Source organism: Pelecanus crispus, chromosome 18, assembly GCF_030463565.1.
Source record: "Pelecanus crispus isolate bPelCri1 chromosome 18, bPelCri1.pri, whole genome shotgun sequence".
NCBI classification, from domain to species: domain Eukaryota; kingdom Metazoa; phylum Chordata; class Aves; order Pelecaniformes; family Pelecanidae; genus Pelecanus; species Pelecanus crispus.
In genome coordinates, this window is record NC_134660.1 from 4,818,615 (window position 1) to 5,837,897 (window position 1,019,283).

The following is a 1,019,283-nucleotide window of genomic DNA, read 5'->3' on the forward strand; positions in this document are numbered from 1 at the left end:
CGCTCGGGGGCGTTTTCTTGCCCGAAGCCGGCACGGGGCTTGCGAACGTCCGGGGATTTCTCCCACGCCACAGGGGCCAGCCCCGAAAGCTGGTGGCCAGCCCTCGGCGCCCACTGCCGCCGCTTCCACGGCACCACAGAGCCTGCGGCTGCGGGGCTCACCTGTGCTGCCTATGCCGGCACGTATGAGGCCCGCTCGCGGCGTTTTTTGCCCGAAGCCGGCACGGGGCTTGCGAAACGTCCGGGGATTTCTCCCACGCCAAAGGGGCCAGCCCCGAAAGCTGTGGCCAGCCCTCGGCGCCCACTGCCGCCGCTTCCACGGCACCACAGAGCCTGGGGCTGCGGGGCTCACCTGTGCTGCTTATGCCGCGACGTATGAGGCCCGCTCGGGGGCGTTTTTTGCCCGAAGGCCGGCACGGGGCTTGCGAACGTCCGGGGATTTCTCCCACGCCAAAGGGGCCAGCCCCCGAAAGCTGTGGCCAGCCCTCGGCGCCCACTGCCGCCGCTTCCACGGCACCACAGAGCCTGGGGCTGCGGGCTCACCTGTGCTGCTATGCCGCGACGTATGAGGCCCGCTCGGGCGGCGTTTTTTGCCCGAAGCCGCACGGGGCTTGCGAACGTCCGGGGATTTCTCCCACGCCAAAGGGGCCAGCCCCCGAAAGCTGTGGCCAGCCCTCGGCGCCCACTGCCGCCGCTTCCACGGCACCACAGAGCCTGGGGCTGCGGGCTCACCTGTGCTGCCTATGCCGCGACCTATGAGGCCCGCTCGGCGGCGTTTTTTGCCCGAAGCCGGCACGGGGCTTGCGAACGTCCGGGGATTTCTCCCACGCCAAAGGGGCCAGCCCCGAAAGCTGTGGCCAGCCCTCGGCGCCCACTGCCGCCGCTTCCACGGCACCACAGAGCCTGCGGCTGCGGGCTCACCTGTGCTGCCTATGCCGCGACGTATGAGGCCCGCTCGGGGCGTTTTTTGCCCGAAGCCGGCACGGGGCTTGCGAACGTCCGGGGATTTCTCCCACGCCAAAGGGGCCAGCCCCGAAAGCTGTGGCCAGCCCTCGGCGCCCACTGCCGCCGCTTCCACGGCACCACAGAGCCTGGGGCTGCGGGCTCACCTGTGCTGCCTATGGCCGCGACCTATGAGGCCCGCTCGGCGGCGTTTTTTGCCCGAAGCCGGCACGGGGCTTGCGAACGTCCGGGGATTTCTCCCACGCCAAAGGGGCCAGCCCCGAAAGCTGTGGCCAGCCCTCGGCGCCCACTGCCGCCGCTTCCACGGCACCACAGAGCCTGCGGCTGCGGGCTCACCTGTGCTGCCTATGCCGCGACTATGAGGCCCCGCTCGGCGGCGTTTTTTGCCCGAAGCCGGCACGGGGCTTGCGAACGTCCGGGGATTTCTCCCACGCCAAAGGGGCCAGCCCCGAAAGCTGTGGCCAGCCCTCGGCGCCCACTGCCGCCGCTTCCACGGCACCACAGAGCCTGGGGCTGCGGGCTCACCTGTGCTGCCTATGCCGCGACCGTATTGAGGCCCGCTCGGCGGCGTTTTTTGCCCGAAGCCGGCACGGGGCTTGCGAACGTCCGGGGATTTCTCCCACGCCAAAGGGGCCAGCCCCGAAAGCTGTGGCCAGCCCTCGGCGCCCACTGCCGCCGCTTCCACGGCACCACAGAGCCTGGGGCTGCGGGCTCACCTGTGCTGCCTATGCCGCGACGTATGAGGCCCGCTCGGGCGGCGTTTTTTTGCCCGAAGCCGGCACGGGGCTTGCGAACGTCCGGGGATTTCTCCCACGCCAAAGGGGCCAGCCCCGAAAGCTGTGGCCAGCCCTCGGCGCCCACTGCCGCCGCTTCCACGGCACCACAGAGCCTGGGGCTGCGGGCTCACCTGTGCTGCCTATGCCGCGACGTATGAGGCCCGCTCGGCGGCGTTTTTTGCCCGAAGCCGGGCACGGGGCTTGCGAACGTCCGGGGATTTCTCCCACGCCAAAGGGGCCAGCCCCGAAAGCTGTGGCCAGCCCTCGGCGCCCACTGCCGCCGCTTCCACGGCACCACAGAGCCTGGGGCTGCGGGCTCACCTGTGCTGCCTATGCCGCGACGTATGAGGCCCCGCTCGGGGGCGTTTTTTGCCCGAAGCCGGCACGGGGCTTGGCGAACGTCCGCGGATTTCTCCCACGCCAAAGGGGCCAGCCCCGAAAGCTGTGGCCAGCCCTCGGCGCCCACTGCCGCCGCTTCCACGGCACCACAGAGCCTGGGGCTGCGGGCTCACCTGTGCTGCCTATGCCGCGACCTATGAGGCCCGCTCGGCGGCGTTTTTTGCCCGAAGCCGGCACGGGGCTTGTGAACGTCCGGGGATTTCTCCCACGCCAAAGGGGCCAGCCCCGAAAGCTGTGGCCAGCCCTCGGCGCCCACTGCCGCCGCTTCCACGGCACCACAGAGCCTGGGGCTGCGGGCTCACCTGTGCTGCCTATGCCGCGACCTATGAGGCCCGCTCGGCGGCGTTTTTTTGCCCGAAGCTGGCACGGGGGCTTGCGAACGTCCGGGGATTTCTCCCACGCCAAAGGGGCCAGCCCCGAAAGCTGTGGCCAGCCCTCGGCGCCCACTGCCGCCGCTTCCACGGCACCACAGAGCCTGGGGCTGCGGGCTCACCTGTGCTGCCTATGCCGCGACGTATGAGGCCCGCTCGGCGGCGTTTTTTGCCCGAAGCCGGCACGGGGCTTGCGAACGTCCGGGGATTTCTCCCACGCCAAAGGGGCCAGCCCCGAAAGCTGTGGCCAGCCCTCGGCGCCCACTGCCGCCGCTTCCACGGCACCACAGAGCTGGGGCTGCGGGCTCACCTGTGCTGCCTATGCCGCGACCTATGAGGCCCGCTCGGCGGCGTTTTTTGCCCGAAGCCTGGCACGGGGCTTGCGAACGTCCGGGGATTTCTCCCACGCCAAAGGGGCCAGCCCCGAAAGCTGTGGCCAGCCCTCGGCGCCCACTGCCGCCGCTTCCACGGCACCACAGAGCCTGGGGCTGCGGGCTCACCTGTGCTGCCTATGCCGCGACGTATGAGGCCCGCTCGGGGGGCGTTTTTTGCCCGAAGCCGGCCACGGGGCTTGCGAACGTCCGGGGATTTCTCCCACGCCAAAGGGGCCAGCCCCGAAAGCTGTGGCCAGCCCTCGGCGCCCACTGCCGCCGCTTCCACGGCACCACAGAGCCTGGGGCTGCGGTCTCACCTGTGCTGCCTATGCCGCAACCTATGAGGCCCGCTCGGCGGCGTTTTTTTGCCCGAAGCCGGCACGGGGCTTGCGAACGTCCCGGGGATTTCTCCCACGCCAAAGGGGCCAGCCCCGAAAGCTGTGGCCAGCCCTCGGCGCCCACTGCCGCCGCTTCCACGGCAACACAGAGCCTGGGGCTGCGGGCTCACCTGTGCTGCTTATGCCGCGACGTATGAGGCCCGCTCGGCGGCGTTTTTTGCCCGAAGCTGGCACGGGGCTTGCGAACGTCCGGGGATTTCTCCCACGCCAAAGGGGCCAGCCCCGAAAGCTGTGGCCAGCCCTCGGCGCCCACTGCCGCCGCTTCCACGGCAACACAGAGCCTGGGGCTGCGGGCTCACCTGTGCTGCCTATGCCGCGACGTATGAGGCCCGCTCGGCGGCGTTTTTTTGCCCGAAGCCGGCACGGGGCTTGCGAACGTCCGGGGATTTCTCCCACGCGCAAAGGGGCCAGCCCCGAAAGCTGTGGCCAGCCCTCGGCGCCCACTGCCGCCGCTTCCACGGCACCACAGAGCCTGGGGCTGCGGGCTCACCTGTGCTGCCTATGCTGCGACGTATGAGGCCCGCTCGGCGGCGTTTTTTTGCCCGAAGCTGGCACGGGGCTTGCGAACGTCCGGGGATTTCTCCCACGCCAAAGGGGCCAGCCCCGAAAGCTGTGGCCAGCCCTCGGCGCCCACTGCCGCCGCTTCCACGGCACCACAGAGCTGGGGCTGCGGGCTCACCTGTGCTGCCTATGGCCGCGACGTATGAGGCCCGCTCGGCGGCGTTTTTTGCCCGAAGCCGGCACGGGGCTTGCGAACGTCCGGGGATTTCTCCCACGCCAAAGGGGCCAGCCCCGAAAGCTGTGGCCAGCCCTCGGCGCCCACTGCCGCCGCTTCCACGGCACCACAGAGCCTGGGGCTGCGGGCTCACCTGTGCTGCCTATGCCGCGACCTATGAGGCCCGCTCGGCGGCGTTTTTTGCCCGAAGCCGGCACGGGGCTTGTGAACGTCCGGGGATTTCTCCCACGCCAAAGGGGCCAGCCCCGAAAGCTGTGGCCAGCCCTCGGCGCCCACTGCCGCCGCTTCCACGGCACCACAGAGCCTGGGGCTGCGGGCTCACCTGTGCTGCCTATGCCGCGACGTATGAGGCCCGCTCGGCGGCGTTTTTTTGCCCGAAGCTGGCACGGGGCTTGCGAACGTCCGGGGATTTCTCCCACGCCAAAGGGGCCAGCCCCGAAAGCTGTGGCCAGCCCTCGGCGCCCACTGCCGCCGCTTCCACGGCACCACAGAGCCTGGGGGCTGCGGGCTCACCTGTGCTGCCTATGCCGCGACGTATGAGGCCCGCTCGGGGGCGTTTTTTGCCCGAAGCCGGCACGGGGCTTGCGAACGTCCGGGGATTTCTCCCACGCCAAAGGGGCCAGCCCCGAAAGCTGTGGCCAGCCCTCGGCGCCCACTGCCGCCGCTTCCACGGCACCACAGAGCCTGCGGGCTGCGGGCTCACCTGTGCTGCCTATGCCGCGACCTATGAGGCCCGCTCGGCGGCGTTTTTTGCCCGAAGCCGGCACGGGGCTTGCGAACGTCCGGGGATTTCTCCCACGCCAAAGGGGCCAGCCCCGAAAGCTGTGGCCAGCCCTCGGCGCCCACTGCCGCCGCTTCCACGGCACCACAGAGCCTGGGGCTGCGGGCTCACCTGTGCTGCTTATGCCGCGACGTATGAGGCCCGCTCGGCGGCGTTTTTTGCCCGAAGCCGGCACGGGGGCTTGCGAACGTCCGGGGATTTCTCCCACGCCAAAGGGGCCAGCCCCGAAAGCTGTGGCCAGCCCTCGGCGCCCCACTGCCGCCGCTTCCACGGCACCACAGAGCCTGGGGCTGCGGGCTCACCTGTGCTGCCTATGCCGCGACGTATGAGGCCCGCTCGGGGGCTTTTTTGCCCGAAGCCAGCACGGGGCTTGCGAACGTCCGGGGATTTCTCCCACGCCAAAGGGGCCAGCCCCGAAAGCTGTGGCCAGCCCTCGGCGCCCACTGCCGCCGCTTCCACCGGCACCACAGAGCCTGGGGCTGCGGGCTCACCTGTGCTGCCTATGCCGCGACCTATGAGGCCCGCTCGGCGGCGTTTTTTTGCCCGAAGCCGGCACGGGGCTTGCGAACGTCCGGGGATTTCTCCCACGCCAAAGGGGCCAGCCCCGAAAGCTGTGGCCAGCCCTCGGCGCCCACTGCCGCCGCTTCCACGGCACCACAGAGCCTGCGGGCTGCGGGCTCACCTGTGCTGCCTATGCCGCGACGTATGAGGCCCGCTCGGCGGCGTTTTTTGCCCGAAGCCGGCACGGGGCTTGCGAACGTCCGGGGATTTCTCCCACGCCAAAGGGGCCAGCCCCGAAAGCTGTGGCCAGCCCTCGGCGCCCACTGCCGCCGCTTCCACGGCACCACAGAGCCTGGGGCTGCGGGCTCACCTGTGCTGCCTATGCCGCGACCTATGAGGCCCGCTCGGCGGCGGTTTTTTGCCCGAAGCCGGCACGGGGCTTGCGAACGTCCGGGGATTTCTCCCACGCCAAAGGGGCCAGCCCCGAAAGCTGTGGCCAGCCCTCGGGCACCCACTGCCACCGCTTCCACGGCACCACAGAGCCTGCGGCTGCGGGCTCACCTGTGCTGCCTATGCCGCGACCTATGAGGCCCGCTCGGCGGCGTTTTTTGCCCGAAGCCGGCACGGGGCTTGCGAACGTCCGGGGATTTCTCCCACGCCAAAGGGGCCAGCCCCGAAAGCTGTGGCCAGCCCTCGGCGCCCACTGCCGCCGCTTCCACGGCACCACAGAGCCTGGGGCTGCGGGCTCACCTGTGCTGCCTATGCCGCGACGTATGAGGCCCGCTCGGCGGCGTTTTTTTGCCCGAAGCCGGCACGGGGCTTGCGAACGTCCGGGGATTTCTCCCACGCCAAAGGGGCCAGCCCCGAAAGCTGTGGCCAGCCCTCGGCGCCCACTGCCGCCGCTTCCACGGCACCACAGAGCCTGGGGCTGCGGGCTCACCTGTGCTGCCTATGCCGCGACGTATGAGGCCCGCTCGGGGGCGTTTTTTGCCCGAAGCCGGCACGGGGCTTGCGAACGTCCGGGGATTTCTCCCATGCCAAAGGGGCCAGCCCCGAAAGCTGTGGCCAGCCCTCGGCGCCCACTGCCGCCGCTTCCACGGCACCACAGAGCCTGGGGCTGCGGGCTCACCTGTGCTGCCTATGCTGCGACGTATGAGGCCCGCTCGGCGGCGTTTTTTGCCCGAAGCTGGCACGGGGCTTGCGAACGTCCGGGGATTTCTCCCACGCCAAAGGGGCCAGCCCCGAAAGCTGTGGCCAGCCCTCGGCGCCCACTGCCGCCGCTTCCACGGCACCACAGAGCCTGGGGCTGCGGGCTCACCTGTGCTGCCTATGCCGCGACGTATGAGGCCCGCTCGGGGGCGTTTTTTTGCCCGAAGCCGGCACGGGGCTTGCGAACGTCCGCGGATTTCTCCCACGCCAAAGGGGCCAGCCCCGAAAGCTGTGGCCAGCCCTCGGCGCCCACTGCCGCCGCTTCCACGGCACCACAGAGCCTGGGGCTGCGGGCTCACCTGTGCTGCCTATGCCGCGACCGTATGAGGCCCGCTCGGCGGCGTTTTTTGCCCGAAGCCGGCACGGGGCTTGTGAACGTCCGGGGATTTCTCCCACGCCAAAGGGGCCAGCCCCGAAAGCTGTGGCCAGCCCTCGGCGCCCACTGCCGCCGCTTCCACGGCACCACAGAGCCTGGGGCTGCGGGCTCACCTGTGCTGCCTATGCCGCGACCTATGAGGCCCGCTCGGCGGCGTTTTTTGCCCGAAGCTGGCACGGGGCTTGCGAACGTCCGGGGATTTCTCCCACGCCAAAGGGGCCAGCCCCGAAAGCTGTGGCCAGCCCTCGGCGCCCACTGCCGCCGCTTCCACGGCACCACAGAGCCTGGGGCTGCGGGCTCACCTGTGCTGCCTATGCCGCGACGTATGAGGCCCGCTCGGCGGCGTTTTTTTGCCCGAAGCCGGCACGGGGCTTGCGAAACGTCCGGGGATTTCTCCCACGCCAAAGGGGCCAGCCCCGAAAGCTGTGGCCAGCCCTCGGCGCCCACTGCCGCCGCTTCCACGGCACCACAGAGCCTGGGGCTGCGGGCTCACCTGTGCTGCCTATGCCGCGACCTATGAGGCCCGCTCGGCGGCGTTTTTTGCCCGAAGCCGGCACGGGGCTTGCGAACGTCCGGGGATTTCTCCCACGCCAAAGGGGCCAGCCCCGAAAGCTGTGGCCAGCCCTCGGCGCCCCACTGCCGCCGCTTCCACGGCACCACAGAGCCTGGGGCTGCGGGCTCACCTGTGCTGCCTATGCCGCGACGTATGAGGCCCGCTCGGGGGCGTTTTTTGCCCGAAGCCGGCACGGGGCTTGCGAACGTCCGGGGATTTCTCCCACGCCAAAGGGGCCAGCCCCGAAAGCTGTGGCCAGCCCTCGGCGCCCACTGCCGCCGCTTCCACGGCACCACAGAGCCTGGGGCTGCGGTCTCACCTGTGCTGCCTATGCCGCAACCTATGAGGCCCGCTCGGCGGCGTTTTTTGCCCGAAGCCGGCACGGGGCTTGCGAACGTCCGGGGATTTCTCCCACGCCAAAGGGGCCAGCCCCGAAAGCTGTGGCCAGCCCTCGGCGCCCACTGCCGCCGCTTCCACGGCAACACAGAGCCTGGGGCTGCGGGCTCACCTGTGCTGCTTATGCCGCGACGTATGAGGCCCCGCTCGGCGGCGTTTTTTGCCCGAAGCTGGCACGGGGCTTGCGAACGTCCGGGGATTTCTCCCACGCCAAAGGGGCCAGCCCCGAAAGCTGTGGCCAGCCCTCGGCGCCCACTGCCGCCGCTTCCACGGCAACACAGAGCCTGGGGCTGCGGGCTCACCTGTGCTGCCTATGCCGCGACGTATGAGGCCCGCTCGGCGGCGTTTTTTGCCCGAAGCCGGCACGGGGCTTGCGAACGTCCGGGGATTTCTCCCACGCCAAAGGGGCCAGCCCCGAAAGCTGTGGCCAGCCCTCGGCGCCCACTGCCGCCGCTTCCACGGCACCACAGAGCCTGGGGCTGCGGGCTCACCTGTGCTGCCTATGCTGCGACGTATGAGGCCCGCTCGGCGGCGTTTTTTTGCCCGAAGCTGGCACGGGGCTTGCGAACGTCCGGGGATTTCTCCCACGCCAAAGGGGCCAGCCCCGAAAGCTGTGGCCAGCCCTCGGCGCCCACTGCCGCCGCTTCCACGGCACCACAGAGCCTGGGGGCTGCGGGCTCACCTGTGCTGCCTATGCCGCGACGTATGAGGCCCGCTCGGCGGCGTTTTTTGCCCGAAGCCGGCACGGGGCTTGCGAACGTCCGGGGATTTCTCCCACGCCAAAGGGGCCAGCCCCGAAAGCTGTGGCCAGCCCTCGGCGCCCACTGCCGCCGCTTCCACGGCACCACAGAGCCTGGGGCTGCGGGCTCACCTGTGCTGCCTATGCCGCGACCTATGAGGCCCGCTCGGCGGCGTTTTTTGCCCGAAGCCGGCACGGGGCTTGTGAACGTCCGGGGATTTCTCCCACGCCAAAGGGGCCAGCCCCGAAAGCTGTGGCCAGCCCTCGGCGCCCACTGCCGCCGCTTCCACGGCACCACAGAGCCTGGGGCTGCGGGCTCACCTGTGCTGCCTATGCCGCGACGTATGAGGGCCCGCTCGGCGGCGTTTTTTGCCCGAAGCTGGCACGGGGCTTGCGAACGTCCGGGGATTTCTCCCACGCCAAAGGGGCCAGCCCCGAAAGCTGTGGCCAGCCCTCGGCGCCCACTGCCGCCGCTTCCACGGCACCACAGAGCCTGGGGCTGCGGGCTCACCTGTGCTGCCTATGCCGCGACGTATGAGGCCCGCTCGGGGGCGTTTTTTGCCCGAAGCCGGCACGGGGCTTGCGAACGTCCGGGGATTTCTCCCACGCCAAAGGGGCCAGCCCCGAAAGCTGTGGCCAGCCCTCGGCGCCCACTGCCGCCGCTTCCACGGCACCACAGAGCCTGCGGCTGCGGGCTCACCTGTGCTGCCTATGCCGCGACCTATGAGGCCCGCTCGGCGGCGTTTTTTTGCCCGAAGCCGGCACGGGGCTTGCGAACGTCCGGGGATTTCTCCCACGCCAAAGGGGCCAGCCCCGAAAGCTGTGGCCAGCCCTCGGCGCCCACTGCCGCCGCTTCCACGGCACCACAGAGCCTGGGGCTGCGGGCTCACCTGTGCTGCTTATGCCGCGACCTATGAGGCCCGCTCGGCGGCGTTTTTTGCCCGAAGCCGGCACGGGGCTTGCGAACGTCCGGGGATTTCTCCCACGCCAAAGGGGCCAGCCCCGAAAGCTGTGGCCAGCCCTCGGCGCCCACTGCCGCCGCTTCCACGGCACCACAGAGCCTGGGGCTGCGGGCTCACCTGTGCTGCCTATGCCGCGACGTATGAGGCCCGCTCGGGGGCTTTTTTTGCCCGAAGCCAGCACGGGGCTTGCGAACGTCCGGGGATTTCTCCCACGCCAAAGGGGCCAGCCCCGAAAGCTGTGGCCAGCCCTCGGCGCCCACTGCCGCCGCTTCCACGGCACCACAGAGCCTGGGGCTGCGGGCTCACCTGTGCTGCCTATGCCGCGACCTATGAGGCCCGCTCGGCGGCGTTTTTTGCCCGAAGCCGGCACGGGGCTTGCGAACGTCCGGGGATTTCTCCCACGCCAAAGGGGCCAGCCCCGAAAGCTGTGGCCAGCCCTCGGCGCCCACTGCCGCCGCTTCCACGGCACCACAGAGCCTGCGGCTGCGGGCTCACCTGTGCTGCCTATGCCGCGACGTATGAGGCCCGCTCGGCGGCGTTTTTTGCCCGAAGCCGGCACGGGGCTTGCGAACGTCCGGGGATTTCTCCCACGCCAAAGGGGCCAGCCCCGAAAGCTGTGGCCAGCCCTCGGCGCCCACTGCCGCCGCTTCCACGGCACCACAGAGCCTGGGGCTGCGGGCTCACCTGTGCTGCCTATGCCGCGACCTATGAGGCCCGCTCGGCGGCGGTTTTTGCCCGAAGCCGGCACGGGGCTTGCGAACGTCCGGGGATTTCTCCCACGCCAAAGGGGCCAGCCCCGAAAGCTGTGGCCAGCCCTCGGCACCCACTGCCACCGCTTCCACGGCACCACAGAGCCTGCGGCTGCGGGCTCACCTGTGCTGCCTATGCCGCGACCTATGAGGCCCGCTCGGCGGCGTTTTTTGCCCGAAGCCGGCACGGGGCTTGCGAACGTCCGGGGATTTCTCCCACGCCAAAGGGGCCAGCCCCGAAAGCTGTGGCCAGCCCTCGGCGCCCACTGCCGCCGCTTCCACGGCACCACAGAGCCTGGGGCTGCGGGCTCACCTGTGCTGCCTATGCCGCGACGTATGAGGCCCGCTCGGCGGCGTTTTTTGCCCGAAGCCGGCACGGGGCTTGCGAACGTCCGGGGATTTCTCCCACGCCAAAGGGGCCAGCCCCGAAAGCTGTGGCCAGCCCTCGGCGCCCACTGCCGCCGCTTCCACGGCACCACAGAGCCTGGGGCTGCGGGCTCACCTGTGCTGCCTATGCCGCGACGTATGAGGCCCGCTCGGGGGCGTTTTTTGCCCGAAGCCGGCACGGGGCTTGCGAACGTCCGGGGATTTCTCCCATGCCAAAGGGGCCAGCCCCGAAAGCTGTGGCCAGCCCTCGGCGCCCACTGCCGCCGCTTCCACGGCACCACAGAGCCTGGGGCTGCGGGCTCACCTGTGCTGCCTATGCTGCGACGTATGAGGCCCGCTCGGCGGCGTTTTTTGCCCGAAGCTGGCACGGGGCTTGCGAACGTCCGGGGATTTCTCCCACGCCAAAGGGGCCAGCCCCGAAAGCTGTGGCCAGCCCTCGGCGCCCACTGCCGCCGCTTCCACGGCACCACAGAGCCTGGGGCTGCGGGCTCACCTGTGCTGCCTATGCCGCGACGTATGAGGCCCGCTCGGGGGCGTTTTTTGCCCGAAGCCGGCACGGGGCTTGCGAACGTCCGCGGATTTCTCCCACGCCAAAGGGGCCAGCCCCGAAAGCTGTGGCCAGCCCTCGGCGCCCACTGCCGCCGCTTCCACGGCACCACAGAGCCTGGGGCTGCGGGCTCACCTGTGCTGCCTATGCCGCGACCTATGAGGCCCGCTCGGCGGCGTTTTTTGCCCGAAGCCGGCACGGGGCTTGTGAACGTCCGGGGATTTCTCCCACGCCAAAGGGGCCAGCCCCGAAAGCTGTGGCCAGCCCTCGGCGCCCACTGCCGCCGCTTCCACGGCACCACAGAGCCTGGGGCTGCGGGCTCACCTGTGCTGCCTATGCCGCGACCTATGAGGCCCGCTCGGCGGCGTTTTTTGCCCGAAGCTGGCACGGGGCTTGCGAACGTCCGGGGATTTCTCCCACGCCAAAGGGGCCAGCCCCGAAAGCTGTGGCCAGCCCTCGGCGCCCACTGCCGCCGCTTCCACGGCACCACAGAGCCTGGGGCTGCGGGCTCACCTGTGCTGCCTATGCCGCGACGTATGAGGCCCGCTCGGCGGCGTTTTTTGCCCGAAGCCGGCACGGGGCTTGCGAACGTCCGGGGATTTCTCCCACGCCAAAGGGGCCAGCCCCGAAAGCTGTGGCCAGCCCTCGGCGCCCACTGCCGCCGCTTCCACGGCACCACAGAGCCTGGGGCTGCGGGCTCACCTGTGCTGCCTATGCCGCGACCTATGAGGCCCGCTCGGCGGCGTTTTTTGCCCGAAGCCGGCACGGGGCTTGCGAACGTCCGGGGATTTCTCCCACGCCAAAGGGGCCAGCCCCGAAAGCTGTGGCCAGCCCTCGGCGCCCACTGCCGCCGCTTCCACGGCACCACAGAGCCTGGGGCTGCGGGCTCACCTGTGCTGCCTATGCCACGACGTATGAGGCCCGCTCGGGGGCGTTTTTTGCCCGAAGCCGGCACGGGGCTTGCGAACGTCCGGGGATTTCTCCCACGCCAAAGGGGCCAGCCCCGAAAGCTGTGGCCAGCCCTCGGCGCCCACTGCCGCCGCTTCCACGGCACCACAGAGCCTGGGGCTGCGGTCTCACCTGTGCTGCCTATGCCGCAACCTATGAGGCCCGCTCGGCGGCGTTTTTTGCCCGAAGCCGGCACGGGGCTTGCGAACGTCCGGGGATTTCTCCCACGCCAAAGGGGCCAGCCCCGAAAGCTGTGGCCAGCCCTCGGCGCCCACTGCCGCCGCTTCCACGGCAACACAGAGCCTGGGGCTGCGGGCTCACCTGTGCTGCTTATGCCGCGACGTATGAGGCCCGCTCGGCGGCGTTTTTTGCCCGAAGCTGGCACGGGGCTTGCGAACGTCCGGGGATTTCTCCCACGCCAAAGGGGCCAGCCCCGAAAGCTGTGGCCAGCCCTCGGCGCCCACTGCCGCCGCTTCCACGGCAACACAGAGCCTGGGGCTGCGGGCTCACCTGTGCTGCCTATGCCGCGACGTATGAGGCCCGCTCGGCGGCGTTTTTTGCCCGAAGCCGGCACGGGGCTTGCGAACGTCCGGGGATTTCTCCCACGCCAAAGGGGCCAGCCCCGAAAGCTGTGGCCAGCCCTCGGCGCCCACTGCCGCCGCTTCCACGGCACCACAGAGCCTGGGGCTGCGGGCTCACCTGTGCTGCCTATGCTGCGACGTATGAGGCCCGCTCGGCGGCGTTTTTTGCCCGAAGCTGGCACGGGGCTTGCGAACGTCCGGGGATTTCTCCCACGCCAAAGGGGCCAGCCCCGAAAGCTGTGGCCAGCCCTCGGCGCCCACTGCCGCCGCTTCCACGGCACCACAGAGCCTGGGGCTGCGGGCTCACCTGTGCTGCCTATGCCGCGACGTATGAGGCCCGCTCGGCGGCGTTTTTTGCCCGAAGCCGGCACGGGGCTTGCGAACGTCCGGGGATTTCTCCCACGCCAAAGGGGCCAGCCCCGAAAGCTGTGGCCAGCCCTCGGCGCCCACTGCCGCCGCTTCCACGGCACCACAGAGCCTGGGGCTGCGGGCTCACCTGTGCTGCCTATGCCGCGACCTATGAGGCCCGCTCGGCGGCGTTTTTTGCCCGAAGCCGGCACGGGGCTTGTGAACGTCCGGGGATTTCTCCCACGCCAAAGGGGCCAGCCCCGAAAGCTGTGGCCAGCCCTCGGCGCCCACTGCCGCCGCTTCCACGGCACCACAGAGCCTGGGGCTGCGGGCTCACCTGTGCTGCCTATGCCGCGACGTATGAGGCCCGCTCGGCGGCGTTTTTTGCCCGAAGCTGGCACGGGGCTTGCGAACGTCCGGGGATTTCTCCCACGCCAAAGGGGCCAGCCCCGAAAGCTGTGGCCAGCCCTCGGCGCCCACTGCCGCCGCTTCCACGGCACCACAGAGCCTGGGGCTGCGGGCTCACCTGTGCTGCCTATGCCGCGACGTATGAGGCCCGCTCGGGGGCGTTTTTTGCCCGAAGCCGGCACGGGGCTTGCGAACGTCCGGGGATTTCTCCCACGCCAAAGGGGCCAGCCCCGAAAGCTGTGGCCAGCCCTCGGCGCCCACTGCCGCCGCTTCCACGGCACCACAGAGCCTGGGGCTGCGGGCTCACCTGTGCTGCCTATGCCGCGACCTATGAGGCCCGCTCGGGGGCTTTTTTTGCCCGAAGCCGGCACGGGGCTTGCGAACGTCCGGGGATTTCTCCCACGCCAAAGGGGCCAGCCCCGAAAGCTGTGGCCAGCCCTCGGCGCCCACTGCCGCCGCTTCCACGGCACCACAGAGCCTGGGGCTGCGGGCTCACCTGTGCTGCTTATGCCGCGACGTATGAGGCCCGCTCGGCGGCGTTTTTTGCCCGAAGCCGGCACGGGGCTTGCGAACGTCCGGGGATTTCTCCCACGCCAAAGGGGCCAGCCCCGAAAGCTGTGGCCAGCCCTCGGCGCCCACTGCCGCCGCTTCCACGGCACCACAGAGCCTGGGGCTGCGGGCTCACCTGTGCTGCCTATGCCGCGACGTATGAGGCCCGCTCGGGGGCTTTTTTTGCCCGAAGCCAGCACGGGGCTTGCGAACGTCCGGGGATTTCTCCCACGCCAAAGGGGCCAGCCCCGAAAGCTGTGGCCAGCCCTCGGCGCCCACTGCCGCCGCTTCCACGGCACCACAGAGCCTGGGGCTGCGGGCTCACCTGTGCTGCCTATGCCGCGACCTATGAGGCCCGCTCGGCGGCGTTTTTTGCCCGAAGCCGGCACGGGGCTTGCGAACGTCCGGGGATTTCTCCCACGCCAAAGGGGCCAGCCCCGAAAGCTGTGGCCAGCCCTCGGCGCCCACTGCCGCCGCTTCCACGGCACCACAGAGCCTGCGGCTGCGGGCTCACCTGTGCTGCCTATGCCGCGACGTATGAGGCCCGCTCGGCGGCGTTTTTTGCCCGAAGCCGGCACGGGGCTTGCGAACGTCCGGGGATTTCTCCCACGCCAAAGGGGCCAGCCCCGAAAGCTGTGGCCAGCCCTCGGCGCCCACTGCCGCCGCTTCCACGGCACCACAGAGCCTGGGGCTGCGGGCTCACCTGTGCTGCCTATGCCGCGACCTATGAGGCCCGCTCGGCGGCGGTTTTTGCCCGAAGCCGGCACGGGGCTTGCGAACGTCCGGGGATTTCTCCCACGCCAAAGGGGCCAGCCCCGAAAGCTGTGGCCAGCCCTCGGCACCCACTGCCACCGCTTCCACGGCACCACAGAGCCTGCGGCTGCGGGCTCACCTGTGCTGCCTATGCCGCGACCTATGAGGCCCGCTCGGCGGCGTTTTTTGCCCGAAGCCGGCACGGGGCTTGCGAACGTCCGGGGATTTCTCCCACGCCAAAGGGGCCAGCCCCGAAAGCTGTGGCCAGCCCTCGGCGCCCACTGCCGCCGCTTCCACGGCACCACAGAGCCTGGGGCTGCGGGCTCACCTGTGCTGCCTATGCCGCGACGTATGAGGCCCGCTCGGCGGCGTTTTTTGCCCGAAGCCGGCACGGGGCTTGCGAACGTCCGGGGATTTCTCCCACGCCAAAGGGGCCAGCCCCGAAAGCTGTGGCCAGCCCTCGGCGCCCACTGCCGCCGCTTCCACGGCACCACAGAGCCTGGGGCTGCGGGCTCACCTGTGCTGCCTATGCCGCGACGTATGAGGCCCGCTCGGGGGCGTTTTTTGCCCGAAGCCGGCACGGGGCTTGCGAACGTCCGGGGATTTCTCCCATGCCAAAGGGGCCAGCCCCGAAAGCTGTGGCCAGCCCTCGGCGCCCACTGCCGCCGCTTCCACGGCACCACAGAGCCTGGGGCTGCGGGCTCACCTGTGCTGCCTATGCTGCGACGTATGAGGCCCGCTCGGCGGCGTTTTTTGCCCGAAGCTGGCACGGGGCTTGCGAACGTCCGGGGATTTCTCCCACGCCAAAGGGGCCAGCCCCGAAAGCTGTGGCCAGCCCTCGGCGCCCACTGCCGCCGCTTCCACGGCACCACAGAGCCTGGGGCTGCGGGCTCACCTGTGCTGCCTATGCCGCGACGTATGAGGCCCGCTCGGGGGCGTTTTTTGCCCGAAGCCGGCACGGGGCTTGCGAACGTCCGCGGATTTCTCCCACGCCAAAGGGGCCAGCCCCGAAAGCTGTGGCCAGCCCTCGGCGCCCACTGCCGCCGCTTCCACGGCACCACAGAGCCTGGGGCTGCGGGCTCACCTGTGCTGCCTATGCCGCGACCTATGAGGCCCGCTCGGCGGCGTTTTTTGCCCGAAGCCGGCACGGGGCTTGTGAACGTCCGGGGATTTCTCCCACGCCAAAGGGGCCAGCCCCGAAAGCTGTGGCCAGCCCTCGGCGCCCACTGCCGCCGCTTCCACGGCACCACAGAGCCTGGGGCTGCGGGCTCACCTGTGCTGCCTATGCCGCGACCTATGAGGCCCGCTCGGCGGCGTTTTTTGCCCGAAGCTGGCACGGGGCTTGCGAACGTCCGGGGATTTCTCCCACGCCAAAGGGGCCAGCCCCGAAAGCTGTGGCCAGCCCTCGGCGCCCACTGCCGCCGCTTCCACGGCACCACAGAGCCTGGGGCTGCGGGCTCACCTGTGCTGCCTATGCCGCGACGTATGAGGCCCGCTCGGCGGCGTTTTTTGCCCGAAGCCGGCACGGGGCTTGCGAACGTCCGGGGATTTCTCCCACGCCAAAGGGGCCAGCCCCGAAAGCTGTGGCCAGCCCTCGGCGCCCACTGCCGCCGCTTCCACGGCACCACAGAGCCTGGGGCTGCGGGCTCACCTGTGCTGCCTATGCCGCGACCTATGAGGCCCGCTCGGCGGCGTTTTTTGCCCGAAGCCGGCACGGGGCTTGCGAACGTCCGGGGATTTCTCCCACGCCAAAGGGGCCAGCCCCGAAAGCTGTGGCCAGCCCTCGGCGCCCACTGCCGCCGCTTCCACGGCACCACAGAGCCTGGGGCTGCGGGCTCACCTGTGCTGCCTATGCCGCGACGTATGAGGCCCGCTCGGGGGCGTTTTTTGCCCGAAGCCGGCACGGGGCTTGCGAACGTCCGGGGATTTCTCCCACGCCAAAGGGGCCAGCCCCGAAAGCTGTGGCCAGCCCTCGGCGCCCACTGCCGCCGCTTCCACGGCACCACAGAGCCTGGGGCTGCGGTCTCACCTGTGCTGCCTATGCCGCAACCTATGAGGCCCGCTCGGCGGCGTTTTTTGCCCGAAGCCGGCACGGGGCTTGCGAACGTCCGGGGATTTCTCCCACGCCAAAGGGGCCAGCCCCGAAAGCTGTGGCCAGCCCTCGGCGCCCACTGCCGCCGCTTCCACGGCAACACAGAGCCTGGGGCTGCGGGCTCACCTGTGCTGCTTATGCCGCGACGTATGAGGCCCGCTCGGCGGCGTTTTTTGCCCGAAGCTGGCACGGGGCTTGCGAACGTCCGGGGATTTCTCCCACGCCAAAGGGGCCAGCCCCGAAAGCTGTGGCCAGCCCTCGGCGCCCACTGCCGCCGCTTCCACGGCAACACAGAGCCTGGGGCTGCGGGCTCACCTGTGCTGCCTATGCCGCGACGTATGAGGCCCGCTCGGCGGCGTTTTTTGCCCGAAGCCGGCACGGGGCTTGCGAACGTCCGGGGATTTCTCCCACGCCAAAGGGGCCAGCCCCGAAAGCTGTGGCCAGCCCTCGGCGCCCACTGCCGCCGCTTCCACGGCACCACAGAGCCTGGGGCTGCGGGCTCACCTGTGCTGCCTATGCTGCGACGTATGAGGCCCGCTCGGCGGCGTTTTTTGCCCGAAGCTGGCACGGGGCTTGCGAACGTCCGGGGATTTCTCCCACGCCAAAGGGGCCAGCCCCGAAAGCTGTGGCCAGCCCTCGGCGCCCACTGCCGCCGCTTCCACGGCACCACAGAGCCTGGGGCTGCGGGCTCACCTGTGCTGCCTATGCCGCGACGTATGAGGCCCGCTCGGCGGCGTTTTTTGCCCGAAGCCGGCACGGGGCTTGCGAACGTCCGGGGATTTCTCCCACGCCAAAGGGGCCAGCCCCGAAAGCTGTGGCCAGCCCTCGGCGCCCACTGCCGCCGCTTCCACGGCACCACAGAGCCTGGGGCTGCGGGCTCACCTGTGCTGCCTATGCCGCGACCTATGAGGCCCGCTCGGCGGCGTTTTTTGCCCGAAGCCGGCACGGGGCTTGTGAACGTCCGGGGATTTCTCCCACGCCAAAGGGGCCAGCCCCGAAAGCTGTGGCCAGCCCTCGGCGCCCACTGCCGCCGCTTCCACGGCACCACAGAGCCTGGGGCTGCGGGCTCACCTGTGCTGCCTATGCCGCGACGTATGAGGCCCGCTCGGCGGCGTTTTTTGCCCGAAGCCGGCACGGGGCTTGCGAACGTCCGGGGATTTCTCCCACGCCAAAGGGGCCAGCCCCGAAAGCTGTGGCCAGCCCTCGGCGCCCACTGCCGCCGCTTCCACGGCACCACAGAGCCTGGGGCTGCGGGCTCACCTGTGCTGCCTATGCCGCGACGTATGAGGCCCGCTCGGGGGCGTTTTTTGCCCGAAGCCGGCACGGGGCTTGCGAACGTCCGGGGATTTCTCCCACGCCAAAGGGGCCAGCCCCGAAAGCTGTGGCCAGCCCTCGGCGCCCACTGCCGCCGCTTCCACGGCACCACAGAGCCTGCGGCTGCGGGCTCACCTGTGCTGCCTATGCCGCGACCTATGAGGCCCGCTCGGCGGCGTTTTTTGCCCGAAGCCGGCACGGGGCTTGCGAACGTCCGGGGATTTCTCCCACGCCAAAGGGGCCAGCCCCGAAAGCTGTGGCCAGCCCTCGGCGCCCACTGCCGCCGCTTCCACGGCACCACAGAGCCTGGGGCTGCGGGCTCACCTGTGCTGCCTATGCCGCGACCTATGAGGCCCGCTCGGGGGCGTTTTTTGCCCGAAGCCGGCACGGGGCTTGCGAACGTCCGGGGATTTCTCCCACGCCAAAGGGGCCAGCCCCGAAAGCTGTGGCCAGCCCTCGGCGCCCACTGCCGCCGCTTCCACGGCACCACAGAGCCTGGGGCTGCGGTCTCACCTGTGCTGCCTATGCCGCGACGTATGAGGCCCGCTCGGCGGCGTTTTTTGCCCGAAGCTGGCACGGGGCTTGCGAACGTCCGGGGATTTCTCCCACGCCAAAGGGGCCAGCCCCGAAAGCTGTGGCCAGCCCTCGGCGCCCACTGCCGCCGCTTCCACGGCAACACAGAGCCTGGGGCTGCGGGCTCACCTGTGCTGCCTATGCCGCGACGTATGAGGCCCGCTCGGCGGCGTTTTTTGCCCGAAGCCGGCACGGGGCTTGCGAACGTCCGGGGATTTCTCCCACGCCAAAGGGGCCAGCCCCGAAAGCTGTGGCCAGCCCTCGGCGCCCACTGCCGCCGCTTCCACGGCACCACAGAGCCTGGGGCTGCGGGCTCACCTGTGCTGCCTATGCCGCGACGTATGAGGCCCGCTCGGCGGCGTTTTTTGCCCGAAGCCGGCACGGGGCTTGCGAACGTCCGGGGATTTCTCCCACGCCAAAGGGGCCAGCCCCGAAAGCTGTGGCCAGCCCTCGGCGCCCACTGCCGCCGCTTCCACGGCACCACAGAGCCTGGGGCTGCGGGCTCACCTGTGCTGCCTATGCCGCGACGTATGAGGCCCGCTCGGCGGCGTTTTTTGCCCGAAGCCGGCACGGGGCTTGCGAACGTCCGGGGATTTCTCCCACGCCAAAGGGGCCAGCCCCGAAAGCTGTGGCCAGCCCTCGGCGCCCACTGCCGCCGCTTCCACGGCACCACAGAGCCTGGGGCTGCGGGCTCACCTGTGCTGCCTATGCCGCGAGCTATGAGGCCCGCTCGGCGGCGTTTTTTGCCCGAAGCCGGCACGGGGCTTGCGAACGTCCGGGGATTTCTCCCACGCCAAAGGGGCCAGCCCCGAAAGCTGTGGCCAGCCCTCGGCGCCCACTGCCGCCGCTTCCACGGCACCACAGAGCCTGCGGCTGCGGTCTCACCTGTGCTGCCTATGCCGCGACCTATGAGGCCCGCTCGGCGGCGTTTTTTGCCCGAAGCCGGCACGGGGCTTGCGAACGTCCGGGGATTTCTCCCACGCCAAAGGGGCCAGCCCCGAAAGCTGTGGCCAGCCCTCGGCGCCCACTGCCGCCGCTTCCACGGCACCACAGAGCCTGGGGCTGCGGGCTCACCTGTGCTGCTTATGCCGCGACGTATGAGGCCCGCTCGGCGGCGTTTTTTGCCCGAAGCCGGCACGGGGCTTGCGAACGTCCGGGGATTTCTCCCACGCCAAAGGGGCCAGCCCCGAAAGCTGTGGCCAGCCCTCGGCGCCCACTGCCGCCGCTTCCACGGCACCACAGAGCCTGGGGCTGCGGGCTCACCTGTGCTGCCTATGCCGCGACGTATGAGGCCCGCTCGGGGGCTTTTTTTGCCCGAAGCCAGCACGGGGCTTGCGAACGTCCGGGGATTTCTCCCACGCCAAAGGGGCCAGCCCCGAAAGCTGTGGCCAGCCCTCGGCGCCCACTGCCGCCGCTTCCACGGCACCACAGAGCCTGGGGCTGCGGGCTCACCTGTGCTGCCTATGCCGCGACGTATGAGGCCCGCTCGGGGGCTTTTTTTGCCCGAAGCCAGCACGGGGCTTGCGAACGTCCGGGGATTTCTCCCACGCCAAAGGGGCCAGCCCCGAAAGCTGTGGCCAGCCCTCGGCGCCCACTGCCGCCGCTTCCACGGCACCACAGAGCCTGGGGCTGCGGGCTCACCTGTGCTGCCTATGCCGCGACGTATGAGGCCCGCTCGGCGGCGTTTTTTGCCCGAAGCCGGCACGGGGCTTGCGAACGTCCGGGGATTTCTCCCACGCCAAAGGGGCCAGCCCCGAAAGCTGTGGCCAGCCCTCGGCGCCCACTGCCGCCGCTTCCACGGCACCACAGAGCCTGCGGCTGCGGGCTCACCTGTGCTGCCTATGCCGCGACGTATGAGGCCCGCTCGGCGGCGTTTTTTGCCCGAAGCCGGCACGGGGCTTGCGAACGTCCGGGGATTTCTCCCACGCCAAAGGGGCCAGCCCCGAAAGCTGTGGCCAGCCCTCGGCGCCCACTGCCGCCGCTTCCACGGCACCACAGAGCCTGGGGCTGCGTGCTCACCTGTGCTGCCTATGCCGCGACCTATGAGGCCCGCTCGGCGGCGGTTTTTGCCCGAAGCCGGCACGGGGCTTGCGAACGTCCGGGGATTTCTCCCACGCCAAAGGGGCCAGCCCCGAAAGCTGTGGCCAGCCCTCGGCGCCCACTGCCGCCGCTTCCACGGCACCACAGAGCCTGCGGCTGCGGGCTCACCTGTGCTGCCTATGCCGCGACCTATGAGGCCCGCTCGGCGGCGTTTTTTGCCCGAAGCCGGCACGGGGCTTGCGAACGTCCGGGGATTTCTCCCACGCCAAAGGGGCCAGCCCCGAAAGCTGTGGCCAGCCCTCGGCGCCCACTGCCGCCGCTTCCACGGCAACACAGAGCCTGGGGCTGCGGGCTCACCTGTGCTGCTTATGCCGCGACGTATGAGGCCCGCTCGGCGGCGTTTTTTGCCCGAAGCCGGCACGGGGCTTGCGAACGTCCGGGGATTTCTCCCACGCCAAAGGGGCCAGCCCCGAAAGCTGTGGCCAGCCCTCGGCGCCCACTGCCGCCGCTTCCACGGCACCACAGAGCCTGGGGCTGCGGGCTCACCTGTGCTGCCTATGCCGCGACGTATGAGGCCCGCTCGGGGGCTTTTTTTGCCCGAAGCCAGCACGGGGCTTGCGAACGTCCGGGGATTTCTCCCACGCCAAAGGGGCCAGCCCCGAAAGCTGTGGCCAGCCCTCGGCGCCCACTGCCGCCGCTTCCACGGCACCACAGAGCCTGGGGCTGCGGGCTCACCTGTGCTGCCTATGCCGCGACGTATGAGGCCCGCTCGGCGGCGTTTTTTGCCCGAAGCCGGCACGGGGCTTGCGAACGTCCGGGGATTTCTCCCACGCCAAAGGGGCCAGCCCCGAAAGCTGTGGCCAGCCCTCGGCGCCCACTGCCGCCGCTTCCACGGCACCACAGAGCCTGGGGCTGCGGGCTCACCTGTGCTGCCTATGCCGCGACGTATGAGGCCCGCTCGGGGGCGTTTTTTGCCCGAAGCCGGCACGGGGCTTGCGAACGTCCGGGGATTTCTCCCACGCCAAAGGGGCCAGCCCCGAAAGCTGTGGCCAGCCCTCGGCGCCCACTGCCGCCGCTTCCACGGCACCACAGAGCCTGCGGCTGCGGGCTCACCTGTGCTGCCTATGCCGCGACCTATGAGGCCCGCTCGGCGGCGTTTTTTGCCCGAAGCCGGCACGGGGCTTGCGAACGTCCGGGGATTTCTCCCACGCCAAAGGGGCCAGCCCCGAAAGCTGTGGCCAGCCCTCGGCGCCCACTGCCGCTGCTTCCACGGCACCACAGAGCCTGGGGCTGCGGGCTCACCTGTGCTGCCTATGCCGCGACCTATGAGGCCCGCTCGGCGGCGTTTTTTGCCCGAAGCCGGCACGGGGCTTGCGAACGTCCGGGGATTTCTCCCACGCCAAAGGGGCCAGCCCCGAAAGCTGTGGCCAGCCCTCGGCGCCCACTGCCGCCGCTTCCACGGCACCACAGAGCCTGGGGCTGCGGTCTCACCTGTGCTGCCTATGCCGCGACCTATGAGGCCCGCTCGGCGGCGTTTTTTGCCCGAAGCCGGCACGGGGCTTGCGAACGTCCGGGGATTTCTCCCACGCCAAAGGGGCCAGCCCCGAAAGCTGTGGCCAGCCCTCGGCGCCCACTGCCGCCGCTTCCACGGCAACACAGAGCCTGGGGCTGCGGGCTCACCTGTGCTGCTTATGCCGCGACGTATGAGGCCCGCTCGGCGGCGTTTTTTGCCCGAAGCTGGCACGGGGCTTGCGAACGTCCGGGGATTTCTCCCACGCCAAAGGGGCCAGCCCCGAAAGCTGTGGCCAGCCCTCGGCGCCCACTGCCGCCGCTTCCACGGCACCACAGAGCCTGGGGCTGCGGGCTCACCTGTGCTGCCTATGCCGCGACGTATGAGGCCCGCTCGGGGGCGTTTTTTGCCCGAAGCCGGCACGGGGCTTGCGAACGTCCGGGGATTTCTCCCACGCCAAAGGGGCCAGCCCCGAAAGCTGTGGCCAGCCCTCGGCGCCCACTGCCGCCGCTTCCACGGCACCACAGAGCCTGGGGCTGCGGGCTCACCTGTGCTGCCTATGCCGCGACGTATGAGGCCCGCTCGGGGGCTTTTTTTGCCCGAAGCCAGCACGGGGCTTGCGAACGTCCGGGGATTTCTCCCACGCCAAAGGGGCCAGCCCCGAAAGCTGTGGCCAGCCCTCGGCGCCCACTGCCGCCGCTTCCACGGCACCACAGAGCCTGGGGCTGCGGGCTCACCTGTGCTGCCTATGCCGCGACCTATGAGGCCCGCTCGGCGGCGTTTTTTGCCCGAAGCCGGCACGGGGCTTGCGAACGTCCGCGGATTTCTCCCACGCCAAAGGGGCCAGCCCCGAAAGCTGTGGCCAGCCCTCGGCGCCCACTGCCGCCGCTTCCACGGCACCACAGAGCCTGGGGCTGCGGGCTCACCTGTGCTGCCTATGCCGCGACGTATGAGGCCCGCTCGGCGGCGTTTTTTGCCCGAAGCTGGCACGGGGCTTGCGAACGTCCGGGGATTTCTCCCACGCCAAAGGGGCCAGCCCCGAAAGCTGTGGCCAGCCCTCGGCGCCCACTGCCGCCGCTTCCACGGCACCACAGAGCCTGGGGCTGCGGGCTCACCTGTGCTGCCTATGCCGCGACGTATGAGGCCCGCTCGGCGGCGTTTTTTGCCCGAAGCCGGCACGGGGCTTGCGAACGTCCGGGGATTTCTCCCACGCCAAAGGGGCCAGCCCCGAAAGCTGTGGCCAGCCCTCGGCGCCCACTGCCGCCGCTTCCACGGCACCACAGAGCCTGGGGCTGCGGGCTCACCTGTGCTGCCTATGCCGCGACCTATGAGGCCCGCTCGGCGGCGTTTTTTGCCCGAAGCCGGCACGGGGCTTGCGAACGTCCGGGGATTTCTCCCACGCCAAAGGGGCCAGCCCCGAAAGCTGTGGCCAGCCCTCGGCGCCCACTGCCGCCGCTTCCACGGCACCACAGAGCCTGGGGCTGCGGGCTCACCTGTGCTGCCTATGCCGCGACGTATGAGGCCCGCTCGGGGGCGTTTTTTGCCCGAAGCCGGCACGGGGCTTGCGAACGTCCGGGGATTTCTCCCACGCCAAAGGGGCCAGCCCCGAAAGCTGTGGCCAGCCCTCGGCGCCCACTGCCGCCGCTTCCACGGCACCACAGAGCCTGGGGCTGCAGGCTCACCTGTGCTGCCTATGCCGCGACCTATGAGGCCCGCTCGGCGGCGGTTTTTGCCCGATGCCAGCACGGGGCTTGCGAACATCCGAGGATTTCTCCCACGCCAAAGGGGCCAGCCCCGAAAGCTGTGGCCAGCCCTCGGCGCCCACTGCCGCCGCTTCCACGGCAACACAGAGCCTGGGGCTGCGGGCTCACCTGTGCTGCCTATGCCGCGACCTATGAGGCCCGCTCGGCGGCGGTTTTTACCCGAAGCCGGCACGGGGCTTGCGAACGTCCGGGGATTTCTCCCACGCCAAAGGGGCCAGCCCCGAAAGCTGTGGCCAGCCCTCGGCGCCCACTGCCGCCGCTTCCACGGCACCACAGAGCCTGGGGCTGCGGGCTCACCTGTGCTGCCTATGCCGCGACGTATGAGGCCCGCTCGGCGGCGTTTTTTGCCCGAAGCCGGCACGGGGCTTGCGAACGTCCGGGGATTTCTCCCACGCCAAAGGGGCCAGCCCCGAAAGCTGTGGCCAGCCCTCGGCGCCCACTGCCGCCGCTTCCACGGCACCACAGAGCCTGCGGCTGCGGGCTCACCTGTGCTGCCTATGCCGCGACCTATGAGGCCCGCTCGGCGGCGTTTTTTGCCCGAAGCCGGCACGGGGCTTGCGAACGTCCGGGGATTTCTCCCACGCCAAAGGGGCCAGCCCCGAAAGCTGTGGCCAGCCCTCGGCGCCCACTGCCGCCGCTTCCACGGCACCACAGAGCCTGGGGCTGCGGGCTCACCTGTGCTGCCTATGCCGCGACCTATGAGGCCCGCTCGGCGGCGTTTTTTGCCCGAAGCCGGCACGGGGCTTGCGAACGTCCGGGGATTTCTCCCACGCCAAAGGGGCCAGCCCCGAAAGCTGTGGCCAGCCCTCGGCGCCCACTGCCGCCGCTTCCACGGCACCACAGAGCCTGGGGCTGCGGGCTCACCTGTGCTGCCTATGCCGCAACCTATGAGGCCCGCTCGGCGGCGTTTTTTGCCCGAAGCCGGCACGGGGCTTGCGAACGTCCGGGGATTTCTCCCACGCCAAAGGGGCCAGCCCCGAAAGCTGTGGCCAGCCCTCGGCGCCCACTGCCGCCGCTTCCACGGCAACACAGAGCCTGGGGCTGCGGGCTCACCTGTGCTGCTTATGCCGCGACGTATGAGGCCCGCTCGGCGGCGTTTTTTGCCCGAAGCTGGCACGGGGCTTGCGAACGTCCGGGGATTTCTCCCACGCCAAAGGGGCCAGCCCCGAAAGCTGTGGCCAGCCCTCGGCGCCCACTGCCGCCGCTTCCACGGCAACACAGAGCCTGGGGCTGCGGGCTCACCTGTGCTGCCTATGCCGCGACGTATGAGGCCCGCTCGGCGGCGTTTTTTGCCCGAAGCCGGCACGGGGCTTGCGAACGTCCGGGGATTTCTCCCACGCCAAAGGGGCCAGCCCCGAAAGCTGTGGCCAGCCCTCGGCGCCCACTGCCGCCGCTTCCACGGCACCACAGAGCCTGGGGCTGCGGGCTCACCTGTGCTGCCTATGCCGCGACGTATGAGGCCCGCTCGGCGGCGTTTTTTGCCCGAAGCTGGCACGGGGCTTGCGAACGTCCGGGGATTTCTCCCACGCCAAAGGGGCCAGCCCCGAAAGCTGTGGCCAGCCCTCGGCGCCCACTGCCGCCGCTTCCACGGCACCACAGAGCCTGGGGCTGCGGGCTCACCTGTGCTGCCTATGCCGCGACGTATGAGGCCCGCTCGGGGGCGTTTTTTGCCCGAAGCCGGCACGGGGCTTGCGAACGTCCGGGGATTTCTCCCCCGCCAAAGGGGCCAGCCCCGAAAGCTGTGGCCAGCCCTCGGCGCCCACTGCCGCCGCTTCCACGGCACCACAGAGCCTGGGGCTGCGGGCTCACCTGTGCTGCCTATGCCGCGACCTATGAGGCCCGCTCGGCGGCGTTTTTTGCCCGAAGCCGGCACGGGGCTTGCGAACGTCCGGGGATTTCTCCCACGCCAAAGGGGCCAGCCCCGAAAGCTGTGGCCAGCCCTCGGCGCCCACTGCCGCCGCTTCCACGGCACCACAGAGCCTGGGGCTGCGGGCTCACCTGTGCTGCTTATGCCGCGACGTATGAGGCCCGCTCGGCGGCGTTTTTTGCCCGAAGCCGGCACGGGGCTTGCGAACGTCCGGGGATTTCTCCCACGCCAAAGGGGCCAGCCCCGAAAGCTGTGGCCAGCCCTCGGCGCCCACTGCCGCCGCTTCCACGGCACCACAGAGCCTGGGGCTGCGGTCTCACCTGTGCTGCCTATGCCGCGACGTATGAGGCCCGCTCGGGGGCTTTTTTTGCCCGAAGCCAGCACGGGGCTTGCGAACGTCCGGGGATTTCTCCCACGCCAAAGGGGCCAGCCCCGAAAGCTGTGGCCAGCCCTCGGCGCCCACTGCCGCCGCTTCCACGGCACCACAGAGCCTGGGGCTGCGGGCTCACCTGTGCTGCCTATGCCGCGACCTATGAGGCCCGCTCGGCGGCGGTTTTTGCCCGAAGCCGGCACGGGGCTTGCGAACGTCCGGGGATTTCTCCCACGCCAAAGGGGCCAGCCCCGAAAGCTGTGGCCAGCCCTCGGCGCCCACTGCCGCCGCTTCCACGGCACCACAGAGCCTGCGGCTGCGGGCTCACCTGTGCTGCCTATGCCGCGACGTATGAGGCCCGCTCGGCGGCGTTTTTTGCCCGAAGCCGGCACGGGGCTTGCGAACGTCCGGGGATTTCTCCCACGCCAAAGGGGCCAGCCCCGAAAGCTGTGGCCAGCCCTCGGCGCCCACTGCCGCCGCTTCCACGGCACCACAGAGCCTGGGGCTGCGGGCTCACCTGTGCTGCCTATGCCGCGACCTATGAGGCCCGCTCGGCGGCGGTTTTTTGCCCGAAGCCGGCACGGGGCTTGCGAACGTCCGGGGATTTCTCCCACGCCAAAGGGGCCAGCCCCGAAAGCTGTGGCCAGCCCTCGCCACCCACTGCCACCGCTTCCACGGCACCACAGAGCCTGCGGCTGCGGGCTCACCTGTGCTGCCTATGCCGCGACCTATGAGGCCCGCTCGGCGGCGTTTTTTGCCCGAAGCCGGCACGGGGCTTGCGAACGTCCGGGGATTTCTCCCACGCCAAAGGGGCCAGCCCCGAAAGCTGTGGCCAGCCCTCGGCGCCCACTGCCGCCGCTTCCACGGCACCACAGAGCCTGGGGCTGCGGGCTCACCTGTGCTGCCTATGCCGCGACGTATGAGGCCCGCTCGGCGGCGTTTTTTGCCCGAAGCCGGCACGGGGCTTGCGAACGTCCGGGGATTTCTCCCACGCCAAAGGGGCCAGCCCCGAAAGCTGTGGCCAGCCCTCGGCGCCCACTGCCGCCGCTTCCACGGCACCACAGAGCCTGGGGCTGCGGGCTCACCTGTGCTGCCTATGCCGCGACGTATGAGGCCCGCTCGGGGGCGTTTTTTGCCCGAAGCCGGCACGGGGCTTGCGAACGTCCGGGGATTTCTCCCACGCCAAAGGGGCCAGCCCCGAAAGCTGTGGCCAGCCCTCGGCGCCCACTGCCGCCGCTTCCACGGCACCACAGAGCCTGGGGCTGCGGGCTCACCTGTGCTGCCTATGCCGCGACCTATGAGGCCCGCTCGGCGGCGTTTTTTGCCCGAAGCCGGCACGGGGCTTGCGAACGTCCGGGGATTTCTCCCACGCCAAAGGGGCCAGCCCCGAAAGCTGTGGCCAGCCCTCGGCGCCCACTGCCGCCGCTTCCACGGCACCACAGAGCCTGGGGCTGCGGGCTCACCTGTGCTGCCTATGCCGCGACCTATGAGGCCCGCTCGGGGGCGTTTTTTGCCCGAAGCCGGCACGGGGCTTGCGAACGTCCGGGGATTTCTCCCACGCCAAAGGGGCCAGCCCCGAAAGCTGTGGCCAGCCCTCGGCGCCCACTGCCGCCGCTTCCACGGCACCACAGAGCCTGGGGCTGCGGTCTCACCTGTGCTGCCTATGCCGCGACGTATGAGGCCCGCTCGGCGGCGTTTTTTGCCCGAAGCTGGCACGGGGCTTGCGAACGTCCGGGGATTTCTCCCACGCCAAAGGGGCCAGCCCCGAAAGCTGTGGCCAGCCCTCGGCGCCCACTGCCGCCGCTTCCACGGCAACACAGAGCCTGGGGCTGCGGGCTCACCTGTGCTGCCTATGCCGCGACGTATGAGGCCCGCTCGGCGGCGTTTTTTGCCCGAAGCCGGCACGGGGCTTGCGAACGTCCGGGGATTTCTCCCACGCCAAAGGGGCCAGCCCCGAAAGCTGTGGCCAGCCCTCGGCGCCCACTGCCGCCGCTTCCACGGCACCACAGAGCCTGGGGCTGCGGGCTCACCTGTGCTGCCTATGCCGCGACGTATGAGGCCCGCTCGGCGGCGTTTTTTGCCCGAAGCCGGCACGGGGCTTGCGAACGTCCGGGGATTTCTCCCACGCCAAAGGGGCCAGCCCCGAAAGCTGTGGCCAGCCCTCGGCGCCCACTGCCGCCGCTTCCACGGCACCACAGAGCCTGGGGCTGCGGGCTCACCTGTGCTGCCTATGCCGCGACGTATGAGGCCCGCTCGGCGGCGTTTTTTGCCCGAAGCCGGCACGGGGCTTGCGAACGTCCGGGGATTTCTCCCACGCCAAAGGGGCCAGCCCCGAAAGCTGTGGCCAGCCCTCGGCGCCCACTGCCGCCGCTTCCACGGCACCACAGAGCCTGGGGCTGCGGGCTCACCTGTGCTGCCTATGCCGCGAGCTATGAGGCCCGCTCGGCGGCGTTTTTTGCCCGAAGCCGGCACGGGGCTTGCGAACGTCCGGGGATTTCTCCCACGCCAAAGGGGCCAGCCCCGAAAGCTGTGGCCAGCCCTCGGCGCCCACTGCCGCCGCTTCCACGGCACCACAGAGCCTGCGGCTGCGGTCTCACCTGTGCTGCCTATGCCGCGACCTATGAGGCCCGCTCGGCGGCGTTTTTTGCCCGAAGCCGGCACGGGGCTTGCGAACGTCCGGGGATTTCTCCCACGCCAAAGGGGCCAGCCCCGAAAGCTGTGGCCAGCCCTCGGCGCCCACTGCCGCCGCTTCCACGGCACCACAGAGCCTGGGGCTGCGGGCTCACCTGTGCTGCTTATGCCGCGACGTATGAGGCCCGCTCGGCGGCGTTTTTTGCCCGAAGCCGGCACGGGGCTTGCGAACGTCCGGGGATTTCTCCCACGCCAAAGGGGCCAGCCCCGAAAGCTGTGGCCAGCCCTCGGCGCCCACTGCCGCCGCTTCCACGGCACCACAGAGCCTGGGGCTGCGGGCTCACCTGTGCTGCCTATGCCGCGACGTATGAGGCCCGCTCGGGGGCTTTTTTTGCCCGAAGCCAGCACGGGGCTTGCGAACGTCCGGGGATTTCTCCCACGCCAAAGGGGCCAGCCCCGAAAGCTGTGGCCAGCCCTCGGCGCCCACTGCCGCCGCTTCCACGGCACCACAGAGCCTGGGGCTGCGGGCTCACCTGTGCTGCCTATGCCGCGACGTATGAGGCCCGCTCGGGGGCTTTTTTTGCCCGAAGCCAGCACGGGGCTTGCGAACGTCCGGGGATTTCTCCCACGCCAAAGGGGCCAGCCCCGAAAGCTGTGGCCAGCCCTCGGCGCCCACTGCCGCCGCTTCCACGGCACCACAGAGCCTGGGGCTGCGGGCTCACCTGTGCTGCCTATGCCGCGACGTATGAGGCCCGCTCGGCGGCGTTTTTTGCCCGAAGCCGGCACGGGGCTTGCGAACGTCCGGGGATTTCTCCCACGCCAAAGGGGCCAGCCCCGAAAGCTGTGGCCAGCCCTCGGCGCCCACTGCCGCCGCTTCCACGGCACCACAGAGCCTGCGGCTGCGGGCTCACCTGTGCTGCCTATGCCGCGACGTATGAGGCCCGCTCGGCGGCGTTTTTTGCCCGAAGCCGGCACGGGGCTTGCGAACGTCCGGGGATTTCTCCCACGCCAAAGGGGCCAGCCCCGAAAGCTGTGGCCAGCCCTCGGCGCCCACTGCCGCCGCTTCCACGGCACCACAGAGCCTGGGGCTGCGTGCTCACCTGTGCTGCCTATGCCGCGACCTATGAGGCCCGCTCGGCGGCGGTTTTTGCCCGAAGCCGGCACGGGGCTTGCGAACGTCCGGGGATTTCTCCCACGCCAAAGGGGCCAGCCCCGAAAGCTGTGGCCAGCCCTCGGCGCCCACTGCCGCCGCTTCCACGGCACCACAGAGCCTGCGGCTGCGGGCTCACCTGTGCTGCCTATGCCGCGACCTATGAGGCCCGCTCGGCGGCGTTTTTTGCCCGAAGCCGGCACGGGGCTTGCGAACGTCCGGGGATTTCTCCCACGCCAAAGGGGCCAGCCCCGAAAGCTGTGGCCAGCCCTCGGCGCCCACTGCCGCCGCTTCCACGGCAACACAGAGCCTGGGGCTGCGGGCTCACCTGTGCTGCTTATGCCGCGACGTATGAGGCCCGCTCGGCGGCGTTTTTTGCCCGAAGCCGGCACGGGGCTTGCGAACGTCCGGGGATTTCTCCCACGCCAAAGGGGCCAGCCCCGAAAGCTGTGGCCAGCCCTCGGCGCCCACTGCCGCCGCTTCCACGGCACCACAGAGCCTGGGGCTGCGGGCTCACCTGTGCTGCCTATGCCGCGACGTATGAGGCCCGCTCGGGGGCTTTTTTTGCCCGAAGCCAGCACGGGGCTTGCGAACGTCCGGGGATTTCTCCCACGCCAAAGGGGCCAGCCCCGAAAGCTGTGGCCAGCCCTCGGCGCCCACTGCCGCCGCTTCCACGGCACCACAGAGCCTGGGGCTGCGGGCTCACCTGTGCTGCCTATGCCGCGACGTATGAGGCCCGCTCGGCGGCGTTTTTTGCCCGAAGCCGGCACGGGGCTTGCGAACGTCCAGGGATTTCTCCCACGCCAAAGGGGCCAGCCCCGAAAGCTGTGGCCAGCCCTCGGCGCCCACTGCCGCCGCTTCCACGGCACCACAGAGCCTGGGGCTGCGGGCTCACCTGTGCTGCCTATGCCGCGACCTATGAGGCCCGCTCGGCGGCGTTTTTTGCCCGAAGCCGGCACGGGGCTTGCGAACGTCCGGGGATTTCTCCCACGCCAAAGGGGCCAGCCCCGAAAGCTGTGGCCAGCCCTCGGCGCCCACTGCCGCCGCTTCCACGGCAACACAGAGCCTGGGGCTGCGGGCTCACCTGTGCTGCTTATGCCGCGACGTATGAGGCCCGCTCGGCGGCGTTTTTTGCCCGAAGCTGGCACGGGGCTTGCGAACGTCCGGGGATTTCTCCCACGCCAAAGGGGCCAGCCCCGAAAGCTGTGGCCAGCCCTCGGCGCCCACTGCCGCCGCTTCCACGGCAACACAGAGCCTGGGGCTGCGGGCTCACCTGTGCTGCCTATGCCGCGACGTATGAGGCCCGCTCGGCGGCGTTTTTTGCCCGAAGCCGGCACGGGGCTTGCGAACGTCCGGGGATTTCTCCCACGCCAAAGGGGCCAGCCCCGAAAGCTGTGGCCAGCCCTCGGCGCCCACTGCCGCCGCTTCCACGGCACCACAGAGCCTGGGGCTGCGGGCTCACCTGTGCTGCCTATGCTGCGACGTATGAGGCCCGCTCGGCGGCGTTTTTTGCCCGAAGCTGGCACGGGGCTTGCGAACGTCCGGGGATTTCTCCCACGCCAAAGGGGCCAGCCCCGAAAGCTGTGGCCAGCCCTCGGCGCCCACTGCCGCCGCTTCCACGGCACCACAGAGCCTGGGGCTGCGGGCTCACCTGTGCTGCCTATGCCGCGACCTATGAGGCCCGCTCGGCGGCGTTTTTTGCCCGAAGCCGGCACGGGGCTTGCGAACGTCCGGGGATTTCTCCCACGCCAAAGGGGCCAGCCCCGAAAGCTGTGGCCAGCCCTCGGCGCCCACTGCCGCCGCTTCCACGGCACCACAGAGCCTGGGGCTGCGGGCTCACCTGTGCTGCCTATGCCGCGACCTATGAGGCCCGCTCGGCGGCGTTTTTTGCCCGAAGCCGGCACGGGGCTTGTGAACGTCCGGGGATTTCTCCCACGCCAAAGGGGCCAGCCCCGAAAGCTGTGGCCAGCCCTCGGCGCCCACTGCCGCCGCTTCCACGGCACCACAGAGCCTGGGGCTGCGGGCTCACCTGTGCTGCCTATGCCGCGAGCTATGAGGCCCGCTCGGCGGCGTTTTTTGCCCGAAGCCGGCACGGGGCTTGCGAACGTCCGGGGATTTCTCCCACGCCAAAGGGGCCAGCCCCGAAAGCTGTGGCCAGCCCTCGGCGCCCACTGCCGCCGCTTCCACGGCACCACAGAGCCTGCGGCTGCGGTCTCACCTGTGCTGCCTATGCCGCGACCTATGAGGCCCGCTCGGCGGCGTTTTTTGCCCGAAGCCGGCACGGGGCTTGCGAACGTCCGGGGATTTCTCCCACGCCAAAGGGGCCAGCCCCGAAAGCTGTGGCCAGCCCTCGGCGCCCACTGCCGCCGCTTCCACGGCACCACAGAGCCTGGGGCTGCGGGCTCACCTGTGCTGCTTATGCCGCGACGTATGAGGCCCGCTCGGCGGCGTTTTTTGCCCGAAGCCGGCACGGGGCTTGCGAACGTCCGGGGATTTCTCCCACGCCAAAGGGGCCAGCCCCGAAAGCTGTGGCCAGCCCTCGGCGCCCACTGCCGCCGCTTCCACGGCACCACAGAGCCTGGGGCTGCGGGCTCACCTGTGCTGCCTATGCCGCGACGTATGAGGCCCGCTCGGGGGCTTTTTTTGCCCGAAGCCAGCACGGGGCTTGCGAACGTCCGGGGATTTCTCCCACGCCAAAGGGGCCAGCCCCGAAAGCTGTGGCCAGCCCTCGGCGCCCACTGCCGCCGCTTCCACGGCACCACAGAGCCTGGGGCTGCGGGCTCACCTGTGCTGCCTATGCCGCGACCTATGAGGCCCGCTCGGCGGCGTTTTTTGCCCGAAGCCGGCACGGGGCTTGCGAACGTCCGGGGATTTCTCCCACGCCAAAGGGGCCAGCCCCGAAAGCTGTGGCCAGCCCTCGGCGCCCACTGCCGCCGCTTCCACGGCACCACAGAGCCTGCGGCTGCAGGCTCACCTGTGCTGCCTATGCCGCGACGTATGAGGCCCGCTCGGCGGCGTTTTTTGCCCGAAGCCGGCACGGGGCTTGCGAACGTCCGGGGATTTCTCCCACGCCAAAGGGGCCAGCCCCGAAAGCTGTGGCCAGCCCTCGGCGCCCACTGCCGCCGCTTCCACGGCACCACAGAGCCTGGGGCTGCGGGCTCACCTGTGCTGCCTATGCCGCGACCTATGAGGCCCGCTCGGCGGCGGTTTTTGCCCGAAGCCGGCACGGGGCTTGCGAACGTCCGGGGATTTCTCCCACGCCAAAGGGGCCAGCCCCGAAAGCTGTGGCCAGCCCTCGGCACCCACTGCCACCGCTTCCACGGCACCACAGAGCCTGCGGCTGCGGGCTCACCTGTGCTGCCTATGCCGCGACCTATGAGGCCCGCTCGGCGGCGTTTTTTGCCCGAAGCCGGCACGGGGCTTGCGAACGTCCGGGGATTTCTCCCACGCCAAAGGGGCCAGCCCCGAAAGCTGTGGCCAGCCCTCGGCGCCCACTGCCGCCGCTTCCACGGCACCACAGAGCCTGGGGCTGCGGGCTCACCTGTGCTGCCTATGCCGCGACCTATGAGGCCCGCTCGGCGGCGTTTTTTGCCCGAAGCCGGCACGGGGCTTGCGAACGTCCGGGGATTTCTCCCACGCCAAAGGGGCCAGCCCCGAAAGCTGTGGCCAGCCCTCGGCGTCCACTGCCGCCGCTTCCACGGCACCACAGAGCCTGGGGCTGCGGGCTCACCTGTGCTGCCTATGCCGCGACGTATGAGGCCCGCTCGGCGGCGTTTTTTGCCCGAAGCCGGCACGGGGCTTGCGAACGTCCGGGGATTTCTCCCATGCCAAAGGGGCCAGCCCCGAAAGCTGTGGCCAGCCCTCGGCGCCCACTGCCGCCGCTTCCACGGCACCACAGAGCCTGGGGCTGCGGGCTCACCTGTGCTGCCTATGCTGCGACGTATGAGGCCCGCTCGGCGGCGTTTTTTGCCCGAAGCTGGCACGGGGCTTGCGAACGTCCGGGGATTTCTCCCACGCCAAAGGGGCCAGCCCCGAAAGCTGTGGCCAGCCCTCGGCGCCCACTGCCGCCGCTTCCACGGCACCACAGAGCCTGGGGCTGCGGGCTCACCTGTGCTGCCTATGCCGCGACGTATGAGGCCCGCTCGGGGGCGTTTTTTGCCCGAAGCCGGCACGGGGCTTGCGAACGTCCGCGGATTTCTCCCACGCCAAAGGGGCCAGCCCCGAAAGCTGTGGCCAGCCCTCGGCGCCCACTGCCGCCGCTTCCACGGCACCACAGAGCCTGGGGCTGCGGGCTCACCTGTGCTGCCTATGCCGCGACCTATGAGGCCCGCTCGGCGGCGTTTTTTGCCCGAAGCCGGCACGGGGCTTGTGAACGTCCGGGGATTTCTCCCACGCCAAAGGGGCCAGCCCCGAAAGCTGTGGCCAGCCCTCGGCGCCCACTGCCGCCGCTTCCACGGCACCACAGAGCCTGGGGCTGCGGGCTCACCTGTGCTGCCTATGCCGCGACCTATGAGGCCCGCTCGGCGGCGTTTTTTGCCCGAAGCTGGCACGGGGCTTGCGAACGTCCGGGGATTTCTCCCACGCCAAAGGGGCCAGCCCCGAAAGCTGTGGCCAGCCCTCGGCGCCCACTGCCGCCGCTTCCACGGCACCACAGAGCCTGGGGCTGCGGGCTCACCTGTGCTGCCTATGCCGCGACGTATGAGGCCCGCTCGGCGGCGTTTTTTGCCCGAAGCCGGCACGGGGCTTGCGAACGTCCGGGGATTTCTCCCACGCCAAAGGGGCCAGCCCCGAAAGCTGTGGCCAGCCCTCGGCGCCCACTGCCGCCGCTTCCACGGCACCACAGAGCCTGGGGCTGCGGGCTCACCTGTGCTGCCTATGCCGCGACCTATGAGGCCCGCTCGGCGGCGTTTTTTGCCCGAAGCCGGCACGGGGCTTGCGAACGTCCGGGGATTTCTCCCACGCCAAAGGGGCCAGCCCCGAAAGCTGTGGCCAGCCCTCGGCGCCCACTGCCGCCGCTTCCACGGCACCACAGAGCCTGGGGCTGCGGGCTCACCTGTGCTGCCTATGCCGCGACGTATGAGGCCCGCTCGGGGGCGTTTTTTGCCCGAAGCCGGCACGGGGCTTGCGAACGTCCGGGGATTTCTCCCACGCCAAAGGGGCCAGCCCCGAAAGCTGTGGCCAGCCCTCGGCGCCCACTGCCGCCGCTTCCACGGCACCACAGAGCCTGGGGCTGCGGTCTCACCTGTGCTGCCTATGCCGCAACCTATGAGGCCCGCTCGGCGGCGTTTTTTGCCCGAAGCCGGCACGGGGCTTGCGAACGTCCGGGGATTTCTCCCACGCCAAAGGGGCCAGCCCCGAAAGCTGTGGCCAGCCCTCGGCGCCCACTGCCGCCGCTTCCACGGCAACACAGAGCCTGGGGCTGCGGGCTCACCTGTGCTGCTTATGCCGCGACGTATGAGGCCCGCTCGGCGGCGTTTTTTGCCCGAAGCCGGCACGGGGCTTGCGAACGTCCGGGGATTTCTCCCACGCCAAAGGGGCCAGCCCCGAAAGCTGTGGCCAGCCCTCGGCGCCCACTGCCGCCGCTTCCACGGCAACACAGAGCCTGGGGCTGCGGGCTCACCTGTGCTGCTTATGCCGCGACGTATGAGGCCCGCTCGGCGGCGTTTTTTGCCCGAAGCTGGCACGGGGCTTGCGAACGTCCGGGGATTTCTCCCACGCCAAAGGGGCCAGCCCCGAAAGCTGTGGCCAGCCCTCGGCGCCCACTGCCGCCGCTTCCACGGCAACACAGAGCCTGGGGCTGCGGGCTCACCTGTGCTGCCTATGCCGCGACGTATGAGGCCCGCTCGGCGGCGTTTTTTGCCCGAAGCCGGCACGGGGCTTGCGAACGTCCGGGGATTTCTCCCACGCCAAAGGGGCCAGCCCCGAAAGCTGTGGCCAGCCCTCGGCGCCCACTGCCGCCGCTTCCACGGCACCACAGAGCCTGGGGCTGCGGGCTCACCTGTGCTGCCTATGCTGCGACGTATGAGGCCCGCTCGGCGGCGTTTTTTGCCCGAAGCTGGCACGGGGCTTGCGAACGTCCGGGGATTTCTCCCACGCCAAAGGGGCCAGCCCCGAAAGCTGTGGCCAGCCCTCGGCGCCCACTGCCGCCGCTTCCACGGCACCACAGAGCCTGGGGCTGCGGGCTCACCTGTGCTGCCTATGCCGCGACGTATGAGGCCCGCTCGGCGGCGTTTTTTGCCCGAAGCCGGCACGGGGCTTGCGAACGTCCGGGGATTTCTCCCACGCCAAAGGGGCCAGCCCCGAAAGCTGTGGCCAGCCCTCGGCGCCCACTGCCGCCGCTTCCACGGCACCACAGAGCCTGGGGCTGCGGGCTCACCTGTGCTGCCTATGCCGCGACCTATGAGGCCCGCTCGGCGGCGTTTTTTGCCCGAAGCCGGCACGGGGCTTGTGAACGTCCGGGGATTTCTCCCACGCCAAAGGGGCCAGCCCCGAAAGCTGTGGCCAGCCCTCGGCGCCCACTGCCGCCGCTTCCACGGCACCACAGAGCCTGGGGCTGCGGGCTCACCTGTGCTGCCTATGCCGCGACGTATGAGGCCCGCTCGGCGGCGTTTTTTGCCCGAAGCTGGCACGGGGCTTGCGAACGTCCGGGGATTTCTCCCACGCCAAAGGGGCCAGCCCCGAAAGCTGTGGCCAGCCCTCGGCGCCCACTGCCGCCGCTTCCACGGCACCACAGAGCCTGGGGCTGCGGGCTCACCTGTGCTGCCTATGCCGCGACGTATGAGGCCCGCTCGGGGGCGTTTTTTGCCCGAAGCCGGCACGGGGCTTGCGAACGTCCGGGGATTTCTCCCACGCCAAAGGGGCCAGCCCCGAAAGCTGTGGCCAGCCCTCGGCGCCCACTGCCGCCGCTTCCACGGCACCACAGAGCCTGCGGCTGCGGGCTCACCTGTGCTGCCTATGCCGCGACCTATGAGGCCCGCTCGGCGGCGTTTTTTGCCCGAAGCCGGCACGGGGCTTGCGAACGTCCGGGGATTTCTCCCACGCCAAAGGGGCCAGCCCCGAAAGCTGTGGCCAGCCCTCGGCGCCCACTGCCGCCGCTTCCACGGCACCACAGAGCCTGGGGCTGCGGGCTCACCTGTGCTGCCTATGCCGCGACCTATGAGGCCCGCTCGGGGGCGTTTTTTGCCCGAAGCCGGCACGGGGCTTGCGAACGTCCGGGGATTTCTCCCACGCCAAAGGGGCCAGCCCCGAAAGCTGTGGCCAGCCCTCGGCGCCCACTGCCGCCGCTTCCACGGCACCACAGAGCCTGGGGCTGCGGGCTCACCTGTGCTGCCTATGCCGCGACGTATGAGGCCCGCTCGGCGGCGTTTTTTGCCCGAAGCTGGCACGGGGCTTGCGAACGTCCGGGGATTTCTCCCACGCCAAAGGGGCCAGCCCCGAAAGCTGTGGCCAGCCCTCGGCGCCCACTGCCGCCGCTTCCACGGCAACACAGAGCCTGGGGCTGCGGGCTCACCTGTGCTGCCTATGCCGCGACGTATGAGGCCCGCTCGGCGGCGTTTTTTGCCCGAAGCCGGCACGGGGCTTGCGAACGTCCGGGGATTTCTCCCACGCCAAAGGGGCCAGCCCCGAAAGCTGTGGCCAGCCCTCGGCGCCCACTGCCGCCGCTTCCACGGCACCACAGAGCCTGGGGCTGCGGGCTCACCTGTGCTGCCTATGCCGCGACGTATGAGGCCCGCTCGGCGGCGTTTTTTGCCCGAAGCCGGCACGGGGCTTGCGAACGTCCGGGGATTTCTCCCACGCCAAAGGGGCCAGCCCCGAAAGCTGTGGCCAGCCCTCGGCGCCCACTGCCGCCGCTTCCACGGCACCACAGAGCCTGGGGCTGCGGGCTCACCTGTGCTGCCTATGCCGCGACGTATGAGGCCCGCTCGGGGGCGTTTTTTGCCCGAAGCCGGCACGGGGCTTGCGAACGTCCGGGGATTTCTCCCACGCCAAAGGGGCCAGCCCCGAAAGCTGTGGCCAGCCCTCGGCGCCCACTGCCGCCGCTTCCACGGCACCACAGAGCCTGGGGCTGCGGGCTCACCTGTGCTGCCTATGCCGCGAGCTATGAGGCCCGCTCGGCGGCGTTTTTTGCCCGAAGCCGGCACGGGGCTTGCGAACGTCCGGGGATTTCTCCCACGCCAAAGGGGCCAGCCCCGAAAGCTGTGGCCAGCCCTCGGCGCCCACTGCCGCCGCTTCCACGGCACCACAGAGCCTGCGGCTGCGGTCTCACCTGTGCTGCCTATGCCGCGACCTATGAGGCCCGCTCGGCGGCGTTTTTTGCCCGAAGCCGGCACGGGGCTTGCGAACGTCCGGGGATTTCTCCCACGCCAAAGGGGCCAGCCCCGAAAGCTGTGGCCAGCCCTCGGCGCCCACTGCCGCCGCTTCCACGGCACCACAGAGCCTGGGGCTGCGGGCTCACCTGTGCTGCTTATGCCGCGACGTATGAGGCCCGCTCGGCGGCGTTTTTTGCCCGAAGCCGGCACGGGGCTTGCGAACGTCCGGGGATTTCTCCCACGCCAAAGGGGCCAGCCCCGAAAGCTGTGGCCAGCCCTCGGCGCCCACTGCCGCCGCTTCCACGGCACCACAGAGCCTGGGGCTGCGGGCTCACCTGTGCTGCCTATGCCGCGACGTATGAGGCCCGCTCGGGGGCTTTTTTTGCCCGAAGCCAGCACGGGGCTTGCGAACGTCCGGGGATTTCTCCCACGCCAAAGGGGCCAGCCCCGAAAGCTGTGGCCAGCCCTCGGCGCCCACTGCCGCCGCTTCCACGGCACCACAGAGCCTGGGGCTGCGGGCTCACCTGTGCTGCCTATGCCGCGACCTATGAGGCCCGCTCGGCGGCGTTTTTTGCCCGAAGCCGGCACGGGGCTTGCGAACGTCCAGGGATTTCTCCCACGCCAAAGGGGCCAGCCCCGAAAGCTGTGGCCAGCCCTCGGCGCCCACTGCCGCCGCTTCCACGGCACCACAGAGCCTGCGGCTGCGGGCTCACCTGTGCTGCCTATGCCGCGACGTATGAGGCCCGCTCGGCGGCGTTTTTTGCCCGAAGCCGGCACGGGGCTTGCGAACGTCCGGGGATTTCTCCCACGCCAAAGGGGCCAGCCCCGAAAGCTGTGGCCAGCCCTCGGCGCCCACTGCCGCCGCTTCCACGGCACCACAGAGCCTGGGGCTGCGTGCTCACCTGTGCTGCCTATGCCGCGACCTATGAGGCCCGCTCGGCGGCGGTTTTTGCCCGAAGCCGGCACGGGGCTTGCGAACGTCCGGGGATTTCTCCCACGCCAAAGGGGCCAGCCCCGAAAGCTGTGGCCAGCCCTCGGCACCCACTGCCACCGCTTCCACGGCACCACAGAGCCTGCGGCTGCGGGCTCACCTGTGCTGCCTATGCCGCGACCTATGAGGCCCGCTCGGCGGCGTTTTTTGCCCGAAGCCGGCACGGGGCTTGCGAACGTCCGGGGATTTCTCCCACGCCAAAGGGGCCAGCCCCGAAAGCTGTGGCCAGCCCTCGGCGCCCACTGCCGCCGCTTCCACGGCACCACAGAGCCTGGGGCTGCGGGCTCACCTGTGCTGCCTATGCCGCGACGTATGAGGCCCGCTCGGCGGCGTTTTTTGCCCGAAGCCGGCACGGGGCTTGCGAACGTCCGGGGATTTCTCCCACGCCAAAGGGGCCAGCCCCGAAAGCTGTGGCCAGCCCTCGGCGCCCACTGCCGCCGCTTCCACGGCACCACAGAGCCTGGGGCTGCGGGCTCACCTGTGCTGCCTATGCCGCGACGTATGAGGCCCGCTCGGGGGCGTTTTTTGCCCGAAGCCGGCACGGGGCTTGCGAACGTCCGGGGATTTCTCCCACGCCAAAGGGGCCAGCCCCGAAAGCTGTGGCCAGCCCTCGGCGCCCACTGCCGCCGCTTCCACGGCACCACAGAGCCTGGGGCTGCGGGCTCACCTGTGCTGCCTATGCCGCGACGTATGAGGCCCGCTCGGCGGCGTTTTTTTGCCCGAAGCCGGCACGGGGCTTGCGAACGTCCGGGGATTTCTCCCATGCCAAAGGGGCCAGCCCCGAAAGCTGTGGCCAGCCCTCGGCGCCCACTGCCGCCGCTTCCACGGCACCACAGAGCCTGGGGCTGCGGGCTCACCTGTGCTGCCTATGCTGCGACGTATGAGGCCCGCTCGGCGGCGTTTTTTGCCCGAAGCTGGCACGGGGCTTGCGAACGTCCGGGGATTTCTCCCACGCCAAAGGGGCCAGCCCCGAAAGCTGTGGCCAGCCCTCGGCGCCCACTGCCGCCGCTTCCACGGCACCACAGAGCCTGGGGCTGCGGGCTCACCTGTGCTGCCTATGCCGCGACGTATGAGGCCCGCTCGGGGGCGTTTTTTGCCCGAAGCCGGCACGGGGCTTGCGAACGTCCGCGGATTTCTCCCACGCCAAAGGGGCCAGCCCCGAAAGCTGTGGCCAGCCCTCGGCGCCCACTGCCGCCGCTTCCACGGCACCACAGAGCCTGGGGCTGCGGGCTCACCTGTGCTGCCTATGCCGCGACGTATGAGGCCCGCTCGGCGGCGTTTTTTGCCCGAAGCCGGCACGGGGCTTGCGAACGTCCGGGGATTTCTCCCACGCCAAAGGGGCCAGCCCCGAAAGCTGTGGCCAGCCCTCGGCGCCCACTGCCGCCGCTTCCACGGCAACACAGAGCCTGGGGCTGCGGGCTCACCTGTGCTGCCTATGCCGCGACGTATGAGGCCCGCTCGGCGGCGTTTTTTGCCCGAAGCTGGCACGGGGCTTGCGAACGTCCGGGGATTTCTCCCACGCCAAAGGGGCCAGCCCCGAAAGCTGTGGCCAGCCCTCGGCGCCCACTGCCGCCGCTTCCACGGCACCACAGAGCCTGGGGCTGCGGGCTCACCTGTGCTGCCTATGCCGCGACCTATGAGGCCCGCTCGGCGGCGTTTTTTGCCCGAAGCCGGCACGGGGCTTGCGAACGTCCGGGGATTTCTCCCACGCCAAAGGGGCCAGCCCCGAAAGCTGTGGCCAGCCCTCGGCGCCCACTGCCGCCGCTTCCACGGCACCACAGAGCCTGGGGCTGCGGTCTCACCTGTGCTGCCTATGCCGCGACCTATGAGGCCCGCTCGGGGGCGTTTTTTGCCCGAAGCCGGCACGGGGCTTGCGAACGTCCGGGGATTTCTCCCACGCCAAAGGGGCCAGCCCCGAAAGCTGTGGCCAGCCCTCGGCGCCCACTGCCGCCGCTTCCACGGCACCACAGAGCCTGGGGCTGCGGGCTCACCTGTGCTGCCTATGCCGCGACGTATGAGGCCCGCTCGGGGGCGTTTTTTTGCCCGAAGCCGGCACGGGGCTTGCGAACGTCCGGGGATTTCTCCCACGCCAAAGGGGCCAGCCCCGAAAGCTGTGGCCAGCCCTCGGCGCCCACTGCCGCCGCTTCCACGGCACCACAGAGCCTGGGGCTGCGGTCTCACCTGTGCTGCCTATGCCGCAACCTATGAGGCCCGCTCGGCGGCGTTTTTTGCCCGAAGCCGGCACGGGGCTTGCGAACGTCCGGGGATTTCTCCCACGCCAAAGGGGCCAGCCCCGAAAGCTGTGGCCAGCCCTCGGCGCCCACTGCCGCCGCTTCCACGGCAACACAGAGCCTGGGGCTGCGGGCTCACCTGTGCTGCTTATGCCGCGACGTATGAGGCCCGCTCGGCGGCGTTTTTTGCCCGAAGCTGGCACGGGGCTTGCGAACGTCCGGGGATTTCTCCCACGCCAAAGGGGCCAGCCCCGAAAGCTGTGGCCAGCCCTCGGCGCCCACTGCCGCCGCTTCCACGGCAACACAGAGCCTGGGGCTGCGGGCTCACCTGTGCTGCCTATGCCGCGACGTATGAGGCCCGCTCGGGGGCGTTTTTTGCCCGAAGCCGGCACGGGGCTTGCGAACGTCCGGGGATTTCTCCCACGCCAAAGGGGCCAGCCCCGAAAGCTGTGGCCAGCCCTCGGCGCCCACTGCCGCCGCTTCCACGGCACCACAGAGCCTGGGGCTGCGGGCTCACCTGTGCTGCCTATGCCGCGACGTATGAGGCCCGCTCGGGGGCGTTTTTTGCCCGAAGCCGGCACGGGGCTTGCGAACGTCCGGGGATTTCTCCCACGCCAAAGGGGCCAGCCCCGAAAGCTGTGGCCAGCCCTCGGCGCCCACTGCCGCCGCTTCCACGGCACCACAGAGCCTGGGGCTGCGGGCTCACCTGTGCTGCCTATGCCGCGAGCTATGAGGCCCGCTCGGCGGCGTTTTTTGCCCGAAGCCGGCACGGGGCTTGCGAACGTCCGGGGATTTCTCCCACGCCAAAGGGGCCAGCCCCGAAAGCTGTGGCCAGCCCTCGGCGCCCACTGCCGCCGCTTCCACGGCACCACAGAGCCTGGGGCTGCGGGCTCACCTGTGCTGCTTATGCCGCGACGTATGAGGCCCGCTCGGCGGCGTTTTTTGCCCGAAGCCGGCACGGGGCTTGCGAACGTCCGGGGATTTCTCCCACGCCAAAGGGGCCAGCCCCGAAAGCTGTGGCCAGCCCTCGGCGCCCACTGCCGCCGCTTCCACGGCACCACAGAGCCTGGGGCTGCGGGCTCACCTGTGCTGCCTATGCCGCGACGTATGAGGCCCGCTCGGGGGCTTTTTTTGCCCGAAGCCAGCACGGGGCTTGCGAACGTCCGGGGATTTCTCCCACGCCAAAGGGGCCAGCCCCGAAAGCTGTGGCCAGCCCTCGGCGCCCACTGCCGCCGCTTCCACGGCACCACAGAGCCTGGGGCTGCGGGCTCACCTGTGCTGCCTATGCCGCGACGTATGAGGCCCGCTCGGCGGCGTTTTTTGCCCGAAGCCGGCACGGGGCTTGCGAACGTCCGGGGATTTCTCCCACGCCAAAGGGGCCAGCCCCGAAAGCTGTGGCCAGCCCTCGGCGCCCACTGCCGCCGCTTCCACGGCACCACAGAGCCTGCGGCTGCGGGCTCACCTGTGCTGCCTATGCCGCGACGTATGAGGCCCGCTCGGCGGCGTTTTTTGCCCGAAGCCGGCACGGGGCTTGCGAACGTCCGGGGATTTCTCCCACGCCAAAGGGGCCAGCCCCGAAAGCTGTGGCCAGCCCTCGGCGCCCACTGCCGCCGCTTCCACGGCACCACAGAGCCTGGGGCTGCGTGCTCACCTGTGCTGCCTATGCCGCGACCTATGAGGCCCGCTCGGCGGCGGTTTTTGCCCGAAGCCGGCACGGGGCTTGCGAACGTCCGGGGATTTCTCCCACGCCAAAGGGGCCAGCCCCGAAAGCTGTGGCCAGCCCTCGGCACCCACTGCCACCGCTTCCACGGCACCACAGAGCCTGCGGCTGCGGGCTCACCTGTGCTGCCTATGCCGCGACCTATGAGGCCCGCTCGGCGGCGTTTTTTGCCCGAAGCCGGCACGGGGCTTGCGAACGTCCGGGGATTTCTCCCACGCCAAAGGGGCCAGCCCCGAAAGCTGTGGCCAGCCCTCGGCGCCCACTGCCGCCGCTTCCACGGCACCACAGAGCCTGGGGCTGCGGGCTCACCTGTGCTGCCTATGCCGCGACGTATGAGGCCCGCTCGGCGGCGTTTTTTGCCCGAAGCCGGCACGGGGCTTGCGAACGTCCGGGGATTTCTCCCACGCCAAAGGGGCCAGCCCCGAAAGCTGTGGCCAGCCCTCGGCGCCCACTGCCGCCGCTTCCACGGCACCACAGAGCCTGGGGCTGCGGGCTCACCTGTGCTGCCTATGCCGCGACGTATGAGGCCCGCTCGGGGGCGTTTTTTGCCCGAAGCCGGCACGGGGCTTGCGAACGTCCGGGGATTTCTCCCACGCCAAAGGGGCCAGCCCCGAAAGCTGTGGCCAGCCCTCGGCGCCCACTGCCGCCGCTTCCACGGCACCACAGAGCCTGGGGCTGCGGGCTCACCTGTGCTGCCTATGCCGCGACGTATGAGGCCCGCTCGGCGGCGTTTTTTGCCCGAAGCCGGCACGGGGCTTGCGAACGTCCGGGGATTTCTCCCATGCCAAAGGGGCCAGCCCCGAAAGCTGTGGCCAGCCCTCGGCGCCCACTGCCGCCGCTTCCACGGCACCACAGAGCCTGGGGCTGCGGGCTCACCTGTGCTGCCTATGCTGCGACGTATGAGGCCCGCTCGGCGGCGTTTTTTGCCCGAAGCTGGCACGGGGCTTGCGAACGTCCGGGGATTTCTCCCACGCCAAAGGGGCCAGCCCCGAAAGCTGTGGCCAGCCCTCGGCGCCCACTGCCGCCGCTTCCACGGCACCACAGAGCCTGGGGCTGCGGGCTCACCTGTGCTGCCTATGCCGCGACGTATGAGGCCCGCTCGGGGGCGTTTTTTGCCCGAAGCCGGCACGGGGCTTGCGAACGTCCTGGGATTTCTCCCACGCCAAAGGGGCCAGCCCCGAAAGCTGTGGCCAGCCCTCGGCGCCCACTGCCGCCGCTTCCACGGCACCACAGAGCCTGGGGCTGCGGGCTCACCTGTGCTGCCTATGCCGCGACCTATGAGGCCCGCTCGGCGGCGTTTTTTGCCCGAAGCCGGCACGGGGCTTGTGAACGTCCGGGGATTTCTCCCACGCCAAAGGGGCCAGCCCCGAAAGCTGTGGCCAGCCCTCGGCGCCCACTGCCGCCGCTTCCACGGCACCACAGAGCCTGGGGCTGCGGGCTCACCTGTGCTGCCTATGCCGCGACGTATGAGGCCCGCTCGGCGGCGTTTTTTGCCCGAAGCTGGCACGGGGCTTGCGAACGTCCGGGGATTTCTCCCACGCCAAAGGGGCCAGCCCCGAAAGCTGTGGCCAGCCCTCGGCGCCCACTGCCGCCGCTTCCACGGCACCACAGAGCCTGGGGCTGCGGGCTCACCTGTGCTGCCTATGCCGCGACCTATGAGGCCCGCTCGGCGGCGTTTTTTGCCCGAAGCCGGCACGGGGCTTGCGAACGTCCGGGGATTTCTCCCACGCCAAAGGGGCCAGCCCCGAAAGCTGTGGCCAGCCCTCGGCGCCCACTGCCGCCGCTTCCACGGCACCACAGAGCCTGCGGCTGCGGGCTCACCTGTGCTGCCTATGCCGCGACCTATGAGGCCCGCTCGGCGGCGTTTTTTGCCCGAAGCCGGCACGGGGCTTGCGAACGTCCGGGGATTTCTCCCACGCCAAAGGGGCCAGCCCCGAAAGCTGTGGCCAGCCCTCGGCGCCCACTGCCGCCGCTTCCACGGCACCACAGAGCCTGGGGCTGCGGGCTCACCTGTGCTGCCTATGCCGCGACGTATGAGGCCCGCTCGGGGGCGTTTTTTGCCCGAAGCCGGCACGGGGCTTGCGAACGTCCGGGGATTTCTCCCACGCCAAAGGGGCCAGCCCCGAAAGCTGTGGCCAGCCCTCGGCGCCCACTGCCGCCGCTTCCACGGCACCACAGAGCCTGGGGCTGCGGTCTCACCTGTGCTGCCTATGCCGCAACCTATGAGGCCCGCTCGGGGGCGTTTTTTTGCCCGAAGCCGGCACGGGGCTTGCGAACGTCCGGGGATTTCTCCCACGCCAAAGGGGCCAGCCCCGAAAGCTGTGGCCAGCCCTCGGCGCCCACTGCCGCCGCTTCCACGGCAACACAGAGCCTGGGGCTGCGGGCTCACCTGTGCTGCTTATGCCGCGACGTATGAGGCCCGCTCGGCGGCGTTTTTTGCCCGAAGCTGGCACGGGGCTTGCGAACGTCCGGGGATTTCTCCCACGCCAAAGGGGCCAGCCCCGAAAGCTGTGGCCAGCCCTCGGCGCCCACTGCCGCCGCTTCCACGGCAACACAGAGCCTGGGGCTGCGGGCTCACCTGTGCTGCCTATGCCGCGACGTATGAGGCCCGCTCGGCGGCGTTTTTTGCCCGAAGCCGGCACGGGGCTTGCGAACGTCCGGGGATTTCTCCCACGCCAAAGGGGCCAGCCCCGAAAGCTGTGGCCAGCCCTCGGCGCCCACTGCCGCCGCTTCCACGGCACCACAGAGCCTGGGGCTGCGGGCTCACCTGTGCTGCCTATGCCGCGACGTATGAGGCCCGCTCGGCGGCGTTTTTTGCCCGAAGCTGGCACGGGGCTTGCGAACGTCCGGGGATTTCTCCCACGCCAAAGGGGCCAGCCCCGAAAGCTGTGGCCAGCCCTCGGCGCCCACTGCCGCCGCTTCCACGGCACCACAGAGCCTGGGGCTGCGGTCTCACCTGTGCTGCCTATGCCGCGACGTATGAGGCCCGCTCGGGGGCGTTTTTTGCCCGAAGCCGGCACGGGGCTTGCGAACGTCCGGGGATTTCTCCCACGCCAAAGGGGCCAGCCCCGAAAGCTGTGGCCAGCCCTCGGCGCCCACTGCCGCCGCTTCCACGGCACCACAGAGCCTGCGGCTGCGGGCTCACCTGTGCTGCCTATGCCGCGACCTATGAGGCCCGCTCGGCGGCGTTTTTTGCCCGAAGCCGACACGGGGCTTGCGAACGTCCGGGGATTTCTCCCACGCCAAAGGGGCCAGCCCCGAAAGCTGGGGCCAGCCCTCGGCGCCCACTGCCGCCGCTTCCACGGCACCACAGAGCCTGGGGCTGCGGTCTCACCTGTGCTGCCTATGCCGCGACCTATGAGGCCCGCTCGGCGGCGTTTTTTGCCCGAAGCCGGCACGGGGCTTGCGAACGTCCGGGGATTTCTCCCACGCCAAAGGGGCCAGCCCCGAAAGCTGTGGCCAGCCCTCGGCGCCCACTGCCGCCGCTTCCACGGCACCACAGAGCCTGGGGCTGCGGGCTCACCTGTGCTGCTTATGCCGCGACGTATGAGGCCCGCTCGGCGGCGTTTTTTGCCCGAAGCTGGCACGGGGCTTGCGAACGTCCGGGGATTTCTCCCACGCCAAAGGGGCCAGCCCCGAAAGCTGTGGCCAGCCCTCGGCGCCCACTGCCGCCGCTTCCACGGCACCACAGAGCCTGGGGCTGCGGGCTCACCTGTGCTGCTTATGCCGCGACGTATGAGGCCCGCTCGGCGGCGTTTTTTGCCCGAAACCGGCACGGGGCTTGCGAACGTCCGGGGATTTCTCCCACGCCAAAGGGGCCAGCCCCGAAAGCTGTGGCCAGCCCTCGGCGCCCACTGCCGCCGCTTCCACGGCACCACAGAGCCTGGGGCTGCGGGCTCACCTGTGCTGCCTATGCCGCGACGTATGAGGCCCGCTCGGGGGCTTTTTTTGCCCGAAGCCAGCACGGGGCTTGCGAACGTCCGGGGATTTCTCCCACGCCAAAGGGGCCAGCCCCGAAAGCTGTGGCCAGCCCTCGGCGCCCACTGCCGCCGCTTCCACGGCACCACAGAGCCTGGGGCTGCGGGCTCACCTGTGCTGCCTATGCCGCGACGTATGAGGCCCGCTCGGCGGCGTTTTTTGCCCGAAGCTGGCACGGGGCTTGCGAACGTCCGGGGATTTCTCCCACGCCAAAGGGGCCAGCCCCGAAAGCTGTGGCCAGCCCTCGGCGCCCACTGCCGCCGCTTCCACGGCACCACAGAGCCTGCGGCTGCGGGCTCACCTGTGCTGCCTATGCCGCGACGTATGAGGCCCGCTCGGCGGCGTTTTTTGCCCGAAGCCGGCACGGGGCTTGCGAACGTCCGGGGATTTCTCCCACGCCAAAGGGGCCAGCCCCGAAAGCTGTGGCCAGCCCTCGGCGCCCACTGCCGCCGCTTCCACGGCACCACAGAGCCTGGGGCTGCGGGCTCACCTGTGCTGCCTATGCCACGACCTATGAGGCCCGCTCGGCGGCGGTTTTTGCCCGAAGCCGGCACGGGGCTTGCGAACGTCCGGGGATTTCTCCCACGCCAAAGGGGCCAGCCCCGAAAGCTGTGGCCAGCCCTCGGCACCCACTGCCACCGCTTCCACGGCACCACAGAGCCTGCGGCTGCGGGCTCACCTGTGCTGCCTATGCCGCGACCTATGAGGCCCTCGGCGGCGTTTTTTTGCCCGAAGCCGGCACGGGGCTTGCGAACGTCCGGGGATTTCTCCCACGCCAAAGGGGCCAGCCCCGAAAGCTGTGGCCAGCCCTCGGCGCCCACTGCCGCCGCTTCCACGGCACCACAGAGCCTGGGGCTGCGGGCTCACCTGTGCTGCCTATGCCGCGACCTATGAGGCCCGCTCGGCGGCGTTTTTTGCCCGAAGCCGGCACGGGGCTTGCGAACGTCCGGGGATTTCTCCCACGCCAAAGGGGCCAGCCCCGAAAGCTGTGGCCAGCCCTCGGCGCCCACTGCCGCCGCTTCCACGGCACCACAGAGCCTGGGGCTGCGGGCTCACCTGTGCTGCCTATGCCGCGACGTATGAGGCCCGCTCGGGGGCGTTTTTTGCCCGAAGCCGGCACGGGGCTTGCGAACGTCCGCGGATTTCTCCCACGCCAAAGGGGCCAGCCCCGAAAGCTGTGGCCAGCCCTCGGCGCCCACTGCCGCCGCTTCCACGGCACCACAGAGCCTGGGGCTGCGGGCTCACCTGTGCTGCCTATGCCGCGACGTATGAGGCCCGCTCGGCGGCGTTTTTTGCCCCGAAGCCGGCACGGGGCTTGCGAACGTCCGGGGATTTCTCCCACGCCAAAGGGGCCAGCCCCGAAAGCTGTGGCCAGCCCTCGGCGCCCACTGCCGCCGCTTCCACGGCACCACAGAGCCTGGGGCTGCGGGCTCACCTGTGCTGCCTATGCCGCGACCTATGAGGCCCGCTCGGCGGCATTTTTTGCCCGAAGCGGCACGGGGCTTGCGAACGTCCGGGGATTTCTCCCACGCCAAAGGGGCCAGCCCCGAAAGCTGTGGCCAGCCCTCGGCGCCCACTGCCGCCGCTTCCACGGCACCACAGAGCCTGGGGCTGCGGGCTCACCTGTGCTGCCTATGCCGCGACGTATGAGGCCCGCTCGGCGGCGTTTTTTGCCCGAAGCCGGCACGGGGCTTGCGAACGTCCGGGGATTTCTCCCACGCCAAAGGGGCCAGCCCCGAAAGCTGTGGCCAGCCCTCGGCGCCCACTGCCGCCGCTTCCACGGCACCACAGAGCCTGGGGCTGCGGGCTCACCTGTGCTGCCTATGCCGCGACGTATGAGGCCCGCTCGGCGGCGTTTTTTTTGCCCGAAGCCGGCACGGGGCTTGCGAACGTCCGGGGATTTCTCCCACGCCAAAGGGGCCAGCCCCGAAAGCTGTGGCCAGCCCTCGGCGCCCACTGCCGCCGCTTCCACGGCACCACAGAGCCTGGGGCTGCGGGCTCACCTGTGCTGCCTATGCCGCGACGTATGAGGCCCGCTCGGCGGCGTTTTTTGCCCGAAGCCGGCACGGGGCTTGCGAACGTCCGGGGATTTCTCCCACGCCAAAGGGGCCAGCCCCGAAAGCTGTGGCCAGCCCTCGGCGCCCACTGCCGCCGCTTCCACGGCACCACAGAGCCTGGGGCTGCGGGCTCACCTGTGCTGCCTATGCCGCGACGTATGAGGCCCGCTCGGCGGCGTTTTTTTGCCCGAAGCTGGCACGGGGCTTGCGAACGTCCGGGGATTTCTCCCACGCCAAAGGGGCCAGCCCCGAAAGCTGTGGCCAGCCCTCGGCGCCCACTGCCGCCGCTTCCACGGCACCACAGAGCCTGGGGCTGCGGGCTCACCTGTGCTGCCTATGCCGCGACGTATGAGGCCCGCTCGGGGGCGTTTTTTTGCCCGAAGCCGGCACGGGGCTTGCGAACGTCCGGGGATTTCTCCCACGCCAAAGGGGCCAGCCCCGAAAGCTGTGGCCAGCCCTCGGCGCCCACTGCCGCCGCTTCCACGGCACCACAGAGCCTGGGGCTGCGGGCTCACCTGTGCTGCCTATGCCGCGACCTATGAGGCCCGCTCGGCGGCGTTTTTTTGCCCGAAGCCGGCACGGGGCTTGCGAACGTCCGGGGATTTCTCCCACGCCAAAGGGGCCAGCCCCGAAAGCTGTGGCCAGCCCTCGGCGCCCACTGCCGCCGCTTCCACGGCACCACAGAGCCTGGGGCTGCGGGCTCTCCTGTGCTGCCTATGCCGCGACGTATGAGGCCCGCTCGGCGGCGTTTTTTTGCCCGAAGCCGGCACGGGGCTTGTGAACGTCCGGGGATTTCTCCCACGCCAAAGGGGCCAGCCCCGAAAGCTGTGGCCAGCCCTCGGCGCCCACTGCCGCCGCTTCCACGGCACCACAGAGCCTGGGGCTGCGGGCTCACCTGTGCTGCCTATGCCGCGACGTATGAGGCCCGCTCGGCGGCGTTTTTTGCCCCGAAGCTGGCACGGGGCTTGCGAACGTCCGGGGATTTCTCCCACGCCAAAGGGCCAGCCCCGAAAGCTGTGGCCAGCCCTCGGCGCCACTGCCGCCGCTTCCACGGCACCACAGAGCCTGGGGCTGCGGGCTCACCTGTGCTGCCTATGCCGCGACGGTATGAGGCCCGCTCGGGGGCGTTTTTTTGCCCGAAGCCGGCACGGGGCTTGCGAACGTCCGGGGATTTCTCCCACGCCAAAGGGGCCAGCCCCGAAAGCTGTGGCCAGCCCTCGGCGCCCACTGCTGCCGCTTCCACGGCACCACAGAGCCTGCGGCTGCGGGCTCACCTGTGCTGCCTATGCCGCGACGTATGAGGCCCGCTCGGGGGCGTTTTTTGCCCGAAGCCGGCACGGGGCTTGCGAACGTCCGGGGATTTCTCCCACGCCAAAGGGGGCCAGCCCCGAAAGCTGTGGCCAGCCCTCGGCGCCCCACTGCCGCCGCTTCCACGGCACCACAGAGCCTGGGGCTGCGGGCTCACCTGTGCTGCCTATGCCGCGACGTATGAGGCCCGCTCGGGGGCGTTTTTTGCCCGAGCCGGCACGGGGCTTGCGAACGTCCGGGGATTTCTCCCACGCCAAAGGGGCCAGCCCCGAAAGCTGTGGCCAGCCCTCGGCGCCCACTGCCGCCGCTTCCACGGCACCACAGAGCCTGGGGCTGCGGTCTCACCTGTGCTGCCTATGCCGCGACCTATGAGGCCCGCTCGGCGGCGTTTTTTGCCCGAAGCCGGCACGGGGCTTGCGAACGTCCGGGGATTTCTCCCACGCCAAAGGGGCCAGCCCCCGAAAGCTGTGGCCAGCCCTCGGCGCCCACTGCCGCCGCTTCCACGGCAACACAGAGCCTGGGGCTGCGGGCTCACCTGTGCTGCTTATGCCGCGACGTATGAGGCCCGCTCGGCGGCGTTTTTTTGCCCGAAGCTGGCACGGGGCTTGCGAACGTCCGGGGATTTCTCCCACGCCAAAGGGGCCAGCCCCGAAAGCTGTGGCCAGCCCTCGGCGCCCACTGCCGCCGCTTCCACGGCACCACAGAGCCTGGGGCTGCGGGCTCACCTGTGCTGCCTATGCCGCGACGTATGAGGCCCGCTCGGCGGCGTTTTTTTGCCCGAAGCCGGCACGGGGCTTGCGAACGTCCGGGGGATTTCTCCCACGCCAAAGGGGCCAGCCCCGAAAGCTGTGGCCAGCCCTCGGCGCCCACTGCCGCCGCTTCCACGGCACCACAGAGCCTGGGGCTGCGGGCTCACCTGTGCTGCCTATGCCGCGACGTATGAGGCCCCGCTCGCCGGCGTTTTTTGCCCGAAGCCGGCACGGGGCTTGCGAACGTCCGGGGATTTCTCCCACGCCAAAGGGGCCAGCCCCGAAAGCTGTGGCCAGCCCTCGGCGCCCACTGCCGCCGCTTCCACGGCACCACAGAGCCTGGGGCTGCGGGCTCACCTGTGCTGCCTATGCCGCGACGTATGAGGCCCGCTCGCGGCGTTTTTTTGCCCGAAGCCGGCACGGGGCTTGCGAACGTCCGGGGATTTCTCCCACGCCAAAGGGGCCAGCCCCGAAAGCTGTGGCCAGCCCTCGGCGCCCACTGCCGCCGCTTCCACGGCACCACAGAGCCTGGGGCTGCGGGCTCACCTGTGCTGCCTATGCCGCGACGTATGAGGCCCGCTCGGCGGCGTTTTTTGCCCGAAGCCGGCACGGGGCTTGCGAACGTCCGGGGATTTCTCCCACGCCAAAGGGGCCAGCCCCGAAAGCTGTGGCCAGCCCTCGGCGCCCACTGCCGCCGCTTCCACGGCACCACAGAGCCTGGGGCTGCGGGCTCACCTGTGCTGCCTATGCCTGCGACGTATGAGGCCCGCTCGGCGGCGTTTTTTGCCCGAAGCTGGCACGGGGCTTGCGAACGTCCGGGGATTTCTCCCACGCCAAAGGGGCCAGCCCCGAAAGCTGTGGCCAGCCCTCGGCGCCCACTGCCGCCGCTTCCACGGCACCACAGAGCCTGGGGCTGCGGGCTCACCTGTGCTGCCTATGCCGCGACGTATGAGGCCCGCTCGGCGGCGTTTTTTTGCCCGAAGCCGGCACGGGGCTTGCGAACGTCCGGGGATTTCTCCCACGCCAAAGGGGCCAGCCCCGAAAGCTGTGGCCAGCCCTCGGCGCCCACTGCCGCCGCTTCCACGGCACCACAGAGCCTGGGGCTGCGGGCTCACCTGTGCTGCCTATGCCGCGACGTATGAGGCCCGCTCGGCGGCGTTTTTTGCCCGAAGCCGGCACGGGGCTTGCGAACGTCCGGGGATTTCTCCCACGCCAAAGGGGCCAGCCCCGAAAGCTGTGGCCAGCCCTCGGCGCCCACTGCCGCCGCTTCCACGGCACCACAGAGCCTGGGGCTGCGGGCTCACCTGTGCTGCCTATGCCGCGACGTATGAGGCCCGCTCGGCGGCGTTTTTTGCCCGAAGCCGGCACGGGGCTTGCGAACGTCCGGGGATTTCTCCCACGCCAAAGGGGCCAGCCCCGAAAGCTGTGGCCAGCCCTCGGCGCCCACTGCCGCCGCTTCCACGGCACCACAGAGCCTGGGGCTGCGGGCTCACCTGTGCTGCCTATGCCGCGACGTATGAGGCCCGCTCGGCGGCGTTTTTTTGCCCGAAGCTGGCACGGGGCTTGCGAACGTCCGGGGATTTCTCCCACGCCAAAGGGGCCAGCCCCGAAAGCTGTGGCCAGCCCTCGGCGCCCACTGCCGCCGCTTCCACGGCACCACAGAGCCTGGGGCTGCGGGCTCACCTGTGCTGCCTATGCCGCGACGTATGAGGCCCCGCTCGGGGGCGTTTTTTTGCCCGAAGCCGGCACGGGGCTTGCGAACGTCCGGGGATTTCTCCCACGCCAAAGGGGCCAGCCCGAAAGCTGTGGCCCAGCCCTCGGCGCCCACTGCCGCCGCTTCCACGGCACCACAGAGCCTGGGCTGCGGGCTCACCTGTGCTGCCTATGCCGCGACCGTGATGAGGCCCCGCTCGGCGGCGTTTTTTGCCCGAAGCCGGCACGGGGCTTGCGAACGTCCGGGGATTTCTCCCACGCCAAAGGGGCCAGCCCCGAAAGCTGTGGGCCAGCCCTCGGCGCCCACTGCCGCCGCTTCCACGGCACCACAGAGCCTGGGGCTGCGGGCTCACCTGTGCTGCCTATGCCGCGACGTATGAGGCGCCGCTCGGCGGCGTTTTTTTGCCCGAAGCCGGCACGGGGCTTGCGAACGTCCGGGGATTTCTCCCACGCCAAAGGGGCCAGCCCCGAAAGCTGTGGGCCAGCCCTCGGCGCCCACTGCCGCCGCTTCCACGGCACCACAGAGCCTGGGGCTGCGGGCTCACCTGTGCTGCCTATGCCGCGACGTATGAGGCCCGCTCGGCGGCGTTTTTTTGCCCGAAGCCGGCACGGGGCTTGCGAACGTCCGGGGATTTCTCCCACGCCAAAGGGGCCAGCCCCGAAACTGTGGCCAGCCCTCGGCGCCCACGGCCGCCGCTTCCACGGCACCACAGAGCCTGGGGCTGCGGGCTCACCTGTGCTGCCTATGCCGCGACGTATGAGGCCCGCTCGGGGCGGCGTTTTTTGCCCGTAGCGGCACGGGGCTTGCGAACGTCCGGGGATTTCTGCGAACGTCCGGGGATTTCTCCCACGCCAAAGGGGCCAGCCCCGAAAGCTGTGGCCAGCCCTCGGCGCCCACTGCCGCCGCTTCCACGGCACCCACAGAGCCTGGGGCTGCGGGCTCACCTGTGCTGCCTATGCTGCGACGTATGAGGGCCCGCCTCGGCGGCGTTTTTTGCCCGAAGCTGGCACGGGGCTTGCGAACGTCCGGGGATTTCTCCCACGCCAAAGGGGCCAGCCCCGAAAGCTGTGGCCAGCCCTCGGCGCCCACTGCCGCCGCTTCCCACGGCACCACAGAGCCTGGGGCTGCGGGCTCACCTGTGCTGCCTATGCCGCGACGTATGAGGCCCGCTCGGCGGCGTTTTTTTGCCCGAAGCCGGCACGGGGCTTGCGAACGTCCGGGGATTTCTCCCACGCCAAAGGGGCCAGCCCCGAAAGCTGTGGCCAGCCCTCGGCGCCCACTGCCCGCCCGCTTCCACGGCACCACAGAGCCTGGGGCTGCGGGCTCACCTGTGCTGCCTATGCCGCGACGTATGAGGCCCGCTCGGCGGCGTTTTTTTGCCCGAAGCCGGCACGGGGCTTGCGAACGTCCGGGATTTCTCCACGCCAAAGGGGCCAGCCCCGAAAGCTGTGGCCAGCCCTCGGCGCCCACTGCCGCCGCTTCCACGGCACCACAGAGCCTGGGGCTGCGGGCTCACCTGTGCTGCCTATGCCGCGACGTATGAGGCCCGCTCGGCGGCGTTTTTTGCCCGAAGCCGGCACGGGGCTTGCGAACGTCCGGGGATTTCTCCCACGCCAAAGGGGCCAGCCCCGAAAGCTGTGGCCAGCCCTCGGCGCCCACTGCCGCCGCTTCCACGGCACCACAGAGCCTGGGGCTGCGGGCTCACCTGTGCTGCCTATGCCGCGACGTATGAGGCCCGCTCGGCGGCGTTTTTTGCCCGAAGCTTGGCACGGGGCTTGCGAACGTCCGGGGATTTCTCCCACGCCAAAGGGGCCAGCCCCGAAAGCTGTGGCCAGCCCTCGGCGCCCACTGCCGCCGCTTCCACGGCACCACAGAGCCTGGGGCTGCGGGCTCACCTGTGCTGCCTATGCCGCGACGTATGAGGCCCGCTCGGGGGCGTTTTTTGCCCGAAGCCGGCACGGGGCTTGCGAACGTCCGGGGATTTCTCCCACGCCAAAGGGGCCAGCCCCGAAAGCTGTGGCCAGCCCTCGGCGCCCACTGCCGCCGCTTCCACGGCACCACAGAGCCTGGGGCTGCGGGCTCACCTGTGCTGCCTATGCCGCGACCTATGAGGCCCGCTCGGCGGCGTTTTTTGCCCGAAGCCGGCACGGGGCTTGCGAACGTCCGGGGATTTCTCCCACGCCAAAGGGGCCAGCCCCGAAAGCTGTGGCCAGCCCTCGGCGCCCACTGCCGCCGCTTCCACGGCACCACAGAGCCTGGGGCTGCGGGCTCTCCTGTGCTGCCTATGCCGCGACGTATGAGGCCCGCTCGGCGGCGTTTTTTGCCCGAAGCCGGCACGGGGCTTGTGAACGTCCGGGGATTTCTCCCACGCCAAAGGGGCCAGCCCCGAAAGCTGTGGCCAGCCCTCGGCGCCCACTGCCGCCGCTTCCACGGCACCACAGAGCCTGGGGCTGCGGGCTCACCTGTGCTGCCTATGCCGCGACGTATGAGGCCCGCTCGGCGGCGTTTTTTGCCCGAAGCTGGCACGGGGCTTGCGAACGTCCGGGGATTTCTCCCACGCCAAAGGGGCCAGCCCCGAAAGCTGTGGCCAGCCCTCGGCGCCCACTGCCGCCGCTTCCACGGCACCACAGAGCCTGGGGCTGCGGGCTCACCTGTGCTGCCTATGCCGCGACGTATGAGGCCCGCTCGGGGGCGTTTTTTGCCCGAAGCCGGCACGGGGCTTGCGAACGTCCGGGGATTTCTCCCACGCCAAAGGGGCCAGCCCCCGAAAGCTGTGGCCAGCCCTCGGCGCCCACTGCTGCCGCTTCCACGGCACCACAGAGCCTGCGGCTGCGGGCTCACCTGTGCTGCCTATGCCGCGACGTATGAGGGCCCGCTCGGCGGCGTTTTTTGCCCGAAGCCGGCACGGGGCTTGCGAACGTCCGGGGATTTCTCCCACGCCAAAGGGGCCAGCCCCGAAAGCTGTGGCCAGCCCTCGGCGCCCACTGCCGCCGCTTCCACGGCACCACAGAGCCTGGGGCTGCGGGCTCACCTGTGCTGCCTATGCCGCGACCTATGAGGCCCGCTCGGCGGCGTTTTTTGCCCGAAGCCGGCACGGGGGCTTGCGAACGTCCGGGGATTTCTCCCACGCCAAAGGGGCCAGCCCCGAAAGCTGTGGCCAGCCCTCGGCGCCCACTGCCCGCCGCTTCCACGGCACCACAGAGCCTGGGGCTGCGGTCTCACCTGTGCTGCCTATGCCGCGACCTATGAGGCCCGCTCGGCGGCGTTTTTGCCCGAAGCCGGCACAGGGCTTGCGAACGTCCGGGGATTTCTCCCACGCCAAAGGGGCCAGCCCCGAAAGCTGTGGCCAGCCCTCGGCGCCCACTGCCGCCGCTTCCACGGCAACACAGAGCCTGGGGCAGCGGGCTCACCTGTGCTGCTTATGCCGCGACGTATGAGGCCCGCTCGGCGGCGTTTTTGCCCGAAGCTGGCACGGGGCTTGCGAACGTCCGGGGATTTCTCCCACGCCAAAGGGGCCAGCCCCGAAAGCTGTGGCCAGCCCTCGGCGCCCACTGCCGCCGCTTCCCACGGCACCACAGAGCCTGGGGCTGCGGGCTCACCTGTGCTGCCTATGCCGCGACGTATGAGGCCCGCTCGGCGGCGTTTTTTGCCCGAAGCCGGCACGGGGCTTGCGAACGTCCGGGGATTTCTCCCACGCCAAAGGGGCCAGCCCCGAAAGCTGTGGCCAGCCCTCGGCGCCCACTGCCGCCGCTTCCACGGCACCACAGAGCCTGGGGCTGCGGGCTCACCTGTGCTGCCTATGCCGCGACGTATGAGGCCCGCTCGGCGGCGTTTTTTTGCCCGAAGCCGGCACGGGGCTTGCGAACGTCCGGGGATTTCTCCCACGCCAAAGGGGCCAGCCCCGAAAGCTGTGGCCAGCCCTCGGCGCCCACTGCCGCCGCTTCCACGGCACCACAGAGCCTGGGGCTGCGGGCTCACCTGTGCTGCCTATGCCGCGACGTATGAGGCCCGCTCGGGGGCGTTTTTTTGCCCGAAGCCGGCACGGGGCTTGCGAACGTCCGGGGATTTCTCCCACGCCAAAGGGGCCAGCCCCGAAAGCTGTGGCCAGCCCTCGGCGCCCACTGCCGCCGCTTCCACGGCACCACAGAGCCTGGGGCTGCGGGCTCACCTGTGCTGCCTATGCTGCGACGTATGAGGCCCGCTCGGCGGCGTTTTTTGCCCGAAGCTGGCACGGGGCTTGCGAACGTCCGGGGATTTCTCCCACGCCAAAGGGGCCAGCCCCGAAAGCTGTGGCCAGCCCTCGGCGCCCACTGCCGCCGCTTCCACGGCACCACAGAGCCTGGGGCTGCGGGCTCACCTGTGCTGCCTATGCCGCGACGTATGAGGCCCGCTCGGGGGCGTTTTTTGCCCGAAGCCGGCACGGGGGCTTGCGAACGTCCGCGGATTTCTCCCACGCCAAAGGGGCCAGCCCCGAAAGCTGTGGCCAGCCCTCGGCGCCCACTGCCGCCGCTTCCACGGCACCACAGAGCCTGGGGCTGCGGTCTCACCTGTGCTGCCTATGCCGCGACCTATGAGGCCCGCTCGGCGGCGTTTTTTGCCCGAAGCCGGCACGGGGCTTGCGAACGTCCGGGGATTTCTCCCCACGCCAAAGGGGCCAGCCCCGAAAGCTGTGGCCAGCCCTCGGCGCCCACTGCCGCCGCTTCCACGGCACCACAGAAGCCTGGGCTGCGGGCTCACCTGTGCTGCCTATGCCGCGACCTATGAGGCCCGCTCGGCGGCGTTTTTTGCCCGAAGCCGGCACGGGGCTTGTGAACGTCCGGGGATTTCTCCCACGCCAAAGGGGCCAGCCCCGAAAGCTGTGGCCAGCCCTCGGCGCCCACTGCCGCCGCTTCCACGGCACCACAGAGCCTGGGGCTGCGGGCTCACCTGTGCTGCCTATGCCGCGACGTATGAGGCCCGCTCGGCGGCGTTTTTTGCCCGAAGCTGGCACGGGGCTTGCGAACGTCCGGGGATTTCTCCCACGCCAAAGGGGCCAGCCCCGAAAGCTGTGGCCAGCCCTCGGCGCCCCACTGCCGCCGCTTCCACGGCACCACAGAGCCTGGGGCTGCGGGCTCACCTGTGCTGCCTATGCCGCGACGTATGAGGCCCGCTCGGGGGCGTTTTTTGCCCGAAGCCGGCACGGGGCTTGCGAACGTCCGGGGATTTCTCCCACGCCAAAGGGGCCAGCCCCGAAAGCTGTGGCCAGCCCTCGGCGCCCACTGCTGCCGCTTCCACGGCACCACAGAGCCTGCGGCTGCGGGCTCACCTGTGCTGCCTATGCCGCGACCTATGAGGCCCGCTCGGCGGCGTTTTTTGCCCGAAGCCGGCACGGGGCTTGCGAACGTCCGGGGATTTCTCCCACGCCAAAGGGGCCAGCCCGAAAGCTGTGGCCAGCCCTCGGCGCCCACTGCCGCCGCTTCCACGGCACCACAGAGCCTGGGGCTGCGGGCTCACCTGTGCTGCCTATGCCGCGACCTATGAGGCCCGCTCGGCGGCGTTTTTTGCCCGAAGCCGGCACGGGGCTTGCGAACGTCCGGGGATTTCTCCCACGCCAAAGGGGCCAGCCCCGAAAGCTGTGGCCAGCCCTCGGCGCCCACTGCTGCCGCTTCCACGGCACCACAGAGCCTGCGGCTGCGGGCTCACCTGTGCTGCCTATGCCGCGACGTATGAGGCCCGCTCGGCGGCGTTTTTTGCCCGAAGCCGGCACGGGGCTTGCGAACGTCCGGGGATTTCTCCCACGCCAAAGGGGCCAGCCCCGAAAGCTGTGGCCAGCCCTCGGCGCCCACTGCCGCCGCTTCCACGGCACCACAGAGCCTGGGGCTGCGGGCTCACCTGTGCTGCCTATGCCGCGACCTATGAGGCCCGCTCGGCGGCGTTTTTTGCCCGAAGCCGGCACGGGGCTTGCGAACGTCCGGGGATTTCTCCCACGCCAAAGGGGCCAGCCCCGAAAGCTGTGGCCAGCCCTCGGCGCCCACTGCCGCCGCTTCCACGGCACCACAGAGCCTGGGGCTGCGGTCTCCACCTGTGCTGCCTATGCCGCGACCTATGAGGCCCGCTCGGCGGCGTTTTTTTGCCCGAAGCCGGCACAGGGCTTGCGAACGGTCCGGGGATTTCTCCCACGCCAAAGGGGCCAGCCCCGAAAGCTGTGGCCAGCCCTCGGCGCCCACTGCCGCCGCTTCCCACGGCAACACAGAGCCTGGGGCTGCGGGCTCACCTGTGCTGCTTATGCCGCGACGTATGAGGCCCGCTCGGCGGCGTTTTTTGCCCGAAGCTGGCACGGGGCTTGCGAACGTCCGGGGATTTCTCCCACGCCAAAGGGGCCAGCCCCCGAAAGCTGTGGCCAGCCCTCGGCGCCCACTGCCGCCGCTTCCACGGCACCACAGAGCCTGGGGCTGCGGGCTCACCTGTGCTGCCTATGCCGCGACCTATGAGGCCCGCTCGGCGGCGTTTTTTGCCCGAAGCCGGCACGGGGCTTGCGAACGTCCGGGGATTTCTCCCACGCCAAAGGGGCCAGCCCCGAAAGCTGTGGCCAGCCCTCGGCGCCCACTGCCGCCGCTTCCACGGCACCACAGAGCCTGGGGCTGCGGGCTCACCTGTGCTGCCTATGCCGCGACGTATGAGGCCCGCTCGGCGGCGTTTTTTGCCCCGAAGCTGGCACGGGGCTTGCGAACGTCCGGGGATTTCTCCCACGCCAAAGGGGGCCAGCCCCGAAAGCTGTGGCCAGCCCTCGGCGCCCACTGCCGCCGCTTCCACGGCACCACAGAGCCTGGGGCTGCGGGCTCACCTGTGCTGCCTATGCCGCGACGTATGAGGCCCGCTCGGCGGCGTTTTTTGCCCGAAGCCGGCACGGGGCTTGCGAACGTCCGGGGATTTCTCCCACGCCAAAGGGGCCAGCCCCGAAAGCTGTGGCCAGCCCTCGGCGCCCACTGCTGCCGCTTCCACGGCACCACAGAGCCTGCGGCTGCGGGTCTCACCTGTGCTGCCTATGCCGCGACGTATGAGGCCCGCTCGGCGGCGTTTTTTGCCCGAAGCCGGCACGGGGCTTGCGAACGTCCGGGGATTTCTCCACGCCAAAGGGGCCAGCCCCGAAAGCTGTGGCCAGCCCTCGGCGCCCACTGCCGCCGCTTCCACGGCACCACAGAGCCTGGGGCTGCGGGCTCACCTGTGCTGCCTATGCCGCGACCTATGAGGCCCGCTCGGCGGCGTTTTTTGCCCGAAGCCGGCACGGGGCTTGCGAACGTCCGGGGATTTCTCCCACGCCAAAGGGGCCAGCCCCGAAAGCTGTGGCCAGCCCTCGGCGCCCACTGCCGCCGCTTCCCACGGCACCACAGAGCCTGGGGCTGCGGTCTCACCTGTGCTGCCTATGCCGCGACCTATGAGGCCCGCTCGGCGGCGTTTTTTGCCCGAAGCCGGCACAGGGCTTGCGAACGTCCGGGGATTTCTCCCACGCCAAAGGGGCCAGCCCCGAAAGCTGTGGCCAGCCCTCGGCGCCCACTGCCGCCGCTTCCACGGCAACACAGAGCCTGGGGCTGCGGGCTCACCTGTGCTGCTTATGCCGCGACGTATGAGGCCCGCTCGGCGGCGTTTTTTGCCCGAAGCTGGCACGGGGCTTGCGAACGTCCGGGGATTTCTCCCACGCCAAAGGGGCCAGCCCGAAAGCTGTGGCCAGCCCTCGGCGCCCACTGCCGCCGCTTCCACGGCACCACAGAGCCTGGGGCTGCGGGCTCACCTGTGCTGCCTATGCCGCGACGTATGAGGCCCGCTCGGGGGCGTTTTTTGCCCGAAGCCGGCACGGGGGCTTGCGAACGTCCGGGGATTTCTCCCACGCCAAAGGGGCCAGCCCCGAAAGCTGTGGCCAGCCCTCGGCGCCCACTGCCGCCGCTTCCACGGCACCACAGAGCCTGGGGGCTGCGGGCTCACCCTGTGCTGCCTATGCCGCGACGTATGAGGCCTGCTCGGCGGCGTTTTTTGCCCGAAGCCGGCACGGGGCTTGCGAACGTCCGGGGATTTCTCCCACGCCAAAGGGGCCAGCCCCGAAAGCTGTGGCCAGCCCTCGGCGCCCACTGCCGCCGCTTCCACGGCACCACAGAGCCTGGGGCTGCGGGCTCACCCTGTGCTGCCTATGCCGCGACGTATGAGGCCCGCTCGGCGGCGTTTTTTTTGCCCGAAGCCGGCACGGGGCTTGCGAACGTCCGGGGATTTCTCCCACGCCAAAGGGGCCAGCCCCGAAAGCTGTGGCCAGCCCTCGGCGCCCACTGCCGCCGCTTCCACGGCACCACAGAGCCTGGGGCTGCGGGCTCACCTGTGCTGCCTATGCCGCGACGTATGAGGCCCGCTCGGCGGCGTTTTTTGCCCGAAGCCGGCACGGGGCTTGCGAACGTCCGGGGATTTCTCCCACGCCAAAGGGGCCAGCCCCGAAAGCTGTGGCCAGCCCCTCGGCGCCCACTGCCGCCGCTTCCACGGCACCACAGAGCCTGGGGCTGCGGGCTCACCTGTGCTGCCTATGCTGCGACCGTATGAGGCCCGCTCGGCGGCGTTTTTTGCCCGAAGCTGGCACGGGGCTTGCGAACGTCCGGGGATTTCTCCCCACGCCAAAGGGGCCCCGAAAGCTGTGGCCAGCCCTCGGCGCCCACTGCCGCCGCTTCCACGGCACCACAGAGCCTGGGGCTGCGGGCTCACCTGTGCTGCCTATGCCGCGACGTATGAGGCCCGCTCGGGGGCGTTTTTTGCCCGAAGCCGGCACGGGGCTTGCGAACGTCCGGGGATTTCTCCCACGCCAAAGGGGCCAGCCCCGAAAGCTGTGGCCAGCCCTCGGCGCCCACTGCCGCCGCTTCCACGGCACCACAGAGCCTGGGGCTGCGGTCTCACCTGTGCTGCCTATGCCGCGACCTATGAGGCCCGCTCGGCGGCGTTTTTTGCCCGAAGCCGGCACGGGGCTTGCGAACGTCCGGGGATTTCTCCCACGCCAAAGGGGCCAGCCCGAAAGCTGTGGCCAGCCCTCGGCGCCCACTGCCGCCGCTTCCACGGCACCACAGAGCCTGGGGCTGCGGGCTCACCTGTGCTGCCTATGCCGCGACCTATGAGGCCCGCTCGGCGGCGTTTTTTGCCCGAAGCCGGCACGGGGCTTGTGAACGTCCGGGGATTTCTCCCACGCCAAAGGGGCCAGCCCCGAAAGCTGTGGCCAGCCCTCGGCGCCCACTGCCGCCGCTTCCACGGCACCACAGAGCCTGGGGCTGCGGGCTCACCTGTGCTGCCTATGCCGCGACGTATGAGGCCCGCTCGGCGGCGTTTTTTGCCCGAAGCTGGCACGGGGCTTGCGAACGTCCGGGGATTTCTCCCACGCCAAAGGGGCCAGCCCCGAAAGCTGTGGCCAGCCCTCGGCGCCCACTGCCGCCGCTTCCACGGCACCACAGAGCCTGGGGCTGCGGGCTCACCTGTGCTGCCTATGCCGCGACGTATGAGGCCCGCTCGGGGGCGTTTTTTGCCCGAAGCCGGCACGGGGCTTGCGAACGTCCGGGGATTTCTCCCACGCCAAAGGGGCCAGCCCCGAAAGCTGTGGCCAGCCCTCGGCGCCCACTGCTGCCGCTTCCACGGCACCACAGAGCCTGCGGCTGCGGGCTCACCTGTGCTGCCTATGCCGCGACCTATGAGGCCCGCTCGGCGGCGTTTTTTGCCCGAAGCCGGCACGGGGCTTGCGAACGTCCGGGGATTTCTCCCACGCCCAAAGGGGCCAGCCCCGAAAGCTGTGGCCAGCCCTCGGCGCCCACTGCCGCCGCTTCCACGGCACCACAGAGCCTGGGGCTGCGGTCTCACCTGTGCTGCCTATGCCGCGACGTATGAGGCCCGCTCGGGGGCGTTTTTTGCCCGAAGCCCGGCACGGGGCTTGCGAACGTCCGGGGATTTCTCCCACGCCAAAGGGGCCAGCCCCGAAAGCTGTGGCCAGCCCTCGGCGCCCACTGCCGCCGCTTCCACGGCACCACAGAGCCTGGGGCTGCGGTCTCACCTGTGCTGCCTATGCCGCGACCTATGAGGCCCGCTCGGCGGCGTTTTTTGCCCGAAGCCGGCACGGGGCTTGCGAACGTCCGGGGATTTCTCCCACGCCAAAGGGGCCAGCCCCGAAAGCTGTGGCCAGCCCTCGGCGCCCACTGCCGCCGCTTCCACGGCACCACAGAGCCTGGGGCTGCGGGCTCACCTGTGCTGCTTATGCCGCGACGTATGAGGCCCGCTCGGCGGCGTTTTTTGCCCGAAGCTGGCACGGGGCTTGTGAACGTCCGGGGATTTCTCCCACGCCAAAGGGGCCAGCCCCGAAAGCTGTGGCCAGCCCTCGGCGCCCACTGCCGCCGCTTCCACGGCACCACAGAGCCTGGGGCTGCGGGCTCACCTGTGCTGCCTATGCCGCGACGTATGAGGCCCGCTCGGGGGCGTTTTTTGCCCGAAGCCGGCACGGGGCTTGCGAACGTCCGGGGATTTCTCCCACGCCAAAGGGGCCAGCCCCGAAAGCTGTGGCCAGCCCTCGGCGCCCACTGCCGCCGCTTCCACGGCACCACAGAGCCTGGGGCTGCGGGCTCACCTGTGCTGCCTATGCCGCGACGTATGAGGCCCGCTCGGGGGCTTTTTTTGCCCGAAGCCAGCACGGGGCTTGCGAACGTCCGGGGATTTCTCCCACGCCAAAGGGGCCAGCCCCGAAAGCTGTGGCCAGCCCTCGGCGCCCACTGCCGCCGCTTCCACGGCACCACAGAGCCTGGGGCTGCGGGCTCACCTGTGCTGCCTATGCCGCGACCTATGAGGCCCGCTCGGCGGCGTTTTTTGCCCGAAGCCGGCACGGGGCTTGCGAACGTCCGGGGATTTCTCCCACGCCAAAGGGGCCAGCCCCGAAAGCTGTGGCCAGCCCTCGGCGCCCACTGCCGCCGCTTCCACGGCACCACAGAGCCTGGGGCTGCGGGCTCACCTGTGCTGCCTATGCCGCGACGTATGAGGCCCGCTCGGCGGCGTTTTTTGCCCGAAGCTAGCACGGGGCTTGCGAACGTCCGGGGATTTCTCCCACGCCAAAGGGGCCAGCCCCGAAAGCTGTGGCCAGCCCTCGGCGCCCACTGCCGCCGCTTCCACGGCACCACAGAGCCTGGGGCTGCGGGCTCACCTGTGCTGCCTATGCCGCGACCTATGAGGCCCGCTCGGGGGCGTTTTTTGCCCGAAGCCGGCACGGGGCTTGCGAACGTCCGGGGATTTCTCCCATGCCAAAGGGGCCAGCCCCGAAAGCTGTGGCCAGCCCTCGGCGCCCACTGCCGCCGCTTCCACGGCACCACAGAGCCTGGGGCTGCGGGCTCACCTGTGCTGCCTATGCCGCGACGTATGAGGCCCGCTCGGCGGCGTTTTTTGCCCGAAGCCGGCACGGGGCTTGCGAACGTCCGGGGATTTCTCCCACGCCAAAGGGGCCAGCCCCGAAAGCTGTGGCCAGCCCTCGGCGCCCACTGCCGCCGCTTCCACGGCACCACAGAGCCTGGGGCTGCGGGCTCACCTGTGCTGCCTATGCCGCGACGTATGAGGCCCGCTCGGGGGCGTTTTTTGCCCGAAGCCGGCACGGGGCTTGCGAACGTCCGGGGATTTCTCCCACGCCAAAGGGGCCAGCCCCGAAAGCTGTGGCCAGCCCTCGGCGCCCACTGCCGCCGCTTCCACGGCACCACAGAGCCTGGGGCTGCAGGCTCACCTGTGCTGCCTATGCCGCGACCTATGAGGCCCGCTCGGCGGCGTTTTTTGCCCGATGCCAGCACGGGGCTTGCGAACATCCGAGGATTTCTCCCACGCCAAAGGGGCCAGCCCCGAAAGCTGTGGCCAGCCCTCGGCGCCCACTGCCGCCGCTTCCACGGCAACACAGAGCCTGGGGCTGCGGGCTCACCTGTGCTGCTTATGCCGCGACGTATGAGGCCCGCTCGGCGGCGTTTTTTGCCCGAAGCTGGCACGGGGCTTGCGAACGTCCGGGGATTTCTCCCACGCCAAAGGGGCCAGCCCCGAAAGCTGTGGCCAGCCCTCGGCGCCCACTGCCGCCGCTTCCACGGCACCACAGAGCCTGGGGCTGCGGGCTCACCTGTGCTGCCTATGCCGCGACGTATGAGGCCCGCTCGGCGGCGTTTTTTGCCCGAAGCCGGCACGGGGCTTGCGAACGTCCGGGGATTTCTCCCACGCCAAAGGGGCCAGCCCCGAAAGCTGTGGCCAGCCCTCGGCGCCCACTGCCGCCGCTTCCACGGCACCACAGAGCCTGGGGCTGCGGGCTCACCTGTGCTGCCTATGCCGCGACGTATGAGGCCCGCTCGGCGGCGTTTTTTTGCCCGAAGCTGGCACGGGGCTTGCGAACGTCCGGGGATTTCTCCCACGCCAAAGGGGCCAGCCCCGAAAGCTGTGGCCAGCCCTCGGCGCCCACTGCCGCCGCTTCCACGGCACCACAGAGCCTGGGGCTGCGGGCTCACCTGTGCTGCCTATGCCGCGACGTATGAGGCCCGCTCGGCGGCGTTTTTTGCCCGAAGCCGGCACGGGGCTTGCGAACGTCCGGGGATTTCTCCCACGCCAAAGGGGCCAGCCCCGAAAGCTGTGGCCAGCCCTCGGCGCCCACTGCCGCCGCTTCCACGGCACCACAGAGCCTGCGGCTGCGGGCTCACCTGTGCTGCCTATGCCGCGACCTATGAGGCCCGCTCGGCGGTGTTTTTTGCCCGAAGCTGGCACGGGGCTTGCGAACGTCCGGGGATTTCTCCCACGCCAAAGGGGCCAGCCCCGAAAGCTGTGGCCAGCCCTCGGCGCCCACTGCCGCCGCTTCCACGGCACCACAGAGCCTGGGGCTGCGGGCTCACCTGTGCTGCCTATGCCGCGACGTATGAGGCCCGCTCGGGGGCGTTTTTTGCCCGAAGCCGGCACGGGGCTTGCGAACGTCCGGGGATTTCTCCCACGCCAAAGGGGCCAGCCCCGAAAGCTGTGGCCAGCCCTCGGCGCCCACTGCCGCCGCTTCCACGGCACCACAGAGCCTGGGGCTGCGGTCTCACCTGTGCTGCCTATGCCGCGACCTATGAGGCCCGCTCGGGGGCGTTTTTTGCCCGAAGCCGGCACGGGGCTTGCGAACGTCCGGGGATTTCTCCCACGCCAAAGGGGCCAGCCCCGAAAGCTGTGGCCAGCCCTCGGCGCCCACTGCCGCCGCTTCCACGGCAACACAGAGCCTGGGGCTGCGGGCTCACCTGTGCTGCTTATGCCGCGACGTATGAGGCCCGCTCGGCGGCGTTTTTTGCCCGAAGCTGGCACGGGGCTTGCGAACGTCCGGGGATTTCTCCCACGCCAAAGGGGCCAGCCCCGAAAGCTGTGGCCAGCCCTCGGCGCCCACTGCCGCCGCTTCCACGGCACCACAGAGCCTGGGGCTGCGGGCTCACCTGTGCTGCCTATGCCGCGACGTATGAGGCCCGCTCGGCGGCGTTTTTTGCCCGAAGCCGGCACGGGGCTTGCGAACGTCCGGGGATTTCTCCCACGCCAAAGGGGCCAGCCCCGAAAGCTGTGGCCAGCCCTCGGCGCCCACTGCCGCCGCTTCCACGGCACCACAGAGCCTGGGGCTGCGGGCTCACCTGTGCTGCCTATGCCGCGACGTATGAGGCCCGCTCGGGGGCTTTTTTTGCCCGAAGCCAGCACGGGGCTTGCGAACGTCCGCGGATTTCTCCCACGCCAAAGGGGCCAGCCCCGAAAGCTGTGGCCAGCCCTCGGCGCCCACTGCCGCCGCTTCCACGGCACCACAGAGCCTGGGGCTGCGGGCTCACCTGTGCTGCCTATGCCGCGACCTATGAGGCCCGCTCGGCGGCGTTTTTTGCCCGAAGCCGGCACGGGGCTTGCGAACGTCCGGGGATTTCTCCCACGCCAAAGGGGCCAGCCCCGAAAGCTGTGGCCAGCCCTCGGCGCCCACTGCCGCCGCTTCCACGGCACCACAGAGCCTGTGGCTGCGGGCTCACCTGTGCTGCCTATGCCGCGACGTATGAGGCCCGCTCGGCGGCGTTTTTTGCCCGAAGCCGGCACGGGGCTTGCGAACGTCCGGGGATTTCTCCCACGCCAAAGGGGCCAGCCCCGAAAGCTGTGGCCAGCCCTCGGCGCCCACTGCCGCCGCTTCCACGGCACCACAGAGCCTGGGGCTGCGGGCTCACCTGTGCTGCCTATGCCGCGACCTATGAGGCCCGCTCGGCGGCGGTTTTTGCCCGAAGCCGGCACGGGGCTTGCGAACGTCCGGGGATTTCTCCCACGCCAAAGGGGCCAGCCCCGAAAGCTGTGGCCAGCCCTCGGCACCCACTGCCACCGCTTCCACGGCACCACAGAGCCTGCGGCTGCGGGCTCACCTGTGCTGCCTATGCCGCGACCTATGAGGCCCGCTCGGCGGCGTTTTTTGCCCGAAGCCGGCACGGGGCTTGCGAACGTCCGGGGATTTCTCCCACGCCAAAGGGGCCAGCCCCGAAAGCTGTGGCCAGCCCTCGGCGCCCACTGCCGCCGCTTCCACGGCACCACAGAGCCTGGGGCTGCGGGCTCACCTGTGCTGCCTATGCCGCGACATATGAGGCCCGCTCGGCGGCGTTTTTTGCCCGAAGCCGGCACGGGGCTTGCGAACGTCCGGGGATTTCTCCCACGCCAAAGGGGCCAGCCCCGAAAGCTGTGGCCAGCCCTCGGCGCCCACTGCCGCCGCTTCCACGGCACCACAGAGCCTGGGGCTGCGGGCTCACCTGTGCTGCCTATGCCGCGACGTATGAGGCCCGCTCGGGGGCGTTTTTTGCCCGAAGCCGGCACGGGGCTTGCGAACGTCCGGGGATTTCTCCCACGCCAAAGGGGCCAGCCCCGAAAGCTGTGGCCAGCCCTCGGCGCCCACTGCCGCCGCTTCCACGGCACCACAGAGCCTGGGGCTGCGGGCTCACCTGTGCTGCCTATGCCGCGACGTATGAGGCCCGCTCGGCGGCGTTTTTTGCCCGAAGCCGGCACGGGGCTTGCGAACGTCCGGGGATTTCTCCCACGCCAAAGGGGCCAGCCCCGAAAGCTGTGGCCAGCCCTCGGCGCCCACTGCCGCCGCTTCCACGGCACCACAGAGCCTGGGGCTGCGGGCTCACCTGTGCTGCCTATGCCGCGACCTATGAGGCCCGCTCGGCGGCGTTTTTTGCCCGAAGCCGGCACGGGGCTTGCGAACGTCCGGGGATTTCTCCCACGCCAAAGGGGCCAGCCCCGAAAGCTGTGGCCAGCCCTCGGCGCCCACTGCCGCCGCTTCCACGGCACCACAGAGCCTGGGGCTGCGGGCTCACCTGTGCTGCCTATGCCGCGACGTATGAGGCCCGCTCGGCGGCGTTTTTTGCCCGAAGCCGGCACGGGGCTTGCGAACGTCCGGGGATTTCTCCCACGCCAAAGGGGCCAGCCCCGAAAGCTGTGGCCAGCCCTCGGCGCCCACTGCCGCCGCTTCCACGGCACCACAGAGCCTGGGGCTGCGGGCTCACCTGTGCTGCCTATGCCGCGACGTATGAGGCCCGCTCGGCGGCGTTTTTTTGCCCGAAGCCGGCACGGGGCTTGCGAACGTCCGGGGATTTCTCCCACGCCAAAGGGGCCAGCCCCGAAAGCTGTGGCCAGCCCTCGGCGCCCACTGCCGCCGCTTCCACGGCACCACAGAGCCTGGGGCTGCGGGCTCACCTGTGCTGCCTATGCCGCGACGTATGAGGCCCGCTCGGGGGCGTTTTTTGCCCGAAGCCGGCACGGGGCTTGCGAACGTCCGGGGATTTCTCCCACGCCAAAGGGGCCAGCCCCGAAAGCTGTGGCCAGCCCTCGGCGCCCACTGCCGCCGCTTCCACGGCACCACAGAGCCTGGGGCTGCGGGCTCACCTGTGCTGCCTATGCTGCGACGTATGAGGCCCGATCGGCGGCGTTTTTTGCCCGAAGCTGGCACGGGGCTTGCGAACGTCCGGGGATTTCTCCCACGCCAAAGGGGCCAGCCCCGAAAGCTGTGGCCAGCCCTCGGCGCCCACTGCCGCCGCTTCCACGGCACCACAGAGCCTGGGGCTGCGGTCTCACCTGTGCTGCCTATGCCGCGACGTATGAGGCCCGCTCGGGGGCGTTTTTTGCCCGAAGCCGGCACGGGGCTTGCGAACGTCCGCGGATTTCTCCCACGCCAAAGGGGCCAGCCCCGAAAGCTGTGGCCAGCCCTCGGCGCCCACTGCCGCCGCTTCCACGGCACCACAGAGCCTGGGGCTGCGGTCTCACCTGTGCTGCCTATGCCGCGACCTATGAGGCCCGCTCGGCGGCGTTTTTTGCCCGAAGCCGGCACGGGGCTTGCGAACGTCCGGGGATTTCTCCCACGCCAAAGGGGCCAGCCCCGAAAGCTGTGGCCAGCCCTCGGCGCCCACTGCCGCCGCTTCCACGGCACCACAGAGCCTGGGGCTGCGGGCTCACCTGTGCTGCCTATGCCGCGACGTATGAGGCCCGCTCGGCGGCGTTTTTTGCCCGAAGCTGGCACGGGGCTTGCGAACGTCCGGGGATTTCTCCCACGCCAAAGGGGCCAGCCCCGAAAGCTGTGGCCAGCCCTCGGCGCCCACTGCCGCCGCTTCCACGGCAACACAGAGCCTGGGGCTGCGGGCTCACCTGTGCTGCTTATGCCGCGACGTATGAGGCCCGCTCGGCGGCGTTTTTTGCCCGAAGCTGGCACGGGGCTTGCGAACGTCCGGGGATTTCTCCCACGCCAAAGGGGCCAGCCCCGAAAGCTGTGGCCAGCCCTCGGCGCCCACTGCCGCCGCTTCCACGGCACCACAGAGCCTGGGGCTGCGGGCTCACCTGTGCTGCCTATGCCGCGACGTATGAGGCCCGCTCGGCGGCGTTTTTTGCCCGAAGCTGGCACGGGGCTTGCGAACGTCCGGGGATTTCTCCCACGCCAAAGGGGCCAGCCCCGAAAGCTGTGGCCAGCCCTCGGCGCCCACTGCCGCCGCTTCCACGGCACCACAGAGCCTGGGGCTGCGGGCTCACCTGTGCTGCCTATGCCGCGACGTATGAGGCCCGCTCGGGGGCTTTTTTTGCCCGAAGCCAGCACGGGGCTTGCGAACGTCCGGGGATTTCTCCCACGCCAAAGGGGCCAGCCCCGAAAGCTGTGGCCAGCCCTCGGCGCCCACTGCCGCCGCTTCCACGGCACCACAGAGCCTGGGGCTGCGGGCTCACCTGTGCTGCCTATGCCGCGACGTATGAGGCCCGCTCGGCGGCGTTTTTTGCCCGAAGCCGGCACGGGGCTTGCGAACGTCCGGGGATTTCTCCCACGCCAAAGGGGCCAGCCCCGAAAGCTGTGGCCAGCCCTTGGCGCCCACTGCCGCCGCTTCCACGGCACCACAGAGCCTGGGGCTGCGGTCTCACCTGTGCTGCCTATGCCGCGACGTATGAGGCCCGCTCGGCGGCGTTTTTTGCCCGAAGCTGGCACGGGGCTTGCGAACGTCCGGGGATTTCTCCCACGCCAAAGGGGCCAGCCCCGAAAGCTGTGGCCAGCCCTCGGCGCCCACTGCCGCCGCTTCCACGGCACCACAGAGCCTGGGGCTGCGGGCTCACCTGTGCTGCCTATGCCGCGACGTATGAGGCCCGCTCGGGGGCGTTTTTTGCCCGAAGCCGGCACGGGGCTTGCGAACGTCCGGGGATTTCTCCCACGCCAAAGGGGCCAGCCCCGAAAGCTGTGGCCAGCCCTCGGCGCCCACTGCCGCCGCTTCCACGGCACCACAGAGCCTGCGGCTGCGGGCTCACCTGTGCTGCCTATGCCGCGACCTATGAGGCCCGCTCGGCGGCGTTTTTTGCCCGAAGCCGGCACGGGGCTTGCGAACGTCCGGGGATTTCTCCCACGCCAAAGGGGCCAGCCCCGAAAGCTGTGGCCAGCCCTCGGCGCCCACTGCCGCCGCTTCCACGGCACCACAGAGCCTGGGGCTGCGGGCTCACCTGTGCTGCCTATGCCGCGACGTATGAGGCCCGCTCGGGGGCGTTTTTTGCCCGAAGCCGGCACGGGGCTTGCGAACGTCCGCGGATTTCTCCCACGCCAAAGGGGCCAGCCCCGAAAGCTGTGGCCAGCCCTCGGCGCCCACTGCCGCCGCTTCCACGGCACCACAGAGCCTGGGGCTGCAGGCTCACCTGTGCTGCCTATGCCGCGACCTATGAGGCCCGCTCGGCGGCGTTTTTTGCCCGAAGCCGGCACGGGGCTTGCAAACGTCCGGGGATTTCTCCCACGCCAAAGGGGCCAGCCCCGAAAGCTGTGGCCAGCCCTCGGCGCCCACTGCCGCCGCTTCCACGGCAGCACAGAGCCTGGGGCTGCGGTCTCACCTGTGCTGCCTATGCCGTGACGTATGAGGCCCGCTCGGCGGCGTTTTTTGCCCGAAGCTGGCACGGGGCTTGCGAACGTCCGGGGATTTCTCCCACGCCAAAGGGGCCAGCCCCGAAAGCTGTGGCCAGCCCTCGGCGCCCACTGCCGCCGCTTCCACGGCAGCACAGAGCCTGGGGCTGCGGTCTCACCTGTGCTGCCTATGCCGTGACGTATGAGGCCCGCTCGGCGGCGTTTTTTGCCCGAAGCTGGCACGGGGCTTGCGAACGTCCGGGGATTTCTCCCACGCCAAAGGGGCCAGCCCCGAAAGCTGTGGCCAGCCCTCGGCGCCCACTGCCGCCGCTTCCACGGCACCACAGAGCCTGGGGCTGCAGGCTCACCTGTGCTGCCTATGCCGCGACCTATGAGGCCCGCTCGGCGGCGTTTTTTGCCCGAAGCCGGCACGGGGCTTGCGAACGTCCGGGGATTTCTCCCACGCCAAAGGGGCCAGCCCCGAAAGCTGTGGCCAGCCCTCGGCGCCCACTGCCGCCGCTTCCACGGCACCACAGAGCCTGGGGCTGCAGGCTCACCTGTGCTGCCTATGCCGCGACCTATGAGGCCCGCTCGGCGGCGTTTTTTGCCCGAAGCCGGCACGGGGCTTGCAAACGTCCGGGGATTTCTCCCACGCCAAAGGGGCCAGCCCCGAAAGCTGTGGCCAGCCCTCGGCGCCCACTGCCGCCGCTTCCACGGCAGCACAGAGCCTGGGGCTGCGGTCTCACCTGTGCTGCCTATGCCGTGACGTATGAGGCCCGCTCGGCGGCGTTTTTTGCCCGAAGCTGGCACGGGGCTTGCGAACGTCCGGGGATTTCTCCCACGCCAAAGGGGCCAGCCCCGAAAGCTGTGGCCAGCCCTCGGCGCCCACTGCCGCCGCTTCCACGGCACCACAGAGCCTGGGGCTGCGGGCTCACCTGTGCTGCCTATGCCGCGACCTATGAGGCCCGCTCGGCGGCGTTTTTTGCCCGAAGCCGGCACGGGGCTTGCGAACGTCCGGGGATTTCTCCCACGCCAAAGGGGCCAGCCCCGAAAGCTGTGGCCAGCCCTCGGCGCCCACTGCCGCTGCTTCCACGGCACCACAGAGCCTGGGGCTGCAGGCTCACCTGTGCTGCCTATGCCGCGACGTATGAGGCCCGCTCGGCGGCGTTTTTTGCCCGAAGCCGGCACGGGGCTTGCGAACGTCCGGGGATTTCTCCCACGCCAAAGGGGCCAGCCCCGAAAGCTGTGGCCAGCCCTCGGCGCCCACTGCCGCCGCTTCCACGGCACCACAGAGCCTGGGGCTGCGGTCTCACCTGTGCTGCCTATGCTGCGACGTATGAGGCCCGCTCGGCGGCGTTTTTTGCCCGAAGCTGGCACGGGGCTTGCGAACGTCCGGGGATTTCTCCCACGCCAAAGGGGCCAGCCCCGAAAGCTGTGGCCAGCCCTCGGCACCCACTGCCGCCGCTTCCACGGCACCACAGAGCCTGGGGCTGCAGGCTCACCTGTGCTGCCTATGCTGCGACGTATGAGGCCCGCTCGGCGGCGTTTTTTGCCCGAAGCTGGCACGGGGCTTGCGAACGTCCGGGGATTTCTCCCACGCCAAAGGGGCCAGCCCCGAAAGCTGTGGCCAGCCCTCGGCGCCCACTGCCGCCGCTTCCACGGCACCACAGAGCCTGGGGCTGCAGGCTCACCTGTGCTGCCTATGCTGCGACATATGAGGCCCGCTCGGCGGCGTTTTTTGCCCGAAGCTGGCACGGGGCTTGCGAACGTCCGGGGATTTCTCCCACGCCAAAGGGGCCAGCCCCGAAAGCTGTGGCCAGCCCTCGGCGCCCTCTGCCGCACCTGTCCTGGCTTGCAAAGGAAGATCATAGAATCATGGAATCGTTTAGGTTGGGCATCTTTTTTTAAGATGGACTCCTGCTGCACAGAGAGCCTTGCAGGAGAAGGGGACAGCCTCATGGCACAAGCCTTCCACCCTTGGAGCCTGGAGGGGCTCCCGTTTTCCCTGAGACGCGTCTGGAGGAGGACAGGTGGACCACAACCCACTGGAGATCTGTGGGCTTTCTCAGATGCTTCAGTGAGGGCACACTTGGAGGCTGCTCTCCCGAATTGGTGCTGCAGGCCATGCAGGAAGCTGTCCTCCAGCACAGGGAGAACTAGGGGGCCAGGAGGAAGATGTCTGGATGGAGTTCACCCACTCAGAAGTGTTGGTGCCCCTTGCCCTGCCTGTGCCAGGCTCAGGATAGCTCAGCTGATTGCTGCCAGAAGCACTGGTCTGTGGATGTGGGTGGCAAGGGGCTGGGAACGGCAAGCCCTGCACTACCGTCTCTTCTACCCCCAGCAGCAAGAACAGTAAACTCTTCACACTGAAGATCACATGAATCTGGACACAGTCATCCTTCATAGGGTGGCAAAATCTGGTGTTGCTTGTGGCACTGAGAAGCCCTCAGCTGGCTCCAGGCCTTTCCCTGGCCTAGTTCTACTGTTTGGTGACAACCCCTTGCTCAAGCCTGGCAGCCTCTCAGAAAGGCTGAGAAAAGCTCTGCTTGCAGTCCTGCAAAACCCCCTTTCCTCACTCGGGGTCCTCTGTGCAACTGGAGAACAGTGAGCTTGTCACTGACGGCTACAGACACATCAAACACACTGCCCTTCACTCCTACACCCACCCACCGGGCCTTTGCTTTTCCAGGCAGCGCCACATGCTAATCAAAAGCCAGACCCTCATTTTCTGCCTTCAAATTGACCCTGTCCTGGGGAAGGAGGGCTGTGAGCCAGGTGGGGGGTCTTTAATGTTTCTCAGCAAGCTTGGTCCTACCGGCATGAGCCGCTGCCTCAAAGGGGTTTGGATTGCAATTTGCCTCATTATTGGAGCTGACGTGCAGCCCCCCCAGGACACATCCTGTGCACAGGAGGGCTACCTAATGAGACATCACATGAGCCCAGTGGTCCTGCTGGTGCTGACTGGAGAAGGGGCTTCAAAGGATCCCACTAGCTTCCTTTGTGCGGAGGACATTTCCCCATGTCATTAAAACCAGTGGGCCGGTGAGTCCTGTCAGACCTCAGCGTTGGAAAACAGCGCAGCATTAGCACTGCAGTGCAGGTGGCCCTCCCGAGAGGGATTCACTGCAGGGACTGATGCTGTTCAACACCAGGGTGGCTCCTGCTGCGCTGCGGAGTTGTGCTGTGCTTGCAAGGGCAGCTATGAGCTGATGATTTTACAATGTGCGGGGGACACGGCTGCTTGCTGAGGGCAAGCTGTCATGTCCATGCCTGCTAGCTGCTCTGCACTTTGGGTTCAGGGGCACTGGGGGTGCCTCCGGAGCCCAAGGCAGATGCAGGGATGGAGTCACTCACCCTCTGGAGGGTCTGTCCATGACCAGTGATGCCAGAGCCCTGAGGGCAGTGATGCTCACAACTGTGGCACTACATGGAAAGTTTCTTGTCCTTGTGAGCATTGCACCTCGGTGCCATGGCTGACTCATTGCACGTGTATTCGCTACGGACACTCGGCGGTCCCTTGGCTCCTTTAGACCCCCAGCAAGGGGTGCTCTGGTGCAGGAGGAGAGTTTCAGCAATCACTGTCAGCCAGTAGAAATGAGAGGTTGTCATGGATACCAATATGCAATTGAGGGCCCAATTCTGCGCTGCTCTGCTCCTCCTGTCCTCCCTTGCCCTGTCATGTGGGATCTGTGGAGGCCCCATTTCATATCATGGAGATAAAGGCAATGGAAAATTAAAATCTGCTATGAATGTGGCTTTGGTTCCTAACTCTTTTTGACCTAGCTGTACCTCCCAGCTCCCATTTCATTGGGGTGAGCCTGGATTCAGACAAGTCCTCATGAGGGCAAAACTGAGACAAGGGTTTGAGTACAGACCCCCCCAGTCTCTCAAACCAGCATGGATATGCCCAGATGCACAAAACCAGCATGTATTTTGGGCTACCCAGTCACTGATGGTGGAAAGGAAGATGTGGGAAAAGGTACGTGCAAGGAAAGGCGTTTGGCAGCTTGGTGAGAAGGCCCTAACCCTGAATGTACTGGGGAGATTAAACCTCTTCTGGGCTGGCTTCAGGCCCCTAAAGAGAACGGGGCAGCAGCTTTACTCTGTGTTTCCCCCCTGGGCTGTGTAGGACTGACTTTGTGACCTCTGTAAGTTCTACAAATGCAGGCAAGTTTCACCATGTTTTCATTTTCAGAGGAAAACATCTCCCCAAATATAAAACTGAGAGGTCTGATTATTTCATGCTGAAATGATTTGGATTTCCCATTTGAAATTAGTGTTTCTATTTATCCAATACTTTTTTTTGTTTTTCATTCTGGCCAATCAAACTTTCTCATTGTTTTTTCCCCATAGAGTTGATCACAGTGTTCTAGTTGTATTTGAGGTATAAACCAAATTCTGGACCAGAATATTTTTTTAAAAATTGCAATTGCTGAGGGACCTTGGGAAGATGAAACTTTGGTTCCTGAGTTACTTCTGAAAAGGTTTTATTACATGCACACACATGCACAGAATTGCCCTGATTTAACAGAAGACCTTTTCAGATCCAGCAAGACTGAAATCTGACATAAATAAGAATATTCTCAAGATGATTGCTCGCAAACATAAGCATCAATTAGTTATCTCAGACTGGTTAAATAGTAGCGTGGGCAGATGATTACAAATGATTGTGTTGCTGCCACTTACTGCCTTATAACCCCACACCAAAAATCCCTTTGGTTTTCCAGAAACCCAATGACCTTGGTTTTTCTCTTAGATCACAGACCAGGGAAGCACCTAAAAACATACTGACACAAACACCCCCAGATGCTGAAAATAATGTGGGTGCTTAACAGACTTTTGAATTAAACCCGGAACGGAGGCAGCATTTTTTTTTTTTTCCATGTTCATGTGGAACAACAGCAGCACCAGGAAGGCAGCGGGGTGTTAAACTCTGACATGTTGTAGGAAAGAACCAGGAACCCACAAAACATAATAAACTGAAGGAGGCTTTTGACCAACCCTGTGACAGAACATTCTGAGACATATGCACTAGACCCATGCTTCTTTGCAGCCATGCCATCAGCTGGACATCATCTGCCTATCTCCAGGCTACCAGCCCTGCTCTGCCCAAACCCATTCCGTGGCCCAGTTCTTTGAACCCTCCTGGAGGAGACTGACTTGGGTATGGGGAATTTCACTGCCAGGCTTTTTGGTCAGCCCTTGATTGCAGGGGCAAACCAGCCTGTATTGAGAGCCAGCTCCCCCCACCCCTTCCCCACCAACTCACAGTACAGCGCACACAGCCAGGGACAGGGCACAACCATGACTCCTGCTCACAGCCCCCGTCACAGACCTGATAATTACAGTTGTCTCAAGATTAGTCAGAAGGAATCTGTTCCCTCCAAGCTGGGCTGCAGAGCTAAGTTGGGCAGCAGCTGCCACTGCCTCCTCATTCCAGCCTCTGCCAAGCAAGCAGTCGCATTTGCTGGGTCTCTCTGGCATGTACACAACTTCCTCGAGGCAGCGGGTGGGCATTAGCTTTGCCTCATTAGCATGACTGTGGTTTGGGCTGCAGCCCTGCTGGCATGCAGGTTCATTCAAAAGTGGGGTTTGCAGCCCTCTTTAGGATTTTGCAGAGGGGAGAAACTGAGAGTGACTGAGGAGGTTGCACACATCCAGACTCCACAGCAGAGGGGGACAGCCCCAGTGCTCCTCACTCCCCATACTCAGTCCCTGTGTCTCAGGAAGCTATGCACAGTCTTTCCCCAGGGACTTCACCTCCAGCCTGGCAGAGCAACTTTAGCGTGATGGACCCAGAACTGACCTACCTGTTCCCACCATCTCCTTTCCTCCGGCTTTACTCCACATCTCCACTCTCCCTGCTTCAGAGACCCTGGAAGCCAGCACTCCCATCACCATCTTTTTCCTACCTTCAGCTTGCTGATGCCAAAGCTGTGTTTAATCACCTGCTGCAGCCCTACAGAGGAGCCTTGTGAGCCAGAGAAGAGCTATGAGGAGCAGAAGAACCATGGAACTTTATACTAATCAGTGGCCCTCCTATCATCTCCCACCTGCACCTCCCACCTGAAGACTCACAGACCCCTCAGACCTCACATACACCTCTCCCCTACTCTGCCTCTTCTCCACTTCACGCTTCTCCCTCCTCCCATCTCCAAGGCAGTTTCTGGCATTCCTGCCTGGGGACTGGCCATTGTTGGGTTGACTGGTCTGCATGCAACGGATGAATTGCACCATTTCTTCCTTCACTGGGCCTCAGCAAACAGTTGCCAGCCCACACTTCCTGCTAAGTTTCTTGGGACAGCTTAGTGCCTCTGAAACTACCATACTGAACACAAGACCTGGAGCTGGACCAATGCCCCTGCTCTGAGTTTGCATCTTCTAAGTCAAGAAGCAGAGCCAGCCCCTTCTCTTGCTTGTGTTTTGGATCCAGAACCTCTTTCTGCTAAAAACCACCCACTGCCTGCCCAGACTGCTCTGTGCTGGAGCAGTGCCTCCCGCACTGCATTGCTGCCCTCTCCTGGACTCTCCAACAGCCGCTGGGCTCAGGAAAGTTTCAGCTACAGATGCTCATCTCTTCTTTGAGGCCACGAAGGTGGGCATCCTTCCTGAAGCCCTGTGTGGCAAGGCCTGGCTCTGAAAATGAAAAGATTTGACGCTGAGCTTTCTCCTGCCCTGTCCTATATAACCTTGACCCCAGCAAATGCTCTGGCTTAAGCTCTTTCCAAGGGCTGCTTTTTCAGGGGTGTATAAAAAAGTGGTATGGGAAGGAAACTGAGTCATTCCTTAGTGCAAGGCTGACTGGGAAGGATGCCTTCCACAACTAAAGACAAACACTTCATTCAACCTGTATGATAGGCCCCCTCCTTGTAACTCCCAAGTCCCACTGTGTCTGGAGCATCCAGTGTTGCAGAGAGAGGCAAATAGAAGCCAATCTTTATTAGGAAAAGGAGCGGTTGTAGTCAGAGCCATTTTGGAATAAAAATTCAGAGAGGAGAAGAAGGGTATCCCTCTTCTCCGTTGCTGGGTATTTCAGACAGTATGAGGTGGTTGGGGACACAAAATGGACAGCGGTGACTGGAGGGATGCTGTCCCTGATTGTTGTTGTGCACATGGAGGGAATCTCAAAAAGTGTCCTTTCTGTCCTCCAGGGACAGCACAGGAGTTGTCTCATCAGTCACAGTAGCAAGGTTCGAGGTCACGGCAGGGGATGGTGCTCCATGGGTGTGGTCCTCACCCCCCTGAGATGCGCTGGTGTCCAGATGACTGACGTCACTGGCAGGTCCAGCATCAGGGCCAGCCTGGGGGCCCTGCCTAGGGAACCTGAAGAAACTGGTCACTGTCTCCATCCTCATGGTGCTTCCTGTCATCTTGGAAACGTTCGCAGATGACTTCTGGTACTCTTGATAGAACCAGTAACAAGAGCTGCTACAGAAAGACAGAAGCCCATAGTGAAAAATGGGAACTTAGTGCCAGGGACTAGTACCAGAGACCTGCAGTCACCCAGCACCAGCCCTCAGGGCCAGGATTCCCCAGGGCCATACCCCACCACTCCCTATATGGCTGTGTAAGCTATTGCCAAGCATCATCCCAGCTGTTGGTGTCCTGCACCCTTATTCTGGTGTGCCACCTCATGCTGGTGTCACAATGATGGGCTCAAGTTTTCCTTCATCTCCTGTTCCAAGGAGGAATGTAGAGCTGGGGGACTCAACACCAATAATCTGCCCCAAAAATGCCCCATGTTAGAATAAGGAGCTCAGACTTACAGGATGAAGAGAAAATTGATGGCTAGTAACACTGGCAAGATGATAAGAAGCAGGACTGGAATCCTGTGCACGATGAAGGCAGCTGAGGGAAGAGAAATGGGTGGGACTGACTCAAAGGGAAACGTCCCACTGTTAAAGGCCCTGGAGATAATCCTGATGCTAATTCTCCCCAGCCCCAGAGACAGGTAGGGATGTTGTGACCTACATTACTCCTAGCAGTGAGGTTGTTAGAGCTCAAGGCAAGCTGGGGACACCAAGGTGGAGAGAGAGAAATCAGATTGTTTAGCGTTGGCCTGGTGTGAGGAGCAGCGGGGGAGCTGTGATCTCTTCAGGGATAGTGATGGAAGAAACAAGAGCTACCTGTCTCCAAAGGGACCTCCAAGGGCTGTAGAAGTTGCCATGGCCAACATATTTGGGGCAGCTGCTATGGGGTCCCACTGCAGTGCCTGCCCTCAGTTCAGAGAGTTCAGAGTCCCTCAGTCCCCTCCCTGCCCTGCGTCAATAGCAGATGACCTGTGTACCCTGCTTGGTCCTTTCCTTCTTGACACAGTCCATCATGGAGCTGGCCCCCGGCACCCTGGTGATCATGCCGTCCTTGCAGGAAGTGCAAAATGCTACCCCGTAGGTCAGGCTGTAGGTCCCAACAGGGCACGGGGAGCACTGGCTGTTCTTAGGAGGGCTGAACATCCCTGGTGGGCATACAACTGAGGAGAGGACACGTAGAAAGGCCTTTCTGAGCAGTGGCACTGGCTGCTTGATAAAGTTGTATTGAACAAGGAGTCAGGAAAACTGAGCCCTGATGCCTAAGGGCTCAGAATTCCCCTGTTCACTACATTCCCTGGGCTGGGTGTGCATGGGGAGAGCACAGGACCCAGAAACATGGGACTGTGCATGGGGAGGGAAAGAGACAAGTGGGGGAAAGAAGAGAGGGGACCAAAGGGTTGTGGACTCTTGGCTCACTGCAACAGTCGAGACATCTTTGCAGCTGCTTGGTCTGCCCATAGCCCCCACTGCACTGCTTGGTCTTTAAGAAGCCGACAAACTCGTTGGTGAAGTTGATGCTGGGGATATCAGCCCCAGTGACATGGAAAGACTTGTGCTCCTTGAAAAACCTGGTAAGGGCGAGCTGGACCTGGGGAAGGCAGAGGAGGCAGAGCTCAGCTCGGCAATGTTGGGGTCCAAGAGGGAAGCCGAGACCTTATTGCACAGAAAATGTCCTCCCAGCACCATAGTGCGGGAGCTGCGGCATGTGAACCAAGAGGGACAGGCACTGCAAACCAGCCTGAGTGGGAGCTCTAGCTGGGCCCCAGGGAGACTGAGCAAACCCTCAGGGGTGCTCCTCTTCATTCCAGCACTGCTGAAGGTACTTGGGCCTGGAGGGAGTATCCCAGTTCCACACACCCCCTGTGCCATGCTCCCTCCTTCGCTGGTATGCTGGCCCCAGGGCTTACCTGCCCAAGGTTATGCTGGACTGTTTTGCGGTAGCAGTTTGTGACCATCTCCGTGTCCTGGGAGTTGCAGTATTCGTCCCAGTGGGGCCCAAAGAGGGACACTAGAGTACGGAGAATCACCGGTGCAGCTCAGGCAACCCCAGCTCCAGCAGGAGATGGGCAATGCCCTAAACAAATCTAGCCATTAGACACCACTGTCTTCCAAGAGCCCCCCCCTAATTTCACTACACCCCCTTCAGCCCTGTGATCCCTCCCTCTTCCCCCTGCAAGCACAAACTGCAATGAACTCCTTAACTCCTCTCACTCCACCCCGCTGCCTCCGTTGTCCCCTGGGGACTCTGCTGTGGTGCTTCTGCCTGGAGCTCTACCTTCTAGCTGTACTTGCATGATGAACTCATCTGAAGGGTTGTTGAGCGAGGGGAAGCAGAAGGTGGCAGTGAGCTGGAGTTTGCAGTGCTGCTCGGTCTCCAGCTGCCTCAGCTTATCCTGTAGACCCCACAGGAATCTTTTGGTCCACTCATCCTCACAGAGCTTGCTGTGGAAGAGCAGCACAGTGTCCAGGCCTCCTAGCACATGGTAGCCTGTGGAAGAAAACCCTGAAAGGTACGTGGTTCTTCCTCCTTGCCAAGAGAGAGCTTTCTCATCCAGAGAGCTGAGTACGGTCCCACCCCTCCTCTCACCCAATGGCCTCTCCACCCTTCCTGCCCTTGTTGGTTTGCCCCCCCTGCTTGTTAGGATGGCGCTGGACTCACCAAAGATGCTGTAGTGAAATGTATGGGACACAGGGACCCTGTGCTTCATGTAGGAGATGGTGCAGGAGTACTTCCCGCTGTCGCCTGCTTGGAAACGTTGGAAGAGGAGATGTCCCTCTTTGGTAACTGAGAACACCGTGGGGGCTAGTGCAGGAGACAGAGGGGTTGATGGTGATCACCAGGAGCTGGCTGTCCTGTGCTGAGCTGGCCCAGTTCCTGGGTGGCTGTGTCATGCTCTCCTGGACTGCCCCAGATTTGGTCTCCTTAAACCACTGCTAAGACTCTGCAAAGGCTCCCAAAGCTGCTCTTCCCCTTCCTTTTCTGATAAGTTATTGAGGGAGAGGGAAGAAGAAATTAAGAAACCCGGTGCCCTATCCTCTGCCAGAAGTGTCTCTATCTGCCAAAGAACCATCTGAATGCCTGAAAACTTTCTTACAAAACCTCTCAGAACTTATTAGGACAGAAAAAGGGGTAAGTATTCCCATACAGAATTACCCCATAACCTCATGTCCTTTTTGCAGTTCAGGACCCCCCAATACACGCAATCTCAGGCGATGTCAGTCTTCCTGTGCCCCTCACCCGCTCCACAGACCTGCTCCTTGCTTGGGTGGCTGTTTCCCCTCCTACTCCTCTCTTGCCTCATGGCAGCAGAGTGATCACAGCTGCTTGCTCCTGACTGTGCAGCTGAGAGGAGCCTGGACCTTACCTGCCCTGTCCTGTACCCAGCGGTAGGTGGGATCAGCCACCTCCATTTCAACAGGGCTGCAGGGCAGTGAATACAGGCTGCTCTCCATGTGGATGAAGACAAGGCCTAGGCCAGAGAAAGAGAGACAAAAGCTGGGGACACATTTGAGGAATTTCAGGGCATTGAAAAAAACAGGCCTGGAGCTGAGGAGAGAGGAGGGTTGGGAAGATGTTGGAGCAGGCTGGGAAGTTCTGTAGCATGTGGATAGACCCAGCCCCACTGCGGACCATCCTACAGGGAGACCTGAGGTTGTTATGTGCTTAGAGGAGAGAAAATGCCAGGAGCTGTAGGAATAAGTGGCAAGAAGTGAGGCTGTGGTGAGCAGAGCTGGTGGAGACCACAGAGTCAATCTGGGCCATCTCTGCTCATGTTGGCTGTGACTGGGAAGCCACATCCTCTGCCCAGGTTGTTGGCAGAGTGGGCAGCGAGGAGAGGGTCCTCTCACCAACACCTGGACACAGGCTGGATGGGGAGACTACTTCACGTAGGAAGGAAGAGCGCATGGGTTAGGGAGGTCCAGCAGGAGAGCTCTGCAGATCTCACCCCCTTGGTGTTCCCAGCTGGAGACGGCTGGCAGGTCCCAAGGCAGGGATGCTGGCTGTCCTAGGAGGAAAGCAGAGGGGCAGCACTCAGGCTCAGCTTGGAGGATCCTTACCTCACTCTCCTCTCCAAGGCTCCTGCCGGCCCTCCAAGGAGTCAGAGCAGAATATATCCACCTCCACACTGGTCTTTTACCTGAGCAGCTACAAAACACCAAAGTCAAGATCCCAACAGTCCCCAACACCCCGGGTCCCCCAAGGTCTGGCCAGACATGTGGAGCACAGAACATCCTGCCCCGCTGCGCAGTGTGGAACATCTTGTTACCATGGCAATGAGGAATGTGCTGCTTCTCCCTGTCACCTTAGTGATGGCTCACAGGCTGGGCAGCATCATGTCTCCTGCCCACCTTGCTCGCACTCACCAGGTCTGGGCTTTGTGAGAAACATGGCCCTTCTTCTGGGGACCATCTGGGCAGGCACTAGAGGAAGTATAGCTGCGGACATCCTAGTAGAAGAGACATGGTAGGAGAGGTGATCGGAGGGAAGGAGGAGATAGATGATGAGAGTGCTATGCAAGGCTTTTTTGGTGGAAATCCTAGCAGACCAAGAGGCAGGAAAAAACAGAAAGCCTAGACTGAGGGTGAGTTTGCCCCATAACTCAAGAGGGAGACTCCAGGGTCTCCAGCTATGGAGAATACCTTGAAATGGCTGTGGAGGTTATCTGAAAAAATAAGAGCATGTTGAAGAAAACAGGAAATAGTGCATTTGAGGGGAAATTACACACAACAAAAGTCTCAGAGGGAGAAATGACAGAAGTTGCTGAGCAAAGGAGAGCAAGATGTGGCCATGTACTTGGGGGGGACTTTCTTTCTGCCAGCTTGGGTGCATTCTAAGCAGGAGCTCAGCCCACAGCTTCCAGAATGAAGTTTGGATTCAAGCCTGGGACAGTTCAGGCAATCTCTTGCTTCAGATGGGAATCTCTTAAAAAGGGTGCATTTTCTTAATTTTCCTGTTTGTCCTGGAAATGAGATTTAGGTTCCTGTGATTGTCCATTGAGAACTAAAAGTGAGCAGTTAAAATATATGGACAGCCAGAAACTTGGGAAGAGTAAAGCTAAAAACTCCTTCTCACTTGTACCAGGGTTTCTGGAGGTGAGGTGTAAGGGGAGGGAGAAGTGCTCTTAGGGTAAATAATGTTCAAATCATCCTACTGGCTTGTGAAAAAAATGTATACATGAGAAAACAGCACAAATTAAAAAAACCCAAGAGAGAGCAGAAAACACCCACCACTTCATTTAAGATACAACAGAAATACAGACCACGCAACAACTTAGAGACAGTAGAAAGCACCAGCAATTATTCTTGGGGAAAAGCATGACAAGCAAAGGCGGCCCTCCCTCCCTGTCCTTCCAGAATGACAAAATTATGAGAAAATCAGTGAAAAACCTTACACTTCCAGCCCCGTGGCCAGGAGGCGTGGGGGCCAGACCCAGTGAGGGCAGCCTCTCCCCTCCATCCTGGCGAGAGCCAGAGGAAAGGGCAGGGCTGAGCAAGCGCCTCCGGAGGCTGTTTGTTTTCAGACTGTGCCTATGGAAAAAGCTTCGCCCGGGTGAATAAAGGGATGAATGAATCCTTAGTGTTTCTTTAAAAAGGGGGAAAAAAAAAAAATCCTACACCCCAGCTCTCAAGTTTCTCTGACAGTTTTAGCATAAATAAACCACGTCTGGCCTGAAATCACTTGGGATAAAAACACAGATTTGTGCGAGCAGCAGAACGAAGGAAGGTTTCCTTTCAGTTTATGGTATGGGGCTGTGCGTTGCCTCCTGCCTGGTGCAGGCTGAGTCATGGCACAGCTGTGGCTTTTCTCCCTGATCACCTCTTTTTACTAAATGTGTTGGAGCTTGATAGTATCTTTGAGATCTCCACTCTGTCAAATTTGAGTGAAACTCATGTTCTAAAGTTATTACGAAGAGGGCAGCCAGCCAGGCCAGACTCTGAATGACTCCATGGATCTCATTTCTTGAGGGAACCAGGCTAAAAATATATATGGTCTGAGGCAGGTGTGGTATTTCTGAAATTTCCTATTTTTGCATTCATTTTAACTCATCAGCTCATTAAGGGATTTGTTTGTGAGTTCTCAGAAAATGTGTTTAGCAGTCACTGAATGTGTGCTGCGGCATGAGGAGAAGGGATACCCTTCTTACACAGCAAAGAGCCTGGATCCCTGCTTGAAATGCAAAATTCAAGCTCACGTATGAAACTGAACTTGGGTTGTCCATAGTAAAATGCCAAGAATACAGATTTGCTTTCTTACCATCTTATAGCATTTGTTATTCATTTGCTTACCTTGGAGAGAGCACAGCCACTGCTTCAGTAAGTGCATAGAAAGATCATTCCCTGTATTGTTCTGACTAGGAATTAACCTTCCTCCCTCTCTCCAAAAGAGCAATGCGAGTTACACTCAGATGCAAACTCCATTTATAAATAAGAATTGATACAGGGGCGTCTCAGTAGTTTATGCATCCCTACGTGGCCGGAAGGGAGGGACACTGGATTTGTGGGAGTTTTGCATCAAGGAGGTTTCTTTTTCCTTTGGCTTATCTGAACTGCAGCAGTGCCCGGGGATGGAGGAGCATCCTATTGTGCTGTACAAACACAGACGCACTTGCTGCCGCTGGCACAGTTCCTGCTGTCCCTCCTTGTCCCCTGCTGGCAGATCTCACAGGATCTCACAGTCTCTGTGTCCCCACATCAGTCCCCTGAAATTGGCTTTGACTGGGGAGACCTGGGTTGCCAGAAATTAAGTTAAATCTGGCTAAGGCTGGGGTACATCTAAGTTCAGATTCACAAGGAGAGAGAAGTGCCCAAGTTTGATCTCTGGTGGAGATTAAACTTGTCAAACAAAACAGTCACCAGCTTCAGCACTGAATGAGAAGGTGCCCCGGTCCCTTGGGGACTCCCCAGGGGCATCCAAGAAAATACTGCAGGGCTACAAGAGGAACAAGTGCTTTATGACCATGGCTGACTCCTAGCCATGAGGTCCTGATCCCTCTATGCTGTTTAGCACAAAGGGAACATGCCCCTTTCGGCAGTCCTTGAGGGCCCATGGAAGCCAGAGCTGGATCCCTTGAGATCATGATACCTCTTAAAGAGATCCTTTGGGATCCCACTCTTCTGGAACAACATGTAGACCGGACTCAAGGAGCACCACCTAGAAATGTCACCACAGCTGCTGGGTGTCTTGGTTTCAGACCGGGATTGGTGATTTGGTGACTATATTCTGCTCCAGGAGCACTCTCTGCTAAAGACAGCAACACTGGTTATCATAAGCAATCAACAAGTTGTGTTAGCAGCTCAGGGTCACATTTATCTCCCTGTGAAAGCCCCAGCCCTTGGGAGAGGCAGTGGCGTGCGGCTTCCCAGGGGAGAACAGCACAGCTTGGCAGCTGCAGTAAAAAACTGATTTCAGAGAAAGGGACTCCACACTTCAGATCCTATCAGGAGTCAGTTGAACATGGCTCATTAGGAAGGAATTATGCCCTGATCTCTCTTCCTGTGATAAATAATGTTTGTGGTGATAAATATTCAACATAGACACCAAAGCAACAAGGCTGGCATTTATCTCTTGGCTTGTTTTCTTCTGTGAAGGGTCAAGGGTTGTTAATAAAGGCAGGAGCTGCACTGATAGCACCTCAGAATTAACCCTGGTGATGCCAGGCCGTTCTCTGAGACCTGCAGAAGGGCTTTCAGTGCTCAGCAGGTCGGGGTCTGGCTCTCCTGTGAGCCATTTCATATTTGTGAGTGCTGCAGAGGGAGGAGTGGCACAAGGGTAAGGTTAGGGACAGGGGGACCATCTGTGAAGCAGAAAGGACAGCATGAAAAAGCAGGCTGGGGATGGAGGGAAGCACAGCTACCCTGCGTATGAGGATGATAATATTTGGGAGATGGGTCTGAGCGGTCTGGGGGAGCAGGTGATTGAGGGGGGCAGCAGGCTTAGCCCAAAGGCACCTGGAAAGGCTCAGTGTCTTCTGATGTGAAGGATGATGATGCCTCTACGGCAGGTTACATAGAGACATAAAGGAGAGAGGAAAATAGCAGTGGCCTCTGCTAGAGGGAGGTGAAATAGCAGGAGGAGGACAGCAGAGGGTAGCAAATGCCTGAATTCCTCTCCTGGCCTTCCAGGGCTGGTGTGAGCCACAGGCACGGCTGGGTGATGCAGCCTGGTACAGATTTACAGCGCACATCTGGGCAGATTTTGTTTAAAAATAAAACATGGAACAAGGCGTTTTGATAAGATGGGTATGTTCTTACTGCAAAGGATTGCTTTGAAAGACATTTCCTTTAGAAATTTCCTGCTGAGATATCCCCAGTGACCCCATCACTGCCAGGGAGAAGGCGAGGCAGAATGTGATGCTTTGATTATAATCAGAGTGGAAGTTTTGACCAAATGAAAAGAAATTTCTCTGTGTGGGGATTTCATTTCCCAGGAATGGTAGAAATGTTGCATCTTGGTTGCTATTTGGGTAGATTCTTCCTAACTTTTAAGGTCTGAGCTTTGCCCAGCTCTGCTGTGGTGTCATGCCTGTGGATTGCAGGGATGGAGATCCCCCATTCCCTTCCCTGGGTATCCTCCAAAGGCCACATCTGATCTCACTGGTTCAGGGGGAAAGCAGGTTTCCTTCATGCTTAGAGACACAGCCAGCCAAATACAAATCAAAAGTGCAGCAGTACTTTGCACTCATATTGGAAGACCTGAAACCATCCCCTGTGCCTAAACCCTGCTCACAATCTTGCCACTGCAGAGCAGCACAGCTGGTCCTGCTGAGACTTCACCTCTGGCATGTCAAGGTCTCCTGCTGCCCTTTGCATGCCGCGGCTTCCCCATTTAATGCAGGGGACTTGGCAGTAGGATTGTAAATGCCGTGTCATTAGCACCCCAGGGCTAATTATTGGGCAATCTGTCTCCCTCCTTCCCTGCAGATGCAGACGATCCATGTCAGACTCAATGCAGACGATCCACGTCAGACTCAATGCTTTGCTTTGCCCTTCAAGTGGCTGGGACATGGCCCCAGCTACTGGCTCATGTCATCACATCAAGTAGGATCATCCATCTTCATGAGAGAGCTGGCTGAGCTGGGCTGTGGGTGCCAGGCCATTTCCAGGCTCTGGCTGGGGTGCAGTTATGGTTTTTAGGTGCTGGGGAAGAGCACAGAGCCCTGGGTACTGGGGTGGAACAGCTGCAGCGGCCGGTCCTGGTGTGGTGGCACCTGGGGTATCCCAGGGCAGAGTTAAGGCTGTTCCCTGCTTTTCACAGAAAATCTTTTAAATCCTCACTGAGTTATTTTTCTGATCACTGTAGATGACTCTGCCAAGTATGAAGGAGTGGAATTTTCTCATTGAGGGATATTGAGTTTGGTGAAACCAGTTTTCAGGCTCGTGTCATCTGCCAAAGAGGCTCTTGCAGAGACACAAGAGCACTATCTTCAGTGTTTATAGGTGGCATTTAATGAGATCCCCATTGCTTATTGCCATGATGAGTCTTTAAGAAAGTAAGTGGGTTACAGATGGTAGAGGAGCATTTGGGAGGAAACCTCTTACATGCTGCTTGCATGACTACAAGGCTCTGCTGAAATTTTGTCCCATGGCCATGGAGTCTGGCATGTCAGGCACATGGAGCAGGAGAGAAGTTGCAAACCAGAGAGCAATTGGGAGATGCATTTTTGGGCTTATAGGGCCCATATTCTCCATTTAGGCTTGAGACTTACCACCTGCCCTTCTTGCACAGGAACCCACAAGCCAAACACACTCCCTTGGCCATGGGATACAGCGCTTTCTGCCCGACTGGAAAAGTGTGAGCTTGGAACATCACTTGATGCAGGAAAATAACAGTGTGCAGGTGATTTTCAGAGTTGATTCATCTGGCTCTTTACTGGTTTACACACCACATTTTACACCCCTCTGCTGTGAATAACAGGACCAGCGAGACAGTGATAGGATTGGGACCAGGTACTCAGGAGTATTTTCTCTGCATTTTTTGCTCTGAATTCAACCTAATATTGTAGAGCTTTCAGTTCTGTTTTAAAGAAGGATACATCTCTTTTTCCCCGTGAACAAAGGATGAGATTTTCCCCTTGGTTTTGTATTTCTAAGTCATTCCACATTATAGCAAATTGCTGGCAAAGCTGCAGTTATGGCTAAATGGTCACTTCAAATTTAAGTCTCTTTTCCAGCAGCTTTATACCTTTTTAAAGCAAACAATTGCTCTTCTGGGATGAAAATTTCTCCTCATTTGCTCTCACTCTGATGTCAAAATATTCTGGAACATGGGGAGAAAATATCTGAATCCCTGGACACAGCTGATAGCACCTTTTCCTTTCCATCTGATTTTCCCCATGCTAATGGCTGAAGAAGCCATAGTTCCTCCAATGTGAATTGTAATTAGGGGTAATTTAGCCTCTCTCTGAAAGTGAAAGCAAACAAAAATATAGTGGTTGGCAAACAGGCTGGGATGTTGGATCTGTGACCCGGGTTATTTGCTCAGAGCTGGAAAGCATGGTTTTCCATCCCTGCTCTGTTTGAGATGATCTGGATGAGTCCAGCCAAGTCACTTCTCTTGCACCTCAGTTCCTCCCTCTATAAGATGGGGATAAGGATCCTACCTTCCGCCAGTCATGTACCAAATACCGGCCTCAGCGCCGGTACAGCACATAGCAATCCCTAGGGAGCATGGAGAGAGGAAGACTTTGGCCCCAGGGGACCAGACAGGTACAGATGGCTGTGGCATTGATGCCATCAGTTCTCTCAACAGAAAGTGTCAAGTGTCTTCCCACATTACCACCCACCAGGCAGCACCCAAAACACTGGGTCCAGCTATGGCAAGAAGGTGATGCAGCCATCCCAGCTGCAGGAGAGCACCTGGAAGGTGCAGAGAATGTGGTGCAGTACAGGGACATCAAGTTAGATGTGGGCAGGAGTTGCACCAAAGTGGCAGCAGGATTTTATAGCGCTGAGATGGCCAACAGTCTCTGCTTTTCATAGGAGGGAGCTGCTGGGTAGATCTGGGAGAAGTCTGACCTCTGTCCATCTCAGCAGTGTTGCAGTGAAGCTTTCTTCCTTCTGTTGCTTTTTCTGGAGGAAAGCTGGCAGAGAAAGCAAAGGGCACCTTCTTCTCCACTGCCCACTGAAGACACATCAGTCAAGAGCTGAGGCTCTTATTTCCCTCTCTCTGGATGGTGACACTTTTCCTCTACAAAGATTTTTCACATCTGGCAATGCCCAACCTTTGCCAGCCTTCATGCCGCCCACCCCAGGACAGATGATTTAATTCACGGAAAGTCTTTGGATTTATTTTCTGGCTCCTGACAGGCATCTTGCCAAGCTCCTCTGGGAACCTCTGGTTCTCTCTTTCATTTTCTGCTCTTTTTTATCCTTTCCCCTGATAACACAGTGCAGAGGCTGGTGGTGCCAGGGCAAGGGCAGTGCCAAACTGCTTCACTTCTCCTAAAACGGTTGGTGTTGGAACCAGCTGCAGTCAGTGGCAGTGTTGTGATAACTGTGCCCCGGGGACATGATGTGGGGCAGCCTGTGTGCTGTGAGCCTGGTGAGGGATGCAGAGGCTGCACATCCAATTTCCCTTCTTGCAGAGGTCAAATAGCCCTGGGGAAACAAATCCCACCTGTCTGGCAGGGCCATCTCACAGCCTGTTGGCAGGAGGGTGTAGGAATTTGTAACTCTGATTGAGGGAAGGCATCATGGAACCACTGGGAACATAGATCTAATAATTTCCTTACTGACACCTGCAGTTATACAAGAAAATGTAGCGAAATGCAGAGGTGGGGAGGCAGGAGAGATCTGTCTCAGCTGGTGCATGATTGCTCCCTGGAGGGAACTCACTCAGATCTTGTTCGGTGTAATTTTGAGCAACCCACATGATGGAGTTTCTAACTCTTCCACACTCAGGAGGCTAATTTCACAGGCTAATGCTCTTCCTTAGTGCTCAGCCTGGATCATCCCACCTCTGTTTCCACACAAGCAGCTCAGCCATGCTGCCTTTGAACTCTCTTCCACCATAAATATTTCCTTTCCTTCCTTGGCAGCAACATCCCTTGATATTTGGAGATTGCAATTATCTCCCTGAAGCTGAGTCATCACAAAGCCAGCTGGATCTGCCTCGCTGTGGCTCGACATGGCTCCATCCTAGAGATTTTCCCTGCTCTCAATTTTGAGCTTTAAGGTCCTTCCACTGTGTCAGTAAGTGAGACTAAAACTCTCGCAGTCCTGCAGCAGCACTGCTGGTGTCCATTCATTGCCCCTGGGATGGAGGAGTTACCTAACACTCATTCCTCCTCTACATAACAGTTGAGTAAGACACTGTAGCCATAGTAGAAACCATGGCGCATTACAGCAAGGGACTAATTCCAAGGCTGGATGAAAAATAGTCGACCAGTTTGGATGTTCAAAGTGTGTTAATGCTCCAAAGTGGGATGAGAAGGCAGAACTTTTCTTAAATTGGGAAGAAAAAAGAAAGAAAATTAAATCAGGCCAAACAGTTCAGTGATTCATGACATCTCATCTTGCCTTGGACCATTTGCATCTAAATATTTATTTTATTTTACCACCATTAGCCATTAGTGCCGAAACATCTTTTGAACCAGAAAACCAGCTTTTCACTCCAAAGCAGCTGAAACCAAATACTTGGATGATTTTTAAAGCTTTGCCAAATGTCTCCTTGAGGTGAGAAATACATGGAGAGGCCATCCGCTCCTGTGAAAAGCTCCAATTTAGAGGGAGAAACATCACTCACTGGAAGAACAGGAAATAATAGATTTCCTGTGGAGCCACTGGTCTGAAATGAATCACGTCCATCCTGGCAGGGGGGGGTGAGGACACAAACCACTGCCGCTGGGCCACTTGAGAAGGATTTTGCTCGGGCTCTGGTATTACAATGGGGACAGCCTTCAGCATCACAGGAAGAAGAATAGCTGCAGGTAAAGAGATGAAGATGAAGAAAGGAGATGTGGGGATCAGTCCCAGCAGGTGTCTGAACCCTATGTGAGTGCCATGGCATTGATCTGGGATTTACTGGCTCTGAGCTCGTGGCAGAAGTGTTGCTAATTTTCCTTGCTATTTCATTATCGACTGAAGGGATGCTTATTACTGATCCCCAGGAAAGCATAAAGTGCAAGGTGAGTAACACTGCTGTTCAGAAAAGCCAGATGCGATTGTTCAGTGAGTCAAGCCAAAGCAGAGAAGAAAAACAAGCCATTATACCCAGTCCATCGTGTTTTGGTTTCCAGCCTCTCCCTGCTCATCTCAGTGACTATGATTTCCATCTCAAGGGGTTGGCTGACAACTGGACAAGCAGGTGATGGTGGCAGTCTGGACCTTGGGGCTTTGCTTACATGCTCAGCTGTGACGTTTGGAACCAGATAAGCTCACAGCAGATGCCAGGCATATTGCTTCTGTTGCAGCTTCTCTCTGGCAGAGGTTATTTTGTAATTTTTGGCAAGAGTTTTCAGATGACCAAGTCCAAAGCTGTTCAACCCACAGAGGTACTCCTACATGTTACACCTTACAAGGGAGCATCGGTTCTTTTAATTGACTTTGTGATGAACACAAGGCAGGTAATGTCAGCTTGTCCCCTGATACAAGCCTGTGGTGTATTGCATGAAACCATCGCTGCCAGGACCACTGCTGGCTTCCATGTGATGACAGCAAAAAGGGATGAGTCCCACACTGCTCCAGTTAACGAGTCCCTGGAGGGCAGCAGGGCCCTGTTTGGGGCCCTGCAGGCCCCTCGGGCTCTCTGGAGGGCAGCAGGTCTCTTTACCGGTCACTGCCAGGCCTGACAAAGCCCCTGATGGTAACCTCTTCAAACTCATGCCTGGTTTCTAACGTCAGTGTGTCTGCCTACCTTCCAGCCATTTGACGTCTTGCTATGCTTTTTCTCTACTGGATGAAAAAGCTTTTCAGAAGCTGGTATTTTTACCTTTGAAGATGCTCATCCACTGTATGCAAATCACCTCTTTATCTTCCGTGACAACTAAATTGTCTAAATCACAATGCCTGGAACCAAAGCACTTCTGTTCACAACAACACTCACAGACCTATTGCTCTCCTGTACAGATGAGCTCTCACAGGGACAATTGTGCGACAACAGATTCATGATGCGCTGGGTTTCATCTGTAGCTTATTCCACAGTGCTGATTTGTTGATCTTCCGTGGCTGCCTCCTCACTGGGGTCTGGGAGGTTTGTCAGCCCAGGCAGAGCTGGCAAGAGTTGGGGCAGATGGACCCTTGGGTGTTTGCAGATATTCTGGGCAGTTTGTAGACACTTGTCTGCTAACAAAGTAAAAGCCAGGCAAAATACAGTATTTGGTGAACTTTGAGCATCTCTTGTTGTCAGTAGTTGTTACTGTTTTAAGTCAGTGACAACAGGAGTGACTGTGACATGAAACTGGTGCCAGGCCATCAGTACGCAGTGAGCAGTACTGCTTTTGCTGGCTGCTGCAGTCAGCTCCTCTGTCCAGCAGCATGGATTTAAAAGACTCCTTTTTTTTACCCCTGGAAAAGAAAAAAATCCCAGTGGGTGACTGCTGGTACTCTGGGTGGAATAGGATTCATCTGACCCATGCTGGCAGCTACAGACAACCTGGTGTCCCCAGACCCCTCTGCTGTCAGAGCAGATCCAGTTAATGGAGCACTCTCATTTCCCTGAGATCTTACCTCCACCCCAAATAGCCACCTAAAATAGGTCAGAGGAGCACAGAAGTGCTATGGACCTGTTGTAAAGGGATCCTCAGGATGTGGGGACCCTGCAATTGCCCTCGGTGCTGATAACTTTGAGGGTCAGGGACATAGTATCTCCCTGAATCACCCTCATTTTGCTACAAGAAATGTTATATGCAAAAAGCTGTGCTCACCGTGATCATCCATGGGCTCCTGTGCACAGAGCAGAGTCAGCCCTCAGGGTCGAGAAGCACAAATAAATCCAAGTTCTACACTGGAGAAGAGCCCAGCACCAGCCATCTACTAGCGCACCCTGCTCTGTGTGACATTTGTTTGCTTGGCGTTAACTTTGAAAACCCTTCCCTGCCCACTGCAGGGGAGTTTCGCAGTACAGCACAGCCAGACATCTGAAATCTCACTCATTTTTGTTTGTGGAGCTCTCATTTACATTTTTGCAGCTCTGAGCACCTGTCAGTCCCATCGCCGGGGGCTAATTGGTGGCAGGTTGGTTGTACACAGGGTATTTTTATCTTGTAGACACCCTGAGGATGGCAAAACTGGCAGCTGAGCCAGCTTCCAGTGGGATGGAGAGGCAAACTCCCTGAGGAATATTTTCTCCCTGGAGAACAGTGGCAGAAAAGTCATCCCCTCCTTGAAGGATTTGTTTGCTAAAAAAAAGTTTAAATAACCTTCAGCTGAAAATTTGCACTGAAAAGTGCATCCCCAAGCTGCAATCGCTGGTGGTGGAACAGCAGGACTCCTGGGTTCTCTGCTGGGCTCCTGCTCCGATAACCAGCTAGCCTCCAATGCCAGGAGCCAGTATAAAAACCAACCCCACTAAGATCTTCCTTCTCATGTCTGTTGTCGGTGAGAGGAGCTACAGAGCAACACCACCACCTCCATAAGGGCTGGTTCAGCCGCTGTCCTCGTTTAGCCCAGCAAAGCAGGTTTTGCTTGCCCAGGGTGGTCAGGGCAGTGTAACACCTCCCGCATCACTGGGAGGTTGTGGTTGAGCCGCTGCTGGAAGGGCAAAGACTTGCTGTGTGGGACCGTGGGGCATCGTTATGCAGCTTTGCTGAGACCCATGCTCACACATATCAGCCCCATTTGCTTTTCAAACTGTGGCTTACATCTCTTGCCTCCCTGGAGCTGAAGTTTTCAGAAACTTGAGAAAAAAAAACAGCTGAAAACTTTTTGTAAACTTTGTGTTTACTTTTTTACTGCAGAATCAATAGAGGCAGAGAAAGAGAGCCTCTGTTATTGAAGAAAGCCTCACCTAATCTCAAGTCATTTTCAGTACATTTTTGTAACCTCTTCCTGTAAATAATTGAATCATCCTCAGTTCGAGAGGTAGGGAAAGGCTATCCTCAGGCAACCTGCTTGTACTGTTGAAAACCTGATGTCGTGGTTTAGCCCCAGCCAGCAACTAAGCACCACGCAGCCGCTCGCTCACTCCCCCTACCCCGATGGGATGGGGGAGAGAATTGGAGGAGTAAGAGTGAGAAACACTCCTGGGCTGAGATAAGAACAGTTTAATAATTGAAATAAAGTAAAATAGTAATGCTAATAGTAACAGTATAATAATGATAATAATAATAATGATACACGAAGCAAGTGATGCACAATGCAATTGCTCACCACCCGCCGACCGATACCCAGACAGCTCCCGAGCAGCGATCGCTGCTCCCCGGCCAACCCCCCCCAGTTTATATACTGAGCATGACGTCATATGGTATGGAATAGCCCTTTGGTCAGTTTGGATCAACTATTCTGGCTGTGCCCCCTCCCAGTTTCTTGTGCGCCTGGCAGAGCATGGGAAGCTGAGAAAGTCCTTGACTAGCATAAGCAGTACTCAGCAACAACTAAAAACATCAGCCTGTTATCAACATTCTTCTCCTACTAAATCCAAAACACAGCACTATGCCTGCTGTTAGGAAGAAAATTAACTCTATCCCAGCCGAAACCAGGACACCTGACTACATCCTGGGTGATATTAGCGGTGGTGGGGAGAAGACGTGCATTCACACTCTGCTGTTGCATAAAGCACCGAATCCATGAGAACACCAATTCTGTAACATTTATAACAGGAGCAGGGTCTGCCTTAAAACCTCTTTTGGAGGTGCGTGAAAGACGAGGACATGGGGAATTACAAGGTTGATGGCTGGGACCAGCATCTGCTCATTGCAAGCCTCTGAGCCACCTCGAATGGGGAAATGGGGTCTTTGGCATTCTTACTGGTGGCAATTTCTGTCTTCAAATCCAAGCTGTGGCATGAGGAATGAGGTGGGAGTCCATATTCAACCCCATCTAGGCCGACAGTGACAGGAAGATATTGCCACCTGCAAATGCCTTCTAACCTGCACAAAATGAGTTTGTTGGAGCTCAGTCCCCTTTTAAATAAGCTCCTGGGCAGTACGCAAAGAGCCACTGCAGCATTTAGCCTTGCACAGCACAGGGTGATGGCCAGCAGGAACTATCTGGGGGTACCAGGGTGTGCCCTGTGTGTCAGGTGCTGTATGCTCAGACCTGTTCCACAGCTGGAAATGGTTCAACAAACCATCAGTGAGAGAAAAATATACCCACAAACACTGAAGGAGAGAAACTGAGGACTGGAGGACGCAGAGAGCCCATAAACCATATATGAGTGACCCATCCTTGTGCCTACACAGATATGGAGATTCTCCAGTTGTGGTGGTTTTTGTGTTTCTGATCCCTCCTTGGGGAGTGGACCCAGTGGCTGGGGGCAATTCTCCATCTCTCTCTCCCTTTACCCCTCTCCATGGCTGCACAGGGTCGTGTCAAACTTTTCCTTTTCGCTGCAGCATTTCTGACACACACTGGTTTGCAGGTGCTGAGCGTTAGCATCAGATGTTTGAGAGCATCAAGCTGCAGACAATGGTTCTTTGTGCTCTTTGCGCTGGTGGGTGTTTGGCCACTCGTCCTAATTGTTGCCTGGTGGTGCAGGAGCAGTGAAATCTGGATGAAGGTTTATGATCACAACATTGCTTAGGAGGATGTGATTGCATCAGCATATTTGTTACTGAAGAGGTACTGCGACGCTCTGTGTTTGTGGTTTTTCTTAATGGAAAGCGATGAACTGAAATGTTCCTGTTAGATGTACACTCTCTTGCTGCATATGGCTGTAAAACCAAACCAAATGTAAAGAGGAAAGGTCCCTGATGTGGCTTTGATTTGGTGACCTTGGCCGTGTCCTTGCACTGAGGAAGTTAGAGAGGTCATTCTTCGTGTGCATCACAAAAATACCCTTGTTTCCTAAAAAATTCTGCCCTCATTTGATAACTGCTTCCTTCAGAAGTTACAAGTCTTACTGTTTTGTGCCAGGAAGCCAAATGCATGGGGCAGGACAGATCCGTAGCTGATGAATCAGCCTTGCACCATTGATGTCACCTGGGACACACTGATTTATTGCATCCAACCTGGTGGCTTTACAGGAGTGCAGGGAGAAAAGCACGCACACACAAAAAAGTAAAATTAAAGGTGAGTGCAGCAGTTTTAACGAGAAACTGCTGCTGAACTGTTGCTGCTGAACAACCTCCAGATTTTATTGCCAAGGCAGGTAAATAAAACACAGCCTTATGCCATAAAGAGCCCAATCCCCATCAACTGTCTGTTGTAAGCAGCTCTGGATCCACAGGAGGGTGTTTACATCTAAATGACTGCTCAATGGAGATTGAAGACTTTGCAACCGCAAGATTTGGGTGAGCCTTTGCAGCTTTTTCTCTTGCTAATCAGAAGGAAAGCATTCATTTTGAGTAGAGTCCCAGCAGCAGGACTGCAGATGAACTGGAGCGGAGTCAGTTCAGGGCCGTGGGTGCCAGTTTTGCGTGATGGAGGGACCCAGAATCACTTCCCACCAACAGAAGCTCTTATTTTGAACCCCTGTTAACCCACTTGGTTTATTACAGAGTTGTCACCAGTGCGCATTCTTGTGAAGACTTCTCCACCAGCTCCAGATCCTGCAGTTCCTCTGCAGCTGCACATGGGAGCAGGCGGAGAGCAGAAAGCACATGGACAGGGAGTGATGCCACAACCCATGTGCAAAGTGCTGGCAGAGCTGGAGGGAGAAGCTATGGTGTGAAACTAATGAACCCACCCTGGACTGACTCTGGTTTTTGGACCTGGCTGGCAGTTTTGAGAGGCTTTTGAGCAAAGACAGCTCTCCCTTCAATGCTGCTTCCCACTGCTAGTGTTGTTTTGGGTAAAGGAGAGTCAAGCCCGCAGATTAAGCCTTAAGCAGGGTGGACTAACTGTTCCCCCTGCAGAGGAACAGGGGACTGGAAAGCCCCAGAGGGACAGATAAGAAGGTGACTGCCAGGGTTGGCAGGTGATCCAACCTCAAACCAGCAAATTCTTACTGCATAGGGAGAAGCAGGGGTTTTTTCAGAAGCATTCAGTTGATTTTGGAGCGAGCACTGGGAACTGGAGCCCTTCTCAGAGGCAAATCCCACTGCTTTGAAATCAGTTCCCACTGAAATTCCCAGAATACCGGGAAATCAGCCAAGGCAGCTGTTTGGAGTCAAACACCTGCACATGTGACTCTTTCAACGTAGCTTGTGTGTAGGAAGGTATTTTGGAGCAATTGTTTAAAAACAACCCCTGCAATCTCAGCCTGCATCCGTTCAGGTGCTGGCTCTGATGCCTCATCCCATAGAGCAGGGGATGGCTCTGTGCCATCGCACAAGGGTTCAGCACCCCAAGTGCTGTCCTGATGGCAAAGGCATCCCTGTCTCCTTCCCACCACAGCTTCTGAATGGATCTTAAATGCATTTTTTTTCTGGTTACACCTGTCCCAAATATGGGCACAGAAGAGCAGCAACCCCATTCGGTAGCACGACTGGAGCACTGTCTTCAAGCAGCAGCTTCCTCTAGGCATGGAAAAATGGTGGTCAAAATGGGACAGTACTGGACACCTTAACCTAAGAAGCATTACAGGTCTGACAGAGCATCAGCATGGACGTGTACCCCCATACTATGAACTACTGGGTATTTACTGCTGCAGGATTCCTTGACAGACCTTTGGGAGTTTCTCATAGTTCTGATTACACTTGTGGAATCAATTCCAGTTTACCCAGTGAAGCACACTGATAACAGAGAGGTAGATAAAAGTAAATGAAATCTCTGCAACCCGCTGCTTCTGATCACCTACTGAAAAAGGCACTGCATTCAACACATTTTTGGGGGTTGCAGCAGATGAAGTTTTTTTCTGGGTTTATAACTGTGAACAAAGAACCAAAGGGCAAAAAAAATTCCCATGGAAGAGTGTAAGTCAGAACAAAGTTCATGCTTGGGTCTAAATCATTTGCATCCCAAGCAGGAAACGGGGAGCATCCTCAGGAAGAGTGTTCCTCTGGCCACACTGCGATGGCCAACACTCCTGCTCCTTCTTTCTGCATTAATGTCTGCCTGAACTGTCCGGTTTAGGATGTTTTAAAGATAAACTTCATGTGTAAGAAATGGAGAATGGGGAATTAAAAATGAGCAAGGATAATAAGTCAATAAATTCAGTAATTACCAGAGGAAGCTAAAGGTAGCAGTAAAATGTCCTTAGGATCATGCTATGCTTGCTGAGTCTGGCTTTCAGCTCCAGCTCCTATTTATCACCCATCTAAGAGGCATTTTAATGTTCGGTCACACTCACCCATATCTCTATGGAGGCCAAGATATTCTCCACCTATACAACATAAATGCCCAATTGGCTTTTCACAGGTTTTGGTTTCAAGTGATGGCATGGCTTGATTTGAAGATCCCTGCAATTTGTTTTATTTAACCTGCTGTTAAATACCCTGCAGTGTCTTTGCATCTCTGGCATTCTCGTGCCTGAAGGAAGGGGAGAAGCCAATAAAAACCAGCCTGACAATAAACACGATGTTGTCCCCATGCAAACAGCAGGATGACTGGCTGCAGCAACAATTTTTCTCAGCTGTCAGCAAAGTTGTCACGGATTCCTCTGCCGAACCCCTTACTGGCAGAGCAACAAGGTAATTTCTCTCTCCCTCTCCCTGCTCACAGCCCTGCATCCCAGAGCATCCCCAGCATCCTGGGAGTGCAGTGGGGATAAGGATGGCTCTGCATGTGCCTGCATGTTTGACACAGCAGTGTTCAGCAGCCACCTGGTTTGGCAGAGAGGTGCAAGCTCACACTCCGGTTTGAACACAGTGCCCATGGCAGGGCTCTTCCCACAGCTTGGAGATCTGTTACAGCAGCTTCAGCCTGGAAGGACCAAGAAACCCACCTGCCAAAGCCCTGCTTTTCTTGCGGGCAGAGACGCTCTGATATAACCTTGATACCTTTATGGGTGCCACCATGCCACGTGGCTGGGGTGGCAAGGCCCAAGCTGCACTCCCCACCCCATCCCACTTGGGACCACACTGGGCTTCCTTGGAGGCATCATCCTCAGAGGGCCACCAATAACAGCAAACCAAAAGTTGCCTGAAGTGATGCTGCTGTGCGATGTGGAGGCTCTTACACTGCGTTAGGCTGGATGTGGGTGCAAGCATCTGCATGCCCTCCTCCCCAGCACTTGGCATGCTGAATTAATACGATGCCTTTAATTTCGCAGGTGTGCAAGCACGGCTCCCTCAGGAGCTTGCTGCAGAGCAGGAGTGAGTTCATGGAGATCGTCTTTGCATGTTAATGAAACTAGAAAACCTGATTATTCCACACAGAGTTAATGGGTTACACAGGGAGGCAGCAGGAGCTGGATAAAATCACGGCTTGTTGCAATCCGAGGGGGAATTTCCATCTGATGCCACCTCCAGCTCTCCACAAGTCTCCTTTTTGGCTTCTTTTTGGCTCTTTTTCCTATGCAGCTCCTGTCATCTGCAGCCGCCTCTCAGCTTTGCTGCTGCCCCTTCTAAGTTTAGATCCCATCTCCAGGCCTCTCTCTCCTCACTCGGCTGTTTACTCAGTTAATCAGCCAGGCGTTTCAGAGCACCGCGTTGGGAGGAAAGATGCTCCACGCAGAGTGCATCTGGCTCAGACAGCAATAAATATGCCGGGCGTTCACCTCCAACCGATTAATGCTCATCCTGTCTGCGTGATGAAATTACAGTGCAGGGACTCCAGGTCCAGGAGTCTGCTTTACCTCTGCTCTTCTCTCCCCAAAACATGGAGAGAGGAGCTGTTTGAGCTCACTGAGACGAGTCGATCTATCCAGTGCTTTAAAAAATGGGCAGGTCTCTGCCTCCTTTGGCAGGAGCCCAGCTGCTTGTGTTTAGCTGCTGTGGGTCAGCAGCCTGCCCGACCTCTTGTTTTTCATTTTGAACTAGCCACTAGTTTTGTGGCTCTCCTGGATCCTCAAGCAGTTGCCTGTGAAGGTACACATCATCCATGTGTTGTTCTGGCTGCTGCTATTTCATCAGGAGCTTTGACTTCAGATGACATTCAAGGACCAGCCAAGAGCTGCAGGACCCTTCCCACTGCACACCAGGAGCTGCTGCAGAGCAGTGCAGGTCCCAGCGGAGGACAGCTGCTCCACCAACTCAGGAAACCTTCTTTGCAACAACAGGTGGAGATGCGTGGCATGGAAATGCCCCAGAGGAGCCCATGGAGTGCCTTGGGTCTGCCCCCAGCCTTTCCTCCACAGATGTGAGGCTTTGCCAGCAATTTCCCTTCAGGTGAAAGGAGCAGAAGGGAGTTTTTCAGGTGAAGTAAACAGAATTAATTTTCTAAGAATTGCACTGGGAGGTGAAAGGAATTTAATAGAAAAAAAGGGGATGGGGTCACACCCACACAACCTTTCCAGCATTCAATATTTTCTGAAGAAACCCCTTTTATGGAGGGTGACACAGTGAAGTCCCTTGTTCTCCGGTTTCATCAAGGACCTGTGCAAGCAAAGCTCACCTTGCCTCTCCTTTTTGGTTTTGAGTAAAGGAGGAGAAACCTCTCCAGCACTGAGACACCAATGTTCAGTCATTAGTTTTCAATTTGAAGGCAATCAAGCTTCCCAGTGCTGCTGTGGCCCATTGGTCTGTGCCATGCTGTGCCGTGCATGCCAAGGCCAGTGCCAGCAGTGCCACTTGTGTGATTTCTTTTTACAGAAGGAGGATTGGAGGGATGGGGAGGATTGGGAGATGAGGGTGCTTAAATCAAATAATTCTTCAAAGAGAAACCAACAACTCCACAGGCTAAATCCATTCTTGGGCAGTGAATGAGGTGAAGAAAGAGACAAAGAGGATCCGGATGTGGCAGGGAGCGTCCAGGACTTCAAAGAATCCTCAGGAGCCACAGGGAAAAGGCAGGTCCAGCTCAGCCACAGGGAGAAGGCACTCAAGTCTCTGGATTTCTCTTTTCCCATTTCATTTTTTTGGATTATTTTTCATTGCTGCTGTGGCAAGGTGCCAAATTAGAAATCTGCCTCTGCTAATGTACTGCTGCTACCCTAAATGGATGCCTTGCCAATATGTCCCATCCTGGGATCCCTGCTTGGGCTTAGGGGAGGTGAAACCAGCTCAGAGCTCCCAATTAACCCAGAAGTGACTGTGCAGGAGGAACTGGGATGGGGAGGCACATGCCGGAGCATCCTCAGCTCTCGACCTGCCGTAGCCATGAGGGTGGTGGAAGACGCGACCTGTAGACAGTGGTGATGAACGCACAGCCCCCTCCCAGACTACATGTGTTCCAGGACTTGTTAAAAATAAATCTTAACTGAAAACCTACAAAACTAAGAAGAGTTTTGAGGTTTTAAAATGTTCCTTGGAAAGACTTTCATGATTTTGTTTCCAGGCCAAAACATCTTAGGTTTTCAGCAACTGAAAGCTGAAAGCTTTGCCAATAAAATAATGCTTGGGGTTTTGATCTTCCAGTGGGAAAGAAAAACAAGAAAGAAATAGGTACTTTATTAAAGAAGAAAACAGTAATCAATCCCCAAATGCTTCTCAAGAAAAAAAATATTTTTGACTGAGAGCATTTGATGAGCCCTGACTAATTTTTTCCCTTTACTGTAGGAAAGAGATGATGGAGAAAAGAGACAAACACCATCAACCTGGCCAGGGCATCAAAGGATATGTATTCATTTATATTGTACATGAATATTATTGAACTGCTGAAAAAAATCGCACTCCTTTGGGTAAAGGAAGCAGTGCAGATGCTTTTTAAAGTGCATCTCTTTGGAAACAGGAATGGGTATTGACTGGAGTGGGGAGAGCAAGTGGAGCAGCGGGTATTAGGGACAGATACAGAGAACATCAGCCAAACTCCAAAGTCCACATTAATAAAAGCTCATACATAAATACAGATGACAGGTATTGATTCTCCTTTGCAAGCTGTGTGCTTTCCCCTGACTAATGAAACACAGCCCCTTCTTTAGAGAGAGGTCGGCAGCACGGTATAGCTGCAAAGGTTTAACCAGGTGGGAAAATAAATAATGTTCCTCTGAGAGGAAAATGCAGCTGGTCTGTACCCACTGGAAAATGTCTGCCTGAGGCTGGAAATATGAATTCAGACAAAAGTATTTTGTGTTATGAGCAGTGCTGGCACACACCAGGGTGTGTAGGCCTTCTGGTGGAATTTGTCAGACTCCCCTAAAATCCAGAATGACTTTTTTTCTCCTTCAAGCTAGAAATATTTTGCTCTGATATTTCAAAATTCTATGATGTAGATCCCTCCCAGGATACAGATTTGGGTGGAAATTTGCTTCCAAAGCCTTTTTTTAGTTGGTCTTTTTTTTGGACAGCTGCTCTCATGCACTGAGGAATTCCTAACCCCAAAACAAAGTCAGGGCTGGGGAAGGGGGAAAAGAAATGCTTTACTTGACTTCCAGCCCTCTTCTAAATCCCAGGTATGTTCTTGACTTGTGCAACTGTGCAGCTCCAGAGTGTGGCTTGGATGGCCAAGTTTGCCAGATCAAAGCGGGGCGGCACTGGGCTATCCTGTTGCAGGAAAAACAGGGAACCCAGCATCTTCCCTGCTCATTTTAAGGCGCCCATGACACTGTTCACGCACTGAGCAGTGCAATGAAAAAAAAAGACGCTGACTCTCTGCGCCATCCATGTCCCAGAGCCCTGCCTGCACCCCTTCCTGCCGTGCCCTGAATGCTTTCAGTGCCAGCGCAGTCCTGTGCTGCCTGGGAGGGACTGCTGAGATGACAAATGTTGCCGCAGCCACCCACTGTCCCATTAAGATTCCTCTCATGCCATGCAATCGCTCTCTCTGAACGTGGTGAGAGCCCAGCCGGGGTTTTCTCTGCAATTTCTTTGCAGCACGGGAATGCTAGCAAGTGGCACCGGCGTGCTCTGCTTGCAGTGGTGCACAGCTCCTTGCTAAGGTTCGGCTGTGGGAAAATTGCAAAGAAGAAAATACGTTTGATGGAGAAACCACCTCTCCTGTTTGTAGCGGCTTGGGTGATTATGCTCCTCCTGCTCATGGTTTGCTAGACTACATCCCAACCTTAATTATGCTGCGTGCCCTGGGAAGAGCCTTGTTCAGTGTCTTCCTCGATGCATCTTTGCCTTGGCCCAACAGCTCCAGTAGATTTTAGCCCACCTGCTAAACAAGCTCTCCAGTTATCTGAAAATGTTACCTCTAAATCCAGTTTTTACCTCCTTCCCAAACATGTTTTACTTTCTCGAACACTTTGGTTCCTGCCCAGCATCACAGGGGCAAGTTAAGTGTATACGGAGGACTGCACTTCTTTGGCGGGCTGATAACAGTGTCTAAATAAGTGACAAACATCTCCTGAGTGACCTGCCCTTTGTTAGCACAGTGCTGTGGGTGGGTAAACACTCTTAAACTCATCCAAAACCCCGAGAGGGTGACTCAATTGCTTGAGGCTGGATTTCAAAGCCAGGCGTCCTGACACCCAGCTGCTTCCCGCTCCCCCTCCGCTGCCCTTGCTGTGCCACTGCAAAGAGCCGCAGCCGCTGCTACGCTGCTAGCTTATCACACCATCAAGCCAAGAGGCACTAATTACCCTCCAGCAAGGGGGAGAAATGCACAGAGCCCACGGGGAAGAAGCCTGCATGACCGTCCTGCTTCCTGCCTGCTTAGCACCGGGCTGTGATGCTCCCTGAGAAGAGGAGCCGTGGTTGGGGGCTTGTGAAGTTTCCAGCTCAGTTTTCATGTGCAGGAGGCAGGGAGCTGGGGGAACCTGAGGGATGGGTATTAGCGAGTGGCTGCAAAGCACCAAAGCACAGGGATCATGGGACCGGACATCAGGAATGGGAAGGCGGTGCAAAACCCAGCCTTGCAGCACCTGAGCAGCTCCTGAGCAGGGTCAGCGCCTTCCCCACCTCCTGCTTGCTCCTTCCAGGCAGGAATAACCCACTTGCCAGGCATACTGGGTGTTCCCAGGGCAGACCCGCTGCTTCTGGTCATACCCAGGGTGCTGATGGCCCGGGACGATGGCAAGACCCTGATGGACACTGGCAGCACCCTTCATCATGGGTGATCTGGGTACATGGTCAAAGACCTCTGCCTGTAGTTGTCCTCCACCTAAATACACCTCTTAGCCCATGCAACAGGCTTAATTTGCCCCAGGAAGCATCAGATGAGGCATGGGGGAGCTATTCCTGCTGGGGGTTAGAGGCAGATGTGTCCCAAAAGCCACCCTGTGATTCATCCGGGGCTGCGGCTCAGGCACCCGGAGAGCCCTGGGGCTGCCGATGGGATGCTCCCGGGAATGACTGTGCTTCACCGAGATGGACAGCTCTGCGCAGAGCACGGTGTCGCTGTTGGGTAATTAACTCCTGTTTACATCCGTTAGGTGTGCGATTAGTCTCCTATTAATGCAATTAGAGCTGTGGCGTTAGCATAAGTATGTAATTGGCACAGAAGGCAGCTGCAGCTCAGCTGCTGAGCACCAAGTGGCACCTGTTTTGGGGTCTTTCTGAGCACGGTGAGAAGGGACAGCTGGTGGTCACCTCTCCAAGCATAGGATGGGCTGGTTTATGTGTGAATTCCTGATTGTGCACCCACGTGTGCTCCCTGCTTGCTACAGATGCAATGCAAAGCAATTTTCCACCCTCTGTCCTCACTTCAAACCCCCAGTGCTGTTTAGGGGAGCTGATGAGAAGTGTCCCAGCTGCTTCCCAGAGCTGTGGAACTCGGGGAGCTGGGGTCTATCCTTTTAGGGGGTCAGAGGACCAGATTTGACCTTGGCTGGATACAGGTCCTCTCCCAAAAGCTTTTATTCCCCAGGGCCGTGCAGATGTCAGAGGTGACCATCCATCTGGTCACTGTGCCAGGCGGGTGAGGGTGAACAGGGACATATCTGCCCACCCCCAGCCATTCCCTGTCCCTCAGCGCATCTTGGCAGGTAATCAGCCCATGTCAAGGCTTGGCTTTTGGTGAGACAGTCTGACAAAACACCGTGTTTGCCTGCTGCACCACAGCACAGACAGCGGACACTGCTGGCCTTTCAGGATGTCAGGGAAGGAGAAAGGCTGTGCAGGATGGGGATGGGCTCTGGAGAGTCCATTTCCATCCCATCCCACCCCACCTCAGGATTCATCTTCCCAACCGCCAGTGTGAAATCCCCAGCCCTTTTCTGGAGAAACCAATAAGCCATCTGCCTTCTCTGGCCAGTGCTTCTGTGGTTAATAGCTGAGTAGATGAAGCTGCGACAAAGCAAAGGTCCCCACCGAGCTCTTGCTCCAGCGAGGATGTTTGGCTTTGGGAAAGCTTCTGACAATCTTGATTAACAGCCTCTTCATCTGTTCATGCCGGTGATAAGCCATGGGAGCTCTGGGCCATTTCAGCTCTATAATCAAGAGGGTTTGAAAGAAGCAATTTTCTCCTCTTGCAACCCGGTTAATTCTCATTTAATTGCTACCCATTTTGCATAGATTTTCCTCGATTGCCATGGCATTGGCTCCACTCTTAATCCTCTCCAGTGGTGTTTGACTTGCGTCTTGTTTTGCCAGGCTTGGATTTGCGATGCTTCGGGTTGTGTTGGGGCCTTCAAATCTCTTCACGAAATTTAGGTGTAACATACCTGACATGCAGCTTTTATAGGAGAAAATCTCTGGGGACTGGGCTAGGCTTTGTTCCTTGTTATCACACAGTGTATTGGGGCACTGCTTTCAGAAAAAGAAATAGAAAAGCATGGGAATTACACATGGGAAATTTTAGGGGCAGGAAACACACCTTCTTTAAAAAAAAAAAAAACAACAACAACCAACCAGAATTTAGCATTTAAGCAAAAAACTTTCCCCACGGGGTCAAAAGAGATGGATGAACCATTAATACGCTGACCTGAATTAAAATATGTGGGTTTGGCCCATCTTCAGTGTGGGTTTGTGTGCAAGGGCTAACACCAAGGAGGGAAGGGGTTAAATGCCTTCCTGCCACTGAAGCACAGCAGCTAATAAGAGTTTGGATAATGAGCTGGGGACAAGCACCCAGGTGGACTCAATCCTGTGGGGAGCACCTGATGCTGTGTGGAAGCAGTGGGGCTGCTCCGGGAGGTGGTGAGATGCACTTCTGCATACATTGGTCTCAACTGGTCTGGGGAGATCGACCAGAAACACAGAAACGCTGGAATCTGCCTGGTGATCCCGGCCATCCCTGGAGCTGCTGAGGGTGAATGGGAGAAGCACATGGTGGCATCTCCCAGCTGTCACAGCGAGGCACTGGCAGTTCCGGCAGCACCTGTGCAGCAGGGAGGGGAGGCAGCAGCTAATTCAAGGCTGCACCACATCAAGGTGGTTTGGAGGCTGCTCTGATATCGTGGTGGTGGGCTGCTCTTGACCAGGCTGTGCGGTCTCCAGGGCATGCAGGTGACAAGTTGCAGTGGCTCAGGTCATCTCCCTGTCACCGTGTGTGAGCTTGCTTGGTTTCAGCTTGCAATTTTTTTTATTGCTAGTAATTGGATGAGTTTCCCTTAGCACTACCTGGCAGTGGCCAGAAAGATCCCTGTGTGGAAAGCTCTATGGAATGAGATGTTCCCTGTTGAGCAAAAAAAGGGCTATTTTATCTGCTTAGTCAATCTGCGGTCTCTAAGTGTATCTTAACCATATTAATGCATTAAAATATAGCTCCCATTAGCCACCCAAATCATTGTCCTCAGAGTGACAAGCATTTCTATTACCATGGCTTTGGGTTAGTGATGCAGCACTGGTCAAACTTCAGTAAGGATGTAATCATTCTAGCCTATAATCCAAGGCTTTTCCTGAATGACTCATTTTGCTTTCCTTCTGAACCAGCAGGCCCAGTCACACTAATTTTTCCTGGCTTGTACTGAGATCCTACTTCTGTGTTTGCAGCATATTGCATTTACACGAGCTTCTCAGGCTGCAGTTTTCCCTGTTTGTGTTCCTCCAGGTCTCTGGCTCCTGCTGTGCTGACAACCCCTCTGCAATGGGGAACGCTGCAAGCGCTTAAGCCAGGGCTCCTGTATTTGTCCCATATTTCACATATGCACAAGCTTCTCCAGAGCCACCAGCTCCTTGGGACTCTCCAGCCACACTGCTGAAGCCATGCTCCTGCAAGAAGGACCTCATCCAGCCTCCAAGACCTCACCCGGCACCCCCGGAGCTGCAAGCACAGGAGAGGAGACTCTCCAAGTTGCAACATGGTTGAATCAACTGCTCTCCTGAAGGCTGGTTTCATCCCAAGCTGAAGCCCTTCTGGAAGCAGAGAGATGCTAATAGTCTCTGGCAGTTGGAGACAATCCTCTGGGATGGAGCCACGAGCCCTGACACCTTGTGATTGGAGCTCAGCCACGCTCTGCAGACAAATCCTGAAGACTTTGTGTCGGTTGAGCTGGGACGGCCATGTCACCGGCACCATGGGCTGGAAAGGGCAGGTGAGGACCGGTCATTTGTGATTTGCCTCAGTGCAAAAATTGGGAGGCAGCAAATGAAGCAGCCAGGGACCATGAGAGGAGGTGGGCCTCTGGATCTCAAGCACTTGCCACGGGCACCACTGGGGGACCTTTCTGGGCATTGGTCCCCATGGGCACAGTGCTGAGCAAGGGAAGTTGTGACCCAAAATTAGGGTCTCCTGCCATGAGAGCCAGGAAAGGTAGCTCAATATATCATCAAACTGGCTGGAAATGCTGCTGTTGGAGCAGAAAGCAATCGTGTTTGAGGGATTGCTGGTTGGGTCAGGATAGGGTACGTCCCACTGGGGCTGTTTCCTCCAGGGCAGAGGGAGGCTGCAGGCCACTGAGGAGAGTCCTGAGCCCCCCATCGTACTGATGTCTCCTGAAGCAGGTCTCAGCCCTGGGTGACTGGGGCTGGAGGATTCCCTGCAGCAGAGGTGTCTGGCAGGATGGTGCTCAGCAGGCAGAGCCCAGCATCTCCTTATGCAACGCTGTGCAAATCCATGCCTCAGTTTCCACTACTGGCAGGAGGCTCAACAGCAGATCTGAGCAGCCTAAAAGCAATAGTTTCCCATGGGAACTTTTGCCCAGCAGGGAGGAGGGCAGGGCAGGGGACCCTCGCCATGGTGCTTGCGGGGGCTCTGCTGGTGCTGCAAAGGGAGCAGACTGTTGGGGACTGGAAGGGACCAAGCTATTTCCAAACAAACCTGGAAAACCTGGACAACCCTTGGCACACATCCCCATGGGAGCATCGCTGAGGGCTCCAGCTGGAGGATGGACTCGCATGTGGGTGACCACCGTGGATAGATCCAGAGCCATGAGCACGAGTGACTGTTGGTCGTGGGACTGACCTATCAGTGCTCCTTGCAGGCGCCCATCTCCAGCACACACCTCTGCTGCCTTCAGCATGGCCCTGGGGCTCCTCAAGGAATGGGCAGAGAAGCCTTTTCTCCAGGGCTGAACAGACGGGCCCTCAGACAAGATCAGAGGGAGCCGTCCTTGCATCTCTGATCTTTAGGTTTCCTCCAAACTGGAAAAATACAGCCCTTTGAAAATTTCATGAGGGTGACAGAGAGCTGCCTGTCTCTCGCAGCCACGCACTTTTGAAAGCCATTTAACTGTGACTGCAGTGACAAATGTGAGCGGGAGGCTCATGCTGGGAGGAGAGCAGCAAGAGAGAGGGCACCAGAATTAAAGGATGAAATATTTATTTGGGGGTTTGGCAGCGCTGGAAGGATGACACAGCACAGACAAGAGGCATCTTGGGGTGGATGGCACTGAAAGCCACAAATGGGCTATAAACTACCATGAGATGTCTTCTCCTTCCCCACCTCCCACACCTTCCAGGATCATTGCCAGCCTGGGAAGGTACAGAGAGGGTTAAACATCCAGGAATGGCCCAAAGCTCTGGACTACCAGACAGAAATGCAGTGTCTGAGCCAGGATGGAGGGAGGGGAATGACAGTCCCAACTTGGCTTTAAATGCAAGCTATAAACCTCCAACTGATGGACAGTGCATCATGCCCATGGTGATGAAGCAGGAATTGGGAGGTCCTGGCTCTGGCAGTGGGGATGTTTGCCCAGGGCATCCTGGCTGGAAGGTGGGATGAAAGCTCAGGTCCCTCACGGAGGGTCAGGATCGTGAACCTTCCTCTCCCTCCCTCTGTTCAGGCTCTGGCTGGCAGGTTTTCTCCTTTCCCAGCTCTCAGTGTGCTGGGGATGCAGTGGAGGGCTCAAGACTGCTGAGCTTTAACCCCAGGTTGTAGGGCTGAGGCTGGGGAGCGACTCCAGGGCTGGAGGCAGCCTCCGGGGTAGGTTTCACGTGTTAATCAAATGAAGAACCTAAATTAAATTCCATCTCTGTGTGCTGGAGAGGCTCCCAGGCCTCACTCCCAGCCTGGGATGTCCCTGGCACTACGAGGTCCCATCCACAGGGTCCTGCTTTGCCTCTCCCAGCCCCAAGAAGTGCCAGGATAACATCAAGGGTTAATGCAGGATTATCTCAAGAGGCTATAAACTCATCAAGAGCACAGGATTGGCAGGTCATTAATCTCAGAATTACTTGATAACTTTAAATACAATCATGTAATCAGCAGGAACATGTAATTATTATTTATGTGCATGGTGCTTACCAAATTACAGCGCTCTCCAAGGCTCCGTGTGATGAACAAATTAATTCTGCAGTGGAAGAGCTTGACCAGAAAGAGATGTTTGTGTCTGAATTTCACTTGTAAACATTGATGTATGAAATGAAATTCGAGTTTAATTGGCCCTCCCTCCTGCTGTGAAGCACATTACATTTTTATTCTGCCAGCTCAGCTGGCAAGAGGGAGCATCACGGAAAACTTGGAGGAGTTTCTCTAGCCCTGATGGTACTTGCACAGGAGACCCACACAGGGTGCTCCTCACCCCGCTTAGATGAGATGATGTTGATACCTTCATGGAGAGCCCGTATCCCATCTCCATGCTATGGGCATGTGGACTTGGGGTAGAGAGGAGGCAAAAAAGCCACCTGCTGCCCCAGGTGCCTCTGTGGCCAGTGGGGTGCTGAGCCCACTGCAGTGCGAGGATGCTCCCGTGGAAAGTAGGGCCACGCTGGGGTTGTCTTTTCCAAAAGATAAACATGCCCCAAAAATCCTTGTGAGAGGAATTGAAGTAATTTTAATCGAACAAGGCTGAGAATACACACACTTCTCCAGCTACGGAAAGCAAAGTCATGTCGTCAGAGCAGACCACCAAGAGGAGAAGGAAAAAACAGTGATGTGAACACAGATGCTTCTGTTTGGGTTTCTTTCTTTGGTTTTTCAATTTCCAGCTTCTTTTCCACCAAAAATAACCCTGCTTTAATAAAATCCAAATTGAACATGTAGCGCATCGTTTTTTGGTAACATCACTGTATGTATGATGACAAAAGCTCCCTGGGGTGTTTCCCCTTCTCCATAGCCAGCAGATCTTTATTTGCTCCTGCCAAAGCACCTGGCAGAGAAATCAAAGTGACCCGTGGTGGGGACACACAAGTCTACTCCTTGTAGGGCATCAGCAGAAAGCATCTGTAAAGCTGGGAGCTGCCAGTTTTCCCATTGCATAACTCTGGGGGGTCTTTTTCTCACCCATATATTGGATAAGGGGCAGTCTCTGGGGCTGCTGGTGATGGACAAGCTTGTACAAGGACCAAAACCTGCCCCATGTGCAGGGTATGGTCCTCATTGTGGTCACTCCATCATACTGGGAGGTGTCGCTGCTCCCAGCATGTTATTGGAGGTAATGGGGTGTTTCTGGTTTTGGCTGCACAGTAGACATGCAGGTAGGAAACCTCAATGGGAGGGGAATGGGAGGAATTAAAGAAACATTTGAGGTTTTTGCCTATGCCTCCCTTTAAAGAAAAAAAGAAAGCTTTTATTCTGTCCTTTTCTGGTGGTGTATCCTGAGGAAATCACAGAGTACTACAATTTCAAAGATGCTTAAATCTCCCCCAGGCAGGAAATACTTATGCCTGTTCTTTATAGTGGGGAAACTGAGGCATAGAAGTGTGAAGATACTCATACCAGACCCTGTAGGGCCCCAGTGGCAAAATTCCTGGGATGCAGAGAGCAGACTTGGCCCATAGCCCCTCTGGCATCCTCCCCCTGCCTGAGCATCCCCAGACCTCATATGGGGCAGGGAAAATGTGGCTCTGAGGAGGTCAGGGCAAACCCCTCCACCTTGCATGGACCTCTCTGCTCAGCTGCTTTTGGTGATCACACAAAACAGGGCATCAGGGGTGGATCAGGGACTTGGCAGCTACACAGGAGACAATCTGAGGTCCCCGGAATGGGGAGGGAGGCTGCCACTCCTCCAAGGCACTTAACCCCAGCACAGGAATGATTTGGCCCCATCCCCTGCGTCAGAGCAAGGAACAGCTTTGGCACTGAGCCCGCCTGCATGGGTAAAAGCAGGGCAGAGAGGAGGGGAGCAAAGCCATGGTATTTCCCCATGGTAGCTGCCTTTGGGGAGCTCAGCCACCACTTCACTGTAGTGCTCTCTTGCCTTTCCACCCCCTGAGCAGGGGCATGGAGTCAGCCTGAGATCCAGGGGCTTTGCAAAGACCTGTAGGCCCATCTGGGCTGGGATGGACCACAGGATTAACTAAACCTCATGCCTCCCTTCAGACCAAGCCCCCTCCACGTGGCTGTTCAGAGCCCCTGGGATCCATCCCTGTCCCCTGTATGGTTCCTTCCCCTCTCCCACCCCATTGCTCTGCTTCACACCCTTGGTGTCGAGATGAGAAATGACCTGGTCAGACCAAGCAGCAGTTACAGGATGTCCCAGGGACCTCACAAGGGTCAGGGGAAGGGCTCAAATAACCCCAGTGGTACAAAAACACAGCCACATAAAGCAACATCTGCAATCAGTCCAGGGCTCTCCATCCACCCCTGTCAGCCCAGAGGGCTTTGCCCCCTCCCCGTGGGTTTTGCCCCTGCCCCCCCAGCAGCATCCCAACATTCACTTACTGGAAGGCTGACCCAGCTTCCCAAGGGATTAGCCCCATAGGCTGTCCCAGCAGTGTCCTGGTGCCCTGTCACCTCAAAACAGTGACAAACTCGAGAGAGGCAGCGATGGGACATGGGGCATCGTGCCCAGGATGGAGGCAGGCAGGGAGGCTGCTGCAACCTCTCCAGGCTTCTCCGACTCCTTCTGCCACCCCAGCAGATCACACCGCTGCCAGGGAGATGACAAAGTAGCATCTCAGCTGTCCTATCCTACAGGTCTGCCCCAGCAAGTGGGACAAGAACTTCTGTAGGGTTTCCCATAGCTGCAGCAAGTTTGTGTGCCCTCTGCAAGACTGGTTATGCAGGCAGGACCTGGATCCTGTGCTGTGCCATGTCAGGGGTCCCACGCAGCGGGGGTGCTGGCTCCCCCATGCCGTACGGCAGCTCACTCGCAGCTCAGACAGCTGTGGACTGCTTGATGCTGTGGAAGCTGACGCGGGTCGGGGAGGTGGGGATGGACATGGCCCGAGCCACGCGGGCACGGATGGAGTGCTTGTCCTGCCACCGGTGCCACCGCTTCCGTACAGCTGATCGGACCTGGGGGTGTGAGACAGAGGAGTGAACATTTAGTCACCATGCAGCTGTCTGAAGTTGTTCAGAGGCACCAACCATCCTCATCCTCAGCCTTTCAACCAAAAACGGTACCAAAACCCTGCTCCGCCCCCCAGGGGCAGGGAGGGTCCCAGGAGCCCCTGTCACCTCCCAGGGCACCCAGCCTTGTTTGATGCAATGCCGGTGAAACACAGCCCTTGCAGCTGTGAAGAGAGATGAACCTGACCAACGGTGCCTCAGAGAACAAAATGGAAATAAGAGGGAGAAATAAATCTGAATGGGGGTTCTGCAGGAGAGCCAGCATCTTACATGCTACATTGGATCCTGCAAGGGGCTAGGAGAGGTGTGAGTGACAGTCAGGGAGGTTTTATGGCTTGTCTGGTTCATGCTAGTGGCATTTCTTCAACATTAATTCCACCCTACAACAGCCCAAGTGCTTTGTGTGGCAGGTAAATAGTGAAGAAATGCCTTTTCATTGACTGCAGTGTGGGATGGCCCTGGGAGAAGGGCAGTGGATGCAGGTGGCTGAGATGGTGAGGTTGGGTGAACACTGAAATCCTCAGCCAGCCCAGCTGGGATCAAGAGATGAAAGACCATGAACTGCATGGTGTGATAGGCTCCTGGGTCACCAGCTAGCTCTAGTCCAGCCCTTTTCCTCCTGCATCAATTATATATGATTTGGTAACAAAGCAAGCTTGTCTGGGACAAACTCTTCTGAGCTAGCAAAGGTGCAAGAGCATTTGGGAGGAGGCAGAGGAAAGAGCTGCCCAAATGATTGGCTCCAGGAAGGAATTTCCCAGGGAAGGGGGACCCTTCCTAGGGATGGGGGGACCCTTGGCTCTTCTGCTGCACCAAATCACATGGGTGTGCCCCCAGAGCATCTGTTCTCGGGGCTGGATTTTCCTCCTCCAAAGAAGGAGACTGACAGCAGCCATTCCTATCTGGGCACAACCTGTGGCTGCAGATGTGCCTGGAGCTGGAGGTAAAGCACCAACTCTGATCAGCAAATGCCTTCAGCTGGGGAACTGGGTGCCAGCACCCTCCAAGCCCTGTGCAGGGGCAGAGCCTCAGGCTGAGCTTGCTTCTGCTTGCAAGGAAGGGAGTGGATCCCCCCAAACAGCCCCCAGCACTCACCTCACTGTTCAGGAAGCAGTAGAAGACAGAGACGAAGAAGCCCTGGAAGGAGACAAGCAGCAGAGTCACTGTGGAGCTACAGTCAGGCGCTACCCCCAGGCTCAGGAGCTTTGGAGCAACACTGGGGTTTGGGGATGTCTGTTTTTGGGAGGGGGCAGAAGCGGAACAAGGCATCAGCCAGGACAGGCTCCTCCACATCCCTTGGTGGGGGGACTGGGATGGAAACTAGTGCTGAGGACCATACCTGGAAGGACTCCAGAAAGGAGTTGAAGTAGATGAAGACAATCCTAGAGATCTCATCCTCTCCCGGGTTGACAAAGAACAGCATGTAGGTGATTCCCAGCAAGGGCAGCAGCACCAGCGTGGCCTTGACTGCTTTCCTGGGGAGCAAACATGGACCCGAGCTGCTGCAGTGCAACCCTGGACATGAGGACTCTCCCCATCCCACTCCCAGCATCAGCATGGCTGGGACTGGTCTGGCTGGGTCTGGGCAAACCAGTGACCGGGGGAGGATGGAGCAGAGTTGAGCTGTTTTCCAATGTAATCCCAAGTGACTGGGCTGGTTTGAGCACTGGGCACCTTCTGTGGTTTCTCCATCCAGAAAAGGGCAGCGGATAGTGGAGACCTGACCTTGAGCTGGCGTAGAATGATTGCTTGGCTGATCTAAGGCTCGATTAAAAAGGAATTAAGGAGAGTAAAATAATTCACACCCTTCAACATGGGTTTATGAAAAACCTATCTCAGCTGATTAATTTCTTGATGAGATTACAAGTGCAGTTTGTGAAAAGTAATAGTGCTGATACAAGATCGGGGCTTGGCATGTCGTTCATTTGGACTGGGGACAAGAACAATGCCAAATCAACACTTTTTGCTTAAAAATCCTGTTAATGGACAGATTACAACATTAGCTGAAAACAGGAAAAAGTCATCCCTGGCAGGTCCGGGCTGGGCAGGAATGGGGCCTGGGACCTGTGCTGCATTGCTGACCTGGAGGAGAGCCACAGCCACTGACACAAACTGGCAGATGGCACAGAGGAGCGGGAAATAACTGAGGACATGAGGATCTTCAGGCTGACAAACCATGGGACAGCACATGCACTGCTGTAGCTTCCCCAGGGGAGCAGCCATAGTAGCAGGGGATCCATCAGCTTTTTACCAAAAGCCATTACCTAATGTGAGCAGGAGCTCTCCAGGCCTGGTTTAAGCAGGACTGCACAGTTTATAACCTACCAAACTCTCCAAGTTTTCCTGTCCCACAAAATGTTTGTGGGAAATGAAAATGTTCTTCTGCCCAAAGGTGAAAAACCTTCCTTTGCCAAAATCAGGAAAACAGTGGAAAACCAGCAGTCTCTCAAATGCTGACTGAGGCCAACCAGCCTATTTCAATAACCTTCATCTTTGCTCACCCCACACTGAATCGTTCATCCCAGCTCAATACTCTGTGATGAGGAAAGCTGGCATTTCCCAGTGACAGCATCTGAATTTTTCCATTCTCAGTTGAAAAAGTTGCCCTCCACCCAAAACTTGCTTCTCTTGACCCAGCACACAGTGAGATTCCCCGATTCCTGCCCAGAAAATGATCCAGAGAGAAGCATTGATAAAGACCAAGGTGTCTTCTCCTGTTCCAGGTACTTAGAATCATAGAATCGTTTAGGTTGGAAAAGACCTTTAAGATCATCCAGTTCAACCATTAACCTAATACTTTGGAGAGCTGCACTGACCACGCACCTCCTAAGTTGTCTGCAAAATATTACACAGCAGGGAAGGGTTAAATCCTCCTGCCACATGCTGCTGCGAGCATTGTCCTTGCAGCTTCACGAGGACATGTTTGGGGTAGCATCGATTCATTACTCTTGCCTTGCCCTTTGCTTTGCTGCCAAGCGGTGATTTGATTCTGACCTCCATGCCAGGATTTGCAGCTCCAAGGCCGGTGAGCTGATCGGGTACCACCAGAACAGGTTTTTGCAAAGAGACTCAGCTCCCAATGGCTCCCTTCAAAGGCAGATCCAGCCATCCAAGCTCTCACTGGCCAGGATTTTTCAACAACCCCAGATGCAATGGCCATGTGTCTCCAGAAAGCATTTGAGGTGCTCTCCATGCTCCCATCTCTTTGATACTTGGCTGATTTGGCTGTTCCTATCCCCCCTAATCGTGCTAATGCAATTTCTATGTCTGCTTTCTGCAGGGTAGCTCATGCTCTTACCTGTACTGGATCGTCTCTGACGTGGTTGAAGCTCGGAGCTTCGTCATGAGGATTCGGACGATGTTGAACAGAAAGATGAAGTTAATCTGGAAGGAAGAGGGCACCTGGTTAGCGTCTGCTCCCCCAATGTTTCCTCCCATTTCGTCAGCAGAGGCAATGGGCCGTGCCAGAGGAAATGGGAAAGTTTCCTCTTGAACCTGATCTATTGCCTTCCATGCACCGGAACAGGATGTCTGCATTTATTGTTTTTAAAGCACTTTAGCAATATGATTTAGGAGTTTGTTCAAGGGAGCGGGGCAGCAGGGCACACCAGGAGACTGGCGAGGAAGGGCAAGTGTTAGAGAAAGGGCTGAAGGTGAAAAAGTTGGAGGGGGAGGAGGAATATAAGGTGGATGAAGGGATTTTGGGAGAGTGGCTGCCATCATGGCAAGGAGCTGCTTGGCCACTGTCCTGGCTGCCGAACAGCTAATGAGGGCACGGGAAGGCAGCACTGGGAGCTGAGCACAACTGACAGAAATTAGAAGTGGCCTGGCTACCTGATGGCCTGGGAAATGAGAAGCAGGCTCAATTATTCAGCAAGGCCAGTTGGTGCCGGTGATTAGTACTCCCTCAGGTTTTCGTAGCATTGGGCAGGGAGGGAGGAAAAGCTGTGGGACCTTGTGCACAGTTTTCCCCCCTACAAACACAGGCTGGACCCTGGCACTGGTGCTTGTGACTTGCCACCTCTGCCCCTCTTTGTCCCTTCCCAAAAGAGCAAAGCCCCAGCAAATTATGGTCCGTATGACCCCTGGTTCAAGCATCACTACTCAGCCAAGGGCCAGGACCAAAGTGATGTGGGTCAGGGAATGGGACTGAGGTCCCCAGGCTGCTGTGAATGCCTGGCAAAGCACCCACCTGCACCCAAATAGTGTCAGGGCAGGGATGGAGGGACTTACTGATGCATGTAGGAGTCTGCTGATGGGAGCATCCCTATCAGAGTGAGGTCTCCAGGCTCCCTTTCTAGCCCATCCCAAGCCAGCAGGATCGGTGCACACTATTTCTCATTGTGGATTAGGTACCGAAAATGTGCTTATGGTGCAGTTTGGGTGCAGGGAGCTGGGCTTGCAGGGCAAGGGGCATTGGTGCTGTGGGGCAGCACAGCCAGCTGCAGCAGGGCGATGTTGAAGGAGGGGGTGAGGCCCTGTTCAGGAACAGCCTTATCCCATGTGCAGACGGGAAGGACCCTAGATTTAGCAAGCAAATTCACTTTGCTCTTACCAGAAGCACCAGGATCATGGGGCCTTGGTAAATGTAGTCAGTATAAACTCCCGCTCGCTTCCCAAACCAGCACCTGCAAGGCAAGGACAAGTAATGTCAGGGACATCTGGTGTCAGGGACAAGCCTGCAGCGTGAGTGACCTGGATTTACTCCTGTCCTTGCACAATCTCTGTAAGTCACTGTTCATAGGGTGAAAGCACTACAACTTAAACTACTGTGGCCACTATGTAATAGCTTCCCTGGGAACCCGGTATATGGATACGCATGGGGACTTGTGGGGTTGTTTATGGGCCCTGTGTGGATGTGGGAACTGGTTATTGTAGGACGAGCAAAGACTACCTTACACGCACACAGGTCTGGGTTGGCTCTGTCCCCAGCAAACCCTGCAGGAGCTCACACAGCTATATCCGTGTCCTGGGAGCACCTTGTTGGGTTTTGATAAATCAGTGCTGTGTCTGCGTGTGTAGCACAGGGCTGCCGAAGTCAGGAGGCAAAACTAGCATCGAAAAAACAAGACAAGCTGCCATTCATCTAAATGGGCTCCTTTTAACTTCCCAGTCCACGTGATGAACTCTCAGGTGCCTGTTAAGTCCTCAATTAGCATGTCTTTGTGAAAATGGCTCAGGTGGTGGTAGCTTATATCTCTGCTGGTAGATTAAATCCAAGCTCCATTTAGCAAACACATTGTAGGAGCTCAGGCTTAATCTCACCTTTTCCCCCTTAAAAAAATCTCATTTGCCCTTTGAAGAGAAAAATGCAGCAGCAGGCAGCTGCAGGCAGGGCTCATGCAGCAGAAAGCCTAAAGGTGGGATAAAAGAAAGAATGGAGGAATATTATCTTTTTTTCCTCCCACCCTTTCCATGTACCCTGCCTCATGTCAGCCCTTCCAGGCAGGATCTGAGCCTGCCACAGCCCCTGGCACAACTGATCTCTGGGGAAGTGGGATAGAAAGGAGAATGGGGAATGAGAGCAATCAGGCTCACTTCTCGTTGTCGTAGTACAGCTTCCCGATGGCCCAGGCAACGATGATGGGAAAGGGGATACCTGCAGATGAACACACAGATGAGTCTCAGGGGGTTCAACGTTGCCACAAAATTATGCTGCAACAGGGATTTTCTCACATAGGGCAAACCACTGGGTGAGATGAGACAGCCATGCAAATTCCATCCTCCTGCTCCTGGCAGCCTTTTTGCAGCTATTTGGGTGCCAGAAGGTCTGGAGCAGAGGTGGGCATCACCCATCACTAAAACCGTGGGTACCTGGTGGGTGAAGGGGAAGTCTTGGTACTTACACCAGCCAATGCAGATGAACATCCACTTGCGGAGCTTGTCCGTGGAGTAGGTGAGCACGATGGCTGTGTGCAGATAGCAGCCCTCGCCAAACATCCAGAAAAAGTTGGTGACGTGGAAGTAATTGTAGGCGGCAGTGACCAAGCGGCACCAGACCTGCCAAGGGAGTTAGGAGAAGGCATGGAGGGTGAAGAGCAGAGCTCTGTGTTACAGCGGTGAAACTGATGCACAGAACAACGCAGACCCCAGCAGAGCAATTGAACCCATGTTTCTCATAAGCCTGCATTGTCCACCAACCACCAAGTAGCCCTATTTGGGCCCTTAAGCTGCTTTCGTGGCCTCATATCTAGGATCCTCAAGCTCCCCACACATCCCAGCAGCTTAGGGCCAGGCTCAGGCCAGCTGCCTGGCAGAGCTGCACCTACCACATTGCTCTCGTGCACCTCTGGGTTCATCGTGAGCTGCACCACGAACCATGTGGCATTGCGTAGGATGAAGGCTGTGATCAGGTTCCAGTGGATGATATTCCTGAGGCACCGGATGCTCCTGGAGAAAAGGGGACAAGGGACCATCAGAGTGTGGTGGGCGTCTGGGGGCCAGCCACATCTGAGCTGGGAGTCAGGGCTGTTTGTGGAGCTGAATGTCTTTGTTGGGACCCCAAGGGTGAGCTGCTGGGGCCATGCCCAGGGTGAGGTGGGCAGAACCAAGGCTAGGAGGTAGAAGGCACCAAGGAGGACCCTCTGCCTCCATAAGCCGGTGCTTTAAAAAAGCAGCAGGAGGAAAATAACCCTGAGATAGGCATGATCCCTCCAGACTGGAGAGCAACGGCCATGGGGGAGGATATGGCAAAACACAGGGGCTGGGTACATCCCCAGTCTGAGGGCCATGGGGTGACCTCCCTGGGCTCATCCCCCAGACAGGAGCACAGCAGTGGGTCAGGTCACTCACCGCAGGCGCATGAAGAGGATGAAGGCCACGAGGAGGGCCCCCAATGAGACGCAGTGCCCCAGGTAGTTGATGATGACGGCGATGTGGTAGTGCAGCTTGCTCTTCTTCTGGTGCGGGGAGACGGGGAGGGGGTCAGCAGCAGCCCCAGGTACCACCACAAACCCACCTCCTCCACCACATCACCTCTAAGAGCTGCACCACAAATTTTGGTCCCTTTTTCAGAAAGCAACTGGAGCCCACCTGGTACAGGACAGTGGAGATGGGGCTGGAAGGGGATGCAGCTGGTCAGATGGGGCTAATGTGGACAGGATAGACACCAGCCTGGCCCTGCAAGGGGCTCAGGTGTTTCACATTCTACCCATGCCAGGGCAGCTCACGGTTGCTGCACCTAAATCATCCCTGCTCAGCACTGGGACATCCCCAATCCATCATCTGGGGAAATCCTGCTGTAATTCAACCGAGCTCACTGGCAACGTGCCATCGCATGTCTCAGTTCATTCTCCATTGCCCTCAGGGCAGCTGAGAGGCTGGGATGAATTTAGGCAGAGGGAGCAGGGGATCTCGGGAAGGTGTGAGTGATAATTAAATTAATTGATCGCTCCTCCTGTTAGGCACTCATCCAACCTGTGAATTAGCAATTAACTGAGTGAGAAAACCATTCCTGGCAGGAGATATCAGCATCTTAAATACCAGAGGTGGTATCAACTGCAAATGAACTGCCCGTACCTTGTATCTCTTCTCCTCTGCTCTGAGGGGTGGCTTGGCCTACTCAGGGGCTTGTAATTCTTGCCCCGCATTTTTCTATCCCTTTCCACTTCCTAAACAACTCCTTTATTTCATTGCCAGCGGGGAGGGATAGGGTTTGCACTGAGTGCTTGTGTCAGGAGGGAGCTGGAGGAGGGTGACGGGGCTGAAGGGTGTGCTGATCTGCACCCAGTGGCCCTGGGGCGAGCAGACTTCACACTGCAAATCCTCGTGGATTTTTAATAGGGAAGGAAACAGGCGTGCCTTTATTTTTGGCAGGGAATGAAAATGCAAATCAAGAAGGGTGTCATATATGCTGCATGCAGCCTTGTATCTGGGATGCTGCTGCATGCCCAGCCTGCAGCTCCCTTGGGCCATTCCTGGCCTGGATGCTGTTGCCCTTCAAAATCCCATTGTCTGTCTCTCACCCTCCTGTCAAGAGCCCGGCTGAGTGGGCCACCAAGGTCCTACCTCTTCGCTGAGGATCTCCTGGCACTGGGAATAGTTGACCCGTGCTGCCCAGCTCCCGTTAGCGAGGCACTCCCTGTAGCCATTATCTGAAAGAGAGGGTGCACGTCGAAGGGTTAACGGTGTGTGGGGATGGGCACAAAGATGTGACCTGGCGATCATCACTAATGCAGGGGTTGCTGGCATCAAGCCAGTGGCATCTTTTGCTTTGAAGCTAGCTCAAATGCTGCCTTTGGCTGTAATTGCAGGACCAAAATCCCCAGAATGTTTCAGACCCGCTCAAGGGCCTTGGGTCTGTGCCAGCGATGCCCGTCGGCACTGGGGGACCCCCATGCCTACCACCACCGAGATGCAGTGGGAGCAGCATGAGTTTGACTCGCCTTTTCCCCTCCTCTGTGCCGTTTCCTCGAGCGATCATGTGCCATCCTGCTGCAACAACAGTGTGAAGTTTTCACTTCTCTCCCTGCGTTAGGAGCTTTTTTCACCTCCCAGCAAGGATGGCCAGTGGCAAGGCTAATTGGGAAGGAATGGCCACAACAACCCCAGAGCAGTCTCCGATTAGCATCAGCTGCAGGGTGATGCCAGCACTGGGGCAATGCTGGGCTTCTGCTATTAATGGGAGAGGCCATGAGCCTCATCAGGGTGATGGGATGGGACAAGGATGGGAATGGCTCTTAGGCAGACACAAGTATGGATTAATGCAAAGAGACTCCTGCAACAGCATGAGAGGCACCACAAAGCAGGAGCCGTATGCATGCGATCTTCCACTGCTGCAAAAATGTGTGGGACAGAAAGATTGATGTTTTCTGCGGGAAGCAAAACATTTCTTTCATCAAAATCAGCACTTGGGTGGTCAGAAACTCAACCGTGTGCTAGGAATGGCTTTGGGCACTTTTGAAGTGCCTTCATTTTGTCTCCCGCTCCCAGCACCTCATTGGCAGTGACAATGCAGTCACCCGTGCCAGGAGGGGATGAGCCTCAAGGTCGCCCAGTCCTTGCTCAACTGGGGGTTGTAGACCTCTGTGTCACCTCCAACAGCAGGGCAGGTTCACTCCTCTTCCCCCGTCCCCAAGATGGGAACATCAGCCCTTTCCCCCTTCACAGGAGCACATCCAGGAGGAGCTGCTTATAAAGCTGCTGCTGTGAAAAAACCCTCCTTGAAATCTGGGATATGAGGGCTTTTTGCTTTTTTGGTTGGTGGATCCCACAGAACTCCCCAACGAGCTCTGTACCCAGAGATGTATTTTCACTCATGCCCTTGCAGCCCCCAATGCACGTGGCTCTCTGAAATTCCCCATCCCTCATCCACCATGTCCCCACCAGTGCTGCTCATCTTACTCGTGGTGTTGTACCGCACGCCGTAGAAGTATTCAGGGCAGGGGCGAGCTACCAGCAGTCCCACAGCACTCCGGGGCCAACACGTGCCTATCAGGTCTACTGAGGCGTTGCACTGGGGACCTGCAGGGAAAACGGGTAGAGGGTTAGTGGAGGTCTGTGGGCCACCGTGGGCCACCTCCAGGCTGTTGAAGGGTCAAGGTTTGCCTGGAGATCTGGGGCTGCAGTCCTGGCTGAGCTGATGGGTTGCTGCAAGCTCAGCCCCCAGAAGACCTTCATGGCAGACACCAAATGGGGTCTGTGCCAAGACTCCCCAAGGGCTGGTTGATCCATCCTGGCCATGACTGTTGCCCTGGTCCTGTCTGAGCACCTGGATTAAACCCAGTTCTGGCACAAGCCTGGTTTTCTGACCTAGCTTCCCAAGTCAGCTTGGGGTTCCCTGGCTTTGGTCTTCCAGCTCTGCTCCTTTCTTCAACCATGACTTCGGCATCCAGCCCCGCAACAGCCAGCAATAAGCCAGATTTTCTCCTTCCCAGTGGTGATTCCAGCCTGATGCTGGTGGGATGCTCCCCAGAACCCCTCCAACTGTCTCACACCTCCTGGCTGCAAGATCTCCTTCCTAGCCGTTCTCGTTGGTCTCTTCCAGCCTTTCCTGGGAAGAAAACTCCAAGTCTGCTGCTGCTATTTCAGATTTAAAGCAGGAATTTTGTGCTTTTCCCAGCTACACAAGTGTGCTAACATAGGCATTAGGTAGGCCAGATTGCAGGCTTTTTTATGTATAATTTGTGTATATTTAGAACAACATGTACTGTAGCTAAATATGTCCTAGCTACATCTCAAAGTGAGGTAGGAAGCACAACGGCTGTAATATCCATATAATACAATCCTTGACAGGCAGCAGATGGATGGGCAGCAGACCCTGGAAGGGGCAGAGTTCAGTGCAAACCGCTGCTGGGTACCAGAGATGTCTGTGCTGCCAGCGCAGAGAAAGGCATTGCCATTTCCTAAGACAAAACACCCCAATTTGCAGCTCTCTGGGTGCAAGAACACAGTGTTTCCTCTCCACCCAGGCTCAATGGTTGTTATTTGAATGCCTTTCCTGAGACTTGCTATGGATAGAGCTAGCTAAAGCAAAATATTTTGTTATTAGTATGATGAAAGTTTTCATGAGGGAATATTTGTTTTCATTGATTATCTGAAAAATTGGCTCCTTGGTTTCTTGGGATGTTCTCAGAGCAAATTTTCAGTGCAATGAAAAGGAGGGTTTTCTTCAAACATTTTTGCAAGGGAAAATCAACTTCCAAGTGTGTGAGCTGGGGAAGCATCAGAGCATGGTGAGCATTACCTTCTGCCTTCCATAGCTTGTAGTGAGAAATTAATTTTAATTATGACCTTTGCTTTTAGCTTTGCTAATGTGTATGGTTGCTGTGGCAATCTTCACTTTAAGTTTACGGTTTTAAGCCTGTACTTCTTTAGGAAACAAGGTGCATTTAATCACGTGTAGTGTGCGTGTCTGTGCTTATCTGCATCCATTAGCATTTGTTGAGCTCCTTAGCTGTTTTGACCCAAATTTGACAGATAAATAGAGGGTCATAGAAAATGAAGTTCCTGTTTAAAATTTTATAATAATATGCATCTAGGTAAAGAAAAGAGAACTGGTAATTTCTTCAACTAAGGACAAAGTTAAATTGCAAGTGCTCTCTCCCTGTTAGCCACCTGGGAATCCACCCAGGTGAGAAGTCACATGAATATGTGGAATAGGAAAAGCTTCACTTGGAATAACCCAGCTTAGTAAAACGGGGCTTGCACAGTGCTAATGCCCAGATCCACTCGTGCAGTTGTTGAAAACCCTCCCTGTGACTGCTGGGGCTGAGCACAAACTCCATTTTCTCCCCATCCTCTTGTGCCTCCATTTCCCTCCTGCATCCCAGGGGCTGTGCTGGGGCACAGATGCAGAGTGCTCAGAGAGGACAAACAGGAATTAAAGTCAGCAGAGCCGGAGAGTGGCAGCAACAGTACTCTCCATCAGTAAAACAAAACCACAGCAATACCATTAATAACCAAAACCAAGATAAACTCATGAAAATGATGTGGTCAGACAAAGGTGGCATCGTTCCGTTATACATCTGCCCAAGTCTGGATTTAATATCTCCACATTTCTCCAAGGCACTCGATTTAATGCTGCTCGGCACTGCTATTAAAGTGCTGTGGCTGCCCACTTGATGACAAACTGAGTGGATGGGTCTTGCAGTCCCACCATGGCAGGGATGCAGGGTGAAGGTGGAGCAGCATCACCAGGAGCTCAGTCCCCTCCTTGTCCCATGGGTCGGGGTTGCGGTGTGGGGTGTCATTTGGGCTTGGGGGCTGCAGTCGGGTGAGCAGAGGTCAGGCTCAGCCAGGCTGTAGGAGGCTGCTGGGACTTCACCCTGTGCACAGCAGGCTTTGCCCCAGCACCGCTGTAGGCAGCATTTTGAGGTCTGTCCCACCAGTTTTTAATCTAGTGGGTGGCTGTTACATTTTTCCCAGGCTCACACTGAGAAACACTTGATGAAGAAAAGCTGCAGAAAGCAGATGTTGCTCTTCCTGCTCTCTCCAGCATATAGGGAAGAAAAAAAGTCTCCTGCTGGGGAAGGGTTAAGTAAAACAGCGAAGGCAAAGAGTGCCATGAGGGCTGTGACATCCAGTTTGCCCAGCACGACCATCTGCTCCAGCTGCTCCCCAGTGGCACGCGGCTCCCAGCATTTAGAGCACTGTTTAGCATGGAAATTATATGTATCAGTGCTAAACGCTTTCATATCTGCTTTGCGTCCCATCCGTATTTGCAGGGGGATTATTCTTCCAGGTTCTGCAGACATCTGCTCCAGCTTTCTCGGCACCCTTGGCTGCTCAGACAGTTTTGGTCTTTGCAGCTTTACAGCAAGAAAGGTCAATGAATTTCCTACCTGCACCGCATCCCCCTGATTTGGCTCCCTCCCACACAGAAACACAGCATTTAGGGTAGCAAGGAGCTGGTCCTGCTTTGAGGTGGGGAATGTGGCACAGGGGAAGTCACTCAAATCCCTTCTCACCCTATTTCCTTTGGGTTGTGCTGGTTTGAAGCAATATAAAGCATTTCCTCTCTTCTGAAGAAAAAAGTGCCTGTCCAGGGACTTACACTGAGACAACTATATCACAATAACTGTCTCAGGATAACTATAGCAGTATCTCTCCTGTTTATACAAAACAGCCTTCTCCAGCCTGCTTCCACCACTCGCAGAGGCCCCTGAGATGGCTCCAAGCTAAAGCCACGCAGCCATGTGAAGCCTGGCAGGGTAAAGCTCTCCAGTCCCAGCTAATCTGCAAAAGATTTTGAGCAAATTTAAAGAGGATGGAGCATGTTTATCCTGGGCCAGCACCACAAGATGTGACACCACAGTGCTCTTGAGCTGAGTCCAGGAGGTCTGAAGTGTTACTGTAACATCAAACCATTGCTAGGATGGTATGAAGAGGACTAAAGCAAAGGTTGTGCTGATATAACCGTGCTGGTAAATATGTCCTCTCTCACAATGGGCAAAGTTATGCACCAGCGTAGCATCCTAGCTTGCTGCTGTGCCCCCAGTGACACGACGGCTGCTCAAAGGGCAAAGCCTCTCTCCCCTTGTGCAATGCAAAGGGGCTAGGAGAGATGATGGAAATCTGAATCACAGGCTCATCCCTGTGCTTGAGAGCGATGGGTTTATTTATCTAAGGTGTCTCAGGAGGCTGAGTAACAGCTGAAAGGTGTTAGCTCATATGTCTACCTGTCCTGAGCTCTTACTCAACCAGAATTATCTCTGTCCACCCCTGATCTCCTCGATGACTGCATTGCTGCTACTGCCTCTTGAGCAGGCTGAAGCCTCTGGCTCCTTGAGGGTGTCCCTGCTGCAGCATTTACATTTGGTAATCAAGGCTTCATCTCCACATCTAATCAAAATATACTCACTGCAGGCAGCACGCAAAAGGTTGTTTGTCCCTCCCGGGCAGCTCCACCACTCTGCTGGAGCAGGAGGAGCCATTTCACACCTTATTGACCCAAAGCAAGGGCCTTTGGGGGGATGCTCTTATTTCAAGGTGCTGATGTGCCAAGGGGGGGTGGCTCAATCCCAGCTGCGGAGACACTCAGGCTTTAAATGCTTGGGTAACACCTTGAGGCATTGAGGGAAATGGCACTGGGGGACAATTTATGTTAAGATCGCGTTGAAATTGGGGTGGTGGAGCTGCTTGCTTCCCTCTGAGTCAGGTACTCAATATGGCTGGGAGCAACTGTGATTGTCTCAAAATACGTAGATCCTTGTTCACACCCTACCTCCAGCACTGCTTTCGGTGGCATTGGGTGCTTCTATTTATCTTTGTAAGAGTCCAGTCCTTAAAAAGTCCCCAGCAATCCTCCCAAGCATTCAAGTTCCATGATTCTCAATGTAAAATAATTACACAAGCTAATTCAGTGTTATGATAGAAAGTGCCTTTGTAATGAATTTTCAGCTTGTTGCTATTCACCATCATTGACTGTCCCCTTGGGTCTTTGCAGCTATTCTGGAGAAGAATAAATAGGAGGCATCAAACCTAGCTTCTGCCATTGGTATTTGATGCATCTGCTCAATGTCATCACTTCAGACTGATCCACGTACAGCTTCTCTGGAGCATATATATTTATTGACTATATACTGTAGTGGGTTGGATTTGGGGCATATCTTGTTCTCCTGATATGACCCATAGAGTGGTTGGAGTTGTGTTATTACCAAGAGTAGCAGCAAGCGGTTTATTCCCTGGTATTGGCTGGGCTTTGCTGGTGGGTGAGCAAAGAAGCATAATCCCTCATTGGCAGAGTTTTCCTAGCAAAGACTTCTAGTTTGGCTACAACTGAACAGAGTAGCTGGCAACGATTTTAATACATCCAGTCCAAAGTGCAGTTTAACTGCCATAGTGGCTGCTCACGCTGAGATGTACCAGGACACAGTTTCCTACCAGAAAACCTCACCACCTTCTTCCCTCCTCCACTGCAATAAAATCTATGAATATAAGAAAGTTTCTCTTGACATCCCTGTTTCCTAGATGATGGAGCAGAATGGCTTTATTGATACTAGTATACACTTAAACCGCTATGATTTTCCATATAGGTGAGTTCACATTTTTCAGTTCCCAAACCTGCCCCAGTATCACTGCTCTCTCTCGGTGCTAAGTCCCTGCCAGGACCCACTACTGCCCCTTTAGCCCCTGCTCAGCTCCTTTATTGGTATTTCTACCTTGGTGGGAGAGATGCCAACGAAGCTGAAGGGAGAAGAGGCGCTGATGCTGTTAATTTGACCTTTATGAATTTGAATTTGAGTCTCTCCTCAGGGGAGTCAGAGAGTGAATGAAACAGCAGCAGCACAAGAAGGGACTGCCGGAGCAGCATCAGCATTTCGGGGAGCTGAGCTGGAGCAGGTGGAGAGTCTCTTGGTCAAACTGTCACCCGCTGTGAAATGTGTTTCCAAACCTGTCTGATAAAGTGCCCGTGAAGGAAATGCTCTCATCACTCACTGCTCTCCTGTGCTTCTCAGCCACAGGCTTTTGCTGTATCTGGACCAACTTGATTTGCTTTATTTAAATGGAAAGCTATGGTCCCTTCTCCTTCAAAAAAACCTCCAGTTAAAAAAAAAAAAAAAAAAAGACATTTCTATTCAGTTCTGCCTAGCTTTGGTGTAATTTTCCTTTGGTTTTGGTGAACTTGCAGTGGCAGAAAACCTTTCTTCCCACAGGAATGGGCTGTGCTCCCCTCTGTGTCCTGAGCACACACACAGGATTGAGGACAAAAATTTATTATGATAGCAGTTTAACAGCTTAAAGGAGTGAATCGTGCAGCCAGGACCAGCCGGGGCTATTAGCAATTGGGTGCCAACTCCTTGGGCTGATCCAAGCTTGAATGCTACGAATGGCAAAACAACACCCTGAGCACTCTGACCTCACTCTGCTCGAGTGCTTTCTACTCAGCTGCTTTGGAAAAGCCTCATCTATTAATTAGGAAGAGGCTTTCCCATCTGTTCATATTCTCCCTTCCTTCCCCAGGGAAGTGCCACGATGGGAAGCCGGCCTACAGCTGCAGGGGGATGCTTTGCCCCGATGGGTGAAATGACCTTGTCCCTCCCTGAGAGGCTTTGTGGCAGGACGAGGCGAGAAGCAGCTGTGCACAGACCCCAGGGAGCTGAAATCATCAGGAAAACAAATTCACTGTCTGAGGCGATCTGGAGGCTGGGAGCCCTTGGGACAGGCACCTATCCACCCTGCACAAGGGATGCTGATCCTCGCTGCATTCCTTTTCAAGCCTCATCTGGGAATTTCTTGGCTTCCAGGTGTCTGGGGGTGCAGCTGACCCAACTTCCCTGATGCACCACGTTGACCTCAAGTCCAGCCTGATATGATTTCTGCCTGGAGGAGAAAATATTCACTGCTATTGAGGAAAGCAGCCTTTCTTGATGGAGTGGCCAATTGTGCGTGGATGCCCATGTGTCCCAGCACCGGCCAGAATCAGGGGCTCGCCGAGAGGTATTTTTGATGCATACCTAAAATATCAGGTTGGACCATCATGCCTGTGCAGGGAGCCTGAATGCCAAGGAACATCACCCTGCGTTAGGGACAGTGTCCTTAGAGGGAGATGGATAAATCAATGCTGATAAGAGGGCGGGACAAGGGAGCTCTGTGGGGCTCTGCTGCTCTGCTTCCTGGGATGAGGGTTTGCTTACAACGCCTGCACCCCATGAGCTTGGTGAGCATCACCCAGGGCCTGTCTCCACCACACTGCTGTGAGCAGAGAACTTTCCAGCTTAGTACATGCACCTCGGAGAGCGCTGGCACCCTGGTGATATCACTGTCCAGCCATACATCCTCATTAAAAAGTGTGAGATTAAATATGAAGGGACTGGTGACCTGAGAGAGGAGAGCCCATGCTGGGCTATTTTTCAGAGGAGGGATGCTGCACACGGGCACGAGGCAGGGGCCCTCGGTACATCCAACTGGTGCCCTGCTGAGCCATGTGCCGGAGGACTGCTGGGCTCATGTTATCAGCATGTGCCATTTCCCAAGGGTTACGCACATTAACAAATTAAGTCTCACAGCCTCGCTGCAATTCTCATTAGCGTCATCCTAACAACTCTCCATGTTAAATAGCCTCAAAACAAAGTTTCCAGTTTTGTAAATAGCCCTCCCTAGGAATCGCTGCCTGAATCAGGCAGGGTTTAAATGGACCCCAAGGATGAGGGCTGGCACTGAGCTCCACTTACCAAGCAGAAGACATAAGACAATTAGTTTCATGTCTAACTCTTGTTCTAAGCCCCCTCCTTGAGCTGGAAGTGGCTGTCACTCACATGTGCCAGCCCCATCCCAAATTAATGAGTTCCTCAGGGATGACAGGTCGGATGTGTGGAGGCGCTGGAGATTTTGCAAATTGGAAGCCTGACAAGTTGTGCTCCCCTGTCCCAGGGTGATGGGCACTGAGGTGCACTAAGTCCTGCCTGGATTCAGGCTAATAAATCCCTACTGAGCAAAGCCCAATCCTGGCAGAAAGCAGCACTCACTGCTTGAGGGTGGTGGGGATTGCAGGGCATATCCATCAGCAAAGCCATGGCGGAAATTCTCCCCCCTCTCTGCCCTCTCCCCTGGGCTCAGGAGATTCCAGCAATGGGTGGCAAAGGCCATGAGCTGGGCACGAGGAGGCTCTGGGACCTGCCTGCTGCCCTGGGTCGTGCCACTGGCTGCTCTGTGCATCACAGAAAGTCCCTGTGGTGCTTGGCCAGTGCTTCTGTGGGTCAGAGCCCATGGAGCTGGACACATGTTGCACCAGGGAAGATGAGTAAGAAGAAAACAAATGCTGTTTATGACAGCCTAACATGGCCAAAGAAGACCACCTTGCTGAGCAGAGTGATGAAACCTTCAGGCAGCAAAGCCCATGAGTAATGACCACCTTTCTTGTCTGCACAGTGCCCAGGCCAGAGACACACGGGCATTTCCATTTCCACTGGCAGCCATGCTTTCCCTTGGCTTTCTGCCTCCTTATCCTGGGCTAGGGGTGCTCTGTGGATGCTGCTTGCAGGGCCATGGTGCCCTGGGCTCGACTAGGCACTGAATCAGCTGGTGCCAAGCTGTAATTTTTTAAGAAGGAGTTTTTAATGCTGCTGTTAATGGGAGCTGGGTGGAGGGCAGCCATCCATCAGCACTGGGCCTCCACGGCCATCCATCACCCTCACAGAGAGAGCTGGTCTGAGAAGCAGGGACCTGGACCGGGCAATTGCTTGGTGCCCGCTCTGGTCTTCATTCAATCATGGGAAAACAAATTCTGCAGCATCCCTGAGCTGGGGAGGACTTTTCTCCTTGTCCCCGTGAGCTCATCTCCTCTCCTTCAGCCACCTTTCCTCCCCCAAAACCTGTCACTGAACCAGGCCCGTCACTGCTGAGGTGACAGCCAAGTCACATCTTGAACAGCACTGGGAGATGGAGGGTGGCCGAGCCCTGAGCACATGGTGGTCACACTGCACTGGCGATGTGGTCTCCGCAGAAAGTCACGATCTCCAGTTGTCCCCCCTGGGCAGAGGAATGGCAGAGGGGGGTGGACATAGGGGACAAAGGTCCTGGTGTCCCAGGGCATGGCAGAGAATGGGCAGCATGGGAGCAGGGGCTGGGCAGATGTCTCTTTGCCCACCTCCCCCTCAAACCCAGCCCAACAGACATTTATTTTCTCTATATTTAGCTCTCCTGAGCTCTGCATCTATACCTGCCTCAACTGTCACCCTGCAAAGAGGTTGATGCAGCAGCCAGCACGGGGCTGCAATGCAGCCTCAGCACAGCCCACCTCCCCCCGAAAAGGAGCCGGGCAGCTGTAGAACAGCCCAGAGACACCCCCTTACCCCCTCTTCCAGCCATCCCTGCCACCGGGGTCCCTGGGGATGGCTAGAGTAGCGGGGGATGCAGGGCACTCACCCGTGTGGTTTGTGACAGGCGGCAGGCTCTCGCAGTACTGCTCTTGGATGGAGGCTGCAACGGGGCTATCCCAGAGGAGAAACGCCTGCACGGGGAGAGAGCAGACCACAGGTAGGGTTATATGTGCAATATGGTTATATATGCCGCTTCCCCAGCCCCCAATCACTCCTTGGACGTGGCAGCAGGTGGGTCAGATCTGAGCTTGTCCATGTCTCGGTGGATACCACCCCCAAAGCTGCACAGTGGACATGTACCCATTTGCAGGACAGGTTTCCCAGCCCAGAAGGAACTGGGCTTATCCAGCCTTCGGCTGTGAGCCTGATGCTCTCTGCTCTGTTTCCCACCCGCTGATCCTCTCCTCCCCCAAATATCCCCCTCAGCAAACCATACTGCAGCCCTGCACAGTCCCTGCCAGGCCACGGAGCTTCTGCTATTTAGCAATTTAATCAACACTTTTAGTTTTAACATCTTGGCATCCTGAGAGCAGACAGGGGAAAAACATGATGAGCCTGACACCATGCTCAGATTTTCAATACCTTATTAAAATCGCAGCCTTGTAAGCTGTCAGTGGGAAGATGTTAATACACGTCCTTAAGGAGATCTGATCCACAGTCAACCAGGTCTGGCTAAAGCTTTTTTTTTCAAGAGAAGGCCTTGTCTGCAAGCACTGCCACTCCCACTGCATTGGGAAGCATTGACCAGGATCTATCCCATCCCTTCTCCAGAGCAGCTCCCGGGTGGCTCTGCTGCTCCACTGGAAGTGAAAACCATCGATTCCGTCTACATGGGGAGCTATTTTGGAAAAGCTGCTCCTGAATTATGGTCCCTTTGCAGGCATTTGTGGACACTAAAAACAAGGAAGGCAGTTGCAAGTCGAAGACGGCAGAAGGACGGTGCTGTTAGACCCAAGGCTTACCAGGGAGGCAGATGGGGGAAGGAGGGGACCTGCTGTTTTGCAAAACACACAGGGTCCTACCAGAGCAGCTGCCCATTTTCTCCTCCAACTCAGTGCGGGCTGACACAGTGACACAGGCTGATCCCCTCTGCTTAGAGGATGGGTGCCGATGGGTGGATGAGGTGTAACTCCATTTCTCTCACCCCAAGCTTGCCCTGCAAGGACTGACCAAATGCCTTGGAGAAAAGCTCACTGCTGACTGATTGAACGGCAGAGCTGTGCCCCGAAATACAAGCACAATGCAGACCCCTTGGGAAACTCAAACCTGAGCCTGGAGGCAGGAAAGGCTGCAGTCACCTCTGCTTGCATGCAAGCTCCCAGCTCCCCAGGGCAGACCCCGTCCTGTGCCGAGCCAATACAATGAACACCAACCTCTGCCTTCCCCACCGGCCAGGCTGGTCGGTAGTGCCTGATCTCCCTTCCCCAGGGCCATTTACCTTCAAAACTGCTCTGGGTAGGGAGGAGATGGTCCTCCTCTTGCCCTTTAGCCATATAAACGCTGGCTGCTCTTACTGGCACACCCAGCAATCCCCTGCGCCTTACCACAGCATTAGCAGGATTTATTCAGACACAGAGACAAGCTCAGCACCCACTTGCTCTTTTCCAAACAACTATTTACTGCCTTGGGAAGTTGGTTTTGACAGCAAGAGAGATGTCAGGCAGACGTATAAAAGGAGCTGAGAATAGCTTCCTTGTTATGACTGCTCCAGATGGCACAGGGGATCTGGCAGCTAAACCCTGCCCTGAGAGCGGGAGCTGTGTGGGGCCTCCGTTGTGCCGGTCCTGCAGGAGCTGGGCACCTCCTGGGTCTCTTTGCCAAAGGCTGAGACCACCCAAACTCCAGGCGTGGGGTAAGCGGGGCGTTGCAGGGTCAGCTCCCCTCTGCATTGATGCTTGCAGCTGGCGCCCGCCAGACCTGGTGGCTCTTTGCACGGGCAGCTGGGTCAAAAGAGTTCCCTCCCCAAAGGGGCTGGGATGGTTTGCCTACCTGCACAGGCTCTCAAGTGTTAATTAGATGTGTTTCTCCTAATCGCAGCCTGCTCCAGCCTGGCAGTGCCCGTTCTCCTTCCAGACACAGGGAGAGGTCTTGGCACTGAGCAGCAACATGGACCAAGCTACAGCTAGAGGGGCGTATGGATGGAGTGCAGTCTCTGGCTCATTGCAGGCTTTGTAAATGAGCTGAAACCACTACAGAAGGAAAAAAGAAGGAAAAAAAGCTTCCCCAAATCACAACAAACCCTAACAGCTTTATTACCAGGCCCTGAGTCTTGTCTCACTGCAATGTGGCCAATGCTCTCAACAGAGGCAGAGGTTTTTTCCCCACTCCTGTCAGCCCCAGCTTGAGGGGGATAAGCTGGGGAAAGTGGCAGCTCCAGGTGGATTTGCACAAGCCAAAACCATCCTGACCTGGCACCCTGATGGTCGGGCTCTCTCCTGTGTTTCGTCCTGTGCGGGTTACTTTAACCCCTCTCCAGGCTTTGCAGAGAGACCAGGTCAAAGCTCTGTCCTTGAAGAGCTTCACCTGCCAGAGCATTGCTGCCGTAAGATGCCACATGGTGCCCAGCAGGTCCCAGCCTGGCCGGGCTGGAGCAAAGCACGCCTCAACAGCCCAGAAACAGTGGTGGGTCGTGCTCAGGCCAGAGAGGGGCCATGTCCCTCTGCCCTTCCGGCCCTGCTTTGACATAGGCTATGGTAAACCATGCTCTGCGGTGAAGAACACTTCTGTGACCTCTCTCAGACTGCCAAAATCCCAGAGAGCTTCAGCTGAGCATTCAGCTGCACAGGGAAAGAAAAGCAATCTGCTTTCTAGAAGCAGCTGCTTTGCACAGAGGTCCCGGTCAGCCTGGGGAGTTGCTCCCATGGGGACGATGGTTCTGCTGGAGCTCCACGGGCCCCATGATGCCCTACACTGGCAGCAGCTTCTCCTCCATCAGGAACCACCAGTGGCTCCACTGCTGTAGCCTCAGCATCCACCCAGCTCCCTTCCAGGCTCTGCTAATGTCTCTGTTTTACACACGGGGAGGCATTGCAGCAGATGCCAATGGCGCTGGGTTAACCTCAGACCTCATGGAGCAGCACGTTCCTTCCTTTCGCCCCCAATTTTCCTGCAGCTGGATCAGCCAGTCCCCACCAGTCCCCACTGCATGGTTCAGACACCAAAACTTGATGCTGCTCGTGTTTACTGCATCCCACACACAGCAAACACCAGCTGCAGTTGGTGTCCCACCACCCACCGAGTCAAGGCTGTCCCAGAAGGGAAACTGAGGCACTGAGTACCGCTTGCCTAAGGTCACTCAGGCTGTGCTGCACCATGTGGGGTGGGTTGCTCCTATCTGGACCCACCAGCTGTGCCCTGATGTGATGCCATGATCCAATGGGTTTTTTGGAGCCCACGAGGGGCATGCGGTGGCCAGTCCCCTGGGCCAGGAGATGCAGCACAGCAGGCTGAGATGGTGTCAGTGCTTTGGCATGAGGAGGCTGGGGGTCTCACTGCTGGTATGGGTGGTAAGCAGCAAAATTACACACACACACACACACACACACGGCATCAATCTCTCTGACCTGCCACTGACCTAGCAGCAAAATTCGATTAATAACAATTAGGAATTAATGTCCCCCTGCAGTGCTTTCCCTCTCCAATGCAATCCACAGATATTAATTAATATATTCACACCCAAGTCAAACATCAACCCCCCCGCCCCGTACTACCCAGAGATAGGCTTGTCCCCCCTTGATATCTTATTGCCTCAGACAAGATCGGATCTGTGTGGCAGGAAGGGCTGACAGTTCTGAGCAGCAAAATAGATGGCTCGTAGCCTAATTAGCAATCTAAGATGGGGCTTGGGTTTTCCACTGCTGACAGGGCTGTAATTGGAAAGTGGAGTGATTAGCAGGATCAAGCGGTGTGAGCCAGTGGCTTTGCACAAAGCTGGAGAGGTCAGCGGGACCGATGGATGGTGATGGCCACTGAGACCCCCCTGGGAGGGGTGATCAACACGAGCCACCCTGGAGTCATCCTTGCTGTAGGGACCTTTCTTGGTTCTGCTCCCCAGCTTGGCTGGGCTTGCTGCCCCCTGAGACACTGGATTTGGAAGAAGACCTCCTGGGACACATGGGTAGGGGAAGAAGGGCTGAGTACAGCCTCTCTGCCCTGGATCTTTGCTGAGGTTCCCCCAGGTGTCAGGCTGGGATTGAGCCTGCTCTTGGCCATGAGCCTGCAGGAAAAGGTGCCAGGCTTTGGGTGTTAAACACAGTGAGGGTTAAAGGAGCTGGATGTCAGCCTCAGATGGCAGAGCAACATCAGCGGTGTGGGAAGGGAGGGCACGGAGCAGCACGTCTTGCCAACACCGCAGCCATAGGCTGGAGGTGGCCTTGAAAAGCCTGACCGAAAGAGCTGCCCCTTCAGGTGTGCTCGGAGGTGGCCATGGTGCCTCCAGCCCCTGCTGCCCAGCCCTCCCTGTCCCCTGCCTTCACTCCGCTGTGGGGGATCTCTTTACCCTTGTCTCCTCAGACTTCCAGGCACCGTCTTCTGCAGCTGGTGAGCTTCTTCCCACCTCCACCTTGAGGGCTTTCACTTGGAAAAGTCCCATCCCCAGCACAAGCCACGAATGAAACCCCAGGGAGCATCTGGCCCATGAAAGACCCCCTCTCCAACCTCTTGCCTTAGCCCTGACAGAGACCTGCTTTCCCACCCCCTGAGTTCAAGGTTTCTCCAAGACCCCCACTTTGTTAACAAACACCCCGGTGCTCCTTCACTTGCTTTTGTGCAAAGCCACATCAGAAGCCCTGCTAGCATCGAGGCATCAAGGCAAAGCGCAGGCAGCAGACTGAGGCTTAAAGCAAGAACCACAGGGGGATTTTCTGTGGCTGATGTTACTCAGGGGGAAGAGCAGGCAACAAGAATGCCTCCATCTGGCATTAAAATCTGTGAATTTATGAATTTAACGATATTAGAAGGCCAGCCCCCGTCATTGTGTAGACAGAGGCTTTGGTGTGAGTATTTATTCTGTTTGGAGTCTCTTTCTGAGCATGCTGGATGCAGACCCTAACAAAAGAATATCAATCAGGGCTACATGAATGCCTGTAAAACCTGATTTACGAGCAATTAAAGGTTTTCCTGGATTAAGCTCTGGTCTCTCTCACTTGCCATAAATAATTCTGAGTTCATTTATCTATCAAAAGACGCATGGATTTTTGAGGCATGGATTTTTGGGGACAGGTGAAAAAAAGAATAATGGCATTCGGATGGTGGAAGCTAAAGGCACAGACAAGCTGGGGAAGGGGACACTGCGTGAATCAAGGCAGCTCCTATGGCATCTGGATTTGCCAGAGCAAAGGCTGCTAAGGAAGAGTTGGAGTGATGGACACAAGCACACGGGAGGGCTGTTTTTCTAAGGTTGTTGTATTAAACTCTCCTGCAGATTGTAGATATGGGACCTGTGTGCATTCACAGATATTTTCATTCTAGGCTTGGAGATTTGTTTTCCCCAGCTGCCTCCTAAGACCCACATCTCGGCTGCCCCAAGCCCCCTCCTTCACCCATCACTTTTTTAGGGTCATACCCTGGCCTGAACATCCACCATTTAATTCACCTATAATTTTCCTCCGGTTTATCTGCAGTTACAGCTAGGGAAATCTTGGCCACAGCAAAGCTGCATCTGCCGTTGCCTTTCCAGGGTGAAAAGTACAGGATTTCAGGGTGGAAGAGGGACTATGATCTGCAAAAGGCCAACACCCTTTGCCCTCTGCCACCTGAATGGAGGTGATTGCTTCTGCGTAGGTGACTCACTGATAAAGCAGAACACCCTGCAGAGCAGGAGAGTCTCTTCTATTAGCTCAAAATACAGTTAGGGAAAAAAGGAAAAACAACAGATGGGCCTCCGGGTATGTTATACCATCTTCGGAAAGAGCCACCCGCTCATGAGTGACAGCTCTCAAGTGTTGGACAACGGCTCCTGGGCTCTCTTTGTGGAGGGAACCCTGTGCTAATGATTTGTGCTTTCCTTTGGGTCCAACACTGTTCTCCAAGATAAAACCACAGATGCAGCCCCTCTAAATGCTGCAGGCTCGGACCTCAACTTGAGCTTGTCGCTCACAACAAACTTCTGGGCCAGCCCTGTGCAGGATTTTTGGTGAACAGAGCTGTATTTCAGGGCAGGGTTGAGCTGGCTGTGCTCATCGTATTCCTATATATTCATCCTATGGCGATAGAGCAGCTATTCTGGGAACAGGCTGTGCCATTTCCATTCACTTCTTTACTGGAGATGCGAAACCACGGGGATGATTTCATACACACTGAATCAACTCTGGCTTTTAAGGAAAGCGAGGACTGGAAGAGATCCCCAGGGTCAGCGTGTCCTGCTACTGCAGCTCCGCATCTTATGCAAGGATTTGAGCAGCAAAGGGGTAGGGGGCTGGTTTTTGGGCTTATTGCTGCTGGAGCTGATCAAGGGAGAGGAGAAGATACCCCACCCCCAGCATCAAACTCTGGTTTTTTTCATAAAATGCTTTTGCAAACAGTTTTATCAGCCCCAGAAATGTCATCAGTTCCTGGTAAAGCTGCAGGTGAACTGTCTCTTTTTAACCGCTTGTTTAGTTTGTTTAAGTGAGTTGCAGGGTGCCAGAGAGCATTTTGCAGCAAGTTTGGCTGCCTGTCTCCTGGTCTGTCTGACCCCCTGAGGGATGTCTACCCAGCAAGGCAAGGTGGACAATTCGATGCTAAACTGGAGCTGCTGGCCAGATGCATGGGGAACGCCTTAGCTGTGCCAGCCCAGGGATGTGCAGGCTGCAAAATTTGCCCAAGTAGAGCAGATTTATCCTTGCTGAGCTTTCCGTTGGAACCCAACTGCTGCAGTTCTCTGCACTCGCAGGCTGGACACTGCTGTGGGGATGCCTGGCTGCAGGGACGCACTCACTTAAGGCTGGAGTTTCGTGGTCCTTTAGCCCATGCTGTCCCCAGGAGAGGGTTAGGATTGTGCTGGAAAAGGGTCTGAATTTTGAATGCATATATTTGTAAGAAAAAATAGATAAATTGACTGCAACAGGGTGTTTTGTAGATTGGGTGTTTCTTTTTGGAGGTGGCTGGGAGAGACTTCTCTTTGCTTGGGCTGGCTTTCATGACCCCTTCCTGGTCCCACCCCGCAGTGCAGGGGCGGTTTTGCTTTCTAACTCTGGAAGCTTTCTAAGTATTTGGCCCCACACCTTCACAAGGAGACCATCCTTGGGGAACACCTAGGAATGGCTAGGGAAACCCCTGAGCCTGAGGTTCAGCAGAGGATGGGAGCTGTGTCTCAGCACCTTTGGGCTTGTTTTCTGACCCCCTTTTGCTCACACAGTAGCTATTGGGAGCTGTCACGCTTGCTTGGCTGTCCCCATCTCAGACCCTGCCCATATTGCACTGGGTCTGCAGCTTTGCCAGTCGTGTCCCCACATACTGGCCAAGGAGGACCTGGGCTGGGGGGAAGAGATCCTGCCCTGTCTCACCTTCATTTCTTACATTGGAACCAAACAAACCCCAAACTGGGGAATAAAACCACAAAAGAGCTCCTATAAAAGAGGATTAGGGGTGTGCAGTTATAGGAGAAAGCAGCTGCTCAGAAGAGGAGCTTTCAAAAGCACCACCAACTTGGCAAGGAGGTCACCTGGCGCATATGAGCTCTTCTCATCACTTAGGTGAGAACTTTCCTATCCCAAAGGTGCAGCTAAGTACTCCTCCCTGCTCTTACCATCAGCAATACACAGTGAGAAACCAGCCCGCGGGGTACGAACCGCAACGGTGCTAACGGGGAGGGCCGACCCTCCGCTTTTTCTGCCGTTTTAACTCTGCAGTCACAACTGGGCCACTGAGACAGCATTTTGCAGAGAGCTAGGCAATTTTTTTCTTTTAACCCTCTTGACACAGAAGTTTAATCAAAAACCTGATCATTTTGTTTAACTACCTACCTAGGTTTGTTCAAATAATGTTCGAGATTTCACTGGAAACCTTTTCATCTCCTCATCTCCCCAGGGTTTGGGATTTAAACATGCTTTGGACCGGGAGCATTTCCTTTCTTGATAAGCCCTCGGGGAGGTGGAATATTGCTTCTGACAAAGCATTTGCATTTTGTGCAGAGCTGCAAAATTAGCAGTGGCTACAGCTCCACAGCGAGCAATTTAGAGAGGAAAGTCTCGTGCTTTGCAGGTGGGGGGAAAAGGAGAGGTTTCTTTAGAAAATCAGTGAAGGGAGATACAATTAGGCATTGCATTTTTGTTGTCCCAATCCTTCACTCCCCCAGAGTGGCCACCCCCTCCCAGCAGCCTAAGGGAAACTGGTGGCAGCTGGTTTCACTGGGAGGTGTGAGGCGGGGAGCTGCTGGGAGAGCCGGGCTGCGTTCGGGAGGACCTGGCTGCAAGTCTCCCCGCCTTTAATGATCCTTTCCCTGACTCCATCCCCCTCCCCGCTAGTTTTTGGGCATCATGAGCTCTTGCCAAGTCCCCATGCCTCAACCGGAGGAATTCTCCCGGGGGCTCTTTGTGTAGCGGTTTCTCCTTTTACTTTTCCCTTCCTTCAAAGAAACAGAAAAGTCATTGTGGAGAAAGCAAGCGGTGCAGGGTGCGGAGGGGTGATGGGGAGGAAGGCAGAAAGGCCCTTCTAGGAGAAGAGGACGTAAAAGCATCTTACCTGCAGGAGGAGGAGGAGGGCAGGACGCAGGCTGGGCACCATCCTTAACCCCTGCTGCGCCCAGCTCGCCGGGGCATGGTTGGCAGCCGTCCCCACTCCGGCTGGGCTCCTGCTGCCGTCGGGGATAAAATCCTCGGGGCTTCGTGCGAAGGAGCGTGTCCGGGTCCCGGCGGGGTGCCCGGAGGCGGGCAGGTCCCTCTCGCCCTCCCCTTTGCTCAGCAAGCCGCTCCTGCCTTTTATAACCTCCCTGGAGCTGGTCCTCCAGCTTCCCACCTTCCAGCTCGCCTGGCGATGGGCTACATCCCTCCTCGCCAGCCTCCCACTCCCCCCTTCTCTCCCTCCTCCTCTTCCTCCTCCCCTTTTCCTTCCTCCACCTCCCTAGTGCCTTCCAACTCTTTTTTTTTTTTTTTCCTTTCTCCTTCCCTTCCTCAGCATCTTTAGCAGCAAAAACTTCCCACCAGCCCAGGGACCCCCACCTGCCCCCCTGCTCCCCCCTGCCCCGGCTCTCCCCTCTCTGCCCCCCGCACCCCCACTGTGCAGCCGCTGCTCTCCTGCGGAGGCTCTGGGCTCCTGCCTGCCTGCGCAAAGGGACTGGGGCTGCAGTTTGCTGGAGGGTTTGTGTATTTGGGGATTTGGCTCCAGGGCTCTGGCAGAGGGACTGGCGGAAGGGGAGGTTTCCCCTCCTGCCTCCACCCTTTGCAGCCCCTTTGCAAACTGGCTGGTGAAGGTGGAGGGAGGTGAGAGCCCCCTTCCCCTTCCCATAGGGATGGGATGCAACCAGCTTCAGACCTTCCTTGTGAGGGAGATGCTCCTGAGACAAGGAGGGGATGTGGGGCCTCTGTTCTTCCACGCAGTGGGGCTGTGCTGGGGGCACTTCATCCTAACGTGGGAAACTGAGTCACGGAGGAGGTGGGGGTGCTGCTGGGAGGGTGGTTTTTCTCCTAGGATGATGGGTGGTGGAAGGGGCAGAGGTGATGGGGCAGGAGCAGTGGGGCTTGAACTGACAGAGGAGAGGGGCACTGGTCTGGGGGACATGTTCTGGGGAGGGTGGGAAGTAGGAGAGGGTGGTGCAGGGGAGCCTGGATGACGCTCCTGGGGTCTCGGCTAATGCCCCCCCTGCCCGCCTCAGATGTTAAGAGCTCTCTGTCGTGCCTCTCTGTCTCACCTCTGTCCCACCACCCTGGCAACCTCTGCCCTGGGCTCCGGGGGAGGGGTCCCCCACATCCCCTGTCTCTTGGGGGTGCCATGGCCAGGCTCGGGTCCACCTCTGAGCTGCATGGATCTCTCTGGGTGAAACCCACTTCCCCGTGCCAGGGAAGTTTCAGGGCATCACTTCTACACTTGCCTGGGGCCTGAGGGGGTCATCATCAGCTGTGGATGCTGTGCCCACCTCAGGGAGCAAGCCAGGCTCCACCTGCCCACGGTGACCTGGCAGCAGAAAGCCAGGCAGCAAGTTATGGTTTCTTCTTTCCTTGAGGAAATAAGGAGAGCCAAGATGTGCTGCTGCAAAGGGGATGACAGAAGACATTGCCATTGGGGTCACCATCCTGGGGGCACCAAAGATGTTTCCCCTACCTGATGCTGGTGCATCCACCAACGTTCTCTCATGGGGTGCTCAACCGCACTTCCCTCTTTGAATAACCACAGCCTCCACTTCTGGGAACGGCTGCAGACCAGGGCATATTGCAGACAGATTAATAGGAGGGCAGCGTCCATTGATGGATTCATGGCTGAAGCCTCCATCCATCTTCAGTGAGCTGCTCTGTGTCTCCAAAGCATGGGAGAGGGCAGGAGGTGACCAAGGTCCTTCCTGCATCTGCTGGACCAAGGCGAGAGCGGCCAGCCAGGGCTGCATCCCAGCATGCGGGTGCAACCAACGACCCATCCCAGGCTCCAAAGGGTAAATGCTCCTGGCCCAGTAATTAAAGGAAATAAACACCACAGACGTAAATCTTCTGGCATTAGCTGGATTTAATCAACTGTGTCATTGCTTTGGCAAAGAAGTTTGAAAATATGTAAATCTCTGGTAAATTCAGGAAACTCTTTGTTTCTTAGGTCTCCTAACATCCCTACCCCTGACAAGTGACAGGATGAGACACACTCCAGAGCCACCTCTGTGTCACTTTTCACTTCAATAAGCCCAACTGAAAATGCAAAATTTTCTAAAAGAGGCTTGAGAAAGCTCCTGCACCCTTGAGCAGCCTGGATCCAGCCCGTTCACTGAGTGCATTGTGGGTCTAAGACAGCTCCATGCTCTGGTTTTGGGGGGCTGCTCAGGGCTTTGTGCACCCCAGGGCACAGAAGGCACCTTGCAGCTGGGAGCACTGGGGACCCCATTTCCACGCTGAGCCCCTGGGGCTCATCCTTGGCCATCTCAGCCTACCCATGGCCACGATGTGGGACACGTGCAATGGCCACGCTCTTCTCAGATGCCCAAAGTGTGGGGTGATGGGAGGAAAGCAAAAGTGAGCATCAACTATTTTTAGTCAAGGAATTGGTTGCCAGGGACATGAAGATAATTCCTTCCCCATATATCAGGGAAACGGCTGCAGTGCTATTTGAAAGGCCTAATTGAGGGGATTTATAGTAAAATGCAACTTGTCAGATGTGGTAAAGGAAAAATAAAACAGTCCCTGAGACAAGGAAATCAGTCCATTCGTCATGGTTAATCTCAAACTCCTTGGTGCGGCGCAGAGACAAACGTGGGAGATGGGTATTAGGGATGGGGAGAATGAAGAGAAATATCGGATCCCCAGGAAGGAGGGAGAGGAGCAATTTAGCCTGACTTTATCTGCCTTTGGTATACTATTATTATTATTTTATGTAACTGCATATGGTTTGACACTCCTATTTCTAAGCAGCTCCACGACGGCTGCTCTATGGGGCTGTTTGTGTGACTTATACCACCGCAGTGCTCCTACATTGTCCCCTGCAGCCATCCCCTCCCCTTGCCTGGCAAAAACACGCTGTTGCATGTGTCCGTCCTGCACAACGAGGACAAGCCTGGGAGTAGTCCCTGCACCAGGGGAACCCGGCACACGTGTCCCTGCTTCCTGCATGGGGCATCTGTAGCCATGTGGGCCATGGGGCTTTGCTTCCAAGTGTGATGTCTGTAGGAAAAAAAATAATCCTCCATGTCATGGACGTATAGATCAGGTTGGTGGAATAGTGGAGTTTAGCTTCTCAGCCAAAGGCTGAGATCAGCAAGTTGCCTCAGTTTCCCTACCGGTGGGCTGGGACTGTTTCTTTCCTGCATAAATCGAGTAAAGCAGAGGATGCTTTTCAGTGTGGTGCTTGGGGGAGCTCAGAAACTGCAGGCTGAGAAAAAAAACCCAACGCAACACATCAAGTTTCTCCTGGAGGACTTGCTTTTTGCTCTGGTTTTAAAATCCAGTTGCAGGATTTCTGTCCTGTATCCGACCCTTTCCCCTCCTCCTAGACCTGCAGTGAGGGGAACATGCTCTCAAATTTTGCCTGACAAAAGAAAGTTGTTGCTGGGACCAGGTTTCCCTCATTGCAGGTCACTGTATCGTGCCCCAAATTTGGGTTGCCCTGTTGCATTTGACCACTCAGTATAGCCTGCCGTGTCCCTGCAAGCCTTCCGGCTGCTCTGAAAGAAAGAGCAGGAAATCTTAAACCACAGACCCACTGAATACGTTGCAGGGAGGGAAGCCAAAGGCTTGTTACACAATCAACAACCTCCTTTAATGGTTATTACATTAGAGCTGGGCTGGCAGAAAATTTCTTGGTCCTGAAGACCTTGCAAAAGGCTTGGGTGGCCTCTGGATGCTTCAGACCCCTGTTCATCCCAGCAAACTCTGCTGGAGATGCAGAAGTTGCCCATGCAGTCACGCAGGGAGAGAAACCAGTGTCCTCCTGGGAGAAGGAAAACCCAACTGCAACACGCATTGGGCTGGGTTTTGCTCTGACTCATTGCTCCATGTGGCAAATGACTGATTCCTTCAGTACATGGGTAATTCCCTCCTGCCCTTTCTTCTCCCCTCCCCAGATTGTGTGTGTCAGTAGGAGATACCATGTTAACAAAAACACAGAAACTGCAAATTAACACAAGCAAACTCAAGGAAGCTGGGAAACCCACAAAGATCTGGGATGTAACTGAACATCTCATTTGATTTCTGAGTTTCTTAAAATAGCTTGTCATATTTTTCAAATTTGTTTTGGGAGGAAGTGTAAATTTTTAATAGAACACGCACACAAAAGCTTTTGTTTTACAGCTAATTAAACCTCAAGGCAGAATGCTAAACTAATCATAATAATAGCCATAATTATTATTTTCCTCAATCAAGATGCTTTTAGCTAAGTCAACTGAAATTTGCCAGTCAGCAAATTGGCATTTCTGATCAAACAAAACGCCATGGTTTGTGGCTGGGAAAAACTCCACGGTTTTACTCGGGAGACTGATCCCATCAATCCACCAGCTGAAAGTGCTCTGCTTTCATGCACCGTGTGACAGAGAGATGCATGACCCTGCCAGTATCGAGCCAGTGTGTTCATGGCTGTGTCTCCGTTAGCAGCACAGGGACCCATCCTCCCTCCTCCTGTTGCATTGCCTGTGATGCTGTTGCATCGATGTGCATGAGTTGCATGGGTGTACATGATGCTGTGGCATGGATGGTGTCCGGTGCAGCTCCGCTGACACAGGGACATGCCTGTGCCTCTGGGGACCTGCCAGTGGTATGGCAGGGTGGAGACCCACGTCCACACTGTTGCATATATCGTAACCGATACACCCTTCCTTTGGGCATGACCACAACATCATGGGCATAGGCATGTCATGAGCGATGGAAATGTCCTCCAGAGATCACGGTAAGGATTGTGACTTCCTCAGAAATGGCTTGTGGCAAAAATACCTCCCCACTCTTCAGGTCTGTAAATGCCACTCAAGGCAGGAGAGATTCTGGATGTCTTTCAAATCTGGTTATTTACTCCCTGTACATTTGATGAAACGTTAATCTTCCCATCTCCAAAAGGCAATCAAATAAAACCCAGAAGGAATGACGCACAGGGCCTCACTGCAGAGAGCAAAAAGCAGCAAAATAAAAATAAAATAAAAAAACAAACCTAATGTAAAATTCTATAAAAGGCATCTCTGTGGTGGCACAAAGGGAAGAGATGAAGTGACCAGATGCCGTCAGGGCAGATGGGCTTGGGAGGCTGAGCAAGACCACACTGGGAAGGGTATGAAGAGGACTCGGATCAGGCAATTGCTTGGGCAGGTCTTAAGCTTTCCTGTAAGGGTTGTTGGTGGGATTTCTTTGAAGGTTTCCCCTTCCTTCTCTTATGCCTTAATTAGAGGGTGGGTTTGTGCCAAGACACCAGCCAGCTTGGGCCATTGCGCTCGGAGATGGGAGGAAGCCAGGCGGTGGATGTGTTGGAGGTGGTGCCGGCTGTTACTCGTAGCAACGGCGCCATTTGGCTTGACGGCGACTGGCAGTCTTGCGGGGAAAGAGCTTTGATATGGGGATGTCTCCCTTCAAAGCTCAAGGCTGATACAAGGCCCCGTCTCCATCTCCTTTCAGGGTAATGCAACCTGGAAATGGACTCAGCCATTGTTTGAGGTATTCTGCAGGACTATGTCCTCCAAAGCCATGCTCTTGCATCTTTCTAAGCCCAAGGACATGGCTCTTGGAAAACATTCGTGGCTACTGTGGATGCTGCTAGTACAAAATGGTTTGCACGTGCAGCCAAAAAATGTCTGGCAAAGTGTGGTCCAGTTTTGTATCCTCTCAGCCCATTTTCTTTGCGTGTTTGGGGATGTTGATGCATATTTTCCTTACAATAATCTCACAGACAATCTCCTGATATTTGATGAGTCCAAAAACTTTCCACCTTCTCTGTTTCTCCAGCCATGGCCTGTGTACAGATGAGGTGCTTATTGTGGGAAGTGATGGGAAAGCTAGCTTGCCTACGAGTTGCAGTGATAAAATAATTTGGCCACATAGGTAAAAATCCTCTTTCTACCAAACATTTTTCTCCAGGCACATGTTAACTATGACCCTGTAGGTCTTCACTGCTTCAGCTAGGGAACTATAAAAAAGGATAGTCATTTACTGGGCATTTCTCTTGGTCTGTTCTCTTGTTTTGTAAAGTCCCTCAGTCCATGAGAAGCACAGAGATTATTAATATACCTATAACGCTCCATTCCATAGAGTTTAAGGTCCTTGGCATTTTGCTAACTGTGTTTCTCATGCATGTTTTACTCCATCATTGCTCAACCAGAATTTTTTCTTCTTTAGGAATAATTAACTGCTGAGTGGGGGTCAACCAAAGGACCGCAGGTCCCTCTCCAGGGGAGGAGAGGAAATCACTGGTGTGCAGGAAGGGATCCAGTTTGGTCTGGGATGTATTTCCCCCTTCAGCATATGTTCTTGAACGTCTTTGTGATGGGCATTGTGTGTGAATGGGAAAGTTGTGCGTGGCAGCCGGCACCTCCTTCCACGCACACAGCATTGCTGTGGCAACTGCAGTAATTGCTTCTGCAGAACAGTTAATAACAGGGCAGAGCTGCCTTTGGAGCAGTGCATTCCCTTTTCTGGATGAAGAAGAAAAAATAAAATGAGAAGAGAAGATCTCTGCTTTTACTCCTTTCCCACCCCTCTGCAAAGCAGCATATTCCACTTGCAGAAGATCTCTCTTCCTTGCAGCCTGACTCCTCTACCTCCCCTTGTCCTAGGCTATCTGGGACAGAGCCAGGTATGAAGCTAGAGGCATCTTTCACATCCAGGCTTCTGCAGGGGGCGTTTTTGACCTCAGGCTACCAGGGAATACCCGCTGGCAGGAATGATGCTCACTAGTGAAAAAGCAGCCTGGGTCAGGCTCCATCTGTGCTGATGCTGCAGAAAAGCCTAATCTCCCAGTTCACCATGGTCAGCCCCAGGCTGTGCGAGGTCACCAGTCCACGTCATGCTTCATTGGGGAAGGGCAGTCCTCCCTTGCCGTACCCCAGCTGCTTGGCACTGGGTGTGCTGAACCGCAAGACAGGACACCATCCCCAGATCTCTCAGCACTGCAATTCAGCGGGACTGAATCCAGCAGCAGAGCCTCACGGATGCACTGACAGATGTCTGCTGTAGCTCATTCCTCTCTCCTCATCCATCTCCCCTGTTCTTTCCTGCCTGCTGCAGAGATGACAGCCTCCAGGGTGTTGGGACCCCGGAGCAGGGCCAGGACGTGCAGCTAGCAGCCTCAGCATCTAATTCAATTCTACAATCAATCTTGCTGTTTGTCTTTTGCCAATTATCCAGAGAAGCAGCTCAGAAACCAGCCGTGATGGCAGCACAGGTAACTGCAGGTTTACATTTGAAGCACAGGAAGGAAATGGGCAGCAGCTGGAGCTGCCTCTTTGTTCGTGTGCCAGCAGAAGGTGCATTGGCAGCGCTCTTACCTGCGAGCAGACGAAAGCTCTGCTGAGCTCTGCCAGGCACGGTCCATCGTCCCGGCTCGTGAGCTCTACAGAAAAGCAGTCACATCCACTCTGGAGCAGGGACGTGGTCTCATGGGTCATTTTCTACTTGGGGTTTTGCTGCTACACAGGATGACTCAACACAACTAAACCTTCCACATTCCCATTAACTTGAGCATAAGCATCTAAATTAACTAATTTTGCAAGGTTTGGCTCCAGCTTGGCACCAGTGCACTGGTCTGCTCAAAGCTACCTCCAGCTAGAAGGTGTGCTCAGCAAGATGCACAATGCAAAATTTGCCCCGTTTAAGGCTGAGTGAGCTGCTGCTTTTGAACGCACCCTGCATTTTGAAAGCTTTCCGGCTGCCAAGGAAGTCGTCACCATGTCCATGAATTCCTCCCCCATGGGAAGGAACTGGCTCTGTTTGTTTTCTAGGCAAACTGGAGGTGTTTGTGCTGCTCAGGTTTACTGTGAGTCCCAAAATATTGGTCTGTGTTCAGGCTCGAGATCCTGAACCTGCAGGAACGGTCACCTTCCATTCAAACAGGAAAATTAGGAAATGAAAGCTAGGAAATGTGACCCAAAGACACCCAGTCTAAGAGGGTAAGAACCCCAAAGTGGATTTTTTTTTTTTTTTCATAAATCACCTGGAAAGTTAGGCTTTTTAATTGCTGGGGCCTGCCAGTCAGTGGGGGTGACTCATTAGCATCAGGTGAGAGGCTCCCCTGGAGCTGAAGGTGCCAAAACAGGTTGAATGAGGCACAGAAATGCTCCTCGAGAAATTCTGGTCCAGGAGATATTTTTCCTGGGCACTTCCAAGGGCAGATCGCAGGAGCTGCGGCTGCTTCGTGGGAAGTTCTCACTTCTGTCGCCCCCAAAACCTTGTGAATATTTCCTTTCAGAAAACCACAGGGAGGAGACTTGGTTCTTCCTGAGTGCCTGGAGCATGCTGGAGGCTTGGCAGCCGATAAAAGGCCTTTAACCTAAAATTAGTTGTGGAGCAGCAGGCAGGGGAGGGGGCAGGAGAAGCAGATCAAACCGTGAGTGCAGTGGCTTCTTGGGCTGCTCACCCGGGTCTCCAGTAACATCATTTGTGGTTCTCATCCGTTCTTGGGATTTCTAATGCTGGTTAATCTTTCTGACAGCTAATCCCAGCCCAGAAGTGCATCAGCCCTGTTTCCTCAAGCTCAGTTTGGTTGCAGGTTCAGTAATTTAGTAAGTGGTGGGTTTGGAAAGAGGTCTCTTTTCCTCCCCATGTACAAGCAGCTCAGGTCAGGGCGTCCTCCACAGATTCATTTTGCTCCTATGGACTGAGCCACACTTGCAGGGACCAGCGTAAAAGCCTCTCTGGGTGGCTGGGGTTCTGGATGAGCACACTTTTGCTGCTGGGCATTTACAGCTGAGGCTCTGCAAGAGAATGGGAGCCCGGTCCAGCCTCAGAGGGATGCTCTAAGGTCTTGATGTCCTTAGGTGCCTAGTAACAAGGATCCAAGAAATGCCTTAGCAAGGCAAATTTTTTTGAAAGAGGAGGGATGTGTCCTTGTCCTTGGCTGAGTTACGTCCCAATGGCTTCCACCAGGGCTGAATCCCCAGCTCCTGAGCGGTGCCATGTGCAAGGAGGTCAGAGCTAAATGAATCGCTGATCTGTCACTGCCTCTGGGCAGAGATTGGACATTTATTATCCCTCATGGTGCACCTATAGGGAACACGTGTCCTGCACTCTCAGCAGACAAAGCAGCATAGGCAGGGGGAGCAGCGGTGATTTGTCACACTGCCAGTGTGCTGAGCCAGCGCTAGAGCCTGCTGCACCCTGTCCAGGGTGGTGAACTGCCTCCCAAGCAAATTCACACGTGTGCTTTATAGGCATCACATTCGAGACAACATCCCGCTCTCCAGCGAAGCAATGTAGGTCAGAGAGCTGCTTCTCTGAGGCACCTCCATCCCTTTGACTTCCTCCAGTGGGGCAGAGGACAAATTCCCGGATTATTTCTAGGGTCCTGCAATCTGTTATTGGTGTGTTTAATCCATCGGATGTTTGCTTGCGGGGATCTACACTTGCCTGGCATGTCCTCAGCTCCTGCCTTCAAGAGCTGGGATTTGCCAGCAGTTCCCCTTTCCCCTTCCCAGTCTGGGCAGAGCAAACAGGGGCAGCTGCCACCAGCCCGGCTGGGAGGGTGCAGGGGTCCCCACGAGGTGCTGGCTGATGAGGACTGGCTCCGAGGAGGCACATAGGGAGGGTGGGGAGATGGAGGAGGAGGAAGAGGGCTGATGAAACAGCGGAGGGTGCTGGGAAGGAGGGAAGCAGTGACAGCAGCAGACTGACAATGCTGGAAGAGCAGACTGCCGGCAGATGGGAACCTTTTGCAAATTGGGCTAAACCAAAGTGGAGTCCCAAAGGCCAACCCCTCTGCCATGAGAGGGATCTGGACCAGCATCACCCTGTGCAACTTCCTTCACCTGCATCTGCTCGAGAGCAGCAGCAGTTTGGGAAATCAGGCCCTTTTCCAGTATTTTTCAGCCCTGTGAGCTCTATGCTTGGGCAAATCAGGGCCTCCTCTGTGCTTTCATTTCCCATATTGCAAACTAAGCTTAAAGCCCAGCTGGGAAAGGATGTTATAGAGGCAAAGCAGAACATATCAATGCTGTTAACGGGGTGAATTACAGTGCAGGATCCCAACGCGATGTGTGTGCAGGAACTTCACAGGGTCTCTTACCACAAACACAAGCACCTGGCTTCAAGCCCGGGGGAAGAGTCGTGCTGTGTTTAAGAAGAAGAGTATCCCCAAGGAAATGTTGGTTTTGCCTGACTGGGGGGGGTTCGGGATGCACTGTGCTGCTGCTGGGTGTGGGGCTGTGTCCCAGGGCTGCCACCGGCGGGGACAGCGTGGGGACAGTCACTGCACAGCCTGTAGATGCCACCTAGGGGACGCACGCACGACCTCGCTCCGCTGCCTTCTCGTTTGCAGAAAAAAATCACAGAAGGCCCAAACTAGGGGCCTCAGAAACAACTGCTGGTTTTTACATGCCAGCAACCTGGTGCTCAGCTAGCTGACGAGCTCATTGCTAGTCCATGAGTCTTTTGATGAATTTTCTGTATGTGAGGCTATACCTGCTGCTGAGCAGGTTTCATCTGGGCTTAGGTTTTACTGAGGTTTGCAGGAATTGGCACACACTGCCATGACGGGGACATCCTGCCACAGTTGGGGGTAAAGGAGTACAGAGAGACGGATGAGTAAATAGCCTCCCGGCTGCTGAGATATGAGTCTAATCTCTGCACACCTAATTTTTCAGCAAGAGAAGAAGAAAAACATGCAGGAATATAACTAATGTGCACAGCCATTATGTTTATGCTGCAATGAGATAACATCCTTCATACAAACCTTTCTAACCTGAGGCAATCCAGGACCTTTGTCAGCTTTTACGAGCTCAGGGGGTTGCTTGAGCAAATTGCTTCTTGGTGACAGACACCAGAGAGTGGAGGTTTGTTCTCAGAACAGAGGTCCACCACCGCAAACCAAAAAAGCTCTTGTTTGACCTCTGGCAGGGCTCTCAGGTGCCCAGAAAAATGTTAATATTGTCTAACACTACCTACATTTTAAGCATTGCCTGGACCAGAGATATCTTCACAAGCTGTGGTTTTTCTTCCACTGTTCAATGTGGGGTTTTTTCCCAATTTTCACTCTGTTATCACCATTTAGCATGCTCAGTTAGCCAGCGACCAGAAGCACTTGGTTTGCTTGGTGGGAAGAAGGAGCCTGTGCACCTTGTTTGAGATCAGCCCTTCTTCCCTGTGATACCACCCAATCCTGGGGTTTCTCTGGTCCCTTCAAGCTGCTTTTATTTCATGTGAATCTCTGTAAGAGCTTGACTGTGCCTTAGGTTTTACTCTAACATGTCCTTTATAGGGCTGCAGCTCCCATTAGGGGTCAGGAAGGGAAACCCTGCTGATGCAGGCCAGGGTTTGGCTGTGGGGTGCTGGGACTATGAACATGGCTCAACCAGATTTCCATCCCTAAATCCAATGTCTGGAAGCTGAAATCATCCCCTGTTTCCCAATAGCGGGATAAGCCCAGAGCCTGGATCTCCCCCATGCCATGCCCCGTGGCTTCTCTACTGTGCTTATGCTGCTGTGATGAAGGTGCATGGGGAGCTTGAGCCGCAAAAGTAATAGTCATGAAATGAGTTTGTGTGATTAACCGCGTTATTCCAGCCAAAGGGCCTGGATCAGCCCCCAGTCAGCTTAATGGCTGCTCTGTGGATATTACCCAGCCGATACATCTTCCATGTAATCACCGTGCTGTAAGGATGAGACAGACTGATCTATGGATGTTTGCCTGCCATTTAACCAGCCCTGTAATGGTGACTGGGATTATTTAACACAAAATGATTCAGGGGCTGGGAAACACCATTCAGGGGGAAATGGCTATCACGACAGGTTCACTGGGGAAAAGACCTAAGGGCATCCCAATTTTGAGCTTGGGAGAGTTTTTTTAAGGCACTGAAATATTTTGTAAAGCAAAACCACATCTTTCCCCTTTGTTCTTTCAACTCATTTTGTTTTAGCTTTTATATTGCTTGGTGGGGGAAGGTCGTCATCCGTCACTGCGAAGGTCTCCACACTGGGGCTGGTCACCTCCCTTCTTCCTACCCCAAACAAGACATCTGCATTAGGTCAGATGAATCAAGCCCTCAGCAAGGCAAAGCTAGAAGAGGGAAGAAAGTCATCAGATACAGGGGAAAAAAAAAAATCACCTCAAGGTATGCATCAAAAGCATTGAGTGAAGGACCAGACAGGCTGTGTGAAAGCTCTGCAAAGCAAGTCAGAGATATTTGCTGAGCCTTGTATAACACATACAAAAATTTCCTAAAATCTGCCTGGAAAACGAGATGTAGTTGAGCTGATGGAAGGGAATTATCCAGAGATACCCTGCTAATATGTTGTGACAAGCTCCCTGCTGCAATGCATTAGGTCCCCACTTAAATGCAGCAGCACAGAGAGAGTGTGAATGAGCGAGAGCTAGAGAGGGTTCCCTCTGCTCAGCTGTGACACCGAGACACCTCAGAGAGGGAAAAAAAGACAACCAGAGCTACTGGCACTGACCCATGGCAGGAGATATCCTGCCTGTGTCAGTAAATACTTTGGATCATTATTTGCTCTGAAATTGGGAAGTGGGTGTCAGTGGGGGTGGTGGGTTTCCGGCTTTGATGTTTCACGAATATTGGAGGTGAAGGAAACAAGCCAAGCAGGAGCAAACCCTAGTCATGGGGATGCTGGTGAGCTACAGCACATCGTTGGGCTCTTTGGTATAACCTGGAAGCCAATAAATCTTAGTCAGATCCTACCAGCAAAAGAGCTGGCCCTAAAAAAGTAATTAGATGCCTCTCTCTGCCTGTATGTATCTCGGTATGTATGAACTTATTTCCCCAGCTCCGCTATTTCAATAACAGCTTTTCCCTGGGGATGTAAGAGTTGGTTCCAGCAGGAGGAAAAAGACTCTCACATTGCACAGCGTGATATGTGAACTGGAAAGAAGCAGACTTTTGTTCCACTATGATTTGCAGAGGTTTGCTTTTTGTGTGGGTGACGGTTTGGAGGGTCACTGTGTGTTCACAAGGAAGATGCCTCGCACCCAGCACATCACTGGAGCCAACAGACCCAGGAGGGGACATCCTTTGTCCACCTGGGCTGGCTGGATTCAGATGAAATGAAGAGATGGGGAATGACTCAGAGGGCCCAAGGAACAACTGAATGCAGCTCTACTCATCACAGAGATTATCTGCAAGGCTGAGTCCAACCCACCTCTGAAAGCAAACGTGGACAAGGCCAAGTTTGTCCCCTTCTACGCCCCCAGCAGTGTTGCGGGTGGAAGGGATGAGGATGGGACAGGCTCCCAAAGCTATTTTCAGCATCTAAAGCCATAACTGGCATTTCCAAGGACCGGACCCCACTTGTACCCTACATGCAGCAGGCATTGCACGTTCTCACTGCAAACCCACGCACATCACTGGATGCCAAATGTTCCCCTGATGGTGACGGGACAGCGTCAGGCTGAGCTTCCCCAAGAGGGACCGGGACGGAGGGACTTTTCCAGACAGTTGCAGCTGCCTTTCAAACAGTGTAGAGACCTGTTCGTCTCAGCCAGGCTGACAGCACAGCAGCTGCTGCAGAGGGAATTGCCGGAGGCAAAGAGCAAATCTAAAGGATCAGACGGAAAGCACTGAGCAGTGCCAGCTGGGCAGGCAGAGCGCCGGGGTCCAGGACAGTGCCTGGGGGAGGCAGATCGGCAGCAGAGAGCCCTGCCTGTCTGCTGCGTGGGACCAGCTGTGATAACTGCTCTGCTCCACAGGGAACTGCCTGGGGGGACCTTTGCTGGATTAGAAAGAGGAGCATTTCTGCACTTAACTGACTTGACAAAAGCACACCATGCCGGAGGACATGAGACAGTCCTCGGAGCAGCAGAGAAAGTGCCAGCGCCCTTGCCTTGGCCACTGGGGCTGCCCCAGACCTTGCTCTGGGCAACGTTTCCAGCCAAGTCATTTCCGATATCCCTATATGCATGACCAGTCAGTTCCCACGTGCTCTCTTTCCAATGCTTTCCTTTAGCTTCTTGAAAAGGACGCATGGGTTAGGTCGGTGCCAGAGCTAACCAATTCATTCATTCACACAGAGGGAGCAGCAGGGTCCCATCCACTGCACCCCGCTGGCACCACCACCCCACGGACCGTTCAAGCATCACTGCCCTGATCTAAGGTGCTCTTTGCTGAAAAAGGGGGAACTTGTGGAAGCCAATGAGCAGGTTCATAACCCAGCTCTCATTACAGGGGTGGAAAGCTTTGGTTGCATTCACAGCAGACCGCCACAAACCCATAGGTCAGGATTTATTCCTACTCAAGTCCTCTTCTAACACCAGTCCACTCACTTCTGGACAAGGGTGAGCTGGTAAAACACGCAGCTACTGAATAAGAAAGTCACTGCTGTAAGAATTTGGCTAAAAGCATTAGGTGAGGGGAATCACAGAGTAATTGAATTCAGAAGGCATGTCTGGGGGACTTCTGGGTCATGTTTCATCTTGTCCTAGGGCTGGATCCCGAGAGAGGCCGAAGGACGTGCCTAGGAGAGCTCACATCTCTGCACTGAGGATGGTGTCTGGGGACACCCATGCCGTCTCCTCCTCAGCTCAGACACAGGCGGGTGTGGGTTCACCAGCTCCATGCACACCGTGCCATTGGGGACCTCAGCAAGGAGAGTGACCCCAATGTCCCCTGTGAAAGAGCCACCCTGCCTGCAACTGCCTGCAGACAACCGAGCTGTCTTCTCCATCCAAAGGGTCAATGCTTCTCCTGCCACCCTTGATTTTCTTTTTATCTTCTTTTTCTTTTTCTTTTTCCTTTTCTTTTTCTTCTTCTTTTTCTTTTTCTTTTTCTTTTTCTTTTTCTTTTTCTTTTTCTTTTTCTTTTTCTTTTTCTTTTTCTTTTTCTTTTTCTTTTTCTTTTTCTTTTTCTTTTTCTTTTTCTTTTTCTTTTTCTTTTTCTTTTTCTTTTTCTTTTTCTTTTTCTTTCTTTTTTTCTTATTTGTATTTGTATTTGCATTTGTATTTTTGTTTGGTTTTGATTTTTTATTTGTATTTTTATTTGGTTTTTTATTTTTATTTCTTTTTTACATTATAGCTCATCTTCAAAATCTATAGAAATGGTATGTAGAAGCAATTTGTATCTTCAGCCCTCTCTTTGTCATAGCAGCCTGGTCATTTGCTATTCACACTTTGGGAAGATTTAATCTCATCGTCTCCTGACAACTTCCATTTTCACTTGCAAAGGTACTGAGCTCCGGTGAGGCTCACATTTCAGCTTAAGACACTTTTCTGAAAAGCTCTTTCAATTGGAGCAGATTCCTGGCTTTGCTGCAATTTGAAAAGTATTTGCATATAAAATAAAAAAGTCTTATTTCAGGGAAAAGTGCCAAAGGTCTGCAACCAGTTAGGGCCAAGTCCTGAAAGCTGGGAGCACCTGCGTTGAGGGGAGGAAGAAGGAAAAAGGTGTGTTGGGGAGGGGGAATAGAGAGAAAACGCACAAGCAAGGGTGAAAAAGAGACAGATGCAGGAGTGAGAGAGAAAGCAGTGTGCTGCAATCTTGCTCTTCCCTTCAACACATTGCAAGAGAAATGCAAACCTCTCTCTTTTACTGGAGGGTAGAGTCAAATTATAAGGCTGTCCTTCTAGCTGTCGCCTCTGGAGAGCTGAGGGTGTTTTTGGAGAGTCTCAAGGCTCTAGTGCTCTGCTGGCATGCAATAAATTAGCCAATAACCTCTTCAAAAATCCATCCTTTCGCACTGGGAGGGGATCCAGCCAGGGTGCAGCCCACACTCTCCTGCCCCTGTGCAGTGGGGAAGGGTGAAGGCTGTTCTTGGTGGTGGGCTGCCCGTTCAGTTGGGTTCAGGTAGCCCATAAGCACAGAGCCCTGAGCTATCTGAGCTTGCCTCCAGCCCTGGAGACTTAGTTTTTACCATTTCCCTTGCAGTGACTGCTAACTTAGGGCTTCCCATATATTATTCTTTTAAACAGCATCTTCCAAAGCAAGGTCAATTGCAATAAATTGAAAAGGAACTGAAATGAAAATAGCCCTGAATGTGACATTCCTTGGAAGGTGCCTGAGTCTCTGCCCCCATGAAGCCACCAACCGTAATTTGCTCTTTGGAGGGATGGTCTGATCTCCCATGGTCTAGTGACTGTGTGCAGGGCCATCTGGCTAATTGCTGCTTTTGTCTTCTCCACATTTCATGTTCAATTCCAAAGTGAACTAGGTTTCTAGAGCAGACAGGAGCAGCTGCAAAATTGAAATTTAAAAAAAAAAAAAAAAGTGAAAGTGCTAGAGTCAAAGCCCCACTAGGCTAAATGTAGGAATTAATTATAAAATTCACACATTTATGTCTGTACATGTGTCAGGCCTAGGATAAAGGAGAAGGGGATTGCAGAGTGAGATCCATCATTTGGAAATTTGTCTGAATATTAAAAAAAGTAGGCCATGCACACCAAGGCCAAGAAAAAAATGACATCTTGTTGCCATTGGCCATGGCCTTGTTCTCTCTGGTCTTTTCCAGGCTTTCTTCAGTGCCCCCAGTTTTCAGGGTAGTTCCCAGGCTGGGTTGTCGCCCTCAGTTCTCCATCCTTTACCTGCCCTCGCTCACTGCATCCTGCTTATATCTCCCTGGGCTTCCCATGGAGCTGTGCAGATGCCTAACACTTCTTTCCTTGACTCTCCCAGCTTCTGTTGAACATATGAAGGCTTGCAGATGTCATTTGCAGAATAGATAAATACCCATTATACGGTCTAGCCAGAGCCTCCATAATGATTCTACAGCCTCAGTGAAACCAATACAATTTTTCTGCAGGTTTCCAAGCTGAGTGCCAGTGTGGTGGGTTCACCCTGGCTGGATGCCAAGTGCCCACCAAAGCCACTATATCACTCTCCTTCTCAACTGGACAGGGGAGAGAATATATAATGAATATATATAATATATCCCTGGAATTGTTCAAAAAACGGGTAGATGTGGTACTTTGGGACATGGTTTAGTAGGCATGGTGGTGTTGGGTTGAAGGTTGGACTGATGATCTGAGAGATCCTTTCCAACCTTAATGATTCCTAGTTTTTACTTTCATTAAAAAATAATCCAGCCACCAACCCAGGAAACATGAAATTACTACTCTACCCTTAATTGGTTTAGTGGTGGACTTGGTAACGTTAGGTTAATGGTTGGACTGGATGATCTTAAAGGTCTTTTCCAACCTAAACGATTCTGTGATTCTATGAAAAGCTTGTGGGTTGAGAAAAGGATGGGGAGAGATCACTCAGCAATTACCATTGCAGTCAAAACAGACTTGACTTGGGGAAAATCAGTTTAATTTATTACCAATCAAAACTGAGTGGGGTAATGAGAAATAACACCAAATCTTAACACACCTTCCCCCACCCCTCCCTTCTTCCCAGGCTCAACTTCACTCCCAATTTCTCTCCTCCTCCCCTGCAGCGGCGCAGGGGGACGGGGAATGGGGGTTGGGGTCAGTCCATCACACGCTGTCTCTGCCGCTCCTTCCTCCTCAGGGGAGGGCTCCTCACACTCCTCCCCTGCTCCAGCGTGGGTCCCTCCCGCGGCAGACAGCCCTCCACGAACTGCTCCGGCGTGGGTCCCCCGCGGGGTCCCCAGCCCTGCCAGCAACCCTGCTCCAGCCTGGGCTCCTCTCCCCACGGGGCCACAGCTCCTGCCAGGAGCCTGCTCCAGCGCGGGCTTCCCCGGGCTCACAGCCTCCTCCGGGCACATCCCCTGCTCCGGCGCGGGGCCCTCCCCGCGTGCAGGGGGATCCCTGCTCCCCGGGGGCCTCCATGGGTGCAGGGCACAGCTGCCTCGCCATGGGCTGCACCGGGAGTGCGGGGGAATCTCTGCTCCGTGCCTGGAGCCCCTCCTGCCCTGCTCCTGCACTGACCTGGGGGCTGCAGACCCGCTCCTCTCACATGTTCTCACTCCTCTCTCCAGCTGCAGTCGCGCAGGGTTTTTCCCCCTTCTTAACTCCGTTATCCCAGAGGCGCTGCCACCGTCGCTGATGGGCTCGGCCCTGGCCAGCGGTGGGTCCATCTTGGAGCCGCTGGCGTTGGCTCTGTCAGACATGGAGGAAGCTTCTGGCAGCTTCTCACAGAAGCCACCCCTGTAGACTCCCCGCTACCAAAACTTTGCCACAGAAACCCAATACAGCCAGTCAAATAAAGGAATGTTCTTCCTTCTGATTCCTCCCAAGTGTCAGACTGAAGTCAGAACTGTGTCTCCTTCCCATGGGAATCTATTAACTCCTAATGTTATGAGCAATGTTCAGTTAATAATGTTCCTACTTTCTCAATATGCCATATATGCATGGAGGAGAGGTAATGCCAGCACAAAGGCTTTGTTAATGCAACAGAAATATATTTGATCTTCTCCTTTCTGAAAGTGCTGTGTGCTGTGTTGTTTGCGTGAGAGCAGGAGTGCATGAGGGTGTGTGAAGGGGGATGGGGAAAGAAGCCATAAGCTTTATCAGAGAGATTGTAATTGAAATTAAATTGCATTTGATGTACCGTGATTAGCAATTCCAGAGTGAATGTGAGACAGGCAAAGTGATAGTGCTCATGTGAAATGCCTTGTTCACTCACTTCTCCACATTATTAATATCATTTGGAAGCATCATTCCTTTCCATTGGCACAGACTCACCTGACCCAGGAGATGTGTGCTCTGAAGACACCATTCGGGGGCCAAAAAGCCAAGCGGATGGGAAGTGCTTTGCTCTTTTCTATGAAGTAAGCCCATCTGTGGGTATGGAGCTTTGCCTGAATTGAAAGCCTTGGTCTGTCTGCTGATGGGTCAAGGCCTACCAAAAGGGTCAAAAAAAGGAATAGGGGAGGATTTTGAAACAGATTTTGAAAGACTGGGTTAGCAAGAAGTTTAGCCATAGGTAAAGATACAGCTGAAGCCATAAGTGTAGGAGTTTCTTTCCCCGTGGATGGTCTGCACCAGCAGACTGAAAAGCTGCCCGTGATGGCTCTGCCCCAGGAGAGGGAGGCATCCCCTGCGCGGGCTGCATGGTACCAATGGTACCATTGTGTACAGCAGGTGTGGCTGGACTCCAGACCTCCAAAAGAGGCTTGCTGGGGGCTTCAGCCAGCCCTGACAGTCCTCAGTGTCCTACTGTGTCCAGATGCCACCTTCTAAATGGTTGAAATTCAACTGGAGATGCAGAAGAGACCAACCTGGGAGTCCACTGGGGCAGTTTAGCAGAGGCTCCCCTGTTCGACTGTGCAGTTATATCTTGCGAGTCCCCTGAGCTGTCTCTGGTGACCCGTTTGGTGGTGATGCCAGGGTTATTCTCCGTGGTGGCAGTGTCTAATTAAGCAGCTCCTGCCTCCTCCTCACCCTGTTCCTCACTCCCAGTCCCACATGAGGCTCTCAGTTGTGCTGGAGGTGCAATTTCTGGGTTTGCTTAGTCGAGTGGATGGGGGAACCGACTGAAGCTTTGAGTTGCCCCCTTCTCCCATTTTTTTTCTGCCAGCATGAGTGCAGGAGAAGTGTCCCTAAAGGCCCTGCCTTACCGGTTTCCAGGACCAGTGGCAAGTTTCACAGATAGAAGTTGTCTGAATGCAGAGCAACAGTGCATCTTTATTAGTTTATTATACAACTGAAGTTCCTTAGAGGCCAGAGGGTTTTCACTGCACTGAACTTGCAGTAATGCAACACTAAAACAATCATTTTTAATCCTGAGAGAATGAACCCTTAAATAATTCAGTCAGGGAAAAAAACGATTCCAGGATGTTTATGAGATGGATGAAGGGATTTTAATTAGTCTGCAAGATTTCATTTAAACTGCACGGCACTCCGGAAGGGGGTATATTAGCTCCTTTGTGAAGTTTTATGCTGTTTCTAGCATGTATCTGATGAACTTGCTTTCACTGCAGGAGTTCCATGCATCTTTTTTTAACCATGTTAGGAGTCCTCAGGACTAGGAGAGGCTGTCGGGGGGTCCCCGGTGCGCAGTGAGCAGTGCTGGGGAAGCGATGCGCAGAGAGAAGCAATGTTTTTCCTCGAAATGGCAGGAGGCTGGTGCTGTCTGGCAGCTGTCCTGGGTAGAGGCTGCAGGAATTTCTTCCTCCTTGTAGATGCCAGTTCCAAAGAGGTGGAGGGAAATACCCTGGGGAGCAGCAAAAAACACAGCTGCAATAGCCGCAATGAGCTAAATCAGCGTTTGAGCCAGCTCTGCCCAAGGAGGGCTTCAATTTCCAGATATTTCAAACCTGGCCCACTTTGACTTTTCATAATGGATGAAAAAGGTAAAGTTGTGCCTGAGTCATATCATCCACCAGTGCCGGGGATGGCGTATTCCTTTGCTGCCTTCGGACCTGCAAAGAGCCCCCCCGCCCCGTTCCTGCGCTGTGAGTCATCCCCCCCAATGCCATTTACTCAGCACATTCTCCCACTCAGGCTGAGTCACTCACACCCGCCCGGCTGTGGTGTGTTCCCCACCAGGACGGCACTCGCTCAGCAGGAGTTAACCTGGCGTGTATTATTTGAGTACCAGTCTGGGAATAACCCCGTGTTTCTGAGAGGAGGAAGCTAAGGGCAGGAGCTGGGCTCCTGCTCTCTGCAGAGTTTTTGGAGTAGGTGCACACAGCTACATCCAGTTCCCTGTACCTGGACCACTGCAGCACAGGTTAATGGCCTAATATGACACTCCTGCTCACCTGGAGGAAAAAACCCACAGCTTTTTGTGTTTAAACTTTTTTTCCATTTTCTGCAGAAAGCCTCAATTTGGATAAAGAGTGTGTAGTGACAACCCTGCCTTTCTGCTGGACAAACTCCAGCTCTGGGCTGCTGTAGCCACAGGCTCATTCTCACAGCTGAGCCCATGATTTCCAGCCCCACTGCTCGTTACACACAGATGGGATTGCAAAGTCACTATTCTGTTTACACATCACTAAGCTCTTGAGCCTGGTCGTTTCTGCTGGACACAGCCTGTTTGCTAGAAAGGCATCCAACTTTGCTCTGGAAACAACAGAAGGATGGCTAGTGCTTGTTGCATGGATTAGTCATGCTCGTTGCAGAAAGAAACTTGTGCTTCATTTCCAATGCAAAGCTGCCGGAGTTCAGATCTTCACCACTGATTCCTTGTCCTCTGCATTCAAGAGCACTTGAGTACCTTGTATTTTCTCTGCGGGGAGACAGTTATTCACTGTGATCAAATCACCTCTCAATCTGGCTTTTTTTTTTTTTTTTTTTTTTTTTTCTTTTTGATCAACTAACCAGATTGAGCTTTTCAAATCTCCCATTGTGTGGCATTTTCTCTAGGTCTCAAATCACGCCTGGTCCCTGCTCTCAGTCCCTTCTGATTTTTCACATTCTCTTAAAGACCACAAATGCTGAGCTGTCCATGTAGGCAGAGCCAGGGAAGCACATATTTATTAGTTGGGCATTTCTGGCTCTAATGCAGATACGTATTACCTCCAGCCTTTTCAGCAAGGCTGGTGTTTGGTGCTTATGGAGCGTGGGTCATTTTCTGAGCTGTCAAATTCCAGGACACGGACCCCCATAGGTAAGCCTGGCTTGTCCTTTGATGCAGAGCTTTGTTTCTGGGGAGAGATGAAAGCAAGCAAGATGTATAAACCGATGGATTAGAACAGCCTTATTGTATGGGAGACTTGTAATCACTGGCCTGTCTTCTCTTCTTTGCTATTCACCAATTTATGAAGCTTTGCACATGCCTTTATTGCATGTGATTTTCTATCTGCTTCAATGGTGGTGACGAAACAGGAGGGAAGTGTGGCTCTGCAGCACTCCACCAGAAACATCCCACCTAAAGGTGATTTCTTCCTGGCAGCTCTTCATTCATCTGCTTCATTAACACTGGTAAGCCAGGCTTTGTCGCGAGAGGTAATATCTTTTCTCAGTGCAGTTGGGCAGACAAAGTCATTTTCAGGCTTAGTGCTGTCGTTTAATGAGTACTAAGCCAAAGGCCTTTCAGAAATCAAAATCTACTGTATCGGAGCAGGTATTTTTATCAACCATAAGTGTGAGACTGAAAATTCACTTGATAGAGACAGCTTCAATCCATCCATGGCAAGACATTCCCAGCCTTTAGTTCCCAATTACTGAATCCCATGATCAACTTTCCCATTATTTTGCCCTTGACCGACACCTGCTTGGCAAATATGTTGCAGTCTGGGACATCCTGCTTGTCTTCTCTGCACAATGCTCCACCAACTTCTGCAAGTTCCCCCATAAGAAGGATTTCTCAGTCATTAGCATTTGATATCAGTGTGCTGGAGAACTCCTTGACTAGGTTTTTGGAGACTCCTGAATGAAAATTATCTCACATTATCAATTTGAAATTATATAAATATAGTTTTATTTCTGTCAGGTGTTGCTTAACAACCACCTTAGTTACTAATGGACTGAAAAGTATTTTATTTCTCTCATGTCATACAGGCATGTTTTCCTGCTCCTTCACAAAAATAAAAAACAAATATTATTGGAGATCTTTTCAAGACTGCCAGTATCTTTCCTTGGAGACGTACAGAGGAATGAAACCTCATCAAAGACAAGTCTGGAAATAACGCAGTTAATGTTCTTAGGGGAAAAAAATGACCACTGTTTTTGTGAGAGAAGAAGCTATTTCTTAAAAGACTTTAAAAGAGAAACCAAAGGCAACCTCTGACTCTTGTTCTGGAAATAATACAATTACACAGAACACATTAAAACCCCAAGGGATCATTTATAGCACACGATGTGAGAAACCAAAGCCTCCAGGAAAAGTTAAATGAAAAGGAAGAAGGAAACAGAAGTGATGGAGTAACTATCCCACTATTCACTCATTTCTGTTGGGCAGCATTGCACAACGCAGACATGTACCACCTGCCCTTCCTCCCCAGCAAGCAGCTGAAGTTGTGGAAGGGGTGAGCGTTCCTCATACCCAAGGCTGCCAAAATAATTCCTGTGCCTTGGATAGTGAGACTGGCTTCATCTCTGAAACACCTTTCAGCCAGAAAGGTTGTCTGAAATATGAATCTGAGTTTTCCCAGGCACCTCAGAGGTTTCCTCTCTGCCTCCATTGCTGACTACAGTCAGATTTAAGGGCTAAGGGTGTAAGTACAGATACATTCCTGGCTCTCCTGGACATCTCAGTGTCTGTTGGTGGGAGAGCTTTGCTGAGGGTCAGCAGAGCTGTGTGAATTGGAACTTTGACTCCTGTGCTGTAGTGGATACACAGCTAGTTTACTGGCAAAAACTTACTCTCTTATCTCTCTATTGACAGGGTCTTCATGGTCAACAAGACAGAAGCTTGCAGGAGAAAGTACAAATACATCCTTCCTACCTTGCCCTTCTACTGCCCTTCCCTACCCTCCACCCCCTTGCTGACATCCCATCTCCATGTCCTCGCCGGCGAAGTCTCACCCTCCTTGTCCTCCCCACTTGTCCATCCTGAGCCAAAACTTCTGTAGCAAGCCGTTGCCTAGAAGCTCAGTTCAGAGAAGGAGGGATGAAGGATTTGTGTAGAGGGAAGGGATACAGCAGGGAGCAGGGGTCCTTGCACAGAGCATGGGTTCAGGTACATCGAGTGAGGGTGGGGGGTGAGCGCCATCCGGGCTGTAAGGCAGGGACTAGGGCAGATACTGTGCCCCTTCCTAATACCAAATACAGACATGGACATAGGAATAAACCAGCTCCAAAATAAAATGGAATTTTGCCCAAAAAAGTGCATTGTGAAGTTTAGGGGTAGGGTGGCTCAGGTGTCCCAGTCCAGCTCTGCAAGTTCAGACTGATTTCCAGATTTGAGTTAAAAAATACTTTCCTCTTCCTGTCAACTACATGCAAATGTAGTCCCGGGAAGCAAAGTGCTCTTTAGAAACCCTGGCTGATGGGTGCGGCATGCCTTAACCCTGCTAGCCTGGAGCCAGAGGCCCCAAGCCTCACATGTGTCTCTGCCATCGCTGTCTTTCTTATAAGGCTGCTCTGGTATGTCAGACTGCAGCACTGGGAATGGACAATAAAATGAAATCTGTGTTGCGTCCTTTCACAAATCTTGATGGTCCCATCAAAAACCAATTGGGTATGGTGCTAGAAATTTGAAGTAGGGCAGGGTTATAATTGGTGCTTGCAGTTTAGTTTGAAATCTTTACTTTTCCTGGCTCAGAAAACCAAGAAGCGACATGAAAAGACACCCTGAGTCGATTATTGTTTCTAAAATATTGTGACTTGAATCAGTCACCTCAATTTGGTGAAGAGGGTGGAGAGGGGAAGGATGAATCCTGATTTCCCAGTCTGGGGGGGGAAGGGCCCTCCTATGTTTAAGAAAACCAACATGAAAGAAGAAGGAGGTTGGCATCTTCGTGAGATGAACTGCATACATACATAATCCTCATTACATATTCCACAAACAACTTCCACTCCGCTTCCAGACAGCCACCCACCAGCCACTGAGCATGATGATGTTCCTCGCATGACAACCACAAAGTTCAGTGGCTCAGAAGCTGTGGAGCACAAACCAAAAAGACAACCATCCCTTCTACCCACCTTCCTCCTGTGGCCTCATCCAAGGCACAGCTGAATACGAGGCCAGAGGATTGTTGGTAAGTGGGGACACAAGCCTGGAGCCAGGGCAACAGGGTGTTCTCCCATGCCATGTTTTGAGATTGGGAGGGTGCCAATCGTGGAATTAGAGTATCTGTCAGAAAATAGAAGTATTTCAGCACAACCTCAAATTGGTTTGGGTCAGGAATTCTTTCTTGGTGCCACGTGGCTTTAGCTGAGGTTATCTAAAAGAGACACCTTGAGTTCAGTTGCCCAAACATGGGTGGCTATTGCTGTCTGAGGTGCTGCAAGCTATCTGTGAGGTCTCTGGGGCTGGAACATATGATGTAGGACCGGTGGAAATGTTATACCCTTCGAAAGAGACAGCCTGAGCAACTTGCATCTAACATGGGGCTAGATAGACATCTCCATCTAGGAAAGCACAACAAGCTCATGTGGCTGGTGAGCTGCCTCACTCCTCTTGCTCCATTCATTGCCTTTCTGCAGCTGAAGCTTAGACACCAACCCCATGTGCTGACACACATGCAGGCACCTCGCGCCAGCTACCAGCATTGAACCTGCGACGAACACACCCTCTGAAGAAGGTTGCCAGAGAAAAAAAATCACCAGGAGTTTATAGGAGAAACAAATGGACAAAATCCCTCGGCTTGTGTTTGGCAGCCAAGATGAGGAGGATGACTCAGCCCTCCCAGCTTTCAAGTGCCCAAATTTGTGACATGAGCAAATGCAGCAAAACACGATGGGATGCAGGTCCTGTTCCTGAGTGCACTTCTCATATTTATTCCGGCACGTGGAGGCAACTCTGAATGCTGCAGAGCTGCTGAAAGCTGTGCTGCTGAATGCACCATGAAAGCGAGGGTGGGTTTTGCAGTGGAATAAATAGTACTCCAATAGCAGTTTCTCATCAGGACTGACACGAGTCTTTGCCAGCCTAATTGGGATGGGGGGTACTTTCCTCCACTGATGTATTGTTTGAGCTGTGGCGTGGTCTGGCAGCTGGGGGAGGTGCCAGAAATCATGCAAATTAGCAAGGTACAAATGAGAAAAATGTTGTTCTGGTAGAACTGCACCTGAAATTGAGCTCTGGAGCAAAGGGCTGAGGTACTCTCTGCTGGAAGAACAGACGTGACTCTTCACCTGATAAGTTCTAACCATTTGACAATGCTCCCCACTGCAAGAAAACCCCTGTTGCCTCATCTTCTTCCCTAAATCAGTCATCTGCAGGTGAAATAAATGGAAAAGACATCCTATTTATCAAACTAAGACATTTTGTCATCAAACATACTTGTCCTCCTAAACCAAAGGCCCACTCCACACAATACAAGGCTGCAGTCCCAGTACAGAAATGCACCTCTCTCCCCACCACATCCACCTGACCATGGGAGAGATTGTGTTGTGGCCATGATGAGAGGTCAAAGCAGATATAGGAAGCTGATAAAAGAAAGCATATTCCAAATTAGACAGACGAAGGGTGGGAAGAGGTAACTCTACTCCTGCCTGTCATAAGAATGGGCTCAGCAAATGGGGGGATTTGTTCAATGCATTTGGCAAGTCATTATCATTATACCTCTACCTTTGTGAAAGGAACTCACTGAGCTGTGACCTTTCCAGGCCCTACTTGATGCTCCAGAGATTTCTCTCCCTTTGGGAAATCAACAACAACAAAAAGAAATTTGTGCTTTCCAGTGCCTGTGAGTGTCCCTGCAAAGGTGTCTGCAAAGAGAAACAAAGGAGCATTGAGGGGACCTGGCAGGAAGAAGGAAGCAAAGCTTATCAGACATGGCTGTGAGGAGCAATCAGGAACTGGGGTCATGCTGGCCAGAAGCAAAAGGAAGAAACCATAAACATTTCAAGGATGGATAGACTTGCCTGTACCGAGCAGCCAAGTTACAAGCATGTGCCTAGGTGGTACTCAGGATTTGTGCCTTAACAAGAAGTTCAAAGAGCAGCCACTACAAGGCTGAGCTCCTGCCTACAGATCTCACCTGAACGGGGCAGGAACTCAACAGCTATGGATTGCGGGGAGAAAAAGCATTTTCTGGTTTCCAGGAATTTCCTTGTCCCTAATGCTCTGCAGCCCAGGAGCCTCAAACACCAAGTGAACCATGGTGTGAGACACCAGTTCATCCAGGGATGAACAAGCATGACCCCTTCTCCAAAGCTCTTTGTGGGAAAGCTCAGTGGGTGGCCCTCTGGGTTGTGTCTCTGCTCCCGGTGCCATGTCCCTGAGGTCTTCAAAGGTGTCTTCATCCCTCCTCATCAACTTCATGGGTTTTCTTCCAGTTCCTGTGACTGGAACAGATACGCTGGCTCCTTTTGGCAAAGCTGTGCAATGGTTTGAGAAATGCCAGCTGTAGATGTGCAACTGGAATAACAAGGGTGCTGAGAGTGAGTAATAAGCAATTAGACACTAGATTAGCAAATGACACGACTATAGACTGTCAAAGGAATAACACAGGTCTCTGAAAGACCCTGTGCTATATCATGTGGAGAAGGATGTAGACACTGTGAAATGTCCAAATGTAGCTTTTGAGGAGGATTGGCATGAATTCAATGCAAGCCCTATTGCTTGTGCATTTGATATGTGGATTATTAAACAGCTACATGACAGAAGGTAACCAGCTTGGTACCATGTCTGAGGGACAGGTTTAATGTACACAAAGGTAAGATGCAGGTTACATTTATGTTATTGGATAGCTTACACTGCCCTGCTGTTATCAGCTGATGGCAGAAGAAGGTTACACTTGCTATTTGCTACCTGGCAGAGAAACCTAATTGATGGATCTGCTGCTGGGTCTGTTTGTGTGTCTGGCACACATGGAGGGAGCTGGGCAGGGTTGGATTAGGGACAGAGTGATCCGTGGTTTTTCAATGTGAGACCAACTCATCTTACGCCCTTCCAAGGGCCATATGAACACAAGAGAGATCTCCCTTTCAGGTCATCTCCTATGGGTCTCCAGTTTCACACTGTGCCTGTGGATTTAAATACAAGTAAAACTCAATTTGGCCACTGAATTTTGCTGAGTTTTCCACTGTAAGAGGAGAACAAATTGCTGGGTTGTCAGAACAGCAACCTTCAGACTGGACCAGATCTGCACAGCATCTCTCCACATCTTGGTTTGGAGCAGATTCTCAGGTTGGACATTTAGTTCAGGATGGACCAGCATTTGTATCTTTGGCATTTAATATCCCTGGTTGAGAACCTCATCAAACTTTGTGACAAAACCCAAACCCAACTATATTTTTCCCTGGATTTTAATGATGGTATTTTCCACTGATGCCCCCCAAATTAAAAGCAGGATAATTTTTATGCTCCTGATGGCTTTCAGCACAGATCTAAACCTGGCCAAAAATCAGAGGATGTATGTCAGCTCTTGTTTATTGAGATCTGAGCAAGAGCCCTTTATGTCTTGGAGTGGGCAGAAGCAACAAACCAAGGGCAATAAATATTTGTTCTTTGCTTGCAAAGGAATTTCCATGTAAGCTTCACCAGTCTCCAAAAATATCTTGACATGTTATTTTCTCCTTTCTCCTATTGATTCTTGAAGCTATCACTGTGACAGACAGTGGAAAGTACTCTGCAAACACCCCTCTCAACAGGGAAAGCTTTCATCTGCCTTTTAATTTTTTGTTTAATTTTTGTTTTCATACCTTCACTGTCTTTTCGGTACCAGTTTTTCAGTTCAGGAGGGGGATCATTTGTTTCAAGCCCAACTAAGTTACTGACTATCTGATTTTCTCATTATTGTGTGTTTTTTAATTCCTGTGTCATATTACTCTAGAAGCAGTTTTCTATCTGAGGATTAGGTGCTGAAAGCTAATAACAGTCTGGTTAAAAATTAATTGTTCTCCTTTGTAAAGAAAATAAATAAACGAATAAAGATTAGCAGCTGTGCTACTAAAACACACAAAATACTAGTGTCTGCCTGAAAGCCTGCCTGGTGAGATGGATGTTTTTGTGAGCTGTTGGAGTGGTCTGTGGAGATAATTCGTCAGATGGATTTGCTTCATACCTCTGTCTTCACACAATAAGCAGAGTGCGTTTCCTGTGCATTAGTTAGCCATCTGAAATTGGTTGAATATATTTATGAACCTATTTCAGATGCCTAAATTTCAGTTCAGGCATCACTGGCAGACTGATTCTTGTTTTCATCTTCTGGCACTGAAAAGCTGCTTGATGCCTCTAGGTCCGGATGACAGATATTATGAAGTTTCAGGGATGGTTCAGATCTGGGATGCTTCCCTTCATCCCCAGGAGAAATCTCCTCCAGAATGACCGAGTTTGGATATGAGATGTGAGGAGCAGGGCAAAGAGGAGGGATGAGGCTGGGTGGTGGGCTTGGCAGTACAACACGGTGCAGATTTCTTGTCAAGGGACAGCTCCTTCTGTAGGTGGCTGTAGCTGCTGAATGGATCTGGGTAAATTCACATGAACAGAATGAATGAATAGCAGAGATGTTTTGGATGCCCTGGTTAACAGCTTGCGTGTGGACTTCATCCAACATCTGCTATAAAATGAGCTGGTTTTCATTCTGGGAATAGTCAGAGTCTCAGTTTATCAAATTAGCAGCTTTTCTTCTTTTATTAAGACATAGCAATCAGCTGTTTGCCCCTCTTTAATCAGCCCAGGTAAGAAATACAGTAGGGTCCATTTTACCCGACTTCATGGTGATCAGGCAGTATGGCTCAGCTCATGGCTGGTAACATCCTAATTCAACCTAATTCGGCCTTGGATAATGATTATTCCCCTGCCCCACTCTGATCCCTTCTCCTCTTGGAGAAGGAACCAAAAGGCAGAGAGTGATGGTATGGGGAAAGGAGATAGCCTGCAATTTAATTTACTACTCCCCAAAAATATTGCGGTGTTGGCTGCTGTGTAGCAGGGACTGAAGTTGTGTCAAGGGGATGTGGCAGGACCAGGAAAGCATCTGTTAGTGAGGACTTTCCTGGCTATAAGGTGCCCATGGGCATTCCTGTGGGATCCAGATCTCAAACTGAGGATTTACTCTAGCATTTCTCTCTTCTCTTTCCTGCATCGCCAAGCTGAATATGCTTTATTTCTACAAGCATGATAAAGAGAAATTCTGAGGGACTGAAAAAAATAGGAATTTTGAAATGTCAAAATATTTTAAGTTTTTGATTGACAGAAAAGATCTCAGCATTCTCAAAATGGAAATGTCTCTTTTGTGTTCACTGCAAGGCCATGAAATGCTGTTTCACCTCTGCTCAAGTGAGTGAGAAGTATGAGATGGCAGGTACAGAAAGGGTACTAAAAAAGAGAAATGGCTTATTCCATGTGATTCTGAAATCCCATGGAGTATATGGGTGTCCTGGTTTCGGCTGGGATAGAGTTAATTTTCTTCCTAGCAGCAGGCATAGTGCTGTGTTTTGGATTTAGTAGGAGAAGAATGTTGATAACATGCTGATGTTTTTAGTTGTTGCTGAGTACTGCTTATGCTAGTCAAGGACTTTTTCAGCTTCCCATGCTCTGCCAGGCGCACAAGAAACTGGGAGGGGGCACAGCCAGAATAGTTGATCCAAACTGACCAAAGGGCTATTCCATACCATATGACGTCATGCTCAGTATATAAACTGGGGGGGGTTGGCCGGGGAGCAGCGACCGCTGCTCGGGAACTGTCTGGGTATCGGTTGTCAGGTGGTGAGCAATTGCATTGTGCATCACTTGCTTTGTATATTATTATTACTGTTATTATTATTATATTGTTGTTATTATTATTTTACTTTATTTTATTTTAATTATTAAACTATTCTTATCTCAACCCAGGAGTGTTTCTCACTCTTACTCCTCCGATTCTCTCCCCCATCCCATCGGGGTAGGGGGAGTGAGCGAGCGGCTGCGTGGTACTGAGTTGCTGGCTGGGACTAAACCACGACAGTCCTTTTTGGCGCCCAACGTGGGGCACGAAGGGTTTGAGATAAGAACAGATTAACTAGAGTGTATTAAGGAGTCTGTTAACAGTTGCCGGTCATGATATTAGTTCATCTGATCTGTACCATGTTCTTTTCTTGGCTGTGCATGTTAAAGCTTGGTGTTGGTCTGTGCATTGCGCTATGCTCTGTAGTGATTAAGGATGTTTTGATTGGGAGGTTCCTTATCAAAATCCTGACCTTGAGCATGGTTTTGTATCTGGGTTTTATACACAAGTCATTACTGTACTTCGGGTACCACCTCATGGAGAGAGTTAGCAATTATACCTTTCCCTCGGAGACGTCTGTTGTGGAGGAACTACAGAATGGCACCTTCATTACCTTATTCTATAATGCTTCCTCCCTCATTACAGAAAGTTTTCAGTATTTTGAACATCCCTGGGCAGTTAAGATACTTCTATTGATACTTCTTGGGAATATTGTTTTGGTTTTGACAAAGGTTAGTAAGCAATTTAAGAATATCATCCAGAGATCTGCCCCAAGGCTGGAGAGTTATGAGTGGCAGGGTGTGTGGGATCGTATGCGCAAGTACCTAGGGCAGTGGGGACCTCCAGTGTTTTGGAACTTCACCCCTGAACAAGTGCAGAATCCTGAAGAACTAGTAAAGTATTTGGAAGAAGTATGTTCTCACCCTGGCAACTCCAAAGAGACACAACTCATTGCAACATGCTGGGGACTGGCTCATGCTTATAGAGCCCTGTTCAACACTATTCAGTACCCTCAAGGGAAAGAGAGGGTCTCTGGATCTGATGACAAAACAACAGGCACTGTGGCTACTCCAACCACAGCCATGAGCACTGTGGCTACTCCAACCACAGCCACAAGCACTGCAGCTACTCCAACACCCACCACAGGCACTGCGGCTACTCCAACACCCACCACAGGTACTGCAGCCACTCCAACCCCAGTGGCAGGCACTGCGGCTAAACCAGAGAACCAACCTGCGCCGGTATCAGTTGCCCCTATACAGAAGAAAAAATACACAAGGAAATCAGTTCGTTTAGTAAGGGATGAAGATGAACCAGGGCCATCACGAGAACCAGAGGAGGAAGAACCCATAAATGAGATGGTGACCACCCGATCCCTATCCCTGAGTGAGCTGCGAGATATGCGAAAAGATTTTGGTCGTCATCCAGGCGAGCACATCATCACCTGGCTGCTCCGATGCTGGGATAACGGGGCCAGTAGCCTGGATTTAGAGGGTAGGGAAGCCAAGCAGCTGGGATCCCTTTCCAGGGAAGGGGGCATTGACAAAGCAATTGGAAAAGGGGCAAAACCGCTCAGCCTCTGGAGGCGACTTCTGTCAAGCGTGAAGGAAAGGTATCCCTTCAAGGAGGATGTTTTATACCGCCCAAGCAAATGGACCACCGTAGAGAAGGGTATCCAGTACCTGAGGGAATTAGGCGTGCTGGAGGTGATTTACAGTGACCTGAATGATGAGCAGTTAACCAAAGACCCAGATGAAGTCAGGTGCACACAATCCATGTGGCGGAAGGTGGTACGGAGCGCACCAGCATCGTATTCCAACTCGTTGGCAATACTAGCCTGGAAAGACGACGAGGCACCAACGGTGGATGAAGTGGCTAGACAACTCCGGGACTACGAAGAAAAGCTCTCTTCCTCCCTACGGGCCTGTGTCTCGGCTGTGGAAAAACTGTCTGAAAAAATATGCCAAGAGTTCCAACAACTCAGAGAGGATCTGTCCTACTCCCCACCTGCACGGACCAGTGTCTCAGCCATTAGGAGTCAACGTCCCTATGCTCAAGAGAGAGGATATAGAGGATACACACCACGGGGCACCCTGTGGTTTTACCTGCGTGATTATGGAGAGGACATGAGAAAGTGGGATGGAAAACCCACCTCAACCTTAGAGGCACGGGTGCGTGAGTTGCAAGGAAAAACTATTAGGAAAGGCGGTTCTCCCAGGAAGATTGCAGCTCCAGTTTCCAGTGAGCAGTTCCCGAGACAGAGTAAGAGGGCTAATTTTACTTCCGACCTTGATCAGGGGACTTTTGATTCACATTTACAGGAAGTGAACAGCGAATACTGTGACCAGTGTTAGAGGGGCCCTGCCTCCAGCCAGGTGGAGGAAAGGGACAACCGGGTTTACTGGACTGTGTGGATTCGATGGCCTGGAACGTCAGACCCACAGGAGTATAAGGCTCTAGTGGACACTGGTGCACAGTGCACGCTAATGCCATCAAACTATAGAGGGGCAGAACCCATTTGTATTTCTGGAGTGACAGGGGGATCCCAACAGCTAACTGTACTGGAAGCTGAAGTGAGCCTAACTGGGAATGAGTGGCAAAAGCACCCCATTGTGACTGGCCCAGATGCTCCGTGCATCCTTGGCATAGACTACCTCAGGAGAGGGTATTTCAAGGACCCAAAAGGGTACCGGTGGGCTTTTGGTATAGCTGCTTTGGAGACAGAGGAAATTAAACAGTTGTCCACCTTGCCCGGTCTCTCAGAGGACCCTTCGATTGTAGGGTTGCTGAAGGTTGAGGAACAACAGGTGCCAATTGCTACCACAACTGTGCACAGGCGGCAATATCGCACCAACCGAGACTCCCTGATTCCCATCCATAACCTGATTCGTCGACTGGAGAGCCAGGGAGTGATCAGCAAGACTCGCTCACCCTTTAACAGTCCCATATGGCCAGTGCGAAAGTCTAATGGGGAGTGGAGACTAACAGTGGACTATCGTGGCCTGAATGAAGTTACACCGCCGCTGAGTGCTGCCGTGCCAGACATGCTAGAACTTCAATATGAACTGGAGTCAAAGGCAGCTAAGTGGTATGCCACAATTGATATTGCTAATGCATTTTTCTCCATCCCTTTGGCAGCAGAGTGCAGACCCCAGTTTGCTTTTACCTGGAGGGGTGTTCAGTACACCTGGAACCGACTGCCCCAGGGGTGGAAGCACAGCCCCACCATTTGCCATGGACTGATCCAGACAGCACTGGAACAGGGTGAAGCTCCAGAACATCTGCAGTACATTGATGACATCATTGTGTGGGGCAACACAGCAGAAGACGTTTTTGAGAAGGGAAAGAAAATAGTCCAAATTCTTCTGAAGGCTGGTTTTGCCATAAAACAGAGTAAGGTCAAGGGGCCTGCACAAGAGATCCAGTTTTTAGGAATAAAATGGCAAGATGGACGTCGTCAGATCCCAATGGATGTGATCAACAAAATAACAGCTATGTCCTCACCAACTAGCAAAAAGGAAACACAAGCTTTCTTAGGCGTTGTGGGGTTTTGGAGAATGCATATTCCAAATTACAGCCAGATCGTAAGCCCTCTCTATCAAGTGACCCGGAAGAAGAACGAATTCAAATGGGGCCCTGAGCAACAACAAGCCTTTGAACAAATTAAACGTGAGATAGTTCATGCAGTAGCCCTTGGGCCAGTCCGGGCAGGGCAGGATATTAAAAATGTGCTCTACACCGCAGCCGGGGAGAATGGCCCTACCTGGAGCCTCTGGCAGAAAGCACCAGGGGAGACTCGAGGTCGACCCCTAGGGTTTTGGAGTCGGGGATACAGAGGATCCGAAGCCCGCTATACTCCAACTGAGAAAGAGATACTGGCAGCATATGAAGGGGTTCGAGCTGCTTCAGAAGTGGTTGGTACTGAAGCACAGCTCCTGCTGGCACCCCGACTGCCGGTGTTGGGCTGGATGTTCAAAGGGAGGGTCCCCTCTACACATCATGCAACTGATGCTACATGGAGTAAGTGGGTTGCATTGATCACACAACGGGCTCGAATAGGAAACCCCAGTCGCCCAGGAATCTTGGAAGTGATCATGGACTGGCCAGAAGGAAAAAACCTTAGAATATCACCAGAGGAGGAGGTGACACGTGCTGAAGAGGCCCCACTGTATAATAAATTGCCAGAAAATGAAAAGCAATATGCCCTGTTCACTGATGGGTCCTGTCGTCTTGTGGGAAAGCATCGGAGGTGGAAAGCTGCTGTATGGAGTCCTATACGACAAGTGGCAGAAACTGCTGAAGGAGAAGGGGAGTCGAGTCAGTTTGCAGAGGTGAAAGCCATTCAGCTGGCTTTAGATATTGCTGAAAGAGAAAAGTGGCCAGTCCTTTATCTCTATACTGACTCATGGATGGTGGCAAATGCCCTGTGGGGGTGGCTGCAGCAATGGAAGCAGAGCAACTGGCAGCGCAGAGGCAAACCAATCTGGGCTGCCGCATTGTGGCAAGATATTGCTGCCCGGGTAGAGAACCTGGTTGTAAAAGTTCGTCATGTAGATGCTCATGTACCTAAGAGTCGGGCCACTGAAGAACATCAAAACAACCAGCAAGTAGATCAGGCTGCTAAGATTGAAGTGGCTCAGGTGGATTTGGACTGGCAACATAAGGGTGAATTATTTATAGCTCGGTGGGCCCATGACGCCTCAGGCCATCAAGGAAGGGATGCAACGTATAAATGGGCTCGTGATCGAGGGGTGGACTTAACTATGGACAGTATTGCACAGGTTATTCATGAGTGTGAAACATGCGCTGCAATCAAGCAAGCCAAGCAGTTCAAGCCCCTTGGGTATAGTGAACGATGGCTGAAATATAAATATGGGGAGGCCTGGCAGATTGATTACATCACGCTCCCACAGACCCGCCAGGGCAAGCGCTATGTGCTCACCATGGTGGAAGCAACCACTGGGTGGTTGGAAACATATCCCGTGCCCCATGCCACCGCCCGGAACACCATCCTGGGCCTTGAAAAGCAAGTCCTGTGGCGACATGGCACCCCAGAAAGAATTGAGTCAGACAACGGGACTCATTTCCGAAACAACCTCATAGACACCTGGGCCAAAGAGCACGGCATTGAGTGGGTGTATCACATCCCTTACCATGCACCAGCCTCCGGGAAAATTGAGCGATACAATGGATTGTTAAAGACTACCCTGAGAGCAATGGGTGGTGGGACGTTTAAACATTGGGATACGCATTTAGCAAAAGCCACCTGGTTAGTCAACACCAGGGGATCTGCCAATCGAGCTGGCCCTGCCCAATCAAAACTTTTACGTACTGTAGAAGGAGATAAAGTTCCTGTAGTGCACATGAAAAATATGCTGGGGAAGACAGTCTGGATTACGTCCCCCTCTGGCAAAGGCAAACCCATTCGTGGGATTGCTTTTGCTCAAGGACCTGGGTGCACTTGGTGGGTGATGCGAAAGGATGGGGAAGCCCAATGTGTACCTCAAGGGAATTTGATTTTGGGTGAAAATAGCTAATGAACTGAATTGTATAATATTAATTGCTTTATAATACTGTATGTTATCTCTTAACTATATGTTATCTCTTAACTGCATGTTAATATAATAATATAGTAGGTTAATATTAAGTATATAATACTGTATATTATGATTGCCATATGTCACATCAATGGTATTGCAGTAAGAATTGCCCAGCTTAATGAAAATGAACTTTGATGAAACCATTTTGGAATGAGAACTGACTTCAGCATGCAACAGTCCAACACTGCACACCACCTCTCCTGCTCTGAAAGACTGTGATGACAGATGGAACCCAAAGTCATGGACTAAATGAACTCAATGGACATTTTAGAGGGATGGGCCATAGACGAAGGGAATGATATCTGTGTGTATATCAAGATAGGGAAAGTGGTGGTGATTAATTGGAACACATTGGAAAGGGGAGGGCCTGTGCATGACTTAGATGGTATAGAATAAGGGGTGGATACTGTCCTGGTTTCGGCTGGGATAGAGTTAATTTTCTTCCTAGCAGCAGGCATAGTGCTGTGTTTTGGATTTAGTAGGAGAAGAATGTTGATAACATGCTGATGTTTTTAGTTGTTGCTGAGTACTGCTTATGCTAGTCAAGGACTTTTTCAGCTTCCCATGCTCTGCCAGGCGCACAAGAAACTGGGAGGGGGCACAGCCAGAATAGTTGATCCAAACTGACCAAAGGGCTATTCCATACCATATGACGTCATGCTCAGTATATAAACTGGGGGGGGTTGGCCGGGGAGCAGCGACCGCTGCTCGGGAACTGTCTGGGTATCGGTTGTCAGGTGGTGAGCAATTGCATTGTGCATCACTTGCTTTGTATATTATTATTACTGTTATTATTATTATATTGTTGTTATTATTATTTTACTTTATTTTATTTTAATTATTAAACTATTCTTATCTCAACCCAGGAGTGTTTCTCACTCTTACTCCTCCGATTCTCTCCCCCATCCCATCGGGGTAGGGGGAGTGAGCGAGCGGCTGCGTGGTACTGAGTTGCTGGCTGGGACTAAACCACGACATGATTATTCCCCTGCCCCACTCTGATCCCTTCTCCTCTTGGAGAAGGAACCAAAAGGCAGAGAGTGATGGTATGGGGAAAGGAGATAGCCTGCAATTTAATTTACTACTCCCCAAAAATATTGCGGTGTTGGCTGCTGTGTAGCAGGGACTGAAGTTGTGTCAAGGGGATGTGGCAGGACCAGGAAAGCATCTGTTAGTGAGGACTTTCCTGGCTATAAGGTGCCCATGGGCATTCCTGTGGGATCCAGATCTCAAACTGAGGATTTACTCTAGCATTTCTCTCTTCTCTTTCCTGCATCGCCAAGCTGAATATGCTTTATTTCTACAAGCATGATAAAGAGAAATTCTGAGGGACTGAAAAAAATAGGAATTTTGAAATGTCAAAATATTTTAAGTTTTTGATTGACAGAAAAGATCTCAGCATTCTCAAAATGGAAATGTCTCTTTTGTGTTCACTGCAAGGCCATGAAATGCTGTTTCACCTCTGCTCAAGTGAGTGAGAAGTATGAGATGGCAGGTACAGAAAGGGTACTAAAAAAGAGAAATGGCTTATTCCATGTGATTCTGAAATCCCATGGAGTATATGGGGGAATGCAATGAGGGGTTAAAGGTGATGTGTAATTGTCAGACTCCTTTTGGCTCCTGCATCTTTTGGCAGGTTGGTCAAGGTGGCCTCCAAATCAGCAGATACCCAACTTGCTTTACCTCTCACAATTGTGCAAGACAGGCAAGTTTCAGGAATTGTGCTTCTGGCCTTTCTGAAGCTCCCTGGATATTTGCAGAGCAGACTAAAGGGCTCATCGAGGAGCTAATGGCAAGATCATCTGCTGAGATTTTCTGGGTGGGTTTCTTGCATCAGGCGCTGTCACAGAGCTCAGAAGTGGCGGCAGCAAGACTGTAAGGAGAGCAAGATGCCCTCCCTGCTGCCATGGGTGTCTCTGAGAGCATCTTTGCAATGTAATAATCAACAAATTGCAGTGCACTGTCTTGGGCAGAGTGGATGTGATGTCCTGGCTCCAGGCCGCATCCTCAGCATCAACCCAAGAGAGAGCCTTGGGGGGCTAGAAAGAGGAACCAGGAAAAACGTTGCTGCCAGCAGAAGATGCCTGTTGCTTGCAAATAAAACCAGGCAGATGGCCCGCTGAATTTCAGTCCTTAATTAAAAAGTGCTCTATTCTCTAAGCTAATTATAAAATAATTCTTTCTGTGGGAGGGGCTCCTTTGGCATGGAGAGGGTGGCAAATGAACATCTTAGTCCACCTCCTTGTCAGCAGGCTCAGCCTTTCATTCTGCTGCCTTAGGGATAAAGATACCCCTGGCTGTTAGCTCTGAAGTGGACCCTGTGAAGGGAAATAAAAGGAAGGAGTAAGTGGTCTCAGACAGCCCTGGCATGACAAAATAGGATCTCACTGCCATGTCTGTCACAGCATGGATAACCCAGGGAGCTCCCACATGAAGCTAGACCCCAAACTGGGTTGCGACTATTAATGAAAGCTCTGCTAAAGCAGATACATTTCTTACAAGTGACAAAAAACTGGTTTTGGATAACTTTTGGCATGATTAGCAGAGGTTTCAGCTAGAGCTGTGATTCTTTTCTTCAGGATTTGCACTTTAAACTAACTTCAGCCTCCCTGTATCACATATACCTGGAAGTGCAACCTCGCTGCATGTCCCTATGTTCCTCCCATGAAACCCTATGTGCATGCTGCATTGTGGAGAAAAGCTCAAAACACAGATGGTAAATTACATGAAAAAGGACCGTCTGTGCAAGATGTAAAAGTTTAACAGCTTGAGCAACACCAAGCCCTTGCAGACACCGGGATGCTGGGGTGGCCTTGCCGTCCCAGCAGCTCTCACCCCAATGAAATGGCCTCTACCAGTGCAAAGCGTCTCCTATCTCCCAAACTCCTCATCCATCACTTCGATGGCTCTGCTAAGTGGCAAAAGATAGAGCAGGCTTTTGCCCTCCTTCATCTGTCTCCTGTGACCCTTCCTAAATTGAAAGGCAGTGAGGTTCGCCCTGTCCCCCTCCCATCCTTTGCTGAACACTAATTCTCCTGGACAGTCTTTGTGATTTCCCCAGCTCCTCAGGTTTATTGTCCCGTCTCCAGCCTCGCCTTGCAATTAGAGGAGGAAAAACTGATGCCCACAATGCTGTGCTCGACCCCTTGTGAGCAGCTTGGGCTGGCCTTGCCTTATCAGGGCAGAAGTTGGTCTTATCGGGGAGTGTCAGCAGGGCTGTGTCTTTCAAACAGGGCTCAGGGAATGGAAGCGCTGCTGATGTCTATCTGCCTGGCATTTCTCTTTCTCTTTCTCCATCAAAATCAATGCAAAGGATCTTTTTCAGCCCCTCTCTGGGTTAAGGGAGGTGGGGGTAAGGGGAGAAAGGATGGAAAAATACTCAGCAGATGAGAAACTTTTCACACAATTTTTCCTGCCTGCAGCTTCTATATATAGGTTTAATTAGAACATGAAAGGCACCTCAGGATTATGCTGTGAGATTTGTTTCCTTAGCCCTGTAGCTAATGCCCTGTGGTTTCAATAATGCTGCCTTGACTTCGTTAGCCTCCAAGCAAGTATCTACCTATGGAAATTGCAGAATTGCTATCCTGGGTCAGAGCACCACGAGAGCTCAGGGAAGTCAGAGGCTCTGCTTTAAATGCTCTCTAATTATCTCTAGCCAAGGTTACGGAGGAAGCAGTTTGGCACCTGTGAATTGAATTCTTGGGAGAGAGCCCCTTGAAATGAGCTTCTTTGTCTAATACTGGAAAGTTTTGTCTCTTGCTCCCCACAAGCCTTCACACATTAACTCCTTCTAACTTCGTGGAGGCACATTAACTCTTGCTCACCTACCTGAGAAAAGACCGAGCCATTTCTGATGCAGATGTCAAATTAGCCAGCTTGGTTCTGGCTGCCAGGCTAGCTTGGTTTGCCCCTTTGCATTACCCTGGAAAGGGCTGTGGCCATGCAGCTCATAGCTGCAACTTAAAATCATAGAATCATAGAATTGTTTAGGTTGGAAAAGACCTTTAAGATCATCCAGTCCAACCATTAACCTAACATTACCAAGTCCACCACTAAACCAATTAAGGGTCGAGTAATAATTTCATGTTTCCTGGCTTGGTGGCTGGATTATTTTTAATGAAAGTAAAACTAGTAATCATTAAGATTGGAAATCTTCCAAATCTTCCAGCCACCAATCCAGGAGGCGTGGGGTTGCTACTCTACCCTTAATTGGTTTAGTGGTGGACTTGGTAATGTTAGGTTAATGGTTGGACTGGATGATCTTAAGGGTCTTTTCCAACCTAAACAATTCTATGATTCTATGAAAGGACCTCTAAGATCATCATTCCAATCATCAACCCAACACCACCATGCCCACTAAACCATGGTGAAGGACAGCTATTCGTCCCTGTCCAGGTGGGTTTCTGGCTTGCAGGATAGGGGCCATAGGGCACTTGCTGGGGGTCCTGGAGAGCTGAACATGGATGCTTCTGTGCAGAATGGCCAATTGCTAAATCATTTTATGGGTGCTAAATGTCAGTGATGCTTTCTGTCCTGTGACTCTGCATCATCAGACTGAGGCTGAAGACCATGGTGCCTGCAGGAGGGGCTGGGGCACAGCCAGGGGCTGAGCTCCCTGCTGAGGCACAGACTGCATGGACCATGCTGGTCACCCTGAAATAGGGTGGTACCTCTGGTTCTGCCTTGGGAATACTTATTACCTGCTCCAGCATCATGATTGTAGCTGGATATTAGACCTAAAACTAGGACAGGGCTTATGAACCACAGCCATGTGATTATATGGGAAGCTTGAGGAAGACAAGCACAGTTCTCAATGTCCAAGAAAGCCTTCAGAGAACTTAGGTTTTTGAAGTTAAAACTGAATTATACTTTTTTCCCCCTTTTTGTTTTTAAACTGCAAATAGATGAAAATACCAAGCCTTTCTGCACTTTTATGAGACACAGGCTGGTGTTGCACATATTACCAAGAAACCTTAAGAGTCCCAAGGACTGCTTTCTACCTGAAGCCTTTCTTAGTTACTGTCATCAAAACAGAAAGCAGTACAGGAGAAAGGCAGAAGGCGCGTCTGGGGCTGCTCCCTCCATCATGGAGATGCACTTAGAAAAGCTTTTGTGGAGCAGGCGAGCTCACACCCACATTTTTTTTTTATTCTCCACCATTTTCTATATACACAAGTTAGCTGACAAAACTGCTGCTGTAGCTTTTTCTCCTCTCTCCTAGGATTATTTTTTTTTATTGTCATTATTATTAAGGGCACAACAAGATTTATTTTCTGTAAAACAAGCCATATTATTGTCAAGACAGATTTAAAGGGCTGGATTAGTAAGGGGCATTACAATACATTTTGTATGAAAATGAAATATCATGAGCAGTTTCTTGGCAGACCTAATGTCTTTCAGAGCTGTTCTTTGGGAATAGTAATTCCAGGCAGGGACTCTGGAAAAAGTAGAGTGCATTGGTATAATGAGAGGCTGTATCAGAATGGATATGCATGAGCTGGGCAGATTAATATTTAATGAACAGTGAAGTCTGCTATCCCCTAATCACTGAGTGCCTGGGATTTGCAAAGTGGCTAATTTTAAAGTATTTTGTATGGAATTATTCATGTATTAGAAAGTACATGACTCTCTTGCAGTCTAAGTCACTGAAATGGAATTAAACTCAATGAAATTTAGTCATCAAAATGTTGAGCGTCAGGTCCAGCCAAGACAACGGCAACAGGACAAGGGTTTGCTCTTATTAATGGACCCTACGGAGCAAAAAAACACAGGCTTCAGGCACACAGCCGTTCTGCAGGGCAGTGATGGCCTCACCCCAATGGGTTTTCTTGGGAACCCATAGTGGAACAGATCCCTTGTTGGGCTTTTCAAAGCAAGGAAGAGCCAGCACTGGGTAACAGGGCCAGCAAGAGCTACAGAGCAGGAAAATCACTTAGGCGGATGAAACCGTAGCACAAGGCTACCGGTGCTGGGGCAGGAATAGGGCTGGGTCAAAACCAGTGGCCTCATTTGAGTGACAGTTCTGACACCACTGTCATCATCTCTATTTTTGTTTGTACTTTGCCTAGAATGATTACTTAAAACATGCTTGTTGATCCGGAGTTTAATGAGACTTTACTTTGGCTTGAACAAGTGGTTTTTGGACCTCAGCTCAGACAATTCTTCTGGCACTTCTTCTAGTCTTTTCCTCACTGGTTTCTGATAAAAGAAGAATGTTCCAAAGAAAATGTCATTTTTGCTTGGAAAATGATTTTTTAATTGGGGGGTGGGGAGGAAAGATTGTGTTCCCTGGAATCTTTAGAAGGTTTCCACTCTTTCCCTGTTAGAAAACAGTTTGTGGAAGTTAATGCACCTTCTTGAAAGCCATTGTTTGACCCAAGCTTGTGTTTTGTGTGAAAAGTGCGAGGCAGAGGAGAATGATTCTTCCTTGCTGCACAATCTAGGAATGCAATAAGCTCATTGACTTAATGAGAGAAGATAAAAGAAACCAAATAAAAAGTGTTTACAGCTATTTGAATGCTACTAATTATGCCAAAGAGTGTTGCAGGAGAAGAGGGAGAGACAAATGTGGCAATAAATGTATGGGAAAGGCAGACAAGGGAAGGGCAGAGCAGGCTGAAGATTCATTTTCTTCTTGTGTGCCTGCCTGGTTCCTCATGTAAAGGATCTCTGCTATCAGTACAAGCAATAATGATGATACCGGCTCATTAGGAAGATACAGGAGGTAAACACTGCAGTCAGGAATGTGAAAGTCACACCTACAGTCTTAGCTGTGACCCTTGAAGTAAAATGACTTTTGTTAATAACGAGGGAGGAAAACGAGGTGCGTGTGCACATGTATCTTATCTGCAGTCTCTCCCTGGATTTGCATGGAAGCAGTTGGAGGGTTTTATTTTGTTATTTTTGGAACAAAATGTTGACTCAGAAATCAACTTATCCTTTCTCTGGATAAATTAAAACAAAAGGTGAGCCTGAAAATGAGGAGAAAACATTTCACATCAGCTTGAGAAAAATACTTTAATCAACACAAAGTAAACAGTTTTCTTTTTCTTCTTTTGTTGTTGTTGTTGTTGTGGACTGTACAAGGATTTGGCACTGGACCTGCCCCAGGGTTTTTTATTCTTTCCTCATATTTTTCACTTGATCTGTGAAAAGGAAGATCCATTATTTTCACAGCAATTATTCTAAGTACAGCTAGAGAAAGCCATGTTAAGTCCCAACTTGAATATTAAACATAATTAAAAGACTGTTCTACATTGTGAATTGTGCTCTTATCTGCTTGCCCATAAATGTCAATGTATTAATGGTCACAATTTGTCTCAGATGTAGGAAATAGCCTTTTCCTCCCATTGCCTTCTTCAAGCAGTGGGGAAACAAGTACAGCAGGTCATGCCCATGCAACCACGCAAAAAAGTTCTCGATACCGTTTTGTTTCAGCTTCATTTGAAAAGCCAATCCCTTCTTGCCAGCTGATTATTTCTGCTCTTGAATATACTCTTTAAGCCAAGAAATCTTATCTAGAAGCAGAAACAGGCAGGGGTGTATTTTTAAAGTCTTTAATTTATTAAACTACAAGCCAGAGAAAACTGGAGAAATTAATAACTCAGAGTGTGATTAATATGAAGCTTTTTTTTTCTTTTCCCTGATAGCTGGAGAGATGAGGAAGTAGAAACTTGATGCTTCCCAATGACATGAAGAAAAGGCTCATGTGAGTGTTTATTCACTGCCAGATTCTCACGTCCTTGTGTTTGACCAAAGCTTTTGAAAACACTGACAACCCTGCCATCAAGGGTCTCCACCTCTGAGAACTCTTGCTCCCTGTGATTGATTTCCATGGACTTTGTGCATCATTACCAGTCTAATAGCCTTTAGTTACTTATTTCTTTGATTGGATTTAAAGCCTCTCTCTGGGTGACTGCATTTCTATTAGCATATACACAATGGGATGGAACCACCACAGGCACATTGAAGTGTTGCAGCTTGGTGAATTTCTTGGGAAAGCTGTCTCAAGAAGCTAAACACATGCATGAACACTGGAAATAAAAGCAGTAAAGACCAAAAGTTACAGACAAAAAAAAAAAAAAAAAAGAGAGAGAGAAAAAAGGAAAGAACATGCAATTTTTTATTCCCTTGGCCAGACCAAAAGATGGTTTAGGGACAATTGACAATCAATGTCCTTGGGAAAAAATACACAAATGTTAGACCTGAGCATTGCTGTGATCCAGGCAGGGAACTGTGAAATCTGAACATTTTTGTCGTGTGCAACATTTCTGAACTTGCCAGTTACACAAAAGGCAGCTTTCCTCTGCTTTCTGAAGGAGTTTCTTCTAATTTATACCACTAGCTAGAAGTTACCTACAGGTTCAGTTTTTCAGCTGAAAATAAGGATTTAAAGAAACTAGAATGTGTCCCTGAATGGACTGATCTTGTCAAGAAAAAGATTGAAATGGGAATTGAGGCCTTTCCTTCCGCTTTTATAAAATTCAGGTGGAGAACCGAATAGCTGCTGCTGGAACAGACCCAGCTGACCACATCAAAGTGAAGCATTTCAAGGTTTGTCAATACTCGTCACACTTCTCAGAGGCATTGTTTAGTGAGAAATTTCAACTTGTCCTCAGTGCTGGAAGATTACAAGATGTGTTACTGGATGTGTGAGCCAGAGAGCATCAGAAAATGCAGCGGCCAGACTTTGGGTGAGCAGAGCTTTGATGGCGGGTGCTGGGTGCTACATGCCCGCATCTGAAGGTCCATCCCAAGATGATGCTCTCTACCCTTTCCTTGTCCCCACTTTCTTCTGCATCCATAGTGCTTTCTCTCTTATCCATGTATCCATATACTCATGGCCCTGGACTTGTTACTGCTAGAAAAGGGTGGAATCCCCAGTTGTGGATCTGTTGGCAACCTGGCTGAGCACAATTCTATGAAACCATCCTGGGTGCAAATGAGCCCAAGGGGTCTATTGCTGTTGGCAGCCCTTTGCTCCTCTACTTCCTCCATCAGTGCTGCCTGCATTGGTCCTTCTGCTGCTCTAGAGAAAGGCAGGAGGGAGCCATAGCACATGGCTGTGGAGGTCCAGCGCAGGACAGCTGGAAATCACGGGAGGTTGGAGCTGCTGTGGGAAGAAGGCGTGGTGAGACTGTGCCTACAGCAAGGCAGAAACTCCTCCACCGGCATCTCTTTGCAGCTGGCACAGCGCAGATGCCCTCCTTTCCCACCTGCCAGAGCTTCTCCCCAGGAAGATCTTTGGTCCTGCAGTGTCTCAGTGCCGCTGTTAGCCTGCCAGCAACAATAAAAGCACTGGGTTAATTAAACACACAAGAACATAATTGTAATTAAACCCAAACAAACTGCTGAATCAAAATAGCAAATTGCCCAGAGACTGAGGGGAGAGGATGGTTTGCTTATTCTTTTTTTTATCATAAGGGCTGATGAGGCACAGAGTGGCCAAGCAAATGCTGCAACATGAGATGCGCCACTGGCAAGAACGTTTAGCCTGTTGAATAAAAGATAAAGATAAAGCCAGAACTGGGAACAGCCCGGCTGCTCAAGTCAATTTAGGTTGTTTTCACTCTAGGAAAATCCCAGGAGCCTGCATTCAGCAAATGTCTTTGCAACTTGGCTGGAAACCCTCCCCAGCTGGGGCCAGCCCCACAATTCCATTCCACTCCCAGTTCCAGTGATGCAAACCCATGGCGGAGTCCTCTGATGGCCAAAGCACCCCCTTGGCCCTCGCCAAAAGCCACGGCAAGGATGTCTTCCCAAGGGATCTGCAAGAAGAATGTGTGATTTGCTCTGCAGCGTGCCTGACTTCAAGGGAAAACTCAAGGACACGTCAGGGACCACCTGAAAATGAACCTGTGGGGCATTGCTGGCCGGGCACAGGACAGCAATGCCCCATAGGATACACGAAGAAGGTTTTGCACCTTCCCACCTCCACTACACAATTTCTGCAATACTTGTTTGCAGCAAACCCATCTATTATGCTCGCTTTAGGGTTGGTTTCTGTCGAGCTGCTTCAGTGTATCCTACTAAAGGCATAAAGTTGAGAGAAGCCAGTGAATTATAAGGTCCCCAATAGTAGGACTCGGCAAGCGGGCTGCTGTTAATCTCCCCTTCGCTACTCAGTTTTTGTTTTGCTTGTAATAAATCCCTGCGCCCTTTGCTGTTGAAACTGCAGCCTCGCTACTGAAAAAGGAGAAAAAAAAAAAAAAAAGCTGGAGATTGCCATGTGCAGAAATAAAATAAGGGATTCATGTCTTGGCCTGGGCAATACTTCTGCTTATCGAGGTCTGAGCCTTATCATGATCACCTGGTGTTAAATGTAATGCTACGGTAACTCATACTGGATGACAACAGATTGGAAAAGTTGTTGGATTAATGCAGAAAATGGGCCATACAGCGTTGTGTGATTTCTTATAGCAGGGCTGACTGGGCAGTTGGAGACATGATGTGATGTTGCTTCCAAATCGGGAGTAATAGCTGGCTGGGAATTTGTTGATGAAATTCTTTTCCCCAGATGCCACCTCTGTGGACTTACAGCTACTTGTGGGAGAATGTCATATTTATAATAAAAGCTGGGAAAAAAGACATTCAGAGACTATCATTTGCTTTGATATGATCAAAATAATAATTTCCATTTTGCTTCAAAATTGCTTTCAATCTGGGAATTTATATAAAGCAGAAGTTAAAAATATTAAAAATAATGATGAGAGAACACAGCACTTGATAACACTCAAATTTCTGGACTCCATGCACTTCCTTATTTGTGAAAAACTTCGGACTTTTGACTAGTGACCTCCAGCTGAAGCAGAAAAACAGAGAAAATTCAGAGAAAAGTCACTTGAGGGCTTTGCAAATGTATGCTGCATCAAAGAAAAGGCGCAGATCTTCTGATGGTGGGAAAACCTGATCCCATCATCCCTCCCAGTCTCCCGGTTCTTCTGCTCACAAGCTGCTGAGTTTCATTTCCTGTGGCTCAACAAATCCCTAATCCCGGAGCCGATTTCATGGTCAGGGGTTTACTTAATGTCTAGCCCTGATTCCTGTTGACAATAAGATAGCTTTATATTACTTGTCAGGCTAGGAAGCCATAGAAGAGGGTGCAAATTTATATTAGCTTCCAGGCAGGAGCTGTGTAAGATTACCTTTGTGTCTCCGAGAATTGCATCTCTGCAGAGTGGTCACTGGGGCAGCGCTCGTGCCTGATGCTATAGAATATGCAGTCTTTCATGGTGAGACCATAAATGTTGTGACAAAGGTGGAGTATGTTCAGAGGGATAATATCTTTTATTGGACCAACAGATATAGTTAGAAAATGGAAAAGCTTTTGGCACACACCCCTCTTCTTCAGGTCTATAAATGTTATGTGGCTCTTTACAGCCATACAAGCAACTGTGTTCCTGGCTACGAGGCTGTAAAGGATGCTCCCTGCAGGAATTAAAGTCAAGGGAGAAAAATGAATGCTAAGCCACCAGCCATCCAAAAATGCAGTTAACAAGGCTTTCATCCTCTTGGTGAAGGAATGGAACTGGATTGATTGCCCACATTTGAAGGACTCAAGACCTCAGCAGCACAGCCCTCACCTGGGAGATGGCCTCTCGCTCTCCCCCAGCACAGCTGGCTCCAGGCAGGCCTGGCGATGGGACGCAAGCTGCCTGGGGCTGGTGGTATTGAGTGGGTGGACCTGCTGCTCACCCCTTGGGTGTCAAACAGGCAGGGGGAAACCAAGCACAATTGTTCCCAGGCTCTGTAACTCATGGGTCTTGATTTCTTAGAGCAGCACATGAATTGTTTCTACCTGGATCTTGACAATTTCTATCAGAATTGGTGGAAAAGGAGGTTTTCAACACCATGCTTGCTTTCACTATGGTGGGAAACACCAAGACCAACATGCTTCTCCAGCCCATGTAGTCCCCAAGAAGAAGCATCAAAGGCATTTTCTCTGGGAACAGTTCTATTTTTTTCTATAGCTCTGGTCTGAAAATGCTGTGGATTGGTCTAGAAACCATCGTGATTTGATGAAACTTGAGCAGGTTGGTTTTCACACAGTTGAACATTTCTGGAGTGAAAAAAAATCCTTTTTTGAGCAATTTTCCTGTTTAACTTTCAGCAGATGAGAAGTCACAACGAACTAGCCTTGAGTAGGAGTTGAATATGAAAAACAGAGGAAGGAAAGAGATGAACTTAATGAACTTACTGTCTCGATCATATAAAATTGAGCAAGAGAGTAATGTCATTTCTTAAGTGACAGTTGTGTTGCTGTTCTCAAATCTTTTTTTTTTTTTTAATTCCAACTATGCTAGCTAGTCTAATAAAAGGTATTACTTTGCTCCCCATACTTTGCCCGGCTGATTATCTACAAATGCCAAATTCTGTATCATGTCCTCAGTAGATGCAAAACTAACTGGAGTTGTCCCCATTTGCAAGTGCAAATCTGTTAGAAATGTTTTATAGTAACACACTGGGTTGGATAACATAGCACAGGGGGAAAAGTTTAAAAAAAATTGTGTAGACTCACTCCCACAGAATGAAAATCCTTGCCCTCCTTGTTCCACTTACATTTTTACACTGTTATATTGACAGTGCTATTTTTGATACATTTTGTAGGATGTACTGAAGTGCTTTTTAATATACTCAAATGTTTAAGAGCACTGAACATTTTGCTTTTTTCTTTTTCTTTACCCAAACCTTTAGACATTATTAAAACAAAACAGTGTGATATTTCTGAGGCAAATGCCAGGAATTTCAAAATTCCAGAAATGTAATATCAATTGAGGGTGAAAAGCCAGAGCAGAGATTTGGGACTTGCATAGCAGAAGACCCTTCTGCTCTGACCATGACCATGGGAATTGCCCATAACTTGCTCTAAGGGAATTTCTGGTAGATCTGTTTGCTGGTCTGCTCAGAAGCAAACATAAGCACTTTCCTCCATTTCTTCCAAATGCTTCCAAATTGCTGCATCCCAGCAATTGCTTTTGGGTTGTTTGTGTAAAGAGAAGGGAAACAACTGGTTAAATGCATCAGCTGGTTTGTTTATGAGACACTTAGACCCTGAAGCATGCTAATACCCCTTTATTGCTCATGAAAACTCCTGCCCAATACAAGCACTGGTCTTTTCCAGACCTTCCCAGCTGGCTGTTTTGGGGAAGAGGGTGAGGATGTCCATCCAGGTCCTTTGCTGGGGTCCAGGAGCACCAGGTGTGAAACCCTCCCCCCATTGCCCCACCCTCTTCTACCCCATCTCTGTGGGGAAGCACACCCAGGCACAGCAGGTCAGGATTAAATGAGCAGCTTGAAAAGAAAATTGATATGTTTGGTTATTTTTTCTTTCATTTCTGCCCTCACCAGAGGCCCCAGGGCTACAGCTGATGACAGTTAAGTAGAAACTTTTTAAACTGAGTTTTGGCCTTCACAGGAAAAAAGATGGTAATGTGGGGTGACTGGGATCCCTTTGTAGGGTAACATGTGGCAAAGCTGGCAGTAAAATATTGTTCTCCAGGTGAATTACTAATGCTGACATAGGAGGGGATATTCCTCAGGAATTGGGTATTACTGAAGCTCCTGTTTCTTCCCACACACCATAGCACAGCTCTCAGACGGTGGGTTTAGGCTGAAAGGCAGCAATATTTGCTGTCGGACAGTGACTCCAGAGCAAAAAAGCTCACCGTTTACAAAAGAATTTCTCCTATCATTAATTCCCGTCTCCAAAAACTCAGCCTGGGCTGCCGGAGTCCAGCTGCTCTCTTCCTTTGTGAATCATGGCCAGTGACAGAAGTTCGCAGGGTTCCTACTGGGCTGTGTGACAGCATCGATACCCCTGTGTCTTCAGCAGAGGATGGATAGATGTACCTGGGTCTCCTGTAATTGGATTTGGAGAAAACACCAGCACAACCCATAGAGTGCCACTAACTAAAACTAACTGATTTTTTCCATCTGCAATTTTGTCATCATCTATGCCTCCCGGGCATAGACACAGAAAATCATCATTTCATTGCCAGGAAGGTAATTTGGGGAAAGATATCCACACACACACACACCCCGCCCCCGCTATATCTTCCTCATTCATACAACAAAGTTTATGCCGCTGTGGGGCTGTGTGAAGACCTAAGAGGTTTACTCCTGAAAGGTGCATTCTTTCAGCTAGAGATGATTATTTCTTGGTTGTTCATTACTTTGCAGGGTGAAGCTTTTTTTTTCTTAGAAGCTTTCTTTTGCCTTCTCCTTAGATACACATTGCTGTTTGCTTTCTGGATGATGCTGGCAAATTTGTCTGTAGCAGTACAGGACCAGAAAGGGCCAAATCCTGTCCCCTTGCACACTGCAGGAATGTGCCTCTCTTGCATATCTCACCCTACATTTGGGGCAGTGACCTGGAGGTGCACGGATGTGCTGCCCAGTGCTGAGCATCCCGGAGAGAGCCACTCTGGGATTTTTTCTTTGCAGGTACCACCATCTAGTGCAGCACAGTGGAACTTCATGTTTTCCCCTTGGATTTTATTCTGCAATTGCAATCGATTGTTGGAACTGGTGGAATAATTGGTGCTTAATAAATTAGCCACTGCACGGAGCTGTTTATTCTTAACCATTGCAAACAGTTCTCAAAGCAAGCATGATTCCTACAGCTATGCTGATGGGAACAGTCGCTGCTGGATTCATTGTCTCTAAAAGGGAATTTGCAAAGTGATCACCCTCTCTGCTCTCAAGGGAGGGGTGTTTTCTGGATTTTGAAGTTGATCCAGTCCCTGCCTGCACAACCGAGGCAGGCAGGATAGCCATGAGCAAGGGCGAGGGAAAGGGAAAATCATCACCTCTTAGGAGGCTTGTGTGTGAACTGCACACCAAGCAAGTCAAGGCTGTGGACATTTCTCAAGAGAGCTGGTGAGAGATGCACTGAGTCACCTTCCACCTGGACAAGCCCTCTCCTCTGATGCTTGGTACCCTACCTATTTACTCTTAAAAGCTCTCCATATTTCTACAATCTGGCTCATTTTTCATACAAATTTCTACAAAAGGATACAACACTGGCATGGTGGTGCAGAAGGTCTCTGCTGCTGAGCCACCACTGACTCCTTCTGCTCCCAGAGCTCCATTGCTGGATCAGCTGTAGAGAGTGAAACTGGAAGGTGCAAATGGAGAGTTCATTAGAGCCAGGCCGGCTTTTCCTTTCCTGAGAAGTGTCTCAGCGTTTGAGTGGATCATGCTGTGACTTTAGCTAAGGACCTTCAGATCTAATACCTCCAAGCTAATCTGGAGGACCTGGTTTTCCTCCCAGTGTGTTGGCACTTCCCCCAAAATTAGATAAAGAGGGAGCAATGTGACTGTTACTCACCTACAGATTAAGTAGTTTGGTTTTTTGTGTTTTTTTTTTTTTTTTTTTCCCTGAGATACTCCTCCAACACTGGTTTCAAATGGAAGCTGATTTTCCCAAATAAGATGACAGAGAGACCCCCAGCTCCTGAGTTGGGGAAGAATTGCCTGGTAAAGCAGGACCTAAAGCTGTGGCATGTGCCCTGTTGCACCCCATCCCATGGCAATGTGCTCATGGTCATGACCTGAGCACATTGGGGTAGTGATGGGCTGACACGCTTTGGGGGAGTGAACTGTGGGGCAGTGTGCTCCAAGCCTGTTTGCAGCATCGGTCCTTAGCCATCTGGGGCAGCCCTCCATTCCTGCCGTTTGCTCACAAGCAGAAGTTTCAAACAGTGGACCTGGAAAGACGTTATTCCAGGCAGAGTTGATTTCATGAAAAATGCATTGTCTTTCCACAGCTTCAGTGAAAATATATTGGTTTCTGCCAGATTTAATTAGAAGCCATCTATTCTCAAAACCCAGGAAGAACTGGCACGAGAGGGAACAGTTTGAGAGACTTCAAATCTCTTGCAGGGACTGAATTAACGGACTTTAGCCCTTTGCCTGCAAATGAAACTCAAGTAATGTTTCCTCCTCCTGAACGTGCACTGGAAAAATAATCATATGGAAACACTAAAATAGTCATTTATTTATTATCTGCACTGAGGAATTACTGTTTTGCTTTGCTTTTGCTTGAAATGCATCATTTTGTCCTAAAACGTGAAGTGAAAAAATTATGAGTAAAACTACTATCCACTTTAAAAAATAGGAGTAATGGTAAGTGAAACAGAAAGTTGCATTCAACAAAAAATGAATGTTTCTATTTACTTTAAAAGGCCTTCAAAGTCTGGTTTTGTCTGGTTTTCCCAATATTGCACTGTGGCAGTCTTTGAGATGAAAGCACTGCAATGAGAAATCAAGACATTTCATTTTGTAAGTGTCAAGACAAAGAGTCTTGACTTTTCCAAAGTCTTTCTACCCATTTTCTTTTGAGCTGAACTCAGCAAGTCCACAGAAGCTATGGGGTTCTTGGAAAGGACTCAACTTCTCTTTTTAAACCTTCCATTCAGCAAATGAGTAGAGCCCTGTTTGCTAAAAGGTGGTGTGTTGATCAGATACCAACAACTTATATCATTTTGCTGGCATTGACTCTGCTACCAAACCCCCAGATAATGTCTTTTTGAAAAACAAATGGTCTTGGAATAACTCGGTTTGGATGCTCTTGAACTGCAGTGAAGTCTTATTCTGGTTTAGCCTTTGAAACCAAATTAACCTTCCCCAGAGCAAGGCATTTATATTCTAGAATAAACATACTCACACACAGAGTTATTCTGCAATTAATACACACTTTAAATTTGTTCTCACTGTAACATGAACAAGTATGTAAAGGCAACAGGGTGTGCTGACTAATGAATACCAAGAGCATCCCCTGCTGCCTGGCAAAGACATGCACTCTGTGTACTGACCTTCATTGAATTTGATATTTGTCGAATAAAAAGCAATCCTTGAATGAATGACTGACAAAACAACATGACCGCCCAAAGTTTTTGTGCCTCAGGAAGCCCAGTGAAATCCCTATCAGGGATTTTTACACCTGATCTCTGCAGGAAGACAATGATTTAACAGAGGGGATGTGAATCATCATCAGAGGACTTTGCTTTCAAGTGGTTTTGTTTTGAAACTGTTCTGAAACAAGGTAAACGGAGATGTGCCATTCAGACAGATTCACCCAGACAGCAGATCACACTGCTCGGCCTAGGCTGGTTTTGTAAAACTCGGGCACATGGAACATAGAAATGCTTCAGCTTCCTAAATACCCAAGTTACGCCACCACGGAGCAGCCCTCTTGTGGAAAGTCAGCCAAAACTTACAACATGCTGAAGATGACTTCCCCCAGCACCTGGGGCCATCCCCATATCAGGCAGTCCCTGAGTGCTGTAAATGATGAGTATGTAATGATGAGTAAATGATTGACTCTGACACGTCAAGCTCTGGAAGAGGATGGGTTGCATTGCTGTGTCCTGGTTTTGATTAATGGGTGTCAGCCCTGCATCTATCCTGCAGTTATCAGCAATTTCCCCGAGAGGAGGAAACAAAGCAGTTTTTGGCAAGGTTCGCTCAGCTGAATCACTGTTTTCTGTTTAAGGGCTTCTGCCGCTTGCAAACTTGTCTGTCTTGTATTTACAGCTCCTTCCCTGCCGGGCTTCTGGTGATGGGGTTCCCTGTTGGTGCCACAGCAGAAACGATAACTGCAAGGGTGGGTCTCTGAAGGGGTAGACTGGTGCCATCACGGGAAAGGCTTTCAGGAAGATGCTTTCAGGAGGTGCTGCAGCCTCCCGTGCTGCCAGCCTCTCTGCTGCTCTCTCTGGGTCAGCTACAGCGGCTGTGGGGGGGATCCTGCCCGCTTGCTGGGCTCTGCTCGGCTCATAGAGTCATAGAATCATAGAATCGTTTAGGTCAGAAAAGACCTTTAAGATCATCCAGTCCAACCATTAACCTAACACATGCTGACCTTCACTAAGCACTGGGTAAGTGAGGGCTTTCCTGGCCACTTTGTCAGAGACAAGAGCCTTGAAATGCTCTTCCATTCTTAAAAGCATGAGTTGCTGCTCTGGTGATAACTGCTATCACGTCTGGCTTTCAAATGAAGATGTGTGATGGCCAATTTTTAGCTAGTTGGGGATTTGCTTCTGAAGTTTCCCATCTGCCCTGGAGAGCTGCTTCCTCACTACCCTGACCAGCTTATGGGATCTGAGTCCTGGCTCATTTTAGGCTAGCAGTAAACCTCCCATCACATCCCGCCTGGCCAGAATGATGGCCAGAGGCAGAGCCACAGCAGTGAAATGAGCAGTGCTTGCTTTGTTCTTCCATTAAAAGTTGATTTGTTGCTGTATTAAAACATGAATAACTGAGAAAGCAAAGGTGGGACTCTGTTCCTTGCTGGTTGTTATTAAAACTCTAAATCAGGTTGCCTACAGAGCCATCTCTGTTTCCTTCGCCAATGAAAGTAGGGAATTGGCCTCTTTTGTCTGTAACAGAGGATGCAAGCACTCTCAGCAATGCTAATAAAGCACCTGGATTTTCCTGAACCTGCCAGTTTGCAGTTTGCAACGTTACAAGCCACCACAACAGGGTCACGTAGGAAAAAGACTCAGCGACCTTCCTCCACAGGGGCAGCTCTGCTGTAATTCAGACCAGCAGAGAGAAGGCATTGGACAGGTAATTGGGCTGTGCCTTTGCCTTACTGTGCTGCCCAGATCTCCTTCAACCGTAAATTGAGTGATGGACTTTGTCGGTGGGGGTATTTGTACTGCAGAAACCCACATGCAAGTGGGTTTTCTCTGTCCATAAAACCCTAACCCAGAAATGTTGCTCTTGCCGAGACATGGCCAGAAGGACTGCAGGGAAGGTGGTGGGGGAAAGGGGATATTAATCTTCTATTGTGTTCAGGCTGATCTAGTTTTAATTCTTTGTTTCAAAACACAAAAAAAACCCCAGTGTTTTGGGTTTGGTTGGATTTTTTGTTGTCGTTACACAAGGTTTATGTTTTTTCATTTGATCTTTCTGGCAGCCTTTTTTTGCCTAGATATCACTCACCAGCTTCACTACAAATAGCTCTGGCTGACCCGAAAATGCTTTTCCACTGATCAGATAATTCATCTTAAATGCTCTGCCAAGTGAGAGCCATGAGTCACTCGTCTCCACAAACCTGGTAACAGCCTGCTTCACCAGCCAGGCCAGCAAAGCTCACACCCACAGACAGAGAGTGCTCAGCAGGTTTTTTTTCCCCTCACTCTGATGCCATTAAAACAGGGAAAACTGATCCCTCCTTTATCTTCTGGAATGGACTTTCTATCCTCCTATAGGCAGGAGATGACCCAAGACACTAGGGTAGAGAACTGCTGATGCATTTGCAGATGGCAATGAGCAAGGATGTGATTGCAGGGAATGTCTTCATGCACGCAGAAACAGCTACAGCTCTGCCTTTTCTTTCACAACCCAACAAAAGGGAGAGGAAGGCAGGAGCTTCAGACACTGGCAGGAGATCATCTGCTCCAGCCCTGCTTCCCCCTGGGCTTGGCAGGGGGTGGTGCCTGCAGGCCCTGGGACCTGGGGAAGCAGGGAGGGAGGATCCCTTCTGGATGAGCATGTGAGAATGATCGACACAGCACGTAGTCAATATGTAATGCCAGCAATGGGCTCAGCACAGTGAGGGTGAGCGTTGCTGCCTGGTCAGGTAAGAGTAGACTCTCAAAGCCTTTTACTGCTGGGTTACAGCGCCCAGATTGCACAAGCAGAGTTTTTAATAACTGATTCCAAAGAGTGTTGGGTTTTGCTTCTTTGGGAAGTCTGAATATCAAGTAGGAAAAGTCAACTGCAGATGGAACAGAGCATTTCAATTTGGGTCTTGGGTCCTTCTCCTTTGGGTTTAATTTGTAAATACTGTTTTTTGTAAATTTGGACACAATATTTGAAAAGACAGAGATGAGCTTGGGAAAAAATCTGTTGAGCCCAGCCTGCATTTTTTCCCCACAGAAAGCAGGCAAAACTTTCTTTAGCTCTTCTGGGCCTTTCTTCTCACACAACATCTCAGGTACCGTCTCAGAAAACCTGTGATGTCTCACCACAGGAGCAAGGGATCATGGTAAGACCCTCTTCTGTCATACCTTAGGCAATTTGAAGGGATCTGTTTAGCTTGGGCAGCTCCATAGAGCAACAATGCCTGTGCTGCTCAATTCTGTAAAGGAAAAACTCTGTGCAGTTATTACTGTGTCGCTTTGTGCTGACTTAAATTATATCCCAAAGGAATACAGAATTTCATGTATTCTTCCCCCTCAGAAAGGGCAAGGATTTAAGATGAGGTTTGTTCTATCAGTGCAGGAACAGCTCCTCTCTGGAGTGGATATAATCTTACTGAAGAGTAAATACCATAATCTGGTTGAGTTCCTGTCCCTGCTGCTTCTCAGACCATTGAATAAACATTAACTAACCCATCCAACATCCCCAAGGAGGGGAAAGGATTAGGCCCATTCAGCACACGAGGGAGCACAAACAAATTAAATGACGTGTTTCCAGACACCATGTGTTCGGCTGGCCTCCAGAAAACTTCACCCCTTCCTTATCCACGGCTCTGATTTCCATAATGAAAGGTCTAACGATGTCACAGGACACAGCCTTGGCGTATCAATGTCCCCACAAAATATAGCATTTCTAGGAGGCTTTATAGGGCTTCTTTAAGTCAAGTCACTTCATATCAGCTGCAGTCCCATGAAACCCCATTGAGGAGATCTCTGCTGATTTATGAAAATGGAAGTCAATGGAATTTTTAGTCAAATGTAGTTGAAACAGGCTTAAAATAAATACCCCAGGGCTGGCATGGTCTCAGGTTCACACTTGTCCTCCAGTGCATCGCCGGCTAACTTAACCCAAGCTCCAGAGACATCTGGAAGGGCAGAGGCTGAGCACACCTCATGCCATAATGTTGGCTCATCTCCCATTTGTGTATTGGTTGGGACCAAGCACCGCCGCACCACCGGCATCGCCAGAGTCACAGCCCGGGGTGAGCCGGCACTGGGGATGGGAAGCGGATGGGAGTGCAGTCCCTGTGACGGAGCAATAAGCACCACACCTCTGTGATGACAGCCCTGGGCAGCCTCGTTGTTGCACTCTAATTAATTCAAGCTGGGATTTGCTCTTGATACAAATGCAGACAAAAGTTTTCTACCTGCTGGCTTTGCAAAGTCAATCAGGGCTGGGAAACCCTGCTGTGTCCTCGTGGCGCTTGGTTAGAGTTTGATTTGAAAGCTGCCTGGGACTGTGGTGTGCTGAGTCCCTCTCTCTGCTCAAACTATCCCACTTTCAGGATGGAAATCTCCTAAGGATAAGCTTTTCCATCAGGGCATCTTCTCTTCTCTTCTGGCTGGAGCATGTCAATGAGGTAAATCCCTCTTTGCCCAACCTGTTCATTGTGCCCAAGAGGTTTTGAGTTTCCCATCGATAGCACTTCCTTAAGCAAACATTCTGTCAGCATGGGGGATGTCCTGATGGGGATGTCCTGATCAGGACACCCCAAATGTGATGATGTGCCCATGTGCTGGGTGTCTCCACTCCCTCAGCAGTCACTGGGGATTGGGTCAGCCCAACCTGGGGAGCCCAGAGGGCAACTCAGCTCATCCTGAAGCAGATGCTTGTGACCGGGGTTTTACCCCTTGTTTGTGAGAGCTAAGAGAAATGCCTTGTACCATGCTGAGGCCAAATGGAAATGGCACAGAGAAGTCCCCCCTGGGGAGCACCGGGGACTGTCTGTCCCATCTCACCTCCCAGTTTTGCTCCTTTGGCAGCAGGATACAAATTATCTTTTAGATTTTTTTTTTTTCTTGTTTTCTCAGTTCAGCCGCTTGAGGAAGGACAGTCAGGGTTGCCATAGCGATGAAAGGATGACTTCTTAATTTGTGGGATTCTTTCTCTTAATTATTCTAAGAATTGTAATCCCATGAAAACTGCCTTCTTTGGAGAATTTCACTTGGGAGCTGCACTGACACTGAAGGAGAAGTTAAAGAGAAAGAAAAGCTGATGAAGACATTTTGGGGCAAAAAAATGAAAAAATATATATTTCCATGAATTTTTCTGGCCTGTTTCATGTGCTGACAAGAACAAATGCCTGGTGTTATCCAGAAACAAGGGCCTGGAATGGGTCCTAAACTTGAATTATTCATGAGTAATTCAAAGTGCTTTCATAGACTTTCTGAGGCACAAGAGTATCAGGCAGAACTAACGCATTTAAGTCAAAATAAAATTGTGTAAAGCTTAACGGAGAGCAAGTATGATTTCAAGGGCTATTTAAATGGGGAGGCACCAAAGGAAAATATCATTCTTCTATTGCATTTTTCATCCCCAAATTTCTAAGCCCAAGACACAGGACAGAAACACCATTACTTTAATTTTGCATAGAATGAGGAAACACTGTGGCTTGCTCAGGGTCATGCAGCAAAGCAATGGCACACGAGGATGGAGCCGGAGGCCCCTGCAATCCCGCCAGTTTGCTTTGCACGCCGAGCAGATACCATGCGAGTCACCGCTAATGCGAACATCTTTGAACCCCGGCTGACACATCTAAGTTACCACAGAGAAGCCGGGAATGTCAGAGTGAGCAGGACAGGCTCCGATTGTTGAAAGCCACTACTGCAAATCCAATATTCCCTTTCTGTAATAAAATCTGTAGATGTAACTTGGTCTGCAGACTCTGGGCTGATTAGGGCTGAGAGTGACCTCTGTGCCCCAGGGAAGCCTCTCCCCTCATGACCAGCCAGATTTGGAGGCTGGAGGCTCGGCTCTGCCTCCACTGAGCTATTAACATGCTATAATGTTTCTGCAGGCGGTGGAGGAGGCATCCCGGAGCATCCTCTCTGCTGCTGGGGGATGCCAGGCGCAGCTGGTGGAGAAATCTTCCCCCCAGAATAGTTCTTCCACTGGAAAATGCTGATTCAACTCTCTGTCAATATGATGTTTTCATCAGCACCTTTCTTTCAGGGGCAGGGGTATCAAAATAGAGCATTTCATTGTCTTCCAACACCTTCCTTTAGAAGGTGTTTCCCAATACACAGCCATTTCAATATTTCTGGTTTTCTTTCAAGGACACTCTTTTTCTCTTTAATTGCTTTAATTGCTTTCATTTTATACTCTATTATAAATCCAAGCATAATATTAAATACATTGAAATCCAATCAAAATTTCAATTTTCTCTATATATTAAAAAGCCATTTAACAGAGCCAAAGCTACTTTGGAAGGGATGGGTTTTAATTTCAGGGGAAACATCAGCATTCAACATTATGTTCCCATTTGGAAAGGCAGAAGCATTTAAGCAGCCGAGCTGTCTCTGCTAAGTGGAGCTCTGGGTCCCCAACAGTTTGAAGATGCTGGCAATAAGCAGTTAGGTGACAAGTGGGTCCAAAAAGGTCAGGGAAAGGCTGAGAAGTGGAGGGAGACTTGTAGGACCATGAACATCTTGAGCAAAGTCCTTCTTTTTCCAGGTGTCATCATCATGGGTCAGTTGTTCCCTGGCTTCCCCTCCAAATGCCTGTTGTCCTTCTTTTTTGCAAAGCCCACGGAGATGCGGCAAAAGCAGCGTCCTGTGAAACTGAAAAGACAGTGGGACACCGATGGGGACATTTTCCTGGTGCTCAGTGCAACCACACAAATGATCTGCATCTGGGCCAGGGAAGATGAACAACTCCCCCGGCATGCAACCATCATTGTTTTTTCTTTTCTTCTTTTTTCTTTTCTGAATCAAGCCCAGAGGGAAACATAAACCCAACAAATTGGCAGAAAACCCAGCAATCTCCAGTGCTAAGGAGAGGGCTCTGGCCCAGGGTAGTGGGGACCGCGTGCTGAAACCACACAGGGGGCCAAAGAATCACCTTTTATTTTTAAAACAAGCCATTGCTCTACCTGTAAGGTCAGTCCTGACTTTCCCAGTGCAATACCTTTCCCTGGGACATGCTTCTGGGAGGGCTCAGGTGTGGAAGCAGAGGGGCTCACCCAGGTGGGGGACCTGTCTCCTTCCCAAATGAACCTGTTTCCCAAGGGTTCCAGGGCTGGGATCCCTCACTCTGAGCAGTGCAGCGTGGGTTTGAGACACAAGAGGGCAGGCACAGGCTGTGCAAAGCAGAGAGGGCTCCAGCTCTGCTCCCTGTGTCCCTCAGCCACCCTGGCCCTGCTGCCCACCACCACATCCCTGCAAGGGGCAAAAAAAAGGATTTTCCTGAGGAACAGGTCTTCTGGCCCTGCCTGGCTCCTCTGTCCTTCTTTCTGAAGGAGGTTTGAAGCAGCGAGGTCTGAGAGGAATATTCAGGGGCTGAGGCTGGGCTCCAAGCTCCCAAAGCAGCTACTTCACCCCCCAGGCATGTGCTGCCATTCCCTGGGTGTCCCCAAGGAAGGGGAGCCAGGTTTCCTTAGCTCTGCCATCCTGGGGGCTTTTATGGGACTGGCCAGGCTGCTTTGTCCTTACCATGCACATCCACCTGCACAGAGGCGTTTACATGGGTGGCGAGAGGTGCCAACACCCCTTCCCATCCCTCGCAACCCATCTACCCCATCCTGGCTGGTGCCAGCCCATAGCGCAGCCCCAGGCACGACCAGAGCTGCTTTCTTCAGCTCTCGGGACGCCCTGGCCGATACCAGTTCTTGGGCACAACCTGAGCCGCAGGCACTCACCGGAGAGCATTTGTCCCCCTGGTTTGTCCCCAACCCCACGAGCAGTGGACTGGAGCCTGGGGAGCCAGCGCGGGTGCCAGGCAGCACTGCTGGGCATGGCGCTTTTTCCTCCAGACTGCAGCCAAAGCACTCTACCCAGTTAAATACTAAAAGGCGGCAGATGGTATATAGCATGAATTACCGAAAACAGGATTGTAAAGGCAGTGCGCGTGGTGAACAAATGAAAGCATTAACGCACCAGGCCAAGTAATGCAGACAGCAGGGAGAGGAGGGAGATTTGCAGATGGGCTGGTCAGGGGCGGGGAAGGGAGCCCATTCCTGCCAGGAAATATTTAGGAGGGGGAATGGTGTTGTCCCCAGCTGTGGGGAGATGGTGAGCACAAGGGTAGACAGGCAGAGAGGTCTGGAGCCCAGGAACAAGGGTGCTGTGGCCACTCTGTCCTCAGCTGCTCTAAGTCTGGTTCACACGTTGTTGGGGTCTGCTCAGCACTGTCTTCACCCCTCCTGGAAAGGGCATGACAAGATGCAGGAGGTTTGCAAGGCCTCACCTTGCCTGAATTTCTGTTTAATAAAGAAGGGGCACAGCTCTCTTTAGCCACAAATGGGCTTGCAGTGAGAACCTGGCTTTCAGTCCTGAGCAGAGATGCAGGAGGAGGGACCATTTTTTGCATTTCAGGGCTGATGTGGGTTTGTACAAAGAGGAAACCAGTCTCTGGTGGCAGCTCCTGCTCCCTCTGCCCCCCAGCTGTCTGTGAGGACCGGCCATGGTCTCGGCACAGTCCTGGAGCCTTCTGGCTATGGAAGGAGAGTTGAGCGTTAGGGCAGCAACCTGGTACACTGAAAGACCTACTGGTAAATTCAACTCACGGCTATGCTGCAAGCTTTCTGCGTGACCGCTCTTAAGTCCTTTGGCCTCTCTTTGCCTCAGTTTCCCTAATATAAAATGGAGAGGATAGCATTGTGCTGCCATATAGTGGTGCTGGGAAGAGTAGCTCAGCTTGGGAGGTGCTCCCATAGGATGCTCTATGCTGGAGGATGCCACAGCTGGGCTTGCCTTTGGCTGCCAGTGCCAAATGTGGCTTTGGAGGTAGCAAATAAAAGGTAGCAAAAGGTAGCAAAAGGTAGCAAAAAAAAGGTTAGCGATAGGACGAGAGGAAATGGGCTCAAGCTGCACCAGGGGAGGTTTAGGCTGGAAATTAGGAAAAATTTCTTTACAGAAAGGGTGGTCAAGCATTGGAACAGGCTGCCCAGAGAGGTGGTGGAGTCACCATCCCTGGAAGTGTTCAAAAAACAGGTAGATGTGGCACTTCGGGATATGGTTTAGTCTAGTCTACCCTTGATTGGTTTAGGTGGGCTTGGTAGTGTAGGTTAATGGTTGGACTGGATGATCTTAAAGGTCTTTTCCAACCTAGACGATTCTATGATTCTATGATTCTATGATTCTATGAAAAGCTGAAACTGCCTCATCTCAGGGTGAAAAGTGTCAGGGGAGGCCAGGGTGGCTCATGGCCATGTCAGCTGGTGTCCCTGAGGAATCTCGGGTCCATCAGTGGGGGTGAAGCACCTGAAGTGCTGAAGGGGCCAAATGGTGCAAGGTGCAAAGGCTCTTTCAGGGTCTGCTCTCATGAAAACACCACTTGGAGTTACAAATGCAAAAACTGGGCTCATTTTGTCCCAGATAATCTTTGGGTTTGTCCCTAAGGTAACTTCATGAGTGGCTGGGCATCACAGCAGACTGTGAGAGGCTCTGTCTGTGCTTTGACCCTCTGCTCCCACCTCATCCAAGCTGGGAAAGTCACCTCCTGGGTGCTACCATGGCCCCTGGGACCCTCACCTACCGTAGTGCTGGGTGCTGTAAGGAGTCAGAAACTGCTTTTTTCTTCTGGATCTGAACAAAAGCAGGCAAAAATACTGCTACGCACTGAGACAATAGGGAGGGGAGTTACCCCAGACCCTGCTCAGACCCCAACACCCTTCACCTCTGGGCTGAACCCCACTCATTCCCATCTCCTGCAGCATGCACTAGGGATGTATGGAGGTATCATTACAGGATGTTGCAGTATCTCTTGGGTAGGAAACCTTTCCTTGTTTGCCTCCCCCGCCACACCTCCTCCTTCCAAACCTCCCGGCTGAATGCATATGTGGGAGCATCTTCCCCAAATGCATCCATCACAGCTGCCTTTCAGCAGCAAACAAAACATCTGGAGATCCCGCTGGCTGAAAGTCCTCCAAGTCCTCTGGGGGCTGAGCCCGGGGGCTACAGGAGCGGCTCAGCACAGCCCCCCGGGCCCCACCGAGGCCCGGCCGCTTACAGACTCACCCCCCCAGGCAGGAGCCGGGGGTCTCCGATCGCAGCCCCCTCTCCCTGCCCTCCCTGGGCTCTCGCCCTGCCGCGGGGCTCCGGATCGATGCATGACTCACGGCTCTCAGCGCTTCACCCTGTGGAGAGTCCTGAAGTGAAGGGAAGCTCTGAGACAGAGAAAGAGATGAGAGATGCTGCAGCTCCTCTCTTCCCCCTGCCTCTCCCCACCGAGTCCTGCCCTGTCTGATTTTTTGCTCTGAGCTGCTGTGTGACAGAGGAGAGGCTTCATGCTATTGCTTTCTCCCCTGCTCAGTGTGCGTGTGTATGTGTGTGTGCGTGGAGCTGAGCAGCAATTTTCCCCCCCTTTTCTTTTTTTTTTAGCCTTTCCCTTTCCCTCCCTCTTTTCTTTCGTACTTCTGCTGAATTAGCTGGCCACCTTTCCCTGAGAGAAGCCTTTGGAAATAACACCAGCAGCACAGGTTTTTGGGGTGGTATTTCTTGGAGCCCTGCCCAAAATGGAGGGGAGGAGGAGAGATGCCTAAATCCAACAGCTCGCATCCCCGGAGCGCAGGAAGCATCACCCAGTCTATCCGAAAGCCCCGCCGCTCTGCAAGACATCAGCTCTGGGAAGCGGCATCCTTGGGCTTTACGCACTAGTTAACAGGCTGCGAGCTGCCTCGACTTGTTTTAAGCTCGCTCTCTTGCTTAATCTCATCTCCGTTCGGCGCGTGTGTGTGTGCATGTGTGTGTGTGTAGGGGGAGGACTTTATTTCCATTGGCTCAGCTTTCGCTGCCCACCCACATCTCTTCCACATCACCTTGGTGTCTCCCTAAATAAAACCAGCCCTTCTTATCGCACCGAGGAAATCAAGAGCGAGAGTTTGAATGGATTTTATATAAATATTTACCCCTACGAAGCTACTGCTGAGCTTGTGGGATAAACTCACAGCAGCTGGCCTGAGACTCTCCTTCTCTCTCCCACCCCTAAAAGGGTTTAATTACTTTCCAGAGGGAAGGGGAGAGATCCGGATCCCAGTTCCAGCTACAGACTGACCCAAAAAGCAGTGCCAGGATTTACCTAACTATCCCTGATGGATCTGAAGGACAGCACCAGCGAGGGCAGCATGGGCAGCCTGCAGCCTTCCAGCATCCAGATTTTTGCCAACACCTCCACGCTCCATGGGATCCGTCACGTTTTTGTCTACGGGCCAGTGACCATCCGTCGCCTGCTCTGGACCTTGGCCTTTGTGGGCTCGCTGGGTCTCCTCCTGGTCGAGAGTTCAGACCGGGTGGCTTTCTACTTCTCCTACCAGCATGTGACTAAAGTGGACGAGGTCGTGGCAAACAGCCTGGTCTTCCCTGCTGTCACCATCTGTAACCTCAACGAGTTTCGCTTTTCCCGGCTCACCACCAATGACCTGTACCACGCTGGGGAGCTCCTGGCTCTGCTTGACGTCAACCTGCAGATCCCCAACCCTCACCTGGCTGACCCAGCCGTCTTATCCATCCTCCAGGAAAAGACCAACTTTAAGCAGTATAAACCAAAGGTTTTCAACATGCAGGAGTTCCTGGCACGGGTTGGCCACGACCTGAAGGATATGATGCTGTACTGCAAATTCAAAGGCCAAGAGTGCAACCATGAGGACTTCAAAACTGTGAGTATGAGCAGACACTCTGCTTTTCTATTCTCTGGGTGTGCAGACGGTGGTGGCGTTGCAGGACCAGGACAGCACTGGAGGTCCCTGGGCAACCTGTGTGGGTACGGTGCGATGAGTGAGTGGTGTCTGCTGGGCTCTGGCACAGCAGAGGAGGAGGAGGCAGCCTGTTGAGTTGAAGTTTGTTTGCTGGAGTCCTAACAGGGGGTTACGTGGGGCCAGCCCTGCAAGGGGCTTGCAGCAGGTCCAGCCTCCATCCTGCATAAGGCCCATGGCTCCTGGGTGGCTGCTTGGTGTCAGACCAGGGCGTCAGATGGGTCCTGCTGAGCATCAGAGAGGGCTTGGGGGTTTCTTGCTGTGGCCAGTGAATGTTAGCCAGCTGAAGAAAGTAGGGAGGCTGGGAAGAGGCCAGCAAGAAAAGCAGGCATTCAGGGATGGTCTGAGTGGTGTCCATTAGCCAGTTGTATTTCCCCGGGTGTTTGTAGCCTTGCTGAAATCGTGCAAGGGGAATTTTTTCTGTTTGTTCCTGGTGGTCAAGGCTCATAAATCTTCGTCTGCTGTGCAGTGTGGGCAGCAGCTGGGGCCCTTCCTGGTGCTGTGTTAGAGAGAAGGGGTAGGGGGGAAAGAAGAGGAAAAGAAAGCAGGCTCAGTTCTGATCCCAGTCTGCTTTTAGGCTGTTGGAGAGGTGGAGCAAGCCGGGTAGCCTGAGCATCCCGAAGGAAGAAGACGCTGCTCAGTTTACAGCTTCTGGATGACACCCTGATGGCAGTGCAGGCTGGCCTGGGTAGTTTGGCTGACAAAAAGTATCAGCTTAAAATAAAAATAAAAAGTAGGTTGCCTGGAAGAGGTGATGCCCGCTGTGTGCTGCTGGGGCAGGTGAGGGTGCTGGGCCACGCGAGGGCTCTGGTCCCCTCCGGCTGGTGGTGTGAGTCCTGACCTGGCAGAGATGTGGGCATGCGGGCTGGGGACTGGCTAAGTTGTACTTTGCTCTCAAGCCACACGGGCCAGTCCCTTCGCACCGATTCAGCCAGTTGGGGGGGGTCAGTAATCCTGGAGTCAGCAACGCTACAGCTTTCAGATGGTTGTTTCTCTGGGAGTGATGCTGCTTGTTCTGCTCACTACTTACCGTCCTGCAGATAGGCAGATGCCATAACAGGTTTTGTGATGGTCTGGTTTGTCAGCAGGATTTTTGTCTGTTTTGAGAAGAAGGGAATATTTTCTGTCTCTGCTGCTTTTGGATCTCCCAGCAAATGAGTCCAACTGACTCATGCTACAAAGTCATTGCCATCACCTGGACTGTGCTCTCTTTAAATGTCTGAGCAGGAACATGATTCTATATAATTTTATGCCTCAGTTATTGCCTGTGCATTACCCTGATGCCTTGCCCATTTCAATCTGGATATTCAGGCAAGCTGCTCTTTTGCTTCTGCTCCTTGGGCAGAGGTTGGGCCATGCAAGTTGTGGGAAGGTATCCAGAAAGTCACTAGGAGAAGAGCTTGCTAAGGAAAAGCCATGTGTGACTAAGTCTGAAGAATGCAATAGAAAGGAGAAACAGATGCAAAAGTCCAGGGGGCAGAGGAGTTCGGGAGTGAGGACAGATCCCACCAGGATGGACAGACCTCCCCTAACCATTGCGAGGGTGTGGGGAGAGGGAGGTATTCTGCCTGTGGGCTTTCCAATAACACAGTAAACACCAGGCAAAAGCAAAAGCCTCAAAGCCAGCAAGCAAACAGCACATTCAAAACATCTGCAGGACTTAAAAAAGCAGGTCTCATTCTCAGGTAAGACAGGAGCTTTTGGCAGCCTCCCTGGGACACGGTGGGATGTCATCTCCTGGCCATTTAGTTTTTCGAGGTAGCTGCTACTGAAACAATGATTTTTTTTTTTTTTTTCCATGGGGGATACAGTAGTTTCCAGAAAAACTAAACATTCCCTGTCTGCTGAATAAATCCTTGCTCTGCTAAATCAGGTTAGGGCCAGCTAGAAACAGATAGGATACTACAGACTGACAGTACTTGTCCTTGTCAAAATACTGTAGAGATTTAGAAACAGGGCAGTGAAATACTTCAGTCCATTCTACAAAGCAGCTCCTAGATGATCCAGAAGACAACATCTTCCCAGCATTGCCTGCTGTGCCTTTCTAACAGAGGCAGGTGTTTCAGTCTCACTGACTCCAGGTAATCCCTCAGGTTATAGAAATCCAGGGAGCAGCACTCAAAAGGGACACAACCACCTTGTTTTCCTTCCAGATTTTACCTCTCAGAGCTAAAAGGCAGCAAAAAGTGTCTGCTTGAAAGCTGAGTACGCCTTTCCACAGGGACAATGCTGTAAAGGTCTTTGAACTGCCTCTGGGCTGACTCAGAACCTCATGTCCTGGATGAATTTTGCATTTAATCACCAACAACCTGTTGCAACTGCATATAGACTCTGTGACAGCCCATCCATTCTGCTGCATCACCAGTTGCAAAAAGGAGAAGCATCATCACTGAAGCCTGATTTCTTTCCCGTCAGGAAACAGAGGGTATAAATCCCAGAGCAGTTTTGTAATACGTCATCATGGCAAAGAACTCCAGCTCTTTTTCTATACTCCCCAAATGCATGCATCCAGGAGCAGAAGAGGCAGTTTTGCAGCAGGAGGCTGTATGGAAGCAGTTAACTCTGCAATAAGGTACTGCTCAAGAAGTTAGTGCGGTATTGCCAGCTGGTCAGCCATTCCTTTTGATGCATATATGTGTGTGATGTGTGCCGTGTGTCCCCTGAGCAAAGCACACCCTGCTTTTGCCACATGGGAAAGCAGAAGCTGGAATGGCAGCATCTTGGCACTTTGAAAACGTGACTTTACCCTCCTTCCTCCTCCACTTCCCTGTTTCAATTCTCTGTCACTGCTTTATTAACAGGATTTGAGCTGTGCTTTCCTTACACTCTCCGTTCCTTCTCCCCAGGATAATGTCTAAAGCCTCTCAGACAACATTTCCCCGTATTATGGTTTGCTCAGAGAAGTGAGTCCCCTAAGCTTTTCTGCAGAGATAGATCCAAAGGGAACAGCAAGGTCTTAGCAGAATATGTGCTGATTCCTGAGCTGGCATTGCAATGCACTGAGCAGCAGATAAGATAATGCAGACCTCTGCTGAAGGCAAAGCAATGAAGAATAGAAAATTGGCAGAACACACTTTAGCAAACCCATTTCCTCAGAGTTTTTGGAGGAGGGAAGCCTGATAACAGCAGCAGCAGAGGAAATCCCCTCCTTTTTTTCTGCATTGCTCCTCCCAGGAGGTGTCAGTTGAAAATGACCTCGCAGATGGCATTTTTCTGGAGGAGCTGTGCTCATGCTGCTCAACATGACATTAAGGTCTTCCCATCCTACTGCTGCTGAGCATGGTAAAGCTGTGGCTCGTCAGCCCTAGGCAAACCGCTGTGATTTTCTGGGTATCTCTGTGGGTGTCCTGGAGCAAAGCCTCTTTCCTGGGCCTGTTGGTGTGGTTCGTGGTCCTTCGCTGGTCCAGCATGGGACGAACTGAACAATGGCAGGGGAGCCTTGCAGGAGATTTTTGTGTGTGGCACAGCAAATGCATGGGGCAATGGGGGAGAAAAGTCTGTGAAAACCCTTTCAGTCTATGGGGCAAACACAGAATGACTGGTGGGATGACCTGGGTGTGGATACCGAGAAAGTGAGCAGCAAGAGGAATGGGCTATCTCAGTCCCACCTTGTCGAGAAAATTAGCCCCAGCAGCCAAGCCCTGCCAGACATACTCAGATGATGGCAGTGGGTGTACGTTCTGGTGTGTGAGCTTGTTTTTCAGTTGGGTCATTTGCTAAATGGAATGTGTAGCATGTGCTTCCTCGCACATCCAATTCATTTCAGAGGTACAATAACTTAGCTTGTGCCTTCTATGCCTTCATTGCTGGATGTCTATTTATTTTCAGTGGCCATGACAATCGAAGGATATAACTCATTTATTTTCGGTACACATTCTTACTGACAGACAGTGTCCGCATAATGGAGAGTATCTCATGTGAATATTTCTATTTTGAGACACAAGTTTCTGTCAATCTATCTGTCCTTCTCCATGCATATTTTTCCTCCCATTCTTTCTAGTGTGCCCATGAGGCCAGTATTTATTTAGCTTTTGCTTTTTAGACTAATTAGTCCATCCTCAGCTCCTATTGTAGAACTTCCACTTTTCTCAAAAAAAAAAAAGTCAGGATGGTGGCTGCTTGATTCAGAAAAACATTACTTCTTTCTATTTAAAAATGTTTTGGAAAATCATTACTTTTTCCAAAGTTTGCTCCAGAACCTGAGATGCTATAATGAGATTTGCAATTCTGTGATACCTTTCACACAAATAGATAGTTCTTGCACTAGGAGATCAAATCTTTGTGCAGCCTTCCCAGTCTGCATCATAACATCTTGAGTTTGCATGTGTTGTTCAGTTTGAGTGCATGGGCATAGGCACAGGAGGGAGTGCAGGGTTATCATGTTGCTGTTGTTGGTGTCTCAGTCAGGTGTCTGAAATGAGGTGGATTGCTCCTGGGTCATGTATCTGGCTGACATGCAAGCCATGCCCTTGAGAAATGCAGACCCTCATTCTACCCAGTGTTTGCCTGGGCTAAGTTTCTCTGTCCCTTAGCATTTAGCTGTAAAAATGGTGGTAGCGCTTCCCCATGGAGCTGATGGGGTTTCTATTTCCTTTATTTATTACAAAGTGGTAGGATAATGCTTTAAAATTCACCAGACTCTTTCATGGGAGGATGCCAGTTGTGATGAACCTCTCTTCATGCAAAAAGCTTCCTGGGTCTTGAATCATTACTGCAGTTAAAATCTAATGAAGAGAAGGCTGTACAACCTCAGTGGGGTCTTTTAATGGCAAACCCAATTTTAAGTAAATCCTTTAATACTAAAAGTATTCACACTGGTTAGACTCAATGATCTTAAGGGTCTTTTCCAACCTAAATGATTCCATGATTCTGTGGATAAAACAACTCCTATAGGACAGAAAATTCAGAAGTGCGGCTACAGGTCATTAACTTGGCACATGGGTGATCCATTTTTGAGACACTGGTCTGACTCAAGACCTCAGCAGCGCGGTGATAAACTCTTCCTTAATTTTCTTTTAAACGGTCTGTGTTTTGTTCTGGTTTGACCTATTTCTTGACCAGGCATACTCCCCTCCCTCACTAGGGGTTTGAGATGGGAAATCATCTAAAGATTTGAGATATCTCAGAAATGAGCACAGCCGAAGTATCAGAGGCAGCTGGAGATCAGAGGGTTGTGAGTGCAAAGGGAGATGAGGCACAGGGGGGCCATGGGGAGAAAAGACAAGGCACTTCTGTGCGTAAGAGCCAGCTGTGGGCTCAGCCTTGCCTTGCCTGTGGCCTTGGCTTATGCCGTGCACCTGGCTCCTTCATTTGAGGGAAAGCAAGAACCACTCTTGTCTTCTAAGTGATTCCCATTCATCACAGTTATTCATCACGAGGCCAAGTGAGAGCTCCTCTGTCCCCCATCTGTACCACATCTGCTGAGGGATTTGCACTCAAAACAGCATCTGGAGCTGAAGCAAAATGCAAACACTGGCCTTGAGATGAGGAAGACATGCTGAGCAAGTAAAACGTCATCAGAGCTGCAAGGACAGAGGAGATGTTTGAGGGCTGCAAGGCTTTATCAGAATTTTCCTGGGAATTGCATAAGGCTTTCCTTTGCATTGGAAATACCTTTGCATCTGGCTTGCACCTCAGCTCTCCTACCTGCAAAATGGGGGGAAATAGTCTTTCTCCCAGAGAGACACTGAGAACTAAAGAGCTGGAAAACTGTGGAGAGGCAAAGTTGTAAAAAACACAGAACAAGGATGATAAATGTCTTTCAGCCACTATGTCCTGGTGTTTCCTTAGCCTGTGGCTCTCTGCGACTAATCCATTTCATCTCACAGGATCTCCCTGACAACTGGTCTTGGACGGAGGTCTCCTGGGTACAGCTCACTGTCTGCAGTGGATGAAGGGTGTAACCATGGGAAGCATTTAAATGTACTTGTGCTCTTTCCACATGAACCAGACTTAAATCTAGTCATGCCCAAAACTGTAAGTGAAGGCCAGGAAAGACCAGCACTTCTAAAAAAACCAGCATGGTTTTCATCTGGAGAGGTAAATTGGAAATACATAGCTTGTCCTGACCTCCTTCCATACACCTCATGCAAGTGCTCCTTGGAGACTTCCTAGCAAATAATAAATAACCTCCCAGCTGTTCCCTCTTGCAGAATCTTTGTGCTTATCTGACCAAGTGCAGTGATGCCATATGAAAAAACATGATGTGACTGCTGTAAACCACTCTGTGGGTTTACTCTAAACACTCCTTGCAAGGTCCTGACCACTATGGTTCAGTGTCCATGATCCTCATGGAAGGCAATGGGCACAAATCAAACCAGCGGTCATGAAGTGAAACAGGAGGAGTTCTCACTTGATTAAAGGAGAAAACAGGTCTGACTTCAGTGATGGCCTGGGTGGCCTCTTGAGGTCCCTTCCAACCCAAATTATTTTATGATACTATAATAAAATGCAGGTGCATACCTTCTGGGTCTTATCCCCTTTTGCTGGTTTTTGGGAGTCTCATCTTTTCATGCTCAATTCACTCTCAGTCTTCAATGAGAGCATGAAAAATGAAAGCCAGTTTTGGAAGATGGCTACCTTCCCCTCTGTGAGCCTTGCATACAAGTTCGAGTTTGTGTTACTGACCTAAGGAAATAAACTGGCCTAAAACACACAGTTGTTGACAACTCCATCTGCATTGAGCTTCCGAGGCATTCACAGCTCTGATTCCATAATGAACCTGTCATGGGTTCTCTGAGCAAGCCCCTGGCCTTTTCCATCTCCTGGAACCATTCCCCTTTGCTTTGGGAGGAGACAGCAGAGATTCCCTGAAAAAAACCTCAAATCTATCATTCAGCTCCTCTTGACTGAGAAAATGCCTTGCAGCTCCTGAGGAGCGCAGCTGGCTGCACAGCATCAGGGACAGCGAGGTCATCTGAGGCATCTCCATCTCCTCCGGCAGAGCCTGGCGTCTGTGAGTCCCTCCTGTGCCTTCACAAAAGCATTTGTTAAAGGAATTTATACCTAGAGTGCCAGCCAGACTCAGCTTGGCCGGTGCAGCAGAATTACGCATTAACTGGCTGTCAGGGGGGATGCATGGTCATGGTGTGGGCAAAAAAATTAAAAAAAATATTGCTCAGATACTGTGATAAGGTAGGCCTGAGCAGTCTGCCAGACGGATGTGTTGCTGCCACAGCTATACCAACTGTATATAGTACTCAAAAGATAGAGAAAGTGTTTTGCCTACTGGGCTGATGCGACCCTTCATGCAGGTTTCCATAGGATGAGCTCTTTGGAAAAACAGATCCATGAAAAACTTTCCTGCCTACAAGGTGAGCACAGCTATGAAAGAGCTGGGCTGAGGGGAGAACACAGATCTTCCAGAGGGAGGAAAACATGAACTGTGGCTATATTTGCAGGTTGCAAAAGTCAGTAGCTATTTTGCCACCTGAATCTGCTAAGAGCTTAAGAAAAAAAAGCCTTAAATGTATTCCCTTTACTGAGGATGAGCATAACCTGAGTGGTCTTCTTAAAAGCTCATCAGGATTTCCAGACCTGCGAATAGCTGTGAGGAAACCTCTTAGGGATCACAAGCTCAATAAGCTAAGATGGAAAAATGAGCTGGATGAGGTGGACATGTCTGATTCCCATCTGCCATGGATTATCTATGAGACCAGCACCAGAAAAACAAAATTGCCCCTTGGAGGCAAAAGAGACTGTGAGTCATTTAAACAGATTGACAGCAGTATGCTCAGGGCCCATCAAGAAACTATTTCCATCCAGCCATGAATATTTACAACTGAAGCACATTCCATTATTTGAAGAAAAGCTGAATTGTTTTGATCATTTGTTGTTGTTGCAGCTGAAGAAAGGATTTAGCCTGTGTGTTAAGTCAGGGAGCGTGAAGTGAAGAAGTGAACAGTAATGGAAAATGCACATATATTTGCTCAGGGTGAAATAGATGAAAGGAGGTTTAATCTGCACTTGGTTAGATTTCCAGAGAGGAGCCCGTCACAGGGGAACCTGGGCCATCAGGGCTTTTTCACGTGCAATAGAGGTTGCTCAGTTGTCTGCTCCTGTCAGATGAGCCAGTTCTGTGCTGTGATTTCCTTGGAGACTGGAATTTGAAAAGAAAATCAGAAGTGAGAAAGACTGAGCCAAATTCAATCTGCTCATCAGGTGTTTCTTCAGATCAGTCTCACCTTGCACAAGAAGGTGATTCCAGGCTCTGCCCAAGTGGTGGGAGCTTCACACCAAGCCTTTGGGCTTCCCTTTCAGTCAGTCCAAAGGTTGTTCAGATCTCACTTCCAGTGTGAGTTTGTTGGGAAATGGAGTTTGTCCAATAGTTCTCAGTCTGTCTTCCTTCCATATCTGAAAAAAATACCCAACCACAAACAGGTTGAGGGCTAAAAATTATGGGTGGGACAAAGCTTTAGCTGCTTTATAAATCTGAATCTTCATGATGCTGTTTCAACGATGCTGAAGACTGATATATAAATGAATGTAATATAAAGATGGGCATGAAATTAAAAGAATTTAAAAAGTGTTTGCCTTTGTAAAGGTTTTGACATTATTGCAGGAAGAAAGTCAAAAAAACCCATATTGACATTTTCTTGTTTCATGTTTTGTCCGCATTCTTTCCAAGCTTTCTGAAATCCCACGCTCATGTAGTGGAGGACAGTCATGCAAGGACTTCACTTTATGGGGCTGAATCGCATAACAGTGATTCAAACTGTTTGTTCACCTGAACATTTGAGGGAAATTAATCTTAGGCCAGCAGAAGAGAATAAATAAACCCAAGAAAATGCTCTCTGGTGACTTAACTGCATGTACTGTGAGCCAGGTAATTTAAGGACTCAAATCTCTGCCACCATGACGAGTGACTTACTGCCCCCAGTTCAAGTAGAAAATGATGAGCTGAAGAGCTGGTACACCAGAGAGGAGAGTATAATTGTCACGTGGGATCACTCAATGGCAGGCATGAAAACATCACTGCAGTATGCCATAGGCGGGACAATAAAGGACTAAATTAATTGCAGAGGAGAGTTAATGACCAGTGGGAGGAATTAATGTAAGCTTAACCCTTAATTAGCTAAACTTTCAACACCACACTCCACTGCTCCCTGGCACTAAAATGGATGGTATATATAGAGACATCCATTAAAGCCTCTGTATTTCTTCCACCGCCACCTGCTACACTTTGGAAGAACAGCATGTGTGATCCATCTTTGCCTACCATGCATGAACCGGCAGCGTCAGTAGAGCTGTTAACTCATCGGCAGTTTTCCAGTGACGGAGAAACCTGTGAGAGCTGAACAAGGGATATCAGAGATGCTTCAGCTTGACCTCAAATGTGTGGTAGCATTACGTTTTGGGAGATGGGAGGGACTCTAAGCCACCTGGAAAGTGATGATTTATTTGAGGAGAGGGGCCTTGGATTAGAACAGAATTTTTGCCACCAAGTTTCTTGTTTTTTTCACTGAAAATAATAACCAGAAATGTTACTGTGAAGTCTGCTGGGAGCTGCAGTTTCAGTTCATCATGCTCCCATTTTTCTCAGAACACACCGGTTGTATTATACCTCCCAGAACATAACATGCTGTCTCCTCTTTTGCTAGGGAGGTGATGGCTGGTTACAGCAGTCATACAGTCCTGATGTATTAATTTTTTTCTTTGAAGCATTTAATGTTTGGGAATTCTTCCTTTTTTAATGAAAAGAAACAAAGTATTTTCCCAAAAGGTTTTGTGAAAACTGCTGCCATGGTAGGTTCTCAAACAACATTCCCATCTAGACCAATCTTTATGTAAAAAATTGAACCAGTTTTCATGAGTGGCATGACCAGACAGGGTGTGGATATCATGCCCTCATTAGGAGAAGGAGTTGCTGTGCCAGATGTTAAGCTTCATACTTGTTGATTGAACTGCATTTTTTGTACTCCACCCTGGTAACAAATCCCACAGCCACCATCCCTTCTACAGATGCTCCAGGAACACTCTAAGTGGCCATTAACTAATGCTAAATTATGATGGAGCATCTCCTGAAATACATATGACATCCACATGAATAACAAATGAATTTGTTTCTGTCAAGGCAATGACAACGGATTGCAGTTGAATTAACATGAATGCTGTTTGCTGCTCTACACCAACTGCAACAAGTTCCTTGTAGGGTTCATGTAATTACAGGGACACAAATGACAGCGGAGGGATGCCGTGAGTGCAAAGATGCAATGGTATAGATAGATGGTTGTTAAGGATGAACTGAGGGAAAAAGCAAGTCGCAGGCTGACAAACAAATCCTATTTCAATTGAGCCCCAGTGGAGTTTGCCTCCTAAAGACATTAATGAGAGTGAGATCATGCTGTTAGGCCCCACAATTGCATCCATCCCGGGAAAAATCATTCTCTTCTCATTATCACTTGGTAGTACAAAAAGACCCTTAGAGGTCAGTCCTATGATGATGTCTCTGTACATCTGCATCTCTCCAGGGAAAAAGATCAAGAAGGGAAGGATTTTTCTATGGGGTTCATGCATGATACCAGAAAAATGTGCCTATAGGACAGTAAAGTTTCTAAAAACTGTTTCTTTGCTGGGTACATCAGTGTTCAGAAACTTGTGTTAGACCTCTGCTTCTGTCAGTGCATTGTGTCAAGTCGAGCCATGGTTCCCAGCTCCTTGTTCTCAACTGTGTTGTGTCTCTTGAGGTGCTGTGCAGGGTGTGAAGTGGCAGGTTAAATGAGGCAGGAAAAAGAACAGGGGAGAGCAACAGAGGAAGAGAGAAGGTGAGACAGAAATGGGGGAAAACTTTGTTTATGGCATGAGGAAGCAGAGCCCTGAAGTTGGCTCAAAGAAAAATAAATTCAGATCAGAAGCAAGCATGGGTTTTTGAAACACAGATTGATGAGCCTGGAATTGGTCTGAACGTTTCTATTGAAAACTTTTCATCAGAAAATGCTTTCTGAATGCAAAAAAAATTGCCTTCCTGAAGTTACACTCACTGGGATGAGATTTCCCAAGAGAAAAATGAAAGCTTTTTGTCTTAGAGCATTTCTATTTTCCATGAAATTAATTACAAAAAAAAAAAAATCTCAGAGGAAAATAAAATCTTGAAACACTGGGATGTCTCATGAAGTGGATGTTTTGATTTTCAGCTAGTTCCGAATTAAGTAATGGAAAAAGTCACCCAGAGCTGGGGAACTTTCCACCATGTGGAGTCTCTACATCATGCACTTGTAGGCCAGGTGCACCCCAGGCTCTATTTTACATGGGGTTTGGGGCAAAATCTGGGATCATCTGATGTTAGTAAGGGTGAACCCTGAGTTATATACTCGTATCTGGCTTTCCTGAAGGAGATTTCACACTCTGCTTTCAAATGAGTCCCCTCTTTCAAAGGGCAGGTTTCAGAGCAAGATGTTTTCTGAAAGACCATCTTCTGAGCTTTCTGGAGATGGTTCAGTTTTAGCCTTATTTGCTGAAAATAGAAGGTTTCAGCAATTTTGCCTCCATTTGAAAGAGCAGGAGAAGTCTTAAAAGCATTTGGTTTCTACAAGTTTCATGAAAACTGTCAGCGGGAGAGACCCAAACTCAAGTCCACCAAGGAAAAGCAGTGTCAACGATGGTATTATACATTTTGTCTGACAGCGACCAGCTGCCCAACAAACATACATGCCCCACTTTCTCCAAAAGCAGCCTGGCAATAAGACAGCTTGCACTTTTCTGACAGTACAGACAGCACAACAAAGAAAAAATCAGTATGCATAGGGCTGTGCTACCCAAGGGACACAGAGAAACAATCCAGAGGTAGATCTGTGTGCGTGTGAAGGTAGGTACATGGAGGGGGATGTTAGCTGCTCCTGGCTTATTCTGCTTTTGCCTGGTGGGAATCCTAAGGGACCTGAGACAGAGCAGAGAGAGGTTAGAAGACAAAATATCCTCATCCTTAAAAAACCAAGTTTCATTATTTTTTCTGTTTCAAGAACAACTTGTTTTATCATGGATTGGTTTTTTCACAGATTATGTAAAGCATTCATTTCCCCCTTGCATTTGCTGAAGAGGTTCTCTTCTGCTGAATGTGTGGGTCATTGAACATGCACATGCATGTGTCTACCCATATACGCATGAATTGACCTGCTGGGCTGTCACTGCAGTTCCTGCTGGGAGCACAGGTGCTGCATCCTGATTTTTTAACCTCCACGTTGTCCAGAAAGTCAGAGATGCTCATGCTGGTTTATGACTGAGGCATGGCTTTGGAATACAGTGCTGTATATACAATATGGTCTGTGCAGACAGAGAGGATTTTGGGGTGACCAGAGCCTCATGGTGCTAGGTGGCTTATGCAGTAAATACCCACACCCCATCTCTCAGAAAGGAATGTGGAAGAGGGATTGGGAGAGTGGAGACATCCTTTTTCTTTTAAGCTAAGGCCCAGACAAATGGTATGAATCTGATTCTTCCCTCCTGAGCTTGGGAAAAGGTGGGAAAAGGCAGGAAAAGTACAAGTTTAAAGCATTTGAACACCTTCTCTTACTGGGCTCTGCCATTCTGAGTAGTCCCCAACCACCCTGGTGTGACTTCCTTTGCACTTGTGGCTCATGGCTCTCCAAAAGAGGTGGGAAAAGGCAAAGAGCTCCTGTGTGGAGCCCTCCAGCCTTGCTCCTGCAGTGCCCTCTGCTCCATCCCGTGAAGAGGAGACTGTAAGCAGAAATACTGCCATTTCACCTCAAAAGCCAGGTTATCCATTTGGTCCCATTGCATCCACAGTGGTTAGCTCTTGGTCTCGGTCTCCAACCTGAAGCGAGCCAGCAGCTATTTTCCTTGGGTTGAAAACAGGAACACTGATATCTTGCCCCATGGCATGCACAGGACAGATGGCATGGGTGGGAGCTGCCCTGCATGCCTCCTCCCAGAGACCAGACCACTCTCCATGATATTCATCTCCAAAGACAAAGTACATGTGGCCATGCTGAGGAGCACTAGGAGAAGACCCCAAAACCCATACGGGGTGATGCTGCTTTGTCTCACCAGGATCCACTCCTACCTTAACTCCATGGGCAACAGTTTTCCCCCTCCACCGAACTAGCTCTGATTCTGCCTAATTCCTGGCAGTGGGAGCAGGCCCACGGTGCTGCCATGAATCTGCGCTGTAGGACTCAGGATGCATGAGCTGACTGCAGCTTTGCATGGTGCTCTTCAGGGCATGGGTGGGAACAGCCACCCGCCCAGCTCTGAGACACCGTAATACCGCGTCAGTACGGCATTCGCATACCTCTGTTCAGATCGACAATAAAACTGTCAGCTCCTTGGGGCAAGGACTGCCTTCTGGTTTATGTTTATTATTAATCATTTATTTTAAAAATTGATTAAAAATTAAATAAGGGAGGGGATTTGTTTTATTCAGAGAATGACGTGGGTTGTGATTTTGTGCAGAGACTAGAATATTCATCATTCCAGTTTGCAAGGAATTAAAATGAAACAGAGTTTTCTACGAATGTCTTCACTCAAAAAACATTTTGATAGCCTTGCTTACTACATTTGCAAGTCAGGTACACAGTGTACCTGAGCATCCGTAGCTATTCCCAGCTCTGCAAACCCCAGATAGCTTCTGCAGGTGCCTGCAGGCTGAACAGCATCCCCAAGTAAAACATCTGCTTCCCTTCCAATTTGGAATGCTGTTAAATATGGAAGGGTCCTCCATTCCACGTGCCATTGGCTGTTTGTTGGTACAGTTAATTCCAGAATATTTTTCTCCCACATTTCAAAACAATCTGTAATGGTACCCCTTGCAGGGGGTTAAAGTCAAGTGCAGCTACCACACATAAATTCAAGTTGCAAACTGTTTCTAGAGATCAAACAAGGACAATTTAGTCACCAGGGATAGGGAAATGTGTTGTGCATTTATTTTGTTGCAAATCAGGCAGGTACATACACTGTGCCCATTTGCAAAGTAATCTCGGAAGCTGGGGAAGAGGTGTAAGTGAATTGTTAACACTGTTATTGTTAGCCCTTTTAGCTTGTGTATTCCTTCCATGCTTTTTTTCTATCAGGAGGAGAAATAAATGTGTGAGTCAGGAATGTTCTTGTAATCACACTTGTCTTTCAAAAAAAGACACACACACCTTCATTAAACACAATAAAACCAGAAAACGGCATGCAGCTTCTTTGCTTCAATCTGCCCCTCCTCGAGCTGTATGCCCAAGAAGCTCCATCTCCCTGCAGTGTTTCATGGTCCCGCCTGGAATAGTTTCTCTTTGTTTTCTGCCCGGGCACTTCCAGGCTTGACATTTTCCAGCTCTTGGGTGTGCTACCAGGGGTCCCCCTCAGGCCACATCAATATGATATTTTGCAGCCAAGACATTGGCTCCTGTCTCACTGGATTGTTAAGGATGGCGATGATTCAGTGATGCAGTTGATGATTTTTTTATCCCTTTTTGCAGCAGTAATGCACCAAATGCCAGCTTTATGCATATGATGCTTGCTACTCTCGGGGAAACCCATGCTCCCAAGATACCCATTTGGGCGGCCCCTCAGAGGAGGTCTTTGCGTCTTGCTCCTGAGTTGAGAGACAGTTTCCAATAACTCCATGCTGGGTTTTTCTACCTACCCAGTGCAAGCTGGGAGAGGAAGGAAAGGCCAGGGGAAGGGAAGCCCACTGTTTGGAGTAGTGCCTGGGCTGGTGGGGATCAGGGAGGCTGCTGTCTCTGCTGTAGGTAGGCAAGGGGACTAATTTTTTGCAGGCACCAACAGCTGTCAGATGTGCCTTTTGTCCTTTGGACCAACTTGCACTGGATGTGAAGAGCACATTGGTGGCTGTGAGCCGGGGAGACTTTCTACTGGTGGAAGCAATGTGCAGGTCTTTGGCTGAGTCCAACGATGAGGAGGAAATGTGTGTTCCTCTGCTCCACACAGTAAAAGCAAGACACAGCATAGTAGATTTTGCTCAAGTTACCACATTTTCCAGGGATGCAGGAATGTGTCCTCAAGTGCAGCATCACATGAATGCACCTTTGGGAACCCAGGCTCTGCTCTTCAATGCCAGTTCATTTTGGGTTCTCTGCAAACTGCATCACTTTTTGCCGCATGGATGTCCATGGAAAAGCATGAGCAGAAGCATGTTTAATCGTTAGAGCTGATATTCTCCCAACCCTGAGGTCAACTGCTTGCTCTGCTGCCTGTGTGATCTTGACTCCAAGAAAGGATTTGAATTCAAGGGAGTGAGCCTCCACTGCTGGCAATAATGCTTAGCTCTATTCTTTCCCTGTATTTTTCATGCCAGACTGTCATTAAAAAATTCTTCCATGCTGAATTTCATAGCTTTCCTCCCTTCTTTACTAGTGACACAGAATTATCTTCCTGTTTCTTTAAAATCCTGAGGTTTAGCAAGTAGACAAATTACATTTCTTAAAAACCCAGCCCCAGCTGTGAAGCAAATATTCCTTTCCTCTCAGAGAACCATTCCTTTGCCTTGTTATTTTGAGCTCCGTCATGGTTGTTGCCATGCAATGGCAACTTTGTGGAAAAGGAGGTTAAGTGCTAAGGTTAAAACAGGTTCAAGCATAATCCAGAGTGCCCTTGGCAAAGACAGAAGTGTTTAGTGGGTCTCATTCGTCATTGCCTGACTGCTTAAAGTGGTAGAGTGGCTCATTATTGGTTTTATATGCCTTTATGAGAGCTGCAAAAGAGCCAAAGAGAAAAGTACCACTATTTTCCTCCCTTAACCCACACTCAATGGGGAACAATAATATTTAAGACCTCAGAGTGCAATGTAAATGTAAAAGGTTTCCTCTTCAGAAACCACATTCCCCTGCATGAGCCACGTGGAGCGGCTCAAGCTCAGCTCCAGAGAGGAGGTTTCTCTTGGTTTGTGGAGTTACATCTACGACAGCATTTTGGAACTGACAGCAGGGAGCTGCTATTGCCAGCTGGTATTGCCAGACCTGCCTTCATGAAACCATCGTCTGCCCCTAAGCCAACCGGTAGCTCTTCTCCTCATCAATCCTGCCAAAGCTTCGTCCTCCCTACGGGTTGGATAAACCTTCAGCAGGGGCTGTGGACTCTGCAGTGTAGGGAAAGATTGCACCATCATGAAGCATTAAAAAAAAAAAAAAATTTTGAAGATCACAGATGTCAAATATCACTGAACAAAGACCTTCTTAGTGCTCCAACCTTGCCTATTTGTTTTGCACTTGTTGATCCCAGCTGATACATGCAGTGGCTCAGAGTAGTCCATACCCGAGAACTTTTGTGCAGATATGTAAACTACCAGAATGGTAAGGCAGGGGCCCTTACTAGGTTTTTTTAATTAACTGGCTGCTTTAACTTTACGTACCTTGCCAAAGATCTTTACAAAGCTGTTTCTTATGAAGGTCAGCATATGTTAATGCCACTGGAGAAAGCAGTGGTAAATGCTAGTGCAGAGTGAGTGGTTAGGCTTATGCATTCAAAAGCAGCTGAACCCAAACTGGAACAGGTACAGAGAAAGACTATGAGGAGGATAAAGGAAAAGCGGCACCTGTTCTAGGAGGGAAGATTATGAGAATTTAGCTTGTTTAAGCTAGCAAGGCAAAAGCTGTGTGAAGGGCTGTGATTACTCTGTAGAAAATACGTCAAGGGCATAAGTACTGAAAGGGAAACGGAGCTATTTCAGCTAAATGATGATGCTGGCTTTGGAGCAAATGATATAAATTGGTCATAGATAACTTTATGCTGGAAGTTAGAAAGGGGTTTTTTTTTAATGCTTGAAGGAATGAAATCCTGAAGTAACTGCTCAGTGGGAATAATGGTGATAAAAAGCCTAGCAGGTTTTAAAACAGGATCATCCCTTGTGGATGGGATTATATGATGTGGTTGCCAGTAACAGGAGGCTGTGTTCAAGGATGTCTTCAATTTGATGCACATCAAAATATTCCTTTACTGAAGGAATGGATTGGCTGTACACCTGGATCGTGGGTGTTAGGCATATCCGATCTGGGTTCAGCAAGGTGGTGGGGTGCCTAGGAAACCTGGAAAAACACAGTGATGTCCTGGAAAGCTCTTTCCCCTCAGTCCTTGGAGACACATAGTGCAAATTCTGTCTGTCTTGATCATGGGAAGATTTTAATACACAGCTTGTTAGATCTGGAAATTTTATTAACTCAGACCCTGCCGATGTCTGGATGGAGATATCAATATTTAGTCCATCAGGGTGCAAGCCCTTTGGGTGCTTAACCCTGTCCAGTGCTGTGTGAAGATCCCATGTGGAGGTTGAGGCAGGTTCTGTGGTTGAGGGTGTTCATGTTGCTTGCTACAAGCATCTACCCAAAACACGAGTGCAAGACACCTGAACTGCAGACAATCTCCAGTCTGACAGTCTCTCAAACCTACATGTTAATGTCATGTTGAGGACCTCCCTGAGTGTTATTGAATATTTTCACCTTCAAGGGGTGGTAATAATGTCCTGGGGGTTTTGCTAATGGCCAATCTGACTGAAATCAAGGCACAAGGTGTGGTGGGATTTTTGTTTATCATCTGTATTGATATAGCATCTGTGAGCCCCTGGAATGCTGTTGTATTACACATTGTACAAAAATGGATCAGAAAGATGGTCTGTCTTCTCTATTGCTTAAAAATAATATAATGTTCTCTCTGATTTAAGGGGTCTCTCAGCAGCAAGGGAGAAAAAGAGGGGACAGCATCAACTAGATTGATTCTGACAAATAGCTTTCCAGTACTCATAATGCAACAGACAGAAAAATGCAAACCTTATTTGAAAATACACTCCCTCTGCGGAAATGAGTTAGTTGGTCTTGATTTTATCCACCTGGGAACTCTGATTATTGTCTCATGAAACAGAGCACCTGGTCTATTATCCCATAAATAAGTGAGAGCAAATGCACTGTGTTTTCATTACAAAGCATGGCTCCCCTGCAGGGCTGCTGCACGCACTGGAATATACTGCAGAAGAGGAAAGAAATTTGGAAGTTTGCCCTCAGGTTTCCTAGAGAGACAAGGCTGTGGTAGCAGTTAGAGAAATATTCGCTCTGCCCACCGGGGTTTCCCTCCCATGGCTAAAAAGTGATTGTTGTTGCTATTAATTAGAGCTGTACGGAAACATTCACAGGCAAACCTGGAGCCATGTCAAACATGCCTTGCAGGGTTGTGTTACAGGCTTAAATTGCAAATCAGCTCCCTTGAAAGAGGCACTGCGATGCCTGAAGGGAGGGGGGCAGGGATGGAGGGAGCGAGCGAGCGAGCTGGAGGTCTGGCATCAAGTGACCCAGGAATGCATTTAGGACAAAGCAAGGTCCAGATGTGGACTAATTAAGACTCACTTTCTGTTGACTTAGGGGATATGATCTAACAATCTGGGACTGGCATCCCAGCTTTTTGCTGAATGTGCAATTCAACCTCCTTTCTTCTTGATTTGAATGCCAGCACTGGGATTTTGCTCTGAGTCCATTTTGTCCCCCTTTGAATCCTAAATTCTGTGCTCGAAAGCTCCACTCAAAGCGAGGACAGCAATGACCCTGCTAACACCACTTTGTGCTGCAGTCAGCACTAGAACTATTGAAGCCCTTTGGTGCTTTGCTAGATTCACCTCCAACCCATCTCCAGTGGGATTACCCCGATGTAAAGGAGAACTATGGGTCAGGCTGGCTAGATCTCAGCTGGTCCTGCTGCAAATAGGAGGGATGCTCTTCTTAACCAATACAGACAGCAAGGAGAGAGACTAAAAAGTAAATCCGTACTGGTTATTTGGTACAAAGTACAATAAAACTATCTGAATGGGTGGGTGTGCCTTTGCTGGAGCTCCCTTGGACGTTGAAATCACCTCTCCTGGTCAGCAGTAAAAGGTTCATGCTGGTGAAAATGCAGCAGGACAGAAGCGTGAAGGATCTGCCCCAGCCAGCAGTTCCACGTCACCCCTGAGATAAGTGTCAGACTGGGATGTGACAGAGTTTTCCATCTCTCGCTGTTGTGTTCCACATCATTTGCTTTGACTGTGTGCATATGTTGTCAATTCACCAGCACCTTTATGCAGTCAGTTATAATTCACATTTGCTGGTTTTTAATGAATGTTTGTTCACTGGAGCATTTTCCAGGAAGTGTGCGCGGTGTGCAGAGCCAGCCCACATCCCAGCAGCCTCCAACATAATCTAAGGCGAGGAATCAAGCTCGGAAACAAATCAAGAATATATTATGTGACACGTGCCGCCTGTGGTGTGAGACGGAGGGGGACTCTGTGAACACGAGTCTTGCAAGAACGTCCTAGCAGTCATGCAGATTGAATACTTCTTGCCAATGAAGTGGAAAATCCCAGGGATAATCACAGGCCTGCTGTAATTCCCTTAAAATCTAAATACAGTCTCAGTCACTGCCACGCTGAAGCACCTCACCGTCTTCTGTTCCCACCACAAGGTTTGTTATCTGGGTTGCTATTCCCACCATCCAGATGGAGAATGGAAGCAAACCAGGGTCTACTGATTGCATGGTGATGGGTGGCCTTTGAGAAACATCCCAGGAGCCCCAGGTCTTCAGGAGGGTATTGAGAGACAGAAAGGATATAGACAGAGCCAGGACTGAAAATGTGATTCTTCTAAAGATCCAGGACTCATGCAAAAAAGGGAATGCATGGGCTATGTGAATACTTCAGAGAGTGTGGGGAGCCCAATCCAGTTTGTTGATAGAGAGAGCAATGCAAATTCATAATTACTGTAGATAAACATGTTCGAGTTAATTACTTCTCCCATTTGACGGCTGTGCAAATGATGCAATGACTAAGAGGCTGCTTTCCTTTCTTCTTTGCTGTGAAAGCCAAGGCTACAGCATGTGTTTGGGAAGGATGTGTCAGGGAAGCCAAGGAGTGGACAGAAGAGTGGACGCCAAAGCCGAGCAGCTCTGGATCTTGCTGGGGGCATGAGTCTGTGACCAGGAAACTGGACTCAGATTTCAGAAGCTTTTACTTCTCTCTCTTTGCCCTCAAATGCAGCTGCTGCTTGGACAAATTCAGCCTGGCTTTGAAGTAGGTCAGACTCTGTAGAACTGAAGTGATCTCAGGATGCTCTGTAGAAGAAGAAATACGTGTCAGTATGACACCACTCCAGTGGCTTTTAATAGAGTTGCTCTCCATTTACTGATCCATGTGATTCAGGCAGTGGCTGTAACACAGAAATGCTGCATCCAGCTGGGACAACCCATGGGTAACAAATCCCACCTGAAGGGATGGACTCAAGCAGAGATGAGGACAGTGCAAGAGAAACAGGTTCAAATTCTCAAGCTGCTTCCAGAAAAATGGACTTGGAGAAGCACCAGGGCCCTGTGCACCTTTTTAACAGATTTAGGGTCCCAAAAACTTAGTTACCCACTCAGACTCTAGTGTCTCATTAACTAATCCCAGATATTTTTTGATAGTCTGTCAGCAATTCAGTCTGGACTATTTTAATAGCATGAAGGCATCCTGGACACTCCTTTTAGGTCTCAGACACAAAATTAGCAGTTTAGGGTTCTGAACAGCTTGTTAGCATTTTGGGAATCGGAAAGGCGACACCAATGAATCATGATTTCAGACACCTGCTCAGCAGCTGTGAGTTTTGGATTCCCCACTGTTAGCAGTCCCGGTGAGTTTCAAACCTGTTTTCAGGGAAGCATTTCCCTTAGCCTGGAGAGAAATTCACGTTTTGTCTCCTGTCATTCCCCAGCAGCCAAATCCTTCTGCTTCATTTTCCTGGGAGGCAGCAGTCCCAGGCACCACGACTGCTGATCTGCAGTTTGCCCTGTTTGCTATGTGCTCTAAAATCTGCATTTAGTTTAACACATTAAGCCAATCTGTTTCCCAAACCCAGCTGCAACCACAACCCTCCGGGGGAGCTTGGCAGCGCTGCCAATTTGACACCGCTCGCCTGCAGCACTCGGGTACGCAGGCTTTTTGGGAAGGCTGTGAAGAGGAGAGGAGAGGAGGAGGAAGATGTAAAAGCTGATCGGCACCTCACTTCTGAGCGCGTTTCCCTTCACCCAGAGACGCCCACCATTCAACAGAAACACAAAAGAGAATAGAAAAATAACATTTCCTGGCTCTCTGACGAATGCAAGGCTGAAGCAAACTCTGTGTGAGGGATCTATGCATTATTTATGGCTCTCTGTGGTGTATGCTATCCCCCACTGGATGAGCAAGTTTTCTTGTTCAGCGAGATGCTCTTAACAGACAGTTTAAACCCCAATCCCTCTTTTCTCCACTGAGCTGAGACTGTAGGACATGAAGGTATAGCTGCGTTCCCTTCATCTCCCCAGGTGGGAGCAGCCAGCAGGATTTGCCAGACCAGCCGTGCGTGGAATGTGGACCCACGGCCCCCGAGAGCACAGCTTCCCGGGGCAGGGTTCGCTGCCGGTGCCCTCACCAGCCGGCTTTGAGCCAGCAGAGCTCCGCCGAGCCAGGCAGCAATTAGCCCTGTATTCTCCCGGTCTAGACAGGCCTTGGGAATGGTGCTTCTGAGTCGAGATCTTCCAGCTGGGGTAGGTTCGTTTCACAGCTTCGCCTGACGGCTTCCCTTGGAAATGCTGCTTCTTTGTGATGGGTTCCTGTCCTGCTGGACCGGAGCCCAGTCCAACTTGCTTTTCAAAGTGTGCCGGGACCAATTCATGTTGTTTTGCTCCATGATGCATGTAAAATAAATCAGAATAAAAATCAGAGCAACATGAGGATAATGCTGATGTGGGCTTGTTTGCATTTTACTTCTTTATTACCATGAAATATGAAAGTATGTTATAACAGGATAGGTTTTTATATTGTGTTATACTAGGCTTCATTATAAAGAGTTTATATTAAATAAGCTTCTATGCACATATATTATTAAGTAGATATTTAGTATAAATTAGGTGGTTTTGTTATTATAAAGTGCCATCAATACTTCAGTACAGCAACATGCTAAAAATAAAAGGGATTAAAGTGATAAGTTGGAACTGTTTTACCTACCTAAAATAAAATACTTCAGCGTTTCTGAAACTAAACAAGAAAGTCCAAGTGATTCTTTTAGACTTTTGGCCTGAAGTGGATTTCACTGAATCAAATTGACACTTTGCTGTGAAATTTTAGAAAAGAGATGAGACCACATTTTACTCTCAAGTGTTTTCTGATCATTTCTCCACTCAGTGCCTGCCCCATCCCAGCCTCGGCAGCGAGCAGCCTTCAAGCCAGGACCACGTGGCCTCTGGGAGGCTGGTGGGAAAGCGGGAGCCACCAGAACAAGGTTTTTGAGTGTTTGCAGAGGAAAATACTCAGCACCTTGGGAAAAGTGGCCAGGTGTGGGATTATTCCTCTGCCTCCTCTAGCGTGGTCTTATCTCTTGGGCTTTCCATGCTATTGGCATCCCCCAGGCAGCAGCTGGAGAGCAGCAGGGCAGTGTGTGTGGGGATGCACGTCTGTGCATTTGTGTATGCATGGGTAGGTAGAGAAGGGCTCTCCGTGGAGTACAGCCATCCCGAAAGACCCTCCAGTAGCTGGTAGCCACCTGAGCCTCCTGATACACAGCCACCACGGGCACACACAGAGGAAAAACATGCCATAAAATATACAAACATACATATAGACCCTGCAGTATTAGTGACTAATGCTTTCCTTGTTGGTATAAACCACTCAGAGTGACAACCTGGGACAGGAGGAATTTATTTGGCTTAGCTTTGTCTCTGGATGTTTGATTTCAGAAGAGCTGAGGGATTTTGCTGAACTTCTGAGAGCCTGAGTAAATGGAGCAGAGAGAAACTCAGGGAGACAGGTAGCTATTTTGCCTCCCTGGAAAAACCTCCATGAGGCTCTTCTGGACGATTCAGCTACAGCAAAACTCTCTGAAGCAGCTTTGGGTTGAGATGTGGTTGCAAATGCCACAGCGGTGAGGGCTGCCTCTGCCAGCCGAAGGTGAAAGCTGTATGGAAAACCCTGAACAATTGCTCTGCTGTCCCTGGTGCCTGCAGGGCAGCTGCTGATGTCTCTGTTTATCAGGCAAGACACAGCCCCAGGGGAAGCCTAAGGAAAAATTAGCAACAAAGCAAGGAGTGTGAAGTGTTGAGAGGCAGCAGGCGCCTCTCCGTGCTGCGAAGGCTTCCAGCAGGAAGAAGAGGAGGGTTGTTTAAGGAGCCATGAAGATTTTCCTAGCCACATGATGACAGGTTTGGGCTCAGACAGCCCAGCAGATCTTCCAAATATCTTCTTCAACAGATGCAGTAAAAAGGCCCTACAAACCTCTCCAGTTTGTTTGCTCCTGGTGCCCACCTCCTGGGCTAAAAATTGTGCTGGGTTTGAGGGGGATGTGGGCTGCAGTGGGGACTCATGCCTGCCCACGGATCTCTGCTCTCCCAAGCCCTGCTGGGGAGCAGGCAGTGTCCAGGGCTCTTTTCTCCTCCAGCATCCATGCTCTGGGCCCAGGGACTGGGAGGTCCCGGAGTTTCACAGCCTATACAGGAGAGATGGCCAAAGCTACGGGAGGAGTGAGGGGGAAGTGAAAGAAGAGCTCCGGGGTCTGAGCTGCACACTCACACAGGTGCATCTGGGCTGTAAAAGCAGTTGAAAGCATCAGGAGCTGTAGTGGGTCAGCATCACCTCTTCTCATCCCCTCCCTTGCACGGAGGAGGGGACATCCTGCATTCTCCCCCTCTTTTAATTTGCCCTAAGCAGTTCTGAAAACCCAGCAGGGGACTGCAGAAAAGAGAAGTTTCCTGGAGAGTAGCAGGATGCAACCACCCATAAACATCAAACCCACTCCATAAACTGTTCCCTGAGCTGGCAAATTAGCACAGAAAGAAGCCGAGAGCTGGTTCCACAGTGGAAAACTTTCCCCTTCTCCCCCCACCTCTGCGCCACGCCCTGGGAACAGAAAGAAGCTTAAGTCTTGTGTTGAAATGACTGGGGATCTCCAGGTTCTCCTGCTACAATTTATTGCTGCTTATTACCAGGCTGGTGGGGGAAATCTGCAAAAATTGCTGGCTCCACCCGAAGACTATGGAGTGTCAACGCCTTTGTGCATATTCCCCATATCTCACTCTTTCACCAGCTTTGTGAATTACCCTTACAAGTCCATTATCATCTGCAAAGCTCAGTTCTTTACATTCAATAATAGTATTTCTGAAGTTGTTCTTTAAAGGCAGGTGTTTTCTAGAAAAGATTTTTAGACCTTTTTTAGGAGTCACGATGCTCTCATGAGAGGAGCCAGCTAAGTATTGCTAAAGACATTCTTTTAGTTCTTGCAAAGCTTCTCTGTTACAATCATGCATACTAAAAAAAAAAAGAAAAAAAAGGTGTTTGGAGTATGCTTCAGCTAGTTTTAAAGAGTAACCTGCCATGAGATATAGCATCGTGTTTCCCAGCTCGCAGATGCAAACACAGTGAATTGCTTTCCCATAAACCAGATGCGTGTGAGCTCGATTCTCTTTCAGGCCATATCCCTGTGCAGGAAATGGGCTCTTTTTTCCAAAGTGCAGAGTTTTCAGCTAAACAGATCCTAATCCCAGCTGCATGTGCATAAAGGCTGGGTGAGTATGCTCCTGGATGGAAGGCACTATTGAGAGCTGGCAAGGCTTGGGAGCCTTTTAGTGCCTGGGACCTCTCATACGTCAGTTAGTTGGGCAGCGGCTCTCTCTGCAGTCACATGCACACATGGTGCAAGAAGGAACTGTGAATGCTTCTGGAGGTGCCCAGGCAGAAAGCCCAAGCAAGAACACCCACAAAGTCAAGAGCGATTGCCAAAAGCTTCCTTTTTCTTGTACACCAGCACTATTCAGCTTGCCCACAGACCAATTCTCACAGTTGGGTTCATCTGGTGGTTACATGCGATGAGGTGTCGCATACATTTAGGCTCCACTCTTGGCTCCTCTAGTGACAAGCATTTGTGAAAGCAGACAAGCCAGCATGAGAAACAATTTTGGGCCATCGGGTCTGAGATTGTTTCAAGGAAGTGCTTGATTTCTGAGGTCCTCACCTTAAAGTGGAGGTTCCCCAAACAGAAGAGGAAACTCTGAATCTTTATTGTCATTATTAAAATAGGATTAATGTGAACATGAGTTCTTAATCAGTGGACCATAAACCTCCCTCCTTCCCAAGAGCTGATTTCTCTTTTTTTAACAGTAGGGAAAGTTTGAAAGAGAGAAGAGGTTTCTTTTGGCTCTGCAACCTGTCTGTGATAGAGCAAACTGTCCCCTGAATGCCAGCCTGATGGTTTGACCTCTGCAAAATCCCCTGGTTATGAGCCACCATGGGGGTATACGACCAAAGAAATCACTGCTGTTTCCAATTCAGAGATAAACACCTGGCTGAGCTGGATATACTACCATATACGAGGGCGGCAGGTAGGTGTCAGAGCTTGGTCCAAGCACCTGGAAGACTCCTCTCATAGAATCGTTTAGATTGGAAAAGACCTTTAAGATCATCCAGTCCAACCATTAACCTAACATTACCAAGTCCACCAATAAACCAATTAAGGGTAGAGTAATAATTTCTTGTTTCCTGGCTTGGTGGCTGGATTGTTTTTTAATGAAGTAAAACTAGGAATCATTAGGGTTGGAAAGGACCTCTAAGATCATCAGTCCAACCTTCAACCCAACACCACCATGCCTACTAAACCGTGTCCCAAAGTGCCACGCCTACCTGTTTTTTGAACCCCTCCAGGGATGGTGACTCCACCGCCTCTCTGGACAGCTTTTTCCAATGCTTGACTACCCTTTCTGTGAAGAAATTGTCCCTAATATCCAATCTAAACCTTCCCTGGCGCAGCTTGAGCCTATTTCCTCTCATCATATCACTAACTACTTGGGAGAAGAGACCAACAGCCACCTCCCTGCCCCCTCCTGTCAGGCAGTTGTAGGGAGCGATGAGGTCTCCCCTCAGCCTCCTCTTCTCCAGGCTGAACACCCCCGGCTCCCTCAGCTGCTCCTCATAAGACTTGCTCTCCAGACCCTTCACCAGCTTCGCTGCCCTTCTCTGGACACGCTCCAGCACCTCCATGTCCTTCTTGTACTGAGGGGCTCAAAACTGGACACAGTATTCCAGGTGCAGCCTCACCAGTGCTGACTGAGTACAGGGGGTTGATTACTTCCCTGCTCTTGCTGGGCACAATATTTCTGATACTTCACGCTATTTCTGATATTTCTCCTGAACTGCTGGGGCCTTCTCAACCACAGGTACCCCCATGGCTTTGGAGCTGTGGAGGAATTCATTTTCCTGGGTGCATTCATTAAGGGCTCCATGGAACTGTAATGAAAAACACTGCAGATTTGTCAGCGCGGCCCTGGGAAAACATCTCATAGGAAAACACTATTTTTCCTCTCCCTTCAAGGATCTCACACTTTTTATTCCTCCCATATTCACACAAAGGCAAGGGTCGGACTTGTGATGAAGAAGCAGCACCTTCCTCACTCCTTCTAGGAGGCTTTCATCAAAAAAGATGCACTGTAAATAACCCTTGTTTCCACTCGCAGCTGTGGGTTTTATGTTCTGGGCTGAAGAGATAAACTAACTCCCTACTTGCAACATAGAGCATTTGTAGCATTTATTTCCAGTCCCCTCCCCCCACACCCACCTTGGCATGACAAATAAGAGATTGTAATTCTCTGGGAGGCATGCTTTATGGGAAGCAATGCATTTTCCTGTCCAAGCAGCTAAATATTATGTAGCTCGGCAGTTGATACGAGGTTTGGGCAGTATATTCTCTGGCAGACTTGCCACGATTTTCCGATTCACTGAGCTAATACGGGATGATTAAGAGAAGTCTTCCTTACTGGCTACTACTGTAATTTTTCCCCTGCACCATGTAATTGTTTCCCAATTTACTTTTGCACAAATGGGGCTGTTCCTCCCTTCTCCATATAGGTCTAAGGTTTAAATTTTCTTTCTGTCTTGTGCACCCGTGGTGACCACATCCCATGGAGAAAGTTCAGGGAGCACGTTTGTGCGTGCGTCTCAGTCCTGTTTACGTTCACTCTTCTCAGAGCTAGGAAACCTGGAGAATACAGTCTACTTCTGCTATGACCTACAACTCTTTTAAGCCATTTCTGCACCAAAGCACAGGCTGTCCAGGAGAGAAGAATATGCTGCAGATAACCCACAGTATCTGAGACACGGTTCTTACCTGTATTGAGGACAGTTAGCCTTTTATTAATGTTAGTCAGCTACCGAGTGGTGATCTGTGTTGCCCGCACTACACTGTTCTGTTACCCAGGTCCCATCAGCCCTAGGGCTCTGTAACTGTTAGCAGTGTTTCAGCAGCATTTATTGGCATGTTTGGGTCTTTCTCCATCCTCATGCAATCTCTGATACTGGCTTTTAACTAGCTAATATCATTGTCTTGACATAATTTGGATGCTGTCCAGCAGTTAACAGGTTATAATACAGCTATTTTGCAGTGCAGATACAGTCCTCTCCTTCACCCTGGGAAATTACATATGTCAGCTCCTACAGACATTGCATAACAGCCCATCTCAAAATGTGTTGGTGCTTGCTCTGCTCTTCATGATCGTCTTCACACTCCCTTGGTGGTGGTGCTGGTGTCACTGACCCAGCATGAGCTGGCTACAGTTTCGCTTCTAGTCTCAGCAGGGCATGGGGAGCATAACAGAAGTATAAGCAAGTCAAAGAACAAGGAATCTGTTAATAGGGGTTTTTTTTTGTTTGTTTGTGGGAGAGAAAGTGTTAAAGACAGAGACATTGTACTGAGTTCCAAAAAAGTTAAGATTAACAAGGCTACTTTCTGCTTTTATTTTGGAGCACAGAATAGATGCATCAGGTAGGAGAATCAAGTACCTTGATTCTCCTGTGATTTTTGTTCACTCACTGAATTTACTAGAGGATGCAGAGTGCAAGTAACTGAAGGGCAGGCTAGGTACACACTCTAAATTGATGTGGTAGCACAGGTCTAGGTATAAATTCCCTCCTGTACTACAGGAGACAGATAATATTCAACACCAGAGGTAATGCTAGCTACATAACAATTGAGCTATAGAACACCATAACATTACCAACATAGTCTTGATGACTACCACTGAATTCAGAAATCGCATTATCCTCTTCATTTGTATTTTATGACTGTGCTTATGTTTATGTTATTTCTTCTATGTGATGAGCACACTGGTTAGAAAAGAGAGGAGGAAGAAACAGGGGTTATCACTGGCCTAGGGACAAGTGTAGGACACCACTTGTGATTGAGTGAGGATAAAAGCAAAGGCAGACCAAGGCAAAGCATTTCAAATAGGTATAGAAGAATATTAATGCACTGGTGCATGGAGAAATTCTGGTCACATGAACAAGAAATCATAGAAGAAGTAGATTTCCCTTGACCTTCCTTAAGTTGCCTGTTGCCTGTTCCTCTGGCAACACCCAGAATACACTGTCCTGGCAGTAGCAGTAAATCTTTAGCAATGGCAACTCAAGACCAGTGAGCAAAATGACCATTTTCCTGGTAGGAGTTGTTTTCCCATGAACAGATAATTATTGACCCAGCAGCTCCTCTGCACACAGCTTGCTGCTGGGACAAACTGGCCAAAGCCAAAGGTGGTGGGAGGGAAACATAACCTTAAATAGGAAAGTTAGGAGAGCCCTTAATCATATAAGTCACTTTCAACTGTGTAACTGTGTCCCAACAATGTTAGTGGGATGAAAGCTGGGACAGCTACTAAAGAAACATGTTAGATGCCCCTGATGCTCACCACAGTTTGGAAGGAACCCAAAGTCCAAGAAGAGAGTAATCCCAGCAGAGGATTAACTTAAGTGTGGGCAGAGGGGGAAGCTGGACAAAGTGTTTGGCATTGCTACGGGAGCAGCAAGAGCCTGTTTGGGGAGCTCTCAGCAGTGCTCACAAGTCATTTCTGGCTAGGGCTGCTCCATGCTGGGTGGGAGCTCAGCTGATGGATTGCATCTAATGCAGACCCAGAGGTGACAGTGCTTAAGGGCCCTGGCAGCTGACCTGTGCAACGAACAGCCATCACAGCGTATTATCCAGTGATTTTGCTTCAAGGCCTTAGCTAATATAAGAACAATTTTTCTGTGCTATATTCTCTCCTTGCAAATATAGGGTCATCTGCCCCTGTTATAAGCATGAGAGTGGAGACAAGGTATCTTAAGTCAAGGCCTTAAATCCAGGTAGAAGCCAAAGTGTATCCCTGGTTGTCCCTTGAGAGGCCCTGGCCTTTCAGGAGTAATTAATTTAGTTGTAGGGTGTTTCACGTACTTGGCCCTGGGGATGCAAATTGCACCTGTTCATTGAATTTGTAGCTCTACCTCCCTGCTAGCCACCAGACAGGATCATCACTTACCGTTATTTATTAGTGTGCAGCATCTTTCTCCTCTCCAAAGGCACTTCACCAGCTAAACAGACTGTGGCTCTAATCAAAGCAGTTCGTGATGGGAGATGAAGGTTGGGTTGGAGCTGCAGGCACCATGGAGGAAGGCTCAATGGGTTTGCTCCACATTTACAGTTAATTTTCTCATAGCACAATGCCACAGGCCTTTAATTCCTGAATATAGTCAGGTCTTTGGGTTTGCATCCCACAAAAGGGGTGGTGTGGTGCTTTTGACCCATTTTGGGGTTATAACTTGAAAGATGACACAGGTGGCACATAGTGAGCCAGTGCAAAGGAATCTGTTATATCGGAGAAAAAGGATGGGTTTTCTAACACAGAGAGAACGCACCCAGCTTCCTCTAGAATAAAGAGAATGGCTGCATTTTTGCCAGTATCCTGACCACAGAGCTAAGCAGCTCATTTCTGTCAACTAGAAGCCATGAGAAAGCAGAGGGAGGAAGACAAAATGCGACAACAAACCACTATTGTAGATTTAAAAAAAAAAAAGGAGGGAGAAAAGTGTCTTCTGTCCTTGGTGTCGTGCCATGTTAATAGAGCATCATAGCTCTAATAGGATTCAGGAAGGTATAAGATAAAGATAGCAGAAGAAATGAATCCCAGTCAAGATGGGCTACGATCATTAAGGGAATTTTTACCTAGCCTGAAGCCATGCACTGCAAATGTCGTAAAACATAACCTCTCTGTGACCTTGAAAAAGATTTTTCCCTGTTTGAAAATAAAATTCAGAAGGGGGGAAAGGAGAAAATTGATAGAATAAGCACTCCAGACTTTAAACACAGACATTATTGAACACAGCCTACATAAAGCTTTCTCAATCCCTCATGCACTTTCTCATGAAAAACCTTACCCATTGTTCCATCTTATTTGCATTTGGGAGAGTGGCTGACGGGTGATTAGGGTACTAGGTTAAGCACCAAAGTTTGCAGTCCTTGGTACAGGCAGAATGAAATGAAGGCCCAGGATTAGGGGCTGCGCTATTACCTGACTGTTTGTAATGCAGATCCATACACAACATTTCTTGCCAACACCTCAAAGCTAAAAATAGAAATGTTTCTTTCACAGTTGGCATGCAGGACGAATCTGAGTCTGGGGAGTGGGGACATTATGAGGTTTCATGGGAAAATTTCTCATTTGGTTACTTGTACATGACCAACTGGCATCAATGACAGAAGCAATGAGCAGCATCAGCTACTTTGGAGCATCATGAAGAACAGAGTTGGCCCAGAGCCTACAGATATTGCATACAAGATCTGAGAGGACAAATTGAACCTCAGAGGTGCTCCTGTTGGGAGCATAATGTTCAGCAGGAAGCATATGGCCTCCGCGCCCCATGGGGAAAGAAACACTTTAGCTACCACCTCTGTCCCTTCTGATTCACCTGAGTGACATAAGGTGCCCAGACAGAGGAGCTGTGCCATGTGATTTTGATGGCAGTTAAAATCAAGGCAGGCTCCCTGTAGTGTCACAGGTTGGGGAGCTTCACGGTGGCCACAGATGGTGCAGCATGGTGGGCCATAGCCATCTTGTGTCAGTTCTGGTGACCAGTCATTGAGACTGCTGTCTGTAGAATGAGCATGAGAAGATATTAAAATCACTTATCCATGTCACTAGCCATGACCAAATTTTCGTTTAGGTAAGTACCTGACAAGCCTGCCCAAAAAAAGGTTGGCTGGGGAGGTCAAAGGGATTCATACCTATCATGATTACTAAAGGGAAGGGAAGGGAAGGTGACAAACATGCCACATTTAAACCAGCTTTTATACCTAATTCCATGATCAAGCTGTTCTGCTGGGTCAATTCACCCACTTCCAACTCTTTAGCCTGGGACCCGTCTGACTTGCCACCAATGTCATGTTTCCAGGTGAGGTGACGGATGGGCCATGATGTTCTTGAGGCAAGAGTCTGCTCTCGGCAATGATAGCTACTGATATTTTGACTGCCTTCGCACCTCCTCCATCTCACTGTCCATGGCCATATCAACATCTGGATTACCTGATCCCCAGCAGAGAAGGATGCCTCAGGGCTCTGGCCACATTTGGGAGTCTTTCACCCTCTCTGGGACCTCTGCCACATAACAACAAACTGGATTATGTCAGCAGCCTGCCAGGAAGAACAGGAAGGCAGCTTCACATCCTCTGAAGATAATGAGCTATAGAAAAATGATGACACCTTTTCAGCCTTGTTTTAATTGGCCACGAACACTGATCATGGCTGGTGATCCAAGAGAGTGCATACTGCTCTCCTCCTCTCTGATATCATAGTGACCACAAGCACAGGTGGTGGGAACCTGGGAACCTTTCAAGGGGTGTCACAACAGGTCTTTCTCAGCCTTGTTGACGTAACTGCAACAGTGGAGGATGCAAACCCACTGCCTCAGAGATAGCTGGCAGGCTCTATTCTGAGCTTTGTTGGTAGGACCTTCTCATTGAAGTAACCCTGGTTTGGATTGTTCTTGATGTAGTACAAACTGTTACAGCTTCACTATCTTGTCGTGTTCATTTGGGGCAAATAATTGATTGGGAATAAGTTTTATCCCTTTTGGGTTTACATTAGGATAGTTCTCTTCTTTCTGCATGTGTGTTGGTGAGAAGTCGCCTCTCCTCAATTACATTTGTAAGCAGCGCGATCATGGTGAAATGCCTATTTACAGCCAGACTTACTCTTTTTTAACAGGTCCATGCAGAGCAGCTTTTGCTTCTGGCAGGAACAGCCAAACACCCCCTCAGCAAATGCTAGAGCCAGTAGGCAGCCAACCTCTCCACTTCCTTCTGAAGGTTCAGCTATTCTGCAGCTTGAGGTCCATAAGTGAGGTCCTGACGCCCACTGAGGAGGTGAAAGGCAGAGTGTGTGCGGTAATGTATATCCTAGGAGGAGTTAAGTCTTGATGTGTTTGACATTCTCTCCATGACGCGTCTCAGGGACGCGGTTGCAGTCTGTCCTTGATGTGTTAGACCAGAACGCTGTGGTAGTCTCAAAGCACTAATAAGATCAGCTTGAATCTTTTGAATGTTGTTTGCTCTTGGAGGGAAAGGGGGCGGTGAGGTAGAAGAGATGGAAGGGAAGAGTGCTAAAGCTCTTTATGCCAAAGGGAAAGGAGATCATTACCCTTTAACTATGGATACCCCCCAAGCCAGGCAGAACGGGATGTTGGCATGGGAGGAGCAAGGATTATGTCAGTGTCATGTGTTTCCTTTCTCCACAGCTGCCACTGGATGGGAGTAACATGAATCACCAAGCACCACAGCTATGTGGTGTGGCCATGCAGGGAGAAGGAGAAGCATTGAACCCGATACTTGTCACCATCCCAAGCTTGGACCAGCCATCCCAAAGAGGGATGTCACTATGGGTATCTCTACCATAGGCATTGCCCAGAAGGTGCCACCTACTCAGGCATTGCCCATAAGAAGAGGACAGTGGTTCAGGAGGGACTGCATGAGGAGGAGAGCACCCACAACACTGAATACCTCATGGTCTTGTGAAGAATCTTTTCACAGTCTGTGTTTTAAGGAGAGAACATTAGACCCAATTTTGGATTTCAGACAACCTTTGGATGCCTTCTTTCCCTATTCCCTGAAACAGTTGCCATCTCTAGGTTAAGAGATACCTAAAAAAGTACAATGTCAAAAGCAAGACCTCCTCCACCAGTTTCAAGACCACCCAGCCGCTGCACAACAGACTTAAATCTTAATTTGAAAACTTTTCCCAAACACAGCTCCTTAGCATCATTTTTTCTGGCCCACATGGCCTCCAAATTGCAGACACTGAAGTACTCCTGAGTGCATCCCTCTGTTCCCTACTTCAATGGTTGTAGCAGGATCTCTTGTATTGTAATTGTACATTGGGTTGACAATGTCATAGTGTGTGTGCTTCAGGTGCAGTGTGCATAGGAGAAACTGGTCTCCCATAAGACATCTCCTGTGTTGCTTCTAGGTGGTGATATTTGACTGATGGCTGCAAGATTTGACCAATGGTTGCAGGTGTATCTGGTCCTTGTTCAGGTTCTCCAGTTCAGACTGTCCTCTTAGCCCGTAGCACCATGTTCCTGTCTGGGTTGAGCATGTAGCCTGCAGAATTAGCTAGTAAAGGTGGCTGAGACTCCTCTTTAGAGATGTTAGGGTGCAATCTGCTTTCATGTCTGCTCAGACACCTGTGGTGTGTGCTAAAAGGGAGCAATTTAGTTTCCCCTGCTTCAATACAGAATGGGTTGGAAACAGAATGTTTATCTCGGTCTTTTGCAAATGATACTTGCTGTGAATGAACACTAATGATAACTGCAGAGGACCTCACTAAAAATTCTCTCTCCTGGATGATGCTTGTGCTTCTCCCCACCACACATAAGCTGCTTTTTCATTGTGAGCAATGAATTGGTTCCTACAGTCTGTTGTCATTTGCACCTGGAAATGGGGAGCAGGGTGCCTCTTCAGATCCAGCAGAAGTCTGCCCTTCACGAGTTTTTGGGAACGTCCTTCCGACTGCCAGACAGAACCAAAGGAGGACAGATCTGTCCTGACCAAGATGGGGAAAAACTGAGGATATTTGTCATTACCACCTAATATTTTAGGAAGCTGTGGAAATCAGGAGCATGGTTCTCTTGTCCCATGATCATCTGGAGGGATTCTGCTGCAGAGGACAGACATTTCCCAACCCTGCTGTTTGTCGGTGCAGTATTAGAGGAGATAATGCAGGCTCTGAAGCTCATCGCAATCCATCCCAGAAGATGCAGATCTCAGGGGGCTGTTTTCCTTCTACAATTACTTCATATGGATCCAACCAGCCAGGCCAATCTTTGCATGGACCCAGGCCAAGGACAATGCTTGCTAGAAGGTGCTGCAGAGATTTCATGTTCCCAGAGAAAGGGAGGCATCATCCAAGCACTCTGTGCCTGGTTCTGGAAGAGAAAGATACTGTTCTGCTTTACAACCCAATTATTTTAGTAACTACATAGAACTCATATCAAAAAAGATGTTCTGCCATGGCAGTGGTCTTTGCATTAGCTGGACCAGATCTGGGAAGTGACCCAAAAAGAGCCATAAACTCTTGCTACCAAGTCCTGGTTCCACAATACTCGCAGCTAGCACAGTCAGGAGACGTGAACGCCACAAACTGTTATGCTTGGTGGGATGCTGAGCTGTCACTCAGTCATTGAAATGCACTACCCTGATCCCGGTTCCTTGGCAAACTTCCCAGGGAAGCAGGTCGGCTGGGTAACAAGGGCCCATTAAGTGGGTTTGCAAGCTGCCCTGCTAAACCAGATTTGTTTGGTACTTGAAGCATCGCAAAGCTTTGCATGCAGTGGGCAGGAGACTTGGAGGAAGGCAGAGGGTCACATTAGCAGATGGAGGCAAGTGTTAACAGCCTACGGCACCAACAAATGCATGCCCATCTCCTCCTGGGGCAGCTTGCCAGAGACAACATGGGACGGGCAGCCCTAGCAAGGCTCTGGGGAAGGGACAGGCCGCCGCTCTCAGGCAAGACCGTATTAACACTGCACAGCAAAAGCTAGCTGTCCTGGGATTCAGAGATCATCATGCACCAATAAAGAAAACCAGAGGAGCTATTTGGGCTCTGGAGCTGTCATCCTGCACGGCTTTCATTGGCAAAGGTCCTCCACAAACAGAGCTGGCTCAGAGTTTTCCAGCTCGATTAGTTTTTGTCTGTTTTATTGGGATTTGGGGCTAAACTGCAATGTGGTGGTGTTTGAGAAAAGTCATCTTTAGAATTAAGAGTAGGAATATTCCATTTGCCATTAGTACAGCAAAAGCTTGATGGTTTTGGTTTACAGCGAGGTTAAGTGAGCTTTTTCCTTTCTTTATTTAACCTCCTTTATTTTAAGAAAGCCCCTACTCAGAATAAAGCTTCTCATGAGAAAATATTCCCTCTCAAAGAATTGTCTCTCTCCCTCTCCCCATTTTTTTTTTTCTTTTTTAATTTGGGTTTGGTTTTACTTTGTTCAAGCTTGGCAAAGAGCAACCGGCAAAATGTTGGCATTTTTCAGAGGGGGGGTGGTAAGATTTTATAAGCCAAAATGCAGCAGCTCTCCGCAAGCTCAGGCAGCGAGTCAGCCCTGCCCAGCCCTGGGTCTCCTGCTCCCCCCTTTGCCAGGGGCTGAAATTCACTTTCAGCCCACACCTGCACTGAGCTGAGTAAAGAAGCAATGGGACAGTAGGCTGGTGATTTGGGGGCGGGGGGAAATGACCTTCAAAGTATTAATGAATTGAAAAAATAATTTTAAAAATACTTTAGAAATGAGCTGAATACATCTCTTCCAATTCCAGCATTTGTTGAGTGATTTTCAGTTAATAAAAAGTCCAACTGAAGGAAGTTTTGAAATGAAACATCACTACAAATGAAAAATAATCAAAGGTTGTTTTTTCTCAAAGTGCCAGATTGACACAAACACTAAAAAGACTGAAATGTTTATGTTCTCATTTTTTTCCAATTAACAGCTTGAATTTACAACATTTATTAGTATCAAACTATTTTTTTTTTTAAACTGGAAAAAAATTGTTATATTTCCTTTCCTCCAAACTAACCAAGCTTTACCTCCTACTTGTTACAGTCTTATGCTCCTGCCAAAATTCAAACATAACACAAACTTAGTGTTAAAAAGTAATCAAAAGGAAGGAGCAACCAATATATGCTGTTTGCTCTGATGAAGTGAGACAGTTGCTTTGCACATGAAAGACAGCATTATAAGTAAACTTGAAAATAACATTTTTTTCCTAAGACATGCCTCAAAATTGATATTTCACCTAAGGATGTGTCTCCCAGATGCTGTGCAGCACACATGGCACTCGCTGCCACAACACTGCTGTGCTCGCAGCCCTTCAACAGACCCCCCTCTCCACCCTCATTAGTTTGGGGCTGCACAGATTGAGACATGTTCTGGAAAGCAGCACCCTGCAGTCCCCTCATCCTATCCTGAAACATAAATTTTTGTGACGGGGAAGTGAAAGATCACAGCACTAAAGCGGTGGGATTGAGGGGTGGCATGGGGAAGCCCTTTCAGGCTAGTCCCAGCTGGAGAAGTCTGTGCTAGATACAACCACGAGCACCACACAAATAGTTTAGACTTCTAACTTCTAGATATCTAAAACTAAGCAAGAAACCCCACCCTTAGCTCCTCTGCTCCCATCTGTTTGCCAGAGATAATGGCAATGCTCTATTTTCCAGAGATGTAAAGATAAATATAGCCTTCAAAGAGGAAGGCAATAACAAGTTCTCCTTGTCCATGGGGGATAACATGAGAAATAATGGGTTTAAGTTGTAGGAAGAAAGATTTAGGTTAGACGTTAAGAAAAGCTTCCTAATGGAAAGGAAAATGAAACGCTGTGATAGGTTGCCTAGGAAGTGGAGTCTCCATTGCTTCAGGTTTTTAACAACATATTAGACAAACATCTGAGGTGGTTTTGGGGAGAGCTGGGCCTGCTGGGGGGTGAGATTGCCCAGGTGACCTCCTGAATCCTACAGGCTCTGCTTTCACTTTTTTATATAGAAGACTGAGGGATCTCGTAACAGGCATCTGGTAAGTGCCTTCAACTAAGTCTTGTTTTGAAATAGCTGAGGATGACGTTCCACCCCACTCTTCCTATGCCTTTTCCCATTCTTTCACCAAAAAACACTTAAAGGTTTAGAAATAAGCGGCAGTGCAGAGGAATTGCAGATGCTCCCTCATCCCTGCTCTGAAGGCATTGTGCCAAGAGAAGGAGAGCAATAGAGAAGAACCGAGCAAAAGTGGAGTCAGCACATGTGGGACCTCAGCAAGAAGCATGCAAAACGTACTCGCAGTCTGGGCATGGAGCAGAGTTTACAATTTGTGTAGCCGTGCCTTATTGCTCCAAGTTCATGCTTGCCTTTTTCAAAGCTTTTGAAATCTGAGTTCCTCTGAATTCTTGGGGATTTTTGACATTAAATCCCTTCAGAAATAGGGTGTCTATATTGTCTATATACTGAAATCCCTTCAACAGGTGTCTGAGAAACAACATGGCCCAGAAGCTGGGATCAGCACAGACGCGAGCACACAGAGCTCGCTGGTCTGACCTGATGGCTCAGAGATGCCCTCAGAGAGGCTCAGACACGGCAGGGAAGGAGTGAAATGCCGAGGAGCAGTCGTTTGCTGGACCCTGCACAGCCCCGCAGCGCTCTGGCAGAGGCTGGGCTTTGAACCCTACACCCTGACAGGGGGAAAGGCTGAGAAGCAGCCCCAGAGGCTGCTCACGTGGGGCTCGTTCACCCCCGAGCCCAGCAGCAGTGCCTGCCCTGGCATTTACAAGGAGCTGAGCAAAACGTCACTTTAGTCTTAAGTTTCACCAGCATTGAATCCCAACAGGAGAGGGCAGAGATGGGTTTTTTGCCACACTTACAAATTTCTGGTAACTCCTTGGCTCCCCCGGTTCAGCCCAGGACACAGGCTCAAGCAAAGCTCAGAGAAGTAGGTGTGTGTGTGTGCGCGTGTATGCCTGTTAGCCTTTTCCCTAGCTTTGCATGAGGAATGCATTAAAAGCCAGAGCAGAAAGGTGTCTTGCTCCTGAAGAGCAAGTGGAGGAGGAGAGGAAGGGTTAACCCACTGCGTTGCAGAGGCTGCAGTGCGTAGGTACCTGTGCAAAAACATCCAGCAACCTTTTACATACAATTTGAGCTGGAGCAAGCAACACACAGGCCACTGGATCCCACAGGAGCACCCAGCCGCTCCACACCCCCGCAGGCATTACAACGGGCACATCTGTACGATAACACACATCTCCGTGCGAGCAAGGCTTTCTGGAGAGCTCAGAGCCGGCTGTGCCAAATTTCAGCATCCAGCTGAAGGTACTCATCAGCTAGAGGCAGCTTAGTTGTTTATCAAATGACAGAGATGCTCCCACCTCTGGAGGTTAACAGGAGCTGCTCTGCCCTGCCAAGGGTCTGTGCTGTCACCCAGCTGGCATTTGGACCAGGAGGTGCTGAGCTACTCTGGGCGCAAGCAAGTGATGCCTCTGATGGCTGAGCAGTCCAGCTCTGAAGGAGTTAAATGTCTGATACTGAAATCCTGGGCTGCTGTATTTTATTTCTGTTTCCCTCCAGCAGAAAGCTCATCTCTGGAATCATTTATTGGACATTGACAGAACATTTCTTTTCCTCCTTAACATGAAAAGATTTGGGAGGTAAGGATTAATCTCACGTATAAGTCACAAGTTTGGCACGAAAGCTATCTAGCTAACTTTGTGCTCAAAGTGCCTTTCTCAGCATTAGTCCTTGAGCTGGAAAGCAGCGTGCAGGCAGGAGTGCCAGTTTTGAGCAAACACACAGGAAATCTCTCCGGGCCTGATCCCTTTTCTCATTGCAGCAAGAGCAGGCAGAGGCAGTGCTGGACTCCCCCATTTGGTGCCTCTGGAAAGCTTGAAAGAGGAAGGACTGTTCAAGAAAATGAAAAACCTGGTATCTCAGAGTTATGGGATTCTTTTCTTTGATGAATTTGCTCAGTCATCTTGGTATGAGGGGTCTGCCAGGTAAAGAAGTACTCAGAGAATATAAGCTTCAAAATACTTACCAAAAAAACCCAGCACACGCAGGTGCCTCCAGGGATGCAGGAAAGACAGACCACCCCTGCACCCCTGAGCCACCAACCCCAGCAGGGCTGGAGCCACTTGCAGCCTTTAATAGATTTAACCCTGTTAGCACCTCCTCCCCATGCAGCCAAGCGCTGACACCCCCACTTTCCAGCTGGGGTAATCAGACCCAAAAGAGCTTGGCTGAACTTATGGGTCCTCGCTCCCATCCCAGGTCCGCTTAAGCTTCACTAATCATTGCACGAGCAACACAGCCACCCTTAGCTCGCAGGGAGGTGCTGAGCTACTGCAGCAAAGCCCAGCTGCAGCTATCAGTGCTGTGTTAAAAGCAGAACAGTCTCACCCATAAATAGAGAGCTGTGTCTCAGTGGGACCCAAGTGTAGCAGAAAAGTTTTTAATTGAGAGGTTGCTGAACTGGTGAATGCACAGGCACTACCCTGAAGGCTTTTGAATTTATGGGGCTGTCTCATCAGTGATCCCCATGCTGATGTAGCACGAGGGTGTCTGAATGCAGGTGGAGGTGTTTTGCTTTGGAGGGAAACGGGAGTTGTCTTCTCCCAGAGACTCTGTTGAATCATTTCTTTTTGCATAGTCTGAGGTTTAAGGGACACAGGGGACAAACGCCCTGCTTGCTGCCTGCCCCACAGTGCGGGAGCCCACTCACACTCCAGGGTAAAATACCAGCTGTTTGCTTTGGCAGCCTTTCACGCTCTGTCTTGGGGAGGGTGGTTTATGCTCGAGATTTTGGCTAATGACTGTCAGGACAAATAAGCATTGGACCTGCCAGAGCCAGGAAATAGGCAAAAACAAAGGAGAGAGTTCCATCCATTTTGAGAAAGGGGAGGAGGAATAGGGGGTGTTTTCTCCTTTCAAAGACCAGGTTTCTCTCGGAGGACACTGACAGTGCCCCCTTTATGGCAGGCAGGGGTGCAGCAAGGGAGGAGCCCTTACACCTTGTCCCACGGCTGTGGTAGGATGGGGAAGGGTTTGAGCCAGGGAGTGACAACCCCGTGCGTGCGGCTCAGACGGCCTGGCTGTGCCTGCATGCAAGGTGGGGCTGCTGGAGGAACCTGCTCCAATCCTTCAGCTGCTCTGTACCTCCTCCACCATCACACCAAGGGCTGCACCACTTTGAGCCCTCATAGCCAACCACCGCTCTCCAGCTCTTGCAAGAGCGAGCTGCAAGCCTGGCTCATCAAGTCAGAGCCTTGAACCTCCTCCTTCCCAGTGTCCCTGAGCAGAAGGATGCCATCTCTTTGTGCAGAGCATCCAGAGCCAGGACAGAGATCCTAAAGCCCCTGCTAACACAAGCTAGGGAAGACTCTCCTTCCAACCTCTCTTTCAGCTCTCTTCCAGGCTCAGCTTCGAGGAGCACTGCCCAGGGCAAGTCCCAGCTTAGGCTCTCCACAGAAAGGCAATTTGCCTGTTAGAGATACATTCTCCCAGACAAGCCTGTTGTCTCAAGGATTATTCATGACAGAGCTATGCAGAGACAGTAAGACCCTTTCATTCCCAAAGGAAGCAAAAGGAAAGACTTTAACTACCAGCCAAGTCCCACAGAGCAAATACATCTAGGTTAATGAGCATCCCACTGGCATGCACCTTATCTGAGCAGGCAGGTATTTCCCCCGTAATTGAAAAGAAAAGCTATTCGCTAGGCAAAAGTTCTTTTAGTAATCCTAGGGACTTTCTTTACGCAATTAAACTGCTAATGAGACCTCTTAGTCCTTCCTACTTTTCTTTCAATACTTTCCCGTAGCGGTACACCCATGCTCCCAGGGTACCTCAGACTGGCAGAGGGGCAAGTTTCATTCCTTTGAGGCAGCTGATGGAGTCTGGGTGGCTCAGGGTTGACAGGGAGGGTGCTGGCAGGACCCTTTCCCTCCTGGGGCTCAGGGTTTCAGCTGCAGGCTCTGATTTCTCTGCTCTTTCTTATATCCATGAATCCAGCTATAGATGCTTATATCTAAGTTCTTTCTTAGAGTGAACTTCAATTTTTTCAGTGCTAGCTATCTCTATTTAAGATACTCATTGCAGGTACCTTCCTTCTGAGCTTCCCTCTCACCTAAACTGCTAGGCAGTCCCTACTTCTATTTATTGGCTACAACAGTGGTAAAGAGATGGATACTGAAGTAGGGACCTCTGCTGTCTAATCTTGTAAGTACTGTGAGCCACATAGCACTCCTGCCTTTCCAGAATTAAAAAAAAAAAAACAAAACAAAAACAAACAAAAACCAAACCAAAAAAAAACCAAACCACCAAACATTTCCTTTAGCCTAAAAAAACGAAGCCAGGATTTACAGCTCAGCTGATGGCGTGCACTTTCTATTCCTCCTGCAATGAGTCTCCTGCTTCTTCCAGAGGTCGGTCCTGGGCAATGGTTTTGGGGTGCAGTAGAAATGTTCTAGTGCAATTGCCTTATTCTGAAAAGAGCTGAGGCTCGTGTGGATGTGACTAGGCTTGCAAGTGTTTAAGCTCTTTAGGGAAATTGCATGTCATACTTGGCTGGTTTACAGCTGTAAACATAAAGACAAAATCGTTGTAGTACTGTACTCAGATTGTACCTGCTTATACTAATATTTAAGAGTAGATGGACTGCAGAAGAAATAAAAACAGAATTCACTGTTTTCCTCTTCTTTCTCACCTTTAACTGGCAGTGAAATGCTTTGCTACCTACCATACCCACTGCTTTTAGTCCAACGCTAAGCACTGCAACAAAAGTGATGGAAACACAAAATAGCCTTTATGAGGCACTATTAGGAATGATTGCAGATCTAATTATAGATTCCCTGGTATTTGCATTAAAATGTTTGGAAGCCCTGTTGAAGGGCAGAACACAGCTGTACTAAATATGGACCACAGCAGCCTCTTGCCCAACATCTTGCAGCCTAAGTAGAGAAGGCAAGAAAAAGATGAGGATTGATTAACTGCTACCAACCACGCACTGCAGAAGGAGAATGGAGACAAGGGGAGTTCAGACAAGCTGCAATGCTGTACTGCGAGTCCGTGATGCAGCCCAGAGGAGAGCCCAGCTGGAAGGCTTAAATGGATTGCTTTGTCTAATCACTTGATGCCATATTCTTTCCAGTGTTCCCAGCATGTCAAGAGAGGGAATTTATTAAGCTTAAAGACAATTGAAATGATGTTGTTGTTAGCTGTGAAGATACATAATTTTTATAATTCCCACTTAGCCTATTCAGAGCATTTACTATTCCTCTTCTCTAAAGATTGTGTAGAATCAGGAACTGCCTCAGGATGAGACAAAGGCTAGAAAGGTAATGAGCAACTCTATGCCAGTAGACACTTTTCCTCCTTTGCAGATCCTCTGGAAGACCTTGGAGCTTTGCCTGGTTGGAAGCGTGACAAGATCCTGAAAATCTGACTGCAATATTTCTAGGCGTGGATCATACTGTTCCAGGCATCTTACTCAACTTGTCGAAACTGAAAATCTGTCCACTTTGCACAGTAGCTGCATCCAACTGATTGCAGAGCCCATGTAGAGATAGTGTTTACATATGCAAATGAACATGCACATATGCTAATAACTTCCATTTAGGAAGTAGGGCACTACTTGCATCAACCAGCTGTGGAGCTCCATGCTGCTGTCAATTATTGCCATTGCTTTGGTCACTGCAAAAGCCTGTCCTGCAAGGGAAATCTTTGTTTGCTTTATCATGGCCATAACTTGCAGCCCATGATGTCACCCTGACTCAAGGGAATACTAAATACAAAGTCTGAGAAGCAGCTTAAACTGGAGTACGGTGAAACTTGGTAGAGCATCCCAAATAGCAAGGAGCAAGAATCCTGGACAGTTTAAAATGGACAAGTTCAGTTTGCCTTTACTGTTGAATTTTGACATGGGTGGAAAATTTGCAGTAAGAGGGAAAACAAAATGGGACCTTTTCAGGAGCACCCACCCCTCCCCTGTGCTCCTTTGTGCTCTCTGAAAACACAAGCAGACCTTTGCACAAGGTCCCAGAGCTGAAGGATGTGTGAAAATGGGGAATCACACCTGGTGCTGACCCAAGAAAGGTGACAGCAGAGGCAGAGAAGGACAGAAGAGGGATAGAGGAGCCAGTGGCAGCCGCTAAGGGAATCCCTCTGCTAAAAATCAGCAGATAATCAGCACATCTAATCATGCATGATGGGCTGCTATCTCCTTAGCACTTCAGAGCCAGCAAATCTCCACTCCTATTGATTTTCTGTCTGGATCCTTAGGGGATGGTGCTCACTGAAGATAAGGGCTTTCCCCTTGGGCTGCACGCTGAACGAGGCAGGGCTCTCATGGCTGAAGCAGAAGCACCTCCTGCTCAGAGCTTGTTGCAGAAAGAGGAATCAAGTGCAAAAGCCTCCTTGTCTGGGGAGTTTGTGGCTACCAAGCAATGCAGCAGAAAATACCGATCTGGGTCCGATCTGCATGGTGTTGCAGGGACAGCTGGCCTTGGGGTATGGATTTGAGAGGCCTTGAGTTGGCTGGATTGGGATTGCAGGTGCCATCATTACATCTTTGATGTAATTATTCACTTAGGCTAAATAAAAAGTTACTCTGATTCAAAAGGAAAAAAGGATATGTTTCTTGTTTATAGACCTGGAAAAAAATTGCATGCTTAAATTTAAAGGAAATCCTCCCTCGTGCATCAGATGCTGTCCTTATGATGTAAGAAAGCTTGGTTTCGACAACTTGAATTTTTTCAATGGGAAAAAATGTGTTGTCAAAAGAATTGCACTGTATATTACTCCCCTTCAGCGATTCCTTGTCACTCCTTGTGAGTTTGTTTTACACTTGGCAGGAGAAGGAGACCAGGGAACCAGGAGTGCTGGCCGTTATCCTTCCCCTCCCTTGGCTTTGCCCGTTGGGGCAGGAAGATGTTTGACAGGAGTCAGCACATAAACCGCTGTCAAGCGGTCAGACAAACCCTGCGCTCACAGCAGAGCCACCTCCGCAGGAAGTGCTCTCAGCCCCAGGGATGCTCACACCCAGAGCTGGTCACACCCACGTGCTTTGGGGTCCCTCTCCTCAGGTGTAATGATACCTGTAGTCCATGAACCAGCTCTTAAGAGGTTAATAGCCAAAAAAATTTTTTTTCTGCCTTTATTCCTCCCAATAAGAAGCCTTGAGTAACCTCACCAAGAGCCGAGCGCTATGACAGGAAGGGTCAGTGCTGTATTAACTGGCTAAAGGAGGATTCTCCACCCTGAACGTGCTGCCTGGGGGGGCTCTGGAGTAGAAAGATTTAGAAAAGCAGGCAGGAGAAGAGGGGTTGCCCGCAGACCGTGGCAGCACACGCCTGCCATCCCAGAGGCAGCTGGCTCGCTCCCTTGGTGCATCACGGCAATGCCTTGCTGTGGGATGATTTCACTGGGAAATAAGTCCCATCCCCGGGATGTTTGGAGAGAGAAGAGGCGGTCCTCTTTCCCCTTCAGCAAAATGTGAGAGAGCAGTCTAGAAAAATTGTGTGATTAGTAGAAATTGCCTTCTCTTTAATCTTCCATGAGAAAATACAGGAATGCCTTGGGGAATTGCATATTAATGACATATTAAAGCAATATATAATGGGCCATGCAACAGGTACTACGCTGCGGCCCCACTCCCCGGGCTCCCCTGTGATTCAGCTCATCAGGAGTTATTTACAACAGCGCCTTGTCCTATTATGCAAATAACCTTTTTCTCCTCCATTTGGGAATATGCAATGTTCCTATCGTACAAGGGGCTGGCAGGAAGGCTGCCCTATACTGAAAAAGTCAGGGTAAAACATTAGGTGAAAGTCCCATGCTATTAAAATGGAAAAAAACCTCAGTCATGTTGCTTTTCTCACACACCTAATATGCTTTCTATCGCATGACTGAAAGCATAAATTTTGTTTAATCCTACCGCCAGAATTACTCATGTATCTATGCTCTAAGCATGCAAAGAATAGCAAACTTGCAGTCATCCTTCTGAATTCAGCTTTTTTGGATTAGTGACTTGTTTGTGGATTCTCTCCTGAAGTACTTGTGTGTATTTGCTAAATAATCTGGACAAACTTCAGCTTTGGCAGGGAGTTATCAGCCTGACAGCTGTCTTTGCCAGGGAAAAGGGCTGGAAATGTACACTTCAGATTACATGGTTGCCAGCTCTAGTGATTTTATTATGAATCTTGCAAAACTTAATGTTTTCCTTAAAGCTTCAGCTCTTCTGATGAAATGTGAACTTGCGCACCGATGTCATTACAAAGCATGGCTCTGGGCTCTGAGTTGCAGAGGAAAGGTTGCAAGTGTCACAGAAAAGGCTGGAAAGCCAGCCAGTAAATGAAAGGTACTCATGTTCTTTCATTTAAATCTCCTTACTTTAAACAAAAATCCCATTATTTTGTAGGTAACTAGCAATCTCAGTTAGAGCCGAGCTTCTGGAGGGGCAGAGGGCTCAGTACCTACCCAGGTAAATGCAGACATACATATGTACACACACACCTGCAAATGTGTGAGCATACTGAGCTATCAGCAGGAGAGAGGGGTAGGGCTAGCATGCTGCTTGCCCACAAAACCCTTACAGCATGCCAAATCCTCTCTGGTCCTCAAGCCCTCGCCTGAGAGCTGCTCACCCCTGCACTCCCCACAGGCAGCTCGCTGAGTCTCTGCAGTGCTGAGATCAATTCTCCGAGCAAAATCCTCATTGCAATGTTTCTGGCTCCAGATGTCCTAACCTTTAAATGATGCAAAACCTGATGGTCATCCCTAGAGATCTTCTTGTCCCAGGGTTCTCTTTTCACTCTATCCCAGAAATTTGGAGACAGAGCAAATATTTGGCAAAATATAATGCAAACACCTGCAAAACCCACTACCCCAACCTCTGCCACGCACTGCATCCCTCTCTAAATCATGTATGGTGCTATTTAGAGAAACTGTGAGGGCTGCATGAGAAGATGGGAGGATAAGTAACAATTTGTTGCTTTAATGCAAGCTAGTAATCACAGGATGTCTTCTGAATATGCTTTGTATGTCAGCAAAGCGAGGGTCTCCTGCCCTGTGCTTCCCCAAGCTGCTTCCCTGGCCCCTCTGAGAGAGCTTTAGCAAGCAGAGAAAAAGTATAAGCACTGTGTTTTTGATGTGTCACATCCATCACTGGTTCAATCAGGAGAGATTGTGTAGATGCTGACAAGATGTTTTGTCTGTGAAACTGTTTAGACTGATTTAAAGTGCCAGGACTTGTGCTTCCAGGATGCACGACTGCCTGGAAACGGTTGTTAAGGCAAACAAGGGCAGGCAGCAGTGCCTGTCAGAAGTTATGAGCGTCGGGAAGCCAGCGGGCTTGGGGGGCGGTTTCCTTCCCAAGGACAAACTCAGCGGGGTCAGGGACAGGCAGGGATGCTGCCTGTCCAGTCTGCGTCCAATGCCAGTGCACCGGGCATGGACACATCAGGGTATTTTCTGGCAGGTTTTCATGCAAAGAGGTGCAAAGATGCACTTGGGCCAGACCCCAAAGTCCTTCAGACTTTGCCCCGTGATGGGGCTGTACAGCGAATGAAGCCGAGCTGCCATGGGGGTGTGGGACTGGCCAGTATGAGGGAACTTCAGCTCATGGCCTCACCAAGGGCTGTAGAACTATGGAAGCAGCTCCTGGTTTTTGCCTCCTGGGAGCTGGGGACTCTTCAGGGTCCAGGTTTCCAGTGCTTGTGTCCTGTGACAGCTTTTTGAATTTCGTTGCTACTTTAACCTGTAGCAAAGCAACTGTCAAGACGGAGCAAGGGAGAGCCCTTGATCTGGTGGGTCAAAGAGCAAACAGCCCACCCAAAGGGGAGAACTGGTCAGGAGGATATTAGCTGCTTGAGTCTCTTCCACTGGAGGAAGGAGCAGATATTTTTAAAAGCAGCTGGGTTTCCATAGAAACCCCAGGAAAGGGTCCTGTAATCACATGGGGGAAGGGTGGTTTTTTATTCAGTCCAAACAGCTGCCAAGAAGTTAAATGCTGAAGGTGATGAAAACCCCCTGTCCCACAGCTAGGCTGGGAGGGGAAGTTGCTTTTCTTTTATTAACACTTTTACAGCTGCATTCAAGTTGCTGCATTTTCCTTTGACAGTTTTAGATGCTTTCCATTGCCCAGTTCCCTTCCCAAAAGCAAATAACCCCCAAATGCTCTGTGGTGCCCAGTGAAATGGAGCCCACTGCACATGAGACTCCAGCATGCAGCCCAGGTTGGGTTAGATGGTGCTTCATCTCTAGATCATCTGCGTATTTCAGCGTTGATTTAATCCATTGTAACTCTAGCAAGTAAGCCAAGCTGCAAGCTCCCCTGGCCAAGAGGATGGGAAAGCCAGGACTGTGAGGGAGAGAGCAGACCTCATGGGAGCATTGACAGTGGAGGGGGTAGGTAGATCTGAAGGGTTTTCCTCCATGCAACATATCCCAGGCCTTGCATGTTGTCCACGTGCTATTCTGTGGGCAGATGCCAGCTCAGTCTATGTAGTGAACCGATGCCAACCTCCTGCTCATCCCCTGAGCTGGGTGGAGGGTTAGGACCAAGAAACATCCCATAGCTGCTGGGTTTAGATGAAAGTTTCCAGGATCATTAGCTCCCGAAGATCTGCCCCGTCCTCAAGGAGAACCACTCCTCGCTTGCCCCTGAGCACACAAGGATATCTGCGCAGGTTCGGATCTTGGCACTGTCTAGATCAGTTGTCAATGACAACTGCTAGTCCTCCCCTCTGTGCTTTGACCCCTTCATTTCCATACATGTCTTCCTTTTTCCAGGTGTTGTCACCTGTAGTTATCTGGATCCTTCCTATTTTTATTAAGTCAGCAGCATGGGCAGGACTCGTACACTTGCAGGCCATGAGTTTTTTGGGGTGGAGCACAAGGAGCAGGTGGTCTCTCATCACCCCGGGACCCCAACTCAGACAGTTTTGCTGGAGCTGCCACTGGACTACTGCTCAATTCCATCCAGGAGCCCCTGAGCCTATCTAATCCCTTCCTGAGACAACTTTGGACCCTTCAAATCCTGTGTCAGAGTGCTGCAGCTTGATTATGTACTAGATGAAAGGGTTGCTGCTGTCTTAGAAAGGTCTCTGGGGCCATTCCCTGACTCCTCTGATGTTGTATTTGGGAAGCAGGTGCCCTGCTAGTATCTAGTTTGTGAGTTTTATCATGTTCCACTCCCATTACTTCTTAGGTTTTTTTCCTGAAGCTCACCTCCACGCTTTCCTGCACTGATAGCCAGTCCCGGGCCACAATGAGTATGACCACAACCTTTCCAGGGCTCCATGTCCCTTTGTGAGAGAGCACGCTTACCTTTAATCTCCAACTCTAAGCATTTTAAACCATGATTACCAGAAGAATTTGATGCATAGCACATCCAGGAGTGGGAATCAAAGCATTTGCTCAGCCAGGCGGAGAGCCAGTAATTACAGAGAGTGTTTCCCACCAACCCCAGGAGGGGAGCTGACCTCCAAAAACACCTGGGGACCTCCATCACAAGAGAGGGAGGGAGATGAGGATGGTGCACAGAGGGGATGGGTCTTAAACTTTGGCTGCAAAGTGAGGTAGATCCAGATGGTATTTACAGACAGTTGCTTTTAGATCTTTGCCCACTGGTGCTATACCCTCCAGGCACAACTTGTTCAAGCTGGCTTTAGCAACTGGGATTGGAAGAAGTTTCAGCAATCCTGTGATTCCAAGGTTAAAAATCACAATACTCAACCTAAGTATGAGAGTCATGAAAATGCTCTGGAAGTATACTGTTTCAGGGTTTTTTTTCTGACTTTTGTGACAGAAACAAGAATAAAGGATCATTCCAGTTTTGGTAATCTTGAAGCTATGAACTACAGTTGGCTGTAGTCCTTTCCCCCTGCTATCCAAACTGAGAAGCTTCCTAAGAAAACCTTGATTACACATAAGTATTTTTTTTCCTGACGGCAAAAGTTTTGCTCTTAGTAAGAGTGGTAGAAATATTTGGGACTCCACAGCCAGACAAATAATCTGAGGATGGCCAGGAGCCACTACATCTTGGTGTTTCTCCCATATTTAATGAGATGAAGTTACCATGGGCAATGCTTGTGCTTTTATAAGTCTTTGCACCTTAATTATCTCCATGGAGCTCAAAAATAACAAACCACTACCCTGGGTGCCTCAAAACCTTTCATATCCATTAGCTCACCAACACTTTTAAGACCCCATAGAGTTGCTAAATGTGAATATAGCTCCTTTATGGGTCTGCAAATGTGCGCTGCAGCCTTTGGAAACAGGAGCTTCTGCTCTGCCTTGGTCAAACCATAAAAACAAGGGGACTTTCTGAAAATTAAAGACACACAGTTAAAAAAATCCCTAGATCTGCATACTACTGTGTTTTCAGCCTTCTGAGGCACAGACGTGTGCCAGGATCAGAGATGAGGGATTACACTAGCAGCATTTGTCAAGGTTAGATAATTCCCAGCTTCCTAGAAAAGCTTCAGCTGAAGCTCAGAGATAGTAAATAACTCACCTGTAGACAAACATAGCTGGTGACAGTATGGAAAAATGATATTTCATCTAGAATCAGATGATCTCATGCTTCTGCTGCTTGTGAGCCATAGCTAATAGTGCTGCTTTCCAATCGGGCCAGACCATCCTTTGAAGCTCAAGTGGAAAATGTCATCAGCCCTAAAATCAGCAATACCATTATCACTTTAAATTTGTCACAAGGCCAATCCATTTTTGCTGTCACTCTTTAGCATCATGAAGGCCACAGCAGGGCAGGGATGGATAATGAACTGCACTGTACTTGACCCTAATAATTCAGTTTTCTGCCTTAGAGATGCACAAGAGCCATATGTTGAAAAACTCATTATAGTCAGCTACCTTTGGTCTGGGAGGCCAGGACTAGATACATAAAGAGGAACAGCCCTACAAAGGTAAAACCCATTGGCCCTACATGACTGATTATGGAACATAAATGGTTTGCAACCCAAGATCCTTGCTGGATGTAGAAACAGTTTTTGCTAGAGAGACCAAATACTTTTCCCATTCAGAGCAGACAAGAAAACACAAAAATCAACATTCTTCATGAAATTAGATTTCTTTTCATCCACAATGAAACTTTTTGCTTAAATCACTATGAACCTTTCACTTTCAACTTGAAATGAAGAGGAAGATGGAAGGATTTGGTTCACATACCTAGACACTGTTAGCACCTTGATCTGGGTTTGAAATCATATTTCATTTCCAAGATGCTTCACAGAAAAGTCCTTTTAAGTCTGAAATGAAACATTTTGATTTAAAAGGAATGTTGCAAATATTCCATTTCAGCAGTTTCCATATCCCCACTTCATTTTCACCGTAACTGCTTCATGCATGAATGTAATTTCGAGTTCTACACTTGACCACTTTCTGACCAAGTATTTCATTGAACTCCCAGACAGGCCCCATAACTGTAAAATGGCTTTACAAAGAAGGTACATTTGCATTACAGCACATTGCACAGATTTAACACTGGCAATGTGAATAAAATCCGTTAAACACTTGTTAACTCTGGGAGAAGAAATGAGTTAAGCTCATTTGTCTCTTTCCCTAGATGAATTTTTCATTTTCTCTTTCAAGCCCATTGACGTTTGTGAAATGATTTTCTGGCATATGTTCAGTCAATAAAAACTGCTGCTGGATTTCAAGTCACCACAAAGTAACGCCTGGCATTAGACATGCAGAGGGGTATGTGTGTGCATTGGGTTATAACAAAAATCCTTGCTTTTTATCTCATTTCAATACACTTTGGGTATTGGCTTTTTGTGTCTATCATCTTCAGAGCTGTCAGAGTGATTGGGAACTGTGGCTGATGAATTGAACTTGTCTCCACCTCTGGAAAACGCAACAGAGAGCATTTTTAGAGATGTAGGGAAATCATCATTGTCCTGATTAAAAAAAAAAAAATCACCTCAGTTTAAACTCACAGCCACTAATTTACGCAAAACTTACATTTCACACAATTTGAAATCACAGCCTGAGGCACCATGTCCTGCAAAATGTTTGGGTTGACTGGATTCACAACACTTAAGATTTCAAAGTCTAGTTGCCACTTTGTAAAAAGGGAAAAATAAACCCCTGCTGTGACATCTCAAGCACCCTTTCGACCCGGGAAGGCATTTCCTTCTTTGTGCATCTCTATCAGATACCATGCAGCCTGAGATGATAACTCTTTTTTTTTCAGGAAACCTTGGACTTTTCCTGTGAATTGAGTAAAGCAGTTATTTGACAGAGAAATAAGGCTTTATATTGGCTCATCCTGTCAAACTGTGGGATGAATTAAAATGAAACATGTTCCTTTAAAGAGCCCAGTGTTGAGAAAAAGTAGAATTTGCCTCTGTGGACATTGAACAGGGAAGCAGGGGAGGTGAGGGGGGAAATCTCCTAATGACCAGCCAAACACTGTGAGAATTAATCAGTATGGATCATTTTTATTGGCCTGACCCAAAGTGCCATGGAAGTCATTGTGAGTCCCATCACTGATTTCCGAGTATGTCAGGTTGGGTAGAAGAGGCATAAATTGACTTTGCAGAGTCAATGGGGATATATCAACTTGTACTGCTAAATACCTGGCCCTACCTTTACTGCTTCAGGATCGTGAGGCTGTGAAGTGAGCAGTCTTTAATTAGGAAGTAAGGCAGTTTGGAACTCTATATTTCCATCTCCCTCCTAATTAATCCCGGGATTAATTTTAAAGCTTATTTCCCTCTTTCTGAAAGTTTTTATTCAGAGATGCCATACGCTGCGGCTAAGGAGACCTGTACAGCACGCTGACTGCAAAAGGCTGTTTGGAGAAAGACAGCAGGCAGGAAAGAGCGGAAATTTTGATTTTTAAAAACTGCTAAATAACTAAATAAATTTTACTTCAAATCACCAGCCTGTAAAGTGATGTTTCAGTGTGTATGTGGAGAGTGTTCAGGTGTTTGGGGACATATCTGTAATTAGAATAAGTAAAGCTTGCCATCTGGAGAGAAAATCTGCTTCCTTCTCGCTATGGCTGGGGTCGCAGGCAGTTCCACATATGCTATCAACAGAGACTTTTCTTCCTCAGATACCACCTGCTTGGTAATCTGTGTTTATCAATGAAAAAATTAAACATTTGAGTCCTGGGTATCAATCTGATATGATGTAGGTGAGGGGCTTGCTTTTCATGCCGGGGCAAAATCATGGTCATTGAAAACAGTCCCCAGTGATGGGTTCCAGGCAATATCCTACGGCGATCCTTCCCTTGCTGGCTCTCATGGTTTTATTGCCTTGTGATAATTGGTGATTTTCTGAATGCTTTTGTGAATCAGTGAGAAAAGCTACTTTTTGTTCCAACAGTGAGTTTTCCACTGGCTTGGTTGCTAGGGGATGCTTGAAACTGAGACCCAAGAATGACCTGAAAGTTCAAGCACCAGAAAACAAGAAGCCAATACTTATTCAACAGTCTTGTGTTCTGGGGACACAAGTGTTGCTTGCTGTAGGGCCATGCCCTGACTGCCTCTTTGCCCTATGGCCCAGAGCCTTGGGAATGAGAAAGAGATTTGCTGACCATGCTTGGTGCAAAGGGCAGGGGCTGAGCTGCCGATTGCTGAGTGCAAGGGGATCGTTTGGTTTGTTAAGTGACTTGCACCAGGAGTTTGCATATACATTGCTCTCCCCTCTCTAAAAAAAAAAGGGAATACACTAGCTGAAGATGTTATTTTGGTGAGCAAGAGCTTTCACTGGGGGAAAAAGAAACCTTTTTAATGCTATAGTAAGGAGCTTTCACACTCTGGTCTTGCAAGTATAATAGAAACCATAATGTGATCTCCGTCTCCTTGCCAAGCTTCAGGATTTGGCGTCATCCCCTGTTATCAATACGCAACTAATGACTCAAGCCATTAAATTATCCCTGGTGCCTTTTCCTGCTGAGTAGGAGGAAAATACTTGTAATGGCTATTTGGGGGGTGTGCGTCTGTTTGTCTGAAAGAACTTTGCACTTAGAGACATTAATGTTTGCAATTTAATTACACTTGAAATTTTCTGGGTGGGTGGTTTCCTTCCCTGTAATTGTGTCCTTGTGGCAGAGCTAAGGTGGTTCCCTGGTTGCTGTCTTTCTCCTGACCTTATTGCCATGCACCAACCCTGACCTGCTGGGGCACAGCATGACTTTGCTCTTGGTGTCTCCAGCAAGCCTTTTACTGAAGATGTTAGAGATCACCATACTTGTATCTGCAATATGGACATGTGTCCACCAGAGCTGACATCCAAGAATTACTTGACAAAGACCCAAACACATCCAGGAATTGGCAAAGGCTCTCAGTTGCCATTTATAAAACAATGTGTTGACAGTGCAACAAAAATTCCCGTATTTTTGTCAGCTGAGTCATCCAAGTTCTTGCCTTGACTTAGGGCTGGATTCTTCTTTCTTCTGTACAAGGGACGCTTACCTTGGGAAGCAGATGACGCTGAGTCTCTTTTCTTTCCCTGGTTTTGGTCCCAATGAATCACCTTTCAAATGAGAAGGTTCGTTTTTGTGAGGCTGAGCCTAGGTTCTGGCACTGAGTTTTCTGATGTTTCAGAGCGTATAGTGTGTGAATATACCTATGTGAACTTGCACGGGTGTGAGTAGATGTGTGTTCATAAATGTTCATACATTCAAAGCTGTATAAGGAAAATACTTGAAGGAAGAAACTTCTTCACCTGCTTCCCTTGCAGCTTCAGGAATGGTGTTTGTGTTAATGTTGGGATTCCTTTGAAAGCTTCACCGGGAGACTCGTTTTCGCTCTGAGACTGCCTCTAATGTCTTTTTTAAGAAGCACCCAAATAGCTAAAGAATAATCCAGATCTCACTGAAGCATTCAAAATGGGCTCTTTTAGAAAAGGAGACAAGTATTTATGGCTGGTGAGTACTTGTTGCAATGAGCGTGGAGAGCTGTGGCTCTAATAACAGCAAGATTTATGGCTTCCAATCCATCAGCGCCCAAGTTGTATGGGAGATTTTTATGACTGGAACTTTGTCAAGACAATGCAGGCACCTGAAGGTTAAGTCTCTGTTTTCATGAATAAAAGTTACAATTGGAAGTTTTTTGTTATCAGAAAAGACTCCTGAATCATCTGTAGATTTAAGGGAAAAAATAGCTCTCACGAGGATTTATTAGGAGGGAAGTACAGCTGAGGGCAGCAAGGCTGGTGGAGCATAATGAAATCGAAGGATGTTCTCAAGCTGTTGCTTGCAAAGAGTTCTTCAGGTTTGACACCCACTTTCAGTGACTGCAAAGAAAGTGCTATGGTAGATCACTTGCTTTAAGACTCTACTGACTGTCACACTGAGCCTGATAGAGGGTGCCCTTGGGTGTGACAGGTGACAGCTTCCCCCACTACAGCTGTGCCTGTTTTCAATTAGTGTCATCATCACTTGCCATTGTGGTTAGTAATAAATGTCATGAGTGCTAAAGATCTGTCCCGCAGGCTCTCTGCTTGTTAGTCAACTCTCTGTCCATTTAACTCACTGTCCCTCAGTCTACCCATCCACAAAGGGCAGATCTATTTTTCTATTTCTACAGTGTCCAAAACAATTTTATTCTGACTCTATCTTTCCATCCATGGTGTGGTCAAGCTCCATCCCTTGTTACCTTTCAGCTGAAAGGAGCAAGCTTGATCTTCATGTGCCTTTGCATAATGATGAGTTTTGTGTCTGAGCCTCCTTGGTCCAGCCAAGATAGATCTGCTGTTAGCAACCAGGCTTTAAAGGAGGCCAGTGAAACAGCTGAAAAATGGCTTCAAAATATTGATGCTTGAATTAATTTTATTTGAATTTTCTTAGATTAGGGTTGGTTTGGTGGGTTTGGTGTTGATTTTTTTTTTTTTTCCAGAAGCCTTTCGCAATGTTCTCTTTATGTCTGTCTTTCCCATGTAGCTACCCATCTAGGTTTTTAGGAGAGACCTTTTCTCTGCTGGGGGGGGGGGGGGGCGGGGCGGGGGGAGCTTTGCACAATTTTAATGGTTATCCATTCAGTTTGCCAGTTGGTCAAAAGCAGGAATGTATCACAGTACATGTTAATGTCTCCTGCCCAGGAGATAGAAGGGTAGGAATGCAGGCTTTACCTCTTGTTCTTATAGAGATATATAGTTCCTAATAGTAAGAAAAAGAACCAACTTCAAAACTGCTTGCAAGCTGGAATCCTTGTTATTGTGTTGTCTGTCAGCTTCACCACAAACCCTCTGTCCCTCCTGAGCCCATGCTCTGTTTAATCCTGTTAGGGCTCTTTTGCTGCTCTGGATTTTGCAGGTCTCCTCCCCAAACAACCTTGTTCATGCCTGGAGGAGCTTCAAAGCTGATCAGTGTTCAGGTTTTGTCTCTTCAGTATGTACACTGTTTGCTGAGTGAGAACATCACTTTTATCCCAACCAAAAAACACTTCTAAGAAGCAAGGCCAGCTTGCACTACTCAAAAATACCACAGCATACCCCTTTGCCAGTGTTTTCTTCTTCTGTGCTAGATCACAGTCACTAGTATTTTAGAAGCAGACTATGCAGTTGAGCTGTTGCCTTCCTGCTTTGATCCTGTCTTGCCCTGACTCTCATAGACTTTCATTTCTTGAGTACAGGTTTCATCTCAGCTAGATGCAGATGTGTAAGTCTGAAGCAGTCATTCTGGGTTTGCTCTGTAGTTGTTGAGGAGAGAGATGCTCCTAGAGGGCAATTCATCTTCCCTATCCTACATCCATGTCCCAAGAGAAGCATCTCTTGTCCTTCCTGGCTGCCTCCTTCTCTCTGTTAACTACAAAGGTGGCCACTCAGACCTAGATGATTTTTTGCTTGGCTCAGTTGAGCAGATGAATGCCCCCACACGTATAATTAACCAAAAAAAGCCCTGATCCTACACATGACATTGAGTAAAAGGGCTAAAAACGTACAAATGAATTCCCAGTGGGCCAGTTTAAAAGTACACTCCAATCCACTTAAGTCTAAAGTTATCCTAAATAATTCCTTATGGCAGCTTAATGGTGGAGATTTTGCTGTAATGCTTCCTCTATGACATTTGCAATGACCTAGTTTACTGTTTTTACAAATTATAATTTGTCTTAATTTTCTCTTTGAAGTAGCAAGCAAAAGAATAAATGAGTGAAATCTAAACCTGGTAACCTTGCTAGATATTTTAGGTCAATAAATTATCTTCATGCATAGCTTAGTATTTCAGCTTTCCACTTCAGCGGATGAGGGCTTTTTAATGCTTGTTAAAATAGCAGAGATAAGTGATTGCAGTTTGAAGATGGAAAACACTGAATAATGCAAAGATCTGTGGATTTTGTGATTTTACTTGGCTGGGGGAGAAAATCCTTTGATTCTTTCAGAGTCAGAAATAAGAAAAGCTTTCTTTTCAGTTAGGACTATCCACACTTTTGCACCAGACATGGTTCTGAAAAAGAAAATACTCATCGCTGATGGAAGTGTTTCCATTGGGCTGTGCAAGGGCTGGACATTTCTGACCTGTGTTTCAGTTTAAAAATTCAAGACAGACTGAGGATTATTTCACTGGAAAGCCAGGAAACCTCGTCAGAAACACCATTTAGTCCTACTAATGCAGCTGATGTTCTGGATGCAGGTTATGGATGGTCTGGTGGCCAAAAGTGTTGCCCAAAGTTGATTTACTAGATGGAGACCTGATTCTAAGAAGTACTTCAAATCGACATTACTCAAAGCAGAATGATGTTTCTCAAGAGAAAACCAGGAGTTTTAATGAGGCAGAGATGTTAATGGAATGAGCCTGACTTCCCTTTTTATATTATTTTCTCTAGACAAATAAAAATCCTCAAGGCCACAGACTTATTTTAACAACATCACAAAGTTCTGGCAAGAAACGAAAAAACTTTTAATGAAAACCAAGTTTGCTGCTTTTGTTATTTCCATTCCTCTCTACAGTCTTTCTGATAAACTGTAAATCAGATTCTCCAGGGTCCATTTCAACTTCTCAAAACACCAGTTTCATTTCTCCTTCTTTACAGCAACCATTTTCTGGGTCTCAGGTCTCCCTACACACAGCCGTCCGTGCAATCAGGCTGCCTCAGCTGTTGGCTCCTGGACGTATCATCTTAAATGAGGTCCATCGCTGTAAATCTCAGTCCCCTGCAACTGTGGCCCCGGGCTCACATTCTTGGCACAGAAGAGTTGCACTGTTTTTCCTTTCTGATAAACAGGGATGTATTCAACATTTCTAATATTTTATTCTCCCGTCAACATATGAGAAAATAATAATTACACCCTGCTCTGCAGGACTGGGAATTATAATCAACACCCAAACAGGATTTGTACATAATTAGAAGCTTGTTTTAGATGCTTTTTTAGAATTTATCGCACAAGAAATTGCCAGTGTCAACTAGCATGATTTTAACCAGTAAATCTAAAAGTGACACATCATTGTTATAATTGCTATTGCAGCAGCAGTTAAATCACCATTTGCTCCAAAATAATGATGATCAAAGACTGTTGAAACAGTTCCACAAATCAGTCAGAGGCATTGTCCTGTTGTCTGAAAAGTTTTCGGTTTTCAACTCAGTTGCAAGGGTTTTGTCTGCACATTGTCACTGTAAGGTTTAGGGCTTTTCATGCCACCCTAGGGTGCAAAGGAAAGCACATTAGCCCTATGTGAAGCTGGGTAATTGAAGCATGAAGAGGTACTGAAGGTAGATTTCTCAGAAGGTGATTTGTGAGCCTTGGTCACAGAAGGGACATTTAGAAATCAAGTTGAAGAGCTCCAAAGAACTTCCATTCCGCATAGACTTGAGCCAGTCTAGGGTTCGGACCCAATCTTGTAAGACTTTTTTAGCAATTACTTGACAACGGTACCAGTTTTGCTGTTTCAACTTGCCTGTGTTTCACAGGGACAGATGGTCTCCGTCATCTTCTCACAGATCCACCTCTCTGCTTCAGTCACCCCATGGCTCTCAACTATGCCACGTTCAGGTGTCTGCCTGGCATGTGGCGTTGGGATATTGGCCACGTCTGGTGCTGGGGCATGCTTGGGCTCCTCTAGTTTTCAGGACAGTGACTCTTTTAAGAGGCAATGCTGGGCAATATGCTACAACAGGGGAAATATTTAGGGCTGCAGGAGCTGTCTATGATAAAAGCAAGATGGACTCAAGTCTTGGTGTGCTTGGGTGTACATTTGCACTTCCATATGACAGTGAGCTGAAAGAAATACATCAGAGATCAAAGGTTTGGAAGCTCATAGTAGCTAGAGGTGGAAAAGTACCTGAGACAAACAATCCCATGCAATTTATCTGCAAGAAAGGGACACTGATTACGTGATGGTACCTGCGCAGCCTCCTGCTAGCTGCGTACAGTGTTATGACTGTGGTCTTTCCTGCCTTGGCATGTCATATATTCTCTCATTGACTTTCAGTCTTTAAGCTGCTGTTAATTTAAACAGCTCCCTTGTCCACCTCTGATATAGACTCAAACGCTTTTCAGGCTGAGATGAATTGGAATCCATGTAAGAACAATAAAACACCTTGCATGGCAGTGTTTTAACTGGCTCCTCTGAATCTTTTTTCCTAACTGCATGTTACTCTGCAGCTTAGATGCAATGGATCCAGACCCTGTGGCACTGCTTGTGGGACTGCACTGGCTTCATTAAGTGTACTAACTTGTCTTGATTTTTGCTTTTTTTTTCAAGCACCTGAGAAGTCTAGGGAAATGTGAGAAGGCAGGAAAAGACCTTTCTAATGCATTATATAAATCCCATTTTAACTCAAGTAATTATAGCTACAGCATAATTAAAATATTGTGTAGGAAAACAAAATAATCCTACCAAACTTAAATCCTGTGTGTATTTGCATATTGCCATCTGTAGACTTCAGAATCACTACACGTTTTTACCTTAAAGCAAAATGCTCAACAGCTTCTTTTGCCAGAAACACCGACCCTGCTAAGCACATCTGTCAGGCTCACTGGGTCCTGGTCAGAGAGGGAAACATGTCTTGTTGGTGTAAACTTCCTCCTGCTCCCTTTCTTAAAGGTGAGAATAAACACGTTCAAATGTTGGCAATTACAAATCAAAATGTCACAGTAGAAGAAAAATCCTTGTTACATAAAACTTCTCATTTCATATTGATTGGAAAGTTCCAGCAGGAGAAATGAAAAATGTTGAACTTGATTTCATGAACATAGACTTTTTTCAGTTACAAGCAGCAGAACAAGCAATCACGCCTGCAAAACAAATGCAACTATTTTCTGACCAGCTCTAACTTAGTAATTTCAATGTAATAAATTTGCTGGAGGAAAAAAGATTTTACACTGAATCTTCATCAGTCACAGAAAAGCACCATGTATGTCAAAGGAAGTTTGAGGTAATATTTCTGATACAAATATACTCACACGTCAATCAAATTCTTTCAATATCAAAGTGGTTGAATTACCTTGCTTAGTGACATGCTATATTCTTACTGCAAAAAATGAAGGGAAGGATGGATGTTTCTTCACATCTCTAGCTGAAGCAGAAATTACAAGGCACAGCACAGAAATTACGAGGTGAATTTCTACGTCACGTGTTATGCTGGAGGTCAGGCTAGATGGTGATGATAATATTTCCTTCTGGCCTTAAAAAATGCATCTGTGAAAATACAATCAGAGCTTATGGGCCATTGAATCCATGTGCTCAGAAATTATTTTTTTAGCAGTATAAATGACATTATCTGCAAGAACAAATAATCTGCGTCTACCAGAGTCAGCAGTCGAGCCTGAAAATGGGAAAAGTATGAGGAGAGAATCCCAACCTGCTTCATTGCCTCACAAATCAAACGTATGGGCAATAACTCCTGTTTAGGGGAAATTCAGATGAGAAATATGATTACTGCTCTCTGCAGGGGAAAGACAGCACTTTGACAAAATGAGGGCTGTTTTTTTCCAAGTGATCCAAGTGCCAGGGCCTGACTTACCAGAACTCCTCGGGAAGGTCAAAGCTTTCACACGATTCAGCAGTTTCATGCAGGTCAGGCTGGACTCGCCAGGGAGGACTCGAGCTGGTGCAGCTTCTCTCATGGGGCGGGTTAATGTCCTCTCGTATGTGCTGGGCAAAACACAGGGCAGTTTATGGGCCATTTCATGGAAATTCAAATGTATATGGAAAAAACATTCTACACATATATAACACTTTTATTTCTTTCCAGCAAAGCAGCTTAAGATTTTATTAATGGGGCAGCTGATCAATGTATGTTTATAAATAATACCTGAGTGGAAATTGTGTCGGTGTTCACATGCATTAAACTTCCAGAATGTCCTTCACAAAGTACCTTTCCCCAAATATTTTTTCAGTAGGAGAAAAAGCATGTTTTGCTCAATCTGAGTATACTGAGTCTTACATAAATCCACTGCCAACTTACACAGGCAGATTCAGCCTCTGCTGGAGTAACACAAGGGACAACATCTTATCTGATAGTCTGGGCTTTATAGAGAGGATCTTGAAGGGTTAAGAACAAGTCCATGTATCAAAACAACCCAATACAAATATAAAGCATAAATATGTGGATGCATGGGCATTTATCTGTCTTTGCATAGACATGGGGGTTTGGTTTTGGCTGTTCTCTGCTTGTTTCAGCATCCATTTGCATCTGTTCAATGCATCCTTGATCACACCATGATGGAAATTCAAACGCTGCACGTGCAATAATACGTCTGCAGCTGCAGGTGGAAGCAGGTGCTGTACAGCCTGTGTGCAAGTGCCAGCTCTCAGCTCATTTTTTTTCCGACTTGCATTTCTTTCTTTCTGAGCCCCAGAGTTATTTTCCTTCTTCTGGAGAGGGAAAGATGCTCTATCGTTGGCAGCAGTCCATAGAAGGGCTTGCCCATCGTGCGGCTGGACTCAGCCTGAGCCATGAGCATGGCAGAGTGGTTGCTCCAGCATCTTCATTTCTTAATTGAGAGGGCTGGTCTGGCCAAACAATGCGAGCAGAGGAGGAGTTGGCTTTTATGCAGCCACTGGTAGGTGGGTGTGGGAGGCTAAAAGTGATAGATAGCCGCAGAGCGTGAGGACAGGGTTAAATCCCCCTAACGTGGTGCATGGTGCAAGGGTGAAGCTACTTATTTTTTTTTCTTAGTATTATTAGAGGGATTAAGTGGAATTTAATTGGTGCTTTAGCCTTGAGCTGCCCTCAGTGTGGGAGCTGCAGAGCAGACACATCCAGCACCAACTGCAAAGCCAGTGAACTCCAGCCTCTCACCTTCCCTGTCCTCTCAAAAGCAAACAAACAAACACTCCATTAATTAACTGCAGATGCCCTGACTGCGCTGAGCAGTGCTGGGAGACACCACCCAGGAGAGAGAAGTCAGGAAAAGGAGGAGGCTGAAAGAGTCAATCCAGCAGAATAATAAACTCCTTCTGGATAGGAGGATGCAAAATGAATCTGGGCTGTAAATTCCTTGTTCTTCATCATCTACCCCGTGCTGGTGAATAGGGCAAACTGGCAGGAAGGACTCCTGCTCTCATTACTCACATGAGGGCTTTCTTGTGCTTTTCTGTGGCACTTCCAACATCTGAACTACTGAGTCACAATGTCAAGGAACAACCCTGGGCATAAGGACTCGAGTATACCCAGTGGTAGATTTAGACCTGGTCCCCAGCTTGGTTTTGGACCAGTCCCAATGGGATTTTCTCACAGAAATCCCTAGTGCAGTTCAAGGAACAATTCCCACCAGGCTGTGGAGAGTAAGAGTTAAACTGCGGTGACCTGGGCTGCTCCCCATCACCCGCCACGGGCAGCCTGGGACATGGCTGCTTTGCCAGCGTCAGTGCAGCCGCGGGCCACTGCGGGGTGATGGCTGTGCGGTGGCTGTGTGATGGAGTACTGCATCATGCTCAGAGACTGAGCCAATATGTGTCTGGGTCATCCTGCCAGATCTGCACAGAAAGTTGCTTTTCTCTGCGCTTCCCTTCAGCTGAGTAATTGCTTTGTGAGAGTTTGTCCTCTGCTGCTGCATGAAGTAAGACAGGCCGAGCAGCCACTGAGGTGGCTTCTGTTCCTAAATCTGCCATGTTGCCAAGCTGAATGGCTTGATCCAATGCCTCAGTTGCTCCATCTGTGAGATGGAGATAAGTGCTATGTTCCTCTATAACTTTCTGGGAGATGTAGCCATGAAAAGTGTTACATGGGATTGCTGTTCTTGTTCAGGCACGGATTAGGTTGGGAGTCTGTAAGCTCCCTGCTCCCAGGATTCAAATCACCTGAAAGCACAACCAAGAAAAGCTGTCCTAGCAAAACAAATATGTGCAAGCTGCTTTGTTGGCTGATCTGTACTCTGAAGGATTTCAGCAAACTTTATCCTTGCAGAATACCGGAGGTCCACCTAGCACAAGGTAAATCTCCTGCATATTCAAAGTAGGGCATGTGCATGGTCCCTGCTGGGTCTGGGATGCATAGGGAGATGCAAAAGCCCTATACAACATACAAATTATGCTGAGTCCCATAGTGGAGAAACATCTCAAGGTGCCCTGTTGGCATGAGTTGCCCAGTTAATGCATTGGCACAAGATCTCTGATGTACCCTTTCTCACAGAGGTTTGGAAATATTAACCTATATTTTCTGGGACCTAAAAATTAAATGATGCCTGAGCCCTTTGCCAGACCTGTGTAATACCTGAATTGGGCAAGGTTTGTCCCTGGCTGTTTTTCTAAGACGTCTGCAATTTCATCATTTTTTTTCTGCCTCTTGAATGTGTCAGCTATATAGGTCCATTCAACCAAAGAGTTTTAGAGAATACGTGATTATTAGAGTTCTTATTTTTATTCCTAACTTTGCCATCATGAAATCAATTTCAAGGCCAGCAGGAGCTGATGAGAAATGCCAACTGCCATTATACCCCTCTGGGATTATTTTCTCATGGAGACTTGCATGCTGTAATATTTTTCAAGGAAAACCCCAAAGGTACAGAGACCAATGATGCATTTAGGAGACTTTGTGGGAGATGCAGGAGTTCTGTGCTGTGACAGGATTATAGACCAGGCAGCAGAAGATCCCCAGTACCTGCAGTATCCCATCAGTCCTGCTTTTGTTTAACTGGTCTTTCAAACTTCAAGTCTCTTGTGGCATTGCTTCCAACAGCCCTGAACTTCCAGTGAGGTCCCTCTCCCAGGGCTGTGCTGGCCACTGGAGGCTAGAAGGCAGCAGTAAGTCTGTCTCAATGTAATGGAACTGGTAGCTCTGATTCTGATCTAGGCGAGGAGCTGTTATGATGAACCAGAAGAGTCTTCTGCAATTACATGTTAGCTCAGGGCAGTACCTGAGGGGCTCCACCTTTCTGCACTGTCTCAGCACTGAGTTTGCAAAACAGGCACCTTCCAGGCTCACAGAAATTGCTCACAGGAATAGACTTTCACAGCTGTTTTTCTCACTGGCCTCAGTCCATGTTGGTCAAGTTTGCCAAATGTTAATGAATCTGTAGAGGGTTAAAATCCAGGGAGTGACTATGCCGAGAAAAACTCACAACCCTCTGTCCTGGTCTGAGTGATTTCGGAGCTTATGGAGTGTCTCCTAAGGAAAGTTCTGTAATTGAGCTGGAGACTGTGAATCTGTACGTGTGATGGCTGTTTCATCGTTAGGATAAATGAGCAGAACAACATTTTTTCCAAACATGCAGTTCTTGCAGACTGTCTTTGAGTTCCTTAAAGTCTTCACTGTAAAAATATATCATGTCCATTACCACTTTTCAGTCCATTCCAAATCCACTCTGTTAATATTAGCTACAAATATGCTCCAACAGGTAATGTCAAAGTAACAACCATCATAAGTGGAGGTAAATAAATGGAGGCCATGGGTTCATGTGTGCTTCAAAGAGGTTCTGCCTTGTGTCCCCCTGAGTGATTCTGCAGAGGGCTTTCAACACCAGGGAAGATGTGGAAATCACTGATAGTTCCCTAGGGAGCAACGGAGAAATGGCATTGAGCTGTGAGCAGCCAATAAAATATTGCACGGCTGAAACATGTTACTGGTGGCAAGTCTTGAAGGGTAGGTCGGGGATTTGCACAAATAGAAAAACAACCCACGACTTTCCTCTCCTCTGGTTGCATTTCTTCTGTGTTGTGTCCAGCAGCTGACCTTTAGGGGACAGAACAGACAGAGGCGCAGAATTCATCTCCTTTTCCTCCATAGACGGTGGAAAGAGCCTAATGAGCTAGCTGGATGATGTTTAGATGTCCCACATGGGGCGTGATGTCTTCAGCACAGAGAAGCTTCATGAGGGTTTATCAAGAGAAGTCCATTGTGTTGTGGAGTTTATAAAGAGCTCTGGAGAGAGTGAAATAGTTTTGCCAAGGTAGCAATAATCTTCCTCCAAAATGCATATTATTGGGCTATTGTAAATGCCATAGGTGAATTGTGGTGCATAAGATCAAGGGACAATTGCTTTCATCTGTCTGAAACATACTCTGAGAGCCTATTAGTACATCGTGTTTAGTGTTATCCTGGCTGAGTTAGTTCAGTCCAGATCTGGCCAAATGCCACTACATAAACCTTGCTGACATTTTCATTTTCATTTCCATTTCCAGCAGCCTTTGCTGGCAGCAGACCCTCTGATTGCTTCCCACTCAAGTTTTAAAAACTTTGGAATAATCTCTTATTTGTGCAAAACAATCTTCTTTCACTGCCCAAGGAAACACATTCTGGCAGGAACATCACCGAAACAACTGATACAACCAGCTCCAATGGACTTTCTGTGTTTCACCAGCACCTCCTGCAGACGGAGACCAAACCAAGAAGGAATGAAAAGTGAGTTGGTAGAGGCCCTTACTATTTCTCTGTATCACCTTCAATGATTGGTCACCCAGAGTTGTAGGAAGGGTCCTTGAACATCTGTGGGAGCTGCTGTAACAGAGAGGAATGTGTCTCTTCCCTTACAGGTTGACCATTAGCCTCCATGCCTGTGGTTCATACCACTGCTAACTAGGTTTTTCTGGAAATCCAACCCTCCTTCTCCAGTCCTTCCTCCAATTTACTAAATTTCCCCTCCAAACTATAATGGGTGACAAGAGAAGAACAGAACACAAACAGCAGCTGGTTTTGGCTCCCATCTTTATCTCCTATACAACATTAGGCATTACTTGCCTGCTTTGTCTAACTTATTTTTACACATCTCCCTTGCAATGTGATGAATTGTGTCCTGTGGGTGCCTGGTTTTCTCCATTAACTGTCAAGGGAGTCCAGATCACTTGTTCAGATGGAGATGACAACACTGAGGACATACATTTGGACAAAGGATATCAGTCCAGAGTGTCTAAAGGGTGAGATTCATCTCATCATGCTTTAGGTGTTCAGAGAGTGGATGTCAACAGCTGAGCCAAGGCATCTAGACTTTTTTCTTCCTCAATAGAGACAACTCATCCTCAGATGTTCAAAAGAGAGGATGACTAATCTATCCTTTGGCTATAAAAGGAGTCAACATGGCTAGCTGAGATGTCAATACATATTTTGCAAATGACTCAGGGTGGGATTTAATAAAGTGCCTCACACAGTTGCAGCATAATGGCTGAGCCCAAGTCTATGGTCACACATCGTCATTTGTCAGCAGCTCGTCTGGCTCTGCTCTGCTACTGATGGTTTAGGGAAAAAATATCACCGGAGTCTGGAGCTTCTGAACCTGATGACTGAACTTCCCCAGGCTCTAGCAATAATAAGACCAAAATCCAATGCCCTTTTGACTCTGATGTCCTGTCACAACAGTTTAGCAGCAAATACATCACTCACATCAGGCATCCATATCTCTAAACATGCAAATAGCTCACTCGGAAAGAAATAAGCCTGAGTACGCTGCTGGGGGGGGACACTGAGGATACAGAGGGAGCTGATGTTGGCTGTTACCTTAGCAACAATCTCCATCTGGTAGGAATCTGAAGCAGGCAGTCTGACCCCTGGCAAAAATGTTTGAATGTTTAATGACTTAAATAACCAAATAATTCTAGGCTGTTATGAAAGGGAGTAGCATGTAGCCCCAGTTGAACAACACTCGTAACCATAATGGGTGAAGTCAACATGGTCTCATTTCACATGCTTAGACTTTGGCAAAGAAGGTGATACAAAAGTGCATGCGGGATACTGTGTTTGAGAGAAAATGGGCCTGATTTTCCACTTACACCAAATTTATGTTATTCTAACTCCATAGAGAATTGAGTCAGTATTTCTTTCTAAAAGGAGACAAAGTGGTTCAGGGTATTGGTAATACAGGAATACCAAGCTGTTATACAGCATTGTTAATCCATAGATTTCAATACCCATTAAAGCCACAAAAAGGGAGGATACGATTCCACTTGCATTTCACCTAATAATTTATTTAAAATCTTTTTATTATTATTATTTTATTGTGTGTTTTGGTGTGGCTGAATAATTCTAGGTTGATGCCCTGGAGTTTGGCTCAGCCTTGAGTTTGTTTCATGGAGAGTTTGTAGGGCCCTTTTTGGCTGAAGTCTTGTTAAGAAATAATAGGAAAAGACTGGACAGGGCTGCCAGCTTTACTGGTCCTAAAACCCAGAAACTTCATGATATATTCCAGAGTGCCATCTGTTGTTTCTTTACCTGCAATTAACTTAAAATCAAACAAAGATTTAGGTTGGAAGGCCACATTGGAGATCCATCTAGTCTAACGCCCTGCCGAAAGCAGGACTCAAAGTGGGGCTTCCACACGGGCAAAAGCTCTTGCCATAGGCATGTTCTTGACACAGGCTCTTCTACTTGAACCAGAACTTTGCTCTGGGGGTGACTTCTGTCTTCACATGCATTTATTTTGTGGCTTCTTTCTGACTGATAGGAGGAAGACAGATTGCAATAGAGACCTCTTATTGCTATAGGCCACCAGTAATTCATAGAATCATAGAATTGACTTTCTAGAAATTATAATGTCCATCTTACTATTCATGTCTCATTTTCTATTGTATCATGGGAATGGCTATCTTGTCACCCACTTTTCCTATGGTACAAGCCACTTCATGCAGACCAAGTGAAACCTGGTCATCGCCTAGCAGCTATTTCAGCCTTATCTTACCCTTTGCCTTTCATATTCTTTATTACAGAACTATGGCTCTCCCTGGGCTTTGGCCCATACTGCCAGCAGCAACCCTCCCATTTGGGCTAGCAAGCCATGCTTCCTTCATAGTCCTGGGCAAATTCCCCAAGGTCTTGACAGTCCCTGGTAAAATAAGCTGAACTACCTATTTCTCTTCACTAACCCTCAAGAGAGCCCAGAATGACCATCTCAGAAGGAAAGACCTGCATTAATTAACCATTTAGCACTGGCTGGCTCTACCTGGGTAACTGTCATGGAAGTAGCTTCTTGCAGGATGCTTTAATCTGCCTCACAGACTACTGGTTCTGGAGCTGCTAGTGACAACTGTAGTGCTTCTCAGGATAAAAAGCACTGGGGTAATATGAAAAAAAGAAACAGAGGCGACAGTCAGGCTGTTCTCTAACCTCCTCCCTGTTCTGTAGTTTGCAAAAGGTGAGAAGACTGAAATAGTTCTTAAAATAGGGGAAGCAGCCAGTTGCCACCCCTCAGTCCTTGATTTCTTCATTTCTTTGCATCAGTGTTTCAAAACCGATGAGGTGTGTGACATTCCCCTCACCAGTGCATGAGGTCCAAGAAGCTGATGTGGTTTGTAGTAGTTGAAATATTTAATTTGTTCATGGAAAGTTTGTTTCGCCTCTTAATCTTTATAAATCAGGAAGATTTACGTGCAAGGAGGTCAGCATCATACGTTACTTTTTAACTGAAATGTTATTTAGCTGGCAGAGCCATGCCTTGCCCTCCCCATACACCAAAAGCTCCTTGGAGATTCATCAGTTACTGGTTTTAATATGAGGGGAGGTGAGAGGTCAGGACATCTAAATGAGCCTTATCAATCTGATGACAAATTTAAGGCTTTGGAAGCCGAAAGTCCATGCTGGGGTCTGCTTTTGCATTTTATGACCCTATGAAACACCAAGCCTGTGCTCATAGAAAGCTGGTGAAAGGATTTTTAGCTCTGTAGGCAAAATAAATTTTGGATCTACACAGAGGAAGACAAAACTCCTCTAGGATAACAAGGTAGGATACGCTGTGGAGAACTGGGTTTTCTGCCAGCAGAGAAGCAGAAGTGGAGCTGCTGGGAAAAACATCATGCCTCCATGCTTTGCACCCAGTCTTTGCCTTGGTGGCAGCTGTCATCAGACAGTTGCATGTCTGTGCCCTCTTCCGATCTGAAAAATGTAAATCAGTTATTCTGTATGAAGATTTGGCCACCACTTCCTTGGGCATAAGTAAAGCAAGGAATGGGGCCCTGGGGGGCCACTTCGCTGCTCCAGGCAGCTGCCTCCTTTGCCTAAGGTCAGATCAAGTCCTAACCTTAAAAATGGGTGTTGGGAATCCCAGTGCCTGGGGTATCTCACTTGCAAAGATAAAGTCTGGCCTGAATCACTCAGTTCTGAATTACTCGTCTCATGCTATTCAAGGAATTTTCAATTTTTGGCCACAGATCAGTAGGAAAATGCACACACAGGCCTCATTCACTCATGTAATTTAGATTCTGCAATGCAGTTTAAGGTTATCTCTAAATTCTCTGTTAGTATTTGTGTAAAGGAGAAAAATCAGATAAAAATCCAGATATCTTGAAGATCTTGTGACATGAAAAACCTTTGTAAAAATTGTGGGGTTCTTGTTTTGTTTTAAAAAAAGGACTCAGTTCAGTACAGGTTTCATATTTATATAAGGATCATAAAATTGAGATTTCTTTGCGGCAAGCAAATAGACGACTGTATGGGGATGGATACAAAGGCAAATGTAAGCTGAAAAGAGGTAAATTAACTAAAAGCCTGGATCTTGTGTGTTCTATGGAGAAAGCTCTGTAAATTGAAATGAAAAACTTCTTCGCATCATTTCTTTTCACTAAACCTATGCTTGGAAGAAGTCTTTGATCAAAGTGATGAAAGATTACCACATGTGTATAACTAATATTGCAGCATGTGGGGCTTGAAGCCGGGAGGGGATGGCACCGTGTTCCAAACATTCAGTACTCCAAGGATTGTGTTTTCTCGATGCATCCAGAGCACGGGCTCAAAGCGGAGTCCCCCATGCCCCAGCTGAGCGCTCTGGTGCTCAGGCTGTTCATCATTCTAGGATGGATTGGTCTTTTTCTGTTCTTAATGAAACTTTTCAACAGCTTCTGACTGTTCTGATGCAAAATGAAAACAAATGTGCAAACCTCAAATAGTTTCACAATTCATCTTTTCTAGCCATGCCAGATTCTTGGAGTGTGTCATTAATCTTTTCAGTGGGATAGCTGGGTTTCTTACTAGGGATTTGCTTCTTGCTTACTTTGGATCTGTAAGTCTTCTGCCTTCTCCCACACTCTCCGTGGATAAATGAGAGATAGTGCAAAGACCGTGCCTCTGACCAAGCCCACACTGCTGCTGCTGCTGGTTATGTCCTGCCTGCCCAGCTCCTGGTGGATTAACCTTCATCTTGTGATGTTTAAGGGTGTCAGCTGTGACGTCCGTTTCCTGATTTTCAGCAGTCTCATGGTTTTTGCAACCCTGTCCCTGAAGGGCTGCCAGATGTGGCCTTCTAATTCAGGAAGGGTCTCCATTCTCAGTTGGACACAATGTTCAGTCCCTGCCAATCCGTTCTGCTTTCTGAAAGGCTCACATGTACATCCAGTTAACAAAATGTTGCAGGAGCAAAGAGATTCTTCCATGTTCGCCATTGTTACAAGACCAGACAAAAACATACCTGTGGAAATTAAATGCTGCATGTGTGTTTGAGTTACTATTAGAGCCGTGGTCCTTGTCTAACAGGAGTAGAAACATGCGGACATAACAGAAATTAAATGCATTAGCCTGGCTCCATGGTTACTAAGAAACAGAAGGATGCTGGTACACTATAGTTATTTCATTCCCAGATGAGGAAGGGATGCTCAGGCTGAAATAAAAGTTTCTTTTTTTAAAGCGGTTGCATTTCTGTAATACAAAAGCAAGCACCCCTATTTAACCTGCACAGCCAGTAAATGGTCCTGTTTGTTTTGCACACTCTGTCCTTTCAGAAGAAGTTGTTATGCACCTTTGTTTACTTAATTAGTTTTTCTCTTTTTTGTACAGAACCACATTGCCTTCAGCAGATCATGTTTTATTCCCAGTAGGTAAAAAAAATGAAAAAGAGTTACTCCAGATGAAGCAAAAGTTCCCACCTTCTTTGCAGCTGAGCTTCAGAAAATCAGCAAGACAAGTTAGAAACAGAAACAAAGGTGGGTGTCAGGTTTGGCAAACACAGTGTTATGCTGAAAAGGGGTGAGGGCTTTCAGTCGGTCTCTACTCAGTCATCTCTTTCTGCCGGGAACACCAGACTCACTGGGCAGCCAAGGGAGTGGAGGAGAAACGCCAGTGCCTCTTCCTCCTGTTCCCCAGATTTCACGAGCCAGCTGCTTGGGGATCATCCCCATGGCCTCAAAACAACACAGGGAACAAAGGCACCGGGCTGCACTGTGAGGATGAGCAGCAAAAAGCTTCCCTGGGGTAAGGCTTTCCTGCTGCCATCAGCTCCAGCTCATGCAGGCTCCTCGCTGCTCTGTTAGTCATCTCTGCCCACCCGCTGATGCGCATCCGCTCCCTCTTGCTTACAGACCCATTTCTGTCTCGATGGTGAGCCCTGGCAGGGAGTTTCATCCCATTCAGCTGTTAATATTTGATTACGCCTCTAGTGAAGTGAACACTCATTAAGTTAATTTCAGCAACAATATAAACATCAAAGGACTGAATTAGTTGTAATAGCAGAATATGATGGGCTGGCACCAATGTTTATTTATTGCTTTCTGTGACTTCCTAGTGTTGCTGTGGTAGAGGCCAGAGCATGGCTTTGGGGGAACTTTTAGGTGCCGCATTTCAAACCTGACTTAAAAGTCCTAAATAGTGACTCCCATGGGGGAGAGCGCAGGTTTGCAAGACCTGGCGTGAGTGTGGGGTCTGACTCTCCTGAAATACGTCTGCTATGGAAAATAATGGATATAGATAGGAGTTAAGATTTCATTGTGCTCCTTATATCCCTCCAGAAGACTGGCAGCTCTCAGCTGCTTTGTGTTCACTGGTTCAGACGAGCACTGGAAGATTTGGGATAATTTCAGCTCACCAGGAGTCTAGTATTTCTAATGGAAAACTCTGAGTTCTTTTCTTTTGGTTTGCTTTTCCCTTTCAAATCCCTCCAATTGATTTCTATTAAAATCATAAATAAATTAACATTTTGTGGGGATGTTTGAAATGCACACTCTAACCTTTCGGTTTCCTCTTGCTGCTGGTTCACTGCAACAAGCAAAAAGGCTTTATTTTGACTTTTGCTAAAACAACTTGCATCCTGTTAAAACTTGAATGTTACTATTGATGATGAATGTTGCATAGTCACTGTGAGCATTTATAATGTAAAGCAATATTGTGATATGTAAATATTGCCACAAAACTTTCCTATTTAAACAAAGTTTGAAATGAAATAAAAACATTTACGTAGTTCACACCTGTTCCACAGGAAATGAGAAATATTGACTTTTCGAAGCTTGTTTTCATCTCAGGTTGCAACAAATATCAATTACCCCTAAAAATATTATTTCTGGCCATCCTTGTTATCTTCCCTTAAATAACAAACCTTTCTATGTTTTCTCCTGCGGCTCTGCACCTGGTTTCCCATTTGTTCATTTTGTGTCAATTACCTGGTGGTACCCAAACCCTGGCAACTTGCTGGTTTCTCAGATTTCTTGTAGCACTGTTAATCTCTTGATTTTCACAGCGGGGCATATGAGGACTCTGCAATTGGCAGAACTGAGCTAATTGATTGCCTCATTTAGCCCTTTGAAGACTGAAACAATTGCATGAAGTCCCTAGTTCAGTAACAGATGAGGATTTGGAAGCCAACGAAAGGCTTTGCTTGTGTTGGGCATGACATATAAATATAAAAACTGTTGTTTTATCTCCTGTAAGTATAATTACCTAGTCAGATGAGCAATTATAGCGCTCACAGTATTTGCTCCGGAATTAAAGCACTTGCAGGGCTACGAAGTACTGTACATGCTCTGGTAAACCAAATCAACTTGAAAATGACATCACGTATTACAAAGTCAAGAGCAAGAACAGGAGGCAGGGACCCCAATTCACAAAAGATTTCAGTGGGATTCGCCTTCCTGGGTGGTTTCATGGGGCTTGTCTTTGTTACTCCTTTCCCTCCCTGGATTTTGGGCCATTCTCATTTCTCCTGTCGGTGTTGCTTCATCCAAGATCAGGAGATTTATCAGATGGATGAAGGGAGGTGTAACCAGCCACTACAGCCCTCCCGCTGTGCAAGCACCTCTCAGTGACCCCGGCCAGGTTGTAGCTCTGCAGCTCGGTACAACCTTCCAATTCTTCCTGAGCATTTCCCATGCTGCATTCGCCCCTGTGCAGACACTGGAGATGGGCAGCTACACGTTGTACCAACCTCTGCATTTGAGTTTTGCGCCCGTCCGGCTGCTGCCTGTTGCAGTTGTAAACTCATTCCTCAAATCCAAAATTCATTTGAAGAGCATGTTAGAGAGAGGAGAGAAGTCATTTACTCCCCCTGCCTCTGCTCTTACAAATGTCTCTTTATATTTTCACTCTCTTTGAATGCTTAGCAGCAATTCTTTTCAGACATCCTAAATATTTCTAGCAGTTCCAGATAGCAGGACAAGTATTATCACCTTACAAATGGAACTGCCTGCTTTCTTTCCCCTTCTGTAGGGGAATCCATGAGGAATGGCTGAATGGTGGGCAGAGGGTGACGTGGGTATGGCTCATGTACTCTCTATCAGTTTTTTTCCATTTAACGTGTACTGACATTCTAACAAGTCTTTGTAAAATGGTCACGCATTTTCTAGAGTCATATCTCCAGCTCATAGAGCACATGTACAGAACAGTGTTTTATAATCAGTCTTAACTGTAGACAGGCCTTAAATCTTTTATGTTAATATGTGATGGCTGCTCTATACTTGCCATCTCCGAAATCCTCTAAGAATGCCTGGCTAAACAGGGAAACAGTCCAATGAAACAGCATGACACTGGGAACTGCACCTCCGGGGTCCTGTTTTTCACTTAATAATTCATTTCAATTTCTTGATGCCTCAGTTTACCCCTCTGAACATTCATGTATTCCTGACAAGGCACTGAGATGCTTTGGTTATGGAGCCTTGCACATCTAGAAATTATGCTGATATTTTTCTTTAGCATCTGACTGGCTGGCCGAGATCCTGCAGAGTTGATCAGATCAACTCCGATCAACACTTCTTACCTTTTTTTCATTGGAGGAGGTGTTAGTGTTTTCAAAGTGTATTGTTTTCTGAGCAGTGAGCATCTGAGGCGCACTGAAATAACTAAATAAAATATAGAAAAGACAGTTGCAAAGTTATATTAACTCACCCACTGTCATTAATTGAAGTCCAGTGTAAGTCGAAATTTTGTCAGTCCAATTAACTAAAGCAGGCACCATAAAATGCTCATATCTGATTTCTTCTTCCTCCCTCTTCCTTTCCATCAACTATTTAACAGGAGACAGCAGGTAAAAGTGAACACACACTGTTCGTCTCCACTGCTTTTCCAAAACATGCTCGAGGCTGTTGAATGTGCTCTGAAGTGTTAATGCTGAACTTGGCTTATTAAATGAATAAGCCCAGCTAGCTGGCGGTGCCTCCTCCTTGCTTCCCTTGATCTTGCACGGTTCCCCAGGTGCTGAGCACGGGGGAAGATCAGCCCCTGTTAGTAAGTGTGAGTGACTGCTAAGTCGGAGGGATCTCATCAGCACTCCCACGCTGGCACTGGGATTCTGGCTGCAGAAGAAAAGCAGTTGTCGCCATGGACACCAAAACAGGGAGAACTAATCAGAAAATATCGATAGGATAAAATGTCAGCGACTCAAAACTAAACCGGTATGTGATCTTTAAAGGAGAGTGGTGAATCATCTCTTAGTTGTGAAGGTGAGGTGATCTCTGACTGCAGGCAAGCTTTGGCTTTGGGGAAATCCAAGGGGTAATTTGAATCTTTCATTATTATTAATAGCAGTGTTACAGTACTGGAGCAGCATCCCAGTGTGTTTGGACGCTGGATAAACAGACAACAAGGTGTCAGGTCCTACAAGTTTGCTGTCTGAGTACCAGGCAGGAACTCGAGGGGCTGGAAAGACTGAGCCGAGACCCAGCACACCTTAGACGCCAGACTGCTGAGCCCTGACGCATTCTGCGCCAAAGTTGAAGCTCAGGCAAGGGCACGTCCACAGACACTGGGAGTGGTGGCAGGTTAGGTACCGACCTTGCAGTGACAGGGGAAGGTTGCTGCTTTAGGTCCTGCCTCATCTAGTCCCTGCTTGCAGTATTTGCTGCAGTGTAACACAGCCCCAGTATCTCCTGGGAGTTAAAAACCATGACAAGATCTTCTGGCCCCTAACCACTGCCAAGGGACGGCTGTGGTTTGGGAAGATGCTTACTACAGCCTGCTCTCCCAAAACCTAACAAAGACCTTACAAGTTAGCGCATTTATCATTCCGGAGGGGAATTTTCTCATCAGTTTTCAAATCAGAACCTCCTCAAGTCCCAGAGCTAATCAGACACTGATTTACTGCTTGGTTTTGCTATATAATTTGCAAAAATACATCCACAGGCTTGGCTGTAATGTAATGTCTTTACATTCTGTAGTTCTCTGAATATATCTGATTACATTAGTCAGAGTATCGAAGTAGTTGTCAAATGGAAAGGACAACTTCAATAGACCCAAGTTTACTGCTTAGAGGAACTTAGTAGGAGAAAAGGAATGCAAGTAATTCACCAGCTAACGCAATTTTTGATTGTATGTATGCCAGGCATAAATAGGTACTTTGCAGACACACTTCAATGTGTTTCTGCTTCTCTTGGAATATTTAAATGGCCTTAATTTTTTAAAATCATGTTATTTGTGTCACATTGAGGTCTGTCTCTTTAATGTTCAGGAAAAGTGTCCCAGAATGGGCTTTCCTGTGGCATGAGATGTGATTGAGCAGAGACAGGATCTGAAAGATTTAAAAGGGCTTATCTTGTCATGAAAGACAGGGGAACTTCAAGAGGTCTCTTCATTACTGTGATTAAGTCTGCAGGTGCAGTCTGATGCTCTCTCAACACGTCAGGTATGAGTGATGGAGAAGGAGCTGATTCCTAAGATAGAGATCAGGTTTTAGATCAGTTCTCCAGGACTCCCTTCTAGGAAATCTCATGAGAACAACACATTGAGAGGATTTATTTTCAAGGAGAAGAGCAAGACAAGCACGTTTGTGGTAACAGGGCAGTTCCTTTTCAGAAACTTCCAAGAAGAAAATGGACCTTCTTGAACTTAGAAAAAGGAGAAAAAAAGAAAAGGAAAATAAAGGTGCTTTGTTTGAGCTTTTTAGGAAAGTAATTGTTTTCCAATTCCAAATGAGGTCTCCTCTCCATGTGCAAATGATGATTTATGCCTTTCCTCTTCTCACACCCTCCCTCTACCTCTCAGCTGGGGTGACTACCAGCTCGAGTAGAGCCCTGTGCACATGGAGGTGATTTTTTTCCCTGAAATGACTAAACTCTGTTACACACTCGCTCTGCCAATCTTACTGGGCGCATTGTTGCTGTGAGAAGGGGAGAAACAGGTAACAAGGGCAGTAGCAGGGAAGAGGGAGGGAACATGAGCCACCACAACCATTTGCCAAGACCCTGTGAGAAAACCAACCACTTTGAGAACCAGGGTATGCAGTTTGCAGCCTGACAGGCTCACAAGACAGAGAAACCCCAAATTATTTTCTTTTCCCTAGTATGCTGTTTTAATAACTTGCTAGTGCTTGTTACTACATTGTTAAAACGTGTGGCAGACAGAATGGCTATTTGCAGTTAGACAGTTGTGCTAGGATTTCAAGTCGTTATTAATGCTGTCAGCTCCAATTCTGATGTAGACATTTTGGTCATTTAATCATATTGAAAAAGATTTTGTCCCCTTTAATTTGAGGGTATTTTCAGATCTGTTCTTCAGATATATACTGCGTATATTAAAAGAACGGTGGTCGTTCTGCCTGCCAGGCAGACTCTGAAATGACCTGTGACCTGCTGTATGATTGTTGCATTGTTACTGCTGGATGTTATGATGATTATTTTTTAAAAAGGACTAAAGCAGTCAGTAGGAAGTTAGTTTGCACTATATTATAATTAATGCAAAATAAATCTGACTGTAATCAGGATGTTTTGATTGCAGTCTAGTGGGATTTCTGGATGTCCTTTTTAGCCATGACATCATGCAAACCTGATTTTGACACCATTAGAAGTGAGGAATTGAGAAGGGAACTGAGGATGTTGGAAGTACTTGTGTACAACTAAGCCTAGAGGAGAAGACTACTCAAACCCATTTGGTCCATTCCTGCTCCCAGGCAGAGATCAAGCATCTGAGGAGACAGTTTAGGGGACAAATTTCCAGGTTCTAATTCATAGTTATTGAACTCACATTCAGGGCCACAATGAATTTTCCCCATCAGTGTTTCCAACAGAAAATTCTAAGAGACGTTGTCAGTGTCGGAAAATTTTAAAGGTTATGTAGAATGAGCCAAACCATCCTTTGTTGGCTTAAAATCTGTCTCCTCTTGTGAAACTAACATAGAAGAGATTGCTTTGGGATATTTCTCATAATCCTTGTCATCAGTTCCTAACTGTTGCAAAGAAATGAAGGGTCCAAATTATCAGCAAAACTGTTTTGAAAGAGTCTCAGTTTTGACATAAAAAAGGCAGGCTAATTAATCAGTGCAGTGACAAGAAAATATATGGTTGAGTTTTCATAGGAAAATATATCTGAGTATAAATCCACACTGTTTATTCAGGCCTCGTCTCCAATATTCTCCCCTCTCTCATCCTAAAAATGTCAGCAGGTTCTCCAATTGTTTGTTCCCGAAGCCTTTCAAAGGACTTTTCCCCTGACAGCCAACAAACATGCTGATGAAACACTAACTCTGCTTGCTCATTTACAACAAGTACTCTTGGCAGCTTAATGCATGTACACATGTTTTCTCATCGAACAGCAAGATTCGGGATGTAGGAGAAATCTACATTGTTGGCACAGATTTGTTCCTGATGGATAACACAACAGCATTTGAATAATTTTCAATACAAAATATTTTCTAGCAGGCTAACATAATTGTTCCATCTAACAGTCATGGCAGGTGCCCCAACTATTCAAACACAGAAGAGTTTAGCTCAGCTTAGCATTTGCATTGTCCTATATTCACCGTGTTCAATTTTTCAACCAAATCCTGGCTGGTGGTCTGGTGGAAAGGAAGTGGATGGAAGCTAAGCAGTACTTCCTTTACACGGAAATATTCAGAGACAAGTTGTCGTGGTTTAGCCCCAGCCAGCAACTCAGTACCACGCAGCCGCTCGCTCACTCCCCCTACCCCGATGGGATGGGGGAGAGAATCGGAGGAGTAAGAGTGAGAAACACTCCTGGGTTGAGATAAGGACAGTTTAATAATTGAAATAAAGTAAAATAGTAATGCTAATAGTAACAGTATAATAATGGTAATAATAATAATGATACACGAAGCAAGTGATGCACAATGCAATTGCTCACCACCCGCCGACCGATACCCAGACAGTTCCCAAGCAGCGATCGCTGCTCCCCGGCCAACCCCCCCCAGTTTATATACTGAGCATGACGTCATATGGTATGGAATAGCCCTTTGGGCAGTTTGGATCAACTATTCTGGCTGTGCCCCCTCCCAGTTTCTTGTGCGCCTGGCAGAGCATGGGAAGCTGAAAAAGTCCTTGACTAGCATAAGCAGTACTCAGCAACAACTAAAAACATCAGCATGTTATCAACATTCTTCTCCTACTAAATCCAAAACACAGCACTATGCCTGCTGCTAGGAAGAAAATTAACTCTATCCCAGCCGAAACCAGGACAGTATCCACCCCTTATTCTATACCATCTACGTCATGCACAGGCCCTCCCCTTTCCAATGTGTTCCAATTAATCACCACCGCTTTCCCTATCTTGATATACACACAGATATCATTCCCTTCGTCTATGGCCCATCCCTCTAAAATGTCCATTGAGTTCATTTAGCCCATGACTTTGGGTTCCATCTGTCATCACGGTCTTTCAGAGCAGGAGAGGTGGTGTGCAGTGTTGGACTGTTGCATGCTGAAGTCAGTTCTCATTCCAACATGGTTTCATCAAAGTTCATTTTCATTAAGCTGGGCAATTCTTACTGCAATACCATTGATGCGGCATATAGCAATCATAATATATAGTATTATATACTTAATATTAACCTACTATATTATTATATTAACATGCAGTTAAGAGATAACATATAGTTAAGAGATAACATACAGTATTATAAAGCAATTAATATTATACAATTCAGTTCATTGGCTATTTTCACCCAAAATCAAATTCCCTTGAGGTACACATTGGGCTTCCCCATCCTTTCGCATCACCCACCAAGTGCACCCAGGTCCTTGAGCAAAAGCAATCCCACGAATGGGTTTGCCTTTGCCAGAGGGGGAAGTAACCCAGACTGTCTTCCCCAGCATATTTTTCATGTGCACTACAGGAACTTTATCTCCTTCTACAGTACGTAAAAGTTTTGATTGGGCAGGGCCAGCTCGATTGGCAGATCCCCTGGTGTTGACTAACCAGGTGGCTTTTGCTAAATGCGTATCCCAATGTTTAAACGTCCCACCACCCATTGCTCTCAGGGTAGTCTTTAACAATCCATTGTATCGCTCAATTTTCCCGGAGGCTGGTGCATGGTAAGGGATGTGATACACCCACTCAATGCCGTGCTCTTTGGCCCAGGTGTCTATGAGGTTGTTTCGGAAATGAGTCCCGTTGTCTGACTCAATTCTTTCTGGGGTGCCATGTCGCCACAGGACTTGCTTTTCAAGGCCCAGGATGGTGTTCCGGGCGGTGGCATGGGGCACGGGATATGTTTCCAACCACCCAGTGGTTGCTTCCACCATGGTGAGCACATAGCGCTTGCCTTGGCGGGTCTGTGGGAGCGTGATGTAATCAATCTGCCAGGCCTCCCCATATTTATATTTCAGCCATCGTTCACTATACCCAAGGGGCTTGAAGTGCTTGGCTTGCTTGATTGCAGCGCATGTTTCACACTCATGAATAACCTGTGCAATACTGTCCATAGTTAAGTCCACCCCTCGATCACGAGCCCATTTATACGTTGCATCCCTTCCTTGATGGCCTGAGGCGTCATGGGCCCACCGAGCTATAAATAATTCACCCTTATGTTGCCAGTCCAAATCCACCTGAGCCACTTCAATCTTAGCAGCCTGATCTACTTGCTGGTTGTTTTGATGTTCTTCAGTGGCCCGACTCTTAGGTACATGAGCATCTACATGACGAACTTTTACAACCAGGTTCTCTATCCGGGCAGCAATATCTTGCCACAATGCGGCAGCCCAGATTGGTTTGCCTCTGCGCTGCCAGTTGCTCTGCTTCCATTGCTGCAGCCACCCCCACAGGGCATTTGCCACCATCCATGAGTCAGTATAGAGATAAAGGATTGGCCACTTTTCTCTTTCAGCAATATCTAAAGCCAGCTGGATGGCTTTCACCTCTGCAAACTGACTCGACTCCCCTTCTCCTTCAGCAGTTTCTGCGACTTGTCGTATAGGACTCCATACAGCAGCTTTCCACCTCCGATGCTTTCCCACGAGACGACAGGACCCATCAGTGAACAGGGCATATTGCTTTTCATTTTCTGGCAATTTATTATACAGTGGGGCCTCTTCAGCACGTGTCACCTCCTCCTCTGGTGATATTCTAATGTCTTTTCCTTCTGGCCAGTCCATGATCACTTCCAAGATTCCTGGGCGACTGGGGTTTCCTATTCGAGCCCGTTGTGTGATCAATGCAACCCACTTACTCCATGTAGCATCAGTTGCATGATGTGTAGAGGGGACCCTCCCTTTGAACATCCAGCCCAACACCGGCAGTCGGGGTGCCAGCAGGAGCTGTGCTTCAGTACCAACCACTTCTGAAGCAGCTCGAACCCCTTCATATGCTGCCAGTATCTCCTTCTCAGTTGGAGTATAGCGGGCTTCGGATCCTCTGTATCCCCGACTCCAAAACCCTAGGGGTCGACCTCGAGTCTCCCCTGGTGCTTTCTGCCAGAGGCTCCAGGTAGGGCCATTCTCCCCGGCTGCAGTGTAGAGCACATTTTTAATATCCTGCCCTGCCCGGACTGGCCCAAGGGCTACTGCATGAACTATCTCACGTTTAATTTGTTCAAAGGCTTGTTGTTGTAATGAAGGAGGAAACATCATAGAAGAAAGCAGCAAAGGTGCCATTCTGTATTTCCTCCACAACAAGCCTCTCAGAGTAAGAAGTATAATTGCTAACTCTCTCTATGAGGTAGTACCCAAAGTACAGTAGTGACTTCTGTATGAAACCCAAATACCAAAGAATGCTCAAGGTCAGGGTTTTGATAAGGAGCCTCCCAAGCAAAAGATCATGAATCACTGCAGAGCATAGCACACTACACAAACTGACAGCAAGCTTTAACGCGTGCTGCAAAAAAAAGAACATGGTGCAGATCAGAAGAACTAATATCGTGACCGGCAACTGTTAACAGACTCCTTAATACACTCTGGTTAATCTGTTGTTATCTCAAACCCTTCGTGCCCCTGTTCGGGCGCCAAAAAGGACTGTCGTGGTTTAGCCCCAGCCAGCAACTCAGTACCACGCAGCCGCTCGCTCACTCCCCCTACCCCGATGGGATGGGGGAGAGAATCGGAGGAGTAAGAGTGAGAAACACTCCTGGGTTGAGATAAGAACAGTTTAATAATTGAAATAAAGTAAAATAGTAATGCTAATAGTAACAGTATAATAATGGTAATAATAATAATGATACACGAAGCAAGTGATGCACAATGCAATTGCTCACCACCCGCCGACCGATACCCAGACAGTTCCCAAGCAGCGATCGCTGCTCCCCGGCCAACCCCCCCCAGTTTATATACTGAGCATGACGTCATATGGTATGGAATAGCCCTTTGGGCAGTTTGGATCAACTATTCTGGCTGTGCCCCCTCCCAGTTTCTTGTGCGCCTGGCAGAGCATGGGAAGCTGAAAAAGTCCTTGACTAGCATAAGCAGTACTCAGCAACAACTAAAAACATCAGCATGTTATCAACATTCTTCTCCTACTAAATCCAAAACACAGCACTATGCCTGCTGCTAGGAAGAAAATTAACTCTATCCCAGCCGAAACCAGGACACAAGTACACCACGATTTTCCTCAGTGGTAAGAAGAAAATAGTTACATGTGGCATTTGGGAGGGAAATGGCAGCTGGACCTTGGAGAATGGCTCATTCCTTCTCAAGGTGGTGATTGCTTCTCAAAGTGTTGCTGAACTCCAGTGGTTCACAGTCCTTGTATCATAGGTTTAATATTATGATCTATAAAGTGGAGGTCCAGGAGTAGCTCCCTGCACACCTCTGCTGCTCCAGCAATGCCTGAGAGTGGTGCAAGCACACAGTGGGGAGGTGCAACCATATGCTGAGCTTAATTTGTCAGTACTCATGAGCCAGTGTCCCCCCAACCTGCTAACTGGAAGCAAATTAGCAAGCTAGCCATTTCTCATGGCATGAAAGTCACTGATATCTGTAGCAAAACCCGACAATTTCTGTTATTATTTTTCTGCTGTCTGAAGAAAGGCATTTTCCACAGGCTCAGAAAGAAGGATATTTCACATATAGCCTTCATCAATGCCTTCAATTCCTTGGTGATTTTTGTTTAGCCTTTGAAAGAGAAGGACTGCTGTGCTGACAGGGAATTCTTACTTTTTATTCTGGCATCAGAGCATAAATGAGATATGACAGAACATCTTCAGCTTGCCTTTGGCATAGTTTTGTGTTAAACGCTGCTTTAAACTGAAGGTTTTCTGTGTGGCAGTGACAGGACACACCAGGCCTACTCTCCTTTCCTGTGTAGAGAATTTTCTTTTTTTCCAATTTGGGTTGAATTTATTTCTAGGTGCCTTCTGTCCTATTTTACGTTGAAGTAGTAAGCTAAATAAATAGGATTTAGATGATTAGAATCCCTAGGTGCACATTTGAAGCATCTCACAAAGCCGTTAAGGATGGATAAGAGCTTATTTGGGTTCTGATGAGGTCCTTATGCTATAGCCTATATAGCTTTGATAGCTTTGCTTTGATACCAGCACTCAGACGCGTGTGCTCATGTTCCTTGACCGAAGGCCACATGAGTTGAATCCATCTCTAGTGCCCTGAACTGCAGTCAAGTTTGCTTATTAGGGGAAATGCTTGGTGCCCCATGACGACAGCAAAATGGGGAATTTGGCCTCCAAAGTACACCTCTCATCAGGCACAGTAGAGAAAACTCTCAGTAATGCTATTATTTTGCATGCTTGATAACCTTGACATCTATATTTTTTTTTCATGTGTAGTCACTGTGAAAAGTATTAAAAATGCTTTACAAAACCCACATAATTTAAACAGAACTTCTGGAGTACAATGCCTCTATTTAAAATCAAAGACAAGCATTGAGGCCAGAGCTAAGAGAAAGATCTGCAACTTCATGGCAATTAACAAAGACAATTCCATTCTTATAATGAAGAGTTTTTTTTTTTTAAACTCTGTGGTTCTAATTATAATTAGGCAGTCATACATATGCATCTCTTGCAGGACACTGAATTGAATTTAACACTTGCAGTAACCTTTTTTGAATGCTTATGCACAAAAATGTGTGAAATTCTGTCCCCAAATAATGACACAATTAATTTTCTTTGTCTGATTCAGTGACTTCTTTGTTGTGCAACAGACCCAGACTGTAAGGCTGAAACCAGACCCTTTTAAGAAAAAAAAAAAAAAGAATTTCTGATTCAACCCTGTGCTGGAGAATCTGCTTGTGTTGGGGAGCTGCGTAGTCCTTTTACAGTTCATTCACAGGTTCAAGACCTGCTCTGAATGAGAGATTTATGTAGGGTGCTTGTGGAGGTTGCTTTCTCGGGAATCATGTCACAGTTTCATATGAGGAGTGGCACAGGAAAAGAACATTATGGCCAGTGTTAACTCATTATCCACTTGTTTGAAAATATTATTTTAAATGAAATTTAGCTTTTAAAATCTGATTTAAATACAGTGTATTAAGAAAGGAAAACTCAGAGTACAGCATTTCCAGGAAAGGAGATCCTGCAGTTGCCTCCGTGGTGACCTCTTTATATACCCCTGACCTATGCAGATGATAAACACCTAACGGGGAATACAATTCCTCCTCCAGGCCCCATGGTCTTCTGGCAAGTTTAAGTACCACTCCGGTCTCGAAGCATCCCACCTAGTAGTAGCTACGTGCCTGCACACATTCTTGGCCCAGCTTTCTTCGTGGCAGTATCCAAACTGATAGTGATCGTGATGTTTCTGCAGACATCACTGCATAGCAAGGATCTCCTGGAGAATCCCCAAGGAAAGGCTTTGGATTAACAGCAGAAGGAAGAAACGGGGGTTTCTTGGCTGAAAAGCATGTCTCGCTGTCATTCCTTCTGCTTGTTTATCCAAGGCCAGGGTCACTCACTGGGCTAACTCTGTTCCTCACAGCTCCAGGCTGCTGGAGGGAGACATAAATTACAGCTGGGTTTACAGTCAGCTGCCAGAGATGCTACATGGGCTGTGCAGTGAGAGAAGCCATGAGACTAATGAACGCTCAATGGCAGGCAGCCTTGTGAAATCCTCCTCAAGTCGTCCCAGAAATGGAACAAGTTTCATAGCATTGCTCACATTAATAGACACCTAGGAGTGACTATACTCCAAATGAGTAGGGAGATGGACAAACTGACTGGCTTAAGTAGAAATGTGTATCAGTCATGAGCTCTGACATACAGGATTTGTAACTTTGATCTCAATCACACTAGCATGTTAGCTTGCCTTGTGGTGATGATACCTTCACCGCATCCCTTGGGAAGCCCAGCTGCTCCTTCTCTTTATAGTATTTTCATCAGGTCTCACCTAGAAGGTCCTTTATTTTCCTAATTGTTCTTTGCCAGGTGCTGACTCTGCACAGAGATTTGCTAATTGTAATTCAAATTATTCATTGCAGTTCAGACGAAGCCAACAAATTAATCCATTAGAATGTGAAAGATCAAAGCATCTCATCCCTTGTTCACTCTGCAAGGGAAAGCAGCAACACAGGCATCTCTCAGAGCATGAGTAAAAGGCAGCAGAAGCAGATGACTGAAAATTGGAATCTTCCTGCCACAGGAAGCACCAATATTGTCTCCATTGTTTGTGCCTGGGCGAAGGTACAATAAATGGATAAAAATGGAAAATGTCAAGGGACTTGCATTAAAAAGACCTTTTTGACACTACCACACAGAACACTTTCCATACTAGTCAGTTCAATTGTTTGTGAGTGTTTCCTTCTAGAATTGATACTTTGCACCTTATTCCCACTCATTCCTGCCTTGAACTTGCAGTCTTCTTTGGACTGATGCATCAGTCCTGTACTGCCATGGTGTGCTATGTCTGAAAAGAGATGCACATGGTAACCACGCTGAAATTCATGTGAGGTACCTGATGGACTCAGGATCAGCTCCGGTGCCCCATCTCTAAATTGTTTTGCTTCAACTTCCCCAACCAAAAATAAAAAATCCAGCTTTTCCCCTGGAAAAATGTTGGAACATTGAAAATGGAGCAAAGCCACATTTTCTGTCAGCCTTTTTTCTCCTGAATGCTAATCCAACTTGAGACACATTCCCCATCCAATTCTAAGTACAAGATTGAGAGCTCGGGAAAACAAGTCCCTCTGTTTTTAAGCAGAGCATTAATGGCCATAGGAGAGGAAAAAATTCCTCCATATCACTCCAGGCCCTTCACTGGAGAAAGCCGTCTTATACGCTGGCTATAGCAGGAGTCTCAGGTGACACTTAGCAGGGCTGTAGATGCCTGTATTGGAGACATGTAGTTAGATGAATTTGTCCTCAATCTTGCTGAGCATGCTAACGAGAGCATAACCATGTAACACTACTTTTGGGGGTGGGTGTGGTGTGGTTAACAGCTTGAGTGAAGATGTGTATTTCAATCCCTTGACTTCCTATAAAAGGGTTATATTACTGGACCTAAATAATGTCAGAGTAAACTTCTCTGTCCTTGAGACCTTAATTAATGTGCATAGGAACCACCCTTTTAACTGCTTAGTTGTATGTGCCCAGGCAGTGGTACCAGTTAAGTGCCATCAGTAAGTGGTGGTAGGAATACAAGCTGCTGGGAGCAGGTTGGTGTTGACAAAACCCTTGCAGCAGCCCAGTAAAGAGCTATTTTATTAGAATAAACCAAGCATTTAGCAGTGTGAGCCATTTTAGCATGGGCCACTGAAGCTCACAGCTACCCGTGACCGCTGATAAACATCTACTCGCAAGCAGGAAGTGGCTTTTGACAATAAATTAAATTCAGTTTGTTGCGAGGCTGATGGTTTAACACCGCACGTGCCTATGATCTATCCGTGGCCCAGCAGCTGGTTTGCTCTTAGCCTCTGAACTGACTGCAGCTGGCCTCAGAAAACCTTCTGAAAGGAGACAACCACTTCCTGGCAGATCAGAGAGTGGATCAGAGTTAGAGTAAGATATCCTTCTGTTTGCTTTCACTCACTTTAATAAAAGTATAGCAATATTGTGGCTTTCAGTAACACAAGGGACTAATGAAAGATGCATGTGAAAATACCTGTCATTGAGGACTTTTACCACTACCCATCATAACTTCTAAGCTACTTCCATAGAAAATCAAGAGAAACATCTCCTAAACTAGCTTCTGTCATCTACCTTTCCTCAAATCAGTTTAGCTCTTTGTCTCCAACAAAAGACTAATTTCACTCTGCCAGGCCTTTCTGGTCCAAGGTCAAGTCACTCTGGCTGTGGGCAGGCAGTAGAAATGACAAAAGCCTGAAAGGATGAAATTGTGAGCTTCAGGAGAAAACAAAATAAAGGAGTGCGTGAAATAATGCCAGTGTAAAGAAGTTAGATTGGCCTTTCCTATTTATCCTTTGTGCTGCCAGATGGAGTAGGAAGGCACTTTGCCTGAAGGATCACTAGGAGATTCAAAAATGTGTTAGGCAAGTGCCTTTTAGTTACTTTTTGTTCTGAGAGTTGAGGTGTTTAAGGGCAAAAAGTGAAAAAATAGAGAAAACCCAACAGAACAAAACGGATGAATATCTATCTGACTATTGAGATTATCCAGATCTACACAGGCAGGCCCTGGTACTCTTACAGGGATACCCATTCTTGTGCTTCCACTTAAATCCCATTCTGTCTGGTGATACAAAAACTTCATGTACACCAGATATTTCTTAGTCCACCATCTTAATACACGCACACACCTACCCCATTTTTTTGTCCCTACGGTTACAGACATGGTATCAAAGCTGTGGCCTTACCATAATCATCACCTCCCTGAAACCCTTTGGAAAGCTTTGCCTTGAATGATTTCTCAGACTTAAATTCCCAGCAATGGGAATGAACAGCTGATAAAGTGCATTTTTCTCATGGCCAACATTCAGGCTGTCGTTATGGTGCTGAACTTTCTTCCTGGTTGGCAGCTATCTCTGGGATGGAAACTTGCTTTGGTCATGACTTTGTGGCTGCAATATGCTAGAAGCGAGACAGACTCAGAGAGAGAGACTGTACCTGTGTGTTTAGCTGGACATCCCTAGCTGACAATCTGTCTGTCTGACTTATTGCTATCTATCTATGAAGCTCTTTCTCCCAGGAATGCCAGTTGTCACAGTACCTGGCTGCCAAAGCTAATGTTCTACTCTTTTCCTGCAGTTGTGACCAGGGAATAGCTCACATATCGTGGCCTTGGAGGCCCTGTGAGGACAGAAGGTCTCACAGTAAGCTGCTGACTATCCTTATCCCTGTGGTAACTCAATGCCTTTCCCTGCTTTTCCTCTGTATTTCTTAACTTAAGACCCTACCGAGCAACATAGGTACCTCTGGGCTTATTTTCAGTGTCACCAAAAGTGGCTTGTGTTCTTGGCCAATTATCTTCTTTCCTCTGAGGATAAGCCCAAGATTCTGGGGGTGAGGAGGACCAGAGATAAGGATGTTGTACCCTTGTGAGCTTATCTGCCCTCTGTCACCATCACAGCTACATCCTGCTCCAACCTGGAATTGCTCAGCGGGCTGTTTACTGGTGTCAGGCTGGGACAGGTTGCCTGATGCCTTTTAGCCAGGGATAGTGGCAGGGGCGCAGGAGGGAAGAAAGGAGGTTGCCTGCTTCTTTGCTCTGGAAAAACCCACACTTCAGATGCCACAAGGGAATGTACATCTCTGCTTGGCTGACTCATCTGTCATCCCAGTAAAAGAACTTGACAGCTTGCTGCTCACGCCTGTGTGCAGACACGGTCACCAGATCAAGGCACAGAGGGTAGACATTTAACACAGGGAACTCCCAGTTTGCTTACTGCTTCTTTCAGCAGACCCTCTCCAAAGAGCTGTGATTTTTTCTTGCCTCTGGATTTACTTGGAAGTTATCTTCTCCTGGTAAAGGACAAGGCAAAATGAACACATTGATGGTGCAGGCAACTGCAGACCTGCACCTTGGATGACTGGGGTGATGACTGAGAACTTGACAGTGGAGGAGAGAAAGAACAGGACCTACGGGCCAGATACTTATCCCAGTTGCACCATTACAAATCTATTGGTGTTCCTTAGGTGTCAAAGCATGTGCAATGCATTTCTCAGAAAGCAAGTCAAGTGGACTGAAAGCTGCTGCTCTAGCAGTGCTGAGACTGCACACCCAGTGAGCAAACAGCTTGCAAGTGAGCGAGCAGCAGAAGCGCCTGCTCCCCGCACCTCAGGTGGACTTAGAGGGGAGCTGGGTCCTCAGCACCGCACAGGATGGTAACTAGCAGAGTTAGCCTTTTTTTAAAACATAGGCAAGGCCTGCTGAAGTGCATTACCCCTCATACACCAAAGGTAATTGCATGCTAACTGATTTTGTCTAGCCAGACTTTTGATTAGTCTGTGTGTGACATATTGATCATGTGATTTCATCAGCCAACTAACCAGCTGGGAAGGGGAAAAAGAGTAATAAAGTAGTGCATTCTTCTGCCTGAGGAAAGATAATACCATGACAAACCATGTCTCTAACATATGTTAATTACAGCGTTCCCTCTGGGGAAGACTGCTGTGGTGGCCAGCCTAGTCAGGTGCTTCAAATTAGCCTCTTCCTCCCCCTGTGCATCATGCCAGTCTTTACCAGGTATTTAATTGGTTCGGCTGCCAAGCGAGAGGTGTCTCTCACACCGAGTCCAGCATTTCCTATCATCAAGGGCCTTTGGACTGGGGATCACTGGAGCTAATTTTCCTTGGGTTCAGCTCAGCATATTGGCTGCCCAAAGAACAGCAATGAGTTGAGAAGCCCAAACTTCCCTGCTCCAGGCCCTTTAGCTCCTGCTGTTCTAACATGGAATTTAAGAGGATTTAATTTAATTCCTGTAAAATTCCTAATGGGAGCACAAAGTACCATCCTGATCATCTACCACCTGTATGCATGGGATGGGTACCCCAAACCTACAAACTCAGAACCGCGGTTCAAGAGAAAACCCTAACTGTAGGGTGTAATTTGGGGATGTTACTAGAATTTATCCTCGTTCCCATATGCCTGGCAGCAGGACCCCTTCCATGTCCTTCTAGGCAGTGAGTTGGTCAAAGCCATGTTAGTGGCACTTGTGTGAGCCCACTGTGTCTGCACGGCTGAATATAACTTCCACGTATGCACACTACTGTTCTTCAGGGACCTTTCTCACATGACACTCAGAAACTCCTCATTTGGCATGCCCTGAACAAGACCTAATCTCCTTTATTGCACTCTTTTAACAAAGCTTCATTAGATACCATCCCGAGCTGTTTTTTCTGGTGGAAATGTAGTGCCTATCCAAGAGAGAAATCTTGCTGCAATGCAATTAGTTGAAAATTGCACATGCAATAAGTGTATAATTGAATTTTTATTAATACACTTTACTCGCATCCTTAATTTCTTTGCACAAAATGTTTAGCTGTATTTTTCTCTGCAAGAACAAGAGCAACTTTTTTCAAAGGCAGTTATTGTCACACTTCTACTAGGAAAAGTTAAAACGTAAAATTTTGTGACTATCTAATTAACTTTCTTTTGCTCTGTAATTAAAAGGTAGTTAAACCCCTAAGCATTCATTCAACTTTAATGAGGATTGGAAAGTAATTGCATATGTATTTCTGTATAATTATGACTTAATTGCATTACCAGTAGATTTATCTTTTGCTTATTTAGCCAAGCTCAGAAAATAATGTATTAAGGATGAGTTGATGTTTGTTTGGACTGTTTCAAAGAACAACATGATTAGCAACAGAGTACTCTTACACATGGGTACATATAAGAGGCATAAGTGTTAGATTTTTTTACAGGTTTAGCATAGACTTTTCCTAAAGACCAGCTTTAAATGCTTGTTATCAGCTGTGGAGGTGTTAAAACTCTTCAAAGATCAGCAGGAATCCAAGATATGAATCTTTCTAGTGTCCATTTTTCTGACTGGTTTTGAAGATCTCAGACAGCTTTGAAAAAGCATTTTGATACTTAGTTGTCACTTCTAACATAATTTGGGCATCAAAGAAGTAAATTTTGCTGGTCCAAGGAAAACCACTTCATGCTTGAAGTAGCTGGGAGCTGTTGAAAAATGCTATCTTCTTACTTTGGTTCTCCTGTGTCACTGTAGTCCCATGTTGCTGTTGAACATGGGACTGTTGAACACAGTTCCCTAAGGCCTGGGAAGACAATCTGTCTTGATTAACATTCAAGTCCGAAGTCAGGGAAATGGGAATCGTTGTGCTTTTCAAATGAATTTACAAACCACTATTATTTCAAGGTGAATAGGAGCCATTTTAGAGTGATGTTTCAAGGGGAAATAAAAGCTACTATCTGAGAAAATAAGGCTGTATCTATGCTAGTAAATTCAAGAGACTCATAGGAAAAAGATTGATTGTTACAAAACTCGTGGAACAGTCTCTGGGACAGATTTATTCCATGTTAACTGATGCTCTCCGTCTCTTGCGTGCTCTTCTGGTAATATTATTGATACTTCCTAATGCTCTTCATTATGGTACCCCAGCCTTCAGCTGCTTGGGAATGTGTCTGATTCTACATTTCAGCAAAGATTCTTCATGCTATATGTCTATCTCACGCTTTTTCTTTTCTTTCAGTAAGATCTGTACAGTATTTTTCCATCAAGAAACATAAAATAGTGTGTTTAGGCAATGTTAGAAAATCCTGTATGAAGGCCTGCACAAAATGAACTTCTGCTGGATCACATCTTGTGAAATGCTCGGGCATCTGTGGATTAAAGTTCAGTGTTAAACCAAGTGCCTTGTATTGTTGTACAAAACAGTAAATATAAAAAATTCTCAGAATGAAATGTTGATCTAAAATATATACCACATGCTAATAAATATATGCAACATGTATACTCTGTATTATTTCAGATCACATTTTTGAAACTGGTTTCATTCTGATACAGTCACTTCCCAGAGATTCACAATCCTTTGCGAACAACTCTTCCATTCTTCACACAGCTTAAATTTCTGTAACTTTTTTCTGGAAAGGCTCTCTACTCAGAACTTTGTTTCTGTTTCTGACCTCAGGAAAATAATAATAATGAAAAAAAGAGAACTGAAAACTTTAGTTGCAATCCACCTGTTTATTGCCATGGTTATGGAAAATGTAGATTTTCATTAGAGAACAAATATTTCTCAATAGCTGTTATCACAGAAGACCAACTCTGCAAAGCATTTAAATGCATAATTGTTATTGATTTTTAGTATGACTTAGATAAATTCTTCTTCTGGATCTACGGCTGAGTATTTGGGCCTTGAGAAAGGGTCACCTCTGAGTTCATTACAACAGAATCCTGCCTCATATTTCTTGAGAGAAGCAATATAGAAAAAGCCAGGAATGTGTGGGACGGTCGCCCATGCTCACTGCATACACCTAACTGTAACCGTAACTGCTGCTGCAGTCAAAAAGGGACTGGAAGCCCAGGGTAGCAGGAAGATGAAATCAGTATGTGCTGGAATTAGTCTGAAGTAGCTGGAAAAGAGGATGTGGAATGAGAGAGGCTGAGGGGATGACAGTGGTTTATCTCACACTGAGAAAGACCACTCATGAATATAGTACCTGCTGTGCAAGGTGCTGTATAACCAACCCCGACAGAGCTGTCGTTCCTGGGAAGAGGAGGAAGCTGTGGTGGGGATGTGGTTAAGATGGCCAGTGTCTGCTGGCCGCAGTGGCCAGCGGTGCAAGGGTCGGGTCTGGCGCACAGGCTCTGATGATTAGAGTTGGGATCATAGTTACGGACCCTGTTTCTCCAGCCTGCTGCCTTATGTGCTATGCGCTGGTAGAAAATGAGCCAGAACAAGGAGGGGTTTCAGGCTGCCGTGGCAGTAACCCCCAATATCAGCATGGGGAGATCTGCAGTGCTCGTGAGTCACCGCCCTGCACAGCCAGGATTACCGCGAGCATTGGTCACGGCACTGACAGTGCCCAATACCACCACTGGAAATGGGAGTCTATCCCCTTGGTGCCCAGCCACACATTCCCAGACTCTGTCCAACCTGTGCCCATGTCAGCCCTAGCACAGGGCAGGGACAGGCTGGGAACAAACACCCAGGTGGATGGAGAGGTCTGGGCAGCTTTTTCTGGCAGCAAGGCTGTCTCAAAACCACTTAAAGAGTCACAAAATGATGGTATAGCAGGGCATTAGCTGTGAGTGGAAATCACTGGCCTGGCCAAGAACACCCTCAGAGATGGAGGGAGACTGAGAGTACTTGGGGAGAGGAGACCAGTGCCTGATGAGGGGGTGATGAAGTGCAGCGGAGTTATGAAGTGGTTATCGATCATGTTTACTCCCCTCCTTTCTCTCCCACTTGACTGCAGCCATGTAAGGGCTGCAATCGCCAAGCTTGTAGGGGAGACACAGTGGCCTCTGGCAAACCCAGGGGACAGGGAGCCTGGCACACTGTATGTGTTGACAAGGACCGATCAATACATAAAAACTTTCGCAAACAGCCTGGCTTTCCGAGCCTCTGCAAATCAGTGCCTTGCTAAAAGTGCCCTGGGTCCGAGCTATGCTAGCTTCTGCATGCGGAGGAGTGTTTCAGACTGGCCAGGCAGAGGAAGGATAGTTCTTTTGGTGAATAACAACAGGCATGAGACAAATGTCTGGAGATGCGTACTTGCACTGTTTTGTCTATTATGAGCTCTAGTTTCCATTGTTGCTATCTATTTCACAGGCAAACACATTTCCCCTGTAAATAGGCTATCTCTTTAGATGGAGATTGAGATTCAGATTGCCTTTAGTACTGTCTAAATCCTAGCCATAGCAGACTTTTGGCATCTGAGTTCAGGGTAATTCATTTTATCTGCTTTTATTCACCAGATGGCTCCCAGGAATACTTGAAACTAAACAGATGTTTCCATTTTCAGTCACAAAGGTGACTGTTTCCTCTTTATCCCACAGTAGATTCTTGGCCTGTAGACTTCACAGAGCATCCCAAAAAACTCATGCCCACATCTTTGTGGTTTTATTATTCATTGACCCACAGCAGCAACCAAATGGTTTTATCAAAGCCTAGAAGGCAGAATTTTCAGAACAAAACAGCCAGAATGCTATGAATTCTGAAACAAAAGCTTTGCAAATATTTGTTCAAGCTGCCCATTCAATTTTTTTGTCTGTATCTCTTAAATCCTGTTGCCTTTCAGGTGGAATCTGCATCTTTGCACTGTTTCTCTCTGTCATTTTCTCTGTACACAGTTTAGTGTGCCAGACTGCTACGGTAAACCTCTCTAAGTGAAGAATTCACTCAGTTCCTTGTTTGGGGCAAGGAGGTCTGCTTTCCTGCATTTTCATAGTGACCCTCTCAGAAGGGTCTCTAGCAAGAACTAAAGCTGGATGGACTCGGGGAACGCAATGTTGTTTGCAATGAGGGTAACCTGGTGGCTTGTGCCCCAGTCTAAAATCTACTCCTTAAGCTGTAGGAATATGACGGGAAAGTGTGCTGAAGTATCAGTTGAAGTATTAGAAATCATCCAGCATTTTTGCCTGGGGTAAGAAAGGAGACGCAACTTTACCTGTCAGCTTCCTTCTAATCTCTACCATGGCTCTGCTCTCCTAGAGATCAAATTGTCACCTGCAAGCTCTGGGTTTTACCCACTCAGTCAATTAAAGCAGGTAACCCAATCCGCCAGTCTGCCCCAGCATAGATGTCCCCAGGTCACTTTGTGTTCATTAATGCTCTACTGACTACAGTGGGGAACAGATTTGTATCACTGAGGTCAACATCTACATTTGGTGAAATGCACAACACCCAGACCCCGTTTACTAGATCTCCAGTGACTATAGAAAGGCTTCTGCCTCTGCAGAAAGGCTTCTGCATCTGAGCTGGTCCCCCAAGGCTGAATAGGTTGAATCCCATCCTTTAACCTTTCTGCATAGTCAGGGGAAGGCAACAGACAGCTCCAGAAGAAAACTAATCCCACCTCTCAGGTGCTTTCAGGAGAGATGTATTTTCTATTTCCTCCTCCCACAAAAACTATAAATAAAGGAGAAAAAGGTGAGGGAAAGGGAGAAGTTGTGCAGATTTTCTTTGGAGAATAAATGTAAAGTTCTTCTATTTGCTTTCCAGTTGTCAGTCCTTCTCAGCACATTTGTGTGATATTTTCCTACTTCCTTTGCAATACAAAGCCACAAATACCCCTCTAAGTGCAAACTGCGATTCTCACACAGTTAGTGATTCCAAGAGCTGTGGCTGAAAAAAAGCCCGCTCTAAACATCATGATTCTTATTTAAAAAGTAAAGAGTGCTAGAGACATCAAGTCAACACAACTGACATGTGAATACTGATTTGCAAACTATTTATAGAGTGAAAAAAGGGAAGAGAAAATAAAGCTGTATTCCAAATGCTTTTAAAGAAAGGTGCAGTTCGCACTTGGATTATTCCTGAGGAAAATAATGAAGAAATAAGCTATATTTGAGGGAAAAAAATCTCTGTAATGAATCATGTAACTTGGCTCTTAGAATGTGAAATTCATCTTTATGCTGAGAGCCAACACAAGGCCTATGTATCACAGAGTCTTCACACTGGGGGTGTTGGAGATCACACAGCTCTTGAGACAGATCCCCAGAAAAGATGAATTTCACTCTTACTGAGCAGATGACTCCTGGCATCCTTTCGTTTGTGAAATTTAACAATTTTTCTGATTATGGTTATCAGCTACCTATTTTTGCTGAAAATGGATACTGAAGTGTGACAGCAGTTATCAGCCCAGCTGAATAGCTGTTCACTCCCAGCTCTCTATAAATACAGAATTTCTGAAATAATCTCGAGCACATGTTGGTTAAAAATTCAAGGGCAGATGAATAATGAATACCAATGGACACTCCTGCATTAAAATTTAATACTAGCAAAGGAAAATGGAAACAAAACGTTTTCCAGGATGCTGTAGAACAATTACAAGCACTATTATTTCTCTCTAGAACAGGCTTCCTCCACTGAGGTCTTCAGGGATTTTACTGAGCACACCTACAAACATGCAACGGGAAGCAGACATCTCAGTAGATAAAGGTGCAGAGTGCTTGGGGCAAAGCCATCTTTTCTTTATGAACTTCCTAACTGTGGAATGTGGAGTGAGTCAGTTTTAGAGAATTACATATTTTAAAGCTAGAAATGAACATTAGAGGAATGCTGAATAACACAGGTTCCGTTGCTCTCCTCTTCTAGGCCACAGAGCATTTAGAAAGACATTTAATCTTGATTTCAAGACTTCATACAGTAACAGACTGTAAGGCCAAGAGGGACTGGCTGATACTGGCTCTGCAAATCAGTGCTCTAGTTTAAACAGGAATTAATTAAAGGAATTCCTTTGCCATAGGAAAATGTCTGTGTGTCCACACAGCAGTATGATTTCCCAAATAACTTGACAAAAGGCTTGCTGTTCTTAATACATTTCTGAGGCTCTCTTTGGAGGTAGTGCCAGGTTCACAGGAGTCTCCTGGAAACACGGACATTTTTATAATAAGTAAAGCCCTAAGCAAATGCATCGCTAAGGGGCGTTCTCATCCCCGGCAGTGAGAGCGAATGAGTCAAATTTGGGGATTAAACATAGTAAAATGTTAAAGTAGAGACATAGTCACTCCAGCTTATTATGCAAAAGCACAAGTTAAGATTATGACAGGAGACAGCTTAATTCCCCTTTCAGTTCCTCTCTGCTGCCTGGCAGAGCAGTGGGAAGTCAGGTATTTCAATGGTACAGCTTGCTTGGAGAATTGCATTTTTCCATTTACTGTCTTTTCTTCCTCGGCGTCTTTGCCTAAGCAGGTTGATTCCAGCTGCCACTCAGAGGTGTTAGTACTTTTCGCTGTGGATCCTAAGGAGTCTGAATGTGCCTTAACGACATTAGCTGTTGTTTAGCAGAGTAGATCAAAGGAATGGCAGTAACTGATTGAGGCTCATTTGAATAATAATACAGAAACCTCCTATTTACAATAGATAGGCCTACTCCCTGCCTTCACTTTGTTGTAGCCTCCTGATGGTTGCAGCTGGCTGTACTGAGTCATACCGAAGTGATCTGGGATGCAATGTACAGGGTGAGTGTTAAGTGTAATTACTTCCACATGCCAGGTCAGTTGGACACAGTTGATAATTTGTATTTGGATACAGGCTGGATGCAGTATATTCCACTATTTCCTTGTCCTATCTCATTCAAGCATCCCTCTGATCTGCTCCCTCCATGCCCTGTGCCAGCAGTGACTTTGGTTCACAGGTGAGTGATAGAACTCCTGCACATGGATAAGGACAGGTCCTAAGAGCCTCGCTAAGTACTTAAGAGGTCCTCAGTCTGGGTTTTGATGCATTAATTAAGAGAAATAAGATCCTGCTGTCAGTTTAGCCCTTCCCTTCAAGATCTCCACCTTTGTTGCAAGGGCAGTTGATCTTCTGAGACAGGCACTGAACCTCACAATGTTCAGCTCAGTACTAAGGTTGTTTTTGTAATGTTCTGGACCGTTGTTTAGACAGGCTAACTATGAAGTGGGAGCCAGAATTATGAATGGATTTAGTCCACCAATAGATGTAAGCAGGTGTCTGGGGTGGTGGTATTTGCAAAGACTGGAGCTAGACTCCTACTGCTTTTCAGTAAGAACTAGATGTTTGTCCTGCTAAAGCGTCACTGGGTAAAGCTAGTAAGATTTCCCCCCCGCCCCCCGAAAAGCACTGGGGTTTTGGGACTTCCTAATGTGGCAAAGGGAAAATGCATCACACAGAAGGGTTTGATCTGGCTGAAGTCCTCAGCAACCCTGAGCTGTGGCAGCACTCTGTGGTTCACGCTTACCTGCGTCTCTGGCTGTTCAGCAGCCTGCCTTCCTGGGGCTGCCCGGTTCTGCAGTCTGTGGTGTCTCTGGGGCACCCAGAGCCAGGGAGTCAAAGACAGATGAAGGTCTCAAGAGGCAGGGGAGTCTTTACAGAATTTTAAAAAAAGACTGTAGCAGCACAAGTACCCACTCATCTCAAAAGGAGGAATTCAGAATTGTGCTGTGCTGTGTCAAGGAGTAAGAGATGCGAGAGACTAACAGTGCTCAGTGCTGAGGCATGGTGTCAGCTGCGTATGAGGAAAAACAGGATTCTGGGCCCCATTAACTCAATGACTCCTGCAGCATCCTCTCCATGTCAACAGGCTGATACAGATATCCAGGGGAGGAAAAAAAGCCCTGTTTGAACTCAGCAGCAATTTGTTTTCCTAGCAAAATATTTTTGAGTGACTGTGGTTACTAAATGAAAAAGTAGATTGGGGGGGAGGGGGAGAAGAGGGTGGAAAATGAAGTATTTCAGCAATTATGCACATGAAACCAGAGACTGGCTGAATATACTGCAACACAGTCCAGCTGCCTGACTGTGTAATTAAACTCCAGCCTGTCTGGTTGAAATGCAGGAGGCATTTCTGCAGTGAGGTTAAATTAAGAGTTGGTGATGACAAGCAGACTTTATGGAAATGTCAAAATTAGCATGTGCTGAATGAGAACGCTGGATGGCCCTAGCTACAGTCCAGAGGCTCAGAAGGAGCAAGGAAAGGAAAGTCTGAGGAAGAGAAACAGTGTCCTCACTGTGGCTGCTCCTACCTGCCCTCTGCAGAGCAGCTACTCCTCCATATGGACAATATTTGCCAGAGCTGGTACGTTTTCAAGAGGGGTAACATAAGAAGAGAATGACCAAAAGTTGGCTCCTGCTCTGAACTGCCCTGTGGCAGTGTCCTTCTTCCTCATTAACTGGCAGGGGGAGCAATGTCTCCTCAACAACGGGTAAGCTCTAAAGTTGAGAAAAGACGAAGGTTCCCACGCTCATTTCCAGAGCTCCTGGGTTCCCCCAAGGTAGGGAAGGTTCCTTTGTGTTCAGTCTCACTGCTTCCAAGCCAGCTGTTGACTTACCATTTTAATTTTCACCATGCCTATATTGTGCTTCAAACCAAATGAACAGAACAACTCACAACTGGAACAGGCATGGTATTTTTTAAACTTTAGAGCTGGTCAGGGAGTCCTTCCCAAAACTCTGGGTGGCTTATTGTTTGTACAAAATGTAATTTTGTAGAAACTTTGTGGAAATGTTTCAACCAAACTCCATGGCTAAGGAAATGAGGAATGCACTTTGATTAATGCATAGCCTTTCTGATAGGAGGCACTGCTTCAGATCCCTTTGGACTTGAATGCGTCTTCAGCATGACAGGAAGATCTGTAAGCTGTTGATATGTTAACTAAGACGGGAAAGAAGGGAAGGACTGTGCTCTCTTGCTTGAGTTCTTCATCTAGCAATGCTTCTGGCAATAGAGCTGTTATCTCTGCTGACTTGACAGGGGCATCAACACAGACTTGTTCAAACCACATTAGGGATCTGTAGAGAGCACCATCGTGAAGCAGATGTCTCTTGCAGACCTCTGGTTGCAGTTATATGCTGTCAAAAGGGAAGGCCCCACTTGTGATCCCTCCATTTCTCCAAGTAGTCTCTTTAATGCTGATGTGGCCAAAGGGAGAAAATGGGAGAAATATAAAGGGAGAAAAACTGCTTTTTCTAAGAAAGCTAAAGTCTGGCTGGCTCACAGAAATTGCAATGGTTATCTGAAAATAAAGGAATAGGCTAAACTGTGTGCAGACGCATCATTGCCTTAATTCTACACTGTATTAATTTTCTTGTTACCTGATACCATGGGCATAAGTTAAAGCCAAGGAAGCCAGACTTATGCCTGTGGGAGAGACATCATTAAGCTTTGAGTGAACACTAGCTTGTGTCCCAACACAAATTGCATTGTTATCTCCGGGTTCTGCCACTGCTTGTGTTAAGGTGATGGGCAAGAGAAGATGCGGGAAGCACACACCTCTTCCATTTGTCAGGAGATAGTCGACTAAGCTAATATGAATTCAAGACTGAAGTAGGAAAGGGATAAGCAAGGGATACAGCTAATTTGGCTGATGAAGCACTGAAGGGATGAAAGGGACTTTTTTTCTGTTACTTTCCACCACTCTCCTTGAATCTGGATTAACATCATTAATTTCTTTACACAGCTACATTTCCCGTATGGGGCTAAAAAAGGAAGCATAGTTCTCCTCCTCCATGGTTCACTAGGGAGGGGCTGGGAAATTAATTCCTGCATGCTGCAAATTCTGAACACTGCTGGAGGCAGGGAAGGAAAAAGGAGAGGGAGAGATTAGCCTTCTAGGGAGCCCAGCATGAGGATCTGCTTCTTGATATTATTAGGGAAGTCACCGAGCATTTCTTAATAAGATTTTTTAACAAACTAATCAGCAATATTGGATTTTCAAGGATTTCAGAAGGAATTCTTGCTAATTGAGGTGTTTTTTTCCATTAGCAGCTCCCAGCAGGAGCCTTGCACACAGGTGGGAGAGCATCATGTATCTTGTAAAATCAATAGTGCAGCCAATTAAAAAAAGGCACAATTAGTATGGCTGATTTAAATTAGAATTGCAAATTCCTAATGGATCCAGATGTCAAGGCTAGGCAAAGATGTAGGAGTCCAGTGTGTTTAAATTCAGCGAAAAGATTGGCATGCTCTATGCAATGACGTGAATTCCCACTCCATTCTCCACAACAAAGCAGCCCCGCGTTCCCTGAGAGTCACTCATGCTCCTGTATTTCAGAACATTTCAAGAGGATTTAACGACAGCCCCGTTCCTTGCACTGCTGATAATACAATTCTCTCTCTCTCACAGATGAAGGGAATAGTCAAATGTGTTTGCGTTCTTCCTTGAGCCCAATAAAATTATAATTTGTAACTGAAAATCCAGTCCCCTCAGCTCAGTGGTGTTTATACCAACCCTCCGAGCTTCAGTAACGCTATCCTTCCCTCCCTAAGCTGTTCTTTGGTGCGTAATAAGATCAAACGATCTCTCTGGAGGGCAGGGCTTGTGGCGCCTGGATTTCCTAAGTAAAAAAGAATGAAAACAGAGCAGGACCACATCCATTAGCGTTTGAACTCTTTGGGCCACAAGCTGTTGACTTGGCCACACTCTTTCATGCCTAGCAAGAAAATGCAAGTGCATTTGGAGCATAAATTCAGGAAAGCACTGCTGGAAGAAGTTGTATGAATCATAGAGAAGAGAACAGGGAGGGACATCAAGAGATGGTCTTCCGTGGCGCACAGGCAGTTAAGAGGCAGGAAGAGAAATCTCCATTGGCTTTACGCAGTTGTACAAGGACCATATTTATGCTACAAGTCTCTTGTTGGCCTGACAAATCTTCCTTGCAGAGAAAGGAAGTGACTTTTTATGTTGTGACTGTGAACAAACTGTTCATGCTATTCCTCAGTTAAAATGATCAGCATTGTTATTTCTAATACTTCTTACACATCCAGGCAACAATTACAGTTATATATGTGGTCATGTTTAATTTTATCTGCATCATTCACCATGCATAAAACCTGTAGCACTTTGAAAATGGGCTCCAGTCTATACCACTTTTACTAATCTTACCAGAGCTTTAGCAAAAGTATTCGCAAATATACAGTTCAGCCCTTTTGGGGATCACCAGTTGCTCCTGTGAGGATCTAGCACTAGCACTGTGAGGGTGTGATTCCAGGTTGAATGGCTCGGTGCTGAGCTTGGAGATCTGGCCCTGGATTTTCAAGCAAAGTTTTGCGTGGCAGCAGGACAGAAGTGTCACTGCTGTGATTTTACAGGAGGTTAAAATTTGCCACTGTTACTACTTGTCCCTGTGGACGGGCTGCAATGCAATAGTCAAAGTAGAAAGTAGAGACTATCGTTTTGTAGTGGTCACAGCCTGGTCACATACTCTCCTTCTGAGAGTTTGGAAGCACAATGAAAGTTGAAGCAATGTAAAGACACTGTACCTCTTTATTCTATATGTATATACCATTTATTCTGTACACCAAAGATGAGCCCTCAGTATGGCTTGGTCATAAGATCTCTCTCTTCAACACTGCATTAATTACTGTTGTCAGAGGTGCCTGGAAAACACACTGACAGAATGTCTTTCTGTTAGAAAATACAGATTCATTTAAATCAAATCATTTCAAGGGAACACATTAGTTTTTTCATAATCATTTGTTGAAGGAAAAATCAGTACAAATTATTCCAACTTTTCTTTTTGACTTTACAGTATCAAAGTGTTCTGTTTAAACAGACTAAAATTATTTCATGTCATTCGTACAGGTTTTGATTTGACTTTCACCCTGTATACAATTACTTTAACTTTAGATTAATTTTGCAGCAGAATTATTTTATTGGTCTGTTATTTTTTATTTTAACAGCACATTCTCAAGTTTTCCATGACCACATGACTCCAAAATCTGGAGCTTTCTGAAAAAGTTGCTCTTGGGAGCCTTTTTTTCGCTCTTGGGAGTGTACAGTTGCAGGCTGGCCAGGCAGCCCTGCTCACTGGCAAGCACCAGAAATGCAGCAGTTGTAGCTCTAAATTCCTCTTTCTCTCACCGGTAATACTTAATCCTTTAGATTTGCAAGCAGAGTTCCTGCAAGAAGGGATGTTTTAGGCTGCTGGTCTGGAAATGACAGATAACTGAAAATCAGAGCATGGAGGATGAAGAGAGCTAGGTACCACACTTACCCTGCATGAACGCAGGGTGAGGTAGCATTATGGTGTTTTTCAGCTCCTACAAAATGACAATACACATTTTCTGCAGGCAGGCAGAGATGGCACCAGAGCAGCTCTGCTGGCAGGTATGAGCAAACACACTCCCCTTCTGGCAAGGGAGTTAGAATGGAGAGATGAGCTCCTGTTTGTTTTCCTAATCTACTTGCTGAGCTACTCGGCTCCCTCTCTGCTCCCGTAGCTGCTGAATCCCTCAGCCCCGGCTGCCCTACGACAGCCCTGGGGGTGCTATGGGTCAGCTGAGCAGGAACTTCTGCTGTGAGAAGTCAACCCAAAGCCTCTGGGAGTTGGGGCCTCTGTCACTTGAAGCAGCCTCCCTCTTTCCTGGGGCAAGGAATTCAGATCCTTCAGCATTTCAAAGGCCAAGGCCATCCATCGCTTTTCTTCTTACCCTTCTGGATTCTTTTTGCCTCCTCTGTCCTGTTTTCCCTGCCCAAGTCCCCTTTCCTCTTCCTCTCTTTTTCAGTTCCTATTGTGCTTCTCAAGCTGTTTTCCAAGTGGCAGCAGCCTGCTGATACCCACACCACTCAATGCAGGGGCTCTTTCAGATCAAATGACAGCCACGCTTCCTAAAAACACAGGAGGGACAAGGGACCTTTATCTTTTTGAAGAAGCACGCAGCATTCAGAGAGTCTCAGGAGGATGAGAACTGCTGGTTAAAGCTGCACTATGAACTCTTCCTTAGAAGTTCATCTGAAAGTCTCCCATGCAATTAATTCTATTTTGTCACTGTAATAATTTGGGACTGTATGACCAGGCAAGTATTATCCATGCTACAAACTTGGGTCTGATTGCAAGAATTAAAAGGAGAAAACTTGGGCTGAAGCGGGAGCTGATGAGAAGTAGGGAAGGAGCTGATACAAAAATTCGCGGATACTATTCCTCAAAGTCCGAACCTCTCCATAAGAGGAAATGGAGTATTCAGAAAGTTCCCGAAATAAAACTCAATAGCAACAAAGTTACTATTAAGCAGGCATTCTTTATTGCAGCGGTGGGCAGCACTGGGGATTGTTCCACCATGAGTGCTCCAACGATTTGGCAAACTTCCAGAGATTTTATACTATCAAGTTATACATATTCATAGGATTTGTAAGAATTCATCTACATAAACATGAGGTCATTATCATATGCAAATATCCAATCTGCATGCATAATTTCCCTCTTTGGTGGTTTTCGGGGGTCCTCTGGTGGTCTCTAATAGTCTTCTTCACTTGTCCACTAGTTGAACTTTTGGGCTTCCTTTGTCCATTTATGGTCATTGAATTAGCTCATCAGTCCTTTTGGCCTTGGAATGCCATGAAACCGGTTCCTTGAGTGCTTATCTCGGCATGGGGGTCCCGAGTATGTGTTATCAGTGTTTTACACAGGAAGCCTAACGAGCTTGCTCAGGGTCTGTTTTCAATCATGCTAGACAAGGAGTCACATTCTTCAAAATATGTGTCTAACTATCTGAGTTAGGTATTGTCAGAGGTTTATCCCTTTCAGAGCCTTCTTCCCAAATCTTCTTCTTTTCTTTAATGGTACTTACTGAAGTGGGGTCTTCTGGAAGTTTTGTGTGAGTAAACAAGTAATAACGCTGTAAAAGGACTGAATGGAGCCCATTGCTAATGTCATCCTTGCAGCTGAACGAAGCAGTGGGAGACTGATGCTGCAGTTTGCTTGGCTAGCGCTGTCCAGCGTGCAGTTGTTTTAGCTTCCTCTCCCTGTTCCTCCAAGAAAAGAAAGGGTAAGCCTGGCAGAGCTGGGTAATGTGAGTCACCTTCTAATGAGTGGAATAGTTAAGGTTTGCAATTGCAAACAGTAAGTCTGCAATAAAGCCTTGCCTTTTATATTTTGGCTCTGGACGAGAGGCTTGTGCCTTGTCACACTGATTCTACCATCCTTCCATGTTTTTCTTCTCCAGAAATGCTGTTTCCTGCCCCAAGGATCTATCCCAGTGTATCCAAAGAAAGCTTACGTATGAGTTTCTCATTGAAAGAATAGGATTTCATAAAATTCTGTTTTGTTATTCTCTCTCTTCCTCCAACTGGAAGAAGTTTAGTTGAAAGATGTTTTTCTACCAGCACTTTCACTCAGAACTTCTTCACTCACCAGGTCTGCAGAATTAAATGCAGCCTTTTCTCTCTCCTCCATGGAGAGCTGCAGAGCCTGTTAATTGCATTTTAAATGAGGCCCTGCAATGTCTGGCAGTCACCGATGCTGCTCACAGCTTCCCTGAGTCCTGCCAGATCAGAGGTGTGAGACTGGCTATGGAGCAAACTCTCAGGGCAGGCCAGAGCCATTTAAAGCTGCGGAGAGACAGGAAGGATGCCAGTCTGTTCCCAGACATACATGTGCTCAAAGACCTTTTTTCAGGGTGGGATCTAAATGGGTTTCAGGAGTATTACTGGGACCAGGCCAGTCCCTTTAGGGTCCCTGGTTCAAACACAGCTCAGGCAGAGTTCCTGAAAAGATGCCCATAAAAGCATTTGCCCTGTGTTCACAGCTACAAACCCACACCTACCAACTGAATTTCCTGCCTTCCCTTATGGTCTTCATGTTTGGGGGTGCACTGAAGGTCAATCATAGAGTAGGCGTTGAATTTGGGCCTGATTACTATATAAATCCCCATGATACATTTTCATGGGGTGCTGCATTGCCACCATATTGCACCTCAAAGGTGACAGGTCCCCACTCACTTTTACAGCAAATCTCAAAGCAGACTCTAGCAGATGGGGATCCAGGAAGGGACCTGAGGTCTGGCTATTCAAGGGTGGTGTGTATATGGCCACGGGCCTTCCTCCTTGTAGGCTCGGAGTACTTAGAATATCCTGCTACAGGAAGGCACTATATAACCTCTCTCTCTTTTCCAGCCTCCCACATCTCACTTATGTTAGACATTTGGGGTGTGATGAAATGCCCTCTGGATCTTTCTCTCCCAAGCAGCACATCTGGCTAGCTTAGATTAACCTAGAGTCCTAGCTTTTAGATAGCCAAAATCAAGCAAGATCATTACCACCATCATAGCAGGTTTCCTTATGATTGTCTGCCTTCCCATAAGTGGGGGTAACAGCATTGCTCTGCCGCAAGGCTGAAAGGATGCTTGAAAGAGTGAGCTCCTGGGCCTTGAGTAACAGTTGCCCGATCAAACAAACATGGCATGGCCTGTGTTTGACAGTCTTTTAGTAAGAATGCCAGAAACATTCTTGTAATCTTATTTCCTGTTTCTCTCATAAATTCCTGTTTACAAAAAATATCATTAACCAGTGGGACAATTACTTTTGACCAGATAATAAGCTAATCTGATATATTGCCTAAAATAGACAGGAGAATCTTATGGTGCAGTTTCCTCAGAAAACGATTTAACACAAAGCTGTACATAAAAAAATTCTTACAATAACCATCTATTAAGAATGTTACAGCAGTCTTGGGGTTGTTTCCTCAACCAGCAAAAGAAATGACCCAGGATTAAAGCAAGTGTCTGCTTCTGAATCTGAGCTTATGCTGTGTGCTCCTGGAATATCTGATTATCTATGGAGATGGGGCTCCTGCAGTGTATGCATCAGTAACCCATTAGTGTAAGTAGGAGGGAGTTAGTGAGTCATATACACAGATTTACTTTAGGCAATGTTACCCTGAGTTGTACAGATGCGGTATTGTGCACTATAAAGATTTCATTTCTTTGAATTCAGAGGCTTTGGGGCATTCATCTTTTAAAAGCCTCCTTTGGTGGCATTACATATTTACTGCAGACTTCTGACACTTTGGGCTACAGATTGCTATAGACAGATCTATTCTCTTTATGCCTTTGGGCTTTATGCAAAAGCTGCAAAGGAAAAAGGAAACTTTCCACTAAATATAGAACCACACTCACTGTTTCAAATTCTTTTCACACATGCTGATTTTCAGCTTTTTGCTAGCTGATTCAATTGCATTCACAAGCTGTCCCCCCTTTTCCCTTCTCACTGAAGTAAAATACAACACCTGGGTTCTTTCTCTTGCATGCTCTTTTTTTTTTTTTTTAAGCACAGCACATAGAAGAGGTATAACCAGAAGAGAAACTTCAAAAAATGTATTGTTCAGTCTTTATTTCCAGATTGCCAGGAAACACAAACCAATTGAGCTCAACCAAGTTATAAGAGTTTTTCTGTCTCTCTTTGTTTAAATAGTGAATAGCTAAGATGATAGAAAATGATATTTAAAGAACACAACTGTTATTGAGGATTTAAAAGAACTGAAAACATCCTTTTTTTTTTTTTTTACTACAGATGACTTTTTTGAAACTCTTCATATCAACTCTGAGCAAGTCCTAGGGGTGGGAGCTATACAATTGAATAGCACTTGGGTCTGACCCAGATGTGCTTGGATTCAGTGCTCAGCTCTTCCTTCACAATAGGCATACACGGTACCATTTTTTACTGAGAGCCAAACTTCCTTGATATTACTGGTGACTGCTAGGACAACTGTCACCAGTACATTCGTTTAGTTTAATATTAGCTTGTGAATGGTAGATCACTGCAATTGGGAATAAATGAGGAATGAGCATCACCAATTTTTGTTTCTGAAACTGAAGCCTAGTGGCTCTGAAATGCCCAGCTCCCTTCTGTGGTGTTTCTGCCTGGTCCCCTGATGGGGTGTTGCTGGTAAGTGGAAGAGCATGAAGTATGGATGAATTGCTGAGAGCTGTGTTTGCAGAGAGGAGGCAATTAGATACTTGAGATGCGATTCTGAATTCAAGGAATTGATATTTGCAGTAGAATTTGGCTGGTGTAACTACATTAGCTAAAAAATGTTTTAAAAAAAAAATCAATCTGCTGATGCCAGCAAAACTCCCAGCATGGATGGTGCTGTAGTGCAACAGACCACTTCTGTCAGCTCAACTCATGGCACTTGGGGGCATTGTATAATGAAGCTGGCAACCACCATACACTCAGTCGACGTGAGGGGAGTCTGATGGTGTAGTTATGCCAGAGAGGATCTCTGTTGTACACCAGCCATTATCTACTTCCTGAGGCTGTTCTGATCTTCGAGCATCTACTGCTATTTACAGCTGTGCAGCATGTTCCTCATGAGTGGATTATCCAGCTTTAGCACAGCATGCTTGGAGGCCATGGAGAATTTGGCCTCAGGTTGCCTCTGCAGCTGCTGGAGCAGCACAAGGCAGCAAGCTCATTATGAATTTCACCCTCTGCAAATCCATCCACAGGAGTGGTGTCTATCCAAAGCAGCACACTCACGTCAGAGGGCATGAGTGCACAGCCCCACAACTTGGCATTTCTAGGCTGTGGAGTGACTCACTGGAGCTGTAACCACTTAAGGCTAAATGAAAAGGGCCAAGGCTATTTTTTGTTTCTGGCTGACCTTAGTGTTGGGGAATATGTGGAGGCAGCATTCCCAGTAGCAGCCAGCACTGCTTGCAGGGTCTTGGAAAGCCTCCTTAGTGTTCCCTGTGAACATCACAACTTGTGCCATCAGCTTCAGTCTTTCCTATCCAAGCTGCAGGAGGCAGAGTAGCAAACGTTAGCCTCCCCTCCCTGAGGAGGCCCGAGGAGAGACTTTCCCCACACCGCAATTCCTGCTAGTTCTCTCCAAACTCTCCTGCAAACTCCCTGCTCAGTATCAGTGTGTAATAACGGATGGTGGCTGCTCACATTTATGGTTAATTTTGCACTTAGTTGCCATAACTTTTAACGCTTGCAGGGAGTCACCCATGGGAACATATCTCTCTCCATTTTTGCCCAGTAATTAAATGGCTTAGGCAATTAAATGTCCCAGCAGTTCCTCAGTAATGACTCTTAGTGCAGGGATGCTGACATTAACCTGCAACCTGTGATAATACTGACTTCATTCTGCAGCCATCTTAAGGTCAGGAATAATGCTTCAGCAGTTCTATAATTACACTTTTTGCATGCAACTATTGCTCTCACGACATGGAATCTTTTATGCAAATGAATAGCACCATGCCTGGAAACATAAATAACCCCAGCTCTTCAACATGAATAGTGTGTCTGAAACCTTGTCACCCTTATCGGACGTGTAACAACTGTGGTTGGAGTGAGAGCTACTGCGTCCATGGAGTTTTTCCAGGCGCTCCCACTGGTGCTCCCAGCTTCGCAGTGGACAGACGGTTCGCAGTGGACAGACGGTTCACAGTGGACAGACGGTTCGCAGTGGACAGACGGTTCACAGTACTCATTGCAACTGCCTGATCTGCTTAAATGCAGACAACATCCAGCGAGTATCTGCGATGGAGTAGAAGCAAAGCTGCAGCTCTGCTGCCAGCTGTGCAGAGAAGCAGCTGGCTAATAGCAGATGAAGGGGCCATGTGGGAAGGAGATGCCGGTGTTTGAAGTACGCTGGCATCACATCTTTCACTACAGCTCTCCCCCAGAGCTAATGAGAAGTTGTTGCAAACTTTGGTCAGACTTAATTTCTAATATGCTTTATTTATCACTCATGGCATGATGGCCAGAAATCGTAAGGAACCTGACGTAAGCTGTTTAGACAGCGTTTGGAGGTCTGAACGTACTGGTTTCTCTGCTTAAGTGAGCTGTGCAGTCATGCTGGAGACTTGGTGTTGTAGAAGCGTGGGAGACATTTTCCATCCAGAAGCCTCAAGGAATGGGAGCAGGCTAGCTATAGCAAGAAGGAGCAAGCCCCAGGCTGGAGCTCTGGTAATGTGCAGCTTCCAGACTGAATGTGAACACATAGAAGACCCCAGAAAAAGCCACTATATACCATAACTGGTACAAAATTAGAGGAAACAAATGGAAAGCTTGCTTGGGTATCCCCGCTGCAGTCTGCATTGGAGATGTGCCCTGGATACAGAGCTCTGCAGAAAAACAGGCTTCCTCCCACATGGAGTTGTTTGCAGGCTCAAGGCTGCAGTAACTCACTTGGAGCACTGGGGCTACATTCTCTGTGCTGTCTCTTCCAAGAATCAGGGTCTTTGGATTCTCTTGCCTGAAGAACTGTGTCTGTTTAACAAGGCAAATTATATTATGGACATTTACCACAACATTTTCTAAAACCCATGTCTCAAATGCATAAGCTAATCTCCTGTATATTTAAAGTGCTCAGCAATGATTTAAGAGGGCAGCAATTACTTGACACATCTCTCTGCAGGCTAAACAGTGCAATATGCTGGTGTTTTAAGCCTGATCCAGAGTGCATCATTTCACATAAAGAGCAGGAAACCTAGTTTTGAAGGCTACCAGCTGCAGAAGGCGCCTCAGGACCAGTTAAAGCTACAGGAGGTGGTGTATTTCATCCAGCCACTGGCTGTTCGTGCAAGGGCTTGAAGCTGACAGGAGGACGGCTGGATTACTGGTTAGTATTCCATGTGTGGAGGGTGGCGTGGGGGAAGAGTCCTGGGTATGGAGCTCTGCTGGTGTAAACCTTTCCCCTGTGTATAGTTTGCGAGTACTGGTGTTGAGGCATTGCGCTTTCCCAGTTTATGCCTACGTCTAGGCTATCACATTGGAGATTAAGTTTGGGGCTTGGTATTCTAAGAGGCAATTACGTTAAACCTTTATGAGTTTTCCAAAGGACACAGCTGCTTTGGCAAATCCATTCAGACAATGAAAGTCCATTTGTAGTCTGACAACTTCATTTTTGCCTGTAACAGTAAATACTGGTAGAAAGTACCAGATGGGCAAGCTGGATAACTAAGTGGTAGGAAGGAGGTTTGTTGAAAGGAGAACAGTGTCTTGAGGTTGAAGCACTGATGGGCTTGGTGATTTGGTTGCACCGTGTGTCTGTGAAAAGTTTCTGTGTGACCTTTGATAAATGACTTAGGATCCCAAGTGCCTTAGGTCTCTTGCCAAATAAGTTACACCCAAAGAGCTGAAATAGCGTATCCCTGCTTTCCGTATGGTCAGTGGAGTGAGTCAGATGTTCCCAAAATGTGATCTAAAAAGTACACATTCTGGGAACTTTTCTAATCTCTCCTGATGTGGCCAACAGCAATATGTTATTTTCATAAACTCCAAATTCCTGTTGCTACTGGTAGACCAAGAATCCAGCCAGGGTTCTCTAAGGAACATTCAAGTGTGCCTTTTTTCTTTGAATTTGCAGAAAAGGAAAAAATGAACTGAGATGTAGTGGGGCTGATTTAATCAGCCTAGTGAACAATGTACTCTGAGGGCAGGAATTTTACCTAGGAAGGGGGTAGTCTGATATTCATCTGTGAATCTTTAGGACTTCTGTGAAAACAGCATCCCAGCTGCATCATCTGGATGCGCACAGATTTGATGCCAGCTTTGGAAAACACTGCTATTATAGGCATGGTTCTCCACTGTGGGTGATGTTTCTTCCTAAAGTCATGCTATGGCTGTAGAGAAGTTCCGCGCATACAGTCATTGAGCTCACGCTCTGCAGATGGCCGTAACAAGCCCTGCTGACCTCACAGACCACCGGTTTCTGCTTTTACATATTTCTTTCCTGGCAGCTCGCATTTCAGAGCTGTTAAGTTTACCAGGCTTTATTTGACATTTGGATAAAACTATAATAAAAACCAAATCCTCGTTTTGGCATCTTTTGCTTGCTGCTGTGCATCTCATAAGGTCGGGAGCAGCTACTTGAATCTCCCAGTAGAGTGCTCAGTCCCGGAACAAGCTAATCTCTCTTACACACATTTTGGAACCACCTAGCTCTGAACAGTAAGCCAGTGGTGGAACTAATCCTTCCAAAGACTTTCTTCTTGGAAAAGGGGAAAGCTGCAGGGAGCACAGAGTAATTGAAAAAAGCGTCTTGAACAGATCCCTCCTCGGTAAGCTTTGTAGTGGACCTAGAATGAAAATGGAGGCACAAGGTAATTCTTGCTAATGGGAGGAGAAATGTTTTAGGTGAAGATGAAATCTCTGGCACCCCTCCCAAAATGCCATCTTCAGGAGGCTGGTGGTGGGCCCAAAGCAGCATACACAGCCCCAGCTCTCTGTTGGTGTTGGGAAACCACCCCACTACTTGGGAGTATTTCCATTCTGCTTTGCTCATGGATCACTTCTGCTCTCTTTTCTCATTTGACCTTAATTGTGTTCTAGGGTCCTCACCATTCAGGGTCACATGGAGCATAGCCAGCAAGTTCTTTGCTTACGCTACCTGCTCTAATTACTCTGCTAATTCTTAGCTGCTCATCATCAGCCTGTTGCTTTTGTCTTAATTTCTCTGAAGGCTTGTCTACATGTGCGAGGTATATCACTTGGTAGTAGCAGCAAAAGCACTGGTGGTGCAGTTTGCTTGCCTGAAGAGGGCTCTCTGGATATTTGTATGTGATCTGCTGGAATTATGGTTGAAGCCACAATTCCCTATTCTTGGTGACCAAGCCTGGAAGTTGAGCAGCTTCCATAGGCATTGCAGGCACCACAAGAGGAGGCCAGAGACCCACTGATAGGAGGCCGATGATCACCCCAGTTCCAGAGGAGTGGCAAACTCGAGCTGTTACCCCATTGTGTTCCTCTCCAAAGCCATCTGTGTTTGCAGCCCTTTTAAGGACATGCACTGCAATGAAACCATATGTGTTTTCATTTGGTAAGACAGCTTGTGGTGAAAATAGACGGGTTGTTAACAAGACAGGCAGATGGCAAATTTGCTGCAATATCATGATTACTGTACTTCAAAGAGATAATCAATAATCAGGCAATTAGGGTCTTGTTAAATCAGAAGCAGACTTTGAGACATTTAGGAGGATGCATTTTCAAAGCATCCTTCTGAAATTCAGGGATGGAGCTTCTGTGCAGCAGAAGAAATTTCTGCACAAACCTCCTACAGATCACGTAATAACACATACCTCTTAATCACAACTGATTGTTCACAGAAGTAGCTGATGGGCAATACGTTAACATCTTATGAACGATAACTTTATTATGTTTCAAAGTGAATGTCTCAACTTCCTCTATGGTTTCTTTCATCTTATTTTCTTCCTTTTTTTTTTTTTTTTAAGACTCCTTATTTTGTGTTTTTAATTTTTAGAGTTTTTTTGGCGAATTTTGACCAAGATCTGAAATAAATTAAAATTTCTGACTTTAAGACATAATTTAAAAATAAGAGACAAAGCTTGGCTGAAAAGACATAATCCCATTCTTGATCCTAAAACATGCCTTTCTGGTAGATTTTATATGCAGATTTCAAAGATTTTAGAAAAAGAGAACATTAGCGGATGTGGCTGGTAATTTTTTGGTGTGCCAACTTCCACTTCAATAAACTGAATTAATTGAAAACAAAATGGTTTCAGTCTAATCACATAGTTAATTAGTCTAGTTGCCTAACTTCCTTTTCAACACAGGAAAAAAGATGGAGAGGGGAGGTTGAAGTTGTTAAAATGTGGATTTTTTTTTTTTTTTTTTTTTTTTTTTTACTGGCCAGGCCTGATTTTTCCTTTTTGAAGCTAGTGTTTGAATTTAATTTTTTGCTACACAAAATAGTTGAATATTAAATGCAACATATCTAAATCATCAAAATTAAATATTTAGACTGAATCAAATCAGTATTTTAGTGGCCTTTCAGCTGATATAGATGATCAACATTTCAACTTCTCATTAGTGTTACATGAGCTGATACGTAGCTATACAGCTGTCATGCCCTGGAGAGTCAGCTCTTCCTCCACTGGTGGCCAAGCTGGAAGAAATAAAACTACCTCTGTAGCAGTTAAAACATTAAATTATCGGTGCTTGAATACACTCCAGGTGGCCCATCTGAGTCTGGTGATAAGACACAAGCAAAAGTGCTGATATCTTTCCAGTCAGTCTATATACGGCCATGCTGCCTTTGGCCCTGGTCTCTCGTGTGTGTGTATATAAATATATATAAAAAACCATATATAATGCGTGTATATATATGCACACAGGCATACGTGCAGGTGCATGCAGATACATGCATACACATGCACACTGGTCACACAGCTGCGTGGAGGTTTGTGTTGGAGCAGCCTTTGAGAAACTTGTCAGTGCACACAAGCAAACGGAAGCGGCCACGGGGAAGTTTGCACTGGTGTGTTTAGTTGTGCTCTTACTCAAACCTTTGGAGCAGAATAGAGTCATGAGCCTAAACTGTGCTTGGGTGTCTTATAAAGACCATACAAATAATTTATAAGAGCACAGATTATTTTATTCTTTTTTATGCTAATGTGATAAAGCTTGATTTTATTTTTTCCCAAAGTGATTGACTGGTTTATAATTACTTTGTGATGCAGAGCCAGTGAAAATTGATTGAAGTCTCAAAAAGATTTTTGATGGCATTACTTAATACTGACTTCAGCTTTCTGAGATGAGACTAAGCTTTATGCAGTCTAAGTAGGGTCATTATTTTGCTTTACTGGTGCTCTGTAATTAAGAAGAGAGATTGGTAACTACACTCTGGGAGTGTATGTGATGGAGATGGAGTGGGTTTAGGGCACAGGTGTCATTCATGCAAACCAAGGAGCAAGGGGAGCCAGGGCTATAAGACTCAGATACTTCAAATGTTTAAATTTAAACAAGTTTAAAGATTAAATCTTTAAAGATTTAAAGTTTAAATTTAAGTGTGGGGCATAAAACTTTGATGATGGACTCCTCAGCCTACCAGGCAAAGTTATGAAGAGACCAAGCATGTGGAAGTTAAACCAGACAAATTTGAACTACAAGTAAAACATAAATGTTTAACAGAGTTTAAGTTTTGGAACAATTCATTAAGGGCAGTGTTGGATTCTCAACCACTAGCAATTTTTAAGTAAAAAAAAAATCACTTTTTTTTTTTTTTTCCCCCAGAAAGATATTTTCCAGTTGAAATACCAAATAATTCCGGCAAAGCCAATGACTTGTATTATGCAGAAAATCAGATCTCATGTTCGTTGTGATCCCTTTTTGCCCTGAAGTCTATGACTTGCTTTGACAGAACTTGAAATGTGTTTCCTTGACAGCTGTTACCTATGAGATTTGTAGTTTGACTTGTTATTTCTCTCCTATTGAGATTGGCTGGCTATGTAGAGAAACTGTATTTTCTATGGGCTTTCTTCTGAAAGCCCCTTTTAGAGTTCATCATGCAGTCTGTGCATTTAGGACTTTAGTCCAGTGAGAAGGAAATGTCCAGTTTACAAAAATCAGGGCACCTGGGTTTTGAACAGTCTCCCATAAGCAGTAACTCTTTCAGGAAGACAATACAAATCACTGCTGGGCTCATTCAGACCGTGACACTTAAAGCAGACAAGCTTGAAACGTCCGTTTCAGTCTGTAGATATATGTATACACACAAAATAGTGTTAAACCGCAGTTCTGGGATTAAAACAAATCTTCAGTTTCTGAGTTTTTGACTGAGTAGATACTGCCCCCCCCAACCCCCCCCCCCCCCCCCCCCAAATAAACTGTTCTCTCACCTGTGGCAGCGTTTTCAACCATAAACTCCCCTCCTTTGCCTTTAGGATGATGCTTTGAACGATGTCAATCTGTATATTTTTGAATTCAACCAAAGATATTCCCACAAAATCAGCAGAGATAATCCATAAGTCTTTGGCTTGTTACGAGACTCAGGGAGCAGCTCTTCTAACAATTTACCTCATCATCGACGAGGGTTTCACTCCGTATCAACACATGTTCCACAATAAGCAGGTTTTTTGCTAAACACTCTGTGCCATCTTGAACCTGCCATTGTTGGAGTTCAGCTTGCACTTACTTCTATGAAATGCCTAATACACCAGTCAGAAAATACATTAACCCTCTTACTCCAATTATATACGCAGTAGGTGCGTTATTGGCAAAGCAAATGAATGGTGAACTTTGCTTCCCCAAAGAAGCCTTTCTTCTAGCAAGTGCTCCTGACTATTCCATATTCATCATGGATAATGTGCTCTCTCACTGTGAGATACATTTAAACAGACTACTCATAACTCCACAGGCAGAGTATGTGTTGCTCTTCAGCCTTTAAAAAGCAATTCAAAGAGAGACTCATTGCATCGCAGCCTTCCCAGGTTCTGTGCACCCTCTCTGAACTGCAGCAAAGCTCTGTATTACAAACTGCATAAAGTGGATTGGAAACTTCAGCCAGAAACTGCTAACTCATGAATGTGAATCACTTCAGGCAAAGATGCTGATTTTGCTAACAGTGATAAATGGCAATCTCTTTTCATTAATGTAAACTGACGCTTTTATGGGACAGCTTTTTGCTTTTCACTTGAAATATGTTTGGAGGGGAGGAGTGCATGTGCGCTTGTAAACTGGAATACTGAACAGTAAAATATTTAATCCAAATGTTTTGTTATTTCAACTTGCATTTTCGTTCTAAAACTTTGTCTTTAATCTTTGTAAATCCTTATTTAAGGAGATGCTAAAGTAGAGGAAAAATTTGTAAGCTTGTAAAAGAACAAACCATACAAAATTTAAACTTTTCATTTGACCTATTTTCTTAAAATTTATTTCTGAAGTACTGAAAAGTTTTGCTTTTGTTTCATATGGGGGCAGTGCTTTTCTGTTGTAAAAACTGCCAGTAATTTTTCTCTTCTCTATTTGCTGCATTAAGTTGGCATCCTCTGTTGAAGCGCGCAAAGATGAAGGTGCTTTTTCTTCCTCAGGATATGTGTCATGTTTGCAGAAGACCTGTAGAGTAGTGTCACAGGGAGAGAGGACCTGATAGCAACATGCCGATCGCTGGTCACATCTGAATGAACAGTCCTGCAGTGTTTCCTTGCAGGAAGGGCCCAGGACAAGCTGCTCTTTGACTGCAGGAGGCAACATAAGTACGGTGCATCTGTCATCTATGCCTGTCTGAAAGAGCAGCCTGTAGAGCATTCATAGGCACGCTTCGTGTCTCATCCTTCACCCGTATATCCCAGCTTCCAGGTGACATGTGTGCTTGACAATGTGCAGGTGTGACTGGTGTGCTTAGACACAGAAGGGAAGCCTTGAGGGATTTGGCACCCTGAATATTCATCTTCTCCTCAGCAGGCCTAGCCTGCTGGTTTCCATAGTGACTCTGCACAAAGGCAGGAGACCTGCAGGTTGCTGGTTTTGGTTCTTGTTAGGTTTGCCCAATCACTCTGATTCTTCCCAGCTGGCTCTGCTTTCCAGAACAAGCCTTTCCTTTCTCAGTGAGGACCACACCTGCATCTTGCTCTTCCCCAAATGTTTGACCCAGGAACTCCCCCATACGCACAGCCTCATCCTTCTGAGTGATACAGAACCCCTGCCAACATGTTCTTCAACTCTGTAAGAAGGCTCCTCCTATGCATACCTGGTTCTTCTCACCCTTGTGTGTACGCCAAGATGCTCCTGTCCCTTTCGGGTGACCAACAGTTCCCTTCCAGCAGTTCCTCTTGCCTTTGCAAGTGGCCTAGAGCTGCCTTTGTATTGACTGCTCTCCATGCTGCAAGCAATTAAGGTGTCTTTGTAAATGCCCCTCCCTCCTTTCAAAAATCCCTCCCTCCCTGAACAAAATGCCCCTCTTCCTGGCCAGTGTTTTGTGACTCTAGGGATCTGGCTATAACAAGTTTGGGATTCAGCGTGTTGACAGGGATGTGGTTTTCAGGAAAGGATTTTCTTTGGTGTGTGTGGGGGAAATAAATCAACAGGAGCTGATGATTTCCCCTGTGGTAACAGCGCTGACTTTAAGATCCCTGAAATACAGAAGGTGATGGGTGTTTGAGGAGTGTTAAGAAGAGCTGCAAAGGGATAGATGTCAAAGAGATGTCTGGATGTCTTCTGCCAGCGGAAGGGTTGTTGCATCAGTGCTTGCTGTAACAGCTTCAGGAACTATAGGAATGGGCCTAGGTGAACCTGTATTTATTTACATAGGTCATATTTCTTCAGATGCTTTGCAGGTTTCCTTGTAAGGCTCCTTATATTCACTGGGCACAAATGAACCTAACACATGGATAGTTTCTGTAGTAGCAGAACAGGTATCGACTAATGAACTAGCACCGAATTAGAGGTGTTACGTTGATGGTTGCTGTCTCTGGGGGACATTCCTGTTTTAGGTGTCTGCTTTAATTATCTCCTTGATCTTTTGTTTCTGTCAGCTTCTTCTATAGTCAGTGGAGCCCAAGCTCCAGATGTGTTTGGAAGTTTCCCACAAGTGAGGAAGAAACGAGGTCAAGTAGGTGACCAGTTTCTCTGAAACACTTGTCCAGTTCAGAGCACAATATCATGTTTCATGCAGCTACAGCTAGCTGAATGCTTTTTCCCAATGTAAAAGCCTATTTTAATTTGGATGAAAAATTCCTGTAAGAAAATATTTAATAAATGTTTATGTTCATATAAGCACGTTCTGACATTGTTTCCCTTTTTCAGCATTTATATTGTGGATTTGCCTGTTTATATTATTTTCTATTTCATTGTTTGTCAATAGGAGACCTTAGCAGACGCTACTGCCACGGAATATGCAATACAACTATTTAAAAAGTATATAATACTTCAGATGATAAGTGCAGCAGTTACTTAGCACTGATTGAAAATCACATCTTTTCTACACCCAAATATCTCCTGTTTATACTGTAAAGTGTCAAACTGTTTGATTACACCAAGCTGCAGACATTTTCATGGAGAAAGAGATGAGACATTTCAATCAGTGCTGAATAGCAGCAGCACTTAATGATGTGAAAAAAAACCCTAAAAAACAGACTACATTAACTCTTATATGATGTCATATTATCTGTGCCAGTGGGAGCAGTGTGTTTCATGAAATAATGGGGAAATAATAAAACTAATATAAACTGGAACATAATTCTTTTCTGAAACTAGGGAATATTTTTAGAAAGCTGATGTCTTACAGAATTTCTGTTTAATGAAGTATTATATCTTGAAAATGAATTGTCAGATGTTAATTTCTGGTGAAATAGGAATTCTGAACTTTGTAAGACTCTCTTCAGATTCTCTAGCCTAGTTTTCTAAGAAAATGAGGCTGATGTGTTTGGGCTGCCTGTGCATGTGTCTGCCTGGTTTTTTCCATTAGTGTGTTTTGAACCCATCAGTCAAGTTCAGGTGAATTTGGTGAGGAATTAGAGGTCTCAAAGATAAGAAAGGTCCTATGAATTTTGTGAAAATCAGAAGCTAGATAAAGGCAAGAGATCCTGTAAGTGTCCACTGAGGAGATGGCAATGACAGTGTCAAGGACAGACATGAATTCACTTATTAGTCGTAAGAGGATTCTTAAGGAGAAAAAGCTTGCATGAAGGTATGCTCTGTGATTGCTAGAAGGCTCCACTTGTAGGATGCCCATCCACAGGGAATCAGGCTTCCATTGTTCCTTTGCTTGTGAAATGGTTTAATGCTGGAATTTAAATGTGGGGAAGGGATTCAGCTCATCTCACTTTAGATGCCAGCAGCAAGGCATCTACCTCAGACGATGCTGTTTTCAGAATTATTGGAAATAGGTTCCTCCAAATCCAGTAATTCTTCTAACCTTCCATGGATGTATAACTAAAGAGAAGGTGACAAAATTAAAATACAAATTTGCAGGTCTTGGTACATCCTATGAAAGGTTTTAGTCCTCTGAAACGTTCAGGGGCTTCTAAATTAAGACACCCTCTTTGCCTACAGTTTCATCGATCATAGAATGGTTTGGGTTGGAAGGGACCTTAAAAGATCGTTTAATAGCAATTCCCATGCTGTGGGCGGAGATACCTGGTGCCATCTTGTAGCACATCTCAGCAAAAATCGTCTATGGTTCCAAAGCACAGCCTCAGATCTGAAGCCCAGCATGAGATTTAGTTATCAGACTCCTACAGATATTACTGAGTAAAAGCTTAATTCCTTTTTGTTGCATAAAAACCACAAAGCCTAGTCCTGCCGGCCTCCAGCTCATCCAGGGGATTCTGCTCATAGTAGGAGTTCTCTTGGTTTCAGTAGAATTGTTCAGGGGAGACATTGCAGGTCCAGACACAGCAAAGCTCACTTTTCTCAGGCTGCCTAGCAGAACCAGAGGTATTTAAGAAGGTATGCCAAAAATATTCCATTAGAGCAATTTTCTGTAAGAGAAACACTAGCTCTGCATTTCATGGCACAATGTTGATGTTCATTGTCTACTTTGGGAAATCATGAGAACATGTTTTGGCTTTATCATGTAGTGTCTGTCTGTTCTCTGTATAGGAGGAAGCAAGCCAAGCATAATTTAGAATATTTGCACAGAACCTCTCTGCATTGCTATTAAAGTAAATACAGAAAGCTTTAAGTTTCAGGATAGGAATCCCACCTTTTCAGGTTACTTTCAAAACTCCAGTTCTGCCATTATGGCCGTGGGGTCCCAGGAAACAGACACTGGATCTTACCCACCTACGGACAGAGACATTCAGGAATGGACTCCACAATGTCATGCTACAGACCTCCGTCCACCATGAGTGTGAATGCCAAGCCATATGTAAGAGCAGTAGATCAACCTATAAACACAACAGCTATTCTTTAAACGATGGGTATAGCATTGCATTCCTCATTTGCAGTCCCTCCAGGATGGAGACACTTATGTGAAATCTAACTAACCTTCAGGGGACGGATCTGCATTCTTAAAGTGGAAGCAGCAAGCAGTGAGGCAGGTGGCCATTCAGACAGAGCATGAGTAGCTGCAATTCCTCTTCATCTCTGAGGACACAGGAGTTCATGTATGGGGGACTGGGTATGCATGTGTGAAGCTATTTTGCACTTTGCTATGTCACTTCTCTAAAGTGACTTCATACATTCCACAACTGGAGAAGTGTCTCCTGCCACAGCAGGGCTTTAAGGGTCATCTCTTGTGAATAGCTTCTGCATCCGTGGAGCATGGGTGATGGTAATTCAAAGTGACAGGAGCGTCTTCTAGCCCACGGCATTGTCAGCAAGCCAAACTGCTCAGAGATGACAACCCCACTTCCTCAACAGACCCAGCGCTGTCGCTCCCCATTTGGCTTAAACCAGTGAGGGCTCTGATGAACTGATTTCAGTGAGAACACGTAAACTGCAACCAGTGCAAAGGGCACGGTGGAAGTGAGGTTTGATTCTGAAAAGACTCCAGAGGTGTGAAGGGGATGAGGGAGGCTTGTAAGCCAAAACCAGGGCAGATTGCTGGGTCAGGACCTAGAGCTAACTCACCTGGAGGTGAGGATGATGGTTATAGTATTGGGATACTGACTGGAAGTCTTGCTGGTGAAGGAGTACTAAGAGATTGTTGTGCTCTCCTTCATCTCTGATGGAGGGCCGTTTGCTGCCGCAAGGCACGCACTCACTGTAGTACACTTGCTAACGGGTTTCAGCAGCTGTAAGCTGGGGCCTCCTCTTTTAGGGCAGTAATCATCCTAGAGCATCTATCTACACGCAAGCTGTTTGGGCTTCTGAGACCACTTGTCCAGATTCTCCCACTGTCTCTATTATGTGCAAGCACATTTCCAGATACGGACTTAAATAAACTGACCAGTTCGCCTTTTGGAGAAGAAGATGGGCTAAGCACAGGGTCATGTAAAAGGGAACCTGTGCCAAGTGTGGGCTATATAAAAGGGGCCTGTCTCATGTCTTGGGGTTGTGAAATAGGGAAGATACATCCCTGTGATGGGAGGTGTAGCCTTCTTATCTTGGTTGTAGAATGGGCCCATGCGTTTTGGTCATGGACAACGTTACTTCTGGGGAACACTTCCACAAGAAAAAGGCTGGGTGTAAAACCAAGTTTATTCCTGTAGGCTTAGATCCTCCTCTGGGAATGCCATCCAAGGATGTGAACTTGTACCAGAACTGGAATGGTGACTACAGGGTCAGACAAATGCCCAAATAGCTCTCAGCAGGATAACGAGGAGGGAGAGAAGTCTCTTGGATATGCACTTTTAATGCACAGATATCAGATGTTTGCTTGCTAGTTCCTGTTCATCTTCTTCCTGACACTTAAAACAATGGTGTTTTTATTGAGATTTTGAATAATAAATAGCTTTACTGTAGTTTGCCATGTGCTAAGGAGGATTTTGGGGAACCAGCCAATGCTTGCGTACTCAGCGCAGCTCAGAGTAAGAATTGTTCTCATAGAGTACATGTCTGCATTCAGTGAGTCATGTTGCAGACAATCCTGTTTCATGAATCCCACCTTACTGATCAAATTCAAATGTCAATGGTATTTGAACAAAGCATGTTGAAATTTTTTCTTTCAGTATTTTGAGTTTCCTACATCCAGTATTACATGAGGTAAAATAAGGTGTGGTAGGGAAAAGACCCATAAATAAAAAAGAAGAATGTGTGAGGCTCTTGGCTGGAAGTTCTGCAGAAGGCCAGGAAAATCTGCTGGGCTTGGTCTTCACATTAGCTGGAAATTTTTTGTTTAGCTTGAGAGAATCATCTGGTTTGTGTGCTTGTTCAGTTAAGAGTCTGGCTCCTTGGGAATTGCTCAATACATAGTTTAATGCAGACATTTCAAACAGAGACTAAAACAGCTGCAAAGGCCTGTGTGTTGAGACAGGCTGCCCTCATGCTGCATTCCACAGAGCAAGGTCAAACATTCTGCGTAAACCAAAGAGCATGAAAAACTCTTGTGGGTCTAACGATTGCCCATGATGTCTAGGGAATTTTTCTGTGTTGATTCTTGCAGGAATGTTAGCACTTTTACTTGTCAAGTTTACCTGCCTCACTGAGAGCTATGAGGAAACTTATTAATTAGTCCTTTGCAAAGCACTTTGAGATTTTCAGATGAAAGGTAGTATAGAAGTCCAAAGGGTGTAGAACATACATTACCAGCTGAGAGCTACATGAAGAGTTGGAGAATGTTGAAAGGAGTCCTGCCAATTAATTTACACTTAAACAGAAGGTTTTGTTTTTCTGAAAATTTAAAAAAAAAAATCAAACCAAAATCAAAAAGTAAACACTGAAAGGTTCAAGACCCCTGGGAGTAAATGATGCCTTTCTGTTTGGTATTTGTTCAGTTTTGCTAATCAAAGCATTAAGACTTGAAAATTCAGTGATTGTATGATTCTCAAGAAAAATGCACATAAAATATGTAAAGACTCATGTGCTTCTGTGAAAGGCAGGTAAAATAAAGCTGTTAAGAAACTGAGGATGCTATGGTGAAACAGACTGTGTATAGGGAATGAAAAATGGTTTGTCTGCTTTCTCATCTGAGCTGGCTAAAATACAAGAAGCAGACAGAAAACTTAACCCAGAAAAATATTAGACTTTTGAAGATGTGCTAGCGTGGTGCTACTTAAAGGTGGGAAACCAGAAAGGAGTGACACAGTAGAGGCAAGAGAAAGGATTAAAGTTTTAAAAAAAAACCAAAACAGTGAAACTCCTGAATGATAGGTGATTTTATGTGTCTTTTTAAATTACAAAAAAAAAAAGTTGAAATTAAAGAAATCAGCTGTGAGGAGTTGCTGCTGGCAGAGCTGAGGAGGGATTGGCACATGCTATGGAAGTTACATCATCGTTTCCTTTTTTTAAGATCATGTTTGCAGTTTCCCTGCAATGTGACAGCTTCCAGGTTGGTGACGAGACTGTGTGAGGTGCCAGCCGCATGCATAGATGGAGCCTGTGGTACCCCAGCCCCCAGGTGCTGAAGGGGACTTTTCCTGCCAGGATGTGTCTCAGCAGCTGCTGGGCACCAGTTCCGAGAGCAGCAAAACCGCCCTGTCCAGCCAAGAGCCTCAGGAGAAATAATGGCTCAAGTGCAAAGAAGTAAGGAGCAGAGTGCTGGGCGGACACAGCTGGCAAGAGAAGAGGTAAGAGAGAGACCTTGAGCAGTCGAGGTGGAGGAGGAGCGAAGGGTCCGTAAGCACTTGAACACAGGAATTTGGGCTGTGCAATTAAACATACGGGCCAAGCTTGGTGTGAGTAGCTGGAGAACAGCTATCAATCTTTACCAACTGTCCAGAGAGGCGGGCAACCGATTTGTGCTCAGACCAAAGAAACTCTTTTTGAAATACAGGAGCTTTGCTGTCCTTCACTATCCACAGAGATCTGTTGTTTTCCATTCTTGCAGAGCAAAATCCACAAAATCTACAAGTATAATACAGTGATGTATGTGGGGGAAGGAGGGGAGGATATGTTAATTTATTTTTTTGACTCTTTCTCCTTGAAAACAAAAAATCTCATCTGAGTGATCTGAAGCCTCTACCTATTGAGACTTCTTGGTTCCATGTAGATAGTGCCTTTGTTTGGATGCTGACAGGCTTAAGAAAATTAATTCTATTTGTCAGTAAATATTCACTCCAGCAATAATGATGTGGCTCTTTCCAAAGTTTTTGTATCCACTGGTTCTGCCCACCTCCTAACACTGAATGATTTGTGGATGTTCTCAAATGTTATTTGGTGTTTTTCATGACGGAAAAAGTAGATGGTCCCAAGGCAGTGATTTCTCATGGAATTTTTTTTCTGAATTACTCTCTTGAAGCCCCTGGCTTCAGTAAGTCTCTTATTTCTAATAAAACCACAGGATAGAAAAGAAGGGTTTTATTGTTTCTTTATGCATTAACTTGTCCTTGGTAGATTTTCAGGACAGGCTTGACCTTTGCCCGCTGCTGTCTTCAGGGCTCTTATTATCAGCTGGAAACTGTGAGGAGCTGTGTACTCAAAGCAAGGGCTGAGAGAATGGGAAAGGCTGGAAACTAGGCAAACATGCTTTACAGATAAAGCAGCAAACAGATGGGGTGAGCAATTTCAAAGCAAGCAATGCTCAGCCCATCTCATTGCCCAGAATTAAACAAGGGAAGTGTGCTGTTTTCTCTGTGACTCAGAGTGGCAGAAAATCTTGTCTGGAATCTCTATAAGTCCTTTTATCCTGAATTCAGATATTTGGGCTTTCACATGAGTTCATAATCACAGCAGAGGGCTTTAGTCTGAAATTCTGATCTGAGGAATTACTGACCTTGGCTCCCCTCTGCCCAGTGGCCAAATGAAAAATCTGAGTTACATTCTGCTTCCAGGTATGTCTCATTGAACAACCTTTCTCCTCTGCTAGGGCAGCTCCTGCGTCTGTAGTACAGATGATGTTATGCTCAGTGACATTTTCCACCTGTTTTCCCAAGAAAGTCTTGAAAGTATCTGTCCATCAGCTGTGACCTGAAGTCTGATAGTGATCAGGTTTTGGTTTTTTTTTTAGAAACAAACGAAAACCAAATACTGATATGCTTGCTCTGAGGCTTTCTTGAAGCCTGGGAATAAAGGAAAGGAAAGAGCAAACATCTCTGCCTTTACAAGAGCAGAGGGCAATCCTGGCCTGGTTGCTTCTAAAAGAGATTTGAATGAGCTGACAGTATGTATCCAGAGAATGGTTGCTTTTATTGTGCTGTAGGAGAGGAAATATTGTTCCCCAAATTAGGGCCTAATTCTGATCTGTATTTCAGATAGCCTCTGATCCTGTAGGTTGCAAGTACTGTGTTCAGATGTGGTTTTCAAAGCAGGGTGGCCTGGCCACTCGGAGCGGTACATTTGGCTTTAGCCAGCTCTTACCGCAGCTTCTCTGGGCTGTTTTTATTCAGGGGCAAATTCTAAAAAAATTCTGACAAACGTCTGCACTCATTTCCCACGTGCTACCTGGTAGAAGGGGTTTAGCTGCCGTTGTGGCTCTTTTGCTTGCGTGACAGCAATGCCAACAGCCCCAGTGAACCCTGTGCTGTGCTTCAGCGTATGAACTAGTTTTATACTTGTATCGCCTTCATCATTTCAACGAACACTTCTGGCTTACACTGAGGAAAATGAAGACAGAACTAGGACTTGCTACATATGGCAGGAATTATGACGTCCTTCTAACTGAATGAGAAGTGTTCCATTTCAAACGAGTCTCTGTTACCCACCATCACTCTCTTTTTTCCAGTAGTGCACTCATACACATAAAGGATGTAAGGCTGCTGCATCTTCCCTGCACCCTGCCAGTCTTTTTTCCCCCAAAATTAAGCTGTGGGCCCTCTGAGGCAGGAATAAAGCCCCTGCCATGTTTGTAGAGTCCCCATCAGCTCTAGTAATAATCGTTAATCATAAGTAACTTTGTGATTTGCTAACCCTTCTGTAGAAATACAGTATACAAGTTGTGTAAGATGTACATGCACAAGGGTCCTAGAAATAATCTAAGGTCCTCGGTCATTTTTATATATTCCACCTTAGTGCTGGGAAAAAACCTTCTCAAGCATGTAATGTCGTTCTCTCTCCTGCATGCGAGCTTTGATTCTTTAAGGATTTGCTCAATCACAACACTCTTTCTAGAGGGAATTCTCCTCTTAACTGGCTCTTCCCTCTGCCTGTTACCTTGGAGGTAGGGACAGTCCTGGTGTAGCTTTTTCTAAGCTTTTTCTTTTGACGTTATGAGTGGTTTCATCCTCCTCATCTGCCTGAAAATATCCTGTCCTGGAGAGCCAGCTCCTGCCCTTTGTATGCAGCTTAAGGTACTTGTGAACTCTCCTCCTTTGCTGTTAGATTGTCTCCATATAGCTCTGTCCTAACCTTGCTGTAGGTTCCTAGACAGCTAGACAGTGAGGCTGACTTAAGCAGTGTTGTGGTGCAGTGAACTCTTAAAGGTTATGAAACAGCTGTTGAGGAGAAGGGACAGCAAGTGTTGCATATGGGAGGCACAGTGAAATACGAAGTGGCCTCTTAACCCATTTAGCAAACTCCTCACAAACTCCGTTTGCAGGTGAAGCAATCACAGATACAGAGCAAGTTAAGTAGATCTCTGGAGCAGATTAATATTTTAAAGGTTCTGCAGAGTTATATAGACAACTGTGCTTTGGCCAGCTGCTGCTCACTCACCATGAACTCTGGGCAGTCTCAGGTTATTTTCTTCGCGTGACCAGCGCTGCTGCATCAGAGAGAGCATGTCACAGAAGGGCCATGTGAGTAGATGGGCTGAAGCAGGATTTGCCAATGCAATTTTGATTGACTTTATGGCCTGGAGAAGTGCTTTATAGAATATTAATAGTTTGTTTTCTAACTTGTTTTTTGGTGGACTTTGGTTTTCTTCTCTCCAACTTCCCTACAGCAGATCTTTTCCCACAGGCTTTATTTAAAATGTTTTTGATCCAAAAGCAGAAGTCAAAAACTTTTTTCTGTAAATATTTTTGTATTTTGGCTTTCTTAATGAAACAATTTTTATGATTTTCTCTTTTCAGTTGTGAGTCTGAGCTGTTTACCTGGGATTTGTGTTAAAAGAGGTGACTTGGTTATGGTGTTTAAGTACCTTCTCAGGCAATTCCACTTAATCATCAATACTTTCAATTAAAATGCTGGCTATCTTATTCAGTATCTTCTTCCCCATCTAATATGGTTGAAGATTTGAGGAAACAGTGCTTTATGACAGTGATACAGGGGTCCGTACTGGGAGCAGTGCTGTTTAATATCTTCATCAATGACGTAGAGAGTGGGATTGAGTGCACCCTCAGCAAGTTTGTAGATGACACCAAGCTGAGTGGTGCAGTTGACACGCCAGAAGGACGAGATGTCATCCAGAGGGACCTGGACAAGCTGGGGAGAGGGGCCTGTGTGACCCTCATGAGGTTCAACAAGGCCAAGTGCAGGGTCCTGCACCTGGGACGGGGCAACCCCCGGTATCAGCACAGGCTGGGGGATGAAGGGATGGAGAGCAGCCCTGCCAAGAAGGATGTGGGGGTGCTGGGGGATGAAAAGCTGGACATGAGCCGGCAATGTGTGCTCGCAGCCCAGAAAGCCAACCCCATCCTGGGCTGCATCCCCAGCAGTGTGGCCAGCGGGGCGAGGGAGGGGATTCTGCCCCTCTGCCCTGCTCTGGTGAGACCTCACCTGGAGTACTGCGCCCAGCTCTGGGCCCTCGGCACAAGGACACGGAGCTGCTGGAGCGGGGCCAGGGGAGGCCACAGAAATGCCCCGAGGGCCGGAGCCCCTCTGCTGCGGGGCCAGGCTGGGGGGGCTGGGGGTGCTCAGCCTGGAGAGGAGGGGGCTGCGGGGAGGCCTGAGTGCGGCCTGGCAGTGCTGAGAAGGGGCCCATAGGAAAGATGGGGGCAAGCTTTTAGCAAGGCCTGCTGGGACAGGACAAGGAATAATGGATTTAAACTAAAGAAGAATAGATTTAGACATATATAAGAAAGTAATGTTTTACAGTGAGGGTGGTGAAGCGCTGGCACAGGTTGCCCAGAGAGGCGGTGGAGGCCCCATCCCTGGGAACATCCCAGGCCAGGCTGGACGGGGCTGTGAGCACCCTGGGCTGGTTAAAGCTGTCCCTGTCGCTGCAGGGGCTGGGCTGGGTGGGCTCTAGAGGTCCCTTCCAACCCAAAGCATTCTAGGATTCTATGATACTCAGAAAGCTAGAAAACCTGGCAGAATCATAGGATGAGTCTCAGTCCAGCAGCCTCTGTAACCTCCTACCTTTGCATTTATTATTGTTACATCCTGTCTTTCCTCTGTTGTGACAGACAGATTAATAAACATAATCTGATTAGCTGTGACAGAGTTTGGGCAGGTTTAATACCAGAGTTCATACAGGTGCTGCCACAGGCTGTAACAAATGAAAACAAAGCAGACCTTGCTTTTACATCCTGTCTGAGCTACAGCATCTGTAATAGCACAGCACCTTCTACCTCCATGTCACAGCATTGATCCAGCTTTGATTCAGATAAAAGAATATCTATTTCCACACTCTTGTAAGCACATTCTGTAACAACGAGAATGGTCTTCCCAATCACAGCGACATCTGACTTGGTCCTACTTAATGTAGTTTCACAGAGCTGAAAATGCTTTAAGTAAAGGAAGAAAATGTGCTGGAAAATGAACCCCACAGAGGCAGAGGTTTAATGCATTTAAACCCCATTCCAAGTATTGCCTGAACTGACTTCTTTGGACTTCGGATGCAATTAGATGTAGTGCCCTAATACAGTCAAAGCAGTTTCCTGTAGACAAGCATGGGACTGGCTCAGCGAGCCCTAAGCATCGTTGTGCACTTTTCTGCAAAACCAAACTCCGTCTTTTAAAGCAAAGCTCTCACTTCAGGGAGTAGTCCATGGTCCTCCCATGGATGCCTGTTAAAAACCCTGTGCAGAGTTCAACAGTACCTGAATTTTCAACATCAAACCCCCCTCTGTCTAGTCAGAAATCTCCCTAAGTAAGTTGTAAATTTGCAAAAGAAAAATGATGATACCTTTAAGAATGACAATAGCAGATAATTTTGCTCCTGTTGTCTGTGGATAGTGGGTCTGTTGTCCAGATGGTGGATCCACCCTCCATATTCAGTAGTGAGAGCCTGTTTCTCTTAGAGTGAATTTGTACTAATTAAAAAAAGTTTTACTGAAAATAGAATAAAAATACTTGGAATTTTTACAAAATTTTGGAATCAAATAAAAATATTCTTCTCTCCTGGGAAGAAGGACAGCAATTGTTATCTCCCAAAGAACGAAAATGTTTTTCATCTTAATTTCTTAGGGAAGTTGGGGTAAACTTACTTTTGAAGGAGATGCAGGATGTTGCTTTCCTTTTTAGGAACAATACTTGCACTTCCTAAACTGCAGAATCTGACTGGTATTGAGTGGTGAAAGTGTGAGAAATAACACTTGCATCGACTGTTGAGTGTTTTCCAGCTCAGGGCAGATGCAAACTCGATACGACTAAAGAATGGAGAGAGAAACGCATCCTTCTCCCTTGCTGCAGAGAAAGGAAAGGCTTCTGCCCTCACCACTTATCCCATTGCTTGTTGCCATGCCACGCAACTGATATGGTTCATGGTCCTGGGAATGGTGCCAGTTCTGTCGCAAGAGTGGGAGACAGGAAGAAGAGGGAACGGGGAGACGGGGCCCCGAGCACTGCTGGCAAGTCCACATCTGTCTGAAGAGTTGGAAAGCATGCAAGTCTGTCAAACGTACGCTCCTCTCTCTTGCTGATGTACCTCTAGGTTTCGCCCAGTGGAAACCCAGCTAAAGTGGTGGTGTGGCCTGAAAGCGAGTTAAGGAACCACTTGTTACCATTCAGTGCTGTGTTTCTGACAGCCAAAAAGCTGTAAAGACGACCAGAAAAATATGGGGAAGGGTGTATTCTTTCTCTGTGCTTTCCTAGTTTGACATTTCAAGTGGGATATTATTTCCCAGTGGGAAAATTCAAATTATAATTTCCCTGCAAGAACTCCAGAGGGAAAAAAATAATAACACCCTCGATCTTCAACCCAGCAGTAATTCTGACTACCTATGTTCCAGGCACAATGTTCTGCTCTTTCCTAAGGGAACTGAATTAATTCTGATAAGCAGTATTTCAACTTTTAAGAGAATTTTCATTTTTTTTAGCCTTTGATTGATATGTTTTATTTTTCTATTGTTTTTTTGTTCACTGAATTACTTCAAAGGCTTCCCTGATTTTCACCAGAGCGTGTCATATGGAGCCCATCCCCTTGATCAGATTAAACTTTAAATTGTGATTTGCAGATATAATCAGCAAATTGCACAAGTCAACAACGAAAGCCCATGACAAATTGCAGGTCCTCTTAATAATGAATCATTGCCAAGCATCCAGATGCTGAAGCAAGCGAGCTCTTGAATGAGCCAGCTCATAAATCTTTGCATTCAGACTGAAGTAAGAGGCCAATGCCATTTTCCAATGAATATTCATTGTCAGAGGAAAACGTGCTGTTAACAGGCAACATCAAAAGATGTATGAATAAAAGCAGGTAAATAAAAGTATTTAGTCATCAAGGCTAACTCTGCATTGCAAGGAAGAGCTGAAGTTCACATATATATATATTCAAAACGGTTTGAATGCTGAGAAAGGCAATAGTATGCTGCAACACCGAAGTGGCTGAGTTAACTGGGAAGGCTTCTCAGGGTGCTATTCCTTTGAAAATAGTCATGTTTTTCAGAGGAATAGGATGTAGGGAAATATGTATCTGTTTCCTTACAAAAGTTTGGTCTTATTCACACACAAAAATTTGCTTGGAATGCTTAAGCCTAGATCTAGTCCTTGCCCTCTGGCAAGTTGAATAGCTCCTTGGTGAGCTCAGGTCAAGGTGTGGCTCAGTGCTGTCTGTGCTGTGGGCTTCTCTTCTGCTTTGAGGTGCTAACATGAATGACACAGAGCCATCACAAACCCCTCCTCCTGACTGGCAAAATGGCAGCATGTAGGATTGATCCCGTGGATGAGTTCAGAGACTTTGGGAGATATGATGCTATGGTAGATGATGATGTGGGCCAGGGAAAATGCTGTCCTCTGGACTGGGCACCCTGCTCAACTTTCCAGCCAGACCATCATAGTCTGGTTTCTCAGACTCTGTGCAAAATCCCAGAGAATCCTGATTTCAGCCTGATTCACCTCGTTTGTGCCTCTGTCTCCCTGTCTGTACAAAGGAGAGAACAACAGCTACCTCCACTGCATGGTGCTTCAAGATGAAAGTGCTATCTAGGAATTGGGTATTTCTTTCACTCAAAGGAAGAGCCTCTTTTCATGTGTGTTTGGTTCCTATTGAAACAGGATTTACTGGCAGAGGTGTAGTAGTGTTCTTGTTCTCAGTTCTTTCAGGCATCTCTCTGGTTAACTTCTGCCCTGCAAGTGAATGAAACTAATATTTTATCCCCTGTCTACAATATGCTATTTCTTTGGAAGCTGGAGTGTAATGAACTTGCTGTTTATTACAATTAACAAATAAATCCCTATACCCTTAAATTAGATCATAAATCTTTCAGTGAAATTCAATACTGCAGTGATTACGTTTTCTTTCCCATAAGAGATTCTTCAGTGATAAGAGCCAGGCAACTCCTGTTCCAAATAATACGACCCTGAGGACATTCCTTGTGACACGCTTGGCCTTTTTCTCTGTGGCTTTCTTCTGTTATAATCATCTGAGATGCAGCTTAAACACAGCAGTGCGAGCTAGTGAATTATAAACCAACTTATATTGCAGAGAAAATTACTTTCTGGTGTTTTAAAATCAGTGCAATTTAGGCTGCTTGTCTTCTGGGGGGGACTGGACTGGGAGCTGTATGCGCAGTGCCTGGCACAGTGCTATTCTGAGGGACGCCAGGGAAGTGGTGATGTTACTGCAGTGCAAAGAGATTTGTCAGGTTTCACTCACTGAACATCAGTCCGCTGAAGTCTCTGCATAGTTGTAGTTAGAGCTCACGCACTGAAGACAGCTCTGTGGCTTCTCTTACTCTTTCTGAGCACAATGTTGGACAGATTTGTGGTTCTCTGGCTGTTGAGTTGGGTGTAGCCTACAGAAAAGGCTGCAGAACTGTAGCATATGGTCAGGTAAAGAAATCCTGAGTCCCAGACGTACAGCACACTCCCAGTTACAGCTGGGTATTGTACGTCTGTGCCTCATGTAACACCCAGTGCTGTGGCTGTTCATTCCTTCTATGCCTGCACTGACTGACTGGACTCCAGGAATCACAGAAAACAGGAAACTTGTGAAGAGCTGACTGTCAGATTGGACTCAAAACAGGCAGGGGCCAATTAAGGCAGCTTGCCTTTGCTTCAGAGCAGCTTGTTGTCTTTTAAAGTGAATCATGTTCACATTATCACAGTCCCAATTTTGATTAAGCCAAATCACTCTCTTTTCTCACTAGATTTAAGAAAACAATTTAACAAAGCAAAGCCCATCTGGCCTTTCATCCTTGTATCCTGAACCTACTACACCTGGCAAAAGAAGAGGATGGAGAAATGTTAGAGGTCTTGGGGACAACCTATTTCTCCAACTTGCCTTTTTAATCTCTGAAGTAACTATTTTATATGTTTAATATGCCTCAGTCATTTGGACTATGTTATCCCTGCTTCTTGTAGATCTTTGGGATTTACTGAAAAAATGGTCAAGCATCCTGGCAAGAAGATGTTTTTAATGTGGCAACAGCTTTCACCATCTTTTGTTTTTTCTTTTAGCTTTCCAATGCTTCCTCAGTCTCCTTTCCTCCCTCCTGCCCACCCGCCAAAAATTGTTTCCTATCTCTAATTGGCAAACAAGGCCAACAACTTCAGGGTAGAATGAAGCTGAAATATTGCCAGCTTATATGGAAAAAACCAGTGCCCTCACAACAGATGAAAAATCAGGCTCCAAAGGCAGCTCTTTTTCCCCGAACAAGAGTTGCCACTGAAACATCAGTGAAGGATTGAGCACAGTGGCTCTGCTTTGTACTCCCTGTCCTGCCTGGTGATGATTTAGGAGTTAGTATTTGTCATGCTTCTTTTTCTTTACCTCTTGTTTTAGTACTTTAAAGGATGTTGAATCCCGGTTGTGATAAAAACCTGTCTTTTGGATTGCTGTATTGGAGGCAAAAGCAAGAGTGTGAACAAAATTACAGCGCTAATCCGTCCAGAGCTCCTTCTGGTTTGCCACCGTTTGTGAAACAGGCCCTGTGGTGGAAGCTGCCCCTTCCCATGGGCCTGGCGCAGCACTTGGGACGCACAGAGCTCCTCTGCAGCCAGAGGGGTTGGCTGCGCAAAGTTCAGCATGTGGAGAACCCTCAGCAGTGACTTCGCTCCTCACTCTTGGCTACTCTAGAGCGTACAGGGATGAAATTCAGACCCCTTCAATACAAAAGAAGAAAAGATGTCCTCTCCCTTCTCAGCTAACTCATCAGAATGGGGGTTTGTCATCTTCTGTCTAAATTCTGAAAACCTAATTAAACGTTTGTAAAAGACAGTAAATCTCCAGTTCAAATGTTTGCTCTCTTCTCTGACCCCAGTTTGTGACCTGACTGGAAGCAGTGCAGAGCTCTCTTCCTGAATCTGCAGGCAGCCTGAAACAATAGCTCTGAGGCATCTGAAACGCACTCTTCAAGTCAGTGATGAGGAACTGAGACACCTACTTCCAGTCATTTTTACATCCATTTTTCAAAGCTCAATTCTCATTTGCTTTGTGTGACCCCAGGAGCCGGAGCATTAATAGAAGCACGCTGGAACCACTCAGGAACTGTAAAAGTTTTCCAGCACCGAGTGCAACCCCAGGGCCCTGCTGTGGCTCTGGATGCACAGCTGACTCATGCTGTATGTGACAGGAGCAAGCACTGAGAATTCTTGATCAGGTATTTTAAAAGCACACATGAAGGCTGCTGTTAGTGGTGAAAAGAAATACACAATCTTAAAAAAAGGGTATATGTCTTTTTTCTTCCTAGTGATTCTTGTGCTGATTTCTTTGCAGGGTAGAGCTGGCCTTGTTCCATCCTGTTTCTGTCTGGATTTCAAACCTCCTACACACCACGTCTGACTTCCAGCAATGCTAGATCTCCTCAAAACGGAGCCAAACCCTTTCACTCAGATTATGGGAATGTTCCTGTTCAAATGCACAGAAATTTAAACATGAATGTTTGTCGTGGTTTAGCCCCAGGCAGCAGCTCAGCACCACGCAGCCATCGCTCACTGCCCCTGCCCCGATGGGATGGGGGAGAGAATCGGAGGAGTAAGAGTGAGAAACACTCCTGGGGTGAGATAAGAACAGTTTAATAATTGAAATAAAGTAAAATAGTAATGATAATAATAACAATATAGTAATGATAATAATAATATCCAAAGCAAGTGGTGCCCAATGCAATTGCTCACCACCCGCCGACCAATACCCAGCCAGTTCCCGAGCAGCGATCGCTGCTCCCCGGCCAACCCCCCCAGTTTCTATACTGAGCATGACGTCATATGGTATGGAATAGCCCTTGGGGCAGTTTGGATCAACTATTCTGGCTGTGCCCCCTCCCAGTTTCTTGTTCACCTGGCAGAGCATGGGAAGCTGCAAAGTCCTTGACTAGCGTAAGCAGTACTGAGCAACAACTAAAAACATCAGCGTGTTATCAACGTTCTTCTCCTACTAAATCCAAAACATAGCACTGTGCCTGCTACTAGGAAGAAAATTAACTCTATCCCAGCTGAAACCAGGACAATGTTGCAATGAGGAAAAATACCTCCACTCTGAAACATAATGTCGTGGTGCACATAAAGAGCTAAACTTTACCTCCAGACCTGCACTACAGCTGACAATTCTTCTTCAGTCCTTTCCTATGCAGTCAGCAGCTCACGTACTCCTGGTTGTGATAATTTTTCTGTCTGTGGAGCTCAGCTACTCTCTGAGTATCATTCTCCATCAATCGGATGTCCTTCTGCTTTCTCCTGATGCAGCTTTGCCATTGTCTCCTCCCCTGATGTTTGGCAAAATAATCACTCAAGAATCTGTTTGCAAATGGTTAGTGCCACTTGAAGCTCACAGTAATCATAAATGCTACTAATTAGCTGCAGTGCAAGTTAAATCGTTGATCATTGCCTTTCAGCAAATCAATGACACAATTCCAATTAACAATAATAATTCAAAACAATTAAGCAGTTACTGCTGGAGTTATTTTCATCCAAATTGCAGTGAAATTAACCTTCTCTCCAGCAGGGCTTTAGCTCCTGGGTAAAGGTTTTCCTGAAAAAAAAATAAAGTAAATAATAAGAACTATATAAAGAGAAAAATCAATAAAAGGTCATTTGCAACTTGTAAAAGGTTTGCAGATCTGGGCAGGAATACTAGATTGTATTTAATAAAGCTTCAATAAATTGTGTGTTTACAAGGTGGAATTTGAAACAACCTGCATTGAGGTTTTCAGAACAGTCTAAGGGGACTTAAATTAGAACAAGCTGAATGTTTAAAAACACAGTGCCTTCTCTCTCTCCTCCTATTGTATTATTTTTTGGCAGAAATTCCCGACTGAGTCATTTTAGCAGAAAGTAACAGTTTTGCTTTTTAATACATAGAAGCTTTCAAGTTTACAGTTTTTTGTTTCATTGTAAGATCAGAAATGTTCTGGTGACAGAATGGAGACAGAAAGGAGCCAGGAGGGGTGTAGGCACTATTTTGCAACTGGCTGCAATTCTGTTTCACCTCTACCATTCACTTCCTTAGAAGATCCCTTTTGTATGTGCTAGATTGCTTTGAAACCTTATGCAATTCTTCCTTTGTACTTGCCTTAGAAGCAGCTGAATGAGGCTTGGCAGGAGGGTTAAGACCAATTTGCGCTTTCCTTAATTTCTGATTTTCCTGGATTTAGATTTGTGATCTGAATGTTGTAGCAGCTGGAGGCACCAGCCTTTGTCACTGTAGCTTTGGTCATTCTGTCTGAACACTGCCTACTAAACCATATTTTCTAGAAATTGGTTAAAGAGGGTGGATTTTTGTTATATTGCAAACAACTGTCTTTGCTATTTGTAAGAATACATATGCAGAAAAAAATTGCACTGTGACTTATTCCTAGGGATAAAGCTGTAAACCTAGAAAGCTTCTAGGATCCAGGAGGTGCTGGAAGTTTTCATTTGGCTGGGGAATTTGTTTGGCTGTGGAAGGTCACAGTTATTATACTTTAAGTCCTTGACCTTCTGTTTTATGAGGAAGCCATTTAAGATTTTATAGAGAAGTCACTGAAGCGTGGTAGTTAGAAGAGGAGCACGCCATCCTCCATCATCCCTCCCACCCAGTTGCTGAAATGGAAACCAGAAATCCATCTGGCTCCTTGGGGAATGGGCTTTGGGCTAAAACATCTCAACTGGGAAGCCTGCTCCTCCTTAGCCGGAGGCATCACAAAAACTGGAATGCACCACTTCCCTTGCTGACTACTTCTTCCCAGTTTGTCATTAATATATGGGTCTTCTCTCACAATTTTTCTAGCTTTCTTCTTGATTCAGTGGGTCTTTCATTTCCAGACAAGACTTCTCATGGACCCAGTATTGTGTTTTTGTGCAAGTGATCTCACATGACCACTGTTTGATCTCTTTTTCATAGATGTAATGGCCTTGGCAGACACAGTGCTTGGCTTAAGGAATCCACTTTCCAGCTCTGACTGCTTTTATTTGTTTTTCTTGCACCTGGCCTGCCACTTTCTTACTGCACTTAGTGGGGTGCTGTTCCATGGCTGTTCACTGCTCAGGGACCTTGCAGGCTTTGACCTAGTGAATTGCTGAATCGTATCTCAGCGGTATGAGTTGTGTCTGGCATGTGTGCTCCTTGAACAACAGAGAGAAGCCTTGGTACTGGAGTGTGAGATACGGACCTAAGTGCAGAGGGGAGCTTGGTGATAAATTGTAAAAGTCTGGTCACAGGAGAAGTCCCTGTGAGACACGTGCTAGTTCACCAAGAACTCCCCCCTTCTCTGCACCTCACTAGCATTTTTGCTTAGGGCTGTTTTTTATAAGTTGAAAGAGATGAAGACCTTCTCATGTTATTAGAAACATTGTTACCAAAAACAATTTTAAAATAGCTTCTCTATAAAAATGCATGGTCCCAGACGAACTGAAGGAGGGAGGATGAAATAAACGAGAACTTCACACTGCATTTTTTATGAGTGGGTTAGCTGATGCAAAATCCTTTGTAGGTAGCTCCACATTGCCTGTGTCTGTACTACATTGTCTCTCTGCACGTGTGAGGAGGAGGTCATGAAACGGTAAGAATTCACACTGAATCACTCAGGAGCTGTTTGGGTAATAACAGAAAAAGACCTGGAACAAAGCTTTCCCATCACTTTTTAAATAAATTATTCACAAATAAATGTTTTCTACCATTTGGCTGCTCCTGTAAGGCAGGTAAATACTACCTGCTGAGAGACATTTGCTGTTTCCTATCAGAGCTGACATGTTTGCTGTGAACTGTGTTCTAGGTAGTGAGCTTTGAGGGAAGACTCACACATTTTCATGCACTGATACTCAAAGTCTACTTTAGGATTTTAAATTCAAACTTTATAGTCGTGCACGTTTAGTGGTTGAGTCAAAAACATAGAAAGTACTAACATCACTGGAAGCTATCTCACAAAACTGTGAAATGGTATAAAGTGGGGAGACAAGGTTGGAAGTTACTTGAGTGTTATATATGTCAGCAGTTACAAAATGAGGGCATATTTGTAGTGTATGTGTGAGAAAGGGAAACGCCTGTACTCTGGGTGTTGTGGGCAGTAATGCAGCCCTATTTCAGCCCTGCGATGGACTGCAGCAGTGCCCAGAGGTGGTCAGAACATGCGGACTTGTGGGACAACCCCACAGCCATGACATGGAGCAGAGAAACAATTTCAGTCCCCAAGTCCAAGCTGCAACAGCATATTGCAACAGATGGGGCATGCTCTGGGATTCACAGTGCGTTCTTGCCCTTGCTGCAAGTCACATCACTGCACTGGGTTTGTTTCCCTGCCCCCTAAATGAAAATGATGTTTCGCCACGGTCTTCGAGAGGTCTGGAGGGAAGGTGCAAATCAAAGCTGTAAGAGGTGAGGTTTGCAGTGACAGTAACTGGTAGATACAGAAAAAAAGACTGACAGGCTTTCAGGCATGCAGCCCTTGAAGTTTGTGGGAGAGGTAATATCTTTTATTAGTTCTACTGATACAGCTGGAAGAAAACAAATCCTTGAATGTTTGTGTACCTGAAAGTTTGTGTTATTCCCCCCCCCCCAAATCCATCAGTTGTTCAAATAAAAAGTATTACTTCTCCCCGAAAACCTTGTGTCTCCAATATCCTAAGATCATCACAGCTGGAACACTGCTGTGTATTGCAATGCTAATAAATGACATCTTTGTCACCTGATGTCTATGGATGAAAGGCCAAAAAGAAGGCACCAGGGAGCACCCGTAGACCCTGCTGCAGTTGCCACACTTCTGCTCAGTGAGGGCTTGGATACAGCTGAAGTGTGTTGTGTGTTGGTGTTTGAGCCAGGAGGGGCCCAGAGCTGCCAGCGCAGTGCTGGTTTTTCAGGATCAGGAGGAAGACAGCCTGGGCAGCCCAAGGCTGTGCTCAGATAACCACAGGCAGGGATCACTGGTTGGGCTGCTTGAGAGGCAACAGTCTGGCTTGGTTAATGAGCTGCAGGAGCCAATGAGCCCAGACTGCACGGCAGCCTTTGGGGTTGTAGCCGTCAGGGAGTGGTGCTGTGTTGGTTGCAGAGTGAGCAGTGCCCTGTAGATGAGAAATCCATGAGGTGCCCACATCCAGACTCTCACTTAACTCCACTGCACCAGGTCCCACTCCATAGCCAGCAGCTGAACATCCCTGAAATGTCTCTGCGACACACACCTCAATTTCTGGTGCACCAGCAAGTAAAATAACAATGTATTATTTTAACAGTGTTAGTAGCAATGTGTTTGCACAAAGCTGTGTTTGGGCAAAGCCACATTTGGCTGTTTCTGTCCACTCAGGTGATGCTCTGGTGGCTTTATGGAATATAGGACAGTCTCGCTGGCTCATGTGCTGAGGACTGCTGCCCTCAGAGCGTTGCTCTGGATAAGTCATCTTGGCCTGTCACCACCATGTGTATCAAGAATGTTTCCAACTTAAATGCAAGATCAGAATCAGGGGTCTGGTTTGCTAGTGGGAGCAACTCCCAAAACCCTGTTGTGACCCAGCCACTCCACAGCCACAGCTGCCATCCCTCAGCCAATAGCTGGTACTGTCCAGATCCAGTATGGGATAATTTTAGATGAATTGGGTTTCTGGCATACCTGACTCGCAGCTTGGCTCACAGGCCATGTGTGTTTCCAGAGGCTCTGCAGCATGCCCAAGGGGATATGCTTTTCTTTTTTCTCAAAACCACAACTTGGGCAGGAGTCCATACAATCAAATCCTGCCCCATGCTCACACAGCTCTAAAGCAAAACACAGCAGAGGTACATCATAGTAACATTTTGGGGTAGAAAGTGAAGAATATGGTATGCCGTAAACCAGGAACTGAGGAAGGAAGCCAGGATTTTGCCAAGACAGCAGGGCAAGTATTTAACTTCCTGTAAATTAAGTTCCCCTTAAATAATCCTAAGCAGACAGGACCTGCATATTATCTCATATGAAGGACATTTCCAGCATCTCATTGCTTCCTGAAACTGTTCCTGATTTGAGTAACTACCAACAAAGTGCCAAGCCCCTCAGCACCCTACCTGGAAATTGGTGCCACTAACTTGGTTATCTCAGTCAGTGGCATACGGTCCAGTTTGTTCTGCCATTGCCATAAAAGCTGATACTGGTGCTCTGCTCTCGCTCCAGGTGAAACAGCATGGCATGTCTTCCCAAATAAGTCCTTGTAGTGAAATCACTATATAATGAATACACTGATTAATCTGAGAGCCTATGCTAACAAGACCAGTGCAAAGTCTTCTGGAATCCCAGAGGGTCTGCCATTCTACTTCAATATGTACCACTTTAATATTAGGGAAGGAAAGATTTTGCTAGGGGAGGCAAGCATGAATAATGTATTGCTGTGGATAATGGTAAATAGTCATTACATATTCTTCCTTTCCTTTAGATGTACTGTGCATATGTTAAAGACAGTCTTCGTTCAGAGGAAAGGATTGTTTTAAACAGGGAGGTGATGCATAGTGTCTTGCAAATTATAGTCATGTGAATATGGCAGATGGTACTATGGAGTCTGACAATTGCCTATGACATCAAATTAGTTACTCCAGTCAAGAAGACCGATTTTTGCTGGACATGTTTGTGTTTGCAAGGTATAAACAAAACAGGGGAGGCCTGTTGGCATATAAGAAATCTGTGAAGGATCTTGAGTAAAGACCCCCAGTCATTTCTCTCTCTGGAAATGCTGACGTAGCTATTAAGGTAGGGAGCTTTGGGAACACATCTGCTATCCCCAGGCAGCAGCAGAGATCTGCTCTCCATGGAGCTCAGCTTCACAGCAAATCATCGACTTAAAAGCCTGTAACTCCTAGTGAGAGTAGCGCTGGACTAAAATGGGGTCAACGGAGGGATTGAAGGAGAACGCTGACAGAGTCATCTTGTGGAGCACAGATACTCCTTGTGCTCGGCTACAACTGGGAGGTTAGTGTCTGCGCTGGCACAACCACTCTCAAGTCAGAGCCAAAAGGAACTTATCCAAGTCCTAGCAATATCACAGCAAGGTCACTGCTATGTGCTGATGATCAGACATGGCTAACTGGAGATTGTTCAACAGCTGATCTGAAAGGAGGTTGCTATTTGTTAGAAGTCATTTGAGGATACGTGGATAGAGTCCTGCACTGACATGCCAGTTGGTAACTGACTGGAAATCTCTCCACTACTGGTGTAAGCTTACCTGCTGGGAACTTGTCACTTAAAAAAAAATCTGTCCCCACTTCTGATTAATGAACAGATAGAAAACTGCTCCTTAAAGTCTCTGTGCTTCAGTGCCCCATCTGCAAATAGGGAAATATTCCCTACACATTTTCTCCTACATAGATTGCTAATTGGGTCAAGGATGTCCTCTCATCATAGCCAAATTCTTTATTAGTCATGGGAGTGGGAAAGGCTGGGCTTCTCAAGAAACACCACCCAGGTACAGGTCCCACAGCAGGGCTGGGGAGCTGTGAGTCTGCTGTTTCAGTCCTAGGCAGCATGCGGTGATCTGCTTGAACTCTTGTGTGGTATCATTGAAATACTGAATTATTCAGCCCTGTGGGCCAAGGGTGAATCATAACCAGAATGCTGCTGTCGCCCTGATAGTATCTTACAATCCCTATGTTAGAATAGTGTTTGTGGCATGGTTCATTGCCTTGTCACAATGACACAGGCATTACTTTGTACTTGCTCCCGGACCAACCAGGGCAGATCTCTGTAACAGCCATGATTCCTGGCTGGCTGAGGACACTTCGGCACTGGCTTGAGGAACAAAGCAAGGTGTGTGACCTGTACTGATTCCATTAGGTCTGTCTGTCCTGTTCTACACTTAATTTACGTGCAGTCTCGGTTTGAACCTGTCTGCAGAATATGCTTTGCAGCAAACTGGGCAGCCCAGGGTTTGGGAACAGACTGTGTGAGCAGCCTAGTCCTTCTGCACGCTCTTCAGAGCTGCTGAGTGAGAAGTTACAGATCTCTGCCCTTCTCCACCTGTTCACTGCTGTGTCCCTTGCCAGAGGTAAGCACTTCTGATCTGACAGCTAGAATTGTTCACTAGCCCAATTCTATCAAAATGATCTGTATTAGCTTAAAACATTGCTAATAGTAGGTTTTTGTTTGTTGAATTTTTTAAACCCATTTTGACAGAACCAGGTTAGACAGCAACTATATGATCAGTTATGCCAGCTGATGGTAAACTCTTAACCTACCTCAGCTGAACCCAGAACAGCATATATGACAACAGCCCACAGAGTCTAGTATCTGTCTACATCTCTGGTGGCAACTGGTCCTATTTCAAGCAAATGCAGCACAGAGGTAAGCAGATGTGTTAGGCCCTAGCTGACATCCTTCTTGAGGAAGACTGCTGGGGAGTTACGTTTGGCGGGAGAGCAGGTTGATAGGGGAGAGAGAGCAATCTGGGAGAATTCAGGCCTGCTTTGTGCTGGGGTTGGAGCTCTGACATCATCACAACCTGCTGTGCAGTAACTTGTCTCGTGCACGATATGTCTCTTCCATTTGCCCTCTTGGGGCAGACAGGATGTCTCTGGCCCTGTCCACACAGACAGAATAATACGGAGAAACGAAAGGGCGTACTCGGCGGCATGGAGATGTGCAGTGGCTTTCAAGCTGAAAGGAGTCCCTGCGTTCTCTGTGGAGGACGTAAAAAGGCTGAGTTGAAGTGCCTTTGTTCAGCTGTGCTTTTCTGCTCAGAAAATTAGCCTGGCAGGAGAAGGGCAATCACAAGGGAGGGGCTGGATGTAGGGCAAAACATCCACTTGGAAGAGCTGAATTCTTCCTAAAAGGTCAGCGGAATTAGGCTTTTACTCTTGAGAACTGCTGGTGCATTGCAGGTGAAAGCCTGCTGCAATGTGTCAGAGTGGGAACAGAAGGAAATTTGGGTATTTGTGGAGGGGAATTCTGAATCATTAAATACTTGAGGAAACTTCTGAAAAAGAAATACACCATCCTCCAGGATGTCTCTTACTGAACAATTTGGTCTTGAAGGTACCCACACTCCAGGGTTATGATCAAAACCAGACTTCAGTTATTAAATTCCTACTTTTAGGCACTTTTTAAGTACCTTCATTTATTAGATTCCCAGCCTGAGGCACTCAGGTTGCAGTAACTTTTATAGCTCAGAAGGACCTGGTTCAAGAAGTTTAAAGATGAGAACCAAGGGGCAAGTTTTGTTGCTGAACAACCTTCCTCCCTGATTTTTAAGTTGTATGTTCTTGAAGGGAACTTTATAAGCAGGTACAGTGCTCAGCATGAATTTGCACCTACTTCAGAGCTCAAGACCATTATCTTCCAGGGTGTCTGTCCTCAGGGCTGATAAGCTACATCTTCTAAAACTTCAGCTTTGGGCATACCAGCTAGTGGACTAAGACCTGGTTTCCCAGGCTCCAGCCCTTGGCCTGATTCACCAAGACTACCAGAGATTTGGATTGAAACTTTTCAGATTCAATGAACATGTGAAGCTGCATTTCTTCCCTTTATTTTGTTGCTACATTTCTTAGGGTATTTTTTCTCCACTCACCCTTTGCTCAGGTAAGGCTGGACTTGGTGTTATGAGGAATGTGGCAGGGCTGGGAAGGTGGGACACTAAATAAATAATGTCAACAAGATGTTTTTCCTCCCCTGTGGAGCTGTTAATAACTGTTCCTCTATGAAGCTGTGCCAAGTTTGTTTGCCTTGTCCAAACCCAAGCAGAGAGAAACCAACTGCTTTTGGCTTGTTTAATCACTTTCGTTGTCCAGCTGCTGCTCCCAAAGTCTCTGATGCAGAGTTTCTGGAGCACAAGGAATACAGGCAATTTCAAACAGCTAAAAAAGGAGAGAAAAAAGGGGCATGGTGGCAAAATTCAGAGCAACAAAGAAGTAGAATCTCCTCTGCTGGCACTGTTCATCTGTATTTTTGAGATTACTTTGAGGCTGGTGACTCTGAAATTCCTCATTAGAAGCCTATGGTAGATATAGGAGGGTGTGCTTCATCTGCATATGAGGAGATCATTCCAACCATGACCTCCATCTATCCACTTGATACAACATTTACTTCAATCAAAGAGGTAATTAAACTCCTGAGATGAGAAATCCCCATGGTTCATGTCCTGAATTTAGTGCACCAAAAGTTCTTAAGTAATAACACAGCAGAACCTGCAGTTATTGCTGGAACCAGACAATGCCTAAGGCATAAATACAGGGGAGTAACTTTTGTCAAGGATGTTCTGCTTACCCTAAAGCACACTGCAGGAGCCCAAGCACGTACAGCCCCAGCATGCCAATCAGAACTCTACTAAATGTAGTCGATAATGGTAGGGGAAACCGTAACAGTGGACATTAAGAGTGAACCAAGATACTGGGAGTGCAGAGGTTAGGTTGGCACAACTTTTTCCCATGCATTAGCTCGAATGCTGATCCAAACACAGAGCTGGTACAGCTACAGATAATGACAGAGGAGCCAGAAGGAAAACTGTCAATAGTAGTTTTTTTTCATCAGAAGCTGCCATTTTGTTGAAATAAAAGCTGTTCAGGAGAACACATCAATAGCGATTGTGGTTGAGTAATCCTGTATTTTGTTTGATCCCAGCAAAATGGATATGATACAATCTGTGTAGGGCATTCAAATTAAAATGGTGCTGCAGTATGTGCACGGAAGTGCCAGCACCATTCATATGAAATGGTTTGATGACTCCACATGGAAGAAAACAATCCATTTCTTTTCTTCATTAGAAAGTGCTAGTTTTCCCTTGGGTTTGAGATGAAAGTAGGGTTTAAAGGACTGGCATTTACTGCAAAATAGAAACTTGGTTTCTGATGAGTTTAAAGATGTAGCTTGAGAGGGGAAAGTCTAGGGCTGTCTCTGAGGCCCAGAGAACTTGATTAGAAGTCAAGACAAACTGAAGCTGCACAGCACTTCTCGGACATAAACCATTCCAGATCTCTGGACACTTTAGAAAGGGTTAGTCTCTGTCCCTAATCTAAAAGAAAAGAGGCAGTGACATATCCACTATACAGCACTTCTCAGGCATCTGGAATCCTTGCACTATCCTGCAGAGACTGCTACTTGGCATAGACAGCAATTCCAGTGGTAAGCACAGCAGCATTTGCATTCAGATCTACATAAGGACTTGAATTGAAGAAAAAATATACACACATTTCTTATCCCATTCAGTTTTATTATCTGAGGTTTCCAAGAAAAAGAATCAACTACCAGTGAAGTGGGCAACACTGCCCGATTGCAGCCTCTCAAAAAATTAACTTTTCTCTACAGTCTTGCTTCCACCAATAAGCCCCACAGTTTCTCATATCTGAGATTCCTTGTACAGCTCTCCCTGGGGCTGTCAACTCATGAACTCCCATTTTGCTATGGGTAAAGCAGATTACTTTTAAGTGGATCAGTCCAACACATTCACCATTTGATGGTTTTTTCCGGTCCACACAGACAAGAATAAATGGCTGGGTCACAACTCCTTGCTGTTCCACATTCAAGCATGGTTGCATGTGTACAGTTTTCTCTTGCAGTCAGGTTTTCAGCATCAGAAAATGTCGCTTGTTGTCTCTAGGGCTGTTGTGACTGTGTCAGAGACTTTCCACGCCCCGGCTAATTATGCTGTGTATGCCACTGGAACGGGAGAGCTCCTTTGGATGCCATGTGTTGATCAGCTTATGCCTTGAAGCAGAAAAATTGAGTGCCCTAGTAATTACGATCCTACCTCTTGTCATTGCACATGCTCTGCTTGTTTTCTCTAAATGGCTGATCCTTTCTGAGTCTGCATAAATATATTGGTTGTTTCCTTCTCCTTCACCCCAAGGCAAGGGATTTTATGCTGCCTCTGGAGGTTTCCCAGGATTGCCTGGCTGTTGAATCAGGGTCATGTTTCAGATCACAGCATTTCAGTTTCTGATGTTTCTGGTTAACAATATGTTTGTCTTTCCCCCGGCAAAAGTGATCTTAAAGGGACAGGCTGGAAAGTGTCTGAGCACCTTCGTTAAATAAAATTGATTTTGTCCCAAAAGCTACAGTCCATGCTATGCCTGCATGTTCCCTAGTTCCGCTCTCCTCCTTCCACTCGCAGTGCTAGATGTGGGAGAGGTAGTGCCATGTTCTGCGTCTTCTTCCTTTCACCTGGATGAGGAAAGCATTAGGTGGCACACAGCACCCTGTGGTGACAGTCAGCATAGAGGGATCCTAAAGCATCCCTAAGAATTACGGATAAGAACCACCAAAGGTGGTTCAAGTGGGCTGGAATCACAGTTAAACTCTAGGTCAGGCTCTGCTCTCCAGTGCTGCTACCCTGGCTCTGCAAAGAAGCATCCTTTGAGCTCAGCTCTGCAGTCTGTTTCTTCCTTTCCTCTCCCATTCTCTTAAGCTCAGAAATCCCCAGCAGCACCTGTGTGTCCTTCTCAGAGTACCTGTCTACAACCACGTGTTATTTTCTCATTAACATTGCTGGAAGCACATACGATTCCTTTCCATCCTTTAGTCTCAACATGGAGCTTCCTGTGATGCTCTCAGATAACATACATGCTACTATTGGGCAGAGTACCTATCAAAACCAGAGGACCAGAGACAGCCTTGACAGACAACCTAGTGGGCAAAATACCACAAAAAGATACAGCTTTTCCACCATGGAAATTGCCTGATCTCTTGTATTATGCCTTTAAAGCTGAGCTACAATACGAATGTGTCAGAGTTAACCTAAAAAGTGCCATGCTTCTGAGAGGTAAACAGTGCTTTGTCGCAGTAGCATGCATGTTTCATGCAGCAGGTAACGCGCACTTCCCAAATTACACACACACACACTCACATAGACCTGTGATCAAGTTCAGAGCTGCAGTATAAACCTCTTAAGACTGTAAAAGCCAGTATTCAACTTTGGCTTTTCCTCTTATAGCAGCAAGAAAGTGCTCAAAGATTGATGATGGCCAAAGGTATCAGGCACTTGAGAAGCACCAGTGGTCTGGACAGGGTGTTTACGTTCAGTACGCTTTGACCTGGTTGCCAGCACTCTGCCTGCTCATCTGTCTCCTCTGGCACTGTCCCTCTTCCAAAAGCACTCAGAAACTTCCAACAGCCACTTCTGTTTCAGTGATCAATCTGCACAAGCGTTTCCTTCCCTCATTTCTGCCTGGTCCTTTGTTGTCCTGGCTCCGTCCTGAAGCTCAACACAGGCAGTACATAGCAGTACATATCCACTCATACGTGGAGGTGGTAACAGGTACTTCAGCTGACTGCAATGATCCAATTACTGGCTTCCTAATGAGGTGCATGGCCACTTGCTTCCTTTCCTGGAATGTCTTGTGCTATCCAGCTGTAAAATCATGCCATTGTTCCAATCAGCAAAGCTGCACTATGTCATTTGAAGAGGTTTTTATAGCTCCTTGCACACCCAACGTAGTTTTCTTGGTGATAATTCAGGCTCTTGGATTTATAGATAGATAGAAATGGCAAAACCCAAAAATAATCTTGACGGTGTCATTTCAGAGAGCCAGCTGATTTTCAAAATGCCCTTTCTCTGGAGTGCTGTGCTTGCCCTACAGAGCACCTACAGTACCACGTGGAAGCAAGGCATGGGCAGCTCTGGGCTCTGGGGCAGCTCCGCAGCAACAGGAGTACAAACCTTACACCGTCTGGAGCTCGAAGAATTAGTCTCTGTTGCTTGAGCTTTAAAGCCTGGCCCTGTTAGTCCAGGCTGCACAGCTTTTTTGGTCTCTGCTGGTGCCCGTGTGAGGAAGACAAGACACCTTTCTGCACGACAGCCATGGGGGCAGCCGGGGTAACATTTATAATTGTCCCACAGGGATAACGCAGCCAGCACTCTGCTCTCACAGTATGTACATATTCAGATTCACACGCTTTCTGTCCAGAGCTTCCACACCTGGGACTGCTCCTCTTCCTCTTCACACCTGCCAAACAAATATTAAATACTGCCACTCCTTTTAGTAAATGTACAAGCATGTGGAACTGTAGAAGAGGTGCTGTCTGGATTAGCAGATAGACCTGGGCAAGCCTTATCTCTTAAGGGGCAGACAGCTATTGATGGAGACCCATTCTGCCAGACAGGGAAGAGGCAGCTAAGCCTGAAGAGTTACTGTTTTCCCTGTGAACCTGCACCAGAGATTGGAGCAGGCCAGAGAACCAATTATCAGCCATTTTCAAAGCAAGAACTGAAAGAGTTACCTCTCTGCAGTCAGCAGGTCGCTACTTAACTTCCCCCTTGACAACTTGTTCTTGTTTCCACTATATGCTGAATAGCCATCACAATCCCTGTTTAAAGAAAAACATGGAATGCTAGGCCCAGAGCTTAGCTTTTCACCTCAGTCCTTCAAGACTGAACTTCCTTATTTTGGGAAAGAGCATGATAGCCCTGGCCTCTGAAGTGCTGAATGAGTTCATTTACCTGCACAGGAGTCTTCATTCTCAGTAATGACCCACTTGGCTGTGCTTCTTGGACATTACTTATGTATTTGAGGGCTGCTCTCTAAGGGGGCTTTTGCGATAGATGAGGGCTCCGGGGTTATTGAAAAGATGCAGCTTGCTTCTACAAGCCACAAACCAGTGAAGTTGTTCAAAGGACTTGTACAAAAAACAGAAATTATTCATAAGACAGAGAAAAAATGAAGCCTGAAATAGGAATCTGCATGTCTGATGAGCTGGAATCTCCAAGGATGGTTTTGGTTGTCTTTAATGCCCTCTGTGCCTGGCTTATGCACAGGACTATGCCATCAGAGGAAAGTTCAGGAAGGGATTTTTCCCTGGGAAGTAAAACTCTTAGTTTCATCTATTTTCATGCGGTTTCCTTTCCAATTCCAAGCTGAAACAACCAGCAATTCTAATCCTCCACAACGGGAACAGGAGTGGCTGTACTTAAAAGTGCAGGCACCACCAAGTCTAATAAAAATTAAATGGGATTAATTTAACCATATTATATCCTTGTATCAAATACTCATTGCTCAGAATCATAATCACATTACCCCTGCTTGAAGTTAATTGTGTGTCGGCTGAGTTGTGGTAGGTGTGAACATTTTTCACCTGTAGCAGATACCAAGGCATACAATGCAATTTAATCCCTTTTCATTGCAAATGAAGCTAAATTGCTCCATCTTGCCTTTCCTGTGGCTTGAGAGGACGCACACAGGACTGCTAATGCTGCTGAGCAGATGCATGGTCTCTTGCTTAGCAGCTTGGGCTTCCCTTAAGAATTGAAGTAGCCTTGATTTGCTTTATCTTAATTTGCTTTAGATAAACTCAGTCACTTCAGAAAGTTCATTTTAAATAATTGTCATGAGTGTTTTGTTGAAGACAAGCCCACAGCGTATTAAATTTGCTTTTCTTTTCTCTCTACAACCATTTTTTTTCTACAATGGATCAACAAAGAGCAGACTGTTGAAAGTGGGTAGCAGAACCAATACAACCTTATTTCAAAGCTGCTTCTAATTTGCTTCCCGAGCTTCGATCCTGACAGCAGTTGGGCTTCAGTAGCTGTTTACTTTTAGCTCCAGTAGCATAAGATAATGTACTATTAACTGCTAAACTAATGATCCTAGACCTAGCATTTTCATCGGGACCTTGCCCCATTGAGCTGACACTCCTCAGATCATTTTCTCTCTCATTAAAGTAATTAAAGTCAACGTTGTTGGAAAGGCCTTTAGGCAATCAAAGACAGAGCTGATACTAATAAGCAAAGCAACATCCACATTTATGTTTCTTTTGATCTGCAGTTTAATTGCTGGTAAGCCAGGCGCACAGTCTATCGAGATAGGTTTTTCTGTATATGCGTTTAACCTGCTTTGAGGGAAGGCGACGGGCAGCTGGAACAGAGCTGTTCCCCTCCAGCCATTGTGGTGCTTGGCTCTGGGGAGGCAATTCTGGCTGACAGGGCAATGAAGATGCCTCCAGTATCCCATTTGCCTCCGGACCTTCTTGTTCCTGCACTACAACAGCCAAGAGCTTCTGAGTGATTTTTCTTCACTGTAATAAAGGATTTCGTGGTGAAGAAGGCAGAAATGTAAGAGGGAATGGGGATTCTTTTAAGTGTGTATTTCTGCTGCAAAGGAATTCAGTGAACAAATTTACACGGTGTGATCAAGGACTGTGTAATGGGTGGGTGATGGGAAGAGGCTTGGTAGGCTTTAGTCCTAATCCAAATTCTGCTGGGGGATCTGACCTACCTTACTCACATTTACCCATTTGTGACACCATTTTAATGGGAGTTGGCTATTACAGTTCCACTCAGATAGTAACACCATATAAACATGCCACGGGGCTGCTTCATTTTTCTATGGGTATTCCCCCCACGACTGGCTCTCTGAGCATGCTCAGCTAGCAAGAAAAATAGCACTACCCTTTAGCTACAAGCACCATCGGCTCCCTTGGGTAATGGCAGTCCTGCTGGCCCCTGCCTTTCTCACAGCACAACTACAAAGATCCTGCAGCCAGAGAACATTACTCTGAATAACAGAAGACTTACTGTAACCATCTCTCATCTGCAGTACAGAGATGATGATCGAGTCCTGTCCTCCATAAGCATAAAACTAAATTTTGAGGGATAATATTGGACAGTAGCCTCATAGCTTCCATGGGTGATCTGTCTTGGTTTCCTTTCAGCGTGCACTGCTTACTCTATCACCACCTTCTGTCTCTGCAGCACCGTGCGCAGGAGGAGCTGGTTTCAGGAGCATCTGGGCTGAGCTCATGACTCCCTACTGTCGACTGGGATATTCATCCGTCCTTTGTGCTAGTTCTGGTGGCACTCATTAACTGTCTGATGGGTCAGTTCCGCCAGCTGAAAACAGGCTTGTTGGGTTAGTGAGATGAATCTGCTCGGGAAGGACTGCCCCAGGCTTGGAGCTGGTTTGAGGTGAGGGAGAGATGAGAGGTCTGGGAGCAAAGGAAGGGGAAGCAGGGACTGCTGTTAGGAGCTGTTAGATCAGCTCATCCCATCTGGTGAAGCTGAAGCTTTCAAAGCATTTAAGCTAAGTACTGCAATGCTGTATTTTTCCCTGCTGCTCTTAGAAACTGTGACTGTTCTGCTTCTGGAGCTTTTCTTACCTCTTCTGTGCATTGTTCCATGTGGAATAGCCACCATAGGCCTCACATTTCATTTCAAACTCCTCAGCCCTCGACTACCAGTTTCCTGCAGTACAGGTAAATGATTGCAGTGTGCGCTGGGGAGATTTGAAAATTAGATTGTGTCTCTATGCAGGAGCACTTGACTGCCTTTACCCATGTTGATAGAGAAGTAATACCCAGGACAAAGCCAGAGGAACCAGCAGCATAAACTACACTTGTAAATCACATAGAAATCTTGCAAAGGTTTTTGCATAGGTTCTTAACTGGTATGGACAGAAATTTTGAAGCTTGGTGTTAAATCCTTGTCTCAGATCTTGGAAAGACTAGATCTTGTCTAGACTTTGATAGGAGTGTTGTCCTTTTGCCTGTCTGCAGTTGATCACCTTTCTATTGAACCTGTAAGCCCAGGAGAAGCTCAGTTAATTATTTTCAGTTGGTTTTTTTGGGGCAGCTGATTAAAAGTGACTGAAGCCATAATGAAAGCTGACCGGCTTTCCAAACTTTAGATGAAAACCGTTTGGTTTTATTCCCTTAGGCTGGAGATGGAAAATTGGAATTAAAGCTAGGGGAAGAGGGAGGAACAATTAACAAATTTCTCAAGAGGGACAATTATGGAAATAAAGCAGCTTTATTGTACAAAATCAGCATTGCTTGTGAAACAGTTATCTAAGCAGAGCATGGTGCAGTTCGTTATTTTGTGCTGTAAATCAATATCGTTTAAGGATTTTGAAGAACAGATCATCTTATTGTTGCTGTTATTCTAAAAGCAACTACTGCAGTGAAAGTACTGTCCAAAGGCTGTGTTCTCAATGGATGCTGCCAGCTTAACCTGGAAGAATATAACTGACACGTCGGTGGTTTTGTGACAAAGGTTTAATTCAGCTTTACACAGACCTGATTTCAATTTACACAGAAATCCTGCTCCAGACAGTTGGCATGTCTTATCATGGGAGATTACATGTTCGCTGAATAACTCTTTCTGAATCTTCTGCAACTGCCTGAAATCGTGGCTCAGAGATGAGCTGCTGTCTTCTATCAAACCAGAATGGGCTTTATGGTGTTTATGATAAGCATCTCCAGACATCCTGAAAACGCTGCTTGTTATCACTTGCATGCAGTTGGCTTTCTCAGCAGTGATGTGGAAAATAAATAGCTTCAGATCCTCTGTACAGGGTGAAACAGAGCAAATGTGTTGTGGGCCAACTGGTTTGAGGAATTTGAGGAAGCAGAAAGGAAAAACACTTTGGCCTTGAAAGTTTGGTCCGATGTGAACTACCTTCTTAACTCTTTCTTTGCTGTTGTGTTCTTCCACTTTGCTGTGAAGGCAGCACTTGAATACTGTGGCTTCAGAGAAAACCAGCGACCCTAGGTCAGATCTTTCCTTCTGGGAAATGGAGCCTGATTTTCCTAATAGCTGGTATTTTTTTTACTTTCTTGTTCTGGTTGCTCCATAGAATCCCTTTCACATTTTAGGAAATTGCCTTTCCAAGACCTGTGTAGAAGGAAGGTGGACTCACTGTGTTTGGGGAGGACTGAGAACTGGGATTACTGTGCTCTGCCTGTGCCATCTGTGTCACAGTGGGAAAATTGCTGAAGTGCTCGGTGCTTCAGTTTACAAACGGAGGGTCAGTGACCCCTGCAGTAATTACTTGCAGTAGGTGGAAATGGTGGATATATGAGATAGTTTGTACTACACAATGACACTTGATTTGCACTTACTGGAGTTCCAGTTATCACTCTGCCAAACACTTTTGGGTTAAAAGTGTGTATGTGCCTGCTTCCATCTGAGCTATTTTGAACAGTTTCAGTCATTTCTGAGAATGAGACATGGAGAAAATATATCATTAGGTAGTTGGAGAGGAAAGGGCAGCCGCAGTGACCTTACTGCTAGCATTTATCAACTTTCAGCATGCTGTTTTGGCATATTAATGTTTCTTTAATGTACTGTTTAGTATGGAATTATCCTTGTATACTGAATGCATTGCAGAACACATCAAAAATATTCTGTGGCTAGATGCATACAGTGTAATAGTTAATGCAACGAAGTGGGAAAACTTGCCCGAGTATCACTAAGTGCTCCTATGCTTTAGCATTTTTCACAACCTGGTGCTCTTATCCCTTCTGTGATGTTTCTTTTTGAGGAAGGATATTTTGTTCTTTCTGTGATCCAGAAAAAATGATTAACAGCTCAGCTCCTCTGGGACTGGAGGTAGGAAGGTAAGTAAGTGGTGGATTGCAGGTTGTAAGGGGAGTTGTGGGTGACTGCAAACAATTATTGACTGAACAAAGACAAAGTCAGTATCTCCTTAAAGGGGTGATAAATCTTATTCATTGGAACAGAACCTTGTTCTTCCATCTACTTGGTGTAACTTAATTCAAACACTGCGGGGGGCGGGGGGGGGGGGGGGGGGGGGGGAAGGATTTCTGTCTAACCACACATACTCCCACCAGCATCTGGCAGAGGAGGGGAAAAAAGAAGAGAGGTAGACTATGGGAGAGGAGAGCTACTGAGCTTCTCACAAAAAAACCCTTTTAAACGGCCTGTGGTGCCCAGGGTATTGTATTTTGATAAGCAACTAAGAAAAATAAGGCAATAGTAGAGACTGTGTCACATACCTGACTAGGTAAGACGTGTTGCTTCTCGGGGACAGAACTTGGACAGTGTTGGGTTCAATGTTTTGGTAAAAAGCAAAAGGCCAGAGTTATGCTGTACCAAAATTGCAAGGGCTGCCATTTTTCTATCTTACTGGCCTCTAAGGGGTAGTGCTTAGCGTGTTCAGGTCTTGTGCTTCTTTCAGCCACTCATAAAATAGACTTTCTCCTGTGATGATTATAACAGTGTTGAACTCTCAACATGGATGCTAAGCTCAATTAATTTGTTAAGTGCTTTGCTTTTCAGATGAAAACTGAATTTTAAGTATTGCTCTGTTGAATTCCATCTTTCTTTGCCATCCATGCTGAGGGTATCCAGATGCATTTCAGACTGATAGATTCTCAGTGTGCTGTGCTGTTCTGTATGGATTATTTTGACATCCTCTTAATTCCAGCACTCCATGTGTTTCTTATACAGAGGATCTGCAAAAGCTGTAGAGGCTAAGAGAGGAGATGCCTTGGGTAAATGCTGGCCTTAATTAAAGTGCCAGAGTTTCATTTTGTTTATGCACGAATTTGAAAGTAACATTATAGCAGTGGGAGAGGAAGAGGTCAAGTGAATGTAGTTCAAGGGGCTGGGCTCAGGTCCTCACTGTGCAGTACCTTTCAGTCTGACAGTGAACAAGTCGCTTACTGAGCCTATAATCCTCATTATACAGAGGGGAATGTCCTGCTGTTTGTTCAGATGATGTAAAGCTTTGGATAAGTACCATGCATTTGCTATTAAGATGAAATGGGTTCTTTAGTTCTTTCTGGTATTGCCCTACAAATAGGAATAATTTCTCCTGTTTTTGTTGAGGAACGGGGCGGGTAGGGACTGCTGCAGAGGCATGCAAACCTGGAGCTGCAATGGTGACGTGAGGTAACTGCCATGCTAATGGCTTCCTGGATCAGCTCACCGCTTCCTCCTGATATTTCAGCTGGTTTTGGTGGTCTCATTATTGGATGTCTGAGATTGATGCCCCATAGGCAATGAAGAGAAACAGCCTCTCGGAGGAGCACTGTGTCTTACCTACCCAGGACACCTCAGGAATACCTGTTTCTTTTCATTGACTGCAGACGGGGCCTCTGTGACTAGCTTAGACATAGATCCTGACAGTTGTCTTTGGGACAGGAACTTGACCTGTTGTCCCCATTAAGACTCCTACGAAGTTCAGGATGAAGCAGGGCCTGGCTTAGTCCCACAGCCAACTGCAGAGTTTCACAAGGACACAGAGGCTTGTGATGGTTGTACGTAGCTGGGAACAGGAGTGCGATGCTCCTCCAGGCTTGTCTTCCCAATGCTGGGTTATTTCATACCCATGGATGCCACAGCCAGCTTCCACTGCGCTCTCTGCATGTATTATGTGGTGTGTTTGCTTGGCAGACCTAATACCCTACTATGATAGTGGATTTAGTTGGTTGGAAGCTGCCAACAAGCTGTCATCCTCATGCTAACAGATGCTTCCATTCTTTTAAAACCCATAAGGCAGACAATTGATTGTTCTCTCTTTCCTACTGGGCCTCCGTTGGAATAGTGCAAACTGGGCAACCTTTCCTGGATAGATCCTCCAGCAAGTGGGGGCTTGGCAGGAAGGTCCCCACAAGATGGGAAGAATCTGAATAGACTTATCTTTTGAGAACAGTGACAATGCTGAGCATCCTTGTACCAGCTGTGCCCTTCTGCTGTGTACTGGTGCTTGTTGTGCTGTAAGACCTTAGCATCTGGCTCTTCTCTGAAGACCTGAATCCTTGGCATGTCATCCCCTGGGGAGTGTAGATGACCTATGTGTCTGTGTGCAGTATAGGTGGTTTCCTTAAATTTGAAATCTCTGACAGACATCAAACTGTAATAAGGTTAAGGTTAGGAACCCAAATGTAGGTAATGCTGCTTTGCTTCCGTAAGTTCTGCCATGCTGGACTTCCTGTCTGAGAAGACTGAGAACAGACAGATTTACATAAGGTCTTAATCTTCACTGGACACAAATAGGAGAGAAATTCCCCCAGGTTTAGATGTCTGAGTTGTCGTCTGGGCATCTCCTTCTGCACAGTCTTAGAATCTCTTAATTGCCATGGGAGGGAATAGGTATGTTAGCTTGCAGCTCATCTGACCCACTGCAGCATAAGCTGAACTGCACCGTACGAGCACGTTTCCATTCACTGGCTAAGGATCATTGTGGATGCATAAAATTGAGATCACCCCTGCCCTAAGGGTAGCAAGCAATCATTACCTGACATCTTGCATGTTCTCTCCCATTCCCAGGAGCAATTTATAACCATGGCTCTAATTCTGCTCACTGCTGAGTGACTCCACTGATATCACTAGAAACGATGTGTGGAAAATCTCATCCTTTGGGACCCTGGTTCTTTCTGCTTTTGAAGAGATGCAAACAATGGAAATAAAGAGAATTACAATGCAGTTATTAAAGACCAGAATCTTGCCAGGGGTATGTTCTTTGTATAGAAATTACGATGATCACAGGAACACCAAGTTAAATGGAACAGTCGTGAATGAAATCTCACAAAAGGCAGGCATCTGTATTTCTACACCTCCACAGAGAAGTAAAGAATTATGAGAGTAGATAATCCACTACCCTCATTTCAGTATTGCTTCTTTCAGAGCATCCGACTGTTAATACAACATAGTATTAACTATGTTGTCTGCCCAGGTAAGACAGAATAAATATTCTCTTTGAAATAACAAATACTGCCAAAACAGTGGTCATGTCTTAAATAGGTTTCTGAGGTGCCCTGTGTGACTGAGGGAGAGATTGTGTTTGAAAGGTGCAAAGGGAGGCAGCATACAAAGCGTTTATGGGCCCTGCTGATTCTGTCTTGCAAATGGGCTCACAGGACCCTGTGGTCATGATTGCAGGAATTGGCAGCTTGCTTCACAATTCTACCTTATTCTCGGACAGCAGAGTTTGTTTTTATCTCATGCTCTAGTCTGTCGTCTGTCTTCGCCAACTGCTGACTGTCTTTGGCATCAGGGAGCGATAGTTAAGAATGATGATGTTTTGAAATGTGTGTGAGGACGGAGTCAGCAGCGAAGAGTGTGGAACTGCTGAAAGGTGAGATTTAAAACGGCGATGCTGAACCTGTACCGGATCTGCTGACATAGGTCTGCACAGCTCATTACCTGCTCTGTGATGCTCAGGAGTCTTTCTGTAGAGACTGGACTCCTCTTTGTGCTGAATGGTGTGCAAACAGAAAGGGGAAAGATTACAATCCTTGGTCATAGATTTAACATACCCAGCTTCATCTGAAGACTCTTAAAACTTAAGCAAGTTAGCTCAAGGACCATATGTTGTGAAGTATAAGCAATCCTGTGAAGCTGAAAGAAGGGTTGCTCATAAACTGGTTCATTTGTATCCAGCAGGCGAGCAAACCATCTGGAAGCCTCACCCAGAAAAGCGTCTCTCCCATTCCCAATGGAAAGATGTGTGATATAGCTCCAACAGCTCAGTATGGATGATATGTATTATTAATTTGACACCTTATTTTGCCTAACGAGGAAGTACAAGCTATATATCTAGGTCTTTTTAGTTTCTTGTATCCATATGAGCTAGATGACCAACTTCCTTCTAGATGGACGTTCTCATACTGTGTTGCTAAAGTCATGTGTTGCTTCTCTTCTACTCAAGTGGAAGCACCAAAAGAAAAAAAAAAGAAAGGGGGAAAAAAAAAAGAGAGACAAAAAAGTTCATGTTGAGACTTGTGAAATGTCTTACTCTTAATTCCAAAAGTTGTCATGAAATTTGTGGTCACTTGAAAACATATGCATGAGTTACACCTGTGTAGATTCTAGGAAGCACCTGCCATGCTCTTCACAAATTATTTTTACATTGGACTATTTGGGTTTCTAACTGCTCAGCTGGTGCTAGAATTACTGAAGACAAATGTTCAGCAAAAGCATATGCCTTGTTCAGGAAGCTTCTACTTCCCGGAGGACTATTTTTGTCGTGTTGATGGGCAGGAACTTAAGCCGTGTTTTATGAACCATTGAAACAAATTGGTGTCCGTGCATCCCTCCCTGGTGTGGCAAGTTCACTCCTGAGGTCAATTCTGTTTTTCTCATGGTATTTTTGCTGCTGGTGGATGCCAGATAATTGATTTGTGTGTGCTATGAAAACGTCAAAATGAGCAGAAAATATTTATTATTGTTTTAAGTGCCAAAAATTTACTTGGCTCTAGGAGAAATGAAATGAAGGCAGTGCCTGAGCAGAATAGGTTACTAGGTAATAAATGGAAGAGAAGAGAGCACATTCTAGGAATTCAAACAAGGAGTTCAGTGGAGGAGATGCAATGCTTCATGCAAATTGTTTAGGTTCATGTTTATGCTGGAAGGGGACAGGAAAGGGTCTATCTTTTGTATTCATGTCTCTATATTGAAGCAAGAGCAGAACATGACTAGGAAACTAACTCCTTTGATAATGCTACTTACCAGATGGCCCATTAGTGATATGGCTAGATCTGCCACTGCACACACTTCAAACAGATCACAAATCTAGGAAATTAATTTCCCATCCTCTGTGGAGGGAGACAGATTCAAGAGGCAGGTCAGTAGGGGCAGGCAAGAATGGGAGATGAAGAACGTTTTCCATTGTCTGTAACTGGGATAAAATAGGTCTGGGGAACTGCGCTGATACTGAAACCAACCTGTCAAGTAAGTATGTTTCAAAGAAATGAAAAATAGGTGGTTGGATGCTTCGCTAGAATTGACTGATTTCTCCAACAGGGCCATTTGCTTTCTTTGAAAGGAAGACATTAGGATTGCTGCTTTGAATGTTGATGCTTGCAAAGTGTACCCAGCAAATGAGAGCTTTTGGGAACATGCATTTGATTCAGAGATGAATGAATAGTCAGACAGGACCCACTAATACCTGCTGAGAGGAGACTGACTTGAAGCGATGAAGCCCTGTCACACAAAAAGGATGTAAATCACAGCTGGAGAATGTGCATTGATTTATTCGGACTTTGTGGCTGCTTCTGCATGGCAGATGGCCCTGCAGTTTGGTAGGGGGCTGTCTTGCGCAGGGAAGTGTGTATTGCAGGGTGGGCATCAGGAGCAAATGTCACGCTTGCAGAAAATGGTCAGTGAAGCCTTTTGAAAACTCACAGATGATGAGGTTGATTTCTGAATGAAAATCAGAACCAGCTCTGATCTTTAAGCTTTTTAACTGGTGTCCCTGTTACTTGCCCTTTATCTTCGTCACGTCAAGCAGTTCCTTTGACAGTATCATCTTTGCATTAGCTGTCTACACTTTGTCCGTGTTATCTGATATTTGAAGTGAATATACTATTTGGGGATAGTTCTCTCAGTAATCAGCCTATTTTAAGCTACAAACCTTCTGTAAGAAGTAAAACTGAATATTTCATCTCAAGTATAAGTAAGTCACTGAGTTCTTATTGTAAATATCCTCTCCTGCAATGTTGTATAGAGACTGAGAAATCAAATCCTTTAAACTCTTGGTACTGATAGTTTATGCCTCATCCTAAATTGGCCTTGGCATAGAGAGTATTGGGGATGGTGCAACTATGAACATAATGTTGTCATCTTCATTTTGGGGGTTAAAGAAAAAAAAAAAGGCAGAGATTGCAGTTGTTTTCTTTGTGTCAAGGGAGCAAGATGGATAAAAACAAATCCTTTATTCTGATTTCCATCACTGAAAATGAATTCTGAAGGTCAGAAGATTAGTAAATACTGGAGTTGAAAAGAGTTTTTTTTCTAGTTAAAAATCTTTAAATTATAGAATTGTAATTCACTGAATGCAAAACAACAAGAGGAGGTTAAAGGATGAGGGGAGAAAACAAAGTGTTGGCTCTGGGATTTTTTTTTTTTTTTTTTTTTTTCAGGGACGGGGGGGCTGTTTCTAAAGTCTGGAGGTAAATTTCTATTTTTAAGTCAAGTCAGACAAGAACAGCGAAGAAATCTGTAACAGGGTCACGAAGTGCCAGATTGCTGCTTCCAGCAATAATCTGCCCATGCACAGCAGCTTTGTGTGCAGGCTGGGGTCAGTGGGGTAACATCAGCCCTGCTGACTGGGGCTGTAGGCACCCAGCAGGGCTGTGGGCTCTGGGAGGTGCAAGTTCAAGGTCCATCTCTGTCTGCCTGATCAGAGCAGGCACAAGCTTGGAGGTCCCTTGATGTCAGGTGTGTGGTTTTGTTTCCTCTAATTTGGAGTGTGAAGCTCACACAACACAATAATCTGGCAGGGCAGTAAAGTCCAGCAGGAGTCCCTGCAATTAAATCCTTGTCAATAAGTGTCTTGCAGGTGTGTTCCCTAATTCCTGGAGTAGGGGTGTCCAGAGGGAGTAGGTGAAAAGTGAGGGCAGGGGTTAGAAGGGCAGTGGAGGGAACTGTCTTTTGACAAGTTTTTCAAGGCCTCAATTTTTTCATTTCTCTTGGAACAAAAATCTATTCCAGGCCCTCATTTTATTTTGTAATTCTTTTTTTCTTTTATTTCTAGTTGGCACAAGAAAGTATTCTTGAAAGGAGCACTATCTTGAGTTTCTTGGAAGGAAACGTAGCATTAACATTTTGGTTATTAAATAGTCCATATTCAAGGTGAAGTAAAATCTTGTAGAAGTAGGATGCAGTTGCATAGCATATGGATATATATGAGCTCACTATTTTCAGTAGGATTACTCACTTTAGGAGAAGAAATATTGCATTACTTTGGTTTGTTTTTTTTTTTTTTAAATATGTATTTTAGTCTCTTGACAGTTTATTGGAAATTTCTCATAAAGGCTGGAATTCCCCTGGCTTGTCAGCCTCCTTTGAGAAGGGCAAAGGCCCTTCAAAACCATCATGCTCTGACACATGGCACAAAATATGAACAAAAACCAGAGGTCACTTGTTTTGCTGCTGGTACAGACAGGCCTAGAACCCTTTTTAGCAGAGGCTCGTTCACACCTAAATGCTTTTGCACAGCCTGGTGCAGGTCTGCTCTCTGAGAAGCACCCTGGGAGTGGTGTTGCCTGTAGACCTCCCTCCTGTCCCTTGCCTGGTGCATTCTCATGTTAGGGTCAGCAGGAAGGAATGCGCACCTGCGCTTGACACCTTCAGTGCCTAGTCCAGAACTTCACCTTCAAGATGGCTTCATCAGCAATTTAAAATGTTAAATACTGCACAGAAGTAGCTGAGGCTCAGGAAGGGTGAAGTTGGAGGCATTCAGGTTTAGGAAGAAAGCTTTGCTGAAGGATGACCTTGGCCAACTGCATCTCCTCACTTTAAAATTGTTGCTTGAAAGAGCAGCCCGGGTGGCAAACACTGACAACGTTGCAGTGTTGTGCGTCGCGGACGTCGCTCCTCCAGGCAGGTGGTGGAGCAGGGAGCAGCAGTGGAGGGGGAAGGCTGCAGTGGGGAGGCAGCAGGGGGGAGCCGGCGGTGCGGAGTGCCCGGTGCAGCCACCAGTGCTGGGCTGGTAACTTGGAGTAGAGAAGTGCGGTCAGGTTTCCACAAAACATTTATTAAAGTAGTACTTAAATATTTTGATGAAAAGTGAGGACTTTCCAGAGGGGATCAATCATTTTCAGAAAGTTCACTGTGCAGAACATGAACCCTGTTTTTCTGCATGCAGATTTTCCCCAGTGAGGGGGGTGTGTGTTTGTGCAGGCTTTTTGTTGTTGTTGTTGTTGTGTTTTGTGGGTTGGTTGTTTGTTTTTAAAGAACTTCACGTTCATTCTGTAAAAACAGCTCATGAAAAATTTGTTATTGGATGGGACCCTGAACATTTGCTATTTTTTAGTCCTGTTTTTTTACTCTCTTTTTAGAGTAAGAAAGTAAATTAGTTTTGCTAGAGGGAGGAAATCAAAGATGGGTAGAAAATGAAGTGTGGAAATGTAGAAAATGTAAATTCCATATTTTGTGGAAATGGTAAAAGGAAAAAAAAGCCATCAAAACGTTCTATTTATAAACTGGAGCTGCTTGTCAAAGACTCTTCGGGATGCTTTTAGACATGCTAGCTTTCTGGCAGCAAGAATTCCCACACAAATATACATGATGAGAGGATAAAAAGAGCTATGAAACCTATTCTTTTATTCTCGCACGTTGTTCAGTGTGCATTGTTGCTAACGTGTCATTCGCTATTTCAAAATCAGCAATTTATTCAGTGACTTTGGGCTGTTATCGCTGTGTGTAAATTGTACCTGTTGCTGAATAACTTGGAGAGCGGTACATTAGAATCCCAAGTGGGATGTCTTGCACTTCCCTGCAGCTCCAGGAAATTGTTGAGTCTGGCTTTTCAGCTTATGTGCAGAACTACAAAGGAGTTGCCTGGGGAAGATGTCGCAGAATTGGCCTTTCCACTCTGCTGTCCTGGTTGTCCTGAGCAGAAGGCACAGACCTGTCTCGTAGTGAAGCAGGTGCAGGGAGGGAGTGTATGCTGGGCTTCTGCTCCCCTTCCTTGGCTCCTAAACTGAGCTTTATAAAAAGGCATAACTTGGAATAAACCACGGGCAGAAATAAGTAACATCCTGCAATAAGCCTTGCCCATTGCTGAAGGGGCAAATCCTGCCTCCCCTCTCCCCGGTAAGAGCGTTTACAGGCATGCCGGGGGTATGCACCCCCCCCCCCCATGAACTCAGTCCTCAGTCCCTCTTCCAGCCCCCCTCAGTCTTTTCCCCTTGTGAACTGCCTGTGTGAAATGCTGAAAAAGCAGTTTCCAAGAGTGCTGAACCGACACAGCTCTGGTGAGGGGCAGAATAGTAAATGCCCCCTGCTGGAAACCTGGTCAGTCTTAGACCAGCTCTCCGGCACCACAGGGGCTCCTGCTTCCACACCCCGAGGCTGCTGGAGTCGCTAGCTCGGATTCAATTTCTCCTGGCCTTTGGTTGAATTGCAGAAGTAGCTTACACCTGCAGTATGATTCGCTCTGATTTTTTTTTTTTTTTTAATTGCTTCTAGGAAGAATGATACCATGTATGTTCACCTGGTACTGGGGGAGAGAGACCCATCCTAATTATTTTGCTCTGTCAGCTGATGAGGACAGAGTATGAACACAAGGCAGTGAAGTCTTCCTGTGCTTCGTGGCCCTAGTACTCCTCATACCCCATGCGTAAGCATATGCAGATCTACTTTGTGCTGTATGCTTGCTGGGATTTAGGCATAAGAGCGAGGTTATCCGTCAGAGAACTGTGTCTTCGTAGGCATGAGTTTAGTGGCTCAGTGCCGACCAGCAAGCTCACGAAGCACGCCACTTCCTTCCTAGCCATGGTAGCAGGAGACATTAGGGACCACCAGGCAGCCTCATGGAGAGGAGAAAAGGGATGATTTCAAGTCACAGCCATGCCTTTCCGCTGTGCCATGAGTTCTGGCCCCATGCTGCATGACTTCCAGCTCTTAATCAGGAAATTTAGCAGAACATGTAATGGTGTAACTAGATGGTATGTTTACATTGGTTAATTGAAAGTACTTTTCCCTGGAGGCTAATTACAGTGCAAGCCATTAAATCACAATTAGGATTTGTTTGAATATCCAAACCACTATGAATATCATTTTTGGAAAAAAGAAGTGCAATACTTATGGCTGGCCCCAGCTAGGTACTTACATTTCAATTTTGTGCAAGAATGCAGAATCTGATCACTTTTCTCAACCAGAGACCTGGCTTAGCAAATCTAATATCTACCACCAGCCGTGGCTGATACCTGATACTTCTGAGAAAGTCAGTTCATTCTCTTGAAGACTGTACGCTTTTCTGAATACTGTGGGAGTAAGCTAATGGAAAACCATTGATTCTTTTGTCTGCTGGAACCTCCTGATTCTTCCAAGTATAATGCTTTAAGGAAAACATTTTTGATACTATAGAGCATTCTGATATGACACAAGGCTACTGGCCTTGCATCATTATTTGTATGATTGGACATTGGAGAAAAAGTTCTGTCCTTGACCTCATGATGCTGCATTCTCAGTTTAACAGTGGCCTGACGTACAAGTGCACTGAAAAAGATGAGTTTGGCCCTTTGGCTCATCTGTGTTTTATAAAAATTTCTCTCTTGTCACAGCACACATACCGACGTGTGTAGGCCAATGACTACTGATACAGTCAGTAGCAGGATACTACTGGTTGTTGGACAGAGAAAGTCGCGGTTCTTAAATCTGGTCTTCCAACTCTGCGTTTGACATCCCTGCTAAATCTGGTATGTAAAAGTAAAAATCCAGTGGTTTCTATAGCCTAAAGTGAAACAAGGAACTTGTAAAATCTTTATGGATATGATAGGAGCACAGAGGTAAGGCAGAGCCACTGCATTTAGCAGCAATCCTGAGTTACGTGATGACTGGGGTATGTATAATCAGGGCTAGAAATTTCTGTCAGATCGGTGTGTGAATAGTTGAGGAAGAAGCAGTGATCTGAGTGTGTGTGGCACCTGTGTAGATCACTGCTGGCTTTTGCTGCGGAATATTGCTGTTGTGTCATACTAAATCTCTAACACTCTTTTTTCACTGAATGAAGCTTGAGGATACAGTTGGACTGAGCTTCAAATTGCGCTCCCATGGCTGCTATGGAGTCAGTCCTGTACTGATCTAAGCCGCTGCAGTTCCACTGAATCGTTGATGCTATGGCTCAGCCTGGGGTCTAGGACCCAGCTCTTGTGTTTGTCGTTTGTTTGTTAGTGATCCCTCTGTAATATCAGTAATAGGTGTTGCAATAAAGATGTTAAATACGGGGCATCTAACTTCAAAGGTTCAACTGAAGCAAGAATTTCTACAGTGCAACAAAAAAAGAAAATAAATAAGAATCCTTTTTTGCCATTTAAAGTTTGAGATGTAATCTACCAAGCTGGTGGATATTTGTTTAATTAAGAAAGAAATACTCTTCCCTAACTAAGAGTCAAATCCTAAATCAAGTAGGAATATAGCACGGACCAAACACTCTGTGTGCTTTCTTCTGCTCTAAAAACAATTAGCTGTCACCAGGCTTTCTAATAGTTTTATTCTAGCTATTTAGCATTGCTGAGCAGATGGGCTGGGGAAGGCAAGGGATGCGCTCAGTTCCAGACCACTGTTACTAAGCTGGAAAGCTGAAGGATCAGAGATTCGGGGTTTGCTGCGGTCGTTGTGAAGGATTCAGATCCCATCTCCCTTCCCGGCCACGCGTGCGCGGTGCACGTGCTCTGTGGCGAAGGCGGGTGGCAGAGTACCTGCGCTGGGCTCAGGGCTGCGTGCCTGGGGCTGAGAGTGAAGACCCTGCGAGGATTTACTCGCCAGACAATTAGTATGAACGAAGTAGTCGGGCCCGGGCAGGACGCACCGCAGCAGGAAGGCAGCACCTGAGCTGCCGTCCCAGCTGGCCTCGCCTGGCACCCTAACAGCAGGGTGGTGAACTTTTCTTGGAGCTTTCTAGAAAGGAGGGCTAATGACTTTCAAGTTTTGGAAGCTTTCTTTGAATTACAACTTTCCTTTCTATTTGTGTTCTCTGCTGATAACTGTAATTCTCTTCTCTTCTCTTTACGTGAAGGGATAATTTGATGGTTGAGTACAGAAAGTTACAAGTGACATGCTAAAGAAGTAAACAGCAGTGGTGATGATATTTGCAAGTTAACTTTGCATGAGTTGATGGTGCTGTGCTTCAATACAGAGAAAGTTTGTTTTGTGTAATTTTTTTTTTTTTTTTTAAAGACAAACTACATGTATAAAAAGGTACCAGTGACTTCTGGAAATCCGAGAAACAATCTAAGCCCAATTTCTCATTTCTGACTGTAGCCAGGACTAATATAATTATTACAAGTGGTTTACAAGTCAGATTGCGAATCTTTTCCTCCAGGCACTGTTCTTGTTTCTGCATTGTCTCGGTTTCCCCGATGGACAAGGTACAGAGCTCCACTGAGACGGTTTTCCCGCAGACACTTCTGTCCCTTTCTGCTCACCATGGGCTGTTATTCCCGACCAAGCGTCAGCGTCACTGCCGTGGGGAAGGCCCGGGCTGGCCCGGGCACAGCAGGCAGCTGCTTGTAGCACTGCAAGGTTATGTGGATGTTGTTCAGGCTCGTCACGCTGGTGGTGCAGATTGGTAGCTGAACACAAGAACCGTTGGTGCTTTCAGTGGCAACAGAAAGCAAATCCTTCGCGTGAACTCAACTGAATTTCCTAGACAAGCTCTCAGTGAATGTGGAATTGGGATTTGATTTTAATTTTCCTTGAGTAACTAACAGTGCTGCTCTATCACAGTCATTGCTGTTAGCCAGGTAATTACAAGCCCATAATGTAAAAACAGCGCCTTAAATCCAGTTTAATATTAATCTGTGTCAAATCTGCAGTGACAGCAGGCTTGTCTTACCAAGGAATATTGATGTAATTATCCCCTTGCAAGAATACAGGACTGCAATGCAACAAGCAGACATTTCCTTTAGAGGAAAGAAGGATGTAACTAGCTCTACAGCCACTACTATTTTTATAGATTTTGTTTAAACCTGCTGCCTGCTGGCAGTCAGGTTCCCTTGGTTTTCCTTTCACTGATAGAGTGGGTCAGATTTGAGAAAGAAATTGGGAGGAATGAACCAAAATTTTAGGGATATACTTTAAATACTAGGATTTGAGGAAATTAATTCCTAGATCATCTCTGAGCAAAAGGACGACGCTGAAGTGGAAATCACTGGAAATGCCTATTTCTCCCTCCCTCCATCTTCTGTCTTAGTTCACCCTCCAACCTCTTTGGCAAAGAGGGTTTTGGAGTCCTCTACGCAGGGGCATGGATTCAGCTGAGCAGTGGGGCTGAGGGCAGCTCCTCTGCTCAGTCAGTGTTTCTGTGCAGGGGAGCTGGTTCTTGCAAAATGAATCTTTGATGTGGGAAAATACCAATACAGCCAAAGCTGTCAAACTAAACCCACTTTGATTTTCCTGCCAGGAAACAATTCAGCAAATTGTATTGTGTTGATTTAGGCATCAGTCTGGACCTGGATTGTCTCAGTAGCGTATGGGAGTTGCAGGGGGTTTTGATTGTGTGCCTCCTGATTTTTATTTTTTTTTTAAAACCACATTTTGGGTAAAAGTCCTCTGCCAAAAGCAATCTTCTGCCCTGCACTGTGGTCATCAGATGTCCCTGATGCAATTTAGTCACCAGAAAGCATCATGATGAATAATAGCAACTATGAGTAGTTCTGCTGCTGTGTTTGGCAAGGGAAGAGGAAGAGACATCAAAGCCAATATGCACCAACATCCCGGAACAGAAATTCTCATTCCGAGCTTCTCATTGCGCCAGGAGTTTTTGCATTTTAAAATGTTAAAATACCACTGTTCTTTCCACAGGAAGGGAATTTTGCTTCTCAGTTTACAGCTGCTTTCATGTTGGTTTGTTCAAACTTTCCCACTTCCTGCTGGAGTAAACACAGCAATGCTGGGATGGTAGTGCCGTCACAGAAAACACGTGAGGTTTTACTGAGCACTTCAGGGGGAGGAAAGTGAGACAGTTACCCTTGCCTAGCGCTAAGGGCAACTGGACCAGGATAAATATCATCTTCAGTCAGTAGGCTCTAGTCACTCATACTTATCTTTCTGGAGCCGCTTTACAGAAAAACTTCTTCCTTCATCTATGGGAGAATCAGTACATACAGATACGGCATAGGCAAAATTCTTCAGTAAGAACTTCTTTGGTAGAAAATGAAATACAGACTTCCTTGACTGTTTGAAAATGTTCATGGAAAGTGTTTGTTTTTCTCCATTTACACCGGGAAGTCTGAACATCAAATTTTCTTATGTTTTCTGCCACACATGGGATATAGTAACAAGCAAAAAGAAAAAGTGGGAATCATTTTCCATGCCACTAACTGTCCAGCTTGTCTATCCAGAGAACCAGTTTAAATGCTTTGTGACCCCAATTGATTTTTCCTTTCTTGAGAATTCAGTCTCAGATTGTAAAATCCAATTCAATAACAACAGTTTTTGATCACCTCGGCAAGCATTAGGTATATTTTTTCTGCCTTTATTCTGTGATATATGACCTTTCTTTCTTCTTTAAAATGAATGAAGTTCAATCAGTCTTCATTCACCAAGTGTTCCCTGTTGCCCTGTATTGGAACCTTGGCCTCATCAATATCTATCATTTCATAGACTGCTGTATTTGTTGCTAAATTAGCAATTATTTGAGATTTTCCTCTGAGTCAGTGATAGAACTATTTACTAGTGTTTGACAAAACCGAGGGGCGAGGGAGTGTGGGATGCAAGGGGGGGGATCAGAAACATTCAAGATTTTGGCTCCTTACAGACCCTCAGGCTTTAACATTCAGCTGTGGTAAGTCATCGGGCTTGTGCAGCATGTGGCTGGCAGGGCTGTGACCCGTCTGGGCGCACTCCCACCTCGGTCACTGCACAGCTCTGCGATCTCATCAAGCAGAGAGCAGGAGCGAGGGGACCCCTGCTCCAGCAGGCTCTCCCCTCTCTTGACATTGCTTATTATTTCCAGTTCGTCTGTGAGACTGTGATTCTGCCATCAGGGATTTCTTTGGAGATGTGCATTGCCTCCATGAATCTACACTTCAGGAGCGAGAGTGCAGCTACAGCGAGAGTGAATTTTTTAACATGGCACCTATAAAGAAATAAATAAATAGCAATCAAACCCTTCCCTTTTCAAAGGGGATGTTAAAAGTAAATCCGGTAGAAGAATCACTGGGTACCTAGGTGCCAGACACATGTGAAAATACATACGTTTCACAAATGTGTTGACTAGGAAATGCTTTTTTTTTTTTTTTTTTTTTTTTTTTTTTTTTTTTTAAGATGCAGGCTACCAGTCAGCAGGCCTTTAGGTGGCTGACAAGTAGTTGGCTTACAAAAATCACCACCCCCATTCACACTACAGAAATGAGGGAGTTCTTAATGGTGAGTATTAATGCAATTATTATTCAAGTTACAAATCCAGGTGCCCTTTCTTGTCATAAGAGCGTTATTTCCCCATAAGAGCTCCATTGATAGTGTCCTAGCATCTGCTGAGTCCCATCCTAAGTATGATTAATTTTCATTATATTTCTGTCTAGTTTATAATGGGGCATAGAGCAATCTGAGTCCTGGAGCAGGTAATGTTTCAAAATAAAATAATACAAATTAAATGCAATGCAGATGTTACAGCATGTCAAATTGTATTTGTATGGCTGCCAGAAGAAGCAGCTGTGATAAATGATGGTAGAAAGTAAAGATGCCCAAACATTTGGAACAGAGGCATTGTCAATGATCATCAAGGCGAAAAGAGCAGGAACCGAGGAGCTGCAAATACTGCAGGTGTTGTGGCAGAGCTAGGGGAGGCGAGGAGTTAGGTTTCTGTCAGGGCAGCTCAGGAGTGGGGATAGCCAGCTGCACATCGGGGAAAGCACAGTCAATGCATTGGCTCATTCTAAAAACATCGTTGGTATAAGCTCTTGTGTAGGTATGTCTGTAGGCTGACAGGGTGGTGGTATAGTTCTCTTAAGAGAAGAGGGACATGTAAGGCTTCTGAGTCATAGTTATGAACAGTATAAAAAAGTGGAGTCTACACCTTTGCTTGGCTGTTCTCCATTCAGTTAAACCTGAAACAAGGTTGATTGCACTGAATTCATTCTACGCCAACCTTATCCAATACCCTTATCTAAGAGACATAAAGGGCAATAAAGGACTGTAAAGATAATAAAAATAGGTTAACGTTGTATTTTACTGCCATGCTTTGGAAGGATGCTTCCCACTCTGGTTGTTGAAAATGAGTTAATATGCCAGCTTCCCTGGACTGTTTCTCCAATTTTACTCATTTTTTTATTTAAACGGAATGACTTGAGCAACATCTGCCTGTGGGTGACTTCCCCAAAGGATGCCAATGGAAACTAGACTTTCCTACCCTACCATGAAATGAAGTTACCCAGGGCAAAGCAAAATCATTTTTATATACCTCTCTGTAGGCCTGCTTTAGGCTTTGCTAAAAACAAGATTCTTAGGGAAGCCATAAATATTTCTGATTTCAGGTTACAAGGTCCCAGGTTCAGTTCCTGCTGCTAGAAATCCGGTCGCAGTCAGCATCTCGACCATCACCTGTCAGTAAAAGCACAGTAGTCTACCAAAACTCTTCAGTGACTTCAGTTGTTGCACTCAGTGCAGGTACGTGGCTTTTTCTCCATTCTACAGTCACGTGTGCACTTGAGCACACGGAGATACTTGTGTGCTGCTCGGCCTCCTGTTGGCATCACTGCCTGTTTCTTGGACTTACCTTTTCAATACCAGGCAGCTTCAAGACAGTGCACCTGTCTTATGAGTAACTGTGCTGACCACAAAAATCAGGTTGCTCCCTCCAGAAGGACAGAGATTCTGTATGCCCTGACGCCTCTGGTGCACACATGGGACCAAAGCATTTCTGCTGCTTTGTGTTCCTATTGATTCTATGAATAAATGATGGGTTCCTTGTAGTGATGAAGTGGTAACTATAGTTTCCTTAAGGGTGTAAGTGCCAAGCTAAATATTTAAAGCCCACATAAATAATTGAAGTATCAGCCTCTCTTCAACAGAAGGAGATTGGGTTTATAATTTCGTTTCTCCCTGAATGATCTCCTGCCTTCTAATGGTACAGAAAACTCATCTGGGAACCACAAATTATTTAGAAGGTTGCGCTGCTGTGTTTATTTTTGTACCAAAACCAGATTTGTGTTACTTCTGCAAGTGTAACAGCAAAGCGTTTTAGTATTTCTGTGACACATAATAGCATGGGTAGGTGGGCTCATAAACCAGGGAGCGCCTTGCTAAGGTTCAAATAATTAATTCCTTAATGCTCTGCCATTTGGGCTCTTTATTTCTTTATGGATTTCACGACAGGTGGGGAATTTGGGGCCTTTAAGAGACTCATCTTCATAGTAGCAAAAGGTTTCCTTAATTATTCTAGAAACTTTTTGTCCCATCAGTCTGCTGGATTTTATTTGGGATCTTCTGAGGACAGGTTTTCTCAGGTGGTTTCCTAAAAAGCCATGCATAACTACAGTTACACTGAAGGATAAATATCCTCATTATGCTAGCATTTGGCAGCGCTTTGCTAAAGACAGCAAGATATTTTATGCTTATCTGTAATAGGCCTAGAAAGAGAACTGTAAGCCTGCTGAGCTCCCTCCCTTGCAGCTTGCATAAATTCTGCAAAGGAAACGACAGCTTGGACATTTGGATAAATAAATATAGGAACCCTGTAAGAGTTTGCTGTAACAGAGGTAAGGTGGTTCTTTGTAACAAGGCGCTTGACTTTGTAAGACACTTCTGCATGCGGCTGATTTGTTTGTAATGCAGGAGACAGAGGTGGGTTGGTGTCCAGTGAGTGTCCTTGTAAGACATTAATGAAGTCAGGCTGTGTTCTCCAAATGTTTGCTAAGTTAATCTTTACAGTGAATTCCTCTAGTGATATTATAATGCAAGTGTAATTGTAACCAATAGCGGAAGATATCTGAGAAATACTGTGAAGTACCTAACCAGCAGATAGAGTTTACTGATGCATATATAAACTCCTATGGTCTGGGGATACAAGCAGAGTAGTTAGAGACAGGAAAACCATTCTGCTAAAAAGAGATCTTTGACGCCTCCTTTAAACTGTTTCTGTCAAGTCAGAGAGAAAACTATTGAGTATAGAAACTGCTAAATGCATGGCTTGGTTGAGAAACTTCTATTGTGAACATTACCGACGGGTATACACTATATATTTTGACGTTTTGAACTGTGGAAATGTATAATATTTCTTATAGTAACTTTCATAATCTTCATATAACTCTGATGAAGAATGAATCTAATAAAGATCAGGTGCTTAACTGTCCTATCACTTTCTTACAGTTCAGAGGTCTGAAAACAATCAGGAAAATTTGAATTAAATGTAAATGTATGTATTGTTATTCAGTCTATATGATTATGTGTGGTAAAGGGTAGAAGAGATGAAAGGTACTTTTTATCTTAAATTAAGTTTAACAAACCTTTAGTAGGAATCAGTGGGAATTTAGATGAATGCCCTGAGCTATGCATTGTGGAGCTCTGCAGCGGGTAATCTCACTGAGCCTTCACTTCTGTGTGGGACAGAAATCTCTCTTATGTGGGTAGGGGGACATTGCTGGAGCCAGAACGGAGTTCCACTATCCCAGTTAAATTTGCTGGTGAACCCAAGTTGGAGGTGTGAGCTGCTTCTGCGGGTAGAACCAAGTGGCCGCAAGAGAAGCGATTTTGTCGTGGAGGGACACAGACTTGCAGGCATTTGCATACTGAGATGGGCAGGCACAGCATGCGGCAAGCTCAGCCTTGGGTGTGGGTAGCATAAGCTTGCCCCAGGATCCTTTGGGTTTTCAATGCAAACTGTGCTGTCCATGATGAAAACCATGATGAAAACCATGCTGCCGTGCCTTCGTTGCCAACACTAGCCACGGCATCTGGACAGAGGCTGATCTGTGGTTAGCTAACTGTACTCATGCTTTCAGCTGCAAAGGGCTGGTCTACAGGTAAAGCCATTCTTGGTCAGCTCTTTTGGACCAGCCGTGTTTCAAATGTCTTTTTTAAAAAGTTTTAATTCTGTTTAAAAGTGATGCTTAATAAACGTAACTGGTGTGGAACAATGCAGTAGCAGAGCTCATCTGTGAGGAAAGTTAAAGCTAACATCAAAAAAATCCTCTTTTTCCCTTTATTTTGCCTCTGGTGTAGGCAAGCCTTGAAAATGGCCTTGCAAAGGACTCTAGGTGATATATTTAAACTGCTGGGGTTTCCCTGTCCATTCTTGTCCCTCATGATTTTATTGCATTTTCTAATCGCCTGAACCTCTCTGTGTAAAATGATCAGAGCTGAGCTCTCAGTAGTATCTTCCTGACTCGGGAACAACAGGTGGAAACGCCACAGAACAGTAGCTTAGTCAAGCTGTGTGGCTGGCTCTCTTGGGTGAGCTGAGGCCTTTGGAAATACATTGCTAATGGTGTGTAATTGCTTTCTGAATTGGTCTTTTGGAGAGAGTAATTGTATTATAGGAGCTACTGAACCTCACTGCATGATCTTGCAAAGAAGTGCTAAGCTGATTGATTCCCTTTCATGAAGTACACTCGTCATTCAATAAGCGCTGCTGCAGCGTACCCTTCTTAGCCAAGGCTCTCTACTTTTTAATCCTCCACTACTGCACTACCAGCCACTCCTCCAGAGCTGTCATTTTTTTTGTGGGTTTTTTTTTTTTGTGTGTATGTTTTGGGTTTTTTTGTTGTTGTTGTTGTTTCATGTTGGCGTTTAAGAGTTAAACGCCACCTCTCCTATTTCAGGTCAGGCTGGCGTATGCAGAGTTTTTTGCGTGGTATGGAGTTTTTGTGCAGACAGGCCCTTTTCTAAGGAAAACAATGTTTTCTTACTTTGAACTAGTCAGTAAAGGCCATCCCACAAGCAACACTCCAGTCTAGGAACACAACCTAGAAAGCCATGGATAATTGATTTTACTCATGGAAATTCTGCATGCTTTGGCTAATTCAGAGAAATGCAGCCCTCTTGCTTGGCCATATTCTGGATCAAAGTCTAGAGATGTGCTGCTGATGGGCATAGAGCCTTGCCCTGCTTGGGAGGGCCACCAGTGAGCCCAGTATGGTCTCAAGATGTACAGCTCCTTCAGATATTGTCATTCATGGATTACACTGAGCAGCTTTTTAGTTTTTCTGATGAGTTGGGAAAGAATTTGTTTCCAAAACAGATGCGCACTATTCCAAGCAGGAGTCATTAGGTGCTGCGCTCCTTTGGTTTTGATTGTCTGCCATTATTTCTTTTATGTTGCTTTGATTTGATTATTCCAGCTGATGTGGAGCTGGAGATTCTTTATTGCTCTGATTGCATGATGTTGTGTTTTCTCTTGCTTTAATAAGAGGCTTGCCAATTTGTTTTTCATGATTCATCTCTGGATGTCTTGAGGCCTCTTATTTTTGATGAGAATTTCACAGATTATATTTTCACAGTGCTTAGGATGAATGCTTATTAAGCTTATCATGATCCTTAGGCATCAGCTCAGCAAGATACCTAAGCATGTGCCTGATTTTTAGCATATGAGTAGTTCCAGTGATTTCAAGGGGATTTACTACATATATCTTTAAAGACAAACATAACCATATGTAATGTGCTGAATTGGGGTCTTTGTTCTTTATAGAACAGTTTCTGAAATAACAAATTGCAGCTCTGGCATTGTCTTGGGAATGGTTTCTTCATGTGTCGTTTGAGATTTGCCAGACTCGGTCACTCAGAAATCGTGAGTCTTCGTTCCCCTACCATTCATGACATGCATTGAATAATCAAGAATATTTTAAAAGATAAACTTGTTGGAATGTTTCTTACTATTTGGTTAAGGGTTGCGTGCATTTCAAAACCGTTAAGTATAAAAATTAAGCATTTAAAGTGAAATGCAGAAGACTTCATTTAATTTCATACCTCTAGGAGCCAGGGTGTTAAGAAAAACACAAACTGTGATTCTCAATAGAGGGAATTTGTCCAGGTCCCATCTCCAGAGAGGTTTAGGACTTTTCAGTGAAATCTTGAGTTGTCAAAAAATAAACTTTTTCCCAGAAGCATACCAGTTCTAGTGAAAGATTGTCAATTAAGAGAAGTGGGTACCTCTAAGTCAGGGATAATGTTTGACTGCATCTAAGCTGTATTTTAGATAAAGGTGTTGAGACCAAACTTGCCAAATGCTCACACTGTTGAACCTCAGAAATATCTTTGGGGCAGGTTTCAGTGGGCAAAACAAGGAATCCATAGGGAAACTTTAAATATGGCCAAAACATGAGAGTACATGTAACTGTGTTTCTGCCTACATATGAATGTGTTTCCCGTTCATCTTGGGGAGGGAACCAGAGAGCTGACAAGTTGGCTTGGAGTCTGCTGTAGGAGGGACCAAGTGTCTCACAGGGATAGACACGTATGTAATTTGTAGGTGGAGCGGCATGGCCTCAAGTGCATCCAGGCTTCCCAAAACTAATGGTAGCCATAACAGCATGATTCAGTTCTGAGTTCTCGAGATGCCTGTGCTGTTGAAAAATACTCAGTCTTGCTATAATCACTCACCAGTGTCCCCTGGCCCTGTAACAGAGAAGAAAATAGCTTTCCCATCCTGCAGGAATTTTGGGAGCTCAAAAGTTACCTTGTTCTATGTTGGGATGAACCTGAGTCTTTTAATTTCTTTTTCTCTTAATGGTGAAAAACACTCATTGAGCCCAAAATAGAGGATGTTTCTCTGAGGTGTGGAAAGGAAATAGCCAGGACCACAGTATTTTAACAACTCTTAACGCTTGTAACCCTTTGTAACCATTTCCACTTCTTGCTTGCTGATGTAAATCCACCCCAGTTAGTGGTAGAATTTACCTGTGGCTCTTTCCTGTCAGCAGTCAGCATCCCAGTCAGTAGGTTTGTGGGTTTTCTCTAGTTTTGTACTGAGAATTATCAGCTAGCCAAATGCTTTTATAGGTAAATTGAACCTTCCTCTTTTTTTGGGTTGTTTCCCTCCCGCTTTCACTTCTGTAGGCAGATGTTGGATTTTTTATCTTCTTGTGTGTTATGAAGGCTGTTGGTATTATTTTTGCTGTAGAGGAAAAAGAAAGGAAAAAAATGTAAATTACAAACATGAAGTAATTTATATGATAGAGCTTTAAAGAAAAAACAAAAGAAAATCTAGTGTCTAAAGAATTGTCAGCCGACTGACACAAATGAGTTATCTTGTGTGTAAGAGAAACAACCTTATCAGTGTACTTAGTTTAATATAAATCCCCTTGTCTTTGCCTTTCTAGGGATGGAGTATTTAGAACGACCACATGATAACAGCTGTAATTAAAAAAAAAATCAAAACACCTCCCTCCCTGCCCCCGACTGCTCAAGAAACAAAGGGTTGGTGACTCTAAGCATACTTTAGATGTTTCTACCGATTCCATACAAAAGATGATCTGTGAAAGTATTCAAAATCTCTCTCTTACTGATGCCGCCAACATTGGTGTGGTCTTGGCATCTGGGCATTGCCAGGGGTCATTGCCATCAGCACAACCTCCGATTCGTCTATCCCCCCTCCACCCAATCCAAAATAAAACAAAGCCTCCTGGGGACGTATGCGCCCGTGATGAAAAGAAGGCTCCATAATAAGAATTCTGTTTAGAGCTAATGAGACAGTAATTGTGGTTTAATTAAATACCATCTGATTGCTGTCCCTGCATATTTACTGGAGGCAATGGCAGCTGCTAAGCTACAGCCTGCAAATTACCAACTGGACCCAGGACTAGCCCAGGTATCACAATTCTTATGACTTATTTTATTTCATTTTATTTTATTTAGATTTAAGCTAATCAGAACATGGTGCTTTTCCACTGGTCTAGGCATCATGTTGTTTCTGGGGCTCTCAGCATCACTGAAGTGCTGGGATTTAGGAAGGCAGAGATCAGTGGGAACTTCCCAACAGAATCAGCTCAAGGCCCCCCGGCATTCCTGTAAAATTGAAATTCGGTTGTGGGAGCGTTGGGGAGCTGGGATGTTACGGCTGCTTCTGTGGGCTGGGCATGACTTCAGTCAGTTTTCTCCTGTTTCCCCAAAGCCTTTCCTCAAATTCCAGCACAGAGGAGTCCTGTGTTACTTGCTGGAAGTTGATGGAGAGCAGTGGGAGGGATCCTGAGTCCCTTCCTAGGAAGGAGAGGAAATAGGGTGATTGAGTCTTGTGCCCCCTTGTTGTGCACAGGGATTCTCCAGGCTTTTCTGGTACCTTCATCTTTGTTATGCTACAAGACTTTAGAAATCTCAGGTGTTTCTTTTCCATTTCATGTTCCCTCCATCCCCTGAAATGCGGTATCACGACCTTCTCATTGCTGTGTACCTCCCTGTGCACGCTGCAGCCCGCTCAGTCGTGCTCACCGAGCCGCACTCCGTGCCCAAGACCCAAGCCTGCCACCACTGCCCTGGCACCTCTCACTGACGGAGAAGGAGCTGCGTGCGGGCTAGAACAGGGGGAAGCAGCTTCATAAAAAAGACACAACTTCCAGGGAGGTAATGAGTGGGGGGGAAGCTAGGAATCATGTCTGTGGGCTAAACCGAGGATCTTTCTACAGTCATGCTATTCAGGCTGCCCTGTGATGAAGATGTTTTGTGAAAAGTGACAGGAGATTTTTTAGAGTTTATTTTTATTTTTTTATTTCCTAGAAGTTTTCCCCATTTAGAGTTAGAGTCCTTTTAGACTAATGTGGAGTCCTGGCTTGTCTACCGTGGGTGCTGTACAGTCTGAGGACATCCACAGTCCCAGCTCCAGGGCAAATTCACCTTCTTCCTTCTGAGACATGGTTAAATGTGAAATATTCCTCTATTGAATGAAGCCTTTGTTATTCTCTCTGCTGTTTTTCTGCCTCATTAAACAGACACCATCAATTAAGCAACAGTGGCAGATAGGAAAAGGCAAAATGGCTTGGAAGTAATTGGCCTCTCCTGAATCTTGGAGGAAGAAGCCATAATCGTCTATAGCAGTGATGCAGTCTGTCTGCCGTGCATTTCTGTATGCAAGGAAACATAAAACTGCTTAAAATTCAAGGAATTTTGCATTTCCGAATATATTTGAGAACAGCTCCTTGTCTGAGGAAAAATGTTGCTAAGTTACAGAGTGAAAATTTTGGAACAGCGAAGTCCGTTTCTGGGGAAAAAATGTGTCCTGTTTCTTCAAGCAGAGCCGATTTTCACACTCTAATCATGGGAAGAGTCTTGTGCACATACATGGGTTCTGGGCTCTTTCTTTCTGACCGTTGTACAGCATTGTTGAGCCATTTTTAATCCGGTCTGTTGTAATATCAGTGCATGGAGAAAATCCTCCTTGGAACTGTGTCTGCATCGGAGCATGCTGATGGTGGATGGACAGATTGACTGATTCTTAATGTACTTGCACTTGGACCCCTTAGAAGGAGATTGTATCTTAATGGGAAGGAGGGATGAGGCTGTAGGAGGGTTCCTGTGGCCCTGAAAACTTACGCTGCAATGGGAGGGCTTCAGTCTCTTTCACTAAAAAGTGCTACAGCAAGCGGGAGTGATCTCACTCGGAGTTACTTGCAGAGAGCGAGTGAAGATGTAACGGATGTAGCAGGATACAAAGACCAGAACAAATGGGAAGATAGGGCCAGGTTAGGGACAGCAGAGTTGGAAAATGGCCTGAAAGTATTGTGAGAAGAACAGAGTACTCTGTAAAATCTCAGATGCTTCAGGAAAAAAAACTAATTAAAAAGAAGCATAATACATGGGAATTCAATGTTGGCTACATCTCATCAAACGACCTGGAAATCACAGACCCATATGTAGCTAGGCTGTATGCAGACTTATCACTGAGGTTCAGGCATGGTGAACAGGTGTCTGTTTGGACACTGAAATCCATCAGTGTATGTGTGTCCCTTCTGCAGCTGGGGCGGGTACTCTCTGGTACTCCCCGGGGGCTGTCGGCCCTAACCACTGCGGTGATAGTGAGATCCAGATACGAACTCCCTCAAAAATCATCAGGGTTAGGTGAACGTCAGTGGTACAGACTGAAAGGTGGATCTTGGTCGTGCTGTTAGCTACTGTTGCAAAGAGCAGAGAAATAAACAGACCCAAACCTGAGAACATAAAAAATGATAGATGATCTGCATCAGACAGGAAAGGCAGGCAAAAACAGGCTCAAGAAACAGAGCAGTGATCTGGAGAGAAATGGAAGTAGTGTCTGAGTTGTGGGCACTGACAGCAAAAATATAAATGTTTGTAGAATAAGAAAAGAAGCTGCTTTGCAGAGGTGTGCAATCAATTACTGGAATAGGTGAGTAAGAAGGACTAGTTGAAACTACTTCACTGAAATGGCTTTTTGACAGTGTGCTGGATTTGTGGCTGAGCAGATGCCTTTGAGAAAAAGTGGCTGCTTTCCACAAAAAAATCTTTTCCTATTGAAAATTTGAACTCCTGAAAACCAAACATTTCACATATGTCTTTTAACACTGGAAATTCTGCCAAGAAAACTCCCAACTACTTTTCATGGCAACTCAAGGCAAAACATCTTTGGCTATTTTTTTATTCCTTTCCTTACTATTTTCTATGAGGATAGTGACCAGTGCCACCACTGACTCACAGTAAGCAGGGCGAGCAAGTTACATCTCTGCACAGAGATTGCCTTCATTGTGCTAATGGACTGCTAGTGTGAGGAGGAGAAGAAGAAGGTTATTTGTGGAACTAAAACTTCAACCATCACAAAGACAGCCAGCTCAGATGTTCCCTGTCAAACTGACAAACTCTGTCTCAGGTGCATTAAGGGCTACTGCAACGTTTGACAGGGTAGCTCTCCATAAATAACTGGAAAGCAAATCTAGATAAAAACTCTGTACTGGGTTATTAGCATCTCTTGGGACTGTGAAATCTGTGCAGTGGCACAGGTGGGAAGGAAGGGTGGCGGGGACCACAGGAAATCATCTAGTCCTTCCTCCTGCCCAAAGCAGGCTCAGCATTGAATTCAGACCAGGTTGCTGAGGGCTGGCTCCAGCTGGAGCTTGAAAACCTCCAAGACAGCAGAATGCAAAGGATGTAACACGTGCAATGCCAGGGCTACTCCTTTCCAGCCATATGCCTCCTGCAAAGGAACAAATGCTTTATCATTTGTAAGATTGTTTTCGGAGACCGTAGATGTCTGCCTGCAAAACATCACTTGGCAATTAGCCACTAAAGCAAAACAGTAATACAAATGCTGGGTGTTAAAGCCAGGTCCTTTTAAAAAAATAAATTTGAGAAGAGATTGAGTGTAATCCAGAACAGGCTTGTCACTGACAGCATAAAACAGCAAGAAAAGGAGCTATTAAAAAATGGCCAAACTCTGCTTATTGGTTGACCCTATGGAGCACGATAAAGCCGGAAAAGATTCACAGTATCTTTTCCAACAAAGGAGAATTCCTGCCAAGATTCACAAAAGCTCTTTCAGCTTTAGCTGCCAAAAATCAGCTTGTGGCAGGTGAAAGTAAATGCGTAACAGCTATGTGAGGACTGCAACCTCCCATCTTTGTATAAACAACTTTCTAGACCAGCAGCAAGCTTATAGCCAACCTGTTGTCAGCAGCCCAGAGCCCTTTTATAGTCAATCAAGGGCTCAGCAGGCTATTGTGGAGATATGGGAACTATTTCAAATATTATAGTTTTGTTGGCTCCAGCAAAGAGATCTCAAGAGCACTTCTGACTGGACCTAACTACTATTTTCCATTCATTTCCATCTGAAGTACAAAAATATAAATGAGCTCCAGTCAATCTGTGCTGGTCTATTGGGACTTTATACCCCAAAGTCTGATCAAATTAACTTGAAACATTTTAGCATACAAGTGTGTTTGGCTCTCCTCATTTTAATTTCATATAAATTCAAGCACTGAATCATAATTCAGCAGACTGGAGCATCAAGAAAGAAAATATATCTCTGAATTTACCATTCTGGGCTACAGAGGAGTACTTTGTGTGAAGAAAAAGGAAACCCAAAGGAAGCCCAGGTCCCTGCAGAGCATCGGGGGAGTGCAGACCTGCCTCTGCGCGCTGCCTTGATGGGAGGAGACAGACGTGAAGCAGGGACGCTGTGCCCAAGGTTGCCACTGGCCCTTCCCACCGGCTCTGGGAAGTCAGAGCAGAGCATGGGTGCTGAGCTCTGCGTGTCGGAGTCACAGCTACTTAAATTTTGATGATGCCACCAGGTTTTTCAATTCCATTTAATCTTTTAGACAAAGGAGTTGTGAGCCTTCAGGGCTGGTGAGTGGGGGGGCAGAGATCTTCTTCTCCTCTCTAGCCTGTTCTTCCCCTCCACGCTGCTTGGTAGGATGCTGCGGTTTGTCCTGGGAGACCTCGCTCACCATGGCAGTTCATGGTGATGCCACGCTGCCGCGGCAGCGGCGTCGGTGCCTACGCATTGGGATGTCGTTGGCGCTAGGTCACATTCAGACCTGCGCTGTCACCGTGGTATTGGTGTATTGCTATCGGCAGTATGGGTCTGCACGGTAATGCGTCCTCTGGGAGGGACCTTTGCAATTTTTCTGTGCCAGGCTGTGTGATACAAAAGATGAGAAGCAACAACATGTCAGTTCAGCCACTGGGTATCAAAATGACTGACAGCTTGGGGAGGCAGAACTGTGACTACACTGACTTGTCCCTTGAGAGTGCTTTGATACTTAATTCTGCTCCCGGCATTTGTTTAAGGAGTTGGCACCTAGATTTAGACTCCAGCATGGGACCACGGTGGGGAAAGGCCACCAGGAATGTGCACAGAAGAAAGGGGTCCGTGGCTTAGCACAGATTTGGGGAGGGAGAAACCGCTTACTGGCAGGCTTTGTAGCTGCCTGCAGTCTTGGGAGGATAAGCACATCAGGGGATGTTTGCCAGCACGTCCCTCCTCTGAGCATCTCTGCTATTCCCAGTCAGATTAGTTCAATTTACATGGCAAAACATTTCTAACCACCAGCAAGGAAAACTCATCCTGAGATCACAAAAATAATAATAGTAACTCTTAGTCCTTATACAGCACTTTGGAGCCTTCAGAGCGCTGAACAAACATTAGCTAATGAATCAAGCTGTGCTGCTTCTCCTGCCCCATCTCCAGCAGTAAATGCTCCAAGATTAGAAACTTGCTGACACATTTGTGCTGAGGGTGCCTGAGGCAGAGGGTACTGTGGCTCTAGAGCCACGTTGCGTTCATGGTGCTGACAGGGGTAAAAATGGATGATCATGTCAGCAGATACGATCAGGACATGTGCAAGGTGCACCCTTCTAGACTGGTGTATATGCAGATTAAATCTGCCGGAGGCTAGGGTGTTGTTACGGCCACAGCTCCATCCATAGGAAGTAAAAGTGCTGGACAGAGTGCCAGCCTTGCAGTCCTGCAGCCAAAACCTGCTGCTCAGTGGGGTTGAGGTAAGCAGGGAAAAGCTCTGAGGGTCTTAAGCACAATTCTAGATGCATTTCTAACAACCAGGAGCAGAATTTGGCCATTTTCTGTGTTATCGTTGTGGTTTTCAGTGGGTTTGTGGCAGTTTCCCCATCACCACGGCAGGGCAGTAGCATCAGCTGCTTGCAGCCTATCTGAAGATCCTTCCTGCCTTTTGGGATGCTGTAGGTGCTGCCCCATTACTTCTGAGGCACTGTCTTGCCTTAAACACCTCTCCCTATCCTCTTCCCAGCCTCTCCCTAAGAGGGACTGGACAGTTGCAATGCAAAATGGCAAGTACTAAACATCTTTATTCCTGTAGTCTGTCATAGTGATTTTCGGGGATAGTATGCTGGGTTCAGAGCTTCCCCAAAAACAGAGGCTAATGTTTGCTCTCAAAACGTGGGGCACAGCCCAGGGGAGAGAATGAAAAGGCGGAGCTGAATTGTAAATCCTTCTTTAATCTCATTAACTGAAGTGTTTTGTGGCTTGATGGACTCACTGTATTTACAGCATGATTAAATGCTTAGATAAATAAGAGCTATTAAATGGGCAATATCCAGATGCTACTGAAATGAGATAACATATTGGGTTTTTTCCTCTCTTCCCTTATCTTCATTTCCGCGCCCCCCCCCCCCGCTACCAATTGCTGATATGTAGAAACAGCAGTGACAGGGCAAATCGCTGCATCTCTGACAGCTCTTTGCTACTGGAATGGGTGAAGGGAAAAAAATACCTATATATACACTCCAGTTATGGCTTTCAGGCTCTTTCCAGGAACTGCAGTTCCCTAGAATGCTGGACTGCACTGCAGAATTTACCTTTGTGGAAAGAAACCTCATGTGGCTGGGCAAGACTGCTACCTGTGTGCTCATACTGCTTGGCTTAAGTGCTCCCATGATGTCTTTTAATATGAATGAATGATGTAGAGAAAGAGAAATACTGCTTAAGGTAATTATTATAATGTGTTCCCAGGGATTTAGCTGTGGGTTTGTAGCTGCACGTTATTTGAATTTTTAATTGACACAAGAAAAGGGGGTGAGGGAAATGGAGGAAATTGTGTTTTATTGGTGCGGGGGACATAGTTTCCCAGCTGTTTTGCTTGAAAGGTTTGAAGCTAAGAACAAAACCTGTAAGGTAGAAAGAGTCAGGGTGGGAGAGCAGAGACAAGTACCGCCTCCATCCAGCCGCTCATTTGGCAGCGTCCAAGGGAACCAGGTCTGGACCGGTGGCGTCCCAGAGGATTGTACAGGGGCAGACCTTCCCCAGGAGCTGCAGACTGCACTGAAACCCACAGACCCCCTCTGGCCTCGGATCCTGTCCCAAAAGTAGTCAGAGATGTTTTAGTAGAGGTAAACTGTTGGAGATAAACCCATTCATAGAGTATGCAAACATTAGAAAATCTTTATAGGTCCTTGCAGTCCCACTCTGAGAAGGGGACAGTGACCAAGAGGTTAACGCTGAAATGTGGGATAAAAGTGAGACTGAGCAATTCCGAAACATGAGGATGTTTCATTTAGGTATCCATGAACTGGTGTTTCTCGTTATTTCAGTTCAAAAGAGCTTTTCACTCTAAAAATTATTCCAGTTTAATTAGGAAATAATAGTCTAAAAAAGCATTTTTAAGGGAATTCAAGGTTTTCGTTGAACCTGAAATGGTTTCTTTTTATTTTCAGTTCGCCTTAAACCCCAAAATGCTTCTTTTCAGGTTGAGCAGAAAACTCCCAGCTTTTCTCTCTCTCCTTCTGTCTCTGTCTATCCATTTTTGATAGGACTGATGAACTAGAATTGCCGTTGTTCACGCGGCTCCATTCTGATGTGCCCTCTTCATCTGCACGTCAGGGAAGGGTCTTTGAGCTGGACAGGCTGAGCAGAGAAAGGCCTTCAGTGAGAAGAGGAAGCACAAGAGGCAGGGTGGCTGCGGAGGCAAGGCGGGATACGGGATCTGTGCGGAGGATCCATAGGCCTGGGGTTCTCTACCCACTGTCCTCATGCTGACAAGCTCTGCCTGACTCTTGTGTTGTTACAATGTCTGATTCTCTCCATTTTGAGCTCTTGCTGTTTCTTTTGCACAAGCAACCCAGACAGACACTAGCCCTGAGGCAGCCTGCAGCTTGCAGGAGAGGCATGCGTGCTCGGTGCTTTCTGCTGTCTGGCTACTTTCTCATGCTCCCTGGCAGCACGAAATACGCTGGCAGAGCTGCTTAAACAGAGCTAGCAGGGAGTGCCGGCGGGGATGAGCAGCAGAGCACCTGGTCCAGGGGCTGGAGCACCAGGAGACTCCGGGCAGGGGAAGAAACCTGCTGTGATGATGACTTGTTATTCCGTAGGTTTGTACCAGAGCAGAGGGATCAGGGACTTCTCTGAGGGGTTCAGGGGTAAAACGTAAGATGCTAACAAAGTAAAACTATTGGGGAATTCCCGGACCCTGCAAGTGTCTGCAACCCACCATGAAAGCCTGGGCTCATGGTGCCTAAGAACAGGATCGTGTCACTTCCAGCAGTCTGCGTAACCAGCTTCTGGCAGGGCTTGCAGCTCCCACCATCGTGTCTGTGTTAGAAGCCAGCCCACAGGGATACCAGTTAGTAACCGCAGACATGGGCTTTTAAGCTTTTTTATGCAAGTTGCACATGTTTTCAGTTCCCGTTTAACTCTTTCAAGGGTAACCATGGCACAGCCCGTAGCACACGAGCAGTATGTGTAGTTCAGCCAATGCTGAGCTGACCCAGGTCAAACTGCAATGGGCAAACCTTTGGAAGTAATTAGACCTAATTGCATATTAAAGAGCAACGTATAGCCAGTGTAAAACTGCATAAATATCCTGGGGTGTGCACATTTCTGTAGTTACAAGGAGCTGGTATGTAGTTTTATGCTAGTTTCTGTGTCATGCAAGACTGGTGAGGTACTTCAAGTGCAAGAACCGTGGCATGAATCACGCTGTGCTTTTGTCTTGGCTCAGGCCCACAGACTTTATCAAGCCTTCTCCATCGTCACAACACTCTTGGCTGTTTCATTGTCCACTTGGCTCTTGTTATGACCCCTGGAATCTGCTGATCAGTGCAGAAAAATCCACACCCGTTGCTAGGTTTTATGGGGCCATTTCAACGGATTCCACCTCAGCCAAATGCAAAACACCCATGGAATCCACTTGTATAAAATTTCCAGCTGGGAAAAGAGCAGATTTCTGGAAAGGCTGGCCACACACTTGCCCTATGTGTGAACTCTACAAGAAAGATGCTTTTAGAAGTCAAGAAATAGATATATAATGTTGACGGTTCTTCATCAGGGGAGGCTTACTAGAACAGAGTAGGGTTTCTGAAGCATATTAGGAGGCCATTTTGCATTGGTTGGCTGGTAAATATATCTCATGCACAGTGTTCATTTGCTCAGGAGCTGAGCAAGCTCTTAGTACTCAAAACTTTCACCTCTTGGTAAACAGCAGCAGCCACCTCCTGGAGAGGGAAACATGTCCCTTGCTCCATACACTTCATTTTCCTCACAAACACAGGAGCTTCCTTTATCTAAGGAACAGCCTTTATTCACATGTCCGTGCACTCCACCCTGGTGTCTCTGCAGCTGTTGAATTACAGCAAATGACAAGAAGCAGCAAGACGAAGGAGCAGGAGGAGATACAGAGAGACATAGTGCACACGAGAGACCCAGAAGAGGTGCTGTGTGGCTTTTTTCTCCTGCCATGGGACAGGGCAAACAGAATTGCATGGGGAAGCTCAGCATGGAGGACCGAGATGGCAGCAAGCCTAGAGAAAAACCTGAGACAGGGAGAGGAGCTAATGTGGGAGAGAAGCCAGGAGAAAGGAAAGGAGCTAGCCAGCTGTCCATGTTCCTGACCAGTCCCATCAACCTTGTCTCTTGAAGGGTTTTTAAGCCTCAGCAGGCAGAAAGAGGTGTCTTATAATGAGAGCATTTGCTTGAGAGCTCCTATGCTCTGGCTTTATCGCAGTGACGTGTGACAGTGACTTTATTCTTTACTGAAGCCCCGAGGATCCTGATGAGGGCAAAGGTGGTTTTTATCCCTGGCACCTCTGAGACACTCTCTCTGACCAGGGGGGCTGGACAGTACCTAGAATCCTGCTGCCTAAATGTGAGGCTGTGAAAGGGAGTGAGAGCTCAGCAAGGAGGTTCCTGGTGATCCTCTCTTACACCTGCGAAACACACGCTGCCGTGCCCTGCTCTGTGCAGATCAGCTGTGCTGGAAGAGGGCTAAGAGTTCAGCCCTGAACAGGCCTTGCGTGATGGTTGTCAGCTTTAATGAAAAGAGGGCCCGCTAACACAGCTGCCCATGTCCTCATACTGCTTAATAACCAGCCACTGCAGGCTGTGCAGGACAGTAGCTCTTTGGCACTGGTGCATACAGCAAAACCCCGCTCCTGCAGCTGCAGTGAGAAAAAAGAGGCTGTTTTTCTTGAGAGATTTAACTCACTGAGCAATTATTCATTTCAGTGGCTTTACTGCAAAGCTTGCTTTGTCTCTGCTCAGGTTTTAGCTGAGAGAAGCTTGAATAATTTAGAGCCAAGAGTTTTGGGGTTATTTCTATTTGATCTCTCATTTTCCTCTTTCTTTCTCTCGCACCCCATTGCAGTCATATATCTTTTAACTCAGTTCCTCTTTTCTTTTGTTGGGATGGTCTTGCTTTCTTTGGGAAAAATATCTGCTGCTTTGGGTGGAATTCATCTCTTTTAACTGTAGCTACCTGAAGGCAATGGGAGAGAGCAGCACCAGCCTCCAGATTAATCCTGTCTCTACTGAACTTCTAACTGTTACTCTCTTCATAGATGTGTGGATGAGATCCTTCTTAAACCTGTAGACCTTGAGAAGGTATAGGATGAAGACACATGGTAAATTGCATTACAGAAAAGTCTCAGCCCCATTCCCAGGCTAGGCAATGCCAGGAGGAAGAGGGACAGCAGATAGCTACCCATTTTGCCCAGAGGATGCAGTGAGAAAAGGAACAGCATTTCTCTGAGCTGTTGGGTAACTGTCCTCGCTAATCCTTTCCATGCTAAATGGGGGATGTCTGGGATAGAGTTCTGCCTGCTTCCATCATCAGCGTCTCTCCTTCAGCAGCAGGGCAGTAGGGACGGCAGCAAACAGGAGTTCCCTCAAGCAGGCAGCAAGCTGTTGAAAAGTGGGTGAAAAGTGAGTGAAAAGTATGAATGCTCTCTGCTAGGCACAGTTGTGCCTGCTCATGGAGCTGCTGCTGGCAAAGTACTTGCTTTAGCGTGGTGGCAGAGGGCTGTGCTGTTCAGTTCCTGGAGTAGTGAACTTCATTGCTCCAAGCTAGTGTGAGAGGGAGGATCTCAGCCTCCAAAACTGGACAAATTATTTGCTGAGAAGGATCAGTCATTTTTCCAAAGAGACCATAGGAAGCAAAGACTCGATTGGTCTCCGCAACTGTCCATCCCAGCCACCCACAGCTGTCTGAGTGCCAAGTATCAGGATGTCTGCAAGTGTAGAGCTAAGCACCTTCTTTCTGGCTATGCACTGCCGTGCCCTGGCTGCTTATTCACCCGCCAGGAGCAGTCGTGTACTAAGGCTGCAGTATGTACTGTCCTCGTAACGTGCCTTGTGCACCTTTGGGATGAAAAGTGCTAGGTAAATGTAAGCCTCGTTCCTTGCTCGCTGTAGTCTTGTCACTACATGAATGTGGATTGTGCAGACAGTCCTAACAGAAGATGTTTAGGTTTCAACCACAAGTTTTGAGCTTTTAATCAGACTCTGAGTACAGATACACAGTGGCAAATGATTAAATTACTCCTGTTTATCAGCTGAACCAGAGGAAGTGACCCCATAGATTTCACTTTAACTGCAAGCCAAACTACATTAGCTTGTTCCAGTGATTAATTTGTCGTCTTGCTCAAAAGTTGGCATTTCATTGCTTGTGTGACGGTTCACTTCGGCAGCCTCTGGGATTGGAGTCGCATATAAATGGGGGACTGATAATGAAAGTTCTTTCATTTCAGCTTATTAATGTTTTATCTACCCCAAACCATTTGCATTCCTTCCCCAAATGTAAAGCTGCAAATGCTGAGTGCCTTTTGTGGAAGTCTGGTATGTCCATTCCTTTGGAGTGTGTCCAGTCTGGTATGTCTGAGCTTGAGTTCACCCTCATCCTAACCCAAAAATGTGAATGTTCCCAGTTTGCTGGACCACTGCAGCTCAGCCCAAGTTGCTGCCTCAGCTCTTGGTTTTTGTCCTTATTGAACCCAGCAGGATATGTCTTATAAAAAGTTTTTGGTCAGGAAACAAAATTTGCAGCATTTGCAGTAACACAAGTTTTTACTTGCTGTAAGAAGTATAAACAGCTAGCATATTTCTTAATGCTTCTTACGCTGTATTACATTAATTTGACTGCTCCTATGAGTTTGCTTTAATGTTTAAAACAAATGTTTCTCTGACAAAATGCACTTAACTATAGCCATTGGTTATCTCACTACTGGGTATTCACTGGGAAATTTCCTCCCAAGATTTGGGATTTGAAACTTGGTGGCACGTACATCCTAACCCAGTTGCAGGTAAAGCAATTTGTTACTCCTGCAGACCTCTGAGTACACCGGATTTTGGAGTGTATTTGAAAACAAAGTTAAGCAAAAAGTCTCTTCTAGCAAAATTCAGGGTTATATTCTTCATTACTAAGTTGCAAAGGAAACATGAGAGGTATAAACTGTGGGTGTAACCTACCTGCAGTCTCTCCCAGCTCCTTACCAAGAGTTCCTCTCACCCCTTTCAAGGGTGGAAGTCTTGAAGGAACTCACTCAGCAGCACTTACCTCTTGAGCAACGTCTTCTTTTACTGCCTCATTTTTGCCTGCTGGCCACTCCAGTTGTACCTGGAGGCTATCTAAATGCTGCTGCATGCAAATAGGTATTCAAAGCGCTTCTGTGGGACAACCTTCCCTCCTCTACTACTTAAGGAAGACTTATTGCATGGTTGCTTTGACCTCTTCTTGTCTGTAAGAATGCACATAAAACAATGCTAATATGCCTGGAAATTATTCACATCAATACAAAAATATCCTTCAATACGGGTATTTCCCTCTTTAGATTTATCCTTCTGCTTAGGAAGTAAATTGAAATAGCTTTATGACTCCATCCTATAACATGAAAAATTTTATTGGCTTTATAAGACCTTGCAAATCACAAACTGAATACATTTTATGACACAACAAGCTGTGTCCCAGTGTTTTTCAGAGCCTGGAAATATAGATATGACTGACTTGGCATGTTTTGATCATAAGTTTTCAGTCTGGGGGACTCAAGCTATCAGTTTTAATAATATGTTCTTTCACCAAAATGAAAACACTTCACTTTATCACAGAATATATACTGATATTTGCCTGTTTGGGGAAGTTCATTCTGTGAAACTTCTAAATCTGGATTGCTGTTTTTTTACTTGAAATTAAATTATTCTAAAGGTCAGAATTTCCCAAGGAATGTAAATGAAATAATCCACTGGACTCAAGTCTTTATGCTTCTTCTGAAAAGAAGAGAAATCTGATAGGAAATACTTGACCCAAAGTATTGAAAAGGCTGTCTTGATAACCTGAAAAGAGTTCAATTTCCAGTTAAAAAGTTGACATAAGTCATGCTTTTCACCAACACCTCGGTGCTGATAAATGCCATTTTCTTACCTGTAAGCATTTCAATGTCTTCCTTATCCATGCCAAGGAAATCTTAATTTTCCTTCAGATAAGAGAACAAGAAGCATATATTTCAGTTCTGACTTTGAGCTTGTTTTAAGCTCCAAAATAGAGCTGGGACTGGATAAGTTTTTAACTAATCCTGATGTGAGAGTTGAAAATGGGAATAAATCTGCTGCCTGGATGAAACAACCCTATTGAGAGCTTCTTCCTAGGTAGTTTAATTAAAAGATTAGATTATAGATTGCATTGATATATTGGAGAGCGGTTTGCTGTAGCATATTTAAACTCATGTCTGGAAGATAACAGGCACGCACATAAGAAAATCGAAGACAATTTGTGAACAGAAATGTTGCTGTGTCACATATAAGTGCATGCTCCCCAGACTCTCCACATTGTGCCTGTCAGTCCCATAAGAGATGTTCAGGAAGGAAAAGGCAGAGGCTGTGCAAGGGAGGGATTGAGTTTGCAGACTGAGACACCTGAGCATGGCTGCTTACATGGAGAACAAGCCTCCAGGACTGCTCTGGCAGCTTCCCCAGCTTGGTGCAGTTCGCTGCCGTTTGTACGCTGCACAAGAGCCAGCGCAGCTTGCGCAGAGCCTGCGTGCCCTTGGGAAGGAGCAACACTGTTCAGTGTTCCTTCGCTACCCTTCCTTTCAGCCCCTTATGTCCGATTGTTGTATTTGACTCATCTGATCAGCTGTTTTCTGGTTTTCTTGTTGCTAGTGATACTTTTCTTCTTTGGAAGTGTTTACTTAAACTGAAGAAGGAAAGTACTGAATGGAAAATGGAAGCGGCATTTATGTGAAATATTTGGGTTAGCTTGAAAAATGCATGTGCACTCACCTTTCTATGAACCATAACAGTAAAGCGTGGCACTGCAGCAGGCTGGGTTGTACATTGCTTATGTAGAGTGGCAGCGACCTTCAGTCCTCAATCTGGTGTGCGGAAATGTTCAATTAATGTCACTGCCCTAAGGGCTACAGAGGCCATTCTTGCCCTCATTCCTTCTGATTTCCCTTCCTGCTCTCCTTTACCCCTAATGGAGGGGAGAGGATGGGTAAGAAGGATAGAAATGAGATTTTATCTATATAAACTTTTAGGAAAGGAAAAGAGCAGAAAACTGATGTAAGAACAAGTTCTGGGAACACACGAGTGGAGATGCTTTGGGACACAGAGAGGCAGAAGCCACCCAAGAGAAGCCTGGATTCTCACCCATAGAAGAAGGAACTGGGGAGGGTTGAAGATGGAGGACAGCTGGGGTGAGAGCGAGCGTGATTCTTACAAGAGGGATTCCTTCAGTGGGATAATGGTAACTTTCAATGAACTCAGAAGCAGGAGATGAGATCTCATGGGAAGAAGATCTAGGGGGAAAGAAGCTAAGGAGAAGGCTAGGCATTTTTCATTTGATAGCAGGACTATGAGCACAAATCATCTCAATTTAGAGGAAGAATAGAAGGTTCAATAAAAGGCAGCTCGACAAAATATAAGCTTTCCATTGATTTTTTGTTTCCTTGCTGTGTTTGCAGAAAATGGAAAGTAGGTTAGATGAGAAAAGCTGAACTTTAAGAATAGTCAGTGTGAGGAGGGACACAATCAGAACAGGCAGCATCAAATAAGACACAGGAGGTGAGAGAAGTCCCAGGTTAAATGAAATCATGCAATGAATACTATGAGAGGCCATGGAAAAACCTTTCACAGATGAGCCCCACAGTGCTAAAGAGGCTCTCCCTAAAATGCTGTCTGTGAAGAAGTGGTCGGTGTAACTCATATGGCAACAAAGCCCAGATGAAGGAGAGATCAGAGGAGAAGCAATTTAGGTCAAATCAGCTGCTCCTAAGGAAATTCATCAAGGGATGAGGAGGAGAGAGTTAGTTTCTGCAGGATGAAAACGTGCTGTAGAACTCAAAAGGACCCATGCAGCCTGCATGGGCACAGCCAGTTTAAGAGCCCCCCAACCTGGCCTTGCATCCATACTTCCATGCTGAGATTCTTCCTTTGTTCTACTGTCCTGATAACACTGGTTGGCACTGAAATTCTGCCAGTTTTTTATTAAAACCAAAACCTTTTCATTTACCCAGTTTACAGGGGCAAGCTGTATGGTGCAGAGGGTAGAGAAAAACATTCAATGGGCAAGGAGGGGCAGAACTGAGCAGTTAGTAGAAGGAGAAGTTAGCTGAACCTGGGGTGCTTTTTTAAAAGGCTTTCTTTTTTGAAAGAGGAGACAGGGGTTTCAGCTTGACCTCAATATCTGGAAAATACTGAGTAAATAACCTTAACTGTTTGTTGAGCATATGAAAGATAGCAAGAAGATGAGTTTCAGCCAACCTGGATTAGAAAAGCATAAATCATGTCAAATAAATTGAATTTACTCCTAAAACAGAGAAAAGCCTTTTGGATAGTATAAAAGCAGATGTCATGGGAGACAATGTACTTAAGTACAAGAAATATGACATTTTCATAAGCATGCTAGAGAAATCTAGTCTAGATAAAACTACAGTAGGGTGGGCCAGAGGAGGTTGGAAGAATTAATTGAGTCAGGTTTCATTAGGAATTGTCCTTTGTCCAGTTCTACGCAGTACTTCCATTAACTATCTGAACCATGTGCTAGTGGATGCATTTATTACATTTTCAGAAGGCTGGGAGGAACACTGTGTGTATGATCTTGACAAATAGCATGCTGGGGAATGGTTTCATTAGAATACAAATATACAGCAGCTACTGCTAAGCAAAACAGCCAGCGCTCATCAGGTGCACAAATGTGTATTTAGGAATACAGGTTTGGGATAGGAGCGGGGAGTAGGAGCGGGGAGCAGCTGAGTTTACAACAGATATTAGTGTAAAGAAAAGCCCAGGAGGGATGTATGACAGTCCTTCAGGCATATGAAAAAATGGTTCAAAGGAGTTGACCGTGCCACCAAAGGTTCTTTTCAAAATTGAGAGGAGTTCAAGGAGCCCCAGCAGAACTGACCATTTCAGAGGTGCAAGCTGAAAAGACCTTGCAAAAAATCTTAAACAAGAATACTGCAAATGATGAATACTGCAGTGCGGATACTGTGCATACGCATGGTCCCATAGCTGTAAGCCTAATGGAAAGAGGGGAAAGTTAACACCTAGCTTTTCTAGGCAATGACAACAATTAAGGCAACTGCTGGGGTTATATCTTAATCAAGGAACAGTCCTTGGCTTCAGTCACAAGGATGCAAGAGTTTTCCTACACCTCTGCATGGAGACCCTGATACAAGAGGAAGTGTGTGTCAGAGGCTGGGCAGAGACGAGTGCCAGCTGACTGCTGATTACAGCTGCAGAAACGCCAGTTTAGCAAGCAGCGTGTCACCCTCACTGCCATACCGTGCGCCAGCTTCACTACCTTCTAGCCACCTAACTGCGTATCCTGCAGTTAATGGAGATCAGACTGTTCTGTGTCAAAAGTTCGGTTTCTAACACTTTCTTGCATAAATCACCTTCCTTATCCTACATTCTTTACATGCAATTCTTGGTGTATTTTGTGGCCTAACTAATCTAAAAAGATTTTTATAGTCTTCTTGTGGTCTTCAATGGAACAAATCTCTTCTCTGTGCCCCTGCTACATAGGATAACCTGTAGTGAAACAAAATTGCAGCAAGATTCAGCTTAGACACTAGCGAAATCTTTCTAATGCTATGAGTAGTGGTGCGCTGAAATGGATTACTTAACGAATTTTCTCATCATTAAAATGGCAAATTGGTTTTGCCCTTAATGCCTTTCTGTAGAGACAGGCAGCTGGCTTCCAGTTCAGTTTAGTGCAGGCTGTCAGAAGTTGTAAACATACATTGCTCTCTCTACTGGGGACTACGTTTGGTACTTGTTTCCATCTATTTTTGCAAAAGCCATTCCGGCTAAGAGGGTCTGTTGTTGGTATAGTGCAGCAATTATGATAATAATAATGTAGAGTTGTGCTTTATTTTAATATTAATTTTAGGGACTTGGATACGACAGCAATTTGAATGTATGAATGACTAAAAAAGGCAAAATGTTTATAGAAGTACATAAAACTAATGCTATGCACTGCATTTTACAAGTAGCTTGAAATGGGTTTTTAATAAGCATTTAAAATGATGTATTCATGTCTGTATAAAATGTCATATCTCATCTTAGGAAAAGTGATTTTAAATAGCTCTTGTAATTAACTATTTATTTACTATTATTGAATTATTTACTATGGTATATTATTGGAAGCATTAAATGCTTTTGTATCAGAGAGCCTGCCCACTGTTCTGATGGTTGGTTATTCCTTATTGTGCGCTGTGGCTGTGCTAAGACAGAATCTGTTAGAGGAGGACCGTGCATTCTCTGTGCTGGCAGTTCACATTCTTCCTTTGCTTCTTGTTAGCATCTGTTGCCTTTGTTTAGGATGAAATCTGTTGATTGTGGTTAGATCCTTACCTAGCCATGCTGTTGTCTGTCATGAAATCCTGAGGTGATGGGATATTCTTATTTTAGTAAGACCTAAAAATGATGCCGTTTTCCAAACCTTCCATTAGATTCTTTCTCTGGTAGGTCCAAAGCAGGTTTAGACCCATGGATTAAATTCAGGTAGTAAGGTGGTTGTCGCCATGCATTTAAAGCTTGAAAGAAGATAGGCCTGGAAGAGGTCTCTAGAGGTCATTTGATCTAATCTATTTTGCTCTAAATTCACATTATCTCTACCCAAAGCATGTCTATATTGTTAAACTTCAGTGGTAGTGATTCCACAGCCTCCCCAAGCAATGTATGCTGGTGCTGTCCTATCCTTAGCATTGGAGTGAAAGTTTGATTCAGTGTTGAAGCTAAACCTCCTTATGCCAGACCTTGGTCAGCCTTTGCAGACTCTTGGGAAGGGAGCACCAGAGATGCAGCAAAACCTTTTCAAAGCTGTGCTCTTGTCACACTGAGATTGAGGAATCCAAGTCCTGTTAGTAGCTGGCACAAGTGTAGAGTTTGGTGCTTGCTAGGAGGGTCTGAGCAGCAGGCATCAGAGCCACCCTTCAGCGCCTGTTTTCCTGCTGTGTTTTTTTTGGGGGTGGATAAAGGTGAAAGATAAGCATGCACATCTCCCATGAAAGGATTTCTAGGAGCAGCAAAATATATTAACTGATATTTAGACATTTAAAATACCTTAAAATCAAGACTCAATGGTTGTCTGCATTATTAGGCTGGTGATGGCATTAGCACTAGTTCCCTGATGACATGCTATGAACATATCCCCCAAGGAACCCAAACAAGGTGAGCTAGAGTAGGGGTTTGACTTTCCAGCTCTGTTTCCACTGGGAAGGGGAATGAATCTGTTTTGTTTCCATCTCTTTGTCTTTTGTAGTCACAAAATAAGCACGGTAAACATAAGAGAGGTCCCAGAGCTAAGGCTTTAGAGACACACTGAGGAGGATGAAAAGCTTCTTGGACAGGTAATTTTGGCTTCTTATAATGCTCACGTTCTTATGTCTCTTTGCTATGCTTAGACTGTGCATTTACTCTGGTGGGTTTTATTTTATTTATTTATTTAAGAATTCCTACTGGCACAACATAAACTCCTAATGAGCAGTATCTTTTGGCGCTTGGAGGTCCAGTCAGTCCTTAAGTTTAGACCTTGGCTAGCATGGGGACTTCCATCCCATAGCAAGTCAGAGGGAAAGAGCTGAGCCATACGGATTGTTCCCTAGCACGGAAGGTCAGATCCTCAGCTGCTATACCAACAACAGTATAGCAACAACAGTTGCTACCAACACCACAAATGGAGCTGTGCTTCCACATCCCACGCTGACACAGGAGGGACAGCAGGCATGGTACGTGTAAGGCAGTCAAGCAATGGGCGTGCTGGCCCACCGACTGGCTATACCATGAATTCCTGCACCTGGTGCGGGTTGTCCAATGTGTTCTTGCCATCACCTCTTCACATGTCCTACCTGACTTGCAAAGACGCCTTTCTAATTCTAATAATCGGTATTTCTTCTCTTGAGGCTTTCTAACTAAATTGCACCATCTAGGGTTAGCAAGAGAACTGCAGAACTACATTCCTCTGCAACTGATTTTGGAGGAGACAAAAGGAATGCAGATGAAAGAAACCTGCCTGGGGAAAAAAATGCTGGAAACGGAAGGATTGGAGTTTAAGGCAGTCATTTGCACCTGGAGATTCAAGGCCAAGTAGCTATGAATGCTGGGGCAAACGGGGAGGCAGCGTCAGGGCTATGCCTGATCTTTGCAATAACTAAACCAGTTGGGTATACATATGCAGCGTTCCCTTACTTGCCTCTGCAGTTTCTCCTTGCCCCTTAGGCTTTCGAATCTACAGCACTCCTTTTGAGGCACCCGCATCCGCAAAGCCCTCTACTCGCACGTGCGCTGCCAGGCATGTGAGGCAAAACTGAGCATCTCCTAACTGAAGGAACAGTCAGTTTGGGCCCTCATCCCTTGTGTGTGCGTTACTCCTCTTTCCCTTATACACTGCAGCAAGAGGCAGGGGATGAACCTGCAGGTGCTTGGTGAGAACGCTTGTCCTTCCTGGTGTTTGTGTTTGAGATTTTTTTGTTTAATCAGCAGAATCTCCAGTTGGAGCATCTCCTGTCATGCTGGCAGGCTGCTTTGATCTGCAGGCAAGGTTGATGGGAACTGATCTAAGCTGAGCTGGCAGACACCAGCTCTCGCTGAGATACATCCCGTCCTTCCCCAGTTTGAGCCAGGGGGAAGTGGGAGCCAAAGGCACCAAGTGCGCTGAGGTCACAGGGTTGAACTGTGTAGGAGAGGGTTCAGACACAAAATGAGACATATCACTTCAGCCTGCATGTTTCTTTTTTTTTCTTTTTTTTTTTTTTGCCAAGACCTTTGCGTCACTCTGTTAGTAGGAACTAAGAAGCTGCACCTCCTAGATCCCTGTTGCTGTCTCAGTCAGGGCTGCACCATGTCCCTGGAGAAGGGCTCCAGTGATTGTCTGCTGCAGGTTTCTGGGTACTGTGCTCTTCTCTGGGATTGATACCTGCTTTCCCACTCGCACACGTAGCTGATTAAACATCTTTTAAAGCAAGGATTTAAATCTGCATCTCCTTGTAACGCATGCATTTTAGAATCCCTGAAGTGATTGGAGATTTTTGGGGTGAGAGGATGTTTTCCTGTGTTTGCCATCCTGGCTGATTTCAGCTCTTCCTGCCTCAGTATTTGAACTACAAAAAAAGAAGTTTCTTCTGTGGGAGAGGAAAGGGAGTGATGAAACCTTTCAGCTTTTTCATGGGCAGCAGAGAGAAATAGGCACTTTTGTGGCAAGATTTGCTTCATACCAAAATGTCTGAATTAAGCAATTTATCTGTCTGTCTCCCTCCATTGACTCTGAGATTAGACTTTGGCTGACTTTAAATACCTGCAGTGCTTGTATCTCTCTCAGATCAAGTCAGGTGAGATGAATCCAGTCCACTATCTTCTCTCTTTCCTATGGCTTGTAACACTTAAATGTAGCAGACCATTTTGTTAAACCTAGCAAAATGGAATTGGTAGAAAACCAGTATAATCAAGAATGGAGCTGGATCTAGTGGAGCCAAATTCCTGCAACATCTGCCATGTGAATTTCCAGATAAATCTATGCAGAGGGGCAATGGACCAGAAGGCCAGTAAAATAAACCCAAAACCTGTGAAGCAGCTGGGAGAAGGGAATAGAGCCAGCTAACTAGGATAAGTTTGTCCTTGGCTGTGCTAGGAGGATCATTACTTTGAATCCATGTGATCTAACTTATGCAGTTCTCTTTCAAAATGCCACAGAAAAGCAAGGCAGCGGCCTGTTTCTTGCAGAGCTCCCAACGTAATTTTTAAAGCATCCTCTGGGATGTGCTCAGTTTGGAGATGTCCCCAGCTTGGAGATACCCCTTCAGCTGCCCCTCCGTTACAAGAACAGGGCTGCCAGCCTCCTTGGGAAGACTAAGACGGATGGGTGGCTGGATGGAGAAAGGGAGAGGAATGGAAAACACACTCAAGTGTCTTTGCTCTGGTCAGCTGCTGAACACGCAGGAGCAGTAATGAATTAAAGAACCCCATGGTTAGTTCTTTGAAAAAATTATGAGCATTCCAGGTCTTAATTTTTTCTTTTCAATCTTCTATAAATTATTCTCTGTATTGGAAAGAAGACCCCCACACCCATGTCAGTCAGCTGTGATCTAAGAGTTTAATAAGCTCAACAGCACAAAACCTGTCTTTCTGTCCTGCTGTGCCTAGCTGCTGACGACTGATCAGCCTCTGACACGCAGGCACTAAGCATGAGAGGTGACCAGACAGGAACTGGACTGTCAGTGCTTTGGAGAGCACGGCCACAACCACCTCTGGGCTGTTCAGCAGCAGGAAGGAGATGTACAGGCACGGCTGCATTTTAAGGGTATTTGTCTTTCTTTTTTCCACTTTTACTTGTGCTGTCTCCTCTCTGCCTCCTTTGCAGCAAATTGGCCAATTCCAGGTGAATATGACTGCAGAATAGAGGCGTAAAGGTGATTATGTTCCTGCAGCTGTAGAAATAAGTGGTTGAGCAGGAGGCGGAGACCTTGTACACGCTGCAGTTGTGGGAAGAACTGCTCTGTGCTTGTTTCCTGCAGGAGAACATAGAGTCTAACTCTCATCCGGTACAGCGAACAGGGAAGAGAAGGCATCAATCATAACTCACTGCTGTTTGATACCAAACTCAAAGGACCATACCGCAATGGAAACCAGGCTGCACTGCATGACATTTTCCCAATGAAATATGTTGCACTGAAAAGGTGATTTTTTTCACACACAGAGAAAAAGCTGTTCTGCTTGTAACTTGGTATTTTGTGATGAAAAATGGAAAATACCAGTTCTGTGGGTTTGGAGTTCAGAATCAGCATCTTCTGTAGGAAACACGGAGAAGCAAATGAACCGTATCTGACCATCTGTAGTTGTCACCTGGAGGTAGCAGAGTCCTTTGGTCAAAGACTGTCCCAGTATCTTTTGTGTTGTGCGGTGAAAACTGGTCTCTCAGTTTTGGTAATGAGGAGCCAGGAAGGGCCACAGTCTCTGAGCTCAAAGTAAAGCCAGAGGCCCCTGAGTCCAAGATTCCTTCTCCCACTGGAGTTGTAGAGCCCAACAATCTGCTTTGTGCAAAATGACCTATCAATCCCGACAAGCAGCACTGCCCAGCACCTGCACAGCGTGATGCTTTCTGAACAGTGTTTACTCTTCCAGCAGCCCTTGGGGGTTCCAGTAATTTATCTATTTCTGTGCAGCGGGTACATGACCTTTAATACAAAGCAGAAGCAGAAAAGAGCTTTGCGGTTCTGCTAATAGAAATCGCCCTGTGTTGCACATATCTCTTTGCCAAGCTGCTGCTGAAGAACACTGGCTGTGCATCCTGTGTGGGGCTAAAATGCTGGCTTTTTGGCCCAGGAAACCCTCATGTCACATAAGCCTAATCAGCCTCCCAGGTTCCTGCGCCCACCGTGCATGCCCTGTAACAGGAGTCTCCCCAGGAGACATCACCCTCAAAGGAGTCTGGGCAAAGACCCTTCCTTTTGGAGAAGCCTTGTGTTGCAGCCGCTCTGCTGTTTTGTAACGTGAGGCATGGAACTGGGGTGGCATCTGGAGATGCTCCAGGCTGGACAATAAAACCCGCCCGTTCATTAGCTAGCAAAATGTGAGCTTGACGGCCTTTAATGGATATGCTGAATCTCTTCCATGAAATGCGTTTAGCTTGTCTCTGTTTCCTGTTCCATGATTTTCCCTGAGCTTTGCAAGACTGGTTAAACTTAGGAGAAAGGTGAAGGGGCACTTTGGTCAGGGAGACAGCCTAACTCAGCTCTGGGCAGAGACCTGCCGTCAGAGCAGGCAGCAGCATTGCAGGATGCAGGGCAGAGAGCGATCTCCCCGCTCTGTGCATACACCAGATACCTTTCATCAGCACAAGTCTTTTATCCATAACCTCTTTCTTCCCTCTTTGCAAAGACCGGTTTGAATGCAGGTTGTTTGCAGCAAGGAAAATTACCTTATTGCATAATTTGCATTAAAACATCCATCCCAGAAGGCACTACAAACCTTTAGCCAGGTAGAACTGACAGATATTAGCCAAGCGATGGGATGGGTTTGAAATGATGTTCCTTGTCTCTCCCTTTCCCTTTCCTTTTGGGGTGAAGAATGGTAAACAGAAGTTTCTTTGAAGACCGTTTCCAAGCAGCTGCCTTAGCTGAATTTCACAGATGTTGCAGGCTCAGAGGCTGCTGTAGCCAGCGTGTGTGCCAGGGCTCTCTCCCCACAGCCTCCTGCCCGTGGGACGCATAGCCAGAGGAGGAATTCAGGGTGCAGATGAGGCTTGGTAAAGGAGAACGAAATGCGCCAAGTGCACAATTTGCTCTATTGCAAGGAGATCGGGCACATGGTGGTTACCTGACTTTCTACCAGTGAAACAATTGCTTTACTCCATCATGGATTTAAATTATATATATATATAAATTATATATAAAATTTATAAATATATATGATTATAAAAACTATATGTATAAAGCATGTTTCCTGTGCCCTTCCCAGTGCCCTGATCACTTCTCCAATAACCTCGTCTTCCTCTGACTTGACGGTGCCTACAAAGCACAGCAGCTTCAAAGGGAAGCCTGAAAATGGCTTAGCCAGGGTAGCTGTTAGGCAATAACTGAATTTAGCTGTGGATGAGTTTATGGTGTCTAAGCTTAATTTCCTATTTTCCTGAATTAGGCCATATTTGAAGCAAGGTGGTCACCCCTCAGGGAGGTGGCCTAACTACTCATGTTTGCAAAACTCCTGTTTTCTGTTGTTTGCTGGGTTTTGTTTTCTTTTGCGTGAAAGTATCTCCAAGTCTCTGGTTTGCTCTGATGTGTGATTGAGTTTTCTGGGAGGATTTTGTTTTGATCTTTAACTCTTTTTTACTGGAGTGAGAACTCCAGTTCCTGCCCAGTTCCACTTAACTGCTTCTTGCTTGCTTATACAAGTGAGAAAAGACCTTCTTTCAGTCCCCCAAGCCTCTGGTTTGGATCATATAACCACTTTTTGACAGGCAAGGGTGGCAGGCCCAACAGTATGGCACTTAAAGTCTTCGACTCTCAGCTGTTAGCTCATCCTACCTAGTGACCCAGCAGTTCCTATTTCTAGCAGCATGAAAACCCCAAGGTGAGAAATCACAAATTTCAGGTGCTGAGCTGACTGATCCATAAATCTCAGCACCAAGACAGATTGTTCCCTTGCTATCTCACAGCCTCGCCTCCTCTGATGCTTTTCCGTCTCTTTTCATTTTTTCACAACAAAACTCTGAGAGTGCAAATGCCTAACTGCTCTCCGGGCGGCAAAGCCAGCTGTGAACCAACAGCACCATCCAGGGGCTGCTGGGGCTCACGGCCGAGCGTCTGCAGACCGGGCAGGGCCTGGCCACTTCCCACTCCGCATTTTGTTTTGCTTGCAGCAGGGAACCGAAAACGGAATTCAGCTTCTCCGCAGTCCCCTGTTTGCCTTGCTTGTGCCTTAGGAACACAGACTCTGTATAACGCCTTCCGAGGTGTTTTGCCATGATTGGATGTCTTAAGTGGTTATTTGCATTTGCTCGTAGAAGTGGCTGATGGTATGCCCAGAGGCTCATCTACCCAAATCTTGAGACAGCTCGAAGTAGTGCCTATGCCAAGAGCCATTCATGACTCTATGTCACCTCTTTTATGCTAAAGCTGGGTAAATATCCTCCCTCCTCAACTGCTTTTTGACATAAAATGGAGATTTTGGTTAAATTTGTGAGTGTCTGTTTGCTATAGAATTTTAAAAATACGTGTTTTTCATTTGAACACTGTACACCTTAAAATTGATATACATCTCACTTAACTAAGTTTATGTGACTTGTAGTCTGTATAATAATCCCACACTTGTGTGCTGCTGACTCCTTAACTAGGCACGTTTCTATCACATTCTGTGGCCAGTGACAATACCAGGAACCGAGAAGTTTCAAGAGGCAAATGGTCTGACCAGAAATGCAGCCTGTAACTGCTGATTCATTCTCTCTGTTTCCTACTGTTGATGAGAAATTCCCTTTGAATCCAAGGAACCTCACTGAAGGAAAGCTTTGGTTTCAATAAATGGAAATTTTCTGGTAAAGAAATATAACAAAACAAAACCAGAAAAACCTCCTGTGCAACCTGTGGTGAAGGGCGCTAGTAAAAGTGCAGGTACCGGGGCAGCTGTAGGTAGTCAAAGCTGGCTAACCCACATCAAAGCTCTGCGGTGTTGTTAGTGAGACAGAAACAGAGATGCTAACTAGACCTTTGAATATGTCACCAAGTCTCCAGTGGAAAGGTTTCCATTAACTGTCAGATGCTGCATCAGTGAACAGTAGTACTGATGGATCTTAAGATTCAATTGCCTGAGCTGCTACCCAAATAAGCAATTATTCAATAAATCAAGGCTAAATTCAGGAAATTAAAACCAAAACTTAGAGGTGTGTATGCAAGTGTTGGAAATTCTACTTAAAACTAACTGTTCAGTCACATAAAGGAAACAGGATCTAATGGGTGTAAGGTTGCAAAGGAAAACATGTTCTTCTGATCAGACAGGAGTCTTTAAACACATAAGTGAAATAGCAGATAACAAAATTACAGCTGAGTATGATGTGTTTTGATTTTTTTTTAAAGTGAAGGTTGTCTCAGAAGAAATTCCTTGCATTTTGTTGAAGCGTCTGGTCCTGACCGTGGCTACGTTATGGCATTTTAGGCTAGGTAATACAGAGGTCTAATCTGGTCTGACGATGAACAGGTCAGGCAGGGACTGAAGTTAAAATGGAAATAGGGAGTAATTTGGTTGGCTTGTGCTCCATCTTTGGTATGCATCTGGGCTGCATTTAATCACTCACCAGCATTTCACAGAGGGATGCTGTGCCTTGTGGCTATTTATTTGTGCTAGGACCTCAAAGAAGAAATGGAGAAGTGATGGAGACAGCTGTAATTCCTGTGAGGGAACCTGGTTGCATCTTAAAATCACAGTATTTAAGCTAGTAATGAAAATTCTTTCTGCTTTCTGACAGCTAGGGAGTTGTTTTGTTTCCAAAGGACAAATTTCCAAAGGATCTTTGAAACTTTTGGCCAAAAGATTTCTTCAGTTAAAAACTCTGGTTCCTAATTAAAACAGTTTGCAGGGTAATTTTCTGACTGGCTTTGTTCTGTGGCACTGCCTGAGCAAAAAACATCCGGATAGCTAATAAAGGTGTGCATGGTATTACCAAGCTGTCTGGTTTACAGCAAGCTTGTCTGGGTCTATGTGATCTGCTGCTATAGAAATGCTTATTCTTCTATCCTGTAGATACAAGATAAGCATCTCTGTTCATGCAGCAAATTGTGCCCTTCCCGTGACACCCAGTGCCCCAATGCCCTGTATTTTCCTGCTATGAGCCAGAACAGTGCCCTGCATTTAGTCAGTTGAAAAACACACTTTTCTCCTAGCCTGGAAATGCATGAGAGCTGGTTCAGGAGCTGTGTGCTTGTCATATAGAAAGCCATATTAGTATGCAGCCCCAATGTTACACTTCTTAAGACAGCGAATAAAACCCGCTCGTTTCCAGGACACCATACATAAGCGTCAGGATGCATTTCAGAAACCATTACGTAGAACTGATTTCACATATCAAAGCCCAAAGATGCTCCCAGAAACCTTAAGATGCCACATACTCATGTCTGGGTTTGATGAGCTGACCTGAACGTTGCTTTTAACTACCGCAGTGTTAGCGAAATCCTTGGGGAGAGCACATGCACAGATGAGAGAGAAGGACCAGCTGGCTCTTCTGTGTCTGTCCCACAGCTTACACGCGCCTGTACACAGCTCCAGCCTTCCCCCTGCGCTCTCGAGCCATCTGCCTTAGCTCTTCCCATCTCCCCTTGTCATTTCTCCCTGCCTGTGCCCTAACATTTCAGCAAGTAAGTGCCTTTAAAAAGGTTTATGTGCCCAACTCCTTAAAGGGTGTTGAGGGCTGCTGGGGACTGATCTTCTCTTTGGCTGGGGGCTTTGTGCAGGAGGAGTTGCTGTCTCCTGTTGTTGCAGGAGGAACAAGGCAGCCTGTTCACTTCTAGATCCCACTTGAGCTCCCACGTGTCTAGAAAGGGTTGCAGGAATGTAGGTGGATGATCCTCTTCCCTTGCATCTGAAATCACAGCCTCAGTGGTGACCTCTTCCATATAATTTTATTCTTGGAAAGGAACTACCTTAACATGAAACCGGGTTGTGCAAAGGGTGGCTGAGGGATGACCGAGTTAATTGTCCATGAAGTACTGGGCAAACTGGTATTCAGACACCCAAAATAAAGTATTTTCATCTGGGTTGATCTGAATTAAATGGATGGCTGTGAGTTTCTGAGGGGGTAATTTGGCATAAAGAGCAAAATCATCTTTGATTCTGCTGAAATTACCACGTCGTAGCAACATATAGTAAGATTTTGTCTGGAAAATTTCTGGTCCTGTATCTGATCTGAAGAAAGGCCCCTGAGAACATTTTAGAGTCAGATTTTGGAAGAAAGATCTTTTCCTCTAAAGAGAATTTCTGCTATTTCCAGCATAGCAAGGCCTCTAGCATGCCCTTGTGGGCTAGGTGAGTTAAGATTTAAAAAGAACTTTTTAGAGACCTTGCTAAAAGCTGATTTATAAAAACCATGATTGCTCTTGATTTTTGGTTTGTCTTAGAAAGGGGTCGACAATATACAATCATTTACCCATTAGTTACAGTTTATCTCCAGTTAACTTTCTCGGTCACCAAAGAAGTGTGTCCGCACATGGCTTCACCACTCTGGACCCCAAACCAACCAACAAAATGCTCAGTGGCTCTGGTTCCTCCCTATTTCCATATTTACTGATGCTTGCCACTGTGTTGGAGTAGGCTCAAAGTATCTGATGGAAAATGGCCACTGGACATCGTGCTCCAGTGATGTGGCTAGAGTACATTCATGAATAAATTGTGTCAGTTTGGAACATGCTGAAAGGTTTGAGGTGTGGAGTAAAATCCCCAACAGTGACTCAGGAGCCTAAGATGCATTTTCAGGGTGACTTGGACTCTGGAGAATCTCATTTAATAGCTTCAGGTTTTGCGTCTCTGATTCATGTGCTCTGAAGCAATCAGCTGAGGTGTTTTTAAGATTTTCCTTTCCCCCCACTGTCTGTTCCAACTCTGAGTCAGAAATTATTGCTCTCTCCTTACCTTCATCACAGCACTGGCAGAAATGACATTGCTTTAGCTCAGTCTGAAATACTTGCATAAACTCACTTTCTTCAGCAGTTTAAGCTAGCACATTGGGTTGAGAACAGCAAGGCCTGTAGTGCACATACGTATTCCCTGCTGTCAGCTCTGTTGTGGGACCGGAGAGAAAAGACTTAAACGTCTGTAGCTAGAGCTGCCAGAGCTTATCAGCCAGAGCACAGTCACCTGAGAGTCAGGCTCTGAGCATCTTTTCTAGGAACCAAACCCTGCTGGCACGAGTACTCGTGACATCTGAGGTCATGGAGTCAATAAAGGGTTCACAGAGCTTCTTCGCCCAGGCTGCCAGCCGTGGTCCTTTGTACAGAGGACAGAGGATGGCTGCGGTGACAAGTTGGGCAGCTTGCTTTGCGTGGTCTGAACATGGCTCCTGGTGTGCAAGTGAGAAATGGGACTGATGGTTGCTTTTATAAAGTTCTTAAGAGACCTAAAAGAAGTCATGGGGTTTCAGAAATTAAGAACGCGACAGATGATCAGCTCTGCACGCGTTTCTCTGGAGGTCTCTGGCTTCAACTCGTGTTTACCAGCACAGTGGCTGTGCTGTGAGCTCTCAGCCTCTTGCTGGGTCCCTGGGGACAGAGAAGGGAACTGTGGAATTATCCTCCCAGACTAGTGGGTGGACAATAGGTAATGAAGGATCTGAGTGCCCATTTGCTTCCGTCTGTAGCCTTTGGCATTTCTGGAACATAAAGTGTCAGTAGAGGTTAGCATCTGTATGGTTTTGGCTGGGATAGAGTTAATTCTTTTCGTAGTAGCTTGTATGGTGCTATGTTTTGGATTTGTGATGAAAACAGCACAGCACCTCTCACAGCCTGAGGTGCAGCTATGGGTCGTACATTCCCTCCAACACACCAGCTTCTCCCTTGCCTTTTTTTTTTGAATTCCTTTAATCTAAAGTAAAACTGTTATTAGCCAGGGATTGAACTGTTCCTCTAAAGGCAGAAAACTAGCTTTTCTCCACCACTTTCAGGCAACATTATTTCCAGGATTATTTTCTGTAATGCAGTGTTTCATTTTGAGTTCTCCAGCCCAGCAGCTGGTAAGAGCTGCCCTGCTCAGAGCTGTGACCACCCAAGGGAAGGCCTGTCCTCAGACCGGCAGCTCCTTCACTCTCTAGAACAAAAAACTGAAATTTTCTCTGACCAGGAGTTCCATTATTTTGCCATTCATTTTTGTCTGCTAAATGGATAAAAAGCCAAAATATCAACATTTTAGTGGCATTAAACTTATTCTGGAAAATGTTGGTTTGGAAACAGCAACCTGACAATCGTTGTCTGCTCTGAGCAAAATAAATACCTAGTTTCAGAGAAATGTCATTTTTGACAGATTGAAATTTCACAGTGTTGATTCAGAAGCTTTAGTTTGGAGTCTTCTTATAGGAAACAGCCGTTTTGACAATATTCTGTGTTTTGTCATGTAAACTTGTCAAAAGATTTCCATCAGATCTGCTGTTTTCCCTGTGTTGTTCATAGCTATGTAGCCTTCCATGGAAAGCATCATTCAAACCACCAAAGCACAAGCTCACAAAACCCTTCAGAAAGGGTCTGGCTCCTCTAGCAGTCCTGGGCAGAGCCACGGTTTTTGGATGTAGCCATGCAAATTCCAGATTTGATTGCTTTGTAAGCCATTCAAAGAGCAGAAAATAAAAGGAAAATGGAATTTAATGGTAAAAGTAGCAGCTGGAAGTTCCATGTTCTGGCCTTGGATTGATTTCTGCATGAGTTGGAGCTTACTAGTTATTTTTGTTTGTGCCTCAAATTCCATCTCTGCCTTTAAGCCAGGACCATTTTGTTCTCCTCCGTCTATGGTGAAGATTTCTGAGGATATGGATCATCTCTCACAGTGCATTTGTACAGTTTAAGCAACAATATTCCAGACTGCACAGGGAGTAAAATTGAAGCTCAATCTTAGGACTAAAAACCCCTTTGGGACTGTGGTTTTTCACATGATTTCCAGATCAAATACATGCACTCCCCAAAATTTTCACCCTCATGTTTTGTTTCCAGTCTTTATTTCATTTTACATTTCACACGTTTCTGCTTTTCCTCCTGCAGATCAAGAATAAACCCCAGAAATTTTGGGTTTACCCTCAGTTTCCATCTTCAGACCAAGGTGATTATCGGTTTGTATGACCTTAGGGCTTTTTAATTACCACCTTCATCACCATTGCATTTAATTAGAGGTGCAGAAATGTTAATATCAGGTAGTCTAGCACCACCTGGTATTTTCTAAGCATTCATTTTTTGCTCATGTGTTTTACCCAAATCCCCCACTAGATGGTATGAAGGGACTGGAAAGAAAATTCACTCCAAAAATGGAAAGAAAATTCACTCTAAAAAACCCCACCAATCCCCAACCCCCTGAAATATCTGAATAATAGCTAAGGAGCTAAGGATGGCAGAAATAATACTATGTGTTGGCCCTGTGGAAGTCAAGACACTATTGGTCCTGCAGTGTTCACCAACGTCGTACCCTTTTGTAACACAGAGGGTGTTTGATGGACTCCAGGAATGCCCAGCCCCGAGGGTGATCTCAGTGCAAATGCGAGTTTTACCCTCAGTTTTAAGTCCCTTGGAAAAGCAATCATCTGCTCTTTACATTAAATGCCTTTGACTCAGGGAGGAGCCAGGACTCCTGTACATCCGTCTGGCACTGTGAAACATCATTTGCCCACGCTTCTGAGCTCCGCAAGGAAAAGCTTTTTATTCTGCTATCCCTCACATAAAGAACAAAAGGAGCTTATTTTAATTCCCCATGGAAATGCGTGGGCCATTCACAGCAGGACGCCTTCCTCTTTCACATGCATTTCACCTTCAAAGAACATCAGGTCAGTTGAGGGGAGTGCAGAAGTTTCCTCATTTGATTCATCACTCTGGCAGAGAAGGTGAATGCTTGGCAAAATTGTCAGCTGCTGGGGACACGCTACATCTCTAGGCCACATTAGAAGGCAGCTGCTGAGTACCTAATTGCACAGTTAGCTAATTAAGAAGTTTGTGGAAGAAAGGCAGAATTTGAGTTTCACCTGTAAGCTAACAGGCATCAGATACACTGGTGTGGTGGTTTAACCCCAGCCGGCAATGAAGCACCACACAGCCGCTCGCTCACTCCGCCCCGATGGGACGGGGGAGAGAATCAGGAGAGTAAAAGTGAGAAAACTCGTGGGTTGAGATAAAGACAGTTTAATAGGTAAAGCAAAAGCCATGCGTGCAAGTGAGGCAAAACAAGGAATTCACTCACTGCTTCCCGTCGGCAGGCAGGTGCTCAGCCATCTCCAGGAAAGCCGGGCTCCGTCATGCGTGATGGTGACTTGGGAAGACGAACGCCATCACTCCAAATGTCCCCCCTTCCTCCTTCTTCCCCCGGCTTTTTAGGCTGAGCATGATGTCCTGTGGTGTGGGACATGCCTTGGGCCAGTCGGGGTCAGCTGTCCCGGCCGTGTCCCCTCCCGGCTCCTTCTGCCCCCCGGCCACTCGCTGCTGGGGTGGGCGAGCAGCAGGAAAGGCCTTGGCTCTGTGTCAGCGCCGCGCAGCAGGGACGAACCATCCCTGTGTGTGTTACCAGCACTGTCTGCAGCACACATCCAGAACATAGCCCCATGCTGGCTACTGGGAAGAAAATTAACTCTATCCCAGCCAAAACCAGCACAACTGGGAACACCTGGTGCTTTGGTGGGTACCAGATTTCTGCTGAGGGTATGGGAAATTCTCTTTCAGGTCTCTGTAGAAAAGTGGGTGCTCATTTTTCACAAGGTCTTTAGTCACAGGTGGACAGAACTAAGAGAAGCTGGAAAACAGATGAGCTGCTTTCCCTACAAGTCACCCAAAAGAGCTCCTCTTTCTCTGAAGCCCCAAATTTAGAGACTGAGAAGTGTCAGTTCTCTCTCCACTCCTTGGGCCTGGGAGAGATCTGGTAGAACTAACTTGAACAAAATCTTCAAAGAACAAATGATCAAACAGGTTGGGTTGTTTGGGGTTTTTTTTTTGCAAAAGCTGCTCCCCTATCCCCCCCCCCCCCCCCAGTAAAACAAGGTTTCCTTCAAAGAAGAGGGATGGGAGAAGGAAACAATTCTGAGCTTATCACACTGGGGACAGATCCGGAAAAGAGGAAGATAAAACAGCAAGTGATCTGGGGAGGGAGACGAAGAAAAGACTTGCTGTGACTCGCAGTGGAAAGGTGTGGGACTATCTATGAGCCCCAGTTTCTCTCACTTCTTTTTCCCCTTAAGAAAAGAAGAGAAAGTGGAAATACAAGGTGGAGACAGGGGCAGTTCAAAGGAAAGAAAATGAAGAAAAGAAAAAGAGAGAAACTTTAAAATGAAGTGTTTAATTGTAAAATACTAAGAGAGCAAAAGGAAATATGAAGTGAGATAATTCCATCTCTTTCCATTGAAAGTGTTGCCAGTGCTAGTCTCTGGGGTAGAGATAACATGCTGCTTCATCTCTCTTGTGTCAAATACACAGTACATTCCTGTGCTACATTCAGTACCTGATGATGAGTGCAAATTGCTTGTGAAGACAGTAATTTATAACACCTACCAAGGGCCTTGGCCATCTGGTGATTCCGCTGGGCTGCAGCCTCCGGCTCATTCTGGACTCCTGGCCGGACACCTAGCTGGCTGTTGCGCTGGAAAATGCCCCAGTCCTTGCTGCTAGCAGGCAGATTGCGTCCCACTTACGAGGCAAAAACCACTGCGGTGACACCTTCATAGCCTCCACCCTGGCTGGGAGGAAGGGCAGTATCCTGCGACACAGCACAGAAGCACCATCTTCCCCTCCTCCTCCTCTGCCAGGAGCCCTGCCCAGCTCCTCGGCTCTGCGGGCGCGCTGGGACGGGCATTCGCAGGAGAGCTGCGGGAGGCAGAAAGGCACGGTGCTCTCGCATCTCTCAGGAAAACTCCCCTTGCACAAAGATTTCAGTCGCACTGAAAAAGCCTTTCGCTCCCTCCAGCCCTCCTCATCCTCCCCTGAGGCCTCCTTCTGGAGGCTCTTGCAAAGCACCCTTTTACTCTTTAGGAAGGAAGTTGCCTTGGGAAGCTGGGCTCTTTCGTAGCGCTGCAGCCACGAGGCAGTCTGGCAGCAGGGCGAGTGCCTGACGAAGCACTTCCTCAGGCGCAGCACCCGCACTGATGGGGGCCGTCAGCCCCCTCCCTTGCTGTCATCAGAGAGCTTCGAGGCCAGCAATGTCAGGCACTCACTGGAGGAGCTTCCTTTTTTCACACAAAGCTGTGCTGTGTTTGTGATACTTCACCATGTTGGCTTGGCTACCACGTTTCCCATGAGGTCTGGAGGACAAAAGCTACTTTCAGGCAAATCTCTTGGCTGGGAAAACCCTCCATCTCATGGAGATTAGACACCCCAGCAAAACTTGTCATGCTTTTCCCTTGGAACCTGTTAGATGGTCTAAAGAAATGTTTCCCAGAGTCCTGCTGTTCGATGCACAGATGAGCCATGGAGGAGTTACCATGGCCATTAATTTAGGAGAAGTTAAAAATTCCTAAGGTCAAGGTTGTGATTTCAGCCGCTTTGTGCTGCCTGGATGATTCAGGCTGGACGATAGCCACGTCCAGGTTACCGGAACTCAAGAATATACCGTCAGGGCTTGCCTGTGCCTCAGCAATTTTTCTGAGACCTGGGCATCCTGCAGTCTCATCCTACAGGACTGGTAAAGGAGAAAATCAAGTCATCTCTGCAACTCCCCCTCTCCTTTGCCAAGCCTCCCAAAGCATGTTCCAGGGAGCTAAGCTCAAGTTTCCGTGTTTAGAAAGCAATCTGAGAGACATTGTTTTAATTAAGAAGGAGGTTCCATGATGGACAGGCATGGCACAGAGGTAAATGGCTGTGAAAAGAGTTCACTGCATGTGTGACGGCATGTAAAATGGACATACACAGAAATTTTACACTTCAGCAGCAAACCAGCAAGGTGGCAAAAAACTCCTCTCTCTAAACCTACCACACCTCTAAACATACAAACATATATTATTAGTTTCTTTATAATCTGTGAGAGAGAGACAGCCTATCTGTTTGCTCTGTAAGCATCCATATCAGTCACAGAAAATTAGTGCCTTAACCTAAAAAGGTAAGGAAAGGAGGGAACATGAAAGACAGAGTCTGCAAGAGTGTGTACATGGGTGTTAGTGTGTATGTGTATGTCAGAGAGTGTATCTTATTCTGGGTGAGAGTGTACGTGTATAGAAAAAAGGCTTTCTACTGTAATTTAAATCTGGAGCTATACTTAGCACTGTGATAGAGATGAGCAATTCAAGATTTTAAGCACAGCTCTCCAACTGAGCTGTGTGGTGCTTGGGATCTGTTTATTTAGACTCAGGGCATTCTTACAGTGATAATTCTGCCACCAATAGATGCGGATTCACTCCAGCCCCAACTCCTTCTTACCCCCGTTCCCATGACAGAGGTTCCTGCCACAGGCGCAGCCCTCTCCTTGGTGCCAAGAAGCACCGCTGAGGATGCACAGAGAACCCATCCAGGTTAAAACTGACCCGGTGAAAGAAGAAATGATTGATTAATCGGAATCAGTTCCCAGGTCACTGCACTGTAGGTTCCCCACCGATCTGGTGGTGCTGGCAGAGGAAGGGCTCTGGCAGTGGGAATGGACAGGCAGGCGGGAGCTTGATTCTTCTCGTCAGCACGGGGCTTCATGTTGTCACTCCAGGATGCACAGAATGTGCTTTTGCTAGCAGAGCTGGGCTGTGGCCCTGGTATGGCATAAATATACATATACATATGTGTGAAAGTAAGTTTGGGGTCGGAAGGGGAGGAGAGCAAGGCAGTAGGATCTGGTTGGCTGTTGCTGGTGTGGAAACGCAGGCTTAGAGTGCCCCTGAGGTTTAACAACATAGAATCATAGAATCGTTTAGGTTGGAAAAGACCTTTACGATCATCCAGTCCAACCATTAACCTACACTACCAAGTCTACTCTAAACCAATCAAGGGTAGACTAGACTAAACATCTCCCGTTTTCCCCGTTCTGCGCACAAGGCACATCCAATACATTCAGTGTACAATGCTACTGCATCTCAAAAAGCGTGTTGGCCCCCCTTGTCATCCAGAGGAAGGAATGCTGTTAGGTTCAGTGGCATTTTCCAAACAGCTCAAGGGAATTACTGCTCCCCTCCTAAAAGCTCAGGATCCGATCTCCTTAGCCATGCTGTAAGCAACAAGGCAGCCACAGAGCAGGGTGGCACCTCATGTTCCTGCAGGGCCACAGTCCTCAACAGGTGTAGAATTCAGGAAAGATGCCTGCTCGCCTGGGCTGTCCGCTCCTCTCTGCCTGAGTCCTTTATTCCCAGTAAAATAAAGTGAATGATTGTTTTACCTAGTCACAGAAGAGCCTTACCTTCAAAAAAACAGTGAAATACATCACCTTGTTTTTGCTGCAAGAGAAGAGGGAGCTCTTGTCCCCAGGGCTGCCAGCAACATCAATCAACAAGAAGATGCTTAGTGGGAAAAAATCTAATAAAAAGGATTTTTTTTCAGGGATTCAGTGCAGGACAGAGAACTGTACTGTATCAATTTTCCTCTTTCTGTTGGCTTTTCTGTCTATCTGGGGTGCTCTCTCTTTCATCCTTTGTGCAAGCTTATTATGAAATGAAAACTTAGAAGAGTAAGCTGGCACTGTTTCTCTTGGTACCATGCATAGGGAGGTCACAGAGCCAGGATTAGACACATTCCCTGGAGAAGCAGGCGGAGTTTAAATAAATTTTTTTTTATGGCCCTTGGCATTCCTTTAGCTTTGAGGCACTGATGTAGTTCTCTTAGAAAAAAAAAAAAGAAAGAAAAAAAGAAGGGAATGAAAAACCCATCTCTGCCTGAGACACCCAGTGCCTCTGTGTATGTGAAAATGAATTCCCATTGAGCTGGCTTAAACATAAAATAAAATGCTACAGGGCCATATTTTCAGACTTGGAAGACTGACATCAAATAACTAAAATCTGTATCTGGACAATTAATAACATATCTACTTAAATACGGATTTTGATTCCTAACTTCCTCCCTTCTCTCTCCTCTGCCTCTCCAAAATTAATGGAAATTTTGTAATAATTTGTGTTATTATTGTACCTTATCTTGAGGGATTGTATGATTCACTGCTTTCACAGTGTCCTCACTGGTGGCAGCAGTACTCGCCTCCGTGTTGCTTTGATGAGGGACAGATAAGTAGCTAACGAGTCCCAAAACTTGTAAGGACCAACTTAAACTTTCAGAGCATCCTTGATTCATGTTAGGGAAGAAATCAACAGGCGCATTTTTAGTATTTATTTTCTCCAGATAAAGGGTATTATTTACACTAAATTTTTATTAGACTTCACTGAGCTTAAATATCATGGAAAAAGTTTAGATCGGTTCTTCACAGTTGCCAGTTTTATTATTGTTATCAATCTTATAGTATGGAATGGTTGGTTGGTTGGTTTGTTTTAAAGTCTGTATCTTTTAATTCCAGGATTCAGAGAGGCTCTCCCCTTCATACATTTCTAAATGCTAGTGGAGAAAACGTTGACAACATGAAATATATACCCTCCAAATGGCCAGAGACCAGATTCCAAGTGAATGGAGCCTAAAACGTATTAATAAAAATCCCCTAAGCCCTCATGATTTTTCAGGCAGTGTCCTGATTGCTGGACAGGGTCTAGGGACCTGGCATACGATTCTGTGTGTTTATGCTTGACACTACTGGTTTTTAAACAAACGCAACCACAACAATTTCTAACATAATCTAGTCTATGTCTCTAGGTACTTACCTCTTATCTACCTCTGAAATATCAGAGTGTGTATTTGCTCCTCGGGATCTGGCCACCAAGTGGTAATTGCCCTTTAGAGTCTGAGGAACATGTTTTCTAGCTATATCCTCCTCCAATTTTAAATCCCCAGCTGGGGAAGGAGCTGAAATCAATGAGAAACAATTTGTTGTTCCTGCAGTGAAGCTCTGACAAGTCATATGCTTGGGCAGATGCCTGGTGCCAGCTCTGGTAAGTCTTGTGTTTGAAGCCTGCAGAAGAAATTACATTGTCTGTCATTGTCAGCATTATCAAGAGCAGACACAAAACAAAACACATTTGAGGATGTTAGATGGATAATTCTTTGGAGCAGGGAAGCAGGTAGATAAAGCTGGATCCTAGAGCAGAAGAGCCAGCATTATACATCATTACTGACATTAACATTACATTATCTTTGTGGTGTTAGACCTACCAGAGAGCCATCAGCTCTAGGGTCCTGCGTACAAAATCTGAAGGATTGATTACAATCGGGGGAAAAAAAAAAGAAAATTATATCCAAACAGAAACTGCTGTGCCAGCCTGAAAAATGGCCTGTGGGAATGAGTGGAGTGAAATTTGTGTGCAGATGTGTGTGCAGATGTGTTTGCACGACGTCTACAGCAGAAGCAGAGTTGTGTGCTGTGGAAACCTGGGTGGGTCCTGTCATACACCGGAGCCTGGGTCTCTTGGTAATAAGCTGAGTTCACTGGCAAGGGTGTATCCCCCTTTTCAAGCCTGGGCTTCTCCTTGCACAAGGGTGAATGTAGTCCCTCAGGGTGCCCAAGGCATTCAGACCCACCTAAAACGGTTCAGGCAGTTCAGTGAGAACAGGCCAGGCGGGGTCGGGCAGAGGGAGGCTCCATTTTGGTACGCGAAGAAGCTGGGAGACAAAGGTGTTCGATTCATCTCACCGGATTTCTGCCGTCTGCAATGTAAGTGTCCACGACAAAGTCTGGAGTCCCTTCACAACTACTGGAGAGCAAAGCTGATGAGCCACAGGTTGCTCAGCCCTAACTACACAGCTAAATTCGGTGCCGTGAGCCATGCCTGCAAGGCGCTGGCTGCTCCGACTCCACCTCCAGCGACAGGAGTGTGCACGTGGGTGAGTTTTAAATCCCATGGCAAGGCACCAAGAATTCTTCACTGATGGAAATCAGATGTGAAGTGGCACAAAGTCTACAAAAAGTGAAGAAACCCGAACTTTGACAAGCACTGTGTGCCTGCACAGTGCGCTCTCGGCTCATCCAGGCAGGGCTGAAGCCCGTCCTGCTGTGCTTGGTACCTGAGTGTTAAAGATAGTCAGGATATGTTTACTGTGGCTCTAGTTCTGCATGCTGGGTGAAATGCAGAATTGCAAGGGAAATTGGACTTTCCAATAGCTATTTAACCTCTTGAAAGGTGAGATTCATCTGACAAATGTTGGTGTTTGTAGTGCAGATGAAAACCTGCAAACTGCGCCAAGCCCAGGCTGTAGAGCCTTGTGGGAGCATGCAGATACTCCTCGTCTTCTGACTTCTGGATTAATGCGTAGCAATGGCAGGAGGTGGATGGATTGCTCCACTGTGGCCAGGAATTGGTAAGACACAAGCAGAATTGTTGATGGGACACTGGACAGCTACTTCTTTAATTAAGACAGCAACTTCTTTGTAAAAAAGTAAGGGTTGTAGCTGGTGTCCCCTCCTCAACCTCCACTCCTGCTACCCTTAATGCCAGTTATGCTTTCAGAGCAGATGAGGCTGTTATTAACACTTTGAAAAAAACCCAAATTATTTTCTCTCAAAAGCTCTGAGTGAATTTACTGAGCTGCATATTACATGCCAGCATGCTTTCTTTGAGAAAAAAATGCAAGTGTTCATTAAAGCTGGTTGAACTGTCTGGTGATGTAGCTGAGAATATTTTTGTGAAAAAAAAGCAACGAGTTTTATTTTTTTCTGTGGCTGGAGCCCTCTGACCTGTAACGATTTGCAACAGTCTCAAGAGAGGGGTGTCATTGAATCCAAGTTTAGATGTCTGTGGTGTAGGAGTTCAGTCTGCACCAATTGTCTGGACTTACTTGAAAGCTGAAAGAAATAGGCACGTCTTCTTTCTTCTGTTAGTGTCAGGATCGAAATTCCCTGATCTTGATTTTTTTCATAAGTGGTTTGACATTTTTTTTCCTAAGTTACACGAATAAATACATAAAACATACCATACATTTTTATCACAGATGGGTTAATATATTGTTGAAACCTGGATGTGTAACCATGGGCCTGCATTTAAATTAAATGTAAGGAACAATGATGGAGGGTCGTTTATCACGGTGAAAAATTGAAATGAAACATTTCAGTCCACCTGGCCAAAGCACTCTTTCACAAATGAAGTTAAACAGTTCTGCACCGGGATGATTGAGCTGCTTGGGCTGTAAACAAAAAGCTTCCAACTTTCACAGCAAAGTGTTCTCCTTTCTCTTAATAGACCATTTTGGAACGTCTTTGTTACTGTTTTACGTCTGTCTCCTCCTGTTCTCCTTGTGGATACAGACAAGCGTTAGAAGAACAGCCTTTTGGGCAGTCTGACACATGCACATTTTCCTTGGCTCCTGTATTTCTCCCATGGGCTCTGAGCAAAACGGCCCCAGGACTCTTCTCTTCCAGCAAAGGCGGAGGCGTGCCAGAGCGCAGCACGTGCTGGAGGGCAGGCGCTTGCTTGCAGGCGGTGATCACAGACTCCTCGGAGGAGTAACGGCGCTTGGTGAGCTATTACACCTCTCACCAATCTCCTTGCCAATAAGGCTCGCAAAGAGTGTTCAACAGCCTTGTTATTACTGTCAATTCTGTTCTCTCCCTCATCATTTCTGGACCACTGAGAGGCTAAAATATTAAACGGGACATTGATGAATTTGAGGCTGAATTCTTTTAATTCATTCCTGGCTGAGTTCCTGCTTGCATCCATAACTCCACTCTAGTTAATTCAGAGAATTTATGGCTTTAGCCCTGTCAGGTGCTTTGAAGAGTCTCTATTGGTTCCTCATTAATGGGACATTTTTCCCCTTTCTAGAGCCTATTACCTATGTAGGATTTTTTTAACAGGGAAAAAAATATATATAAGTAGAGCAAAAAGTAAGAGGCCTCACTGCCTGCCTCCAGTCTTTTATCAGCAACAGTGATAGCTCAGCCAGAGAAACCTCCTGCAAAGACAAGGTGTCTAAGACAGTGCGACATGCTCCTGCCAGCACCCGGACACCTGGCGGCATGTAGCTCAGGGCGAGCGCGGGACATTTTCAGTCACCCACACGCCTTCTGAGGGCGTGATCAGGTAATCTGAAAAAAACTTGTTTCTTTTAATCTCATCTTCCTCCTCTGCTCATCTATCAATGGATTTGACCTTGCAGCTCTGTGTCAGAGGCTCACTGTTGCTGGCTTTGGAAGAATCTGCCTTTCTCTCTTCTCTGTGTTGAATATGACTCTACACCTTGTTTTATTTTGTCGCTTAGCATCCATCTATCTATCTATTTCTTTTGTTCTATATATCTACCTATCTGTCTTACGTACACTTACACACTTCACTCCTATAGTATCTGAGCATCTGTCTGGTACAGGCAGAAGTAATAAACTAAACTGTTTTCACTGGCAGAGAAAACAGCATTGCCAATTGAGTGTGCTTTCAGCCAGGAGTGCTGTAATACCTTTTTGTTTCAGGATGTGACAAATTCAGGCTGAAGGGCTGAGATATGAGAGTAACTGTGGGCAACATGAGCAGCGGTTTCTTACTTCTTCTTGCACAAATTCTTGCATTCAAATCATGTGCTTGCTCTTCTGCCTCTTTAGAGTATTCTGTGGCGGTTAAACTCCTTGCGTCGAAGATCCTGAGTTTGATTTAGTTTTTGTGGGCATAGATATTCCCTACTTCTTTTCCTCCTTAACATACAACCTGTCAGAACGTGTGGCCTTCCTTCCTGGGTACTGAGCAATGAAATGGGCAGCCTTGGAGTTAAGAGTTGCAAACCATCGCTGGGTCTGTATCTACCAGCCCAGCACGCAGCCTCCATCCAGCTGGGGATGGAGCGCAGGTCGGGCCCTTCGTCTGTGCAGGCGTCTCCGCAGGGCTTGAGTGACCTGCAACTTAGGGTTGGACAAAACAGTTTATTTGCCAGGTTTCTCATGTAGAAGTAAATAAATCTGCCTGTGCATTTGTTTTGACAATGAAGAATTAATCTGAAATTTGGTAAATATTTCTGACCACTATAAATACATACAGGAGTGGGAGTGGGATTTCTTTTTGAGAAGCTGAAATTATTTTATTTTGCCGTTTCTGCAGTGAATTATTTTGAATTCTCTTGTTGAATTGTGTTTGTGTAGAAATTTAGCTTTCCATAGCAATTTTGAAAGATTTTAGTAGCTGAAAATTAGATGTTTAATTTAACTCAAGCATTGGGAGGAAGGAGAAAGGAGCAAGATTGAGCAGCGAAAATGTCTCAGGAAACGTTACTTCCTTTAAAAGAAATGATAGCCAAGCAAACACGAATATTGACAAAAGCTGCTGAGTTGTCATCCTCATAATCTTGGGCAGACGGACGTCCTTTCCTGGGGGTGATGCTGTGAGTTACTGAAAGGCCAGCTCTCAGCATTATGCCTGGGCTCTGCCTCTCATTTGTGGAGCAAACAATTCAGCACTGCAATGTTGTGCCGTCAGATGTGCTGCCACTTGGCCCAGCGTTACTCACCCATGGCATCAACAGGAGGAGAGAGAGGTGGTTCTGGTTTGCTCTCCCAGCAGCGCGGTGCAGCGCTGTGCAGGTACAGGGGCACGCAGCCCCTTGCGCTCTTCGCGGCACAGCGAGCCTTGGGTTTACCCCCGAGAGAGACGTGGGCGCTCCCCTGGTCGTACTTCTTGATGAGGTGGAAGCATCGAGCACAGAGCTCGTGTCTCTGCCAGTGGTCTGCCCTCATTTTTGAGGCTGAAAGTCAAAGCAAATGATGATTTCACGTGTGGTTTCATTCGAAGGTGTCCTTGTATTCTGGGGAAACAGTAAGAAGCGTGGAGCATTTTGTTCGAAGCATGTGGGAGTAGCAGCCAGGTGTGCCATTTATTCAGTTAAAGAATCAAAATTAGTCTCTTACCTTTTCATCCTGGCTTCCCTCCCCTCTCATTCTTTCATCCTCGATGCTTTTTATTGATCCTTTCAGCCCTGGAGGAGAGTGAAGCAGCATTGGCATCTTTTTCCTCCTCTTTCTCCCACGGCCATCCAAACACCTTGCAGAGACACACCCAAGGTGGAAATTGTCCTTCTCCTCCTGTCCAAATGGCATTGCCTCCAAGCCTCAGACGGCTGCCTGGCTCTTCAGATGCATTTGTATTGATTGCAATGGCAAGTTTACCAAGAAATTCAAAACGTCAAATATGCTGTAGAAACTGATGGGGAGAACCAAGGCAGTGTTGCAGGGCAGGGCTTCGCTGCGGGCCAGGTCACTGGTGGCTCTGACGTGCTGCCCGGGGCGTCACCGCGCTGCGGGGTGGGCTGCTGCGAGCGCGCAGTGCGGGGCTACGCTGTTCGAAGAGCTGGCGCTACTTTGACAGCAGGAGCTGGTTTTCAAAGAAAACTTTAAACAAAAATGAGCTGGGCCTTGGGCCAACGCTTGCTGTAATAAGCAGCTGCCTCCTCTCTGAGTGGGAAGGTACACATACAACAGAAACGTCCCTGGGTCTAGTATCAGAGGACAGATATTTGGCCAGAGTCTCCAGTCAAAAAAAAAAAAAAGGCAGAACAAGGCCAAATACACCTTCCTTGTGGCAACAGGCATTGTCATTAGAAATATTCCATTTTACTCTTCAATTATTTCCTTTTTTTCATAGGATATATATCTGTGTTGAGCATTGCTTTTTGGCAGCAAAGGGCAGGAGGAAGAAAAATATGTGTGGGAAGCAGACACTTTGGTAAAGATTTTCTTTAAACACTTCCAAGCAAGTATTTCCAGGCACACTCAAAAATAATTTGGGAAAAAATAGAACCGCTTTAAAAACAAAAGGGAGAATTTCCTAGTCCCCAAATACATGTCCTTCATTATTTGAATCTAAAGCAATCAGACATCACCACTCCAGATGAACAGCTCTGGGGGCTGCTCACCTTCACGTACCATGTACAAACCCGCGCACATTCTGTATCGGTGTTTTCCGGCCCCCTGCGCGGTACGTGCCTTGGCCCCACCTCCAGAGGAAATTTGTCCTGTTACCTCTGGCCCCTTGGTTGAAGCCTCCTGCGGAGGAGGCTGCTTGTTGCCACCAGTCACTGTTAGTGGTGAGACGCGCTTACTGGACTCTTACAGACTGAATTTAGCCAAAAATTCCTTTCACTTAGCCTGTCCCGAGTAGTCCACTTCCTCAGTGGGAAACGGCGAGCCGCTGCAGCCCAGTGTGCCAGCTAAGGCGGCTCTCTGCAGCCACTCCGGGAGACTGATAGCTGCACGAGTGAGTTAACTCTGTTAAATCTGGTGGAGACAAAGCAAGCAACAGAAAGGATAGAAAGACAAATACAAATCAGCTTGTCTGTCAGCCTGCCTTCCCAGAACGCTGCCTTCCCCCACTGCAGCCGTGGGAGGGGAGGTGGGCAAGAACTGTCTGCCAGCAAAAGTTTCTTTGAAGAGATTTCACATGGCTCATGATTATTGATTGGGTCATCAGAATGAAAAATTATGTTTTGATTTCTGTCAGAACAAAACTTGTCTCTTTATTTAGGATTGATTTATTTGTTTTTGTCCCCCCTTCCCTCCTCTTAAGAAATATAGCAGATCACAAAAAGATGTAAAAGAATGGGGAGTTTAATGGATGGACAAGTGATCAAATTTTAGTTCATTAAGCACTTTTAAATTGATGTTCCTGTGATTTGGAGGGAAAAGGGAGGCAAAATTTCACCTCCTTCAAAGTGGCTTGTTGAAAAATCAGTCTTTCCCTCCCATTTGATTCTGATTTTGTAAGTTGGTGAGAGAAATCTCTCTTGTCTACGCAGAAGAATGACATCGGACAAAGCAAAGCCCATGGCTCTAATTAGGGCTTCCGTCAAGGCAAAAATCAACACAATACTGGCGCGCAGTTGGACACGCTCCCCACATCATTTCACAGTCAAAGCAACTGCTAATATCTGAGGGTGACGTGGGGGTGTACGAGGGTTGTTCATACATTGTAATATGCAATATGAGCTTCTATTTCCTTTCTACCTTTAAGCACTCGCAGTGTCTGTGCTCCCTCCCAGTTCTGTAATAGGTAACCTGAATTATGTGCTGGAAACCTTCAAGGGAAATAGCCGTTATGTATCATGATAGCACAAGTTTAAGTGATCATTAAACAGTAGGAGTTACTATTTGAAATCTATATCCTCACTAATCAGACCATTCTGTTTCACCCCAGGTGAAATCCACCCCTGAGAAGAACAAGGCCAAAGCATAATTTAAGCTCCACTAAACCCTTGCAAAATAACTTCACCAATTCTGAGCACATCAATTTTTTTTTACACGGAACATAAAAACCTAACAAATCGTAACAAGGCTCCCATCAGTATCAATTCCCTCTAATATTAAAGCCTGTATTGTATACTTCTGCTGATAGCAAGCTCAAAAATGTATTGTGAACAGAACAAAAATAGAAGAGTAAATAAATGCTGAAGTATTAAAATAGGAAGAACACTAAAGTCTGGATTGCATAGCTGACAGGCACTTTGAAAGGAGACCAACAGCGTTATCCCTGGTTTAGAGATGGGAAACGAGAAAGCATCATGGCTCTCCCTGAGTCACACGGAAAGTCAGTGGCTGAGCTGACTGCTGAACCCAGCCGCACCGTTCCAGCCCCGAGGCAACATATCCTGTGTGTAGCGCACACCTCACTTACAAACTCCTGGAGAACTTTACAAAGCATTTCAGAGGTGGGGGCAGGCCTCCACGTATCTGATTGTCAGAGAGAAGGGAAAAAATTATCATCAGAACCACCCCTCCATTGTCTCCTGCTTGGCAGCCAGGGAGATCTCCAGTGATTTAGAAGAGCGTTTAATTAGCTACTCCATCTTGTTTGAAAAAGGAAGCATAGTTGGGGCTATGAATTAATACATATGAATTTATCAAAGTAATCTGGTTGCCCGGAGGACAGGAGCCAGAGGCATGCGTAAATCTCTGAAAACATTGTGACAGACATACAGCCCAAATCTGGGGACTTTGACAATCTCGGATCGTGAGTATTAGTTGAATGCTAGCTGGTACTGAAGAAGAGTGGGAGGCTGTAGATGCTTGGCCAGCTGACTTCACTCGCTATCTCTGTCTGCAGCCAGCGGAGAGAGGCAGCCTGCCTGGCCTTGGTTCGGAGTGGGAGCCTAATTCAGGTGCCCTGAATCTTCGTCTGGGGGAGCTGGTCTCTCATTAGTGACTGTAGGAGGAATCCGGGAAAATTACCCATGTGTATTAGCCATGGCAGATGGTGTGAGCACTCTGCCGTGGTTTCAGAGGGGATAAGTAGCAGCTCGCCAGGAGACCAGCGTGATTGTTTTCTGGGTAGGGGCTTTGTGCTTGTGTAGACTTGGCAGGCTGAAAGACCTGAATTTGTCCTAGACCAGAATTTGTTTCTCTGCATGTGAGCAGTAGAAGGGGCTGAATGGACACAGAGCAGTAGCTTTCACCCCTTAATTTCTTTCTTGTTAGGTAATGGTCTGATATTATTTCTATAAGCAGCAGTAATGCAACCCGTGGTTAGGAAGACCAATCTTTAAAGTCACAAAATTGAATTTGTCCCTCTCTCAGGCTAATTTTAGAATCCAGTTATGACCAAGAAAAGATCTTGAAAGAAAAATAACAATAAACATTCATTCCAGATATCTAGAGAAGATAGAGCATGAGCAGCAGCTGAAATGGTCTTGGCTTAACTGGGAAAAAAACCAGTCTATCTTGATTTGCCTCATGTGAGAACTCAGGGGTAAGAATGAAAAAATACTTGCAAAAAGCAGGAAACTTTATTTCTTCTTGAAGATCTAATAATTCTGACAAGTACATTGAAAACATATCAGAGAAGAAGATCTTACTGTCCCCAGATGGAATAAGAGTGAAATTAGCAAATGGCACATTAACATATTTCTGATTATATTCCAGCCTTCCTGTGAAAGGAAATGTTATGGGGAATTAATTAATTAATTTGTATAGTTTACAAGATACCTAATTTTTGCTTGGAGTTACAGACAATGAAGAGCCTCTGCATCCGAGACAGAATCAAAAGAGGATGAAGGCTTTCACATTTCTGGTTAGTCTGAGCCCAAGCTTCAGGCTTGTTGTTGTATGCTGTCTTTAGAGTCACGTTGTGTGATCTCTGGAGAAAGGCTTCACAGGAATTGGGTGAGAATTGGTTTTCACAGCCTGACAAAGTTGCACATTCTACCCCAAGGAATAGCTAATGCCTTACACAAAGTGCACTAAGAACAAAGACAGAGAGGCAATTGATCTTCTGATGATTTAGGGCACTCGCATGGAAAATGGCACATACACCTTGAACTTGCTGCTCTAAATAGTGGACTGCGGAACAGCTTCAACGCGGGAGTCCGCAAGTGCTGGTAGTCTTTTAGCCAGAGAGCTCCTCGGAGTTGAGAGAGACCCAAGGTTGCTGAAAGCATAAAAGCAGAAAGCTGAAAGGACACCAAAGGTGCTGTCTGGATGACCTGCTCAGGTGCGGGGATTAACTATCCTTGCTCCTGGAGAGCTGTAACCCACCCCTTTCTGTAAACCTCAACTGATCAGGAGCATTCTAAGAACAGATTAACACACACCTGCCAGGGACAATCTTGTCCTTGGTGTGAACGGACTGAACTTTTTTATTGTCTGTTCAAGGCTATGTCTTTTTTGAATTTTAACTAAGAAATCCACATGGTGCTTGAGCAACTTTCTCCTAGAAAAAAAGTCTGCAGAAAATTCGGTTTCTCCATAATGGCTTCTCTAAAAGATCTATTTTAAAAGTGTAGCAAAAGGAATTCTGATAGCTACAATGCTTAGCAAATCATTAATGTGACTGTAACAGAAGTAATAGTAGATACCTGTTTCCATAGCTCTGAATTCCACAAATATTTACAGGTAGTAGCTGAGTTCAGGAAGGAGAGAAGTATGGACTTGGAATCAGTAAAGGCGGTCACCTGTATCACTTTGGAAACTTAGGTTAGTTTTCCAAAATGTTAAAAGGATATATAATCCTTAATAATCCAAATAATATGATAGCAAGCTCACAGCAAAGGGAATTAAACAGGGGGTTTGCTTGCAAAGGGGATGGAATAGTCTCTGAAGTAAATGTTCCAATATCCTCCTTTTGGGTTACCATTGAAGTTTGACTCTGGGGGAAAAAACCCAACCCAAAACTCCTGCTTCGCAGAACGCCAGGCCAGACGTGTTGCTGGTGGACAGCTGCTTGGAAAAGAGACCAGCTGTTTGCACTGACAGACCTGGAAGGTAATAATATACCCAACAAGGCTCGCATGTGGCTTTTGAAGCCGTTTACTGCCGTTCCGGATCAGGGAAGATGTTCGGATAGTCACTGCTAAAAACACCTATTGTTCCACCCAGGTCTACCCAGATCACGCTTTTTCCAGCGACTGCTCCTAGCCATACCCAATATTATTATTTTTTCAGGCTTTTGCAGCTGAACCTCCAGATCAGTGGAATAGAGACTGTGTTATTACATGTACTGGATTTGATATGTCAGAGAAGATAACCTTTCTCTTAGGCAGCTTGCAGTGTGATATTCTCATTAGCCCTGTTACCGAGAGCCAGACAAAGTCCTAACAGAATTAAATCACACATTTCTAAAAGTCAGGCTGATTAACCTAGCTGGAACAAACTAACAAGGTAGATGTAGTTAGGGTGCCCTGAAGTTTCTCAATTAGAACTTTGTGCACTTAAAATAAAAATGCATCACAATTATCGCTTTTCAAAGTAAAAGGTCATTTGTCTCTTTTGTGAGAGAGGAAAGTAAAAAAAATCTACAGTGTTCGCAAAACAAAGTTCAGGTTTTCCATTCAGAAGAGCTTTTTGCTTAGGCATATATGTTACATAAATAGGCAAAAGCTTTTCAGAATGTTCAAAAGTGAAATGAAGCTCTTCAAAATCATTGGTATAAAATATTTAATTTATGCCTGAGTAATATTAGTATATTTGGGAGAGATATTTTAGTTTCCCCTGTTAATCTATGAATTCTTCAGTTTTCCTTTCTGTTTTGAAGAAGGATTTTTCTTTTCTTTTTAATCTTGATGTTTTTTCCCTGGAATAATAATAAAAAAACCTTAATTTTAAGTAGCACCTTCCTCATCTTATATAATTTTTTGAATGAGGACTAGAAGAAATGCTTTCATTTTTGGCTTCGTCATATCGGGCTCAGTGCTGGAGTTGCCAGCTGCATTCAGAGCCTGAGTGCAGCAGAAGTTCCTGCTAGGTGCTATAGGGACCTTACAAATCCATTAACGTGTGAAAAATCAAGCCGTGGGAGCTGGAGTATGGGAGCCAACAAGAGTTAACTTGTCCTATGGACTTGATATATTAATTTTTTAACTCATTTTATCAATTGCTCTGTGTAGTAAATGCACTGAATCATTCTAATTACTTATTGATTGGCTGTTGGTGCATTGGAACATCAATGTCCCTCTGTCATCGCAGGCTCAGTCGTGGGTGACAGCATCCGTCTGTAATGCACCGGCTCCCTCTTTGTGCCTTGTCTCTGGGCTGTGCAGCTGGCGCTGCCTTGTCAGCTGCTCTGCAGGACGAACTGCCTCGCTTCTTCCCTCCAGGAGGAAGGCAGCAGCTCCCAGCAAAGCTGGTAGTGTTACTCTACCTACTTAATTAGGATTCCTAGTGCTCAAGGAGCTCATTCGGTGGATGCAACCTGGGGTAATCCTGCTTTACGTAAAGCCTTGCTTTATGAGTTGCCTGTTTAAGTGAAACTTCAAGACGAAACTCCCTGAGCACCGCGCTCTGGCCTGGATGTGGGCGTAAGGGTCTGACTTCCCATCCAGTCCTGCTTAAGTACACGGGGCCTGGGAAGCTTTCCCCTCCATGTAGAAACGTTCCATCCTTTGGTTGGCCTCCGTCCAGGCAGTCTGTGCCCTCAGGATGAAAAAGGAAAGCTCCGCTTCAGGGACCAATAGCTGTGAGATCTGGGACTCTCACTGGTTGTTATTTTAGACCCGAGGAGGTGGCAAAGCCTCCTGCTTGCCCTTCTCCTCTGCTGAGATGCCCGAGCTGCTTGTCCTGCGCAGGCGTAGTTTAAAGCAGAGTTTTGTAGCGAGTTACCAGCGCCTGTGCTGTGCCTCCGCTCGGCAGCGGAGTGGCAGGCAGTTCAGGAGCAGTCACCCCACCGCCGTCCTAGCCTCCTCCGTCCGATTTCTGTCCTTTCAGGGTCGGTCTCAGAAGAAATCTGGGACATCTCTGCCCTGGCCTGCAACTCCCCTAAAAAGGTCATTGCGTGACCCTGTGTGGCAGCTACGCCAAAGCTGGTTACGAATCAAAATGAGTGTTTTCAGGGCCCATTTCTTTTGTTAGAAATCTTGAATTATTTGTACTATGTTAATAAAGTTCATCTAGGTCACCTGAACTGTCTCTCAGTTGTTTAATAAATTAGTCACTGAGGGCCTGAACTGAACAAAGGCAGGAGATTATTTAAATGTGCTGGTGACTGACTGATCTCCAAGCAAGAAAAACTTCTACGCAGTAGGAAGCAAGTGGTCAGGACATTGGAGCTGGGGGTCTCTGTGGGGTAGGATGGGGGGGACTCTGGAGATCAGATACAGGGCAGGAGTGTCTGGAGGAGGATGCGGAGTGGTTGGTGTCCTGGTTTTGGCTGGGACAGAGTTAATTTCCCAAATTAAATAATCCAGACCACGGCACTATGCCAGCTACTAGGAAGAAAATTAACTCTATCCCAGCCAAAGGCAGGACAGCTGGCATGACAGGCTAGCTCATGAGACGAACCCTTGAGTGGGGAAGAGTAAGGACATTGGGAATGTCTCTGGCTATTCATTGAGACAGGCCTTGTCCAGACTGGAGGAAGAGACCCTGCCTTCCCTGCTAGGAAAGGAAGGGTCAGTGCTGGGGTTGCGGTCTAGGCTTCAAGTGAATCCCCCTCTGGACGTGCCTCCTCCAGCAGTAGCGTGCCTGTGGCTCTCTTGGCATGGTTCAGCTTCTGCCCCTAGACGTGTTGTGCATTCCGCCCTTCCGGCCACCGCTTCCTCCTGGTGTGAGACGGGAAGGCACCGCTCACCCCAGTCCTGCCTCTGCAGTTTTTCTCCCACTCCGGCTCTTTGGCTGAGATGTGCTGCATCTGTCTGCAGCATCCCTGGCTCTTCCCTCTAGGCTGCCTGGTTGGTGCAAGGACTTGGCCAGCGAAGAAAAGAGGGGCAGGTTTTGATAGCCGAAGTCTTTTCTGTCTGAGACAGAGTCCAGTCCTTTAGAAATCTGTTTGGGTGATGGAGGAAAGGAGGAGACAGACAGAAAGAGTGATACCAGGCAGAAAGACTGAGTCAGCATCGCACTAGGGAGAGCCAAACACCTGCTGATTAGGGCATTCCCTTAGGAGACTAAAAATCCAGGTTTAAAGCCATCTTATGCCTAAATCAGATATCCTGCATATACAATTTCTCAAAAATTGTAACAAGTTCTGGAATTTTCCTGAAATGCTTATATTTAATACTCCTACATGTAAATGAACTGGAGCTGCAGGTTTTAAAATGTTTGACTTGAATAGCTGTTGTTTAACATCCCCTTAATTATATTGAATTCTTTCTGTGCAATCAAACATTGCTTAGGGCCACTACAAAGTGAAGTATTTCATTATCCTTGTAGGATATGAATACATCATCCACATTCTTCTTTCCAAATACAGAACTGAAATATTTATTGACTAGTTCTGCTTGTTCGGTGTTGCAAGGCTAATTTTCCATCCTGTCTGGTACTGGACCCATTGGAACGGATTCAGTCTGAAATGTTTAGGCTCAAGTCAGTGTGCTCTCAGCAGCAAAACAAACGTGTTTGATTTGTGTGGCACACATTTTCTTCCCTAGGAAGAAGATCAGTTTGGAAAACCCCAAGGATTCCTCTCATGAACATTTTTTATCATTTTGCTGAAAATCCTGTACTCTAAATTGTTTTGTTTTCTTAGAGGGGCTCTAGAGTGATAAAAGCAAAAAAAAAAAAAAAGCCTAGGGAGTTTTTATGACAAAAACCGAATAAACAAAAATCACAGGCTTGAGGGTCAGAAGGACCCGCAGGTTGTCTCTTAAGGAGAGCAGAGCTCCACGTGCACTGCTCCTGACGGCGCTTGTCTAGCTCCTTCGCAAACCCGCCAGCGGCAGGGACTGCGCTGTGTGTTCATGGACAGCGTGCGGTTCCTGGGGAAAGAAAGAAAGTAAAACACCCTCAGTTTTTTTCTAAAAACAATATTCTGATTGAGAGGAAAAGTTTAAAGGGAAACATTTAGCCTAGCCTTAACAAGAAGTTTTCTCTTGTAAATAGACATTAAGGATACCTGTTTGAATAGGATACTCCAAGAATCATTTTTCTCCTAATGCTGTTCTGCAGCTACTGAGTACGTGTCGCTCCCATCAAACTGATGGGAGAAAGGAGGAGAGGAGAGTTGTTTCTGAGGACAGGCTTTGGCTGTTCATAGGGGAGGATTTTAAGGAACAAGTGAGGCACTCGGCTCCTGCCGGTGGGAGTCATCTCTGTGTATGTGTGATCACTTCTGATCTGCAAGGGCTTTAGCTCCCATTTGCCTGCAAAACAAGAACTATTCCCACACTTGCCTGCTCTGAAAATCACAAACTGCTTTGTAATGAATTTGCCTCCTCCTTTAACAGTTGATTTTTCCACTCATTGCTTCAGCTTGGCCCCTATCCTTCTCTTCAGTATAGGAAAAGGAAAAACAAACACTTCTGTATTTGTTCGTAATGTCTCTGACATTCATTTCACAAGAGCCTGGGAGCTGTCAGAGCCATAACACGCAACGTCAAATTAACATTTATTTTTTTCTGAAATGGTAATTATACCCTTTTGTACTGTGCTGAGCTTGTGTTTTTTGAAGCGTAAATGTGGATGTTACATCAAAGTTGCATTTCTGAGACATCAGTATGGGGGCATTTGTCCGAGTGCTCAGTGGGAAGACTTCTGCAGTCCTGGTGGACAACAAGCTGAATATGAACCAGCATCTGTCCTTGCAGGATGGAAGGCCAGCAGCCTCCTGGGCTGCATTACCAAGAGCGTTGCCAGCAGGGCAAAGGAGCTAATCCTTCCCCTCTCTCCAGCACCGGTGAGACACATGTGGAGTGCTGCACCCAGGCCTGGGCTCCCTAGTACGAGAGAGGCATGGGCACGCTGGAGCGAGTCCAGCAAAGGGCCGCGAAGGTGTTTAAGGGACTGGAGCATCTGAAATACAAGGAGGGGCTGAGCGCTGGGATTGTTCAGTGTGGAGAAGAGGTGGCTCAGGGGATCTGTCAGTGAGTATAAATGCTTAATGGGAGGGAGTAAAGAAGACAGCCAGATGCTTCTCAGCAGTGCCCAGTGAAAGGAGAAGAGGCAATGGGCAGAAATTAAACCACAAGAGATTCCATTTAAACATAAGGAAAACCTTTTCTGTTGTGAGGGTGGCTGAACAGTGGGCTAGGCTGTCCAGACAGGTTGTGAAGGCTCCATCCTTGGTGACACTCAGGAGCCGGCTGGATGCAGCTCCGAGCAGCCAGCTGTGCTTCTCTTCCAGGCCACGTGCCTGTTAATTACTGTGCAGTGTTATTCATACCCAGAGTAAGCCGGTAGCAGCGCTGGGCAAGGAACCACACTTGTAAGGAGCACTTGACCTCAAACATGAAGCCTGCATGTACAGGGCTCCAGAAACACTAAAAGAGGAATTTGGAGGTATCTCACTGTCTTTATGGACTGTGCTTTCACAGGCTGGTGTAACTCCAGCGATGCCAGCAAACTGCACTGGCTTTGCACTGGAATAACTCCAGCTTGCTCTCAGTGTGTTCGGCCCGTGCAAAAGTTGGGAGGCTGACTTGGGCCTGAGGTGAGGGCTTGCATCTGTTTGATTGTGGACAGCTTATTCATTTCATGAATTCGCCTGGCTGCTGGGTGCTGTGTCCATTGCCATCAGGGTTGTGACAGCAGAGCTCAGCCACCTTTAGCAAGACACCTTCCTCTGGCAAGGCTTGGTGTAGGACTGTTGTGGTTCATAGGCAGCCACAGCTCTGAAATTCATGTTCTTTCAAAAATGACTCAAAGTGTCCTCTGTTTGACTGCAGGGTGTGGCTCTTGGCCCAGAGTGAGTATGTTTGGAAACAAAACATTTAAGCTAGGGTTCAATAAAAACGGGATGATGGGACGCAGTGCCTGCAGGGGCAGGGGGCTGCGGGCAGGGGCGTACATGTTTTTATTCGGTCTCTGGTCTCATTAACACACGAGCACTGGCTGGAAATCTATCATCCACTCCAGAAGGTGGTAGAACACACCTGGTAAGGTAGAATGAAGCCATTAACGTGAAGAAACAGATTGATGCGCTCTTCCTGCTGAAGCCTGTCAGAGCGGATGACAGAGACACAGGCTTCTCCTGGTTGCAATCTCTAATCACGCAGAAGGGAGACGTCATTGCATAGCACTAGACTGGTTATTTCAGTAGCACCAGGCTTGAAGGAGAGCGTCTCTGCCTACCTGCAATCCATGTAAGGCCTCCGTGAATTTAATCTCTTTAATGCTGGTACTCACAACAACTCTGTGAAGCTGAACAGTGCTGTCAATCCCACATCACAGCAGGCAAATGAAGTACCCGCGTACCTTCAAACACCTTTTCTCCCTGCTGTGGCTGAATGTACAAGCTCACAATACAATAGAAGGAGAGATGTACCATGGCATAGAGCAGAGCCCGTAGCTGAAACAGGAGAGGTGGGAAAACCCCTAATGTGCCACTTTGTGATGGGGAGCTGCACCCTAAGAGGAGTCTATTGCAGGGCAGGAAGCTGAAGGTCAAGGTGACATCCTTAACTGGGGGCCAGTTCTTGCCCATGCTAACGTGCCTATATCCTGGCTACCACCTGCCTAAGGAAGGCTGTGCCCTACAAGGGGATGTTGTGTACCGTGCCGGGGGTTGGTGCTCCCTCACTCTCCCAGTGGCCATCCTGTGAAGGAAGCACCATGCTGCAGCGCCATGCTTCCTCTGTTAGCCCAATGAGTCTGACCTGTTGCCAAAGACAAGATATTTTAAAAAGTAAGATCAGGAAGATAAGGACGAGGATCATTCTTTCAGGAGCATGCAAAGCCATCTGTCCTCACAGAAACTGTAGAGATACACAGATTTTTCCACTCTTTTCTCCTCTACATCCGGCATTTCCAAACCAAGGGCATGACATTCTTCCATTGGACCTTGAAGGGCAGATGATCACCTGGCTTTCAGGCAGCTGTCTCCTTGCATCCACTGAGTATCTGCCTTGTGGGCATCGCATAAATCCATCCCTGTGTGACATGTCTGCAAAGCGAGTAACAAGACATTTCTCTTGCAAGCTCTCTGCATCAGTGTAAATATTACTGTACAAGTGTATCCAAGAACCTCATCTAGCAGTTCAAAGTTCCTCACAAGATTTATGAGCTATTGGACTTCTACACACATATGAGATTGCCATAGCTACTAATTATTAATAACACCCTGTAATGAAGGCTAACAGTGTGTCTCTAGGGGAAGAGAAAGAGGTTTCTGTAGCTTTTGGGTCCATCCACACTGTTATTTAGCAACAAACTTGACGTCTCTTGATCAGCGCAAGACATAGAATCATAGAATGGTTTGGGTTGGAAGGGACCTTAAAGATCATCCAGTTCCAACCCCCCTGCCATGGGCAGGGACACCTTCCACTAGACCCGGTTGCTCCAAGCCCCATCCACCCTGGCCTTGAACACTTCCAGGGATGGGGCATCCACAGCTGGAGGGCTGAGAGGGATCCTGTTCCTTGCAGCTCTGTCCACACAGACTAGCCGAGGGAATCTGTTCTCTTTGACTTTCAAAGATCAGTGCAAGGGTAGAACAAGATGCCTTTGGGAGTTGTAAGAAAGTAGCACGATTCAGGGATAAAGAATTGTAAAATACTTTGCCCAAGGCTGAAAGGAAACACATCTATTGTGGGTTTAGAGTGCTGATCAAATGTGGTCTGTTTAATTGCACTTCTGACCCATCCTGTCCTCTCTCTTTCTCTCTGTTGTACCGTGATTATGGCTTCCCTGGCTCAGCGTGTCTCAGCCTGTCGTGTCATACCAAGCCCATGATGAGACACAGGGGAATGGGAGGTGACAGGGTAGGAACAGCCTGATGGGCTGCGAGGCTGGAAACAGAGGAGAAGTGACTTATTTTAGGACGGGATGCCAGCAACTGACAGATTATATAAAACAGACCTGACAGATGAAAGGGCCAAGCTGCTGTTTTCAGCCTTGGCAGAGGAACTTAGTGACCTTTAAAGATGGTTTGGCACATCGCCCACTGCTGAGTCACAGCGACCCAGCAGCGAATGGGTTCATCTCACTGCCTGTGGAGGAGGGATGCTGTCACATTTAAGGCACGGTATGCTGGAGAAATAGCTCAAAACTTGGCTGTTGCATTGGCCTGCAATAGACCCAGGAGCAAGTTGCTCCAAGCTGGAGTCACCTTAGATCTAGATGCTGAACAGATGTCTAAGACAATAATTTCAGCTCCTCTCTAGTCAAGAGAGACACGCATGCCTCAGGGGTGGTACAGCCCATTGCAAGACAGACATCTGAGACACCTGGAGATGAACTGCTGTCTGGTACGCCCACATCTCTATACAGGCTTAAAAGTGTGTTTGCGTGGTGGAGGACAGGTGACTTCCATAGACGGAGACATTTAACAATTAAGTTAACGTTAAGTGAGGTGAATCCCACCCTTTGTGTCTCTGCATGTCATCTCCAAAAAGGCATGAATAAACTCTCTTGTCTCAATTTATCATGAAAACTTTTCAAAACCTGCATGTCTTGTATGATGCTTATTGGGAAGCATGGACTGAGCCATGGCTTTCAGATGAGGTTTTTACTTCAAGGTGGAACTGTGAGGCTCCAAGGGTTTGGAGTAAATCCCCACTATCCCGACCTGTCTCTGTAGCATCCTCCTCCCGCATCTATCTGCCCCAGTGTCAAACACAGCATTCTGAGACCCAGTGAATTAGCTCTTCTCTCACTTTAAGGAAGTTTCCTTGCAGTCAGTGGAAACCATAAGTGGTGAAGAAGGGATTGCCTATAGCTCAGAAAGCTCTTGGAAATATCCTATGCCTAAGTGAAATCAGAGAAGACCTGAATAAAGCAAGGGCATACAGGGCCTCTATGACTTACGCTTCGACTAAGGTTGTTTTCTAACACAAGCTACTCAGAACTATGGAGGTTTGCTGGGAGACTTAGCAAATCTATTTGCTTTGTGGACTGAAACAATTCCTTTGAACCGTTAGTTGTATTTTCTCTGAAATTAGAGCCATAATACAACTTCTGCAGATGCTGTTGGGCTGATACATAATACTCAAGTCTGCCGTAGGGTAAAAAGGATTTTCCATAGATTGTCAGAGTGTCTGCTCTTTATGACATTATTCCTGCTAGCCATAGCAGGTTTGTATGACACATTTCATTTCAGTTGCCATGATTAAAAAGACCAAATTAACCATGAGGAATCCCCCTTTGCCAGTGTCATATTAGCCAGGGCAGATGGTCCTATCAAATCAGCTTTGGATACCAAATTTCCCCCCCCCCCCCCCCCCCCAAGTGGTAAGGAAAGGTGGAAGAATTCAGAATTTTTATTAATGGATAACTTTCTTTACCCATTTGGTCTGAATTCAGTCCTCTTTTGAACTAAGTCATCATAGGAAATTCAGGTAATTTTCAGAGTTTACTTCCCACTGCTTGTTCAGAATTCACTTTTTGCAAGGTATTTCCCAAATAGAAAACTTTGTGCTTAGTCTTAGAGAGGGAAGCTCCGTGCATCTTTCTCATCCCAATCCGTGGGAGAGCTCTGCTCCCAGTCCATATGCTCCTAATTGCTTGTCAAATCCAGATCTGCAGCATGAGCAATCCATTAAGCTGGGGAAGGGTCTGGAGCACGGGGCTGATGGGGAGCGGCTGAGGGAGCTGGGGGTGTTCAGCCTGGAGAAGAGGAGGCTGAGGGGAGACCTCATCGCTCTCTACAGCTGCCTGAAAGGAGGGGGCAGTGAGGTGGGTGCTGGGCTCTTCTCCTAAGGAACAAGAGATAGGACAAGAGGAAATGGGCTCAAGCTGCGCCAGGGGAGGTTTAGGTTGGCTATTAGGAAAAATTTGTTCACGGAAAGGGTGGTCAAGCATTGGAACAGGCTGCCCAGAGAGGTGGTGGAGTCCCCATCCCTGGAAGTGTTCAAAAAATGGGCAGATGTGGCACTTTGGGACATGGTTTAGTCTAGTCTACCCTTGATTGGTTTAGAGTAGACTTGGTAATGTTAGGTTAGTGGTTGGACTGGATGATCTTAAAGGTCTTTTCCAACCTAAACGATTCGATGATTCTATTCTATGATCTCCAGCACCTTCCAGAAAAGTAATACCACTTTAATTTAGCAGTGTGCCAGAGGAAAGTTTTAGGTGTGACAAGGCAGGATTGGGGGATTTTTTTACACATTGTGAAGAAGGAAGAGAGAGCGTCTGCCTCCTGAAATCTGCCTGGCATCCTATTTGTAATAGATCTCAGGAGATAACATCCTTCTCTGCAAGTGCCTCCCAGAACTTGTTCTCAGTAAAGCTCTAGTGAATCCTTCCCAAGGGCAAGCTCTGGCACCATCTCATGTCTCCCCATGATACGATCTTGGGAGTATGCTGCAGTTTAAAGACGGAGGAGGATCCCTGGATTAAAGAGCGAGCCATGCAGCAGCTCTCTGCTTAGGGGGCATGGCGATGGGAGAGGATGGGGTTGCGGCACGGTGAAAAGCCACCACATTTCGTTGCTGCTCAGGGGTGGGGGTGGGTTTTATCCTGTGTTTACCAGTGGTGCCCATAGCCATGTGAACTTGAAAGCGCTGGCTCAAAACTGAAGAGTGCTTTTTCAGCAGCAGCCGAGGAGTTGTTAACTCTGGTGTAACTACTGAGCAGTTAACCTCCGGGCTGCGAGAGCCCAGCCTGTTTGCTGGCAGGTTACCAAAGCACTGTAAAGGGTGAAGATGCTGCTTTTCCTCTCATGTTCTGAGAACTTCAGGTAAGAGAGTCTGCACAGCATGCTGCAAAGATGGACATCCCACCCCTGAATGAAGAGCAGAAAGAAATTGGTTTGTAGGTATACGCTAAAGCCTTGCGGTGCAGCTTTTACGTTGAAGGCTGAGATCTGGCTGTTGCAGCAACGATGCAGGGAAGACAGCCTGAGAGACCCCTGCAGACTTCTTCCCTGCTAACTCTTACTCAAACATTATCCACGGTAGTCCAAATGCAGTTTATTGAATATATATTGTTACTGCGTTTCTAGTTTTACTAAGAGATATTACTGTGTTTTCTCCTTGAAAAATGACTGAGAAACATTTATGCTGCTCCCTTGGGGTTCCACATGGAATGTACCGAGGCTCACATGTAGTTAATATGTTTTCTAAAAAGACAAAGCTTCCCTTGGGCTTCAGCAAACATTGAAATGAGTTAGAGGAGGATTGGGAGTATAATATTAGCTATGTTATTGCTTTCTTATATTGCTGCTGGAGGAGGCAAGACTCTTTCTGTCATGTGTGAGAGTGAAAAGAAAATACTGTAATGATCTCTCTCAGCCAAGAGAAATCCCTGCTCTGGCTCCAGTAGAGAGAGGCCAGGTCCAGGGAGCAGAGAAATGGCAGTGCGTGTAGGCTCGAGAGCTCTTATGCTTTAATCCTGCTGTAGTGTTGAAGGTATATAATCACTGCAGCATGTTCATGGAAGCCCAGCATTTTAACAGTGCAGGGGGGGCCTCACAGATGGGAGTGAATGGTGTCACCAGGGCAGGAAGCGGGAATGCCAGGGCTTGGCTCCCGAGGGAGGTGGAACATTTGGGCTGGCGACTGGGGCTGGCGTATCAGGAGGCTGCAGGGTGTACGGAGCTGCATGTGTGAGTGCATATGGCGGGGGTGTGTTTATGTGTTTTTAGACAGCTACGTAACGGGTTCTTTGCTGCAGTCTTCTCCTGGACCCTTCATCCCCAGTATGGAACCTGGCTCTGCTCTTGTCACAAGCTCTGATCTTCGTAGCAGGCTTGGGAAGGAGAATTTCACACCCACAGCAGTCAGCACAGTTTTGCCCCTCTGCCTCAGTGCATTTGATTCTCCAGCACTGTATGCTGTTGACCAAAGAAGGATGCCTTCAGCATCGCAGAAAGTGCTGCCCTGGCAGAGGGGTTCTTAAATTTTTACTTGCTTACTTAGAAGAAAAACAATGCTGGAAGCAATGGATTTTTAAGTTCTAATTTTGCTTCTTGATTAAACATTTAAAAGATTGCATAGGTTCGACAGAAGACCAGACTGCCTATTAGCTTGCAGTTGCATTAAATGTATCAAATTAATTTAGCCCTGGCAATCTGCCAGGAACAAGCACAGGATTTGCTTTAGAGACAACCTAAAATCAGGTTTTTAAAATAAAAATTCAGAATAATCCACTTTAACAGGGTTATTTTTTAAAGAAAATTGGAGAAATTAATTTTCTAATTTACGCCATACTGAGTGAATGAGAAGCCGACACCATCTTTAATGCTTCAGTTCCAGCTCTGCCTCTGTCTGTGGTTCTAACAATGAGAAAATAATATATGAAAATGTTTTTTTTCCCAAGTCTGTATGAGAACTTGAGCTAATTGATGGGAAAACTGGAAAGAGTTCGATGAAGATCTGCATAGTGAATTTATTCAAAAAGCAGCATCGTGGTCTGGGCTCAAGTGAGAGGCTTCCCTGCTGCCCAGCTGTGCGATGGATTGGGGGTTCTGCCTGCGGCGACAGATCGCATGTGCTCAGGTACAGGGGAGCTCAGCTCTGCTTGTGCGTGGTTAGGCTTTTATAGAGCAACTGCAGAAGGATGGACAGGATCTCATCTGATGTGAAACCTGATAATATAAAGCTTACCTGTGAGCGTTTGCACTCCAGAATATTTTGAATGAAATTTTCTGGGAGCTACGTCATGCCCTGTGTTGGTGCCTGGAAGAAAGGGTGGGAAATTATGCTGCATTTCACTACGTCCATGTGCTTAAATGTTTTCCCCTTGCTCTTGCAATGAAGGTGTTTTCTGCACTGATATATGACAAGCTCTCTGAAGGGAGGCACTCTGTGCTGAGTGCCCAAGGAAAGCAGAGTGCACGCTGCTGTAAATCTGGGAAAAGCTCCCTGACAAAGCTGTACGTATGCTTTATGGCGGCAGCTTTCTCTTGCCGTGAATATCAGACACCAATACTAACGTAAGTCAGTGATCTTGGTCCCTGTCCTACGAGCTGACTGAGCAGTTCAGCAGGACTTGAAATCCTGCTGAAAGGAGAAACGCAGGAGAGGCATGAAACTGCCAAGTAAAACTGAAAACTTCTATATGTACCTTTCGCTGATACAAAGTGATGGTGGGCAAAAAAGTTAGGTGTTTCACCAGAGGCTTCCACACATCCCAAAATCCTAGTGGATGCCCACAGCAGGAAACAAGCAGGCTTGGCCCATCATGTTGCAGAAGGAAAGAAAATGAAAAGCTCATTTTCTCGGTCCCAGCTCTAGTGGTGGCAACCTTTCATGGTGACCACAGGTCCGGGTGAATTCTGTACATGGACAGTAGGTAGGGAAGTTCTGTTGCTTGCTTTGCGTTAAGCTGGAGTGTAGAAGGCCCCAGAGAACAGGCCTTTAGGAAGAATCCTGCTTTCATTCCCAGCCAACAAATTCCATTTCTAATTTCTCTGATGATACGAGACTTCCAGAACTTGTGCTGTATCGTCAGAATAGAAAGACTCATACCCTGAGCCAGGGAAGTGTCACACTCTTCAGTTCCTCCCTTCTCCCTTTGAAGGTGACAATAACATTTCAGCAGCAGAACTTCATCCTCAGACATCATTTTCAATTTAGCTTTCATGCAGGGAGGAACAAGTGGGAAGCGACTTTCCAGCTGGAGGAGCTCTCCCAGGCACATCGCACACAGGCACGTGGACAGTCCCTGCTCTGGAAGTGCAGCACTTGTGCGCTCTGCTTGCGTGAGCTGTTGCATGAGCCAGGGAGAGCGGCCATCTCTGCACACAGCATGGTGACTCTCAGAGGTTAAACCAAAGGTACACTATTTCCTGTACGTGCACAATTAAAACCCTTAGCATTTTTTGCCAGATTTTTTTTTTCTTGCTTTATGTTTTCTTTTTTTTTTTTTTTTTTTTTTAAACCTTGAAAGCTAGATGAGTAGGGAAAGTGAATTGCATTGGTTCCAGTTTGCAATGAGAGTGCAATTTCAGTTGATTTAAAGGAAGGAACAGTTCAGGTAATGATCATAGAAAGAGGCTGAAATTAGCCAATAAATAAAGTGCAACGTCCCATCCTGCCTTCAGTTTCATTAGATTAGATACACTTTGAGGCGGACTTCTCAGGGGATAATGTGTGCACTGCTCGTTTATAGGCAGCCTGGAGTACTGGATTCTCGTCGTGTGGGGCACTTGACCAGCATGGCAGAGGATGTCCTGCCGTAAATGCTGTGCCTATGCATAGACTGTTCAGGACTTTATTCTAGAAAAATTACTCCTCTCACAATGTGGAATATCCTGGAATAATACTAACTACCCTTTGCTGTTGAGGCTAGCAACTCTGCGAACAGAAGCTATGTGTAATTCATTATTTGTATGCCCATTGTACAGATGGAAATAGTTTGTGGAACAGATGAGTGAGCTGAACTGCTTAAGGTGGTGGCAATTACGGGTTAGAAACCAGGACACCTTGAATTCCCTGGGACACCGTCTCACTGCTGTAGTGTCCTCTCTTCCCTACACCCGATGGAGAGAAGGCATCGCGAGTGTGGAGAAGGGGTGTCTGAGAAATGTGCTGTCACATCTGTGAATCACCTCAGGACATATCCACCTTCAGGCACAGTTAGAGCTATAGGAAATCAATATTTAATACAGTTCATTTAAAATTCACAGACACTGATGTGTTAGGAAAGGAATAGATTAACATTCACTATATAGCAAAATCACTGTTCTCCAAGATCTTTAGCTCCACATTCTCTGGAAATGGCAATTTATTATGTCAACTCTGTGAAGGAGAAGGAGGAAGAGGTGGGAGCTGGAGTTTTAAAGAATTCTAAATTTTTTATTTAATTTATTTAAGTGATACGGACCTTTTCCTCCATGTAACACATTGTGCCACAAGGTTTTCAGGTGGATCTGTGCCACATCAGCGTGATCAGACAGATATACGCTTGTTCACCTGAGATGCTGGATGCTCTGATGTGAAAGCTGTGTGGCTGTACCAGCACGGTGCAGTGCTCAGGTTACTGGAACTATACTGCACCAGGCTTTATCAGCTTGCTGTGATAATGTAAGTAGAGTGCTTCTGTGTGGGAGCTGGCTTGTGTTTGGCCAGCTCGATGAGTGGGCAAAGGGACCTGGGACACACTTGGGCTCTCCTGTGCCAACCACCCTTCATGGTCAGAAGAGGGATGCAAGCACTTCCAGGGCACGTTTAGTTCCTCCTTAAGAAGATCTCTAAATTCATTTAGATGAATCTTGCCTGTTTCTTTCTCCTGGGCATGAAAGGAGTTGAGAGTGACAACCGAGGACATCTGCTCTGTAAATACTGAATGCGAAGTGACTGGAGCCCCACCAACACAACCGCTCCTCACACAGAGGTGGGGAGGATGGATTCCCAGCATCCCAGAAATGGAGGGGTGGACTGTGCTATGTGTCGACATGGACCTGGAGTGTGTCTGGACACAATGCCCAAAGACAGGCTGTAGGAGACTGAAACACATTTTGCAGGGGAAAGAAAGAGACATGACTTTATTTTTAAAGGTAGATGATATTTTTAGATTAACCTTTTTTTCCCCTGGAAGCCTCATATTTAGGTTGAGCAAAGCATTTAAAATAATACTGCCAACTAAAAAGTCAGTAATGGATCATCTGGTTAAAAAAAATCCCCAAGAATAAAATAAAAAAGATTGAAGAAGTTACAGTATTTTCTGTTGGCATTTGCAAAGCAGAAGGCTTCCATTTTTCTATTTCTGTTCAAAATAGATTTTGAATTTGTAAAAAAAGAAAAAAGTATTGAAAAGCTGAAACCTCAAATGAAACATTTCATTTTGTACCATGTGAAATCAAATGCTTCTCTTTTGTGTTTTCATGCTGTTGGGTTTTTTTTTTTCTTTTCTATACTGAATATCATCTCAGAAACTTCTGAAAATAGTTTCCATTGTAAGTTGTGTACCCCCGCTCACGATCAACAATTGTATGTCTGATTTTCTTGTGGGGAAAAAACCCAATGCGAAACAAAACAGGTGTTAATCTAGCTTTGTTAAAAAAATCTTGACCCGATAGGTTCTTCAAAATGTGTTGCATCTGCAATTAAACAATCCCTCTACAAGGATGGCTCTTCTCATTGAAGAAGCCATCAACAAAACAGTTAGGGGTTATGCAGATACATGTTCCTTCTTCTGAGCCTCCTTTCTTCCCTACTCTCCTCATTCCCACTGGAAGCCTGGTACCACCTGCAAGCTGCCAGCAAGTACAAGCCATGGTGACTGAGCAGCGCATTGTGTCCAGCTTCCTCTGTGGGCTCTAGAAGCCTTATTACAGCGGTGGGAGGGCACAGCCTGGGGGGGAGCAGCCGGCGAATGAGAGCTCTGGGGAGCCATTAGGGATCAGGTGGAGGGGCCCTGATCAGTCCCGTGGCAATGATTATCTCGAAGGGTGACTGCCTCTGTAATAGGTCTCTCTGGTAGCGCAGATTTAAAAGGCGTGCAGTTGTAGCCCCAGGGGACCGGGTCGCAATGTGCCTTGCTGACCGGTGTTGCTGTCTGCTTTCCTGGGGTCGGTTGTCTTTGATTCAACTCTTTGGCTTGGGACGAAAGTGGTTCATCTAGTGCAGCTGCAGTGCTCCTAGACAGAAATTGTAACAGTATTAAGCAACAGGAAAGCTGAGCTAGAGTTTGTTTACCATTATATTCACAGCTAATTTTATCCGATTTAGTTTTCTGCAGAGCACTGTCGTCTCTCCTGAGAAGACTTGGCCCCATTTCTGTTATCTCTTAGATGAATTATTGGAACTATTTGGACATTTTTGTTCAAACGCAGTAACGTTAAAGTTGTTTTCAACCCTACCAGTGGTCAAATAACAGCCACTGTTTAGCTCAGCCAAGGCATGTATCTTTTGCTTGCCAAATGTGTTACTCGCAAATCTGTTCTTTTCTCATTCCTCCACCTGTGATGTTGCTGGTGATGGAAGGAAACTTTTTTAACTCTTGTGTCTCACTGGTTATTATCAACTTGGCAATGCAGGCAAATCGATCTCAAGAACAGATAAAATAGTGCCACAGTATGTGAAGTACAAGTGGTCCAATATACTGGCTTCTAAAAAACCTGCTGGTTCCTCTCCCTGAGGACTACAAGGACTGGAATGGCTTGAGAAAACTGGGCACTAACTAAGCCAGGCCCCCACATGCTTGAGAACAGCTCCTTTTTGGTTGTACAGAGTCCTAGATGAATTTAGAGAAATCATTTAGAGGCTGGTCTGAAGAAAGTTCTGCCCCTAAAACCTCTGAAAGTTCACTTCTGTGAACTATTTATCTTGAAGTCCTTATTTGGAACAGACAAAATTTTACAGACAGTACAAGGAGGACTTCTGGCCAGCTCTCGGGCTCTGTGGGGAAGGTGGCAAGGCATTCATTCTTCTGCTTCCTCCAGTCCTGCTCAGTAGTGCTGTGATCATGGCTTAGAGAAGGCTGAAGATGTCTCCAAAGTAATGATTCCTAAACCATAGTCTTCCGATGAGTAGCCTGAGAAATTGTTGTAAGTGGTTCGCAGAACCATGTTGAATTTTTCACAAAGGTATGCTGAAGCAGATGCCCAGCAGTCCTCAAGACCATGTTGAGGGCCAACATGGCCTGAAATATTGCAAGGCGCTTTTCTAGAGACATCTTGAAGAGGCCTTCCTAATTTAGGTTTTGTCTATGGAAATAAATGTATCACATGCTTACTAACACATGGTTTCTTAAAAAGTTTACGAACTCTCCAGCAGTGTTTAGTGTACTCCAGGATTCAGAAGCAAGCCAAAACTGCAAAATGTGTGTGCATATGTGTGTATAAAACTAGGCAGGCCCTGCAGGCACAGTAGTGCTATTATTATTGCTATCCTACCTTTGCCCACATAATTTCTTCACACCATTTTCGCTGTGAGAAGAGAAAAACTTGCAGCACACCCACTCTCCCACCTGAGGAAGCTGCTCTTTCTATCTGTCAATTCTGCAAGGTGATAAGCACATCGATTTTCTTGTGCTTCCTTGATGCCTGCCCGGTACCCTGGGTGTGCAGCTGCCTACTGCATCTGTAAACCACACATGTTGAGGGACATGGCAAAAGAGGGCGCAGGCATTTGGGTACAAAGAGAAAATCAGGGAGCAGGATCCTGTCGTTGGCTGGATAGAAGGCATATTTCCTTGCTTGTCGCACTGCCAGAGCAGCCATACTGGTGACATTGTATTTTATCTTTCTTCACCCCCAGGGCAGTTGAGCATAACGTTGAAAAAATTTGTCTTAAGGCCCTCAGGTGCAGGGTTTTGACCTTGAGTTAATTTGTGACCAGTTAACTCAAGATAGTTAATAACACATTTGTAAAGTTTAGTGTGAGCGCAGTCCTCCCCCTAACTTTTGTTCCAGGAACGGAACATTGGTGTCCCTGTAGGGCAGAGTGCATGCATTTATATTCTGCTATTAATGTGCAGGGAGTGACCAGCTTTGCAAGTTAATTGGCTATCAATTAACTGCAGGTTAGAAAAAGACCAAGCAGAAAAGAAAGGCTTTGCTGTATGGTGTGGCCGTTCACTGGCTGACTTTTGCATTTCATAGAGGCTCTTTTGGTAGAGACAAAATAATGTAGGTGATGGAGACTCAGTGCTGCAAAATGCCACAAGATCCTGATGAGCCCAACACTCTCCACCAGTAAGTCAGAACCTCGTGCTGCTCTACCAGTGCTGCCCGGCTCCAAGACTGCTTTTTTAATATTAAGCTTACACCACACAATGACAAGCTCAGTGAACAGACAGAAACTGTAAAATTTTCTACCAGCTGGAAATTTGGGTTTAGTCAGTTAACCCTGTGATGACAGAAGCACAAGAGAGCAGAGGAGATCCTGTGACAGTAGACTTGCAAGAGGGATCCAGGGAGCTGATTTCAGCTCTTCTCGTTAGGAGAGAGTCCAAGATGCAGGTTACAGCATGCGTAGGTGCTGACGCTGCGTCAGTCATCTCCATCCTACAGTCTGCCACAGAGCACTGCTCTGGCTTCAGGGGACCCTCTTCACTACAAGGGTGGTGAGGCACTGGAACAGGTTGCCCAGAGAAGTTGTGGATGCCCCATCCCTGGAAGTGTTCAAGGCCAGGTTGGATGGGGCTTGGAGCAACCGGGTCTAGTGGAAGGTGTCCCTGCCCATGGGAGGGGATTGGAACTAGATGATCTCTAAGGTCCCTTCCAACCCAAACCATTCTATGATTCTGTGACTGAGGCAGCTCAGCCTGAATCTACTCCCTTCGTTCAGAACTAGCTTGAAGTTTCTTCACAGCAGGAGGAATTCCAGTCAGCTCAACGGGACGGCCACTGGGGCTACCTGTAACTGCCTGGCATTGGCACGGAGGCCTCGGAAGAGCCCCACTGGCTCTGTAGCCAAGGCAGAGCACCTCAGCTCTCCCTCCTGTGTTGCTACAACATGAACCCAGAAAAGCTTTGGATGGAACAGGCACATCAGCTCGAGCCTCACCTCCTTCCTTTAGTTACCTCTCACTCCTCATTTACAGTTCATCCCAGGACTGAGTGCAGTCCCCACCCCACCAGAGCCAGCTCCTTGTTCCAGAAAGACTGTAAGAGAGGCAGGAACAGCCAAACTGTGAGACACTGAGAGAGTATGGCCTCAGGCCCGGCATCAGGCCCAAAAACAGCTTTGGGAGCCAACTGGGGAACAGGCGTAATGATCCTGTAGCGACTGTGTCACCTGTGGGACCCAGGGCAGGCTCAGATCGCTCCTTGCTGTCACTGGCAGCTAGCTCCCCCGCAGAAAGGCCTGCCTGCTAAGGACTACATGCCATCTCCAGAATTCAGCTATTAAATTCAACACTGGGTTTGTGCAGAAAACTGTTCGTGTGTCTCTAAACTTCTATTTCCAAGTCATTAACTGGATCAATATACAACAATTATCTTTAACCTTAATCTCTTTGCTGGTCTGTCTATAGTTTGCTTTCTATTACACTCACTCGGCTCCTGCTGCGTGGATTGAGATATGCAAACTGTGGTAGTGTCTGGGTAACGGAGCCACCAACACATCTCAGGCTGTGGTTTCGCTCTATGAAGAATTCAACTCAATCCCAGTTCACATAATTCTTGCCTGTTGAGCGCTCATTCACACCCCTGTGCCATGCTGCACGTGCAGCCCCAGCCATCACAGACCAGCCAGTGAAATAATTCTCTTGGTTTTATGTTTGTTTTTTGTTTTTATCGGTTCAGTTGCCTGATGCAGCTCACAGACCAGTCCATGATGTATCTGCTGTGGGGTGGAGATCAGCAGTGGGCAAGGCAGGACTACTAGCTGCTGAACATTGGGTGCCATGAAAGTGTCACCTCCGGACCTTACCATTGTTTGTCTGCAAGGTGACACAACTAAGACCAAGAGATAAAGACCCACACCCTTTCCAGCACCTGTCTTCTCTCTTAAAACTCTTAGCAAGAAGAGGCAAGAGCGAGTCCAGCTGTTTCCAGCTGAGGAAGACAGGAGCAACTCCATAAATACACTGCAGGGCAGGCCCCAGGGTGGCAGAAGAACTCCTGTGGTTACAGGACAGACTTTGCACAAAAAACCCAAATAGACTAGAAAATGAGGAGGTTGTGGAACAGCTACCTGACCAAAGCAGCAGAGATTAAGAAATATATATAATTCAAAAATGAATTTTGGTAGACTCATAAAATGGTGTTAATGGTTCTCAGGGTGCAGTCGGCTGGAATGTCCTTTCTAGTCCTACATTAATCATATTTTGTACTACTCCCCTGAGACAGATGGTCCCTAGAACAGGTGGTTTAGTTATTATTTTTTTATTGTGCTAGAATAATGTCATGGTCTTGAAAACTCTAGGCTCTGAGCCAAGGAGAAGTCACAAAGGTCTGGACACATCCCGCCTAACTTCATGCTTGTAACTGAAGCACCTAAGTGGCAAGCCTGGTGAAAATAAGGAGCAATGAATCACTGTACAAGCCAGGGACAGAGCGTGGCGCTCTCCATCTAGACTGAAATCCCTCTGGAGGGACCTCACTCGCTCTGCTGTCTATGGACAGAGCTCAGACACCAAATCTAAACAGGGCTCCTAATTTAAACACTTCAGTTAAGGGTCTAATACTCTGCGGGATGCATCTAGATCAAAATATCTTGCATCCGTAGGTGGAGTGTCCATGTGGTGGTTTCTTTGTGCCCCGTTTTCCTCCAGCACTCATGGTTACAGGTTAGCTTCAAAGCAGCTGTGATGTAGAGCACATTTAATTTACTCCAACTCTTGGTCTGCTAACTGGTGTTTAAAGCTGTTCCCACTTGCCATGTTAATGTCTTCAGAAGTTTTTCAAAGGTGAATGTGCTCAATCTGTTGCTGCAGACTAATTTACATATGTTTTGCATAGCGTAAGTATTTTGCTTTGAGTGTTTTAACCCACCCCCTCATTACTGGAACTAATTGTGAGTTGAGTGTATCAAGCTTTTTATGCAGAGCTGCCTACCCATGACAATGCCAGGTTGTAAGATACCTACCCCTGAAAATGGCAGGTTGTAGTGCACGGAGAGCGTTTAGAGAAAGGGTCAGCACGAGGATTTGGAAAACTGTGAGTGTTCAAAGGTTTGCAGGGAACCCACAGAGATTGTGAAGTTCTTTTTCATACTCAAGGCAGGATTGACTGTGCTGAATCATTATGTTTGTCTAGTCTATGCTTATGCCTCTGATGATGGAGATTCTAACCATCTCCCCAGGCAATCTACTCCAGTGCTTACTGATAAAATTATTTAATGCTTTCCTAACGTTTAATCTAATATTTCTAGCTGCAACTTTTTGTCCTGTTCACTGGCCACATAGTACAGCTTGTTCCTGCCCTCTCTGCAGTAGCTCCCTATATATTTGCAGACTGTTATTATCTCTGCCCTTCTCTTTTTATTATGTTAAAGAATCTCATTCAATTTTTTTATTGTAGGCTGGTTTGTAGGGTCCTGATAATTAATGCAATTTTCTTCTGGATTCTCCAGCCAGTCCCCAGCTTTCATGAGGGTAGAGCCCAATACCACACCTGGGACTCTTGCTCAGATCTATTTGGTGCTGATGCAGCAGAAGGACAGATGGATTTCTCTTTGCCTTGTTCTCCTGTTGGTGCCTCCCAGGAGAGTTTTTGCCTTTCGTACAACAGCATCGCATTGCTCATTTATGTTCCCCTAGGGATGCACTAAACCATTCAGATTCTTCTGTGCAGAACTGCTGCCTGACAAGTTTTATCTAGCACATACTTATGCAGTTGATGTTCCAGTCTAAGCATAAGTAATACCTAGGACAACTTCTTACTGAATGTCAGCCTGATTTTTTTAAGTTAATTTCTCCAGTTTTTCAAAAACATCTTTCTAGAGTGCCTATATACCCCTGAAAATAGCAGCAAAGCTCTTTGGCTTCTAACTGAGGGTCACTCCAGCCCCGTATCCTGCCTCCGAAAGTGGCCACACACTGGGGAAGTGTGAGAGAAGGGTAAGCGTGTGTGACACTTTCCATAGGTGCCTTCCCAGCCCCTGGCTGCTTGAGTATCTCCTGAGCCTTTGTGATTTGTGTCTACACCTTTGGAAAGAAGCTTCAGAGGTGTATTGCCTGTTGTGTGAAGAACCATCTCCTTTTGTTTCTCAGCTTGTTATCAGTTTCACAAGCCTCTTCTCTGCTCTGTCACCTGGTTGTGTGACAAATACTAAATATGGCACCCAGCACAGGCCCATGTGGAAACACAGTCAATGCATCCTTTCATTTTGATAGCTACTCATTGAAAACTATATCTTAAGTATGAGTCTAATCATGTTTTCACCCCTCTACCTGGGTTTGTTCTGCATCATTTTCTATAACTTGCTTCTGACATCCGGGAAGGCATTTCACAAATTAATTCTGGGAAAACTTTATTGTTCAGGGTTTTGGAGCACCACAGGCATGCTATGCACAAGGGACATGATCCCCAGGGGTCAATAATAGAGCAAAATATCCATATCAGGGTGTGGGGTTTTTTCTTCAGTTCATTGCATGGCCAAATTCACTGTTAGTGTAAAATGCTTTGAAGTCAATGGGGTTACATCAGCAGAGAATCTAGAAATAGAAGTGAGAAATGGTATTTCATGAGTAATTTCCAAAGTGCTTGGGCTATAACTTTAAAAAGAAATAATGATCAAATTAACTTACGATGCAGAAGTTGAAATTATGCTGCTGCTTTTTTTTTTTTTTTTCTTGTACTATGTTCCAAATTAGTTAATGTCCCATAAAAGAAAGCCATTAATGGAATCACAAAAGCTCCTGAAATCTGAACTGGACATTCCTGCCAAAGTCCCTGGCAATAATTAGCTTGTTACAACTCCAAATCAGTAGAAGAATCTTGAGATACTATGAAAAGGAGCTTAAAGCTTAAGTCTGTGGACCTCCAATCCCTTCAGATAGCATCAGTTCAAACTATTTATTTGAACACACCATAAAGTGTCAAAAGAAAAAAGAAAAAAGAACAGGTTTTGTGGCACGTGAACTGTCACAGAGCTAAGTTTGGAGTCCCAGCTTTGCTCAGAGGAGAGCTTCCCTGCCAACCACTGTTTCATAAAAATGTTGGCTCTAAATTAGCTTAACAGAACAAATGATTTAAAATTGGAAGTATTGCCCAATTGATCATAGTACCCAGAATGCACAATCACATTTTGCTGCCAGTGAGGCCTCAACAGGGTAACATTTAAGCTGATAGTAATTTAAATTGTATTTCAGACTTAGACAGCTTCTTCCTCTAATTCCCTGAATGACTGATCGTACTGGGCTCTGGGCAGTCAGTGAATTTGCAGCTGTGTGTTGGCTTTCCTGCACATTCTATGTTTGTAAAGCCATGGTTGCACAGTCACAACATGCAACAGCGTATTTCTGCTCTTTCCTCATCTGTGCCTCCTCTACTTGCTTTATCTCTCCCTGCGCTTTAGTGCACCAGATCCCTAGTTGTATCTTTGGTCCGTTCCCAGCCTTGGGTTACGGCACAGCCCCACGAGCATTTGCCCCTGGTGTAACTGAAGGTGCATGGTGGTTGACAGGTGGTTTCCCTCTGACCTCTTGTTGGGTCCTGACTCTGGCTACCTGGTGTGATTTTTGAGGAGGTGCCGTATCTGGGCTATCTCATCACTGAGGTGATATCCGCACACTTTGCATGGGGCTTCATGACATTTCTGAAGTAGCCCATACGCCACCTCTTCCCTAAAACCATGGCTTGGTGGAGCTCTGAGATTTTCTTGGACGGCAGCTGCTGGAATTTTGTCCAATATCCACCACTGAGAGGTGGACCCTTAACTTTTTTGGCCTTACTGATAAGACAAGACTGAAAGCAAATATTATTGGCTTGGTCCAAATGTGGAAATGGAGAAGCTGCCTTTTTGTGACAGACTGTCAGCCACATTCTGCGTGCTGTGGGCATCATGCTTTAGATGGGTACCCATCATGGGCTGAAGCAAAATAAATAAGCTGGGGTAGAGAAAACAGAGAAAACTGTGAGCTGTTGGAGAGAAACCATTCCCTGTATCTCAGAACAGCCAGTGGTCTAATTTTAGGGGAGTTCTTTTTCATTTCTGCAGTGCCCACAGGCCCTAAGATCAGGGCTTTTTGTTCTAGGGGGGAATGCACTTGTGTCTGCCACCAATCCACCTTTTGTCTGATGCTGCTCTTTGCAGCAAGAAAGCCGCTCTGAGGCCAGCGTGGTTTCGGGAGGAATGGTGTGGATGTTGGCAGTGCAGCTGGTCTTCCTTTCCTTCCACCCCTGCCTGCATGCTCTTCTACAGCCCGTGCCCTCACTCTTTGCTTACAGGACTGGTTTGGAGCAGAGATGGATGTGTCTGTAGTCAGGTACCCTAACAGTAACCTGGCATCAGAGGAATGTCATGTTTTCCCACGGGGTCTGTCCAAAGCTTCATCGCTGGCAGTAGTGATATGGCAGGAAACATCTGGAAACAATCATTAAATAGTTGTCTTCATAAAGAGGAACTAGATGGACTCAAGATGCCTTTCTCTCCTGAGACCTCATCTTCCAAGAAAACAGGTCTGCTGCTCTGTGGGGGCGTGGCTGCGTGAAAGAAGGATGATCCTAACCTGATGGAGAGCAGCTTCTACTCTTTCAAGCCCCCCCAATATGCAAAATTTCTCATGAAATGTTTGCTTGGAATATTCCCAAAGTTCAGGTTGATTCTCAATTTTCCTTGCAACACATTAAGCAAACTGCTTTTTCTTAATTAGGCAACCTCTCGTTCCAAGCACACCATTTTTTCACAGGGTACCTTTATTTCAGAGTGATCGGGTGAAGTTCAACTTCATGTAACCCTAAGGTCCTGCAGGCTGAGTACACACTGTAGCAGCTCTGTGCTGATTCATGGCCACTTGCTGGGCCAGGGCAGTCTGGTCCGGAAGGTGAGCCCTTCCGATGAAGGTGTGGTGCGCCTGGAGCGTACCTGCTCAGGCAGAACAGGAGCAGGGTGAGGGCAGGCAGAGAGCAGAGGCATCATGGAAATGAAGAGACCAAATCCAAAGAATATTTTGTTCAGCAATGCTGAGCAAAAGAGTGGAGAATGCGGCAAAAGGAAGAAGCTGTGACAAGTTTCACCAGAAGCAGTGTGTTAAATATAGCCCTTGGATTTCTCATTATTAGAATTGGTAGCTGAGCTGAAGACAATCAAATCTCATGCTTCGATACATAAACTGCTGCAGGCGTCTGGCAATGAACCCCCTCTGCCTCTTCTGTGGCACCATACAATTAATCAGAAAAGTTAGTAACAAGAAAGCAATTTTCAATAGTTAAATTCAGGAGACCTGGCTTCTCTTCCTAGTCCATCACTGATCCAGTCTGGCCACAGGCAAGTCTTTTCCCTGCTGTATGCCTGAATTTCCCACTTGTATGAAAGGAGACAGGGCTACCCCCTTGTCTTAAACAAAGCATCAGGAGCTGAGGGTTGGTAAGAACCAGTGCTCATTAGTAAGGGATTATAAGGGGTTAGGATTTGCTTCCTGGGAAGCCTGTCAAACATTGCTGGGCCTTGGAGCACTGGAGGGGCCTGGCATTATGAGATCCGAATTCCCCTTCTTGCGTGGAAGGATGGGTTCAGCTGGAGCAGCTGCTTCTCTACAGCTCTGCCCTACTCTTTGTGCCTGTAATCAAATCCATTCAAACAAATTAGTTTTAAATTGAAAAAAGGGAGGTAAACCCACGCTGAATAAATTGTATCAGTTTAGTGAAGGGATAATTGCATTCCTCATCTGTCAGGAAAAGCTGACATTGTGATTTACACTCACTCACTCCAGTCTCACCCCGTAATGGGTGCAGTGATGTACAGTTCACCACACTTGGCTTCTCAGTGGCTCTTTCTCTAGCTGTCTGTCCGTTCCTCCCCCGACTTATGAATTGTGCCTGATGTGATTGTATCATTAGTCCAGAACACAGGCTGGAGACAGCAATTTGCTTCTCATTAGGAGTGAAACTTCAAATTGTTTCCCACTGTTTGCCCTAAGAGATGTCAGGTGACATTACTGTATTTCTAAAGGAAATTAATACAATCAGCAGAGCCTGGAAGGCTCAAGGCAAGGGTCCTGGTAGAGGAGGGATTTTCTTCAGCTCGCTGGTTTGAAGGTGACTTGCTGTGATAAATGGCTGTTAGTTATTTCTATCTGATGCCTGTTCTGGGGAGCCAGCTGGAGAGAGCAGTGGCCCTATCGTAGTTCCTGATGAGCTGAATCAGAGAAGCAGCCCCCACACTAGGCCTTGTTAAGAAGCACAGCAGAGAGAACAAGGAATGATTAACCCTGGAGAGCAAACTCCTCGTCCATGTCCGCCAGCTCCTGCATGTCCTGGCAGTGCTGGGACGAGTTTCTGGAGCAGTCACTGTCCACGGTGCTGTGCTGGGAGCTGTGCGCTCCCAGCGATTGCCTGTAAGCGCAGGGTGCTGGTGCACGGGGTATTACTGAACAGGCATTCGGCAGCAGAGATCCAGGGCTCACTGGAGTCAGTGGGAATCCTTTGTTAGTGAGCTGAGCACCAGAAGAGGCTGAGAGTCCTTTAGTCCATGTGCTTAGTGGGAGTTTGGTTGCAGGGTTCCCAGTTGCTCTCCTGCAGAAATGAATGAGGCAGTGCAGAAACGGGCACGGAAAGGAATTCATAGGCTGACAGAAAGGTATGCAGAAGGAAATTGAGTTCTGTAGAATCTTTCTCAATAGGTGGGTGAATTCATTACAGAAAAATCTTCTGAGCGCAATTTTAAGTGGCTAATAGCGTTTGAATGAAACCGATAGCCCTGCTCTGGAGTGCGTGGGATAACAGTCTCATTATGTTTCTCATGGCATCCCTTATATTCAAAGGGTGATACACTGAGCACAGAGGGGTGGAGGAGTCACTGACTGAAGTGAGGCAAGAAAGACTAACAGGAGAAACTTTGTGGAGTATAATTGCAAGGAAAATAACTTCACTGGGAGAGCAATTACACTGTGTGTTTGTCTAACAGAGAAAATGCAGGAACTGTATGGCTCAGCGTTGGACTTGGAGCTCTGGAGAGCAAGCCTTGTGAAAGAATCTTGCCGCAGTTGGTGCAAGGCCTGCCTTTCCTGCCGTTCTTACAGAAGAGGCAGCAGAGAAAGCCCTTTTGGCCAACAGCCTAGTGAGATGCAGCCCTGATCACAAGCATAATAATTGAGTTAATTTACAAAATGCATTCCATTGTTGTGTTGCCCAGGCATGGAATCCTTTGTAGTAATATGACAGGGTGTCAAGGGTGGGTGCAGCTGAATGCTGGCTGCGCTCAGAGTCGGTAGGGGCTAGTTCACCATGTGGCGGATTAACGATAATGTCGTCAGGGCAAGCAGACTTCTGGTCTTCTGGGGGCTCCTTGTCTTTGGAGCAGCCTCCGTTCACCAGAATGATTCTGGACCCCAGGGGGTTACAGTGTACTGAGAGCTTTAAGTGCACCATGAGAGAATAAGGGCACACGATTCCTAAATCGTGTCTTCCCAGCCTGTTTCCACTCTTCTATACCCTTCTGCAGCACCAAGATTGGGGTTTGCCCTTGTCACAAGGACATTTCCCCACACTTGGGAAGCAAAGGCTCCCAGGGACAACGGGGCAGTTTGAAGTCCTCTGTCTCCCTTTGCTGAGAGCTTTCCCCCAAGGCTTTCCTGACTTTGATTATTTCCCCTATCGTTGTTTCTGTGGCCAGTTCTCCATTTTAGATCTGTATCCCTTTGGCTGGAGTTCAGATGGCACCAGGCATGTGAGTAGTACCTGCCACTCTGCTGGCCCTAACCTGCTTACCAGTGCCCCTTCCCAGGTGTTGTGTGGCAGAGGGGGATGTGTACTGATGCACGGAAGCCTCTACATTAGCCGCCTGATATACGGGCCCCTTGAATACTCCTGTCAGCTTCAGCTTAGAGCAGTTGCTAGACTGCTTCACCCTGGACAAGGTCAAAAAACCAAGCAGCTCTGACCAGCTTTCAGGCATCTGTCTCCAGGAATTACTGAGCCAAATACGGCAGAGGCTGGTGCATCACTGGACAGTGGGAAGTGGCAGTACCTCAGCGTATGTCTGTGGCCAAGAACAGATTAGCTTTGTCTAACCTGAGCTGATCTTTGATCTGAGGTCCTCCTTGAGGTCTGATGACTCTGATAAAATCCCTGGAGGAACAAAGCCTGCTAACTCCTTAGATCTCAGAGCATGAAACATTGGTCGCCCTGCTTATGTCTTCAGTGGCCATACAGCTCCTGTCCCATTGCCGTATGGGTTTTAATAGGTACAAGCATGCTAACTAAAACCACAGGGACAACTGTAATGCTTTGTATGAAGGGTTTGATTTTCTACAGTGAGACCAGGCTTTTAGGTAGAAGTATTAACTTTTATTAGATCAAGTATAGTTAGAAAAAGCAGAGAAGCTTTCAGGCACACTTGCCATTATTCTGGTCTGGAATAGAAGCATCAGATTTGAAAGCTAAATACAAGTTGAGGATGATTGCTCAGAGTTTGATTAGAGATGTATCAGTTAGTTCATCTCTGAAAGAAAGGGTAGGTGGTACATATGTGGTAGAGCGGATGTTAGTTTTAGGGAGAGATGTGATAGCATGCTTATCTCCTAGGAGAAAAATGGAGATAGTCAGCTTATAGCCTGTGTAGCACAGAAATATTATTGGTGATGATTGGCTTGTTGCAAATCAATATTTCCATTTGATCCATGTTTAGTCAGATTTCCTACTGCTGGTAGGGGCTGGAAACTTGATTTCTCGTTCTTCAAATGCTTTGGGGAAAGGGGAAACCCAATTTCTGCACTATGTATCACTGGGTAATTCATGTGCTGGTGTCCTGTTTTATTTCATGTCGCTGCTTTGCAGGAAACAATTTCACCACTGTCTTCATGCTGCCTTAAATACTGTTTTATCCATGCGCAGTTTCACAGCCTCGCCTCTTCATTTATCAGCTTGCCAATGAAGACAATACCCTTCCCACTGCCTGTGTTTCAGCAGTGCTTATTTTGGGAATATGTACCGCAGAACTGAGCAGGAAATGATGGACTGCCTGTAGAAAGAGTGACATATCCTTGATTCCTCCAAAATGTTTCATAAGAATTCCCAAATGTTCTCTTCAAACTACCACACAGTGATTGCTGCTAATATTCCTCAGTAAGAAAAAAAAAGAAACGTGTTTGTGTTTGCCATTTTATGATTTAGGTAGAAAGTTTTTCATTATAGGGAGAAGAGGTATTTTACATACAAATCACTGAAAATCCAGTTTTCAATTAAAAAAAAAAAGATTCAGTCTGAACTCTTCAGCAAGACCTGCTAGGTTAGCGTTCACTACTGCACTCATGACGGTTGGGTGATGTGTTTCCCTAGGCTCTCACGTCTGAGACAAGCACTGCTTTGGGTACATTTCCCATCCCTTTCCTTCGAATTATCAGCTCAAATCCACTGACTCCCATGAGTAATAATGAGGGAAGAACTCCACATGCATTTGAAGCAAGCCTCTCACATCTAAAAGAATTTTTGTTTGAATAAGGCCCAACATATACTGGTCATTAGCTATGCACTTCAGATTAGGCTTTCTTATTTTTTGCACAAAGCTGCTGGATCTGCTGTGAAAAATCAAAGAATTCTGATGCATTTTTTAGCACAATTTAGTATCTTGTGCTAAATTAAAAGTGACTCCTAGGTTACTGGCTTCCCTCCTGCCTGGCACATAATAAGAATAGCATGTATTTTGCTAATGTTTTCTTATTCATCATTTTGTCCCTGATTTTTAGCAAGCTGCCTCACCTTTTGTTCTCTGATTTCTCTTCCATTGCCTCTTCAGCAGATAATCTACCTCCTTGGGAGCTAAGCTCCCTGATGAATTCTTCTCTGCATTACCTCTTGATCTGCCCTGAACCCGAAATCTGATTCTGGGTTTATCCCTGGAAGACAAAGTACAACTCCACTTCACCTGCTCTTCATCAGGGGGGGTTCTGGGGAAAATGCCTCATTATTAGTTTGCATTTTGTACTCATTCTTTCATTACCTTAAGAGCACTTTCCCCAGCTTGACATCCTTTAACGTGTATTTTCAGACTATTTCTGGTATTTAACTTCATCTCTGATCATAAAGGCTTTTTTCCTCCTTCTACTTTTTTTTTTTCCTCCCAAACTTGCACTAAGCTGTAGCTTGACTGTGAATCTTCTGGGTCAGACACCAGCATGCGACTATCACATGCATCAGGTCCCCGCTTAAGGAGTTGAAGGGAATGCCAGATGTCCACCACTGGGCTGCCTTCCAGCTCTTTGGCATTTCGATACTATCATATGGTCTTACCCGTGCTTATGTGGTCCTTTGGTCTTGCCTCTCTCTCCCTGTGAAATCAATTCTGCTGCCTACTCTAGTGTTGTCTCTAGTTCTGCCATATAATGAAATGCTAAAAATTAAGTGTAATCAGACAGGCCTGGGTATGATGTCTCTTCAAAGTAGTAGCACTTTGGGAACATCTGCCATCTTATGCTCACATCCACGCTGTATATTCCAGGCTGACATGATCCATGGAGCCAACCAAAACATCGAGACAAACAAAGCTGATATACCCTGACTCTCTGCCCAGCCTGCTGGGTCCATGCCAGCGCTGTGCCAAGACAGTGGCACCAGGGCTGGGCACAGGTCAGTGAGTGTGCTGGGATGTGTGCGCTTCTCCCCTGTTTCAGTAAAAGAAGGACTGGGTTGTTTTGGTTAAGCCTCAAGGTGACAGATACATCAGGGTAAAATCATTAAGAGGGGGAACATGGTGCAGCTTGCTGTCAGCTCATCAATTAGTTCATCCAACCCATATGGTCATAATATAAAAAGTACCAAGCATGCATGCAGAAACTGAGATTCAAGAAGAGTTAAGCAGGGCTAAATTACAGACCAAAAAAGAAAAAAAATTAAAAAAAGTAACTGATAGTCTGGCTTGCTTCATGTTTAAATTTCAGTCTTTTCTCTTGACTCCAGCATGCGTTTTAAACATTTATTATGGGTTGATGATGGTTTGCAATTTTCATTTGTGCTTTATTTCCCTGAGGAAAGCTCAAATGCAAGCACAGCATGTGGCTTGCTGTAAGTTGCCTGCTGGATGGTTTTGTGTGAAGTTTTCCAGCTGGGTTCACAAACACATAAGAAGTTAAACGATTTGTTTAAGGTCACCCAATGAACCAGGGGCCTTCATGGTAATAAAACACAGTGGTCCTTGACTGGAAGAATATCGTTTCAGTCCCACAAGGTGAAACTTTGCAACACTTTCGGTTACCTGTCTGTCTGCTCAGAACCGAAGAGATGCATTCACTGGAGACTAAAGATATAAGAAGATTAGATTACGTATTTGCACATGCAGGGTCATAAATCTTGATTCAGTATGGATTACCTTTAAGAGATCAAGAGAAATGGCCTCAGTAATGACTGCATTGTCATTAAAAATCCACACTCATTTGGCATTGCAGTCAGTCATTCAGAATTCTCCCTCTAAATGGTTTGGTGGACAAGAAAAAAAACAAATGCTCCTTCTACTTTCAAAGGGCAAGAGTAAATAGGAACAAGCATGCGTGAAGCCTATCAATATATCAAGCAAACACATAGAAATGCTGCACATGTGTAGGTGCCACAACCCTGAATGCACCTCACTGAGACTGGGCCTGAGAATGTTACTGCTGCTGCCTTCGTGTCTCTGCATGGAACACACTCCAGTAAGATTTGGAGTTGAAGAAATGCTTCAGGAGTTGGCAGTCGATCTGTTCCACATGCCTGACAGTGGCAAGGGGTAGGTGAGTTAGTGTTGGACGATCACAGAATCATAGAATCCTAGAATGCTTTGGGTTGGAAGGGCCCTTCAGAGCCCACCCAGCCCAGCCCCTGCAGTGCCAGGGACAGCTTTAACCAGCCCAGGGTGCTCACAGCCCCGTCCAGCCTGGCCTGGGATGTTCCCAGGGATGGGGCCTCCACCGCCTCTCTGGGCAACCTGTGCCAGCGCTTCACCACCCTCACTGTAAAACATTACTTTCTTATATATGTCTAAATCTATTCTTCTTTAGTTTAAATCCATTATTCCTTGTCCTGTCCCAACAGGCCTTGCTAAAAGCTTGCCCCCCCTTCCTGCAGCCCCTCTCAGCGCTGCCAGGCCGCACTCAGGCCTCCCCGCAGCCCCCTCCTCTCCAGGCTGAGCACCCCCAGCCCCCCCAGCCTGGCCCCGCAGCAGAGGGGCTCCGGCCCTCGGGGCATTTCTGTGGCCTCCCCTGGCCCCGCTCCAGCAGCTCCGTGTCCTTGTGCCGAGGGCCCAGAGCTGGGCGCGGGGCTGCAGGGGGGGTCTGACCAGAGCGGGGCAGAGGGGCAGAATCCCCTCCCTCGCCCCGCTGCCCACGCTGCTGGGGATGCAGCCCAGGGTGGGGTTGGCTTTCTGGGCTGCGAGCACACATTGCCGGCTCATGTCCAGCTTTTCATCCCCCAGCACCCCCACATCCTTCTTGGCAGGGCTGCTCTCCATCCCTTCATCCCCCAGCCTGTGTTGATACCGGGGGTTGCCCCAATGCAGGTGCAGGACCCTGCACTTGGCCTTGTTGAACCTCATCAGGTTCCCACAGGCCCCTCTCCCCAGCTTGTCCAGCTACCTCTGGATGACATCTCGTCCTTCTGGCGTGTATCTTAATACTGAGGCTCTTTCAGTAAGATTAAGCTGTAGGAGAAACAAAGATATCTGGGTTCCAGGCACCATGTGATGGGGACCTGCTGTGTATCTGGTTTGTATCACTCCTTCAGGATGTTCAACATGGCAATATGTCCTGAGGTGAAACCCTTCATCTAGAAATAGAAATAATTTGGAAATTTTACAGAGATCAGACAAAAATGAAGGCAAAGGACAAAGAGAAATGCATAGCTCGTGTTTTATTTTGTAACAGTTCAGGAATTGGAATGATTAAATGCATTTGTGCATTGGTGTTAAATTCATTTGACTGTTTCAGTGAGAAAGAAACTTAAAAGTTGAAACTTCCCATTTCAGCCTTTTCTAAACAATATTTTGAGTGGGTGGTATCCAAGGTCCTCCCATCATACATGAGAAAACAAAAAGCAAGTAATGGAGCTGCAATTTGAAAGCCAAATGAAATAATTCATTGCAGACAATACAGAATATTTCATTTGACCTGAAATAAATTTTGTTGAATAGCTTATCATAACAGGAAAAAAAGAAAGGAAGAAAAAAAGGAGTATTTTTTCCCATTTTGGGGGTTTTGGTCAGTGAACTGAAACATCAGTTATTTATGCAGCTCTAATCACAGAACTCCAGATATCTGGTTGCCTCAATCACACTGATTCGCTCTTGTTCACAGGTGATGTTACTCCCTTGTATGAAAGAGTGATCCACTTAACAGCCTAACGTGTTGAGCAGATGTAGTTAAAATCTTGATGCCAAGTGGAAATAATGAGAACACTCCCAAATGCATTAGCTACTCCTCTCACTGAAGTCAAAGGGATCATTGTGACTTGTATTTGCTGTTTCATATTATTGCCCAATTACTGTAATCTCAGCTCAGCTTTTAAAGGTCATCTCTGCCTTTTCTTTCAGCTTGGAGGCCAGGGACTGAAGAGGGTTTATCCATAGGTAATCAAGCCAATGTAATGGTCACTGATTAGAAACCATCTCGGCTCTTTCCCTATTCAGGTGGTATACGCCCTGCGGAAGGCATTGCTCTCATCTCAGCAGCGCTTCAGGGTATATTTAACACAGAATAAAGGCATCCAGATGAGGCTGTAATTGGGTCGATTCAGGAAGCAGAGTGAAATTGCCTTCTTTCTTCCCATTTCTTGGCCCAGCAAATCCCATGCTACGTGGCAGTCAGTGTAACTCAAGGCAGTGGTAGGTCAGTAGTGCCCCAGTGTGGCGTAAGGGGCTAGCAGGGTGCTGCCCCAGCATACGCCACCGCAGTTGTGGCTGATGGTCCTAGGAGCTGGTGTGATTTGCTAATTGAGCCTGTCTTCTCTCAGCCACCATCTATGCATTGACTATGTGGAGGGTGAGATGCCTTCCTCATCCTTCAAAAGACCTTCTGTACTTAGGCTCTCTTGGGAAGGAAGATGGTAGGAGGAAAGTTTTTTTTCTGACACCAGATCATTCTGAAGCACTTTCTGTTTGCAGTAGCTTTCTGGTCTCACGAAGGAGAAAGTGAAGAAATTTGAGGAATTTTGCACTCTAGGTAGAATGAAATGTACGGCTCAGACTGAGTGAAAAAAGGTAGGGGAAAATGGGGAACAAAAGTCACAAATCTATAAAGCTGAAGAACCCGTCTTGTGATTTTAAGGGCTTGAGTTCCTCATAGAGAACACAGTGCATGGGGTTATCTGACTTTGCTTTTGTAGGTACAGCTGACCATACTGACTGGATCTCCAATGACTATGCGCTGCTTTTAACAAGGTTGGCTCCAGTGGAGATGCCTACACTGTAGACATTTGCCCTTAGATGGATGACTCCTCATTTTGTCCAAGACAAAGAGCAGACCAGGTGAATCGACCTCCACTTAACATTCCCTATCAAAAGCAAAAGGGCACTGAATCAGACTCTGATCTGGATTATGTATTAATGCATTTGAGGACATCATCACATTAGTTGCTACCTGATGGCTTTTTATTTAGCAGAAACCTGTAAGGTCCGACATTGTCTGATATGACAATCCCTGTAAACTGATGCTAGAGGCCTGCAGATGTATGAGTAGACAGCTATGGGAAAAGAAATATGCCAGGAAGATTTGGGGGTCTGAGAGTTACCCTGCACTTCAGAAAAATACAGACGAGAATCCATTTTATGGGAAAGAGTGGTTGCAAACAGCAGGGATTTTGCAAGACAAGCTGTTCCAGTAAGATGAGACGGGTACCTTAGAGACGGTTCCTCCAGGGAGAAAGGGAACCTTCTCTCCACTCTGCCAAGGGGGCTGAGGAGACCAAAACAAAACAGCTCATTCCTCCTGATGAAGTCTCAACAAGATTGCAATAACAGCAGCTGAACCACTGACTCCCAGAGTATGTCCCAGTCAGAATTACTGGGTTTAGCTTTGCCTAGCAATAGTAGTGCTGCTGTCACACCAAAGACCTGTCCTTCTGTATGGCAGCTCAGAGCACGTCAGAGACGGGTGACTTACTCGTTTACTAGACTGTTTTTTCTTGACAGTAAGTATCATGTTAATGCTGATTGACAGTTGTTATTTCTGTGCCGGAGAAGGTGATGTAAGGACCTGGGCCTTTAAGAGATGTTAGGGGCACTTGGAATCAATCATTTTGTCATCTGGAGACTCATAGACTCATTTTTTGATATCCTGCACAGTCAGAGCTCAGATACTAATGACTGGGACTCCCTCCACACTCCTTAGCACTGAGCGACTGCTGAGCCTTGCAGGCATCATAGGAGGAGGGAGATTTAAGGAGGATGGGGAAAGCTGAGGAGGTTTTTGGAGGACTCTTCCTTCCCATCACAGAAGTTATTCATGGTTTGTCAAGCAGCTGAGTTTTCCAGGTCAGGTGTGGATTTCTGGATCCATTACCAGCCACAGCACAGAGACCTACCACAGCTTTAATTCCCTCTAAAAGGAAAATTGGCTTTCTCTCCTTCTCTTAGCCTTGTTCCTCAAGCATCCCAAATCCACAAGAAGCTAAGACGTCTCCACTTCTGTCTATGGTATACTGCTATGGGAAGGGGAGTGCCTTGGAAAGCAGAGAGGAAGAGCTAAGGTTATTTTGTAGGCTCTGTGTCATGCGGAGTGGTTGAACTACCTTATAAACGGAACCTGGGTAATAGCCCAAACTGTGATTTATGACAGCTTTATCGGTGTGAGGTTGGTTTGAAAGACATTACACAATGCTGAATGTGCCGCCTGTACAGAAATGTTTCAACTAAAATGTTGCAACATGCACAGGACTATGCATTTATCTCATAAAACACCCGGCGAAGAACCATCATAACTTACAAAACTCATGCTTTTTAGCAATAGAAAGAAAGGCTTTGCAACAAGAAAGGGATAAAGAATATCACTCAGAAATTATTGTAGAAATGTGTCTCTTTAAAGGAGTTGACAATAATATGGGTTTGATTATTTCTGAAGGGGTTTAACTGGCCTTTATATCCAGATTCCATTCAAAATGAATAATTTTCCATTTAAAAACCTATTGCTGCCCACCCCCCTCTGCCCCCCCCCAGTGAGTAGGAAATGAAACTAGATGATTTTGTATCCTTAAAAAATGTATTATCCAGATTATCTTTGGGGAGATTTAAAGAAAGAATCCAATCTCTTTGCAGCAGTGAAATTTCAAAGCCTGCTAATTTTACTGTGATGCTTTAAAATAAAGAGACAATTTAATTCTTCTGATGTAGCAGTGTTGTTTGGTCCTTGCTTCATCTCAGGTGCTTCTGAAAGGCACTAGAAAATAATAATCATATTCCCTGCTAGACACATAAATCAGACTGTCTTCAGCAACATAATTTTAGATGGCAAACATAAAAGTTGAGGAAGAATTTCACATCTCTCAGTTTAGCTGTTTGCAGTGAAGGTCTCCCTCAAGCGATGTCTTAGCCACCACTAAGCTTGCAGCTTATTCCTCTTTGTGTCTTCTGGGCCTGACTTCGGGCCAAAGGAGCAAACTAATTATAAAATACTACAAGAAGGAGGATTTCTCAGCAGGGCAAAATAAACAAAACCCTTTCTTTCTACTGTGGAATCCTTTGGGGTAATTAAGAATACCAAGAAGAGATCTGCAGGTTTATGTCCTCTGCTTACAAAATAGTTCAAGTAAGGACAAGACTGGTTTCCTGCTTCTTGCCCAGTCTGAGTGGATGCAGTGCTTCTGCTGAGATGAACAGGAGTTCAGCCTTCAAGCCCAGTCATTCTCTGAGTCCCATGGAAAAGGCTAATCAGCAGAGATAATCAAATTTTAAAAAATAGAAGGCAGAAAAATTGCAACTGTTTCTATGAAATGTGTATTCCTTTCTGCTTTGTGACTAACAAATTCCTATTTTTGCGTGCTTCATTTGTTATTTGTATCTATCTATGTTAATATATAGACATTTACCTCTTCTGTCCTCTCAAAGAAAATAAGACTTCCCTGGTCACTTCAGAACCCATGGGAGCCTCCCATGCTGATTCTGCTAGTGTCCTAGCAACAGGCATATGGACGCCCTGTTTACTTTAGGCATCTATCCACTACGTTGAGGGAGGAGAGCCAGCCACCATTACAGAACACGGTGAATGTCCTTTGCCGAGGTGAGATGCTTAGTTAGTTTGGAGTGTTTGGAGTCCAGGGGGATTATTGATTTCCATCGCATCTCACACACACAGGCCCAAGTAGTCTTAGTGGGGCGAATCCTGTTTCCCCTCATGCTGTACATTTAGATTAATCCTCTGAAAATAGATGGCATTTGAAGAGCCTGGGCAATTTTAAGAAGATTGGCTCCAGTGGAGATGCCTACATGCCTACAATTTTCCATCTGCTTTATAACAGTTTCTAATCAAAGCTCAGGGACTGTGAAAAACAGAGGTGATGAGGTCTGGCCCAATCCTATGATCCCTCTCCACAACATGTGGACTTGGGTGACCTATGTGCCCATTGCAGCAGCTGCCCTCTCGTCCCTGTTTGGGCTCCAGGACTGCTCCTTGCAGAAGTATCACCCTTCCTTTGCCAGTTCTGATCATCTTTGCCCTTACTGTGCTCCTGTGGTTAATGATTAGCTATAGGGGACTTCACCAGGTCAGATCAGATCCTACCTACCTTGTGCTGGAGAGGACGGGGAGAAATCAGCTCCTCTGGACTATATGGAGGGAATAGCGCTATAGGCTGGTATATGCTCTGTTAAAAAAGTATGTTCTTTGGTCATGGTCAAATTGGTAATAAAATCAGTAGCAGGAAATCTGGGAGAAGGTTTTGAATCAGAGTCATAATGGCTGTATGGCAGCATATGACGCCGGATTTGAGACCAGTGGCCTTGGAGTCTCATATTTAATGGGTCCAGATGGATTTGTGCTTAGAGGAGCACCTGTCTAGTGATTCAGAGCAGTGAGATAACTTTTCAGTGTTTTATCTTTCATCTGCAGTGGCAGAGTTGAGTTCAAGTCCTTATTCTTCCCAGGACAGAGCAGCGATTTGCTTTAGGGCTTTCATGGCCTAATCCTGTGCTGTATTCATGGAGCTATTGGAAAAATCTTGAGGAAAAAATCATTACATCTCATCAGCTCTGCCCAGAGTTCCTCCTTCCCATTTTTAGAATTTCAGGATTGCAGCATTTATTCAATGTGCCTCCTTTTACAGTTTATAACCAAGCACAATACCCTGCAGTCAGAGAATCACGGTTCAGTTCCAGTTCGAATTTTGCTCACACAAAGAATTTAATAAGTAATCCCAAGTAATGAAAAACCCAGAGAGCACAACTGAAGCACAGATCAAGCAGAAGCTGTAAAAAAGCTTTAAACTGGCAGGCTGTATGAAGAGAAGAAAAAACTTTGGGACTAATGCTTTAAGTTTATAGTGATCTGCTTATAACCTTAGATCTATCTTTCATAGTCTGGGATTGCATACACAAAATGTCTTACTACAAGCTGTAGCTTGAGGACATTGTTTACATTTGTTTGCTTTTGTTTCTGGTGTCTTGCTAACAGCTCATTAGCTAAAGCTGAATGTTTCCCAGGCATGGGTAGAGGCTTCTAGTTTGAGCCACGATCTGGCTCACATTCAATATTACTTAGCCTTGGAGCACAGTTTGTTCCATCGTTACCCTTTAAGGGCTTTCTTCTCCAAAGAGTAGAAGAATGGTTGCTATGAAGCAATGCTAGATGCCTTATCCACGTCCAGATAACATTTTCTGTTTGAGTGGAACAGGATCAATGCTTTCTCCATACTCTTGGCTACAGGTTTCTCCTCCCTAATGCTGGCACATCTCTCACTGTGTTCAACTTTCAGGGTGTTCTTTGACCTCTCCCAGCCTTGGAAACCTGGAGATGGGGCTGAAGATGCATCTCTCTGTGCAATGACTCCAAGCCATTCCCCAGCTGAGTTCTAAGGGCTCTTCATAGCAGGCAGTGCTTCCAGTGCTCCCCTGCCCTCTCTGACACACCAGAAGCAGGTTGACCATGGAAGATGGTTATGCTACTTCTTTTCCTGAATGGGAAAACTGGTGAGCTGGAAGAACTCTGTCCAAACAATTCTCCGTGTACTTAGAGGCATCTTTGCTTCTCTGCCTTGATATTCATGCTGTTAAACAATTTTCCTCTGTCTTTCTCCGTTCTTCTGTCATGAGTACCTTTGCTTTACTGCTGACCTTTCAAAGCTGCCTCAGCTGAGGGACCTTCTTCCCACTGCTGCTACCTTCTAAACAGCTTCTTTAATGTTAAAACTCCCTATAAGGGTAAAATCATTCTTTGAGCTTTCCAGCATCCTGGTTAACCACTATGTCATTAGGACAATTTGCATCGCCAGCATCACTTACACAAAATAGCGGCTACTTTGTCTTTAAAATCCATTACAGCATTGGCTGCTACCCAGCGCTGGAGCAATTGAATTACAATTAATAGCATCTCTAGCATAAGGCTTAGAACATCATGATTGGGCCAATACTTAACTTTCAAAGTTTCATCTTCTTCTTTACAGAGAACTGACTGAACTGGCGCTTCTTCTTCTCTCTTTAATGGATCAGTCCAGATCTTTTGGGTTAATATATTTGTCCGTTCCTTTCTAAAAAAACTTCCCCACGTGTATTGGGTTTCCATGGCAAGGTTTTGGTAGTGGAGGGGTTACAAGGGTGGCTTTTGTGAGAAGGTGCCAGAAGCTTCCCCCATGTCCGATAGAGCCAGCACGAGCTGGCTCCAAGATGGACCCACCGCTGGCCAGGGTTGAGCCCATCAGTGACGGTGGCAGCACCTCTGGGATAATGGAGTTAAGAAGGGGGAAAAAAAACCTGCGCAACTGCAGCCAGGAGAGGAGTGAGAATATGAGACAGGCATGGCTCTGCAGCCCCCAGGTCAGCGCAGGAGGGCAGGAGGAGCTCCAGGCATGGAGCAGAGATTCCCCCGCACCCCCGGTGCAGCCCATGGCGAGGCAGCTGTGCCCTGCACCCATGGAGGCCCCCGGGGAGCAGGGATCCCCCTGCACGCGGGGAGGGCCCCGCGCCGGAGCAGGGGATGTGCCCGGAGGAGGCTGTGAGCCCGGGGGAAGCCCGCGCTGGAGCAGGCTCCTGGCAGGAGCTGTGGCCCCGTGGGGAGAGGAGCCCAGGCTGGAGCAGGGTTGCTGGCAGGGCTGGGGACCCCGCGGGGGACCCACGCCGGAGCAGTTCGTGGAGGGCTGTCTGCCGCGGGAGGGACCCACGCTGGAGCAGGGGAGGAGTGTGAGGAGCCCTCCCCTGAGGAGGAAGGAGCGGCAGAGACAGCGTGTGATGGACTGACCCCAACCCCTATTCCCCGTCCCCCTGCGCCGCTGCAGGGGAGGAGGAGAGAAACTGGGAGTGAAGTTGAGCCCGGGAAGAAGGGAGGGGTGGGGGAAGGTGTGTTAAGATTTGGTGTTATTTCTCATTACCCCACTCAGTTTTGACTGGTAATAAATTAAACTGATTTTCCCCAAGTCGAGTCTGTTTTCCCCGTTACAGTAATTGCTGAGGGATCTCTCCCCGTCCTTATCTCAACCCACGAGCCTTTCGTTGTATTTTGTCTCCCCTGCCCAGCTGAGGAGGGGGGTGACAGAGTGGCTTTGGTGGGCACCTGGCGTCCAGCCAGGGTCAGCCCACCACCGGGGTTTTTCCCTGACCTGTTCTTCCTACATCACACCCTTGCTCTGATGGGAGATTGGAGGTTTTTTTGTTGTTTGCTTTTTTTTGTGTGTGTTATGGTTTATTCACTGGAAATACTGATTCCTCATCAAAAATTCAACAGCTTTTTGGCCCCAAAACACCACTTTTCAGCCAAGAAATGGCTTTTCATTCTCAGAAAAAAACCTTTGCTTGGGTACAACTCACATTTTGTGAACTTTTTTTTTATCATAAAAAGCCCCACTTGTACGCAAAAAAAATCATTTTGATGGATAATCTTTGACCAGCCTCTTTAGGAACATCAAGCTTGTAGTGCCTAACCTCCTCCTTTGGCTATTTTTTCTTTCTTCAGGATCTTTGGAAAGCACCATTTATTTTTGTTACAGCTTCAATGAAAGCATGGTGGAAGCACAGTTCTAGCAGACACATCCTTTCTTCTGTTTGTCAGACACTGAAATATAAATCTTTTTCTATGTCTCTTCAACAGCTTTTAGTGACATCATATTTGGAAAAGCTGTAAATTTCTCCCTAGCTTTCTCCACTTGTATCTCCCAGAGTAACGCTATTCCCATTTTATAGATAAAGAAACAGAACTGGGGAAATGAAACTAAAGCCGATGGTAGACAGGAGTCACCTCCAGGCCGGGGTCCCTGTCTTGCCCTGTCTCACACCTTCCCGGTGAGTGCACCACGTCCTCCAGAAAGCTGCCAGCTGTGGCGTTATGCAGGATTTGTTGGTTAGGCGCAAATCGACGTACAGGTTATAGGCCAGAGAGAAGATGCTGGTTTTGACAGGGGACTAAAGACTGTATCATTAACATGCAGTCAAAAAAAGACGAAAGAATTCAATGAGCATGGCTACTTCACAAAAAGACTTTGGACGTAAGGACACGCTGCAGCCCTGCTGCCTCCAGCCCGCTGCCTGGCCCGTGGCACACCAAAAGGGTGCAGCACACCCTATAAACAGCTGCAGCGCATCTCTTCGGGCTGCTGTTCCCACCCCGTGCAACTCAGCTGAAAGAGCCTCTGCAGTGGGATTATACAGTTTATCTTGTTTCCTCTTTTTGTCTGCGTTCAGGCATTTTTGCTCTTGAAGCCACACTAGAAGGAAGTCAGAGGCAGAGTGGGGAAGCTGTTTTGCTAGTTTTGGAGTCTGGTTCGCATGAGGCTGCTTTACAGTAGCACAACATCAGTCCCATTGTCCAAGGAAGGGCTGAGAAGAGGGTTGTTGGTCTAATAAATGATATTAGCTCTCCCGAGGAGCCTTCCTTTGAAGAGAATGACAAACCAACATAGCTGAAGGTGAACTTCAACCTCCAGTCACTACTCCCTTCTCCTGAGAACTTTTTCTCTGCCTGGAGTAACAAAGCGATAGCCTTAGGGCTCTGAACACACGTACACTTCTCCTGGTTGCCTGTGGTCATCCTTGAGTAAGCAACAAATAACAGGCTTCCCAAACAATTCCTCTGCTTCCACTGGACTAGGAAGCTTGGCCTGTGAGGCCCCAGTCCTGAGCATGATGCTCAGAAACATGGGCTGGGTGTTAGGGCCAAAAATGGTCAATATATTTTAAGTGTTTTTTTCTGAGCTTCCCATGGAACAAGCACAGATTGTCTGGCTGCACGGTTTACAGCTGCAGCCATGGGTAGAGACACAGCTGGGGACACGATCAGGAGCACGTGGCACTCAGGGTGTCCAGCCGCTCCCCAGCAGCAAACTCTGCTGTTCTGCAGGTAAGTTCTGCTGCCAGACACTGCTGGCCAGGCTGTCCTCAGAGATTGTGCCAGCACTCTGCGGGGTGTCTGCCAGGCCCTTGTGTGAACAGGAGACGGACACATCAGGGAACGTGCTGTGCTCACAGCTGCTCCCAAGATCCCTTCTTATTATCAATATCAATATACCCTTGGCCTCAAGCAGCTAAGGACCATTGTAAGCTCTACCGTCTACTGTTCAAAGTGCAAGCAATGCTGCTATATATTGAGAAGAAAAGTGCCACTTAACAAAAGCGCTTTTTGTGCCAGATACTACTTTTCCCTCCAGCTACAGGAAAAAATGCCACATGATAAATGGTAATCGCACTGTTTAATACACCGCTGAGAGATGCTGGGATCCTGCAGTGATGAGGAAAGGATAGAGCCTTTGTAGAGTGACTTGTCCTGCTTTTAGGCATGTGCTGAAAGCGGTTTTTAGACCGTCTTCCAGGATTAATCTCTTTCAGGGGTTGTCCAGCTGGAGCTTCCAGTTGAAAGCTGCTAAGAGTCAGGAGGTCTGGATCTAATGTCCTGCTCTGCCATGGGTTTTCACTGCATCTTTGAATGCCCTTATGGCTTTTTCTTCCAACAGCTGCTCAGTTTCATTAGTCTGATATTTGAGAGTTCTCAAACCCATACCCACGTTACCAACACGGCAGTTCCCTCTGCTCTGTTCACCATTGCCTCCACCAGCTTCATCTTGCATGAAGTATGAGGAATGAGCTCACCTCTTGGTCATGATGGTTCTTCATTCATCTCCTGGCCTTGCCTCAGGTGATAGTGGTTTTGGAATCTGTCCGGGAAATCTGGACTGGAGCTGGAAAATGGTGTTAAAAAAGGGTCAGGTCAGTTGCCTTCTCTTGGTACATTTTCTCACTTCCTCGTATTCACAGGCTGGTAGGCATTCCGGATCACACAGGCAATTTAGGATGAGATAAATAGCATCTTGGCCTTCGCTCGACTGCATTGACAAGTTCCCCATCTTCCATAGAGACAATTATGAAAGAGTTTCTCATCATGCCCATACTAGAAATTATTTGAACTGTATGTTTTATTAGAAAGGCACTTCTGACCCCATCCATGGGTACTGTCAAACTCACTGTGGACCAACACAAGCCTAATGCATCCCTTGCCTCTGAAGCTTCACCTTTGGAGCTGCATGCCCTCGGAGCTTCATACAGCCTTGGATGGGGTTTGCAGGTGGGTGGGTTTGACCAAGTCAAACAGACTGGCCACTTGTTTCCAGGGAATTTGTCTCAAGGAATTTGTTTCCAGGGAATTTGTCTCAGTGCCTGACCTGTTCTGACTGGGGAAAGCCTTGTTACCTATTTTGGTTTTACCTGGAAATGGGTATGTTACCTATTTCTGCAGCTGGAAATTCAAGGCTGCACCTTGACATGTACCAGCACCAGCCCTCCTGGAGTGCAACGGAGTTTTTGCAAAACCCCAAATTACCACATTTGCAACCAAAATAATTCTCCAGCCTAGAATATGTTATCTGATGGGCTGACACCTTGCAGGGCTCTGAATTTCATGTGTGATTATCACCTTCAGAGCCAGCATTGCTGCTTTGATTAAAAGGTTTCCCTCAGCAGCCACTTCCCCTGGACTGAATACAAAATGCAGCTTAGCACTGCTTGGTATCCACATGAAAAGTGTTTGGAGATACTGACTTTCTCAGGACCTGTTAAAGGAAGAATTTGCCCATTCTGTGAACATAAGAGGTCTCTTGATGTAAAATAGGAGGCAATAATCTTACCTTTATTGAATTGCGCCATATCTGGGGGCAACCATCTCCTGGTCCCTCCCGAAGTGTCTGCAATCAAAGGCATCATCCCATAAATATCCACAGGAGTGACACATGCCCAGTTCAGAACTCTCTTGAATGATGGCTGTGGATCATCAATGTTCTCCATGCAGGGCAGGTAATTCATAGAATCATGGAATGCTTTGGGTTGGAAGGGACCTTTAGGGATCACCCAGCCCAACCCCTGCAGTGCCAGGGACAGCTTTAACCAGCCCAGGGTGCTCAGAGCCCCGTCCAGCCTGGCCTGGGATGTTTCCAGGGATGGGGCATCTCCCACCTCCCTGGGCAACCTGTGCCAGAGCTTCACCACCCTTGTTTGGATGAGAGCTTTGTTTTTCCATGGTACTGAAATATGTAGCAACCTTGAGCAGAGTGAAACACAATTCAGAACATGGCAGAGATGGCACCTCTTTTACGTTAGGGCCTGAAGAGTGACACCCCCAAAACAGCAGTGCCAGAAACGACGCCAGTTGCTGTGTGCTTGGAGGAGAGAGATGCCGCTGCAGGGAGGAGGGCTGGTGCAGGGAATCAGAGATCTCAGGTTTGAGAGGTGGCTTTCAGTTATGTTTTCCCAGACATAAAATCAGGGTATCAAGAGGGATGAGACATTCTTTGGAGGTACAGTTTTCAAAACTATTACAAACCTGCTGCAGAGCACCAAAGGGAGAGAATTATTCCTGTCCTGGCCCAAATTTGAAAATATGAACCAAGGCTTGAAAGAATAATGAGATTTTTGTTTTTAATGATATTTTAGGGTTTCTTTTGTCTTTTGCTTCCAGCTTTATGGGCCCTGATGGCTCATTTAGCCTATATTTAAGAGCTTTCCTTGGAAGCTGCAAGATTTAGACTTCTTGTTTGTTTAATGCTAGCTGAGGATTTCACAGGGCTGAAGAACTGAGGCTTTAATATTGCTGTATTCCATATAAAATAGTGAGAACCTGTAGTGCTGGATACCTGTGCTGAGCTTTCTGCTGTAAATAGATGTTAGTATTTCTTGTCTTCTTACCAACATAGTCTTTTCCTCTTCTGTTTCCCTTAACATGTTAATGGGACAAGCAGTCTGATACCTTTCCTAAGGCCTCTTAGGAGGCATATCTTTATGCTCTTCATCTGGGGTGAATACACAGAGCCAAAGACAAAAAGATACAGAAATAAAGTGTTCAGAATCTCAAGCTGATGTTCTGCTGCCCCTGCCACTGGCTTTGCATCCAGCCTGGAAGATGGAGAAAGCCAAGAAACTAAGGAGATTTAGCCTGATTCAGGAGAACATGATATTTTATGCCTACAGCACTGGTAGGAGAGATTAGGCTGGGTCATTAGCAAGCCCTAGATTGTTTGATTACCCTAACCAGACTGTGCAAAGGAAACAATCCAGGAGGAAATTGGCCCACGGGGGTACTGAGATTCTTCTAGTGATGTTCCTGGTTTTATTATTGTGTGTTGTGCTTAGTGGAAGGTTTAAAAGCAGCCAAGTGGGAAACATTGGTTTCAGCAGCAGGGCTGGATCCAGCAGCATTGTATATACATGTCCATAGTATAAAATTTTATAATACTGAACTAGAGCTAATAGGGAATAGGGGGAGATGTAAGGAAAAGCTAATCAGTTCCTTTCCCACTCTCTCGGGGTACCGTGAGTGTTCTCCCAGAGAAGCACTACACACTAACAGCTCTGTGATCACATGAATACTGTGCTTCTGCTGGTATTTGAACACCTCCTTTGGCAAACTTCTCTTCCAGGCTCTCCCTGCAGCAGCCTCCTGGTGTGCATTTTGCCTCTGCTCAGCCTGGAGTCCTGGCTATTCCTTCCTGCTCTCTGCCCACCCCACTGCTCAGTTTCTGATCTGGCTCCTCAGTTGCAGTGCTGGTGTTTCCTACCCCAGGCTGCAGCTTTCTGCCGTACCGGACCAGCCTTGGTCATCCTCTGAAGGCAATTCCTCTGCAACATGAGTTTGCCATATTCTGGCCTCCATCCCTGCTCTGTCTTCTGGCTCTGTGACTTGTCTCCCAAGGCAGCTTCTTGCGTGGACCTCTAAGATAAGGTCCAGATTGACATCCTTGAGGAGAAAGAAGTTTCAGGTTACTACGCCCCATTTTAAGCAGTGGCTATGTTTCAGTTTTGCTCTTGGCATTGCCATTAAATTGTTCACTGGGGCAAGATATCGAACTGTGATATATTGGGACCTTGCTCGGGCTTTCAGAAGAACCTGACACAGAGGAGAAACATAAAACAAATTACCCTCTCTCTTCACAGAGTTTATTAGCATTTTCTAGCTATACAATGCTCCAGAACCAGTGTAACTCCAATCCAGCACTTGCCCAGGTTTTTTTCTGAGTGGGTAGAGCCATTGTAACTAATTTCAGATGATGGTTATCAGATATCAGGAATAAAAAAAAAGCAAACAAAAACAGAACTTTCAATCAGAATGGATCACTGGAAACCAAGAGCAATCACATTCATTGCCTTGGATCTTCCTGCACTAGAAATAAGAGATGGAAAAGTTAATTTTGATTTGAACAGTACCATCATATAGGGTTGGTTTAGTGTTAACAAAAGAACAATTGAGGATTTTATTTTGCTGATCTACAATGAGCACTATGATCCTTTTGTAAAGGAACTGAGTTTAATCACATCTGGCAGACCTGCTGGGTATAATGTGTCCCAATATCCCATTACATTTTCAATTTACATGTATTACCTGTTCCTAGGAAAGTTCCCTGCACTTCTGCCCATTGAATTAAATGACTATTATGAAAACAGAGCAGGACATTTTAGTCATCTGGATGTTTGATTTTACCCTGGGAGGCAATTAGTGCTAATAAGTCCTGTACCCAATGCCTCTCTCAGATTTGTCTCAAAAGCAGAGCATATAAAAGGTCTCAAGTGGAGAAGTGGGACAGAAGTTTCTTAGGCCAATTCCCTTTCCACCAAAACTACCGGTAATGAAGAGCAGAAGAGCTGTGTCTGTGTAGAGAAGATCAGAGTCAAATTCTGTTCCTTTTAGACTGTGTAACTTGTCTACAGTTACTTCCAAGTGAAGGAGTAGCATTCAAAATCCATGCTAGTTTAGTCTGTGTCTTGCAGCACAAAAAAATGCCATCCAAAACGCACTTGGGAGCTAATGACGTTAGTGAGATAAGTAAAGCAGAAGGAAAAAGGCAGGCATTTAAAGGCTTAACAAAAGTAGAGGAAACACATTATAGACCAGATTTGAAAGGAGATGAAGACTTGATCCCTGTAATCTATATTGATCAAGGCATTCCCTATATGCTCATCACTAGCAGAGAAAGGAAGCAAGGAGAGCGTCACTCGGTCACTACGGCTCTGCCTGAGGGCTCCGTCAGTCACGTTCTTGTACTACCTAGGCACAGTATTCCTATGAAGAAAGGCACACTACTCCCAAACAATTTACAGTCCAAGTACATGTTTTGCAGGCAGGATCACAAGCCCTTTGATTTTAGGCATCAGGATTTCACAGCTGAGGCCGCCTGAGCCTGAAGCTTGGCAAAAAGGTACGATAAGCCAACATGAAAAGAGCGTGCACAGGGAGCTGCGGTGGAGGCTCCTGCCATGGGAATAGGTGGATGAAGTAGGAGGCTGGTGGTGAGCAGAGCGGGGGAGACAAAATGGAGGAGCTGGAGCTGGACCAAGTTCACGGTGCTTAAAAAAGGAGAGTTTCACATACAGCACTTTCTGTGCTGAAGCTGCTTACTCAGAAATGGCTACCGAGCTCCTGAGAAGCTGACATGGGGCAGAGGGATCTGAAATTAGGGGATCCACCTCTGCCGCCTTAAAGCCAGCCAGGTTTTACTTCCATGAGAAACTACAGCCTTATGAGGCATATGATCTCTGAGCGGCTCACAGGAAAGGTTCTGCTCAGAAACAGTACTGTCCATTGCACTATATTTAACAGATGAAAATATTCCCACATTTTTAATTACTACGGACATCTGTTCCAGTGGCTTATTCATCACCTGCAGTTTTTATAATCTTTGTAGCTTCTAAATGCAATAGTGTGCCAGGGACATAAGCAATAAAGACCCTATTTTCATGCAGATACGGCTAGCAAGAAGAACAGCAATCAGGAGGAAGAAAATTAGAAGGAAAGGGTGAATATTTATCAGTGCAATATTGCCCAAAGCGCTCTGCAGGATCTTGATCGGTATTTAGTGTTAGGGAAAGTAAGAAATGAAAGGTAGAAGGTGGATGTGTCTGTGGTTTTATACCCAGTTACACAAATGCAGGAACAGAAGCACAGAGCTGTAAAATGATGTGTCCAGGGAAGCTTGTTTATCATTTCAGATGAGGTCTGGTAGTACGGCAAAATAGCAGTAGAGAAGGTGCATATGGAGTGAGAGTAAGGGCATTTTCTGAAGACTGTTTCTGAGGGGTTTTATTGTTTTTTGTAAAGACCCTTTTAGGGGCTATGCCTTGAGATCAATTTTAATGGACTCTAAAATCCCCACGATTTTGCTTTGGAAGTATTCTAAATGAAATTAGCATTACACTTAACAGAGGGAGGTTCAAAGGGGGTAGCAGGCAGCTGAGATGGCAGTACAGCTGGGCTTCTCCGCCTTTCACGAACAGTAGCGCTGAGTGCAGCCCAAGGAAAATGGACGTACGTGGATTCTACAGGGAGTGGAGCCACCTCTTCTCCTTGCCTACAAACTCTACTTGCTCTCCTCATCTCAGGAAGGGTTTCTGTCCCCTGTGAAGTCTTTTCAGTGTCTTGCAAATTGCTGCAGAAAGCAATTTATAGATATAGCTATTCTGAAGTTTCAGATAAATATTAAAAGGCAGCACAGATAGAATTTCCATGTGATTTAATGCAAGTCATCTCCCTCCTTCCCTTTCTGAAGAGTGTGAGTGAATTCTCCTGGAAGCAAGAGAAAGCAAAGGAATGTTAACCAATCGAGCCTTGAAGAAAGCATGCAGCTCCCTCCAGTCGCTGCTCCAGTTACCGGCCTAAGGTGTGCGAGATGTGTGTGTGGTGCTCTCAGTTCTGATTTTGCACACACCAGTGCACTTCCATCCCAGGTAGCAGTAACTGGGCTGCTCTTGGCTAAGCCTCAGGCAGTGCTGCCTTCTCATAGCCCGGCTCACCAGGACTTGCTAGAAGTAGGGAAACGTAGGGAACCACCCAAGTCCAGTGTCTTCTGATGAAAATGCCAGAAAAAACAGGAGGGAGGAGGCCTTCAGGCAAGACCACAGATGGCCAGAGTGGGATTTATCCCTTCTGACCTCAGATATCTACAAACCAGATATCTGCATTCCAGTTCTGTATAAGCACTGACCTTAGGACATGAAGAATTTCACCATATATGCAACTTAATTTTCTCACAGAAATACATATTTCCATACACTCACATACCCCACAGACTCTTGTCTTGCCCCAAGGTACTTTCTGACACATACTCACCGACCGCACTGTCATGCATTCACAAGTACTGCCAGGTTGTTTGTTCATCTTGAGATTTTGCTGCTGGTATTTCTGCGAAATCTGCTTATGTATGCCTAGAATTTATTTATTTATTGCCTTCTGCTCTGTGTATCAGCAAAGTGATTTCTTTGAAGACTATAGATTTTCTCTTGTGCTCTGTTTTTTTGCCTGTACTGAACTTGAAGCCTTTGGGAGGGAGGGAGACAGCAAGTGTTTTCTTAGATTTTTAAAAAGAAATTGCTGGAGATATTTACGTATTAATAAATTTGTACTGAAAGACAGACATCCCCATAGGTTTTCCACTCTAGTTGAATAAAATCACCAACAAACAAAGGCAGCATAAGAAAGGCAAGTGGGAGAGTGGGTATAGAAAGAAGATGGAGTGTCCTGTTCTGTTCTAGCCCTTTTCTTTTTTCCTGCAGACTTTCAGTAAAATTGGTCTCCAGGTTTATTCAGCCATTCCCTTCTAAACAAGGTGTCCTGGTTTTGGCTGGGATAGAGTTAATTTTCTTCCTAGTAGCTGGCATAGTGCTGTGTTTTGGATTTAGTATGGGAATAGCGCTGATAACACACGGATGGTTTAGTTGTTGCTAAGCAGTGTTTACACTGGTCAAGGACTTTTCAGCTCCCCATGCTCTGCCGGGTGCACAAGAAGCCGGGAGGGGGCACAGCCAGGCCAGCTGACCCATCCTGGCCAAAGGGCCATTCCATACCATACGGCATCGTGGGCAGTATAGAAACTGGGGGGGGTTGGCCAGGGGCTGCGATCGCTGCTGGGGGACAGGCTGGGCATTGGTCGGCAGGTGGGGAGCAATTGCATTGTGCATCACTTGCTTTGTATAATATAATATAATATATTATTATTATTATTATTATTATTATTACTACTACTACTACTACTACTACTATTACTATTATCATTACTATTTTACTTTATTTCAATTATTAAACTGTTCTTATCTCAACCCAGGAGTGTTTCTCACTCTTACTCTTCCAATTCTCTCACCCATCCCACCGGGGCAGGGGCAGTGAGCGATGGCTGCGTGGTGCTGAGTTGCTGGCTGGGGCTAAACCACGACACAAGGTTATCATGTCTTAATTCCTTTCTTCCAGCAGACTTCTCTGCAAGCTTCTTTTGGTGCTAGAGCTGTATTCTGCAGTGGGATAATTTCAGGCAGAGGTTGTTTGTTTGTTCGAGGCTCAGAGCGGAGACAGCTGGCTTTAAACCAGCGGCTTGTCTCTGTGGTTGCTTTGTCATTGCAAACACATTTGAGAGCTGGGTACATAAATGCAAAGCCCAATCTAATCTGTGCTAGACTAAGGAAGAAACAATTGACTCTGTTGTAACTGAGGCTAGTCTCTCATGTAATCAGGGAGGCAGTGCTTGTCACGGGTAATGAGGGCCTGCAGTGAAGTAAATGGGTGTTTTGCCTTCGCTTTGCAGGGCTGAGCTGCCCTGGATGCTTTTCTCCCCAGTCTCTGCCCATGCCTGTGCTGGCTCCTCCTCTCTTGTGTCAAGCATAAGTTATTTGTCTTGGCTTTACAGGCCTAGGAGAACTACCTCGGGCTCTTTCCCATCATCTCTTATTCCCTTTAGACAACCTCAGTGCCCACCGGAGACCTGTCCACGACGCCCCATCACCCATCCATTAGATTTTTAGCCACGGGTGTCTGTGCTGCCTCCCATGCTGCTCCTTACACATGATAGGAACTCTACGCAGACAAGCTCAGTACCCCAAGAGCCTTCAGAGTCTTCCCAAAACCCTCCTTTCCTGAAATCCTTTTCCTGGCATCTGTGAAATAACTTGACAGCAGTTGCTAATCAGCAGAGAGCAATCACTGCCATGCTGAACAGCTCTGCCGCATTGCTCGCTCACTGTTCTCTCCTCGCTGTAGCCAGCTGTTGGCCTTGGTGCAAAGCCTTCCATCTTTTCATCCTTCGTCTGTGTTTTGTACCGCACCTGGCACAATTGGGTTGTAGACTCACAGACCTTGATCATATAAATATCTAGTAACTATAATAACTACACCTACAAGCTACAAGCTGTTTTTCCTGGCTCTCTGGAAGCTCAGAGTCCCACTGCCTTGGGCCTCATTCTTTTTGAGCATAGACTGTTTGCAGTGTGCTGGTCCAACACCCGCTCAGGTATTGATCACAAGTCTCTCCTCTATTGAATTTCTCTCCAGGCAAACGAATGAATTAGATTCTCTATCAAAATAGCGGCGCCCAGCAGCAAATAGAGTATATCTGGGCAAAGATCTTTCTCTGTTGCTTTGTAGCAGGCAAACAAAACTGTGAATCTTTTGTGCTTATTTAAAAAACAAAAGTCCTGCATTGGTTTTGGAAATAGTGGCCTGTATTTTCATCTTGTATTTGTATTATTTTCATTGAGGCTGCTGAAACTTGTGTTCATTAGTCACAGAAGGGACACAGGTTTTGTGAAGGAAAGCTCCTCTCCTGGGGTGGCTGTTTTACAATGCCCAAAGCTTCGGGTCATGTTCAGTCCCTAAGTTCCAGTCACCTACTGTTTTCACACCATGGGTCTCCCTCTCAGACTGGATTCTGGAAGTTCCCCAGGTTGGGAAACTGAGGCACAGGAGGGTGGAGGGAGGTGCATTCCTCCAGCATTGGTGTGGACACTCCACCTCAACCTGCATCGCGCATGTGGAGGGGTTTTTTTCCCAGTGGACAAAGGAGTCTGGGCCATTTTTGCTCCAGAACAGTGAAGTAGAAAATGACCAACTGATACCGGACGTTCAGGGGACATGGCATGTGACGTGCAGCTCAACCCTGACAGAACACTTACCTTTAAGATGATCTTGGGCAGAAGGCAGCAAATATGAAGGAAGGAAAAACAGTCGGTGTAACCACATAACAAGCCCTTGTGTTTGCTCCCGTGAGCATTGGAGAAGGGACAGGTTAATGTACCAGCACACATAAGATGCTCCCCACAAGCACAGCAGCTGGCTGCCAGCATGTGGTTAGAAACTCCCGGGCAGGATACTTTGCAGCAATTTTTTGAACCACAATGCTTTCTTCCTACCAACTGTCTAGAAAGTGAACTGAAATGGCTACTGCAGCCACAACCTCTCAGTTTTACTGATCAATGCGAGACTAAAGTCTAGGCTGATCTGGAAACGACATTTCAATCCAAACACTAGTGTGATGAAGGGCAGGAGATCATGGGATCCCTCACCATCCTCATGCTGTAAAGCTCACCGCAGTCTGTGACTCCCTTACACATGCCCATGGCTTGTCTTTCATCACAGTGAAGTTCCTTTTTTCTCCACTAGTGAAGACCTTTCAAGAGAAAGCAGAATTTTCTGTGCAGCTGTTTTCTGATGAAATTATTCCCACTGAAATCTGGGACAAAACTTTTCCTTTCTCGCCCAGGCAAAGGAGTAGGTTTCAAACAACTACAACTGAACCTCTGCAGTTTGATCTTTCACTCCACTTTTTCCATTGTCAGTTATCAAAAAATACTTTGCTGTCCATTGAAATGTCAAAAAACCCTATTCCTAAATAGCGAAATCGCATAAAGTGACATTTTAAAGGCATGGGCTTTGGTGGTACCCCTGTGAATTCCCATCGACCGTTCAACGAGTTCCTTCTCAGTGTGGATTAGGCTGCCAAACTCCTTCAAGGGAAACAGGCTCCTTCCCACTGCTTTTTTGGCTTTCATAAGCAGCCTGGTAAAGACTTTTCATTTTCCCAAAAGGAAAGATGCAACAACATGCCAAGCCAGTAAAGCATCTTCTTCTGTTCCAGGCAGGGTGGAAGCAAATTCCTCTGAGTTATTTACTACTTAGGGTTGTGGGTCATAAAAGCCTCTTGCAGCTAAAACAAAGCAGTAACTTTAAAGAACAGAGTGACTTAGAGGCTTTGCAGGGGTGAACACAGCTGCCCCTGGAAGATCTGCACAACCCTCCTGTATTTCCTTTAGCAAGTTATAAACTAGGAAAAAAGCAACCCAGAAAGTAGGCAGCGGATACAGTAGTAGCATGGGATGGCCGGTCCTTGAGCTGCAGGCGGGAGAGGCCACAGTGGAGGGGTGTCATCAGGGACCCGAGCGCTGAGAGCTGCCTGTCCTGCTAGGGGTGAACCAGGCACTAACTTGCTGAGCTCAGCAACCTGCTGGGGTGCGGCATCACCCACCAAGAGTGTTTCAGGACAAGTGAGAAAAATCCCCCAACTCCAGGAAGCTGAGCTTGGCAGACATCTGAAAGAGAAGGGGTCTATAAGTGATTAGGATGAATGCTAATACAACTGTATTTCTGTCTCCTGACAGGTAATTATTGCAGAGCTTTGTAGCCAAGGCTTCGCTGCGATAGTGACATTGTTTAATGAATCTCCATTTGTTTTCCTGTCGTTAATATTTAAAGTATCTCCTATTCTTTATATGGCTTTTTGACATCATAAAGGGACTCTGCTCTCAGAGACCAGGCTGAATTCTCCCTTCTTTGAGGGGAGAAATAATTGCCTGTGTGGCAGACCTGCAGAAGAATGGGCTGATTGAAAGGGAAAAAGGGAAACAAAAGATGTTGTTTAGGAGGACTTCATTGTGTTAAGCAAAATGCCTCCACCACTGAAGACTCCAGGCAAAATGGGCAAGGGACTGACGTCAGGTTGTGGCTGTGTGTCGTGTTCCTACAGCCATGGTAAATTGAGCAGAAACTTGGAATTGGAATTTATTTCAGGGCAAAGCAAAGCACACATAAGAAAGGATGACAATCACTCAGAGGTGGTTCACTGAGAGACATGGTGTTGCAGGCTCCTAACCTGCCTGACCTGAAGGACCAAATCCTTCGTTTCAAAATATCTGTGTCTGTGCAGAAAGAAATACTGTCATGGTAGGTGTTTTTCCCCCACTCTTTCAGCTGCCTATTCAGGATTCGTGCGTACATGTACGGGAGCTGCGGAGAGGAAACTGCAGTTTGTGAGAAGGCTTGGGAACATCCCACCTGCCCCTTGCCCACCCCACGGATAGGAGAGACTCTTTTTCTCCAGACAATACTGCTTGACATATTCTTCTGGAAAGGCTGCATCTCCGTAGCAATGCTCTTTGGAAAAGGCAAACATGCTTTGTAAAAATGATGTCTCCCAGGCAATGCTCTTTGGAGGGGAGAAGCCCGTGCCTTACTTGGGACAAAGAAGTTGAGAGCGTAAGAAGGGAATGGCAGCGCTGACCCTGGGCACCGAGAAAACGTTGTGACAGAGTCCTCCGAGTCCTCCCTGTCCACCACTCTCTCTTGCTTCTCCTGTGGCTTATGGAGAACACTGAGGAGGAAAATCCTGACCTGAAGGTAGTAAAAGAACCTTATACACATGTGAAATACATATATACATGTATGAAACACGTACATGCACACAGTAAGATGAGGACTTGAAGCGGAGTACGGTTCCCAGCTTGAGCTTTCCCTAGAGATGCTGTTGCGCTTGTCCCCCTGCTGACATTCCCACCGCTTCTGCCACCAAACAGGCAAACGTCACTTCACACAGAAGCATGTATTCCCAAGGAAAAGGTTTTTAATTCCCGATGGTTCCCGAGGCCATACTGTATGAGAGACTTGCACTCGTTCGTATGAGTGCACATACATATGTCGCAAAGGAGTCACTCATATGGTCCCCGGTGCTGTAGGCACCTGCCGTGAGGTGAAGCTGCTCCACGCCTCTGTGGATGTGGACAGTGGGATCACAGCACGTGGGTGAGCCACACGGCGTGGGTGCTCGGGGTGGCGCAGGCAGGGCCAGGCTTGTGGAGGTGATTTGTCGGGGCTCGTAGCTTCTAGCAGACTGGTTGAGAGCATGTGGTTAGCTTTGTTTCTTTTTCTTCTTCAGTAACACTGCAATTTCTGGGAAACTTCTTTCTGCACAGACACAGATATTTTGAAACGAAGGATTTGGTCCTTCAGGTCAGGCAGGTTAGGAGCCTGCAACACCATGTCTCTCAGTGAACCACCTCTGAGTGATTGTCATCCTTTCTTATGTGTGCTTTGCTTTGCCCTGAAATAAAATTCAGGTGGAATTTGTGCTGCATGGGAACAGTCTTTTCATCTTGAAAGAATCTTTAAATAATTTTCCTGTTTTGAAGTGGAAGGAAGAATCAAAAATCTCAATTTTTTTATCACTAACTGAGGAAGGAAAAACTTGAACCAGTCAAAACATTGGGTCTTCAAGCTGTTTATTTCCATTTGACCTTTAAAAAACATTTGTAGTGTAAACCAAGTTGCATTTCTAAGCTAGAAGTTATTCCAAACAAAAAATATTGTTTTTGTTGAAAATGACAAAATAGGCTTTCAACAGTTTTTCAACATTTTTTTTCCTCCAGCAGGAGATTCATCAAATTGATCCTTTCTCACAGATATTTTTGGCTTCAACAAACCGGCATTGTCTGGGGAACAGACATTTTGCTAGTGAGAAAGCTAGACCAGGAGTTGTAGGAACCACGTGTGGCTGATTTGTTGGACAGAATAATAGTAAGGGCAGGTGACCGAAGAGTACGGGAGCACGGCCTCTGCTATGAATCCTCCATCAATCTGAGCAGGAAGCACTGGGTTAATGCCATTTAAATTGCTACCTCTTATCAATAGGTCACAAAATTCTCCTAATTGTATGGTGCTCCCCATCCATCTCCCTAGCTGATGTGGAGACCTGGGGGCACTGATGTGCGTGCGAGTGCCATCTGTACACTAGAGCACATTTTCTTCTCGCTCTCCCAGGCTCCATCAGTTGACACTAATGCATTACTGACACATTTTGTCCTAAATTTCTGTGACTGCAGCTTTATCCATTAATCAGTAATTAATTTTTTATAAAATGTGCATGAGTAGAATCCTAATTTATACCCTGGACCAGTTCCCATCCCTCCATCTACTGCTCTGGCCTGTTAGCCTTGCACGCATTGCTTGAGAGCCCCTGGGTCTTCCCGTTCTGCTTTGGGGGCCTCTGGGGGCCTTTCGGACCGCGCAGGCATGCTGGAGCGTGGTCCCGAAGGGCCCAGCCTTCCAGGCTGAGGAGGGCAACACGTGTAAGACCAGCGTAAGAGTTTACATGCCCACTTCTTAGGCTGAATTTTCTAAATTTGGACAGATTTCTGTTGGGTCTGAATCATCTCTTGAACCTGCCTTTTGTCCCTCTCTGGTCCTCATCTTTCCAGTCCTCTCGTTTACACTGGCTGGTTACAGAATCTCTCCATGTGTGCGTCTGTATTTTGGCACATTAAAGAAATTTATTTTCTTTTTCTTCTAACAGTGTGTTTTAACTCGCCACCTCAGTTTTCTGACCACTCCCATCCATTTGCATGAGATCTAGCTGCTGATCCATGTTTGTAAGTAGGTCTCTGAGCACAGCGTGGGGTTTTGGTGCACCAAACACAGGAGAGAGAGAGCTCACTGCATGAGAAAACTCTCTTGTATCCGACCTCCCCTTTCACAGCGGCAATGTGGACAGAAATCCTGCTCTCAAACACAGGACCCAGCTGGCTGAAGCAGGAGAGGCAGCTGCAGGGTGCAGGACAGCAAAGCTCCAGCAGGCAGAACAGGCAGAAGTGGGGAGGGGGGACAAGGCGAGGCAGTGATTTATTTGTGGGCTGCAATGAGGGAGCTTCAGGTACAGGCCTGAAAAATCTGTCGCAAGCCTGACAAATGGGATGACAGCCCTTTCAGGCATTTGCTTTATTGCTGCTATTAGTTATTTTAGAAAAAGCATTTTAATCTGCCATTTCTCTCATGCATTATTCAATATGCTTGTTCGCTTCCCGTCCCATACACATGTATTCGCACCCCCAAACACACTTAAGTATATATATAAATGGACCTCTAGAATGATTTCAAGAGCAGGCTGCGAGCCAGCAAGCCCCACTGGTGTATTATAGCCCTCTGTTTCCACTGTACTTTGCCAGCGTTTAGTAATGTAGCAGATCCATATTGCACAGAGGCTGAGGTGCAGAGATTTACTCTGATGTTGTCACAGTTGTGGACTAGAGGAAACACCAGATCAGAGCAATAAGCTGGCTGATTGAGGATGCCATGTCCAAGAGTGGGCAGCAACAGACAATTTGGATCAAGGGTGCTCAACACCCTTACAAACACCTTACACCTTACAAACCACCCCTGGATCAGCAGAACATCGTGCCTGACCCGTTAGCCATTTTCTCTCATCGTCTTTCCGTGTTTGTTTAGCTCCCTCCCTGCTTCATCGTCTGACCAGCAGTATAGCTGTCTTACAATAAAAACTGCACACAGCTCCCATCGAGTGATGGGACACACTTCTGGTGTGGGGCAGATGTGTATGTGGACGGAAGGCTGTGAGGGGTACGTGGTCCGGAGGGGAGCACAAGGGCCTCAGGAGATCAGCCTGGTGAGAAGTTACGGTCTCTCCTAGTCCTTAGGAGTGGAGGCTGTTTGCTTGGGAGCCAGGTTGCGTTTCAGCAGTCCCTTTGACAGAGGCAGACAGCATGCAAGGGAAATAGGACCAAGGACCCTGCCCTCTGCCCTGCTGGGCGCTATCCCACGCTGTCCCTCAGTGACCAGCACCCTTCACCAAAAGTAAACAGAAGGAAAGCAGCCAGTGGTAACAGGCAAAGCCCTTCCTTCTCCTCCTCCCGGCGTGGTGGCGCGTGACTGATCTGCGGTTCCTGCCAGTGAGGATGGGTCTCCCAGGGGAAAACGGGTTCTTGTTCGCTGTGTGATTCCAAAGTGTTGTTTCCGCTACAAGCAAAAGCAAGTAGATTGGAGATGGGCTGACAGCGATGACAGCTGAGCTGAAGAGCAGGAGCAAGAGTGAACAACTTTGGAAATGGGAGCTGCTAGAGAAATAATCAGAGCTGAGGATAAAAGCTTGGAAATACCTTAGAGGCAAGGAAAGATGAAGCAAAGTCATATTCAGCGTTACAAATCGATGTCTTTCTGTACCGACACAGCACTGTGGCAGAAAGTCTCCACGAATGCGGTAGCAGGACGGGCTCTGAGAGGCCAGTGCTGGGGCCGTGTACCTGTCCCAGGCACGGGAGCTGATTACACGACACGGCTTCATTAGCCAGACAGTGTCACACCATCTGCAGGCATCCAGCTGAGCAGCCGTGGAGAACTTTTTAGGCAAAGCTGGCCAGAACCAGTCACGGAACAAAGCCAAGCTCTTGAAAGCACTGCAGGCGCTGAGAGATACTTGATCACCATATGGCTGAAGGAATAAATTGGACCTCAGAAAATACCCTGAGGAGAACAACAGACCTCTGCCAGCATTAAAGCTCCCCAAGTACATGGAAGACCACTGGCAGATGTTGAAACAACTCCTTTTCCACTCTCTGTGAATACTGGATGCCAATAAAAAGGCAGGCAGGCAGGTAGGCAGGAGCCTTGTTTCTGGCTCGGAAGCGCTTAACATGCTTAGTAGTTTCCTGCTCAGTCAGGTAAGGAAAGTTGAACTACAAAGTTACATTGAAAGGCTTTGATGACTACTGCACTCCACCAAAAGCAAGACGTTTCTGGGACCTGTACTGGGACAATTCTCAATAAAGTTTGTTCCTTGCTATCTATCTGTCCTTGCCGACAATTACAAGTTCCCCATTCAAGCTGGTAATCATTAGTACTGGTGATTTAAAGGACATGTTGTCATCGTGATCCCTTCCGATGGCTGAAAAATGACTCGGGTAGCATTTGGAGAAAGGGAGAAGAATCCATCAGAGGAACTTTGTCTCATCTTCCTTTTCATTTGCTTTCATAAGCCTGGCTGTGCTTGGCAGAGAGAGATGTGTACAAGAGAACGGGGATGCAGAGTAAACGGCAGCCTGTCTGACTAATTGCCCTTGTTTGTAGTTCACTGGCTCGTGCCAACTCGCTGTGAGATGAGAAATAGCTGGGGCGACACGAGTGCTGGAGAGCCAGCCCCAGCTGCACGGATCGCTTTGCAGCTCACCACGGGCTGCTGCAACCTAGCAAGCGGCAGAGGCTTTGGTGAAAAGCCGACTGGTTTCCCAAATGACAGTGCCCGCAAGTGCCAAATCAGATTCACTTCCACCCACATTAGGCCTTTTGCAACATCTTTGCTAAGCCCCGGGCACCAGGCTGAGGGGCATCCTTTGGCCAAGGCCTTGCAGGGGATTCTGCTAGGAGCTTTGCTAACTTGCATCACCCTGCTGCAGGCGGGTTAATCACCTCCCAGGAGCATTGAGTCTTTGGATATGCCTGTCCCCTCCCTTCCTCTGGCAACTGAATCCCATCAGTGGCCCTCCGCGAGGAACTGAAGGATGAGATAATTGGTCTTGACCCCATTATGGATCTTCACCCTCGGCTGGGGAGACATAAGTCATGAGCTGAAACCACAGCTCTGCATAATGCTGAGTGAGCTAGGCTGTTGCTGAAGGATGAGGGGTGTTTTATAGCTGACAGGGGCTTCTTCTGTCTCTGAGGAAGTGATGATGCATCTTGCGCGTGACAGGCTTTCAGCTGGCGAGCACAGAGACAGCACTTTGTAGGCTTTTCCCTGTAGGGCCCTACCAATTTCAAGGCTTCCTCTGTGTTGTTCCTCACTGCTCTCCTCTTGCCTCATCCTGACCCTGTGTGCAAAATGACGGTCCCCAGCCTGGGTGCCCTCGTATGGTGTTTGTCTTCCCAGAGTCACCAGGGGAGCAAGGCAGCCCACCAAGGGCTGCAAGAGTCTCTCCCAGTTCAATCCCACCTACTAGCCCAAAGCTTTCCTCTTTCCTGCCTTTTCCTGGTTTTCTAGAATGTTTTCCTGGAGTAAGTACAAATATGCAGCTACTTCCAGTCTATTTCAAATTCCGCTAGTATTTTGGCGCATGTAAATTATCTGTCTTCAGAACTTCCCCTAACTCTGAAGTTGAGATGTGCACAAACTGAAGCATGTCAGAGAAAATCAGGAGCGTCACGTATGATTTACCAGAAAACCTAATGCTGCCCCTCCAGCCTGAATAGGGCTGTGAATATCCGGCAGCATCACCTCCAGAAAGAAGAGACAAAGGGATCCTTTGCTCCCCAACACCTCCTGGCACCAGAATGTTTTCTCCTTCTCTCTAAGTCAAGAGATGCCAGCGACTGCCGTTCCCTCTTCTGTCCAGAAGAGCTTGTTATCGATGCACACAAATGGGACAAGGAAGGGTTATACAGCATGCCTAAGATTATGGAGTGCCATCCAACCTGTTGCATGTCAAAAAGAAACTAATAAGTACCATTAACTAGGAATTCTTTTCTAAAAGGGTCTCCAAAGCTCAAGAAGCTCTTCAGCTCCAGCCTACTGTACTCTCCTGGCAGCTGTGCCTCAGTTTCCTAGTTCATTAAGTGGGTGAGGAAAGCTGAATGCAGACAGGTGCTATGAGGGTAATTAGTTAAGCTTACAGGTGTGATCTGAACATGAAACTCACTGCATGAATTATTTATCCAAGTTAACATTTCCAGCACAATGAGAAAAATGATTTGTAAATACTTTAGTGACTCCTGGGCTACATTCTGCTTAGCTGCCTTTGCAAGATCTTTTCATTCACTTTTTCAGAAACATTGGCAGCCACAGATTTTTTTTTCTGGTTGGTGGTTTTTGCAGGATGTGACCTATGCCCTGTGAGACAAGCTTCATTTAATCACAAGATGAGATTTATTTTAGCTGGAAATAAAATTAGGTTGACAATCTTTTGAAATCCCCTTCCAAAACAAGAATAAAATTATTGAATTGGAGGTAAGGTTGAATGCAAAATGCAATAACATAGTCAAAAAATATTTTGGCAGAATGCTGCAGGAATTATTTGAGCTAACATGTAATACTCCAGGAATTCAGAGTTTGGTTAGATTTACAAGAAAGCTAACAATCTGAGAGTATGGAAATAAAATTTAAGACCTCCTCCAACCTTATTTCTGCCCTTGGAAATCTGACAGTCTCTAGACTTTCCATATTTGTTCCTTTAGTGCAATCACATTCATATTTCCATATATTTTGAAGTCTGGCGAGACCACACAATAAAAGAGAAAAATAACAGCAGATGACTACGGAGACATACTGTCTCATGAATATAGAGAACTCACGGTGCCCAGTTCAAGAGTTATACTTAAACGGAAATACTTGTTGAGCAAAACTGGTTTTGAGCAACAAATTTCGAAATTTTATCTCTTTTTTTGGTGGACATTTATTTCCAAGGAGAAGGCCTTAATATACAGACTTCAGAGCTGGTTGTGATCCGTTTGGCTGGTTTTATTTGTCATTAACTGGAATCATTGCAAAAATCTGTGCTATCAGTTGCAGCTTGTGGCCTTACAGAGAAAATAATGAAGAAAAAAATCCCAGATGAAGCTGCAACAGAAGCTCAGAATGTGATATAAGATGCTGCTAATAAGAGCAAAGTCTCTTTGTTTGTGCCAAGAAGTGGCACAGCAGAGGCGTGGACATGTATACCGCCTGTGCATATATTAACACATGCAACTTCCACCAAACATGGAGACCTAGACTTTTACAGATGGCAGTTTGAATACCAAGAGCTTTTTTGGAACCTTTTACCAGTTTCAGAAGTTTCTCCACTGTTTGAATGTAGCTGGATTTCAGCGGTGGGTTGTTTTGTCTGTAGCCTGGTTTGCAGAGGACCCTGATTTGCGTAACAGCGGTACACGTGTGTGCGCATGTGTGTGTGCACGTGTGTCTGTTGGTCCTCCGCATTCACTTCGGAACGCATTGGCCAATTTCTGTAAAATTTGACCTTGTGGTTAAGGATTCAAAGCTCCTATGGTTTAGTGGAAACAACATTCAAGAAGATGGGCTAGTTTACACAGCCGTGGAAGAAAAAAATATCCTTAGCTCACCTCCTCATAGACACCAAAGAGTCCACACAAGAAACAGCTTTGGAAACCAGGCTTTACTCTGCTGTTCTAGGAACTACTTGCTTTCTAGTCCAAAGCAAGACCCACTTTCAAATCTGAATTGCAGTGCGAGGCTTGAAGAGTATAGCAACTTCCTAGAAACCACTGGCACAGCAAAAAGAAAAATTACCTGCTTGTATTAGTAGGTTATATTTTTAGCTTAAGAATTAACTGTTCTGCTCAGTGGGCATCCGCTCCTGCGGTGCGTGATACTATCTATCCTCAAGACTAAGGCTGAAAAATAAGAAACAAAGAAAATCTTTTCTCAGGGGATTTCTCCATCCAAAGTGCCTGTTGAAGGACTGGCCAAACATTTTTTCATAAAACTTTTCGTAGTTTTTTAGATAAAATTTGAGGGGAGTGTCTGCTTGCCCCCAAAATGCTCAGTTTTTCTTCATGGAACCAAAGCCACAACATTTCTTTTTACACATGGGCCTCCCATTTTTTTCATTTTTTTAGGATTTAATTTCCAATATCGGAGAGCAGCCAAAAAATGTTGGTCTTCAATTACTGGGATTCAATTTACTCTCTTTCTGAGCACTTGGCTTGATCCAGTGCAGAAAGGTACATTAATGAACTCTCTTATAGATGAAAACAGGGAGCAATAGTTTGCATTTCATTAGCTCTTCAAAGAAAGCTGAGCAAGTTAAGCAGGGGCCAGCAATATTTTAATTAGCCTTCCAGAGACTGTCTTCTGCAAAAATAGTCCCTTTTAATTACATTTGTTAAACTGTCCTGTAGCAGGTTGACTTCCTACTTAAAGATCTCTCCACAGTGTGGTTTCTGCATTGTGGGCACGCAAATAAATCCCAGTGTTTTCTCCGGCGTTACAGCCTCTGATAAGCCCTGTCTCCCATCTGTGGCTGAAAGTGCTCCTTGCACAAGGTTACCTCCAGGCCTGGGCTGCCTGAGTTCTTGAGAAGCGGCATTAATTAGCGTTTGTCTCTTTGTTGGACGGGTTTTAGATGTTCCCTATATGGCCTTGCTATCTATCAGGGAAATTGCTACTGGTTATGCCGGCAAAAGCAGGCCTCGCTCTGGATAAAATATATCTGGGAGATTTACGGTACGAAGCAGCATCAGTCATCTCACAGTCTTCGCCTTCATGACGGTGCTATCGTCAGTCACGGCATCAATCACCGAGTCGCTCTGCGGGCATAGGCTTCTTTGCCGTTTCGCTGCAGCCAGCCTGCTAGCTTATTCCACCTCTGTGCTAATTATCACGCCCTCTGTTAGAGTAATTGGTCACTTCTCAAGCTTTTGTCTGGGGATTTGGAAGAAAGTCAGCTGGTTTGGCTGGTGGGAGCAGCGCTGTTACTCGGGAAGGGCGGTGTTGGCTTCTGCCGGAGGACGGAGACTCGTGTCCAAATGCTATAGAAAAAGAGCACAGGTCCATCTGGACCTGGAAGGGCAGTCCGTTATCGAGCACCCTGGTTTATCCTGGCATGCAGTAACGGCCTCTTTCCTGTCCTCTTGCAGGGACAAGACAGATTTGCTGAAATATTTTCCTCTTAAAACTATTCCCTCAGTCAACAAAAGAATTATAGTTATGCTGCCACATTCATCCCTTTGCCTTTGCATCTTGCATCTCCCCTGATACATCCCTGCCTCCTGCCTTGGAAAGTGGAAGGGGATCGTGGGATTTCCTCATCTTGCTGCTTGATGGCAAACATGATGTGGGCTGGGAACCTCCCTGCAGCAAAGACTGGGGTCAAGGGACAGCCAGGCTGCAGCTTCTATACACTCCTGCTGGGTCTTTCCAAACTGGACCACTCTGGTGTCCACTGAAATAGCTCTGATCGCTGGCATTGCACTGTTCTGCAACAAACAATAAACTCTGTATTTTCTGGAGAAACTGCCCCCCAAAACCAATATTTAATCATGAGCCCAATTTTCTGCCAAAAAGAAAGGTCATTAGAAGATACTAAATTAGGGCTGGCAGTGCCAGCTGAATTTCCATGCTGCCTCTAGCTAGCTGCCTGCTCTCGTCCCTGCTGCAGTGTCGGCAGGTCCTATTTACGGAGCTCCCCAAAAACCCTGGGGTGGTGGTGGCTGCACAGCACTAGGAAACTTCATCATTTCCAGCTGAGTAAATGTTGCTGCAGCTGCTTTACATACGTGGAGGCAGCCAGCCCACTGCCCCGTGTGTGAACTGAGATGAGTCAGGGCTGATCTTTCACCCAGGAGGTAGAAAGCCCCTTAGGGTATGCTTTCCATAGCATGAATGCAGCAAACTCCTCTCCAAACCATTGGTCACATTTAGATCATCTCCTCACCAGATTTTCACACTTTTAAAGAACTTAGACCCTGTGTTAAACTCAACTCCTTTTTTATTTTCTTTCATTCCCAACTGGCAAGAGTTGGAGATATTTGGTATTCATCAACGCAGAGCCCTTCAAGGCCAGAGGTCAGTTCATTTGCGGACAGATGTTAGTCATGTTGCTGAAGGCAGCAGTGTGGGAGTGCTTGGACTCAGCAATGAGGGCGGCATGACAACATGGATGCATGGGGATAGTGCAGAATTTGTGCCGGGAGAATTGAGCAGGAGCTGGTGCTCGCTGCGAGACATTTCACTAGTACCACTTTGCATAATGTCAGGTCCTAAAGTTTCTTCTCCTGCCAGCATAGGCTGTGGGTCAAAAACTCCTCATTCTAGCCCTTTGGACACTGTCAGGAATGATATTTCATCCTTCTTGTGAATCATGTAGTGGGTTGTTTGCAAACAAGTGCTGCCACAGATGTCAACAAAGGGTAGCCTGACGACTGTGTCATGAGATGTGGCAAGATTGATAGTCATATTATGGGAGACTTATACTATGGTAAAGTATCTCCCTCAACCAGACAACATCTTCACCTCTTGACCTTAGCAAAAGAGCATCTTTGGACCAGGAAAAATATGTGGGATGTGTCTAAAACTGTCTTCCCCACACTATCAGAGCATCTTGAGAGTGAATGTAGAGATTTTGAGCAACTGTTGTAAGGCTCTCTCTGGACACGTGGTACTGCTTCCATTTCTTCAAGTCATTAAAAGAAGCTAGAAGAGTTTAATCTAGGTTTTGTAAGTCACTGCTGAAGCTGTCTCAGGGGAATTATATGACCTCTCTTTGTAGAACAAGGCAATTGTATTGCTGGGAGGGGAGATGGGTCACAAAAAGACTATGACAACGTGTTCTGTACCTGGAAGTAGTTTGAAATATGTAGGTCTTACTCTGTTGTCAAGATCTCATATGCCATTAATTTTCTCTAAGCAAAGTAAATATCCTAAGTGACATAATAGTAGGGAATATGTCACTATGAAATATGGTTAATAATCATAATCAATTCTACTAAAGAAGCACTAATCAAACTTAGTACCCATTGTAGCAGACCTGTTAGAAATGCAGCATAAGAGATGTCTCTACTCCTAAAAGCTTACAAGGAAAATCAGGCTTCCCTTGCGTGATTTCAGGGCAGCAGGGAGGTCTGGCCAGTTCTAATTCCTGCTTTAACTGAAACCTTACTATTCCTATCCCTGAATCCCAATAGCACGAGTCTAAACAAAAATTTAAAGCCAGGTTTATATGTAATGGTCTAAATAACTGAATGTTCCCCCCCACCCCACCCCCCCCACCCCTTTCCTTGGAAGATTTCAGCCCAACACACTCCATCACTTTGAGAGTTTCCCCTTCGAAATCTCCACAGTTCTGGTGAAAGAATTAGAAGCCCACCTGTGAGCCTTCCCATGCCCTCAGAGAGCAGGATGCACTGTGTGCCTGCTGTGGCTGGTTCCCCAAAAACTTCTGTGCTTTTGGGTTCAAACTGTCCCAGTAAACTAACCCAGAATCAGGGATGTTTCTCAGACAACAGCCGCTGGTCCAAAATACCACTTTTCCTGGGACTCAAAATTTTCTTTTTTGTTTGGCATCCAAAGAACCGCATGTTAATTTGAATGTGGGGAAAAAGCAGTTCTCAGACAGCATGCATCAAAGGGCCTTTATTTCTGTTTTTCACAATTTTTTCAACAGTGGGAAACTTTTAACGAGCAGAGACTTTTCTCATTTTTGGTTCAGTTTTGAAGTTGGTTTTGAATTTTTTTTTTTTTTAATGGGGAAATACGTTTCTTAGCTTCTCCTTTCAGAGGTTCTAGGCAGTCTGTTTTCACAGGCACCGATTCTACATAACAAGCCTACAACGAGTATGTGGTAGAACTGTAATATGCTGCTCAGATCCCTACTGCTTCCAAAGCAAGATTCAAATTTAATCCATGGTCCAGTTTTCTGTGTGACTGGATTCCAAGTCACAGCACTAGCTTCCTTAGTGTTTCAACATGTAGTTAAAAATGCTCCATCAGCTGATGTCCATTTGCAGCCTAGAAATGCCATCAACACATTTCTCAATTTGCAAAAGAACTTGTGCCCAGGATCAGTTTTATGGTTTGGGGTTTTTTGTGTGTGTGTGTGGCTAATCCTGAATTTCCCCATGTGCAGAAAGGCAGGAGAATCTTCTGTTTTGAATGGCTTTTCTTTGAGTTTGCAAGGACGAGCAAACAAAGAGGTGCAAAAGGAAAATCTTAGCAAAATACCACATGACAAAACCCTTCTACACAGTAAGAATTATCAGCATTGTATCTGGTGCCCTTGTGCAGGGATTAGAACCTGATTCATAGTCAAAGGGCAGCGTCTGGCTGGAAGTGGCTATATGAAGGAGGAGGAACTGATTTTTGAAGGGGCTGATGCGTCTCCTCTGTCTGCGGAGCCACAAGACTCCTGGGCGATGAGCTTCTGCCAAAGCTTCAAACAAGGGGCATGGATCTGGCCTGGCTTGGGACTTTTTTCTTCTTTTCATTGCAGTCTCACAGTTGGAACCAAGCAGGTACAGATAAATTTGGACCTTTTTTTCAAATCAAACCTTTTACATGTCTTTGTGTCTCCTCTTATTTTGGCTTGGAAACTGGGCTGGACTGTGAGTTTTACTCAGCATGTTTCTGTAACACATGAAGAAAATTCATTAATGTGTCCTTGAGGAAGGAGACCGTTAAAAATTAAGCCAGTTTGAAATGCTGGATTTTTGTCTGTTTTTTCTCCTTCCAGCTTGGAAACAATTTTCTCCTGTTTTCCAGAAACTTTCCCCGGAGTCACATCTCCTTGAAAACTCCTCTGAGAAATGTCCATGGAAAATGTCGATTACCTAAAATGGGTACTTCCCACTAGCAAAATTATCCGGTGGAAAATTCTTGCCCCATCCTGCACCATTGGCCTGATTCTGGAAGGGTTGTACTCCATGAATAAACAAGTTTTCCGAGAATGAAGGATGTAGCCTTTTTAGGATTAATTTGGCCCTCCTTTATGATTAAAAAGATAGAAAGAAAAAAGCTGTTGCAGTTGGCTTTGACCTCAACGTGGCCCTGAGAATACAGTTTCTAAGGGTAAGAACAGCGTAAGGTAAGAGGAAATTTCCCCAAAGGGCTTATGTCCTGTTTACAGGCTATAGCTTTTTGTTTGAAGAGAAGGTGTGAATGTAACCTAGTGAATCACTCTAGTTCAGCTGAAGGGAAAAAAGAAAAAATATCTCATTATGCAGTGTGTGTATGCAGACAGTGGTCCTTACCAGTAGAGATGGACCTGGATCTCTCAGCCGCTGCCATTTCCCCCACGCAGCTGAGAGCTTGGAAACATTTCTGCACCTGGGCATTTCCACCTCGCCAGGTCCTCTGCACTCCAGTGACCAGCTTGTGTGGCTTTTTCTCTCCCATTGGGATCCTGGAGTTTTAAGACTTCTGGTCTTTTCACCAAAGGCCTTAGCATTGCAGGACAGTATGGGACAGTATGGGAAATGGACTTAAGCTGCGCCAGGGGAGGTTTAGGTTGGAAATTTAGGTTGGAAATTAGGAAAAATTTCTTTACGGAAAGGGTGGTCAAGAATTGGAACAGGCTGCCCAGAGAGGTGGTGGAGTCCCCATCCCTGGAAGTGTTCAAAAAACGGGCAGAGGTGGCACTTCGGGACATGGTTTAGTCTGGTCTGCCCTTGATTGGCTTAGAGTAGACTTGGTAGCGTGGGTTAATGGTTGGACTGGATGATCTTAAAGGTCCTTTCCAACCTAAACGATTCTATGATTCTATGGTTCTATGATTCTATGGGATAAGGGGCTATTTTGTGATGCTGGGGACATGGGGTTTTCTTGAGGGTGTTCTGTAGGTTTTGGCCTGACTAGAGGGAGGTTTGAGAGTGCTGGTGAATGGTGTGTGGCTACCCCGGATTCAGCACATGTGCTCAAAGTCTCTTCTATTATTGGGCCGGATCGAAGCCTTTTCTTGTTAAAAAGGATTTAAGTAAAAAGCCCACTGTATTTGAGGCTCTGTGTCTTCTCTCATTGACACAAGGCACTGCATGATTCTAACTAAGAAGGTCAGTGGGAGCAGAGATGCCCCTGGTTTGCACAGTTCCCAGTTAAGCTGTGTTATTTATTCAGAAACAGCACTCTGCAAAAGTCTTGCTTGGCAAATGCTTGCTAATGAGGAATGCAGACTGCTCCCAGAACCATCCCTGAGCCTCGCAGGGTAGAAACTTCTGCATTTGCTTATAGCTCTTATAGCTTCTTAACTACCACTGCTGAAAGACCCAGGGGGATACAGGGAGATTCCCAGTAACTCTGCTAATGAAGAAGGAATGCATGAGCACTCTATATATTTGTTGTCTGATTACTATAGAAATAAATGAATCAGGGAAGCACATTGAACAGTCAATTCTCTCTTATTCAGAAACCAGCACAATTTAATTAACTCTAAATAGCACTTAGGATGGTGAATACTGAATCGATTGATGGGCCGAATACTCCGGAGAGTGTTTTATTGGACGCTCTGTCTGACTCCCTGGATGCTTGAGCAAAAATTAAGAAAGAGATCCTTTCAAAACCTATTCCTCTCAAGGCTAGAGGCTGTTAGGTTCATTTCCAAAAATTATTTTCCTTTCAGGAGTTAATTGGTCCCCAGTCTTTCCAGAGACATGAATATTTATTGAGTCTTGAGCCTGAATCTTTTTCAGTTCACAATGGTGTAAAACAGCAGTGACAGCACTAAAGTCACTGAGACTACATGGGAAAAGGAATCAGGACCTCAGTGCCACAGGCCTGGGGATGATGCCATGTCTTACAGTGCATCTTCATGTCAGCGTCCGAGCTTGACTGAAATAAAAAACTGTATGCACACTGCACCTCTAGAGGAAGAGCATGGATTCGGTGGCCTGTCTCATCCAACAAGCCGGCTTGCACAGTCCCGAACATAATACGTGTCATGATCTAATTAAAAAAATCCTCTGGTGGTGGTGGTGAAGCGAGCACCGACGCACAGGTTCTCCTCTTAGTTATGCCCACCTTGGTCTGGAGTAACTCCTCTGGGTGGGTTGTACGACACGGCTGTCAAAGGTGTGAGCAGGGACCCCGTTTCCTAACGGCTCTGTCTCGGTGATGGTGCAGCTGCACCTCTCAGAGGAGCACAAAAGCTCTCTCCGTCCACGTGTGGCTTGGGAGCGACTGTGCTGTAGGCTGACAGAGCAGCTGATGCTCTGGCATGTAGCTGCTTAATCCTAACAGCAGTCAGTCTGCCTCCCTTTTCACAAAGTGCCTTCTCCCCCTCTTGGCATTTCCGACCAGCCCTCGCCACAGGAAAGTGCACGGAAGCCTACGTTAACGGATTTCAGCAAAAATCCCAAAGCAAATAAGTTCTTTGCAAAGGATTATAGCAGGATAAGCGTGGCACCCTTCAAAGAAATTCTAATAAGCGAGGAAGTGCCTGGTTCCGGTGCATCGCCGAAGCCCTGCGCCAGCACAGCCTCCCTGCCCTGAGCTATTGCTTGTGTCCTCTGGTGACCTGCTCTCATTTTGCCACTGTAGGAATGCAGGGCTTGACAGATGGGGTGAAAGCGGACATCACCATATACTGCCACCGTAATTAAATCTAGCGCAGGCCCAGAGGGGAAATAAGTCCATTAAGTCCAAACCCAGGCGCCTTTGGGCCGCTCTGTTGCCCGTCCATGCTGGCTGGACAGACAACACTCACGCTCGGCATCTACTCTGTGCTAAGAGCTGAACTCCGGGTATTTTTGAGGCAGTAGCATCCAGCCTTCCATAAGTCCATCCGTACAACACAGGAAATGTGAAGCCTCAAGGATATTCTGTCCCAGCTGAAGGCATGCAGCCATCCAGATGTGAGCTGAGCACCATTTAGAGTCAGCGGAGAATAATTTTTCGGTGCCTAAACCATAGACCAGGGAATCACACATCTGGCCCTAGGGTTTGAGCTAAGCCAGCACGTAAATGTGTGACTGAGGGTTTATCTGCATGTCAGCAGGGACCCAGACCAACGTGAAGCTGAGACACCCCAAGAGCAGACAGGCGTTTTGGAGGAAGACGGACGGTTCTCACATCAGGCACCCGCAAGGTACTGCTCTCACTACATCACACACTTCTAGCTCTTTTAATGTCTTAGAAAACTTCTGCTGAACTTTTTGCATTTCCCAATGGCCTGTATTTATCTTACAATAATTAGATTTTTTTTCCTGTTGGTCTCTTTTAATTTTGGCCAGAGTAATAGTAACCAACATTACCAAGGGCAATTGATTGAGTGGGAGCTCCTGAGATAGCAATTTCTTTTTTAATTAGAGCATTCAATAGATCCCATTGGAAGAAAATCCGTTAATCAGTTTTTAAGTTGTACAGTGGAGAGTTACAGCAAACACAGACATGTAATATGGATGCGAGTTTTCTGAAGGGCAGCATTTAACCAGATGCAGGAGCAAGTGATATAGCTGGAGACTGCACAGATATTTTTTGACTACGATGGGAAACCATAAAACAAAGAGCAGTTTGAACAGGATGAACAGGATCAGATTTTTATTTTAAAGTTTAAAAAGAACAGAAGTGTTTCTAAGACTTTTTTTCCTTTCTGTCTGGGGAAATTAAGTTGCACATTAAACCACTGACTTATTCATAACAGAAGAAAATGAATTGATTGAAGTAATACTTTTGTCATTTCTTTTTGGAAATCCCAGCATCAAATCCTCTTGCCCGCTCTCCTCAGGTGCAGAATTGGTAACAATATTGTGTTTTAATAAAAAACATACTGTTTCCTATCCAATAATTATGCTCATTTTGCACACAGTATTCCTTTCCTATCGCTCAATCATTCAGTGTTTAGCTACCGCTTCTTTCTGAGTCTAGATCGATTTTGTTCTTTGTAACAAAAGAAATCACTGTGTTACATTGCAGCTTTTTGTACTGCTCCAAGCCACGGTTCAACAACTGCAACTCGCTTTTCATGGGATTTAGCAAAAGTCCTAATTATAAACCTACTCTTGTAAGTTTAGAATTAAAGAGAATGCTAATGTTCTTGTAGGTTTAGCATTACAAATGGGGAAACCGAGGCACCGACCACGTATCACCCAGATTCCTCCAGCTGGAGCAGGGATTCCAGAGAGATTTATTGAAGCCTCAAGCTGACACATGGTCGTGGACATCTCTGTCTCTCTCTTCCACATCACATATCCTAGGAGCACGCAGAATTCATGCGTTTAATGCACAGCTTTTAAATGTGGTTCTAATGAGTAGTTCATTTTAATAATGCATGTGTTCCTGCCTGTGTGAGATACTGTTTTATAAACAAGGTGAAGCTGTAGTAGGAGCAATTATTTTAAAAAAACACATGAGCAAGTGTTTCTTCTGGTTCCAGCAAGGGAAAAAACAAAGAGGATGAGAAAGGATCATCTAAGCTGACCATTAATTAAGTTTTGGAGAAGCTTATTAACTGCTTAGTGACCCACTTACTTGAGGGCAAAGCACAGATGAAGAACTTGCGTTATAATATAACGAGAGTCAAAGTGGATCGTAAAGTCGTATTGAGTATTTGTTAGCTGTGACTCCAAGCAACTGCCCGGGATCTAAGGGAAGCAGCAACCTTCCCCAACCAGAAAATCATACAGTGGAAAAACTCACAAGGTGTAAGAGGATACTTTTCCAAGCTTTCTGGTGATTTCACTTGAGAACATAAGAACTGTCAAGTTAGATTAGACCTAAGATCCATCTAGACCATTACTGCATCTCAGAGAGGCTATGCTTCATCATCAACAAACAGATGGGCAATAATCTGTTTTCCACTTTCTTAATCCTTTATAACCAACAACAGATTCGAGATGTGGAGCTACTCTGACTTCTGGTATCTTGTTTATCATTAACTATTACAATTCTGGTTATCCTCACTGTTCATGTAAAGCTCAGTCCCTCTGGCTTTATACAACTTCCCGAGTCAATGCGGTCCGCTCCCAAATCCATCTTGCATGTTCCTCGGCATGCAGACATGTGCTCACAGGACACACACATACACGTATGCAGTCACGCGGGATGCTTCATTCACCTGAGTTTAGGATCCCTTCCTCCTTGCAATAGCTGAAGTCACAGTAGCTTGCTAAAAATCATTTCCCGATCAGGGATAATAGACTCTCCCCAGCTCATAACTTATTTACATTACATATTCTCCTGAAGTGATGTAGGAAATGCATCAAATGTTTTAGGGTTGTTGAGAGTTTTGGGCTTATTCTTTTTAATGGGACTAGTTTTTCCTTCCTGCAAGCTAAGCAAGGGTTCCCAGAGCCGAGTGCAACTCTGCGGGTCTGGAGAGGAGAGAAAAAATTGGAAGTGATGAATGCTGGGAATTAAAAGTGATCTAAAGTTGCTGTCACATTATAATGCAATTTTCAGGTCCAGTATCTCATATTCTGCAAGATTTGGACATAGATTGCATGCACTATTGGAAACGGAGTACTCGCCCCCGATCCCAGGCACATAAAGCACTGGCTCCGCATGGGGAGTGTTTGCAAGATCCAATAATAAATAATAATAATAGGACCTTAAATATGTCGCTAAGCAGGGCTGAATAATGCCTATCATATATTGCAGACCAGTGCTCCTGGAGAGTTTCCTCCCAGGGTGAGGAAGGCAGGATTTTTTGTGGCCTATTTGAGGGAAAGCAGAGCAAAATCATCTGAAGGCTGTGGAGGGGCTGTCAGCGGCCAGGCAGTGCTGGTGGAGCGGGGGGCGGAGGCTGGCAAGGTCGTCGTGAGATGCCAGTTCATCGCACTGCACCCCAAAATGTCAGCTCATCGCACTGCACCCCAAAATGTCTGAGCGCAGGGGGAGGTGTGTAATGCGAGGCTCAAGCAGAGCTTTGTATTATTTCTATAGCAACATATAAAGCATCTGGGATTAGAAAGCAGGCAGCTTGGGCTCTGGAAGAGGGTCCGGACTAGTGTCTTTGACTTCAGTATCAATCCCTACTTGACATATTCGCTATACCCACTTCTTTCCCAGGGAAGGCTTAACAAAACAATGTGGCTTGGCCATGGAAAATTGGCTTCCTGCACTGCTCTCCCTGATCGCTCAAGCTAATGATCAATCTGCAGTGCATAATATTTTTTCAATCTGGTTTAAGAGGAAATTCAATTGATCATCACTTTCTGCCAGACTTCTTAGTTCTCCGTGCAAACTCGGGGCTGCTTTGCATTCCAGACAGGCTCGTACTGCACCGAGCCAACCTACAGGAAATTAATTCAGTACAATTTTTAAAGTGCACTAGGTTAAGTCTGACATGCCTTTCATCTAGTAGGACACAATGTGCAGTGTCTTGCATGTCACCCCTATGGAGGCAAAATGGGGATGAGGCAATGTATGGCTGGAAAAATAGGATAATTATTGACACATGTTTCAGGTTTATTCTTCCAGATCTCATTAATGATGTATTTTGGAGCTATTGATAAAGAGACAGGGAAACATCCACATAGATATATCGTTTGCAGATAAGAGAATATGGCTGGTCCTGCTGACAATTTGCTGAGAAGCTGCGGAAATTCAGGAAAGCTGAGTCTGGCTGTATGCAGACGGTACAGACGTGTCGCACAGAAAGCAATAGTCATACAAGGTGTGCAAGTGGGGCAGTGCCAACGTGAGGAAGATGAAGGAGCCAGGAAGGGAACAGTCCTCAGGTGACGGAGGGAGGCACCAGGAAAAGCTTATTGCAAAATGTTTTACCACCGCTCTGCCCATCGCCTGCAGAAAATGCAACCTCTGCCTGGTGGCTGGTGGTGTTCAACAGCGAGCCCCCAAATCTTGCCCTAGAGTCCACCCCACCTCTCCTTCCCCCTCTCCTGGCTCTTCTCGATAACCCCTGCTGTGCCTTCGAGCCAGGTCCCTGCAAATTCTCCATCGCTCCTACCTCTGCTCAGCTTGCTCGCTGCTAGTTACCATCCGTGGGTTTCTCTGGGGCTCCTTATCTTCAGGAGGAAATGCAGAGAGGCTCAGTGGTGTGCAGGGAGGAGTGATGACATTTCTAGAGGTCTGCAGCGGTAATGAATGCTCCAAGGTCCTACGGACTCAAAACCCAAAGTCTTTATTCAAGTAGAATTTCCCAGCGGAGTGTGAATCTTGAGACTGTGAGAAGAAGGGACTTGCCTGAGACTAAATAAGTGGGTAAAGTACTGCGACCTCGGTTCAGCAGAGAATTTAACCTGTGCTATCAAGCCAGGAAAATCAATATGGTGATGGCACATGTGGCTGGGAACTTGCTGAATTGGGGCCAGTCCCCTACTCTCGGTGCCAAGGTGGATGCTAGCACTTTGAATTGCATTAGGGAGCGGCTTGAGAGCCAGAGAAGATTTGAGTGTACCAAAGTATTACAAAAGGCTGGAATTTTTTGTTGCTGCTGTGGAAAATAAGCCCCAAAACAGTTCCCCACTCTCCCCTTCATAATATTTCCTTGGACATCTGCAGCTGAATTTTTGTTGAAACCCAGTCTTTTCCAAAACCAACCAACCGAACAAAAAACAACCCAGGTGTGTTTTGGGTTGAAAATGAATTATTTTGATAAGCTGTGGGAGTGGAGAAGTCAATTTTCCAACAAAAAGAAATTCCTACTGCTCTGGAGGAAGACTAACGCACTCTGTTGAAACTTATTTGTTTTTTTCTTTAGTTCCATCCAAAAAACAACCCCAAATCTGCTGAAAAGCTCTCCCTGTGTCATGCTAAAACAAGTTCCTTATTAAAGTGGCAGCTGAACTCTGTACAGGCTTGGGGGGCAAGGTAGGGGAGGATTTGCCGAAGTGATGAGGAGGGGTTGCAGCCGTGTGTGCTCCAGGGCTAGGGGGGTACAGATGTTTGCCTCTGCACTGCTGCTCCACATATTTCCAGGGGTGTGTGGCCCTCATCTAAAACACTTAAACCCTTTCTTGCAATAATTCAGCTGGCAGGTGACAAACACAGGAAGGGAAAGCCAAATGTTCCAAATGCAGAGGAGAAATACTGGTTGGGTACCTTCTCCCCAGCCAGCGCAGACCACTCAGCGCTTTGTCGATCTGTCAGCCCGGGGATGGTGCATAATTCGCAACAGTGACTTCTCCGGTAGCTGAAATTTGCTCTGGACTGCAATTTCTTCCAGTTCATTCTTTCCTTGTGTTTGAAACATGTTTGTAGTCTGCAGTATTCAAAACCTGAGCTCTGCTGCTGAGCGATGATTGCTGTGATAAGCCTGAGGTATCATTTCTGATCCGTGGCTGGGAGTGCATATTATCCATTTCCAGAGTGAATATTTGCCTGCAAAAAATTTGCAATGCATTGTTCACACATGCTGACTTCCGGCAGAACCAGCTCCTTCAGCTAAGAATTTCAGCCCCCAACGAGAGCGAGAGCAGCTCCGCTTTGGGGCAGACCTCACCAGGATGCGCTGTTTACAGCAGGCGTAGCCCTGGCCAGCGCTTCGGACAGCACGTCACCCTCCTCCCCGGGCACCGGGGCAGAGAGAAATGTCACCAAGCCTCAGTTTACAGATGGGGAAGCCGAGGCATGGAGTGATGTGCTGGAAATCCAGCAGATTTATGGAGAACTGGGGCTAGTGGAGTCGCTAACATTAGGCTGATGTGCTATGCGTGAGGCTGCCCTGCCTCCTCGCTGCGGTCCCCGGGAGCAGAAGGCTCTCGCGCTCCTGCCTCCCGCCAGCCCCAGGACTCAGCCCCTCACGTTGAGAAGCTGAGGCCCTGAAGGCCTTTCCTCTGCTTTGAGCCACCACAGCAATCACAAGAAAAGGCTTTGTGAAGGCTTTTTTTTTTTCCCCCCTTTTTTTTCCACTTGTAAAATTAGCTTTTCATGAAAGAAGGCGGTGTCTGCTTGCCACCCACTAAGATAGGCACCCCTAGGTAATGGCAGAGCCAGTGCTGGGCGAGGGCGGCGAAGAAGCAAGATCTGCCCCCACCGCCCGGAAAGCTTTCGTTTGCCAACACGGAGATTCCACCCCGGAATGTCACCCTGCGGTGACAAATCACCATCACTGGGATAATCAAGCTGCAGACAGCGGGCCATTTGTCATGGCTCTTTGCTAAACAAAGCACTTTTCCTCCCTCCTGCCCGGCCCTTGCGAGCTAAGGGGGCTGCGCTGCCTGGGCACATACCGGCAGAGGTCCCCATGTCCCCGCCGCTGCCAGTCAAAGCCTGAATTGCCCAGGGATGTCAGAGGTGAGAAGGGCACAGGGGCCTGCAGCACCCTCCCAGGCACCTTTTGCCAGGGAAATGGAAAAGCCAGCCAGCCAGCACAAAGGTGCTTGTCACTCTTCCCTTCTCCTGAATGCTAAGCCAGGCTTGCAGGATTCACCAAACGTGCACCCGGTAGCTGGGTGGCTCACCTTGCTGGTCCTTTTGCACTTAAAATGGGAAGCGTACCTGACTGGAACTGGCAGCTAATAAGGCCAGCCTGGCGCGTAGTAGCTAGAGTGGGGCTTGAGAGGCTGGTGCTCATTTCCCCGATGCCAAGCTCGACCTTCTGCACGATTTAACCAGTCAAAATGCTCATGGCTGAGTTTGATACCTGAATCTCAAAAGTCTCAACTGCAGAAGAGTCAGATGCCTGGGCTAGGATTCACGGCACCTTGCTGGCCCAGTGGCAGCCATCAGTTTGCATCCCTTCAGGCTGGCTGAAGGTTTCACTTGCGCTCGCAGTGAGGTCACCCACGAGTCCAAGCTCTCACAGCGGTTCAGCTGAAGGTGGTAACTCATTAAGACCAATAATTGCTCACAACCTTCTATCTGTGTGCTGCAGCAGGAGTCCTGGGTTGGGATGTGGGTTTGAACTTGCCTTTAGCTCTTGGGGAGGCTTTGCAGCAGGTGGTTGTGGATGTCTGACACACAGGCTGGTCCAAGCAGGATGGCACGGACCGGTGCCCCGTCGTGTGTGAGGCTCTTGCACGTAGGGCAACAGAAGTCAGCCTTGCGCTGGCTGGCCAGGCTGCCTCTCCCTGCTGACGCAGGAGGCTGAGGATAGACTCTGATACTATAAATTGTTTTCTCTCTTTAATAGAGTGAGGTGAGCTCTCTGAAGCAAAGCACTTACTGAGTCCTTTCTGCCACTTTCTCTGATCATGGCAAATGACTTCTCCTTTTCACTGACATGCTCACAAGCTTCTGTTATTTTGAAGCGTGGCTGATGGGAATGTATTTCAGGCTGTAGATTTGCTCACAACTTCTTTCCTGAGGCTTCCAGTTCTCCCTGTTTGTCTCTCTGCTGTTCTCTCAGTGTGATTGATCTCTTCAGTCGATACGATATTGTTTCTCCTTGGTGACTGGCATGCTGCTATACAAAAGTATACAGACTGTGAAGCTGAATGGGCCAGCTACTGAGCTAGGAAAAAATAATGATTTCTATTTGAGTCATGATTTTCTCTATTTCAAGAGTTTTTAAACTTAAGGTAGATGTTTATTTACAAGCTGCCTGTTCTTTATTTTAACTTTTATAGTTGAAAATTGCTAGTGTGCGAGTGTATTTTCTGTCAGATCATACATCTTAGAAAGAGTTGAGAAAGCAGTTAAAGAAACAAGTACATTTCCCCGCTAAGAGACTCTGGCTACTTACATGCTAATATTTTACATATGAAGTGCTGCCTGCATCAGTGAAGTTACCAGCTGATGCCTTGGACTCATAAATTTTACAGAACCTTGTCCTGATTTCATTTCCCCCCCCTCGAAGCTGTGAGTGCCGTCTCCCCACCGCGGGCGTGTGTGTTGTGGCTCTCCCTCAGCAGCGTGGCTGGGACGCCTTGGCAGTCCCTGGGGAGAGACATGAGAGCTTCTGAGCCATGTCCAACCCTCTTCCCAGGGAGACATTGAATGTGGAGAGCCTGGAAATTAGATGAAGTTGAACCCGTTCCCTAGAGTTTTATGTGATTGATTTATTTGTGTTTGGATCCTGGGCCTTGAAGGTGCCCCATGTGCCTGGTATCAGGGACACAGCATCAACCCCAAAGATGTTCTCCCTTCTGAAGGTCTCACCTCAAGGCAACTTGATGTAAAGTGGGGTTGATCCCTTCTCTGAAGTCTCGGTTACTGCCTGTAGCTGGATAGAGGATTTCCTTTGCAGACGGGCCTTGGAGCTGAGCCAGCCCAGCCATTCTGAACTCCTGTAATTAGTCAAAATATAAAGGTGAATTATTTTCTGACAAAAGATGTAGGCAGACAGGATTTTTAAGGCTTCATTAGTCCAGACCATGGCAGGGCTGGTCTTCTCAGCTTAGTGGCCTGAGCATATGATGGAGAGCAGATTCTGATATCTATAATTAGCAAGCACTGAATAATTTGACAGATTGGAAAAACATTTCAATATGTGTTCCAACAGGGGAGGTGATTGGCATTCCTGTGTTACTTCCCTGCTAAGAAACTTTCCACGAGATGTCAACAGTGTGTGCTAATAAGCCCGAGGTGATTTGGGGGCCCTTGCAAAACGTGATGCACGCCTCCACGCCGGGGGTAGCCAGGGCATGGATGGGGCTGAACCCCCCGGGTTTAATAACGTTGCTTAAGGTTGGCATGGGGCTGGGAGCACCTGATCATGTTCCTGTAGTCCCTGCAGAGTTTGCGATGAGGGACTGGCTGTCACTCCCTGTAAGTCAGGGTACACCTCTGACTCGCTCTGTGCCTCAGTTTACCCCTTTACTGAACAATTAGCTGAGCAGTGGTGGACACTACCTGTGCGTTGCACCTTCCAGACTGAATTCACTGCACACGCGCAAAGTACCAGGGCTGGCTTCTTGTCTGCTGGAGCCCTGCAGTCTGCACAGACCGGGAAAGATTTTCGCAGCCCCACGGTGATCTAATCGTATTTGCAGAAATCCTCTGCCCCATCTCCTCCTCCTCTTTCTCTCTGTCATTATCGATTTTTCCATTTGATGGCAAGCTGGAGTTTTCCAGCGAGGCAGAGCCATCCTGTGTGCATGCGGTGTACACGTATGCAGCCTGCACTGGGCACTGGGGAGGGTAAGAGCTGCTCCTTCCCTGATGCATAGGTTTTCTTCCATCCAAGCAGGAAAGAAAAGGGCTTCCAGATACACAGCCTCCAAAGAAATCCCGCCCTTAGATCTGCTTATTGAGGCAGTCTCGTTATCCAGTAACAAAACTGGCTGGAAATCTGCCTTTGAATATTTTTTTCCCTTTTGAAAATCTTTGAACAAGATAGACATTTCCCTGGGAAATTGTTTTTGTAGGACTTCATCACAGACACAATGGGAGCTCAGGAAATCAGGTGAACTGTCACAACTCTCTGTCCTCTGCCCTCCTTGTTGTTCTGCTCTTCTCTCGTTTCTTCCAGCAAGTAATCCACAGCGTGGTATTTAACACGTCTGTGCGTGTGCGGGCGGCAGAGGCCAGCCAGCCCGCAGCGCCTGTAGCCACGTCCCCCTGTATCTTCCACCAGTTCTCAGCAGTGTCCTGCCCCGTCCCCAGACATCTAATGGCACAAGCCAGGTAACTGAGATAAGGCCCTTCAGTTCCTTTTTCACATGTCGCGCCGGGTCCTCTCATTAAGGCAGGTTTCTTTCCTACCTTGTTCCCTTTACCCATTAATCCTCAGAAGTACTATGGTAGGCACAGAATTAAAACGTCCCCTGAACAGAGGCATTATAACTTATATTCTGTTTGGATGTTTGAGCTTCATGTTGGGTCATTTCAAAACAAACCCTGGAGCATTTCATTAACTGAAACAGCAGAAGTGAATTTCCCTTTCTGCTTGCTTTTTTTTTCTTCTTCAGCTGAAATTTATAGCCAGTGCTGATCCAGACTCTTCGGGCCCACGGCGGCTGCCTTTCTCAGGTGGGGGTTGAAGGCAGTATTCACCAAGGGATGCAGTGAAACAAAAATAAAAAAGAAATTACTTAGTTCTGCCTTCCCCCAAGCCGTTCATTTTCATCCCACCCATCTTGCCCTGAGCTGACCTGAGTTCAGAGCAAACCGTCTTCCCTCTTCCTGGCGCATCGGGGTCTCTGTGGTCTGGCTCCACACACCAGCCTGCATTTTCCCCCTGCTCGGGTCCAGCGGCTATGGGCTGCCTGGCGAAGAAACAGAGATGATGAATCGGTGAAAATGAGCAGCACGAGCCCCTCCAGTGCTGTGAGGAAGCATCTGGGTCTGCTCTGGGAGGAGTCGCAAAGCTCACGAGTCCAGAAGAGACACAAGCTAGCTCTGTCTCCACGGCAGATGAGGGGGATGGGAGTGTGATGGGACACGAGACCTTCATGTCTTTCAGACATCGCCGTCAATAGCAAATGTAGTGAAAACAAACATTAGCTTCATGATGTGAGACTAGTTCTTGCTTCACATGCTTTCATTAATGTAATCAGAAAATGAGCTGTTGCAGGGCTTTCTTTGGCTCGCTCTGCAATACTTGGATGTGTCGTAATCTATTGAATTCCTCCTCGACGAATCTCTGAAGTGGGGTGCTCTATTTATCCTACTTAATCGCCTTTTCCCAGCCCCGTGGAGGCACAGGAGCAGCACTGCGAGCTTTCATGTTGCCTGTGTGTGCGATGGAAACATCTGCGCTGTACCTCAATGGCAAGGTCGCCTTCGTGGTTGATGGTCTGTGGGGCTGAAGGTGGGACTCACCAGACCAAGCGTGGCGAGTGAGCTCCTGTTGTACAAAGGCTCCTAGACCTGGCTACAATTTCACTAACTGGCTCCTGACTTCTGCCAAAGTCCCTGTATTATTGGGAATCAGACAGCAAAACCCTCGTGCATGAAAACCTCATCCTGTGCAAATCCAGCACCGATCCCTGCCTCACTGATAAAAGACAGAACTGGCTGTCCTCACTACCAACAGCTGCACACCGCAACCTTGCCTTGTGCTTAATGCGCCACTCCTGGGAGGTTTTCGGGGTTTCGTGGCTGCTGTGGGAGGTGAGGCTGGTCACGGCCATTGTTCCCATAGAAATGGAAACTTGAAAACACTCTGGAATAATCTATGCAATAGCCATCAGTGAGTCACTTATTTTCCTGAATATGCCACAGTAACGCATTTGCGCTTTTTAGGAAGGTTAATGTGATGGTGTAGCTAGCGAGGAAGGGCCTACTAATGATCCCAGCACGGCAGGGAGGCACCCAGAGATGTCTCTCCCTTCTCATCACTTCTGCGCAGAGGGCGACAGCAGTGCTGATCTCTCTCTGATTTCAGTGCAGTGATGAAAACCTATAGCCAGAAGTGCCTCCGGTGACTGTGGATGGGTGGCGATAATTGTGCTGGAGGACAGTGAGCAATGGAGACACTTAAATGCAGGGTCATCTAGGAAATTACAGCCCTGGGGTGTTTCTGAATGCTCCTCGCTGCTGAGGGAGAGAGAACTGTCATCTCATAAAACACATGAGGTTTCTCAGTGAAATAGCACTTCTGTGCTTCTGTGTGGCTATTAGCAACTTCTGAATGAGAAAGGAAAAACACGTGATTGCCAACAGCCCTGTATGAGGAAGGGTTTGGGGGTGCAGCTCTGAGCAGTGATGCAGAACTCAAGGGTTATTTTCCTCGTTCAGTGATGAACTCACAGTGCTACCTCGTGCAAGAGACTTGTGCTGATCCCTGACTTGCAAAGCATGGGTAGAAAAGGATTGTGATGGGCTCCATGACAGGACAAGAGGAATCTCTGGTTTTGGCTTATCTAACCAACCATGTTGCAAATACCCCAAAAATCCTGTACTGTCTGATCAGTAAAGCACTTCCACTGACTCCCTGCTGCCTGTGCAACCTGTAAAAAGTGCCCCAGTCACTTTGGATGCACAAGGGCTATGGAAAAACAGAAGAGAAGCTTTCACTCCTCATTTGTCTCCAGAAATCCATCTCTTGCTCCTGCTGGAGCAGTTATCCAGGAGGACACACTGTGCTACACAACCCAGGGCCAGTAGTTAGAGTCACTGCTGGTTTCCCAGTGCTACGCTGATTTTCCACCATAGGGATGGCTGCTGTTCCAGCCCAGCTGGGTTAAATGCTGACACTATTTTCACACCTAACCCTGGTGATGTGCCCTGCTCTACCGTGAGAGCTCCTGGCTGATCACCCCTTTGCTCCATCACGGTCCGGGCGAACCATTCCCTGCTCCCTGGTAGAGTCAGTGACTCTTGCAGTTTAGTGACCATCCCCAAGAAAATGAATTCCCTCCCAGACCGTCCTGGTGGAGACTTTCTAAGCAATCCCTCTTAAAACTAGTTGGCAACTTTTCAGCCAACCCTTTTTTTTTTAAACAGCAATAAATGGTGCTCTGATGAGCGAGACCATTGTTTTAAAAAACAGAAGTAAGTCTCTTTCAGTGAAGCTTTTGGGATTTGGATTGAGCTTGTGGGTAGATAGCTATGGACTTACTTTGCAACAGTCAGGAGATGGCGTGAGCAGCCGCGGGGGTTATTTGTTTAAAGGGGTGCTGCCGTAGAGGCAGGGTATGAACCTGAATCGAGACTCTTCTGTGTCCTGGTGAAATGGTCTGACCGCTGGGCTCTTCTCAGGCAGGTGAACAGCTTCTTTCTTTGGAGCTTTTTGAGTAAAGTTTTGAAGGGTCCTGTTTTCACATCAGTGGGGAGTGAAAACGAAAGTGTAAATCCTCACAATACTTTGCAAAAGGCAATTCTTGTTTTCCCAGCCATTCCCCGCTGCAGTGGATCCGAGGTGCCCCTGTGCGGAGGAGGAGAGCCGCGTTTCTGTGTGCCGGAGCCACCTCTGCCACGATGGCCCCTGCCCAAGCCACCGCCGGTGGGCAGGGCTGCAGGGTGAATTGCTTTGTTGGGATCACGGTAGGCAGGGACTGACAGCAGGCGCGGGCTTGCAGCTTTTGAAGGAAAGGAGAAAGGGGGGAATCTGATGGAAAATGTCGGTGTGAGGTGAGTGGGATAGCTACCAACGGGACAGTGGTTCAAGGCATTCATCTCGAGTAACATGGGGAGGATCACCCCACCACCCTGAGCGGAGAACAAAAACGAGCATGTCTCTATATCAAGGGAGTGGCTGTTCTTCATGTAAAGAAAAGCAATGTAAAAACTCTGCCTAAACAACAAAGTTACTTCTGAAAACAAGGACAATTATCTTTTAATTGTTTATTATTTACCAGTGATGATCTGTCCTTCTCCTGTTAAAGAAAAGTTTCAGACATCAAATTGAGAAGCAGAAATAATGCCACAAGAAATGGATGAGAAATTGTAGTGAAGATTAATGATTAGTAAATAAATGAATAGCACCTTAGTGCTCACTTATCCTGGTTAACAAGTATGAGTAATGAGTAAACTTGTAAAAATCAAACTGTGGGTTGTTTTGGACACAATAATTAAAAAAAGAAGAATCAAGCAGTTGGTTAATTTATATGCAATGAATAAATGAATCAGTTCTATTTTCTCCAGCGGAATAAAAGCAAACAAGAGAAAGATGTTATATCTGTGCACATAGCATTGTTTTCAAACCTCAGCTGTTACAAACCAGAAAATATTTGCAATGGGAGAATGATTTGAGAAATTAAATTGGAGGGGGAGGGAGCGTCTGCAGTACTGCCATTTTACTGATATTAGCAAAGCCCATCAGTATTTTGTGTTGGTCGTGGGGAGCGGTGCTCTGAACAGGAAAGAAATGAGAATGCCACAGGAGGACAGCACCTGGAGGAACAAAATATTGCTTCATCGTCTCCTACAGCGCTTCTAACGTGCCCGCTAGGAAAGGGGAATATGAGCTACAAAATCAACCATCATAACCAGGAATGGGGAGGGCATTATTATCTCTTATGTCCAATTTGAATTAAACATTGGAGTGATTTGTTGGGAAAGATGGCCTTGGCTCATCCGTCCCACTCCGGTGATGCTGTGGCCGCTGCTGCTGGCCATCTCCCTGCAGGTATGGGTGCCTCAGGGAGCCTTCCAGCCCGGAGGCATTGCTCAGACACAGGAACTTTGAACAAGACGCCTGGTTTGCAGTCGCTTTTGTGGCATTGGCCCCTCACAGTCTAGGAGTCCTTGTTTCTAGTGGGAGTATTTAGACCTAAGACTCTCCACTGATACAGTCCTCACCACCTGAAAGCAAGTATTTAATTCCTAGTTAAAATGGTTAGAGGATTTTTTAGACTGAAGTCCCAGCCTAGGCTCCCCAGATTGCACCCGTGGGAGGGTTGTGCTATTTGGGCATCACTTTTTCTATCATTCTCACTGCACCTACTCTACAGTTTAATTCCCAGCAAAAGCAATATCCTCCTGGCACTGAGTTCATCGGTGAAGTGGACCCATCACGTGGCTACCGCATAACACACTTGGCAACTTGCTAAATCATCTGAGGTACGTGCAGATCCCAGTGCCGTTAGCTCCGCGCACAAAGCCGAACAAAGCCGTCCGAGGAGGTGTGACAGGTGGTGACAGAAGGATGGCGAATTCGAGACTGTGGAGCTTCTCTCTTGGGCAACCACAGAGAACTGCATTTTTGTCCTCTCCTTGAACAGCGCTGTGCCACGGAAAAAACAATCCGCCATCACAGATATCATAACAGTCGTATTGACAGGCTGCTCTATACTGGCCCGTGCCCCCTCCTTCCAGTACCTGCACCAGTTCGTTGTGGCAGCGTGGCGCAGAGTACTGAGGTGTTCCCAGTTCCTCTTGTCCTGCTGCCTGGCTGTGTTGTCCAGTTTGGCAAATCATTTCTTCTCCCTGATACGTTTTCTGTGAAGCAGGAGCAGATTGCAATAACAACAGACAGCAGACCTGACAGCTACCTCGGCGCTCTCGTTTTGTCCAGTAAAAAGAGCAGTAATTGCTCATCTCAGCCAGCAGACTGACAAGCCTGAATGCTTTCTTATCTTAAAAATTGTCGTGAAAGGGAGAGGCATTAACGGTTATTGTTCATAATGAAGTCTTAACACCCTGCTTTTTCATGCTTGCGCATGTTTCTGTTCTGCTGTGTCTTTAATCAAAGATTATGGTTTGTAACAGTGGATTTTGCCTTGGAGCTAAGCGGGTCAAAGCCTTTGAATGCACCATGCGTGGGCCTTGGCTGTCTAGGGGCAGGCTCTGCAGACAGGTCCCCCTGCCCCCCAGCCCTCAAATCCAGGCAGACTGGAGCCTTCAGCCTCTCTGAGCCCCACAAGAAAGAGCTGCAGAGTTTGCTCCCTTCACCTCTGATGCCCACGTCCACCCTGAGGCTACGGCCCTTCTCCTTTCCAGCCATCCCATTCCCAGTAAAGAAAGAGATCCTGAGCCCTGCCTCGGCGAGGCTGTGGGCAAAGGTGCAGTTTCTACAAAGCATTGCTTTCCAAATAAAACCATTTTGTCAAAACCCAAAGTGCCGTCCTACAAATCCTTTGGAGTTGCTCAGCTCCTTTGCTCCCTTGCAGCAACAACAGAATCCTTCATGTCCAGATGTGGATCTCCCATTTTCTTCTTTTCTTTGTTGCAGCACCTGCAACCATCTTTCTGCAGTTATAAGTGTAGCAAATAGACTGAGAGGTTTTACTGTCAATGGCAGAGAAATTCTCCTCTTTTTTTATGCTGCCTGTATTGCCTATGCCCCAAATTCCCATTCTTGCCTCCTGTGAAGGGGCAGTGAGAAGGAGCTGTGGGGACGGGAGAGGCAGGAGGAGTCAGAGGAGTGTTCAAGGGCCCCAGCATAGGAGAAAATGCTCCAGGCATGCAAGAATGAAGACTAATTAAAATGAATGAGAATTATTTTTATCCCTTTAAACCATTGTATGATCACATTTTAATTAAAATAATTTTAAAATGTTTCTTTTTTTTTGGATAATTTTGCTAATGTATATGCTCATGCACTTATCAAAAATAGACAAAGGGACTGGAATGACTTTTCTTTTTCCTAAAAGGCTTTTAGTAGCAGTAAATTAAGATATATGTATATATGTAAGGATTACAGGCATAAAGACAGCACGGAGTTATAGAAGGCTCTGTCTGGTGAGGGTTTTTTTCTTCTTCCCAGCATTTAACTAGTTTTTCATGTTGGAAGGACATTCTTGCAAAGTTCCTTGCAGCTCATAGAAACCTTTATTGAAAAATAATTGCAAGCCTTGATCCACTGAGGGAGAGCACTGGCTTTCTTGGATACTCTTTGCATGCAACCTGGCTCTTTTTGAGAATTTCTAAGCCCTGTATGGAGGCTAAATTACTGCTGATATTCCTTCTCTGTGGTTTGGGTAGGTGCAGGTGCCTGTAGGAGGTCTGGAGTTGGGGTGGAAGGATGAATGGGGTGGAGAGAAAGAGGAAACCAGGGGAGAAATGGGAGTGGAGGAAGCCAAATTTGCAGCTGGCAATGGATAACAGATCACGTATGTGAAGGCTGAGGAGAAGAGAGGAGGTGCCTTCATCTGTTCAGCTATGGAGGGGTCTGGAGTCCAGGGAAGCTTTTTCCATGCCAGCAACCACCGTTGTGTTGTCTGATGCACTTTTCAGCTCTCCTCGGGGCGCTGACATTGAATCCACCGCCCTGCCCTGTGATTGCATCCTGTCCCCGTCCACGCCAGGGCCGTGCTCCATGTCAGGACCCCTCACCCGCAGGGTGGAGGCTTTCAGAAATGGGTGGTGGCCAAGGCCAGACCTGCCTCTGTCTGTGGCTGCTTGGTTATTACGGCCAGGTGGTTAACGTGCCCGCGGATTTCGTGCAGCGACGGCTCCAAAGTCATTAGCTTTGTCTTGACAGGTCCGAGCTGAATAAAGCAAACATGCATGTTTCGATGCTGGTGGCTGAGGATGCTTTTAAAGAACTCAAGAAATATTTGGAAATGTCATATGACGCATGTATAGCTTATCACTAGCATGCATAGTTTGGCACAATTATTTTGCTCATTACACATTCAATTAAATTGGTTTGAAATTATGTTACTTAAATAAAAAAGCACTACCAGAGAGAGCTGGATGTGGCTGCCTTTATGAAGACGATCAGATTTAGAAATGCAAAATTAGTGTGCCAAAAAGGAAGAAGAAGTTTAAGCCAGCCCAGTCAATACATTAAGAGGTTTGAAGAAGAAAATTCCAACACTCTGGATTTTTTCAGAGGTTGGAATGAAAACTCTGTGATTTACTTATTTATTCATTTATTTAGTGGTTGTTGTTGCTAATAAATAAAAACATTTCCTTCTCTTTTTTTTTATTTTCTTCCCCCAAAGGAAACCCTGAGCTTGAAATAAGATCATTTCTGTAAATAAAGCTGTAGGACTTCAGCCAGTGACACACGTGACATTGCATATTTATATCAAAACTAGCCATAATTGCAGTGATGCCTCTTTTCAGGAAGGAAAACCACTGAAGTTTCTTCCAGCAGCTGATACTATCATCTGCTTTCTGCTAGCTGAGCTGGTCTGGGATGAAACAAAAACGTTTGTCTCCCCTGTGACACATTTCCTAGCATGCCCCTGTGTATCTGCAGAGCCATCCGTGTAATAAAAAGATGGAAAGAAAGCAGAAACAATAAGCAGAGATGATAAATGACACAAGAGAAAGAACTTCTCTAGGTGTTGGTGGTTTCAGACCAAAGTAGACATTAGCAGAAAGGTTTGGAGCTGATCAGGAGGAAGAAATATTCAGAATGTTTAAGAGTTTTGAGGCTGATTCAAGGCTAATTGGGGGGGGGGGTTGAATTAGGTGTTTACCAGAACAACTTTCTCCTTTGCTGAAAATGTGTGCTTTTCTTAAAAATATATAAAATAGAAAACAGAGAAGGTGCATCTGAAAATGAAGATGACTTGGTTTGGTTTGGCTGTATTTATCATAAAAAAAGGTTGATGCCTTCGGGCTCCTTGGCGACGACGGGGGCTCCTGGGCTCCCGCCGATAGTGTAAACCAAGACAGAGGATCAGCCCCTGCTCACAAAGTGCTTTCCTGGGAGAGGAGCTCTCCTCCTCGATACATCTGCGCTGGGACCCATTTCTCTCTGTGATATAAAGACCTGCTCTAGTAAAACTATAATTCAGTTCTAGAGAAATCTTATTTTGGGTAGTGAAAGAAGGATTATAATGTAGGCGATGTTCGGGCATTTTAATAGCGCTATAAAACCCTATTAAAGCCTTATCTCCAGACATATTTCTCTGTTACACGCACCTACGTTCATCCTTGTCCTCTCCGTTGTTTAATGGCAGTAGCAGGAGCAGCTCAGCTGAGGGTGATGCTGTGTCGTGTCTCCCAGTCCGTGTCAGCAGGACGTTTTAAAAAAGATGTTCAAATTCATCCAGCTGGTCAGACCTCCAAGACCGCAGTACGAGGCAGGCTTTCTGCTCACTGAGATGTGGAGGCTGAACAGAAAACCGTCCAAACTGTGTGAAATGCCTCTGCGGGGCAGAAACCGCTCGTGAGCTGCTTGGGCGGGAACACCTCAAAAAGCTGGATCCTTATCAGCATTCCCAGGTCTGTATTCAGCTCTTCACCCAGAGGATTAGAGGAGAAATAACCCTTTAAAATTTGGAAAGAGGTAAAGTATGTGACAGTACCCAAGGAAAGGCCGCAGACTCCTCTGCTGCTGGCCATTGCATATCCCAGCCCCTGTGCGACTCCTGCTCCCGCTAGGGAGATTTTCTGCTCCGTTCTTCCTCATGAGAGAGACAGGAGATAAACGTCAGATCTCACAGCAGAGGGAGAGGGAAGAAGCCTTCAGGGACCTGTGGGCTACATTAAGGCAGGAAGGTTATGAACTGAAGTTGGTGGAAAGAAATAGGATTTTGTCAGGCTGCAGCCCTGCAGTAAGAGCCATGTCGCCTGGCGCTGCCAAATGCCACTCGTCCCGGGACCGGCCGGGAGCAGGCAGCGCAGCAGTGCCTGTTGCAGGGTAGTGCTGACACCTCCGAGCGGTGCTGCCTAATGATCCTGCTGCCCCTCCGGACCGTGCCGGAGCATCACACGCTCCTCTTCCCTGCGGCCCTCTCCATTCCCGCATTATGGGGCCATGGGAGACATGGGTTCAATCTCTGCTTGGCGTTCCTCTGCCTGGGAGATGAATGCCATGTTCCTCCATGCCAACAGAAAACAAAAAGAACAGCTTCATCGTAAAATTACAGTTAAATTATTGTGTGCCTTTGGCCCCACTACATTCCTGTCAAGAGTTTAGGTTTCTTTGTATTTTCTGAGCCAGAGACCCAGCCATCTGATATTTCTCAACAGAGTGAACATGCCATATTACTTGAACCATGGAGAAGTAATACTCCACTCCCATCGTTCCATTGATTAACACTGAGTTCATTAAGAAGTAGTAAAGTAAAAGGACAGGAGAGTGAGTGATCTCATTTGGACCCGCAGAATTTGAAGGGCTCCAAAGCCATATGAACCAATTTCATTAAATTGCTGTCTCCTGTGTGTCAGTATAATTTCAGCTCCAGTTCCTCATCACTTTGCTTTACCATATTGCTTGATCTGTGGCTGTTGATGAGGTTTGGGAAAGAAGGGGTTTTTACTATTGGAGATATGATACATCCTGGCACAAATGAACTGATCAGATACAGGAATGAAACGACTCTGCCTTTAGATCTTCTCTCTCTGGGCTCAGTGGGTGTCTCCACTGTATCAGTGACTCTCCTGGAATTGGGCTAGACCGGCAAAAGGTCTGTTGTTTCCCTCACAAGTCCCACCACCCAGATGGAGTGTCGCACCTGAGAGCATCAACAAAGAGAGAGGCAGGGAGAGAGGAAGAAGGTGGCGGGGCGTGAATTATGCGGTATTATTAGATAGCTGTTACTTGTATCGCTTCTGTAGCTGTGGCAGCTGGGGGCTTTAATTACAGAGATTAAAGGAAAAAAACTCATAACCACTCATCAAATGATGCATAAAATAAGCAAACTGGCATTGTGCCTGGGAAGCCATCTGAGTAGGGCTGCACCAGCAAACATGAACAGGGAATGCCGAAGTCAGGATCCCTTCTGATGAGGAAGACTGTGGTATCAACTTGAGCTTCAGTAGTCGATAGAAAGCAAAGAGAGGGGACAGTCAAGCCCTGAGGTGAGGAGAGTGATGAGCCAAGCTGAAGGTGATCGTAGCACCTGGTTCCTCCTCCTGCAGCTGGCTTGAGAGCTGGAGCGTGGAGAAGAAGTTGCAAGAAGAGGCCGGGAGAGATACGGGGCAGTCGATGCGCCCTTAGCTGACGGGAGTCCCTGCCTCAGCTCTTCATCAAGAACTAGAGCTGTTAATGAAGAGTCCATTTCCTTTCATCTAAATGGAGTGCTTTCTTCCCATTGCTGCTGCTGAGACACGCGTGCTGCGCTCAGCTCCCCCTGCCCTTCCAGGGCCCTTTTGGGCAGCGCGGGGTAGAGCCAGGGTCTGGCCAGACCTCTGGGGCACATCCCGTACTCTGGACAGGAGCCAGTTTCTCCCATTCGGAGACGAAAGAGAGGACAAAGAAGGAATCAATTTGTCAAAAACCTCTTAATGAGCTGTTGAAGACAGCTCAGCCAAGGTAGTGATGACCTCCCAGGTTAATTAACCTGCAGCAAAACCTGATGTCTTTTTTTCATTCTCCCTGTCTAATTTTCTTCTTACAGTCAGCCAAGCTCCTCTTTAGTCTGGGTGCTGAGCTGCTCATTGTGTGACACCTTCCGGTGCTTTTATGCCTTCCTCATCCTCTGCCGGCAGATCTGGCACTGGACGGGAGTGCCAGAAGCCAACATCACTCCCAGCTAGCTTCATGCTTCATTTTTCATTACAATGCGATTGCATCTGGCAGGCGCTCTCTGCCTCCCAGCCTGCTGCCGTCCTGTCTTGCAGAACTGCGGTCCCAACCCCTGATGCTGCCAGAAAGGTGCCTTCAGGGCCAAACCAGCCCAGGCTCTTTCGCGGGGCAGTACCGTGTGGGACAGTGACAGAAAGGAGCAGGCAGCCCCCCGGGACAGGAAAGCTGATGCCAGAGACAAGGAAGGACTCTTGCAAACCCCAGAGCTGCCTCAGTGAGCCAGTGGCATTTCGGCTTCCTATGCAAAGCAAAGCAAGGGCTCAAACACTGAATCTGCAGGTGGATCTTCCCTGTTACGGACAGATTTCGGTCCCTTTCATCCTACCTCTGAGAAAGCAGGCACGATAGCAGAGAGTAGAACCGTGGAGTTGAGCAAGGATGGAGGAGTCAGGTTCCTGAGGGACCTCTGGGGCCAAGCAGTGGGTTTTAAGGCTCTCTAGTGGATCCTCTAGTTCAGATAGACTCCTTGGGAGAGCTCATAATTTCCAAACACACCGAGAGGACTTTTTCCACAGGAAGAGGATGTGTTATCTGAGTGAATCTGGCACCTGAGGGTGACACCCCTTTGCCAGGGACAGAGACTCTGCTATTTTTAAGCTGCAAGTGTGAATGGAAATGGAGAAGAACATGTACTGCAAAGAGGAGCAGAGTTGCACCAACTACTTGCCGGTGACAATTTATCTAGCAGCTTCCTCCTCCATCTCCTCTGTTACATTGACTGAAAGCCTTCCAGTGCCCAGGAATTTGTTTTTCTTTCATGCCTGGTTGATGTACTCCAGTTGATGTCTTACATTTGCACAGATAGACCGTGCATAATCAGCTCTTTTTTTTTTTTTTTCCCAGTGGCGGGGAAAGAACAAGTTAAATGATCAGAAACAAGGTGGATTAATTGTTTGGAGCAGGTGCCGTGTCCTTTTTTCTCCAATGACAATCACATTCAGAGATCTTTCGGTAAAAGGACGTGGCCAGGTAGTAAAAGGAGAGCAGCCCTGTTCCTCGAATGGGAATGAAGTTGCAGGTGCTTCATCTGGAAAGGGTCACTGGGCTGTGGGCGTAGCCACGTAACAAATTTTGGGTGCTGTCTTCATTCAGTCCCTTGAGGGATCACCGGGCTGGTTCAGAGTCTCCCTGGCAGCGCTGGCTGAAGCATGGATCAGAGAGCTCAGCCTTGGCCTCACACCCGGCGGCTCCCGGGAGCTGAGCTTTCCCGTGCAGAGGCCCAAGGGCTGCTCCGGGTCGGAGCTAATGGAGCAGCTGGTTCAGGCCATCCCCTTCGGATAATGCCAGAGAAAAACGTGCCCCAGCCATGCCCCTTCCCCTGTCCTCCTCGAGCTGTGTGTCATGGGCATGCTTCTCTCACAGCTGGCATTTTCCAGCGTCCCTTGCTGCTACAATCAGTCAGGGAGGATTTTATTTTAATAAAAAAGGTTTTGTTAAACCTGACCAGTTTCACCAATCACATTGGTTGCCATAGTTTGCTTTCCAGTCAGAGTATATGGATTTTTCAGCAGACCAAGAGGCCAAACAGTTGAGATTTCTCCTGCATCATGCAGAGACCCTGTCTCTGTGCAAAGTCAGAACTTGAAAAACCCTAAAAGTTTTGCCCATCTCAGAAAGCCAGAACTTGGTATTGAAAGTGGAAATGGTAATTTGTTTTCAGCTTAAAACAAACAAAATTCCTTTAAAGAGGTCCTGGGTCATTCTGAAAAATGAACGGTCCTGAAATGTTCTTCACATGATAATAACATCAGTGAAGACAAGAGACATTAATAACCTACAGATTGTGTTAATCGCTTGCTATTGCATTGCACATATATTTGTCATTAGCTATAACAATCAGATATTAATATTATTGTTATTTTATTTAGATAAAAGGTTGAACATTTGCAGTTATTCATAATTACAGGAGTAATCAGTTTATAATTATTGTTGTTATTCTTTATAACACAGGGCCAAATGTTGTGGTTGTAGGAGCAGGCTTTTTACACCACAAACTTGCGTATCTGTAGTTCCTCTGATGAATTAATTAATAAGGCTGGGGTGGGGGGGCAGGACCGTTCCCCAGCCCCTGCCACCAGCAGCGTTTGCTGGAGATTCGCCGCCGTCCCAGCCCAGCCTGGCCCCAGCCCAGCCTGGCCCCAGCCCAGCCTCTTGGCTGCAGCTCTGGCAGGGCCACGCAGCCGCTCGCTGGGGGCATCGGCTCGAGCATCCTCTGAGTCTCCCGGCCATCACCTCTGCACAGGGCACTCAGTCTGACTACAGCAGGCTCCTGGAGAGGTTGCAAGGCTAAAAGTCATCTTTTGGGCCATGAGATGCCTGGACGTAACCAGCCTTGCTCTTTGTACTGCAGTCTATGCCAACCTCGCTGGGCACTCTGTCGCACATTACAGAAATTACAAAGAAAAATTACTTCACTCATTGAGAAGGAGGGGTTTTTTTCTTCTCTTTTTCATCTGAAGCCACATCATATGCAAACCTGTCCAGGACTCTCATTCTGCAAGCTTCACTTAACAGAGAAATTGTTTTAGTTGTGTTTGGGTTTTGAATCGCAGCCTAATGACGTGCAGGGCTGTGGGTTTTCCATTGCGTTTTATTTTATTAGCTAAGTGCTGAGCATTTCTCATCTCTGCTCAGGACAAGTTCTCCTCAAGAGAGAGGAGTTCTGGTTTGTCCCTTTGTCCTCCACAAGCTGCAATACCAATACCTGCTCATATAACAGCAACAGGCAGATGCCTCTCACTGCCCTTGAACATACACGTGTGTTCAGGTGCAGTCTCCAGACTTTTTGGGAGCATGAGAAGGAGAACCCGTAGGAGAGGTGCAAACTCACAGACCAGCAAACCTCCCCGAGCAGGAAACTCATATATCCCACAATAGGGGGAAGTATGATGGGCTGTTGTTTATGAGGGCTACTACAGTGTATGCTTCCAAGTGAGGCGTTGAAGGCTTGCGTTTTCGTGGTACTGAGAACCTGGAATGTCCCTTTCGCCAAGCTACCGTGCACAGCCAGAGGAGCTGTTTCCTCCAGGAACCTCCCCTGCTTTCTCATGTATTGGAGATCCAGAGCTGGACCTGAAGTCTTCTTAGATGTCCTTCTTATGATCTGAGGAGTTTAACTGTCTCCATTCTCCAGCGATGGGGAGTAGAAGAGCTGTTGAAACACCAGGGAGTGGGAGAAGGCATGCCCAAGCTGCAGGAAGCCATGATGTATTAATATTGCTTTTTCTTCAGTATTATCAAGTCCAGACATCCAGAACTCCTCATTCAGCTCTGCCTACATCACACAACTGTTTCCCAGGAGCATCACCTTACAGCAGCCTGGATTCCTGGAAGCACTTTGCCCCTGTGCTGGCCACTGCTCAGGGAAACAGAGCCTGAAATCACTCATCTGAGAACCACCTGCAAAGTACTGCAACCTCCAAAACTTCCGAAGTCACTTTCTAAAAAATCTGGAGGTTGTCCTTTGAAGCATGTGACTTTTTAAATGGAAAATTTGTCAGATTCTCATTTTTTAACTTATTTTGTGAGATTTGAAGCTGGAGGGAAGGTGTTATTTTTAAGTTGCTGATTTTTATCAGCAGCACTGGAAGTTACTGAACTGAAAGCTGAATCTCATCACATGCCTTTGAGTCTTGAAACTTTCATAAACCACACAGCTACTCCATAACTCCCAATGAAGCTTGGCGAGGTGATCTCTGACTACATGAATCAGCTCAGGAAGCCTTCTCCTAAATTCTTAAATGTTACTTTTTCTGCCAGCTTTACGTTTCTCTGGATACCAGGGACAATCCTATTAAATAATAATGAGATTTTGGTTTTGTTTGTTGGTCATTTAATCCACTTCTTTTATAAAGAATTTAAAGGGTATAAGGAGCATAAGGACTGTAATATAGTCTTGGAAAGCTGTCATTCTCCAACTCTGAGTATGAGGAATAGAATCATAGAATCATAGAATCATCTAGGTTGGAAAAGACCTTTAAGATCATCCAGTCCAACCATTAACCTACACTACCAAGCCCACTCTAGACTAATCAAGGGTAGACCAGACTAAACCATATCCCGAAGTGCCACATCTACCCGTTTTTTAAACGCCTCCAGGGATGGTGACTCCACCACCTCTCTGGGCAGCCTGTTCCAATGCCTGACCACCCTTTCCGTAAAGAAATTTTTCCTAATTTCCAGTCTAAACCTCCCCTGGCGCAGCTTAAGCCCATTTCCTCTTGTCCTATCGCTAGCTACTTGGGAGAAGAGACCAACACCCACCTCACTACAACCTCCTTTCAGGTAGTTGTAGAGAGCGATAAGGTCTCCCCTCAGCCTCCTCTTTTCCAGGCTAAACAACCCCAGTTCCCTCAGCCGCTCCTCATAATATGTAATAAGCTCAGTGTCCTGATATGTCATATGGACAATTGAAGAGATGAGAGGAGGCGAGGGCAGTCATAGGGCTTAAAAAATTCTTGGCTGGAGTATAAAGTAGATTACAAAGGAAGATGGTATCATTTTCATTTTACTGTAGGGAAAATGAGGCATAGAATCATAGAATCATAGAATCACAGAATGCTTTGGGTGGGAAGGGCCCTTCAGAGCCCACCCAGCCCAGCCCCTGCAGTGCCAGGGACAGCTTTAACCAGCCCAGGGTGCTCACAGCCCCGTCCAGCCTGGCCTGGGATGTTCCCAGGGATGGGGCCTCCACCGCCTCTCTGGGCAACCTGTGCCAGCGCTTCACCACCCTCACTGTAAAACATTACTTTCTTATATATGTCTAAATCAATTCTTCTTTAGTTTGAATCCATTATTCCTTGTCCTGTCCCAGCAGGCCTTGCTAAAAGCTTGCCCCCCCCCCCCCCTTCCTGCAGCCCCTCTCAGCGCTGCCAGGCCGCACTCAGGCCTCCCCGCAGCCCCCTCCTCTCCAGGCTGAGCACCCCCAGCCCCCCCAGCCTGGCCCCGCAGCAGAGGGGCTCCGGCCCTCGGGGCATTTCTGTGACCTCCTCCGGCCCCGCTCCAGCAGCTCCGTGTCCTTGTGCCGAGGGCCCAGAGCTGGGCGCAGGGCTGCAGGGGGGTCTGCCCAGAGCGGAGCAGAGGGGCAGAATCCCCTCCCTCGCCCCGCTGGCCACGCTGCGGGGGATGCAGCCCAGGATGGGGTTGGCTTTCTGGGCTGCGAGCACACATTGCCGGCTCATGTCCAGCTTTTCATCCCCCAGTACCCCTACGTCCTTCTCGGCAGGGCTGCTCTCCATCCCTTCATCCCCCAGCCTGTGTTGATATTGAGGGTTGCCCCGTCCGAGGTGCAATGTGGCTTCCCATGTTTTTCCATGGCCTTCCTCTCTCTTCCATGGACACAGACGCTATATAAAAATCCTTGGGCACCAGTCCGAAAGCAGATTGAGCTGCAGCGCTGGATGCGTTCATGTGTGAGGTGTTGCCGGAGCATGGCCCATTCAATTTGCATGCTTGGTGCTAGTTGTTGAAACACCTTGTCAAAATAATGTTTTGCTCGTTTCATCTGAAGATTTCAAAGCACTTTGCAGACATCAAATGCATCTTACGAGCCCACTCTGGAGTTGGTGAGCATGACTGCTCAAGGGGATAATTTCAGCTAAGCAGAGACAGGCTTTTCCTTTCTCCCACAGTAAGGCAATGGGCTGACCTGAACTACATCCCATGGCATCTCGAGCTCTGCAGAACCTTCTGGTGGGGAAAAGCCTTTCCAGTCTCCCTCTCTTGCCTCTCAGAGACTGAAACTGGATCTTGCCCGTGTTTTTTGACTATCGTTAATAAGCTGAACCCCTTATGAGCCTGGACAAGCCATTGCATGGATTCTCAATACCTGGGTGAAGCGTAAGGGCAGCCATGGTTGTCGTGTTCTGAGATAGCCACAGACTAGATTAGCCCTGCTCGTGGCCCGATGTGGCCTTTTCAAGTCAGGCCTGGGTGGCCACGTGTCACCTCCGTTCCCCTGGGACACATCACAGCCAGGCTGATACCTGCATGGCTGTTCCTGATTCTTCAGAAACTCAGAGGAAAGGAAGGCAAGGAAATACCAAGAAAAGAAAAAGAGAAAGAAGATGAAAGATGGCATTTCTTTCTCGAGGCAAGGCAAGAAATAAACCAGAGTCATCCTCCTCCCCGCTGGTTTTTTTTTTAAATTAACATATTTGTTTCCTTTCATGGCCTAGAAGATGGTTTTGTGCCCAAAAAAATATAATATACTCCTTCGTTTCTGGCTGACAGCTTCTGAAGTGTTCAGGGGAGCTCTTTCTTTCAGCTTCAGCACTTAGATAACAGATGCCTGACTGGCACCGAAGCTCAGGCTGAGGCAGGGCTCTTACACTGTGGTCCCAAGCATTTCCCCAAGCTGCTTTGGGCAGTTTAACTTGAAAATAAGGCTGGGACAAAGGCAGTGGCAGCTTTAGAGGTGGGCATTTAAGAGGACCAGATTTATCCAGCTCTTAAAACAACAGATTGGGAGTTATTTCTAAAAAAGGGATGGTACTCTGTCTGCTTTTCTCAAGTGTCTGAGGAAGAGCGGTGGCAAAGAGTCTGGCTCGACCAGGGGGGCCAGGAAAGCTTGGGGCACTGAGGAGTTTAACTGTCTCCCCCGAGAGACAAAGAGTCCCAGGACAGCTTTGAGGATGGCAGTGTCTGTTCCTTCTGCTTAAGCTCTCTGCCCAAGCCTCACCTCAACTGTTGTCAATATTTCTTTAGATCTGGTGCTGTAAGACAAGGAGCGATTTAGTAAATTAGGAGGGAATGGGGGAAGTAGTAATGGGATCCTGGAGAGAAACTGGTCTAAAGATAGAAGCTGATGGAGCTGGTGCAGCTACTGAAGTGGCTCCTTAATTTCTTGACCACAAATTTAGCTGCTTAAATTTGAGAGCCTCCATTTCCTTTGTAGACTGGAAATAACGCATGAGCTCTTGTAGGCCCCTTGCTTTGGGATGCTGGAGCAAAGATACCTGGACATTGTCCCAAAGCCGAAAGTTAGGAAGAACCCAGTATCATGACTGTCACATTTCCTCCATGTACTATGCACCTAATGCCAAGTGAAACTGCACTGAAACTTTTAAAATCACCATCCATTTCCTGAAACAGACTCTGCTCAGGGTTGAGCCAACTGGTTAGATGTATATGCACTGGCAGCCGTGGCAGCAAACCCAGAAGTACGGGACTAAATATATCTCAGCCCTGCAGCCTCCTTCCAGAGGAGGGAGGAAAAAAATAAATAAGAAGATGGAATGAATGAAGGGCCTGAGCATTCCCAAAAGTTATTGCTTCTCGCATTATGAAATATAGACGACATTTATGAGTCTAATACCAATATTGATGTTTGCAGAGACATTTGTTCAGTGCTTGAAGTAAATACCTTCCCGATCGATATAAATAAATGCAGCTGAGTTTTTGTTGTGTGTAAGTTTTATATTTGGAGAAGAATTGGAAATGCCTTTTCTTTTTTATTTCTTGCCTCCTTAAAAAGTTTAAGATATTGAACCATGAATGGACCATGGGAGGGGCAGATGACAGATGAGACAAAGACAGGAACTGTTATTTGCAAAGATTTTATTGGACATCCGGTGGGTTTTTTTTCTGCAGCCCCCCCAAATTATTTCCATAGATCAATACAGTTAAGCTCATAATAGGGAAAATACGGGTTGGGTCTTGAGTATTATTTGACTAGCTCCAGCATAAAGAAACTAAAATGTGAGATTCCCTGAGCTAGGCTGAAAAAATCTACCAGCTTGTTGTTGCACAAAGAAGTGGTCACATTCCTATAAGCTCTTATTCCTTGTGCATTCCTTGACTGAGCTTGCTGAATGACCAGAAAAATAACCAGTGATAAAAGAAGCAAGGGAATAAAGGGGAGGTAGGAACAGTCTTGTCTTATTTGGAGACAGACAGATGTTCTGGCTTAACCTTGGAGTGGAGCCTTGGTTTAATGGTAGAATCACCAGCGGTGCTGCCAATTCCAGAGGTGGACCCTTGGTGCAAATCTGATCTCCTCCAGAGCAATCTCTGGGATTTCTGGTGAAGGCTCAGGACAGTTGTTTGAAAAAGTCAAGACTGTTGTATTAATATTCGGTATTTGTATGGGCTCAAATATAAGGATCCTGACTATGAAATTCTGCAAAGCTCAGGTGCTGAACCTGAGATGCAACTGCTTCTTGGGTGGAATCACCATGCCTGCGAATGTTGCTTGAGGGAGACCAGATGGGAGTTTGGACAGAACAGGGGAAATAAAACTCTGCTTGCTCACATAAACTGGCCACACAGCTTTCCCAGAGTGCTGGCAAGGTAGACAGGACCTCATTTTTCAGACTCTACCCTGAAAGAGCCCTTAGAATAAAACTGGACTTTCTTGCTAAATCAGCAAAAAAGCTGAGCATATTTCTGCTGACTTTGAGATCAGTAATCTGAGAGGTGTGGTTCATGTTTAGATTGCAAAGATCTTTTCTTCAGTTTACTTTTAAGCTTGAATTTAACTTGTCCTAATAGGAGAGGACTAAACAAGACCAGACTGTTTCAGTACAGCTCAGCTTCATCTGAGTCAGTACATTTATCTTCTGTAGCTGTCATGCAGGGAGACTTCTGTGCTGAGGAGTCTTGGAGTTAGAAATTGGATCCAGGGTTATTTTATATGCGGTTCTTGTTTGCCAGAAAGCTGGTTTTACAAGACCAGCATATTTGTATTAAAGATAACAAAAGGTCATCAGAAACCCGGCAGTCTCTTTCTTGGTCTGCGATTGGTCTTCCATTTGGTACAGACAATGCCTTAAGTAGCATTACCAAGATCAGGGGATTTCGAAGCAATCACACAGGGAGATTGAGAGCATGAAAAAGCAGCAATGTTTGCAGAGTCTATTGTACTTTCTTATTAATGGAAATTTAACAAGTGGAAAAAATCTATAGTTTTCAGAACCCACAGTAGCCAGGGCTTTCCAGGCAGGGAGAAACAGCATATCCTACCCTTTAGTTTTATAATGTAAAGATTAATCAAATGCATAATCCTTGCTGTTTCTTTTGTATCACAGTTTTAATGTCTGTATATTGTTAGTCTTGTAAAAGGGCTTGACTTTGTGATGGCAGAAGAAAGAGGCTGGGAAGGACTCTTTGATCATAAAAGTCTCCAAACAGCATATGACTGCTCCGCAACTCCTGGCAGGGGATCCTGAGCACTGTCGTTGCTTTTTATTTTACTTTTTTCCTTTCCTAAAGAGAACCATTTTTCATGTCCACTGTGATGGTACTCGACTGACATTTAGTGACAGGCTGCAGGTGAAGCAGGGCTTCGCTATGGAGTGGCCACCAGCCGGCTGCGCCGCTCAGTCCCCGTCCTCCCCAGCGCCGTCCCCTCCAGTCTCCTCCCTGCTGGCTGCAGCTGAATCAAAGCTCCTCGATTTCAGCAGCAAGAGCAGCTCACCTATTACTTTCTCCAAGGAGACCTGTGGATCCTGCACTGCTGTGGGAGAGTCTGACCTACGAGCTAGAGTCAGCTCATCTGCCGGGGGGTTGAGAGCCGTTTGCTTTCATGTGGAGCCATTTACTTTGGTCTCATGCCTCCGGGCGGCTTGCTAAGGCCTGCGGTACAGACCTCCTGCTACAACAGATTAATTGATTTTACAGCCAGCAAGAATCACCATGATTGTCTTGTAGTTTTTTCTACTGGGGCAATCGAATCCCTCTCTCTCTACAATGTACTTACAACATTCTCGTAGCCATAGAAACTAGGGGAATTTATAGGCACCACACGGTTTCTTTGGCTAAATCTGTATCGGTAAATAAAACGGTGCCAGGGAATGTTTTTGGGTACTGAAACGTGCTCGTCCTCACAGCGATGTTGTTAGCGTGCTCCTTGGCACGGCACCCTCCCCTAGTCCTGGGCACTGCTGAGGTTCAGCATGAGTCAAGCTTTGCTGGCAACAGGCAGTTTGCATGAGGGAATTCAGCAGCGTTGATTTGGTAACGAGCTCTTTGGAGTGAGAAGGAGAATTGGTCTGTTCCCAGCTGGTGCAGAGGGTGCACCATGCTGACATCCCATAAAAGTAAATAAGTGTCACGACGTGGCGGTCTTTGGTAGTTTGGCACTGTCTTTAGTGGGACAAGAACATGTACTCTTCAGCAGATGGTCATCCTTGTAGAAAGTCTACTTGATTTTGGGGCTATTGGTCCATTTGTACAATATACCACATAAAAGGTCTAGTGTCAAATATCTCCGCATGCAAATGGGCTAAGGGGGGAGGCTTTGATTCAGTTTGTGGGGAAGAAACAGGCATTTAGAAATGATTTATAGCTTAAGACTCTGACATGATACTGATCTCTAAAGTGAGTTTGAGTTCAAACACAATACAGGCCAAAAAATCCCTAACTGAACCTGAAACTTTTGAAATGGAAAATCAGGTTTTGGATTTTCCTGTATATTTCTGGAAAAAGCACCTGCTTCTCTTATGTTCTTCAATATTCATCAGAAACCTCTGATGTCAAAACCCAAATAACTCTTAACAAAAAGGCAAAATTCTACAGTGAAAGAAGGGGTAGGAGGGAACATTTTACAAGCAGCTCTATTCAAAACAAAGAGGCTTTTTAGCTACTTGATCACAAAAAGGATGTGAAAAAAAATTAGGGGCTGTAGATATTTTTTATGATCACATAACTCAAGAAGAGCTGATTAAGTTCCTCTGAAACGCAGAAAACATCTGAGAAATGTCAAACTAATAAAGGTATTTCTGGTGTGACTGTTTTAAGCAACTGACAACAAAGGTTTAGTACAGAAACGCTGTCTCAGTGGTGCGATGTATCACCACATTGACAAGGCAGGGGAAATATTAAAAGACAATAACTAGTTAGCTGATTTTTCCATGACTGGCAGTCATTTGGACATGTGTATTTCCCTACCTGAGATGCTAGAAAGAGAAGTAATTGAACTACCCAGAATCAGTGGATTTTTAATTTGGGGAATAGGAGAAAAAAAATAACAACATCACCCAGTGGAGGAGAAAGCAGTTTTCTCCTCTCTCCTGATATGAATCTTCATTGTGTACACAAGTAATCCGACCCAAGTCAACAAGATTTCTTGTTTGTACAAGAGCTGTGCTCAGCAAACATCATGCTCGAGGCTTGCCCAGAGAGCAGCAGCCACATCTGCAGCAGACACTGCCCGTCTGCTTGCTCTCAGCCAGCTCAAAAGCTTAGCTTGACCTGCAAAACACTCTTCTGAAATTGTTCCATGAGCGTAGGACATGTTTCCGAAAGCTGCATCTTAGCTTGCTGTTTGGAGGGAGCCCTTTGGAGCAGCTGACAAGCACAGGAGAGTACGTTGGGCATTTTTGAAAAAGGAAAAAGGTTTTCCATCCAAAAATGCTAACTCTTTGAAAACACTTTTTTTTTTTCTCCTTCCTATGTATTTTAAGTAACCACTCCTCATAGCCAGACTGACATTTCTGGATCCAAAGAGAAAACATCTGAACTAGCACGGTGGTTAGAGGCTTTGCTTTCCATTGGGCACGTACAGGCTCTGCCTGTGTCAGTACATTTGACGTGCCTGGAATATTCTCCAGCACTGAGACTGGTCGTTAGGCGATGGGTACGCCAGGAGACTTCGCAGCCCTCGTATCAGGGAGACAGAATGCAAACTGCCCTGTGAGCATCATCACAGGGCTGCCCCATCTGCTGATCCGTGCCTGCGAATCTCTTGGGAGAGTGCCAGTGGCCATATGGGACCAAAGCTTGCAATGGACCGTTTAGATAGTTTGGCAGTCCCTGGAAATGTCTGAGCTCTACTAATACAGATGTGCAGTCGGGATCTTATTTAGATTAAATTAGATTTAGATTTAGATTAAAGCAGAGATTGAATGCATGCTTTTTGAGTGCGGGTAGGAAGTGCTAGTTAGCTATTTCTCAGTAAGGTGTGGAGGGAGGGGATGCTCCATTTCTACCTATCATTGTTTTCTTCCTTTATTTTAATTTAAAAAAAAATCTTAAAAGTTGTGGTCACATCACATCTCCAGCTGATTTCTGCTATGACTTTTTGTCCTTGATCCACTGCTGTCCCTTATTTTATCAGCATGATTTACACACTTGAGAGGCACAAGTCATCTCGCCCTAAAATAGGCAGTTACCTTTAATTAGGTGACTTTGAAAGTGACTTTTTTGCCCTTCTGGATGAAGCGTTTCTCCATGTCCTCAAAGCCCAGACCAGCCATGCTGTAGTGCTGGGACGGACAGGGATCCATACATTAATACGTACAAGATCAGAGACCTTTTGAATCAGTGCAAAGCTGGATACCTCTTTCCCGGGGGAATTGCTTTTCCTTGTTGGAACAAGCTCTGTTTGATTGCACCTTCTGGTTTTCCAGATCAGCCTCTCAAAGTGTTTAGTGCTTTGCTTCCTGCACAGAGAGGGGAGGGTGAGGTTAAACTCTCAGACAGCATCAGGCTTTGGAATAACAAACCACCAGCATTTGCTGTAGTCAGGATAGCAGAGATGAGGTTTTGAGAGCTTAGCCACTGGAGGCCACTTACTTTTCAACATTTTGCATCTCAGGGCTGAAATACAGATTTTGTCTTCTGAATTTCAATAATGGCCTCGCGGGAGCAGAACAGCAGCTTTGGCAGAGATGTGTTTTCCACCTGCTTATTGCTTTGAACAAAATGCTGCAAACAGCCAAGCCTGTCTGGCACGCACAGCTCCTGTGGACGTCTGCAAGGCACACTGGCTTGGCCCTAAGTTTGGAGCATGACCAGTTGTGTTCGAACATCGAATCCCTGCGTGTTCTTCCTATGCCTTTTGCACAGACGCTGGCACAGAAACTGTTCTCTTCTATGCTATTAAAAAAGCAAGGTCAGTCCCTTCAAATGGCCATGCTGACGTTGTGATCTGCAAGTTCTTACTCCTTGGGGATCATTTTTACTTGCTTGCCATTAGGCGGTTGCTGAATCCAGATGTTCAGCAATCCTGCAAATTCATCAGCCCATTAACTGTAATAAATTCTGACCCGGTAATTTCTTCTACAACCATATTTCTTTGACCCAAGATCAGAAACAGGCATTTGAAAGCCACCCTGATCCTTATTGTGGTTCTGGAAGATGAATACCTTTCCTGTGGCTGTAGTGCAAATAATGGAGCATCCGGGTACAGGAACACAAATGAGAGGTGCCAAAAGTGATTATTTTAACAAAAATGTGGAGATGCGTGTTGTGCTGCCAGGTAGCCTATAAACATCCAGTGAGGAGGGCCAGGGGCTGGGGCTAAGCTTTTTCTCCCATGTGTCCTGGAGCCTGGGCATAAGGAAGCAGGGCATGGGTACAGACCAAGATCTGCTTAATAAATTGCATAGACAGAGCAAAAATGTGAGCTTTGTGGTGTGTTGCTCCATGGGGAAATGCACAGAGAAGGTTGGAGATGGCCCTGCTAAGCCTGGCCCAGCCAGGATGGTTTCACAATGTTGGGAAGTCAGGGGTGGGCTGAAGGATAAAGGGCATAAACATTGGTTGATCATAACAGTCATTAAAATCATAGAAGGTCTTGGCTGGGAGGGACCTCAGGTGGTGTTTGCCTTGCCAAAGCAAGGAGCATCCAGGCTGCTCCTTCCTGAGAGATGTGTGTCTAATCCATTCTGCACAACTCCAGTGATGGCGTTGCTGCACCTTTGCCAGGCAATTTATTTCAGTATTTAATTGGCCTCATCGCAAAAAAGTTTTCCCCAATGTCTAACCAAAATCTCCCTTGTTAGAAATTCAGCCAACTGCTCCTTGTCCTGCCTCGAAGCTCATTTGTGCAGGATGGGCCACAGGGGCTGCATAATGCATTGCTTCATCAACGCAAGCCCGGGAAGAGCAGCTCTTTGTGTGATACTTTTTCCTACAGCTCTGTGCTTGTACAGTGCTGAACACAACAGGGACTTAATCCTGGTTGATCCTTAGGCATTCTTGTAATAAACATGATTAATAACAAGATAACAAATTCCTTTTGTTGCTTTTCTCTGGCAAAAATAAGTCAAAGCACAGGAATGAAAAGATTTTGCAGCTCTAAGAGAAACAGGGTACAGATTGTGGTTAGTTGTAGGCAGACAAGCAGCCACGAGCTGCCAATATGCAGCAGCAGATTCTTGGGATCAGAAATGATGAAATGTCCCTTTTTCTATCAAGAAAAAACATAGAAAATATCCTCAAGCAGAGACTGCCCTCAGGCTTGAAGAGAAGGATTGGTTTCTGCTTTCTGCACTTTTTTAGGAGTATGAAAAGTGGAAGTCCCAAATTCATGGTTGACATTATTCTCCCTTTCTTCACGTTTCTCATTTGCTTGCCAAGTCTTGGAATACAAAGGGAAATCCATGAATATAAAACTCTCCAAAATCCCACAAAACATCCAGAAAATATATAAACACAAATGAGCTCTCTTCCCGCACAACTGGGATCTGTATTAGCTCCTAAATGCAGCTTTGTCGTTCCCGTTCTCTGAGCGCTGCACATCCATTTACTGCTCCATTGTAGTCATCCTGTATCTTCTCCCACATGCGCTAATGCATTGTGTTACTTCTGAAAAGAAGGAAACCAAATATTTGCTTGATGTGAATCAGGATAAAGGAGCAATTTATAAAAAGCATTTCTTTCCAGAAATCTTGAGCTAGGTAGATCATAAGCTAGGTATTGCAGAACGGAGTGAGCAGTTCCTGCAAACAGATGTGTAATTTCAGGCATGGAAATAACCTGTAACTCAGATAACCCATCTATTCAGGAAAGGTTGTAAAGCATCTAAGAGCGTCCTCTCTTACAGCCCAGACACCTCCATCGCTGGTCCCCAGACACAGCTAATTCCCATTAATTTTTCTTCTTTCCACATAAATAAATCCAGTTTGGCTAGTGGCCAGGGGAATCCTTTGAGGCCATGGGTGGAGAGGATCTTGACCACCCTAGAGATTGTGATGTCTTTGAACAAGCACCTAGGAGCTGTTCTTTGTCCAGAAGGTCCTAATAATAAAAATGATGGGTAACGAGATGTGTGATGGACGTGACATACTGGGAGCAAAAGCCTGGTCCTGTAGCAGTCAGGAGCAGGAGGTTTGCTGTGATTTTAACTTCCATGAACTTCCCAGAGTGTCAGCAATCCCTTCTCAGTTGAGCCAGAGCCTGGCTAATCTTTCAGCTTAAGCTTATTGCATTTTGATTTGAAAACAAAATCCTCCAGAAGGCAAAGATCTGAAGGGAAGAAGTTCTCCGCAGACAGAAATCTGCAGCGGCAGGTTTTTACCCTTGTCAGAAGTGAATCACTGCCTGCTCCACATATGCAGAGCTTCAGTGGCGCGGCCGGGGCTGGCAGCTGGTTCCTGTCCCCATCTGTAGTGCTGCTGATGCATGAAATGATGCACGCTGCGTCTGAAGGGGTTGCCAAGTTCGGGATGGGGTTATGTTAAAATAGGCAGACAGTCATGACAAGGTTTGGGTCATTCCTCCGACTCTGAAGGCATTTCCTAGGTGTTTAATTATTCAGCAACAATTTTTGCCAAGACCAGGGCTCAGATTCACTGCCTGCTCTTCCTGCCCCATCTGCTTCCTGGGGTCTCTGCTGACCCTTTGCATTTGTGGGGTACAGGCCAATCTCCCTAGCTCCCTGTGGGGGTTAATCATTTTTTTTTCTTCCAGATTTCCTCCTTGCTCAGTGTTTTCTCTCTTTCTCATGTGTTTGGGAGCAGCAGATAGAGGTGGATGCTGATGCTGTTAAAATTAGGGACTGAGCAACAACTGAGGGACACGCAGTGCTGCTCAGCCCCTCCAAGCCCATCAATCTCTATTCTCCTCTGACTAAAGCCAGCTCCAGAAGACGAAATAAATATGTCTCAGTGACTAGTAACAGCACTGGCTCTGGATGGCGAGGGCTGGGAACAAAAGTGGGGGGGCTACTTGGAAGGGGCAGCAAAGCAAAGGCGGTGCAAGGGAGCCGGTAATGCCGTGGGGCAGAGTTCAGGGTGTTGCGTGCGCTCTGTGGCGTGCCATCCCCACGCACCTGCTCGCTCAAGGGTGCGAGGTTGCACCTCCTGCGCTGAGCATGACTGCCGGCCCCCTGAGCCGTGAGCCCAAAGCCGTGGCCGTTCAGCTGCTTTTGGCACAGCCGTTGGCGGTGCGGGAGCACCCTGCCTGGTACAAACCAGCTCCAGACCCAAAACTCGCACCACTCCGCTAAGGCAAGAGCAAGCCTGGCCGTGCAGAGCTGCAGTGGGCTAGCGCAAGGCAGCACACGGGGAGGACTTAGCCTGGCACAGGCCTGAGCGCCCCGGGCTCACCTGCGGCTGGTTGGGGAGCGGAGGATGCCCTGCGGTGCTCGAAGGGCTGCTGGCCCGGGTGGCCGTGCCCCGGGTGGCTGTGCCCCTGACCTGCCTCCCGGCAGAGGCTGGCAGAGCTCCGTGCTGAGCAGCCGGAGGCTGCAAACCCGTCCTGCTTCCCGGCAGCCGCAGGAGCAGAAGCCTGGCAGGCTGGAGACCAGTACGGCTGCTGCTGACCTTTCTGCCCTGCGCTAACATGGCCCAAAACGCTGCCGGGTTCATGGTCTTTGAGCGAGCCTGGTCGTGTAGGAAGGCAGAGGAGCTAAAAGGTAAACCTGATGCCTCACTAGAAGGTAGAAACGGAGGGATCTACTTTCATACTGCTGTAGCCACAGAGGTGCTCAGGCAGCCGTCTCCCGCTGAAATCTGTGGTAATTAAATAACTAAACATAAACTAAGCTCTGGCTTAGCCCTCCACAGGTGTTCTCGAAGCCTTGACAGAGAAGGGCCTCTCTCAAAGCCTGCTGGTAAAGGGCAGTGTTACAAAATGAGACACAAAATACAACTCCTGTCTTTGGGGAGGTTCAACGTGTTGGAATTCATTTTCCCTTCACATCAGAATGAAAGGGGGAATTTAGAAATATTTCACCAAGCGGAAATTTCATTTTGGAAATGTCAGAACCCCCTTCTGGAAATGCTTCATTCTGTAATACTGAAGCAGGATGATTTGAAAAAGCAAATGTAATATATAAATATTAAACATCTATAAAATATTTATCACATTCTGTATTATTTAAATTCTTATTACACCTCACTGTGTTACATTAAAACAATAGCATAAAACCAGAGTTAAATCAAACAAGAAACTGGAAATTAAGTGCCCCATTTTGACTACAGATTATTTCCATTTCCAAGGGTGACTCATTCCATTAGATCTTCCCATTTTGGAAGAAGAAAGCTTTTTTCCTGAAATACTGTTTCATTACACATCCCTCCCAGGCTGCAGCAATAGGTACAGTTCTCCTCAGTGCTCCCAGCAAGAGGCTCCATAAATGTTCACCTAGGATGCGAGGTTTGTTTTCTAATTTTAGATATGGGGTGATCAAGGAGAGGAGGAGAAAAGGGGAGGGGCTTTACGCTTTCCTAACTTCAACAACTATCTTCTGGACTTGCTAAGTCTAAACTCCTTGCCTGGAGGCCCTCCATGGAGACTCCATCACCTGTCTTTCTTGAGGAGACCTTCCCCATCAAACAGAAGACCAGGGACCACTGTTTAAAGGGGTGAACAAAAACACAGTAAAGGGGCAATTTTTGCAAACTCTGCCCTGAAAAGGTCACAGGCTGAGGGGTTCAAAGCTGCAAAATGAGCAGCTTGCTCATTTTAGAAAGGCAGTGCTGGGGCTGGTCACCTCAGCACCTGGAGGAACCTTCCAGACGGGTGGGATAATCCACACAGGACCTGCCTCCAAGCAGGACAGTCAGGAGTTGCTCAGAGCCCAGCCAGCAAAGCCCATAAACCTGTAGGCAGGGATTAAATAGTTTTTTTTCAATCTATGCACAGTCTATAACAGAAAATGAACCTGGTTTTCCTGACTTAGCTGCCAGGTCTCACATTAATGCTGTTGAAACAAAGTTCAGCTGGTCCTTTCCAGATTCACTGGGCAGTTTGGCTGAATGGAGGTAACATCACTCAAGTTTAAAGCCTAAAATGATATTTAAGATTCTAGATCAGTTACACTGCTCCTGCTCAGCCTGAGAAAGGCATTTACATCCTTTAAAAACAAGTGTTTTGATTGTGTTTTATGTAGAGTACACATAACCAATTGAAATGTAATAGCCTCTATGTTACTGAGCTCATTTCTGAATTGCTGTGGCTTACGCCTTTATGTCTTTAGGACATTAAATCATCCCTAGGGTCTTGTGTTTTCCTACATCCTCCAGCACTGTTTCTTTTATGGTAGACTAAGTCTCTATATGGGAGATTAAGTTTTACAGTGTGATGCCTCAATCCAATTTTTTGTTACCACTGCTTGTTCTGCAGACTTCCAGTTGCACGTGGTATAAACTTTGGCTCGTGGGAACTGCTGACGTTGCTCCAGATTGTCACACACCAGCTTCCATCTTTCTAAAAATGACTTTTAGCTACAAATGACCAAAGGTGTCCAGCAGCACCCTGGCAAGAAGCAGGACAGCGGGAGAAAAGGGGAAGATATGGCAATGTTTAGGACTTTTTAAAATTTATGTTCAGCATTTCTTTAATCATTTAAATGCCAGGGTTTCTACATTTGCACTGCAACACACTTTCTGCATGACTGTGATATATTCAACAGTCACAGGCTGGAAATGAAGGCTGTGGCCACCAGGAATTTTTCAGTGAATTTTCCGTTGTTGTTTTTGTCAACACCAAAAAATGCCAGGTTGTGACACCCATAAGAGGCAGATTTGAAGCCTTGCTTGACTTGAAATTTGTTTCAAGAAAAATTCTGCCATAGTCCAAGCATTTCAGTTTTTAAATAAGAAGTCTTTGGGCATTGAATCAGGGGCTTTCTGGTCAAAAAATTTAGTTTATTTAAACGAGGAGAAAGAAATTAAGCTGAAACCAAACCAAACTGCAGCATTTTTCCAACCTAAACGATTCTATGATTCTATGATTTTGATTTATTCTTGCTTGACTCCCTCCCCCTGCACCACAGGAAAAGGAATTGCATTGGTTTTATTTAATTCACAACCATTTTTGCCACAGCTCAAGACAAAAATGTTTCGCTGTTACAGAGATCTTCCTGGGACAAAGCTCAGTTTCTCCTTTGGCTCAAGCTAACAGCACCGCCCTTCCCCAGGACCCTGTGTGAGTGCATGGAGGATCAGGAGAGGCTCCGGCACCATCGTAATGGAGCCAGTTAAGCCAGCCAGATTGCCATGAGCTCTTGTGACTATCGTTGTTATGTGCGCAGGTGTGAGGGGACATCACCGCTCTCCGGTACAGCAAGGCTGCTGCTTGTTGATCCATTCTCTTTTTATATCTCTTTGCCTCATTGCCTTTAGCTCTCTAAGTGCCCTGCCAATGAGCTGCTCATTACACGAGTCCCCAAACATATCCCTTAGAAAACAAAACCAAAGAAGAAAACATATTTAGCTCTAATGATGCACACACTCTCTTTGTGTTTGGATCTATTGCAGTTTAATGAGCGAAGGAGTTGCAGCCCTGTTGGGAGGGTGAGCGGGGCACGTGGCTTCTCCAGCACAGCCCCTCTAAAGGGAGGCTTCTGCTGGCCACGGGTGGTTCGGTCAAGGTGCGCGTGACCTGAAGGAAACGTACTGTCAAGTTGAAAGTCAGGCTTGACATTTGACTAGGAAATAGCAGGAAATTATTACGGACAAGTGGGAGGTGCTGGAGCCTTACGGTGGGCCAGGAAAAGACAGATGGGGGCCAGGTTTCCTGCAGCAGGCGGGGTGCAGCCAGCGGGTGAATTATGCTGTTGCAAAATGCCTGCAGCACAGGGAGCTGCAACTCCAGGTATTCAAGCAGATGTAAACCAGACCAGTTAATGAATGTCTCCGTAAATCTTTCATTTTGAAGCCATGAGGAAGAGCTGGTGGGGTAGTGGTCCTTGCTCTGGCACCTGCCCCAGCCTGGCACAGGAGGATGGATGCTGCCACATCTTCCAAGATGCATCAGGAGGAAGGGATGCTGCCTGGAAATGGTGTCCATTCTTTCCAGCGCTGCTTATTAGGTGACCCTCTCCCCCCCATTTCTAGATGCCCTTCCTCCTCCTGGATACCCTCAGGATCTGGAGCATCCGCCAAATTGATCTTCCCTTCTGTGGGAAGCAGCCTTCAAACGCACAGATTTCTCTCTTCTCACCTTTCCAAACTACTTGCTGCTTAGCCACGCTGTAGGTATTCCACTCTTTTAATCTTCCCTCCTAACTCAGTCCCACCAATGATTTAATTATTTTTTCCTTCCCATTTTTTCTGATCTCACTCCAGTCTTTCTCATAACGAGGTGCTTTGAGCTGCTTGTAAAAGCCCAGTTTAGTCTCATCCCAGCTGGCAATGGCAGGGCTTGCTTTAGAGCCAGTCAAAAACTCTCCAGAGAAACCAAGTATCCTCATGAAAAACACTATTTCATGCAGCACCAGTTATCTCATTTAACACTTCTGAGCTTCAAATTTGTTTTTTGGCCAAGCCCAAGGCCAGATTCTGTGAAATTTCTTTCCAGTTAGCTGAAGGGCCAGGAGTACAGGGAGCTGCGGGCTGGTAGCCACTGGGTCAGGCAGGTCTGTGGCAGGGCCAGGGATTTTGGGGGTGCGCAGGATCTTCCCCACCAGCATTTCAGTGCCATTCACAGTCTTTCCCGTTTCTATCCTCAGTGAAGCTGACGGGGATGGTAGTTTCACGGGAGCAGCTGCAAAACCGTGGGAGTTTCCACTCTGTGATAAATTTAAAAAAATAGTATTGGTTTCAGTTCAATTTGGACCAAAATCAAGAAGCGAAAAGAAAAAAAAAAAGGAATTTCTTACAAATTTGCTTTTTGGCCATCTCCAGCTAGTGTCTCTCTGCTCAAGGACATGATGAGTTTGTGAATGCTTGCTTTTCAACTTGCTGCTGTAGCACACTTCTTGAAGCCAAGAAAAAAGTCTGCATAAAAAGTATCTAAAACAAACAATCTTTTTTAGATAAAGCAAAGCGCGGGGAACTTGCATGGCTTGATGTAAGTGTCCAAGTGGCGGTCTGTCTCCTAATAGAAGCTGCTTATATTAGAGTAGACTGCGAAGGTTAGTGGGTTTCAGGTATGGACTAATTTGGGGAGTATAGGGGAGGAATTTTAAGGATTTTGTTGCTTTTCTGTTCATCCTTCAAATTAATACCGTGCAGTCTGTTACACATCCTAGGTAACACGATGCAGTTACATTTATAACCTCTCCGCTTTCCTCAGATCCAAGCTGCCTCTGTGCCCACTTTTACGCCCTTAACTCTGCTCTGTATTTTGATGAAGATGTTTGAACCTGTCCGTCTAGCCTACAGATATTTCTGAGGTAGGCTCTGTTGATCATCAGTTCCCCACTGGTTTCACATGTCCCCTGCTGAGTGCATCCAGCAATTTCAGACATGCTTGCTTTGAAGTGAACTCAGCATCACAAACACATTTCAAGCAAACAGCTTGGCGTGGTCCTTTCAGATCCATACTTCAAACTCGACGAACTCACTGGAGCTTTTCAGCAGATTTGTTGGGGACCTAGGTCTGATTAGCTCCTCTTCTAATCTTTCAAGCCATTATGTTCAATGAGAAGTGTAAACAGATTGGAACAGTAAACTCAAACAAACAGAAAAATGTCAGCGCATTAAATTCTTGGCGGCAGCGTAGCGAAGGAAAATAGACTGCAAAGGGGGAGAAGGAAATGGGTAGAGGTAAGAAGGAGCTTGTTCGTCACAAGCCTGTGACAAGCATCCCTGCTAGTGGCAGGGCAAGAGGCATGGGAGTATGGCAAGCAAGCCGCGCACCCTCCGGGAGTGAAGGACAAAGGGAAGGATGCTCCCTGCCCACACGCCTCCTGCTCCCTGGGCTGCGGAAAGCTGTGCGAGTCCCAGCACCCCAAACCCTGAACTGAAATGTTAAATTTCACTAATCTGAGCATGCTTAGCGTGCTGCCGTGTTGTACAGGAGGTGGGTACGGGTTGTTTCTTATTTCCATTCAGTGAACCTCCTCTCCTGCGACACTGCAGCCCCCCTTCTGGCTGCAGCGCCGGGGTGCCCGGGCACCCAGTGCCAGCCCACGCACCAGGGACCGCTCAGCCTCCCCCAGCCACGGGCGGGGGCCAGAGCGGGCTGCGACCTTAGCAGGTAATGATTCCCCCCAAAGGAGGTTACCAACCCAACCGGCACCAAGGGACGTCAAAAGAAACAAAACAGCAATGTTCAGGTCTAGGGAAGGCAATGTGAAGCATTTCAGAGGGAAATTTTTTATGTTTTCCTATTCTCTAAGTAACATTCTTGTCCTAATAGGTGTATGAGTTCTGCAAAGCCAGTATTTTCAGACACTATCCCAGAATTCTTCGTATTTTAATTTGTTCTGTTAAAAAAAAAAAAAAAGAAAAAAATTGAAAACCAATCTTTTAGCCTCCTTTTTGTGTTTTCAGATAAATGTTTCAATTTCCAAGGTATTTTTAAAAGAAAAGATTAAATGTTTTTTCCCTGAAAATTGAAAAGTTCTACTTCATATTGCCAGCCAATTTATTCCTGGTTTTATTTTGGTTTTAAAAATGGGCAGGAGCACTGTTTGGTTGAGATGGCTTGTCATTCTTTCAAAACAGAATTAAAACCACCACCCTGAGCCAAAAGGGCGACTGCTCCGTAGCCAGCCCCACAGCGGTTAATAGCGGGGCGCGTGGCCAGACCACATCATGGGACTTGCAGCCCAGCCGGGGAGACCTGGCTTATGGGAAGGGAAGTCACTGTGAAATGCTCCCTGCATAAGAAAGAAAATCAGTTTTCTTCCCTCTTATTGCACAATTTTTTGGGAAGGCCAAAGGAAGCTAGCATGTTGCCCAGCTCTGTGACTCGGACAGACGCTAGTGCTTTCTCTGGAAGACTACTGCAGAGTAAACTACGCACCAGGGTGTATTTTGGCACACAAATCCTCCTGTGGACTGCACGGGGAGTCATTCCTGCAGGGAAAATTGCATTTTTTGGTATTACTCTGATCTGCTCCAGCAGCTCCTGGGGAGTTTTATTCAAATATTCTCCTTCTATCACTGACTTTTGCTCTTCTGCATTTAGTTTATCCTGCCTCAGGGATCCCTGCTCAGCTGGGCTCTCAGTAAAAGCTTGGAGCTAGTGTGTTTCCCCAGGCAGGTTCAGTGGCTGAGACAAGGCACACCCCGGTCACGGTCCCTTCGCTGGACCACGTGCACCGTGTGTGCTAAAGTGGGAGCTACCGCAGCGAGTCTTTTTGGCAGCGTCCAAGAGCACCTTGAGGCCATAAAAGAGATCCAGGTGCATGCTGTTTGTTGGCAAGGAGGCAGCCTTGCTGTCCTCAAGGGCTTTTAGGGCAAAGAAGGTATCCTCGAGACACGTCTCAGCGGGTCTGGAAGCTCCAGGTCGTAGGATCTCCCATCCCACGGGCAGGGTGAGGTGTCCCCCAGGAGCTGAGACGGCCACAGCGCATGGAGAGCCCTGTGCCGGGCAGCCTGAGGAACCAGGAGGAGATCGGGCCCCTCTGCAGCTGCGGCACGGCATGGAGCGGGGCGGAGAAAGCCGACACACGGCAGAGGAGTGCATTAATTTCAAGCTCTGTTAAGAACAGTGAGGGAAAGGAAAGAGAGGATCGATTTCTGACAAAGAAATGAAATCCAGCAGGAGACATCTTATTTCAAAGTTGCTTGGGGCGCTCTGGAGGAAGGCATCCGACCTGTTTAACACTGACCAGGAGGCTCGTGATGGTGCTGGCGTGAGCCAAGTGGCAGGAGGCAATTTGGAGCAATGGGATTTTCTGTAGTAGAAATGAGGACGTAGAGTAGGAGTGAGGTGAGTGAGGAGGAATGGACCAGCTGTGGGATCAGGCCATGGTCTGGGAGGGATCCAGGTGGAGCCAGTGAAGTTAGACTCCAGGGAGACAGGGAGGCTGGTTGTTGAGGGATGCTTTCATGGGAGATTCGGAGAGGGGAGCAGGGTCTGCACATGGAGCTGGCCTAAGCTCCGAGTTTCCATCTTGCGGAAGGTTTTCCTTCGGTGTCAGAATGAAAGTAAACCACAGAAACAAAACATGCGTATTCGGTTTAAGAAATATTACACTCCCCAAGAAATTCATCAACATCAATAAGCGCTTTGTGAAGCATGTTGAAATTTTATTTACATACCATTTTCCAGCAGAATATAATGATTATGAAAATTACCCAGAAGGTTTATTCCTTGGGGGGAGAGGAGGAAAGCTGAAAGTGAAGATTCACCTCTGTAGCTTGCAAACGTTAGTCCCTGTCGCAGATGACTGATACAGCTTAGGCCGTGAAGGTCACTGCGGAGATACCTACCGACGTTTAACACGCTACGAAGTCAGATAAGCAACAAATGGAGTGGACATAAGAAATGATGAAGGTCATTTCTGTGGCCATGCTGTGCAAATCTTCTTTTTCACAGCTTTTGATCCCAACTCAGAAATATCTTTTTATCTATTTAATTTAAAAATGAATTGCTTTCTACCCATCTCTGAAAAACAAAACCTGCCAGATAAAAGTAAACCACACAGGCCATTAATTTCAGCAGGACCTAGGCTGCTTTCCCCATCCGTTCAGCAGAGAAAGAGCATTTATAATGTATTGAGTGGCAGGAGGAAGCAGGGGAGAACATTGTCTGCAGTTGCTCAAAAATATCTCCTCCATTTCAAACATGCCTTTTTTATTTCTTTTCTTGTTCGTTTGGCGTTTTTTTTGGTTTGGGTTTTTTTTTTTTTTAATGCAAGAGACTCCTGCAGGCAACAGCCTCCGTCACTGCCCAGGGCAGGTTCATCTTGTGCAGAGTCAGAGACCATGAGGAAAAGATAGCGTATGATGATACAATTAATGACTGTCTTCAGGAATAGGTACAAAAGGCCTCGGGTGAAGTCGCTGGGCCCAGTGGCACTTCACTTGCTCGTTTGCATCTCTGACCCTGTTTTGTTTAACGCAGTGTTTTGTGATGGGTGGAAATACAGACTGTGTCTGCATCCTTTCTTACGCTCCCCAAAGCGGGGCTGTTTAGCTGCAGGAAGAGAAGACTGAGGAGGAACTTTCTAACAGTCCTTAAATATTACAAAGGCTACTGCGAAGAGCAAAGGGATAATCTCATCTCTGTAGCTGTGGTGGCTAGGACAGAAAGCTCAAGGGCTTTGGACTGAAGCTCAACCTTAGCAACAAAGCTGGTTTTTACCAAGTAGCTAGCAATTTAGCAATTTGGGGCATCTGCCTAAAAATACCTTTAAAAAGCTTACATTTAAGGTGCTGAATCCTTAGTGCTTTCTAAATAGAAGAGCCCTTTCCATCATTCTTGAGTCAGAATCATCCAGAGCAGAGAAATCCAAAATCAAACCAAGACAGTTTTGTTAAGTTTTCTCTGTGAAGAAAATGTTCAGCGTGCTTTACGTGACCCTGGAAGACTGCTGTGGTGTGACTTTCCTGATGGAAGAAGAAAAACATAATTTAGGGTTGACAGTGTAGCTTTTTCATCTATTCTAAAGCTGCCTGCAGGGTAAGATTTTCTGGTGCCAATCTCTACAAAGAGTTTTGCAAATGTTCCAGGTTAGGCAATGCACTTCTAATGTTTAAAAAGAGATAGCTTGATCCTCTCACTGTCTCACTCAGCATTTTGGGAGATTCTCCTGAAGACTTTTCATTGCTGGCTGTAAAAACTCCCCAGGTTAGCGAAGCTCACCCACTCCCGTGTCCTCTCCTTCAAATCTGGCACCAAGAGACAAATCAGCAGACGAGCGGGTAAGTTTTATGGGTAGAGGATAAACTTGCACCGGGTAATTCTGGTACTTTCAACAACTTTTAGGCAATCTCCTGTGATACAGCTGGTCTCTTTCCACACAGCATCACAACCCGGCATGCCAGACTCCTACTCCACCTGCATGTGCTCCCCTTGGTCAGTTGACTGTCACTGAAGGGCCAGGACATGATCACCCTGGACTTGTTCTCTAAATCGTTCAGCCTGTTCTTGAGGCATTTCAGTGGGCCGTCAGTCTTGTTGAGATTTGGGCAGCCAAGGGCCAGCAGCTCCAGAAGGTACATCCATCACTACCAGAACTTGTCTTTCTGAGGGCTGCTGCCTGCTTTTCCAACATGTGTCCTCCCTCAAACACCAGCAAGGTCTGAATAAAGAATGAACTTATTCCACTGTGCTGTCAATAAATGTTGCCCACAAAACCGGATGGGTTAGTGAGTTCCTCAAACCATCTGAGAAGGAACCTCTGCTCATTTTTTATATCTAAAGAAGCACTGCAATTAATTCCTTAACCTTCTTTCAAGAGAACTGTAATTGCTGCTGTGGCAACACAACAAAAGATGCTGTCTTCCACCCGATGCTTCATTAACTTGACCTTAATTGGCCAAGTAAACAAAACCAAATTGCTGCTCAATCTTGACTTGAAGATGGAAAGGAATCTGGATAAGACAGGCAGAGAAGGACTCAGTGCTCGAGACAGAGGTTGCACAATAAGCAAGAAATCCTTCAGGTCAAAAATAATCCTGCACCTACTAAGAATAATCAATGCTTTCATGTCATGACCAGAAATATTAAGCAAACGGTTGCTTAAATTATACAAGGGCATTCCCCCCACCCCCTTCTTCTATTAATGATGATTGGGACTGAATTAAATGGCTTGACTGCTCATTTTTCATCCTTCGTCCTCTCAGACGTCTCTGAGAATAGAAGAGCAGACAGAGGGAAGATGGCCATAACGTGTACACACGCAAGCTGCTGAAACCTCCAATGTGCTGAAAATCCTCGAAAGCCTGGGAAAAGGTGAAAACAACAGCGTTATCCTGTATTCAGGGTTAAAGTAAGGGCTGTGGCATCTGGCCAGGCCCAAAGAATGTGTTTCCAAGTGGTTGGTTGCATGATCACTGGCGCAGCCCCTTCATCCATAGGTGGTCCACAGGTGGTTACAGAGAAGAAAGGGAGTGCCATATTAAAGTGGTCATAATTTCTCTATTGAACATCAGGTTTAATTCCCTGCCTCCCAAAAGGGTCAGATGCATCTCGCATCAAAATCCCTTCATTACAGACGTATAAGGCTATTCAGCTGGTCACCCTCAGCTGCCTTTATAGCCAGGGGAGTTTAGGGTGGGAAACATCTGGCCAGCTGAAGGCATCCACTTTAGGCTGAGATGAATTGCACCAGACCGTGTTAACAGTATTGACTTTGAATTGATTTCCACTGACCTTAAAAGAAACCCTGCTCAGGCAGGGCATCTCTGCTCTAAACACCCTCCCAGTTCCATTCAAAGCATCCACTTCCTCTTAGATTGCCCACTTTTGAGGACAAAATGCCTGATAAATTAATTATTCCAGTCTGGATGTCGTGTCTCGATGTAACTGCAGGGGGAAAGTCTCGGGCATCCTGACGTGCAGAGTCTCTGCTTGCAGCCAGCCTGCATCTGCTGTGGGGGGAATATCTAATAACAATTATGTTTCTGTCCTTGGTGGTTTCCTCATTCCTTTTTTCCCAAAATGCCCCAAGGCAATGACAAAAGTCCCATTGACTTCAGCAGGGCCAGGATCTTGCCCTTTAAGTCTTTCTTGACAGCTGCTGATGCTTGCTGGGCAAGGGTTAAAGTTGTGTTCAGCTTTGGAGACAGGAAATAAAATGTTTACATCTTGGATAATTAGCTTTTTTCTGGCCGAGTGCATGGCATGAAATTCAAGGGCAATATTTATCAGAGGACAAAAAAGGATTGTAGAGACTGAATTTGTCCCCTTTGTTCATTAAACCTCTACCAGGTCCCAACTTCTAGAAGTTCCCCAGTGAACCCCATCCTGCACAGATGAATCAGGCACCAAGTGCTGCAGAGCTGTTATGATCCAGCTTCTCATCAAATCTGCTCTGGCACTTGAGAGTCCTCATCTGGAACTGTTACTTTTTTCTTATTATTATTTTGGTTGCTAACATGATTTTAAATGAGCAGCAGCAGTAAAGCCAATAAAGTAAAACTGAAGAGAACAGGGCTGCTTTCCTGCATGCCCCAATTACCCAGCACTGGAGTCCTGCTCCTTTTTCTGCCCCGTCTTCCTCCGGGCTGGTTATGTTAAAAGCTTTTCTGCACATCGGCAAAAGGGGAGGTGGGAAAACATCCTCTGTATTTCTGGTAGGAAATGCAGTATGGATTTCACTGAACAGGAGATGATCTTGCATTTGATTCTGCAGGTGTTCGTAGCAGTAGGCTACACTGGAAAGAGAAGATAACTGTCCCTCCAGCTTTGTTTTCCTATCTGTACCGAGAAGGGGCTGAAGTGAGCTCAAAACTAGGGTTGGGAGCACAGAGGTACAACTTCAGATGCCCAGGGAACATCATGGGCCAGCACATTGAGGATTAAGTTGAACACCTGGCATTTTCTAATTGCAGTTTTGCATTTGAGGGTCTAAATTTCACGGAGCTCCTCCTGGGCACCTCTGCTTTTCAGTAATTCTCACTCTAAGTGGTTTGTGCATCTGTGCCAGATTGGCAGGAACAGCTCCCAGGGGCTTCATGGGTGTTGGATCAGGCCCTGCCTGCAGACCACGCTGTAGCGAGGAAGTGCATAATGATTTGGAGAAAAATGATGTGTTTATGAGCATCATTTATTCCTTTAGAGATTGGCCACTGAAGCAGGGTGGATGGACTGGCCAGGCTTCCCCTGTGCAGAAAACTGCTTAATCTCTCTGCACTGTCAACAGCTGTCTGTGGCTTCCCATCAATTACCCGTAAAAAACCACTCTGGAGTGGCGATGAAAGCTCTCCATTTCCACAGCACTAATACCAGATCTGGGTTTTAATGGCCCAGAGCCGCTAAACGCACGATATATGGTTTGTTCTGCGGCATCTGCAAGTGAAGGGAAGGTGGGATGAGGGGAGGAGGAATGGAAGAGGGGGAGGTGATGGAGGGAGGTTTTATAATGCCCTCATCGCTGAGAAACTTTGCAGGGAGAGTAAACAGTCAGAAACAGCTTGGGAAGTGCCACTGTAAAAGGACTGCATATGCCTGTGTTTTTCCAAATACAACGAGGGGAAAAAAAAGAAAATATCTGGGAGTTTATTTAGAAGGGTTTTGAAAGCCCCTGCTAAACCCAAGGTGTCTGTGTTAGATTGTTGGGATCTAAAATAAATATTTGATTGCTATTTCATTCTCCCTCTGCAAGAGGAAAAGGTGAAAAATATTTAGGATGCCCTCCTTGGTCCAGCTGTATTGAGTCAATAGATTCAGAGTACATAAATTCAGAGTGGCGGAAAAATCTCTTTTGATGTAAAAGAGGCCTGTCATTGGGGAAAACACTAAATCCCAGAGATGAAATCTGTAAAAAAAAACCCCAAAACAACCCCCCCAGCACAAACAAAAAAAAACAAACAAAAAATCCCCAGCTCATCCCTGGAGTTTGAAACCAATGCAAAACCACAAAACCAAACCACTGCAAGCAGGGAGGAGACAGCCAGGCATTAAACAGCAACTGCCCAGCCCAGGCATCCTCCTGCGAGCCGGTCTGGTCGGCTGCGCGGCTCCGTGGTGCAACTGGGAACCACAGGCTGGGAAATGCAATGTAATTGGTAGTAGATGCCGCTTGTCTGCGTTTCTCATTTCTATCCTTGCCAATAGCCTCTGGGGAAGGGTTTTCATCTGCTTTTGATGAAGGCAAAATTAAAGTAATCATAACAAAAATGTATCTGACTGCATCCCAGCCAGCGGAGAGGAGGAGGGAGGGGAGAAGAACCCTGTGCTGTGCTTACAGAGCTGTGCTGACCACGTGGTTCTCTTCTTGACAGGCACCTAGGATGGTATGTGCGAACATATAATATAAGATATCAGGCAGAAATATGGTTATTCTTCTTCCATGAAAAGGCAAAACCACATTTGCAGTTTTACTGTAACGCAGAAGAAAAATCACTGGGTCTGAAAAAGCAGTTACTCCGGGATTTTGCTGGCGTAAGCCAGAGGAGAATCATGTCTGCAGGTTCTTGGAGTTGGAGTCTCCTCTCTGTCGGACTACTTTGTTGTTCCCGTGTCTGACAAGAAGAGAAAATCTGTCAGCCTTGGGCAAAAATCGTGTTTTGGGGAAAGCTGTTAAAACACTTTTAACTGCATCCAAATGATCATGCACATTCTTCCTTATTAGACATTTCTTCCTGGTAAATAGAGCCTGCAGTTGCTTTTTGCCTTTGGGATTCAGCTCTTGAACAGGAAGAGCGTTTTGTTTGTTCTGCAACATATGCTGGTCACCAGTGCTTCCACCTCACAGCTGATTAACTGAAAGTTGTTTTTAAATACTGTGCAGTTGTTTTTAAATACCCCAGCCAGGCTTATTCAGTGGCCTGACAGTGGCAGGAGTAGCTGAGGCGATGCAAAGATCTGCATCGGGCTTCCCACCGTGGGCTTCTGGGGAGTGGTTTTGAATCTTCGCGTAAGTAAAAGAGAAACCGGGCTCCTGCGTACAGCGCTCAGGCCTCTGCGTGGCAGCTTATGCTTTTTGCTGGGTTTTAGGGAGGCTTTAGATGAGCTAAGAGACACTGTAAGATTCTTCCCTTGCTGGAGGCAGCCTCTCTGGCATCATTAGTGTGTGGAAAGGTCCATGCAACTGCTTCAGTGTGTTGGGTTTGTACCTCCTCCTATCTCCGCTACTCCTCACCATCTACTTTAACCGCAAAATAACTGAGAAGAGCTTTGTATTACAGTCTTTGGTGCCTGGAGGCCCCTTCAGGGTTCAATAAGCATGGAACTGTATTTCCAGGTAGATCCTTCACCTTGTCTCTCTCTGGGCTGGGAAGGAAAAGTCTCGCCCTCCCTTTCTCCCTGTCTCTTGGTTGCTCCTCCATCCTGGGTGCTGCAGACCAGGACAGAGGTGAGTTATGGCACAGCCGGGTGTTACCACTGCAAACACACTGTTCCCTGGGGGCGTAGCTGTGGTAGACAAGCACCCTTTTGAGTTGTTCAGGCAGTGTTTGCTGAGCCATCACCCTACCAACCTTTGATGCATCCAGAGAACCGTAGGCATTTTTTGCTGCAGGAAATGGGCTCAAGCTGCGCCAGGGGAGGTTTAGGTTGGATATTAGGAAAAATTTCTTCATGGAAAGGGTGGTCAAGCATTGGAACAGGCTGCCCAGAGAGGTGGTGGAGTCCCCATCCCTGGAAGTGTTCAAAAAACGGATAGATGTGGCACTTTGGGACATGGTTCAGTCTAGTCTACCCTTGACTGGTTTAGTGTGGACTTGGTAGTGTAGGTTAATGGTTGGACTGGATGATCTTAAAGGTCTTTTCCAACCTAAACGATTCTATGATTCTATGATTCTATGAAAAAAGCTGATACGTGTAAGCAGGAGGACACAACCGGGTTTCTCCAACTCAAGACCAATCATCGTTTGTGGTGAGTTGGCCCTGGCTGGACACCAGGTGCCCACCAAAGCTGCTCTGTCACTCCCCTTCTTAAGTGGACAGGGGAGAGAAAAAATAACAAAAAGCTTGTGGGTCGAGATAAGGACAGGGAAAGATCACTCAGTAATTACCATTGCAGTCAAAACAGAGTCAGCTTGGGGAAAATCAGTTTAATTTATTACCAGTCAAAACTGAGTGGGGTAATGAGAAATAACACCAAATCTTAACACAACTTCCCCCACCCCTCCCTTCTTCCCGGGCTCAACTTCACTCCCAATTTCTCTCCTCCTCCCCTGCAGCGGCGCAGGGGGACGGGGAATGGGGGTTGGGGTCAGTCCATCACACGCTGTCTCTGCCGCTCCTTCCTCCTCAGGGGAGGACTCCTCACACTCCTCCCCTGCTCCAGCGTGGGTCCCTCCCGCGGCAGACAGCCCTCCACGAACTGCTCCGGCGTGGGTCCCCCGCGGGGTCCCCAGCCCTGCCAGCAACCCTGCTCCAGCCTGGGCTCCTCTCCCCACGGGGCCACAGCTCCTGCCAGGAGCCTGCTCCAGCGCGGGCTTCCCCCGGGCTCACAGCCTCCTCCGGGCACATCCCCTGCTCCGGCGCGGGGCCCTCCCTGCGTGCAGGGGGATCCCTGCTCCCCGGGGGCCTCCATGGGTGCAGGGCACAGCTGCCTCGCCATGGGCTGCACCGGGGGTGCGGGGGAATCTCTGCTCCATGCCTGGAGCCCCTCCTGCCCTCCTGCGCTGACCTGGGGGCTGCAGAGCCGCTCCTCTCACATGTTCTCACTCCTCTCTCCAGCTGCAGTTGTGCAGGGTTTTTCCCCCTTCTTAACTCCGTTATCCCAGAGGCGCTGCCACCGTCGCTGATGGGCTCGGCCCTGGCCAGCGGTGGGTCCATCTTGGAGTCGCTGGCGTTGGCTCTGTCAGACATGGGGGAAGCTTCTGGCACCTTCTCACAGAAGCCACCCCTGTAGCCCCCCGCTCCCAAAACCTTGCCACACAAACCCAATACATCGTTGTATGTTGTATAGAGCAATTACTCTTTCTGCTGTGGCCTTACTGCTCCAGGAGGCGTTAGCATTAGCAGAGCAGAAAGGTGAAGCCCTTGAACACCTTGAACACAAAGAACTGATCTTTGAAGATTCATCTTGTCTAGTCCTGGCTTGGGTAGACCTGAGCTGGCATCCAGGTGATGGCATGGAGCCGGCCCTTCTTGATTTGTTTGTCTTCATTGAGTTTCAGCCGTTGTAGTGGGAGTCAGAGGAGCTCAACTGGAACATGCAGTGGGGAGAAGTATTACTGCAGCTGGGAAAGGAATGATTTAGTTGCTCTTCCGTAGATGCCTGCCCACCAGCAGACCCCTGTGCAAATGCCACATGGCAGTTGCTTTCTCCTGCCAGGAGAGAAACATTCTGCTGGAAACTCACACTGCTCTTTTGCATGAGCAGAGGCTTAATTTCAAGCCATTAATCCGTGTGATCTGCACTGAGGCTGCAGGCAACGTGTTCAAGCTGGATAAAATCCTCTTTCATGTGTCAGAGCTGGGCTGGGGGCATGCTGCCAGCGCTATCAGATCTGTAACCTTCCCTTGATATCCTGCTCCTCCCTTTCCACCCCGGTGCCCAGCCCAGCCCTGCCTCCTTCCACACTTCTGCTTCAAGACACAACGCTTCATTTGCTCAGAAGAGCGGAGCAAACATAACGTGATATTTTTTTTCATCCCCTGCAGAAAGAACATATTTTCCTCTCTTGCCTCCAGTGTCCCCTGATTGAAGGCTTTGGGCCAGATCTTCAAAGTCATTGCAGAGCCAGAACATCTTTGAAAGTCTGATCTTTTAAGGTTTGGGAAGGGAGATGTACCCCCCAGAAAGAATGCAAAAGGCAGAAAAGACGACCCCTAGCAGACACCAGAGCAGGTGCAAATCTCACTCCTTTGATCTGTGTTGCAGCTGAAGTGGTTGTGCAGCATCGTGCTTGTGGGCTTGGGCACAAGCATGGAACTGAAACCCCTTCCAGCCCCTTCTCACCTCTGCAGGCCCTTCTGCCCGTGGGCCCTGATTCAGCCACAGCTGTCCTCTCCTGCAAGCAGAGAAATATTCTCCTGGAAACACAAACTGCTGTGCATCAGCAGAGGTTTCATTTCAAGCCACCCCACAGGCTCCCAAAATCCACCATGAGCAGCCCCATATGGGTCAGTGTTAGGCCACGTGCTGAAGAAATTGTTATCTAAACTGTTAATGCACCGAAACAGTGTTTCAGCTGGGTTCTTTGTGTTTGGGGGGCCTGGAGAGAAAAGGCGGGGTGATGTAGAGAAACATTTTGCCAGACTTTTCAACTGATCTGTGGCAATAGTTTCACTTTGCAACTGCAAGAGCCAAACCGCAAGTTTCTTGCACAGCAGTGTGATACGAAGCCCTGCCCACTCCAGGTGCCCCGGTGCCACCTCGGAGCCGTAATTCAGGTGTTACGTATCTGCCTGCTCCTCTGCGAGCCAGGACCAGCACCTGAACCACCTTGCCTGTGACTGCCCCAGCCGCAGCCCCTCCCCATTTGATGGCATCCGAAGCATTGCAGAGCTGACTGCTGGCAAGGCAAGGCGCTCTTTTTCAAGCTCCTGACTCTTCTTCCAAGACTCAGCCTGCAAGACTGTCCTCTCTTTAACATAGCTAAATTGCTCTTTTCCTCTTTGATTTGCATAATGATGGCTTTGGGGTTTATTTTGTTTGTAATGGAGGCGTAGACTAACCTGCTTTCTGCTTAGCGATAACTCCAAAGTCATTAGAGTTGCAGTTACAGAAAAAGACTGGACTTAAAATTTTGCTAGTTCCTGCATAAAAGCCTCTCTAGTACATTTTAATAGGGCTAAAAGACCTAATAAAAGAAAATAAGGCTGCAGAAAAGCATTTCTGACCTTGAGCTATTTGCAGTGCTTCTCTTAGGTCTGTCAGCTCTGTGAGTTTAGTGGAGGGCTGGCTGGGCCAGTCCATGGGCTCTTCCATGCCGATGGGGATTTATCTCTCACTTCAAGATTTAGCACTGCATCAGACTCTGGAAGGTGACAGTTTGAGCAAGGACTTATGCAGTGCATCTGTTATCTATTCTAGCTGTATTTCTAGGGAGTCCCTAATGCAGGGAAACCCCCACATAACTAAAGTCGTTCTGTGACTGCAGCCGGTATTGCTGTGGGAACCAGCCTTCCCTCCCAGCATAAGCTGTGGTAGATGATTTATAGCCACCACTGCCAGAGGCGAGCACTGCGTGGGGCTGGGGGACTCCTTCGGGAAGCCGGTCCTCAAAGCCGTGCTGCTAAACCCGGTGGGGTTACTTCCCAGGGTCACTGTGGCTGTGCTGCCACTGAGACCTGAGCAGTATCTGTCGTTCAGCAATCCGGAAGAGCCAACAGCTACACCGGCAATTGGTGTTATCCCTTTGCCTATGCTGTAGGAAAAATAACAAGTCTCTTTAGACCAAAGCCTTGAGTTAATGGGATGTATTTCTAACTTGTTTCAGCTGCAAAAGCAGCTGTCAGAGCCCACCAAATCATTTGTGTTTGGGTACTTTGCTGTCAGCAGAGAGCACGGTTGTGCTCTGTGGCTGTTTAGACCTGCAGCTGCCCTGATTCAGGGAGAGGAGTGATTTATTTAAACTGACCGCTCTTTGCAGAGGGATCTTCTCATGCTGTTTGGAGCCTTCTGAATGTCAGTTTACAGCTGGTGCCGGAGAGCAGAGGGGATCAGTGTCACCTGAAGGATTTTTGCAGGAAACATTGACCTTTCTTTTTTCTTTTTTCTTTCTTGTTTTTCCTTTGTTTCTTGCCCATTGAGACATTTTTGGTATTCACGGTCTAAAATGAAACACTTTCATTGATGGTTCTTGGCCCCGAGTTATCAAAGACAGGAGGCTCCAAAGCCTGGCACGCTATCAATTCCTTCGTGAACTTGAATGCGAACTGGAGTCAGGTAACCTGTGTTGTAGCTGTCTGGCAGGAGCAGCGCGGGGAGAGGCTGGAGACAGAATGGGGCTAAGGCAAAGGACACCCATTTCTTCACTTGCAAGGAAGAAGCCAGCTGTCGCTTGGCAGAAGGGACTTTTGAACATTTAGGTTTGATCTAGCGGCGCAGCCCTCCTCTCCTAACGCTGGGCAGCAGACTCCAGCCCGAGTACAGCTGCCTTGGGCCACTTTGCAGCGGTCCCTGCAAGGATGGAAAAGGCAGCCCTTAGATCACAGGAGTCCCGTTTAGCTTTCATCCATGAAAAGAGGTTGCTGTGAAATGTGGTCCCGCAGGCTGGACAAAGGAAACCACTAGGGACTAAAAATAAAAGCAAGTTGTTCTTTACTTGCAGCCACAGTTTGATTCGCTCGCTGCTGCAGTTAACGACAGGGCTAAATGATGGTCATTGTATGCTTTATGATTGCCGATAATTCCTCTTTTATGCCATAGAAACCATACGGCATGATGGATCATGAAATCATTTTTAATGCGCTTTATACACTAAAGAAAGGCTTTCAAAACCAACTTAATGACAGCTAGTCATATTCATTTTCCTTTGGCCATTAGAGATTATTAGCTAATTAGTATCTCATTCTCATGCAGCACAGACTCCTTTTTTGATTCCAGAGGTCTGGGACCAAACCTGGAGCTGTGGTATCATGCGTGGTCTTTGAAAACATTGCTTCCTTTATTGAAATAGCATCAGGACTTAAGTCAGTCAGATCAGGGATTTCTGAGCAGGCTTCCTCTGCGAGCACGATCCAGCCCCTCGGGTACGAGGTATTCCTGCACCTCCCACGGGAGGCACGCTGGTAGGGGGGTCCCTCCAGGGCGTGGGGGCTGTAGGAGTTATTTTCTCCAACAAGCTGGGCAAAACTCATAATTTCGTGTTGGAAATATAGAAAATTTAGGAGAAGCCTTCTGAATCCCACAAAAGGGAAACATTAAAGGAATTTATTTGAAGAAGAAGAATCTGATGTTCTGTTGTGATTAAAATAAATGTAGGGTATGTCTGAGCCCATGAGCTCGGCTTCAGCTCTGATCACTTCCAGACCCCTGGCTGGCTGGAAGCCATCCAGAAAACCCGCGTGAAATAACACATTGTGAAGTTAAACAGGGGCTGTATGAGCTACTGTAGTGTAGTGTGGAGAGGTGCCTGCAGGTCCTGTTCCTCCTGGTGAGCTGTGGTCCACAGGCTGCACAGGGCTGTCCCTCATGGGACAGAAATCTTATCCCTGGACCCATTCCAGTTCTAGGATGTGTAAGGCAAAATATCCCAGCAAGACGGCTGTCAGCCGTTGTCCAGACGGCCTCCTCCGAGGCAGCTGGAGTGGGTCCATCTGGGTGTACGCCATTTCAGGCATCATTTATGCAGCAGGTAGCGTTCCTGGTGCAGTCCTCTTTGCACCAAGGTGATGACTAGTACAGCTGTGTCCACAGCACTGGATTCCTTTTCATATTCTCCCCCAAGAGGCTGAGACCATCAGGAGTGTGGAGATGACTGGAAGAAAAAAAAGCTGTCCCTGCTCACGGCAGGGGGGTTGGGCTGGATGACCTCTAAAGGTCCCTTCCAACCCAAAGCATTCCATGATTCTATGAAAAATCCATTGTCTCTAACAAAATATTTAAAACACCAATGACAAGAAGATGATTTCTGATGTGCCCATGAGGGTGTATGAGTTCACAGGGATGGAAGAGAAACGTGTGCCAGCCACTGGGAAGGTCAGGACCTGTACTGTGCCAGGAGCTGGCACCTCTGCAGACTTAGCATGGCTGTGAAACTCTGTGCTGAAAGGGCACAGCGTCTGCGGCAGCGGGCAGGACAGCCTCAGTGAAGACTTTGAGCAGAAATGTGATGGCAATATCTCACTAGCTTTTGTCAGAAGTGGATTTCGGGGTGGGGTTGAATTTGTGCCGTGCCCCTGGGATGTTTGTGCTGGGGAAGGGAGGGAGACAAGTTGCTATCATCATTTTTATAGGATGTCTCTGAATTCTGCAGTCTAGTCTCTTCAGCCTAGGCAATAAGCTGTAGGACCAGCTATTCAAACTCAGCACCCCGGCTCCAGCAGTGGCCACGAGCAGGATAAAGTCCTTTTCCCAGTTATCCCCTCCCAGCTCCAAGCAATCAGTGGCTTTGGAGCTATGAACCAGCAGATGCTACAGTCCATCCCCCCGAAAGCTCTGGGGCTGCTGAAATTGCTGAAGGCTTCAAACCCAAATTCACAAACACTTTTAATGGACTCCAAAGCATATTTGTTCGAGGCAAGTATACTCCAAAGCAAATTTGCCCAACACTGAACTGGTGTTAGCGAAGCTTTCAGCAAGGCTGTTATCAATCACAGCTCCAGCAGCTGAGAAGAATTCTTAAGCACAAATTCACATGTGGGGAAAAAGAAAAAAAGAATATATTTAACATTTATATCTTCACTTTATTACAGAAAATGCATTTTATGTCCAATAGATGAGATATATAGTGCCAGTCAAATTTCTTGTTTTGAGTAACATCCATTATGAACTCAGCCCCATTTTTGTTTAGTAAATCATTTGCAAGCCAATCCTGACGGCATTGTATATGATTCATAAATCTTAGCCAAATAGCTTCTTTCCAGATAGTCAACTTTTGCAAGAAACTTCATATTTACAGATTGGTAGACTCAATAGAGTAAAAAAAAAAAGTCTCTAACTTGAATTATATGGGAGGCTGTACTGAAGATCCAGTGGTAACTGTGTTAGCTTTTCAGTATGTGACTCTGCAAACATATGCTGGTCCACATCACTGGTCCTCAATAGGACATTAAGAAAATATTCTCTTACTTTCAGTTAAACACAGTGTAATGGGTGAATTCTTTTCACTTGTGCATCACCGATCGGACATGAATTGTAAGAGCAGGTGGAGGTGCAGGGGGTAGCAAAATGTCTTTAAACTGGTTCTGGAGTGTTTTGGAGGGTATTCGCAAAGGTTTTGTAATTAATTGTGTAATGTTTTCCAGAAACCCACCCTGAGGTGTCTTTGGGGATGTCCTATTTGAATTTTTCTCATCAGTGATTATTTGATGTCTTTATGAATTAATCCTAAATATGGATTCTCCCATGCATGAAGACATCAGATGGGTAAAGATACCAGATGCGGAACAGTGTGGTGAGTTGGTTTATATCCAGCATGACCACTAACACCAGTTTTCATGAGACTAAGGTGAAAATAGTTGGGAAAGGCAAAAACTTCAGAAACTTCAGTCTAAATTAAATTGGCCTGGATGGAAAAGTTAATTTCCATAACTTTTGCAGAAAAGAAAGTCAGGAGGTTTGGAAGCCACCAGCTCCTTAGTTTGATTTCTTGCCAGAGTGTTAGGAAGAGTGACACCATTTATAGAAGAGATTTTTAAAAAGTTTTGTCTTTCATTTTTGAGGACTTGTGATCTGAGTCTTGCTGTCAGAAAAAAAAAAAAAGAAAGAAATGGAAAAGAGAGACAGATCAAAGGCGAGTGACTGCAACGGGTGGAAGCCAGCTCACAGCAAATATGTTAGCAGGGTCTCCCATCACATCTCATATGTGTGGGAGAGAGGGGACAGCCCTGCTTCTCAGGGCACTGTCCCAGCCCTCAACTCGCATAGTTCTGAGTTTGGAGATGAGCAAAGGACTTGGGCAAAGGACTCAACCTCCAGGGTTGCAGCGAGTCCCGTGATGCTGCAGGGAAGGAGCATCCCAGAGGCAGCTCTCGCTCCTTCTCTTCACAGCTCGGAACTACCTGACCTCCTCCTGCAATCCTAAGCTGAGGGAAAGGAAACATCAGATAAATAAATAATTGAAAGAAGGTTCAGTGCTGTGGCAGAGATCGAGTGCAAAGTGGCTCGTGTAATGTGATCAGAGCATGAGTTGAGTGGGCAGGTGTCTGTGTAGACTAAATGTATGAGAAAGCGACCTGGGATGTGTTTTTTTCAGATGAAATTATAAAAGGACCATCTGGCTTAGGAGACAGGGAACAAGTAGAGGTGAGGGAATAACCAATTTTTTGGTTCGCTGGCTCTTCTGGACAGGAAAGAAAAAGTCATTTCAGGTTGAATGAAGTGTTGCATTTCTCCTGAAATGAAACATTTCATTTGAGTGGCCGAGGGGTATTTTGTGTTTCAAAATAAATAAAACACAGGTGATTTTGAAACCAAATTTCTTTTTTTCACGTCCTGAAGTTGAAAAGGGACCCGAGGTTAGTGAGAACAACCAGGAGGCTCCTGGATGTGTGGCAGTCCCTTACAAAGGGCATTCCTGACCCCAGTCCCAACTGTCCAACCTCACCGGCAGCCTGGGGGTTACACGCTCGTTAGGGACGAGGGAGCTGCCCTGGGAGCAAGGAATGCCGATCCCCAAGTCTCCAGGTACTCTAACCAATGGGACATAGTGCAAATATTTCCCAGCGTAACAAATCAGAGCCTCACGTGAACATCTGGAACAGGTCACACACCACGCACTGAAGCTTCAAAGACATAACCGCACCTTAAAACTTTTAAATGCGTTCCCATGTAGTTAAATCTGGGCAACGTTAATTTGCATTGAGTGGATATTGTGGAGTATAAATGTGGTTTCAAGCTCTTCACCTGCCTCAGCTTCCCCCTAGGAAGCTGATTTTAGCTACTGCAGAGGTCATCAAAGGAGTGGGGACCTCTGATCACTTCAGTTACTTCTGCCGCATTACAAGCACCATCTCTCTCCTGCGTGCTGTCTACAAAGACTGTTTATTAAAAAATGTTGTGACCAATTTACTGAGCTTTTAATTAAACTGTCATGTTGAAACAGAACTGTCTCTTGGGAGGTGAACACACATTTTATGGTCATTTAATTTTTGCTTAGGATTTTAAAATTTACTTCTAGCATTCTTGGAATTATTAAGATTCAGGGATTCTTGCCCATTTGTGGCAATTACAAAGCATAAATCATTAAGCTTAATGAAGGTGGGAAGAAAATTGCAAAGTTGGATTTTTCTGTAGAATTTGGTTTTGCTTCTACACATTTTTGTACAAATACTCTCAGGTTGGGGTCGGAGTTGACAGTCATCCGTGGGAGCAGGCATGTGCGTGGGCACATGGAGAATCTCAGCACCTGAGATGCAAACAGGGTTGTTCACAAAGGCAAATTTTAGCTGTTGGAACAGCCTCAGTCAGTGCTAAAACTCTGGAAAACCAGAGGCTCACAGTGCAATGAATTAATTTGCAAATTTATTTTTTGGGGGGACAGCAAGACCGTTCTTCACTTAGTACCTCTCTTCCTGCCTGATTCCTATCTTCCCTTTTTGCCCTTCTCTACCCTCTCTTTTTGTCCTCCTTCTCCTCTCTGGGAAACCTTAAGCAGCCAAGAACAGGCTGGAAGTTGCCCAGCAGATGAGCTAAGATCAGATAGACATAGCCAGATGCTCCAGGACTCTACTGTCTGCTATAGACGTCGTAGGTCATGAGCATCTGCAGAACATCTCAGCGTGATGCTGGCATGTAGGAGGTGGCTGTGGCGTTCTGGCCGCTGCCATTGTCACTCTCTGAATGTCCTTGGTGGGGGGCCCCCAGGACACACTTCTGGCAGGTAAAAATGTTCAGTCTGCGAATTACCTGTAAGCATCACAGCTGAGACAGCCACCACAAGGGCTCTGACAGGTAACAGGTTCCTCCACGGGTATAATTTTGGCATAAGAAAGGCTGAACTACGGTCAAGCTGTCATTAGGGAAAGGGTATGTCTAAGACCCAGTGAAAAATTGCTAGATGTGTTCATGGAGGAGAACAGCAGGACTGCATTTCCTAACACATGTTCCATGGCCATTTCACAGCAACCTTGTCTTTAAGCTCAGGGTTGCCAATCACCATTCTCATTGACCCCTCTTTCACACTACTAAAAAGTAAAATAATTTAATGCCTTTCTTGCAGGAGGGTTGTGAGATTTGCTTAGCTAATGACTGAAAAGAGCTGTGAGAGCTTTTGGTGAAAAAACACATTAGAAAGGGGAGGTGAAATTATTGACATTTTCTTCTAAGTGTCCTGCTACTAATAGCGCTTTAAGATCATTTTGTGTTTCCCTGGTCTCAGTTACACACAATTGTTGTCATTATAATTCCCTTCTAGATAACACAAGTGAGATTCAGATGCTCCTGAACATAACAAAAAGAATTATCAGCCCCCCATGCAGTCCTGTTGCTTAGAAGCCTTCTCTGTGTGCCTGAGTTCTTTTATCAGATAACCAGAAAAGTCTGCAAATCCAGGCCCCACTAGCACAGAACTATCTTCTTTGTCTGGTGGCATTAAGTGTCCAGCTTGCGAGTGGAGAGAGCACTCCCAAGGCCAGGACATTGCCAGGGAAGGTATATTGCTGTGATGGTTTTACACTGGGCATTACATGGGCTACCCAAAGATCCCCAAACCAGACCAACTCGCTGCAGACGTGCCGTTACCTGGGAATGTGTGGTTGGAGAAGCGGGGGAAGATCTCCGGCAAGCAGAGCGATGGCAGACTTTGCAGTTGCAGCTGCAACTGGAAGAGACATTGCATCTTTCTCTGTAGCTTTCTATCTTAGGTGCTTTGATGAACAGAAAATAGAGAGAAGGAAGCTGCTTTAGGGGTAGTCAGTGCCTTAGAAGCACCTGGAGGTCTTCTCTGTGAGGCACGATGTGCCAGAAATCCCACTGGGATACCTAGAGCTCTTCCACTTGGCCGGAGTTAAAGCATCTGCAGGGCCACTCCTGCCCGTAGCTGCCTGATGCCTGCCTCCACCTGAGAGGGCTCAGCAGCGTGGCTCTCTGCCCTTCCCCACTGCTCTGGGCAGTGTGGGCATTACTGTGCAGAAGAAATGCAAGATTTCTGGGGCCCGCACGCACAGGGGCCTGACCGTCCTGATAAGCATTTGTGCACGGTGTCCTACGTGCTGGGCCCTGCTCCAGGGACCAGCCGCTCCTTCCCAAGGAAGGTATCGTCAGTTAAATTATACAAGCCATAGCAGCTGGAAACAAAAGATGCCTTCTCATCAGCTTCAGAAGTGACAAAATATTTCACCTGATAAGTGACATTTGACATTTCCAAATTGAAATCGTTTTGATAGTCTGTTCCACAAAGGAAAATAGAACATTACAATTTCAATTCCCCTTCCCATCATTTGGGACAAAACCCAATAATGAAATGTGTAAATTCATCCCTAGGTGGAAATCCACAAGTGCTTAGCTCTTGTATTAAGAAAGTTTTTGGTTTTATATTTCCCATTCATCAAGTGGAGAACAGAGCACGGTCTATGAGTGACTCTGACACTGCTGCAGAGGGACAGACTGGCAATTCTTGTGACAAGCTCAAGATCTCTGAGAATAGCAGCACGTGAGAAGTACAAGTATCTAAAATGTTCATTTCAGTGATTCTGCCGCAGTAAGAAGTGCCCTCAACATCTACATGCAGTCTAGTGATCTCTGCTCATCAAAATGTTACTTGCATTTTAGATACCCTTTGATCAAGAGCTTGTGATGAGATCATTTCAGAAATCAGGACCCTATGAGTGTAAAACCAAGGGACAGCACAAAACAGCCATGTAACTGGCTTCTTGCAGAAAGTCTGGACTGCTCCAAAGGCAGGAAAGCTCCAAGAGGAATCCATGAGGAGAAACTGTCACTTTATACAGGTTCTCCATCTAATGGCAAAGAAACAAAGGGCTTCACTTGTACCTGGGTGTCCCAGCAGACCTAGACCTTCTTATTGCCTCCAGGGCTTCAAAAACCCATGTTCTCTGTGCAGCCACAATTGCTTCCCTAAAGGAGCTCCATCTCGGGCACTGACTGAGACAAGGCTTTTGCAAAACCATTAACATCCAGTTGTACAATAACAGGCATGCACAAGGAAACAACAGTGAAGCTGCCCTGCTGACTTCATGCAGGTAGCACCTAATTTCTGGATCTTGGAGGTGCGTCTTCTGCATTTTATGAGCTGAATACTCTCACTGTGTTAGGAGATGTGAGTGCTACAGACAGACATTAATGCGATGCATTGACGGGAGGGATGTGTTAGCACAGAGCAGGTTATTGTGTTTTACACCATGGCTACACAAAGAGGTATCACAGCATTTTGAAGATGTTGGTATCCTGGAGCATGTAGACAAATGAGTGGCTTGAGCAGGAACGGGAATAGGAATAGGAATGGGAATGGGCAACAACTCTTTGACCTGGCCTCATTTCCACAGCCAAATGTATCCCAAAGCTGCAGTTTCCTCCTAACTTCACACTGTTGTGTATCCGGACATCTTGTGTCCAAAATTACATTCCTAGCTGGGTCTCTGCATTCAAAATGGACATAGCACAGTCATGGTCCTGCTAGTCATTCACATGTAGGTGATAAACACTGCTACAAAATGCTGTTGGCTCGTCGCTGCTCTTCTGCAAATCGTTGTGCTAAAAGACCGCTGCTGGCTTCAGTGATCATGACCCAGCCGTGGCTTTGTAGGCAGCAAAGGGCTGGGGAATGGGAGGGCCAGAAGGTTGGGAAAATTTAGCCGGGCATTCACAGCAATCAGTGGAAGTGTTCATTCTCATTGTCTTCTACACAGCCAATATTAAGAAAATTACTGCTAATTTCCAGCTGCTGGCTAGCAGTTACGAATTCTGCAGAGACTTTATATTGCCAGGGCTCGGACAGGCAGTTGATGACAAATGAAGAGGCTGATGAGTCCTGGTGAGACTCAGACTTAGCCGTCAGCAGGCAAAGAGACAACACGAAGCACAGCTGCTCAGGGATGCGTGCGGTAATGCCCATAGCTACTGCATCCAAATTGTGCGAATGGCCAAACAGCTCACGATGAATCTGCGGCAAGGGGGGATTTGAAACTTAAGAGTCAGGAGAGGAGAGGACTGGGTGTGTCAAAACACTCAGAGTAGGACAAGGTGAAGACAGTTTCATTCCATGAAAAAACATACGAAAAACCCCACGAGTAATATCCAGATTTAGAGAAACTGCAAAAAAAAAAAAAAGACAATTTTAAGAAAATACCTATTTTGAAGACAGTTTCATAGTAGGATCGATCTGAACAGTTCTAAAAATTTCCTGCCGATGCCGGTATTTACTGTTAATCATACTCTTTTACTGGTATATATTTGCAAAATGGCATAGCAAAATAAGAGTATTCCAAAATGAGAAATTGAAATGTTCCATTATGATATTGTCATAATGTTTCGACATCATCACAATGCTTTGCTTTACCTCTTAAAAAAAAACCCAATATTTAGTATATAATGATACCCTTCCCCAAAGCATTTCAGTGAAATACAGTTTTCAACATACAAACACTCAGCCTGCACGTTTCTTACCTAGTTCCAGTATTTAGCTAGTTCTGGGGATGGATTTATCACAAGCACTAAGGAGGTGACATCTCCACCCCAATATTATCAGAGTGCTTTTGTCACTTGAAGGGGTATCAGCCACACAACCTCACATTCCAGAGCGTAACGGTGTCCAGTCTGGGCTGGCAGAGGTGGTCTTGGCTCTATTGCCTGGAAGGATGTGAGTGTCCGAGGGCTGTGAAAGTGTTTCTAGAACAGATCGCTCAACTTTTTGTTCTGAATTTCCACTCCCATTAGGATCTCCTGAAATGCCAGTCAGAAAAGTAACTGTTTTCAGAGCTGTTGAGCATCCAGTGACTTCAGTGACAGAATTTGCATCCTCTCAACTTGGAATAATCAAGCTGTAAAATCCCAGGTGGGATCTTACAGTGTTGCACCAAGCTGGGAGCCCTCCATTCAGCAGAAAAAGCTCCCAGACTGCAGAGGCATCTCCCAGAAGGTGTGGGCAGGAGCCTGGGGGCTTGAAGAAGATTCAAATCAGATGAGAAAATAGAATTTGTTAACATGTGAGGGGGTGCAGACTGGTCTTTCAGGTCTTTTCCACCTCTAACATTTTGGTTTTTTATCATCTGGCAAAATTTTGCACCCAAGTTTGTCCGTGCTGGACAGTTGCGTGGGAGTTGGAACCCTGAGCTGAAGCTCCTTGCTGCCAGATGTGTCCACAAATCTCTTCTCCTTCCGTGTGACGGGATGCTCCGGGGTCCTTTCCTGATGGTATCAACTGAGAGGTGGCATCAAGGCTTCAGAAGGTATCGTGGGAAGGACCTTGAGGTGACCTGACTCCAGAATAGGTGGGGTTTTTACTTAGGTGTCCTTCCACGTCCCTAAGCTTATAGACAGGCACAGGCTCAAAGTAAAATAGTCTAGTACCAGAGGGCTTTGAGTAAGTGGAATTGGCAGAGGGAGAAGGGAAATGGTAAAACATACGTAAAAACACAAGTGAGGACCTCAGTGTGGGCATATTGGAAAGCCAGCTTCAGGACATGGTGATGAAGTGTCTTTCACAAGTAGTCTGCTCTGGCAAAGCTTAAATCAAGCAGTTCTGAAGTTCATGCTGAGAGACCCCGAGCTTCATTCGTCAGGAAATTTAACACTTCCAAGGGCATTTGACTTGAAAAATGGGAGCACTTATTGTGATTCAAGCCTGGTGTGACATGGTGGCTGGTTTTTTTCTGTATGTCTGAGGCTTTTTGTGCTTTGGAGAAAGCAAAACTTCACTTTAGAAGATTTTCCCTGTTCCCAGAAGTCGGGATGGATTATTTTGCAGTGACTAGTTACCTGCAGAGTTTTCCAAAAAGTAAGACATGGTTTCTTTTTCTAAAATTGTTGCGGGTGAAATTAAACAAGCGATTGTTTATTTCTGTCTCTGTGAGTTACCCTAAAGAGCATTTCCAGCTTCTTTTTCAGTATGCAGATGGACAAGGCCTCTAGTTAATCTTTAACTGAGCTATTGACATAAGGAATGGTGCCATTAAATAAGAATTAAGAACGTGCTCCCTACCTTTGAGGGAGTTTGTGATAGATTTCCTCATTTTATAATCTCATTCACTGCAATGTTCTCTCTTCAATCCTTTTCCCTGCATCTCAATTGAGATTTTGATGACTCATAAAATTAATCCTCTCTTAGCAGCAAATCTCTTCTCTTCCAAGTTTTAATGTGAGGGAGCTGTGTTTGCTGATGCCACGTGCCCGTGTTCCTGCCTCAGTTGCAGGTGCTCCTCAAGCAGGCACTGAGCTCAGCCAGCCCTGTGCCCTAGAGCCGTCCAAAGGCATGCTCTCCATGTGGGTAGAGACCATCCTCCGTGCGCTCCAAGCTGCAAGGCAGAGTATTGATGCCTTATCTGAGTATATTTTGTTGCGGGAAAAAATCAGGAACGGGATCACTGTCATCAGGGACGTCACTGCAAGCTCTTGAGGTGGCCTTTCATATCTTTTGTCATCTGGCTTTAGGAAAGAGAAGTGGGAAGATGCTTCTTGGCTATGAATCTCCATCTGTGGTAGAGAAATAAGTCATAAAAATGAAGAGAAATGGAGAAAAGCAGGAACCTATTTGTGAGTGTTTCCTTTTCAAAAGAATATTCCCCTGGGAGCACCCTGCCCCATGGCGCTGATGAAGACTTGAGGGTTCTTCTTCTTCCTGTGCCGCTTCCCAGTCCCTGGCTCCCCCTATGCTCACAGCTCAGGAGCTTCCTGACAGTGAAAGCACCACGGCCACCAGCCAGGCTGTCACCGGACCTCCACCAACTGCAGCCTTAGAAAAGAAATCTTAATTCTGCAAGAAATCTTAATTTCCTCTCAGCCAATGGGTGCTGAAGGAACATTGAAACAACCCAAAAGCTCTGCATCCGAAGAAATGACTGAACAGACTCTTTAAATCCCACCCTGAACGTGAGATTAAAAACATGAGGCAAGGCAGACATCTGCAGCTAAAAATCCCCACATTTTTAATTAGAGCCGAAAAGCTCTCAGGAAAGGGTTTGACTCTGTCACGCACAGCAGAAGAAAGGCAGCCGAGGCTCCTGTACGGTGGCTGTGCTGACACCCATTGCACTGCAGGACTCGGGAAGGAGGATTAGTCTCCAAATCCAAATTTGCTTATAAAAAAAAAAAAGTTGATTTTAATAATTCCTCTCCATGAAACTCAATGACAGCTACATCTAAGAAACCTTCAGGGATAACTCCGAGAACGCTGTTTCTGAGTCCCATGAACCTCTCTGAAGCTATGTCTAAGGAGGCTATTTTGGCATTTTTAAGGCAGCAACAGCTTCTCTAGGTTGAAGCAGCCTGAACATGAAAGCGTCTTTCTGACCTTTTGCAAACAAGCGGGAGAGAAGGGAGAAATGCATTCTCATTAAAACTAATATATCATTTTTGAAAGCAGTAATTAGACAAGTTACTAGCAGCAGCTCGTGTTGATCATTCAGAGACAAGTGCTTTGTTACTGGGTGGGAATGATTATTGTCATGTGCTGGGGACGGACTCGCTCGGCAGGTTTTGTTGTTTGCTTTAAATCAGTTCTCGGTTTCCAAAGGAGTCTTTTCAAGTGTTGTGCTAGCAAAGGCTTTTATAACATTATTCATTATATAGATAGCTGCATAACAAAAAGAGGTTTGGTTTAGATACAGGCACATCCACAAAACTGATTTAACTAGGGTTTAATTAGAATTTACTTTGGCAAAGTTCTGGAGCCAAGTAACATCCTGTGTTTATTTTTAAACTTGTTTACTTCCTTTAATTAATTGTCTTCCATCCTTCTGTAAAACAATTCATTGTTCTATTGGGAATATCTGTTCTAGTGAGTCTCTGGAGACCGCCTACCTTTTTATCACCAGTTTAGTACCCGAGTCATTTAATTTCCTTCCATGGAGTTATCTTTGATCCAAGTCAGCCGGATCAGAATTAGGCTCCTTTGCAATGAAAAGCTGCGCGCAGGAGACGGAGATTCCGGAAAGCCCCCGCATGGCTGTGGAGAAGAGGAGCAGGCTGCGGCGGTAGCAGAGCAGTTGCTTTTAGGACGTGTCCTGAGCCAAGGACAGAAATGCCCACGTACTTCCATGCCTAACAAAACCAGATTTTTCAAACCTTTCCATCCTGTCCTGCCCCACTGCTGTTCCTCAATCTGCTTGACACAGATGAGTTTTCCAAACCTTGTCGCTCTGATGCGACTGTCCCAGACCATTTTTTTTCAGCTAAAATGTCTCTCATTCTAACAAAGCTCTCCTTAAGTAGTGCCGCACATGGCTCAGGCCATGGTGTTCACCCACAGTAATTCTCCAGCCTCAGAAACCTTTCCTTGCTGTGACGCTCCTGAACGGTCACCCACTCGGGTAGGAGCCCTCCCATTCCATTAATGTCCTGAACCGGTTGAGAAAACTCCTTCTAATTAGCACCCCGTTCACTAGTGAACCACTCGCTTCAAATGCAATAGAACTCATCTCTCTCCTCCAGTGGGGTTTGGTTTGTCTGGCTTTCAGTCTTCTACTCAAGGTTTTAAGATGGTTAAAAGCACCGAGAAGCGTTTGTGGCTGATGATAGACTTTCCAGGCTAAATCTCTGTTGCGCCCCTGCCTGAAATAGAAGAAATGAGACCTGGGGATGCTGCTAGTCCCTCCCGGTGCACTGTTCTGCTGTGGCTCTAATTCTGAAAAATGTGACTACCACCTCTTCTCCCACTAAATTAGATTAGCTCCTATTTCATAATGCTCCTGAAACGCGTACATTTAGTGTAGGTAACAACGATACAGTAGCCAAAGTCTAGAGGCAGTAATATTTCATCGACTAACCCAAAATAGTAAAGCATATGCAGGGAGAAAAAGCTCTAAATAAACAAAACCACAATCTGCTCTTATAAAAATATATTTGAATAGTATGTGCACAACAGACTGGGTTCCCCTCAGGGCATTTCCAACATTTCTGAGGGTTCGAATGGGTAACAGCTCTGAAATGTGACATATTTTCAGCCCTAAAAAGCTCAGAGTCGTAGTAATTACTACCTCTTTTCTTTAAGTAGGAATATATTGGCATTGGATTATATTTTATATTATTTTTAAATGACAGTAGCACAATGACAGTTTCAGCTGTTTATTTTTGGAAGAGAGGAGATTTTAAAGGAGGTTATAGGAGAAGTGATGCTGGCGCTGACGGTGCCAGGGCTGTGATGGGTGGAAGGCAACCGCATCTCTGTGTAAAAACAAACCAGTCGGGCAATCCCTTATCTTTCAGGTTTACACAATATCAAGCCAGGGCCACAGAAATGATTAGAATTAACCTCCAGAAGATCCCTGCAGTAATACTGCTTGCAGTGTCAGTGAGGCTCCACCTAAGGTGGTGTTTGCAGTTCTAGAAACCACAGTAAGTGTTGATTAATTGAAAAAAAAAAACCAAAAAATCAGCAGAGAAATAGAATCTGTTGCTTAAGGGACACGTTCAGTTACGACTAAATTACAATACTAATTTTTTAATAAGTATGCAAAATATGTACACTGCAAGGAGGGAAAGGAAAGCTAATTCGAGGAGCTCTAACTAGGGATAATGCAATAATGCTAAGAAAGGGAGGGTCTACACCGAACCCCAGGGAGAATTGCTTGACAGTGAACTGTAGCTCCATAAATTAATTTCTCACAGAAAACCATGGAAACTCCATTCCATAGGTGCTGAGAATGAGCGGATACCAAGCGAGCCACGCTGTGTTGAAGACACGCCTGCGGTCCCAGCAACAGGGACCGGTGCCCCGGGATTGGGACAGTATTTGCTTCGTTGGGAAATGCCGGTTCACCGAATGCAGAACTTTGGCTTTCTTTTTCTTTTCAACTGGGAGTATGTTGGTTTTTCTAAAAAATATCCTCAAGTCATGCATGTGATTTGTAGAGAAAATCTTGAAACAGAAATCTGTGTGGTTAGGGCTTGTGCTGGGAATACCACGGTTCAACCCACCATGCGGCTGCATTTGGGGTAACGCTCTGAATTCAGGGTCTGCAGATAACACCACCAATCTTAAAAATGTTCCTTTTCCCCCTTAAACCAAAGCCCGCAATGTCTAGTGGTGTGCAAGTTTGCCCTCATTCTTTTCTTTCGATGAAGCTCTTTCAGCTCTTGGCTGTTTAAACCCGCTGATGCTGATGGAAGTTTATAATCTGAATAAATGATATTCCTAATATAGCAGAGGGTGTGCTGTACTGGGGAATCGTGTCCTCTTAGAAAACGATGATTAATGCAATCAGAGCCTCCTCCCATTAGGATCTCTCAGACAAGTGTTCCCTGTGCTGAGCATCCCTGGGCTGCGGCTGGGAGCCGGGGCCAGGGTCCTGCGGAGCTGCGGCACGGGCTCAGCTCCATCCCCGCCACCCCCAGCGCTGCGTGTCCGAGGTCCACGTACCTTGTACGCCTCTCAGCCTTTGCTTTGCTGCGAAGGGATGGCGAGACACAGACACGGCATTTGCAGAATTACAGGCACCAGCTTGCAGGAGCGAACGCCACGGGCAGGGCGCTGGCAAGCGCTGGCTCCGAGGCAGGAAGGAGACGCTGCAACGTTTCAGCCGCAGCCCCTGCCATGCGATGACCTTGGCTGGCGGCATTTTGTTAGGCTGTGTCGTGGTTATACACTACCTCTGTGCGAGTACTCTTGGCATCGCAAAATGATACGCAAACGGCGTGAAAAGGAAAATAAAATGCCTTCCAACACAAAATTCTCACATTTTCCGATGAAACATTTAATATGGTTGAAAACATCCGTATTTCCAAACCTTTTCCTCACTTGATGTACTCTGCCCACTGAAAGGAGCTACCACCTTTTTCCAAAGGGACCATTAACTTTCAGTGACTTTCAGCATCCACCCTGTAGAGGCGGGCTGGGATCACGCACCGGCTCGACAGCGTGGGAGGCATTGGCCATGGTGCCGCCGGAGAGCTGTGCCGAGCCTCAGCCAGCGACTGGCAGCCAAACAGCCCGCCAGGCCTCGGGGCAGTAATTACACGCAGAGAAATCACAGGGATGGACTCCAGCTACACACCAGAGCTGTTTGCTTTCTCGAGTGCCCTCCATGGCTATATTAAAGGGAGGAGACAGATGACTTCTATTAGCAAAAAGGGGGGGGGGGGGGGAAGAAAAAGTGCCTGATAAAGAGGGAAGGCAGCAGTGTGGCCAGCAATCACCCCGGGCTCTCTCCCCAGGTCTTGCTTGCCTCCCCATGGATTTTATCTCCAGGCCTTTCTCTTAGAGGGAGAAGAGATGGGCTACTTTAAACAAATGCATTAAAGAAGATGTCTATTTCCATACCCTCTTCTCATTTTGTAAGCTGAAGCTCCTGTCAAGGTAAAGAGTGAGTGAATATAAAGAAATCATTTTTCCATGGCAGAGATTTGATTCCTTTTCCTATTTCCCTGCTGCCTAGTGCAGCAGAAAGCTGCTTTGGGTATTAACATTCTTTGAACACTCCTGGAAGCCTGGGTGAGGAGAGGGGTCAGGGAGGGAACATCGGTAATACCTGGTGGAAATTACAAGAATCTTAGTTTGATTTTTCCTCCTCAAGATTATTGCAAGGTGTTGACTCATTGAGGAGCTTTGAGGAGGTGGGGAGGTAATCCACGGCTGAGTTTTCACCAGCTTGCCCCAGGCTCTGCCTTTGGAGGTCAGCAAGGTCCCAGGGCCAGCAGGAACCTGCAGGATGCTGTAGCGCATTTTGCTGAGGCTTTCCAGCCTCTGCCAAGAACGCCAGCAACAGCATAAATCCTGAACCTTGCAGGGCGCACAGCACATCGGCCCGTTCTGCGTGGCGTGTTTGCTGAGGCTGGCTGTGGAGCGAGTCCCGCATCAAGCCCCACATGAAAAAATTAATACAGCCAGCTATTCTTGCTGCCTGTTTCCTTCCCGATGTCTTGCAAAGCAGCAAGGAGGCAATCAGGTATGCGGGGAGGGGATGTCCCCCTTCAATCCCAGCTCGAGCGACGGAGGAAAGCCAGACCAGAGCCTAGGGAAGGATCTGCTGCCGGAGGAAACCTGGTTGAAGGCGATGCCAGGAAGGGTGCCAGGCGAAGGGGGACGGGAGGGTGTTCGCAGGGAAGGCACGGGCAGGACAGATGGTGCCGAGCTGAGAGCGGGAAATGTGGAGGAGGGAAGGCACCATATGGGAGAAGTGGGTGAGTAGGGAAAAAGAGTGACATTGTTTTCAGTTCTTTTCAGCTGTCCAGAAGCTATAAAATACATGCCACATTACCCATGATTTCATTGTTTCTCAGCACTGGATTGTATCACAGTATGTTTTCTCCCACTTTAAATCCTGATTTCCTGGAGTCACGTGAATATGTGGACATGTCAGGCAATCAAATTCAGCAAGTTGTTAGTGACCTGCTAGACATGTAGCGTGTCTCTTATTTACTACAGAGCTGGGCAATCTCCAGCTAGATGTTTTCTGGCCAGGAATTACTGTTTTGTAGAAACTTAGCGTGTTGGGTTTTTGGATCTCTGGAAATAAAGCTTCTTGAGAAGAAGTCTCCAAATAGCCAAAGCATCCCATTTCACATTTCTGGAGGAAGGGATGGCTTTTCAACTGAGACGCTTCTCTTTTAGGTAACTGCTTTCTGAAAGGGAAATGCAAATGTCAGCTTTTCATACTGACAGAGCAGCCATGCCCCAGGCGGGACCTGGGTGAGGGTTTTAACTGCTCTGAGCCCTGATGTTCAGGATAAACGTCCTTCGCTGACGCAAGACTGTGCTCAGCAGTAGGTCACCAAGCTACCTGCTGCCCCAGGGACATGTGCGTTAGGTAGCTCAGGCTTTCCAGCTCGTGCTGCTGTGTTTTACTCAGAGATCCTGATTCAAGCATCCATCTATCCAGGGATTTTGCAGCCAGGTTAGATTTACACCGGTTTTCCAACATCCAGAGCAAGTCTCCTCGTGTAGAGAACAGCTTGGGATGAAGCTGAGGAAGAGCAACCCGCACGGCAGCCGTCCCTGGGCAGCTGTGGGCTCCGTCCCAGGCGGATCACACACACTGAGCTGCTGCAGGGACAAGGCATCTTTGAACCGCATTTTGCTTCCAGTCTCCACTGAATGACTAATTGATACGTGGATTAGAGAGATTACCCTGGCCTGTCCCCTCTGATCTGAGGACTTCTGAAATTCCATGAAAAGAAACAAACCCCAAGCCCCCAAGAGTCATTTAAAGAGTGCCTGATGACTTAGCACTGAATAATGGCTTGATTGGAGCATGGATTAATTACAGGACTTCATCTTTCCTGTAGCTGAGGTTGCCTTTTGCTTGGCACTTGCATAGTAACTTTTACAGTAAGACCTTAGTCCATGACTGGGCTCCAATATGCTATAAAAACACCATCACCTATGGCTATTAAAAATGAGACTGTGTTGGAAGCAACACTTCCGACTTCAACAGCTGCTGATAAAGCATCCTCCTCCTGCAAGGAAAATCTTGCATCATGTTTTCTGCCAAGCAGGCTGGAAACAGCCACAGAAATGTTATTTTTTTCAATTCCACTAAGTCCACAACAACTTTTCATGCAACTTCAGACATGGGTTGGAGCACTAAACAATCCCATGAGCGGATTCTGTGGTCCTCTGAGATGCTCTGTGGCAATCAGGCATCTACAAAACAAAGCCTAAACCATATTTAAATCACATACGGCCAATTCATCTCAATTTAAGGGGAACAGACCATTAGATACATGCTGGCATGCTGATTGCAAAATTATTATTATTATTACTGAAAGTGTTTGCTTTCCTCATTGCTGCGCTTATTAGAAATATGTTACTATTGTCTACACACAGCCAGATTTTTTTCCCCAAATGTTTGTTCTAAATTCCTCACCTTGGCTCGTGATGGCTAACAACGTGGGCTGTGTGCACACCACCGTGTGAAGGACAGCTTCGCCTAGGGGCTATAAGTGCTGGGTCTTGTGCATGTAAAGCAAAGGTAACTTAGAGGCAGGAATAGCAAACTAGAGATGTTCCAACTTTTGCAGGAAGATTCACCCATGAGCTGGTTTAAAGGTTGTCCTGAGAATCCCCAGATGCTCATACAGTTCCAACTCGTTAGAAAGTCATTTGTGTAGTCAATTATCTACTTAGGTATCTTTGAATGCAAAACGTACCAGTAGTAAGGAAAACACTATATGCTGTTGTATTTTCAAGGCTTCTAATTGTAAACCACGGACAAAAGTAATGCAATTCAATTTGAGGAAAATTTACTACACTAGCGAACTGTGTAGACTGAGAGACAAAGGATAACGTGATGCAGAAGGCAAAGTTTCAGAAATGCCTGAGGCGCGTTTGAAAACGTGACAAAGACATTTCTGAGAATTGGATCCACTTTCATCAGTGCTACAGAAGTTGGGGAGAATCTGCAGTGAAAGAAAGTGGTGAAGTGCTGAGCAAGCGAATAAAAATACATGTGTAAGAGCGCAGTCTCACGGGTTGCAGCCGTGCATGGGAGGTGGATTCAGGAATCTCATCCTGCTGCTGCAGAGACAGCTTTTGCCATCCATAGACTTGTGCTGGCACAAAAGGGACTCGCTGCCACATGGGTTGTCGCTGGGAATTTCAGGAGTGCCTGATGTATTTGTCGAGGCACTTTTGGACCAGCTCAGCCTAGCCCAAGCAAGATAAATAAATACAGCAGTGATGAGATACATGGGAAGACACCTCCCAGAGAGCTGCTTCTCGTTGCTTGGAAAGCTGCTGTGCCGTGCAGTGTTGCCAAGGGTCCGAGGGAGGCCGACGTGCAGGGCCGTGCCTTAGCGAGCGGGTCAAGTCCACGTGGAGCTGGTGAGCGCATGTAACACAAGCCCTGCAACAGAGCTGGGGACAGGAGGTGACAGACACAGCACAAGGAGGGCACAGGCTGGCACCAGCATTACCTGGACTGTATCAGTAGCTCGAGAGCCCTCCAGGACCGTGGTGTTGTACCCGAAATTCAGCTTCAGGTGAGGACTAACTTGGAGCACAGAGTTTCTCGGGCCACGTTGTGCTTGATTTGATGTGACTCAGTGCCTCCGGTTTCCTTGCTAGCTCTTTCCTGCCTTTCTTTTTCCTCTGGAAAAATCTTTTCTGTGGTGGCTCTGTCCAGGGCACCCACATGGAAATGCCACGAGCCCCAGATAAAACCCAGGTGCCGTCCCAAGGGAGATGTGAGGCAGGGTGTGATGTCTGAGTTAATCATGCCGAAGCAGCAACTGTTCTGAAGAAAGGAATTATCAGTGAGATAGAGCAAAGCCCCCCCCAAAAATCATCCAAGGCTCCATAATGTAGACAGCTATGAAACTTGCTTCAGATTTTTCAATCATTCTTGTATTACATTTCCAAAGCTGGTTTTGTGTCCAAGGGGCAGCTGTCATTTCAGCGCGACAGACGCACTGTGCTCACTCCTGTGGAAATCGGTGTTTTATTCTTTCACCTGGCAGCTGTTTTCCTTCAACTGCAACAAAGGCTGCTCAGGCTTAAATGGTAAAACATGACATTAAAACTAGGAAGTCCCAGGACTTTTTCTTGAAATTTGTTGCAAAAATGTAATTTGAAGGATTTGGGGAAAAATAGCCAAATCTGAAATGTTGCAGATGGGTAAAATAATTCCTTCAAAAAGGTGCCACGCTGCTTTGTAAGGGCTGGTGCCTGAACAGCGTGTGCTCCCGCTGCCGTCCCTCGATCCGGCTGTCCAGCCCATCAATCCTTTCTGCTTGGCTACATCCCTCTGCAGTGCCGTGACTCAGTTTCCCCAACCTGCTGGGGAACATTGCTATTAGATCAAACTGCAAAAGCAAACCTGGGAGTGTTTGATGGCTCTGGGGTTTATAGGCTTAAATGCTCTCTGCAGGGTAAATGTATTCTTCGCTAGCAAGACTTTAGTGCTATAAAGTCCTTCTTGAATGGAGATGAATTTTATCCTGATAGTTATTCTCACAAAGAAAACAAAATACAGATTTTCAACTGACTGAAATCCAAAGGTGTTTGAATTTTGTCTCAAGGCATACAAAGCCAAACACGCCTGCCATGGGCTATGAGTGCCAAGCTGTGTCTGTAAAGAATAAATGAGAGGTTTTATTCTTCGTAATCTTGCTGAAGCTTGCTTAGGAGGAGGGTAAATCCCCCTTTGGGACAGAGTAAGAGACAGACAGCTAGAGAAGTAACAAAAAACACTTGCAGAGCTGTCTTTGGATTCCTGCATGCGAAACTCCCTCTGCAAAGGCTGAGCAATTTGACCCCAATTGCAAACCAGACTCTTCCTTTAAACCCACAGCAGCTGTATTAAAGCAGACAGGAGGAAGAGACCCCATCAGCATCCACCACATCTCCAGAGGAAGGGACAACCCCCTGAGGGGTAAAGAAAGGAATATTTTGCAATGTTTTGGCAGCAATAAGTCCCCTGAGGTGTTTGGTCACCTCGAAGCTCTGAGTTACCCGAGTAGCTTTTCCCTTTTTCTTCTTTACCAGCTCCTGCTCAGCGAGGGGAGATTCATCTTAGTCAGGCTGAGCGGTAAAACCTAACGGGAGTCCTCTGAGCACGCACCGTGCACAAAGACGTGCATCCAAATGTGTATGTGTATATACATATTTGTTTAATGCATATGAAAGTACATGTATGTGTGCATATCTCTCTCTCTCTCTCTCAAGATATACCCCAACTTGGAAAGAGGGTAAACCGATTTAAGTTTCTTTGTCTTTGCTACTATACAATCTGTCTTCATTCCTAATGGCAGAGGAGGAATATGGCTCCTGTACCATGAGAGGAAGGAAAAAGCGCCTTTGTCTAATCGAGTAATTCTTTTGTCCCCTTGCAAAAATGTACTTCACATACTGGGTGTAAGATTATTTACTGTCATTGTTTTGTCAAGGAAAGGAGAGGACAAAGGACCCCCGCATAACGCAAAGCCCGTCATTACTGAATACAAAACAAACCCTGCACATTGGAAATGGCATTCTTATTTGCAGCTTTTGTGAGATTTTTTTTTTTTTTTTAACCTCTGAAGCAGCACGGTCTGCTGTGTGCGCCGATGATTGTGAGCGTGTGCTTGTGTCATATGCTGTGCGGGCAACATTTAACACTAATGAGAAACAAAGAATTCCTGCAATCCCAAACAGCAGCAAGCGAGCTCAATTAGATGTCTGTCTGGCCGCAGGAAACAGATTCTATTTTCTTTGTACTGAATAGAAAGAAGAGCCTTTGTCCCATCTATACAACATGGATGTGGAAGGCAATCTGCTTCCCGGCCAGGAAGAATTGTACTATAATACACTGTTATCCAGGACCATCACTCTTCAGCTGCAAAGTTATTGATAATAAAGTCCACCTTTCTCTACCATTGTTCCTTGTATTCAAGCATCATTCTTGTTATTTTTATTATTGTTGTTATGAGTAGGTTATGAAAGGTCCATTTGTCGTCATGCTGGCAGGTGTCCCATTGTATCTCAGGAAAAAGTTGTATCCTCAAAAACTCTTAGACTTTTCCGAAAGGAGACTGAATGGGGCAGTTTGTACCTCTCACTTCCCATCCGACAAGTCAGGACGTGGGGTGGTGTGGCGCAGAGAAGTTGTCCTTCTGGGTTTAGGGAGGGTGCGTTCTCCCAAGCGATGCTAAAAGGCAGGAGCTCGGTGCGACGGGGCGATCAGACTTATTCTGCCTTTAGCAGAGAGGTTGCAGAGGGCCAGGAGAGAAGCTTTGCTGGGCCAAGCACAGCGTAAAAGCTGCAGTCAGATGGGACATAGGACTGCTCTAGGATGGCTTAATATATCCGGGACACAACGTCACTCACTCTGCAAACTGGGCTGGCAGTGGGGCTGAGAAGAAGAGAAAGAAAATGGGTTAAGGAACAAAAAGGATTCAGGAGAGCCCTTTCAGGCTGAGCTTTAGTGCAGGTGGAAGAAGGCAGAAAAATGTGGTGTTAAAGATGAGAAACTGTCGTAGGAGCAGGATGAGACCCCCGCTGCACAAGGAGGAGCCGAGGCTGCACAGCAAGGAGCTGGAGTGGCCACCTGCAAGGCTGTCTGCAGTTGCAGTGTCTCTAAAAAGATTCATAATTTGTTTCTTTTTAAAGCAGGGAGTCCTTCACATTACAGCGTAGACAACAGTATAGGGAACAAACCTGGGCTCTTTATCTATGGCATAAAATTACCTCCCTGCATTCACAAGGCAGACCAAGAGGAAAACAGCAATCAATCAGCCATAGCACCAGGCAGTGGAGAGGAGTAGCTGAGACAAGCCAACATAATTATTCTGGAATGAGGAAAAGGCCCGTGATATTGAAGGACAAGGGAGAGAGAAATTTGCTCTGCTGCCGGCTGGGATGCTATCTAGGGAAAGCAAAGGGAGTGCGATGGTTTGGCTTTGCTTGACAAGTAACGCCCATGGAGGAAGGTACCTCAGTGGCCCTCAGAAAAAGGTTACATGTTTCTTTCCCCTCAGGACTTTCTAGTGAATAAAGAAAGAATAAGTGCAGTGGTACAGAGAAATGAGTCGCTCTGCCAGCTGTGGTGGAGAAGTTCAGGGTCTCATGGTGAACCTCCGTGCATGGCCCGCTTTGCGAAGGACAGCGTCGGGGGTTTCTAACAGGCTGTCTGCTTTAGGGAGGATGAAGCAGCTGGACAAGGTTCTCTATAAATGACCATTATTTTAGCAAAATGCAGAAATCTTGAAATATTACTCTTGAGAATAAAGGGCTTTTCCAGCCTTGAAAGCACAGGTTTTCTTCTAGGGAAGATGCTGTTGTCATAATGCAGATTTTACCAATGCATTGTTTACTATTGAAAGCAAACAAAATCAAACTGATTTGGGGAAAGAAACAGTTTCAAACTGAAATGCTCATTTTGCTGTACTCAGAAAACAAATACCTTATGCCCTCTGCTTTTCCCACTGAACTGGGAAGAGAGGTGGCTGGGGCAAGCTGAGGGTGAGGAGAGAGGTGCCACCTCCTCGTTGTCTTTCTCTAGGTTTCTCTTTCCCACACTATCACACATGAAAAAAGGACCAGTGAGATGTACAGGCCCCCAGGTGTTTCCCCATCCAACCCCACGGCCCCATCCCACACCCCTTCCCATGCCGAGCAGCATTTCACCGATCCCAGGCCACGCTCAGCCCTCCTCCCCCCGTCAATCCAAGAGCCTTGGTAAGAGCTGGACTGGCAGCACGGCGCATAATCACTGAGCCTTTGGGGAATTTCATGGGACCACAGGGTGAGGAAGGAGCTTTTCCAGCTTGGAGGATGGGGCTTGCTGCCTTTAAATAAGCAAGAAGAGAGCATGGTCTCGTCCCACACAGACAGCCGGCGGGGGACAATTACAGCGCCATTATGGCTGCGCGCGCTTGCTTGAAGGTAGTACGAAACGACACTGAGAGTCTTCGCCACTCACAATTCAGCCGTAATACGCATGTCCAAGCACACAGTTTGCTGGAGCAGAAACGAACGCTCTGTAAGAGAAGGCAGAGCCACTTACAAAGCAAAACACTTGTAATTATCATATGCAAATCAGCCCAACTACAGGTTGCACTGGGTGCGTGTGCATTGCCTGGTTAATTTGGAAACAGTTCAGTAGTTAAAAGTGAACTATAAGGTTCTCATTATGCAATTAGGACTTTAGTGAAAGACTCATTAATCTGAAATGCAATTAGTTGGGCTGCTGCCACGAAGAGTTCAAAAGTGATTTTGTTGGGTGGTGACTTTGCTGTTCACGTAGTGTTGGATGAGACATCTCCAAATGCTTTGATAGGATCTTCTCATTTCAGGCTTGCATAGACTCAGTTTGGAATGATACGAACACGAAAAGAACGAGGATTTAGTTCATTTTAAACTGTCAGCTGCTCTCTTACATCTGAATTTTCTGTTTCTTCTAATCTCTCTGATTTGTCCCTGTGGGAAAGATTTAGATCTAGTGCTTAGAAACAAGGGCTTATGTAATGAGACTCAGATATCACATTGTTTCTAAGAAACATGCAACCAGTCCGGTCTCTCGGGTTCAGTTATCAACTCCACCAGTGGCTCTTTGCACGACCTTCAACAAGACCAGCCCAAGTGTGTTATCGTGGTGTCATCAGGTTGGGGAAGGAGTGGAAGGATCAGCACGATCACTGCATAAGGCACGCTTTCTACCCCAAAAACGGGAGTTACTGAGATGACAGAGACCAGGCAGATCATAAGGATCTGGGTATTATCTTTGGTTTTACAGCACTGTCAAAGTAAATCATTCAATCCAGGTCCTTCAGGAATCCTTTTTGTGAAGATGAAACTGCACAAAATCTCCATATTGCACTCTAAGGCCTTTCCTGCAAGAGGAAAATGAGGCTTCCCGGTACTTTTGTCCCGGCTTATCCACAAATAGCTCCTGTGCTGGCTTGCTGCCCAGGGTAGGTCTCACCTACTTTGCTCACAGGTAAAACACATGTTTTAATACGTCCCAAGTGTACTGGGTAAAAGGTGATTTGAGAACATAAGAGAAAAGGTTCTTAAAGAGCTACAGCTTCACCAGAGTGAAATATTTTGCCGAATGTTTTTGTCTCAAAAAGAATAGAGATTTAGCAGCAGCAAACTGTTCCCTGGATGAATTTCAGCTTTGCAGAATTGCCTGTGACACACACAAACAAAACATCAGAAAAAGTAAAAATGTAACAAATAAAACAGTCTTTGGTTGGAAACCTCCTTAAGTTATATTTACATCGTGATTAAAGAAAATACTTGGCTTCAAAATGGAACATTTTAAATTAGGGCAAACAAAATGTTCCACTTAATGCAAAGTTTATTTTTTCCAACTCTCTGACCAAAAAAATGTCAAGGATTTGAATTTCAGGTTGACGCAAAGCAATTTTTTGTTTGCTTATTTGTTTGAAATGGCCAGTGAAGCAAAAAATCAACTATTTACACTGTTCTACCTAGGATGTACCTACCTAAAGTGTGCGATAAACTATTTGCTTGACTAGCTACCGCGGGGAATGCAAAACCCTGCTGCGAAGGGTGTATGATGTGAATCTTGCTGGTGAGGCTGAAGAAGCTACAAGCCACAGCTGTGCAGGATGAGACCTCATCTGGAATTCACCATTCCCTAATTGTGGCCCTGTGGCTGCCCTCAGTTTTCGGTTCAAATACAAATAAGTATAAGAAGTCAGATTCAGTCATAACCTTCATGTATCAAAACCCAGGTCTCATCTCTGATAATGGCTTGTAGAGGACGCTTAAGGGAAGTGTGTACGTGCGGGTTAGGTGTATAAAAATGCTAATATCTCCCTCCCTAGGCATATGCAGCTCAAAGACTTTCTGAGCCAAAGGTTATGCAGGTTGCAGAGGTCACTGCAAAATAAAGTAGAGCAGTTTTGATCACCTTCAGCAGAGGTTTAATTAATCTGCTTGATTCTGCACTGAAGCACATCAGGAAAATGCACACATCTTGTTCAGCAGTGCTTGTGGTTTCCCATAACTGAGAGTAGTAAAAAGCGACCTAGGGCAGTAATTTTTTATACCATTTCAGTTCAGAACACAAATATATATGCCCTTATTCTCTCTTAGATGTCTACACAGATACTTAAGGCACTGACACACAAAAAAAGATCTCACCTGGGTAGGGCACATTGGGTGGAGGTGCCTCCCCCAGCTACGGAGCTGGGATTCATCTGAGGAAGGGTCATCAGCTCCCTCAGGGGTGTCGCGCCTCAAGGCCATTGCTAGTTCGGAGCAGATTTCCACTGATTGCAAAGGAAGTCCACAACTGGTTGGTTTCATGTGCTATAGCGAAGAGCTAAAGCTGTTTCTCTCAAATGACCTCCAGCCACAAGCAATGAGGAAGTTGCCCAGTGAGGACACCTGTCCTCAAAGCCCAACAAATCCTCTTTGCTTCCTAACCTGTGTTTGTGTTTGGTTAGCTCCTTGCTTACGAATGCTTTAGGGGTTTTCAGCATGGTGAATATAAGTAGGAAAGGAGGAAATTCAGGATTCTAGGCAGAAAAAACACCTTTCATTAAACAGAGAGCCCAAGATCTCTGCAATCTCACAACTGATACAAGCTTTGCTTTACAGCACCATGTCCCTGAGGTGGTTTTGACTTAGCTCTCGGGCACACAGTTCCTACCTGTGATTTCTCCTTTGCAAACAGAGCTTGGAAATGTGGGTTCCTCTGAAGCCAGCCACATCTGCAGCTGGGGTGCTGTATGCTGCATGGGCAGCTCAAACTGGAAGGGAGGTCCTTCTCCAGAACTGTAATCACCTGAAATGTCAGTATGTGATGGCAGGTAAGCGCCTAAGCTGAGGAGTTAGCCCTCCCAAGGGAGTTTCAGCTCCCCCTTCCCATGTGGCTGCTTTTGGATGGGTTGCGTGACTCCTTGGAGGTGCCCGTCTGCGCAGAGGGAGCGTGCTGGCCTTGCTGAGCCCCGCAGCCAAACGTTGGTGGCTGAACCCCAGCCATGGGCTCTGGCTGTACCAAAAATCCAACCACAATAGATTCAGCACTTTGCCCAGGTGTCACTTGGAGTGGACTTTTCTCAGGACAGATCCACCCTGTCCTGACCTTGCCAGAGGCTGGGGCTGTCCTGGATTGTCTCCTCCAATGCTGGGCTCACATATTGGCCCCTGTTCAGTGAGCAGACAGCCCGTGCCACCAGCTGCAGCATCCTGCATCCATCCCATCTCCCTGCTGTCTGCAGGCAAGGAAGGCCTCTGCCCAGGGGGACAAACTTTTTAAGATTGGACTTAACAAGCTGTTGTGGTTGAACCCCAGCCGGCAACTAAGCACCACACAGCTGCTCGCTCACTCCCCCGCGATGGGATGAGGGAGAGAAGGGTAAAAGTGAGAAAACCTGTGGCTTGAGATAAAGACAGTTTAATAGGTAAAGCAAAAGCTGCGCACGCAAGCAAAGCAAAAGAAGGAATTCATTCACTGCTTCCCATCAGCAGGCAGGTGTACAGCCATCCCCAGGAAAGCTGGGCTCCATCACGCGTAACGGTGACTTGGGAAGACAAAATGCTGTAACTCTGAACGTCCCCCCTTCCTTCTTCCCCCAGCTTTATATGCTGAGCGTGGTGTCATATGGTATGGTCCTGGTTTTGGCTGGAAGAGAGGTAATTTTCTTCCTAGTAGCTGGCATAGTGCTGTGTTTTGGATTTAGTTTGAGAATAGTGCTGGTAACACACTGATGGTTTAGTTGTTGCTCAGTACTGCTGATGCCAGTCAAGGACTTTTCAGCTCCCCATGCTCTGCCAGGTGCACAAGAAGCCGGGAGGGAGCACAGCCAGGCCAGCTGACCCAGCCTGGCCAAAGGGCCATTCCATACCATACGGCGTCGTGGGCAGTATAGAAACTGGGGGGAGCTGGCCGGGGGCTGCGATCGCTGCTGGGGGACGGGCTGGGCATCGGTCAGCAGGTGGGGAGCAATTGCATTGTGTATCACTTGTTTCATGTATTTTTTTATCATCATTATTATTGTTATTTTTTTCTCTTCCTCTGCTGTCCTATTAAACTGCCTTTATATCATCCCACGGGTTTTACTTTTTCTCCCGAATTCTCTCCCCCATCCCGCCGGCGCTGGGGAGGGTGAGCGAGTGGCTCTGTGGTGCTTGGTTGCTGACCGGGGTTAACCCATGACAGGTCTGGGACATCCCTTGGGCCAGTCGGGGTCAGCTGTCCCGGCCGTGTCCCCTCCCGGCTCCTTCTGCCCCCCGGCCACTCGCTGCTGGGGTGGGCAAGCAGCAGGAAAGGCCTTGGCTCTGTGTCAGCGCTGCTCAGCAGTAACAAAACATCCCTGTGTTACCAGCACTGTTTGCAGCACAAATCCAAAACATAGCCCCATACTGGCTACTAGGAAGAAAATTAACTCTATCCCAGCCAAAACCAGCACACAAGCCTTTCACCTAAGGTCTCGGGCCATCCCCCAGAACAATCCCTCTCCCATACTTCCATTACCAAACAGCTGCAGCTGGGCTTCAAAGAGATGTTATTTCATGTCGTATTATTTCACTAGCACCTTGGAGCTACAAGAAGATTGAAATCGCCTTTATGTTTCCTCCCAAAATGTCAGGCACCTCAGTGCATACACGTGGTGCAGCTGTGACCTCTCGGCTCAGTGCTCTCTAGGGAAAGCAGATGTGATTTAAAGGTCAGCACAGGAGTGTAATTGCCAGGTAGAGTCCACAATGTGAAAGCTGTTTTTGCAGAGGTATGAGGAATTGATCACCAGTCTCATAGAGCTTCCTGGTACGTCAGCATCACCTCCTGGAGAACGGGGGTCTTTTTCATAATGCAAAGCTGCAGAGTGAAGGGTCAGTTAGTGGAAAGGGCAAGACCCCTCTCCTCCGAGATACCTCCTAGGCTGACGGTGAGCACAAAGACAGAGACGGAGGCAGGGTTACAGTGTCTTCACTGGAGCACTCAGCGCCCACGTGCTCAAGTAGGGGTCACCCACTGCCCTCACAGACTGCCCATAGGCTTTCTGCAGGGAGGTGATGATGTGCTGCTGCTCCAGGAACCACAGCAGTACAGACTTCAGCTTTGATAACAGCCATGTCACAAAATACAAACAGCCCCAGCTGGCTGCAAAGAGCAGTGACTGAGTAGGTGTCGTGGTTTAGCCCCAGCCAGCAACTCAGCACCATGCAGCCGCTTGCTCACTCCCCCTGCCCCGATGGGATGGGGGAGAGAATCGGAGGAGTAAGAGTGAGAAACACTCCTGGGGTGAGATAAGAACAGTTTAATAATTGAAATAAAATAAAGTAAAATAATAATAATAACAATATAATAATAATAGTAATAATAATATACGAAGCAAGTGATGCCCAATGCAATTGCTCACCACCCGCCGACCAATACCCAGACAGTTCCCGAGCAGCGATCGCTGCTCCCCAGCCAACCCCCCCAGTTTCTATACTGCCCATGACGCCATATGGTATGGAATAGCCCTTGGGCCAGTTTGGATCAACTATTCTGGCTGTGCCCCCTCCCAGTTTCTTGTGCCCCTGGCAGAGGATGGGAAGCTGAAAAGTCCTTGACTGGCATAAGCAGTGCTGAGCAACAACTAAAAACATCAGCGTGTTATCAACATTCTTCTCCTACTAAATCCAAAACACAGCACTATGCCTGCTGCTAGGAAGAAAATTAACTCTATCCCAGCCGAAACCAGGACAGTAGGCAAGCGATGGAGGCATCCCCCAAGATCTCCAGTGCTCCCTGCTCGCCCCTCTCCATGTCATTGCATCTTGCACAGAGTTTGTTAGCTTCACCCATCCCTGCCTGCTGGTGCCACGTGGTGGGAGAGGACCTCTCGCTTTTTCTTTTTCTTCTGTATTATGCTTCTGAACCTCTGTATTGTGCAAATGTGACCTGTAAGCATCCTCCAAGGTTCAGAAGTCAAATGAAAAAGAAATGAATATTTGCACATATATATGCACATCTGATGATAGTATTGTAATGTTTGGCCAGTATCACTACCCAGGGGAAAGGGAGCTGACTTACGATCTTCTAAATCTTGTGTTTGGCTTTACCATGTCTGGATCATCTGCAGTTGCTTATGGGAGGTTTTTTTAGCATGTGCTAACTGAGCATTCCTTGCCTCATTATTAAACAATCTTCTCATTTTGTGCTTCTTCCAAACTATCCATCTATTGATAATGTTCTCCAGTTTTCCTTGGAGATGCTTTGCCCTTTGCAAATGGCAGTTTTGCTCTTGCTCTTTAAAATCAATGTCATTTTTGCTTTGTAAGTGTCCTTTTTTGCTTTTATTGCAGCACCCCTCCCTTTCCCCCTTCCAGTCCCGGAACTTTGCTCACACTATACACAGTGGAGAGACTACGTGTGTCACTGACTGGTGGAAATTAGAATTCAGGGTTTCTTACTTGCTGAGGCCAATACAGGATTGCCTATTGCCACCTCTTGGTAGGAGTAAAGAACGGCAAGTGAATCCTGTCCCCTCAGAAAAGGGAAGGGTGTGATTTGGAGGCAACCTATGAATGCGATTCTCTATTTCCCTCCACCCCCGGGGATGGCAGCGTGGCAGCAATGAGATCCGGCAGTGCATTTCAAGGCATTGCTGTCCTTGGGTGTAGAGACGTCCATAACATTGGTGTCTGAAGGCCTCCAGTGGTGTACACAGAGCCATGTTGTTGGACTCGATGATCTTAAAGGTCTTCTCCAACCTAAATGGTTCTATGATTCTGTGATTCTGTGTACCAATGTAGCATTGGTGTTCACCATCGCATGTCTACTGCACCCGGAAAGCCCCCGGTCCTACACCTTTGGAGGTGGTTGGAGGCTGTTCCGTTGTTACAAGGAGCTCAGTTGTCCCCCCAGTGGGTGGACAGCATGTACCCAACGTACTGGTGCAACGCTTGTCTGATGCTGAGCCAAGTAGCTTTACTCAAGAGGAGCGACCTCTTCTTATGGGCTTCCTCAGCACCATTTTCCTAAAGACATTAAGTTGTGTCGAGGGACCTAGAGCACAGGGTGAATGTTTAGTTGCAGCTTATCAGCCTAAATAAATTCACCTTTCTGCTACAGCTGCCAAAGCACTGAACCAAACCTTTACCATAAACATGCCTCATGAGTATCCATGAATGAATAAATCATGGACTATGGACGAGAGATGGAAGAAAAAGCTGTGTGTGCATGCATGTGTGTGTATACCTGTGTGAGCGAGGGGTGAATCAATGGAGAAGGAAACTCCTTCCTGTGGCACTCACTGTGCTTTACTCCTGGGGCCAAGTGTGAAGAAATAAAGGCAGCACAGGGAAGATCTTTGGCTTTACTCCTGAAGTGATACCTTCTGTTTTCAGCCCTCAGGGAATGGTACATGATAATAGACAGTAACCCCCAAGGAAATATTTCTTTTACCTCTTTTTCTCCCTTTAAACTTAAAAAGTCTGACGTCAGACATCAGAGGAGAAGGGTTGTATCTATAGCTGCATCTTGAGATTTCTAGCAGGAAATCTAAGGGTGATCTCTTCGCCTGCATAGAGTGCCAGGGCTTGCTCTGGCTGCAGCATAGAATCATTTAGGATAAAGACCTTTAAGATCATCGAGTCCAACCATAAACATAACACTGCCAAGTCCACCACTAAACCATGTCCCTAAGTGCCACCTCTACACGTCTTTTAAATACCTCCAGGGATGGTGACTCATCCACTTCCCTGGGCAGCCTGTTCCAATGCTTGACAGCCCTTTCAATGAAGAAATTTTTCCTAATACCCAATTTAAACCTCCCCTGGTGCAACTTGAGCCCATTTCCTCTCATCCTATTACTTGTTACTTGGGAAAAGAGACCGACACCCACCTCGCTACCACCTCCTTTCAGGTAGTGGTAGAGAGCAATAAGGTCTCCCCTCAGCCCCCTCTTCTCCAGACTAAACCACCCCAGTTCCCTCATGATTACCAGTAGGCAAATACTCCCCGACTTCATCTCCACCAGCTTCGAGGGCTGTGTCTAGCTCCTGTGTCTAGTGCTCCGTAAGCCCTGATGATGCAGTTGCTCTTGAGTTTGGGAATTTCACCAATTTCAAACATTTCCATGTTTTTGCAGGGCTTTAAAATGGCAGTATGTCAGACATACAGAAAAACATTGGGGGACCATGTGTCTTTGAAAATCCCAGTTCCTCAATATGAGCCAGATCAGCCAAATGCTATTGGTAGTGTCTTGCTTTGAACAGGATTAGAGGGAGTCTTAGCTAAAATATTTCAAATTAAATATTTCAGACTCAGCAAATTGGCTTCTCGTCTGACCAACTCTATCCTCAACTCCAGGCTAGATACGCTCCAGCATGAACCATGGAGATCCTGCCTGCCGGGTAAAAGCAGTGGCAGCAGTTTTGGGGCTGTTAAAATTCCATTGTTAGAACAGCTAGTCAATGGACATCCAAAATGGACCCTTGCCCAGACAAAGCAAACTCATTTGAAAAGATGAATGAACATTTGCAGAAAATTCATTGCCGCCTTCTCCCCACCCTGGTGAGGATAATGTTCTTGTTCTGCCTCTCAGGACACACAGAATCACACACGCATCTACAGCTGATTTTTATTTAAGGAGACGTTTTATTTCAGGTTATATAGAGGGTGAAACAGCAGCAGCAGTCCCCCATGTCTGATTTTACAGAGAAAACACATTTCTCAAGGACTCCGAACCTTTGTTCCCTCTTTCTTGTGTATGTGGGTTATGTGTGTGTTCCCTCTGCATCAGAGACCCCGTTCCCTCTTTATATATTATTAATCCATCTGCCATTCTGGGTCTGATTCTTTGCAGGTTCTTTAATTCTCAGAGTTAGCAGTAACAGGCCGACAACATCCATGAGCATCCCTTCCTCCTTCTCCCCCTCCTGGGGCAGTGTCACCACCCTCTCTGCAGGCTTTGCTTTTTGAGGGTGCTTTGGTAGTTGCATTTCTTTATGGATGAGAGAGAGAGGTTCAGGGGAAAACAGCAATTCTTCTGCAAGTCTAGTGGAGTTTTCCTTCTCTTGTATCATCCTTAGGAGTCTTAGGGCTCCTTAGTCAGCTAGGCAGGATTCGGTAGCCCTCACATAGGTGTTTTGATGCCATTGTGGACATCCAGGGTCTGTTTCAGATCCCTCCTGGCTTCCAGCATCTGTAGGTCCCAGACCTGCCTGGGATGCCTCGGGACGTGCTGAACATTGCTGGGTACCATGTTGGAGCAGCTGAAGCCCACCCTGTCCATCTACAGCCCCACAGACAGACATCTGTGCATACACACATGCACAAAGACACAGACCCGGGCCAGCTCAAGCAAGGACAGAGAGGAGGAAAAACAGCAATTATTATTTCTTTCCTGAGCCTTCCCATCCCTTGTCAGGATGTGAAACCATCCAGACGAAATGACGGAATATCAATTCTTATTTCCAGAGGGGAACAAAAATGAGAGAAAAGGACAAGTCCTCTGAGGATGAAGCCAGCTCTGGGCAATGCCAATTACAAAATCTACTAAGCACTTACAGCGTCCCTCTGACCTGCTGCTGTTCTTCTCAGCAGTGAGTCCCAATAATTCCTCAGGATGGTTTTTGGAAGCTGTCTCTACTCTCAGCTGAAATATCTCTGACTCCCAACTTCCTTGGGCTTCGTGGCATGATGGGTGCGTCACCCAGCCTGCGGGGCGGGGGGAAGCCACCGGGTGCTACCCCCAGGTATTTAACAGCGTGCCAGGCACAGGGACAGGTGTCAGCACGAGGGCCATCCCGCGACAGGGGATCATGGACATTTTCCTACAGTCGTTCTGCTGGAGAGGATGGCGCAAGATGTTACTTGTGCATTTTTAATTGGAACGAGCAGCGCCAGTCATGCCCACCAAAGGACTTTGCTCACTGCGGTGAAGTTCATTAGCAGCAGACAGTGAGGTAATAGCTGTTCCCTCCACGAACGGTGAGAAATGTCACTTTGATGGAGGCGTGTAACCATAGGCACAGTGGGCTAGGACCAGCATCTCTGCTATGCTCTTCACAGTGTAACTCTACCGACTTCCACGGATCTCCCCTTTCTCATTGGCTTTAAATGAGTCCTAAATCCACCTAGAGCAAATTGTTAATGAGTCCTAACAGAGCTGGGGAGCCCAGACTGAGAGCATCAGCAAAGTAATAGGGGTAAGCTGGAAAGCAAAGCATCCCCTTTCCCTGCCTTCAGCCGTTGCACCCCAATTCTGCATGCAGCCCCCTCCTCCAAGCAATGAAACCGCTACAGCCTGGGAATAACATCAATCCAATGCACCCGCCAGGCACGCTGCCCCAGGCTTGTACACCAAGGACAAGACATGAAAATGGAGCCAAGTCCTGAGGTTCAGGGTAATATTTACTAGAAGTCTCTCCACTCCTGGCCTTCTCCCAAGTCAATACTCATCATTTCCAGACTTGTTTGTGCTGTGGTCTAATCACTATGCACCAGGCTGCCCTGCAAACAAGCTGGCTTCATATCTGCAGGGCTCTGGGCAGGCAGCGAGGAGGATGTACGTTTTGGATCTGGAGTCTTCACTTTTTGCTAGCCCCCGATTAAAGAAGTAGAGAGTGACCCTGACGCAGCAGGGATGCAGTAAGGAAAAAAAACCCAACACGTTGGCTTTTTAGCAGGTTGTCCTGCCCTAGATGAGCTCATAGGAGAACCTCAAAATGTTTCTCTTGTTCCTGGGGTCATGGCTATAAAGCAGCAGTGCTGCTTTGCTGCCTGCAGCCCAGGTTCATGCAATGCTGGGACAGAGAGAAGCCACTAAAAAGAGTGCAGGGTCCTGTCCCAATGGATTTCCTGGCTAGAAAGTCCAACATGGCGCAAAGCAATCTCCAGGTGCATGGTGCCGAATCGGTCACCCTGGGCTGGAGGTAGCCTGTGGTCCTTAGCACTGTCTGGACAATGACAGCGGAGAGGTTTAGCTGCGGGGGGATTGCTAACTGCACACAGAGGCAAATTCTCTAATGTCTGTGTGCCTGAGGGTGAGAGAAGCACTGACTTAGATCCAGGCACTTCAGATTCCTCAAAGACAAGAGACCAACAGGAGAAAAAGGTGATTTCTGTCCCCAAAAGCCTTGTGGCATGTCCCTACAGGGAGGGCTTTGTGCAGCAGCTAGAACTTCAGTCTCGGAGAAATGCTCAGTAAAAGTGGCTTCTTATTTAGCACAGCCTGGGCAGGACTGAGGCCTCAGCGTACATCTCTACTCGACAGCACACAGCTGCAAATAGTGGCGCTTCCCTGCCGGCTTGAGCATTCACATCCCCTTCTAGAGAGACCTTAGTCCCTTCTCTTGGTCAGGGCGTGATTGGCCTCAAACCTCATTGCTGTCCTCTGGGCAGAGCTCCTCCAAGGAACACCTCAAAGAGAAAAACCTGAGCAAAGAGGGCACAAAGACATTTCTGCTGCAGATATATTGCTAGGGCTCTCCAGCCAGCCCTTCTCTTGCAAAGCAGTTTATGACAAATATTACAGGTAAAAGAAAGTCCCATTAAAGATCTGACGTCTATTGAACAAATCAAATGCATTCTGTTTCTCTGCATGACTAATATTAGGAAGACTGACCTTCTCCTAACTTCTTCTTTCTGGGTGATATGCTGAATGCTTATTAGGTGTTTAAATATTGTATTTACAAGGAGATACATCTGCCTGTGATACCTCTTCTTGTGCCTTGAATTCTGTTTTTAATTATGATGGCTATTTTTAGCCCAGACTCATGGCCTGGTGGATTCCCATTATAGACATGAGCTGTAGAAGGCCCTCATCTCAGGCTGTCTTGAATTGAGGACGTCCAATATGCTGTCAGCCATGCTCCCTAATTAGCACAGCGTGATGTAGACTTATTTATTATTGCTTGCTTTAGAATAGTATCCAGAGACACTGCCTGAGACAAATACACCCCCACACACCACAGCACAACACAGAGATGCAAACACATGCAGGGCGCTTTTAGTGGCTAAAAAATAAACGCAGGTAATAGTGGAAATGAAGAAAAAGTACTAAAACAGGCTTTGAAATGGGTGTTTGGGGGGTGGTAGGAACCTGAGCTCAAAACCGTGACCCTGAAAGCCTGTGCTCATTTGCCACCTAACCTGACCCGGGTGTTAATGCAGAGGTCGTGGGACCTACATTGCTGCCTGGTGGGGACCCCAAGCAAGGCAGGCTGAGGAGAGTAGGCGCTTGAAAAAGTGATGCAGCAAACAGAAGGGGGACAAAGTCTGTTTTTTCCTACGTGCACTGGAATTGCCTCACCTGGATCCGCTCATCCAGATGCTGCTGTTCATGGAGGGTTTCTCCAGCCCCGGCTTGGCCAAAGAAACGTCCTTGCCACTGGGTGCCACCCCCAGCGGGCATGCCCCCGGCAGGCAGGGACGGGCTCCCCGGTGACATGTCATCTGCTGTATTGATCCGCTCTGAAATGAACTTGTAGCCCAGGGGAGAATTTCTGGAAAGAAACACAAAGGTGGCAACGTCCTGGGGATGCCGGAGTGAGAAGAACGTGTCAAACAGGAGCCCAGCCCGCTCCCCTGCCTGCTCAGCCTCTCCTTCCCTCCATCAGCGCAGTTCAGCAAGCAGGCCTATTTTTTTATTTACCCTTTATCTCTTTCTAAGCATTCAAAATTACAATGCTCTGGCAGTATCTTTTAACAAGGACGGTATCAAGCGAAGGCTCCGAGACAGGAGGCTAATTGAGAGCTTCCTGAGGGACATTTTAGCGAGCAGTAAGCGGCGTGAATATCCTTCAGCTTCTATTTATGCTGCAACATTAACAGGTGGGTTGATTTGCACTCTGTGCACTGGCAGCCGGGGAAAGCAAGGGTGATTTTATGGGCTGCTCGTAGTGTTTATTAACCCTCCAGCCCCGGCAACACCGCAGTCTGCCTTCGCCGGGGCTCATTGTCCTGTGCACACCTTGCAAGCGGTGGCCACAACCCCCCATTTCTTCCAAATGAAGTGCTAGGTAGATCCCAGCTGGCTCTGCTAAGGAGAGGGGCGACCATCCCTGTGCTTGTAACCAAACATTTACACAGAGCAAGGCCATTCCCCAGTAGAGTCTAGATGATCTTTGTGTCTAACTCTCGCATCCCGTTGCAACCTTCAGAGGAGGATGCTGAGAAATTATTGGCAACAGCAAGTCCTCCATGGCCCCAAAGGTACAGAGGCACACTGAGGACTTCAGGGAAAAGGAGAAAAATATTGTAGATTTTATATATATGGTGCTTCCTCTGATATATTTATGCCTCAAAAACTCCAGAGGAAACACAATTGCCCTCTGAATTTGTTACTGGGGCGTCTTCATAATAAAACATTTCACTGAAGGCAGAAGAGATTTAAAGAGGGAAGTACTCAGACTTCATAATGTGCTGCAGTCGAGGTGCCACGGCTCAGTTCCTCAGCTGTCAGCAAAGCCGGCTCCTCCAAGTACCACCCGGCTGCTCGCTGCCTCTGTGCTGCTGCGAGCCGCCGGCGGTGCTGGCGTGCCACGCGCCCGGTTTTGGGGTCAGGGACATTGCCGGGCAGGCAGTCCTGGCATTCCCCTCCAAAAACCACAGTGATCTTTCTTCCATCAGGCCCAAAACTGCAATATGTGGCTGCAATTGAAGTGTCAGCTCCCGGATAAGAGGTGTTCCTGGGGCACAGAACTCCTGAGCACGCCGCCGTCCTGATCCTGGCTTACCCTAGCCAAGGGTCATGTGAGAGTAGCAGCTCTCCAAAATTAGGAGAAAAAACAAACCAAAATTCATAATTGCATTAGAAAACATCTAATTTAATCCCATTGCCAAAGCTTCATCCTCCTCCCAATCCTTTCATGTTCCTGCTTAGTCTATAAATAAGTATTATTGAAGCCTTCGGCATCCCAGTTTTATATAGATTATTGTCCTGGTTTCAGCTGGGATAGAGTTAATTTTCTTCCTAGTAGCAGGCACAGTGCTGTGTTTTGGATTTAGTAGGAGAAGAATGCTGATCACACGCTGATGGTTTAGTTGTTGCTCAGCACTGCTTATGCCAGTCAAGGACTTTTCAGCTTCCCATGCTCTGCCAGGTGCACAAGAAGCTGGGAGGGGGCACAGCCAGAAGAGTTGATCCCAACTGCCCCAAGGGCTATTCCATACCATACGGCGTCATGGGCAGTATAGAAACTGGGGGGGTTGGCCGGGGAGCAGCGATCGCTGCTCGGGAACTGTCTGGGCATCGGTCAGCGGGTGGTGAGCAACTGCATTGGGCATCACTTGCTTTGTATATTATTATTGTTATTATCATTATTATATAGTTATTATTATCATTACTATTTTACTTTATTTCAATTATTAAACTGTTCTTATCTCACCCCAGGAGTGTTTCTCACTCTCACTCCTCCAATTCTCTCCCCCATCCCAGCGGGGCAGGGGCAGTGAGCGATGGCTGCGTGGTGCTGAGCTGGGGTTGGGGCTGAACCACGACAATTATAGACCAGAGCTGCTTCACTTTCTTTAGCAGCCTCTCTCTGTAGCTGGCTATGGGTGGCTGTTATTTTCTGCCTGATGGTCACTGTACACCACCGGGCAGAGGACTGTCCCGTTCCTGTGTCCTTGCAGGACGTGTGGGCTCTCAGCTCCAGCGCTGTCTGTCATTTGGCATCTCAGCGGTACCCAGCAAACGCCTGGGGCAGAGGCCAGGTACATAAAAACTAGCCATGACGTGAGGGACAGCAGAATTTGTTACAATTTATCTGACACAACTGTATTGCAAAGACAAACGTAGGTGCTATGAAATAGCAGTGGTTTGCAGGACCTTACTGGTTTCATCAGCATTTTCAGCAAACTTTATGCAGCGTTTTATTCCAAATGTGGTGAAACACCTGGGGGTGACACAAAGCAGGACTGGAGCTCTGGAAAAATACAGTATTTTGTCCAACTCATAAATAATTCTGAAAAAAAATTTAGAGGAAATGATTTTACGATGGCTGTAGCATCCCATTTGGACTTAAAGAAAACAGTTCCCTCCACATTTGAGCATGTCTTTTCATGACATTTTGAAAAGGCCAAAATACTTCATCATAAAAATTTAGACATGTCACTCGGGGTACGCAATTGCATGTGGGTAAGTCACGGCGGCTTCCTGATCTCCCCTGGAGCGAGGGCTGGAGCTGCAGTGCCTGTAAGGGAGGATGCGTGTCCTGCCCTAAAGCCCACCGAGCCATTGAGTCTGGCTGGGAGGCGAGCAGGGGGGCACATGGAGTCACCCACTCTGACGATATCTCAAGGAAAGCGCCTTACCTGAGGGGAAGGTCTGAGGATATTTTGGGGGTTTTTGGAGAAAAACTACTGGCTGACATGAATTCAGTAAAAACCTTGGTGTCACCGAGTCACCATCGGTACCAAAGAAAGTCTCAGCCAAAGCTTGTTACCCAGCTGGGATACAATAGGTGCAATAACACAGCTTTAAACCTTCAGTGTTATCGAAAACAGGCATTCCTATAAATCCTTCATCCAGAAATATTGGTCCCCTAACAGCTAACCAGGAATAGAAATGCTTCTCACGGGAGGCTTGGTAAATATTCTGTGCCGCGGGGTGCAGAGCCCTTAGAGGATGGCTTTTTTCTCCCGTTAGTGCCTCGAGGCCAGCAGGCTGAGTCCTCTTAAGGTCCTGCACCGTTAATGCGATGCTTAAGTGAGATGGAGATTTGCAGGGAACCTCTGGGAGGTGGGAGCCCAGCTCTTGTGGGGTTTAGTCCTTACCTCCTGCGGCCGGTCATCCGAAAGGCTTGTGTCAAAACACTTAGGGCATCTGCAAATTAAAGAAATTAATGTGGTCTCTGCACGGACTGGGGAGCAGATGGGAAAGCAGCTCTCTCCTCACGTCAGGTCAAGCCTGCGTCGTCCCAAATCCTTCAAACAGAAGAGGACACCCTTGGGTTGCAGTTGTGTTTCCTGCAACATCACTTTTCAAGACAGAGCTCCTCTTCCAATATGACTGTTTCCAGCCCATCAGCAACAAGCCTAAAAACATGTGATTAAAAGAAAAAAAAAAACAACCCTGGTGTTAAATTAGTATGGACTACCTTATAATTAATTTAAGATTAATGGGAGCAACTGAGTTAAGATTCTGTAATGATAATTAGCTAGCAAATTACAATAAAAGAGAAGGGAGCAACTAAAAGTAATTATAGTGTACATACATTAAGATCCCACACTGCCTAGCAAAATAACACACATGTATTGTGATAACTACACTGCCTTCCGCCCATGTGTAACAGCACAAACAGCGGGGCATGAACAACCTGGAGTTCCTCTAGCATCGCTGCTGGAGTCGTACGGCTTGTGCATCTGATCGCGGTTACTGTTTGTACTGTTAGATATAAACCTGAGTGTGGTACACATACGTAGTACAAAGCTGAAGGGGAAAAAAAAAAAAAAAGAAAGAATTTCATTAAAGCTGCAAAGTGAAATGCTTCCGATACGTGGAATAGAAGATAGGCTTTGCACTCTTCATTCATCATTGCCACTCTTCACCTCTCCTGTGGGTTATGATACTGTCTTTATTTTCATGATTGCACTCTGCTTTCAGGAGGACTCCTGCCTGTACCAGGCAAGGATGGACAGAGCTCGTTTAAAGAGAGCGGATTTACTGCCTTGGCTCTGTCATTATGCTCCGTGTTGGTTCTCAGGCCTTATGTGCTTATTAGGGGGAAAAAAGACAGTTATTGTTCTCTCCTGAGTTTTTTCTACAGTTCTCACCGTGGTTGTGTCAAGCATTTCACAGACAGGAGGAAATACTGTGTAAAGAGATGGCATCCTTATCCCTGAAATGGATAACGGGAGACGAGAGGAGGAGGCAGGGAGCAGTTCAGAGCGATCTGAGATTCTTAACTCTTGACTGTGGGACAGTTTTGTGTAATGTTGTGTGATGGATGTTCACTCTCCCGGTGTTTGTCACAGCCACCTGACTTCTGCAGTCTCTGTTTATATCCTTGCGCTGTCACAACTCTTTTCTGGTTAGATGCGAGGGCAGCACCCAACACCGAGAGGTCCGCATCCTCTGGCAGGATCTTGAGCTGCTTCTGTAACACAAACAAAATAATAACTTACGGACAGAGACTGAGCAATTAATGAAGGTCCAGACCAGCTTGGAGGGCCGGGAGGGTCAGCGTGATCAAATGGCTGATCCACCGGCTGGGGACGAGGAAACTGGTGCTGCCCCAGCTCTGAGCTGGACTCACAGCGGGGTCCTGAGCAAACCCCTTCACCTCTTTTGGCTCTCCCCCGTTGCGGAACAGCCTGCTTGGTGCTTTCCTCCACCTTAGGGAGGTGATTGTGCCCCTGTGCTCGGTGCTGGCGAGGCCGCACCTGGAATGCTGTGTCCAGTTTTGGGCCCCTCAGCACAAGAAGGACATTGGGGTGCTGGAGCGTGTCCAGAGAAGGGCAACGGAGCTGGGGAAGGGTCTGGAGCACAGGGCTGGTGGGGAGCGGCTGAGGGAGCTGGGGGTGTTCAGCCTGGAGAAGAGGAGGCTGAGGGGAGACCTCATCGCTCTGCAGCTCCTGGCAGGAGGGGGAAGGGAGGGGGGGTCGGGCTCTGCTCCCAAGGAACAGCGATAGGATGAGAGGGAATGGGCTCAAGCTGCGCCAGGGGAGGTTTAAGTTGCATATTAGGAAAAATTTATTCATGGAAAGGGTGGTCAAGCATTGGAACAGGCTGCCCAGAGAGGTGGGGGAGTCCCCATCCCTGGAAGTGTTCAAAAAACGGGCAGAGGTGGCACTTGGGGACATGGTTCAGTCTGGTCTACCCTTGATTGGCTTAGAGTAGACTTGGTAGTGTGGGTTAATGGTTGGACTGGATGATCTTAAAGGGCTTTTCCAACCTAGACGACTCTATGATTCTATGATTCTATGCCAGATCTCAAAACAGCCCCACAAAACGGCGCTGGGCGCCTCTCCCCTGCGTGGCCCCGTGCTGTCTGCGGGACACCGGGGAAGGGCAGCGCAGCTCCCGCCAGCCGTGCGCCCGGAGTGGCACTGAGCCACCTCCCCCCGCCCCGCGGTGTCACAGGATGACAGAGCGTCAAATTGGATTCAGATTTGCAAATTACAACTTTCGGTGCAGCTGAGCAGAACCACGCCGCCTTGACAAATGAGTAAGTGGCTGGTGTTACAGCACAGGTCATTTGTTAGGAAAGAAGGCTTTTCCCCCCCGTGAGGTTTTTTATATATTTATTTTGTTTTAGCATTTCAGATCTTTGATTCATCAACTCAGACCACTTGAGGTACAGACAACAGCAAGAGTCGTATTTTAACTAGGCAAACAGAGTTGGTTTAGGAGTGGCCTCTTTTGAGAGGTTAATATTATAAATGCATCTTAAATGGCTAATACATAATCAAATGACATAAAAATGGAAATGTTATGAGTATTGAAGCCCAGAGAACAAAAATCATTGCTCATTGCTTTTGCCACCAAAGAATTCAACTGTGAATACAAGCTGCAAACTTGCCTGGAGACATATTCCTGGAAATACCACGACGGAGTGAAAAAAATGAACGGGCCATGCCTACTTTTTCCCTGGTTTGGAACCGCTGTTAAGTGCAGAGCGGAGCCTCCGGGCCTTGATCACAGACCCCCACAGGCTTTTATAAGCAAAGGTTGCAAGGGTTGCAAGGTTTCTCCTAGGTCCATGTTGCCACCTTCTTCCCAGGTCCTTGCAAGCAGCACCGCCAGCTGCTTCCCTGTCCGTTGGATGCCCTTCAGTGTGGGAAAAGGGTTTGGCATCGATCAGGAGCAATGCAGGTCCCACCAAGGGGAAGGGCATCTGCTTAGTGTGTGCATAAATCATGAACTGTCTAGAAAGTGCATGACAAAGGGTGATATGCAGTAGGTGAATGCATGATATAATGTATAAGGAGCTGATTACACCTATACAGAGGAGAGCTGTAGCTTGGATAATTGAGTTTCAAGCTGATGGACAGCTGCTCCTGCTGTGTTGTCTTCTGATCAATGGCGAAGCGTGGTTACGCCTGCCGCTTGCTCTCCTGCCCTAATAAAGAACCGCGAGTGATGGATCGAGTGTTGACACGGGGCTCTCCAGCACAGCAATACCGCGCTGCCGGGGGGGGGAGCCTTCTTGTGACCAGTCTTTTGCCAGCTGAGCCTGTCTCAGAGGGGATGTACAGTACCCAAAATGTCCATGCACCACCTGCCAAGCATCATCTGTGGCTATTAGCCAACAAAATGTTGGTCTTGGTCACCACCCTTGCCCTGCTGGCATGTCTTTGCAGACACGTTTCGGGTTATCTCCCTAAGCTGCCTGCTAATTTTTTGCTTGGCAGACCCAAACAAGTGGCTTTTTATGGCCTGATTTACCAAAAAATGTAACATTTTGGTCATTCCTTGCAACAGAATTAAACTTAGACCGTCCGGTTCCAGAGACCTGTCACCATACACCATGCGCGAGCGTTTCTGCTGGTGCTGGGCAGGCAGAAGAAGCTGCTGGACCCTCAGGGCCGCCGGGCTGCCTGGCCTTACACCCTGCAGAAGCACGTGGCTCTGCACACATGTGTGCACATGCATGTGTGTCTGCACACGCATGCAAATCTGCACCCCACATTCATGTCTAATCCTCAAACCCTGCTTATGAGCAGAATGACTGCTCCCCAGAAGCCTCACGTGGCACCCACACTTTAAAGGCAACAGGCTGTTTAGGCATTGCCCATTGTAAAAATGTTTCTGGAACACAGGATTTTCCATAGTAAGCGAGATTTGGCAATGCAATCCCAAGACCTGCCAACTGAGGCTATTTGGATTAAGTTTTTTCACTAAAAATGTCATTCATCTAACTAAAGTGGCTTGTAGTGAAGGGCTGGAGCTGACAGCTATCCCACCCCGAAGACAGCTGGTGCAGAGAGACGAGAGGCAGCAATGGAGCTCACAGTTATTTCAATGCTCCCTTTGCCATTTTCAGAGTGGAAAGTTGCACTCTGAAGTGCTTTTTTTTTTTTTTTCTTAAATTTTATTTAAATGATCCCAGTGACTACTTGGGAAGGAAGAAAGGTTGAATTTCAAAATTGAAACCTAACACGTCAATGTTATCAAAATGTGGTGTTGGGATTGACGGGAGCTGAGTTCAGCTGCCTCCTTAGCTGGTTTCTGGGTTCAGTTTTATTAAAAACAGTTCAGCCTGCGCAAACTTTAGCAAATACCAGCACCCAGGGAACATTACAGGTGGCTTTCTAAAAGAGGTCTGGTGAAACTCCCGCCTGACCCCCAGCTTAATCTGTCCCAAAACATGAGAACTGATAACCCCTATCGCTCCCTGTCCTACCAGCTGTGCCCCAGTGCCGTCCTTTCCCCAACTGCTTCTCCAGATGCCTCCAGCAGGCATCTACCTTTGGCAAAGGCATCAGCCCAGGTGATTTATGGGCTCCACCTCCAGAATTTTGCTGCTGTCAAAGCCTACAGAAGGTGTCGCCTGCGCAGGCTCCCGCGCAGCAGCACCCTTCAGCTCTCCCCTCATGCGTGCAGCGGGCTTGGCAAGATAACAAATAACTAGGAGGCAGCCTGAAGTTTTAAAGGAGACGAGTCAATCCTGACTTATTGTTATTATCTCCTAATAGTTTACACTATATTATTCTATAATTACTCAGTGAATCATGCTGACAGTTTGCATGTTTGCTGTTTCTATGAGTTACTCCCATGCCTGCCTCTGAAGGCATCATTACTCTTGCCTGCAGAGGTGCTGCCCCGATGGGTCGCGTTGTGCAGCCGTCCCGCTGCCAGGCCGCTCCGGGAGAGCACGGAGACACTGTTTGCTTGCTTTTAGTAACAGTTTCTCATCTCTGTAAATAATTCCTTGCTAATTACACTCCGACTGGCTGGTACTTATTGTACAACCCCATGAATAATAGAATGGGGAGTAAATCCTTATTTTAATAAGGCCAAGAAATATTTAATTCAACCACCGTGCAGTAAATTAAACAAGCCTTTACCCAAGTGGCTGAGAGACGCAGCTCTGTCTCCTGCAGAGACTGCCTTGTCACTAGCTTTAGGCCACCGACGTTTTTATTGTGCCGATGCGGACTTTGCTGGTGCCATCTCCACCACTTCGCTCCGGGACTCCATCGAGTCCTGCAGTGACGGTGGCTGAAATAAAGAGCTGTTTCTCTGAGCTACTCTAAAAGCCCCGGTCATGCTGATAAAACGTGGGGTTCGTAGAGAAACCCCTCTTTCTGAGCCTCCCTCACTTCTTTCAGTGGCACCCGGCTCACGTTGCGGCCAAACTGGGTTTTGCCATGTAGGGCAGAGGCCAGCTATGGGCACACCATTGCAGGGCAGCTCTTAGCTTCATGTTTTATTGCAACTGCTCTTTTTCGTGCTAGAGTTCCCTAGTTATACTTTACCAAGTGCAAACAGACACTGATCTGCTACCCTCAGCTGGACCCCACCCGCTCCAGCTCCTAAGATGTGTGGTGGCCTTGGACACGCGTGCCGAGGGCTGATGTTCTGCATCCCCCTGGCTCCTGCTCTTTGCCGGTGCCTGGAGAAGCTGATAGCAGAGAAGAGGTTCAGCGACATGGGCGGCATCCGCGAGCCCAGCACGCACAGTCTGGGCTCTGCCTCCTTTCCACAGCCCTGCTTTTGCCCATCGCTGGTGCGATGTAGCCCAGCATCACCGCTACCCAGTTTTCTTCATCAGCATTTTCTGGTTTGTTGTGCCTTTTCCTATGCGCCAGGTGAGCATGCTTTTCTCACTGGGCTTAACCTTGCTATCTTGACAAAAGGCTTTGCTGCGGTTGTTAAACAGCTCAACCAGAATGACGCAGCAGCGCCCTGCTAATCGCACCCGCTTCTAATTGCATCTGCTCTGACGTAATGCCGAGCTCCTGCTAGGCTGCGCTGCAGAGGAAGGCGGCTGCGGCACTTCGCTGCGCGTAGCGTGAACAATTTGGCCTCGGCATCCCCGAGCTTCTCACGCTGATGTAATTGGGTTAGCAGCGTGCTCCCTGCCTTTTGCAAAGGCGTCAGTGGCCCGTGCTCTCTCTTGGCCAGTCCCCGCTGTCAAGCCCAGGAAACTCAGCTTCCCCAGCTACAACTTCAACTCAGCTCCCACTTTGCCAAACCAGCAAAGCTGCAAGCTGGTCCTGCTTGGGCCATGCCCAAAGCAAAAGCCACCTCTCACCACTGGCTTTCCTTCAGTGCCCCAGTCTCGAAAACTTGACCTCAGTGAATGCCAGTGTTGGTGCTATCGATGGCACATAGACTTCCTCATGATAAGGAGGCAGGTTAAAAATGCTTGTCACAAGAGGAGAGAAATGATGCTACGGAAGTGACTCAGCAAGTCAAATCCCAGAGAAAACTCCCATCAGCTGGCATGCCTCTAAAATCAGGGCATTGCTGGGGGTGTTTCAGTCGAGATCACTAGAGCTGGCTGCTCGTACCACAACCAGCTCCCAGGTGGACTTTTAAAATTAACTACCAGTTTTACCCTCTCTGGCGCATCCCCCTTTTCCAGGCAGCTCTGTCTGCTCCCAGGCAGGGCAGGGCAGGGCATCCCGCCGAGCATTTCAGAGAGGCCTCATCTCTGCACCCCACTCCCCATTCAATCCCACTGCCAAAACCTGTTCGCATTTCTTTGACAGCACCACCTTGTCTAACGTTCTGCGAGTCTGCAGCCAGTTCTATTAGCTGAAAAATCAGCGTATGGTGTGAAGCAGCTCACTTTCAAGCAAGATGAAATATTCTGGAATTTGATCTTGCCGTTTTATTTCCCAGTGACAGAGCAGTCTCTCTTCCCATTGTGGATCAGGAAATATCAATCTAGCCCATGCCAGTCTTGTTTCTCAGCAGGGGTTTCTCGTTGAAAGCAGCATGCATGCAAATGTAATACAGTTATATAAAAGTTTGCGTATCAGGAGACTTACATTTAAAATGTTTAAACTAGAAAGTAGTTGCGGAGTTAATGATTATTTATGACCACGTGTCACACCCTCTTCAAGTGCTGAGGGGCTTTAACCAAACACAGAAAACATCAGCCAAACAAGAAAATGACAAAGAGTCCAAAAGCAAAGGAAATCTTTGATTTCGATCCATCTCATTTCCACCTCCAGCCTCCCGGGGCTAAGCAGCAAACTGCTCCTGAAAGCCCCTACGCTGACGGCACACGGCTGTCGGTGCGGGAAGTGGCTCGGGGAGATGCCCCGCGCCCCGGAGCCCTGCCAGAGGGACTGATCCTGAGCGCCAGCCCCACCGCCGCCTCCTTCCCCGGCGCTCTTGGTTCTTCTCTGTGGATGGGCTGGGAAAAAGCCACAGGTTTCCCCCAACCGCTACGTATGGATGCTTGTGCAATGCAAGGCAAGGTGTAATTAAGACCTGCTCTCTTGAGCAATCAAGAAATCAGTGATGGAGAGCCCTTCCCGTGCAGGGCTCTTGTGGTTTAACTCCAGCCGGCAACTGAGCACCACGCAGCCACTCGCTCACCCTCCCCCCGCCGCGGGATGGGGGAGAGGACCAGAAGGGTAAAAGTAAGACAACTTGTGGGTTAAGAACGGTTTAATAATTGAAATAATAATAATAATAAAAAAAAATAGTAATAGTAATAATAAAAAAATGGTGAAAAGGAAAACAAGAAGAGGAACAAAACCCAGGAAAAACAAGTGATGCAACCACTCCCCACCCGCTGTCGATGCCCAGCCCGTCCCCCAGCAGCGATTGCAGCCCCCAGCCAACTCCCCCCAGTTTCTATACTGCCCACGACGCCGTATGGTATGGAATGGCCCTTTGGTCAGGTTGGGTCAGCTGGCCTGGCCGTGCCCCCTCCCGGCTTCTTGTGCACCCGGCAGAGCAGGGGGAGCTGAAAAGTCCTTGACTGGCATAAGCAGTACTGAGCAACAACTAAACCATCCGTGTGTTACCAGCACTATTCTGAAACTAAATCCAAAACACAGCACTGTGCCTGCTGCTAGGAAGAAAATTAACTCTGTCCCAGCTGGTTTAGTTGTTGCTGAGCAGTGCTGACACTGGTCAAGGACTTTTCAGCTCCCCCTGCTCTGCCAGGTGCACAAGAAGCCGGGAGGCGGCACGGCCAGGCCAGCTGACCCAGCCTGGCCAAAGGGCCATTCCATACCATACGGCGTCGTGGGCAGTATAGAAACTGGGGGGGTTGGCCGGGGGCTGCGATCGCTGCTGGGGGACGGGCTGGGCATTGGTCGGCAGGTGGGGAGCAATTGCATTGCGCATCACTTGCTTTGTATATTCTTTTATCATTATTAGTAGTACTGTTTTCTCTTCCTTTGCTGTCCTATTAAACTGCCTTTATCTCAACCCACCAGTTTTCTCACTTTTACATCTTCCGATCCTCTCCCGGATCCCAGCGGGGGGGAGGAGGTGTGAGCGAGCAGCTGTGGTGCTCTGGTGCCGGCTGGGGTTAAACCACGACGCTGCTCCAAAGGAGTGATCTGGCAATCCTCCCAGCACCGTGCAACCAAAGAAAAGAGGGTTAATTTTGAATTATTTAAACACTGCCCCGTGGTTCACTGGAGTCGTCCCTTCATGTTTCAGGGCTTTGGTTCTCTGGGAGAGCAGGCCCAGGCTGTACCCACTGCAGGTGGGGAAATCACCATTTCTGCCCTGCTTTGCTCAGCCCATCTGCATTGTCGAGGTTTTTGCAACACTGCATGGACTTCCCCAGCCCTCCAGTGCAACGCAATGGGAAGCAACAAGTAGCTCTCCAGAAACCACGTCTCCTTTTTGAAAGGTTATGTTTAAAGGTAAATCTTCACTGACCAACCTTTCTTCTGGGTGCTCTCCCCGCCAGCTGAGCACGTGTATAACACTCCTGCATTCCACGCATTTATCCGGCTTAGCAATAGGTAGGTCTCAGCTCGTAATCAGGCCCGTATTGTTTTCTTAACAAACTGGGGAATTTGCTCAGACTATTGCCCTTAAGGCGACTACTGTTTGTAAGACAACTGAGAGATTATAATTATAAAAGCAAGCACAGCGTGTGTACACAAACCTAACTCTCAGGAAGCGTGGATGAATCTGGGGCGGATATGCCGCTGCCTGGATATGGAAGCCCAGAGTTATTCTGGTAGCTGATTCAGTCCCTTTTAAGATGCATGAAGCTGTTACTCATGATAGTAGCTCCGGGCCATGTGCTCATCTGAGTTCCACCACCAAGCTCGTGTGGGTGCATTAGGTTTACACCAGCAAGAAGAGAATCTGGTCCACATCTAGAGAAACCTATTGGAGATGAGATGATGCTGGGTCGCACTGAGGCCACTTCACATAGCTTCAGGCACATATTGCCTTTAAAGGCTCTTCTATACTGCCGGAGAAGTCATAAGGGACCTATGTGAGGAGATCCGGCCATATCAGACTAGGCAGAGCATAGCATCCGTGATTCATTTATGAGCTGCTGCATCCTGAAGGTTGAGTGGATGCAAACCCTCGAGGAGCCCCAGGACAGGCTCCCTGTCAGTGCTGCAGCTGTGATCCCGACTGCCCCCGGCACCGATCGTGCTGGGAAGTTTGGGTGAGCGCAGCTTTTGCTCAGAATAGCAATGTCTGACTCCTTGCCGTGGTGTTCCCTGTGTTGCACAAGCTCTGCGCTCTGCCTGGTGCACGCTGTTCAGAGCAGCGTCCTTCCTCCATAGTCCAGTAAATCCAGTAAAGCAGAAAGCTTTCACTGGGCTGTGGTGGGTGATTGCTCTGGGTACTGGCTGAGTTATAAGCAGGAAACAAGCAGCTGATTCTTGGCATTTTTCAAAAAAATTCATTATTTTATATCTTTATATGATATCAGTTGAAAAGTACACAAATTTTTGTAGTGCTTAAATAGTGTGATTGATACTGGGTTATTCATAAACTCTCCATCCACAACTGCGCCCATGAATCCCTTTCCAGTCTGCGTAAAATGCAGGAGAGTTGTTGCCGCAAGCGGTGTCGCAGGCACGTCAGGAGCTGCGCTCACCCCCTGCTCCTTCCCAAGAGGTGACGGAGCAATGCAAGTTCCTCTGTGCTCTGCTGCAAGCTGAACAGCAGCCGTTGGCAGACGCCGTGGGTCTTGGTTTTAGAGGCTCAGAGAAGGTCCCCGGGCACGTAGTTTGCAGGGCAGAGAAACGCCGGTTCATTTTGTTTTAACCGAGTTGTCATTGAGCTGAAATCCACTTGCTTTCCAGCAGCCTAATGGGAAGCTGTTGGATTCAGGCATGTCCCACTTTGCAAAGTCTGGAGATTGTCGGGAGCGTAACACAAAGACTATGCGAGTGGCTGTATTAAATCAGATTGAGAGTCCGTCTTCTCCAATATCCTGTCTCTGATAAAAACATATACCTAGAGAAGAGGATAAGAATAAGGACAGCGTGTAACACAGTTCCCCCAAAATGCTCTGCTAATGTCTAGCAGCCTGCGGTCAGTCTGGCGAAGCCAGAGGTGCATCTTGGCATTAGCAGCCCTCAACTGATTTTTCACCATGCATGATGTGGAGCAGTACACGCTTCTGCTAGTTTTATCTGACATTTCTGGGAGCGTTCCAGACTCTGGGTGCACTCAGAAGGGATGCTAGTTTGTATCGGCCAGAGAGGATGATGCCTGCCCTGATCCTAGCACTGGTGGTACTGGTATCCAAACCAACCTTTTGCTGAGCACCGAGAAGCAACAACTCAGTATCACAACAAACTTCCCTGGAGAAGCAAAGGTGGGGATTGCCTAAGCAGGACTGACAGGCAGACTTGTCGCCCCCAGAATGGCAGCCAAGGTGGTGGCCAGTCTGATGGCCAAGAAATGGATTGCACCGCAGCACTGATTTGCTGCCCAAATCTGGGTCTCTGCACGAGAGCTGGTGGAGAACGATGCAGGCTGTCCCAGGCTAATCTTTCCAAGCACAAGGTGCCAGTTTTCCCTTTAAGTTGGCTCTAAGATCAATATTTTGAATTCTTCCTTCTTTTTCTAAGGTCAGCATCAGGTGTTTCCAATTATCACAAAGAAGTGCCACATTACTTCATCCGGAAGAGAGGTAGAAAATAAATTGGAAATACTGATTATTTGTCTTGCGCAATTATTCTGGAAACAGCTCCCTGGGGACTTACTGCAGAATGTGATGTCAATGGACGTGAGAAAAAAAACCTATTGTCATGAAAAACACCCACTGTGAGGAACATACTCAAAGGTTTTCAGTGTCCACATGGAAATGTCTCATCTCAGTCCCCTTCTGTCCATCTCAGAGATGTGATCAACCTAATGTGTCACTATCTCCAGGGGCTAAACGGGGTATGTGGGAGCACGCTGCGCTAATATTTAGGAGGAGCTGGGAGGAAAAGGAACAGCCCTGCTTTTCCTCTGTTTCATGGAAGGCTTGAGGAGGCTTTTTGGAGTGCGGTAAGCAAACTGGCAGATCTCCAGCTGCTGATTCCCCCTTAGCTGAAGACCCACGACTGCCATCACCTTTCATGGCACCAGGGAATTGATCCTGGCAAAGCGGGGAAAGAAGACGGGGACATGTTCGTTCCCCAGATTTGAAAGCCTGGTACATTGGCAGAAGAGCAATTGCTTCCTTGGAGCATCTTGTTTACAGGATTAATGGCAAAATTAGAAAAACTCATGTGATGTTAAAACAACTCTTATTCTTGCAGATATAAAGGAGAAAGTGGATGGGACTGCTCAAAAGGAGGGCGCAGAGGAGATCAGAAAGTGTTTGGCAGGTACATTTCCAATCAACCTTTCTCAATTGTCCATGGAGGTTTTACACCTTCGGGTGTATTGTTTTAAAATACCAACTCAGAGACAAGAACGCCTCGAGAAGAAAAAAACATGGACATGCCATCTCGGAGAATCATCCAGTCCATTAACCGTCGCTCAGAGAAACACCAAAGCTCCGTGTGCACCCGCCTCGCGCTCACCCAGCCACATCCAACGACTTTAAGAGTAGGAGGAAGTGGGAGAGAGGAATTATGAATATAAATGTACGCAATATTTATGGGGACTGCCGTAGAGGAAAATAAAAAAGACCAGGAAATTTCACCTTTGTGCCTTACTCTATACCTGGAGCAAAACCAATTCTCTTGGAGGGGTAAGAGAGTCAATTCAAACCTTCTCCAAAAGCACTGAGGACATTTCTTCAGGGAAGCTAATTCTGACAACATCTTTCTTTGTGTCAAGGCAGAGTCAGTCCATCCGTCCCTCCTGGAGGAACCTTCTGTCTGCTGCAGCTTCATTTCTTTGGAGCGTTTTCCATCTAAGAGCTCCCTTCATTTTGGCTTCCCATGGGATTATATTAAAGAAGCAAGCAGGTATTTTTAATTAAAAAAAAAGTCATCAGCCATCAGATGAGCCAAATGCTGAAGCCTACAGGGAAGCATTAACAGAAAAGTCCCGACCAGCTAGGATGGGAGAGGGAACGGCTTGCCAGGGGCTGGATCCTGCCCAGGAGAGCGGCCGGGCTTGAGCTGAGTCCGGTCCCACTGTCCTTCACGCTGCGCCAGCCTCCGCCTGGAAACCTGCTGGTCGCCGCAGGAGAGCTGGGCAGGGAAACTGAGGCCCGGAGCAAGGCGTGCAGCTTCACCTCTCACAGCAGCGTGACACCCCCAGCGTCCTTGCCCCGGGGGCAGCTCACACCCAACGAAGGGTTGCAGCAGAGCCCTGTGAGCCCAGCGGGGTTTTGGGGTGCTCTCCCCCGGCGGGCCCCCAGCCTTGAGCACACCCCGGCCATGGTGAACCAGGGATGAGGGTCTCACATCCAGCTCACAGCTCCGCTGGCCATCCCACCGTATGCCTACGCTGCTCCTTCACGCGCCAGCATCCTTATTTTTAACCTCTGCCTTGCAAATGCTCCCTTACAAACAAGCCCCAAGGCCAGATCCAGTCGGGATGGGAGCCGAAATTCCCCCAGGCATCCTCAAAAGCTCCTCAGGAACTGCAGAGGCGGCTTCGCACAGCGCAGCAAGGGGCACCTGCAAGGCTCTGTGCGAGGCCGGGACAGCGTCAACAAGCAGACCCCACCGCGGGGACGACGGTGCCGCAGCCCCGCGAGGTGCAAACCCCTCGCGCAGCCCAGTCCGTGATGGTGCTGGTCGGCATAGTAACAACACGCAGCGGGAATATTGGCTGGATGCAAACTGCCAGCACTTCCCCGAGTGTGACAGCTCAGCCCCTTTTCTCCTCCCTGCACAGCACCGCTGGCATTTAGAGGCTAGTAAGGGTGCGGGGCCAAATCCTGTTTCCCATTCCCCTTCCTGGGAAAATGTGCTGAGCCTCCCCTGAAGTTCATAGGGAGGGACCCAAACTTTCTGCGCTGACAGCGAGAGCAGAATCCAGCCCTAACTGTTCAAAGTTTCCCAGTGTTGTGGTTTTTTTTAAAAATCAATGTCATTTTAAAATTATATAACTGCAGAAAGCATCAGAAAAACTTAGGGATGGTGCTTCTATTTTATCAAACCTTTTCTCCATTAGTCTTCCCACACAACTGCTGTCACCCATTAGCCTGCCAAAGAAATGTTAGACGGATGCGTTCGGTTTGGCAGCTCAGCAGGTAGCACTTACCTGCCCCGCCAGCCAGCCCCGCTTGCAGCCTGCCCAGCATCCCTGCGGACACGCTTTACCCGTGCCAAGGACAGCGGGAATATTAGTGGGGACAGTCCTTTAACACTGACCCGGTGTCCTCTAGTCCTGGCCAAAGCACAGGAAGAAGGTAAGAGCCCCCAAATTCTCCTTCTGCGGCAACCGCTGGTGTCGGGAGAGTTTCAGTGGCCTGGAATTTCCACGGATGGGAGTCGCCTCAATGAACCTGCGCTGAAATACCCGGCAATATTCCCATTGAATTTGAAAGGAATTGGAGCAACTTTGGGGCTGTCAAAATTTTCCCTTTGAAATAGTTTTTGATGGGAATTCAGGTTTTTTTGATGGAGAGGGGGGAGTCTTTTCCTTGAGCAGAAAGGGCTTGTTTCCCTTGGGAAATATCACTGGAAATCCCCTGGTATCTGCAAGCGGCCGCTGTCGCCCTGGGAGTCTCCGCGCGCCTTCGCTCTGCCGCGCTGCAGGGCGAACGCGCCCGGAGCAGAGTTAGGTCAAAGCTGAATCTGCTGGAGACTTGCCCTCGTATGCTTCCAGCCGCATCCCTCAGGTACACCGGCAATTTTTATAATGATTGCATTTATTGATTTCTTCCAATGTGACCTCTGCGCTCAGCTAGAGCACGCGGGTCTGCGAGCAAGCGTGAGGGTGTGCACGCGCAGGGGAGACGCAGCCTTCGCAAACACCACCCCATGCACGTGCCTCTCCGCCGGCCCTCCAGACATCTGTCCCCCAGCTGACCCTCCGTGCTGTGGACCTCTGATGCCTGCTCTCCATGCGGAGCCAATTGCTCGCAAACGAAGAAAGAAAACCCAAAACTAGAATTTCTGCAGCAGCAAAGCATTGTGCAATTCGTTGTGCCACAAATCATTCCCAGGAGCGAAGAGTTTTGGGGATGGGAAGGTTTCATTGGCAGCTTTTGGGTCAGATCCTGACTGTGGGACCGCTCCGAGGCTGCTTAATCCTTAAAACTCCAGGCAAAGCTTCTGTGGGGAGACCCCAAACTGGCCCAGAGAATCAAATACTTGCTTTCCAGCAGACGACCCTCGTGCAGCAAATAAAGCAGCCTCCAAACGCGGCCCCAGTGCTGCGGGATGGGAGTCTGATGTTGCTTCATGCAAGAGGTGACTGTCCTCTTATCCTGACCGAGCTCTGCTCATATTTCAGTATTTGAAGCGTGACTTCTCCTGCTTCCCTCCCTGCTGCTCTAAAGAACGGGGCTGTGGCAGCCTCTTTGCCTTCGCTTATATTTGAAATAATAGCAACAGGTTTAAGAGGAGAAAGGGCTATTTCCCACCTGGCTCCCAGAAGAGTCTTCAAATACCTAGGAAAGACAAAGAATAAATATTAGCTTAAGAAATTGCTCCCATAACTTGATTTAGAAGCAAAATTCCCTGGGAGAGATATAATTTTCAGTCCCCTTCACCATCTAAATACAGAGCAGCTTTCCTCTGTATTTGCTAGGTCCAGTAAATTTAACCTTTAAAAAAGGGTTCAGCAGAGGCAGGAAGGGGGGGAATTAAGACGGCAGGCAAATTTTCTCTCCAGACAGCGAAGGTGACATGAAATATTCACCAGGACTCCTCCGGACCCTGACACGACTGCAGGGGCTGGTATGCTGGTGCCACGCTCAGCCCCAGATGTCTACAGGGAAGCTGCAGGTTCCCATTTTCCGGGTGCTGTTGCTCCTTGGGATGCGACATTTGAGGCCAGGTGAGGTCCAGAAGAGCCTCGAGACCCGCTTTCATGCTCCAGGCTTATGCCCACATAGTATCCAGAATTATCCTCCCAAGACAGGGGAGCCAGGATCTCCCTCCCACACTTCCCACTGTTGCGTCCCACTACCACATATGCAGGTGTAGGTGACGTCTAATCTCCATACGGATCAGCTCATGGCTACACAGCCCAGGACCAAAGCACTGAATTACACAGATTTGAATAGTAAAGCGAGCTTAGAGGGTTTTTTCTTTCCCTAGATTCTTTTTTAATTAAGCCAGAACGTCTCCTGTGGCGGTGTACACAAAGTGGTAAAAAGCTTTGGAGCGTGATTAAACACCCAAGTGAAGCAGCGACAACATCGCTCCTGCTCCCGCGCTGCACAGCCCATCGGAAATAAAGACGTGAGCTGAAATAGCAGGAGCTCACCCAGCAAAATGCCAGGTGACTCCAAGCAAACTTCAGCCCTTCATATACAGGGCGGGGAGAGAAAAATAAATTACCACACAAAAAACGGCTGCAGCAGCGCTCTGCGAAGAGCTGCCGCAGGGCTTTGAAGTTCAGAGACGCAGGCTCTCTCTCCAACAGGGAGATAATATTCAATTTTCTTTTTCGTCCTCCTGAAGATGCAATAATTTTTCCAGCCTCTGGCCCTGTCTCATGCATCCTCCCCTTTCCTGCAGTCTTGCAGGGCTCCTTTTTAAAGGTGTTGCTTTCTCTTTTCCCATATCTCTGCTTCCTGTTGGGCTGGATGGATCCAGGAAAACTCCGGCAGGGCCAGTTAACGTGGGAGAAGCGTACCAAAAGCTCGGGTACTGGGTCCCAGCCCCCTTTTCTGTCTCTCTCCATTTTCTTACGGTCACCCAGAGAGAGCAGCAGTGATTTGCTCCGGCTCGCAGGGTGCTGCCTGGCCCTCTCCCGCCCGGCACGACCGCGCGATGTTTCACCGTGGCTGAGCCAATACTTCGCAGCTGGCCAAGCACTGGGGCTACCCAGCGATGGCGGGGAGGCTCCCGGTCAGCCCTGCCAGCCCTGGCCAGCAGGATGGTGGCCACGGGGCCACCAAAATGCGTGGAGAGCACTGCAGGAGGTGGGTTGTCCCCATCTTCCCTTGTGACCACGGTACCGGTAGGTACAAGATGCCCCATGCTTGATGACAGCTTTATTGAGTGCAACAGAAAGGGAGCTTGCTGATATTAGGAGGCTGCAAGAACTTTGCTTTTTAATTTGCTCAGAATTCATGTTAATATTAGTTCTTAAGAAATCCAAAGGTATTTTCATTTGTTTCGCTCCCGCTCCTCTTTGCTTCAGTGGCGAAATGGAAAGCAGGAAAAAAAAGGGAGATAATTGGGAGGATGCCAGCTGAGAAGTTTAAAATAGATTAAAATCATTCCTCTTTTCTACCTGCAGAAGAAAAATATATATACATATATATATACACAGGCATATATATACACACGTATGTATAGATATTACCATTTTATTCCTTTAAGGAAAGTTAGTGAATAAGGGTTATGTCAGCAAATGCCAATTTAACTAGACTCTGCTAGAGGACATGGGACAGCCCTGTCATGTGTGGCATTGCACAGGACCTTTGAAAATCTACGGTTGTTTTTTAAATGTATTTTAAGCCCAGGGACCAGCCCTTTCCAGCCACGTGTCTCGGTGTCCCCTCCAAAAAAACAGGATGAAGGAGGAGTCAAGCCTTTCAGATGTGCGGGGATGGGGGACTCCCCGCGTGTGCATCCCAGCCGATGGGAAGGCAAACGTGACACCTCTCCAGGGGAGTCGCAGCCGGGTCCCCAACCCCAGCTGAGACGTGGCTCCTCCTAAAGTCTTTCTAATTAATCCGCAGCAGCCTCCTGCATAACCCTAGAAAACGCCACTTTTATTTGCTTTTCACACACTGCGAGTCCCAGAGTAATCCCCGGAAAAGCAGCATCATCTTTACTCACTTGGGCATTTGTTTGAGCTCTCTCAGGTTTGGGTGGGTTTTTTTTTTCTATACACACACGAGGCACGGAAAACGAGGTATCAAAAGTTTCCCTATTTCAGGATCTGAAAGCAGAGTTGTAAAATGCAAACTGTTTTACTACTCTACTGATGCCAGAATGCGTGCAGCAGATTAAGAAATAGGCTACTGACATACTATTTATGTGCCTTCAATATTTTATTATGAATCATTTCACCTCCCTACATTAAAAACACAGCCCCGAAACACCGCAGACCCAGAAAAAGCCCTATAACACATGTAGTGCAGGGCTGCACCTAGGAGGGGTCTGCTCTGAGAATCCTCAATTAATTCGGAGGATTTCACAGCTGGAAGCTCAATAATTTACTTCCAAGGAAAATGAAACAAAACCAAAGAAAGCAGACGCCCTTTGGAATGCAGGCATTGTTTGCGCGGTGGCGGCACCCTGCAGGTTCCCCGGAGCGGCGCCGGGCTCGGAGCGCGCTGGGGCAGGTTTGTGGCGTGCTATGGGATTTGAGGCAGCAGTAACAGAATTAAGGCTGAGATGGTAGCTTCCATGGAAACCCCTATTTCCAAGTTATTTTATGACTTTCTCATAACGTGGTGTCTTCAGCAGGAATTGGTTTTGCAGCAGTTAGGCAAAGCAGAGAACGATTCTGGAAAGATTGGTCTTTGCAGAACGCAACAGAGGAGCGCGCGCGTTTTTCCCTAAGATACGCCAACCTGCCAGGCTGCAAGGTTAGATCTGCCGCGCAGGGGCGGCTCGTTGGGTGCCCGTGCCTGAATCGTATCCCAGCAAAGCCGGCAGCTTTGCAGCTGCCCTGCCAGCCAGCGGCGCCCAGCTCAGCCTGGGCTTTCTGCGCCGGCATCTCCAGGTTGGTCCCTTTCCTGGCCAAGGGTGACCTGAACCTCCTGCCTGGGGCCAACCGGCCTGAAAGGCTGGTATCTGACGCCTGTTCTCCTTGCCTTGAACTCCTGAGAGCTAAAATCAAACCCTTCCTTTTACAGGGGCTTTGAGAGCACAAAAAGCAACGCCGCAAGGTGCTGATCGGAGTCCTGCGCCCTTTGATCCCACCCCTGTAACCTCGCCTCCTGCTTTTAGGGACTAAAACCGCTATAAACCAGACGATATCGCAGCTTACCTGGACTTTAGCAAAGCTTTTGACACCGTCTCCCACAATATTCTCCTTGGGAAGCTGGCAGCTCATGGCTTGGACGGGCGTAGTCTTCGCTGGGTAAAAAGCCCGTTGGGTGGCCGAGCCCAGAGAGTTGTGGTGAATGGAGTTAAGTGCAGTTGGTGGGCGGTCACGAGCGGTGTTCCCCAGGGCTCTGTTTTGGGGCCAGCCTTGTTTAATATCTTTATCGATGATCTGGACAAGGGGAACATGGTGCTAATAACACCAAGTTCACAGGTTCAATCCCTGCTTACTGCAGGGGGGTTGGGCTCGATGATCTCTCAAGGTCCCTTCCAACCCAAAGCATTCTATGATTCTATGATTCTATGAAGTTTGCAGATGACACCAAGCTGGGTGGGAGTGTCGATCTGCTGGAGGGTGGGATGGCCCTGCAGAGGGACCTGGCCAGGCTGGACCCATGGGCCGAGGCCAGCTGTGTGAGGTTCAACAGGGCCAAGTGCCGGGTCCTGCACTTGGGGCACAACAACCCCATGCAGCGCTGCAGGCTTGGGGAAGGGGGGCTGGAAAGCTGCCTGGCCGAAAAGGACCTGGGGGTGTTGGTCGACAGCGGCTGAACATGAGCCAGCAGTGTGCCCAGGTGGCCAAGGTGGCCAACAGCATCCTGGCTTGTGTCAGGAATAGTGTGGCCAGCAGGAGCAGGGAGGTGATTGTGCCCCTGTGCTCGGCACTGGTGAGGCCGCACCTGGAATGCTGTGTCCAGTTTTGGGCCCCTCAGCACAAGAAGGACATTGGGGTGCTGGAGCGTGTCCAGAGAAGGGCAACGGAGCTGGGGAAGGGTCTGGAGCACAGGGCTGGTGGGGAGCGGCTGAGGGAGCTGGGGGTGTTCAGCCTGGAGAAGAGGAGGCTGAGGGGAGACCTCATCGCTCTCTACAGCTGCCTGACAGGAGGGGGCAGGGAGGGGGCAGGGAGGGGGGTGTTAGGCTCTTCTCCCAAGTAGTTAGCGATAGGACGAGAGGAAATGGGCTCAAGCTGCGCCAGGGGAGGTTTAGGTTGGAAATTAGGAAAAATTTCTTCACAGAAAGGGTGGCCAAGCACTGGAACAGGCTGCCCAGAGAGGTGGGGGAGTCCCCATCCCTGGAAGTGTTCAAAAAACGGGCAGAGGTGGCACCTGGGGACATGGTTCAGTCTGGTCTGCCCTTGATTGGTTTAGTGTGGACTTGGTAGTGTGGGTTAATGGTTGGACTGGATGATCTTCAAGGTCTTTTCCAACCTAAACGATTCCATGATTCTATGATTCTTTCGCGAGGCTGATCCAGGTCATGGGTACAATCACGCTGTTACTGCCGACCCGTAACTCATCGTGGTGCCGAACCCGGGATAAATCTGCTGCCCACTCACGCACCAGGAGTTACGCTGCAGAACTGAGCGAGGGAATCAGTCCCATAAATCCCGCGGGATGCACCAACTCCCGCTCCCAGGGGCGGAGCAGCGCTGCAGCCCTGCGAGCCGGGCCCGGACGCCTCGGCAACTCTTTGGCCAAATTCCCATTTACAGACCCGAGCTTTTAACTCAGCATCTCGCCCTCCCGGGGGGCTGCAGGGCTCTGGCGAACCGGGCTGTGTGGGTTTTTCAGCTTGCCGGTCGCACCGCGGGTGCGGAGGGAAAAGCATTTGGGGTTGAGCTTTCACTCGTTTTGCTCCCTTATGTGATGAACTAAATAATAATAATAAAAGGGTCCAGCTGGAACAAAGTATTATGATTTACTTTCCAGGGGTTTTAAAGCTTTTATTTAATCCTTTTTGTCTTAACCTGAGTCAATGTTTGAAGTGAAAATGAAGTTTCAAAAGAAGGCAATGCTTTTGGTTTAGAAAAACTTCAGAATATTTGTCTTTTCTCTACCTTTCGGGAGCACGCAGGTTACATCTTGGGGGGGAGAATGGTGGGATTCACCCGAAATGATTCACTGAATTTCTCCCGTGTAGTTTCCTTTCCATCCAAACTCCGTTCTCCAACAGAAGCAGCAAACTCACCCACCCCAAGGGATAATTTTAAAAGTGACTTGTTGACTCATAAGCAATATTTGTTGATTCCAGCTCTATTATTCCTTCCATGCATTAAGCCCAATAAGCTTTTAAGCTGCTCTGGCTGCGTAAAGAATTAAGCAGGACTCTGCTTAAGCAAGAGCACAGGGTGAGTGGGTAACGGGAGCTGCTTTCTCAAATAATTGGAAAAATGGAAATGGGTTTGCAAAGGGTGGGTGGCCTGGCAGGGCGAGACGTCACACCTGCTGATGCAGGCTTTGAATTTTACGGTCAGGTTTTGTCTGGTCTGTCTTTGTAAAGTTTTCACGGGGAAGATTTGAATTTCAGCTCAGGATGAAGTTGGTCCTATTTACCATCAGCTTTTTTTTTTTTTTTTTTTTTAATTAAGAAAAGTTACTTCCCTATGTTAAATCAGGCTGGAGATTTGAGCAGGTAATTTGGAGCGGGCGCATTTAAGGGAGAAAAGCAGCTTTCCGCGCAAACTTTCCTTTGCAGTCCCCTTTTGCCAAGCTACCCCCACCCGAAACAACATGTGAAGAACCCTTGAGAAGAAGCTGAAAATAAGCAAATGGACAAAGTCCAGGGCTGCGCTGCGTTTCTCCAGCCAGGCACAACCCATAGCCCAGGCGCTGCCAGAGACCCTGGCACCGTCCAAGACTCTTTGCTGCAAGGTAGCAACGAGGTTTCTGGGGGAGGGAATATTTGGGGATGTTTATAGTCAGGCACCTTTTATTTCCTCGGGTTTGTGTCAATATATCATGGATATAACAATCTCAGACTGCCTCGTGGTGAAGCAGTTTGGATGTTTATTATCCTGTGAGCGAGCCAAGGGGAAAAACGCCTGCTGATTGCAACAGGCGGCAGGAAAAAAGCTGAGATCTGCTTGGGAACCAGGCTGAGAGGCTCAGTGGGAGCTGCTAGATACCACGTTGTAACGAATACAGTAACTTCTGGCCTTTTCCTATTCAGTTTAAGGAAGGTCACGGCCATCTTTCTGGGTTTGAAAGGGATTTGACGCTTCCGAGCAGCGCTAAAAAATGGCAAAACTCCTGCAGAGTGCAGACACGAGCACGCCGCGAGCAGGGGCGCTGCAAAGCATCCAAGTTATTTGAGGGACTAAAGCCGCCGCATCGACGGGTTCGTGCAAATCGCTGCCACCACCCGCGCCAGCACGGGGAGCGCAGGCACAAGCTCGGAGCCCCTCAAACGCATTTTTCCCCATGGCCAGGGCCAGGAGTGGGATTTTGGGGGTTGCTGGGGTTTGCCGCACGTTTGCAGCTTTGCCAGAGTAAAAAAGAAACTCTCCGAAAGAGGCTGGAGATAACCAGGCTGTAACGGCTCCATCTATTGGGTAAAAATACACGGCGGCTCAAAATGCACATGGAAAATGAATTCGGAGGTAAAAAAAAAAAAAAAAAATCAGAGGGGATTCAAAGCGGTTATCGCCGCTCACAGCTTAATTGGGCGTAATTGTAGGAATGCTTCTTGGTACTATCCGAAATGAAAACGACGGTAACAGTGAGCCGCTTCTCAGACACCCGAGCGAAGCAAACTGGCGGAGATGCCAGCGTGTATCGCAGGTTACCGTGTCGCTGCCGTGTCACGGGCGGGGTGAAGCCAGCCCGCTGGGCCCGTGGGGAGCCCAGGGGGCCCCTTTCTCCGAGCTCCCGCTCGCGTTCGTGGAGGCGGAGGCCCGTAGGGCAGCTTTGCTATGGAGAGGGAAGGAGAGAGGGAAGGAGAGAGGGAAGGAGAGAGGGAAGGAGAGCAAAAAAGAGGAAAGAAAGCAAAAAAGAGGAAAGAAAGCAAAAAGAAGCAAAGAAAGCAAAAAGAAGCAAAGAAAGCAAAAAGAAGCAAAGAAAGCAAAAAAGAGGAAAGAAAGCAAAAAAGAGGAAAGAAAGCAAAAAAGAGGAAAGAAAGCAAAAAAGAGGAAAGAAAGCAAAAAAGAGGAAAGAAAGCAAAAAAGAGGAAAGAAAGCAAAAAAGAGGAAAGAAAGCAAAAAAGAGGAAAGAAAGCAAAAAAAGCAAAAAAGGCAAAAAAAGCAAAAAAGCCAAAAAAGCAAAAAAAGCAAATTCCCTCCCCCCGCCCCGCAATCAGCCACTTTTCCCTGGAAACAGCCGCTGCCCGGGTTCCCAGCGGCGGTGCGGGTGGCTGTGGTACCGCGCTTTCCCCCCGGGGATGCTGAAAAGCAGAAACACCAAACTCCGGCTGGCGGCGGGGGGGGGCGAGGGCTCCGCGCAGCTTGGCCGGGGCTCGGCTCCCCGCTCCGCACGGGGATAAATAGCGGGGGGGGGCGGGGGGCTCCCGGCAAGCAGCGGCGCGATCGGGGCCGAGCATCCCCTCCCTCCGCCTCCCGAGCGCGGCGGGGCTCGCCGCGGCAGCCGGGACTTGCGCCTGGGGAAAGCTTCGCCCCGCTCCTCCTTCCTCCTCCTCCTCCTCCTCGGCGGCGGGCGGGGCGCGCCCGGCGGGGGCTTTCCCCGGGGGAGCGGGGGGCTCGGGCAGCCGGGGCCCGGCGGGGGGGGGTCCCGGGGCGGCCGGCGGGGCGCGGCGCGGCGCGGGGGGGGCGGCGGCGCTCGGGCAGGGCCGCCCCGCTGCCCCCCGCGGAGGAGGCGGCGGGGCCCGGCATGCCGCGCCGCCGGAGCCGCTGCCCGGCGCAGAGCGCTGCCCGCGGCCGCTGCCCCCGGCGCTGGGGGCCGGCGCGGGGGGGGGCGGCGCGGGGGGGGGCGGGCATGGCGCGGCGCTGCCCGCACTGAGCCCGGCGGGGAGCGCCCATGGCGCGGGGGCGCGGGGCGCGGGCGCCGCGCGCGCGGCTGCACGGGCTGCGGCACATGTGCTCGCGGCGGGCGGCGCTGCCGCGGCGCGCGCTCTGGGTGCTGGCCTTCTGCGCCGCGCTGGGCTTGCTGCTCGCCTGGTCCTGCGACCGCCTGCTGCACTGGCTCGCCTTCCCCTCGCACACCCAGGTGCGCGCCGAGTGGAGCCGCCAGCTGCGCTTCCCCGCCGTCACCCTCTGCAACAACAACCCGCTCCGCTTCCCGCGCCTCTCCAAGGGCGACCTCTACTACGCGGGGCACTGGCTGGGGCTGCTGCTGCCCAACCGCACCGCCCGCCCGCTGCTCACCGAGCTGCTGCGCGCCGACGAGGCGCGGCTGCGCTGGTTCGCCAAGCTGGCCGACTTCCGCCTCTTCCTGCCTCCCCGGCACTACGAGGGCATCAGCGCCGACTTCATGGACCGCCTGGGCCACCAGCTGGAGGACATGCTGCTCTCCTGCAAGTACCGCGGCGAGCTCTGCGGCCCGCACAACTTCTCGGCGGTGAGTGCGCCCGGGGGGGCCGCCCGAGCTTGCCCCGCTTCGCCCGGCCCGGCCCCCCCCCCCCCCGCCGGTGGGGGCCGCCCCGCAGCCCCCTCGCTGCACGGAGCCCGAGCGCTCCCTGCCCCTGCGGAGCGAAGCCGCTGCTCCGTGCTCGAAGGGTGCCCTGGCCTCTGCTGGCGAGGGGCTCGCTGCCCCCTTGGCTTTTCATGAAAAAGAAAATAACGCCGCCGCCCTGCCCGCTGCTTCTGCCGCGCTCCCCCCGCTGCTCTCGGCACAGTTGCGTCTCGACTTTTTGCGTCCCCGGCTGGGAGGCACAAGTTGCCTCAGGGGACCCTGGCTGCAGGCGCAGGCTCCGCTCTGCCCCTGGGGCTGGGGAGGGGGCGCTGGCAGCGGGGCCCCCGGGCTGCCCCTGGGGCTGGGGAGGGGGCGCTGGCAGCGGGACCCCTGGGCTGCTCCGCTCTGCCCCTGGGGCTGGGGAGGGGGCGCTGGCAGCGGGGCCCCCGGGCTGCCCCTGGGGCTGGGGAGGGGGCGCTGGCAGCGGGACCCCCGGGCTGCCCCTGGGGCTGGGGAGGGGGCGCTGGCAGCGGGACCCCCGGGCTGCCCCTGGGGCTGGGGAGGGGGCGCTGGCAGCGGGGCCCCCGGGCTGCCCCTGGGGCTGGGGAGGGGGCGCTGGCAGCGGGACCCCTGGGCTGCTCCGCTCTGCCCCTGGGGCTGGGGAGGGGGCGCTGGCAGCGGGACCCCCGCTCTGCCCCGGGGCTGGGGAGGGGGCGCTGGCAGCGGGGCCCCCGCTCTGCCCCTGGGGCTGGGGAGGGGGCGCTGGCAGCGGGGCCCCCGGGCTGCCCCTGGGGCTGGGGAGGGGGCGCTGGCAGCGGGACCCCCGGGCTGCCCCTGGGGCTGGGGAGGGGGCGCTGGCAGCGGGACCCCCGGGCTGCCCCTGGGGCTGGGGAGGGGGCTCTGGCAGCGGGGCCCCCGGGCTGCTCCGCTCTGCCCCTGGGGCTGGGGAGGGGGCGCTGGCAGCGGGACCCCCGGGCTGCCCCTGGGGCTGGGGAGGGGGCGCTGGCAGCGGGACCCCCGGGCTGCTCCGCTCTGCCCCTGGGGCTGGGGAGGGGGCGCTGGCAGCGGAGCCCCCGGGCTGCTTTGCTCTGCCCCTGGGGAGGGGGTGCTGGCAGCGGGACCCCCAGGCTGCTCCACTCTGCCCCTGGGGCTGGGGAGGGGGTGCTGGCAGCCGGACCCCCGGGCTGCTTTGCTCTGCCTCTGGGCAGGGCGTGCCGGCAGCCGGACCCCCAGGCTGCTTCGCTCTGCCCCTGGGGAGGGGGCACTGGCAGCGGGGCCCCCCGGGCTGCTCCACTCTGCCCCGGGGCTGGGGAGGGGGTGCTGGCAGCGGAGCCCCCCGGGCTGCTTTGCTCTGCCCCTGGGGAGGGGGTGCTGGCAGCGGGACCCCCGGGCTGCCCCTGGGGAGGGGGTGCTGGCAGCAGGGCCCCCCAGGCTGCTCCTGGGAAGGGGGTGCTGGCAGCAGGGCCCCCCGGGCTGCTTTGCTCCCCCCCTGGGCAGGGGGGGGTCCTGGCAGCCGGGCTCCCCGGACTGCCCCTGGGCAGGGGTCCTGGCAGCGGGCCCCCCGGGGGTCGGTGCGGGGCGCTGGGTTTGCTGCCGGCTCCTGGGGCTGCCCAGGGAATTCCTCGTGGGTTAGGCGAGCTGCGCCCCGCACAGCTGTGATTTGGTTGGGAAAGGATGAGCTCTGCTAATTGCAGCTGCCGCCCTTACCTTCTAGAAGGCTCCTGGCCCCCTTGGTGGGAGCGCTGGCGCGCCAGGCGGGGGTCTGCCTGCGGGCTCTGCGATGGGTTCAAACCCCTGAACTTCGGGCCCTGGTTTGCAAACCACCGGGAGGATCTCTGCTTGAAAAAATTCCCGTGGGACCGTTTGCAAGCTACGGTGCAGTAAGAGGAGACACTGAGTCGCAGTGGCTCTAAATGAGGGCTGAAACTGGACTCTTGAATGACCCTTTCGTACTTCATTGATAGCAGTTGGGTGTTTATTGTGCTGGAATATTCTGCTCTTCTAATCTCTGCAGATACCCAGGGGAGAGAGGTGTACGCTGCGATTAAATACTCTTGCTGCTGTTAGTGGTGCTGGTGTCTGTAGGGAGAGATAACTAGTTTGAGCTGTTGCTGCTCCGCACGCAGGAGAGGAGTTGAATTCCCGGTTCTGTAAGCGCTGCCTGAGATGCATACCTAAAATCAGAAGAAATTGTCACTTTGGACTTGTCACATCAGCCTGGCTGGCTGCTAAATTGTAAAGGGGAGGAGAAAGAAAATCCCTGTGGGCTGAAGCGAGCCGCCCAGGACTGTTGAGTTAGCATATGCTGCTGCGAAGATGAGCAGAAATGGCACACTTAAAAAAAAAAAAAAATATATATATCCTATTGAGACAGGCCCTTTCTAGCAGGACAAGTCTGCAAACGAGTGCAGTGGCATCAGGCGGTTTGGGAATAGGCAGAAACAGGCGCTCAGCTCTGGGCTGTGAAACGCTGCCTCCCTCTTCCCGCTCCCCAGTGTACAGGTGTGATGATGTTTGCTCGTTGTCCGTAGGGCCTGGCTGCAGGTTTTAATGAACTCTTGTTCCAAGGCGCGGTGAGCGAGGCAGCATGATTCGCGCTGTCCCAAGAGACACAAAGCCTGGCGTGCTGTTCGGCCTCGACACGGGCAAAGGATGCTGTGGGGAGTGGTGCGGGAGTTCGGGGCAGACGGTTTGATGTCACCGGTTGCTAAATTCTCTGCAGCGGCTGTTTTAGACCACTGAGGAGGGCTAACGAACGTGGTCTTCTCCAGCCATCCGGCACAGATCCGAAAAGCTGCCCCTCCAGGGTGGGAGGGAGGGAGATGGGTGCGTGTCAGCCCCGGGTGGGAGCTCGCAGGGTGCGGGACCCTGGCCCGGGGTGCAGGGGAGCGCTGCCCATCCCTCCTGCCAGACCTCTGCCGTCACGTGGGATCGCTCAGCGGGGGGAATAGGGAAAATACAGGGGAATTTTTCTCCCTTCTTCCCATCCCAAAGGGCGCGTGGCCCTGGGATGGAGGGAGATGGGAGCCCTCTGTGCCAGGGAAGCGGCTGGATCTGCCGTCCCTGCACCAAGCCGCTGCGTGAAGCGGGGGGCCAGTGCCAGCTCCCTCCCTCACGGCACGTCCTTCCTCCTCTCTGTTTTAAAGCAAAGGAGAATGACCTCTGCGTTGTCCTTGAGTAAAGGCTGAGGAGCTTTTCCACCTGTGAATCCCTAGCAAAGAGAGATGTTTCTTGGGGAGACGCTCGGAACAACTTCTCGGGGGTCTGGCGTGTGCCCGGAGAGCTTGCCGGGGGTCCGCGCTCCCCGGGGCCCGTGCTCTGGGACCGAGGTGCCGAACTCGGGGCTTGGGGTTTGCTCTGAGGGTTGAAAGTTGGGCAGTCCCAGGCATCCCTTTGGGGCTGGATTACGTGAAGCTTCTGCTTTGCTTCTGAGTTGGGAGGAAATAGGACCAGGGAGGGGCAAGAAAATTGTGTGGCTTGAACCGGGCACAGACAGGAGGCAAAGCGGGTGAAAAAGATCAAATGCAAACTTAATGAATGATAGCGTAAAGAGTATTTGGCAGTTTTTATACCTGCTCGGATGCTCAGAGAGCATTTTCTGTCTCAAAAGGCAAGAGTGAAGCAATGCTTGCAGGGTTATATCTATCACTGGGTGGGGAAAAAAAAAAAAAAAAAGACCAAACCAGACTTGGTTTTGAGCAAACAAGTCCATCCTTAGGTGTGAAGAGAAGAAAAGGCTCTGGGTGAGAGGGCTGGTCTCCTTTTATTCTTTCCAACTCTGCTAGTGCATCTCGTGCAAGAGATTGCCTCTCCGTTCAACCTCGCTTCGTTTATACCATTAGGGTACGGCGGCAATTGCACTTCTGTAACGTGAAAAAGCAAAGGGCTTCTTGAGAACACGCGCAGCCACACCAGCGTGCGTCGGTAGCGTTGCTTTTGTATCCCCCGGTGTATGCAAATACAGCGGGCTTGCACTGATTTGTGGAACGCGGTGCTGCAGGACTGAAAGGATTCAGTTGGGCAATTTTAGCTTATTCATGAGCGCTCAATTTTGAATTATTCTCTTGCCCGTGCGAGGTGGGTTTTGTCGGCTGCGCGCAGCGTTTTCCAGCCGGATGAGGATGGTTGTGCGTGGGCGCGATGGAGCCTCGCAGCCGTCAGTCGGTACGCGTGGGTTTACGTGTTTCCATAGGCTGGACCTGAAAGCTCGGCCGTTGCGGGAGGCAGCGGTGGTGCGCGTGCTCGCCTGTCACCTTGACTCGCAGGCTTTAAGGGAAGCAACTGTTCAGCAGTTGGTGTCCTTCAGAAACTTCTTCCAATTTCTGACATAAAACTGCCAGAACTGGGCAGTTTAATGATTAAAGATGGTATTTGCTTTCCCTTGCAGGAATGGTCCCATCTATCTGTAACCGAGTATCAGGATTAAGTGGACAATTGCTTTGCTCTGCATCGCTTGAATTTGGGTGTTGATTTATTCTGCTGAGCTCTGTTTCCAAAATATTTATCTTGGTTGTCCTGTCCTGTGCTTATTGATTTCTTTTTTTTTTTTTTTTTTTTTTCCCCTGAGAAAGTTATTAATACATCCCACGGGTTGGGATTTATGGGCTAATTACCTCATCCTGATTTAATAACTTCCCAAATAAAACTTGTCACCTGTGGCTCTGCCTGGGCAACTGCGGCTCGCGCCGTGCCCGTTGCGAGGGGAGGAGACGGGCTTTGCAGGCAGGGCTGTGGGCTTCGGTCCCCATCCTGGTTGCCCCTCCGTGAAACAAGCCCTGGTGAAAGCTGTGATTTATGGGGCTGCTTCAAAGGCTCTGCAGTCAATACCTGTTAGTGGTTTTATTTGCTCACCGTTTCTGTTTTTTTTTTTAAAACATCTTTATTTATTCCCAGAACAGGGACCTTAAGGGGTAGCAGTTGCATAGAGACCTCGGTGCTGCTTTGCTGCAGGAAAATGCATTTTTAAAAACATTCCTGAATGCCGAGGAGGGGTGTTATTTTGCTCTTTCCCCACCAGATAATAAGCCGTGTCCAATGCGAAGCTGACACTCATCAGGCTAAATTAATGAGACGTTTCCAGCGCTGGGTTCGCATCGGCTTTCGTTGTGACTGCACAGGCAGTAAGCGCTGTGCCGCCAGCTTGGATGGACCGAGGCTCGGAGTAGCTGCGAGCACCGTATTTAGCCCCACCATAACTAATTGCACAGTAATTTCAGCATACATGTGTGGTTTTGTTTGTGTGGGGATTTTGCTCACTCTACTACCAACTGGTTTACGCAATTCCTTTTTAGACCCCTATTCTGTTATATTTTTATTTTAATTTTTTTTTTTTTTTTAGCACCAGTTCCAAACATAACTTAAACCTGGCTTGCTGTTACTGTTGCTTTTGGAAGGGAAACGGGTTGCGTTTAATTATGCTGATGTGGGGCTGAAGCTTTAAATATGCTCCCGATTTGTACAACTGCCATTTAAGGGAGCTACGAGTGGAGCCAGTTGGATTCAGTCGCGCTCATTAAAGCAGCAGTGCCAAGTCCGTGCTCTCTTCACCAGACTGCAACGGCATTAAGTAATATTGCTAATTTTGTGTTAGTTAGCGTCAAAGAATCCAAGGAGAAATGAGGACTGAACTGTGCGAAGTGCTGCCCAAGCACAGCGATTGATGACGCTCGCTGTGAAAGATGGGCTGGCTCCAGAGAGGGCTTTGGGGTGATTTAGTGTGTGTTTGGGTCAGTTCATCCCTGCACTGAAGTTAGGTATTCTTGTTTTCCTGCAGACTTGGCTGTTGAGGTGATTGTGACTGCAGTTAGGCTGGGGAATAAAACTTGAGATGAGAATGGCACCGAAGTTCTGGGTCCTGGCTGGGCGCGAGGTGGGCGTCGAGCTGCTGAGGAGGGGTGGGGACCAAGGGGCATCGCCTGCCTGGTGCTGCACTGGCCCTTCCAGAGCGTGTCTGCTCTGGAGGGTTTGAGATCCCAAATAAACCCATGGAGCAAGAAAAGCTTGGCAGCGTGCATGATCTGGGGTCGTGGGCTTCTCCTCTCGTTTAATGTGGGAGCGTAATGCTTCTGGAGAACAGGCTCCTTTAGCAGCAGCCAGCAGCTCTGCAGGGCTCTTTATTACCGCGTCTTCTTGATTTAGGAGTCTGAAATGGGATGCGGCTGGAATGTAGGTACCTAAGTCCTTTTTTTTTTTTTTTCAGCAGATAGCCTAATTTGTCTTGTCTCGTGGGATTGATAGCCCACATCAGCAGAGCACTGGTGGACAAATGTCGCCTTGGTGCTGACGCTGAATTTGTACGGGCTGTTTGCTGTGACGCTTGAGTGGCAGGGTGGCAAGGGGTTAGCTGAGAGAGGAGGTGGGTATGGTGCTGGGAGCAGCAGGACAGCCAGGGACTGCAAGGGAATTAAAATGATCAACCCATCGGTGCAGGGAGCTTGGCTTGACAGTGACACAAATTGGTGTGAAGGGGTTGCCATTTTCATCGCTATTTATGGTTCCTTGGAGTTGGAATTAGCCCGTTGGTGTGCTCATCTCCATCAGCGTGGTCGTCTGCCAAAGCGCTTTGCACTTCTTGGCATCTGGCGTGGAGAAAGTGTACGTTTTGTTTCGGAAAGGGCCGGTCCTCCTTCCCAGTTCTCTCTTTCAGGAGGTGGATGAGGTCTGGTTGCAATTCAGACCTCTCATCTCCTGGGGGACATGGTTTGCATTAATTTTTTTAACGGGTATGATATTAGAATTTTTCATGATGTAAAACTCTGAAAACGTTTTGGTTTGGTGTCATCTTGACTTTTCATCTTCTCCTTAACTGTAGACCGTATAGTCAAAGCAGCACCCTTTGATAATTTTCCATTGGAAAGTGGAGATGCTTTGAACACTCCTCTGATGGAACACTTTTAGCCAGTTCTTACCTGAACGTATTTTAGACAGAGGCATTACTGGTACCTTTTAACACAGTGCAAACCAGTATCCTTCCAGACATGAGAAAGGTAATACGCAATTGCCACAAAACTGTTATTTTTCCGCCCTCTATCTTTAGAGCATCTGCTTGAAAAAAAACCCCAAAAAACCGACCAACTGAGGTGTGTTTGCCGGATAATGGCAACAAAAGAGGTACGATGGTGGGGATCGGTTTATGAGGCAGGACCAAAGGAGCCGTGGAGGTTGCCCAAGCCAGTGGTGGCGGTGAGAGCTGGATGTGCGTCTTTGAGGAGGTCGTGTCTAATGAGGGTGTGTTTGGGATGGAGCAGAGAAGTACAGACCAGGAGGTTTCAAGGGTGAGGGTGGATAGAAACTTGCCTAATTGGTCTTCTACCAGAGACAGGCTATCAAGAACAGGCTGTGGGGAACAATCCTTTACTGTCTTGTGGATAATCAATTTGGTCCAGCAAAGCTGCTCTGACTTTTGCCTCCTTTTTTTTTTTTTTTCTTTTTAATTTGAAAAATGACATTGGGTTTTAAAGGCTGGCATAAAACTGATCTGAGGAATGTGCCTCGCTGCTGGGTCAGCACTGACGTCTCCCAGCTCCATCAATACGCCACGCCGGGAAGGCCACGGTGAAATTTTTCAAGCTGACGCGGAGATGTGCTGCCTGGGTTCTTGCCATGAAACTCTTCAGGCTGTGTAGGATGAGGGTGTGCAGGGAGACCTGCTCTGCCTTGCTAATTTAGGAAAGAAAAATGGAAGGTTCTTTATATTTTATGGCTTTGCAGCCCCTTGGTCTTTATTTCTGGGTAGCGCTGCACTGCAAGCGCGTGGTGTGGAGGATAACTTTGAAGACCAAATGCCTTTCTGGTGTGGGAGGCTGCACTTGGGTTGCTTTTCCTCTAGGGTTGGCCAGAAACTGGTCTGCAGCGGGAGGAGACCTTTGCGTTAGGGCTCCTTGCTGGGCCGGTGGAGAGCAGATGTGCTGGGGATTGTGTGGCTGCAAAGGGAGCTGGGGTTGCAACTTCTTGGCTCACTGAATTTGGGAAGAACGGGGCTGGGTTGTGCTCGTGCTGATGCGTGCTCCTGAGTCCTTTGCAACCTGCTTGACCTGGGTCTGGATGCAAGCAGCTGCACGATTAAACTTTGCATGATTGTAGGTTTTAACAAAATCTGGGCAAGTATTTGGGGTGAAAACTATGGGGACTGTTATTTCAGGCAGGAAAGAAAAAGATCTGTTCGATGGGGGACTGGCTCAGCTAAGGTTTCCCAGCTAACACCAAGAAAGTTCTGAGCTGCTCCCAGTTTCTGGTCCTGTTTTGTCCCTGGGTTGGAGCACAGGACCTCAGCTTGCGTAGGGATGCGCAGGCATGCTGTTTATCGAGAGGAGGGATGAGTGTGTTTGGGAGAGGGAATCGGGCTGCAGAAACAGAGGAGGGATTTTTAGCAGGACTTTCCTGTGCGTTTTTTTTCTACGTGCGGGTGTGTGTTTGCTTTGGGTTTTTTGGTTTGGTTTTTTTTTTCCCATTTAGGCTGAAGCCATCAGTCAGGAAACAAAATACCAGTTAGTCGTATGCTAAACATGTAATCATCAACATAGCTTTGTTTTAGTTATATAATATATTCCAAATAATTACTTGCTGCCCTAGAGCAGAATTAATATAATTAGGGATGTAATTAGAGTTACCTACCTACCACTCAGGGATTCTGCTAAGGCTTAATTAATATTTGCAAATTGCTTCAGGATCTGCTGACCATCTACTAATACGTACTGAATGCAAAGAATAATAATTCTCGTATTGTTGTGCAGGTACCAAAGGAGACTGGTGTGGGGAGGTTAAATAGGCGCAGCAGAATTCCACGTCTTCTGCGGGATGGGAATAAGTCAGACTTGGGCTCCCTGCTGCCCGCACGCACTTGTGAGACGCTGCTGAGAGTTTTTTTAATGAAAATGGCCGTGGGGAGCCCGGTAGCCCCCGGAGGCTGCTGGCGTTTGCCCTTTGCTCTGGGTGTCGGTCAGAGTAATCTCGTTTATCCTGAAATCCCCGGGCTGCTGGAGCTTGTTCCCAGCCGGAGCGTTACATGGTGCCGTAAGGACTTTGCAGCATCCCGGGCCGGCTCCAGTAACAGTTGCTTTTCCCAGCGGGAAGGCTGAAATTGGTGCGGGGATGAGCTTTTTCCTTTTGGGCTTGCTTTTTCCATCCTGGCTGTGGGCTTGCCACCTCCTGAGCCGGGATGCGGGAGAACCGCTGCAGTCGGATTGCGGGGTATTGCTGCAAATGCATTTACCTCCGGTTAGGGCTAAGCCTGCGCACAGGGCTGTTGCTTGTCCCGAAGTTTTGCGCCTTGATGCCATCCAAGGTCCCGTTTCCCATTCCCTGACCGTGCAGGCAGAGGCCAGCCTGGAGCCGGCACCGACCGGCGCGTAGCACTGGCTGGGGAAATCCTGCCTCTAATGGATTGCCCGTGCTTTAAAAAATAAAAATCAAACTCAAAAGGTACAGGTTGGCCCTGAAAGGCTTAAAAGCACGTAGGCAGGCTTGGCCAGGGTTCAGCAGCGGGGCTATTTCTTCTTCCCGTGCTTTCCTCTGCCCTTGTGCTTGATTAGAATTCTTTTTCCTGCATTTCTACTCTGTCTCGCCTTATTTACATTTTTCACCACTTCTTTCACCCTTCCCTAATTTCCTTTCCTTTTCCCAGGCCCCTCTCTCTGCCTCTCCGTAGCCCAGCCGAAAGTCACCCATGAATCTCGATCCGTTTTGGAGTATGGTCTTCTCTACACTTTTTCTTCTCTCTTTCCAAAAATGGGGAACCCTCTTGTTGCAAACCTCCGTGATAATGCAGCTGATTCATTTTGCTCTCAGGCAGTTCTGGGAATAATTCTTCTTTGTTTTGTTTTGTTTTTTTTTCCTTTCCCCCCCCTCACCCTGAGTGCTGTAATTTCATGCAGTGGGAGCAGGTATTTATAATTTGGTTTTGATCATTCCACTCCCCTCTCCCCCAGTTTTATAATTTACTTCTGGAATAAAACAAACTCCAGCAAAACATCCTCCTCAACATCCTTGAGCTTTAAATTTTTCAATAATAAAGTGTGAACATAAATTAAGAGCTGGAGCTGTTACTAATCTTATGACCACACTCGCTCACATACTGATTTTCATATGGTATATTAAATCAAGAAGAATGGCCTATTATAATACAATTAGCTGTGATTCACAAGCAGGAATTACTGTCACCAGTGCGGGGGAAAAGTTGCATAATATGATTGGAAAAGACTGAAACCCTTGTGGCTTGAGGCTTTTTTTTTTCCCTTTCCTTTTTGCCTTTTAAAAACACTTCAACAGCTGGAACCAAGGAAAACCTGTGATAGGGAATTCACTCCATATTTGTAATAAACTTATATAATGATTGAAAGTGTCTCATTGTGGGCATGTAAATCTTTATAGGCTCCCAACATATGTTACTGACAAAAATAAATAACCTCATCCTGTAGCTTTATTAGACTTAATGCACCAGTGCTTCCCAGCTCACCCTTGCAGAAGGACCCCAATCTGTCTGAGCAGTGGGCAGGAGCAAAAGCATCGGCATCTTGACCTTAGAGCTGTATTCCTTTAGCTGCAAACCACTTGAAAAACAGCGTAGATTTTGGAGATGTCAGGTGTTTTTGCAAGCAGTTGGAGAAATGGTGAAGCTGAGTAGCATTTCCCTCTGGCTTGAGGGCTTGCTGGAAACCTCTGTGTGCGGTGCTGTTGGTCTGCTCGAGGCTGTGTTTGATTTTTGTGGTCTCTTACAGGACTTGCTGCTTGGGGCTGTGAACCCCGAACAGTGTTTCTTGTGGGAGGGTGCTTCAGGGTTCATCCGAAATCGGATGGAGTTGGTGCGTGAGGTCCTTTGGGCTCTGACCTGGGCTTGTGCTCCTTAAAGCCTTGTAATTCCAACCAGGAGCCTTCAGCTTTTCTCCATCCAGGTGGCAACGTCAATGAGAGATATTTCGTGTAGGTCCTAGGTGATTTGTGCCTCTTGGTTTTGAATGGGATGTTTGAAAGCTTCCTTCTGCGTGTGCTTGTGAGAGAGGAAAACCCCTCTCTTTCCTTGGTGTCTTCAACCAGGCGGTGGGAAGAGATGTAGCTCTCTGCGGCTCTGCCCACGGGAAACACAGTGGCCAAAATACCCAGGAAAACAGGTCTGAAACAAAACTGCAAGTGAAATTTAAGTGGACTTTCTCACCAGCTCTTTCTCAAGGTTCTGGGAGGGAAGTAACCGCTTGTGCAGAGATTTAATGGGCTGTGTCACAGGGATGGCTGCTGAGGAGGTCCAATGGTCCTTTCCTGTTGCAGTCTAGAAAGCAGTGTGGCTTGGGAGCGTGTTTTGACTGTTGTATTTTGTTCTTTTGAAGCTGGGGCCTTGCAGAGCATTAGAAGGAATGCCTTTCCCTCCTTGCTGCTTTCTCCTCCCTGCCTGCTCTTCTGCCCTGTGCCTTGGCATGCACCTTGTCTTGGGAATTGCCCTCCCATCACCTTCAAGAGCTAGGGGAGCGGGTTTCCCCTTTTTGCACATGGGGAGGTGAGGAGGGATGGATGCTGAGGCTGGTGCTAGGTCCCAAAGCAAGCTGCGGATGTGCTCGCACGCCTCCGTGGCACCACGGAGAACGGGAACGAGCCCTTGAGGCTGCTTCTCCCTGCACAACCCCATAGGAGAGCATGGGGGCACCCGCTACCGTGTCACCAGCCTGCTCCCCTGGGGCTTGTGTTGTGGGGCTTCATCCCTCTCAGACCTTCTTTCCTTGCTAAATTTGGTAGAAACTACCGAATGCCTTGAAAAGTGGTGGAAAACAGGCAAGTTTTTTGCTGTCCTACAGCAGGAAAGCAGCCTGAAAGGTTCCTTAAAACACACCAATATGTATCATACGGTTCCCCCAGGTGCATATAACTTACAACAAATATTTTGCAATAGCAATGGGTTCTCTGAGGGATTAATAGTCTTTACCCTCTATTTACTTCCCCCTGTGCTGTCACCTCCTGACATAACGCGTGGAAATGCCTGTGCTGCTCACGGTGGGGTGTGGGAGCGTTGAGGTTGGGACTGCCTCTTCGCGGCTGGAGCAGCAGGTTGCAGCGTACCAGTTAAGATAACCAGCTAATTCCCTGCGTTGGATGATAATTAAGCATCTCCTGGTCTCTAAAGCAGTTTATGCTCAGCTGCATGCAAAAATGCATTCCTTCCACAGAGTGTATTTTCAACATAAGGTATCATCCTGCCTTGAGTTATTCGCTGTGAAACAATACTTAAAATATTTACTGCATAAGGTGACAAATCCAGACGTTGCATGCACGTAATCCCAGCTACCTACACCATCGTAAAATCAACACGTTCCGTAATATCAAACACATCAATCATTCTGTTTCTAATAATGTCTGCATCCATATAGTCTCTCTGTAGAAACCTCCTACAAGTCTTGGATGACTTATTGCACCTAGGGCTGCAGCTGGATTCTGCGCTGTGCGTTTTATTAGCGGTTATCAACACTCGCTGTCATGCATCCACCAACATATTTCAATTGAGCAACCAGCCAAGGATGCATGCAAAGCTGGCTGATGGTTTTCTTCTGAAAAGTGCATTTGCTTTTCATCTTTACAAACTTTGCCGCCTCTTCTCTGTCCCTGCGTTTAACATAGCTCCGATTTCCCTCATCCTTTCCCTCCATCCAGGTTTATCAGTCTCCCAGTGTGGTCGGAAGCGTAAAGTGTCCTTCCTGCCCTCTCTGCTCTCACACCCCTGCTTTCCGCCTCCGTGCTGGGGTTGGGGACACAGAAGTCCCCAACCTTTTGATGAGATAATAGCCCCTTGCTTTACAGGGGTGGGTTTGTGGTTGTAGGAGGCTATTTCAGTGTCACGGTTTCTGCTCACTGCTCTCATTAAATAATTAAAATGCAGTTTCCAGGCATTAAAAGTATGATCCTCCTGACTCTGATCATATGTTGTCATGATGCTGGAGGGCAGAGGCTTTGTCGTGGCTTTATTGCCAAGCAAGCGGAGTGAGGAGAGAGACGGGACAGATGGATGCTCCTGTGTTGGCTGTTTGGTGTGTGTGGTTTTGTTTGGTTTGGTTTTTTTTTTTCCCCTCCCGCTTGCAAGCTCCCAGCCGCTCCCGAGCCCCGTGCATGCCCCTGAGTTGGCACAGCCTTTGGAGAAGGCGTCTTCCTTGGTGCTCTGCATCACTCCGGGTGACTTTCCCTGGTCCTTCCTCTCCTTTCCATCACCTTCCTGCTGCTCTTGCTGGGTTTCCTGTCACCCTGTTCCTGTTGCCATCCCCAGTTTTTGGCTGCCGGTTGACTCTTGAGCTGTGCTGCTGCTTGGTTGCCTGAGTCCAAGCCACGTTGCTGTGTTGGTTGAGCAGTATTCTGCGCATAATACTGAACACGAACATTTTGACTGAGTGCTACCATGCTCTAGAAAGTCTTCCGCCTTTGATTTTTTTCCAAGCGATGGACAATTCACCATCACTTTACTACTGCTTGTGTCAATTCTCCTGGCATAACTTTTTTGTCCTAAATTAATTGTGCTAAATTAATTGCACATGCCAGTGTGTCCAAGGCACTTGCATAGCAAAGCCATTGGAGGTGGCAGGTATAAATAACGTTCTTGGCTGGGTAGGGAAGTGCAATAAATTCATTAATGTCCTCTGACTTGCTGCTTGGACCAGCTTCATCTCAAGTCCTGGTGTTTCTTTGTATTGGCTACTGGGAATTTATAGCTGCGGGATGTGCAAGTGTTTTGTAACCCACGTGGTTTTGTATTTGCACAAATATCCCCTCCCTTTCAAAAGACCTTTTGCTGACAAAGTCTTTTGCTGACTTTGACTTTGCACAAGAGGGTATTTCTTTCCAACAGAATTTGATCCAGCGCCCTGCTACTCCCATTGAATTAAACCATCATTATCAAGTAATTGGTTGTAGCATTGGCAATATGGTGAAATTACAGGTCCTTTTTCCCTACCACATCTCATCCTTCCCAAGGTTGGGGAGGTTACATTTAGAGTGACTCCTGGATTTGAGATCTGCCACTTCTTGGGAAAGATAATACGCATGTGGGAATGAGATCCATCAACGTAAGCTGCAGGTTTTGTAGCTTCCCACAGGCTGGTATGCTGGGTGGAAGCAACTCCGTTGCAGTCTCTGTGTATCAGCACAGGAGAGGATGTTGTTACATGGGAAGATGCACCAAATGGTTTAGGAGGAACAATTCCTGATAGTTAGCTGAAGGTTAATAAAAATACCATTTTAAGAGGGTTAAAGATTTTCTTAGGTATTTGTGTTTTGCCTTCTGGCTTGGGCGTTGCTAGAGATGAGATTTCCAAGCTTTCCTTTACAATTGTAAGGATTAGGCACTTAAACTTAAAAAACATCCACCCCAAAATAGAGGTTTTCATGGGTGTTCTTAGTGCTGGCCTTTAAACATCAAGTGCCGTGGGATTACACAGTCCAGGGGTTTGGCTGGGTGCAACAAAAGCCCGGGGTAATTTTGTGATGTCTGTGCATGTTGTTAATGGTATGGTCACCTAAAAAAAGTTACCGGCTTCAGGGCTGGAGATGAGAAATGTGGGATTTAGTAGGAAGTATTTGATCCTTTTTAACATCCCAATAGGATCTGCCAAGGTGATTTATTTTTTGCCTCGCACACAGAGAAGCAGCGTGCATTTGATAAGCTGCTCCGATCTGTACAACAACTCTCCTGGTGCTGGAAGCATCTGGAGAGGTTTGCAGACGGTCAGACGAGATGGGCAGAAAGATGCTAAGTGCTGGGGAAGAGCTTTGATTTTGTGGTAGGTGGGTGGTGGGATTTGTGCTATCTAAACATTAAAAATAGCGCATGATGCACTCCTCTGCATTTCTTAGCCTGGCTGAGTCATCGGTCTACCTTTTTATTAGCATTGTGGGTGTTGCTGTTTTGGGGATCTTCCTTGTTGGCTTGTCATCCTGTCTTGGGTGGTGATTGCCTCTCGAGGAAGGTGCTGGTGGGATGTGCCCGAGTCCCCGTGCCGCTGAGCGTGCTCCCGGAGCGAGTGATGGAGTGGAGACTCGGAAAAGGGGGAGGATTTTCCTTTCCAGCACCCTACACAATCATAACTGTTAATATATATGTAAGGGAAATGGAGAACAGCCCTCGGCTGCAAAGAGACAATTAAACTTTGTGCCATAAGGGGAAAAAACCAGAGAGGGATCCCTACAGAAGGGCTATCATCTCATCCTAAAATACATGCTAGGACGAGGGGAGCTGGGGGTCCCCTCTAACCTTCGAAAGGGGCCTGGGGCTCCTCCTTGCCCGCCTCTCTGCGATGGCAATTGCGTTTTGGCTGAGCTCTCATGAGCCCCCATCCTTTCCCCATTTGTCACCTTTTGTCTCTTTCCCCCTTCCCCTCCCTGTTTCAGCTCATTGCTTAAAACTCCAGGTTGACATAGGTGGTTCGTGCCGCAACCCGGAATACGCGCTGCGGGGCCGTGGGTATTTATATGGGCTTCTGGAGCTGGGTGTGGAGCTGGTGGTTGCGTAGGGTTGATGGAAATGTTTGATTCAGTAATGACCGTGCTCAGTAGGGAGAAGGTCAGAATTGAGGGCACCGTTGGCTGCTTTTAGGTGTTAGAATAGAATAGTTCAGTTGGAAGGGACCTACAACGATCATAGTCCAGTGTTCACCTCATCTAGTCCATGTTCACCTCCTGTGGCTGATGGAGGTCTCAGCCCCGAGCTGTCTCTCCCAGGATGATGTGAAAGGAGGATGGATTTGGGAAAAAGGGTATGTAAGGGGAAGAACGAGAGAAGGAAAGCATGGGAGCAAGTCGGGGTGCCCCGAGTGACTCTGGGTGGCTTGTGCAAGGGGAGAGGAAAGTCGCCCGAGAGGGCTTTCGTCTGTATGGTCATCGCAATGCTCAGAGGTTTCTGTGGCCTACTAACCCAAAATGCTTAGATGCCTCATTTCTAAGAGGAGAATCTTAAGAAGGTGAAACAGAAGTGCCAGAAGAGCTCTTCTTTCAAATGTGTTGTTAAGGGCAGCAAGCGTGGCTGCAGCGCTACCGTGAGGGATGCTCCGCAGCAAGGTGTGAATGGGGATGCTCTCCAGGAGCGTGGCTGGAGCTACCAGATGGGCTAAATGAATAAACAGAAAAAAATTAATAATAGATATCCTCACTGGGTGACTCGGGAGAAGCCAGCCTTCTCGAGCAGCACCAAGACGGTGTGATCTCCTTCCATACAGCCGGGCACACAAGCCCAAGCAACTTCCCGTGGAAAATACTGCATTTTGTTTTGGTTCCACTTCACTCCTTTGAAGCGGTTTTGCTGCTTTGGCCTCTGTTTCCTGCCTGTCCTATTAAAGATGAGCTCCAGCAGAGATGAAGGGAAGACCGAGCCATCGGTGCCAGCTGTGTGAACCCTTCTGCTGTGTTAAGACAGGTCATTAGTGGGACTGCCGACTTTTTGGTCTTAAAAAGCCCAGCGCTGAGAGGGGCGGCAATGCTGTGGTCGGCTCTTCACCTCTAATTTTCCCATCTGAAGGATCACACACCCTTCTCGCCTTCTGTCTGGGAACAAGGCATCTCAGACCCTTTTGCACTTCTGCCTCAAAAGAGGTGGTTTCCCAGCAACTAAACAGGAGGGAGAAAAACCCAGACAAAATACTTGATATCTGGCAACCTGTTTGTTTTAGAAGTTGTTCCTGAGACATCAGCGCTTGTTAGCATTAGTCTGACACTTGCTCAGTTTTCATCTTGCTCTCCTCTGGGTTCGGAAAGGCAGTGCCCTTTTGATGTTAGACATCAAGAAAACAGGCTCCTGTCTGCTGATGTGGGGATCCCAGCCGGAGCGGGGGGATACAGCCCGCCTGTAGCAAAGATTACATTACGCGCAGAGCTCACTTACTAATCCATACTTCCTTATCTTTTAAATATAAAATGCAGCGGCAGCTAAATAATGGGTGGAAGAAAAGCTGGTTGTATAATAAGGCTGAAGCTCATCATGATGAAGACATGCTGCTGCTTTGGAAGAAGATCAGCAGCAGGCTGGGATACGCCATGGGTTAGTTCCTGCTGCCTCTTGAGTAAGTTGTTTGGAAGCTCTGGATGTCCATGATGCAGGAATTGGTGCATCTTTAGTGCTTTAAAAATTGCTTTATTTAGTGTTGTACCAACGCTAGCGTGGAAAGCCTTGAAGGAGGATGTTTTGCTGTCCTTGTTGCATGGACTGGCAGGGCGTTGAGGCGCTGATGGTTGGAGAACTTGGTTCAGAAGCTGAGCAAAACCCAGCTCAGACCATACAGCAAGCTGGTGCTGTGGCAGGCCTGCAAAATCCTGGTTAAACAAATGCTGTAAAACCCGGGCCCTTGAGGGAAGACTCAAACTTTGCAAAACAAATTGCTCATGATGTGTTAAAGCAGGTGAAGATTTAGCTGCTCGTGACCTTTAACGATGGATCAGCAAGAGCTTCGGAGTCTAGTGATGGAGCAGGCGGTGGGATTGCAGGCGTCGGCACAGAGGCTTCAGCCCAGGCTTGGGGTGATCAGTTGTAGAGTTGCTCATAATTTTCTTTCATTACCTCTGCCCTGATTTTCTGTTACACCTTGAGATGGAGGAGCTGGTCTTGGGCTCCACCTCGTGCTATGTGCATCCCGCATGTGAGCGTGGGCTCAAAGTCGAACAGCGTGGCTCCAAAGCAGCAGCCTTGCACCAGCCCCCGTGACTCCTTGTTCTTACAGCAAGGTTACCTTGCCAACATCTGCTTTTCCTCCTCATGTTATTTCTTTTTTTTTTTTCTTTTTTTTCCCCAGCACCCAGCTGGGCTCAGATCATGAATCTTCGGTCTCCCCGTGAGTGCGATGGGTGGAAATGGTCTCAGAATTGACAAAGTTCTGATGAACTTTGAGGAGGGAACATTTATGTCGGAGTGAAAGGGTTTGTTTTTGCCATTGATGTAGGTATTTTTGTTACTGTTTAATTAGATAGTCCTCTAGGTTTGGTGGCCAGCTGTTCACTTTGCAGATAGGCAAAAAAAAATTCAAGCGTTACACTCCTGCTGCTTTTGTCTTGTAATGAGCTTGTTAGCAATTAGTTGCTATTGGAACAGGCTGCCGTGGTGTGGAGCAGTAACGCAATGAGCTCAGCATCTGAAAAGTTGACTTTTTTTTTTTTTTTTTTAAATGGGAACTGGGTGGAGAGGGGTTGGAATAAATGGTTTCAAGACTGATGGGCAGGATGCATCAGTGCAAGTGGCTCTATTTCCTTGTTCTTTTGTGGGGAGTTTGGCTGAGTTTGGGGTTATAGTTTATAGATATAATTTGGGGATTTATATATATATAATTTGGGGATTTTTTTTTTTTAACACTTCAAGCCTGGAAATTTTCCCCTCTCTCAATAGGCAGGCTGGGGAATTCATGGGAGAACCTAAGCCTCTCTAAAGTCTTTTTCTAACCCAGCCCTACCCACATCTGCAAGGAAACATGGGTGGCACAGCACATCCTGGGGAGAATGGGATGTGCAGGGACTTTAGGTGCCGGTTTGGACTGCCAGAGGTGAGGATGCTTTCTGGGGCAAAAGGCAGGCTTTTACAGCATGGGGCTTGTCCCAGTTGTTCAGAGCCTGGGTTTTTGCCAGCCTCACCGGGTGGAAATGAATCCGGGATAGGGTCTAAGCCCCTGAATTGCAGACACGTTGAAGGGCTGACCTCGGATATTGGAGTTCGTGCATCCGATTTTCAAACTTGCAGAATATTTGCTGTGCACTTTTGTTTATATTTTTGAAGGCATGGCGCAGGGGAGATTGAGCTTTGCCTTGCAGCTGGGTGCTGGCCCCAGGCAGCATCCCAGAGCTGTGGGTTCCTGCCCGTTTTTTTTTCTTGCTGGATTAAGAAACCTGAGTGGGGCCAGGACTTGGACAAACCTTGGACTTGGGCGTTTGGAGGATAGCTTGAGGGATATCTGTCTGTGAGGCTTGGTTATGAAAGTGTTAAAACAGATGCTGTTGTGGGAGTTGCTCACAGTCCTACCAACCATTCCTGGTGGGATTTGCTCCCCTGCGTGTGGCTGGGCAGGACTGGCTTGTTATCGGGCACAGATTCTCTCATTGCCAGGGGCTGGCAGGGGAGAACAAGCCCACGCGGAGCAGATCCGATGGCTGCAAGCCCCGTGTGTGCCCTCCCCTGGCTTTGGGGCGGCTGGGTGGCGAGCGGCGGAGGGGAAATCGCTGCACCTGAGTCCACACACTCGGGCTGCCCCGGGGCTGGTTTAGGGCTCGCTTCATTTGGCTCTTCCCCGTGTTGGCACGGGACTCAGCTGTGCCTCGCAGCGCCCTGAGCGATGAGCTCTGCTGCAGATTGCTCCAAGATTGAACCTCCACAACTTGGTGCAGGCAGACCCAGGTTCTTCCCGAGCAAAGTTGGGCATCTGGGTTTAAATAACCTCTTGCTGGACCAAACTGCACGTTTCAAAGCTGAGCTGTTCTGCCCCGGGTTCCTTTCTAAAAAGGGTCCCTTTATTAAAAACGAAAAGGAAAATGGAGATGGAGATGGGAGTGTTGCTTTTGCACAGAGTTTCTGTTGCTGTCTCCTCTTGTGTTTCATTTGTCTTCCTTTCCAAAAATCACCAAACCGTAATGACTCAAATACTCCAAGCAAATTAATCCTTGGAAAGGTTCACAAGTGGATGGGGGTGGGGGAATTTAAAAAATTTGGCTTTTGGGAATGTCCTGCAGAAAGAACAAATCAAGAAATAAATGAAGCTTATTTTTGCAAGTTGCTTTAATTTAACCTTAATGACTCTGGCCCTCCCGCTCCACAGATGCGTCTGTGAGGGGACTGGCAGAGTTCGCTGAGGCTTTGCGGATGCCAGGCACGCGCGTGGCCGGCTTCTTCGCCATCAGCACCATTTGCAGCGAGGAATTGCCGTTTTCTTTCCTGACTCGCGTGGCCATCAGACATAGGACGTTAATAAGCATTAAATAAAGCTGAAGGCTTGTGTTGACAACCAAGTCTGCATGCAAAGGAGGACTTACTCTGTTTATTTAGCAATAAATAAAGGAACCCACTGAGATTTGCTTGTGACACGCATAGCCCAGGTTGTGCGTTTGGGCCAGAGAAGTGGTCCTGGGGGCTCTGCCCTTCGTGAGCTGCAGCTGGGGGTTAACGAGAGTCAAAGTTTGCCTGCAGCCGTGCACCGGGGAGCGCCGGTGCTGTGCGTGTGTCCCTGTGTCCGTGCACACGGGGGGATGGAGATGCGTGGCTGATGAAAACTTCTCTTCTTTTAGCCAAAAACCTGTTTGTTAAGCAAAGGCAGGGTTGCTGCTTTCTTTATTTACAGTTGCAGAGGCGTTCTTAGAATAGGAATGTGTGTGCTTACCCCAAACAAGATGTGAGTGATTTCTCTGGGCCGCTACGATCAAAGCGAAGCCCTGCAGCGGAAAAACCAGTGGTTGGCTGCTGCCCCTTCTGTACCCGATGACTAACGGGAGCAGAAAATGCCATCTCTGGGAAAAGAGCTCCAGGCTCTTCCGGTTACATGTGTTGTTTTATCTGCTTATTCCTCTACTTTACACATTCATTTCCTTCAATCCCTTATATTAGCCCTCTGGTTTGCATATTTACTCTTCTGCTCTGTCAGGGTGGTGTTATAGCCTGGCCTGGCAGACGTCTCCTCCGACTGCCTCGTACTGAAGGGATGTGGGATTTAGTCTAGAATCATAGAATCATGGAATGCTTTGGGTTGGAAGGGCCCTTCAGAGCCCACCCAGCCCAGCCCCTGCAGTGCCAGGGACAGCTTTAACCAGCCCAGGGTGCTCACAGCCCCGTCCAGCCTGGCCTGGGATGTTCCCAGGGATGGGGCCTCCACCGCCTCTCTGGGCAACCTGTGCCAGTGCCTCACCACCCTCACTGTAAAACATTTCTTCCTTATATCCAGTCTAAGTCTATTCTTCTTTAGTTTAAATCCACTATTCCTTGTCCTGTCCCAACAGGCCTTGCTAAAAGCTTGCCCCCATCTTTCCTGTAGGCCCCTCTCAGCGCTGCCAGGCCGCACTCAGGCCTCCCCGCAGCCCCCTCCTCTCCAGGCTGAGCACCCCCAGCCCCCCCAGCCTGGCCCCGCAGCAGAGGGGCTCCGGCCCTCGGGGCATTTCTGTGGCCTCCCCTGGCCCCGCTCCAGCAGCTCCATGTCCTTGTGCCGAGGGCCCAGAGCTGGGCGCGGGGCTGCAGGTGAGGCCTCCCCGGCGCGGAGCAGAGGGGTGATCAAACAACCCCTCGTACCTTCTGTGTCTGTTCCCCAGTTGCAGCGAGGTCGGTCGCTATTTCCCTGTTAACACAAAGCTTACACGACTTTTTGTGTTTCAGACCACACCCCCGCGCTCGTCATCTCGCACGTCGGCGATTACCGATGCCAAGTGCCAGAGCCCCTGTCTGGCTCCTCAGGGCCGCTCTCGCGCGGCTGCGGTAGACCCTTAGCACGCTCAGATGGAGGGCGGGAGCGGCCGCGGGCGTTAGACACGGTGCCGCGCTGCCTGCGGCGGCCATGGCGTGCTGTAGGCCGCGCTGCCGGGGTTTTGCCTGGCTTGGAAGCGGAGGGCAAGGCGGTGGCAGCCCCGCTGCAGCCCTGCCCGCCGCTCGGGTGCTTACGCTGTGCCGGGAGCGGATCGCTCCCAGCCCCGGGGCTGGCGGCTATAAACCAGCTGTCGGCTGCGAGCGGAGGCTGAGACTAGCGGCGCAAGGCCGTAAAGACATTGTGGCAACTTGGCGGCGAGTGCCCGTGTCGAGCTGGTGACGTGCAGGTCGGCGCTCGGCGGCGGCTGCGGTCGATGCTGGGGGCGATGGCTCCGTCTCTGCGTCCCCTGCACGCGGGGCTGCGGGGCGGGAGGGACCCCCGGCTGCGGCGTCCGCAGGAGGCTGCTCGCTCGAGGCGTCGCGCCGTTACTCCGCAACGATGCGGCGGTGGCATAGCTGCAAGAAGTCTAATAAAAAACGAACCGTGCCATATATAACGCATAACTTTTCCCCGCTTCCCTCTCACCTGTATTTGAGGGGAAAGAAAAAAAAAAAAATCAGGCAATTTCCTAGCAAGGAAGAGTGACGTTTCTATTTTTAAAGGGCCGTTTATAAATAGTGGCATTATTTCAGTCTTTTGCAGAGCGAGGGTGCAAGGCATTGACCTACAACGGACCGAGTTTTGCTGCAGCCCTTCCAACTTCCACTCCCTCTTTATGCTGTTCAGGCACGTTTTCTTTTGACCTATGGTTTTTTTGGTGCGTGTTTGTGATAAGCCGCATACGTAATGGCACTTTTTTTATGAGTTACCAGAGTAATAGATTTTGGAAGGGAGGTTTTGAGATGTTTGCTAATAGCTCACCTGTGCAGTTACTTTACGCCCTGGTGAGTTCAGCCTGTGGTGTGTGCAGCAGGAGGAGGGAGGCTGGGGAGTTGTACCTGTTTAATAGAACACGGCGAGTTGAAATGCTGCTTCGGGTCTCTGATGAAAGCCTTTCCTTGCCCTTGCTGATGGGACGGAGCTGCCTTGCTTGCGCGCACCTCCGTGTGAATTTATGGCAGTGACAAGCTGCTTTGCCAGCTGCCCTCCTGGATGTGCCCGGGAGCGAGAGGGAAGCCGCAGCTCTGGGCTGATGGACAGAAAAGGGGCTGGTTGAACGGGCAGCGCAAGGATGCAGGGAAGGGACAAATAAAGCATCGCCCGCCAACCTCTCCTGACACCTGCAGCAGAATTTCTCATTTCCTACTGCCATGTACTTTAAGGTCTCGCTGCAATTTATTTGGCTGATTAAAAAGCACAGCAGCAAGTGGATTTCTGAGTCATAGAAATACCAGCCTGAGCAGCTGCTTTATACCAGGCTTTCGTGCAGCTCTGCCCGGGCAGCCGTTTGTCCGTGCTGCCAGCTTCGAAGCCCTGCTAAGTGGGCAGGGAAACGCAGCATCACGGCAAGGAGCTCGTGGCTTGCCCCTGCCTGACGGGAAGGTTGAGATCGTTGCTTCCTCGCCGTCAAAGTGGAAAAAGTCCACCCTTAGCTCTCACCCTGATGTCTCCCAGCTGGAGATAACTCTGTGAGTCCTCCTGACACCACCAACCCGTGGGGCTGCAAATGCCTGGTTGGCATCTGTAGGTGTAAGATCCAGCTGCTGCCCGTGTGCAGCAGCAGGCGCCGAGTTTAAAGCAGGTTATTTCGCTGAGGGCGGCTCCGCGTGAGCCCTGGGGCTGTAGTTAATAACCTCGCTGCGTGGCGGAAGATCTCTTCTCATTGATACACGCGCTGGCCGACACGAGCTCTCCTGCAGCACGAAGCCATCGGGACCCTTCTCCTTGCGGCGCCATGGCTGAGACCAGCTCACACTGATGGGATTTGCAGGCATGTGCTGGGGACGGGTCAGAGCCATTTGTTCCCTGAAGGTCAGGCAAAGCAGCTTTTTGGATGCAGCTGAGGTTGGGGATTTGTTTTAAGCTCCCAACAGCTGCAGCGTGGGGCTGAGCACTTGCACACTCAGTGCAGGAGCTGGGGGGGTGAGGAGTCAGGCTGGGAGGACTGAAGGCAGTGGCTAGACAAGATCCAAACTTTACTATTTATTGTATGATAAAACAGAGAGAAATATTTGAGAAAAATATTTGAGAAAGGAAAAAATCCGTATTTTTCGAATGGGAGAGGAAAGCCCGTGGCTGGGTCTGGGCGCTACCGGTGCCCGTTGCTGGCACCGACGTGCCGCGAGCTTTGGTTTGCGAGGAGCTTCAGGTGAAGTATGCGTGGACAGAAGGGTTTCCCTGCCACCCCAGCGCTTGAACGGGCCCTGCATCCTGCCCTTAAATTATTTTGGCCACTATTAGAGTAAAAACAGCCATAACAACCCTCCACTCTTTATCAGTCCCCACAGATGCCTAAAAATCTCCAATAAGTCATGGCTGCGCCGTAGGCAGCCAGGGCGCAAGCCTGCTGTTTGATGATGGGCCACAGTGATAAAGGAAGAAATTCCTCCCGTTATTTGGTGGTTTTTTTCTCTTCTTTGAGCGAGTCCCGGTTTCATCTCCTCCGCCTGCCATTGTGCTTTGGTTCAGAAGGTCTTAGCTGCCTTTCGGAAAGGCTGAACGGTTTTCGTTGTGTTTCTTTTCCGCCTGTTTAGCGAGTTAATTTAAACCCACCAGGTGGGTGCCTGAGGAGACTGTAAATCGGCATCGCTGTACAAAATAAAAAGCATGCTGGAAGATTAGAAGCAAATTAATTCCTGTCATTTCTGGCTCTTCTAGAAAGTCATTTCCATTTTCAGGCATTGTTGTAGGGATGCTAAGATGCTCTCGGCACCTGGAACAAGAGCAATGGAGCGCTCGGTTTTCGGGCTGGTGCATTAAGCCCAGGAGAAGAGGGCTGTAAATCCCCCGGGGTGAACGTGGAGGGGATTTTGCATTTGTGCAAAAAAAAACAACAAAAAAAAAAAGTGAAGCAGAGAAAAATTGCGGTGTAAGCATAGGCAGGGTTTCTTTAATTGTGGACTGTTAAAGGCATCGGTGGGGCACAGATGGGAAATTTGGGGCTCTTGGGAGGGTCTGGGCATGGCAGGGGAGGGATTAGGACGAGAGGAAATGGGTTCAAGCTGCGCGAGGGGAGGTTTAGGTTGGATATTAGGAAAAATTTCTTCACGGAAAGGGTGGTCAAGCATTGAAACAGGCTGCCCAGAGAGGTGGTGGAGTCCCCATCCCTGGAAGTGTTCAAAAAACGGGCAGAGGTGGCACTTGGGGACATGGTTTAGTCTAGTCTACCCTTGACTGGTTTAGTGTGGACTTGGTAGTGTAGGTTAATGGTTGGACTGGATGATCTTAAAGGGCTTTTCCAACCTAAACGATTCTATGATTCTATGATTCTATTGTGCTGCAGGGATTAATGTCGCGTTGGGGTTACAGGTGCAGAGGGGAACATAGGAGCCTTTTTATTTCAGTAGCAGAGTTGAGGTGCTGCTGGGGGCGTAGGCAGATGGATGCCATGGACTTGTCCTCACGCAGCCCAGAAGCTGGCTGGTAAAACCTTGGGCTCCATCGGAGCAGGGAAGGCAAAGCTCCCTGCTGGGCTGGGGTCGGCTCCCTCAGTACGGTATCCAAAATGCGAGGCGATTTTGGGAATCCCACGGTGCCTCCCCGCGGCTCGGGGCTGTGGGCTGCCGCAGGCTTCCAGCCATGCTCAGCTGCAGTAACCTCCTGAATGAACGGGTTGGGGTTTTGGGAGCGTGGAGCAATGGGGAGCGGCGCTGATGGGAGCAGGTGCCGGCTCGGAGCGGATGGGTGCTGGGTCGGGGGACAGCAAGCACCACGTGCCAGCATCGGTGTGTTGAGCTGCATTTGCTCAGAGAATGTAATTTCCTACTTAATCACGTTCAGCAACATTAAAAAAACAGCTCTGCATTTTATATTTAAGGAACTTTGTCACAGCAGACAGGGTGTGTTGCAGCACATCTTTTTTCCAGAGTGTTTGTGTGGGTTAGGATGTACTTATTACTTTTCATTTCCTTGTGTATCATATAATCATGAGCACTTAGAAGAGAAAACGAAAGCGCGGACATGGCTAAGCGGTTCAATTAATCACGGGTTTCCAGGCCAGCCTCTCTAGCTGTGGTTTACCAACAAGGCTTTCTTCACCTTCCTACGTTAAACAGTATATATATTTAGAGGCAATTTTCAGGTGGAGACTTTTTGAATAAGATGATTGGGCTGGATTGCATAATAACTACACTAATATGACTTGCTAGCCTTCATGATATCAGCTTCATATTACTACCAGTGATAATTAAGTTACAGTTAAAGCTGAGAAGTGCTGTTCAGAAGATAGAGCATTAGAGTGCTCCCTAAACAAAAATAACGCTCTGAAGCGTTTTCAGCGGTGGAGGTCGCAACCAAGGCTTCATTAACCATCCCAGCACCACCCTGCGTTCTGTCTCACGTGCGTCATTTAGCGTCACTACACCTTAGAAATGCTAGGCAGTTACTTTGCCACAGAAGACAGCTTGATGGTGCGGTGCAAGAGCTGGCATTGATACCTTCACACGTCAGTTTTTTGGTACTTGGCGGGTTATGAGTTATTATGGGGAGTTGATTTGCAGCACAGATCTGGTCCAGCATCTGCTCTTGATGCGTTTCGCTGGGCTCCTCTTGGGTGAGGAGGTGACGGGTACCGTGTGTCGCTCACATCCAGGGATGCTCCCGGCTCAGGAGGGAGGGAAGGGGGTCATGGATCCAGCATCGCCTCACTCGGGCGCTGTCACACGGAGCCAGGTTTTGAACCCCTGCCGCAATTTCCTTTGGACGTGTCCTAAGCTGGTGTCACCTACGGACCCGGAGGTGGGAGATGCTTAAGCTGAGCAGGTTGGGAACGGCACCATGAGGCTCGTCCTTGGCCGAACACCTCCATGGAATCCCAACCAGCACGGGAAACCCACAGTGCTCACAAGAGATGTGTTTTCTTCCTACCTCAGGGCTAAAAAAAGGATACTCTCATATTATTGAGTTTTTCAGAGCAGTGTGGAGAGGGTGCCTGCTTGGAGTTAAAACTCAAGCCACTCGGGCACGGAGAAGGGGACTGCTCGGGTTTGGAGCTGCAGACATCATTTGCTGTTTGCATTGCAAGAGCTGTTCAAGTCTGTTTATCCTTTGCATCTGGCTTAAATGAAAACAAAAAGCAAAACTTTCTTCAGGGTGAAAACCTTCATGGCAAATGTAAGGGTTGCATTTTGGGGTCACTGGAAGGTTTGGGATTAACTGCTAAGTGGTTTTGCATTGAAGGAGAGGAGACTTCGCTCGCGGTCCCAGCCCAGGGGAGATGCTGCGCGTGGGCAACCAGGAGTTAAAATAAATACCTCTTTGTAAAGAGTTGCTGGGTTTTTTGAACACTTTCAGGCTTTTATCCCAAAGTTACGTTTTGAACAGTGTGGGGATGTCTCTGGGTGACCTCCCGACGCGTTTGTGCGCCGCAGGATGCGTCTCCTCTCCCTTTGCAGCCACACACTTTAATTTGAGACGATTCCAGTGGCTCATCTGGAATGTAAGGGCTTGATGTTTTACACTTGTTGAATGCTGGACTTAAACTTTCAGGATGGTTTTCTATCCTCTGGAAAGCTGCAATTTGTCTCTTCTGGAGCTGGGCCATTGCTAAAATACCCGACCCGAAACCGCTCCTGCTGTACGAGCAGTTTTGTGCATTTCCTCCCACCTGCTGCAGCTCTTGGCACTGGAGCCTGATGATTTGGGGAGCAGAGGAGCCGGAAATTAGCATCGTGATTATGTCTTTTAAAATTCTTTTGCAAAGAGAAAAAGAAGAGAGAAAGAAAAATCCCAGCCTTCCCCCAAAAAACCCTCATGGTGCCGAAACATTCAGGTTTTATTCTCCAAGCCAAAGAGAAGGAGCTTCCTTTCGCTGCCAGGTTTTATTATTTTACTTTATTATTTGATGGTGAGACCAATCAGATTAAATACCCGGCATCCACACAGACTTGCACGGACCAGAGGGGAAATTGAGAATATTAAGCATTTTGCCGAAAGCCATCCCCATCTTAGAGGGCTTTGTGCTGTAATAGCATTTGAAACCTTCAGAGCTACAATCAGTGTTGCCAGCTCCAAGGATGTTTTAATTAAAGATGCTGCCATTAGAGACAAGTGATGTGCAAATTGTTGTTTTCTTCCTTTTTTTTTTTTTTCCTAAAAAAGAAATATGCACTTTCCTAGCAAATGCAGGCTCTGATACACCCCAAAGACTGCACAAGGGTTTCGCACTGATGCTTGGGCTCTCACCCAAACTTCCATATGCTTTTTAATTAATTAACCTGGGTAACATGTCTGTATATGTCTGTGTGTCTGGGCTGTTTTTAAATGTGTACAGCAGCAAGTTTTGGGAAGGAGGGTGAAGTCGGTGCCCGATTGCTCTTCTTCCTTCTTCTGCAGCTCACTTTGGGGTTTCCCCCCTGCCCCTTATTCCAGAAAAACAGGGGTTTGTGGCAGAAAAAGGGGCTCTGCTTCAAAGTATGGGAGACTTGTCAAAAACAGAGACATTACTACAGTGAAAAAGTGGGAACTCGAGCGGCTTGGGCAGAGGTGTTGGTTGTGCGTGCGTGAGTTATATGAGGTTTTGCTGCAGAAATTACCATAATGCTCCACAGTAAGGAGATGCTGTCCTGTATGGCACAGGGGCACGCCTGGCTCCATCCAAAACACCAGCAGCATTTAAAGGCAGCGCACCTAAAGTCATCTGCCTGCCTGCAATGGCTTTGCAGATACGTAAAGGGTCTGTAGAGCAAATCCCTTGGGGTATCGCCAGCACCAGGGACTCCAAGGGGCTCTGTGTTGTCACATACGTATTCAGCCCAAGGCAATATAAAGCTTTATGGAGCTGCAGGAAAACTTTTTCTCTCTATGCCTTCCGTTGCGTGGCCTGAAAATATTGCGGGTATATATGGTTGTCTGCTTGGCTTGCTGCCCGTGGTCGCTCCATGATGTGCCCGATGTCTTCTGAGTAGGGGTGGTCACCAAAGCAAAGTATTAATGCTACCAAGGCGAATATTTTGCGATGCAAACCCCAAGGGCATCTGTGATTCACTCCGTGCCAATGGCAGCAGCAGAGTATATCCATAACATTGAGCTAATAGGGCATTCTGCTTGCTTCTCAAAATGAAATCCACCCTTCCTATTGCCAAGGGATAGTCGGAAGCATGCATCTCTGCCAGGCTCCCTCACCTCCTCATTAGGTGTGAGGGGTTTTTTGTCTGCTTTCAATTAAAAGTTGATTAATGAGAGCACTGGAGATGCTCACCTCTTGGAGTGTGCAAGGAGCAAAACATTTCCCCAGGACTGGAGCCCAGAAATAGAAGCGATGTTTCATCAGATGATTTGTTTGTTTGCCCACAAAACCCATCAAAGCATGTTATTTACCTTTAGCTGTACCAGGATTCCTAGCTTAGCTTGGAAAGCAGAGAGACGTGCATCAGTCTCAAGGATTTTACTGTGCTCTCGTTACAGGAGCTGTAGTTTATCCATAAATGTCCCTGGCAAGATGTATGTTTTTTGAATAAAATGCAAAATGTACAAGGCAGATACGGTCTCTGAAATGAGAAAGACCCTTGCAGAGCCATGTGAACAGCCGGCCGGCACCGAGCACCAGCATATATTCATTAAAAGAGACACTGAATAAGCTGTTTCAGATGGCACATTATGCTGCCAGCAAGCTCCGGAGGGGACATCTGTCCTACCGGTCTCAGTTTGCCTAGCTGTGTGTCCCAGCAGCTCCTTGGACATGGCAATGACAACAAGATTTTTGTATTTAAACTTCATTATTTGAGATGTTGCTGGGTACCTGGGGTTTCCATGAGGAAGGCAGAGAAAGCCTTGGAGGGGTGGATGCCTCCATACCAGGTGTCTGTGCTAAGGCAAGGTGCGAGCCCTGTTGGGGTTCAGTTTTAATTTCGAATGTGATGTGACAGCTTGTTCTTTGGCCTCAGATTTTGTAGTCCAGCTGCCTTAGACCCTCCTGCAGCCCTGAACCACCTCCAGGTAGTGTAATGCTGCCTCTGGAGAGCATTGGTCCTGAGGACATCTGGATTTACACTTACCCCTGCAAGAATCCAGCACAGCCAAAGCCTGGGATGCCCTGCTTTGCTTGAGGCTCTAAGACACGCGCTCAGCATCCCATTTCTCTCACTGTGAGTCTGAATAACTCACGATGGCTGGCCGTTCTGCTCGCAGTGCTCCCAGTTTCCAGCCTCTTATCCCCCGCGGGCTGCCCCACCTGGCGCGTTGCCTCGGCAGAACGCAGGTCCCCCATCACTGCGTCCGGCCGGTGTGTCACGCCTGCCCGTGCTCAACCCTTGTGCACGGTGACGGTCCCCAGCCGAGCAGCTCTTGCTGAGCTCTTTGCCTGCCCACATGGTCTGGTTGGGTTTTCACCTCAGCCACCGTCGTTGCCCAAGGGAGTTCTCGCTTGCATGGAGTGGTACGACAAAAGAACACCCACTCCTTGCTTCTTGAGTCACCACCTCTTTGAATTTTGCCCAAACAAAATCTCTTCTTTGAGAAGAACCCTGTTTGGAGACTTTAATTTCAAATCAAGGATTCAGAGGATGCTCCCCAGGTTGCCATACGATGCAATCTTTGCTGTGCAGCTGGAGATGCTGTTCTGCAGGGGAAGACTGAGCCGTCTGCCAGGGCTTGTGGAGGTGAGAAATGGTTTCCGTTCTTTTCCATTGCTGAAGTGCGTTGCCAGGCAGGACAGCTCTCCCGAGGCGTGTGCGGGTTTGGAGCTAGAGCGTGGATCCAATAAACACGACTCCAGGGTGGATGAGGGAGAAGTTCACCTTCGTTTGGATGTTCTTCACCTCTTTACAAAATGTTATTTCAGTGGCAGGTTGCATGGTTCTTGGTGCTTTATAGCAATCGTAGAGCAAAGCAAAATAACTCTTGTACATCTTTGTTTTTCTTTTTTTTCTGTTCTCACGCAAAATCCTTACTGGAGTCTTAGAGTTGCTTTTCTTTTAAGGCACCCTGATCTTTGCTTCTGAGTGGGACTGGCTTCTCCCTGGCTTCTGCTTGCTTTAGTTCTTCAGTCCAAAGGAAATGGAAGTGTACTGTCTCTAAATAAACATTTTTAGGTATCTGCTTGCACTGCTCTTTAAAACCAAACTTCCAGAAGGTAAATGAAATTGCAAAGGAACTAGGAAAGGGAGCTGGAGTCCGAGACCTGCGGATCAAATGCAGTGCATGCGTGTTTCCATGGCTATCTAGACACATTAGTGACGAGAAGGGGACGGCCACCGCTCTAGGCTCTGCCTAGACAGCAGCATTGCAGCCGGAGTGGTGCTGCATCTGCCCATAGTCAGTCTTGGCTGATTTTATCGAAGTCAGCAGAATCGGTGAGAATTCGGAAGGCTTGAGCTGTCACTGGCGTCGGTCCTTAAATAAAGCTGCGTCCTCTGCCGACCAGGCGCAGGTGATTCCTGTCTGTCCGTGGATGGGAGCGGGAGGCCTTGGGTTGATGTGATGTTCCTTGGCCCATCCTTGCCTTGGGAGGTGGGTTTGGCTTCAAGGAGGAATTCGGGAGCTCTTTGCATCCTGCGGACTGAGCGGGGAGCAGCCTCTGTGGCCCAATGCAAACAGCGGTGCCAGCTGCTGGGGGGATGAAGGATGTGTTACGGTGATGGCTAGCAGGGGTGCTCTGAAGGTCCCTCCCTGTTCCTCTCCTCAAAGGAGAGCAAACCACCATGGAAAATCACTGATGTTCAGTGCCGCTTCTTAGCCTTCTTGCCAGAGGCGGCTCTGAAGTGGGGACCTGGGCAACCTCCCTGTCCTGTAAGGGCTTGTAGGGTCCAGGTTTTTTTGTAGAATGAGAAAATAGGAGGAAAACCAGTCCTTTCCTTTAGCTGGAGGTGACCTGATGTGGGTCCAGTGGTTTTCTCCTCCAGCTTGCCATGATAGCTGCGATCCTGAGGAGGAAAATCACTTATCCCCAGGTGCCCCCAGTCCTCTCTCCTCCACTCGCTACCCGCTCGCGGGGGAGGCTGTTCCTTGCTTGGTGTGTTGTGGTGTTGTTTTTATTCCCCCCCCCAATGCATCTTTCTTGACTTACTCATGCAAAAATCTGTCACCTTTTTTTTTTTTCCACGCCTGCTCATCATGTGGCTTTCAATCATCCCGAAGACAATGTGTGGTACTGGTGTTATTAATATTTCCACTTGACAGACTTAGCCCGGTCATTAATAAGCAAAGCCAGCGGCTAACGGGGCCTCGCTGACCCACGTCTGCTCGGGGTGACCTCCCACCTCCATCCCGTTAGCCAATTTGTTACCCAATTTATAGCCTGCGTCCTTGGTTCGGGGTGACTAAGAGCAAAGCACGTGTGCCTGTCACACCGTCGTCCTCCTTGTTAATACATCTCCTTCCAGCTCCGGTTACAGACTTCCCCGCCGCGAGCGGGTAATGAAAATCCTGCTACCCCCTGGTAAACAGCCCTCTGCCTGCATTTCGTTTGTGCAAGCTCTTTTTTGAGCTGTGTTTAATTGGGATCGCATTTGGCTGGATTTACCTGCGGGTCGGCTTGCAACGTGACTCTGTCCATATGGTGCATGAAGAAGGGTGTGCAGAAAGCCTCACACTGAAACCTCTGTAGTAGTTGGGCTTGATTAAACATTATATCTGCCTTTATAGCCCTGGATGCTTGGCCAGCTTGTTTTCTTGCTGGAAAAGCTATTAGAGCATCCTCTTTCCCCAGCAGCGGTTTCCCCGTCCATCTCCCAAGCAGAGTAGAGCTGCTCTGCGCCGAGGCTGGGGGATGCTGGCCCAGGACATTTCTCCTCGCTGCCTTCCTGGGTTCACGTCTCTTGGCTGGGTAACTACATTTCTGTGCGCTTTTCCTGTTACTGTTTTTAAACTGGAGATTAAATACAGAGATGTTGCAGAGCCCGTACGTTGCCCTGACCTGGTTAGAGGAGGAGACCTGGGACGCATGCCCAGAGCTGGGCGCGTGCATCGGCTGCTTGTAGCGGGTATTTTGCAGGGACCGTTTTCAACTCAAGATAATAATAATAAGCTTCATTTTTGCACCATATTCTCTCCCCATCCACAGGCCAATTTCATGCTTTATTATGATTTCAATGTTTTAGTTTATGCCGCAAGTGGAAAATTATGTTAGGATTCAGAGAAGCTCATTAGAGCACATTAAAGCTCTCTGTGAGACGGTTCTCTGGAATTAGAGGCTTTAACCTTGTTTAGTTAAAATTCAAAGCCAATTCTGGCCATGGCAGGACTGGAAGGGATGGTTCACTCCGAGGTTAATGCACTTTATCAATCCACTTTAAATTCCCTTCGCTGTTTCGCTGGCTGATGCAGCATGCTTATCCAGGCAAGTCTGCTGAGTCTCGGGATAAAGCAAGCGCGCTCCTTCTGAAAGCCGCCGTGGGCCAGGGTGGCTAATGCAGCTTTTGGTACGTTTTGGCAAAGAGTTGAGCGTAATAAGTGGGTTTTTTCCCACATCTGACGCTGTCACCAGCTGCTAATCCTGGGGCAGGATTAAAAGTTGGTTGGGGGAGCTTAGCCACCCTGTACCTGAGTCCATCCTGCAATCTCTTTAAAGCCTAACTCCCCTGTCCTGTCCCCAGATAACGTTGTCACTTCTAATTTTCCGGTTATTTCCAGCTCTATTTTGGCTTTAGGGAGTCGGAGTTTTTCCTTGTTGTTCATGTAGCTCCTACGAACCCCGGTCTTGAGCCAAGACCCTGTTTCCTTTTAAACACTTGCAAAAGGACCTTGCTGGAGTGCAGCCATGAGCCCTGCGTCCTTGCAAGCTGCCTTTGGTCCCATCCAATTTTTTTTCACCCAGTGCCACACAGTCCCTTTCCTTTGTGGAGGAGAAGGAGGGATTTATTATCTATGAAGCTTGCCTCCCCAGCTTCTGGTAAGGCGTGACACAAAAGGCTCGGTAGCAGCTGTACCGCAGAGAGCATCGCTCGCGCCACCGCAAACGCTCCGATTTGGTCAGTGCTCGTAGCTGATTTATTTTTGGCATACATTCAAAAGGGATTTGGGATTAGAGCTTTGTTCTGCGGACATCCAGGCGATAGCAGATGGGGATGGGATGCGCTGAGTTACAGCGTGAGAGCAGCAGGTGCGCGGGTGCTCTTGGTTCACTGGTGTGGTGGGACCGTGTAAGACGAGTGACGTGACCGCGGTCCCGTGGGGACTCTGTGGCAGAGCGTGGAGATCGATGGCAGTTTCCTGGCTTTTAGGCTCATGCTCAGATACGTGGGGTGCCGTAAAGGCTCTTTGTGTCAGTTGGATTCAACTTCCAAGGTTTCCTTTCATGGGCTGAAAGTCTCTTCTTGGCTACTGCCCCAGGTGGGAGCTGGCCATGGGCTGTTGAAGGAGGGGAAAAAGTTAAAAAGAAGCAAAACAACTTTTACTTTTTGCCTAGTAGGAAAGACGCACGGGACTGGAGTCTGGTTTTGAAGTGCTTAAATGAGTGCCCCGAGATTTGGCAAAGGAGATATCCCTGAGCAGACCTGCCTTCAAAGGTTTGGACCGGAAAGCCCTTGCAAAGCGCCTGCTTGTGTGGGGACGGTGGAGACAGCGAGGCGGCCGCTCTGTTCCTGAGTTTAAGACTTCATTTTGGAAGTGTTTTGCAGCAAGCAGGTGTATTAAACACCAGCGTTGTTGCCTGTCACCTTGGTTAGAAAAATCTCAGATGAGAAGTGGCAAAAAGGAAGAAAAGTGGTCATCTCGAGCGTTAATCACAGCTGTAGCAGAAGGATCCATTTATCCCTTGGCTGAGCACCAGCGCAGGGCCAGAGGGCTCATGAGCTCACCTGTGGGGTGGCAGCTTGCCATGGAGAACACGAGAGCTTTAACTCGGAGTCGCTCTCGAAACCTGGGGGGAAACGGGCTTCAGAGCCCTTTGGGGAGAGCTGCGGCTCCCGGCAGAGCAGCGGTGATGTGGGACGGGGCATGGAGCAGCCCCACCAGGAGCCTGTGGGAGGCGAGAGGATGGGCACAGCGCAGAAGCGATTGCTATTTAAGATACTGCTTCATATATATTTTTTTATGAGCTATAATATAGATACAGTAGAGCTACAATATGCGGTTTGTTAGGGTGCAAGCAAGGCTGTTCTGCATCTCAGATACCCCTTTAGGAGCACGGTTGCATCCCAGCTTGCACAGACAATAAATTAATTCCCTGTGCTCTGAAGCAAAAGCAACCTGGGCATTTTTTCCATGCCTCGATATTGCTGCTGCAGTTGTTTCATGATCATGATTTGCAAAAATCACTTCCTAAGTAAATAACGATCAATGCATCTGGGAGGCTGGGGAGCTGGGGACATTATCTTTCTGAATTAACTTGCTTGTGTTTAATGCGTGGGCAGCGGGTGGTTGGGGTTAGCGCAGGAGTTGAAATTTGAGCAACAAGTTACGAAGCAGGTGACTCATTCCTGGTGCTCGCCGCAAACAAGTTGGCGGAGAAGAGATAGGCAGAGGATCTGGCTCCGTCGTACCCACCCACGGCACAGCGCCGGGGGGTTGATTTAGGCGCAGGGCAGTGGAAAGGGGTGTGGAGCATCGCTGTGCACCAAAGGCATCATCACAGCGGGAGCCCCATATGCCTGCTGCTTCCTCGGGGAAGGTTTTAACATCTGCAAGGGATTTTTGATTTTCATTTTTTTGTATAAAATCTGATAAAAGCAAAGCGGTGCTTCTGGGGTGTTAGCAGCCCACAGGGAGAGAATGTCTGAGCCACAGGTTTCCCTCGTCGTTAGAACCACGCGGGCATAATTCAGCTTACCCTGCGCATGGAAGGGAATGGGTGCCTTGTGTCCTTGCAGCAGCTGGTGTTGTACGTGGCACGTTACTGATAGATAACAGTAAGTGAGATTAATTGTGTTCTTGCTGTCTAACCCCCATCGCTCTTCAAGATGTATAAAGCACATAGAAACCTTACCCAGGGGGGGCTTACCATGTTTTTCTTGCTTCTAGTCCTTGTTTCTGGGCAAAAAGAGTCATTTCATATGGCCACCGTACGCAGGGGAGCGCGGTGGCCGTGGGGAACCCGTGGGGCCAAGTGGAGACTCGGGGAGATGGACCCCAGAGGCAGCTCCGTGCGTTACTGTCTGCTCCAGCGCGCGCAGAGCCGCTACGTGCAGCCGAGGATTATTAAAAGACTTATTAGACCTGCAGGTCTTTAAACATCAGTCTGCTTTCCTGAAAGTCCATTGACCTGGGTAAGATAGACCAGGTAGCCGTTAACACCGATTAGCTAATGGGATGCATCCGAGCTCATAAACGTCATGAAATGATGGGTAATGTAATAGCGACAAGAGAGCGCGGCGCAGGTGTCGTGGCTCAGCCCCAGGCAGCAGCTCAGCACCACGCAGCCATCGCTTGCTGCCCCTGCCCCGCTGGGATGGGGGAGAGAATTGGAGGAGTGAGAGTGAGAAACACTCCTGGGGTGAGATAAGAACAGTTTAATAATTGAAATAAAGTAAAATAGTAATACTACTACTACTAATAATAATAATAATAATATCCAAAGCAAGTGATGCCCAATGCAATTGCTCACCACCCACCGACCGATGCCCAGACAGTTCCCGAGCAGCGATCGCTGCTCCCCAGCCAACCCCCCCAGTTTCTATACTGCCCATGACGCCGTATGGTATGGAATAGCCCTTGGGGCAGTTTGGATCAACTGTTCTGGCTGTGCCCCCTCCCAGCTTCTTGTGCACCTGGCAGAGCATGGGAAGCTGAAAAGTCCTTGACTGGCATAAGCAGTACTCAGCAACAACTAAAAACATCAGCATGTTATCAACATTCTTCTCCTACTAAATCCAAAACACAGCACTGTGCCTGCTACTAGGAAGAAAATTAACTCTATCCCAGCCGAAACCAGGACAGCAGGGAAGGCATCCCGGCCAGCGAGGCGGGGGTGCCACCACTGCAGCCCTTCGGCAGCGAGCGCTGCCTGGCGCTGAGAGCTTGAGCTATTAAAATGAAAAATAAAACTTTCCAGACAGAAAGTCTTCAATGTAATAACGTTTTTTTTTTAAATCTCCAAGTGTGGAGTGGGTTTGTGCCGGGGGATTGTGTGTGGCTTGCGGAGTTCGTGGGCAAAGGAGCTTTTCAAAGTGCCTCTGTCCCCAGCATCTGAGAGGCTGCGCAGGGACGTGCCGGTCTTGGGCGGTGCAGCTCGGCCGGGGCCATGCTTCATCCTGGGATCTCCTCGGCAGCAGACGGTCACAGAGCACCGATGAACCCTCATGGCCCAGCAATAACTCCAGCAATCGGGACGGGAGCATTTTATAGAGCCCCCAAACCATCCCTGATCCCGCAGCTGACAAGGCAGAGGCGTCAAATACAGCTCAAAACCATTCCTGGGCACCAAAACACACAACCCTACAGGCTACTAAAATAAAAAGCTTCAGAAAACACATTGCTTTTATGGCATATTGCAATTTTCTGCATGCCTGATCTCATGCTACCAACTCGCTGCTCTGCAAACTGCCACCCTTCTCCATGTCTGCACTGCAGAGGCCAGCGTCTGATGTCCCCTCTGACATCGCCTTCTGCTCTGCAAACGCTCCTGGTTGTTGTCTGATTTATTCACTCCAAGTTCCACTCCAGGCGGTTGTTCTCTGCTTGTGTTTTGCTTTTACTTTATTGCATTGTGGCAGAAACTGGCACTCTGAGTCCTTTGGAGCTAAGGTCTCTATATTGTAGACTGGAGTTCTCCTTCATTTTATTCTCTCTTTTTTTAGTAAAAAGCAGGTGTTTTGTTTTTAAAAAAAAAATGCAAAAGAAATTGTGGAGAAGCAAACTTTGTTTGAGCCAGGTCTGTGGTGTGTCCTGTGTTAAGTTAAATTGCATATGTAATCGCCAAGCATAGGTCAGTTCGGCTGCTTAATTGAGATGGGTTTGAAGTTGATGTGCATCACATTCCTAAAGTATGGCCTTGCCCACGGTCGTATTGCTGACCCTGTTGCTTTTGGTGATGTAGAAACTGAAAATAAATTTGTATTTGCTTCCTGAGACTTTCTTCCTCCATGGGTTCTAGTAAAACCTGAGGCGTCCCCACTGTCTTCAGTTTTTTTTTTTCTTCCCTGGATGCTCACCTGAACACACCCATCTCCTGAGGTGCCCAAACTTCTTTTCTTGCATGGCTTTCTGGGATGAAACCCAACAGCATCCCACCACGGCACAGCCTGCCACAGCACCTTGCGTCAGGATCATCTCTAGGCTCAGCCTTAACATCTCGCCGGGCAGAGAAGCCTTAGCAAAACCCATCTCCACCCTGCCAGGTCCTGCAGATTGGCAAATAATGGTGGAATAACCCCAACGTGGAGCCTTCACCTTCAGGAGAGAAATCCGTGCTTCACTTCCCTGCTTCCATTGCCATTTCAGCAATTTGTGGATTTGGCCACGGCTCATCCCAGCACATGTCAGAAGAAGGTTGGAGGGATTTGTTCAGTTCTGCTCATTTTCCAGCTCAGGTTTGCTTGCGTGGGGTCGGCCGGTTGCCTCTGCAATTTGTAATTTGCTTCTATGCCAGGTCTGTTATTCCGTTAACAACAGTAAACTTTCAAGCTGTCAGCCCCTGCTTTGCTGATAATAAAATACGTTGCAAATAACGCATCTTTGCAGGGCAGCCAAGTAGTCCAGGAGCAAAGGGAAATAACCCAATGCAATGACTAACAAAATTATAAGGTGTGGAGGAAATAATGATCTGAGTTATTACGTTGCTTTACAGAAGCTTTTAGCATTTCAGACGGCTACGGTTGCTCTAACCTAATGCCACTTTGCTTTTAATTGACTAATAATTGCTAGTCCCTGACGATGGCTGTTGGGAGGGACACGGGGCATTTCCTCGCTGGTTGAATAGTCAGGGCAGCTCCCATTTTGGTTTCATTTCTCATAATCCATCTCTATTGAGTTGCTTTTGGCTCATATTGCTGTAGATTAGGGAAACACTTGTTCTCCTGTCCCTGGAGCTGATCCTTTCCCTCCTCATTGTTATTTCAGACCTTCTTGGTAAATGGTTCCCATTACTGTGGTGTGTTTGAGGTATATGTCTGTACGCCTATATTGTATATGGAGCAGCTTTTCTCCTGAAGGCCCCTAACTGGTGTAGGAGCTAAGCCCCTTCTCACCGGCTATGAGGCAGGTTGGCCAGGACCCGCTAAGCTGTTGAGATCCAGGAAAACCAAGGGGAGTGAGGAGCACGTGTTCCCCCAACATGCTCGACCGTTTGCGATGCCACGCTGCACCACACAGCGTGGAGGATGCTTGGCATCTTCTTCTTGTTGAAACCCAAAAAGCTGGGAAATGGGGTTTATCCCTGATGGAAACTGCAGTGGCGGCCAGGCCTGGGGCTACAGGACTTGATGATTTTTGCTTCATGAAACCGTGGCTCCAAGCCCAGCCTCCATGGTGCTGGAGCAGTAGGTGCGTGGGGACGGTCCCTGTCCCAGGAGTTTGCATCCAGCTCACGTTGGAGCATCAGTCTCACAGCAGGGTCAGTTTGAGCCTTTATTTCTTACTGGTGTAGATCTAAGCGTGAAGAAAGGGATTACCCTCTATAAGGGTGAAGGCAGAAGCAGGGCAAGCGATCACAGAGAAAACATCACAAAATGGTCTTCCAGGATGAGCTGCCATTTTGCCTTCTGGCAGCCGAAGCGAAGAAAGGAAAAAAAACCTTTTCCGTTGATGCAGGACCGTCTCCACGCGAAGAAACCCTCCCTGCTCTCCCCTATTAGTTATTTTTCATCCGTTGACTCTGTTCACTACTTTCTGTGTTGAGTTGGTGTCTCAGACAGGTCAGCTGGGAAAGCTGCCATGATCCAAAATGCGCTAGCGCAGGCTAAGTTAGTTTGGACAAATAATATCTCCGAGGCTGACTCTGTAGAGCTGACTTGGTTGGGAAGGAGTAGCTGCAAAAGCCCTTGACAGAGCATGTGAGGCTTTCCAGGATCTGGCGATGCTTTTAAGAAGTCACCAGGGAGACATGAAAGTGCAGAAGGCTTCCAGAAATTCTTCTGTATTTCTTCTTTCATTGCGAAGGGGGTGGTGGCGAGACTGTGTCTGCTCACCCATGGCTGAGGGACTGCTCAGGGCGGCTGCGAGGTAGCAAATTCAGGGGGAAAAAAAAAGGAGAACTGACTGTATTAAAAATGCAGAGCCCTGGAGAAGCTGTCACATACTTCCCTGGTGAGTCTGAAACTTCCATGGGGTGTGAGGAGGCTCTGCAGATAACTGAATGCGTGGAGTTACCAAAAATAATGGTTTTGGAAGGAAAAAAGAAAAGCTGTTTGTGCTAGAATCTGTTCCAGTGAGGAATGCTCCATCCCTCCTCTGCCAGAGCACCCAAGGGAAGGTTTTGGGGCTGGGGGCTCCTGGGTTTAGCCACTTCGGTGCTGCTCATTTTTGTTCTTTCCTCGTTTTTCCTGGCCTGTTGGGACAGACCGCGTGCCCCCAAAGACTTGCTTGGATTCACTTTGCCGATAGCAGGATGTACATAACAGCTTTTCTCCTGAAGCTGCATTTTAAGAGTTTCCTATTGTTTACCCAGAGGTAATTCTCCATCAGTGTCGTTTAATTAATCAGTCTGGCGTTTGGGTCATGCAATAGCTCTTTACTTCCAAGTACAACATCCCTTGGAACCCTCATTTCAAACACAGCCCGTTTTGGCTGCAAAACCCATTTCTGCTGCAGCCGAGCATCGCTCCCCGTTTGCATCCTTCTGCAGGTGGGTCCCTTGCTGCGGCAGCTTTGCACCCCCAGCGTGCCGGCCACCGCAGTCCCTGCAGCGTGCCGCCCCGCAGCAGCGTCGCCGACCCTACGCCACATCTGCGCAACGCGGCTCCGGGCGGCTCCCAGCCCCTCGCCTGCCCGCGGAGCGCTGCCTCCTTCCCCTCCTGCCTGCAGCATGCTGCTGTGCGCCGGCTCTTGGGTTTTCTGCATAGGAGTTGCACGGCTCAACCTAAAATCCCCTTTTTATAGGTAGGTTTGGTGTCAAAATCTCTCTAAAGTCCACTTGAAAGAATTTATGAAATAGTCTTTCTTATTGGTGCCGCTAAGCAAATAGAGCTGCGTGGGTTTATGTGCAGGATATCATCGGGAATAGAAATTGCATCAAATAAATTCCTTGAAATAGAGAGAAGGAAAATCTTTATTCAGTGAGCTGCTCAAACGGAGTGCTGAAGAGCCGAGCCTTTTAGGAGCTAGTGTCAAATTAATTACAAAATAAAGCCTTTACGTTTCTGAGCAGCTGGGTTTTACATTTTTAGAGTTGAATTTTGTTCTTGACTACTCTAGGCTTACTCCTGCGAAGCGAACCATAAAATAAGACCAGGGGAAAGTTGTTAAGGGAGTCGTGATATCTAATTCTAGGGCCTGACTGGAGTGCACGTGCTGAGGGTTCAGGGATTTTGGTCCTGGGTTTTTTTACAGCGCGTATTTTCTCCTTGAGAAAGTTTTTTCTGGTGCTTTCATTAGTTAGGAGGGCAGAAACCAATGCATGCTGCTTGCATGAAATTTAAAATAAAAGGCAAAAAGAGGACAGATATAAAGACATTTTATGTAGTTGCTTTTGGAAGCCTTTGTGCTGTGCTTTTAGAGTCACTTACATGTGGATCAGAGGATGTTCCCACCACTGGCGGCATCTGGGCTGCTTCGGAGCAGCTTTGGTTGCTGCCCTGTGAACTTGTACTGCGGTAAATGGGAGCAAGGGCAAAGCGATGCTGTCAAGCGGCATCCCAGGGAGTGCCTGAAAATTAAAAATATGTATTTGTTTCGAGTGCAGGTTCTCAAAATTTTGCCTAATTGCAATCTTCTGCTTCTGCAGCAGCAGCCGATGGCCTTTACAGCAGGGCGGTGGGTTTTGTCCGACAAATGCTGCTCCCTCCCAGCATGGGGTTGGCCAGAGGCAACGTGCTCCTGCCCTTGTATTAGGGAGAGAATTCTCTTGATAGGTGCTTGGACACCAAACCGTGTAGTTTGGATGGGGGACGGGTAGTTGGACCAAGGATTTGGCACTCGGTGCCGAAAGGGTCTTTGCAGCGTGAGGAAGACTCATCTCAGCCTCGAAGCTGGAAGATGCAGCGCATATCAGGGGCTGGCACGTTCTGGTGGAGACAGATACATAAATATACTTGGCCAGCTAATTAAAAGGATATTTTTCTACTTTAAAACCATGCTGTGCGCGCTGAACAAACTCATTTCCTTGCCTGGGTTATGAATATCTTCTGAGGTTATTACGAGCTAGAAGCGACTAAAAGCACTGAAATGGGCCACGCTGGCTTCGTTTTCACGTGTGCTCAGCTCCAGGTACCAGATCTCTGGCTCGAGGATGCTCCAGAGAGCTGAGGGGTGGTGTGTATCAAGCAAAAGTTTAATTGCAGTTTTTCTTACCTCCTACAGCTTGGGGTCTGTCTCTAGCTCAGGCTGCCAGGTCTGTGTCTCATCTGCACCAAGTAGCAGGCGATGCATAGTTGGAATATATATCTATGTATTTTTTAAAGAAAAAAAAAAAATCTGGGGTGATCTGGGAAACTACATTTGGCATAAAGAGCTCTGAGTCCCCCTCGAGTGTGAAACATGCTGTAAAACTGTAAAAAAGGAGCTGGTGGATACCTAAACCCTTTGGTAGAGAATAAATAGATCGTCGTAGACCATAAATACTCTTTGGAGGTCTCCGCCAAAAATATCTAAGTGTTGGTTTCAAGGAGGGATGCAGATGAGCTGCCCAGCTCCCTTGTGTCCCGTTACACCGTGCATTTGCTGTAATGAAGGGATCTCCCTTACTCTCTCTTGCCTTGCTGTGTTTCACACTTGCATTTACAAATTGTCCCTGTCCCTGCGTTTGGGGACATCCTCAGGCAACTCCACTCCCTGCGGGATCACGGGTGTCATTATAATTAACCTGAAATTCCACGTGTATTGGGCTTTCTTGGGAAGGTTTTGAGTCGAATAAAGAGTTAAGTAATAAAAAGCATCTTGCCTTTGGACTGATTGGGCTTTCACCCATCACCAGTGATGGAGCAGGTTGCCCCAGCCCTGGAGCAGGGATGCAGCCATGGAGGAGATGCTCGTGCCTGGCCGGTGGTGCTTCGTGTCTTGCGCTCAATGCCACGTTGCTGCTGCTCGGCTGAGGGGTGTGCGCAGCAAATCCTTTAACACACCCCAGCTCATGGCAGGAGCTGGGGTTTCGCTGCATGTGTCTGGTCCTGGGGCTTTGATCGAGTCGTTTGGAGGTAGTTCCTAAAATCCCCCGTGTAACTCTAGGCGCTGGCTCTGCGCCACGGGGTTCTGTGTCCCACCGCCTTTCCGGAACGGCAAGGGGCTGCTTAGAGCTGTGGCTGTACAAATAATAAATAGCGCCTATAAAATCTCTCGCTGAATCGGCTACTTCAGCAGTAATTTAAATTAAAAGGCTAACGGAGGTTAATCCCTTAGCGAAAGGATGCTTACAGAGTGTCTGCGCTGGTCTGGCTGCAGAGGCTGTGCATCGGGTACTTGTGTGAAGTTTGGGAATACAGAATGCAAAATAATTTTGTTGCCTTTTTTTTTTTTTAATTTCCCCTGGAAAATATTCCAGTCCTTTTCGTACACTCTTTATAGGGCTGTCTCCGAAAAGCTGTCATGCAACAAAATGTGCTGTGTATGTTTGCTGTGAACAGCAGAGCCTGGCTGTTGCTGCTTGCCTGATTACATCAGCATTTATACTCCGTAGTCCAAATCTGATTCAATCCCACATAGAAAATTATCAGGAATGATTTCTGTTAACCCAGTGGGAGTCAAGTGGATTTGCCAAGAGCATGGTCTTTGCCCTGCTGCTGTCGTGGCTGGAGATCTCGCTGCGCGCGACCTTCGGCGGGGACCGCGATGCTGGGGTGCAGCCTGTGCTGGGCTGCGATCCCGCGTCCCGTGTTCTCCTCCAGCGCTGCTCTGCTCTAAAAAGTGACTGTAAAAATACCAACATACCATGCCTGGTTTACTGCCACTCAATGATTTTGAGATCAAATCTGCCCCATTTACAAGCATAAACTTTTTTTCCCCTGCTTGTCGGTACCAATTTACCCTGGGATCAGAAAGTTAAGTTTGTCGTGTCCTCAGCAGTGAGGATGATATAAAACTGTGGTTGCATCCCTGGGTGAGGGTTTGTGGCTGAAACACGGGCCAGAAAACAGAGCTGCCACTCCCCCAGCTGTGCCGGCTCTGCCCAGCTGAAAGTGGGGAAAAAGAACAAAAAGATTCAACTTCCTATAGACACTTGACTGAGCAAGAAGGGGCTATGGTTACTAATTCTCTTTTTGCAATAAATTCGCCCTAAATTTCAAGCACGGGATTTTTTTATACCTTGCTCTAAATCAGTGGCTGCGTACAGCTGTGCCTCTCGTCCCATGTGGTTTAAATGGATGGATCCATCCTGGGGAGGTAGATGCTTGGGTGCAACGAATCCTGCCCATCATCAGCCTTAGGCTTAAACCGAACTTTATCTCAGTTTACATCTATCTGTACCTATATACATACATCCATATGTACTTCCCTTCCTGCTTTGCCTTTCTCCACTGATTGCAGCAGTCTTGGTAGTGGGGTTTGGGTCCACGTTTTACTGTAGAGGCCTGAATTTAGGTGGGATAAAATGTGCTTTAGCTGTTATTTTCATATTTTCCCTGCCATAAGGGGACCATTTGTTTTGCAGCTGCCATTGGGAATAATTTAGTTCCAGCTGGGGATAACCTGCTGACATCTTACTCTAGGTGACGCTGCTTCGTCCATCGTATCTCCAGACGATGCATTACCATAATGCATCCGCGTGGTAGGGAGCAGAGAGGTGAAGTCCGATGGGATCAGATGTGCTCAGTCCCGGGAGCAAGCACGGAGATGGCTCTGGTCCACCGGTTGCCCCACGAGCGCAGCAGCCACCTCCTGCGAGCCGATGCTTGGAGGTTGTCTTGCTCTACGAGGTAGCGGTTGCATCGATAGTGTGTCGAAAGGGACAGCGTTTTACCTAATTGGAGGCCTGATTCAGCTCACTCCCATCTGTGGCGAACTCCCACTGTCTGCGTTCAGCACGGGGTGATATAAATATGGCTACGATGTCTGTGCTCCTCGTATTGCCATGATTTCCAAGCACCTCGCAGGCGTGAATGCCGGTGTCCTCACATGCTCCTGCGCAGTCAGGCACTGCCGATATCCCTATTTTGCCTATCCACAGGCTGTGTTTTCCCCACAGGAGGTGAGAAACGTGGTGGCTGCCTGTCCTGCCCTGCTCCATGCACCCAAAGGGAGTCCTTGAGATGAGACTCGACACCACGCTGATGGCACACGCGCGAGTGATGGGGCATGGTTGTGCACGCACGAGTGATGGGGAATTGCTTTGCATGCATGAGCAATGGAGAACAGCTTTGCTCGCTGGGATTTTCTACACCGGAGAGCACTGGGGTGTTGCTGGGAGGTCTACGTGCAGCCAACGGGTGCAAGAAGAAAGACACCATGCATACAGCCACCCCAATGTTGACTCTTCCAAATGATGTAGCCATCACAAGAAAGTCAAAAAGAGTGCTTTGTGCTAACTTTTGAGCATCTCTAACTAAAGTGCCTGGGAGTACAGTTGACTGTAGAGAGAACTTAAGAGTCTAAATGGTGGTGCTCTGAATTATGGCTTGATTATATTCCGGTGAAAACCTGCAGTGCAAATCCCTTGGTGTGCAAGGAGCATTAAACCATCACCTGACCTTATGGCCATGGCCATTCGCACTGGCCATGGTGGCCGGGCTGGTCCTGAGCTCCACCCCAAGCCCTGTGCTGGATGGGGACAGGCTTTGCTTTTTCTTGTGCCCTAAATATTTGACTTTAGGCAGCAGTTGTAACTCTCAGGTCTGTAAGTAGTAAAAGCCTCCCAGGGTTTTAAGCTTCGCTGGCTACAGAGAAATGCTGTTTTCAGTACGACGTTTAGTACTTATCTCCTCTGTGTAAGGACGAGGGAATGGTTGCTGCTGTTCCTTCAGAAAAGGCGTGAGATGAAGTTGTCTCACTGGGGGTATTTGGAGCTGTTTGTCCTTTTCATGAGGCTGATGCCTCCCTCCTGTGCCAGCTCCGTGGAAAGGCTGGGCTTTCTAGGCAGGGAATGGCCTAAAAAACTCCAGACATGAGAATAATTTTATAGTGCGAAGCAAATGCTTCTGGGGTTGGCTGGGGAGGAACCGTCATGCAGGTTCTTAGTATCTCAGGAGGGTTGTGGAGGGGCTGAAGGCCATGGCTGCGGAGTCTCCAGCCAATCTCGCCCTGGATGGCCAGGACGGACCAACTCTTCCCCATCCCTCCTTTGGCTTTGGGGTGCTGCTTGATGGTTTTAAGGTGCATGGGAGTTAATCAGCATCTTTTGGAGAGCTCATTTAGTACATGTTATCCTTCCTTAGCTGGAGGGGTTTGGGTTTGACACTGACATTTCAAGTTCAAATGTTTTGTCCACCCTCTTTGCTAAGACTCCGTAGCACCTGCATGAGTATCTTCACGTGGATGGGTGCCGGGGGGATCCGCGGGCTCCTGTGGCATGCTCTCGAGGTATTTTTGGCAGGGCCACGCAGCAATATTGCCGTAGTCAGTCCCAGAGCTGCAGCTGCTGGAGACAGAACTGCGCTGCTACTCGGTAGGGAGTTCAGCAAGGGTAATGAAGAACAATTCATTAAATGAATCAGTGGGGAGAGGTTAGGAAGACAGATTGTAATTATTATCTAAATGAATCCTGGCCTTCAAGCCGTATGCTGGCACCTGTTAAAGGACTCCGGGGCTCCTACTGCTGGGATGCGCAGAGCTCGTCCACGGGTTGCTGCTGGTGGAGGAACAGCCTTGGTGGCCACGAAGGAGGAATGCAATACAGCGTTACCCGCCTTTCTCCCCTTCCCACACCATCTGCTGCTTCCCGAGGGCATTGTCCAGCTTGTCTTGTCTGACCTCGTTCAACGCGAGCCTGGTGGCACCGCGGTCCCAGCCTGGCGTGTCTCGGGCCGTTGACCTCATTTCACCCACGTACAATGCAAGTTCGTACATGCTCAGGGGCCTCACGCTTGTGCTGGGGCATGGATCTTCATAAGATGAGAAACTTTTTGTTAAAAAAAACCCACCTTCTCCCCCCCAGAACCCTCCCAAACCAGTAAAAAGCAGAGGACTGCATTCTGCATCGGGTTACTGAAGGACCAGTGGATGGTGTTCTGCAAACCAAGTCCTGGGAAATTAAGAGATGTTCATGGGTTAATTTCTGTTCATGTGGGAGAGGAACCATTGTGGGAGCATGCAGATACTGTTTCCTACAAACTAATAAATTACGGTCTGGTGGAACAGAGCTCCTGTCGCATCGTTCTGCATCAGTTTGTTATGTGTGGAAGTAATTAGGGCTTGATGGGGATCAGAGAGAGGGTAGCAGTTTCCTTAGTTTATGGACCAACATAATTCTCAAATATTTGGAGCTTCACCACTATAGTTTATTCATTTGCTGCCAGAATATTAGTGCTATATTTCTTTTTAAATATCCACTCAACCAGTGCTAAATTGCAGTGATTGCTGTGGAGGTGATTTATGCCAGCTATAAGGACCCTCCATAAGTACTCACCATTCAAACCAATGCTTGCACCAATATGCCATTACAGGGAGTGGCTGATTGCACAAATAGGAAGAAAATGGCAATATCTCTTAGTGAATTAAATGTGCTAGCCTGTCATGCCTTTGCGTTAATGCTGCTGGAGTTTAACTGTTCTTGAAGGGTAGAATGCAGGCGTATGAATTGTAATCCGCTAGGCAATGTTTAATGCCATCCTATAAAATAAACAAATTAGAAAGAGAGCTGGTCCTGTCCAGTGGCAAAAACTGGTTTTGACGGCAGAGATCGATGTATCAGGAGCGTTATGCGTTATGTAGCAGCTTGTCGGCACTGGTAGACTATTACATCTGGGATGCTGGCCGCTGCTAGTTTGTAAAAGAAATAACATTAACACCAGCACAAGACTATCTTAGCCTCGGGCAGTACCTAGGACCTCGATAACTTCTTATTTAAGACCAGCAGACTTGTATAAAACCAGAGCTGACATCCCTGCTGTTCCTATACAGTCGTGCGACAGCGGTGCCCAGAGGGGTGCGGGCAGACATCGAAGTGATTTCAACGAAGCATCTCCCTGCCTTGGCTTGACAAGCCCCACTGGAATATCTCAGTCTTGGAGGCTGAAAGGAAAACCCTGTCCTTGTAAACACATCTCTGACAACTTTTATGGCTCTGCTTTCCGGAGGGAGCTCCATCCCCATTACTCTTCTCCGTTGTGAGATTAAACCTGACACCATGAAGGATGGGTAATATTTTGCTTGTCTGACATGCTTCTATGCCAGTTTCTGATAATACAAAACAAACACGAATTGAAAGAGAAATCCATGGCTACGCTTGGAGGGGGAGAAGATACCAAAGTATGTCATCTATGCGTTTTCCCTCCTGGTTTATGTTAATGTTTGCCAGAGGCGTGCCTTGTCTTACGGTCTCTTGAGGCTGACTGACCAAGTCACCTTTTGAATACGTGGATCCGTGAGTTTTTTGTATTCCCGCGATGTTCTTGTAGGACTGAGATACGTAATCCTCTCCAACAAAGAGCATGCCCTGGGTAGGCTTGCATAACCCCCTGCATGGGATAGGGACTCGATTCCTTCTTTCCTTCTGCACTTCAGTTTGGAAGGGAGATGAAGTCCTTTCCGCCTGTTAAGTGTGAATTCCCTCCTTACCAAGCTGTCATTGCAGTCTTGTTCTCCTTTGGAAAGAAATCCTCTTGGGATTTAACGCTTCAGAAACCTGTTTATTGTAGGCATCCGTTGCGATTTGCTCTTCGCAGCCGTCATTTCATTTTAAATAATGCACCGCTACCTCCTGCCAGGGTGTGAACAAATGGACCATTGTGATGCGCTTGCATGGAGCCAACCGGACCGTGCTGTTCCTCGCACCTCGAGTGAAATAATGACATGGCTCAATGCCACCGTCGGCTCAGCAGGTGCCACGGGAGAGCTGGTAACTATGGGAATGTATCGCTGTGCCAAAAACTCAGACATAAGGTCTTCTTCCCTCCTAAACAGGATCTTTTTCCCATCATCTCATGTGTGTTCCTGCCCAAACCCATCTCCAGTCTCCCCATGCCCTTTCAGCTTCATGTTCCCCTTCTCCTGGACCTGTCTGGAACGTCCCTTCGTTTTCCTTCTTGCTTTGTTGTCCATGATGCTGTTGGACGTGGCTGATAGGATATGTGTCTCTGAACCTTTGTGTGCCGCAACTGTGGAGCAAGTGATTGTGAAGGATGCTAATTTGCTGTCTTTTCAATGGTTAGTGCCTTAATCTGACAACTAACGTCTTGCCTTGTCAGTGAGCTCTAGCCTGCCTCTTTGTCTGGATTTAGAAAAGTCATTTACAGACTTCAAATTACTCGCTTTTACCATCACTTTGCTCTGTATTGAAAGGATAATTTATCAGCAGGTATGCTTGGCCTGTGTATGCTGGTTATAAACTGTGAAATACCTTTTTCTCTATTACTCTGGTCAGGCTTGCTTGCATTTTGAATATCAGTCTTTTTTGCCCTGCTGGTTTGACACACAGCAGGATATACATTGGCGTCTCGGAGCTTTTGATGGTGGTGACTGCTGTTTTGTACATGGAGAATGTTTGAGATACCCATGCTCTGCTTTTTAATTTCACAGGGTACACATTTTTCCCTTTACGTGCTAAAGAGGGGCTCATTGTGTCACTCAAGTACTATTTGATGGATTTTGAACGTGTTTACCTTTGTACTTAAACGGGGATTTTCAGAGGAGCTGTCAAAAGTAACAAGTGATCTATCAAAGAAAAAAATTGGTATTTTTATAGACTATTCTCAAGGTGCATGTTTGTATTTTTGTTTCTGGCTTGTGCCGGACCTTCTTTTTATTGCAAGTTAAAACATTACTAACAGCAAGGAGTGCGGTTTTCCCTCAAGACAAATAAACTGAGGTTAAATCATTCTGCTTTGCCTCATGTTTACTGTCTCAGGTGCATCGTGGCAGTTAGTATATACTGATGGCGCCCTTTCCGAACAGCTCTATCCTTTTATCCTGATGATCTGATAATGCTCTGAATCCTTCCCTGTTATCAGGGAGCCCAAAAGAGCCTGAAACCAAGAGGATCCCCTGAAAAAATGTTTTATCTTCCCAAATAATCATTCATAGCAAAGGTGAGAAGGTGAGAAACAGCACGACCCCATTTAATGTCAGTTGAAATGAATGCATATGGAATTTTTAACTTGGCAGTGTCATTTTAAATGCTGTTATAAATAGTCTTTTATCGCTTCTTAAGGAAATACGGAAAACCTTGTAGTTGAGGCTCAAGAGAGAGGTAGCCGTGGTTGTCCCGTGCCGTGGTCTGCCGCTGTGGTTGGGCGTTGAGCACCGTGGCTAAGCTCTGCTGCGCACAGCAGCTCGGTTTGCAATGCAGGGAAGCTTTATATATGGGGATGCCGTATATATACATGGCATTTCTATATGCTTCAGTAGGAGACTGTCCACGTAGGCATGTGCTACCAGGGCTTCTCCCAGCAGAGGAGGTGGAAGGAACCTGCCCCGGGGTTGAGGGAGAAGGCAGCTGGCAGTGGGGCATGGGCATCCCATGGTGTGGGATGGGCTGTGCTGTGGAGGAAAAATGAACCCTGCAGGGCTTTCTTTACTGCCTGCTGTCTCTCCACAGCTGCCTCCTAAGCAAGGCTGTTAGCCTCAAAGCCTTCATCACTGCGAAACGTCCGATGGTGTTTTCAAGCTGAGCACCATGTCCGTGCTTAGAAAGGTGCTTGCTCCATGCAGCATCGGTGGAGAGCAGGATGGATGGGATGTGTTTTCTGGGATGCAAAGAGGTTGTACGTAGAGTTGAAGCTGCTGTTACGTGTGGCATGTTGTATATAGTAGGGTGGTGACTGCTGGGACTGCAGTGCAGGAGCTAGCAAGAGGTCTTCTAGGGGGCTTCTTCAGGGGCTTCTAGGGAGGTCTCTAGCTGCGGTGAGCAGGGTGACTTTCTTCCCTTCCTTCTTCCTTTCCCTTTTTTTTGGTCTTGTTTGTTTGTTTGTTTGATGTATTTGTGACTCCTTTCTGCCTGGGAGCAGTGCTGAGCCTAGCAGAAGATTGCCTGAAGGCATCCCCGGTAGCTGCTTGAGTATTAACACTGCTCATGGCTCACGGCTGCCTTTCCCATAGGGTCCCTGTGAGCAGCCTTGTCCTGCAGGGAAAGGCTCTCATTTCTTCCTCCTCAGTTTATTCTCTTTGATTTTCAATTCTTTGTGCTTTTAGGCCTGGGTCCTCTTAGCCCTGGTGGTGCTTGCCCCGTGGGGGCTGCTGGAGGTGAGCAGTGGGAGCAGCCAGCTCAAACCCAGAGGGGAGGCATCTGCATGGGGTTTAGCTGGATCAGGAGTGTGCTTTGAGAGTGAATCTCCAAACTGTCCCCACTTACCATGCTTTGGTTTCCATTGAGGAGCCACCTTGGAGCACTCAGGCTCAACTCCTTGTGGAAACTCAGTGGAAAGATGTGCTCCAGCCCAAATAGGCACCCAGTACCTGAAATTGGGCTCAGGCTGGTCAAAAGGAATAAAAAGCCCTGAATCAAGTCTGGCATTTGGTCCTCCTCCCCAGCTGTTTTGCTCTGTAGGTCTTCTCCTGGTCCATGCTGTTTGCTGATGTATCCCTTGTTCATCTCCTCTTGAGCACCAGTTCTTTGCTTAGCGACTAAGCCTGGTGGTGATCCTACCTATCCTGGTTTCGGCTGGGATAGAGTTAATTTTCTTCCTAGTAGCAGGCATAGTGCTGTGTTTTGGATTTAGTAGGAGAAGAATGTTGATAACACACTGATGGTTTAGTTGTTGCTGAGTACTGCTTATGCCAGTCAAGGACTTTTCAGCTTCCCCTGCTCTGCCAGGTGCACAAGAAGCTGGGAGGGGGCACAGCCAGGATAGTTGATCCCAACTGCCCCAAGGGCTATTCCATACCATACGGCGTCATGGGCAGTATAGAAACTGGGGGGGGTTGGCCGGGGAGCAGCGATCGCTGCTCGGGAACTGTCTGGGTATCGGTCGGCGGGTGGTGAGCAATTGCATTGTGCATCACTTGCTTTGTATATTATTATTATTATTATTATTATTATAGTGTTATTATTATTATTTTACTTTATTTTATTTCAATTATTAAACTGTTCTTATCTCACCCCAGGAGTGTTTCTCACTCTTACTCCTCCGATTCTCTCCCCCATCCCATCGGGGCAGGGGCAGCGAGCGATGGCTGCGTGGTGCTTAGTTGCTGGCTGGGGCTAAACCACGACACTACCCCAAAGTTTTCATGCTGTTTCCTAGCTCTGAGTACTTCAGCAAAAGTGCCTGATTTCTCGTTAGGACAAGCGCTCATGTTCTCTGTCGTATCGCAGTCATGGCTGCGGTGTGATATTTGGCTACAGAAGGCCATAAGTAACTGCCTGATTTGCGGAGATGAAAGGGTGGATACGCACCAGGAGCCTTAATGAGGATCTGTGCTTGCTGGTGGCCCTAAAGAGCAGCAGAAAATCACTGGGCTTCCTTGGAAATGTTTCCGCGCAGAGTCCTATGGCAGTGTAGATGATGCCACCAACGCCTGGATTTAAGCTGTGTCTCAGATAGTCCCCTGGCCTTGCCGTTGCTCAGGAGCAGATGTGGGGCTGGAAAGCAGTTGCATTTCTTCCATACATGGGTCAGTGCGTCCCAGGTTGTGTAGGACTGGACAGGTTTCCCATCTTCTCCTGTTGTGCAAGAGAAACATCTGCCAAGGTCATGGCAGATGAGCTCTTGGCCGTGGCCAGCAGCCTTTCATGGACTTGACGGTTGCTTGCTGAGGGTGGGGCAGAGGGGATGGAGGCATGTCCCTTCCTTTTCACGTCACTGTTTGATTTCTTTTTCTGGGACTGGGGTCCCAGATATGCAGCTGAAGTGAGCCCCAGGCCTCTGTCACTTTAGATCTTGTTTGTTGGATAAACATGCCCGAACTGGAGGTTTTACACTTAAAATTATACAGCTGCGAAGGGCCACATAAAAAGCGCCATAAAATTGCCTGGATTTATTTGGTTAAAGACTGCACTGGGTACATCAGCATCTAAATCCTTATTCAGCATTTACGTTGTGCTGTTGCTCGCAATATAAGCTTGCTTGTCCCATGACTTTCACTAACGCAAGTTTTCTTCTTGCTGTATTTTGAACTATCCTAATTAGATATTTTTAACTTCTGCTTTCAAAGCCTATCTGGGAAAACCCATCTACGGGCACTGGCTGCTAACACAGGCTTACTGTTGTTCAGCTTATCTTTCCGGCTTGAATGGTTTAATAGGTCAGTCAGGTATTAAAATAGGATTTTCACTTGGATATAAAAATCTTTTTTAAAGGGCATTTTTTTTTTCCTGCAAATGCTTCATTTTCTCTGCGTCCCTTTTGCTCCGATTGGAGGTTTTTAACTGGAATATGATTTCATATTTCTCTTTTTTCACCTGCTTCCCTGATGCTGTGATTATAAGGCATATGTCAATATTTGAGGGGAATAAATTGCTGATGACTCCAGCTTCTGTTTAGTTTTATGAATCATCTTGGGGTCATATGATCTCAGCAACTGCGTTAGCGACTTGTGATTTCTGACGGGACTGCAGCCAGCGTGCTGCTTGGTGTTGGGCTCCCTTCGCTCTGAATATTCATTACCAGTGTTTGCCGGTTGCTTACTGATTGCAAAACCCAGACTTTCCGAAGCCATGAAGCAGCAGAGTGACTTGAAGACAACTCACACTCCCAGTTTCACACTGGCGCTTGTCAGGAGTCACCACGTGCAGTGGTTAGGGGATTTCTAAACATTCTCCCAGTTTAGGGGAAGGCTGAGCGCAGGACTTGTCAATGCCCGAGACCGTCAATGCCACTGCAATCAAAGATGTCACATCTCTGCTGCCCCACCAAGAGCCGCCCCACTCAGAAACCCATGTCCACCCTACTTGGAAACCCATGTCCACCTCCCTTGGAAACCCATGTCCACCCTACTTGGGAAGCCATGTCCACCCTACTTGGAAACCCATGTCCACCTCCCTTGGAAACCCATGTCCACCTCCCTTGGAAACCCTTGTCCACCCTACTTGGAAACCCATGTCCACCCTACTTGGGAACCCATGTCCACCCCCCTTGGAAACCTATGTCCACCCCCCTTGGAAACCCATGTCCACCCCCCTTGGGAACCCATGTCCACCCCCCTTGGAAACCCATGTCCACCTCCCTTGGAAACCCATGTCCACCCTACTTGGAAACCCATGTCCACCCTACTTGGAAACCCATGTCCACCCCCCTTGGAAACCCATGTCCACCCTACTTGGGAAGCCATGTCCACCCTACTTGGGAAGCCATGTCCACCCTACTTGGAAACCCATGTCCACCTCCCTTGGAAACCCATGTCCACCTCCCTTGGAAACCCATGTCCACCCCCCTTGGAAACCCATGTCCACCCTACTTGGGAACCCATGTCCACCCTACTTGGGAACCCATGTCCACCCTACTTGGAAACTCATGTCCACCTCCCTTGGAAACCCATGTCCACCTCCCTTGGGAACCCATGTCCACCCTACTTGGAAACCCATGTCCACCCCCCTTGGAAACCCATGTCCACCCCCCTTGGAAACCCATGTCCACCCCCCTTGGAAACCCATGTCCACCTCCCTTGGAAACCCATGTCCACCCTACTTGGGAAGCCATGTCCACCCTACTTGGAAACCCATGTCCACCCCCCTTGGAAACCCATGTCCACCCCATGTTGTAGAGCTGCTGGTGGCCTGGCAGCCCCTATCTGGGCTTTGCCCAGAGTTTCTTTCAAGAGATGGGCCAAAATGAGACTAAAGAAGGAGCAAAAGCAATGGAGGAGATCTTTCCTCATTTGCCCAAGTGTTTTTAACTCTTATTATTTGCCAAGTAGTGGTAGAGTGACGAATTAATGGGATGTTGCATTTTTTTGTGTCAGGAGAGCACAGGCATCATTCACATTGCTCCCTTTGGGTGGAAGGCAGTGGGCATGAGCTGTGCCTACAGGGTTTGATATTCAGCAGCTGGATGAGCATGGAGTGAGTGTGGGCTTCAGTGCTGGCGTTTCCCTCCTTTGGGGATGAGCCCACCTCGAGGTCTGCAGCCATGAGCACGCAGCGGTGGTGGACTGAGGTGCCTTGCACAAAGATAAGGAATTGCGTTAGATTTTAGTAGAAGCTCAGACACAGTGTGTACCTGTGTTTCACGGAGACTTAACATGATATGACTCTGGCGAGCTCCTGAAGACATTTGTTTGCTGCTCTAAAACAGCTTTCCCTTCCTCTCGTCCATCTTTTATTTTATGTAAGGAGAGCACAATAAGTGATTAAACCAGATTAGATTTATCTGCAGACATTTCCCTTCAAGCTGCAGCGCGTGGCTGTTTCTCATCCTTCTGCCTGTTTTCAGGTGGGAAGAGTGGTTGATTATAGGGGAAATATGATATTATTTCTCTCTTCTCTCCTCGCAGGTGTTTACAAAATATGGGAAATGCTACATGTTCAACTCAGGAGAAGAAGGACGGCCTCTTCTTACCACGGTTAAGGGTGGGACAGGCAATGGACTGGAAATCATGCTAGACATACAGCAGGATGAATATTTGCCAATATGGGGAGAAACAGGTAAGATCTTATTTTTCCTCCTGTAAACATGCAGGTACTGGTAATTTTTTTGGAAAGACCATCCCATCCCATCCTCCCCAACCAATGTCTAAACCTAATAGCTCTTGAAAGCAAGAGGAGCCCAGTCTGTACGGAAACAAGTTGCTTTTCTTCTCAGTGTCTGTGGCTGCCACTTGGGACCAGCATGTCCATAGCTCAGCTCATCTGTGAGTGCTGGAGTTGGGTGTCCTGGCACCAAAGTTTGGGGTGCTGAACAGGAGTGTCATTGGCTGTCCTGGGACGAGGGTGGGCACTTGCGGGTGACCAGAGGGGTGGTGTCTCCTTCAGGTGCTCCAGCACATCCCTCTTCCCTAGAAAGCCATTTTTGGGAGGCCACGTTCAAGGTGGACCTCCAGCTGCTGTCTGTGTTTTCCTCCTCCTTGAAATTTAGGGATGTTCGTTGCCCTAATTGCTGTCTTTGCGTGGGTTAGTGCTGCCTGGGTGGACCAAGGGCTTGGCTCATTGAACTCGGATCATTTGGGATGGATGGCATCTGTCCCCTAAGAAACCCAACTGGGTTGGGCATCTTCTGCAGAGCCAATGTGCTGCACTGCAGCCCTTTAATCCTGGCACAGAGAAGGGCAGAAGGTGCTGACCAGAAAGGCTGGGGCTGTGTGCTGTCTCGCAGGTCTCATGGGTTGGGATGGCAGCACTCGGAGTGGACATGGAAACACTGCCTCCTGCAAGGGCAGCTCAGCAGCTCCCATCGTCCCAGCCGAGCTGCCACAGTGGAAGTTGCTGGCAACACTGGTGCCAATTTCTTTAATGAATGCGGCTGCAAAAACGGTGGGTAGGAGGCTGGACTCTGCAAGAGGGGTGGCATGGGCAGGGGACGGCATGGAGAGTGACGCATGCCACCAAAGACAGCCATTTAGAGCAAGCCTTATCAGTTCTTCAGCAGCGGTGGCTGCAGTTTTCATGAACCCATGTTGACATTTTAAATGGAACATCAAAAAAAATGTTGGCAAAATTGCCAGCCTCTCTGTTTCTCTGGCAGTTGCAAGGCAGAGCGTTGCGGTTGGAGATTTTCAGGATGAGGTTGTGTTTATTTTTGGGTATCAGGAAAGGGAAGGGAGCAAATCTCACTTAAGGTTTTGTGTTGCCATCACTCCGTCATCCTGTGCAAATGAGCCCCTTCGAGTCCCTTACAAAATTGTGCTCAGTAGCAAAGAGGAGAGTTGGTTGCATTCATTCAAAACTTAAAATTTATTTGTGTGGTGTCTCATGATTTAAACAGATTCCCACAGTCCCGTCAATCATTTAAAATTGCACAGGCTTTTATAGCAAGAGCTTTGCCTTCCAGTTTTTATCTCATATGCAAAGTCAGCCTGATCTGGCTCGGTTGAGGGGGAGAAGACGATGATTTGGGATAATAATTTCTGACTTGTTGCATTTGTTTGAAGTTTTGTCTTTTTAAAAGCAAAACAGGTTCACAATAGAGTGGGAAGATGAAGTGCATTTTCCACCTCTGATGCTTTATTGCTTACAGGCTGCCTTGGGGGCAGGAAACCATCACATTGATGGCTCAGGGATGTAGCAGGCTTGGACAGCCACACCACGAGCTCTATATGTTCAACCTTGTTGGGTTTTGGACCCTCTGAGGTTCCCCATGGAGACACAGACCTTGTGTCACACTGTGCTTGCTTTTTGGAGCTGCCTTTTGGAGAACCTTTAAGAGGAACCCATCCAGAAATGCGCTGCCTTTAGACCTGTGCTTTTCTATCACTGCGATACCGGGAAAAGTGGACCAGTCTTGGCTGGGTAAACCAGATTCTTATTATACATGAAGGGAAAAAAAATTTAAAAAAAAGAAGCAAGCGGAAAAATAAATTGGGCAGACAAAAGATGAGGGAGGAGGATGAACCAGGTCTTGTTCTTGCCATCTGGCAGGGAAGCGGGGCAGGAAAGCCGGTGGCAGTGGGAAGGACGTTTCCAGTCTGGTACCTCCACGTCTGTGAGCATCACCATCACCCAGAGGTTAGGTGGGATGGCAGCTTCTGCTGTGCTCGCTCTCTTCAGACAACTTTCAAGCCCTGCATGTGGCAAAGGTGCTTGAAACCTGGCCATGGCTGTGGACTTTGAAACCTAAGGGGGAAAAAAAACCAACCCCTTTTAAGGCCTTTTGAGTCTGGGCTTGACGTTTGACCACGTGGAAGGGAGCAATGTACCCTTTTGATTTTCAAGATGCCCCGATGATGTCCTTCCCCCCCGTGACCTCACCACTGCTGATCTCATGTGTATTGAACTTAAATTTGTATTCAGCTAAAGATCAGAGGCATAGGGAGGGATTCTCATGTCCCTAGAACTGGATTGATATTATGGGGCTGGATTGTGCTGGGATAGTTATTAAGATCTCTGTCTGACCATGAAATGCTATAGAGTTCAAAGCAAAACTATATAAATAAGGCTCTTGATTTGGTTAAATAGTATAGGAGAGTCTCCTGGACTCATTGCAAGCAAATTTGGCCATGTTCTTACAGGTCCAGGTAGAACTGGTACTTGACTTTGAAGCTTATAAAACATTAATCTTTTCCTTTCAACAAGAGACTTTTTCATCCCTCACATTCACACAGCACCTTGTACAAGCTGTCTTCAATCTTCATTGAGCTGTCTGGACACTACCAGAATAAAACTATTAACTATAGTGGTTAATAGTTGCTGTTCCCATGGAAACGCTTAACTCAGCTCTTAGTAGGTAAGTGAAGGAGTTGGTGATTTCCAAATATTTGCATAATAATGTAAATGTGTTTGGAATTAAATCTCCTCAGCTGCTACCACTGGGACTGCACAAACTTGGCTCTCCAATGAAAAGCTTTGTCAAGGGCACACAACTCTTAATAGTGAACTTCAAACTTCAACCCTTGCTATGGAGAGGGATGGGGATGGACATGGGCCGGGATCTTCGTGGTGCAGTGCCAAAGCCACGTGTAGGCATGGGGAGGTCCAGCCATGGGGATGCCTTCAGGATGGAAGGAGCGGAGTTTTTTCTTCCCAGCAAGTTCATATTTCCATTATAATCTGAGCTGTTCCGTTCTCTCCTTATCTTCAGACACTTCTACAGACTGGTTTTGCTACTCCATTTTCCCAGTAGCCATGCTGTACCCAGCAGCTGCCTCTGTCTGGCCTTTTAGTTGCCTCTTAGGCAATGATTTTTGCGTGGTTGAGTTACTTGACCTTTTTTCTCCAGTTTCCAACTTCCGCAGTGTCCCTCAAACGTTGCTGCTCAAACCATTTCCTTTCCCAGCTGGTTGTCCTATATTAATCCAAGGTTTCCCAGAGCTGTCTGGAGCTGCCCCCGCCGAGCTGCTGTCTCAGACATGGTGTTTGCACTCCATTAGGGCTTCACAGATGCTGAAAGCAGACCAACCTCCATCACCGCAGGGAGGTCTTCACATGGAAAGATATGCATTTCTCTGGCCCATCCTGGTGGCCTTGGCTCATGTTTCCTGCAAGGGTCTGTCCCATAGAAAACAACGACCCGAAGAACCCGCCAGGCCCCAGTTCACGGCCTCTCCATCCCAACCATGGCCGGGACACCCCATGGGACCTTTCTTCCTGCACCCTGGGTCCCTCAGGCCCTCGTGGGCACAGAGCAGTTGTGGTTCAGTTGGATGCAGGGCTGATTTTTATCAATGCCAAGTTCAGGTGGCATCTTATTCGTATTTAGTCCCGTAGCTGCTTTGCTTTGTGCTCCAGATTTGGAGATGCCATAAAACCGCGTTCTCTTTCACAGTCCTGCATGAAAATAGTTGGCGCGTGGACTCAAAAATCCTCATTTTGCTGCTGGCTGCATGCCTCAGGATCTCTGCTTTCTTTTTTAAACTGTTCTTTGCAATTCAAATAAGAAGTGAAGAAAGAAAATACTGGTTTGTAGCTTGGGATAGGGCTGCTCCAGGAGCTGCTACCACCATGTCATATTGGCATATGCTTTGTAATACAAAAAGTGATTTAATTGTTACTGACTTGGCAAACAAAACGAAGTGTATTGTCATTCTAAAAAGACCTTTACTGAGTATCCATTAATATCTTGGGAAGCTGAAGTATCTTGTCTAACAAGTTGCTTGTAATAGCAAAATATACCTTTTGCTTGACTGTCTGCCTATGCAAGCCCATTATTTGAACATGTTAAATTTATGTGCAGTCTAATTTTGGAATAGCGAGCGTACACAGACTGCTTCAGTCTTGATTTTCAAGCGCAAAGACAAGGGTATTTTGACTGTGTCTGGATGTCATGGCATCAGGCAGCCTTGACATCTTTGGGTGTGCAAAAATATTGTGTCAGGACTGTCAAAATCATGAGGCGCGTGGAAAAAAAAAGACGATAAAAAGAAAAAGAACTGGAAATCTCTGTCTTTGGAATTTTACACTTCTAGAATTTATATTTCGTAGTGTTTTACTTCAACCATGAGCATACTAGACATGAAAAGAGTGGGAGGATAATTTGTGGCTGAAGTCTTCACATCACCTTTGTGCTTTAAAGAAAGCCTTAAATATTCCAGGTGGGAATCATGATGCAAACAAACAAAAAAAACCTAGCAATCCTGCATGGAGGAAAAATGCAAGGTGGAAAAAATCTATACCAGGGAAAACTCATTCCAGTAAGTGAGGGGGAAACAGCAAACCACAGACTCGGAGTAGCGTAGGTGGAAGCTGCAGCCAGTCGTACATATGGCACAGAGTCTCCCAAATTCTGTGCTTGTGCATCTTTGTCTCACAAGATTAGGTGCTGGGGAGTGGCGGGACTGTGGAGGGTGTTTGCTTTATTGCACTTGATAGGGAAAGTGGCAGAAAAGCAATCAAATATAATAAAAGAAACTCTATTTTATAGCAGTGACTATTTGATTGGAAAGGGAATCCACTTCTGGCTAATCTTTCTGGAGTGGTCCAAGGTATTATATATTGACCTAATATAGCAGCACAGTAAATTGGAAATCACTCAGGCTACAGGGCTGTAAATAAGAAATACAATTGGAGAGTTCTGCGTTTGTGTTTCAGGAATTGTTGGATAAAGATGAACATTTCATACCAATTAATCAAGTAACATGCTGAATAAAAAACGGGGGGATGAGGAGCGTGCTATAAAATTGCACTAAGAAGCAGCATGAAATCTATAAAGCTTGAGGCTTCAATCCAGTTAGGAGACTATCACGTAGTATTGTGGACTGCTATTATTTAACTCGACAAAAACCACGGGCTACAAGCAAGACTTTTGATCTAGGTCACGTAGAGAAAGATCTCAAGCCTGTTTCCTTCACACCCAACCCATTTTGATTCCAGTTTATTTTTTGCTTCCCAGCAAGGTTTTTCCATGTTGTTACGGAGTGGTGGGTACCAACCCCTGCCATCAAACGGTGGATGCAGTGGAAAACCATCTGTTGGTGGCTGGAGAAAGCCCCTCGCCGGGGGGTTGTGGTTTGGGAAAAGGAAAAGCCGGCGGTGTGTGGTGGGAGCTTGGGGACCAACCTCTGCCGTGTCCGAGGCGCTGGATGCTCACCCTCCCTCCGGGCATCGCTGCGGGGGGAGCTGAGGCATGTCTGTAGCATTAATCCAAATTAGCCAGAGGTGCAGGTGGTTTCGGTGGCATTGAATTTCCATGCCACTGCTTTTCCTCCTCATTAAAGCCGCCTTAATTCCGCTGATCCCTTTCCATTTCCAAATTGAATTTAGATAAATTGAATTAGCGTGGCTTAATTTTGAACCGGGGTCTTCACATGAGCCCTGATGCTGCAGAAGTTAGCTCAGATTTGTTTGCGGCTGCTGTTCTAGGAAGGGCCATTTGGGTCCTCCTTGAGTCTCTAAAGGGGGGAGAAGTGACGGTGGTGCCATCCATGTTGCGACGGGCAGCACTTCTCAGCCAGCCCTGACCTTCCTCCAGCTGCATCTCCCTGGGGACCAGCTCACAGTGGGATGCTCGCGGAGCAGAGACGTGCCCTGGGACATCATGCCAACGCCGGCACGAGCCTCGCTGCCTCGCTTTGTGCACAGCTTGTGGTAGGTCATATCTTAGAGAAGGTGTCTCTCTGGTGGCTTTTTTCTGGTGAAGAATAGGTTATCAGGGCTGTGTTGAGGGATCTACTGCTTGCTTTGGGTTTTGGGATCTGTAGTGGAGCATCTCCAGGAGCTGCCCAAAGTTTGGGATGCTCCAGGCATCAGTTCAAAGGGATTTGCAGCATGATCCATCCATGTTCAGTCCTTGCAACCAGCACCACAGCCATGCTTTTGGCTTGAGACAGGGCTGTTCCTCCTCATTGCTCACAAAAGCCCTGGTAACTTTTAGGATCCTGCAGCCGAGCCACTGCAGAGGGGACTTGGAGGGGGCGAGGGTGACCCCAGGCAGGTGCCGGTGGCTGGAGGCAGACGCTGCCAACCCTGAAAATTCGTCTTGCAAAAGTTTACTGATGCGGGCACAAATTGAGAGCGTTTCCATGGTTTCTTTGATCCGCCCGCCCTCTAGGATTTCGTGCCAGCCAAAACAGATTTAAACAGCGTCTCCACGCTGCTGAGATGGGTCTGCAGAGCGTTGTTCCTGCTGCACTACGACATCTTATTGCAAGGATTTTTACGGCAAGGAGGGACAGTGGGTTTAGCTCAGGGGTCAGATGTTCCCCCCGCTTCCCTAAAGCCTCCCCAGCCCCGGCACGTGGTCGCCAGCTGTGCAGCCTCTGTGCACGGCGCATTAATAAGCCCAAGCCCTGGGGCATTTCATTTGCCAGCTGTGGAGAGGCACAAAGCACTCACTGTCATTTACTTCTGCATATTAATACAATTAGTGGTGGTTCTTCATAAATCCAGGCCGCCTTTGGCTTACAACAGATCTGAATTCAAGTGGTGGAGGAGGCAGCCTGGGCTCCCCCAGGTCACGGCTGCAAACCCGACAGGCTCCTGGCATGGTCCGAGGGGCTGTTTCGGATTTACACCACAGGGAATCGTCTGCAGGCTTTGAGCCACTGGTTTTAACCGCAGGGTTTGGGAAAAAGGGAAAAAGGCACTGCTTTGTGCATCTGTTTCATTCACAGCTTGTGGAGTTCGAAGTGGAATAATTATAATTAACATAAAACTCATCTGTAAATATAAAATAAGTAGGGAGTGACCTCGGAATGGAGGAAGTGATGGGCAGCAGCAGGTAAGCGCCATTGCCGGATGGCGGGCTACGGCAGTGGTGGGTGATGGATTGCACAGGGATATCCCGTACGCATGTTCATGCGAAACCCTGAGCACGTTTTAAAATGGGAAACTGCTTCCTAAAAGTCTGTGTGTTAGTGCTGACTCCAGGGCCTCTCAGAGCTTTTGCAATTTCTTTTCCATTACGGGGATGTTGCGAGCAGTCGCCTCCTGCGTGCAGCCGCGGCTGCCTTAGGGCAGCTCTTTTGCAGATGAAACTCTTGTTTGCCTTTGGAAGGGTTGGTTCTCAATTTCATTTATCAAGTAAAATAAAAAAGGAAAGGGAAAAAAGAAAAAGAAGAAAGGCAGGGCAAGGTGTGTGTGTAAGAGTAACTTGCCTTCTCCAGCACTTTTTAGCCCAGAGCGTTCGCACCAGCTGATTAACAAGCTGTGTGCGTACGTGTAACGGCGCAGGCGGATGAAATGCTGCTCCCTTTGGAAGGAGGAAAGACCAAAAAGGCTTTTATTATTCATAATAAGAATACATGATGGTTTAAGAAGGAGAAAATGATACTGAATTGATCTGGAAACTGCAGCGGGGACTTGGGGAGCTGGAGGAGGGCGGCTTTGCTTGGCGTTTAACCGGGGTGCTTGGGTCAACACCCTCTGTTGTTCCAAAAGAAGGATCCCGCAATCCTGAATCAACAACTTTCCTTCCTGATTAGCTTCAGCTAATCTTTTAGTAAGGAACACCAGATAAGACACACCGGCATCTTCACTGCAGCTTTATTCGTGGTCTTTAGGGGATGTGGCAGCGCGGTGCCTTGCTCTCAGTTGTGCGTAGGGCTTCCCGGGCTGCCGGCTCCTGTTTGCAGGGCAATGCGCAGAGTTGGCGATGTCGTGCTGTGGCAGTGGTGGTGGACATCCCTCCCCGGCTCCCTCTCCCACCCAACACCTTGTCTCCCAGCAAGCCAGAGCAGAGAAATGAATCTTGGCTGGCACTGGATTTCAGTTTCTGCAAGAGCACAGAGCCCCAGAAAGGCACAAAATCAAGATCCGAGTAAGTCAAGACAGCCACAGAGCCATAAACCTGACAGCCCCCATCGCCAAGGCTGTTTATGAAACTCTGAGGTTGACTGGTGGTAGCTGGTGTGTTCAGAGCCCTGCACGGACACCTCCATGCCAGAAATATTTTAGATTACAATCTGCAGTGAAAGCCCATAAAAGCGATGAAGAAGATTGAACTAGGATAGTAATTTGTTGCGTGACATCAATCTCATCCTTAGAGAGTCAAATTAGCCTCGCTGCTTACATCCCTTTCTGCAAAATGAAGTAGAGCTTCCCATGCATAAATCTCCTTTTGCTTAAATATGAGCTATTAAATGCTACTACGAAACAACTTCTGCTGAACCGCAGTCAGTGCTGCAAAGGGGGAGCGCTGCTTTATTTGAAACGATGCGAAGGTTTGGCATTACCATGCAGCAGTAATTAGCCAAAGCAATAGAAAAACACCCCAAACCCCAATGATGCAGGGTTGATGCATCCTTCTGAAGACTTGAACGTCCAAAGAGATAAATGGTACCTATAAAGAAGCAATGGCCTTGAGCATAAATAACACCGAGGGCTTTGGGCCAGGAGAACTAGTTGCTTTTTTGCAATAGGAAACTCTGATCTTGGATCAACTCATCAAAGGCAGCTTGACCTTTACAAGGCTGGTTGGTGTCACCTGAAGGGAGGTGTAAAATGTGCCGCATCTTGGACCTTTTCCTAATGGGGGCAAGAATTCATTCAATTAGCTGGGTTTCCTGGGGAGAAAAGGTCAATGTTATTTCCACCTTCCACCAGCCCCCTGACAACCAGAGCATCCACAAAATTAGGCTGCCACTAAAAATTAATTATGTTTGCCTGAGCATACTCATCAATAGCGCCGGAGTGAAGAGGCAGCTCAAAGGTTACTAAGGTTTTTGTGTCTGGGCTGCGTCATTAAGGTTGTCACATAACCAATATACTCCCGATCGTGGTGAATTGTTCTCCGGGGCCTCTCGGTGTTATCATGGAACTGAAGAGAGCTAACACAGTTGTTGAAAAAGCTTTTTTTTCTCTTTTGCTATGTAGCAGGTACTGCTGTGCCATGTGCCCAGGAAGTTGTCAGGGCCTGATGCAGGCTTGGGTTGCCCCAAGGATTGATGATGGCCATCCAACACGGCTTGTGGAATGAAAGGACTTGGTGGCCGGGGAGATTTCAACTTGGTATTAAAATCGAAAGGTTGTTTGTTTTTAATAAATAGGGGGAAATATTCATTTGTAGCCAGTCTTTAAGCTTTTGGATTTCTGAGCCTAAAACAGGTGCTTTTTTTAGCCATCAGGAGGAACATCTCAACAGCTTTGGCAGCTGGTAAGCGAACACAAGCCTGAAACCGGTGAGCTTGTTGTAAGGGATTCCCTCACCGGGCAGTGTAGGCGAGTCTGTAGCATCCCCATGTTTTGTCCCTCAACCCCTCTGGTCCCCAGGATGAGCTTGATGCTGAGGTCCTGGCCCATGAGCTCGTCTAAGGAGTGCATTTCAGCCCATCCTAGCGCAATCAGCACATCACACAACGTCCTCTAGGTCCAATTAGTGCCAGTTTGGCAGTTAGACACCCAGAATTAAAAAAAAAAAAAAAAAAAAATCACAGTGCTTGTCTGCTGCAGGTATCTCATCTCCTCCTTTCCTAGTTCCCAGTCCCCTGTACAGACACGTATGTGCAGAGCAGTTAAGACGTGGCTGGGAAAGCTGCTCTTACTCCTGGGCTTCTGCTTGAGAAGGTGTGTGAGCTGCTGTGACAGCAAGGCTTTATCCTCTGTAGGACTGGTATTAGCAAGCACAGTCAGACGTCCCCAGTCTCATAATGTTGTTAAACTGAAGGCTGTAAGTACGTATCAATGACTTAATGAGAAAATCCTTTAAGGGATGTAGATGCTTCAAAAGCTTTTCTTTAAAAAAAAAAAAAAAGCCCCAAAGTCAGGAAATGTTCATTTAAGGCAAAACTAAAGGAATGAAAACGAGCAGCTGGCTTTGGGAAATCTGGTAAAGCGGAGATAAGGCACCTACAATCAACGGGTACACGTTACAAAGCAATGCCATGCAGCATTAAAATGAAACATGCATTTCACGCTGCAGCTGTCGTTCCAGTCTTTGTGGCTGGCGCGTAAAGTTAAACGTCCATAGCCCAAATACGAGCACTCAGAATGGCGACAGTTCATTGGGTAGTAAGGAGGCATGAGAAGAAGCCTGGCATGGCCAACGTTGCCGCTGTCGGCCAGTGCCCACGTGGCTCGCACCGAGGTGACTAAGTTTGGGGGCCGCTGTCTGCAGCCTCAGCCTTTGCTGTCCCAGGAGCTCTAAAGGTGCCTGCAAACATCTGATTTTTATTGCTATTTTTTCTGAGCACTGGGAGTGAGGTATTGGTGACTGGTGAGATATTGGGATGCTCTCTGGATGCACTGGTTTTATGTGAGGATAATCCAGGTCATTACCCCCCCTCTGGTCTTGACCCTTCCCCGAGTGTCTTTGTTTCCCTCCTGGAAGACGACGAGCTCAGTGCATACTAATCAATCTCACAGAGGTACCAGGAGATTTTGTAGCTAGAAAGCGCTTCGAAGATAAAAGTCTTTTGCAAGTGCTAATTAAATTTAATTGTATTAATCTCTTTGGTGCAGGGATCATCATTTTGCTTCGATTTTGTCCAGCCCGTAGCGACACGAGTTCTGGTTGATGTTTGAGACCTCCCAGGTGCTTCCTAAGGCAAATTGCCGTGGTCCCCGCGCGGTGTAAAGCTGTGCTGAGGATGACGGTGAAAGGGTTTTCCCCTCCTGTAGATGCTCTGGAAGCGTTTCACTTGTGCTGAGCAACATGAGTAGAGCCCGACAGTCTTCTCTTAAAAACATCATTGCTTCGGCCAGCTCTGAAGGAGCAAATAGTCTGTCTTTCCTGAGATACGGAGCAAATAAAATATGTCTTTCCTGAGATAATGCAGGACTTTGTGAAAGAAATCTAGGAGCCCCAGTGCCCACGCACCATGTAGGAGCACTCCATGAGGGTTTCCTGCAGCTCTTGGTGGCCGCTCCTTACCTCATCTCATTTCCTCATCAGGTATCATCACCAAATTTTCGTTGTCCTTTCAGTTAAGGCTCTTTCCTTGCTTGTTTACAAGACAAAATAGCCAACGGTCCATGTTGAGCATCTCCTTTGACGAGCACAGCTGTCTCTGGTTGTACCGTGTCTTGTTGCAGTAATACAAAGAGCTCAAGGGAATCGCAGATGGCAGAGAGCATCTAGAGCATGCTTCTGGGTGGCTGGAGAGCAGGTGAAGACTAACTCAGCAGAACAGAAGAGCGGGGGGCGGGGGGGGGAAGAGTGGTGGTTAATTATTTGGCTTCTGTGGAGGTTAAAAGGATGGCAGGAAAGAGCGAAAGCTTCTCTCTCATCAGCCTGCGAGCAGTGCGTTTCTGCCACGGTATTTACTAGATCCGCAATGGTGGGATGTGTGGGGGAGAGATGAAAAGGGAGAAAAAAGCTTGAGTGTTGCAAGGTCTTTATCAGCTCTGCTGTGCCTGTGCTGCCAGAGCTCCAGCCGTTGCAATGATATAGTGGTGGCACCTGCTGCCATGTGAGGTCTTCTGCTGCACAGAGTTACCTGCAGCAGTGCTGGGCTTCACTTGAGATGGTTGAAATGGGGAAGGAGTTGACACTGTCTGGTTTGGAGAGGATGAAGGAGAAACCCTGGTAAGTCTTCAGGTATGGGAAAGACTAAGCTGGGGAGAAAGGGAGGGACAAGCCATGGTGGGTCGGTGAAGGACAAATGGACTTGGGTGGTGGGGAGGACATTGCGTGAAGCCCTGGAAAGATGTCTTCTCCTTCTGTTGTCCCTTGTGCCTGTAACGGAGTGAGGGAAACCCATCTTCACTGGAGGCTTTAGGGACGGGTTAGATGACGGTCCATCGGAGGAGCTGGGACTGCTGTGATGCGGCCTTGGGGCGGGAGGGTGGCTTTGGTGGTCTCACCAGGGCTCTTCCAGCCGTGGCTGTTGAGACATGTCACTTGGCACCCATGGGGACCCTGGCAGGAGCTGGCCCTGCCAGCCCTGCAGGACGATGTGTGGGTGATGTTGCTGTTGACCTGTGCTTCTGGCGTGTTGGCATCTTTTTGCTGCTTCTTCAGGACACGTTTCTTACTCTTTCTCATTTTTTGGCAAAGTGGGGTGTGCCAGGTCATGACTGTTGACGGGGCTGGGTGACTTTGCTGCTCAGTGACAGCAGACTGAGATCGCAAAGCCACGTAGCAATAAAAAAAAAGGAGCTGTTTTAGAGCCATGTGGTACGCAGAGGCACCACTACCTGGGAAAAAAACCCAAGCGTTTCAGGGCTATCTAGGGTTGGTTCTGGCGTGCTGCCACCACCGATGTCTACTTTGCTACCAAACACCCCGCGAAACTGGGGAGCTTTAGAAAAGAGGACTGTGACTGTGTTTTGTTTATCAATTTTAATATTTTTGTTGTGGTTATTACTTCCACTACTACTATTTAAGGAGAAGCTTATAAAGATTAAGAGAGGGAAATGCCATCTGCGGAGTTTGGCCAAGTGACAATTTATACTACATGATGCCGTTAACTCAAATATTTTGGAGAGTGTGAACAGTGGAGAAAGGACGTGATTGCCATTGCCTTCACTCAAATATAGACATACGAAAGGAAAAGTCTCTTTTATTCCAGTGGAAGGTCAGCGTGAGAAAAGCAAAATAGGTGTCTTTGGAAGCAGGGATGTGAAAGAGGTTTCTGCTATTAAACAGCCCCGTATACATCCCGAAACATGCCGGGCAGTGGGAGGCAGAAGTCCGTCTCATTATGGGGAATGGCCAAGGATAGCAAAGGATTAATGCAGGAGTGTGGAGAAAAAGGGCTCTGAGCCAACTCTGCTTTTCCTTGCGATGTGGTCACCTTTGGTCCAGGGCAAGAGACCATCAGCTTGCAGGGACATTGGTTTGAAGGCTCACTTTCAGGCAAGAAACCCTTTTTCCACCAGTTCTGAGCACCATGGAGCTGTGCACCAGGTGATGGCATTTTAGCCATGGAACAGCCTCCCTAAGCTACTTTATTTTGCGACATTTCAGCACCTGCCACAAAGTCTGAATCTGGTCTGGGCTGCTGGTCCCAGTGCGGGAGCAGAAGGTCCCCCTGGTTTGCTCCTCCATGGTCCAGGCTGTTTCACTGGTGGCCTCTTTCCATCACTTCACCGACCTCCTCCTCCAAGACGTCCAGGTCACGGAGGTTTGACTCCCATCTAATTCCAGGCTAGGGCTGAAGCAGCTCTGCGGTGTAGCCACAGCACGAGGAATGCCGGAGACGATTCTGGGGGAAAAAATGGCAAAAAAAATCCTGTTTATTTCAGTGATGTCCTGATTGAGATGCATTTCTCATGCTCTGAGCTCTCATCCGAGTGTCTTCCCAAGGGAAAAATTGACACATTTTAACGTTACGCAGCAGTTTGTTATATTCCATCCCGGGAGCCAGGAACAATTTATCTTCAGCGTCTCATCGTAATGCCCTTCAGTGCAGATATTTATTTCCATAACGGTAGTAATGGCCTCACGGGGTTGTTTGTGTAACGTTGCATGGGCTTCCATAAATATTTCAATAATAAAAACAATAATTAAGCATTATTGCTGCGATACAAGTTAGTATTGAACTCGTGAAAGCTGAAAACTCACAAAAACAAGAACACTTGCATCTCTGGCTGTTAGCTCCGTCCCGTGCCGCTGCGGCCAAGGGAGCAGGGCTGGGCTTTGGACAGGAGTGGCCCAAGGCTTTGGGGGCTGGATTTGGTCATTTTGCTGCCCCAGGGCGGGACGCTGACACGCAGGAGCCTGTGTGAGCCCTGGGCTGTTGCCGTAAGGGTGCTGAGTGGGTCCGTGGGCACGGGGACCCTCTCGCTGTGTCCCAGCATGGGACAAGAATTGGGGTGTCCAGAAGCAGAATCTTTCCTTGGGGTTGGAGTTGGGGTCCGTGAAATGTCGCGATGCAGGTCTTTGGGGCCAGGTAAGAGTGGGGAGGTGCGGGCGGCAGCCTTTGTATCTTCATAACCCCGATGGCCTGTTCCCCCGCCCGGCTCCCCGATGGTTTTGCTTTCTGGGCGCAAAAGCGGGTGCAGAGCGGGCGCAGCCTGCATGGTGCGCGCCGGGACGGTGGCGGACCTCAGCCGTTCCCGTGAGCTCTGCAGCCTGGAGGTGAGCTGTGGGGCTGTCCGTGAGCCTTCGCAGGCAAATTGCCTTTGGGCTTTGAAAGGGCAGCGCTGCTTCTCGAAGGACGGACGATCGTGTCCTGGCCCCAGTGCCGCAACGTGGTATCTCAGCTGTCAGTGCTAGCAATACGCGTTCCTCGCAGCTGTGTATTGTTGGCTCCAGACCTTTTGATTTCCAGGTTAGACTTAACCATCAGCTTATCCTAGTTTGGATTTTTTTTCTTTTTTTTTATAAATATTTTCCTGTCGGTGGAAACGCTCTGCTCCCTTCTGGTGTTTGCCTTTGATGTATTTATAGAGAGGATTCATAGCCTTCGTCTCGCCAGACGATACACAACCCAAGCTGTGTTGGACTCCTCCCAAATGCCGGGTTCCCCGCTCCTCTTCCCATCCCGGCAGCTTTGGTGTGCTCCTTTCCCCGTCTCCATCGATCAGGCTCCGGTGACCAGAACCAATGCCAGTATTACAGGTGAGGTTTCACTGCTGAGACTCCTGGAGCCCCCTGGCTTGCAGGCATCATTTCATTCTCTGCGTTGGCACTTGAGAAGGTAAATTTGGGTGGTGAGCAGGGTGACCGAGCTCTGAAAGCTGGAGCGGAGCCGTCCCACCCTCCGTTACCCATTAAAAAGAGGTTTCTCGTCTAACCGAGTGAAGCAGCCCTCCGAGGCCGGGCTGGATAATCGCCCGTGCCGCCCCGTGGGCTGCGGGGGGACCCCAGTGACCAGCTGAGACCTGATGGCCAAAACACAAGGAGCCGAGCGCTCCCCTTGCTTTGGCTCTGTTGCAAAATCCACCTCATCTCCCCAAAATCTCGGCAGGGTCCACTGATGCCTTGCGCTCCGTCCCCTCGCTGTATTTCACCTCCTGGCCAATCAATTGTGCTGCAATTTTCTCCTTGTGCCTTGCAAAAACTCAGAAGCAACCTCCAGTATCAGCAACGCCGTTTTCTGCTTAAATCTCCAGGTTAGCGCTGATTGATTTTTTTTTTTTTCTTTCTTTCTTTTTTCTTTTTTTGTTTCTTTTTTTTCCCCCCTCCAGCAAAATCGACTGCAGCAGTGCAGGCTGCACTAGATGTAATTTTCACAAGTTATTTTTATCAGAGGAAAGTATTAGACTGCCTGCTGCCATATGAGATCTGTCTGTGCCCCACCGGCCTTACCGTGGGCAGCGCACTACAACACAATGCAAATATTTTTATATATAGCATCCTCCATATGCGTTGTTGGGCGACGGTGGGAGGAGAGAGGGCTGGGGTGGGGGGGAACGCCGGGGGCTTTGGGGGGACAAAGGGAGGGAGGTGGATATGCTGCGAGGAAGCAGCGATGCTTTGGGCTGAAGATGGGACATATAGAGAGAGGGAAAATCCCTTCCTGGTGCAAAAAGGGTTTGGTTTTGGTGTGCGGGTGATGGGAGTGGTGAAGGCCCCGTAGAAGGTCTGCGGGTGGGAAGCTGAGATTGGAGGAGCAGAAGGGACCCTGGGGGAGCATCACCTCCTGCGGCCACCCGCTCTCCCCGCTTTGGTAACCCTAATCCTGAAAAATCGCTATAAAATAGGATATCATAAATAAGCCAATAAATAGGCAGTATGAAATTCTCCACTCTCCAGGTCTGCAGACTTCTAGTTTTTCTTCTATTAAGGTCTAAAATCCATTTGGCTGCTAGAGGTAAAAATTACTAGGTGGGGAGTTTTCTAAGGAAACGTGGAGAAACTGAAACTTCTTGTGGAAATGTGTGGAAAAACCTACATCTCTCTAAAATATCCTGCATCCCAGTTGTGGAAGCATTGCTTTGGATGCAAGACCAAGACTTACACCTTTGTATCCCTGAGTTAGAGCAGGGGGCTGGGGTTTCTTTTTATCTTTTTTTCCTTTTTTTTCCCCACCTCCAGAAAAGTCAGCTATTGATTTCAGGTCTGTCTTGGTCCTTACTGGAAAACACTTTGAAATATCAAACAAACGTGTGAGCAGGAGAAGCGTTTCCCTCACCGATGTAGCTAACGTAACATGGGGTTTTTTCCCCACTCTGATAGACTGGCTCTTTCCTGGCATTCTGTAATCATACGCTGCGTCTGAAGCGCATCCTTTTCCATTAAAATAAGTGTTTACTTAGTTGCCGAGTTCACCAAAGTGCTTTGAAATTACATCACTCAAAACACTGACATTTATAGGCGATGCAAATTAAATAGACATAACTACAGCTGTCAGTGCAATTCAGGCAGGGCATGGAGTCAAGGTTTCTCAAAATGGTGAAAACCTCTCTGCCCGCCGCCTGTCTTCAAGCGTCCTTGTACCAGCAGTGATTTTATTTAATTGCACGCTAACTCCGAAGCTCTTCCATCCAGCCTGGCTTTGTGTTCAGAGGGAAATTGCTTTTCTCGAAACGGTGCAAAAGCAAATGGGACCAGCTCCGGAGCTGGGCTCTGGCAGCAGAGTCCTCCTGCCTGTGGGGACTTCTGTGCTTCAGCCTCCAGAAATGTGTCCTGGAAAGGGACCAGGAGAAAATAAATAGTTGTAAGAGGTTATTACTCATTGGAGTGGCTGCAGAATGGGAAAAGCAGGCAGGTGATGGGGAGGCACGAGCTTGGCTCGAGAGGGAAGTCTTGTCCTTGCAGGATAAAGGCCCAGCGGGAGCAAATCCTGGTTATCTGCTGGTGGTGCTGGACCGGTGCGAGCTCTACGGCATCCTCCAGGCTGGAAAATGAAGCACAGATCCTGCAGAGGAGCTGGACCTGGCACAGCTCAGTCTGATGGCCTGCATGGACCTTGCGGTCCCATGGAGGCTCTCACCACAGGTCAGGGTGGTGATGGTGGTGGGATCACCACTTGGGACGGTGACCCACCATCTTGGGGTGGAGACCTGCCCCAGTCGTCGTCTTCTGTCCCACTTGGGGCCTTCCCGTGGGACCCACATTCCCATTGAGAGGTGTCAGGATGCAGAGGGGCTTTCTGGGGGCCTGCGATGCTCAGAGCTGGAAGATCTCCCTGGCATCTCTTTGGACCTCCAGTCTGAGAAACCACGTCCTGCTGACTCCTCTACCAAGTACACGGAGGTGACATCTCCCTCTCGTCAAGGCCAAAAGCTGGCTGGACCCTGGGCTTGGCTTCCACGGCATCCCGGTCCCCTCCATCCGTCCATCCACCCCAAAGGGGCAGCAGCAGAGCCAGGACCCAGCCTCGGCACTGGGAAATCTGCTTCCATCTGGCTCCGCTACCAGCCAAAATTAGCAGCAGCTCTTTCACTGTTTAATATTTCAAGATGTTCTGGGGGAAGCAGCGAGGCTCCTGGGGCGGGGAGGATGTGCAAGAACTGCTTCTGCGCCTTTAAAACGTGTCCTTTCTTATTTTAATTTTTTTTTTTTAAATCTTTTCTGTCCCTGCGGTGGCAGCAGCTTGCCAGAGCGAAAGCTGGCAGATGGGTGGCCCAGGGGGGATGTGGGGAATATATTTCCCCTCCGGAGGGAATGTCTCTCCCTTCCTCGCTCCGTATTTCTGGCAGCAGCTCCCAGGGACGAAGGAGATACCGGGGTGGCTCCGACCACCCCTCTGATTTTTTGGCTGTCCTCCCTCCTGCGGTTGCCCTTCCCTGCCACACGTGATTCCCAAAGGATGCTGAAGTGGGAAGGGAATTTATTTTCCTTCCCCACCACGAAGCAATTGTATAAGCAGCATAACCTGGCAGGAGCAACCCTCCCTGCCCTGGCATGACCCCGCCAGTAAAGCAGGTTACAAGACACGTGTTTCCCCACTTTAATGATTAAAGCTTAAGCTTAATAGGAGCGAAGCAAGGAACTGAAATATTCATGTGCTGGCTTCTCGCCGTCCAGCAAAACCGCTTTAACAGCTCTGGGCTCGGCTTGCTGGAGACCTGCCGGTTTCTCCTGCCCCGTATATTATGTAAGAAGCTTTTTAATAATATACGTTGAGACATATGGCCCCTCAGATTTAGTATGCAAATGCAATATGCTTAACTAAAAATAGCAGATATGCTTAATGTAGTTTGTTATAACACCTTCTGTTACTTGGTGGGTAACGAATCGCGGCTGTGCTTTATAGAGAGCTTGCGATGGAGCGAGCAGGCAAAAACCTCCGCTCCAGGCTTGCCGTTTGTAGTGAAGGAGCTCAATCATGTCCCGTCTCCTGCCTCTTCCAGCACCGTGACGGGATAATTAAGTAGAAAATACCCACATAAATGCGTAGTGGTGGGTTAAGTAATGAATTCCTGGTGGGAAGGCTTTGGGTCCCAGCTAGGTGTAGTTGTTGCGTTACATCCTGGGGCGTTAGCTTGTGTTTTGGGGTTTATATCCGTATATATTATCCCAGTTTACACTGTAGGAATTGCACAGTGGTTAAATCCCAGCGGTGCCTGGTGACAGCATCGGCTCTGTGCCCTCATCCCTTGGGATTATACACAGAGGCTTTGCTGCTGCTTTTCCAGCCTTTGGGCCCAGGGAAGAGAGAGAAGGGACGCAGGGTGCATCTCCTGCCCTTCCCAAATCTCCCTTTCAGCCCCCCTCTTGCAGGCTCTGCAGGCAAAAGGTTCTCCTCTTCCTCTTCTCTTTATGCGGATCCCTTCTTGCCGTTGTTTCTCGCAAGCAAAGAGAAACGAGGTGTCATGTCAGGGTGGCGACTGGGTGTCGGCAGTGCTCCCATCCCCTTCGCGGAGCAGTCCAGGCTGGGAAGCAGCCCGCCGTGCTCCTGCCGCAGCCCCGACAGCCGGGCTGTCTGCACCTTTCAGATACAAGGAGATGAGGTTTTTCAAAGTGCTCTTTCATTAAAAAAAAGAAAAAGGGGAAAAAAAAAAAAAAAAACCCAAACCTCTGAAATACTCTGACTGTATCCCAAGAGATAAAGAGGAAGAATTGATTTACCTCTGTAGCTAATACCACTGCCTTGCTTGCCTTTAACATAAGCTGGTGGCCTTTCATGCTGGTAGCGCTTTCAGGTGCGGGGCTTTTGGTTTTGTTTTCCCAGAATAAATCTTTAACCTTGCACACGAAGTACCTGATGACTTGCTATAGTGGAGCTTGTCATACGGTGCTTTTATGCTGCTCTTCGTCTGCTCTCCATCACCATCAAAGCCTCCAGTGGCCTTGAGATCGTCACTAATGTGCTGGAGCCACGTCTACCTGGGTTGTCTGGCTGCTGGGCGACGTTTGGGGGGGTCTCAGGTCATTTCCCACCTCCGTGAGAGAGGATTTGGTCCCCCAGGAGACGATCCTTTTCCTCCCTGTTTCATTCCAATGCTGATTATTTGAGAGGAGCAGGGGAACATGAAGTCCCTGTTGCAGGTTGTCAGCAGCGCTTTGAAGCGGCAAGGTTTGATTTCATAGCTACAGGGAAGGAGAGAAGCTGGTTACCTCTGTCGGTTCCTTAGCTCTGAAAAGGGAACGCCTGAATTTCCCATTGGGGCTCGGTTGTGCTTATCTGATCCTATCGTAGCTGCTTATGGAGATGAAGGGCTTGCCTTGGCTCAGTGGAAGGAAGTTGCAACACCTTGGATGTGACTCATCCTGCTGTAGACATCTCCCTGGGATGGGATGAATCACTCCGGAGCCGCCTGCCTCGCTCCTTTAGTGACAGGAGAAGCCTGAAAATAGATCTAAGTGTCCAGAGCTGGGCACAGGGCTTGCCCGGAGCTTGTATTGGTGCTGTCAGCAGCAGTGAGTGCTCCAGCAGCAGCAGGGACCCCAGGGATGTCACTGCAGCGTCCACGAGACCCTGGCTGGACCTGGCAAGGTCCTGGTGTGGACCACGGCAAGGAGATCGCGTTGGAGAGAAAAGACAGCGTTCCTTGGTGCGCTCAAAAAGTTGCAAAAGGGAACAGCCTTGGAGGTGTTGTCCTGCCTTTTGGGCTCCCAGCAGAAAGGGGACAAGGCTGAGGGACCTTAAGAATAAAGGGCTGGGTGGTCTCCATCAGTGCTCTGTATACGACTATAACCTGTAGATTATGGGACTTTCCATCCTATCCCCTCCCCCAAATGCAATATACACCTCCTGGAAAGCAGTTAGAGGGGTTTTCCCCTCTTCTACAACAAGGGCTCTTCTCCAGCCGCTTCGGGGACATTTTTGTCTTCTCCAGCATCAACTTATCCCCATTCCCTTGGGTCAGCGCTGGCCCTACCGTGCACTCGGGAGCAGCCGGACCCCTCTGAAGCCTGGCCAGATGGACGAGACCACGACGGGCTCCCCAGTCCCACGGCCGCCCTCGCACGGTAGCTTCTGTACATTTAATTTGTCCCTTTTAAATGCAGGTGAGCAGCCAGGCTGGGTTCACGCATGCTCTGCACAGCCCCGCTGGGACTCTCGCTCCTGCCGCATCTGAGCGGGGCGCATGGTATTTTTCCCCGGCAGCTGCCAGAGCCGGTGGTAGACATCTCATTTTCATCCGTGGGGAAATTCCTAGTCCCCGACTGCTCCCAAAACAGCAGCCAAAGCACAGCCTGCAATAGCGAAAGGCACAGGAGCGACTGGTTTTTAGTGGGGAAAGTTGCGTCGACTCGGTCACCTATCAGATGGATGCTATCAAACCTCCCCGAACCCTGTTGCGAATGCTCTTTATTTCAGCTTCACTTAATCCTGTTACCAAGCAACTTTAAGGGAACCAAATCCGCTTCTACAGAAATGAGAGCACACACAGGGGAGCGAAACTGGTTTCGCTGGCATTAAACTGGTTTCTCTGTAATTCCACATTTTTTTGCGGTAGGCTTGTGGGTCCTGCTTTCTTATAGTTATGTTTCCGTGGTGATTTGGTTTTTTTTTTTTTAAACCTGTAAATTTTTGTCTAGGGAAAACATGAATGTTAGGCATTTGTTTAAGATTACTACACAGATACGGTCTGGTTGAAGTGTCAGTGGACTTCCCCGAGTCCGGGACCACAAGGCACATCCTCTGGGTCGCCGTGGGTCCTGGCTGCCCCACCGGTGCGGTGAGCCCGACGTGCTCGGGGGGTGCTGAGCTGCGGGCACAGACCCGGGCGGGTAACGTGAGGACACGCAGCCGGGTCCCACATGCTGCTGAGCTAAATGGGAGGCGTGCGAGAGGGATGCAGGGGGGATTTAGGGGGTCGGTGGGAAGGGGGAGATGGCTGTGCTGTTTTGCACACCCGGAGCAACTCGAGGTGCTTGGCCCCGGCGCCGGGGATGCCAGCCCACCCCGGGGGCCGATGCGGGAGGTGGAGGAGCGCTTGCTCTGATGCGCGTCGTTTCCATGGCGATACGGAGCAAAGGCTGCCGTTAAAACTAGAGATGAACCTCAAAGTCTCACAGCGTCTTCTGGGCATGCTGTGCTGCCGCGGCAACCCCCCTGCTCCTGGGGAGCCTTCCTCCCAGAGGGAGACAAGAAACCACGGTCCTGATGTACCCTTCATGGATGCAGTGCAGCTGGCACAGGGGTGAACATCTGTGCTTCCTTCCAGATGTGCCTGGTGCTGCCCCTACCCCGTAAGGATACTGTCCCCATGAGACAGCCCCTGTCTTTGCACCTCAGTAATACGCTGCACTGTTGAATTGCGCTTTGCAGAGGGTGGAAGGTGCGCGGGTGACTCTTCCAGCCCAACGGATTAAGCAGCAACATTGCTCCTTTTTCGCGGCTGGGGAAACTGAGGCAAAGGACAACGAGAGTCTGGGGAGAACCCAAACCTCCCGGCTCTGTGCTTACTTCTGCACAGCGCAGGAGAAGGCTTATTACCCAAAATAAACCTTCAGGCCACCTTCTAATACAGTCACAATGTGAACCAGCTGGGAAAGCATCATCTACTTTGCTCAGACTGAGCCACGTGGGATCTGGTTTTGTTTTCTCCCAGCAGGAATGTCTTCCATGGAGCTGCCGGTGCTGCCGGCAGAGCTGGCAGGTGACGGCTCCAGCTAGAAACGACCCGTGACTCAGGCTGTATCTTCAATTCCCAATAAATGAGTGCCGAGCACAGCTTCAGATGTTAATTGCCAGAGAGAAGTGGATCAGTTTGGACATAATAAGGCAGGGGGAGAAGGGTGACTCCGTGCCTTTGGCAGCATTTCTTATTTTAATTGCAGCTTCTTGCATATTCACAGGGATGAGCTTTGTATCCTGCACCCGAGCATACAGTCAGCTGGAGCTTTATTAAGATTTTTAGAGCGATGCTCTAAGCAGAAAGACCCAATGAAGTCATGGAAAGCCAACTCCAGAAATAGAAAGTTGTGCAATCTGCAACATAGAATACTCTGCAGCCAGCTTGAAGCACATGCTGAATTAATCCCCAATTTAATTAACGCTACTCTAATCCTTCAGTGAAAAGAGCAGCTCAGGATTTGTTTGGAAACACTGTCCTGTGTACAGTAATGTGTATTAATGTATTTAAAAATGCAGTCATCAAGGAGTTTTTGCTCTGTTCTCAACCTGGGGTGCACTAAGAAATGAATTTACAGACCCTGTCCTCTGAAAAGTGGGATCGGAGATTGAGTGAAGGTCTGTGGTTGGACATCATCACAAAATTAGTTTAAAAACCGTAAGGTACGAACCAAACCTGAAGTCACCAGCATTTATTTTTAAAGTTTTTCTGGCATCTGAGCTAATCAAAGGGTTTTCAGGGTTTTTTTTTCCCCTCCGTTGATGGGCGATTACAAGAAACAGGCTTAACGGAAGAGCAGCAACAGCCTGGACCGGCGCTCAGCCCCATGCCTCCAGAGGTACCGCGAAAAGAAGCCATTCAAAATGATGCTAAAACTGCAAAAACTGGCCCAACCATGGCCAGGGCGTGTCTCCGTGGATGTTCACACCCCTACTTGCACCTCTTCAGTCTCGGGGTAACAGCTCCCGAGACCCAGGGTTTGCCGCAGAGCCTTTTTGGGTTTCCTCTGCCCAGGGACATTCATTTTAGCAAGCTAAATGCACGCAAAACCAGACGGTCTTGAGCTTCTGGGTCCTCTGAGACCTTTTCCTTACACTTGCAGCAAATATTTAACCCACACTAATGCTTCTCAGCTCCAGCACGGAGCTTGGAAACGTTTAAGATGCAGCTAATGAGGACTGGTCCAGGCGTATTCCATCGAAGGGTTTTGTAGCTGGGCTTTTAATTTTCCTCTTTTAGTGGAAAACAGCTATTTTGTAGAAAATGAATTTTTAGGGGAAGTGACAGTTTTTCAAAGCCAGTTTCGTGTTTATAGTTTCATCCTCGCATGTGTTTCTTGCAGGAAAAGCAATGAATGTTGCCTGGCTTTTGGCAGGTTTTCTAAAAAAAATGCTGTTTATTTTGCTCTTCATGTTATTATCGATGATGAAAATTAATAACTGTGTGTTTTAAAACCAAAGTTTCTTCTATGGCATAGAAAATGCCTTCCTCTCCCTGTCTGTGATTACAACCGGCTACGTGCCAGGTTTTTCTATTTAAAATTACAAACCCTGTTGCTTTTAAGTCTTACAGATACTTGCAGTCTGTATCTTGTTTGCTTGATATGTATGTACAGGGGTTTACCCGCAGATGGACCTGGGCACAGCACCCGGTCATGGGAAATAAGTGGAATTAAGTCAGAGCTGAACAGACCCGGGGCAGTTGCAAAAATGGGCAGAAAATGTTTCAACAAAACAGTTCCCGTTGCCCAACAAGTTAGACTAAATAGAAGCTTTCTCCTCCAGCTTGTCAGGTAATTACTGAAGGAAGCATATGGTATCTCCTCTGAAGTGTTGGAAGGGGATCAACACCAGGCAAAGCGATGGAGACGGGTGGGATCGGTAGGAGTGGGCGTCATGTGGGAATAACAGGATCAGGATTGAAATCGGAGGAGTCGGTGGGTGCCCAGGAGAGGGTTTGAACCCGTTCTGGTGTGCATTTGCTCACTGGGCTTCGGCACCTGGTTGCTGAATCGGCTGCAGAGCCCAGGGCTGCTGCGGTGCTGTTGAGCAGCGATGAGGTTGGATGGGGACGCTCTGCATTGACGAAGGTTTTGGGGAAAATTGGCTTCACCCTCAGCGCTCGGGTGTGTTGGAGGGTCAGCGCTGGGGAGGTGTTAGCAGGGAGGAGACCCTCAAGTGGGACCCCCCGTGGGTGGGCAGATGCAGGGCTTGAGCAGAGAGCAAGAGAGCTTGGACATGTAGACTTCCATCTGACACCTCTTGGAGGGAGGGGAGCCCGCTGACGGCTGAGTGAGGCAAAGGTACGGCAGGTTTTTGTCACGGTGGGTCCCAGTAACGGGGTCGCGTTCCTCTCCATAACCCCCATCACAGGAGGGTGGTGGGGAGTGATTCAGGTCGCGGTTGTTGGGTCTTGAGCAGAAGTGGAGGCCAAGAGCAAGGATGGTCAATGCCAGTTTTGCTCCAGGAGGCTTCGGCGTAGGGAAAAGCCAAAATAAACTCACACGCTCCATGCCGGTGTCCCATAGAGAAGAGGCAGATCTCGGAGGAGAGGCACCCATGCTCCGCATCCAGTGCGCGCCACCCCGTGCAATTAGCCTTGCTGCGTGACCTAAAGCGTGACGTTATTTATATACCAAAAGCACTTTTTGTCACAAGGAGGCAAAAACATGTAATTACCTTGGCGTGGAGCATCACAAAGCCAGTGCACAGGCAGGTAGATTAACGCGGGCACCGGAGGCATCAATCGATGGGAGTGTGTGTTCAAGAGTGAGCCATGCAGATCAATACGTCTCTGACTGGTTAAAAGTCCAACTCCAAACGGTTGGAGCTGAGCCCCGGACCAGGTGCTCGGAGAGCTCCACCCCCCCGAATTTCACAGAAGTATGCAGGGCGTGGGGAGGTAACTGTTTTAAAAAAATCCTGTTTATCTCCAAATTGTTTTCCTGTGCCTTAGCTGGAAAAGCTGGGCTTTAAAAGGTTAAATATTAATAGCCTGCTCCAGCTGCTCGATCTGCAAAGGCTGCTGAGATAAAATGCTTGAGATGCAGAGATGCTGCTGGTAGACCCGTCACTGCAGGTGCAGAGCATGAAGTTTGAAGTTCCACGTAGCCAACATGTAAAGCAGCCTTGCTGTCAGAGTAGGGCTTTTAAAATGCTGTTTGTTCCCAAAAGCTGAACGAAACGCGTGCGTTGGTTTGTGGTTGGCGGGGAGCGTTTGCTCAGTGGGGGATGAAGGTGACAGCAGCAGGTCTGGCCGCGGGTTTCTGGAGGTCTCTGGTCCAGCCTTCTTGGACGAACGCTCGATCGGTTTGGCCATGACTGAGCGTTGAAGCCTCGGGAGGATGGTTAGCTGTAAAGGAGGTCGATCTGAGCATGGTGGATGCTCTTGTTTAGCCCGACAAATCCATGCATAAGCCCGTTCCCACCCGTGCAGTCTCTGGCTTCGTTTGCCTTGGGAGCTACCAAGTGAGCAGGGTTCAAGAAGGTCCTCTTGGGAGGGGAAAGCCGATCCCTTTGCTGCCTGATTGAGTCAGCAGAGTTGCATCCTCTTACATGATGGCTTCCGGAGATCTGTAAACCTCGTGTCATCCACTGTCACCTTATTCTTCCCTTGTCCTTCTCCTCTGCCCATATCACCCCATGGTCTGGTGTCTTCTGCTGTTGCCTCCTGTTGCAGATCTTTGTGCAGTCCCTGGTGTAACAGTTCTGTGGCTGTGATTCCTTGGTGCTGAGTTTCCAATGCTTTGGATTGAATACAGTGCTGTTAAAAATTGAAATGCATCATAAAATAGTAGCAAAATACCAAGAAATAGTAAGCAAAGAAAATAAAGAGTGACTCACCTTTAAACAGAAGCTCTTTAAATGTAGAGGTGGCATTGCTGGCCACAGGCATGGATTGATATTAGTGGGTAACTCAGTTTTTAGGCCAAATTATGCATAGTTGACAACTTCCTTTGGAAATCAGCCCCCCACGCCTTAGTCCCTTATGCTCCCTCTGGTTTGTTGGGATGTGAGACTGTAGCAGCAGTGCTAAAGAGAGAAAGGTTATGCACCCCAGCTGCGTGAAGATGCCTGTGTGATAGAGCAGCCCAAAGCGCTTGTATATCACACTCGGGTCTGATTTGCATGCCGTTAATTCTGCTTCAGAAAGTCTCTTTCGAGTTGGTTTTAGCTTCTAGTGGAAGAGGGGGACTGACCTCAAGTTACTTGGTATTCAGCACAGATCTGGGATGTGGAAACCTCACATCACCCATAACTCGGTGATGTGTCTGAGCCCATGCACCGCAAAATACCTTTGTCCGGCTTGGAGCAACTTCAGCTGCCAAAAACACGAGCTCCTTTGACTTTAACATGCTTTCTTATTTAATTACCTGCATTGTCTCCCAAGTGGCCTCAGGCTGTGTCAGAGATGGGGCAGCAGACGCGGGGTGTTTTCGGCATTGGAGACCTGTCCTGGTTTCAGCTGGAATAGTTGGTTTTCTTCCTAGTAGCAGGCACAGTGCTGTGTTTTGGATTTAGGATGAGAAGAATGTTGATAACACACTGATGGTTTAGTTGTTGCTCAGCACTGCTTATGCCAGTCAAGGACTTTTCAGCTTCCCATGCTCTGCCAGGGGCACAAGAAACTGGGAGGGGGCACAGCCAGAACAGTTGATCCCAACTGCCCCAAGGGCCATTCCATACCATATGGCGTCATGGGCAGTATAGAAACTGGGGGGGTTGGCCGGGGAGCAGCGATTGCTGCTCGGGAACTGGCTGGGCATTGGTCGGTGGGTGGTGAGCAATTGCATTGGGCATCACTTGCTTTGGATATTAGTAGTAGTAGTAGTAGTAGTAGTAGTAGTAGTAGTAGTACTATTTTACTTTATTTCAATTATTAAACTGTTCTTATGTCACCCCAGGAGTGTTTCTCACTCTTACTCCTTCGATTCTCTCCCCCATCCCACCGGGGCAGGGGCAGTGAGCGATGGCTGCGTGGTGCTGAGCTGCTGCCGGGGGCTGAACCACAACAAGACCTTACGGATAGTAGAAATGTCTCTGTTTGGGGGAAGGAGGAGTTTATTTGTTTTAGTAATATGGGAATGCATTTAAAATGCTGAAACTAAGTATCAGCTAAGAAAGTAGATGTCACCTCCTGTTTTCTGTAGCTTGGAACTATGGGCCAAGCTGGAGAAATCACGCATCTCTGCATTACAGGGACGGTGAGCCCTTGGGATGGGCAGCGGTGGTGATTTGGGCTGGGTCCTGAGTGTGCTCACGGCAAGTGCTGCTGCTGGCGTTCCTTTCTTGATGTCCAGAAGTCTGATTATCCAGGTGGAGCACTCCCGACTGCTTATCTCCTGCTTTTGAGCAGCAGAGATTGACCAGATATCATTTTCCACAGAGGGACAAGCATGTGCACACCAGTGGACACCATCCCACCCACCACAGCCTGCTAATCTGCTTGCTTCTTCTTCCAGAGGAGACGACGTTCGAGGCTGGAGTCAAAGTCCAGATCCACAGCCAGTCTGAGCCACCTTTCGTCCAGGAGCTGGGGTTCGGGGTGGCCCCTGGATTCCAGACCTTTGTGGCCACCCAAGAGCAAAGGGTAAGTCCTAAATTTCATTTACACACAGAGATCCCTCCAGTGGGTCCATATGAAAGGTTGCTTCTACATACCAACGCCCTTGAGAGGCATCTTCATCGTCAACAGCTATTTTTATCCCTTGCTTCAAATTGGCTGGGATGAGGGCAGCTTTTTCAGCATTGCTTCCCATGCATTGCCCACAATCCTTGTCATTTTGGCCACAGAAGGGTCTTCGTCCCTCGTAGTTTCCCTGCCTTGCTCTTCCATGGTTATGGTTCACCTGTGGCAGTCACTCTATGTTGGGTACCTTCCAACCCGCTGAGAAAGGATGCTTTTTGCCAAAAGGCTCTCATACTCCAAGGATATATAAAGAGACAAGAGGAGAGTGTTTCATTATGTAGGTCAGCGTGAATCCGTTCAGGTAACAGTCATGTTATTTATTATAACCTGTGGTGGGACGCTCGTGGCTCAGGACGCATCGCCCTCCCCGAGTCCCGACAGTGGCACATCATCACGGTGCAGATGGATGCGATGTGTCATTAGACCCAAATCCTGGTTAGGCATTCAGAAAGCTGGCTAGCGGAATAATTTTTTCCCCCAGCTTGGCTCCAGTGCTTTCGTTCCTAGCCCTCCTGCTTCATTGCCTCTCTCATTTTCCTCCCTGCTCTTGCATCCACCCTCAAATGAGACATAAATCAAGTTGAGGAAGGTGAACACAAGCTGTCGGAGGCTTCGCTCTGATAAAACCTCCGTGGAGATCAGAGCCGCAGTCGTTACACTTCAGCTCAGAGCAACGCGAGGAATTCACCACCAAATGTATCGTTAAGGCATCTCTCCACAGCCACCAGGCACCAAACTACACCTGAAGATGCTGCATTTCAGCGAGCCTGGATGCAGATCTCTCCCTCATTATGGCGTGCTTGTGTGTAATCATCCAGGAGGTAACGAATGGTGTGGGTTCCCGGTGGGCGAGCGCCAGGTGGAAACTTCTCAATTAAAGCAGAGAAATGTTTCACTGCTGTCGGTTCATATCTTGTGGGAAGTCCAGTGGGCTGGAGAAAATGAGCAGCTTTGTTAGCACGCAGGGCTCTCGTTTGGAGTGTAACACCTTCGTAACAGCGACGGCACAGGGCTCTTCGGGGGCTGAGGCAGCAGCTGCTGAAGTCCAAAGCAGAAACGGGCTTGGAAACCCATCATGGGCATTTTTCATGCCTGTTCCCTTGACCCAAGCCCTTCCATGCATCCCCAATGTCCTTACCTCGCTCCACAGCTGCCTCCTGCCATCCCAGGGGACCCAGCAGCATTTGGCATTGCTTACATGGGGCATGCTGCAAGGTAGAGAATCTGGAAGACTGGAAAACTCATTAATTACTGTTGGCAGTAATTAGTGGACATTGAATGCCCGTTGTGGTTTAACCCGGCAGGCATCTAAACACCACACAGCCGTTTGCTCACTCTCCCCCTCCCCAGTGGGATGGGGGAGAGAATCGGAAAAAAAAAAGTAAAACCCGTGGGTTGAGATAAAGACAGTTTAATAGGACCGAAAATGAAGGGAAAAAAAAAAAAAAATAATAATAATAATAATAATAATATACAAAGCAAGTGATGCACAATGCCATTGCTCCCCACCCGCCGACCGATGCCCAGCCCGTCCCCCAGCAGCGATAGGAGCCCCCAGCCAGCTCCCCCCAGTTTCTATACTGCCCACGATGCCATATGGTATGGAATAGCCCTTTGGCCAGGCTGGGTCAGCTGGCCTGGCTGTGCCCCCTCCCGGCTTCTTGTGCACCCGGCAGAGCAGGGGGAGCTGAAAAGTCCATGACCAGTGTCAGCACTGCTCAGCAACAACTAAACCATCAGTGTGTTACCAGCACTATTCTCAAACTAAATCCAAAACACAGCACTATGCTAGCTACTAGGAAGAAAATTACCTCTCTCCCAGCCAAAACCAGGACACCTTCCAACCCAAACTATTCTATGATTCTATGTTAGAGCAGAGGGTCCCGTGCTGGGGTCTTGCATTTCCACCCCCAGCATGCACATGCCTTCGAGCAAAGCCCTCTCCACTTTTCTCAGCAGCGAAGAGCAGGATTTTTGTTTAGCAAATTGTCAGCTGTGAAAAGTACCTCTGGCAGAATCAGCACCCCCTTAGTGAAACCAGTTTAGCTCCGGCGAAAAGCGAACCACGGCAATGCCAGGGCTGGCGACGGGGAGGGCGTTGCCGGCCGTCGGCGTGGCACTTTGCACGCCCCGTTAGCAGGCAGGCAGCGCTGGGCAGGGTGTCGTGTTGTGCCGTGCAGCCGCCTGACGCTGGAAGAGTTTGGCACCACCTCCTCGAATTGAATGCGCTTGGCAGCGTGAGTGGTAATTGGAAAGATTTGTCTTCCTTAAACATCCCGGCTTCAGCAGGATTTGGGAGCATGGCTGGGAGCTGGAGCCTGCAGCGAGGATCTCAAGGACTTTGTTTTAAGATAGAAATAGCGTAAATCCTGGAGACTTCTAAGACAGCTGCTGTAAATCTTCCCCATCCCATTGCCAGCATTAACTAATTCATTATTTCTAGTAAAAAATCAGATTTCCTGTCAGGAAGACAGCCAGCTGAGAGAGAGGGAAAAGCCCCATTCCCTCCCAGGCAGGGAAGATGTAGAAGATGACAAAACAGATCTGGGGGGGCCTCTTAGCTCCAGTGTGTCCTCTCTTCTGCAGGTTTTGCCAGAGTTTTGGTGCTGGGAGAGGGAAGGACGCGTTTCTGCTCGGGGCCAGGGGTTCTGTAACTGATTTAAAATTATACCGCAGGCTGCGACACCTTTACCCAGGAGACCTGGAGGGCTCTTCAAGCCGCCTGCACGGAGCAGCGTTCAGCTCCCCGGGCGATGCTGCCCACCCCCAATCCCTCCTCTCCATAAAGTTATTTTTTAACCTAATTACAAGCATTGCAGCATATACATGCTACTGCCTCCTCTAATTACCCCACAGGGACCGGCCAGGCATCACCCGGCTTCTCAAGCCCTGAATGCACATCTTTTATTCAGACTCCTGATTTAGTCTTTTTTTTTTTTCTACTAAATCTCTACATCTGGGACAGGCATGTGCTGCTCCTTCAATAAGTCAGAGCAAAAGGTGGAAAAGCCCATGAACGTCACCCAGAGGACTGAGTCTGGCCAGTTACTGGGGTCCTAAACCATGTGTTTTATACCCTGAAACATAAATGAAACGATCCTCCAGCTGGAGAAGAATAGAAATAAAGGTAACGACAAGGTCGTTTCACATCTCCCAGCTCAGAGCAGCCTCTGTGTTAGTTATAAGCACTTTTCCCAGCGATAAAAAAAAAAAAAAAGAGGTGTGGAATTGGGCAGACTTGCCTTGACATGATGGCAGGAGCTGTGCATCGTCTTTGAGACGGGCTTTGGGGTGAAGGGGATTTATTCATAGCTGGGTTAGAGGCTCGTGACTTTATTTGTGGCTCTGTTGCTATTCCCTGTGGCCATGCTCAAATCTATCCCTTTGTCCCCCCATCCCTGTCAGGAAATAAGAGTATTTACTGGGCTTTACTTAGTGATTTCCTGCCTTTCCAGGTATGCAGCCACTTAGCGCAAGTGAGGACTTGCATCTTGATGCCAGGGTGATAAATCCTGGGTCTTTATACCAAGAGCTTTCCAAAAGCCCCCTGTTGAAATGGCAAACTCTGGGTCCATGATGGTGCGTGATCTTACTAAATGTCCCTTTAAAATTAGCTTTCAGTCTAAAAAAAGGAAAAAAAATCTGTTTTTCTCTTCCTTCTGCAGTGGCTGAGCCCTCTGATTCCTGCAGAGTGACACTTTTAAGATACATTTACCAGTTTGGGAACTACATCGTAAATGCAGTAATGCTGTTGCGCTGGTTTGCACTAGTAGCATCATAAGAGGGACTTTGCACGCGTATCGGTTGTGCGTGCTGAGTCAGCAAAAGCAATCCTGCAAAAGCAGTGCCAGCAGGAGGTTTCCTCCATCAGATGTGGTTGTTGGGTTATGTAGGCCAAGCTGGTTCTTTGCTGTGGACTCGTGCCTAAAGGGAGACGCTTTCTGTCTGAAATCTCGGACCGAAGCATCCCCTGAAGTTTAAGGGGAGCCGGGACTGAGCTCCCTAAAGCAACGCAGGAGGTGGCACAGCAGAAGGCGGCACACAGTGGGCAGCTGCGATTAAAACAAGAGTGTCTTGATGGAGAACAGTGGCAAACACCCTCTGTGGGTGACTTTCCGTACACCACGGTAGCGGCCGTGTCCCAATGCAACGTGAAAGGAGCTAGAGTGGTTTACATGGATGTGCGAGACCGCAGCTGCTGTTTTCTGGGTTTTTTAGAATCATAGAATCATAGAATCGTTTAGGTTGGAAAAGACCTTTAAGATCATCCAGTCTAACCATTAACCTACACTACCAAGTCTACTCTAAGCCAATCAAGGGTAGACTAGACTAAACCATGTCCCCGAGTGCCACATCTACCCGTTTTTTGAACACTTTTTGCACCATTTTACACGGGGAGAGCCAGTGGCGGTCCCCCTTGTGCCTTGCAGCAAGAGATGCTCCAGCCTCACAGGGTAGCGGTTTCCATGGCAATTGCTGAGTCTAATGAATAAGGTTTGTTTTCTCATGAATGGGCAAAACCCTGAGCTGCGCAGGAGCTGGCTCGGGCCACGCCGTGCCGTCACCCTCCAGACGGGTCCCAAGGGAGGGCAGGACCACCCTGAGTGGGGCAGTGCCCTTCAGCTCCCGCTGCTCCTGGCTTTGGAGGGATCCGCCTCAGTTTTTCCCTTTTCCTGGCTGTTTTGGGTGAGTCTGGTGCTATAAGAAGCCTCTCCGGAGCGTGTGTTATGCATGGCTTTGCGGAGGCTGCAGTATCACCCCATACCCCTGCACCGGACCATGGCACCAAGGCGTGACCAGACACACTGGAAATTATCTTTCAAAGGGCTGATCCTCTGGAGAAAGACTAATTCCTTCTGGATTTTGCTCCTTTTAATTCCCTTTTTCCAGCTGGGTTTTACAGCATCGTCGCTGCATCTCGGCAGCATCACCCAAGCCTCTCCCACAACGGATGGGATCGGATAATGTTACTTCCCCAGCTCGGCTGCTCCCCGCTATGCCATTGGCACGGCGTGTTAGAGAAGATGAAAAGCGCACTAAAAATGGCAATTTCTGCCAACTTGGCAATAAAAATTTAAGAGGCTTCAATTAAGCAACAGGTTCAAAGATGGAGCAGTGTTGTTTAATAGGGCTCTAGTGTGCCTTGGAGACTCATCCCCTCGTAATGCTTGCATGGGACAGAGAACAGCTACCAACAACTGCAGTATCAAGAAGTGTAATTACAGAGGGAGGAAAACAGGACTCGGGGCCTGGCAGCGATCGCTCTGAAGCCCGTAGTTCCAAACAGGGTGTAGGCAGTGGCATTTGAGAATTGGGAGCAGTTAAATAGCATTTCCCATGTTTTCTAAATTTCCCATGTTTCCTAACCCTTGCTCAGAGCATCTTCTCCTACCTACGGTCTTAAACCTTCTCCTGGAAAAACATTCAGTCTCTGATTTCTTTCTGTTTCCCTCAATCCCACACACTCTCCCGGTTGATTTGCTCCATCACCAGACTCTGAATTAGTCCAATAATAAGAAGCAAACGGGCAAGTGGCGGTGGCCGGATGCACAGAAAACTTCATTGCACGTGAACGGTTCAAAGCAGGAGATGTAGGAAAACAATCTCATGGCTGGTTTTGTAGGGCAGCAGAGTGGTTTTGCTTGGAAAACAGTGTTAGGAGTGAATGAGCCTGTTTGTAAAAGGATGGGTTTGGAGGCAAGGGATGGAAATGCCGGGAAGGGAAGGGCCGGGAGCAGTGAGTCTGAATGGGGAGAGGCTGGAAAGGGCTCGCTTGGGGGGGAGGTCAGTTAGAGAAAGCATCAGGGATGTAGATGAAGTAATGGTCTGGGTGCTCCTGCTGGCCCTTCACCATATTATATAGATAAGAGGGCTTTTTAAAAAAGATGGAAAGCTGCTCGCTGAGGACAGGAGAGCTTCAGCGAGTCCAGCTCCCACTGCGTACCCCCAAACTGGGCACCTGTGTAAGAGTTTGGCCAGCGTAGTCCAACAAATACAGCCAGTGGCATCCGGCAGAATGAGGGGAGTACTTTTGCTGGCTATAGATATGCCAAGGTGATCAGGAGGGAGAGGGTAGAGTTTATTGCAATTTAAGACAGAGTTTGCATGTGAGCAAAGGGTCCAGCTCGTTCAGCGGGGTGCTAGAAGCGGGTTGTAGGTGATCAGCACAGCAAACACCAGGAGCAGCCGTCCAGCGGGTCCTGGGAGCAAACCCAGGATGAGGCTCAGAAGGGGCGTGCCCTTGACTTTTTGGGGAGCCACAGCAGGTTTCAATATCGCTGTTTGATTTGCAAAATTATTTCCAAGGAAACGGGGACCTCAAGGAGCCTGGTGCTCCAAAATCACATTTTTCTTCTGGTACCCACTCACCTCCAGCACCTGGGGACTCGTGGGCTGTGTAACTTCCCGGAGCTCTGCTCAGGGGGACCTTCCAGGTGCTGCAAAGGTTAAGCTTTTGTCCTTAAACAACTTTTTTGGTGCTTGCGTGAAGGGAGCAAATGAGAAGGAACGGCCGTATTGTACCTGGCAGAGCAAAGGTAGACAGCAAATAGACAACTTGCAGCATCATTAACTGGGAGGCGGTGCCAACGAGCTGTGTGTTTGCCGAGCTTTTTAAGCATTTTACAAGTGCTAAAGCTGCCTGGGATGGAAATTCTATTAAGTTGATGCTATTTGATGTCTCATTAAAGAATGGAGATTTCTGGTTATTTCATTTGGAGCAAATGCAAACACACCCCGTCTAGATTTTACAATGTTCAGGGAGAGGTTTGCATCCCTCCTTGATGATCACTGCCTGAAGTTTGGTGGCATCAGGAGGGACCCACACGTAGAAGAGGCAGGAGAGGGGCTGAGCTGTAGCCCAGAGCCGAGTCGATGGAGGGTGCATCCCCAAAGCCAGAGCCATCACAGCGGCCAGCTGCAAACTGGGCTGAAACTGCCCCAGCCTCACGCTGGAAACATCTCTGCCACATTTCCACGTCTTCCCTATTGCAGAAAATTAAACGTGCAGAAAAAACAGAGATACCACTTAAAATAAACTTTAAAAAAAGACCTCTCTGGCTGCAGATGTTGGCTGTCATTGGGAGGCTCAGTGCCAAGAGCAGCGTGCAAAGGGCAGCAGCGTGGCCAGGAAAAAGGGCTGTAGCAGGGAGGAGGCTGCGCTGAAAGGCCCCCGCCGCCACAACCTGCTTCCCCCCCCGTGTGCCGAGAGCAGCCCTTCCTTTCCTTGCATTTCGGGCAAGCCAGATCCATCCTGCTTATAAGGAGACAAGTCAATTTGTTCCTTTTCCTTTCGGTGCCTGCCAGTTTGTAACTGATTGTCATAATCCCTAATAGCCAGGATCAAGAGAATTTAAAAAGCATTTCATTAATTAATTAAGTATTAACAATTGTGAAAGCACGAGGACGCGAGTTTGTCAACCTCAATTAGAGGCTGAAGCTGAATTTCTATAAGCATGAGACCGCGCGGTGCCGGGGAGGGGTATGTGCAGGCAGCCCTTGGAAAGCTGCCACGGCAGCGGAGCAAAATTATTGCTCAGCACTACTTTCCTGCAGGAACCGAGGGCAGAAACTGTCCCTGCTGTCTTTACCCCTGCTTTTCCTTTTGCTTTTATGGTTTTTTCCATCCAGCTTCAAAGAGAAGTAGCTCGTCTGTGGTGGTAGCAGAGCAGGTTGGAGTGGAGCAGCTCAGCATCCTTGGGCAACCTCCGCCGGTCCAGTACCCGACCCCTCCCGCCAACCCCAAATTAGTATCATCTGGAAGAGGGGAAAGCGATTCTCTCAGGAGGAGGAGATGTCTGCATGGCTGTGTGCCGCCCAGGAGGGGCTGCAGGGGAGAGGAATCAAATCCAATTAGCGCCTCTCCCGTTTACATGGCCGCGATGTGCGGGATTGCTCCGTCAGGCGTGCTCCTGTTTGCTGGCTAGCGAGGCGGGCTTGGCTCCCCGGTGCGCTCTTCCAGGCGATGCAGCGGCCTCGTTAGCATCGTGGGCAGGAAATTCAAATGTCAAATGTCTAAAATGAGTTGCTCGGGCAGCTCTCCGGGGCTGAGCGCTTTGGAGGTAAAGGCTTTGCTTGAGGTTGCAGCCCCAAGAAAGCGTATGTTTTGGAGAGAGGGGGTTAAGGAGGGATGCTCTTACGGATGGGTTCACCACTGAATTAACCCCAGGGCTTGCAAGGCATTCGGACTCCTGTACCAAGGCAGGAGAGGCAACGGGAGCAGGGATGGGGCTGGTCTTCAGGGCGAGAAGCCACAGGGGCTGGAGGGAAGAACCTCGGGATCCTGTTCCATTGCACTTCAGGGCAGGAAACCCAGTGTGGGCTGCAAAGAGTTTGGCGCCTTGGTTTAGGTCTTTTCACTGCAAAGTGTGCTATTTGATGGGTAAAACCATACCTGGCTCTGGGGCTGGGGAGTCTTCTGTTTGAAGAATAATGGGGAGCATTTCAGAGGATGCGACTGAGCGGTCCTGGCAGTTGTCTTGTACCCGTGAGTGATGCTGCTGTGGCTCCGAACACAGACGGTAACAGGGCAGCTGCCTTCAGAGATAATTGGAAATAAAAGGTCAGGACAAGAGTTGACTACATCAGAGACTTGGTACATTGGTGCCTGCTCACCGAAACCACCTGGGAAAGGCGAAGGGAGCTTTCCTGGGACCAAATTACCTTTGGATGTTGTAGCAGGATCTGGGAAATGTGGCTCCCCTGTTCTCGGGAGAGCCCAATCCTTAATGATGTGCCTTCTCCCTCTGGAGAGGTCCCGCATCCGTATCTGGCTGCTGATCAGTCAAGAGTTTGCTTCTGATTACAAATTACACAGCGCGAGGGAAGCGACGAGTCTTTCAAGCTGTAATTACCATGGAGGCTCCAGGTAATAGCCCTTGATGAGCCCCTTGGAGAGAGAAGAGTTCATTGACTTGCTCAAAGGAGGGAGGGTCCAGTCTGCCAGCCTGGGGAGATTTGTCTCTAAAATCTTGCCCAGAAGGAAGAAGCACAGATTTGCCTGTCAGACGTCAAATGAAGCCTTGCAGCAGCGCTGCTTCCCACCTAGCCGACGATGGAGAGGGAAGCGCATGGATTCCCGGTGCCGGTCCCCCGGTTGTGGGAGATGCTTTGGTTACAGCTGCCGCATCTCGGGGCTCTGCTCGGAGGCATGGGCAGCAGCAAGAAATGGTGCCCTGTGTTACAGAGGCGTAAGAGGTAGGGATTAATATAAAACAAGGCAGCACCGAGGTGCCTGTGTCACACCCCATAGGGCTCTGCTCCATGGCCAGGCATTTCACTGGGGAAATTTCCTTTAAAAAGTAAAAATCAGAGCTTCCCTGGAGTCTCCTGTCGGTCCCAGACACGACGTGCTTTTCTCCAAAACAGGGAAAGCCTTTACACTGCAGAGGAAAAAAACCTCCATGGGTATTAAATGTACCAAGAGGCTTTTTCTGCTCTTAAGTATCAGTGATCCACAGAGTGGTGGGGAGAGCAAAAATCTTGGCACATGGCAGGGCAGATGTGCTACACCTATTCCTGCGTTTTTAGGAAGCCAGAGAAAAGTGAGTTGCACTTGCCCGCTTGTGCATGTGCAGGGGTGCCCATGGGGCTGTGCGCGTGGCAAGGCAACAAATCCCAAGGAACGCCGTGCTTTTGGGGAGATGTAAACCAGCTTTGCTTCGCAGTATGGGGTAGTCGGTGCTCATGGTCCTGGATGCAAAGCAGGCCGTAACTCTGTTAAAGACGTTGCATTGATTAGGGTTTAATTAATCATTCAGCCCGTGCACCTCCTACAGAAGGGGTGCCAGTTCACAAGCACCATGGCTCAAATCCAATGCTGGCTGAGCAAAAAAGTGTGTAAGCTAAATATCTGATCACAACTCCATCATTTTCTGATCCCGTCACCTACATTCAGAATAAAATTTAAAGGGCTTAAAAGATTTGTGTGTAGCTGAGCTTGGAAGAGAGCTGATTCCATCTGAGACCGCGATTATTTCTCCTTTATCATACAACATGCAACATATGGGCCCCTTTCTCCGCCACGGATGACTAAATGATGGCATCTGGTACTCTATTATATTGCAGGAGTAAAGCAAATGAGAAAAGATCCCCTTCAAATAGCACTTTGCTATTGTCGCAAAGACGTTCTTGATATTTTCGTTCTGAGGTGCCGCTTTGCTGACTTGCAAAGCCATCCCCTTCAGAGCCAGGCCTGTTTCATGGAGGGTGCCGAGATTGCTGGGAACTGGTTTTATTTTTCCCCTTAATGCCTCAGCTGGTCCCAACAGATGGGATCTCTCCATCACCTGCTGCATCTTCGCACCCGTTGCGGATATTGTCTGCTCTTCAGGTTGGACCCGCTGAGCACAGAGGTCGGTGCTTGTCTCTCCGAGCAGCTGAATAGCTCTCACTGCCGTTGCTTTTCAAAGCAGCTTGAGCAGCGGCATGGATTGAGGCAGATTTGGGGAACGCCAGAGCTCGTGTCCCTCAGCGAGCAGCCCAGGCACCCATGGGCAATGCCGGCTCCAGCACGCGTAGCATCCTATTTCTTTGCACGTGCACACCGGGACGCAGAGGCGCTGAGCAGACCACGCAGATCTGCCGTGGCTGGACATCGCTGCAAAGTTTTCTGTCTCGTTGGCACATGAGACCAGGGGTAACGCTCACAGGAGCAGGGGAAGGGAGTTGGTGATTCCCGGCTGGTGGGGGAAGCAGAGCCAGAGGGGGGTTCACCGTCACATGGAGACCCCCTTGTGCAGGCAGGGTCTGGGCTTTTCTCAGGTCTGTCCTTGGGGTCATGCGAGGGAAGACCTTGAACTACCGTCTCATCGCGGGGAGGATCTGTGGCTCATCTGGAAGATGGGTGTACCACAGGGCTGGGGTTCCAGCTGGTCCCGTAAAGCCTGCAGCAGCCTGCTAGAGACAGGAGTAACTGGGAATCAGTATAGTAACTGGGAATCAGTATAGTAACTGGGAATCAGTCTAGTGCCCGTAGACGAAGCAAGCAAAGTGCTGCAATAAGCAAAGCACCTCTGGATTCCTGGCTGGGAACTGTTCATGGCAAAATTGTTCCTAGAGAAGGAATTACTTTGGTTTGGCTGAGTTGAAAGCTTGTCCAGCCCCAGAGGGTAGGATCACCTTCTCTGAGGCCTGGCATCTTCCCCAAATTCTCCTTTAGCTTCCAGGTTTCGTGCCCCTCCAAGGCAGACTGTTCCCATACCCAACTGTCCTCACCACAAGACACATTCATCCCAACATCTCATCTTTCTCTTCCTGGCTGCAATTTAAGCCCATTATGGGTTTTTAACTACTGAGCGGTTCATAAGTCAAAACCATGGGAGATTTACCAGCGCCCCAGCATTGCAAGCTGGTGCACAAGGTGAGCATCTTCTCACAGGATGCATTGGAGAGCTGGAGCTCTGTTCTTGCAGGAGATCGCCCAGGGAAGACCTAGAGCAGTGCTTGGGCTCCAAACGCCTCATGCCATGGTAGTTTTTGTCATAGTTACCCCACGTCCATGCCTGAAGGATTTATGGGGTCATTATTCATCCGACAGCATCTGCAATGTGCCTCCACATTGTGGGTCCTCTCTTTTCTCCTCCCTTTCCCACACATCTCCAGGAGAGACCCAAAACAAGCACTGTAGAGCCTTGCCACTAGGGCCTAGGCTCATAGTCCATCAACATATGTTTACATATTTATTTTAGGATGTGATTAATGTTACTACAGTTTCTAAAGGAATGTTTTTGTTCAGCCAACGTGCTTTGCCAGCGCAAAATGTTCTGTGTTTGGCGCAAAGCACAGCAAATTGGATGCTGCTTTAAAACACAAAGAAGGAGGGGTTCGGGGAATGCTATTTTCTGCTCTCTAGCAAAGAGTAGTGCAGAGCATTTAGCAAAGATGGAGAGAAACAGGAAAGGCTGCCAAGCTGCAGACAGAAGAGGAACAAGGTAGATTTGGCCGTGGGGGCCAGAGAGTGACTTTTTCCTCCAGCATGTTCTGGGCTCTGAATTAAGGTTGCTGTGGTGGATTGTGGAGTCCTGCTTATCTTTGCACTTGTGTTAAATAAAGCAGTAACAGCAGAAGGGTTTGCATTGCACTAGCACTGAGCAGAGCAACTTATGAGCCTCACACGAGGTGGTGTGCAAATGGGGGAGAAGCCGACAGGTTCCTCATCATCATGGAGTGCCAGGAGAGTGGATAATGTGTATCTAGCTCCACAGGACTCTCCCTGAGCATGGGTGTTTGGAAAAGGCCATGATTGACTTGGCTGCCTTCTCCGAGGCTGCAGCGAGGTCCTGCTCTGCAGCCTGGCACCATCTCCCATGGTAGCGCTGCTCTGAGCAGAGCCATCCCTCCATGGGGGGCATGGAGGTTTGGAGGCTCCTCATGGCACCGGTACACCCTTTCCTTGGCATTTTTTACCTTCTGCAGCAATCTCTAGTTGGTGAACTGTTCCTGGTCCTTTCCATGTGCTCCCAAGTCCCTGGCCCTCTCTGAGGGTTGTGATCTGCTGCATTTATTTATCAATGAGAAAAATGCCTGAAGAAGGGAATGGCGCAGATGTGGCAGCTTTACTCACACCAGAGCGATCACAGCCATTGCCAGGATCTCACTGCCACCCCTTTCTGCTCTTGAATGTTACCGGTGCTGTCTGCATTGTCCCCATGAGTGGCGCGTAGTAGCACAGCCTGGAGATTAGAGTAAGCCGGAGATGGGAGCCGTCCATGACACACCAGTGCCAGCAACCCCATGTTTGCTCTCACCAAAGTAGGAGATGATTTGCAGGTCAGAGCCTCCCCTTTCAGTCCCTGCATGGGCAGGATTTTCCCAAAGGTGCAAGAAAGACCACAGAGCTGGTCTTGGAGAACCTCTGGTGCTGCACGTCTCCAGTGCACCACCCTGCTATGCCTCTGCTCCTGGAGATGCTGGGCTGGAGGGACGCAGGAGAGGAGCTCTGGAGCAGAAGAGCTTGCTAAAGGCTCTCACTTGGCAAAAATCATGCTGCGACCTTTCCTTGCAACGTCCCCACTCGGTCTCCTCCTTAGAAAGGTCATTGAAATGGTGCTCTGGGGGCTCCTCTGTGGCAAGAGGAGGGAGATGCTGTGCCCCGCTCCTCGCTGCCGGTCCCCCGCGTCCCCTGACACCCCGCTCCTCCCTTTCTTGCAGCTGACGTACCTGCCTCCGCCGTGGGGTGAATGTCGCTCGTCGGATATGGGCTTAGACTTCTTTCCCGTTTACAGTATCACGGCTTGCAGGATCGACTGTGAGACCCGGTATATTGTGGAAAACTGCAACTGCAAAATGGTTCACATGCCAGGTCAGTGTGCCGGGGGGGGCAGGGGCTCCCTCCCTCCACGCAGCCGGGGTCATTAAGGGTTAATGAGCTGAAAAGGGACCGTGGATTAAATGAGCTGCGAATACCTTCCCTAAGGAAAGAAGGATGCTAACAGCCTTTGCAAAATGCCCTGAAATAGGGGCAAGATACGGCAGAGGGACATGGGTCCGATTTCCCCTTAGGTTAACATCCCTGGGTGACATTTCCAGCAGCCCCCTCCTCGGTTTGCAAGAGCAGACCCCCGCGGCAGGCAGAGGTGGGGCAGACGCTTCCCATCCCAAACCTGGGCTCACTTTGCTAAAGGGAGGTCCCTGTGGTCCCGGTGGAGAGCCCAGAGGTCCCCGGCGCCCTTGCAGCAGCGGTGGCTGATGCCCACTGATGGATGTGTCCTTTCCATGCAGGGGATGCTCCCTTCTGTACCCCGGAGCAGTATAAGGAATGCGCAGAGCCTGCGCTCGGTGAGTACCAAGAGATATCCCACGGGTGTCCCAAACTGGAGGGACTTCCAGCAGCCTGCGTCCTCCTGGCTGGCAGGACTGGGGTGATCTAGAGCAGCTGCAACCCAGCGATGGGTTTTGATGAGACCCAACTTGTTGGGAAGGGCTGGGTGCACCCTGGGGTAAAGTTTCTTCTGGTTCTACACGGGGCACGGAGCTCTATCAGCACAGAAACCCTTGGGATAACGGGCACCCCAGGATGTGCAGGAGCGGAGCACCTCTGGGTCTGGGTTGGGATGGAGGGACCCATTCTAGGTCTGGATTTAGGAGACTCAGTCACCACATGTTCCCTGAGCAGATGCTGGTAACAGGGTGTAGCCTCCAGCAGAAGGCCTCTCTCCAAGATGGTGGGGATGGCCGTGCAGTGAAGTGGCAGAGAAATGGCCAGGACTGGGTTTCCTGCAGCTCTTCTGAAATGTGACTCCTTGGCCCCTCTCTGGGTGGCATGGCCTCTGCTCCCACATCTGCTCGGCATCCCTGACTCCATGAGAGCTAACTCTGTGACCTTCTCCAGGTTTGCTTGCAGAAAAGGACAGCAATTACTGCATCTGCAGGACACCCTGTAACCTGACCAGATACAACAAAGAGCTCTCCATGGTCAAGATCCCCAGCAAGACCTCGGCCAAGTACCTGGAGAAGAAGTTCAACAAGTCAGAAAAATATATCTCGTGAGTGTTGTAGAAAACAGATCATTGCTTTATGGGGGAAAGTGTGTGTGAAGCCCCCATTGGCTGTTTAAACCAGCCTGTGCTAAGACCAGACCTTGCCAGTGCCTCCATCACCAAACAGGAGTGTGTCCTCCAGGGAGGGTTAGGTGAAACCCTTGAAGAGATGAGGTGTAGGTTGCTTTCTTCTCAGTAGACGTGTTTCCAGACAACTGTATGTTCCTTCCCTGGCCTTGTCTGCATGAGCATACTCCATACCCACCAAAAAAAGTGCAAAACCTCCTCTTATTTTGACAAGGAAGCCCAGGCTTGCTTGCCCTGTCTGAGGTATGGCTGCTCTCTACCTAGTCAGGGCTGTGGACCTCAGGCAGCCACTGTCTTGGAGCTCTCCCAGCCCTGGCCACGTTATTGCCTTGTGGAGGCAGCAAGAATTACTCCATATTAAGCATCCTTTGGACTCTTGCTGTTATCATCAAAGTGAGATCCAGAGCTCAGATCCTGAGAGATCTTGGGGAAACATTTTCCAGCTTCTGCTGAGGCTGCCAGAGTCCTAACGGTGCCCTATGGTCTTGGTCTCCAGGAGGTCCAAGTGTCTGGGGATTGCTGAGGACCCCAGAAAGAGAACAGTCAGGACAGAGAGGGGAATAAAGCCCCAAAGTCCCATTTTTTTTCTTTCCCCAAAGCACATGAGGCTGCTGGTGGCTGATGGGCTGATGCTGTTGTCCTTTTTCTACAGAGAGAATATTCTTGTGCTGGACATATTTTTTGAAGCACTTAACTATGAGACAATTGAGCAGAAGAAAGCCTATGAAGTGGCAGCCTTACTTGGTAAGGAGAGGTCGGGGGTGCATTTGGGAGTCTGTGAGAGTCTTTGCTGGAGTCCATGTGTGTTTATGGGCCAGACAGATGCCATGAGTGGGTGCACAGCTTATGTGCATTGCCTTGAAAATCCCAGCAAGGTCCAGCCACCTTCCTGGCTGGCACACTTTCAACCCCATCCCTTATTTTCCTTCCAACACCAAGCCGTCCCAGGAATGTCCCAGGGACCACAGCTAGTCCGTGTGTCACCCATGAAAGGTTAACATGAGCTGCTCCATCTCAGCTTGCTACAGGGCCCTATTATTTGCAAATCCCGGGGCCGAATGGGTGATGGATGCTCTCTGTGGTGCCCCCCATGCTGGAAGGGGAGTGTGTGGAGGAGGACAACTCTTAAAACCAGCTACCCATCACCTCGTACATGCTCCAAATCTATCCTCCTTTCCAGGGAGGCCAGCCAGGACCCTGAGCCTTTGGGTGATGCCCTGCAGCTTGATGGAGAAGGTGGAGGAGCTGTTGGGTTGCTCAGCTTCAAAATGGGTCAAGCTTTATGGATGCTGGCTACAGATTTGAGTCCTTGGGACCCATTGGGTCTTCGGGGTGGAGGTGTTCAGTCGGGAAAAGCAAGCATGCGCTGTGGCCATGCTCAGCCTTGCAGCTCCCCATGTGCCACCCTGAATCCCCATATCCCTCCTGGGATGCAGGGAGCGACCGGTACCTTTGTTTGAAAGCTGGAGCAGGGCCATCCTGCAGGGCCAGCTGCTATGAGCCTGCCCTGGGACAGGGGACACCGGGGGGAGCAGAGCACCCCATGTCCTGTTGGGTGCCCCACGTCACCCTGCAGTGGTAGCTCTGCAAAACATACACGGCATGAGCCCTTCTGCACTTGCTGTGGGTTCCCCAGGAGTGCTACAGCGAGGCAGAGGAGGCTGGTGATGAAGGCTCTTTGACATAAGCCTCCTTATCTGCACAACCTTGCACAACCCTCGGTCCCAGGGCACTACAGGCTTCGGGCAGAGTCTCATTTTCCCCCAGTCGTCAGCCCCTTTTGAACCTGCACTTTGCCCCCAGGCACCTTTTTTCCTCCCTTTCTTCTGTCTCTGTCTCATGGACACCCACAGCAAAGGTCCCGGAGCCCCTCCACCCACAGGTGACTTTGCTCTGAGCAGCAACACAGTTGAAACACGGGCGTTTCGCAGCAAAATCCATGAGGTTTGTCTTCCCTGAAGCACGCGGTTTGGCATAGCACAGCATCTCACGTCAGGAGTTGTCTTCCCGGCAGATCCCTGGAAGTCTCCTCTCCCCGAGGTGCCTCCTCCCCAGCCCTTCCCCAGCCCTGGGGGATCGCAGGACTCACGCAGAAACAGCCTTGAGATGCTCCCACAAAAACCAGGCCATCTTCCCTCTCCTTTTCCTCTCTTTGGCACGTTTGGGTTTTTTTCCTCAGCTCCAGGGGACGTTACTTAATTCTTCTCCAGCATCTTTCTTCTTCCCCCACCCAGTTTGGGAATCGGGCTGTGGGATTCCTGGGATGAAGCCTGTCTGACTCTGACAGATGGCTTCCTTGGATGCCAGCGCGTGTGTTACAGAGTTATCGCATCCTCGTTAGGCTTCCAGCTGATGGCCTCCTTAACAGGAGAAATGCTTTGCTGGCTGGCAATGTCCTTCCCGGGATGCCTTTGATGCCACTGGAGCTGTTGGTGTTTCTGAGGACAGCAGCACCCAGGGCAGCCGCACTGTGGTTGCACGGGTGCCTCTAAGAGCATTTACCCCGGGGTAAAAGCCATCTGCACGTTGTTCTCTCTCCTAGGTGACATTGGAGGCCAGATGGGGCTATTTATCGGTGCTAGCATCCTTACTATACTAGAGCTCTTCGATTATATATACGAGGTAAGACCCTCGCCCTTTGCCTGATTCCTCTGGCGGGGCGTGGGTTTGCCAGCCTTGATGCCAGGCTGGGGCGGTCGTGGACCAGGACCCTCCATGCCCAATGTGCCCACCTGGATTATTAATTTTAATTAAGGATACTGTATAATTAATGCTCTACAATAGTGCTGTGTAGCGTGGTGCGAAGGTCCCCGCATCAGCGGCGGCTCTGTGTTGGGGGGGGCTGGCATGCAGCCATGGCGTGGCACAGCCAGGTTTGCTTGGCACCCTGCCTCTGCTAACGAGGTTTGCTTCTCGCTTGGGCTAATTAAGCACCGCCTTCCCGTGGCTGTGCTGCTTCCCACCCTGAAGCTTGCACTGGCTGGGGTGCTGGCTGGGGACGTGCTGCTGCACCCTCCTGTCCCCGTCCCCACTTGGGCTTCTCCCAGCAGCATGCTGTTATCATCTCCTAATAAAAACCGGTTTTAATTAATTAATGCCTGAGTCCCAGTCCAGCCGTCAGGTGGGAGAAGCAGTGAGGCAAGACCTTGTACCGCTGCCGGGGGGTGGAAAAACGCAGTCCCTGTTATCTGCTGTCCGCAGCTCTGCCAGCAGCCCTGGAGCAAGGAGCTTTCTAGGAAGCACCGAGGCGAACTCGAGCGTGGTCCCATGGCTCCGCGGTGGCCAAGAGCTGCTGCTCCGGAGAAAAGTGCAAGCCCTCTTTAATGGGAATTATTGCAATGAGCAGTCTGGAGGGGATGTTGCTTTCTGGCAGCCCTCCCTCCTGCCCTCCAGCAGCAGAGTTACAACCCTTAGAATCACAGAATCGTAGAACGCTTTGGGTTGAAAGGGACCTTCAGAGGTCATCTTGTATATCTTTAATCTCTTTTTGCCTAAGCAAGTTCTCCCAGTTAACGCTGATGTCTCAGCCCAGCAGCACAGCTCAGCCTCTCCCAGGGGATTTCGACTTTTCTGTGCCGTGGTGCCAGCGCAGGCCTCGGTGGTCCCATGCTGTCACAGCCTGCCTGCGGGCATCGTCCCTCCAGCATCCTCCACCGCTGCCCCGTGAGTGCAGAGGCAGATTCCAGCTGCTCTCTGCACCTTCCTGCCATTTGCACTTTTTCCACCCCATGTAGTTAGCGATAGGACGAGAGGAAATGGGCTTAAGCTGCGCCAGGGGAGGTTTAGGTTGGAAATTAGGAAAAATTTCTTTATGGAAAGGGTGGTCAAGCATTGGAACAGGCTGCCCAGAGAGGTGGTGGAGTCCCCATCCCTGGAAGTGTTCAAAAAACGGGCAGAGGTGGCACTTGGGGACATGGTTTAGTCTAGTCTACCCTTGATTGGTTTAGAGTGGACTTGGTAGTGTAGGTTAATGGTTGGACTGGATGATCTTAAAGGGCTTTTCCAACCTAAACGATTCTATGATTTTTTCACCTAAATGGGCCACGGTCCAAAATAACCCTCCCTGGAGCATCCTCCCCACCATTGATTTTTCTTCCCAGTCTTCACCGCCACATTGCAGAAGGCTTCATGCTGGGGGTCAGGCTCATGATTTTTGTTTACAAAAGGGGAAACTGAGGCAGGGAGAAGGGCTGCAGCTGGTTGCAAGCTGCTGAGGAGCACCCGGTTTGCACCAAGATGACCCCAGGAACCCAAACACGCAAGAGTGTGTCCTGTTTTATAGCAGGAAAGAATGAGTTTATGGCTTGGGATAGTTTCAAGGAGGATGCAAACACCCACGGAGACAGGCAGTTCCCAGCAAATTTGGCACACCCCAGCCCAAGGTCCTTTGCCCTTGTCCCTGGGAAGCTGTCTTCTGCTAATTCAGCTCATCTGCTCATTGCCTGGTGATTTTAATGCAATGGCTTTGGGCCCCGTGCACCCAAATATGCAATGTCTTAGATGTGCATAGTCCAGCATTCTCCTAGCCCCATCTCAGCCCGGTGCCATGATGGGACCAGGGATTTTTAATCCCATGGGATATTGCAGTCAGGGGTCACTCGTGGCTGTCGCATTAATGTGTGCCAAGCCAGGTGGGTGCATGGGGATGTCAGGCAACCACGGTCTCTGCTCCAAGCTCACCGGGGCATCCTGAAAAACCTCTTAATGTTATTAAAGTTGGCTTTAAGTTTTAAGACAGTCGCTCCCCATCACAGTCCCTTCTGGGCAGCTGTTAGCACTTGGTGGCATTATTCTGCAATAAAATATATTGAAAATTACAAGCATAAAGCTCATAATGGCTTTGGAGTGCAAACAAAACCTGCGCCTCAGTTTATATCTCAGGCTAAATGCACACAATATTTCATTAAAATCGCCTATTCCCGGCTTTCTTGGGGTTCTTTCATAAGAAGGTAATAAGAAACCTTGCAAAGTTTGTATTTTTCTACTCTGTTTTACTCCTTTGTTTGACATCTGCTTACAAAACTTGACGAATAGTTTCCTCTTGCTGGTTTGGTTTTTTTCCCCCTTTTTTCTTCTTCTTTTTGGGCAAACCTGGGTTAAGAGAGGCTCCCTGTGCACCCCTGGGGATGCACCAGCAGGTTCACCCAGCAGTGCCCTATGCAGGGCATCTTCATGGTCACCCCTGACAGATACTTAACCCTCACCAGACAGGGAGAAAAGGAATAAAATGTCTTAAACGATGCCTCATGGTTGATCTGATCTGCTCAGGGTTTCATCAAGGTGGGGTTCAGCGCACCTGAAACTCACTGAGTTTTCAACCAAAGTATTTGTAAACTCTTTGAGGTTGCCAGCAAACAGATACAACTATTCTTTTCTGGTGGGTTAGCCAAAATGCGATGAAATATTGTCCCTAGAGACGGGGTTTTTGCATCGTTCGCTGGGTGCAGTCCTCCTCTTGGTCCTGCCCCAGGGCAGAGCTGTGCTCCTGGGCTCATCGGGGTCCCGAATCCCCACCACGCATCTCCGCATGCCAGCCAGCATCCGCCTCGCTTCCTTAGCAACTGACCCAATTTTTCACGTTTTTAGCTTTCTTCTTTTTTTTTTTCTTTTACCCCAGTAGAAGTTTTTCAGAAAAACCCTCACTTTTCAACCGTTCTGGGATTTCCCTTGAAAATACGTTCTTCAGCAGCAGCAGCTGCCAGGGAAATAATGTGGCTGTGAAGGGAAATGGTGCTCACGTAGCTGACATTTCTCAATAAACCCCCAGATATATTTTAAAAAATTGAGGTTTGGGGTTTTTTTTTTTCTTTCCCACGTGAAGAGTTCAGTTTTGACACGTGGTTTTCTTGGTGGTTTTCGTGGTGGTTTTCTTGGAAAGATTGTCTCCTTCTCCATATGCTTCGGAGGGTGTCCTCCAAACGCGGGGCTGCGGACCCAGCATGCGGACCTCACGGATGCCGACGCAGGCAGGGCAGATCTCTCGCCTGTTCCTGCCCACCTTAACCAAACCTCCCTCTTTTGCAGCTGATCAAGGAGAAGCTATTAGACCTACTTGGAAAGGAGGAAGAGGAAGGGAGCCATGATGAAAACGTGGTAAGGAGCCCCATTGGGAGAGAGGAGGAAATTTGCCTGCGGTCGGCTCCGTAGGCAGGCGAAGTCGCTCGATACGGATGCAGCATTCGGCTCCGGCTTGAGTTATTTCCAAAGGATTGATGCTATGGCTCGGCAAAGGAAAGGAGATAGCAGTTGGGGAGGGACAGGGAGCATCCTGTGGCCCCGGGGTAACCCTGTCCCCCGCTCTCCGTCCGCAGAGCACTTGCGACCCCATGCCAAATCATTCGGAAACCATCAGCCACACTGTGAACGTGCCGCTGCAGGCCACCCTGGGAACGCTGGAGGAGATCGCCTGCTGACACCACCCGACCGCTCCACAGTGCCAACACCTAAGGAAGGAAAACTGCACAGGAAAGCAGGGACCGAGCTCAGGTTTGCCACGGGGGAAAAAAAAAAAAAAAAAAAAAAAAAAAGGAAGAAAATCGCTATGCATTAAAAAAAAAATAAATATATATATATTATATATATATACTCTGCCAAAACCAAGCGAGAGGCGCCTTGGACTTGACTTGTGTTGTCCTTTCCTGTGGGGGGGTTGTCTTCAAGATGTGAAGGCAGCAGCTCATTTTTGAACTGTACAAAACAAAGAGACCACCACCACCACCAAAAACAAAAACCGAAGCCCCGCCATTTCACATACTGCCAAATGTATAAAGCACTTGCATGCCAGTTCTTTTTATGGCAATATATTCCTATCTGTCTTTATAAGCTCTGTTCCTCTTTACAGTCTCTGATTTTCACTACAAGAAGGAACTCGCGGGCCCAGCCATCCCCTGAAATCACCATTACTAACGTCGTAGGCTGAATTAGAATAAAGAAACAAAAAGTCGCAGCTCTTGGATTCTTCTTACGTTCTTGTCCTTCGTGTCAGTCTGTGATGAATCTTAAGCTAAGCCGGGTCCCCCGAGGCCGGGCCACCGCCGGGGCTCCTCAGCGCTACCAGTCACCCCAAGGTGAGCATCCCTGGAGAGGGGCCGGACCGGGTGGCTCTCGGTGGATCCTGCCCCTGGCTGCTGTGTCGTGCTCCTCCGTCTGCAGTGCCCGGATAGTCCGTCTGCGGCGGGTGGGCACAGGGCGGTGGGTTTCTTTTTTCTTTTTTTTTTTTTTTTTTGTTTTTTTTAATTTTTATTTTTTTTTCCCATTAATGGATTCTGTGCTTTCTCCTCGTTCTCATGACTGATATTAAAGCTGGTCTTGTGGAAATGGCCGGGCTGTGTCATTTCTGCCTTGCCCCCCAAGCCGGAGCCCCCGGCGCAGCCTCGGCACAGGGCAAGGGGCGGACACCAGGACAAGCCCATCCCAGGGGCTGCCCGGGGCTGTTCCTCACCCCTTGCTCCCCCTTTTCTCCTCGCGCACCTCCTGATGGGATGGGTGTGATGCCATGGCCGTGCTCGGCCTCCCATGCTCAGCTGCATCCCTGTGATGGTGGGGCCAGCTCTGATGTTGTGCATTGTGGTCGTCTCTTGGAGTCTCATTTATTAGCGACCAGGAGTTTAAATAGAACTGGGTCAAAATGTTGCTGCTTTACCCCAATAAAGAGAGAAGGCAAGTTTCCGGGAGCTCCAGACCCTGCTGGTTTTGTAGCCTGGAGGCATGGGAGCAGGATGCGATGTGTGGGTGTGTTTGCACCTCTGCTAGCTCATGGCTGGGTGCTGCTGAATGGCCAGTGACTGTCACCAATGTAGTGGCCACAGCGGAGAGAATCACAGCTGGACTGTGAAAAGCTGTTTTGGGAGAGCTGATGGAGTCCCAGACCTTGGGAGGGCGTTGAACCAGCCACAGGGAGTGGAGGCCAACCCGGATTTACCCGCAGGGGATGCTGCAGACGGGAGGTGTGTTGGGGTCTGCAGCCAGCTGAGGGACTGAGGACATCCCTGTGCCCTGGAGAAGGTGCAAATCCATTCTCCAAGCCTGTCTTGAGTGCCCGTGTTCATGCAAATTGGGACAAATCCTTCTGCTTCCCAGAGCATGGTGCAAAGGGCTTCCAGTCCGTCACTTGTTCTGGGGTAGACTGTCCCCCAAGGGCAATGTCAAGCAAGCGACCAGCCAAGGGTGCTCAGGGTAGGTCTCTGTCCTGGGCCACCTAAGTCAGGAAGAGTTTCCCTGTGCTTGGAGGGAAGTCCCAGCTGGGCAGCCAGACAGACATCAGTGCACTGCAGCGTCTTGGGGAAGGGCAGGTCCTGTCTCCGCAAAGCCCAGATCATGTACCTCCCCCCATCCCATGCCACCAGCCTGCGCCCCACTGCCCTCCCTGCCACACCGACAGCCGAGCCTTGGAGCAGTGCTCCCACATCTGCCGCTGTGGCTGCCCAAAATAACCTCTGCGAAGCAGCACGTTGGCAGGGCAGCCTCAGCAACGGGCTCTTCCCATGCAGTAAGCTCTGTGCCTTGGAGCTGCCACGCGTCCTTCCCTGGTTGGAACCACTTTGGCTCCTCTCCCTGCTTTTGGCATGGCTTTGGCCGATTCAGTGTTGAGAGCCTTGCTGAGGCAAGAACATGGGGCAGGATTGTAGCCCAGCCTTCCGCCATGCTCACTGTCTGCCAAGGGCAGGCTGAAGTCCTTCTCATCCCTTCTGCACTTGCTCACCAAGCCCAAGCAGCTGCTTTGAGGGTGACCCACCTGTACAGACATGGCACAAGCCATCCAGAATTGCCCATGCAGCCGTCACAGCAGCTCGAGCTATGAGCAGGAATGCAAGGTGTTGTAACACAGCCCTGTGGAGCTGTCCCAGCACCAAAGGCTGGAGCCCATCCCAAGCTCAGCCTCCCGAGCAATGCTCATGGCCTCCCCAAGCCCATAGGACATGGTTCTTCTTGGCTTTCCCTCCAGCAGCTGGGCTGTGGGTCTTCACTGGCTGCTGCAAAGCTGTTCCCTGCTCAGCAGGGTCTTCCTTCAAGTAAGTAAGTGGCTCCACCAAGGAGCCACATGAACACATCCCACAGGCTATTTGGCTGCAACTGCCTCCTCCTTGCCTTTCTCTACAGCAGAAGGTAGTCTACAGCCCCTCAACAATTTTCTTCCTTAGACAAAAATAAAACCAGTAAGGGTCCCAACAGAATACCTGGCTTGTGGGCTTGATCATCCCCAAGAAAACCTTCACCAAGCAAGGAGGCTGGCAGAGTCCTTTCAGACATTGAGGAGCAGCAGATGGGTTTCAATATGATCCTCTCCAGGCTGGCAGAGAAGCGCTTAGCGGGTGTGTGCACAGATGTGTGCCCTCCAAAGGGTTAAGGGTGACAGTGACTCCCAAAGTCATTTCCATGCATATACATTTCCCCCCTTGGCAATTTATTCAATCTCCATTAAGATATTTTGGTAGTGTCATTTGAAGTCTTTGGTGAAGTTTGGTGAGGTGGGACACCATGGGGATGCCCAGAGGTGCTGTGAAGAATTTTCTAATACTACCTATAAAGGAAAGCCACTTGAATGGGAAGGCTGGCACAGGGACGGCATCCCTGATTGCTCCTGAAGTGCACACTCCCCAAGGGACTTGCTGAAGAACTAATTTTGTGTTATCTTTTTCATTATCTCCCAAGACCTGGATGCTGGCCACACATTCATTATCCACGGGATGCCCAGCAGCCATCAGCTGGTAATAAGGGCTCATCAACAGCCTGGCCACGAAGCTGCGAACGTGCCAAGCTCTGTCTCCCGTTGCCAAACCCCTGTGCCAGCCTGGTCCCTGTAGTCCCTTCTGGACCAGTGGAGGGAATTCGTGCCAGGCCTGGCTCAAGGTGACTCATTACAACATCTCCAGGCTCTTAGCCATGCCTGTTGGGTTGAATCAGCCATCAAAGCCCAGCCTGGTCTGGGCTCCTCGTACAAACTGGTCTTTCTATCCCTTATGTTCATTAATGGCTGGGAAGGGGGTTGTCCCTGTATCCATGATGGACCTTTGTACTGTATTTCTGTGTGCTTGAAGGAGCAGGAGTGTCTCTGTCTTTCTTTGTGTTGGAGCCCGAGGGTGAACTTAGGACTTTACAGGATCCAGCCCCTCAAATGCAAAAGCAACTCACTGACAAGAGTGTGGGTATCGAGAGGGGATGACACTGCCAAAAATGCCCGTCCCTAGCAGATAAGCTGGTACCATTGGACACCTAAGCCTGGAGGAGATATCACCAGACTGGGCAAATTTAGTAATCTCAGCTCCTGAGAGCTGGGGTCTTTGCTAAATTTGTGGGGCAGCCCTTTACTAACAGAGGTATTTGAACACTGAGCACGTAGCTCAATCCCAAAAAAGGCACTTTAGGGATCACCACCAAACTGCATTACATCAACACGGCTGGGACAGCAGCAGAGCGTAGCGGGTAGGTTGAAGGACAGACACTGCCCCACGCCGAAAGCAAGCGCACCCAGAAACCAGCCACGCTGGAGGCTTGCAAAGCTTCTGGCTGCCTCGTGTCCTTTTGCCCTGTGAATTCAGTGTGTACCAACCCCTGTGATGGAGAGCCATCCCACATCCCGTGCTGGGGCGTCACCTCGCTTTAGGAGGCTGCCGTAGCTGCAAACACGCTGCTTTGGCTCAGTGCTGGCCCCAAGTGCTCTGCAGCACTGGCTGTTTGAGCAGGAGGGCAGCAGAGAGTGGAAAAAGGCGGACTTCAGCCATGATGTCTTCCATCCCTCCGTGTAAGGTGGGTCAACACCAGGGCACTCACAGTGTGTCTGGCAGCTTTAACACCGGTGGATTTGTGCTTGCCTAGAAGCTCCCCTGTTCCCACCTCCTACCGTGGGGTCTGCTCCTGAGGTTTCTCCAGCAGCAATGCTGATGGCCCACGCTGCCCGGCTCTGCAAGCCCACAGCTCGAGGGCTCCTGAGGTGCCCGTCAAGCCCAGAGACGTAGCACTGATTGGAGCTACCTCGGCTGTTAGACAGGCTCTTGGTACAGGTGCTGATTCAAGAGCCTTCTTCCCTTTCGCTGCCTGCCCTCTCCTGCCTGAAGAGCCTGTATTTGGGGAGTAGAGGAGATGGGTGGTGGAGGAAGGGGGGCTGGAGGAGTCAAAACATGGCATCTCTCGCCAGTGGTCAGTGCCACGTAGCCCAGATTTAACAGCCTCGCGCTGCGCTAAGGCAGGGCACATCCCTGCGGACCACAGATGTCCTACTGCCACCCTCCCTCCCACGCAGCGTGCAGCCTCGGTCAGGCAGCAGCTCTTGGGAGGGCTGCTGGTGCATCACAAAGGGTTTGACCGAGAGCTGCAAGGGTGGACGCGGGGCTTGGCAAGGTGCCTGCCAGCGAGACGAAAGTTCAAGTCATTTAGTTTAACAAAGGGAAGGTGAAAAGGTGGCTCCATCAGTCTATAAATTCCTCTGTGGAGAGATTTCTAATAAATGGCTCTTTAATCCGGCAGCCAAAGCCAGAACGGGGAGGGAGAGGGGGTCGTGACAGGGGGAAGCTAAATGCATTCAAATGAAAGAGTCTGCCTGGGAACATGGATGGTCCCACAGCCCCCGAAGTCTTTAAATCAAGGTAGGACATCCTTTTCCAATAGATGTGCTCCTAGAGCAGGTCCCCATCCCTGCAGCACTCTGAGCTGGCTTACAGAGAAGTCCTTGCAGATGGTAATAAAGGTTTTAGAACTGAAGACCCCAAAACTCTGCATTTGAGCCTGCTGGTGTCCGAGTTCACCCGAACCCTCGGCAAGCTGGGCTTGTGCCAAATTATCCCCCTGTTAGACATCCACAAGCCTTTCTCTTCCCAAGGAATTCACAACAAGAGCTTGGACAGGTCTTTGCCCTGGAGTCACTCCTCCCCTCCTGGCTATTTCTCTGTTTGAGGTCTTTGACTTTCTGCCTCAGAGGGATGGTTTAAAAAAAAAAAAGTCCATATTTGAATCGCTTATCACACTGAAAGCAATGTGATCTCCAAGACTGGCAGGGAACAAATAATTACCACTGGGTACAAAGTGTTTTTCTGTCAAGGATCTAGCATGTCAATTGATTAGAGGCAACGCGCATTGTGTTGACTCCGGCTGTCTTATCTATCAGCTGCAAAGCCAAATTCATACTGGAAGAAAGGGAACATTATACCACGTCCTGGGGGTGGCCGAGGACATGCCTGCCCACTCTCTACACCAATATAAGCACTAATAAACAGCTCAGCTTTTTGGAGCTGTTGTGTTCGGTGGCATCTCAATGGCAGCAGGCAGGAGGGCATCATGGGGTGATGCTGGGCTGAGCCTGAAGGCTGGTGCTGCTGCAAGAGACCACGTGGAGCAGGATAAGCAATGCACGTCGGCCCACAGCTCTCCTCCTGGCTGTAAAACAGGGTTTGAAGCTGCCATGAAGCCTCCAGAAGGAGAGCTGCCGTCAGATGGTGACACAGGACCCACAGGGCTTAGGTATGGCCCTTGAAATGTAAACTCCTGAGCTGGCCAAAGGAAAAATTACCTCAATCACCTGCCTTAAAACCTCAGCCTGAGCACTGGTGTCATGCTGGAAGTACTCTGTGCCCTCACTTTGCTCTCCCCATCCTCCTCCTATCTGTCCAGATCAGTTTTTCCCGTTTTTACTTGCTTTTCTCCTGCTCAAATGCCCAGTCCACCGTGTGTCCATGGGTGCTGGAAGTGAAGGAGCTGGTTTATTCCTCTGGGTTCTCCTTAGCAGGCAGCAGAGATTCGCGTCCTGCTGCTTCCCTGCTTGTGCTCCTGGGTGACAAATCTTCCATTACATCTCCCAGTGCCACCACAGTCATAGGAGCTGCAGAGCCCAGGTCTAGGAAAAATGTCCCATCCTTGGGCTTAAAAAGCTCTTTGCAATCCTTCTCTGCTCTCATCCAGCACTGCGCCATGTCTTACAGCTGTCCATAGTCACAAACCCTGCCTTGAACAGAAACGTCTTGGTGTTTCTCCCTTTAAGATGTCAAAAAATGTGAGGTTCAAATTTTGCAGGCTGTGAAATGTGTTTTGTTTCACAGTTGCTGGGAAAAAAACCAAACAAACCAAACCAAAACAAATCCAAAAATACCCATTTCCATCTCCTGCTCCTCTCACCAATCTCCTGACATTCTCATCCACCTCCTGATGCTCTCAGCCTCCTGATGCTCTCACCCTCACCCTGATGCTCTTTCCCACCTCCTGATCCTCACACCTGCATCCTGGTCCTCTTGCCTGCCTCCTGATGCTCTTCTCTACCTCCTGATGCTCTCACATCCCCTCTCCTGGCATCCCAGTGTTCAAGTATTCAGACATTGGAGCTCTGAATCAAGTGAGGTGGGAGAAACTTCATGAGTAGGTGCATCATCCCATGAGGGCTTAGACACTTTGGTGCTGTGGTCACCAGCCAGGAGCTCTCCAGCACCTTCTGGAAGCTATTCAACAGCTGGGCATTTTTCCATGCTCACCCACCCCTGCTCTGTATCCCCAGAGCAACATCCAGCAGCAAACCTCCCCAAAATCACGAGATTGCCTTTAAACAATCATGAGAATTTTCTCTAAAAAAAGAGAAAAAATTCCAAATTGGGTGTTGTTTTCTCTTCCTGTTCCTCCCAACTCCCAAGCAAGAAAGGTGACATTCACTTCACAGTTTCGAACACTCAGGAGGAAGCCTGGAAATGTGTGAAGAAAACTGTGATTCTCACGCAAATCCTCTGCTTCCACCCACCCGCACGGCGAGGAGGTGGTGAGACTCAGGGTACGCTCACAAGGGTTGGCAGCACAGTCCCACCATTTTAAAAGCCCATGGCACGGCGTGCTGGAGGATTTTCCTCAACCCAATAACCAGCCTCCTGGCTCTCCTCTAGCTCTTGTCCTCACTCCCACCAAGATCTGCAAGCAGATTTGGCAGGCGCAGATGTGCTGAAGTCACATCCATGCGATGGAGTCATGAAGAAGCCAGGAATTGTAGCTGTGCTATTTTTTTTTAAGGATGCAATAGAAAATCATGACTTTGACCCCATCTCCAGAGGAAACGCCTTATGAGACCTTGTTGTCAGCCCATTTGTCTGCTCATTCATCACCCATGGCAGCTTTCAAATCCACAAGCCAGTTCCAAGAAAATTTGGCAGTGGGTTCTCAGAAATAATTTAGGTCCTGCTCGTTACATGAGTACCACCAGCTGAGTAGAATAGGGGAAACCAAGTTGGCGGCTCTTCTGGGATGAAGACAGGCACAGCCCAAGCAGCAGCGGGGCTGATGAACCATGCACGTGGCTCCGAGCTGCTCCCAGCATCTGCCGCCTTCTCCCAGAAGCATTGTCCTAAGAGGCAGGGGATGCACACGCATTGCTGGAGGCAAAGTGGACTCGAGGGGGGATAAAGGGCACGAAGTGATAAGAAATCAGGTTTCTTTCATGCTGCTGCTCAAGGAGCAATTACTTTCCACCAAGCCGTAGATTTTAGCAGCCAGGGAGAGCAGCTCTGTGAAACTCCACGCAGCTAAGGCTGGGAGTTGTGGAGTGTTGCTACGCTGGCAGCTGATTACACCTTTTCCTTTACCGATCAACTTTAGCTGGCTCAAAAGAGTAATAAGAAAATAAAGTGACATTGAAGCACATCCACTCAAGCCCTCCCCTTTAACAAGTGTGTTGGCAGTGGCTTCATTCCTGAGTCCAGAGACCAAGTAGCAGCTCTGCCGCTTCTTCAGCAGTGGGAGAGACCTTAAAATTTTCATGAAACCAACTCAGTGAGCCAGCGGAGGGTTTGAGGATGTCCCTGGAAAAGGGACCTGCAGCCCTGGTAGAGAACGTGGGCTGGAAGGAGACTGCACCGCCAGTGCAAAACCCCATTGCCTGTTGGGACTGATAGCCCCTTCTTCAGGAAAAAAAGGGTGGTGATCAAAGATCAAGGAAAGCAACAAAGATTATTGGGGGTTTCAGGGGAAAAAAAGAAACATCCAAACCCAACCTTCCGAGCAAGCACAGAAAACAGCTATGCTGAAGTGTGAGAAGATCTGCTAAGCAAAAAGAGCAGCATTTGATAAATTATTTTCTGCAAATTAGCCCTGTGCTGGCTTAGAGCACACCTCAATAAAAAGAGAAAGCAATGTAAAAGACAAGGCATGGCACATCCCCGCTAGCCTATTACTGTCTGTTTATTGTTGTGATATATCCGGCCATTGCAAGACGCTTTGCATTCAGTCTGCTGAGCCTGTCTGAAGAAGGCGACCAGAGGTGATGGCTGTACTGCAGCAGCTTCTTTTCCCCGGCTGGAAAAGAAGGTCGTCCAGGTCTGCGCTGCCAGCGTACGATCCTTCTGCAGATTTCTCTCTCAGGTAGCTGCATCTTTTTTGGCAATCACACCCTTTCCCTGAAAAACAGCTTTCCTGATTATTTATTAATATTTGCTACAGCATAGAAAGCCTCCCCTGGGAAAGCCCATGGGCACCAGCCTCCTGCTGCCTGGACCCAGTGAAACCATTCCTGGTTAAGTTTTTGGCTTTAAGAGCATGGGGATTTAGAAACATTTTCTGGCTCCACTTCTTCCTGAGCTGATTCCATTAGCATGATTTTTATTGAAGCATCTCAGCTATTGGATATTTCACAGAAGAGCAGAGACTGCAGCCAGTGAAGGCTGGGCAGTTGCACATCTCTGGAGGACACAAGGGTATGGAAATTTAGATCATACCCAACCTCTGTAGGGACCACCTTACGATGCTGCAAAGTGGGGTTTTTTTGTTGGTTTTCTTTTTTTTTCCTCATGCATTAAAAAAAGAAAAGGTTAAAAGGAAGATGGAGGTTTGTGTGTTGTTAAAACCCAAGCAGCCTGCATCTTCTTAGCCTGCTAGATGTTAACAAGCTGAGATGGCCCCATGCTGCGCTACCAGCAGCCGCTAAAGAGCAAGCTGGGGTTTAATGTCTCCTGCTCCTTCCTGGACACATCATCCCCTTGGCTCTTAGCCACTGCTGGATCCAGCTGCAGTGGCTGTGAGCAGACAAAGCAGGAGGAGTCGGGATTTCTTTGAGTAAGGTTCAGATGGCCTTAAAGTCTTGGGTGTAGTCTTTGCAAGATGCTCCCTCAGCTCTTGCAAAAGACTCTCTGAAAACCACCTTGAAGGCATCTGGGGGACTTACAGCATCTCCCAGAGCTCCATTCTCTGCCATGGGAGGAGATGCCTTTGCGTTTGCTGTCGCTGCTGCTCCCTAAAGTTTTGTATGGATTGCATCTTCTGAGCCAAGTCTGGCCCCACCAACCAGGTACTGCAGCATGAGATGGGGCTGGTTTGGTCTTTGTTCGACCACCCTTCAGGTGGATTTCAGCTCAGAAGGATCTTCTGGTGTCTCCTGGAGGACAGGTAAAGGGCAGGATTTTCGGTCCACAAATCAGACAGTCAACACTAATAAATAACACACTCCCAAGGCCATAAAAATGAGATATCATAGACTGAAGTTGCCATGGGGTAAAACATACAAAGTCTGAAATGTCTGAGAATTCAGAGGACATGAACACAAGAGAGTGCCTAAAAATAGAAATCATGAATGAACTTCAGCCAAAACATGTGGGAGGGATGAGGAAGTCCAGGAGCTGAAGCTGCAGGAGAAGAGGCCACTTTGCCAAGAAAAGCATTAAAAGCTCGTGAAGCTCCATCAGCAGACTTGATAGATAGACACTCCGGGCCACATGGTTGGAGTCATTAGACCAATAAATAACTTCAAATGCCTGGGAAGTCAAACGCTCCTGTATTTACAAGGTAGAAGTGTCTGGAAGTTGCTTGGTTCCAGCTGGAGCCCAGGAGCCAGAAAAGCCCAGGGTGTGGGAGCAGCCTCCTGGCCATGGTCTGAGGGCAAATCCCTTTGGTTTCTGGGAAAAGATCGTTGCAACTCCAGGTTCAATCTCTGCAAATCCTTTTGCTTGAAAATGGGAAAAAAACAAATGAAAGGAGAAGAGGGACCAGTTTGCTGTCCTCAGCAGCTGAAAATGGACACTCTGCTCTGAAATCTGGAAACAGCAAAACCGTTTTCCAGCCCGAAGGAGAATAAAGATGTTTCCACATCCTGAGTTAAAAAAAAACAAATAAACAACACTTTTTTAAAAAATTTTATTTTGATGGGAGGTATTTTTCCAACCAGCATCCCAGTATTTTCCGTGAGTGGGCAAAGCGCAGCAGGTATGAAACAGAAAAAAATATTCTGGCAGGTTTCTTGCTTCCTGCAGGGAGAGATTTTTGCCAAAAGCCCAGTCCCAGTTATCTCTGCAGTACGGATGAGCCCTGTCTACATCTTATGGAAACTCACGGCTTGATTTTCAGAGCAGCACATGCTTGGAGGTGGCACATTTCCTGCCAAGCCTGGGACAGTGTAGCTCCTGGTGGTGTCCAGAGCCAGGGAAAAGGGAGCTGTTCCCCCCAGAGTGTTTGTCCAGCTCCTTCTGGATAAAGGGATGAGCAGTGAAAAGATAATTTAGGGCTTTGGGGAAACTTGTATGGTCGCAGCCCCATGGGTTGGGGTTTGGTACATGTCAATGGGTCCCAAGGAAGTTGACGTGAGCGTGGTCCCCATGCAATCCTTTACTGGATACCCTGGTTGCAGAATTATGAAATTAGGGATGACACAGAGATGAGAATCTCATTATTCCCACACTGAGGAAAAGGATGCAGAGAGAGATCAATAAGCACAAAATAAGACAGAGATGCCCAAAATGCCCCAACTGGGGCAAACCAGAGCCTCACACCCTGGGCAGACACCAGAGGATCCAGCCCAGAAGAGCCAAGCTTCTCTTGCCCAGCTGCTCATGCGAGAGCTGGTTTCCACAAAGCAAAAAAAACCTTTCTTCTCAGTTTACAAAGGTAGAAACAAAGGTAGGGAGCAGACCCTGCAGGTAGCCTCAGTGCTTGCTGGGAGGAGTTTGTTAGTGAGAGATGCCCAGGGATTGGAATCGATGGAAGAAGCACTCAGTGGGTATGAATTCAAAAGCAAAAATAGCTTTCTACTCAGTCGCATCCCATGGCTGGCTTGACCTGGGTTATAAATGATGAGTGCTGTCGTTGGAGGCAGCACAGGGACACTGGGGTCCTGCACGCCCACGAGCTGGGCAGAGCTCAGCCTGTCAGCAGGGCAGGGCTGGGGGAGATAAAAGGGGGTTTGAAGAGCACAGGCAGCAATAAACAAGGCTTGAGCCAGCAGAGAGGATTGGCAAGAAATTTTGGAGCTGCAACAAGAGCTCCTGGGGAAAACAGTTCTAAAAAACTATGAATCCTGCACTATTGCTCTGACAACATTTCTCAGGGCTTCAGAGTAAGGCAGGGGGTGTGAGACAGGGGGCATGATTTGCCTCGTATCAGAGGATTTATTACTTTTTGCACAATTCCTGCATGAATGCAAACAAGAACTTAAAAAAAACCCCTCAGTTCAGGTGGCCCAAAACACATTTCTTTGTCATGGATATTTTTAACCCTCCCTCTCCTCTTTTTAAAATGCTTTGTTTATGCTTTATCAAATACTTCCCTTTTCTTGGCCAATGCTGTCCATTCAGTTCATCCTGCATTCAGAAAGCTTCCTCTTCCCTCTTCTGCCTTTCAGCCACATGTATATATTTCTTACCCAGATGAAGATGCCTCCAAACCATGCCTGAGGGAGTCCTTCAAGATATCTGGAAGCTCCTGGCTGTCTATCCAGGTTGCCTCCAGCAGCTTCTGAGTATGTGGCCACCTCTGCCTCCCATCCAACATCTGTCCTTTCCCGTTAGGATCAGGAGAAATAACTGCAGGTCTCTGCGTGCTCTATCCTCATATCTGAGACCTGCACCCCACGATGCCGTGTCCTGTCCCCGCTGCCTGCAGCACTTTGGGAGCCAGCGTTCCTGCTGTTTGCTGGCAGCAGGGACACTGCTGCAGCTCCCCATGGCTCTGGGAGGAGTGGGAACAGCAGACAAAGAAATACTGAAAAAATAGAGATTAGGACAGAAAATGAGCTGGGGAATGGTGCAGTGAAGTGGCTGCCTGTGGCCAGCTTCCCCACGTGGCACCCAGACAAGATCAGCAAATATGCAAAAAATACTGGGGCATGGGGAGGTTTCCCATTCCCTTTCATAAGTGTAGGAGAAGCTGATTAAATCCTGGTGCTGCAGCTCTCCTGTGAAAAACCTGGACATCCCTTCCCTGCATCCCGCCAGGAGAGCTGGATAAAAGCGCATCGCCCTGCTGACCTGTGTTCCCCATGCTGATGTTTTGGGAAGCGTATGGCCCATTTGCCACCACCAAGTCAGGGCAAAGACACCCAGCTGAGATGACATGCCCTGGATCCACCACGATCTTGACCGTGCAGATTCAGTGGGTTCGGCACCACTGTGGTGTATTAGACCACAGGACTGTCTTGCATTGGGGTTGGGTTCAACTCCCTGGGCTAGCAAGGGTGCGGGCTGGGCGCTGCCTCCTGCCCAGCAGCCAGATGGGCATCCTCCAGCAAATTCGGGCATGAACAAATAGAGAAAGAGATGAGACTGCTGGAGCTGAGCCACTTCCGACTTGCAAGGCAGCATGAATAAAATATCGACAGGATGCCCCAGCTGCCTACTTCCCTGCGCCCCAAGAGAGCAATGCCACTCTCTGAAAAGCACTTAATGCAGCCAAAGGTGGTTGTGCGTGGCTGTCAAGTGGCCTAATTACTGTACATGGCCTCTGGATTTCATTAGCGTGCCGAGATACTCCTCCAAATACGCAATATCCCTGCAATGCCCTAGTAGCCCACCAGAAAGTCTCTGAAGCACTTTGCTGGCATGGTCCTGAGGTAAGATGCTGGCATGCCAGCTTGTCTGACAGGTCTTAGCTTCAATCTGCAGCTTTGCCATCTTCCTGCCACCCCCAGTACTGTCTCTTGCACACAGGCTTCTGTTCTCATCCCCGGTGCATCTCCCCAGCGGGACCATCCCTCCTCCTCCAGCCAGCTCATCTGCTAACTCTCAACCTTCCTGGTGACCTCCGCAGCATTAAGGCAAAATAAGCCCCTCTTGGGATGCAGCACATGATGGAGATGTGCTGTTCGGCTGATGTAATTGATATAAAAGCGGAGAAGGTCACTGTTGTGGGTTTGATGAGGGAACATGACAAAGCTGTTACATCTCCCAACCTTCCCTTTCAAGCTGACAGGTCTTAAAAAATTAAAAAGCACATGCGCACATGTGTGTCTGTCACGTCTTTCCCTCCGGTGTTTGTGTGCAAGTGAGAGCTCAAAATAGTAAAGTGATGACACCCTGGTCTGGACCATTTTGCAGGATGCCCAAATGCCAGCTCTCAGTGCCAGCACTGCTATCACGCCACGTCTGACTCAAAACACGTACGAGAACGGAGGGACAATGCTGGCAGCGTGCTCAGGCTCATGACTCCCTGTTCATAGGCCCTGCTCTGACTCACGGCAACACCAGAAGGCTCTGCAGCGTTTTCTGGGTGCATCAGAGCAAAATGGGTTCAGTTTTGGAGTCTCCTTTCCAAAGCCATAAAATCTGTGGTATTTGTCGTTCTGCAATAGAGGGGAAGGAGCATCAATCACAGCTTTTCCCTTTTGCTGTCCGCCGTTGGGGCCATTCAATAGAGTTGAGTTCAGTAAAACCAAACCATCATGTTTGATTTTAGCTTGTTTATGGACCCAATAATACAAACCTCAGCTCCAGATAAAATACCTCTTTGAGATGAAACACTTTGCAGTTTGGTAAGACCAGCCATCCCAACTGACCCTTTTTTTTGTTGCAGTTTCTAAGCCAGCTTTTCTCAGGAGGAACCCCTTCAAACTGAGCATTTTCTTTTCATTAGAGAAGCTTTTTCCAGCAGCTACAACAAAACTTTTGGAGATAGTTTTAGCTAGCTCCTGCCAACAGCCATCTTTCTGGATGCTCCAATTTCTTCCCTCTGTCAGCACGGCTTTTTAAACACCCGCCAAAACTGTTAGAGATTTTTCCAGAAGGCATAAATTCTCTCTGTACATCATACAGCCAGCTTGTCTATAGGAAGCTGAAGTTTTCCTGCCGTTAACTGTAGTTGCTGAAACTTATTTCTCATATGTTTTTTCTTGTAAAAAATCTTCATTCATTTTGATCCTGATCGCACCCATCCAGTCAAATTCAGCTCTTCTCTCATCTTTTTAATATCCTCCTCTGTTGCCTTCTCTCCTGCTCTGATAACATCAAAGAGCCTCTTCCTTGTCACCGCCACGCTCACACTTCCTCTTGGCATGTCACTTTTATTAATTTGTGCTTTCAGAGGTCTTCTCGTCTCTGCGTCAGGAGGTATTAACTTCAAACATTGCAAGCAAGCTGCTTGGCGTGGCGGCTGACAGACGACTGCCATCTCCTCGGGAGCCCGCGATGCTAAATGTTCATCTTACATTTTCCCTGGCAAGAGCTTTTTATGTGGTGTATTTGCTTCCTGGGGCATGAGGCACTCCAAAATTTTGCTATCTGTATATTAGAGAGCCAAAGAGACCAGTGGGGCAGCTGGCTGAGCAAGGGAAAGGAGCTGGTTCACGCACTCACACCACCCAAAGCCCAAGGTCCAAATGAACGGAGATCCAGCAGGCTTTCCCGCATGTGGACAGGCTCATGGGTAAAGACATGGGTGACGGGGCACGATGCCCCTTTGGTGAAACACTGGCACAGGTTGTCCAGAGAGGTGGTAGATGCCCCATCCCTGGAAACATTTGAGATCAGGTTGGATGGGGCTTTGAGCAACCTGATCTAGTTGAAGATGTCCCTGCTCACTGCAGGGGGGTTGGACTAGATGACCTCTAAAGGTCCCTTCCAACCCAAAGCATTCTACGATTCTATCTATGCATGCCTGCACACCCCGCCGCAGCCGTACACACACCAGCTGCGAGCAGAGCTGGCACGCACAGCTCTGGTCCATGCCTGAGCATCCTGCTCAGCAAATAAATGTTTCCTGGTGCAGATCCTCCAAGTCCGGTGGGGAGGACCCCACACAGATGCCATTTGGCGGTGAAGTCATGCCAGCAAAGTGGAGGCGGGCAGCGCTCGGGCTCAGAGCAATGTCTGGTGGTTGGTGCTTGCACAGATGGCAGGTTGCAGGCAGGGGGGTGGCATGTGCCCAGATCTGTCCGGGTCACCTCACCCACATTCAGAAAAAGGTCTGCCAGGGCCTGACACTTTGCTGGCACAAGTATTGCTGCACATGAGCAGTTTACACCACCCGGCTCCCTCCAGGTTCAGTTTTCTAAGGATAAGCAGCCACGTTCCTACCATAAAGTGCTGTTATTGGCATGTTAATGTCACAGGCAGAAGCTCCAACACACTCTATACCCCATAACCACGGTGTTTACTCACGCATTAAATAAATAGATGGGTACTGGGAATTAGAAATGGCCACTTGTCCCATCAACGCATATCAATTTCCATATCATTCTTCCCTGAGGACAGTCTCTAATTGCTTCCTGAATGATCCCAGTTCTCCTCTTCACAGCTTTGCCTCCCAGGCCCACAAAGGCAATTAATTATAGAGGTGAAAAGTGCATCCCTGTGTTCACCCAGATTGTTTTAACTTGTGTTCAGATCTCCTGGTATCCCAGCGAAGCCTTTCCTAGGCTGTTTTCAGTTTGAGGGGCCACCAGTGGTGGTTGCAGCTGGCTGAAGCTGATGCTTTTCACCCAAGGTCTCAGCACTCTGAGTGGTGATGGGACCTTCATTGTGCCTAATTCCTGTTGTCTGGAAGTGCAGCCTCCAGTCTGAGAGTCATTGAGGCATTTCCCACCAGTGGAAGGAAGAGCACCTCTAAAAGAAAGTTCATCCTCTGCCCTCTGCAATGGGAAGTACTTCACCATGGAAGTTTTTTATATTTTTCCAAGATCTAGAAATATCTCTGTGAAGATTAAGTCTTTGCTGGGCTGAAATTAGCCAATTTTGTGGCCACATAGGTATCATAGTTGCTAACAGCAAGCGAGCAACCAATTGACAGTACTGAACTTTTCAGAGGGAGTCCAAGGAAGATGTGCATGTTACACAAGAAGGGATTGTAGACAAGTCTATAGCCAATAAAGGTGAAACAAGATCCAGCTGTAGCCAGATCAAGTCAGAGTGGCAATATTTTCTAACAAGGCATTTGATTAGCTGCTGGACCAACCGACTATTGGAAGTGCTGCATTCCTCACCACTTGCTCTTCATCAGCCAGGTGGGATGGCAACTCTGGAAGACCTGAGCTGAAAATGAAATTATTGGCTTGTACCACATATAATTTCTGCTGGAAATTTCTTGGCTTGCCCTGAAGACGGAAATTTTAAACTCTATTTCTGAGCCAACAGCCAGAACCAAATGGAAGACAGAGAGAGCACCACAGGGAGATCCATCATCTCACACCTGACCTGCTCTGACCTGTGTGGAGCTCAGTACGTGGCATTTAGCCAGCTCCATGTCTGCTCAGGGCTCAGCTGTGGCTGGTGCAACTATTTCTGCCAAGCTTGTGAAATGCAGAGGTAATTCCACCTTCTGTACCAACAATGGTGAGGAGAATCCATCTCACCAAAGAAAAGGTCCTGGCAGTTCACCGCAATGTGAATGCCCGGCAGAGCCAACACGCAGTGGTGCCAGTCAAACCAGCAGGAGAGTTGAGTGTGAGCATGTCATCCAAGTGGCAACAAGTGCTGAGTGTTGCAGATGAGCCTCTTCAACGAGCCATTTCATCCTTATCCCAGTTGAGCTCATCGTAAAGTTGTAATGCCTGGATTAGATCTGTTGCAGACGGGTCCAGGTCTCTGGGAGGTCTTAGTGAAGAGGACAGGTCAGAGTTTCCACTCTTCCCGCAGTAGAAGGCAGTGGGAAACATGCAGGTGGACTGCCAGGAGAGCTGCTCAGATACTTTTTGCATAGGTGAAATTTTGGTTAAAAAGGTTGTTTTTTCAGTGCAGCAAGTTTGAAGCTGAAGCTCCAGAAATGCTCTTTCTGGAATGTGGTGGAGAGCAAGACATAGCTTGACCAAAGCGGCACAGTGTTGCAGGAGGAGACTAAGGCTGAATGTCTTCCTGTACCATTCTTGGTGGAGAAAGATGGTCCCTCTCCCAGCCAAGGCTGGGGTGCTGCTCAACCACATCCAACTGTGAATTTTCAAAGACATTTGTGAGCATTGATGCTGAATGAAGGCAAACTCAGAAACCAAACACGGCTGACTGAGCACCATGTCCTCTTCTGGCCTCTGACAGTGAGCTAGGGGTAGCTTTGGTGGGACCTCAGCTCTGGTAGCCCCATCACCGGGGGCCAAGGAAGTTGAGGGGTGGCCCGAAGGCTGATGCCTCCCAGCAGGGCTAGGGACAGCATGAGCAAGGGCTGCAAACACCATCCTGTGAGCCCCACATCTGCTAGCATGGTGGCCAGTGTCGCTGTCTCCTACTCTAGGCCCTGAGCCTGGTTTAATCCCAACAAAAGGGGACTCCTCAAGGCTGGGACCCTGATGATGAGGGCACTGCTGGGTGATGAAGACAACACTCACAGCAAGGAGCAGCAAGCCACTCCATCTGAAATGAGAGGCCATCAATCAGAACGAAGGATGGGGCATGGACTCTCATCCTTCAACACTGCATTAATCACAGTTTTCTGCAGCCCCTTCAGCACAGGGTTGCAGAGCCTGACCTTTACGTAGGTCTTTTTCAATAGATCAGGTGAACCCTCCAAACTGTATGGCTGGGGGGACAGGAGAAATTGTGGGAGAGGAGGAACAGCAACAAGCACTTTGGCCCCAGGGCTGTCCTGGGTCTATCACTGTCCTTGATAAATTACCCAGACTCTATGCTCTGCTTTTCAAATGAGGAGCTGCTTCTCTGATTCCCACTCAAAAAGATTTCGGAAGGTGGCAGGTTTTGCTCATAAACTCAATGCTCAGATTGCATCTGTCTTTTTTTTTTTTCTAGTTTGCAAAGCTACATCTGAGATGCCCTGGGGAGAGCAAAGCGGAGAGTCACCAGCCATGCCCTGCCAAGCAGCTCTGCAAACCGTCAGTTTCTGAGACACCTGAGATCCTGATGTCAAAAATTACAGGCTCCTCGCATCAAGAGTCATTGTGGGAGATGAAACTCCCATGCAAAAGTTGGGGAAATTTGACGTTCAGTGGGACTGACAAGGGGCTTGGCCTAGCAGGAGCTCAGTGAAGTCATCCTCAACTCTCAGGCTCATAAAGCAAAGCCAGAACTGGCATCCAAGGGCACAGCCTCCACCTTGTAGCTATACAGGGCAAAGGTACGGGGCACAGGACTACCTGTGCAGCAAGGTCTCAGGCCTAGGACAATGAGCAATATCCCATGGGAAGCCCATGGGAAGCCCAGAAATGCCTAAGGAGAAAAAGCAGAACCAGACCCAGACCCAATAGGCAGTTTCTAAACTGCAGCTGTATTTTTGGAGAATAAGAGAGCTCAGCTTTGCATTGAGATACTTGGTTTCCAGTCCAGAGCACAACCCCCTGTATTTATAGCACAGCCAACATAGCCCTGACCAGCCATCACAGCTGTTTTGCCTCCTGAGCAGTTTCCACAAGGACCAGAAAAATATCCAGCAAATATTCTTGGAGACCCTTGCTGTCTCCCAGCAGTATCACACGTCAGCAGTCCAAGGCCAGCATTCCCACTGGAAGAAGGATCGCTGTCGCCTCCATTTCATGGCCACTTGCTCAAGATCACCCAAACACACAGACCGGGGTGGAGAGAAACCCACCTCTCCCCTACACCAGCTTTGCTTCCAGCATGCACAAAGCTCTTCTATCCCATCAGATGCTCTGAGGACCAACACTTTATTGCTCCTGATAATCACAAACTGTAAAGTACATTTCCACGGTCCATTCAAGTTGTGCCTCCCTCCAGAGACTGCCAGCAAGGAGATCAATTAGAAGCAATTAGACTCATGTTTTTAGCAGAAAGATTGTCCCTTGTTATGTGTTAGTTTGGACAGAAAGAGCCAAAGCCTAATCCCAGCCCTATGGGGATTGCTTGTTACAATGCTTCTCCCACAGCTTGGTGGTTTCTGAAGGTTTCGTTGCCTTCTCCACTCCACAGTTGTTGATGGCAGTCCAAGAGCTTGGAGCATTTCTGGAGAGCTGCAGTGACTGTTGTTTTTTTGGCTGTATCTGAGTGCATGAATATTAATGTGTTTCATATTTGACTTGAGGTTTACACTATCAGAAGCTGCTATTTTTCCTTCCCTCCTCTGTGTGTTTCCCTGCCTCTGCATTGTTATTCCAGATATAGAAATATTTCTCAGCCTCCTTAAAAAAATAATATTGACACTCTGCAGGGTTCCTGCTCTTCCCTGAGCCAAGAAGCAGCGAGTTGCTACCAGCACGCTCAGAGCACACACTCCGCATTGGCCATGGACCAGAACAAGCCAGCATCACTGCATTTCACCTGGGAAATGCTGCGGAGGGGCTTTGGCATAGGGAGGATCAGGCTAACTGACCTGCAGCCCCTAAAGGACCACAGCATTGAAGCCCTCAGCCGCATCTCTGTGTTTGCCTTGGTGCAGCTCTGGGGTGAGAGGATCAGCGGTGTAGGACAGGGAACAGGACCTCTCTCAGGACACTGGTTTGAGGAATTCCTGATCATGAGTTGCTTTTTTGCCACCTCTAGCCCTCCAAGCACTTTTATTTCTTTAATTTTACATCAGTCTTGCAGCCTGTCCCTGATTTTGGCTTCTCCAGGGCAGCAGGTCCCCAGGCTCACTCTCTGCCTGCTGCAAAAATGCTTTGCCATTTCAGTCACTTTAAATAATTTTCTCCATCTCTCCCTCGGGTCTTCCAGAGACCTCAGCAGCTGTGGCTTGATGACATTTTGCCCAAAACGTGCTGAAGATGCTTTGTGCCTGCTGGGCTCTCTGTGATACATCCAGGGCAGCTGGACCAGGGGCTTCCCTGGGCCCTGATGGTGCCACATGTCCCAGCAAAGGAACACCCAGCCATGGTCATCGCATGCCACAGTCCCTGCAGGGGGGACAGGCTGCTCCTCCATTTTCATGCAGTCCAGGTTGCTCCTTCGTTTTCCCACTGCAGACACCAACAGGGACTGTTCAGCTTGTGCTCCTGCATGCAACTGTGGTGGCGTGCCAAGGGGAAGGGCAGGGATGGCTCCACTGGGCCTCTGCATAAGAAATTTGGCAGACGTCTGAGATGGACATGCAGCAGCTCACGTATTTTTCCAGTGTGTGCTGTATCTTCTTTTTCTCAGTCTGGCTGCAACCCCCACTGGGTCCCCTCCAGGGTCCATGTCCTTGCTTGGAGACTCCCAGTGCTGGTGGCTACAGTCACCCCGGGGACTTGGCAAAGAAAAGGGAAAACACAGTCAAAGCAGAGGAGCTTTGCAGGAGCGGAAATCCCCTTTTCCTACCAAGCTCCCCCAGGAAAATGTGGTAGGAGAAGAGCAAAGTGGAACACAACCAGTGTGCAAAGGCACATGAGTGCCCACCAGCCCCAGATGGCATTCACAACCTCCGCACCCAGCAGCCCACCACAGCACGGGACCCAGCTCCCAGCCCTGGGCAGAGCCAGACAATATGTTGCAGCAGCCTCCCTGGCTGGAAACTGTCAATCCATCTGTCAAGCATGAGGTCTGATGCACTCGGACATGATGGGCTCATGCGGGGTGGCCGGCAGAGCGCCTGATGCAAGGCACCAGCCCATGCCAATTAAAGTGAGGGACATGGAGCATATTGTGCCAGGGAGAGATTCGCTGCAAGATCTGAGGTGACCAAACAAATAAGCCAAACCTGAGAGATGGGTGGAAGCACAAAACAGCTTTCATGACACATGGGCTGCACAGCAGAGAAAAGCTGAGCTGGCCACAAGGAAGGTTTGGATAAACACCAAGATGGGGATATCTCACCTTTGGCTCTTCTCGGACACTGTCTCTAGACCATTTGCTGGGCTGGGACTTATCAGATACAGGTTTGCCCCGATGCTGCCACAGTCTGTGGAGGACACCAGTCACCCAAAGGCTCCTGTGGGCTTTTGTGAGTCTCCCTTGTTGGTCCCTGTGTGGATTTTATTCATTAGGGTTATTAATGGCAGTGCTGCAACACCTGAATGCCCAGCTGGGAATTTCACTGTCCAACCCTAAATCATTGCTCTCAGACCCAGGAGCATCCTGGGCTGTGTCCATTGGCAGGGTCTGCTGTCCTACAAGAATACCCCCGTCATGTACATGCACAGCTTGGGTGTTGGCATGGGTATGTCCAAAAGAGAGGGCAGCAGCTACAGGGGAAGACCCCAACAATCTGGCCTCAAAATAGAGGTGTAATGAAAGACAGGGTGGTGTGGTCCATGCAAGGGGGTTTGATTCTCCTAGAGAGCTGAGCCAAGCTCAGGGTTGCTCCATAGGTTTCCACAACTTTCCAGACAAAAGCGAATGGAGCAAAGGCATGACATACCATGGGGTCCCCTGGCTGACACAGGGGCTATTAATGAGTGCAGGTCGCTGGGAGACCCTGTAGCCCTCTCAGCTTATGGCTCTGCCTCCCACAATGTGCACTGCTGGCTACTTCACAAAAAGTTGCAAGAAATCAGTATTGAAATGATCTGTATAGGATATTTCTTCTTAATCCTACTCAGTTATAGCTGATCTGTGACCCCCAAGATGGCATCTTCTGCTCGTTCATGGCTTGGAGCAGGGAGGTAGGGCTCTTGAGTGTCCATGGGCAAGAAGAAAGATCAGGGAGAGGTGCCCAGTTTTCCCCCAGGGACCACTTATTTCATTGCATCACTCTGCTCTTAAGCTCTCCTCTAAACTGCACACCTAGGTTGTTACCCTCTCCCACATTCCTGCATCCCCCAGGACCAGCCTCTGAGACCCCCTGCGGCAGTGGGACTCCAGTCATAGTTGGGCATCCCCAGCTAAACATGCTGCCCAGGAAGCTACTGAAAAGCTACTTTTAATGTAGACCCTGATAACCCATAAGTGTAATTAAAAGTCTTCCTTCCAACATGTTTTATTTTCACTTGACAAGCATGAATTTCATTTTCCGTCACCTTTCCCATCCACCTGTCTTGGCAAGATGCTCCCCAAGCTCCCCAGAGCCTTTTTTGGTCATGACTCATCTAAATAAGTGGTAGGAGCTGCAAGGTTTGCCATCTTCCTGCTCGCCCACCTCCAGCTCATTAATCAATGAGGCACTGCGCGCCAGCAGGCAAAGCGGGATCAAAGGTGATCACTGACCTTGGTGAGCACCAAGAGTGCCAAAATCTCATTTGCAGACTCGGAGGAAGGAGTGCTGAAGCCCATTTCCATGGTAAAGCAGAGGATAGGGCATGAGACAGCAGCCCGATGCTCAACGTGCCACGGGCAGTGGAGTTGCCTTGGTTGCAAACTCAGCAGCAGAGCTACAAGCCGGGTCTATTCTCAGTGCAGTCGTGCTCATTTGCAAAAATAAAAGTACAAGAGCAGCCCCAGGCCCCTGTGAGTAGGTGTTGGAGGCAGAAACCGGGAGGGGTGGGAGCAGGACCGTGGGAAAAGGGCAGAGCCTGGAGGACACCTCCAGCCACCTCCAACAGGGACTTCTCCAGCTGCGGAGATAGAAAGATCTTCCCCAACGGGGACCCCACCACTATCCACCAGCAGCCCTGAGGGGGAGAGAAGCTGCTACAGGGACTGGGAGGATCCAGAGGAAAGCATCCTTGTAAACTACGTGTTTGTTTGCCGAGTACAGGATCCAGCATTTCAATTATGTATGACAAAATAAGGCATAATAGTTGTATTTACAAGCAGCAGTTTGTCATATGGGTCACAGATGAAATATTTAGAAGGAAAATAAGTGCCTTTTTGCCTGGATAGGATTCCTGGCCTTCCCCCTCACATGCAGGTTTGCACACGCTGTGCCAGGACCTGGGAAAAACATTAAAAACACAGAATGGGCTCCCAGTTTGTAGCTAAACTATACATAAAATATTACTTCCCATTTGTGTTTTATGGCTTGTGGTAGAGCATTCCCACATGGGACTGCAAAATGATTATGAGGATTGGCAGTGCTCGGAAGGGGGAAGTGTTTGCAGGGACCCAGAGGGGAAGGGGAGGAGAACCAGGCATTATGAAAGGTGGTCCAGAGCCCATTCATCAGCTCTGCCAGAGATCCCCAAAGGCTGGAGAGGCAGAGAGCCACAAAGGCAGGGATTAGGAAGAGGGAAGGGATCCTTTCCCCATTGCTAGCAATACCCAACTGGGGTCTGAAGGCATCGAATCCAAGCGGTGTGGTCAATGCAGCCGCCTGCAGGCAAGAGCATCCCAGGCTCTTCATCCCTCCCAGCAGGAAGGTGCTTTGCATATGGAGCTTTAAGATGCCTAAACAGTAATAAGCAGCACATTAGAGAAGATGAATCTTGTCCAGGCTGATATGATCCATCTCCCAGAGCGTGCTCCATGTGAAATTTCATTAGCTTCTGGAGGGGAGTTGCTCTGCTTATAATAATTGATAATTATCCCAAGTGATGCATGGCTTAGTGGTGTTGAATGATTGTTTCCCTCCATGCCAGAGACTTCATCATTTTCTCTAGTTTAAGACTTGCTTTTATGCTCACATCCTTTTTAAGGGAGACTTTGGGGAGAGTAATTCAGACTTTTATGGCTCCATTCAGCAGGGATTGCAGCAGTGCTCCACCCCAGCCTCTGTCACCACTGAGATCTGCTTGGCAGGGTTTTGCTAACGATCCCACAAAGAGCTGAGGAGCCCACGGAGGAGTCAAGGTCATCGATCTGCTGCAGAAGTCATTTGTCATCTTTCATTTGCCTCAGGGCCAAGCCCAGAAGCCCTCCCTAAGGGGGGGGAGAGAGGAGAGGAACGTGGAAAGGCTCACAAGGCTGTGAATCCCTCTGTGCATTGAATTCCTAATGAAATAGTAGACCCAGTCCTTGTGTCCTATCCTGACCCATCTAGAGTCACATGCTGCAAGGCAGAGCTGATGAAAGCAAGACCAGTCAGCTGGGAAATCAGGTCCATGAAGAAGAGACCAGATTTCTAGGTCAGATGTGGAAATCTGCTTCAGGAGTCCCCAAGCCCTCCATGAGGTGGCCCAGCCCCGGTTCTGCCAGCTCCCCCAAGGGCCACACAATTCATATCCGCCCCAAATGGCAACCTGGGATCAGCGACTCAAGAGCATTTGATAAAAGCAGGGAAATCATTTGCATTGTTGGGATCACCAGAGGGAGCTTCTCGGCTTCGATTTGTCTGCTGTTGTCACGGTCCTGCCGAGGCAAAGTTAAACGCATAAATTAAATCCAGCTCAGTCCCTCTTCTCCCAAGCCCCAGTGCAAATAGAATAAATCAGTTTCATTTAGAAGATCAAACCAGGCATCACTCACAGACGGGTTTAAAAATAAACTCCTTCACTGCATGCATTAAAAAAACAACAAGCAATTTATCTTCCCCATCACTCTACAGTTCGTTTATTGTGAGCCGGGCTGGCAGTTATGAAGAGCAGCACTGCTCTCCCAGCGCCTTGGCCATGCAAAACCTCTTCTGCCACGGTGGCCAAGGTTCAGGAACAGGCAGCCGCATCTCCCTGGCAGGCAGACCTCCTCCTCGCCCACTCCACCTGGGCGTTGGTGGTTTTTTGGAGGGGATGTGCATTTGTGCAACCAGAGTGCTGCAAAGCCCAATTCTGATCTAGGGAGAGATGAAGCTCCCCCAGATGTTGCTCAGCAGAGGAAATGGCCGCCTCTGCTCCCCCGTGGGGTGGGACCTGGGGAAAGGGCTGGGAGCAGGGTGGTCCCAGTGGGATGAGGAGCACATGGCACAGTGCAGATGGGCTGTTTGTGAAGGACCCTGGGGGTGAAGAGATGGTGTTTTCCAAACTTGCAACACTTCACACCCACCCTCAGCCCCTCCAGTCCTGAAATCACCATGAAACCCCCTATAACATGAATGAGTGACATCCCACCCCCTCTCAAAGTCAGCCCCGCTATTTATTGCTCCTTGTGGGAAGGGAGGACTCAACCCTGAGGTGAAAGCCCAGATCCCCAAAACTTGGGGAGCTCATCCCCTCTGTAAGCAGGAGAAGGATGGGTCCAAAAGCCTCCAAAGACCTGGGCGACAGCAACCTCGCCAAATCATGAACCACCTCCTGACCCTGCCGCACCCCACATCCAGGGTCAAGGAGCCCCCCTACGGCAGCAAGGACAGGAGTCAGAGACACAAACTGAGCAAAACCCTGTGAATCCACAGGGGAGCAAGTCTAGGACAACACCTGGATGTGTCTGGCTGTGAACCCATCCCCATGCCTTGGCCACCACATCAGTGGCAGGCGGGGACCCAAGCGCAGGGCACTCCGCGGAGGTCGGCTCCGTGCAAAGCGGGAACTTCTGATTTGTTTTTAATGACATTGTTTACTGCCAGCAAAATCTCCCGGAGCCAAAACTTGTCTTTCCTAATAATAAACAAGCAAATAACAATGAGAGGGAGAAGGAAGCACATTTTTAAGCCATCAGGGTTTGATTTGATTGATCCTGGTAATAAACCCCAGCAAAAAGGAGTTGTTAAGCTGGAATGGAGGTTGTAGATCTCCATCAATAATTTAAGTAGGGAAACAGGAATGACAGCACTGCATTTGAGCATGCAAAAGCCCCACCAGACTCAATACCGAGACAAGACACAGAAAGGCCAAAGTAAAGGTTTCCTTGGTGCTGGGGAGCCTAGAAGCTGGGAAGATACTCGGGGGTCACAGCGCCAGATGCCACCACATCCCAATCCCAATTAAGAGGATGGGGCAGGTCCAGAGGCCAAAGGCTTTTTCTGCACAAAAGGCACCTGAAACCATCCTGGCAGTATCTGGTCATCCTGCTCTTCCAACATTTCCTATTTTCTTTTCCCCTTTTCCCTCCAGACCCAGGGATCAAAGATCTTCCTCCCACCAGCCCCATCCTTCGCTTGTGCATCACCCAGCCCACGCACGACTGAGATGACAGAGGAGGGACTGCAAAGCAAACACTGGTGCAAGATCTCCAGGCATGGCACCAAGGCTGCACCCACCATCCTCAGAGCCTTCCTTGTGTGTGCAGGAGGAAGAAGGCACGCGGGGAGGGGGAAGCCTGGCCTTGCTCTCACCTGTTCGCCTTTCTGCAAGGGATCCTTCATGCAAACAGCACTTTATAAACAGGGGATGCGGGAGGCAGAGCTGCTCTTTACAAACCGCAGGGAAAGAGGCAAGATGAAAGCTTAATCCTTTAAAGGCTGCCTGGGTAACAGGGAAGCCGATAGACTGTGCTGGGAACACTCCATCAGGCTGGTTCTTATTTAAAATAGAAAATGGAAGGCGCTTCTGCTACTGTAGGATTTAAAGGCAATAAGGCGTGACTAATACCCCCTTGCTGAGCTCAAGCAACAGCACTTCACCAGCCATGCAGAGTGGCAATGCTGTAAGTGGCTCTCTAATTTTTTCCCCAACCCCAAGAAAGTGATGTTTCATCCACTTGGAGAAGAGATGCTCCTAGCCTTGCGTTGCTGGTGAGCGAGGCTCACAGCCTGAGCTGTGACCAAGACAAACCCCCACCTTCCTGCTCCCCTACACCCAGGCAAGCAGCTCACTGCCTCCAGACCTTTCCAGCTTGTGTTGGCCCATCTCCATTTCCCCCTGAAAGCACCAGCCTGCTCGAGGGCTAGCTGCTGCAAAGCACGCATGAACTTGCTGTGGGACATCCTCCACAGAGCCCTTAGGAGGAGCTCCTGGGGCTGGTGCAGTCCATCTAGATGTGGCCACCCTAGAGCATGTCGTAGCACCTTTGAGGTGGGTTTTGGCATGGCAGGACCATGGGATGATAGAGAACATGGGCTACCAGCCTGTCCTCTGCTCAAGTGAGCTGTTTGTAGAAGCAGGGAGTCACAAAGGGCCTGCCTGTCCGTCAGGGCACGGTCCAGGCCATGCACACAGGTCCCTGCATGGCCAAGGACATGCTGGGCACAATGGGCAGAGCATGGGCTGCCCAAGCCTTTTCTCTTGTCTCCCTGTCCCTCTGTAAGACTGCAGCCACGGGTACCCGGCTCCTCAAGCTGCTGCAGGGCTAACCCCTCTGGGAAGTTTTATAAACTGTTTTAAAGCATCCAACATCCTCTGAGATCCAGCAAGGCTCCATCCTCGCTGAGAGAGCTGACAGCAAGCAACACTTGCATCAGTGAGAAAGGGAGATAAGAAGAAAAGGAAAAGTGTCCTGCATTGACTGCTGCCTCCATTAAAGCACCACAGGCCTTGAGCAAGCATCCTTGGTCGTGGGATCATGCAATTCATGTGTCTCCCTGCAGCCGTGGGGAAATACATGCTGTGAGACATGCTCAGCATGCTCAGACAGCCCCGTGTCTGCCTCACCTGCTCCCACAGCCACCTAGCCAGAGGGATGGTTTGAAAATCAGTGTCACTGTAAAACATGCTGATGTCTTCAAGCCATCAAGCTAATCAAATGTACGATGTGGCAGCCCTTGCTTGATGGATTTCCACCGCCTTCCACTTCCAGGCAAATTGCCTGGGAAAAAAAAAAAAAAAAAAAAAGATATTTCCCCAACTGATTCTTTACTTGGAGTCAGCCAGTGCTGATGGTCAGGTGTCCACAAGCACTTTGCTGCAGATGTCCAACATGCCAAGATCCCTGGGAGAGGTTTCCAAAAGCCAGGCTGATACCCAGGGCTGAGTTCCCAGGTGCAGAGAGCAGAGGATACATTTACTGAAAGGCACCTTGAAGTTTTGGGAATTTGCTGGTTATTCAGAGGGTGCGTTGTCACTTTGTGGTGTACACAGGCTCACACATAGTCTCTCCTGCTGTCCATCCTTGCTCACCTCCATCACCCATTTGTGTCGGTGCACCAGACCGGTGAGGGGTGAGCTCCCATGTCAGGGTATGCCGCTGTCTAGGGCCCAGGCCAGAGCTCAAATTTTTGCAAGCAGCTTGGAAGAGGGGTTGAATGAGTGTGAGAAATAACCCCCCAGATCCTCCCTGGTGTGCGCCTACCTTGAGCAGCCTCCTTATGTCCCACTGTCCTGGTTTCGGCTGGGATAGAGTTAATTTTCTTCCTAGCAGCAGGCACAGTGCTGTGTTTTGGATTTAGTAGGAGAAGAATGTTGATAACATGCTGATGTTTTTAGTTGTTGCTGAGTACTGCTTATGCTAGTCAAGGACTTTTTCAGCTTCCCATGCTCTGCCAGGGGCACAAGAAACTGGGAGGGGGCACAGCCAGAATAGTTGATCCAAACTGACCAAAGGGCCATTCCATACCATATGACGTCATGCTCAGTATATAAACTGGGGGGGGGTGGCCGGGGAGCAGCGACCGCTGCTCGGGAACTGTCTGGGTATCGGTCGGCGGGTGGTGAGCAATTGCATTGTGCATCACTTGCTTCGTGTATCATTATTATTATTATCATTATTATACTGTTACTATTAGCATTACTATTTTACTTTATTTCAATTATTAAACTGTTCTTATCTCAACCCAGGAGTGTTTCTCACTCTTACTCCTCCGATTCTCTCCCCCATCCCATCGGGGTAGGGGGAGTGAGCGAGCGGCTGCGTGGTGCTTAGTTGCTGGCTGGGGCTAAACCACGACACCCACCTGGGAGACAAGGACCAGGAATCTCCTCTCCTCCTGCCAGGGGCATGAAGGAAGCTGGGAGCACCCTGTCTGACCAGGAAAGCAGAGATCTGCTTGGACTCATCTACCAGAGAGCAGTGAACACCCCCAGACCCCATCTTACATGCCTGCCCCATCAATGACACAGCCAACCTGCACGGTTTCCCGCCCCTAGTGATCAAACTTCACCCTCTAGTTGTAAGAGCCCCAGACCCCATGCACTGTGCCCAGCACAGGAAGCCTTGGTCTCTCCTCTTCATCCACAAGTGCCCTGAAGATTTCTGGCAAGCGGCCCAGGGCTTTCTCCATCCCTACAAATGATTAGCTGCTCTTCATTTGCAAGCAATGTAGGTTGTGGGAACATCCCCTCCGCACACCTATCACGTTAGGAACCAGGGTGAACATGGGAAAGAAGTTAAAGGAGAAGTTTGTACTGTCTGCAACCACCCAGCCAGGATTTGGGCACTGCCAGCAGGAGCAACATTGGCTGCAGCTGGGCGCCGCAGGGAGAATCAAGAGACCTTGTCCTCGACCAGGGCTTTTTGGCCCCATGTGGCTGCAAGCTGGAGGCCTCCAGGGACATTCTGTTCCCTGCCAGCTCTGCAAGAACTACTCATTTAATTGCATTACCAATCCCTGGACTTGGGGAGAAGCACACAGTGTCAAACCTCCCCTTCCTCCCAGCACAGAGCGAGCTTGGGTGTTGCACAAAGCCCTGGGATGGCAAGCACCAAGACAAGGGATGGTGTGCAGGGACATCTGTGTTGCTACTCTGGAGCTGTAGTGGGAGCCCAGCCCACGGAAATCTGAAATTCAGAGCCACTCTGCTTTCCAGGAACAGCTGCATCTCTGTCACCAGCATGAATTATAGCTAATGATAAGTTATGCTTATTAAGTATGTCAATAATTTACCCTCTTACAGACAGGAAGGACGTGTTTTATCTCTGGCTCGGAGGCTGCTGCAAGTCCAATAAACCAGAGCGTAAGCCAGCCAAAAGCAGCGCGATCCTTGAGATGGGCTGCGGAGCAAAACGTCCCACTGGTGCAAAGTGAGCTCCCCTGAAGAGACACAGAAAATCCTCTCTGCCCCAGCCTGGCCCCCAGGCCCCCATCTCCCTGGGGACCCACCAGTCCCTGTGCGACACCATTCCCCAAGAGCGCTCAGGGTGAAATGGGCAGGTTGGGCATGCAGAGACACCCGTCCTCAGCACCAGAAAGATGCAGCATGTGGCTTTGAAAATACATTTGCCGGGTGGTTATGGGTCACACACTGGCCCCCCACGTCCTAAGCACATTTTGCATGAGCCTTGCCATGGGCAGCATGGCCTTGCATAGCTGCTGGAGGGACGGGAAACGCACCATCACCAAGGTCTCAAGGGACCACGACCACAAATAAGAGGTGCCAGAGGAGGGGACATGCCCAGTGTGCAACCACACCCCAAAGCCCAGCTTGGGAAGGCCCCGGTTAATGAGCCTGATGCAAGTCAGTGGGGGGAGAGTCATGGCCAGGTCTCTCCCAGGCTCTCTTTTATCCACTTCCCTCATCGACAAGCTTTTCTCTTCTTTGATTGCAGGGTGTTGGCTGGAAATTTGCCACTGCCAATTTTTTCAATCAAAAAACGGAGGGTTTGATTACATGCAAATATCTGCCCAAAACATCTGCTTTTCTCCGACACATTCGATCGCTCGCTCTGAGAAAAACATTCCCATTTCCCCTTCTGCTGCTCCGGGTAGAAAATGCCCTTCCCTTTCGTTTTGTTGAAGGATTCAGTCTAAAATGGCAGCTCTGCCCTCGTCCATATTTCCCTCTGTCTCTTCAAGGTCCAGAAGGGTTTTTCTTCTGACACACATATCCACAAACACTTCTCACATCTTTCTGGACACAAAAATATGTTTTCTACTAACTCAAGACCAAAGGGATGGACTTGAAGGTAAATAAAAAGAACTGTTTCTTCCCCACTTTCTTGTCTTTTAAAATACATTCCTCCAAGAAAGGCTTCACGGCTTTTTACAGAGATGCTTGCTGACAGCAGCTATCTCTTTCTCCAGCCCTGCTCCATCCTGTAGCTGCAAGTTTTTGAACTATTTTGCTTTGTTTTTCTTGCATCAAACTTTTGATTTAAAAATAAAAGAAACTTCCCTGTCTTAAAACTTTGGTTTTATACTTTCCTGCACTCAGTTGATTTTTTCCAAAGCCAGAGAAGCCCTTTCTCACACGCAACCTCCAGATTTTCAAGTTCTCCACCCAGATACGTCACTGTGGCCCCATTGCTGGGGGAAGCCAGCTGCCCACCCCACACCTCCTGTGGCCTCCATACCCAGCAGTTTTCAAATGCTGCCTGAATTAGGAGCTGTCTGGATGCAGTTAAAAGCAGGCAGCTCCCATTTCTCCTGTGGGCTGGGATAGCCCCAACAAAGCTGATTTAGAGACCTCAGGTTGCACAGCTGTTCCTCACTGCCTTGTGGGTCAATAAGAACAAGCTACTCACAGCACCATTGCAGGTCATTAAGACAGGATTGATCCTCCCAGGCTTTATGCTTTTTAAATTAAATGCTTTTAAAGGTTTATTGAAGTCTCGGAGGATCCAACTACATTTCAGAAAGAATCGTGTTCTGCTGTAGTGAAAAATCTGTGGCTAATACAGTTTATGTGCAAACAGGGTTTGCCAGTCCTCTGGGTCAGAGAGGTGTGCAGAAATCAGAGCTGAGGAGCATCCTTTACTCCAGGGATTGCTCCAGCCAAGCAACATAGGGTAGGGAATGAGCTTTGCAAGGCCCTGGAGCTCCCAGCCCAAGCATGGCCCCAAGACTCACCTCCTGGCTGGACTGCCTTCAGCATCACTGCCGCAGTACACACCCGAGCTGCTGTGGAGGTTTTCTTGGCAAGCAGGGACGGCATGAGACCTGGCAGATAATAAAGGGTGGAACATAATTGATTTTACAAGGAAAACAGAGTTTTCAGAACATCCACTCAACAACAAAGAGATGCAAGGGTAGTAATTGGGAGGAAGGTACAGTCACGAATCACAGTGTTATTAAATCACAAGCAAACACATTCCCAGCGCTCAAACACAGCCCATATGCTCAGCTCCAAAACCAGCTAGATCTGCATTCATTTCCAAACACCAAAACCACAGTGTTTTATTTACTAGGGACAGCTGGGTGAAGCTACTCAGAAAAGCTCCATAACGGGGAAATTTCAGTGCTTTGAATGCACAGACCTGTTGGAGATCAGTGTAAATACTCGTCCTGGCCTCCAAGGGGAAATGTGGTCTGGAAACAATTCTGTTACTACTACTATTAGTATTATTATTGGAGTGTCTGGATGCCCCAGGCGCTGTAAAACGCATCAGGAATGAAAGCTGGTGCATCAGATAATCTGCCTTTTAGCTGATAAGAGAAACAGGAGAGAGGGAGACATCACAGTTTGCAGGGCAGGAGAGCAACCTCTCCAAGACCTGCTGATGGACCTCGAGAAAGCAAGCAGCTCTTGGGCACAGAATCCATTCACAACGCCCTTCCTGGCCACAGCAGGATTGCACCGAGAAATGAGGCAACTTACCTCCACAGGAATAAAATGTCTCCAAAACAGCTCCAATCACTGTATAACTCCATGTGCTTATTTTGAATGCTGAGTGTGGCTTGGGTCTCCCATTTTGGAGTACAGCAGGATCGGAAAAAGTTCAGCACACGATAATGGGGGCAAGTAAAGGCTTGGCACAGCTTCTGGATGAGGAGCGGTTGAGTAGACAAAGTCAGTCCAAAATGAAAAGATTACCAAAAGAAGATATGGTACCTCAAACCCCAAATGGCATAGAAAAAGGGAACAGAAAATAATTGTTCACAGTCTGTTCCAAGGCAAAAATGTGGGAAACAAGGGAACTGGCAAAAGCCAGGCTTGCTGCAGACAACAAGGTAGTTTTCATACCATGCCTGCAGTGCCCGTTGCTGCAAGATCTACAACTTCGAGAAGTGATGAAAGAATTCAAGACAAAAAAACATTTTTAAAAATAAGTCGCATGCAAAGCAAACAGGTCTGTACTGGAAAGCACCTGCACTACAAACTGGTGGGGCTAGGAAGGCATTTTGGGAGAGCATCACAGATTTCTCTCCAATTCTTAGAAGCTTCCCAAAAAGTTGGGAAGATGCCCACGCTGGTCCAGATGTCCGTTTGGACTGAGCAGGTCAGGCTGTCCCTAGGTGACGTCCCAGCCCCTCGCCCCATCCACTTTCTCACATACCTTCTTGCAGCACTTCTCAGGTAACAGCACATCCTACCTGCCAAGGAACTGCTCCAGGTCATTCACTGCCTTTTGTTTCCTTAAGCAGCTGAGATTAAAGGCGGCAGCTCTTTAAATGTGACTTTTGGGTTAAAAGCAAATGGTGGAGCATCATAGAGCAGATGCTCCTCAGTGCTGGGGAAAGAGAGAGGATTTTGGGGTCCCAGAGGTCTGCACAGCACCCAACCATGACCACAAAGGTGGCACCCTCCAGGGTGCGGAGCCTCAAGGGTATTTGTGGATCCTGGTCACAGGTAAGTTATCGAGGAGGACGCTTGAGTGGATCCAGAGTCCTAGACCTCAGCCCCAAATTTGTTTCAGCTTCTCTCCAACCTGAATAAGAGAAGGACTGGTGTCTCTGCACCACTCAAGGGCGCGAGATGAAGCATGCAGAGAGCAGGGGCTGTGGAATTAGCATGGATACACTGGGATGTGAATGTGCAAAATGGTGATTTAGCTCTAAACTCATTAAGTTTTCTTATTGAACAGAGGCGACAATGGTTATTACCTGCACAAGATCATAGCAGAAGAGCAGTCGTAAAGCTTGAAATAGATAAAATCCCGAGTCATTATATTAGAAAATTATCTGTTTGGGTCTGTTTCCTATTGACAGTATTAAGCCTATTCTCATTAATATTTCACTCTTCAGGGAAATTAAACTTTAATGAAAGTATGGCACTTACAATGCCAGCCTGACAATTCAAAGGGGAAAAAAAAACCAGCAAGGCCACTGCTGTCTGAATTATCCCTTGCAAATAAGTCATCTAGGAAGCAGAGTTCTTATTTATCTGAAAATTACTCACAAGCCCAGACCCAGCTTCTGGGAAGAGACAGGTTATCTATGAGTATTTGCTGAGTATTTACTACACCAGGCTTTGTGTGCCATGGTGTCGTGGCCTCGGATAGGACAATATGGGGCAATACATGGTGGCTGTGGTCCCCTCAGGGTTATCTCCCACTAAGCCATGCTGTCCTGGGTCCATTTGGGCAGAATTTGCTTCAGCTCTGCACCTTGCTCCCTGTATGTTTCACCTCTTAAGTTTCCTACCCAAAATACAGCGAGGGTGGACAGCAGACATCCATGACACCCCACCACTGCATCGGGCAGCACATGCTGGGATGGAGCAGGTCCAGGAGCAAACAAGTAAGCTCTGAGCCAAATCTACTGCTGTCTGCGTGACAGTGATGTATGGTGCAACACATCATGTATGAAGGCTCATTTGGAGTCTGAATTAATCTTGTGTGGTCCCAGCTGCCTCGGTCCCAGCTTTCCCCATTACCTCCAGAGCCCAGCACTTCGGAAACCCAGTTACTGCTCAGCATTAAAAGAATATTTTTCTCTGTCGCCACTTGACATTTCATTTTTGCTAAGACAAAGTAACTATCACTGTAACTTAGGGGGGAGCTGCCACTGCGAAATGGCAATGCTCTTCTCTCTCTTCCAGACTGTGTTTGCTGGCACTGTGGCTGCTGATGAGAGAAAATTAATTAACTTCTTGGAATGCTCTCTGGGCACGCAACAGCATCAGTGAGAGAAACCTTCTTGTAAAGAGAGCATGTGGTGAGCCCAGCATTGCCAGTTTTCCTCTCCTCCCAGCATCCCTTTCCCAGCAGCAATGACTTCCAAGCAAGCTGACCCACTGCCCACGGAAGCTAGAGGAGGACTTCTTTTCCCCTTTACCATCACACTTTTCAGTTCCAGGTCCCTGGGTGACTGGCTTTGCCAGAGTGAGCCCAGCAGCAAGCCTTTGCTGTGCTAAAATGAAGGGAGCATCATGACTGCTTGAACACAGCTTTGCTCTGGGTCATGCAAGGCTCTGGTAGCACCAAGAGGCCTCCACTTCCAGCACCACATTGCCCCACGCTGCAGCTCTCCCAAAGCCAGAAAATACTCACAGCCATCAACAGACAACCCACGTGCTCCTTCACTTCTCAGCCAGCATTTGCTCCAGCCATCAGCGAGCACAACGCAGCTCCTGCAGGCACCCATCCTGCCATTGGGAAGTGCTTGCATCCCTCCATCCATCCAAGGGGACCTGTAGCAGCTCAGCTCCTCGGTTAAGTACCATCGTTATGTGCCTTCATTTAATCCAGGATTTAACCTGCATGTATCTCTGCTCCCTGGAGTTGAAGGCAGGCACGTATATTAATGCATTTCCACTGCGCCAAGTCCAGCTGTAGACTCCCTGGCACAGGGAGCTGCTCCCAGCACCGAGAACAGACAGGTCTCTATCTGGGGGCTACCGAGGTGCCAGCAGCCCAGTGTCACTCACCCACACCCGGGGCTGATGTCCTTCTTGTGAACCCTGGGGCTGCACTGAGGTCCCTGTGCATGGTAGAGGCACCCGGAGCCCCTGCACCACGCAGGTCTCCCATGGACTTGGATGGAGGAGATGGAGACAGCATGGTGGGCAAAGCATGGCCCTGCGGTCCCCTGGCTTCAGGTACCCATCAGTTCCCCCAGCGATGTCTGCTGAAGCCCAGGGACTTCAAGGGAAAGGCTTTTCTGTCTGAAAACTTTATAGAAAAGATCATTTCTTTGAAATCAAGCTTTTTGCAAGAGCACAGAAATCTCAGTTCAGGAAAAAGACCTGGGAGCTGATGTTGAGCTGCACGTCAGAGCCAGAGAAGAAGCTCCCCAAAAGCTGCCAGCCCTGTTGTTACAGCCCACAGCTGGAAAGGAAACGTCCAAAATCCTCTTCTAGTGATTTTTTGTTTTTATAAGGATCAAGCATGAAGAGACACTGCCAACTGAGTAAGCATGGAGTTGTCACCAGTGCCCAAGGGTGAGATTTCACCCAGAGGATACCAACAAGCTCCACATCCCCACACTATTTCTCTCCCTTATGACAAAAGTCTAAAATAAATAAAACCTTGGGAAAAAATCCCCATTTTCTCCAATGTGGAGCAGCACATTTTATGAGTGGCCAGAAGTCTGGCTTTTCCAGTCCTCCGTGCTCATCATCAATTAGCAATTACACCATTAAAGCTTTATTTAAAGTTTGGCTTGCTTTTAAAACCAGCCAGAGTGCATTTTCTCTTCTCTTATTTTGATTAGTAAATAAATACCCCAGGCCCAGGAGCTGTTAGCAATGACATTTGGAATAATCCTGAGCGATTTACCTGTCAAGAGCCGCACAGCTTGTTTGGACACGCTGGGGCTTGGCCATCAGCGTTGTGGCATGGATGGGGCTGTTTGCTTTCTGAAGACATTTTTAGCTGAGTAAATGGATGGTGGCTGCCTCGCACCATGCAATTTGAAATCATTAACTGCAGATGTACACACTGCTATCAGGCTGATAGAGGATCACAAGGCAGCATCCTGGGTCAATGGAAAATTGGGGAAAAGTTGGCCAAATTGCAAAAATTGTGTTCCATTTCTAGAGGAAAATCAGGGGAAAATTCTCCCCATTTGTCTGTAATAACAAGGATTGTGCACTGCGCCAGCTATTTCGCAGCTCCTGGGACTTACCTCGGAGGAAACTTGAAGCACTCTCCTGCTTCCCATCCTCACTTACTCTTTTTCTGCCTCAGCTCTACATCCTTTCTTGCTGATATGGCCAAGCCTAGGAGAAGCAAAGTCCTCCAAGCAGCAAAGCTACTTTCCACTTCATCTTGCTGTTTTCCAATTGCATGGGAATAAAAGCAGAATGATTTGGAAGAATTTATGTGCTTTTGCTAAATCTGCAAGATCAGAAGTTTTCACGATCTTCAGACCTTTCTGGTGCCTGGGAGCTTGTTACTTTTTACCTCAGGCTTGCAGTCCTCTTCCTTTCCTCACTGGATGGTGTTGGCAGTACTTGTAGATGCTGGAACAGGAACAGGTTGCTGGTTAATGCAACGGCAGCAGAGGAGGATCAAGAATATGCTGCAAAGTTTTCCAATTCAGTAAAGATTCATGCAAACAGGAATTGGCTGTTTCTGTGCAATCCTGTTCTTGCAGGTCGCAGTGCTTGTGTAAGGGGCTTTACTTACTGGTTAAACTGGGCAGAGGTGGAGAATAAAGCCTGTAACTGGCCTGGACTCAACTACTTAAAAGGCCGTAGATACCATCACTGTTATTCAGGCACCCAGCACAACCAATTCAACTGTTTAACCCCTAAATATTACCAAGATCTGCTCCCCCATGAACCTGCATTCATGTCCAGTTTGGGGATGGAGAAGGTTTCTTCAGAGTTTTGGCATGGGGAGTACTACCAGTCCTTTGGTTTTCAATAAGGCAAGAAATGCCAGCAGCCTTTGCTTTCTCACTCAGTAATACCTTGTTGAGCTCCAAATTAAGAAGTGATTTGCGCTTTTTCAGCTTTGCTGCTACTCTCCCAGAGACCAACCATCACGTATACGACCTGTCAGTTTGGGGAAAAAAAAAAAATTTAAGCTTTGTTACAATAAGGGTGCGAAGCATATTATTGGTGAGTTAAAAAAAAAAAAAAATAGTACCCCCAAAATGCTGCTGGCTGTGCCTGGAAATCCACCAGTGCGTGCGGGCATCCCTCCCTCTAGTGACTAAACTCTGGATGTACAATGCCCTCCTTTGGGTTAGAGACATTCTCTTCCCAAAGCTGAAATTAAAGATCTGACGTCCCCACCGTGCCCAAGGACTCACGGCACAGGGGATGAAGGCAGATGAGCCAGTTGTGGCAGGTCCCCACCCCGGGAAGAGGTGGGGATGCTGCAGAAACATGCCTCGAGGGCTCCTCTGCTTCTCTCTGTTGATATTGCTCATGTACCACCGTACTTCTACCCCCAGATTAAATATATATTTTTTTTATAAAAAGGACATAGCCCTGCTGCAGAGCTACCCTAGATATTTGCAGAGCAACCAATAGCCGGGACCGTGATGGGACAGATGGGGGGACCAGCTGAAGGGACATGGTGGATGGGTACTTGGAGCAGAGGGGTTGTGGGGTCTTGGTCCCAGTCCTCAGGTTGGATCTCCAGACCCAGAGCACTGGCTCCTGGTCCCCAGTCCCACCCTCACCTGGAGACCAAAATACATGCCTTCACCGTAGATCCTCCATTTGAGCAGCTTCAGTCATAGAGCAAAGACATTCAGGACAAGGAACTGCAGCTTTTGCCTAATGCTCCTCTCCCCATATCTCCATGCCCCTCCTGGAGCCCAAGCAGAGCTGGAGATTGGGTGGAAAACTACATCCTGCTGCTTCCCACTGCAGACAGCCCCACGCATCCGCAGCCAGGCTGCTCCATCTGAGCTACAAGCCTCCAAGGAAGGGGCCAGGGACTGATGCAACCACCATCAGTGGCACAAAACTTGCTGCCACCATACCCTGACCTTTGAGAACTGCCCGCCCAGTCTTGGTAAAGCCCTGCCTTCATTGTTCAGACACAAGCCCAGCTGCAGGTCTAGGCTTCCTCAGACAGCACCTCTGTGCAATAAAAATAAACAGGTTTAACAGATCTCTGCAGGCATCTGCCTTGGAGACTCCCAACGCAGTGCAGAGCTGCTCAGGCACTGCCATAGGGCTCAGGGCAAACGCTGAACTGAATGTTGATGTGCAGCTTATTATAAAGCAAGTTGTTCTCAGCACAGGAAAGACATGGACCTGTTGGAGTGGGTCCAGAGGAGGCCACAAAAATGACCCGAGGTCTGGAGCCCCTCTCCTACGAGGCCAGGCTGAGGGAGTTGGGGTTGTTCAGCCTGGAGAAGAGAAGGCTGCGAGGAGACCTTATTGCGACCTTTCAGTACTTAAAGGGGGCCGATAGGAAAGATGGGAACAATCTTTTCAGCAAGGCCTGTTGTGACAGAACAAGGAATAATGGTTTTAAACTAAAGCAGTGTAGATTTAGACTATATATAAAGGAAGAAATTTTTTACGATGAGGGTGGTCAAGCACTGGAACAGGTTGCCCAGAGGGGTGGTAGATACCCCATCCCAGGAAACATTCAAGGTCAGGCTGGACAGGGCTCTGAGCAACCTGATCAAGTTGAAGATGTCCCTGCTTATGGCAGGAGGTTGGGCTAGATGACCTTTAAAGGTCCCTTCCAATCCAAACTATTCTATGATTCTAAGAATTTGGTGGAGCCCCTCAAAAGCCCCCCTCGTCAGAGCTCAGGAAAACACCAGGGATGGTATAAAGCAAAACAGCCCTGCATTGGCAGGCAGGGGCAGGTTTCAAACTCTAGAATTAAATCTGATTTCTCAGCTCAAGCTTTGGACTAATATTCCAAGTCACTGATGAGTCAAGGAGAAGGGAAAAGTTTACAACATGGGAAGGGTGAGGATGGACCAGACATCCTCATTGTTTGCTATAAGACAGATTTGGCCCTGAAGACAGCATCTTGCTAAATCTTTTAATCAGTTTAGCTCTTCCCCTCCTTTCCATGGGTAAGGGGCTCCAAGCCCTGCAGCAAAGCAAAATTGAATTGCAAAGCTCTCAGGGCAGCTCAGTCCCTGGGGCAGACTGCTGTCCAAAAACCTTGCTCAACCTCTTTCCAATGGACAGCAGCAATGCTACTCACACATTCTGCTCCAAGGACTGGAAGGGTTTTGGGGTGATTTGCCCAAATTCCTGGGCAATGGGGGAGACTTGTCAAGAGACAGGACAATTCTGAGGTCTCTGGAGCTGGTCACCCAGGTTAAAGCACCCAAGAGCTTGATCTCCCTGTGCAGCAAAGCTGCTTGCTAGGATCAGCTCTAGTGCCTTTGGGAAATTGCCAGCGAAATGCTTCACAGTCCAGATTTCACAAAAACTCTGAAGTCTCATGCTGAAAACTTCCCCCAGGAAAAAAAACATGCTTTAATCCAGAGACATGTTTCACACAGAGGTTTCTGCTCCCCATGGGAGGTATTGATTTTTGCTGTAAGAGAGATAACCATGTGGCAAGCCCTCGGCACAAAGCTTTGTGCAGGAAACGTCAACAGCAGGTCTTGTGCAAGCTGAAGTCCTTCAGGTCAGGCAAGGCTGTATCCGACACAGGGAGGTGGATGGCAATGGTACCCTGTGAGGTGCAGCATGGGCAGAGGAACTGCTCAGCCACAGCAGCAGCCGTCTGGGGAACCTGCTCCCTGACTCCAGGCACAGAGCTCCCCAATTGCTTGTTTTACCTGAAACTTTTAAAATAACAAAACCCCCCAAAGCTCAAAAAATAATCTATTTTTCCCATTACTGCTCACTGACCAAACTAAGTCAGGAAACTACAGAAGGGGAAGCAAAATTGACAGCTCCAATGAAACCTAAGTGCGAATGGGGACCATCAGAGCAGCTTTCATGTGGGTGCCTCTACCTGAAATGAATGAAATGGAGCTGTAACTCACACTTTAACTGCTGGTGGAGGTGCACGGGTATTAACTGTGCATACCTCCCTGCGATGTGTGCTGCTTCAGAGGTGCAAACCCCCCTCCGCCTGTGCAAACAGATCAGCCATCTTGGTTATTTGCCTGGGATGCTGGAGCTGGTGCAGCAGGACTGGGCTCAAGGTGGGGCTTTGAATCCTGCTGTTTCTCTCCGGGGAGGGGAAGAGTGGCTATGGACTCTTCCCATGCGTGATCATCAGGATAGAAAGAGCCAAAGTCCCTCTTGAACACGGGGCATTAATTTTATTACTGCTGAGGTTAGGGACAAATAAACAGATTTCTACATGCCTTTAGTCCCAACTTCATCTATCTTATTTACCATGACCAAAGCCATCCTGGAGCTGTCTAAACAGAGATGAGCAATTTAGAAAATTGGAGTAAAACCATAATAAAATGGGGCACTTCAAGGACCAGGTTTCTAAAGAGCACAAGCATCATGTCTTCAAGGGCTCAGCTCTGAGGTGAATGAATTGAGGACCCAACATGGGAACATCCAGCCTTGAGCGGCTTTGCTAGCTCCTAAAACAGTCTTCCACCTGGACAACCCAAAGAAATTCTCACCAGCAAAGTAAGTGCCTTTCCAGCAGCCAGATGAGACCTTATGGAAACATCAGCCACCTTCTATTTTGCACTCGGTGTAGCTAATTAGTCATGTTTTGTGGGGAAGAACAGGTCAATATTTTAGTTTTCTATGGCCAACTTGACACCACCAAGACAACTTTATGACTCTGACAAGATTTCCATCTGCCTTGGGAGGAATTTGCTGTCAGAGCAGAGCTCTCCATTTGCCATCTGTGGCAGGGGAGGAGGGAAAGGCTTTTATCCATTCAACACGAGGGCAGATTGGGGGAGGGCTGCAAAGGAAAACTAATGCTGCTGCCAACCGAGAGCATCAGGGAGGAGAGACACACCATGTAGACAATCAACCTCCATCACTTGGTAGAGCTGGTTTGTTTGTTGGACCATCTGGGACCAGAAAACCCTCCTGAGCTTTGCTTAGGAGCTCCATGGGCCCCAGAGCAGATGCACAGTTTGGCTACACTGCAATTGCCTTCTCTCTGCAAGGCTGTGCCTGTTTGGGATCGCAGCCCTGCTCCTGGGGCCAGGGAGGCTGCTCTGTGCTGGCTGCATGCATGACAGATCTGCAATGTGGCAAGAAAAAAGTCCCTCTGCAAACATCTAATAGAAGAAAGCATCTCAGCCCACAGTCTCTGCATCCAGATGTCATCAGCAGCACCCATGGCATGGGCACAGCTCTGCCAAGCTAGGTACCAGTGGCCTCGGCTCCGCCCTCCAGCCCCACATCAGTTCCTCATCCATCCCAGCTGAGTATCTCAGCTTCATCAGACTCCTACTACATAACCCAGCCACGGACAATAAACTTCACCCCTCCTGACCCCAAGGCATCACCACAGCATTTGCAGTCACCTATATTAGACCAGTAACTTGTGTTAACATTACCACTCCCAGTGGAGGTTTGTTACAGACCATAATCACCTCAAAGCAATGCCACATAGGCTTAAATGATGATATAACATGAAATATTTAAGAAGGTCTAATGGGCTGGGAAGTTTAAATATGAAGAAGTTGTTATCCATGACTATTGCTGGCCATAAAAATGTTTATGCTGCTTCATATCATATTAGTGGCTATACGGTAATTTGCTAAAAGTAAAAGAATATCAGCATTTGGAAGTGCTGTTTAAACAGAAGATCTAACACCAAGGGGATTGGGGCTGGCACGACAAGCAGCTCAAATGAGGCTGCTTTGCTGAAGGGCATCTCAAATGGAGTTGCAAACCCAAGAAGGATCAGTGTCACAACTGGGTCCAGGGAGGAAGATTAAATAAAAGCAGAAAGGAATAAGACACCCCAGCCTCTGATTTTTTTAGCAGTAGGTGATCTTAGGGAGCCCACTGTGCTGCTTGGCCCCCATAACCCAGACCAGGGCTTGCAAGCAGCATGATGCAAAAGCACCCAAAACCCCTGAACTTGACCCACTGCGGCCTGAATATGGCCCAAGCGTGGCCACGGCAGGGTGCTGAGCCTGCCCACACGGGCTGTGCCGTGCAGACCCATGAGGTCTGGTCCCCAAACCCTGGGGGCATCCACACCAGGTTGAGAGCACAGGTGGCTGCTCTGGTCCAGGCACAGATCCAGCCCAGGGCACCACTCTCCTGATGGACCTTTTCATTAGGAGCCCGCAAGGGGCTGCCAAACCCAGCGTCAAACACTACATGCATGCCGCAGACAAGATTTTTGACAAACCGCTATTTCAGGGAGCCTTGAGAGACAGGACATGCTCCCAAGAAACTGCTAAGAAATCCACTTATTCCAGCCAGCACAGATGCACTGACTTGTTCTGCTGCTCCAGCAAAGTTACAGACCTCCTCCTCCTCCCCCAGAACTAATGGCTGAGCACAATTAAAAAAAGGAAAGAGCCATCACATCTCTCCAAGTGACTGGGGTATGACACTGTAAATGTTGTCTAGGCATGGATTTTTTTTTTTTCTTTCCATAGAATAACTTATTACCTAGAATTTTCAGTGAACTCATTTGTCTTTGAGAAGCAAGTTGGATGTTTGTTTATTCCCCTCTACCTCCAAGCAATCAGTTCTTATAATGATCTCACATTTATGTGCCATGTCACACCCAAATAGGTCCAACAGCACTTTACAAATCTGCACTCCATCCCACATACAACCCTCTGCCCAGCACTGAAATGCAGCCAAAGAAGCAAATAAGGGGGGGAAGCCATACGCACACTTCTCAAATGATGGAAAAAGCCACTACTTGCTTCTATTTTCATCTGATTAAGGACAGAGCGCTTTGTTTCCCACACAGATATGAATCTCCTGTCCCCAAATAGTCCAACAACACGAGCTGCAAAATAACTCCATGTTCAAAGAGGCTAATGCCAAACAAGCCAAGAATGGACAAACTTCATCACCCAGCGGCGATGGCAGGCTGCACTAGCATGTGGCGGCACTTGCTGACCACAACCCACGTGCGATGGAGGAAGCTCAAAGCAGCTCAGGAGCTAATGGATCAGCATAATTCTGCCAGCAGCATTATTGTACATCACACTTCAAATGCAATCTGCCTCCATCACCAGTAATTCAGCTACAGGGAAGAGTGGGCAAGTGGTGTTTTCCCCGGCCGCGTCACCTCCCTCCGTGGCATCCCCTTGCATCACACTGGCTCCACAGGTTGTGCTGAGTTCAAAAGCTGCTGTTCCCACAGGGATAGAAATCAATGGCTCTAGTCTATAAATATAATTAGCTCAGTATGTTAATGAAGTTATCTCTGCCAGTCTGGGAAGTCTTTGCTGTGGACTCCCAGCCAGAAGAGGTGATGCTGCAAAGAGCTAGCAAAAACCAAGACGTTTCCCTGTGCCCCAAAGGGGAGAGGAGCCGTTCTTCCCAGGGCTAAAACCTACTAAAAATCCACTGGTTTTCCTGAAGTTATAAAACCCTGCAGGTTTCCCACTTCTGCCTGACACATTGACAGTCAGCACAATTTACAGGGGAAGCGGTAAATGAAATAAGATGATCTGCAGAGTTTATTCGCTACTGCTTTCCCCATAAAACACAGCTTAAATTTCATTTCACCTGTGTTCTTGCTTAAATGAAGCCTCATCTTCAGCTCCAATCTGTCTAACAACCCTTTTTCCACTTATTTTTTACTACCTTAAACATTTCTCTCACCTTCACTTATGTGATGCCAGTAAAAATGCTGGAGAAGCACCTTCAGGGAGAAGTTTTCTCCACTGAAACAGGTTGATACGAAATAACCAGAAGCTGCAGGCATTTCTGCAGGAGCTCACCTGCACCCCACCTCTGCTGGAGTCCCATCAGGGGAAGGTTTAATCAGAAACTCACTCAAAAAACCACTCCAGTTTGATGGATGAGGTCTCAAACACTTGGGCCATGGGTGGTCATGAGCAGGGCTACGTCGCACAGAGCAGAGGATGGGCAGGAAACAAACTCTGTGGCCCACGAGCCACAACTCCAGCTTTTTCTTGCTGGAAACATCCAGGTGAAATGGGGTTTGGCTCCCCATGGCCATGACCTGGTTCCCACGTTGCAACATGCACTATGCAAACCCACTTCTGACCAACCAAGCCCCAAAATCCTTCCCTTGGGCTCCCCCTCTTTGCCTGTATGGCCACTGACACCACTACAGGTTGGCTCAGCCTCATCCTTCTAGCGGGACCATCTTTCTCACACCACATCCCTGCTAATGATCTTACAGGTATACTGCTGTCTGCAGAGAGCCATTAGCAAACAGCCCTAATTACTGCACAGATGCCACATGCCACCTGGGGCTAGCTACAAAGAAAATCCCAGCAGCAGCCAAAGCAAGGCAGGTAGGGCACACTCCAAAGGCAAGCAAGTTTTGCAAGCAGGAGGCTACAACAGGATTGTGTTTATTCCCAAACACTGGGCCAGCAGCATGCAGCACTCCGGGGAAAAAGAATTTTTTGCCAGGGAAGGGCAAAAAGAAAAAAGAATTGTTGCTGCAGAGGAGCAGCTCCCTGGGGGTTTGGAGGCTCAAGGCTGGGACCACCTTCTTCTGCTTACATGCATGACAGAAGCAGCTGCTCCCTCCCTGCTCCCATCACCAAAATCCCTTCCCCATTACAAATCCCACCCTTTCCCCAAGTCACTGCCCCAATTCCCCCTCACTTCCCCATGGGGACCCTGGTCCCTTCATTCAGGCCACCTCCACCCTCCACCCAAACAGTGATGGTCACCCACCTCATCACCCCCTCCCTACATAACCACCTCCCCTTAACACCCCACTTTTCTCCAAACCTCACCTGCACCATGCCTGGATTTATAGATTTATTGCATTTTTCACCTCCTGCTTGCAAACTTCAGGCCAAACTTCAAGCCCACCCAAGCAAGACCCCAAGGCAGCAGTGCTGTGCCTATTTTTATTGTTATCTGTGCCGTTTCTTTGCTTTATGGCAACACAAAGCCTCTTATATCATTTGCAGCTACACTAGTATCCTGATACAGAGCCAGCCCTGCCTGGAGCACACACCCCCTGCCTTGGATTAATCTTCATCTGTTTATTGACAAATACACATATTTCATTTGCTCTGTATCACTCTCCCATCTGTTGTTTGATGGGAACCCACAGGCTAAGTGCTTAGAGTTCTGCGGTTGCAGGTGCAAATAGATGCACCTCCATGCAAGCAAGAAAGAGCAGGATACTGTGCAAGCACACCTAGGTCCATGTCCTTCATGCCAGTGCTCAGAAACCCACCGCCAGCCCTTCAGGAATTGCTCTAGGAGAGCATCACAACTGCTGTCCCCTGCCCAGGTAGGGCACCATGTCCAAATCACAAATCAGCATTAAATATCTCCTTGCTAAGAGCCTGGAGTAGCACCTAAACCCCTTGGGAAATGCTTCCTCACATGAAAGCCCACCAGCCCTGGATGGTGTCCGTTCCTGGGATGCTGTCATGGTTCTGCACCTTTGTATTAATTTTTAAAGAAAATCAGGAAAACTCAGGTAGAAGGTTTTACACACACTTTTTTTTACTCAAAAAGTCAAGATCCTCTGCAGAAAGTCAGGTTTTCCAGGAAAAAAAAAAAAAAGATAATCAGGAGCTGCACACAGCCCTGACCCCAAGTTCTTTCTGGTTCTCTCTACTCCAAGTGCCAAATAAACCCAGTCTTTCCTGAGCCAGATGAGATATCTTGCCTAACATATTGTTTCCATGACCAATAATCAATAGCTGCATAAAACATGAACCTTTTTCAGGAAGGTCTTACCATCTCCTTGTGCTAGAAAAACCTGAATTTTCTGGTCCATCTTTCATTATCTACTGCACAAATAAATATTGGATTTTCATCAAGTCAGCATCCTGCAACAAATGAATGTCCTAAAGTCCAAGGTTTATCCTCAAAGGCCTAGAAACAAAATGCTTCAGTGTGCTAATCTTGCTGGAAACATCTGCATTATTCAGAAAGCTTTGGAAAAAGTTCCTGAGGTGCTACACCTGAATCCATGATACTGGGTGAATTTACTGCCCCTCAATCTCAATATAAAGAGAAGCACCTGGTTTTACACTTCCAGTTATGACAAGTCATCTAAAGAACCAGCTTCTGATGTTTTAGTAGTATGGGACTTTTCAAGTTTCCAGCAAAACAAAGATACTTTCTAGGGAAAAAAAATTATTTAATGGAAAAATTGGGGCTTTCATTAAGAAATGTTCAGTGGAAGGTCTGCCTGCTTTAACTAGCAATCAGTTAACATGAGTTTCAACTGAAACCCCATCCCCAGGCAAATTCTTCCTTTTGAAAAGGCTCACTGTGAGACTTGTATCTGTAATACCATACCAACACACATTTCGTTACTGCCTCATCCACAAAGGAGGTTATTTCAACCATTAGGTGAAAGCACTGTAAACACCTGATAATTTTTACTTACCTCCAGGAACTCAGAAAAGGCTCTTAATATTTCTATCCCTTTATTTTTTCTCTTTTTATTTGCATGGTAGTTAAAAATAGAAAGCTGAGCTGTATTATTTGTTATTACCAAACCAGACATTCAGTCTGTACATTTGTATCACTACTTTTTTAATCAAGCTAACTGCAAGAGCTAGAAAACCTGCCAGCAGCCTGCCTTGGGTTCAGTCAGGATAAATTTGTCCAAGACAAAAGGAAGATTAACATGACAAAAGTAGGTATTTTTTTAAACACCATAGGTTGAGCAAGAAGTGCAGAGATTGAGCGATGCACGCAGAGTCCCCAAACAGAAAAACTCAAAAAGAACAGGGTTGTTTTAAACAATCTGCTCCACTTTGTCTTTTTTTTTTTTATGAGAAAGAAAATAAAAGCATCTGCTTCATTCAAAGATCCTACAATACAGGACAAGCAACATTTGCACCTCCACTGCTAATCCCATGCCCAGACTGTCAAAGTGCTTCAAGACCCAAAGTTCTGCCTCCAACACATGCTACAAAGCAAATTATTCAGGAAATTCAGCCGCTCCCTATTTACTCCTCAGTGCACGCTCTGCTTGAGGCCACTGTGTGGCTTTGGTGCAGAATAATAAAAGAAAGGACCAAAGGGCAGTCTGCATTCATAGGATGCAGCTGAACCTTGGGAAATGTTTTACCTTACTTTCACCCACCAATTCAGCTCTCTCTTCTCTCGCAATCAATCTTCCTTAACAGAGTTGCTGAAGTCAGAGGTACAGAGCACTGGAGAACTTATTGGGAGCTGTAACATTAAATGACTATGGGAGAAACCAATGCAGCTGTAGATAAATCCTCCACCAGCCCAGAAGAAAGGTTTGCAGAGCAGTCCGTGATGGATGAACCCCAGGGGCACAGGAACAGGACAGTGCAATGATTGCTGTGCTCTTTGCAGGGACAGGCACAAGTGCAATGGGTACATCCAAAGCTTCTGGGGAGGGGAAGAAAGATCTGGAGAAAAAATGAAAGTACTGAGGATGGTTCCTCAAGTTTTACTTATGATGGAGGAGAACAGAGTGAGGGAGAAACAGAAGAGGAGTTTATAAACGATTTAAAAGAGAGCCAGACCTGTGAATAAAGATTTTACAAGACTCTTTATTAAGGACTAGAATGTCTTGAGATGTAGCAGTTAAAAACCCACACAGCCTTCAAGCAGTTTCTTGGGGAGATGATTATGGTGCCAGGAAAAGTAATGTGTATATGCCAAGGGCTAAAAATCCCAGAAAGACAAGTAAACGCCTCAGAGAAAGACCCAGGGATAGTTTATGAGCTGAAAAGAAGCAGAGTTTTGGCTCATCCATGCCCAGCTGTGAATTCAGACACTGGGCACTTGCCTACACCCTGAACGGGAAAGCCAGGGCAGAGTTTGGGGCACCCCAGGGCACCCCCACACCTCAGCCTGCTTCATCATCCAGGCACCTACCTCCAACATTGGCATGGGACCTCTTCCTCCACCAGGCAGGGGTCAAGCCCACAGGGGTCTTCTCTGGAGAGGGTATTTCAGGGGTGGCAGGAGATGTGCTCTTTTTCCCCTGCTGCTGCTCCACTTCAAAAAAAAGCATTTACACATCCACTGAACAGAGAGCAATCCTTGCCCTGACACCCCAAGGAGCTTCCTCCGCACCACAAACACACGCACCATTTCTCACCTCTATTGCCCACATTGGACCAAGGACATCCACTTCAAAAACCCCTTCATCCAGCAAAAGCCTGAAGACCAACCCCACCAAGCAGACACTACCCAGCCCAAGGCTGATTGGAAACACATGGGATTGATCAGTGCTGGTCCTTACACAGCCTGAGAATATCTCCCCACTCAAGGCCACATAGTCCAAAGGCAGTGGAAAAGTTTCACGCAAATCCTTTGCTCTGGCTGTGCCACGACTGTGCTTGAACTCAGACCTCCTGCATGACCTTGCATCTCCTGACTCCTTAATGGATACTGAAAAGTTTCTCTCCTGCCCAAAATAATTAATTCCTATCAGCGAGGGAAAAATAAATAAATGCATCCTCATTTAGATTCAACCAGAGATTTTTCCCACATATTTTAGTTAGAAAAGCAATTGTTCTTGCAGAACAATGTAATTCTTTAAGGCTTCCAGACCTGCCGAGCCGGCAAGGGGTATGGCAGAGCTAAAGGAGCAAGGGAGGGGGGGTGACAGAAATAAAAGTGTTGCAGGATGGCAGCAGACAGCATCAAATCAGCAGATGCCCAGCTTTCAGACAAATATTCAGAAGCTCTCATAACTCCAAGCACTGTGAGGAAAAGCCAACGGTGCTTATATTAAGAACAGGAAAGGTTTCTTTGAGTGGCACGGAAGAGTTGTTTCCTCATTTCAGGAATGGCTTTATGGAAGCTCATGGAAGAGATTGTGTATCCAAAATGCACCCTGGTGGCTTAGATGTGGTCTGTCTGGTACCACTGAGCCTCAGGTAAGGACACAAACTGCCAGGGAGTGATGAGAAAAGGTAGGAAAGTGGTAGGAGGATGGGCATGAATACCAAGGAGCAAGGGAAGTGGGAACACAAGAGTTTGTGGCCACACAAAGAAGTGAAAAATCAGTTTTAGCCATACACCCAAGACAGGTTTCCTTTTGGAGCCATTCAGCCTTGTCAACCACACAGCCACGGCTGGATGGGACGTTGTCCCCAGACAGCAGGCAGAGGAGCTGGGCACCTCGGTGTGCTCAAGAAGCTTAAACCCTCTCTGAATTCACAGGAGAGAGATGGGCACCTTCTGGGGGAACAAGACTTTGCCCCCCAAAGGGCACAGAAAGGGAGACCAGTTCTCCCTTCAAGGGACTAGAAGGTCCAAGGGACTGGAAAGTCCAAGATTTTGGTTTCATCATCAATGACACAAGTCAGCTCCACCAAGAATTGGGATGCACAAACACATTTCAGGGCACAGGTGGGAGAAAAACCTGGTGAACAGAGTGTAAGATTCCCTTCAAGGTACCTGAGAGCCTGGAGAGATGAGCAAAGGGAGAACAGACAAGCAGGATAAAAACAATTCAAGATTTATCCCATTATTGATATGGAGGGTCACTGGCACTGATGTGGAAGTGATGTGTCACTGATGCGATACTGATCTCCATCACCAGGAAGCCAAGCACACAGTAGGAGAAGACAAAGTCTTTCACAGCTAAATAGGCAGAAATCACCTAATGCATGGTCCAGCAGAGATATTGGGGGCTGCTTCAGACTCACACTATAATATTTAAGCTTCATTCAGGCATTTTTCATGTCTGTCCAACCCTTTGTTGCTCCATTACAGTAGCAAAACTATTGGACCCTTTTTTGAGAGTAACCACTTGTACTGTCCTCCTCATGGGATGGGGAGGATCCTGCTACTCTGCTGTGCATAAAGCATCCATCAGACCAGCCCAGCAGCCATCTCCCACCCTCCCAGGCCCGCTCTGCACGTTGCCAGCCAGCAGTTTTGCTCCCAAAGCATGTTCCCAGGTGGAAAGCAGCAAGTACATCCCTGCAGACACCACCCACCCACATCCTGAGGCCAAGCACGAGACCCTCGCCCCATGGGGGATGCTCAGCCTCACAGGCTCCTTTGTTTCCTGCTTTTGGGAGGATTTTAAGGAGCGAGCAGAAGTAGAGGCAGCTCTGTTCATCTCAGCTGGTAACCCCGGGGAAGAGAAGTGCTGCTGACCGGCTGCATTGATGCTGGATACCAATTGATTGCCAGCCAGGTTCATTTACTCCTCTATCAAGTGATTTATCAAGCGACTAGGGGACAGTTCAGATGAACCGAATGGATTTCATTAACGTGGTGCTAACAATTTGGCACTTTAATAGAAAGAAAGGAGTATAGGAAAATACAAACGGTGAGTTCCCCATGAAGCTCTCATCCCACCTGCCCACAGGGCTGACACAGCACAGCAGATAACGCATCAGACTTTGCTATGACAGTCTGTGTCTTAAGGCTCTCCTTTGTAAGAATTATGTTAGCATGTGAAAAGACTTGAAATTCTGGTTAATTGCCCTGTTTGCAAGAGCTTATGGCTCTCAGGACACCCTAAAGGATGTAATAAAGATAAGACATCTTCTGGAGTTGTCCAAAAAGTTTGGGAGGGGCCCAGCAGAAGTACTGGGACTTACATAGGAACAGATGTTCCTGATAGGCCCTGGGATAATCCCACCTATAGTTTCATACTCATGAAGTGCAGAGCCAGAAGGAGGTAACAGATGCAGCCTGGTACCAAGAAAAACACTGCAAGCCAGCCAGGGTGACCACCAGCATCCTTCCCTGACAGAGATGGCAATTACCGGAGCCGGGCTGCATGGGAGCATGGTCCACAGGGAGGTGGACCAACCTTCCCTAGAGATCTCCTTGGCCATAGAATCATAGAATCATTTAGGTTGGAAAAGACCTTTAAGATCATCCAGTCCAACCATGTTTTGCTGTTGGCATGGTAAGCTGAAAGCCTCAGCGATCTTCTTCACCGATAGATGCACCTTGGCAATGTTCATCTGAAAGGGCTGGGCATGACCAAGCTGGGAAGCTGGGATTTGGTGGTACAGAGGTGTTCAATGGGCTGGCAAGGCCCACACTCCTAAAACCACTGTAATAAAATCTTCAAGCAGCTACTTGGATGCATAGTGTAAGTGTAGGTGGATCCATCCCACCAAGATCCCCAAGGAGAAGGGAAATGGGAACTTGGCAGCAAAGTTCCTGATTCCTCAGGCCCTCCTGTAGAAAGTGCCACACTCATGGCTCTGTGCTGATGAATTGCACAGGGGTATTTGAACAAGTCTCTTAGTTATTTAAGAAAAGTCTTTAAAAAGGAGCAAATTGGGCTGAGCAAGCAGTTGGGTATTGCAGGGGGAAAGGGCAGCTTGGATCTGGAGGGCTCTGTGGGCTCCTTCTGCACCTGTAGTGTCTGGGTAGAGTGAGCCCTGTCCTTCTCCCACCGCACTTAGCCCCCAACAAGGCATTGCCTCTGCTCAGCCTGCTTCCCTCAAACCTCTGAGAACATCCACCCAGTCACCTGGAACTGTTTTTAATCGCAAAAACTCAAGAAATGGGTGTCTAAAAAACTTCCATTATATTTAATAAGGATCATCTGCAAGATTCACGTAGCCAAGGGAAATATTAAGGACTATTCCTAGTGCAATTTAAGTGATGCCTCAGCGTCAGGAGCGATGGCACTTTTGTGGCCAGGGACAAGGAAAAAAAATCATTGGAAGGTTCATAATGTCAGTGGTAAAGTGAGAGCAGCCAGGAGCCAAGACTTTCCAAGCAATGAGGACATGGGTGGGAGCCAGAGATGCCTTGGTAGCTCAGTGCGATGGGATTTAGAAAGGCAGAACGACGAAAAGAGAGGACAGACTATGCCTTGTTCCCTGTCTCTGCACACTCCTGCACTCAGTCCCGTCCTCATGGCCACAGACACTTCTCCAAGAGGCCACCAGGGTCCTAAAGTTTTCCTTGGCCAACTTAGCTCAGCATGAGCTCAGCCCCCAAATCAGCATCATAGGGACCAAAAGGTAGGTTAGATGAACCTCACCTACAGCACGCAGGGCTGGCCAATGTAGGGAAAGTAGAAGGAAATGTGTGCACATGTGTGCATGCATGTGATAAAGGAGAAATGTTTCTTCGGAGCACTTTACTCGGTGCAAACATCTTTAAATTGCTGCCCACCTGACCGCGGCTGTGCAGCCTCTCAGCAGCCTGACATCTCCGCACCATTAACGCAGCCTTCCCTCCCCTGCTGTAAGGATGCTCGCAGCAACTCTCCGCTGTCTCTTTATCTCCAGCAGCAGAGACAGCGGAGGGCACAATCCTGCTCCCAGCAGGCCGTGACTGATGTTTCAGCTGTCCTTTCCTGCAGGGCGCTGGTCCCCGCCAGTGAGGTTAGGACACTCATAAGCAAGAGGACAGCAGCTGGTTGCCGTGTACTGACAAACCCTCCGCTGGCATCCCCATCGCTCCCATCCTGACCTTCGTAGCAGGGATGGAGGAAAAATATTGATGTGCTCAACCTCTCCCTGCTGTTTTCACCTTGCTGTCGTGGTGGGGAGCTTGTTAGCTTTAAAGGGACTTGGCTGAGGTGGTGTGAAGGACAGGAGAGACCCTGTGAAATGTTTTCCCAACTGGTTATAATAAATGTACAGAAATAAATGCTCAAACCTCTCCCCACCCAGTCTCCCCAGGTTGCAGACTAGATCCCTTCTGCCTTTGAAGGCGGAGCTGGTCCATGCCTGGTTCACCACGGGTGTGTGAAGGCCTGTTTCATAGGTTTTTCTCCCTTTAGCCCCCACCAATTAACAAATATTTGCCAGAGTTAATGATGATTATCTCTAGAGTGAAGTCTGATGAGCCCTGGTACTCTCCACAGGATTTTTCAAGCTGTTCTCTCATGAGTCAAGACCACAGTCTCCACCCAGCCCCAGCTCACATGCTGTCCCCTGCTCTTCCCAGGAGCAGGACCAGCTTTTCCTCCTCTCCTTCTGCTCTGCCTGACCCACCCAACCCCAAAACATCCATACCCAGCCAGTCACAAAACATCCATACCCCACTAGTGGCTTAGAGACAGCACAGGCAGCACCATCAGCAGGAAACCCAGGGGCAGATGCATCACCCCCAGTGTGCTGCTTGGTACCCTGAGGGGAATTAGGCACCTCTCCACCCCTGTAGTGATAAATTCACCACAATGGGCAGGTTTGATCTTCTGGAAAGCTCGTTCAATAAGTTATTGGGAAATCCAAAGCAATAGCAAAGTCTTGGCTGTTATTGCTTGTTGTGTTCCCTCTTGAAGAGCCAGCTAATGGCCACCTCTAGGATCCGGCCACCATAAGACACTGTCCTCATTCATGGACAGGTTTTAGCCATGGGTTGCACCTCAGCACAGAGACAAGAGGAAAAGGAAGAGAAAACCAAGCCCAGGCTCTTAACCTGCTGCAACAGGGAGCAGGTAAACCCAGGTTTCCCCAGGGAAACCTTTGAAGGGCAGCAATGGTCCTGGAGATGTGCAATTCAAGGACAAACCCTGCTCCCATAGTAATTTAGTACTGGCTTAACAGGAGTAGCTTTCTGTTCTAGTAAATCCAAAGTTTAATTGTCTTCTCTTGTCTTCCAAAACAAATTGTAACTTTTCTGTTAAGACCTACCTACCAGCCCTCTGTGCTAAAGGTCAGTTCATTTTTTATTGTTTTCTCATCCCAGTGAGTATCTTCACATCCTCATGTGAGGCACAAATTCCTCAGAAGAGCTGACCCAGGTCACAGATTAGTTTCATTATTATGCATTTTATCAAATAGGGTTTATTTTGGATGGAAACTCAAACAGTCACTGGGGAGTTTTCATGCAATTAACTGGTTTTGCTGAGAAATTAATCAGTTTTGCTGCATAAACTGACTCCTGAGGTTAAACTTCTCCAGCTGGATCTATACAAATCTGCCAGCACTTATGAGAGCCTTTGGGAGGCCTTCAGGGGATTAGCAATTCATTTTCATTCATAGAACGCCTTTCAAGCCCAAAACCACTTTGCAAACTCCTTTCCTTAGTTGGTGGCCCAGAGCAATCAAACTGCTGTTTGATTGAGCCACTCTGAAGGCACTCTACATCCAGGGGATGCTCCTCCAGTTGTAGACGCATCTCCGATGGTGCCTTCAGCGGTTCTCTGTGTGGATGCTGTTTCCCCAATGGGAATATCTGAACTGTGATGTGCTGACTGCAGCTGTGGCCAGATGTGATGTTCTGGCTGATGCTACTCAAGACACAGAGATTATGGTCTTCACCTGCCCCCTGATCAGGTGGTAGATCCAAAAGCTGTTAGATAGAGCAATAAAATTTCCTTCTTATATCCCTAGGGACAGAAATGTCCATCCCTGAAGGACATGCGTGAAACCATCAGAAGACAGAGCTGTGAGCCCATCTCTGTGATCCCATCTCTGCAAAGCCATGCCGTGACTGATCCACAATATCTCAGTGTGTGAAAAAGTGATGTCCAGCTTTATGTCTCATTTTTTTGGATTAACTTCATCCAGATTTCCAGCAAAGTTGCAGTAATCATGATGAATGCCAGGGAAATTCAGTAAAGCAACACTTCATAAATCAAGACAATTTAAAAACCATTAGCATTCAAAGCATATATAACCCTGATTTTACACCACGCTACATTTTTTTGGTTGTTTGTTTGCATGCACCCTGAAGACAACAGCTATGCACCAAAGACATTAATTTTCGTTATAAAGCTCCAGGCAGTGAATCAATTTTACCTAGGTTACATTCAGCTACAAAAAAGAAGCAGCAGAGTGAAATCTACCTGCTGCATGGGCATGTGGCACAGATCTACCCAGCTCCCTGCCATCACATTGCAAAGCCCCTCACCATAAATGCTTTTCTCCCCTCAAAGGTGCAGGTATCTCACGACCTGCTTTATACCCATTTATTCTGCAAGCAGCTGCTCTCAGCTGCTTAGAGGCTTAAACGAGGCTTGCAACGAGTTTTTCCCTCTTTGGTATAGCACTGGTTGCTGGCATAAATCAAGCCATGCAAGGTGAGATTGCTTCTTCCAGGAGAGCACAAGAGGTGTTGGTGGCTTTGGCGGGAGCACGCTGAGCTGAGAAGAGCTTGTGCCTTTTGCATCTGTTTGACCTGTCCCTTAACCCAGAGTTCAACCCTAATAACACCCAAAGGTAAATCAGAAATAAACCAATTCATGTATCCTAAGATATAAAAGGCAAGAGCAGAGGTGAGCTGAAGTTGTTTAGGCATGACCATGTTTGAGGATGGACAAATTCATTGTAATGATGGACAAAACCAAGGTACTCTGGAGAAGAAAGGGATGGAAAAACTTGTGTGAGGTTGCACCAAAAGCTTGTGATTTTGCCCCATTTCCAGGGCACCCATTACTTCCTTGGTGATAATGGGAGGAGAGCAGTGACCTGGTTTGGAAAATCCCATGGCAGTAATTTTATTTAATTGTGCCACTAAGGAGAGGAAACCCCACCAAACGTCTGGCCTGGTGCTGGAGCTGAACCCATCCCTCCCACGGGGCTGTTGGTTCACAGCTTTGACACCAGCCTCAGGAAACAAAACTGTTTCTTGCAACCCCAGTTCCCAGGATCACATCATTTCATGGGAACATCAGCACTCATTTTTAATTTAAGCATGTTCCCAGCTTTCCTGGAGTCAGAGAAAAAAAAAAAAAAAACAAACACACAAACTTGAAACAGCACTCAAAGGCTTAGATCCAGTGAAGGAATAAAAGAGACCTGACATCCCCTTTTGAAAATCTCGTGCTTTTCAAGCAAGTGTCCTGATCCAGGGGACTGAGCTCCCGATCTCTGCATGGCCGTGGACTCAGGGACTGTGGGAGTAGAGCAACCCCAAAAGAGCCAGGCTGGAGCTGGTCCTGCAGCCCATAGTGGATGGGGGCTATGCTCGTTACCAAGCACAAATGCTATTTCCCTTTCTTGGCATGGAAGGAAAAAAACAAACCAATGACTGCATTTCCATTCCTGGGAATTAAACCTTTCTTCAAAGGCACCCAGCTCATAGCCTCAGTAATACAGAGTAAACACACAAATCCCAGGAAAAGCCTCCCCATGCAACATGCAAAGCTTTCATTCCCTCTCAAACCCATCTGTCTTTTTAAGGAAAGCGCTGCTAAAGCACACGCATTTATTGAACCCAGGGAACCACCATTCCAGGTGATCAAATGCGTCACCTGGCCGGGAACAAAGCAAATCACTCTGAACAAGGCAAGTGCAGATGGCAACTTTCGAATGAAGCTGATGTGCCTATGATAAACCAGCGAGGGCACATCAAGGAGCGTTCAACAAGCCCCAAGGATGGTTCCCAAGCTTGCGGCATCTTGGGGTAGTTGCTGAACTAAGGAAGGGATGTTGCTGTCACCATGCTCTCAGTGAACCTGGTGGCAACGTTCTTCCCAAAGCATGGTCCAACTGCAGGGAAACAGCTTTTTCCATTTTCATCTGATCTGGGCCATGCAAAGCAATGATATCTTTTGCAAGACTTTTGCTGGCATGGAAATTTTGCAAAAGCATGGTGGTACAGAAGGATGCTGCTCTTGCCGCCATGGTACAGGTTTGGTGGCTTGTCCCCATCTGCTGCTCTGTTGGCAGTCCCACCTGGGTGTACAACACCAAAGCAAGGGCAGGGGTGCTTTGATGTAGGTAAGAAGAGGTGAGGGAGGTAGGCAGGAGATGGGAGAGTCCAAATTATATACCATCTAATTGAGAAGGACGCCCTTTGATATCATCCCAACTTGCCTATGCAACCACGCCGTCGTGAGCCCTCCCAGTGTCCTGTTTTCTGCTTCTCTCCAACACAAGTGACCTGAGATGAACTTGAAGCAGTGGAAAATCAACATATAAAGTTGATAATTTATTCTGTCAACATTCAACCTGATTACTGGGGAGAAAGGAAAAAAAACCCACAGAGCTGGTATTACGGTTTTAATAAGGGCGAGCGCTTATTGCAATATCTCTTATTCTCTCGGTAACAGTCGTGCTGGTGGAGCTCTTACAGAGTTACACAGATATTGGAATTACAGCATTATCTCCCCTAGCAGCGTTAGCAGTCCCAGTGGCTGTATTAAGTAAAAATCTCTCCTGCTGATGGTGGGGCTTGACCACGTGCTGATCTCCAACTGCAGCGAGCTACCCATGCATGAGCTGAGGAGAAAAACAAGTCTGCGTCCAACAAGGCACTGCATCTTTATTAATGTCCACCCAGATCTTCCGCTGCTTGCAACCGATGGTGCTTGAGGAAGAGAAACTCCAACAGAGCTGCAGCAGGTCCTGGAGCTGCCAAGCACTGCAGCCATCAATCCACCAAGCTGCAACACAGCCCTTGCAGTTTTGGCCAGTTCATGGCCCTCTTAGGGACAGGACCCATGTTCAGGCTCTGCAGTTTTAGGGCAAATTAGGGTGGCAGATGATGGAGCTGCTGGGACGGCTCTGCCTTCCTCCAGCTCTGCCCCACTCCAGCATCACCGTGCCCAGCATCCCCTCCTCCTTGTAACCAGACCCACACCCACTGGTACACCACGTCTGGGGGCTTGTGACCCACCCGTGGGTCAAAGGAGAAGCCACCACCGCACGGGACAGCCCAGCTCACCGAGGCCTCTCAGCACCAGGACAAACAGGCAGCTGCCAGTGGGTTGCAGGGCACCCATCCCCTTTCACCAGCGTGGTCCTGCAGTGATCCCCCTCTTTCCACGACAATAGTTTCTGCCAGTTTCGATGACGTTTTCTAGCAATTCGCACTTGGCCAATTTGAATGCTTTACTAAAAACCAAGATATATGAATGTCTACTGCCTTTGCTTCATCCCCTAATTTAGCAATTCTATCAAAAATGTAATTAAGTTTGTCTAGCATGATTTGTTCTCAATAAACCTGAGCTGCTCACAGTTCCGCTATCCTCTTGGTATTTATAGCTATTAATATTTGCCCAGCAAATTTGCTGGGATTTGAAATGAGATTCATATAAACTTGTACATATTAGCCAATTAGTAAACAATACTAATACACAAGTAGAAAAAAATGAGCAGTGCCCAATGCTCAGACTTTGCTGGCTAGTTAATTCTGCCACCGGTCCCCTCTGCGGGAGCGTGCATCAGCTCCCCAGCGCAGCCGTGCAGATGCCGGTAGGCTCCAACCTGGTCCTCAGGCCAAGAAGGGATGAAGAGTCATAGAATCACGGAATGCTTTGGGTGGGCAGGGCCCTTCAGAGCCCACCCAGCCCAGCCCCTGCAGTGCCAGGGACAGCTTTAACCAGCCCAGGGTGCTCACAGCCCCGTCCAGCCTGGCCTGGGATGTTCCCAGGGATGGGGCCTCCACCGCCTCTCTGGGCAACCTGTGCCAGCGCTTCACCACCCTCACTGTAAAACATTTCTTCCTTATATCCAGTCTAAATCTATTCTTCTTTAGTTTAAATCCATTATTCCTTGTCCTGTCACAACAGGCCTTGCTAAAGCTTGCCCCCCCCCTTCCTGCAGCCCCTCTCAGCACTGCCAGGCCGCACTCAGGCCTCCCCGCAGCCCCCTCCTCTCCAGGCTGAGCACCCCCAGCCCCCCAGCCTGGCCCCGCAGCAGAGGGGCTCCGGCCCTCGGGGCATTTCTGTGGCCTCCCCTGGCCCCGCTCCAGCAGCTCCGTGTCCTTGTGCCGAGGGCCCAGAGCTGGGCGCGGGGCTGCAGGCGAGGCCTCTCCGGCGCGGAGCAGAGCAGCACAATCACAGTCAGTCAGAGGACATCAGAGCTGCTTTCGTGCCTTGGACCAAAGCCCCCATGTCCCCTTGGTCCGTGGCAGCAGATGTTACCTGGGGAAGAGGAGAAGAGGGAGGATGTCCCCAGCAATCTTCCCCGCTCCCGACTCCCTCTGTCACCCTGTGGCTGTCAGTGCTCCGGGGACTGCCGGAGCCACCGACTGCCTCCACACCATCACTTCTGGTAGCCTCGTCCTCCCCACCTCCTGCCCTGAGACAGCACCTCTTGTTGAGACCATAAACATTGCCTGCCCTGCTTTTCTCACCCTTTATTGCTTGTGTTTTCCCTGTGAAGATAATTAAGCACCACAATGAAATTATTTCAGGTCCTCTTTTTTTTTTTTGAGACACCGAACAGCCTTTGCCCCAAGCACTTTTAGGAAGTGCACCATAGAAGCTGGTTTCCTATGGATTTGCGTCTGTTTTCTGTCCCGTATCCCACATGGGGATGCGATTCCATACCCTGGGCTCCTGGGTCTTCTCCTGTACCATTGCATGCCCATAACACAGGGTCCCTCTCTCTGCTGCCATGAGAAAAATGTCTCCTTGAGCATCTTCGGAGCTGCAGCAGCCAGCAGAAGGTCACTGGCTCCTTCAGAGATGTATTTCTGGAGAAACCAAACACACTGATGGCTAAAAGGCTCTTGTCTATACAAATCATTAGCTCAATAATACATTAAAATACATGTCAGTCTTAGGTCACTGTGTATTGTGAGGGGAGATGAAACAAGCCGTTTGCCCCCATCACCTCTGCATTACTCTTATCACACCCTTTAAATACCTCCAGAGAAGAGTTTAAAAGAAAGGCAGAGATGGCTGGAAAATTTAAGTCAAATGGGGTTTTTTTGATGGAAAGGTGACATTGCAGCAGGATGAAAACACACACAGAAAACAAAGCAAAAAAAAAAAAAAATATCCAACAACAAATTACAAGAGACAGCCTTGGTTTCTCAGAAGTTCTTTTATTTTCTTTTCCTGTTAAAAGTCCACATTTTCTGCAGACGCCCTCCACATCCAGCCTGGTGCTTGTTAGAGACTTCAGATGTGCCCAGCCTGGGATGGAGAAGGAGATGCTGAGACCAAGCCTAGAGGCAGCGGGTGACTCCGGCTGCAGCTGAGTAAGGGACAAAACCCAGAGCCAAGCTTCAAGGACAAGATGCAGGAGCAGGATTACTTCTCTGCACCGAAAAACCGAGAGCATCCATCTCTCTGAGCTTCTCCGTGAACAGAGCAAAATTCACATGTTTCGATGATCTGCCCCAAAGCCCCCACAGAGCCAGTCCGTAGCCCCCTTCCCCATCACCTGGAGCCGGTGACAGAGGACTCTCTGCTCCCTGCTCTCCTCCTGGCAGCCACTCTGTGCCATTCCCCACTCTGATGCATTTAAAGGTGCATTTATAGCACAAAGTAGATGTTTACAATTTATAATGGTGTTCCAATTATGGGCTGGGAAAGCGCCTGGAATTGAGCCTGTCTCCGTTATTTATGGGCAGTGTAATCCTAACCCAATAGATACCTCTCACAAAGAAAGCTAACATTTTTCACTAGAGCACTGAAAGCAATACTTCATGCTAATAGAGTCTGTTATCAGAGGGAAATAAGCCTGCACAGCCAGCTTGCCAGCTCCCCAGAGAAGAGCATCTTAAAGCACAGGGATCCAGAGGTCTTGATCAAAAAGCAACAAGCTGCTAAAAATGGAGACCTGTTTTTGGGATACACCCAAAAAGCAAAGATGATGGGACTGGGAGGAGGAGCAGGGATGTCCACCTCCCACCAGGTGCAGGGATGGAGATGGCGGAAAATGGGGCAAGATCGCCATCCTTCCCATGCTAACAGTATCATGCCTCTTCCCTTGTGCCCCATGAGGCTCAGTTGGGAGTATCTGCATTTGGAGATTGTTTCATGCCTCCATGACACCCCAGTTTTATCCAGAGCTTGCTACCTTTTTCTCCAAGAGGAACTAGCCCTCATGCAGCAGGGACAAGGGATGTTCAGACCAGTCGAACTACAACACGGTGCCAGGTGGTTCCTGGGACACTTAGGACATCTGAAATGTGAGACACTGCCTGGTTGCCTGTTCCTGGTAGAAGGCCAGTGCCTCTCATGTATAAGGGAGGACTTGCCCACTGGCTGGTGACACCAGTCCCAAAACACTCCTTGCAGACTGGCAGGAGAAGAGCTCCAAAGCCAGCAGGTCTCAGCCACGTTTTGGGGGTAGCAAACCTTGTCTTGGTCTGTGTCTGCACAGAACGGTCCATGACAGATTTGTCTAAGCATCCTTGTCCAGGGTGCACAGGCTGACAGGCCTCCAGCACAGGGAATAATATATATATAAAATATAGTTTCAGCTCATTAAGGTCCACTAGGAGCTAGATGCTTGAATAAACCCCCTCCACTCTTCTCCAACATCTCCCCCCACTCTTCCCCCAAGGGTACATGCTGGGCTGTGAGAAGATCAGCGCTAGTGGGACAGTCATCTTCATCTCAATCTTGATGACCTTGATTTTGCATGACAAGCTGCATACTTAATTGATTAAAGAAAAAAACCCTCCATTCCTTCTAAAAGGACATTATTTTAATTTTGACAGGTAATTACAAGAGAAGAAATTATAAATCTTCCTGAACACTGTTTGTCTTTAGCGGAGGCATTAATTATGGATGTTTTAAAGCTGAGGCTGGATGTAGCTGAAGACGTGTCAGTGGATGAAGAAACGCTCGAGACCACCTTGAGAATGAATTCCTGATGGGTAGCCCCATCGCTGCATTTCTTCCTACACCGCAGGAAGGATCATGCTCTTCTGAAGGTCCATAGCAGGAGCGAGGGATTGAAACAGCTAAATAAAATTCAGCAGAGAAAACTCATAACAGCATGACACACTTGGCCTCTGGAAACTCATTGCCATCATATATCATCTGGCAGCGTTTAAAAAAGGATCACTGTTCTATGCATGTAATAAGAAAATCCAGTGTTATATCAAATTAAAAAAAGAGAACCAAGATATTCTGTGAACAGTGGAAATAAGAGACCCTGACTTCTCACGCATTAGTGTGCTCAGTCCCCTAAATGTGCATCCCACGGTAATATCAGCTCCTCCCCATGTCCTCCAGAGGAAGAGGAGACCACCACCTTGCTGGCTGGCCAACCAGCTACTTCCAAACTCACCATCTAAGGGCCAAGTGCTGCCCACCGTCCTCTTGGACAAGGCATTAATTTGGGTCCCTCTTCTCTATTCAACCAATGATCTCCACAAAAGCTGTAGGACCTCCATCAGCCCCCAGACCATGCTGTGGACAGAGACGAGACTGCTGTCCTCATGCCCCCATGTCCCAAGAGTTGCCAAAATACTGGCATGTTGGCAAAGATGGTGCTTTTCTAAGCTGCCATGGCCAAGTTATTATTTGCTTATCACATCATCAGCTCTAAAAGGTTATTCATTTTGGTAGGTGATAAACCCAAGACATCAAAGCACCAGAATCAGCCAGAAAGGTGCTTTCACTCAGACCTCACATGGAAATAGCAGCTTCAGTGAGCCCAGGTTAGCCTTGTGTCCTGGTTTCGGCTGGGATAGAGTTAATTTTCTTCCTAGTAGCAGACATAGTGCTGTGTTTTGGATTTAGTTTGAGAATAGTGCTGATAACACACTGATGGTTTAGTTGTTGTTAAGAACTTCTTACGCCAGTCAAGGACTTTTCAGCTTCCCATGCTCTGCCGGGTGCACAAGAAGCCGGGAGGGAGCACAGCCAGGCCAGCTGACCCAGCCTGGCCAAAGGGCCATTCCATACCATACGGCGTCGTGGGCAGTATAGAAACTGGGGGGGGGGGGGGGTTGTCCAGGGGGCTGCAATCGCTGCTCGGGGACGGGCTGGGTGTTAGTCAGCGGGTGGTAGGTAGCAATTGCATTGTGCATCACTTGCTTTGTATATCATTTTATTATTATTATTATTTATTATTATTTTCCCTTCCTTTTCTGTCCTATTAAACTGTCTTTATCTCAAACCACAAATTTTACTATTTTTTTCCAATTCTCTCCCCCATCCCACTGGGGAGGGGGAGAGTGAGCGAACGGCTGTGTGGTTTTTAGCTGCCTGCCAGGTTAAACCACAACACCTTGCTTCTGGTCACGAGCCAAACCAGCCACTAACATGCAGGTAACATGGAGGGGTCCAATTAAACAGTCATTAGCCCTTTCTGAGGCACAAAAGCCATTTACATCCCCCAGCCCAGAAGCTCCACACGCAGCCGCTGCGTTGCTGGTGGGCAGGACATGGTGTGGGGTGCTGGCTGCTGCAGCGGGGCTGGGAGAGGATGCAAAGGGTCTGGGCTGCACCAGAAACGCAGATGGCTCAGAAAGCATCCTCAGAAAGCACAGCCCCTTCCTGGCAAAATATTATATCGGTAGAGATCAAATTCCCTCTTCTTGGTTTCTATTTCAGCTTTGCAGTTATCACACTGCAGAAAATGGGCTCCTCCCCTCCACATGTTGCTCCAAGGAGTATCCCTGTGTCAGGACTCCATGGGAGGAAAGTCCAAGCTTTGCTCCCTCTCCATGGGGAGAGCGCAACCTGCATCCGAACCCAGCGAGGAGTTGCAGCAGGACAGAGCAGCAGCTGGTGGGATGCTGGGGACAGCCCCTCAGAGAAGGGGTCCAGCCGAGCAGTTGCCAAGGAGATGATGCTCTCTCATCCTGCTCTCGCTCCTGACCTTTCGGCTTGAAATGATTTCCTGCCTGGCTATACGAATAAGCAAAGGCATTTAGTACATCTGTAAGTGTCATTAGCAGGGTAATTTGCACACACTGTAGTTGTAACTATCATTAAGAGGGCGATTTGCAAAGACCAGCAATAAGTCAATTAGAGTTGATGTGATATTCAAACCAGTGCCCGTCCACAGAGGGGAGCTGACAGGCGGGTCGGACCCCCCGATGGTGGCTACCTCCTGCTTTTTCCAATCTGCCCATAAAGTCCAGATTCAACAGAAGGATTTAGGTTGTGTCCAGCTACCCACGCTGGCAACTGCTCCAGTAATCAGTCAGTGCTAGACTGAAGCATGCGGTGGGGCCCTGGGTGCACCGCGGGAGCGTTGGCGTAGGGATAAAGGACCCAGCAGCATCCCGTTTCCATCAGCTTGCTGAGAGGGCCTTGCCTGGGGGGATCTGGGGGACCATGCATAGGCAGGAGCCCAGGCCATGCTGCCAGAGCACATCTACACCAGCGTTTGCCCCAGCCACACTCTAGGGGAGGATTTATCTCATCCTGGAAAAAGCTGGGTTCAGCTGAGAGAGGAGCCAGCTTTTGCAGGCTGACAACAGGTTTGGGTGCAGATCCAGGCAAATCTGGGCTGACGGAAGGTGCAATGTGGCACTGCAACACGGTGCTCACACCGCTTTAAGACCCTTCCCTGAGCTGTGATCTCAGCCCCTCTGCAGTATCACACAGCTGCCTTCGTACCCCATTGCCATGGAGGGGTTTTTCCCCTGGTTACGAGTGCTGGAGTCTCATTTTTGCTGGAAAGCTGAGCTCCCCATCACCCCAGAGGGAAGGCTGCTGCCCTCCAGCCCTCCCGCGTCCTCCCTGCCCCTCTGCACGCTCTGCTCTGCGGCAGTGCAGGTTTCCACGCTTTTCTTTCCACGCTTTCCTTGCCAAAGGGCAGACACAGCATTAAGACATCACAGGAGGCCCCGGAAGGCTGGGCTGGTGCCAGGCTCCCACATTAAACACAAACCTTGTCAATGAATAACCTACGAGGTAAGAAAGGCTCCATAGCTCAGCTGTCAGGCACATGGATCTCTTTTGCATTTGACTTTGTCCAAAGGAAGATCCAAAATTCACTGCAAACCACCGTGAAGGTTTTACACATGCCCAAGATGAGCCCATCCTGAGTACCTAAAGATGTCCCCCTGGGGACACGTCCTGCCCTCGCAGATAGTATCACACCGACAAACGCGCTGCCAAGGGAAGCATCCCTGGACACTTGTACTAAGCCATAATCATGCTGGAGTCAGTTTATTGTTCTTTGAACAGCCTCAGACAGAAGCAAAGAATAAATCTAAATTATTAAACCCCTTAATCACTTCTTGTCACCAAGCACAGAGAGAAGGGATGAGGTTGTAAGCACCATCAGTGGTGGACCCAGACAAGAAACCCTGCTATGGGGCTGAGCAAGGGTGAAAATGAGCAACCAGAGATGGTCACTTCTGCCCTGGACATTTGTCTGCCACCTGGTAGTCCTTGAGGCCTTCAGTGGCTTTTTGGTCCCCACCTCACTTGAGCTTTTCATCTTACTGCCTCAAGTATTGTGGGGACAATAGTGCTCCTCTCCTGCACAGAGACGTTACAAGGATGAGTGCGCTGAAGACTGTGAGATGGTGAGACACATTACTATGGTAACAGGAGTACCACGTACCTGAGAAAGACCTGGAGGAGAAGGCCTCCATAAAAAGAACAGAGAGGTGCAGAAGAATGAGAGACTTATTGTAACCCTTGCCAGCTGGGAGCAGGCACCGTGCCATCACCCAGGCTGATGATTGAGGACTCTCAAGAAGCGATAAAGCAGATGAGATGGGAGCAGATCAGCTCTGCTGGGAGCCTCCTCCCAGCTCAGGAGGGACAGACAGACACAGGACCATCTGCAGTACCCCAGTGTGACTTCACTGGGTGGGAAACCGGCAGGAAAGCCAGCAGGGTGGCCAACACTTAAAAAGATGATGTTCCCAAGCTCATCTAGTGCAGAGTGCATTAAGCTAGCCTGGGCATCACGTCCAGGGCAGAGAAGAAGGATAAGGCAACGGTGTGGTGAGGGAAGGATGGTTTGAGACCCATGGGTACCCTGAAGAGTCTGGGGAAGATAAGGCTTATTGGTCCCTGACATAGAGACACTTGCAGACATATTCCATGGCTTGGAAGTCTCCTATTCCCCACCTCACTCCTCATTCTTCCTGCCACAGATTCACGGGCACATCCAATGTTCAAGCATCAAGACCAACCTTCTCGGCACCACAGTTCACTTCATCTGCCCCAGCTCCCCAATAACTCATGTGGGAATGAAACATCTCTCAAAGCATCCAGTCTCCGCAGGAAAACCCACCTCTTCCTTACGAGGTTTGCTCACACAGTTAATCACCTTGCCTGCTTGAAGCACGAGCCTCACATCTCAGCCAGCTCCCTCCCAGCCAACACTTCCCTCTTGTACCTTTATTGCACTGGATGCTTTGCTCTTCCAGAGATGCTCACACTCAATAAAGCCACCTCACAGTCTTCTTTTTGAGGAGCTGAATAGCACAAACTCTTTTTTCCCCTATCAGACACTTTCTCCTGTTCACCTATCACTGAAAAAAACAGTGTCAAAGGACCTACCCTGCACCCCCTCCCAAAGTGCCGTGATTAAAATAAAAAAAAAAAAAGTTGATTTTATTCACCTCACCTGCACAAAAATGGCTCACACAGGTGTTTCAGGGCTTGCAAAAGGGATATTTTTATCTTTTAGTCATTGAAGGTTTTCAAATCCCTTAATTATATGCAATTCATAGCAGTTTGAAGAAGCCGAACAGCATCGGCAACTTCTGTAACAATCGACACAAAAGCGTCTTCCAAGAGTCTCTTTTATGTGGTTTTGCCCATAATCATGGCAGAGATATAAAGTTCTGTAATTTATTTCCACTAATATAGTCAGGCAGCAATTGATGTTTTTTATGAGGGTGAATATGTCTGTGGGATGTACTAATGTTTATAGGCTGGTAAATTTGATTTATATGGAATAGTCAGCGTTGCTATTGGTGAAGGCCCAGTGTTTCTAGGAGAGCTAATATGATTTGCATTGATGAGATTAATATCAATTAAGCGCTCCCAGGTTTGCAGAGCGCAGCCGACTGGTGATTTCCACCTGCTTTAACCCAAGCAGGTGAAGGGGCTGGCGTTTTTTTGCAGGCAGCAAGCAGGTGTTTGACCCCAAAAAGCACAAAACTCAAGGGATTTTGTTGCTCTTGCTGGTCCCAGCCCCAGAAATAAAGGTCTGTTCATGGAGGAGGAGGAGGTGGCTCTGCTTGGCTCTTGCTCCCTTCATTTAAGGCGATGTAATTCAACGGGAAGGGCACAGCATGGACATGCACGCCACGGTGTAGAGCAGGAGCATCCTCTGGATGTGTCTGCTTGCCCCTCCGTGTGTAGTGACCTACTGAGCCAGGGGGAAGGTGCAGAAGGGACTTCGTGGCTCCAGCAGCTCTGCCCGCGCTCAGGAACACTCTGATCACGGTGGTGTTTCAGTGCCCTCTTGTGCCCAAGCGCAGAGGGTTTATGGAGGGGCTGAGCCTGGAGAGATGCTGGTGTGAAGGTCTCCCCAGTGGTTTTGGGAAGAGGGGAGAAGGTTTTCCATCGGGATCAACCCCCTTAGCATGATCCTGACCTAATGCCTGACACCCATGAAGGGATAAAACCACACAAAAATTAGGTTTAATGCTTTTAAATACCAGGTGCCTTGAATTGCAAGGGAGGTCGCCCATAGCCGGGAAGGCAAGGGGGGACTTGGGCCGACTCCCTGTGCAGATGGCATGGTGGGGCAGCCCATCGCTGCTGGAGAGGCACGGGAGGAAGTGATGGGGCTGGAAACGACGCTCGTGATCTGCCGGGAGACCCGGCTCACCTGCCAGTGTGGGTGCAGCTTCCCGGCACGGTGTATCCAGGATTTTTGGCATTAACAGGCTGTCTTAAGCTGATTGTTCTGCTGCTCCCTTCCCCCTTGAAGCATCCTGGCTCAGCTGAAAACCACAGTATTTGTCTCAGCTCTGTCCCACGGTACCAAATGCCACACGAGTTATCTGCCCTCCAAGCCCAGCCTTTACCACCTGACCCATGGGGACGGAGGGGTCCAAGAGGCGTTGTCGCCAGCCTCCAGGCAGCACAACCCATCCCGAGCCCATCGCACAACCTTTTAGCATTGGATGGAGTTTGACAGGCTCCAGAGTCAGACTGAAAGCTTACAGCCACCGAATGACAACAGTGCAGTGAGATGACAAACTCAATCTCATTACAGCTCAGAGAAGGTTAAAGAGCAGCCATCTTCCCAGCATCGCTTTAACTCCTCCTGACAGGGAAACCTTCCCTGCACAGGTAAATAATTTAAAACCTGAGTTACCTGGCTGATAACTCAAAGCTTAATCGTGTGCCTTATGTGAGGTGTCAGGCAGAGCTGTGTCATGGGTTGGACCCAGATGGAGTTGAGATGGACTGGGGTAGGTGTGGGCTTGCAAAGATGCGTGGTTGGATGAAGATTTTGCAGCAGCCAGTCTAAAGATCACATAAAAAGCAGCAACCGTCCTTCCAAAATGAGAAACATGTCTGCTCAGGTGAAGGGAGTGATGTCCTCTGAGCTTGGCATCAGCTCACCCCAGGACCAGCATCCACACTGCTGGGAGACTTCCACCAGCAATCAGCTCAAGCTGTGGAGCCCTGAGGTGTTGAGTGACACCATGAAGCCAGTGGTCCTACGGCTGGGACAGGAAATCATCTCTAGCGATGTCACCCTGCCAGCAAAGGAAAAACAGGGGCTGTCCATGGATTTGTGGGCTGAGGCTGCAGCTGTCCTGGAAGCAACGGGGTGATGGATGGCCGAGAGGCAGAGCAGGCTCACATCCAACACATCTGCAGGATGCAGCATGGTCACAGCCAGAGGCTGTTGGTGGGATGAAGCACTGCAGGGTCATATCTGGTGGTGGTGGTGCAGTCCCACGTGCGGTGGGAGTGGGCTTTATATATTGAGATCTCTGCTGTGAAATGTCCCTACCACCCAGGCTTCTGCACCAGTCATGAACCAAAGCCATCTCCATCCCAGTATCTCCAATAACTTGTTGCTTTAACGCTCTCTTGGGCTCTTGGTAGTCACTGGTGCCTGGGAAGGAGTTTAACACACAGAGAGCACATCCGCGGCTTCCACCAGACCAACTACTTCAATCCCCCAAGAAATAAAACCTAACAACGGTGGAATTTGCAAAATCCAGATTCTGGTTGGTGGTTCTCTAGTGCTTCCCCTCGGTCCTTCCTCAGGAGCACAGCTTTCTTCGGAGATCATAGAATCATAGAATCATGGAATGCTTTGGGTTGGAAGGGACCTTTAGAGGTCATCCAGCCCAACCCCTGCAGTGAGCAGGGACAGCTTTAACCAGAGCAGGATGCTCAGAGCCCCGTCCAACCTGGCCTGGAATGTTTCCAGGGATGGGGCCTCCACTACCTCTCTCAACAACCTGTTCCAGTGCTTCACCACCCTCATTGTAAAAAATTTCTTTCTTATGTCTAGTCTAGATCTCTGCAGCTGTCTTGACGCAGGGGCTCTGTGCCTTTCCTTGACATGATCAAGGCTGCTCATGAAACAATATTGGTCCCTGCTGCCTTCCTCCACCACTCATGACTGTCCATCTGGGAAATTTTTCCATGTCCCAGGAGTGTTACTGTGATAAGCTAAACATCTCCCTTCCATCCCCAAAGTATGAATTGGCCACCGGCATGGATTTGCAATTTATATGTTAATTGTATCTGCCTCAAGGGACTGTGCTGACCTCCAGGAAGGGAGGTTTCATTGAAAAATATGCAAAGGATGCTCCTGACTTTTCATCCAGAGAGGAAGTTCCCCCTGGTCTGTGCAAACAGCTGAGAACAGGCAGCCTCTCCAGAGAGGCATGGAGCCTCACCTACGCTAACGAACAGGGTCTTGCTAATTAGGCATCAGCCTGTGCCACGTAATAGGAAAAGAAGCCAGAGTAATCACGTTTGTTCCTAGCTGACAGAGAGAAGGTCCTTTAATCGGCATCCTCGGGCTGTGACCCCCGTGCTAATGATCTGGCACCTGGTGGGATGCTGGAAAAGTTCAAAATTTTAAGAGGAACTCCAGCAAAGTAATCTTTGGGTTCTCCACACCACTGAAAATACCACAAGAGGAGATTAAAAACGGCATCCGAGTAAGTGGAGAAGATGGTATGATGCCTAGCATTCCTGGGAGCTCCAGACTTTCTGCATCAAGGGAAAAAGGAAAGTAAGATATTTCCCAAGCGCCTGCTGATCCCCAGAGATGAACTGAAGCAGAGGAGGTACTGCTAAAGCTGCCAAAGCTCTCAGGCAACAGAACGATTGCAAAGATGTGCCCACTAGGGACAGGAAACACCTGGGGAGATGTTCCTGCACAGCCTGGCTCTGCTTTCCTGCTGGGAAACCTGTGCCGGGGTTTATTGGCCACCTCTGCCCCATGCAGGGAAATCTCCTGCCAGCAGCAGTGGGACCAGGCGGGTCCGGGTGGAGGATTTGCCTCTGCAACAGGGGTGGGGAAACTGGGGAGAAGGGAAAAGAAGCAACTTGCTGAAGGTCATTCAGCAAACCGAGGACAGGAGGAGGACCCAGCGTCCTGGCTGCTGGCCCGTGCTTGTCCACAAGCCCTGGGGATTTCTGTGCGCTCACGGTAAGACAACAGGAACAAAAACAGAGCTGGAAAAGCAATAAAGCCCTAATCCTCACAATCCTTGCCTTCTTTCCCCGAAAGCCCATTGCTTCTGCAAGGGCCCTGCGGCATCGCAGCAGGATGCCTTGTACCTACCGACTGCATTGCAGAGCACACATGCAGGCAAATTAAATTGCTGTTGTGCTGGCATTTCTTCATCTTAAGCCTTTTGTTTATCTACCTTATTTCCAGAAGTTTATTTGGGTTTAGGAGCATCTCTTACATTTCAGCAAAAGAAAAAAAAAAAAAAAGTGGCAAAGATTCTCTGGTTTAAATTTCATTTCTATCTATGAGCAGGAAAAGCAGCTCTGCACCCTGGAGAATGGTTTTCCTATGGGAAAAGGAACCAGTGCCCAGCACAGCCCAGTCTGAAACAAAGCAGGAAAATCATCTCAGCGATTGCACAGATGAACGGCAGAGCCATGTGTGCCCTCCATGGGAATGGATGCCCATCGTCGCTGCCGTCCCACTGAGCTGGGAAACCACAAGGAATGGGACTGGGAAAGGGGTGAAAGGAGCCTTTTCTGACCCAATTACGTGTAGGAAGTCTGCTCAGGGGAAGGTCTTCAGTGAGAACCGCGATGCAAAGAGGGTTCACCATCACCTTCAGATGGGTTTTGCTGGTGCCCAGTGCCCAGGACACTCCGGTGAAGCTGCTGGAGGGGAAAGACATCATCACTTTTACTGCCCATTCTGGTGCCTTCACCGAACAGACAGGGACTACACAGTACCCAGATTGCCCTCAAAATCCTAGAAACCTCCCCAAAACCACTGGCAGGCTTGCTGGGGTGGCAGATGGCAACTAAATCTGCAGCAAGGTTATGATGCCAGCCCAGAGATCGACTCATCAGGCAGATAACTCGCGGGCACGGAGCGCAGTCCCCGAGCGTTGCTTGCTGCCCTGTGCCACCACCGAGAAACTCCCGCGCTGGAGCAGTATTTCAGCCTTTCGCAGGATTTCATTAAGGGTTATTAGCGGCTCTGTAATCACCACCGGAGCAGGGTTTCATGTTCTGCTTAATGAAGTACCAGTGCTTCTGAAGGGAAGAGATGTGTTTTAACGATGGTTTAAGGCTGCAGTGGAAGCGTGCAGGCAGGGAGGGAGAGACGGACGGTTTGGAAACCCGGGTGAGGGCAATGCCCAGCACCAACTGCCCCAAAACCTCATTTCATCCTCACTTCATCCAGGCACGGGGGTCCACCACTGGGACCAAGGCAAACAACAGGAATGCAGGAGATGGAATTTAACAGGAAAATTCGCTTTTTTGGTGTTTCACTCCATCTAGTGCCGACAGAGCGAGGCTCAAAGGGATCACGGGTGTTGGTGGTACCTCCAGGAGCCCTTTTGGGAACCTGCCCCCAGGGAAGCCACCTCGTCCCATAAACCTTCTGCCCTGGCGCTGTGCTCCCCTGCTCTCAGTGGGGAGCAGCCCTGGCTTGTCCCAGCCTCTGGGGAGGACTGACCCCACTCCCAGCCCCATGGGGTGAATAATAAACCAAAAATAAGCCCAGACGTGCCAGTCCAGCGCTACATCCCCAGCACGGGGTATCAGGAGCTGCGGAGGGCAAGCTGGCAAGACACAGGGTGGTTTGGGGATGCAGCGGGCTCCCCAGAGAGCCCCATGCACCCCACTTCAGAGCAGCACCCGCATCCCCATGCCAAGGGATGCCCCAGATAGCTCTGCCCCTTCCCCTGCTCATTGGGTCTGGTCTCCCGTGGATGCAGCCCCCTGCACTGAGGGGCTGCAGGATTTTTAGGCCACCCTGCCAACAGCCATGGGGTCCCCCACACCACAGCGGGGCTGGGAGCTGCAGGAAGACCCCATCCCCCTTGGGGTGCCCATTTGCACTTGCAACTTCAGCTGAAGAGCTGCAAAACTTCTGCTTTATTACTCCTAATTGAATGCCAGAAGATAAAAAGTCTCCTTCGCATCCCCATCTGCAGGATGGCATGGGCATCGCCGTCCCCATCACAGCACATCCTCCACCACTTCTTGCTCCCCAAAAATGAACTCGGATGGCAAGATGCAGGGATGCTCCGTGGTCCAGCCCCACTCTGGCACCCAATGTGCACGGAGGGGACAGGAGCACCCCACAGCACCACAGATTTTCTGCAAGCAGCTTGCTGGGAGAAAGCAGGCAGGGCTCTGCTCTTGTCCTGGTCCCCACGTGGGCACAGACTGGTTGAACTGGGCACAGGCAGGCACCCTGCCACCTCACGGCTGGCTGGGGCAGCTCACTGGGGAACGGGGCCAAGCGCTCGTGTCCTGCCTGGCCAAAAAGCGATGGTGGCAAAGAGGGAAGGGGGATGCGTCTGGCTGGTCAAGAGGGTCAGTGGCTGCAAGATGACTATTCTAGTGATGGAAACAGAGAAGCAAGGGGGAAGAGAGAGGAAAAAGGAGAGGAATGGATGCAAATGGATGCAAAGAGCAAGAAAACAGAGTGGGTCAGCTGCAGCCAAGGGTCTTGGAGCCAGAGCTGGGGGGCAGGAGGAAAAGAGGGGGCCAAGACAAGCCCCAGAGGGGTGGCAAGCCTTGTCCCACCTTAGGAGGGCTCCACCTGACCAGGTAGGAGCAGAGAAAGCCCCTGGGCTGAGCGGTGGCACTCAAGGCTGCAAGGGCCGGGGTTCCACCCGAGGCAGGGGGGACAGGGACCGTGACAGGTCCAGGGCCATGCCACCCAGCTCCGGGCCGTGCCCCCGGTCAGGGTGGGGGGCACTGGGGGACCAAAGTCCATGGGTGCGCTGGTGGTGGGTGAGGTGTGAGCGGCAGCTGAAGCCCTTGGTGCTGCTCACCGGTGCGCAGGCGCTGGTGGGTGACCGGCTCAGAGCACTGGATGAAGGCTGTGCTGCAGCTGGGGCAGGGACGCTGGCCCAGGCGGGCTTGGCGATGCTTGGCCAGGTTGGAGCTGACGCTGAAGCAGCGCCCGCACCCCGGGCAGCCGTCGGGCTGCTCACCCGTGTGCCGGCACCGGTGGATAGTGAGGTCGGAGCGCTGCAGGAACCACTTGCCACAGTCACACGCTGCTGCGGCTGCTCGCCTGAGTGGATGCGCCGGTGCTTGCCCAGGGCCGAGCGCTGCGGGAAGCCTTTGCCACACCAGGTGCACGGGTAGCACCGGCAGCTCCCAGCTGACGGAGGGGAAACCACAGCCACTGGGCTGCTTGCCCAGCCTGTGGGCACCTCAGCTGGGCAGCCCTGGCGGCCACCATGCCATTGGCAAGCCATGCAGGAGCCCTGGGGCCGGGCACCCTTGGGGCTCCCCAGGGCACGCTGGTGCCTGGCCAGGCCGGTGCTGGGGTGGCCATGGCACCCATGGGCTGGGGACTCGCAGGGGGCCTGTGCTGGGGGAGGACGGGGGACGCTGGCCCCACACACCTCCCGCAAGCCAGGCACTCGCACAGGCTCCCTGCGGGCCGGGGCTGGAGGACTAGCTCTGCCCATGGCCAGAGACGTCTGGCAACCTCCACGCCAAGCAGGGGAGTCCGTGGCAAGGCACAGAGCTCCTCACCACTCGGGCAGCCATGGGTGTCTCCTCCAGGACCCCGACAGCTTTTGGCAGGGCATCACCCGGCCCACTGCAGCCCTCCTTGCACCCAGCCCAGAGGCCTTGGCCCCGCTCCTCCACCCAGGGTTTCACAGGGGCTGGTCTGGCTGTCCTGTTGGCTTCCCCACGAGCCCGTGCGCGGGGGACCTGCTGAGGGGCTCTCCGGTGCTCCATCGGGGCTCTGCTGGCGTGCCCGGCTGGGCCCTGCTCCGAGCGCTGGGGGACGCTCCCCTCAGACACTCCTGAGAAGATGCCCCACCATCGCTGCGCTGCCGTCCCGAGGAGGCATCTCTTCCATCGCCGACGCAGTCCTGCTGCCCACTGGAACAGAGAGAAACACACGGCGCAGGGGGAAGGAGAGACGAGAGGAAATCCACGGGAGCCCGCTGCCATGCCGGCTGCTCTGAGACGTCCCTGCTCCGCCAGCCCTCACCTCTGCCTCTGGGGCCCTTTGCAGCCCTCCGGCACTGCCGGACTCCCCCTTCCTACTTCTGCTCCTTCACCAGCTCCCACAGCATCCTCTCCACCTGGCTCCAGGTGACGGTTTGCGAGATGGCCCTCAGCTGCTTCCAGAAACTGGGCAGAGACCGCCCCAGGGACACAGGGCTTGTTGCCAGACCTTGTGGTGGTTCCGGCCGCCCCAGGGAGGCTCCGTGTCTGCATCGGCAAAGCAACAGAAACGATGATGCTGGGAGAGAGACGCCAACACAGAGCTCCTGCTGCTCCCTAGGCGGGTCACCCCTCCACGGGGCTCTCACCTCCCTGTCCCCAGCCACCAGCAGCTCTGAGACCACCAGGCTCAGAGCACGCCAGCGACAACAGGACCGTGGTACAGGCACAAGACAACATGTGACAGCAAACAGAGAAAGGTTTTTCCTTGCTCGTCCCCACCATGAGCCCCAGGAGCTGCAGAGGCAGCTCGGGATGGGGCAGAGGCTGTCGTTCCCCGAGCGTGGTGTAACACAACTCTGCTGGGCACAACAGAGGGGAGTTTTGGCAGAGATTTATTAACTTGCCCCAGATCTGTGTGGGAGCCAGAGGTCCTGTAAGGCACCCGGACCTGCTCTGGGCTGTGAAAATGTCAGTGCTGTCCTCTGAAATGCCCATGAGAGGCCAAGAACAGGAACAAAACAGGGATAATAACTGCCATCGCGTCCCTTCTGCTGACCAACTCACCGTGCAGCAAGCTTCAGCACCCGGGGGGCTTGCCCAGGGCAGCTAGCCAAGGCCAGCTGATGGCAACCTCTTCCGCTAGCAGAAAACAGAGCGGGGATTAGAAACACGCACAGAAGTTACAAATGTTCCTCCTCCCCAGCTATCCCCTGGTGAAAGGAAGCAGGACGCCAAAGATAAAACTTCCATGGGAGCCTCCTCCTCTGCTTCAGCACGAGACCAGCCCCTGTCTCGAGCTGGGAGCAGTCCCCGCAAAACCCCGAGATGATCCCCAGCTGTGGGTACATTTCTCTGAGGATCTCGTCCTGGCTCCCCAAAGGTGACCCCTACCCGTGACACTGCGGAAGGGACAAAACGATGCACGCTGAGGCTGGCCCGGGCTGCTCTCCTTGGTAGGAAGGAGCTGGGACACGGTTGCGGTGGCTTGGCTGACCTGGCCCTGCAGGACTGGGGGTCGTGGTGACAAGGAGGGGGGTTTACACCCCAGCCCTGCCCAAAGGCCCAAGAAGGGATGCGTCAGTCACTGCCATGGTCTGAAAGCGCAGAGGCACAACAGGGCCCTTTGCTCGAGGAGCTCCAGCCGGACGGGCAGGGCTGTGGGGCCAAAGCCCAGCTGGTGCCACCACCGTGGGGTCCTTACCCAGGGAGATGACGGGCTCGCAGCTGTCCTGCATAGCGCTGTGGGGCTTGTGGGCTCCCGCTCCCGGCCTCCCTGCGCCTGCAAGGGAAGGGACTGCGGCTCGACCCGGTGCAGCTGGGCTGCTCCACCCTGCCCCACACCGGGCCCGCTCCACCCTGCCCCACGCCAGGCCCTGCCCTACACCAGGCTCCACACGAGGCCCTGCTCCTGCCTAGCTCCGCACTAGGACCTGCCCCACACCAGGCTCCACACGAGGCCCTGCTCCTGCCTAGCTCCGCACTAGAACCTGCCCCACACCGGGCCACACACCAAGCCCTGCCCCACGCCGGGCCCAGCTCCACCCTGCCCCACACCAGGCCCTGCCCTACACCAGGCCCCACACGAGGCCCTGCTCCTGCCTAGCTCCGCACTAGGACCTGCCCCACACCGGGCCACAAACCAGGCCCTGCCCCACTCTGGGCCCTGCCCCACGCCAGGCCCTGCTCCTGCCTAGCTCCGCACTAGAACCTGCCCCACACCGGGCCACACACCAAGCCCTGCCCCACGCCGGGCCCAGCTCCACCCTGCCCCACACCAGGCCCTGCCCTACACCAGGCCCCACACGAGGCCCTGCTCCTGCCTAGCTCCGCACTAGAACCTGCCCCACGCCGGGCCCCACACCAGGCCCTGCCCCACGCCAGGCCCTGCCCCACGCCAGGCCCTGCTCCTGCCTAGCTCCGCACTAGGACCTGCCCCACGCCGGGCCCCACGCCAGGCCCTGCCCCACGCCAGGCCCTGCCCCACGCCAGGCCCTGCTCCTGCCTAGCTCCGCACTAGGACCTGCCCCATGCTGGGCCCCACGCCAGGCCCTGCCCCACGCCAGGCCCTGCCCCACACTGCCCCACGCCGGGTCCTGCCCGCCCCACCCCGGCTCGCTGCGGGCAGGGTCCGGGCGGTCCCAGCACCGCCCCCGGGGCCTCCGAGCCCGGCGCATCTCAGCAGGGCCGGGCCCGGCGCTCCGCACTCCTCGGCCGGGCCCCCGGGCTCTCCCGGCCCCGCCACCCTCGGCCGCGCCGCGGGCACGGAGCGGAGCGAGCGGGCGGGCCCGGCCCTGCGGCGCCCCCTGGCGGCCGCGCCGCGCAGCCGGCGCTACCCCCGCGGGGCTCCCCCGGGTCCCGCCTCCCCCCCCGCCGCGCCGCGTGGGCGCCCGCCTGCACACGCGTGTGCCAGCGCCCCCCGCGCCGGCACCCCCCCCCGCCCCCACGCGTGTGCGTGCAAACGCGCAGGCCTCCGCGTGCCTTCGCGCCCACGCCCGCGCACCCGAGCGCACCTTCGCGCCCTCGCGCCTGCACACCCACGCGCGCGAGGCCGGCCCGCCCGCACGCACACACGCACGCACACGCGGCCGGGCCCACGCGCCTCCGCGAGCCCCGCCTCGCGCTCACGCGCGCGCACACCCCGCGTGCCGGCACGCCCGTGGCACACGCGAGCACACGCGCTTGCACGCCCCCCCCCCTCCCCCCCGACTGCACGTGGGCGATGCCTCGGGGCCGTGCCTGGGGGCGGAGCCTCTGCGGGGGAGGCGGGGCCACTGCGCGGGGGGCGGGGCCACTGCTGGGGCACTGCGGGGGGGCGGGGCCAGCGCTCGGGGGCGGGGCGTGCCGGGGAGGCGGGGCCAGCGCTCAGGGGCGGGGCGTGCCGGGGAGGCGGGGCCAGCGCTCAGGGGCGGGGCGTGCCGGGGGAGGGGCCAGCGGGCGCCGCGCGCTGACTCCGTCTCCGGGCGCCGCCGCCGCTTCCGAGTAAACAGCGCGGGCGGGGGCCGCCCCCGCCCCCCGCCATGGCCGGCCGCGGCGCCTTCCCGCTCAGCCCGCTGCCCCCCGCCGCCGCCCCGCCGCCCCCGGGGCCCGGCCCCGCCATCCTGCGGGGCCCCAGCCCGGCTCCCGCCGCCGCTGCCGCCGCCCCGGGCTACCGGCCCATGGGCCCGGCCGCCGCGCAGTACCAGGTGAGGCGGCCTCGGGGTTTTGGGGGGGGGGGGTGAGGGGCGCTTGTGAGGGGAGGGGGGGGGTCGCGGAGGCTCCCTCAGGGCCTCGCCGCCCGGCCCAGAGCCGCCCCGGGGTGGAGGGCGCCGGGCCGGCCGCTGGGGCCTTCCCCGGGCCTCAGGGCCTGCGGCGGCCCGGGGCAGCGCGGCCGGGCCTGCGCCAGCTGCCGACACCGGCCCGGGGCGTCCCCCCCCGGGAGCCCAGCCTCCGCCGCTGCCCCCGCCTCAGCTCCCCGCCAAGGTTATTCTCCTGCCGTTTGTAGCTGGGCTAGCCCCACGCGCTCCCTCTTACCGTGCTCTCGCCTTCCACCCGCTCAAAAAAACCCCCGGTAAAAGTTCCAGCAGCGTCGCCGAGCGCGTCCCCTCCGCCGCCACAGCAGCGACGGTCGCGCCCGGTGTGCCCGGCTCCGTTAGCCGGTGGGATCCTCCCGGGGAGCAGAGCGGAGGAAGCGTGAGCCTTGTGCCCGGCTCCGGCTCCAGCTCCGCAGCCATTTCCCGTAGCGCGGAGCTGCCTTGAAACCTGTTTATCTGCATCGTTGGCGACGGTGGAGGTAACCGCTTGGCGTGTGGGTGGATGTCCTAGAGAAGGAGCTTGGGAGATGGTTAAGTGGTGGATGAGGAGAGCCCGCGCTTGCCAATATCATAGAATCGTTTAGGTTGGAAAAGCCCTTGAAGATCATCCAGTCCAACCATTAACCCACGCTACCAAGTCTACTCTAAGCCAATCAAGGGCAGACCAGACTGAACCATGTCCCCAAGTGCCACCTCTGCCCGTTTTTTGAACGCTTCCAGGGATGGGGACTCCCCCACCTCTCTGGGCAGCCTGTTCCAATGCTTGACCACCCTTTCCGTAAAGAAATTTTTCCTGATTTCCACCCTAAACCTCCCCTGGCGCAGCTTGAGCCCATTTCCTCTCGTCCTATCGCTAACTACTTGGGAGAAGAGCCCAACACCCACCTCACTACAACCTCCTTTCAGGTATATGGTGGGAAAGTAAATCTGAACAGGGAGCAGCCCTCAAAAAGCAAAAGAAATCACTCGTTTTCCGGTTCGAACGTCTCTTACAGGAAGTATATTCTGACACACACTCAAGTTTCCGCCTCCCCCTTGCACCCGCAGCTTGTCGGTTCGCTCTTGGGCGCAGCGGTGGTCATTTTTTTATTAGGTTTCTGGTGTGAAGCACAATCTTCTAGGCAGGCTTGAAATGGAGGAGCCCAGTTGTGCAACATGTTTCTCCTCTACCACTGATCGCCTCCTCTAGAGCTTCCCCCTTGTTTGCATGAATTAAAATTTGAGAAATAAATCAAGCTGAGGGAATTTCCAGCTTGTAAGCTTCATTAATACAAGATGAGGAAGCAACTTCCCCCTGTAGCCTTAAAAACACCAAAAAGCCCAGCACTGAAAACTGAGATGGCGCAGCCAAGGCCGGTCTGAGCGTGAATCGACGGTAACTTGACTCGGAGGCGTTTCAGGCTGAGCAGGCGCTCGATCGTTTGCCCTGACCTTCCATGCGGCAGGTTGCAAAATCCAGCTGGGAAGCTGGAGCCTGACGGGAGCAGCCAGGAGCCGCTCGCTGCTGGGGGTAAACAGGCTAACATATGCTTGGTTTTCCCCCCCCGGTTGCTGGCTGTAATGCCGAGATGGTGGCACATGTTGGGAGCGCACGGCTGCCGTGGGGTGATGTACACCGAGCGTACGTCACCGTGGTATCTGGCACCGGCAAGCCAGTGCAGGATTTGGCTGGGTCGGCGGGGCCGGTCGAACCCCGGGGCTGGTGGCGAGTGCCGTGCCTTGCATCTGGCCACGAGCTGCGTCTGGCTGGCAGCTCGCTGGCAGGGCTGCCGGCGTGTGGGAGGGGAGAGCGGGTATGATCCAGAGGGTCTGCCCTTTGTTTTGCAATTCCCAGGCCGGGGAAAGCAGCCCCTCCCCTCGCAGTGGCCATCTCTGCCATACCCGCAGGACTTCTCTGCTCCGTTATGCCCTGGCTTAATGAAGAACTTCGTTCTTTGGGAGCTAGGAGACAAAACAGCCCTCATCCGTGCCAGCAAGTGCTTAGGGGCTCTTTAATCACTGGATTATTAAACATATGCTCGTCCTTTTGACATCCTTGCATGCCTGCTGGTTATTTACTGGGGCTCAAGCAGGGAATTCAAGAAGAAACTGGCTTTGGGAGTCCCTTTTGAGACTGATTTGGGACCCTCTTAGGAGCTGATTTTTCCAGAGCAGCGAGGCGCCAGCGCCGTGCCCGAAGCAGGAAGGAGAGAGGTTTTTTTTTTTCAGGAGGAGGATGATCAGCTGAGCTGTCAGGCTGCTTGGCGGTGGGTCTGCGGGCAGAGCCCCCGTCCCGGTCCCTGTCCCTGTGCTGGTGGCAGCATGGATGCCAAGGCTGAGTCCCAGCCCCCAGTATCCAGGTTGTGCTGGCCGGTGTAAATTCAGTGAGAAGGAGCCTTTCTTCTGTTTATTCAGGTGCTAGTTTTGGGCTTAGGAGAAGTTTTTCCCGAGTTATCAGATTGACGCTGTGGCAGGGAGCGGGCTTGGCTCTGTGTGGTGGAGATGGGGCTGTGCAAAGCAGTGCTCCGGCCTCGAAGTTACCCCATGCTGATGCTTCGCTGGTGCACAGAGGTGGCAAAAAGCAGTGTTCGTCAGGTGCTCCGTTAAAAGGGTTTCATTGGCACTTGCTGGTGAGAAAGAGCCTGGTTTCCTCGGGACAGGAGGACTGCTGCAGTCGAAGCAACTCCTAACCCTGAAAGCAGCTGCGGCTCAGTGATCCCATCCCTGGGCAGGCGGCAGTGTGGAGGAAAGCACAGTCACGCTTCGTGGAGAAACCTGTGCAGGCAGCTGGGACAGAGGAGCTGGAGAAGTGTGGGTGGCTGGTATGGAGCCAGGTGAAAGATGGGGTGGCCTGGACATGTTGGAGAGGGTGTAGCGCGGCACGGGAGAGATCTACCCGATGTTCTTGGGAGCAGAGGAAAACAGTGTTCCTGCTCATCGGGTGATTGGGATTGGCCCGAAGGGGGCCTGGGGACAACATCCAGGGCTGGAGCTGTACCAGAAAGCTGCACAGAAAGCTGTGATGCTGCTTGGGCTGGGTGACCCCACCCTTCCCAAGGGAGATGGTTTCCAAGGCAGGTTTCATCATAGACTGGGCCTCGAGTTAGTTTAAGTGATGATACAAAGCAGATGAACGCTGTTCTCTTGGAGCAAGAGGGAGGAAGGCAACAACGGAGACCACGGCACCCTTTGTTTCTCCTGGGGAAATGTGATGGTGAAGTTCTGCTAGGTGGAAAACGTCTCCAGACCTTGCTGTTGAAGGCCCTCGCTCCATCTTCCTCCACAGGACCTCCTCAGGGGCTCTCGGAGCCATTCTCTGGGCAGTTTAGCGCTGCAGCAGTTCTTATACCAAAGGCAGTGTTTTATACCAGGCACCTCTCTCCGCTCTTTCTCTGTGTGCCTCCACTCTGCGTTAGAGGCTGACGGAGTTTCAAGCCGGAACCCAGTCACCTTTGTTCCTTGTTCCTGCTTGCGTTAACACCTGTGTTATGATTTGAATCCCTGTGACCCTTCCTTTCTCTGACCTGTAACATCGGCGAGTTCAGATGTGACGCCGCAGATGGGCAGGTTTGTCTGGACCCAGACATCTCTGGTGTTGCTTGAAACGTTGCCAGCACGTGTCCTAAATCTGCTCAGTGTCTTTACTTTGCCTTCTCACTTTAATTTACTGCTTCCTCACCTATGGGTTTTAGCTGAGAAGTGATCTGACTCCTGGAGCTCCTCCTGTATCGAAATACAGCAGGTCTTCCAAGCATGCCGAGCTGTGTTGGGGTGGTTTGGGGACTTGCTGGGAGCAAGGTGCTGCTCAGGAGCTTGCAGCATGCAATGGCATCTCGATAACAACACTACCTCCCGGATGAAGATCTCTGCCAGCACGAACCCAGGCTCTTCTGGCACCCTTCCAAGAGGGATTTGCTCACGGATAAGAGTGAACAAAGAAGGGAAAAACACCGGTTCGGGGTGTGCTGGGGGTGACTCAGTTGGTCCCGATCCATGCAAAGCCCCGGGTTGAGCGGTGGCTTTAGGCAGCTGAGTTCTCCTTGAGACCAGCCTGGCGTGGAGCTCAAATCCCATTTGAACGGGGTTTGCTTTTGCATCTGTCCTAATGGGAAGTGCTGCCATCTGGGCTTGCGGGGAGGAACTTGCAGGAAGAGCTGTCGTCGCGTGGCGTCTGTCCAGGGCTCTGCTCCCAAAGCCCCAGGCGAGGCTGCATGTGGGCTCTTGCTCCCTGACTGTTAGTATGTACAAAGTTGGATTGCGCCTTTCTGGACAGAGCAAAACGGGACGTGCATCGGGAAGAGCCTTGCCCCCTTTGTTGGGAGCTGCAGGAAAAGAGCTGCGGTCTTGGTAGGAAGATGAAGAGACTCTCAAGCTGTTTTCTGAAATGCTGCTTTTCTTCAAGCTCGCTCTCCAGCCTGGCTGCTTCTTGCAGATCCATCCTGCGATTTATTGCTCCCCTTGTTTCTCCTTTCTGCTACCAGCCTCTGATTTCTGGCCTGCCCTTCCTCAAGAAGGGGCCTTTGGCAGGCAGGCTCCTGTCATGCCAACGAACGTCCATCGGGAAGCCTTCCAGCCTCCCGTTGGATTCAACTGAAGCTGACTCTCAGCAGAGCTCCCCAAACGCAAGCGGCCTGTGCATTGACCTGGGATGAACCGCTAAACCGCAGCCAGCCCCATTCGTTCCTTCAGCTTTGGCAGGGAACAGAAACAAGCTGTTTTCTGTCCCATTTCCAAATGGCTCCGCTCGCTCTCCGCAGGGAAGGCTGGATGCAGTCCAGCGTGTTCCTCAGAACTGAGCTTGCGAGGTTTGCCCTTTGTCCGCCCCACTGGCAGGGGCGGTGGGGCAGGGAGGGGAGGACGAGGCAGTACCCGGAGGGGATGGGGCAGCAGCGCTGCCCTGGGTGAAGAGGGGTGGATGGAGGGACAGGGGGTTCTGTGAGCCAGGAAGGAGCTAAGGAAGGTCTCTTTGGTTTGAGCTGGTCTAACAAAATTTCCTGAATTTAAGCCCATTTGCATCCTGCTAATTTCCAGGGCTTCCGAAGCAGGCTGGAGGCTGGCTTGACCCCGCCACGGCTGTAATGCTGCTCCATGGCTTAGCCGGAGATTTAAGGCTGCGCCACACTCGCGTGAGTTGAGTCTTGGGAGCCTGCAGCCTTCGGGGAGCTGAGGCTCCCCCGGACAGGGGTGCGGTCACTGATTGAACACAAGGCAGAGGCTGGCCCTGCTTCGCCTGGAGGCTTCTCCGTGAGCAATTTGCAAATCTTAATGGTAAATTGAGAGGAAAAAAACCATCTGCGTGGAGAATTCTGCCTTCCCTGTTTTTGCTCATCCAAGTGATCGAGTGCAGGTCCCTGGTGGGCTGGAGCTTGCTCCCCTGGCAGCTTAACTGTGGCTGATGGTTCTCAGATGTTTATGGAGGTGATGTTAAAGTCTTAAGTACGATAGATCCATTCGTCCTGCTGACAGAGGTGTCTCCTCTTGTAACTGAGCAGTCTCTGGCCCTCCAAAGAGCAGATGGACATGCAGGACACGTTGCACAAGATGCTGTCACTCATGTGGAGCTGTCAAAGACCCTCTCAACCAACTCAGCCAGCCTCCAAATCTCTCATTTCAGGGACAGATCAGAAACGTGACCCATGGGGTGACAGAAGGAGGTAGGAGAGACCTTGGGGCATGGCGGTGGTGAGAGCCGTCCTCGCCGAAGGACAGGAGCTGGTCGTGGCCACATCGCCTCTTACTCCAAGCAAGCTGCTGATGGCGTTCCCCCCTCCATGTGCTTTGGGAAGGGGTTGCATTGTTGTGTGTTGTCACGTAGGGAACCTGCCTGACCTCAGACTGGTTTCCCCATGGCACTGACCGTGGTCTCCTGGGTGGGCTTGGGAAACACCCAGGGGCAAGGTTTTCCTGGAAAGCCGTCTGTCTTCTCCGTGCTTGTGGTGGCTCAAGGGAGCTGCAGGTGACTGTAAGCAGCTTTGGCACTATGCAACTTTTCTTAGGGCTCCCAGATTTCTGATTATAAGTTTCACAGCCTCTTCTCATGGCTTATGTGTTCTCCAGAAGCCCTTGCAGGTGAGTCGGCACGGTTATGGGAGCATGGTCCTCCTGTAGCCACACTGCACTGACAAACAGTATTTATCTGCTGCCTGTGTTCTTTAATTTTGCAAAGCATGTGGATCTCGGTGCTGCTTCTCGTCCCAGCCCTGCCACAGAAGATTTCTTGATAAACCCAGAGAAAGTGGGTTCTTGCCTTGTGATTTTTGACAAAAGAGGAGGTGCTGCTGGCCACGGTCAGCTCTTAGCGATGCACATGCGGTCCCACTTATCATGAGGAGTTGTGCAGATGTGGCCGATCAGGAGGAGAGAAACATCTGGGGGCTGTTAAGGAAGAAACAGGCTCCTGCCTTGTAGCAAGGGCATGTTAGTGAGCCCAGGCTCTGGAGGTGCTGCTTCAAAAGAAGGCTGAGCAAAGGTGGAGGCATCATTTGGTTGTGTAATGTGCTCTGCCCGCGCTTCGTGTGCATGTTTCTGAACTTCCACGTGCAGCACTAATCCCATGGCCTGCTGCCGCTTGAATTCCCAGCTGCAATACGCTTCTCAGTGCAGCAGTTGGTATGTTTTTGGGATCTCCTGCTTGCAGAGATGCCTGTGGCCTCGGGCTCCGAAGCAGGAGCAACTTGAGCTCCTGGTTTCGTGTTTACCGGCTCTTCGGGGAGGAGGCAAGTAGGTTTTGGCTCCAGCTGCCATCAAACCAACCTCCCCACTGCAGCTCTGAGCCTGCCCGTAAAAGCTGCGGAGGACAGGCAGGCTGCCAGCGGTGGTCTTGTGCTCCCAGCCCTCCTGTGCCCAGGGTTTGCGCTGAAATTAATGCCTGTATGCAGAGAAGCTTGTCGGCTCACGCTGTTGCCTTGCTGGGCTCCTTTGAGATAAGAGTGGCTTCGTTAGCTCTCTTCCGCAGCACGGCCGTGTGCCCCGGCAGGGCGGTGGGAGGGGAGCCGTGGGGGATGTCCTGGCACGTTAAGGAGCCTGCGGCAGGGGAGAAATATTGCTCTGCTGGCTTGGTGGCTCTCCCAGGCTCGCATCTTGGCAGTGGGGAGCTTGAGGATCAAAGGATCCTGGGAGGCCGTTGGCTGGGACTGCTGGTGAAGCAGGCTGGAGCACGTAGGGACGGCTGGCAGGTCGTGGGGTGCTGTGACCATCTGTCGAGGGTCCCGGGGGGGATGCGTGGGGTGTAGACCTGGTGGCACCTGCGAGCCGGCAGTGCAGGTGCTGGCTTGCCAAGCTGCTCTGCCCCAGGGGATGGGGAGGGGCTGTGAGTGCTGCCCTGGGTCGGGATCCCTTGCAGGAACGGTTAGGTGTCTGTGTGGCTCATAAATTCCCTTTCTGGGTCCCTGGAAGGGGAAGGACGGCGGCAGGAGCTGGCGTGCTGGTGGGGGATGAGCTCTTGCTTCCATCCCCTGTGCCCAGGAGCTCAGCTTCCTTCCTGCCTGCCGGCTGGCCTCATGGCCAGTGCCATTAGGAAGTGGGATTGCCCCACTTCCCTCCCAGGCGTTGTGTCTGCCAGCACTGGCGCTTTCCGGAGAGGAACCCATGGCACAACCCACACCACAGCCACTGATGTCCCCAGGGTGAAGGCTTTGCAGGCAGTGACCCTCACGACGGGGTCTCGCGCAGCTCCAGGTCTGATGTCTCCTGCTGCGTGGCGGTGGCTTGGGGCCATGCACGGCTTCGGCTCCGTGCCGGCTGGCAGGCCGGGCTTCCCCTGTGGTCAGTGGCTTCTGCTCGTCCCGGTTCTGCTTTCCCATCACTCTTCCTGCAAGGAAGGCTGCAGCTCCTGGTGTCCTTCCCTCCTTCCTGCACTGTCCTCCTGCACCTCGGAGCAGGGAACAGCCTCTGAAATTTCTCCCAGGGAGGAAGCAAGAGGGTGGATGGCATCCGCTGGTCCCCGGCAAAGGTCAAGCCCCCTCACAGGGCAATGTTTAACACGCACTCTTCCTCTCTTCTCTTCCCTGCTAGCGCCCCGGGATGCCGCCGGGCAGCCGGATGCCCATGGCAGGGCTGCAGGTGGGACCACCGGGAGCCCCCCCTTACGGAGCAGCCTCCCCGATGAGACCCGGCCTGCCGCAGTCGATGATGGACCCCTTCAGGAAGCGCCTGCTGACCCCCCAGGCACAGCCGCCGCTGGCCACCCAGAGGAGAGGGTAAGGGGTGGGCACCCTCCCGCTCCGGCACAGACACCTACAGCAGCCTGGGGGGGGTTGGTTTGACCCGCTGGGTCCCAGTTGCATTTCACCGCAGAAACCCGCAGCTCCCTGCCCTGCTGCAGAGGGGCGAGCTGCCCGCAGCGGGGCGGGAGCTGGCACGGCTTGCCTGCAGCCTCCCCCGGCTGGCACCGCCAGCAGTGGGAAACCTGCCAGAGCTCGGGGCTGGCGTGTTTTGTGATGCCGGGGGGGTGGGGATGGGGGCAGAGATCACTCAGCTTGTAGCTTCCCCGGGCTCTGCTCTCTGATGCCAGTAACTAAAAAGCCTCATTGCGTGTGTTTGTGCTTGCCAGAGGCCCCAGTGCCAGCTCCTTGGGGTCTGCCTTTCTCCCAGGGGTTCCTGCTGGCCACGGCAGGCACAGACACGGGTGGGAACAGGGGTTGAGGGTGGCAGGCTGCAGAGACGCTCCCTGGAGCTGCGGTCTCGGTAGGACTGTTCACTGGGGCTGGTCTCAGCAAGCCGCAGGCGAGGCTCTGCCAGCAGCTCCTCGCTTGTTTACAACGCTGCTAATTGCTTTGCTCTGTTTCTGTTTTCCATGAGGGCTTCTTGCTTACTGGAGGCTGTTTCTCAGGGCAGGGTCCCTTGGTCCTAATGGATGCTCAGGTCCCATTCCCTGCCCTGGCTGCGTGGCAGGGTCAGCGGCCAGCAGCTTGGCTGGCTCCGTGATCCCTTTGCAGGGAGTCACAGCCTCGGCAGAGCGGCTGTGCATCCCTTCGGTGCTCCAGAGCGAGCTGGGGATTAAGGACAAGGGGCAGCTTGCAAGGACGTCAGTGGCCAGATAAGGCTGCAGCTCCATTCCCGGGGGCTGGCTGCGTGGGATCAGCTGTGCTCGGCTGGTCCGAGCATCCTCACTCCCAGCCGGCTGCAGATCAGGGGATCAGGACATGCCAGCTGCTAATGGGGTGGCCAAGCCCTGCAGGGCAGGAAGCAGTTAATGCAGCAAGAAGGGCTCAAAGAAGTGCTCTGACCGCCTTAGCTAGGGCTGCCCTCCTGGCATGTCCTCCTGCGCGAGCAGCCGTGGGGCAGCTGGTGTACCTTGGCCATCTTGTCATGGCAGCGCGAACGCCCACGTTTGCTGCCCTGCTGCTTCGCATGCTGCCAAGGGAAAGGGACTTCCCTTTGCCTGCTGGACTCTGCCCCATCTCTTACTCACATGTGCAGCAGAATGGGAGGAGAGCATTTCCCCGCGTGCTCAGGCATTGAGAGGGAATTCAACGGGAGCCTGCAGCATGCGGGAAGGGAGGAGAGCCTGGGGCCCTGTGGTCTGACAGGGTACTACACGCTTGGAGAGAGCTAAAATGGCTCTGAGCAAGGCTGCAGCCGTGCTGCGGCTCTAGAGGCCACTCTGCTTCCTCTACCCACGAGGATTTCGGCCGCACTGTGGCAAGGTTGATTTGTTTTCAGGTGTTTTTAAGTGAGCTCCTGCAACTGGGCTTTGGTTTGTAGGATTGGGAGAATGTGACGGCCACTTCCAGAGAGGAAACTCAGGAACACTGTCCTGCAGACGGGAGTGTGCCTGCAGCCGCAGCTTTGCCTTATACCACCTTCTCCTTGCTCCTGCCCTGCAGCACCTTTAGCAAGCAGCAGCAGCAAAGCAAATTGAAACCAGGGGCTGGATTTCCTTCCCTGGTAACAGGCTCTAGATGTCCAACACCTTCCCCTCCGGAGTCCTTTTGGCTTGCCCACAGGGTTATAATTTCTCACTCATTTGCTTTCCAGCGCTAATCCAAGGGCTTGTGCTCTAGATGCTCTTACAGCCTTTCTTTGCTCCCCTCCTGCAAGTCCAAAGTCCCTGTCACACGGATGCTCTAGATGCTCTTACAGCCTTTCTTTGCTCCCCTCCTGCAAGTCCAAAGTCCCTGTCACACGGAGCAGCCCTGAAAGGGGACCCGCTCCCCCAGACCTGTTCACTGCAGCCTTGACGCCTGGCTCGGACTGAGCGATCCACGTGGCACGCAGCCGGCGCTGCCGCTGTGACTCCCCTGCCCGGAGCCTGGCCCCATCCGTGGCCTGGATGGGGCCAAAAGAGCTGACAGGCTCCTGGCACGCGAGCAGAGCTCGCTGTTGTCCCGAGAGCCACTGCTGCCCGAGCATGGGACATGCAGCAGCTTCCCACCGGGCAGGCAATAAGGTGTCCTGCAAGAGCTTGCAGTGTAATTTTTTTTTTTTTTTTTTTGCCTGTCTCTGTGCTTTTTTGCAGGGTGAAAAGGAGGAAGATGGCTGACAAGGTCCTGCCGCAGAGGGTGAGTGCTGCCTTGGTGCGTGGGGAAGGAGCTGAGCTGCTGGAGGGAGGTGGTGCATCTGTGCTGCCTTCCCAGGGCAGCTGGGGTGATGAGGTCCCCACGAGGAGGGGGGTCTTGAGCCACCTCCTGCCTGCCGGGCATTTCTGTTCAGTCCCAAACCAACTTAGAAGATTTCTGTCTCTTCCTCTGGGGTGGCAGGAGAGGTTTGGGGGTGTGCACAAATTGGATAAGCAGGAGTATGTGCGCTCGCAGCCCAGAAAGCCAACTGTATCCTGGGCTGCATCAAAAGAAGCGGGGCCAGCAGGTCAAGGGAGGGGATTCTGCCCCTCTACTCTGCTCTGGTCAGACCCCCCCTGCAGCCCTGCGCCCAGCTCTGGGCCCTCGGCACAAGGACACGGAGCTGCTGGAGCGGGGCCAGGGGAGGCCACAGAAATGCCCCGAGGGCCGGAGCCCCTCTGCTGCGGGGCCAGGCTGGGGGGCTGGGGGTGCTCAGCCTGGAGAGGAGGGGGCTGCGGGGAGGCCTGAGTGCGGCCTGGCAGCGCTGAGAGGGGCTGCAGGAAGGGGGGGGCAAGCTTTTAGCAAGGCCTGTTGTGACAGGACAAGGAATAATGGATTTAAACTAAAGAAGAAAAGATTTAGACATATATAAGAAAGTAATGTTTTACAGTGAGGGTGGTGAAGCACTGGCCCAGGTTGCCCAGAGAGGCGGTGGAGGCCCCATCCCTGGGAACATCCCAGGCCAGGCTGGACGGGGCTGTGAGCACCCTGGGCTGGTTAAAGCTGTCCCTGGCACTGCAGGGGCTGGGCTGGGTGGGCTCTGAAGGTCCCTTCCAACCCAAAGCATTCCATCATTCTATGACTTTGGGCAAGCAAGGAGCAGCAGTGGCTTGGGGTGGAAACCCCAGGAGGACCCTAAGCCTCTCCTGGGGGTCCCTCTTAACAATCCATTACCTGCCTGTGACATTACCTGCCTGTGACACCAGGCTGCTGGGCACAGTGACAGCCTCCAAACTGGAGTCCACAGGGCAACTCTGTGATTTGGGGAGAGCTTTGCAGGGCAGTAGTCTTTGCTTAAAATGAGGAATTGGTGCTCTTGTGCTGGGCCCACCACTCGGTGACTCCCTGGCGTGTCACCTCAGCACCAGTAGCATTGCTGGGGCTGGCGTGGGGGACGCAACCCCATCCCAGCCCAGAAGGGACTGACCATTTCTGTTTGACAGATCCGGGAACTGGTCCCAGAATCCCAAGCCTACATGGACCTCCTCGCCTTTGAGCGCAAGCTGGACCAAACCATCGCTCGGAAGAGGATGGAGATTCAGGAGGCCATTAAGAAACCGCTGACGGTGTGTGGCAGCCCTGGCTGGCTGGGAGGGGGAGCAGCTGGGTGGCGTGGGAGTGAACAAGGCGGGTGCTGCTGTGGGTGCTGCCAGCCACCCTCTTGCTCCAAGCGTCCCCCTTCTGTGTTTTCCTATTCCACAGCAAAAGCGGAAGCTGAGGATTTACATTTCCAACACTTTCACCCCAGCCAAAGAAGAAGGGGAGGGTGGTGAGCGCGTGGCCTCCTGGGAGCTACGTGTGGAGGGCAAACTGCTGGAGGACGTAAGGATACGGGCAGGGATGAACTGGTGGTGGGAGGAGCACTGGTGCTCTGTGCTGAGAGCTTGGCTGGGGTGGATACAGCCCCCCGCTCGCTGGGTGCTGGAGGCAGTGTTTGGGTCCCTCTGTGGTTGGTAAGCCTCTCACGCTCGGTTTTGCAGCCAAGCAAGCAGAAGAGGAAGTTCTCCTCCTTTTTCAAGAGCCTCGTCATCGAGCTGGACAAAGAGCTGTACGGGCCAGACAACCATCTGGTGGAGGTGAGGTGGGAGGTGCCCGGCCGCCCTGCAGGGCTGGCTCCACACCCCGGGCAGGCTGGGGAGAGCCGTTATCCCCAGCGGACGATGGGAGGTGGTAGTGTTAGGTTAATGGTTGGACTGGATGATCTTAAAGGTCTTTTCCAATCTAAACGATTCGATGATTCTATGATATTTCCTCCTTGGTGCTGGCTGGCAGCAACTGCTGCCCCCTCAGCTCTTAACCCCCTCATGCCTGCGAGTACGCAGCTAGAGCTGAGGTGTGGGGCTGCAGTGAGGACATGGCTCTGAGGCAGCTGGGGCAGCTCCGGGCCCTGCAGATTTGCAAATGTGAGGCCCAGCGCAGGTGATGATGCCACAGAAAGGCTCGTCTGTGCATCCCAGCGCCAAGCGGGGAGAAGGGTCTGCCCTGCTGCCTCCCAGCCCACTGCCTGGCTGGAAGGTCCTCGGGGAGATTAAGCTCTGCCTGTGAGCGGGATCAGACCTTTCTTGGGGTCCTGCTGCCCTGCAGTGGGCTTTCCCTGCACCCAGCTCATGCTTTTCACCCCGAGAAACGCTTGTTTCTGTGGTGGAGCCTGCTGGGGTGGGGGTGAATCCCCTTCATGCATGGGCTGGTTTGTGAGAGCAGCTCTGATGCCCAGCCCCTGCACTGGCTGAGGCAGGACTGATCCCCCATTGACTCCAGGAGCTGTTTGAGCCCTTGACATCAGGTGCTCAGGGCTGTAACTCCCCCAGCCCATCCAAACTCCCGTCTGCCTCTGGGCTGGAGGACATCAAGCTGTATTTGTTGGACCGGTTGGGCTCTCAGCTGAAAGCCCACTGGGATCAGACTCCCAGATTTGCCAGGGGTGGGATCCAGGCTGTCTGCCTCTGCTAGACCCCTGCGCAGAGCCCGAGCACCGGCTCTCTGCTCCTGCCTGCAGACCCCAAAGCCTGTTAGTGGGTGGCTTGTTGTGGTCCTTGAGTCGACCGATGTCCCCTTGGTCTCTCATAGTGGCACCGGCTGCCCACAACCCAGGAGACTGATGGCTTCCAAGTGAAGCGTCCTGGTGACGTCAATGTGAAATGCACTCTGCTGCTCATGCTGGATCACCAGGTAGGGGCCCAGGGGCTCCGCTTCTGCTGCCCGTGCCCCGCTGCCCTTCCTCCAGCACGGCTTGTCTGTGCGCGGAGGTCCGGCGGGGGCAAACGGGCCTGGGCTGGGGCAGAGCCTTAATATGAGGCCATTGTGGGGGGGCTGTGGGGATGGAAAGGAGCACAGAGAGCCCCAGGCACAGACCTTGCAGCCTGCGGGGACACGAGTGCGTGACACAAGGGCTGTGTGGGGCAGCATGCGCACAGGAGGGGCCCTTCCCAGTGCCAGACCCCCTTCATCCTGCCTGTCCCTGCAGCCACCACAGTACAAACTGGACCCTCGCCTGGCTCGCCTGCTTGGGGTGCACACCCAGACCCGCGCCAGCATCATGCAGGCACTCTGGCTCTACATCAAGCACAACAAGCTGCAGGACAGTCACGAGAAGGAGTACATCAACTGCAACCGCTACTTCCGCCAGGTCAGCCCTCACCCCGTGGCACTAGCACGCTTTGCTGGGAGGAGAGCACCCTTCCCACCTCCAGTAAGGCCAGAAAAAGCATCTTTTCTGGCTCAAAACAGACACGCCAGACTGGCCAGTCTCAGTTTATGCCCCTTCCGCAGGGGCTTGCATCCATCAGCTTGCTGTGCACAAACCAGGGCTGGGCAGGTCCCCCCGCCTCCTGCCTGGCCCTTTCCATGGCGGGTGGAGGGAGCCCCTGCCGTGCACCGCAAACGCTCTGCTTTGCCCCTCCAGATCTTTAACTGCATCCGCATGCGCTTCTCTGAGATCCCCATGAAGCTGGCGGGGCTCCTGCAGCACCCAGATCCCATCATCATCAACCACACCATCAGGTAGGGGTGGAGGGCGTGCTGGGCAGCGTTCCCCAGGGCCGGGGGGGCAGGGTCCCTCCCCAGCAGGGTGCGGGAGGAGAGGGCAAAACTGCAGGGGCTGCGAGGTCTCCAGCCCAAAGCAGCAGCGAGCACATGTCCCTTGGGAGGGCAAGAATCGGGCAGACAAATGTGGGGGCTTCTTGGGGCACTTGTGTTGCTGTCGGGGAGTCGATCCGCCCCTACAGCAGGGTGGAGGCTGAGGACGTCCCCCCTCACGCCCTGTTTCCTCCCAGCGTGGACCCCAATGACCAGAAGAAGACAGCCTGCTACGACATCGATGTGGAGGTGGATGATCCCCTGAAAGCTCAGATGAGCAACTTCCTGGCTTCCACCACCAACCAGCAGGAGATCGCCTCCCTGGATGCCAAGGTGCGGGGAGCCAGCGGGGCGCAGCCCGGGTGGCACTTCAGGGCTGCACCAGAGCTGGGGGGAGCCTGGGGTCCTGTTCCAGGGGGACACAGCTGTCCCTCACCCCTTGCCGTCTCCCTAGATTCACGAGACCATCGAATCCATCAACCAGCTGAAGACGCAACGCGATTTCATGCTGAGCTTCAGCAACAACCCGCAGGATTTCATCCAGGAATGGATCAAATCTCAGAGGAGGGACCTCAAGGTAAAACCCCAGGGCTGGGCAGGGTGAAGGGCTGTGGGGCGGGTCCAGCCCTGGTGCTCACCCCGTATCCTCCGCATCCCGTGCTTTGCTCAGATCATAACGGATGTGATCGGGAACCCTGAGGAGGAGCGGCGAGCCGAGTTCTACCAGCAGCCCTGGGCACAGGAGGCTGTGGGCAGACACATCTTCGCCAAGGTGGGCTCCGGGCCGTGCTGGTGGGGTGCTGCAGCGGGTTGGGATGGCAGCGGGGGGGTCCCCGGGGCAGCCCTCTCCCCCTGCCCGACTGCCCTTGTCTCCTCCAGGTCCAGCAGCGTCGGCAGGAACTGGAACAAGTGCTCGGGATCCGCCTCACCTAAGGGGCCGGTGGAGGCTCGGGAGCTCCTTCTCTCCCTGCTGCCTGAGCCTGACGGTACTTTTTACTGGAATCAAATACAGCACTTGCACAAAGCCTATGTGCCTGGAGGGATTCGGAGCCACTAGCACCCCTGGGCTCCCCTCGGCCGGGAAGCTCTAGCCACAGGCAGAGCACAGCGGAGGGTCCCCCGGTTCCCCCCAAAGTCCCGCTGCAGCCTTTCCGCTGCGTTAACGCATCCTGCTTTTGCATCGTGCCGTTCGCCTCTTCCCCGTAGCACTGACCGCAGCTCTCCTGCTCGCTCCCCTCCTCTGGCCAAAAGCCCTCCTGGAGTTGCTGCCCAGCAGGGAAAAAGCTGCCCGTGCCGACCAGGAGGTGCTGCCTGTCCTGCCAGCCCTCCCTGAGCCCAGCTGCCGCGACGCAGGCCCGGCCCTGCCCCTCTTCAACCAAAGTTTTGTCATTCCAAACGCCAGCTCCTCCCCCCAGCGCTGGTGCCCGATGTTTTGCACTATTTTTGTGAACAGGTTTTATAAAAAAAGAAAAAAAAAAAGCGTTTTGTACAGTGGGTTTGTATTTGATTAATATATTGAGTTCCTCTTACTGCACTCATCGCCTCAATCTATGCAGTGGTTCATGGTTGTTCTCAGAGGGCTGGCTTGGCCCAAGCTGTTCTTTTTATAGGTAACCAAGTTTTTTAGTGTTAAGTTTTTGACAATCAGTTGATTACTCCACTACCCCCCTGCTGTTTTACATAATTAGCGACTCGTCTCAGGGGGGCAGAGGGGGTAGCTCTGCCCCCGCCGGGGCTCTGAGCGAACTGGAGATGCTGGGGAGCAAGGGGACCACAGCGCTGGGCTGAGGGGACGGTGCCGCCACCCACCGGACCCGCTGAAGTGCCTTAACCCCGCTGGCCCCCTGCCCGCACCCTCCTCGCGGTGCAGTCGGAGCAGCTCTGCCTCTTCCGGGTGGTCGCAGGCAGAGGGGAGGGGGGCGTTTACATATTTCCCAGGGTGTACGGCTCAGGGGTGCCTGCTCTGCCTCTTGTGTAACCATTTTTTGTCTATTTTGGATATTTTCTAATAAAATCAGTTAGCAGCAGCTCTGTGTGTGTGTGTGTGCGCGCGCGTGCTGGAGTCCTGCAGCCCACCCCTTTCCCCAAATCAGCGCACAGGCATAGCCGTAGCAGCGCTTTATTAGAGACAACGCAGCCCGAGGGGCAGCCTCACCGTTACTTCCACAGCTTCTTGATGGACATGTTCTTCTCACTGTCCTTCTGCATCACCTGGGCAGGGAGGAAGAGACAGTTGGTTCCAAGCATGCACGTCCCCTCCTACTCCCCCCTTTTGGGTGCTAATAACACCCCCAAGACTCCCCCAATACCAAGCTTCAGCCCTGCATGGGGAACGCGCTGCAGCCTCCATCTCCAGCCACCTCTGGCTGTGCACCACAGCCCTGGAAAAGGTCTCCACCCCCTCTTCCACATCACTTACAGCTTAAGAACTTGGGGACAACCCCCTTAACACTGATGTTTGTCCCCAGAACTGACCCCCTTCAAGCTTCACAGCTCCCAGCCGATGCTGCCCAGGACAGTTTGTGCAGCTCCCCGTTATGGGAGGAACCCAGCACACCCCCCCCCGCCTCCCCTGTGGCACTGACCTTGGCGACAGCCATTTCGAAGTCTTCTTGTGTGACGTGCACCCGCCTCTCCCTCAGCGCGTACATGCCAGCTTCTGTGCACACCCCCTGTGAGGGACACAGACGTCACCCACTGCTCTCCGGCTCTGCCAGCCCCGGTGCCGCCGCAGCGCTGCCAGCTCACCTTCACTTCTGCGCCTGACGCCCCCGGCATCAGCTCCGCAATCTTCCGCAGATTGATGCCCCGCGTCAGGTTCATTTTCCGGGAGTGGATCTTGAGGATGTCTAGGCGGGCCTGGAGGAGAGCAGCAGCAAAGCAAGGGTTGGAGCCGCAGGAATGGCTCCCAGAGAGGGCTGGGGACAACGCACTCCCCTGAGGGAGGACGAGGATAGCCGGGGCCCGCTGCGGGACACCCCACCTACCTCCTCATTGGGAGGGGGGAACTCAATCTTCCTGTCGATGCGGCCAGGGCGCAGCAGAGCCGAGTCCAGGATGTCAATGCGGTTCGTGGCCATGATCACCTGTATGGGGAGAACAACCGTCACCGCTCTGGGCACCCCACTGCCACCCCAGGGCCAGCAGGACGCGGCCCCATCCCCAGGCAGGGACGGCACCCTCCTACCTTGATGTTTTTGGTGGCCTCAAAGCCATCGAGCTGGTTGAGGAGCTCCAGCATCGTGCGCTGCACCTCGCTGTCCCCGCCAGAGCCCCCCTCCAGGCGGGAGGAGCCAATGGAGTCGATCTCGTCCATGAAGATGATGGAGGGAGCATGTTCCCGGGCCATCACAAACAGCTCCCGCACCATGCGGGCGCCTGCAGGGAGCAGAGAGGGCTGAGCCCTGGCACCGCGCACAGCTCGGCACAGCCGCAGTGCTTCTGTCTGCCCCGGACACCGCGCAAGAGGCCTGTCTCAAGGCCACCCAGCCCCACACCAGCCCTCGCTGGGGCTCGGGCACAAGCAGCTGCCTCCCCCTGCACCCTTTTACCTTCGCCGATGAACTTCTGCACCAGCTCGGAGCCTGAGACGCGGATGAAAGTGCAGTCGGTGTGGTGGGCCACGGCCCTGGCCAGCAAGGTCTTGCCTGTGCCGGGGGGTCCATAGAGCAGCACGCCCTGCAACAGCCACGTGGAGACATCAGCATCGCTGCCAGGCCGGGCTCAGCACCCCTGCCCGTGCCCGCACAGGCAGCCACACCCTGGCAGGAGACACGGGGACGTCCCCAGGGGTGACACAGGCAGCACCGCAGCACCCGCAAACACCGACCCCACCCCACGCCCACAGCAGCAGCACTTGCCTTGGGCTGGGCAATCCCCAGCGCCTCAAAAAGCTCAGGGTGCTTGACCGGCAGCTCGATCACTTCCTTGATCTCCTTTATCTGCTTATCCAACCCCCCGATCATCTCGTAAGTGGAATCCGGAACCTTCTCCACCATCATCAGGGACACGAGAGGGTCCACTTTGTTGGGCAGGATCTTGTGCAGCGTGTAGCTGTCATTGCGCAGGGCCACGCGGCAGTTCGGGGTGACCTGCAGCGAGAGCGGAGAAGAGCTCAGCATCCCTGCAGCAAGGAAGCGGGCAGGCAGCACCAGGCTGCCCAGAGGGAGCGGTCACATCCCCTCCCAGAGCCCCAGGACACTCACGTCGTTAATGTCGATGTTCTTGTCCACGTCCACCACAAACTTCCCCTCCGGATGCACCTGGAAGGCAGCAGTTGCCAGTGTGAGAGTTATTTCTCTGAGAAGTCCCCTGTTGTGTGCCCAACATGCACACCGGCTGCTCGGAGCGGGACGAAGGAGCCAGAGAGCTCAGCCACTGCCAAACACCCTGCGGCCCCTCCTGCCCCCAGGAAGCCCTAAGCCAGCTGCCTCCCACCAGCCTGGGGAAGGTTTGGGTCCAGGACAGCTGCCGCAATGTGCTCCTCTGGAGGAAGAGCTCTCACTTCACATCTTTTAGTTGTTACGCCCCCCCAGAGATCATGCTCATACTTGCTCCAACCCCCATGGGGTCAAAGGCAGGGTCTGTCAGACCCCACCCCGCTCACCCCTGTGTTCTGCCCAGCCCTGGTCACCCCTGGGACAGCGCAGCCTCGTACCTTGACGAGCACTTTCTTCTTGTCCATGGCTCTCACCACTTCTCCCACGTAGGACCCCTGCTCCTGCAGCAGCTGCAGCTCTTCCCGCAGCAGGCGCACTGCAGAGAGGGGGACGTCAGCAGCCAGCCACAGGCACCCATGCCCAGACCCCCTGCCCACGACGGAGGGGCAGCACTCGCCACGGTGGCCAGCAGCCAGGCCAGGAGCCACCAGCCCTGCAGGTAGGGCCAGCCACAGGACCCCGGGTGAGGAAGACGACAGGAGCCAAGCTGTACCTTTAGCATTCAACTCATTTCTCTGTGCCTGCAGGCGACGCAGATTCTGGCTCTTCTCGTTCACGATGAGCTGTTGGGAGAAAAGCTTTGCCAAGTCCTCCATGTCCCATGCAGCGCTCACATCAACCAAGCGTGGGCACGACGGCCTCCATCTTGGGACAGGCACCTGGAGGGGTACAGGCCTTCCCAGAAGGACGCAGCCAGCCAAACCCCACTGCCAAGGGCTGTGCAACATCTCGCACACACACAGCGGTGCTGTCAGCTTGCACAACTGACACTCATCTCATACACCCGCACCGCTCAAAAGTTGGGTCCTGCTTGTAGATACCACCCTGGGGCACCACTTCCACCTCGCACCGCAGAACAGGGCACCCACAGCACAGAAAAGGCTGTGGGTGCTCTCAAGGCAAGTGCAGGCATAGGGACGTGGCCACGCAGCCCCATGTGGAAGCACAGCAATGCCGTTGTGGGGCAGGCCGGCTGGGCATCTGCTGCGTAGCCGGGACTGGCTCACCTGCAGCTCCTCAATCTTGGACAGGTAGTACTGACGGAGCCCCGTGCCACCTTTCCCATCGTCCATCTCCATCTGTAGGAGAGCAGAGCACAGCAGCACCGGCCTTAGCCCCAAGGGCCTCCCATTCCACCCAGGCCCTGGAAAACCATCTCTACTCCCGGTCAGCCTCCGTGCAGATCCTCTGGTCTCCATTTCCCCCCTGCGACCTCCCCGGGTCAGGGCCCGAGTCCCCGCTTTCCCTTCCACCCACCTTCTGGCTCCCCGGGCCGGGGCCCAGCAACAGCCCCAAAGCGCCCGTTCCCCGCCGGGTCTCGCCGTTCCCACCCGCACATCCCTTCCCCCTCCTCCCTACCCCCTCCCGGAGCCTCGTCCCGCACCCCCCAAGGCTGCCCCAGGCCCCGGTCAGCCCCCGCCCTGGGGGACGCAGAGGCGAGACCCGCCGAGTCACGGCGCTCGCCAGGCCCCGACCAGCCCGGTCCCAGCAGAGCCCCGCGGCGGCACGGCGCGACCCGAGCACCCCCCGGCCGGCGGCCGCACCCCGCTCCGGCCCGGCCCCGCCGCACCTGCTCGGGCCCGTCCACCGCCATCTTCTCCGCCGGCATCGGGACACCGGCGCCGCTCCTGCCGGCACTAAAGATGGCCACTGCCCTCCTTCCGCTGCCCGCCCACCGCACGCCGGGCGCGATGGCGTCACTTCCTGTCCCCGCAGGCGCTGAACACCCTCTCGTCCCGAGCCGCGGAAAGCGCATGCGCAGTGCGGCGCGGGCAGGGTTAAGCCGCCATCTTGGTACGGTCAAGGGTGATTTCTCCGTATCACGAAGGGTCAGAGACGCAAGGACGGACAGCAGCAGTGCCTCCGAGGGGACTCGTTATCATTGCCCTTCTTCCGCCCGCGGCAGCCCGCCGGGGCCCGGCGTCAGGGACACGCCACTCCCAAGATGGCGCCGAGGGCGAGCGGAAGCGGAAGCCGCCTGGCTCGCGAGAGGCACGCCGGGAAGACGGCGTGGGCACGCGGCGGCGCCGGTGGTATCGTGATCGTGATCGTGATCGTGATCGTGATCGTGTGTGCGTGAGTGTGTGCTGGGGCAGCGGCCGCGGCCCGGGCGGGGGAAGGGGCGAGCGGGGTGCCAGAGCTGAGGGGGCGCCGGGGCGGTGCGGGGACCCCGGGCCGGGGCAGGCCGGAAGGCTTCGGTGGGCTGCGGGGCCAGGTGCGCGTAGGCCTGGGGGGGCACGGGGCCGGGGTGAGCTGGGGGCAGCTGGGGTTCGCCTGGGGAGGTCGCGGGGGACAGCGGGCCGTCGCTCCCCTTCGCCCCGAGCTCACCCCGTCTCTTCCCTCAGGCCCGTGCCGGCGGCTGACAGCAGGTCCCGGCCCCGCGGAGGGCCCCACCCGGCGCCATCATGGGCAAGAAAAGCAAATTGGGCAAGAGCCGGAGGGACAAGTTCTACCACCTGGCTAAGGAGACGGGTAAGGGGCCTGTCCGCTCGCTGCGGGGCAGCGGGGGCTGCGGCTCCGCTAACCCCTAACCACGGTAATCTGTAACCCGCGGCTCTCCCTCCCACAGGCTTTCGCTCCCGCTCCTCCTTCAAGCTTCTCCAGCTCAATAGGAAGTTCCAGTTCCTGCAGAAGGCCCGCGCACTGCTGGACCTGTGTGCAGCCCCCGGCGGGTGGTGAGTGGTGTCAGGGCCCCAAGTCGCAGCCCAGTGCCGCCAGCTGCCCTGGGACCTCATTATCAAGTGGCTTTTGTGTTTTCTGTTGTGGTGGCTCATCTCAGTCTCTGCCCTCGATGCCAAAGCTGATCCCAAACACCTGGGCAGTGTAGTTCAAGGCTGGGGGCTCTCCTGGGATCCTGCTGTAGCTTTGATCCTTTCTGTTGTTTCCAGGCTGCAGGTGGCTTCTAAATTCATGCCGGTTTCCAGCTTGATCATTGGTGAGTGATGGGCGAGGAGTGGGCTGGGGGCAGGGACCTCCACTGCAGTCCCTGGATGAGGCCAAAGGAAAGGAATCCTGGATTTGGGGATCGTGGTGGGAGAAGAGAGCAGCTGGGGAAGCCATGTGGGATGGGCTGGAGCCCGGTTTTCAGAGATTGTGGTGTTCACACCTCTTCCTTACTCCAGGGGTGGACTTGGTCCCCATCAAGCCCATTCCCAACGTAGTGACGCTGCAGGAGGACATCACCACTGAGAAGTGCCGCCAGGTACAAACCTGTCTCCCCTGCCCCGACCGTCACGCGCCGGTCTGGTAGAACCATGGCAGGGGGCTGAGCTGAGCTGACATGGATGGGGCTGCTGCCTGTTGGTTCTTGCAAGAGGGGTTAGTGGGACAAACGTGTCTCCATCCCTCAGGCACTGCGCAAGGAGCTGCAGACATGGAAGGTGGACGTGGTGCTGAATGACGGAGCGCCCAACGTGGGAGCCAGCTGGGTGCATGATGCCTACTCCCAAGGTGGGGCCCGCTGGGGGCTGGCGTGTGGCCTGGCACGGTTTGGAGGGGGTACAAGGGCAGGGACATCTCACACCCAGCAGGGCCGGGGGGCAGTGGTGCGTTCTGTGGGACAGGGAGCTGGGTGGTGGGGACGGTGACGACTGCTGACTGCTCTTCTCCCCTGCTCCAGCCAACCTGACCCTCATGGCCCTGAAACTGGCCTGTGAATTCCTCTGCAAAGGCGGCTGGTTTATCACCAAGGTTTTTCGTTCCCGGGACTACCAACCGCTTCTCTGGATCTTCCAGCAGTTCTTCCAGAAGGTCCAGGCCACCAAGCCCCAAGCCTCCCGTAACGAGTCCGCTGAGATCTTTGTGGTGTGCCAGGGTGAGCAGCTGGGGGGACCTGCAGCCGCTGGGATGGGGCTGGCAAAAACCTGCTGATGGCTCCGATTCCTCCATCCCAGGTTATCAGGCTCCGGACAAAATTGACAGCAAGTTCTTTGACCCAAAATATGCCTTCAAAGAGGTGGAGGTTCAGGCTAAGTCTGTTACCGAGCTGGTCAGCAAAAAGAAGCCAAAGGTATGAGCTTGCTCCACTGGGCAGCAAGGCCAAACATGCACTAAAGGGGCTGGGGGCTGGGTCCAAGGAAATTGTAATAAACAAAGTTGCTCAGGAAAATGGAAGGTCTGGGGATGCGAAGTGGTGGAAGAACCAGTTTTGGGGACACAGCCTTAGGATGTGGTGATGGGGAAGCGGTGAACAAGTTGTGAGGCTGGGGACGGATCGATAAAATCCTCCCAACAATGGTTGGCCACTGGGTTTGTGTCTGTGAGGTGTCTTTAGGACACAGGACAGCAAAGGCCATGTCAAGTGGCCTCAGCTGGGCACGGAGCTGACACAAATCTCTATCGCTGTCACCTCTCAGAGTCTGAGGTGGGACTGGGAGACACTGTGGAGCTGGCAGGCTTGGGCTGGTAACTTGCCCTCCTTCCTCAGTCATGCGGGCACGTTTAGGTGGACGCTGCAGCAAGACATGAGTTATGTGACTTCCCTCGCCCTTTAGGGATGGTTGAAGCTGCTTATATGTGCCCTGCTATGCCTCATACAGCTCCTTCCTCCTGTAGGCAGAAGGCTACGCAGATGGTGACATGACCCTCTACCACCGCTTCACCCTGATGGACTTCCTCAAGGCTCCCAACCCTGTGGACTTCCTCTCTAAGGCCAACGAGGTGGGTGCCTGAAATGAGGGGGACCTTGGTGGCCCCTGAGATGTCCCCAGGAGCACAGAGCGATGAAAAGGGGGAGCCAGGTGCCCCAGCAGTGGCCCAGTTCCTGTTCTTGTGGAGGGGAGGCAAGGCAGGAGCTGGGGCTCAGGCGTAACAGCCCTTTCCCTCTGCTCTGTCCAGATCACGCTGGGGGATGGTGAGCTGGAGAATCACAGTTCCACCACGGAGGAGCTGCGTCAGTGCTGCAAGGACATCCGTGTGCTGGGACGCAAAGAGCTCAGGTAGTGGTTGGGACTAGGACAGGGCATTATGCTGGGCCCGGTGGATGTCTCTAACACTCTGCCTCCTCCCACAGAGCCCTGCTGAACTGGAGAACGAAGTTGCGGCGTTTTTTGGCCAAAAAGCTGAAGGAGCAGGCAAAGGAGCTGGATATCAAGTAGGAATAACAGGGCTGCCCCAGAGCACCAGCACGGTGGGATGGGCTTGCCACCAGGAGAGATGGTTTATGCTTCTTCCTTTTGGCAGCCTGAGCTCCGGTGAAGAGGAGGAAGGCAAAGAGGAGGAGAAGAACGAGAAGAAGACATTGCCAAGAGCCACAGCTGATGAGGTGGCGAAAGAGGAGGAGGAGGAGGTAGAGCTGGCATTGGCAGAGATGAAGGTCAAGGAGCTGGCAGAGTTAAAAAGGTAAAAGGAGCTCAGATGAGGAGAGATGGGGGAGTACCAGGCCAGCAGAGCATAGGGGGGCTCCAGCCATGAGGACAGAGGGTGGTTGTGTCAGAGCCTGTCCCTCTGTTGACAGCAGGTGGGTTTTGTGGGCCTGGGGTCCTCGGGGTCGTCTGCTCCTCCAGGCAGGTGAAGCGGCTGTTCCGCTGTTTCAAGCTGGCATGGGCCCCCTTTGCCACAGGGTTGGGGACCCCTCACAGAGGAATAACAGTGCTGCTGGGTCCCCAGTCCTGGGGGAGATCCGGCACCAACGTGGCAGTGGATGAGCCATTGCAACGCATGTGTGTCGGGAGGGAGGCAGTGTGGCCTCATTCCTTTGCCTCCCCTAGAAAGAAGAAGAAGATCCTGAAGGAACAACGGAAGCAGCGTGAGCGTGTGGAGCTGAAGATGGACCTCCCTGGTGTCTCCATCGCTGATGATGGTGACACCAGCATGTTCTCCCTCCGGAGTATCCACAGGACCCCGGTGCGTGGGGCAGAGGGAAGCCAGGCCCCCAGAGCCATTGGGGCCGGGACAGTGGCAGGCACATGGCTGATGCGCTGTAGCTTGTGACTCCAGTCTCACTTGCATTGCAGCTGCTGAACGAGGTGACCCGGGGGGACATGGCGTCAGCAGATGCCCTCCTGGAGATAGGACCAGGGGACGATGACATTTGTGTCTCGGATCACGAGGAAGATGATGATGATGATGTGTCCCTGGCTAGCGATCTGGACCCAGAGGAGCTGGTTGAGATAGAGGCCCGTCAGCGCCGGCTGGAGCGGGAAAGGCGAGAGCAGGGTGCAAAGAGGTGAGAGCTGGGAGAGGCCCCCCTGGGGCAGGGGCTTCCTTTGGAGCAGCTCCGGAGTCTGGCAGTGGGCACACCCCATCCTGGCTGGGGAGCACTGATCCTGCTGCTGTCTGTCACAGGGTGAAATTTAAGCAGAAAGAAGAGGAGGAGGAAGGGGAGGAAGAGGAGAATCCCCTGCTGGTGCCCCTGGAGGAGAAGTCGGTCCTGGAGGAACGGCAGACCAGCCTGTGGTTTGGGAAGGTGAGTCCTACTGGGCCAGAAATGACAGGGCAGCCTTGGCCCCAGCAACTCCCCAGGTCTGCCCTGCGTCCCCTGACCCGCTGCTTCCCATCCCCAGGACGCCTTTGCCGGCATCGAGGACGATGCGGATGAGGACCTGGAGCTGGGGCAGTCACAGATGTTGGCTGAGAAACAGCGCGAGTGTCAGAGAGGTGAGTGAGGGGGCTGCATCGCTGGCGGGGGGCACAGAGGGACAGCCCCACAGACCTGTCTGGGACACTGGATCAAACCATGGTGTGGACGCTGCTCTGAGCAGGACCGGAGATCTCCAGAGGTTGCTTCCAGCCTGTGTCATTACCCGGTTAACGAGCTAGCATTATTGTAGCATTAATGAGCTGGGTCTCTAGAGGAATGATCTGCACTGGGGTCTGCCTCAAGCCTTTCTCACCAGTGGTTCTTGTTCCCCAGAGAAAGCAACAAGGAAAGGGCAGCAGAAGAAGGAACCCCAGGAGGAAGCTCCAGCTGAGCCCCCACCTACCACAGACGGAGGACCCGACGCTGGTAAAGCACAGGATGAGCAGAGCAGTGATGATGACAGCAGCAGCGACGATGAGAGGTGAGGGCTGAGAGGGGGGCAGTCTGCATGTTCTCCCCCAGCTCCACAGCCCCCAGCCCTGACCACTCTCCTCTCCGCAGGCCACTGACACCGGTGGGGAGGAAGCGGGGCCGTGTCGAGCCGTGTGGCTTCGAGGTGGTGCCCATTGAGAACCCAGGTGAGTGGGGGGTGCTGTCTGGACCCGTGTGCGCCCAGTAATACCGTGTGAGTCCCTCTTCAGGGACAGGAGGCAGGGTCAGACTGTGCTTTTCTGGGCTGGTAGAGCTGCTTGCTGCTCCGTGGGTCTCAGGCTGCTTGCAGGTAGGCCAAGCTTTAATCTGTCCATGTGCTGCAGTGAAAAGAGCCCGTGTCCTGGATGCAGAGGGCCTGGCACTCGGCTCCGTCATCGCCACCTCTAAAAAGGCCAGGCGGGACCTGATCGATGACTCCTTCAACAGGTACTTGCAGCTGTGGTTGCTGGAGGGGGAGCAGCGCTTGGTCTCCCAACAGGAGACAGGCCGTGGGGGTGGCAGATGTGTTGCTGTGGGTACCCCACACCCTGCTCACAACTCACCCGAGTCCCACCCCCCCAGGTATTCCTTCAACGAGGATGAGGGGGAGCTGCCTGAGTGGTTCACGGAGGAGGAGAAGCAGCACCGGCGCAAGCAGATACCCGTGGACCGGCAGACAGTTGAAGCGTATCGGCAGCGCTGGCGTGAAATCAACGCCCGCCCCATCAAGAAGGTGGCAGAGGCTAAGGCCCGCAAGAAGCGGCGGGTGAGTGGGGCTGTGGTCCTGGACGGGTGCTCTGTTCCCCCTCCCAGGTGCTCTGTCCCTCCTCTGATCCCCCTTGTCCCTCGCCCTCGCCGTCCCTACAGATGCTGAAGAAAATGGAGCAGATGAAGAAGAAAGCAGAGGCCGTGGTGAGCACGGTGGATATCTCGGAGAGGGAGAAGGTGGCCCAGCTGCGGCGGTGAGTGATGAAGCTGGGATCCAGATCCTTCGTGTCATGCTGGGCTCGATCACGGGGACAGCTGCTGCGTGTAACTCAGCAGGGCTGGAAAAGGCTGGGCTAGATCCGGGTGCAGGCAGAGGGGTGGGAGAGCAAGCGAGGGAGTCCCATCTTGGGGCACGGAGCCCCAGAGGAGTGGGACCCAGTATTGGTCTTCAGATACGTGCCAAAGCCAAACTGCTGGAGCTGGGCCGGGGTGCTGGGGTGTCAGTCTCATCTTTTGCCGTTCTCCCGCAGCATCTACAAGAAGGCTGGGCTGGCCAAGGAGAAGCGGCAGGTCACCTACTTGGTGGCTAAGAAAGGCGTAGGACCCCGGGTGCGTCGTCCTCCCGGCGTCAAAGGCCAGTTCAAGGTGGTCGACAGCCGCCTGAAGAAGGACGTGAGGGCTCAGAAGCGCAAAGAACAGAAGAAAAAACGCCATAAGTGATGTGGGACCAGCTCTGTCCTCAGCGAGGGACTCTGCCTGGGGCACAACTGGCTCCTGTACTCCCACCGCGGCCTTGGGAGCAGCCGGCTCGCCCTGCCACTCTCCCCCATCATGGGGACAGCGCTGTGACTTAGCGACACGTTGCTGTTGGTCAGTGCCTTGATGTGACGTTGCCTCCTGTCCTCCGGCAGGGCAGGGAGGGTTCATTTGGCCTCAGCGCTGTAGCATCAACCCCCTTCCTGTGCGCGCTGTGTGGCCACATCACCCGGCCTCTCACCGTTGCTGGCTCTCGTGGGAGACTGCTGCATTGCGGAGATGGCACAAGCATCCACACCAGCCCTCACTGTCCCCAGAGAGGTTGTGGTCCAGGGCGACAGCTCCCTGGGCCATATTTGTCACCGAAGTCGCAGGACGGTGGGTGCTGAGCCCTGAGGCAGGCAGGTGTTGGTGGTCTGCACAGAGCAGCTCTTTGGCTACAGCAGAATTAAACCCTGGTCTGAGGATGCCCCAGGATGTGTCCTGCATCTTGATGAGGTGAGGGGCCTGCACTGCGAGCTGCCGTGTGCCTTTGTGTGCTGTTTGGTAGAGAGGAGCGTAGGGTGGATGGGGTCTGCGCACCTCTGCTAACACCCTGGGGAGCCCACCTGCCTCCGCCCACCTCATTTTATCTCTGGCAAAGAACAGAACAGCAGCTGACTTGCCCGACATCCACAGCAACCACCCCATCGCCACTGCCCCTCCATCCCTACCCTCTCCAGGTATGGGACCCTGCAAGTTTTAAGAAAAGAAAGACCAAGAGAAAATACGCGCTTGAGCAAATGTATTTATTTAGACCCAGGGCAGGGGCTGGGGGGAGTGCGGCTTCCCTCCGCCAACGAGTGCCTGAATCTGATTTGATGGGACTGGGGAGGTGTCTCCAGGTCCCTCTTAGTGACAGCATCACCATGTTAGTGCCAGGGAGGGGGCCAGGGTAGCACCGTGACTCCCAGGGAGAGCAAGACAGGGCGAGTGGTGGTGGGGACCTGCTGGGGAAGGGACAGTTGGTCTGACGGGAGGGAGGAGGGCTTGCTCCCGTTGAAATTCCGTGGGGAGTGGAGAGGCCAGACCTGGTGCCCCGAGCTCCCTCAGGGCGGTAGCGGGGAGATGCACCAGGGTGTCCCTGTAAAGCCACCGCTTGGCTGCTCAACCAAAGTCAAATATCTGTGGCAGGGGCTCGCGGAGCAGCGAGACGTCTCCGCCCGTGGGTCCATGTCAGCCCCTTGGCTGTGGCTCTTCTGGGACCTGGTGGGTTGGGAGCTGCGCTACAGGGAGAAGTGGCCGAGTCTGGAGCGAGCTGTGCCAGGTGCCGGCGGTGCCCTGAGCGTCTCCGGGCCACGTTCTGCCCCCGTGGAGGGTCGGGGCCATGGTCAGGGGGAGCAGAGACCATCAGCTGTCCCGGTCCTCGGTGGCTGAGGGAGTTGGGGCGAGCGGAGGGGACCAGCTACCAGGCTTCAGGCTGTGCTAGAAGTTTTCCCGCTCCTGACCATCAGCCTCTTCAAAATCAAATACAGGTGTGCTGTGAGAGGAGAGCCCCTCTGCACCCCCAGCCACCCTTGGCTGCCCCTGTCCCTCCCGCTGAGCTCCATCCCTGGGAGCTCAGTGTCTCATCCCCTGCGTGACCCCAGACCCATGGATGGGGAGCTCCGTAAGGTGCACAGGAGGAAGGCCAGGGCTCATGGGGGTCTGAGCCCCCTCAAAGAGGCACAGCTCCTCTCTGCACCCCACAACCTGCACACCTGGGTCCTCCTTGACCTCTAGCTCCCCAAGCTCTGGCCAGCAAGTCCCCATCGATCAATCCAGGGCTCCAGGCTCCTGGCTGGGCTCCTCCATCCCCACTCGCTGCCCCCCTTCCTCTGGGTCCAGGGGCTCAGCGCAGCCCAGGTTGGCCCATCAGGGTCAGCGGGTCCCCGTCAGGGTCCCAACGGTGGGGTGACCCCTCAGCCCTGTCAGGCTCGGCCCCTACCTGAGCTGCAAGGTGCACTGTAGGCAGCATCTGCGCGGTCACCTGCAACGGGAAGGACGGTGACCAATAGGCTCAGGGTGAGCCGCTCCCGTTAACGAGCCAAAGCTCGTCAACGTGAACTGAAAGCTCAGCCAGACCCGCCCTGAGCCATTGGGGTTGCAAGGGGTGGCAGCGGGGCCAGGCAGCCCTGCGCCACGTCCCCAGCAGGGCTCACCCGTCTCGTAGTAGTCGTACAGCGTCACAGTGGCCGGCTGAAGGTTCCTCACCGGGAAGTCCTGCGTGGCGGTGAAGGCGAAGGTCTCCTCCTCCTTTGTCAGCTGTGGAGATGGCCCAGGGGTGAGGTGCGACCGTCCACGACAGGGAAGCATCCCCACGCCCCAGCGTGCAGGGTCCTGCTCCTGTCCCCATGCCCCATCTCACCTGGTCCAGGTAAATTGTCACCTGGTCGGGCTGCACCTCCACCTTCTTCACCAGCTTCTGCCTCTTCAGCTGGAGGGACACAGCTCAGGGTGGGCCACGGCTGCTTGGCGGGTGCCCCAGCCAGGGCCAGCATCCCGAGCGGGTGCCCCTCCACGTCCCGCTGCCCCCAAGGGGCAGGGACTCAGTGGCAGGGTGGGTACCCCCGTGGAGCAGAGGGGGTCCTGGGGGCAGCGGGGGCTTCTCACCTCCACCATGGAGCTCTTGTCAGGGATGTAGCCGGATGGCAGCTTGGCCTCGATGACAACCATGTTGGTGGCGGGACGCTCGCCGGTGTACCTGCAAGGGCAGAGCCCCGGGTGGGGTTGGGGTCTGCCCTCCCTCCTTGACTGCTCCTGGTCCCCCCAAACCTGGGGGGCAGCCCCAGCCCCTACCGTGCCCGGAGGAGGAGGCGGAAGCGGGTGCTGGCGTCCCCCCTGCACTCCCTGGGCTCCGTCTCCACGTGGAGGTCAAACATCCCCGTGCTCGGAGGGGGTGGCATGTTATAGCGCAGGGTCACCTGGGGTGACACGGGAGGGTCAGAGCCACCGAGTGGGCACCGCATGGGGATGGGGGCCCCGGGCCCTACCCACCTGCACCAGGGCACAGCCCTGCCCACGGGCTTGCACCCCGTACGTCCCCGGCAGCTCGTGCAGAGCCGCCCGCTGCAGCACCAGCCGGTTGCTCTTGTGCAGCACAAAGTCCTGCGCAGTGCCCGTCGGGGACGTCACCGTCACCGTGAAGTCCCCGTTGCTGCCATATGTCAGGGCAGCATACTTGGCCAGGGCTTGCAGGCCCACCACAGTGTCCTGGGCGTGGAGAAAGCACAGAGCCAGGGTCACCCCTAACTGCAGATAGAGGGAGGGGATGCTTTGGAACAGCCCCGTGGACCCTGGTGCCAGTACCTGTGTGGAGGCAAAGCCCCCGTAGGGGTTTTGCTGCTTGCAGAGCCAGCGGACAATTTTGGAAGCAGTCCTCAGGTCGTCAGAGGACACTTGGGGCTGGGAGAGGTAGGCCAGGAGGACGTAGGCGGTCATCTCCACCTCCGCCGGTGCGGCGGCAGCCCAGGAGGGCTGCGAGGGGGGCTGAGCCTTCCCCTTCCTCTGCCAGTGGATCTGCCCATCTGGGAGAGAAGGGAGCGGGAGCTCAGACCCCTGCTCCGGGGGTCCCGGGGGCCTGGGGGTGGGATGGGGTGACCCAGGCAGAGGGTGGCACTGCCCAGAGGTGCCACTGCCCGTGCCGGGTGGTACCTGCACTGACGCTGTGCTGGGCCAGGCGCTGCAGCTGGGTTTGCTGCTGCTCCCTGCGCCCCGCCAGCCCAAAGACATAGGCGAGCAGCGCCTGTGTGTAGGGGTCATCCGTGACTGAAGCCTCCAGGCACTGCAGGGCTGAGCTCACCGTTGGGTTCTGGCGTGGGAGTGGAGTCAGGAGCCAGCCCATGGGTGTGGGCATCGCTCAGAGACCCCAGTGAGACCAGTCGTGCCCAGGTGGGGCTAGGAGGTGGCCTGGAAGAGCCAGACTCTGTGCCCCAGCACCCGTCCCCACCCCACCAGCCCCTCTGGGGAAGATGGGGTCATCCTCACCATTGGGGACAGCCCCAGCTCTAGCATCGCAGCCGTGACATAAGCCGACAGCGAGAGCTCGTCCGAGACGCCACCCTGCAAAGGGGACAGCGGGAGACAGGTCCGGCCGTGCCGTGCCACCGGCACAGGGACTCCCCCACTGCCTCGACCACACACCAGGGACGTGCTGGGGCGAACCCAGCTCTGGCTGCATGTCCTCATGTCCCACCCCACCCACCCACCTGCAGGGCGTTGTTGAAGAGCTTCCCCACGTTGCGGAAGCAGCCTGTCTGCTGCTGCTGCTGCTTCTGCAACCAGCGCAGTGCGTCCGTGATGTGCCGCTCCTCGATGGCCACGTAGGCTCTGGCTTGTCCGAAGGACTTGAGGACAAACGCCGTCAGCCTACGGGCCAGAGAGATGTCAGAGAGATGGGAGACGGACTGGGTACGCTTGGTGGTAGGAGGAGCCCCAGGACGGCCGGTCCCCAGAGGGATGCCACTGCACAGCCTGCCGGAGCCCTGCACAGTCCCTCACCAGGTATTGCCCGTGGGATCGCTCTTCCCGAAGGCGCTGTAAGAGCCATCATCGTGTTTGTAGAGCAGCTCTCGCTGGTACCCTGCAGGGAGGAGATGGGAACGAGTCTTTACACGGTGGTCTTTACACTCCTGGGGGACAGCAGAGGCAGCCTGGAGCCCAGACCTGCCCCGGGGAGCAGGTAGAAAATGGGGAGGGGGGATGTGGGGTGGTGGTGTCCCTCGGCAGCCACGCAGGGTGGGACAGGGAGAGGAGGGGACCGGGGTCGCTCACCGCTCTGCAGGAAGCCCTGCGCCTTGGCACGGATGTCGGGCTGCAGCTGCCCAGTCTTCTCCAGGTACTGCTGGATGTAGATGTTGGGGGCGAAGCGGACCATGTTCTGCTCCCCGCAGCCGTAGGGCATGGCCAGGAGGTGGTCCAGGTTCTGCAGAGCGTTGCCCATGATGTCGCCTATCTCAGGGGCACATGAAGAGCACCATCACTGGCTGTGGCCTCCTGCCAGGGATACACCCTGTATCCCCTCCCATCTCAGCTTCGGGTGGTCCCACCTCCTGCTGAGCTTGGGCCACAGAGCTCTGCATCCTCCTTGCCCCAGGTGGTCCCCGTCCCCCACCTATCCCTTACCCATCACGGTGACGTGCGCTCGCTGGGAGCCCTCCAAGATGTTTGCAGGGACTTCCAGGGAGATTTTTTCATTGTCTGTGGGGATGGAGGGCAAAGACAGTGAGGATGCCTAGCTCCTCCCGGCCCAGCCCCATGGCACCCTCGCCCCCCCCTTTCTGCTCTGACCCTCCATGGTCTCAAGGCTGGGTTGGGGCATCTCAGCCACGAGCATCTATGGACCCTGGTCCTTGGCTTCGCTAGCCTGGTGGCCCTTCCTACCACTGGTCAAGCGTCCCTGCCCCACGTCCCCACGGCACTGCTGGACATCCCCAGCCAGTCCTACCTTCCTGGCAGAGCAGGGAATTGTGCGCCTTCTCCACCAGGATCCCCCCGGGCTGTGGGGAAGCAGCATCAGAGTCGATCAGGAGGAGGGACCAGACATGTCCCCCAGGGTCATGCCTGCTGTCCTGCTCCCAGTCCTCCCGCTGCACCCCAAGGGCTGCTCGGACACTGTCCCCAAACCCATCCCACTTTCCTCCTCCGTAACCCATCTGACCTGCACCAGCAAGGGCTTTATCACGGTGTCCACGCGCCCCTGGGCTGGCACCACAGGCATTTCGTTGCCGCAGAACTCCTTGGAGCTGAGGGCCTCAGTGCTGATGGTGATGTTCACCTCCCCTGCAGATGCAAGTGGGGCACTTAGTCCCTACGGAGCCCCCCAGCCTGCACAGCAGCCCCACAGGCTTGCATCAGCCCTGGGGCTTTGTGTGGGGCTGGCTGGATTGGAATGGGGGTCACCAGGTTGAGGAGCAGTGCTGGGAGGCAATGGGGAGGGTGAGAGGGTGGCATTGCATTTGCTCCTGTCCTCCCTTCCCACCCCATCCTCCAAGGGGGTCCCCAAGCAGCAGGGCAGGGGGGTCCTGCCATGGCCCCGTGTCCCATACCCAGGCTGGTGGCTCGCATGCCCCATCGGAATGTCCTCGCTTCGTCTGCACAGATGCAACCACCATACGCCTCGTCTGTGCTCGCCGACACCTCCAGCTCCGTTGACACCTCCAGCGACACCTGAACCTGCCGGACCGCGGCCAAGGCTCCATCAGCCCCCGCTGGACCCCAGACCCAGGGCCTCCTCCCCAGCCCCACTCACCTGCAGGCACTGCCGCAAGTAGTTGAAGACGGTGGCCACGAGGGTGAAGGCTTCATGGCGGACCACGGCATAGGGCAGCGCCAGCTCCACGAAGAAGGGCTTGAAGGCTGTGAGGGTGGTGGCAGGGGCCAGCCCCAAGCCCTGCGGGGATGTACAGAACATCCCAGCTTCCCACTCGGTGATGGTGTCGGGCACCGTCACCGTCATCTCCACAGAGCCCCGCTCCCTGCGGGACGGAAAACACCATGAGGCCATCCCACCATGTTCACCCACAGCTGGTGTCATCCCCAGCTGGGTTGGCTCTCTCCCTGTGAGGTCCCCAACCTCCTTCCATGTAGGAGAAGAGGTGGGGAGAGGACCATGGGGACCCATGGGGACCGTCCTTACCCCATGGGGACCAGGTCCCACAGCCACGTCTCTGGGAAATACGTCCGGGGTGCTGATGGCTCTTCCAGTGCAGTGGTAACTGTAATATCATGGTCCATTACTTCTGGGACAGCGTGGCCCCTGACTTGTCTATCATCAACTTCTTCCTGGAAATAGGCGACGTGGAGATAAGAACCACCTGGAAAAGGCAGAGCAGGAATTAGTGTCCACAGGTCTCTGCATCTCAGCTGGACCCCGCCTGCAGGCAGCCCGAAGGTGGTCAAAATCCTTTTCAATGCACTTCAATCTCTTTGATGCCGAGTGTATTTTCAGGATGGCTCCAAGTCCCCCTGAGGACATGGGAGCCAGGACCAGGCACCAGATCTTTGCTCTTTTCTCCTGAGAGGGCTCAGCAGAGCAAGCAAGCTGAGGGCTGTGCTGACCTCTGGGACCTTCGGGACCCGCCATCCCAGGCAAGCCGAACCTCTCTTTGCAAGCATCGTTGGTCTGGGCATTGGTGAAAAGTTTCAGTGCTGCATTCTGTGAAAAAGAAAAGAGGTTGTCCATCTCCAAAACCCAGCAGGAGGAATATCCCCATCCCAGCAGTAAATAGTCACAGGGCTGCAGAAGACGACAAGTGGAGGAGGACCGGAGCCTAGCGTCCGTGGGAAAGCAAAAGACCTTTGCCATGAATGTGGCTTTCACAGGAGGTTGCTGTGGTTTCTCAGCACCCTGAGCAAACCGCAGCTGGCTCCTGGATGAAGAGGAACCAGGAGGCACAGGTGGGCAGGGCCTTTACCTGAAATAACTTGTAGGTGTCCATCTGGAAATACCTCCGAATAGGGAAAGGTAAGGGATGCCTCCTTGGAAGGCGAAAGAAGTCTCGCTGTCTCAGTCCAAATGGGATGGTGGGAATGACAAAATTGGGGCGATAGTGCCAGGGAAATGGCAAACAGGGTTGTGGGTCCTGAATGCTTTCAGGGTAGTCAAATTCGGGGAGTATTTTGTAGACCTGCGAATAAATGCATGTGCTAGGTACAAAACCAGCCAGGCACCTACCCCCTGCCCAGGAGTAGGACTGCCCAGGAGCCACCATGGCACTGAGCCCCCATAGGGAAGGTCCAAGCCAATGTCATCTCTTCCCCCGCCATCCCCAGCTGGTCCCTGGGGCTGCAGAAGGGGCCCTGGGCACTGCCACCACTCACCGCCTCCGCATTGATCTCAGCCTCAGGCTTCAAGAGCAGCACGCTGCGGTCCACGGCACGGATGGCACACAGGGACCCTGGGGCAGCCTCCAGCTCCAGCCACAGCGCTGAGCCAGGCAGAGCCTTGTCCTCCGAAAAAGCCATCTTCACCTGGGGAGGGACAGAGGCATCAGGGGGCGAAAGCAGGAGGGGGAGCCACCTCCCATGGAGGAGCAGGACCAAGCCACAGACATGGAGGTCTCTTCCAGGCAAGGATAAAAGCAGGCTCAAGGGTTTGGGGAACAGGGCACGGGTTAAAGAGACTGTGATGCAGTGATACATCTGGAGCAGGATGGACCTCAGGGCATGCAGCTATGGACAAGCCATGGAGTGATTCCCCCATCGCCAGCAGCCTCCACTCACCTTGTTGGGGAAGCACTTGGCCACCTTGAGCTCGGTGCTGTCAGCCACCATCTCACTGTCAGGCAGCACCACGTAGCCCAGCACCTTGGCCATGGGTGCCAGCTCGGGGCCAATGGGCAGCTCCAGGGAGAAGGAGCCTCTCAGCCCTGGGCCGTGGGAAAGGAGGGGAGATGAGAACCAGGCGTGGAAAGCAGAGCCCTGCACAGCCCGTCCATGCCTCAGGACCTACCAGCCTCTGCACGCAGCTCTTTCTTGAGGATGGAGACAATTGTCCCCTTGGCCAGGACCTGCAGAGGAGGAGATAGGAACAACGAAACTGATGCTGAGCAGGGAACCAAAATGCCCTCGTGAAGGATGGACCCAAGGGTGAGAATGTCAGGATGGTTTTTGACCTTGCCCTGTCTCCAGACCCCACAACATCTCCCATTGGCATGCATGTCCAACAGTGCCAGCAGATACCTCTACTAAGAGGCGTAGGTCCCTCTGTCTAGCCAGGACAGATTGCTCATTGTCTTGTCCTCAGGGACACAACCCTGAACATGTGTGTAGATGTGGACCTTCACACACAACCGCCCTAATGCCCGCTGCCCTTCCTCCCCAGGCCGGGGCTTACCAGGAAGACCACATCCAGGCTCTGCAGCTGAGTCCCCAGGGACTTCTTGCTGAAGATGTAATCCACCCAGAGCTGCTGGGGCTGGCCGCAGGGCAGCTCACTCTCCAGCTGGCGGATCCGCAGGAAGCTCCTGCCCGCTGAAAAGAAGGGGCTGAGGTACATCTCGGCATTTTGGTAGATGAGTGTTGAGCTGTCATTCTGGGTGTGAGCTGCCTCGTTGACTTGACCCTGAGCGATGGAGGTAGAAATCAAGGTGGTGAAGCTGTCCAGAATCCACAAGGTGCTGGTCCCATCACTGGGCACCACTGATGCAGGTTCTCGGCTTGGAGAGGTGCCCAGCCCCATACTACTGGAGAAAGCAGCACAGGGACCCCCGAGGGGTGGGAAACGGGTCACTTACAAGCAGGGAGACCATGCCACTCCAATCAGAGGTCTCCAGCTTGAAGGAAGCTCTCCCTGATCTGTCTGTCAGGAAGGTCTGTCTCGTATCTTTTCCTTGCTGGCTAACGATGAGCAAGAGCTCCTTCTGTGGTGGCATGGTGCTGTCAGCTCTCTTCAGCAGCATCTGCACCGGGAGGGAAGGGGACATGCCCCAGGTTAGGCTGCAGGCATGGGGCAGAGGGCAGGGGTGGGAGAGCAGGGTTGGAGGTCAGTGGGATCAGGGTTGGGTGTAGGGGGAGCCCTGCGGGGTGCAGGGACCCCCCCCCATTACCGTCCCAGTGTAGGGAATCCCAGGCTTGTAGAATTCATTGGTGTTTTCGAAGGTAACAGTGAGCATTTCAGGTAAAATCATGCAGTTCTTGGTGGTTTTCAGCTCCAGCCCTGTGGAGAGGGAGTGGGGAGCTCAGGGTGTTGTGGGGACACAGGGCACCGGTTAGCACTGCCAGTTCCCCCATCACAGTGCAGAAATGGTCCCTGGATGTTTTAGGCTTTCCCTCTGCAACTGGCAGCTTCGAGCACAGTTCGCACCTCCTACAAGAGGAGCAAAACCTCTACGGCATGTTTTAGACCTAAAGCCAAAGCACAGCTGACTGCTGGGACTTCACAAAAGGTGCTTCACCAAAGCACCATGATGCAGGGCCACCTCGGTAATGGTGGGCCTGGGACAACCCCTGCTCTTTTTTCTGAAGCCAAGCCACTGGCAGCATTTTCTGGTGGGACCAAGGTGGTGGGTGAGGTGGATTATCTTGAAGAATGAAGCCACACCAGACTGGGTGAAACCACTGCTTTGTGTTGCAAGGACTTGACTCACTGCTAGCCATAGCATCGGGAGAGTTGTTGGGTCTTGGAAAGGCATTTTTGCTTCCCAACCATTTCTCTGGTCAGAATTAGAAGTACTGCCTGGCCGACCTGTCTCATCCCCACCTGGACCCGGTCCCTGCACACGTGCACCTCTAAATCATAGAATCATGGAATGCTTTGGGTTGGAAGGGACCTTTAGAGCCCACCCATCCCAACCCCTGCAGCGAGCAGGGACAGCTTTAACCAGAGCAGGGTGCTCAGAGCCCCGTCCAACCTGACGTGGGATGTTTCCTGGGATGGGGCCTCCACCGCCTCTCTGGGCAACCTGTGCCAGTGCTTGACTAAATCACAGTGTTGCTTTTGGGCTTCCCCGGAGAAGACCAATATCCCCGTGCCACATGCATTTGGGTGTACATGGGGATGAATGCAAAACTACGCACCGGCGGCAATGGCCATTCCCAAGGAGGAGAACACCGCCGTCCCTACCTGTACCGTTCTCCACCAGTGATGCTTGGACTTGGAATTGTTTCTGATACATGTGGCTGGTCAGGTTGAAGGCAGTCAACAAAATCTCTGTTGAAAAGCAGCCGTTCTTCTCGGTCTGGAGGGACAGAGTCAACCCTGTTAGCAGCAGTCCTGGGAAGGGGCTGTCCCAGTGGCACTCCCCAGCAGTGCTCACCTGCCCGCCAACCTCGATGCAGTTCATCTCTTTCTCGGGTGCCCTATTAAGTCTGTGCAGGATCCTGTTGTACCTGAAGGGCTGGCACAAGCTGGCCTGGACCTTCCCCTGGACTGGCTTCCCATAGGTGTACCTGTTCAGTGGAGGGTCGTGAGGGTGTGCCTGATGGGCATCATGTCGGAATCCCCCATCCCCTTCCTCTTCCTGACACAGCCTGTTTTGGGCTCACCGTCCACAAATCTCCATCCGGACTTTCTTGTCCTTCTCCAGCACCACAGCGGGAAGATCAATGGTCATCTCAAACTTGGGCAGCACTGATGGAGAAGCAAAAGGAGAGAAGGTTGTCACTCACAGGACAAGGACAATGGTGCCTGGATGGCCAGGGGGGCAAAGACATGCTGCCCAGAGGGACATGCTGAGGTGGGGCTCCCACCCACCATGTACCCCCCAGTCCCCACGTACCATATTCCTCCACGCTGAAGGAGCGTCTCTTCCCCTCCACCTCAATGGTGTATGTGCCCAGGGCCGGCTCTGCAGCCAGCGGAAGGGACAGGTCTACAATGCCCTGCTGTGGGCTCACGTCCCGCCACTGCGCGATGCGGTTCCCGCTGGGATCCTGCACACAGGGACATGCGACATCAGCACCCAGGGGACCCCAGCACCCCTTGATAAAACAGCCCATGGCTGCGTTATGCTTCTCTCCCAGCCACGCTGCCTTCCCAAGCCCACACTGCCCAGAGCCTCCCTCCATCTCTCAGACTGACCTTCAGGAACACAAGGGGCAGCTGCAAGGCAAAGAGAAGATGGTTAGAGGAGAAATTCAAAGCCTTAGGGTCTCACCAGGGTGGGGACATCTATGAAGCCATGGTTGGAGTAGAGTGAGGGTTATCCGTGGGATGCTGTGAACTCCCAACCCTTCAGTTTGCTTTGGGATTGACTTCGAGCCCATCTGCAGCCCTAGCTGGGATGAGCTAAGGGCACTGCCAGCATGGCGTGGAGATGTCTGCAGCTCTAGCTGGGGTGAGCTAAGGGCACTGCCAGCATGGCGTGGGGAGGTGGCATCTCCTACTGCCTTCACAAGAAGCCAGCAACCATTTCATCTGGGAACATCCTGCACTTCCAGAGACCCAGATGAATGCTCGGGGGTGCCCGAAACTGAACTCGCCTGTAATCTTGGCATCTGATTACTTGATGGATATCAATAGCACTTTGCCATCACTACATCCCTAACCGAAAGTTTAAGCCGGTGCATTCCCATGTCACATGTGCAGTTCTGCTTTCTCTTTCCTTAGCCTGCTGAAGCCTGCGTGAACAACACAGGGCATCCCTGCCCCTGGGGAGCGCAGCCACCCAGGCAGAGCTGGCTGGGGCAGGATTCCCAAGGGGAAAGGCCCTGGATGGCTCCCACACCTCTCTCACGGCTTGCTGAGGGTGTAGGAGGGCAGTGCAGAGGAGTCCTGTCGCCTCCTCCCTTCCCCAGCCCTGCTCTCACCTTTTTACTGCTGGGAGTGAAGTCTTTATCCAAAGAGACAATTCGAAACTTCACTGGAAAGAGCAAACAGGGATGCTGGAGTGAGTGGTGAGTGCATCTGCAGGGAGGGGGGTTCCCCATGGGGAAGGTGGATGGAAATCCACCTTGAGCCCTGCAGTGGGTCGCTGCCCCCAAGCAGCACAGCCTGCAGTGCTGCCAGCGTGTCCTGGCATTGCCCTGGGCCAGTGCTGGGGGTCCCAGTGCATCCCAAGGTGAGCCCTCCTATTGCCATGCAGCATAGGAGCAAGGCTGAGCTCCCTGCACCCCTCTCCCAACCAGGTCCTTCAGCCCAGAGCAGGGTGGTCCATCCTGCCCGCCTCACCTTGCTGTCCAGGCTTGTAGACAGCCTTGTCCGTCTGTATGAAGATCCCAGGCTCCAGGGCTCTCAGCATCACCTTCTTCTTCTTGGAGACATCCAGGGAATCTCCCTGGATTGAGACGTGCAGGTCTACGATTTCCTCCGTCCCTTTGGCGGGGGCTGGAGCCTGCCAGGGGAAACACCAGGAACCGGGTGAGGACAAGGGATATGCCCTGGCCAGGATGCTCTGCTCACTCTGAGTGACCCAGAGCACTCCTCACCCACAGGGACACCTTCCCCAGTCCAGGGGCTGGGAAGAAATATCCCCCCAACACCCTGCACTAGGCTGCAGGTCTGCTATCGGGGGATTATTTCAGCCACCGAATAACTGGGCTGAGCCTAGAGTCATTTTGCCTGCGTGGGGGATGAGACCCTACCAAAAGATGGGGAAGTCATGCCTGCTCCCAGCCCCATGTGGGACCACAGCCCCATGCTGGGGAGCTGGTGGAAACTGCTCTGCCTGGAGACAGCGGGGTGTCCAGGGCATCCCCCTCCATGCTCACGGCTGTGCGTGGGGTGACACTCACAGGGAAGGTGATGTTCAAGTACAGATGAGGGTCCCGGACCTCCCTCTCCAGCAGGGTGATGTTAGGGGTCCCATCTGCTCTCTGCAGCTGGATGGTCACCTGGATGGGCTCATGGAGGCCACTGAGATGGACCCACATCACCGCTGTGTAGGGGTGGTAGATCACAGCTGGGCATGTGACCACATAAGTCCTGGCAAGGAGAAATGCTGACATGAGTTGCGTAGGGATGAGGCACATCCCATACAGACCCCACGGAGGTCTTGAAGAGCTCCAGGGCACACAGAAACCTGTGCTGGGGTGCAGGGCCACCTCCCCCCGCCTCCCCGCTCTGCTTCTGGGCTCCCCTTGACTTCTCAGCTCAGAAAAGCAAAGGCTCTGCTCACACGTTGGCTGCAAGCGAGGCAGCACCTACAATAAACCGTCGCAGAGCCACCAGCCCCAGCAGCCCCCAGGTGCCAAGCCCTCAATGCTCATGGGCAGGGACAACCCACCAGCCCAAGCATTTCCACCCTGGCCAAAAATTGCGTGCACGGGAAGGATTAACTCCCACTACATACTGCCAAGGAGCCAAGACTAAATGCCCTCCCGGCAGGCACGGGCAGACAGACAGACACGGAGAGGGCTTACTGTGCTGCAGACACCCCGGCTGTGAGGTGCAGAAAGAGGAACAGCAGGACGGGCAGGGCAGCTGGGGACCTCATGTCTCCGGCTTCAAGCGGACGTGGGGGACGGCCACAGCCTCCTTCTCCAGGTGTTGGATTGCTGCGTCTGCTCTGCTGCAGGTTCCAAAATGAGATCTCTGCTTTCCATCCAGCGAGCGAACAAGGGTTGGCAGAGGGATCCTGCGTGGACCTGCAGATATAGCGAAGGCAGTGTTTACCATCTGCCCACAGCCTCCTGGGTTCAAGGCTCTGACAGATTTTTGCAATTTGAGGAAAGGTTCCCATAGGCTATAGAGGTTCAAACGCAGGGGGCAGGACCCACTTACACACTGGTTTTCTGGGAAATGATGGTAGGAGGGAGGGGGAATGAGTTTCCCAGACGAAAGTAGGCAGCACATCATGAGAACAGTCTGTAAGTCGGTGGCGATTTCTCAGAAGGCCTTGTTTCCGGGTGTTTCACATTTAGCCAAACAGTAGCTATTTGGGCTGATCGCAGGTCTCAGGCTGCCCTTCTGCTCAGTTTCCTCCAACTTCATCAGATCAGTTACGGACACAGGAGCAGGATGGCGTTGGGCTGCTGTGCCAGCTCCACCTGCTCTCACTCCTCTGTGCACTGCGGCTGGGAGCCGGACACCAGCCGGGGCACGCGCTGAGCTGCCTCTTTCTGTCCTGGGGAGAATTTAGGAAAGTTGAGGCAGCTCCACAGTGTCCTGAGCGCATCCTCTGCTCCAGAGTTTTGTGGTCCCCTTCCCTTTGGGGAGAAGGGGAGAGGCAGCAGCAGTGCTGTGGGAAGCCGTGGATGGGGCTGACCTCTTTCCCGTGTGCTCTCGGATGACCGTGGCTGCTGACCCCACGCCTGCCCTGCTCGAGTATTGCTGGATACAGCCCTGTGCTCGCCTCCCTGCCCCTTGGGAGCGGCCCCGCGCGCTGTCAGTGTCCGGACGAGGCTGGTCCCCACCACCCCCGTGGACGCGAGGCGGGAGCATGGCCCCGTGCCCATCCTGCCGCTCCAGGGGCATGGGTCAGTGTCCCGACAGGCATCTTGGGGACAGTTCAACGTGACAAGGAGCTTGGGGCCATCGGCCCCTTCAGGCCACCGGGCCGGATGCAGTGGGGGCTATGAGCAGCGTGGCCAAGGGGAAATCGATTCAGGAGCAGGGGGGGCCTCTGCCTCTCCGATCGGTGCCTGTGGGGCTGCTGAGGGGAAATATTGCACAGAGGATTTGTCATTCGGTGCTGCTGATGGCTTCAGGGCAGGAGCCAGAGTGCGTTGTCCCCCAGCCCCTCCTGACCAGGCACCGCTGACCCCATGTTGTGCTGTTTCTTCTGCTGCCTTGCTGTCCACGCAATGAATGTTCTCTCTGGTTTGGTCTCAGCTTTTTATTCAACAAAGCAAAGTGAAGGTATGCTCCCTCTTACATATCATTAAGGTGGACAGGAATGCTGAACCCCTAAAACAAAGTGTGTTTTGGGACACAGGGCTGGCTTTGGCCAGGGATAGTGGGAAAGAGCTTCAAGAAAGGGAGCTTTCTTGCAAAAAAAAACATTTTTCTGCTTCCACTTCCCTTATCCCACTTGCATTTTTATTCATTTTCAGCCTAGCTGAGCACGGACAGGGCCAGGGCTGCACTCAGGGCAGCCCTGAGCATCCTCTCCCTGCCCAGCCATCAGGCTTGCACTGATCTGCCAAGGCTTTTTGTCAGCCCAGGGTCAGCTCACCTGCCCTGGTCCCCTCTCCAGGGGATTGCATTGGCATCATCTCAAGGGAAATCACGACTCCACGGTGGGCAGCAAAGCAGCTGCTCCCCAGGCAGCCCCCGAACCCCATGGGATGGCAGGGCTGCTGGGGAGTGGGGCTTGGTTTCGGAGTCTTCATCTCAACCATGTTGCTTCAGGCTCCTGCTGGGTCAGGCAAAGGGGATGAAGGGATGGGAAAAGGCTTCCAGCCCTCAAGACCGTGGCTGTGTGGTGTGGTACGACAGGGCTGGGAGCAGAGGGACAGCCAGGCAGCTGCAATTTTCCTTCACATCAATCTTGGAGGCTTAAAAACCAGGAATACAGCATGCATGAGACCGGAATCAGAGACAGCCTGCCCTTCTATGTCCCAGAAATGCCTCCCTGCCTCTGACAAACGCCCTGCCTGGAACCCATCCCCACCAGCAGCCCATTGGCTCTGTTGGGCCAGAAAAGCTCAGGGCCACGTGGGCCAAGCCAGGCTGTCCTTGGAGCAGCCCCATGCATGGTGCGATGAGGGGAGCAAACTGAACATCTCACAGCCAGCGGCCTCAAATCTATCAATCTCACCCCAAAAGGGAAGGGAAGGCATCATCCCACTGACGGTACCTAAGCATGCACACAGACTCTCACCTTGCTGTCCTGGTTTCAGCTAGGAAGAAAATTAACTCTATCCCAGCCGAAACGAGGACACTTGCTCTGGGTGCTGGTGCTCTCCCTGCACCTTGCAGCACCCACAGGCACCATCCAGCCTGGCTGAGGGATGGGGAGATGCTCTGCTCTGCTCTGGGGTGAAGTGCTTTGGGTGCAGCTCTGCTCCCAGTGAGAGGATGGTGCAAGCCCACCAAGCCCACCACCTCACTCTGCTCACCTGCACTATCAGGAGTTTTGTCTTGGTGTCCATGTACCCCTGGGTTGGCACCATGGGTATCTCAGTGCTGCAGAGCTTCTCGGAGTGCAGGGTCTTGGCAATGACAGTGACATTCACCTTCCCTGCAGAGGCAGACGGGGGACATGGCTGTGACACTGCCTCAGGGGCTGGCTCCAGCTCAGAGCCATCCTGGACAGCTGGGGAAGGAGAAGGGTGCAGTGGGTGCAATGGGACCAGGAAACGGAGGGAAGAGGCTGGAGAGTGGAGAAGAGAAAGGGGAGAGAAGGGAGGGGAGAGGGAGCTGGGAGGGGAGGAAAGGATCAGAAAAGCAGTGACAAAGAGGAGTTTTGCAAGAAGTCTCATTGCTGGGCTCTGCTGCCCCTCCCCAGCCCTTTGCCATCCCCTCCATACCCAGGCTGGTGGCTCGCATGCTCCACTGGAATGTCCTTTCTTCATCCACGCAGACACAGCCTCTGTACGCCTCGTCTGAGCCTGCTGACACTTCCAGGTCCGCTGATTCCGCCAGCGTCACCTGAACCTGCCGGACCATGGCCATGGCTCCATCAGCCCCCGCTGGACCCCAGACCCAGGGCCTCCTCCCCAGCCCCACTCACCTGCAGGCACTGCTGCAAGTAGTTGAAGATGGTGGCCACGAGGGTGAAGGCTTCGTGGTGGACCACAACGTAGGGCAGCGCCAGCTCCATGACGAAGGGCTTGAAGGCTGTGAGGGTGGTTTCAGGGGCCAGCCCCAAGCCCTGCGGGGATGTACAGAACATCCCGGCTTCCCACTCAGTGATGACATCGGGCACCGTCACCGTCATCTCCGCAGAGCCCCCCTCCCTGCAGGGTGTGGAAGACGGACAGACCTTGCATGCTGGGTCTGGTGGGCAGAGCCAGCATAAGGAGCATGCCAACCCCCTTTCTCTAGGTCCTGGGGACCACTGCTGGCCATCACATGCTTGGAGATGAGCAGAGGTACCATCAGTGCTCTTATCTCTTACAGCATCCCCTGCCTACAAGACAGACTGCCCTGGTCTCTCCGAGGGTCGGTGCTGAGGTCCAAGGGAAGGGGCTGGACATGTCTCAGTGTCACTCCTGGATACACGGACACTGAACTGGAGGTGTGGACACTGCACCCAGAGGTGAAGCTGATGCAATAAGGGCAGTCCCCTAGCTTGAGGTCTGCTAGGGCTCCTTACTCACCCCACAGGGACCAGCTCCCACAGCCATGTCCCCAGGCAATCCATCTGCATCCCTGTGTCCTGTGTGACACCCACCTGCTCATCCTCCTCCAGTCCTCCTGCAAAAGGACCATGACTTGAACATGCTGCCAGAAAGGATGGGAAGAGGCAGGATGACCCAGCCATCCTTCTGCAGCCAGCATGGAGGCTGTTTCAGATTCTCTCCCACTCACCTTGGGGGTCTGAAGGGCTTGTGTACCCTTTGAACTGGATGCTTGCTGCACAGCCCAGCTGAGCGTTGGTGATAGTTTTTAAACCTGCGACCTGAAACATGACACATGAGAGAGAGTAGCACCATGCTGAAGCCCAGGGGTACCGAAACACCTTTCCATCCCTCTCTGAAGCAAGGAATCAACATGCGTTTAAAGCCCCATGCCAGAAGAGAGCTCCTGAAGATCAGGACCCCTGGCCACACTGCAATGGGAGTGCAGGAGAGGAATAGCTGTGCCAGGGGAAGCTGCTGCACCAGGGGCAGTTGGAAAAGATCTGGTGGATCTGCTCCGCCCGCTCCATTCCCAAACAGCCCCATCCCCTGAGTTTGCTGCCAGTGGGAAACATGGACTTCCAAAAAAGCAGGGGAATACCAGGCCAAACTATGGTGTTTACTCCAAGCCCAGATTTGTGATGGGAAGAGCAAAGCTTAGCCCTGTCCCTGTGAAATGCCGCTGTGCCTGGAATGACAGATGCATTTCACATGTCTGTCCTGGGCTGGCGAAGCAAGGGGCAGGGCATGTTATTTGGGCAATGTAAGAGTATAGTTCGTGAGCACAGACATGGGCTGGGTGAGGGACTGGGTGCCCCCAGCACCCTGAGTAATCCTTTCTGGGAGGAAGAGGAGTGTGAGGTAGGGCTGGAGGGCTCGTACCTTAACCGGGCTGTAGGAGCGTTTCTGGATGTGAGATGAGCGTAACTGCAGCATCCTGTAGCAATCCTTCCAGCTCTCCTCTGGCACATCAAAACAGTTAATGGCTGGAAGGCCTGCTGTCTGGTTTCTCCTATTTATCCAACAGTCAGGTAAATCAGATTCTTCAACTCCAAAATAGTAGCTGTCTTCAGAAAACGTTGGGAGTAAGTTATAGACCTAAACTGAACACATGAACTTTGGGTGAGAAAGACATAAAAAACTCCTGGCCCAGGTCCAACCCCTTTTTGCCCCTGGCATTGCCTCGTAGCTTCTGCACCTCCCCCGGCATCGCAGTGACGCTGCCCTGCCGCCAGCCCCAGCCCCTCTGCTGCGACCCATCACTGCCCCATCTCTCTTCTTCCCAAGAGCAGGGGATGCTTCCCACTGCCTGCACCCTGTTTTCAAGATTTCCACCCCAGAAGGCACCGCAGAACAATTCTGTGGCTCAGCCCCCTGGTCAGTGAAGCACAATCTCCCCTGCAAAGGCCCAAAGTCCATGGCTGGTGTCAGGGACTCGCTGGGGGCTCCCAGACACCCAGCATTCATCCTGCAGGAGTAGCTCCCCCCAAAGTCCCTACCGTCCTCCCCTAAAATGGGTGACAGTGGAAGGAAACTGCTGTCCTCATGCCCCAGCAGCAAGTCCAGTCCAGTCCAGCCCAGGACCAGCCCAGCACAGATGTTACTCCAGACTCACCATGCTGGGGTTGAGCTTGCCCTTGGGACCGGAGGACCAATTGCGTTGATCCACAGCATAGACGGCACACAGTGATCCCGGGGCAGCCTGCACCTTCAGGCGGACCTGTGAGCCCACCAGAGCCCTCTGCTCCGAGAAGAACAGATTCACCTGGAGAGGAGGGAAGCCTTTGGGTTAGGGTAGAGGGGAGCTGGTCCCAGGAAGGACCTCTGTGCCCCAGCCTGACCCCAAATGCCAGCAAAGGATGGAGAGTGAGGAGTGTGATCAAAGCCAGAAGATGATTTGCAGCAGCAACAGGAATGGGAGAGGAAGGAAAACCCTCCCTGAGAGGAGAGTCTGGGATCAGCTAGTTGCAGGGTATGAGGAAAGGCTCTGCTGAAGAGCAACGCTCAGTGCCCACATCACCCCACAGAGCTCGGCAGCAACTCCCACGACGCTGGCAGCCTCCACTCACCTTGTTGGGGAAGCACTTGGCCACCTTGAGCTCGGTGCTGTCAGCCACCGTCTCACCGTCGGGCAGCACCACATAGCCCAGCACCTTGGCCATGGGTGCCAGCTCGTGGCCAATGGGCAGCTCCAGGGAGAAGGAGCCTCTCAGCCCTGGGCCATGGAAAAGGAGGGGAGATGAGAACCAGGCGTGGAAAGCAGAGCCCTGCACAGCCCGTCCATGCCTCAGGACCTACCAGCCTCTGCACGCAGCTCTTTCTTGAGGATGGAGACAATTGTCCCCTTGGCCAGGACCTGCAGAGGAGGAGATAGGAACAACGAAACTGATGCTGAGCCGGGAAGTGGCACAAGCAGATGAGGGGAGGCTGTGGAGGATGCTCAGAGAGAGCCTATTGGAGCCACATCCTGCAGGAGGAATGGAAATGGTGCCCCAAGACCTGGCAGCTCCAGGGCCCATCCCTGAGTTCTGAACCCAAGAGTAGCTGCCCAGGGCTGTCTGGAAATGCCTTCTGCTGGAGGGGAAAGCTTAACCCCACACCCTGGATAGCCTCATTCTCTTCGCCTGAGCTCTGCCCTTCATGCAGTCTCCCGTCTCTCCCCAGATGAAGGCTCACCAGGAAGACCACATCCAGGCTCTGCAGCTTGATCCCCATGGGCTTTTCATCAAACAAGTAATCCACCCTGAGCTGCTGGGGCTGGCCACAGGGCAGCTTCTTTTCTACCTTGTGGATCTTCAGGAAACTTTTGCTGTCTGAAGGCAAGGGATACAGGTGGCGAGTGACACTTTCATACTTGATATACTTCTTGCCTGCATGCTCCAAGGCTGGAAGGTCATCCTTGAGCTCACCCTGAGGGGTGGAAATTGAGGCTTTCAATGGCAAAGATCAGCCCAGCAGCAGAGCACGGCAGGGGTGGAAAGCCACTCTGCAGATGCAACTGCCACCCGCTTTGCTGTGATATCCCTACAGGAGCATGCCAAGAAACACAATCCAGCTGTGCTCAGCACCCAAAAAATAGAGTTGCATGCCATCATGGGGCTTGTCTAAAGGACGCTGAAAGGGGTAGCCAGCAGATGGCAAGAGGAGACAGGCATGGCTAAGCAGCGCATGTGGGCAGATGGTAGGAACTGAAAAAGCATCCCATAACTATCTCATCTTGTGCCCAGATGGTGAAGGTAGAAAGGATCCTGAAATTCAGCAGTGAAGTATGAAAACAGTAAGGCAGAGAGCAGGAATTAGAGGAAGAACTTGCAGAATGCATCGAAAGTGAGAGTAGCCCCTTTTCCCAGCACAGGAGGGGCAGGAAGTGTGCTGGGGTCTGTAGGGTCCGACAGGCAATCAAGGTATTAAACAGGGCTAATAAACACATGGACCTCTTTACCATAGGATGCTGTGGGTGCAACAAGACCAAATGGGGTCAAGAGAAGGCTGGAAGATTTTGTGTAAGAAAACCTCTGTGATCTTTACTAAACCCAGGGTGCCTGAGGGGTGTGGGACACAGGTCACTTACATACAGGGAGACCTTGTCATTCCAACCAGAGGTGTCCAGCTCAAAGGAGGCTCTCCCCAATCCATCCATGAGCAGGGTTTTTCTTTGCATTTTTCCTTGAGTGTTAACCATAAGCAGAAACTCCTTCTCCTTCAGGGTGGAGCTGTTCATTCCCTTCAGCAGCATCTGCACCAGGAGGGAAGGGGAGACGCCCTGGGCTGGGCTGCAGGCGTGGGGCAGAGGGCAGAGGTGGGATAGCAGGGTTGGGGGTCAGAGGGAGCGGGATTGGGTACAGCAGGGTGCAGGGGGAGCCCTGCGGGGTGCAGGGACCCCCCCCATTACCGTCCCAGTGTAGGGAATCCCAGGCTTGTAGAATTCATTGGTGTTTTCAAAGGTGACCGTGACCATTTCATACACAATCATACAGCTTTTGGCCGCTACACGCCACATCTCTGCGGAGAGGAGGGGGAGATGAGAGAGGCACTCAGCAATTTGTCCTGGTGATTCCCCCCCCAGGAAAGATGGGTCAGAGAGTCTCAAACACGCAGCGTTACAGATTTGCTCCCTCCTGCTGTCTTTGCAAGTGGAGCGGTTAGGGACAACTTTGCACAGTGCAAAAACCACACCCGGGCAACAAACACAAAAAATGGTCCTCAGGTGCGACGGGAGCTGTAGTGTGAGCACACTCAGCCAAGATCTGCGTGCTACCGAAATACCAAGCTTTACCCCAAAATGCCCCTCTTAATGGCTGCAAGCAAATAGAAGAGGTCACTCACAACTGCACTGTGCTGAAGTTGTGCTTTTTACTTGACCCTGAGGATGTGTCTAACAAGTCCTTCCAGGCAGATGGTGACTATTTATAATGAGATTCAAAGTCAGAAAGACCCAATAAGAAAAATAATTACCCTGGTGGCTCCCCAGGCACTAATCAAGCACACTAACTAGTCTCAGGAAGGCAGAGAGTGGGGAAGGAGAGGTGGATGATGGAGGGATATCTGGGGGTGCGATGTTGGAAGGAGAAGAAACTCCTGATCAGCCTGCAGGACCGCAGGGATTGCTCCAGCAGTCAGGAGTAGAGGAAAAATGACACCGAAACAAGTAAGGGCACAGAGAGCAGCTGATGCTTGTGGATGGGAAGGACAGAGACCCTGAGGACACCCGAGCAGAGCAGTTGTGCCATGTGCTCCACGTGCCACCACCCCAGGACATCACCGGGTGGCTGTGGCATGGCTGTGCTCACCGCCCCCCTCCTCCAGCAGCGACGCGGAGGCATCGAGCCTACTCTCGTAGTGGGAGCTGGTCAGGTTGAAGGAAGCCACCGGCACCTCGGTGGAGAAGCAGCCGTTCCTCCCTGTCTGAAGGAGAGAGTGACCCGCGTTAGCAGCAGCCCCGTGGCTGGGCCCTTGAGTGTCACCTGCTGTCATCCTTGGGCTCCCAGCTGCTGCTCGCCCCACTGCTGCTGCCTCCCTCCAACCTGTCCTGCAACCCTTGGATCCTGTAAACTTGACCTCCCGGGGCTGGTACTGCGTTCTGCCATGCAGCTGACTGTCCCATTCCTGCCCATCCTGGGCCAAGGACCACCCAAAGAGTCCCTGCTCGGCTCCTCTGCCCTCTTTGGAATGACTCTGTGTTTGCAGCACTTTCACATGGGAGTTGGATCATTTGGCAATGCCCGAATGATGCACCCAGCCATCATCAGCCCAAGCACCTCAAGATGGGGAAACATTTCCAGGACCACCACCCGTGTGCCTTCTCCCCCTCCTGCTGCCCTCACCTGGCCCCTAAACTCAGCACAGATGTCTGTAATTCCCTTCAGGAAAATAGCACGTTTGTGGGGCTGACACAGCCTGGCCTCAGCCCTTCCACGGAAAGTTTTCCCAGACGGGTACCTGTCAGGAGGGAGCAGGAAGGGGAGCGGATGGGGAGGCTGCCGGGGAGCATCACCGCGGGAGCAGCCAGCCTTGCTGCTGGGGCTGCTCTCCGACTCACCGCCCGCAGACTTCCAGCGGGATCTTCTCGTCCTTCATCGTCACAACATGGGGCAGCCGGATCAGCACGTCAAAGCGGGGTGGCACTGCGGGGGAGACCAGCAGGGAGTGGGATCGTGCCCATTTCTTCCTTCGGGAGTGTCTTGCCATCCCATGCGATGGCTCCCAAACACCCCATGTGGAGCCAGCCTTACCATAGTAATTCACGACGAAGGAGTGGCTCTTCCCCTCTACCCTGATGACATACGTGCCCAGGGCTGGCTCTGCAGCCAGCTGGAAGGACAGGTCCACGATGCCCTGCCGTGGGCTCACCTCCCGCCACTCCGCCACGTTTTCCTTGCTGGGACCCTGCACACAGGGACATGCGGCATCGCCCTTGCTCATGGGGCTGGAGATGGGGTGCACGGCGGTGGGTTGACAACCTTAAGGACTCAAGTCGCCCTGTGTGTCCTTGCAAGAAGCAGAGGTTTTACCCTGCCATCATGCTCAGAGTGGCCCTGAGGGCATCACCTCTCCAGAAGGAAAATTTTCTCCTGGGGGCTGTATTAGCTGAGCTCCAGCCTGGCTACAGCAGCCAGAGCTGGCAGGGCCATGCTCCAGCCTGGACTGGGAGCTCAGGGGGTTCTCCAGCTTGGGTCAAAGTCTCTGTGGCAATAGCCACTGCCACCTTCATCCGTGTAACCTGTCCCTTAGCAGCATCTCCCCAGAGGACCCCCTGACTTGCAGGCAGACAGCAAGCTGACCCTGAGCGGTCTGGAAATGTGGACGAGGAACCCAAGCCCTTCTCCACCCTCCTCCTAACTTCTCTCAGCACCCGCAGCAGGGATATCCCTGTCCCTGCTCCTTGTCCCCAGCATCGCACACATGCTGGGGCCCTTTGTTCCTCCCGAAGCAGCTGAGAGGCTGGCACAGGGTGACAACTCACCTGCACGGCCACCAAGGGAAGCTGCAAAAGAAAGAGAGAAGATGCATTTAGCATGATCAAAGCGCAGGGGGCTGAGCTTGTAGCTGAGCTGGGGCTGAGCCTGTGGGATCTGGCTGGGCCCCTACAGAGCCAGTTGCTGGGCTGGGGGCTCGGCAGGGCTCGGAGCCGCTGTCATTGTCCAGCTCCCGCTGCCACCTCCACGTTGCATTGCCTTTTCCGAGCAGTGAAGAGCGAGCAGCAAGGCTGCGCTCTGCAAAGAGCATTAGCTGTGCAATTGGGCCTGCCAGCACCATGTAACACCAGGAGTCTAAAACCAGCGGGCATTATAATGGTGCATAAAAGCTACACACGAGAGAAGACAGGCAAAGGGATGCTGTAAAGGGAATAACTCATCCCCTGTGCCGGTGCCAAAAGCAAGGGGCTGTACGCTGGGCACTCAGGCTGGGAGCACTGGGAAGAGCTGTGTCCCCCTCACATCCCATGTACCTTTGGTGTTTGGGGAATTCCCTCCCCGCACCCATCTCCTCCATGCTTGTGGGGACACTGAATGCTGTGCCACTGCTGCCGAGACTGATCACCTTGGGCATGTGGGGATCCTATTGCCTCTGCGCCCCACCACGCGCCGACCCCGTCTCACCTTCCTGTTGCTGGGAATGAGGTTTTGATCCAAACGGACAATTCGAAACTTCACTGGAGAGAGCAAAGGCAGGAGCAGGAGTGAGTGCTAGGGCCTGGAACCTAAACCTGGGGATCCCATCCCAAGTGCCTGCAAGCTATTCCAGCAGCTCCTGCCCCTCACCAGTTTCTCCAGACTCGTAGATATCCTTGTCTGTCTGCACCAAGGTCGCCAGCTCCAGGACTTTCACCAGTACATTCTTCTGCTCAGAGACCTGCAGGGACCCTCCCTGGATGGAGATGTGAACATGCGCAACCTCGTAGGTCTCTGCAGGACGGGTAGAAATCTGCCGCCAGGGAAACAGCAGAAATGGTTGCAAAGCATTTATGTTGGATGCCAGTGAGACATCACACCTGTCCCCCGTTGTCACCATCCCGCTGCCCCGTGAAGGCACCAGGGAACCGGTGTGCATGGGAGGATGACGCAGATACAGCCCACAAGGTCTCCATACATGCCTCATGTCGCTCCACTCTTCACCTCACTCATTGGCCATCCAGGATGGAGCCCATGTCCCCTCCCAGTTCCCCCAGCCCAGGTCTGGCAGTGGGTGGGGGAGGGATGCCCCTTCCAGAGGTCCTCAGCCCCGCCGCGGGGCCGTGACTCACGTTGAAGTGGGGCCAGTTCAGCTGGAGGATGTCGCTGCCCTGCTCCTCCAGGGTGACGTTGGGGACGCCGTGGCTGCTCGCCATGTGGAGGGTCACCCGCACGGGCGCATCCAGGTCCATGAGGTGGACGTCCACTTTGCCCGTGTAGGGGTAGTACAGCACGGAGGGGAAGACCACCATGTAGCGGCTGGGGAAGGGGCACCTCGGTAGTGGAGGAGAGCAGGGACCCCCCACACCAAATCCCAGTGCTCCCCTCCACTCCAGACTCTCAGGTGGAGGGCACTTGGGTTTTTTTCCAGCCCTGGATGTTCCCTGCAGGGCTATGCCACCCAGCCTTCCCCCAGTCTACCCAGGGAGGCTGGCCAGTGCACACACCAGAGCAGAGTCCCCTTTGCCTAATCACCCTGGGAAAGAGCCAAGGGGTCCACCTGAGAGGGAAGAAAGGCTCTGCTCACCCACTGACTTTTGTGTGAGGTTTGCACCTACAGCAAAGCAGCCCAGAGACACCAACCCCAGGTGCAAAGTCCTCTATGAGAACAACCACCACCCCAAGCATTTCCACCCTGACCAGTGACCACAGTCACGGTATGGATTGTCACGCCGCTGAGACCAACCACCATCCCGCCAGACATGGACAGGGAGACACAGAGAGGGCTTACGGCTTTGCAGATGCTCCATCTGTGAGGTATAGGATGCAAAGCAGCAGGCAGGGCAGCGCGGCTGCAGACCCCATGCTTGGAGGACCAGTGGAAGTAAGGCAGTCCCAGAGCCCCCGTGCTGAGTTTTCTTCCTCTCAAGCTTTCACCTCCCCACCGGCAGCAAGTAAAAGCCAGCAAGGTCTCTGGCTGGGACCCCGCTGTCCACCTAGGACAATGTTTAACCACCAGACCCAAGCTTTGCTGGGTTCAAGGCTCTGAGCAGCCAAACCACACCCATGGTGGCAGGCACGTGGTGGGACCACTGAGCCAGGTCAGAGCTGACAGACTAAGCTGCACCTAGGGAACCCTGACAGGAAGGAAGGGAATAAAGGGGCTTTCTGGGAAATTAGATCCTTCATGTGCATGCTGCCCTTGACCATCTCCACGTGACAGTTCCTGATCCAGTAAGTTGTTACTCATGGGAAAGCTCTTTTCTGTTGCTCATACTTTTGCCTAGTGGTATCTGTCTGGGCAGACGATTGCCACGGTTTTGCACAATTTCTTCCATAATGAGCCAGATGCTCCCAAGAGTGGAACAATGCCAAACCAGAGCACTGCAACCTTGTTTGGCCATGGTTTGCACATCTTATTTGAAGATGGGAGGTGAAGCCTGCCCACCCTGCTCCCAGCACTGGGGACAACCACGCACTCTGTTTCTCCCTTCCCTACTGTCCCCCAGGGTGGCTGGGACAGGAGCTGCTCAGCTGGGAAGGAGTCAGCAGATGCCCAAATCCCTGCCTGGCTGCAGGGAACAGGCCATGGGAGATGGTAGCTGGTGAGTGGGTCTTGTTGTGCCACGGTCCGGAGGCCACGGGGAGATCCCTCCTGCTCCAGGTGGGCATAATCCAGGCACCCCTGCCCTCTGAGGGTTTAGGGCTTTAATGGATGCTCTGACTGCGCACATACTTCTTGTCCCTAAGGCAGGGAGAGGTCCACTTTGGGGGCAGACCTTGCCCACCCCCAGTGTAACTCTCACCCTGCCACATGCTCCTCACACCGTCCAGCATCTCCCCATGGAGAAGCTGTGGCGTCCATTGGGATGCTCAGCATGCAGTGATGCAGGCACCCTGTGTGGCTGTAAGGAGATGGATCCCGCTCCCCACGCTGCCCTCAGCACCTGAGACACGGGCAGGACATCATGCACACACACCACCAGGTACAGACTGTTTAATCTTGCACCCTTGTCTCATAGTTCAGCATCAAGGATGCTCTTCCCACGTGGCAATATCCCCTAGACCTCCTGCTCCCCCCGCAAGCCACACGCTGCGCTCTGGACCCCTCCCCAGAGCTGGCTGCATGTCAACAGCATTGCCAGCTTGCAGGAACCTCTGGAAGAAGCAACCCAGCAAGCCCACAGGTGAACTCCACTGCGAGTCACATCGTCAGGGGTGGAAAATGGTGCAGGGAACCCCCAGCCCTGCCTGGCACATCTCTCCCCGCCACCCAGTGCGCAGGCAGGAGCCGCCCAGGCAGAGGGGGCTTGCTACCCAAGGCCAGACACAGCGCCAGGTCTGGGGGAGACAGGCAATGCCCTGGGGAGGGGATGCACAGTCATAGCAAGGGCTTCTGGGGGCACCTTGCACTGTTTTTGGGGTGCTGCCTGGTTCCCGTCCTGCACTGCTCTGCTTCCCCTTGCACCAGGGCACTGCCCTGCTCTCACAGGCTGCCGGGGCAGTGGCAGGTCTGGTGGACACATCTGCAAGGGACAAGGGGAAGCATGGCCCAGCCTCTGGCTGTGCCACCTCCCTTACATCCACGAGGGACTCGGTGCCCCTAATTGCTGGTCCTGGTTGTGTCCTCCTCACACTGCGGGCTGCCCACCCCCTTGCGAGCACCGGCCCCAGCGCAGTGCAGGAGCAGAGGCTGCTCAGCACGCTCTTCCCCACAGTGATTTGCAGACATCTCGGCAAAGACATCAGCCATAGCCTGGCGGACAGTCTCTGTCAGTTCGGGGACATCCTTCGGGCTCAGGCCCTGGGTGTCTACCTTGGGGAGGATTCGGATGGTGCACGTCCCTGGAGAGAGAAGGGAAAGGCTGGGGATGCTGTTAGACAAACCCACCAAGAACCAGGTCTTCCCACCAGCATCCTCCACCCCCAGCTGCCTCCCCACACCGCAACATCCCACAAAGACACCTCCAAGCCCCATGTGCCCCATCCCCACTGCCAGCCCTGCTTCTTGTCCATCATTTACCAGAGGTGAATTTCTTATCCTTGGAGCTGAAGAAGTCCCAGTACGGGGAGATCACAATGGGGAAAATGGGAACCTGTAGGAGATGGAGGGTCAGGGGTGTCCTCCATACAGACCCCCTCCCCAGGTGGGACTCCAGCTCCTGCTGTGCCCCAGGCTTCAGCAGGTCCCTGTCCGCTCCCTGGGTCCTGCATAGCAGGGTGCCTGTCCCTGGGGACTGCAGACCCCAAAAGACCCTCATGTCCCCCACCCCGCTGCCTCAGGGTGCACGCCCACCCCACTCCATCAAGGGCAAGTGGAGGGGGAGGATTGCCTTACCTGAGCCTGCACGGCCAAGTGGAAAGCCCCGCGCTTGAAGGGCAGCATGGATTTTCCCTGGTTCCTGGTGCCTTCAGGAAAAATCAACACTCGGAGCTGCACAGGACAGGGAGAGATGGGAGCACGGACCCTGACCAGAGCACCCTGGGACCTGCTACGTCAGTCCTCCCCGCGCCCCCCCTTGCCCCATTGGTGTTTGCTCCCCGACTCCCCGCTGCTGCCAGCCCCCCCCTCACATTTTCACGCCGTATGGTCCTGGCCGTCTGGGAGATGACATCGATTGCTGCTTCTCTTTTGTGGCGGTCGATGAAGATGATGCCACTGAGCCAGCAGGCCCACCCCACGGTGCCCATGTACATGAGCTCCTTCTTGGCGATGGGCACACAGCGGTCAGGAATGACCTCCACCATGCCTAGAGGATGGATGGGAGAGAAAAGGATCCATCCCTGCCCAATGGCACCCAGAACCAACCAGCCCTGTGGCTGCAGTGGCCTGCTATCATCTCCCATTGTCCCAACCCTCTCTCTGCAGCACGCCCATAGCTCTGAGCTCCTGTCCCACCAGCTCTTCTGGCCTATGCCTACCACACTGCCCTGTAGAAATCCTGGTGCTGGCCTCGCTGGGACCCCCCCAGGGTGAGCCTGCTCCACCCCTGCAGCACCCCAAAGTCTGCCCTTGCAGTGATGAGCCCCCCCTCCCCCTTGCACATACCCATGAGGTCAAGGGAAGCTTGGTGGTTGCAAACTATCACATAGGGCTCCTTGATGTTCAGATGCTCAGAGCCCCACACCTGCATCTTGATGCCATAGAGGTGTTTGAGGGGCAGGATTGCAGCACGCAGGAGCCTAGGGCAGAGGAACACACGTGGGGAGCAGATCGACACAGAGCAGGGCTGCTTGATTTTTTCCAGCCCTTCACAATCGCTCAGGGAGCAAGGTGCAAGATGGGCCAGGCTAGATCTGGCCTACATGAGCAAATAGTGTGTCCCAAGGCGGATCTGTGTTCAGTCTCAGTGATGCCTTGCTTTTCTAAGCACATTTGTAGCCTGCACAGCTCAGAGCTAACCTTGTAACCATCCCCAAGGTGAGACCAGCTGCTGTCTCAGTAGTAGAAAGCCTGCATTGGAGCTGCTGATGAAGAAGAGCAGCCAGCACAAACTGGTGGGAGGGGAAAAAAAAAAAAAAAGAAAAAACAGGCTTTTTGATCTCCAGGGATGATGGGAAAGTAAGAAGAGAAGGGATGGGATGTCTGCCTGCAGCCAAAGTGCAAATCATCACATCCCAGTGAGGGCAACTGCCTCTGGCCAGGTGAGCCTCACCCTGAGGCTCCCCCATGTGCACAGCTGGATCTGTGTGTGCAGGTTGGAAACCCAGACACCAGGCTCACAGCCTGCGCTGCAGATACATAAAGCCAGAGGAGCTGGATTGCAGCTGAGATGTGCTGAGCTGTAGATGGATAAGATCAGATGCAGAGGAACAGACATGAGAAAGACGGGTTGACAGAGATGCAGATGTCTCCAGGGACTGTCCCTGCAGAGCAGCCAAAGGGCAGTGCTGCAGGCACCAAGATTTGTGCTGCAGGTGGAGGAGGAAGAGAGCAGGGAAGGGAAAACCAACTTGGCTTCATTCATTAGAGGAAAGCACAAAGAATAGCTTCACGGGACCTGCAGTGTCGGGAAGAGATGGAGGTTTCATCTGTGCAGATCAAAGGGGGAACAAGGAAGAGTAGTGTCACCATCCAGGGAGGGTTGGACAGAAAGGGTAACATTAGGATGGCACTGCTCATGACGGGTGACGCTCAGTATGAGAATAACAAGAGGAATGGAGGGAGGATGGAGCAATGGGGATTGCAGCACCCACAGTGGAGATAAAAAGCTGGTACGCTTTCAGTATTGAAATGGGGCACTTTCCAACCCACGGCATGAGAAGCACCTGTGCCAGGGTCCATGCATCTGGCAGTGACTGGTCCCAGGGAGACTGCAGGGGACAGAGCAGGCGACAGGGTAGGGGACAGGGCTGACACCAAGAGCTCAGCACCAGGTAGGGATGAGAAGAAGTTTGGGAGGAGAGTAGAGGCAGGCACAGAGGGGGAAGGAGACATGATGCTTAGAGGGTCTGTTGTATCAGAAGACCACCCATCCTTTGGGAGACGCAGGCTCAGAGATCCCTGTGTCTGCAGAGAAGCAAAACAATTGTGGCAATGCCCCAAAGCCAGGACTAATGACAGGAACATATTCCAAGCTGGAGGCTTTGAGTTTTGGAGGCTGAGGAAGGGACGGAGCTGGGCGTGCTGCTCCGGTGGAGGATGTCTGCAAGATGTCAGTGGGACAAGATAAGGCAGCACGAGTCACTGTTGCATCACGCCGGTTATTTCCACTAAGCTGGAAGCGTTTGTGCGAGAGCTCGGAGCACCTCGGGACGTGTGTGTGTGCACAACGTTTCTGCACAGAAAGGACGAGGGAGAGAGGCCACACAACAGATTGATAACATCAAACCTCTGACCACACTCCTGCCGAGGGCCCAAAATCCATCAGCACAAATACATGATGGCTGGAGCTCAGCAAATACCACAAGCTCAGACATTTTTCACTCTGACATAATTATATCCCTTCTGGTATGCTATCATGCCCAGGAATCCAGTAATAAGATTGCAACACCCTCGAAAGCAACCGGACCTTCCTCTCTTGTTGCACAGCGATGTTATCTCGGCTGTCACCACCCTTGAGCACAGCTGACAGCACCAGTATGACTCGCCAGGACATGACTGTGTCAGGCCCAACAGCTGATGGCATTGAGACATCCGAAAATCCCTCTGCCAAAGCACAGTCCCTGGGGCTGCTGCTGAGCAAGCCCTGGCTGCACTGCCAGGGAGACAGTGACGGGTGTGTATTTGCACCCTGCTAATGATTGTTAAAGGGGGCTACAGGAAGGATGGGGACAATCTTTTTAGCAAGGCCTGTTGTGACAGGACAAGGAGTAATGGATTTAAACTAAAGAAGAATAGACTTAGGCTGGATATAAGGAAGAAATTTTTTACAATGAGGGTGGTGAAGCACTGGCACAGGTTGCCCAGAGAGGCGGTGGAGGCCCCATCCCTGGGAACATCCCAGGCCAGGTTGGACGGGGCTGTGAGCACCCTGGGCTGGTTAAAGCTGTCCCTGGCACTGCAGGGGCTGGGCTGGGTGGGCTCTAAAGGTCCCTTCCAACCCAAAGCATTCCATGATTCCAGGAGCAGGGAGGTGATTGTCCCCCTGTACTCGGCACTGGTGAGGCCGCACCTGGAATACTGTGTCCAGTTTTGGGCCCCTCAATACAAGAAAGACATTGGGGTGCTGGAGCGTGTTCAGAGACGGGCAACAAGGCTGGTGAAGGGTCTGGAGAACAAGTCTTATGAGGAGCGGCTGAGGGAACTGGGGGTGTTCAGCCTGGAGAAGAGGAGGCTGAGGGGAGACCTGATCGCTCTCTACAACTACCTGAAAGGAGGTAGTAGTGAGGTGGGTGTTGGTCTCTTCTCCCAAGTAGCTAGCGATAGGACGAGAGGAAATGGGCTCAAGCTGCGCCAGGGGAGGTTTAAACTGGAAATTAGGAAAAATTTCTTTACGGAAAGGGTGGTCAAGCATTGGAACAGGCTGCCCAGAGAGGTGGTGGAGTCACCATCCCTGGAAGTGTTCAAAAAATGGGTAGATGTCGCACTTCGGGATATGGTTTAGTCTAGTCTACCCTTGATTGGTTTAGGTGGGCTTGGTAGTGTAGGTTAATGGTTGGACTGGATGATGTTAAAGGTTTTTTCCAACTTAGACGATTCTATGATTCTATGACTCTATGATTGTACCTCCAACCTTTGCCAAACCCCCCCATCACCCACCCAGCTGATAACCCCAATGTTGCGATGGCCAAGAATGTTCCCTTTTATGCTACTTCATCCTCCCAGGACCACTAGTCCTGACCCAGCTGGCCACCTCCATCGTGGCATTACCTTCCCTGGGCATGGCCAGCACCTCTTCACCACACCGCAAGATGCAGATGCACCCTTCATTGCCACACGGACATGACCACAGCCCTTGCTTTGGCCTCAGGGCTCAACCACCGGCCGTAACACAGCCGTGGGTATGCCCAGAGCAGGAGAGAGCGCGTGTGTCCACAAGACCACATGAGCTCCTCCACTGCAGCCAAGCCCCAGCCATCTCCCCATCAGAAGCACAACCCCAGGTGGTACTCACTTCATGTTCTCCACGGAGCGTCCCCGAAAAGCTGCAAAGGGGGACAGGAGGGTGGCCATGGCCACAATCCAGCAGTTGAAGAAGGCCACCTTGCAGAAGTAGTGGAAGGTGGCATTGTACCGGTAAAGCAGCAGGGCTGCCACGGGGAAGAGGAGCAGCAGCCCGTGGAGCAGGACCACCTCCATCGTGCCGCCCCGGCAGAAGGATGCTGAGGAGTTCAGCCCACGTCCCTGAGAGCAGGGCGAGTGGAGCAGCGGATGCCGAGGAGCGTGGCAGGTGAATCAGGTGTATCAGCAGAGCAGTGCGTGGGTGTTTGGGGCTGGTCCAGGGGAAGGCGCTGTGTGTATCTCACGCTGTACAGAGGCTCGAGGATGGACCAGCTCAGACGGGAGGCAGCCTACCCCACCAAGGGTGGAGAGCGGTGGTGAGTCAGTGCCAGGGACCCTCGGTCACCCAAGGTGTCACTGCTGCTAAGTGCCCTCCTGGGCTGTTAAAAGCCATTGCAGTGCCTCCAACTTGATGCAATCAGATCTGTTGCCCACAAAAACGTCCATGCTCTGGGCACCTCTCCTGGCCACGGGGACCCCAACCCTGGGAAAGGGGGGTCTCAGCTGGTAGGGACAGCGGGAGCTGGTTCTGGTCCATGCCCATCACCCCCGCAAGGCTTGTCCCAGATCCCTGTTGGCATTGTGGCTAATCCCTAAACCTCACCCTGCAGAGTATCAGATTATTGGAAATTATCTCCCTGCTGCTCCCCGCCTGCGCCTGCAGCAGGCACGTGGTGCCAGTGCTCCCCAGTGCAGAGATATCTGCTCGCCCCCCAGTTTGGGCTGCAGGAGCCCCTCTGCTCTTCCTCTCCCAAGGCCCAGCATCTGTCACTGTCCTGGTTTTGGCTGGGATAGAGTTAATTGTCTTCCTAGTAGCTGGTGTAGTGCTGTGGTTTAGATTTAGTTTGAGAATAGTGCTGCTAACACACAGATGGTTTAGTTGTTGCTAAGCAGTGCTTACACTGGTCAAGGACTTTTCAGCTCCCCATGCTCTGCCGGGTGCACAAGAAGCTGGGAGGGGGCACAGCCAGGCCAGCTGACCCAGCCTGGCCAAAGGGCCATTCCATACCATACGGCGTCGTGGGCAGTATAGAAACTGGGGGGAGTTGGCTGGGGGCTCCTATCGCTGCTCGGGGACGGGCTGGGCACCAGTGAGTGAGTGGTGAGCAATTGCTTTATGCATCACTTTGTATATTATTATTTTCCCTTCCTTTCCTGTCCTATTAAACGGTCTTTATCTCAACCCACAAACTTTACTTTCCGCCACCCCCCACCCCAATTCTCTCCCCCACCCCACTGGGGACGGCCGTGTGGTGTTTAGCTGCCTGCCAGGTTAAACCACAGCAGTCACCAAGGTCCAAGCAATGCCACAGGGGTCTGAGCTCTGCCACCCCCCTCCCCTCTCCCACCCTCAGCAGAAGGAGATGACAGCCCTGGCCCCAGCTGGCAGCCAAGGGCTGCACTGAGTTAGATGTTTGCATAGGTGCAGTAACACGCACAGGGCTGTAATTAGCCTCTCCTCCGGCTCTGTTGCTTTCACAGTGGGCACGCAGGATCCAGGCCAACTCTGGATTGCCCTGCAGAAACTATGGTCTTGCTTTTAAAAAGCAAGCACTTGTCATTGCAGAGATAACTCTGGCCTGGTCTCAGCCACCAGCAGCATCCCCCAGCCCGGCTGTTCCATGTCCCAAGGCCTGCCAGGGACATCCGCATGCCCAGACCCATCAGTTCCCCTCTGACCCTTGGGGCAGGAGCCTGCCAGCAGCGAACTCCACTCACGCCTTCCCGTAACAACCCCACCGGGGCTCTGGGGCAAACAGTCCCGTTACACAGTGCTGGGGAGAGGCATCACATCACCTGGGTCAAACCCAGCAGCCCTGCCCTTCATCTGACACAGCCTGCCTTCGGCAAAACCACTCCACATCTCCCCTGCTCTGGTCCCCTCCGTGCCCATGGCTGCTCCTTCCTCCCACACCTTCTCCCTGTCCCTGCTGATGTGGGTGCAAGCAGGTGCCTTTGGGCTCCTGGCTGTGCGATGCTCTCCATGCTGCCAGCTGAAGGGTGCCCTGGTTCAACAAGTGTGACGCAGAGAGAACTCCAAAGGTTGCTTCCACCATGGGTGTTGCAATCCCCATTGCTTCATCCTCCCATTCCTCTCATTCTCATATTCAGGCTAAGATTGGGCCATATCTTGAGCCCACTCTTCCTGTCCACCCCATCCCCAGGCAACTCCTCTCCTCCTTCCCTTTCTGTCTATATGGTTATGGAAACCTTTGTGCACCAGCCTGGTTTCCCATCAAACTCAGCTCAGCTTTTAGACAATCTCCTTCACTTCTGCTCCTGCTGCTCTGCCCAGCCAGTCTCGCAGCCTCTCGGGGTGCTCCCAGCTGGAGATGTGCCTTCATGCCGCAACCCAGCGTGGCTCCTTTGCTCCACATCGAGGAGCTGCTTCTCCAGCTTCAGCAGGAGCCAGGCTGAGCTTTGCTGCAAGGGAAGATCTGCCTGTGCCAGAGCACAGCTCAGTCCTGGGCTCGGGGACGATGAGCCTTCCTTTCCATAGGGACCCCAGAAGAGAGATAGGGCGGTCCTTGTGCCCGATGGGAGCAGAAGAAGAGGATTTAAGGTGCAACTGCCTGGGCACCATCTTTCTGCATGCTGCAAGCTCCAGATGGCCACCAGCCCTGAAGTCTCCTGCTAGGAGCTCTGCTCTTAAGGCAAAGCCTCCTGGTAACTGGCCTGTAACCCCCCCGGAGTCAAAGCAGGGCTGGCACCCCCAGGTAGGGTAGGGGACAGCTTCCAGTACCCAAAATGCATCTGCCTCCTTTTTTCCTGGTGAGCAGAGGGGACACTGAGTCCTAGGGAACCCCATACTCACCCATGCTGCATCCCCTTTATCAGGCTGCTGCCTTGACCACATCCCCACCAGGAACAAGCTGCAGGCCAGATCCAGCTGTCCCCATGCCGTGCTCAGCCAGGAGCATCCCACTCTGCTTCCCAGCACCACCCATCAGCAACTCCCTATATTGCCCCAGCACCTGCATCAGGCACTGATGTACCACCCCCCCCCGGGTGCAAGATGCTCGTGCCCCCCCAGCTTGGGGGGAGCCCTGCACTCAGGCACAAAGCCAGCAGTCTGGATAATTACAGAAGCTTAATTAGTGACAGCAGGGTGCTTTCTTAACAAAGCAAATTAATTACAGGCAATGATGTGCTGCATTGAGATCTGAAGGGACTAATGAAGACCAGGGCCACCTGGGCTGGCATCACCCACCCACGGGGACACAGCGTAGCTCATGCTGCAGAGTCCTCATGGCTTGGCAGGGACACGTTGTGCAGCCGGGATTGGGATGTCACCACTAACCTGCTGGGGGGACAAGCCCTCTGCAGAGCATGGGGACAAAACCAGTCCCTGTTTGGGGTCACGTTGTCACCTAGGTTTGGTGACAGGCTTCATGACACCCCCTGCCTCGGGGTGGCCCACGGGGAGGAAGCCAGCGTGCCCAGCAAAATACAAAATACGGGACCACCCTGAAACTGTGGTATCATGGAGCATCTGTGCTCAGCACCTGCAGGATTTTCTGGGGTCGAGGGCTGGGATGTGCAGAAGAAACCATTCTGGGAAGCATGGAGCTCACAGCCTCTCCTCCATCACATCGTAGTACTCTGCGGAGAGAAAAGGGGACCTGGAGGACGTGCAAGGGCCACCTCCAGGACCCAATGGATGGAGGGAACAGAGAGGGCTCAGCCTTTGACTGGGGGCTGCCCGGTTGATGCACACACGAGGGCAAGATGTCCCTCACTGAGGGACATGGGGAGAACGTGTCCTTACCCGATGCTGGTGGGACGTTGGCTCCCACGGTCCCTGTGGCGCTGGGGGGTGGAGGGGGGGGCACTGCGTTGCTGGAGAGGAGCAAGGACAGGAGTGAGTGCTGGCCTAGTATTGCTCCTTGTGTCCCAGCTTGGGCTGGAAGTCCTGTTACACCAGGGGCTGCAGGGACACACATGCAGCCCTGTGCTGGGTGCCACAAAGCAGCACCCTCGTTACTCACACCTCCCCATCTTCAGCTGGTAAGTCTGTGCCCAGGTACCGCATGGCCGCCGGCCCCCAATCCCACACCGGGACCGGCCATGCCAGGATAGGAGCAGGACCAGGGTAGGGGATGTAGTGATGGTGGAAAACCACAGCCTCCTCTTCCTCTCCGGTCTGCAAAGGCACCACCGTCGCCTGTGGGGAGGAACAAAAGGCAGGGCTGTTCCAGGCCCCTTTTGGCAGCCATCTCCCCGGGGCACTACTCCCCAAAGGACCAGCGAGAGAGTTCCCATAGAGCCGTGCTTGGCTGAGATGCCGCCAGCATGGTGCGGCTCTCCCGTGGTCCAGCTGGGTGGGCTCAATCCCACACAAAGCCCCATGGTCAGCCAGCATGGGAACCCAGCTGCTGGGGACACAGGGAGGTGGCAGCCCCACAGATGGGACCTCAAAACGCTGCTGGGAAGAGCCCATTTGATCCAGCTGCTGAGATGTGACAGGCAGGGTCCGGTCTTGGCCAGCGTGGTGAGCTGGTGGGTGCTGGGTGTGCAGCACAGGAGGATGCACGCCTAGAGATGCCAGCTGGCAGCGAGCAAGGCAGCTGCCCTTGGCCCAGCTCTCACCCCTGCCGAGAAAGCAGCAGTTGTTCCCCCTGCCCACGGAGATGAAATGTTTAATATGATTTTTGTTCAAGATGGACTTTTAAATGAAAGCCCTTGCAGAGCCATCCTGCCTAATGAATAGTGCTCAGCCTCGCTACTCGGCCGCCACAGCCCAGCGCTGCACCCTGCCCGTGCCGCAGCACACAGGGAGGGTCCTGGCTCTTCCTGGCTCGGCTAAATCACCTCCAAGCAGGCTGGATGTGATCTGTGCTGGCAGAGCTCGGGGTCAAACAAGCACAAAGAGCCCCAAAACCCCAAGGGGCTGCAGAACCTGGGCTGAGATGGGCTGAGACCACCCAGCTTCTGCACCTGGAGGGGTCTCACGCTGTGCCAAAGCAGGACATGGGCACCCTGCTCTCCTGAGCAGCTCTGGAAAGGTCCCTGTGCCCATCTCTTTGGTCCTTTTGGTCCTTTGGTCCTTGATCCTTTGCCCATCAAGCATCCCTGACCCTTACCTGGGCAGCAGCTGGGGATGGTCCAAACCCGAAGGACGTCAGTGCCGACACAGCCAGGCTGTTCATCACCACCTGGTGCATTTGGGAATTTTGAATCATCATCAACTCGATTAAATCTGCCAGAGAGTAAGGGGCTCTGTGTCGGAGAGGGATCAGAGCAAGGGCACCAGAAACGTGGCCATGGGATGAGTGCCTGGGATGGGGCGGCACCAAGGCTTGTCCCTGTGCCCAAGCGGTGGGAGCTAAGCCAAACTCCCACCCACCCCAATTTGGAAGGCCCATGTGGCACTTAAAAATTGTTTTGCTTGGATAAAGCTTTAAAATAGCCATATTTCAGCCTTTTCTTATTTGCAAATGTGATTAAACATCTGGTCTGGCTTGCTGAAGGCTGCTCACAAAAGGTGATTAGTGGTGCTGGAGGCATCAGACTTTCCGCCCATTTGGAGGAGAATTGCTCTGGTCCTGGCAGCGCTCAGCGGCTTGGCAAGCCTCTGCCTTGGCACCAGGCAGCAGAGCCGGTGTCCGGGGGGTGGCACCACATGGGGAGCACGCCAGGGTCGGCTCTGCTTTGCACCACATCATGAACGGGGGAGCTCAGAAACCTCCGAAGGAGGCAGGAGCTGGAGCTGGACCGTGGGGGCCGATCACCTCTCCATTCCCAGGAGCAAGCACCTATGGAACTGGGTCCAGGAGAGGAGCAGGCTGGGGATGCTTGGTGTCTCCTCAGCCCCTGCCTGGCTCCGCACGAGCAGCTGGGACCCGGAGCAGCCGTGCACATACAGGTTAGCATCCCAGCCCCCTTGGCTGGATGCCCAAGCCACGTTGCGGCTGCTGAGGGCAATCCGGCTGCAGGGGAAGCACGGCATCTGGCTCTGCATTTCCATTAAAACATCCCCATTTACCACAGGCATGAAGTCCCCCTGCAAAATGCCTGTAAACCTGCTGGAGGGGCTGCCTCCAAGATCCCGCTGGCTTTGTGCATGAGACCCATGAGCCCCCATTAGCCAGAGCCATGGATAAAAAGAGGTTTGGGCTTCCACGTGTCCCACATGCCAGATCCCCAAATGCTTTCACAGCTGCAGGGACAGGCTCCCAAGGCACCCATGAGGCAGCCGACCCTCCGGCGAGGAGCATTACAGCACAACCCGGGAGGTGGCCGGAGCCAGAGCCACGAGGAGGGAGCAGGCCAGCAGCCAGGCATTGAACTGGGAGGAGAAAGCACACGAAGGGCTGGCGGCTCTTAATGGATCCCACCTGTCCCACTGGAAAGGCAGCCAGCCCCCACTGCAGGGCTGTGAGGGGCCGGGCCAGGGTCTCCATTTTCTTCCCACCCCAATTTTGAGTGTGCCCTTTCCTCCGAGTATTTTTAAAGACAGCTCAACCTTCTCCCCTCCCCGCAAGACTGTATGGCTTCTCCCACAGCATGTCCCGGGGACCACAACCCACCCCCCCCACCTCTGCTGTCTGCTCCCCCAGCCCAGATTGCTGGATCCTGGGTTGCGCAAGGTTGGGTGAAGCCCTTATGGACAGTTGGTCTTTGTTCCTGCCTGCTGCATCCCACAGGCTCTGGGGCTGGCACGTGTCTCCCTCCAGTCCCACCTAGCATGGCCAAGAAGCCCGTATCACTCCAGCTTTCCCTGGTGACGCTCCCTACTCCCACATGAAATGGGGCTTTGGAGAACAAAGAAATGTGGATTTCAAAAACGGCCCAAAACCATTCCCTGGGAGCATCCTGGTGCGGCCAAAGCCAGCCCAGACTCCAAGGTTGGTAAAACCACGAAAAATTGCATCTCATGGGGCAAAGCAGCCATCGAAGTATGGTGTGGCCGGCCCTGTGAGGCTGGGGGGGGGGGCATGCAGCCCCCCCGCCTGCCCCTCATACTGAGAAGGCTGGGAAAAAAAGAAGAGGATGAAGTTAAGCTGGTTTTAGCGCTGACCTCTACGACATCTACCGTCACGCACCTCCCCGGATTTGTGGGGGTCCGGCAGGGGGGACCAGGGCAGCTGCGGTCCTGGAAAGCTGCTGGAGGATCATCACTGGCTGCTGGGGCACCGACACGGCCCCACCAGATCTCCCAGGTCGGAGCTGAAAAGCAGGAGGGGAAGGAAAACCCCAGGGATCTCCCTGTTAGTGTGGCAGCCGGGGAGGAGAGGGGAGAGGAGCCGGTGGCAGGGAGGAGGGCAACACTGGCACCGGGGGGACCAGGGATGAGAGCCTCAGAGGAAGGGGTGGCTTGTGCTGACCCCCTCTTTCCAGGGGTGCAGCCCTGCAAGCCTGGATGAATTGCATGCCCGGCAAGTCCCAAGCCCTGGGGACACATCGCTTTGCAGAAGTGGCCTTTCCAGGGGTCCAGGGGTCTGCAGGGAGCAGGGAGACATTTTGCAAAGAGCAGCTTTCCTGCCCCAGACCCCAGTGCCCACCCAAAACCCTGACCCCATCCCCTGTCTCCTCCCACCCCATCCCATTTTCCCCACCCTACCCTCGCTCAGCCCTGATTATCCCATAAATCCAGAGACGAAGCTGCTCTCCAGGGCTTACCCTGTGTGGGATGACATATGTCCCTGCTGGGGTGTCCCCCCAGATCCCATGGGGGTCCCCCACTGCCCCCTCCTCCATGGCTTGGGCAGGCATGCAGGCGATGGGGCGAGCAGAGCTGCTGTAGGCAGCAGGGCTCGTTGCTATAGCTGCTGGGGCTAAACAAACCCTGCCCGGAGGTTTGGCCACTGGAGGAGCGTCCCTGGGCTGGTTTTCCCTGCAGTGCATCCCCAGGATAACCCCCACACACACTGCAAAAGGCTGTGGGGCAGGGATGGCTTGTGCCCCTCTGATCGCATTTCTGAGCCTGCAGGAAAACCTTCCCTACAGAGAAGTGAGCTGGGAGCAGGGGGCTGCAGGTTTTTCCAAGCCCTGCTACTGGTCCCACTGGCAGGGGAGAGCCGGTCCCAGTGCTGGGGCTGCTCAGCCCCACTGGCATCTCACAGCTTGTGGCTTTGGGAGCTTTCCTAAAATCCCAGGTCCCAGCACCCTGTGGTCTCCGCAGGTCCCATCCATCGCAGCCAGCGGGAGACGGGTCTGCTCCTGCCATGTGGCTTGTGCTCTCAGAGCCTCTGTTTCCCAGTCTTGGGGGCTGCATTTCTGAGCAGGGAGATATTGGGGGATACTGAGCCCAAACACAGCCACCCCGGACAGAGCAAACATCGCTCAGCCAGGGGTAAGAGGGAAAACCTGTGATGACAGCTCCCTGCTACCTCCTCCTGAGCTTTGGCAATCTGGGGCTCTGGGACATCCCAAGCCAGAGGTGATCCCACCTTTAACAGCCTTTTCTCTGTAGTTTAAGGGCTGTTGCCTCACCACTGCCAGGTCACCTCTCTGGGGCAGAAGGCAGAGAAATAAGAAAACAAGGATGGGGTGGGGGCTGGCGGGCTGTGCTTTCCCATCAGAGCGGCTCACTCCTCGCCATGCCGCCTCTTTGATTGGGACTTACTGAAAGGTCCTTTCAAGCACTGGCGGAAAGCACCTGGAGGGGCTGGGAGGCAGCTGCAGCGCGTCCCTGCGGGGCTGAGCTGCGTCACCTGCGCCTGGCGGGGCTCCAGGATGTCAGAGCAAACCTGGCGAGGTGCCTTTGCAGGGAATGTTGGGAGATGGGTCTGGGTGAGAGTCCGGGATAACTTTGGATGTCAGGCTGGGATCGGATCTCCGAGGCTCTGCGGTGCCTGCCATCAGATGGAGACACCTCTGCCTGTGCACCACAGGTTTGGGGTCTCCATTGGTGGAGGGAGAAGGTCCTTCCACCCCATGGGATGTCCCCTTGCAGGTCCTCAGAGACAACATACACACACACACACGAGGCACAGTGGCCGGGGGTGTCACTTGGCCCTGCCGGTGCCACCCGAGGTCTGGTCCCCAGGGTGCCCATGGCACAGTGCCAGGTCCCCTGGGTCTGGCTCCCAGCCTCCTGGATCACTTCCCCAGGGATGCAATGACCCTTGGAACGCCACCTCATCCCCCCCGCCGGAAACCCAGGCAAGGCTTCGCAGGACCACGAATCGATTGCACCAGAGCCTGGCTCCAGCCTGCTGCTCTTCCCTACCATGAGTCCCTCCCAGGATGCTCACAAGGGGATTTGTGTCCAGCAGACCAACACCAGCTCACGTTTTCCATTTATCTCCCCCTGGCCAGAGAGCTCTGCATGTCGAGCTCAGCCCAGGGAAACACTGCGGCTGGGAACAAAATATTTAAGCCCAGCATTGCAATGAAAAACCACTTTCTCCCCCAAAACAGCCCAACTTCCCCCTGACCTGAGGTACCTTTCCTCCACCTCCATCAGCTGCATTTCCCCACACTGCTCTTCTGGGTGATTATTCCCATCAATTACATCCAAAATCCACCGTCCACTGATAGCACAGATCTGGGAACTTTTCCTAGGAACCCAGCCTGCAGCCAGCCCTATTCACCAAGCAGGAACAGATCTCTCCAAAAACTCTTGTTCTGCCCCAAAATGGCACTGGAGACACCCCGGATGCCAGGGGAGGAGCGCTCCGAGGCCGGCTGTCTTAGCCCCCAGCCATTGGCTCCAGTCGGGCTATTTTCTGCTTGATTAGATTTTGCTCTGTGTTCCTAATTTCTCCAAGCCCCTCCAGATTATTTCTCTGCCTTTTGTTATAACTCCCAAATTCCCATTATTTGCACATTTAATTACTGTGCTGATTACCCCCTGCTTCTGGCAGAGCCTGGCTTGCTCTGAACAGAGCCTGGGTATCCATCTCGCTGGTGCTAATAATGTTCTCGTCTGTAAGAAGGATTCAAGCGCCAAGGCAGAGGGCTGAGCAGCGTAAGGAAACCTTCTGCCAACCATGGGACAACAAGGGGAGAGAGGGGACCTGCTCTGAACGTCCTCAGAGCCCCCCATGGCAGCCTGAGCCACTTCGGGGGTGTAACTAGCTGCCCTCCAGTGCAACCCACAGCCCCGATGCATCTCACGCAGCGTTGCAGGACAGGGCACAGGCTGGGGGCTCGGCTATGGGCAGGGCTGTGCTTGGCTGCAGCCTGCCACCGTGGAATGTCCCTTTTTAAGTGACCCAGCACATCTGTCATGCAGAGAGAAGGTTTGAGCGTCAGTGGGAGAGAGGGAGCAGGAGAGGCGGGCGCCATGCACCCACCTGTACACGTCCCCTTGGGCAGGAGCGCTCATGGCCGTGTGGGTGAGCGGGAGGATCGACTGCCGGGTGATGGGTGGATGCTGAGTGGCATCACAAGCGCTGGCCAGGAAAGCACGATCTGGGCACGAGGAAATGCAAGTGTCGAGACATGTGGGATGGGGACAGGGAAAGGCAGCCCTGACTGTGCTGTCCACAGGACACTGCCCAAAGACACCTTTTACAGATAGAAATGACCCTCCAGCTGGAGATACCACCTCTTCTCACCAAGGAGGTGGGGTGAGGACCCCCATCAGCCGACTCACCAACACGGGGGAGAGGTGACAGCCCAGGACCAGTTTATGCTCCCCGCCTTGGCGGGCTTGGTGACGGCACATAAGCCATCCACATGTGCAATATAGAAAACCAGTATTCAGGAGGGATCAGAGGATTATAAAGTTCTGGTGGGGACAGACCCCACTGTGCCCAGTAAGAGCCACCTTGCCAAACACAACCCCTAGACCGAGATGGGTGCCAAGAGAGACCCTGAGGGTGTTCAGCAGATAATTTTACTAGCAGCCCTCACTTTGGAAGTTCTTGAACCAGTCAGTCTCTTACTGTGAGTCTGGGATTTCTTGTTCTGGAAACCCTCACCTAAATCTTCACCCTAAATCAAACCCAAGGCCAGGAACTCAGGCCCATCCTCTGGTTAGGCAGAGGGTGGGCTCCACCAGCAGCTCTGCTTTGGGCCATGGTCGGGACCAAGGCAGTGGTCCTGAAACAGGGTCAATGCCCTGGGGACCAGGAGGGACAGGCGCCGTCTGCCACCACCTTGGACATGAACCCAACATCTGCACCATGTAGGTGCAAGCAGACCTCACAGCACGAGCTGGGAGCAGTGGGCGAGGCTGCACGAGGCATCTGGAGCAGAAACAACGTGATGCAGCCGCTCGGAGGCACGCGATGCTCTCTCTGCACGGGTCTCTGCTTGCAATGCAAGCAATGAAAGCTTAGCATCAACAAGCTTTGGCAAGTTAGCCGAGCAGCAGAACAGGGGCACCTGGGGCGTGATGGCTGGCCGTCAGACCGGGAGCACCGCGACGGTGATGCATCAAGCCCAGAGGAGCTGTGCTCTGATGCGGCCGGCAGCAATGACTCACTGAGCTGCCCTCCGATAACTGGGGGAGGGCAGTGAGGTGACGGCACATCCCTTGTGCCATCCCCCTTCCCCGGAGACAAACTGGAGCCGGAGAGATTCCTAAAATGAGGAAACACGGGCAGGAGGCAGCAACCTTGCCTAAGACTCGTGGCAGATGAAGTAAGCACAACTGAGGCAATACATCCCCCCATAATCACTGCTGGCTCCTAAGGGACATAAAAAACCAGTCCAAAAACCAGTTTGTCATTGCGCATGAGGACAAACCCCGGATATGGAGTGGCAGCTTGGCAGGCACTGTCCCCTGTGCCCTGCATCACGCTGTCACTCACAGCCACTCAGGCACACACCTCTCGGGGGTGCTCTGCGGGCCCAGGAGCGCAAGTGGGTAGAAGCACCTTATTTTGAAAGCTAATTACAAAAAAATACCACTTTCCTCTTCCAGGAGGTCTCACGCTGCTGGTGCTTGGAGCCCCATCTTCCCTGAGACATCACCCAGCCGCTGTGATCTCCTCTTACTCTGAATCACCCTTCGCAGACCTAAAATTAAGCAAGAGGTTGTTGGCGAGGGCCGGGGACGCCCCGCTTCTTTGCTGTAAGGTGGGATGGAGGTAACACAATTAGTAATTCCCAGCCCTTGGTAAATGAACATTTGCCACTTGCAAAAAGATTACTGTGAGTGACTTCATTTGCTTTGGAAACAGCTGAGTCATTTGTAATTACCAATATGCACCAGCAGCAATCCCAGTACTGGCGTTGGATTAATGGGAGCACCCGTGACTGGTGGGCAGCGTCCGGAGAGCTTCCCCAGGGCTTCGGCATGCACACAGAGCCCCACGGTCACTGTTCCCCACCACCCACGGCCGCGCGTGCCCATGCTGCCACACCGAAGTGATGTGCCTGAGGCAAATCCTCCCGCCCTGTCCCCTCCAGTCAGCCACCGCCGTCCCCATCACTGTCACCATTGCATGCCCCTACGCCCATCCAGGCAGGGAGTCTGAAGGGGGCTGGAGGGTCCCAGGTTGGCCGGGATTTGCAACGCAGTGAGTTTGACCTCATTTATTTTCCGCTTGCTGCTGCAAAAGAGAGCAATGGCCCTAGCGCCGGCAGGGCTGGGCAGGTCACCCAGCGCCAGGCAGAAGGTCAAGCCACCATCGTCTGTCCCAGCTCATCCACAGTGGAGGAAGGACAGGACCAGCTCGGGAAGGCAGAGGTAGTTGGGCATCGCCTGAGGGGTCCCCAGTGCTCCTTATCTCACCCCCCATCGCATGGGGTGCTTGCTGGGGAAGGGAAGAGCAATGAGCACCCTCCAGCAATACAGTGCTTTGCAAACCTCATCCAGCCGTTCCCACCGCGCGGACCAGACCCGGCCACCGAAACTGGGCTGCCCCCCTCCAGCGACCAGCTGGGGACAGGGCCCTCCGGTCAGTTTGCCACCAGATGGCACCAAATAAACTGGCCTGGCGGGGACACGTTGGGTGGCTCAGGGCCACCGTCACTGCCAAACCAGACTGCGTCCCCGTCCCCCGTCACCCCATTCCGCTGCCCCCCACCTCGGCCGGCAGCAGCCGGAGCTGCCCGCGCCGCCCGTGGGGCAATGTGGCCGGCTCGGGCACGGGGTTATTTGCACCCGGTATAGTTTTATTTGGTTTTAGCAACGTCTGATAAGGCACCCTCCCACTGCACGTTTATACGCTGTTGGAAAATGAAATTATTAAGATTGGTGTTTGCATTTCAGTTGAAACTATTAGACGGTAATGAGTCTGGCCATGTCTCGGCAGCCTTTTGTGTCAACATAACCACAGGCTCAGCTTTTGCCGGTCTGCACCTCCAAGAGCAGCATCGGTCACTCCTAATAAAGTCAAACGGGTGCTTTTAGATATTAAGGACCTAGTTCTTTAATTTGCATTTTTTTAGGGGTATTTAATTTACATAGCAATTCTTACTGAGGGCTTGGAATGGAGGAGCAACAGCAGTGGTTCATTCATTGGCTTTATATCTCATTATGAGAAGTTACGGAAGGAGTAGCTAATGCGATCTGCTGCCTTGTTAAGAAATGGTAATCACATAGGATTACTAAAATTAGCAATATAAATGGTTGACCCTCCTCCCACCCCAGTACAAAGTGCAGTGCAGCCCCCCCAGCCCTCTACCCTTCAGCAAGGGCCTTTGGGGCCATTTTCAGTCCCTCCTTTCACCATTGCCCATACCTGAGTTGTTTCAGTGAGGAGGATTTTGGGTGGTCCAGGGGTGCAAGGCTGGATCTTTAATCCCAAGAGATTATCACGGCTGCCTTCCCTGTGCTCCTGGGTTTCCTCCTCCTTCCTTTGCCCCTCCTTCCCTTTCTGCTTCATCACTAAAAGCATTAAAATGCTGAAGTTTGGGTTAAAATTCCCCTTGCTAAAGGGGCTGGGGCTTTCTAGCATGGAGATTTATATATATATTTATTTTTACATATATATATATAAGAAGACCCCAGGTGAGGGTCTGGGGGTCCGTAGCTGGCCCCATCCCTGGGCATGGCTGGGAGGGATGCTGTGCTGGGCATTTTGTGCTCAGGGACGTGTGTGTCCATCCGGGGTTGCTCCTGCTCCCGGGGTCCACCAGCACCCCCTCTGCTCTGCTCTGGTTTGGTACTGAGGTTACAGCACCCGGCATCCTGGTAACACCAAACCACCAAAATCATGAGCTCAGCCAAGACCAAAAACCTCAGTTAGGGCGGAGTTAAGGTTATTTTGCAGAGCTGCGTACTGCCTGCCAGACACCCAGTGCCCATCCTGGGCTTTTCTGGGCAGAGAGTGCATTTTGGAAAGGGGGTCTGGGGTGTCCCAGACAGGAGAGGCAGGAGGTGAGCCGGCAGGATGCAGCTGCGGATGGAGATGGGGATGGGCAGCGCTGCCTGCAGGGTTTGAAGGAAAGTCACTGTGCCCTCCCCAGGTGTGCACACATGTGTCAGGGCATGTGTTTGTACACATGTGTGCGCACAATCCCAGCATCGCGACGTCTCCTTTGAGCTCTCTCCCTTCCTCTAGTCCCAGCTCCCATGCGGTGCCAGCCGGAGAGTGTGGTGACCCTCAGCATGCCCCCTGCATCCCATCCTGGCTGTGCCCCCAATTCCCACAGTCCTTATCCAGCAGTTTTCCAGCTCAGCAGCACCCAAGGAGCAGGCGAGAGGGCTCAGTGTCCCCGCTGCACATCACCCTGGGCCCAGCTGGGGGTCCCAGGTCCCTGAGAGGAGCAGGTAAGGGGGTGCTGGGAGCCCGGCGGTGGCCAGGCTGGGCAGTGCCAGACTGGGGTGTCCCCCCCGTGCCGCTCCTCGCATCCAGCCCTCTGTGTGGGGAGGGGGAGAGGAGGGTGGAGCCTGCCATATTACCAGATCCAGGAGCTGTGACATTCAGTCTCGCAGAGACAGAGCCCGTCGGCACTGGGCAAGGACAGTGAGGCTGGGGGGGACAGCCAGGGCCGGGTGGGCACGGGGAGTGGGTCAGGACCACCTGAGTGGCACTGAGCACCCGCTGCGGGAAAAGGTCCCAGAGGGAGCCAGGAGCAGGACAGGGCTGGGAAGGAGCAGCAAAGCAGGGTTAGGGGGAGGAGGGTGCTGGGTCGCCCCTTGGAGCTGGGGTCCAGATGCAGCCCCCCACCCGCAGGACCATGCAGGACTTCAGGGACTGAGCCGTGACACCCGTGCAGCACAGGGTTGGGTCCAGCTATGGGGGGCCCATGGCAGCCTCCCGGCACCTGCATGCTGCTGGTCCTGCTGCTCGCACTACCGATCCTTTGGGTAAGTGTCCCCGGGGAGGACGGGACCGCGGGGGGAGAGGGTGGGCAGTGAGCACGGGGGTCCCCTGCCTGCGACAGCCACCTCGGGGTCCAGCCAGCCCTGGGGGGCAGCATGCCTGCAGCCTGGGCAGGGGTCAGGTCTTCCCCAGCACATCCCCATCCCTGTCCCCATCCCTCGTGCTGCATGACCCCGGGGTGATGCCAAGCCACAGCCCAGCGAGCTGCCAGCACTGCTGCACCCACTCAGGTGCTTTCATCGCAGCTTTTGGGGGAGAATTTGCTGGCATGCAGGGCAGGGACGGGCGGGGGGGAAGGTGGGCAATGCTGGGACCCCGCTGCGCTCCCCGGGGCTGTGACAGCGCTCGGGGTCTGGCCAGGGCAGCTGGCAAAGCTCCCGCGGGGTTCAGCTCCAGGGGCTGCTCCAGGGCATCCCCAGGGAGGGTGACCCAACTCTGCCTGCCTCAGGGACGGTTCCTTCCATCCTCACGTGTGTCCTGGTGGGGGCTTTGCTCACATTGTCCTACGCACCTCGAAGGAGCCCCAAACACCAAGGGCCTGGGGGAGCATCCACAGGCGTGCAGGTTGGGATGGCTGGAGAGTGCAGGGGGCAAGGACCATGCGTGGGGTGCTCCCCATCCCTGGGAAGACCCATGGGGATTGGCACCGAGCCCCCACTGAACTGGGGGAGACACGGAGCGGCTGTGCTGCCCGAGCAATGGGCGGGGAGTCTGGCAGCCACACCGGCAAACCCATCCTGAACTTGTCAAATTGCTTCGGCAGCAAAAACCAGGGGATGGAGGGCTCCGGTGGCAGAAGGTTTCAGCTCGGTGTTTCTCTGCAAAGACTTTGGGATTTCTCCCAGTGCTGCTTTGCTCCACAAGTTCTTTAGCTAACGTGGAGGCTTTGAATAATGGAAAGGAAAAGGAAAGGAAAAAGAAAGGGAAGAAAAAGAAAATGAAAAGCAGAAGAAGGGAAAGGGAAAAGGAAGGGAAGGGAAGGGAGGAGGGAAGGGAGGAAGAGAGGAGGGAAGGGAGGAAGGAAGGAAGGAAGGAAGGAAGGAAGGAAGGAAGGAAGGAAGGAAGGAAGGAAGGAAGGAAGGAAGGAAGGAAGGAAGGAAGGAAGGAAGGAAGGAAGGAAGGGACGGAGGGAGGAGCAGGGAAAGCAAGCAGGGCCGGGGCAGCACCGGAGGCTTTGAGGGCTTTATAAGGAGAGCGATGGCATCAGGCCCCTTCCCAGATGGGGAAACTGAGGCACAGCAAGGAGTTGCCTGCCCTAAAGCAAGCTCCAAAGGGAGCACTGCGCATTACCTGCTCCAGTGCTCCAGCAGCTGGGCTGCGTTGCCATAAATAATAAAAAACAGCGGCTTTGCAGCTAAAAGGGGCTGGTCTAGGTCCTTCACCACTACGATGAAGTAGTGTGCTTCTCAGTGCTGTGCCCAGCAGCCATCACCAAAATGCATTTTGCAGACTGGGAATTTCCTTGTAAGTCTTCTGTTCGGCAGGAAGAGGAACCAAAATCTCCCGGGGAGGTGAAGGGACCCCAGAGGAGTGGCTGCATGGTGACCAGGACAGGGCAGGGAGGGACAGGGCTCAGCCAAGCGATGCTTTAAGGCCCCACACTTCCCTCCAGCCCTTGGGTCCACTTGCCCACCCTCATGCCTCTATTTCTTCAGCTTTTATATCTCTGTCCACACACCTAAACCTATCAGCAACCCAACCCCATGTCTTGGCCCAAAAACCCTGCCCCGGACATGTCCTGTATCTGGATGCTGCAGCCCCCACCACATCCCCCCGTGGGCATGAAGGCATGGGAATGGGCGTGCAAAATCCATGGCCTGCTCTCAGTTCAGCCTCAGTGTCCCAGCTCTCCAGCTGGAAGCCAAGGGGGCAAACCCCAAAAGTGGGGTCTCCTGGGCAGATTCTGTCCCAGGGCACTGAGCTACCACATCCCTTGCATTTCTGGGGGAGCTGCAGCATCGGGGCGTGTTCCTTGGTGTCTCAGCACTTCTGCCAGTAAACCCGAAAGCTTTAAGGAGGTCGGCGTGCCCATTTTGCAGCGTCTCCTCAGAAAGCCAGAGAACAGGAGAAAGGTGAGCTCTGCCAGTCGTTGCCGATGCCTCCGATTAAAATACACCAGCCTGAACGTGAGCAAAACCCACGTGAGCAAAACTCAGCCAGCAAGGGATGGATTAGACATGCCCAAATAGGTGTTTTTTTAAAATCTCTAATTACATGGTTTCCTTGCTCAGGCTTTGAACGTGCTTGCCTCTGCCCTGCTGATGGGGTCGGCCCCTCTGTCTTTAAGCTCAGTTCCTCTGCATGGTGCTTGTGTTTTGGTGGAGCGGTGCCCTTAAGCATCACACGCTTTCGGAGGGAATTAGAAATAATTGCGGTGGTTCTTTATGGTGTTTACAAGGCAAACAGTAGAAAGCTAAGGAAATGTCAGGGTCCAAAAGCACAGTTACGTAGATAGGCTCTCCTGGAGCTGGCTGCAGCAGAAATAGTGAATATTGGCTGGTACCCTGCCTGCTCAGGTCTTTTAATGCCTGGCATCCTACTGTCTGCCCTTTCCCCCCTCCCAAGGTGCGAGCGACACATCCTGACTGCTCCGTCGTCCTCTATTTCCAAGAGCAAGAAGCTGAATGTCTGGAGATTATCAGGAGTGAAAGCCAAATGCCAGCACCCCCCGGGCCGCCCAGGCAGCAAGGTGAGTGCAAGCCGCCCGCCGTGCACGGGGCTCATCTGCCTTGGGAGGAGGAGGAGGATTTGCTAAGGGGGTCTTTGGAGCATGATCCATGGTAGGGGAGTTGCAGAGTGCACATGGATGCAGAAAAGCAGGTATTGTCAGGAAAATGGAGAGCAGGACGGAGGCAAAGGCTAAGGAGCATCCCTGAAGAGCCCCGAAAAACGCTGCTGCAGGGAGAGAGGGGGGCTGAGATCGCAGCCAGGGTGTACGGGTGGGCTGAGGGATGCAAACAACCGCAGGGGCTGAGTCCCCCCAGATTTATGTCACACGGCAATGACGGCCTGGTCCATGCCCAGGCAGAGCCTCCTGCCCCACTCCCGTCCTCCCTGCACCGGTGCTCCGGGGCCAGGCAGTGCTGCAGGCAGGGGCGATGCAGAGCCCGGGCCATCAGCATGTGTCGCACGGCGCGTGTCCCCACTTCACGCCTTCCTAATTCGGTTAGTTTTAATGCGAAACATGTTTTCAGCAACTTAATTTTTACATATCCGGGACTTTTAAACCAGTTAACTAATTGAAAAACAGTTTTAAAGTGCTGCTTTTGTACATTCGTTTAAAATTGCATTTCAATTTCCACCCAAAAGCAGCTTGGCTCAAATTCCGGGTAAAAATTATCACCTAGTGAATAAGAAATGCGTCAATCAATGGGTTTCACCTAATACAAATGTAAAAATGAAGCATCTCAATAAATGCATGTTAAGGTGCATAATTGTTTAAGTAACTGTGCAGAGATATAACGTATCATCCAGCTTAGCAGAGAAATGCCAAGCTGATTGGAAAAGGTCCTTTTTGCAGCCCAAATGGTGCCAGCCAGGGGGAAGGAATCTCACTGCAGGAAAATAACGAAGAGGCATGAATGGATAATTAAAATCAGTATTTAATCCCAGGTTTCCTGCTTGACTGCTGCCTCCACTGCCCACCTGAACTGAATTTATCCCTTCCCCCTTGCTTGCTTGTGCCAGCATAGGGAGGGTCCCGTGGAGAGCATGGCACGAAGTGGCGATGCGGGGGAAGGCTCAGATGCCCTGGACATGGTGGCAATATAGCGTGAAGGAACAGGACAGGGACCTCAGGCTTCAGCATCCTGCTGGGGAACCCACCGTGGGGCCCAAAAACTGGTTAGAGGTCGTGTTTGCAGTGTTTTCACTTCAAAGTCTGCTCTGGTGCTCACAGCGTTTGCTGCTCTCAAATAGCTGGGAAGAAACAACCTGCTGGTGAGGCTCAAATGATCTCTTTTGGAGGTCTCCAGACACCAGTTAGAGCAGCAGGAAACAGGGAGGCAGCCCTGGCAGGTCTGCGTGTAATTAACCAGTAGAAATGCTGAGCAGGAACTTCCCATCAAAGTGCATTTTTGTGGAAAACATGTTCTTTTTGGCCACATCAAGGAGAACATCATGAGGATAATGTTGATCTCGGGGATGTTTCAGCCCTCTGCTGGGAAAATTGGAATAAAGCAGATTGCTTTGGGTCAATCCAAACTGAACACCTCGGGCTGCTGGGCTACAGCAGCTGGAGCTGCCTGGGGACAGGGGACAGTGAGAGGATGTGGTGGCCCCTGGGGACTAACAGTGTGGGGACACAAGGCATAGCTCCTGCCCATGAGGTGGGCAATGAGACGCATTGCCCGTTCCTTTGCTCACGTTTTATTGCCCTGTCCCCCTAGAAGTTTCCTCCATCACCTCTTCTCCATGGGAGAGTTGTTCCAATTTTGTACAGCTCGAAGAAATGTCATTTTTTTTTTAGATGCTGCAGCAGCCCAGGTGAGGGAAACAGAGTAGGAAGGGGGACTTAAACCTTTTCTCCTCATCTGAATGGAGGGATGACTTTACTCCCCGGGATTCCACTGCGGAGCTGCGTGAATTCCAGTTCAATCCCCGTGCCATGGGCTGCTCCTCTGGCTCCCAGCCAGGTGGTCCCACAGCACTCACCGTGCTGGAAGAGCTTGTCCATACAGCAAGAGATGCATTTATACAGCAGGATGGCTCTGCCGTACGCACATACCCAGATATTTTGCTCAGACCCCAGGAAACGAAGCAACCGCTGTCAGCACCGGTTCCAATAGCTGTGCTCTGTTCACCTGTCTTCCAGAGCAAATTAAGATGTACCTTGGCATTGTAATGACAGCCCTGCAAATCCCTCCAAGCCTGGCCAGATACCTACAGCCCGCTTTGCTGAAATCAGAGAAAACTAATTAGACTTGGCTGAGTCCACATTCCCTGCCTGGGAATAGATGTGGCTCCAGGTTAATAATGTATATCTACAAGGTTAATAATGTACATGAGCAAGGAAGAGAGCTGTCCTGGAAGTGTGATGTCTATGTCTCATCCCGGTGTGCTGTAGCACTAATTCTTCAGGTCTGGGGCTTATGTCTGCTTGGCTGTGCTTGTTTCCGAGGCAATTGGACAGTCATTTAAAGATGAACTTAGTGCTGGAGAGAGAAGCAAAACTTGTTTAAGCTAATTGCTCTCCAGCAAGTCTTGCGATGCTTTCTCCTGTCCTCCTCCTTTCGGCTGGAGAGACGGCCTGAGCTGAGGCACCACGGCTGCTGGGTGCAGAAATCCAGCATAAACATGCATTATTTCAGATGCTACCAGGGAAGTCCCAGCCTTTCCCACACCCTTGTCCCCTGGGGTCTCCTCGCAGGAGCTCTGGGTCTGATGTAGCCCCAGGAAATACCAGGTCCCGTCTCGCCGCGGGGCTAAAAGGAGAGCTCAGTGCTGGGGGAGGTCATTCCCAGAACTGAAGCCAGGATGCTCCTAATTCCTGAGGGGGTACGGCATGGCCCTGTAGATCGGGTGACGGCTGGCCACTCTCCGCTCTCCCGTTACACCCGCACAGCCGTGCCTGCTGCAGGCTGTGCCTGGGGACCGGGGGGCTGTGTGTGTGCCCCCATCACGCCCCTTCCCGGCGGCACTAACTGTCCCGTCCCTCCCCAGGCTGCCTGACCGAGTGGGATGGAGTGAGCTGCTGGTCAGCCGTGCCCGTCGGCCAGTCCCGAGCCGTCGCCTGCCCCGACATCCTCCATGTCTTCAGGAAGTCCAAAGGTGCAGTGCTCTGAATCCAGCCCGGACCGCTCATCCCCTGGGACTGAGGGCTGAGCTGCACCCCCCACCGCCTGCCTGGGATCCTTGTGCCACCCCAGCCCTTCCCCTCTGGTCCCACAGCTCCTGCCCCATCCAAAAGCTTGGCATATATTGCAGTCCAAGCAGGGGACAGGCAGAAGCAGAGATACAGGGTTCTGCCATGCCAGGGAAGTCCCCAAACCCTTTCATCACCCAGTATCAAGCATCCCCTGGGGGTGGAGCACTCGGGGACCTCATCCTCCAACTGGGTGACTGTCCCCTGGCTGCGCGGGCCCCTCCTTTCCCCATCCACACACCAGCCTCATGCTCCTGACCTGCTCGGTACCACTCCATGCCACGGGGATGAAAAACACAGCGTAAGATCATGATTATTTCAAGGCTGGGCACTCTCCCAGGGCAGGCACTGCTGCCGGGGGAGCCGCTGCCTCCATCCAACTTGGAGGCAGCAGAGTGTGAAGAAAAGCACCCGACCAGCCCCCGCAGCATCCCAGCACTTCCTCGGCTGGGCGTAATTGAAAAGGCGATGGAGTGTTGGTAAATGCTTGCTTTTGGGCAGAAAAAGCTCAGGAGAGGCTTGATGAAGTCCTCACAGGATGAAAAAGCCCCTTTTTAGCCTTAATTCCTTCCCACCATGGGGACTCATGCTTGCTCTTACATCCTGCCCTAAGATGCTCTGGCACCTCCAGGCACAGCACTGGAGGGCAGAGATGTGATCTGGATGGGAGGGATGGGGCAAACCAGGCCACTCGGGTAACATCCTGCTGTCACAGCCGGGATGCTGGTGCTGGGATTTAGGCTCCATCCTGGAAAGCAGGGTGCCACCCCACAGCTGGACATTTTGGGGGTGCTGATGCAGAGGTGATGCCTGCGGCTCTCGCGAGGTCCCTTCTTGTCACTGCAGCACTGATCTGGAGGAACTGCACCGAGTCGGGATGGAGCTTCCCCAGCCCTCCCTACTACAACGCCTGCGAGCTGGAGGCCATTGGCAGCAACAATGACACTGAGGCCAAGGCAAGTGGGTCCCCCGGGGGCCGTGGGACACCCTCCCTAGCATCACCCTGCCCCACATTGACCCATGGCATTGGGCAATGAAACATGAAGATGCTCTCGGGAATATCTCGTTGGCCTCCCCCTTGTTGCTGGGCTGCCTGGAGGGATCTGAGCTTGGCTGGGCACAAGCCCAGCTGGGGCAAGAGCTGGGGCATCACCCTGCCACCTCCCTGCCCATTGCAGACCAGCACCTCCCAGCCCACGCTGACTTAATCCGCTGGTGCTTTCCCTTCCAGAAAGGCTATTTTGTCACCATGAAGGTGCTTTACACCTGCGGCTACTCCACGTCCCTGGCAGCCCTGTTCTTGGCCATCGGCATCTTCTCCTGCTTCAGGTAGGGCTCGGCACTGGCTGCTCTGTGGGCTGCAGCTGGAGGAAAGCAGTGCAAATCATCAGCAGGGCAGCGCTGCTCTCAGTCCCTGCCCTCCCAGAGCAGCCAGGCTCCATCCCTGCCAACATGGATAACCAGGGAGGCATGAGACGAACTGCAGCATTGTCCTTTCCTGCTGACACACAGACTTTAAACCCTCAGGTTGCCCTTTCAAGATTTGTTTTTTCAGACCTCGCTGTGCTGCAGAATTATGCTCTCTGGACATGGCTGGAGGATGTTCCCCAGCAGTCCCCAGGCAGCAGCCTCGAGTGCAGCACAACCCTGTCCTTCATGATTTCAGAGCAGGAAAACCTTCTCCAGGGCTTTGTGTTGACCTCCACCAACACATGGTCCCCAGGGAAGTGGCTCCCAATGGAGAAGCTCCTCCACCTTTCTGATGTCTCTGCTACTCCCTGGGCACAGCACATCTCTTCCTCCCATAGGAAGCTGCATTGCACCAGGAACTCTATCCACATCCACTTCTTCACCTCCTTCATACTGCGTGGGGCCGCAGTGTTCATCAAGGATGCTGTCCTCTTCTCGGACGAGTCCATCGACCACTGCACGATGTCAACGGTAAGGCGTCGAGTACCAATGTGGGCATGGTGCAGGACAGGGCACCATGTGCTGATCTGGAGAGGTCTAGGTGGATTTGCAGTGGATTTAGCACTGTGAAGAGGAGAGAGAGAGAGGCTGTGAACCTGGGGAGGAAAGGCTGGCTTGGGTGGACTTCAGGAGGTTCGCGACAGCATCTCCGCATGGACTCTGTCTGCAGGGAACATGTTCTGCCCTCAAAGCTCTCCCTGGTCTCAGAGTCTCCCAGTTGGGCTAAAGCTCTGCACAACCCCAGCAGCACCATGTACATGCAAACAGACCTTGCACTGCTGGACACACGGATTTGGGGTTGTCAATAGAAACAAAAACCCCTGCGGGCAGCCCACATACAACACCGTGGGCACCACAGGCCCAGGTTTCTAAAGGTCCTACAATAACAGCCTGCAGTCATCTGCTGATGTTGCGCAGGCAGAGCAGAAAATGCTGCAGGTGACGTCAGGGACCAGTGCTGCATCCCTGCGGCTGCACTGAAAGGCCATCACGGGTGTCCTTGAGGGGATAGATGGGGAGGCTGACCATCCCCTGTGCCCCCAGGACAGGGTCTGATGCCAGCCAGCACTCCTGAGCCTTCCCCCTCCTCTTCCTCGCAGGTGAACTGCAAAGCAGCCATTGCCTTCTTCCAGTACTCGGTTCTGGCCAACTTCTACTGGCTGCTGGTGGAAGGCATGTACCTGCAGACCCTGCTGCTGCTCACCTTCACCTCTGACAAGAGGTACATCTGGTGGTACATCCTCATCGGCTGGGGTGAGTGTGGGGTCCCCCGGCACATCAACCCCTCCAGCAAGGTTCCATTGACACAGACCAGGGGTAGGCTCTGCTTTTGGGGATGGCCCACTCTGAGACCCACCTGGCCAGAGGTCCACAGGCTCGATGCTCCTCATGGCTGCTCTCAGCATGTGCCCCCACCCCAGCATCACTCTGCATGGCCTCGTGCTCAGTGGGGCTCCCCCCAGCTCCTGCCAGCCCCCAGAGCTGGTTGGGCAGCATGGCCTGATCCTTGCCCTCATGGCATGTGTGCAAAATCACTCAAAGGGGAAAATGCTTGTTAATGCTGACCAAAGAGCCTTTGCAGCAGCATCTGCTGCCAGCCCATCCTGAACGTGGTCAGAATGGGACAGAGATAGGTCCTTCCTTCTTCCCACATCCATCTGGGGCTGAAAACACCCATCCTGGGTGCCCAGGTTAGATGTAAGAGCACACAGGGGGGCAGGAGGGTGGCCAGGAGGTGACAAACAGACAGACACATCACCGTCAGTGGGCACCATCTCCTTTGAAAATGTGGAGAAAGGGGAAAGGCTGTCACCTTCCTGCCACCTCCAGGGCCCCAGACCTGACCTAGACACGTGGTTCTGGGGACAAGGAATGGAGGGGAGGTACAGGGACGCCCCAGAGCCCTGGGGTGACCCACCATCTCTGCCTGGGTCCTGTCCTTGCAGGCATCCCCATGCTGACAGTCTGCATCTGGGTGGTGACCAGGCTGCAGTACGACAACCATGGGTAAGAGCAGCCACCCCAGCCATGTGTCCCCCATGCAAGTCGTAGGGATGAACCTCTTGCACGGGAGGCTCAGGAGGGGAGAAGTGGGGCAGCACTGTATTTTAAAGCTATTTCTATCTTCTGGTGGGGCCCATGCTGCGGCAGGGCCCTGCTGCAAGAGGTGCTGTGCAAATGGGGCAGGAGCCTTGGGGTGTGGTGGGGCGAGATCTGGGCTAAAAGGGTGCAAGGGGGTGGCAGAGCCATTTCTCCTCTCCCATAGGTGCTGGGATGACTACACCAGTCTCTACTGGTGGGTGATCAAGGCTCCCATCCTCCTGGCCATATTTGTGAGTACATCCCCTGAGCATCCCAGCTCCAGAGCCAGGGGTCCCATATGGACAGGGCGACCCAAACAGGGGTTTGTGCAGAGCCTGAGACACAGTTTCCTGTGGCAGGTGAACTTCCTCATCTTCCTCAATGTCACCAGGATGTTAGCACAGAAGATCCGGTCCCCGGACATCAGCAAAAACTACAAGCAGCAGTACATGTAAGGGCTAGCTGGGGCAAGGGAGAGCTCCCCTCACCCCAGTTTCTGTGGGGACCCAGGGCAGCAGAAACCCTTCCCTGGTGGAGCACAGAGGAGGACCATCCTTGGAGCCTCCAAGACCTGCCTTTCATGGAAAACCTGTTCTGGGTTAAGACCAAGCTCTTGGGAAGGGATTGTCTCGCAGGGCAGCAGGACCATCGCCTGAACCCAGGCCCCGCTCATGCCACACTCTCCGCAGGAGGCTGACGAAGTCTACACTGCTCCTCATCCCTCTCTTCGGGGTGCACTACGTGGTGTTCGCGCTCTTCCCTGAGCACATCGGTGTGGACGCCCGGCTGTACTTCGAGCTGGTCCTCGGCTCCTATCAGGTAGAGACTGGGGGAGGTGGGTAGGCAAAATCCCCGTGTACCTGTCCTGTCCCATCCCAAGATGACACCAGGAGACCCTGGGATGTGCAGTCTTTTGGGAGAGGACAATGTCCCAGACACCCCTCAAATACCAGGGACAAAGCACAAGGTCTTGTGAACTTGCACTGATCCCTTACACCTACCACCTGTGGGATGGGATAAGAGGTATGGGAGGATGCTATGTGCAGGCGACAAATGAACACAGAGGGGTCCAGTCCCTTTCCTCGGGTGAAATTTGCTCTTTCTGTCCTTTCCAGGGGTTCCTGGTGGCTCTGCTGTACTGCTTCCTGAACGGGGAGGTGAGTGTCCCGCCAACACTGATCCCCTGGGCACCACTGCCACACACGTGGTCATGCAGACAGCCCCAAGGGTGCATCCCAATAAGCACTGCATGCACACAACCATGCGTGTGTGCACACGTGGGCATGAAGACACGCATGGGGGTCCCCACCCTCTTGCACCCCAAATCCCTTGTGGAGCCCCGGGTGCAGCTCCTGCCCCTCCAGCAGGTGCTGGCAGGTGCACTTGGGTGCCAGCGCTGGTCCATGGTATCGGTTCAGGTCCAGGCTGAGGTCAAGAGGAACTGGGGCAAATGGCAGTTGTCCATGGAGAGCAACGTCTTCAACCTGGTGACCCAAGACTTCACAGCATGACAAGGACGGCATTTGGGAGGAAATACCTCCTCGAGGATGGTGGTGGTGGTGCAGCTCCATGGCTACCATCCCAGAAACGCAATAAAAAGGATTTTGTATGTTCTGGGTCTGGCATCCTCAGAGGGTAGTGTGAAAGGCCGTTGGGAAAGGCTCTGTCTGCTCAGGTGCTGGTGGCTCTTGTGCATCCCTGTGATGGTTTCTCTCCTGCCCAAAGCTCTCTTCACAGTTTGGTCGGTGTTTTAGGCAAAGGGAAGAGAGCTCTCCACTTTTCCTGCCCCAGGACTGGGTAGGAAACAGAAATATCATTTCACAAAGGACATCTGGCATTTTTCGTTTAGCACTGGAATGAAAACTGAAGCAATCCCAATGCTGAAGGGCTTTATTGCTGGTGATTTTCTTCTCCTTCCTTGGTTTACAAAACCCCTTATGGGGGAAACATAGACACAGCCCCCAGCAGCCATTCTGGAAGTGGGAGAAGCAAATACAGAGACAGACAAAACCCCACAGCTCTCTACGTGAGACCCCCGATGGTCTCATGACTCAGATCCTCCCCTAATTTCCAAAATGTTTCCCTTTCTCCCATGCCTGTTGCTTCAGCTGCTCTGGGTTCAGGGGAAGATGGTCTATCACCCTTGCCATGCCAGCTCAGAGGGGCTCTGCGGCTCTCCCAGGGGCTCTGCACCGGAGGGACAGGATGGAATCAGTGGAGCTCACCTGTCTTTACTGGGGACTTTTTTGCCTGGGACTAGTGAGGTTTTTGCCAATGAAATCTTGTTCTGAAATCCAGCATTGCTTTTCAGAGGTTTCGTTTGCTCTACAAACCCAGATAACCTGCTACCAGGCTTGTTAGAGGGTGGAAACCCTGCCAACATCTGTAATGCTTGGAAATATTCCCTGAGGGAGAAATATCTGCTTTTTCTCTGCCTGGTGAAGCAGCCAGGCTCTGGGCACGGCCGTGGAGAGGAGGCGGAGGAGGAAGGTGAGGAAGAGCGCAAGGTGGGTGCATCATGGGCTGTCCCAGAGGTGCTGGGGTGCCGTGTCCCCTCTAGGTTGGAGCTGCCACCACCATGCCACAGCTTGGCCCCATTTTCCCCCATGAGCATCCTCTGCCCTCCCTGGGCTGAGCTCCTGCCTTGGCAAATGTTGTCTCCAGGACTGAGAAAGGCCTCAAATGCCCTTTCCCCAAACCTCCTGGCCTCTCCTGGCTGCACCGTCTTCCCGAGACCTGAGCCACCTGATCTTGGCAGACCTTTCTCACACCTCCTTGGTTGTAATTTCTCCATGTAGCCACATGTCCTTCCTTAAATAAAAACCAGTCGTTGGCCCCTTTCCAGACTGCAGGGTCTCCAGAGATCCTGTCTGGTCTTACAAAGAGCCACTGAGATGGAAACAGAGCCCCAGACTTTATCTGAGGTGAGATGGAAGATGTTCCGTTAAACAATGCCCTGGGCCAGCAACATCCCACGTCGCCGGCCAGGAAACCTCCAGAGGAGCGTGGCAGCTGTCAAATAAATACCTGCCTGCAGCTGCGAAGAGACCACAGGTGAATAAACATCTCTCTCCATCATTAGCGAGGAAGATGCTGTTTCGGCAGGGATGTGAGGCAGACAGCAGGAGCAGATTGGACCAGGGCTGGGGATGCTTAGCGGGAATGTCACAGTTGCCATCAAGCTTTGAAAAGCACTGGGGTCTGCATGTATTTTCAGCTGCAAATGGGCCTTTCTGGGTGCTAAACCTGCACCCCAAATGGTGTGGGGTGCTGGTGTTTGACCCGCTGGTGTTTGCTGGGGATCGACCCTGTGGTCTCCCCAGTGCACGGCAGAGCCTGCAAAGCCAGGAGCCCACCATGGGCGCAGGAGGGCTGATGTGCCACCACCATGGGGACTCTGCATTGATTTCAGTCTGCGGGAAAGGTTTTCAAAAGGGTTAGCTCTATCTCTACCACGGACCGTGCCCTACAGCCGCGTATTTGGGACAGCTGAGCCCAGGCACAGCAGGGCCAGGTCTCCTCCCCATCTCCCCTCCAGCACCGCCCAGGGTGCCACAGCAGCCTGGCACCCCCACCGCTCACCTGGGGGTCCCTTGCCCTCCCCTCGGGCAGAGGGGTGTCCGGGAGAAGGGGGGGTGTTTTGCCTGGAGCCGGTGGGTGGCACTGCGGCCCCGCAAAGCTGCCGCGGGCGCTGACATCGGATCCAGGGTGTCAGCCCTGGACTGCACAATGTCCCTGCACAAACCAAGCCCTGGACACAGGCTCAGCTGGCGTGGAGGGACCCCAGCACGTCCCGGGGGCTGCCGGCTGCTGGTCCTGGGTGCCAGCACCCAATGACTCTGCCCAGGGCCCTGAGAGCACCCAGGGAGTAAGGTAAGGGGCCACGCCGCTTCGGGGGAGCGTGCACCCAGCTCCGCACGTGTCCCAGGGCTTCAACAAGATCTGGGATCCGCCAGGGTCCCCTTCAGCAGTCCTGGCCAAATGAGGGTTAATCGGGGATGGGGACTGAATAAGGCTCAGGGCTGGGAGAGCTGTGCCTTTGCCTGTTGCTTCTTTCCCTGCCTGCATCCCCCGCTCCTCTGGGAGCTGCCAGGCCACCTGCTTGGGTGCTGAGGGTGCCCCCAATGCCAGTGCCTGCACCCGCTCCTTCATCCCTGCTCTGGCATGTGCCCGGCTCTGCGGCTCGGGGAGTTCACCCTGCAAATGTCCTTTCCCAGCGCCCCAGCTTGCTGGTGCAGCTTGTTTCCACCCTACCTTGTGCGGGCAGCTCTGACTCTGCCCAACTCCTGCCTGCGCAGAGATCAGCCAGAGCTCAGCCCCCCAGAGCCCCCCAGATGCAGCCAGCCCCACAGCAGGGCAAGGGTCTGGATGCGCCCAGCACTGGTGCCTTTGGGGGAAGGCGCAAGCCAAGGCACCTCAAACACCCCAGGGTCCCTGCAGGCTGTGCCAAGCATTGCCCTTATCCCACCCTGTCACCCCAAAGGCACAGGTTTTGCTCCCAAATTAGTGTTGTGAGGACCCCTGCGTACTCCAAGCTCCCATTCCAGTTGGGATTTAGCTGGTTTTGCAGGCAGAGCTGTGCCCTCATGCCTGCACCCCGGGATGCCCTGGTTTCCAGAATGACAGGAGCCACATCCCAGGATTTCCATCCTCGTGTGCCTCACAAGCCCCAGGGTTTCTCTAGGCTATAGGCAAAGCAAAAAAAGACCGGTGCAGCTTGCACAGGCTTCCTGGCGGTGACAAGGCTGGGTTTGGGGCAGCTGGCAGCTGATGGGACCCACCGAACATCCCCTGAATTTCCTGCTATGGCCAATGGAGCAAGTGGAAAGTCCCCACAACCACAGCGGGAGGACGTCCCTGTCCCTGCCCTCCTTGCCGGCTGCTGAAACCACAACTGCCGGACGCACGGGGGATGTTCTTTGCCTGTGGGCACAGGGCATTGCTTTGCTGTTGAGCTCCCAACAGGCTCTCAGCACTCTCCTTCCTGGTTGTAGCAATCCCCTGGGAGCTAACATGGGGCTCTTCACTCCCTTCTTCCCTTGGCTTTAGCCACTCTGAGCCCAGCCTGGGCTCCAAGCCAGCAAAAAGAGCCCTGGGGCTGTTTTTTAACTGGAGAAATCAGAGTTATGCTTCCCAAAGCACACCTTCAGCATCTCCGCACAGAGCTAATCCTGTCCCACACTGCATGATCTCTCCCTCAAGAGCTGAACCCAGTCTCCTGGGATGCCATATTTACACTGTCTTGAACAGAAAAGGAAAATTATTGAGTGAAAACCAGAATCGAGCCAAGGAACTTCACTTCTCAGTTCCCTGGGTGCTCAGATCTACAGTCTGGGCCCTGTTTTTATTGATTGCATGGGATGCCGGCGAGCACAATGAGCCCCATGGGTGACGGGCTGGAGGCAGGGAAAGGCGAATTGCCATGGGAACACGCCAGCGAGGGATGCCAGGCTGGCGGGGGGGGACAGGTGTTTCAACTCAAATAAAGCCCACGCCAGCATGGGAAAGTTGCTACAGGGTATTTTGGGACCAGAGGAGCAGCAGAAGAGTTGCACAGAGCTGGCTGTGTTGGGAGAGATGATGAGTCCCCTCTGACCAGACTGGGTGCTGGGGTGGCTGGTGCACCTCCAGCGCAGCCCTGTGCACTCCAAAAGGGGTGAGCCCTGCAAGCTGGGCACCCCTCCGCACTCTCCTCCCAACCCTGGGTGCCCTCTGTGCACCCTACACACCCGTGCAACTACCTGGGCATGCAAAGGGCACCCAAAGGTCCCATCAGGAAGGACAAGAGGGGAGATAAGCACGCAGCAAGCCTCCCTTTTGCATCCCGTGCCACCCTAGTCTGGCTCAGACCCACAGGGGTCCCACCGGGGAGGGTGGGTGGCAAGGGACACAGGGTGAGGCATGCCAGTGTGGAAGTGGGGTGACCCCGCATGGCTGCTGGCCGTCCCAGCCATTGGGTACTCCTGGCATGCAAAGAAACATGGTGCTGGTGCAAAATTAGGCAGCAGCAGAGGGTGGGCATGGGCGGAACAAAGCAGAAATGACAGATGCCCCTCACTTGCAAGCAAGAGGAGGAGCCGCGGCTGGCGCCAGGTGCTGCACGACAGGAATAACACTCCCAAAGAGCCATCGGCCCGGGGACGATGCTGGCAGCGCGGTTGGCACCGACTCCCCCCCCGCCCTCGCAGTTGTCCGGCTGCTCATTCCAATTGCATGTTACTTCTGGGAGAGATAGATGGGGAGGTGCTGGCCAGGGTCCCTTCCCACCTCCCCTCCACCTCCCCACCTCCCATTTGGTGCCAAAGCCAGCCCGAAGCCACCTCAACATCTGGGACACCCTGCTCCGCCACCATGACTGCCCCGGGTGGCCGGAGCCCCGGCTCGGGGCATGGCCGGGGTGGCTGCGGTGCAGGGGGGTCCGTGCACGCAGGACCCCGGGAGCGCTGGGCGATGCGGCCGCGGGGCTTGCAGGCGCCGCCAGCCCCATGATTGGCGCGGCGGGGGACGAATGCCACAGCTGAGACGGGGCCGAGGCTACCTGAAGGACCCCGCATGTCCTCAGGTTTCAGTCATGACCATCTGACAGCAGCAGCAGCTGCTCTGCCAACAGACACTCGCTGAGCCAAAGCCTCCAGGAGTCGAAGGAGAGGGAAATTCTGGCCCTGAAAGGTCTCTCCTTGGGATTTTGCTCTCTCCACTCAACAGTAAGTACTGGGTTCAGCCCTGGGCTGATGCCAGGCCACCGGGCAGGGTCTACGGGGTCTCGGATGTCCCCAGGTTTGTCATTCATGCTGTGCCCGGAGCTGTGAAAGCAATGCTGGGGGCTTCCCCTTCCGAGCGCTGGAGGTGGATGGGAGCAGGACAGCCCCCGTGGTCACTGGGGTGGTGTTTAGGGCTGTGGGCACCCGCTGGACCCCCCTGCATGGAAAAGAGCCCAGGACAGGGGGTGAAAGTCCCTGGCAAAGGCGCAGGCAGGGCGCGGGGACAAGGGTGCCAGCAGCCACCAGACCCTTGGTGGCCACGGACCTGCCACCAGGATGAGAGGGGACAGTGGGGGATGTGGCGGGCAACCGGTTTCTGAGCCACCTTCCCACCCAGAGGAACGGAGCTACCGGCAGGGCTTAAAAGTCACAGTCGCCTTTCTCCTGGCTTCTCCTCCTGGAGATCTAAATATAAACCTCAGCTTGGCCAAGCCAAGGTTGCAGGAAAGGTCTGCGGGGTGCTTCGCAGTGTCTCCTTTCGGGAAGGCGCCTGTCCCCGCAGAGTCCCTGTTCCCCACCGGCACGCGGGGAGGGACCCCCATAGGGAGGGGGGAGGAGGTGGGACCCCACTGCCATGCCAAAACAGCGGTGACAGGGGGGACATGGAGGTGGGAGGCCGTCATTCCCCCATCCGCATGTCGGGGCTGCGGGGTGCACACGCACAGCCAGCAACTTTGGGGTGCCAGGGAGGGGTTCAGGGCTTGCATCCGGCCATGGGCAGCGGAGAAACAGGCAGTGCCAGGGTGGGTGGGATTCAGCTCATTTTTTGGGTGAACCCCCACACACAGCTCTGACCTGGCCACAGGACCCTGCCTGTGGTGGGTGTATGGGGCTGTGCAAAGCTCCCATCACTCGCTGCACGTGCAGGGACCGCTGCGCACCCCCAGTGCCGTTTTGGGGTCTATCCAGAGACAATCGGCCACTGCAGTCCCCGCATCCCTGGCAACAGCAACCAGCCCTCTCGGCCAGATCCTGCACTGCCGCTCCCTCGCTCCCCGGAGCCGGTGCTGAGTTGCAGAGTGAGGTCTGCAGATAAGCACAAGCATTTCCTCCCCTGCCCGCACCACTGCTGACAGAGATGTGGGGGATCAGCCTGGGCATGCAGCGAGCAAAGCGCACCGCAAAAGATTTAACAGCGGATATCGGCAAGGGGCAACAATTCCATAAAACCCTGGGGCCAGCGGGAGACCCCCCAGTCAGTCTTATTATACATGGGAGATCCTGCACATGTAGCTGCTGGATTGATGCTGTAAGCGCTGGAGCTGCCTCCTCTAATCCTTGCTAGGAAAATGCCTGAAAAGGGCATATTTATGGGAACTGGTTAAAGAACACAGAGTCCTTCCTTGACTTGGCTGTGCTAATATGTAAATAGCATTTGCTATTTTCCGGTGTGCGCGTAAGGGTCCGGTGAGCATCATTCAGGGCAAAAGGGCCCCGTGGAGCCGCTCAGGCAGCTCCATCTTCACTCAGGGAAACTTGCTGGATTTGGGGGTAGGAGAGCGAGCGGCAGCAGGTAATGACGAGCCGTCCAGCATCGTTTCGGTGTTCAGCAGGTTGGACTAATGAGGTCATTTATATGGAGGGGAGGAAGGGGGAGAATGTGGTGGATGCTTTGGGGAGTTGTGAGGGCAAAGATCCCATCTATAGCTCCGGAGATGCCGGGAAGGCTCAGCCTCTGTGCCTGTCTGTCTGTCCAGCTGCCTCCCTCCTTGGTTATTTATACAGCCCTTGCGAACATCTCATCTTTGAGTCCCCCTTATCCAGATCCAAGTGGATTTGAATGAGATCCCTCAGGAGCTGGAGGGCAAGAGCCGAGGTGTGGGGCTCAGTGCCCAGAGCTGGGCATGGGGAGGGCTGTTGCGGCTGCAGGTGCCCCGGGTTGGTCCTGGTTTGCGTGGTGTCTGGTACAGGGAATTGGGGTAATGGGATCCTCCAGCCCCAGGATGCTGCAGGGACCATGATACTGCAAATCCCGTGGGAGCATCAGGTCTGGGACCTGCTTCCAGCGCTGCTCACTGGTGATCCCTATGGGAGCCGGTGGGGCCATGTCTCTCCTGGCATTCCTCAGAGGTGGCTGCATCTCCACCCCCCCCATGCCCCCCCGAGTCTGGGAGACCCCGTGGGGGGTGGCAGGTCCTTACAGCCCCACGCCACCCTCCCTTCCCCCACGTTGTCCCCTCCCTGCCTTCACAGCACCACTCAGATCTTTTCCAAGCCTGACATGAGAGCTGCTGGCAGGGAGGAGCAGGAGCGTTGGATGACACCCGAGTGCAGGCGGTGGGCAGTGGGCAAGCGCAGGGTCCCTGCTTTAACCCTTCCCTGCCTGCCCGAGCCTCCACGGCAGCCAACCCCACCCTAAAATAAATCCAAGCGGCCACCCACCCCAGTGTCCTCTTTCCAGCAGTCCCCTCATGGGGGTCAGTAGGGACAGCGGGATGGAAAGGCAGCGGGGATGGGGTGGTACCCCCCGCCGCATCCCCCGGCTCCAGGCAGGAGGGGGTTAGCGCATTGCTGCAGGATGTTGCAACCTCCTATTTCCATCTGTGGCCCAAGAGAGTATCTGAGGACTTCACAGCTTCCAGCCTATGTAAGCCACCCCCGCCTTGAAGCACATCGAGGTACCCTTGGTAGGGCTGCGGGCAAACAGGCATTGCAGTGCTGGCATTTGAATAAAGTCAGGTCAATAACAAACGGTGAATTGTACGAAATGAATTCCCATGCCACTAATGATGCCAGCTGCAGGAGTGGAGGCATCTCTGCAGGGCGTGTAGTTTTGCGGAGTTACTGGTTTATGTCCCGGGGGAGGCTGGTGTCCCCTCAGCATGTTCAGCATTAAGGATTTGGCTTTTCAAAGGAACCCAGCGATGACACGGCCTCGGCTACGTCTTTGCAAGGAGCTGGGGAAGGGAGCAGCGCCTTGTTTGGCACGTGCAGAGCACCCATCATGGCTAGGGTCCCGGTGAAGGTGCTGCTGCAACGCGCCGTGAAACACGGCCTTGTGCGTCACATCCTTCTCCTCCTCCATGTAAATCCCCCAAGCACCAGCACAGCCCTCAGCTCGCGGGTGTCCTTGTCCCAAAGTGCATGGCAAGGCAGGGGGGTGGGTTGGCTGCTGCCAGGAAAGGGGCTGGAGAGCATTTGCAGACCTCCTCTTGGTCTGCTTGAGAAAAGCAGCATCCAACAGGCAGAAAGCAGTGGAGCAGCATCATTCCCACAGCGGTGAACTCATTCAGCGAAGACCTCAACTGGTGCTTAAAATCAAGTACACGCTTTTATATTTGACCCAAGCAGCTATACCGGCACCGCTGTTGCTGCTTTAGAGTGACCTTGGCTGGTCGGGACCAAGCTAGGGGACCATGATGGCACCTGAAGAACATGAACTTGCTGCAGCATCTCAGTCCCCCTGGTCTGGCTGGGGAAAGGCATCCACCAGCGCTGGGCTTGCTCTAGCATTGTTTCCCAAGGTCTTTCAGCAGACCATCCCTTTTGCTCGGCATCTGGCAAATTGCAGGCAGCATAGCTTCACCCGGCTCCCCGGGATGGCGGGATGCTTGGAAGCATCCTGCATTCCTGCCAGTGCAGGTGGCTTGGGCCACGCTTCAGGCAAAGGAACAAAATATACTGAGAGGAAGGGTAAAAAACCACAGTGGTGACAGGAGTCGACACAGGGGGACGTGTCACTAATGGGAGCCAGTGGTACTCATGGGCTTGGTGGGGGAGAGGTTGGTGTTTGAGCCACACAACCCATAGGATTTCCCAGCCGAGCACTTAAAAAACTCAGAAATCCAAAGGATAATGCTGGAAAATGAAGAATTTTTTTTTTTCTCACTCTCTGAGTCTTCTGAGCCCACCACTATTTGAAAATAGAGTGGGAATAGGATTGGGGTGACTCTCTGTCAATTTTTTTACTGGTGTTATTTTCTTTTCCTGAAAACTTAGCACCAGTCCCTTTAAAAAAGGGCAGCCTAAAAACACAGCAAGTTTATGGTGCGCTCAGAACTGCTGTGGTGGTGGAGATCCAGTGTCCCACGGCAGCGCTGGAAGAGGCATTTGTTTGCAGAAGAAAATTTTGGAGACTTTGCATATCTTTCCAGATAGTCTTGGTAATGTAGTTAACAGCAAAGCATTAAAGGACGACAATATATCTGGCAATAGTAAACATCAGACTCTTAAATAGCACATTATCATATTACAGAAAGGCACATATACTTGTTTATAAAATGGCTAATTTTGTCTGGCGGAACTGAAGAGCGTTTATCCCAGTAACTGCTAGAAACTCATAATCTAGAAAACACTAATGCAGTTCCAGGCACTGCTCGGCATGCCGTTAAATCACCCATATGCATGACTTAAAGCCAATCTCTCCACCCCCTGTGCTATTTGGGGGCAGGAAAAAACCATTTCACATTAGATTTTTTCCATTTCCCCACTTCTTTTTCGAAACTTGGGGAAAATACAGTAGCAAATAAACACCCCGTAGGACTTCTTCAAGCCGTGACGTCCCTAGAACCGTGCTGGAAGGGTTTTTTTCTACAACCATCAGACTTTACAGAAAAGCACCGTGTCACCCCATGCACACAAGCGTCACCAAAAAAAAAAAAAGCACAAATATCCTGAAGCTCAAAGAAACCCCACAGCAGCGGATGGCACCGCTGCCGCAGCACAGGGCTGACCGCCTCCTGCATCGCAGCCCACACCCAGTGGGGTCTGGAGCTGTTTGGGGTCCCTCTGCCCTGCCAGGCGCAAGATTTGTCCCTGCTCCTTCTCCTTTCCCCCACGGCCCCACCACTGGGGCTGAGTGGTCAGGTGTGTAGAGGTGGGAAATGCAGAGGGATAAGGGGTCTGGTATTTAATCATCCCCATAAAGCTCCCTGTCCTCCGCAGACATATAAATGCTATCCTGGCTGCACTGGGTGTCCATGCCCTTGGGCTGGGTTTGAACCAAATGCATGTTCTCCTGGCAGCAGGTCTCCTAGCCCATGTGGTTTTGTGGGTTTTTAAACCTATTTAACACACGCAGGGGCAAAGAGGGGACCTGCTACTGGGGGCTTCACAGAGCATGCAGCAGGGTTTGGAGAGCGAGACCCATGGTGCGGCCCCGGGGGTCCTTGTGGGCGAGTGAGACGGCTGCCATGGGGATCGGCAGCGTGGAGGACGGATGGTGTTTGCAGCGGCACTTGGGATGCACGTGACCGAGCACCCATCGCTGAGCTGTGACTCACCCCCAAACCCTGCAGTCCCAGCTGGTCCCCGTTGCACCATCCTGCCCCACCCTGGCTGTCCTCGTGGGGATAAATAAGTGAGGGATGGAGAGGGTTGGGTTGTCCTGTGTGCAGTCAGCCTCTAGGTGCTGGTTGGGTTGGAAGTGGTGTGTCCCAGGAGGAGTTGGGGTGCAGGTAGCAAGGAGGGGTTGCTGCAGGCTTGTGCTTTTGGTGTGCTGTGATGGGTTTGGGCTGTGTGTGCAACAGGGTCTGCTTTTCAGAGCTCTTGAGGTGCTGGCTTGTCTCCCCTGGCATTAACTGCTTGAGCTACAAGCATGTGGGCCAGTTCTGGGCTCCCTGGCACCGGCTCTCCTGATGCTGGCTGCTTGCTGGCTTTGGTGCATGAGCTCCTTGTTTCCACACTAATCCCTGCTGCGGGGAGTCCCCCCTGTGCTGTGCACTGCGAGCACTTGGCTGAGCATCACCTGGCTCTGCTGTTTCTTGGTGAGTGAAGCTGATTTACACTTGCTGATGACTGTTCAGGTTGTTTTCTGTCTTGGACTTGTGTTCTTATCAGCCTCTTCTGGGGTCTTTCCAGAACATCTCCTGTTAAGAGGATGAATCTCGAGGGCAGGCTTGCAGATGGGTAAGGGCAGCTCCTCAAAATGTGTTCAGTAGTCTTGCTGCAACACTGAAGATACTCAGTGGGTCCTAGTGCTGTCTCTTGGGTATCTGCAGAGCTGAGATCTTTCAGGAGCAGCATGTCTTCACTTGAGACACCCCAGTCATACCTGTCTTTGTTAACCCAGCCCTGAATATGGTGGGGTAACAAGCGCATCTCTCTGGGTTTACCAGGCTGGGGGCCTCTGGCTTTGCAGATGCTCTCCCAGAACGATGCCCTGGGAAGGGAGGAGCAGAGCCCTGGAGCCTGGGTGATGGGCTGAGCCCAGCACCTGTGTAGGTCAGCAGGATGGGGAGAAGCCACAGGCCACCCTGTGCCCCCCACAGCCACGTGTCTGCACACAGCAGCCAAGAAAGTCCTTCCCCCTCTTCCTCAGCCCTCAGGAGGTTATTTTCTGTGCAGGGATGAAGTGCCAATTCTGGATGGGGTGGCTTTCCAAGCAGTCTCAGACAGGACCCTGTCATCCTTCTGTCTGTCCTGATTATACAGAACTTATTACGCAGCATCTCTGGTAGTTTCCAAACCATTCCTGTTATTTTGGAGGCTGATTTGTTTGTGTGGCCTCAGAGTAGCAAAAATATAAGAGGAAACTGAATTTCTAACAGTGAAGGCTGTGCACTCTTGAGCAGGGAGCTGCTCCCAGTTGCCTGCTGGTAATTGCTGATGCTGAACTGGGGGGCAAGATGCTCATCCATGGTGTGCCAAGGTGTTGGACATGGGCAGTGTGTCCAAAAGCAATGGCTCAAGTGTGTCACAGTAAAAAGGAGTTATCCAGCTTAGCTGGGAGTCCAAAATTTAAGGCGGCAATAAATAGGAGATCAGAGCTTTGTAGAGACTTTTTAAGTGACTGATTTCTAGCAGGAAAGCTGATGGGGCAAGAGTCTGCCTTTAATAAGGGACTCTGGGGGGACCCAGGTCCTGGGGAGAGCTGGGGCTGAGCCCTGTGGGACCATGGGGGCAACTTGTGCCCGGGGCAGCACCTGTTGCTGCACCCAAACTGCTTTTACCTATCGGAGGCGCAAAGAGTTTCATCTCTGTTATTTATAGCAGCTGCTATAAATGTGCCAGGATGTGCCAGGCCGGGGGCAGAGGGGCTGTTCACCCCGTCCCAGCAGCTGGGGGTGGCTGGTCCCAGGGTGAGCCGCTTCACCTGGGTGGTGGGACCTGGCTCTCTACCCCACTCTGTGTCTGCCTGCACACTGGTGTGGGAACTGGGCTCACTGGGGGAGAGAGGGGTGCTGAGCCTGGCCCCCACAGAGCCTGTGTCTGGTGCTTGGCTCCTTCTCTTTTGGGAAGCAGCGCTCAACCAGAGATGCTGATGGCTCCAGGCCTGTGGTGTGTGGGAGCTGGACATAGGCTTAAGTCCTGATCCTGCTCCCTGGGGTCATCCCACTATCTCTGGGTGGCTACAAAGGGGTCAGAGCAGGACCAGATGCTGCAAAAGACCCCAAAAAGCCACAAAGCATTGCCATGGCCAGGGCAACGTCCCTTTTGAGGACCCCCTGCTTAGCCTTCGGCAGCGCTGCCAACCCCCAGCATCTTCCCCTGGTGCTGCCAGGGGCCGCTCCATCGGCAGCGGAATCGGCGTGGCACAGCACGATGGCTTCAGCCCAGCGCGAGAGCAAGAGGAGGCACAAAGCAAAGCTGGTGCTGCCCGCTCGAGCTCCCCTCCTGCACTCGTTCCTGCTGGGGGAGGAATGAGCAGAGTCATGGGGCTGCAGAAACCTGACTCCTGCACTGATAGCTGGTGGCAGCTGGAGGCACAGCCACCTCCGCCGGGACCGCAGGCTGGGCGCAACAAAGCGGGGACAGGGCGTTGCGGGGGGTTTGGAGGGGCAGCACCCAGCGGGAGGCTCCAGGGAAGATGTGGACCAAGCAGCACCCCGTGCACTGGAGCCTTGGAGAGCAGTGTGCTGCTGAAGGGGCTGGAGCTCTACAGAGCGCTGGCACTGCCCATAACACAGACTTGCCCAAACAGCTCTGCAAAACCCCATTTCCAGGGAAATTGAGGCTGCCTAGACCAACAAGCTCCTGTGAGTCCTTGGACTCCTCAGGAGATGGGGGGGGTTGGTCCCCCCATGGGTGCTGTGGGTCCAGCTTGAGCATACATCAGTGCATTCCTGGTGGGACTCGAGATGATAGAGCCAGACACAGCACCGTGCTTTTGGCTTGAGCTTTGAGGCCACTGGTATCAAGGGAATGCAAAGGGCAGGTTTCCAGAGCTGCTCAAGCAGAGTGTGAAATCGGTGTAAATCCAGAATAACTGTGGGTAAGAACTGGGTTTAAATACAAAGATTGGTGCTCTTGCCACTTGATTTTTTTGGTTTTTAAAGGTTGGCCTGTTCCAAAAGGCAGCAAGTTGCTCCCATCCCTCTACCAACTGCCTTTTGAGCATGCATCAAAGCCCTGGTGCTGGAGCCACAAAGGGGCTGTTCAAACACTGTGGTGAGGGTGGTCTTGGCCCAAGAGATGTTGCAGCTGAGGGCCAGTCCCTGCTTCATCCCTCAGGTTGGATGTGATGGGGGTGAGCAGTAATACCCCCACAACGCTGTGCTGCTGTGGGGATTGCCTGCCCTTGGCAGAAGAAAATCCATTTTGCACACCAAGATTCAATTCAGTAGCAAAAGCGCGGGAGCGCAGTGGTTTCTAAAATGCAGTTATCCTGCACTGCTGGAAATCAATACCTCCCTTTGCTGTTGTTTTTATGACTTGGTTTTATAATCACCATAGGAATGTGTCGATACCATTATGCACCCAGACGCTCTCTTCCCATCAGGGATATGAACGTCCAGTTCTCCTTAATTACAAATGACTGAAGGTTTCCAGGTCTCAGCATGGCAGGGCTGGGGCTGTGAGGAATATTGATCCTAAAGCTTTATGGGGACAGGAGCTCGGTAGCATCGCGTAAAGTTTTGGTGCATGGAGGAGTCGTCACTTGCCAGTGGGATGCTTGTTTTGGGGAGGGTGAGGCGCAGAGGTGCATCTATCCCAGTATCTCTGCAAAGCAGGATCGAGTGTTAGGTATATTGGGCTCACCTCTGACAAAAGCTGGTGTTCATGGGTTGAACAGATATCGAGGCGAAGCTGAGGCAAGGTGACTCAAAGCAAGAACCTTTCTGGTGTCTAGGAAGCCTTTGCCAGGCGTTTTGGCCTCGCTCAGGTCATGGCAGCCTGTTCCTCTGGGTGCGACCACCTGTCTCATCCCTACTTTGCTCTCTCCAACCCTTTTTGTTGTTCTGCTGCTCAGTGGAGCCACTCTTATCTCTCCCAAATGGCCCATCCTATTCCTGTCTGGGGAGTCATCCTGATCTCTGTAACATTAGAAAGTGCCATTATTGCCTTGCTTTTTGGCTCATGATAAGCCTTTAACCCCTTCCTCTTGGGAGCAGAGCCATCCAGCACTGCATGTTACTCGTGTTTCCTATGGACGGGTGCTGTGAGATGGTCACTGACCCTGCAGGACCGAGCTCCTTTGGCTGAGGAACCTCTTGCTTTGAGCACCGCACGTTGCTTGCACAAGGTGCAGGAGGAAAGCTGCCAATGCCCTGCAGCATATTGCAAAGGGGAGACAGCTGGAGCGATGCCACTGATGCGGAAGGTGTTTTGTTTTGTTGAACAACCCTGTCTAGGTTGTGAAATTGCATGTCTAACAACAGCCAGCTGGTGCCAGGGACACCAACTGCTCAGCTCATGTGGTGCTCAACCTGATGGTGCTTTTTGATCTGAGGCTGAATGGGGGCCTGGGAGGAGAAGGAGCATACGGGGTGCTCCGTCTGCAAGCGATCCATGGATAATAACCTTTCTTGCAAGTTCAATATTTCTGCAATAAACCCATTTGCAAAAACCCACTGAGATCCTGCCATCACTTGGCTTCAAGGGTGGAACAAAAATGCCCCAAAACATCACCAGCTGGCATTGCCTTCTCAGCCCTGCTCTCTCCAGCAGGCTGTGCACAGGCATCCCGGGAGCAGAATGAGAGGATGGCCGGCCTGCCGCACATCCCGGGCCCCGAGAACCTCCGTCCCTTCACCCCTGCCTCACTGGCCGCTATCGAGCAGCGCATCGCCGAAGCAGAGGCACTCAAGGTAAAGAAGCAGCAAGTGGAGCTGCCTGAGGAAGAGGAGATCAAGCCCAGCAGTGACCTGGAAGCCGGCAAGAACCTGCCCCTCATCTATGGTGACCCACCACTGGAGCTCATCGGGATCCCCCTGGAGGACCTGGACCCTTTCTACAAGGATAAGAAGGTGAGGGGCAGAGCTTAGCCCATGGGTAGACTTGGTATTAGATGTAAGTCCCAAGAAAAAGACCAAAGCATGGACCTCCTCTTCTTTCCACCATGCCCCAGGGTCTCATCTGAGCCCATCTTGGTCCCAGACTGCTGTGGTTGCTTGTCCTCCAAAGCAGAGCATCTGTTCCTTGGCAAAGTCCTGAGCCTTTGGAGATCCAAAGCACACATAGAGGTCTCACTTCTAATGGCAGCACTTGATCCGTGGGTGTTTCAAGGGTGTGCACAAGGGCTAACCCATCTCCCTCCTCTCTTTTTCTCCACAGACATTCATAGTCCTCAACAAAGGGAAGTCCATCTTCCGCTTCTCAGCAACCCCTGCCCTCTACCTGCTGGGGCCCTTCCACCCCATCCGCAGAGGAGCCATCAAAGTGCTTATCCATTCATATCCTTGCCCTCTGTGATGTTGCTCCATTGCCAGGCCAAACCCTGATGTTCAGAGTGCAAACATCCCTGGGAGAGGGTTGAGAGAAGTGTTTCATGATGGTGTGGTGAGCAAATCTCCTGGGCTGGCCCCCACCAGGGCCAGGACCCACCGCCCAGCCATCCCAGGGCTTTGGTCCCTTCCCAAGGAAGTGGGTGTTTGAAGGCTTTGGGCACCTTGGTGGCACAAAGAGCTCAGTCTTGGTTGGAGAAAGGAGGAATCAGTTTGGCTGGAGAAGGGAAGAAACCTAAGTGGTGGAGCTTCCTAGGAAGAGGTTCAAGGTCTCTGAGGTCTGGAGAGACTCGGAAAGGAAAGAAAATGTTTACAGGTCAGGGGATCCTGTTCCATCTGGGAAGTGGGTGAATTGGGGCACTCAAAGGATGCTTTGGGAGAGGGAAGGCAGAGGAACCAGGATATTGGGGTACAGGGAAGGAGGTAACTTGGGCAGTATTGGGTCTTTTGATGTGAGACAAGCAGAGATGGAAAGACAGGAAACGACCCCAAGAGCAAGAGGGGCACTAGGATGGGTGGGAAGTGATGCCAGCAGAGTCCTGGTGGCAGCAGAGTTTGGTGGCCAGGAGGTAGGAAGAAAAAGAGGGGGTGTTTGTGGCAGAGAGATCAGACAATTGGGGAAAGTTGTGTCCTGGGGTGATGGAGAGGAAGGAGCACAGGGGACAAGAAGGGAGGCAGAGCCAGCACCACAGAGATGGGGAGGGGAGCAGAAAGGGAGGGCAAGGGCCAGGACCATGCATGGGAGCCAGGGGGCTAAAGGGAAAGTGTAAGCACAGGACTGCACCGGGACAGAGCTGCAGGAGAAGCAGGTCAGGGCATGGGACCAAGGTGGGAGACAGGACAAGAGGAGTAGAGGCGCTTGGCTTCATAACCATGTGAAGGGGGGAATCTAGGCAACAGCCACAGCATTTGTCCTTGACCAGGTTTTAAATTATTCAGCATGTTCATCATGATCACGATTTTAACCAACTGTGTGTTTATGACACTGAGCAACCCCCCAGCGTGGTCCAAGAACGTGGAGTAAGTCCCTGCCTCCCGCAACCTCCCCCAGCCATGGGGGCCATCCCAGCTTGGCCAGCCTCAGGAGGGACAGGACCAAGGCTGAGGGAGGGGTGTTGGGATCCAGGCACCCTTCAGGGGAGGAGAGGTGTCACTGGGAGATGTTGGTGGCCCTCTTGATCTCAGAAGGGATGTCCACGCTCTGCATTAGGCATTGCAAAGAGTGGGAGAGTTTCAGAGCTGCCCAAAATCTGGTGGGGTCCCTGTGACAGGAGACCACTACAGAGCAGGTTGGGTCAGGTCAGCAGTGATAGTCTGGAGAGGCTGAGCAGATCCACCAGTCCAAGGAGCATGGACAACCAGCCCCAGGTGAGAAGGGGAAAATGTATTTTCTGCTGTGGTTCTGCACAATCAGGTCTCAGCAGGGTTTTTCAGAGAGCATGGTGGTGTTGGGACATCAGCAGGGATCAGAGGTGTTGCAGAATAGTCACCAAAGGGATTGGTACCTCAAGATGTCCCAACTTGCCTTAGGAAGTCAGGTGAAAACCTCCTCCAGTGCTGAAGCACCCAAGAACCCAGCAGCCCATGACCGTGAGCCCCCAGACTCAGCTCCCCAAGATGGTCCCACTGGTGGGGGTGGACAAAACCTCATCCTGAGCTGGTCCTTGGACCCAGTGAGCATCCCCTGAGTGACCGTTCCCATTTCAGATACACCTTCACTGGAATATACACCTTTGAGTCCCTCATCAAGATACTGTCGAGAGGCTTCTGCATCAATGACTTCACATTCCTGCGTGACCCATGGAATTGGCTGGACTTCATGGTCATCTCCATGGCGTGAGTTTGGTGGGATGGGGTGAGGGCAGGAGGTCTGGCCACTGGGGGCCGGGGAACCCTGGGGACCAGGCTGAGAAACAGGGGGGTGGATGCCTGGCAGAGCCCTTGATGCCCTTTCCTCCCCTGTCCTGCAGCTACATTACCGAGTTCGTGGACCTGGGGAACATCTCTGCTCTCAGGACCTTCCGCGTCCTCCGTGCCTTGAAAACCATCACCGTGATACCAGGTGGGACTTAAAGAAGGGGTCCCTTCTCCATATCTTCCCCTTCTTTGAGCTCAGGTTTTCCCACAGTCCACAGCAATTCCTTGTTCTTCTGACAGTTCTAAGAGAAAACAGAGGAAATAAGGTATTCGATACTTGTAAATAATTTTTCACATAATTTGGCTTTTGGGTCAGATCCTGCTGATTTTACATCTTGAAATTAGCTGTGCTCATTCAGTTGTTTGGCCAGGGAAAGCCCCTGATAAGCCAGATGTGGTATTTTTAGGGCTCCTTGGAGATGCCTTAAGTGGGCTCGTGCTCATGTTGTGTTTATGGGCTCGATTAACTGATACGCTTTGATTGGTCCTTGGAGCCATAAACTCAGTTTTGTCCCCACTGCTGACTGCTGTCGTGCTAGGGTTGAGGTATTTAATGGGTATTAGTGCAAGAGCCACATGGCGACTGTTTAACATCACCCCAAACATCCAGCCTGTGGTGTTAGGAGCACGTTATCGAATACCTCTGATGGCTGTTTCCCAAATTTGATGCAATTTCAATACCCTGCTTTGGTTCCACCTAGTGCAAGCTCACAGAAATGATAGGTCAGACCCCTTGAAGAAGCGTGAGATTGAACTGAAAATAGTGATTTCTTGTGGTGAATAAATTCTTGTGTCTCTGCAGTTTCCAAATCTTTAGGGTTCATATTTGAATGTTTTTTGCCTCCATCAAACAGGCTAAAAATTGCATTTAGCAAAACATAAGCTGCTGCTTCTTTCTGGAATGACATCCCCCCAAGAGGCTCTGCAGAAATAGCAGTTGCAAAAATAAGCTGGTTTAGAGTGGCTGTCCTCAGCAGTTTCCCAACATAGACAAGCCCTTGGAGAACGGCGTTTTACCTAAATAGTTTGGGGAGGGGGGAACTGGCATAATGACAGGGCTAAAAATCACGCGTCTGTGGAGAATTGCCTCCACGTGAGAAAGCTCTGTGCTCAGAGCTGCTTTTAAGATCAACGTCAGGATGTTCCAGCATCACCCATCATCCCTGTAGACCTCGGGTGACAGGAATGACATCTTCCATGTCAAAAGCCCACCAAGGATCTGTGGGCGAGCCTCCTCCTCAGAGGAAATGGTGGTGCTGGGGGGGAGAGATGAGTTAATCCCAATGCTTTGAGCAGACGTTGCCTCCCCACCTTCACTCAGACACGTTGGGGTTTCTCCAGCTTGAAGGGATCAGGCTGAAGGGTTCAGCGGGGCTCCCAACCACCCACGGGACAGCAGCATGTGGGGGTGTTGGACCACGGAGGCTTTTCTGGAGCTGAGAGCAGTGCTCAGCATCTTCCAGCTGGGTTGGCAACTAGCTTTTCCATGTGCCACAGCAAAGTGGTCTACTCTAGTGGTTTGGGCCAAAACAGGCCAGATTATGGCATTTGGGGAAAACATAAAGCCAAAAGGAACTGATGGATGCCAGGCTGAGGTGGGCTTTGGTTTGTGATACCCAGGTTAAGGTTGTCATGGGGAGGCTTGGCTGGCACTGGTTCAAGGGTGACAGTTCTGGGGGAAGGGTTTATGCTGCCCAGCAACATGTGGGGACAGAGGGGCAGCTGGGATGCAACGTGGGGCACAGAGCTGGGGGTCTGAGCACATGGGGTGAACTTGGTGATACCACGTGTCCCCACCAGATAGAGCACCTTTTGGGAATGCCATAGCATGTTCTCCACAACTAGCAAATGAGCGATTAGCTCAGTAGTGATGCTTCCCCCCCAGGGCTGAAGACGATTGTGGGGGCTCTGATCCAGTCAGTGAAGAAGCTCTCAGATGTCATGATCCTCACCGTCTTCTGCCTGAGTGTGTTCGCCCTAATCGGTCTTCAGCTCTTCATGGGAAACCTCCGGCACAAGTGTGTGCGGTGGCCCCCCCTCAACGACACCCTGATGGGGGATTTGGGGCTGGACAACAACACGCTGGCCAACACAACACTCTACGGTAACTTCACCGACGGCATTGCCAGCAACTTCACCAGCAACAGCACCTTTGATTTTGAGGCCTACATCAATGATGAAGGTAAACACTTGTGCGTCCCCTTCTCCATTGGCCCACCACCCTGGTTTGCTCCTCAGTTTCCTCGCTCTTCCTCCGTGTCAGACCAAGATGGCTTGCTCACATGGATCTTCCTGCCAAGGTGCTTTGCAGGAAGATGTGGCTGGTGGGTGAAACAGGGGTTGTGCATGCTCACAGGATGGACAGATGGGATCAAATCCTCCTTGCCAGGGAAAATGCAGTCCACCTGGGTGAGCTAAACCCTCCAGAAAGGTTTCACCATGGGAAGGCCTGGACAAACCAGTGTCTCCATCTCTCCCACTTGCTAGTGAGGGCACAATCTCCCCATCAGGGTGGGCACTGGTGAACAGCTGTTCCATCTGGCTGGGCACAGCAGGGACACCAAACCCTCCAGGAGCAGATGGGACTTTGGGTGAAAAACAGAGGGAAGGATGCAGGAATGACATTTCTCACCACTTTCACTGCTGCATCATAGCTGGGTCCTTCCCCAAGTATCGCTGTGTCCAGTGAGCATTGCATGCAAGCATGCAACACCACAACAGCCAACAGGAGGGAAAGGAGGGAGAGGTGGGATCAAGCACAGGTCCTTGGACAGGTCTCCAAGTTTGCTACTTTGCTACCACTTCTTTGAGGCAAGTTTGGCCCAAAAAAAGTGTAGTGGGGTTTTTGTTTGTTCTTTGGGTTTGGGTTTTTAAACTCCATGAAAGCGTAAAAATCTCAGAAAAGCTGCCTGGCAGAGCTGCACAGTAGTGGGATGCTCTACAGGGACATTTCATGTCTCGTTTACGGCACTCGGCAGAGCTCAGCAGAAGGTCGGGTTACGTCTCGGCTGAGATGCTTTGCCCAACTGTACAAGTAGCTCTGGCATTAATTACAGGAAAGCTTCTTGGTAGGGGTGCAAATTCAATATATAGGATCTAATGAGTGCAGTGCAAATAGCAACAGTACCCTGCGGCCATGCATTCAGGTTAACAGCTGTTGGGGCCAGGCCAAAAACATATCGCCTGGAGTTTCACAAGCGGGACATCTCGATGAGCCCACGTAAGTTAAATAAAAGCCTGGTGGCAAGAAGCCAGGCAGAGCCAGGGATGCTTTGAGGAAGCTCCAGAAATCCCTGCATGGCTCCTGGAAGGGCTGTGCTAGGTGATGCCCAGGACGGGGTCCAGCTGCCCTCTGCCATGTCCTGGGGTGGGTGTCTCCAGGTGCTCATTCGTGCATCCCTGGGGGCAGGTGAGCTGTGGCAGCACTGCTTGGCAGCTCCTGTGGCTCTGGGTCTGTGCTCAAAGGTGTAAGGAGGAGCTTTAAGGACCCCTGGTCTGTGAGCAGGGTGGGTTTCCCCACCAGGCAGGGGCTGGTTGGGATGGGAGCAGCAGGAGGAAGGCAATAACCATGGAGCGGTAGCAGACAGCTTCCCCACGCTTTTTTGGGACCCCTGCAGTCCCCCATGCTCGATGCTCCCTTGGAATGCCCTGCTATTTTGTACTTTTTCGCAGCAAAAGAGGCCAGCCCTGGTCCTTTGACCGCATGTTAACCCACTTTCCCAGGAGGCCTGAACCTGGCCAACCTGGCTGTTTCCAGAGCTCCTTATGGGCTTGGGAGCCATCTAGTTGGGACGGTGAAACAAAGCCATGAGGTCTCTGAGCTAGTGCCAAGTAGTTCAAAGCAAATAGCAAAGTCAGCAGAGAGAAGATAGCCCAGTGCCCAATGCTGGGATTCAGGGAATTTCCCTGACAGCAAGGAGCTGCCAAGAATTTGAAAATCAATGTTTGTTTTTTTTTTTTTTGTGCCTTGCTCTTTCCCCACCTGCAAAGCCAATTTCTACTTTCTGGAGGGAGCTCTTGACGCCCTGCTCTGCGGGAACAGCAGTGATGCTGGGTGAGTGCAGCTTGTGCTGACGGCCAATGTCCCCCCTGGCTCCCCGGGAGGGGACAAGGCATCCAGCACAGCCTGTGGGACCACTGATGCTTGGGATGGGACAGGATCGGGGCTGGGAACACGGCTTTGCAGGTGAATGGTCTGGGAATCCCAGCTGTACCAGCTTGCGGAGGGTATCGGTCTGGGCATCCTGATTGTATCGGCTTTGGGGAAGGTGGTATCGGTCTGGGCATCACGATGGCTATCAGTTTGGGTGGGGGAGGTCTGCTGAAGCATCTCGGCACCTCCAGGGATGGAGCGTTTTGCTGCAGGAGCAGGAGGGGCAGCGCCAGGGGCTCATGGCAGCTGCCCCCGCGGCTCCTCTGGTAGGAAGTGCCCTGAAGGGTACCAGTGCATGAAGGCGGGGAGGAACCCGAACTACGGCTACACCAGCTACGACACCTTCAGCTGGGCTTTCCTGGCCCTCTTCCGCCTCATGACGCAGGACTTCTGGGAGAACCTCTTCCAGCTGGTAGGCACCAAATTTTTATCCTCGTGCAAATGCTCCTCTCATTTCAATGCTGCCCCTGGACTAGGACATGTAAAAAGTCACTTGACTGGAAACTTGTGGGACCTTGTCCTGTGGTTTGTGGATCTAACCAGGATCAGCAGACATGGGGCATGGTCCCATCCAGCTCCCCACCCTGAGCAGTGCAGTGTATTTTCCAGGGCAAAGCCCAGGTGTGCTTCAGCAGTGCTGTCAGCTGTATCATGGAAATCGGGGATTGATAAGAGTATCTAGTACACCTCTGGCTTGAGCTAAGGGAGAGGGTAAGCGGGAAAAGCTAGGTCCCTTGTCCCCTGCACTGAGTCATCCTCTAGGGAGAAGTTGCAGACACCATAAAATCCCAGCTGACTCTGGGTCCAGAGACTGTTCAGCCTTCTAAAAGCAAGCCTACATCTAAAGGCTACACGTGTCCTCTGGAAATGATAATGCCTAGATCCGGAGTTAGAAAAGGACCACTCATTGGCCCAAGGGTGAGACCTGAGAAGTTGGAGGCTGAGAGACATCAGCCCCTGTCACAGCAAAGTGATGGAATATTGGTCCCATCTCTGTACATGCTTGTAGCCCTTGGGCTACCAGATAGCATGGAGCAGCGTGGCTGGGTTTGCCAAGACTTCTGGCCGTTTCACACAAGTCCTAACCCAGTGCCATGGACTGCAGCAAGGTCAATTGGGCAATGACCAGCCCTTGGGGAAGATGGGAGCAAAATATTGTGCTCCTACCACAAATGGGAGGGTGCCCTGGTGCAAGACCTTTCGTTGGAAGCATCACCAAGCCGGTATCGTGCCGAGGTGGTGTAACAGCCTATGCCTCCTCTTTCCATAGACGCTGCGTGCAGCAGGGAAAACGTACATGATCTTCTTCGTGGTGGTTATATTTCTTGGTTCCTTCTACCTCATCAACCTCATCCTCGCAGTGGTAGCCATGGCTTACGCAGAACAAAACGATGCCACGATGCTGGAGGAACAGCAGAAGGAGGAGGAATTTCAGCAGCTCATGGAGCAGCTGAAGAAGCATCAAGAGGAGCAAGAGAAGATGGTTGGTGGAAAGTGTGGAGGCCAAAATGAGGGACCTTAGGAACAGGGGGGAGAAAAGGGGAGGCAGTGACCAGCATGGTGGTGCCTCTATTTATGTAAAATCCAAGAATAAGCCCCACTTGGTCCATAGTAAGCAAAGATAATAATTGAGCAACTATTTTGGGGGTCACAGCTGAATCGGAAAGTTGAGATACTATCAGGGCGGGGGGGGAGAAAAGGCTGAAAAGATTTAATTTCCACATCCAAAATCCAGCACAGGGAGCACTGGGAGGCAGCAGAGAGGTGCAGCACTGCTTGAAAGGAGGAGGTGAGAAACAAGGCATAAAAGGCACCAGAACGAACGAGATATCTTCCTGCAGCACATCAAGAGCAGGAAACCTGGCAGAGAGCCTGCGCGGGCAGATTATGATCAGTGTACAGAAGAAGCACTCGGGGAGGATAGGGTAGTTGCAGCAAAGCTAAATGCGTTAGCAAACCATATGCTGTTGGCCAAGACTGGAAAGAGCAGAGAGGGCTCGAGAGACCCTGCGTCTCGCCCGAGGTCCGGGTGCCCTTGCAGGAGCTGAGGCACAGCTTCGGGGTCTGGCGTCGCTGCTGTACCCCAGCACATGAGCAGATACGCGCGCCCGATGCTGCAGAGAGTTTGCACTGCTATTTCTCCAAGCTGGCGCCTATAAGCTGCCTGATTTCCACCCATTTGTTCCACTGCGGTCCCGAGGTGTTACCTTAGCCCCTTTCTGGTCCTTGGGAGTCTCTTTTCGGTGCAATATGCCTATAAAAATGTAGGCAAAAGCTTCTGTGATGTCTGATACTGCAGCCCAGCCATTTTCCATCTCTAATCATCATTTTTGGCTAATGTCAGCAACATTTGTGGGAGACATCCCTGCAAATCTGTTAGTCTGGGCAAAAGACCAGCTTCCTCGCATGTAGAGAGAGACACAAAACAGTGTTTTCCTCTCTCTAGAGCCTCTGTCTCTCATTGCTTATCTGTGCCGAGCCACAACATCCTCCGAGGAAGTGGCTTGCTCTTATCTGGCTGCTGCTGTTTGCAGGATGGGTCTGAGCAAGCCCTGCCCGAGGGATGGGGACTCCAGGGCTGGGCATAAAGCTGGCGCTGTGGCCAGTTCCCTGAGCAAATTAACCAGTGAGTTCCCAAAGGCTTTATTAAGGGATGATACTCCTTTATTGTCACCTAGAGAAATGGAGAAGAGAGAGGGAATAAAGCTGAGAGCGAGGGCAAAGGGCCTACAAGCAATGGGCGCTCGGATCCATGTAATATCCAGCGACCGAGTGTGGAAACCGTGTTGCATCTCAGCGATGTGCAGTGGGAACAGAGAGGTTGCCACTCCACTGTGGCATGCTTAGTGCTACCAGAGGGTGTAGTAAACTTCAAATATTAATACCACTGTCAGAAACAAACAAACAAAAAAAAGAGAAATGATTGCATGCACAAATGAAAACCTAATAAAACAACATTTGGGAAAAAAAAAAAATTAAATTTTGACCCAAACATCCGTAAATTCAGTGTAAGTCCAAAACTCTTGGACATTGCATTTCAGCAGGAGCCTTGATGATTTTACTTCTTTCTCATTTGGGATGAAAGCATGTTTCAAAGATTAAAGTTTCATATAAGACAGAAATTAGAAGGTTTGCATAGTTTGGTCCTTATGAATTATTCACCCTGACCAAACCTGAACAGACTGAATACTGCTGTGCAGAGAGCTTAGTATAGCGGGGTGTGCAAGTGAAAAGGAAAGGCTTGCAACTTCTGTTTAGCTACTGCAAATTGTTATCCCTCATTGTTGCTCGTGAAGATCTGAGTTTGCTGCCCAGGTCCTGCAGCAGCAGACTTTGGAGTTGCAAAGTCCTGCCCAGGATGGTCCTGGGGCTCAATTTGCCCCTCTCCTCAGCCTGGTGCCCTGCAGCAATTGCTCCCGATGGCTGCGGACACGCGGGTGATGGAGACGTGGGTTGCTGCAGTTGCAGGACCAGCGGTCCAGCAGCGGTTCCCTGCCCAGCAGCGTGGCTGAGAAGGAGCGCAACTCGGACCTGAACAGTGACCAGGACAAGGCAAAGGACTGCAACGGGCAAGTGGTCCCCAAGGTCGTGCTGGAGCGGTCTGCCACGGTGCTTGGTGTACGTGCTCGGCTCTGTCTCTGCCATCCCTTGAGGGTGCTCACCCCAGTAAACCCGGGTGGAGGGACAGGCTTGTGCCCAGCTTGTTGTGGGTTGGGTCCTACAAGCCCTTCTGCAGCCCACCTGTAGTTCCCACATTGCACCCCAAGGTCTCTCCAGACCATGCCCTTTTTTCTGCCTGCTCTATCTTTAAGTGCATTAAATAGCCTGCAGCACTCTGCATTCATCCCCTGTGGCCTCCTTTCCTTCTAGTTCAACCCAGCCGCTGAGCCGGAGAAATCAGACCAGAACCACCTCACTGTGGGCAACCAAGATGGGCCAGGCCTCGAGAAGAGGGTGGGGAGCGCCATCAGTGTCGTCTCCAACGCTGTGGAAGGTACGTCCTTCCCCAGCATGGGCGAGGGCTGTGTGTGCCAACTGGTTTAGCCCAACCGTTGCACATTGGTGGGCTCGGGGTGCTCAGCACACACCAGTGATAGCAGCTGTCCCGTATCTCCAGCCCCATGCAAGGGGTGACTCTGGACCGGGAGTCTCCGTACCGGGTCAGTGCACTGCAGTGATGCTCAAGCAAAGCTTTTCATCCCAACTCGCTAGGATGGTGCCTGGAGGCAATAATATAATATCTCATGCAAATGAATGGGATTGCAATTGATTACAGCAGTCTCCAGAGTCAACTGACAGCTGTTGAGTGGCTTCCCAAGAGCTGCTGTCTCAACTTCAGCAAAAAGTACCATAGACTCGGCAATAACAGGCTTCTCAGCCCTGTCCTGCTGAGAATGGGCAGTTCCTTGGTTGTCCCTGCAATCTCAGCATGGCAGGGACACCTCAAATCCTGCCCAGGTGCTGAGAGCAGGATTGGACCCACAGTTCCCTGACTGATCTGCCTTTCCATCCCTCTCTGGTTTGGAGGGTAAGGTCTGCAACATCACTGCGCTTGGGCACGGGAAGGCTTCTCCTTTTAGCCCCCACATTAAACTCACAGATGGTCTAGGGCTGGTTCAGGACCTCAGGACACGTCTCTTCTAGTGGGTTAGTACTTGCGTCACCCAGGGGAGGACAGGATAAGCCTACACTGATGTCATTTTTCTCTCCTGCCCTCAGAGCTGGAAGAAGCTCACCAGAAGTGCCCGCCCTGGTGGTACAAATTTGCCCACACGTTCCTGGTCTGGAACTGCTGCCCTCTGTGGCTGAAGCTGAAGGCATTTGTCAAGCTGGTGGTGATGGACCCCTTCGTGGACCTGGGCATCACCATCTGCATTGTGCTCAACACAGTCTTCATGGCCATGGAGCATTACCCCATGACAGAGGAGTTTCAGAACGTGCTGACCGTGGGGAACCTGGTAGGCAGCTACAGGCATCCTGTCCTTCCCCATTTAGAGTCACAGCAGCCACACCATCCACCCGGGCGGGCAGATCCCCTGTGCTGCCATTGTGTCACCCAAACAGCATGCACGCAGACACGTCCCAGCTGCTGAGAAAGTGCTGCAAGGGTCTGACCACAGCATCCCTGTGATGGGCTGGACTCCAGGATGGCTCAGATCAAGGGAAGTGCTATGGGGGTGGGATCCATCATCCCGTGCTCCCCTTCTGCTGAGGCTTCTGTCTTGCCTGGTGTATCTCAGCAATGCCAATGTGGCCATGGCCTTGCAGAGCTGTCCTGAGCCATCTTCTACATTGCAGCCCAGGGTCAGGCATGAGCTGCTGCCAGCCCTGGCTGCCACCACAGTGTCCTCACGATGCTGGGTGGCCACGGGGCAGAGCAGGGGCCAATTCAGGTGCTGGGAGCAAAGAGGTGCCCACAGAGCAGGGGGCAACTGTGCTAGCAACATTAGAAAATAATAATAATCAGGACTTTTCCCAGTGAAATCACTGCAAATCTGGGCTGTCCTGATTTCATGGGTGTATTTAGCAACCAGCTGTGGCTGCTTGTGCTTGGAGCTCAGGGTAAATGGCTTTTGGCTGGATGCAATCTGCTGGTGGGACAAGTCCAGGAGGCCCCTGGTAGCTCTGGGAAATGCAGCTAGGAGATGGGAGAGCTCGCTGTCTCCTCTCCTGCCACCTTGCCCTGCTCCAGCACCTGCCAGGGCCTCTCTGTGTGCAGGCACTGGAGTGACACATGCCAGGGCCCGAGCCCCAGCGGGCAGGATGACACTCAGCATATAGCTGCTTTGTCTCTGGTTTCATTCAGGAAATACAAGGGGATTAATCTGCTGTTGCTCGAAGCACGGTCATGCTGCAAAGACAGGCCTAGCTTTTCCTTCGGGCCAGCGGCGGTTTCTGGCTGCATGTACACCCCAATGCAGGGAGCTGGCGGGGGGATTTGCTGGGGAAGGGTCAGGGAGGGATGGGAGCAGGAGAAGCAGCTCCTACTGAGCCACGGTCTCCCCCCACGTCACCTGCCTGTGCCCAAGATGAAAGCAGCAGCGCCTGCTGCCTGTCTCGCTGCAGGCAGAAAGATGGCCAGGCTGTAAGGGAAGAGAGCCGGGATCAGCTGGCAGGAGCAGAAAAGGGGACGTTTGTGGGCTGGCACACAAAGGGGCATATCGGGGAGCATGCCCTGGGATGCCAGTGCATGAGCCTGTCTGCAAAGTGGAGGCAGGGACCTGTGCATCCCAACACGATCCACATCCAGGGCAAAATTTGTCACCGGGACCCCTCTGCACATGTCATGTCATGAAATTGCATCAAGGATGCTAATTGTCACATTGCTGATCCCGCTCTGGAGTAATGTGATAATGCATAGCACCGCTGTAGTCCCAGCAAAAGAGTAATGTGTAAAAGCCCGATCAGCTTTCACGGGGCTCGGGGAGGGGCAGGGGCATCCCAGTAGCAGCCCAGTTCCCGGTGCTGGGAATCCCTGTAATTCAGCAGTCATTGGAAGGGGGGGGGCCCTTTGCCAATGAGACTCTTATTTTTAATTTCCACCTGCCAACACGCACCTTTGCCAAGTCTCTCCAGTAGCAATCAGTCCCCAGCACTCCCAGCCTGGCTCCACAAGCCACACTGGGCAGCAGCTAGGGAGCTCGTTCTCAACCAGGGCTGGACCCAGTGGGATGAAACACTTTGGGAATACCCCAAAAAAGAGAGGTGCTACCCACCCCATGCCAAGCACTGGCTTTCAGGCAAGCTGATGGAGTACTGTTTCCCACAGGTCTTTACGGGAATCTTCACAGCGGAGATGGTCCTGAAGCTCATTGCTTTGGACCCCTACGAGTATTTCCAGCAGGGCTGGAATATCTTTGACAGCATCATCGTCACCCTGAGCCTGGTGGAGCTGGGCCTGGCCAATGTGCAAGGGCTCTCCGTGCTCCGCTCATTCCGCTTGGTACGTGCCACGGGGACGAGTTGTGCTGGGGGGTTGTGGATGCAATTGCCAGCGGGGTGGAGAATGGCTTGTTCGACCTCCTTTACGGTGGTCACCAACTTGTCCTCTGTTAAAGATAATACTGACAGTTGAGCTAAATATTTAGGAAAGTCTGAGTCTGTGTTCTTTGCAAAGCAGTTGGGTGTTTAATCCCTCCTGCCTTAATAAAACTGCCACAGGAAGGTCTGATCCCAGCTTCGCAGCCATGCTGACACCTTGTGGCAATGAAAGCCCCAGGCAAATCATCGCCTTGTCTCCCTGCTCCTTGTAGCTGAGGGTTTTCAAGCTCGCCAAGTCCTGGCCCACCCTCAACATGCTCATCAAGATCATCGGTAACTCGGTGGGCGCCTTGGGGAACCTTACGCTGGTGCTGGCCATCATCGTCTTCATCTTCGCCGTGGTGGGGATGCAGCTCTTTGGGAAGAGCTACATAGAGTGCGTGTGCAAGATCTCCCTTGACTGCACGCTGCCCCGCTGGCACATGAATGACTTCTTCCACTCCTTCCTCATCGTCTTCCGCATCCTCTGTGGGGAGTGGATTGAGACCATGTGGGACTGCATGGAGGTGGCTGGCCAGACCATGTGCCTCATCGTCTTCATGATGGTCATGGTCATCGGGAACCTTGTGGTGAGTCTTGGAGCTGGGATGGACCCTCAGTGAAAGGTGGGGGGCAAGGACAGAGGGTGTCATGGGGTGGGGACTCCTCTGCCCCTCACTCACTGGCCAATGCTGCCCAGCTCAGCTCACCATAGGGCTATGCCTGGAAGCATGGTCTTGTTGGAGTTGTGCAGAGGCACAGGCAAAGGGCTCTACCTCCCTCCTGTAGACCTGGTGGGGATGTGCTGTGTGCTCAGCTTTGGCTAAAGCAGGGTAAGAAGCAGTTTCTGAGGGACCTTCAGCTGAAACTAGATTGGGAACAGAAGGGGAAACCGAAGCATGGAAAACTTAACAATGGGCTTTAGGCAGATGCAGGAGCAACTCTGGGACAAAAGAGAGCTCACCTTCAAGCTGCCCTTTTTCTTCTCCACATGGCTTTTCAGGCTTTTCTGCCCCATTTCCCACTCTCCTGCGATGGGGGATGGAGGAAGTGTTATATCCAGCTTGTCCCAGGGCTGGCCCTTTGCACCCAGGCGCTTTTGGGAGCAGAACCCCTGGAAGACTTTAGCAGATCCCCTGGAAGACTTTAGCAGATCCCCATCCTCACCATGGTCCAGGTGGCATCCCGGGGATGCAGGGCCCCTCTGCGGCATGGGGGGTGCTTCCCCTGGGTCCTGGTGAATCCTGGTCACCATCACCCTTCCCCCCTGCCCGTTGCCCTCCCTGCTAACCCGAACTGCTCGCTGCCCGCGCTGCAGGTCTGCAAGTTCCAGGCGAGCATGAAATCCTTTCTAAACTTGGTAACCCTCTCGCTGGTGGCTTTGAAGCTTGTTTTCCAGGCTGTGTGGGCCCTGCTGTCCCTTCTTAAGGAGCAAGGCAGGGGAGGGAAGTGCAGTGGCTTGCCGAATCACTCCTATTACTTGCCGGGGTTGCGTAAGCCCTTTGGAATTTGCTTTGAAAAACTATCTGCTCAGGGAGCTGCTGAGGCCTCCCTCCCCACTGCGGATGCCTGCTCCATCTCCGAGCTGGCACAGCCCTCAGAGGGGTGAAAGTAGCTCCAGGGAGAAACCCAGACCACCCAATGGCTCGGGTCAGGGGTAGGACAGCTTGGAGTGTCCCACTTGGAGGGTAGAAAGTTGGGATTTGAGTGCTGCTTGGTTTCCCCAGGTACGTGGGGCTTTGCAGTGGCCCCCAGATCAGCATGGAGAGCCGTGCTGGCTGCAGACCTCACCCTGGGGTGTCCTGGGGTCTATGCTGGGCAGACGTGCATGCATCGCCTCGTGGTGGGGAGCAGCTCGATGTCCCCCTGGACTGCCCTTCACCCAGCAGTCAGCAACAGTTTGTAATGCTGCCCTTCAAGGGGGAACAGGTTCATTTGAATTGCAATGCTGAATCAGGCTGAAAATCACTGGTAAGCAGCAGGAGCCTCTCCACAACAGTTTGCAGAGAGTGCAGGAGCTTAGACACTGGGAATCACAGCTGGGGCTCCCTGGAGACCGTCCCCAAAAGGAAACATTTTCTATTCTGGAGCCAGTTTTTGGAGTAGGACAGCCCATCCGCCCCTCCAAGAGACTTTGCTGGAGATGATATGGGGCCAGCATGATTTTCTGCTGGTGGGGTCAGAGGCAGCCCTCCCAGAGGTGTAGCCCTCCCTGAGATTGCACCTCAGCTTTCTGGGCAAGCTTTGCAGCTCCTGCTGTGCTCCGTGTTGCTGCACAGGGTTCCTTTAAAGCTAAGCAGAGGAACACAGTACACGACCACCTACAGAGCCATCTCTGCCCTCTTCATCCTCTTTGCCAGGCTCTCCTGGCCAAGTCTCAGGTATTTCCGAGTCCTGGAGCCTGTCCCGAGCAGCCTCCCCAGCATCCCGGCTGCAGGGAGGTGTGTGTTTCTCCCCACTTCCCCTGCAGAGGAATAAGGCAATAGTCAGTCATCCTTTACTGTTAATGACACTTTGAGCATTTCCTTTGGGGTTATTAAGGGAAAAGTGAGGAAGTCAGTCAGGTGACAAGGTAACGGACTCCTGTCCAAAAAAAAACAGAGCCAACAGCAACTATTAGCTGTAATTGCTGCTTAACCTAAGTATTAAACTGATGGGATAGTAGGGATTTATTTAAAGATGCTATTTAAGTCATATGGTATGAGCTATGTGAAAACAGCAGTGACCTTGAATAGCAGCTAATTCCCTTCTCAGATACGCTGCTGGCACAAAAAGGCACAAACATCAACAGCTGTGGGCTTGGCCCATCAGCCGCTCTGCGCAGTGAGCGCACGTCTCGGTGCTGCCGATGCTCTCGTACCCTGAGGAGAGCCTGTCCCACTCCTCTTCTCGTGAGCCGCTCCGGGTTTCTGGCATGCAGCGAGTCCACCCGTGCCAGGCGAGGCTGCAGTCGGGTCCAGTCACGTTTTGGGCATGGTGAAGTAGGAGAGGTCTGGGGGAAGCATGAGAGAGCCCGTGCTTGGAGCTATATACAGCATTGCATTTGCATCCCATGAACAGACTTGTGCCGAGATGAAATGCTGTACTCCGTGGAGCAGAGCGGTCTCTGGTAGAAAGGGATGAGGTTACAGCTGTGGCTCAGGCTCCTATGTGGCTCAGGGGCACTGGAGACCCTCAGGAGGTTGCTGGGCATCTGAGCTACCAGAGCCAGCAAAGAGGAGAGGAAGAGTTGCAGCTGGGAGAACAAGAAGCAGGAGGTTTCTCCCTGGGAAGAGAAGGGATGGAGCCGATTTGCATCCCTATGGGTGGTGGGGAGAAGCACCGTAGTCTCTGGGGACTCCCACGTGGGGACCAGCCAGGCCAAGAGCTCCAAGAGAGCAAAGGAAGGGACACACTGATGGACCCACAGGGGAGGTGGTTTGAGAGGGGCTGAAGCAATGGCTGGCATTGCTTGCAAACGGATCAGCAGGGCCCAAACAACTGGGGGTGACACTGAGGGCATTTCAGCCCAGGGAGGAGTGAGAAGGACCCTGTCCATGTCCTCCAGGAGAAGAGGTTGGCATCTCTGCAGTCGCCAGCGTTGGGTCATGGGAGGAGGGAGTCCCACGGCATGCTCGACATAAGGGTCTTCTCCACGGCCATGACTGCTCCTTGCTGCTCCAGCCTGTGGGGACAATGTTGGTGCTGGACATCAGCGCTGGTATCTGCTTTTGTCCCCTCCAGGTGCTGAACCTGTTCTTAGCTTTGCTGCTGAGCTCCTTCAGCGCCGATAGCCTGGCGGCGTCTGACGACGACGGAGAGATGAACAATTTGCAGATCGCTATTGGCAGGATCACCAAGGGGATCGACTTTGTAAAGTCATCTGTCCTCATGCTGCTCCGCAGGCTGTGGAAGGGGAAGAAGGTGGCCCCGGAGGAAGAGCAAGAGCACAGTAAGAGGGACAACTCTGTGCTAAACCATGTGGACACTGGCCAGGAGCCCAAGTCAGAGTACCTGGATGGAGTCACTGGCAAAGAGCATTTTTTCATGGATGAACTGGACCACATGAATTTCATTAACAACCCCAACCTGACGGTGCAAGTCCCCATCGCCTCGGAGGAGTCTGACCTCTATGAGGAGACAAGCACCCAGTCTGACACCGAAGATGCCAAGGTAAGAAAGATGGGTGGAAAGGTTTCAACCCAAAAAATGTGGATTAACCCATTCTTGCAGTGCTGCCCGCAGAATTATGGTGGGTTTGGTTACTTCTAGCTTTTCCACAATGTGTGGCATGGGCCAAACTTGGGGTTTTTAAACCTGGCATTTCCCAGTGTAAGCTGGAGGGGGGGGGGGGGGGGGGGGGGTCCAAGCAGGGGTTTGGCCTGGTTTGGGCCAGGCTATGGAGTTATTGCTAGCACGAGGGGGACCCATGGCACCATGGGGTTGGTGCAAGGGTCAAAGCGTTTAGTTTGGGGTTAAAGATGTTCCAGAGGAATTTGATGCCAGGAAATGTGCTGATGGCACTAACATTGGATCCACTGCTAATGCCTCAGAAAGCATCATGGGGGAGGGTATGAAGCCAGATGGAGGAGCTTAGCACAAGTGAACATGAAGCGATGCATTTTGGATCCAAAGCTGACGAGACAGCTGATGTCGGCATTGCTGTGGAGAGGTGTGAAGAGGACTGTCAGGGCTCGTGGGACACTGACTGCCTTGGTGCTCTGGGATGATGACTGGGAGATGGGAGACAAGAAACTCAGGAAGGTCCGAGTGGACGCAGAAAGGAGGGTGGTAGTCTGATGGGAAATTACTGCTCACAATGAGGTCGCATCGAGGTCCTGGGGAAACACAGGGCAGCTGGGGATGCTGTGGTGGAGAGGAACAACAGCATCAATTTGGAAAGGGGTTTTGCATGAATAATGGAATAGCTCTGACCCGGGGGGGTTTATCGTGACGACTGACGGCAAATGTGTCTGCTCAGGATCTGAGGAGCCTCTGGGAAGCTCTGTCCCAGCTAGTCCTGCTCGGGGCAGTGTGCTGGGGCAGAAGACAGTGGTGTAGTTTGGGTGCAACCACAACTGCTGTGGAGTGCCTGGCTGCAATTGCGCAGGGAGCCCAATGCAGGGCTGGAAAATGAACCAGGACTCCCAAAAACCCAGAGCCATCCGCCTCCCTCCCCATCTGCAGGCTCCTTGCAGCTCTGCACAGTGACAGGGACCTGGCTTCACCCAGGGCATGGTGCAAGAACAGGGTTCTGGGTTTTGGGGGTGTTTTTTTAGCCGGAAAACAGGGTGTTTTCAGCAGTTGGGGCTGCAGGAGGAAGACAGCAGGAAAGGCGGTGGCTGGCTGTGACCCGTTGCAAACGTGCTGCTAAGCTCGGGGGGACAAACTTGCCTGGAGCACCTTGGTCAAGGGAATGGGAGAGGGGATTTGCTGTTGTCATCCCCCTTAGTGTTGCCAGCAGGAGGGCTGAGAGTTGGAATTTTTCTCCAGATTTTTCCTACTACAAGTCCAGCCCGGGTAGCACTAATGCCCAGTACACCCAGTCCATGCCATAGCACGTTGGGCGTGTGGTCACACCGCACAGAGGCGAAGCTAACGCCAACCCAGCCGCTGCAAGGGACACATCCAGCCTGGTCTGTGGGGTCCCCACGGACCTCAGTTCCCCGTCACCACGATGCGCTTCCTGGTGAGGTGGAGGGAAACCTCGGTGTGCAATTATGGACATGTCCCAGCATGGCTCCGGTGTTTTGGGGCTGCGTTCAGCTGACATCCAGCAGCACCTGCTCCAACGCCCCGCACAGATCTTGTGTTTTGGGAGCATCCCTGGCTGCTCTGCATGTGCAGGGGGCAAACAGTATCTCTTGACCACTAAACACCAGTTCACCCCATCATCACTGATGGTTTTGGTGGCTAAATTCAGCCAAACTTTGGCCAAGGTGCAAACCACGGGGGGTCATTAACAACCCCTGCCCAAACAGGCAGAACGGGCAAGGGGCTGGCGGTCATCATATGCAATGACTGCCTAGTAATTAGGAATTGGGTGCTAATTGGTGGGAGCCCTGAGCTGGTCCTCGGGGAAGATTGCTGCTATCTTGATGTGTTCACATGCTGTCGATTAGCTCCAGATGGAGCCAAAGCCCGGCACACCACCTCGCACTGGTGACACAGGCTGCCGGTGACAATTGCAAATCTGGGGGGGTTGTCTCCGGATGGGCTGCTCAGAAAACGCTGATAAATGCTCTCCCCCTTCCAGAGCAGCTCCTTTCTGAGGCAAAGATATTTTTCAGGGTGAAATGATAGCAGCAGGATGATGGCAGCAGCGTGGCTGCTCTCCTCCAGTACTTTTGCATCTTATGGTTAATTTATCTTTTGCACGGCAAAGCAGCGAGGAAGTGACAGGAACAGCAGTGTTGGTGTGCAGCTCTGCAAAGAGTTAGTGCTGTGGCTCAGGCTCCTCCTGGGAGCTTTTTGCCTCGGACTCCATCCTGCCAGGCAGGGCGATGTCTCCTGAGGTGCTCTGGGCTGTGGTGCGTCACGGGACTATTGTCAAGTGCTGCGAATTATGGGGGTCACAGGGTGAGTATGCGTGTGCAGCACCTGAATGCCAGTGCTCAGTGCTGGCAAGGATGGAGAAAGCCCTGGATTTGGGTGGAAACACCCAGCCAAGCTGGAGGTGCCATACCAGGTGGGTGATGGAAATTGCCCTGCAAACCTGCTGGTCGCAGGCGTGGGGGGGCTTAGGGGCCCCCAGGGATGGGGTCTGGGGACAAAGCAGTGGGACCAGCACAGTTATCCCTGTCCCGATCCAATAGGACCTGCCCTGAGCACCAGCACACAGAGCTCCTGGGTTACATGAGCCTGCCAAGCACCTCTTGGGCACCTTTCCCCCGATCTCTGGGGCGGCTGTGCTGGTTCGTCCCCACCTCGTGCCTGTGCAAGACTTGTCCTGGAGGCAGATGGTTTCCGCGTGTCCTTCCCCAGGGTCACAGCTTGCCTGGCTCCATGCTGAGGCCTCCTAATCCCCCTGCCCCTCCTGTCCCCCCACCGCTCCTGCAGAGCCACCAGCCGACAGCTTGTGCCACCACTGCTGCTGTGTCCTGCTCCTCAAGGCAATGCCCTGCGTGTCCCCAGCCAGGCTGCAAGGGTCCCCCAAAGCAATGTCTTCTCCTACTGAGGTGGCTGTGGCCCCTGAAGCTGCAGGCAATGACGGTGCCTCAAATTACTCCGGGGGTCTTCCCTGGCTTGTTGGAGGATGGAGTAGCTACTTTATTCACTACTGAAAGCACCAGCAACCTTGGGGGAGGATTATCTCCTTCCCATGCAAGCCAACGCCATCCTGTATTGGAGATGCCCATCCAAGATCATCTGCTCCCAGGTAGAACAGGCAGGTCTGGGGATCTTTGCTTTCCTCAAGTACTGCAGAAGGGCTTCTCGGAAAGCCAAAAAAAAAATGGAGGAAAAAAATCCCAGGGGCTTGCCAAGGTTTTCTCTCGTTATCAGCCCCCCCGGGCCTTGCTGAGTGGTGTCTGGGAAGCCAGCCAAGCTGAGCTGTGGCGCGGGATGGAGCCAGCGAGAGATATTTGGGATGCAGGTTTTGAACTTGGGTGAACCTCAGCCTAAAAGCCCTTCGGCACAAGCCGAGGCAGCAGGATTTGAGAGAAGTGCCGTGGTGGCTGCCCAGGTTTTCTGCAGGTCTAATTGTTCCAAAGGGTGTTTGGCAGAGCATTTCTTGCATGGAGGCATGCAGAGGAGGAGGAGGTGAGAAAATCGGCCTGAGATGATGGTACAAATGGATGGGAGATGGATTTGCTGTGCTGGGAGGAAGGCTGCAGTCAGGGGACCTTTTGCTCCTCTGAACCTGGATGAAAAGCAAAGCTTGTGCAAGCTCATGTACCAACGATCCTCCCAACGATCCTCCCAGGTTTGCAGCCCCAGACAATTCAACAGCTTCACTCTGGGCTGCGTTTCCATAGGAAAGGGACTCGGAGCAGCCTTCAAGCGAGGGGGTCCCCCCAGCTGGCTGCCTCAGTGGAGGCAGGAGGAGCTGGAGGATGGCTGGAGGCAGCTGCAGCCCGGGACCATCCCTTCTGCAGGGCAGCCCAGCCTGAATCCTCCTCTCCCTTTGCAGAATCCCCTCTCCAGTGACAATGCATCATCCCTGTGCAGCACCGTGGATTACAAGCCCCCACCGCTGGTGGAGGAGGAGGTGGCGGAGGAGGCTGAGGACAAGAACGAGCCCGAGGAGTGCTTCACCGAAGGTGAGGGACTGAACAGGGCAGGGGACCCTGGGGAGAGGGGAAGGGGGGTATGGAGGGGCCATTGCTACCAATTCTTGCAGCATAACAACCCTCAGGCTCGCTTAGCTCAGCCCAAACTCCAAATCTTCCTGTACTACCAAGGAGAAGGTCCCCATGGGGCTCCCCTCTCACGTGCACACCCTCAAACCCAGCAGGATCCTGCCCCAACCTCCACCTAGGAGGGTTTGAAAAAGACAATAGAAGCACAAATAGTGTCGTGTTGGTGGAAACGCCCTGGCCGGGAGGTAACCCACAACTCTTTGTCCCATCCCCAGCCTGCGTGAAGAGATTTCCCTGCCTCTATGTGGACATCACCAGCGACAAAGGGAAGGTATGGTGGAACATCCGGAGAACCTGCTTCCGCATTGTGGAGCATGACTGGTTCGAGACCTTCATCGTCTTCATGATCCTCCTCAGCAGCGGGGCGCTGGTAGGTCCCACCTTTCACCCTGTCCCATTTGCTGTGCAGCAGCTCCCCAGCTTGGTGGGAGCTCGGGAACGCGGGCAGGGCCCTGGCAGCACCACCGGAGGCTCTGGGCATCGTCTGGCTGTCTCCTGTAATAACTAACACAGCTATGGGCAGATGTTTGATTTAATACCCCATTTAGCTCAGGTCTGCCCAATGTACAGCCTTGCAAGGGGACCTAAACATCCTCCCCTTGCCCTCCAAGAGTGCTGCATCAGCACAGTCACCCCTGTACAACCCTCCCCAGCATGCATCATGGGCTGTGGTCCATGGGCTCAAGGGGATGCAACCGCCTACAGCCTCCCCTCATGCTCTTAACGTCAACCATGAACTATCTGCACCATCTATTTAGCTTTAAGCGGATGGTTCCTCATTTCACTGCCTCCATCACTGGCTGTCGGGAGGTGCTTTACGAGTAATTCATGGTTGTCATTTTGCTCTTCAGCACTTCCAGCCGCTGACTGGTGCACCCTCCCAGAACCTGGGTGTCCATTTAAATCAACTTCATTAAAAAGCTGTGTGTCAGCCTGTCGGTCCTTGCTGAGTATTTGGGCTGGATATAGTTCAGCTGTACCTGTAACTACACATAGCTAATGGGGAGACCAACCTCTCTCCAAGTTTGGAGGTAAAGAGAGAGGGAAGGAGGATAGAGGGACTGGACTGGTTTTCAGACATACTTTATGTGTCTGCATCATGCTCTGAAGTGCAGTTTGGGGATGTCTGAGGTTGTAGCTAGTGCCGGAATCGAAAGCTGTGCTAAAACAGCTGTGCAACACCTGGTCACCATGCCTGTACCTCTGGTTGCCTATGTTTTACATGCCATGCAGACATAGCAGTAACCCAAACTCCTAAGAGTTTTCAAAACTACCAAGGCATCCAAAGGGGCAGGTTGGTGTCCTGGCTTTTGACTTGTGCTTAGACTGGTGGGAATTTGATGCAGCTGGACGTTTGCTTTAGTGAAGCTTTGCTTCAGGACAAACGCCACTCTATATAGCCAACAAGAACTTGCAAACAAGAGTTAGACCCCTGTTGATCAGGTGCATCAGTAAATGCCACCTGTAGTTAGGCTCTCAACTTTTCAAGCTGCCCCAAGCCCTAGGAAAGCAGCGACAATGCAGGCATGGATGTGGCTGCACTGAGCCGTGCAGCGGGTCTAATGGAAGAATGACTGTCACGTAGCTCCACGCCTCTTGCAGGCTTTTGAGGACATCTACATTGAACAACGAAGGGTGATACGCACCATCCTGGAGTACGCTGACAAGGTCTTCTCCTACGTCTTCGTCATTGAGATGTTGCTCAAGTGGGTGGCCTACGGCTTCAAGGTGTACTTCACCAACGCGTGGTGCTGGCTGGATTTCCTCATTGTTGATGTAAGCGATGAGCACCTCTAGAGCCATAGCTATCCAAGGGATTTGGGAGCATTAGGGAATTGCAGCAGGCTGTTGGAAATGAACCCCTGTTGTATTTTAAAGGACAATGGAGTGACTGCGGAATCAGGGCTTAGACCATTGCTTAAAATAATGGTCCTCCACAGGAAGGGCCACTTCTTTCCCTGGGTGCAGAAACACTTTCTGGTTTATGCTCAAGCCAAGAACAAGCCCATGCTCTTCTACCAGATCCCAGTAAAGATGTGAAGGGACATCGGGTCTCCCAAATGCTCCATGACACAGCAGGCCATTCCACCTGTGCAGTATTTCTGCGTCCCCCATCACCTCCACTCTCATACCCAAGAGGCAGGGACATCCTCCAGGTGGCTGGTCACCAGGGACCTAAGCACTCGATGCCAGTCCCTGTGTCCCAAGACAAGACGATGACCACTGGCCTGAGGGAGTTCTGGGGAGAGAGGGATGGGCAGGAGCTGCAGGGACGTGGCTCAGTTCCTCTCCATTGTTTCCATCTGAGATGCTGCTAATCCCTTGGGCTGCTCCTTCCAGGTTTCTATTATCAGCCTGACAGCGAACTGGCTGGGATACTCCGAGCTGGGAGCCATCAAGTCCCTGCGGACCCTCAGAGCTCTGAGACCACTGCGTGCCCTGTCCAGATTTGAAGGCATGAGGGTAGGTGCCTCCCCCGTGCACTGCTGGCTCGGACAGGGCCGTGCAAGCAGCACCGTTCAGCAGTCACCTACATCAGGGACCCATCCCAGTTGGTTTTTAGGGGCCTCCAGATCAGTGGCATTGATGCTAAGGTACCTTTGGTCCAGTTTGAGCCCACTTGATGCTGCTGAGGAGGGTAAGGCTGGGGCACAGGGATATGAAGGTCCACATCATTGCTACCCTGGTTCCCTAGCCACGTCCTCCAAGGCCTTTTATTCCCCTTGCAGGTGGTGGTGAACGCCTTGCTGGGTGCCATCCCCTCCATCATGAACGTCCTGCTGGTCTGCCTCATCTTCTGGCTGATATTCAGCATTATGGGGGTGAACCTCTTTGCGGGGAAGTACTACCGATGCATCAACACCACCTCGGGGGAGCTCTTCGACATCAGCGTGGTGAACAACAAGAGCGACTGCATGGCCCTCCTCTACACCAACGAGGTCAGATGGGTCAACGTCAAGGTCAACTTCGACAACGTGGGTTTGGGATACCTCTCCTTGCTGCAGGTGGTACGTAATGAAAGCAGCTGCCATCCCTCCAAGACGTGCACTGCCATAGCAGGGCAGCATGAATAGCATCAGGGCTGAAGTGAGACGCTACCTTGATGCCCAGATAGGGCCTCTTGGCTGCTGCTTAGCTCCAAAATTGCTATTAACACAAAAAACCCTGCAGAGCCAAGGAGGAAAGGGACAGGGTAGAAGATGGGAGGGGAAGGTAAGTGTCACCAGGGACCCGCTGTGGATGAGTGTAGGTAGCACCAAGCCTGGAGCTGTCAGAAGTCCTCTGCACAGCATGGGATGCAGGAGCGAGGAGGGGAGGCACCCTCTTTTCCCCCCACCCATTTGAAAAGCTGGGTCTGCTGTAGCCGTAGGTTGCAAGGGTTTTGCATGGGGAAGATGACGATTGGAAAAAGAGTGCGTGTGTCCGCTGCAGGCCAGTCAGTGAGTGCAGCCGTGTTTCCACTGAACCCACCGCAGCTGAGCCAGGCAAGCAGAAGGGGAACTGCTCACCACAATTTTAATAAAAATATAGGTGTGGACTCCATTATTGGGTGGGCCAGGGTTACTCCCATCAGATCCAGGGGAACTGGCGGTTGCAGAATCGGAGCATAACCCAAATTGATTAATGAGGTTAAATTCAGCTTCCTCTTCAGGGTTGTTGTTCCATCAGATTCAGGAAACAAGATGTTCAGGCTTTTTGTTTAACAAATCAGCATCAAAAGCCTGTAAAAGATGCAGTGTACCCCCCAGGATCAGGATTCAGCAGACAGCAGAGGCAGCGATACAGAAGTCAGGGCTATGGAGGTGGCACAAGTTGGGAGCGGGAGGAGCAGGCAGCCCCGGCACAGCTCCACATTAGGAAAATGCACTTTGTTTTTGGGGGGAGAAAAGAGTCAGTTGCTTCTTTTCCGAGCCTGGCTTACATCACTCTTTTGGGAATTCCCTGGTAATCTCAAGCCACAGAACAGAGCTTGTGTGTGTGCACGTGTGTGCACGTGCAAATCTCAGTATTTCTGCATCAAGGCATTTTTCTTGTGGATTCAACTCATGGTCCTTCTCCTGCCATTCCCGTGGAGAAGCTGCAACTCCAGGCTGAACAAGCGTGCTCAGAGCTAAACCCCCAAACTAAACCCCAAGCGCACCGATTGCCCTCCCCTTCCTCCCTAGCCCCAAATACCTCCCAAGCCCCAAATACCTCCCAGCAAATCTGTTCTTCTCCGCTGTCCCCGCAGGCGACCTTCAAAGGCTGGATGGACATCATGTACGCCGCCGTGGACTCGCGCGAGGTGAGGGGACAAGCAGGGATGTCTCACAACCGGCACCAAGCATCGCTCATCCCACCGGATCGGTTCCCCATGGCAGACTGGGAGCAGAGTCCTGGGGCTGAGGTGCAGCTCAGCGCAGTCTGGAGATGGACCCCTCGGGCACAGCATCCCCTCTGGGTCTGCCCATCGGTGCCGGGGGACTGCCCGCATCCCACCCATGGCTTCAGCTAGGACATGGGCTAAGAGTGGAGAAACCCCCAGAGCATCCCCCCTGCTGAGGTGCACAGCCTCAAAAGAGGCAGCCAGTTGTGACCCTGTGCCACCCCTGTCATTGCCACCTGCATCCCAGCTGCAGCCTGGCCCCCACACCGCACTCGCACCCCACCCAGGCTACAGCTGGGGCCAAGCCCGCTCCTCTCGACTTCAGCTTCGTGGTCCAAAATCCCTGCTCTGCCTCCGCAGGTCGTCCTTCACCCTGCTGTGAGATGATGCCCTCCATGTACCCCTCCATTTGGGAGAGCTTATCCCACCCTGGAGAAAGTGCCTGGCTTGCCTGGAGCAATAAGTGGGTTATTAAAACAGAGCAGCCAGCATTTAACCCTTGGGTTAAATGGGTTATTTAAAAAAAAAGTGGTTTGAAGAGTTTCACGCAGAGGCTGTTTCTACTGTGATTCATCCCAAAAGGTGTCCCCAAGCCAGCCCATGTGCGTACACACTGCCATGAGCTGAGGCAGCAGGAAGGACTTCCTACCTTTGCCTAAGTGAGCAAACTTGCCCATGCCCACCGAGGGGGTCAGCCCCGCACACCCTCGGGCCTGAACGCGTTGTTTTCGTTGCCTTTTTTTAGCACCAGAAACAGCCACTCTGCTCACCCCTGCTGCAGCTGCCAGCACTCAGCGCAGGAGCCGCTTCCAGCTCCGTTTGAAAATGGCTTGGGCTCCTGCCTCCCCGAGCACCCAGGGCAAAGCCATTTGGGGAGCAAATCTGCTCTCTTCTGCCAAGAGCTTCCCTTGAAATGCGGGAAGCAGGCTGTGACACCTTCAGATGTCTCCAGTCAAATATAGAGCAGAATTAAGTGACGCCCCTTGAGGTGAGGAGTGTTTTCCAAGGCTGCCAGGCTGTGCCACCCCCATGTGCTGATGTGGCACAAATTAAACCACTTTTCCTTTCCCCTCTTGGCTATATTTCAGCCCTTGGAAAGCTGATTATTGGGAAGAAACTCAGGTTTACTCATTGATATCGCTGCATCTGGGCATCCTTTCTAATTCCCCAGCCCATGCTGTGGGACTGGGGGTCAGCACATCCTTGTCCCCCAGCCAGCGTCACATGGATGTCCCTTCCTGTGGCTGCTCCCATGGGGACCACTCAACCTGCGCAGCATCTGCCAAAAGTTTTGGAGCAGCCACCCCATGGCTCTGTCCGGATACAGTGACCCCTTGTCTGGGGGCCTGGGGACACGCTTTCTGGAGAGGGTTAGTCTCACATTTCCCATCTCTCCTGGTCAGATTGAAGAGCAGCCAGTGTACGAGATCAACCTCTACATGTACATCTACTTCGTCATCTTCATCATCTTCGGCGCCTTCTTCACCCTGAACCTCTTCATTGGCGTCATCATTGACAACTTCAACCAGCAGAAGAAAAAGATAAGTATTTTCTGGGTCCTGCAGCCACTGTTACCTCCTGGGGCGCTGGTGCAGGATGGAGGGGACCAGCACGGTTGTGGGGTGAGGGAACCAGGGCCACCGCACCAGTGCTCAGATGGACCCCAGGGTCCCTCTGCAACCTGAATTGTTGTTATCCATTAGCGGCTTCCCACAGAGTGAACAAGTAAGGAGAGCCTGACAAACAGCACATGGGGCTTTGTGTCCTGGCTATAGCATTTATAGAGGCTTTCATATGTGGATGCAGAGGAAAGAGGCCACAGGGGCTGTGTTTTCTCTTGCCGGTGCCATGGCAGGCACAGCTGTATGCCAGTGCCATCACTTTTATTTTCTTTTCCCACCCCGTGACCCTTTCTCATCATTTTTCCATGCATCAAGGAGAGACTTAACTTCTGCTTTCAAGTGAGCAGCACAGGACTAATACCCCTGGGCAGCCGGAGGGGAGAGCAGGCGGAGGGTGGGTAACGGAGCACGTAGTTTGTGCCGAGCGAGGTCTGAAGCATACCAGGATGCTGCCTCAGTCCCAGCAGGATCTGGCCAGCAAGGAGGGGGTGAGCCCCGGCAGGGCACGGGGTGCCCCACTCACTGCTGCAGGCTGGGAGGCAGCACCTCACCTCTGCAGGAGGAAACCACAGTGCTGGTGTGAGCACCCGTGGGTGCTGTGAATTGGGGGAAGCAGCACAGAAAAGGGCAAGCAGGGAGGAACCAGGTTTCACTGAGTCAGTGCAGCGAGCAATGCCTGGTAGGAGCTTGGCTGGAGATGCTTGGTGGGAAGGAGCATGGATGGAGATGCTTGGGAGGAAGAGGCAAGTTCCCAAGACTAACAGTGGTCATTCCCTTTATACCTTGGAGGCAAAGACATCTTCATGACAGAAGAGCAGAAGAAATACTACAACGCCATGAAAAAGCTCGGCTCCAAGAAACCCCAGAAGCCCATCCCCAGGCCATCGGTATGTCGGGTTAATCACCCTGGAGTGCGGCGGGGAGGGAGCACTTCAAGGCACCACGTGTCCCAAAGTCAATGAGAAGGGTCTAGGGAAGAGCATTTGCCAGGGCAAGGAGCCAAATCCTGGTTTCCATTGCTACTCTTCAGACAGAACCTTGCTAAGAGCTGGGGCTTCAGAAGAGGTTCACATCAGGCAACCGCCTTTGGATCTGCTCTTCAGCCCTGGGTCCCTGGCAAGGGCAAGGGGGGGGATCCCTTTTGCAGGGATTAGGGTTTTCTCCTAGCTCACCTCCCGGCTCCTCTCTCGAAGGGAGTTACTCAGGGAAAGCTCAGTTTTCAACACTCCTAGAAGGGACATTGCCAACACATACGCAGTTGTGATTTGGGTTTGGTTTTGGCCCAGCCCAAGCGAGGCCTTTTCCCATGTGTTTATTTTTGCCCTGATGCATTAGCTGTGGATATAATTAGAAAGCAACTGTCCCCTGTGGCCACATCTCCTGGCCATGGTGTTACCAGGCGGGTTTTATCCTGCAAGGTGCTGGGTATCCTCCTCCCACAGTTTTTGGGGCCATGAGACCTGCGAACTGGCCACAAACCTGAGGTTTCCTGCACTCTTTTACATACAGTTCCTTCTTCTTTTTCTGTTGTGTCTTTGTTTTGTGTGTGTCTGTCCCATGTTTCCACCTCACCTCTGGTTCTCCATCATCACCCACGTGGTCCTTATGGCAGAACAAGTTTCAAGGGATGGTGTTTGACTTTGTTACCAAGCAAGTGTTTGACATAACCATCATGATCCTGATTTGTCTTAATATGGTGACCATGATGGTTGAAACAGATGATCAAAGTGAACTCAAAACATCTGTCCTCTACAAGATCAACCTGGTCTTCATTGTCATCTTCACCGGAGAGTGTGTGCTCAAAATGTTTGCCTTGCGCTACTACTACTTCACTATTGGCTGGAACATCTTTGACTTTGTGGTGGTCATCCTCTCCATTTTAGGTGAGTCCTGCTGGTTCCACTGGTTCCTCCGGGGTCCCGCTAGATAACAAAGGGTGGAAATGGTCTGGCCGGTCCACAGCCAGCAAGCTGTCACAGGCCACTCCCTTACACCCACCCTTTGAGCAGGGCCAAGCCAACAGGACAGGATAGATGTGAGGCCACTAAGCAGGGTGAGGGACTGGGATTCTGTCCATTCCTCCTTGGTGCTGGGTTCCCCTTGTCTCCATGTTGCATGGCTGCACAGCGTTTAACCTTTGGGTCTGTGCTCAGAGATATTTTGGAATACATTCTGTTTGCCACCAGCAGAGCAGAGCGCTGTGTGCCATTGGGGGTGGCCTCATCTGCCGCTATCTCCCCAACCCTAGCAAATCAAATGGAGTAGCTCCACCTCGCCTCCCTATGTTGGCTGTAGAGTATGGAAAACTCACTTCTTTTTCATCCCTTGACAGGTATCGTCCTCTCGGACATCATAGAGAAATACTTTGTATCACCCACCCTCTTCAGGGTCATCAGGCTGGCAAGGATTGGCCGTGTCCTCCGGCTGATCCGAGGGGCAAAAGGCATCCGGACTCTCCTGTTTGCTCTGATGATGTCCCTGCCTGCCCTGTTCAACATCGGCCTCCTGCTTTTCCTCGTCATGTTCATCTACTCCATCTTTGGGATGTCCAATTTTGCCTATGTAAAGAAGGAGGCAGGGATCGATGACATCTTCAACTTTGAAACTTTTGGGAACAGCATCATCTGCCTCTTTCAGATCACCACATCAGCTGGATGGGATGGCCTCCTCAGCCCAATCCTGAACAGTGGCCCCCCCGACTGCGACCCCAACCTGGAAAACCCTGGCAGTTCGGTAAAAGGGGATTGCGGCAATCCGTCCATCGGCATCTTCTTCTTCTGCAGCTACATCATCATTTCCTTTCTCATCGTGGTGAACATGTACATTGCCATCATCCTGGAGAACTTCAATGTGGCCACGGAGGAGAGCAGCGAACCCCTCTGTGAAGACGATTTTGAAATGTTTTACGAAACCTGGGAGAAGTTTGACCCGGATGCCACCCAGTTCATTGCCTACAGCACCTTGTCTGACTTTGTAGACACCTTGCAGGAGCCGCTCAAAATTCCCAAGCCAAACAAGATCAAGCTAATCACCATGGATCTACCAATGGTTGCTGGGGACAAAATCCACTGTCTAGATATCCTCTTCGCCCTGACTAAGGAAGTGCTGGGAGACTCAGGAGAGATGGATGCCTTGAAGGCCACCATGGAGGAGAAGTTCATGGCTGCAAATCCCTCAAAGGTTTCCTATGAACCCATCACCACCACTCTGAAAAGGAAACATGAGGAAGTCTGTGCTACAAAAATCCAGAGGGCTTTCCGGAGGTACCTCCTGAGGCGCTCGGTGAAGCAGGCATCCTACATGTACAGGCACAGTAAGGATGAGGATGCCCTGAGAGAGGACGCACCCGAGAAGGAAGGTCTGATTGCCACCAAAATGCACGAGATGTATGGGAACAGTGGGACAGATGTGGAGACAGCCCCTGCCTTCGGTCTTGCACCCGTTCCCAGCTCAGAGACTCGAAATGCTCCTGGTGAAGCAAAAGTATGGGATAAGGAACGTGTCGTGAAAGAGTCGCTGGTATAACAGAAAGAGGTTTCCATCTCTCGCCCAGCTGGAAAAGACTTGATTTGTGTCTCCTTTTTCAAGAGCTCTTCCATATACAGATCAATAGATCTTAGATATTGAGCTAATTTCAGATATTTCAAGTAGACACCTTAACTTTCGAAGCAGGATGTCTTACTGATCCTGGTTTTTACAGCTCACTGCACTTGCAAAGAGGTTAATATTTTTCTTATGAGAATTAAATGTGAAATCTGTTGTTGGTGAAAGAGAAACATTTTAGTTTTGAAATGATCTCATCATGGTAACGATGTTTTTCAGACATTAACAAGTTAGTATGGCCGTCCTTTTACTTAAGGTAATTATTTATTAATGTTATTTCACAATTAAGAGATTTTCTTGTATATTATTCTTCCAGAGTGCAGCCAAGTAGCCAGTGAAAGATGAGCCAAGTGAAATAATATTAAGAATAATTACAGAAAAGACAAGGTTTTGTGAACAAAAATCTCCAATGTCTTAAAAGTAGCACCTTTCTTTTGAATATTTGAATAAGCTTTATGGATTTTTTTTTTTTTGTTATATACAGAGAAAGTGCAATTATGTCTTAAAGATTTGTTTGCATAGCCAAAACAAAACATCTGCAGATATGTACTCAGGGTTAAATATCAGGTTTTAAAGGTCTCTGAATATGCATTGAAATCATAAATCATTCAGGTCTCTACGGTACGAATGTAAACAGTATTTACAGTCATGATTCTTCTCTCTTTTCCCGTTTCGTCCAGATTTTGTGGCAGGAAAGGAACGGACAAAGGTAGGGTTTGGAAAACCTCCTCTGAGAATCCCCAGTCCCTGTAACAAAACCCTCTAGGGTTTTTTCAAGCCCCATAGCAAGAGGAAATGTCCCGCTGGAGCGCTCTTGGTTAGCGTTAATTAACGAGACGCCTGCCCGGGGATCGGAGCAGGTGTTTGAACGGTCCTTGCAATGAGCTGCTTCGACGGGGTCCCTTAAATCCCGTCGGCCACCGAGTTCCGGGGGCCTTAATGCAATGAATGCTCCCACCGGGGGTGTAAATCCCAAAATAGTCGGGCAGAGCACCCTTCCCTTGGCGGGGGCTCTGGAGGTGACCCAGTGGCTTGTGCTGGGGTCTCTGCAGAGCCTGGTGGGGCCAGGCAGGTCCTCACCAGGAAACCTCCAGGCAGAGGAGCATTTTCCCAGGGGGGAAGCGTTTTGCTGCTCTCTACGCAGGTGGGCAAAAGGAAAGTAAATCAAGAAAAATGTGCAAAAGGCCCCAAGTTCATCTCTGGACTGTCTTCTGCCTTCAAAAGGGAAAAAAAAAATAACAAACCTCTTGAGATCCAAACAAACATGAACCAAAACCTCTTCCAGTTTAAACAAGGGCTACTTCTTGAAGCCAAAGGGTCTGTCTTTTCGTATTTTTTTTTTTTTCTTGGGCTGATTTTGGCGCTGAGCCGTTGCGGATGCCCCATGTTCAGGCTGGCCAGGAGCAGCGCCGAGCTTGCTTGCATCCACGTGCTGTCGGCCAGGCGGCAGAGCCGGGGTTGCTCTGCTCATCCCGTAGCGTTGTGCTTCCATTTCCATGTTGCATAGGGTGATGCTCCCTGGAACAGGAGCCTGAGCCGCTTTAAATGGCGTTTGCATGGGAAGCGTCCATGGCACAGCGATTTCCAGCCCGGATTGTGGTTCACAATCAATGCTGCTTGTATGTATGTGTTGTCGGTGATGGGAAAAATGTCAAAGAGCAGGATTTGTGTGAGCTTAAAGCCATATTTCTTTGTACATTTCTTAAAATAAACAACTTTAAATGGTCTATTATTACAATAATAATGCGTTGGTGTGTCTTAGAGGGGAAAAATGTTTTCCCTGCCCCTGGAAGAGGTAAATGCCTCCTCCCTTTGCTCCAGGGCAGATATGGGGAGCCCCTGTGCGTGGCCTTGGCTTGGACCTGCCGTTCTCAGCAGGACCTGGTGGTTCCATCCTGCACAAGAGACCCCCTGGGCTGCCTCCCCCTGGCACCTCCAACCCAGCCCAGACCCCAGCGCTTCTGCTCTGCTCACCAAGTCCCCTGGAGCCCTTGGTGTCTCACAGCAATGAGCCCTGACTCTAGGAGCTATAGGAGACGCTGCTGCAGGTTCAAGCAAGGAGAGGGGTGGGCTTGGAGGAGGTGCAGACCCCCCGAGGCGCCCCGTGCCAGGCTCTGCGGGGCCAAACCTGCCCCGCCGGCCACGCGGGAGCAGTTCAGCATCATGGGGAGAAGGCGGCGGTGTGCGAAGGAGGTTTCTGCGTCAATCTGTGGCTAGAGGAGGAGCCGCCTCTGGGACCCGCTGACGTCCCCGGGGGCCACGGCATGGCCTTGCTGCTGTGTTTTCACTCTTTCTGGAACAGCTCGTCCCAGGGCTGGTGTCATTCAAGTTGAGATCATCATGGTGCCACGCAAGCAGCGGGCTGGAGAGAGAAGGTGGCACAACCCACGGTCCCTGTCCTCGCGGGGCAGGGGAAGGACGGCGGTGAAACCCAAGCCCTGATGAATAGGAATGGGCTGGGGAAGGGTGCAGCTGCCTGGCAGCGGCTCTGCTCTGCCCACAGGGCATGGTCTGGCCACGTGCTGTGGGCTGGGGAGCCAGAGCAGCCCAGGGGAAGAGACACGGGGACACAGGACCCTCCCCGCCAGACCATCAGGTCTCCCTACACCCCACGCCACTTTGTACTGCAAGCACAGGGGACTTCAAGGGGAGACTGAGCCCCGTTGGACCACGCCTGTGCCTGTCCAAGGGTGCCAAGGCACCTGCAGGCAGCACAGCCAGGTAATTTGGCCACCGTCACTGCAAACCCTCTTTAGTTTGTGCCCCACTCCTGGTTTTGCCTTACGGGGCTTTCTCAGGCACCTCCAGCATCCCTGCCTCGCTCATCACAGCTCCCATCTCCAAACCCAGGGCTTGAAAAAAATCCCTCCAGAGCCTGCTGAACCCCTGGGCATCCCGTGTTGCTTTTGCCTTGCTGGGATGTCACGGCCAGGCTGTGCTTTACCAGCAAGACCTGGGTTGATGGCAGCAGGGACTCAGCAGCGCAGCACCGATGTACAGCACCGTGCACGGCATGACCTGCCTGCTCTACCAGGAGAAGGCACCTCTCCGATCATCTCTCTTTCCCTCCTGGAGCCAGTCTTTCTCTGGAAACCCTTATTTCTCCTCTTTCTTGCTGCTTGTCCCCTCGCATACAAGGTGAGGCTCGGGCTGGTTCCCAGCAGCCACCGGATGCTCAACCAGCAAAAAAACCCCACCAAACCTGCAGAAGGTGAAGGTCTGGGGAGGCCCCAGGCAGAGACACCCGGGCTCTGGGGACCAGCACGGCTGGCAAAAGTACCCAAAGGTGTTTTTCACATGGAGTTACAGTTCAGTGCTCGCCCGCAGCTGGTAACACGCAGCAGCCGGAGGGCACGGCATGGAGGGAAAACGTATTTCTGCATCCGAGCAAAGGAGGACAGAGCTCACCTTGGGGTGCCACGTTGCACTTCCCCAGGGAGTGGCTGTCTCCAAAGGACTCATGGAGAAGGGTCTCAGTCACGGCAAACAGGGTGTGGAGAAAGGGTGGGCATGGCTGGCACCCAGGGAGGTGACATCTCATTTTGGCCATCTCTCTCCTCTTCTAGATTTCACCCTTCCCTGGCAGGGCGGCTGCGGGGACTCTCTGGGATGCAGGGGATGGGAGCTGGGGGACTGACCCCACTGCACCCCACAACGAGCAGAGAGTAGAAACCCCACAAACATCCCCTCTTCCCACCCCACTCCTGCTCCAGCTCTTGCAACTGGGCCAGCATCAACCCCTGCCCATCACCTGAAGGGCTAAACTGGGGGGGAGCTGCCCATGCTGCTGCGGAGCTGGGGTACAACCCTGGGGGTAACCCCCATCCTCTGCCCCCCGGGGATGCGGCAGTGCCGGCAGTCGCATCTTGCTCCCTGGGCACATCCCCTGCGCTCAGCCCAGGTTGTGCATCGCCGAGTGCTCTGCAGATGGGCTCATCTCCACTTCTGGCGCAGCCCCACACCAGGCACGGCCACCTCCATCAAATAACACCACCATGACGAGCACGGCCCGGAGACACGAGGCTGGACGGTGCCCAGGGCGCAGGCACCAGCCGCCCCAGCGTCTGCGCCGCATTCAAAACCGGCCCAAAGGGGAAAGTCCCCATTGAGGAGGATTTACATGAGCAGGAAAGGGGCCGTCTTGCATAGCGGCAGCTTTGCCATTTTTAGGTACGGAGGCCAAGCTGGTCGGAGCAGCCGCTGTGTTTTGCAGAAGCGAGGGCCGGTGACTGGATGTTTCCCCGCCATTTGCAGTGAAAGATGACTGATCTTTGCGTGAGGCTCTGGGTGCTCCAGGCGAACCTCTGGCTGATGGCTCTGGTCACAGGTAGGCGTCAAACACGGGCTTTGCATTTCAGAGCAAAGAAACGTGCACCCAGGTGCTGCACTGGCGTGTGTCCCTTGCTTAGTGCAACAAGGGACTTCACCCAGGTCTGGCTTTACATGCATTAGTTTTAAACTTTGAAATCTCTGCTCTCAGTACTACTTTGTGCAGGAAGCCAGCCCCGGGTGCAGCGGAGCCAGGGGGCACCCGTGGGGGCTCAAGGCTTGATGCCTGCCTCGGGTTTCGGGTTTTGCTTCCCATTGGGGTGCAGGAAGGGCTTTGGCAGGAGCCCGGTGCCAAGCGGGTGCAGGGCCTGCCTGGCTGTGGTTGCAGGTGGCAGGAAAGAAGGGTTGGGTTGTGAGCTTTTTTTACCATTTATTGCTCTCAGACGCCTGAGGATGGGGCCGGCACATTGCTCAGGCCACGACCAAGCCATGTCCCTTTGCTCCGTGGGGTTCAGTGCCCAGGAGTGGAGGAGAAATGAGATGAAAAAGGCTTTTGGGGGTGATTTGTGGACCCTGTGTGAACAGCCCTGTACTGTTCCCCTTTGCATCTCCACGGAGAAGCAGCAGCTAAACCCAGGACACAGCTCCTGTCCCCTTCCAACCCTTCTTGCTCGGTGCAGGGACACCCACAAAAACCTGCAGCAGATCCCACCCTCGGCTGGGGAAACTTGTGCCCTCAGGAGAAATGGCATTTAAAGGGTTTCTGTTGGGTGGCCACCCAAGTCCAGCACGGATTCGAGGTCGCAGGGTTTCATCCTGGCTCTCATGGTGGCTTTGAGGGAGGACAGGGGAAGCTCAGCCCATTGCCCATGGTTGCAATGGAAATCTTGGCTTTGAGGGGTGTGAGGGCTTTCAGGGTGAGCGACCAGCCTGGTCTTCATTTAGAAACACCAACAAAACATGGAGAGCAAAGCCCTGTGTCCCAGCTGGCTGGCAGGACCGCAGGTGACAGGGATGTGTACCCAACGCACAGCCCGGACAAGGCGCATCTGCCCATCTCAGAAAAAACATGAAATGGGGCTGGAGGGGAGAGTTTGCCTGCAGAGTTGTAGGTGCTGGAGGTGAACAGGGCAGTATGGACCCCGAAGAGGTCCGGGGCAGGAAGGGGGGCCCACAGCTGAGCTGCTGTTCGGGGCAGGAAGGTCTGCAGCAGGGTGGCAAGGCTCGGGGCAAAGCTCGGGCTAGGGAATTGAACCTTCCTCCTTCTTCTTCTGTGGGGAGTTTCGCAGCTGCCCCAACGTGCTGGAAGGCAGTGCAGCCCCCACCTCCATGCCAGCTTCCCCGCAGTGGGGTTTGGCGAGTATTCATCAAGCAGGCAGAGCTGGGCACTGAAGCGATGCGGTAAACAGGGCTGGTGCTTCCTGCCCAGCTGCAGCAAGAGGAACCGAGGCACAGGGGCACTGGAGCTGCAGGCAGGAGCACCCATGGGTGCTGGGGGGTCCCCACCTCACCCCGCTTCCTGCACTGCATCGCCGGTCCCGCAGCTCCATCCAGCCCTTGTCCCGGGGGGCTGCGTGGTCCCAGGGTCGGAGAACGCCCCTGGCCACCACGGGGCTCCAAGCCCAGGGAAGCCCCGGCAGTGAGAGTGTTTCTGGTTGATTCAGAAAATAGAGAGTGTAAATAAAGAGGTGTGAGTCTGTTTGGACCCTTTCTGAGAGATGCCAGCCTAGGGGGATATTAATAGTGAAGGCAGGTTTCACTGGGATGCCAACCAGAAAGCAACTTACTTAGAGAAGATTCAGGAGACGGGATGGAAATGGTAGGGTTTGTACCCAAATCTGCGCTGCCCCATATCCTCTGAGCGGGGCTCTAGATGCTCCCAAGCACTCCATCCCGTATGGAGTGGGCACGAAGGGTCCACGGTACGTGCCATCCCACGTGGGACATCCTACGTGGGCTTGTCCTACGTGGGCTCTTGGCCACCATCTCAGGGCCCTTCTCCTGTCTTGCAGGTGGGCTCTCAGCAGAAGCCAACAGCACCAGGAACAGCACAGGTAACCTCTCAGACCCATCGGGCTCTTTCCCTGCGTGTGTCCCCAGGGTCCCTCCCGTCCCCATGGCTATGCCACGAAGGCACGGGTCCCCTGCAGAGCTGGAGATGCCCCGTCACCCACAGGCCTTCCCCATCCCAAAGGCAATTCCCAGGCTGTGACCTCCTCCACGGCATTTCCCCAGCCCCGCACCTTGCTCCCCCTCTGCAAAGCCGGATCTGTTTTGTCTTTCCTAAGCACACACGTTTTTTTCCTCTGCGTTTGCAGAGCACGTTGCATGAACAAGCCGTGCCTTGGGACCAGGCCCTGGGCTCATGCACACAGCGCTTGTGCCATTCCCACCCATGGGATATTAAGCATGAATTCTGCAACCCAAACGAGCCCTCAAACTCACCAGCTCTGGGACCAAAACATGGGCAAAAATACAAAATAGAGCAAAATGAAAAAAATGTGGAAGCATGAGAGAAGCCAGCTGGGGAGATGGCAAAGGCTCTGTGGTGCGTGCCAGCACAGGCTGTAATTTTGGAGCTGAGACTAACGAGATGTACACAGAGAGGGGCTGGAGCAGCAAAAAAGCATTCGAGTCAAGCCATTCCCACAGAAAATTGGAGTTTCCATTAAAAGCATGTTTTCACCAAAAGTCTGCAATTTCTACCCCCAGACGATGACGATTCACCAAAACAAAGCTGAGTGCTCAAAAGCAGTATAATCCATCAAAACGGAAAGCTCTGGATTTGGGAGATGGGGGGGTGGGGGTGGGGGGGCGTCTCGTGGGAGCGGCTCTTTTTCTGACGCTCCCCAGGTGCCGGCTCCCTGCTCGCCATGACCACACTTGTCCCCTGGCAGGCGGCGGGTGCCCCATGGTGCAGCAGCACCTGCGCTACGTGGCGGCCAAGAAGAACATGCCCGTCCACTTCATCTGCTACTCCCCGGATCCCCATGGCATGCAGTGGTACAAAACGTCAGAGGGCAGTGATGACCTCTACAAGCTGGATCGCAACACCTCCCGCTACCGTATCGAGATGAAAGACAACTTCATCAACTTCACCATCTTCAGGGTCACCTACGAGGACAACGGCATCTACGTGTGTGACAGCAAGAACCTCACAGTGGCGAAGAGGTGGCCGTACTTGTGCGGGACAGAGCTCAGAGTCATGGGTGAGTGGGAGCTCCCCATCCTCCATGCACCCCAGGAGATGCTCTTTCTCCTTCTCTCACCCATTCCTCCTCATGCTCCTATGCACCCACCTCTCCCCACGCTGGCGGCACCCCTTCAGATACAAGTGTAGATGCTCCATAGCACCACAGAGGTTTCTTTGCTTGTTGTCAGCCACCAACCAGCAGGAGAATCTCCCCCAGTTTGCCCTGGCATGTCCATCCCACAGAAACACATCCCAGGCACTGCGTTCTCCTAATAAATCAGGTTTTTCCTGGTCCTGGCTAGTAGTGGGTCCTGCCCAAGGTGTCTCATCCCAGAGCTGGTCCCTGATGCCAACCCCGGGGGCACTTTGCAATGGTCTGGTCTCTCCCAAGGGGGAGGGCACGTCACCCTGGTCCTCCCCATTCGCTCTTGCTGACACACGAACCTGTGGCCATGCCGAGCTCGCCCCCGGTCCCCAGGAGCCTGGCACAGAGGTGGGACTTGGGGCTCTCTCTGTGCCGCCAGGTCACAGTAACATCCAGCAGATCCAGAGCAGGAACACCCTGAAAGACGCCATCATCATCATCCAGTCCATCCTGCTTGTCATCTTCATCAGCGTCCCCATGCTCCTCTTCCTAGATAAAGTAAGTGACAGCGTCTCCAGCAGTGGGGATGTCCCCAGCTTCGCCGCTGCGGTGCTCACAGCGGTGTCCTGCGTCCTGGGTAGGACGCTGCTAGGGATGGGGATGGGCAGGCACTGGGTTTGGGGCTGTTGCATGGGAGCGTGGCTAGCTGAAGTGGGAAAATAAGCATCTAAAACGGCGTGTGGGACTGCATGGATTTGCCTGTGGAAGTGGTAGGACCTGGCCTGGGGGGACGAGGCCGGGGACAGGGGATGGAGGATCCCGGTGGGTGCTGACACCCAACCTGTGACTCCCCTCTCCACAGGGTGAAGGCAAGGAAAGCCCGGAGGAGGACCACACCTACGAGGTAATGCTGCATTAATTATAGAAGTACCTCTGTAATATCAACCCGAGCCTTGAAATAGCTCGTTGTACCCTTGCTGGGCGTCTGCGAGGTACCACCAGCCCTTGCAGGGCGCATCAGGGCATCTTCCTCCCAAGCGCCTGTTGTGCATCAGCCGTCAAGAGCTGCTCGTAAAACCAAGCCAAGCTCTGAGCACATCCAGCCTTCTACCTCCATCTTCTCCCCTCTCAGAAGCTGCCCCGATCTCTGGGGAAATAGCCTGGAGATGGGTCCCCACTCAGGGGTCCCAAGGCGGGGGATGCGCTGCGATGGAACCGTGGTTCCCCCTCCCGTGTCTCAACCTCCTTCTTCTTGGTGCAGGGCCTGGAGGTGGAGCAGATGGCCACCTACGAGGACATCACTCCTTTCCGGGACGTGAAGGCCAAGTGGACAGTTGGGGAGCACCCAGGCGAAGAGTGAGGGGTCCTGCGCCCACTGCCAGGCCAGCACCGGCGGCACAGCTCCCTGCCAGCTCCCTGCCGGCACCCGTGGGGACGGGCCCCCGGCTCCTGCCCTGGACCACGGCTCTGACGGGCGCCTGGACCCCGAGCTGCAAGCCACCTCCAGCAGCCCTGCACGGAGCTCGGGTCCTGCTGCCCTTGGGTGCTCGCTTTGCCGCGTCCGGGCTGTGCCCACCAAGGCTGCCCTGCCCTGGCTGTCACTCTCACCGCCCCACTGATGAACCCCTAAAGCCTCTGTAGAAATTAGGAGCCAACCGCAGTCCCCCCGGTAGCAAACTGGCCCCAAACCCCGGGCAGCCCCACGCCACGGTGCTGAGCTCCTGCGCAGTTAATGCAATGGAGCATTAACCAGGGTGGGTGGTGGGGCTCCTCCAGCCCCACCTGGGAAGGAGAGGACCAGTTATGATCACTCCACGTGCCCCAAGGACCCTCCTGGGCTATGAGACCCTGCTGCAGCCCTGGCAGAGGAGCCGAGGGGAGCAGCACCATGTGGGTGTTCCAAGAAGCAGATTTTGGGCCACTGTTCATCTCTCAAGCCATGGACATGTCCAGCAGGCCAAGCTTGCAGCTGTCGGAGATGGAGGATCCTCCAAAAGCACCTCTTTCGCCGCAAAGACTACAGGAAACGCTGGGGAGACAGCTCTCGCCCAGAGGGTCTTGCTTGTGCAAGGCTTCCTCCTCTCCAGGCAAGAGCTGGCCTGTGTCACGAGGACGTCCCCTTGGTGAGGGACACGTGCGACCTCAGAACCTATGGGAAAGATGTAAATGTGGGACACAAATGTCCAACTGCTTTTTGAAGTCCTAATAAAGGTACTGGGTAAATTCACATCCTGCTCCGTCCTGCCGTGCCCGGTCCGGGGGTGTCCCATAACCCTGGGTGCAACCCAGTGTTGGTGGGATGCCCTGGGAACAAGGAGCAGCTTTTCACGGGTCCAGCTTAGCTAGAAGCCAAACTTCACCCCGTCAGGGCGCCGAGCACAGGCAGGGATATAAAGCCAAGAGCAGCCGTGGAGCTCCCCTGGAAGCTCTCGCTGAGCACGCACGGGGGGACCTCCACGGTCCCAAGACGTCAGCTTGGGATGAGAGACAAAGGCCATCGCCGGGATCCGAAGCAGGAGAACAGGGCCCAGGGCCAGGAGCTCCGCTCCCGGCTACATCTGGTCTCACAAGAGAAGCTAAAAAACATCTGGAGAGGAGCAGAGCGGCACTAATTGGTTCTGTTAATAAAAACTATTTTGGCACGGCAGCAGCAGCTGTGTGGGCGATGGGACTCGGGGCTGGCTGGGCACCCAACACCAGGGCGCGGGGGGTCCGGAGAGGCACGGCTGGCACAGCGCGGTGGGTTTGGTGGGTTTGGTGGGTTTGGCTGGACGAGGCGGTGACAAGGACGATGGGGCTGAAAGCCTGTCCTCCCTCGGAGACCCCAGGGCCCCCGCGCCCCTGTGGCTCGCGACGTTTTGAGCCCCAAGAAGACAGGACTGCTCCACTTCCCTAAAAAGCCGGCAGAAAAGGGAGGGGAAAATCGTGAGCGTAAAATCGTGAGCAAACAGGGCTTTTCAGCAGGGAACAGGATGGTTCTTGTTTAGGAGCAAACCGCCTTCATGGAAAACTCCAATCTAAATAGCACAAACCTAGCATTTTAAGGTTGATTTTTACTAGTTAAATAAAACTATCCCAAATTAGTTGCACGCACATGTATATAAATGTTACTTAAACATGTTTTACTTATAAAATTGATTAATTAAAGAAAGGAGTATTCACAGCGAGAGAAGTGAACTGGCTGTTCCCAGTTTCCATGTTTGCCAAGATTTCAGGACTAGCAGAGCTCATCCCTCCATCCCTTGTTTTCAGTTACGAAATGGAAGAGGAAGGCAAGTTTTCCGGCCTTCCCAGTTCCCAACCGCCTTCTCAGCTCTGGGTAAACAACTCGCTCAACTGACTTAACCAAATCATACCAAAATAAGGAGAATCTGCTGTTTGCACCTGGAGAGGAAGCCACCGGTGTCAAAAGCAGTTTCGGCGACCCCAGTTCCGCTCTGCCGCTTGGCTACACTCTTAGCCCGGGGCTTTGGCTTCCTTTAAAATGCCAGAAGCAAATAAATATTTCTGTAGTGTTAGTGTTTAATTTGAAATGCTTACACTAGTTTCTAGGGAGCTTAGAGATAGGGTTTGTTATAATTTTATAATGAGATAGGTTTGCATTTAAAATGCATTTAATGTAAATAAATATCTTTTGGTATACACAGTCCAGGCTCTGTATCTGTCCTGATTTGTATCCCTACCATCAGCAGGACGGTCAGGCAGACTGGGTCGCAGTCCTGGACCTCATCAGCCGCATCTTTAGAAATGGGTTCAGTGAAACCGAGCAGTTCTAGCTCCAGTAAATAAAACCCATCAATTCAATCTCAAAAGGAATATTTCCTTTCCGAGCAGTGAGCTAGCAGAGGCAGTCAACCGTCACTTAAAGCCTCTGTCAACCACGTCGCTGCCCACCGAAGTGCAGAGCCTGGGCTGTGGGCCAGCAGCTGGCTCCTCGGTCAGGATGCGCCGGCTCCAGCTCGCCCGCCAGCCTGGGAAGGTCCCCTCCACACAGCCACGCCAGGCTGGGGGTCAGGAGGAGCCAAGGAGCGTACGAGCCTACAAGAAGCGTTGCTTCACTTGTTTAGATGCTGCTGGTGATGCTCAGGGTAAGGCGGGTGGACACAGGACCACCCTGAAGAGAGCTGAGGTTTTTTTTCTCTTTCAAAAAAGAAAAGGGACTTGGAGATTACAGTGTCACGCTGCTTTATGAGATGCTCCTTTGGGTCGCAAATGCAGGCATTTGAAAGCTAGAAAAACGCCAAGCTGGTATTTGAGAGCTGCTTATGCAACTGTAATTCTGCCAGTGGCGTGTGTTCGCCCAGCCCAGCATTTCGCCGTCACGTGCTGCCTTCTCCACGACGCTTCTGCTTCATTTAATGCCCAGAGACGATCGGGGACAAACCAAGTCTCGGGGGCACTGCACAGTCTGGATCATCCTGGCGTCTCCATGCTTGGCTGCAACATAAAAAAACGTTGCTTTAACGCCATGCTTTTACTAACAGAGCTAGAGAGGCAGCAGGGCAGCAAGTGATGGGCAGGACTCGGGTGCAAGGTGCCGTACCAATCTAGCTGCAGCGGTAGGGCATCATCATTAACAGGCGGCAGAGCCTGTGCTAGGCTGGGGTGCCTGCTGCTCTGCTCATCTCTGACAAATACTGACATATTTAAACAGGATCTGGAGTAAAAAAACACACCCAGATGTTGCTGGCTATTGGGTGACGGGACACCTGATAGCTGCGGGACCCACTGTTCCCTCTTCTCTAGGGACTGACATTTACTCTGCGACACCACCATGTCTCCAGCGAGCAAACAGCTGGGGGCTTCTCGGAACAGACCGCGCTCTCCCCGGCATGTTTATTAACCAGCTCTCGCACCCTCTGCTCCAGCCGCCCCGGCGATGACGCTGCTCTCAGAAACCAGAGCCACACCAGGACGGCACGGCAAACCCAGGGCCCGGGGCAGCCAAATCACCACCCCTGACCAGGGAGCAGTCCCTGAACCCCGGACAAAGGGCCAAAACAGGGTGGTTTGGGGCAATCGGTGCCTTATGGGGAGTAAATGTTCTTTAAGTCCCCCCTGGAGTTGCCCATCCCAGGTTCTGTCTTGTTTTGCTCAAAAGCAGGGTTAGGTGCACTGTGACCTGTCCTCTTCCCCATCTCCTCTCCCTCCTTTCCACACCAGCCCTCTGCTTAACCCAGACATATTTCACATTTGTGTCTCAGGCAAGAGCAAGCAGCAGCTCATAACCAGATCTTCACGTAGCCTTGTCCAGCTGAGCATGTGAGAAACCTCCCAGAGCGCCGGCATCTGAATTTGCAGTGGGCAGGCCGGCACCCGCACAAGCACCTGGGTATGACAGCTCTTCATCACACCTATGCCAAACCAGCTCACCACAACTATTTACTGAACTTTTGAAACTTTGGTAGCATGGAAGCAGTTAAGCGGGAGATAGGATTCATCCAACAGCATCCATCCAGCTCTGTCCCCGCTAACAGTAAACGGGAAAACATCCCACTTGCTTTAGGTCAGGAGTCTCCCAGACTGGCCAGTCAGCCCCGTTAACTGTGGGCCAAGGCTGCAGAGGCAGGCAGGAGAATCAGGTGAATTCTCGACGCCCTGCAGCAAATTCCCCTGCGTAAAAGCACTGATCTGATTTGGGATGGGTCTTCCAATGATGATAAAACCTTCACTTGCAATAAACAGCAGAATATGGTGAAATCATTCAGCACTGATTTCATCCTTAGGCAAACAACCTCCCCGACCTTTACATCTATGTATAAATGACTACAATTAGGTAGCACCATTGCGAACACTTGTGCATTTATGCACAGAGAAGATACAGAGATGTTGTTGTGATCATGAACACATATATACATTTTAAACAGACCCCCTCCTATATAAGGGGTGGCTCAACAGTTACCTTTACCCGCCTAGATGAGAGGAGGAAACATTCACTGTCAAGCAACACCTGAGCAACTCACCGGGCAGAAATGGCTCCAGGTACTTTTCTTTATTTCAGTTTTAAAGGATTGCCAGCGCTGCTGCATGCTTAGGGTGATGGGAGATGACGATGGGGTGGTACTGTGGTGGGCTATACACACTCAGTGCCAGCCCTAAATTAAAATGTGGCAACTTATAAATCAATGAAAAAGAAAACCTTTCCCTACAGTGTGACTTTAATCCATGAATTAACTTAGGTAGTCATTAGCCTAAACTGGGCAAGGAGAGGAGGGAGAACATGAAGAACAAGGTCAAGCCACAGTTATAATAGTTATTATTAACGTAAATGTTGGCAGGGATATTAAAACTCATATTCAAAGCTTAAGACGGGGATCAGGATGATGTCTAATGCATTTGTCCAAGTCCTACAGGCTCCAAGTCATGCCTCCACTGAAGGGTATTTGTCTGAGATTAACTCTGTGGTCTCTGTAAGCACAGATGGACACTCGTGTGAGTTAGATGTCACGGGTTGAAAACCTTTAGGCTTGACAAAGATCACCAAATTCTACAGGTATGTCCCAGAGAGCAAAAGTAGCTGGTGACAGCACAGGCAATGTCATCGGCTCTCGTCCTAGTGAAGGCAGACAGCCGGTTTCACGTCAGCAGCATGGCGTAAGGCAAGGCTAAAGCGAGGTACCCCCAGGCCCTCACCTGGTACTCACCAACCCCTGCTTGCTCACGCAATGAAGAGTGCACTGTGCTCTTCTCATGAGGGCAAGGCCTATGGAAAAACATGAGGATGTTAGGGAAAAACATAGGGACACCTTCTAGTTTTCATGGAGCAACAATGACTCTTCAGCCAGGAGGATGCTGCTTATAACACTGGGAGCAGTACAAGCCCCGAGGGCACGTCTAGTGAAAGGGAACAGGGTTTCATTTGATTTTGGGGAGGGCTAAGCTCACCCACAGAGTCCAGCAAGACATCAAGGAAGGTGAGCCCTCAGCCAGCACGGACAGAAGAGGCTGGGAATTAATCCCCAGGTGCCACCCCCCTCCTCAGCACGGTCACTAAAGGGCTGCTAACACCTTTCCTCTCCGCTTCGCTGCAGGGTCGTGGTTTTCTCCTCTCTTCATTGCTGTGATCACTCTGGGACTGCAGTGGCCACAGGAAGCTGCCACCTTCCCGGCCATGCCCCTTTCCAACCTGTTTGCCAATGCTGTGCTGAGGGCTCAGCACCTTCACCTCCTGGCTGCCGAGACATACAAAGAGTTCGTAAGTGTGGTGGCCTCCGGGCATCTCCTCCGCATTAGCTTGGCAGTTTCAGGACTGCGCCACAGCTTCCCACCCAGTATAACTTCCTAGAAACAGGGACTTTTCAACTATCGGTGTCTTCTCTGTCAGCTCCTGATGAGGAGAAAGGGCCTTAATAGGACAGGACAGGTTACATCCCTTCAGCCTGGGGTCAGTTCTCCTCCTCTCAGCTCTCTGCCTCCGCCTCCAATCCCACACAGTCCCCTCCTCAGGGCCATCGCTGCCCACATCCAAACCTACCGCTCGGGGTCAGCTGTCTCAAAGAGAAACCTGTCCTGAAAGGAGCGGGAGATGGCACAGATATTTTGCAAGACTTTCCTGTGACGGTCACCTACGACCCTGGCTGATTCCGAGTGCTTAAAACTATCCAGTCTCTGCTGTTGCCCCGAGGTGGCACGAGCTGTCCCTTTGGCAAGAGCTGTCCCTGGGGGTCATCTACTCCTTGGGAGAACCCGGTCCAAGCGTGTTTTGCATTCACCTTAGCACTTTGGCTTAGCGCAAGGAAGACCTATAGGTCCAGTAGCGACTGTGCCAACATACAAACCCCTGTTCCTACCTGCCAATCCTGTACGGAGACACCTCATGTCTCATGTTTATTTCTTGCAAAAAGTTACCATTCAGGACAGCTTGGGAAAGTGTCTACAGTCTTCTCCCAGTACACGGGCAACAAATCTGAGTGTATCTGGGATGTCTCCACAGGAACGCACCTATATTCCAGAGGACCAAAGACATGCCAACAAAAATTCCCAGGCAGCATTTTGTTACTCGGAAACCATCCCTGCTCCCACAGGGAAGGATGACGCCCAGCAGAAATCGGTAAGTTCTCTCCCCAGGGCAAGCACAGACCTGTCTGAAGAGCCCAGCTGTGCTTCGTTACAGGAACAGAGGGTTTCCATCTGTAAGCAATTCAGTGCTTCCTGAGGTATCATTCCTCCTCTCCCTTTTTTACTATTTCATCCCTGCATGAAGAAAGAAAGGCCCTTCTGGGTTACACTATACATCATATTCCCACCCCAAAGAAGAGGAAAACTGTTGTCTGCCCAGGACATATGTCTGGGTGGTGCTCCTCAGCTTGCAAACTTGTCTGTATCTGCTGAAGCTGCAGGAGCACTGGCACATCTCTGGGTCACCTCCGGGCTGTTTCAGTGGGAGCAGGCAACTACCAAATACCTCACCTGCACAGCTTTGACCCTTGGTTTGGTTTTGTTTTTTTTTAATTTCAGGACATGGAGCTGCTTCGGTTTTCACTGGTTCTCATCCAGTCCTGGTTGACCCCGGTGCAATACCTAAGCAAGGTGTTCACAAACAATCTGGTTTTTGGCACCTCAGACAGAGTGTATGAAAAACTAAAGGACCTGGAAGAAGGCATCCAAGCTCTGATGAGGGTAAGTTGGAGGATGTAGCATGATTACAGAGTAACAGAGATCTCCTAGACACAGGGCACTCAGGTCCCACGGTCTTCCATGGGATCCAAAGACCATGGGAAATCTCCCCACCTTCCACTCTGAAGACCAGTGGCATCCTTTGGACTTTGCTTACCTTAAGATAACGAGATCATGACACCTCACTGCACACGTTTCATTACTGGGGAGTATAAGAACACACATAACAAATGTTAACAGCACTGCCATAACCACTCAGACAGCAGTACAGACCAGGAAGATCACAACAGTCCAAACCCAAAGTCTTTCCAAGCCCAGCCCCAAAGAATACTCAGTCGCTTAAATCTGCTGTACAAACAGCAACATAATGTTTGCTACATCTCCATGCGAAATACTTTAAAGTGGAGTAAATTTTGCGAGGTTTGCAACCTGGCTTTAAGGACTCACGCCATTTTATAAAAACAACTCGTATAACTCTGTGTACAGATGGAAGCCTATGCTCTGATGTTTCTCTCTTACATTAATACAGCACCCAGACAGCTGAGAGCTGGAGAGTGATCTTCTTCAAAGGTCACTCTTAATTTTTGCTTTGTTGTTTTAAATGAAATTGCTTATTATCTGCCAGGACACCTTTTCAGTTATGCTTACTCTATGACTGAGTTTATCTGCCAGCATCACCGCGTAGCCAGAGCTCCGAGACCTGTATCTGTAGGAAATGAGTCTGGACAATTGTCTGGACAATTATTTACATCTTCCAGCTTCTAAATAACTCTGAAAGTCAGGCCCTGAGAGTAAACAGAGATTTTCTGTCCTGGCACTTCAGCTGGGCTAAGTAGGTATATATATCAGCACCATTTCCAGATTTTCCTCTCCAGATTTGGTATGTGCCTGGGCGTTGGGAAGCGGTACACAGAAACCAGACAAATAATCACATTTCATCCATTTATGAATGGATGTTTACTTAACGAAAACCATCCTGTTTATTGTGCCAGCTGGTGAGCAAAGCAGGGCAGGAGTGGCAGCAGGCTGCAGCTCTCTCCGCTCCAGATGCGCACGCCTTGGATCTGGGTTAGAGCTTTGTTCGCTGGGAAAGTGGGAGAAAAGAGGGAATTATTTGCCCAGCTCCCCATCCCCTTGGCTAGAGAGAGACCCTGCAACCTTCCCGTTATCTTAAGACCCCCAAAAGACACACTCGTCTCTCCCTGCTGCCTTGTACCCAGCTCCCTTCTCGCTGGCAGCGATTTGCGTAGCATCACCCCTCCGTTAATTACCTTTCCTGTGAGCACGTAAACTCAAAAGTACGTTGAAATATGATTAATGGCGGGGGGAGAGGGAACCCAACCTCCTCTAAAGTTAGACGGGGGCCGTGGCAAAGGGAGCCGTGGCAAAGGGGGCCGTGGCGACGGGGGCCGTGGCGACGGGGGCCGTGGCAGAAGCTCGACGCCAGGCCCCGCCGCCTCGCCCAGCACCTCTCCATCCTCTCGCAGGAGCTGGAGGACCGGAGCCCGCGGGGTCCCCAGATCCTCAAACCCACCTACGACAAATTCGACATCCACCTGCGCAACGAGGACGCCCTGCTGAAGAACTACAGCTTGCTCTCCTGCTTCAAGAAGGACCTGCACAAGGTGGAGACCTACCTGAAGGTGATGAAGTGCCGGCGCTTCGGAGAGGGAAACTGCACGGTTTGATGCCGGGGATGGCTCCCCAACCGCTCCGGCCCCTCGCCGGCCACGGCTGCCCCGCTCCTTGTAAAGAAAATGGAGAATAAAGCTGCTCGCCGCCGACACGCCTCTGGCTCCCGGGGGGCTGCGGGGACGGGCCGGGGCAGGGCGGGTGTGGGGCCGGGGGTGGGTTTGGGGGGCTTCTCCTTCGCGCTGCAGGCCGGCGCCCGCGGAGCGGGGCCGGGGCCGGGGCCGGGCCGGGGCGGAGCGGGGCGGGCAGAGCGGGGCCGGGGCGGGCAGAGCGGGGCCGGGGCCGGGCCGCTCCATGGCGGAGGTGGTGGAGTTCCGGGTGCCCGCGGGCAGTGCCCAGACGCTGCTGGTCTGGGGGCTGGAGCCGGAGCCGGGCCTGGAGGTGAGGCGAGGCCTCGGAGCGGGCCTGAGGAGCGGGGCCCGGCTCACCCGGGGCTGGGGAGCAGCGGCTGGCACCCCCCGGGGCTGAGGATCGGGGCCTGGCACCCCCCAGGGCTGAGGAGTGGGTCCTGGGATCCCCTCAGGGCTGAGGAGTGGGGCCTGGGATCCCCCCAGGGCTGCATATTGGGGCCTGGCACCCCCCGGGGCTGAGGATCGGGGCCTGGGATCCCCCCCAGGGCTGAGGATCGGGGCCTGGGATCCCCCTGGGGCTGAGGATCGGGGCCTGGACCCCCCAGGGCTGAGGATCGGGGCCCTGGACCCCCCCAGGGCTGAGGATCGGGGCCTGGAATCCCCCCCAGGGCTGAGGAGTGGGACCTGGGATCCCCCCCAGAGCTGAGGAGTGGGGCCTGGGATCCCCCCAGAGCTGAGGAGTGGGACCTGGGATCCCCCCCAGGGCTGAGGAGTGGGGCCTGGGATCCCCCCCAGGGCTGAGGAGTGGGGCCTGGACCCCCCCAGAGCTGAGGATTGGGGCCTGGGATCCCCCCCAGGGCTGAGGATCAGGGCCTGGGATCCCCCCCAGGGCTGAGGAGTGGGACCTGGGATCCCCCCCAGGGCTGAGGATCGGGGCCTGGACCCCCCCAGGGCTGAGGAGTGGGGCCTGGGATCCCCCCAGGGCTGAGGAGTGGGGCCTGGACCCCCCCAGAGCTGAGGATCGGGGCCTGGGATCCCCCCCAGGGCTGAGGATCGGGGCCTGGGGTACCCCCAGGGCTGAGGATCGGGGCCTGGACCCCCCCAGGGCTGAGGAGTGGGGCCTGGACCCCCCCAGGGTCCCTCTCCCCCCTGGAGCTAAGACCCCAGTTTCCCCCCATCTGTACTAATGACTTCACCTGTGTGCTAATAATATATTTTTAAATCCCTTCCTTTTTTGTTGTTTTTTAATAATTTTTTTGTTTTCTTATCTCTTTGAGGCATGCTGGGCGCAGGGCAACCCCGAGGGGGTCTCGGGCCACCGCAGGGTGATTCCTGCCCCTGTGCCACGGCCGGTTTTGTGGTCTGCACAGCAAAACTGATAGCCCAGCGCAAGGTGGAAGAGCTGGAACAAAACCCCGTTAGTCTGCCTGCAAAATGCCGTGCTAATGTTTCGCTGAAAGCTTCAGCGAAACGGCGTGCCCACACAAAGCGGGATGGCAGAGAGCAGGAGAGAGTCTGGGGGGAGGATGACAGGGGGACAGAAAACCCCACGTCTGCCTTTGCTCTCCTCCCAGCGCAGAGGCTGGATGATAAGGGAGATGAGATGTCAGGGCCAGAGGTCCAGCCAGGTTGAGATTATTTTTACGGAGAGATACTCATCTTCAGTCTCGCTGCTTATTCCAGGGCTTATTGCCATTAAACAGCACTAAAAACTTTCCTTGTTTTCTAGGTAATTAGCCTTGTGAGTAGTCCTCTCTCTGTTGCTGTTGCTCAGCCCCTGGAGCACCCATAGATATTTCAAAAGACACTTTTTTCTCTCGTTTTTCCTCAGCATTCCCTGTTTTCTGCGTTTTCCAAATTTGGGCCGCTCTACTCGGTGCGAGCGCACAGAAATGCTGCCGTGGCAGGGCCTGGGTATTACGCCATCATCAAGTTTTATTCAGCTGGAGATGCCAGCAGAGCCCAGCGCGCGTGCAACGGGCAAAGGCTGTTTCAGAAATCTCCCTTGAAGGTAAGGAGAACAGCCCCTGGCGTGAAATTTGCAGGTCTCAGCACCATGACCTCCAGCAGCAGGGTAGAACCACATGAAATACTTGATCTCAGTGACGCTCCCCGTTCAAAAAGTTTACTAACTTTTGGCTGGACGCTACCACCATGGTGACAGCCCGCACCGCTGGCTCCCAGGTAGCATTTTAGCAGTAAAATGGCAGCATCCCTCCTCTGGAATAATTTGCAGGGCGCGTTCCTGGGTAAAAAGTACTTAACACATCTCAGAAGCACGCATGCAGTCAGGGAGTGGGTTACCTTCGGATGACTCTCCTGGAGCCATCAACGGTGCATCTGTAGTGGGAGCCTTGCAGGCAAAGCCGGGCTAACCAGGGTTCTTCTTTCCTGGGCAGGTTTGCGTTTGCACCAAGCAGAAAGGGTTTCAGCAACAAGTCCTTGCTCTCAACAGCAACAAGTGCCAGGAGCTGGCCAACCACTACCTTGGCTTTAATGGCTGGTCCAGTCGCATCATCACCGTAAGGGACCCTCTGTATTCATCCATCATCCTTCCCCTCATCCTCTTCTTAATTAGAGCCGTTCGTGGAATAAGAATTGCCCTCAAATCAGCAAATAATAGACAGCTACAGGAGCTGCGTTTTGGACCACAAATGGGGGTATTTTGAAAGCCTGGGGAGAGAAGATTGCTATGGGTGAGGGCACTGGCTTGGCTTCTGTTCATGAAAATGGGGGCGGCTGTGATTAAAGCAGTGCCAGGGCTTGACAGTAGTTTTCATGTGCTGAAGGTGTCTGAGATGACTGAGGCTCCCAGAGGGTGCAGACTATGAGGTATTTCTAAAATAGGGTCAAAACAGTGAACATCCCCGCTCCGCCTCCGCCACGTGCTACTGCCCTGGAGTCACACACTGCGCAGAGAAGGCCTGTGGTGTGCAGGCATAGGCCTAAGTGGTCATAACATCCCCTTCCTATTTAATTGAAATTAATGATCTGTGGTCTTCCCAACAGCTGCAGAACGTATCTGGCTTTGATGGTGAGAATGAGGAACTGGGAAAGACGTTACAGAAGCGATCCGTGAAATATCTGTGTGCTGTAGAGGTGACATTGCCCAACCACGGGGTACGCACCAGGGGCATTGCCCTCTGCGAGGCAGATGTAGAAAACGGTGAAGGTACGTTTTGGGTGCAGCTGGGAGTCTCTCAGCAGCTGGCACAGACACTAGTGAATCTTGGGTTCGCACAGTTTGTGGGTCTGATGTAGCATCTGAATTTTGCTGGAGGCAAGGATCTGCGCGGGGCCTTGTGAGCTGCTGCGCTATGCGGCATGGGATCCTGAGCATGCCTCTTCCCTCCCTGCCTCACGCCAGTATCGCTGCCCTACCCTCTGTTCTCTCTCTCTCGCCTGCAGCGTTATTCATTCCCCATCGCAGCCACTTCTGGTGCAAACATGCCATGTGATTCTTCGTCCTGTGTCTGGGCACAGCTCAGGTGCCAGCGGGGCTCTGCGCTGCCCGCTGCCCTGGGCAGGGTCCTGACACGGGGCTGAGCATCCTGTGCTGCTGTGGCTTGGCACACAAAGCCCCTGCGAGGGTGCTGCCATGCTGCCAGTGCCTCCTGAACCATAAGCAGCTTTCTGATCGGATCCGTAGAGCTGTGTTTGGTTACGTTTCCTAGCGCAATGCAGCGAGCATGCTTCATGCGCAGCGTGTCGTCTTCACATCAGTCACATGCTGCTTGTTGCGTTCAGATCCCCTCGAGTTTGTCACAGCCTCAAGAAGAGTTCAGAAACTCGCAGTCGGGAAGGCTTTGTCTAGCGCCTTTCAGAAGATACTCCTCATAGTCTTAGGTAAGGCCTATTTTTGTATCAAACGCTGGGGTGTTTGGGCTAATGGTATTGTAACTTTCATGATAATTGATATGAATTCTTTTTCTCTGAACCTTTCTTGGGATTCGTGGAGGTTTGGGGGGTCTTCGGCAAAATTAAATTTGCATTGTGGTCTGTAATGATTTTACAGAGTGGTTTCATCCTATGTGTTATGTGAGTGAAAAGAAAATCTGACAGGAGGTCAGATTTTTTTACAATAAATAAGTCATTGAAACTCCAAATTCCAAGAGCGTAAACGCTGGCAGGGAGAGATTTTTACCAGTACATGTATGTTTGCCATGTTTACCAGCATGCCGAATAGGGATGTGGGGAGGTTCTGGTTCCAGGGGTAACATGAACTGAATTGCAGCACTTTGCACATTCCTGTCCTGGTTCCAAGCCAACCAGGTGCCGTCAAAGGTCCGTGCCCCACTGTTGCCATCGGTGTTGCGTCTTTGGGGCTACTGTCTCCTGTGGGTTTTTAATCGTAGAAGCTGGCTCTGTGCCTACCCAGGAACTGCTAGATCTGCTTTCTCTGGGTTTCCAGGTCCTGTGCTCTCTGAGCTTTTAGGTGACTGTTATTGGTGTGGTACCTGAGTACTTTAGGCTTTTATCCTTATCAGGACAGACCCTGATGGGATCAGGTCAGTGCCCGATCCTCATTTTAGAGAGGGGCCCTTCCTCTGCCAGGTTCCTCCCCTGGGTTCTTTAAGGTGTTCTTGCGAAAGGTGGGTTTCTGGATTCAGACGTTTTGCAGTGCTTCCTGCCTTCTGGTCCATCGCAAACATGGAGACCGGCAATTAACATGCTCCATCCTCCCCATAGGCTTCTGCTTCCTCAATTTTAGTTTCCACTCCATTTAGTAAGAGCCAGTTGGTTTTCTGCAGAGAAGACAGGCAGGTATGCCAGAGGAAGAAGCGCACTCATTCAGAGTCGCTCTGAAAGCCATTATGAAGCAGAATTGTCCCATTTGGAGTTTAGGGTAGGTTTATTGTCATTACACACAGTAGTAACTAACTGTGTTTCTGGCTGTTTATTCTGTGTGCTTGTTTCAGAGAATGGGAAAGTGGCCGTAGAGTACGATTCCACCCTAGAGGACCTCACAGACTCCTTAACAGAAGAGGAACTGAAGGGGCTTGTTCAGGTAAAGCCAGTGGATATTCAGCTTTTCCACAGGACCTGTATGTCACATCTAGAGATCAGAGATACAGCTGTTAACTGTTACAGCCTCTGACATCCTTCTTTTGTGCAGCAATTACCTCGACTTAAATCCCAGGGAGTAATCACACCTTGGAACTGTACAGCATGCTAAGGTTTTAAAACTCTTACTGTTTTGGGTATCTTTGTGCAGAAGTGCGTGTATATTTTAGATGGCACAGGAAAGCGAGCGGATAGGGTGCAGGACTGTTACGGTGCAGCTTGACAAGTCTCGCACGTGACAGTGTCTGGGACTGCTCTTCATAGAATCTGCGAGGGTGAAAATCCCAGTAAAGTCACAGTAGGTTAAATCAAATTATTTTTTAATAAGGTCTTAAATAAATCAAACTTCCCATCTAGAAATGCACTTCATAAACTTATCCAGAGGGAATGATTATTAAAAACTTTGGTGAAATAAAAGCTTTGGTGAAATCCCTGCAGGTAATTGTGGGATCTGTTAGCACACATCCAACAAAAATACCCTGGGTACAACAGTAAAACTTTTATCATCATGCTCAGTGAGACGAGTTCTGCATGCCAGCCTTTGCACGCAGCCAGTCATGAGCAGAGGATTTTCCTCTCGCTCAGTTTGAAAACACCGCTGCTTACCAGGGGAGCTCACTGATACAGCGGTCTTCTGAAAGCAAGCATCACTCTCACATGACGGGCCCGCACCGCGCTGCGCAGTGTCTGACTCCTGCAGTTAGCACGGAGGAAGCGTCTAACGAACCTTGTGACGCGTTATTCCATTTGATGACCCTGACTCACCTCGTGTCCAGGGGCAGAACTGTCTTCCTTTCTTACTGAAGAGCAGCAGGAAAATAGGAGGTACTTTGGGGTGTGAAGTAACTAACGTCCAACAGATTTTTTTTTTTTATCAGTTGAGAAGATGAAACTTCTGCTGGTTCCTTCTTTCCCTGCATTTTCCTCTGTACTGCCCCTTTTATCTGACTTCTTTTAAACCCACAGAGAACTGACCTAACATGCGATGACCGTAAGAGAAGTGAGCAGCAAAGTCAAACAGAAAGCCTGCTGCCTCTCAAACCTCTGTTTTACCAGAAGAGTCATCCCTCACCTCCCCTGCCGTCTCGCTTCCCTTGTGATGGTGTGTGGGAGCTAATTCAGCACTCTCTCTCCACAAAGCGCCTTCTAGCCTGATAGGAAGAGGAACAGACAGGAATTTGGAAGGACTTGCTTGGGAGGGGAGCTGCTGGGTGTCCTTTTGGTTTATTGCCTCGTGATGTCAGTCAGTCTTTCCAAAACAGAAACGTTCCTGAGTTGGTAAATTCCGGGGAGGCTGTCTCTTGTACGTGGTAAAAATATATTGTTTCCAGGTGCAGAGGAATGAAGCTAAAATATGTTATAGAGAAAGAAATTTACTCCTGATTTCTCTTCCCAGGTCAGTGAATTGTCCTTGGAACAGTTTGACCTCGAGGAAGAAGAAGAAGTTTTGTCAGATCTCAGTTTTGATGATGAGCTCCCTAGCCGGGAGGTGCTATCTAATTAGTGCAGCTCTGTCTTCACATCGTTTCCAAAAGTTCTGCAGTGTTTGATTAGGAATGGAAGTCTAATGCTGTGAAATGACATGTGCATCATAGCCAATGTTTTCTTTTTTTCCAAATACGTAACAGCAAAAGAAATGGGCAATAAACCTAGCGTTACTAAAATTAAGCCCAAAAATGTATGGTGGTTTTGGAGAGGAAGTGTTTTCCTGTCAACTTATCCAGGTCAGCTATATATGGAAGTCGGCTTAGCTGCACGGTTATTATTTAGACAGCATAACAGATGTGCATAGCACTTATAGAAAAATAAAAGGAACGAGCCCTCCCTGCAAGAGCCTACAGTGTAGGTTCGCTCTGATCCGCAGGAGAAAGCCGGAGATGGCAGAAGGAGGCATCTTACCAGCAGGAGTAGCTGTGGTACTTACACACGTCTGCACGGGCACAGAAAAAGACTTCTCTAAGTGAAATTTCTTTTAAAGAAATAAGACTGAGTCTTGTAATCGTGTTGTGCTGCATGAGCCACATGGGTTGAGCCCCAACTACTGCGAGTAGTTGGGACATTATCATGATGTAAAGCAAAGATTATGTCTAATTTTGAATAGTTTTTTCATTAAATTAAGTAAAATTTTGTAGCTCTGTGTGATGAATGAACCTTGGAGGCCGCACGAGCAATGGGGAGGGGCATCAAGCTTCCCAAATCACAAGGGTGTGTGGTGGTGGGGGGCGATGCTTATTTGATAACAGAACCCTGCTCAGATTTTTTGACCTCTGCCTTTGGAAAAAAAGATGATTGAAAAATGGGAGAGCTCGGGGAAGAGCCACAGGAACGATTTGAGATCCCTCTTGAATTGAGTGTGGCCTGTTTAATTTAACAATAAAAGAGAGGAGAGGGGTGATTTGATCCAATAGCGGGTGAGCTTTTTAACCGGGAAGGCGAAGGTGAGACAAGGTCCAGTGGCTGGAGGCTGAATTTAGAGAAATCCAAACGGGAAGCAAGACGCAGCGTTTCACAAGGGGGAATACTGAGGGAGGGAACGGCCCTCCGTCGGACATGGTAAATCCTCTACCGGGGCGAGTTCTCAGGCGGAGGTTGTATTTACATTATGTTACGTACACACAAGCCCCGCGGCGAGGCCTGCGCCCCGCGGTGAGGCCTGCGCCCGGCCCCAGGCCTGCGCCCCGCGGTGAGGCCTGCACCCCGCGGCGAGGCCTGCGCCCCGCCCCAGGCCTGCGCCCCGCGGCGAGGCCTGTGCCCCGCCCCAGGCCTGTGCCCCGCAGCGAGGCCTGCGCCCCACGGCGAGGCCTGCGCCCCGCGGTGAGGCCTGCGCCCCGCGGCGAGGCCTGCGCCCCGCAGTGAGGCCTGCGCCCCGCGGTGAGGCCTGCGCCCTGCGGTGAGGCCTGCGCCGGGCGGTGAGGCCTGCGCCCTGCGGTGAGGCCTACACCCGGCCCCAGGCCTGCGGCCCCCCCGTTGCCCGGCGACCCCCGGCCAGGCCTGCGCCGCCATGGCCGCGCCCTGGCCCTGCCTGCTGGCCCTGCTGCTGGCGGCGGCCCCCTGCCCAGGGCGGCCCCGGGGGCTCTGCCCCGGCCCCTGCCGCTGCCGACGGCGGCTGCTGGACTGCAGCCGTGCCGGCCTGGCCAGCGTGCCCCCGGCTGCCCGCCGACAGGCCCTCTCCGTCCTGTGAGTACCGCCGGCGGTCCGCACCGCCAGACCCCCTCCATCTTCCCCTCCTCGGCTTTTCATTCCCCATAACCCTTCCCGGGACACCCGGGAGAGAGTCGCTGGCAGGAGACACCTTGGTTTCGGGGGGCTCGTGGTGCCGAGGGGCGAAGCCGGGCTGGCCGTGCTGTTGCATCTCCAGGCAAACTCCGCTGCCATCCCGGCAGCCAAATTTGCAGGGGAAAGGGTTTTCCTGAGGGGTGACGGTGTCAATCGTTTCTTTGCAGAAATTTCACTGGCAACTCAATTTCTTCCATCAAAAAACAAGCATGGAGGACATACCCGTGGGCTGAGTACTTGTAAGTATCCTCTAGCTTTTAAAATGTCAGCGGTTCAGGTAATTTTCAATCCTTTCATCTGTTTTTTCAGCCAAGGGTATGACAAGCACGAGCACCCACACAAACCATTTCCATCTGAATTCAAAGCTGAGCTGCTCAGCAAGGAGGGGTGTGAATCCCCAAGGCTTCCTGGGATGGCAAGAAATGCCATGAGCTGTGTCCCTTCCATCCTGCGGGACCATCCCTGTGCCTGTTTAATCAACGATCAGGCTACAGTTAAGCTTCAGCAGCCCAGGAGCAAGTGCCTGCTCCTACGATGAGTGGTGATGATCCCTGTAGTGACTCAAAGAGATGTTTTGGTAAAGCTACTGCAGGGTATTTTCCCCTGAAAATCGCATTTCCTCCTGGAGAGCACCTGGTATAACGGTAAATGTTATAAATTTTTTCTCACTCCAGAGTTCTCCAAGACAACGATCTGCAAGCAGTGAAGAGGCGTTCGCTGGAGGGCCTGCTCCTGCTGAAGCACCTGTAGGTACCGCCCCTGCCCACCACGGTGGGCTACTGCCTCACCCGCCCTTGGCCCCTGCTGCTGGACCCACCCCCGTGCAAGCGTGCTTTGTTCCTCCGTGGTTTCAAGCCACAGCCAGAGCAGAGCAAGGTGCCCTGGTGCTGCCACAGTGCCTGGAGGGAGGATTCCCACAGGGGCATGGTGCAGCTTTCATTTCCCCAAATCCAACCACGAGGAGGAGGCTGCTGCCCTTTCCCACAGATATTGGATGACTTCTAGTCAGCCCCAAGCTAACAGTGACCTCCTCACACCCTGGGAGATTGACTCTGGCTCTGTTTATCTGAGGACCAACATTCTGGGGGTGAGAACCACCTAAAACAAGGCAAAACCCACGCATGCCTTGCTTCTGCTAGGGTTTGGGTGGAAAGACCTCCGTTCTGGTGAAGACAGAGCGCCAGGTGGCTGATGACTCTTGGGATAGCCTCTCCGGTGGCTATCGCAGGTGGAAAGACAGAAACCTGCGCTTACACCTTCCTCTGCTGAAATCCCAGAGGGACTGAGGTTGGGAGATCTCTGCTTCTCAGCTCCGAGCAGGGCTAACCTCAAAGCTAGCACAGGTTTTTTCTATTAAAAAATCAATGAGGTTGCTCAGGGCCGTATCCAGCTGAGGCCCCCCTCTTCTTGGAGGAGAAACAAATGTGCATCTGTGTCCACACAGTGTCAGATGAAATTGCAACAAGCGCTCTAATGCTGTCTGGAAGGGAGCAGAGGAGCATTAGGGTTTTTTCTCCTTGAAGTTCAGTTTTTCACATATTTTGGGGTTTCCTGTGTGGTGCAGGCAAAGGAAGTGTGAAACAAGAACGGCAAACTCTTGCCCTGTTCCCTGTCCTCTGCTTAGCCACTGTCACGCTCTCTTTTCTTATCCTAAAGACTGAGAGGCAGAAATAAATCCCCCTGTGGAAGCTCAGAGCTTTAGTGCCCAGAGCCCAGACTGCCCGAGCCTCAGAGGAGACACGGGTACGCTCATTTCTCAACACAAACCTCATGTCAAAGATGAAAATACTCCTCACGTGAAAAAGCTGACAGCAAGGGAAGCCCTGGCTTGGAGCTGGCTCGTGAGGGTCATGTTTTGGGTCCCATTCCTCTGTTTTTAGAGTGTCCCAACAGACATGTCCCAAAATCCCCTCTGTTGCTCATATTTGTAGATCATCGCAAGTATCTCAGCTCCATCACTGTTTGCATTTGTAGTGTCACTTATTGTGACCCTTACGTGCTTGCGTTTTGCCCACAAAAAGGGAGATTGTGGATTTTCTAGGATGCACGTTGGCTTGGAAGGAGCCAAGTCCAGGGTGGTCTTGGCCTTTCTGGAGCTGCTCCTGCGGTGAGCCAGCCCTAGGTCTGCATCTAAGCCTTGTCTCAGTGCTGGGGAATGGTGGAAAACAAGGTAGTGCCAGGGCCCACTGCCCACATTAGCTCCCCCTCCCCGTGTCTTTTTAGCAGGTACGTGTGCCCTACATTGTAGAAAAGAAGGATCCTAGAACTTAAAAGCATGTTCTGCAGGATGTGGGTTGCAGGCTAAATGAGTCAGGTTGGGAAGAAACAGGCTTCCAGCCACGCTCCCCTTCTGCAAGGCTGAAAACTGAACTCTCCGAAGCACTTCTGAGATTGCACGTGCAAAGACCTTCCTCCCACCGCCCGGCTGCCTCCCTGGGGGGTCCAGGCCCCGCAGACGAGAGCGGCAGTCGCTCCCCGACGCTCTCCCTGAACACCCTCTGAGTAGAGAGGCCATCTCCCACAGAAGAAACCTTGTGCATTCACCTCCTCTAATTTTAGATGCCTAATAATTGCCTAGGATTAGGCTGATTGTTCAGGCTCTCTTCTTTTCCATGGAGAGGAACAGGCACTTCCCATTCACCCAAATGATCTTGGGAACCTGTCTGAGAGGGGATGAATCACTCCCCAGAAATATTTCTCTCTCACTCTTTTGCTGCAGAACAAGCCCGGGCAGCTAATTCAAGCTGAGACAACAAACCTTTTGATTTCTATAGCTAGGCCAGGTGAATCCCGCAGCGACTGAGTGTCTACACACATCTCGCAGCCGAGCTGTGCAGGAAAGCAGAGTTTAGCTTACCCCTTCATTGTGCCCTTTCCAGACTTCCATGTTCTTAATTTTGCGTCCTTAATAGGGTCCCTTTAATATAAATTTTGCACTGCATGTGGTGTAGGAGGGAGTCATTAAGGGAGAAATAACCACTTTGGTCACACGTGGTTACCAACCCGTCCCTGAGCTCTCAAACAAGAGGTGCTGTTCCGGCTTTTCTGTCTGACTGATGGCACCAGGGGAAGGCAGGTTGCATCTCTGTGGCACATCCAGAGGGTCACATATCGGTGTGGTCCATGCAAATGCATCCTCGGCTGCTGAACTGTGCCTGCGTAAAGAATCTTTTCCATTATCAGAGAGGAATTCAAGCCCTAAAATAATTCTGGTGGGATCAGAGCTAGAAAAAAATCACTGAGATGAAAGCCACCTCCGGTCAGGAAGGTTATCACAGGTTACACACCACTGCAAGCTAATATCAGATAGAAACACTGTGTGAAATCGGAGCTGTGTAACATATATGCTGCCAGTGTCAAAGCAAATGAAAGTAAACATGACAGTGCAAATGTAATTAACATTTCATGTTCTAATTTTAACAGGGATTTATCTTGCAATAAAATCCTGTCGATTGAGGAACATGCTTTTGAGCCACTTCCTTTTTTGCAGCTCATGTGAGTTACAAAAGTTTCTTCCTAGTGTATTTACTGAAGTCTGTTTGCATTTATAACCCTTTCTGTGCTAGAAAATGGTCCCGTTATTTTTAGAACAATGACTAAATTTCTCCTGCTAAAAGACTGAGCTAAGGAGATCAATGCAGATGGCTGGATGACCCACACCAGGATGAGAGATCATAGCATAGTCGTCCAAACGCAGCCGTAATAGGAGCCATTTCTTGAAGGCTTGTTGTATCCTGGAACAGAAATAGATTAAGCACATGTGCACTTCGTTTCCTCTCCTTGACAGGTTAAAAAAAAAAGAGAAAATGACAGTTTCCTCCCTATTCTACCTTGGATTTGCATATTTCCTACAAATCAATACTGCTTCGTTCCAGCTTCCTGTAGGACAGACCTGATTCATTTCTGTGATCTTCTTTTTCCCCAGAAACCTTGACAGAAATCACATCATGCAGATCCGGAACGGCACTTTCCAGGCATGGCATGGGATGCAGTTTTTACAGAAGCTGTAAGTGCAACGAGGTCTAAAGGTAGATCAGAGCGGGACTCTGCGGTGACAATGGGGAAGAGCAGATTTGCTCTCTGTAAGGAACTGAATCCCACTATAGAGGTCATCCAGGGTCTACCAAGAGTCTGCAGCTTGAAAGCCACTTTCTCCTGGCCTGCTTATCTTCTCCATGGCTTCCTTGCACCAGCATCAGGTTCAAACAGCAGCGGTGGGAGCCCCGGGGGATAGATAAGAAAGAAATGCTGCAGGAAGGGAGAAGAGGCAGGGTGCTGAGGGGTATGGGATGTGACCCAGATTTCTAGCCAGAAATTTCACTTTGCATATTTGCATTTAAAAGTAAAGGGTCTCAAAAACATCCACAAAAAGGAAACTTTAGTTCTTTTGATGTCTTGAGAAAACATGACTTAATCCATAGCCAGTTCTATCAAGAAGCCCTTCCAGGGATAGGATCACCATTTCCATCTGGACCTGAAGTAAGTGGGAAGCCAGGGCGTTTTGCCCACCAAGCGTTCATATACGTGAGGAAAAGGCCATAGTCTCCCTGCTCTCCTGAAAAGCGCCATACTTCTCACGTGATACACCAAATAAGGTGGCAGAATAAATTATGAATGACAGTTCCCGTAGGGCTAGGCCACAGCTTTGCCTGGCTGAATGCAGTAATAGAGTAAAAGTTTATGGATAGCAGAAACGTAAGAAAATATGGAAAGTAAGACTCCAAAATAACATCAAAGTCCTGGTGGAGGGAAGCAAAGAGAAGGTGTGAGCTGAGGAAGAAAGAGAGAGGTGTTGTGTTTTCCAGAAGAAGCACTTCTGGGCTTTTGCTCTTTTAGCTGGAGATAATCAGGACCTGATGTATTTTGTGAATCAGCCCATCAGCATCTGTTCCTGCCTCTAGCCTTCATCCCAGGCCCTTCCTCACACGCGTAGCACTGAGCCAATTTTTTATCTTCAGGCTGAAATTTCCTATGTTTGTTCTCCACTTGAAAGGAAATTCTTTGGGGAGGTTTGAGTAAAAATTGTTCAGCCAAATCCACATCTGCCATCCATAAAAGCTGGCTGGATCGTTACCCACCATAAACCTCTTTACACGACTCACACAGTAGAGAGGAGCCTGGAAAGGGGATTTCAGTGTAATTTCGCATCAGATCCAACAGGCACAACTCTCTTTGGGCCTCTCTGATATTCAAAGGGTAGAAATGTGAAGCCTGGCAAAGAGGAAGAATTCCTTGATCACAGAAATACTTTGCAATGATCTAGTGGGAATTCACTTTGATTTAGCTGTGTTTATACAGTTCAGGAGCCACTGTTTTTTTTTTTTTACTCTACAGTTTTAACCATCTCCCATTTCTCCAGTGCCTGCTGCATAGGGCCAGATGATCTTCACTTTCCAGACTCGTGGGTCTACGTACATAAGAGGACATGTGGACAGGCCATCCCCACGTGCCCCTACCTACACAGCTCACATCCTTCCCATCACCCACTCACAGTGGTGTGTTGTTTTTTTCAGGATCCTAAGTCATAACCCCCTGTCAGTTATTGCTGACACTTCGTTCTTCGAGCTGCCTTCAGTCACATATCTGTAAGTATTGACTCATTTTTACCAGATTAATATAGATCTTTGTCTCTCTCAAGTGCCCTGTTGTCAGGAAAGCAGAGATCCAGTAGCAAATCTCATTCTTCTCCCAGCTTTATTCTGCCAGAAGCACAAATAACCCCGGCACCGGCAGAGTAAGGCAAAGGCCAAGCAGTTCTGGTGTGTCCCCAGCTGCAAAGCAACCAAGGAGCTGGGACACAAACTCCAAAAAACTAGAGGCTATCCAGGTCCAGGGCTGTGGAGTGGCCTGAAGGGTCTGGGAATGCCCCCACTCCTGCTTGAGCGCTGAGAAGGTGGGATCCAGCAGCTCCTGGTCACTGGGGCTCTCGGGCCAGCAGCCCCGGGCTCCTGCACACCCCGCATCCCCACCCCACTGCCTTGACATAGCTCCTTGACACAGATGATGCTCTGTGTTGATCACAATTCACAGCATCCCATGGCTCCTGCTCACATACGCGTGAGTAGTCCTCAGGGAGGAAGACGTCCAGGCTTTCTGCAGAGCTCCTTCCTGCTTGCAGCCCCACTGTCCCACAGAGAGCCTTTGCTTTCTGCTCAGCACCTTTTCTCTTTTCACTGGTATAATCTCTCTTTCCAAGGTCACAGTGGATCCCTTCTCTTGGGCAAGAAGTGTCTCCCTTCAAGGACTGAAACTGCATTCATGGGAGAGCGGGAGGAGGGGTTTGAGCTGGGGAATCCTTTCTGTTTGCATCCATCTCCCACAAGACATGCAGGATCCCCTCCTGATTCAGACCTCATGGTTTGGAACAGGTCAAAGCAGAAAGATGATAGGGTTTTGAATAATTTCTGATTAGGCAGAAGTGGATCCCCCTGCAATCGCCACCACAATCATCAGGGATCTGGGCTTGTTCTCAGAGCAGAGTTCTGGTAAAGCCGCCTGAAAATTCAATGCGGTTTTTCAAATCCTTTCAGAGACCTGGGTGCAACACAAGTAACTCAGCAGACGTTGCTCACGCTCCTCCTGACAACGGTCCACTTGGAAACACTGTGAGTATGCAGGGACTCGGTCCCAGCCGCCAGCAGATCACAATTACTGAAACAAGGGGTCTGCTTGGGAAACAAACCAGCTCACCACTAAATCAGAATAACCCAGTAAGCCTAAGGTTTGCTATTTACTTTTGAGCACCTCCCACACTCACCTGCTAAGAAACAGAATTTCACCTTTTAGATGACATTTTCCAGGTTTTTCAAAGGGAAGTTTTAAATCAAGGTGGGGTGCGTTTCCGTTTCAAACTGGATTTTGGGATTGGTTCCGTTTTCAAAGGTCAAATCAACATTTTGATGCCACCGGGGAAGCCCATCTTCTATTTGAAACCTCTCTCAGAAATTTGGAGAACATATTTGCCCATTGGAATTGGGGGGGGGGGGGGGGGGGGGGTGTGGGAAGTTTTCCAGAGCTGTAGAAGAAACCCAGGAAAAACTGTGACGCATTATCTGTGCACTACCTGAGCTGGACTCGGAGACATGGATTGCGATGCTGGGTTTTCTCCAGTAACCTCTTATCTTTAGCAAACTGCCCAGCGATACGGCCTGCTGCCTCTGCCAGGAGAAACACACCACCGAAACCCCGTGCAGGACCATCAAGTTCCAGTGCGAGAACCTGTGTACCACCAGCGCTGCCCAGTGCGGTAGGCTTCCTGATGACGCAGACTCCTCAAATCTGCCCCGTTTCCTCCAGCTTTAGGAGATGCTGTAGCATGGCCTCATTTTGTGTGGGTTCCCAGGCAGCGCTGGCCACCTCGATGGCATCAGCCCAGCCCAGCAGCCCCTGGCCAGCCCCCGGACGCTAAGCCTAGGCAGACTCCACGCTGCTCGCTGAGCACAGCTAAAGCAGCTTCATCCATGCGAGGCCTTTAAATCAGCCCAGAGGCCAGTGCAGACAGCTCAGGTGGGACCTGGGAGGCCTCTGACTCTGCTCCCTGAGCCACAGGCACAAGAAGTTGCCCCTTGAGCGCATGACTTGGGGAAAAAAACAAGGGTTGAAAAGTTACTAGTGATTACACATATCTTCTGTGTCAAATACTATCTTGAGAAGAAATAGTTTGCTGGGTTAAACAAACACACGAGCTTCCAATCCACACAGCGCATCTAGCCAAGAAAATCATGCAAGGCCAGTACCGTCCCCAAGCGCTGGAAGGCACCGTCTGCTCCTAAGCCCCCCAGATTTCCCCTGACAACCTCCTGAGCCTTTCCAGTGCCACCATACCTTGGCTAGTCACAGCTCAGAGGTGAGAGGGGTCCCGGGCGCAGCACAGACACGGCCAAAAGGTCCAGCAATGCTTGCATTGCTCTGGCAAGGTGGCACGTGCTGAGCTGCACCTCAAACCTGCTACCCACACAGGAAAGCCCAAGACCTATCACCAAGCATGGATGCCTGTAGGCAGGCTCTACAGAAACCTCCTCCAATGCACAGTGTGGCAGGGAGGGTCTGGGATATACAGGCTCCAAAAATTGCCTGGGTGACCTGGGAAAATTGCCTGGTCTCTCTGCCACCCTGCTCCCCATGTGTAGGAGGGAGCACAGCAACCCCAACCTCCTTCGCAGGGCATTAGGTGAACACCAGGCATCGGCATTCTCTCGTTAGCCTGTGCAGCGTGAGCAATGCGCTGTCCTGCTCAATCTTTGCACAGGGTAAATATTGTCCTATTCAAAGCAGAGACAAGCTGGACTTCTGTAAGCTACAGTAAGGTTTCCAAGGTCCCAGGTAACTCATTTTCAAACTGGATGCGCGCAAACGAGCCTAACCTCGTCGCAAGTCTAGGGAAAACGGGCTGCTAAGCTATTTAGGGCTAGATACGTCCAAGGTATTTATGTGTCCAGTTTCCTATCATTTTAACAGGAAAAAAAGGCCTAAATACCTTTGTAATCTGTAAATATTCTTGACCATGTCACCCTGCCTCTGGCATTAAGCTATCTGCAAAGCAGGATTAGAGATAAGGCTGTGTTTGCAGCCTTGGTGTAGGACTCTTGAAGACTTACCCCAGCCCTGCAGCCTCGGCGTGTGCCCTTTGCATGCCGGGGCGGGAGCTCTCCAGGGCTGTTTGCATCGCTCGGGGTCAAATCCCCACATCTTCCACTTCTTCTAGGCCTGGGTGATGGGAGCTGCATCCATCAGCAGAGAAACAGCTCTCCGTTATCGGGGGCTCGCTCTGACCGCAGATTGTTGCGGACAACAACCCAGCAGCGTTTTAATGTGAAATATCCCAGGTTTTCCTGACCGCAGGGAAAAGGGTTAGTTGGGACAACTGATCAGGGACAAACACCGTGTCTTTGGGTATTCTGCTTGCCAGGCTCACTCCGAGTTTAAAAGCTTTATGGTGATTTTAGCAACTCCACATTGGCTCGTACCGAGCTGTGGGAAACTCTCCGACAGCAAACCCATTCCCCCAGGATGTCTCCCACCAATCCAAAGAGAGCCCTGGGAGACACCAGAAAAGAAACACCTATCTGTTCTGCCCCAATGAGATGATCTGATTGATTTAACAAGACTTTTCCCGTCTGTAACACATCCACCATTCAGTTCACACACTCCCTTGTCTTAAAGACAAGCGCCTGCTGCTCATGGTAAACCTTTGACCCTGTATTTTGGCAGAAAGCTTTGCGTGACACCAAGTCACTGGTCTGCTCGCCTGGTGTTTTACAGCTCACACAGATCCTCTGGCAGATACACAAGGAGAAATAACGGAAGCAGTACAATCCAGAAAACTGAACGCCAGCACAGTGTTGAACATCAAGCCCAAGAAGCCTTTGCTCGGAGACCATGAAACCGTAACGCTTGCAGTTGTCCTGAGCCTGACCGGCACTGATGGTGATCTCAGGAACCCAAATGATCACACTTCCAGAACAAATTCATATTCCCCTCAGCACCTATCCAGGCAAGAAGGCAAAACCAGTAAGGAGCTGATGCTGATGCTGCACGGCATTCAGCACATGGGCTGGACCAGTGAAACCGATATAAGGAAACTCTATTTTCTAGCAAAGGCGCTGGTGGCCGAGCTCAAGAATAAGTTGCACAAGGCTAAAAGCATCGTGACTGTGAAAAACACGGTCTCAGCCCTGCCAACGCCTGCTGTGCAGAAGGACAAGGTGCACGAGATCCCAGCAGTGGAGGGAGAGACAACCCCGGGCTGGGTGCAAAAGCAGCACGACTTAGGTTTGAACCAAGCAGCATTCAACCCCTGGGAAGCAGCTGGTGGGTTAAACCCCACTGACAACATCTCCAGCTTCAGACATCACAAAATATCCACACCTCCTTCAAAACATTCCCTTTCGCGCTCCCCAGCAGAGGACCCTCGTTTGTCCAGGTCTTTTAAGATTCAAAATTATTTCAATGCTGTGGAACAGACCAAGAAAACTCACGGGATGGAGGATGTGGAGGATGTAGAAGATGCAGAGGAAGCACCATCTCCAAGGCAGGACTATGTTTGGGCTTACAAAAAGCACAAACAGGGGGACAGCCCATATCTGAATAAAAGTGATCAGCTTTTCTACAAGATGTTTGGCAATGTGAATCCAGGGGAAGAGCCCACACCAACAGAAAGTGAAACAGAGCAGCAACTAAACACAGAACAGCATTTTTCCTATAACCCACTGGTTAACAACAGCCCCCCCACCGCAAGCAGCATGCTAGAGGACACGGCTGAAGAAGAGGGTTCCTCTCTAGGTGAGCATTTACCAGACGTCCCTCAAACCACAGAAACATACTGGAAGCAAGAAAAAGAAGGATCCGGTTTCCTCAGCAAGCCAGGTCACTCCGACAGCCCAGACGGCGCGTTGGTTCGAGGAGACCTCTTTGAAACCAAGGTCAACCATCACCTGCGCTTGTTTGTGCCAGGCAGAGCCCTGCAGATGTTCATCACCCAGGTGGTGCGAGCCCTGAGGACGGACTGCAGCCTGCCCGAGCTCCAGCTGGCCTGCGCAAAGATGGTCTCAAAAACGGGGCTGCTCATAAAGCTGCTCAGCGAGAGGCAAGATGACCAGCGAGCCTCTGCTCTCGCGGGCCAGTGTCTCCAAGAAGGGAACGTCTCCAGCGGCATGGCCCTGGCTGGGGAGGAGGGCAGGAAATCCACAGGGAAGGTAGGGGAGATACCGGGCATCGCTGGATGCGTCCTTCTGGACAACGAGGGATGGAAGGAGCAACCCTGTCTCCCCTCCTGATTTTCTCTCCTTTTCTCCCAGCAGAAACCAGAGCACACCTCCGGCGACAGGCTCCTGTTAGCGATATCGGTGTCTGCCATCATCATGATTAACCTCACAGTGATCTGTCTCGTCGAGGTAAGCCATAACTCGTTCGACAGACAGCTGTCAGTCAAGCCTTGTAGCTGGAGTGCACAGGGGCAGGGCGGTTTCTGAGCCCCGGGGTGCCGCTGCGGGGGGCCCGTGGACACGCTGGGTAGCACGGGGAGATGTTTTTCCAGCCTTGGAGCTTGCCGTGGCATCCACACCACGCAGCTCAGCGCGGGGTCAAGCCTGCTGCGGGGGGAGCTTGTCCTGGCATCTGTCACGCCCCGTCCGCAGCTCCGCTTTGCAGCTCTCCCGACAGCTTCCTTGCAGGGGGCTGTGGCTCCCTCATCACGGCCTGTCCCATCAGCGCTTCCCCGAGTTTCATTCCGCAATATCCCCACAGAGTCACCCCCCAGGCTCCTCTCCTGGCCCTGCTCTGCTCTCCTGCCAGCACCGATTGCTTTCAGCCACGCAGCCGTTCCCCTGCCACCTTCCCTCTCGCCAAAATCGAGTCCCGCAAGGTGCCACAGCTCCGCGTGGGTCAGGAGACAGGCAGGGAGAGGACCCAGCATGCCCACAGAGTTTCAGCCTCCCTTTGGGGCCTTTCTCTTCGGGGGAAAAAAAAAAAAAAAAAAGCTTTTATTTCTTTAAAAGCCTACCTACATGTTTCAGAGTGGGGTTAAACAGGAGGGGAGTGCCCCACAAAACACAGCGCAGATAAAAAGGGCAGACAGAAACATTGCTGAGATTAGGAGAGCGCTGGAGTTCAGGTCATTCGGGAGGCCGGGAGAAGCGGGGAGTTGGGAAGGGAGGATGGGCTCTTTCTGAAAACACGGCTGCTGGCACAGACTTGCACGTGTATATAACGGGCTCAGCGGGAGGAAGAACCTTTTGGCCTCCCTTGTTTTGCAGAGTATGACGAGAAAATCCTGATGTTACAAGTCTCTCTCTCCCTCTCTCCTTCACCAGGTTTGCTCCCAAAAACCTGCAGCCGCTTCCCAACCCCGAAGCAGCAGTAAATCACGCCTGAGACGGTAATGACCCCCTGCACCATGCCACTGCCGTGCCACCAACAGTCTTTACTCCGAATAGCACCTCATCCCCAAGCCCCCCAGCCGCGTGGGTGCCAGCTGCCGAACACTCACCAGTCTACATTTAGAACACGTGGCTTTTTTAAAAGACCCAGAAAAGGAACCCCAAAGCGGGAGCGAGCGGCACGGCTGCGAGCTCACATCTCAACCAGCCGCCCGGGCAGCCCTTAGCCACGCCGGTGACACTACGCCCCGGACGCGGTGGATGTGTTGGCCCTGGGCTGCCGTGCCATCCCACGTCCCTGCAACCGCGCTGCCCAGGCACGAGGAAATCCCTCTCTGCTCTGGTTCCCAGCAAAACTCTTCCATTTCTCCCTGCCCCGCTCCCCAGGGAGGCCGCCAAAGAGCTCGCTCCTGTCCTCCCCAGATGCCTTTCACATCCAGGCTGAAGCAGGACTCCTTCCCAGCCACGCCAGCCAGCACTGTCCCTTCGTTCTGGGGCTCCCCATCTTCCCTCGGGTCAGCAGGAACGTCGCCCCGAGCAGGCAGAGGCTTCTGCCCTGGCAGGGCGCTGGCACCCGCTGCCGCCCGCCCTGGCCAAGCCTCCCTGCTTACGGACCGGGAAAGGGGAATTCACAGAATCCCGGAATGGTTTGGGTTGGAAGGGACCTTAAAGATCATCTAGTTCCAACGCCCTGCCACGGGCAGGGACAGGGGTGATGACGCACAAAAGCCTCTTTTTTCTCCCTTTAACCCGCTAAATCCAGATGTTTCGCAGCGCTGTAAATGCCACTCGCCGGCACCCTACAGTAGCTGCTTCCCCGGCGGGGCAGGGTGCAGGCAACCCTCCTGCCAACAACCGCCATCACCAGCCACCTCCGCTTTTCATCCCCCTTTTCCTTCTTTTTTTTTCAGGTTCTTTCAAAAACTCCTGCCATGGGAATGGAGCAAGAACCGGCACGACGCTGGAAGGCAGGTAAGGTCCAGGAGCACGCGCCAGGTGTGCCCCTCTGCCGCTACCTGCAGCGCCGGCGGATTCTCACCGCAGCCTCCCCTTCCCTGGCGCTTTCCAGGGCTCGCGCGTATCCGAGCCGAGCAAAAGCAAACCGCAGTGGCTTAGAGACCTGTACCAACCCCTCGATTCCCAGCATAAAAATTCCGTGGCCGAGCTGTACGATGAAGAGACCTCGGGCGAGGAGGAGATTTTCAACAACGCCGAGCTAAAGTAAGTGGGGGTGGCGATGATGGCCGCACTTCTTTTGCAGCTCTTGTTCTGATGTAGGAACTGCTGAGGCTTTCCCTGGCTGTTATTTCCTTGCTGTTATTTCCCTGGCTGTTATTTCCTTGCTGTTATTTCCTTGGATGTTATTTCCTTGCTGTTATTTCCTTGCTGTTACTTCCTTGCTGTTATTTCCCTGGCTGTTATTTCCTTGCTGTTATTTCCTTGGATGTTATTTCCCTGGCTGTTATTTCCCTGGCTGTTATTTCCTTGCTGTTATTTCCTTGCTGTTATTTCCCTCGCTGTTATTTCCTTGCTGTTATTTCCTTGCTGTTATTTCCCTGGCTGTTATTTCCTTGCTGTTATTTCCTTGGATGTTATTTCCCTGGCTGTTATTTCCTTGCTGTTATTTCCTTGCTGTTATTTCCCTGGCTGTCATTTCCTTGCTGTTATTTCCTTGGATGTTATTTCCTTGCTGTTACTTCCTTGCTGTTATTTCCCTGGCTGTTATTTCCTTGGATGTTATTTCCCTAGCTGTTACTTCCTTGCTGTTACTTCCTTGCTGTTACTTCCTTGCTGTTATTTCCCTGGCTGTTATTTCCCTGCTGTTATTTCCCTGGCTGTTATTTCCCTGGCTGTTATTTCCTTGGATGTTATTTCCCTAGCTGTTATTTCCTTGCTGTTACTTCCTTGCTGTTACTTCCTTGCTGTTATTTCCCTGGCTGTTATTTCCCTGCTGTTATTTCCCTGGCTGTTATTTCCCTGGCTGTTATTTCCTTGCTGTTATTCCAGCTGGATGCCCACAGCACCCCGGAAAAGCTGCGACAGTGGAGAAATGCAACTACCCGGAACCCCGATGTCTCTGCCTGGTAGCTCGGGTGACTCCCAAGAGCCGGAGCAATGGTCCCTCTCCACGGAGGAGGATGCGCCGGGCGGCCACGCGCTCGGGATACCCCAAAGCTCATCCCGGTGGGATGGGAACGGGAGGGCTACGAGGGGCAGGGAGCCCTCGTAGGGCTCCGACAGCAGCGGGCCAGGCTGGGTGCAGCGCCGGGCGCTGAAGCCGCAGCCGTGCGGCCTCCCGCCACGCGTGGGACGTGGGACACGCTCCCTCAGGAGGGGATGTCCCCGCGGGGAACGCTCGTCCACCCATGACGCGAGGGGCTGCGCGGGCGCTGGCTGCCGCTGCGTGCCCCGGGGGGCTGTACAACGTGGTCGCGTTTGTTCAACGGCGGGGAGAAGCTGCCGAAATTCCCATTAAACCTGGCAGGTTTTGCACCCAGAGCGTCCCGCGAGCGGACGGGAGCGTGCACACGCGTGTCTGGGCCGGCGCGCGTGCGCGCTCGCACGCGTGCTGCGGCAACGGGCGGGCCGCGAGCAGACGGTGGGGACGAGGGTCTGCCCGGGGGGTGGGCGCCCACCCCGCAGAGCCGCCCGCGCCCGCCCGTCAGCGCGTGTGCTGCTGCACGCGTGTGCCGCTGCACGCGTGTGCAGCCCCTGTGCGCGCACGCGGAGGGGCACGCCTGCCTGTGCTTGTGTCTGCGCGTGTGCCGCCGCACGCGTGTGCGCGCGTGTGCGGCCCCTGTGCGCACGCCTGCTGGCGCGTGTGGCTGTGCACGTGTGCTCGCCGCGTGCATGTGCGTGCTTGTGCGTCTGCACGTGTGTGTGCACGTGTGCGTGTGAGCATGCACGTGCGCGTGTGCGCGTGCATGCGCGCGTGTGAGCCTGCATGCGCGCGTGTGCGTGCAAGTGCACGCGTGTGCGTGCATGTGCGCGTGTGCGTGCATGTGTGATCACGCATGTGCGCGTGTGTGCGTGCATGTGCGCGTGTGCGCGTCCCTGTCTGCACGAGGGCGCACGTGGCTGCGCCTGTGCGCGTGCACGGCCGCGCCTGCGAGTGCGCGTGCCCGTGCCCGTGTCGTGCGCGCGCCCCCCCGCGCGGCCCCGCGCGCCGCTGCAGCCCCGCCCCGTGCCCGGGGGTGGGCGTGGCCCGGCGCCCTTCGGCCCCGCCCCGTTGCGCGATGGCGTCAGGAGGGGCGGGGCGCGCGCGCTCCCGGCACGGCCGGCACTTCCGGGGTTCCCGGCCGGAGGCGCGGAGCCGGTGAGCGGGGGGGGGGGGGGCGGGGCGATGGGGTCCGGGGGGGGCGGGGGTCCGTGGGGTGCGGGGTGTCGGGGTCCGTGGGGTGCGGGGTGTTGGGGGGCAGGCAGGGGTGCGGGTGCTGGGTGTCCATGGGGTGCAGGGTTTTGGGGGGCCGTGAGGTGTTGGGGTCCATGGGGTGCAGGGTGTCGGGGGTCCGTGGGGTGCTGGGTGTCCATGGGGTGCTGGGTGTTGGGGTCCGTGGGGTGTTGGGGTCCATGGGGTGCGGGGTGTTGGGGTCCGTGGGGTGTTGGTGTCCATGGGGTGCGGGGTGTTGGGGTCCATGGGGTGCGGGGTTTTGGGGGTCCGTGGGGTGCTGGGTGTCCATGGGGTGTGGGGTGTTGGGGTCCGTGGGGTGTTGGGGTCCATGGGGTGCGGGGTGTTGGGGTCCGTGGGGTGTTGGTGTCCATGGGGTGCGGGGTGTTGGGGTCCGTGGGGTGTTGGGGTCCATGGGGTGCGGGGTTTTGGGGGTCCGTGGGGTGCTGGGTGTCCATGGGGTGTGGGGTGTTGGGGTCCGTGGGGTGTTGGGGTCCATGGGGTGCGGGGTGTTGGGGTCCATGGGGTGCTGGGTGTTGGGGTCCGTGGGGTGTTGGTGTCCATGGGGTGCAGGGTGTTGGGGTCCATGGGGTGCTGGGTGTTGGGGTCCGTGGGGTGTTGGGGTCCATGGGGTGCAGGGTGTTGGGGTCCATGGGGTGTTGGGGTCCATGGGGTGCAAGGTGTTGGGTGTCCATGGGGTGTGGGGTGTTGGGGTCCATGGGGTGCGGGGCATCAGGGGGCAGGCAGTGGTGCGGGGTGCTGGGTGTCCATGGGGTGCGGGATTTTGGGGTCCGTGGGGTGCTGGGTGTCCATGGGGTGCAGGGTGTCGGGGGGCAGGCAGGGGTGCGGGGTGTTGGGTGTCCATGGGGTGCGGGGTGTTGGTGTCCATGGGGTGCGGGGTGTCGGGGGGCAGGCAGGGGTGCGGGGCGGTGCAGCCAGGGGGTGCCCCCCCACCCACGGCTGCGGCCCCTTCCCCAGGCAGGCCCTGCCTGCAGCCCCCAACCCACCCCCACCCACCCACCCGCCATCCCCGGGGCGCCGCGGCCCCCGCTGAGCCCCCCCAGGCCCCCGCGGCGCTGCCTGCCCAGCGGCCTTGGCCCCGCGCCGCGGGCCGGGGGCTCCCTCCCCTGGGGTCCCCTGGGGCGATGGCGGGGGTCCAGCCCGCGATCCGCTCCCTGCAGTGCTGACACCCCAAATCTCCCCCCGGTCACCCCCATAGAGCTCATGCCGGCCGGAGAGGCTGTACCCGTGCGGAGACCCCAGCGCACGTGGGACCTTTACAGCTTCCCCTGATTTATTGTGCGCTACTTGCTCTATAAATGACATTTTCTCACTTAAAATGAGGGGTTGCGGATGAGCTCGGGGTAGTTCCTGTGTCCAGCAGAAAACGCGGAGTTTAAAGAGCGCGTTTTTTGTTGCCTTACTTCCAGATCCCCCCGGTCAGCGGATGCGAGCTGCCCGCCCTGTCAGACGGCCACCGGATCGATCGGGAAACTCCAGCGCTGGGAATCCAGAACAACACAAAAATCGGGAGCGTAAAGACGGGGACGCCTTGCCGCAACGTGCTGGGGATTTCACAACCCGCTTCGCCCTTGCGCGGTGGCTTTGTCAGCTGCAACTCTGGGGAAAGTCAACCCCGGCTCTACCTGCGGCTCTGGCAAACCATAGCCTGGTTCAGGAGCAGACAACAGGCTGAAAGGAATTCTCGGTTTTGAGTGTTTGAGAAACACGGTCTGGCCGTCAAGGGCAGCGCTGGGGGGCTCAGCGGCTGCGTTGCCTCCCCCGGCTGCTCCCGGGCGTCCTGCTCGGGGCAGAACTCGGAGGGGTTCCTCGGTGGCGGCTCTTCTCCGACTCCGACAGGTTTGTCAGCTGCAAGGAGGACGTTTCCGCGGGGCAGGGGGTGGCGTGCCGGTCCCCGTCCCTCACGCGATGCCTGTGGGAATCACCACGGCGCTGCGTAGCGCCGGGCTGGGCGCGGAGAAGGAGCTGAAGTCGGACCGTGAGGGTCCCGCTGCCGCTGCGGGCTGGGCTCTCGCCCTGCCCTGCGCCTCGCCGAGTTCTTTCTGAGGGTTTTTTATCCTGCAACAAGCCAAGCCCCTGGCTGCGCCAGCTGACCGTCCTGCTCCCGAGCTGCCTCTGCTTGGGGTCGGCTTGTATTTGAAGCGCGGCTGGGTGTGCGCGGGCTCTGGGTGGAGGGCAGAAGCTGTGTGGGAGGAGGGGGCTGGCCCCACACCAGCCCTCGGACCCGCCGTCCCGACAAACCCTCATTTCCCCGGGGCGGAGGGTGACTGGTGCAGCACTCGTGCTTGGAAAATGACTGGCTCCGCGTCCATGCCTTGAGTCACCGGTTCACGCCGTCGTCGTGGGCTGTTGTTTCCCGTTTGCAAAGCGTGAGCAGTGACCTGCTGTTTATTTATAACTCGGGGAGCGTCGCTCGTTGGGAGACCGGAGAGCCGAGCGCTGGGACGGGGTCTCTGCCTCCCCTGGCACAAGGCTTGATTGGAACAAGCCGTTCCCAAAGAATCTGGCTGGTTTGCAGCAGTTTGGTAAATAAACAGCTCTGCTCTCGCACCGGTGACTCTCTTCCTCGGTAGGTTTAACTGCGCCAGCTTGCTGGCTGTTTTTATTTCTCACTTGGTTTATTTTCTTTGTTTTACTCGAGCTGTTGTGCTCTGCCTGCGTAGCTGCCAGGGTGGTGACTGCTGGGAAACCGTGTGGGGTTTTTTGTCTGCTGTGGATGTGCTTGTCTGTGCGTTTGTACATCTGTCCCGTCTCTTATCCTTCAAGATCACAAGGCTTTCCGGGATCTGCCTGGAAATGCTTCGGTGCCCTTTGGTTCCTTCTCGAGCTGGCTAGCCCGGCGCCGGGGCTGCCAGTCCAATTTCCACGTGTTTCACCGAAGACTTGCGTTAGGTGAAATCTGCCTCGGAGCTGGTTCATTGCACTTGTTATTCAGGAAAATACTGTCCCAACAGAAGTGGTGCCATGTGGGTTCGCGGTGCTGGAACGAACTGGTTGGACTGGTCGCGGTGGGAGTGGAGAGTCCCGCGGTGAAGGCCGTGGGTGTCCGCCTCGGCGTCTCGCCTCCTGGGGATGCTGGGAGGTGATGCCGGCGAAGGAGCCTGTGTTTTGGGGGAATACCCCTGACTTAGTGAAATCCGGACGAGGTCTTTACAAAAACACCGCTGTCACCCCCTCCCCTGTGACCGGCGGGGGACGCCGGGGTGCCCAACGCCGAGAGCACGGGCAGCGCAGTCCTGGAGCTGCAGCACCCACGCTGCCTCTGCGGGCGTGAGAGATGCCACCCTGTGCCCACGGCTGGCGTCTTCCCCCCTTGGCCCTCTGCCCGCAGCTCTTGCACCTTCAGTTTGGCTCGGGTGGGATGCGTTGCTTGTTTGCAGGGTGTAGGCGGGAGGAAAGGGGCAGAGGCTGCCCAGCCCCAAGGGGCCTGATCCTGCCTGAGCCTCCCATGCGGAGGGCAGAGATGGGGACGGCTCCCTGTGGTCCCTGTCAACCGCTGCTGTCACTTAAGTTGTCCCCTCACTCCCCAAAAAAAACCCCCAGCAGCGCCTCAAGCCTCTGAGCCGGAGCTTAACGTTCCTGTAATCACTGCGCTCCCCCATTTCTGTGTTGCAACCCGAAGAGAGGAAATCTTATGACAAGTCATGGCAAAACCAGTTTCCTTTTGTATGAAATTGTCTGTGAACTCTGGAAATGCTGAGGATTGATCTGGGGTTTGTCCCCAAAGAGCTCTCGATCTGCTGCTCCGAGCAGGGCTGGCTGGTGCGGTGTGTGCACGGGCTGCTCCGCATTTGGGCTGCTCCGCATTTGGGCTGCTCCGGATTTGGGCTGCTCCAGATTTGGGCCACTGCTGCCTTCAGGACCGGCCGTGGCCGCGTAAGAGCTGGTCTGCAAACCGTGCTTCTACCCTGGTCTGACGGCTCCCGGTGCAGGGAGAGGGGCAGGTTGATGCCGTCAGGTCTGCTTGGGGGGAAGCTGTGGGATTTTTGTGTTGGCTTGGAGATAAAATCTGAAGTATCGATGCCGTACCGAGCCCGTTGTCTGCTGTGGGCACGCTCAAACCGTCAACTGCTGGGCTCTGTCCTTCTCCACCTGGACGTCAAGCGCTTCCAACTCAAGGGAATAAATTTCTTCTCCAACCTCTCGCATCTGTAGAAAGCTTTACGGCGGTAGCTGGAGCATCTCTCAGACCCCTTTCAGCACCAGGACACGCTGTGTTTGAGCGGGGATGCAGCCGTGCGGCGGGCGGCTCGCTGACAGCCGCATGCTTTGCTCGCAGAGCCTCCGGGCACAGCTTGGTTTCGGCAGAGGGCTCTGAAGAAGGGAGGAGGAGGCCGAAAGTCAGAAGTCAAAGGTCCCTTGTTGTCTGCAGACGCCCTGCAGTCGCAGATGGCCCCAGCGAGCTGCCGCTGCGCTCGGCTCTGGTTTGCGATGGTTTCCCATAGCGGAAGGGCACTGATTTTTCTCTCTCTCCCACCAAAACCAGCTGCAGCGCAGCAGCCCTGCCATCTGCACCCCCGGGAGCAGGGGGACCCTGGGGTTCATCTGGAGCCAAGCAACCAGGAACCTGATGGAGAACCTGCATCCCTCCTTCCCAGCTTCCCAGCAGCTCTGTGCCATCGGGGCAAGCACCTGGGCACCTCCGAGAGGGTCCGTCCCGGTCGGGTTCGGCAGCAGCATCGCTCCTCTGGCGAGTAGCAGAGCGATGGGCTGCTGTCACCGCTGCCCAGGGTCTGCCGGGCCACCTTAATGCCATTCACGTGGGGTTTGGGTGCCGTCGTTCAGGCTCGCTTGCTAAGCGCGTGTGTTTTGATGCCGTCGCTGACGCCTGGGCATTGCAGGTGTTGTAGAAAGCGAAGGGAAGCAAAGCAGTCCCTGGTCCTGTGTGCATCACTGCTGGCTTGACCGGTCCGGCATCTCACCCCGGTTTAGGGCTGTCTGCGGGCAGCTTGCAAGGGTTAATTAACTCCCTCTTGCAAGGGTTAATTACTCTCTCTCCATCTCTTGGCCACGCTTTGTTTTGCCTGAAACTCTCCTGGTCCCCTGGAAGCGTGGTGTGTCTCGACGCGGCCGTGGGTCCATCCCAGCCTGACTCCGGCAGCGGTCTGGCCGGCAGTGCTTGCGCAACGCCTCGCTGCGTGATCCGTGCCTCTTGCGCGGCACCGGGTGCCCTTCGCGGCGCGGGTGAGGTAGGTGCAAACCGAACGGGTGCTCAGACGTGCTCCTCCTCCTTGTCCCAAAGGTGACATGTGAAGGCAGCGCCCGGCGTGGGGAGCGGCAGCAGCTGAGATGCATTCGAGCTACGCCGATGACCCCAAGGAAGCCATACAGGTGAGCGCGACGCCCCGATGCTCCCCAGCTAGCTCCAGTTGCTCCCCAGTGCAACTCCAGTTACTGGCGGGGACATGGTAGGCATTGGCGGTGCTGGCAGGTGGGATTGGGACGGTTTATACGGGCGAAGGGTGGCTCGTGCTTCCCGGCAGGGAGGATCCTTGATGGTTTGGCCAGCGTGGGGCAGGGGTTAAAGCAAATATGGTGGCCAGGAGTTAAATCACACCAGACTTGACCTTGGTCGTCGCCCCTCATGGCAAAACCCAGCATGGGGTAGGGGAGGGCGCTCAGCCCCCATTCCCGGGCGGAGGAGCATTGCTGCTCTGCGTATTTGGGGTTTCTTTACTCAGCTTTGGGAGCCTGAACACGTTGAATGAGCAAAGTTCAAACCCAGCGGTTAAAACCGGGTGTTTCATTCGTCCCACAGCAGAATTAATTCATGCGTGACAGATAAAATCATTTGCACTCCTTCACCCTGCTAGCCCACGGTTGCTGCTTGCAGGTGGGTTGCTTGCGCTCGCCGATCGGCGGGGCAGCTGGAAAGAAGCTCCTGCTGCAAGAGGTGTCCCCCGATACGGAGAACGTGCCTGTTCCCCCGGCTGTTGTCCTTGAACTACAGCCGCTGGAAATCTTGTTTAGACGCCGAAAAAAATATCCTGGGCTGGAAATTTAATACGGGTTTGTACCGCCAACCCAGGCTCGAGTCAAAATCTGCCCTGCCCCAGTCGCGGCGGCTGGTGCCGTTCAGCGTTCGCCTTGAATGCCGCGTGATTGATGCCGAAACGTGAATTGTTCGATGGGGACCCAGCTGAATTTGCAGTGTTTGCCAAATGCCTGCTGGGAGGTGCAACTTTCATTTTAAGCCAGGTTGATTGAGACATCTGGGCTCAGCTGCGTTAGAAAAAAAAAATCCTCTTCACCAAAGTAAAATTGTTAAATTCACTGAACTTGCTTCTTTTCAACTGGTGTGAGAAAGAGGGCAGCAAAGCTGCTGGAAGGTAAAATTCCCATCTTCCTGCTTCAAAGCCCACCGAGGCTCTCCGAAGGCAGCAGCTAAATCCCAGCCGCCCTTCCAAAATCACCTTTTTTGTTGGGGCCGATCCCCAGCAGTGCCCATGGGTTAATCAACACAGACGAGCTGCTGAGAGCGAGATCGATGGCTTTGATTTCTGCCGGCGGGACTCGTTAGTGCGTCACATGCTCGGGCTGATCTGCACGAGTTCGAGTGCGATCGCAGCCCTTATTCCGGGTTACCTCCTTCGAGTTTCTCGTTTATCACCCATGCTTATTTAATCCCTGTGTTTCCCCTGAGCAAGCACCTGGAAAAAGCCGATTTCTCTTTTTCCCCTGTCCTCATAAGCAATTTGGTGGCTGCAGAGGAAGCGCTGCGCACTCTAAAGGCAACCCCAGCAACCCAGTGGGCCCCGAAACACCAAATAAGATTGCATAAATTACTCATTTAAAAAATAAAAAAAAAGGTAGAGGAACTGTGATGCCAAAAGTGTGAGTCCCCAGCTTGACCGGTTCGGCTGTAGCGCTCCCCAACAGCCGCCGCAAAGCACGTGGCTGAAGCAGCAGTCGCGTGGTGCTTCGCTCTGGATGAGCCTTGCCGGTTTTGAGCCCTTTTATACAAAATCTTTCCTACTACTTATTTTTTTTTTTTGCAATGCAAGCGTGTACCTCCTGTCTTGCAGCTGATCAAGAAGCAACTGGTGAACGCCATCAAGGCGCTGCAGAAGCAGTACGTGACCTCGGATGCCGTTGTAACCAGCGACGATGGGAACGCGAACACCCTCTGCAGCGCCCTGGAAGCCGTCTTCGTGCACGGGCTGAAGGCGAAGCACATAAAGGCGGAGAGTGGGGGGAAAGGGAAGAAAACAGGGGGTCGGGGGCCGCTTCCCCAGCCGGTCTTCTGGGGTCTGCTGAAGAGCATCACCCATCGGTGAGTGCCCAGCTCTGCCGAAAGGTGCTTGCACGCTCAGGTTTATCCCCTCTCTTTGGTGCAAAAGCCGGAAAATTCAGGGAGCGGTGAACAGGAGGAGGGCTCGATGGAAAGACATGTCTCTGCCCCATCCCGTGTGCCCCGTCCCTTCAGTCGGAGGGAGAAACGCTCTCACAGGGTATCTCGGGGGGCTTAGCTAAGAAACGCTGCTGCCAGCTTAGGGCGCGCTCCTTTCCGATTTATTTTTGGGTGCCAGGCTGTGTATGGGGACTCCGCGTGCCCGCTGGGACCCCCGTGACCGCAGCGGCGGGTTATGGGGCACACGGTGCAGGGGTCTGGTCTCTCTTCTGACCTGGATCTGCTGGGGATGGTTGGCCTCCATTTCCCCGTGTCCCAGCCAGCCTTTGAGGAGGTCTCGCCTGGGTAGCTATCCTTACTTGCTGGGGTTTTTCTGAGCCGCTCCCTAAGCAGAGTCCTCCCACGCTAAATAACAGCCCACGCGCAAATAGTTTTGAAAGCCTCATCCAACCCCATCACCGACTCTTAAATTATGAAAGAGCAGATGAAAATAACTCTTTCACATGCTACGGGCGATACTTTTGTGCCCTTTGAAGGTTTTTTTCTTCTTTCTTGAGAGACAGATTAAAAAAAAAAAAAAGTCTTACAAAACTTTTGCTTTGTCTTTCGTAGAGTCTGCGGCGCCGACGTGAGCTGGGGCCAGGGAGGATTAGGGAGCGTGGTGTCGCTGTTGGATTTTAGGGGAGAACAGCTGAAGCCAGGAGGCTGAGATTGCTTGAGGAGCTCAACCTGACCCAGCCTTTTTTTTGGGCTGCCCCAGCAGTTTTCACTGTGTTTTGGCTGATTTTAAATTTGAAGCCAGGATTTAGACACGCAGTTGTCACCAAGACGTATCCAGCCAGAGCAAGCCCCGCCGACGTGCAGGGACAGCGGGAATTTCCCCCTCTGCGTCCTTGGTGCAGGGCGAGCAATGCGTGGGAGGTGCCTCCAGCCAGGGAGAGGAGGAGAGCCCAGGGGCACCCCAGGGATGCCTGGGGTTGCTACCAATATATTTAGCTTTGGGGAGTTCAGGAGCTTCTTTTTTCTCCTTGGGAAACCACGTTTTCCACAGAGGAAAGAGCTTTTCCACAGCCTTTTTTGAGCCAACTCTTAAACTCCCCGCAGCAGAGCAGGTTGGGCAGTTCCTGATGGAGCATCTGCCCCTCCTGCACTCTGCGACGGACCGAAAACAGAGCCACTCACCTCCTGTTCTGTTCTTTTCCTCCCTTTCCTCAGAAATATTGTCTCAGAGCTGGAACAACTCATCTTTATCAATACAGATGTTGGCCGCTGCCGAGCCTGGCTGAGGCTGGCTTTGAATGATGGCCTTGTGGAGTGTTACCTGAAGCTGCTGCTGCGGGAGAGGTCCCGGCTGCCCGAATACTACCAGGCAACCGCTCTGCTCTTAGACGCCGAAGAGTGCGAGTTTCTCCTGAGCTACTTGCAGGGCTTAACGTCCTTAACCTTCGAGCTCTCCTATAAATCAGCGGTTTTGAACGAGTGGACTATCACCCCTCTGTCCCTGTCGGGTCTGTGTCCTGTTTCAGAGCTGCTGGAGCCCCTCACGCCCTCGACATCTGAACCCCGCAGAAAAGCATCGCTGGGTTCCATCTCCCAGTCATCGGGGTCGGACGAGATCGAGATTCAACCCTCCGTCCTACCCATCGGCAAAGCCAGCAGCAAAACCAAGCTCACATCGTCCTCGTTGAGCCTTAACACCACGAGCTCGTCCCAGCTCTCCTCCAGCCTGGGCTCCGACAGCATCCTCCCGGCTCCCGGCGCCCGCAGTCCCGAGCGGAGCGAGGAGCCGCTCTCCTGCGACTCCGACCTGGGGACCGCCGCCGCCGAGGACCTGGACAGGTCGCTGCAAGAGTGAGTCTTTTCCCAGATCTCCTCTTCAAAGGGATTTTAACCCTCTCCTGGGCTCTCATTTATTTTCTCTTCGTAGGCAGGAAGGCTTTCTCCCCTGTTTTTCTTTAACAAGCTATTTTTTTCCTACTGGAAAGAGCCTGAAAGGTAAAAAGAAACGCTGAGCACAGCTTGCTGGGACCCTGCTGCCATGGCAAATGAGCTCCTGGCCACTGAAGTGTGTGTCTGTCCTCTTTACTGGGGCAGAAACGTCAGAAAAATGCTGCTCTCCGGTTTCAGGAATGTCACATCTCCCTGGCGTACACTGGGGGATGCTCCGGGGCTTTCTGCGGGGAGCAAGAAATGAGTTTGGTCGCAGGAAAGGGTTATAATTTGCAGCTTCGGCAGATAATTTAAAGGAGGGAGGTTGTTAGTTTGTCATCCTCGTGATTTATTTCTGCCAAAGACCCAGCACAAAGATTTCCAGCGGGTTATATAAGCTCTGAGTAATCGTAAATATTTTCCCTGCCACCTTTAAAACCTGGCTCTGAAGGAGCCTGGCCTGGGGGTGCTGGGTGCTGAAGGCACCCTCTTCCCAATAAGGGTCTTGGAGAGAGTTTAGAGCCGCAGTCTCTTGTTCCACGTCGGTGACGGCGTCGTTATCTACTTCTAGGATTTTGCATCTTAAGATGATCCTGGAAGAACCTGCCTTGATTGGATTAAACTCGTGATGGAGAGACGTCGTTTTGAATTTTAATCTTGGGCTGGTTTAATTCAGCCGAGCTGGTGGCAAAGCAGGGGCATGGGAACGGCGTCTTGTCTGGCCGGGCTCCGCTAATAACGGCTCGTTAACACTTCTGAAAACATTGGAAATTTGGCACGCGGTCCGTGGCTGGATACGTGTCTGGGAGCCATGCGTGGGGCTGCGGGGAGCACCCAGCGCTCTCCCTCCCTTACGAGGTGTCCGTCGGAAGGAAATTAAACCCCATGCATGGGCGTAGTTTGGAAACGCACCCTTTGCAGGCAGGGTCCTTGCCTGCAGTGGGGTCGACTGTTGCTCCGCAGGGCACAAATCACTGTTTTTCTGTTAGCATGGTGCTGCCACGGGGTTCTTTGCAGCCATGCAATGCTGCCAGCCCGCAGGAGGCGAGCAGCGATGCCGAGCCCTTTTTTTGGGCCCTTCAGATGAGTCTTTAAACCTGAAAAGCGTAAACCTTGGAACTTAGAAATGAGGCTTTGGACCCTAACGAATGAGGGATTGAAACTGTGGGTCCTCAAAAAAGGCTATGGATACCAAAAGACATCCTTGGACCCTACAAATGGGGATTTGGGCCCTAAAACTGGGGCTTTACACCCTAAGAATGGGTCTTTGGACTCTCAAAATGAGGCTTTGGACATGAAGAAAATGAGGCTGGTTACAATTTGCAATAACTGGTTTTTTTAATATGTTCTGGTTAACGTAGCTACGTTCAAACCGGTCACTTTTCTCTTCCCAGGGTGTTGTCCAAGGTCAGCAAAGCCAAGCCAAGCCCGGGAGCCCCGGAGGGAGGGCTGGTCCCCAGCGTGCTGGGCTGCTCCCCACGGCAGCCCGCCTGCATCCCGGCCGCACTTCCCGTTCCCCCGGCACCGTCCCGCAGAGCTCGCCGGCAGCCGCCTCCCAGCGCCGACGGTCCACGCTCTGCTCGGACAGGCGACACGGCCACCGCCGGCGATGGAGATGGAGATGGAGATGGAGATGGAGATGGAGATGGAGATGGAGATGATGGAGATGCAGCGCCGCGAGCCAGCGGCACAGCCGGCGTTTCGGCCACGCGGCGTGGCGGTCCGAGTGGAGGAGAGACAGGCAGGAGCGGCACGGTCAGTGGCAGCGAGGCAAGCCAGGCTGTCCGCAGCCCGACGGCCGAATACCATCTTTCTCCGCTGCTGGGTTGTCCGGTAGGTGTTACAGCTCGCTTGCTGTCAACCTCCTTGTTTTTATCCTTCCTGACCAGAACATCTAATGGAAAAGGAAAATAAAAAACTGGTGACAGCTTCTGAGTAGGCACCAGTTTCTCCAAACTCTCATCTTCCGTGCTGCTTCCAGTCTTCTGACAGCAAGTTGGTGATGCTCCCCACTCCGTGAGCATCTTCCTGGAGCCCATGGAGCTGTGTCCATGCAGCTGCCCTGGAAGCAATTGGGTCAGAGTCGATATTCCCTGGTAAAAGAGGCCCCAAAGCTTTTGAAACCCTGTCTGGCCTGGCGGTCGTTCCTCACCAAGAGCAGCAGCAACAGGAAGTTTTTGGTTTTCTTAATGATATCTGAAGAGTGATGAGCTCTTGCACAAATCTGGCCTATATAAGGGCTGCGTGCAAGCTGATAAAACAGCCTGGGAGTCAAGCTCCTGATGGGGACTTTTCTTCGTTTATGGTTCACGTAAGAGGAGGGAAAAGGGTTGACTGGATGGGAAACAAATTGCAGTTTTCTGCTGGAAAAATGTTCACGCAAGGCGTCTGTTCCCAGAGCAGGCTGGCATTCCCTGGCGCTTAGGGTAGCTTAAACAGTGGTGGATTTCCCCGCCGAGGAGTTGGTCCGCTAGCTTTTGCTTTTCGGAAACTCTTTGAACAGCCCTGTCCTCTGTCTGATTTGTTACTGACTTCTCCATCCTGGTTCCCATCGTTTCCATCCTGGTGAGGTTAGGATATGCTTCATACCCCCTACACGGTTTCTCTTTTTGGTCCCTGCTCCTTTCAGCTCCCTCCCAGTTATCCCATTTACACTGCTTCCTCGTGGCCGTGGGCCAGTTTGCCCTAATCTATGGATAACATACGGTGTCAACAGGAAATTCCCCCCTGCTTTCACATGAGTCACGGAGCGGCGCGGGTTCCTGCTCCGGGAGTAAGCCGAGCCTGCCTGTGTGTTGGAAGCTGCACCGCAAGCCACCCGTGATCCTCGCTACGGGGTGGTGATGGCTCCTCTGCTGTCATTTAGCGCGTTGTTCAGGATAAAAGGCTCTTGGAACGCAGGGCAGGGTAGTCGAGAAGTCGTTCCTGGTGGGATGCAGCCCCGGAAGGGATGCACTGGATCTAGGGAAGCTGCTCCCGTTTGCCAGAGCACTGAGCTGGGTCGTGTTTTGCTCCCGGTGTTTGTTTGGGGACCTTGTTCCAGAACCTCACTCCATTCTGGTAGCCAGAAGAACTCCTGGAGAAGTTACAGCCATGTTTTCTTTCAGCTTAACAGGCTTTCTTCTGCTTGTGGGTCTCATCCCCTCCTGACACACGGAAACAAAGGTTTCCTCTGCTTTCCCCGCCTTACTTTTTGCCGGTGCTGATCAGGCCTGGTGTTTGTAGCATCTGCTTGTAAGCCGTAGGTCTCTATTTCATCCTAAACATCTTCTCTGTACCTCGCCCCATCTCTATTCTTCCTGGAACAAGGCTGGTGCCGCTGCCCCAGGCAAGCTCATACCCTTCCACGCAGGGCTGATTTCTCACCCTCTATCAGAAATATTTCCAGGAACAAATATCTTGTATGTGGTTACTGCAGGGAACGTGCTCTCCCTCTGAGCCCCTCGATGATTTTGGAGGGAGAGAACCCATCAATTTTGGACTTTATAATCCCCCCCAGTCTATAATGCCGATACTGCCAGCTGCCAGCACAGTCCTGTGGAGCATTCCCTGATCAGAGGGAGCGGGGAGCCGTCCGTGTGGGATGGCCAGCATCCCCGCTTGGGATTCAGTCTGCACGGGAGCAGCCCCCGAGGAGGGCTCACCGTGGGCATGCGTGTTTGAGGGGCACAGGGTGTTCAGTAAGTTTGATAATTAATTTTTTTTTTTTTTTTTTTAACAGAAAAGAAAGAGCTGGATCTCAGAAGATGATTTCTACAGGCCTTCTCCGGGTGAGAGCAGCGAAAGCACAGCTGACACCAATGGCTTTGGGCCGGAGGAGGCTGGCGAGGGCCCGGCCCCGGGGCTCATTAGCGCCCTTGACTTGGAAAGGCTGTCGGTGCCGTCCTCGGGGAGCGGGAAGCCCAAACTGTCACCCGAACGGGAACAAAAGGGCTTCAGCGTTGTGCATCGCAGGCAGATGGGTACGTGCCGCCCTCCCCTCTCCTGCGTCTCCTGCGTTCGTCGGGTGGCTACGCTGGGCAGCGCCCGGGGGGTGATGGGCAGTTTGGGAAGCACCCTTTGCCATTGCTGAGCTGCTGGCAGCACTGAAAGCTCCAGAAGGCAGCGGGGCAGCTTCCCTTGGCATTGCTGAGCCCACGATGGCTCTGGAGGGAAGCGTTTTAGGAAGAGAGGAGGTGTGCTGGGTGTCTCTGTCCCCATGTCTCCGTCCACTCTGCGGGACACTTTTCCTTTGTGCTGTCCCACTCATTCTCAGCCTCAAAACCCAAATGCAGGCAGACAGATTATGGAGACCGAGGTCCTGTAAACTCCTGCCTCATCCCACAGTCCACGAGGACTGGGTTCATGAAAGGCAGGTCCTGCTTGACCAACCTGATCTCCTTTGATGACCTGGTGACCCACCTGGTAGATGATGGAAAGGCTGTGGATGTCATTTACCTGGACTTTAGCAAAGCTTTTGACACCGTCTCCCACAATATTCTCCTTGGGAAGCTGGCAGCTCATGGCTTAGACGGGCGTAGTCTTTGCTGGGTAAAAAACTGGTTGGGTGGCCGAGCCCAGAGAGTTGTGGTGAATGGAGTTAAGTGCAGTTGGCGGCCGGTCACAAGCGGTGCATCCTGGCTTGTGTCAGGAATAGCGTGGCCAGCAGGAGCAGGGAGGTGATTGTGCCCCTGTACTCGGCGCTGGGGAGGCCGCACCTGGAATGCTGTGTCCAGTTTTGGGCCCCTCAGCACAAGAAGGACATTGGGGTGCTGGAGCGTGTCCAGAGAAGGGCAACGGAGCTGGGGCAGGGTCTGGAGCACAGGGCTGGTGGGGAGCGGCTGAGGGAGCTGGGGGTGTTCAGCCTGGAGAAGAGGAGGCTGAGGGGAGACCTTATTGCTCCCTACAACTCCCTGACAGGAGGGGGCAGGGAGGGGGCAGGGAGGGGGGTGTTGGGCTCTTCTCCCAAGTAGTTAGCAATAGGACGAGAGGGAATGGGCTCAAGCTGCACCAGGGGAGGTTTAGGTTGGAAATTAGGAAAAATTTCTTTATGGAAAGGGTTGTCAAGCATTGGAACAGGCTGCCCAGAGAGGTGGTGGAGTCCCCATCCCTGGAAGTGTTCAAAAAATGGGTAGATGTGGCACTTGGGGACATGGTTCAGTCTGGTCTACCCTTGATTGGTTTAGTGTGGACTTGGTAGTGTAGGTTAACGGTTGGACTGGATGATCTTAAAGGTCTTTTCCAACCTAAACGATTCCATGATTCTATGATTCCATGACTGGCTCTCAAAGCTGCGATGCCTCCAGTTGCTCACTGTGAGCTGCCCGTTGGCTTTCCTCTCTCCACCAGCTTCTCCATTTTTGGTTAAACTAAGACAGCCACTTTTGCCCCAGGTCTTTCCAACCCTTTCCGAGGGCTCCTGAAGCTGGGCAGCCTGGAGCGGAGAGGAGCCATGGGGATATGGAAGGAGTTTTCCTGCGAGCTGTCGCCGCTGGAGCTCCGGCTCTTCCTGGACCACGAGGACCGCATCTGCGTCGAGAGCTATTCCCTGCTGCGGTGCGAGTCGCTGGCGCTGACGCACTCGGACGGCCGTTTCGAGCTGGTTTTCCTGGGGAAAAAACTCTACCTACGAGCTCCTTCTCGAGACGAGGCCGAGGACTGGTTGGACAGGATCCGTGAGGCGCTGCAGAAGTGCCGGCCTCAGCTGGAGGAGGAGGAGTGGGAGACACTGGAGTATCCGGAGGACAGCGGTGAAGGCCAACACATCCAGAGCGACTCTGCTGCTCTTCTCCAGTACCGCGACGTGCCTGGGAACAGCTTTGACTGGACTCCAGCTCACGAACCGGAGCTGGATGCAATAAAAGAGGCTGTTCTGTACATGGACGTAGACAAAACCTGGGTCCCCTTTATTTTTAGCCTGTCTTTAGAAACTTTGAAGTGCTTTAAAGTCAGAAGCAATGACAAAATTTTAAGCAACAGTTACGGTATAGAGACCATCCAGGACATTCTTCCAGACACGAGCCTCGGGGGACCCGCGTTCTTCAAGGTGATAACCTCCAAAGCTGTCCTGAAGCTGCAGGCCGAGAACGCAGAGGAAGCGGCCTCGTGGAGGGAGCTGGTCCGAGGGGTGCTCATGGCCTACCTGGAGAGTGCGGAGGAGGCGCTGACGCTGGGCGGCAGCTTGGACGGGCACTCCCAGGTCGTCCTGAAGAACATCGTGAAGGAAAATGGCTTCCTGTTGCAATACCTGGTGGCCATCCCCGTGGAGAAGGGCCTGGACTCGCAGAGCTTCATCTGTGCAGGTATATGTTGGCTTGTCTAAAGACAAGAAACCCAGCTCCATCTTGGAGGATGGTGTTGTGTTAATGAGGTGACATCAAATTAGAGATGTCCTGAGTCCTGCCAACCCGTTGCAGGCCAGCTGCTGGTTTCCCCATCCAAACCCCAGGTGGCCCCAAAGCCCGTCGGTGGGGTTTCGCATCCCACATCAGTGGCACCTTTGGTGGTCTGTGTGCGCAGGGTGAGTCCCCCCGCACTGGATCCCTGTCCCACCCCCGCACGGCTCCAGCTGGGCTGCTACTGGGCTCCTGTTTAAGATGCTTGTGGTGCAGACAAGGGTGGGTCTTGGCTTGAAGGCAACCTTAGGTGGACCAAGAGGCCCAGGACTCTCTGCCTGGGCATTTTGTGGCCCCAGCTTGCAGGGAAAGTGCAGTCAAGGGCAAATGCTGTTTTTCTGGTAATGCAGCACAGGAGCGAATATTGCGATGGGTGTGACAAGCTGATTTTGCAAAACATTCATTTAACCTTCCACTAACGCCTCTCGGCACACGGGGCGATGCTGGTTTAATAAGATAACACTCGCTGACCTCCACAGGAAGTATAATTTGCTCTTTACCTTGGTAAGTTAATTAAACTTCAGATTTCTCTCCTGCTTCAGCTATATTTCTTGTACCCTCCAGCAGGTTTTTTTTTCCTTCTTTTAATTTCTCTTCTTTTTTTTTTTTTATATATATATTTTCCATTCTGTTTGGTCTCTATGTTCCCCTCCAGGCTCTGTCCTGCATCTTCCACCTACCAACAGATGGAAGCAGCAAGCCAAAAAGACAAATTCTCAGTTTTTATGTGTAGGTTTTCTTAGGGGACTGCCTGCCCTGCTTTCGCCTCCCTCCCAGCCCAACACCTGAGCCTGGCACAGGAGGTGTTTCCTTACCTGTCAGGGCATAATGAGTGATAAAAGGTTTTGGGTTTTTTTTTTATTAATTCAGAGCGCAACATCTGACCTCCATGAATATTTTTTGGGGGGGATGCGCTCCAGCTACCCTGAAGTGTGAAGGACGGGGTGGCAAGGCCTTCCTCGAGGATGGCAGATGCTCGCTTATTCTTGGTCAGTTATTTTACAGAACTGAACCCATTAAAAATAGCCCCAAGGGTTTTCCTGCCTTCCCAACTCCAAATGAGATGCGCTCGCTTTTCAAGTCGCTATAAAAACCCTGCAGGTTTCCCCTGAGACCCAAGCTGGGTTCCTCCTGGGTTACCCCCGCTATAATAAAGGGGTTTTTTTGCTTAATCCATCCCCAACTCATCCCTTGAGGATGAAGATCCCTTGCAGATGTGGTTTTGGTACCCTGCAGCGGCAGCAGGAAAGAGAAGAGCTAAGGGAAGGCAAAATGGAGCAAAGCTATGGGAGGAGGTGATGGGGCAGGCAGGTGGGATGTAGGTTCTTCCCTAAACCGCTGGGATGTTTCCAGAATTCACTTTCCCTAAAAAAAAATGAAACAATTGAACCACTTGATGGATAAAAGTGGGTTCAGGGATAGTCCAGACTCCTTTTTTATGGAGGAAAAAGTGAAGCAGCTCCTGTTGGACCATTGTGGCCTTAAATCCACGGGGAAGGGGCTGGGGACCTCTCACCGAACGTCCTACAAGTGCTTTAGCGGATCTCCAGCCCTTCCAAAACTTCCTTGCTCCATTCCCCCTCCCAAAAGTTTCTCCCCCCGTCCTGGCAGCGCTGGGAACCAGCTCTTGGGGCAGCCTGGGTCCCCTCTCACCGCCTCATCCCTGCTCCCTGCAGGCTGCTCCAGGCAGATCGGCTTCTCCTTCGCAAAGCCCAAGCTCTGCGCCTTCTCTGGTCTCTACTACTGCGACAGCTGCCACCGGGACGAGGAGACGGTGATTCCCTCGCGCCTCATCCACAACTGGGATCTGACGAAACGAGGGGTAAGTCCAGGCTCGGTTGGTGCGGGTCGCAGGAAAATGCTCCTGCATCTGCCTACGCTTCCTGAAGGTCCCTCTGAACGTTGCCACCATCAGCAGAGGTGGAGATGTCCACCCGAGACCTCCCTCCGAGCCTCCTGGGCTGCTCCTCGCTGCACGGCCACCTCTTGCCTCTCTTTGCCCCAGGTTTGCCAGCAGGCTTTGAAGTTCCTCACGCAGATCCGTAACCAGCCGCTGATCGACCTGAAGCTGGTCAACGAGAGCCTCTATGACCACGTGGAGAGGATGGGACGGATCCGCCGGAGCAGGGAGCAGCTGAAGCTGCTGGGAGATTATCTCATCATGTGCCGCAGCGGGGCCCTGAAGGAGCTGAGCAAGCGGTGAGGTCCCTCTCTGGGTGACGTTACGCCTGCACCCCCCTGTTTGCACCGCGACGGTCTCCTGGTCCTCCTTATCGCTCGCCGTTGGAGCGGGGAGCGACGCTGCCAAGGCATGGGCTGGTTTTCAGCTCCATGTCATCTGCTCTGAGGAGTTATCCGTCTGTTGGCTGGGTCGACACATTGATATGTGACTCAGGAAACACCTTCCTGACCAGGGAGCTTCTGGCTGGACAGGAAACACCTGGGAAAATAGATGAGATATTTATTTTCTTTTTCCCCCCTTTGAAATGCTCTCACGTGATTTCCAGTGGCAGGATTTGGGATGTGTGGCGCGATGCGAAAATCAGGTCTGCGGTGATTTTCTTCAAGAGTCTGCATCGTCCAGGCTCCCCCTCGCTCCAAAGCTATGCAGGTGGGGTGGAAACCATCTACCACCTTTCTCCCTGTGCTTCTTTGCAGGCTTGATCACAGGCACTACCTCTTGGAGTGTCCCCACAAATACAGCGTCACTGATCTGAGGCAGGTGAGAGTTTTGCGTGGTCGTAGGGGTTTTGCTGGTGAAAACATCCCGGTTTCTGTTGAGCATGGCACTTCGTCGTCATCAGTAGAAGGTTTCAAACAGCTTCGTTTTCCTTTTGCCTTGCTCTCATCCACCACGTGCACTCTGCAAGCTTGCACATCAGCTTAAAAGCAAATAATTCCCTTTATTTTAATTTGCCAAAACAATTGGCACGGGCCTGTATCCTCCGAGAACCATGGAGAGCATGCAAGATAAATGTGCGCCTCTCCAAGCCAGCGTTGCTGCTAGTGCATCTCCATGCACACTTGTATCTGTTGCAAATAGCGTTGGAGGTGATGGGCAGTTGGGTTTCGCATCGACTCCAAGCCGGGAGCCCTGTCCTGGCAGGCGTGGGTGCTGCTGCCCGTGCTCGCTGGGGGTCCCCTCGCCACCCAGGCACGTGGGGTGGGGGTCGTTTTTGGAGGACAGCCTTGTCTTCACCTGGCAGCACGAAGCATGGGTGCAGTGTGGATTTTGCGCAGCGCAAACCCGACGGGAGACGGGCTCCACGCCTGCCTGACGTCTCTCTGCCCCGCAGATAGCCGACGGCGTCTTCGAGACCTTCCTGCAGTCTCTGCTCCAGTTCGCTTCCCATCATGTCTACAGCTGCGACCTGTGCACCCAGCGAGGCTTCATCTGCCAGATCTGCAACAGCAGCGACATCATTTTTCCCTTCGAGTTTGACACTACCACCAGGTGAGCCACATCACGTCCCGCTGCTGTGAGGCCACCCAAGCTTATGGCCTGGCTTTTCCCGGGAGCCTGGACCGGGGTCCCCTGGGTCCCTTGCTGGGGCTCTCCGCTGTCTAGGCACGTAGCGCCGGGGTGGCCTGGAAATAGCCCTGAGCTGGCTGTGCATCCTCGCGGCACCCGTGGCCTCGCGGCACCCGTGGCCTCGCGGCACCCATGGCTTCGTGGCACCCATGGCTTTGTGGCACCCATGGCCTCGCGGCACCCATGGCTTCGCGGCACCCATCAGCTCCAAGGCGTTTCCAACCAAAACTGGGCTGTTTGGGGCAGGAGAGGACCATCCTCGCAGAGCCGAGTTGTCACCAAGCGAGGCGGCTTTGCAGATTGGACACGTGGAGCCACCCAGCCCCTTGCAAAAACCTCACGGGGTGCTGGGTCGCCCGGGGCAGCGGAGGGGCCGGGGGCAGGAGGAGGAGGAGGAGGAGGATGAAGGTGCTGCGTTCCCCTGCCTCGTTCACCTGGCTGGCGCATCTCCTGTTCGAATTTGGTCCGGCCGCTTGCAGGGCTTGCAGGAGGGAAGGAACAGCAGCAGTGGGACTGTTCATACCTGCCCTCTGCAACCGAGGAGGGGAGGAAGGACACACGGACATGGATTTGGAGACCGATGGTGGGCGGCCCTGCGGGACGTGCTGGGGAGAGGCTGGGGACGTTCCCAGCAGGACAGGGCGGACGCTGGCTTTCATCTAGGCTTTTCTGCGGAGCTTGCACCCTTTGCAGGCGGGGTCCTTGCCGGCAGCGGGGTCAACTGCAGCTGAGCGGCCGCTGAAATCGGCTGGGTGCGTTAGGAGGAGTGTCCATATCCCCACCGTGAGGGTTTTGTGAAGAAATCGATATCAAACCCTTCCAGCCCAGGAGCCTGGTCCATCAGAGGTGGAGAGAGATCCACAGCTCGATGGCTGGTGGGTAATGGGTACAATCCTGGCGGAGAATTTTAACAGGCTGATGGTCTGCGTGGTCTGGCTTTGCCTGGCAGTCCCTAAAAACGAGCAACAACATCCGGAAGCTGCAGAAAATGCCAACGAGACCAGGGTCCCTGGGTACCCTGCACGTTACGTGGTTGCAGGTATTTCCAGGGCGGCTGAGCAGGATTGCTCCCTTTCCCTCCTTGCCGCAGGGACAGCACAGTGCTTGTTATCGAGGACAACATCCCCAGGGGACCGATTTTCCCCTGAAAAAGAGCGTATGGGCTCTGGAGAGGCAGGCACGCAGGGCTGAGCTGCGCTGGCAGCCGGCCGGAGGTCTCATGTCCTGTAAAGCCGGGCTCTGAAGTTTTTTGACCTCTTTTTTTTTTATTTTCCTGCCGGAGGAGGCTGTGCAGCAGGAAAGCAGCTCGACCGACATCCTCGCCAAGCTCAGCCCGGCTTCCTGCCCCTCTGCCCGCGCCGGGGGACAGCCAGCTGCCGGGGTCACACTGTCACTCGCCGCAGGATGCGTCTGAAACGCGTCCTAACAATCAACCCAGCCGGGCGCTTGACGTTCGTCTTTTCACAGCAGTGGCGGCCGCTTCCTGCAGCCCTTGCTCTGGCAGGTGGAGGCGGGAGATGCCGCCTGTCAGCTGCTGCTCGCTCAGAAACGCGCAGGGTAAAAACCACCCCTGAGCTTTGCAAATCCTCCCGCGCTCGGGGAGGAGCTGCCACCCGTGCTAATCCGGAGAAGCCGCGTGAAAACACATTCCACTGGGAAAATGCCCGGCGCCAGGCAGCACCCCCCCATCCCGTCTATCCGTGCGCAAGCTTTTCCCGTATCCTGAGCAGCTCAGGGTTTGCAGCCGCCTGTCAGGAGCAGGATTTGGCCCAGGCTGCGATACGTCTGGACTGGATGATCTTAGAGGTCTTTTCCAACCTAAATGATTCTCTGATTCTGTGATTCTACGCCATGGTCCCTTGCCTGGCGCGCTGCTGGGCGTTTCTCCGCTCCCCTCTCCACTCATGCTTTGGGAAGTTAAGGTACTCAGTGGTATTCACACATCGATTGTGCACCAGGTATTTGCACTTGAGGGCATTCAAAAAAATAATCTGGCTGACCCGCCGGCATGCGGTTGGGCTGCATTTTGCTGCTACCGGCAAGGTGGGGGATCGCGACCGGGAAAAAGCGAGCTCAGCCTTCGTAGCGCAGACTTTTCTTCTGTTGACTCAAGATAAGTAGTGAACGCCCCTCGCCGAGCCGAGCGTCTCCTCCCCGCCGGCCCCGTGCAAGCTATCATTTGTGGCTGCTTGCATTCCTGCTGCGGCGCTGAGCCAGAGCAGGGAGGTCCGGGGCGGGCGCTGGCAAGACCTCCCCGGAGCTGGCCGCCTCAACGGCAACGCCATCCCCGGCCGCCCGTCCCCTTCCCTGCGGCTCTGACGTCCCCGAGCGGTGTCCCCGCCGCGCGCGGGTCCCGCAGTCGGGGTTGGGGGGCTCCCGGCTGCGCCCCGGCGAGCGGAGGGTCCGCGCTCCGGCGCTGAGCCGCGTCCCGTCCCCACCGGCGACGCATCGCCAGCCGGGCTCTCGCCGCCCTGCGCCGTCGCAGGGTTGGGCGTCTCAGCCTTGAAGCCTTGCTCTTGTTGCTGTCAGCGCTCCAAAAGCGAGGTGCAAACCTCACTCAGCATCTCCCTCTCTCATCTGCAAAAAACCGGCAGCGTGCTGGCAGCTGCCCGCAATACTTTTTCCGGGCGAGCTGCTGCTTTTGCTCTGAGCTTGCTGGAGGGGGATCTTTTGCTCGAGTAGTTAGTGCTCCTGCTAGCGAGGTTCGGCTCGAGCGGGGGCCAGGTCTCTTTGCTCAGCAAGAGCTTGGAGGAAACGGAGACGAGGTGGTGTCCCCAGCTCTGCTTTGGTGGGCAGGAGTTCGCTCTTTGCTCTGATGTTAGCAACGGGGTGAGGTATTTGAGGGTTTTTCCCCCCCCCCCCCCCCCCCCTTGGTTTCTCCTAGGTGCAGCGAATGCAAAACCGTCTTCCACCGGGACTGCCAAGCCCGCGCCAAGTCGTGCCCCCCGCTGCGAGCGCCGGCAGAGGTACCGGCGAAAGCTGGAGGCGGAGGCCAGCGCGGAGCCGAGCCTTTAGCATCTGGGGACCGACCGCCGCACTGCCCTCGGCTTCTCGGCCAGCCGGATAGCGCCGAGGGGAGGGGGCCGGCGGGGGGTGCAGAGACCAGACCCCCCGGCCCGGGAGCCGATCCTGCGCCCGGCGCTGCCCCGCTGGTGCTGGGTGACGCGGCGTGGGTGCTCCTGCCCCGCGGGGACCCTCTGCCCGCCCAGGGCTGAGCAAGGGGCGCCGGAGGGGCGCGTGTGTCCCCCCCACACCAACCCGGGGGTGCTCCCGGTCGCCCTCCTGGTGCCAGCCTGGTACATCCCCTCCCGGCGGAAACCCGGCCGGCTTTCCAGGGTGTAAATCAGGATTTCCAATCAAGGGTGTGGATAACTGACATTGATTAAAGCTCTAGTTTTTTAGGATGTTCAATACTGAAAAAACAGTATTTTTTTACGTGGGGGTTTTGCACAAGGTGGCCTGCTCCGGGGAGGCGACGGCGGCCGTGCGGGGAGGGGGCAAAGTGACATTTGTGCCTTTAGGGACTTGGCGTGCCGCGGGCACCGGGCCGGCCGAGCATCTCCCGCGCGGAGAGCCCACCCGTCACCGTGGCCTCCGGGAAGAGAGGGGAGAGAAGAGCCGGGCTGCTCCTCCCCGCCTGCTGCTTTTAATCCTCGGGAGAAATTTTATTTTCCTTTCACCCCTCGCCATGCAGAAATAATTAAAGTTTATTTAACGACGAGTGAAGATGTCTTTGGGGTTTGCTTCTCCACAGCAGGCGCCGAATCCCGCGTCCGACCTGATGCCGCGTCTCCGTGGGAGGAGGGTTGGGGACCAGGGTGCTGCCTGCCCTCCGCGCTCCCGGGCTGCGTGGGGCGACTGGGGGGCCTGTCCCCATTTTCCCTGCCCCATTTGCCTTCCCATCTGCTCCCCACCGCTGTCGGCATCTCCGGTTGTTCCCTTTTCCCCGCCACCCTGCTCCTGGTGCCGGGAGGGTTTGGGGCGCACCCACCCGCCCAGGGAGCCCAGTGGGAATCCATGGGGTGGGTGGGCAAAAGCCAGCGCAGCTCCCGCAGGACCCCGCTCTCTGGGGGTCCCATCCCCCTGCCCAGGGAGGCCGTGCCGGATCCGGCAGCGGCGCAGATCCCGGCTCAGCCGCGGGGCAGGGCCCTTCCTGCGGCAGGAACCTCCCGAGGAGCCGTTTCCTCGGCCGGGCGGCAGCGGGTCCCCTCCGCCATCGTCCCTTCCCTCCCGCCCCGAGGGGAGGAAACAGGCCGGGTCCCCGCCGCCCCTCTCCTCTGGCTGGGGGGCCGGGCACCCAACGCCAGCGTGGAGCCCGGCCCCGTCTTTCGGCGAAGCGCGGGCAGGAAACTGGGGCGAGTCGAGACCAGCCCGGCGCGGGCACGAGCAGGACCCGCCGCGCGCCCCACCGCCCCCGCCTGCACCCCAACGCCGGCTGGAGGTGAGGTCCGGGGGCTCGGTGGCTTTGGGAGCTTGGGACTCGGGGGCTTCGGGGGCTCGGGGACGGCGGGTGAGGCTGGTGGCGGTGACCCCAGGGCTGTTTCGGGCGGGTTCGGGTGGTTTGCGGAGCGGCCGCATGGGGCTGGGGCTCAGCGGGGACCCCCCAGCTCAGCTCTCCCGGGGTCCCCGCGCACCCCGCGAGGGGCTGGGAGCTGCCGTCACCCCTTCCCCGCCCCGTCTCCCGCAGGCGGAGGCGCCGGGGCGGCCATGGAGGCGGCGGTGCCGGCGGAGGAGGCGTTGGTGCTGGTGGAGTACGGCTTCGAGTACCGAGCCAAGGACGGGACTTTGGTCTCCATCAAGCCTAACGAGCGCTACGTCCTGCTGAAACGAACCAACCACCACTGGTGGCACGTCAAGAGGAGTGGGGACGCCCGGCCCTTCTACATCCCTGCCCAGTACGTGAAGGAGCTGCCCCCCATCGCCGCCCCGGCCCCACTCGACCCCCCGGCGCCCAGGCACGCCGGGACGGATCCAGCCACGCTCGCCCCGCAGCCGCCGCCGGCCTACGAGTACCGCTTCGTCGGCGCTGCCGAGGCAGAGGAGCCGGCCGGAGGATGCTCGGTGCCCCGCAGGGACTCCGCGCCCAGGAGGGAATCGGTGCCCCGGAGGGACTCGGCGCCCTGGAGGGACTCGCCGCTGGCACTCAGCTCTTTTCGGGTCCCCCCGGGGCCGAGCCCGCAGCCCGCCGAGCCCGTGCGCCCCTCGCACTCCCTGGACGACCTGGCGCGGGTGACGCTGGCGCCGCGCGGTGCCACCGCCGTGGGGTCGCGCGGGGACCCCCTGGGACACGCTCGCCCGCTCGCCAAGAGCCGCTCCGAGACCCTCTACGCCCCCGGCAAGGACAGGGACGCGGCCGGGAGGTGGCCGGGGTCCGGCCACGTGGCTCAGGTACGGCGACAGCCCCAGCGCTGGCCCCAAGGGCAGCGCCGGGGGGGTTTGAGCGCGGGGGGGGGGGGGGAGCAGGATGCCCGGGCCCCCCAGCTGATTCAATGCCCCGCGTCTCCCCCCGGCACGACCCCGTGACCCCCGGCATGGGGTGGGGGGGGCACCCAGGGGCTCCCCAGCACCGCTGCCACCGCTGGGACCCCCCCGCACCCCCCCCCCGAGCTGCCCCCGTGGGGCAAACCTGGGGGCCAACCCCCCCCCGTAGAGGTTTGCCAGCAATTATCACCTCGGGGGGGGTGACCGACCCCCCCACCGGGCACCCACCCCGCGCACCTTCCCTGCTCAGCCCCCCCTGCACCCTGCCTCAGTTTCCCCACCCTCCTGGGCACCCCAGGCTCTCCCAGCCCCCCCGCTCTGCCCCGCTGGGGTGAGGAGCCCAGCGATGCCCGCAGGCCCCGGGGTGGGGGGCTCGGTGGCACCCAGGGGTCCTTGGGGGGGGTCCCGCACCCCGTTCCCGGCAGCGTTCCCGGGGCGGGAGGAGGCAGAAAGGGGTTAACAGGGAAGCGCAGCAACTCCTCCCTGCCGGGGCGGGTGTCTCACCTGGGCGCAGCACCCAGTGCCGGAGGTGGGTGCTGGGTGCACCCCGCCTCAGGCAGGCGCCCCGCCACCCCAAAGCCCACGCTCACCCCACGCCAGTAAGTAGCGAGGGGCCCTTCCCAGCCCCACCCCCCCCGGGGCTCCCCGCTGCACCCCTCTTTTTGGGGGGCACCCAAGGGTGGGGGGTGCCCCCTGGCCACTCGCCTGCCACCGACACTGACGGGTGCACCGGGGCGAGAGGGCAATGACGGGGGTGGGGGGGGGGTCCCGCAGCCTTGTCCCCCCACCCCACCCCAGCACCAATCTTTGGGGTAACCCCAGGCACCCACAGCACCCCCAGCCCTCACGTCCCCCGCTTTAAGGGGGCTGTGCCGCCCCGGGGGGTGTTTTCCTGGAGGAAAGGGGGTCTTGGTGGCAGGGGGCTGGGGTTTACACCCCATTTTACACCCCCATTTTACACCCCGCCACCCTGGCCGTGCCGGATTAACCCCCCCAAGTGCTCTTTGCGCACCCAAAGCCACCGGTGCCCCCCCAGGAGAGACCCAGCGCCGTCCCCAACGCCGGCGCCATCGCCGGAGCTTTCCCCTTCCCCTGCCTAAACCCCACCAGCGCCAAAAGCAACCGGCGTCAGCGACGGCGGGGCTGCGGCGGCCTTGGCCCGGCCACCATGTGCATCCACCGCTGGGCCGGGGCGAGCCCAGATTTTGGGGACGCAGCCCCCCCCGGCTCGTTCCCATGCCGTTGCCGGTGGAGCGGCACGATGCCGGCTGGGCCAGCCTAAACTTGGGGGGCAGTTTTCCGGGTTAGCCCCGGCTGCACCCCCAGCACGGCGTCATCCCGGCGCAATTCCCGCTCGGTCGGCCTTGGCTTGGGCAGAGCAGGTGACATGACGGGTGGTGGGTGACGGGGTGACAACAACCCCAAAAAAAGCCAATTCCGCCCTGGGGCCAAGCGCCGGGCTCGGAGGCGGCTCTTCCGCTCCCCGAACCCCAGCAGGAAGCGCGGCCAGCGCAGGCCCCGGCACAGGCGCCATCGGCGCTACCGGAGCCTCTTGGTGCGCCCACCGGCTGCCCCCCGGCAGCGCCCGCCGCGATGGGCGACCGGGCGTCGGGCGCTCTGCAGCGGTCCCGCAGCAGGGTGTCGCGGCTGCTGCACTTGGGGAAGGTAGGCAGCACCCATGGGTGCACCCAGCTGGGGGGAGGGGCGTGTTGTGGGGTCACCCCCCCTCCTCCGAGCTGCCACCCAAATTTCCCCCCGGTGCTTACGCCGCAGAGGTGGCACCAGGCGCCGGCAGGTGCCAAGGTGCCCGTCCCAAAGCGGTGAGAGGCACCCAGCCCTCCCGGGGGGAGAGAAACCCCCGGGGATGCACCCATGGGAGGGAGGGAGGTGCTGGGGGGCTCCATGCCGGGCGTCCCCCGTCGTCACCCCCGTGTCCTTTGTCCCCGAGGTGATGGTGGCCTCTCGCGCTGGGTTTGCATCCCCACGCCATGGCGGGGAGGTGACCGGGTGTCCCTGGGGTCACCCTCCCGTGCTCCCCTCCGTGCCAGGGTGTCCCTAGGGTCACCCTCCCGTGCTCCCCTCCATTCCAGGGTGTCCCCGGGGTCACCCTCCCGTGCTCCCCTCCGTGCCAGGGTGTCCCCGGGGTCACCCTCCCCTGCTCCCCTCCATGCCAGGGTGTCCCCGGGGTCACCCTCCCGTGCTCCCCTCCATTCCAGGGTGTCCCTAGGGTCACCCTCCCGTGCTCCCCTCCATTCCAGGGTGTCCCCGGGGTCACCCTCCCCTGCTCCCCTCCATGCCAGGGTGTCCCCGGGGTCACCCTCCCGTGCTCCCCTCCATGCCAGGGTGTCCCTAGGGTCACCCTCCCGTGCTCCCCTCCATGCCAGGGTGTCCCTGGGGTCACCCTCCCCTGCTCCCCTCCATGCCAGGGTGTCCCTAGGGTCACCCTCCCGTGCTCCCCTCCGTGCCAGGGTGTCCCCGGGGTCACCCTCCCCTGCTCCCCTCCATGCCAGGGTGTCCCTGGGGTCACCCTCCCGTGCTCCCCTCCATTCCAGGGTGTCCCTAGGGTCACCCTCCCCTGCTCCCCTCCGTGCCAGGGTGTCCCTGGGGTCACCCTCCCGTGCTCCCCTCCGTGCCAGGGTGTCCCTGGGGTCACCCTCCCCTGCTCCCCTCCGTGCCAGGGTGTCCCCGGGGTCACCCTCCCGTGCTCCCCTCCATTCCAGGGTGTCCCCGGGGTCACCCTCCCGTGCTCCCCTCCATGCCCATTCCAGGGTGTCCCCGGGGTCACCCTCCCCTGCTCCCCTCTGTGCCAGGGTGTCCCTGGGGACGCTCCTCCCGCTGTCCCCCGCACCCCGGGGTGACGGGCAGGGCTGGGGTTGGGAAACTTTGTCCCCGTGGCGGTTGGAGGGCGGCTCAGGGGCTGTAAAGCTGGGGAGATCAAAGGGTGCCAGGAGGGGATTCCCCGCCAGCAGCAGCGCCCGGGGCCGCCTGCTCCCGGGGGCCGCGTGCCCCGACCCCCGCAGCCCCGCGGAGAGCGGGGGGCAGCCAGGCAGCCGCGCCGGGGGCCCTCGGGGCCTTCTTTTGGGACGTGGTGATGAGGCTGCGGGTCTCAGCGCCCGGTTCTGCTCGTCAGCGGGGTCGGGGTGCTGGGGCGGGTGCAGGGGCTGTGGGTGCTGGCGGTGCGGGTGCTGGTGGTTTGGGTGCTGGTGATGTGAGGGCAGAGGCTGGGGGTGTGGGTGGTGTGGGTGTTGGAGATGTTCCATGGTGAGGATGTTGAGGGTGCCGACGCCAGGGAGGTGGGTGCAGGGGCTGGGGGTGCAGGCCATGGGCATGGCGGTGGCGCTGGGGCTGCAGATGTCAGGGGCGTTCATGGTTTGGGTGCCAATGATGTGGGTGCTGATGGAGTGGGTGCAAATGCTGGGTGCTGACACCAGCGTGGTGGGTGCAGATGATGTGGGTGCAAACCATGTGGGTGCAAGTGCTGGGTGCTGATGCCAAGGTTGGGGTGCTGATGATGTGGGTGCTGGCAATGTGGGTGCAAATGCTGGGTGCTGATGCCAAGGTTGGGGTGCTGATGATGTGGGTGCTGGCAATGTGGGTGCACATGATGTGGGTGCAAGTGCTGGGGTGCTGGTGCCAAAGTTGGGGCGCTGATGACGTGGGTGCTGACGATGTGGGTGCAAGTGCTGGGTGCTGCTGCCCATGCCCCGGGTGCAGATCCCGGGGGTGCAGTGGGTGACGTGGATACCGGTGATGCAGGTGCTGACGCTGGGGACCACCATGCCCCAAGCCCAAACTCTCTCTGTGTGCTCGGACCGGACTCTTATCCCCACTGCCGGCTGGGTGCTCCCTGCCGCGATGTGGGTGCTGTGGGTGCCGTGGGTGCCCTCCTCCCAGGCGCTTACACCCCATCGCTCTCAGCTCTTGCCCGGTGGGATAGGGTGGAGGGATGCCCCAGCAGCCGGGGCAGGGCAGGATCCGGCTCCTTGGCCGCCTCACCATCCGCCAGCCCGGGTGCCACGGTGGGGACGTCCGAGGAACGCTGTCGCCAGCACCCCTGCCCCATGGCTCTCTGCACCCATCGCCAACCGCAGCACCCGAGTGACCCGTCCCTGTCCCCCCCAGGCACGCAAGGAGCCGGAGGAGCCGCCTGCCCCCATCTACCTCAACATCCAGGAGCTGCAGGAAGAAGCTGCAGCTGCCAGCTCGGCCCCGGAGAAGCCTGGCAGCTCTGTGTCGGACTGGGAAACCCACACGGATACGGACAGTGGACATTTGTTTTATTATAACCCGGTGACGGGTGAGACCACGTGGGATTGTCCCTTTGGGCAGGCAGAAGATGGAGTGAGTCCCGTCGCCTCTCCCGCCTCCTCGCTCGCCCACAGCCCGGAGTTTCCCGAGTGGGAACAGTACGTGGATGAAGCCAGCGGACAGGCTTTTTTCTATAATTCGGTAACAGGTGAGACGTCGTGGGACCCCCCCCACGCGGGAGACGGAGGCAGCTCCCAGGATATGTACCCTGGGGTGACGCAGTACGGTCCCATGGAGCAGAGGGTGAGCACCCAGCGAGGCACGGGGGTGATGAGGATGGGGATGGGGATGGGGATGGAGATGGAGATGGAGATGGAGATGGAGATGGAGATGGAGATGGAGATGGAGATGGAGATGGAGATGGGGATGGGGATGGGGATGAAGATGGAGATGGAGAGGAGATAAGGATGGGAATGGAGATGGTAATGGAGACAGGGATGGGGATGGAGATAGAGATAGTGATGGAGACGGAGAAGAGATAGGGATGGGAATGGAGATGGAGATGGAGATGAGAGATGAGATGAGATGAGATGAGATGAGATGAGATGAGATGAGATGAGATGAGATGAGATGAGATGAGATGAGATGAGATGAGATGAGATGAGATGAGATGAGATGATGAGATGGGATGGGATGGGATGGGATGGGATGAGATGAGATGAGATGAGATGAGATGAGATGAGATGAGATGAGATGGAGAGGTGATAGGGATGGGAATGGAGATGGTGATGGAGACAGGGATGGGGATGGAGATGGAGATGGAGATGGAGATGGAGATGGAGATGGAGATGGAGATGCAAATCATGGAATCAAAGAGTCACTTAGATTGGAAAAGACCTTTAAGGTCAAGTCCAACTGCAGACCTAGCACTGCCAAGTCCACCACTAAACCATGTCCCTAAGCACCATGCCTACACATCTTTTAAATACTCCCAGGGATGGGGACTCCACCACCTCCCTGGGCAGCCTGTTCCAATGTTTGACAACCCTTTCGGTGAAGAAATTTTTCCTAATACCTAATCTAAACCTCCCCTGGTGCAACGTGAGGCCGTTTTGTCTCATCCTATCACTTGTTACTGTGAAAAGAGACCGATCCCCACGTCACTGCCCCCTCCTGTCAGGCAGTTGTAGAGAGCGATGAGGTCTCCCCTCAGCCTCCTCTTCTCCAGGCTGAACACCCCCAGCTCCCTCAGCCGCTCCCCACCAGCCCTGTGCTCCAGACCCTTCCCCAGCTCCGTTGCCCTTCTCTGGACACGCTCCAGCACCCCAATGTCCTTCTTGTGCTGAGGGGCCCAAAACTGGACACAGCATTCCAGGTGCGGCCTCACCAGCGCCGAGCACAGGGGCACAATCACCTCCCTGCTCCTGCTGGCCACACTATTCCTGACACAAGCCAGGATGCTGTTGGCCTTCTTGGCCAGCTGGGCACACTGCTGGCTCATGTTCAGCTGCTGTCGACCAACACCCCCAGGTCCGTTTTGGCCAGGCAGCTTTCCAGCCCCCCTTCCCCAAGCCTGCAGCGCTGCATGGGGTTGTTGTGACCCAAGTGCAGGACCCGGCACTTGGCCTTGTTGAACCTCACACAGCTGGCCTCGGCCCATGGGTCCAGCGTGTCCAGGTCCCTCTGCAGGGCCATCCTGCCCTCCAGCAGATCGACACTCCCACCCAGCTTGGTGTCATCTGCAAACTTACTGAGGGGGCACTCAGTCCCCTTGTCCAGATCGTTGATGAAGATATTAAAATGAAGGTGGACATGGGGATGGAGATGGGGATGGAGATGGGGATGGAGATGGGGATGGACATGGAGATGGAGATGGGGATGGACATGGAGATGATGGAGATGGGGCAGCCCCCACCTGGGCTGACCACAGTTTGGGGATGCTGATGCTCTTGGTGGGGCACAGATCTTAGCCTGACTCTTCTCTCCAGCCACCCACTCCAGAAACAGACTATCCCGACCTCTCTCCAGATGAGCTGGAGGGTTATCCTGAGGAGGACTACTCACCCATGGGCTCCTACGATCAGGGGGCCACTCTCTGTCTGTCCCCGAGGCGCCCCGAGGAGCTGGGCTCGCCCCTGGGCTACTACCGGCACGGCCACCCCGAGGGAGCCGTGTTCTGCCCCGAGAGCTTCGCCTCCGACACGGTACGGATGGGGACAGGGATGGGGATGGGATATGGACAGGGAGAGGGATGGGGATAGGGACAAAGATGGGGACAGGGGCGTCTGCCAGGGGATGAGCACCCTCGCGAGGGCAGGGGCTCGGGGCACAGCGGGTGCGAAGCCCAGCACCCATCCAGCATGGGCACCTCAGGCATCGCCCGCTCGCTCCCCCCAGGTGCCGGCGGGTGGCCACCACGAGCGGGCCAGCAGCAGCTCCAGCCAGGACAGCGGGCTCTTTGCCTGGCCCAGCACTGTGCCGCCGGCGCTGGGGCTCAAGGAGGAGAAGGTGAGCACCCTGGGGAGGGGCCCCCAGCCCTTCCCCACCCCAGCACCAGGGAGGGCAGGGGGCAAACCTGACCCCCCCCCTCCCCACGCTTTGCCTTCCAGTCTAAAAGCCTCGAAAAAGCCGGAGTGCTCAACCGGACCAAGACGGTGGACAGAGGGAAGCGGCTCCGGTAAGCACATCCCAGCGTCCCCCGCCAGCGGAGAAGGGAGCCCGGGGGGGGCGGAGGGGACAGGGGCTGTGCTGTCCCCCTGCGTGACCCCCCCTCTGCTCCCCAGGAAGAACTGGAGCTCCTCCTGGACCGTGCTGGAGGGGGGGATCCTCACCTTCTTCAAGGACTCCAAGCACTCGGCTGCCAGTGCCTTGGTAAGAGCCCCGATGGCCTTGGTGGGGCCAGCACCCGTGGGACGGGGCCAGTGCCCATGGGATGGGGCCAGCACCCACAAGATGGGATCAGCACCCATGGGATGCGTCCAGCACCCATGGGACAGGGCCAGCACCCATGGGACAGGGCCAGCACCTGTAGGACAGGGCCAGCACCCACAAGATGGGACCAGCACCCATGGGATGGGACCAGCACCCACAAGATAGGGCCAGAACCCACGGGATGGGGCCAGCACCCACAAGATGGGACCAGCACCCACGGGATGGGGCCAGAACCCATGGGACGGGGCCAGCACCCACAAGATGGGACCAGCACCCATGGGATGTGTCCAGCACCCATGGGACAGGGCCAGCACCCATGGGACAGGGCCAGCACCTGTAGGACAGGGCCAGCGCCCACAAGATGGGACCAGCACCCATGGGATGGGGCCAGCACCCATGGAATGAGGCCAGTGCCCATGGGACAGGGCAAGGACCCACAGCATTGGGGTCAGGACCTGCAGGACGGGGCTAGGACCTGTACGATGGGTCCAACACCCATGGGATGGGTCCAACACCCATGGGATGGGTCCAACACCCGTACGATGGGTCCAACACCCGTACAATGGGTCCAACACCCGTGGGATGGGTCCAACACCCATGGGATGTGTCCAACACCCGTGGGATGGAGCCAGCATCCAAGAGATGGGGCCAGCACCCATAGGATGGAGCCAGGACCCACAGGACAGGCCCAGCACCCATGGGACAGGCTCAGCACCCTGCGCCAGGACCCCTCCCAGCACGGGGCTGGGGTGCCGCACGCCGGCGCGCGTGGGCTCACACCTCCCCTCGCACGCACGCGCTCGCCCTGCGTGGGAGCCGGCCGGGGCGGGTGTCGGGGCACCCTAACGAGCACACGGAGCTCGCCGGGGCGCGCGGGGAGGAAGCGGTGCCCGACCCAGCGCCCCCGGCGCCCAGCACCCGCCACCCGGATGCAGAAGCTGCCGTGGGTGTCGCAACACCCTGCGGTGAGGGCGGCAGGGGAAGGAGAGGGGACGGATCCGCGCCCTCGGGGGGGCCGCCGTGCTGGCCCCACTGCTGCGCCGTGGGTGCGGGGCTCTGTCTGGGGCAGCCCTTCTGGAAAACAGGGATGGAGAGGGGCTGGATGGAGGGGGAGCGTGGCCAGAGCACCCCAAGCCCCACGGCGTGGGGAGTGTAAGAGGGTCTGATGCTCTTCCCCTATAGAAACCCCGGGGGACTGTCCCCTCGCCCGGGACCCTGCGAGGGACCCCTCTCCCCGGGTGACACGGCCCCTGCGCGGTGCCGTCGCCGAGACGGACCCTAAAGCTGAAGGCCCCGGGGTCCCCGGGCAGGGCTGGGGACGTCCCGCGAGGTGTCCCCAAGCCGGTGGCCACGACACCCACCCCCGCGGCAGCAGCACCCCGTCCTGGTGCCGTGGAGACCCCCGGTGCCGTGGGAGGGGACAGAGGTGTCCCACAGGGAACATTTGCCATCTTTGGAGGAGGGAAGCCCGCGGCCCCGCACCGAGCGGGACCCTGGCGTCCCCGTCCCCTCCGGGCGGGTGCCAGCGGTGCCACCCTCGTCCCTTCGCTCCCGCAGCGGCACCCCCAGCCCCTGGCCACCCCCGAGCACACGGTGGAGCTGCGCGGGGCCACCGTCGCCTGGGCCGGCAAGGACAAGTCCAGCAAGAAGCACGTCCTGGAGGTGAGGCGGGTGGCAGCGGAGGGGACGTCGGACGCACTGGGGGACACCCCAAAGATGGGGACGGGCTGCGCTGCCGGCCGCTGCCCCTTTCCCGCGGGCATGGGGATGTCACCAAGGGATGGCCTGGCTCCCAGAGTGTTTTTTCCACTTGGGCTGTGCGCAGGGAGGAGGCTTCCAGCCGCCCTGGCTCGCTGGCAAGCGGCAACAACTGGGGACACATGTGTAATGAGTTGGGGGTCGTTCTCAGCCACAACCCGGCCCCCAAAGCCGGGCGGTTGCCACCAAACGCGGGCGGCCCCGCGGCCCTGCCCTGAGCGCTGCCCGCTGCCCCTGTAGCTGAAGACGCGGGAGGGCTCGGAGTTCCTCATCCAGCACGACTCGGAGCAGATCATCGCCGCCTGGCAGAAGGCGATCGCCGACAGCATCAGCAGGCTGGTGAGCAGGCGCCCGCCGCCCCCCGCCCCGGGGACGGGCACAGGGGTCTGACGCCGGCCCTTCCCTAGGGCACCGACCTCCCCGGCGAGGAGGATGCCGAGAGCGGGACGGAATTCGGCTCCCGGGAGAAGCTGGGGGGCGGCGAGGAGAAGAGGGCAGGTGAGCTGGGGCATCCCGGCGCAGGGACGGGCACCGGGGTGGCACCGGCATCCGGCGGACACGGTGGGGTGGCCACGGCGGCGTCTCCAGCTCCCGCGGCGGGGGGATGCGCTGGGAGCCCCCCGGTCCCTTGGGACCACGGTGACCTGTCTCCCGTCCCTGCCAGCGGCCGGGCAGGCAGCGGGCAGCGCCGGCGGCGAGAGCGACTCCAGCAAAGTCCGGAACAAACTCCGCAAGTTCCTGCAGAGGCGGCCGACGCTGCAGTCCCTGCGGGAGAAGGGCTACATCAAGGGTGGGTGCCAGGATGGGGCTGCGTCAGGGGTGGGTGCCAGGAGGGGCTGAGCCCCCTCGGGGTGTCCCCAGGCTGGGAGGCGGGGGGGCCACAGCCAGGGATGGAGCAGGGACAGCGGGTGGGGGGACCAAAGCCAAGCCTGACCCAAGGTCACGGTGATGGGCTTGGGCACGTCCCGTCACCTCCAGGCACCCCGTACAGGAGCGGGCCCCTCCTGCCGTGTCCCCAGCCCTGTCCCCGGCACCGGGCGTCCCTTCGGTGGCACCCGGCCGCGCTCAAGCCTCCGCTGCTTTTTCCAGATCAGGTTTTCGGCTGCTCCCTGGAAGCGCTGTGCGAGCGGGAGCGGGGGACGGTGCCGCGCTTCGTCCTGCAGTGCATCCAGACGGTGGAGAGGAGAGGTACGGCCCCGGGGCTCGGGGACAACCCGGGGGGCACCGGGCTGGGGACAGCGCTTGGTAAAGCCTAAATTTGATGGTTGGGTTTTCCCTGGAAGCTGGCTGCTGCGTTCCCGCAGAGTCACGCCGGTCACTGTCACCGTGTGTCCCCCCGGCTGCCAGGCAGCTCCCGGGGGACAGTGGGGACCCCCGGGGCTCCCTCGGTGGCGGCTGGCGTCACATCCCGGGGCGGGCTGTGGTTAACCGGGAGCTTGTCCCCCCCCATCTCCACCGTCCTCTGCCAGGTCTGGACATCGACGGGCTGTACCGGGTCAGCGGCAACCTGGCCACCATCCAGAAACTGCGCTACAAAGTGGAGCACGGTAAGGAGGCCCGCGGTGACAGCAGGGGACAAACGGGATGTGACCCCCCCCGCCCGGGGGCAGGGGGACAGGGCTGTGGCCAGGGAGGGAGGGGCCGGGGACCCTCGCCCGTCCCCAGGGCTTCCGGCACCTGAGGTGCTGCCCCGGCCCCGCAGACGAGCACCTGGACCTGGATGACGGGCGCTGGGAGGACATCCACGTCGTCACCGGAGCGCTGAAGCTCTTCTTCCGGGAGCTGCCGGAGCCGCTCGTCCCCTTCGGCCACTTCGAGCAGTTCATCGCGGCCATCAGTGAGGCCTGGGGACGGGGTGGGATGGGATGGGATGGGATGGGATGGGATGGGATGGGATGGGATGGGATGGGATGGGATGGAGACAGGGATGGGATGGGTTGGATGGGATGGGATGGGATGGGATGGGATGGGATGGGATGGGATGGGATGGGATGAGGACAGGGACAGGGATGGGATGGGATGGGATGGGATGGGATGGGATGGGATGGGATGGGATGGGATGGGGACAGGGACGGGGATGTGATGGAATGGGGATGGGATGGGATGGGGACAGGGACAGGGACAGGGACAGGGATGGGATGGGATGGGATGGGATGGGATGGGATGGGATGGGATGGGATGGGGACAGGGACAGGGACAGGGATGGGATGGGATGGGATGGGATGGGATGGGATGGGATGAGGACAGGGACAGGGATGGGATGGGATGGGATGGGATGGGATGGGATGGGATGGGATGGGATGGGGACAGGGATGGGGATGTGATGGAATGGGGATGGGATGGGATGGGATGAGATGGGGACAGGGACAGGGATGGGATGGGATGGGATGGGATGGGATGGGATGGGATGGGATGGGGACAGGGATGGGGATGTGATGGAATGGGGATGGGATGGGATGGGATGGATGGGATGGGATGGGATGGGATGGCATGGCATGGCATGGCATGGCATGGCATGGCATGGCATGGCATGGCATGGGATGGGATGGCATGGGATGGGATGGCATGGGATGGGATGGGATGGGATGGCATGGCATGGGATGGCATGGGATGGGATGGGGACAAGGATGGGGATGGAGACAGGGATGAGGATTGGGATTGGGATTGGGATTGGGGATGGGGACAGGAACGGGAACAGGGATGGGGATGGGGATGGGGACGACATTGGGGATGGGGACAGGGATGGGGACAGGGATGGGGACAAACGCTCCGGCTGCCGGAGCCAGCACCCCAGCGCGTCTTCCCTTGCAGAGATGCAGGACCCGGCCAGGCGGGGCTGGTGCGTCCGTGACCTGGTGTTCTCCCCTCCCGCCCGCCCACCATGACACCATGAAGGTCCTCTTCCGCCACCTCTGCAGGTGACGCCCATCTCACTCCCCCCAAACCCAGCCTGCTGCCAGGAAGGGGGTCAGGACCTGGGTTTGGGGACGTGCCAGGTGACACCATCCCTCGTCCCCGCAGGGTTATCGAGTATAAGGAGGAGAACCGCATGTCGGTGCAGAGCATCGCCATCGTCTTCGGCCCCACGCTGCTGCGGCCGGCGCGCGAGGAGGGGAACATGGCCATGCACATGGTCTTCCAGAACCAGGTGGTGGAGCACATCCTCAACCAGTACAGCTACATCTTCCCCGACGGCTAAAGGTGCGGGGACAAGCCCAGCGGCGGGGGACGTGAAGGAGCAGGGTCTCGGTGGACGGACTTGGCTGCGTGTCACCTCAGACTGTGCGTGGTGACAACTGTGGGCTCAAGGAAGGGCAGCGCGGCGGCCCGGCTCGCTCAGGATGCGGCTCGAGGGACGGGTGCCGGAGCTGGCGGCACCCCGAGCACCCCGTCCTCTGCCTCCTGCTCCCACTGGGGCCGGATCCGCGGGGATGGAGCCCCGGGGGGGGTGTGGGGTTTTGGGGAAGAGACCTCAAGAGGGGACGATGGAGCCCTGCGGTCCCCAGTGGCACAGACCCGGCATCCCTCGGCAAGACGGTGGAGGTGCCCGGCCGGGCAGTGCCCGCGGGGACGGTGCCGCCGGCGGGGTGGGGCAGGGAGAAGCCGGGCTGTGCCGCAGCTGGAGCCCGCGTCCGGCACGAGCCCGCCGCCCCGTTCCCAAATAAAGAGCCCGTTCAGCTGTGAGGACGGCATTGCTGGCAGGGCACGGGACATCCCCGGGGACACCGGGGCACAGCGGGGGCTCGGTGCCCCTTGGCTCCGTGGGGACAAGGTGTGCCCCTTCTACCCCCAGAGGAGGAGGGGACCTCGGCATCCCCAGACCGCAGGCCACCACGGTGACCGCGTCCCCTGGGCTTTGGGACACCTTCCCTGCCCCATGGCATCGCAAGCGTCACCACAGGCAGCGGGGACGGGTGCTGAGAGCGATACGGTGGGGAGCGGGTGCCGGTGGGACGCGAGGTTCTGCCACCCAGAGTCACCCCTCCGGGGTGGGGACACTTTGGGTCACGATGGCGACGATTTGGGACACAACCAGGACAGTATGGGACACAAAAGGGACGGCAAGGGACACAACTGGAATGCTTTGGGACGTAACAGGGACACGAAAGGGCACGGCAGAGACAGGAGAAGGATGCTGTGGGACACGGTGGTGACGCTCTGGGACACGACGGGGGCAGGTCAGCATGCAACAGGGGTTTGGGACACAGTGGGGACGGCTGGGATGTCGAGGGGACACTTTGGGATGCAGCAGGGACACTTGGGGACACAACAAGGGCACTTTGGGGCGCGGTGGGGATACTTTGGGGTGTAATGGGGACACTTTGGGATGTGAGGGGTCATGATGGAGACCCTTTGGGTTGCAGTGGGGACACTGTGGGGCACAAGAGGATGCTTCAGGGGCACAGCAGGGGTACTTTGGGACACAAGGGGACAGGACGGGGACCCTTTGGGATGCACTGGGGAGGTTTGGGGGCACAAGGGGAAACTTTGGGGGACAAGAGGATGCTTCAAGGGTGCGGCAGGGGGGCTTTGGGACAGGAGGGGATGCAATGGGGACCCTCTGGGATGCAGTGGGGACATTTTGGGGCACAAGGAGACACTTTGGGACATGAGGGGATGCAATGGGGACACTTCAGGATGCAGCGGGGACACTTTGGGGCACAAGGAGACACTTTGGGACAGGAGGGGGTGCAATGGGGACCCTTCGGGATGCAGCAGGGACATTTTGGGGCACAAGGAGACACTTTGGGACACTTCAGGATGCAATGGGCACACTTTGGGATGCAGTGGGGACGTTTTGGGGCACAAGGAGACACTTTTTGGGATGCAATGGGGACACTTCGGGATGCAGGGGGGACGTTTTGGGGCACAAGGGGACACTTTGGGACAGGAGGGGGTGCAATGGGGACACTTCGGGATGCAGTGGGGGACTTTTGGGGCACAAGGAGACACTTTGGGACAGGAGGGGTGCAATGGGGACCCTTCGGGATGCAGTGGGGACGTTTTGGGGCACAAGGAGACACTTTGGGACAGGAGGGGGTGCAATGGGGACCCTTCGGGATGCAGGGGGGACGTTTTGGGGCACAAGGAGACACTTTGGGACAGGAGGGGATGCAATGGGGACCCTTTGGGATGCAGGGGGGACGTTTTGGGGCACAAGGAGACACGAGGGGGTGCAATGGGGACACTTTGGGATGCAGTGGGGACTTTTGGGGCACAAGGAGACACTTTGGGACAGGAGGGGGTGCAATGGGGACCCTTTGGGATGCAGGGGGGACGTTTTGGGGCACAAGGAGACACTTTGGGACAGGAGGGGGTGCAATGGGGACACTTTGGGATGCAGGGGGGACGTTTTGGGGCACAAGGAGACACGAGGGGGTGCAATGGGGACACTTTGGGATGCAGCGGGGACATTTTGGGGCACAAGGAGACACTTTGGGACAGGAGGGGGTGCAATGGGGACCCTTCGGGATGCAGGGGGGACATTTTGGGGCACAAGGAGACACTTTGGGACAGGAGGGGGTGCAATGGGGACACTTTGGGATGCAGGGGGGACGTTTTGGGGCACAAAGGGACACTTTGGGACAGGAGGGGGTGCAATGGGGACACTTCGGGATGCAGTGGGGACGTTTTGGGGCACGAGGAGACACGAGGGGGTGCAATGGGGACACTTTGGGATGCAGCAGGGACTTTTGGGGCACAAGGAGATACTTTGGGACAGGAGGGGATGCAATGGGGACACTTCGGGATGCAGGGGGGGACGTTTGTGGGGCACAAGGAGACACTTTGGGACAGGAGGGGGTGCAATGGGGACCCTTCGGGATGCAGTGGGGACTTTTGGGGCACAAGGAGACACGAGGGGGTGCAATGGGGACCCTTTGGATGCAGTGGGGACTTTTGGAGCACAAGGAGACACTTTGGGACAGGAGGGGATGCAATGGGGACCCTTTGGGATGCAGGGGGGACGTTTTGGGGCACAAGGAGACACGAGGGGGTGCAATGGGACACTTTGGGATGCAGCAGGGACTTTTGGGGCACAAAGGGACACTTGGGACAGGAGGGGATGCAATGGGGACCCTTCGGGATGCAGCAGAGACTTTTGGGGCACAAGGGGACACTTTGGGACACTTCAGGATGCGACGGGGACCCTTCGGGATGCAGGGGGGGCTTTTCGGGGCACAAGGGGACCCTTCGGGACAGGAGGGGACTCGACGGGGACCCTTCGGGACGCAGGGGGACACTTTGGGAGGCGAAGGGCAAAGCCGGGGCCCCGCGGGCGCTGGGGGCGGGGCGGGCGGGGGCCGGGCCGGGGTCCCGGCGGGGGGGCCGGGGGCGGTGCCGGGCCCGGGGGGCAGAGCCGGGGCTGAGCCCCGCTGCCGGCCCCGCTCCGCGCCCCCCCGCCCGGCTCCATCTTGTGCGCGGCCGCCGCCGAGCGGCTCCAGGTGCGGGGGGGCCGGGGGGATTGGGGGGGCCCGGGGGGGGGAGCGCGGCCCCGCGGGAGGGGACCCCGGGGCGCCCCCCCCTCGGGACCCACGGAGCGATCCCCCCCACCCCGCCCCTTGGGACCCCCCGGGGCCGTAGGGGACCCCTGGGACCCGTGCCCCCCCCAGAGCCCTGAGGGCCCCCCGGAGCCAACACCCCCCCCCCCCCTCCGCCTTGGGACCCCCGGAGCCACCCCCCCCCCCCCTCGGGCCCTGCGGGACCCCGTCAGTGCCGTGTGTCCCCCCCGGCCCCCACCCGCCGGGCGGTGCAGGACCAGGGGCCGCATGGAACCGGCACCAGCGACCCCCCCGGACCCTCACAGAACCCCCCCAGACCCCCCCAGCGACCTCCCCCCAGGGACCCCCAGGGCCTCCTCAGACCCCCCACCAGCGACCCCCCCCCCCCCAGGGACCCCCAGGGCCCCCTCAGACCCCCCGCCAGCGACCCCCCCCCCAGGGACCCCCAGGGCCCCCTCAGACCCCCACCAGCGACCCCCCCACCAGGGACCCCCAGGGCCCCCTCAGACCCCCCCACCAGCGACCCCCCCCCAGGGACCCCCAGGGCCCCCCCAGACCTCGCCCACCCACGACCACCCCCCCAGGACCCTCACAGGGCCCCCCCAGGGACCCCCAGGGACCCCCCAGACCTCGCCCACCCGCGACCACCCCACCAGGACCCTCACAGGGCCCCCCCAGACCCCCCCAGCGACCTCCCCCCCAGGGCCCCCCCAGACCTCGCCCACCCGCGACCACCCCACCAGGACCCTCACAGGTCCCCCCTAGAGCCCCCCACCAGCGACCCCCCCCAGGACCTTCACAGGGCTCTCCCTCAGACCCCCCCACCAGCACCCCCCCCTCCAGGGCCCCCCCAGACCACCCACCAATGACCCCCCCTTGGGGCGTCACAGGGCCCCCCTAGACCCTCCCCCCCCAGCGACCCCCCCAACCCCGGGCCCCCCAGACCCTCCACCAGCGACCCCCCCCAGGACCCTCACAGGAACCCCCAGACCCCCCACCAGCGTCCCCCCCACCCCACAGGCCCCCCCCAGACCCCCCCACCAATGACCCCCCCCTTGGGGCCTCACAGGGCCCCCCGAGTGCCCCCCACCAGCGATCCCCCAGGACCCCTCACAGGGCCCCCCGGCCCCCCCCCCCCCCCCCCCAGCGACCCCCCAACCCCGGGCCCCCCCAGACCCTCCACCAGCGACCCCCCCCCCCAGGACCCTCACAGGAACCCCCAGACCCCCCACCAGCGTCCCCCCCACCCCACAGGGCCCCCTCAGACCAGCAACCCCCCCCAGTCCCCCCCGGCGTCCCTCCAGGGACGCCCCCCCACCCCCCCCCCCCCACTTCCCCGCGCTGCCACAGGACCCCCAGTGCTCGGCGCTGCACGGGCAGGATCCGACCCCAGCCCAGCGGGGGGCAGGGGACCCCCGGGGCCGGGAGGTTGGGGCCCCCCCGGGGCTGTCACCCCCCCCCCGCACCCCAGGACCAGGCACCAAGGGGGTTACGGCTCAGGACCGCCTTTGGTGGCCCAAATCCCTCTTAAGGCATTAATGGGGGGGGGGGGGGGGGGGCACCATGAGTGTCCCCCCACTGTCCCCAGCCCTGCGGGGGGGGCGGGGACAAGGGCACCCGGCCTGGAAATTTAAGCCAAATCACCAAACCTGGCTTAAAATTCAACGGGATTTAGGGGGGAAAACAGAAAAAGGTGGGAGGGGGGGATGGGATGCGCCGGGGAGCAGGGCTGGAGGGTTTGGGGGGGGGGCGCGCCTGGCACCCCCCCCCCGGGGGCCCCCCCTTAGGCAGGGTAAAGGTCGGCGCTGGCGGTGTTTGCCCGCGCGGTGCGGAAGTGGCACCGGCACCGTGGCACCGGCACCGGCTCGGCGGAGGCTCCCGGCTGGCAGCAGGTAGGAGGGGCAGAGCTGGGTGCCCCCCACCCCAGCAGGGGGGTCCCCCCTCCCCCCCCCAGCGTGGGCACCCACCCGGGACCCGCCCTCCGTCCCGCGCGGTGCCACGGGGGTCCCGGCCGGCTCTGCCCCACGCCGGTGTCCCCTGGGGCTGGCACGGCCGGGCGTCCTGCTCCCGGGGGGACGGGGGCGGGGGCCCCGCTGCTGCAGCGGGGGTGGCTCTGGGGTCCCCACGGCCCCATAAGGACCCGGCTCTGGGGGTCCCCATAGGGACCAGGCTCTGGGGGTCCCCACGGCCCCATAAGGACCCGGCTCTGGGGGTCCCCATAGGGACCAGGCTCTGGGGGTCCCCACGGCCCCATAGGGACCAGGCTCCGGGGGTCCCCATAGGGACCAGGCTCTGGGGGTCCCCACGGCCCCACAGGGACCAGGCTCCGGGGGTCCCCATAAGGACCCGGCTCTGGGGGTCCCCACGGCCCCATAGGGACCAGGCTCCGGGGGTCCCCATAAGGACCCGGCTCTGGGGTCCCCACGGCCCCATAGGGACCCGGCTCTGGGGGTCCCATAGGGACCAGGCTCTGGGGTCCCCACAGCCCCATAGGGACCAGGCTCCGGGGGTCCCCATAGGGACCAGGCTCTGGGGGTCCCCACAGCCCCATAGGGACCAGGCTCCGGGGGTCTCCATAGGGACCAGGCTCTGGGGGTCCCCACGGCCCCATAAGGACCCGGCTCCGGGGGTCCCCATAGGGACCAGGCTCTGGGGGTCCCCATAAGGACCTGGCTCCGGGGTCCCCATAGAGACCAGGCTCTGGGGGTCCCCACAGCCCCATAGGGACCAGGCTCTGGGGGTCTCCATAGGGACCAGGCTCTGGGGGTCCCCACAGCCCCATAAGGACCCGGCTCTGGGTGTCTCCATAGGGACCAGGCTCTGGGGGTCCCCATAAGGACCCGGCTCTGGGGGTCCCCATAAGGACCAGGCTCTGGGGGTCCCCACAGCCCCATAGGGACCCAGCTCTGGGGGTCTCCATAGGGACCAGGCTCTGGGGGTCCCCACCGCCCCATAAGGACCCGGCTCTGGGGGTCCCCATAGGGACCAGGCTCTGGGGGTCCCCACGGCCCCATAGGGACCAGGCTCCGGGGGTCCCCATAGGGACCAGGCTCTGGGGGTCCCCACGGCCCCACAGGGACCAGGCTCCGGGGGTCCCCATAAGGACCCGGCTCTGGGGGTCCCCACGGCCCCATAGGGACCAGGCTCCGGGGGTCCCCATAAGGACCCGGCTCTGGGGGTCCCCACGGCCCCATAGGGACCCGGCTCTGGGGGTCCCCATAGGGACCAGGCTCTGGGGGTCCCCACAGCCCCATAGGGACCAGGCTCCGGGGGTCCCCATAGGGACCAGGCTCTGGGGGTCCCCACAGCCCCATAGGGACCAGGCTCCGGGGGTCTCCATAGGGACCAGGCTCTGGGGGTCCCCACGGCCCCATAAGGACCCGGCTCCGGGGGTCCCCATAGGGCCCAGGCTCTGGGGGTCCCCATAAGGACCTGGCTCCGGGGTCCCCATAGAGACCAGGCTCTGGGGGTCCCCACAGCCCCATAGGGACCAGGCTCTGGGGGTCTCCATAGGGACCCAGGCTCTGGGGGTCCCCACAGCCCCATAAGGACCCGGCTCTGGGTGTCTCCATAGGGACCAGGCTCTGGGGGTCCCCATAAGGACCCGGCTCTGGGGGTCCCCATAAGGACCAGGCTCTGGGGGTCCCCACAGCCCCATAGGGACCCAGCTCTGGGGGTCTCCATAGGGACCAGGCTCTGGGGTCCCCACCGCCCCATAAGGACCCGGCTCTGGGGGTCCCCATAGGGACCAGGCTCTGGGGGTCCCCACGGCCCCATAGGGACCAGGCTCCGGGGGTCCCCATAGGGACCAGGCTCTGGGGGTCCCCACGGCCCCACAGGGACCAGGCTCCGGGGGTCCCCATAAGGACCCGGCTCTGGGGGTCCCCACGGCCCCATAGGGACCAGGCTCCGGGGTCCCCATAAGGACCCGGCTCTGGGGGTCCCCACGGCCCCATAGGGACCCGGCTCTGGGGGGTCCCCATAGGGACCAGGCTCTGGGGGTCCCCACAGCCCCATAGGGACCAGGCTCCGGGGGTCCCCATAGGGACCAGGCTCTGGGGGTCCCCACAGCCCCATAGGGACCAGGCTCCGGGGGTCTCCATAGGGACCAGGCTCTGGGGGTCCCCACGGCCCCATAAGGACCCGGCTCCGGGGGTCCCCATAGGGGCCCAGGCTCTGGGGGTCCCCATAAGGACCTGGCTCCGGGGTCCCCATAGAGACCAGGCTCTGGGGGTCCCCACAGCCCCATAGGGACCAGGCTCTGGGGGTCTCCATAGGGACCAGGCTCTGGGGGTCCCCACAGCCCCATAAGGACCCGGCTCTGGGTGTCTCCATAGGGACCAGGCTCTGGGGGTCCCCATAAGGACCCGGCTCTGGGGTCCCCATAAGGACCAGGCTCTGGGGGTCCCCACAGCCCCATAGGGACCCAGCTCTGGGGGTCTCCATAGGGACCCAGGCTCTGGGGGTCCCCACGGCCCCATAAGGACCCATCTCTGGGGGTCCCCATAAGGACCTGGCTCCGGGGGTCC

General features: G+C 51.3%; 15 protein-coding genes across 17 annotated transcripts; 10 read left to right on the top strand and 5 right to left on the bottom strand.

The window, feature by feature from the left end:
* Nucleotides 1-113,227: 113,227 nt before the first annotated feature.
* CRHR1 (corticotropin releasing hormone receptor 1) lies at nucleotides 113,228-140,385 on the bottom strand. The gene is made up of 13 exons (XM_009490894.2): nucleotides 140,344-140,385; nucleotides 131,729-131,813; nucleotides 122,765-122,884; nucleotides 121,430-121,515; nucleotides 120,215-120,321; nucleotides 119,692-119,812; nucleotides 119,269-119,422; nucleotides 118,961-119,021; nucleotides 117,978-118,050; nucleotides 116,721-116,806; nucleotides 114,762-114,897; nucleotides 114,518-114,559; nucleotides 113,228-113,368 (listed from the first exon to the last, which is right to left on the bottom strand). The coding sequence occupies exons 1-13, from the start codon at nucleotides 140,383-140,385 to the stop codon at nucleotides 113,228-113,230; spliced, it is 1,254 nt and encodes a 417-aa protein (XP_009489169.1).
* Nucleotides 140,386-204,023: 63,638 nt separating this feature from the next.
* LOC104030558 (acid-sensing ion channel 2) lies at nucleotides 204,024-721,540 on the top strand. The gene is made up of 10 exons (XM_075722723.1): nucleotides 204,024-204,644; nucleotides 672,486-672,636; nucleotides 700,337-700,464; nucleotides 713,713-713,863; nucleotides 714,283-714,339; nucleotides 714,893-715,046; nucleotides 715,780-715,871; nucleotides 717,670-717,749; nucleotides 721,152-721,220; nucleotides 721,439-721,540. The coding sequence occupies exons 1-10, from the start codon at nucleotides 204,081-204,083 to the stop codon at nucleotides 721,538-721,540; spliced, it is 1,548 nt and encodes a 515-aa protein (XP_075578838.1). The 5' UTR covers nucleotides 204,024-204,080.
* Nucleotides 721,541-807,933: 86,393 nt separating this feature from the next.
* SMARCD2 (SWI/SNF related BAF chromatin remodeling complex subunit D2) lies at nucleotides 807,934-816,004 on the top strand. Its single transcript, XM_075723065.1, has 12 exons — nucleotides 807,934-808,118; nucleotides 810,380-810,422; nucleotides 811,643-811,765; nucleotides 811,902-812,021; nucleotides 812,180-812,275; nucleotides 813,267-813,368; nucleotides 813,664-813,825; nucleotides 814,102-814,199; nucleotides 814,472-814,607; nucleotides 814,729-814,851; nucleotides 814,945-815,046; nucleotides 815,154-816,004. Exons 1-12 carry the CDS (start codon nucleotides 807,943-807,945, stop codon nucleotides 815,205-815,207), a joined length of 1,335 nt encoding a protein of 444 aa, XP_075579180.1. The 5' UTR covers nucleotides 807,934-807,942; the 3' UTR covers nucleotides 815,208-816,004.
* A 373-nt stretch (nucleotides 816,005-816,377) lies between these two features.
* PSMC5 (proteasome 26S subunit, ATPase 5) lies at nucleotides 816,378-820,356 on the bottom strand. Of its 2 annotated transcripts, XM_075723067.1 has the most exons (12): nucleotides 820,284-820,356; nucleotides 819,721-819,792; nucleotides 819,207-819,276; nucleotides 818,932-819,029; nucleotides 818,480-818,536; nucleotides 818,135-818,365; nucleotides 817,826-817,952; nucleotides 817,462-817,652; nucleotides 817,262-817,360; nucleotides 817,023-817,133; nucleotides 816,860-816,946; nucleotides 816,378-816,485 (listed from the first exon to the last, which is right to left on the bottom strand). In XM_075723067.1, exons 1-12 carry the CDS (start codon nucleotides 820,320-820,322, stop codon nucleotides 816,432-816,434), a joined length of 1,236 nt encoding a protein of 411 aa, XP_075579182.1. In that variant the 5' UTR covers nucleotides 820,323-820,356; the 3' UTR covers nucleotides 816,378-816,431. The 2 variants fall into 2 exon arrangements, with proteins under 2 accessions (XP_075579182.1, XP_075579181.1); XM_075723066.1 differs by lacking the exons at nucleotides 819,721-819,792; nucleotides 820,284-820,356 and having other exon boundaries at nucleotides 819,207-819,711.
* A 762-nt stretch (nucleotides 820,357-821,118) lies between these two features.
* FTSJ3 (FtsJ RNA 2'-O-methyltransferase 3) lies at nucleotides 821,119-827,184 on the top strand. The gene is made up of 21 exons (XM_075722869.1): nucleotides 821,119-821,185; nucleotides 821,283-821,388; nucleotides 821,602-821,648; nucleotides 821,836-821,915; nucleotides 822,064-822,163; nucleotides 822,333-822,527; nucleotides 822,607-822,722; nucleotides 823,268-823,372; nucleotides 823,550-823,650; nucleotides 823,725-823,805; nucleotides 823,895-824,053; nucleotides 824,422-824,557; nucleotides 824,668-824,879; nucleotides 824,999-825,119; nucleotides 825,217-825,310; nucleotides 825,567-825,714; nucleotides 825,795-825,871; nucleotides 826,049-826,151; nucleotides 826,287-826,470; nucleotides 826,572-826,666; nucleotides 826,943-827,184. Exons 1-21 carry the CDS (start codon nucleotides 821,119-821,121, stop codon nucleotides 827,130-827,132), a joined length of 2,517 nt encoding a protein of 838 aa, XP_075578984.1. The 3' UTR covers nucleotides 827,133-827,184.
* Nucleotides 827,185-828,632: 1,448 nt separating this feature from the next.
* Nucleotides 828,633-841,178, bottom strand: LOC104032610 (alpha-2-macroglobulin-like protein 1). Its single transcript, XM_075723030.1, has 36 exons — nucleotides 840,987-841,178; nucleotides 840,360-840,549; nucleotides 839,797-839,959; nucleotides 839,436-839,488; nucleotides 838,708-838,728; nucleotides 838,406-838,559; nucleotides 838,173-838,257; nucleotides 837,944-838,076; nucleotides 837,751-837,865; nucleotides 836,735-836,844; nucleotides 836,423-836,587; nucleotides 836,023-836,250; nucleotides 835,639-835,696; nucleotides 835,410-835,555; nucleotides 835,008-835,157; nucleotides 834,602-834,814; nucleotides 834,246-834,342; nucleotides 833,824-834,001; nucleotides 833,437-833,662; nucleotides 833,234-833,360; nucleotides 832,846-832,967; nucleotides 832,633-832,684; nucleotides 832,311-832,385; nucleotides 831,960-832,136; nucleotides 831,687-831,768; nucleotides 831,395-831,554; nucleotides 831,174-831,248; nucleotides 830,841-830,997; nucleotides 830,496-830,713; nucleotides 830,184-830,399; nucleotides 829,986-830,110; nucleotides 829,800-829,890; nucleotides 829,555-829,623; nucleotides 829,349-829,451; nucleotides 829,135-829,176; nucleotides 828,633-828,664 (listed from the first exon to the last, which is right to left on the bottom strand). Exons 1-36 carry the CDS (start codon nucleotides 841,058-841,060, stop codon nucleotides 828,633-828,635), a joined length of 4,482 nt encoding a protein of 1,493 aa, XP_075579145.1. The 5' UTR covers nucleotides 841,061-841,178.
* A 13,887-nt stretch (nucleotides 841,179-855,065) lies between these two features.
* LOC104032608 (1-acyl-sn-glycerol-3-phosphate acyltransferase alpha) lies at nucleotides 855,066-860,204 on the bottom strand. Its single transcript, XM_075722931.1, has 6 exons — nucleotides 860,020-860,204; nucleotides 856,512-856,645; nucleotides 856,037-856,212; nucleotides 855,801-855,896; nucleotides 855,486-855,558; nucleotides 855,066-855,307 (listed from the first exon to the last, which is right to left on the bottom strand). The coding sequence occupies exons 1-6, from the start codon at nucleotides 860,202-860,204 to the stop codon at nucleotides 855,066-855,068; spliced, it is 906 nt and encodes a 301-aa protein (XP_075579046.1).
* A 3,493-nt stretch (nucleotides 860,205-863,697) lies between these two features.
* Nucleotides 863,698-867,827, bottom strand: PRR29 (proline rich 29). The gene is made up of 6 exons (XM_009482714.2): nucleotides 867,750-867,827; nucleotides 867,173-867,296; nucleotides 865,211-865,344; nucleotides 864,116-864,291; nucleotides 863,896-863,966; nucleotides 863,698-863,729 (listed from the first exon to the last, which is right to left on the bottom strand). The coding sequence occupies exons 1-6, from the start codon at nucleotides 867,825-867,827 to the stop codon at nucleotides 863,698-863,700; spliced, it is 615 nt and encodes a 204-aa protein (XP_009480989.2).
* A 7,372-nt stretch (nucleotides 867,828-875,199) lies between these two features.
* On the top strand, nucleotides 875,200-886,225 carry LOC104030959 (vasoactive intestinal polypeptide receptor 1). 2 transcript variants are annotated; one of them, XM_075722866.1, is made up of 13 exons: nucleotides 875,200-875,283; nucleotides 877,865-877,988; nucleotides 880,961-881,068; nucleotides 882,009-882,118; nucleotides 882,394-882,491; nucleotides 882,971-883,103; nucleotides 883,733-883,886; nucleotides 884,579-884,639; nucleotides 884,899-884,965; nucleotides 885,074-885,165; nucleotides 885,404-885,533; nucleotides 885,830-885,961; nucleotides 886,109-886,225. In XM_075722866.1, exons 1-13 carry the CDS (start codon nucleotides 875,212-875,214, stop codon nucleotides 886,223-886,225), a joined length of 1,398 nt encoding a protein of 465 aa, XP_075578981.1. In that variant the 5' UTR covers nucleotides 875,200-875,211. The 2 variants fall into 2 exon arrangements, with proteins under 2 accessions (XP_075578981.1, XP_075578982.1); XM_075722867.1 differs by having other exon boundaries at nucleotides 885,830-885,871; nucleotides 886,133-886,225.
* A 6,669-nt stretch (nucleotides 886,226-892,894) lies between these two features.
* On the top strand, nucleotides 892,895-933,021 carry SCN4A (sodium voltage-gated channel alpha subunit 4). Its single transcript, XM_009486876.2, is given in 26 exon segments — nucleotides 892,895-892,988; nucleotides 901,304-901,602; nucleotides 901,910-902,048; nucleotides 903,003-903,099; nucleotides 903,787-903,915; nucleotides 904,050-904,141; nucleotides 905,882-906,178; nucleotides 907,987-908,050; nucleotides 908,420-908,561; nucleotides 909,420-909,632; nucleotides 911,612-911,767; nucleotides 912,020-912,143; nucleotides 912,869-913,107; nucleotides 914,919-915,092; nucleotides 915,403-915,759; nucleotides 918,893-919,321; nucleotides 923,280-923,409; nucleotides 923,724-923,878; nucleotides 925,111-925,284; nucleotides 925,849-925,971; nucleotides 926,238-926,516; nucleotides 927,740-927,793; nucleotides 929,278-929,415; nucleotides 930,279-930,383; nucleotides 931,109-931,379; nucleotides 931,829-933,021. Coding segments are annotated over 25 exon segments (5,538 nt in total). The 5' UTR covers nucleotides 892,895-892,988; nucleotides 901,304-901,338.
* Nucleotides 933,022-937,359: 4,338 nt separating this feature from the next.
* Nucleotides 937,360-942,006, top strand: CD79B (CD79b molecule). The gene is made up of 6 exons (XM_009486875.2): nucleotides 937,360-937,426; nucleotides 939,381-939,422; nucleotides 940,266-940,577; nucleotides 941,086-941,204; nucleotides 941,509-941,550; nucleotides 941,908-942,006. Exons 1-6 carry the CDS (start codon nucleotides 937,360-937,362, stop codon nucleotides 942,004-942,006), a joined length of 681 nt encoding a protein of 226 aa, XP_009485150.2.
* A 5,751-nt stretch (nucleotides 942,007-947,757) lies between these two features.
* GH1 (growth hormone 1) lies at nucleotides 947,758-950,950 on the top strand. The gene is made up of 4 exons (XM_075722718.1): nucleotides 947,758-947,841; nucleotides 948,580-948,696; nucleotides 949,104-949,265; nucleotides 950,750-950,950. The coding sequence occupies exons 1-4, from the start codon at nucleotides 947,758-947,760 to the stop codon at nucleotides 950,948-950,950; spliced, it is 564 nt and encodes a 187-aa protein (XP_075578833.1).
* Nucleotides 950,951-951,248: 298 nt separating this feature from the next.
* Nucleotides 951,249-958,101, top strand: RDM1 (RAD52 motif containing 1). The gene is made up of 7 exons (XM_075722671.1): nucleotides 951,249-951,335; nucleotides 952,857-953,036; nucleotides 953,425-953,547; nucleotides 954,035-954,197; nucleotides 954,773-954,871; nucleotides 955,945-956,033; nucleotides 957,486-958,101. The coding sequence occupies exons 1-7, from the start codon at nucleotides 951,249-951,251 to the stop codon at nucleotides 957,591-957,593; spliced, it is 849 nt and encodes a 282-aa protein (XP_075578786.1). The 3' UTR covers nucleotides 957,594-958,101.
* A 19,086-nt stretch (nucleotides 958,102-977,187) lies between these two features.
* PLEKHM1 (pleckstrin homology and RUN domain containing M1) lies at nucleotides 977,188-996,851 on the top strand. Its single transcript, XM_075722762.1, is given in 13 exon segments — nucleotides 977,188-977,219; nucleotides 979,893-979,981; nucleotides 981,676-981,923; nucleotides 983,217-983,852; nucleotides 985,325-985,763; nucleotides 987,652-987,892; nucleotides 989,303-990,211; nucleotides 991,981-992,126; nucleotides 992,310-992,503; nucleotides 992,963-993,026; nucleotides 993,601-993,758; nucleotides 996,721-996,778; nucleotides 996,780-996,851. Coding segments are annotated over 12 exon segments (3,207 nt in total). The 5' UTR covers nucleotides 977,188-977,219; nucleotides 979,893-979,939.
* A 1,678-nt stretch (nucleotides 996,852-998,529) lies between these two features.
* Nucleotides 998,530-1,011,453, top strand: ARHGAP27 (Rho GTPase activating protein 27). The gene is given in 16 exon segments (XM_075722719.1): nucleotides 998,530-999,224; nucleotides 1,003,440-1,003,868; nucleotides 1,005,554-1,005,769; nucleotides 1,005,963-1,006,073; nucleotides 1,006,175-1,006,242; nucleotides 1,006,349-1,006,436; nucleotides 1,008,054-1,008,158; nucleotides 1,008,495-1,008,593; nucleotides 1,008,662-1,008,752; nucleotides 1,008,919-1,009,044; nucleotides 1,009,344-1,009,442; nucleotides 1,009,724-1,009,801; nucleotides 1,009,957-1,010,091; nucleotides 1,011,066-1,011,118; nucleotides 1,011,120-1,011,172; nucleotides 1,011,276-1,011,453. Coding segments are annotated over 16 exon segments (2,610 nt in total). The 5' UTR covers nucleotides 998,530-998,543.
* Nucleotides 1,011,454-1,019,283: the final 7,830 nt, after the last annotated feature.

What these genes read in the sequence shown, in the direction of transcription:
- CRHR1 (XM_009490894.2), bottom strand. Translation starts at nt 140,385, where the DNA reads ATGGTGCCCAGCCTGCGTCCTGCCCTCCTCCTCCTCCTGCAG. An exon ending in CCCTCCTCCTCCTCCTGCAG is followed by an intron (nt 131,814 to 140,343) that starts GTAAGATGCTTT and finishes CTCCCCGTGCAG; the next exon opens with GCGTTTCTCCTCTGGGATAG. An exon ending in CGTGCGGTACAACACCACGA is followed by an intron (nt 121,516 to 122,764) that starts GTAAGATGAGCA and finishes CCTCTCTTTCAG; the next exon opens with ATAATGGCTACAGGGAGTGC.
- LOC104030558 (XM_075722723.1), top strand. Translation starts at nt 204,081, where the DNA reads ATGGATCTGAAGGACAGCACCAGCGAGGGCAGCATGGGCAGCCTGCAG. An exon ending in ACCATGAGGACTTCAAAACT is followed by an intron (nt 204,645 to 672,485) that starts GTGAGTATGAGC and finishes CTCTCCTCGCAG; the next exon opens with GTGTTTACAAAATATGGGAA. An exon ending in GGAGCCATGATGAAAACGTG is followed by an intron (nt 721,221 to 721,438) that starts GTAAGGAGCCCC and finishes CTCCGTCCGCAG; the next exon opens with AGCACTTGCGACCCCATGCC.
- SMARCD2 (XM_075723065.1), top strand. Translation starts at nt 807,943, where the DNA reads ATGCCGCCGGGCAGCCGGATGCCCATGGCAGGGCTGCAGGTGGGACCA. An exon ending in CTGGCCACCCAGAGGAGAGG is followed by an intron (nt 808,119 to 810,379) that starts GTAAGGGGTGGG and finishes GCTTTTTTGCAG; the next exon opens with GGTGAAAAGGAGGAAGATGG. An exon ending in TGCTCATGCTGGATCACCAG is followed by an intron (nt 813,369 to 813,663) that starts GTAGGGGCCCAG and finishes CTGTCCCTGCAG; the next exon opens with CCACCACAGTACAAACTGGA.
- PSMC5 (XM_075723066.1), bottom strand. Translation starts at nt 819,441, where the DNA reads ATGTTGCACAGCCCTTGGCAGTGGGGTTTGGCTGGCTGCGTCCTTCTG. An exon ending in AGAACATCGACATTAACGAC is followed by an intron (nt 818,366 to 818,479) that starts GTGAGTGTCCTG and finishes CTCTCGCTGCAG; the next exon opens with GTCACCCCGAACTGCCGCGT. An exon ending in TCGAAATGGCTGTCGCCAAG is followed by an intron (nt 816,486 to 816,859) that starts GTCAGTGCCACA and finishes CTCCCTGCCCAG; the next exon opens with GTGATGCAGAAGGACAGTGA.
- FTSJ3 (XM_075722869.1), top strand. Translation starts at nt 821,119, where the DNA reads ATGGGCAAGAAAAGCAAATTGGGCAAGAGCCGGAGGGACAAGTTCTAC. An exon ending in GATCTTTGTGGTGTGCCAGG is followed by an intron (nt 822,528 to 822,606) that starts GTGAGCAGCTGG and finishes CCTCCATCCCAG; the next exon opens with GTTATCAGGCTCCGGACAAA. An exon ending in ATCGATGACTCCTTCAACAG is followed by an intron (nt 826,152 to 826,286) that starts GTACTTGCAGCT and finishes CCACCCCCCCAG; the next exon opens with GTATTCCTTCAACGAGGATG.
- LOC104032610 (XM_075723030.1), bottom strand. Translation starts at nt 841,060, where the DNA reads ATGAGGTCCCCAGCTGCCCTGCCCGTCCTGCTGTTCCTCTTTCTGCAC. An exon ending in GTGGCATGGTCTCCCTGCTT is followed by an intron (nt 836,251 to 836,422) that starts GTAAGTGACCCG and finishes TCCATCGCTCAG; the next exon opens with GGTCAAGTCAACGAGGCAGC. An exon ending in AGAGCTGCGTGCAGAGGCTG is followed by an intron (nt 835,556 to 835,638) that starts GTAGGTCCTGAG and finishes CCCACGGCCCAG; the next exon opens with GGCTGAGAGGCTCCTTCTCC.
- LOC104032608 (XM_075722931.1), bottom strand. Translation starts at nt 860,204, where the DNA reads ATGGAGGTGGTCCTGCTCCACGGGCTGCTGCTCCTCTTCCCCGTGGCA. An exon ending in CGCTCCGTGGAGAACATGAA is followed by an intron (nt 856,646 to 860,019) that starts GTGAGTACCACC and finishes CCTCTGCCCTAG; the next exon opens with GCTCCTGCGTGCTGCAATCC. An exon ending in GGATAAGAAATTCACCTCTG is followed by an intron (nt 855,308 to 855,485) that starts GTAAATGATGGA and finishes TTCTCTCTCCAG; the next exon opens with GGACGTGCACCATCCGAATC.
- PRR29 (XM_009482714.2), bottom strand. Translation starts at nt 867,827, where the DNA reads ATGGAGGAGGGGGCAGTGGGGGACCCCCATGGGATCTGGGGGGACACC. An exon ending in ACCCCCACAAATCCGGGGAG is followed by an intron (nt 865,345 to 867,172) that starts GTGCGTGACGGT and finishes TCCGACACAGAG; the next exon opens with CCCCTTACTCTCTGGCAGAT. An exon ending in CCAGCTGAAGATGGGGAGGT is followed by an intron (nt 863,967 to 864,115) that starts GTGAGTAACGAG and finishes GCTCCTCTCCAG; the next exon opens with CAACGCAGTGCCCCCCCCTC.
- LOC104030959 (XM_075722866.1), top strand. Translation starts at nt 875,212, where the DNA reads ATGGGGGGCCCATGGCAGCCTCCCGGCACCTGCATGCTGCTGGTCCTG. An exon ending in TCGCACTACCGATCCTTTGG is followed by an intron (nt 875,284 to 877,864) that starts GTAAGTGTCCCC and finishes CCCCCTCCCAAG; the next exon opens with GTGCGAGCGACACATCCTGA. An exon ending in TGGTCCTCGGCTCCTATCAG is followed by an intron (nt 885,534 to 885,829) that starts GTAGAGACTGGG and finishes TGTCCTTTCCAG; the next exon opens with GGGTTCCTGGTGGCTCTGCT.
- CD79B (XM_009486875.2), top strand. Translation starts at nt 937,360, where the DNA reads ATGACTGATCTTTGCGTGAGGCTCTGGGTGCTCCAGGCGAACCTCTGG. An exon ending in GCTGATGGCTCTGGTCACAG is followed by an intron (nt 937,427 to 939,380) that starts GTAGGCGTCAAA and finishes CCTGTCTTGCAG; the next exon opens with GTGGGCTCTCAGCAGAAGCC. An exon ending in TGCTCCTCTTCCTAGATAAA is followed by an intron (nt 941,205 to 941,508) that starts GTAAGTGACAGC and finishes CCCTCTCCACAG; the next exon opens with GGTGAAGGCAAGGAAAGCCC.
- GH1 (XM_075722718.1), top strand. Translation starts at nt 947,758, where the DNA reads ATGCCCCTTTCCAACCTGTTTGCCAATGCTGTGCTGAGGGCTCAGCAC. An exon ending in ATGACGCCCAGCAGAAATCG is followed by an intron (nt 948,697 to 949,103) that starts GTAAGTTCTCTC and finishes TTTTAATTTCAG; the next exon opens with GACATGGAGCTGCTTCGGTT. An exon ending in GCATCCAAGCTCTGATGAGG is followed by an intron (nt 949,266 to 950,749) that starts GTAAGTTGGAGG and finishes ATCCTCTCGCAG; the next exon opens with GAGCTGGAGGACCGGAGCCC.
- RDM1 (XM_075722671.1), top strand. Translation starts at nt 951,249, where the DNA reads ATGGCGGAGGTGGTGGAGTTCCGGGTGCCCGCGGGCAGTGCCCAGACG. An exon ending in AGATGTAGAAAACGGTGAAG is followed by an intron (nt 954,198 to 954,772) that starts GTACGTTTTGGG and finishes TGTTGCGTTCAG; the next exon opens with ATCCCCTCGAGTTTGTCACA. An exon ending in GATACTCCTCATAGTCTTAG is followed by an intron (nt 954,872 to 955,944) that starts GTAAGGCCTATT and finishes TGCTTGTTTCAG; the next exon opens with AGAATGGGAAAGTGGCCGTA.